This window comes from Vanessa atalanta, chromosome 25, assembly GCF_905147765.1.
Source record: "Vanessa atalanta chromosome 25, ilVanAtal1.2, whole genome shotgun sequence".
NCBI classification, from domain to species: domain Eukaryota; kingdom Metazoa; phylum Arthropoda; class Insecta; order Lepidoptera; family Nymphalidae; genus Vanessa; species Vanessa atalanta.
In genome coordinates this window covers 1414832-2568264 of record NC_061895.1, presented here as the reverse complement: position 1 = coordinate 2568264, position 1153433 = coordinate 1414832, and the positions used below count along the sequence as shown (strand labels likewise).

General features: G+C 32.8%; 22 protein-coding genes, 1 long non-coding RNA gene and 4 other non-coding genes across 56 annotated transcripts; 15 read left to right on the top strand and 12 right to left on the bottom strand.

Annotated features, from left to right (window-relative positions):
- The first annotated feature begins 6011 nt into the window (after positions 1-6011).
- Positions 6012-13796, top strand: LOC125073732 (potassium channel subfamily K member 9-like). Its single transcript, XM_047684745.1, has 8 exons — positions 6012-6443; positions 6719-6874; positions 7191-7317; positions 8318-8508; positions 11175-11362; positions 12130-12244; positions 12512-12599; positions 12974-13796. Exons 1-8 carry the CDS (start codon positions 6317-6319, stop codon positions 13713-13715), a joined length of 1734 nt encoding a protein of 577 aa, XP_047540701.1. The 5' UTR covers positions 6012-6316; the 3' UTR covers positions 13716-13796.
- A 55946-nt stretch (positions 13797-69742) lies between these two features.
- On the top strand, positions 69743-70885 carry LOC125073783 (the record flags this gene model as incomplete). The annotated part of the gene is made up of 1 exon (XM_047684819.1): positions 69743-70885. A coding segment is annotated over one exon (1143 nt), but the record flags the coding sequence as incomplete, so codon positions are not given.
- Positions 70886-198744: 127859 nt separating this feature from the next.
- LOC125073743 (trypsin-1-like) lies at positions 198745-201067 on the top strand. The gene is made up of 5 exons (XM_047684758.1): positions 198745-198805; positions 198887-199268; positions 199374-199629; positions 200660-200809; positions 200912-201067. Exons 1-5 carry the CDS (start codon positions 198745-198747, stop codon positions 201065-201067), a joined length of 1005 nt encoding a protein of 334 aa, XP_047540714.1.
- Positions 201068-205151: 4084 nt separating this feature from the next.
- On the top strand, positions 205152-209925 carry LOC125073782 (trypsin-1-like). Its single transcript, XM_047684818.1, has 5 exons — positions 205152-205180; positions 205734-205802; positions 206306-206546; positions 208449-208592; positions 209779-209925. The coding sequence occupies exons 1-5, from the start codon at positions 205152-205154 to the stop codon at positions 209923-209925; spliced, it is 630 nt and encodes a 209-aa protein (XP_047540774.1).
- Positions 209926-231308: 21383 nt separating this feature from the next.
- LOC125073705 (zinc finger protein 408-like) lies at positions 231309-332314 on the top strand. 6 transcript variants are annotated; one of them, XM_047684681.1, is made up of 10 exons: positions 231309-231441; positions 274501-275083; positions 276737-276835; positions 277417-277509; positions 279518-279586; positions 303945-304176; positions 328236-328420; positions 328967-329132; positions 329988-330209; positions 330485-332275. In XM_047684681.1, the coding sequence occupies exons 2-10, from the start codon at positions 274568-274570 to the stop codon at positions 331486-331488; spliced, it is 2586 nt and encodes an 861-aa protein (XP_047540637.1). In that variant the 5' UTR covers positions 231309-231441; positions 274501-274567; the 3' UTR covers positions 331489-332275. The 6 variants fall into 6 exon arrangements, with proteins under 6 accessions (XP_047540637.1, XP_047540636.1, XP_047540641.1 ...); XM_047684680.1 differs by lacking the exon at positions 231309-231441 and adding an exon at positions 263202-263246; XM_047684685.1 differs by lacking the exon at positions 231309-231441 and having other exon boundaries at positions 274323-275083; positions 330045-330209; positions 330485-332314.
- On the bottom strand, positions 259141-261365 carry LOC125073706. Its single transcript, XR_007120059.1, has 3 exons — positions 260997-261365; positions 260121-260283; positions 259141-259351 (listed from the first exon to the last, which is right to left on the bottom strand). It is a non-coding gene; the product is annotated as an uncharacterized LOC125073706 (long non-coding RNA).
- Positions 332315-430518: 98204 nt separating the features above from the next.
- On the bottom strand, positions 430519-430591 carry Trnam-cau. The gene has a single exon. It is a non-coding gene; the product is annotated as a tRNA-Met (tRNA).
- Positions 430592-430723: 132 nt separating this feature from the next.
- Positions 430724-430796, bottom strand: Trnam-cau. The gene has a single exon. It is a non-coding gene; the product is annotated as a tRNA-Met (tRNA).
- A 1329-nt stretch (positions 430797-432125) lies between these two features.
- Positions 432126-432198, top strand: Trnam-cau. The gene has a single exon. It is a non-coding gene; the product is annotated as a tRNA-Met (tRNA).
- A 176-nt stretch (positions 432199-432374) lies between these two features.
- On the top strand, positions 432375-432447 carry Trnam-cau. Its single transcript has one exon. It is a non-coding gene; the product is annotated as a tRNA-Met (tRNA).
- Positions 432448-442925: 10478 nt separating this feature from the next.
- Positions 442926-558498, top strand: LOC125073781 (zinc finger protein rotund-like). The gene is made up of 7 exons (XM_047684817.1): positions 442926-443372; positions 443961-444060; positions 447281-447408; positions 469365-469445; positions 477796-477907; positions 479733-479875; positions 556800-558498. The coding sequence occupies exons 1-7, from the start codon at positions 442926-442928 to the stop codon at positions 557811-557813; spliced, it is 2025 nt and encodes a 674-aa protein (XP_047540773.1). The 3' UTR covers positions 557814-558498.
- A 3785-nt stretch (positions 558499-562283) lies between these two features.
- On the bottom strand, positions 562284-656821 carry LOC125073646 (filamin-A). Of its 5 annotated transcripts, none has more exons than XM_047684546.1 (20): positions 656712-656821; positions 625162-625274; positions 624790-624840; positions 589761-589901; positions 589005-589174; positions 588683-588808; positions 588472-588585; positions 587783-587971; positions 586646-586748; positions 585933-586075; positions 585632-585740; positions 584712-584876; positions 584081-584320; positions 573440-573630; positions 570552-570707; positions 569811-569880; positions 567020-567138; positions 564423-564519; positions 563137-563343; positions 562284-562580 (listed from the first exon to the last, which is right to left on the bottom strand). In XM_047684546.1, exons 3-20 carry the CDS (start codon positions 624791-624793, stop codon positions 562396-562398), a joined length of 2529 nt encoding a protein of 842 aa, XP_047540502.1. In that variant the 5' UTR covers positions 624794-624840; positions 625162-625274; positions 656712-656821; the 3' UTR covers positions 562284-562395. The 5 variants fall into 5 exon arrangements, with proteins under 5 accessions (XP_047540502.1, XP_047540503.1, XP_047540499.1 ...); XM_047684547.1 differs by lacking the exon at positions 656712-656821 and adding an exon at positions 645236-645337; XM_047684543.1 differs by lacking the exon at positions 656712-656821 and adding an exon at positions 626942-627082.
- LOC125073647 lies at positions 636984-638249 on the bottom strand (the record flags this gene model as incomplete). The annotated part of the gene is made up of 4 exons (XM_047684548.1): positions 638200-638249; positions 637846-638106; positions 637399-637705; positions 636984-637162 (listed from the first exon to the last, which is right to left on the bottom strand). Coding segments are annotated over exons 1-4 (756 nt in total), but the record flags the coding sequence as incomplete, so codon positions are not given.
- A 3097-nt stretch (positions 656822-659918) lies between the features above and the next one.
- Positions 659919-676894, top strand: LOC125073686 (membrane-associated guanylate kinase, WW and PDZ domain-containing protein 1). Of its 2 annotated transcripts, XM_047684646.1 has the most exons (22): positions 659919-660698; positions 662177-662376; positions 662685-662794; positions 662997-663096; positions 663526-663657; positions 663934-664063; positions 664380-664579; positions 664782-664912; positions 665158-665259; positions 665529-665628; positions 666012-666134; positions 666648-667052; positions 667173-667286; positions 667455-667590; positions 668525-668600; positions 669154-669289; positions 669436-669560; positions 669902-669993; positions 674198-674284; positions 674608-674738; positions 674994-675197; positions 675349-676893. In XM_047684646.1, the coding sequence occupies exons 1-21, from the start codon at positions 660484-660486 to the stop codon at positions 675173-675175; spliced, it is 3027 nt and encodes a 1008-aa protein (XP_047540602.1). In that variant the 5' UTR covers positions 659919-660483; the 3' UTR covers positions 675176-675197; positions 675349-676893. The 2 variants fall into 2 exon arrangements, with proteins under 2 accessions (XP_047540602.1, XP_047540603.1); XM_047684647.1 differs by lacking the exon at positions 674198-674284 and having other exon boundaries at positions 675349-676894.
- LOC125073687 (trypsin delta-like) lies at positions 676649-678928 on the bottom strand. 2 transcript variants are annotated; one of them, XM_047684649.1, is made up of 6 exons: positions 678820-678928; positions 678404-678575; positions 677656-677911; positions 677465-677573; positions 677080-677336; positions 676649-676732 (listed from the first exon to the last, which is right to left on the bottom strand). In XM_047684649.1, the coding sequence occupies exons 1-5, from the start codon at positions 678863-678865 to the stop codon at positions 677107-677109; spliced, it is 813 nt and encodes a 270-aa protein (XP_047540605.1). In that variant the 5' UTR covers positions 678866-678928; the 3' UTR covers positions 676649-676732; positions 677080-677106. The 2 variants fall into 2 exon arrangements, with proteins under 2 accessions (XP_047540605.1, XP_047540604.1); XM_047684648.1 differs by lacking the exon at positions 676649-676732 and having other exon boundaries at positions 676931-677336.
- A 1506-nt stretch (positions 678929-680434) lies between these two features.
- Positions 680435-749327, top strand: LOC125073685 (inositol 1,4,5-trisphosphate receptor). Of its 3 annotated transcripts, XM_047684643.1 has the most exons (61): positions 680435-680595; positions 702322-702442; positions 708603-708673; positions 709459-709580; positions 715555-715674; positions 716314-716431; positions 716909-717021; positions 717454-717684; positions 718108-718220; positions 718299-718451; positions 718661-718745; positions 719588-719748; positions 720087-720252; positions 720350-720493; positions 720865-721009; positions 721820-721976; positions 722314-722413; positions 722786-722964; positions 723211-723366; positions 723450-723647; positions 724146-724252; positions 724787-724810; positions 725202-725281; positions 725492-725590; positions 725711-725859; positions 727400-727447; positions 729117-729276; positions 729686-729827; positions 730174-730298; positions 730641-730781; positions 731017-731154; positions 731271-731474; positions 731556-731671; positions 731792-731927; positions 732199-732361; positions 732897-733018; positions 735282-735402; positions 735797-735939; positions 736082-736272; positions 736406-736517; positions 736844-736946; positions 738212-738241; positions 739968-740108; positions 740354-740445; positions 740877-741000; positions 741187-741297; positions 742076-742218; positions 742312-742492; positions 742598-742827; positions 743016-743114; positions 743546-743683; positions 743872-744064; positions 744150-744272; positions 744346-744518; positions 744684-744848; positions 744979-745156; positions 745295-745533; positions 745878-746043; positions 746185-746345; positions 746458-746622; positions 746783-749327. In XM_047684643.1, the coding sequence occupies exons 2-61, from the start codon at positions 702360-702362 to the stop codon at positions 746873-746875; spliced, it is 8184 nt and encodes a 2727-aa protein (XP_047540599.1). In that variant the 5' UTR covers positions 680435-680595; positions 702322-702359; the 3' UTR covers positions 746876-749327. The 3 variants fall into 3 exon arrangements, with proteins under 3 accessions (XP_047540599.1, XP_047540600.1, XP_047540601.1); XM_047684644.1 differs by lacking the exon at positions 680435-680595 and having other exon boundaries at positions 702327-702442; positions 745313-745533; XM_047684645.1 differs by lacking the exons at positions 680435-680595; positions 724787-724810; positions 738212-738241 and having other exon boundaries at positions 702327-702442.
- A 1291-nt stretch (positions 749328-750618) lies between these two features.
- On the top strand, positions 750619-758440 carry LOC125073752 (trypsin CFT-1-like). Its single transcript, XM_047684776.1, has 9 exons — positions 750619-750695; positions 751968-752089; positions 752859-752944; positions 753733-753797; positions 754270-754469; positions 754630-754786; positions 754949-755100; positions 756137-756220; positions 758324-758440. Exons 1-9 carry the CDS (start codon positions 750644-750646, stop codon positions 758330-758332), a joined length of 927 nt encoding a protein of 308 aa, XP_047540732.1. The 5' UTR covers positions 750619-750643; the 3' UTR covers positions 758333-758440.
- LOC125073750 (putative mediator of RNA polymerase II transcription subunit 26) lies at positions 757858-796665 on the bottom strand. 8 transcript variants are annotated; one of them, XM_047684768.1, is made up of 34 exons: positions 796516-796592; positions 794247-794965; positions 782894-783001; positions 782443-782574; positions 781206-781355; positions 780200-780305; positions 779354-779456; positions 778598-778700; positions 778118-778290; positions 777016-777126; positions 776424-776533; positions 775537-775694; positions 773544-773632; positions 773284-773427; positions 771572-771736; positions 768271-768370; positions 768083-768183; positions 765910-767999; positions 765316-765527; positions 764912-765040; positions 764576-764831; positions 763499-764387; positions 763307-763416; positions 762646-762720; positions 761889-762083; positions 761416-761604; positions 760769-760884; positions 760298-760384; positions 759899-760051; positions 759755-759815; positions 759353-759445; positions 758959-759230; positions 758336-758696; positions 757858-757992 (listed from the first exon to the last, which is right to left on the bottom strand). In XM_047684768.1, exons 2-34 carry the CDS (start codon positions 794541-794543, stop codon positions 757946-757948), a joined length of 7485 nt encoding a protein of 2494 aa, XP_047540724.1. In that variant the 5' UTR covers positions 794544-794965; positions 796516-796592; the 3' UTR covers positions 757858-757945. The 8 variants fall into 8 exon arrangements, with proteins under 8 accessions (XP_047540724.1, XP_047540727.1, XP_047540725.1 ...); XM_047684769.1 differs by lacking the exon at positions 796516-796592 and adding an exon at positions 796608-796665 and having other exon boundaries at positions 757888-757992; XM_047684770.1 differs by lacking the exon at positions 796516-796592 and adding an exon at positions 796121-796197 and having other exon boundaries at positions 757888-757992.
- A 641-nt stretch (positions 796666-797306) lies between these two features.
- LOC125073698 (protein MON2 homolog) lies at positions 797307-824941 on the top strand. 3 transcript variants are annotated; one of them, XM_047684674.1, is made up of 40 exons: positions 797307-797506; positions 797713-797844; positions 798402-798584; positions 799412-799541; positions 799967-800067; positions 801013-801138; positions 801211-801290; positions 801561-801702; positions 801971-802085; positions 802293-802424; positions 807248-807344; positions 808014-808142; positions 808597-808679; positions 809861-809991; positions 810494-810613; positions 811086-811290; positions 811373-811506; positions 811798-811909; positions 812610-812651; positions 814574-814701; positions 815935-816036; positions 816546-816656; positions 816833-817008; positions 817090-817252; positions 817647-817785; positions 818070-818212; positions 818455-818562; positions 818926-819060; positions 819582-819723; positions 820005-820107; positions 820185-820329; positions 820400-820564; positions 820774-820884; positions 820999-821102; positions 821184-821359; positions 821504-821611; positions 821770-821869; positions 822041-822153; positions 822435-822604; positions 823033-824941. In XM_047684674.1, the coding sequence occupies exons 1-39, from the start codon at positions 797387-797389 to the stop codon at positions 822560-822562; spliced, it is 4914 nt and encodes a 1637-aa protein (XP_047540630.1). In that variant the 5' UTR covers positions 797307-797386; the 3' UTR covers positions 822563-822604; positions 823033-824941. The 3 variants fall into 3 exon arrangements, with proteins under 3 accessions (XP_047540630.1, XP_047540628.1, XP_047540631.1); XM_047684672.1 differs by having other exon boundaries at positions 822435-824941; XM_047684675.1 differs by lacking the exon at positions 812610-812651 and having other exon boundaries at positions 822435-824941.
- A 5521-nt stretch (positions 824942-830462) lies between these two features.
- On the bottom strand, positions 830463-832897 carry LOC125073778 (tubulin alpha chain). The gene is made up of 3 exons (XM_047684815.1): positions 832748-832897; positions 831780-832002; positions 830463-831666 (listed from the first exon to the last, which is right to left on the bottom strand). The coding sequence occupies exons 1-3, from the start codon at positions 832748-832750 to the stop codon at positions 830540-830542; spliced, it is 1353 nt and encodes a 450-aa protein (XP_047540771.1). The 5' UTR covers positions 832751-832897; the 3' UTR covers positions 830463-830539.
- A 2382-nt stretch (positions 832898-835279) lies between these two features.
- Positions 835280-869514, top strand: LOC125073777 (mucin-1). Of its 2 annotated transcripts, none has more exons than XM_047684814.1 (14): positions 835280-835544; positions 860433-860534; positions 861430-861575; positions 861998-862142; positions 862608-862721; positions 863115-863166; positions 863899-864134; positions 865690-865778; positions 866047-866183; positions 866646-866755; positions 867362-867429; positions 868029-868211; positions 868529-868768; positions 869284-869514. In XM_047684814.1, the coding sequence occupies exons 2-14, from the start codon at positions 860447-860449 to the stop codon at positions 869434-869436; spliced, it is 1761 nt and encodes a 586-aa protein (XP_047540770.1). In that variant the 5' UTR covers positions 835280-835544; positions 860433-860446; the 3' UTR covers positions 869437-869514. The 2 variants fall into 2 exon arrangements, with proteins under 2 accessions (XP_047540770.1, XP_047540769.1); XM_047684813.1 differs by having other exon boundaries at positions 866643-866755.
- A 1534-nt stretch (positions 869515-871048) lies between these two features.
- LOC125073674 (extensin-like) lies at positions 871049-882209 on the bottom strand. Of its 3 annotated transcripts, XM_047684620.1 has the most exons (11): positions 882042-882209; positions 878491-878565; positions 877754-877889; positions 877506-877582; positions 876618-876666; positions 875795-875929; positions 875639-875717; positions 875047-875338; positions 874493-874622; positions 873462-874263; positions 871049-873099 (listed from the first exon to the last, which is right to left on the bottom strand). In XM_047684620.1, exons 1-11 carry the CDS (start codon positions 882102-882104, stop codon positions 873027-873029), a joined length of 1911 nt encoding a protein of 636 aa, XP_047540576.1. In that variant the 5' UTR covers positions 882105-882209; the 3' UTR covers positions 871049-873026. The 3 variants fall into 3 exon arrangements, with proteins under 3 accessions (XP_047540576.1, XP_047540574.1, XP_047540575.1); XM_047684618.1 differs by having other exon boundaries at positions 871049-874263; XM_047684619.1 differs by having other exon boundaries at positions 871049-874263; positions 881474-882163.
- Positions 882210-883276: 1067 nt separating this feature from the next.
- Positions 883277-957900, top strand: LOC125073673 (microtubule-associated serine/threonine-protein kinase 2). Of its 2 annotated transcripts, XM_047684617.1 has the most exons (37): positions 883279-883643; positions 919477-919562; positions 920333-920407; positions 931212-931345; positions 935702-935777; positions 940589-940689; positions 941302-941427; positions 942127-942252; positions 942782-942863; positions 943204-943308; positions 943919-944083; positions 944552-944670; positions 944845-944988; positions 945098-945203; positions 945561-945760; positions 946073-946143; positions 946656-946765; positions 947225-947342; positions 947556-947680; positions 947856-947958; positions 948214-948374; positions 948842-948931; positions 949302-949525; positions 949645-949775; positions 950094-950229; positions 950613-950739; positions 951341-951442; positions 951714-951785; positions 952002-952124; positions 952333-952430; positions 952748-952882; positions 953189-953302; positions 954050-954268; positions 954530-954705; positions 954817-955286; positions 955501-955626; positions 955811-957900. In XM_047684617.1, the coding sequence occupies exons 1-37, from the start codon at positions 883511-883513 to the stop codon at positions 955964-955966; spliced, it is 4965 nt and encodes a 1654-aa protein (XP_047540573.1). In that variant the 5' UTR covers positions 883279-883510; the 3' UTR covers positions 955967-957900. The 2 variants fall into 2 exon arrangements, with proteins under 2 accessions (XP_047540572.1, XP_047540573.1); XM_047684616.1 differs by lacking the exons at positions 954050-954268; positions 954530-954705; positions 954817-955286; positions 955501-955626; positions 955811-957900 and having other exon boundaries at positions 883277-883643; positions 950601-950739; positions 953189-953853.
- Positions 957901-962198: 4298 nt separating this feature from the next.
- LOC125073675 lies at positions 962199-1074851 on the bottom strand. 2 transcript variants are annotated; one of them, XM_047684622.1, is made up of 16 exons: positions 1074682-1074851; positions 1057300-1057435; positions 990439-990559; positions 986140-986270; positions 980074-980166; positions 977926-978076; positions 974179-974290; positions 971843-972104; positions 971696-971806; positions 971090-971220; positions 970568-970776; positions 970082-970210; positions 968899-969102; positions 967619-967819; positions 966418-966492; positions 962199-965173 (listed from the first exon to the last, which is right to left on the bottom strand). In XM_047684622.1, the coding sequence occupies exons 2-16, from the start codon at positions 1057354-1057356 to the stop codon at positions 964767-964769; spliced, it is 2394 nt and encodes a 797-aa protein (XP_047540578.1). In that variant the 5' UTR covers positions 1057357-1057435; positions 1074682-1074851; the 3' UTR covers positions 962199-964766. The 2 variants fall into 2 exon arrangements, with proteins under 2 accessions (XP_047540578.1, XP_047540577.1); XM_047684621.1 differs by lacking the exons at positions 962199-965173; positions 968899-969102 and having other exon boundaries at positions 966154-966492; positions 971696-972104; positions 1074682-1074848.
- A 14031-nt stretch (positions 1074852-1088882) lies between these two features.
- Positions 1088883-1149684, top strand: LOC125073672 (muscle calcium channel subunit alpha-1-like). 3 transcript variants are annotated; one of them, XM_047684613.1, is made up of 47 exons: positions 1088883-1089215; positions 1122249-1122457; positions 1123186-1123291; positions 1124458-1124597; positions 1125457-1125563; positions 1125903-1126055; positions 1126506-1126699; positions 1127249-1127352; positions 1127439-1127611; positions 1127756-1127865; positions 1128174-1128289; positions 1128367-1128469; positions 1128739-1128890; positions 1129309-1129519; positions 1129596-1129716; positions 1130300-1130388; positions 1130694-1130794; positions 1131205-1131317; positions 1132080-1132227; positions 1132452-1132587; positions 1133218-1133381; positions 1133741-1133828; positions 1133921-1134028; positions 1135111-1135163; positions 1135985-1136122; positions 1136245-1136359; positions 1136815-1136945; positions 1137254-1137398; positions 1137795-1137875; positions 1138117-1138233; positions 1138635-1138820; positions 1139150-1139249; positions 1139455-1139627; positions 1139961-1140058; positions 1140167-1140255; positions 1140431-1140571; positions 1140863-1141028; positions 1141705-1141713; positions 1142560-1142725; positions 1143675-1143771; positions 1144182-1144260; positions 1144563-1144661; positions 1146046-1146086; positions 1146955-1147031; positions 1147492-1147598; positions 1148748-1148811; positions 1149081-1149602. In XM_047684613.1, exons 2-47 carry the CDS (start codon positions 1122255-1122257, stop codon positions 1149150-1149152), a joined length of 5484 nt encoding a protein of 1827 aa, XP_047540569.1. In that variant the 5' UTR covers positions 1088883-1089215; positions 1122249-1122254; the 3' UTR covers positions 1149153-1149602. The 3 variants fall into 3 exon arrangements, 2 of the variants coding, with proteins under 2 accessions (XP_047540569.1, XP_047540570.1); XM_047684614.1 differs by lacking the exon at positions 1141705-1141713 and having other exon boundaries at positions 1149081-1149684; XR_007120058.1 differs by lacking the exons at positions 1146046-1146086; positions 1148748-1148811; positions 1149081-1149602 and having other exon boundaries at positions 1147492-1147534.
- Positions 1099967-1100776, bottom strand: LOC125073779. The gene has a single exon (XM_047684816.1). It carries the CDS (start codon positions 1100774-1100776, stop codon positions 1099967-1099969), a length of 810 nt encoding a protein of 269 aa, XP_047540772.1.
- Positions 1149685-1150944: 1260 nt separating the features above from the next.
- On the bottom strand, positions 1150945-1151539 carry LOC125073774 (wiskott-Aldrich syndrome protein family member 1-like). The gene has a single exon (XM_047684809.1). The coding sequence runs from the start codon at positions 1151515-1151517 to the stop codon at positions 1151101-1151103; it is 417 nt and encodes a 138-aa protein (XP_047540765.1). The 5' UTR covers positions 1151518-1151539; the 3' UTR covers positions 1150945-1151100.
- Positions 1151540-1153433: the final 1894 nt, after the last annotated feature.

Here is a 1153433-nt window from a genome sequence, read left to right as displayed (position 1 = left end):
ATTCGTCATCGCGTATTTTTGAATGAGTATACAAACAAAATATCCAAATGTAAACATAATACCTCTTACATAAACCGGCTTGACCCAGAACTTGAGAGAAAGGTCTAGGCGCCCCCCTCCCATTCATCTCCCACTTTAATAACTTTGCATCTCAAGTATGCCACTGCGCATTTATAACTGTTATAATCCAATAGCTTTATTGCAATTGAAATCTTTGTGACGGATTTATACTTGTCAACAGCATGATAGAATTTGCTTCATAGATTCATTTGTTAACATGTTTTTTTTATTACCCAATACTTATTGTTTTTGTACAGCGTGTTAGGCATCCATTTATCAATTATTATTCAATCGCCAATAATTTATGTACTGTGATCAGGTTTGAAGTGCATATAATTACAGCCACAATTGACATAACATCTTGGTCCCTTGGTTTGTGACGCAAAGGATAAAATAGATAGAGTAATTAAAGTTAAGACGCTGCCCAATATCTGTGGTTGATGGTTGACCATCCCGTCCGTCTGTCTGAATTTATTTCATTTAAAAAAACCATCACTCGAAAACTTGGATGACGATGTGAACGTTACTATATTATGACTATTATCAAAAACTATTGTATCTATGTATTGTCTCTGGATAATTGCTATTGGTTTGAAGAGTTTTATTAAAGTCTATCTAGTGCCCTCCGGTCATGTGAGCACAAAGGTAGTCTTTTGAAGCAGTATGAGTTCACTTTTACTATGAATGTTGCATTGTACTGTAAAAATTTAATTCGATCCTACCTATGTAAAGCACCGAAAGACTAAGAAAAATCTTCAAGCCTACATTGTAGGCAGCAGGCAATCAGTCAAGCTTATCTTGTACAAATTGGTTATTAAACGAACTATAGTTAATAAACTACTCAGTCTGAAAGTTCTATCCATGGGTTTGCGCACGCGCCTGGTTCGTGTAAATTATAGGGTTGTCATAGCACTAATCTTAATTGTAGGATATATTTGTGAAATAGTGCATAAATTAATAATTAATTTTATAACAATTCTATTATGAACAAAAGAACAACTTTTGCTCAGATTTAGTGATTGTCAGTATAATTTAGTAAAATGGATGTAGATGGTCACAACTCTTCAAGCATATGAAAATTATGACTTCTGCCATCAGCCATCGAAACGAATTAGGATTTTCAGTTAAAACTGAATTAATCCAAACTTTTATTAATCAGAAGTTATTAGAGAGTCTTAAAGGGCAATTGAATGTAGCTCTACTACTACTTCTGGCTAGCCACATATGTATCTGACGACGATACGTCTTAAGTTGATGTTGTTAATGATTATCAAGTTCTGAAGGTGGTGAGAAAAACCGAGAAAACTATTTCCACTTCTTATAGTCTGGGTCAATTAACATAGGGATTGCGTTATTAAATAACGTAAATTTCTGACACTAATAAAATCTTACAAAATGTTTGTATGGATAATCTATTATTATTTAATAATAAACATGAACAAGTATCCAACTATACGAGTGGTCATTCAATGGTCTAAAAACATTCTCGAATCAAACTTGAACGTCATTTATTGCTAGCAGATTGCTATAGTATACATTGATCCAAATTATAAGGAAAAATGACGCTCAGTTGGACGATACCTTACGATTTTTACAATCATCATGATTTTTACATGACGTATGTCGTCATCAGGTCATTGGAAGTATGAGCATAATTAATATCAATGTTTGATGTTGAATATGTAGATGTGGACTTGTCAAACGCATAGTTGACACACACTCTCACGCATAAAAATAAACTGTAATATGTGGGAGCGATTTTGTGAAAAGGGACGGAAGTATGTAACAGGAAATTGGGGAAGTGATATTTGACCAATGAGCGCGCGCAGTGCTGGAGTTGGCCTTAAGGCGGTACCAACCTATTTTCAGAGAGAATATAATGTTAATATTTCGTATTAAATAGGTGAGATCTTACATGATCATCATATGCGGTTACTGTAAGGCTTTTTTTTATTAATTTAAAATATATTTTCTATGAACAATATATAAATTATTAAATACTGCACTTTACGGTGCCAAATTTAATATTCCACGACAGGCGTATTTTTTTTAAATAGATTCAGAACCTTTGATAGGTAAATATTTAATAATTATAAAGTTTTCCAGTCTAGCAACCCTAATACGGGCGCGTCCGTGAAGGGAAAGCTAGTAGGGTCCGCTTTCTAGCGACCAGACGCTAGTGATAGGTCATAGATATATCTAGGTTAAACGGATGGACTGGAATCTGTTATAATACCTGTAATATAAACTGTAATCTACAGATAATATTCAATCTTGCCAGCGCGCTTTTTAAATGCTTTTTACATTGCGAATGGCGAGAAAAATATTAACAATGGTAACAATAATTTATGAAGAAAAAAAACAGGGTTATAATTACTATAACAATTACTTACATAGACTCTGTGCTTATGTTATTTACGGTAAAATATTCCAATAATATTATAAAGAAGATAACCATCAAATAATTTTTTTAAAGTGTTGCCCACTAAAATATTTGTGTCTTAATTTCGTCCCCTAGTACGTTTCACTCTGATATAGTTTAGATATTTTTATCTGATCAATTTCTATGATATGTTTTATAAAATAATAATAACTGTTATTTACATATTATACCTACCAAGCTTCGGTTTTTTCATGTCTTTGGAGGTTTTATACAATATCAGACACAGGTTTATTCAATATTTTTTATGGTATAAGTGGTATACGAACAGAAGGCTCACCTGATGGAAAGTGACTACCAGCACCCGGGGCGTCTTGCAGGTTTGTTACCGGCTTTTAAGGAATCTGTAGGCTCTTTTCTTGAAAATTGGGTTCGGAAAAACCACGAGTGAAAGCTGGTTTCACGGAGTGATTGTGCGTGGCAAAAAATACTATAAAAATCGCGTTGTTGTCATTTTTGGGACATCTATGTGGTGCAGCTGAAACTTGGAATTCTTGGAATAAGGTGAAATTTAGCGGCAGGGCTTAATCCAAGCTATTCCTCGTAATAATTTCCGTGAAAAATGCGGTAGAAGACGCAAAGTGATCCATGATTATTGGGAACTGCTTAAATTATGTTTGTAGTTTTCCCGTGTTCACGTAGAAGGAAAACATCGTAAGGCAATTCAATAAGCCAAGACAATACAATAAGACACCATTAATAAAATAATGTCTTCTGGACCTGAATTAAGACTGGGTGTTCCACAACGATCAATTATTTAAAGACTTTTTCATAATTATATATATTATAGATAATTCATAACTTTTTAAAGATCACAGAAATCAAGCTACTTTTTACAATGAAACAATGCATTACTACAAATATATGGTTGATCTATAACATATATATGGCTTTTAATTGCAAAAAAAATAAAAAATGCGTGGTGTTTTCTTTATCTAATATAGAAAAACTAAATTTTGAGCTAATATTAAACAATAGTTATCCTCATGTAACTAAACAATTAATATATCGTTCACGTTACTTCATATAAAGCTTAATTATGGTCAGGTCTAAAGTATTTCAGTCATCTATTACTCGGTACAGTTTCCATTCATTGTCTTTTTTCTTCAGTCTCTTCGGCAGCTTTTGGTTCTTTGGTAAAACGGCCATCTACCGAAAATATTACAAACTAAGTAAATTGCATATTTCGGGCTACAACGACATCTATGATTATTCTATAGAAAACAATGTTAAACAATAAAATATTGTTATAATTATGTTTAGAAATTTTCAAGAAAACTAAATTTGAGATTAATAATAAATTTTACGTGATTACGTTTTGTAATTTATTAAAATAAATAAATAATACTTTTAGATTTTTCATTTTTGCAACCCTCGTATATGCAGTTCCTGAATTCAATATTTTTAATACTGGTCACCCACAAGCTCAATCAAGGAAGTGCAGGGATCTGCTAGCCAAAATTATTGTTTTCTGTTATTTTTATTCAATGAAATGCTATTAAATAAATCGATTAACGATTTGGAAAGATGATACCGAGATGAATGAGTGTATGTGCAGGGCGAGTGCAATTAATTTCAGTAGGACAAGAGAAGCAGGTGTGACAGAAGAAAATACCGCATAGACTCGAATTTGAAAATAATTAATTTATTCTTCGTTTATCATTTACAAGTTCTTAATGTGTGTATGAGTGTTTAACGGAGGATACTTATCAGTGTTTTGTTTGAAATTTTTTAATGTGATATAAACATCATAATATTTGACCCACTTACGGAGCCTTGTGAGTTGTGGGTTGACCTATTGGAAATGAATGCGGACGAAGCGCAATGTTATTTTTAGGATGTAGCTTTGCAGCTAATTAAATATTTATAAATGTCTTTCGCAATGCACAATTACAATTCCAAATTCTGCCTAAGATCTACCCGAATTTTTCTAGTTGGAATATGGTAAGTTCTTTGTTAATACTTTGATGCGAAACTATTGTTTAATAATATAATAATTCTCTTAAAAATATGAATTGAAATATTATTACCTTATTATCAATTTTTATCATCTACAATATATATAGGTCTCATTTCTGAAGCCTTAATAAAAGACAAGTTATAATTATAATGATAAACTCAGTCATTTGAAGTATAGTAATAAAAATATAATTTGATCTCGTATTTAAAAATATAAAACATTTTTTTTTTTGTTTAAATAGGTAATTTTCTTGTTTTTTTTTTTACTATATTTATAATAATCTTATTTATGTATTCAGCTTTAATAGCATGAAATTTTTATTTTTATTTTGTTCAACATTGTCGTAAAAAAATATTTATAATTAAGACTTATTACACAGTAATAATAGTACTATCAATGATAAAAAGCTCAGTAATTATTTATTGATTTTCATGCTGAGTAATTAAAAAAATAATTAACCGAATTACACCTGGTAAATTGAAGGAAGAGTAACCGTTGAGTATTTTTCTTGTATAGTATATACATTCTAAAAGGGCAGTTACTTAGTTTAGTGCTGTAATGTGAATATTCAATGAGGTCATGAGAGCCTTCAAAATTGAATTTGATGTTATGTTAAATACTATGCCATTTGTAACAACTGCTTGTAACCTGGGATATGAGAATTATATTAAGGTTATACTTACTATAATTTAATGCTAAAGTAACAACTTCTAAAAAATATAAGCAGTTACACCAACCTAATAATATAGTGAGTAATTTCCCTATGTTATAAATTAAAAAAAATATTCACAGCAATTTTATTTTAAGTTCTTATATTTATTTTATTATTTACATATATTTTTTTTTAATGTTATTAGCTTTTGTTATTTTTTTTTCTGTTATAAGTTTGTATTGTGCTCAATAAATTTTTTATTTATATTTTTTTTCTTTTATTTCTATCATGATATTTTGACTTAAATCCAATAAATCATTTCAGCGTCTATAAAAAAATAAATCAGACAGTAAAAATATGTATAAGAAAATTACTATATATTATGGCTGATAAAAAAAAAAATTTAATTTAAAGTATATTTGAAAAATATATTATCAGATATAACATTCGACAGATATTAAAGATTTGTTTTATAAAATATCACATTTTGTTGTAGCTGCTGCGTTACATTACAGATTTTTGTCTTTTACAGATATAAAAAATTACTTTTTATATATATATAAAACATAATTATTATTTATGTAAATAAATATATTTTATAGATTTTTACAGTATGTCTCATATATGACATGACTGTGATGATGTATGTAATGTATCTAAGTGAGTTTCCTCCACCATAACTTAAAAATACCTGATCAGATTTGCATGTATGGGGTATCGTTAGAATCCGTACATTATTCAAGTTACACTAACAATAAATTATGTATTGTTTTTTTATTTTTGAGGTAAAAATTTGTATTTTATTTTACAGATATAGTGGATATTAAATAATAAATGACATTAAAGAGATGTAAATATAAATAAATAGTCAAAGTGTGAATGAAACAACTTCCTTTGAGGGATCAATTTATCAATAGAAAAGATTCTTTTATTATTGATATCATTTCATTAATCCTATAAAAACTTAGAATAGATCATTGATTAGGTCATGTTAAGCTTAAAAGTCAAGTGAGAATTTTGTACCCTTTAAATACCACAAACTAATCATGGTTTAATACAAACCTGTAGTTAATCAAGTCCAAGTTTTAACGATGGGTTATTGTAACATATTATGGAGCTCTGGATCCGTACTATGGGGTTAGTAGTTTGAGAATATAGAAGGTTGGATGTGGGCCTTACGCCCTAAGGCTGGATATAGTCAGTAATGAAGAAGCAAAATGTTCGCACTCTATCGTTAATTGTGTGCACATTTACTTATCTACTGGTCGGTGCCGCTGTTTTTGATGCACTCGAGTCTACAACTGAGAAAAATAGATTTGAAGTACTACAAGGTAATAAACATTTTTTAAATATTTAAATAACCCTTATCGCTATCACTAAGGTATTCTTTGTCTTTGGTATAATGCCATATCAGATATCTAACTTATTGCTTATTATCTTGGATGTTTGAGCGAGGATCGCCACCCGGTTAAGTGGTCACAATCGTTCATGGACATGTGTTGTAAAAAAATGTAAGCCCTCGCCAATGCATCATATATGTTAGACTATCTCTATACAAATTTAAGAATATCATATATATGACATATGTTGCGTTAAATGCTTTCAGCAATCGAAGGTATGATAATAAGGAAATACAATATAACCGAAGAGGATTTTCGCGTGATGGAGACGGTGGTCCTCAAGTCTGAACCGCATAAAGCTGGCCAACAGTGGAAATTCACTGGAGCGTTCTATTATGCCACAACTGTGCTTACTACTATTGGTAAGATATAGTTTTACAACAAATTCTGGAGAGCCAATTCCAGGGGATTCTAGAATTTTCTACGTTATTTTACGGTAACACATGGATGTAGTTGGCAATCTTTTCATGTGTGGGTATGAGTTTAGTTGTTTAAGCAGAGCTTCTGTTGTGTTAAAAATTAAGGTTAGTTATCTGTGAGTTTTTTATTTGTATTAGGAATGCATTGTTTTTTTGAGTAATAGGTAGTCAGGTACCTGTATTCCTGGAATAGATTTACTAAGCCAACGAGATAATTGACATAGTTATAATGATAACTTAGGTTTGCATTTCTTTACAGGTTATGGACACTCAACACCAGCGACGATTGGTGGCAAATTATTCACAATGTTCTATGCGATAGTGGGGATACCACTTGGTCTGATCATGTTCCAGAGTATCGGTGAACGGGTTAATAGACTTAGCAGGTAAATTTTCGTTCCTCTTAATTTTGTTCTGCTTAATTGACATTTATAATTGATATCTTGCTCGGTGATGCTGAAAAACGTCAATCAATGCTAAAAATCTCCTACATATGTCCACCAAAAAAAATTTGTTGTGTTGTGATCTAAGCTCCATAACTCCTTAAAAGACTAAGCCAGCAGTGGAATATTTATTGGCTGTTAGTTTGTATAAAGTTATCTATTTGATCAGGTCTTAATTCTTAATTTGTTATAATTCACGGTTATTGTTACTTGAACATTATGGATTATGATGATGTCTGACTGACTTATTTTAAACCGATTTTAGTTTTATCTAGTAACGAGTTAAGGTAATAAGGTTGTTCAAGCCTGTCTTTAGGTACCCATTCATCAGACATTCTACCGCCAAGCAATACTGAATTGTTGTGTTCCGTGAGCCAGTGTAACTATTACAGGCACAAGGGACCTAAGATCTCAGTTCCCAAGGTTGGTGGAGCATTGGCGATGTAGGGATTGGTTGAAATTTCTTACGGTGTCAATGTCTAAAGGCATTGATGACCACTTATCATTCCGTCCATTTGCCAGTCAGCCTAACTATGCAATAATCAGCTGCGTAGCTTAGAAGTATAACGGATAGATATTAACATTTAATTTGTTAAGGGTGACACATCATCTCAATCTTCACTTATAATTTGTGTTATTTAATATCCTCAAATATAAAATAAAAGTTGGTGATTGGTCAAAAACCCCATAATAGTGTTCCTTTGGCTGAAATTGCAAAATTATAATGGTTGCTAAGGATCCAATTGTTCCTAGTCTTGTATTAATAATATTCATAAGAACATAAAGTACATATGTTTTAAAATAATTTAATTAATTATTTTCTTCGACTAATGTTTTCCTAATTTTCAAATTCAAGATTTTTATGAATATCGTCCATGATATTCCTAAGTTAAAAGGAGATTGTTAGTAGATCGTAGTTTTATCGGGTGTTTAATATTTCCAGTGTAATAATAAAGTCGATCAAGCGTGCCATGAACTGCAAGCAGACGAGCGCGTCGGAGGTGGATCTGATCTGCGTGGTGACGACACTGTCGTCGCTGACCATCGCGGGCGGGGCGGCGGCCTTCTCCAAGTTCGAGGGATGGAGTTACTTCGACAGTGTCTACTACTGTTTCATCACTTTGACCACAATAGGTAATTTTAGTAACCCTTTGGTTCCGTTGATCAAGTTTTGTGATCCATATTTGTTACTATGTAGTGGCCACCCGAGGTTTCGCTCGCGTTTTAGCGGGTTCGTTGTCAAGTGTTAGGCAAAAAAATAGTCTATATCTATGTCTATAGAGTTCAAGTTTGCTTCATACCAAGTTTCGTCAAATTCGGTTCATTGGTTTGGTAGTGTAAGAGCGACAGACACACAGACATACATTAATATTAGTATAGATTTAACTTATTTGAAACCAACAAAATAATCACATGAGACTCATTTACGTTGTGGACATAAATAAGTTTACTCAAAATAATAATTAGTTACTGTAATAATAATAATAGGTAAATCATATTGTGTAAAATGTATCAAGAATGCTTATCAAATATAACCTATTCCAATGGAAGTAGGAAAAAAGATAAACAAACCTTAGATTTACGTTTTTCATGCGATTTGCTAATAACTCAGCTATGTTGTTATATTATATATTTTGGCATATATATTATAACACAACACTTAACTACTTATTTACACTTTAATTTTACTTCCAAAATGCCGATAACAGTTTCGTCAACGTTCAAAACGTTTTCCCAAATCCATAGTGAATATCATAGATTAATCAAGCTCTCGACCAATGATATCTCGTCAATTTGCTGTCAAATGTTGTTTATTTGACTTTATTCTGTTATGGTTGGAATAGAGTATAGCTACATGGTTAATACATACATACAACATATAGAAATACGCATATGTAATAAGATAACGGAAAATATAATCAATTTATCATTTAACAAATTTAAAAAGAGTATTAAGACTAAATTAATCTCTCGGGTTACACCACAGGGCTGATTGAACGCTTATTGTGAATAACAGCATTGTCAGTCTGTTTATTTGAATAGAACAACGATGGGAGTTTCTTGCCGTTGCTTCTCTCAAGAGGCTGCTCTCGAACGAGAGTTGCTTTGATTTGATTTGAACTCTACAAACGTTTTGAGAGTCTTATCAATCGTCTGTCGATAGACTATTATGACTGTTACAATCTAACGTTACGCAATAAACATAATTAGTACTATGATCTGGTTTGGTGGCTGGTTTTTTCTTATGTAAACGATCGTTAAGTATGAATATTGTCGAGAAGACGACTAGTCGGCCTAAAAGCTGGGTGTCAACACTGCACTGTTGTACTGATCACACTACTCACTGGATTAATTATATTTCCATGTTATTGAACAATTCATTTTATTGACATGAATACAATATTAGTGTGTAAATTATTTGTACAAAATGTTAGCGCAATTTAAAAGACTAGTAATGCTATCAATACACTATCATATCACTTGGTGGTAGGGCTCTGTGCAAGCCCGTCTGGGTAGGTACCACCCACTCATCCGATATTCTACCGCCAAATAACAGTACACTGTATTGTTGTGTTCCGGTTAAAAGGGTGAGTGAGCCAGTGTAATCACAGGCACAAGGGACATAACATCTTAGTTCCCAAGGTTGGTGGCGCATAGGTGATGTAAGGAATGGTTAATATTTCTTACAGCGGCTTTGTCTATGGGCGGTGGTGACCACTTGTCATCAGGTGGCCCATATGCTCGTCCACCAACCAATGCCATAAAAAAAAAGAACAATTTTATGAAAATTACACTAAATATTTTAGACACTGGGTTTTACTAAAAATTAATTAAAACGGAAATTGCGAACGTTTAGTCTCAACTAATATCATACACAACATATTCTCTATATAGATACTGTGGTATACAGAAAAACTGTGCTTAGATGATTATTCGCTGTCTTTTAGGACATACGTAAACCTGCGATAATATACCACGTAAAAAATAATATTGTTTTAATCCCGTTTGCGGTAATTTATAATACATTTATTTATTGCGTGTTTTTTAACGATTGAATTTGATATAAATTTGTGTCTCCCACGAATTAGGGGTCCCTTGCGAACGCATTGGTTGCCTTTGTTGACTACTACGTGTCGGTAGATAAATATATTTATACCAAATGAAGTGTTTAAATGGATGACTTTACGCCATAGCTTTGACATATAATCTTTTCGTATTTATAATTAGCGATCGTGATTACTTTGACCAAATAGCTGTATATAGGATTTATTATGACGTCATAAATATATTGTATTCTGTTTTTAAATCTGTGTGTGTGTGTGTGTTTCGATTTGCACATACCGTGATCACGAGCTGACTGATCAGTCAGCTGTAACCCGAATATAACGTATGTATTTGATAGCATACGTCGCGAAAGTTTGTGACAATGACGTCATATACTATGTTATCTGACGTCATTTATTATTTATTAATCGTTGCGATTGTTTCATATGCAATTTTTTTTTTTATTATAAAATTATTTTAACATTTAATATAGTCTATATTTTATATATTGAAGTCCATATCGCCTCTGTATGTATGTATGTCTGTTAATTGCATCAAGGAATGTTTGGATTTTTGTTTTTGGAAGTCTCGCTACGCTGATTGTATTTTTTTCAATTTATAATAAGTAAAAGTCCTTTTCTTAATATTTAGATTAAAGAAAATATAACCCTTGACTTAAAAACGACTTATTTCATAATGTGTTTAATAAAATCTTCTACCAATGTAATATTTATAATTAATTGGTTTCTTTTTAGGTTTTGGAGATATGGTAGCGTTACAGAAGGACAATGCACTCAACCGGAAGCCGTCATATGTGATGTTCGCGCTGATCTTCATATTGTTCGGCCTCGCCATTGTGGCCGCTTGTCTCAACTTGTTGGTTTTGCGTTTTGTCACGATGAATACTGAAGACGAGAAGAGGGATCAGCAGCAGGCTGAACAAGTAAGACATCGAATTAAATTTAAGTAAACTTCATTGAAAGATTCAAATTATTTCGGTTCTTGAGAGTTTATTCCAAATCACAATATGCAGTTTTTATGATAAAGGTACATCACAAATGCCTTCGTTTACCTTCGTTTGGAGTTTTTTATTTTGATATATTTCGTTTTTTACTAATAAAAGTACGTTATTGACTCTAAACTAAGGTAGTATAGGTACTGTAGGTACCCAAGGAAATTAAAAGTTTAATAGGGAAAACGATACAATTATATTTTTTTACCGATTTGTGTGTTGTTGTATTCACCAGAAAGATAAAATTAATTGACAACCATTGAAAAATCTTAAAAATTTTTCATAAACTTCAATCTACCACCAATAGATACTAGCGAATTGATCCTTCCTTATTAAGGTGTGTGCTCCTTCAATTATAGGAGACCACAGCACGCACTAAGATTAAGCAAAAAATAATAATAATAATACAATTAAGATAAAAAGTGAAAAAAATATACATAGCAGTAACAAAACAAATATAAATTAGTAACTTAAAATTAAGTATAGCTTATTAATTAAACATTTTCTTTGTGTTAGGTTAAAAGTTTAGTTAGACACTGAATTTGGATAAACTGTAACGATGAATATCGAGGTCATTATTATTTATAGAAAGTATGATATATAGCCATTAACTTAATTAAGGTCATCAACATAAACAATGAATTAATATTAGTGAATAATAATGTCAATAATAATATGTTTTTGTAACTACCCTCCAGGCTCAACAAGTTGCGGTTAGGTTAGAAGGAGACGTGATAACAGCAGACGGTGCGGTTCTACGCGGAGTGGCTCGGGGGACGCGACTGCCAGCGCCTTCGAGACTCGTCAGACCTGGTATGATAAATCCAACACAATTTACATAGTAATAATATAATATCTGGTTAGCCTTTGTGCAAACCTGTCTGCGTAGGTACCACCCACTTCTCATTCTACCGCAGCGCAATAATACTTAGTATTATAGAGTTCCGGTGTAAAGTGTGAGCCAGTGTAACTACAGGCACAAGCATTATGTAGCACATAAAAATTCAGTGATGCGTGCTTGGATTTCAACCCGTAATCATCGGTTAAGGTGCACGCGAACTAACCACTGTATTCTTGTAGGTGACACGTCAATGATTCCGTTATACGTAGACGAAGATTATCCTCCGAGTGTGTGCAGTTGTTCGTGTAGCTGTTTTGGACCAAACAAGTAAGATTAAAAATTATAATGATTTAGCCGATTTTTTATATTGTTATGTAATAAAATGGCATTTCATGTAATAGAATGGCAAAGGAAAGATACAAAGCCATAAAATTTATTAATTATTTGAACTTCAATTCAAATATGAAATAAAACTTGACGTTTATGTATTTGTAAAGTTTTAACACTATTTTAAATATATATCGTATAATACCCTTATCTTATGTATATATTTGTGTACTTCGTTATGTTGAATATTTATTATATATATATATATATATATTTATATGCATGAACACCTATAGTATTACCTGTCCAAGAAGGTCTCAGTTGATACTAACACTAAGAACTTCCTCATAATCGTCTCAATATTAATTTTCCAGATCAATACCTTACCGTGATCCTCTGTCGCCTGTACCACCCACAAACATAAAGCAGATTAAAGCGAAAAACTATCGCGAACTCGGTAACATACCGCGTTATATTGAGAAATCATCATCCAAGAATCGTTCCCAGTCACTCCGCCTAAACTCCGCCTCCGGTTACTTATATATGAACGCTAAAACCAACGACTTCCAACTCGATCCCGAAGATTTTCGCGAAATGGTCGCGAAGAGACGCGAACAGTTACGCAAAGGGATGGCCAGCTACGAAATAACTAACGAACAATATTTAAACCCTTATAGGAACAGCTTCAATCGAACAGAGACGAGTCCACACAGCTCATCCCTATACTCGATGAATATACGATCGGAGAATCGAAGCAACGATCCGTTAGTCGACGATTACGATTCCGAGAAATCGAGTTACGCAAAGAAAAAGCTAATGAAGAACATCGCTAGGAATACGAATAACAAACGAGTTGAGAACTACTTCTACGATGATGCAGTATTGCATTTCGACGACGAATACGCATTCGATGGATCGATATTATTCGCTAAGAGGAGAAAATCGATTGAGGGTAACTGGGAGGAGTTTACGTGTGAATTGCCGAAGAATTCGATATACGATCAAGTTTCGAACGACGGTAGCTACGGCTACTACTTGCCTGATGATGAACAGGAACAGTACTTCGTGAATGATACCCTCACTTTCAACTTACCGCCCCACCGAGCGAGTATATAGTGACGTGTATTAGGTTAGTCTTAAAAGGGCCAATTAATATAAAAAAGACTTGAATTTTGCGGTAGTTAACGATTCGATCTAGCTTTTACACTTAGGTGGGTAGTTGCGGTTTTTTTTTTTTGAATTCGTAAATTACGGCTTGGCTTCTTGTAGATATTGTAATATAGTTACGCTTTGCTGATTTGGGATCTTTTCACACACGTTTGTTGATTATTATTTATCAAATTACAATATTCAAGAGATATTGCCCGTCAGTTGGGTCCCAGTTATCAGTCGTTACTAAGGTGACAAATTAAAAAAATTACAAGTCAAATCCTGTTTACGTGGCTAACTCATGTATATAAACATTATAATGGCGTTATTTCACATAATTGAAAAGTTTAAAAAACATCCACATGAATATCTGGGTTCTGTCAAAGAATGTCGAGGTCTACTATTCTCTAACATGCCAATATTAATTTTCTATATTAAAAATCTATTGTCCAGACTGAATATCAACGCACAGTCTGAACTGAGTCATTAGTAGGTTAATTTTTTAACGTAAGCAACCGCTAAGAATTTTTGGCCTTAAACACAGTATAACAAAGTTGAAATTCAAATGGTTAACTTTATATGACTTTATGGTACGGAATCGGTTATGTATATTTTCAACGATATATGTGTGAAAGATCCTGAATGTTATTTATTTTCTGTTAGTAATGAAATTATAAAAACGATCAATCTTTGTAAATTTAAATAGTATTAATTGTTATAACGACCAGTATTATTTATTGTGTTTGAAAATATCGTTCCATTTTTAATTAAACATTATATTAAATTTTATATAATTAATTGATTGAAAGTGCCATATTTTTATCAATATTATTTGTCGTTAGAAGTTTATAAATAATAACAAATCGGACTGCATCTAACATCAATGAATAAAAATGTCTTATTTTTTTAAATATGGCCGTTGTTACATTTTTGACGTTTAGTCTATGGTCATGACATGTCAAATAAAAATAAAAAAACATTTTTCTTTTACTTTTACTATATGGTCATTGGACATTTCAAATGTAAGGCCAATTTAAAAAATGAGTTTAAGATGTAGATGCATAATGCTGTTAATTCTATTGTAAACAGTCTGTAAATTATTAGAATGATTTTTATTGGATGGTACATATCCAGATGCGCCAGCAAAGTGCAGCTTACCACAAATTAAAAGTTAATTTCTCATGTTTATTCAAGAGCAACAAAAGTCGTAAGACCTGTTGTAGTTTAAAGATTGTGTACAATAGAAATGGCACCAAGTTCGGTTTTGCCGTAGTTGGTCAATTTCGTACCCATTAATTTTGCATTCAAAAATGTATTTTTATGGAAACTGAACTGATAACCTCGAAATAATCATGTGCCAAAGAATACTTAAACTTGTTCGGTTTAAATTTCTTTGTTTATAAGTTTTATAAATATTGTTTATGAACATTATTATTAAGATAAAAAATGTTAAGCGAATGAAATTTGAATCATTCGGTCTCTTGATTACTGTATTTCATTATTTTATACTTAATGTAGATAGTTTGAAATGACGTAGAAATAATGTCTTGTTATTATAAAAAAAATGTTTATTTATGAGGTCTGTCAAGAATTTTCAAATATTATTTGAATTTTTCAACACCCATGTTGAAATTTAAAACTTTAAAAGGTACTCCTTGTGGTGAAACCAATAATAAATGTTTTAAAAATGAGGCTTCGAGCATAAAAACAGTGTTAAATCTCCATTTTTAAATTAAGAATATTAAAAAATATATAACAATGAAAATGATTGAAAAAAAGGTTTTAATATGAAATTCAATTTCTTTATAACAATAAGATGTTTGCAAAAATCGTTTTGTTTTAAAAAAATATGCTTAATAAGATTATATTATGGTTTATGAAACCTTATTGCCAAAGGTGTTTGCCAAGTTCTTTAAAAAAAAAAAAGAAAGTAAATTAATCATTGTATTGCTTGTTTAAAATAACTTTACATTTGTTAATGTATTTTTATTGCGAATATATCTTCAAAAGACTAAATATGAATAAGAGATTCATGAATTTGTTTAAAATCATGTTCTTATAACTATTTCGTATGATATGAAATGAATCTTATATTTGAAAAGTATTCATTAATCAAAAAACAAACTTTGATTTATATTATCTGTCGTATTTTGTGCAGTATGACGCAGTTGGGCCAATGAGGAGAGGGTTCAAAGATATCAATCGCATCATTATACAAATCATGATAAATTTTACTTGATTTGTTAGCATCTCATTAATATCTTACAAAATTAATATATATTTTATTTCATATATTTTAGTTAGTACTTGCTTCCAAAGTATCAGCGGATAAGCGTAACTCCGCGTTTATTCGTAAGAAAAGAACACAAAGGCTTATCATTGCTCGTTTGTTTTGACATGATTATAATACTTGCTATCCTTTGTGATTTTATATAATAAGAAAGAGATAGCGGTATTTTTTGTAACGATATTCTTTTTTTTAAATTTCGAATTTGTCCGCATCTTTTTCGCAATCAATGTCGGTATAACTATGATGCATTATTTATACATTGTTGCACATTGCACAAATCAAGTGCGCAAATAATTTTTTGCATTGCATAAAAATATATGCTGAAACATTTTTTGATATTGTAATTTAATAAGGTATTTTTGATTCATTTATTTTTATATTTCATTTAATTAATTGACTATCATTTAATATGAATAATTTACGTTTGGATTTAAGTTTAAGTTTGTTCTATACAGCAGAGCGATTCTGTAAGAAATGATTTCGTATCTCAATCTTGAAACGCCATTTTGATACGTGTATCCTATAAACTTTATAAATATAGTCACTGTCGGTTATGACTTTCTAACATTTCGCGCTCTTCGTACAGAATACCTCTTACTAATTCCTTGTAATGGGGCAATGTACTTTATATATAGTACAAAATATTTGACGCCATTTCTATTTCATCCTAATCAATGGTGACATTAGTTTTTTTTTTACCTTTAGTCTCATTTTATCGTGATATTTTTATTAAAAAGGCTTGTGAACTTCAGTATTATTATTTTGGAAACGCTTTTTTTATCATTAAGGAGAATAATTTAATATATTTTCTATATTAGTTTTATTTGTATATTATACTAGTCAGTAATTTAAGATATTTGATTTAAAATATATTCCATACTTATATCTATAAGACATAAATGCCAAAAACCCGCCAAATATTTTTTTAATGATTCGCTTATTGATTCTAAAATAAATTTATGTTGTTTAAACTAAGAATGTCTCGCACTTTTTCTTTAAAAAAAAGAACAATTTTTTTTTTAAATTTTTATATCACTCAAAATTAATTTCGTAATAATAAACTTTACTCTTGCCTAGTTTTTATCCAAACTTAACGGTTAGTGATTTTACAGCCAGAATATATACCTGTAACCAAGTCAGCGTGTCCGTATGTATGATAGTATAAATATTTCGTGCGTATGTATGTAATTAAAACTTAAAATTTCGACTGTTAAGATTGACATGACAATTGTGTCCGAGTTAATTGTAATTTATTATAAAGAATGTAAAATAAAATCGAATTTCATTAAAAAATACAATAAATCGTTTCGTCTTTTATTTTATCTGTAACACGTTGTTATTTATGCGTGTAATGAAACTAACAAGTAATATATATACGGAATATATTGCTCTACTAGCAACGCGCCCCGACTTCGCATGGGTGCAATTTTTTTGATAAAAAAAATCATATGATATAATTTGGTGGTAGGGCTTTGTTCTAGCTCGTCTGGGTAGGTACAACCCTGATGACTGATCAAATAATCTACCGCCAAGCTCGGTAAAGAAGTACTCAGTATTGTTGGGTTCTGGTTTGAAGGGTGAGTGAGCCAGTGTAACTACACGCACAAGGGACATAACATCTCAATTTCTCAAATTATTTCTTTTGCAAAAAAAGTATATATATTATATGTCTACTACGTCTTAACTATTTATACTAAATACCGTCATTTACTTTCATAAATGTTTTCCCATCCCGCCTTCGAATATACAACGTCGACGTCCAAACATTAATATTCCTAGAACAAGATCCAAATTTGCCCAACGCGAGAATATAACGCCTATATACTTAGGACCTTATCTTTATAAAAGAATTAATAAAAAAAGTGACATTACTCGGTTAAATAAAAATAAACTTAAAATGTATCTACGGAATCTGCTAAATGATCTAAGCTATAAAGAAACAGAAAACTATCTTTGTACATAAAAAACATACACACACACATATACACACACATGTGCGTACACATACACACTCACACACGCATGCATTGTGTTTGTTCCTTGTAAAATTAAGTATCACATTTTCTCAAAAAATCATTAACATTTTCCCGTGAATACTTAACATTACAGAACATATATTGAGAAGCAACAGTTAATATCTTGATTTCTTTAAATTTAAGCCTTAATGATTCTTTAGCTTCTAGGTAATAGATCTTGCGAACAGTTCTTTTCTGCAGCACGAATAGGTACCTATAGTATGGATAGCGGCTGCGTTACCTCAAAGCATAATAATGTAAGCCATTATACTCTTAATTTAACTGAAATATACCAAGCGCGCGTATTTCTGTATTAAGTATATGGAATTATCTATTATAATATAATATTTTATTTTAGCTGTATTTAAGCGTTGCCTCCAACTATTCTTATTTTTTATGTTTCTGGTTTGGATGTTATCCTGGCTAAACAGACAGCTGGAATAATAAATTTAAAAATGATACTGTTTGTAAGGCTTTTTGCAAGCCCGTCTGGATAGGTACCATCCACTCTGCACTCATCGCATATTGTACCGCAAAACAGCAATTCATAATATTGTTGTGTTCCGGTTTTAAGGATGAGTGAGCCAGTAACTAAAGGCACTAAGGATTAAACACCATTCCCAAGACTGTATTGTAAATAATGGTTATATTTCTTACAGCGCTGAAGTCTATGGACGGTGGTTACATCATTTACCATCAGATGGCCCATTTGGGGACAACTTATTTTGTATAATATAAGAATGATTGTGGTAACTGGTTATAGTCTTATTAACTTAAATTGCAGTATTTTGAAATCACAAACAGACACATCGATTTTATATATTTTGACTTTTTAGAGTTCTGTACCCAATGATTAAAAACGGGACCCTATTACTAAGGCTGTCTGTCCGTCCGTCCGTCCGTCACCAGTCTGTATCTCAGAACCGTGATAGCTAGACAGTTGAAATTTTTTATCTATAGAATATAAAAACTGTCGACGACATTATTTAACAATTTTTAAACTGGGTATGTTTTCGGTCATCAATTTAAAATGTTTTCTCAAATTATTCGTATTCTCTTATTCGTAGTTTCGAAGCGCTCGAACTCAATTAGACTGCTAAGATTAAAGAACTTGCTAAGGTACCTAAAGTACTAGAAACTAATGGACTTGCAGGCTAAAATCGGAAGATAAAGAGCGAGCTAGTTCATTAATTCTCTACTAGATGGCGCTATTACAACAAAATAATATGATACACAAAGACCTTTATTAAAATATCAATATAAGTATACTAAGAGCAGTACCACACGGCACATAATAGAATAGCAAAGACTTACTTTAAATACTTTGACAAAAAAAGATCCGCTGAGTTTCCTTTGCCAGTTCTTCTCAGGTCAGGTTGTTTCATTTTCCGAATCGGTGTTAGTGTTTAATTTTACTATCAATAAGTAAGTGAATAAAGGAATTTGAGTTTGAGTTTGATTACAGTTCTTTGGCTATGCAAATAATTATGAAAAGTATTTTTAAAGCTATATTGACATTCAAACCATTTGTACAGCCGTCTCTAAAAACTCACTTCGTATATCATGTATGATGACAGCAGACTAAAAGTTATGCGCTATTTAGAAGCGTCAATGTTATAATGAATTGTAGATCTTGTTCTGCGGTGAGTTTCGAATCTCTGTGTGAATCAAATAAAGTCGCTTTCCGTCGTCTGTACTCTTAGATCTTATAAGCTACGCAACGGATTTTAATTCATTTTCATCAATAAACAGGGTGAAATTCAAGGTGTAATAGATGCATGCTATACTTGAGTTGCAGCCCACCTGAATTGGGCACGTGATGCTGATGATAATACGGTTTTAATCCGACCTGATTGATTTTTCGGTTGTTTTTAAGCTTTATCCACTTTCGTTTATCCTTAATTTTAGAACAAAATCGTATGTTTGGCTTTTTAGATTAAAATCGAGATTTTGGACAAATCGAACGGCCTAAGACCATTGAATTTCATGTGCTTCATTTTTGTTTTAAATTCATCTCGTGCTCGGCGGTGAAGGAAATCAGCGTGAGGATACCTGCATGTGGCATATGAGTATCTACAAACTACAAACCAACCCTATTCGAGCAGCTCCAAACATCTAAAAGGCAGCCTGAGTCCAAGTTTGGGACATTTACAGGCTACCTCTCATAGTAAATAAGTCTCACTATCATAGTCAAGTAGGCTCTTATAAGTACATTTCAATCATAATTATAAGACTTAACGTAATACTACTCTAGTTGATTTTTTTCAATTGGTTGATTCTGACGAGAAGACTCGTTCTAAAACGCATTACTCTTTTTCATGAATCTAACTACATTTAATATACAATTATGTACTTACTGTATTCAAATGACTGAATACTAATTCCAAGCTACCTACTCTAAATATAAATTTAATACTTATAAAATTAAAAAATATATATTCCTAAGCAAAATCATTTAAATTAAAAAATCACTTTCTAAATATGTACATTTAAGTCGACTACATCGTTTTCCAATCATTCTGTAAGATCAATCGTCACTTTACAAAAAAATAATATAATGATATTCTTAGGACTTCGCCGTACCCCTGTCTAATTGTTTCCTTTGTACCACGGCAACAAATTTAAATTAAAACGCTTCAATATAACAACCCTTGCAAAATAAAACAAACGAATGTTTAATTCTACTTTATTTCAAAACGAATTGCTTACAAGTATTCAAGAAATTGTTATAAATTCGAAGCACTTTTTTAACAATTCACTCTGAATGTTGGATTTAATAAATACTCGAGGAGGAAAGCCGTTATTTTGCTTTGAGACTGGCCAAAGAGAATACAAGAAGAAAAATGGGTCCACCCAGGGGGTGGCCACCCCTCTGCGCGGGGGTATTGCTTTGAATAAAGAAAAGTTAAAATTTTCTTAAAACACCCCTTAAGGGGTGGACGCTATCTATCTTCGTTTAAGTATTGGCAAAAATGACCCCCTAGTTTGTTGTCTCGCTCGCTCTTTACGATGTCATTGGCTCGTTTTTAAAAGAGTAAAAGTGGGGTGCTATCAGTGGTAATTAGTGTTACGCTGATGATATCCTACGTAACGTTGATAGACAGCCTTCTTACGACGATGTCTTAACGTAAATTCTGCCCTTTTTTTAATGTAACGGATTTTTGGGATACTTTCGAATTACGTCTTAGCTAATAATAAAAAAAAAAAACATTATCAAAAGAGTTTTCAAATATGAAGTATATTGTTTTGTTTTATTTCAAATAAAGGTATGTACTGAAGTTATTTTATTGAATGATTCAAATATTTATTAATCAGATAACTTTTATAGTTCAGTTTTAGAGATATTAAATAATTCAATTTGAATATATAAGGACATTTGTAATACATAAACGGTTCTGGTATAAGTACGTGGTACGTGCTTAACAGGTGGGTTTCTGTGTGTCAAAGAACCGTCAGAAAAACAAGTTATTTCCCTTTTTTTTTAATATCTAAGTAATAATAAATGAAACAATCGTTGTCGTGATTTTAGAATCAACGGGTTAATGTATTCGAAACCAATATTTTTTATCACAGTGTTACAATATTAAATATTTTAATGATATTATACATTAATACATAAATTGTACATATATGTATATGGATGATTTATATTCACTACTACATAACAAGATACAGAGGCCAACAGCATAGAAAAAAATAGTTGATTATATAACATTTTTAGATATTCACAGAATATGTACTTGTATATTGTATGTGTCTATGTAGTTGTGATATTCATTCTTCTATGTACTATGTTCTTCATATGTACGTCGTATACATTAACATAATGAAGTACATTTAAAGTGGGTAAATTGAATAATATAATCTGTTTAATTTAATAGTAAGTCGGAATCCAAATACACAATTAAATATTTTAGTAATACAAATGTTTTTGGTAACGGTACACCGACACTCCAAGTTAACGCGATTTAAGTTGTTCTAAGTGCGAAGTTTGGCGATTTTCACTTACGCCCTGGGCTCAGTTCACTTTCACACTGCACTGCTTTCAAAACTTTTATTTCGTATCATTTTTAAGTGTAACTTAACATTCATTTTATTTATACAATGTTTATTCACGTGGATTATTTTTATATTAAAATAAATTTGAAAAAAATATGCTTCTTTTGGATTTACACGAAATAGAAATATTTGAAACAAAAGACAAATCTGTTTCTTTTAATTCATTTAAAGACGATTTTTTTGTAATTAAAAGTTAGGCAACTGAAGAAAATACTAAGCCAATATACAGAAAAATCACTAGAAGATGTAGCGCGTATAGAAGAAGGTTTTAATACCTATTAATATTATACTAGCTACCCACAATAAGGGTCTATATGTTGTATACATTATTTTAGACTTACGAACAAACATTAAAAGTGAAAATTCTTATTTATTCTGGTAAGGAAAATTGTAATTCTCGGCTACTATAATATACATGTGTACACATATAAACCTTCTCCATGGAACACTCTGCTTATTGATCAGAACCGCATTAAAACCCACTGTCTAGATTTAAAGACATACTTATACTATGTAGAGATGTAGCTTTAAATTTAGAGTGTTTAAAATATAAGCGTGAATTTTCGTAGTTAATAGTTTAATTTTAATTAAACCAAACTATTATTTAACAAGTATGCATATCAAAATGTTAAACCTTTATTTATATTTGAGTTCTTGATTGTTTTATTGCCAGCAATTAGAGTTTGTGCACAATTTCAATAGACCCAAATCAATCGGAATGAGTTAAATAAAACTGGCTTGAAATTCAGTTGCAAAATTTTACATATACTAGGAGGATTTAATTTTATTTATGAATTTCTCAATGTGTCAAATACAGAGTATATAAGATATGTGTAAATTATAACATTTAAATGAGAAGTGAAGTTTGAAGAAAGAACATTAAAAAAATTGTGTAGCCTTGGCCATTTAACGCAACCTCGTTAAATACATCGAAGAATATATAGTTTATTTCAGGATTTTGATATCATTATACGTAGATATACCAAATTAAAAAAAAAGATGTAATATTACTAATTAAATATGTTTTTTAAACCTTAACGTTTCTTTGGGCTTTTTACAAAATACAAATTACAACAGAAATTATTATTATGCATATAAATAAAAAAAAACTAACTCATATTTAATCGATTTTCAAAAATGAGTGTTAAGTGTTATTTGAATCAAACTTATATGCGAAATATCGACACACACATAAAATGTAAAGCAACATAAAAGGTCGTAAGAATACATAAAAACATTGGAAACATTTCCTCGGGAAAATATTTTGAAACAATTCATTAGTAACTTTTAGTATGATATTTGTTGATAATTTTTATCACGGCAATAAATTTATTAATCGCAATACCGAATAAGAGCAACGAGTATTTTATTAACACATCTTAGCCATTCTGTTGAAAATTATATTTTAACAAAATTGAACCGGGCCTTTGTATTTCTTATACAAATTTTAATATCTTCAAGAGGTAGATATAGCTATTTATATTTTTCCTCCCTCTCGTTTCTTTTGGCGATTATTATTCTGTATTCCGATGGGGGGAGAGTGGGGGCGCACCCCCCCGCGGACTCTTTCCTTTTTGCTTCTTAAGTCCATCTTGAGACGGAACAGCGCCGTGTCTGGAATAAATGTTACATCAATTTATATTATTTTATTAATAAGTAATAAAATATTACACATAATTTAAATTTAGAAATAATCGCTCGTTAAAGTTAAATTCTATTTTAAATATTTTGTTTAATCAATAAAATTAAAACAAATAATATTTTTTTTTTCTTTTTAGTTCAAATACTATACTTATAAACTTATTTATTTAAAAAGATGCATTAAAAATATACATATTTTTCACTAAAAGCAAAGACCCAAATATACACAGCATTCAAATTTTTGGCATGTAAACTAATTTTTTAATAATTTATATTTATAAAAAAAAGTAAGAAATTATTCAAAAATCGTATTCCGAAAAGTTATTGGTTTGATGTTTTTTAAAAGCACAACGTGGGTGGTTAAATATGTCGATGCCAGGTATTGATTTCGATATTCCATTATATTTAACATATATCTATCTGAATAAATCTTTGATATCAATTTTCTCTTTACCGCTTGATGGATAAGTGATTTCCGAGACAAGTTTTCGCGAAATGAATGTGAAATGTTTTCGATATATATGAATGAAGATGCGATGCTATTAAGAAAGTTAGAAGTCGTGAATCTTAATCGATGTATTTTCACCTGCTTAATTCGTGTTTTAAGTCACCTAGTGCTCGGCGATGATAAATAACGTCGTGAGGAAGCCTGCATGTGTATTCCGCATTGGAGTAGCGTGGTTGAAGTTCCTAACCTTCTTTTAAAAAATGGAGAACTCGTCAGCACAGAAAAAAAATGTCAAACAAATAAAAACAGCTCAACACTAGCCGCTGTTCCCTGCTTCTGTCACTTACCCCTTTACTGGAAAAACCGTGGCACCTACCCGGAAGGGGATACGATATTTAAATATAAGAAGAACCACCCTTTTTTAAAGGGAGGCCTCCCTCAGATTTATAGATCTGGCCCCGACTGCGTAATTACTTATCTTTGAAAATACGAATCAATCGGGTTCGTTTTAGATCGGTTTGTGTTTTGTTAATCTTGAACTCGTCTTAATTCATGTCGGTAATGTTTAGAATGCTAATGTAATATTCGTTTGAGTTTATTTGATGATTACTTACGACCGATTATTTAATTGTGATTACTGCTGATGTTATGATAGACTACGGACTGATCGTAGCTTCGTTCAGAAATTGTAGATTTTAAATATCGAATCATCGAAATATTTTTGAATAGATAGAGATACCTAGAAGTAAATAGTGGGTGGATCAAAAGTGTCAGGGTATCTTGGTGTAATATACAAATTTAAATTTCGAATCATATAATTGATATTGATATTTAAAAGCCAATAACGAATCACTTTTAAAATGTCTTAGTGTTTTTAGACTTCATCTTATAAAGTTTTGTGATTGTCTGTAAGTTAGACTTATACAAAAAATAAATTATCCAATGTTATCGGAGTATTTATGTTAATGTACACTAACATTAATACTCAGATACGTACTCAAGTTATTACGTTTTATTCGATAAATCACTGTAAAAAAATTCCCAGAACGAATCAAGCTTCGCATAGTAACATTGTGACTGGTATAGATAAACTCATATTACGCTTATATATCTAATAATAATCTTTTAATATTGTACTTTAAAAACACTTGATTTTTATTTATAAAATCAGTCATATATCAAAAATGTTACAGTAAAAAAAAAAAGCAAAGGGAAATGTTAGTTATGCCAAGTTACTAATAATTACTAAAAATTATCTCAACATAATAAATAATGAGGATAAGGAATCTTAATACTAGATATATATTAAAACAAATTTCTCTAAAAGTATTCGTTATAAAGTAAGTTTCCTTATTCCGTCACGCGTCATAAAACTCCCCGTTTTAAACGTCGCGGTTTGCTAATCGTTAAGTTTCGGTATATTAATACCACTTTTCGAGAAATTATTGAACATTTCTTTAAAAATAATCCGTATATTAAGATATCTTATTACAATTAAGGATTAAGATTTTTATTACTATTTATTAGAATAATTATGGTGACATTTTAACTTTTACTAACATGATAATTGGAAGTGTTTATATAAATACACTTATATAACATTTACAATACGAATTACTTATTGTATCTCCATTTTAACAGTCGATAGTATAAGGACGAGTCACTCAAGACGACGCGTGCCTATACTCGGATATAGCCTGTTTCAATTGAAGTAGGAATAAAGATAAACAAACCTTAAATTTACGTATTTCATGCGATTTGCTAATAACTCAGCGATATTGTATACTACTAATAGTTTGTGACTAATATACCTTTATTTATAATACCGCACTATTACACTTAACTACTTATATCCACTTTAATTTTACTTCCAATAATCCGACCAGGTTATAACTTTCGTCGACGTTCAAAACGAAATCCATATTGAATATCATCAATTAATCAATTTCTCAACCAATGTCTATTTGCTGTCAAATGTTACGTCCTCTTATGGTTGGAATAAAGTATATATTTTATGTACGAACATTGACTATGGAAGTTGTTCAAAATTGAATTATTTTTGACTTTTTTCTTTTCTTTGAATTATTTGATCTATCCTCAAATAATGTGTTTAATGTAAGATGGTATTAATTTTATTATCTAGCACCGACTGTAAATTAGTTAAATACATTCGCTTAGGATATTATTATTATTATTATTGTTCACAACCATAATACAGAAAAATCTTTCGACTGCAAGAATAATAATAACTTACGGCTAAGTAGCCATCTTTTCCAGACAATCTGAATTGAGAGAGAAAAAAAAAAAATAATAATAATTGAGATTAAAAGGTGTCTTGTCTAAACTTTCCTTTATACGTTGATTATTATTTATTGATTTTAAATATCATCTTTTACTTATGTTGTTAAAGTAACAATTCATATTAAATAATTTAAATTCAACAAAGAAAATATCGGATTATTGCGTTTCGTCTATTCGTATAACTTCGCCTTGGCCGATTTTGGCCAACGTGGGAAATCCCAAGGTAGATCATTTTACTGCACAGGACATAAGTGTAATGTGTAACATAAGTACACAAGTGTGTGCGTAAACACAAGTGTAAACACTTTTAAACCGCTGTCATAATCTGTTGGGATTGACAATCCGTCTCGACCGGAAATAGTTCAGGTGACGGACCAACAGCCTTACGTGTCTTTAACATTGTAGAGTAATATTTCGATGATCTTTTATTACACTAAAGGTATCGATATGTATATATCGAGTATCGATATTTTATGAGTTCTATATTAAAAAAACATATACAATAAATTATTTACGTTTTATGTTTTTGTTTTTTAAATTTGGCTCTAGAAATTTCGACTTGTGCCTCGGGGAAGAATATAAGCTGTTAAAACATGTATATGTATTAAGTTTTTTTTCTTTAATGTTATCTTACACTCTTGAAACTGTGTTCCTTACCGCTTATGACAAAATACTTATCCCATGAAATTGCGGATGTCAGCTAATAAAGTCATTTTTGAGGACCTTCGTATTTGCAGACGTGGATGGTGACGGATTTTAAATAGGTTGGCTATACTGGACTGAGTTTTTAATTTTAATTTAAAGCGTAATACAGAAGTTATTATAGAGATTTAAGTATTGCTAATAACGTTTGCAAAAGTGTCGTATTAATGATTTTATAACAGTTTGGCCATTCAAAAAGAACATTTTTTTAAGAATTGTCATTTTACAACTTTGTGGTTTGTTTTTGTGCGGTTCTAGAAGGTTCCATGCACCCTTTGGTGAATAACTTTTACCAAATAGAAAAACGTATTTACATTAATTTCACTAAATTATGTTATGATAATTTAAAATCGCAATAAAGACTGACTTTAAGTCATAAATAGGTGGCTAAACATCGTTTCTATATTTTCAACATTGGAAATGAGGAACTTCCATACAAACATTACCCCAAATTTTACACTCTTAGGTCATTCATTTTCAAATACGCCGTAACACCAGTCTTTCACTAATAAAAGGCAGATTAAAAAACAATTTTAACATTTCCAACTTTTCCACTGGACCATATTAATCTGAAAACAGTATCTTTAAATTTATTTTAACTCCGTATTCTGACGATTCAAAAGTGCTGTCATGAGTTTACCTTCTTGAAAAAAGTATATTTTGATTTGGTTTTGCTTTATTAACTTTGACATGTCAGTTTTTACACTATGTATTGAGATATCTATTCAATTCTAACTCTAAAAGGATGTTGTCGTTCAGCACAGCGTGGTCGTACCTTTGCGGGTTACTCTTCAAAACGTCTTGCTGGGATCAGTCGATATACATAGAGACTATACATATATATATATAATAAATTAAAGAGTTTTGATAACACGAATCATGTTCCAAATATGAAAAATATTAGACTATTGCGTCATGAGCATGTCTACGAAATATATTTAATATTTCGTATGAATATAATCGTTTTTATTGAATTTAGAAAGTTTATGTTTTCAGCTATGATTATACTTAATTTGTTTTACATTTAAATAACATTTTTGAATGAAATTTATCAACATGAAAGCGAGCTAAGTTGAAACATCGATAAAAATACAATGAGGGAAATAAAATAGCATCTTATAAAGCGGGCGTGGGGAGGGGGGCGCCACTTTTCTTTCTCTCGCCAAAGCCATTCCAAAATGTGAGTAGTAATAGTGAGGATACGACTCGGAGATAGTTTAATTAATATATTTTATCGATGGGTTATCTCATCGCTATCATCGAATTTCATCCTGAATTTCACCCTCTTAGGTGGAAAAAACTTAAATAATTAATATATTCATATTTATATGTTGTACCATGTCAAAAGTATTTTAAAGTAGTGTTTTTGTCTACTTTTGCGATTTCTGTTTTAACCGCTGTCATGTACGAGTATATATGTAATTAATTTTGCAACTGAACTTTAAAATTGTCACAAACTTAATGTTATATGTGCAGTATTGTACTTAATTTTATTGTTTGTACAGAAGGTTGACAAGAATACAGTCTTAACCGACCTGTCTGTTTCTCAACTAAATGTAACTTTTCTTGCAATAGGCCTTCTTCATTTTGTATTAAATAAAAGTGAAATCTCGGCATTTAAGCACTACTCTTAAACCTACGAACGCAGGTTGATATCATTACAAATATTACAATTATATCTGGTAAGAAAATTAAAAAAATACCAACACCACGCTTTTTTTTAATCTATATTATATTCTTATATTTAATAAAACACCCTTTTTATTAATTAATAATATATAAAACTTACCTAATGCATTGTTAGTAGTGTAATAAAAAATATGTTCAAAAGTCATGTCCATATAAATCGTTGTAGAGAGTACGGCAGTGTTTTTTCTCGTTTTATATTAAAATCGGGCGAGCCAAGGAAATTGTCAGTCAGATAGGAAATTGCCAGCGCCTTCTCTCAGCATCGTGACCGGCGTTTATAGCGCGCCTTTTGATACCTACTGTTTATTAAAGTTTGTCTTTTTTAAATAGTTTTTATTTTGTTTTTCTTTTAATATATATTTTTTACGTAATGTTTTTAATTAAATTAAATTAAATAATCGCTGTAAATGTGTTAGTAATGTTTTTAATTTATCGCATTCGCTTGTTTATTTATGTAACTTTTTTTTTTAGACACTACGCGATGAGTGTTGTATGATTGTACAGAGGTAACCTTCGGTGTATTCTGTTGTATATATGATTTAAAGCTATTAATGGTTCTGTTTTCAAAAATATTAAAAGTAATGACGAGTGACTAATAAATCAAAATAAAACTAGAATAAGATTACATATTAAATTTAGAATGCTTAGAAACGAGTTGATACTGGCATTTTATATTTTTAAATGTCTTTAAAATGTAGATACGTTTATGAAAATATTTTTAATTTAAATTAAGTACGTATCTAGATTCATTAGCAGTCTTTAACGAAATAGGGTTGCAGTAGTTTTGCTATGTTGTAAATAACTAAGAGCTAATTAAGACCAGGATGTCTATAGAACTTTAACCAGTCATAATATATTTAATATGTAATTGTACACATTTATTATTATTTATTTATTAAGACATATTATATAAATAACTGTTTAAGATTTCTGTCTTATTCGAAATATAATTTTTTTTTTAAACTACTCTGTAGAATATTATTAATTTCATTACTTTTTTATATACTTCAATTCCGCCGATGGTAATTAAATTATTTATACTTTTTTATATTTCGAACGTTACTCATGGAAACCAGAAAGTATATTTGCTTTTTTTTTTTTCAAGTATTTTTTGTTCCAAGTGTCAACAACAATGACTGTAGAAGGACCTTGATTGACGATGGGTTAATTTTGAATGGTAATATATGTCAGTAATTTTAATGATATAATAAAATATAAGAAAAAAACAAATGAGCCTTTTAAAAAGATGTCTTAGCGCAATAGGTACAGACAGATAATAAAATTCAAGGCCTTGGCACCGACTTAAGAAAGCTACACACCCCTAATAAAAAAAATGTATACTATGTCCTTTTAAGTACATTCTCTAATTTTTGCAGATTGTTATTTTTTTTTTATATTAATATTATTAAAAACGCAAATTTATACCATTATAAAGTAATTAATGTTCTTCTTGTACGTACCGTGAGAAATTGTGAATTCAACAAAATAAATACGTATATTTCTTTTGATAAATTTTATAAACGGAAGCAAGTAAAAACTCTATATATTTCAGGACTTTTCGCTTGCCAAAGACAATTATCAAAGAACCAGCTTAAGTGATCTCTGTTATATTAATAATTTACCCCGAAACCATCCATTTTTACTTCGAAGAAAGCGCTGAGGGAGGTCCAGTTATAATGGATGGTTATTTATTTTATTAGATGCGTCATTTTTGCCTCGACTCCCCTTTCGAGGATCGTTTTGAAGAGCGTTGTTACTTTCAAGTGGTCTGGAAATTAAAAAAAAAAAGAAAACTTAAACAACAAATAAACATTTGTGTAATTTTATGCATCGATTTTAAAAAGAAAACTTAATTGAAAATGATTTCTATTGGCCTTTTGAAGTATTCATCAGTCAGCAAAGTGTAAAAAAAAAACAAAACATGGGAAGGGCTGAACGCTTGTTAAATTTAAAAGCAAGAAGTTTCCAAGCAAAAAGTATCATTTTACGTGGTCGAAATTTATGTTAAATATAAATATAAACAGGCGTCACAACGCGGCAAGGAGGTCCGAGCTATCTTTTTGCGAGACTTTCAAATAATTGTATAGATAACAGAACAAAGAAATACCCCCACCCGAGGGGGAGACATTTTTAATGTCTCGAGACCCTCTTTTGATCAGCGTAACGCTTAGCGTTTAATTAAAACAAAAAACAAAAAAACTTAAGTTATTTGTAAGAAAAGAGGTAAAAAAAGTTTATTCATTTTTCAAACGATATATACTTTAAAGTGTATATTAAACTTCATAACAATGAAGTAATTCAATCTATAGGTTTTTTATATCTAGACTAATATGATATTTTTGCATATAATAATAATAACTATCTTATAAATTTTTATATAAATCAAAACAAATGAATAAAACCAATAAAAACTTCGCTGTAGTAGGTTCTTATAAGTACTACATACTAATAAGGTTATTAAATGGAAGGCTACCTTTGATTCTGAATGTAGATTCTACCGAGAACCGACAAGAAACATCTGTGGGATCTTATTATTGAAGCAAATACCTTACTTCAGGGAGGTTGTATTGGTATTAAAAGTATATTTGTATATAACTATATGTATATTATTTCTTGAGCTTTTTCATATAATGAGGACATATCCATGTTACTTTAGTGGAAAAATGTCATCAAGCACAGTGCGATAGGTTTAGTAAACTGAGTTTTTTACTCATTTTACAAAACGTAATATACGTAGTCAAAAAATAATCTTGAATATTGATATTATACACAATAAAAATTTAATAATGAATAGGTAGTTTAAAAATGTTATCAGTTATTAATATATTAATAATTTAATGTTATTAATTGTATTGGTAACTGAATTTGCTCTACGGTTTCACCTCAGTCGAGTTGAATAACATTTTTATCATGTAAAAAATCATAACAAAAATTAACTAGAGAGTTACGTGCAGTTTTTGTTATGATTTTTTGATTTTGTACATCTCTACTCCTACATCTCTATGTAGGAGTAGAGATGTACCATTAAATACGGATTCAAACCCAGGTAAGCACCTCTGAAACTTGCATTCAAAGTATAATTAACATTATATATAGTTGCATCAGACTTAGACGAAATATATCTTCGTATAACACGTGTAAATTGTGATGCATTGGTCACAACGCGGCTGACACATGTACAGGGTCTACGCATTTTGATAACGTTATTATGACGTTGGATTACGAAGATGAAATGAAAAGTTATGATTCCTCAGTAATAAAACAATTCGAATGTTTTTTTACTACATGATAATGCCTATATGTTATATAAACAGAACGAAACTGTGCCTACAGTGCGCTATATTGGTTTTAGTCTGTTCCTGTTCCACACCTTGTAAAATCCGCCTTATATAACCTTTAAGAAACAAACTAATGTTAAAAAAATTTTTTAACTGAACTGCCAGGTATCTTGTAAACGTTAAAAAAGTTTGTATACTTTATTTTAATAACAACGCTATCGAATTCTAATTTCAAAATTTAACAAACAAATCTGTCTTTATCTCACAGGCTTAAGAAATAAATTAAAATACATAGCTATTCTTGACGATAATAAGATCCCCCTCCAAAAAAAAAAAACAAGAGAAAGAAAATCTACACCACGAGTTAGAAAAGAACAGACGATCTCCCCGCGAAAAATTAAGATTCAAATAGTAAGAAAATTAAAATTCGAGGAACGGTCAACTCTTTCTCTCGTTCTAACTCATTAATCGTCTATATTGTTGTCCCTTTCGCGGCAGGGTGAAAAAAAGTAGGGTGATCGAAGTCTCAATGGGTGGGGGGTTACCAGATGTTATTGGAATGGTAATGATAGTGGCTCTTGACGGTTCCGTTACGCTTCGTAAAATGTAATTTGCATTTTTAAGAAAGTTAGTGTTTTTAGTAAACAAAGTTAGCTGTTGAATTTATTCTTTGGTGCAATTAATCCATTTGGTTAATGGTTAATTACGAAAAAAAATCGTTCAATTCCTGTTATTTAATACTTATATTAATTTATTTTTATTATTACTGTGTACTCTGTGTAATCGTATTCAGGATTGCCTCTTCCAGTAATTTATTTTATTTTGAACAATTGTGGATTAGCTATTTTTTTACATAGAAAATTAATATAAGTATACAATGAAAAATAATTAATGGATAAGGCATTATAAAAAAGTTAGAATAACCTCTTCGCATCTACAAACTAGTTTCACTGTAACTAAGCCACGGTAGTTACTTTTATTATTTAGGTATATTACTATAGTAAAATATAGTATTGTATTCTGTTTCAATTAATTAATAACAATGTTAGTCAAATATAATATTTAAAATGTAATAATATATTAATCGTACTTATCATTTTTGTCGTTCCACAGATATTTTTTGATCTTATTTATTCCCTGTTTTTGAATTATATTTCATGTATACATATTTTAAATTGAAATATATTTATATAGACAAATATTGCCTTGATAAAATTTTAAATTTTGTCTTTAATTAGATTGTTTAAGTAATTTTTAAAATAAAGAACATAAATAACACTTTTTATATAAAATAAGTTAATACAACCGTAACAGATAGACTTTTAACTATAATTATTAAAAAAAAAAAAAAAAACGTTTTATACTAAAACTATGAAATATCTCATAAATGTTATATATTTTTATTTTTAAGTTACAGCAGGTACACTTTTTGTAAAGTGTGAACTGTTTTTTTTTTAACAATGATTTAATTATCTTTTTAATCTGTGTCCAGTCTATCATAGCGAGGTAGCTGTCTATACAGGGGCGGGCGTAGCTCAAATTGTCTTAATTTTTCATCTCGGAGACGGCCCTCCCTCCTCCCTCTCTCATAATTGTTTTTAATTTAAGCACGGAATGAGAAAAGCCGAGGAGTTTCAAAGAGAAAAATTACCAGATCAAATTGGATGAAATAAAAATTCTGTGTTGCGTTTTGTTTAGTTAACATTTTTAAGCGGGTTTTAAAATTAATTTATTAAAATTAACCTTAATATGATATGAAATCACTAATATATATATATAGAGTTATGTGATGAAAAAACTGTATATATTTGTATGTTATATATAAATGATTTTTACTACGCCCCGTTTTTTGTTTTGTTCAATATTTTTTAAGAGATTGTTGGAACCAATAAGATCGCCTTTGCTCATTCACTGTACTATTTACCTACATAAATCTTGTATGCAAGTAAGTTTTTCTATTATAATATATCACTAGGGACATATAATAGGTTAGAACACGTGAAATTTAACTGATGGTTGCGGCTTCAAACCCGAGCATTTTCACGTACCTACTTAATGAGGTAACCTGCATGTTTCGGATGAAAATCTGCCACATTTTTATCCACCAAAACGCATTAGAGTAGCGTGGTAGAATAACCTGCAAACCTTCCTCAAAAAGTAGATGAGCCCTTAACCCAGCAGTGTAACTTTCATAGTTTGTTATGTGACTAAGATTAAAAAGCAAAATGTAGTCCATGAAGTAATATCTCAAACTATATACATACGTATGTACGTTAACTATTGAGATAATAATATGAAAACAAAACAATTTCACTTTTATATTTGTATTAAACAAGTATTCAAATAAGATATGAGTGTTCGGAATGGACACTAGCCAACCTAAAGTTAGACTTGAAGAAAAAAATAGCATTGTTTCAGAATATTCCTGGCTTGGTTCCAGCGACTCTGTCTGTCTGTCTCCATCCGTTTCCGCAAAACCCAGAAAATATGTTTCAATGCGCGTTTAATGTTTTCTTTGCATTTGGCGTCTTTACAAAATGTACAATTTATACTTTTACCGGAGATATTTATTGGTGGTGGCGTTTTAAGTGTATTTAAGGGCTGGAACGCACTTTTTCGCTTAGTATTTTAATCGGTGATGAATTTTTCTTGTATTTGATATCTCTAAAGTTTTTATTAATTAAGTAACTTATAATTCGGTTTGAAAATACATAATGTACAACGATGTACATGTATAATATTGGGAACAAATCATTTATACCTTTGTCATTTACTCTGTACCAAAAAAAAAATATACATAATGCAAAAAGATTTTTTTTAAGAATGTCAAAGGGATTGGCACTCGTATAAATTAAAAAAAAAATCTCAATTATATACCGACAATGTCATGGAAACAGATGTAGCTTACCTAAGGGTGGTTGAAGTTTTTAAAAGGGTGATTCACCCTTATTTTTTATCGGAGTCCAATTAACGGGCTGCTACTAGAAACTGTTACTGAACTGTTTAAATCGTTACCATTTTTTAGCATTACTATGTTTGAAAGAAGTAAAAAAACTTCGTACTTCGTAAGTTGCTATTGTACGTTTTATTTATTATATATTTAGTTAGTAGTAGTTTAGTTAATTAATAATAATTAATTCGCGAGTGTAACAACAGTTTTTCGTGATACCGTAATAAACTTTTGTGTTTAAAATGGAAAATATTCAAATATTTATATACTAATATTATAAATGCAAAAGTAACTCTGTCTGTTACACGATTAAACTACTGAACCAATTTAGAAGAAATTTGGTTTGGAAATAGGTTGAGACCCGGGGAAGTACTTAGACTATTTTTTTAATTCATCTCTCAAAAAAGTTAAATTAGAGTTGCCTGTTTGTGTGCTATTGGTAGTTTTATAAATTCCGTTCGGGTAAAGCCGCAGGTTCAGCTAGTATCTAATAAAGTAATAAAATCTTCTTTTACGCATTTCTAGCAAATAAGGGAACTGAACTTATGTTGAATTAATATATTTTTTAAATAAATAAAATTTAAAATAATATTATTTCTGTGTGATTTTAAATAAAAATAATATTTATGATAATTTTAGTTTTGTTTCTATATATTAAATTTATTTTTATTTATGTGACATTTATCCGTGAAATTCTTATTTTAAACTTTAATAATTTTACCTATAAATATTTGTATAGGTGATTAGTTAAACATTGTCGTCTTCTTCTTTCAAATGAAAATCCACTGAAGAGGGAAAAAGCTGTTTATCTTTTTGTTTAACTAAACATCTTATAATTATAAGATAAGTAATCCGCAGATTTTTAATTTTTTTTTCACTTATGACAACTACACACTGTAATTTTTGAACAAGCTATCTGGCTGTGTGTGATAAAACCGTTTATTTAATTTCAATCAGCCTGTTGATCTTACGGAACTAACAATAAATAATAATATAAATAATAATCTTTTAAAGGTTAGGCAGATATTATTTTATGATGTCCATTAAAATGTACGTTTTGTAAATGTATGTAAATTATTTCTTAAATTTAACTAAATTATAAAATTATGTACTTTATACATTTCACGTAATAAATAAAATAAAATTAACTAAAACTCTTTTATATTTTATACATTAAGGGAAAAATATTCAAATAAAGGTAATTAGCAGTATCCATCAGACCTCTCCCCGCGGGTGGCAAACTTTCTGGGAGGGAGAAAAATAAATCTAAATTGGCCCAATCCTTCGAAATCCTCGACTTTTTTGTGTTGTTTTCAAGAATAATTGCTTTGTGTTTAAGACGATATTCTTTGTAATTTTTTTCTTATATAACCAAAACCTACGGCTTTACATATAGGTATATCTAAAAATTATTTGATTTTAATTTTTTTGTGATTTAAAAAAAAGACAATTGATGAATTTTCATACTTTTTAACTTTAAATGATACGACTCAATAATATACTAACATAAGATTAATATTCACCGAACAGTGCATTTATAGGCAATTTAAAATTAACAGTTTATACCAAGTCTACAAATGGAAAAATTGAAATTTTGCAGCAGATAAATTGATTCATGTAGCCATTTATAAGAGCTTGTAAAAATCGTATTAATTCGAAAGTTCCCGTTCCACGTTCGGAAGTGACGTAATAGCTGGCTTCCGGTAAGACAGGATGTACTGCCGGATGGCACATAGTGTCTATGAGAGTATAATCTCATTATCTATTTACGTACAAGGGCTACTTCTTTTCAAAGTAAAGTAATAAAAAAAAACATTGCAATCACATTACTTTATAAATTTTCTATTTTTGTCATCATATTATAATATTTTTTTCACTTCAATGTTTATTTTTATTTTTTAAATAATAATTACGAAAATTTACTTTTGTTTATTTAGTTTAAAAAGTTAAAGACGAGTACATAAACTTGAAATATAGTCTATTAAACTATTCCGCGCTTCGAGCGTTCGAAGTTGGCGGTGAAAAATTCGACTTTCGAACATGGACGTTCGCAAATTAAAAAGTTTCGAACACTTTCCCTCTCGAATTGCCAACTATTCCCGCCGCCATTTTGGTTGAAAGCTTAACTTTTTAATTTTCACTCTGTCATGACGTTTCTGGATAAATGGGTCTAATTTTTTTCTCGTTTATTTGGTTTTGGTTATCGAAGAGAGTATTTTGTCGTAATTATATTTAATTTAATAAAGTTTGCTTTTATAACTAATTTAAAATATTTTTACGTTAATACGTATTGTCATTCTTTAAAAACTTTATTTGTACTTATTTATATAAATTATAAAAACACAAATATAGGCATAAAACTTTCTTTCATTTGTTCAGTAATAAAAAATGCAAATACAATTTTTCACTAAGCATCATAACTAAAGAGCTTTGTCATGAAATAAATTTAAAAAAGAACCCTACAGTGTCGTAGAGATCAATGCTATTTATACTAAGTCACTGATACAATCCTGTTAATCTACACGGAGACAGCTTCTGACTGGATTTATACTCATCCCACGTCTACTAACACTAAGTACAGACAAAATGTTGTATCTTATGAGTTTTTATTAGAAACTAAGTTTGCTATAGTTAGTAAGTAATTCGAATTATTAGTTATAAAAGATATTATTCTATAACACACTTGCCAATGAAAAATTATGAACTACTTAATAATATATGCAATGATTATGAATACTGAATTATTTATATATATATATATATATATATATATATATATATATATATATATATTTAAAACGTGTGATATGTTATTAGAATGTGATAAAAAAAATCTCATAAATATATTTAACGTAAATCTTATTAGATATTTCGAATACAATTTTCAGACGATAAAAGTATTATTTTTTTTTTTTAATTAGTCTATATTTTTAAATATTTTTTTTTTATCTGTTGTCGCTTTACCCGTGAATTTATTTATCTGTAACCGAAGAAGGGTTGCGTCCGGGAAGAAATGCAAAGAAAATTATACCTTGATTGTGAACCCCTTGCTTCCAATTGGATATAATGAATGAGAAACAGCTACACTCTTATTTTGGAAATTTATGAAGCCATTTTGTTTTTTTTTTTCAAACATAGATTAGCTAATTCAAATAATAAACTATTATTTTTTTCTCGTATGAAAAAAAACGCACCTTTTTGAAAAGTTTCCTTCTAAAATTTTGTTTCGTCTATGCTTAAATTATTTCTTAACGAAAGTAATTCCTAGACATCATGAAATATACCGCTTGATGGTAGGGTTTTGTGGAAGCCCGTCTGGACGGGTACTCACCAGTCACTCTAACGTTAAACAACAATAGTTAGTATTGTCGTGTTATGGTTTGAAGCGTAAGTGAGCCAGTGTAACTAAGCACAAGGGACATAGCATTTTAGCTTCTATCGCAGCCCTAATATCTATGGGCGGTGATAACTACTTATCATCAGGTTATCCAATTGCCAGTCCACCTAACAATATAAAAAAAAATATATGTCATATAAGATAATTTATTCGTCCAAATTAATTTTTAATATATACACAAATACATTTTTTTTATAAAAGTGTATATTATACAAGAGCGACCTTTGCTACATTATATGAAAAATAAAATAAAAAAAACTTCATAATTTCAAACCGCTTAAAAGAAGTATTATAAAGATTAAGGACATATTTTATTTCCTCGTTCCTTACAAATTTGAATCCAGTAAAATCCAGAGACTCATTACGAAGAGATAAAATTTAAATTGCAAAATTCCCCCTTCGAAAAAAGGGCTAGTGGGCGTCAAAAAAGTACCTAAGGCCCTGAGGGCGTCCAAGGAGGGATCGCCTCTCCCTCGGTATTAAATATTTTTCCTTCGTTTCTTGCTATCGCGAAATTTTCGTTTCTAATCGCGTCGTATTTCAAAATGGCGGTCTTTTATTTTTTAAATACGGTAAGACAAAGGAGCTTGACAAGATCTTCTTAAAGAAAAAAAAAAGTAATATTTTAATTTTTACGAACATATCTTAAAAAAGTTTTCTGTTTATTCATAAGTGTTTTCAAATTTATTTTAAAGTAGATAAGTACTAACGATTACAAAAAAACGATGAACTACATCAACATCTACTATCAAGAATCCCACATTATAAACTAGAAAAAAAAAATGTATACATTTTTAAGAAATGTTTGTATGTTTGAAAATTTATTGTTCACATTATAAGCTCGGAGCGGTTCGCGATGTTTTTAGACAAATGAGCACACTTAAAGAGCAAATTGGCTCTCAAAGTTTTCGCCGCGGCCCCGAATGACGTGTCAGAGTGAAAAATACACACCGTGACATACTTAGGATTATTGACTCGTTATATTTAAAACCACATTATCTTTCAATAATCGCCTAGACCTCATTTGTAGAAAAGTTTTAAATGTATCGAAATATGTATGCATTCGTAACGTGATCAACCAGTGATTGAAATGTGATTTTAATGACACTAGATATCCTATATATTATATTTAATTTAATATTTATTTACCGAATATATCGATTCTTCGCAAATCCGGGTGGAATAATCATTAAATAAATATAATCAAATATGAATCATAAAAATATTAGTAATTATTAGAGAATGATTTCAGAGATTGTGTTTAAGGTCTAACGTCCGTTACCTATATACACTATACAACAGTAAATGTCAAATGTTCAGTTTTTTTTTTTTTATAAAAATGTAACATGTATTTTGTGAGGTGTTTTTTGTTTTTTTTTTTGTCACAGACAGACATTATTTTCTAAATTTCCAATGGATGCCTGGTAGAGAAAACTTTTTTTTCTATTTTATTTAATACAAGCAAAACCTTCGGCATACGGTGTCTGCCATGTGTAATATTATATTATATTATTTTCTGATATAAGTTCATTGTATATTAGTTTTTTAAATTAAGGAACACAAAATAAGTCTCCTCGTTTATTAAATTTTATATTAAGAAAAGTATTTTATTATAGCATTGTAAGAAATACTGTGTATGTCCGAATAAAGAAAATTACCTACAATTTCATTACGATATCATTAAATATTTAAAAGCAAAATATCCATCGACGAATATTACTTCTCTGCGATGATGTATAAAGTTAGTATTATTTTTCTAAAGGGGGGACATGTTGTGACGTAATACGCGTATCATTAGAAATCCCCCTTTATTAAAAAATCGTGTTCTTTTGCAAATAAAATCAATTCCGTTTTCGTTTCGCAAGTTTTTCTCGTCGCCCTCGAGTTTACTTGTAATTATATTTGTCATTACAAAGTTTCAACAGAACCCTTCCTTAACGAAGAGATTTAGGGAGGTATTTTTATATAAGAATATTAAAAGCAGGTACAGATGTAAAACACTTCTAATATTAGTAACAATAAATTATAAAAGTCTGTTGGGCTAAAACCTTCTCTCCGTTTTGAAGAGAAGGTTTTGGAGCTTTAGAGGTTTGGGTTTGGAGTCTTTAGACCACGCTGCTAAAATGCGGCTTGGTAGATTAATAGTGAGACTGATGTTTTTTTTTAAATCTATAGTACATACCTACTTGCCCGGTTTTGAATCCGCTATCATTGATAGCACTAGGCCACCTCATCTCAAAATAAATTATAGCGCGTTCATAGAACTTGTTGAGTCAGATATGCTGCAATCGTTACGTATTATAAATTATGAATAGAAAAACAATCTTAAACTTTGATTCAAAACAGTATTACTTTTATTTACGAAGTGTGGGCTATCGAACTGTGTAGTTATGATGAACTTATATGAATTTAATTAAATACTACAATAATACATGCGTTGATACGCTGAACATATCTTATATCTGCGAAACAATCTTAAAAGTTAGAGCGACCAAACGATCTTAATATTCGTATATTATTCCAATTTATATATTTGTCCCATTTGGAATAAATATATATAGCGTATAATATAATAGCGTAAAAACCTTAAAGGCATAACACCTCGCCTTATTGCATCACTGGTGACAGGGCTGGTTCATTTTTTAACCAGAGGATTGGAATTGCGATACAGCGGGGAAAAGCTGCTACTATTCCACGTGGTCACGACTTGTACTGTAACTATTTTTAATTTTATTTCGCCTTCATTTTAAAAAGTCTTATGTAATAAAATTTATGTATAAGTTACTGTAAAAGCTCGAACTACGGTAAATCTTAAGATTTTCCAGTGAAACCTAAGATTCACCGACATGGGTTGGTATGTAAATGTAAGTATTTATTACAAGGGACGACTTTTTAGGACTTTTACCATTCCAAACTAACCTAACCTAACATGTAAATCCTAAGATTCACCAAGTGAATGATGGTAAAAGTACGAATCCCAAACTTTTATGGACAATTACCATTCATTATCGATAAATCTTAGGTTTTGCTGGAAAATCTTAAGATTTACCGTAGTTCGAGCTTTTACAGTAACATATATATTAAATACTTTTTGAATACTATGTCACTGTAGTTTTACGTGTGAATCGCTGTATTATAGATATAATTTATAATATATCTATAGGAATATAATATATGGAATGTTTCTTTGTATGTTATAAAAAGTCTCTTGTAAGTTTTTCTAAATGGAGTACTTTTGAGTAATCATCTTACAAGATTCAATTCAATGTAAAGTTTTCTTAGGCTTATAATATAGATTGCTGCGAAAGGAAAGCGTCTCTATAGGACTTGTAGATAGAAGAATAATGCTTTTTTCCGGCTAGGAAAGTTGAAATTATGTTATTTTCTCTAATATAATATGCATGTATTTCACTTATAAACCTTCCTCGTTAATCGACATGTTTCATAATGAAAACCGCATTAAATCGTTGAGTAGTTTAAAAGATCTAAGCGTACAGACGACGGGAAGCGAATTTGATTTATATACTATGTAGAGATAATATATAATACTGAAACCATTTGTTCCACAATTTATTGCCAAACAGGATATTTTATTTCCAATCCGGATATATACGAGAATGTATATCGGAAATATGAATTAAAAATAGTTACTGTAGAAATCTTGACCGCGTGGAATGGTGGCAAGAATGCTAACAGCATTTCCCCGTTGAATCGCAATTCCGATCCTCTGGGCTAAAAACGAACCAACCCTCCCAGTCACCAGTCACCAGTGGAGGCAATAAGGCGAGGCGTTATACTTTTGATGAATCTTTTTGCACCACTACTCCAAGGGCCAAGTGTTTCGACAGCAAATGGGACAAAAAAGTAATATACATAATTTAATATACATACATAATATAATACATAATTTTTGTATACATTTAAGCACTTAACGATATTATTTTTTATGTTAATAAATTTGTATATAAGATATGATTGATGAAAAAAAAAAACACAGAGTTTTTAACTGACTTTTTATGGTAGAAACTACCGAGCAGTAGCTATTTATGTTTGTAATATGACAATTCAAAAGTAAATTCATATACGTATCGACTGCGTTACTTTTTTAAACATTATATGAATATACATTTATTGATAACGATCATTAAAAATGCATCGTATAACTTCACAGGATTACCTTAAAATTAAGTTTAAATGAAATCATTATTAAAGTTCTTAATAAAACAACGAATTCAAATTATTTTATTTAGGTGTTAATATTTAATTTTCTATTTGAAAGATACCGAAATACCGCTTGAATGTAACTAATATTTCTTTACATCAATGACGCGATAACTATTTAAAAGCACAAAATATCATAAAAGCCATTGAATGAATACGAATTTTCGCTTCAAAATGAGTAATATTAAGTATAAAGGGTTCTTTATTTTTAAGGAACGCCATCGCCCATTCCACGCCACCCCCACCCCAAGACGCCCACGAGAAAAAGCTTTAGAAATTCGAACAAAAATGCGAACCAATGACAGCCACCCTTAAAAATATAATCGATAGCGAGGGTGGTGACTTTGATAAAAAACCGAATTGTATTTTTAATCTGTTACCCTTTTTGACTTCCCAAGCGGAGCCAATGAGTTGAATATATTTTGTTCTTAATAATAATTTATAAAAAAAAACCTTTTCCGCGGACAGTGTTCCAATTTTAAATTTTATCGTTACGAACGGATTTATGTAACTTATATGTGGACTGTTTGACTTGACGTTCTAAATTTAAATTGACGGTAGATAGCAATATTAATTTATATTAGCTGGCGTGCTCAATATGTTTGAAGAGTTTTATTTTAAATAACAAATGCCGTGAATCATTTAACGCAAACCTTAGACACAAATAGGTTACACTCAAATTATAAATTAGTTTCAGTTAAAAAAAATACACTTACCTTTTTGAGTGATTTATCCGACATTTTAACTTTTTAATTAACAATTTGGTTTAATTTAGTATCGAAGCACAGGAACAAGGATACTACGACATGGTCAAAATGCAACTGACTTAACCCTTTCGAAGCGATATGGGGTCAAAAGTTGTCTTACCAGTTATCTTGCTAGGGGACCGACAAAAGATAGTTAAGGGCTAAACTGGACAATAGAATCACCTTTAGCAAAGGGTTAGGCGATTTTTAATAATACCGGATTTCATTATAATATTTGGACCTATTTAAGTAACCATTGGGTTCTCTATTGTTGTTGCGAAACTGACCTGACCGGTTTTGACGGTTTTTAGTGATGTGCGTGTCGATAAAAGTCTTGTCGATATTTTTTTACTGGGACATAATTAATATATTTTTGAAATAAAATATACTACAGTAAAACGTTGAATTATGTACGAGTAAATACAATATGTCTAATTTATTACAAAATTATTAAAAAAAATATATGACAGATACAAGTGTTAGATTTTTTAATTAAGTATCATAGTATTATTTCTAATATTATACAGAAATACATTTCACTGCTAATTTAATATCGATAGTCGATAACAGAGAAGCCGCAAGACATCAGATTAAAAAACCAACAATTAAAAATAAAGAATTGTCCACACTACAAAGGCCGAATTTGCATTCCGGTATAACCGGTTCTCACGGGGGGTAGCACATGTCTCTATTTGACACCTCATGGACGCGGGGTTACTTTGACCCTGTTTGACCGATTTGAAATATGGAAGTGTTGAGTTTGAATTAATATTATTAAAATATTTTATACATAATAATATTATAAATGTGAAAGAAACTCTGTCTGTCTGTCTGTTGCTCCTCCGCCGTCAAACTACTAAACCGAATTTGATGAAATTAAGTATTAATCAAGCTTGAACTTCAAGGAAAGATATAGGTTACATGCCTAATACCTGACAACTACCCCTAAAAAACGAGCGAAGCCGTGCCAACTAGTAATGTATAATTCAGATGGAACGAAACATTTTAGGAAAAATATGTTTTGTTATTACGTCTAAAATTCGGTCGCTTTAATAAAATACTTTATTAACATTTTTATTTATTATGGTACCGTCAGTTAGACCGCCCAATTGCAAGCTGACGGTAAGTGGTCACATGTTCATCGACATTGGCACCGTGTGAATTATTAGCCATTTCTTACATGACCAACGCACCATCAACCTTGGAAAGCGACATGTTATATCCCTTCAAATCGGAACACAATAATACTAAGTAATGCTGTTTGTCGGTATAATATCTGATGAGTGGGTGATACCAACCCAGATATGCACAAAGCCCTACCACTAAGTAAACAAAAGTATTTACAAATTATTGATTACAACACACACACCTTTTGTTTTATAATTTGATAATAATTAGATTATTAGTTCATATATAATAGCTAAGTAGCTATTTGATATTAGCATTAGCAGCCTGTAAATTTTCCCACTGCTGGGCTATAGGCCTCCTCTCCCTTTGAGGAGAAGGTTTGGAGCATATTCCACAACGCTGCTCCAATGCGGGTTGGCGGAATACACATGTGGCAGAATTTATTTGAAATTAGACACATGCAGGTTTCCTCACGATGTTTTCCTTCACCGCCGAGCACGAGATGAATTATAAACACAGATTAAGCACATGAAAATTCAGTGGTGCCTACCCGAAATCATCGGTTAAGATGCACGCGTTCTAACCACTGGGCCATCTCGGCTCGCATATCAGATTATTATATTATATATTTTACAATAATATCATAATAATTTTATTATGAAGAGTATTGTGCTACGCGTCTACGGCGTAGAGTGTGGTTTCTTTATTATTACTTTTTCAGTAATTTTTAATACATATATATAATAAAATATATATTTTATTTTATAGTTATTTCATCACTTTCATCATCCTTCGGGTAGGTAGGTTTTGAGTTAAATAATCGGCTGTACTTAAGACTGATAAATACTTTTTAAATAATTATAATTTCTTAAATTCCCGTATTTATTTTAACAAATGTATATATGTTTTGGATATTATACATTTCGCTTAATATATTTAATCTATGAATCCTTACTAAGAAAAATTTCTTAATTAATATTCTAAAAATGTGTTTTTTGATGGTGGTCTTCAGTAAAGTTCTATTTCGTTGGTCTAGTGGATTGCTTGTAACAGAAACTAGGATCTTGGGCTCATCTCTAATGCTGGTTTTTTTCTGTCATAGTACTCTTTCTTGGAAAACAAATATCTAACGCCAATAGCCCCACAACTGAAATACTTTTATTTGTGTCAGATTTTCCATCTCATTCAGAGTGATGGATTTGTGAACCTACTTGTGTTGCAGATACTCATGTAAGTCCGGAATTTCGGCTAATACCCCATCATAACGGACTCCAACGCTATTATCGACCAAGAACATTTTCAACGTTCTTTCACTTATTAACCGACTGACGGCATACGATATATGGTAGCTAAAAAAAAAAAAATTAATCGATTTTTATGAACTATAACTCGGAATTCTGCTTCCAATAGCCACTTTTAAACAATAACTCTTTACCCGACGTACCAACGGCTACATATTATTATTCGTTATGACCATGATCTTAAAACATCTCAGATTCTGTCCCATTCAACACTAAACAATGAAAGACAAACATTATCGTAACGGTCTCACCCGTGGGGCGTAATAAGGAGCCATTAATTTGAATAACAATAGCGCGGTCCATTCGACCTGCGTTTTTTCATCTGTAGCATTACAAGGGTTATCTTAAAGCAATGTGATGATGGGATTTTTATAGTTATCTCGACTGTTGGGCTCCTTTTTTACTGAGACGTTGTGAGGGTTGGTTATTAATTGTTTCTTAATAATTGTAATGTAATATTTGAATGGTCGAAATGAGAAACTATTTAAGTAGATTTTGTATTCAGCGGTGATAGCTTTATTGAAACAAATCTTCATACTTGTAAAAACCTAATCGAATAAAGCATATTGATTTTGCAACTCGATTTGATGTTCGCCTGGAATTATCTGACCAAATTTTAAATTTATATAATTTTGTCTTGATATATAATTGAATATGTTATCGTCCGGGAATTTTAATAAGTGCGTTGTTGGTGTAGTTGTGTTTGTTTGTTTGTGGGCTTAAAATAATTCGGTATTTTCCGTGTTGTAGTCAAATAATCAATACAAATACTAAATTTATTTTTTCGCTTGTTTTATATTTCGATTGCGCAAATTCAATTGTATATTTAAATTGAAAGAATGAGGTTACTATTCGTTTAATTTAATGCAAAATGCAATTCCGAAGTGTTCGTCTTGAAAAACTATGGGTAGACTATGTGCAAGTCCGTCTGGGTAGGTACCACCCAATTATCAAATATTCTACTGTAAAACAGCAATACTTGTGAGTGGTGAGTGCGCTAATGTAACTACAGGCACAAAGAACGATCTTGGTTGCCAATGTTGGTGGTGCATTGGCGATGTAAGGATTGGTGAATATTTCATACAGCGCCAATTTCTATAGAGTAAGTTAAGCTTTAATTGACCAAATTTCCCGTGAACTTACCATTGGATTTTTAATATAATAAAAGATTTTAATATTAATGCGTTCTACAATTAAAAATAAACAGAAAAATGATATGGTCAGCAGATTATTCAGCTGATAGAACACGAGGATCTTAACAGACGATTGGAAAGTTTGTTCATACAAATCGGTGTGTAGCTATCATTTTTATTTTATTTTCATTAGAACAACCAACAGTAGATACAATATTAAATATAAAAAATAAATTACATTCCAAAAATATCTACGCAAAAGTTCTACTACTTACAGGTAGTCTCACCATGCAATATTATATTAGACAATGTATGTATTGAAAGTATAAATTAAACATAAGTCATAATTAATTAAGCCGCCAAGTTAAACCATAACATTAGAATTAAGCACAAATATTTTTATTTTTTTTGATAATGTTAATGTTAATGTTAAATCCACACTTGAGAAACACATTTTATCTAAAAACCATCGGCCTCAGAAACTTTATTTAAAGTGTGTTTAGTTAGACATTGATTTCTCTCTTTTTGTCATCATTGGTTTGATATTCGAAAGAAGAAGATAAGGCATTGTATAAGAAATCAACCCCCTTATTCGGCTTTACCTTCAAACAGAAGTTATAGGTAAAGTCGAACAAAAATCACATCGATTTATCAAATAGATTTTTTTTAAATTGGTTTTTGTTGTCCTTACTAATATTATAAATGTGCGAGTTCGTTTGTCTGTTACGCTTTATCATCAATTTTATCATCACTAAAACACGAAACCGGGACGTTGGGGGCTCGTTGCTCACCTGGACAAACCGCAGACGAAAACTAGTATGTTATCCGTGCTAAAGAAATATATTTATTCATAACTGAAATATAATTTTAATAAAGTATGTTGAATTATATATCACTATTGCAAGAGTACTTTTGTATTAAATTAAAATTCACAACCTTTTATTTGTTTTGATTTAAGTCGACTTGGTATAAGGGCTTCGTGCAAGTCTGTCTTGGTAGCTTCAACTCTTAAAATATTTAACCGCCAAATAGTTATACTAAGTATTGTTGTGTTCCGGTTGGAGGAATGGGTGAGCCAGATTAACTAAGAGCTCAAGGGACATAGCATCTCAAGGTAAGAAGTAAAAGATGAATACCATTTTTTGAACTAACAATAATGTTACCCTAAAACCTATATTGTGATGCTACCTTTAATCAAAACATGCAGGCAAACTTAAACTTAACAATTACAGCACAAATAAAAAATGTCGCATCGGTAGTCAAAGTCAAAGTCAAAAATCTTTATTCAATATAGAAGTGTTTACACTTGCTTATTGATTGTCAAAAATCTACTACCGGTTCGGAATTTAGCACCTCGGACCTGAGAAGAACCGGCAAAAGAAACTCAGCGGGACATTTTTTTTTTAACCATTTTCCATGTACAATTTTAGTTATTTGAAACAGCCTGGAGGCGATCATTTCATTCCCAAGGTGTGCAGTCAACTAAAAAGTCATTAGTGTTGTAATATCCTTTAGCACACAAACGCTCTTTAACGACTCTTCTGAATTTTATAATTGAATAATTTTGAACGTTTTCTGGGATCCTGTTGTAAAAACGTATACATTGCCCCAAAAAAGAGTTACTAACCCTGTGTAATCGGGTACTTGGAGTAACAAGTTTATTCTTGTTCCTAGTGTTAATAGAATGGACGTCACAATTTCTGGGAAAATTATTTATGTTTTTGCGTACATACATAACATTATCAAAAACAAATTGAGAAGCGACAGTCATTATTTTAATTTCTTTAAATTTACCTCTTAACAAATCTTTTGGGCCCAGGTTATAAATTGCACGAATAGCCCTCTTCTGCAGTACAAAAATAGTATTAATGTCGGCTGTATTACCCCAGAGTAGGATGCCATACGACATTAGCCGTATCCACATCAGTCAAAAGTCAAATTTTTTTTACCGCATAGGCTGCAGAGCTGAGTCTATTCGCCAATTTATTTATATGGGGGCCCCATTGGATCTTAGAGTCTATTGTCATACCAAGGCTCAATCTAATAAATATGACGTCATTTTTGTATTTAAAAAATAGATTAAACTAGTTGAATTAGCTAATGTAAAAAAAAAACAAAATTATATTATTAAAACTTATAAACGGTTTTTAATGATAAATTTACTTTAAATTCACGTATATATGCAAATATATACATGTTAAATATAAAACGTCTGACTTTTGTGGATTAATTATATATCTAAAGATATAAAGACACACATTTTTATCATTGTTGAACTTTATTTTATAACTATTGTACTAAATTTAACACAGAAAAGTGACATCTATTATTCAATAGCTTAAATTATAAGCGACATCTAGTGATAAAAAGCAAATTATTCAACGCCATCTCTTATGAAATAGAATTAAAAGTAAAATACGCCATCTATCGCCGAGTTATTACGACTTCTTTTTACGCCATCTAGTAACTACTAGCTAACACTCATAAATTACAATTTAGTTCATTTGGATTTATTTTGTTCAATTACTTAAATATTATACGCTAGCAATAATTTAGATTTTTTTAAAACCTTAAATAATAATGTGTCATCCTATTTTTAATAAAAAAATATTTTTCTAGTGTTGGCTTTATGCTAGTCAATAACAGATGTCGCTAGCTGTTTTTCGCAACAAAAGATTGGTGTCATTCCCGTCTTCGGTTCATCTATAAAAATATTTTAGATAATTGGTATCATATCGAACCAATTTAATTAAATTTGAGACGAAATCCTTTACTTTTTCGGATTGTTTCATTCTCGCGGTACATATTTTATAGCAGGTATAATTAAATAGGTATAATATAAAAATCAGAGAAAAAGCTGTGAAATTAAAATGAATATGCTATACGATTATGATTTCAGGAATGACAAATTGTTAACCTATTATTAATTAATGTTGTAAAACTTCGGTGTGCTTACACCTGAGTCTGAGTCTGTTTCGACTATTTAGCAAAAGATTTTTTCCAACAATGTTAGAAACTAATCGCTTATTAAAATATTATGATTACCAAAAAAAATTTTAATACAGGATTTTTCTTAAATATGTTTCTTTTCTGACTATTAAATATTTTAATAAATTTAATATATGATTTGTAATGATATAATTTTTTTTTTTCAAATAAGTAGCTAGACTGGCAAATGAGCCACCCTATGGTAAGTAGTCACCACCGTCTATAGACAATAGCGCTGCGAGAAATTTCACCCATCCCTGACAATGACAATGCTTCCACAACTTTAGGAACGAAGTTACTATGTGTCTATAGTTACACTGGACACCTTCAAATCACACCACGACAATACTAAGACTTGCACAAAGACACCGAGAAAATAGTCCCTGTAAAATATACTCAAAACTAACACAATTTGATAATTCATATTTTTTCAATCTGATCCTCTGAGATCGGCGCTCCCCTTACAATACATGATTGGCAATAAAAAACACTCCATCAGCATTCAACAGGTACGGCGTTAAAACGCAAATTAGCCAAACAAAAAGTGAACTACGAAGGCAGGGCTCATCAGTAAATCGCCGGACAAATTACGGTACGGTTTAAAAAAGGATGGAAAAAAAATGTGTTAGCAAGCGGTCGAGTCAGTGAATTAATCACTGTAATAACCCACGCCGGGACACGGGAAAAAATCTGTTAGCCTTCCGCAGAGTCCCGGGGAAAAAATGCCACGGGACACTTAAAAAGGCATTTATATTCGACGCTGTCCCGTTTGCGGATAGCGGGAAAAAGCGTAAAACGGGTGAGGGAAGACTTGATTTTTTTTGTTTCGTGGATTTATTCTTTGGTAATTTTTTTGTTCGTCGGTTGTTGAATGAGGTATTTGTGGATTATTGGCACTTGTGATAAAATACTTTACCTTGATAATAATATATATTTTTTTATAATTAGATAAACCAAATAATGTATAATTATGAAGATATACATATATTATATGTAATTATTAATGTTGATTTATGGGAATAACATTTATTTCTAAACGGTGCCCTAATATAATTTTGTTTGGTTGCAAACGAACATCCAATAGACCCATTAAAAGAGTTACATTAAGAAAATTTGACAATTTCTATCTTAATAAATTAATACATCCAGGTATTAATATAATCTTGCGTATTTATAGATTGCTTCGACTACTCTTTCAGTAGAGGTTCAACTCTACTAATGTTGTAAGCTTGCTTGTTTGTATGCTTGATAGTAGCATAAATAAGGAGCATAAAATTTAAAAAAATGCGGCTCAGGTCTGGTTTAAGGAGTCTATTTATATACTTAAAGATAGAAATACGAGGAGAACTAGCTTTAGGATATTTTTCAGTGAATGATTACAGTTGCGGCAATTAATATGCTTACATAGAAAAATTGAATAAAACAGATCTTTTTTAGAGTTCCGTAGCCAAATGGCAGAAAAACGGAACCCTTATAGATTCGTCGTGTCGTCTGTCTGTCCGTCCGTATGTCACAGTCACTTCTTTCCGAAACTGTAAGAACTATACTGTTGAAACTTTGTAAGTAGATGTATTCTATGAACCGCATTAAGATTTTCACACAAAAAAAAAACAATAAATGTATGCGTGTATCTATGGATAGGTCTTCAAAAATAGTATAGAGGTTTCTAATATCATGTTTTTTCTTAACTGAATAATTTGCGCGAGAGACCCTAAGTAGTAAAATATGCCCCTGTATCTTCGAAAATTAGAGAATGATAAAATTAAAAAATATATTTCATGTACATTACCATGCAAACTTCCACCATAAATTGGTTTGAACGAAATCTAGTAAGTAGTATGTTGTTAATACGTCATAAATCGTAAACCGCAATTTACCTTTCATTCAATCAACTGAAATATAAAAAAAGAAAATTGAAATTCATAAACATAAACCTTGTTACTTGCTGCTACGGAACCCTTCATGGGCGAGTCCGACTCGCACTTGACTATTTTTTTAGAATAGAATCAGCGACAATTATCACTTGATTGAGATTTATATCTTATTAAATAAATTTAAAACTATGTTAAACTAAAATTATAACTCTGATTATTTGCAATCGAGGTAAAGGTTAGGCTTATTCTAACACGTTCCAATTGGTCGAAACACGTGTAGTTTTTTATCTGACACACAGGTTTCTTCACGATTTTTTCCTTCACCGCCGAGCGCGAGATGAATAACACAAATCAAGCACATGAAAATAAATTGATGCGTTCTTTCGAAGCCACAATACTATATCTACATAATATGAATCTTGACGCAATATTTAATCATTAGATATTTTTATTTATCTATTTATTTTATTTTTAGGGAAACAAACAATGATATGACACTTATGGCATAAAAATATACAATATTACATACATCAGCTAAGTTTCCATATAAAGAGATAGATACCAATAGTAGATACAAAAAAAAAATATCTTGGCAAATGTCCTACTATATACAGTCTCGAAAAATATATAAATTAAAAAAAAAAATTAAATCAATCACGTATGTGTAACACATAACACATATTTTAAAGTTATAAGAAGATCTCTCGTACCTTTGTTAAAAACTGAATATCAACTTTGTTTTAATATTGTGTGAATTTTTAAAATTTAACATAATTGCGGTCGTAAATGGTGCGTATAACATAAAAGTTACCCTTAACCTCCGGGGAGGCGTTAAGGGGGGTTGTAGTAACTGAGTTATTTAAATATGAAAGAGCAAAGTTTTAAAAGAGATGGAATACAGAGTGTATATACAAAAGTAAAAACGGCTCAGCATTTGACATGTAATATAATTTCCTCATAAGGCCACAGACAGACAGACCGTTAAATAAGTTATTGGGTTCTTTCGAGAATATGCCAGTAGCATACTTACTTTACTTGGTGGTAGGGCTTCGTGCAAAGCCGTCTGGGAAGGCACCACCATCACCAGACACCACTCATCGGATATTCTACCGCCAAACAACAGTACTTAGTATCGTTGTGTTCTTGTTTTAGGGGGAGTAAGCCAGTGTAACAAACACAAGGGACATAACATCTTAGTTCCCAAGATTGGTGGCGTATTGGCGACATAAGGAACGGTTAATATTTCTTACAGTGCCATTATCTATGGGCGATGATGACCACTTACCATCAATAGCCCATTTTCTCGTTCGCTAAACTATACTTACCATAAACAAGCACCCCGAAGCTTGGTAAGAAGTTATCTCGATTTATACACTCCTTCGGAAAACGTAAAGCCATGTGAAATGGCATAACATCCATTACCGTCTTTGCCATAAGGGCACACGGGGTATGTCCTCAGGGCCCCCATACTGAGAGGGCCCCGAAGAACCAACAATTTCTCTCGCACGTTTGTGCACACGTTGAAAGCTGTGTATATTTTCGAAATTGCCATATTTGTAAGAAATAACTAACACCTTTATCAAAATGCTTGTGAGAATAGTCGATATTAAAAGTTCAAAGCTATAGACGTGCTCTTCGTGATAGAAATAGATATGCTAGGGCCATATGATTGTACCACCAATCAGATTCATTAAAATTTACGAATTTACGAAAATTACTGCACGTTTATTTGATACTAAACTTGAGGCCTGGCTATAAGCAAATTATTTCTACATGTTGGACGATTTTTTAAAATTAAAAATTAATTGTATCATTGTTATTTTGTTAAATATTTTGCTAGATATGTGCCCAAGGGCTCCAGCATAGCTTGAGACGGCTGATCACATCGTATTACGAGAGTGAGGTTATAGAGAATTCACTGGAGTTGCTCAGACGTGTGCATTATCTGTCCAGCACAGTTGATCAGTATCTCAAGAATGGCTGGTGTGGCCGGTCAGAAGGATATCAAACATGTGTTGGTTTAATTGTTACAGATATTATTAATGGGTGTTTGAACTCTTGATTGATTTCACGGTTCAACACCTTCATTGATCGTGGAATGGGAAATATTTTACCTTCAAAGTGTTGCGGTAAATTTGTTATCGTACTAAATACCTAGCCTATGACGACCTTGGTCGAGTAGGGTACGCCACTCCGAGGTTCCGGGTTCGATTCCCGGCCGAGTCGATGTAGAAAAATTTCATTAGTTTTCTATATTGTCTTGAGTCTGGGTGCTCGTGGTACTGTGGTGCCGTCTGTGGTACTGTGGTGCCGTGTGTTGTGGTGTGGTGTGGTGCTCGTGGTGCCGTCGTTACTTTTGATTTTCCATAACATTGCTTTAGCTACTTACATTGGGATCAGAGTAATGTATGTGATGTTGTCCAATATTTATTTTAAAACATATCTATAGGCTTACCTACAATTGTCTGAAAGGAACCGACCTATGGATATTTAAATAGTTATATTTCTATTAGAACTTCTGTTAATGATATTATTACCTAAAAAACACTGGAATGGAGAGGAAGAAAAGCTGAAGCGCCGAAATTGCACTATTGGAAAATGAAGTTTAAAACTATTGCTTTAAAACTCATTTATCAAAAATTGTAATCTAAGAAATTTATAATTAGTAAATTGAAATAAAATATATTATATTTTATTGGTCTTTAAGAGCATACATCTTTATTAAAAATATAACACCTCGTCCTGTTGCCTTCACTGACGACAAGAGGGTTCATTTTTTGATCGGAATTGCGATTCAACGGGAACATGCTGCTATCATTCTTGCCACCATTCCACGCGGTCATGATTCGTACAGTAACAGTTTTTGATTTTTATTGTTATTATGTAGTTAAGACCTAAATGTCAATAATACATATTTATAATTAAAAAAATGCTTTTATAAAAAAAAAAAACAAAGTATATTTTAAAGTTAAATATTAATATATATTTAAGGCCAATAGTGTTTTCGATATTAAAATTTTTGTATTATCATAAATTAAATATAGTTTTTATATAAGTAGATAAAATACGTAACTTTTTGATATTTCAAAAATTAAGCTTAAATTTCAAGTATAATTTTTATATTTAACTTAATATCTGAAAACGCACACACTGAGGCATCACGAACTTTTGTTAATAATGTTGTATGTAAATGATATAATAATAAGGATTATATTTATTAAATAATATTTGTTAAAAATATAAAGTAAGTTCTATAAAATTATTTTTACTAATATTTTTGTATGGAGTCAGTTAAATTGTATTATTTTTGTTAATGAAAATTTCACTTTGATGACGAGTAGTTTTAAACCATACACACATAATAGATCGTGTACATAGTGGAGAGTGTCAGTAATAATCACTGGCTGACCTAATCACACCATTGTTAGGTACAGGTCTAATAAGGTCACACACACGAAACAGACTGTGCATAGTAAATACGTCAACGATTCGTTGTTGAAATCATTTATTCAGTACACTAAAGCCTAGAATGTTAAATACATTTCTGTGCTACAATAAAAAAATTTAATTTTTTTTTTCAGAATACACCTTAAACACAATTTTTAACATTTCTAGTGGAGAGGAGGAGGAGAGGTGAAATGAGTTACATTAAACTGTCACGCTTACGTTCGCCCGTTTCGGTTTCCGGGGTTTTTTCCGGGACAAGCAGCTTGTATTGTAATGCTTGAGACACACTGAGCGGAGTTTAATTTACAATATTTCTTTTTTTTTGGTTCATTGCTTTGGTTTCTTTTTTGTGTAACGAAAATAAATTCTAATTAAAATAACACATTATTGTATTTAAATATTAAGTAAATAACTTAATATAATTTTAAATTATATTTATCACTGACCATTACTTCTATTGGCAGGCATTTTGCCATTAAAATTGCCAGCATCAGAATTAAAATGTTTCATCGTTGTGCCTATAATTAGTGCAATCCTTTCGGTTCGTCACCTTCGATAATATTATGACAATATAAATTTTATTTACTTTACCTGTGTTCATTTAAACATTAATATTTAATAATAAAAATATTTTTCTTTCATTAGAAGTATTTCTTATATAGATATATTATTGGTAATTATAATGATATTTGACTTAGTTTGTAGTGTTCGTTCCTTAAAGTAAATTAAAATAATCTAGACATTTTAATTGTTTGAATATAATTCCTAAAGTATATATGATTGATCCCTTTATTTAACAAACTAATGTATTTGTTGAAATGATATTAGAAGTATACAAAATCAGAACTGTACAAAAATATACAATGAGAGCGTGGTAAGATGATAAGTACGTCAGGCTACTGGAGCTCCATTAGACTGAAATTTCAATTAAAGAATATATTTTGTAGACAACTGTCTCGTGGCTAGAAACTAGGCCAAAGATCCCAAGTCCCTGGGCTCAAAACTCAGATCGGGTCGATAAAACAATATTGAGTTTTTATATGTCGAAATATCGAATCTAAAAAATTTCAGTTACAGCTCGGAGTTTGGAAGTTGGGAGTGTACTCCCATGCCTCAGAAAGCACGCAAAGCAGTTGATCCTTCGTAAAGTATTTATGCAATTGATAATCATTTTTGCTATATATATATATTTTTTTAATATTTTATATATTTTTCCCGTTGTACCTCCAGCTTTATTAGTTCATTAGTATTCGCACCGTATCTTTGTGTTCGATGTCAACACGTCAAATTTTTCATTGCGCGCTCTCTTTGTTTTAAAAATAATATGTTATGACTTACGAAAATTTTATTTTAAAAATTCCGTTACATTTCCAAATGTATACTATTTATAAGAGACTTAATATATTATTTTATTTATAATCTATATTAAATATTTCATCATTATTATTTTTCATTAGCAGCCCGTAAATGTCCCACTGCTGGGATAAAGGCCTCCTCTCCCTTTGAGGAGAAGGTTTGGAGCATATTCCACCACGCTGCTCCAATGCGGGTTGGCGGAATACACATGTGGCAGAATTTCGTTGAAATTAGACACATGCAGGTTTCCTCACGATGTTTTCCTTCACCGCCGAGCACGAGATGAATTATAAACACAAATTAAGCACATGAAATTTCAGTGGTGCCTGCCTGGGTTTGAACCCGAAATCATCGGTTAAGATGCACGCGTTCTAACCACTGGGCCATCTCGGCTCTTTTAAATATTTTAATGAGGTAAATTGTGTTTGTTATCCGGGACTAAAGATCCAATTTAAAAAAAAAAAAACCTGTCAGTGTATCGAATCCAAATTATATTAATTTAGTATTTTCTTAATTAATGAACTTCACCCGTAGAGCGGGAGTTTCAAACGTCAATATATTTCTTTAATTTAATATAGATAGGCTTACTGCAAGTTGACCAGATGGTGGTAGGCTGTGTGCAAGGCCGTCTGGTTAGGTACCCAGACATCATATATTCTACCGCCAAACAGCAGTATCATAGAGTTCCGTTATGAAGGGTGAGTGAGCCAGTGTTACCAAACATCAATTAAACCAAGGGCTTAGATAGATAGATAGATAGATAGATTTTATTCAGGCCCTTGGCAAAGGTAAAAAAAGACCCAAATAGGTAATATATTTTTAGACTAATTATAAAAGTTTTTTTTTAATGAGCCAATCACCATCCAATCACCATTCAACTCCCCGACCCAACGACCAATGGGAAACTGCCTCAATTTAAGCTCATACGAATATTATTCAATCATACCTATAACTAATTTCAAGATTATTATGTTAAGTTATCAAATATATCTTCCAAAACAAAATCAGTTTATACAGGAGCGTATAAATTATACACATATGTATAAATTATACAACATAGGAGTAAAACAATTTTGTTGAACATTAATGTAGATAGGACGCGATGGTAATCAATTTAATTGGAAATTTCCTTTGATTAAACGCAAAGACGTTGTTAGAAGTTCAACCAATAAAAGGGTATCGTCGGCAGAGAAATTTGTATTACGTCCGACCTTCTTAGTGATACACTCGGAATATTCCGAGGACTTGTATTGAAATCGTTTTTTGAGTCTCGATATTAAATAACCCTCGTATCGCATCTGTCCTTTGAAGTTTCGTGATCAGAAACGTATTAGTACATTAAAATACCATACCTTGTTACTCAGAATTGGTTGGAATGGCCTGGAAAAAAGTGGTAAGGTCAGCCTTTTACTTATAAACATATTGCTGTCTATACTTACACCTATAGGTACACCAATTACGATATTACAATCAGTTAAAATACCTAAAAGTACACTTCTTTATAAGCTTTCACATCGATTTCAACCTATTGCGTGATAAATTTTCAAAAACGATCGGTCGTTTTCGTCCTAAATCTCACCCAAATAGGAGAAGAATTTTCTTTTTACCATTATCCTAAATACCTATTACGTACCATTAATATCCATTAAAATTAACTTCATCCCCCAATTTTGAAAAAAAATTGATGTCAAAGTCATCTACATCCCAGTAGGAATTCCTGTGAAAAAATTCTAACAGGATTACAGTCATTTTAATTTTTTGTTATTTAAAAAAAAAACACTTAAGAATATTATTTTTATTATTTATTATCATTATATAAATAAATTACGCAAACATAATATGATACCATTAAATAATTAAAGTATTTATAAATACTTTAGTTGTGTTAATAAGTATTATTGTATTATTATTTTGCTGACCGTAGAAGATACGTATATCTTAAAATTTCCACCCAGTGAATCTTGCGGGTAGGTCAGATAATGCCAATAAAATTTATGTGAGGCGCATAGCGGTACAGCCTTCGCGTAACTGCTGCTGTTATACTATAGGATAAACTGGCTTTTGTTAAAACAATATTTGCGAAATTAGTTGAATTATGACGAAAAGTAATAATATAATACTCGTAGATATGATGATTTTTGATTTAGTAGAAACAAATTTAGTAAAGATATCTGTAATAAAAAAAAAACTGGAATATTTTTTCACATTCGATTAGAACGTTCGATTTTCAAAAATGTTCAAATATGTTTTACGATCCATTGGAATATGAGTATATAGTTTTAAAAGGCACAGAAAAAAAAATTACGTATTATTGTATACTGCCATAAATATGAGAAGTAAATTTAATAAAATATATAAATAACTTCTTAATTTGGAAATAGTTCCATAATTGAAAATATTAATTGAAGGCCCAGTACTGAAGTTACAGAACCTCGAATCCCTATTGTTTTAAGACTACAATACAATAAACAGTGTAGTTATCCACCAAATATTTAGTCGTACTACATTTCTCTACTATTGGAATAAAAGGTCGTAAGTAACAATAAGGTTCCAATTTTAAAATAACAAAAGTTCATACATATTTTTTTTTACCTTTATAATTAAATATATAAAAAAATCTTTATGGAATAATTTTCTATTATTTAGAAAAAGTGTTTTACAATAAAGTTATACTAAGTGAGATGATATAGTGTCGTCTACTATGTTTTGTCGTATATTATGCTTATAAGAAACTATATTCCAAATAGATAGAAAGATTCATATATGGCCTGAAACATTTGAATGTAAAATAACGAATAAAGATAATCAAAGGTGAATATATACCTACCTATATTTTAGTAATTTTTATTTTTTATAGTAAATATAGGCCATAAAAACGTATGAAAAATCAAATTAAAAAAAATGCATGTTTTTTTTTAATTGACAAAAAAGACATTCAGTGGGTCTTTATTATACTTATTATACTTCTTTAGGCGCGTTATGAAAATAGTATGAATGTGATTTAAATACGATAGGATACGATCACCTTAAATTGACATACGAAAAAAAGACGAGAGATATAGGTACCTATATTCGGCCATTTTATTTGTATTTGACATTTGTCATCAAGTATCATGTTATGTTCGTATTAAAGGTTACTGCTGAACTAGCTACTGACTGACTTACTAGCTGAGCGCCTTTACTTGCCCGAAATTTATAAAACTTTTACCCCCTCGAGGTGTTATTTATCTTTTTCATTTCTTGAATGTATAGTAACTATTAACAACGTACATAACGTACATATTTGCTGTTTATTTAAAACTATATTATACGTACCAGAAAAAAATATATACAGACATCATAGAAAACTTGATATGAAAAGCATGCATATCTTTGAATACTCATCTGTATTTCTGTCAGTACACCCAAAAAGTAAGTAATATTAACAGTCAATTTAAGGGGAACACGTATGTAAGACTACATAAATATATAAATAACATAGTACTCCTATAATCAAATATATATCCTGTTATATAATATACTATTACTATACCAAAATATACACACTATTTATCCTGTATGTTATATAAATTTACCAAAGGATTTTTTTCGATCAGTTCCTGTTAGCGTGTTGTAAAATCGTATAAAGTTTCAAAAAGTTACAAATCCAGTGTAATACGGTAACAGAGTAAACAACAGGTAACAAATTACGCTTGTTACCTCTGAAATTTGTATTGAGAAACGACTGTCAATACAAATCACTTTTCAATGGAAATTAAAAAGGCATCAACGAAACATCCTTACAATAAGTATTTTAAAATACAAATAACACAAAATATCATTTACAAGTGTCATAATTTTTTTTTTTAGTACGCAGTTTTTTCACGCGTCTTACAGTAGAGTGAGATGGCAGAAATCGTCACGTAAGAAACAAACATTGTGCCACTTTGCGGTGACTTTTCTGTCTCTTTCTATTTTATACGGTTTTAAAAAATATTATAAATTCATTTCCTTGGCGTTTTAATAACAATTTTATTTCTTGTCATTTCATTATCCTCGAGCATTGTTAATTTCTTTTAGGTAATTATGTACGTGTGTGTATACATATTTAGTACAAAATTTAATATACATACATATAATATACAATATATAACTTCGTTCCAAACAGGTGTCTCATAACACCTCACTTTCCCCTTGTTTTCTTTTATAAGGCACAAGCAAACGCGATAACAGACTTTTTTTTTAATTTGTGATAAGAGGCTTAGGTAAGAAGCGTCCAATTGGTGCGGTTGACGTTTAACGTTTCGTTTTACGCAACTAACTCCGAATTAATTTTATATTAAATCAAGTTATTGATTTAATATTAGTATAAATATTGATTCAAATCATAAAATGCTAATTAGTATATCAATGTGTATGTATCACGTGGGTAATATTCGCATTTGCAAAGATTAATTATGAACAAGTAAAAAAAAAACAATAATTACATAAGTATAGAAATTTCATATACCTATAAAATTTTTATATAAATTTTATATTTTTTCTTTTTTGTAAATTACCTTTAAATGGATTGGATTGTCATATGACATACGATCCACTAACTCGCACAGGAGCAGCGTGGTGGAATATGCTCCGAACCTTCTGCTTAAAGGGACAGGAGGCCTTAGCCCAGAAGTGGGAAATTTACAGGCTGCTAATGTATGTATAATAAATACGAGGGATAATTTAATTTTATTAAAATTTAAACGTTCAAAATAAATTAAATCTTGTCAGAAACTAAATCCCAAACAATAACTCGTATAATCCAAGAGATTTTATATCTTGTATCATAAAGCGCCTACATAATCCTCCAAGCAATCTACATACCAACATAAAACTCCATCATATAAGGAGCTTCCCAAGGCGATATTAATATTAAGATTACACCCCGGCCCGGGAAAGAGGGAGGAACGTCTTGGGACGAATTCAAGGGAATTTCTACTTTATTACACAGCAGTTACTGCTCTGGTAGTTCGTATGCGGTGTAGCGTCGGGTGGTTCGCGGTAGGGTGGGTGTACTTGAGGGAGAATGTAAAAACCACCCTCGCGATCGACTTATATGCTGTATCAAGACACATACGATGTTCGTGAACAAAGTTGTAACTGAAATTTGTTTGTTAACTTTTGTATTATATTGATATATAATATTGTTTCATGTATGGATCTGCATGGGCTATTCTGTAAGCAGGAACTCGAAACTCACCGCTGAACACGAACGTGAAATGTCAGAATATGATATGCGATATTGACTATAACAATTATATCATTTATACGACACACGTATCAAAATGGCGTATCACTGTAAGTTGTCAACATTTCACGAGTGAGATTCGAAGTGAATTCCTACATAATCCCACTGCAGATCCATTTAAACTACTAAGCAAATAGTTTATGTTGAGCCGTTAATGATCATTAATATTATGATGCAATCAAGTTGATGTCAAAATAATGACAAAGTCATCTATGTAAAACCTACAGCAGTTTTGAAAGATATTAATTTTAAGAGACTGAAAACAAATCTACTCAAATCAAATCAAATCAATTTTATTCAAGTAAGCTTCACAATGAAGCGTTTTTGAATCGTCGATATTAAAATACTACCACCGTTTCGGAAAGCGGCCTCCAGCGAGATTAAACGGCAAGAAACTCGCATACTGATCTAAAGCATAGTTCACGGTGGATTTGCATTATTGCGAGAATGGGACAGATATATTTAAATATGTTACAATTGAAGACTTTTGTAGCCGTAAACAGCAATACGCTAAAACGTGGACAGTTGAAATATTATATATAAAACTTTATCGATTGGGTAAAACAGGACAATGATTAAGAAGCTGTACAAAGTAAGATGAAACGTGTGCAACATACAATTTGTCATATGTTGACAAATTTTATGTTTTGATCAGGAGCATAGCATAGATTATTTAAATATTTTTCATTTGACTATGAAAAATGTCATGTCGTGGACTACCTCGCAAAAACCAACAGATAAAAGTTGAAGTACTATTGAAATTATTCCAAGTCTTTTAGTTATATGAATAATTTGTATATAATTTAAATACCAAAAAATTATTTTACTGAGATGCGTTGATCTAAGCCGGAGATAGCGAGTCGAATCCGAGGAGCATTTAATTTCCAGGTACTTAATTAGTGTTGTAGTAGATTTTAGGATTGATTTAAGTATACGTATTACATACTCATTAAAAAACAATTAAATCAATTAACAACCCATGCTATATTTAAATGTACTGAGAGATTTCATTGAAACGCTATTGACATCAAACTGTTTCATATCTGTAACGCAGTATTAATTTATTAAATGAATTCCATTTCGAGACAGAAACGTATATTATTATTTATTAACCTTCGTTATATTTAAATTTATTAACAAGGAATTTCACTTGTACCCTTATCACCGTAGCTTGCGCATCCCCCTAAAATTTTACCTTAGCTCGTTGCTCCGCGGCGCGTATACCGTACATACATATCTACTATAGCTACTGCGTATCTTCGCGACTTTATATACTATATAAGACATTTACTACCTACGTAATACATAAATGCTTTCAATTTTTAAGGAGATTTAAAGTAGAATAGAATACGCTTTAATAAAATTAATGGTAAGCAACAAAAGGCGATTGATAAGAGAGCGATCTGTTCTATAGACAACCTTTTAATAAAGGACATGAGATTAAAGCGGTTAGAAGGTACAGTTCGCACCCTTTTAAAATATATATATATGTACTTATAATTATACATACATATACACATCTAAACATTTATGTATAAATAAATAGTGATATTTTTTATAAAAATAAGAAAACCCACGTTTCTTACGCCGGTTTTTCTCAGGTCTGCGTATTTTTTTTTTCAAAACCTTTAGCAATTAAATATTTCAATCATCAAGATTCAATATTGAATAAATTAAATGGATTTCATTAATTAATATCCTTTTTTCTCGTTTAAAATTTAGATGATATTTTATGGTAGGTACTGTTGCTAATAATAGGTACTTGAATTTTAAAACCGTTAATTACACCTAATTATAATTAAATTGTTGTCACTATTATTTTATTATTTTTTTAACACTGGTTTTTAAATAGGTTAACGATTTACGGTTCAACTTATAAACTCTTAGCTGTTTATTTAAACAGTGATTCCTCCCTGTTTATTAATTGATTTTACATTTAAAATAAGAAGACACGATATCCACTACAAAAGCCCGTTAGTAACTAACAATATATTCAAACAAACCCTTCATAAATACTAATATAACAAATGCGAAAGTAACTCGGACTGTCTGTTTGTCTGTTGCGCTTTCATGGCTGAACTACGTAACCGAATTTGATGAAGTTTTTTATACGTTAAACCAACCCCAGCCAAGACGCGGACGAAGCCATGCGAAAAAACTAATCAACAATAAATTAGCCAATCTTATCACTAAAAGATTATCATCACAGAAATGTAATCATTTAATTGATTATTTTTTTTATTTTAAATGACTTAGTCGACTTCCTTAGTCGAAATAATTTAAAAAAAAAGCTTTCATTTTAAAAATTTGCATATGTCACTAACATTTGGTGCAAATATTAAAATACAATAAATTTAATTATTTATAAAGTTATAGTGTGCCACATGAATTCTCCGCTATAATAGGTTAAACGAAGAGAGCAGTGTAATCTTATTAGAGTATGGTCTAACAAACCGGAAGGTTCTATTACAGGGAGTTGAGTTTTAAAGATGTTATTACCTGGAATATTGTTAATACATTATTATGGAATAAATGGCTAAATTTTTTATTAATAATATATTTTTTTCATTTATCAACTTTATAGTTAATAATCTATATACTTATTAGTTAATGCTTAAATAATTTTAACGAAATTGTAATTTTTTTTATTTTTTAATATTTAATGTAGAGTTTATTTTAAAAGTATTATTACTTATGAGTTCTTAAGCGCTTATTGACAACTAATGAAATGTTAGGTAGCAACAATTAGGACGAATAAAGTAAATTAACTTAAATTAAATTCTTTAATGCTTGTGATAATTGGTTGTATTTTATTATAAGTTATAAAATGATAGCAACAAATATTAAAACATATTTTAAAAGTGTACTTTTAAAAATATAATAATTAAGACGTTTAATCTTTTTATATATTAAATATAAGGTATAATGATTTAAAGTGATTCCAACAATGTATTTGATGTTGAAGAAAACTAATCAATATATTTAAATAAATGGAATAGCCATTAAAACTTGATGACTATCTATTAGTGATCATAAAAAATATTTGACAAAAAAATAACGACAGCGCTATCCAACAATGGAAGCTGAGTCGTAAAAACATTATCCATTTTCGGCAAAATCCGTTGAAATTAAAACTAAAACGCCTGACCCGAATTTGAAATTCGAATACCCACACCACTACAAAAACAATACTAACACCAATAAGAGCGTACGTAAAAGACAGGTATCGCCAACCCTCGGTAAGAATTCACTTTTGCAAAAATATAGGAATAGTTATACGACGCGGGTGGGGTTAACCCGGGACGGAGCTGGGGGTGGGAGCAGGAAGTGGGTTGAAGTAGTGGGGTGTTTTCTGCGCCGGGCGGGGTGTCTCCTAAAAACGGTTAAGTAGCTCCCTACCCTCTATAACTATTTTATGCGGTCCCCTTAGAAAGACAGCGAGATGGGGCCGCGGTGATACGCCTATAGCGTAGTTCGGCTGGGGGAAGTGAAATTTTAACATGTCTAGTCTGTTAAGAATTCATGTTGGATTTATAATTAAATGTCTAATTACGGTATTGCTATGTTTTCGTGCGTTCTCCTATGAATATTAATTTATGTTACAGGAGTTTGGATGTGATTAATGATTTATAAATAATTAATATTATTTTCATTGTTTCAATCGAAAAATTATTATTTAGGTTATAAAAAATATGTAGGTAAATTATATGATTATATATTATTGAATTTGAATATTATATTTTATATTATAACTATATTATAAAATAGTTATAATATGTAGTTTAAATATCACTGACACTAAATATAGAATAGAATTATACACACATACATATTTTAAAATGTTCTACTGTTACTGTTGTTAATATCACAAGAAACTAAAATATACTGACATCGTACAAATCCACCTGTCAAAAGAAGACCACTTGCAATATAAAACAGGTTTAATGTTATGAATAGACTTTAACATTCGCTAGATAAACCAAGAAAATAAACCAGTTCAATTGACTTAGCTCGTGGGAACATTGGCTTTTTATGAACCTGTATCAAGGATTGTCATAGGGGGAGCTATTTCGATTATGTAGACTTTAAGAGATTTATTTTTTTAATTTAATGTATTGAATATTATCTTCAAAAAAAGGATAAGAAAAATATCTGTTTTTATTGGTGTGGTGAATATTTAAAAATATTTTTTAATATTCGTTTACAAATTTATTATAAAAATATTAATTTTGTATTTACTATCATAATAGAAATTGAAGGAGAAACAGTATAGAAAATGCAGCACAGTAATTTAAAGACTTTTTTAATAAACAAAAATAGTATTATGGCTGGCAATGTATTAGCGGTGTGTGGAATGGTTTATACATAATACCAATTTATGAACGCGTACAACTTTAATATGTTGGGTTTTTAAAAAAACTCGTGCCTATATATTTTTAATTCAATACATTTTAATTGCGTGAAATTTTACTATCAATAAAATTTTAATAAATATAGAATTCAGTTGTTAATTATTTCCGCTACTACGGTCATTTAAGCTATATCATTAAATTAACAATTTCAAATATACTGTATTTTTTTTTGTATATCAATAGAATTAACAAGAACGATTTTTGTATATCTTACTCGTGGGAAAAAGTAAATATATTCAAACGCGTCACAATGAGAGCTTTCGAGTTAAAACTTGTTTTCCAATAAACCAGATTACGAAACTATCGTCCACACGTAACAGGTTAGAGAAACTTTAGTAACACCAAATTCTCAACTTTATAGAATTCCCACTAAACAACATCGCAAGAAAAACCAGTCATATTGAAAGGGACGTCTCAAGTCAATAACGAAATCAAGATCAAATTTATATCCAACTGGTTTTTTTTAAATAGGGTAAAAACTAGATTGGACAATGATATTTTATCGTTTTTAGACATTTTTACAATGTGTAACTATTAAGTTGTCTATGACACTTTACAATGATTGTTACCTTAAATCTATTCTAATTTAACGTATTATACTACAACTTATTGAATATTATAGTTTATATAAAATAAATTCGAAATAAACAAAATGTTGCGAAACCCTGTACAGTTGCTTGTAGCCATGTAAAAAGCCAACGTCTAAGGCGCACGGAGCGAACGGGTGGGGGTGGTGGAGGCGCGGTTCATGTACACACCTGTTTTACATTTGTGTGGGTGCATTCGCCGTAGAACTTATATGTGTGAGTTTATATTTTCATTTCAATAGTTTTTACGTTGCAACGGTAGGCGTGAGGTGCCCGTGTGTGAGTTAATGCCGTATTGATTTAGCCGCTATGGCAAAGTTGGCAAGAAATTTATTACCTTCAAGATAAGTGGTTACGAAGTAAGCCGTTTACTTTTGGGTCGGTGTTTATACTTACTTGTTTATATTAAATGTTCAGTGAATGAGGTGTTATTGGTTCAATTCGCATCTAAGCTTTAGTATTAGGACTAGTTGAATGAATATATTTGATTATTTTTTTATAATATTTTACTCAATATGTAGTCATATTTAAATGTGATGACGTTTAACTTATATCGATATTTAATTGATTGATTGACGATTATGATCGAGTACGAAATATTAATTTGAAAATATTGTGTTTTCTCTTTAGCTGTTTTTTTAAGCTGTGTTTATGTTCTATTAATTGGATAATTAAAAAAAAATGTTCTAAAAATGCTTATTTGGCTGTAAACATTTTATTCACACATTTAATGCTCTTATAAATAAATCACATCGCACCCAATTTAGTAAACGTAGAAACGACAGAAAGACAACTTTTTTTTTCATTTATCAGAAACCATTTACTCAATAGTTATTAATGTAAAAATTATTGAAGTAAAACATTGGTAATTAATAAAACTACAATTTTTAAAGCTTAAAGCATTGCTAAAATTAAATTTTAAAATATATAAATCATTTCTAATTAAAAAATCATAAAATTATTACCAAAAACAAAATGTTGGCAACCCCGGCGCGTTTGAAAAAGCATCGTCTAAGGAGGCGAGAGGGAGGGAGTTATATTTTAAGATGGCTTCCGAGCGCGAATATCGACGCGCCCCCGCCGCCCGCGCGCCGCCGCGCCGACGAATTTTACTAGCACTGATTTGTGCTGTACCCACCCGTGGGGACTTGGCTCTTACTTATGCTTCATGCGGCTATATTTTTTTTAATTATAAATTTAGAAAGGAGGTTTATATTAGGTTTTCATTTCTAATTTGTATTTAGAACACTTTTTTATTGTGATTCTAAATGTACAGACTTTTAATAACTGTGTAGGGTTCGATGTTAATTATTATTTAATGTAGTTTGTCTATTCTAATATATTTTATATATGGTTTAAAACATTTGTCTTAATGTTATTTTCGGTTATACTTATGTAGATGACATTCTTTGTCATAATATATTATATAATTTGTACATTAATAAATCGCAAATGGGTTGCTAACTAAATGACGGGTCACACTTAAATAATTTAAACTTTAATTATTTTTTTTGATTAACTTCCTCGATTTGTTAGTGATGAAAATCGAGCATTCGTTAAAAGAATACTCTATAATAATTATTATAATTATACGAGGAATTGGTTCGTTATAAGTTGCCTACTGTATCTTTAATACAACCAGAGCTATTTCAAGCTATGTTGCTGCCCTTATTTTTAATATTAAAATTTCGTCTACCACGTAGAAATAATTTGCTTATAGCCAGGCCTTAAATTTAGTTTCAAATAATCGTTACAGTAATTTTCGTAAATTCTTATGAATCTGATTGGTGGTACAATGTTATGGCACGTCTATATAATAGCTCTCGACTTTTAATATCGACTATAGTCACTAGAATTTTGATCACACTTTATATACATTATGGAAATCAAATAAATTCTATATAATTGTCAATTTTATTATAAATCTTCTTACAAATTTCTTCTTTTTTTTTTTAATTAAAATCTTTTTTTCCATTGTCATAATTGACACATAGTCATCTGTAATTCGCAAGTATATGTATATCGTGAAATCACGCGATACGATTACGTATATTGTTTACTTATATAAATTTAATATTTTATTTATATCAAGAAAGAAGTATCATTAATAAATCATATGTTGATAGTATTTTTATGGACTGAATTTTATTATTATGGAAAAGCTCAGTAATGATGATCAACCGGCCGATACTCGGCCTACACCCGACGATTTCCTTAATTTTCTGCCCTGGGCTTGCAACCAGCTTCAACTAGAAACAACTGTTCTTATCACAAAGGGTTTTCAAAGTAAGTACCTATTTAATATTTTTTTATTGTATTTTTACGGGATAATCATGTAGGTATATATGTTTTGTGTTTTTGTGATATACTTATCTGCACAAGTAAAGACTCTTTCGTGAATCTATTGATTGCATTAAAAGGTTCCTAAAGAGTTCATAATTGCTTGTAGACTTATATATCAAGTTAGGTCGATAGAACAGTTATTTCTTTGTCGAGATTTTCTTCATAAGACTTTTACGATCAATATTTTTAGAATGCCTACAGACGTTCGAGTGTTCATTCATTCTTAATAAAAAAAAATTAATGTGCATATTTTTGCAGATGAATACGTAAGTGTAGCTTTAACAGATAGAAGCAAGAAAGCCGGCAAAAGTCGCATTAAATTAACGCAATCTCGTCATGATGTCGGGTCAGAGCAGGATAGAGAAAATTCAGCATCAGGCCTCCAACAACCCATATCTTATCATAATATAGTAAGAATTATAGCCATCTATGATAGTTTTGAACATTTAGTCGAAATAAAATTCCTAAAAAACAGACAAATACCGAGATTAATCTTCAAAATCATCGGACTGACTATAAAATTTCTACCGAATGTAACCAATCTAATTATAAATAGTGGAATGGATCAGTACACACTTTATGAAATAAATAAATTTCTTAACATCTCACATATAACAGAAATATGCTTAGATGGTTCTTTTTTAAAAGAAGGAAACTATGACATACTGCTGGAAACTAGCAGCCCTCTCCGGCATTATTCCTTATGTAGATGCAAAATTGATGATTTGATTATTGAGAATATATCAAGAAAGTTAGTCTATCCAATGCCTGCTTCTAAAACTCTAATGATTCTCAATTTATCATCGAATAGCATAACGGATTTGGGTGCATCGTATTTAGCACAAGCTTTACGATCGAATCGACGCCTAATTTACTTAAATCTAGCTGATAACAGGCTAACTGACGAGGGAGCCAGGCAAATATTTGACATACTCGTAGAATTCCCACTGACTTCACAAGAGCTCTTCGAAGCTAGGCAAAGGCATATGCTTTATTTAAAACATAAAAATGAATTAATCGAAGTTATGATCAAAGAAATACGAGCCGGTGAATTTGATAAGAAATTGTCTAAGAGGAAATCGATAAGGCCGATATCAGCTGCGTCCGGGAAGAAAGGAAAATTAGACAAGGAATCTTCTTTAAAATCCATCGGTGATGCAAAGAGCCTTGCTAATATAGATTTGATATATTATGAAAAAGCATTAACCATGGTTGAGAATTCTCTTGGAGATTTTAGGGATCCATACAATTCATACGACACAATCGTGAAGGACGGAAGTGTATTTTCTAAAGGGAACAACGTCCTTTGCTATTTAAATTTGGCGTATAATAATCTTTCATATTTATCATTAAAAAAATTGCTGGGAGTTCTTATATTTCAGAAGCTTCTCGATAGGAAACCAAGAGGTTTGATTAATTTGTCTGTTGAAGGTAATAACCTCCCCGTAACTTGTAAGGAGATGGCTCAAATCGATGACATTTTGGAAATGGGCTTAATGGTCCATAATCGTAGACTTTCTGGGGCTAAGAAAAGACCTCAGTCAAAATGTACATCACGCTGATTAATATATTTGTTTGTTTTATTAGTTTTAGTTAATGGTAACGATTCCGTTATAATTTTATTTTGGTACTTTAAAGTGGACTACACATTAGATTTTTGCTACTAAAAATATTGCTGCTCCGCTTCAAGAATGGTACAATGTTTTAAGCTTAGGCCATGATCAGTGTGCGAGCGTTACTACAGTTTTGGCAACTCGCTGTAGGTTGCTGGCGAAGTCTGTTAGTCAGTCACGTCAGTACCTCACAGACTGACGAACGGCTCATGTGTTATCAAAATACAACTGAAGACAAACACGTACGAATACGTTTTTCTTGGAAAACCTTAACAATATTGTGTTTTTTCCTGATTCATATCAGGTATCAGGAATTTTGCTTTGAGTAAAACCGACGTAATATGTTCTGTATACTTATGACTCTTGTCGATAAAGGCTTCTACATACTCGGAACCATTATTTTTATTATTGATATTGAAAGTTTCCTGTAGTAATTATTTTTAAATATTTAATTTATTTTATAGAGTTTAATTTATAATAAATTTTGTCATAAATAAAATTGTTATAACTAAGACCTGTTTTTTGTGTTAATGTGGTAAAATCAGATAATAATAGAAAGAATCATTTTTGCGTTTGTAACGTTTAATATCAACAATTGTAATTGAATATATAATAATCATTTGTGTTTATTGCAACGATTTTCATGATTAAGGTGATTAGGCTTGCGACCAAAAGGTTAAAAAATTAAGTTTAGAATTCAATCTCTCACTGTCAATGTCACTGTCAAAATCACTAATGTTTCTATTTATATACTTGCGTTGTTACGATAGTTACCATGGCAACGTCACAGGGTAACGTAAAAACAACCAAAGTAATAATGAGTTTTCGTGCTCTCCTAGGAAGAAATCAATTTGTACTTACGACCTTTTTCATTACCAACAGTACCTTAAGGGTCGTCTTCGTTTTTTGTACATTTTGAAGACATTGTGTATAAAAATATTGTTTACCCACTATTTTATTTTTGGATTTAACAGTTTTGTAATAACGCGACCAGATTAAATAGGTACCTACAAGAAATCCCAATATTATGTTAGTGTGGAATTCGCGTAATCCTGCGAATTTATAACTGAAATCACGTCTCGTGAACGATAAATTGGGTTTGAAATGTGTCGTTACTCGGAGAACTGTCTTACTTTATTATTCAGTTTGAAGACGATCGTTTGTTTAATAGCTTTTACATATCTTCCCCTAGTTTTGTTGTTACAACCCCTTTATATGTATTCGTGTAGCTTGAAATTGTTACGTGGTAAGATGTTAATATACTAATAATTTTTTTAATTTTTTTATTTCATTATTTCATCAAGATATTTAATATCTAAGATCTTAATAAGAAAATCAAACTTAGAAGACTGGTACGTTTTAAATTATTAAATGATAAAAAAAGTAAAAAAGGTATCTTATTTAGTTGTCTTATTGTTTCTAACTAAAGTCTTAAAAAAGTACCTACATCATGAATACCACATAAAATATAAAAAATAAAAAAAAAAATATTTGTCCTACATACCTATATGTATATTCATATATTTATCATGAATATTTAAATGTTTGAAAATAGAACAAATATCACTATTATTACCCAATTCGGTTCGCGAATTTCAAATTTCGAATCCGCAACTTAGGCCACAAACACACAAGATTATATATATATATTTATATGAATATGTTAATTTAAATATTTGCAGTAAGTAATTAGTTACAAATTATATATCCTTGTATTGTCTAACATAACCAAAATAATATATATATATATATATAGTTGAATATATAGTAACCTCGTTTTATATGTATCCCTAATGTTGGTAAGGTGATATTTAAAAATTATATGTTTTGCGTTACTATAATTAGCTTTAAAATGTTAAAATACAATTCCTTACCAAGTGAAATATTAAACTTCATTACACACATACGAAGATAGGAATTATACGTAATTATGTAAATAAGTAAGGCATGAAGCACCCTCCCAAGACTCCCCCCACCCCCGCTAGAACCAACGACATTATAAGTCTTGTGTAACTTTGTGTGCATAACATGGGAAATAATAATAACCTGGGAACGGAGTCGGTATCGTAGAGTCGTTTTATGTATGGAAGGCGCTTTTGTTGCGCACTATCGCACATCTTATAACTAATTTTCGTGTCAGACCTTTGACCCAAAAAAAAACATATTTATCGTTTTAAACTGCACGAATACACTAAACATGTCGTCGTTTTGAATTTAATTAAAAAAATAATATGTTAAAAATGTTATGTTTTTCTTAATTTTCATAAACCTATATACGTGGTTACGTAAATAAGTAAGGCGTGAAACCTCCCTCCACCCAAGACGCCTCCCCCTCCGCGAAAACCAGAGATATTATAACTTTGTGCGCCTGCTGGGTGAATATATGGAGATGGATTGTGTATTTTTGTTTAAAAATTTTTTTTATTATTAATATGTTAGTTGGTATGTTGCTATGTCAGATAACAATCTGATTTAATATTCTTGTTAATTTCGTTTAATTAGTTCTTCATTGAGCCAACATTGTATTCATTTTCTAAGTAAGGACGAATATTTTAGTTGTTGAATGACCACAATTAGCATCTTCTAGGATAAAATCGGTTAATAATAAAACGAACATACTGATTTTCCTATTCATAAGTTTAAGATAAAATAATATATGCTCTAGGTACTGTACCCTAGGTTGGTATTGTACCCTTGTTGGCTCCAACCACAATCTCATAATGTGTATTAATTTTTTTACTAAATCGATAGAAATTGGTCATTGATGGTAAGTGGTCACTACAACCTATTAGACATTATAATAAGCATTCCTTACATCGTCTATGTACCACTAATCTTGGCCTCGACTTTTTTTTGGCTCACTCACATAAAACAGGGATATAATATTACTAAATCTTGCCGATTGGTTGTAGAATATGTGATGAATGGTTGGTACCTACCCAGAGGGTCTTAGACAAAGCGTACCTACCTACCTAACCTACCATTTAGTAGGTATATTATTATTTTTTAATATCATAATACAATAATAATAATATCCACTCTTGAACCATAGGTTAAATCAATTTTACTAAATTACACTGGACCCCTAAAACAGATCCAAAACTTTCAAGACGTGCAATATTAATAAATTATTGTTAAAAATGCAATTGTTTACAGTGCATTTTAACTAGATTATATGTTTTTTATAGTAAAATGTACTGAGAAACAAAAGCCGCTTCCATGCGCAACTAGCTACGCGCTAAGAAGTGCTCGTGGCGCCATCTTGCTCCTCATCCCGTTACTTAAGTTACGTGCGAGATATATTAAAATATGTAGGTGCTTATACAGCTTTCCAACTATATTGAGATCGCGGTTTCGTTTGAAGATTAATGTTTTCGAGTTCTGTCTATTGTTACGAAGTTTGTTTAATATGGAACTGTGATTCGCGTTCAACTTCATATATAATCCTTTATGGAGGGGAATATGTTTTGTATTAATTATATTTCTTCTCCTTCCTTGCCCTATATCCTAGATCAACTATCTTTGACTTTATGGATTTTATATTTCTTCATTGTTTTATCTATTTTTGTTGTCAGCTTCCTTTATTTTAGGCACCAAGATATTCTTAGATAAGCTGACTGTATTCACCAGCTGTGCCTTTTCCAGATCTTTAGTTGGATTTTCAGTATTCCACCACGTGACTAGAAAGCGCTTTTTTTTTTAAATCAATTATTGAGCAAGGCCTTTATGCGGTCTTATCTGTTATCTACAACAGTGAAAAATAAACATAAATCCGAGTTAATAATTATAGCAAAACTAATTTAACAATCACTTTTAGAGAGGCGAGTTGACAATTTTAATGTTATGTAATAATTATGTGATTTAGATTTAGTTATTAAGTAAAATCAAATATGGCAAACAAAAAGAAGATAAGGATAAAATGTACAAGAAAATTTGTTAAATAATAGGTTCATAGGGACACCTCTGTTGGCCCTGCTCTGTTGTTGTTGCGTTCGAATTTCAACAATGGCAACCTTAGTATAAATTATACAGCAAAATTTATTATGATTTCAAGCCTTCAGCTTCGTTTAAAAAAAATGTATCAGATTTTTTTTAATGACAAAATTGTTACACGTCATATTCCTGTTGTAATATTCTTTAGTAAGTATTTATAAAATTTATATATACGACTCTTTTGAATTATATTAATTCAAAAGAGTCGTTAAAGAGCGTTTGTGTGCTAAAGGATATTACAACACTAATGACTTTTTAGTTGACTGCACACCTTGGGAATGAAATGATCGCCTCCAGGCTGTTTCAAACAACTAAAATATACTTATCATTGTACCTACATGGAAAATGGTTTAAAAAAAATGAAAAAAAATATATCCCGCTGAGTTTCTTTCGCCGGTTCTTCTCAGGTCCGAGGTGCTAAATTCCGAACCGGTGGTAGATTTTTGTGACTTTGACTATAAATGATACTCAATATTAAATTCAGTTTTGATAATAATTGAGTCCCTCTACTATACCATATTATCTTGATATATTTTAAGGTTATAGAAACAAAATGGAAAATATACCTGTTACTTAATTTAACAGATTTAATTAAATATATCATAAGTAGGTATATAAATGCGATAATAACTCATAACTCCGTCTGTTTGTTGTACTTTAACGGCTGAACATTAAGAATTTCTAAGCCTAGCTTTCATTTCAAGTGAAAATAACACTCTATCATAGAATACAATTTATTACAATTTCACGTTGAATATAAAGTATGGTTTTGCAGTTTTAAATGAGATATACATACGACCTTTTCGCTTCGTAGTAGCGATATGCATTCAGATCAGATTTCCTATAAAGTTGTATTACGAGCCGTAATATGATGGCGTTTAGACATTAAGTTGCACGTGTGGTCTTGATCTATTTATTAGTATCTCAACTCAGGTAGAAATACAGATTGATGTTTTTATTTTATTTAGTTTAAACAAGGTCGAAACATTATATGATAATTTCAAGGTAAGTTATTTGTGTGTAAAATTAAATAAAATTGAATTAAGTAATTTCGCACAAAAATCCTAATTTAGGTACGTTGATTCAAAATGTTCAACATGATTGTTTTTTAAGTCTTATTTTAAAAATTAAATAAAAAGAACGGCAAAGAACTCGCATAATTGCTCTTTTCAAATAAACAGATTTACAATGTTGTTTTTCACAACAATTAGTTTCATGTGATGGACCATATGAAACATACCATTGCCCAAAAACGTTCTCTGTACCATATGCAAACAGAAAGTAGGGGTTACAAGTTCATTCTTTAGTTACAAGTTTAATTTGACAACCAATAAGTAAGTGTAATGCTTCTATATTGAATATAGGATTTTATTCGATTAGATGGCCCCATAAAATAAAAAATAAATCTAAATCAAAATATACTTTGTTCAAGTAGGCCTTTACAAGCACTTTTAAGTCGTCATTTAACAAACTATAGTAAGTAATGTTACCACCGGTTCAGAATGTAGATTCTACCATGAAGAACTGGCAAAAAACTCAGTAGTTACTCTTTGTCAACATCTAAAAATACAGTTATGTTAGTTAAATACAATTATAACTCGTTATCAATCACATATTGTGCCGCCAAACAGCAATACTTAGTATTCCTGTGTTCCGGTTTAAAGGGTAGGTGAGTCAGAGACAACGTGCACATGGGACATAACATCTTAATGTAAGTGGTAATATAATGATTAATATATCTTAAAGTACAAACGTCTATGGACAGTGTAGACCAATTAACATCACGTGACCTAAAAAACAAAACATCAATCTATGTGAACATATATATATACAATGAATTCCCGTTTTACATTGCACGAAATGATTATAGGAATTTTAACACTTACTCGAGCTTCATTCAAACATGTTAAATAGAACTCGTTCCCTCATTCGCTCGTAACTCATAATATCAAATCTCGTAACTGTGGCCGCCCGGAATTCTACGGCGCTCGTTCAACATCGTTCCGGCACGTACTCCTTTCAATCTAACTTTGCTCCTTGCTTTGCTTTCTTGGAAGGCGTCTAGTGTTAGGGTTGCCAATTTTAAAATAATAATTATTATTTTATATTTTTTTTATAAATTTAATTATTTTTATTTGTGATTATTATTATTTGACAATAATATCATTGGTTTTTATGTCTCGGTATGTACGGTGTTACCAAAATCAAAACTATTATAAGTATTTTATTATTATCATAATATAAGATCATTCAAATATATATGTCATACGACGATTAAAAGAGACTGGAACCTGCAACATATAAAAAAATGTGCTCAATAAATGTATAATTAGCAAAATAGGCTCCAATTATAAACGCGGTTAGCTCTCATTCATATTTTAATTAAAATATAACAAGAATTAAAACAAACGAAGTATGGACATATTAGTTAGCTGGTACCCGAGGAGACTTTAAAACAATATCAGACAATCCATTTCGTTATATCGATTTTTTTTGGTTATATAAGTAATATAATATTAAAAAAAGGCAGTCGCATTCACCATTCACTCCTTCGGTAGAATATATATTCTACCGTCAATCAGCAATGCTTAGTATTTTTGTGTTTTTGTTTTAAGGGTGTGCTTGCCAGTGTAACTACATGCACAAGGATCATAACATCTTCGTTCCGAAGATTGGTGGCGCTTTGGCGATGTAAATAATGGTTATTTTTTCTTACAGCGCTAATGTATATGGACGGTGATGATCTATTTGCGAGACCGTCTATATCATATAAAAAGATGTATAACATCTGTTAGCACACCTTGATATTTTGCAGAATTAACTTTATAACCTCTTAGAAATTGGATTTGTATCTGACGACTGATCCGAGGATTGCGCTTTCCAGGCTCCCTGTTGCACACTTCCGTCCCTATGAACGAAATTTCTCCCACAGATTGCAGGAAAGCGAGCTACACATCAAAAATCTTCTATCTACCTACTGAATGTTTCAATATCGTAGTATTTTATAATATTTTTTCGTTAAACACATTTCACGCAAATATCACACACAAAAATCAAATTGTTATTCCTTTTCTATTATATTTTTTATTTCAAAAAGCGACAACCCTTGTTGTAATTTAAATTCAAAACGAGCACGCAGCGAAGTTTCAAACCGTTATATCAAATTCTTGGTCGGGGCGGAATATAAAGCAACTTTACTATATAAATAAATAAATGTTATGTTTATTTATATATTTTTTAATTTATTTTTATTGATCATTAAACATTAGGTCGTAACTTGAATAGTTGGAGCTTATTACACCACGATGCACGATAGCAGTTCTCTTGACCGATATCCGCCACGGCCATTTTCAATCGAGCCACCTACGTGTGATATATGCACAAGTATGTGCATATATAGTGGTAACTTCCTAATACCGGGCTTTATCTAAGAGTTTCTGGGCGGAAAGAGTCAATTGCTTTTTATAGGAACCTAGTACATCTTCATCTGATGTATTTTAAGCTAGCCGCTAGCTAAGTACTACTTTTGCAGGTTTTCTCAGGATATTTTTCTGCGCCTTCGAGCACGAGATGAATTATTTATATGTCGAAGCATCAAAGGTTTAATTATGATTTATTTATTTTTAATCGTACATGCTGGCAACGTCAGTATGATGTGGAGAAAACGTGACAGCCGAAAATGTCATTGTTGATGGATTTCGAAGAGATATATAGGTAGATACTTATTACGAACGTAAACGATTAGACTTACATTTCGGATATCATCATGTCTGATAATGAGGATGTCTAACCCCTACAATATATAAATACAAAATTAAAAAAAAGACATCTATTCAAGTAGGTTCTCTTAATGTAAGATCTTATAAATAGTCGTGTAACGTGTTTAAATGTTATACTAATAATAAAATCCAGAAGAACTGGCAAGGAATTCATTAGGTACAAATTGTAATTCCTTTGCTGAATTTTGAAAAAAATTTTGAAAAAATAATAGTAGTTATTGTCCATAAAAATGAAAACGCAACCTTCTGTTTGATGTGATTCACGTAAGTTTTTATTATTTATTTGAGTTAGTAGTTCAAATATATGTACCAGGAATTCATATTTGAAAGACAGCAGTAAAAAAAAATAGCGATATATAGGTACATATCACGTGTTGTTAAGCATCACATATACCGATACTTTTGTATGTGTGCATCTGTATTTATGTGTATGTGTAACAAATACACTTATATAGATATATTTTCTTACACACACTACAAACGTAATTTCTTAAACATCCCAAGTTCAGCTCGTAGCATTAAGGCCGCTTTTTGTGCAATATATTCGAAAGGAAAGCCGCATTCACGACTAGTGTAAAATCTATCGTATATATGCTATTCGTAAGTTGAGACGGAGACATTTCGCAGTGGGTGGTCGGGTGGTGAGGGCCACCTGAGACAACGGGAAGGCGATGCCACTTAAAATTTCCCATTACATAACTGTTAATTAAATATATTCGTATTTTAGACGGATTTCTATTTATTCGTTTCGATACTATAAATTCGATCAACAAAATTAATGTCATGGAAGTTTTTTTTTATGTAATATAGCAGTGAAATGTTTCATATATTCTGAAAATTAATTTGGTGTATTAAAAAATTTGCTAAGCTATAGGTAGGTTCATATGTAGTCTACTGCTATATAAGTGTACTACCTATCTTATTCCAGTGGAAGGATTATTTATTATGGACATTTCATTATTTTTTTTTTTAATATTATATGTGATTTTCTCATAATTCAGTTGCTTGTTTTAAACAAATAGTTACCTATATCCATTTTAATTTTTTTCTTACAAAGTTTTAATAGCAATTTTGCTGACATTCAAACATATTATTTCTGGAATCATAATAAATAAATAAATATTGTACAACATCATACCTATACATAACTCTGATCCAAATGTACGTAGCTAAAGCTCTTGTGTTATGGAAAATCAGAAGTTACGACGATACCACAAAAACCCAGACCCAAGACAACACAGAAAACTAATAAACTTTTTCTACATCGACTCGGCCGCGAATCGAACTCTGGGCCTCGGAGTGGCGTACCCATGAAAACCGGTGTGCACACTACTCGACCACGGAGGTCGTCCGTCTTGATTTATTAAAGTTATCTCTTATTAAATTGTTCGAGTTTTTAATCAATGAAATCATTTCATTTAATAGTTAAGTTATTTATTTTTCTCTATGCCTATAATTTATTTATTTATTATAGGATCACCAACAGAAATGACAATAGTATTACAAATATTATATAGTTAACAATTGAACACACTTGATACTTGTATTTCTTTTTATAGGTAATCACAGCTTGCACTAAATATAAAATTAAACATTAGTAATTATCACAAAATTGTTTTCTTTGGATCAAATATATAATTAAAAAGAAATTGAATTATTTAACATTTTTATAACAATATCAATTGATTTGCATTTAAATGATCATATTAAATGCAAAATAAAATATATAATAATTGAAATATGTAATAGTTATGGATTTAGTGTAACGAAAAAATCTAACTATTCCTATAGAATAAATATCGTAATAATTAAATTTGAATAAATGTATGTGTGTCACATCCTATACATATAAAGACGTTAACCCGTTGGTAATTTTAATGACGTCTTACTAATCCTTCGGGGGCTTATTAAGCTCCTACCCTGAGGTTCCGTATAAAATTACTTCGACTATAAGCTGTTATTTTGTTAGTTGAGTGTGTGCGTTTGTTTTATTAATATTAAGCGGGTAAATTCAGAAGTTCGGATATAGATATCGTGTTAATGCTATTAAGGGGGACAGTTTAGTTTCTTTATTTGTTAGGTATATACCTACCGAATTGTATTAGGTGTTATTTGATCGCTTCGCTGGTAATTAAATAAAAAAATAACTCATAATAATAATAGACTATCACCACCTTCGACTGATGTCGCGTTGACTGATGTCATAAAAATAAAACAGAGAAAAAACCCATTATTTGAGTCATACATATATTTATAAGTATAGATAACTTAGTATTATTATTAGTAACGTCTTTAACATAGTACATATAAAAGAGACATCAATGATATTATATAGGTGCGTATAAAGGTTTACGAATTTATCTATTAATGATAAAAATCGTTTAAGTAAAAATCCACGCGACATACACGTCATACGGTAATGTGCTATTTCGAGAATGTGTTTCATGTTAAAGTATAATTTATTAAGACAATTTGTTTTGACAGTTGTTCTAACCTAATCATTGGGTGTGATTATTAATAAATAATGGTCGAATGAAATGTCAGGCTTTAATTTTTTTTTCGTTATTATTATTTTTCAAATTACATAATTATTAATATTTTTTTAAACTATTAGTAGTTTTTAAGATGTAATTGTAATAGAAGGAATAATATATACCTATATTGATGTATATAGCGTAAGTCAGTAAAGTATTTTATTTAAAATATTTATAAATAATCAATAAAGGTTGTATAGCTTCTAGCTAATGAGTTATATTCGATCACAGAATTATATAAATGTAATGAATACTTTTTGGTTTGACATTTTTATAATAAAAGTAGAAGAAGAATATTTTTGAATTTGACATGGGAATTGTTGATCTGGGTTGAAAAGCGGAAGATAATGGATGATTGTAACAAAAACTGGAAAAATAAATATTGTTAATTATTTGACGTTCCTGTTTACTTGAATCTGGTCTTCGACAGTTTTAACAAAAGGTTTTTGTAAAATTAAATTTTTTCGTTTGTTTTTTATCAAATTACAGAATCCTGTTAATCTTGTTTTGTGATTTTATCAATGCTGTCTTTTTCTTTCGAATGTCAAATCAATGTTGACAGAAAGAGAAATCTGTGAACTAAGCACCTAAATAACTTTTATAAGTAAGGTAAGGCTTATCAGATATTCAGCCGCCAACACAGCGATACATAGTGTTGTGTTCCGGTTTGAAGTATGAGCGAGTCAGTGGGACTACAGGCACAAGGGACATAACATCTTAGCTCCAAAGTTTGGTAGTGCATTCGCGATGTAAGTAATGTTATAAACATTACAGCGGTAATCTCTGTGGACGGTAATTACCATCAGGATTCTCATTTGCCTACCTATATCATTAAAAAGTCTAAGAGTGAAACGAATCAATTATTGGTATACAACTAACTTCAAAATGTAGGTACACAAAAATAACAATTAGGTACTTATTGTGATATTACAACATGTTGATTGTATTTGGCGTGATGTTTATTGTGAATCTATTCGAAGTGAAGAAACATAGAAATTTCATAAAGGCAATAACGTCACCCAACAGGGATGCGAATTAAATCACTGGTTCTCAAATAGTGTGTGTGTTTATTTTAAACATGTAGCTATTATTGCACATGTGTGTATTTTATCTTTACTTGTTGTTTTTTTTTTTCTTAATTTGATAGCGCTAGTCTTTCTATTAGCGAACGGATATTCTTGCATCATACGTTGTCTGTGAGAGACTGCTCCCTCCCATACAATACACGTGATATTTTGGCTGTTTATAGTTTATTGATGGTACGGAACCCTTGGTGCGCGAGTCCTTGAGACTCGAACTTGGGCGGTTTTTTAATGTTCTTTTAATTTCATCTGTGTTTGTATTTAGTAGGATACGATAAATGTCATATTGAATCTTATCGTAGGTGTCATTTTTTTAAAACTTGTTCTACTAAAAAACTACTAAAAAAACAATACTAAAAATGATTCCAGATCCGAGTCGTACCACAGAAAATGTATAATTAGTATTTTTTTTATATTTTGACGTAAAGTTTGAGGAGCTCGTAAGTGGCTGGGTAAGACGGGGCGACGATCGCTACGGCTGGTTAGCATTTTGCCCTCCCCGGGAATTGCGTTAGAGCCCGACGTGTCTTGTAGACTTAGCGCGTCGTAGGTACGAGCACAGCCGTGTATGATACTGATGGGAAATACTTATTGTTTGTCTGTATGCTAATAACACATAAACATTAGAACAATGTAAATAGTAGTTTTACTTTGTATTAATAATAATAATAACATGAAATTAACTTTTATCACGTTGATGGTCTAAGGATATTTAAAGAGGGTGAGACTGCAAAGCGCAGCTATTTTTATGGTCGTTTTGTAGATACATTAAACTTTCTTCGAAACGCGCTCTTACGTCTGGTATATTAGGTATATTTTTCATTTTGATATAAAAAAGATGTCTCCTCATTTATTAGTAGGTACCTAAGTATAGATATCAATCAGATTTACGAAATATGTCAGCATCAGAATTAAAACTAACTAACTACTGAGTTTCTTGCCCGGTTTTCTGGGTAGAATCTACATTCCGAACCAGTGGTACCTTCACATAATTTAGTTTGTAGATGACGATTTAAAAGTGCTTGTTGAAGCCTACTTGAATAAAATAAATTTTGACTTGATTTGATTGGTAAAAAAAAACATATTTATTGTTATAGTATATAAATGTCCCGCTGCTGGGCAAAAGCCTTCTCTCCTCTTTTGGTAAAGTGAGTATACAAATACTCATTTGATATATTTTTTTCAGACACATACACAACATGTCTCCTCACGATATTTTTCTTCACCGCCCAGCATTGGATGAATTATTGAACACATAAAAAATAAGTGGGTGGGTAATGGTGGTGGTGCGATATAATGGTGCACAATCGTCCCCTTACAACGCCAATACGCCATCCACCTGGGGACCTAAGATGTGTACTTATACTGGTTCGTTTAACCTTTAAACCGGAACTATAAATACCAAGTATTACTGTTAGGCGACCGCCAACATATAAAGCAAACAAACGAAATAATATACAAACGCAACTTTAGTACATAAAATGTACCCACTATAGGTATAATTATAATCAATATTAACTCAAATGTCTGCCAGCCACCTGCTCTCTCAACTCCCTCTAAATCACCTGCGTCATTAATTCATTTTAAGACGCCTAACACAGCATCCCCTTAGACTCGACATTTGCATATTACAAAGTATGGAAGTTCGCTAACGAACTACGGGAGGGGGGTGCGGTCGGGAGGGGGGGTCTAAGGTTGCGCTGTAAGACGGGGAATTGGATGCAGGGACGTACTGTGCAGGTTCGTTGTTGTATTTGTATTTATTTAATTTATAATTTTATTTTTGTTGTCTGTAAATATTCGTATATATTAGTTAAGAAGGAAAATAATATGCACGACTTAAGAAACCGGTAACGATAAATGTATATTGTATATTCTTACTGATTCTTCTTAGTAGATTTTGTTTGGTATCGGTGTTATCTTGTCAATTAGTGATTCGAAGCTGCTTGTAAAAGTATATTTAAATAAAGTTATATACTGAAATTATTATAAACATTATTATGAGTAAAATTTTTTTTTAAGAATAGTATCAATGCCCCAAATTAATTAAAGAATTATTAATAATCCTACTTACTTTTCTTTTGAGCTTATCACCTGTCTTAGGAGTGGGGACGAAAATAGTCCAAGGGGTCAGGATTGATCCTGCGACTTTATAAATCGCATCGCCCGTAAACCATTGCTCTATAGATGCTTCAACTGTCATATTCTATCTTTATATTTTCTGTAAATTAGTGTGTAATTTTCAGCTATGAAGGTCTGTAGATAGGTTAGTTTATTAATAAATATTTCCATTTCGAATTTGGACCCGCAACTTAAATATTAATAATGACTATAAATTAACATTATACAATGAATAAATAATGAAAATAAATTAAACAATAGTAAATTTAATCCAACCGAATACGTCCCTGTCTACCTCGAGCGCGGAAAGATGAAGGAAATGAAAATGTACGCTGCAAAAAGGGGGGTCGTCCCCCTTAGAGGAAAGCCCGAAAATTCTATAAAGAGGGGTGGGGGTACCTTTTGTGCGATAAGCCTTGGGGAGCATTAGTCTTGCAGACGTCTCGAAATGAGTCCTTATCGGTTCGCTATTTCCTTTTCTGAGATGCGGGTCGTTTTGTTAGTGGATCGGTTGTATGTATTGATGTTTATATAGAATGCTCCTTTTGTAACTTCGATTTTCATTTTAAATTAATGCAATTTAGAAATGTAATAGGATTTTATATATTTTTTTATTTATTTAAGCCTCATTTATTCCTTAGTATAATAATAGTAATAAGAGCTTTTTTTTTATAAATCTAATTTTAACTAAGGACCTCTCTCCATCTCACTCGATTTTTTTCTGTCTTGAGCTATTCACATCCAGTCTTTGCTTAAGAATTTTAAAAGATTTTTTTTTTAAACCAAATCAACTTTCCAAGCGACCACCGTCTTATAAGAAGTGAGTTCCAAATATCAAAAACAAAAAAATATAGGATTTTATATACTTACAATGTATTTATATAAAGATAATATAAATATAAATATTGGACAACATCACATCTGATCCTAATATAAGTAGCTAAAGCACTTGTGTTATGGAAAATCAGAAGTAACGACGCTACCATAAACACCCAGACCCAAGACAAACTAATGAACTTTTTCTACATCGACTCGGCCGGGAATCGAACCTCGGAGTGGCGTACCCATGAAAATCGGTGTACACACTACTCGACCACGGAGGTCGTCGAATTATTATTAAATATAATTAATATTTAAGAGTGTCTGTGACTCCTCTGTGCCAATAGCTTTCTTTCAACAATATCTATAAAAATGTCTGCAAAAATATCTTAAATTCGAAGATTTTATAGAACTGGCAATTTAAAAACACTCAAGTTTATATATATGTAGATAATGCAAATACTTATAAAAGTACACGACTTAGTAGCCTTTTTAACACTACATTGGTACGGAATTGAATGTGGGAACCACTAATAAATTTTTTTTGCGGACAAAAGGTAATTTTATACATTGAACATATTTTTATATAGACCATATAATTTATACCCAAGATTAAGATACAATATAGACAATATTATAAAGAAGATATATTGAAATAATACTTTTGTCAAGAATAAATTATACTTTACTCTACAAATATAAATAGAGAAATTACAATTAAATTTAACTAATTCGTTTTTAAAAATAAATGTCGATAAATTGTGATGTCAAGGGAAATATAGTAATGTAGGCATAACTAGGTACATTTGCTATTTGCTCGCGTAATAATTGATAATGGAGCAATTTTAAAGGGTTCGCATATAAGTAAAATACTTTTGCCTGTATATTTTTGTCAACAGGAGAAATATTGATTTCGTTATTTGTAGGCTTCTACAGTGATACGAATATATTATTTACACTAATATAAGCGATTATTCAAACGTCATTCATTCATTCGTTCATTTGTTCAGTTCATTTTATAAAGTGTTTTGTATGTAAAAACATTGTTAGTTAAGTCGTAACTCATTCTCAAATCTCTTATAAATATTTCTCATGTACCTACATATGTATCCGAAGTACCTACCCGCTATGTTGGTACTTACTATATCCGTAAAGTATCAATTATGTATACGACCTATATATATAACTATTCAAATTAATCATTAATTATAGTCATTAATATTTCACAGAATTATTTTCAATTTATCAAATTTATTTATAAAATTATTATAGGTACCTAAGATTAAAAAAAAGAGTGCATAAAGGCGAACTTCATTCAAGAAGAGCTCCCTTCCAGCCAATGGTACTGAGGGGAAAATAAATCAAATTGGTAGACAGAAAATCTACCTCTAATTCACTTCAATAAAAAAAATACACAATATTAAACATGTAAACGCGAATGTAACCCTGTCTTACTGTCTGTATATCATCCTTTTTTATACCTAACAGCTGACAACTAACCAATAAAATGAGAGAAGCCGCAGGCAAAAGCTAGTATACATAAATAATAGTAAAAAACCTAAAAAGTACATAGGTATATTATTTAAAAAAAAATACCCAAAAAGTTTCTAGTATATTTAAAATAAACATTCGCTTTCCTTATCTAGGTACTAAGCAGATATAGGTGTTAGCGGTCAGTTCATCTCTAGAGATCGGGGTCAAGGTCGGTCAAATTGATAAACGTAAATCACCGTCCCTCAACTCCTCAAACTAAGTGGACATGTATTGTTATGTTGTGAGAGTGTTACATTATCTACGGGAACTATTATTGTTCTATTCTTATATACTTATTTTGTATTTCTTTTACTTTACATATATTTTGTTAATTGACTTTATGACACAATAAATTTATTCAGTTTTGATATATAGCCGAGCCGAGATGGCCGAGTGGTTACAACGGATTCATCTTAACCGATGATTGCGGATTCAAAACCAGGCAAGCACCACCAACACGCATTGGAGCAGCGTGTTGGAATAAACTTCAAAGAGAGAAAAGGCTATAAATAAATATGTGAATATTCCTACTAAGTTCTATCAATAAAGTTTAAATACATAACCGCGGTAAATAGCCCTTCCAATCTATATAAGTATCTACATTTATAGTATTTAAGAATATTTAGTTCGAATCTGGGGCAGTGCACAAGCTTAAAGATGTCAGATATTGACTAGCGGCAATTGGAATAAGCGCTCTTAAATAATTATATTTAAGTATACAAGTACAAGTATCTATAGGTAAGCATCTTTCCACTTTAAACAAAATTGATTCATTTAATCAGCATATAATGTTGAATAGCCTTACTTGTAGCAAGCACTCCGATTTGAATAACTTTTTTTTCCTTAAGAAAGGTAACCTTCGGGGAAACCGGGTTATGATATCAACTTAAACCACTGCGATAGTCGTCCACGATACTACATATTTGAACCCGTAGGCCTCTTCAACTAAAACAATATTTTAAACTTTTGAGGTAAAAATATCATACTTACATGATTTATATAATATCAAATCAAATTAACATATAGGTACCTGCTTTATTTTGACCAGTTTGAAAATAGTTCTCAAAAACAACTTGTGACTTTTGCTCGAATTAAATCAAATCAAATCAAACCAAATGTATTTTATTTAAGTAAACTTTATCGTCAATAAATGATAATTTATCGTCTATAAAACTCAAATAATACTTATTCAAATGTTTTTAAAATTTTATTCGTTTTTATTTAACAATATAATATATAAATTATTGGCAAAATTTAAACAGAATCAGCGTTAAACATATATTAACATAGATATGTTTTAGGTGTCCATTAACTTATCCAGACACGGTTTCAGTCTTAATGTTTAGGTGTAATACGATGCCCTTGACCCAGCAGCCGACCATCAGCTGACCCCTATACACTTGTATCTTCAATCCTGTTTGTAAACAAATCGCATGTCAAATTTATCGTCCTACAAATTTAAAAACAAATATCTTGATAGAAATCTCCAAAGGCTTTGTTTTGTTCGTACTATAGTAGTTTTTAAATATATTAGTTTCCGTCGGATTCCTTTATTTTATGTAGTTACTTATATGCCCAAGCATCTTCCAGTTAAGCGTTCTAAGATTGTATCAATAGCTAGGTAGGTACTCATCTATGATGACCATTAAAAAAAAAAAATTGTAACTATTTTATGACATCGTTGTTTTATTATGACATATATTACTATATTGTGGTCAGAAGTGAGCAATAATAGATACAAGGAGTTTATTCTATAACACTTGTCCAATGCAGTTTTGTTGATACGTAGGTATATATACGACAGATCCTCCTTCACATTAAGAACATGATTTTTTATTACTGATACAAATTGAACATAATATCTAGTGATGCATGTCTCAGATTTAACGCACAATCTTCATTAAGATCAGCGTTTTCCATGTACTCTACTCACTTCTTGGGAATCGGAACACAACTAACTTTCTATAACTTAAATATTGGAAAATAAACAAAAGTGTTCAATGATAATCCTTAAAATTTAACTTCACAATACGAAACTGAGTAACAGAATAAAACTCACACTAATAAAAGTTTATATAGCTATTATTTTATAGTAGTTTATATATTTAACAGTACACACTGATTAAACTGAAATAATACATTAAATCGAAAAAAATAATCTTATTTCATCCTTGTACTGAAATAAATGCAAACAAAAAAGTAAGCTAGATTGAATTCTACCATCAAAATGTAAAACGATATTTGAGCCTTAAGTGTATAAATTCAATCACGAGATTTGCACCAAAAATACTCAGAGGTTAAGTAAAAAATATATACTTAGTGTAATTTCAGTAGTTTTAAGATGACAAAGTAAAATCACGTTTTATAATATTACTCCAATTTCTATATTTTATAATCCCCCGCGATCGTGTTATTATTTTTAGTGACAGATCAAAATTAAAAAAAAAAATATCTGTATTTATGCCAGTCTTAATTTTCATACCTCATAAAATAATATTAATTAAACTTCAACAAATTATTAAACAACTAATTACAACAATAATCTTATAAGTAGGTACACTAGCTGTGCCCGCAACTTCGTGCGCGTTGTTTGAATTTAAGTTATTTGGATATTGTAGCGTTATTTCACTTTTATTCTATATATAATTCTAAAATAAAAGTAGCCTAAGTTACTCCTTATTGCATCCGCTATCTGCCAGTGAAGGTCCCGTCGAAATCGATTCAGCCGTTCCAGAGATTAGCCGTAACAAACAGACAGACAGACAGACAAAAAATTGTAAAAAATGTTATTTAGGTATATGTACCGTCTATACATACATACACATGCATTTAGTGAAAATGAGTTATTTTAATATTACAAACAGACACTCCAATTTTATTATATGTATAGATAATAATGTAAAATAAATAGATTCGATTGTAGTTATTATATGTAATCATGTGATATAAATTATTATGACGTCCTATGACGTAACACCGTAATGGAGGCTTGGGTTACTAGCTAACACTAGTTATCACTTAATAAAAGCCTTTGGAAGAGCCACGGTGGAGAGAATGCTGGCAACATTTCCCCGTTGGAACCCAACTCCGATCCTCCTCCGAATAAACCAGCCCTCCTGGTAATAAGACGGAGTGTTACGTGTACTTATCAGAAAACACTTATTCGATTATATGAAATATTTTATTTTATTGTTTCAAATAATAGCAAATTATGAATCTTTATTGCATGCGGTATTTTTTTTTTTATAATTTTTTTATCGTCTCGTTTTATTAGTTTATTTATTTGGCACTGTCATAGATGTAAGTATACAAATTATATAAGTTGTTGGTAAACCTTATAAATTAAAATGAAACAATTATATCAATATCAGATATTCTACCGCCAAATAATTATTGTGTATTATTGTGTTCCAGTTAGAAGGGTGAGTGAGCCAGTGTAATTACAGGCACAAGGGACATAACATCTTAGTTCCCAAGGTTGGTGGTGCATAGGTGATGTAAGAATTGGTTAATATTTCTTACAGCGCCTTTGTCTATGGGCGGTGGTGACCACTTACCATCAGGTGGCCCATGCTCGTCCGCCAACTATATATATATATATATATATATATCACCAAGGATCGAATTTCATTTTCATTGAGACTTTTTTTAATATATCAATTATTGATTCTACTGTTGATATTTAAAGTGCTTATTTTATAACCAATATTAAAGTAAGCTAAGGTATTAACAGACAAAATGGGCATAAAAACTTAAATAAATCTTATATATTACTTACTAACGCTTTAAAATGTTAATGACTTACATATGATTTTATTAATAGCACCAGTTATCTTGTTTTTATTAAATCAATGGTAACCACTCGCTATTGTCTTTTACTGAGCCTTTTGAAGAGTTATCTTGACTGAAGATTATAACATCACTCAATAAGACAAGGTTGTAATTATTCTTTCATTCTTTAAAGTGGGTACCTACTTATTAAAAAAACGCATAAGACTATATAATACTTAAATATGAACTTCATTAATGTATTTGCTACTACTTTTATTTTTAACTTTAATATTTATTTAAATAACATAGATACTTATATCACTTATTTTATTGTATATTATTATTTTGCTTAATTAATTTTAGAAGGTATCTCATTAATTAATTAACGAACTGCTTTATTTATTTCACTATTTACAACACTGTTATTATGACACTAACTCGTCACGAACAATTATGCCTGTCAACCTCGACGCCATCTTTTTAATTCCCACAATTTCAGGAATCGTAACAAAACTAACCCGTTATTAAAAATCAAATGAATAGATAAAAATTCTATTGTGAAAGTAAATCCAGATCTAATTCAAATACCGATAACATTCTCATGACACCGACGACCTTAAGATTCCCATAAAATCAAGTAAGTACTTCTCGAAAATAAACCAAATCAAAGCAGAACTGGTTAAATCCGGTCCGAGCCGGATTGAACTCGATTACTTATGTGAAAGTCTTTTACGCGTCGTTTTCTTAACCTGTTGCGTGGAACAGGTCTTTTTGTGATATCTTTTTGTGTGTTATAAGAAATGGGGTGAGTCCGAGTAGTAAATTTTATACTCGTATGACAATGAAATTAAATGTTTTATGAGTTAGAAATAAATTTACCTTATTTTTTGCGTCAAAAGTTTTTGATAATATGCTTTGATTTGTAGAAAATACTTCTGATATAAGTACCTACTTAGGGTTAGTTTGTAATCTTACCCTATATTAGAATTATGCTATCAGAAATTTATAATTCCTTGTAATTTTATTGTTTAAACATAGGGGAGAGTTAGCTATATCATACTGCCATTTTAATCATACCACTTCTAAATTTTTTACTTAATGGGTATTTTTTTCTAAACTGGCACTTACACCAAATCGTGGCCCTGCACAAACCCCCGCCTTTTGCAATTGATGTGAGTTGCCTACTGCGCGTGAGGAAAAAAAACATTTTTTTGTGGGAATTAATGCAAATTTTGTCTTAAATTCGTAAGGATATGACTCGTAAAAAAGCTATAGATACACACTTTATTCTATTACAATTTTATACTAGATTCTTCGTGGTTTTTGTTGCGTGTCTAAGTTTTATGGGTATTGCGGACTGTTGTTTTTTTTTTAAATGGCCTAGTTCATTAAATTGTACCACTCGCAGTTGGGTAAATTGTACTGGTACGATTTAGCCGACTAGTCTAAAAGTACTAAAATTTACACTGTATCTATTATTATACTTGAACTAAATTTCGAGGATCTACAATTCTACGGCATATAAAAAAGAAAAATAAGATCGCTGTTGATAGAATAATCCAAAAAGGTTATCCGGTTATCTTCGTTGCCGTAAATAAGTTGGTTGAGCATATTCTTCATCTCAAAACACACATGTTTGGTCTAACAATAAGTGATATTCGAGGTTCGCATTTGAAATTGCTGAAATCCATAACATTCAAAATAATAATGTTCCCATTACCTAAGGGGTATTAATAATGTTTTTTTATTACCTAAGAGTTAAAAAAACACCTAAGGTACAATTTAAAAACTCGGTGGTACGATTAAAACGACTAGTTGGCTAAATCGTACCGATTGCAGTCCTTTATAAAAAAAGCATTTTTAAGGATGTAAACGTATGGAACATATGAAACTATATTTTGCATAGGTAAGTTTCCATTAATCATTGTAAATCTTGTCATACTTAGTCGAAATATTTAAGTTAAAGTAAAAATTGGTACGATATAACCGACTCTCCCCTATTTTGTAATGCTATAGTCACTACCCAAGTGTATCCTTCTTTTATTTTTTTTATTTATAACTATTGTTGACAAATCACTAAGCTTTTAAGTATCTATACATAAAACATAATAATTAAAATAAGAGAGCTATAGGTAGGTATCTATGTCCAAAGCCGGAAAACTGTTTCGCGTTGGCAGAATTTATTTCAACGGCTGTACGTCCATTCCGATGGACGGGAGTATGCTCTACTAACTTCCAAACTGCGGTCTGTTATCGGGAATTTAAGATAAAAAATAAATTTTCATCGGCCCGATTAGAACTCAGGATTTACATTTAATGCTAACTATACCAACGGCAGTCATACCTAAGTATACCTATTTTAATAGTAAAATATTTCCATAGTTTATATCAGTGTGCTTATTAATTAAATTGTTATTTTAAAACTAATATGCGCACGTATTCTTTATAAACTTAATCTGACTAGATTTATTATAAGTACAACCTACAGTTACGCCGTAAAATTTAGGTAAGTACATTACCTATATATACCTAAATAACATTAGGTATATTTGTAGTGGAAGAATTTTGTGCCCTTTTATACTAAGGACTTAATTTTTACATACGACCTTTTACAATTACATTAGCAATTTGTCGAAAGATGGATCGAAAAACGTCATCAAATGCAGTAGGTACTCTTCGCCATTCATATACCTATTTCTAATGAAGCCTACGAGCATCTTTGGGGTTCCAGCTTGCTTCATACAAGCTTCCAATTTTACAGTGGTTCGGCCGTGAAAACGCAACAAAGATAATTTTCGCATTATAGTATTTGTAAAGATCCATCTTACTGAAAATTTAATGGGTCGTTTGCAAAATAAAACTATCGAGTTTTTCAATGATTACATTAAGCGAAGTGTCTGACAATCCACTGATTTAATCTCTCGTTACGACGTATAAGGTTAAATAGCAGTTGTACTGAATTGCAGATAACGTCTAACTTGTCCAATGTGTCATAACGTAATGAATCGCGTCACGTTCGCACGCAACTTTTATCGACTTGTACGAACATCTGGCTACACTGTCTCAGCGCGGCAAATTCACGCGTTTCATAATCAATTGACATCCCGTATTCATACGAGTGTCTATCTTCAATAATATTATAAAAGCGAAAGTAGCTGTTCGTTTGGCTTTTACGGGGAACACTGAACCGAATTTGATGAAATTTGGAATGAAACAATCTTAAACTCGATGGAAGGACATAGGCAAGGAAATAAGTATAATTTGATAGGTATGTACCTACCTGAAATAAAGAAAGAAAAGTTTATTCAGCACGGCACAATTATAAAAATTAAAAAAAGCCTGGCTACCCATAAACTACTTAATCTACAAATACAATAAAAAATAAATAAATAGGTATAAAAATAAAAAAACCATTTGGAAAGCAATTATTGCAAGGTGGGTACCAAAACCCAACACTGGTGGTAATTTATGTCAATGGTACCCAATGGTATCCGATGATCAACCGATGGCAACTACCTACCTAATCAAGAGTGTCAATAAACAATGGCTAAATGTTAATGGTATGTACCTAAAATGGTAGGTACCTAAATTTCTTGCATTGTGAATGTGATAATTAGGTAATTGGACCTACGGGTGTGAGTAGAAAGTACTGGGCTAATTTATTTTAGCAGGAGTTATTGCAAAGCTCTTTTCAATCCAAAAAGATACCTGCCGTTTTAAATTAATACCTATTTATCTACCTAATTGTACGTAATCGAAATATTTTTTTTTTTTTACATTAGGTAAATTTTTTATTTACTAAGCTTATAGTATTGTTGCAGAGTTAATAAGCTTTGCCTAAATTATATATTTAATTCGAAATATTTATCTACATAGTTCAATAAATAACTTAAATTTTATATAAGTATAAAATTCAACAGATTATACTTATTCGTATAGATAGGAACTTGACCTAGCTAAATAAATCAACGTACCTACTCAATTAATTCCTACGTTATTTAAAAATATTAAATTTCACTTAAACATATTGCTTTGGAATTAAAATTACCTTAGTTATAAGTATTTTATCTTTAAATAATTTTATAAAATGTAAGTACATAATAACATTATTATATCTGTAAAAATAATATATTTTATTAGTTTATTTAAAATAACCATTTAACTAATAACAATATTATTTCTCTTATTAGACGGCCTTGTCGTATAATCTCATACAAAATTGCGCAGCGCTACGAAGCGCCCGAAACGCTAGAAACCACCAACATATCAAGATCCCTATAAAATAAACACCCCACCTATTCCTAAGAGAAATTCAAATTTCGAACGCCTCTGGCACCGCCATCTTGCGCAAGACGTCGATATAGAGTAACTAGCTGCCGCGTATTTTTTTCCTAGAACGTCTTAAGTTAACCATTTTTACGCCACTATAGCTCTTACGACGTCACCTTACGCTACTGAATCGCTCGCGTAAAAATGTTCCTCTATTCCGTCTTCATTTGATTGTGAAATGAAACAAAAACAAATTAAAACGTTCAAATGTATGCCTTCTTGCAATGAAATAAAGTTTAAATTGGTCTGAATATAACAGTGTTATATGCTTTATTGCCATGTCATTATAAAACTATATTAACAAAGGTTACAACATAAGGCTTGGTGTCTCGCTTTATGAACGAAAACGGAAATGTAATAGAAAGAGATAGATATTATTTAGTTGCTTCGCATTTCGGGGCGTGGCTAAATAGTTTTGATAGTGGATCAAGTTTGGAAGAAGTTTGAAAAGGGTAGGTTTTTATTGGATTTTCGTTTGGTAACGCGAGCTGGAATGTCGACATTGGAATTTCAAGATGTCTGATTTTACGTAAAATTAAAGTATTTTTTTAGAATAAGAAAACCAATTGCAAGTAAGATATTTGTTTTATTTTTATTTGATAGAATGACTAATTGGTATATTCTACTTCGGTGACTAAGAAATTAGAACATTTGTTTTTTAAAGTAACAAATTTATTTTTATTCATAACTATAAATAATTATATACCTACCTAGTAGGTACATAGGTACATTTATTAATTTTTTTAATATAAATATACCTATACCTATCTCACCAAAAACGTATTAAATAGCTCTAATAGCACCTACCTATCTTAAATTTTTAATGTTTAATTTAGTCACCTAACCATTAAAAGTACATTATATTCAAAATTTGTCTGAAATATATCGTTGATAAAAAAAGAATTTTGTTGTATTACTAAAAATACCATTTCAGTTTATAGGTATGTCTAATTACTTAGGTATTACTTTCAAGATTTTTAGCGAAATTTACAAGTAGGTACCTACTCAATACCTATTCATATTAAAAATAGTTTTTAACTTAAATTAACTTAGATTAAGATATTTTCAAAGCAATTTAATCTGTCAGAAGGTTATTATAAATAGTTTTTATATTTATTTACATTTTTAATATTGTGTGTCAAATTTATATTTAACCTCGTGGTAGGGCTTTGTGCAAGTGCGTCTAGATTAGTACCACCTACAGCCAGTAATACTTAGTTAATACTGGGTGTGCCAGTGTAATTACAGGCCCAAGAGACATTACAACTTATCTCCCAATGTTGGTAAACAGCGATGTAACGAATGGTTAAAATTTCTTAACTTTGACGAACGATAATGTCTATAGACACAGGCAGGGCTTCCAATTTCATATATATATACCTACCTATAGGTAGTTTACACGCTGGGTATCTACAGTGTAACTCAAATGAGTATATGCTAACATAAAGTAAATGCCAAAATAAATTCAATATTTTAGGAATAGGTCTTTATTAATGACTTTATTTCTATGTAGGTAGGTACTTAGTTATACTAAAAATATATACTTATAATACCTATTCTAGTCTTATTGTCATACGTTAGAGTACTCTCAATAATATATCCCCTACTAATATTACTGTTTGTTATCTCTTCACGCTTTAACTGCTGAACTGTATTAGAAGAAATTTGATAGTTTGAGTTCCGGGACAGGACATAGGCATTTACCTATACTTTTCACCCATATAGGAGATAAATTGGTGGAAGATGTGTATGTTTTATAAGCGCAGGTTAAGCCACGGGTTCATTTAGAAATAATTAATTTTCAAGACACATTCAATACATTACTTAAAGGTAAATAGGAATTCTTGAATTCATTGATTTTAATGGATAGAATTATTTGTAACACCATTAGTTGAGACAATCTGATTGGTGTAAAGATATATATTCAAATTCTTATTGGTTTCTTTCGCATTTGACTTTAACTAGCGACCTGCCTCGGCTTTTTACGGGTGTTATTAATACGGTACAGGACCCTATTGCATGCTACCATTTGTTGTGATATCTTAACAGAATTAAAATTGAAAGTGTTATCATTGTTTGAAGTAGAAAAAACACGTTATTATAAGAAATATAACATTAGGTACGATAATTCTAATATGTATATGTTATAAGTTTTTTAATATAATATTGTAGTGGCAACTATCTATACGTGCATATAGAGATCTTCTGTATTGAATTTAGCATGGAGGGGCGCGCCTTCGTAATCATTTATTTTGTTTGTACCTAAGTGTTGACAAGTTTTAGATTTACGAATGAAAAAAAATTATAACAAGAATTGAAAATATGTTCAAAATATACAAATTCATACAAACTTCATTAAAATTCCATCCAGTATCCAGATAGGTGTGACTTGTCCTGTAGTTTTTTTTTTCAATTTATTTTAGTAAGACAAAGGCCGACTGTAAGAAATGATTTCTTGCATTGTGTCTGAAATTACACTGGTTCTCTTGCCATTAAAACTAGTTAAGATAAAATGAATTAATCTAAACAGCCCTATATCTTTATACTGATGATATGTACCTACATATAACCTACATATTATATACTTACATATTTTTTTATTTTAAACGAGTTAGAAAAACAAAAAATAATTTAGCTGAAAACAAATTTTAAAATAAAATATGTAAAAATAAAACTTACATATACGACATATTTTGTATTTAATTGATGGTGGTTTTACCACCCACTAAGAAGCCCACATTATGTAGGTAGATAGGTACGTATAAAAATATCGCTAAAAGTTCCGGCTTGAAGTGAGCAAGCCAATCTCAACATAACATTGGTTAGTGATGAAAGTAATGGTTAATCTCTCACATCGCCCTTTTCTATGGGTGGTGGTGACCACTTACCTCCAGGGGGCCCAATTGTGGCGCATATCTATATCATAAAAATGCACGGGAAAGAAATCGTAGCGGCGTATTTAAATAGTGACAGCTATTATTTAAGAACAAACTCTGAGTCTGCCCGTGACCACGAACACTGCAAAGTGCTCGAAACGTCGGGATGTTAAAATAATTAATATACGCGATTAAATCCGTTAAAAACTAGTTTTATTTCAAGAACAAACTCGAAATTCTATGATGACTATTCTAATTATTAAGCTTAAAGGTAAACGCATCAAAATATCGTATCAACGTAAGTCAATTTCCAACATTTAATCTGGGATACGAAGCGAGTTCATACAGCAATAACTCTGGTGATCGGATCCTAAGTGTGAATTGTAACGAAATTATTGTAGTAGATACGTTTAAGTAAATCAAAATATAAACTTAAATGAATTGTCTTATTTTAAAATAACTATATAGGTATATATATACATAAGTATAGGTCGTAAACTAATTGTTATTTTTTAAAGTGTAACATAAAATCAGATTTAGGCGTAAAGTGGAGGAATGCAGAATGCCAAGTGAACGCAATCGTAGGTATTAATTTAGCAATGTGGTTTGTTTGCTAGACGTCCTGCCTGGCGATTGGTGACCCTTGGACAGAGGCGACCGTGGAGACGGTGTGTGTTTATTGTCCCTAATTTTTTTTTGTTATGATTTATTTTTATTTTTATTCTGTAATGTTATTTAGTTTTAAATTATGATGCCAATCGTTTAGTCTTCAATGTTTTATCTTTTAATGACTTTGAATATTTAATCTTAGTTTACTAAGGTTAGACAAACAATATCGGAACAGGTAGGTAAGTATTAATAATAATCACAATAGGATTCAGTAATAAATTTTTGAAGATTTTATATTTTTTATAATTAATTATTTGTTTGAAGTATTTCCTTAATTTGTAAATAAGATCCCGGTTTTACATTGTAATTTAAGCTCTGTGCCTAGTCCCTTGATATGGATCACTGTAGTTAAAATCGTTCAGGTGGTTATTATCATTATTTTTCTGATTGCAGAGTGAGTGAGCCAGTGTAACTGCTGTCCCAATAATATATATATATATATATATATATATATATATATATATATATATATATATATATATATATATATATATAAATACTGTTTTCATCAATAAGCGGAGTGATCTAAGTGGAAGTCATATGTGTAATAAATATGATTTTTTCTATTTCTCAATATAAAAGTTGTATATATACCCTTACTGTACCTACCCGTGTGGAGCCGGGATAAGTAGCTAGCTTAAACTACAAAGCTGAAAAGTTTACACGGTAAAATATGATATACAGGAACTTCAAATCTGATTCCGATAATTCTGATTTAGATAGTACCTACGTTTATTATAGAAGGCTGTATATATGAATAACGCTACCCTAAGGAGCAGTTTTACACGACAACCAATATGACAAACTATGTTAACTTAATTTTATTTATTATAATTATTTTCTATTCCGATTAGAATATCACCGTAATAGTTTTACTTTAAATTGAACAATGTTTTTGGTGATTTTGCCAAATGTCTCACGACTAGCTGGATACTAATTTTGTTTTGACTCAGGTATACTGAACCGGCTCCTTTTGCCACGAGATTTTAACTGAAATTTGTCATTGCTTAGCTTGGCTTATAAACATTAATAAATAAGGCATAGGTACCTAAATCATAATAACGAGTGTAATTAGTAAGTATTTGTTAATTTCTAGGCAGGATATGTATAATTTTAATTAGGTATACATTATTTAAATACACTGTAATTAAAACGATGGAAAAGATTAACTACTGAGTTTCTTTCCGGTAGAATTTTAGAACCGATGGTAGCTCAACATTTAATTCAATACTGTAACATGACAATTTAAAAGTGCTTTTATGAGCCTACTCGAATAAAGATTTTTTTTATTTATTAAGTGGTAGACCTCTTTGAAATCTCAAAAGGGTTTGTACCACCTACTCACTTATAACATTGCAATAGTAGTGTTGTGTTCCAGTTAATGTGAAAAAAGCTTCTTTGTTTAAAACCGGAGTTGATTGAATTTCTAATTAGATTAACATGCGTTGCACTCTCCATGCGTTCCAAACGCTACCCGATTTTGATGAAACTTTGGTAACCTTACCAAAGTTTCATCAAAATCGGGTATTCTGGTTACGCTAGCGCTCCTGGTCCAAGAACACAATATTTTTTTCTTTATATGTTAGTCCTTCGATATTAACGTTTTATGTAGACCCGTGTTCTATGTAAATATTAACCGACGATTGCGAGTTCAAATCCAGGCTAACTCAATTTTCATATACTTTATTTGTATTTATATTTCATCTCGTTTTAGGCGTTTAAGAAAAAAATCGTGAGGTAATTCTGCCACATTTGTATCCAACAGTCGAGTATACATCAAATCTTCTTCTCAAATGGGGATAAGGGGGAAGATTTCAGCCTTATAACACACAGGCTGTAACGCTTACTACTAATATACTATAGATAAATATTATTAAGAAATCAAATTTTGTGTATTGTATGTAATCTAGTCGCTTTTTCATTAAATAAATTATACGATATGTTTAGTAAGATGTCCGCTCCACACCTCGCCCGGGGTCGTTGACCGGTCAGTCGTAGTGGCCTACTGCCGCCGGATTGACGGCTCATATTCACTTAACGTTGCTGTCAAAGATTTCACTTAGAAAGTAATTTAAGGTTACTTAAATTAATTTTGTTACTTTATGAGCATATTATTTATAAACCTCGTTGATTTAATTAATATATATAGAGCTGCAGATCTCGAAGTCCCGTGTTCATTACCCAGGTCTGGCCGATGACTTGAAGTTGGAAGTGTGTAGACTTACGTGCCTCAGAAAGAAGGTAAGGCCGGTGGTTGCGCCTGAACTCTATCCGATCGTATCGGATATAACGTCCCATCGGATTATAAGAGTGAGAAAATGGAGTGCACCTGTGTTTACTCACACACGTGTACACTATGAGATGTCTTGCGAATTTGGCTGGATTTCCTCGAGAATCGACGCTGTATCCGATATCTGTCAGAAGGACATAATTATATTATTATTATCAAGTTGTATATGTATACAACGTTGTAAAATCAGCCCTTTGTAAGTTATAATATATAATATAGCCATTTAGAATGTGTGGTTGTGGAAATTAATCGTTTCGAAAACAAAACATGAACGATGTTATTCTTTTTGAAGAAGCAGTACAGATGAACAACCCCAAGACTTGCATGTTCCATGTAATTGAGAACAGCTCTCGTATTTAATGCACTAGACACTGTTTTTGATAAATATATCATTACTTATATAAAATTAAACCACTCAACTATAAGTAGTATCGACTTGAAATTAACTTCCAAAGTTTCGATAACAACTCGATATATAATATATATATAATAAGATAATAAGGGCATTTTAAATAAATGTCAAATTTATTTGTTTGTGTCTTCCTTGATTTGTCCATCTTGACAGATAGTGTTGACAGATAACAAATATATTTTAACATATAATTATTATTAATATTATTTATTTTATTATAAGACACAATTATTATAAGTACAATTAAGTTTAATTGAACATTTATTATTAATTAATTATTATGTATAATATATGTATATTATAGTAGAGAATTTATTTTCTAGTCGGCAAAATATAAGAATTTTTCTTTTGATGTTTGTTCTTTCATCTAAAAATATATAGAGTTCTATTGTACCCGTGTAAAGGAACGGGTAATTACTATATAAAAATCTTTAATTAGTTATTTTTGCTTCTATTTATATAAGGGTTGGTTGAACATGTTTAGAACATATTACAGCATCTTTATATTGGTGTCTAGGATAGTCTAGCCTTAGTTTTGGGGATTTAAGGTTAATGAACCTGATGGTAAGTGGTCATAGCCGCTCATAGACAATTTCGCTGTAAGAAGTACTAACCGTTCCTTACATCGCCAATGTGCCACCAACCTTGGGAACTAAGATGTTATGTCCCTTGTGCCTGCAGTTACACTGGCTCAATACTATATGTTGCTGTTGGGCAGAAGGATATCTGATGAGTTGGTGGTACTTACCCAGGCGGGTCTTTACAAAGCCCACCAAGATGATGATATCCTGACCAATTTAAGATACGGCGATCATTCTGAGCGAAAATTAGTCAACTACACATTATTGCTATATTGTTATTGCCTCCAATGGTGACAGGAGGGCTGGTTCGTTCGAGCCCAGAGGATCGGAATTGCGATTCAACGGGGAAATGCTGCTAGCATTCTTGCCAACATTCCACGCGGTCAAGATTTATACAGTAACTATTTTTCATTCATATTTGTATATATTTAAGCACTTAATGTTATCAATTCTTATGTTAATAAATTTATAACTCCACGAGAGACGATATTATAGTGCAGCAGTTCGTACAGAATCACTGGTACACTTTATTTCACTTCACTCTCATAATACGATTTGCCTTTCCGAGGCACGGGTGTCTGAACAGTCACTCGTTGAATCTTTGGGTTGGTTTTCACTAACAGAAAAAAATAATACCTATAACTTTTTATTGATCCTAAAATCCAACTCTCTGTTAGCAGATATAATTATTAAAATTGTTCAACTAAATAATATGATTTTGATTATTTATTATTGCTTCCACTGGTGACGGGATTGTTAATTTTTTGCTCAGAGGATCGGAAGTGCTATTCACAGGGGAAAAGCTTCCAGCACTGTTGCCACCGTTCCAAGCGGTCAAGATTTGTACCTATAATGTATAAAAATAACAATTAATAATAATATTTAAATGATAAAGAAATCACAATGTGGTTCTTTTGAGCAAAGCTGTCTTGTATTTGTTGGATAGATATCTCTGCAGCCTCTGGAGATTATAACCAAAGTATGATAATTATTTTGTATGAACGTGATCCGGTTTGATTTTTTTTGTAACAAAGTATGTAACATTTTAGATCCCATAGCGGTGCAATGACGATATGATCAGCTTATATTTATTATAGAGGCTATATTCAAGGTTAAAGAAAGTGTTCTCTAATAACACTTCGAAAAGTCACATACATATGACGTCAATGTTAATAAAAGGTTATCAATCGTCGAACAAGATCACAATTAGAATCAAATTGGAATTGATGCAAGACAAACAGTTTTATTCATAAGCTACAGGATTTGTGAGGTAGACGTTCATATCTGATGCGACGTAAAATTACAGATGATGAAGATGGTGATGTGGAGGTGAACCAGAAGCTTTGACGCACCTTGGGAGAGGTCTATGTCCGTGAATTGAATTGGCTAATGTGAAATTATACATTATACTTTTCTCATAAAACTTATCAGATGTTCCAATGAAGTTTTCTGTTAGTCTGTGTATTTTGTAGTAGACACTTAAAGGATACTATACAGTTATTAGTAACGATCGGTTTCATAATGAACTTTATTAATATTTATTACTAATAAGAATTTAGTTGTGTAAGAATTATTTACGTTGTGGACTAAACCACTAAATGGATAGATTTTGATGTATGTCATTTATTTTTATTTGCTGTTGATAATGTTAGTAGCGTTTTGTTGAATCTCAGTTTCATTTTTCTGAAAAATAAGCCCTACTGCGTCTTATCACTGAGTGATGAAGATAATATTTGGTTATATTGAATAGAGATATATATAGGTTTAATAAATTTTAGGATAAACTTCTTAAATTCCCATCAAAATACAAAAAAAGAGATATGAGTTTTTCGCAAGATGTCTTTGAATTTATTTATCAAAAAGCTTCATTTTATTTGAATAGGATTAATAAAAGTACACATTCAAATCTTTTCGTCACTAGATGGCACTGATGTTATTAAAATATCAATTCACTTTGCTGTCTTAAAAATATTAAAATGCACATTTTCTTTTATAAAAAATTTTATTTTATAGTTTCTATACAGGTTTTATTATGTAATGTAATGAAATAAAAAATTAAGGCACTAGTTTAATGCTATGTGACAAAAGATGGCAGTGTAATCTTGTATAGGGGGCGCTTTAGTAATTTTATTTCAGCTATGTAACGACAGATGGCGGTAACAGCTAAACATTATAATGGTTATAATTCATAAAAATATAAATATATTATAAATATATTTTTATACTATGTTTTATTGTATAAGCGCATTTTTTCACATAATTGATTCAATCATTCGACATTTATTTTAATTTTGTTGCGTTTATAATAGTGTTACATTAATAATATAATATTTCATATTTTTTCATGTTTAAAAGTTTGCAATCTAAAATGCCGTTTGTATACTGAAAGGTTTGTGTAACTGTGATGCCTAAATTCTATAAAAACATAACTACAATAAACATACATTATATACCATGTAAAATATTAGTACAAGAAGAATATTCCGAGAAATTGTTTGTATTGATTACGGTCTCTAAATGTAACCATCGGACTTCAGAATTCAAAAATCCATCCTCCGTGCACAACCGTTCTACCAGCTATCGCCGAGCAAGAAGTCTACGCTGTCCTAAAATGCAACGCGCCTGCAAGTCCACCGATGTTACAGATGTCCATTTGCGGTTATAGTCACTTTTCATCAGATGAACCGTAAAGAAGTTTGTTCTCGCTTCCATAAAAAATGCAGAAAATTAAAAATTTTAAACTAAATTGACATTTGACTCATATCAAAGTTTTTTTTTTTTTAATTGCAGTTAATAAATAATCACTATGCAATATAAATCTCAATATAAAAAAATATTACTACAATAGACCCAAAAATAATAACTATTTTATTATGCTTGTTTCAATATAATTCTAATGAATATAAATTAGAATAAAAATTTAAATTTGGAATATTGTTTCATAAAAAAAAAAAACAAAATTAAAAATTAAAATAACATAATTTTAGTATGAATAAATTCTAAACTATATTTTTTAAGAATTTAAAATTACATTTCTCCGAACACTAACCCTTTCAATAACATGTATCCATTATAAAAGCTATTTGCGTCTTACGGTCGAAGTGACCATTGTCGTCCATTAATAATAAAACCAGTTAAAGAAATAAACAAGTATGTTCTTGTTTATCAAATCAAGTTCTTGTTTTCAGAACATGATCGAAGTTTCGATTACAAATTAGTTATTATTTAATTTATTTTCTTGTAATTATTTTATATTTTTAGTGAGCACAGTTTATATTTTTTAATGTATTACTTTAAAAGTTCCAAAATATATTTTCTGTTAATATTATTATTTCAGAACAATGTAAGCTTCTTTGCTTTTTGAGTGCATTAAGATTTCATTACTTATCATATCTACAAAAAACAAACTCTTCAATAGTGACCTTGAGCAAAATGAGCTTTACTGATACTGAATTTTCATGGATTTGTTAAAGTCAGTCTGGATGGGTACCGTTCAGTCATTAATTATTCTACCGCTAAACATCAATACTCTTTATTGATGTCTAAAGGTTTATAGGGTGAGTGAGCCAGTGTGAAAACTGGCTCACTCACCCTATAAAACTTAACATATCATAAAGGGTAACTGAGATCTCATTGGCGGCAGCGCATTAAAGATGTATGGTGTAGTTCATATTTATTACAGGGCCAGTGTCTATGGGCGAAGTACAAAAATATTAAAAATAAATTACTTATATGTGAAACAGAGTGATTTAGACACAAATTCGTAAAAATAAAATGTTATATTTTTTATTGTATGCAATTAAAATTTTCATCAGCAATTGTTATCTCATCACAGTTCCATGTAAAAATAGCATTATTATACATTTCTTAGACAAATTAACTTAAGCGTCGTTGCGAGCATTCAACCCTTCATTTCCCACGCTGACCGCTGTCCGGTGTCGTCGCGGGGCTGTTTCGACCCCATTACAAAGAAACCTGCTATTTTTCAAAACTATTCAAAGCGACTCTTGAAAAACCTGTTTTGTTTCTCACACTGGACATTATGACCGTCTTCATTTTCGATTTTAAAGGGTTAAAAGATTAGTGTTAAGATGAGTATCATCGGGTCATGGGAATACGTAAAATTTATAATGACCGTACAAGTTATATTTTTTCAAACAGTTATTTCATGTAACATTAAAAATATTTTAAAGAAATTCTTAAAAGAAAATGTTGTAAACGGATCAGTTTAGGTTTAAATCCAAGCACTATTTTGTATAATATATTTATAGTTCTTACCTAATTCAGCGTTTAAGTAAAATATAATAAGAAAACTATGTATTCAAGTGTACCGTAATGTTCTTATGAAAATGAAGTTCTGTAAGCCCAAGAAAATTATCATTTTTTGTATATATACAAATATAATTCCACGATGAAACCTCAAAGTCGGGTGAACTGCTTAATTCATAGCAGGTGGCTATTTTGCCTCCAAGTGGTAATATTATCGAACTATTACTTGTCCATATAAATAATTAATTAATAATAATCAAAAAAACATTTAATGAAATATTACAATAGAGAGTTGAAATTATTTATATTATTAAATTTCAATATGATACATAACATAATAAATAAAAAATATATCATTATATGCAATCAAAAATTTAAGTCTCACAATTCAAAATCCTTGCTTATACTAACAATTAATATTTCAAACCCGTGCGCTGACCGCTGTCCGGTTCAACGTGGGGGCTATTTCTGCCCCATCAAGGAACCTGTTATTTCCTTAGAACCCGAAATGTATCTTATTAAACTAGTTTTTGTTCCCATACCATCGAATTTCGTCTTCATTTTTCAGTAGACATTCGTAGGGTTAAGAAACGGTTTCGAAAGTGTGATAAAAATAAAATGTGTGATAACGTGTGTTCAGTGTTTTTTGAAAAGTTAAGTGATGGGAAATAGTGGAAAATACACAGTCTTATTGAAATGACAAAGTGAGTGTAATTTTTAGTTACATTTAAATTGGACTTATATATTATTTAAAATATCTAAAAAAATTAAACAAAAGTCAAAATAAACAGGTAGGTATTTATTTTTAATAATACCAAAACGTTTGAAAATATGAAGTTTTCCATTTTTTTTAATAATTACTTTATTAGTGTTGTGTAAAATATAAACAATCTCTTATTATACGCTCAGAGTACGTAAAATCATAAAGACAACACAAACGTGCAAATAAAACTCGACACATTACAAACTACAATAAAAAAAAACATAGTATAACCGACTTGGGGCTTGAACCCAGAACCTTAGGATATCTAGCTACAAAACCAACAAGGCAGTCAAATTGGCATTAACAATTTAATAAATATGTTTGAATTCCATAACTATTGTTAACCATTAACTTTCACTAATATCATCGTTTACAACGTTCTTTTTTTAAATTTTATTCAATCTACAAACGGCCTTGTTCATTTTAAATGTTAAAAAAAAATATATTTTCAAGCCTTAGCAACATTACATATATATGTCACCGTAAAATTGTAAATACCGTTAGATTATAATACATCTCGCGAGGTTGTGAACTGATGGAAGATTGTGAACCGTATCATACTGCTTACAATTTAATGCACTAATTAAAGTTAAATTATAAAAACTCTATCCGAACCAAACCGAAATATCATAAACTATCGAAATATTCTAATTTTGACGTTTTATTTCGAGTTAAATCACCGTTCACAATATTCTGGCAGTTTACAATCTCGCGAGATAGATTACGATCTAACGGTATTTATAATTCTACGGTGATATATACATATATACCACCGTCACTTTAGAAACTTCACTCTTGTGTCGGTTCCAGTGAGCGCCATCATGGCGGTCTAGTCTTTACCGAATATGCTTGGAAAAAGTAATTATAACGCGTCCTCTCGATAATGACGGGATAGCACTCGAAGCACATCCACGTCGCGATAAATAACTTGCCTAATCCGGATTGGGTTTTAATTATAATATTCAAATTAAAGTCACGAAAAGGGCTTCTTATAAGCTAGTTTTTAAAGAACGTAATTGTGTTTGATCGTAATATTTAAAAAAAAAACCTCTTCTTTTAAAATTCGAACGCTCTTTATTATATTTTTAAATTTAATTAAACATAATATAATTTAACGAAATTTTCTCAAAATTTACTTCCGTTTTAATTACGATTAAAGTGAAATTGATTCGACACAATCGTATTACCCACTTGAATATACAGTCCCTCTATCAATATTACAATATCGATAGCAATCGTATCGGAATCGATTCCGGCCACAATCAAATCGATACAATTTCATTAAGCCGTGCCACAATAACAGCTTGCCCGAATTTAAATCCGTCGGAAATTTTGCTAGACGGCAATCTGCGAGCAATTTAGCAGTAACTGAGTCATTTGGCGCTGAGCGTCTTCGCGGGAGATGATTTGTAATATGTTTTCTGTAGCACGGAGTGTAGGCTCTGTTGTAAGAGGTCTGTATGTGAAAATTATCTTAAGACGTTGGAAGTATGTTGTGTCTGTAGTCATTTGTTTTTTTTTTTATACGGTGTGTAGGGTAAGATCGTATGGGTCGAATTCGAGCATCTTTAACAACTCACCATAGTATATTACTATGTATATATTAATGTAGGTACATATTATATATATGTACCGACATTTAAAGATTTGTTAGTAGTGTAGGTAATGTCAATACTACTTCTCTTCATACATATATTCCGTTATACTGGCAGAATATATTACGCAAAACCAATGAGTTTTTATATGTTTTTAACTTTTTTAGTGGTAACTTGTTTAATTTGGTTCTTATACCATACAATTAATAACGATCTATTTATATCATTAAACTGAATTTATTATTTACTTATAATAAATAAAAAATTAAATCCAACGTCATAAAAACAACATACTTAATATTTTCTCTCCAATTATAAAGCATTGTAGGAAATAATTACAGTCTATTTACTATAATTATAATAAATTAATACGGTAAGCTTTTAAAGCGCTTTAATGCTATAATTATACAATGCGATAAAATTCGATATTCAAAAAAATAACAATCTCGTTAAACTATCAGTTTCGACCTTATACCCGCTGAGCGAGTTGACTGATGTGGAGGAGAAAATGCAAGCCGTTTCATTATGTTTTCTCGTTTAGAGCGGCACGATTTATGGCTACAGGCAGGCAGCCTGGCCACCTAGCCACCTGGCGGAGGAACGGAATAATGAATTCTCAAGAAACTTGTGTAATTATATCCTAAGTACTGTTAACTTGGAAAATGTTTGTATATTAAGAGATTAAGATAAACGGGTATCCGAATATACTGGTAAATAAAGTTGGTGGGCATTTTAGTTTAAGTATTCGTTGATTAATGTTTTGTTTTATTTACTAGTATATAACTATACAGTCAGCATACAATGTTTTGGTTAAGATTTAAAATCTTTCAAGGTATTAATTGTAATAGCTCGGAGTTAAAAAGTCCGAATTGTTACACTCTCGTGAACTGGAAATCATGTAAAGTTCCTGCGCGTGACCTCTCTTCTATTTCGTCGGATTCCTCATCGAACTGAGAGCAGTGACTATATGAAGTATAGATACGGCATCATACAAAGTCTTTGCGGACTTTTGCAAAAATATGGTCGTTTTTGGGATTGGTCAGCGTGACTTGCGGAACATTACGGATTTATGCACCACATACGATACATACACTTAGTTAGAAGATGTGAAACTTAACCGGTTATTTCCAGTTCGAACATTTCATCATCAGAATTTACGTGTTTCATCCGTGTTTATAATTCATCTCGTGCTCAAGGGTGAAGGAAAACATCATGAATGCGTTAAAATAGTACGTGTGTCTTGCAACTTTCATTAGTAACTGGCGGAATAGGCTCACAACAGCCGAGGAGACCTTAGCAGTGGGAATTTACAAGCTGTAAATTATGGGATTAACTAACGTGTCCAAAATTGGTTTAGAAGAACTTTAATATAACGAAACTTATCAATATTCGCCCCTCTTTATATAGTTAGAATTTCTGAAATTCCCCTTTTAAAAGGTGTCTGCTCTAAACAAATCTACTATTGCATTATATACAAGCTTCAATAATTTCAAAGCTAATGGTATTCAGTTAGTATATTTTTTAATAATTAGTATTTAGATTGAACAATTAAGATTCATTGTTTGATTTAAATCAAAAATGTACGACGAGATCGTTTTTACATGACGTCATTGATTATTCACATTATGATAATCATTCTCAAGCAATTAAATTAAGTTCGTTGCATAATAAAATTTTTGTCATATTGTAATTATCAAGGTTCATTAAAAATTAAATTCCAATTATTTTTTCTTATCATGAATATTTCTCGTTTACGTGATATAACCGAACAAATACATAGAAATACCTGATACCGATTAGATTAGTTTCCATTCCATTAATTCGGTTAAACAATAACGCATCTAAGGGCTCGTATATATCAACGTCAGTATAGTCTTGCGTATTTCTTCAGCGTCATTAACAGAACGACTTCCATTCTGAGGCCCATTTAGATAAAATGTCGGAGATTTCGACGAAGATTCCTCCCCCCACCCACCACAGCCCCTCGGAAGCCCGCGAGTAATGAGTCGCGAAGATTTTAGGGCGCAAATGTTTATATAGGGTGTGAATTTAAGCCATTGGTTGCTTGTTCCAAGGTGTTGCTCTTTGGTAATTGATTGATATTTCATCTTAGATATACTTTTACATATATAAGAACGATATGTAACATATATAAGTTTGAAATAATTTGACGGAGACTCAGTTATGTAGATTGTCGTTATAATTTTATTGCTTACAAAACTAACATTAATAAAATAATTAATTTGTTATATGCAACGTCAAAAGTCCATGAAGGTTTTAATTCTTTAACATTATCATAATATATTTTAAACTCATCAAGAAGAATAGTTTTTTGTTTCTATATTATTAATACTATATAAATGTCAAAGTCACTCAAAACTAAACCACTGTACCGAATTTGATAAAACTTAGTATGAACTACTAACAAAATGTTTCTAATGTAAAATAACAGATTTTAATACAATTATTTTAATCCCACTGCTGGACTAAGGCCCTGCGGACAAGACGCTGCTCCAATTAATTTTGGTGGACACATCATCTGGCTTATTCGACACATACCGATCACGATATTTTTCTTTACCGAGCACGAAATGAACTATATTCGAATTCTATAACTATACAAGAAAATTCAGTCGTGCCCGGGATTGAATTACGTAATCTTAGGTTAGGGTTTAAATGTTTTGGCTACTGATCCATTTAAGCTTATACTGTGATATACATATATCGATCACATATAAAGCCATTATGTTCAACGTTCATATGTCTTGTAGCTTGAATACTTATCTCAAAATCAAACTAAAATTAGTAAATGAAAATAAAACTCATTATGACACTACTACTAAATACTATATAGGTATTTTTTTTAAATAATAACATTATTAAACAACCTGTATAATTTGCATTCCTGGCAACCCCTGCTATTCGTTTGCTTATCTTTACTCTTTGGCGTCGCGAGTGTCTTTGACTTTTATAATGCACTCTGATAAAGGTGTGTGTGTGTGTGTGTGGGGGGTGTTCTTATAATGTGCGTTAGTTATATACCCTGAATCCGTTTGATTGTGATTTATAAATAAGAAATTTATAATTATAGTTAAATTCACATTGTATGGATACAGTATGCATATATAAAAAAAATCGTTAAAAACTAATATAACCTTATTTCTTCCACCTTTTTCTTCCCCAAGACGTTTAATTTTATGGAAATTTGATTAATCAAGTAAATTCTTATTTACAAATGATAAGTATAAGGTTATCATTGTCATAAATAGTAAAACACCTATTTATAAATCCTTTTAATTCTTTTCTTTAATTTTTCAATAAATATAACTGTTTAATTATATCTCTCTTTATAAAGCAACCGTTCCGATTCAGGCATCAATTAATATTTCAAACATTTATATTTTAAGTTTGAATGACGTATAATTAAAAACAGTAGATTATTTAAAACACATAATTATTAAACAGGTTTTTGGTTTGACTATAAATTATCATTTATTTCTGGTTTACTTATTTTAATTTTTTCAGAATATAACATGCGTAAAACGGAATTTATTAAATATCACCGTAGCCATGCTTTATGAGTAAGATTATAAAAAATATTCGAATGCGTTCGATTTTTAAAATTACCATTTAAACGTATATTTTAGGAAAGAGTTATTTGTGTGCGTGGTCGTGTTAATGCATATATTCTCTTGTGATTCATTTTATATTATTTTACTAGTGTGGGTAGAACATGTATGGTTACATTTAAATTTTATTAATATTTTTTATCGATATAAGGCGTGTTAATTTCATTGTAACTGCAATTATAGCTTTTATGAGCTATAAAATAATGATGTTATAAACTATATACATACTACATGAGGTAGATACTATTTTCTTTGTTAAGAATTATAGGGAAGTAAATTAATATATGTATGTCTTTTAATATATTTTTAGGCAATCAAAGATTATAGAAATTTATAAGGCATTGGAATACAGACAGTAATTTATAATTTATAAATAGATAGATATAATGAGTTCATATAGGTAAGTCATTTCTATTTTTTTTTCATTACAAATATTTTGGTCAAAATTATTAAAGTCTTAGAATAAGAATAAGTCTTAAATGTCAAATCGTTGTATTACAATTGTTAAAACTACATACACAATAATGCTGAATGTTTCAAGTCTAAATTTTAGCGAAAATTCCTTTAAATATAACGAAAATTTTAACTACAAAATGTATTTAATCAAACTTAAAACAAGATCCCACCAAAAACTCAACCCTTTTCAATACTTACACTTACCCCCTCGCCTTGGGGCAATTCTTCACAGGGTGAAAAAACAGGGTGCACCCTACCCCACCCCATCCGGGCCCGCCTTAAAGTAATTCTTAGGGTGAAAAAAGGGGTGGGTACTTAGCAACGAATAGAATGGCGCGTTTTTGCTGTTCGGTTTTCAGTTCTGCATTTTGAATTTCGAAGGCCGATTGAATTGTTTTTTTTTTAGTGGTCAGTGGTCTTATTATAAAGTTATGTTATTATGGTGATTATTTAGTCTCGTAGGAGTGTATTATAATATGTATCTTAAATCAATTTAATGGTATTTTTTACGATAATAATTCAAAAAGTGAGCAAATTTAAAAATATTTAAACTTTTAATTTATTACCGGATTTTTTCGTATTTATAGAAATAAAATATAACACGAATAAAATTTTATAGGTAATATATAATTGAATAATTCGTCAAAAGTACAAATTAATGTAATATCAAAATTTGTTAAATTAACAATTATTGTGGCATTATATAAAAATCTTTGTGACTTAAAATATACAAATTAAAAAAAAATACATTAATATAATATCTATAGACAAAAGCGTACGCCAGTTAACCACGACTCCTACACTTCGTATTACCAAACATAGCCGATATGGAACGGCTAAACTAAAATTCCCCCTCTAAAAAACTTTCTCATCCCAACACTAGCACGCACACATATAAAAATCTGCCACCCAACGTAACACAGACAAAAAACGTTAACTAGTTAACCCATAGCTGTGTTATTCGGACTGTGCAATATGTATAAAAAATTGGACTGAAAAAAATACATTTAGGAGTAATATTCGATCATATTTATATAAATTTTATTTGATATATACAAATGTATAAGTTATTTTGTTCCTTTATTTTAATCTGAAATATTAATTATAATCTCAAAACATTTCAAAGCTCAATTAACTAAATTACAAAATATTTGACGTTGAAAGTAATTTAATTAAAAACTAATATCAGGTAAATTCGAATATAAATTATACATTACGGTAAGAATTATTTACAGGAATTAATTATTAAGATTATTTAAGCATCTCTTTTAAGGATTGTCATCAAAATATTGTTTGGAGACATTAATGTATATAAATATTACCATTATGTTTTAGCTGTATCTATTGTCTCTGTCTTTGTTTTTGTGAATCTCGGTTACGTTTCGCGTGGACCACACTACACCTCTATCCCCCTGCGCGGGAAGGGGGACCCTCATATCCTTGTAGAAATTTTGTTTACTTCTCTCTCGCAAGGAACAGGGAATCCGGGAAGCGGCGGGAATAGAAACAGCGCGGGGATTGGTTTTACGTTTCAAGTTTAAATCCGCCCGCTACGTTTTTTGTCTGTGGTCTATAATGGCATTTTATTTCGTTACCGGTCAGTTTTAGCGAGTTTGTTTTGTATATTTGATTTTATGTTGGTTATTATGTCTAGTTCAATAAAATTATTATTAAATTATAACTACTATTAATGTACGTAGAATTATAAATTCGAATGCTAAAATAAAGACATGTTTTTATAAATATGTATATATATTTTTAAGTTGATTTTGAAAAATAAATTGTAATGTTAGAAGCATAGTCAAGTAAGAAATGAATATGTCTAATGAGCTAATATGTTACATATTAATTAGATCATTACGTAATACATACAGTCAGAAAATAACGTTAGATAAATACATATAAGAATATATATTTTAAAAAAAGTACGTTTTTTTTTTCCAAAACGAAATGTAAAATAATTCTAGTCTATACGGATAGAGCAATATGAAAACTCGTGCTCCGAATACGGAACGCGTTCAATCCAAACTTGAATTTAAACGTGGAGTTGTTCCAAGTTTCGAAATTTGAAAATTAGACCGACTTGGCGGGAATTAAATACAATATGGCGGAGCGTTCAAGTTTTGAATTAGCAAACGAATAAAGCATTTTAAGCGTAAAGGGTGAAATGTTGTTTTCTTAATTCAAATTTATATTGAAACATTCATCACGACGTTACTAAAATTATAATTGTGAAGAATTGGCTTAAGTTTTGACCAGAAATAGCCCAATAAAACATTACTGTGAATTATAATCGAAGTTTGTGGGTTCAAACCGGTCAAGCACTAAATTTTCATGTGCTTCATGTTTATAATTTCATGTCACACTCGGTTATAAAGGAAAATGACGTGTTGGAACCTAAATGTTTTATTTCGGTATGGATGAAATCTCCTTTGATTATTTATAGGTCTAGCAATTGGCTACTACACACACACTAGTATAGTAGTATGACGTTCGGCGAGTGTCAAGCGTATCCGTCACGCACACCAAGATAATAAAGTTGGACCATTTGTTTTAGACCTTTTGTAGTACGACACTCTTTCTAGATATATAAATAATCAAAGCAAAACGCGTTGCGACTTGATGGAAAATGTTCCAACCTTCTTTTTATAGAAAGGAGGCACGTGTCATGCTGTGTTACTTTAACTTTGAAGCTATTATTATTTTATTTAAAGTTATACGTACATATACGTAACTACGTGTTTGTCTCGACTATAGTTAAAATTCATACGAAGATTTTTTGCATTCGGAACTGGTGACAGTCTTATATTTAGAACTAGCGTTTTATTGGTTAGTCGACGAATTGCAAGATCCTATTTGACTAAATATATCTTTGATTTTCATAAAAAAATAAAATACAATGATTCTTAAGTTAAAGTATTTTGACTATGACTTGAATTGTCTGCTAGAAGCGTCTCCAAGATTCTGGGGCGATTGTGACTGAATAGCCCCGTCCCTGAATTAGATAAGAGCTAACTTAGGGCACAACAAGCGGAGATAAATTTTATGCATAAGCATTTTATACATATAGTCGTTTTGTAGAAACAAATGAACTGTCAAATTTTGTCTATATTGTAAAAGATATTCATTTAGTTCCAATATAAAACCTGTCACGTGACTAGAACAGGAGCTCCTGTCACGTGATAGTTTTTTCGAAGTGTCATCGATAATGCTTCTTATATTAAGATCAAAGTTACAACAGTTTGCAGCGATAATATTAACTAAAAATATTTCTAAGTGAAATGAAATGTGTGATACAAACAGTATCACTGATTTTTAATCTTAATTTGCGTCATCATATAACTTGTAAGTGAAAATCTTCCAATGCCAGCCGCCATTTAGCCGTAGTGAAAAAAACTGCAAACAATTTCCTTAACAAGACATTTGCATAGCAGTTATGGCTTATTTTTGATATGACTTGTGATATTCTATTCCTTTAATCGTAAAAATGATCTGATATTCCCAACAAGAAGTTTATATCAAGATAAGATCTCAAAGTATCCTGAACTAACATCCATTTTCGACCCAGATTCTAAATGTGTTAATCTTGACAAGTTTTAATCGTAAATATTTGGATCGTTAATTTTATTGAGTGCGAAATTGAGAGAAGTTTTGATGACAGTGTGATAATAGTTTTATATTAGGAAATAGGACTTCGAATCCGCGTTCTAAATTTAAAAAACATCGAGGCAACAACAACAAATTTATTTAAATTTATGATCGTTTTTCACTAATTGCAACATTTTCGTAATAATATCTACAAATGACGTGCTTCCAAGATAAAACAATGAATTGTGTCGCTACGTAAAGGACCAATCACAGCGCGCGGGAAATACAACAATTACGTTGTGATTGATAGCATTTTGTCATTATAAAGGACTCATCGTAACATCAATTAAATCAAAGAATCTGTCAAACATCAAATTCCTTATTAATTCGTCTGTTGTTTGTAGTGCCTTCGTGTACCAATAAAAATGTACCTATTATATGAATTTATACGATATAACAAAACTTTAAAAAAAGATAGGCACCTAACAACCATGCCTGTTTTTAAGGAATGCATGATGTTCCTCTCCAAAGGGAAATAAAGCCCTAATTTCTGATAGAATTGTATAGCTAAAAGATTAGCATTAAACCTATCACAGCTGTAAATTTAATCGCATTGTGCTATTAAGAAAAAAATAGCAACAAATAAATCAAATAAAAATAATATTTATTCAAGTAGGCTCTTAAAGGCAATTTTGATTCATGTTACAATATTGAATTAAATGTAAAGCTAATTAAAATAATTAGTCTTCCAATTTATTTTGAATCATAATTTTATAAGATTTATTTAAATGAGTAATATCATATGGTTAAAATAATGTTCAGATTCAAGAACATGAGAAGCTAATAAATCTTTAAAAAAAATAGCAGTAGATATAACGACTGGGCTGTTTGACGTAAGATATGGGGCACAGATTAAAAAAAATATACCAAGCTTGATTGAAGGTCATTAGGTCAAAGGTCTATGTCGTCATTGGTATCGTTCGTATGTGTCAGATACGACGCTACAATGGATCATATCGACCGTCCCGTGCCTATAGACCCTACAAAGGCTAAATAATTGTGTAATATTATTCCGCTAATTTCTATAGTTGCCTATATCTCGGTGTTTTCTCGGAGGGAGGCAATAAATTTCTCTATACACGACGGAAAGCAATTTGCTTTGTCACTGAATTTTCTCATAGCATTTATATAATACGTTACATAACATTGTTAAGATTCGAAATAACAAAGGGATGATTTCTTATCTGTGCTAGTATTTCGTTGGGGTTATCTTTATATACGAACGGCCCACTTTTGACTTTTCTCGAATACGAATAGGTTTTAAATGTTTTAAATATATTTGCTTTGATTGCAATACCCCAATATGATGCCTCGGTAATTATAATTTTTACAGCCAGCCTGTTTTTCACAATGTATTGACAAACTGCATTGCATCGGACTTTATACGTTATGTTTTATTTAAATTATATTTTCTTTCATGCCTTACTCTTAAAAATGATTATAAAAATATAAAAAAATATATTTGTATAGAATAACGTTAACGTATTATATAAATAAATAAAAAGCAAATGCTACTTCACTATTTATAATACTTTTGCAATAGATAATAAATAAATGGTTAAAAAAAATAATTAAGTGCGCCTTCGAATTGACATTCTAAATTCAAATGCGAAATAGCGGCAAAAGTTACGCGCCAACGAAATGGATGACGTTACTGGCATTCGTATCACGGAGACAAAAGTACTGCAGCGCACCTCTGAACAAATTCAATAAAGTTGCCGAAACTACGCTAAGGGGAATACATAATTTCTTAGTGTCTCTTTGTACGCGATTAGTGATGTAACAATCCAAATTCAAATCGATAGAAATTCGAACACATATTCGATTTTAAAAATTAATAAAAATCTTTTTTTTTTTGTTATACATTTCGCCTAAAACGTTTTTTAGTGATATAAGTTTGAATATAAATATCAAATTTGGAATTTCTGTTCCATAAGAAAGGTTACACAATAAATTCACGTCTTGAAACGAGGCAGGAAAACCTCAAGAGATTGCAGGAAGTCAGCTGATATCGTAGTCCGGAGGTGGAATAATTTATAATGCCCAACCATTTGCAACGTGAACACGAAATGAAATGGGAAACAAGAAAATCAAAAATTAAATTATATATCTGTATTGGATTCATGTTTTTTTTTTTTGTAACAGATTAATAAGTTCTATACAACGTACATTAAAAACATGTCTTTATTCTTTGTATAGAAGCAGGAGAAGAGATTACTCATGAAAAATAATTGAAATGCCACAATTTTAATTTAACGAAAAATTACCTAATAAATACATATTAGGTAATATTGATTTTCAGCGACCGTTTTAAAAAGAGTGAGTATCGATAAAAAGTCACATCACTAGCCAACAGCGTTACTATTTAAATCCAGTTACAAGTTCTGAATATATTTTGTAATTACAGGTAAAGTTGAGACATGAAAATTTTGTAGGCGCAGCTGCGCGCTACGCTTAATTTGACTCTTTGAAATATTGTTATTTAAATTAAGTTACATTCAAGTAAAGTGGGAGGCTCCGTAGACAATGAACGGTTATATCTATTGTATACTTATATACTTGTCTTATATGATACTCTTACTGATATATTGTCATTACATATAATAACACTGTACTTATACTACTACTATACTTATATATTTTTTTTTATTAATATACCTTTTTATTATTAAAAGTATAAAACAATCTTAATGTTAAATTCAATCACAAATGCAATTAATGCGATTCAGATATTATAACATTTCTTCGAACTGCAACTCGCTAACATAACTCCTTATGTGCAATAAAAGAATATACTTTTGGAATGTTTGGCTTATTATATATTTCCGAATAAAATACGGGTTCTTACAAGACATTCAATAATAATTATAATAAATATTAATATGTAAAATTAAAACAGCCTGAGCTATGCAGTTAGCTATGTTTTATTAAGCTTTCCTTTTTTTAATCTAATTTAAAAAAAACGTGATGTTTTATTTTCAACACAAATAACTAGCTTGCTGACTCTATACTAAACAGTGTGTTATGACAGATACGGGAGACCTTTGATCAGCATCGATCGTCCGCTCCGTATAACACTTCAGGGTCAATGTCCTCAAAAATATAATTGATTATATAGATATTTTTTGTGATGAGGAGGAGGATAGTATGATGTAGTAAAATTGTATCCATAGTAAAACTATGTGTAAATTTCATCGCAATTGAGTAAAACTTATTTAAAAACAATTACAAGATTTGTCTTCCACATACTGAAAGGGTCAAATACACTTTATGTGCGACGTGGGAAGTAAGGCGCCGAGCAGAGCATAAGTTACACTGCATTTTAATGTTTATTGAAAATAGATACGCAGATTGGTAGGTCATTGTGCAAGCCCGTCTGGGTAGGTACCACCCACTTTTCAGATGTTCTACCGCTAAACAGCAGTATCTAGTATTGTTGTGTTTGTTTTCAAGGGTGAGTGAGCCAGTGTAACTACTGGCACAAGGGACATAACATCTTAGCTCCCAAAGTTGGATGGCGCATTGGCGCTGAAGGAATGGTTAATATTTCTTATAACTCTTTAATTAAAAATAAATATTACGCAATATTAATTTACTTTTAAAACAACAGTTCGTATATTACAATTGTAATTAGAATAGCAATGAGTAGCGAAGAAATCGTTAACGTTAACAGAGACTTATCGTCTGGTTTACAGAGATGTATTCAGGGGTTACTACTTGTAATTATTATACGCCAACCCCCCGCATTCCGTCCTAAAACTTAGTTTCATTATGAGTAGTAAAAAATGATGATGATATCCCCCTGATTTTCAAAGCCGTTCTAAAGAATGCACCACTCTTTATAAATTTTAAATGCACAGAAGATCGTTAAGAACGTTGTCATGCACAAATGTGCGCGAAAACAATTTCATGCTATCTCTCGCCCTAATCAACATATAAATTTATTTCTTCATCAGTCTTAATCATAAAAATTATATTATAAATTCGATAGTTGATGGAAGGTGGTTTTTTATTGAATGGATGAATGGATCTGAATAAAATTATAATGTAGTGTAGAAACTATTCCAGTTATGTACTAACACGTTATGTTACTTTAACCGTGGAATAGTATACCAAACACCTGCATTCACCTTCCCAAATAGTAGTAGCTTAATAAACGCTTAATATATTCGGCTTTTAATAATAATAATCGTAGAACGTTAACGGTTAAAAGACATAAAGAAAAAGAAGCCAATTCTAAAATTCTCTTTTAAGAACCTACATTTGGTTATGGGTTTATTATAACCCAGTAGTAAAGGTGTCAATGTCAACCGATGATTTTGAGTAAAACCCCGGAAAAGCTCTAATTACGTGCTTAGTTTCTGTTTTTAAACTCGTCCTCGCTCGAATCATGCTTGTAGCGGATGAGGATCTGTCACGTATATCTAACCCGTATTGAAGCAGCGTGATAGAGTAAACTCCAAACCTTCTCCACAAAAAGGAAAAGAGACTTTAGTCCAAATGAGACCACGACAGGCTAAAACTCCTTTTTATATTTTTTAATATTATTGAAACGAATTAGATAATATTATATACCAGTAAATTTATTTGTATCTCCCGTCATTATAAATATATATTTTTTAAAAAGAGAAGAACAAATCGAAAATGATAATGAATGACGTGTACTTAAATTTCTACTTCTAATAGATTAGGATACTAAGATCTTACCGCCCGAGTTCGGCTCTGTCTGACCCGCGTTTGAAAATATAAATTGGGTTTCATATATTTAGTGCGGCTCCAAAAGTGTTTTGAAAAGTAGTTGGAAGGGTCTAATTCCTTTAGTTTTATGCCTTTTTGGGGGGGTTTTTAGCTCAGTTTGGGTCTCGCTGTTTTATAAGGGTCGATGTTTGGATAGGACCTTTTTTAGGGATAGTTGTAGTTTGGAGATAAAATTTTCAAATTACGTTCGGAAAGTTCTTTCGTAGCTTTTGTTACATATATTTCTATGCGTGTATGTGTGTAAAATTGTACATACATTTCATATTTGTGTTGACTACGTTACATACACGTACATATATGCATCAATGGATATACACATATATATTAGTAGAAAGTGTTATTAATTGCATATTATATTATTATAATAATTGTATAATATTATTGTTTGAGATTTTACAGTTCTGTTTTTCTCTTAATGAAAATATATCAAATAAAATCGTTTTTAATTGAGGTAAGTATAGAAAAGTAAACAAAGTGAAAGCCCACAGCTGGGATAATTTTACTAAGTTGACCAAGGGGGATTGGTGGAAACAAATATGGCAATTTTTTTATCCGACAAATGCTGGATTCCACGATGCTATAATCGCCAAACAATTAACGATAAACATACATTAACCTCATGAAATTCAGCGTTACTTGTCTAAGTTAAGTTTGCAATCCGTAATCATCATTAACACATCTAACTACTGAGCCATCTCGACTCTTATCAAGGAACAATTTTGATTAATACACATTGAATATTAAAAACAATTACTAAATTCTTGGAGCCGAGATGGCCCAGTGGTTAGAACGCGTGCATCTTAACCGATGATTTCGGGTTCAAACCCAGGCAGGCATCACTGAAATTTCATGTGCTTAATTTGTGTTTATAATTCATTTCGTGCTCGGCGGTGAAGGAAACCTGCATGTGTCTCATTTCAACGAAATTCAGCCACATGTGTATTCCGCCAACCCGCATTGGAGCAGCGTTGTGGAATATGCTCCAAACCTTCTCCTCAAAGGGAGAGGAGGCCTTTATCCCAGCAGTGGGACATTTACGGGCTGCTTATGTTATGTACTAAATTCTTAAACACGCTTTCAAAACAAATTATTTGAAGATCATTTCCATATACATTTATTGTTTCATTTATATAATGATCATGGTGTTAAGATTTCAAACAAATATGAATCGAGAAACTAAGTTCACGATTTTGATAGAAAATTAATACAGAAACGTAATAACTATGTTAGCAAGTTTTACAACAACATGAAAACACGTAACGTCGTCTATGTTAACATTATAAATTTGTTTGTTTGTATGTAACAATCAATTTAAAGAAAAAACAATGGTTATTTAGTGCGGTTTCAAAAGTGTTTTGAATAATTTCATTTTTTTTTATTAATAAATTGCACACGTGTGATTTCAGGGCTAGTTGCAAGTATGGCATTAAATGCGACGACATTAAATTGTTGTGGTTTTAGTTCCTACTACGCCGTAGTTGAACATCTAATTTATTTATTAATTTTAATAATACAGAATGTACTTATAAAAACAGCTTGTACTTTAAACTCTTCGTTTACGCTGAAGTATCTCAAATCTTATCTTCACATAACCCTTACAAGAATACATAATTAATTCCCTCTGAAAATGGAGTTAAAAAATTGATTAAAGCTCGCGTAGACCGCACGGTTCTACGAGTTAGTTCTACGGAAACGACAAAGTTTGCGGGGTGGAAGCGTGGGGGCAAAATGGGTGGGGTAAAAAGGGGGCAAAAATGAGCGCACTGAAGACGGATCGGGGAAGTTTAAAATTAGACTCGCCCGTCTGTTCTTTCGGCTAAATAGACGTTTGTTGAGGGCTATAACGGCTACAGTTTGTTATGTACCTATGAAGTGTTTTGTTTGTATAACTTTTAAATTTCCCTTAAATTGATAAGATTAAAAATTACTATGTTATATTTTAAAACTGATTTATTTTATTGATTTTAATTTCTTATGGTATATTTTGCAATGTGACTTCCAGTAGACGAGGAGAGCCATTCTGTCTACAACGCTGGATGGCGTACGAACCCGTCTACGAAAAATGTATAGATTATGCTAAGTAGTACTGTAAGTAATGTTAACATACTTATACTACCAGCACTTAGCACCTCAACAAGCAAGAAACCAATTTACCAGCAACAACATCCCCATCGAGAGCTAGAAATCTGCAAGATTGTTTTTGCTTGTAGTTTTAAGAAAACGCACTGCGTCACCCCAGTTAAATAAGATCATTAAAATAAATGATGTTTTTTTAAGAATAATATTTTGTAATATTCTACTAGAAGAATAGCGAGAACGATTTTTTGGATATGTTCAGTGATTCCACAATGTTAAAATAAGTAGGTTAGTTTGTATATTTATTGCAGTCACGTGTTTGTATTTTAAACGAAACGCATTAAAAATCAATTATTAAGTGTCCAGTAGAAGCGTTGTACAATGTTTTATATAAAGTCATTTTAAACGACTATCGAATTTTTAAGAACTTTTTCTGAGACATGGAATTTGTCATAGAGTCACCACTCAAATAGTATTGAGTCATTTATTCAGCTGAAATTGTATCACTGATACACCCGATGTAGTGTGTAGGGTAACGGAATCCTTGGACTGTTGACTGACTTGAAGTTCGGAACTTATGATTCAATGTGCTTTGTTTATTCTATAACTTTGAAGATTTCAGTACAACAGATAATAAGTAGACAAAGAAACCCTATGAGAGATTTCGACGAGAATGTCCTTATGGAAGTGAAACTATGTACCGTACTGTTTTTTTTTTATTTTTTCAGTGGTAAAAAAGAAAAGCTTAAGCGCCAAAATGGTACTCTTAGAAAATCAGGTTTATTAACTTAACTTTAAATCTCATTTCCCAATTACTGGGTTAATCAGATTAATAAATATGTAGAAAATCCATCAAAAAATATTTTAGTCCATAGAAGAAAGTTAATTCAAACAAAGCAGGTACGATGCGGACATTATCTTTATATTGTAAGAATACTTAGCTAAGAAACACTTCAAACTCTACGACGTTTCTTGGGTTTGTTGATACTAGAGTCTATGTCTGCATAGACCTTGTAAAGGTAGTCTTCCATGGGATACGTGCCATACTATACTATGAGGACATTTTTGTTGAATCGATTAATGGAAGTGTAGTTAAATTAAAGTAATAATATGTAACACAAAGACAACATAAGATAAAGTTAGTATACTACGCTAAGTTGTCTCAACTATTAAACCTACCTTTATCGAATCCTACGCATGTGAAAGAGATAGAAATATGTTAAGCCTCTATAATTATAAATTGCTTTAAAATCTTTATAGAAGTAAAATATTATTCAAATTTTAAGTATTTTATGATATGTTACAATTAAAATGGATATTAATATATAAATGCTAAATAAATCTGTCTAACTGTCTGTTGCCCTATTACGGTAAACCACTGAACCGAATTTAATGAGATTTAGTATATAGCGAACTTAAACCCCAAGAAAGTATACAGGCTACTTTTTTAATCCTAATATCTAACAAGCACTTCTAAAATGGGGTCGAGGCCGCAGGCGACAACTACTATAAAATAATAGTGATATTCAGTATAGATCTTTTCTCTCAAGAAGATGCGACGACTCCAACGTAAGCTATTGCCAGTGTACTTTAGTATGAATGAGTGAGTGACGCTCGTGATTATATATTTATTATTATTTCATAAGTTTATTTAATTAAAAACATATATAATTAATGCGGATTCTTGTGCGAATAGATCCAAAGCCAACTTTTAAACACACAAATGAATGGTTATCGATAAGGTAATTTAGTTTCGTATGTATTATTAGGTATATGTCTATATTAAAAAGTTTTACTTTCAGCTTCTTAACTAAATACCTAAAATTAAATTTTAATAATTTTAAAACTAAAATAATGGGTTTGAAATCTTTTTGAGGTTTAATATATTGTATACTATATATCGCTATAAATTCACAGGACAAGAGGCTTTAGTCCCCAGAGCGCATGTTCTTGAAACAAAGGAAGGTAATTGAAAATTCTATCAAAACTTTAACGAGACGAGGCTTCTTTGACAATAAGTTGGAGAACTCATTTGGTAGCAGCTGGCAAATTAAGATGTAGATTGAGATGATCATTTTTATTGCAAAATAGTCTTTATTATTCATAGAATAAAATTAATTTGATATTTATAAACATATTATATATTTTTTTTTTATGTTAGAGATGAGACAGATTCGATGCCAAAGAGTTTGTAAATGTTCATAAAACTCTTTTATATAATAAAGCTGAAATTTTATATGAATTGGTACATTAATATTATTATTTTAAATACCTTTTGTTACTGAATTTGTAAGACTATTAAAAGTTCGCAATAGAGCCTACTTGAATTTAGTGTCTTGTGATGTGTCTGTTGATTTTGTTTTTGAACAAGTAAATTGCATATGATCATTTGGATAATGGGAGTACTTACGGGAGTAACTACTAACTTATCTATACTAATATTATAAATGTGCACGTAACTCTGTCCGTCCGTCTGTTACCAATCCGTTAAACAATTGTACCGAATATCATGAAATAAGAATATAATAAGAACAAGAAAATGTTTATTCAGGACAAACATACATTGCAAACATAAATAATAAAAAAATCAAATTTATATAAACAAGCACACAAAAATTTTAACTTATGATGTCTGCAATCGTGATGGGTCCCGAAAACGTGTACCATTCAGCTTTTATGTTGGGTTATAACCTAATGCTGATTTTCAATGGTACCCTTTGTGGCTGTGATGAGCCGTTACAAAGTTATGGCTAAAGAAATTTGGTATGAAGTAATCCAGAACCCTAAGGAAAAACATAGGGTACTTCTTTATACCTAACACCTGACAACCAACCCCTAAAACGCGAGCGAAGTGCAGGCTTCTAGTTATGTTAATATCTATGAAAATATTTTAAATAAAATTTAAGTATACGCATCTTCCTCAGTATCAAAGCTTTTGCCCAACATTGACATACTCAATAATATGTACATATGTATGTATGTATGTATATATGTATGTATATATATTATTTAATGATAAAAAAAATAAAAATTAAATTGTCTTTTACAGAACGAGAAAAGTTTTAATAGAAATTTCCATCAGCTAACCAAATACTAACATTCGAAATACTTACGTCGTGTTTTGAGATATAAATACTCGCATTATGTTCTTGTCTTCGTACCCTCTTGATCTAGTGGCCATCTTCTAAGAGTGCAGATTCTGGGACATTCAAAAAAAAACTAAATATACTTTAATCAAGCAGGCTTTTACAAGCACTATATTAAGTAAAGCTACCACCGGTTCTTTTCCAACATCTAAAAATACAGTCATGTTAGTTATATATATATATACTGCCTGGAAGTCAACAAGCATTAACTCCACGCTTTTTTATCATCTATATAATCTTGTATCGAATAATATGCCTTCTTTAGCAACGTATTTTTTACAAATGATTTGAATTTATGAAACGGCAAAGTTAAAAATGTCATTAGCGTCAATACCTGGATTGCGCATGAAAACATTTATTTGTAATTTCTGTCAAGAAAATCTTGATGGCAGTCCGGAGCAGGCAAAGTTTCGTAAATCACAACGGCTGCGTTCAAATTCTCTACAGTGGTGTTGCCGACCCATCAGATCATAAGTGCATAAGAATAAGAATGCTACTTCAAATCGGAACACAACGATAGTAACAATTACTATTTGAGGGTAGAATATTTAATGAGTGGATGGTACCCACCCAGACAGACTTGCAAAAATTAACACCAAGTTAAAGTTAAGTATTTTGTCTTGTCTTGACCTCGTCTTCTTATTATTATCTTGAATTCTTCGTTGCAATGACCACCATAGCCGAAATCGTTCGTGAGTTGAAAGTGAGCAAAGCGCCAAAATAGTACTTATGGAAAATGGAGTTTAAATGTTTAATTTAAGTCACATTTTTGAAAACAACCATTTTGACGATTAAGAAAAAAATTGACTGTCACAATCACGCTCGACGACTGTGGTGCAGTTGTCAAACCTTTGAAGAGCTCTTTGGGGAACCATTAAGGAGACGTCTTTTTTTTACATTTTTTGGTAACGCCTTTCTGAAAGAACTACCTCCGATTTTAAAAATAGAATATTGAGAAGCTTGATTGCGACGTGAAAACATGTATGTGTATGTAGAGATATTATTGTGTGCGTGTATAGAAAACGATCGATTAGTATACCATATAATCATATATTAGTTATATTGTTGCTTTCAAAAAATTACAAGTCTGAAATGGCTATACTTATTTTTTTATTATTATCTGTTCTTAACAATTAACAACGCACAAGTGCTACATAGTATGTGTCAGATCAATACAAAATTATTTGACATCTGTCATTGTTGACGAAACATAAACGCGGATATATCATAAAGTAACTTGCTTCAACATCTACGTGACCTCTTTACTCAGTTTTCAACCTGTACTTTGATCCAATTTATAATCTTAATCATAACTGTAAAGGATTTTACTTAACTTGAAATAGACAATATACATTGACAGTTAAGTTTCCTCTTTAAATATTCGCTTCGGAATTTGGGGAAAGTACACGCATATCTTCTTTTCTTATTTTGCTTTGGCATCTAGGTTTTTTTGTAGCCTCTAAAAGGAGTATTGAAACGAATAACATTTTATAGTTATATATTATAATAATATAATTACATTTATATTATAAGATTGTAAATGCTTTTTTATATTATTAAAAGTCTTATATTCCAAATTTGATTTATTCCATTGCAAGAAAAACCAAGTTGATCAACTTACGTATGGCAATTTATTATATTTATTAGTGAAAAAAAAACATTCTTGATAATCGTAAACATCGTAATAGTCTGTCTTTTATTTAAAAAAAATAACGGTCCAAGTTTAAAAATCGAACGTAAAAGAACGAAACATAAAACGGTTAATATAAATAGTCGTAACAATACAAACGACTCAGCAGTAAAACTCTGACTTCACATTCGTACCTTCCCGAGTAACTTTTCACCCCACGAAGACGGAAAATTTACATAAATTTACAAATTTCGCTACGAAATAAGGCACAGCATAGTTCGCGGGTCACCCCCCAGGCCCCCGGGCCCCTCGCCCCTAGTTGGGGAGGGACCGTTTTTCATGTTTAATTTTAACTTTGCTGGTATTAATAAATGTTACAGTCTTTCGTAGAGAATTTTACGCTGGGATCCTTTGGTTTTCATATGGATACAGTTATGCCGCGCGGGGGACTTTAGTTTTATAGTATAATTAGTTTTCGAGTTGACGCCGTGACGCGCTTGTAAAAATTAATGAGCGCTTTGCATTTGCAACGTTTTGTTTTCGCTTCGGATATATCATTTATGAATGTTTTACGTGAACTTTTTTAATTTAATAATTTCATGGAAAAAAGGCGTACATTTATTTAAATATGAAATGGTTGTTGCGATTTTGTTTATCTAGTGCATACCTAATCTGTACTAATACTATAAATGCGATCGTTACTATGTCTGTTAGGCTTTTAAAGGCTAACATACAACCATAAAACCTAATTTCTTAAACTTTAGTATGGAGCGAGAATCAAAAGAAAAAACATAGGCTACTTTTTATACCTCAAACCTACGAATGATAACCGCGGTCGAAAACTAATTATATTATTCTATTGTAGATGTCTTAAATCTTAATATAAGTTTCACTATCGATGAAATTAAAAGATTAATAGAATGCACGACACTTTCTAATAATTTATTAATAATGATAAAATTATTAGAAATACTTACTATATTTTTTAAGTTTAATAATAGTACATATATATAATATATAATATTTTGTGCAATAGTTTTTATTTAGGTATCTAAAGCGGTCAAAAATATCTACCAAAAAACAAAACAATAATTAAAACTCATTTCAATGCGGGCACAGATAAAAAATAATTTGTATTCAAAAGTGAATCTTACAAACGTAATATAAAATAAATACCTTAATATCGTCGGGTGAGGCTAAGCCGTGGTATAAAACAAGGAGTGGAATATTAAAACGGTAGGAACGAACGCCATTAAAATGCGTAATTGCTGGATTAGACCGCCCAAGATTCCTCTATCTCTACCGAACTTGAATACTAGCGCCACAGATTAAATAATGTTGTTTTATCTGTGGGTTTGTTTTTTAAGCTGCGATCTAATGAGGTTTTATATGATCTTGTTTATATATTTTTGCCTGTTTTATAAAACTGCGTTTGTTACTGCTGTTGGTAAAAAGGTTATCCTTAAAATAAGTTATGTACAGTTTTCTTGATATACTTAATTGATGCTTATTTTACAATAATTAATATTAATTTTTTACAGTTCCAGACCATCAACGTGAAGAAAGCACTATTGCAAATTCAAGAAACATCCTTACATGATACTTACAATGACGTCATAATATCACGGTGTCCTTCGCAAAGGAGTACCAAACGAATTAGAAGCAAATATTATGAAGCTTGTCCAGGTTCGAACCTGCTAACTTTGATTACAATTTATAAAACATTCTTGCAACAATATAAAATCAGCAATAGATATTGCAAAAAAACATATTTTTTTTCTATTCTATTATGTTAGTCTATGGCGAGTTCAAGATGGCGTATTGCTAATTTGAACCTCGCCTGTGTCGACGTGCTTCCCATGCGTCATGAGCGAGTCTCAAGATTACGCGATTTACTGCTGGTTTTTCATACTCAATACAAATTAAGTTACGGGAATAGAAACAATAAATAGTTTATGTTACATAGTGTATTGTGTTATATATTTGTTAGTTGATTGATGAAGACGAAATTTCAAGGTCAAATTAGGTGCAACGAAAATGAAACTATAAAAAAAAACACAAATTAGACCGTTTATTTTCATTCTGACATATTTATACCAATTTGCGAATGTGTAAATTATTTTTCAACACCTTTTGTTTTTATTAATAAATACCAACATGTTTTAAATATATATTTTTGACAAAATTCAACAATTCAAAAAAACAGTTGTTTTTTTTAAAATAAAATGTTCCTTTGCCATTATTGTAAAAATAACAGATACATAATACATGCTTTTTCGTATTTCGAAGCACGCCGTCTCCGCGTTTTATGCCTTCGAACTCGGCTCGAACGCGCCTCTGAATTTAAATGGATTAATGTTTAATTCGCTTGCCTTGATTTAAATTTGGAACGTTGTAGTTCATTTTATAATATGCCAGTATTAAAAATATTAATAACACTTTTTTGTAGTCCCATAATATTAGAAATAAAATATCGCTTAACAAAATGTATTTTAATATTAATACCAATACTAAATAAAAATATTTGTAAGCTTGATGTGCGTTTTTAAAAAAGAGGTTTTATTATTAAAATTAAAAGGTATGCAATAAAAAAGTTTCAGATTTACCGTTTGGGAACAAGATAATATGTTCTGTAAAAGAAAGTTATGTGTTAATTAACTGCTACAAGTTATTTGTACGGTATATTTATATAAGTTGTATGTATCACTCTTGAAATAATTTAATAACGTTTTTCTCTTTATTGGTTAAGTTAAGAATTAAAGTAAAACAATACAGTAATGTAAAATAATGTTATAACAACGTTCCCGCTTCCAGCGTATCCAGCAGAGAGCTTAAATTTCCCGCCAATGTTTTCTTTTTTTTTTTAATGTTGCCCGCTTCAAAAATCGTAGCGACAACATCCGGCCCTCCTGCAGACGCATTCGCCCTCGAATGACGTTTTAGTCTGGTGTATACAGCTGTAAAAGAAAGTTAAATAATATTTAAAATTAAAATTATATATATATATATATAAATATAGTATTCATATAAGGATGTACACGTGATATCCCATAATGAATACTACTCGATCAAGCTTCAACCAGATATCTCATCACGGTAATTGTGATATTAACGTAGGTATTATTCAAGTTATCCCATCAGCGGCTAACTTATTCAAACCTCATGGCTTAACCAGCAGCACCTTAGGTCACTGAGGTTGCATATCACCATGTTATCTTTCGCAAGAGACAGCGTTCACATAGATGCCTGTCACATGCTTTTAACGTACACCATGATTCAATACTCTGTTGACAGCTTTGTACACCAGACATTAGACAATTGCTATATTTTTAAACATTGATATTCTTCGAAGGCATTAAATTTAAGTAACTTAGTCTTTTTTTTTCTTTATATGCATTTTGACAACATCCGCATCTACTCATCATTGGATATGTTTATCCACGCCTTCATATTCTCGACACAAGCGACGCCGTTGTATCGCTTCGAAGACCTCTCAGCTCCTCTCATATCTTCCACGCGATATCTATCCTTTCCTAGGCATTGCTTTATTTGAAAAGGCCCTTTGAACTGAGGCAGTAACTTTTTACTCTGGCCCTCATTGTTATAACTAGGAATCTTGATTACCACCAAATCGCCTACGTTATAAATAGGGGCTTCTTTCCTCTTTGCGTCAAAAGCTTGTTTTTGTTTACAAGCATTTTCTTTAATTTTAGCATCGACCTTTGCTCTTAATTTAGTCACGTCCACAATAGGTACTTCTTCGTCCATCATGTTTTCATGACTCATCTTTAAGCGATAGCCAAAGAATACTTCACTGGGAACCGCCGATGTGGTTTTGTTAATAGTGCTATTTATGCCTTGTTGAATTGTAGGAATATGTTGGTCCCACTTATTGTTTTCGCTATTGGCCCCCATTGTGCGTAACGACTCTAATATAGTTTGGTTGTATCGTTCAACTTGCCCATTGGAACGAGGAACGGCCGTGGCTATAATGTGATGTCGTATCCCTCTATCTTTACAGAATGAACTAAATAAATTAGACGTGAACGCAGTACCTGCATCACATATGAGTCTTTTTGGACTGCCAAATACTTTAAATATCTTGTTAAGCTCATTGATGACACATTTACTTTTTGTACTCTTTACAGGTGAAATAAAAACAAATTTAGTAAAAGAGTCTACTATTACCAATAGGTAAGTATTCAGTTGAGTGGTTTTTACGAATGGGCCTATGTGATCTAAGTGAAGTGTATGAAACGGTCTCGCATATTTAGGAATGGGAAATAGCTTGCCAGGCTTTTTCCCGTGCAAGTTTTTAAAATAAATACACTGAAGACAATTTTTGATATATTTAGTAACAGTTTTCTTTAAGCGAGGGAACCAATACATTGAACTAATTCTTTCTACAGTTTTATCAACCGCGAAATGACCAACTTCATCGTGGTTTGCTCTGATTACCTGCCAGATACATTGTTTTGGAACTAGCCAGCGTCTACCGAATTCCGTGCGCCTATACACTTTATTGCCCAGTAATTCGTAATTATTAAATATTTGCATATTAGACTCGGCCTGTCCTGATTGTAAAATATCTCTAATGCTGCAAATTTTTGGATTTTGTAGCTGTACCGACAGCAACCAATCGCCTTCTGAAATGAACAAAACACTATTCTCTGCACAAGTATTGTGGTTAGCAATGACGACAGGATTCCTGCTTAAGGCATCCACGTGCTGCATTTGAATTCCTGGTCGGTGGATAGTCTCAAACGTAAATTCTTGGGTTTGCAGTACCCACCTGCTAATACGTGGAATAATATCCTGTTTATTTAAAGCATGACGAACCGCGTTACAGTCTGTTATGATTTTGAAGTTTGATCCTAATAAATAGTGTCTAAATTTATTTAATCCTACCACTATCGCTAACAACTCGAGTTCAAACGAGTGGTATTTTTTTTCTTCACTACTTGTTTGTCGACTATAAAAGTAAACTGGCCTCTCCCCTGATTCGGTCATTTGCATAAGAATACACCCTAAGCCCTCACGACTGGCATCGGTATAAAGAAAAATTGGTAACTTAGGATCAAATATTAACAGTATAGTATCACTTGTTAAAATGGATTTTAATTTATCAAAGGCAATATCTTGTTCTTTTTCCCATTTCCATGTAATGTCTTTCTTTAAAAGTTTACTAAGTGGACGGCATGTCAAAGCACAATCTTTATGTTAATGAACTTTCTGAAATAATTTATTAATCCAAGGAATTGCCTTACTTCATGAACTGTTGTCGGTTTAGGGTAGTTATTAATAGCTTTAATTTTTTTTTGACACGGACTTACTCCATTTTTTGAAATATCGTAACCTAAAAATTTTATAACATCCTTAAAAAAAAAAACATTTATCATAATTAACGGTTAAGCCGTTTGCAAGTAAGAGTTCTAAGATATTTCTTAAGCAGGTGACATTTTCCTCTTATGTCTCTGTTGCTATTAAAATATCGTCCATATAATTTATGACCCTATTAAATCTTAAATTGCCTAATACAGAATTCATCAATCTTTGAAAAACGGCCGGAGCATTGCACAGGCCAAACGGCATTCTCAAAAATTCATAATGCCCGTCCAGAGTGATAAATGCTGTCTTATACACGTCACTTTCTTTAACCATAACATGATGGTAGCCGCACTTTAAATCAAGTACCGTAAAATACTCGCATCCGCGTAACCTATCAATTAAATCTTCAATAAGTGGCATAGGGTACTTGTCTTTTATTGTGATTTTATTTAATTTTCGGTAATCTATACAAAGTCTTTTTTCTCCGGAAGCTTTATCAACCAATAATGCGGGACTAGCATATGGCGAGTTACTGCAACGTATGATGCGATTTTTTAGCAAATCTTCGATAATTTCTCGCGTAATTATACGCTCGCGATCTGACATACGATAAGGGCGCTGTACAACCGCTTTATTGGTCGCTAGTTCAATTTCGAGTTCGATACCAGGTACTTTGCCCAGGCTACTCAAATCATTCGTAAAACATTTAGGATAGTCTGACAAAATATTTTTAATAAGGCATTCTTTAGATGTTTTGTTATCTATGGTACATATTTTTAATTCGCTTTCATTACTAAATTCACTAATAGTTATAAATTTCAACGAATTACCGATACGGCTATACATTATGCTTTTATTTTCAGTAAAATTTCTACCTATGAGTACCCCGCAACCAGATAACTTTTTAACAATATACATTTTAACGGGAAGTTCTACATCGTCCATTCGTACTGTACAAGATACCCCATAATCTACAATCATCTTATGATCATTTGTAAACCCGAATAAAGAAACTGGGGTTTGTAACTTATACGGTTGTAATGAATATTCTTCAGCAAAGTCAGAAACAATTAAGGAACAATCGCTACCCATATCAATAAATGCACGACATTCAAAAGTACTATTAATTAAAATGTTTTTAAAAAATTTTGGTTTCGATTCGGACTCGCTAATAAATTTAACTTCGGCATCTTTTTCCGGTTTCATTTTTAACCTACTCATGCAAGCCAATTCTAAATGGCCTGTTTTTTTACAAAACGCACAATTTATATTACCCTTTACGTCACAATCACTTCTTTTATGTCCGGATTCTCCACAACGAAAGCAACGGATATTGCTACTTCTAGTTCCTGAATCGGCATAATTCATACTCAAACTATTACTTGTATTATTATTTATAGGTACATTTCGAGATTGAAAAACCTGTTTTGATATATAATTGTTTTTTAATTGGTTACTTTTCTTTTCTTTTTCGCATTCATACACTTTGGCATGTAAGAAGGACGCTAATTCGTCACAATATCTAAAACTACCTGATTCCGATGCAATCGATATACTTTTATCACCTATTGTCCCTACAATAATCGAAATGATGTCTTGTTCCGAAAAAGATAATGATAATTTATCGATTCGACATTTTTGTTGAAAAAAAAATTCATATAGTGATTGCCCTTCGAAAGGCCTCGTGTCAATTAATTCTTTTAACAAAATGTAGGTATTTCTTTTTACCTGAAAAGTATCGGATAACCTATCACGCCACTGCCGCCATTTCCACGTAGTCCAACGTGTTTCAGTCTTTTGTAACGAATCGTACCAAACTTGGGCAGTTTTTCTTAATTTTTGTAATGCTTGAAATTTAGTCATGGCATCTGACCAACCGAACGCACGGGCATTAGCTTCTACCACATTAATCCACATATCGATATTATCACTCAAAGGATCAAATTCTGGTATCACAGTCGACAAGATGGTACTTTGACTCACGGTTGACTTCTTTACATGGCGTCGACGCCGGCAGCGATCCCTCTCACTAGACGATGATGATGAACTTGATGAGGTGGAACTCGACGATGATGGTTTCCTCCTTACTTTGCTACGTGTTCGCTTTCGGTTTCGCGGCATCCTGTCGGTCGTATTATTCGTTATCCCACTTCTGATGTAAAAGAAAGTTATGTGTTAATTAACTGCTACAAGTTATTTGTACGGTATATTTATATAAGTTGTATGTATCACTCTTGAAATAATTTAATAACGTTTTTCTCTTTATTGGTTAAGTTAAGAATTAAAGTAAAACAATACAGTAATGTAAAATAATGTTATAACAACGTTCCCGCTTCCAGCGTATCCAGCAGAGAGCTTAAATTTCCCGCCAATGTTTTCTTTTTTTTTTTAATGTTGCCCGCTTCAAAAATCGTAGCGACAACAGTTCATTGTGAATAAAACAACCCTCGGATCCGTAACATGTACAAAAAAAAAAAAAACGTATTAAAACATTCATAAAACGAGGCGAAAAGTTTTTGCCTCCACCGGGGCGTAGCCCCTCTTGTACATCTATAAATCTATATGACGTCATTAAGAAAGCTGAGCAGCAACGTCTTGTATAGATCCGTCTCGCTCGCACGCGTTGTTTTTTCATACGAGTCGTTTCGTTGAAAGAGTGGATGTCTTAAGAAGGAAAAGAGCTATCTTTTCTCTCTCTCGACGTCTTACAATGGAGAAAAGACGATGGAAATTAAATAATACTTTGTCGTTTATTGAAATTGCGTGGGGTGGGTGAAGATCGTGAAATTTTTGGGGGGGATAGGTAAAAACATATCGATTTTAACCATGATTAGATGTTTTGCGTATAGATTTTGAGGCGTTGTTTTGTTCTAATATTGCAGTCTTGATAGTCATGTCTGTCTTTAGATTGACCGCTGGTCAGGATTTATTTACCGACTAACATTGGACCCTTACGTTCATAACTTTAGAATCTTTATTAAAGATAGATAAAATAGATATCCAATCAACATGTTTATATTATTTGAATAAAAATAAACCTTGAGTACCTTTTTATTCTGATGTGTAAATTTTATATTTATATTAAAATAAAATAAATTATATATTTTTTTCAATTGCACGTAAATTCATTTCTAGATGGAATTTGATTAATGGCATTCCAACTCGGTGAGGTCATTCATCGATACTAATTTTAATTGTCTTTCTATCACTGTAAGCGAATATCTTTTGATTACTTATTAAAATGGCTATAAAAATCTTCAAATCATAAAATATGTGTAATTATTCTAAGTATATTTAATAAGGACTTTTTTACATTTTGTAAGATCACACTTTGAAATGCAATTCTTTTATTGACAAAAAAAAAATTAAAAAAATACAACAAAAACACGTAAAAAACACACAAGTCTCTTATTTGCCATTTTTTACCGTGGAAAACATTGATTCTCATTGATATTTAAATCTACCTTCAGCAAAAGACATCTTGTGAAGGTCGAACTGTGCTTAGGTCTTAAACCCAAGCTTCGTTCCGACAAATAATATCAGTACTCAATTTTAAACTATAAATATTTATTTACTAATTCTCATCTCTTTTTGTATGAAATTACAACATTCTGTAAGTATAAATAGTTCATTAAAGACTTCCACTTTTGCAATATCAAATTAAGTAAATAATTTAAGTAACATTACTATATAAGTGTTATAAAACAAAGTTATCAGTTAAACAGTTACTGATTGTCTGTCTGAGTGTTAATTATTATCCGAACATAATAAAAATTAAGATTCAAGAATCCAAAATCAAATCCAGCGTCAATGTAACGTAGGTGTTTTATCGACGCCGTTATCATTCTTCGAAATAAAATCGACAATACAAAGAGGGGGTGACTTACCCCCTGACAAAGGCCGGGCAAATAAGCCATTAAAAGCGTTGCGACGGTACTCAGCTATAAAATCTCTGCTTCTTGCCCCCTACACCCCGAGGGGGCGCCCACCCCTCCGCGATAAACTGCTTTTATGCCGTTCCTACTATAATTAAAATGGCTTGACGTTTTCTAGCGCGCACGATAAAGAACCTAAGACGTTCGAAATTTAATTTAAACATTTTAATTGGCGCGAAAATTACATCATGGAAGGGGAGGAAACGTAATTATAATTTACCTATATTTAATTATAAGTTTATTAATTTAGTTAACATAAATCAATTTCGTTTATATTTTACTAATAAGAAAATAATTATAAAATTAATAATTAAAAAAACATAAAACATTAGATTTACTTCTAGTTTCATCAAACTAAAAAAAAATAAAGAGTTTGAAATTGGAGCAGAACCGGTTCGAAATTCGAATCGAACTAGTTTGTGTCCAGTTTGACGCAATAGACATCCACGTGTCCACCGGACTAGTTGTCGCGAGGGTTGGAACAAGAATTCTATGGAATATTCGTTTTAACCGCTTTTTCAAATGTTGCCCAACTCGATTAACTGGACTGTGATAGATTAAGCACGTGGTAGTAATAAAAGAAAAAAAAAACTAGAATTTCTTTTCATTACGATTTTTTTTTTAATTTACAATAAATGTATTGTGCACGATTATCGATTCTCCAAATTATAAAAAAAAAAAAACTAAATTAACGTCTATTAACACTGGTACTAATGGTACTGGTATTAGATTAGGTCGATCTTAATCTTAAGATGCGGATTTAAGTCCAAACTAGTACCACTCAATTTTTATATGCATAATTGTATAAATTCATCTCGTGCGGAGGATGGAGGATGCGAACACTACCTCTGTATCCACTAGCAGGTATTGAAGCAGCGTGGTGGACATTTACAGGTACTGATACTACATTATGCAATCAAGTTGTCAATTTAAATAGTTCTAATGTAAATAAACACGCTTTATTCGAGTTGGCTTCTTGTATGATTATTTATATTTAATTACATAAGAATTATAGGAAAATTACGATTTTTAAATTATAATTTCAACTTCAAATTTCGTCATTTTCCAAATTGAAGATAACGTTATTTATATAAATATATACTTTTTCAGGCTCATACATAATGCATTTAGTATTTTTTTGTGTTTATTATGTACTTTTATATTTTGATATGATATATTGTCTTATATTACGTAATATATACTAATATTATTTAGAGGTAAAATTTGTTTGTTTGTATTTGGGGAATATTAATCGAAAACCAATGAAGTTAAAAAAAACACTGATAGAAAGCTACGTTATTCTTAAATACTATAAATTATATCATGTATATAACTTAAATATAACATTAAATTATAATATTAAATGATAAGAGTATTTATCATCTGATAAGGAGAAACAAAAACGAAACACATCGTTAACACTCAGTCCGCACGTTTTGTGGAGTCGTACCTACCCACGACGATCGTTCTATGGCGTCTCTGAATAGGCTGACTTTTTTAAGTAAGTAAAACCTTCTCAAAGTGAATACACAGAAAAAAACTTACTTTCTTACTTTTGTTTTATTATATACGAGTATGTAGTTTCGTTTTTAACGTATTAGTTCTGAAGGTTGGTGGCGCATTGGCGATGAAAGGACTGTTTGATATTTCTCAATGTGTATGGCCGGTGGTGAGCATTTATCAGGCTCATTTGTCCGTCCGTCCATCTTTACTATAAAAATAAAAACACCGGCTCACTCGACATACGTTACCTAAAATAACATACCGCAATTTAGTCAGATTTATTAGTTATAATTAATATACAATGCAACGTGTTTTTTTTTCATATTTTAAACTAACTATAGCCGAGATGGCCCAGTGGCTAGAACGCGTGCATCTTAACCGATGAATTCGGGTTCAAATCCAGGCAGGCACCACTGAAATTTCATGTGCTTAATTTGTGTTTATAATTCATCTCGTGCTCGGCGGTGAAGGAAAACATCGTGAGGAAACCTGCATGTGTCTAATTTCAACGAAATTCTGCCACATGTGTATTCCGCCAACCCGCATTGGAGCAGCGTGGTGGAATATGCTCCAAAAAACTTCTCCTCAAAGAGAGAGGAGGCCTTTATCCCAGCAGTGGGACATTTACGGGCTGCTAATGCTAAAAAAAAACTAACTATAAATATAATATAAATATTAATAAAACTAGAACAATTCTTTTTTTATTTAATCGAATTGATAATGATAGTAAGAATACAGAGAAAGACAGTATGTAAAAAAATATATATATTTTCTATAAATGACCTGTGAATATAATTTATATATTTACGAGGCGAGTGGAACCCGCGTTAATTAAAGCGATGATCAAAGAAGAACGCCGCTCTCAGCTATTGTACCGACTTCCTGTTAGGCACTGCGAACAGAATTGCGAAAGTGAAAATTTCAAAATATTTTATCTTACCCTTTTTATCTCTTAAAGATTAAGAAAAAACATTTCCCTTATTATATTAAGAAATATAGATCGTCAGTCATCTCATCAGGGAGAAGGATTGTAATAACTCCTGCCCAGATGATTAGTTCTAGCTATACTAGATAAATATAAGTTTCAAATTATTATTATTCCTATTCATTAATATATTTATTTATTTGGTTTTTTTATAATTCACATCATTCACACATTAAGGTCAGCAACGCACCTGCAAGCATCCCGGTGTTGCAGATGTCCATGGGCGGTGGTAGTCACTTTCCATCAGATGAGCCTCCTGCTTGTTTGCCAGCTATAACATAAAAAAACACCAATTACATATTCTTAAATAATTGATATGTGTGTAAACTATAAATTATAAAACTGTCATTTATATCCACACGTTAAATTTTGTCGTTACATTTTTTAACATAATATTACCTACTTATAGAAAAATCTTTTGTTTTTGTTTATTTATTTATTCATCAACCTTATCACTAACAATACAGGTACTTATAACCTAATGCGTTAGTGAGGCATTTATCTAATTAGAATATAATTACAACAATAAAAAAGACCTGAGATATATATTTAAACTAAATTAAAATTAAAAATATAACAATAAACTAGACAAAAATTAAAAAGACATTAAAAATTGTAATTAGCCTATTTGAGCTTATAAATAATTCTTGCGAGTTCACTGAATCTAGTAATATATAATATAAACGCGATAATAAATTAAAGAAATTACACTTACCCCCGTCTACATTAATCCCAACGAGCGAGCGCCATCTTGAAGGAAAACACAAAGATGCTGAATGGTGAAATTTTCTTGTGTAATTTTCACGCGTACCCCCCCTTCCTTCCTTGCCTTGGGGTAATTTCCGAGACCAGTATAGCTTGAACCGGTTAGAAATTTGCTCGAACAAAAGATTTATGTTTTTTTTTTTAAATATATTTTTATTATAGTTACATTATATATTTTTTTATAGTAAAAGTTTACCATTTAATAAATAATTTTCAATTGTCAATTAATGAAATCTAAATTAAATATAAGGCCAACAGTTCGGAAATTAGATTTAAAGGAATTTAGTAAATGTTTCACCTATCAAATAAAAAAAAATATTATTAATTTTATTATTTATTATTTTAAAAAATTAAATTATTAAAACATACATAAGATAATTATTTGAATACGTAAATCGTTCTTTTTTTAAATATTTGTATTGTATATGACGAAGCTATCTTTAGAATCAGTAAGTTGACATACAATAGATACTAAATATCTTATATTTTTTAGATATTACATAGAATTCAAAATAAATAAAAAAATCAGACGTTTATATATTCAAATTCCATATATTAACTACGACATTATTAACATGAATAAATAAGTCTATATAATAGAATTACCATTAATAAACATTCGTGTATTTATTCTGATGTATAAAATACAATTACTAGTCTTCAAAGTACGAATGTATTGACCGCCATTCATTACATTCATAATATATTTATACGCACGATGTTTAAACTAAATACATAGTTAATACATAGTAGAACATCGAGCCGCGGGCGCGAGTCCTACAAGAAAATTAGTTATTAAAATTTCACCGACGCTCCAAAATTTATCTCAGACGCGGTGTAGTTGGATGGATTATACTTGATACTTTATTTTTTTATATTATATATTTCAAAAGATATCGTAAGTTATGTGTCAAGACTGTGTAAAAAATCTCGTATAAAAATAAGCGAGATTATTCAACCGCTTCTAAAGCTTCTTTTGGTCGTTGTGGCGGGATATCGTCCGACGCCCGTTTCCTCACTGTATATAATTAATACATAATTGAATGCTTTGTCAGTATAATATGTATGAATTTTTCACAAAGCCATATCTATTGCTAAGAATGAAAACCGACCAGATGGCCCATTAAAATAAATTTACTTGAAAGAAATCAAAGCTCCATTTGAAAGATATTACTACTGTCAAATTCTTTATTCAAAATTATTAACTAAAAATGAATTCGTGAACTAAACCCGTTTTTCTAGAAATAACCATTGAAGAGAAACGAGTTTCTCACGACAATGGAAGGTCAAGACGCCGGACAGCGGTCAACGCGTGGGAAAGGGGTGCGAAGGGTGAATTTGACGAGAATCATCATTGTGTTTCGACCGTTAGAAATATATTTTTTATCTGTAATAGATTTAGTCTATGAACTGCTATATTATAGAACTTTTATTTGTAAGTTATTTTTGTAATTAAATTATTAAATAAATGTTTTAACAATGAAAAGACTTTTTATTAATATATTTAATATTGACATGATTTGATTAAATCAGAAAATAGTTTTGCAGTTACATTAAATACGATATATAAAACACCCAATCTTAACTAATGATTGCTCGTTCGGACAGACACTTCTGAGTTGATATCTGTGTTTTTAAATTTATGTCTATAAATCGCCACCTCGTGACTGCTTGTATTGGATGAAATTCTGTCAAAAGTATATCCGAATCATTTTTGGAGTGGAATAACCTCAAAATCTCGTCAAGAGGACATGAGGTCCAGCCTGGGACATTAACTGTCTGTTACAATTGTTAACCTGTGGTAATAAAACTACAACAGGTACAAGCAGCATCTCTACTTTTAACTTTATCTTCTGGATTCGAAATAAAATGTCAGTCGAATACAAAAAGATATACTCTATTCTAACCATACGAAGAGAAAAGCCAAATAAATAAGATTTGACAGCAAATTGACGCGATATCATTAGTTAATTTATGTTACTCACTATGGATTTGCGAAAAAATGGCGTTTGGAATGTTGATGAATTTGTTCACGGAATTTTGGAAGTAAAATTAAAGTGTATATAACTAGTTAAGTGTTATAGTGATGTATTATAAATAAATATAAATATTAACCATAAACTCTCAGTAGTGCACAATATAGTGCTGAGTTATTACCAAATCGTATGATACGTACATCAGAGGTTTATTTATCGTTTTTCCAACTTCTATTGGATTAGACTATAATGTGTTTTATGGGCTCAGTATGCTTCCGCTTCCGACTGACATATTATTTACAATTAAAGGCAGTCTAATAATTATAATTGAAATTACATTATGTAAGTATCATTTCGTTCAAGTGATGTATAGAGTGAAGACGCCGTTAAAGTTTTCCGTGCTACTTTCGCGGCTCTGCAGAAAGTTGGGCTGGGCTCATTACGGCTTGTACAACATTCGTACACTGAAACAATTAAACGCTAACATTTTAATATAATATAATAATTTAGACAGGTTTGAACTGAGAACCACCTATTGTGTGAGAACTAATTTCGTATCTCACTCGTGATTTTTTTTTAACCGTCTTATGATGAGACCGTAATTCGATCCTTGAAATATTATTATTATTAAACATAGTCAATGACTGGCGTATTACTTTCTGACATGATACGATGGTACAAAGATCTATACACACACGAATGCGCGCTGCTTAACGTTCGTTCTTTTTTGTTATAAAATAAAATTAAAAGATGTAATCTTATTGGTATATCTTGCTGTCTTTACTCTTAATCGTCTCACGCACACTAGCACATATTGTAAGTAACAGCGTCACTCACTCATACTCATGGACGACGATGCTGCTTTAACGTAGTGAAGCGTCTTAATGATCGAATGGATACTATACAAGTCATAATTTATTTAATTCGTTCATTATCAAATCAAATCAAATCAAAATGTACTTTATTCAAGTAGGCTTATTTTTCTTATTCAATCACCTTTGAATCCTCATTTAACAAACTATATTAAATGAAGCTACCACCTGTTCGGAATGTAGATTCTAACAAGGAGAACCGGCAAGAAACTCAATAGTTACTCTTTTCCAACATCTAAAAATACAGTCATGTTGGTTAAATATAATTATATATGTATGTATATCACTACAGAGTGAAAATAACGTGAAAATTTATTTAAAATAAATGATTGTGTTGCGTCTTTTTTATATAGTAATAGTTTAAGATTCATATACACACAGAAATTATTTAATATAATAATTTTTGTTTAAGCGTTTTTTCGTTTCAGTGTTAGCTACCTTTACAATCTCCCGCCTTCAAACCCCGGGGCGTTTATATAATATCTACCAGATAACTTGAAGTTATGTATGTGTATTGACAGCACTAATATTTATTACAAGCTTTTGTTATCACAGACATGATAGACGGGTTATCAGATTACATGATGGGGAAGGTTTTGGGTAGGTGGGTAATATTTTTTTATTTAATTATCATCGGATTAATGGTAGACTCGCTTTATGTCGGTAAATTCTTTTTTTTTTCTGTAATGATTTTATAATTTTTTTGTACAAATACCTTATATCAAGAGGCTTTCTCTGTGACGTCATATTGTTTGACCACCAAACAGCAATGTTATATTAATAATTAACTATATTAAACTATATATATGCACTCATTATTCTCTTTTTCTCATAGTTCTAAAGAACGACATTCCAACACGCCCAGAACCAATCAGGCGCAGACCTAATAACACTGGCAATTTACAAACTATTATAACTTTATTATTTCCAATAGAAAAACCTAACTTTTTATTGGTCTAACCTAACGCTTGAACCCTGCAGATCTGCAGCTTTTTTCCAATATCGAATTCCATTTTTATTCAATATAGAAGCATTACACTTACTGATTGTCAAATTAAACACTAACACCGGTTCGGAAAAGAAAATACACCGACTCGAGAAGAATGGCGAAAGAAACTCAGCGGTTTTACTTTGATGTCAAGACAAATCAGATAGTAAATGACACTCCCTTTAAGTATAGTTCGATTGGAATTCTATAATCTTATTTCGATTACTACAACATTTAATACATTATTTTGTTTAAGTGAAACTATTGTAAAATAATTGAAGGTTTAAACTATACTAAATGAATAATAAAATTATAAAAAAAAAAAATCAATCAAGTTGAAGTGAAGGCGTGTCCTGACCCACCCGCCCGCTCACCGCACTAATATACGCCAGTGATAAATTGCACCCACCCCGGCCTAAGGTTTCTTTGACGAACTACACTTATACAGCGTGTTACAGATATTACATAAAAATAATAAAGATTAAGGTAAATTGACCAAATTAAAAAAGGGAACAATAAAAAGGTTGGAACTAAGTTGTTTTGGCTACATATTACGTATTAAATGCAATAAATAAATTAACATCGTTTGAAAATAATTTAATAACAATAACAAAATTTTTCAGTGAATTAAAAAATAACAATAAATAAAAAAAAAAATTGGAGGGAAAGATCGTCTGGAAGAGGCATAACGCTTATAAGCGCGTAAAAGAACTTCGTTCCAAAAAATCTGCTCAATTTGAACAATTCATTGATGCAAAAACACTAAACGTCTTTCTTGATCATGAATACAATTACAACAATACTAAATCTTTCAAGTTTAATATGTCCTACTAATCTTCGTAAACGGTCACGCATTCCAAAGATCTTATATAACAGTATAAAATAATAGATTATAAAACTTTATATAAACACGTTCCATCTGACGTGCAAACTTTAATTACGTCATAACTAAATAAGCGACAACTGACTGCAATCATAACTTTATCTGAAACTTTCTGCGACGCCGCCTTAACACGTCACCGTGTATCGCAAAGGTGTACACACTGGCAAATGTTGCTTTTTAACTATACTAAATAATATGTTAGGAACTAATGATTGTACATCATATGACAGGCAAGAATAATCTTTATTTAGCTTTGCAGGTATTAAAAAAAATATCGTGGAAGAGAACGATTTGTCGTTTGGCATTAAATAAAATTACAAAAAAAAAAAACTATGACGCCAATTTGAAGTCAGCTTCTAATTTCAAAATTTGAAATATAACCTTCACGAAAATTACAAAAATACGATGCACGCGTGTTCTTAAATTAAATCAGTGTTGCTTGCCCCGATTGGAATCCGTCACCTTTAAGCTCATATCCATTGAGCCATAAATTTAATTTAACTAACCAAACATCCTATATATACCAAACGTAACGCGAGTAATTAACGACGAAGGAAGGAGGCCCGCAAAAAAGGCCTCACGTTCTTAGTGTCACGTCTTACACACACGGATAAGGCGTGTAGTTGAAGGATTGATTAGGGCGCTTGCTGAATATTATCACACGAACTTCTTAATATTTAAGACGAGCTGTCTAGGGAATTTGTTTTATAGCCATTTATATTTAAGTGATACTCTTATTACATTTTACATACATTAACAGCCCGTAGATTTCCCACCGCTGGGCTAAAGCCTCCTCTCCCTTTGAGAAGAAGGTTTGGAACATATTCCACCACGCTGCTCCAATGCGGATTGGTGTCCAGCTCTCCTCGGTACGATGTAAATGCGTCTTGAGATGAAATCGTTGATGACTTTGGACCAAAACCATGAAAAAAAAAGTTCGATACTCTTATATATTTACACACATCTATTGATTGCGTAAAGGACGGGTTAATTTTTGTATACTTTTGGGATAAAATAGGTAATAGGCAGGCTAACGAATCACCTGATGCTTAGCGGACACCATCGCCTTGGATGTTGGCGCTGTATGAAATGTTAACCAATCCTTATACACCAATGTACCACCAATCTTGGTATGGTTGGTATCTGACCAATGGGCAAACACCTGTCCACCTAAATATTACATTAAAAAAAACCTACATCGTAAAGACGCCATCATCTATGGGAACTAAGATGTTATATCCATTACGAATGTAATTATTTCATGTAAATTTAATATTTTGGAACATTTTTTGTCTCCTTGTATAATGCAACTGTAGATCATTACTAAAACAAATTTATAGTTTGAAAACTCATATTAAAGGCGGCAATAGGTAAAGAATATTACTGTGTACAGGAGTACATAGGCGATAAAAAGCGTAAACCTTTTTGTTGATTATCATAAAGGATAATTGCATAAATTATTTTTTTTCTTTTTATGTACAATGCTTAAAGTATCTTGTTAAAAGTTTAACATTACAAAACAGTATAAAATTAAACTTGTTGGTACGTAAGTAATGAAACTATTTACTATGTATAATTATTTTTTATATGTAATAGAAAAAAATTATTAATTATATTATATATTATAATATTAATTATAGTTACTGTAACGCGTGGAACGGTGGCAACAATTCTAGAAGGAATTCTCCGTTGAATTCCGATTCTCTGTGCGAAAAATGAACCAATCCTTTTGACACCTGTGGAGGTGATATACATACTTTTAATAAAGGATTACATTATTACTCCAAGGTCCAAGTGTTTCATCTGCAAGTGGAACAAACACTTAGACAAATATTTGTTTGTTCCTACGTCTGCTCCGGCTCCAAACACTGTTTCCATGATATGAGACAGTCAGTGCATCAATATATACATATAATACAATCTAGTATGATTATATACTGCAACAATATCATTATAATATATAAAATCATCTTTACACTTAAATCATAGAGCAAATGTTTATACAATGTTTATTCCAATGTCATACCTTACAAATATGTCAAATTGCCATAAAACATATAATTATGGCACATTAATAATGTACCATTAATGTGCCATAATTATATGTATATAAATATCCTTTAATAAATATTAATTAAAATATAACAATATTAATAATAATTATGATATTTAATTATAATTAATTAAAACATAGTCCGTAATGTGTATAATAACTTAGAACATTATATCTTTGTTTCAAAACTCTTATAAGTGCGAATAATTGGTGGTGGGTGGGGGGTTCGTTAGGGCCTTAATGCCGGCAGACATTAATCATTCCTTTCATAAAGAGTGGGGGTCCGTAGATAAATAAGTGTAGTATGTGTTTTCTTAGGGTACCCTTCTTGAGATGGAAGAGCTTAGTATGGATATGACGGCAATTTTTTTTTATTCGGATGTTACACGTTGAAGTACATCCAAATTCGGCATAATAGTCGATGACTTTGCGTGGTTGGTTTTTTTTTAATTTTAAATAAATAAACTGATACTTTTAGATGACTCAAATAAATAATTATTTTTTGAAGTGAATATTTATGAGTGAGGTTATTATAATTATTATGGTCATTTCTGAGTCACAAATGATCTGTATTCTGATCTAGAAGCTAGTTCAAAACTAAAATATCATAAAAGAGAATAAATCTATTGAATCAAGGATATATCAAATGGTATGGTACCTGTGAAAATGTTTCGTCAATGACCTTGAGAACATACACAAGCACATCTCCACTTTTCTGCATATAACATGACTGATCATTATTACTACTCATTTACCTCGTTCCTAGGTAAGCCTATTTCTACCGAGGCAACACAGGATTGTCAACGTAAACGCTCAGTAGATTAACCCTTATCTAATCACAAAGTCGTGTTTGCCACAGCCAAAAAAAAAATACTGTCCGAACTAAAACTACAAATAACTAATTTTACGACATTCTGTACATATTTGATAATTAGTGGAAAAATTTCGTACTGGGAATGAAATTTTACAGTAATTCCCAATGAAATTGATGAAAGGAGAAAACGAAATAGTCTGTCCACACCAACCATTCCACGATGCAATACATAATTAACAATATATGTAATTTTCAAATCACCCTGTGCACGCGTTTCATAAAGATTCACACTAATCATTTTATAATGCGACAAAATAATTACAACCTCAAAAAAAGTATGTCCATACAATTCAGCCGCTGTTTCTTGAGCGTACGAAGCGCTGCCACATAATTATTCATCTTAAATTGCACGAGCATGTACGTATACGTATATAACTTTACGTGTGTGAGTCTCAAATTACGCCCGCTTTGTAAGAAAAGCTCTTCGGATGGAAAATTTATAAATTTATTAAGATTTCGCTCGCTGAGTTATGGAATTTAATTATGTTGGTTCATTTCCTATGTACTGCGGCTTGTGGGTATTGATCCACCTTCACAGATAATTAATTCTATAATATATAATTAATTTTTTTTATATTTGTTGAGACGTAACATATAATTTGTAAAAAAAATCATTAATAAAAAAGCATATTAATAATTACAAGATTTTATATATAATACCTGTTGACTTCCAGGCAGGATATATTATATACATATATAATTGTATGTAACTAACATAACTTTGTATTTTAAATGTTGGGAATGAATAACTATTGAGTTTCTTGTCGGTTCTTCTCGGTAGAATCTAAATTCCGAACCGGTGGTAACTTCACTTAATATAGTTTTGTCAAATGACGATTCAAAAGTGCTTGTAAAAGCTTACTTGAATAAAGTATATTTATTATTTTGATTTTGACTTTAAATTGTTTTTTTTTTAATTTGTATAAATTTAATTTGTACTTCAATGTATGATAATTTATATATATAGCCTATATATATATGGTAGGGTTTTTTAAACTATATAACTATGCATTTAATGTATTTATATAACTCAGGATATATCTGATTTTCACCGTATAATATTATTATCTAGATTTTGAATGCTTTTATTTTTTAATTATGTAACATAAAACATGCATCATTTATATATTAGTCATGCACTCTTATCAGAGTATCCGTGGCTGTTAGAGTGATATAGGGTAAAAAGGAATGACTATTTTTTTTATTTTACTATACAGAATATTTTGCCACTAGTAAGTAGATAGATGAGAAAAGATTATATGGTATTTAAGATTAATAATATCTGTGACATATTTTTTGGCACAAGGGACGTTACATCTTTGTTCCAAGGTTGATGGTGCATTGATGATGTAAGGAATGGTTAATATTTCTTACAACGCCATTGTCTATGGGCGTTGGTGACCACTTACCATCAAGTGGCCCATTTGCTCGTCCGCTTACCGATATCATAAAAAAATAAAATCTTTTATTTTTGAGTGATTAAAGTAATGTGTTTGAAATTCCCCACTCTCCCCTAAATGGATATATGCAGTTTGTACCGGCTCTAGATCGCAGTGTTTCTTCGGAATGGCGAAAACATTAACCAGAGTTGTTTTTATCGGCATGTTTAATGTGTCCATAGATATATTTTAAGTTCACACTTTATGGTTATGTCCCGCGGTTGATTGCATTTGAAAGAGGTTAATAACTTAAATATGTTATAATATTTTGATTGGATTACAAGACATAAATTAGTTCAGATCAATACGCTTACGAAGGCGCGACCATGTTAATTTATCGGCGTTTTAATAAAATTAGCTTAAAAATATGAATCGTATTTTTTTCTGATTTGCAGCCTTTTCCTTTAGTCGTTTCACGCACACTATTGTATCTTGTAAGAACGAGGGTCACTCACTCATACGAATGTATACGGATACTAATTTAAAGCGGATGGGCGCGCCTTCGTGAGTGAATATAAATTAATAATTATTATTAATAATTATTATTTTTAATTTATATTTAAGAAAATATACTGTTACAATGTGTAAGAATTTCCAAAATTCTCCGCTGACTGCAATCATAGAAAAGCATCTTCGTCATCATCCCCTGACGTGAGTTACATCTCTACACGAGCTTAGACCTCTAAACAACGCAGGAGGGACAGCGGATGCTTGGGAAAATGATCCCGCAGACTCTCCGCCGTGTTGCAGTTTTTAATTCAATGGTGAGTCAGTGTTGACTCACCATTGAATTAAACTTGCTCAAGAGACTAAACATTATATATATAATAGAACCATGAGTGTCAGGATATATAAAATAACATACTCGTCCAAACAATATGCCTCATTTATTCACCTATACCTATTAACAATAAATAAAAAAAATGCAGTAAGACACTGAGTTTCTACAAAAAATATAAATTATCATGACAATAATAATTAAAAACTTAAAGTTAGCAAATTATGTTTAATTGAAAAAGTTCTCATAAATTGTTATACCTACATACATTTACTATAAACTGACATCGCTTTATGACAGCGTATGACAGTACCAGCTAACGAACTAAACTATTACAACTGGATAATATTTATTAAATTGTTCATACAAATATTACAATGTCCTGCTCATCTTCTTCTTTTGCCTGTCATTTATTAATCCCGACTACTACCCGAGTCTGCCTTCCCCCTAAGTCTACTCCACCCAGGTGTCACCCTGTATAAGTCCATTGGCTCTCACATCACGACATCCAGCCATCGCTTCCTTAGGCACCTGCGAGGCCTAGTTCCAGGATGAATGTTCTACTTATATTGTATATGAAAATGTAACTGTTGTAAATGCCCTAATGCTAGACAAAGTCTCTCTTCTGATATGACTGAAATCACTCCAGCAAATATTAATAATAATAATAGTTAACTGAAATATTGCCAACATAATAATTATTACTTTTTTTTTTAAATGATTGGAGAACATTGCATTTGTGTAACCAGATTTAACTAGATGAGATTTAACTATCTTATTGGAATCAGTTAGGAGTCGATGACTTAAAACATCGGTCTGCCATAAAGTAACTTTGCCAAAATGCCAACTAAAGTCAATATTCTCCTGTTTAGTTTGCTAAAGGCAAAAATTCAAGCGTTCTTACCACTAATATAGCATTTATTTTATCAAATCCACTTTGAGCTATTTCTAACCGTCCTAACGTTTTCAAATATCTGAACATACATTATTTATCCAAGACATATAAAACAAAACATCTTACAAGACAGAGGATGTCTTATTTAAATATTATGTTAATAATCTTACCCCACCTTTTGCCCACCCCTTTGGGGAGAACGTTTTAATTAAATCTTGCGAAAAGACGCCTTAGCTATTTTCTTTGTGTTTTGAGGTGACTGGATGTTTCCTTTGATGTTATTTTACGGATTTCAGCAACATTGACGTATATGATAGTCTAAGTTTAACATTGGCCATATAAGCTTGTCTAAGTTTGGCAGTGGCCACATACGTTAGTCTAAGTTTGACATTGGTCATGTGAATTGGCCTAAATTTGAGATTGGTAAAAGGCGTTGGTCTAGGTTTGACATTGGCCAAATTCGTTAGTCTAAGTTTGACATTGGCCATATAGATTAGTCTAAGTTTCACATTGACCATAAGCATTGGTCTAAGTTTGACATTGGCCATAAGCGTTGGTCTAAGGTTGACAATGGCTTAATGTTGGTCATATGCGTTGGTATTAGTTGGGATTGCAATATCTCACGTATACGGTATACTCTTACCCTCATAATCCGATAGCAAAGCACATCCGAAAACCAGATTGAGTTCACCAGGCTTTACTTTAGGAAAGGAGGGAGTGTAGATAGAAAGGCCTAATAACTCTTCTAAAGGCCCAACCGTATAAAATCAGGACATCAAAGTTGGTCTTACAAGATAGTCAATGGAGCAAAAGACGGTAACTTATCTATAAATTTTCTATCTATAAATTCACACGTGTTCCCCTCCTTTTATAACTTGGGTTTCAAACGAGGCGTGAAGAGGCATTTCACGAGCCGGCATGGCGAGGGCGACTAGTGGAGTTCATTCTCCCGGACTGTACTGGCCGTCTTCGCGTTTGGACTCCACTACCACTTACCATCAGGAGTAGACATATGCCTATCCGGTATATATATATATATAAACGGCTATAATAATCAATTCAAGGATGTTGAATTAATCCTTCCAACTGCTGTATTGGTTCGATATCTGATAATAGAAGTTGATGAAGCCTTATTCAGGCTCATTTGTCCATGACGGGAGTACATAACATTATATCAATTTCAAATATCATATATATATTTATAAATATATATATATATAGTATAAACCAGGTACCTACATTGAGGTAGGCTACATCTATATTTATCATGCATTTAATTTATAATGATAGTTTTACAAAATCAGTAAATTGATAAAAAATTGCATTACACCTAGCAAGGGTCAAAATCAACATTAATTAATCATCTATTAATATTTATAAAAATAAATTTAATGTTTAACATAACATCTTTTTACTTAGGTTAAAAATTAAAAAATGTGTATCAATTTTTAAAAAAAGAAACAAAATTGAAAAAAAAGTCTAATGAAATAATTACATCTGCGCTGTGGCTCGCCACTGGCGTTAAATTAACCGCCGTAACACAACCGATTAACAGGCGAGTGAAAAAAACAAATGCACTTATTATGGAGGTGGACTAAAGATTACAGATAAAAAAATATATATAAACATATTTAAAAAAAAACTAGACAGCCAAAGAAAACATGTTCGATATTATTCAATACTTTTTTGTTATATTTAAATGTCTATAAATTAAGGTACCTATGTAATACGTATAAAGACTCATCTGTTGTCATGTTTTGATGACGTCATCGCTTGAATAATTGGAGGCATCGCACGTGTCGTTAAGGAAATACTATCTTGTATTTATTTAACTATTTGTAGTTATTTATATATATTTAACTATAAATACAGTCTAAAGCTTTTCTTATCTTACAAATTGACATAGATTAAGACGAGGAATATAAGTCATCGGAGCATGTGGCAACGAAATGTCCATAAATTGCACATAACACATAAATATACTGCCATTAATTAACAGTGACAGTTGTGTTATTCCATTAACATTTTTACTGTTAATCCCTAAAAAAAGACATTGAAAACGTAAAAAGAAAAAACAGCGCTTTAACAGCGCTTTTATTTTTTTCAAGCAGCTACATAGTAGTGTTGTCCATATCGACATTTTTTTATCTATCAAATTTAGTTTACTTAAATAATTTGAATTATCAAGAGTTTATGTACTGTAGACGTGACTTTCTCAAATAAATAAATGAGTTAATTTCATCACATAATATTACAAAAATGTATTCAGTATAGAAAGTCCGTTTCCATACTAACTAATCCAGTACGTTTGTTCTTACAATAAATCAGAGAGGCGCCACTTAAAAAAACGATTTTCCTAACACCCCTAATGAAGACTACAGGAACGTGGGGGAGTTTTTACGTTACCTTAATGATCACTGGGAATTGTTCGTGTTCATTTAAAACAACGGTTTCGTTTTAAAAATGGAATATGTTTGAACTGCGTGTTTTTTTTAAGCGTAAATTATCACTGAGTAAAAGGTTAGCCAAAGATCTCTTCTGGAGTAGAAAATTTGGAACATATTCACCTCAGTGCTCCAATGGTCAAAGTTTGCGGCAGAATTTCATCGGAAGTTTACAGGTTACCTCACGATGCTTTCACCGCCGAGCACAGGATAAATAATAACACATGTTGTGCACATGAAGACTCTGAGTTCCGGCTTGGTGTGATTTCGTGGAACTACAGGAACATGGGATATGACGTCATAATGTCTTAGTTTTTGGTGGTTGGTTAGTGATATAATGAATGGATAATATTTCTGACAGTGCCAATGTATATGGGCGGGCGTGACCATTCACCATCAGGTACCAAATGAGAGTAGATAATATTACTGAATATATGAGTACTCAGTAGAACCTTCTTTCTGAACTGGTGATTGCTTTACAATTAATAAAGAATATTTTGATTTTGTACACAATTACGTCTATCTCGGAAACTCTCCCAATGATCTGGAATTATATTTACTTTTATAGTTTTGCTTTATAGCTTTATTCAAAGAATATGTATATTTTTTAGAACGAATCTTACAAGCCGAGACAAGTTTACCGATACGAAAAGCTATTTTTAAAATATAAAGTTTTTAAGCGATATAAAAATGACATAGATTTTATGATCATGAATTTACACGAAAAAAATGATGTACCATACTCAGAGTACAAGAATGCCTCCATTAAAAATATAGCTTAATAAATACATAGATACGTCTTTTTTGGACAAATATCCAAATGGGCTTGATGGTAAGTGGTCACCACCAGACGATATAAACAATGACGCTTTAAATAAATATTAACCTTTCGTTACATAGCCAATGCCGCCAACCTTGCTGACTAATATGTTAAGTCCATTGTGAGTATAGTTACACTGGCTCTCTCACCCTCATACCGGAACACAACAATACTGAGTAGTACTGTTTGGCGGTACGATATCATGAGGATATTAAGTACTTACCCAAAGTCCTACTACCAAGAAATTAATTTACATATTACTTGGTATTTACGATTTCTTCAATTTATCAATTTGACGGTACCTGAATAAAAATAAATTAAATCGGTTGAGTAATTAAAAATAAATGTTTACTTTATTAAAAATGTAACTGTTACTCTTTGTAATAAAGATATAAGCAAATCTCTAGCAATTTGTGTTGTTTTGAGATTAGTGGTTTCGAGGCCAGTGTGTTGTACATTAGACGAAAAATAATAAATATTACGCAAACAATAATCTACGTTACATTATTTATGTAGTATAATTAAGAAAATAAGATAATGAGCTATTAATCGAATAAGACTAATACTGAAAACATAGTATAAGTATATTTTCTTATTGGATTTAAAGTTTTAATTGATAAGCTACTTAACAAGAGATGGCGCTGTAGGTGGGAGTTGCGTCGCAAATTTTCCGATTCAATAAAATATTAATAAGGTATTCTAACTTTATTAATTTACATAAAATGTTTTATCCCGAAAATAAGTCCATAATTTATAATGAATGTTATAAGTCTATAAATTAATTTTACAGTAATAGTTAATAAATAATGAAATCAATAACAATAGTTTCATCTTTTCGTTAATAGATGACATTAAAACTGCAAGATTAGTTTATAGAAGTGCCGCTAAGATCGCAACATAAAAGGTTATCAAAACATTTGACCCACATTCGATATTCAAACGCTGAAAACAAAATATAAAAACAATCTCCAACCCATCTCACTTACAAGCCAATGAAGCGAGCAAATAAGCGAAAAATCCGCTTGTCTGTGGAAAAAGAGATAAATTGAAAAGCGGATAAATGAAAAAAAAAACGGCTAAAAATGCGTCATCCAGTGATGTTCAGTCGCGCGGCGCGTAATTGTAAAAGGTCGGGAAAAAAATGTTGACAGCTGCGAATTTCAATTTAAAAAAGGAATTCTGTACATTTTAAATTTTTGTCTTCTAATTGGAACGGTTTATTTCACATTGAAAATCATTCTAATGAGGAAACATTTCATTAGACTTATATAATATTAATAATAAATCTTTGGACTTAGGTATTTATTTAATAAATAAATCTTCAGTTTTGTTTTGTTGTATTTAATATAATTCAAACAGGTGTGAAAACAAAGAAAAATAAAAAATCATAATAATTTAATTATCTTTGAAATAAATTTCGTACTAGATTTATATTTTTCAGGTTTAAGAAAATAAATTCAGCAAGCAGAACTCTGAAAGTGGAAAGGGCCCACAGAGGGAAATGAAAACGACATTGATATTGAAAACCCTTTAAAAACTTGCCCGTACGTCAGCCGCGTTTGGTCCCAGATTCTGTTTACTCGTCAATATTGTTTTATGTTTGAGATAAACGAATTGAAAGTAATGGAAGTAACTGGTTATTTTTTAATTTTTATTGGATTACGATGTTTTTCTTCGGTATTCTTAATTGAGTTATATCAAGTTATATCAAGTTAATAAAATTATATTTTCTACTATATATGTAAGCTTTGTGATGACATTCGAGTGTTGGCAGTTGAGTCGAAGGAGGCCGTCTCAGTAAAAAACCATATCATGTTTTTTTTAATGACATAAGAAGTGTTAATTAATTTAAATTATAATTTAAATATTTACTTAAGACTTAGTGATAAACGTTTTTTTTATTAATTAGTATTTTAGTTCATTTAGAGTGGAAAGGACAATTCCAGTTCTCTTTAAAGAAAGAAATAAAGCATGAACATTGCAATTGTCGATTCTCTATTTTTTTAGGTTTGTATTAGTCAGCCATTTGTATTGTAAAATTTATTTGTTATTAACAAAATTAAACTCTATTTTTTTAGATGAATCAAAATGTTTAATGCTTGAAAAACCCATGACCTTATATATATTTTATGTTAACTTTATATTGTACTATTCATAACAAAAGTTGTAACATTCATAACATAAGTATACCTTGTATTTATAATGTTGTACTTTGGTGTTAAGTGCCTGTTATTTTATTAAAAGGAAAATACAGTTCTGCTATTGGACAACAGATGGCAGGGCAAGATTTTTTTTAAATTAGTATATGATTTTTTTATAATATGTATCTATATTATTCTTAAAAGAAAAATAACATAATGATGATCAATCAGTTATTAACATAAAAATAATTATCAAAAATTGCAACAAAAAAAAAAACTTTAGTTCATCTACTCGCTAAGAGATGGCAGCCTAATCTCAAAAATCTTCGACCATTATTATAATAAATTTATATCATTTATACTAGTCATAATATAATATTGCCGTATTATAAATATTTTTAGTTCTATATCAATAATTTAGCTTACAACAGTATTCTTTAAGATATATCTTTGAAACATATACATTTTATATTATTTGAATTACGATATAACACTTACACGACATACACATGTAAAAGTTTCATAATATCATAACATATTGCATATAGGTATGTATGTTATAAATAGCTTGAGCTTGCCCCATACTAGTTATTGGAAGTGGAACTCTTTGTACCGGTAGAACTTCTTGAGTCGAATTATTTCCACGTGACACTCTTATAATATACTATATGTCGCGGTGGCTTCATTTGCGTTATATGGGGTTGGTTGTCTAGAGTTAGACATAAAAATAACCTATGTACTTCATTGAAGTTCAAGCTTGCTTCATACTAATCCAATCAAAGCAAGATATCTATTAAATAAAAACACGTGTATTCAATTCTATAGACAGGCGTGTTCGACCTCGTAGTGACGTGACGACTAAAGGTTTAATACTTGATATAAATTGATTTTATTTTGACAAGGTTCGATAATTTTATAATGATGTGATAAGGAGACAACAGTCTATTAAATTCAAATATAAATATACATATAGTAACAATTCGCATTACAAAAAGCGACCGAGTAAGTCCATCTTCTGAACCAACGACACGGCACTAATACTTTCGAAATGAACCCGTATAAAACTCAGTTTAATTTTAATACACCTGAGTTTTTTTATATATAAAAAAGCACAAGTCCGTCCGTCCGTAAAATGGAATGGACGGAAAATAATTAGACGCGCCCCGAGATGATACTTTCGCATTAATATTAAAAACTTTAATGAAAAAAAATAATTAATGGCATCCCTTGTATGTGATCCTTTTCGAGTGGGGTTGAGGGGGTGAGTTCAGTTAGATATTGGCCGACGATTCGGTTTATAATATAATGTTTTTATATTAAGAGTCAAAAGCCTGATGGAAGATCTCACTTGCTCGGAGCCATTGGTTTTGTTATCTAGAAGGTTCTACATTCAAATACGTGCTTAGTGAAGATAGAGTACTAAGTAGTTCATACTATATACATATATAATAAACAAATTATTGTTCTAAATACCAATAATAGATCAATCTTCAGGTAAGCTTGGTAATAATATTATTTTAATTTGACATATCAAGATATCAATCGTTATAGTTCAAGATTATTTATCATTCATAATTATTTGTATTATTTTTTTAATGGTATCAGTAGGTGGAAGAGCAAATGTGCCACCTGATGGTAAGTGGTCACCACCACCCATAGACAATGGCACTGTAAGAATTATTAACCATTCCTTACATCACCAATGCGCCACCAACCTTGGGAACTAAGATGTTATGTCCCTTGTGCCTGTAGTGACACTGGCTCACTCACCCTTCAAACCGGAACACAACAATACTGAGTATTACTGTTTGGCGGTAGAATGTCTGATGAGTGAGTGGTACCTACCCAGATTTGCACAAACGGGATTACGGGATTGCACAAAGCTCTACCGCCAAGTAATTATTTGTATATATTTTGTTAACACAAGACACTAAATATATATACAATAAATATAAATATATATATATATACTCAAATTTGTGATCATGGCTATCAAATGTGAAGAAAAATATGCGTAATAAAATACGTATTACATAATTTAGAGACGACCACCACTTGGTGGTAGGCCTTCATGATAACCCGTCTGACTAAGTACTACCCACTCATCAGATATTTATCCGCACAGCACCAACAGATACCGTCCGCCTACTGCTTATATAAAATAAAAAAAACTCTTAAATCTTATTATGTAACAGATATTTCTTCCAGGAAATCTATTTATGTCAACGGTAGGAATTAAAAGGAATATTTTATATACTTTTGTAAAGTAATTATTGTATCGCCAAATATCTACACTTTTTATTTTAATATACATCTTTGTGTTCTGGTTTTAAGGGTTAGTGAGCTAGTGTACTGGCACAAGGGACGCAGTATCGTAGATTTCATGATCCGTGGCTCATTCGCGGCTTAAAATCTAAATTAAATTAAATAAAAACATTCTAGACGGAACTTAAGTATCTAATTGCTCCACTAAACTAACTAATCGAAAAAAAATACTGTAAATATTATTGATTGAGGAGAAAATAAAAATGTAGTCTACTTATAAAAATAAATATCATAATCCCGCTGAGTTCCTGACGCGTATCCTCTCCCACTTATGAGGGATACTTGGAGGGGGGAGGTTTTTTGCTCTCCCTGCCTTATTTATATACGCTTATGAATATTATATAAAATTTTGGGCATTTCCTTATTTATACAGTTCTTATAGATTTCATTGTTGTCACATAAATATCTTAAAAATTTGATGACACATTATGATGCTCTATAATTTTTGACGACCTCCAAGGTCGAGTTGTGTGTACCACGGTTTTCATGGGTACGCCATTCCGAGGTCCCGGGTTCGATTCCCAGCCGAGTCGATGTAGAAAAAGTTCATTAGTTGTCTTGGGTCTGTGTGTTTGTGGTACCGTCGTTACTTCTGATTTTCCATAACACAATTGCTTTAGCTACTTACATTGGGATCAGAGTAATGTATGTGATGTTGTCCAGTATTTAATATTTATTTATAATTTAATTATGGTGAGCGAATCTTACGGTTTCATTACCACGTTAGATAAATATAATTGTACTTATAGCTTCGACTATTAGTCCCGACTCCGTATGGGTCATTCCACCTATCGGTACCAATGTAAACAATCTAGAAACCCACTCAAACCCGCTGAAAAATATCATCAAAATCGGTCCAACCGTTTAGGAGTTCTGTTAAACACGCGAACAGACGATTTATATATCTATATTAACTGAAAATAATACAATATAAATTTCTTTAAAGCTTTCTTATATTCTTATCTTTAAAATAATATCTTAAATGCTTGTAATATCCACTTGAACTCTAGGAATACGTAACAAACATACAGACCAACGAGTGGATACTTTCAATGGGCAATTATACAAATTTTGAACGCGCGCGACTGTATATATTTAAAAAAAAGGTCATAAAGTTCATATACGAAACGAAATATAAACGCAGCAAATCCGTCCATTTATAAATCGCACGAGTAAACTTACGTGCATAATTAGTATTTAAATAGAACTTAACAATTTTAAGTTCAACGTTCAAATTTGCTCTGCACGGAACGAATTGAATATAGTCTGAAATAAAAATCAACAGCAACATGAAAACTTAACATATTTTAAACTCAAAGTACATGTAGAATACTTTATTAGCCTTATAAAGTCGTACAAAGACAGAAAGTTCTGGGCTCACATTTGAATGCAATTTTTCTGTCCTGATACTAGGCTGAGAATTTAGCATCTAAGATCATTGACCTTTATGTCTGTAACAGACCGGATAATATACAAATTGGGTATATAATTTATCAGGATTATACACAAATGTTATATACTTATGTATAAATAAATTTAGTGCACAAACCATTTTGCATATAGTCATACCAAAAACTTACTTTTTATGTAACCTGGTCTTAAAAATATTCCTATCTAATAGATACTATTAGACAATATAATGATGTATCTTCGACCAGCAAGAAGTTGAACTGCTTGGAGTTTGGAAGTAGCACACTCTCGCTGCTCCGTAAACACCTCGGTAAAACCCATTGGCATGTAGCTGAGTACACGCTGGCAATGTCGGTTTATCATTCAGATTATTAAATATATCTATGCAGTTCGATAGATTCAATTGATAATTATCACCAGATCTAAAATAAATTTTCACTTACATTTTTCTTTTTATGTGTAGAAATGTAATAAGAACCATAGGTCATTACAATTTAAATGGTTGTTAGTCCTGTGACAGAATTGTCTATTATTATTACAATGCAAATGTACCAATAGAAGTTTATTATTTATTTAAAATAAGTAAACACCTAAAGAGCCGAGTGGTTAGAATGCGTGCATCTTAGCCGATGATTTCGGGTTCAAACCCAGGCAGGCACCACTGAAATTTCATGTGCTTAATTTGTGTTTATAATTCATCTCGTGCTCGGCGATGAAGGAAAACATCGTGAGGAAACCTGCATGTGTCTAATTTCAACGAAATTCTGCCACATGTGTATTCCGCCAACCCGCATTGGAGCAGCGTGGTGGAATATGCTCCAAATCTTCTCCTCAAAGGGAGAGGAGGCCTTTGTTCCAGCAGTGGGACATTTACGGGTTGCTAATGTAAACACCTAAATGAGACATCTGATGGTAAATAGTTACTACCGCCCTTAGATATTATAATCCCATCTAATTTCCCACTATGGAACTAAATATACAAACAAGTTAACCTCATTTAACACAAGTACGAAAATGAGACCTCAAATATTAAATTAAAATATGCTTATAAATCATTTCATAAAGATAATCTGTAATTAAATATAAAACCAGTGTAATACATGGTTATTCTCCAAGCAAAACGAGTATATCAATGTCTATTAATATTAAAGCAACAAAAAGCTTTACAATAAAAAGTCAAATGTATAAATTATAATTAAAAATATCAACTAATACATTAAGCCCACCGAATCCATAAAAGCTCTCGCTTAATAACCTAAGCTCGACCAAAAAAAACTTCACATAAAATTATCTGCGAAATTCACTTACTGAAGAACAAAAACTGGTAACAATGCCTCTCCCTAATATAAGGGAGAAAAATGCTCTTAGTCCCCCACCAAGGGGGACGCCCCCCGCCCCCATCTCGGGTTAATTTTTGCAAGGGTCTCGACTTCTTTTACCTGCGTACGGTTCTTTTGAAGACTGGGTTTTTCGCTTCAATTCATCAAGGGTTGATATAAAAACGGATATTTTTATAAATATAGCGATGATATTAAATAACTATGTGAAATATTATCGAATTAAATTATTCTTTATTCAAATTAATTAAACAAATATTTTCAAATTTGTCATTGTCATTTGTCATTAAACAAATTTAACAGACTATAGAATTCTAAAGTTAAATACCGGTTAGAAAATCAATAGTAATATTAATCTATAAATACAATTATATAAGTAGGCTAATTAAAGGGAAATTTAATTAATATGTTCTTTTATATTGTCCTAATCTACTTAGATACATAAATAATAACTTGTTACCTTTAAATAATTTATGCAACTGGCCGATTTTCCCTTAACTATCGTTAAATTAATGTCATTCAAAAATATATCTTTTATCGAAAGAAATGATACGTATCTATCCTACATCCTGTTCCATGGCATAACCAAATGTCAGTACAATCCGTTCACTCGTGAATGAATTAAAACCATTCAAACCCATTCATTATAACTAATCACATATTTAATTTTCATTTTCATTAAATTGGATACTATAACCCATAAGCTTAAAAATTTAGAACTCTTATACGATATTAAAGTACATTCAGTACAAATGAGCGATGTTTTCTCAAGTTTGTTTACGTTGCCTGTGTAATCTAAGTTTTATTCAAACATTATTTTTATTTAAGACCATAAAGCCACCATTGTGATTTACAGGGATATAAATAAGGGTATATTTTTGTGATAAGGAACAATTTATAGAATCGTGTCTTCGTTGCCGGAGGCTCGCGTTGTCTGTTCCCGCCTTTATCGGCTGTGTTGTTATGGAGAGGGATTGTCTTAATTCAATAAACTGTAGTTTCCGACCTGATGAATGTTTTATTTTCTTTGATTTTAGACTTATATTTGAATAAATTTTAGTCAAACAATATACATAATATAATTGCAAAAAGGTTCTGTCAGAATTGTACTTTAGGCTTAAGTCTTAGCATCAAAAAATGTTATTATGTGTTTTAATTAAATCTATATTGCTCTCTCACAACCAATCCAATGCCTGAACCGAATCTGATGGAATTTGCTATGAAGTAAGCTTGAATTTTAAGAAAGGACACAGACAACATTTTATTTCTAATACTTGACGACCCACCCGTAAAATGACGAAGCCGCAGGCGACAACTAGTTCTTAGTATGTACGCGAGAGATATGACAATTAAATGAACGATGATTTATTTGCTCGTTACGCCATATATAAATATATTTTTTGATGATCCGCGAGTTTTCATTTGCGTTTAATGTTAATTCATATTCTTAAATAGCGTGATGTTATCCATGAATTTTGTTACTAAATGTGCCGTCTAATTCTCAAGATTTTCAAATTAGACTACAATCTACAATCCTGACATTAGTGCGTTCAAACTAATATTACTCCTTGTCGCTATGATATTAATTTAGATAAAGCTAACATTATAGCTTGGAATTATAAAATAACTCAATCATTTAACCATAAAAAAAAAGTTTCATAGTTAAATATACATTCGTTTTGATTGGTTTGCTTTATTAAGGTGATTAAAAATCCTATTCCATATTGAGCGAGCGTCTCCCATCCCTTTGTCTTGCCGCGCGCACTCAGTATTTTTTCCCCATTACATTTTCATTTTATTTCATATTTCTCCTTTAGGGGTGGGTAGGGATAATAAAATTTTTCCCTCACCCCCATCGCCTTTATTTATAGGGACGGTTAAGGCAGAATATGTTTCTCGTGCATTTAGTAATGAGCTAAATTATTAGGGTTGTTTTTCCAGATTGCTGTTGGATTTTTTTTTCTCTTTTTCAGCGCTTCAGTCGCTGTTTGTTAAAGATAAGTGGCGGGTTATATTGTCAATAAATTTTTTGAGTGCTCTCTGAGGACGACGTGATTCTCTTTATGAATTGCGACGTTCAGCGCTTATGTTATTGCTTTTTTTGTTATATTTACATGATTTAATGTTTCTGTTATACCTATATGGTGTCTATTGTATTCTATTTTTGAATATTATTTAAAATCCGTGGCGTGTATAGCTGATAGCTTTATGATAATGATTCGATGGCTATACGGATAACTTCTATACTAATTTAACAATTATATTTGATTATAAAAAAACAATTGGCATCATTACGTATAATCAATTAGCTTATTTTGATAAATAACTTATTTCTTCTAGTGATAAAGTACACAGACTAACATAAACGAATAATGCAGAATGTTAGTGATAGTAATAAAATAAAACTACAACTTATATAAAAATAACTAAATTTAATGCAAAGATTGCACTGTTAGGTCTCCCTTAACTATAAAACAATGGCTTATAACCTCATATAATCTGTTGGCAATCGTAACCGAACCCTACGAACCAAGGGCCAGTATTTAAAAAAAATAATGAATTATAGTATATCATAGACGATGAATTTATATACCTACTTATACACCTACTTATATACTATATTTATATCTTTTAGTTTAGAATTACGAGTATTTATTTTGTTATCATATATTTAATCAATTAAATTTATAATCATATTTGAGAATTTTTTATGATTATGATACATTATAATTTATACGAAATCTTATTGAGGTTTTATATAAAACCTTTTTTTTTAAATTGTCAAATAAATTAGTATTGTCGGAGAATAGTGAAGTGAAACAAATCTTTGTGTTCTAAATTCAAATTATTTATCGATTTGATGTTATGACTTATGATATTTATTTTAATGACCATTATGTGGGTTTTCTATTATAAATAATAACAATTTTATAATTTTAATTTTAAATCAAACTGAAATAATAATATATCACTTGAACTAAATATATGTATTATTAACAAGAGAAGATTGGTCCTTTGTCCAGATTTATTCATACTTCCTTTAAAAAAAAATACATCACAATATCATTAGGATGTCGTGCTTAAACCCACGACCTTTGTCTCATATATACAATCATTGTAATATAAGAACACTTATTATTTAACATCCATAGCAGCACCAATTTAGTATCACCTAAAACAAAGAGATACAAAAACTCGACACTCGCAACATTACGTCGAAAATTACACAGCTTAAAAACCATTAATAATCTTTCTTCCCCCCAACTCCTTTGCAAATTTCGAGTCCTTCGTTAAAACTGTAGAAAAACACCTCCCATGGGGTGAGGAGGGGGTAACCGGGGCAGTCTAAAGAAGAAGAAATATGGATCAATAAAGAAATAGCGCCGTGTCCAATGGTGGCAGCGGCTAGCACGCACACGAGCGCGTCACGCGACCGTGTGCTGTGTCTGCACGCTCGCATTTATTCATACAGAGGCGATGGAGGAAAAATGTATCGCTGTGTGCGTGATCGCGCTTGTGTAACCGCAAGAAAAAATGCGCGGAGGGTCGTTTCGGCTTGGATTTGAAATGGCTTCGTTGTAGGGTACGTTTATAATTAGATTATTAGTACATTAGACTTAGTACATTAAAGGTTTTTCAGTTCTATTATAAATATTATGTTTAATTTATTTTACTTTACATCGAGTATATTGTCATAGTCAAATGAAATAAAATACATTTCAAATGTCTAATAGAACAAAATATTTGAGATATATTTTATTGTTAATCATTGTTTACTGAACTATTTATTATAGTAGTTAAGAATAATAGAATAATTTGAGTTTTCAGTTGAAGGATTTTAATGTAAGATTATGACCAGTCGTAATAATTAAATACACATAGAGGATATTAATCAATTCGCAATTAATTTACTTTTTACGTAATAATGTAGTCATCTTAATATGACTCTATAAAAACCAATTGACTTATCTGCCATGTATTTTTTATTTACTCAGTAACTAGGATGGTTTTTATTTTAGTTATTATTTTTAATTACAAGTAAAAAAAACAGTGCAGTTCTCACTGTTGGGCAAAGACCTCTCCACCATAGAGAAGGTTTGAGATTTCGCTGTTACTCAGTCAGATTTCATGGTGGTTTCCTTAACACAAGAATTATAAGCTGAAAGTAAGTTTATTCGGATTTGAACAGATGATCTTTGGTTATTGCGTCAACTGCGTAAGGATATTTAACTATAAGTTACTTTATATATTTCTTATATTTATACTTACTTTAAAAAAAAAAGTGATTACCATTAAGAGTCCTCCTCCTCTCAGCTTCCCTACGCTTACAAGGACGCGCTATTTATCTGATACGTGTATGTTATATGTTAAATAGGCCGGATCTACTTCATTAGATTCACAATAATAATCTTTGATGTCTTGATAAGCGCTTTGAAATAAAGAGTGCGTTTTGGTTTTGATAAAAATATTTCTATAGTTACAAGAAACTTTTTCTGTTCGAAAATAAATAAATAAAATAAAATGATTACGATATATCTTTTGTCGTAAATAAAATTATAAATGTAGAAATTAGTTTGTTTATTTAAATGTTTGTTACATTTTCACACCTTAACTACGCAAATGATCACAGTGAAAGTGGTACAAAATGAGGCATACTACCTAACACTTGTCTTCCCACGCGGCCGAAACCGCAGCAAAAAGTAATAAATAAAGTACCTACAACTAAAATCGAAATATATTAAATCGAGTTTTTAGACTTATTCAAAGCAACATTTAAACGTAATAAGCAAATTTATATATGTAAAATATTATATACAAAGATACTTTTAAATAGGTATTATCAAGAGCAGCTGAAAATCCGTAGTCAACAAAACCGGATTAAAAGCCAACCAAAGCTTCATAAGTTTATAAACACGAAAATCTTGCCAAGACCGTAGCCGGGACGCAAAAATAATGCGCAGAACATTAAAACGAGATAAGGTGCCTAGTTGGCAAAAAACATAAATTTGGCAACGCATCATGGCGGTACAATGTGCCGCGCCAGTTTAGGGTTGAGTTCACTTTATAGTTTTTTATACATATTGTACTTTATTATATAAATAAACGAAAAGAACACACGCGTTGTATTTATCGAATTAAAACCTCTTTGTGTAAAATTTCAAGCTCGATTTGTATGAAAACGTTTCCATAACTAACGTTATCAAATATAACATATCTAGCAGTATAAAGTGTCTGTTTTATTTACAAGTTTCATTGAGAATAATCGAGCATAAGTACTAATAAACTAAATCGTACGATTATAATTAGGATTTAATTGTACGAAACATTGCTCTCTTTTTAATGTGTGGCTTTGAAAGGGATAGCATATATTGGATTTTTGTGTATGATTTAAAATCATTTTTAAATTGTCCTGGGTATTATGGCTATATTGTCCATGAATAATAAATATATTTTTTTTACTGACACTGAAGTTTACAGTCCTAATATATTTCTTTATCTAAGTATTATATGACCAAATTAAAGAGAGGTTAGGCTATGTTGTCGTAATATAAACAAGACATTTATTTTTATACGTGTAATATATTTAAAATTATCTTGATAATGTTATGTATTTTATCTCAGAATAAAATAACATTCAAAGTTAGTAAAATGCATAAATTTTGCGACATACGTTTCAGTGTAGCGAGGGCATTATGGACCTGCCTGTGTTAGTTTAAAGTTTATTCTTTAAGGTTTTCGTATTATTAAAAATGTAATTTTAATAACTATCGGTTCGATCGGGCCTCACTCGAAATAATTATTAAAAAAACACTCTTGTAATAAGTAGTAAGTATATATTACGATTTGTCATGTTTCAAAAATGAATATTATTTATATAATATGTTATAAATAAAAAAAAAACTCGAAATCCATATTGTTATCTTGATACAATATATTTAAAGTGGAGGTTTGAGATAAGACATTTCGAGTCGCATTTTATATAAAGTAAATTTACTTTAAACTTTTCACTTACTTTTACTTAAAATGAATAATGTTTTATCACAACTGACGTCACGTTGTTTGTGCTCTGTCAGCGAATACGTAACCAATTTAAAGTGACACCTCAAACCCATCCTCGAAACGAGTAACAACATAAGAAAACGGTCGATCATGAAAATCGAGAGGTCTCCCGTGAATGGACGGTTAATGTTTTGTTTTGCTTAGCGTAAATGATGCAAAAAGCTTTAAGAAATTACGGCTAAGATAGAAGCTATTGTTAGGATAAGATGAATATGCTTACTAATTACGTGGGGTTATTTTAAAATATTCGAGCAAATTCTATATAAAATAATTGGTACTGGAACTTCGTGAAAACCCTGGGCATCATACGTGGCCCCACCAAGTTAATACCTAATACTAGTTAATACGTCTTCACCTAAGTTCCTATCGTAAGTAAATACATGCATAATATCAAGTAAGTTAATTGTTTTTCTCATATATTTTTTTTATATATTTACTGAAAATATTGTTAAAGTCTACTTGAAATCATTTAGTTTTTTTTTTTTTAAATTAATATAGCAATGAATCAACATCATCGTGACTACAATTGTTTTGAAAGGTTTGCTTTTTAAAAATTTATTAAGTTTTATTAACATATTATATTTGTATATCTTATCTTATATTAGATAGAATAGTTTTCACAAGACATAACATATTGGTTACCAAGGTTGTTGGCGCATTGGCGCAAAAAACTACTGCTTCTTCAGCGCCAATGTCTGTTACCATAAAGCGGTCCATTAGTCTGACCGCCTACATATATTATAAAACAAAGTAATACTATACAGTCAATATATATTTACATACCAACTGCACAAACCTCTTTTCTTAAAAAAAGGAGATTTATGTAAAAAAAAAATCATTTATGTAATTTATCAACCGCTATAAAAATAACGTAGTTTGTTTTACAACTATACTTTAAATAAGAGTATTATATCTTAGGAGGCTGTGGTTTGGGTACAATAAGCACATCTGATTCAATGCGGCTCACAATGAACTTAAGAAATATGTAAAACGCTGTGAAACCCGCGACGTAGTACAGGGACGTATTCAAACATATTTCATTAAATTATTGTTATAATTTATTAAAGCTATATTTATATGAAAGCTTGAGAAGAAACTTCCAGTGTCGTTTTGGAGTGGAAATTCTTTTGTGAAATTACATATCGAACTTGGAACTTAATGATTTGGAATATTCCCTAGATGATATAATCATTTAATGGTTAAATATGTTAAGCGAAAATGAAGATCTCTCGTGTATGGATTCGACCAACACGAATTAGAGCGTGGTGGATTAATCTTCTAATTCCTTTATCCTAACAGTGGGACATTGATACGTTACTGTTAGTTTATAAGCATGCGTACTACATACATGATTTTCTATCTCTTTCAGACTTAAGCTATAGTTAAATGTTAATTATAGATATACGTTAACCGACCGAAAGATACACAAAAACGTATAACAGTTAAAGTATAAAGCCTGAGTGTTATTCTCATAAGAATATTACAATTAGTCAAAACTAAAAAATAAAATAAAAACGTCGACTTATTAAGAATATAATTTAAATCTGGTATTTTTAACACTCCATATAAAAATACAAGGACAAAATACTTTACGTAGAATTTGTAAAACTTCAATGCACTTATAGATTTAAAATCCGAGCCGTAAAACAAGTTTAATCAGAAGTAAAATTCATTTACATTACAAACTCAAACTTTATTTATATAAAGTTTTAAAATTCGACCATAAAATTCAACTGGATATAATATTTACTATTAAACAGCATCCCGAGTCCGTCCCAGCGACGCTGTCCGTAGCGCTGGGGTGAGGAGGGAGTACGTCCGACACAGCGCTCCTTTTTACGTTCCACGCTGAGGCAGGGGCGCGACACCTTTTCTTAAACTTCACGTTACTTACTAGACTAGTTTAATTTATATAATTTGGTTTAAAAATACTAGTAATTTGATAATCGTTTACACTTATAATATTGTTACTGTACTGTATTTATGCTATTTTTTTTCATATAGGCGCGAGTACTTCTGATACAACTTGTGTAACGATATAAATTATTGTGTTTTGATTAGAATATAATTTAAATAATAGAGTTTGTAATAGTAGTAAAACAATTTAATGATTAATTTAAAGCGATGTACGATGATGCCTAGTGTTACATAAAATGTATGTTGAGATATTGTTAAGACTTGAAGACAGGAATATCTTTAATATTCCTGCTATAAGACATTTTATATACTAACAGTTGAAATAAAAACCATATATTCAGGTAAGCATATAAAATAAAATGTTACCAGTCCCTGGCTAAGAAGGTGTGAGCGGCGTCGCCTCAAGAATGCTACAATTTTCCCGAGTTTTCCATTTCTCGGCCCTCCCCCTCCTCCTCACTCCCCACTCCCCGGGAGGAGAAAAAAGGAATGGTCTCCGTTGCTACGATACGGAGAGTAGGTATTTTGTTACCCGTTTATAAAGTTTCGCATCTCGATCGGTTGGTATCGAGTGACTGTTTGTTTGTTCATAAATGCAATTTGCTATTCTTTAGCGAGTTTATATACATTTAGTTTATGTTATATATATTTATCACAGATTATAAAATAAAACGCGAATAGAACGTTCGGTATGTTAAAATCGAGGCGTTTCGATTTCGTATTCGCTTTTGTTGCTTAACTTTAATGTTTCGTGCGCTCTATTTGCCTTTTGGTTTCAATGAGTGTCTTATGAACATGTATACTAATATTATAAATATGAAAGTAACTCTGTCTGTCTGTCTGTTGCTCTTTTTCAAAATCACTGAACCGAATTTGATGAAGTTTGGTAAGCAAGTCCGACCTCCAAGAAAGAACGCAGACTACTTTTTATGTCTAGAACTTGGTGACCAAACCCTGAAACGACAGCAGAGCCGCGGGCGACGACTAGTTTTATATAATAATATTTCGTGCTTACTATAGTGATACAAGCACAAAGCAAAACTATCACACGGCTTTGCCTATTAATATCGCTTAGGGGGTGTTTAGTTAATCTATTCTGTCTTCTTCTTTCCAATGTCAAATCAATGGTGACAGAAAGAGATTAATCATAGCTTAACTTAACACGTCGAAAGATGTTTATAATTAAAAAATAACAACTCGATGTGTTACTATCGCTGGTTCGTTCTGGTATTTTCTTTTCCGAATCGTTTGTGTTTAATATGAATCAATAGGAGGTTTATTTATTTATTTCGTTTATTTATTTCACATAAGGATTTGTAAATATGCTGAGTCTAGACAAGAAACAATTCATGCAATGATTAAGGTTAGCAAAGTAATTTAGAGTACAGTCTGGTCACCCTAGATATCTTATAAAAATAACCTGTGTTAATAATATTTATTTGATTTGATTTCGGTGACCAACTAAAGAAAATGCATCTTCCATATTTAATAGAGATCCATTTGTTTTTATGATTTTGTAGACTAGAAAAACATTAGTATTTTTTTTTTGATATATTTAAGTGGACGAGCTAATAGGCCTTCTGACGGTAAGTGATAATATTAATAATTCCTTATATCGCCAATTTGCCTCCAGCCCTGGCAACTATGATGTTATGTCAATTGGGTCAACTACACTTAATCACATCGAATCACAAAAACACTAAGTATTACAACTAGGCCTCGATGGCCTAGGGCCTGCACAAAGCCGTACCGCAGATTCTGTAAAAATACGTAAATTCATAAAATCATCCTGAAATTGTTTAAGAAATACAGGTTTATTTGGTAGGATCACCTGATACCAGCCAAAGTTTAGTAAAAATATATAAAATAAGTTAAAAGCAGAACCCGGCAAACGTCTGTCATAGCTGGCAAACGAGCAGGAGGCTCACCTGATGGAAAGTGACTACCACCGCATATGGACATCTGCAACACCAGGGGGCTTGAAGATGCGTTGCCGGCCTTTAAGCAAGGCCGCTCTTTTCTTGAAGGTTCCCAAGTCGTATCGGTTCGGAAAAACCGCCTGCGAAAAGTGGTTCCACAGAGCGGTTGTGCGAGACAGAAAATAAAACGTCACCCTGACTATATTGAAAGGTAAATATTGATGTGAAATCATCATACAGGGGTACGATAAATGAGCGAGAGTCAAGGGCAGCTGTCACGCACACCAAGATAAAGTTTGCTCAATCGTTTTAGTTCTTTGTAGTCACACTCTAGATATAACCTTATCTCAACACAGATACATCCATTATTAATAGAACAAAGATATTTACCCCTAGGACAAACTCATAGTCTAGATATAATGTTACATTATGAATTATACTTTAAATGGTCTAAGATATACAACTATATCGAAATACTGAAGAATAATAACTAAATATATAATCAAGGCGTTGATAATTAAATATCCTTTTAGAAATAATTTAAACTACGAAGACGGCGTCCGCTTCTTAACTCACATTTTCTTGCAAAACAAATCCTTTACTTGCGAAGAAATATAAAAAATATAACTAGAACGTCTTATTTCCAAAACATGAAACTAAAGTTAAATTCAACCTTATTGCCTTAACATAAAACTTATATTGTAACACAGTGAATTTATCTCTTCAAAAAACTTTAAACAACATTAACGCTGTAACTTAATGAACCTTTTAAACAAAAATTAACTTAAATGTATATAAAATAAGGTTCAATTTAAGCTATCAATAAGTCGTATTTTGTACATTGTGGATCGAAGAGGTCGTATACAGGCTGCTCCAAGTTGGCGAGGGGCCCCTACTTCTTTGCTCCGTAATTTACATTTTAAATTGCACTTACATAGCTGAGGCTAGGGTCCGTGAGCTTGGAGGCTGTATATAGTTAGGTTGAGAAGAATCGAAGCGGATAATTTTCTTGTATCTTACTTAGCGTTTTATTATAATTAAGTTAATTATTATTTCATAATAATAATCAAAGAAACGATTCGATACGATACACGAAGTTTCTTTTCCTGACACGTGTACGGAATATATCTTTACGTTAATTAGCAATGTATGTTTGTAAGTTTGTTAAGGTCAAGTCTTGCAAGCTCACGTCACGCTCAGCTCAAGCTCAGGATCACGTCTTATCCATCGGAGCTAAAATTGGATAAATTTGCTCAGGTTCTGATTTTTTTGTAGATAGATTGACTTTTTACCCAGAATTAGCTCCAGGTAAAGCATTACTCAACGATCTACATATACATATATGAAATGACTTTAGAAACAATTTTTTACTAAATAAAATTTTAAATTAACATGGTTATTTTTATTACAACAATTCACGAGTGAACAAGAAATTCGCAGATAATATCGAAATATCGAGCTCCACCGATTAAAATAAAAAAAACATGGTAAATATCCCGTTTTAAATACTTGTAGTAATTTTTAACTAATAATAATATTGACAACGATCTGTATATATTACATTCAAAGGACTTTGTATCTTCTTAGACATCTTAGTGAGACTTACTATAAACACCAATATTTTCAATTGATGTGTTTCGTTTAGGGGGCGAGTGAGTGAGTGTATTTATTACATATAAATCAGAGTGATGTATAAAGCATGACTTGCACCTCTTAGCTAAGATATTAGAAACTTTAACTCAAATTTCTTTATTCGATATAGAAGCATTACACTTATTGATAGTCAAATTAAACACTACCACCGGTTCGGAAAGGGAAACACCCTGACCTGAGAAGAAACGGCGAAACTCAGCGGGTCTTTGTTTTTGTCAAACTAATTTAAAACATATATTTAATATGCATAGAAATATGTACTTACAAAGATTTAATATGACTATTTAGCATCAGTACGACCTTTGCTCTATTTATATTTATGGTACAATTAAAAAAAAAAAGATTAAAAGACAATTGTCAGTGTCATAATAGGCGAATAAGAAGATCAACTGACAGAGGTAAATACTTAACAAGATGACGATATTGCATCAGATATACGTTATATTATTCATAGTGTTTATATTTAGGGGGTTGTTTGACTGTTAATCAAAAAACCCTATATCCCTCCTTGGAAATTAGACTTGCTCTATACAAAATTTCATCAAATTCGGTGCAGTGGTTTGGCTGTGAAGACCAATAGACAGACAGAGATACTTTCGCATTTATAATATAAGATATTATTTTTAAAATAGAAATATAAGTAATGTCAAGTTAAATTCAATTTCATAATTGCAAATTTAAAATCAATACAATTTCTTATTGTTTGTTCAAAATCTACAACTATTACTACTAAAGATATATACATATCTCAGACCTGAGAAGAACTGGCGAAATAATCGAATAGAATAATAAATTTATTCGAAACGGCCTAAAATTTTTAAACCTATTTCTGTGCTCAATATTTTAAATTTCGAATGTAAGATTTTCAAACTATAAAATCAAATATTGCAATGATTTCAAATAAAAAACAAAAACAACAGATCACAACATATGGATTAGTTCAAAGCATCGTAAATCGTAAATTCCAATCGATATTTTTTACCCCATAAAATCGATTCTGCCACTTTCTTATAAATCACCGACTTCCGACCCTTATATCAATATTTATTTAAAAAACTATCCAAATCAATTTGAAAATCGAAAGTTAACAATTTTTTTTTAGGGATAATACATGCAAAATTCAGCCTTAAAGCCTTGATATAAATTCTATTTTAGTATAAGCTTAGGTTCGACAGTATGTCACACCATTTGTTACAACCGTTCAAAATAGACGCTTCATTTCGTCTTATGGCAATAATTTAAGGTCTAAAATATGATAAAAAAAATATTTTTTTATTAATGATAAAAGGATGTTCTTTAACTTTCAATAATCTGATTTGAATAACTTACATTTCGACACCTTGTTAAGAAATGCTTAGTCAAAGATTATTTAATAAAATAGACAGTTGAATTAATTCGCTGCAATTTTTTAATGAATCTTTGTTTAAAGGTAAATGTTAAAACAGTAAAGCCAGTTTTCAAGTACAGATTATTAATTTAGTTTTTGATGGATGGACATGGCGATCTTTAATTTTAAAAATATAATTTTAATTGTAAAAGATTTTTTAAAAAGTTGATTTCAATGGCATAATATATCAGCAACTGCAGTTGTTTCGCTGTCATTTATTAAAGAGTTCCGTTGACTGTCTCAGAAATTCATCATCATATCGAAATAAATTTCTTTCGAGCTAAAAAATAATTTTGCAAATACATTTATATATGACTATGACCGAACACATATATAAAAAAAAACAAATTGTAATCCTACAACTTTTTTAAAATCCGTATATTATACTGATTACGGTTTTGAAACAATTTTCATCAAAAAGTAACAAATTAATATTTAAACCCTTTTTGAACAAATTCAAAAATAAATCTATAGTGTAACAAAAGTCTAATATAAATCTTTGTTAAGTAATACAAACAAAAAAAAATTACATTAAAACCTCTTTGCTAATTCATCTGTTATTTTAATAATCTGTGGAAACCACTGCACTGTCATGTGTTGATTCAGACAGTTCACCTGCTGTTCACGATGCACTTTTCAATTGTATTGTGATAGGTCTTTAACGATTTAAATTGAAGATTATAAAAGTTTACACTCAACTATAGTGTAATAAATTTGTGTAATGTTTTTTTTAATTCTTGTGTATTTATCAAGTATGAGATTTAGAAAAATATTATTCATAATTTCATCTTTCTTTAAAAAGCGTTCTAAATGTTTAAATGTGATGACGTCATCAAATATAATTAAGGGTGTTGTCATATTAAAATATTAAAATCTTTTTATGAGCGTTTCTTAATTATATTTATGTGATCGGTTATTTCATTCTTTCTTCTTAATATTGCGCAAAGGTCTGTTACTGTATGCCAAACCTGTGTAACAGATGAAGATGAAAAAAAAATTAAATACTTTTATATATAAAATGAACTGAACGCTTACTCACTAACTGATAGCATTTAGTGATATATTTATGAATAATTATATTACTAGCGCGTTGTGTACATATGATCCAGGTCAATTTATTGGAAGATAAATAAAAAATTCAGCACACAATGCGGCAGCTCATTGGTTAGTATATTTAATAAACTCCGATATTGAAATAAATTTAATTAAAAAAAAAACTAATTTGTAAAATGTATCGTGACAAAGTTACCAGGGTGTAAGCGACGCGGCGGAGGTATGCGAGTGGAAGGCGAGTGTGTGGCGCGGGAAGAATTCGCGAAAACACCGGCGAATTATTGCAGCCTTCCCCAGATATGCGGTACAGGCGCTGGAGAAGTCACAGAGCATGACTAAGCTTTAAATTATAATAAGTCACGTGATTATCATGTGATCACGGTTAAGTACGCTTGAAATAATATAATTATATTATTATTTTAGTTTCGTTAAAAAAACAAAAAAAAATGGTACGTTATACGCAGCGCGTCCTTTTATATGAGTGGGAACGCACTACGTACACACGAACAGAAGGTAACAAGATAAGGCGCTGAAAAAATTAAGTAACTTCATCAGCTTAACTGGCTAGCTTTTCCAAAGGTCTATTTTCTAAGCTGATTTCTTTATATATGCACCTTTGCTGTTCAGGAATATCTCAAATTAATTATAATTAATATTAATTAATATATAATTGCATCATAGGGGTTAATCGTCAGGTGTAAGGCATAAAGAAGTAACCTAAAGGAAGGACTTTATGGACTTCCTTTCAGAATGACAGATTTACTTTTGCATTTAAAACATTAACATTTGGTGATTTTTCTTCTATATTAAGGCTCCAAGAATTTCATTCACTGTGAATTTTATAAACTTAATTTCCAGTACTTGTGAAACCATTTATATAAAGATTTTGTATGTAAAAATACCTATGTAGTCGATAGACCTACATAAAGCAACTATCTGGTCTAATATACAAGTAAATTGCTTTATAAAATAAAGAGACACGATAAAATAATGTGCCATTATCCCCTGCGACTGTACACGGCAGTACTAATGTAAGATTTACACAGGTTATCCGGCGAGAGGAATAGTTAACTCGGCGAAGGAAATCCGGGCGCCGTCACACTAAAAATTTGCCTTACAAATTGTTTGCGAAACAACCGGGATATTTGGGAAAGTCCGCATTTACATTTCGCCTACTTTGTACCAGTCGCATTCGTGTTCGTTCCAGATATCGATCTCGGGAAGTAGTTTTTAGAATGCTTACACGTTATCTGTTTGACTGATCTTGTAGAACTACACTCTCGCTTCGAACTTTTCTTGTATTCCTTAGTGTTATTATTGATTTACTTAGACAAAAAAAAAAACGAAATGATGCAAATTTTAAAAATAGAATAGTATTTGAATTTTTCGCCGTCTTTACTTTTAGTCGTCTCACGCACACTGAGACATCTTGTAAGCACACGCGCTACTTACTCATACTCATGCACGCCGATAATGATTTGACGAGGAGGGGCGCGCCTTTGCGAATGAATAGTCATATTATACGTCGTCGACAATCATCGGGATGGGTAAAATTATATTAAGAATTATACTTATTATAACCAACTTAAGACCTAATCAATTCAGAAGGCGGGTAGGTTAAAAAAATACGATAAACGTAATTTTATTTTGGGATGTCACTTAAATGTTTTTATTGGATGAATATATGGTAGTTAAACTGTTTATCGTTTTATTATTCATAAGAGAGTTAAGATAAGTTGATTATTAGATTTTTTCCATAGTAATAAATAAATAAAATAATTATACTAAGTGTAATTAAATTACATAACATAAGCAGCCCGTAAATGTCCCACTGCTGGGATAAAGGCCTCCTCTTCCTTTGAGGAGAAGGTTTGGAGCATATTCCACCACGCTGCTCCAATGCGGGTTGGCGGAATACACATGTGGCTGAATTTCGTTGAAATTAGACACATGCAGGTTTCCTCACGATGTTTTCCTTCACCGCCGAGCACGAGATGAATTATAAACACAAATTAAATTAGTGTTACCGTTATTAATAAATTAATAATTTAATAAAATCCAATGTTGAAATTTTTATAATTTAGAATTCAGTCTTTAGAACTCAGTCTTGCGGATACTATTTTTTATTCAAATCCAGTGCTAATAGTAATTATACTATTTGCTCAGTGGTAAATCAAAGATTAAGGATCGACATTTAAAATTTCGATTTCTCAACTGTCATCTATGTAGGTATTCTAGAATAGTTTGGAACCACCGACAAATTTAATAGTTGTTATATTGTGACAAGGGTACATTAATCTATACTAATATTAAAAAGAGGTAAAATTATTTTGTTTGTAAGAAATTCTACAATTTTATTTTTTATATTTAGAAAGCTTAATTATTCATGAGGAATATATGGTATATTAATAATAAATTAGCTAGTTTACAACAAAACGCATATAATTTGGATACCTTGACCTTTGTTAGGTTACTTTAGTGTCTATTTATTAAAAAGCAATAAATATCGTCCATCATTTTTAAAATCATAATTATACAATACAATACAGTGTTATTCTATAGGAACTCACTTTGCATCTCACTCGTGAAATGTTGACAACCGATTTACTACATTTACACACAAACACCATTTAATTTAATTTATAATATAAATTTAATTTTATAATTATTATAGTGAATGTAGCATATTACACTGTGATATTTCACGTTCGTATTCTGCGGTGAGTTTTTTCTGAATACCCATACAGTACTGTAAAAAGAGAGAAAAAGATTTTCAAATACACATACATTTCGTACCATGTGTAGTTTAAATACGTGAAATAAAAAATAGATGCAGATGAAAATTTAACACCTATTACGTTAACATCTGCTCAAGGACCTTCCGACCCCAAATAATACTATAAGAAAGGGTCAACATTGACCAACTGGTCAGAACCGGATCTAGTCGGTTCCGGTTTCAACCGGTTTAAACTAGCGGGAAGCGGTATCCATCAAAAAACATATTGCGGAACGTTTTAATTTATCGTGTATTACAATAATTATGGTAATAACATAAAATTACATTAAAATCCAATAAAATGGAACAAATATTATGTTTTTTTTTTTAATTATTATACATATAATAAATATACTATGCTACGCATATATAAGATTTTTTTAAAGTATGATATATCTATATCAAATTCAGGATATATTTTTATTTCATGACATTCCTTATTTTATAGCTTTGTATTTCGTTTAAAATTTATAATAAGTATATTTTCCTATAAAATTACAATAATGGCAACCCTAAACTGACCATAACCAAATTGCATTGATGTGTGTCTATCGACTATTATTAAAAAACAACAAAAGGACATATGGACAACGGTCTAAAGCTAAAGTATTATACATTTTTTTATTCGCAGTCACGTTTTGTGTTTAAAGAAAGGACATGTGGCGCGAAAGGGTTGGAAAAGGACAAAAAAATGTTCGCTTCTTTATTGATATTCGTTACGTAATGGTTCATTGATTTCAAATTTAGAACTTTTTTATAAATCTTCGGTTATGACCAGTTTGTTCCGGTTCGGTCAGTTAAATGTTCTTATATCGATCGTAAAATGTTTTAGTTTTATTTTACATTTATAAGAATTTTGATAACATTGTTATTATGATAATTAAATAGTGAACTATTCGAAGAGACTTTAATTTTTTTTATGGTATAATTTACTCTACCCCACGTTTGAGGTATTTTATAGCTAAATATAAGCAACAGACGGACAATCTACTCTTATCCAATCAAACATAAAATCAACACTTAAAAAATGGCACAGAGTATTTAAAACTTTCTATGAAAATTAATAGTGCGGAATATTTTGGACCACAGCACGGTACGAGTATGTGGTCACCACACCCGATACTAATATCAATCTTCTCGTTACATGATTAACGCCACCAACCTTGGGAACTATGATGTTATGTCCCTAGTGCCTATAGTTATATATCTTTTAGTTATATATACTCAATATTGTTCTGTTCCGGTTTTTAAGGTGAGTGAGCCAGTGTAATTACAAGTGGTGATCACTTACCATCAGGTGGTCCATATGTTCGTCCGCCTATTTATATCATGTAAAAAATAAAGAAGTTTTTCTAAAAACAACAAAATTTCACAATTTGACGTTGTAAATTATAAGCCTGACAAAAACAAGTTAAATCCAGAAAGTTAACCTAATCAGATGGTACCAGTTGAGTTGAGTTGAATTTGTAAAATAATCGATAAAAACCGACAACTTTCGATTGAATTTTATCGAGAATTCGCGTGCTTAACTTCACTCGAACGATTGTGATCAAAAGACGCATAAGATATACTTTTCGAGCTGGAAAAGTATGTTGAGGCTTTTCTATCATCTTTAGTTTACGAACTGATTTGAGGATACTAATTGTTCAGTATAATTCAAATGCCACGTCTTAATTTGATTAGTTTTTATTTCAGCATATTAATGAAGTTCGTTTATATTTACAATTTCTTTTCAATTTGGTTTATAAAAAGACAACTAGAAATAAGACACTTAAAAAATCTATTAAAGTAGTGTTAAATGTTTCGGACGAATTTTACGATCTGAACTTTGCTTTTATTTAACCTAGCTGTAATTCCTTGTCTATCTGTTGTTGTGTCATAAAATTCCGACTACTCTGGTATATTAAAAATTCCTCCATTTCTAAAACATAAATGAACACGAAAGAACCGAGGGATTAATTTTTCTGATTTAGTATTCCAAATTTCCAATCCCATTAGTCAAACATTTTTTACAAATAGCAGAGAAATACGTGCAAAGACCATCCTAGTGACCACCATAATTCATTGATCAATGTGGTTACGACAACCTCTAGTATTTTACGTGTATGTATTAGTTTTAAGTGAAATAATTTATTTTAAAACATATAACCTATCTAAATATCATTCGAGTTTGATAATTCATGTTGCGTTTAAAATAACTGTCATTTTAAAATACGCAAGTATATCTAATGACAGAGCGCGGTGTGGGCGGCCATTATAAATTGTTTATTATAGCCTTTTTCAAATTATACACCACTTCCAGGTAATTTTAATGCATCGAATACAATTTTATAGCAAAGTGATGCTTTGTGAATTGTCAGCTTTAAATTGTTATTTTATTTCAAATAATAGATACTGTAAGTTATTAAGAAATGAAATCTGATATGATAGACGTATGCCACGTGTATCATATCACAGTCGCTTTTATTATTTTATAATATAGGTAAGTGGAGTGGAACGAGTCGATGGTATCATCATAGCTCATTGCTGCTTTAAACAACAATTACTTATATTGCCAATGCGAAACCAACCTTAGAAACTAAGATTACTTACCTTACCCTTATACCTGTATACTTACTGCCGCATTCACCCTTCAAACCGGAACACAACGATACTAATTATCGATGTTTGGTAGTAGAATATGTGATGAGTGGGTGGTACCTACTCAGACGGGCTTGCATAAAAAGCTACCACCAAATAAGTATAACTTTATATTATTAAAAACTATTTTTGTAAGGCGACAATATATTTTAGTAACAATTTATTTATATTTAGTTCATAATAACAACTAAAACGACATTTAAATACTAAAACTTAGACTTAGAAATACTAAAAGTTTTAGAATCTAAAAATATTAAAACATAGGTAAGCAAAATTGTTTCGTCACCAAACGAGTCCCAAAGTAGCAGCTGCACATTGAAATCCCTACACTTACAAAACATTAAAAAGGATAAGGAAGGGTCAGCGAAACCAGATTGACCAGTCCTATTCAAAAAATAGACAATAACGGCTCTAAAACTGACCCCTGGGGCATGCCGGTCACTTTCACGTGTTTTGTCCAAAACCGGTATCAAATCAAAAGGGTTATAAGTTTCTAATATTATTACTAATGTCGCCTACTGTCTAACAAAAGTGTTGGTCAGTTTTAAAGTTACCTTTAACCGTGATCGTCGTGACACGTAAAGTCGAACGCGATCTTAAATTCTAAAGTGAATGTGAAAATGAATTAAAAAAAGGTAAGTGAAAAAGGTCGTATTTATACAAAAGGATCATTTCCCACGCTTTAAAAAGAAAGGATTACTTAACGCTGAAAAAAATCCCCATTTTCCTTCGTCCGTGTCACAAAAAACTGTCCTACAATTATCACCTCCCCGTTTTGCTCGGCAAATAGAATTAGGCGTGAATTAAATTAGCCCGGGAATTAACATGGATAATACCCGGTTCTCTTCGCTTTTTCCTTATTTTTCCCGCCTTTTTAACTGTTTTTTCGCTGACACGTCCCTCGTCGGTGACGTGGGAAATTTACCCGCCAATTTTGAAGGACAAACGTTGTGCTTGTAGTCGTTTTAATGGGAATTTTTATTCCTCCTCTCTCAATTAACGCCCGGTCGTTATTTATTTCATTATTCCTTGTTTTAGGATTGCGTTTTTATTGATTGACTTTGATTTAATGTTATATTTCTGATAAACTATTTTGTCAAAAGAAGTATGTTTTCATTTAATACGTTAATGTTGGTCATTAAAATATAAATAAGTCATTACGAATAATAATAACTGAAGACGTTTCTCTGAAGTACTATAAAACTTTGGGCTATGTTCGTTCGGTAATTATGAGCTATATACTCTTAAACGATCGTAGGGTGAAAATAACATGGATGTAAATTAATAGAAGAGCCGATTTTTTATTTTATTTCATTTTATGAACATATAATTAAAATACGTCATTATATTTTATTTAATATCAATTAAATAATAAATATATACAACAGACATAGATGTTTTAGTAAGTTCGTAAGTAGTTCGTAATTTTAGGAATTGTGATAAGTGTTAGGTCCTCTAAATCAAAATGATCTATCTTCCTTGTGTAGTCTGAAAGCAAACTAATAAGGTACCTAAAGTTCTCTACGCAAAAAAAATATGGAAAATATTTAATAAATTTTTACATATACTTTAAGAAATTATTTTAGCTTATCCAGATCTTTACTATATTAAAACACTTATTTGATGCAAGGGCAAGAAAAGGGGTCTTTAAAACGTCAAAAGAAGGCGAATTTCCCTAAGGGTGTGCCCACCCCCTTAATTATATCTTTAAATGTCTGAGTGCATTTTTAGAAGGGCTTTTATATAAAATGGTGTACATTATGGGGGTGCGAGGGTGCTTTCAAGGGATCCAAATTAATAATGGATTTTCAAAGTTTTTGGTAAATTTGCTATGAAGCCTCTTATTACTTTTTAATTAGTATTAATCGTATAAAACTGAGATTAAAAAAAAAATACTAATTGTAGTTGAAGTTCATGTATTTTAATACATCATTAAATATAGTGAAATATATTTGAAATTTATCATTAAAAATATATCTTATTCATATATTAAAAACTTAGTGCAACTCGTAAAATTGTATGATTTATTCAAAATCCCTTTTACAGGACTGTACATAATATCACAAGACCTTCCCTGTAAATCATCACACTAAGGTTTTTTCGTCAGTTCTTTATTAAGTCCGAGAAATAATTTGTTGAACTAAAATATATAATTAGAAATTTAAACGTTTCTACAACATAATAATACAAGTGTTTTTAAAAACCATTCTTATAAGTTATATAATTGAAAATGTTCTAAAAATTTTAATTACGTTTGTTACATGCAAAATTATTCAAAGACGCGAAACAAATCGCTGAAGCAGTCGCTCTTAGCAATTTAAAATACCCTTTGTACATTTATTTCTTCTTTTCCCCTTCAAGGCGTCAATTTTAAATTGACCTTCCCTTCCTATGAATCGCATTTTAGTCAACGGTATATAAGATAAACAAAAAGGGACCTAGAGGTCTGCCTTGAGTGGTGACGTTTTAGGGGGCAATGATGCCCCTAAAAAACGAAACCCCGTCTTAATCGAGGGTGGTACGTCACGGTAGGTTCGCGTCTTATTATTATTAACTTTATGAAAGAGTAGGTACTTTTGTCCAATAAAATAATTCTTACATTGTATACAAAAAAAAAAAGTAAAAGTAAAGATTTTTGAGTATTTTTAACAATTGTCTATCTTTAAATGATTGGTTTTTATTGTCATTAATTGAATGTAAGTATACCAATCTATATATCCACTAATAAATGTTAGTATTTAAAAGAGAAAACCACTGTTATAGAGACGGTAACCCTGTTAAATTAAATATGTATGTGACTATAATGTAATTCATATTGTTTTAAAGACATCTCATTTTTTATTTTAGTAGCTTTGCTTTTATCGTGTAAATATTAACAACTATTATTAGTGCTTGTGTGGGTTATCTAATACACTTGTTTTTGAATATGTGCACGCTAAAAATGAACACAAATATTTTTTTAAATCTCATACTTAGGTGGACGGGCAAATTCGCCTCCTCATAGTCAGTGGTACAGCGCCTAAAGGAGATAGGTTCCGTAGTTTAAACAGGGAATCAAGATGTCCCTTGTGCCTGTAAAATACTAAGTGTTGCGGCGTGGTGATAGAATATATGTTGAATGGTTGCTGAAAAATAAACAAAAAATAACGATTATATTTTTATATGTAGCTTGACATAAACTCTGACTATGTACTCGATTTATATACCCTACATTTTATGTTTAAATTATTAAAATAAATAATCAAACGATTTATTATCATTTAAAAAAAAATATTAAACTGATGACCAATAACAAAATGTGTTACAGCACAAAATGGCGACAGATATCTAATGTATCAATAATAAAATAGTTTAACGAAACTGTAACCATAATAAAGGCGGTCTTTGAGTTGTAACGTTGAAATATAAATAAAAAATATATATATTAACGCAATTTAAGTATTCATCGATTCTAAAATTTTTAAGCGTCCAGTCGAAAGAAAATTAATAACGTTCTAAATTCAAACGCCGCGATTTCAAAATGGAAGCACCATTATACGCCCGCGGAATTCGAATGACGAATTGCGTAGGGTTTTTCTTGTTTAAAAAACCGACTTTATATATCAACAAGTTAAAGATATGTCAAGCGAAAATAACTCTTATGTCACTGAGATAAGACGTAGACAAATTTTATTCATCAGCATAAACTTTGCAAGATATCTCCCGCTGTCTCTACCAAGGATTTATCGTCTTGCAAGGGGGACAAGGAAAAATAAGAAAGGGTTGTTTTTCCTGGGGGACGCTGGGGGGAAGGGGTGATTCAATTAAGGCGGGCGGTGGGCGATTAATTATGCTTTCGAAATTATGGCGGAATAAAAAAGCAAGAGTCATCTGAAGACGAATTGGAACGGCACACCGCAGTTTGAATTTAGAACGCAAAATGTTACTTTTTTTAATTAAGTAAAAACATTTGATTTGTCATCCATTTGGATTTTAATATATATATATATTACAAAATCATATATTATTATTAATAATTGTAACCGTATATTTAAATAAAACCAGTAGTGGGTGATATTCGTTGGGCGATAAAAATAATCTAAATTCTAAATAGCCATTAAAAAAATATATAATCTCACATCACTAAAATGACATTTTTATAACACAATAAAATATATAATATGTATTTTATATAAAAGTTTATATATTTGTTCATTATATGAAATACGATAACATTACATAAAATATAATATTTCTTAATTAATTTCAGTCCAAGCGGATTTGCCGATAAACAGCTAAAGACCATCCGTACTTCATACATAGTATACCTTTTTATTGTATGTTATATTAGTTTTAAAGCCTATTTTTAATATCATATATTTTATCTCGTATATAATTAATACTATGTTGTGTTAAGTAAACAATTTCACAAAATAATAACCAATGCAATATTTACAATATTTATATGTGTGTGTTACTTTACATGTGTTCGCTTGTGTATCACACTGACCTTATTTCAAGGCTTCAAATGAATCAACGTACGTTACCCATTCTTCTAAAGGTTAACGAACACGTTAGACCACATTCAACTCTATTGTTTAGTAATAAAGTCTAATTTAACTAAACTTGACAAGATCACATGTGTTTTGAAGTTTAAGTTTCCGTAGACGTTCGAAAACTTTCATAAATAATAATCGCTTTATGAAAATATTTCGTTGCTTCCTATAATATTTTAAAATATATGTATAAGAATTCGATATTTTATTGACCGTGTTGGTCATCTCAAGTTTGGTCGCGTTTTAGAGATTTATCGGTAGATGTTAGGCGTAAAAAAGTTTTACCTTACAGTTCAGGGTTTGCTCCATACCTAATTACATCAAATTCGGTTCAGCTTTTTGTCTGTGAAAGAGCAACAGACAGACAGAGTTACTTTCGCATTTATAATACTAGTAGAGATTTTTGTTTATCTTTAAAGATGCCTTATTGACTAAATATAACTAGGACCTATGAAATATTTGAGAAAAAGTACCGCTTAGAGATTTTTAATAGATTCACTTGGTGTCACCACGTCAGATATCCTACCACTAAACAATAATACTTAGTATTTTTCTTGTCCGGTTTGAAGGGTCAATGTGCAATAAACTTCACGCTCAAATCACTTACAATTTTAATTCTCGAGTGCGGTGGCGCATTGGTGATGTAAGGAATGCTTAATATTTATTATAACGCATATGTCTATCGCTGGAGACCACTTACCATCAGGTGGCTCATTTACCTATCTGTCTAACTATATCGTAATATATTTATGCATTGAAGTTCTAGAAAAAGTCCTTATATTTCATTTCTTACATAAAACTAGATATCAGAACTTAAAACAAAATTTAATTTTATTATTATATAAACGATCATAATTAGATTTATATTTTAAAAAAAAAAACAATTCTTCGTAGTCAAACAAAATATTCTAAATTTAAATTGTTTTTTTTTTTCATTTCATTCATCATCATTTCAAAAGCAATCGTAAGTACAATCACCTTCAACACATCACGTATATTATATCGTACAAGCCCTACAATAGATAGAAAATAAAATAAAAAATCTAAAAATACACCACACCAAGCAACCAATTAAAATTTCGCAGCAAATCGAATGCCCCCACCCACCAAGGTGCACACTTTTATTCCACCGTCCACCCCATTTAAAAGGAGCCATCTTGCGACTGGCCCCCCCGTGGAGAGAGGGTGGTGGGGGAACCACTTTTCTCTCCGAATGTTGTTTTAATTCCACCGAATATCTTTTCGCGAATACCTCAAGACTTCGGATGTAATTTTCTGGTTATTATTTATATTTTATAGGTTTTTTTTTATAGGGTATTTATTTATTTGGTTTCTTTATTAATTTGTTTCTATAAAAAATATATATATATTATACAAAACTATATGACAATTGTATGTAATTTTATATTGATTTTAATAAGTAAAAATAAAAGACACGAATTTCTAAGCGTGTTTGATTCTAATATGTATCATTTGAGTCATTAATAAGTATATATAGTTTATTGCTTATCACAGTTCAACATTTTATTATTAACTAAAACATTGAATTGCATATTAAAAAATAAATATATGAAAACATACAAATTTTTTGACAATTTAAACTTAAAATTAGAATTAAACATTGTCGATAAGTAATTAATGGAATATACCTTAGCCTAACCATTATGAAAAAAAAATCTGTGTTAATATAAAAAATGCGAATGCTTAACAATGGCAACAATCACAAAATGCAATAATTTTTTTCTAATTTAATTTTTGTATTCTAAATTTAAAAAAAAAATCTTTTCCATCCATTCGATTTGATAAAATTATTTAAAATCTAGAAGAAAATCTAAAGCGGGCTTCATTAAACGCGATCCAGAGCTGAGCTCTAGATTAACCGACCGTGTCTTACATTTGCATGGAAATTAAAATTTACCTGGACCTCTGATAGTGGACCTACATGGTGATATTTGATGCGGATTTTATACTATTTCACTTTGTAATGTTAAGTTCTTTGTTTTAGGGGACACCGAAAGTCTTTTATTGTTAATGAAAGTGCTTTTATTTTATATAGAATATAGTTTGTACTTTAAAAAAGAGCAGTTATTTTAATACGTTATATAATAAAAACTATATTTGATTGTGGCCCAATCAGATCTGTACTATGAGTTGAATTAGTGTGGTTTAGATAATACGACTACGCTAGCCGTGAATTTTTAATACCATCTTTTATTTAAAAAAAAAATCTATTTCTTTTGTTTCAGATTAAAGGAAGAGACAAGAACGTTATAATGAATGTAGAAATTATAATTTGAATTAAATGTCGAATCTTTAGATAATATATCGTTTTTTATTTTTATTGAGACAAAAATATCAGAGACGCCGTTAAATACATAAAACGTTTTAGACTTGTCATCGGTATTCTGTTAATGTTATAAGAATGTATGAAAAGTATCATATGCAGAGACTCAACGGCAAATCGTACGTAGCTACCCGTAGAGCCGATAATAACTTAGCGGATAATGCCTTAAAGAATTTGCCGAGCACGCTTGGCTGAATGAAGTTACTACTGTTTCACGAATCGAAATAAAAAAAAATATGTTTATTTAATTTGTACTTCGGAATCTAGTTCTAGTGAAGACAGCGTTTATCTTAAGAGAACGCCGGTTTAAATTTAGTAGCACCAATTAACGACGATCCGTTTTTTACTTGTCGTATTAATATGTGTCTTTTGATCAGTTCCTACTACCTGAATGTGCTGAAAATTTGCACAAGTGCACTGCAAGGGGTGACCATATGATTTAATGTGAATACCTTAATTTGCAAATAATTGCAATCAAAGCTCTGTTTAAAATAGTTTTTATTTAAGTGAAATATAATTCTTTTCGCTTTTCTGCAATCTGTGATAGTGATGTCGTGAAAAGAGACGGAAGTGTGTAACATGAATTAGGAAGCTGTGGAATCGCGCTATATGAATGGTAACCTCTAAAAATGGTAGCCTCTAATTTTCCGATACGATGTAATGTTGCTTATTACTGAGATGGGTGATGAGATGTCAAATATTACACATCAAATATAACTACAGTAAGTCCAAGGTAATGTCTTAAGTAAATTTGTATGGGAATTTGTTAAATTTGAAATTAAAACGTACTTTAAGGAAACACCTTACCTCTGTACTCGTATATAATTCTGAGCCTTTGCGTCCTTTAGACTTTATAAAACACAACTGAAAAAGACTTTAGTTTAAAATTCCTTATATAAAATATAAACTGTCGTTAAATTAAAGAGGAAGAAACACCACAATTCTCGTAAAGATTTTTTTTTTTTAATTATTTATTTTCTGAAAATTGTATGCATGAGTAAAATCTTGCCAACAACTTGTTTTTTTTATTCCTATCAAAAGCTTTTTAGCCATTGTTCTACATAAAAATTTACCAAAAAGTTTTTATATCAAAACTATTTAAAAGCAAATAGTTATCCCTATCCAATCACGATTCACCAAATTAGGTTTTTTGTTTCCAAAAGTTTGAAAATCGAAAAACATTAGTTGGAACGTTCAACGAAAAGGCGAGATCACGTATCCCGATAACATTACCAAGTTTTCGCATTAGAGAACTTTTATTACACTTATCTTGAGGGAGGCAGGTAGAACAAAAATGTTCTTTTGAATTCGAAATTTGGCAACGACTTGTGTTATTGGTGGGTGTTTTATGTGTAATTACAATCACGATTCGGTCCAAAGTCTTGGCATGCCAAGACTTTAATATTACCAGAGATAATTTCGTAACTTCTGGAATAATATCTTGTCATTAATGTTATTATTTTTAAGGTCAATATATTATATGCTGATAATTTAAACAAGGTATGTTTGGATGTTTGTTATTCAATCGCGAGAGATCTGGATGAAATTTGCCCTGATTTAATATATATATATATATATATATATATATAATATGTTATTATATTTCTTTAAGATTTATAGACTCTGACGTGCGAATACATATTTTTCTTTATATGTTCATTGTTTATCCGATAAGATATATTTTGACTGAAGCCGAGATGGTCAAGTGGGATTGGGGTAGCTTTTTTGATAAAATTATGGTTTACTAGTACTTTTTCTATGGGATGGTAAGTCCCTTGCCCCTAGCTGGCTACATTAATGTCCAATGGTTCGAACATGTGTAACTAAATCATTTCGGGGTTTTAAATCCGAATAAGCACGGCTCAGTTTTCAAGTATTATATCAGTTTTAAAACTATGTACATATTGGTAATTTAAATATACATACATATTTATATAATATATTTATGTACTTATTGCTGTAAACAAAACTAATATAGAATTTTCGTCCAAGTAAGGAAAGTTAAATATTTCTTACTGAAGACGTAAAATATTGTATTTACAATATATATCATCGATCGAGGTTTGTCTAAATATTGCAGACGTTAGGTATAGTATAGAAACACAATCAGAACAAATGACCGAGGCGAAGCGAGTACGGACGGGTTTACGACAATGCCTATAAGAAAACGGGCGTCGTGTTATAAAATTTGCATTCGGCTGGCGGCGTAATGCAGGCGGAGGGAGGCGACGACGAAGGAGAGCACTTCTGTAATATAAATCTACTCAATACCAAAGGGTCTTAAAAGTGATTCGATTGGTATTTTGATTTTCATCTTTATATATGTAGATTAATTAGATATCAATTAGATATCGTTTGATTGTTTTTTTTTAGTGCGGACCGTACTGATATCTTATCCATGATATATATAGTGAACTACTTAAAAGTAAAATGTATTATGTATGTATATTATAGTAGTTGTTGCCAGTGACTTTTCTCGCGTTTTTAGGGATTGATAGTCAATAGTTAGACATAAAGAAGTAGCCTATGTCCTTCCTTGGAGTTCAAATGACTTCATACCAAATTTTATCAAATTCGGTTCAGTGTTTGGGCCGTGAGAGAGCGACAGACAGAGTTACTTTCGCATTTATAATATCAGTATAGATTCGCTTGTTACCTTATAAAGTATAATGTTCCATGTCTTGTACCTTAACGTAAGCAATATTTTAAAATGTCTTATTCTAGCTCACTAACACAATAATTTCATTTAAATATTTATTATATTGTTATATTAAAATGTTTTTAGTTCAACAAAAAATATATAAATTAAGTACTCGCCTGCGCCAGAAGGCACAAAAACAGTCATAATAAAAACATACTTTATTCAAGCATGCTCTTACAAGCACTCTGGAATGGTTATTTTAATTTTTAAACGCTACCACCGGCTCATCTGTGTAACTGAGAAGAACTGCCACAAGAATTTAAAATTATTGACGTTGTCAATACGTCCCTAAACAAGAGGTTTGAGATGTTACTTGTCTTTACATTACCTAATATTTGTGGACACCCTTCAAGCAATACAACGATTGATAAAACGATTGACAATAACCACCCATCGATGATTTGCATAAAGTTCTACTAAGTAATAGATGTTCCGTGCTTCACATACATAAATATATTTTTATTACGTCATACAAATGATATATTGTGTATAAAACGTATTTATAATATTTATTGTTAATATGTATTTTTTAATCGAAGCGCTCTCCATATATCTATGCCCAAGGAGGGTGTCCGACCTCTCGGAGGCGAGTGGGGGGTAAACAGGAAAAAGGAGGGTAGGAAAATTTCCATTTTCTTACGTCTTTCCAGAGCCCGCTCTGCAGCAGTTTTTGATTAACGGACGGCGAGGGCAAAATTTCATTATATATTCATCCCCCACGGCTTATTTACTTGGGGGGGTTATTGTTCGAAATATCGATGAAGATTCTTTTGTTGAGCATGTTTAAGATAACTTCGGGATACGAATCGACGGTTATTTTAGAAATGTATTAGAAAATCTTATTATTTTAAATTCATTCGCTTTTACCAAACTAGATGGTTTTTCGTTTTCGGTTTTGTTTTTGAAATGATTAGTCACATTGAATAGTACATTGAACTTATTTAAAGCTTGTTTCATAATGAGTTGTCAAAAATAATAAACTATATTTTCTTTATAATACAATAATTAATTTATATGTAAATAGGTACATCATTTACTACAGAATTTTCGTCTTGTAAGTTTTTTATTATATTGTGTGTATGGTTATGATTTACAAAGGGACTTTATTGTTATATTTTATACAAAAGTTTGTACACGTTTGTTTTTTTCATATTAACTGCCTTTACCCGTTCTCTTAGCAAGCTTCTGTTGCCAAAGGTTGTCAGTGAGATCGCTATAAGCTTTATTTGTGTATTCTTATTTTTCTCTGTTAAAATTTGTTACGGATTTTTGACATTTATAATAAAGTATAAATAAATAAATTGCTATACATATAGTAATCATTATAATTATCCTTATTATTATTACACGCTTTACTTGTATATAATTAATTGATTTATAAAACACTAGCGAGACGCCCTGACTACGCACAGTAGCGGTTTTTTAATAAAGAAAATTAAATGATATAATTTTTTTAAGGTGGATCATTAGTTCCTGGGATTACTTCCTACATACAAACAAATAACTTTTAATTCTTTATAATATTAGAATAGTCGTATTTATGGTCGATGCTACTATTTCGTGTTAGATATTATTGCTATATAATGTAACACGTGTTTTCTTTATTATTGACTGAATTGGCAGAATATTTTGCACTTAGGTGGCGTTAAAAAAAAAAGAAAAAATTGTTACTTTGACTTACTGTTAGTTGACCGATTTGTTACTTTATAAGTGTATGTAATTCCAATGATAACTCGGGTACTATTTAACTAACGATGGAGTCTGGATTTGAGTAGTGATATTCTTTCTTATAACAATGGTTACTTATAAAATTTTTGGGTTTATATAATTGGTTTTGAAGTGTTTCGCTATCAAAAGCATGCGTATGACTATTAATAATACAATAGGGTAACTATTATGTGATTAAAGAATTATATTTTCTCAGAGAATCGTAACGTAAACTTGCAGAGAAAATAAAAAAAATCTTAAAAATCTATCTAAATCGAACAGCCATAAAACTATTTTGTCAATTATAGATTTTTTTATTATGTTATGTATTCAATGTTTAGTTTATATAATGAATATAAGATAAATACATTTAAAGATATTACTGTTTTTGTTGTAATGTATCATACATTTTTAGCGTCATTGGTACGGCGAATAATAGACTAGCCTCCAATGACGTCTCATTTAACATCGCATCTCGAAATGTATGCAGTATAGGAATATATTGTATTTTTTATAATATATTGAACACCGCGGCTTATTAATATGTATGAGTGTGTATGTCAAGAAAATAAGAAAGAGGTATTTATCTAACTTCTAGCCAAACTACAATTAACTAATCTAACTGATCGGTAAACGAATAAAAAAATTTGAATAATGTTGAGTTTCTTTAAGAAATTTTTCTCGTTCTTTTCATTTTTTTTTAAATGGCCCGCCCACCTGATGGTAAGTGGACACCACCGCCGATAGACATTGGCGCTGTAAGAAATATTAGCCAAATAATTTCATCGCCTATGCGCCATCGTGCCTTTAGTTACACTGGCTCACTCACACTTCAAACCGGAACACAACAATACTAAGTACTGTTGTTTGGCGGTAGAATATCTGATGAGTGGTAATACCTACCCAGACGGGCTTGCACAAAGCCCTACCACCGAGTAAACAAATGGTAAAATAACAAATGATTACACGAAGCGGAAGAGGAGGAGAGTTATTTAACGTACATAACATAACATAACATAAGCAGCCCGTAAATGTCCCACTGCTGGGATAAAGGCCTCCTCTCCCTTTGAGGAGAAGGTTTGGAGCATTTTCCACCACGCTGCTCCAATGCGGGTTGGCGGAATACACATGTGGCTGAATTTCGTTGAAATTAGACACATGCAGGTTTCCTCACGATGTTTTCCTTCACCGCCGAGCACGAGATGAATTATAAACACAAATTAAGCACATGAAATTTCAGTGGTGCCTGCCTGGGTTTGAACCCGAAATCATCGGTTAAGATGCACGCGTTCTAACCACTGGGCCATCTCGGCTAATATTTAACGTAAAAACTGATAATTATGTTTTATTAGAAAAAATAAGCAATATGCATTCAGTAAAGAGAATTAAAGAACATTTCTAGATAAATGGAGAGATTATTATTACGCTGGACTGTTTTGGTATGGTTTTATCTTACGCATTACAATATCTGATTTTTCACATCAATTACCAACTGATAATAAAGACATTAACCTGAGAAGAACTGCAAGAAGAAGAAGAAGTTTACAATTGTCAACATAATACAGAAATAGCCAGGAGATTATTTAATAGGACTGCTTATTTAAATAGACATATCTAAGTCGAGCAAGGCAGAGTGCACCAGTGTAATCCACGACAAAATAATGTTCTAATGTCAAAGGTATCACGTGTGACGGTTCCATTTATAACGAATCGTTATTGTAAGCTTGACGTCTTTGAACGCCTCGTTTAAAATTATACTGTACGAATCGCTTCTTAAAAATATTACTGAGGCGGACATTAATGCCAATAAAGAAGCCTTTGCTATTGTTGTTGGTTGTTTTGAAAATAATTAGTGACTTAAAGACTTAACTTATAAAGTCAAAATCAAAATATACTCAATTCAAGTAGGCTTTTACAAGCACTTTTGAATCGTAATTTAATAAACTATATTAAGTGAAGCTACCAACGGTTCGGAATGTAGATTATACCGAACAACACCGGCACAGAAACAACCAACCGGCAAGAAACTCAGTAGTTACTCTTTTTCAATATTTAGAAATACAAATCATGTTAGTTAAATAAAATTACATATGTATGTATGTAATATTATATCCTGCCTGGAAGTCAACGAGTATGGAAGTATTATCATTGTACATGGAAAATGGATAAAAAAAATATATATATATCCCGCTGAGTTTCTTTCGCCGGTTCTTCTCAGGACCGAGGTGCTAAATTCCGAACCGGTGGTAGATTTTTGACTATCAATAAGCAAGTGTAAACACTTCTATATTGAATAAAGATTTTTGACTTTGACTTTGACTTTGACTGAACCAGATGTCATGATCAAAGTCCGAGTCCGATAAATAGTTACGAGGTTTTCGTAGGGAAAAACTCACAGTAGCAACACAGAATTAGAGATGTTTTCACTGTTACTGGGATAGCGTTTGGTCGTGAGTTTGAATTCTCTTCGGTCATATGCAATAGAGACTGCACTGCTTGGCTATACACTTTTGTACTAAAATAAATCCTATGCAATTGATATATCAACAAAATGAAGAACAGCATTCCCATAAGAAGAAATAAACCAACTGGAATTTGAAAAAAGCTTATTACAATAATTCCACTATAATTATTTACATTCTTGATGATTAATTTAAAAAAAAAATTATAAACATTATTTATAAACAATTAAAAATTGGCGTGATTTCTTTTTGACGCTGGCGCATTTTTTTATGGTTTACGTAAGCGGTCAAAATGTTGATCTGATGGACTGACTACCAACGCCCGTGGACATCTGCAACACAATTTTAATTGTAGATTAATGTGCCCGTTTGAGTTGCCACATCAATTATTGTACTGCCTAACATTGTGTTATGAGCCAGTGGAAGCATAAGGGCTCATGACGTCCATCTTAATGTGCCGATACATTTTTGAAGAAGGTGAACTACCGATAGGTGGCCCAACGCTACGAAATAAATATAAACACACTGCATTAATCTTTTTATAAAAATGATTCTACTTGCAAAATAATTTAAACTATTTATATAATTATCTGAAACTGCACTAGCGGTAAATGTGAATTCGGAGGCATTCTTATTAAAATTAAAATATAAGTAAAGGCTATTCGACAATAGATGGCGCTCTCAGCTAAAACTATTGCACTAGTTAAATAAAATTATTTTTTGAAAACTGTTTTTTTTTTTTTTAATTTACAATAATTAAAATGCATTAGAGTTTTTATTAGACGTATCGTGAAGATGTATTTTTTTTTAATGGTAATATACAACTTAAACTAGTGGCTTAGTGTTAGGTAGCAATGAGAGATGTCGCTATGAATAATATGTAACTTTGTGTGATATCAACTACTTTTGTTAGATGGCAGCACAATACATAAAGTTACTAATTCGTTAAAGTACATCGTTATGTTTTCAATTTTGCCCAAAATTTAACTAGGAAGCTATACTTGGTGGTGGGGCCTAGAGCAAGTGCGTAGTTAGGTACCACCCACTTATCAGATATTCTACCGCCAACCAGCAATACTTAGTATCGTTATGTTCCGATTTGAAGGGAGAGTTAGCCAGTGTAACTAACTACAGGTATAAGGGATTTAGAATCTTAGTTTCCAAAATTGGGATGGTTAATTTTTGTTGTAGTGCTAATGTCTATGGCATTTAATGACCACTTACTATCAGCTGGCCTGAAAGCTTAGCTGACGTTTACTTTTTGTTTGTTAAAGCAGAAAATCAAATTCGGAAAATAAATTACAAAGGTTAAAGAAGAATCGGCGAAAGAAACTTTTTTTGGTGTTATCACCACTTTTATTTTGTGATAGGGCTTTGTGCAAGCCCTTAGTAGGTACCAACGACTTATCATACACAATACCGCCGATGAGTAATGGTGAGTGAGCCATTGTAAAAAAACAACATCTTAGTTCTCAAGGTTGGTGGCACATTGGTGATAGGAGAATTATGAATATTTCATACAGTACATACATATATATATGGCCATTTATCTTTAGGTATCCCTTTTCCCAGTACGGCCTACCTGTGTGTTTTTTATAAAAAATATAAAAAAAATCTGATGTTTAAAGGCAAAAGTTAATAACCGTTTACAATACTGTATAGTATTGGAAAGAAATTTAACTAGGAGGCGATTGTTTCCTTCCTAAGTGCTTTCATGTTCATCAACTCAAAAATTGTATAATACCTCTTTTTGTATACAATATTTTAATTTAGGAACAGAGGCACATTGGACATAGTCTGGGATCCTGTAGTAAAACCGTGTACATTTCCTCACAAAATAGTTTCTCTATGCAGCTGAGTAACAGAAAGTGTTTCTTTAGTTAATGTTAAATCATAATAAATATTCTTATTCTGTTAAAAACATTCCGGAGTGTTCCACCCCTAAGTGAACAAACGTAGTTTGGACAACATGAGCAGCTCTTTTTTGTAAAATGAAAACTGTTTTAATTATTTGTATATCTTGATAGACTGTCAAAGCAGAGAACGCGTCGAAAAAAATTAATTAAAGAAAAAAAAGTTACGTTGATCTGAAACGCACGCAAACTCGTAAAGTCGTATGACGTTTGGCGAGTGCCAAGCGTAGCTATCAAGTACACCAAGATACTAAAGTTGGTTCGTTTACTTTATAGTGCGACACTCTATCTAGATGTATAAATATTCTAAGCTGTGCTGTTACCCCAATGTAATGTGCCTTATAGCAATTGTATGATAATAACCAAAATACACTAATCGAGCATTTTCAAATGCAGTCAGGTTAGGTCGGCGTGTAACTTATAGATATAAAAACTTTTTAAATACTAGCGACTCGTCCCTCCTTCGTACAGGTGCAATTTATTAATAATTTAAATTTTATTATAACAATATAATTTATATTGTTTATATTTTTTTAGAATTGGATCATTGTTCAGGATATTACATACAAATATTTATTCCATTTTACAATATTAGTATAGATTATTTTAAGAAACTGTTCCAAACTTCTGGTGGCCGGATAGCTGGTGCTTGCCTTGCTCAAAATCTGAGCCTCCTATTTAATAGAAGTTTCTTGGTACAATGCCACACTGCTTGAGGCGGCTTCTACTTTTTCTGCATGCACAACTTTTCAAAATTTGGAATAAATCAAGTAGGAAATAATTCTTTTATTTTAAATTATAATCTCATTTTTATAAATGATATTGCGGTGAAAGTACAAATACAATCTTTGTTGGAGTTAAGAGTCTCATTAGACTCGATGTATTCGATGACAATAAGTTGATCATGCTTTGAATAATTTCGGCTTTGTATTGAGTATTATAAATAAAACATCTCCAAAGGTAGAGTCACCTGGTGTCTAAAATAGACAATAGCAACATGTAGCAATGAGGAACCATTCAAATTGCTCTTCAATCAACAGAGGTGTTCCACAAGGCGTCATATTGATTCCTCTTTAATTTTTTGCATCTGTTTTACTGATAACGTGAGTATTTCCAATAAGAGCATTTCCTAATTGTATGAATGAATTTATCACAATATGCTCGTAAAAGGTTGAGGCTTATTTCATGGTACTTTCATATAAATCTGACTATAATAATTATACTAATAAATCTACTCGTCATTTTTGAGAAATCTCTCTTTGGGTAGGTACAATTAAATGTTCACAGGAAAATATTTGTTGTTACATAATCGTTTAGTAGGTTAAGCGAAGGTGAAGGTAAACTTAAACTTACTCTTAACTAAGTTAGTCAACTAAACTAAGTTACGCTAGTACATATAATAATATATATGTAATGTTGATGCGTGAATACATAACTATTACAAAACATATAAGTGTAATGTTGATAATTTTTTAAGAGTGTTATAATAAAGTTAATTTTTATATTCATATCAAGATAAAAAAAAAACATATGGAGCTTGCGTAACATTATAATTGAGCAACCAAAGTGAATACAAATTCAAAAACGAATGAAATTTCCCGGTAGTGCGAAACGATACGTCTTTTGTTAATACGTCAAAGCTGTCCCTTTAATTATTAATTAATGACGTCACTATTGATTTGGTATTTGCTTTTGTTGCTCCACTATAATATTCCGCGCGGCCTGCCTTTTGTTTTATAATCCTAGATTCACAATAACTCAACGGCATACGAAGAAGTCCTGATCTCATCAATTGTTATCGACTCAATTTCTAACGAAAAGGTTACGTTTAAGATACTTAAGCTATTCCTTTGGCTTTGCTGAGAGGATTTCGGAATAGTGTGCTATATTACTCTCCAGAACATATATTGCATTTTTGCAAAATAAAAAGTCGATCTGTTTCTCCTTTGATTCGTAAACAAAGGGCAATAATAAACCTTCATAATAATTTGCCTTGTTTGCTAGACTCCTAGTATTTGTCATTAAAAAATGGCGGTTGTATTTATTAAGTATATTTGGAATGAAACACGCGTGGTGTCAACTTACCTATTACGTACTACATGCAAAAACAAATTATTAATTTCACGGCTAATTCTTTCAACACTCGACATGATTGATTGATCTGACTAATTTAAAGATTTCAGTATTAAATCGAATGTAATGTGCTGTGTGTGATTGAATTTTTTTATATAATGTTATATATAATTTTCATATTTTTTATATTTCATAATATAATACCAGCTGATTTCAATAGTAATATTATATTATGTGTTTAAAACATATATTAGTATAATTTAGCTAAAAATCAAAATAAATATGTTGTTTATGTTTCAGAATATGATATAATTATTATACCATTATTAAATGTAAAAGGCGCAACAAGAAACAATAGAGACGAACTAAATCTATGGTCCAATTATAAGAAAAATGACGAAGGAGATTTAAAACTAGACATACAACCGTATGACGAAGCTACGGATCTTGTAGATATTGATAGCTTCGATTACAACAAAGATCGCGACAACTTGTACTTTTCAGAAAAAGATAGTAGTTCTCAAAAAATAGATGAAGATTTTTCAGCAAATTATGGTGAGGACAAAATTGTGGGAGGATTTGAGGTTGATATCAATCTGTATCCATACCATGCTGCTTATGGAAGTAATTGCGGAGGAGCGATAATTGACAAAAAATGGGTTTTAACAGCTGGACACTGCGGGTAAGTTCATTAAATACATATAATAAAACAATTGACATTTTTAAGGATCTATAAAAGGAAATATAATAAATATTAGGTATTAATAGCTATACTGCTAATCATTAGAAAGAAACCATACGTAAGAGTGGGATCAAAATACTTGAACCAAGGCCAAAAAGTACCAATAAGAAGAAACTTCATCCATCCAATGTGGTCGGCAAAGAATAAGGAACATCCTTTTGATTACGACTTTCAACTCTTGGAACTTGCTGCTCCTTTGAAGTTAGACGAAAATATACAACCGGTCAAAATTGCCCGCTTGGAGGATATGGTGATCGGTAAAATCGTTACAGTTACTGGTTGGGGTAATACTGAAGAAAATGTAAGTGAACTCAAACTCAAATTCCTTGATTCAATATAGAAGCATTACACTTACTTACTGATTGTCAAATTAAACACTACCACTGGTTCGGAAAAGAAAATACGAGATTTTTTTATTTTTATTTATACCTATATATTCAATATGATAAGAAATAGCCAGGAGGCGATCGTTTCAGTCCCAAGGAGTGCTATCAATCATAAACTCACTAATTGTATAATAACCTTTCGCAAACAAGCGTTTCTTAACATTTGTTTAAAATTTGGCAACAGAGGCATTTTGAACGCTTCCTGTTGTAGAACCGTATACATTGCCCCACAAAGAGTTACTGACTCTATGCAGTCGAGTAACAGGAGTAACGAGTTTTTGTTTGTTCCTTGTACAAATGCTAGGAGTATCACATTTTCTTATAAAATCTTTGATATTTTTTCGTACAAGCATAATATTACAGAATATATATTGAGAAGCAAAAGGCAATATCTTGATTTCTTTAAATTTATACCTCAATGATACTTTAGCTCCTAGGTTATATATTGCGCGAACAGCCCTCTACTAATGGTGAACAAATTATATTATAATATTTAACTCGTCGTCTTGTTCCCTCCACTACGGCTCGGGATGGCACTGGATTTAAGGTGAAATGCTTCTAACAATAAATTCACCATGCAATTATATTAATTTTAATCTGTATATATTTGTTTAAGTCATTCATTATCAAATTTTTATCGGTACACATAAAAAAAATCGTACAAGAAAAATTAATTTTTGGCTACTGACTTTTTCACCTAAAGAATTTAACTTTGTAATTTCAAAACAAATGGTTTTATAATATTATAAGACCTAATATGTGAAATAAGGTTGCATTATTGAATACAATTAATAATTTCTGGTTATAACAAATCCTCTGTGATAATCCTCCGTACTGCGTTTGATTCTTGCTTGTGATAAAAGTGACGTGGCATTTACGATAAATGTCATAGAATAGGTTAATTATTGTTGTTGCATAAATAATTATTAATTTCGACCATTTCAGGGTCCTTATTCAAATGTTTTACGTGCGGTTCGAGTGCCAATTATATCGAAAGAAAACTGTCAACTGGTACCGTTTCCATATTTCCGTGGAAGCTTGACTTCTAGAATGTTCTGTGCAGGATTTTCCGAAGGAAAGAAGGATGCCTGCCAGGTATATATAAATACATTAAGAGATATTTTATAATTGTGAATTATAGGAATTGGGCATATTAGTTTTATTCAACTTGAGTATTATTGTAATTTTTTATTTTAGGGTGATTCGGGTGGACCGGCTGTCGCCTATGATAGACTTCTAGGTATGGTATCATTTGGTTATGGATGCGCTACTCCCGGATCCTTCGGCGTGTACAGCAAAGTGGCTAAAATCCGACCTTGGATAAAAGAAATAACAGGCATGGATTTAGATTAAACTGAATCAGAATTAAATGTAATTTTTTATCCAATGATTATATTTTACTAACATAATTACCTTTAATAATTATTCTAAGAGTTTCCGATTAAAATTCACTATAACTTTAAACCACGAATATATGTCTCTTCAAATGTATAGGTTATGGAAAATCGAATATATGACTGAAAAAGCTATTACGATTATGCATTGATGTTTAGATATTGGAAATTTGCCAAACATGGTCATTAACGTGTCTACTTAATTAATTAGGGCGTAATAATTGACCACCATAGAGCTCAACGTGGACTCCTGATCTTCTATTTTTATGAGTTACATCGTCATTACTCTTTTTTTCCGAGATGGCAAATTAGATCACGTGAGTCTTAACTGATTATTCCGAGTTCAAACCCAGGCGAGCACCGTTATATTCTTATATGATAAATTTGTGCTTATCATCTCGTGGTCGTCAAAAACGATCGATAGAAAGGAAAACGTCGTAAGGAAACCAGTTTGAGACAAATTAAAAATCTGCCACGTGTATCCAACAATCCGCATTGAAGCAGCGTGACATTAAAATCCAAAACATTTTCTTCAAAAGGAGAGTATCCTTGCAGTCGGACATTTACAAGCTGTTACTTGTATAATTTTGTCTTCTTGGTGCGTATTATGTAACGTTAACTGGTGCCTATACGTATCTGGTTAAACTTTTAACACTAGATCCCAGCCAAACTAACGGATTACCAATAAAGTTCTAGAATATTGTAGGTCCTTATTGAGGCTCATTTTAAATCTAAAATAAAATTACGCGTCGTTCTTCTAAAAAGATAAAATTTATTCAGTTATGAAATAGGCATTTCTTTTCTTTTTATTTTTTATATGTAGTCGGAAGGGAAAATAAGGCACCTGGTGGTAAATTGTTACCAATGCTTAAAGAAAGAGGCGCTGTACGAAATTTTAACCATTTCCTACATACGCATCACCAACCTTGGGAACTGAGATGTTATATCCCTTGTGCCTGTAGTTACACTGGCTCACGCACCATTTTAACTGGAACACAACAGTACTAAGTATTACTGCTTGGCAGTGGAATATAAAAATAGATTTTTCTTATAAATACTATTTTTTCAAAGCCATGACAATAGTTTTCGTTATAAAATACAAGCAGTATAATTATATCTATATCTAAAACGAAATTATAACGATCGGTCAATGACCCCGTTTGAGATCTTTTATATCTAGTTAGATACCGATATTAACTGCACTTATTTCTTGTCTCCTTCTGTTCGTAACTCATGACGTAAATGGTATGGTATTGTGACAGCTCAGCCATATTTGGTTATAGACCAAGTGTAACAATGATTCTATTTCTTTAATGAAATTCTATTCGATACGAATAGAAATCTGAAGGTGTATCCGTTTATAGTACAAACAGCTATAACTAATCGCACATTTTCAATGGTCAATAGGACACACATATGTGACGTGACTAATGGCATTTTGGTCCATAGTGTTCTATTTACAAGCGTTATGTCCTCACGTGTTATGCCTTAAATGTTATATGAATTTTAAATTTGGTCGCATTTTGCCATCTCTGTAAATGTGTAAGGCAACGTCATGATTGATAGAATATCAAGGCGGTTACTTTAAAATAAAAGACTTAAAGATTACAAATTTAGAGGCGGCCCTATGAACGGACTTTGTAAATTTGTTTTGAGTCCAAATCATCTAAAAAATATTTCGATTTAATACTATTTTTTGAAAGGATTATTTTTTAAATTTATTTTTTGTATATTACCATACCATATTTTTGTATAAAATTTAGAACGAAATGTCATTCAAAAAAAGATACCTCTTTTTTTGAATGACATTTCGTTCTAAATTTTATGAAATCCTGACTTCAATAAATACATATTTACATGAATAACCGTGCTTAATTTCCTATATAGGTAACATAAACGATAAATTTACTTAAAAAAAAAACTACTTTTCTTGTTTGTAAAAAGTTAATTATTACGAGCAAGACATTTGATAAAATATAATGAAAATTCAATTTAAATTCACGATTATAACAATGTGCTTCGAAATAGAATAATGAAAACATACAAGCGTTTCATTTTCGTTCTTGTAGTAATCAATATTGACGTTGGAGTTTCGTTAGTTACCAATAGTTCTTTATTTATTTTTATTTAGAGCCTTGTTGGACCAGTGTTTAGAAGACATGAGTCTGCAACATCTAAAGTGATGATTCCGAGTTCATACCCGGGCAAGCAACACTATATATTCACATATTTGTGTACAGAATTCATCTCGTGTTTGACGGTGAAAGAAAACATCGCGAGGAAACCTGCACGTGGCTGATGAAAATATGCCACGTGTATCTAAACCTCATTGGAGCAGCGTGGTAGAGTAACCTACAAACCTTCTTAAAAGACATTAACAGAATTTTACTTATTTTTATTTGTATTTATTTTAAGATGTAATTATAAAATTGACTTACTCTTATGTAATTGATCCGACATGCTATAACGGATGAGATGATTTATCACACATCATCTCATAGTCAGTGATTAAGGAAAATATCGTGAGGTTACCTATACGTATCAAATAACTTTCTGCCACATGAATATCTGACAATCAGTACTTCATCTCGTGATGATCGGTTAAATTTAAATATTGCGTTTATTATAAGAAGATTTCGATTGATACTACTGGACTTCCATCCAGTATATACATAACTAAAATTCCTTATCAGTGCTTTGAGAATAATGTATGTACATACCCAGTTTTGTTGTGTTTCGATTTGAACGTTGAGTGAGCCAATGTAACTACAGGCACAAGGGACGTAACACCTAAGTTCCCATGGTTGGTGGCCCATTGGCGTTGTGTGGAATGGTTAATATTTCTTTCAGCGCTATTATCTATAGACGGTGGTAACCACTTACCATCAGGTGGCCCATTTGTTCGTCCACCAATTTAATAATATAAAAATGAAAAAAAAAATGACCCAAAAAACAATACTTATGTATTTTTCTTGGTGGTAAGGCTTTGTGCAAGGCCGTTTGTGTAGGTACCAAATATACTATACTACCGCCAAACAGCAATATAGTATTGTTCTGTTCCGGTTTAAAAGGTGGATGAGATAGTATAACTACACGACCGCATAAGGGATATAGTGCCTTAGTTCTAAAGGTTGATGACGCATTGATTATGTAATGGAAAATAAATTTCTTACATCGCCAATGTCTTTCAGCGGCGGTGACTACTTACCATCATGTGGCCCATATTCTCGTTCAAGAAAATCAGTTCAATCTTTCTAATCCAATTTTTTTTAAATATTTTCCATAAATATCCAATAAATTGAAATATATTAAAATTTTAGCTATAATCACTATCGAAATTAAAAACAAACATTCGAAATTCCTTCGGAAGCAGCAGTAATTGCATCACATAGAAACTATATGTAGAGCTAAACCAGTGCAGTCAAGCGAGTTCTAATTCCATATTGTAACTAACTTGGTGACACACGTCATATAATAATTATATTTTCAGCATATTAGGTGGTACAGATATAGATATAGAACAGGCGTCATATCATGTGAACTATGGGGATATCTGTGGTGGTGTGTTGCTGGATAAGAAGTGGGTTTTGACGGCTGCGCATTGTGGGTAAAAAAATCTAGCTATTCTTCTACATCGCATTGAATTGAATGGATCGATTGAATGAGATTGAAGAATGAGGGGGGGAAATACAATAAAATGACGTTTACATAATAATTTCTACAGCAAGACGTTCTCCACCAATTTAAAATAACATTTATGCATATAATAAATTATACTTCTTACTGGTACAATTTACACTGGTCTAAAAGTCAGTCATATAGCCTTTTTTATACTAAAAGAAGCTGACCCAACAGAAGCTGACGTTTCCAGTGTATTTGGCTCACAATCCCTATTAGAAAACCCGTGTAAACTGCTAATATGCCATGAACTTCAATTTTGACACGAAATTTTTCAAACGACAATTTTCAAACGAAAAATGCACATGTATATTTCTTTCCTAAAGAACCTTCTATAAAGTCTTAAAATACTTAAAAAAGAGAAGATGAATGAAATCGATACAGTCGTTTTCAAGTTATAGCATGGCAAATACAAATAGGGATTTTTTATGTATAGAGGATGATATATTATATTTCCATACAAAGTGTTACCATACGGGAAAACATCCGAAATTTTATATGCATGAATATTATATCATTTTTAAACTTAATTGTGCGAGATATTGTGATAAGATTTTCAAAGCTTCGGCAAGATTTCCAATCACCGCAAACAATCTTGAATTCAGTGTTTTACCGAAATAACCCGAGTCTATCAAACCTCGTCTTGAATTGAATGTGAAGCGACGTCTACCTAATACCTACTAGCTGAAAATGGAAAATTTACCACATCCTATATTTTCTTTCAAGATATTCAAGACGTTAAATATTCTATTTTATAGATTCTTTTTTATTGCCCTTGAATTCGTACGAATATAAAATATTTATTGTTTAATATTAAATTCTTTTTTGTTATGTTTTTGAGCCTGAGTAGTCCGGCTAACAAATATGTTATTGAAGATAATTCCTCAACTTTCTTTACTTATCTGCCTCATTTTCTGATTGTTAGTGAACCCATTTTTAAATCCCAGTTCGGAACAGTCAAAGTTATTAGTTTTCTTCAAAGTCAATCAAGTAAGCGTATCAGTAGGAGCTTGGAGGTGAGAATTTAGCAGCGATACAGTTCTATGCTTCCAAAAGTACATTAAGCCTTTGGTCCTGTAGTTAATCTCCCTCCATTTGAGTCAGATTTCGGGTTAAACAACTTTTTTTATTACTAATACATTTTATAACTCATAAAGAACTTACATACAAAATTGGTTCAGTAGTAGAATCTGTAGCAGTACATATCCACAATATTCATACATACATGCATATTCTTTTGTTTTTTTTTTTAGGGTCACCTAAAAAAATAAAACAAAAGAATGCATCAATTTATATTTTGGCAACATTCAATTTGAGTTTAAATATAGAATGATATTTACTAATTGTATTCATATAAATTTTTCCTTACAAAAAGGTACCATTATATATAATTAGGGGAATAGGGGAATAGAAATGCATCTTTGCTTATTCATACACTTGAATTACATACGATAGTATCCTTGGGAATAGCTATCGTGATAATTTTATCAGAAGTACCATATTATCTTTTTTCTTACAGAACTGAAAGTGACTTCATTCGAGTTGGAAGCCGATACCGTTTAAAGGGTCCAAAAATAAGAATAAAATTGCACGTCATACACCCATTATACAAAAAAGATCATTCATTTGATTATGACGTGCAGCTCCTTGAATTGTACAGAGACTTGCGGTTTGGAGACACTGTGAAGAATATAACAATCAGTGATGGACTTTGTGGCGACCATATAACTGTGTCTGGATGGGGGTATTCCGAGGAGAAGGTAACTTTGAATTCGTATTTTGAATATATTTTAGGAGTCATTCTATCAAAGATTGTACTAACCTTAAACCTTCGCTCTTATTACCACTGGCAGTGTTTGAATTAGAGATAACTTTTGCACAGTTAATGCACTACCGATCATGTAGTCTAAGATGTAAACTCTTGTATATGTAAGTACTTTAAGTCATCCAATCCAGCCAATCTTAGCCTTTCTGTGTTAACCTAAAACATATTCACAAACGAGACCAAACTAAAAAAAAAATAACCTTCGTAACTAAGGCAGATTTAACAAAAACTCTGACTTTTGTAGAAAGTTTGATATATTGAATTGTTTTTGCTGGAAATTCTGGCTAATAACGTATAAGAATTATTCAGCTACTGACAGACATGCTAGATTTTCCCAATCAAAAAATGATCATTAAATAAAGATATTATTCGAACCGTAGTTACGAGTTAATCCTGTCCTGCTTATGACGTCTGACTGATCGGTCAAAGTTTTAATACATACCAGAAATATATCAATCTATCAAATACAAGTCTTATTGCTATGTCGTTAGGGATCTATTTTACGTGTAGTAGGAAAGCAATCGGGACTTTCGATTGCATATAAAAGGAGGATATGAATTATTGATATAAAAAGCATTCGTCAAAATTTAAATTATTGCAAACATTTTCGCGAAAATCAGCAAACGTGGAATGATAACCGAATGACAGCTTAACGTGCTCTCTGATGTGGAGAGATCAATAATAAATTAATATTTCGTTTAATGCAATGTCCTGTCTGGTATATAGGATATGGGTAGCGGATTCGTATCCGACGACACATATTAATCCGTTCAATGAAACTTCGATTTATTTACGAAAAATATAATTTTAAAAAATAATATATAAATATATTATTTTATATATTTTTTGATTGTACATTTGTCATGGAAATTAATGCTATTTTAAATGATACGTACAAAAAAATCCATTAAAATATCAAACATATCGCAAAAGGTGATTTCTGCGAGTGAACCAAATAACTTAGTGAATTCATTGACATTAGTAACAATAATTAAAAAGCTAATATCTGTAACATATTCATATATGTAAATAAATATATATAGGTATGTATATCTCGTAGTATTCATCGTTAATATAGACACGGACACGTGTGAACGTTATTAGCGATATTTTAAGCCCCATTGATTCAGTACAGAAGTTGTCTAATGGTTTGAAAATGTTGTATACATGGGGCACTTGATGGTGTGTTCAACACGGTTCGTCGATACAAGTAGCGTGAACTGTCAAATGCTGTAAAATGTAAGAACTCGGAAGTATCTTGTGCCTAAAATTTGCACTGGATAACCAACCCGAAATTTAGCAATATTAATTCTAATAGAAGATTCATTCGGTTTTTTTTTTTTAATAAAATATATATAGTGCTGTCAACGATTGCTGGTGTAAGGATATAACCAATAGGGATTTTGTTTCATCGTGATTATATTCTAGAAGGTAATATATTTAATTGAATTAAATATAATATTAAAAATTGCCGTAAAGCAAAGTACGTGCACTGAGGGCTACTTTAACAAATAATTAGAGGGCTACTTTAACGAATGGGGTATAAAATAAATATCTTTCTGTCTGTATGAATGTGTTAGTACCATGAGACTAAATGGATATTAACAACAATTCAAATCGCATAAGGTGAGTCAAGGGTTTACTTATTAATAATCACTAATAAATAATAATAAAATACACTAATAAATAATAATAAAATGTCTGTCCATGATTTAAAAATAACTGCATTATTTTAATGCCGTGTAGAACTACGGGAGACAGCTAATTTTCAATATAAACGTCAACATTAAGGGAATTTAAAAACATTTCTCATTTAAAAACGCTTTTATGTTTTTAGGGTGACTATAGAAATATATTACAACAAGTAAAATTGCCGTTAGTTTCTTTACAAGAATGTCAAAAGGTTGAACAGACCTGGTACAACAACACGCTTACTTCTAGAATGTTCTGCGCTGGTGACGAAGATGGCGACGCCTGTCAGGTGAGATAAGCAGTTTGAACATTTCGAATTTTGAACGAATCAAAAGTCCTTCGAAAATCTAGTATTAGCCGGTTAAAACTAGTCAAAGGTCTCACCAATTTGCTTAGTATTGTACGCAATATGCAAACACAAGCCCGTATGTTTGTTCATTGAGATTGAAATTTAGAAACTCACTTCAGAACTGACGATAATTATTATTAAAAATTTTAAATTCCAAATTCGAACAATAAATTTGAATTTTTGCTTTCTTTTGTTACAATAGATTTGTTAAGCGAAGGAAGATTTACAGGGTGTATAAATTGAGTATACAATAGCACACATATTTACAATTTAAATGATAGAGGCATGGCATGGAGCGCAAACAATCGATTTTATCACTTCGGTTGATTGTGAACACTACGTATTGTGTTGTGTCTAGATTTATTAGGTTTCAATAGATCAATGCTCCGGTTAGTACTGTGTTAATTTTCACTAGTAACCGACAAATAATACTGAATTCTATGGACTCACTTGTCTACCACGTTTGGTAATAAAATCTATTTAAATATTTTTAACAGATTTTATCATTTTCAGCGTTTTGTTTAATTGTTTATAGTGTATTGAATAAAGGCTGTTAACGAAAGATACTTGTAACGGAAATTTAATAATTTTTGTAAAATATTCAAATGTTTAAAGCTTCTTAGAAATCACTTCAAAAAAGCGAGAATGTATGCCCTTTAATAACACATACTGGGAATATTTATGACGAAATAAAATTAAAACAGTTGTAAAATTGTCGCTGAATTTATTCTCAAAAAATATATTGATGTATAATTACATACTTTTCAATCTATATTTTAATGTATTTAACACAGATATAACAATACAAAATGCCCAACAATACTTTTTATAAATAAGAAATTCAATACGTCTAAAGCAAATTATATATTATTCTTTTTAATAATCATTGATTTTAAATATATATTTAAATGCATTACATTACATTAGGCTGGTATTGCGTGTGATTTCTGTAATTTCTGTCAATTTTCAGTGTCCACCGTAATTAACAGTGATTCATTCACCCTTCACGTCGAGACAACAACACGTAGCGTTACGGAGCTGTAGGATACCGGGTGCGAGGGTGGTCGCCCAGATGAGGTCAATAGCCTACCTATAATACTGTGAAATAATTTTGCGTTCTTTCCAGGGTGACAGCGGTGGTGGTGCTGTGTCGTATGGTCGACTTATAGGCTTGTCTTCATTCGGTTTTGGATGCGGACGCGTGCCTGGAGTATATATCAATGTATCCAGCCCTTATATAAGACTTTGGATTAGAATATATACAGGCGTATAATATATATATATATGTATATGCTAAGTACGGTTTTTTGTTATGTAGCTATACACAGAATATATTTGAAGTTTGTAATGTTTTTTGTGTTGCTTAAAACGATTTGAATACATTTTTTTAAACATATTTAAAGTATGAAATAGATGGTCATTCGTTACAACATTTGAATATTGAACAAAGGTTGTATGTTGGAATCCAGGAAGCACACTGAATTTTCATGAAGTTAATAAGCTGTTTATGTGTTATGCCTATAGCCGCTGGATGGTGAAAGAAAACATCGAAAAAAAAACCGCATTTCTCCGATGAAATTCCAATAACCCAATTTGGAACGTCGTGATGTTATAAGCTCCAAACCATTTCTTCAAAACAATATGGCTTAGGCAGTAATGGCGACTATATGTATGATATTTATCTGAAAATATGTTTCCTACACAATGATGTACATAAAATAACCTATATATTTCAGTTTACATTTGAATCCCATACCATAGTATCCCATACACATACTCGCCACTACTGAGCTATTCCGGCGTTTGATTTTCGTATATAACTTAGGTAACTGCGCCACAAACACTTCGCTACGGAGCTTGCAACTATTTTGACCGCAGACTGACCCACGCTCAATTATTTAGTTATGTAATTATTATGTAAATAGTGCAAACATTTTACATAAGCTATTTACATAAAAAAAATATAACTGATATACTACGAAAAAAAATCTATACCTAAGAGTCCATACAATAAATAATAATATTATGTTTTCCAAATTTAAAATATCGAACAGTGGCATTTTGTTTTTTATTTTTTTTTGATTTCGACCTAATGCAAAGCCTTGGGCTTATTCTGATTATCTCTACAAAGAACAGCGTAGAGAGAAGATAGACATAATATACCATTATATATGTTATATACATTAGATGTAGGGATTTAAAGTGAGAACGAGGGCCATATTATATATTCATTGGATTGACAGACCCTGTCTGCGACCACCGCGACATAGGCTTCAAACGAGTATACTACTTTAGAGCCATGAAAACTAACTCTATTTTTATTCATAGCAGTATAGAGTTATTTTATGCTATTTTATGTTAAGGTTTGTTAATATTAAGTAAATTTTAAATTTTGTTACAACTTGTTAGTATATGTTTCATAATATGAAACCTTGGTTCCATATGAGATATATAATTTCAGGCCTTAGTTATATACGTTGCTGGGGTGTTTATTTACTATCTCTTTCTATCGTTACTGATTTGACATTCATTAGAAAAAGACGGCATTCATTATTAAATACCCTTAAATGACATTCATAATAATCTTTTACTTGTTAGATTCGTTATGACAAATTCCATTTTATTTAAATCTTATATGTTATATTTTTAAATCCTGTAGAGTTACAATTTTGAAATTAAAGACCAGAAACTCCTTAGTGGTTCCATAAAAAGAAAAAAAAAATGTATAAAATATCACACATTCGAGATACATCGAGACATATGTAGATATAATATATAAATTTTTATAAGAGATCAAGTAATCATTTAATAAATATTTATGCCAATGATTCTATATACATATATTGTATATGTACTTAATATATAAAAAGGTTTCATGTCAATTATTCTCCTTAGTTTCCAAACCGATATTAGTATTATCACAGATTAAACATGATGACATTAAATGATAATTTAAACTTAGAACCTACTCGAAATTTTTTTTTTTTTCTGTACTTAAAACAATTCCATTTATCTTTTGTATCTGTATGTGTATTTTAGCCCAATAACTCTTCAAAGCGTTAGTCACTGTGGTGACGATGGTCGTTTCAATGCGTAACCGTCAATTTATATTGGCTATAGAATTAGAAGTTATATTTATTTTAATTAATAGTGAAATTTAACTTAAATACCGTATAAAGATACTTTTCATATAAATCTTTTCCTAAATTTAATAACTTGTCGATTCAATATTAGTTTTAGGCAAATTTGTGTCGCTTGAAATCAAAATAGTCTCATATATAAATTTTTTAGGGAAACTTGGCTGCTTATAGAAAAAAAGTCAACCAAAACAAAGAAAACGATACAATAGTTAATATAAATAATACATATTTTTATATTACATTAAAAAATATATGATTTTAATTATTATAAACATAAATACGACTGCGTAAGGTCATTTCCAGGCAACTCAATTTTTTTTTAAATATTTTATCTGTATCACGCGGAAACAAAGAGATTTATTTAAATGAAGCCTAGCAGGCTGCTGTATTGATCCCGCGGACATAGTAGGTAGCAAATATGTTGGCATATACCGTTATACGTTTAAAAACTATCTAATATCGTTAAGTATTCCCTTTCAACGTTCCGTTCAATTTTAATCACTCGTCAACCGCCTTTCCGATGAATGCGAACAAAAACGTTCATCAATTTTGCACTTTAAAAAAAACGGAACGCAATAAAATGTTACAGTCGAAAGCCCCGACACCGGCATTTAAATCGCGTATCGACAGAAAATTTCGTCCGAAAAATCACCCGAAAAACATTTTCCCATTTTCCGAAAACCCACCCACGTATACCATATATAGGTGCAGATAGAATATAATGTTAATGTAATTATCTGCCTTCAATTTTGTATAAATATTTACGTGTGTGCGTTTATATTTACATTTGTGTGTGTACGCGTGGCTGCATACGTATACAGAAATGCATTCGTATGGGTTTATTTTATCTACGCTGTTTGCTGTATATTGATGTGTGGGGGTGCACCCCGTCACCCTCGCCCGGGGGGGGAGTCATGATGATGATGACGAGTCTGCGCAAGTGCTAGAGCGGGATGGCGAGACAAAAACTATCTAGGATACCTATAGCTCTGTTGTTTCACCCTACGTCGTGTATAAGCATGTTGAATACTACCCGTTTTTCCCTGCTATTACGCCTTATTGATAAACGACCGGTCCAGTCGGTAAAGTAAATTATTAAAATTTTTAAACGCATAGCTGACGGCGACAAAAGCGCAAATGCTTTAATCAAAATGGCGGCACGTGGTCTAATATTAAAAACTGAATAGCACGCCGCAATCTATATAGCAACACATTCCATTATGACGCGAGCCTGAATTTAATATCAATGTTCGCTGGTAGGTGGTCCGACTCGTTGGTTACCATCCACCAAATATACCGCCCACCATATACAAAATTTGATAACCAAGTGTGAAAAGTAAAGAAAAAACTCCATTAGCTTGTCACGTTTGGACCGCATGGCCAATGATTTGGCTCAAATGTTTGTATTGTTAATAACCTATACATACATGTAATAAAATTGTAACAAGATGTCTGTGCACCGAATACCTAATATAAATAAAAAAAAAACAACACCGAATACCTAATATAATTTAAAAAAAAAAACAGAAAATATAAAAATCACTGCCCTATATTGATGAAACTAAGCGAGTTGGAAGCCAATATTTGCATAAGGACAGGATATAACCTCTATGCTAAAACTCAATAAATCAACTGAAGAGATTTTCTTAAAAATAGATCAAAAAGGTTGAACTCCTTTAATTAGGGGATGCATTGTATTGTATATTTTTATATGCGCGTATAACTTTAAGTACTTATAATGAAAAAAAGTGACATTATCGTAGTTTCGCATCATGTTAGAATAGTTTGTATATTATAGCAAAGAAGGTTGACTTATACTCGACCTCCTTTCACCGATATAATTTTTGGTGTTCAATTCTTAATTTAAATTATATAAATATATATTACGATTAATAATATAATGTAAGATTCTTCATCCGTTTGTATAACAATCTAATTATTTGTTTATGATTTTTATTAATATATAAAAATTATGTCACATATGTTAAATAAATGGAATTATCTTATAAACCCTGTATTGTTTATAATACCCGCAATCGAAAACCATTCAATTACTATTAATACTAATAATATTACTAAATCATAATGATAACAAAAAATATTTTCCGAAAAAAACGATACTAGCAAAATCATATAGTATAGGGCTATTAATAAAAAAATCAAGTATATATTTTTTAATCTATTAAATATATCAAATCCTTCCTCAAATGTTAAAGATGACCCAAACATATAAGTTCATTTCAGTGTCTTCTAGTCCTAATATGAATATTTATGATTAACGAATTTCAACCAAATCACATTATAAATAAAGTTGAATTTATTATCACACGATATCTCTACATATTGCTTATTTCAACTTAGGATCTCATATTGTTCCAGAATCTGTATTTCTAATTTTGAATATGGAACACTTTTGTAAGATTATAAAAACGATCATATTCGTTTTATATTAAACGTTTTACAAAATGGCGGAACCCATGGAAGAAATTATCCGTTACTTCCAACACAGACGTGGTAGTTATTTGCATAATATATACTTAACTTATATGCTTATTTCACATAAAAATCACAGAACAATAAATACAATGAAAATGATAAACTTAAATCTGAAAATCGGATTATGAAATCGGGCATACAATAATACAATTCGGTTTATTTTTATATATATTAGCGTCATTAACTGAATCTATCATCTACGACATTAGAGGACGGAAACTATGTTTTGTAGCACAATGTCTGTGTACGTATTACCCAAAAATGACAAATTGCAATTCAGCGTTATGATGTACAAACTAATAATACAATATTAGATAAACGTTTGTCAATTGACAGAAATCATTTATCGAACTTTAAAATAATCACAAAGATCCGTTCATACAAATCGAAAAACCAAAAAAATCTGTATGTATTTCAATTTATAAAAAAATAATTTATTTTTTAAATTTCGAATGAGTTCTACAATTTTGCTGCATGTATTTTTATGATTAAATGTCACATTAAATCAAATAATATGTCTATAGTTTCATATTCGAAAAACGAAGAATTTTTATTTTTAAATTTCGAATGTGTTCTACGGGTATGTAAACGTATGCAGTTTATATAATGCTTCTTGACATGCTATTTGCACAATAGTCACTGTTCCGAGCCAGCACATAAGGCTTAATAAGCGCAAATGAAACAGTTAATATTCGTATATTTTCACGAGGCTCAACGAAACATCGAGAACAATTGGAAAGATAATCTTCCGACATTGACGCATTATAATTATGATCATATTATTACTGCTTTTATCATCAAATATTATATTGTAAATACACGTTAATATATAGCTATTAAAATAAAATTATAAAACTTTTTTTTAATGTTAACTTTTTTGGGATAAATATTTCATTCTAAAATTTAAGATTTTAATTACAACAATTTATAAGTACAACAAGTAACAAAATCGTTCTAGCTGACATTGTTTCTTTATATAAAAGTACCAAAAATTAGCGTACAATTAGTTTTTTCTTTTTTTTTTTTCAATCAATTAATAACTCAGGATCAAAACCCGCACTTATAAAGCCAGTTTTAATAATGACACATAGAAATTTGAACAGCCTTGATCCAGGCTTATCTGTAATACACAAATGAATGGGCCCCGACGCCATATTTTAATGTACGCATTATCTGGTGATCATTATTTTTATATATTATATTATAAATAATTAAGTCATTTATATTAATAATACTTATAATACGTTAAAAATGTATACGACTTACAAAATATGTATTGTGTAATTTATTTATATTTTATTTATTACATAAGATTATTAAAAATATAACGGAACTTTTCTATTTAAAGCAACAAAGAGTTTGATGTAAGGATTCCAATATAAAAAAGTGTGTAGTCTATTTCCTAAGGGATACATACATACATAAGCTGGGTCAGTAAGCCAGTGTAATTGTACAAGGATATTGTCTTTAAGAACCCACAGGCGGCGCATTAAAGATGTAAGCAATCGTTTAATCTCGTACTAGAATTATATGGACGAAGGTAATTTGCTGGTCTGCCTAAAACAGATAAAATAAAAATATTTATAAATAAATTATTTTACTAACTCAAGATGTAAGCTTAAACGATGATTCAACATTTTTGATGTTCAATACGAATCTAATATTATTTAATTTATTAAGACATTTAGTAAGATAAATATATATTACATAGTACGTTAAATACATTTTATTTTAACTACTATTGATATTTAAATTAAGAATTTCAAAATTATTTCTTCAAACAACCTTCATTTAAAACATATTCATAGAATAGTAATAATTTTGTTGCGTGACATGATTACGTAAAAAAAAAAACTTTTATTGTCTATACAACTTTGGGAGCTTAACAGATTGTAGGATTATGATTATCGATAAAATTATGTATTACACAAAAAAACAGTCAGGAATTGAACCTCAAACCTTTAATCGAACATGTTAACAATCACCATCGGTCCATCTAACCCAATAAGTCCGAAATTGTTAGGGCAGGTTAGTTATAGACCACAGTACGCGTGATAGACAGATATGCGACTTACTAAAATGAGTCCTATGTATATAGGAAAAAGAATCACAATATTTTGTACCCAACGCCTTGAGATCAACAGCTTTAACGAATCTTTAGATGCGGTTCGATTCGACATTCTTAATTATGATCGTTTAAATATTTTCAAACAAAAAGCTTAAAGTCGAAAAGATTCTCATTTAAGTATATAGTTAATATATACTTATCGTAATGGCCGCCGATATATTATGTAACTCAGAAAGTGCCATTTTGTATATATAATCTTTATGTACACAAATTTCGTGGTATTGATCGCGTGTTGATAACACCTCAGTTGAAATTAATAACAAGCAAATAGTTTATTCTAAACGACCGTACAAAATACACTCACACATAGAACGTGTAATTTGTAAATTGAATTCCTCGGTCAGGTTCTACTAGAGGCTGCACGGGTGGGCATATATATGGAGTTTTATAATAAACACAAAATCATTATTTGATGATTCCGAGGTGTACGCGGGAGACTGGGATGGGGTCACCCCAGGGAGGGAGGTGCAACCCATCCCCCCGTTGATGGGGCCATTGCAGCAGCAATGCAACCTTCCGACATCAGTGTGGCCAGCGAGCCTGATGACGACGCGTGTTTACCACCTACGCAACGCGCGCAAAAAAACTAACCGCGCAAAAAAATATCAAAAAATATTACAAAAAATTTCAAACGGCCTAAAATCCAGAAAAAAAATCGAAAATTTAAAAATACCAATCTTTTGGTTTAACAAAAATTTCGAAATTACGCGCATGCGTTAGAGTCATCGCTGCCGCCCGCTGACACATTCAAGAATAGTTTTATGCAATAGACGATATTCAGTTTTTTCACATATTCATCTTAGATTTTAAGTGATTTATTAACCAATAGTATTCAGCAACACTTGAACTCTTGCAATAGATCGGAAAACCGGTTTAATTTCTGTAAACTATAAACTAGTGTTAAGGCAACTGAAAGGCAGTTCAGCTCGGATTTGTTGTAAAAGGGCAAATTAACATCTACAACCATCCGGGAGGAGCAGCCAGTAACAATTACACGAAGAAAGAAATCCATGGGAAACTCACGAAGGAAATCGTGGTACCATAGATGCAGAAACAACTAAGTTAAATGCGCAAGAAGCTGAAAACAGCCAAGATTTTATAGCAAAAGGAAATTTAGAAAAAAACAAATAACAGCCACCGCCATTTGACGATAAAGAAACACGTTTTTTCGCAATAGAACAAGTTTTACGTTTATATCAACCGTTATTATAAGGAAACAATAGAAAAGAAATTTAAGAATTTGAGTTTTTTAAGTACATTTAAACAACACTGGTTATTTTTGGAACTTTTCGATTGATTTACTTTAATTTTTATAAGCAGACTCTCCATATATATTATAGTGACAGTAATCTAGTGACTCTGGACCTAAAAATAAGGCTAAGTGATATCTGAGACTTTTGGCAAATAAGTTTTGGGAAAAGTTTCGACCAATTTCATCAACCGATTCAGATTATACGGAAGATGATAACAAATTAAGAAAAAAAAAACTCGTGCCTTAAATTGGCCTTAAATTATTAGTAAAAAGGTAAGATAAAATTACGCCAAAAAACTACAAAAATAAATCTAAATTAACCAAGTTTACCTACCTGTTGAAACGACTTCTAGATTTCTTTAATAGTACAAAATTAAAAATAAATTAAAGTTAAGACTTAGTTAAATGTTTTGTTATTTCTATACCTGTAACGTTTTATATGAGTAAATATATAAAAATATATATATATAAAATTGAACGGGCTTAAAAATAAACTAGACATAATAAATAAAGACAATATAATAAAAGACAAATCTGACAATCTAATCACAAGAGTTGGAGAAGAAGATATAACGCAGTTCCAACCAGAAGATTAACTAATTCTCTACAAGCGACTAAATACCCAGACTGACTACGAAAATCAAAAGATCCCACGATAGGTAAGTATCAACATTTTGTAACATTATAAAATGTATTTTTCATCTCTTAATATATCTGTATTATTTTATGTAAAAATTATGTCTTCGAAATTTGTTGGATCATTACGAAAGTCCAGCTCATAACCTGTACTAAAACAACCGGTAACTCTGTCTCTCTCGCTCCCATGAGGTTCGTGTATAGCATCAGTCTTTTAATCATCGTCTACAGTATATTTTAAATAAGCGTCCGTTATTTTTCTAATTTAAAAATTATAGACATATTATTAAGATTTATATACTTCTTCGTTTTTCATTCTATTATAATACTTATCGTAGTAATTTTTTTCGTCATCGACGACATTTTTAAGGCGTGTCCGAATGTCACTGAATGTGTTCAAGTCTCGGAAATGTATCAAAATATTGTCTAGCTTACGTTAGGTGGCACCTCATGCGTATCCAATGCCAAGAATGGCATAGAAACATTCGCCTCTAACTTTCGTTTTCGTCAAGTCAAGTTCAGGTTTTGCCGATGACTCGGGAGGGGTGTACTGCGCATGCCTAAGTCATCGCAGTCATTGCCCAGCCAAATTATTGATTGCGGGTAGTCGGAAAACTGCGGGAGGAAAGGGGAGCGTCATTTACCAATGTGATAGTTTTCACAACGCTCAATTATGTAGGGTGGGGGGTCGGTGGGGGAAAAAATGTATATATCAATATGGCGGATTTCAGCGGATTTTGTATTAAATTCTATCGGCCCCGCCTGCGTGTTCGGAATTTATGGACGGGCTTTAGTGGAACATTGATGGGTTTTCATTAAACGGTTTTAAATTTTATATGTAGGTAGATATCCAATCTGCTCATGCACGCTATGATTGGTCGGATGAAATTTATTTTAGCAATTCTTCGCTGCTTAACACCGTCCACTGTCGTTTCTTAATGCGCGCTGCGCTTTTTATTGAAGGGACTTGAAGTCAATAAAGCGGCTTCTTACTTTAATGATATTATATACTTATCACATCGACTTATGTATGTACCCAACAAAAACTATATAACGTCTGATAGAAGATAGTCTTCTACACTGACTAACTACGGATCAAAGCACATTGAGGCAATTCTAAATCGAAACAAGTCTTAAGATTATTTAAATGTTAATTTTACTATAAAAATCCTTCAAAGTATTTTAACAAGTGCGTCCAAAGCTTAAATATATGCTTAAAACGAAATCTCTGAGATATTGAACTAGAATTCATAAACTTAAAATTTAAGCTTAGATTTATTAATACTAACTCTCTCGGTTTTAAATATAGGAAAAAAATATGATCCAGACTTTGTCAATGGATAACTTAGCTTGAATAAAGCTCGATATTTTATAGGGAACTGCAAAGCTAAGTCTGGTACCTATTGCCTTAAATATTCAAGCTTTTAGGGTGTTAATAATCTATAGCCCTTTATTGGTAAATCTGGTTTGGCGTAACCGCAATTTGTTTATTCGTTTGAATATTTAATATGTATCATTTCGTTTCAGATTTTGTCTCGAGGCTGAATCTCAGAGTTAACATTTTTAGACAGATAATTGCGTTGTTATTATTTCAGTCTAATGACTTAGTTGTAGCACACGTGCATTGTAAATGATGATCATGGGTTCAAATTTGATCGAGTATGACTTTTCTTGTGGCAATATTATTCGACTTTAAAATATTGTCAGCTCACAAATATAAATATATTTATATAAGGAAGTATTAGTTGAATACCTACAACAGCCCCTATGGTCTATTTGAATGGTGTAGTAAGCACATATATCATGAACAAATTTTTTTAGGTAATAAAAGCTCTTTTTATATTTTATACATTCCAAAGTAAATACAAAAATCTTGCATTTAATTATAACTTATTTTAAAGAATTAGACAGGAAAACTATAGCCTAGGTAGCTGAACTCTGCTAATCGAGAAGTTCATAGTCAAAGTCAAAGTCAAAAATCTTTATTCAATATAGAAGTGTTTACACTTGCTTATTGATAGTCAAAAATCTACCACCGGTTCGGAATTTAGCACCTCGGACCTGAGAAGAACCGGCGAAAGAAACTCAGCAGAATATATATATATATATTTTTCATATAAGGGATTGGTTACATTTTTTAAATGTCCCTTGTACTAGATACATCACATCACGGTCACTTCCTTCACCTGAATTAGAGCAGTGTGGTGGAATAAACTCTTAACTCTAGACCTTCTCAAGAGGAGAGGAAACCTTAACTATGACGTAGGACATTTACGGCTGCTCCTTTACGGTACCAACTTTTTAATTAATCTTAACTTATAAAATTATTAAGAAAAAGAATAATAACTAGAGTTACATATTTGATGTCAAAGACAAATGAACTGAAATGAAGATAAACTAGTATAAAATATTATAATAGTGAAGTCCAAAAAAAGGGAAAGACAATGTATAAAATGGGGGATGAGATTAATTTAATAAAGACAGACAGCACTGGGAGAAGTGAGATGGGCCCTCTGTCACGACAGACAAGAACATTCAATAAAACAAGAAACTTCGTGTCATCACGATGCTCCAATGTGGATTGGTTGAGACATATGCAACTCATGCGGGTTTCTTTAAGATGTTTTTCAAATTACAAATACAAAATATGAAAATACAGCGATGGTTGTCTGGTGAACCAGCAACTGTTGGTTAAGATTCACGTGTTGTACTCAATATAAATCTTGGCTTACCAATAAAACCCTTTAATAAATCATCCAATTAATATCAATTAAAATTTCCTATCCTATTAAAACTAATATGCAAAAATAGTAAAGTTTATATGATGATAGTACATGGCGTTCGTATTGGCTTGTTTTGCGTCAAAGGAATGCAATGTTTGCAGCGACGAAGAATGCGCGGTAAAAAATATGAGCTGCTAGATAATGCAACAGTGTTGGAGTATGCTTTACTTGTATTTAATAAATAATGTAGAATCACAATTACTTTTTGACTGATTAAAATCTACAAACGTATTATACCTCAAACTTGAGATTTGGTCGAAGAAATTCAGTGGCTCCTACTTTTTTTATTAAGTATTGTTGGTTACAATGTAATGAAGCCGCGTCTGCATATTCATACGGAAAGATTAATCGCGAGTGACATTATTATCGATAAAGTGGAAAAAACGATATTTTCTGAAATGGAAAATATTGTGCATTTGTGCGAGCATACAAGCAGTCACTGGGCTGGTTGTAATGAAATCTATACGTATTTCTGTGTAAACATAACTATGAAACCTTTATATGACTATATTGTTTTAAAATTATGGTTTTTAACTATTCAGTCCTAGTAATTTAAAATTATCGAACATACAATCCAAACAGTGAAAAGGCTTACAAACAAACTCATTAGTTTTATATTCATTATTAATAATTATTTTATATAAATTTTGCTCTTGTAGCTTAACGCAAAACCTACTAATGCAATTTGGATTGATAAAGGTTTAATGTAACACCTTTAATTGTTGTAAATTTTTGAGAGATATAAAACAATGTTAAAGTTTAATTGATACCTAGAAAAGCTTGCTATTAGAGATAGTATTTAATAAAACAAGATAATGTCCGTGACATTTATTTAAATTGTAACAGAATTTTACAATAGCTTGAATTGTGGGAACTTGTCAGATTGGAATGTCGATTGTAATATTTAAAACCGTCAAAAAACTTTAAGATAATAAATACTTTAACAGGATACTTTAATTTTTATACGATGTTTGTCATTGATTCAAAATCAATGATTTTTAAAATATATATATTATAAAAGACTAATAAATAATTTAATTAAAAATAAAACAACGAGAGTTTATAAAATATACAGAATTCCATTATTAAATATAGAAATAAAGTGATACACAAAATTCTTACCGTGATCATATTAAGTGGATCGTAGGCCAAAAAAAAGGTCACAATCTTAAAATACATCAGTCGATAAATATTGTAGTAGACATTATATCGATTCGATGATATATAATTTCATATTTCATGTATTTTATTACAAGATAATTTTAAACAAAAATTATGAATCTACCCACCTATTATAAGTCAAACAGTAGGTATTATACTAATATCTAAAATGCCGACAAACAAAATGATCTCTTACCATTACAATGTTTTTAACACTAAAATATTAATGAAATATGATTGTTCTTACGACTAAAGCCGATTGACATAGATAATGTTTATTTATTTTCTGTAACGGAATTTAACCTTCGCTTAAATCCTTGTAGTGGTTTATAAGACATTGTATTGTTGTTAACTATTGTACTGGTTTGATTTGATGATGATAAATGTCTAATAATAATGTTATATCCAGTTAAAAGTTGTGATATGATCTTTGTGAATTTATTTAAGTCTACTTTTGTAGCTAAGTCAGATACCATTATTAGACAGCAGCTTTATTTTAGAAACATAATTGACAATTTGAAACTAAGTTTATCTATTATACATAATACTAATATGCATTTTTATAAACAAAAATCATCTGAAGTCGAATGTTTGACATATGTATACGCCACACAATAAAATTACGCTACTTACAAAAAAATAAAATCAAGTTTTTTTTATACTTGAATAAAAATATTGAAAAACATGAATAAATTATAATGTAACGTACGTGGTAGAGCATTATTCATGCGTGCGCCTCGTTGAACTCACATCAATTTTCTAACACCATTAAGAACATATGTTTTTGTGAAAGAAAAATGTGTCTTATTACATTACGGCGGTCGTGCGATGTTTTGCATGCATTTGTACTGATCGAGTGGCGACGTGAGCCACGGTTTCACGGTGGAGCGAGTTCGATTCCGGGTTTAGTACTAAAAACTACTTTATCTATAATAAGTTTTATTATTTGCGTGGAATTGAATATTTCTTAGCTTAAATAACTTTAAAGCTATTTTAATGTACGATATGTTATACATGATATCATATTTCTGGAGTCTGCTAATTGTCAGGGTTAACACTCCGTGCCTCGGACAGCACTTAAAGCCGATGGACTGCACCTGAACTTTTATCGATCCTGTCGGGTTTTCAAAACACTTACTCTCCGCTTGAGGAAAAGATTTATTATAATAATAGTGTTTGTCTAGTGGTCGAAATTCGTCAATAACCATTTCTGAATTTGCATGCATGTCACAAACACTATTTTTTTCTATTCTTAATTTGAATTTTTTTTTGACAGATAACACTAAACCAGACAATAGAACCCATTCAAAAAAAAATGACAATTAGAGCCCAAAAAGGTACTGAACTGTTTGTTCTTTACCTATTTATATAAGAATACAAATTTGGTGCTCGGTGGTCAAGTAATATTTTCTCATAGTCATACATACATATTGTACCAACAACAATGTATGTGATTTCAAATCTCCTCAGTGGGAGAGGATTGACTCAGTTTTATACACATGTGTCAGAGTTTTATCCAAAATACTCAAGATACTTCACAAGGATTTTCTTCACAGTATAGAGCCTCAACTATCAAAACAGCCACTTAACAAGTTGATGACCATCATTTCATTGCCCAGCAGTGGGTTTCAGACCTTTTGTCTGACATTGGCTGTTATACTTTTTTAAACGGCACTAATTGCAATATATTTATCTTAAGATGTCCCCTTTTTCGAGATTTATAAAAATGGGCTGCTGTATTTTTGATAAAAATATGATATGATAAATTTATGTTAAATTGATATAGCATTTATGTATGTTTTGTTTCTACTATATATTTATAACATTAGATCTCTTCTTCCCCCGTTGGTTTAGCGGCTAACTAAGACAATTTTAAATCATACGGTCCGGATGTTCAGTTCACGTATGTATGTAACGATACAAAATAATAAATAACTATCGCAGTTTAAAGTGCATTCCTTTATTAATGTGGGGTTTCTTTATGGTCTGTTTTTATTGTCTATGTCTGATTACATATTGTTGGTGATGGTTCGCCTCCAGGGACACGTCGAGCCGGTCCTAGTTATTACACAAACAAGATAATAATTATCATTACACCAAGGAAGATTATTCTAATCGATCGCTTTACTCATTTACACTTCGATATAAATTATAACATCAAAAAAAAGTGTTAGTAAAAGCTTAGTTAAGTTATTGTGTATGTTGAGTAAACCACGGTATGATTTAAAGCTGTCTAAGTTTGCAACTAGACCAAAGAGGCGGCGGGAAAAAATGTATTACGTTATATTATAATATTGAGCCGAGTGGTTAGAACGCGTGCATCTTAACCGATGATTTCGGATTCAAACCCAGGCAGGCACCACTGAAATTTCATGTGCTTAATTTGTGTTTATAATTCATCTCGTGCTCGGCGGTGAAGGAAAACATCGTGAGGAAACCTGCATGTGTCTAATTTCAACGAAATTCTGCCACATGTGTATTCCGCCAACCCGCATTGGAGCAGCGTGGTGGAATATGCTCTAAACCTTCTCCTCGAAGGGAGAGGAGGCCTTTATCCCAGCAGTGGGACATTTACGGGCTGCTAATGCTAATAATGCTATATTCCCAGAGTAGGTAGTAAAATGTAATTATTATTAAACTTATATTTACTAATTGAGTTTTCTAAATTATTTTTATTCTATTTTTAAATAACTTTAAACAATAAAAGCTATATTATAGAATCGTATATAACTTTACAGTTGCTTAAAATAAATGAACGCCTAGTTGTCGCCTGCGTCTTCGCTCACTTTTTAGGAGTCGGTCGTCAGGTAGTAGGCATAAAAAGTAAGCTTATGCCCTTCCTTGTAGTTTAGGCTTTTCTCATACCAAATTTCATCAAATACATTTCAATGGTTCGACCGTGAAAGAACAACAGACAGACAGACAAAATTACTTCCGCATTTATAATATTAGTATAGATTTTGTTGGTAGAGTTTTGTATTAGAATAGCTCTATACGTAATATCTGTATGACAAACATATCTCTAATACCGCAAAATTTTATACCCGTTGTATATATTAGCAGATTTAATATGATATTATCATTTGTGAAGTATTCAGCAGACTTGAGGTGAAATTCTCAAGATCAATAACCGCACTATACGCCGTTATTGACTCTTAAAATCTATATTAATAAATTTGAGGAGATGTTTTCTTCTTGTTTTAGCTAATTCAAAAATCGACTAAACCAATATGAATAAAACTTACCCACCAGCACCAACCAGAAAAGGTACCAGAGTGGTTTAGTATAGAATACAGTTGTGGCATGATTTCTGCCGACGGGGTTTTTTTAAGATGTAAATTGATTTTTACTTAATGGTGAAATTTACTTGGAGGCTTACTTGAGTGGTCCCTTTTGGTTAGGTACACCTCATCATATATTCTATTGCTAAATAGCAATACTAAGTATGAGTTAGCCAGTGTAACAATAGGTAGAGAAGACATAACATCTTAGCTCCCAAAGTTGGTGGAGTATTGGCGGTAAAAAGGTTAATTTTTAGCTTTAAATGGAAGAAATGGTTAACTTATATTACAGCGCCAATGTTTATGGGCTGTGGTGACAACATACCATCAGGTGGCCGATATGCCCGTCCGCCTATCTACATTATTAAAAAAAAAATTAATACTCTTATGTGATTGCCAATATACAAAACAATATATACATTATATATTTACAAATAGTTATATAATGATATAGTTAATATAAACCATGTTGCTTATAATGTTTTGTTTGGTAATTTTTTTTATTGAAATCTTTAATTAATATCAATTTATTGAATATTATTTTTGACAATTATATTATATTTATATTACTAGTTCGTAGTCGTCTTACGCACGCCGCCCGCGGGCAAAGCGCGGTAACTCGTTAGGAAATAAAAACGCGTGGGCGTTGAAAATTTTTAAGTATATCTTGACTATGATTATTTTTCCTGTAGTTGTCGACCTGATAATTTGATACTATTTTTTTTTTTTAATCTATGTAGTATACTGTAGCAAGGATACTCCTTAATAGAGGATTTATTTTTTGTAAGTATGGTGACACTAGACAGCTGTCAAACAATGTAACCCGATGTAAGACGTGTTGATTTTGATTCCGAACTTATTAAAGAACTATCACTCTTTTTTAAATGTCTCACTATAATCCCACATATATATGATCATCATCCTCCTGCCCTTATCCCAATCTTACTTGGGGTCGGCGCAGCATGTCTTCTTCTTCCATACTTCTCTGTCAGACGTCATCTCACAAGTAACATTCTTTCTAACCATATCGTCTTTCACACAATCCATCCATCGTTTCTTGGGCCACTGCATATTCAAGGCCCACTGCATATCACCTGCACTTAGGGCTACCCGCACGGTGGCGGGTAAACCACCACGACAGCATTCCCAAGGAGGGTAGGTGTCAGGCAGGCGGCCGACCATAAAATCTTAAGCCAAAACCCTTAGCAGCATGGATAGTAAAAACCCACATATATATGAATTTAATAAAAATAATATTTATTAAAGTATTTAATCTGGTAATTACCATTACCATTTTAACAACTTTTCGACACTAATTAATTACTATGGCACTTCACTTCAGCTTTAGCAATAAAAAATATTTTACAAACCATTGTCAGCAATTAATATATTATAATATACTTTAAGTATTAGCAGTATAACGAAAATTTAATTGAATTTATTATGACTAAGATGGCGCGGTCGGTTATTCATGCGGCCCGCGGGCAAAGTGCGGTAAGTCTTTAAAGAGCAAAACGTGGGCGAAGAAAATTTCAAAGTATATATTTCGCTTGTCAGTACCTTTTTCCTTACAACTTTATTGTTTGCAATATAATAATAACTACTGTGTAATTTGAATTATGATAATATTTCGTATTAAATGAGTAAGTTTTGAACTACACTATAGGTATTTGGATTGTATTATTGGCCATTCTAAACTATAGATAAATTTAAGCTTTAAAAAATAATTCAATATTTTATTTTCCTTAATCTTATAATCACACTGACACTGACCGTTGATTTGTACAAATCAGACGAAAATGTTACAGTACACCAATAGTCATAAGGATCGGTTGTATGGTATACAAGATGTTGTACTGCAGCGCTATCTAGCGGCGAGTTGCACCAAAGTGGATGAAAAAGTTTTTTTTTTGTTAAATGCATATGACTGGGATTGTAATCAGTCAACCAGATATACGAACATCCATTTTTACATTTAAGATTTACATATATCATATAACACAGGTAGTACTAACAGCTGTACTCAAAGACGACAATTAACCTTAATGCCAGTTAACTATTTTTAAAAAACGATTTTTGAAACAATAACATAAAAATAACCACAGGTATAGGTTCTTTAGCCCTGGACGTTCTTCAGGACGCTAATTCTACTAAAGGATAGTCACTTTATCGCAATCGAATCGAAAATGCATCGTTGCCGTTCAACTCTTTTCTTATTTCACTAACACAACGAATAAATTGCGGTCCAGTAACATAACCGATATAAATAAGTAGAATTAGCCCTCAGTTGAGATTAAGCTGAGTTTAATTGTACTTGGAGTTGGAATGCATCACCGTTATATGTTAGTAGAATTGCCCTCAGGTCTTGAAAGGTTAGAGACATAGAGTTTCGTTGATAATATGAGCCTGAACGAGGTTATTGCTGTTTTAAAAATCGTTTTTAGAAAAATAATTGGTATTCAAGCCGTCCATCAGTAAAGCTGTTAATATATGATTATGAGTTTTCAACATAAGCAAAAGAACAGTAAATTGAACTATTGATATTTGACAAGTGGTGAATGGATGAATGGTACCCATTGTATGACGGCGCAAAAACCTGTCACCGAGACGATAAACACAGATACAAAGTAAAACTAAACGTCGCTATTCGGCTTAAGGTTCATTGAATGGTACCTACAGTAATGTATATAAATCTGCCATTAATAAGATGGTTCTTTTTTTATTCAGAAAGTGATACAACATATTACTAATATTGATAAGCATAAAATATAGTGTTCTGGACATTTTACATAGATAAACACAGTATGATCAAGAACTAAGAGCACGTGACAGAAATGTTTTTTGACGGTGAAATGTTTCATTTAAAAATGCTTTTTAGAGATGTTACATTTTCAGTTCAGGTTGATACCTGATGGTAAATTTTGGACACCTAAGAAACATTGGTATTGCTAGAAATAATTATTAGTACTCATATTGCCAATGCACTGTCAATCTGGGGAACTACTGTTTTGTCCCTTGTTAGTTACACTAACTCATTCACCCTTCAAACCGGAACACAAGAGTACTGAGTATTGCTGCTTGGCAGTGGAATGTGTGGGTGATATCTACTCAAGCGGGCTTGCACAAAGCCCTACCGCCAAGTGCACATTTAAATTTACACACCTTTGAATTTTTCGTTATAATCAAGACAAATTTCACCAGCGAAATGGGAATGTTTCACATAGAAAAATAATACGGTCAATTTATAAGGCTATGTGCGCATAAAACGATAGCGATTGGAAAGTTTTTAATTAAACTTTCACCATTTGACAGGTTTCGGTCTTGTTAGTAAAATGAAGCGTTAGTAAAGTAAAGTAACACATTATTGTTTAATTCCACTTAGAAATTCACGTCTTAGACGAGACAAGCTCACTAGAACACGTTCGTTGAAATACTCTATTTATTATATTTATAGCCGGTTTGTTTCATATTTGTTCGATAATTCATATAAAAGTATTGTGATTGGCAGAATAATTTTTGTTTAAATTTAGATCTTTGCCCACGTTTATTATATAAAAAAAACAAAGTGACGTTTAGTCATATGTGTGTGTTAGATCTCATCCGCTTATGCAAATTTCTTCACGATGTTCTCCTTCATCGAGTTTTTGATAAATTATAAAATTAAATTAAGCATATGAAAATGAAGTGGTATTTGTCTGAGCTTGAATGCGATATCTGTGGTTCACGTATTATAACAACTGAACTATAGCAGCCCTACAACTCTTTATATCCATTTAAATAATTAATTATTTTTGTTTTAAATTTATAATGAACCGTTTTTTTCATTAGATATGGAAAATTCATTCGAATAAAACAAATGTATATCAAATCCAATCTAATTTTTAATCATAAATGAACGAAAGTTTTTTTATTAGTCATTTTAAACATTTTTTATTTTCAAAATGAATAAAGAACTGACGATATTATTATTAGTCTTAAATATATCAAAACGAAATTCCATTTCCAAATTATTAATAGAACCGAATAAGGAGTAATTATTTTAAGAATGTTTTCTATTAACAATAAACACTGTATTCGATTTGAGAATACAACACTATTTACATTTTGGGAAATCATTAATGTCGTACAATAAATACTAGCACTAAAAAAGTTATTCAGTTATTAAATCCACAAGCCAAGCCCATCCTAATTATACCGCTATACCAAAGATTTCTAGCAGCGTCCTAGAAACCTACGCCTACAGACAAGCGATTCTTTCCATACCTAATACTATAGCTAAAATTCATAGTGAAATAAGTATAAGAACTAGCTTCTAAAAAAGTTTTTAGCATAAACGACGCATAATAACAACATATTTTAAACGATTTTAAACCTTTTATTATTGGAATTAAGTTGGTTTTAAAAATTGCAAATGTTGCAGTTATGTCGCTTTGTGTGTAAGTAGGAACGCGGCAGTACAGGCCAATGCACGATGCATACAACTAATAGTGTTGCGTCTTGCATCGGAATAGCGTAGTGATGTCCGTTAGATTTTAACATTAGATGTTTTTTGAAATATCGAAATTATTTTTGGCGAAGGCATTCATAGTGAAACGATAAATATATTTCTTATTTTCTTTCTCAGAAGCTCAAACTATTTTAATATAAAAAATAAACTTCAAATATACTCTAATATTTAAATAACTACTAAAAAAAGGTGTTCGAAAACATTATATGTAATGAATATTTAAATTTCGTTGATCGAATATAACATTAAACATAAATTACATCTCTAAACCATTTCTCCGAGACTTTTTTCCGACCATTACAATATTGTTAAAAATAGCGCTTCGAGAGAGCTAAGCTGCGCGCGCCGTTCCTTCCCCGTTGCCTGTAACTTCGATATAGGCTAAAACATATTATTATATGCAAGACGTTTCTTGTACTACGCCAAAACTAGGGTTGGACATGCAGAACACATTCTATTTTTAAATAGTGACTTTTTTAATTTATCAACAAATTTTATCGGCTTACATAATCTCTGAATTTAATTCCTAAATTAATCAATCAATAAGTAAAATTATTGATGAAAAAATTAAATTTAATTAATTCAAAAATTAAATTTGCATACTACAAATTGTAACAAAATGTAATCAACTCTTTTTAAACATTAGATAAAGTACATTTAATACAGTAATTATACTTTATTATATTTGGTAAGTGATTCTTTTAAACGTTTTTCTATTTTAAGTAAATGAAAAAGTTACGCGTAATTAGTCCTCTTATGTGTTAATAGCAATTAAATTAACGATATAACAGTGTAAAACATGTATCGAATCGATTCTAAAAATACTGTTGCAAGTCGAGTGACGTATGCAAAAAGGAAGTGAGGCTAAGTCTATGTCCTAGCACAGCCCTACGCCCCGCAGGCAAATATGAACGAATGTAAGTTGACTTAGAATAAGTATGTTCTGCAATCGAGAGTCGGCCAGTGTTAGATCATAATGTGTTGAAAGTGCCTGCGCGCAGCACTACGCCGCAAAACAATGGAAACGCACCGGCAAATTTCGAAAATTTCGAACTGAAATTCCGTAATTGAGAACGCGCCAACCATCCCCGAAATACAACGGTGCGGAACTGTGTTCGATATTCGAAAATGTGACTAATTTTTTTTTTAATCAAAACTTTTAAAAAATTCGAATTTTACGTTTTGAATTTTATCGTAATATAAAAATATCGTTTCGTAATCATAAGAAAATGTAAAATTACGCAACGGTCGTAAAAAGTGTGCGTTTTTTTTGTCGATAAAGATTTTGGCGCGCATTTCTCTTGACACGGCCATATTGGTTTGTGTCGAAAAATGCGAAAAGTATAGACGATAGTTTGATATGTGATCGACGAAATTGGACATTTAAGTGTTGGACAAGACGAAGGTCAGTTAAGTGTTGTACATTAATACTATTAATAGATTATTTAATTGTTTTAAATACATTACAGTTTTAGATAAGTGACGCGTGCCGTTATTAATAAAAACGGAGACATTTGTATTTCGTCATTTTCTTTTTTTAGCAATCTTATTACACGAAAAAGTTTTTACTTTTAAACTTATATTACAATTATTTTATATTTTTATGTATGTATTACATTTAAAATAGGTATTATTCTTGCTGAATATAATGATTAGATATCACTTTTCCATCTGCTTCAAGCGGATAAAAAACCTTAGTCTCACACTTTTAAAAAATGGTTAATAATTATAATATAGTATTATATTTAGTCATTTTTAAATAGTTATTGGCAGCGATATATTATCACAATAATTTTATGAAGATTTAAACTAGTGATAACCCAAAAAGAAAGAAATAATTGAATAAGAAATGTTCGTTAAGTTTACTGCGTTTTCTATACAAAATATAACCCATAATATTAATATTTGTTAAAATAAAATATTCTTTAAATAATCGTGTCTTATAAGTGTTAACGAATATTTATTGTTATAATAAAATTTCATATACATTTTCTTACATAGAATAGGTATAAATATAAATAAAATATTTAATTGTCATAATTAACTATGACAGCTCGACGAAATGAATTTTTTATTATTTAAAATAATATGACTATTATTTAATGCATTATAATGTTTTTGTCGTTTCAAAGTAATATGTTTTTATATAAAATATTGCACATATTTTTTTTTATTTAACGGATTAATTAGTAAACTTCTTTCAAGAAATAGTTTATAATTTTTTGATTGATTATAATATAACTTTTTTATTGAAGAAATATATATATATATTTTTAAATCTACTTGTGACATTTCGAAAACTGTTTTACTGTGAAGGAGATTTTGAAGGAGGCATATAAAACCGTTCTAAGTTACAAAATTTACATCTTTCATGTACCTTAAATATATTAATGGATTGTTTCACATATAGTTCTTAAAAAACAACGTGTAACTTCACAGATTAAATATTCCAAATGAGATACATTTTTAATTCGTGGTACAATTTATTACGGGCTTTTGTATATTAACAATAAATCTATCTTAAAACAATATAATATTATATGCCCGTGTAATAAATAATAGTTATTATAAGTGATACAAAATTTTGTATCACACACCTGGCAGGATATTGGCCAAGTAGTTAATATCAATGAAGAATCGAACCGAAGCCACCGAGCCAATAAAAATCATACATATTTAAAAATACATATTTTTTTTTAATATGTTCTTTATTGTATTACGTTTAAATATAAATTATAGAATATGATATAATATCGATTCTTAAATTTTTCTATTGTATTACGCATCGAAGAAGTATCTAGATTTTTTTTTTTATTTCTAAAGGTGTTTTGGAAAACATTAAATACAATTCGAATTTGTCGTATTATATGCCGCTTAAATAAGCATATCATTGTTTAAAAAGTAAAGTCTATAACTATTTTATTGCTTGAATATAGCTCTTTATATTATTATTACTATGTAAAATTAATTAATTCTCTTGTCTTTATTGACCAATAAGAGCCGTTACTTTCATAGTAAGAAATACGTTTTTTAACTAGTTGGAGGTTCTTTTTTAAGTAGCTTAACTTGATCTCTCGCCCTTTGGATCTCTGTCTAAGGTACCCTTAGGTGAATGTTGCTTCTAATTAAACTATAACATAAATCTTAAAAAATAACATTTTTTTTTGTAATAGCAAATATTTTCGAACTGGAGATTTTAATGGATGCGTTACACTTGTAAAAATAAAACGGTAGAAAAAATTCGATTTGAATAATGTTGGTTGTTACTTGGATTTTTAATTGAGGATTACAACAATTGGATATTGAACGTAGATTGTAACCAAATATCCAAGCAAGAATAAATTAATTTATCAAGACTTAAAAATATGTCTGATGGAAAAATCATGTACGATTTTTCTGTGATATATATTTAGTTCCCAGTGGAAAAGCGTGGTGAAATAATTTGTGCTAGTTATCCTTGCTAACAGAAGATACGTTACCGCAACATAGTACAGCACCAGTGTGGTCTTTTTTTTTAATTTATATTAGGAACGCTGACGAGGAAACGAACCAGCCAGTAAATGGTTCCCGTCTAAGACATTTATAGTATTAATATTTATAATTTCATACGCTGCCTACCCTGTGAAGAAGGAGTTTATGTTCCTTGTGTCTGTAATTATACTAGCTCACTGACCATTTACACTTAAAAGTAATTTAAAATAATTTTGTGTTCAGTTTAGTTATATTTATTTTTAGATTAACTGATGAGCGGGTGTTGCTACTCAAACCCTTAACATTAAGGAAATAATAATTTCTCGTTGTTCTATTGGCTATTTTATAAGGTCACATATTCCTGGGTTCAGCCAGTAAAAAGTTGTTAGTTTTTTTTTAAATAGTTGACAATTACACTCCTGTGTCCCGGAGAGCACGTAAAGCTAAAATTTGCCGCTTCATCGGATTATGCACTTGTGTTTGCAAATAGATAATGCCACCAACCTTGGTAGTTAAGATGTTACGTCGCTTGTACTTATGGCTAACTCACCCTTCGTAGATAACTCAACAATGCCAATTTCTGTTAGAATATCTAATAAGTGGGTGGTACCTGCACAGACGGGCTTGTACAAAGCCCCACCAAGTAAACTATTTGTGTGTTATAGTAACTCCTGCGCAGAATACTATTCTTGAGTATGGTGGTTTAGACCGAAACCGGTCAGGAGAATATTATCATCTATTGAAAAAAAATATAGGCAATGATAACATACATACAGCCAAATATTAATCCGTTTTGAAAATTGTATCTTCGGGACAACTAAGGGTTAAAATATTTTGTCTACTAAAATTCTTGTCCATTTTGTGTTTAATAAGCTGTTCGTTAGTCTAAATGCTAAAAAGACAAAGTTCAATTACATTCATCGGTATGTCCTATTTTAATTACGTGATTTAAACGGCCTCGTTTGTTTTATTATTTTCTATTGGTGGTTTAGTCCGGGGTATGGTACCACCCGTTCAATAACCTTTTTTTGATTTACAATAGATAGGCGATCTGGGATATGGCCTACTCGATGGTAATGGCACTACCACCCATAGTCATTGGTGTTGTAAGAATTATTAACTATCCTTCGAAAATGTCTGTTTTGTTTACAATTACACTGGCTCACTCACCTTTAAATCATGAACACAACAATAATAAGTATCGTTGTTTAGCGGTAGATTATTGTGTGGTAACTACCCTTGATGGCACAAAGTTCTACGGCCACGTAAACGAAGTTTACATTTTGTGAAGCATAAAGGTCGTGTTCTCTGAGAATCGGGCAAGACTGAGGCTGATAGGCTGTTACTTAAGATTTCCGAAATTTCACGGTAATTGTTTTATTTGGTATGTAGATTATTAATTTGACAATTATAAATCTACGAGGACATAAATTAAGTATTTTGTTTCAATATCTGCTGACGTTTTATTTAAAACATAATATAAAATTTTGGCGTCAGAAAATCGAATGGTACACAGCGTTGAACAGAAATTCAACTTTAATAATTTTATGAATTATATATTTTTGAAAATATATTAAGTCAATGTTAGTTTCATTTCATCGCTTTGGAAAAAATGGCGGACCAAAAAATATATACAATTGCAATCCAAAACTATTAAATTATTTATAGCAGATATAACGGTTATGGTCTAAAATACAGAGGCTGTCTTGCAAACAATTATTGTTATGTAAACGGAAGTCGTTGAAAGATTAACTTTTTTTTTTAAAGTCATCTTCATGACATTCATATTTAATTATAGCCGAGAAATACCAATTTTTTCGAAAAAAGAACTTGAGAAAAAAATGACACGTAATTGCAGTCAAAAAATCTTGTGTCCTACCAGATTATATCGTCGCAAATTATAAAGATTTTCTTTATAATTATATATTGAAGCGGAAACTGCATCGCTGTTCACGATTAAATTATTATCTTGTCTGCGTATAATAATTAAAAATATACATAATTATCGAGAGCATATCGTTTGTGATTTATTATTCGAGTTGTTGACAACAGATTATTAATTTCATCCAAATCGGTATTTTTATTCGCGAAATTTCTAGAAAATATTTATTTTAAGATTCGACTCGCAACTTTGAAAAAAAAAATTATGTATAAAGCGTTTTTGTATATAATTGACAAACTTCTTTAAACTTATTAAATAATATTAAGCACACATACACTTAAATATATTAACTTGATAAAATTAAAAATAGTCAATTTAAAAGCAACAACGCAAAATATCAAACCCACCAAAATTGGACGCTGAAATAAAGTTATTTAAAAATTAATAAAAAAAAATTGTGAACAACTAAACACTCACATCATTTCTACATTAGTGAAGGTATATATTTATACGGTTACTTGTATGTGATGAAAAATGAATATAAAAAAATATATTTCAAGTAAAAAGTCTTAATATTTTTATGTTGGTAAGACAGAACCTAGACAGTTGTATAATCTCTATGGACTGTTCCTTTTAAATTTTAAATGCACGACATTAGCCTGAGAAAAATATGAGTACACGAGTTTGTCATAAATGAAATGTACAGATAATATAAACAAATGCATAATTTATTTATATTTTCCATATTTAAAATTTATCCTATTTTCCGAGTTGTTTTTCATTGTTCTAGACAAATAACTAACTTACAATGCATGTTTTTTTTTTATTTGCATTCAATTGCTTATAGGAAAAAAAAAGTTAACGAGATGCGGATAGCATCTCGTTTAAGAAACCGGCAAAAATATTACAGCTAGAATATTCTATACAGAATATCCGAATACATTTATTATAATTAAAATATTATTTATTTGCTTACTTACATGTGCCTTTGATATTAATTTAGTAATAAAAAATATAAGTTAGAGGATAGAATATAAATTTAAAAATAGAACCGTGTACAAAGACATTAAAAAAACATCGAAATACATAAACATATACAGATAAAACATAAATAAATTGTTCATATCGCGTAATTATATACATTTTCCTCGTGTAATAAAATAACATGCGAATAAATGGAAAAATTTTAAGGCTAACGTTATTTCAATATACATAATATGTATATATATTTAAGAATATAAAAGGCTCGGCGCCTACTTACGTAATGCGATTTTAAAGGCAATATGCTGTTTAGTGTACGGACGGAGCATGTATTATGAACGTGTTGATAGTATCCATTGTAACATTTGTAAGGACACGGGTTATTGAAAAAATATATAAAACTCTGTACACACTATTGATCAATTTACATCACGATTCGTTCTCCTGTTATTTAATTTTTATATTTAAACTTTACGCTTGTAATCTTTACGTTGCTTGTTTGTGTATCGTATAAAAGGACTTTTTTTATTTTTTTTTAGATTACAGCCTGAATTTATAATCGGTACTGTATATTAATATGAAAAATTTAATATTTTGAATAAAACTACAAATTATTTTATTTATTTTTTGATTTTATATTTCCTTATGATAAAATAACGTTATAAATTGAATAGATTTCAAATATAGAATCAGATTTAACAATATTATAATTTATAATTCAAATATATAAAGACTAAAAAAAAGTTTAATAACTTCTTAGTTGGATAGTTTCTTTCAAATACTTAAGAAGTCTGTGTTTTATATATTATTTGCAATGATCTAGGACACTAAAACGTAATCAATAATTAAAGTCATAGTAATACTTAACTTGTAAGTAATACAAGTACATTTTATGGCTCTTATTTTTGAGATAAGTTTTTTTTTTTATATAGAAAAGGAATTCCGATGTTTTCACTGTAGTAGAAACAATATTTGTAATATTAATCTTACTTTTTAAGTTAAATATTATTCTCTTAAGTCAAAACCACGAAATAGTTAATGAATATTTATATTTATATATGTCGTAGAATGATTTGATAATACGAATTTTCCCGAAAACTTTGGTAAGAAAAAATCTTAAAATTAGGGTGGTTAAAAAATAGCAAGCAAACAGACAGACAGACTTACTTTCACAATAATAATATTAGTATAGATTACGAAACTCGTGGGCCTTTGGCGCTACGGCATGCGTGTGTGCCTTTGTGCTTTTGATTCCTAAAAAAACACTCCAACACCATTGAGAGTTAGTTAAGAGAGTCAGTTTTGTATCAATTTTGAACGAACACATGTCAGATTGAGAAATGTTTTCACCATTGTTTAGTTACCTGTAGGGCAGTTACTTACTACAATATCCCTACTTTTGGTGAATTATGAAATCATCCCACGACATATATATAATAACCGTGTATAATGGGAACATACCGCAGTGGATCGACAATCGCGACTTGTACACATATTAACATACATTTCAATAAACCTAGCGAACGCTAGACTGGAAAAATGTTGTAATTCCATCAATACTTATATTCCTACATAAAAAAAAATGTTATAAATAATCTTTATAATAACTGGACCGGGTTGAGATAATTTATCGCAAACATAACTAGTATTTGTAACGGGAACTTCTTAACGTAACATTGAATTTATATTGCTTTTTTAATTAATTCAATAAGTAATCCAAACTAATCCGATGGAATAAAATATAATGACAACTTTTGATGTGAATATATTGTGAGTCGACGGCACAGTGGTTAGGACGTGCAAGTAATAACAGAAGATTAAGGGTTCAAATCAAGAGCTCATAGAGTTTTTAAATTCATTTTAGGTGATGAAGTCAAATCAAAGTGTAAAATGCTCGCCTGGGTAGGTGGAGGTATAAATCTAGGTAATATTTATGTTACGGTGGCAAACAATTGAGAGGCTCATCTGATGGAAAGCGATTACCACCACCCATGGACATCTGCGACACCAGCATGCAGGTCCATTACCGGCCTTTGAGAAATGTGTAGGCTCTTTTCTTAAAGGTTCCCAATTCGTATCGGTTCGGAATTACCGCCGGCGAAAGTTCCACAGATTGTACAAGGCCGATAGGATAAAAAACGGATCTTCATATATATTCTGATCATGGACAGAGTGAGTCATGAGGATGGTTTAGGTGTATAATTCATTATATACCTAATTCATTAAGTTTAGTATAATTTGTTTGAAATATGACGTCGATTATTTCGTAAACACATTGAGTTATATAGATACCTATGTATAATCTACTCGTAAAAAGCCGGGACGGATAGTTAGGAGTTTATGTAATATAAATTAATATGACTTAGATACTATTTATACCTGTATGTATAATTATATAAGTAACGGTGTCGCTATAAAATGTACAAAGTTAAAACAGATGACTCGTTCCGTGGGAAGGATTTTTCTATTGCCGCTATATATTAGTTTCACTTTTGGTCAACAATGTTGATTCCAATAATCACGATAAACGTTTTAATAGACAATCGTTTGACAGTGAATTCTCATTTTTAAATGTAAGTTATACAGGCTTGTTTGACTGGTACCTAAAATGCCACAGCTGGTATAGTTTTGTTACTTTATTGTAAAATAATAGTGCTTGTAATTAGGACTATGATTGATAGTACTTGACGGAATTTAAATATACAAGTTAAGAAAACAGGTATTTATTTTATCAATACTAGGTTGCTTGGTTGCAAAAGCTAAGAATGTATATGAAAAAAATCAGCTGGAACTAAGTAAAATTCAGTTGGAAGATTTAACGGTAAAATAAGACTGCAAAAATATATCTAGACTTATTTTAATGACGGTATCCAAAGCATCTATTAAATACTTAACTTAATTATGAACTCAACAGGATTTGATAAAATTTAAATACCTATGCATCGGCAATGCAATGTTTAAGAACTCAGTATTGTACTTGTGAAATATTGATACGCAATTCTGATACGCGTATCCTTTAGAGATTATAATTTTTAAAGCCAATTCCGTATGTCACTTTATGACATTTTACGACATTTTTCTGCTTTCATTTGGATTTTGTTCTTACAGAATAGCTCTAGTGTATTAAATTAGAAACAAACCTACTATAATATACATGTCTGTTTCATACAGATTGCCAGATTAGTTGACGTTTATGATTACCTTCTTCGTTCCTTATGACTGTAGTGTGAAGTTAACCTTCCTTATTAACTAAACTAACTAACACAAAAATCAGTTCACATTGGTAGTTTCTGAGATTAGCGTCTCAGCCTTTAATCGTAAAAGCTGGATTATACTTTAATATAAAAATGATATCAATTTTGCTTTAATTTTAAACTATACTTTATTTAAAAAAAAATAAAGAAATACTATCAACATTGTTCAAACATTGGCTCAAATATTGGTCACATTTCACCTCCAATATCATCAAGCGTGTATCCAGTCTTAGCGAATATAAGATGTTAACAGTATTAGGTCGTACTCTAAGCCGTTTGTTACGTTTAGAACGATAAAAGATCTTGATTCCTTGGGAGCATTTTAATTGGATGAATAATTCTCCCACGTAAAATTATCATATACAATTTTATTAATGAATTTCTTATGGATTTGAATCTCGTAGAATTTAACTAACTATTTAATTTTGTAACCTAATAAATATAATGTAACTAAAATGGATTTTGTAGATTTTTTACATCTGTTTTATATACAACAGACGATATATCCATACATATTTTATATATATAATATATATATAATATATATACCATCGTTTGCTTTTGATTGAAGACATCACATTTGAAGTAGATTTTTTAGAAACTTAGTTGGTTTAGGAGATTTCTTTTATGAAGAAAATCATCCTTATTCAACGCCTGTCTATACAATTGTGACACTCCACTTACTTATCTCTTTCTCCCCTCAGCTATTTGTTATTCTAAAGAAGAAGACAACATATTGAGTATCTATAAAATCGCTACACTCTTTACTAAAGGACTTGGAGCCTAAACAAAATTGTATCTTTGCTTACAACCTATAAAGGAAATCTGTGTTAATATAGTATCATCAATATAAATTCGAGTATCAACATAAACTGAAAACTCTTACTCTACTTGGTAATAGGGCTTTGGGCAAGCTAGTCTGGGTTGGTAACAACACAAATTCTAACGCCAAATATTTAGTATTGTTGGGCTCGGGTTTGAATGCTGAGCGTAGTAGTGTTACTGACACACGGGACATCTTAGTTCCCAAGATTGGTGGTACATTGGCGGTGTAAGGAATGTTATTATTTCTAACACTAGCTCATTTCATATCATCCACACTAGCTGTGTCCGCGACTTCGTGCGTGTTTATATTTAAAAAAAAACTGTTATTGTTACAGCCTAAGATACTCCTTATTACATCAGTTATCTGCCAGTGAAAGTCACGTCAAAATTGGTCCAGCTTTTTCAGATTTTAGCCGAAACAAACAGACAGACAGACAAAAATTGCAAAAAATGTTCATTTACATATTCATTCAGTAAAAAGCGTTTATTTTATTATTACATTTAAAACTTTTTTAAAAAAATCTGGTTCGTTGAATAAACTCCAAAACTTCATCCTTAATAGCAAAGTCCTTCGCTCTATCCCGTAACGTTTACAGCCTGCTGTTGTTATATATTTGAATCTATTAGAATTCTCTACGTGTAGGCCCGTTACCTATGAGCTGGTAATTGTATATATTGCATACATATACCATCCAATTATTTGTTACATTTTAAATTCGTTACTTGTTCTATTTCCACGACATAGAAATTCCAATCTCGGATCTTAGAATAGAAATATATCAGAACTGGCATTTAACAGCCATAGAGCTATTCTGTAAGAAGAACTCGAAACTTGTCGCGGAACACGATCGTAAAGTGTCAGACACTGATATGCGATACTGACTATAATAATTATGATATTTAAAGGTTGTAAGTCTGTAAGTCGGTTTCCAGTGCTTCGCGAGTGGGATACGATGTGAGTTCATACAGAACATCAGGTGCTTTATTTTGTTTTGGAGTGTTCGAAATTTAAAAATGAGATCATTTTTATTTTATGTGGTAGTTGGTTTACACAACAAAATTATCTAGTGACGTCATTTTTTGTAATGAAATGACTAGTAAATAATTTATGCATTTGTTATTTTTGATTAACAAACTTTTTTCATGAGATAATAAAATTGGAAAATTCGTGTGGTTTGTGTGGTCATGTCGATTGTGAGTTAAACAAAAGTTGTATCAATGAAAATTTTAGTTAAACATATGCCACTTCTAAGATTTCTTTATCTATGGATAGAATAGTTAACAAGTTAGACCGATGTTCTATTGTGTCCTTTTTCCTGCAATTGGCGTGTTTTAAGTTTATTATCCAAACAAACCATTGTTCTAGAAGTAGTGTTTTTGAAATAGATGGCGACATAAATCGTATGAGTGTCACTAGCGGTTCGCATCCCATACCTATGATAGTTAATCTGTAATTAGAAATTACAATCTGTTTAATAAAAGAGCTCGAAAATTCGATCGAGACCAGACCACTTTAATGTGCTTAATTTATATTTAAAATTTATCTCGTACTCTCGTACTGGTGAAATAAGTCCAAAAACCTTCGCCTCGGGAGAAAAGGCTGTTGATCAAAAACGGTAAATGACCAGGGGATTATGTTTACACTTATTACATAAAAAAGTTAAGGGTGCACTTGGTCATATTTATAGTACCCCAGTAAGTAGAGGCCAGAAAAATATAGCATACGGAGAGTTTCAAATACAAACAGGGATTTCCCCCTGCACGATTTCGGTAACGGCGACCGATCTCAAGGGAGACCGGCCAACTACGATAAGAGCACTAGTGTGTGCGTAAACATAAGTTCACTCTCTATTCTCAACTACGACCGGAAACAATTCAGACGCAGGACCAATGGCTTCATAAGCTTTCCGAGGTATAGGAATTAGGCAATGTTTATACATAGCCTAATTCCAAACTTAATGCTGCTACTTATAATTTATTTTCAAAAAACACCGATAGTGTATTCTTGGTCCGATCCAGGGATCGAACTCAGGGCCTTGGCATAGCCACTAAACCAATAGAAATTATAAGCTTCTTTATATAACAAGAATTATATCGAATGTTATACATTTCGTATAATTTTGTTGTAATCTATCTTTGCAAAAGTTTCATCAAAATCGAATAATTATTTATCTTGCAGTTGCTATTATATAAAAATATTACTGACGCATAAGGCATTTATTTAAAAAACCATATTTAAATACATTGAAATAATTTTTAGATGATAATACCTTTGTGTATCTTCTTAAAACATCTACAATTGTAATACGCTTAAGGCTTGATTTGAAGACTGAAACTTGAAAAATATATTCTCTTCACGCAATGAAAAAATTGAAGGCAATTTTATTCGAATGTATTAAAAAAAAACATGTCGTTTGTAATAAATAAAATCAATTACCCTTTTATAAATAAATATATTCGCAATAACATCGATTTTGCTCTAAAAGATGGTAAGTTTGTTTTCTTTGCACATACACAGGCGCATTTTACGAGTGTGTTCGTCTTTCACGACGTACTGATGCATCACATAAACCAGTGCTTGGCGGCTGTGCCAAAAAACACAAAGGAGTGTACTCGAATCGAACGATTTTGATCCTTTGTGATATATTTTATAATTTTAATCACGATTTTACATAAATGTTGCCTAATGTAATTAAATTATTAAAAATAAGATGTTTTAAAATTAATTTAAAATGAAAAAAATATTTAATATAATCGTTTTAAATTTGGAACGGCTTATATTGAAATAAACAACACAAAAAGTTTTTTTTTAAATATTAATCATAAAGCATATAAAACTTTACTTCAAATATTCAATATATACAATAAGAAAGTTATTTTAACTGCCTCTTGTTTCGTTTAACTAATAAACTGTATTAACATTTCCGTTTAAAAATGTGGGAAGTGATAAAGGAAATGATGTTCATGACTTAAAGACTTAACAGGGTGCAGTTATACATAAAACATGGAAGCTTAACAGTATCAAGTCCCATTTAAAATACAAAACGGATTCCTTGTACAGTAAGAGTCACGGCTTTTGGTATGATAATATCTTTACTTTTTAGTTAGTATTAGAAATAGAACGTTCTAGAATGTTCTAAAAACAGTTTTGTATCGTTATATACTGGTTTACTTTGTAAATTGGTATTCTATGAATTATGACAATGGCGGAGATTAACTTGAATGAACATCGGTTTGGTGTATTTTTTTTTTATTTGTATACTTTAATAAACTATAGTTTTAATTTTCAAATCTCTATCTACAGATGAACGTCAAACGATTGAAAGTATTAAGATTGCCCGTCCCTAGTATAAGCAGTATAAAAACTGAGTACCGCAAAAATAGATGTTTGTAAAAATGTGCATAACACATTAAAGAGAGCCGCCGCCCGCGCCAATCAGATGTCTCTGTTCGTTGTGTTAGTGATATTAGAATTGTTGTGACGCCAATGTTTGCGTTGACTTAGAATATTCGGTAATCCCATTGGACGATAGTTTTTTATAAAACTCTTAAAGCTCTAAATTATAAGATTTTTCATTTATTATTATTAATTACAATATATTGAAATAATTTAATACAATTACAAGTGCAATGTAATGTTATCGGTGCCAAAATATACAGGGTGAGTTAAAAAATAGTAAAATAAATAAAGTGTTGGTGTTAAAATTAATATTTATTAAATAAAGTCTAGGTCATAGGTATTTCAAACCTAGACAGTTTGTTTGTTAGTCTTGTGAATTAAACCTTAATATTGTGATAGCGTCCCCTAGCAACCGCGATATCAAATCATGTATATACATGAGTTAAATTCATATTATTAGAGTCGATACATATATATACAGAATATCTGGGGTCTTCACAAACAACAACACAATAATTTTATTACATAATTGTGATATATTTTTAAAAGTTTATTAAATAATGGTGAAATTGTAATTAATAATTAAATATTAAATAATGTACCATACTCTTAATGCTAAGTCGATTTTGATATGATTTGAAAGGTATTTCAAACACATTAATTATTATTATTTATTTCAACTATTATTTTTAAATACATCAAAACAAAAGACAGTATAGAAAAATGATTTTTATTCAATTTAAAATGGCATTTGTAAATTCTACAACCACTGACATTGTATGCTGGCGTATTGGCTGTACTGCTTTTTGTTTACCCGCCAAGAGCAACATTCATTAGATGTATTTTGTATTTTATATATTTTATCCAGTGTTTCCGTGAATCCATTATATTTTCTTGACACTTCTTACCATCATAGATTGACTTGATAGGTTTATATTAAGTTAAGCTTTTACGAGAATTGTCATATGAAATAGTGTATTAATATTTGAAAACGGGGTAAAATCAAACGGGAAAAAATAATTGACATCGAATCTCAGCATTAAATTAATTTTAGTACAATTGTTAAAAAAATATCTCAAATCGAATAATAAATTCTGTGTTATTATACACATCGGAGACTTGTGCGTATTGTGCTGATAACTTCCTTATTGACGATTTCAGCTGCACAAGCATGTGGTATAATTCTTGTTCTGATCCATGATTAGAACACAGGAATTCGATAAGCTAGCCGTTAAACACATATTCGAGGCGGTTTTGTATATAAAAAAATGGGATCTGGTCAACACCTCCCTTAAACAATGAGAAAGACAAACCAAGAAAGACTAAACATTTCTTACATCGTAAGTGCGTCACCAACATTGGGAAGTAGGATGTTATGTCCCTTGTCTGGCTCACGCATCCTTCAAACCGCATCACAACAATACTGAGTATTATACCACAACAATACTCTTTGGCAGTAGAATTATATATGATGTAGGTGTGGACTGACTGGCCGAACTTCTTTAGTTTACTATGTCAACCATCGAGGTCACCTTAGGAACTGTGCATGAGTTTTCTGATCCAAGAAGAAGAGATATTTACTTCCATAATTTTCTATGTAACGGCAATGGTAAAGAATATCTTCTCGTTAATCAAATAAAAAAGAATGTTTCTTCTAGGAATTGGGCAGTTAAATAATCCATAATCGTGACTTTGTTCTAAATACTATAAGACAAGAAATTTGACAATTCCCAGACTCGCTAACCTTGTTAACTCCCCGCGTGAGAAAAATATTTGTTGTGTTGATTTATTTTAATTCTATACAATTGATATGACCATCGAAATAATCTACCATCGAAAATAATTTGTAATATTTTTATTGCGACAAAATAAGTTTATTTTTATATTACAGAGACACAGGACAGACAACAGGATCGGGAGAACTTGTTTATATATTGCAAATAATTCTTCATTCGTGTAAATTTTTAATAAACCAATAAAATAAGATATTTCACGGAAAAATTAAAAACATACAATGTTCCAATTCACTTAAAGTTGTTTAAAAGCACAAATTGAAAACCGTGAAAACATTTAAAATATCCGTAAAAATACGTCACGTTTTATAGTTACTGAAGTAAAATAATATCGGACCACAGTGATTGGTTTTTATTTTAAATTTAAAAATGCAGGTTATATTTTGCATGATGTTCGATTAAATTACAAATTTTTTCAAGGTTTCATTCGCTTCTAATTAAGTGTTGATAAAAAAATTATCGACGCATTTTAAATTACTTATTGCGATATTTCATGACGATTCGTTAAAACATTGACACAAAGAAGTATATATCCGACTGTTCCTCGCATATTTTATTTGTGTGTTTAAAGTATTGTTACAATAGCCATTTCAAACTAATTGACATATCTCTGAAACGTCAAATATTTGAAATTGGAACCATATTCTAAAGACATCAAATGATCCCGAGGTTACAAGTCTGTATTCAATCATGTCTATTGATGTATCGATGCATATAAACATGTCCGTGTGTGTGGTTTTGTATGTGTGTACCGTATTTCGTAATAAAAAAAAAAATGAATCGTATTTTAAGATCTGAAGGAAAATTATAGTAGTTTACGCCCAGATCATTTTTTTTTTACTTGTGTGTGTTTTAGTATTTTTCTGATTGAATTTGAAACCCGTATAAAATCCAGTCGAGTCGATCTCAACGATGCGTTCAAGAGCATGAGAGCAAGTATCCAACGTTATTTTTGCCGATCCAACCTTGAATTTTAGTGGGTATTTTTGTAATGCACCCACTGCTCTTGGCGGCAATGCAGATCTCGGTTTTTAATTATAAAAAGATCGCGATCGGGAAGGCGATGACGCAATTACATACAAAATAGGTCACCTGAGTGAAAACTGCGATGACAGTTCATTTTCATTTTTCTAATGACCTCGATACACATGTTAAGTAATGACCCGGTTCAAAGGACTTAAGTTTCCAATTTTTTTCTTAGATAAAATCCTTGCTCTCTCAGTGAAAAGTATAGTCAGGAGATGTGTCCCACCATTATATTAGTAACCCTTAAATCCTCCTCAATATAAGTTTAGTTTACATAACTTTATTGAACCCAAATCGAAAGATAAGTAATTTTACCAAGTGATGGGATTGGCTGGATCGGAATAAGACAAATCATTAATATTCTGTATTGAAGTTTCGGTTTGATGTATGATTGGTGGACGCCAGTGCAATCGAAAAAAAAGTTATAAAAGATGCTAATAAAATAATCATTTGATAAGGGTGCAAAGCATACCCTTCATCCTATTACAATGTTGTAAAGCCTATCAATAAATTTAATTTAACAAACAAATATTTTTAAATCGGACCGTTATGTTCAAAGAAACTAATTCATTTTTTTAATTGTGTGATGACGCTAGTGGAATTATCTGTAATCCCGTCCACGTAAGAAGGTATTCGCTGTCATAAATTATTCTTAAACCAGACATATATTTTATATTGGTGTTTTTAGTTATCAAGTGTAAATCTTTAATTATAGGGATAATAGATATATCATTAAAGACTCCATGTCATCACGTTGGTAGTGAAAGGTATGTATCTATACAGAACCAATATTAATGTGGATGATACCACTTACCAACCCTTGGTCCATCTGTCCGTTAAACTTACCAAATTTAAAAATGTGACTGCCCAGCTATGTTTCTAATTCCATAGCCTTTTATTAAATGCACATATTATAATATTTTCTACATAGACAATTCGCTCAAAGTATACTATGATTGGATGATGCAAAGGTCACAGAGGTTGCTACGGTTAAGTATAAAAACTGGTAAACTGTCAAATCACGATAACATTTATACGAGCTTTGTATATCTGTGGCCTCTTAGCGAAACTGAAAGTCACGCAAAGAATTTATTGAATTGAACTTATAAAGTAACGAGGTAATTTTATTTATAACTATTGTCACGTCACATCACGTCTAGTAAATAATATTATTATAATGTAAGCCAATATGGATGAATATACCTATTGTGTTTCTTTTAATTTTGCCAATTAATAAGTTATTTTAATATTCATAAATTAATACAATAAAAAGTAATTAATGTGTTTAAAAACATATTCAACGTTAATTAATCCAATTTATAATCCGCCATGTTTTTCTAACTCATCTAGGAGTGGCCAAAACTCCGCCTAGATGAATAAATAAAATTTGAAAATAGAACGCGCTTCCTGCGATTCGGTTCTATAATTAAATTTAAAAATGGCGGGCGTTTCATCCGGCGGCCGCAAAATTGTGCATAAAACTGCAGCGCGCATTACCGATCTAAACTTCAAAAATAGAATTTGTTAGTGCGGGGTACACACATGCAGGGTTATGTTAATTGCCGCAGTTTAAGTAAAATAATATTTGTTAACCAAGTTTTTAAATTAGACGATAAAAACCAACGAAAACTATTTTACGAAAAAAAAAAAAAATTTTTATATTTTTTCTTGAAATATTTAAATATTATATTTAATAGTAAGTTATCGTTGCAAGTCTAACCTATAAATAACATTTAACGACGTCCGTGTTACAAATGTAACACAACAATATGTAAGCACATTTATAATAATTAAAAACGAAAAAAAAAAACAACTTTTTTTAAATAATTAATGTAAGAGTGCTGCCACCATTATTAACAATTTAGTTTCGTGATTTTTTGACTTGTAGAATGGTACACAAGATTAATTTAATACATTTTTTTATTCATTTCTATCCATCGGACTCCATGGGCCTCGATCATTGACAGTAGTTTTTTTTTTTTTCATTTTAATAAAATTCCATTTCATTTTATTCGAATTTCGAATTATTATTTTATTTACAAATACGAGTTAATCTTACTTATAATATAAATTGTCGTTTTAGTACATTGAAAATTACAATGTAGTCGTATTCATAAAAATACATTTAATTTACGACGAGCGAAGTCTTGTTACACAACGGCTGATAAATTATAATTCCGTATATACTTTTCTAATCGAAATGAAATCTTAATGTCTAAGCCCTCATTTAGTTTCATCACTTTCGCAGAACTGTTATTCCTTGTCAATTACATAACATCGACCCTCAATATTTCATATAATTAGTTTTATAATACAAATTCCAAATCATTTAAATCATAATTATTGTTTAAAATAATTTATTTACTTGTATATTTCACGGTATATTCTGCTTTTGATTAAAGTACAAAGAAACAAGTGACTATATCCCTACTTTATTTGTAAAAATGATGATCTGCTCTATGTTGAATCAAGTTTTATAATATATAAAAACTATATAAATATAATTTATTATAAGAACTCGTATAAGTACTTTCAAAACCGTTATTTTTTAAAAAAAAATTATACATGAGTTTAATTTTGACAGGATCTTTTGAAAGTAATTTCAGTGCAAAGGAAAATGTACTCTAATATACATAATATTATACGCGACTTCTTGTCAAAATACAATGTCGTAACTACAAAACATATACCTTTAAGTCTCTATATCCTTTTCGAATTACATAATGTTTTCTCGCTTATCGACACTCGGCCTAACAATACCAGACTCCCTTCTTTCAGCCAGTTCAAACAAACAACGCGATAGTGGCCAGCTCTTTCGTACATCCTATATTTTAGACTAGTGTTTAAAGTAACCCACGCAAACAGAAATGTATTGACATGTTGTATATTCTTTAATTCTTATAGTCTTTTGTAATATCAAGACCGCTATATATACTAGTCACTAACATTGTAACTAGTAAAAAGTATATTATAAGTAGTTTTCGCGCGCGGCGTCTCCCGTATAATAGAGGATTTTTTATACTGTTCGTATAGACGTATTTGTAACGTTTGAGTGAAACGTTACTGACGCAAACAAATGGATTACTGAGTTGCGCGTTTTTTTTTTTAATTTCATTGTATAAATGATTTTAGGAAATAGAATAATTGTGACGTTATATTTGTATAGAGACTAAGAATACCTAAAAATTTTTTTTTTAATACATACAATCACGATTTGATTATTTATTTTATAAATTTAGATTTAATACAAGCCGTTACTGAATAATTATATATCATTAAGAGCCTGTAAATTTCACGACTGCTGACCTAAGGCCTCCTCTCCCTTTGAGGAGAAGGCTTGGAGCATATTCCAGCACGCTGCTCCAATGCGGGTTGGAGGATACACATGTGGCAGAATTTCGTTGAAATTAGACACATGCAGGTAGGGCACGAGATGAATTATAAACACAAATTAAGCACATGAAAATTCAGTGGTGCTTGCCAGAACCAGCAATCATCGGTTAAGATGCAAGCGTTCTAACGACTGGGCCATCTCAGCTCTAAAAAAAACATTTTTGATTTTTATTAAAAAAAAAAAACTAAATCAAAACTCGTTATATAGTTGCAGCCATACGTAAAATAATATTTTCATATGCCCTCTATTTTTAAACATCTTGACGCATTGATGGAACACGACTTCGAATGAAGACTATTCATCTAATGGAAAAGATTCAAGCGTTTCAAAATAATATTATTATACTAAACTAATATTATAAATGCGAAAATAACTCTGTTTATTTGTTTGTCTGTTACGCTTCACGGCTAAACTGAATTTTATGAAATTTGATAGATTACTTTTTATACTAATGCGATCGCCCTCCATAACACGCATCTCAGTCGCGGGCGAATAATAGTAATAAATACAAATCTTACAAATTAACATAAGTATTATTAAAAGGAATAAAAAATTGTTCGTTGATTTTTATACCAAACTGAATTGTATTGAATTTATGGTGTATTGTTACTCGATAACTTAGACATAATATTAGTTTAAGCTGCAAAAAATAATCAATTAACTTTATAAAAACGTTGATTATTGTATTAAATAAAATCCTGCAATACTTAGTACTGTTGTGTTCCGGTTTGATGGGTTAATAAGCCAGTTTAACTAAAGGCACAAGGGACGTAACATCTTAGCTCCCAACTTTGGTACACTGGCGATGTAATGAAGACTGTTCATCTATGTCTATAGTAGTGGCGTACATGTGCCATTAGAGAGCCAGTTCGCCAAAATATTTAAATTTAAAAAAAATCCTAGGCTTAAAGTATATATTTAAAATAAAAGACACAGTAGCTCAACGGCACTCACTGCATTGCGATGCTTATGAAAGTCATGGATTCAATCCCGACTCTTAGATTGACCTAGCATAACTGTCACATGTGTCCCTAGTTAGTTCGAGACAGGGAAAGCTTAACAAGAGTTACTTACTTAAAAATATACGTTACATAAATCACTTAAGAAATTAATTGTATTATGTAGTAAATTTTCCGGCAGCTTCCGTGGACCGGAAAATATTATTTTAACAGTATAATCTATTTAACTAATTTCCATAGGTACTGTTCGATCAATATTATACGAACGATGTGTAAATATATAAAAATTTAACTAAATACTTCTGATTGTGGTAAATTATAAAAAAATATTATATTCCCACATAAAAAATAATTTAAGAAAATTCTCTATATTAATATATATTTTGTTTAAGATAAAACAATGTATAGATGTGCCTTAAATCTTGACTTATCTAAACAAAATGGCGTCTAACGCCTAATAATGCCATTGTCTCAAACTGGTAGAATTTCGGTTGCAAAATTGCGCCCGCGCAAGTTGACTCACGCCAAGCTATGTGGTGGGGAGGAGATACCTAGTGCGAATAGATTATTATAAATAAGAACCGTATGTATATATAAATAGAGATGATATTCGTTTGCTAATACGTTTGAAGGCTGCTATGTTAGATTTTACGAAATGTAACATAAGTTTACGTTTTAAATTCGAGAATTGGTTTAAGATATTCGATGTGAGAGGAATATTTAAGGATATCTGTGGGACCGTTAGTGTAATGGCATCCCATTCTAATTATATTGCCTAAGATTCGAGTTTTAGTTAGAATGAGCGCTCGTTAGTTAGTTATTTCGAAATGGCGGATGCGATGTTTTTATCTAGCCCTAATACATAAATAATATGTTAAACTCATTATTTTATTTACTTATATATATATTTTTGCAACCAACAAACGAAGATCGATTTAAATTGATTCCATATAGGCGCTTAAGTTCCTATACAATATGTATAAATGCATAAACTAATATAAGTTAATTGTGTATTGTTTTTGAAATAAGAATGATTTCTTTATGCCAGCCACATTTATAAAAAAAACATGTTCGTTTCTAAATAGAACTTTTTTCGTCACGTGTTTAAATAAAAAGGCTAATTGACATTGCGCATGTTATTCTATTACGTTAGAATAGGTAAGGCGATATGGAGAAAAAACAGGTTAGGCAAGGCTAAGCACGGACTAGGTCCAGCTTATTATATTTCTTTTATAAACACTATTTTTATTCTAGACTTTATTCCTAATATAATACGGGTGATACTCGACACGTAGATGTGTGTGTTGGGTGTGATTTCGTTTGTACCAACATTTTTAATCTGTTATATTATAAAATGTTTTGTAAGGAGTTCGAGGTTTTAGTTTTCCGAATGAAAAATACTAATTATAGTTAGAATTTGCAATGTTTTATAATTCCCTATTTTATTAGACATATTAAAAATACTATAATGAAATCAAGAGAAAATAATAAAAAAAAAATATTTTAAATAATTTTAATTACAGAAGTGGGTCTTAAGGTCCTCACGCACTTAACCCTAAAAGCTATACCTGTCCGGAGGTACCGTAACGAGTGTGCAATTAAACTGGGAAGGTTTTGCTTTGTACTTCAAACCGATGTTCTTGATTTTAACCTACATTACCATTTCCGGTCGCTCTTCTATAAGTGTCATCTTCATAGCTAACATCAGTGTGTGTTCGTTTTTTGACACACATATATCGTGGGTATGTTGACTAATATTTATATAAAGAAGTAAAGTGTAGTTCCAATTCTGGGAAAATTCTGGCTGGCAAAGGGAAGGTTGGAGTTTATTCCATCATGCTGCACCAGTATGGATTAATGAATGATATGGGGATGTTTCCGGATGTCATCCTTCACCGACAACGAATTGGATTGTATGTCTCAATTTGATGCCTATGGAAATTTATAAGTCATTGACCAGATTTAAGCCGCGATCTTCCACTTAGATCTGCGTATCCAATCACAGGACTTATATATAGTCCATTTTTATTTATATTCTTATCGAATATACCAATAACGCAATATTTGTTAACAATATGATGTCTTTGATGATGATAGTTTTTTTTATGAAGGTTGACAAATAGTATATAATGATCTATATAAAGTAGCGTTCATATATATACATCACCAATTTGCCACCAAACTAGGATGCTGAGCTAAGATGATGTGTCCCATGAGCCTGTAGTCACACTGGTACACTCACCCTTCAGACCGGAATACAACAATACTGAGTATTACTGCTGGACAGTAGAATATATGATCAGTAAGATGTACCTATTCAGACGAGCTTGCACAAAGCCCTACCACCTTCCTCCAACTAAAAAAATGTTATCTTTTATATTTTTTAAATTATAGAATTGTTTTTTTTTCTAAACTTTTCCCTTTTTCTTTGTTTGATTGTTTATTCATGACACAGGCTAAGTTATCTATGTCCATCTAAACCATTTTTTTATTTGTATATTATCAAAAACCTAACATTATAATCACTTATTATTTAAGAATAAATTAATAATTTGAAATATTGGATCAATAAATTGAAATTATATAATGGTTATAGGGCAATAATTGATACGTCCGTCCGTCTGTGAGATAATCTCGAGGACCACTTGACCAATTTTACTGAAACGTTTTACAATTGCATAATTCTATTTCAGCTTATTACTTTTGAGTTTTATCGTTATCCTCACTAATATTATAAATGCGTAATTATCACCAAAAATATTCTATACATAACTAAGCCTAAGTTAATATAAGATGGAAACAAAAATAACAATCACAGTTACAACTGTAATTCAAAAATATTGATTGTGATTGGATGATGTCTGAAAAAATCATACAGACTTTGTGTCTGTATGATTTTCCTAATCAAAATAATGAAAAGGTACACTAACAAATGTTTATCTTAAAAGGATGCTTCGACAATAAGTTTATATGTAGTTAATCTGTTTCTTGACCGTATCAGGCGTAATTTTTTTTTTTATTATAATTCGATGGATTTCGTATATAACGTAAAAAAAGATGGATAGTCAATGGATAGTCAAAACTTTTTTTTTTAATTGAACGCGATTCAAATCGAGACTGATCATAATTTTTCCAATTAAGATTTAAGTAATACCGATAGTTAAATCAAATCAGAAGTATTTTATTCTAGTAAACTTCACAATTAAGCATTTTTGAATCATCAATACTTAAACACTACCACCGCTTCGTAACGCAGCCTCCGTCCGAACGTCATTTATAACTGTCAGATTTTAAAAATCAACCCAAGTGTTCTCATGTTTTCGTTTGCTTATCAGTTCACAAATTCATACTTTTTGTTTTTTTAATATTACATAAAATAAAAACTACTGATAATAACATTGCACGCCAATTAGTCTCAGAATAAGGAAGTGTAAAGTAGCAATAGAGTTTTAGTGCGCTCTTAAAAATTTACGCCAATTTAATGTCTCCTTCGATGATCTGCGTTAGTAAGGAAAGTAGCTTAAGAGGAATATAGTGTCAATTTCTTACTTGTAACCAACAATTTATTTATCCCTTAGCCATAAAAGAAAAATAAATTAAAAAGTTGAATTCGAAATTTAAATAAATAATGTGACGAAAATGACTCCGTAATTTTTTTCTCATTTTAGTTAATATAATTAATTTTTATTCAATTCAAACTAAAAATTGTTTTTGTTTTGTTTTCCCTTTTTTGGGTATATCTGAAAAGAAAAAAGATTCTCGATAGAGTTTCTATTTCAAATTAATGTTTGAAATTTCTATTAATTAAAATAACGAATATATGGCTAGATAATAATTGGGTTACATTTACTACTTCGTTTTTGAAATGTGTAATATTTAGTCTAAGTTCTGGATATATCTAGTAAGCGTATGCCCAGTTTTAAAGCGACAACCATTCATGCGACGATTTTAGCATCTCTCGACATCCCATTAAACCCATATTATTTTCTATCTTTTACGTACAATAAATCACTGTCATGCTAGTATTTTTTTATTTGTACCCAGTATCTTAATCTTAGAAAAAAAAATCTTATGTAAAATACAACTAGACCTTAACAACTACGCTATAAACATGCCGAGAAAAAGGCATCAATTAAAAAGGTCCCTCGAGAACGCTAAATCACCGTCCGACAGATTCATTAGAATACCTGAATGAAACATAGCCCTTATTTGCAATCTATTATAGGTCAATTTGCCCTGCATCGACACAGAATCAGCTATAGTAACACGTTGTGTAGGAAGACATTACAACTGCATTATTTAATTAGTTTTTAATTTATTTTAATACAACTAGTTTCGAAATAGACACGTTATGATAATAAATACTTTATATTACAATGATTTTTATTAACATATCGATATAAGACATGATCTTACGTATATCAAAAAACTTTATATGGTTGAATAAAATTAAAGGAAACATTCATGTGAATACTGTTACGGCACCAAAGCATTCCGTTAATCTAGCAAATAACTAACATTATCGAATAATGGAGAACGAACCAAAATGGTAAGGAGTATACGTCTAAACAGGAAGAAATTTCCCAGCTCAGCAGCGCGCGCGGCAACGCACAGAACCAACGGCGACCAACTCTTTCGCGCTTTCTTTTCTCCCGTCTCACTCGCACGCGCCCGATATGCGCCCATTTTTGGCGCTAGAGCGGGACGACGAGAAAAAAATGGCCGAACGCACATGTGCGCGGGCGAACGTTTTCGTCTTATTTTTCGCAGTTCATTCCCCTCGGGTGTATTCGCGCTCGATGCTTTTTTTCCTGCTCCGACTTTTTTTGTCCTTTTCACTCTGCGTGTGTCCGTTGGGCTAGGTCGCGTGCGTGGGACGATGATTTATTTTTCTCTGTTGCATCTAAGTCGATTTTCTAATGCCGGTTTTTATTTTCTAGCTCACTCGTTATTCCGTATTGATATTATATTGAAAATACTTTGAAGTAAGGTTGTGTTTTTTTGAACATATGGAAATTCATTTTATGTGTCTTTTTAGGCTGGTTGTGAATTGACACCGATGTTGGCATGGATTTGGTACGCGTAAATTTATATTAGTCACTACAATGTGTATGCAAAATATATGTTATATATAATTCTATTAATCTGAAAGTACCAGATATATTATGAATGGAGCTATTATGAGTTATTACTAAATATTTAAATTATTGGTTTTATCACTTTAGTTGTGAGTTATACTTTCAATTCAATTATTTATTAGTGGCCGTCATAAAATCTTAAGTATTCAATTTGATGCATAATCCCAAACAGTTTTGTAAGATTTATACTATTTCAGTGTTGTTTCTTACGTGTAAAATTACGAAGTATGATGTCGAAATACGGTTGGAAATTAATTTAGAGGTTATAAGTCATACGAATATACTAAATGTTGCTACTTTCAATTGTAGCGTTAACACAAATGGTTATAAATATTAACGGTAATATAACTTGCTCTCCAGAGCAAGTGGATACAATCACAAGGATAATGCACCCAGACTGCATCTGTATGCAGCAATACAATATTATACTTAACAAATAGACTTACTGACGCCAAAGACTAACAGTTTTACCGTGTATAATAACTTTATATTTCGACTGAAATCAACAATGACGTCACATACTAGTAAACATTAATTTTCGGGGATGACAATGACTTATCATAACACATTTTAAACTTTCTTTTATAAAAACTATTTAATACTTTATATAAAATTATTATATAAATTCAAGTTCTACAATTTGTTTAATATTTAGGTCTTGTTTAATTGGATTAATTGTGATTAACGAACATGGAATGCCCGAAGTTTCTCAGGTGTCCTAAACTTAGCCGAGTCGTGGTACATTTGACAGCATCTCTCTTTATCTCGTTTGTAACGGATTGACGTTTTAACGTAAGGTAATGTTGAGTCATAATCCGGATTGGACATTATTTATATATTATAATACAAGTTTGTGTCAGTGAATTTGTCCACGTGGCCCTATATTTTGTGCATAGAATTTATTGAATGTGACTACTAGAAATATTTGTTACATTTCTCTGATACTAAAAATAAAACTTTGGCGACGGATTCAATTCTAAGAAATTCATTAATTTGTGTTTAATATATAAATACTCTTTTTTGTTTTACTTATGGATCATGTAACCCATTCAATTCTGCCATTATAGTTATGATATGATCTTCGGTTAGATATATTCACTAATCCACAGTGTAATGCAACCTTCTCTTTTCCAAAAGAAAATAAAAGGTATTTCCTCAGTGTAGAACATTCAAGGGGTGATGTGATTGGAAACGTTTTTGTTCCAATGATCTCTTATTATTTTTCTTTGTTTCATTCGTATATGTTGAATTACAGACTTGGTACATGCATTGTATTTTATCTATGAAACTATTATCAAAACAACATCAATAAGAATGTCATACTTTACGGTTTAAGAATTGGTTGCTTGCAATATGTCCTCTTATAATTAACTTTTGACTATTAGCTATTAATCTTGAAGACTAACTATCTCTGTTGCAGCTTTACGCACTACGATCCATGACTCTTATAATCCAATGGTAGGAGAGAGCTCAGATCCATCTTCACGTACCTTCAAACACAGGAGTGTAATATTGCCAACTCTCTAAATTTGGACTGTTACTGAACTTGACGGAAACTTGACAGAAAACCTTATTAAATATCATAAATGAGTCGTTATTTTGTAATGTCTTAACTAATATATATATAAAACTTAAACCAGAATACGCAGAAGTTTTTTTTTTATTATACACGGTCAACCAGGACGATGTCTGCCGCCGGTTTAATTTGTGTAATAATTACGATTTGCGACATTTTGAGGTTTATTTTGATAATATTATATATAACATCCTAGCTGTGACCCGTACGCTTTCAATGAGCAAAAAAGGAAAATCAACGGAATTTAAAAATTAATACCCTATTATCATGTATCCCCGACTCATGTAATTGACGAATAAAAACAGTCTAGACAAAATAAGTAATTATCTATGACATCGTAATTATAGTCTATTTATACAAATTCATTCTTTACCAATTTTAGTTTTAATTAATAGTTTATATTCACAATAAATTACATAAAATATAAATTGATTTAAATTTTAAAGCTTTAAACATTACGAATTCTCAATTCAAATATTTAATTATATGTATCAAACAAAAATTATAAGCAATTTTGTTTATTTTTATAAAACTTAGTTATAAAAAAATAGTGCATGCCTTTTAAGACTAAACCACATTTTCCATTATCTAAAGCAAAAAGCGGCACCCCGTTAGGCTATATCTACTCCAATTACCGGCAGAGGTCGCTGGCTGCGTGTGCGCAAGATAAATCTTTTTACGGCGCAGGCGCGCGATTAGAAAATTCCTTTATTAATTGACTGCGGTAATTAAGCCGATTTCGTTAAATCTTCCGCATGATAAAACTTTGAGTAATTTTAACGGGTAATTTATTGAGGAATATTTTGCATAATACATACGTAAGCAACACAATTTATATAAATATTTTAGTATGAAAGTATTCAAAGGTTAAGTAAAAATCTCATTTAAATGGTAATTTTAAATATAAGATAAACTTTACGAATATTTCTTTTGACTAATTTAAACGACTTAACAAAAATAAAGATTATATCGGTCGTTTCTTTTAGCTTTAGCGAATTGTTAACTAATTTTAATGATTCACGGATATTTCTATCTAAAGTATTCAACCCGTACCTTAGTGTAGAAAATTAGATACTTTATTTTTTGTTACATGATTTATGATTTATTTTAATTGGTCCGTTTGTTGTAGTATACTGGAAGATAAAGGATACTTATTGTTTAGAAAAATAAGTATATTATAAGCGTCAAATTTATGGAAGCAAATTCAAAATGTAATGAATATCGGCGCTGGTCGCCACGCTGTTTCATTGTTGTTTGATTTTTGCTCAACAATTATTTAAATTTGGAATAGAGATATAGATAATCAAGACTAATATTATAAGTAAAATTTATTTGTTTTTAAGGAGGGTAATATTAGTTCTGAATATTCCAATACTTAAAAAAATCACTGGCAGAAAGGCCATTCTTAAGTTCTATAATTTTCTATATTAATAAATTGCACACATGTAAAGCCGGTGTCGCTAGAATAAATATAAATTTTGTTAGTTTTGATAATGCAACGAATTTGTCTTATAGTATTTTATAGTAGTGGTGGTACATCCTTTGGATTCATTGCTTTTCAACACTGTCTTCGCCTAGGTGATGCATGCCATCTTAAAGGCCTCAATAACATTTTCCTGGAAGATGAAAAAAACAATTGAATTTGAATAATCGACAAATTAAAAATGGCATATGTTTTAAGAGTAAAGGTGTTCCACTACTGGGCTTTGGTTCTCCGTTTCTCACATGTGTGATCGCATCTAACACATCGATACACACAGGTATCCTTACGACGTTTTCCTTGACCGTCAAAACGTCAAAAGTACAAATCAAGCACGTGAATACTCAATGGTCATTTTTTGCCGCAATTTTCGGTTACGACTCACATGTTCTGACACATGCTACTTATCATTAATATGTTTCGGTGTGATAGCCAATGTAACTACAGGCATAAGGGACAATACATCTTAGGACCGAAGGTTGGTGGCGTATTTGCGATGTAAGGAATGGTTAATATTTCTTACAGCGCCAAAGTGTCAGTATGAGTCAGTGCATTGATACTTATTGGTACATTAGCACGAGATTTGGCAGCTTTCTCACTACACATCGACAACCAGTAACTACTGAGCTTACCAACCGGTAGCTTTACGTTTTATACAGTTCTGTAAAAGCCTACTTACATGTAAAGCCTGTAAATTTCCCACTACTGGGTTAAAGCCTCCTCTTCCTTTGAGGAGTAGGTAAGGATCATATCCACGCTGCTTCAATGCGGGTTGGTGAAATCACAAGTGGCAGAACTTGGTTAGAATTAGACATACGCAGGTCCTTCACGATGTTTTCCTTCACCGCCGAGCACGAGATGAATTATAAACACAAATTAAGCATATGAGCATGAGAAAAACCTACTTGGATAAAGTATATTTTGATTTTGATATTGAATCCCCGTCACCATACGTTTTATTTAATCTTTTATTTATTTGGCTGGTGGATCGAAGATGGCTGATTGATGATTGTGGTGAACAAAATCTTAAGACACCCATTGCTTGAGATTGGGTTCTATTTCACTCTGCTGAAATCAAATGGTTCAATCAGTAATAAATAACCTTTTTTACTAGCTAGATTACAAGCACATACAGAGGTTTTATTTAGGTCTAGACAAAAAAAATAATTCCCGAGCCCCTTAGGTAAACCCCTTAGGGGTTTTAACAATGCAATCCCGTGCCTTGAAAAGCGTCTAAAAACATTAGTCCTGAACCTGATATCTCCCTATAAGTTAGAAGGCCGTCCATCGATTGAGAGAGATACTATAAAATGAGTTTGTGCACACACCTGTGCAGTATAATATTCTCTGCGCAGTCGAGTCTCTGTTGACAATGGCCGCCGCAATAGGATTATTAAGAACTTAATTGTAACTCACAAAATGTAAATTATAACTATTATTTTGTTTTATATATATAATAACTAATAATAATAAATATTGGACAACATCACATACATTACTCTGATCCCAATGTAAGTAGCTAAAGCATTTGTGTTATGGAAAATCAGAAGTAACGACGGTACCACAAACACCCAGACTCAAGAAAATATAGAAAACTAATGAACTTTTTCTACGTCGTCTCCGCTTGGTATCGAGCCCGGGACCTCGGAGTGGCGTACCCATCAAAACCGGTGTACACACTACTCTACCATGGAGGTCGTCATATATATTCAAAGTGTACATCGATATCATATATAACATCATTTAAATGATATAATTAATAAGTTTTGAGAAATATTTACCTTTTTTCTATCAAATGCAAGTCATTACGCCACAACCCAAATTACGGAAAGAATCCATTTTAGTGCATAATTCATAGTTTTGCACACATTATTATAGATATAAATTTAATAACACATTCAAAACACAAGTAAATGCAACAATAATTATAACACGTCACAGTATCACAAAAGTACCTTTTCGATAACACTAAACTAATATACAAATATTTTAATTTACTAATTAACACAAGTAATATTAAAATAATTTATATATAACCATATTTAATAGTCAAGAAGTACTTTTCTATCTAGCCAGGTTATACCAGTCGCCGAGTGCATCTAGGCAAAGATAGGACTTTATCTAGACTCTCACAAAGACACCCTGTAACACATACTATGTCGTATGATAACGTTATAGCAAATAATAAATACTTGTCGGTCACAGCGTTTATTTATAAGATGTGTCTTATCCTTAGTCTAGATTATTATTGTTATATCAAATTTGTTTTAAATGAATGTATTTAAGCGATACTTAAAACTATTTTTAAATTTGTCTGACCAAAATAGATATACTTTGATTTTTGGTAAATAGATTTATTTATTTACCAAAAATCAAAGTTAATAATAAATTCTTATACTTACACAAATAAAAAAAAACAAATGTAGAAATCATGATAAAATGTGGCAAAAATGCTTGCAGCATTTCTCCGTTGAATAGTAACTCCGCTCCTCTGGGAATGTTTTTAATTGATATTTTTTTTATATACAGCACAAATGGGCCACTTTATAAATGAACGCTTTTTAACGTAGACACTAACGGTATACCTTTAATTTCACCAACAATGCACCACTAACTACCGAACCTAACATGTTATAGCAAAAAAAACTATATTATCCTTTAATATGTCCATTTAAGTCTTCTCTGATTCGCTTACGGCAAATAATATATAGGATTTTAAATCGGTAATAATAAATTAAATAATATTAAGTGTATAGTAGTAACAAACAGACAAAATAAATAAATACTTATACGACATTGTAAAACAACTTTTCCATCCATTAATTTGTTATAGCTTTCTATATGTGCCCTAAAATACAACTCACTAAAATGTGCTTCAATGTGGTACCGTCGTTACTTCTGATTTCCATAACAAGAGTGTTTTAGCTACTTACATTGGGATCAGAGTAATGTATGTGATGTTGTCCAATATTTATATTTATTTATTTATAACTTAACTAAATACACAACATGTAAAAAAAAAAACTCCAAAATACAATCTTCGACTACACATACGTCCGTAAAGCTTTTTTCTGCGCGCCCGGGCGGGGTTATCGCGGAAAAGTTGAGAATTTTTCAAAATTTTATCTATATACGTAGCAGAGCTGATAACACACACATATGTAGCTAGTGATGCACTGCACTCAGAATGTGCAACGAAGATAATGACTAGCTTGTCATTGTAGTCGAGAACGAAAGGAAATTAATGTTAATTTATTGAGTAGAAAGCTAAAACATATTTTATAAACATAAAAAAATCACGTACCCACATTTTTTTTCTCCAATGTTTACATTTTAAACTCTCGTTACAAACACGGCAAGTCATTATAGGAATGATTTATATGATATTAAATTATTTTTTTAAATAAATACGTTTTATTGTAATTGTTTTATTAAATTTATTTGGGTTTAAATTTTTAAATGACTAGTACATTACTTTCAATTTGGGATTACATCTTATAAATAAACTAGTTGCTTTTTGATCGAACTAAACCATGTGATTAAAGATTAAGACTTTATATATTATCGAGAAGATTATTACAGAAATTCATTGTAATAATGTGTGATTAAGTCGTCTAAAATTACTAAATAAAAAACTAAAACGTAGCAATAATTAAAGTATGTTTCTAATAAGTAATAAATTTAGCTATTCTTATATTGCTGTTAGTATTATTTCCTATCAGAAAAGCCTCAGTCGAGATTTTGACTAGACATTCGAATAAGACTTGTTCCCTCACTATTGGCTATAAAGTAGTCCAAGAAGTTGAACGCATATTCTTTAAGGACGTAAATCGAAATTCGCGACATATTAAATTAACTATTATTTATATCCAGTTAAAGCTTAGATTCATATGATAGATAATTGTTTTTTAGATGTTTCGTTTTGTTGATTATTGCATTTTTTCGTTAGAAAAAAGATAATGAGCAGTGTGTTTTAAATGGAAATTTTATAAGTTGTCGCGGCGCGGGCCGGTTGCTTTTTCACGTTTAAGGTAATTTTCCATACTTATGCAATAATTTTTTTTTAATTTTTTTTTATTGCGATTATTTCGGGAGTGACCTTTTTGATAATATCAAACAGACAGTGTTTACAGATTGTGTTATGTCAAATTGTTTCAAGTTTGAATTGAAAAAAATAAGTAGTGCTTTTTCTCGAAAAACAAATACACTTCGATATTTAAATGTTTCTTTTTTTTTTTTTTAATATTGCTACTAGTATTTAGGTTAATTAAATCTTATTAGAATTACATACAAACATAGCTTATTGCTATTCTACAACAGATGTCACTATTATTTAAGTAATACGACTTATTAGAATAACATTTTTGCTTATCTTTTAATTCATTATCTATGAGTGTTATCATAAAATGTTAAAACAAACTACTCTTGTAAATATTAGGTAAGTGTACTAGACATAACATTATAATACTAATTATAAAGTTAGAATTAAAAGAATTACATTAAAATGCACAAACAGCATTCATCCAAGTACACATTATGTACATTTTAACAATGTTCTTAATTTAAAATTACTACAATTTCATATACAATAAAAACAAAAAAAATAAGTACTCATTATTCTAAATATTATAATTGAATTACAGGGCAAAATACTAAATTAAAACCGACATAAATTACAACGTAATATTATGCAGCGCTAACAGCTTTTAAAAGGTTATAATCTTAAATAATTTGTCGGCTGAACGCCGGCGTAATTGTCACAAAAAATTCACCCCACGGCTAAATAAAAAAAGTTATTGAATGGAAGCGTAAAAAAGTTATGTAAAAAAAACTAGGGCGGCACGCGCACCACCAATTAAGTCGTTCTTTTTTCAAACGATGTTAAACATGCTTTTTTTTTCTTTTTTTTTATTGGTCGACCTAATGGCAGGGGGCGGTTTTTTGTGCGAGTTCTTTTTTCAAATTCTAAGCAAATGTGTCAAGATTAACTGCTTTTTACTTTTTTCCTGGTAACGTTTAGAGCTGCGGGCTTTGACACGCAATATTTAGACAGGGTGCGTTTTTTGTTTTATTATTTTTTTATCCGTTTAAACGTTCGGGAATTGATATTTGGCTTCTGTTTAACGGTCGATCGAGTAGAGTGAGGGAGCTTTTTTACACCGTTGGTTTTGTATATTTAATCTTTTTTAAATGTTTGGATTTTAATCGTTTTGATTCTAAACGTTTATTAATTTATTTATACATTATAATATGCTATATGCTGATATGGTGTTTGTTTAGAATTATTTAAGCACTTTAGTGATGAAAAAAAAATGCTATTACATCTCGCCAAATTTATATATATAATATTGTAGGAACACTTTTTTAGGCTAAATTAAATTTTAATATAATAGTTGTTTTTTTTTGTGCTAGAACAAACGTTTACTACTCACGATAAAATTAAATTGACGAAAGAGCATTTTTTTTTTTTCAATTATTATTTATTATATAGTGTGTGTGTGTGTGTGTTTTTTTATAAATATTGAAAGTTAAGTTTTGACAATATATATTTTGAATCACATGCGACACTCACAATTTTCCTCAATTTTTATTTTCTTCATAACCAAATTTAGCTTGTGAAACCTCAGTGGTGCTTGGTTAGATTATAACCCGCGTCTATATCTCTTAAAATATCTCTTACAGTTCATCATAAAATATAATTATATCTAATAAAATCTCGCACATAGCTAAACATTTTTTTATACAACCAAAACGAATGCAGATATTACTACTTCTATTAATAAACGTCATAAGACAATATTATAAAACAACAGACGTAATTTTATTGTAATTATTATTGTGTCAAATATATAAAGGTAGGCTCGTTAAATATTATTTCACATTGAATAGTAGATTAAAAATTCAGTCCGCCGGTTATCGATCCCACGGTCTCCGTTACGCGTATCACTTGTCACGGAATCGTACCATCAATAACGTTTTACGTTTACCGGCTAGTAATGGTGGAGGCGGCTTCTTTATTCGTGTATCCTTGCCTCGCAGTATTTTAACGGCTTACATGTATTAAAAAAAAAAAAAAAAAATTATATATAGTGTAATAGTTATAGATGTTCCAGAACTTTTTGATGACCTCCGTGGTCGAGTAGTGTGTACACTGGTGTACATGGGTACGCCACTCCGAGCTCCCGGGTTCAATTCCCGGCCAAGTCGATATAGAAAACGTTCATTAGTTTTCTATGTTGTCTTGGGTCTGGGTGTTTGTGATGCCATCATTACTTCTGATTTTCCATAACACAAGTGCTCTAGCTACTTACATTGGGATCAAGGTAATGTATGTGATGTTGTCCAATATTTATTTATTTATTTATTTATTAGAAGCTTTGTTTTCATTTAATGATTTGTTTTTTAAATCAAATATCTAGTAATATTAACAATGGAAAATTTAAAGAATAATAAATGGCAAAGATATCAAAAACAGATATTTAAACATTAACGAAACGTATATTATGGATTGTTAAATGTATTACAAAAGTCTCTTCCACAACATGTATCCCTAACCCTTCTTCCGAAAATGATTAAAAATAGGCTGCGGTGCGTGAGCGAGGCGTCATTAGCCCTCTTCCAAATAACTTTTTCATCGCAGCCCCGGTATTGCCAGTTCATTAAAACTATTAAACTTAATTTTTGTTGACTGTTTTCCTATTATTTTATTAATTTTTGAAAAATATTTCTAAATCGTTCGTTTTATAAGAGAAGGGTTATTTTTATTCTCAAAGATTTCATACAAACTTATTTTTTGTTAGTTAGCTTATGTACTTAAATATACATGTATATAAAAAAATCTTAGAGGAGGTTCTCATTTTGATTGTATTTTTATGATTGTTACCGCAGAACTACGTCCTTTATGAACCGATTTAGAAAATATTTTGTTTATACTACTATCTTAAAAAAACTAAAGGTAGTTTTTACACTTATAGAAAAAATACGAAATGTTTTATTCTTCTTAAAATATTCGTCGATTTATTTGTTAAAATTTTATATGTCTTATACAATTCAACCGATAGGGTTGAAACATTCTATAATTGTTTCGAAATCACACTGGTTTCTTGCATTGTCTTATAAACATGTAACGGATGAGGCGTAAGTCCTATTAAATATTACTTTTTGACATTTAAAAATAGACATTGCAACGTCATATACCAGACATTGCTGTATCATAGATAAGTCTAATAGAAACTTCACAGATTACATACATAGATAAAACAGATAACTATAGATATGTTATATATATATATATGAACATGTAATGAATTTATTATTAATATATACCTATGCGAAATTTTATTTGTTTTGATGCTTACTTCAATCAAGATCAAACTTGACAATATTGTTACAAAAATTTTCATCAATGGCGATCGTTGTATATGATGACGCAAAATTTAAGTTATTAAAAAACAAATCTTCTTGATAAAATGAATAAAAAAATATAATTTAATCAGAGCAGAGCTGGCAATACTTATTCATGTCTTGCATCGCAATTAAAAATGAATATTTTACTTACCGAATGTTATTGATGATTAATGTTTCAAATTGATTCGATGTATTGATATCTTTTTGTATTGTTTTATTTATATCCAGCTTGTTTTAGTCTTCGGGGTAGAACAAATGTTAGGTAGCCTACCTCATCCTCTGTATCCCTGAGCACGTGTATGCAATGTTTTACGATGATCGGTTGAGTGGTTAAGACGTGAAATCGTAACAAACTAATAAAATTAAAATTTAATACCAAAGGCACGAAAGACAGGTCTGTTGACATACAAATATTAAAAAAAATATTTATATAGAAACTCTTTCCCACAGAAATGCTTTCGCCTTTATAACACTAGATAGGATTGTATTTAATACCAAACATATTTTTAATACCTTTTATTTGAAATACGATAATGTTTCATAATTAACCTTTAAAATGTTCACTTAGTGGTGGGGCTTTGTGCATGCTCGTCTGGCTAGGTACCACCCACTCGTCAAATATTCTACCTCCAAACAGCATTGTTGTGTTTCGGCTTGAAGGTTTAATTAGCTAGAGTAATAACCGTCAGAAGGGACATAATTGAGCAAAGTTGGTGGCGCATTGGCGATATAAGGAATGGTTAATATTTCTTACAGCGTCAATGTCTGTGGGCGCTGATGACCCCTAACCACCAAGCCCACCAGCCAGTCCACCTTCAAAAATGTCGATTCGAACCTGCACGAGATGTAATTCCGAAGTTATTTTGCTTTATGGTGATTTTATGCGCTTACTTATAAAAAAATCTTAAAAATGTCAAGTACATTTTGGGTTAACAAGGGTTGGAATGAAACATCTTCTGTCTATTTTGAAGTACTAACAGTAACAAATTATTAGATTTTTACTTTATATATTTATTTAAAAGCGTGACGGCCGGGACGTAATAATTATATCTATCCATCTATCTGTTGATATGAAAGAAAAATGACAAAGAACCTTGCTGATTCAAATTAGTAAATCTACTTATATTACGTAAAAATACAATTAAATACTATCATTTATAGAAAACTATTATACAACGTGTTATCTATCTTTATCTTTTAGAACGTTCTCACGTTACAAACAACAAAAACACATCAAAATTCAATCAAACAAAACATCTTTTATCAACAATCTTAGTTCTCATAGACAACAAAAGGACAATCCCATCTAAACAATACCGGTAAAAACCGGTTCGAACCGGTATAAGGTAGAAACAAAAAAAAATTAGCGCCCTTGTAAAGATATTTGAGACCTCATTTGCATACTGTCAAGGGTCAAACGATTACAATTTTTTTAGTGGAACCAATTTTGTAATGAAAACTCGTTCATGTTGCACTTTTATTGTTTTTTTTTTCATCTGTGCTTTAGTTGAATTGATAATATTTTATTATCATTGATAATAAAGGGAGCTTAAGCTTAGCTAACTATAAATGCAAAACGTACAAACATTTTTTTTAATTTCCTAAACTAGATGATTCCTTAGTCTGATATTAACGCTAGTTAAAACATTTAGTATAATTAAAAGTATCTTGATAAAGACAGAATAAAGTGCTGTAACTAATTGTTCTAGATGTTTTCGTCTGAATAAATAAAAGATCTTAACGTACCTTTACATTTAAAATAACATTAATTAATTATATATTAATAATGTATAACTATAGTACTATTAATAATAACGAAGATCTAATTACAATAATCTTGGTTGATATTGAAGCCCATTGTGATTAAATAAATTTAGGTAGGTAGGTAGGTACCATTCGTCACTACCGCTAAAGAGGAGTATTGATATACATAATGGACATAGCAATGTCGTGATCTGGTTTAAAGGGTGAGTGAGCTGTGTAATTAGAGGTCCAAGGGGTATAGCTTCTTCAATTTCAATTCTTAGTTCCTAGGTCTAGTTGAGTCGAATTGAGTCTCCGGGCTGCAACTGAGAATTACTCTTGTCGAGTAATTCTCAGTTGCAGCCCAGACATGTAGACAGTGTTGCACACTCTTGCCTTAGAAAGCCCGTGAAGCTGATGTTCTTGCGTCAAATCTTTCTCCCTTCGTGACGTTTTGTTTCGTCTGATTATGATAATGAGGCAAGAGAAATGTGTGTGTGTGTACACTTGCAGTAGTCGTGAGTTACTATGATTTCTTCTGGGTAGTTTGTTAGTAGTACTTGCGATAATCATCATTCAATCGGAAGAACTTTAATTATTTTTTCTCTTTAGCGCAATATATAAAGATACTTAATAAAAACCTTTTTTTACATTTGTTATAAAACAACTTATAAATATAAAATGGGCAATGCAGATTATTTTAATATTAATTCAATTTATTTTCTTATTAGTAGCGAAATTGTGATTCTTAGTTAGTTAATCTCTGTCCTCCCAATCTGTGACTTGTACTCTTAAGCTTACTACTATACTATTAAGTTAATAAAACAAAGGAATAAATAATAATAATAATAGAATAGTAACTAATAATACTGAATATAAAATAATATACTAATTCAAAATAAAAAAATACTCTGATTTCAATACCTCCATTTGCATTTTTGTGTTGCATATATAATATATGAATATTCACCTTTTCACTTTGGGTCAGTATTTTTTTCGATGGGACAATGTTTACGCTCTTCCAAAGATGTCACAAATGGTCACAAAGATCTCTCAAAAGTTTTAAATGGTTAAATAATATAAAGGAACGCTTACATGCCAAAGGCTGTCAAAGTAACATACATGGTAGATGATAACACACCTTTGTAATTGAACTTCACTTTTTTATGATATGGGTAGACGGACGAGCAAATGGGCCACCTGATAAGTGATCACCACCGCCCATAGACAATGATGCTGTAAGAAATATTAACCGTTCCTTACATCGTCAATATGCCATCAACCTTGGGAACTAAGACGTTATGTCCCTTGTACCTGTAGTTACATTGGCTCACTCACTCTTCAAACCGGAACACAACAGTACCGAGTACTGCTGTTTGGCGGTAGAATATATGATGAGTGGGTGTTTCTCACCCAGACTTCAAGCACAAAGTCCTACCACCAAGTAAAACTTACTTGCCCGTTTAAATAAATAAACGTAAACGTAAACCATCCCGCTGAAGTTCTTCCGTAGATTGTTCTCAAGTCTGAGTCTTTTCCAACCCAACATCCAACCAGCGACATTGACAATCGATAAGCAAGTAAATATTATCTTTTACATTAAATTTTCAATGAATAAATTTTGAACAATGATTTTTTCTCACAAATTTACACGAAGATTGAAAATACTTCCCGATTAAATATCAAACAAGATATTTTATTAGTGACAAAGTAAAGTGACTCATTCGATATGATGGCATAATTTTTCATAATGATTTCATATTGTCATACATACATACAATTACATGAAAATATAATTTATGTATATAAAAATGTAACAATGCTAACAGCTGTCGGTTCGTTCCACAATGGACGCTGTTTAATTTACTCCCTTTTACGTGACTTTGTCCGTTCAATTTGTGTTTACATTTACGAATTCAATTCTTCTCTAAGTCTATAAGAAATATATTTTTAAGCATTTTTAAATTTAGAACTTGTTCTATTTCATACATAACTATATTCAATACATAATTTTTTTTAAATTAGCATTTGTCAAAGATGTAAATAAATACTTTCTTTTTAAATTTTTATATATCTATAGGTCGTACAGCAGTCCTACATACATTTGAATACCATTGTGGTTTTAAGGTGCGTAGGGTCAATCGTACAAGACGCTCGAACTTTATGTAACCGGATATTACTTTAACATTAGCGTATGTCTGTTGTGTCTGTTAATAAATACGAATATCATAAAGTAATAGCAGATGCGACTAACGAAAACCAAAGATTAAGAAACTGATACTTCAAAACGATTAATGAAAAATATTTATTACGCTCTTCGAAACGAAAGATATATATTTTTTTAATATATTTGCCAACCATTAGACAATATTGAAATTAAAATTTAAATATTAAATTATCTAATGGTTGGCAAAGAAAATTGAAATGTAAACAGAAAAATAAGTAAATTTAAAATAGTAGTTAGTAGTAGCGAAAGTATCGTAAGATAATTTTATTAAGAGGCAATTTATAGAAACCATATTATATTTATTATAAATAGCATCATTCATTTGTAAAAATGCTAACAATTTTTGTTTCTGTATACTTGACTAGTTGTTGCCTGCGGCTACACTCACGGCGATAAAAATAAGCCTTCTTTAGAGTTCAAGCTGCCTTCATACAAAATTTCATGAAAATCGGCTCAGAGGCTTAGAAAAAAAAGAACAACAGACATACAGACAGGCAGACACGAGACGATTTAAACTACAATAACGGATACATATTTATTTGAAAAGTATTTTATTAGTACAAGGTGAATATAATCAGCATACCGAGTTTTATTTAAATTATCTAATTGAAAAAAACAATGAGAAGTATCGAAATTTATTGAAAATACGTAAACAACGCACATTTCATAAATTTTGCCATATTCGATAACCTTCTTACGACTTCTTCGCCCATAAGGGCCATAGCGTAAAGCTATAAACATCTTCAATAAACCAAGTATCTATAATGTAACGTATAATATTGCAAATTCTCTATGTATGTATATATGCTGTCGATCGTCATAGACATATAGTGTATGTATATGTCGATCATTCTCAACGGAGTCTAACCAACTGCGCAGGAGCAACCGACTCAAACGGAGGTATTCCGACGCAGTACCAACGGCTTTAATAAAAAAAACGCTAATGCTTTTTTTACGCTAGCAAAAATATAATAATTTTATAATTAATTTCATTTCGTTTGTAGTTTTAAATAAATAAAAAAAAAAATAATAATTCGTCATATTTCCGGATTTCTACGAAGGTCTGACAGAAAATTCAATAAGTTAGTTATAGATTATATTATATTGTGATTAATTCCGATTAAAAATCTTTAGTATTTATGCGTAATCAATTAATAGTTGTATTTGTATTACGCTTTCTTATTTATTCGCGAATATTTTTCAACGATTCAACTAAGAAAAACACGGTGGTTTAACATCTTAAAATATAATATTAAAGTAATTGATACGAGTATCTCTAACTTTAAAATAACTTAAAAAAAATATAATCAAAAATAATTATTTCCAAATATAATTCAAAATCAAATGTTTTACCACTATCACAAAATGCTACAATTTTAACTGGTACATCATAACTTATGCAATGGTTCGTGTCGGAAAAGGGTTTGTTTCAAAGTAAAGGGTTAACATTAGTTGCTTAGATATGAACCCTTGCGAGTAAAGGTTCTGTACGAAGTTAGGGTTCGTACATTGATCTCTTGTTATTTTATTGGTTAAGTAAAAATATAAATAAAAAGTATTCTAATTTACATCTAATAACTAAGACTACATACGTCATTATTTTTATTTAATTCTATTTAAAAATCGAAAATGTTACTTAAAAATGCAAATATGCGATTTAGATAAGAACCAATTAAACATGGGTTCATATTAAAGTTCAACACAGACCACAACCTTGCTTCCTGATATTGATAGAATGACTAAAACAAAAAAAAAATAAGCGCGTGCAACTCGGAACACGTGACAGAATTAAAATGTTTGCGTCATAATCGTTGCATCAAACATTACATATAAATCTTTTTATTGAACACTAACTCTGAAATATTTACATAAAATGACTCGTTCTAAAATAAATAAATAACCTTCATAATAATAATATAATTATGATCGCCTCACTGAAATTGCCATTTTAAAACAATCGTGTTTACGAACCGTGAAAAAAAAAGTCACTCCCATACATTGCAGCCACGCCTGTTCATTATGTAGCCAGCATTGTCTGTATGTGCATATTAATGCTATAATGAGTTGGGCTCGTCAATTATACACTAACGAAGTCTGTGACTTCGCCTGAACTGTTTCCTTCGAAGACAGGAATTTTACAACAATTTGTACAATGTGTAACATATATGTCAAATAGAAAAAAAAATGGTTACTGATTACGTCTTTATCTACAACATATAATATAACTATGACCTTTGCGTCAATAAAATTGTATCAATTTTATATTGTTTTGAAAGTTTTATTGATTACAAATGCATTATTTAATTACTTTAAACATTTAGTTTTAACATCATAGTCAATATCAGGACGATAAATAAAAAAAAATTAGGTATATATAGACACACATACATAGAAACTTGGAGATGAAGAAGGATTCATTTTTAAAGTCATTCGATTGGGCATTGGTTTTTTTGAAATTGTATACATAGGGTTGGTTTTGCGAAAACTGGAGCAATTTTATTAATCATAAAAAGGTATCATGTGGTGGTAGTAAATAAAAAATACGGTTTTATTAATTTTTCTTTATTCTAATATTGAGATATATACCATATTCTTAGGTACGTTTGTAGTAAATGTGTTCTTTTTATAACAATGTTTTAATTTATACAATTAAAATTTTCTTTTTTTTTTAATTTTTTAATGTTATTATATTATAACAATGGTTTTACATCAAATACATTTGAATATAATATGTTACGCTTTAGTTTGTTTCTGTAAGTGTATGTTTATTTTTAAGCTAATCGTAAACAAAGATCGTAGGCGATTCGTAGCTCGCTACGCCATCTCTCGAGGGGTAGCTCCGCGGAAAGTTTTGTCTCGGAAAACTCGAGACGGGTTCGTTACAGCATATGACCTCTTAGATAAGAACCTAGGTTCGTTTCTCTGCTTAGATTCGAAAATATGATTCAAGGATCTCAAAAAGTTTAAAGTCGAATTCAAAAGTCTCGAGTACGTTTACGATAATTTTTCGATTAATTTAATATCTTTTCTTTTATAATTTTACTTAGTTTCAATAGAATCGGTTTTCAATTTACTGTAGATTAAGTAGAAGGGTGCGAAACATAAAATTGCGAAGTTTAGGTAAAATAAGGAAAAAATGCGGTAATAAAAGGCCGTTGGCTAAAACCCCATAAGCTAAGCTCCGCCTGAATACGAAAAAAATTCAATAGTAAAGTAGGCGGAACGGAAAGAAATACTTAAAAACTCGAGCCGAGACGACAATATGCAATATCCTTCAGAGCAAGAGAGACAGAGCAATAAGAAAAAAATCACAAAGAACCCATTCTTTTCTATTTCCTCCCTCACTAATAGCGGCTTAGAAAAAAATCGTGAGCGATACCCGTCCCGTTCTAACACAGGGGTGGAAAGCGGTCGGGGTCGGACGAGCGAGAGGGGCGACCCTCGCTTCGCGCCCTTTTTAATAGTTCTTATTTCGGCCGTGGTCCGAGCGGTCCGTGACCGTTTTCGGTAAGGTCCGAGCGCCGGTCGCCGCGGCGGGCACACGGGCGCCGCTCGCCCGCCGACCGGACCGTCTTTTCCTTGACCGGACACATTTTTCCGCGGAAAAAACGCGGGGCGCGTGCGCCCGGCCTCGGTGGGGATGTTCTTCGCGTCGTCTAAGGCGGCGGGGGCGGCACCGCGTCTTGCTAGTTGGAGCGGCGTCTTCGGCTGGCGCGCGCGTCCGCCCCACCCCGCAAGAAAGCGTCGCGGCGCTCAAGTTTTCCACCAAGAAGTTAGTCGTCGCCCGCCCGCGCCTCGAGGAGGTCTCGCTTCCGCTTTCCCTCCGATCCCTCCGCGTAAATAGACCGGTCCTCGCGAAGTTAAAGATAACCGCCGCGCGCGAAGACTAAACGACTCGTTCTTTGCAGATCCGTCGTGTAGCGGCGCGCAACATCGCATGAATTCGTTGTGACCATACGCCCGAAACTGGAATTAATGTTGAAGTACTTCAATGAGAACATATCCCTAGCGCTCCAGGAGAGGTACAGGGACCTCCATGAGTATCGGAAGGCGGAAGTAGAGGACTCACCGAGGGAGGCAAAAGTACCGAAAATAGCGGAGGAAGGCGAGGCGGTCGGCGGCGAGGGCGCTTTCGAGCCGGGCGCCGCGCCGCCGTTCCCTCGGCTCCTGGAGCCGCCTAAGGAGGAAGACAACTTTGTGGCCAGCTGGCTGCACAACTCCTTTAAGATGACGGCCGCAGAAGGCAACGAGGCGGCCGCAGGAGGCAGTGCGCTAGACCTTCGCGCCGCCCCCTTATCCCTGCACATACCGGCGCTGCAGACTGAGGCCCAGAGGTTTAAGATGCAGGACTTCTGGAACAGAAGCCGGCCAGGATCACCAGTACAGGAACAGGTGGATCACAACCAACCTGGTCCAGCACCTCCCACACCTCAGCCGTCTGCCACACCTGACCACAAGATCCTGACTGAAAAACTCGTTAGTGAAATTCAGGTGAGTCAAAATAGTTTAACTGGTGATGATAAAAACGGAAGTTACTCAAAGCGGACTAAAGTTTACAGTTAGGACATATTATGTTTTGGAGAAGATTATGTTATGACTAAAAAAAGAAATGACAAAATATATTTTAAAAAATTCTAGTTCTAATCATAAAAAATATTTTATATTTTTTATTATTATACACTAATACTAATACCTAATACTTGCCGCCGGCAACTATAACCGTCAATGACGATAAATGTTATCTAAATAATTACCCTTATTCGGAATTATTATTGTATTATGTATTTTTTTATATTTATAAAAAATTAAATAATAAACTTGTAAACACTTTTTATTCTAAACCACTTTTGGTTCAGCTCCATGATTTTTTCACTTTGCACTTTTAAACCAACTTTGCAAATTGCCACCATAGTTACAACTAATAATTTTAGTTTAAAAATAGTATGTTGTTATTTAATAATAATTTAAAATGAACGTCTATCTTCTCCAAAACATATCGATAGACTGACCCGTGAGAGGTCTTACAAAACTCGTTCCAAATTTGAATGATCCCTACTTCCTTAAAAAAAAGATACAAGACGCAAAGGCAACATATTGTAAAGCTTTTGTTAAGAAAGGGTTAAGGGCCGCGCGTCAAACTTATTATTAAATCGTTTTTGTCCTTATGTCGCATCCGGTCTTACAAAGGATATGTAAATTACGATAATCAGTGATAATTCTATTATTTCGATATTAGCTTCTGATCAACATGTCGACAACACTCGAATTCCAATCTTTTTTCCAAATTATATTTTATCCGTCCTAACAAATGTTTGTTTTGAACATATGTCTTATGATTTTATTGGCGTTGCGGCTAACACAAATGTTGTTACCTAATATTTGTTTACCGCTCAGTAATTTAAAAAAATAAAATAAATATGTCAATTTCGAATTTCGATCGGGTAATAAATGCTAACTGCAGTGCATGTGTTTTTAAATTAAAATTTGAAAATGGAAGACAAAAGAATATTACTTTTTAAATTAGTTTCGGATTCGCTTACCTTGCATTTGTCGGTTTCCCACGGCTCGGATTAGGGGCTCATTGTGATTTTATTTTTTTTAATTTTTCTACGCCGCGCTTTGTTTCACGGAAGGGGTGTTGACAGTTATTTGTTACTGCGAATCTGTTCCTGTTTCAATTTTTTTGTTTTAAGCATTGTTTGAATTTGGAACCGGTTTTCGATATTCATATTTCGTATTCATCACTTTTTTTCTCGTAAATAGAGATTTAACGGTTCGACGCGGCGGAGTTGCACTTTTGTGGTTAAATTTTTTTTAATCAACGGTTAATTAAAACTCGTTTTATTATTATTTTATAGCCCTCACTTGTGATTTGAAGTGTTTGTATTTAATATACATACTATTTATGAATGGGAGAAATTTTGTGTTTTTTCAATGAACTACGCTCACTAAAAAAACTGCAGTACAAAATAATCCCCATATTTGCGTAACAAAATTTTATTCGTCTCAAATGTAAAGAATAAAAAAATAAATCAGTAAATTTTACCAAGACTACTTAGATAATTTAAGTGTGTTTTAGAATTATAAATTATAATACTTTCTCTTTCTTCCACGCCGTCTCTACATATCGTTGGAACGGAACAGCAACAGCAGCAGTCACCATCGGCAGATTCGACGATGAGCGAGCGATCCCTTGTGCCTTTCGCGCTGGTAAATTTACTATCATCACTCAATAATGTCGATGTAAATAATATTTTTTTTATAATAAGTGTGATTTAAAAAAAGAAAGTCATTATTTGTAGCGCATACTTAACGCTTGCCTTCGCTTTTCAAATTTCGTTGTGTTGGTTTATTTGCATGTGTTAGTTAATGTTGTGCTAATGTGATGTAAGGCTAAGTTCATAAGTGGTGTAAAAATAAAATTGGAGACGTTGTTAATATTTTGATATATCTTTCAAAGCATTTCATTTGGTCGCGTATTTTTAACACAACGAGCCAATTTATGAAGTTCAAATTTCGAATATCACTTCAGGTATGGCGCGTTACACCACTTATGATCTCATATATTGGAAAAATAACATTAAATTTGTAATAATGAATTAATATTAGAAAATATCTTATAATAATGTCAAAGCAGGTGATTTGATCATAATTATTTAATTATTATAGTTGTTATATGGAATAAAACATTCGAACTTCTATCGCTTAAATATTAGTCTACCCTTAGGGTTAATATAATATATCTGTATAAATATTGTAGTTTCGTAGTATATAGTGTATTGCATTGATATTAAGCGTTCTATAATCAAAACTCCTTGCTCCAGCCGCAGCAGTCGCCGTCCGGGGAAGCCCCGCTGGGCGACCGCAACGTGCTGCCCTTCGCATTGGTAAATTTCCTGAATAGCCTCAATATCGATGTAATTATTTCTCTTTCTTTCTTTCTTCCTTCTTTGTGTCTGCTTGACGGCAATTCATTCGTTCTTTTTTATGTTTTGGGGAGTTTAGGCTATTCGCCCTTGTTAGTATATTATAGAAGTAAGATTCGAAATTTAAATTTAAATTTTGTAGGAAAGAATAAAAATATGAGTAGACAGTTCTTGTTCTAATTGATTAATTTGTTTCAACATAACATGTTACCTGTTACCAATATACATAAACATAACAACATAATAATAAAAAAAAAACAAGCACATGTTAAGATTTATTAATATATACTCAATTATCTTAAAATAACCGTAACATCAAAATATACTTTATTAAATACTCTTAAAACTACATACGAATCAGTACGAGTAAGTTTAAAAAAAAGTATTCAAATGTAGATTCTATCAAGAAGGACCGAAAAGTAAGTCGTAAATAGTTGTTATTTTTACTCATTAAAAATAAACACGTCAACAACCAAATTTATATAATACTAGCCCAATATAATAGGGGTCTAGATATCATTTATATAAATGGACAAACATACAAAAAGTACTATATTTTTTGGGCTAAGAACATAACTCGGGCGTACGCAGAACACATCGCCAACGTTTGACAGGACACACACACACTCACACACAGACACACACATTCATTTTCATATACACAGTTAAATATTAATTTAATAGCAAATAAATAAATTTATATCTGTAACATAAATAAATAAATAAATTATACGCTTTTTAAAAAACCATTAACGAACGCCGAAGGTAATAATCAGAGTTCTAACCAACATCACGTTACACGCATTACAGTAAATTATTGTTGTATCTATTGTATATAATTTATTATATAAATAACGATCACTGCGTTGCTTATAAAATCATCGTTGCAGTCGTTTGATATACTTTGTACTCAAATGTTTAACCAATAAAGGGTTTACAATTTAAGTAGATGTTTGTTTTAAAATATCAGACATTAATTTTTCAATGATATAGTCACCAATTGAATACCTAATCATAAATGGTCACCGCTCTTATCTATCCGATGCGCCACCAACTTTGGGATCTTTATATCCTGGTGCCTGTTGTTACACTGGCTCACTCACCCTTCGATCCGGAATACAACACTTATTATGTCTGCTTGGCGGTAGAATATATGATTAGTAGGTACTAGCCGGACAGTTTGCACAAAACTCTAACACCGATAATACTTTGTTTAAATTTTTTTAAGTGCATTGCTTTGACATTTGATATTTTATTAGCAGCAATGCTATGTGTTGTTGTGGACGGCTTGAAAGTTAAATTAACAACAGGCATAAGGGACATAATAACTCAGTTCCTAAGGTTGGTGATTTGGTAATGTAGGAAATTATTAAAATTTCAAAAGTGGTGACCACTTACCATCGGCTGGCCAATATGCCCGTCCGTCTACCTATGCATAAAAATACCCCTGGCATAAAAAAACACAAAAGTTTAAGTGGATGTTTTTAGTTCTTTATTAGGTAATCATACTTCAACGGCTGAATATGTTAAATTTGGCTCATGAGTCAATTATATTATGAAATAAATCATAGATATTTTTTATAATAATATTAGGTATAAGCGTACGTGTGACCGCTACTTAACACTTCCGATAAATATATTTAAGTAAGTAGACTTCGAATGAATTTCCGTTATTTTTCTTCGCTATAACCTTATAGCCTTTTTAAAAGAAAATACTTTTTTAATACGATAAGGCTCGACAAATGTTCCTGAGCTTCGTAATTTAAAAAAGATTTTCCGTTGTGCTTATACTAACTTGGTGATTTTGTTTTGTTTATTGTAATTCAACTGAAACATGAATCTTATTTCCGAGTTTCAAATTATATGTTTAATAATAAGCGATACGTAACAGTTGTCATTTCAATGCGGCCCTTACTAACGTCTTAAAACTCGATCGAGTTATTTAAGTTAGAAATAAGATCATTATACTAAAACGTTTCTTTCTTTTCTTTCAAAACAGCAACAAGCGAGGTCCGGCCAGAGTATCAGCGAGAGAACGCTCGAAGAATGCTGGTCGACACTTCAGCGAGTGAGTTGGCACCTGTTTCAATGCGTATTGTTATCTTCCAAGAGTAGGGGACGTGCGGCGGCGGCTCTGCGCTTGACGTGTTCGATATTCAAATTTATTAAGAATTCCTTTAATAAATGTGTTATTTTTTTAATACCGCCAGTATTGTTTTGTTAATGTCACGTCGACACATAGCCGCCAAAACATAGCTCCTTATAAAGTGGGGTATTGGTTTTTTAACCAATTACTCATAGTATTTAACTTTAAGATAATATATGTATAGTTATGAAGTGCATTGCTAAGAAGTATTAAATCTTTACGTTTATTAAAACAAGAGAGTTATCGCATCGTACAGATTTTATCCTTGCTAGCAGTGGGTGGTAGGGAATTCGATTTTTTCACAGGAACTATAAAATATCTAGACCTATCTATCTATCTTGAATATTCATTAGCAACATATTCGCATAGAATCGATCAAGATAAAAAATACTGGCCGCGATAAAACGCCATGGGCGTGTTTACAATTTATTTAAATCGAGATTCGCGCGCGATTTCTTTTCTTTTTTTTTCTTACGTCGGAGGCAGCGCCATCTGCGTAAAAGGTGGTTTTGTATCCCAGGAAGTACTTGTACTTACGCAACATCTGTATTATGCTGAGTTATTGCGATAAAAAATTAAATTGAACGTCCAGTTCGAAACAGTGTAATAAAACTTGATGTATATCCGTTGTTCCGTGCATTATACTTGTTACATATTACACGGCCCCGATAAAAAGTCATAGTTTTTTTTTTTAAATAAAATAAACCAAAGAGTTTTAATTCAGTTCTATAAAATTGATAATTATAATCTTCAAATCGACTCTGAGATTAGTTATTCCATAAATTCCAACAAAACAGATCTCGACTACGTAAAAGAGGTAACAGTACTTTACATACTCGTACCAAGCTATCAGTGAAATAGATCTTTTTTCGCGACAAAAACTATTCCGACCCGAAATCTCTGAAATAAACTACCGAACATACGTACATTTGCATGTAACATGCAAACGGCTCAGGTGAAAAAATAAAGCGTCCACGTCGGACGGGAAAGTGCATAAAATGGGAACTATTTTTAGTTGATTTTTGGTTCAACCGCGACGTGTGGACACGTACTTATTTTGCATTATATTATTTTTTTGGATTGCATTAAGCTCAAGATCACTTCTTATAAAGTCTTGTTTTTTTTTTAATTGTACTTGACAGGTGTCTATAATTTTTTTGAACTGTAAATATGTATTTCTGGTATAGAAGTGTCTATATTAGTTAATCTTGGAACGAAACGAGACTGTAAATATTATTCCAAAAACGATATTATACCATTTACGAAAATGAATAGTGTTAAATTATACCGCAGCTCCATACCTTTATTGTCCACAACAAAAGTACTTTAAATGCGTTGTCGAAAAAAATCCACATTTGCATGTCGATCCGCAATGAATTTATCGTTATTGCTTGAAGATTTATTACCGTTCGGCTTTCCGTAAAAAAATCTTAAGAAAATGACCGCGTTCCAAATTTGAAATTCAAATCGCAATTGTTTTTCTGTTGGAAATTGAGACGATTTTGACGTCCGCCATTCAGGCAAGACATGTGTTTCAGTTCACTTTTTATCCCTTTTAAACACACGGAATGTTTTTTAAATACTTTTTTTCGAAACACGATAGTAAATCAATTCGGCTTACTTTTTTTTTCGCGTCGGCGTCTCTCTTATAAATATTGTTTTAAAAAGGTCTTTAATGATGTACGGATCGAAAGCGTAGGTTCTTTTTGATAGTCTGTTTTTCATGTCACTACTAATATGTTTAGGTTGTTTTGTAAATCAGCTTTTTTAAATCACTCTGTGGTATAATATATTTAATAAAATGACATGTGGCTGAGGCATAAAGGTAACTTAGTACTACAAGTGATGATAAGCGCAAAGAAATACGATAAAGAAGTACTTACAATCAACAGCGTACCTACTATTAAAAATTTTACCAATTATTAAAAAAAAAAAACATAAATAGATTTTTATATAGCTTTCACAAATATATACGTTGAATAATCGAATAGTCATATTATGTGTTATGTTACGTTGTCACAAAAAACAAGGATTTCTTTAAAACAGATAGGTTTTTAAAAAGACATTTTTAAGAAAATGTAATTTTATTTTTAAACGGGTTGGAGTATAACATCTTGTAACAAGAAGCTGGGGTGGGTTGGTAATTATGAAAAGTGTCCGAGGGAGGAAAAATTGTCCTCGAAGACGTTTAAAAAAAGTGCTCTAATGACCGAACGGCTTTTAAACTTAATAGGGTTTGAAAGATTCTCCATAACCACTTTTTATCAAACTGGTTGAAACCGGTTCAGTGTAATATTATAGGCGACATTTCTTTTTTCAAAGTCTAATGTGGTCATACAATTTTTATATGATATTACTAATATTATTAATGTACTTCAAAATACAGATACGATTGATATTTGCTACTTTTACTAAAGATTATCCTGCTGATTAACATAAGTTTTTTTTTAAGTCACCACTTTTAATTTCTGCTAGTTGGAACGTTAAGAATAATTTTGTTTTTACTAATATGTGATAGAATTCATATAAATATTCATGCATATAATTATGATTCTGAAATATTTATTTAAATTACCATAAAAGCATTTTCGGTGAGTTATTTTGCTTTAAGCAAATAGGAGTGTTATTTAAATAGTTATACAAAAATAATAATTGTATGTTATTATTATTTATTATATATAGAACCAAATATTTTCAAATTATATTTAAAATTATTATTTAAATAAATATAATTAAACTCATCAAGCTCATAACTGTAAGGCGGTAACTTAATTCTATAGAGTTTATCTTTTTTTTTTCACAGCGTCATAACTCACGCCAAGGAAAACCGTTTTTTGGCCAAACTTGAAAATTTATTTCGCAATTAGCGGTGAGACACTCTTAACTTGTCGCGACATTATTAGAAAACTTTCTTATTGCTCGTAAAAAATTCGTTTTTTCGGACACCTGCTTATCGTTTAATATTTAATGTATATTAACGACTATAATTATTTACCTCAACCCAACGAACATCTAAGAAATAAAAATTTAAATATTAGGCGTTAAATTTTACATCTCGAGATAATAAAAAAAATGTCGTTTTCATGAACAAAATGCTTGATTTGTAAATACGGCAGTAACATGACCGTTTAATGCGAAAATTTTCACAAACACTACAAATTGGCGGGAAAACATCACCCCGGGGAGCGACGGAGTAAGAGAAAAACTGAACAAAAATTAGATTTATTCATTGTATAGGATGCTGTAGTCTTGATACTCGCTTATTTATTTTGATTTCGAAAATTATCTACATATACACAATAGTAACGTACTAAAAGTTGAATAAATGTATTAGCTTGCTAATGACATAGAACTTTATGAAAATAAATTGACTTTTCATTTTTCGAAATTTTAATACTAATCGTATGATCTTATAATGATCCCATAATCAAAATCGAAGTGTCTATGGCAATGAGGTGTTTTAATAAATAATAATACTGCATAGACTAATTATTTAATAACCCGTTGCAGTAGTAGTAGTATATAGTCTAAATATTATATAAACATTATATATGAGTATATAGTACTTATAACTTATAAAAAAACCCACGGTAAAATAATATAAATCAAATATAGTTCGAAATTATTATATCAAGTATCAAAACTAGTCGAGCACAGGGCTCCGCTGCTAATGGCCCGTGCTCAGTAAAAAAGATAAAAATTAGCTGAAATTAAAAGAGGCTAACGAAGGCTATTCTGTTTCTTACCTCTCCGAGCAATTCTTGACTTATTCCTACCAAAAATACGATATTTCCTCGGTAAATATAAATGTTTTATAATTGGGTTAGTTTTAATAAACTTCGATTTTGATTTACTTTTCGATGAATTTTAAAGTAGTTTCGCCATATTTAAGACATCGATAATTGTAATCACTTTATAAACAATAAAAACAAAATTAATTACTGTAGATCGTTATGTAAATACATCTTGCATATGACCATACTTGGTAGGGATTCGGGTGAGCGTGTCTGGTTGGGTACCACCCTCTGATCATACATTCTACCACCACGTTAGTAGACTAAATTTCGAATTGAATGTAGACACAGATTTCCAAAGTTCAGTTCAAGTTTTGGTTAGAATTTTATAATACCGTAGAGCTAGTTTATTTCGAAATATTTTCATAATCTCTTGTCCGTACTATAGCTTTTTCCAACAGAAGACAGAGTAGTGATAAACAAACCTCAGATTTACGCATTCCATACGATTTACTAATAGTTCGGCTATTTTGTATAATACTAACAAATCATGATTAATATATCTTATATACAACACTATTCCATTTTATCTAATAACAATAGTTTCGTCACCATTTAAAACGCAATTTTTTCGCAAATCCATAATGAACACCTTCAATTCGATGTCAAATGTTGTTTATTTGTCTTGTGTCGTCTTGCTGTTGAAATAGACATTAGTCAGAATTGACCATAAATATTTAAAAAAAAAATCCGATGCATTAACGGTATTTCACAAATAGATAGAGCTCGTGCAAAAGAATGAACGATAGCGTGTCGTCGGTGTTTAAGGCTCTACTTCCTAAATAATTATTACTTCTTTAATAGCCTTAAATAACAACAATCAGAACAACAAACCATGTATCGACAACAAAGTTCAGATTCATCGCCGGTATTATCTAACAACTTGTCATTACGACCTAATTTCAGACATTTGCCGCTCGGTTGAGCCCTAAGTACTAAGAGCTAGGAATAGGGTATTTTTATTGCGACCCATTGAAGACATCGTTAGGTTTTGCAATGTTATTAAATCATTTCATGGTATCTTGCGACTAATTATATGATTAATAATACATTTAAAAATAATAAACAATTGAGTGTTACTTGACTTTCGTTGTACGTTTTATCGTGATAAACAGCGATTCTAATTGATTAATAAATTTAATCATGACATTACTACTTCCATTACATTTTTTTTATTACATTAGCAGCCTGTAAATTTCCCACTGCTGGGCTAAGGCCTCCTCTCCCTTTAAGGAGAAGGTTTGGAGCATATTCCACCACACTGCTCCAACGGGGGCTTAAGTTTTTTAACGTTCTTAGAATATATTTTGATTTTTAAATGTTTTTAAATGTTGATAATGATGCTGAATCTCGTTGACCGGTTCTGATAAAATATCTGATAAAATACGAGGCATTTATTTATGAAACGGTGGTAGATTTTTGTTAATTAATAAGTATAAGTTTAATTATTCTTTATTGAATATTTATTATGACTGAATATTAAAATATTTTAAGACTTCGTTTTTTAATGTTAAATATTTTTTTACTTTTAAATCATATTTTAAATAAAAACCGATCGAGGTGTTCCCAAAGTTAATATATCGTTTTGTAAATTAGCATTTCGTTTATATATCTATACGTGTTATTAGACAAAATATATTTCTGAAAGATTACTTGAGAAAATATTTTTTCAAACAGACCACCTAGAAGTTCCATAAAAAATGTCAAGAGTTCGAATAAGGAGTTATAAAAACGAAACGCGGGAAAAAAACCAGCGGAGCGAGAGAGCGCTATGAAAAACTGCAATATCGCTGTTTCGCTCGCCCATGCTATCGTGATAGAGTCATTTTGATACATTCGCCTTAGTTTTTATGGATTCTTATTAACTATATTCGTTACGAAATTAAAACATACTGCAATAGATATTTCTTTCTTGTATCACTTACATCGTGTACATATTAATAAAACATAAGCTGTTTCCCGCGACTCTGTTAGCGTCAATTTTTTTCCTATAAATCTTTTAATTATTACGCCGCATGCAATTTCCGTGACTGATCATGACAATCGGTCCAATAGATTAGCCGTAATACGGTAACAGACTGATATACTTATTCATATTTATAATATTCGTGTAGAAATTACAGATAACGGTTTATTTTATTTAAAAAAAGAAAAATATAAGTCACGTATCACACTACATTCCATATAGCTAACAATAATAAGAATTCGTAATAAATTGTTTTACAAAAACTAGTAATAATTACATAACGAAACGTTCAAGACATATCAATCCGGACACAACGTTCAAGCCTCAAACTAAGGAACCGCGTGGATATAACTGACTATAATAAAAAACTTAGCGAGTACCTACACATAAGTGCATTACGATGCCATGCTACAAGTATAGTACTTATAAACACAACGCCTACGGGCCACGGACGGAGCACAGCGATTTTTTGCCGTATACTGACATTTGAAAAATACTATTTGACGATAACAGACATATTACTGGCTGGAAACGTTTTGTTTAAAAAAAAAAAGTTTGTATCTTTTATAATCTATGATGGTTCATTGCCGCGTTTTTGAACGTGTGACGTAATATGAAAGTTCGCTGGTTCGACTTTGGATTGTTTTTTTTTCTATGTGCTAGTGTTGTGCTCCGCGGTTTTGTGTGCGATGCGTGACTCTGATCTAGTTGGTGATCTATTTGTGAAAGATAATCGATGCAGGTAAATAGTTATGATTATTATCGGCACTTGTTTATGCGATAAGGAGTTATTCGCGTTGAATGAAAGCAATATCGACATTAATTAGAACAGACTCGTGTATAATGTCGTTTACTATAAACTATTTAATACTTTTTCCCGTTTCTTTTTTTTTTCTATTGGCATATTTTTATAATCTGTAGGTTAAATTTAAACCGTCGTGTGCAAGCTTAGCCTGCGGTTAGGGAAAGTAACCTAACAAACTTGGAAAAGTTCAGCGCGCTAAATGTCAATTGGAGACATTTGCAAATCTTATAAAAATATACAACAATGTTAAATACACACGAAGAAAACATGATATCATCATTTTAAATTCAATGTCTTGTATTCTTCTCTATTCATGTTATTTTTTTAAGTTTAAAAATGGAAGACTATTTTTTCTTATTCACTATAATAAAAGTAATAATAATTTCTTTTTAACTTTGCTTGTACGGTTAATACTTAAGTTCGCAGTGTATGTATTTAAACGAATACAGATAAAAAACGGTATTATAGGATAGCCGGTAGACTGGCACAGGATAGGATATACACACAGGGAATCCTAGTTAAATATCCAAATAATATACTTGCAGAGTGTAGTAACCTAATTTTAGTGTGTAGAGTAAAAAAAACAACTTTTAAATTTGAATTTAGAATTTGCAATTCCTTTCATTTAGTCATGTTAGTCATATTAATTTTTTTTTTTTTTTTTTAATTTGAATAAAGTATTTGACTTTTTTAAAATTCAAATATTTTATATATTCAGATTGCGTTAAAATAATATTATGTAGGTAAATGATTCTCATAAATATCGTTTATTGTAGTGTCTTAACGCTTTAATTTAATAACATTATTGCGTTTTAAACTTATGTGATATAAAAAAAAAAAAACATAAAATTGATGATACATTAGTAAACCAAATTTTTTTCGCATTAAATTTATTTATCCTTCGAATCTGGTAGTTATGAACTAAAAAGTCAAGGATAATAATATTTTTATGTGTTTAGTTTAAATAAATCAAACGAAAATACACGAATCTGACAGAACATAAAATTTAATTCAGAAATTTATAAGGTATTTGTTATTATATATTGTTATAACTTTTTTTTTGTTTTTCTATGTTAAATTATTGCTTTTAAATTTGAAGCCGTTATATGAGTCGTCCAATCAAGAGCGTTACATGAAATTATTCAAAAGTAAGAGTAATTCTAAATTCAAAATAATGCTACGTTTTCAAAAAAAAAATTTAAAAGTTTGTGAACGAATAAAATACGTATAATAAAATATAAATGAATAAAACCAGTCAAGAACGCTTCAAACAGTTTAGTATATATTATATATTTAGTGTATATATATAAAAATATATTTATATACATATTACCAAATTACTGACCATCGATACAGATAATCATATACTGATAGGAAAACTCTTTTGCATAGTAATTAATAGGATATAAGAATAATAATTTATAATAATAACAAATAAATATTTACCACAAAAAAAATTAAATGAATATTAAAAACAATACTAATTTTTATCGTCTTCCTGTTAAATAAATAATTGGAATATAAAAGTTATTTATTTTAATTAGACTTTAGCCAATTAAAACATTTTGCGGTTGGAATAAAATAAAAAAATAAAAATGCTGTCGTGCTTATTATAGTTTTAATAATTAATATCTATATAATAGTTTTAATATCATAACTTATATTATTTATAATATATTTATTAACTTGTATGTTTGTTACGCTCTCACGTCGAAGCTGGACCGATCATTGTGAAATGTTGTTGTCTGGGGTACAAAATAGGATACCTAACTCCTACTTAACCCTTAACACGTGGGCAGAGATTAGTTTATTATAAATTACAATAAGGAAATATAATTCAATTAGTTTGTGGCAATAAGAAAAATTGACAATTAAATCAAATTACATTTTTAATAGGTATTTGGCTAGAAAAAACTTTATAAGTAAACATATTATTAAAAACGAGTCAACATACAATGTATAATATACTTATTACAATTCATACTTTATTACTTTTTTTTTTAATTTATATTATAATATTGGGACTTTTTTTTAGCTTATATTTTCAATCGATTGAGATACTTCGTACGGTTATTGCACTTTAATGAAGTTGCCTGAAACATTAAAATCAAGGTAAAATAGATGGTGTTTAAGTCGTGTTAGATGAATATGCTTAGAATTTTTACTATGTATACTGGGTTACTTGATATTATACCTATTATAAAAAGGAGAAGTTTTTTTTGTAATGCCAAACTAAAAAAAAACACTACCAATATACATAAATTATACCGCCTTTTGGAGAAGATTGTATTATATAATATTATTATTAGCGTTCAGATTTGCATAAATTCCAAACACGATCATTCTGTATACATAGGAAGTACATGAGTTGAGCTTGAAAAATATATACATAAGAAACGAATTTAAAAATAGTTACTGTACAAATAACGACCGCGTGGAATGGTGGCAAGAACGCTAGCAGCATTGCCCTGTTGTAACGCTATTCCAATCCTTTAGGCGAAAAATGAACCAGCCCTCCTGCCTGTCAACGGTCGAGGCACTACATTTTTTTAAATAAACAATTTTAGTGCAATTATGATTATAGAACTTACACAAACTAATACTAAAATAAATGCTATCCTTTTATGACTAAAAACTTTTAATTTTACTATCTATACTAATATTTTATATACGAAAGTAAGAGTTACTTCTGCCTGTCTGTTGCTCTTTCACGACCAAACCACTGAACGGAATTTAATGAAATTTGGTATACTTCCTTACTAGTAACACCTTTCGACCAACTTTAAAAACGCTAACTAAGTCGCGGGCGACAACTAGTTTTTATATAATTATGGAAAAAGCTAGTACGTTCATATTTTTAATATTATAACATCACATTATAGAAGCGCCATAATATCATTATTACGTGTAATTTCGAATAATTTAATTAGTATACGCGAACGTGCAAATCAACAAACAACACACATTCCTTCATTGAATCCTTCGTTATACCTACATTTATTTATATCAAAGTTATTGCGCACTTTGCTCTGATAAAAATAAATTTCTTTTGTCCGTCCATGCGTCAAGGTTCCCTTCGGGTTGTAAAGATATTTCTGAGACAGAAATAAATATAAAAATGTGTTGATATATAGTATATTTTTTTACTTTTAATCTGTAGAAATATTTGTTTTATTTTCAAATAATTCAAAGTATCTATGTATATAATCTGTGGAAAATAGTAATATTTATTTAAAATCAAAATGTGACTTAATATTACATGTTTTTTTTTTGTATATTATTAAAATATATATATTCGTGCTTTACTACGCTGATGAAATCAAACTCAGTCAACTTTTAAAAATTGTAAAAACAAAAAAATATAAAATTGTCTATTATGAAAATTCTTCTTAACATAATGAATTAATAATAACTATAAACAAAAGTATTCACTTAAAAAAGTTAAATAATAACAAAGCATAAACGTCAAACAACTTCAACAAAAAAAAAAAAACAAAAAAAAAGAATTACGCAAGCGTCACACAGACGTTGTCGTAGGTCAAGACGCACACGTACACACGAAGGAGCAATGCACGCAAACGGTATCGCATTTTGTAAATATAAAGATTTTTAGCTATAGAATAACTCTGATCGCGTATTACAGAATTATAATCGAATTTCAGTTAATTTGCTATTGCGTATGAGACGAAAAATCTTAAGTGTGCGCTCTATGTAATTCAAACCTTGGTTTCCTTTCTCTCTCTAAATGGATCATCGTACTGCTTAGTCAGCTTACTCGGAATGTTTGGTAAAATCGTAGGCTATTTATTTTAACAACAAAATGTTATGTGCCTACTTTTAATTTGTGATATTCGTGGAGATATTTGATGCTTTATATCAATTATAACTTTATATAATGTAATTTGATTCGATGTTTACTTTCAATTTATTGTAAACTTATAATACCTTTAATCCTTTATCGACAGTTATTCAAATTACAAATAATTTTATAAACAAAAATATTTCTGCAGATTATTTTAGAAAGAAAGCAAGAATAGAGTTCGCGAAAGCCGTGCCTAAAAAGAGAAATAATATTTCTTCCGTTTGTCTAAACTCGTTCAGCGCACGCGCTGCCTTTGCATGTAAGTGTGACCCGTCTGTGTGTGTAACGTGTAACCCACAATGCTGTGTGCGTGATGCGTAGCTCTTGTCTTAGGTTAGGGAGGTGAGCGACCTCTCTCGTTTCGCAGACTCCCATTTATTTTTATTATGGCAACACGTGGACCATGGTACGGAGCTTTTATTACGTTATCTTCCTCTTCTTAATTCATTTTAGACGTTTTTTTAATATAATTATAACTAAAATACATTTAACTTATTGATTTCGTAAATATATTAATTAATGTAATCACTCTTAACATAAATCAAAAGTATATTTAAAGGTTTTAATTAATAAATTTACATACAATCAAGTTTACGAATACACTATTGTTTTTGAAGGAAATAAGTTTAAAAACGATTGCGTACCGCATTGTGCGGTAATCGATGTAAAAATGCAAGTCTTTGATCGTGACCTGCGCACGCGCATGAATACTGTATGAACGTTACCCGTTTTGAAATTGAAATCAGGTTCGGGTATTTGGTAAAAGAATTGACCACACTGGGTGGTAAAAGTAATATTTATATTTTGATACCGACATCTCTAATATAATCTTGAATTTTTTTTTCGACATATTTAATACTAAAAATGTAATTATTAAAGAATGCGATGTCCAGTTATATGTTAGTTCTTAAAACGCAGGGCTAATGTACCTTCAGGGCTATTGATAAGAATAACAAAGATATCACTAGGCACTGTAATACAGAGGTCACTGCACTGAGGCGATACTTGATTTTTTATTAAATATATTATTTTCATTAAGATTAAATTTTTCAACGTGTTTTTACTTACATAACTAAGCTTGTTCTATTTTCAAATAATATATATTCCAAAGACCATAAATTATTTAAGTATTCTCGTGACTGCATAATGAGATTATATTGTATTCTATTATAAAGATTTGTAGTTATTATATGAAAAGTGTCCCAACAAAGCCTTGCATTGCATTAAACGATAAAAATTCTAGGCACATCCCATTTCTCCGATAAACACTGTTAGATATTGCATCATCGTTCAATACCCATCACTATTACCCTCTGTTATAATAGCTACACGCAAATTTAACTCTAATTCCAGTACTATAACGAACAAATTCGAATGAAATAATTCATACGAAATGTCACATCTCCGTTGCACAACACGTTCGCGGATATTGCCAATTCTTTCTCTATTCATAAATATTGCAAGCAATTATGGTTTCAATCTTACTAGGAATAGATAACAATTTGGCGTGAAATAAATTGGCAAGTCGGTTAGTGTACTGCAATTGATGTACATTTTTATTGTGTTAGGCTTGTTAGAAGGTACGGTGGCCATAAAGTTGTCATTACATATCTTAGCCGGGTTTAATTATGGCATAAATATTAGCCAATGAACTATTTGAACCTTTTGAACCGTGATTTTATAGATTGACACGATTGATTGATGTATCTGTTCTTTAGTTTAAAGATAAAATATATCTCGATCCATATAAACATCAATTAGAATTTTATTCATTCATTCTGTAACAAACGCAAGTAAAAATATATTCGTTTCCGCTTATCCCAAAAAGACACTTTTTTATGGAGTCTCAACAATTTTCTTAGTGTGTGTGTACGTCTTTACACATTGTACATTTGTGTTAGTGCTATCGCGGAAAGAAATGAGGTTATCTGAATGCGCTGTCATTGTTTGTACAAGTGTGATACGTTATACATAAACAGACACACACACATAACTCAGACTTAAAAATATCTAGACTATATACGGATATCTCGTCCTCCATTAACTTTCATTCTTATATCCATACCATGCTTCCTATACTTATAATAATAATTAAACGGGAAAGTGTGTTGGTTTGTTTGTTCTTGACTTCTACAAATAGATAGTTTAGCCACAAACTATAATAGATAGATAAAAATAGTCTATCTTATCTATCCATATTTTCATCTGAATCCATCTATTAAGGCCTAGATTACAATCATATTAATGGCAAAATCAATAGCTTTAATGCAGCTTAATGTACGGTTCAACTGCACAGAGTAAAGCCACTAAAACAGCACATTTTTAAACGGCCATTTTGATTTTGATTCTCTCATTAGGAAATCAACTATTAAATCTTGTTTTTAAATCTAAATACTCTGTATACTGTTTTACATAACATAACTGAAATATAGTTCAAATAATATTATTAACAGATAACCCAATCATTAAAAAAAATGTCAATCTTTAATAATAACATCAAAGAGTAAATTACTCTAAAATATGATTACTATAAAATCGTTTTCTCCTGATGCATAACCAACAGCTATTGAGTCTAGTAAACTTTAATGCAGAATTTTTAGGAGAAGTATTTCGAAATTAAAACTTTAACCGAAAATAATGGAAGGGATTTTACTTGTACAAAGTCAGGACGGAACGCTTGATAATAAAAAAGACGACGTTCAAAATATATTCGATATTTGAATAATATCTTCGTCTCCTGATTATTGTTCTGGGCTTTCTGTCAAGAATTCACAGTAGCAGGAGTCTGATAGGCAGTTTATAGGAAAGCGGAAAGCACGTAAGACCGTTGGTCCTGCGCCTGAACACTTCCGGCCGCATCGGGTTTGCCGTCCCATTGGATAAAATAAAGGAATATAATATAATAGAATCATTGTGGAGATACTTTGTTTCGACGTCTGCGCAATTGGCTGGTCTCCCATGAGAAGTCATCATCATTTGCTTCTAAAAAAAATTAAAATATATGAGTTTTTTTACTGAAGGTCAATTAGCTCGTAAAGATCATCTTGGACTATTAAAAACTAAAGTGTTTGCTTATTATTTTGTATTTCAAAATGAAAATCAAATCATAAACTGGAAATTTCAGCGCTGTTGCTAAATTTTCTCGCTTTCGAAAATAATAAAATAACTCACACACGTCTCCTTACGCACACACACGTGGTCATAATGTTGACATAGGTCAGTGTTGCGCAGATATACTTTTACTGCTGTCACTGACTTCACTATATACAAAACGCGATGTCCGTCGGACTTTATGTCTTGTTTTTTATTTTACGTATTTTATGAAACTTTTCGTGGTATCAATTGCATATTAAATTTTCTTTAAGTCTCATCAAAAATAAGTTACGTCAGATTGTTTTAACTTATCCAATAAATACATTTTTAGGGGTAGAATATATTATCACTACACAGATAGGGCTGCAAGCCCTACCTCTAGTACCTACATATAGATACACAATTCGTATAACTTTTCTCTTCACCTCACACTTTCGGTGTGACCATTAAATAAATAATAAGTACAAAGATATATTTTCGTACCACACAAATTAATATTTTCTTCAAGTTTTCAATAACGATTAAATTCAAATTTCGATTACTGAGCGCACACAAGTAAATATAGAACGCTGTGTAAGCAATAAAAAAATAAATAAGTTATAAGATAATACCCACACATACGTCTCGGCGGCACACACGAACGCACTGTTCGTTGACATAGGTCAGTTGTTTTTTTATTCTCGTTTCTTCAACGTATAGTATTACATGTATTATTTTATAATGTACTCGTAATAATAGTTGACTTGTAATTCGATCGATTTTCAAGTTATTGTCAACTTAGTTTAATTTATTGGCGCCTTGCTGTCGTTTTATTAGGGTCAAGTTATTAATGAACATTGGTTTTACTCGTTTTTTGTTTTATATTCCATTCGTCATATCGGAAACGTTAAAATGCTGCTCTAATAACGTATAGGAAATTCACTTCACTAAAATGTTATTAGTTAAAAGGCCAATTATTACCAATATAGGTAAAATGGATGTTATTACATAAAATTGTTGCACGAAAATAAATATTTAAATTAATTAATTAAGAAAATTTAAGGCATAAATATGCATTATTACAGTGTGGTTTATTTAAGGTATGGTATACTTTAAATCTCTCACACCCGAACTAAGTCGTCTTCTCCTCTTTGAGAAAAAACTTGGAGCTTATACTATTGATATAATGCTTGTTGTTGAGAGATTTTCAACTGACAGAGGTCTTGCATTGCTTTACATTACCACTGAGCTGACATCAATTATAAATATAAATAATACACATGAATATCTAGAGGCATGTGCCTAGATTTCAACTTGCAGCCTCTGTTCAAGGATTATGAGTTAGCCTATATTTTTTTCAATTATCTACGAGGACGTCATACTCTATATAACAATTCCCAACCTCCCCCCCCCCCTATATTTCCATATTATTACAGATTTCCATAGTAAATAGCTTAATGAAAATTCACTTTAATATTTATAGACAGACAGCGTTTTTATATGTATATAATTTTAGCAACGTATTCAATATAATTATTCGAAAGCTATATTATTGCCAACAGTGCATATCATATTATGTTTTTAGTCATATGTTTACTATTTACACAAATATATAAAATTCTAACTTTGTTATTTAATATTAAACTCCTTGTTTTTAATTCAAACTTTCATTCATTCATTCATTTTGATAAAACACGAAATCGACATGTATTATTACGTGTTTCGCTATAATCAAAAACGATTAAAACCAATGAACAGAAGTAATAACCATTCAATACTATTGACCAATTAAAAAAGATAATACGCTCTACAACTGGCGTTATTCTTTTAAATGCAACACATAACATAATGCCTTAACTCAAATCATATGTAATTGAATATCAAGTTTATAGCACTAATTATAGGGTTGAGATTTGATTGCATATGATAGGTCAAGTGTGTACACCATGTGGCAGTACCTCAGTAGGAAGTACAAAATATCGTGGGCGTAGAATCGAGATTGTACTATCTTAACCGTCATCTGACCAGACTATGTCTGTCTCTCTCTAACATAGCGTAGCCTACATACCATGAATCGGGACGAATCATTTATTTAGCAATCCTTGTTAGGTCTATTCGTTTATAGCCCACTTTTCTCTGTCTTAAATCAAATATTCTCTTCAATAAGTATTGTAAAGCTACAATGATATATGAGGTGCTTTATATTCTAAATTAATATCACATAGATATTTTATTGGCGGTTTATTTGTTCTAATGGTATCGGAGGGCAAAATATATCTTATTATTTAAGATATAAGTTGTCTTACTTTGATGTGAGACTAAAACATAAAATATTTTTATAAGTATTGAACTGAAAATGACTTAGGTTCCGAGAACTTTTAAACGATCATGTTACAGGATTAACTCTACTGAAACGAACTGGTCATTGAAGACAGTAATTACTTTATTTGGTGGTAGGGCTATGTGCAAGGCCGTCTGGGTAGATACCACCGACTCATCAGAAATCGTCAAACGGCAAACCTATTGCTGTGTTTTGAAGGGTGCTTGAACCAGTGTTACTACGGGCACAAGGGACATAACCTCTTAGTTCCAAACGGTGGCGCATTGGCGATGCAAGGAATGGTTACTAATTTTAAAAGAGCGTTGTTGACCACTGCCACATGGTGGCCCATTTGCCCCGTCTTCCTAAACAACGATATCAAAATACACGCTTCTAATAATAAGCAGCCTTCCTTATTACACCGATTCATTTATTTCTGTTATCATAAATTTGACATTCGAAAGGCAACACAATACAAGTCATCCTGTAAAAACATTTATAGGTAAAACTGGAAGTGTTACCATAAACAAATAATTATATATCTTTATTTTTTAATATAATATCTTTGTTTATACTTTCTTAACACCAAGGCCATTTTATATAAAGACTGATATAAATGAGTAACACACGCCTTGAACCGATAAGTACTTTGTTTAAAAATGTTTTTTTTTTTTTTCTCAATAATACATCGTGTGTCATCGTATGACATCATTAAATATTTTTTTATTACCGCCGTGACATTTATGGTTTTACTTTAATAAGTAAATAAATACTAAGTTCATAAATTTACAATAATCTTTTAGATTAAGATATTTATGTTTATTATAACACTTTAATTAAAATACAGGTACAGTCAGCATAGAAACTTATAAAGTTATTAATCATATTCATACAAAAAAAAGTCGTATAAACATTTAAAACAACCATTTTGCCCACATATATCGGAGCATGAACATCGTCAAATGTTTGAGTTCATTCAAATTGTTACTAAAACGGTTGTATAAATTTGGTAATCTTAACTGTTACTTGATATATGATGCTAACTGTACACAAATTCGTTTTTGTCTATGTGTGTGTGTAAATCTTTAAATGATTTACTATTTGTAATTCGAATCAGTCTTAAAAACATACTTCACTACATAAAGTAGCTTACAAAACCTCAATAATAATGAAGTATAAAATATTATTTAAGACGATGTGTATATATATTTATAAATAAAAAAGTAAACCCAATATAGTAAATAGACACAGTGTAATCACAGGCACAAGGGACATAACATCTTAGTTCCCAAGGTTGGTGGCGCATAGGTGATGTAAGGAATGGTTAATATTTCTTACAGCGCCTTTGTCTATGGGCGGTGGTGACCACTTACCATCAGGTGGCCCATATGCTCATCCACTAATCAATGCCATAAAAAAAGAGACACGTAGCTACTATACGTATAAAGAGTTGTCAGCAATGAAATAATTGAAATAGAACGTCACAAATTAAAATTCAATCAAAAATAATCAAAGGAAAGACGTCGCGAAGGCAATAATAAAAAAATAACTTACCCCTTTTATGTATCGGTGGTTTTTGTAACAACAAAATTACATACCTCACGGGAAGCGATAACTTGTTAATTGTAACTTTGACACCTGTTTCGTATATGTTGACAAGTGAACCACATGGGGTTACATTTGAATAAAAATTACTAGCTTTTAAAAATGGTTCCGCATGGATTCTCAGGCGAAAATATAAAAATGTTCACATATAAATTTGCCTGCGATACACGCTGTTGACAATCGTTGAGCTAGTTTCTAAAGTCGTTAACCTCGTGGTCTTGGATTCGAAGTCTAATAAATATTTCATTCAATGTTAGTATCAAGATTTTGGGAGTTAGAAAGCACACTCTCGGCTAATTTACCGCCGGATTATGGGAGTTAAAAAAAATCTGTCCCTATGCTTGTGTGTGTGTGTGTGTGTGCGTGGGTACTTCCGTTAAGATTACCTGCAATGCCTAAATCAGTATTATCAATCATCACTTTAAGCCCTGTATTGAAAAGGGGTTTATTTTCCTTCTGTTTAATAATAAAATAAAATGGATAACCTTTTATTTTAATTTTTCAATTTTAGGAAATTCAATTTTAGAAACACCGTTTTAGTATACTATTTAAATACCTACATATATTTAACAAAACATTTTTTTTAAACTTAAATTACTAAAACAAACTACCAAGCAAATTATTTTTGTGTTAACGAAACGTTTATTTTATTTTTTTAAAAACAGTTCATAATATGTGGTATCTAAGTCACATATAAAAATATTTTTTATAAGTATTTAAAATAAAATCACCTTGTAATAAATTTGTATAAGTCTTAGACATTAGTCTAAATGATTTTTGTATTCAATTCTTTTTACGTGTAAATTGCTTAAAGTATAATAACAATATATTATAATATAACAAAATTAAGAATATTGTATCTTGAACTATGCTCCAATAACCGCTCAGCCTTTGAGGAGTTTGCCCTCAAATTGAGGGATGCCACATAACCTAGTTCTGGACTCCTCCATGCTAATGAAATTCACGTGACACCGGACGCTATAGCGATATTTTTATAATTAATCTTAAAAGGGGGGTAGGTTTATATTTGACTACTCTCAAGGTGCTTTACAATGCATTTATATGGCTTCGATTTTCGTTTCAAGTTACGACTATCTTTGTGAATAGGTATGTATCCCGTATAGATTGACAAATTTTGATAGATTTTATTTTTTTACCTAATTTCATAATCATTATTTTTTTTTTATTTATGACATTTTATATTTTCTGTTATTCTAAAATGTAACGCGTTAAATATTTCGCACACTATGAAAACCGGACTTTCTATACATACATCGTCGGTATAAGAGTGCACTTTTATTTTTTAACGCATGCGCATCGTCGAGCTCATTTAGATTATATTTAGCCTGACCCGTGTAGCTGACACTGAACGAATTTTTCTGAACTTGACTCAATTCTTTTCAATGTTTATTTTTAAACATGTTAAATCTGATCTTTATCGAGTATTTATGCGGAGAACGAATACATATTTCATTTTGAAATTATCGCGCCGTCTTTTTATTTATAACTTTAAGATAAAATTGTAGCCTATTCGATAAAAAAGCTTTTATATTTAAATGGAAATTCGAATGTGTTCTATTTTCGAATTTAAAATTTTCACTATACTTGAATATAAAATTTGTAAAAATAATTTGACAATGATCGTTTCGAAAGTAAAACGTCGTAAATCGACTCTAGCTGATATGCTGTTTTGTTGCGTAAATCCTTCAGATATTATAATATTTGTAGTCTAATGTCCCGTATCATTGTCATATCACGATATTGTTCTACGTCATATTTATAGCCGTATACAAAATAAGTGCTCAATGTTAAAGTATTATATTCAATAAAATATTACTTACATATTAATTAACAGACAGTACGCTAATTGCCGAACACAGGATAATCGTATTAGAAAAAGTGATCCCGATTGTAAATATACAAGGAACCGACCATAGAGAATTTGTTTTTTTTTTCAAACAACGGTACATTTATCATTGATTATTAGTCCATAGATTGTTTTGCTATAAACCACGAGATGTAACGATATCTTCCACGCCACAACAATGCTTTGTATTGTTGTTTGGAGGGTTAGCGAACCAGTGTAATTCCCGACACAAAAGACACCGTCTTAGATCTGACGGTTGTCAGCGTGTTGGAAATGTTTGGGGCTTACGGAAATACCTAGACAACACCAATTCCCTTAGGTAGCCTTGTATTAACCATCTTTTGTATGGAGATAATATATCTTTAAATGATAGATAAATAATAAAATTTAGTTAAATAACATTTTATGACTCTATCTATTTGAGAAAGGCTTGGAGCTTATTCCACCACATTACTCAAAACAAGTTGGTGGAATGAAAATCTGCCAAGTGTGTGACAGATTTTCATCCGACACATAACCGCTGAGATAAATAATAAACATAAATTAAGCACATAAAAACTCAGAGTTGGTGGGATTTGAACCCATAATCCTTGGTTAAGATTCAAGTGATCTAATAACTGTGTCATTAAGACTAATATGAAAAATATTTTACACTTTTTTGTAAATTCATATATAACACTTTAACTCAGATGAAACTGCAGCGCACGCCTAGTTAAATTACAGCAATCTATGACATCTCACACTTGAATGTTCACGGAACAACAATGGCTAGTAAAATTCAAAATGAATTCAGTTATCAAGGCTCGAATCTTGTTAAAAATCGCAACGGAAGGGTTGCCCTTAATAGAGACTTAATTCCACCGCCGGAACGATTTACGGAAATATTATGATCTTTGCATTTTTCATGGGTTTTTTATGTCGTTTTTTATATTGCTAATTATAAGGGGTCGTCTGATCACGTCCCGTATTACGGTGATGAGTTAACATCAATAACGCCATTCTACTCAACCTTGAATTATAATAAAGAGTACTTTTTTTACATAATACGTAATATAAGAAGGTGAACTAGGAAATGAATCATCTGGTGGTAAAAGTCACATCACCAACGCACGACCAACCTTAGGAACTAAGATGTTATCCCTTGCGTCTGTAGTTACACTGGCTCACTCACACTTTTGATATACAACAATACTAAGTACTGCTGTTTGGCGGTAGAACACCGAGGGTTTTGATTAATTAGATTTAATAGGTGATGTCCTATCTTATTCGTTTTAGCTATAACTGCTTTTTGTATGTTTCCTTCCGTTCTCCATATACTGAACCCTCAATTGAATTCTTATAAGCTAGGCACTCAGCTATTAAATGCAAAAAAAATATTGACCCAATTAGTGAATTTCTTCGCAAGTATTTTCAATTATCACGTTTATGTTTTTTTTTTATATTTCTATCACAAAAATCAATTTTTAAAAATAACAGAATTGGCCACCATTCAATTATCTTTAATACGCAAACTATCTAGATTCTTTGAACTACCAAGAGTATAATTCTAAAAATTGTCGCTGAAATTTAAAAAAAAATCGATCGCTAAGCAGTCTGATGCTTCGAACTATTTTTTCACGAGTCTTGCAATATTGTACAGGAAATACACTTTGATAAATACTTCAAACCAAAATAACAAAAACAACTGAAGGAAACGCCGCATACTAATTGTCTTAATTAATTTTTACGATAGTATTGTATTTTTCTACCGGCTAAATGTGTTCGAGCGAAGATGTGGCACAAACATAACAGAAACGGGTTTATTTAGAAGCGATTATCATAAAACATTATAACAGTTAGGTCGATAGTGATATCGTTATAAATCTCTGAGTATATCTCACGTTGCGCCTTCCGGGAATAGAACCTTAGACCCCGGCATCATAGCGTATCAAAAGCATAAATTCTTTGCAATTTCTTCGTTGCGTGATCAAAACCTCTAGTTCCACTTTCTAACACGCGTGAAAGGGCTACAATGTCGATCAATTAAAGTACACCATACAATTTTCTTAGCACTTGATAAAATAAAATAAAAAAAAACTAACGTTATATTATTAAAAAAAAAATAAAGGTCAGGATTACTCACGGCTTAATATAGTACGTATATACAAACAAATCAGCGTCCGTCTTTTCCTGTTGTCTACTGAAAAATAAAGCCGTTTATTACAGGAAGGAGATAAGAAATTAAAAATATTTCATGTAAAACAACTTAATAAATGTTTATAACGTATTTTCCTCAATCAAAGCGGATTAATATAGCGTTACATTACAATTAGACATTGTTTTAGTATGCACGCGTTTTTTTGCGATGAAATGCCTTGTGATGTGTGGAATAAGTTCGAGAATGCCGCTTTTCTGTCCCAGGTATTTACTTTTCTTTTCGTATATCATAACTAACGTTTATCATTAAATTCCCTAACAAATTAATAATTTACTACAACAAAAAAAATCCCAAAGTGAGTAAAAAGAACACTCTGTATAAACACTTATTAGTTTAACCTTCTTATTTATTAACCGTAAATACAGCAATAAATAGAACCCACTATATTATAAATAGCGGTAAATACACTAAGTCAAGTATGAACTTATATCATAGGATTGAGGTGAAAATAATATATCGCATTCTAATAGCAATAATGTTAAAACGTGTATACATTTTCTTGGCCTACATTGTACGTTTGCGTGTCTGAAGTCGTTTCTTTGCAATCGCATAGAAGTAAGGTTTCGATAAATATACCTATGTAATATATAACTAAGATTAAACTGATTGCATTATTTGTTAACGACAATTGTTTATTTTACGTAATTAATTTATATTTGTGTATACTTTAATGATCCATTAATGTACTAACGGTAATTTATATCGTCAATTAAAAATAAAATTTATTTGGTTAATTTCAAATAAAATAAACGAGTATTTATTTGTTGTTTTGTTAGTTTATCGTTGAGGAAAAAATATAAAAATGTCGTTAACTAAATTACTATACTAAGCTGTGATCAGAAGTACCTACGATGTTAATTTTTACCGCACGATAAAATATTCACAATAATTTAGTTAGGTAATATTTCATAAATATTCCAAAATAATATTAATTACGTTAATTCAGAATTATAAAATTCGTATCTATCACAACACACCATTCATAAAGATAGAAAAAGAAAAACATTTATTAATTATAAATAAAAGCTTAGAAGTAAAATTATTACACACAGACAATAAAACTAATAACTGTTTTACTAAAAAAGTGCGCTTTACTATTCCAAGTTTTTTTTTTATACTAGTTCCTTAAAACGTAACGTTGATTTTATAAACTAAGAAAATTATTTATTTAACAAGATACATTAAATTTAAAGAGACCAATGTAGAGAAAGTAGATTTTAAAGAGAAGTACAAACTCACTAATCACTTAATTTTCATCGGTCATTATTTACATTGTGTGTATTAATCAAATACATAACATCGAAATAGACAAACGCAATTCAATTACAATATAAAACTACATTAGATAAAATTCTAAGAAGCACAAATCCCACCAGCAATCGCATATCAAAATATACCGCTCACGGACTATACGAAGGCGATAAATAATTTTAAGTCCCTATAATTCCCTCTTATCTGACTCACTGGTAGAAAGCAATTTCTTTACCATGGCAAAATTATAGGAGCCAGCGCGAAACTTAACACCCTCCACCTAATGTGGACTGTACACGGACGTACCGGGCCTATAATATCGTATGACGTATATTTTAACACATCATAGCATTGAGAGATTATTAAATAAGCTTATTTATTTATAAAATTTAAATCTTTTGAAAAAAAAATGATTAAGACGCGTATTTCTCGGTAAAATATGATTCAAAAGTATAGAGTTAGCGTTCGACGATTTCTATGCAGGATGTGTTATGATGCAATTTTATTTAATCCTGGAAAATAGTAACTAATATTATTTTTGTCGGTTTTATTGCCTTAATACCCGATTATAGCATATTCTGATGTAGAATTTTTATTATAGATTCAAGTAATTTTTGTTGATTTTTTAAAAGTGTTTTTTGGTATTTGTTTCGTGTTCATTGAACGTTTTAAAATGATTGTACTATTTATCAATTTTATAAATATATATGTCTTTATAAACACGGTATTCGTTTATCTAATAATTTTCTTGTCGGTTCTTCTCGGCAACTTTCCGAGCTGGTGGTAGCTTTGCATTTAATTCAATATTGTTTTCGATTCAAAAGCCTATTTGAATAAAGAATATTTTGATTTTGTTTTTATGCTTACTTTTTACTATGACAAAATATTTCATAAGCAAAATTTTAACTTACATAAAATTATTTTACTATAAGTAATCAATGTACATTTTAATAAACTTTACGTTGGGTACACAACTCACAAACAAATTTAATAATATGCAGTTTTCTGACTATCTATGAACTTAAATTTCATTTAAATCTATTTGATTAATTGATTTAGAAGTCTTAAACGAAAAGAAATATTTGCAAATCAATTTGAGATACTTTATAAGATAAAACTTCTTATAGAAAAATAATACGATCTATTACATAGCATTGTATGCACAAGTTCTATGTTTTAGTGAAAGTTATACAATGATACTAATCTATTATAAGAACATATCTTGTTTCATCTGAAAAGATTTATTTAATGTGGAAATAATGCGTTTAGTTTGCATTTCTCATAAAACTACTGGACCGATAAACAAAATCACACGAAAATCGAATCATCGAATTTTTATATAATTATACATTCTGTCGTGAGAAATATTTACTAATATTAAGATTTTCCAATTAATTTATTTTAAAGACATAACATCTCAAGTAACTATGAAACATATGTCTCCAATTCCCTTAAAGAAGGCACGAATTAAAAAACTTCAAAATCTAATCCATACTGCAATTTCAAATTACCATATAAATCAGCCAACACCCCGTTTCCAGATCTTCATGCACAAAAACGCCATGCAGATGCACGCGAGGGAGCTGCAACGTGGCTTGGGTGGTGAGGTGAAACCACACCAATGCCAGCAGTGCCTGAAATCATTCAGCTCGAACCACCAGCTGGTCCAGCACATCAGGGTCCACACGGGCGAGAAGCCGTACAAATGTTCCTACTGCGACAGACGGTTCAAGCAATTGAGCCACGTTCAACAACATACCCGGTTACATACAGGTTAGTTTAGTGAATAATATTTATTATTACTGATATTACTGACGTTTTTCCGGTCATACCATCGAAGTCAGATGATTTTCCGAACAAAAACACTCAACAAATATAATAGAATTAAAAAAAATCGTTTGGTGAAAAAAAAATTGCGCTTCCAAATAACTCCAGAAACTGTGATACTAACGTTAATTATGGTTTTAAATTTTTTGGAAATGTTTTTCGAAGATTATTACATCCGAATAACGAAGTTAGCTAAAACATTGAATTTACATTTAACTGAAACCATTAGAATGTTTCGAAACAATCATCTATCGCGGCATCCATAAGGTAAAACGTGATCTAAAGCTAGTGTAAATAAACAAATTTAATAAAACGCAAGCGCATACATCACGGCATACGGGATGTGTCTTCAGAATTCCAAATTTAAACCGGTCGGCCATTATAAAACAGATCGCATCGCGAGCTATTTCGCGCTTAAAAACATTCTCTCGATACGAAATTACTGTTTCAAAATAATAACGTATTTAATCTAATTTTTATAACTATTCAAATTTCAAATTTCGAATGCATAAAATTCCTTTTTTAAAATTAATTTCATTGCATTCATTTCACAACTAATTAACGAACCATACCATCCTCCCCGCAAAAATAAGTTCTTAAACATGTCGACGACATCAGAAGTTAGTAAAAACTAAATCCGATTTCCGTGGTTAAAATAGCAGTGGCCTTATAAAATACCTATAGCACTCATGCAACTCGTTATTCTGCCTCCATATACGTGCCGCAAAAACAATCCGAGACTAGAACAACTTTTATAATTAAAACTACGTTCGTTCCATTGGCCGGAGTTTCCGCGAAAAAAATTACGAACGCCGTATACGTGAAAAGCGGGAAAAAAATTGTCCAATGGTCTGCTATTGCCGGACGGCCGGCCAATCAGAACACGGCTTTACGCAACGTACATTCTACGTGGTTTAGAAAAAAAAATTCACGTGTTTTTCCATGTTCGAACTAGCCAATAGCGACGTTTCGGGCTATTCGTATGCGCAATATAATTAAATTAGTTATTCGGTGGGATCTTTTTTCAATGTCGAGTTTTATTGATATGTAGATGTAAACGACTATTAACATATTATTATATATTTTCTTGTTTAAATAATGTATAGTTAATTGATATCTAATAAATAATCCATTAGAGCGGAATACCATATCTCCATTTTATTATACGTTGTTTACCATTTAAATAATTTAAGTTTGGCATCATTTTAAGATACTTTTAAATGTATTTAAGTTAGTGATTATTTCTAATATATATGTAGGTATATAGTAGACGTCTAAACACTTATAATACTTTTTAAAATAAAAAAAAATAGAACAAAGCACTGTCAATGTTCCCACACTTTTTCACACAATAGTCAATAGCAGTGTTGCCAGTAGTAATTAAATATTTATTCACGGTTCACGATGATTGTTGGCTGCCAGTGCGTAATGAGTTTTTTAATTGTCGTAATTACAGTAGTGTCCACATATGACGGCCAGTTGAAGTGTGACTTTGAAATTTAACATGTTGACTTTACGGACACTTAAATGTAGTGTAAAATTGTATTTTCTTTTTTTATTTAATTTTTGTTAAATATTAATCGTGTATACAACAAAAGTAAAAACTTTATTTTTAAGAATTTATTTAATTTAAAAATAGAATTATTTTTTTACATTTTTAAATAAATTGACTATTTTAATAACGATGCGATAATTTTGTGTCTAAAAAGCGGAAGCAAAATCTTATAAAAGAACGAACGTTGCTTTCAATTTTTCCATTCACTTTAATCAAAGGGAGAGATTTTAAAAGTTTTTCAAATAAATAGAATGGCGAAGTAAAAACTCCGTCTTTTACGTCAATTACTTCGATTTTACATAACAATGGCTCTTCGGAGTCCATCTTTATTTATTTTAAAATTAGAACTTACAAACGGAACGAAATGTATTCGTTTGAATTTAGAATAACATTTGTCAAAACGAATACATTTTATAACTATAGGTCAGATAGGAACCGTTAGTACAACACAAATCCAAATAATAAGTCTACCTTGCTAATGAAAAGGTTATGTATATGTAGGTAGGTTTTATAGATATCTTCATAAAAACAAAGATCTCCACTGCATCTGTCTGCTTGTCAATCCGAACACTATCAACTACTACCGAAAGGATTTTCATTTGGTTCACTAATGGGCCGAGTTCATGAGGAAGGTTTAACTATATTATATTTATATATAAAAAAAGCATATCATTATTACCATATAACTAATACTTATGTTACGAAAAAAGTTTTATAAAGACTTATTCCACTCGTGCGAAACCGGGACAGCTAGCTAGTGAGTTTCGATTATAGAGTATTATATTTCGAACGATTCGTATTTATCTTTCCGGTACAATTATTAGGAAGTTCGCGTTAAAGTCATTCGTACGCGTCATCATAAATTGAATATTCGAACTGACCAATGAAATAATTACACAATTATATGGTATTTGCAAACGTTTTTTCTATATGATATCCCTTTTTACGAATACTATTCATATAATGTTCATAGTTTTGTAAAAAAGCTTATGTGAAATGAATTAAAATAGTTGAACATATTAAACATCACATTGTAAACTAAAATACTATAAAAAAACTTTAAGTAAGGAAATTTAGTAATAATAATAATAATTCTAAATATGAATTACGTTTGTTTTTACATTCAGAAACAGAACATTAAATTGACATCATTTTTTTCCAAAAATCATGTGATCCAGAGGGCAATATTTAACAAGAGAAAATTTAATTCACACGTCAATAGTTTAATTCAAAAGCCGATGTAATTGCGACTTATATAATCATTTTATAAACTGAAACCTTCTTCGAAACGCACTGCATCTCCTGGAAAAAGTTTTATGTATATTGGTTTAGTTGTTTTTGACGATTGACACGGTGGTAGTGTTTATTTGACCATCAGTAAGTAAGTGTAATGCTTTTATGTTGAATAAAGGAATTTGAGTTTGAGAATTATGTGTTACGAAATAAACGCACCTTTATTTACTACTGTATATTATGATTTGATATGTTTTAGGGATTAAATTTCACCAGAGTTTAATGTTTTACGAGTACCTAACTTATAAATGTAATATTTTATAATGAGAATGCTAGTTTTAACAAGTTAAGAATAAAACACAATGTTAATATTTTAACAAACAATAGCTTAGCATTATCATTAAATCTTAAACGAGAAATAATAAAATAATTAACAATAATTGTTTGCAAATCAAATTAAAGAAAAATAAACACTAATGTTCTCAAGCTTGTTTATATCTTTGGTGGTTTTTGTGTTGGATGACTACTCATTTACCATGTGGTAGGATTTTGTCTGGGTGGGTATTATCCACTCATTAAAATTCTACCGTCTAAGATAAATACTTCACATTGCTGTGTTCCAGTTTGTATAGTGAGTGAGCCAGTGTAAATATTGACATTAAGGTCCTTAGATCCTATTGTTAGTTGTGCATTGATAGTCTGTTTAAGGAGTGGTTTATTCTTCCAGTGGTATTATCTGTTATTTGTGTGAGTGCGTGTGTGTCTATGTGTATGTGGAAGGGCAAAAGCAGTAATTGTATCTGGTATTATATAAGCTCTTGTTATTTGTACTAATATTATAACAAATATAATACGAAAGTAACTCTGTCTATTGCGCTTTTACGGCTAACCTGAACCGAATTTAATTAAATTTGCTATGAAGCTATTTTTAATGCCTAAAGCATACCACTGCTCATAATACGCAGGTGAAACCGTAGGCGAAAATTAGTGTAAAATATTTAAAAAGAACTCTTTCCATACATCTCGATTGCGCTTAAAATAAGTCATTGTAACTTCAGATGCGAGATTAATATCTAAAATTGACATCGCTTACATTATGGATTCAAAATTTAAATCAGAGGGTTTTATTGTGACCAACGGATGTGTATATTGATTTAAAGAAGAAGTTATTATAATTTGAAAAAATACATTTTTATAGTATAGATAGTCGGACGCCCAAATGGTCCACCTGATGGTAAGTGGTCACAAGCACTCACAGACAATGGCGCTGCAAGAAATATTAACCATTCCTTAAATCACCAAGACGTTACCAACCTTGGGAATTAAGATGTTATTGTGCCTGTAGTTACACTGGCTCACTCACCCTTTAAACCGGAACACAAAAATACTGAGTAGTACTGTTTGGTGGTTACTCATAGCTTGCACTTAGTATATGTAGTCGTTGAGAGTGACTGAGGCCGGAATTCGATATGTTCATATGGTCCTATGTATTTACTTATTTTTTGTAATTATAACATTATATTTATTAAAAATATATATTTATTAATATAGAATCTCATTAGATCGAAACTTCATCATAGGTCCAGATAAAAAAGCGCAGGTGCGCTGACAAGTTGCTGAGATCTTACGCTCGAAAGCGCGAAAACTCGATATTAAACTGTAAAGACGAGGCGAGGTGAAATCGTCAAGCCCGAATCGTATACATTACTCTTATAAACTATAATCCGTATTTATTTGATATAGGTAACGTAATATCATAAAGGATCGTTTACTATTTAAGTGTGGGTTTTTTCACTAAGTTTTCCTACATCGATAATGAGATTGTTTCTAACCAAAAGTAAGCCCATAATTCAGTGGTGCTGGCCTGTGTTTGAACCTACTATCATTGGTTAAAATTTACGTGTTTTAACCACTTAGCGATATGACTTTTATATAAAATAATCAGTATAAAAATGAATAGTTAAAAAATCCTAATACTTTAGTTTGGTATTTTTTAAGACAGAATTCTCCTCTATTTTAATATTTTACCACGACACTGATTTATTTATAAATTTGACACAATAGACCGTCACATATGAAATTAAAAACACAAAGTGAACACATAAGAACCTAGTGTTTAACCAAACTATGTGTAAAACTAAAAGTAAAAAAGCAAACTATAAGCAAAAAGTGGAAATTCTTTCCATCGATAGAAATCTTAGCGTTTAAAGAGTTCCAGCTAAAGTTTAAATTGTGAGCGTTTTTCGATCAAGTGAATTTTCTTACGTAACCCTAAAAATCGGAGCCAGCCAACAAAGACTCACTGTCCGAGTGGAAAGTATTTTACTAATTTACGGAGTTTTCATCCCTTTTGAAACAGTCGAGAAGTTTTTTTAATAACATTTTCTGATATCACTTTTGATTCTTTGCGAGAGGTGATTTAAGTTTGGAATAAAAATGTCTTCCATTTATTTCAATTTTTTTATTCCGTGTTTCGTAAAGTGTGTCGAAAATTATTATCTTTATATTTGATGTTTAAAATGAACGAATAGAAATATAAATATTCATAAATAAAAAACAAACAGGTGAATATAGAACTTACCGAAAATAAAAATAAAACAAGCAAACAAATCTATTATATATTCTATAAGCGTTATTACAATCTATTTAATAACGCTTATTTCAAACAAATGTCCATATTGGATGATCTCTATGGTGATAGGGAGGTGTGATTTAGATTCCTACCGCAATTATTTTGCAAGCTTCTTCTCTTAAGCTTAATAGCTCATAATAGCCTTCAGCACGAAACGAACCTACGAATATTATTCAGAAACAACCTACTGCGCGATCGACGTCAAAATTTTCAATCGTCATCATCAAGTGTATATCAAATTCCAAATGTAATTTAAATATTAAATAACTATTTAAAATTTTCAAATGGAATACCATTTTTAAGGATCCAAAATCAAAAATATAAACCAGAGCAGAAACAACAATGTTGCTTACATATAAAAAATATATACTTATATATATTTAAGTAAATTATTACTTTAAAAGTATAACGTCGATGCCAATGATTATATGTTTGTTTGAGTTGAATTCCGTACATGTGTTATTGTATAATATATCACGTATTTACACTAACACATCAACACGCACACACATCCGTTTTTTATATAATGATGTAACAACGTAAACGCGTAAGCCACACTTACGAGATCGCTGTCATATTAAACAGTCCTGATACGAAATTGTGCATTTGGGGGGTGTCGTGTCAACTATCACTTATATACCTACATGTGGGGGTTGATCTGGGAGTGGGGAAATCAATACAGTCATTGCGTCGCGATGACGGTGACCCCGCGGCTAACAAAATTTCATGCTATTTTCGTATTTATATAAAACAGGATACAGTCGATTTTCCTTTGAACTCTCATTTTGAATATAAACATGTATATTACATACATGCACAATATTCAGTAATATGATCGTGAATACTAAATACGGTGACGCTTGAAATTCTCTTTTATGCACTATTTCCATTAATATTATATTTAATATGTATTTCCATGTCCAAATTACTTTGATACCTACAGCTCTGTTAAATATATATTGAAGACGTACTTTATTTATTTGGTTCACGTATTAAATAATTATCTATATTAATTTCATCATTTTATCGCTATACATTAAAGAATGATGATATTCTTTGCAATGTATAGTACATTCAGATACCCTATACCCTACGATACCTAACCTAACCAAATACAGATGATATTGGGCAAGGGTGAATAGAAATGTACTCTATCGCACACTCTGATAGTCCAATAGCACTTTAAATCAGGCACAGAATCCTGTAACAATGACAATTTACTAACTCTAAAGAAATTACTCCTTTAGGCAGAATGACAAATTGGATATCTGGATACTCACCGTCTTCACACCCACAAACATAGGCATTCTTAGAAATATTAGGGATTTTTGACATCTACAATGCGCCGCCAACATTAGGAACTAAGATGTTATGTCCGCTACTTACAACGGGTCACTCACCATTGAAACCGAAGCACAACAATACTAAATATCACCTATCCAGACGGGCTTGCCCAAAGCCATACCAACTGCTATCTACAAAAACTACAGTCTATGCATACATATTACTCATATACATCGCTAAATATTAAAATGATGATAGAAATACAGAAATACTGAACCACAATGCGGTCGGCGGCTAATGCATTTCCTTTAAATTAAACTAAGCTATATCGTATTGCGGAATAAATGATAGCCTAATGTATGGCCAGTGTTCGATTTTGTTTTAGTAATTAGATTGGATTTAGTATTTAGTTAGAGAGAATTAATTTATTTAAGTTAATATAAACATTTGTATTAAACGCACAAAGGGCTTATTTAAACGCAACATGCATTAGACTGAGCCGTGTTACGTATGGGATAATAGTTAATATTATTTAGGTCGTGTTTTGTTTTTGATTATTAATATTTATAGTGTGTGAATTTGTCTCTATGTCTATCAAATTTTTACGGTTTTGGTTGAGCTTGAATTCTCAAGAAATGTGTGCATTTATAACACCCCGTTTGGGATGAAATGTCGGATGATGAGATGAGTTGAGATGAATGTCTGTGGTATTTATCTTTACTAATTTTATAAATAGGTAAAGGTTGTTTGTAAAGTGTAATCTACAAAACTCGAAAAATCTAATTAAAAAAGGAAATCACTTGTAGCGTATTAAATTATTCTTGGGAGCTATAGAGTTTTAATAATGTTTATGTCATAACATTTTCTTTATAAAATTCGCACCGGGCGAAACCAGGAGCGGTTTATGATATGACAGATGTCACAGACAGTGTGATTTTCATTCGCTTAAAAATAATACATCCTGTAAATTTCTACAGCTGGATTGTCACTGCCTCTTCCTTTGATAAGGTCTTGGAGCTTATTCAAATTTACTGCTCAGCCAGGTTTCAAGTTTCAGTTAAGATTTATATGTTCTCACCACTGGGCCACTGCGATTCATTCTCTTGCTTCATCATTTTCTTAACCCATTTATACCTTTTCTACAGTCGCGTCAGATTTCATCCAACTTTTTTCCTCATTCAATTCGCACATTTATATATAAATTTCTTTCATATTAAATAACATTGAATTATACACATATTGTATCGTTTCTACATACTTTAGGTATCACAAAAATATGCGCCATCTTTTTTTTCCATCCATTTACTTGTGATTCGACGTTAAAAGTAAGGGGACGATAAACCACCATTGGGAATTGTGGTAACTTGAGCACATAATCCATCTTATAATTTTCGAAAAATTTTAATGGAAAAATTTGTCTGGGAGAAAGAAATCCGGCCCACTGGGGATACTAGCATTATAAATGTGGTGTCCTCTTGATAGATTGTTGCTATATATTGAATTATATTACGCGATTGAAATATTTCTATCGAAATTAAAAAATAAAAATCATTAATAATATAAAAACCAATACAAGATTATATGGATGATTAAAAAAACTAGGAGTTACCATTGCTTACAAGATAAAAAGAGTACCTACTGAGTTTATTGGCGATTCTTCTCGGCAAATTACAATTCAAAAGCTTGCTTGTAAGAGCCAAATTCGTTGACGTTAAATAAAAAAAATAATCAAAATTATTAATTACATTGATTGATTGATTGATTGCTTAGGTGCTTAAACTATACCAAAGACAGTATCGAGAAACTTGAATCGGTTTCTCATGAACGAAGCTAAGCATTACAGCAAGTCTAGGCTAGAATCAGTGTCGGTTATTTTATAAAATATTTTATGGCACTATAAAATTGCGTAAATGGTGGACCTATTGCATTCTCTACCAGCCAACGTCTAGACGAATACGAAAGGTTGTTATGTGTGTATAATGCAAGTAAATTAAAAAGTACATATAATTCTAACAAATGATGATATACATACATATTAATTAAAACCATGTATTTTTCTGCCGAAATTTCCAAATTTAAATCACTCTACATTCATGTTTAATAAATAACTTTTTAATGTTGTTATTAGTAAAAAAAAGAAAGTTTTTAACGAAAATTATGAAAATTTGAATCGGAAAGTTTCACAAAAACAAAGTATTTTAAACTCAGTTCTGTCAGTAGTATACACGTGGGAGAGCAACATTGTAACAGTTGAAAATTTAACGAAACTTTTTCACGTCGAAAAACCATTTCGAATTTATTTTTGGTTTTATTGCGTTCTAAAATAAGTCAAGACTTTTATATTCTATATTAATTGGTTCATTAAATGTGAAATATACTTTATTCGAGTAGGCTTTTACAAGCAATTGTGGACGGTATTAAACGTAAGGTACCACCGGTCGGAAAATACTTTCTTAATTTATTAATTACGTGGACTTTGTTATCCATATATTTGAAGATATTACAAGCTTTCAAACAATATTGCTTCATAAATTACCAAAAATAATAATCATTTTAAAACAATCCAATTGGAAATATTTCAAAATGGTCGTAAAATAAATAAAATCCTATCGAAATGCTCGTAATTTCCATGATTGGTCCAGAGTCCCTCGCTTATCTTTTTTTGTGTCATTTTTTTTTTGTTCGTTGCGTCTTTATTCCACCCTCCAGAAAAGAGGGCAGCTTATTGCTCGACGTACTGTTCTTGGTATTTTAATATTTAATTTTTGTCTTTAATATACGTGTTTATTTTTTTTCGACGAAAGATTTGACATAATATTTTAATTTAGTGAAGACTTTGAGAAACAGTGCACTATAAATTATTCTGGTAATTACTAGCAAATTTTTTTGCAAGCAAGTCGTCTGGCTATCTAGCACCCACTTATCACATATTGTACCGCCAAACAGCAATGTTGTGTTATGGTCTGAAGAGAGTCAGTGTAAACTACAGGCATAATAGCAATAACAAGTTAGTTCCCAAGGCAGCGCATTGCTTATATAAAAAATGCATAATAATTTTTGACAGTTTACCATCAGCTCGCCCATTTGCCAGTCGACCTTTTAAAATGACATATTTTACGCTTAAAAATATATAAGACTAAAATTACAAGCGATTATTTCCACTACCCAGTAAACCGATGATACTAAATAATATTTTAAAGTAAGGGTGAGCGAACATGACATTATATTAATCGTCGTTCCGTTGAGATTATTATAGCATATAGGTAGTTAATCAGTCTGACGTAATGCGTTTCTGGTTCACCTTTGATGGCTAGTGGCGGTCAAATCGCGACGATAAATTATCTCGGAAATTAAAAATAATATACCTATTTTCTTAATAACATCAGTTTTATATAATTTGTACTAAGCAACATGTTTCCGTGTCCGATATGATACATTTATGACTCAATTCAATTATTTAATAATAGACACTCACACTTACAATGACGTATCCGCCATTACAGATTAGTCGCTTATTACAGAGTTACGAATAGCGAATAAAATTATTAATATAATAACCGTACTATCCACGTAAATTATTTTCAATATATAATTTATATTTTGATTTATTTTTTGTTTTGGTAACTTAAGATCGAGTATCAAGATCTTCAAGTTGCAGTACAAGAGCCTATTTACAGAAGGCGAGATGGAAAAAAGGTTGTTTCGCGTGATCGGTTTTTATTTGATTTCAGTCGTGTTTGCGTACAAATTAGCGACGCTACCTTAACGTTATTATCTTTCTTTCCCTTGTCTGTCCTTTATTTAACATAACATCATACATTTACATCGGTAGAACTTTTTATATTAATTTATCTTTAAATTGAACGCAGTTTTTATTTCATGACCGCTTTTATCTTTAGCCATTATACAATATCTGTTTCTTCTAAATTCAAGCTAACATCTCTTTTAAAATTAGAATTCACATTAACAATCGGAGATGAAAAACTAAACTCACCTAAAGTATTTCTTATATATATAATACAGTACGGTATTTCTGTGTACAAAATGTTAACACAACTATGATGATGAAAATCTATATTTGTATGATTACATATTACAAATACGATTATATATCAGAATTGCATTAACTTTATACTTACAAAGCGAAAAACGTAAATTTAATGACACCTTTCAAAATGATTAGTGTAATCGATAAATTTTGATACTATACTTATGTATAAAATTTCATAAAAATATTTTCTATTTTGTACTGATTTTAATATTAAATTAATTAAAAATGTAACGGTTCGTGTAATATTAAAAGTAAACGAAAAGTCATAACCCTTGCTTTTTTAGAAAAGTGCCGCTTTGCTCCCGAGTTATCTTTTAATTAACACTAAGTGTTATTCTTACATGTAAAAATTTCGCTGGAAATCTTCAATAACGTTAAAATCTCGAAGAAAAGGTTTCTTTGCAACATTTGAGTTTAATTAAAGTTTCTTATTCATTATTATTTTTTTTATTTATAAGTCTATGGATTTTTATTCAAAGTCTTCTTGAATATTAAATGGTAATCGATCCCTATTAACATGTGCAAGAAGTAAAAATTGTACTATAAAAATATAGACATGACAAAAAAAAAAGATTTTAACATTTAAAATAAAAAGTATACTTTCCCCTTTGTTTTTATTTAGACATCTTGTTTATTTATAATTTTTACACAATGAAACCAGACTGAGGCTTCATATATGCAATGTATTGTGGATAAATTTACCCAAGGATCTTTATTATAAATAAGGTTCCTTAAATGCATCACTTAGCGTGATAATAATTGGTTTCATTTTAATGAAAAGGTACTATTTTCTATTCCAATATATATTATGATCTTAGAAAGAATTTCATATAAAAAATCGAATGCAAATTCCCACTGATATACCTAATGCTGCCCTCTTAAAACCTATCATCAAATATATAGAGATATAACGCACAATTAACATGAAGAATACTCTTCACTCGAACTGCAACCCCCCGAGCCGCAGATGTTGAGATTTCAAGACGAAATGAGTTTTGCCTAATTTATTTTTTGTCGCCTTCTTTCCCCGAGTAAATATTGACATGGCGAGCCGTTGGAGTATAATGGACGTGCCTTTTGAATTTGGAATCTTAAACTAAATTATGTATTTAAAAATCGAATGTAGTAAAAAATCAACGCTCGACCATCTTTCTCATAAAGATATAAAAAACTAAATCCGAGTAAAAAGTAGATATAAGTAACAATTTCACTCATCAGGAGCAAATATTAAACATTCCCTTTTTTTTTATTATAAGTGTTTATTTTTTTGTGTTGCTTAAAAATAAAATTGTTTGGTACTTTTAATAAGCCTTACTGACATAAAGTATCCGTAAGACTTATAAGAAATGCTCAAAATTCATTTAGAATAGAGATTTTTTTACAATAATGTGATAATGATGTCTTTACAGAATCCTATCATTCTGACATTTGTATGAGGCATATAATTATAAAAATATTGATATATCATTAAAACCAGTACCATAAAAACTGTCGTATCCATATAAATCGAATTTTGACAGAAGCAAGGACGTCTTAGACTTTTTTCGTAAGAACCGGACGTTCGGCTCGGTGATTAGGAAATTATATTGGGGGTGGAAGATTCTTCAATCTTTTTTCTCAAGGTGTCGGGGGCTCGATTGGTTATTAAATCGGACTTACGACTTCACCCTCTTTTTAATTGTCTATTTTTTTTTTAATTTTCTTCCAATTTTGCGCCTACTAAGAATTGATGCCTACAATTTTGAATTTCTATATCAAACGAATTGATGAAGGCACCTTTATTGCGTGATGTACATACGTAGATCTCTCTTCTTAGGGTGATATCTCTCTTCTCAGAATCTTTACACTATGCGTACCTACTAATATAGTGACGTATTTAAAAGCAACGCATCTGTAAAGTTAGACTGAGACGCTTCCGACGTTCATAGTTTTCTGTACTTATATGTAGGTACTAAGCTGTATCAAATTAGTTTTCATTACAAGCATATATAGATAAGTAATTATTTAATATAAGAATACTAATGTATTATATATACTTTTTTATTTGTATAAAAAGAAGCAGGAAAACCTTATTAAAATTTTGAAAGTATAGATCACCGAGTTTATAGAACACGTGAACACGTCTGTCTGATGGATTGTGGGTTCAAATTAAAACGAATACATTTTTGCGTGTCAAAAATAATGAATGACCTTCTGACATAAATACGTTCACACACCGGCACTGGAGCAGCGTGATAAAAAAGCTCTAAAAACGAGAAGTGACTTAGTTCATTACTAGATATGAACCTACGATATCAAGACAACGAGAACAGGGTTAATCATATCTACACATTTTACCATTCAACTTAAATAATGAACAATTATTAACGAAATCAAAAACAATAATAAAATCGTTCCTAGCGAACAATTGCAACAATGAATTCAAACTAAAACAAAATATCAAACGAACCGAGAACAAAAATTGAAACAATTTAATCAGCGTAAAAAAAAAAAGACAAAAGAGTAATAAGAACAAACAGTTGGATTCTTACTTTTATTACGTTACAAGGAATATAATTAATTGCTGATATTAATTATATAGAGCTTTGTTTTTATTCTTTCTTCGGGTCCACGAGACCCCGACCCTTTGTGATGCCATATGCTCCATTTTAGGGTTGAGGTTATTTTTTTCGTTTTATTATAAAAAATATCATCTCAGTATCAATTAGGATATAGAAATGTTTGATTTACTTAATGAGGTTTAAACTTTAAGCTACATTTTAAAAGCAACATTTTCTTATATATCGTTTGAAAATTTATTATATTTGAAATGTTTATTTTATTTGTTTCATTTCATCACCTTTCATCACCTTTTATTGTCGTCGTTTTAAATAATAAAAAAAAAACAACTGAAATTAGTTATTTCATTATTTTCTAGAATCTATTGTTAATCTAGATAGGAATTCTTTTTTAACTCTACGTACTGTAACGAATCGCACACACTTCTGCAAGACAAAGATGGCGGATTTTACATTACAATTAACACGGCATAATGACGCTAGAAACAATATCGCAACAGAAAAACAGGTTTCCTGCTTTTGAAATATATTCATGCACACAAGACCTTCTAGACATACATTTTTTAACCATTGTTTAAATATCCATCAAGATAAATCATTGTCGCTTTATGTATTAATATTTATATTTACATGAAATTAAATAATTTATGTGATTTAATAAATTGGCATAAAAATATTTACACTTTTTTTATTGTGTTATTTTTACACGTGTCAATAAAATTGAGTTATACTGCCAAAACTCTAGTTTATTTTTAATATTTTATAAAAATACATAGTATTCTATAGCATAAAACTGTTTTTGTTTTTTTTTTTTAAATAAATACTTGTAACAGATGGTTGCATTCGATCCGCTCAATAAAATCGTGTTTTAATGGAATAACCAAAAAACCGGAACTGACCCATCAATATCGGCGTAGTGATTTTTTACCGGATTTTGGGAACATCTGAATGTAACAGGTGCGGTGCGTGAGATTTTTAACCTCTTCTTAAGAAAAAAAAGTAATCCGAATACTTAAGTACATGGGTTAAATTATAACACAAACTAACGTTCAATTTATGTTCCAGATTTAAAAATCGCGGAACTGTGGACAGTAATTATAAAATAAATTGTTAACTGATGCGAACATGCAAACTGTTTTAAATATCTTTTGTTTTTTTTTTTACTAACTCCTAACTTGCTACTTAAGCGTCTCTCTTCTAAAGCCGTTTCTTTAATTAACAAAGAATGGGATTGCGTGTTGCTTTTACTTTTTTAATTTAATTACCGCTCTTGAAAAGACAATGGGAATAATGTGTTCAGCCATTACAAATTTGTTATGACATGCAAATTTTTTTTTTTGTCGTTTATTCAAATTAAAAATTTAAGATAAAAGTTTTATAAATATATTTAATTAACATATAAAATTTACTATTATTTAACAATTAATAAAGAATAATAAAATGTTTCATTAGAAAAAAAAACTACCAGTCTATAAAATTGATATCAAAGAAGGTATTTATTACATATTACACTTTATACGTCAAAAATGTCAATTTTTAGAGCACTTATAGAGGTTGTTACATGTATCGATTTTCACCGGTCGGATAAGTGCACTATTATGTTATTATAGGCATCAAAAGTTGCATCACTTGCGGACTAACGGTACACGCGCTGTGCAATACCGTCTTACCGGTTTTCAGACATGCACAGACATATTACGGTCATGTTTTCTATACAATAGGTGTCTATTTGATTTTATTTTAAATGGCAACTTTAATTTTATCTACCTATATATGTACATTTTTTTAGTTTTATTTAAAATAATTTATTTTAATTAACAGAGGATTTAATGATTCCATCTTAAATAGAAAATAATACGGTTCGGTTAATAAATTATTGTTAAAACATAAATGTTGGTGTTATTATATATTTCTATAATTGCAATGTACATAGTTCATATACATATATGTATATATAGGTATCTATATTGTAGTTTTCATTGCGTGCGGCCTTTTTGACCTTTACAGCGAGGAAGGGTTAAGTTGTTTATCGTGTACACTGGGATTTAACCGATCGCCTGGACACACCTTAATTAAAACCGTGATTTGTATCAAATAACTAGTATTACTAAATTATTGAAGCAATAAAAGGAAATTATCGTCTGTAGCTGGATTTAAATGGAAAAGAGAAATCTTAAACAGAAATAAATTATTTTAACTTTTTAAAATAAGAACAAAATTATAAACTAAAAGAAGATTTTCTTTATCGTTCGAAATTTAACCTTCGCCCTAACAACTTAAAAAAAAAACAACTAAGTTTTTTCACTTAATTTAAACTCAAAAGATACTCGAGATAATTGCTCTTCGCTTCCCCGATGCCAGATAAAATCGAATCCATTTCTTAAAGGCATTTTCAACATTTTCCCTATTTTTTGGCATTCTTCGTGGGACCATTGTGAGTAAAGAATCGGTGATTAAAATTCAATTTTAGAACAATCGAACGGGATAAGACGCGGTGCATTCTAATTGGATGAATAATTATGGTGGCAATTATTTTTGGGATCAATTCGAATTTTAAAGCCCTTGACATTGACATAAACGGTTTATTATTATTATTGTGTAAATGTTTTGATTGGAAACATTTCAAATATATTATATTACAACATAGTATTATTTATAGATTAGTTTTTTTCTGAACATCAACGTCTATAATTTAAAATAAAATTGCTATTATTTTTCCGTCACACATCAATCAAATTATAACGTCCACACGGTCAAAGCGTACAAAAAGTTAACCCGTCGCGCGTCCGCAAACAGAAATTCGGACACAATGGGCCGAAGATACCCCTTGTACCTGTGAAATAATAGCTTCGCACTATATTAGCATAATAATAGCGTTAAACTATTATTTTCGGCATATTGGCTAACAAATGCCCTGGACAGCTGCAGGCCATTTTTTTTTCTGAGGTCATTGTCCACCGGAATTCGTTCGATGCGATCAAAGGTCACCCTTTTTGGATCTTGAACGAAACAATAGATATATAAACCCTTTTTTTAAAATAAAATATGCAACATTGAATTGATATTAATTGTGATTTATTTTTGTATATATTTTTAATTATTAACAGAAAAAAGTAATCTCATTCAAGTAAAATTTACAGGACGTATTGCAACATTAAATAAAAATGTATTTGTTCGTTTCTATTATTGTACAGTTATTTATATGGTATTCTATATATTTTCGAAATTACGAATTTCAAATAAACTGTAATTATTATTTTTTTACTTCGTAATTACAATTGAATTCGAATGTAATAATAACATAAGTCGTCACATCGGACCCTTTCCAAAACAACAGGTAATCAAAGGGTTAAGAATAATAGTTTCTGACGAGACAAAAAATATCAAGGGTTGAATGGAAGATTTATAGAAATATTGCATTACGGTTTTTTGTTCTCTAACGGTCAAAATGTTATTTCAAATATAATCTATGTGTGTTAAGCTATGTGCTTCTGATCAGGCTATCGACGCACAACTTCAGTTAAAAGATATATCGATCAAGATAAAAATATACTTAATTACAAATAAACTCAATTAAAATTAAAAGATACCGAAATCTCGGACTATAAGTCTATGAGAGTTGATTTTTTTTTCAAGAAAAATAGTTACCTCTAAGACTAATCATAATATAGAGGCACACTTATTGTGTGTGACTTTAACTGTACGAGACACTGTCCTGTTTTTTTTAAGTAAATGTCTCCACGTTGACAGGTATGACACGTTTGGTATTTTCTTACGGTTTTTGGACGAACTAGCATCTGTACTCACATTTAGATTGTTGTTGGACTCTGAAATATATTAAACAAGACTAATACGTTTCACAAGTTCGTCATGACACAATCTTATCTTTAATAAGCCTGAATGGATAAATATAAGATATTCAAAAATACTCTAAATATATTTTTAGATCATTGCATACGATCTGTTTTGACGCGAGAACTTTATCAAAAACCGTCCAGTTATTTTCGCTCTTATACATTATATTCAGATTTTTCAGCATATCGAGTTATTCAACTGTTTCTTTGTTCTAATGTTATATTAAAGTCTTACTAATATCATAAATATATATTTGAATAACTTTGGATAGATGATGTTTATTAATCACGTCAGAACTATGAATTTGGCACAAATATAGCTTATACTTTGAAATGGCATAGGTATATATATTACTTTTTATTGCAATACATTACTTATTACAATAATACAACGCCCCTAATATAAGTAGTCTTATATAAACTCGGATCTATCATGACGTATGTTGAAATATACCTACTTATTTCGATAAAATATTCTTTTGTAATCCACAGTGTTTACTTGTATGAAATTAATTCATATTTATACATCACGCTGCGAAGATCTTGATGAATCTTACATCATACCTACAATATGTAACGAAGCTATACGTTGTCTGTGCGTGTTATATACTAAAAGAGCAATAGTTTATATTTTTGAGCGTTTCTTAACATATATTATTTTAAAATCTGATATATAAATTATATCATGATATTTATTTATATTTATTATCAAAACGAACCTACTATTTTTCATCTATTAAAGGTCCTTACACCATTGAACTATTTAATAATTAGTCAAACTTAGCATACTAGATTTATACCTTGGTTCAAAAAATAAATTTTAAAAAAAAAGTAATAATGCCAACCCTTAAAATAAATTGCAAAGAACATCTCTAAAATAATATATCTCCAAGACTGGCTATGAAGACTTCATTCAAAGGAAACGATTCTAGTCGAGTTTAATTTTTAAATCGTTGTAAGATGCAAAAGTCTTTTTCTGAACAAAACTACGTCCCGGACCATGAATAAAAATAATCGTTGGAAGAGTGACGCTGGCAGACTCTATTCTGGCCTGTTCACACGATTATGTAGGGTTGACGCTTTAAATAATTAAGGATTTTTTGTAATTTTATTTTTTTAGCAAATGGCAAAGGTATTGCAAAGTTCAGTCTCGTTTTCTGTTATTCTTTTTCAAATTCGAAAGTATATAGTAAATCGTGTGTCAATATTATACATAACCGTTTCAATGTTATATATTATTAAAGCGAAGTTTGATTGTCCTTTAAGAAAACTGTTACCAGTTTTTAGTTCAAGTAATTTACAGTGGTATTTATAATTAGTATAAATATAATAACAATGACGATATGAAATGATTATTCTTTACATTGAACGCACAGTTACGTTCTTGTGTACTTCATATCGATGGGCGTATCTTAAAAAACACTATATGTCAAATTTAAAAATATAGTTATAGGTATATATATACATATATGTATATACTTTATTCAAATAGACGATAATCACCTACCGATTCGAAATATTAACTCATAAGTAAAAGCTATTATCTTTTAGTTAAAATACATAAATTAATCAAATAATTATTATTAGTAATAATTAAAATATTGCATGTTATTTTATCTTATATATAATAATATATTTATATTAATAATATAAGATTGTTATATGTTAAACATGAAACAAATCTGTAATGGAAAAATGCAAGAAAACCATACTATTATATTTATACAGCGCTAAGATAACACTAATTAGGTAAGTCGTTAGCGGCAGCCCTAACGTAAACTGAGACGCTTTCCTCCAACTTAAGGAAAACTCGCCAACTATAGTTTTGTTCTTTTTCCATTTTTCTCTGCAAAGCGGTTATTTTTTTTTATTCCGTTCTCTCTCCGCCCGGTTGAATCTTTTTACTTCTCTCGAAACGTGTACCCTTTTCAGGAGTTGGCCGGCTATCTTTCTTAAGTTGACTGTTCAGAACATCAGCGGTATGGAGTGGAAATTCGTTTTATTTTATTTTGTAATTAGATTACAAATTAATTCTATTTTCAAATGATTTATTTAGTATCCATTTCTGAATGAAATAAACGATTATATTCTTTTTTCAAAAATAAGTCATTCTTAGGTATTGGATTTCAATTAAGTAATTCGTTGATTATATGTTTTAATAGTATTTAATTATTTCATAACGTTGGTGCTCTATAATAAGTCTAGATGAAATTTCTATAATCGGTTATTCGTAATTTTCGCCTTTTATTAGAAATCTAAGGAATTACGATTCAAAACTATTTTACTCATATTAAATGTAACACAAGACCCGATTTGTTTCTTAGTAGACATTAAATGACAAATACCTTCATAATGTTGAATATTTAAAAACATTTTTTTAATATTATTAATGTAAGGTAACCGGATTTTCTATGGATTTCCATGTTCTTTGAAAACTCCTTAAGTTTTTATTTGACCACTGAAGCATTCGCAAGATAGCGCCGCGGTGAAAATTAAAAAAAGTACCGAGAAAAAAAAACCAAGGTATCCAGTCGGGATAAAACTTTACACCGTGGGAAGGGGCCAGTCGTCTGAACTTTTATTGCTCTTACATAACTTAGCAATTCTTTCAACAATATTCGAAATTTAATATCAACACAAAATGGCGTTTTATTATTAAACAAAATGGCGGCGTTATGCATACACGAGCCGATAGCGCATTTGCCCGCCCGACGCAGGTGGAATACTATTATATTTTTTTCATGCCCACTGGCCACCCCAAAATAGTTGGGGGAGAGGATAGTTGGGGTGGTGCGTGACCCCCCCGCCCTCCGCCCACCGGGGGCTAGGTGGTGAGTGGGGGCGCACTTACCGTGTGTGCACGCAAATTCATGCCCAATAATTTAAATTTCCGATAGGTACCCGTGATTAATACAAAATTAATGTTATGTATTTCGCTTCGCCGATGCATTATGTAAGTAGAAATATTTTATCGGGGCTCGATTTATTTGAGGATTAATGGAAAATGTTTTATTGCTTGCCGATTAATGTTTCGTGCTTATATTATATCTTTTACGCGAGATTTTATATTGAATTCATCGTATGAAAATCATATAATAGATATACCTACTTATTTTATATTGTGCGGGTATTTAATCATCCGACAACTTTTATGAGCATTTTTCGACTCCGTAATTTAGTCGGCTTATATCAACGGACGGACAGATTGTCATGGATTTCCTATGTTAGGCTATTCTCTTTGTATGTTCAACGCTTCAATCAATAACTACGCGTCATTGCAACGAGGTATAACTAAGAAATAACAAGTTAAGATAATAATCTGTCCGTCGAAAACTAACTGAAATATTGGATGAGAAAACATGCAAGAATTATTCGTATACAAGTCAAAATGGCGCGTAAGATTGCGTTCCAAATTCAAAAATAAATTCGCTACACACACGCGCCGTCGGCATCGGTGTGTTTTAAAATCGACACGGAATGTTCTGCGTTTGAAATTTAAAATGCCTTTTTTTTGTCTAAAAAAAATGAAGAAAAAATAACATTTTAAATTTTTATTTTTTTAGTATTCTCATAAAAGCGAGAATAACTTTATACGCTTAACGTTAAAAAAATATTTAACCGTTATGTTTGACAATATTGTTAAAATATTTTATATAAAAAAAAATGATTACTAAAAATCGTCTATTGTATTCTGTAATTCTAAATATTATTCACTACCTTTAAATTAAAATTAATTTCATCATAAGTAAACATAAAGACCTTCGCTACGTAAATACATAAGTACCAAATTAAAAAAAAAACTTACGTTTTCTAAGTACAAGATTCATGCTAAGAATGTCAGTCCTACGCGCAGTCAAGAGGTAATGCTTGTATTGCAGGCAAGTACTTTTGTATGTAAATTGAATGCGTAGGCTTAGGCCGCCTAGTCTCTGAGAGCCTAGATTTCGATATCTACACGATTGTTGCTTGAAAGTAATTACCATTTTGTCTATTTATTTTCTATGTTAAATTTTATCACCAATTAGAGAGAAATTATAAATTATTTTCAAAGATTTTGTCTTATAAGGAACTATTTGTTTATTAATTGCGTAATTTATATTGTGTTCAATTATTATACTTTTTGATTACCATAGATAGTTGGTACTGTAATATAAATTAACTTCAACTAACACTAAAGGTTTTTAAATAATAAATAGCAATGCAAAATCATGTAGAAATATTTAAAAGTGACGAGGAATACTAAATAATTCATTAGACTACGACACTAAAAAAAAAAACAAAATAAATACTTATTATAAAAAATAATTCAACAAAGTGAATTTAACAAAATTACTACCAATAAATATTACAATCTAACAAGATACCATCCTTTACGAACATCGTTCAAACTGTGCTAAGGCGAACGCCTTTCCCTTTGCATTTATTCATAGAGAAATAACAAAAATATACCTATACAATACCAGCTAGTATTACACGACCCCCCTCACCTCCCACCACCTTCACACTTCACACCAATAAAAGGCATTCGTATAAGAAATGAGAGGTCAAGTTAACGTGGTCGCGTTCACGCGTAGGCAGTATAGTTGAAAAACGGCCGGCTAGCTACAATAGTATAGGGAACAGCGAACCCGGAAGATTTAGCTTTAGACAAGATTTAATCTGTACAACGGCTAGTTTTTAGATAATCTGTGCGACCAATGCCGCCATGTTTGATCCTTATTATATTTTTTATATCTGTAAAAAAATGAGTTAAAGGGAACATATTTTTTTTTAAATTATTGAGTTTCAAACGTAGGCAACAATTTTATTCACGATGCCCAAAAATATTTTTTTTTATTTTCCGTTTAAAAAATATATGATATGATACATAAAAATATTAATATTACGCTGCGTATAGATCTATACATTTAATGTCATAATGTTTTTAGTTTAGTTGGGTTACTTTTAGTTTCGACACGACTACCTTTAAAATACCAAGAGCAAATAAAGTAAACTAATATTTTCCGAAATATAATCTATTGATCTAATAAACTAGCCTTGTAAAATTTACTATCAATAAAAGTACCGTCGCTATACTTAAAATATAAACATTCACTTTGTACTAAAAGCGCCGACAAATATACGTTTTACGTTGAAAATAAATTCTATGTAATTTACGGTTATGTAATAATAAGGACAACTAAAAAGGTTGTATAACAAAAAAAAAAACATAATTCGACGTAACATTATACTTGAAACGGTAATAATTATACTGAATTTACTCATTAATTGTGTAGGTCAAATAATAATCAAATATGTGTATATTTAAAATGCCATTATAACAAAACTCAATACCGAAATCGAATCTATTTGACAAATAACAATAAAGACACTTTACATATTCATATTCAATATGCAAGTTTTCAAACTATATAAATCGTTCCGTTAGTACAAACAAGATTTATAGCTACATCTATGTCATATTCGTATATCGTACCGTGGCATCTAGGAAATAATTCTACAATATCTTTCTTAAATGCATGTGTGCACGCGCATTCTTCTCAGACATGCAAAAATACACACACATAGACATAGCTCCGCAGAAAAGATCCTTGTAACTACGTTGTTAGTTTGTGTGCGTGCGTGCAATGACCTATGCATTTGCTTGGAGTACGGCTAAAAGTATGCGCTGGTTTTATTATGGTCTTATTTTAAAAATGAGCGCGGTCATCTTGGGTTAGGTCGCGGGTGGACGCGGGTTTTAGGTTATTCGGTGAGTGACCGGCTCGGATAACCGAATTCAAAGGCCGTTACACAATTTATTGATTTGAATTTGGAATATTAAAATTGAATTTAGAACACATTTAAATTTGTACTTATAAGTCAATTTGTTATAAATTTCCTTGCTCTAGCGGTTCATATACTTACTTATCATAAAATTTCTATAACCCTATGTTTAATTAAAATGTATTGTTTCTATATACATTAGCGATTGTATATAAGTTGGAGAGAAAGTTGAATTATTTGGTTATGAACTAAACAATAAATTAAAATATTTATGACATTAGATGTCATACACAACCGAGATCGTTAATGTTTAAGGAAGTATTTCAAAATACATCACAATGGCAAGACACTTTGAAATCGAATAGAAGGAAGGGATCCCAATTTCATGATTGAATTAAAAAAAAAACAATCTGAAATTCGTTTATGCCTAACAGAGAATAATTACTTAACATTTAAATCATACTCAACAAATATAATAAAACAAAAATAAATAAATTAACATAATCACTGCAACTTAGACATAGGCTATAAAACGTCCTAGTAGGAAATAGCCTGTTTAAAAACCTAGGCAAACTAGGTGCTTAAAACACCATTAGTCAAGTATCATTCGCCATAAAATAACCATCAGAGGGCTCAAGATGAACGAGTTATTCAAAGATTATTTAATATCCCTTTTTTTCTGATCAAAGTGGAACTAGTTAGATTTAAACAGGTATTTTTAAATAATTATCAGTTTAAAGTTTACTTGTGACTGGTTATACGTGAATTAGATACTTGGAAGTTATAATATTGACCCAATTATATCAGGAGTACTTATGTATCGTGTAATATAAAACTTCAGTAACTTTTATAGGTGTAATTTAAGAATTTATAGATAAAGTCATTATTTCTCTAATAACATATGTAATGTTGATATGATTTTAATAATTACGGCAAAAAAATTAGATACTTAAATTAACTATGATGTCTGAAAATAAAATCAGAGTTATAGGCGGTAACGCCATCTAGTGCACAAACTCAAAACTAAAACTTATAACGTCCAAATTAACTATAATAATTATTGTCTTTTCAGGTGAAAGACCTTATAAATGCCACCTCCCGGACTGTGGGAGGGCCTTCATACAGCTCTCCAATCTGCAGCAGCATCTGAGGAATCATGATGCTCAGGTGGAAAGGGCCAAGAACAGACCCTTCCATTGTAATATTTGCGGAAAGGGATTTGCAACTGAGAGCAGTCTAAGAACACATACTGCCAAGGTCAGTATTGATGTGAGTTGTTTTCGTGAAGAATTCTACTAACATTCACATTAGCATACGATTAAGATTCAATTTCAATCGAATCAAAATTATTTACTTAAGACCTTTTCAATGTAATCTTTGAAGAACGTAACTTATTTTACATCCCCTATTTCTGACGAAGATGAAAAATTTTCTACGAAAACGTTATTCAACTGTTTGGCAAATTTATTACAAATCGTAAAATGATCTTATTAGATAAATACTTCATACAAAATATCGAATTCGGTTGTTATAATCGATATATTAAGACGCACCAACTATTTTGAACGTTTTCATAAAGATTTCGATTGTGTTTTTATTTTATAAATGAAGTGGTGCACGGGTTTTATAATTATTTCTTTTATTTTCGTTTCATTGTTTTAAAAATCAAAATTCCTGTTTGGCCGTTCTTTATTATTTTTGATCGTTACTATGATTTCAAAATTCCCTTTGATGACATGTTTTCTTTTATTCAATGATGCTAATCTTTGCACTATGCCCGCATCGCCACCGCCCGGTGGATAGGAGCTTCAGCTGCACCTTGGTGTTTTGCAGCAACATGCGGCACTCATGATAGGTGGCGCCACCGCAACACCTTGCCCAATATGCCACAAAGTCGTTTTCGGGGGCGAAGCCCTTGTTGAACATATGAAGAACACCCACAAGGACCCGAACGCGTCCGGCGTTGCGAGTAAGTTTCTGGCTGTTCGGTTTTATCTCTTCGTTTAAAGGAATGTCATCTATGTTTTTAGATAAGGTTCCTTGGTTAGGTGATGATGAAGGTCCTAATTTTAAGTCTAGCCTAAGTTATCTCCTTTGTCACTCGTCTATTAAAAAAAAAGCATAAATTAGATGCGTTAAAAAAATTATTGTAACGTTAATAAATTCTGCAAGACATGAGAGACAGAAGAGATGTTTAGTTTTAGTTTACGTCCGTGGAAGTTTATAATAAGATTTGTGTCACATTGAGACTTTATAAAAAAATTAAAAAGATTTTAAACAAATGAAAAGCTTCCAGCGGACGCAAAGCCATGAGGGGTGTTGGTTTTCAAAATCAACGGTATAACCGAAAACGTATCGTTTCCATAATCTAAGTGGTAACTATAGTGAAAGGCCCGCCATCTGAGGTATCGTCTGTTATTGTTTCTGCTTTATTGGAAGGGTAGACTGTTTTGCAAACATTTCTTGCATCAAACGATTCTTCGGATGGTGTGCGAGCTTTATTATCATAACATGTTTTGTTTATATATCTTATAGCTTTGTTTTCTTCATTACCAACAGGCACCGCTTCGATGCCATCAATTTAGTTTGTTTTATTTGGTTTTCCGTCATTTTAAACCGTTTATTTATTATTATAAGCAACGACGACTTTTCTTAAAAGCCCTCTTCGATCAACTTATCAAGGATTGTTATTTAATGGAAACGAATCAGCGATTAAAAAGGGTCGTCGTTTATCGACTGCGTCTAACATGGAACTAACCGGTTTGTTTTTTTTTCTTTCCCTCCTCTAACCCACTAACCTACCCATTCCTGGTGGTGATGGTAGGTCCGCCCGCCACATCACCGTACCCAGCGCAAGCTAAACCTGTTGATCCTTATATAGCGAAGCGGCGTACTGCGAACCATCCGTGTCCAGTGTGTGGGAAGCATTACGTTAACGAGGGTTCCTTGAGAAAGCACCTTGCCTGCCATCCAGAGACACAACTGACTAGTGGATTGCGGATGTGGCCCTGTTCCGTCTGTCAAGCTGTCTTCACGCACGAAAGCGGTAAGTTTTGTTTTATATTTTTAATACAAGATTATGAATTGGTCGCACGACTGCATAAAAGCAATAATTTCGGTCATAAAATTTATTGTTTGTATACAATATACATTTTACAAACAAATTGTCTATTAAATCGGATCTTGTTTATTTTGAACCTTCTATTGCATAAGTATATTTAATATATATTATTATTAATTAGATTGCAAAAGGATTATTTTTTTCAGCCTGATTTGCGTCTTATAAAAGTTTATGCTGTAACGACATACAATAAATTTCAGGTCTTCTCTCCCACATGGAACATATGAGAATGGAACCTAAACATCAGTTCGCTGCTCAGTACGTCCTCTCAAGAGCAGCCGCCGAAAGACGAGAAAGAGATATTATCGCAGCCGTATCAGCATCAGCGGGTGGGTCAGGGCTACTAAATCTGGCCCCTCCTTCACCAGCGCATTCTGATTCATCATCGAACGGCCGTCTCTCATCATCAGCGGGATCCGAAGCAGGCGCTGCGGTAAATAAACTTTCTGATTTACTACGTTCTGCAAATAACGGTCACCAGGCATATGGAGATGAAAGAGTAGCCGCCATCGCAGCTGCTGCCGCTAACATGATGGCGCAACCGGGAGAAGGGGCAAATGCGGTACAAGTTGCTGCTGCTAATTTAGTTACAGCAATGCGTCAACAGCTAGCCAGAGAGCCGCCAGTTCAGCCACCTCCCGAAACACCTCCTGCTCCAACTGAAGCCGCACTTAGAATTCAACAGGCCGAAGCTCTTTTACGAAGTCAAGCCGAGGCGCTAAGATTAGCAGTTTCCCAAGCAGCAGCCGCCCATAACAATGAAAGTCCAAGCCCGCTGAGACACAACGGCGGATTCCCTCCAACGAATGACGCGAGCGGACAGTTGTCTCCTGAATTGGTGGAAGCGTTTAGAATCGCTCAGGAAGAGAGATTGCAACAAGCTTTGCGGTTGCACGATCCAAGGATGTTGGGTTTCAATTTACCATCACCAGTTCAGCAAGCTGCTCAGCAGGCTGTGGCCGCTCAGCAAGTGGCTCAGGCTCAAGCTCAGGCCGCTCAGGCAGCTCAAGCTGCGCAAGCCGCACAAGCTGCCCAAGCCGCTCAAGCAGCCCAGCAAGTTGTACAACAACAGCAACAAATGCAACAGGCTGCGCAAGCTGCCCAAGCCGCCCAGCAAGTTGTGCAACAACAGCAACAAATGCAACAGGCCGCCCAGCAAGCCGCACAGCAAGCTGTCCATCTCCAACAGAACCCTCAACCATGAAAATTCAGCTATTACTAATCCGACGCGATTTCGGTTCAAAACTTCTTATCGCAAAAGTAAATTTATACGAAAAAAAAAAAAAATTAAGTTTTTACTATTTTTCGGAAAACAAAACGAGAAATTTATTTTCGACGGAGCGTGAAATGAAATCGCCTCTGATTAGTAATTGTGTTCGTTTTATTACAACAGTGATGTTTTTCTCTTTAAGCGGAATTAACTTGTTTTCTATACCGAATGAAATTATATTATGATAAATGATAATACTAAAACTTAGATAGAACTAACTGTTGTAAATAGGAGCGTTTAGCGGAAACAAATATTTGTGTAAATATAAAAAATTACATTATAAAATAGTCGAATGAACAAAGAGGAACGGAAACTCGCCCGAACAAATAATTAGCTGTAGAGAATAGTTTCAGTGCAATCTTCAATAAATATTTGTTTGGTTGTTTCAGTGGTTTATTATATTTATTTTTTACTAGCTTTATCACAGAACGATGTATTTTTTAGCTTAGTACAAACTTTTGGATGTGCCAAACTGTTTTAAGCACGTTTTATCGCATTTAGCGAGTCTCTGCAATATTTAGTTGCATTAAGTTTCCAAATAATATTTTTATTCTATAGAAATCGTTTAACATATTATGTTTTTTACTTTCACGCAATAACACGTCTCATGCTAGTCAAGTTTTGAACGCACAAAATGTTCTATTTTCAAATTTATATCGAAATTTTTTACTTTTTTTTTCATATAATATCTGTTTTTTTTTTCTTGGCTTATAATTTTATTTAAATGCCATATTAGTGATAATTATTGTAAATACGTAGACTCTTTAGACAATGTTGATGCGTCTGTTTATTATTATTTTTTAAAGAAAATTAAAATAACAATTTATTTTATTATTATACGGTTATTATTTTTGACGAAAAAAAAAATCTAATTATTTACAAATTATTTTTATTTTGTATAGTTGTAAATAAATATATTGAATATTATGTTTTTTTCATAAGACTGCCGTTATTTTTCTTTTCTTTATGTAAATAAATACGTGATTGTTCATGAGATAATAATAATAAAAAAAATAGCGATTATTCACTGAATCGACGACATCGTCGACCGACGAACGCCTAATTGGACTTCGTCGAATACTAAAACCATTTTCGACGAACTTAGTCTTGGATGGACTAGAAACACGAGACATTCTTCAACACGGACTCAGACACAGCCCAAATAATATATTTATTTTCAGTTTACATTTAACAAGTTAATAAACAATAGCCCGAATCATTTTTAAATGATAAACGAAGCCCTAAGCTTCCATCAATACAATGGTATACAGTTGCCCGAATAGTAGTTTAATAGCTCACGAATACACTGCAAGATCGTCCTACACCGAATGATCTAGAACGATCTTGCAGTCACATAAGAATGTCAAGTGTTGCCGAATATTAATTCTTTTAATATTATCATCGTGTATTATAATTAAGTGTCGATTCGTGCGCACATGAGCGCCCCAGCGCACATGTGCGCAAGAAACGAGTAAATAATATAATCGTAACATAGGTCAAGTTATCGTAAGCTGATTTAACGTATATAATTATTTCATTCTTGAATTAATATTGAAATTTCGTCGAACAGTAACATCTACATGACACACTTCATATGTAATGTCACTGTTATGAGGTTTCAATGTAAATAATAAAAAAAAACCACAATGCAATAGCCCGAACTCGTTTTACGTTTAAGTCGTGATTTTTACGTTATGGAAATAATATTTTGATAATTGTTTTCGATTAAGAGTTTTTTATTTATTAAATACAAAACTTTTCGGCAGATTTATCTTATAATTTGGAGTGTATTGGACGGTATGACGCGAAGGGTTACCCGATGACGGTTATGTTTTCTAGGAAACGTGAAATCTCATATTTGGACTCAAAACTGAAATTTTTCGACTGATATTACACAAACCGAAACAAACAAAAAAAAATATATGGAATTAAACGTTCCAACAATCGCAATAAAAACTTAAGTGAACGGATCGCTATTTATGTAAAAATTTTCACATAAATTTAATATATAAATAAATTTAATATAACAACAGAAAAAAGTTCCTATGAATATTGTATAAATGGTATTGTTTTAAATTTAGGACGTAGTAGATGGAAAAAAATTTATGGACGTTTGGTATTTTTAAAGTTATAAATAATCCATCGTGTTAAGGAACTAACTCGTGACTGCCGAGTTGTACAAAAATAAAAAAAGCACGGATCAAGTATCCTAAATTTAGATATTTAGAGCAAAAGTTACGTTTCCAAGAAAGTGTTCAATTCAATCTACATTTATGTGAATACGTGACGAATATTTGTAAAAAAAAAACCCGTATTTTCGAGATAATAAAATTTTAATATTAGATAAGGACTTTTTGAGTAAATTAAAAAGATTATTAGGAAATCTTGACGTGCTCACATAAATGTAGATCAAACGTATTTTCTGTGATCATCGAAAAGGAATAGTAATAAACTAACAGATCGTGTCTGCGAGTTGTCAGAAATTACTTTAAGTTTTTGAAGGTTACATTTTTTAATGTTAAAAGGAAAATAAGGAGATGAAAAAAATTTTTTCTACATTTATTTTACGATGAAAAATTCCATAGATAAGCTGTGTACATTTAATAATAAAAATAAAGCCTAATTAACAGTAAATGGCCGATCGGCCGCTTGAGGCGGACATCCGGAGGATATGATTGCTCAGTTTCTATACAATCATATCTCCCTGGTCCGTCAGTTAGTATCAATAGTACTGGTTTATGTTAATGACACACTTCAATACGAAAAATCATCAAGTTTTTCGTACCGATGCGCTGTTGGTGTAGGAACGATGGATATGACACAATCTCATATGTTGTAGTTTAATTGGCGTTTAATATTTAAAATAATTGTTTTACAATTTTTGTTACTAGGAAAATAAGTTGATCAATTTTTGAAATAATAACATCGTTATTTCATACTGGAAATAATAACAGCGAGAGATCTGTTTTGTCTTCACAAAATTTTTGTAAATTGTATAAAAAGAAATTACACAGAAGATTTAAATATGTTACATTTTGAAGAAAGAGTTTATTGACTTTTAAATATTATAAAAAAAAAAAGATATCTCTCGCTGTTGTCAAATCATACGGTATGATGAAAATTCAAATGCAACGATTCTGTTTTCAGACGAAAATAAAAACGATCGATAAACAAATCGTGGCAAAACAAAACGCTCACGGTCTAATACGAAAATAGTCGATAAAATAATCCGTTAAAACGAAAATGAACTCAAACGATTTGACAATAATTAAAAATTTTATGGATTAATATCGTAATAGACCAAAAAAATTCGCGTTTTCAACTTGCGATTACATTACATTTTTTATTTAAAGTTAATTTACATTTCCGAACTTGCACGTTCTTGTACACTCATACACGAATCGTGCAAGATGGGAAACGTGAGAAATTGTTAAGTTTTTAAATATAAATTGCTGTTGATTTGAATTAATCATCCTTATTGAATGTTAATGTTTATGATTTAACGCTTCATAGTTTTTGTTAATTAACGGCTTGTTTTAAATAATATTTAGTCAAATATACACAATTATTAATCGTAATTTAAGCTTAGACAGGATAGACAGGTTTTCAATTCATAACTCACATAGCAGTAATTTCATATATCTTATAAAGTAAGTTAGTAAATAATGTAATGTAATTCAGGGCTCTTTTATAAAACTCCGTTATATAAAGAGGTGTATTTTTTATAAACGGGTCCAGAGATAACATGTACTAAGCAAACACTTATCCCACAGAATTGCTTACTCCGTGTCGTCTATGTAGTAACAACGAATAAAAAAAAATCAAATAAATACAAAAAAAAAAACTTGTACTTAAACGTACTTAAATATTATAGTTAATGAATCTCCGTATTGATGTTTAAAGGATAATTATCAACATGATAAGTGTCATATCCATTGATATCTCTTTGAGTGAATTGTAGGTATTCCTTTCTTTTGAAAATATATTTCGAGCGAATAATATTTTTTTTCTATCTGTGAAAACTTTTATAGTTCATATCAAATTATGTGTTTTGTTAAAACGTATTTCCGATATCGATTCAGATTTATTTGTTTTATATTTTCATTTTGAAATATTCGATTTTGATTTTGTTGTAATAATTTTAATGTAAAAAAATATTTTTTTGACAAAAAAAAATGTCTGATAAGTTTATTAATCAAAATTAAACCAACAGCGCATATTAAACAACATAGCCTCATAATGTCACGTGGGCATCGACGTTGTTCTTTAAGCACTGATTACAAGCAAATTAAAAAAAAAAAAAACTCAACCCGTTTCATAATCTGTGCTTGCTTTTCATTAAAATAAAAATTCGAAGTATTTTTTTCTAATTGGTGTATTTCTAGTCTTATTTTTATACAATTTCTACTTTTTAACTGTCGTGCGAAGAATAAAAAAATGAAAATGCGAATTAGGAACACTTTTTGGACGATATTGTACCTTATGATAAACGCTATGAAGTTTAAAAATTGTAAATTAATGAAGAAAATTCAAAATTATGTATCTATTTGGCGTAAACTGTAAAATTGTTTAGACATTAGAGATAAAAATTAACGATTAGGTAGGAGTCAAAATTCGTGTTTGGCGTTTATTTAATGATTGGTAAATTTAAAAAAAAAATGTAAATAATTTAGGCATGTGATACGGTCTCGACCTGACCTGTCGCACGGTGTACCTAAGTCATAAGACAAATACTGAAAAAAAAAATAGCTTCATAAACACGACGACATTTGATTCTTTTTTTGTATTTTTTGTATAGATGACGTATGTTAACTTTAATTTGTAGTTACGTTAAATTTTTCGATGCCATGTTTCGTTTAGTGTAAGCCGCGATGTGTTTATTGAATATTATATTTTTATAGAGGTTATATTTTTTTGTACTCTATTCGTAATTCATACGAAATGCTATGTATTTAATAGTTAAGTTTTAGTGTTGAATTATGTTATGCGATATTTTTAATTTACTATTTACTTGAACAAATTTAACACATTAATTTTATGTTAAAAATTATTTTTAACAACGGAAAATGCTTACTGTGTCATTAAAATGAGAATAGTAACTATTATTGCCGAAACGGTTAGCTATAATTATTTTAAAAAATAAAAAGGATGATTCATACATAGTGTTTTTCTTTTAAACCCGTTATTAAAGTGTTCGCCCCCGATCCGCTTTCTATTCGAGCAAATTTTGTTTTTCCTTTTGATGATTATAGATCCTAATCCTGATCCTGAAAAACCCACCTGATTGAACTAACACGCCTATTCTCCGAGAAGATTATTAACCTACTGCGCATAACATGATAATTAAAGTGCATAATTATCATGTTAAGTGTTTGAGTAAGCACGATAGATTCGATGATGACTTGTAAAACATTTATTTATTAATTTGAAAGCCTACTTTTTATTGACTGATAAATAATTAAATGAATTGGCAATACATTAAAAAAATGTTATGGATTTGAAAAGCGCCATCTGTCGGTGAATAGAATAACTATTCAAATTCAAATATTATTATCTTTCATACAATATAAAAGAATCATACTTTCTTATGATTGAAATAATTCACCAATTTAAAAAAAAATAGTTTGAATGAAATATACATATATCTATTTAAATAATTATGTTACCGTTTTAAATTCAATAGTACTTTAAGCCACATAAATTACATGTCTTTTTTCTTTTATTATCCATAACAAACAATTATTATATTACTCTACTTATAAGAGTAGAGTATTATTTATATAATATAATTTGAAATATAAAACGTTTAGAACGTAAAAAAATATTTTACAAAATAATTTACTCAAAAGCGACATCTAGTAGGTATTGTAAGAATCATTTTCGCTAACTAATTCTTTGAAATATGTATTGTTTCAAAAAGATGGCAGCACTAGTATACTATTACTGTTAGCTTACAATAGATGGCGCTCAACGAAAATAATACTGGGGTTCCAGTAGAAATAAATTCTTACTTAATTCTTCAAACATATGTAGGATGGCGCTGCGAACGCAAATCCTTAGTAAAATAAAAATATTATTTAAGGAATACTAGCCGTGTATCTGATGGGATAAATATCTTATCAAAACTGATTTCCACATTTCTAACATCATAAATTAAGTTCATTAATACTTTCATGCCAGATTTTACGTAAAAGGGTCGAATTAAAAAAACTCGACTATCTTACTGATAAAAAGAAGCCTAAACGCCGAAATTAATCTTAACTCTCGAATATGATAAACTCATGTACATACTTTCATTAGTTTTAGAGGATGAATTTTCAAAAAAGGTTTTACAACTATATATAACCCTAACATATATAAAACTGACATGAGTCTTAATACCGATAGCCATATTTCTAGTATAAAAAGTAAAAATATATATAAAGTTTCATCCTCTAGTAGCGACATTAATTTAGAAAAAACCTTCTGTACAAAATTTCACCTTGTTAGACTCACTGACTTAGACTGTGTATTGTAGTCAGCGATTATAAATTTTATTGAGAAGATTCATTTAAAGCTCCTTCACGCAGGAACCTGCTTTAGGAAAAAACTTGAGTTTTTTATATATATTTTTAAGCTAAAGATGCTAATGATTGCAGTATACCTTATTTTCTTGTTACATTATAATTACCGAGAAAAAACAATAAATGATGCTTAAGGTTAAGGTACTAAATATTTGTGTGATGGTTCCTCCTGCTTGACCGAGGCCAAGCGGGGTACGGGCCTCGAGGCAAACCTCCTTGCCTCAGTGGTAGCATCGAGCTACCGCGTCATGAAGTTCTGACCCGATGGGTCCTGACCCAGTGGTAAAGTAACTAAATATTATATATATTTCGTTTTTTTTAAGAACACTTAATCAAAGCCGAGCGAGCCGAGATAGCCCTAGGACAGAACGCGTGCATCTTAACCGATGATTGCGGGTTCAATCTCAGGCAATCACCACTGAATTTTCATATGCTTAATTTGTGTTTATAATTCATGAAAACATCGTGAGGAAACCTGCATGTGTTTAATTTCAACGAAATTCTGTGTATCCATCAACCCGCATTGGCGCAGCGTGGTAGAATATACTCCAAACCTTCTCCTCAAAGGGAGAGGAGGCCTTAGCCCAGTAGTGGGAAATTTACAAGCTTTTAATGTTAATCAAATCAAATTAGAAATATTAGAAGTATTTATAAATTTGGACATTGTAGCAGCTATAAACACATCTAGAAGCAGTCTAGTAAGTATTCTTGTAATTTTTTGTAATCGTTCTGCCGACCTTCGAAGCCTGAATGAAACGAAATCGACGAATCATTGTCCTACTTCGAGAAAATGACCCGTCAAGATTATTTTGACAATTACCTATGTTAAATGTATGAGGTATGTACCCTGACTCTTATCGTCGGATGAAACATATCCGTGTCGCAAAATGGCAAATTGTTTTTTTGAACAAGTGTGCAGATTGGCCAATGATCTAATGGCAAAGTTTCACCAGCCCCGTTGGCATTGCACTGTAAAGCGACCCCTTGTATTTCGATTTCCATGGTTTTTTTGTTTTTTTTTTTTTGTTTTTTCTATCTATCTATTCTATTTTATACCAAGTCTTAAAATACGTTGATAAGTCACTAGCAGTTACGTACAACATAAACTTGTACCATAAAAATGTCTAGCATATGTTCCAATAGTTTACATACAGTACATTCTTATTAATTAATATTAAGTTTTTTTATGTAATAGGTGACAAACTAGTTCCTGCTCCTGCACACTTGATGGACAAAATACCCTAGGCATTTGCAACACGGAGGAAGGGGGGGGGGTCTAGTAGATATGTTGCTGACCTTTAAGGAATGTTTACGCTCTTTTCTCAAAGGTTCCCAAGTCGTATCGATACGGAAAAACCGCCCTGTTAGCTGGTTCCTGGTGTGCTGGTTGTGCGAGGCAAAAATTGCCTTAAAAAAAGCGCTGTTTTGGATTTTCAGACATCAAGGTGAAAGGTGGAATTTCTGTTAACACAGATATCAGTGCTTTATCAGGACTGTTAGCGGGAATTTTGCTCGTCTCCCTAACTAACCTATTTCTTGCGATAGGCAAGAACTATATCAAAAATAACAATAAGACAAAAAAAAACGATATAGACTCATGAGTCTAACTCTTGAATGATATCGGTTCTTCTCAGGTTAGGTTTTGCTTTGCCGAACAATAAGTTAGTGTTATGCTTTTGGATTGAATTGAATATGTTTTGACTACAAGCGAATTCTAGAAAGCGTTTAAAGCTATGTTGCTTGCTTCAAAAACATTGCAAGATTCATTTGTATGCGAAAATATATTGTTATATCTTTGTTACATTTTATATAATACGATTGAGTAAGCTCTATTATAAAGCAAGAACACATTGACATTGCCGTCTTTACCATAGGGCACATGGGACACGTGCCAAGGTCCCCAGCCTGAGAGGGCCCCGAAGAAACAACAATTTACCAAATTAAACCAAAAAATATCTAGCAAAAGGGCCCCAAATTCATGGGTGCCCAAGGGCCCCAGCATGGCTTGAGACGGTTCTGCACATGGATAATAAATAATCAAACGACGACATTCGAAAAGTTACATTTTATAACTATAAGTACATATTAACCTATTATGTAATTTCACAATAAAAATCCTCTGATTGGTGGTTTACTATGACTAATATATACTTAATATAAAATATCGATAGTGAATAAAGAAGTATGGAGTTTGTAATGTTTAGCAAATTTTATGATATTAAATATTGGAAAAAAGGTTTTAAATGAAATCGCGTTAACTGATGCTACATTAACGATCATAGATGTCGAGTGTTTCCCGTTCAGAGCGAATGTTCCCAGCGAAGCGTAATAATTAATATAATATTAAAATAAATCGCCGTTGAAAAAACGCTGATACGGACATCGAACGGGCGACCGACGCGCTTCTGAGACGCGCGGGCTAACTGCCTATGGAGAAAGATTTTATAATTACAATTAATCCAATATGATAATCATCAGATATTTTATTGCGTTGCAATTAATTATCTTAGTTCAAGTGGTAGGTGTACAAAAACATAGTAGATACAAAAATATATATATGCGATAGAATAGGATATGATTTGATTTGATAATTAAATTGTTTTCACAGTTTAGCATATATTTTGAAATATTTTTTTTTTTTAGTTATAGATTTGCGGTCAGGGAAATGGACCACCTGGTATGTAGCCACCACATTGGTGTTATAAGAAATATAAATCATTGCTTACGTCATAATGCGCCACTAACCTTGAGAGTTAAGATGTTATGGCCCTCGTGCCTGCAGTTACAATCTCGCACTCACCCTTCAAACCGGAACACAGCGATACTAAGTACTGCTGTTTGACCTTAGAATATCTGATGAGTGGTTGCTCCCTTGAGCTTTTATCATCAGCTACTTTTGGAAAAAACTTTAACCTCTTACTTGTAATACATCCTTGAATAGTGTAATAGTATCGTAGATATTAAGCATTCTTAATATCTACGACACTAAGTTAGCAGGTAAGGTTAGACGACGTTCCAATTAGTTCATATTTCTATACCTGTACGTTTTTATCTATTAATTTTGTATCTCCGACGATTTGTCATATAAATTCAAGTCGATTGTCGAAACATGAAAAATTTCTTAATAATATAATAGTAAAGTAAAGTAACAGTCACACTTTGACTAGAAGATTTGGAGACTATGCCACTACGCTGCTCCAATGCGATTTGGTAACACATTTAACAGAATTTTATTGAAAAAGACACATGAAAGTCTCCTCGCGATGTTTTCCTTTAACGCCAAACACGAGATAAATATGAATTAAGTACATGGAATTTTAGTGGTTTGGGTTTGGAATCACAATCATTAGCGATTGATGTGATGTGCTTATTCTAACCACTCTAACGCGTCTCGACGTATATGAATAAATAACTTAAGTGAAACCATAATAGGTAAAAACTATTAAAAATGTAATCAAGATTTGTAATTTAAATTTCGAACTACCTTTTTCACATAATAGCATTATAGTATTTATAATTTGATAGGATTAGTATTTTTATATTTAGGCTAAGCTACTAACAAATAATAATATATTATTTTAACAGACTGTAAAATTAGTTATGTGTACGAAATAAATAAACAAATAAAATTGTTTACAACAATCCACCTCCACACAAGCTTAGCATCAGCGGTGATCGCGTGCAACGCTTATCACTAAGAATACGTTAACTGAGTTTTTTCTTAACTTTTTCACATCAACGATGTGTAATTTTCATTCCAAGTAACTTTTTCACGACTCAGGGGCGCTACACGTTGTATTTTTTTTTTTTTTAATTTTTTTCGTTTTATTTTGTTTTTGTTTTTGTAGACTGTGTTCAAATGTATCGTACGAAACGGACTTTTTGTGTTTATGTTTTTGTCAATGTTTACACTTTTTCCGTTACACGCGCTTTGATTTTGAGATTTATATAACTGTTCTATTTGTGGATTGTGTTTCATCGTGAATCGTGTGTTATGACTTGCGTATTTTTTTTTTAAAAATCATTTTGCTGCTAATACTTCAATGAATGGAAATTTAGTAAATAATTCTATGAATTGAATTTTAAAACGTATATTTATAAATATTAATAATATTTTTTTTTCTGTAACCTCTTTATACGAACCTTTCGTATTTATAATGTAGTTTAATAAATAAAAAGCTTGATTTATTTTGAATTATTTATCACCAATACAATTAATATATTGTACGTAAACATTTAAATGATATATAGGTTTCTAAACAACAACAAAAAAAAACATGAAAAAGGTTCACAGCTGCTGCTTTTTCCCGTCCATAGAGATACGGTCGATGGTTTTCTAACAAATAAGTCTATTGCCATAGACTATAAGGCCTCCTTGTTAATTAAAACTCGGTACAAAAATACCAAAGTATCTTTAACGTGAGAAAATAAACTCAGTTCGTTTTAAAAGTCAACTAAAGATTAATGTTGAATAACTATAAATTAAAAAGGCATGTATAATGTATTTTATTCTATGGTTTTAAGGCACTTTTTAAATTGTCTATTTTTAATTAATTAATTATTTCTTGTTTACAAATAAAGCACTATTATATTATTTTAAGATAATTTTATAACATTATTATAAACTAAAATATTGTATCATTTGAATTAAACGATTCATTTGTCTGTCCTTTCATTTAAATCCAAAAAGCTCTGCAAAATAACACAATGATAGCTCATACCACAAGATAAAGGTCTTAAAAGTTCTAGTCATGTGTGACCCAACTTCTCCTGGCAATTTGAAGGTCTAGCCAGATTCTCAGGGGATATAATCACTTGTGTCCGCTAATATAAGTATAATATCAATATTTTCACTCTTATAAACAAACGATCGATCAGAGTTCTGACGTAGAACAGTGCTGTCCAACATATGTGTATTACACATCTAATCTATCCCTAATCTACTGGACCTCTACCAAGTTATATGAATAATAACTTGGTAATGATCTTGGAGCCTTACTATATATCTAACGAGGTCTTTAAAACTAATTATGTTGCGTACTTGGTGGCAAAGGTCTGTACTAACCAGTCTGGGTAAATACCACCCACTTATCACCAATACCTCCAAATATTACTCGGTATTGTATGCAGATTTGATTGAATCAGATAACTGTGTGTAACTACAGGCACAAGGGACATAACATCTTAGTTCCCAAGGTTACGTATTGGTGTTGTAAGGTAAAATAATAAATGTTTATCAAACTATGGATAAGAAAGAAAGAGTAGTTTAGTTAGTTAGGGAACGGCACAATTGAAACAAAGTATAAACAAACCTGACAAAAAGGATAATAAACAAAGTATACTCTACTCAATGAACAGAAGAAAAAAAAGAGCTTTGAGAAGCAACGACTGCATTCAGCTTCCAAGCTTGGTTCCAAAACCAATGGCTCATCTTCAATGGTACCCTTTATCTATATTTAAAAGATCACAGGTACTATGTTTCCTCTTCACACACGTACATTTAAAGTATAAACTATATCAAAAACCATCTAACAAACCACAGTTACAATGTATAACATGCGAACTCTTATCAATGCAGAAAGAAATATTATTTTTAATGAAAAAAAAAAATCCATTGACCTCGAGTAACCCGTTGTTTATCATACGAAGAGCGAGCAAGCGTATCCAGGGGAAACAACTAGTGAATAGATTATCAATTATTTATCCTACATCACTGTGATACAGACATCGGAACACGCGAACGTACTATACATATTTATGTGTTATTAAAGTTAATTTTATATAACAATAAATGTACAATGAAAGATTTTACTTGCGCAATAATAATTATCTATTTATGATAATAAACGAGACTAGTCGGTTTCCCGCGAAACTTCGCGTTTCTTCAAAGGAGTTTTTAGAAATTTCGAAAACCGTGACAGGTTTTGTTTTGATTTCAATTCAATGTAAACAAGCAAGTTACTCATCTCCATTTGGCGGCAAAATGATGAGACCATTTTTAAATGAAATCTTTAATGCCAAACAGTATACACTAGTTCAGTTTAATTGGAGTTTGTCGATAACTATTTACTTTAATCTTGTTTACGTTGATCATTTTGTTTCTTATACAGTAGTACCGCTCTGTAACCGGCAAGTAACTTTTTTCCGATCTCTTAATTGAATTATTTGTTAAATTGCATTCAAGAATCTTTTCATGCACATCTATGACTGGAGATCTTCAAAATGAGACCATAACTGATCTTCTGCGTGCAGTTATCGTCCCGTAATCACTGGGACAAATATCGACTTACGCTATTTATATATACGAAGATGACGTGTTTTAATGCCTAACTGAAAAATAATAGACATTAATTATATTTATATACCGAGCGAAGCTGGGTTTTCACCTCGTATGTGAAAATAAATTATATGAATTTTGCTGATCTATGTTGTCGACTAAAAAAACATTATTTTTTAACGATCTATAATTGTGGATAGGTTTCGATCGGGTCTATTATTGAAGACCTGTACGAAATTATTTATATAGATTATATGTGGACTTAGTGTTTTGTATATAGTAATACTTTTTATTGCTTTGTTTTGGTTTGAAGCGTGAGTAACTACAGTATATAACATAAGGTACATAAGATTTTAGTTCGCTAGATTGGTGGCGCATATGCTGTTTAAATGTTTATTTCTCAAGGTATCTTTGTGTAGTAGTGGACTTACCATCAAGTGGCACATATGGTAGTATACATACTTACCATTAAAAATTCTCATGCAGATACACATGTGTCTCAATTTATTGAACCATGTCAATTCTTTTACATGAAAATGAAATAATTTTAATAATGTCATTATAAAGAAAAAAAAACAGTAATTACAAAGACATACTACTTGAATCCTATTCGTTCCCATTCCTTGGTATAGGTATTTAATATTGAGTTCATCTATTCATAACGTCAGATTTTTTTATGGTTACTATGTTTAAATATCTATTCATTTTGCTTTTGGAGTATTGTTTTGTCTATAAAGCCGTCCCTATAAAATATATTTCGTAAATTGTGACGTCGTTTGAATTAGACTTTGCAAAAGGAACAGTTATTAAAAATAAAGGTTATTTTGATCGATTTTTTAAAATAGAAACCCAAAATCTGATCCGTGAAGAGTCTTTATGACCTTAAATTAGCCTCTCAACATTGAAAAGTTTAATATCAAATAATTGTCAAGAAACAATAATAATAAAATATGTATTTAAACTCGAAAGGCCTAGTTATAATACATGAATCTTAACGAACGGGTTTAAACTCAAGCAATTGATAAAACCACTAATTGGAACTCTGAAGTGTGGATGTGTGTGGCAGTCGATGTGGTGAAGGAAAATCGTAAGGATGAAATTCTGCCAAATGTATTGGTTTCAAATATGCATATCCATGACAGACTCCCATTGAAGCAGAATAATGGGATAAGTATCCAAAGTTCCTTAAAAAGAGAGTTAGCCCACCAGTGGACTTTTACTTTATTAATTAATCAAAGTAATTAGACCGTCACGTCGCCGACGCAGCTTTTTATCGAGTAATTGTGGCAAATTGTGAATATATTCCCGTTACAGTGCTAAACACCATACGCTTCTGTTTATTGCATCCCTAATATTGTTAATTATGCTAGTGGCATATATTTATCAGTGGTAGTTTTTACACAGCAACAGCCTCTAAATTTCTCACTGCTGGGCTAAGGAGTCATCTCTCTTTGAGGAGAATGTTTGTATAATATGTCACCACGCTGCTCCAATGCGGGTTGGTGGATATACTTGTCGGAGAATTTCATTGAATTTAGACACATGTGGGTTTCCTCACGATGTTTTCCTTCACCGCCGAGCATGAGATGAATTATAAACACAAATTAAGCACATGAATATTCAGTGGTGCTTGCCAGGGTTTGAACCCACAATCATCTGTTAAGATGCATGCGTTCTAACCACTGGGCCATCTCGGCTCGGTAGGTGACCACCACCACCAGTGGTTGTTGAATAACCTATAAGTTATTCAACAACCAATAATCATTTGTGTTGCCCTGGACTTGTTTTGATGACGAGATGACTGGATGAGTAAGCCAGTGACTGCCAACAGGAACACAACATCCCATTAGTAGGTGCCCAGAGTTCCAATGCGGTGTAGAGATTTTCATCCGAAGCTTGCGTTCTCTCACGCTGATTATGTTCACGAGACGAATTTAAGCACAGGAAATTTCAGTACTATCCCAGGCTTAATGCCGCAATCATCGGTTAAAATTCACGTCGTCTAACGCCTTAGCCATGTCACTTTGTATTTAAAAAAAAACAATTAAAACCTTTAAAGTTAAAACCTTATTTACATCAAAAATATATTATTTAAGTAATAAATATTATATAATGTAGAGTATTACAAACAGGAAGAAACTACAAAGAAATAATATTCTCATAATTGCATTAACCGTGTCCAGTGGCATTTAAAAAAATAAACCGACCATAGATCGTTCCTTTTTTATCTATAGAAATATCCATAGACCATAAGACGTCACGCTACCTGGAGTTGATGAGGGATTACCACGGTCATATTACAGCGTGAAGTAATATTTACAATTGAATTATGTTGCAAAACTTTAATTATAATTAAATAGGCGGTCCTAATGAACTTTATTTAATATAAACGATCACTTAAAAAGCAAACCATATATTATATATTAAACTTGAAATAACATATATGGAGATTATATATTTTACTCGGTGGTAAGGTCCAAGCTCGCCTGGGTAGGTACCCAAATAACACAGATTTTACCACAAAATAGTAATTTTGTGTTCCGGTTTGAGGGTGAGTTGAGTCAGTGTAACTACCGGAACAATGGACATAATATCTCATTTTCCAAGGTTCATGTTGCACTGGCAAAGTTAGGGATGATTGATATTTCAAAATGTCATTACCACTTACCAACAGGTGGTCCTTGATGGTAAGTGGTAATGACAGTCCCGTCTACACTATTGTCATATTAGTGGATCTGATTTTTTAGACTATATTTGAACAGAACCAGCATCGACGGCTCGAGTATAATTCCAGTGTGTTCTGGGCGGTGACCATGTCCACGTACCAGTGGCACATCATCGCCATTCTGAATCAAATTATACAAAAGATTTAATGTTTTCTTTTTTTGTAAATTTGCGCGTGATATTACTTAAATCAATAAATTAATTAACTATGGTCACTTAGAGCTCAGCAAACTTTAAGGCCCGCTAAATTCTCCCCCTATTCAGTCTGCAAAGAGGCCCCATAACTGACACTAGCAGTGCACCTCTCGCCTCTACGACCCGTCCACGTTGTAAACGTCGTCGTGTTCAACATAAAGTATATTAGACTATATTTTATGACCCCTTTTTCTAATCAAACGTTTAAATAGCAAGCAGTAAATTTATAAAAATATTACATGATTGCACCTGTTTTTATCGTATCAGCTACGACATATGCAACTAAATAACAATTTGAATGCGCAAGAGTCGATTAACATAACAATGTTACGTGTCATTCTTATCATTTGGCGGATATTTTACATAATTTTATATGCTCTTCCCATGAGATTGTTTTGTTTAGATTGTTTTATTAACCGACAAGAAAGAGAGTAGTGTGTTTTAGTACCGTTTATATGGCACAATCATATCATCGTAATTATACATTTGGTCAAACCTATATTCACTGACACTCGTGTTTTTTTTTTCAGTATTCCAAATTTTGAATTTGGAATTATAATATAAATACAATAGGTACCAAATGCGTATAATTATTTAGATACTAAGTAGAACAGTTAATTAAAATGAGAGCTGTGAAGATTACAAAAGATGGACGATGGGCGATTTTTTCACGGATCGGCGAGGATGCTGTGGCTACTACTAAAAAAATACTATTCACACACTCAAGCCCCCCGGTGTTGCAGATGTCCATGGGCCGTGGTTGTCACTTTCCATCAGGTGAGCCTCCTGCTCGATTGCCAACTATAACATAAAAAAAAAAGAAATACTGCGTTCCTGTCGTTATAATATATTCGCAACCTTTATCGTGCTTGCTCTGCTCGTGGCTCAACGTAGCTCTCCTCCCGATGCCAGACCATAATAACCTAACCAAAATAAATATTTTTATTTTCATAAGATTGTTAAGTAAATTAGCCTCATTTAATGAACGAATGATGTATTAGCCGAATGTTATTTAGGTCTCTGGTTAAATGACACCGTTTAATAAAATGGCTACAGGGCCGGACCGTGAGTTTAGGGGGCCCTAGGCCAATACTACTTAGGGGGCCAATACTTTTTAGGACACACCTGAACGTAGACTTGAATTAAATTAATTAAATGGGTTTCATTAATTGCACGATTCGCTGCAAACCATACGATGTGTTTAATTTAATAAAATTATGGATTCTTTCTTATCGTCTATTGTATATCTATTGTATATTGACTTTAACTTGACTTAACTTAGCTGGGACCCCTTGAATCCACAGGGCCCTGGGCTGAAGCCCAAAAAGTCATACGACAGATCAGGCCCTGAATGGCTAGGCTATTCATTCAAAGGCTAATTAATCTAATCGGCTGCGACATGTAAGTTGGGAATTGAGAAAAAATCTAAGTCTTAAGAAAAGTATTTGAATATAGTATTTAAATTTAGAATATGTGTAATAAGATTATTTTTTTTAAATTCAGTACATGAATATATTGCTATTAATAAGATTTAGCTCTAAAGAGGTGTCATATGAAAATAAAGTTTTGTACATATAAACTATCGAGTATGTAGTAATAATCGAATTGATAACAACATACATACCTTTATATTCGTTATTTCACACATACAAACACACGGCTGCAAAGCGAATTACGACATAATTTCATATTGCAAACATATTGACAACGGTTGCCGTAGTTATGCTAATATAATTAATCTAAAAAGTATGTTTGTTTTCTTATTGAACGCGCTAATCCATGGACCTTTATATTTTGGTGAGTGGTCACTACCGCCCATAATAATTGCTGTAAGAAATATTAACAATTCTCTACATCGCCAATACGTCGACAAAAATGAGAACTAATCCCTTGTACCAGTAGTTACACTGGTTCGCTGTACTTTCAAATTGGAACAGAACAATACTATACATAACTGTTTGAAAATAGAATATCTGATACGCACCCAAATGGGCTTGTTAACCTTTAACAGTCGGGTTTGGTATCCCAATTTTTGAGCGATGTCACAAACTATAAAACATCGTACCACACTGCACGGGAGGTGAGCAGGAGAGTTTAACGCAGGTGCAATCGCGCGGAGCAACTAGTTAATGAATAAAATTGAGAAACAGTAATCAATTGTTGCTAATAATACCATGTGACGTTTGCCGCTCGGCTGTGCAATTACAATTCTAGGAAAGTAGATTTTCCCATAGTTCAATTTCTACACTTCTATTGTTCAACTACACATATAACATTACACTAGTAGTGGATACGAGTGTATGTATTTGTATGTAATTTAAATTGATGGCGTACCACCATATAATTATACCACCACGTATGTTTAGATGGTACAGTATATCCATGAAACTGAAATAAAAACTGCATTTAAGCGTTTGCTGAAATGACCCAGTAACTCGATGGGCGGTGGAGATCACTTTGCCGAACGCAATTAATGTCATACTGTAGTGAGAGGTGCTAAATGGAGAAGGTCTCTTTCTGCGTAATTGTGAGGAAGGAGACCACGGAGTAGAAGCATGAGGAGAGTTCCTTCGCTGAGCCGTTCCATCGAAGAAGACCGAATAGGCGTCGGCGCTATACACACCTTCTCTATCTGTCGCAAGTGTCACCAGAACTAGAGGGATACACTGTAGCCGGGAACCTCTCTAAGAATGGTGACCCACAAAGCCAGGTCAACCGTCGCACGATATTATTACGGGTTCAATAACGGACTCCAAATCATCCGTTTTCATGTACTTTGTTTGATATTTGGCTTGTGCAAGTCCGTCTTGAAAAGTACCACCCACTTATTCTATATTCTACCGCCAAATAGCAATATTTAGTATTGTTCTGTTCCGATTTGAAGTGGTGGTGACCATTTACTACTTGTTCGTTCGCCTACCTCATAAAAAATAAAATTAGCGGAAGCAATACGGGCAGCTGTCAGGACATGCGATATTGACCTTAACAATTTATAGGATACGTGTGTCAAAATGGCGTATTACTGTAAGTCGATTGTCAACATTCCACGAGTGAGACACGAAGTGAACTCTTACAGCACAATAAATCCATTCGAAATTTTTACGGGTGAGCAATTTATATTGGAATATCGCTGTGTTAAATATATACTATACATACCATCTGCGAAAAGGTAACAATTATTTTGACATTTATTTTTTTTAATATTTGAATACAAATAGGACAAAGTAATATCCATACAGCCTCTAAAATAATATTAAAATTAAATATTTAAATATAATTGTATTTGGCCACTTATTAACTGTTAATAATAATATGAGACTGATAAATTTAATTTTAGAATCTGTTCCTTGACGAGACCAATCTGGTACATTGAAAAACTCGATATCGGTTTCATAGCTATTGAACGGCTAGTCGCGTATTCGCAACGCTTTGACAGTTAACTGACGTTTACCTTTTGCACAACTCTATTGAACCCATTGCTAGTGACAGTTTAACTAAAAACTTCAGAAGCCATGATATAATCTGTCAAGGCAGTTCGTATAAAAATCAATATTTTTTATTTTCACAAGCACATAATATTATTACTTCTGTTTTTGGTTTTATTAGAGTTATTTATTACTATTAATAATGTAAATAATAGTTTTGAGTCTGACGTAAAAATAATTTACATATTTTAAGGCAAATTTGAAATTAGTCATTTATACAATCTTTTATAAACCTTTTTTTATTTGATATTTAATAAAAAAAAGCAGCTGTAGTAAAAAAAGAACCACAAAAATCAAATTTCGAAATCGGCAAATTGTTATTCTAAAAAAAAAGGTTTTAATGTTACATTACAGTAATTTCAAACCAGTATCTTTTTAGTATTTAAGCCTTTTCACGGCATTTAACTCCGGAATTCTCACTTTATCTACAATCAAGTTAATTTCAAACGAATAATGTAAGGTTAATACATTTAAAGCGCTGTCGATAAGATCTTAACTAATAATAAAATTGTACGCTTCGTCTGTACATCAACGAGAAAATCATTTTATTCAAGGGAATATTTACTTTAAGTTTTTATAATAGATGCATTACTTTGATAAATATAAGTGTTAATTTTTTTAAACACTTAATTTAGGTACTTAATAGTTAAGCAATGTTTTGTCATTTTTTTACAAATATTAAATTTATCATGACTGAAAGGGATAAACTATTGAAATGTTTGTCTATATCTGTGTCATGTTAGTAAAGAACAACCGAGTTTTATTATATTTAAGTATTTGCTTTCACACCAGAGATTAGATGTTCTGATTTTAAAATATTTTTTTTTTTTAAAGTCCACCTGTCATAGTGCTTCCTAAGCACGTGAAAATTTACAAATGCTAGTTCAGGTGACCACAATCTTCGTTTAGGTTCACTCGCTTCCACTTACTAAATTATGGTTTTCTAAAGGCATCTTTCAGCCACGAAGACGAAGAGGTCTGGCTGCTCTATATAAAATAGCTACGTAGATTATAATATATAATACACAAGTGTTTGACTGAGATGCACTTCTCTTAATGTCTTAATTAATAATACGACGGGACTTCAATCCGATATGACCGGAAAGTATAAAAAAGTAGCTTCGTGTTTATGGTTCTATTTGATTTTTATTATATTTTTATGATATTTTGACGATCTCCGTGGTCGAGTAGTGTGTACACTGGTTTTCATAGGTACGCCACTCCGAGGTCCCGGGTTCGATTCCCGGCCGAGTCGATGTAGAAAAAATCATTAGTTTTCTATGTTGTCTTGGGTCTGGGTGTTTGTGGTACTGTCGTTAGTTCTGATTTTCCATAACACAAGTGCTTTAGCTACTTACATCGGGATCAGAGTAATGTATGTGATGTTGTCCAATATTTATTTATTTTATTTATTTATTTGTTCGCAACACTTGGAGAACAATATCGTAAAAAACCTACAAATACCATACAGTAATAGAATGTAAAAAAAATAATGATAGAATTATTTCGAGGAGTTCGCAAATCCTACGTCACAACTAAAGGATGCTTTGTATAAATTAGTTCATTGTCTTTTTATGAATTGGTGTATCTAAACGATTCAATTTAGGTAATAGATTGTAAAGTTTTTGTGCGTCTTTTAATAAAAATATCTTTTGAAAAAGGGAAAACCTGCACAATATGCCTCTTGAATCACACCCTGGAACAGCGTTTTGAAATAAGCTTCTAAGGAACTCCTTATGAGGAGACAGCTCTCTTTAGCAGTGAGAAATTCATCTCTCCTTTTTACTTTTTATGGACCTATTAGTGTACTTAAGACAATTTGATACTAAGCTCAGTTCTGAAACAAGACTTGTTTACACACATAGACAGTTAGTAAATATATATTAATTATTTTCTTAATCAATTCAGTAAAAATCAACAAAGATTTTTACACTTTTAAATTTCTTTTTAAATATTAAAAAAATATATAATAACTTATTACTAATTCATCTAAGAAGTTTTGACTAATTTTGAATTTCAATTAAGCAAATAAAAGTGAAGCGAAACGTAACTGCTGCTTAGTTTCTTAATCACGCAAAAATGCTGGACATATTTAGATGAAATTTGGAGAGAAGAGATAGCATTTATCCTGAATTAACCCCTTCTTTCACACATTGGAAACCTTTAGAAGGGTACCTCTGGGCAACAAGGTTACGTGGCATTCTTACCCACTCAAACCTACACTACCAACAAAGGCCTCCACCGCTCCCACCTCATACGTGGTTAAAGTCGCGAACGCTTGTTGAAACATCATTATAATATATCTAGTTTGGCTTTCACTTAGAGGTAATTAAAATTAGCCTATAAATATAATAGACACTATACATACTGCTTGAATCAATTGTATCTCAATAAAATTAATAAATCGTTTTAAAGGCAACGTCACGCATTTTTAATCAAATGCCACAGGCTGTATCCGAGCGGCCGATAAACAGACAGATTAGTTATAAAAATAATTCAATTAGTAAAGCATATTACTCCGATTCAGAATATAAATCTGACAAAAATGCATGGATTGAATGATTGCTCTACCTCGTGTAGAAATAGACTAGAAGTTTGTAATTTATACATTAATGAGTCCTTGTCGGCTGATCTTGGTGGAGTTCAGTGATACCGAACTAGTCGTAACGAAAAATTCAAATTAAGAATTGAAAATATGTATATATCTTAATTAAAAATATTATATTTTCATGTGCTTTGACTATGAAGTCAGTGAAATTAAACTGGTTTTCTATTTCCCCCTTTAACGGAATTTCAAATTCCGAATCAAAATAAAATCAAAATAGGAACTGAGCGAGACCACACCGTCGAAGAATTTAAAAATTAAGATTTAAATTGCAATGTTTTCCACCAATTTCAGATAAAGTAATTCATTATCATAACCTATATACATATATCAAGTACTCAGAATGTATATAGATAGTGTTTAATTGTAAATAATATACACTATGTACAATTTTCCAACATTTCACAAAAACAACACATTGACCCGAGATAGCCCATTGGAAGACGTTAATTCTGCCACGCATCATGAAGCCATAAACTCAGCATTATCACGAGAAATGTGTAAAATGTTGAATTTAAACACATTTCAGATAATAACATATATGTTATAACATATGGGGGAAGAGACAATGTTTTTGTCGTCGGTTATTTATAAAGATGCAATTATTATGTCCGTCTGTGGAATAAATGTGATTACACAATGAAATCTACAAACGACGCTAGCGTGTACTCTTGCCGTGCTAAACGGGCGGGGTCCAGTGTATGTATGTGTATGAGTCATCAAGTAATCCTCAAATAGCGTGCTTCAGCCAACGTAACGTTTTATGATGCGTGAAAGACATCGAACAGAGACAGCTACGTCGCATTAGATTATATTTTTTATTTGGATTTATCGTAAACGTTATTCCTTTGTTTTTTCTTTTATTATTAGTAAACTGGCATGTGTTGTTTATTCGTCGTCAAGTTTAAAAATATGTTCTATTATTTTTTTAAATAGGTTTTAAGTTGAATGATAATATTGAATTAAAATGAGAAATTAATTTAAATTTGTTGTAGAAATAAATAATATTAATAATAAATACTTACTAATAATTTTACAACGAAGAATCTCCACTCAATTCTTATCAGACTAAAAAGTCGAACGGAAATGTTGACATTTTGTATATAAGTTATTCAGTTTTATTCCGTTTATTGAACAAATGGGCAAAAAACAGGTGTCCGATAAAGGTCAGGTGTGGTCGACCGGCGCACGCGCACGATAACTTACTGTGACTTTAACGGAAAAATAGAACATTTACTTGAATGCTCGTATCTAAATTACATAATCAACACTTTAAATTAAGTTTTTAAGGTTCCGTAATTGATACGGTAGCCTTATTATGTTGTTATTGGCTAATATATAACGCCTTTATGTCTTGGATCTGCATGCTGTATTTATTTTTCAAATTTAGAATCGATTCCAACGTAAAATATATTAAAATATATTAAATTGATTGAAACTTAAAGAGTCTTTAAGCGGTCTACACTATATATACATATATACATACAATATACAGACGAACAAAATACCTACTAAGTCGTCGCAGGCAACGTATGTTTTAGATTTTTTCAATTAATTACACATTTGTAGTTTTTGCATTAAATAATTCCAAAGGTAGTTTTATTGTTTCCAGTTATCCAAATGGATCAGACAGAAATAAACAGAAGACATATTGTTGTTTTTTTTAAACATACAATAATTTTGTTGTTATCGGATAACAAATTCTCTAACCAGACATCATTCGTTCAATCTTGTAATGTAATTATTGAGAGTCGGAACATTGGAAGCCGGATTTGGCAAACGTTTGCCAATCTTCAGTGGGAACACTTTTGTTGGCCATTGGATTTTTAGATACTATACGAGACACCGAGCCTAGATGGCCCAGTGGTTAGACCGCGTGCAACCGATGACTTCGGGTTCAAACCCAGGCAGGCACTACTGAATTTTCATGTGCTTAATTTGTGTTTATAATTCATCTCGTGCTCGGCGGTGGAGAAAAACAGCGTGAGGAAACCTGCATGTGTCTAATTTCAGCGAAATTCTGCCACACGTGTATTCCACCAACCCGCATTGGAGCAGCGTGGTGGAATATGCTGCAAACCTTCTCCTCAAAGGGAGAGGAGGCCTTAGCCCAGCAGTGGGAATTTTACAGGCTGCTAATGCTAATACCAGACACCAGAAGCTATTCGTTGATTAATAAAAATCATTTAATTCTTTATCAACGCTTGCGTTAATACTGAAAGTTCCATTCGAATCAGCCGGAACCACACACTGGAGTATCTACTTACCATACCCCACCTTGAATATAATCAGCCGTAATTAGTTAATATTAAAATCAGAACCGTTACATAGTGTAAGTGAATTTTTTCGCCAACACACTGCCATATTCGTTGTTTAAAGCTAGATAACACCAAATACGTACCTAGTTTAGTTTCCGCCATCATTACCTTTGCTGTGAGTAAACTATGCACTATTTTCGAATTAAAATATTTAATAAGACTGCATTTCAAGCATTTAGCTAATGAATTACGTAAATGTGATACATAATATTAGTGGACAGGCTCATGGGTGCCATTTATTAGATAAACACTGTTTAATCAAAGATTCGATTGTTTTCGAAGATACGATTTTGTTTTGTTTTTTTAAAAGATGACTTAGTAGGGCTTTGTGCAAAGAACGCATCGGTATGTACTACCCACTCGTCTAATATTCTAGCGACGAACAACAATACTTAGTATTATTGTGTTTTAGTTTAAAGGGTTTTAACTAATCCTTCTTCTTCTCCTTCAGTCTAACTATAAGTCCAGTATGCTTAACATATGAATTTCAAAGGATGGTGGTGTGTTGATGTAAAAAATGGTTCATATTTCTCTCACTGCTAATGTCTATGGGTGGTAATATCTGTTTGCTACTGCCATTTATCTAATCTTATCTATCTAAACGATTTCAACGATGGCGGTTATTCTCAACAGAGACTAGATTACACAGGATATATAGTACACAAGCAAGTGTGCATTCAAAGGTGTTCGGTCCTGTTTTGCTTACTGTCATAATCCGATGGAATAATAAATTAGGCACAGAACCAGTGACATTACGTATTGTCTGACGCACGAGAGTGTGAACTTCCAATTTCCCGGCTCCACTTCGGAAAATCTTTCTTTTTTTGCCTTATAGCTTACTAAGCAAACGAGGCAATCGATATAATCTAAATTATATGATGATGATATATAATATGTGTATTCTATATTTACAACTATTTATTAGTTTTAGTTAAAGATTCATGTTATTTTTTATATTAATACAGCACCCATATTCTATGAGGTATCCTCATCTAATACTGGAAGAGATCGCTATGTCGCCAAAAATCGATAAGGTGGCCAAAATAGTACGCCTCTTTTACTTAGGCTGCGTCCATGTTTTATTGATTTATCCTTTGTGGTATACAAAGTACAAAGTAATTATAGTGCAGATGAAATTGAATAAAAAGTAGTTCATTAATGTCCTTCTCTTGGCTGATACTATATTTGCTCTCATAGTAAAATTTACATTGTAGAACATTTTACATACCAACGTCGCAAATTAGATGCAAATGTATACCTACATATGGCAAGGGATCTCCGGCAATATACGTAACTCAAGGTCTTTTTTCATAGATCGTAAATTAATTTAATTATACGTAATTAATATCCCTGGCTGGATATATATTTAATTGATGGAAAAGTGTAAATAGATATGACTGACGATCCTTCACGGTTCATCTACATTCCAAACTGGTGATATATGTTATTATGCTTTATGATAAATTTGAATTTGTAAAATGACGAATCCAAAGGTTTTTATGTAATAAGTAGAACCGGCAAATGGTACTTCTTGGTGGTAAGTGGTCACCACCGCCCATAGACATTGGCGCTGTAAGAAATAATAACCATTCCTTAGATCACACCAATGAGCTACAAACCTTGGGAGCTGTTATGTTATGTCCCTTGAGCCTGTAGTTACACTGGCTTACTCACGCTTCAAACCAGAACAGAATAATAGTAAGTGTTGCTGTTTTACGGTAGAATATCTGATGAGTGTGTGTTAACTACCGATGGTCTTGCACAAAGTTCGACCACCAAAATAAAAATCAAAATGTACTTTATTCAAATAGGCTTTTACAAGCACTTTTTATATGATATCGGTAGGCACGCCACCAACCTTAGGAACCAAGATGTTACGTCCCTTGTGTCTGGTTGTATTACTCTGGCTCACTCAATCTTCAAACCGGAACACAACAATACTGAGTACTGCTCTTTGGCGGTAGAATACCTGATGAGTGGGTGGTACCTACCCAGATAGGCTTGCACAAAGCCCTACTAACCAAGTAATTTGAATTGAATCGTCATTATACAAACTACTTATGTATATTCAGTGAAGCTACCACAATTAAAGGTGCTAAGATTTTTTGCAAGCCTGACTGACTAGGTACCTTGTATTACATATTCTACCGTATTATCGTGTTCCTGTATGAAAGTTAAGTTGGGCAAGTGTAGCTACAGGCACAAGGCACGCACAGACGGATGATGACCACTTATCATCAGGTCGCCCATTTACCAGTTTGCCTATTTATTCGTATTAAATATTCTACTCTGTAAAATTAATATCGCAGACATTTTTTTGCTGATAACGTGTCTGTCAATGAAGCTGAGTAATTAAAGTCACACGGGACAGTATGTCGCACGATTGAGCGCGTTGACATCGAGAGACGTGTCTCTTTCACTATATAATACATAATGTATTAAGCGAGCTATTACTAACGAACTAATCACTTTAGTCGAGCATCTAGCTAAAGATGTAGATACAGAGGTCGTTCCTTCGAATTCTGGATCAGAAAGTTGAAATTTGAATTTTTCTCTCCTTGAAATTATTTGTAAAGAATATTGTGTAGAGGTCGCTCTGTTTCTTCGATTGCTTCGAAATATCGTCACATCAAACTAGTGTAAAGAAAAAGAAAAAAAAAAGGAAAATAAAGGAATAGAGAGGACAACTGTTTTTATTCAATTAACAATATACACATTTGTTTATTTGTTACGCTTTTTTAAATATTGAACTGTCTATCGTAAAATTTTGTATGCAAGTTTTCAGACGTACATAAAACAAAGACCCAGGCGTAATTTAATACATAAGTGCGTGCATATTCAACTGGTTATTTAAAGTATAAGGGGACTTTTTATGCAAATATTTTAAGTGTCGAATAAGTACATGAATAGTTCTGTCTTCTTTTTATGAATATAAAATTTCTCGTGTTAGACAGAGAGATTTTTAGATATGAGACAACATTAAAAAGCCTTAAAAAAACTCCATTTGTCATTAATATTCTTTTTATTCTTGCTTGTTTATCTGTTCTGTTATCTGTCAAATTACTTTTTAAAAAAAAACTTAATTTTTTATACTTTGATTATATGTTAATTACTTGTTCTTATTAGATTCACTCCATGTTTTAATCTAAACTTTGATGACTTATGTAAGACTTATTTTGGTATCAAATGTGCTATATATTTCTCGAAAATAAAAAAATATTAAACAGTAGATAAGCTGTATGGATAATATCAATACTGAGAGAAATGGTCTCCTTTAGTGGCGAAGAATAGGAGCTGATTCCACCACGCTGCTCCAATGATTGCGCATATGGCAGAATTTTATCCAGCATACAGGTTTCTTTAGAAAAATAAATTAATATAAACATAAAGCTTAAAAAAAATATGCTTCAAACAGCTATCTTCCAATAAACTCACGTCTCCTAGCCACTGCCCCACACCGGTTTGATAAACAATATCCTCAACGGAAAGGAAACGCAAAAACGATAATTTTTGGAAAGTTAAATTAAAAACATTAACCTCATTTCCCAATGGTACGATATTGGCGCTTCCGCTCTTCTTCCTCTCATCCTGATTTGCCAATAATATGTTTAATTTGACACCGTTCTCATTGTGCTTAAAACAAACGAATCTATTAATAGTCACATATAAATATTACTGTTCAAGAGAAAACGTTAAAGATACGATAATTACAAAGCCATACCGATTCCCACGCACTCACAATGGCATAAAAAGCATTGATTCTCATACGCTGACTTTCTCCGATACAATCAATGCGCGTTTATATAACTGCCTTCTGCAATATTTTCCTATTGTTTTTGTTAAAACTCATTCATATTAAGTATTTAATTATTACGTGACGTTTTTTTCTTTTTTTGGATTCGAACGAAGTTTGGAAAGGGCTGTAATAGTAATTGCTGTGCGCATCGGGTATGGTTATTGCAAGCGAAAGTAAAAATAATTGTTTTTTTGTTTTTTTTTTTCTTTTAGCTCAATTGTTGTTCGTTTTTATTCGATCGTAAAATATTCAGCCGTGTAATAAAGAAAAAAATATATTACAATTTAGTAACAGATCTTGTAAATGTTCTGACTTTTTTTGATGTCTGTCTGCACATTGATGGGTGTCGTAACACTTACTTTGGATTATACGCTACGTAATAAGACTTAATTAAACATAATACTACCTCGATTTTCTTCTTCATTTAAGTCTTCTGAATAGGGAGCAATTTTGGTGTGTGTTTAACTTGTGTTCATTAAATACAAAAACATAGCAGACGTTAGTCGTAGGAATAAAAATACAGTAAACGAAATAGTGACTTATAAATGTCCGAATAATTTTATCGATAACCATTGTTTAATTTTAGCTTAAAATATTCCTTACTACATACTAAACGTTATGAGTTTTATTTTTTGGATAATTAAATCTAAATTATCTGTATAAGTTACACTTGCTTGTCGATTGTCATATCTACCACGGGCTCGGAAATAACGACGTCGGACCTGAAAAGAACCGGCGAAAGAAATACAAAGGGATTTTGTTTTTTTTTTTAATTTTTATTTAAACAAATGATTGTTTCATACAATAATAAAAATATATTTTCGTTATTTGAAATAGCCTGGAGGCGATCATCTCATTCCCAAGGAGCGCCATCGACTAAGAAGTCATTAGTGTTGTAATATCTTTTAGTACTTTAACGATTCTTCAAAAGAGTTACTATCCAATGACTGAACATTTTTAAAATTAGTCTATTTTTTCAACATTATAACATAAAGAAGTATCGTCAATAAACAATACAATAGTAGAAATACCTTTAAATAGCAATTACAACACATTTAATTGCGTTGGTTTCTGTATTTGTTTCCTTAACAGCATTTAATGTCTTCTGACGATACGATATAATTTTATATCAGCCTATGTTTTTAATTGATACTTTGTTGCACGCAAAAAAGCGTTATACGTCAAAAAATAGATTCCATTAGAATAAAAGAAAAAAAATTTGTTACCAATGGGCATTCTTATCGTTTAATAGCAAAACGGTTTTGGCAGTGTGGAATTAAACATTTTTATAGTGTAGGTAGAGTGGACGGCCAAATGGGTCACCTGATGCTAAGTGGTCATGACAGCCCATTGGTCCTGTAAGAAATATCTTTGACCACCATGCTTGGGAGATTAGATGTTATGTGCCTCGTGTCTTCGCTTCAAGTTACATTGGCTCACCCGCCCTTCAAATCGAAACACTGTAGGATATCTGATGAGTGAGTGGTACAGAACCCTACCACCAAGTAAAATTCCCAATTTGTGTAAATTAAGTAGTTATTAGTGGTAATCTAAAATTAAAAAAAGGGTATATAGTTTCGGTAGTTCGCATTTAACCATATTAACGAGATATATATTACGTTGAAATTACAGACTGACACAAATTTTATTAATTTGAACAGATAATCCTGAAATGGTGGACGACAAATTACAAGACTCCAGGCAAATTCCAATAATTGAATTATTATTTATCCATCATGAAAATCAACGAAAACTAACTCCAAAATTGTTATTATCTATTTCATATTTTATCGAGTAAAACGCAGTATTAATAAAAGATTTAACACAATATATCACAAACACCTTTATCACAAAATATGTCATTAATACATATCAAAAATAGAAAAGAACCTAAAATTGATCCCTGTGGAACTCTATTTCTTAGTTCAGGACCAGAATACTTTAGTAATTAAAGAAAACATGTTGAGTTATTTACATTAAGTATGAAGCAATAAGATAAAGTGACCATTAATACAGTAACGTAAAAGATTATATAAAAACATTTTTTTTTTTTATGACATAGGTGGCAAACGAGCAGGAGGCTCACCTGATGGAAAGTGACTACCACCGCCCATGGACATCTGCAACACCGGGGAGCTTGCAGGTGCGTTGCCGGCCTTTCAGGAAAGAGTACGCTCTTTTCTTGAAGGTTCCCAAGTCGTATCGGTTCGGAAAAACCGCCGGCGAAAGCTGGTTCCACAGAGTGGTTGTGCGATGCAGAAAATGTCTTAAAAATCGCGCTGTTGTGGATTTTCGGACATCTAGGTTATGCGGGTGATATTTGGAATTTTGATCAGATGTCTGAAGGTGAAATTCAGCAGCCGGGATTAATCCAAACAATTCCTCGGAACATTCATACAATACAACAAGCAGAGCGATCCAACATCTCTACGCAAAGCCAAAGGATCAATCAGATCGGAAAGGGCTTGATCGTCGATAATTCGAGTCGCTCTACGTTGGATACGGTCAAATGGAAGGAGCTGGTACTGGGGAGCACCCGCCCAGAGGTGAGAGCAGTATTCCATGTGAGGCCGAATTTGCGCCTTGTATAGTCTTAGACGATGGGCCGACGTGAAATACTGTCTTGCCTTGCTGAGCACACCGAGCTTTTTTGATGCCAATTTGGCTTTGCCTTCCAATTGACCTCGGAACTGAACGATGCTCGAAACATCGACGCCAAATATTCCGATACTAGCTGTGGCGGCTAACGGAATGTTCTCGAATCGTGGAGATACGACAAATGGTGTTTTTTTAGCAGTTAACGCGCAAACTTGCGTCTTTTTGGGGTTGAAATGGACTAGGTTTAGCCGACCCCAGTTCGAGACTTTGTTCAACGAAGACTCGATTTCAGACACAAGTTTGTTCCGGTTTTCTTCGACGTTTTCCCGAGAAAAAGTTTTCATTTCGTGTGCTACACAATCGAATGCCTTAGACAAATCGCGGATTACCCCAACAGCATTCGGCCATTATATTTAAGCCTAAGCAGTCCGATTCTCTCATCAGTTGATCCTCAACAACAGATAAATTATTCAAAATAAAAAGATGTCCGTACATGTAACATATTTTTTTTACAATCTAGATTATTATCGAGCGTAATAAACAATTTAACTGTTTTTGGAACTTAACTAAATATGGTTCCCATGTAATAACAATTAACAAGAAAGTACATACATATGTGGTTTATGTAAAAAAATTAAACTGTAAGTTCGTTCGTGTGACTATTTAAGATATTTCGCACATTCATACTACCCTTATTAACTACGATAATTGCTTGACATCTGCCTAATTGGTGTATACAGTTTTAGTCTTTATTGCATTACGTTACGGTATATTTTCTCGTGTTGAATTATTCACAGCTAGCTTATTGTAATGAGTAGTTTAATAATGTATTGAAAACGATAAAAACTTTGAAGCTAATGACGTGACTTTTTAATTTGTTTATTTTGTTCAATGATCGTGACGCTTAACTATTTATAAGTCAAAACAATTATACACGGCTATTAATACAATGATTTTTAAACGATAAAAAGGCCGATATTGTTATCCATCTTAAATTTAAATATAGATTATCATAAGACGTTTTTTATTGATTTCTTAAATGGATAAATGACATTTTGTTAATTAAATACAATGAAAGAAAAATGTTTGGTTTTTTAAGCTTATTTAACTTGTATAATTTGTTAGTTCGTTTAGGTTTAATACTTGAACGTCACGGTAGCGTGCGAAAGCGATCCTGTGGCGCTCACCGAAGAGACCGAAGAGACCGAAGGTACCGCTGGTTATTAGTAGGTATTCCGGTGTAATAAGACGCACTAGGTGTCTGGGGCGAAAACGGGTAACACATTATCCCCCCCCCCTTTTTTTTAGACAGTACCAATTCTACTAGTCCGGTATGACCAAACCAATCGTACCTAAGTATGTTAAGATATATCGTGAGTATACTGAAAATGTTCGAGTTAACATCTTTACATATTAAATAAACAAAAAAATAAATAAAATAAATAACGGATGGATTTAATAAATTGATACAACCGTTTTGTTTTATATTAAAAACCAAGTTTTTTTTTAATGTAACGCAAAAATCTAATAAAACTATACTATTAAACTAAAAATATACCATTAAAAATTTATATTATTCGTATTAGTTGAAAATAACATAAATTATATATGTATATACCTTGTAGACAAGCAATAATTTCAAATTTCGAACAAGTTTTAAAACAATTTTAGTAAATAACATAACCTAAAAAAAACTTTGATACTGCATCCAATGATTAATATGTCGGTGACCGTTATGACTTAAATTCTGAAACGTAAAACAAATAATTCTATTTTATTTATCATTATTTCTTTAGGCTGTGTGCAGTCAAACCTTGTAGCTATTATGTAATTAAAAAAAAGTACTTCATATTCTTGTTCCATCCGCTCATAATATTAATAACTTCATTCGCATCGAAATTCGAAATTAGAATTCAACGGGAGTTTCTCATCTCTTATAGAATTGGTACGAATATGGAAAAGTTATCAGTTTTTATATATATATATATATATATATATATATATATATATATATATATATATATATTATAAATGTAATGTCTTCATCGCCACGTCTCAATACTTGTGTATACTTTAATTCTTGTTTTTTACCGACCATAGAAATTGGTGCTGTCATAATTGACCATTCCTTACGCGCCACCAAGCGCTACCAACCTTAGGAACTAAAATGTTATGTCAATTGTGCCTGTAGTTACAATGGCTCACTCAACCATCAAACCTATTGCTGTTTGGCAGTAGAATACAAGATGAGTGAGTGGGCCGCTTATCCTTCCATCAAGTATACCATTTACAAACATTGGTTATGTACCATTGATATAACTAAATTTTGAATTTACCTTTCGCCCCTCGCTCTATTTCATTCGGGTCATATAACAAACCTTCTTAGTCGTCGACGTCGCTAAAGGAGTCACTACACTAAATTTAAAATCAATCGGACCCAAAGTTTGGATGATCTCGATGGTGGTAAGTTAGTGATCGTATTTCCTATATAGATTGGATATCGGCCTTTTAGAATTACAGTAAATTATTTATATTCGTTTTTTAAGTATTATAAAAAGTCGTCTGTAATTATTTTTGTTATTTAATAAATCGCATAATCTCATTTATTTTGTAATGTATTTAACTTCAATAATTTGTAACATAGAGCACTTATACATAATTTTTATTAGTAACTTGAATATATTCATGTTATATTGTTTTTAGGTTATAACCTAAAAACAATACTTGTACCGCAAAAACAAATAAAATCGTATTTATAAATAAAAAAAAAAAAGATCACAACGATCCAAAATAAACCTATATTAACTCGATATTTCGTCAATTTCAACTCTATAATTACTTACATATTGATTTTTTTACATTACATAACAATTAAATTATGTAAGTAGACATTTATAATTTTCATCTCTTGTACCGATCAATATTCACGAGAAACATTTTTTACCGATCATTTATAACTACCATAATTTCTGATAATAGTTCTTGATCAATTTAATCGATAACGCGGGAAAAATTATTCTTACAACCAACCGTAACGATATTCCATTTAAAAAAAGAACACTTTTATTTAAACGTGCGATTCCATACTGGCCGAAAATATAGTTATTTATTTCCTGCAGATAGTACTCGTATATCAACAATCACGTTCGTCCAGAAATTATTCGAGTCTGTGCATAAATATACTGTCATTAGTCGTGTATGTAGCTATCCTTTTCGCACGCGATAATAATAAACAAAGACGAAATGCTTTTTGTAATCCTTTCTTGAACAATGACCAGTTTAAGTAGGACTCTGAAGGTGGTCACGATGTAGTACGGTTCATCGATTTTCCAGAGGCGCGCGGGCGTTGAGGGGTCTTTGTTGATTGTTCATTCTTGTGCGTCTCTTTTCCTCTTGGAACGTATGTGATAAAACGGTGAGGACGACCTTTTTGCGCATAGTCTGCTCGGCTAGGCGGCATATTTACGGAACACATAAAATGTTATGGATTTGCCTTAGTCTGTTAAATTTTTTCATTACATTTTTGATACATTATAATATAAATAGGTATTGAAAATTGTACTGAATTAATATAAAATCGTACTCGGTCTGATCACTTGAGGATTTTGCAGCCTTCTCTGAAGCACATTAAACTAGTATTGAAAATCGACATTCGAAAAATAATGTTTAGTAAACATTTTTATGTGTTTTTTTAGTAAGCACGAACACTTATATCTCATAAAACTTGTAACAATATGAAGTGGGTACTATCTAAATCTTTAGCAATATTACAATTATCTTATTTTGATGTCTATCTATAATTATGCAAGTCTAGGTAGTTATAAATAAAAACATCACCTACCATACAAACCAGCGGAATCAGTTCCTTAAAAGGAACCTTTAACTCAGCAGAATGACATTTACAGGCACTCATTTATATCATTAAGTAAATGTAATGAAAAATATCATACTATATTCTCAATCCCTAAAACAACTCGCTGTCTCTTATCGCACAATAATAATAATAATTTAATAAAATATCCATACATTTTTGTAATTAATAAATAATTTCCGATAAACAAATAAAAGTCTACTCCTTAGCAGTCTATGTCGCGCGCAGATGACGGGCGGCATTGCGTGGTCAGTTTTTGTCCGTCATCCGAACTGGACGTTCCAAGTTCAAATTTGAAAATTGGAACTCGAAGCGTTCGATATTTGAAATTTCAAATTTAGCATAAAATTCCTGGCTTTAAGAATTCCAAGACATTTTGATTGTTTGTTAATTTAATTTAGAAAAACCGCCGTTTTTTATGTTTTAATTATTCGTACCACACAGCAATTTGAAGTAATACAACTCGTTTTAAAAGTCGCTTTGAAACTAATAGAGTAGATTTATATAATAAGTTTCGTGTTATTAATAAATGGAATTTTAAATTTAATCCTTAATCAATTTTACATTGCGTTTAAAAAATGTTCTATTTAAAAATCGCTTATATGATTTTATAAACTTTAAACAATGTTGCCAGCCGTTGTAATTCACATTCATGTTTTTAGACATCGATAAGACTTTAAAAGATGCGTACTGTTTTTTCACACTATTTCGAAGACAATTCATTTGCTACTTACCTAACTTTAATAAAATGTAGAATTCAACAAAGCGGTTTTTATTATGACCCAGTGTCCCGTTTCCGTTTTTCTAACTGAATTTTTCCGGTTTTAACGTCTTAGTTCTCACCATATTTATTGTTCATTGGATACTTGTTTTTTCTAAAAAATATACGGCTTAGAAGTCGTCGTTAAGTAAAGGAAAGCTTACTGCTTATAATAATTCTAAAAAATATTAATAATTACTAATTAAAGCGAAGTTAAGCCAGCGACAGCGTCATTATGCATCACTTTAAGAAGTCACTTTAAATATATATTTATTCAGCTATAAGAGAGATTATTATTTCTACATCTGTATTCTAAATAATGAAGATAACAATCAGAATGTAAGTTGTTAATTGAAACGAAATTTCATATTATTATAGAATTAAAAAAAAAAAAACATCTACCTCAAATAAAACAATATAAAAAAAATACGCAGATTCTTTTTCCAAAGAAAGAATTCATTTACCAAAGCGGTTGATAAATGGAGTTCTGAGGTAACAACCATTTAAAAAAAAAACAAGTCAATGGGACACCTCCATTTTTTTTAATACGGTTAATAATAATGATTCTTATTACTTGTAATCAGTTTTTAATGGAGAAAAACCGACTTAGTTTTTAAACTCAATTCACTAAATAAACTTGTATTTACAATAACAAATTAATTTATATACATGTGCTCCATAGGATTTATATGAATGAGGAACATATTGTGAGGAAGGTCTTGAGCATGAACGTGGATGGATATAGAGGAAGGGGACGACCAATGAAAAGATGGATGGATTGCGTGAAAGATGATATGGCTGGAAATAAAGTTACTTGTGAGATGACGTCAGATAGAAGTATGGAAGAAGAAGACATGATGCGCCGACCCCGAGTAAATTGGGAGAAGGGCAGGAGGATGATGATATAATATAATATACTTTATTTTGAATACTTTTTGAAATATATTGAGGCAATCTCGTCAAACATATTTGTACTGATTGTAAATCAAACTAATTACTCGAGATTACAGTGATAGAAACACGCGTTGCTTAATCGAAAGATACCGGTTTAAGCCCACGCAAGTAAACATTGTATGTTATGTTTTTTTTTTTGTATGTCAAACGCGCAAAACACGGATACTGACTACCGCCGCCCATCGACATCAGCAACACCAAAGTTTGCAGGTGCGTTGTCGGCCTTTAAGAGATGTTTTATGTGAACGCTCTTTTCTTGGAGGTTTCTAAGTCAATGGATGGTTCATTTTGTGTTAGATTATATTTAAAAAAATGGTTCAACGTAAATCTGCTACATTATTATCTTATCCGAAAATATTATTTTTATCATGAAGTATCGTAGAATATGCTCTAAGGTTTTAACTATATATTTTATTAAAAATATAATTAAATTACCGCATTGTCATTATTTCAATACGAACAAAAAAAAAACTTTAAAATTATACATAAATAAAATGATTTATATTGAAACAGTATCGTTTTTATGGCATTGGTAGGCGGACGGATAAATGGGCCACTAGATGGTAAGTGGCCACCATTACCTATAGACATTGGTACCATATGAAACTTTAACCATTTCTTTCATAACTAATACGCCACCATTCTTGGGTACTGAAATGTTATGTCCCTTATACTTATAGTTACACTGGGTCATTGACCCTCAAAACTGAAACACAAGTCAACTATTATTGTTTGGCGACAGAATACCTGATGAGAGGCTGGTACTTGTACTTAGACGGGCTTGCACAAAGCCCTACCACCTTATACAAGTCTCAAAATTATATCTCGAACACTTTTTTAAAAAAATCAATGTAATATGTCATTCTTTGATAATTTCATTAAAAAAATACCTTGTTTTAATCATAAAAAAAAACTATTAAAAATGTAAGGGTACATTGAAATGGTATTCGTCCACTGCCTTACCATAAGGGGGGGCTTGAAAGAAAGATTCGGATATTGCAATACTGCGTATTGGCAGTCTCAGAATTTGTACCACGTCGATTCCTCACGATGTTTTGCTTCGAAACATAAAAAAACGTACTATTTGAAATGTCAATGTTGCTCTTAATAAGACACTTATTTTTTTATTAATTAAACATTTTCAAAGAATAAAACGAATTTAAATATGAGTGTAGAAAACTAAGTACATTTTCATATTTAGTAAAAAATTATATAAAGAAGTGATTCGATCTAAAATGTGATTAAGATTTACGCCGTTTTAAGCTTAGTTTTAAGTTTTTTTTTGGTAACTAATACTATATAAAAACTATATACTTATAAAACTAATAATCAAGAACAATAAATAATTTGAAAAAATAAATAAATAATAAAATTTAAACGAGATAAAAAATGACGGTTTTTGACTCTTACGCCTTTCTACCGTTAATTATGCTTTAAATTCCTTTTAATATTTTTCACTATTTCATTAATATAAGTGTCAATACATTTCAATGTTGAATTACCATTAATTAGCAACCGTTTGCTATTTAATGGTAATTCATCATGTTTCAGTTTGAATTTTCTGAGTACTTAAATATATAATACCTCATTGGTCTAAAACTGGTTGATATTCTATTTATTTGAATCTCGAATGTTAATTCTTTCGAAATATTTTTGTTAGTGAGTTGGTTTTTTATCAGATAAGGCAGTTGCGAGTTTTTCATTATAGTATTACGAGTCATATTTAAGATTTTTTTTTCTTTTTTTTTACTATACATTGTTAGACAGACTGTTAATTGGGCCTCCTGATTGTAAGTAATTGCCATCGCCTAACAACCATTCCTTATGTCACCAATGCGCCATCAACCTTGGTAACAGAGATCTTATGTCCCTATGGTTACCCTGGCTCACTCACCCTGCAATGCAAACGTTATTATTATGTCCTTGGTTTGAAGACTTGCCTGAAATACGAACTAAATAATATTCCAAATAAGCAATAAATGTATGCAATCCGCTTAGACATAACTGACGACCTCCGTGGTCGAGTAGTGTGTACACCGGTTTTCATGGGTATGCCACTCCGAGGTCGCGGGTTCGATTCCCGGCCGAGTCGATGTAGAAAAAGTTCATTAGTTTCCTATATTGCCTTGGGTCTGGGTGTTTATGGTACCGTCGTTACTTCTGATTTCCATAACACAAGTGCTTTAGCTACATACATTGGAATCAGAGTAATGTATGTGATGTTGTCCAATATTTATTTATTTATAACTTGAACTTACGTAATTAAATGACGTTGCAATTCTAACTAGCCATAAGGTATATAGTATTACGTATATAGAAAGATTTTAAGAGATCGTAGGTCTAGTGGGTAGCTGATAATGTTGCAAAATTTAGAGGGACTGAGAACAAATTTTTTTTTTAGAGAAATTCTCAGTAACATCCCGATCATGCTTGCAGTGTTAACGATCTCGTACCTCAGAATACACGTAAGGCTATTGGTCCTGGGCCTAATCTCGCTTTGGTGTCCGATTGCTGTTCCATGGGATTGTGATGGTGTAATATAGAGTACACAAACTGTTTGAGCGTTAGAATTTCCATTCTTCGTTAAGAATGACTACCGTGTCTGAAATCAGTTACGAGGATATCATAAAGAGTAGATTAATTATAATATATATAATGATACTATGTGTGAATATCGTGTATACATATTTACATACAACATAAGCATTTAATTTCGGTCGGTTCTAGTAAAATTATTTATATAGAAATGTATGTTTTTTTTTTTTGTGAAAAATATGATTTTGCTTGTTAGAAGGTAATTTTTTTTTGGTAAAGTGTAAATAATGATTGTACCTTTAACAACAATTAAGTTAACTACTATCATACTCCGCACTGTTACTAACAATTATTCGATAGAGAAACCGGATAACTTTTAGTCGGCTTTATCTGAGGTTTGAACCCCTTGGTCTCCGTCGAATCTGTGGCCTTAGATACATCTAATCACAAAACTGTCGAGGCATTTTTCGACTAAGCACCTCTTTAAGCATTGAAGAAAATCATATAAAGCTACAAGTAAAAATAGAGAACACAGTGTTACGCTTTGTGCTTGAAGCGACACTAGAAAAAGTTAGCTTATTTAAATCCAACATACGTTCACGGATGAAACAGCGCTTAAAGCGCTTTGTTATAATAAAATTATATGGTATTTGTAGGCGTGAGTGGGAATAATTACAAACACAGGGACTATAATATCTGACGATAAATATTTTAATGGCAATTCCAATTTTTATCGTCATAGTAAAGATAATTTTTCAAATCTAAGTAAACCTTAATTTTGAAATCGGATAAAAAAAAAATGTCAGTTTTTTATTTTTATTTGATTTCAACCGAACCAATGTCAAACGAATTATGTAAAAAGAACTCATTCTTATTTTTTTGATAGCTATAGCAAACCGCCATTGTGCACCAATTTAAAAAAAAATTTTAAAAATAATATATTATGTCTTTTTCAGATTAGCCTTTGAATAAGTCTGATCGATCCGAGTATGTATGTATTTTTTATGCAGAACTTTTTAATACTGTCCTTGTTGTAAATTGTTGTTGACTCAAAATGGCGCTGTAGTACAACTGCAATTTACTTATTAAAAAAATACCATTTAACCCCCTGATATAACAATTAATATTGTAATATTTAAGCATTTCTGATAAAGGCTTACAAACAAATTTGAATAGGCATTGCAATGCTTTACCGGTATTAACCAGTAAAGTAGGTATAAATAGATAAAACTCACAAAGACATCTAATTACAAACAAAGGTCTCACACCGTGACTATACCATGACTTATCAAAATCAAAATATACTTTATTCAAGTAGGCACTTTTGAATCGTCATTTAACAAACTATATTAAGTGAAGCTCCCACCGGTTCTGAATGTAGATTCTACCGAGAAGAATCGGCAAGAAACTCAATAGTTACTCTTTTTCAACATTTAATACAGTCATGTTAGTTAAATACAATCATATGTGTATTTAATATATCCTGCCTGGAAGTCAACAAGTATTAACTCCACGTTTTTTATTATCTGTATAATATTGTATTGAATAATAATAATCACATTTGTAATGTTACAATTTTCAACATTACAATAGCACTTACAAAGCTTTTCCGATATTTTAATATAGAGCCGAAATAGCTCAGATGTTAGAACACATACAAAACTGAAAGAATGCTAGGAAAACAATGCAAAAACACTTTTTTTTTTATGATTTACTTAAATTATTTTATAATTCATTTCGTGCTCAGAGAAAACTAAAGGTAAACTTCACTGGTTGAATGATTGGAGTACCAATTGGAGCAGCGTAGTTGTTAATCACCTAGCGCCCTATGCTATTAATTGAGAAAGGGTTTCATGAAATAGGTAGGTGGGTAGGTGAACGAGTTGGGCAAATGGCCACTTGATGGTAAGTGGTCACCACCGATAGACATTGGTGTTAAGCGCATTAGAAACTGAGGTGGGTGAGCAGCGCTTAACGTGTGTATAATGACGTGGACAGCTTGTATAGAATATTTGTATTGAGCTGAACTTATAATAAATCCATGTATTTCTTAGAGTTACATAAATCCCATTAAATGGCCTTTGATTATTTATATAAAAAAAAAATAGCCACTAAGTAGGCTTCGTAATCGTTTTTTTTAGCGGAATATACCACGAACACAAATTAAAGTATACGAATTATCGCTATTGCCTGGATCTAACCTTGCGATCTTTGTTTAAAATTCGAAAGCTTTTCTCCTTTGGTATTATTGAAGTGATTTTTAAAAATTTATGAATTATTATGTATTTTAATTTATTGTTCTATATGACACCATTTTTTTCACACTATAATTGAACGTAAGCCGATCGTAATCATTCACTCTCTCGTTCAGTGTTTAACGAGATACAATATCTTAGGTACTATGATATTATATATGTAGAGTTAGTAACGATTATAAACATATATTTACAACAAATGGATGAATATTTATATCATTCTTTAACCACTAAAATAAGCTACATAATGTCAGATTATAATTAATATATAATGTAGTTTTCATATCAAATAAATGTTGTATATATTTTTTGTATATGATAAATCATTATTGATAATATCACAGTCAAAATAAAAACTACAACCTGTATATTATAACCGACAACTAGGCTGAATGATGAAATCCTTTTGCCTTTCTCATAATAAGAAAAAAATACATTTCATTGAATAATTTTCGCGTGACACTTAAAGTTGAGTGATATAAAAAAAAAAAATAGAAATCAAAGGCATACCTACATGCTCAGTTCAAGTAGGCCTTTGCAAGCTTTTATAAGTCATCATTTTGCAATAAAGATACATATATAAATATCTTACGAAGGATAATAAGATATAGAGTCGAGTAATATATAATTACTTACCTTATTTGATAAAGTGATAATACTTAATAACATAACAGAGCGAACACCGCGCTTAAAATAAATATCTATTCATTTGTTTAAGAGTTAAAGTAACACCTTGAACTATTTGATTTTATTAACCTCGTTCAATCATCTCTTTGTTTCCTTGTTTTTTAATGACATTGATAGGCCGGTCAATTGTCACCTGATGGTAAGTGGTGACCACTGCCCATAGACATTACATTCTTACATAATAACTTCAAATACAAACACATATTATGTCTCAATCAAAATAACATCTCGTTACGTCCATTACGTGTGTTGTTCGTAGTTACATTGGTTAACTCAACCTTTAAGCCGGAACCCAATAACTGTTGGTACTGTTATACACTGTTATAGTACTGCTTGGCGATAGAATATATGATAATTGGGTGGTGCCTTCCCAGACAGGCTTGCCTAAATCTCCTACCACCAAGTATATCATTAAAATAAAATTAAAGTAATATTCTTATAAGTGTAGATATTTTGTTTGATTTATATAATAACTAGCTGAACCTGCGGCTTCATCCGCGCGAATTTATTAAACTTTACTTGTAGGACACAAAGCGTTACCCTCCATTTTATCCGAGGGATGAATTAAATAAAGTTGCATATGTCCTTTCCCGAAACTCAAACTATCTCCATACAAAATTTCATCAAAATTGATTCAGCGGCTTAAGCGTGAAGAGGTAGAGTTACTTTCGCATTAATAATATTAGTATAGGTGTAGATTACTGTTCACATTGAGAGAAGTTAAAATTTAATTAATTTAACACGCCTATATATATATATATATATTTTATTTAACTGTAATACCCGAAATAATGTAATAAGGGAAGACCCGAGACGGCCCAGTGGTTAGAATGCGTGCATCTTAACCGATGATTGCGGGCTCAAACCCGGACAAGCACCAATGAATTTACATGTGCTTAATTTGTGTTCATAATTCATCTCGTGCTCGGCAGTGAAGGAAAACATCGTGAGGAAACCTGCATGTGTCTAATTTGAACGAAATTCTGCCACATGTTTATCCACCAAGACCAAGCAGCTTGGTGGAATATGCTCCAAACCTTCTCCTCAAAAGGAAAGGAAGCCTTAGTCCAGCAGTAGGAAATTTACAGGCTGTTAATGTAAAAAAAACTGTATTTTGAACCAATCGAAGATTGAGGATTACAATCAGGATAAGCTTCACTATTTGTTTACAATTCATCTCCTGTTCATTAAGGAAAATAGAGTCAACTGTTATAAGGAAAATGTATTTTTTCAATATTTTATAAGATTAAAAAAAATGTAAACCTGATGATTTTTTTTTTAACTCTATTTTCAATAAAAACGAGGCTGTCAATCACCGCGCCTTTGCCCCATCATTGCGTCGACATCTGACAGAGCTGTGATAATGGAAGCATCCCTGTAGTTACAGGAGCTGTTGATCCGACTACGGGATAAAAATCAGTACTAGTGTTAATGTCTATGAGAAAATATTGGTATCCTTCTGTACCTAATATTCATTAACACGAGCATTGATCAAATATATCGATTGAAATGAAATTCGACAAATTCATCTTCATATAGTTTTGATTATATACGGACTTTAAATATTCAACTGCTGGGCTAAAACTCTCCCTTTGAAGAGAAGGTTTGGAGCTCATTCCCAGGAGCACGGTGTTAAAATGCGAGTTAGATACTTTTGTGACAGAAGTTCAATGAAATTAGACACATGCAAGTTTCCTCACGATGTTTTGCCACAACTTTTTTTTTTAAATTTTTTATGTACAAATAACGGGCTTCATAGGAATATGTGATCTATCATAAAGTTAGTTCAACGCGGAGTCACGGTATACAGTTTGTCGACTATTGTATCTGAAAGCAATTATTACGAATATGTATAAGATAAGTGATTTGATATAATATCTAGATATTCCTATTGTATATAAAAATATATCTTAAACTTTTTTTTTGATTTTATTTCGTTTACACAAAGTTCCATTTTTAAATTGTAGATATAAAAATTACTTGGTAGTATTGCTTTGGGCATGTATCAGGTATTCTTCCGGCAATCAGAAACACATAGTATTATTGGGTTCCAGTTGAAGAGTGAGGGAATGAGTACTACTACAGGCACAAAGGAGCTTTTATCTTAGTTCCCAAGGGTTAGCTAAGGTTAGGTGTTTATTGATTGTTAAAAACTACCGAATTAAAAATCAACGGATCAGAGAGATTATTTAAAATAATTATCTAGATATTATGTACATGCTCATAGTATGTTTTTTTTTTTATATTTTATTTTACTATTATAAATTTTAAAAGTTTTCTGGGATGTTATTATAAAGCTGTTAACATTCAAAAGATACACTAACCCTGTGCACTCGGGCAAAAAGAGGTACTTACAAGTCTTTTTTTTTGTTTTTTTTTTTTATTTTATGTGTGCGTAGATAAAACACTACACACCAATTAATTTTCTAAAGTAAACCCGACTCAACCTAGGTTTTTTAGTGCTCATCTAGGTTCCATAAGGAATTGCAAAATTTCATCCTACTAGACCATCGGCTTAAGAGGTGCACTGTATGTTACATCATTAAACATATAGGTATTCTATGTGAAGCTTTAGGACCTAAGTTATAAATTACACTAATAAGTAAATTATTTCAGTGGTTTAGGTCCCTCCTTGTAGGTGTCACAAGAACCTCTTATATGCTGCCGCCAAACAGCAATGCTTTGTAGGTAGGTACTTTTGTTCCAGTTTGAAGCGTGAGTGAGAACAAAACATATTAGTTTCCATGGTTGTTGGCAAATTGACGATACAAGGGATTGGTTCATTACAGCGAGTCGTGGTGACCATTTACCATCAGGTAAGCCATTTGCCCTTTTCTCTAACTATGTTAAATGAACAAATAAATATATAAACTATGTTGGAAGTGGATAGCAACGGAAAAAATGTGTCAAAATTTATTTAAGAATTCCTGAAGAATATAAGGACCATGCAGGTAATTCCACTGGTATGTTCTGATGCTGTGTGCTGCATTGCTGGGTGACTTAGCTCGTGTTATTAAAGAGATGAAAGGATATCATCTTCCCATGTCTGATAACGAATTGATGGTATCTGGAAAGACTTAAACTTGAAAAAGCTTGTCAGATTTTCTGATAAAATTATTTAAAAAAATATACCAATGTAACATTCAATTAACAATATCGGTACCCAAAACGAGTCAGCGGTAAGTTAGGTATTGAAGAAACCGTATACGACTTTGATTATTTTCAAAAACAAGAAAATTGTAGATTTATTTTTATGTTTGCAGCCAAACACGAACAGAACAATACGATTTTAGCACATAGCATTCCAATAAAATTGATACATTTCGTTCTAAATTCAAACAGTACAGATCCACACAAACGTATAGACCCTTTGAAAAAACTAAAGACAATGCACCCACGGCAAAAAACGAACCGCATAAAATATCGCCTCACGTACGACGCAACGAATAAAGCCTTATGCAAACTTAGGCCACACCCCTACGACCACGCCCACGTCATCGTGCCCCGTCTCGCTCCCACGCCAACATTACCATATCTCTCTCTCGCGCAGATGCACAACGCCTACGCGTTTTCAGCGCACAGTTTTTAGTTGTCGTAAAGACATCGCGCGGATCCGTCGCCTCTAGAAAACATCGGGTGACAAAAAAACGTCGCAAAAAAATTTACCGGCGCTTTTTCATGTGGTTTTTTGGTCGCCGATAACGCTATCAACGATAGTAATGACATGTAATAGTGACGCGAGTGTTTCTATCTCGCTCGCGCTAGCTTTTTTTGACTGGTGTTTTTTAGTGATGTGCGTGTAGTGTCCGTGTTGTTTTGTATTGTGAAGGTAATTATCGATAATCGATACGGTAATGAATCGTAAGTCGACTCTAGATGTCTTGTTTGTGCGTGTATGAGTTTAGATATTTATCTAAGGATATTTTAGACTGTATTATATTCTAGTTTAGGAGCCTTGACTACATTAGTAACGCATAGTTAACCAACGTTCGATTTAATGTTTCCTACGATTAGTCATAAACTCAAACTAAATCTATTTTCCAGTTAATAAAAAGATTGTTCAAGCAGTCTCTAAGTACATCTGAATAATAATTTGAAGTCTTGCGTCAGTCAAACTCGAACCTATCACCGTTTCGGAATATGGATTCCACTGTGAAGAATTGGAAACTGAGTAGTATGTGAACCTTATTCTAGTACATATAGTTATTAATAATAATAATTGAATTTAATATATCTCACTTTGTACTTATTTTTATTATTACAATTATTTTAAAATTATACATAAATAAAATAATAAATATTAAAGTCTATCTATTTATATAATGACATGACTGACGTCATAATTTTGTAAAACGTCACGTTTGACGTACAAATTTCTGTTTTTTTAAGTTATAAATAACATTACTTAAAGTTAAATTTATGTTATTAAAATAAGTTGAATTTTTTAATAAAATCCCGTCCAATTGTGTGAAAAAGGGTAGCTTCTAATTTCCCACTGCTGGGTTAAGAAATACTCACCTATTGAGGAGCAATTACGAAGAGTTAGTAAAGTCAATTGATTAATTGAATCTAGAAGACAATAATTGACAATAATTGTAAAACTATGTTTAAATAGCCCAATGGCTAATATTAGAAGCACTGCTCAGCATGAATAAAATAATAATAAAGGTACAATATCTAGCTATCATCCTTTGGGCTATTGTAATTTTTACACACATATATAAAAAAGCTTCACGCAATTGGAAACTTTAACGTAGATATTTAATTATAATATACCTTTCAAATAAACATTTATAAAAACTTCTTTATTTATTACTTAAATAATATTATAAGGATATCGTAATGTATATTAAAGATTCTATGTGTTTTTGTATTACACGATAATCCCTTAATTAATTTCATAAAGTAAGTGTATAACAACAATTTATCCCCAGGGCTTGATATGATCGAATACGATGATTCAAAGTCTAGTCCCAGTTGAAATATTTATTAAATATAGCAACATTAACTATTAAATAGGGATCGCTGGTTTGTCTCAGGTCTGAGCCAGATTTTCCTTGTTCTTTTTTTAAATTATTTTAATAATCGAACGTATGACCGATTCAATATCAGTTGTTAAGAACAGTTTTGTTTATATCAATAGTACTATACTATAGGAATTATCTTCGTATCTCGTTGTTAATATGTCGGTAATCGACTTATGTTGAAACGCTATTATGACAAGCGTGTACTTGAAATGTTATAATTATTATCAGTGGCGTAGCTTGGTGGGTTAGGGCCCCGGTGCATAGAAAAAGAATCGGGCCCCCGCCCCCTCTTTAACGTATATTGGCATTCAAAATTATAAATAGTAATAAGAATAGGATACAGGATACAGTGAGTTGAACATATCGTTAGTAAATTAAATCCATACTTCATCTCTATTCAAAGCTCTTTTCGTAGCTTAGGTTAGAGGGCCCCCAGCGCTCAGGGGCCCTGGTGCACTGCACCACCTGGCTCTACGATAGCTACGCCACTGATTATTATAGTCAAAGTCATATGTGTCAAAAAGTCATTCTGACGTGTTTTCGATTAGATCTAATTAACCATATTACCTAATTTAATATTGCAAAGCATTTTTTATTTTATTTTGAATACGTTTTAATATTACTTAAGTATCAGTTATTAGATAAAACCAATCAATGAGACATGCAAAAGCTCCTGGTATCTAAATCGAAATTAATGTATTCCATCTTAATAATCGGCCTGTATCAGTCCACTGCTGGCCATAGGCCTCACTCAAGGTGCGAAACTACACTACTACCTACTTACTACTAACTACCTTCCGTAAATCATCACTATACCGTGCCACAGGGCATCCTACACTTGTCAATTCGCGGTCCCCACTCTAGAAACTCTTTGCCCCAACGGCTATCGGTTCCTATCTATCCGTCGAATAGGTGTCCAATAAGTGGAATTATCAAAATCATTTCATTTAATTTCATCACCTCAGTTCTGAGGAGAAATGGTGAAAGAAACTCAACAAGACGAATAAATAAAATAATTATTACTCAATTTTCATCTCTATCTCTAAGCGGGGAATACATTTCTTAGGCTTACATCTTATGGTTCTTGAACTTATTCCAAACTAGCTTTATTACCAATTGTACTAATCTATCTATCTTTCTAAATCTCTTTTAAAAAAATACTGTTATTTTAGCCTTAACTAAAGTTTTTCATCCGACTTGTATTTTGATTTATTAATATTTAAGGGGTTAAGGCTTGGTTACATTATTGAATAATACATCTCTATAAAATACGTATTCTGTATTGTTGTATTTCGTGCAGGATAAATAATAATTATTTGTAATTAATTAAGATAACATAATATACTTAACATAATATACGTTAAAGATAAAATTAAGCCCGTCTGGGTAGGTACCACCCACTCATCAGATATTCTACCGTCAAATAACAGTACTCTGTATTGTTGTGTTCCGGTTAGAAGGGTGAGTGAGCCAGTGTAATCTCACACGCACAAGGGACATAACATCTTAGTTCCGAAGGTTGGTGGCGCATTGGTGATGTAAGGAATGGTTAATATTTCTTACAACGCCATTGTCTATGGGCGGTGGTGACCGCTTACCATCAGGTGGCCCGTCCGCCAACCAATGCCATAAAAAAAAAGATGTGTAATTAAATTGGTAAAAAGGTTAACTCTTGAGATTTTTGCTACTTTTATAATAAAATTAACATCATATACTGGAGGTAGTTTGTATTTAATTTAATCCTATATAGTTCTTATATGAGCCTACTTGAATAAAGAAAATTTTGATTTTCATAACGATCTTCACACTGAAGTCACTTAACAAAATAAAACATTATCAGCCTTAGTTATCTTTATGTTTGCATAACGGACACTGGTTCCTCTCTTTCTATCTCTATTGATTATCCGTTTGAAAGAGCAACACACAACACTGTTTTTCTAATTAAACAACGTTTATTAATAATGTCTAATATTACATTTCTTATGAGTTCGTTTGTTTATTAAGCGCGAGTCTCAAGATCTATTAGTAAAATTTCAGAAAAGTCTTAATTTCATTCGATAGCCAATTTATTGAGAAAAGTTAAACATAATATCGTTATTGAAAAGAAAAAAGGGTTAACCGCCAAAATTTTATTATTGGGAAATTAAGTTTAAAGTTAAGTTAATATACCTCATGAAACAAATCAAATTTATTCAAGTAAACTTTACAAGGAACTCGCATAGTTGATCTATTCAAAAGATTTACAATGCTGTTTTTTTTTACAATAATTAGTGTCCTGGGATTGAAACCAAAGTCCAAGTCTAGGCGTTTTTTTTTTTCTAAAAAGTATTATTTTAATGAATAATAAGATTTATTTATTAATTTAGTCTTAATAAACTTTTTAAATATAGTAAAGGGTAAATTGATTTTATTACTATCTTAATATATATGCGTATACCACTGTCCAAAAACGTTCTCTGTACCGTATGCAAACGGGACGTAGGGATTACAAGTTTATTTTTATTTCTTGTATTATTAGTATGGATATCAGCTTTTATGGAACATTTTTATATATTATTCTGTATAAACATTATATTATCATAAATATATTGTGAAGCGGCCGTTAATACACCTATTTCTTTAAATTTTTCGCATAATGATGTCCTAGAGCTAATATTGTAAATAGTTCGGATAGGTCTTTTCTGCAGAATAAATACTGTTTTAATATCTGCTGCATTACCCCATAACAACGTTCCATATGACATAAAACTATGAAAATTACCAAAATAAACTAGTCTAGCAGTATTCATTTCTCAATTGTACCATTTTGACGCTGGAGCGTTTTCTTTATTTCCACTGACGATATAGTATCAAGTAACGACTTACAGGGAGAGAACAAAAATACATAAAAATAAAGATTTTAATACAATTTCACATAAAATACAAACAAGAACAATGGAATGTAATGTAATATCGCTTAATTTTTTAACAGTTCATGTCTGATATTTCACAGGTAGGTCGGTTGCATTTTAAAAAACAAAATACATATAATACGAGTTTGAATGATAAATATACAAAGTATTAATTTATCGAAATAATGAAGCACTATTCATTTAAAATACAATAACTACCATGGAATCAACCATGAAAAACTGGGTTTATTACACGAGGAGACACTTTAAGCGGCAGTAAGTCCGATAAAGAAAGTTTATTTTTAATATAAATATACGAACATTACATTTAACATCAGAATTGCCTTATAGCCAAACCGATGATGCTTGGTACTTGAGAAGTAATCGCTTGAAGAGGCTATTATTTATTTATAAAAAAAAAATATTTAAATAGATAGCTAGGAATTAAGGATACCCCGAGATTCAAATTGTATTATTCCCTAATTTAAAAATATTATGTTCTACAAATACTGTTATTATCAAATAAAATTTCTGTATAAAAGAATGAATCGGTACGGTCCAATTGTATTGACTAGGGATGTTATGGATCTTCATAAACGTAAACAAAACTATTGAATACCCGACTTATAAATATCCAAAACCGTAATCAAATCCGATAAATAAAGGTTCAATATAATTTTGTTTCTGCAGTCTTATAGTTTTTAAGGCTATTTGTTTTTAGTCTGTGCCTACAAATAAAGAAGTATATTTTTATTATACAATATCCAAATAATCTATATATTTGAAAACCAAACTATCAGAAATAGGATTTTGACGGATTCAGACACGGTTACGGATACGAAATTCTTCGAAATAATAATAGCCATGTCCGAAACCGGTAAACATATAGCCGTATCCATATCCGGAACCGAAATAACCTATCACTGACAACCCAGAACACATACATTGTAACGGAAAATTACAGTTTAAAATCCACTATTGAAATTTCATGACCTAATATCGTGAACTTGCATGCTATGCACTTCCAACGAGTACGTAGCCCAGCAGTGGGATATTTACAGCGTTCAAGAATAATTAGAATTACATGCTTGTTGATTTCCAAACAGGAGACATAACATACATATATAATTGTATTTAACTAACATGACTGTATTTTTTGATGTTGAAAATGAGTAACTACTGAGTTTCTTCCCGGTTGTTCACATAATATAGTTTGTTAAATGACGATTCAAGAAAAAGAGAAGTGCTTGTAAAAGCCTACTTGAATAAAGTATATTTTGATTTTGATAAAAATAGTTAAACACATTAATGACTCAACCGTCACCGTAATAACTAAGATGATGTCTGTAGTTACACTGGCTCACTAATTTTTTTTGTCGACACACAGCAACACAGCAAGTTTTGTAATAAATACATAAGTAATTGCATTTAATGTATACGAGATACATATGTTATATAAACTCTACACAGGACACGATAGTGAAATACCAGATAATATTAAGCAAGAATTACTGTAATAATTTAAGGATACTCTCATCTAAATAGCGTATTAAAGAAGGTTTTATATCACGAGTGAAGTGGGAAGTGTGTTTATAGAATAGTACTGCAGCTGGTCGATATAAATTTAAGCAACATTGTCACTAAGTATCTGTTGCACTAAGCCCCTTATTAGTTCAATTATTTTTATGACTTTATGTTATACAGCGTGTTCGGCATTTCCTATAATAAAATAATGTTGGACAACATTTCGTAGAGTTATGATTTTTAAGTATTTTAAAGATATTTTTAATTTGATATAGTAATGAAAATTAACATTTGAAAACGATAACGTTGGACGTGATTGTATTGTGAAAATATTTATATGAAAGTGATTTTGACGCGAATTTTAAATTTGGAATAACTTAATTTTATTACAAATGATCTATTTGTTTTTTTTTTTTTTAGGAAAAAGCAAAGATGTTAAATATCACATTATACACCGATTCAAATCTGTCGGGGGTAAATAAAAAAGCGTAATCTCGTTCTTTCACAGATAAATAATTACCCAGCGTGTTAATAAGCATTACGTTTAATTATCTAGTCAAAATCAAAGATTTCATATCAAAGATATGCAAAAATTAACATTCGATATTTAAATTACAAAAAAAAAATTGACAGTGACATGTAAACACGAATGTGCTATTTTTAAATTGTTCATCGAAGCGTTTTAAGTAGTTTAAATGCTATATTCAAGCGAGCAATACCCATGATTTCGTTTGCACAGACTTTTACAGCTGAAAACATAGACGACTCGATATAAATTTACTAAGACATATTATATATAAGAATTACAATAGTAAAGTTAAAAAATCCACCTGGAGATGAACCGTTGTTTGTTTTAGAAGATTAAATAAATAAATAAATATTGGACAAAATCACATACATTACTATGATCCCAATGTAAGTAGCTAGATCTAATCAAAGATTATTACAATAATGACCTATAGATTAGTAAAATGAAATAAATTGTATGTGGTATATTTTGACGATACAGCGAATCACATATAAATTACGATTAACCACACATTTATTTAAAGAAAATTTTGACGCTGAGTTTCATACGCCGGCACTTTTTAGGTCGTGTGATATTTGACAATCGATGAGCAAGAATAATTCTTCTAATTTGAATTTAAATCGCTTCTTTTTATCAAAATCAAAACATACTTTACTCAAGTAGACTTTAACAATCACCTTTAAATCATCAGTTTACAAAACTATATTAAGTTGATCTATCAATAAGAAATGTAGAGTCTACCGACAAGAACCGGCAAGAAACTCTTTACTATTTTTCAACATTTAAAATACAAAGTTATGTTAGTTAAATATTCATATATGTATATAATATATCCTGCCTGGAAGTCCACGCTTTTTTTATCATCTATGTATATCTGTAGTATGTATATATGTAGGACTGTAGGTATATAAGAGCGAAATACCACTTACTGATTAATCATAAAATCTCAGAAACCATAACACGAACTCCACTCCCTATGTGGGTAAAAGGGGGTTGGAAGTTTGTATGAAAGTCTTGTGTTTTTCAAGTAAGAGACTTGATATTTAAAATATATGCTCTATACATGATGTGGAGGTGTACTAATAATGAATATTTAGAAATCAACCCCAATTTGGGGGTAAAATAGTTGTATATTGTTGCTAGTTGTATATTATTTAGGATAACACGTTGTTTAATATTTTTCTTAAGTTAGAAGTTACATTAGTTATTGTCTATAAAACATTATAAATGGCATTCTAAATCATAAAATCATCAAACAAAATATATTACTTCGTCAAACGTAATATTTTTCTCGCAACATGTATTCATGGTGAGTTGTTTTCGTTTAATTTTTATTATTTATTGCGCAGCTAAGTACCGACTAATTGGAATATTCGCGCAATTGTCTGTTTTAATTATTAACGATTTATAATTTCGGCGATGTTTTTATATGAAATGATAAATAATATGAAACTGTTTGAAATAAATAATGACACGTCTTAGTGTATTAATATATGGTACAGTTGTTTTGGTTGGTTCTCTGTAAGTTTGCTCATCGTTCAACCGATTGAAACTCTATAAATGTTCTTGATATTTGCGTGACGGTTTTACTATTGACTTAACTGTAACAGTCAGTATATGTATATCCCATTGCTGGACTAAAACCTCCTTTCTCTTAGACGGCACAGCTTGGAGCTAATTCCACCATGCTGCACCAATGTAGATTGGATACAAATGTTACAGAATTTTATTGAAATGATACATGCAGGTTTCCTTACGATGTTTTCCTTAACCACTAAGTACGAGATGAATTATAAAAACAAATTAAGCACGTGGAATATCAGTGATGCTTGTCTGTATCAGAGTACTATCAGTATATAAATGGAAATTAAGAAATTCAATATTAAATTATTGATTGCCAAATTCTACCACCAGATGGTATGAAATAGGCATATTAAAAAAACGAAGTGGTTTTTATGTCTTTGTCGAGACCGGTTGGGTCTTTTTTTTATTTTAAGACTCTATGATTCCCAAACATTTATCTAAACTTGCGGTGTAGTATCCATGGCTGAGTACCCACATAATTCAAGTGGTGCCATATCCAGTAGGATGTCATGGGATCCCCTTGCGCGTACTACTGTGTAGTTCCGACGGTCGGCCTGTAACTCCACGCCTCCCTCGCCTTGTGGGTTTCAAGGTACTTAGAATATTTTCAATCCCTTCGCCTTCAAACGCCTTAGACTGCAAGGGCTTAAGATATTTATCACGTTTTATTAAGATGTGAAAATACGTCATTGACCTTACTCACCGATAAATACGCCGCGTGAAAATCTCTCTTCCCCCGTACCCTGTATTCAGGTAGAAAAGCGTCACAGGTCCGTTCGGTAACATCTCGTCCCGCACAGATTTATCAGTCATAGGACAAAGTTATTAAAAAAAAAACTAAAAATCGATATTTTGCTAAAACAAGCCATTCGACTGCAGTAACAAATGTAAATTGAGGAAATCAGTAAAAATCAATAATTAGTCAGTAAAAGTAAATCAGAGCTTGTTGATATCATGTTATTAAAAACGAGTTATTAAGAGACGTCTAAGAGATAATAAAGCTGGTCTTCATGCTGTGTTCGAAATCCGATCATAACGTCTATTAAATGTTGGACTATTCTGTAACAAGAAACTCGAATCTCATCGCAGAGTGTGAAATGTCAGAATATGATATCTGACATTGACTATAATAATTATCAAATTTATAGGATACACGTATCAAAATGGCATAAGTCAGTTGTCAACATATCACGAGTGAGTTACGAAGTAATTTTACACAATTACATTGCCTTAAGAAAATAAAAAATAAAACGATTGACAGAGGAAGAAATGGAAACGAACTGTTTCGTCTATCTTTATATAGGTATATAGCCTATTCCAATGGAAGTGGGAAAAAAGATAAACAAACCTTAGATTTACTTATTTCATGCAAATTGCTAGTTTTTTTATCGTTGTGGCGTTTGTCTTCCATCGGCATTTGTCTTCCATCTCACCTGATGGAAAGTGTAGATGAAGACGAAGGTGGTACACGCCCATCCAAAATAAACCTGTTCACTCAACTCTTAAAGGTATACTCACGCCAAATTTTGGCGACTCTCACCAAAAACGAGCTATCAAACAGTTTAGTTAGAATTTTGGGTATGTCAACAACGTATGGATGAAACCTAGTACTATATTGTGCACTACTAAGAGTTTATGATTAATATTACATCCAAAATTTCCACTTTAATTTTACATCCGAAATTCTGACAACAGTTTCGTCGACGTTCAAAACGCAATTTTTTCGCAAATCCATTTTTTCGCATATCATAGACAATCAAGCTCTCGACCAATTATATCGCGTCAATTTGCTGTCAAATGTTGTTTATTTGGCTCTTTTCCTGTTATGGTTGGAATAGAGTATAGATTTGCACCGCTGGGTTTAACGCAGATATGTTTTAAATTTCAATGAAAAAATAAAATATTAACATTGTACTTGGCATATTCTGTAGTAATTATGTTTCAATAACATCTCATAAAGCGTTAAATCTGAATATTAGTTTTTTTTTCGAATAATAATAATTACATTTAACTTATAACTGTTTTACCGTTCATTTACATAATCATGTTTTTTTTTTAACAGAATTATACAGTTAATTTGTAATTAATTAAGCAGAAGAGATAAAAAAATCTATAGAATTCAGATCAATTAAGTTTTCTCATATTAATATTAAAAAAAAAACTCGTTAAAATTAATTAAAACATAAATAATTACAAATTGAGACGAAATCTCGTTGGCAATGTACAGCGAAACTATTATACGTACATTAGGAAGAAAAGCTTAAGCGACATAATAGTGCTTTTGGAAAATGAGATTAAAAGTTCTTATTTAAAATGTCATTTCCCATAAGTAAATAAAAGGGGGATTTTATAGTATTAAAGGTTTTTTCTTATTAAAAATGTAAGTATAATAATTACTTTCGTTAAAAGTATACTTTTTTGGTTCGTTTAGAAAACTGGCTCTTTCATGCCACTTCTCCCCTACCATATTTCTGCTTAAGTATTTCTTAATTTATAACGTTACTACTTAAGCCCGGTATCATACCGTGATATAATTTGCTCTATAACCTTCCACCAAATATGCTATATATCTTATGCAAAGATATATTAACCTTTGACCCTGAGGTTAACGCGTTCAAACATACATACTATTCAGAATACGAAATGGTCGAATCGCGACAACGTCCAAACATACTTTATGTGCATTTTAAAAACATTTTAAATACGTTTATGACATTAAAAAAATATTAACAAGTCCTTTGAGATTTATATGATAGAATTGAAACAAGAAAAATTTCAAACTATCCTCAACAAAAATGATTAGGTTTTTACTGGACAGGACTTCGATCATTTTAGAGCTCATTTTGTGCTTTAGAATAACAACAATCCATTTAAAAATATACCATCGTGTTCAATATTACTTGCTTACTAAAAAGCCTAAAATCGAATTTCATAATATACGCTCAAAACGAGCAATACCAGAGGTATACACCGACCAGTCAGCCGCGATGCTTTGTCAACGACGGACCTCGCCTTGATATAGAATTGACAGCTTAGCATAACATAGGTTATATAAAATCAAATAAATTTATCTATATTACGGATGTTTCCAATTTTTATTTAAAATAGTTAGGCAGACTGGCAAGCGGGCCAACTGACGGTAGTGGTCACTACCACCCATAGACATAGACATTGGCACTGTAATATCAAACATCCCATTTATTTCCACCACCAATCGTAATTAAGCATCTATGTCCATGGTGCATGAAGTTACACTTAACCATGCCATGCATATTTATGTGATAGAATGGTAGCCAATTATACGTACGTATAATTCCACCTGACGAGCCGAGATGGCCCAGTGGTTAGAACGCGTGCATATTATCCGGTGATTGCAGATTCAATCCCAGGCAAGCACCACTGAATTGTCATGTGCTTAATTTGTGTTCTTAATTCATCTCGTGCTCGGCGGTGAAGGAAAACATCGCGAGGAAACCTGCATGTATCTAATTTCAACGAAATTCTGCCACACGTGAATTCTGCATTGGAGTAGCGTGGTGGAATATGCTCCCAACCTTCTCCTCAAAGGGAGAGGAGGCCTGAGCCAAGCAGTGCGATTTACAGGGTGTTAATGTTTTGTTATGTTATAATTCCACCGGACAAAATGAAAAATTTCAATAATGTAGATAGACTTAAGTGTCTAATTCTCGGCGTTTGATGCTATCAACGATTTTAATAAATCTTCCAACCTCATTATGATTAATTATAAATAGTTACGTGGTTTACACGTGTTCGGTTTGCGTCAGAGCTCATATATCATATTAGTAGTAATACATGTAAAATATATAGTGTCATATTTTAAAAAATGAGATCAATATTGATCGCGTTCAATATTAATTATTATAAATTATAAATTTGAAAACTATTGAACGTATCAGATAAATTAAATTAAAATAAAATACAATTCAATTAAATTCTTGATTTAATGATAAAATTTAATTATATTGCTTGGCATATTAAACATTTGTGTTGACATTGATAATTTTTTTTACAAAATTTCATACAAAGGTAGTCTATGTTCAGGCAGATATTAATAAAATGTGTCTGATTTTGCGTTACAAATTATTTTAAGCTGTAAAATAAATTATTTATAACAAATTTTGCATGAATTATGACGTCATTGATTTTTTAAATCCTCAGTTTTTTAGAAATTTTTAATCGAAAATGTTTTTTTAAAAACCGGCAATAAAAGTAGCTGCATTATCATCTCGCTTCACAGTTTTCGCTTCACACGATATGACATATAGTTACGGAATACCAAATATTTTTCAATTCAAGGTCGGAACGAAATGAGTTCAGAAATGAAAACTGTTTATAATCCTAACGTGGTTTTTAAAGAATCGCACTACAGGACTATGAACGATCGTTGCGAAATCACCGTTAATACTTTGAATTCCGAACTTTACTTTTTTTTTCTTTAAATGCCCATCGAAATTCCCCGCGTACTTTTGTACTAACGGCTAGTATTAAAATAAAATAAAACATTTTAAATTCTTTAGTGTATTTACTAATACCATTCCAAGATATCGCCAGAAAACAATACATAGAATTGTTGTGCGATTTGAATGAGTCAATATAACTTCAGGCACAAATTTCATAACATTCGCGTTCTCAAAGTTCGCGGCTCATTGACGATGTAAAAAAAAATGCCTAAAATTTATGTGTGCTATACTAAGAATATCACCAATTTTATTCTATGGCTTTTTGAGATAGAACTGGATAGGCTGAACGGGATAGGCTGGCTTTAAGCTTAATATAATTTATTACAATGATGATTTAAAGTTGCTTATAAGGGATCATTGAATAAAGTATTATATGTACTAGATTTTAACCGAGACTTTGCCCTCGTGTCTGGAAGGGAGGGAAGTTTTATGTAAACCAAAGAAGCCTATGTTCTTCCTTGGCATACAGTGATTTAGTATAACAAACAGACAGACATTCGCATTTATAATATTAATACAGATAAGTGATTAAAGCTATCGGCTACCCCTAACAGCACTTTATTAAGATTTGTATTCGTTACTATTATTGCCACCAATTATTATTATATTATTATACTTTATATTGGGATATATTTCATGTATTTAAATGTTGCTTTAATTACGTTGTGACGTCAACTTATGGCTTCATCGTCTTCAGAATCATATAAATCAATTTCAGGCGTTTCGTTATCACAATTCTTTACACATATAAAACATAGAAGTGATCTACATATATATTTTATGTATACTAAATATATAACGTCTAGTGTTTGTTCCTTTTTTGGCAAGTGATTGAAGAATATCCACATTTAATTAATGTTTTCAGGACACTCGGAAATGTATTTATCAATAAAATCGCACGGACGTAGTCGGTTGTAAAACTTCTATATAACCACAATATTATAATATTATGTTAAGTCTTTGATTATTTATACGTCTCGAAAAATTGAGGCCAACGGTTGTCCTTTAAGTAAACGCACACTACCAAAGTAGTATGACGTTTGGGGAGTGTCAAGCGTAGCGGTCACACACACCAAGATGATGAAGTTGGCTCGTTTTTCTTTTAGTTATTTTATAGTGCGACCCTCTATCTGTATATATAAATACGCTGAGATAATTTAAATATCATCTTTATAAATAAGAAGTAGCATCTTTATATATAGGTAGGTCCATCTTACAATTATTAAAGTATAATTTTAACATACAAGTCTCGCTTAAAACTCTTTTAAACAGTAGGTATTAACAGTTATTATGCACGAGAGAGATCTGCCAAAATATCAATGGGCGGAGCGCCTGGGCGTGTCTAGGGGCGTGGCTTACCGGTTATTGAACCCTAGAGGATGCGATAACAAGCCTCTATATGGTGAGGTTTAGTAAGACCATTTGCAATTCTATGACCGCTAACTACGGAAATCCTTGTTTAATACGCAATTAACGTTCTTAAGCACTGGTATTAAAGTTTATAATAGCTTATCAATGTACCTTCGTTGTGCATGGTGTTCTTAAAGACGTCTAGTTAAAGATCAGGTTAATTTCTGTAAAGATAGCCTTAAAACTGTGTTTAAATTAAATTATGTTTGGACGACTTTTGAGGTATTCCGGGTATGATGAAGTTATCGCTCCGACATTTTCTGTTCTAACCTTATATCATATTTTGACGATTAACTATACAGATACAATTTTCAATTTTTTTTTTTTTTAATATTGTAACATGCACGTGTCGAAAGGTATTCTGACAAAAATGTTTTTTAATTCCGTAATAGAGAACCTAGTGCATTCAATATGTAATCTTAATTACTATATTTATACATAAACTTAGATACTATGAAAGAGGGTAGAATAGGTATATGTGTGTAGTTGTACAATGTAAATTATTTTGAATACCTATTTAGGTATATATTTTCTATTAATTTGCTACTACAACTATGTTCATGCAGCTTTGAACGCTTCTTATAGATATGTATCTATCGATCTCTACATCCGAATCGGTGGTAGCTTCACTTAATATAGTTTGTTAAATGACGATTCAAAAGTGCATGTAAAAGTCTACTTGGATATAGTATACTTTGACTGTGATCGAGTGGGCCGATAGTCCGATATATGTACATACATACTATCGGTTTGACACAGGTGCGAGTTATTATTATAGAAAATTATATAATATAATTTATACCCCTATAGCACTCACGATTAGTATAACTTTCTACCGGGGTTATTTTTTTAGGATTAGATATTGGAGATTAATAATAACTACAATAAATAAAATGAATAGAGTCTTTGCCTCAGAGTCAGAGCCGTCTCAAGCTATGCTGGGCACTCATGAATTTGGGGCCCTTTTGCTGATATTTTTTGGTTTTGGTAAATTGTTGGTTCTTCGGGGCCCTCTCAGGATGGGTGCCCTGGGCACGTGCCCCGTGTGCCATGCCGTTTACCATAGGGTAAAGATGGTAATGCTCAGAGGCGGGCTTTTTTATTATATTGGTTACGAGATGCTCGTCCCTGAGTCAAACGGTTAAAATAAATATTTTTTTAATTTTATAAGACACTAATAAAAAAGGCTGAGAGACGAAAAATTAAGAATTATATAAAAAAATCAAACTATAGCTAAGAATCATCCGAATTATATGAAAAATATTATATCAAAATCTTTCAAGCCTTATAACCGAAGTATTACGAACACACGCACACATCAGAATTTTATATAGGTATACACATCATATGCGTTTGTATTGCGTATGTTTATAATAAATTATAGTGTGTATTGTTTCAGATGCTGGAAAGAATAAACTCGGACGAATGCGTCGCTATTAAATTTACAATAAAAAAAATATATCCGTCATGAGATGTACTTAGTGCAATAATAATATCAATTAACTATATTAATAATTCAAATAATAATTTAAATGGATTCAATTCAATTGAACAGTGCCGTTTTATAAACATATTATTTAATAATTCTTATTATTATTAATAATTGTTAAAGTGTTCGTATTATAAATGTAATCGGATAAGTGAACTGTGTTAAAGTGAATACCATAACAATGACTTGAACTTAAATAAAATAATAATTTATTTTCAAATTAAAATTATCATGATAGCAAATATAAAAGTGGAACAAGATTGAAATGTTTTCAAGTGTTTGTGATAAAATGCGGTATTTATGAGTGACTGTTGCGAACAGAGCTGCGGGATGTACACCACGTGGTACAGCCGCGGGGAGGGTGGTATGCACCACCACCAGATGGGGCAACTGTACCACGGCGCGCCCATGATAAAGACGGAGGCGGGAGTAAACAGTGACTGTATGATGGCGGTTGATTACGCTCCACCCATTAAGGTTAGTCTAGATAATTTTAAATTAATATCTTATAATTGATACCGTTAAGTATGTATTGAAAGTAACTTTGTATTAAGTAACGTACTTAGCACTTCGATATTGCCTTATTCTCTTAACTTGGTGGTAGGGATTTGTGCAAGCCCGCCGGGGTAGCACCCACTCATCAGATATTCTACCGCCAAACAACAGTACTCAGTATTGTTGTGTTCCGGTTTGAAGGGTGATCGAGTGTAACTACAGGTACAAGGGACCTAACATCTTAGTTCCCAAGGTGGATGGCGCATTGTCAATGTAAGGAGTGGTTAATATTTCTTACAGTGGCGTGGGTGATAACTTATCATCTAACGCCATTTAAAAAAAAAAACTAAAGTCCACTTATGCTAAGAGAATAAACACTCTGTTTCGTTTACCCACTCCGAACAGATGTATAAATTGACAAATTTATTTCTCTTTTAAAAGTTATAACAAGATTAAATACTGTTCGCTTAAAAATTTGTGAATATGCCGATGGTGTTTCGAAAATCTACAAATAAAAATAAATAAAATAAAAACTATTCATGAAAATGAATGAAAAATTGTTATTTAATTTATTTATTTATTAGGTTTGCTAGCGATTTTTACACAGGTCATTCTTACATACATATACGATTACACACATTCTAAAATTATGTAAAAAAAAAAAAACAATCATTACATGCTAATTCAACCATTCATTACTATTGCTTGCTACTACAAGAATGAAAAAAATAAAATAAAACAAAATTAAAAATGAGAAAAAATTTAAGATTCAGTCATAATAATGTACTTTTAAACAATTTTGAACATTGTCTGTTTTTTGTAAATTGTCTTCGAGTTTCATTATAAGATTATCATACAATTTAAATAATATTTTAATGTATATTTACCTAATTAAGGCTAGAGTAGTCAATCAAAGACATAAGTTAATGTTTAATACTGGTTTCTCTTTCTGACATAAATGTTTTGGCGTGCGGAAGAAGAAGACAATACTATTTTACTAATTATGGTAGAACTTTGTAAAACCCTGTCTGTTTAAACGCCACTTACTTATCAAATATTCTACCGTCACACAGCAATACTCAGTATTATATTTTAAATTAAGATGGTTATTTTTATTACTATAAGTATTTAAAACGGGATATTTACCATTTTTTCTATTTTTATTCGGTGGAGCTCGATATTTCGACATTATCTACGAATGTCTTGTTCACGAGACTGACGTTTGCGGGTAGATGTTGACGGCATTAGAAGTGTCCATATCGGACTACCTCCTTTCTCGTACGTTTGCTGCGTAAACACTGGTCACCACTACCATTGTCACTTTCACCCCTACTATTTGTTTTATTTGTTTTATGTGCACTCGACATCGCGACATCTCGACATCCCGACATCCCGTGTTTTACAAACGAAACTCACTGTATCAATTCGCGATTCTTTTTATATTATTGTTTAAGGGTTTGCTTTATCTCTGGATTCCATACTTTCGACAGTTGAAACCCATCCTCCCTATTGAAATTACTATATTTAGTTATTTAAATGGCTTCTCGTACCAGTCGGGGTATGTAATGGCGTTCTGTCGCGAGTATCTGAGCATTATGAAACTTGATCCAGTGGTTCGCCCCGGCTTCCAGAAGATGTTCCGCGATGGCTAATTTCTTAGTATCATTGATTTCTTAGTATGAGAATTTGTGAATACTTAACATAAACAAATCGTCGGCAAATCAACAATTTAAAAAAATAGAATATACAGATCTCCAGTAAAAAAATCATAACTGTAAGTTTTTAACTAATTTATTTACAAGACTAGAATTGATGAGCCAATTTTTGATTACTAATACAATTAATATCTATCAACGAAACGTAACTTTATGCGTTACGTAATACGAGTGCAGAATAAGATTTAATCTTGATTTATTTATAAGAAGAACTAACAAGTATTACGTTTATGTTTTTTACGGACACCTTTTTCTCATATAAAAGAATCCTATTCCGCGAAAAACTTGTAAAGCAGTATTTGTAAAAACTAAGCTATGCCTCGAGTTACATTCACTTCATCCCGCATCAATGCGTAAGTTGCGTTAGTGAAGCCGATCGTCCAGTGTAGCGTTTGCTATACGATGCTATTTCACATATTTTTCTTTTTGCAGTTTAATAATATTATGTTATGTCAATTTGTTGATTTTATTTAAACCGTTATCCTATTTCTTGATAAGCTATTTTAAGGTATTTTTTTTTTAAATCATATGTATTCGTTTGAACGTAACTGAGATATAACCATTTAAACATGGGCTTTATATTATTATAATTTAATTTTAACCTTCACAAGTTATTATACACCGATATGGTTATATTTTTATATAGTGGTTAGGCAAACGGGAAAATGGGCCTCTTTATTGTGTGGATAGGTCACCACGGCCTATAGAAATCGGTGTCGTAGGTAATTTAAACCATTTCTTACATCGACAATGCGTCACCAACCTTGAGGACTACGATGTTATGCACATTGTTCTTGTAGTTATATTGGCTCACTCATATTTTTAAGGGAACCCAACAATAGTAAGTATTGTTATTTCGCGGTAGAATATACGGTGAGTGGGTAGGACTTACCAAAATGGATTTCTACAAAGCCTTACCACCAAGTAAATGTATGTTTACATTTTATGAGTCTCAATTACCTCCGGTCGGATAGCTGTTCCATCTTATTCTGACTCTACAAGACTAACACACGATATAAAGTTAATCTGATTAGTAAATAACGATTCCTGAAACAACAGCAAAGAGTTGATTTATTTCCTAGCGACTTCGTGCTCAGAATTCAGCAACGCATATAATATTTATATAATTATATTATTTCTTTATCTGTGTACACTGAATTAATCATAAATTATTATTTTAAGCATCTCGTCTTTGTATAACCTTATCGCACCATATATCTTCTTATATCTGCCATAACGTTGTGGTGAGCATGCCTTAAATGCGTTTAATGAGATAGTTCCGTTCCTATTAGGTTTGGTTCGACAGACAGACACTACTCTTATCATTCGATATAGGGAGTAAAAACGCATAGTATAGATCTTTAAATAGTACATTTTACATTCCAATCGGAAGCTATAATATGTTTGTGAGTTCATTAACCTTATAATATTTTTTTTTCTTTGCATCTTATTCTGGTATAACCAATGCATGCTTAGATCTTCTGAATATTTATACTACTGATTAAACGATATTAAATAATTATTATTACCTAAATTGCTTGCTAAACGCACTCATTATTTTTTATTAATTAGTTCCACCCATAGGAAGCCAGTACGGGTTGCTAGTATAAAATAATACTTGTAAAAGTCGCCTGCGTCTATGTGTATGCGTGTTTACGTTAGTCTTAAAAATTTAAATTTTCAATTCAATTTTAATTAAAAGAGCTTAACTACAGAGCTGTAATATGTAAAAAAATTGTTCAATTGTTAATATCAAATTTATAATCTTAAACGAATCATTTCAATTAAAAAATAAAATCCAATCACCAAAAAGGAAACTAAATGAAATAAACATTTCAAATAACAACACCGCAATTATTCTCCCAGCATCCTCAACCGATCGAGATGCTTCCACGATCTTCAGCCGTTATCTTAAACTTTAATTACACCGCCACTGTTAACTCGCCGCGCAAATATGTCAATGTGACTTGTTGTAAATCTACACGTAACAGAGTTAATGTGGCTCTGGACACACAGATGGGAAATAGTCCCGAGCTCAAAGCAATCTTGTATTCATTTATTTCGATAGAGCATGTAGGTAGAGCAGCGCATTGAAGACTTTATAGGAGATTTTTTTTTTTATATAGAACAAGCCTAGGAGTCTTATTTTTGTAGTAGGGAGGCGGATAGGCCAATAACTAACTGATGTTTAGTGGTCACCACCACCAACATTTACGCTGTAAGAAATACTAACTATTCCTTATTGTTAATGTGCCACGAAGAATACCTGATGAGTGATTGGTACCTACCCAGAAACTTACGCATTGGAGCAGCAAGGGAGCGGAGGCCCAACAGTGGGAAATTTACAGGCTGCTAATGTTATGTTGTTATGTATATCCTGAAACTGTTTCGAATAGGTATTCAAATAACATACATTATTTATTCTAAGTCAATTGTTGTCAGCTGCATTTCTTACAGAAACAATTATGAGGCTGTTGTTGACTTACATTTATCAGTCTTCCATGCTGCTTTAAATTAAAAATATATATACATACATATGTATCTTCCAATACAATAATATTGTTGATAATTTTGAATGATAACAGTATTACAAAGGTAATACTCATTTAAAAAATATAAAGGGATACACAAATTATGTAACGATGTTTTAATTGCGTTGCAAACATTCGAAATTCGAATTCTTTTTTTTTTCTCAAAAAAAAAAACAAAAGCAAATGTTACGACAGCTAAACCCGTTTACAGCATTCGTATAAGCCGTGCAAAATAAAAAAAAAAAGACAAGAAATGTGTTACATCAATTTAATTTGTTTTTATTTAAATTTAACGGTGGATTGACATTTTAAAACGCTAAATTTATCGCCTATGTTAATTTCTTAAAACGAGACATACCGAAGAGTACATATCAACCAATCATTTGCTTCATTTCTATTTATAATAATTAAATATCGCTAAGCGCTTCAGCGCTGAAAGTCATTGGTCTTTGTAATTTTATATTTTCTTAAAATAATCAGAGCCTATTGTAATATATTTGAATACTTACGGATATTACAAAGGCGAAAGCTTAAACATATATTGCACAAATCTATTTAATAAAATCATTAAATAAACATATTACTAGAGACAATAATATAGTACATTGTATGTACATATATATGTCTGCTGTCTATTAAAATATGAATGCTCAATTAACTTCATCCAATTACTCATTCTTTCAAACAAAATGCGTACGTTGCGTTTGAGTCTATCTTTTCATTCTAGCCAGAGAATAAACAGTAGTTTATTTATATGTATTGGTTTACAATATGTAAAGTATTTATTTATCATTGCGAGTACAAGCCTCAAAGGTAAACAGAAGTAGTACGATCAGAACAACAGATTAGTCCACAAATATTTACTAATAAATCTAAAGGATTTTGGCCTCGGTGGCTGAACTCAAAAGACTTACCAATTACGATGAATATAATATAGGGCGCAAGTATGTGCACTAACAGGAATGCACTCTCTATTCCTTCCTATATATCATCAGCCCACATTCGTCCACTGCTGAACATAGGCCTCTCCAAATCTACGTTATTGTGGTCTTTCTTCGGCAACTCGCATCCAGCTCCTGCCAGCCGTCTTGCGCAAATCGTCGCTCCACCGTGCCTGAGGACGTCCTACATAACCTTTATCCTAATTCTTGATAAGCTATTTCTTTACACTTGCCTATATATCGTAAATTAAATTTATTGTTAAATAAATGTGATTTTTATTTATTTAAAGTGTATTTAATATATAACTGAACATAAAAACAATTTTATGAAAAAACTATAAACTATATATATATATATATATATATATATATATATATATATATATATATAATTATATAATTTATATTTATATATATATATGAAATATTATATTATTGTTTTGTAATTGGCAAATTAAAAATAGCAGTTATATTAAATTCATTATAAATTAATAGTTTTCTAAAATTGAACTAAGAAAATAACTAATTACGTAATTACTCCTTAAATAAAACATTATGTTCTTACATACTTAAATGCAACTTGAATTTATAATGACAGAATTTTATAATAAAATTACTTAAAGCGAGTCGAAGATGTAAACGCCAGTCTCACTTTAGAATATTATTACTATGAAAAAAAAAGTTTTTATAAATACCAGACAGAGAAGCATTCTAGATCATTCCGAATACCTTCCAAGTAATTAAAGATATTTTTATTTTTTATTGTTTAAGCGATAAATGATGGATATACATTTAAAATAAATCCCGGGACGGACAGACAGCATGCTTGCACGTCCCATACTCGATATATTTACTTTTAATTATAACTAGTCTTCGAGTTAATAATTGAATTTATAATTTTATATCATTGTCTGAGAGAACATACTCATAGCTTTAAAGTCATTAGTCGATCAGCTGACTTGGTGGTAGGGCTTGCAAACCCGTCTGGGTACCACACGCTCATCATATGTTATTTATAAAGAATGATTTAAATTTTTTACGGTGCTAATGTCAATGGATGGTGGTGACCACTTACCAACTGGCACATTCACCGGCTCGTCTAACTTTTTCTTTAAAAAAAAAACGTTCGAACTTGATAAAGTTTAACTAAACATAGGTTCAGGTTAATGACTACTTTTTTATGATTTAATTCGAGGTTGACAGTGATAGAAATATTCCAAGGATATCTATACGTTTCCTTTGGAATTTTAGCATTCATTTATCTGCAACGGTCTCCACTAAAGATCGGTAGAAGAATCGTGGTACATTTACAGAAAGGTAACATACTGCGTCAAAATGGTCTTAACACAAGTAAATTCGTCCATGTGATTTTATTATTGGGTCAATTGAGATTACGATGAGGAGTAAACATTTTGGTTCCTCTGGGTACTTATATTAGTTTCTCCAAAATCAAATTAATTTATTTATCGCCATGCTATTTACAATTCTATTCAAAAGATGAACGAGTCTGAGTTTAATTATAGAACTTACCTATTGATTCTTAAACGCTAATCAATATTGCGCGCCTGACTCTTGTTAATTCTAATTGGTCGATGGGTGCAAACGACGCTTTATTGACCAATGAGCAGTTTTTTTAAGATCAGTAACATTTAAGATTTAAAACAGTTTAAATTGGCTTACTAAAACTGAATGTTAACATTTTGGATACCAAGATCGTTTCTTGCAATAGTCGATAAAAAATTAGACGAAAACATATTCCACAACAGACTCTTTAATATATTAAGACGAGATATTATCTATCTCTATATTTTTGAACGTTCTCTTTCTCTCTTCCACCAAAAATATTATTCAATCGTTTTAATCTGATTATAAATAATTAAAGTGACAGTTCGTTTGACGTATTAGTTAAGAGATACGTCGTTTCGCACTTATCGTTAGTTTGCAGTCGCTTTTGATTTTGTATTGGCTTTTGTTGCTTCATTATAATGCTGGGTGTGCTACATCAGCCTTTTTTCTGTAAAGATTTAACTGAGATGATTACTTACTAATTATTATTTTTCCGCCAATGATTTGATTTGTGAGCCAATGTAATTACACACACTACAACATCTATAAAAAATATACCAATAGCTGATTCGAGATATTTTTGTACAACATGAAAACAAACTCTATCAACCAATCATAATCAACGAAAGTAGTAATTGTAACAAATATTTACAAAACGCAAGTTAAGTATGAACAAAAACAACAGCGTTCGAATTTTTTTCAACGAATCAATTAAAATTATCAACAATAATTTACCTCTCGGCGTTACCGTTAAATGACAATTATTTTAATCCAGCTGTGATTTTTTAACTATCATCTAGGAAAGCCACGCATCGGTACACAGGGTCACCCGTGCCTCGATGAAAAACGATCAACCTGTTCGGGAGCCGACACGCACGGTTGAACAAATTGTCAACGGTTTTGGCGTCGGGCGATATCTTGCATTAAAAATATTTTTCTTTTTGTATCGTCGCTGGTATTTTTATTTTTTTCTTTTTTCATTCGTTCTATTGGTGGCGAGTGTTAAGAAAAACTTATCACGTCGCGGCTACGTGAACAATCATCTTGTTATCTGTTGACTTAGCCACTTGTCCGGTGAATGACCAGATCCATTCATACTGAGTGAATGGGTGACGATGCCCTGTTTCATTGTGGTTGCTGTTTTCAATTTCTTGCTTATTATATTGATACGACATATTATTTAAATTATTGTTACGGATAATAACAACCTCCTTGGTTAGATACTTAAGGATCTTAATCGTTTATGTTATCTGTGAAAACAACATTTTATTGTCTCCAGATATATTTAAAAAGTCAGATACATAAACAGTTGGATTGATCTGAATTTCTTGATAATAATAAATAAAATAAAATACCATTTCTAAAGTCTGATTTTTATTTCAGCTGGAGTTATGATGAGTATCTCATTCACAATAAAACCCTTAACACCATCTAGGTCATTATTTATGTCAATACAAATCCAAGGAAGCCAATACACGATGGATATATATTAAGTAGATTACAGAGTACCTATGACGCCACGGGCCCATCAGATGCCACTACTATGATTCAAACCACCAAATATTATTGTAAAATTCAATCGTAAGATTTGACCACATAACATGTGAAGTTGAATAAAAGCTTGTAATTATAAAAATGGGAGAATTTCGACGAAAAACGTTCACTGGTACTGGTACATAAAATGTGACCTTAACTTGAAAATTTTCTAAACAAGCACGTTCATGCCATAGACCTTCAGACTGCAAGAGATAAATGCTTTGTGATTGAAGGGTAGAAAACGTTCAGAAATTTTCTACTAGAACTGGTTTTCCGTTAAATAGAAATTATTTATATTTAAAATTAGAATCATAATAAATAAGTAACTAGATTTGTTGTTACGTTTACATGTCTTCTAATTTGTGTGCTTTTTTTCTACTTGTGTACCTAATATTATTTTTGCATATTTTACTTATCATTTAGTATTGGAAAAAGTTATTCAAACTCAAACTTAAATTCCTTTATTCAATATAGAAGCATTGCACTTACTATTAATAGTCAAATTAAACACTACCACCGGTTCGGAAAAGGAAACGCCCTGACCTGAGAAGAACCGGCGAAAGAAACTCAGCGGGTCTTTTTGTCAATCTAATTAAATACATTTATTGAATATGAATAGAAATAATCAGAGGCGATCGTTTCATTCCCAAGGTGTGTTATCAATCATAAACTCACTTTACCTTTCGCACACAAGCGTTCTTTAACATTTTTTTTTAAATTTGGTAAAAGAACCATTTTGAACGCTTTCTAGGATCCTGGGTTTCTGGGATATTGGGTTTTTTGTATCGAAATCAGTGCTTTGGAAGGACCTAAAGTTCCTGATCCTGAAATCTGTCCTATCGGATTCCCATAAGTGAGGGAATAAGATTTTGTGGTTGAGATGCGAGGATTCGAGATGTGAGGTTAGCTGATCGCTCTTAAGATTGGCCGCCGTTACTCAAATCGATCAGGACATACCTACCTTGAACAAATAAACTTAACCGATTAAAGCAACCGGTAGTAAATAAAAGGCAGGTTCCGTATATTGTAAATTTAAACAATCAAATCCAAAATACAATGAACACTGTAATATAAAAACGTTAAGAATTTTAACTAAACAAATTTAAAGCAAAATGCCTTCCGAAGTTATTTTCTACGAAAGTATTTAAAGAAAAAAAAAAAAACCTATGAATAATCATTAGGTCGCCATATTTGTGTTTATCGTGAACCCAATATGGTCTCGCGACGAGAAAACTTTTCGTTTCAATGACATATACAGCTTAAATTAACATAAGGGCTATATATTTATATAGTTATTTGATGAATAAGCCGGTATTGTTGCAATATTTATATATAAATCTTCTGTATGTGTGTGAACTGAGCTCCTCTGAAACGGCTGGACCGATTTTGATGTTTTTTTTTAAAATCTTATGCCGATGCCTTGATACGTTTGTACCGGGAACTAAGCCTCCCGGGCGTCCAAGGAAACGATGGCTGGATGTCATGAATCAGGACATGAGAGCCAATGGACTTATACAGAATGTCGCTAAAAACCGAACTTAGCTTTGTCGGAAGATAGACTCTGGAAAGAACCAAGAAGAATGTGGTATTGCGTTCGGGAAGTAAATACCGAACGAAGACATCCAGACGAAGACGGCACCGCAGCTAGTATATTTTCCAAACGACATCCACCTTAAATTGTCTCATCCATTTTTAATATACTAATACACTTTTAATATTTACAAATCAACAATTCATACCTTATTATCATCTTTCTAAATAGACACTGGCTCTATATAAAATTTAAATCACTTCGTCTATCGTCCAATTCAATCAATGAACCACCAACCATAGAATCTAAGTTATTTTTTTTATTTTATTTTATGTTAGGGAATTAAACAATAAGTTGATACTCATGGCAAAATAATATACAATAATACATATATTTATATCTACATTCATTTGTTAGTTTTAGTTATAGATTCGTGTTATTTCATTCTTTATTACGGCACCACCCACTTCATATTTTATGAGCTAACCTAACCTACACCGTTGGTTGTCTGGAAGAGATCGCTATTTAGCGATAAGGTCACCAAAACTTTACGCCTCGTTTATTTAGGCTCATTTGGATCAATTACATTAGGTTACATTAGGGTTATTTGGATGAATGTTGTATGAATTTATTTTCTCTGTATGCTGTACAATAAAGTGAAGTATATCATCCAAAATTCCACTGATACTAATAAAACATTTTTTGTATCTATGTAAGTTGAATGTATATATATATTATAGATAATGGTATATATTAATGTATTTATTTGTATTTAGTGTGTAATATATTCATTTATCGTTAAGTCTACTTGAATTTTATAATATAAAACTAATTGATGTTGTACCTACACCATAAATATGTATTACAAATAATCTCCACTAGATTCAGGGTTTCTGGAAGAGATCTCTTGTTAGAGATAAGTTATCGCTTTGTACACATTTTTCATTTATATAATTTTCTGTATACTCTGTTGGTACATAAATAAATAAATAAATAATAAAATATAGGCAACATTATACTATCAAATAAGATCAATAAACGCATAATAAACGAAATTACTAATAAAATTACGGATAATATTAAATACATATACGAAAATGTTGTGATACTTACTGTGATTAGCTCACTCACCCTTCAAACCGGAACACAGAGTCCAATGGTAACATGACTGATGGTTTGATACAGAATGATCGAGTTGGTAAAGATGGAAGCTTTGTCATTTATTTTCACAGTGAGATCTCTTTTAGAGTTTCTTCATAGTATTCTTCTGTCGAATATTATATTAAATCAAAAACAACATATTTTTTATCCTAATAATCTCGTTTTTTTATTGCCTTTTGAAGATCACCACTGCTTCATATAAGGCGCTGTTAGAAACATTATCTTTTCTTACCAAGCACCATCAACTTTAGTAGCTCTATGTTGTATCCTCTGTGTCTGTCGTTACACTGGCTCACTCACCCTTCAGACCGGTAACCAATAATAGAATTGCTCTTTGGCGATAGAATGACACCTTTTATAAATCATAAAATATACATATAATAATAATAAATTTATTAATTCCGTCCCACACACATAACTGCTTATATTTTTAACGCCTTAATAATAAGTACAATTGTGTGTGGGAGGCAGGAGCCCAAACTAGGTTGCTCTTGTACTAAGGGTCTCCAGTTTCCCTTTCTAGGACAGGAACAGTTTATTTATATTTTTTTAATAATAATATTAATTTACGATTACAGTTATAAATCATATATGTAATAAATGAATAGTAACTCCAAGATCCTTCATCTATAACAAATTATTATCCTGTAAAGTATTAAGCCTATATTTATTAATATGTTTTAACATAGTATGTTTTAAATTTTTTATTGGTAAATCTAAGCATACACTATATAAACTCAAAGTGATTTACCTTCTTTCTGTAATCTATTATCATCGTACCCTCTATTTAAGTTACTTTTTGGATAACTTACGTCTAAGATTTAACACAGATTAAAAATACCGTACAGAAGTAAAGAATTCTTTTCTAGCCGATTCTTCGCGGTAGAACCGACATTCCGAAGGTACTATTAACCATGTAAAATTAAAAAAATAAAATGGTTCAAAATCAAAATATACTTTATTATAGTATGCTCGTGCAAGAACTTTTGATAAAAGGTTAATTTTAATACCAAGTTGATACCGGTTCGGAATGTTAATACCGAGAAGAACTGTTGCAAGAAAATAAATTGTTTATTTTTAGTATTGTTGTAACATGGTTGGAAAACAAAACTCATCTGATTTTAATATTTAAGAGAATTTACTAAAAAACTTCGTTGTATATTCAAAAATAAAAAACCTCTTAATGTCACTTTCTACTACTATTTCAATTTCACGGATAATACTGTGCGCAGCACTGGCTGCGTAAATAAAGCAAAATCAATAAATAATTGATTATAATAATAGCAGATAAAATTGTGTATTTTTAAATTAAATTAAAAGCAGCTGTTACACCCGACACTGGATGCTGGATTCCTACGATGTTTTACTCTCACCGAGCATGTGATGGATTGTAAACGAAGATGCAGCATAATATCACAGGAAAGGTCAATAAACTCGGATTTGAATTCATAGTAATCGATTAAGAAAAAAAAAACTATTCCATTTTTAAATTATTTAAAACACTGCCATTCACGACTTCTAGCCGCTTGATCGTCGACTCATAAATTTCTTAAGATATTATGTTATGTTATGATTATGTAGCAAACTTAAACAATATATTCTTATGCATACTGAAAATATATATAATAAGTATCTATAAACAATGTATTTACATACATACTGGAAAATGTCTTCGCATTACCAATTTTACCGTTTGTCCACCTTTATATGGAAAAAAAAAAGTTTTTTTTTTCTCATTTATCATTATCATGTCTTGATTCTTTGATTGGTTATGTAAAGCGGAAACATTTTTATTATCGTATTTATGATAATGCATTGATCATTGAATCGTTAGCCGTATGCAATTAAATTGAATAAATTGAATGATTCCTTATTTTTATTTAATGATGTGAATTTTACATTAATTATTACGAATTGAATTACATATTTTTACATATTGTGTGAGTTTAAAAAAAACCTAATGACTTTTAAAATTACAAAACACATCTTTAAATGCAGAATATATTTTTTTTACTTTATTACTTATAAATGTTTAGCGAGTGAGTAGTTAAACATAGATTTCTCTCTTTTTGTATCTATCGATTTGACATTCGAAAGAAGAAGACAACACTATTTAACTAATTATTCCCTAAACAAAATTTAGAGTTAATACTGAATAGTTGTAAATATTGGCCAGTTTAAATACGGGTATCTGTTATTGGTAAAACCGTCGTGAGGAAACGTCTCTAATCTCTCGCTGTGGGTCTTCTCTTCCTTTGAGGATCCGGCTCAGAGCTTATTCCATGATGGTTCAATTGGTGGATAAACATGTCACAGAATTTAATTGCAGGTTCCCTCACGATGTTTTCTTTTACCACCGAACACCTGCCTGTGTGGGATTATATTCTGCCTCATGTGTTTTCTTCAACCCAACGAAGCAACGAAGTGCAAAATGCTGGAACCTTGGACCTGTTTTAGTAGATAAAAACTTTACCCAGATAGCCGGTTAGACTTTACTATAGAGAACTCTTGAGGGCTGAGTATTAGAACTCATGAGTGCTAAGTCCAATGTGTTATCGTAGCCCGAATGATGTATGTTGCTCGTATCTAACAAGAATTCTTACAAAAATAGAAGGAAGTTAAACTAGCGTGGATAAATTCGTCTCATCCTATGGGATCGGGGAAGTGATCGGGGCTAACGACATCGTGACGTCATTAATCAACTGCACACGAGGGTGTAAACTTAGAACGAGAATTGGGTATGTGACAAAATCACTCCGATATAATTCGGTCGGAGACTCTCTTTGCGTATATGTTTCACTGCTTATTTTGTAATATAAGGATGGTATGATGGTTTGTCTTTTTGCAAGCATTTTGCAGACAGCGTGTTTGATAGCTCTGTATATTAAACAATTCCTATTGTGCTAAATAATAGGCGGCTATAAAATCTTACGAGAGTTGATTGAAAAATGTGTATGTATGGCTTTAACTAGACCTAAAATACATTTACACTTAAATTTGGTATGGTAATAGTTTGAGTACTGGGAAAAAACATAAGCTACTTTTAAATTCACACCTCGAGGGGTAAAATTAGGGTGACGGTTTGTGTGCTGTCAAGTTTACATTAATTATACATATTAAAAATCAGAACTGTCATTCTGTGTATACGTTTTATAACTCGTGACTTCAATACTTCAAATAATTTGTAATTTGATTTGTGATAATATCGTGTAATGTAAATTGTATAATTATATAAAAAATACAATTAATTAATTAAATAAAAAAAAACAGTCTGATATAATTTAATATGTTATAAAAGTAGTTATATAACGATTACTTAACTCAAATAATCAGTCGTTAATGCAAATCTATGTAATTATATTTTAATGGAATATTTTATTAAACTAAATTATTTGCATAATTTTTCATTAAGTATGTTTATTTAAATACAATTATTAAAATGCAATTATCGTTTCAATTTTTACATAATGATGTGATTTTATGTAAAAATTTTAAATTTTATGTTTTTACGGATGATTGCCTCAATCAACCGTTTTAAAATTTAACAAAAAACTAAATCGATCGATTTAAAAGGGAATAATAAAAAATTTTAATAAACTAAAAAAGGTCCTTCTAATTTTTTCTTTAAATTTAAAAGGACCAGTAGGAATTATTACAAGAAAAAAAAAGATCAAAATGGTTCATAAATGACAGTGTTCTAAGGTAACAAACGTCACACACAAATGTTTATAAAGGATTAATATATTACAAACCGTTCGGGGACAACCAGACATGCGATCAAATCTTATCCTACTTCAATAGAATAAAGTTAAAATCATCCAAATCGGTTCAGCCGGAGAACATACATATGACCTTCTGCTTTTGAAGTTGGTTAACAAATGTATAATTATCATGACACATGACACATAATTAATCATATTTTGACAATGGTAGAAATGGAATTTGTCATATATTCAATGTTTAACGAATTTCATGCACATCTATGTATATCTGACATCTGATTATAATTTTATGTCTGAACCGTTTCAGCAAAACCTTACTAATAGTAAGCTTTACGTTCTAATAGGATTCATATTTCTACAACGTTGTTTCACTTTAAAAAATATTCGAAGCTAATAAAAAATTAAATGTTATAAATGTAATAAATAATGCAAGTACAAGGTTATACATCTATACAGTGGTATGAAGACATCAAGTTGAACGGTCCGTGATGATTCGTCTCCAGTATTTTGAGGAAAAACGTTTGTGGATTTTTCGAGTAACTAATTGTCTTTGACAGATTATAAGGCAGAAAAATGGTAGACGTTGAATATGATAAGAAGAAGAAAAAATAAGCTAGATTATAATTATGAAAAAAAAAAAAAATGCGATTCGTTGATTTCTATATATTCTGAGTAATTCATACGAAGTAGATGTATGAGTTTCATAAAATATAGTTTTGAGTAGTTCGAATGTTTTTTTTTTTAATTATAAATTTGGTAGACAGGCGAATGGGCCAATTGACGATAAGGGCTCACCCATAGATATCGGTACCGTAAGATATTGACCATCCTTTACAAAGACAATACGTTAAAAGTCCCTTGTACCTGGTTTAAGTTAGTTCAGTCACTCTTTAAACCGGAACAATGAGTATTGCTGATTGGCGAATAAGTGACAACAAACAAGCACACAGATCTATCATAAAAAATATATAGATGTTTTATTGAGGATTGAAGTTATTTATAATTCTTGAAGAAATAATATCTCTGGGCAATGGTACTTAGTACTACCCTGATATTCATCTGTCCTAAAAACAATATACGGGTAAGTATTAAATTCATCCTAACTAGTTAAACATTGACATTTAATTATGGTTATCAACCATTTGAAATTAATTGCAATTTCATATTATATACACACATATAACACGCATATACTTGACTTACAAATATCAAAATGTTTGATTTGTTTTAGTAAATTGTAATAAAGTCCCATGATATTCAAGTATACTCGATATACAGTTAACAGTATTTTTTATTTTATTGTATATTTATAGATTTTTATTGCGATGATTTATTTCAAATAGGAATGCTGTATTTATTTTTAAATTATTATTATAAGAAACTTGCTCATATTTGTTAGTCTTAACTTATTTTTAATTCCAGTTCACATATAATTTTAGCCAAATAACAGCTGACATCTTTTAGTCGTTTTATCACTTGAAGCTAATTTCGTTAGTTCAAATAGTCGAAGAATAATTACAACTGCACCGTATATAGATCTTGTACTTAGAGGATTCAAACGCATTTTCTAAATGCAATTTCCCTTTAAATATAATATATTTATTACTTAAATAAATATATAATATGTTCGTTCCAAATTTAAATTAACCACACGGAGACAATAACACACTTACCCACACAGTGTCACGTGACGTCGGCTACAATCCACAACAATTAATTTAAAAGACAAACCCTGTTCTTTCAACCGCAGACATCATTAGTATGTGAGTCTTACGGCCTCCGCCTCTGAGTGATAAATGTTTTATAGTTGCTTGTGACAAGTTGAATCAAGTTTGAGATGAAATTGTCTGCAATTTTATTGATATATTGCTAAAGATTTATTAATAAAATTCTCATTTATTTTATAATAAAACCATTTATTATTTAATTGAAAATTACTTTTTTCGGAAGTATCTTGTGTTACCAAAGACGTTTGTGGCTTAAATTCAATATACAAATTGATCCTTTGAATCAAGTAGTTTAGATGACTCTTGAGTTGATTTCGGTCACGGTGATTGTTTAAGAAAGGCTAGTCAGCTGTGAAGGAAATATTAGATCAGATACGAGTGCAAATAACTGTATTCCTAATCCCTTACTCCGATAAACTATAACAATAATATCAATATTATAATCTTAACTGTTTATTGGTCCGATTCGGAGTTTTCCGCAAGCATAATTTTTACAAGAGATGGAATCGTTGTTATTATCATTTACCTTAAATAGTTACATTACATTAGCAGCCTTAAATTTCCCACTGCTGGGCTTAGGCCTCCTCTCCCTTTGAGGAGAAGGGGTGGAGCATATTCCACCAAGCTGCTCCAATGCGAATTGGTGGAATACACATGTGGCAGAATTTTATTCAAATTAGACACATGCAGGTTTCCTCACGATGTTTTCCTTCACCGCCAATGACACGAGATGAATTATAAACACAAATTAAGCACATGAAAATTCATGAAAATTCAGTGGTGCCTACCTGGGTTTGAACCCGAAATCATTGGTTAAAATACACGCGTTCTAACCACTGGGCCATCTCGGCTCCTTAAATAGTTAAAGGGGTAAAATAAATTCATCTTAATACTAGCTGTATTCGATGGAATATGCCATCGGAAACCTTATTCCTATACCTACCAAATTTTTTGGACCAAGACCAATTTCCATGTTTAGAATTCCAAAAATGAATTACTTCTTGGTTGTCTTTAAAGCATTAATTGAAGCTTAAATACCGATTTTCATATTTCTAACATCAGATGTAACGATTTTCTATACAAAAATTCATCCCCTTTTTCACCATTTTAGGAGATAAATTTGATAAACGTTGTTTTTCTCTGCGTTCCAGGAATTCCTGTGCGAAATTTCATCCTAAGCCCATCGGTTTTGGTGGCACGTTGTATGTCAGTCAGTCGTTTAAAATAAGGACACACAAGCTTCTAGTTGAAAATATCTTTCAAAGTCAATTCCCATATTTAATTCGTGTTATTTATGAAAAAGTTTTACCTTTATTTGGACGATATTATCGCTCAAATAAAATGGAAGTTATAATTTTAATGAATATGTCGATAAATTCCTAAAGATGTTTATTAATCCTGCGATCCTAACCTCATTCCGTTAAGTGTTTATGCCTTAGAACACGAAATATTATAAAAGTGCTATATACATACATATATCTATATTTATAATATTAATTACACCTTAAAAATACTTTTTTGATGAGAGTACGAACGGAATAGCGAAAACGAATCATTGTGTATCATCATCCTCCTGCCCTTATCCAAATTTTACTTGGGATCGGCGCAACGTGCCTTCTTCTTCCATACTACTCTGTCGGACGTCATCTCACAATTAACATTCTTTCCAGCCATATCGTCTTTCACACAAGTCATCCATCGTTCTTTTTTCTTTTTCTATCACAACACAAACACTATGATTCGTTTTCAAACTTTATATAAGTAAAAATAATGTAAGAAATAGAACAGTAGATTCATTTTCGGCGTTGAGGAAAATATTGTGAACATACCTTTGTCGGAAGAAAATCTGGTAGGTACAATAATGTTTGTACATATCATGCATAGATTCAAAACATTCTCTTCGAAAGAGGAAATAGGTTCTAACCTAGCAATGGGCAATTTTTTTATAATAATAAATAATAATCCACAAACAAATTTAGTAAATTGAACCATTTTAATTTGTGGACCCACTCAGGGTAAAAGCCTCTTCCAAAGAATTCCATTTATATGTAATAGAGTTCATCCAGTTCCTTAGTTCGTAGGCCACAATCTCGTCCACCGAGCCAAACGGTCCTTTCCATCTCGTGGTGTTGATAGTCCATCGACTGTCGTCATATCTCGCCACATGACCAGCCCACCTCCATTACAGACTTTGAGAGGACTTTAGAGCATCCTTTAGCTTGGATACCTTTCGGATTTCTGTGCTTCTTACTCCATAGTTTTATATTTAAACAGCTCCCTTCCATTGCCCTCCATCCATTGTTTTATAACAGACATAAAAAACTGGATGTTTCATACTATTTCCAATAGTCTATATTCTAAGGAGCGAATATGATTTGTAATATTTTTTAATATTTTACCATAATTTATTGACCCATTAACCAAATATGAAAATAATTTCTTGAGAATGCATCGTTTCATATCATGTGACAAAACCATTCATGGGTGCATTTCTTTGATGTCGGTTAGTCGGGATTCCTACATAAATGAACTAATACCATTTTAACACTGGAATGCCAACATTAGATGTTTTAATTATCATATTTAGCTCCTGTTTAACCTTTTTAATCTTAACTGTAACTTGTAATCTTTTAGAAGATCGCATGACAGATAAGATGACAGAATTATTACATAATTATATATATATGTGTATATATATATATAAGCGAAATATCACTGGTAGACTCGTCACTAGATCACCAAAACTATGGGTTCGATCGACTTGAAGTTTAGCCGTTTTCCGACGAAGTCATTCGCTAAGAAATGTTTTTTTTGGATTTTTTAATTTAATGTCAAGGGCGTTGAGAGGTTTCAGTATCATGTACATTTTACCAATACGTAACTGGGATGCAAAACAAGTATAGTATGAAATATAATAATATATAATTTAATATACATTTATGTAATGTTCAGCGCTGTAAGACAACATCTAGAGGGAAACTTGCATGTGTCGAATGCTACACGGAATGATCTGGAATAGCGTGGAATAAGGTACTTCTTATTAAGAGAAATGTATTGATATTTTATTTTATAACAGAAGAGTGTTATATGGAAGCAATTCATTTCGAAAATTGCTTGATGATTTTACAGAAAAAAACAAAAAAAAATACTTCCCATTATCTAACTTTGCAATAATAATATTTATCTATGAATACGCGAACTTTAATCGTTCCATACAAAAATATCGACAAATAAGGTAACGTTATTTAAAAAAAAATCGAGGACGAAATAAATTAACTTTATTTTCCAACAGTTATCGTAGTAAAGAGAATTATAATTCATTTAAATCACGTACTTTGTGCCATTCAACTTTAGCAAATTAAAAAACAGTTAAATTTATTATCTGTTCTATTTTGATAAAAAATTTAATTGAATCTGTTAACTTCTTAAAGTTAATTTTCTTCGCTTTATTTCGAATAAAAAAAAAAGTAAAACAACAATGGCATACAATAATACAGTTATATTTTTTATCTGTATCGATTCTAATCATCGTAACTTATTGGTAGTGTGCGAAACCTTGAGCTAATCCAAATTATTTTAAAGTCAAATGTAATATTACTTTAATTTTAAAACTCGTAAAGCGTAAAATTACACATACTCTTTGAATAATTAAACTATATCACATTAAATCCAATAAATATTAAATGAAAAAAAGGCAGTAGTAACTACTTTGTTTCTTGCCGGTTCTTCTCGGTAGAATCTACATTCCGAACCGGTGGTAATTTTATATAATATAGTTTGTTAAATGACTATTCAATTCAATAGTGCTTGTAAAAACCTACTTGAATAAAGTATATTTTGATTTGATTTGACAAAATGTTAAATCATAATTAAATAATAACCAAATGTTGTCTTCCACGTGACATTGGCTAAATATAAATAAATATCTGCAACTGCAAATCTGCTGTTGCAACTAAAAGGGTACCTACCACCCACTCATCGTATATTCTACCATCACAATAACACTTAAAACTCACACGATAATACTTAAAACATTTGTTGTTCTGGTTGCAAGGGTGAGTGAGCACGATTTTTTAAATTGCCGCATTAGCGATGTATGAGTTAGTTAGTATATCTTACAGCACCATGTCTATGGACACTAAGCTCACCATCAGGTTGCCCATTTGCCAGTATTTCTATCAAATTTTAATAAAGGTCCAATTAAATTGAAAGTATTTCTACTTAGCAATATCAAGCTAATAAAATTTTGCAAATATCACAGATTTTCCATTAGAAAATGAGTAAGTTTATCTTAAAGCCTACTGATTCATTCTTGGCTCACCATTTATACACCTCATTTCACAGTAATATGGAACTCGGCGGCATATTTCAATTAAAACCTCTTTTTAAGGCATCCTGCCAAGTAGGGTGAGCATAAAATTATGTAGAACGCGAGAATACACAATTTCGTGTGTTGATTTATATTGAAATAAATAACGAGTATTCAAGATTATAATACGTACCTTTTTATATAAGATTTCATGTCAATTACTATTTACCGACTTAGATATAAATAGCACTAATTTGCAATTTGTTATAAGACAGACCCCTTCGACCAACCACAACCTAATCACAATCAAAGCACTAATGTATTGTTGAGAATCAACTCCTTTTTAATATAAAAATATTGATAGGTTTTGAGTGCCTTGTTAAGACTTAAACTTAAAAAGGTTCAAAACAAAGGCGGGTCAATATAAGTTTACTCATAACTAGAAACTCCGTAACTTGTATACTTATATATAAATTATATTATATTTATAAACAAATCTCTGAACATAATTCGATAATTTTTTATATAAAACAAGGAATATTTAATTTAAAAAAAAAAACCTTTTTATTATGTTTTTACAATAGAAACATAAATTACACATAAAGATACGCACACAAAAAAATTTAGTTCACCAATAAACATATAATTGACGACCTCCGTGGTCGAGTAGTGTATACACCGGTTTTCATGGGTACGCCACTCCGAGGTCCTGGGTTCGATTCCCGGCCGAGTCGATGAAAAGCTCATTGGTTTTCTATTTTGTCGTAGGTCTGGGTGTTTGTGATACCATCGTTACTTCTGATTTTCCATAGCGGAAGTGCTTTAGCTACTTGGGATCAGAGCAATGTATGTGATGTTGTCCAATATTTAAATTTAAATTTATTTAAATATAATTATGTAAATGAAACAAATAAGTAAAAGCATGCAGATTTCCTTAAGATGTTTTTCTGGCTGCCGCGCGAAAATTCAGTGGTTTCTTGAGGTTTGAACCCAGAATCATCGGTTAACATTCACGTCTTCTAACCACCAGGCCATCAGGAATCGTAGGATATAAGTATAATAAATATTTAATATAACGTAATAAATCAAAACAAATGTCCGCGCTACATATCAACTTAACATACTGCTTACGTGACATTTATACTAAGAAATTAATTTAATGAATGTTTCTAGGTAACGTGAAAACGGTAACACAAACACGACGCTGTTACACGGCAATATAGCGCTCACTTGAAACACGCATGGACTGTATTCATTGAAACCTTACAATCGGAGTTTGAACTCTTTCTTAATCTCGTGGTCTTCACACACACACCAGCACAAATAAACAAACACACACGCACACTTACACAATTATAGCGAAACGTTTATTAAAAAAAAATATTAAAAAATCTAACTCAATTGAATACTCACATATTATATGACCGCACATCCTGAGATCTGGGTTCTTTGGATTGTGCGCCTTGGAGAACACATAAAGCCATTGCTCCTACGCCTGAACTGATTCAGGTCTTTTCGGATTTACCGCTCTATCGGATTGTGTTAGTGAAGGAAAAAGGAGTACTAATCTTTGTTTGCGTTCATGCATTGTTTTCGCACTATCTTCTGATCGGCCGTCGTGGCCGAGATAGAGGAGACTAATATTATATTATTATCTACCATTCACATACCATAAAAATTGCATCTATCTTTCACAATTGTACAAAGATTTAATCCCAAACGTCGTCAAGCGTAAACTCCAAGTATATTTTACGCTTAGAGTTTTTCGATTGATCGTGGTTGATAATGGTTATCATCGTGATTGATAAGCATGCATTATTAATTGAAATTGTTATTAATTATGGAAACGCTTGAATCTAACATGATTTTTAATAAATATTACATTTATACTTTTTTATTAATAAATTGTTATACGAAACTTCTTACACCACAGTCTATCCGTATGAGATCGTTAAAAGTGATAAGACTGCCTTTGAGGACCATTTTTTCTGTTTCTCTCATATCACCTGTCTCTAAAAATACAATTACATACGAAACAATTGTCATATATCCCAAAATAATTCATCGAATGTGCATACGTTCTTATAAATATTACATTGCTTATTTAAAATGTCGACTTCGTTAATAATACTGTTAAATTAAAGAGTAGCAATCTGAAACGACTCTAGGTTAGTTCCATTGACAAGTGACTTTTTTCTTTTCAGTAAATATAATCTTCGAACCGAAGCTTATTTAATCAATAGAATCATTCAAAAGCGTTTGTAAGGGTGACTTAAATTAAGTTTTGTATTTTTGACTTCATATTATTGCATGGCGTTTGGCGTGAAATATTGTCATTAATCAAAAAATCCATATATATATATATATATATATCCGTTCAAAACATATAGGTAAGTATATAAATATATAATATAAATATAAATCGAGAAGATAATAACGTCAATTTGTTGGTGTACTATCTCAAGGCTTAAGTTAACATAACATATATTGAATTTATTTAAATATTATATATATACGTTATAGAACTGACACAAATGCCCAACTCATAGTGGAGCAGCGTGCTACTAGTCATACTAGGCTATGATAAATCAATGCTATGAAATTAACACACTCACATATGAATTCACACACAGAAAAACATATTTCATTTTATTATACATTTTCTTTGGTAGTGGTAACCGGTGGTAGTGTTTGATTTGACAATCAATAAGTAAGTTTAATACTTCTATATTTAATAAAGGAATTTCAGTTTAAGTATAGTGTTATTATTAGGTAGATGTAATCAAATACTTAATGGTATCTAAGGGTTTACTTTAAATTCTTACGCCGTCAATTCACAGGTGGCTATAAGATCTAAGTGTAGTCTCTAAACCAGAACATAGCTATATATACGATAGCCGCGTGGTGGTCCTTTATTTGGTAAGTAAATGGTACCCCTAGCTTGCAGTTAGCAAGCTAGAGAGTCGACGGGGTCATTCGAGGAACTGTAAAAGCAAATATACTCGAATGAAGACAACGGAAAGTTCAGTGATCAATGATTTGGATTGATGACCTAAAGAGAGGAGCAGGAAACAATTCCATGCAAAGGTCTCTCATAACCAAACCCGGTTTTCAGATAAGCATTACTTTACTTATTGACAGACATCATAAAAACTATCAGAAGCAAGACATAAGTCACAATATATCACAAATAAAACAATAAATAAACATTAATATATTAACTTTATACGGACAAAGTTGCAGCAAGCAGCGTGTATTAAATCATATTATATCAATATTTATCAGTTGTCACGAAAACATACTCAACATACATATATAATAGGAATGAGGTATGTAGTTCGCACGTGCCGCGTCTAAGCATTACTTAAGGCTAATTCACATAGCTAGAATTATTTAATATAAATGTTATTTATATTAAAGCTTATGGTTAATATTGTGAATTAGAAGTAAATTGTGAAATTTAGAGTTTAATGTTAACAATTTTTGAATTATTAATGATGTTATCATTCTAATAGTATTGATAGAGTTTGATGGAGTTTAATTCGTTTTTATTTTCAATAGCAGTCACGCTTCTATTTATGCTTAACTTTTATATCCTGATATATATATGTGTATATATATATATATTTATGGCATTGGTTGGCAGAGCATATGGGCCACCTGTTGGTAAGTGGTCACCACCGCCCATAGACAAAGGTGCTGTAAGAAATACTAACCATTCCTTACATCACCTATGCGCCACCATCCTTGGGAACTAAGATGTTATGTCCCTTGTGCCTGTGATTACACTGGCTCACTCACCCTTCCTTACTTGGTTTTAGGGCTTGCACAAAGCCCTAAAACCAAGTAAAATAAATAAATAGTATATTATAAATTGAGGTTAAAACTCTGCCAGTAATGATAGTTTTAAAGACCAAAAGTAGTATAAGCTATGGGCCACCTGATGGTAAGTGGTCACCATCGCTCATAGACATTGGCGCTGTAATAAATATTAAAGATTAGGTTGGTTGCCTGGAAGAGTTCGCTATGTAGCGATAGGAATTGTATTCTACTTTAATTTAGGCTGTATCCTTGTTTTTATTCTCTTTGCGGTGTACAATAACATATAAAGTAAAGTAACTATACCATCAAAGCGCTACCAACCTTAGAAGCTAAGCCGTTGTCTCTTGTACCGATTTATATTAGCTCACCTTCCAAACCGGAACATAACAAAATGAACTATTGTTGTTTGGTGGTAGAATATATGGTGGGTACTTAGTACCCACCCAGATGCGCTTCGAAAAGCCCTACTACCAAGAAAACATGCGACTTAGCGGTCACAAAGAGCTCGCACTTCTAAAGATTAGAGTAAAACTGTATGCTTAGGAGGTATTAACCTCAGATTTTGGACAAAGATATTCTAGAAACTGAAAAGAAACATCACAATGATTCAACTGTAATTGAAGATACTTCAAGTACACATTGAGCTAAAAGTTTGCGCGTTTTTTAATAATATTTGTATACATACAATTGAGTCGAGATGGCCCAGTGGTTAGAACGCGTGCATCTTAACCGATGATTTCGGGTTCAAACCCAGGCAGGCACCACTGAAATTTCATGTGCTTAATTTGTGTTTATAATTCATCTCGTGCTCGGCGGTGAAGGAAAACATCTGCATGTGTCTAATTTCAACGAAATTCTGCCACATGTGTATTCCACCAACCCGCATTGGAGCAGCGTGGTGGAATATGCTCCAAACCTTCTCCTCAAAGGAGAGGAGGCCTTTATCCCAGCAGTGGGACATTTACGGGCTGCTAATGCTAAAAAATACAAGTATATGGGAAATATATCATTTCTTCTTTATATTATCTTAGTTTCGTAGTTCGATAAGATAACAATTCTACACAAGCAGATATAAATCAGGCGAAGGACACCGCTTTTCACTGTTTCCGAAGCAGAGGAACGCAATATTACCAACTTGTAATTGTCCCGTTTACTATTGAGATTTTTAGATTGCCTACACGTAATTCAAACTCGCGACCTAATCTGTAACTGTACAAGCTGGCCACAAAACCAATGAGTAGTATTTAAATACTTTAAACGTATTAAGTTATTCTTCTCAACTTTGACGGATTATATTCTATATAGTTTTTTTATTAGAAACGTCACGACAGTTTAATTTCATAAGTATTTTTATTTTTAAATCCAAAGACTTAAACGACGGCAATAATATAATACGAACAAAGATAAAATAGGCCACAGGCAAGTAACGGAGGGGTTGTTGGTGATCAAGAAAAATTGGCTATTTTTTTACGATACGCAAGACAACGTGGATTTATTGTCTTTGGCGGGTTTAGCTTTATGTGAAAACTCGAACGTGGTAAGAAATGTTTTAGACGTTTTTTTTTCTATTTATTTATTTTTTACATTAACTGAATACTGTTTTTTTTTTAGGCTGAATGTTGGATTCCTTTAACCATGTACTGTTATGTTTAATCAAACATGTTTGAAATTTATAATATAATAATTTTTATATTTCGCTTTATTTAATTTTATTTATATATTTTCTCTTATATTAAAAGCGAGCAAAGGAGACGTTGTTAAAATAAAGGTTAAATTAAGGAAAAAGATAAAAAAGGAAAAATATATCAAATCAAACCAAATTGTACTTTATCAAGTATGCACTATAACCACGTGTGTTTTAATGTTACGTTGAAGCTGAAGAATTTAAGCATTTATTCTTATTGAACGAATACTAATTTCACGCTATTTTACTATCCACTTATATAATTTTGTATAGAATTACCCTGCTAATCTATATTTTTAATCGACTTTTTACTTGCAATAAACTCTAACAACGTTTTCTTAAATGTTAAATTGTCCGGTATTTATTTTTATCTTATCTGTATATAAAAAAAAAAAAAACAAAAATTGAATCTTTAAAAAATCGCACAACAAACTTTGATTCGTTTCGTTTACCGTAAATCGATTTAAAGTCAATTTAATTTAATGTTAAAAAGTACAATCTAGTCGCTGCATGTTGCTACGTTTTAAATGCATTTTGTTATTTTCATTGTTCAAATAGGTTACCTGAAAAAACCCCATTCAATAGCGCCCTCTCACTGTTTTTTATGAAGTCGCGTTCCGCTGAAAAAAATGCCTGAAAAACAGTTACTAGAAAATCCACACAGATGGCGTTAGCGCTTATGTTTTTTTTTTTTTTAATTTATATATAATAATAAAAGCATGTTAAGCAAAGAACTTTGTTTAACATGCCAATTAATAGTGTTTGAAATAAAATATCTATAAATTAAATAATAATTTATGATTAAATTGCATTAATGAGACTTACTATGGCAAATTGAATAGCATTTTCATTGAGTTTAATTAAACAGTTTGTTTCTTTAAACATTTTTTATCTTTATTTTCACGCATCGCTTAATATACTTTAAATCTATTATAACGTTTATTTAGTTCATGTTTAAAGGTTAGCATGTTTTTTTTTTTAATTCGTTTAAAGCGTATTCATATAAAATTGGCCTTTATATAAATGAATGGATTTTATAAGCTTTATTGAACAATGAAATTATTTCACAAAACAAATACATTTACTTAATGTTGTACTATAAAGATTATATTGCACTAATGTTATTATTAACACTTGTATTTAACATACTTATATCGATTTTCAAAAATATTACTTACTTGCATTTTAATGATACACGGAATTAAACCTTAACTTTGAATAGTAATCTGAAAACAGTCCCAGGACACCTGAAATAAGTATTGAGGTTAGGATTTTCTTTTATTGACGAGACACCTAGCGCCACCTCCAAAATGAACAAAACATACTACTAATTACGAGCGATAAGCCGACAAAATTAAAAAATCATCATTAACAAACAAATATATGAAGGTAAAAGACTTTTCTATTCGGTCGTATAGCAACAACTTAACCCTTTACTGCGCATGTCCCTATACATAAGTAGGTAAGGGAAAAAAACACAAATTTATACCGGGTAAATTTTAAACCTATACTTTTTTTTCCTCTCCCGCATTTTTATGTCGATCCTTTGTATGTGTGCGTTGTGCCAGTTTTAATTACGTATTGACTTAATTTGCCTGCGAGCCTGGCTGTTTCTGGGTACCTTTCGAGGGTTCATCGGTAGAAATATGGTGTTAAATCATTTATTTCTTACGACGAAACGTTTCTAAGTGTTCGTTTGTGTGTAGGTTATGTTTTGGTGATTGTTCGGGAGTTAAGTTGTTAGTTTTGGGGGGAAAACGTGATGCAAACGATACACGAACGAGATTCCTGATTTTTGGATTATTTTGGTAACAACGTTGAGTTGAACCGGGACGATGTAATCTACGTGAGTGTTATATTTATTTATTTTTATATTAATGTTTTGAAGTGTCGCTTGATTGTGTAGTGTGATGAGTGTTAGAATTGATGACGCATGATAGCCACCTGTTGATGATCATAATCATGACATAGACATATAAATGTGTGCATAATTATAATCTAATTCTAGAATTCAATTATTCTAGTTTTTTTTTTTTATATAGTTAACACTATAATATATATACATGGTGATTTATTTAATTAAAATATTTTGAATGAAATTTGAAATTTGTCATCTTAAAAAATTATAATGTTTTTATGATACGTTGTATTCTTAAATAAACTTAATATATATATTTATTGTGATAATAAATTATTAATATTAATGATGATGATGAATGGTATAAATTATGTTAATGTACAATTATACTTAAGTCATAATAAAATAATGCATGTTTTCATATAATATGTACATATACGTATATATGTTTCCAACGAGATATATATGTTGTCTAGTCTAACTTAGGTTATCTAGAGTTCGTTCTCAAATAGCAAGGTAGATGGCGTTTTTCTAAACAAAACTATATAAAACCTAGAACGTAGTAAATTCAAACGTCCTTTTTTGTATCCTTAAAAAGTGATAGCCATTGTTATATTCAAAATAATTTCCAAAATAAATTGTATCTTTTTTTATATTTTTTTTTCCATACGATGGCCTTTTTGCCAGATCGCCTATCTGAAGAATAAAAAAAAAATGTAAATAAAATTCTGATGCCATCAATATCAACCATTAAAACCATGGGCTTATAATAACAATAGGTAATTTTCCTTTTAAAAACACAATACAAAGTCTTGCTGTTTGGTTGTATAAAATGACAGGCGGACTTACTTCTAAGGAGTGTAAATTATAAGGAAATTATCAATGAACTATCAACTTGGGGTTGTTAGAACACGTACGTGTAGTTACACTGGAAAGTTAAACCAAAATACAACACTAAAAAGCATTATTGTATGGTGCTAGAAAATTATGGGGCGTCTAGAAAAAGTGTGAGGTGCCTATAAGAACTACACAGCGCTCTACAAGAATTTACATGATTAAACAAAGGAAATACTTTTGCTTTGCTTTTAAATTTTATTAATTACTAATAATTTCGAATCTCTTAATATTTTTTTACCTTTAAAAAAGAAAAACGAAAATTTTGCAACGCCGCTCCTGTTTAGTTGGAACCCAATGGAATGGAATGGAACGAATGAAAATTTGAATATCATTCTTTATTCAAGTGAGCTCTTATAAATACTTTTAAGTATTTATTTTATATAATTAATTAGAATTTGGCAGTGGTCCGGAATATAAAGCCTACAAAAAAAGTGTATTTACCCTTTTTCTCACATTAAATACATTGTCAATTTAGTACAACATTTTGTTAGTTTTAACAAATACTCGTATTTGTTTATCCGTATCGATATCCCACGTTACAAATATTCACGTTATTTATGACCAATAATGAACTGGCAACTTTAGAAGTCATAAAGACTGACCAGATATGTTTTACGCGGTAACGCCTCGCGATTGTAAAAATCAAGTCTTTGAAATGCATTCGAACAGATTTTTGAATTTCGAATTACCTCGTTCAAAGTTCGGAATTTATTTTAAAATAATAAATTAAAGAACGAGGTTTTATTTATACGGTTATCACTGATTGAGCTTCGCCACAATGAAATCAAAAACGGAATCTATATTTATGATAAAAAGGAGAATTTATATCTTTTAAAGGTATACTATCAGAAAGTTAATAATACTTAAAATTATTAGTTACGTCGGAACAATGCTTTGTCACATGGACCTTTAAAAATTGTCAACGCCTGATGACTTTTGTATATCTGAAGTACCAATTTTTATGACATAGTCTTTGTAACGTGTTGCGTTAAAAAAGCAAGAGAATCCGTGAGCGAATAATAAAGCAGATATGAAAAAATAAGTATAAAAGCAGAATTTCTCCCACAAAAGAAGCGTACACGTTTGTTTGTTCGTAAAATGAAAGAACAACCGGCCCAGCTGTCAATATGTTAAGGTTTACGACACCGCGGCTTGGTGCTAATTTCGCTTTAAACTTGAATGGGTTGATGACGATCGTCTGCATTTCGAATCGCCGTTTGTTTTGTTTATATTTGTTGTGTGAAGTATTATTATTAGTAATAATAATTATTCATTATTGACTGCTTTGTTGGACTAGTTGCTAAACAAGGCAGCACGTCCCTAGTTCCTTGGTCTGATAAAAAAAAACATTGGGTTTTTTAGTAACAGTCCGTAGTATTCACGGGAGTATACAGACACTCATCTGCGCTCCCGTGTTTTGTGTCTAATTATTTATAATATTATATAATTTTTATAAAACTGACAGCCCAGTGATTAGAACGCGTGCATGTAAACCATTGATTGAGGGTTCAAACCCAGGCAAGTATCACTGAATTTCATGTGATTAATTTTTTTTTATCATTGATCACGTGCTCAGTGGCGAAGCAAAAAATCGTGAGGTGTGCCATTAACACCATCAAGTGTCTAATTTCAGTTAAATTCATACGGACAGGAAGCCTTAGCCCAGCAGTGGGATATTACTATTGATTTGTTATCGCTAATTTCCATATTTTTTCTAGATATAGCTTAGTAAAATTACTCAGAAGATAAGCCGGCGGCATCAGTTGCAGTTATTATGATAAACTACTATTATTGTTATAATCGTTATTTTTTAGCTATACTGGTAACATCGCTTCATTTGTCGTAAATTAAATATATTTTTTTATAAGCAACTGAATGTGCCCGCGGCTTTATCCGTCTCAAATCTTATTATTAATGAAAAAAATATGAAGATGTTATTTCTGTTGAAAGTATATTTCTTAAGAGTAAGCTGTTTTCAATGTGCCTGCCCTGTCTTCAACTGATGTGAGTGCAGGATAAAGTCCAACTGTGTCTGCGTATACGTTTGTGCACTATCATTTGTCCTGCGTAGTTGACTAGTCGTCCTTGAGTACGGGCCTGAAAGCCTAATTCCACAAAATAATTGCTAATATCGGGTCAGTAGTTATCGATCACAAACAAACATATATTTTCTCTACAACAGTCGTATAGATTAAAAAAGTATTCAACATTGACGTTACCGACTTCAATGTCAAATTTTATTTGAATTCACCCAACCAATATTAAGGCGCACCTCTTTACGTTAAATAAATAGATTTTTAATAAAATGAACTTAACAAATACAATCTAATTTGTATTTATTTGCTGTCTTTACTCTTAGTCGTCTCACGCACACTAACGCATGTTGTAACCACGAACGTCACTCATGCTAATGCAAGTCGATGATAATTGGACGTGGAGGGGCGCCCCTTAGTAAATAAATAGATTTATACGTGTAATTAATTATTTAAAATTGTATTTTAAGCCCATAATTTGTAATAGAATCCAATAGTTACTCAAAAGCTATACAATATCTTTATTACCCATACAAGAGTCAGTAACAACATAATCTAACAATAAAACAAATAGTTCTAATAAAGATTCTACCGCCAAATGAGGCGAACAGATAAAAAAAGCTAATGATATCGAAATTCGTTCCGCGCCGCGCGGCTTCCGCTCGAATTTTGAATTTAGAACTTTTTCCTTTTTCCCGCCGTCGGCCGTGTTTTTTACATCTTTTCCCCCGTTAATGGTTTGAGTTTTTTTTATTAATTTTTTTTTATCTTTATTATTATTGTTTTCGGCTTATGACGACTAATGATGATTGTTCGGCGTAATACGGTGGCTGTAATGAATTGATTCGGGCTCGTTGGATTGGCGATTTTTTGTTCGGCAAATTGAATGGGCCATAATGAAATTTTCTAAGAAATTGTTTTATATTTGATTATGTTTCGGTTTTAATAGATTTTTAGGCGTGACCTTAATTTAATGAGTCAATTTTATTTTTTAATATGATTTTTTAAGTTCTTATTGGAATTGACAAGGTACTACTTTTAGCCGGTTACTTTACATAATAATACTACTATAATACTATGCAAAATCACTTGCTTGATTGATTGTAATAAACTATCATTTTATAAATCAAACTATACTGGAGCATACTATCGATAAACGAAATCAATGTATTGACATAATATATATGTATGTATATTTCAATAAAAATATTGGAATTTTCACTAAATTTTAGTTGAGAATGGATGCTACTAAATAATCTCGACTTTGAATTGTAAAAACGAACGCTTTGCCCAGAATATTTTATTGCCTATAGTGCAAGATTTAGCACAAAATACAGATGCACTTTTATTCCCTCGCTCGCATCAATCCGATGTCACTAGCAGATTGATTTCGAGCACTCTGAGGAGGAGAGTAGAATATCACTACTAATATTACAATCTGTTAATTAACTCGCAACAAACAAACACACAGTTTTACTTCCTTACGTTTAATAATATTAGTCTTATTATTTTAAATAAAATCAAATGTATCCAACCAGGATATATTTAAAATTACTAAAGATTCGGAATGTAGATTCTACCGAGAAGAAGTTATTTGGTGGTAAGGCTTTGACCAAGTCCGTCTCGGTAGATACCACCCACTCATCTGATATCCTACCGCCAAACAGCAGTACTTAGTATTGTTGTGTTCAGGTTTGAAGGCTTAATCCACAAGCCACAAGGGACATATCATCTTACGAGTAGCTCCCAAGGTTAGTGGCACATTGATAATGTAAAGAATGGTTAATATTTTAATAATATCAGGTGGCTACTTACCCTCAGGTAGCCCATTTATCCGCCCTAACCTATAAATAACTCAGTGACTACTCTTTTCCGACAATCAAATTACATAGATAATTAAACGCAATTGAATTAATAATTTATCCTGCATGGAAATCGACGAAAACAAACTGCACACGTTTTTATTACAATTTTTTATATGTATATGTTATATGATATCAAATAAATCATCCTCATCCTCAACAGTAATTATTTTCAATGGAAACCACGGATTGCAACGGTGATGGTCATCCGGTTGCGGTGAACCGCTAACGATATTGACTGCACCCGATTTGATGTAACAATCAAACTATACGACGATCGAAATCATTTGTAAACATTGAAACGTATTAAGTATTTTGTTATATAGATAAGTTTTTGTTGCGCAATATTTACTTGAGCGTCCAAGTTCAAGAACTCCCTTAAAGTCTTATCCGACTTTAAGGGAGTTCCTTTCTTTGATATTGTCACGGTTGAATTATTTTGGATGGAATTTAGTAGATTTTATTCAATAACAAATTTAAAACGTCACACTAATTGATATAATTGATTGTATAGATAACAACAATTGGCAAGAAACTCATCATATACACTTAAATACATGTATGAGGTACCATTTGGGTGGGTACCATCCATTCATAAGAAATTTTAGCGCAATATTTCATATTGTTTTGTTCCGGTTTGAAAGGTGAGATGTATAATTACAGGTACAAGGGACATAACATCTTAGTAAATAATACTATTTGTAACGTTTTTCCTCATATAAATATATATTTTTATATCTTGCTTCCCAGGTATATAAATAAAGCGAAGTCATATGATACTATTTCTTTGACACACGGTATTCAATCCAATTGTCATATGTTAACCGACTTTAGGAAACTCTATTCGATAGAGGAAAAAAATTGTCATTCAATATGGCGGACGGTAACTACAAAATATACTGTCAAAAATTTATCTTATATTATTATTATTTTCGTTCAGTAAAGTCACCATGTATACTTACACAATTTGAAAGTTTATTAACTTTATATATGGATATTAAATGAGAAAGTATTATTATATATTAATCACGAAAACCTGATAACAATTTCAAAACAATTGACAGCGTTTGAACTTTTTAAATTTCGTTTACAATAGACTCAGATACTTTCTTATACAGCCAATTCTATTCAGCCAGTTATATTAATATTTTAATGTCGTAATTTTTTTTAAATGAAACCATAAAATGAGACACTCGTACTATAATGGACGGTACACGATAAAATACCTACCGTACATAGATATAAGAATTTTCTATTCCATAAAGAACTTCTCTAATGCATTATCCGAAACTATAAGTTATAGCAAGAAAGATAGTGAGGACCGTCAGCAGAAAAACATAATAATTGTATTACATGTATGACGACTTCACTCGACTTTCATTGCAATATTGGAATTTAAAACAAATCTAACTTGTGATATAATTAATTTACAATAAGATTCGTTTTAAAATTTAAGCAATATAAATTATCTATGATATTCATTTCAAACATAAAGTCAACAGATTGCAAATTAAAATATACCATTAAATTGTGTATGGTCATTTTATTCTTGTCATAGTAAGTCTTTGTGATATTACAACTTATTTTCACGAAATAAGTATAAATGTAAAAATAAGGTTAACCTCTTTATCAACGTTTAAATTAATAAAAAAAAAAGCAAAGTTTTCGAAGGTTTTCATGTTTCGGTCCGGAAGAAATAAAAAGTAGTAAAAAATACACGCGATAAGATTCGTACAATATTTGCAGCAATGTTTGAAATCCTCTGAAATAAATTCATAGAATATTTTATGCATTTTCTGACCGTACGAGGCTCTAGTTTACAAATCCTGCCGGAAAAAGTATACGCAAACACTATTCAAATATATTCTTGAACATATTTTCCCCATAACATTAACAGCCTGTAAATTTCCCACTGCTGGGCTAAGGCCTCCTCTCCCTTTGATGAGAAGGTTTTGAGCAGTTTCTACTAGGCTGCTCCAATGCGGGTTGGTGGATACACATGTTGTAGACTATTTCACGGTCGAACGAGATGAACTATAACCACAAAATAAGCACATGAAAATTCAGTGGAGATTGCGGGTTCAAACCCTGCATCGGTTAAGGTTGATAACAAAACTTGATAAAAAAATGTATTAAAATAATCATAGTCTTCAATTGGACATATTAAATTATTCTAATAATAATAAAATAATTTAATTTTGACGGTTCATTATATTTGTATTCGTAATGTGTGATGTAACACATATATAAGGAACCTACCTGTCAAAATTCAAGTTTGTAGGTGTTAGAGTTTCTAAGACTTCGTGATTAATCAGTGAGTTATATTTAGCTTTTATAGTATACAGATGATGTTCATTGGTTCCTATCCGATATTGGCTAAGTATCTCAAGTATTACCAGCCAATCTACATCTAAATATATATTATCTCTATCTCGTAATCCAATGAGAGCATAATTTGACTACTTCGAATACTTTGACGTGCTTCCCGAGGCACGGTAATGAACAGTCCATCTTCCAGTCCCCGGACTGTTGCTGAGGTTTTTTTTGTTTTATTTATCCGTAATAGTAGTACAAACTTCAGATAGTGCGCCTTTATTTCGCAATGGAGTATATTCTTGGTTGTTAAGAAAGAAGGTCGTAAGTACGATATGAGGTCTTACATATATGTACGTGAAAGTTGAATATGTGTGCGTAACGTAGATATTAGAAAAAAAATGTTTGCTTACTGGATGTAGCATTAAAAAACAAATGGTTTTGTTTTGTAGCTGTGTTTAAAAATTGTATAGCATACAACTAAATATCGAACCACTTAGTGGATGGGACTTGTGGATCTAAAACGATGGCAAGTTAAAATCTGCTAGCGTTACTGAGTGTTCATGTATATAATTTATGATGCTTCGCATTTCAAGCCATAAAGAAAAACATACCTATATATATAAATATATACAAATATATATAACGCATATAAATGCGTTATATATATTTCAAGTAACTTGGTAGTTGGGATTTGTTGCAAGCTTGTCTGGGTAGATAGCCATTCATTACATATTCTACAGCCAAACTAATATACTAAATATTGTTGTGTTCCGTTTTGGACATAACTCCTTAGTTCTCAAGGTTGGTGGAGCATTAGAGTTGCGGCGCCAACGCCAATGTCTTTCGTGACTTTATATCGTTTGGCCCATTACCTCAACCGCCTACTAGTAATATAAAAAAAATAGTGAGAGCTTTATACTTACGTCAACTTTAACTACAAGGATTCTATATGTAATGTTAAAGTCTGTTAAGATATGTTATGAAAAGTATATCCACTGCCAATAAAACTTACAGGAATCCCTACGTGTAATTATTTATGTTGTCTTTATCATATTATTTTTTATCACAGATGATATATTTCTATGTATGGATATAATGAAAAACATTATATCTAATCTCATCTAGTCTAGTATTCATTTCTGACATCCATGTCAATACTTCATACGAGAAGGTGCAAGCACGCACACATACATATCATCGTCTATTCGGTCTAGGAATAGCTCTTTTAGAAATATATTGAGACGACTTTAAAGTACATTTTTTTTAAACTTTATAATAAAAAACAACGTACGGCTGATGTAAATATCAAGTTTATAAATAAATACAATAAGAATCTTATGTAAACAGTTACTATAAATAAATAAACCTCATGTTAATTCGAACTTTAAATAAATATTTTAGAATACTCTGTACATAGATTTTCTATGTACAGAGTATTCTAAAATATATTATTAAGAGTGACGTAATTAAATTTTTGTTCTGTCATTGAAATACTTTGTACAATTTTCAATTGTAAGAACTTTGTTTTAATTTGTTGTATATGTACATAAGTATCGTTCACTCATTCATTGACAATAATTAAGGATATATCAAGTCCTATTGCCATAATATCAGTTTTAATTCCGTATTAATTTATTTATGTGAGTAAATATAAAATTAAAAAAATGCAAGCTCTAAATCTTCTCCATGCCCGTCGCAAGCATCGTTCGCACACATCCACACATCACTAACACAAACACAGCACACCTGTGTGCCAACTCGTCTTGAGAATAATATATTTTTGTTGCTCTTATGTATTTTTTAGTCGTATTTTATATTTTCCTATGTACATATATAGGTTTGGGTTATTTTTTTTCTTCTATTTTCTCTTCCCTCGCTTTACGACCATCGGTTTTATTTGTACACATAATGACACTTTTATACGTAAAACGTATTAAATTTAAAGTCACTTACGTTGAAATGAAAATAATAACTATATTTAGAGGAGTTCTCTGGTACTGTTCGCATAATAATATCATTGAAGACAGATAACATCTTTGATTCGAACCCACGTAAGCACTGTACTTCCATTAGATTAATTTGTCTTTATAATGAATCTTTTTATTGGTTAGTTGAAGAAAATATAAGGTAACTGGATGCATTGGAGTATAATCGACGTGTCCATATCAACCCCGTTGGTGAAGCGTGATGGCTAGCTTATAAACTAAGGAGATCTTAGTCTAACAGCAGGATATATACAGAATTTTATTTAAATGCCTTTCTTTCTAAAGATAGCTTTTAGTATTATTAAGTATTTCTCAAATTACTCCCAAGCCGTCATTTCGTCATTCGATTAAACAGCAGACGAACACGATATATATTCAAATACAGGACATATATTTCACATAGTTGTTGCTGTATAATATAGCACAGAAGACTATAGTATTTGGTGGACTAACGGCGCTTGCTTGGCGCCAACCCTATTTTTGCTTCGCTGGTCGTATGGTTCCGTCACTCTGTATGTTGCTATGATGCTACATATTAGTGATGTTGAATGATCTTAATATAAAAATAATAAGTTGGTACGACACCCACGAGACACGGTCTCCTATTAACCTGTATTGTAATCAGAGTGTATACAAACATTTAATTATAAACATATAATTTAGTTAAAAGGTAATTAAAATAAAAACTAAACATTACATAATTAAAAATGGAATATGCCCCAGGTGAGGATTGAACTCACGACCTTAAGATTATGAGACTTACGCGCTGCCTACTGCGCCACTGAGGCTGTGAATGATATGATAAAACTTTTCAACCCCTGAGAATTTTTTATCACGAATGTTATGTTATATCGTTGACAAAGTTATAGAAAATTAGTTTATGTAACTATAACATAGTAGTGAAGAGGACATGAAAAAAATGCCCCAGGTGAGGATTGAACTCACGACCTTAAGATTATGAGACTTACGCGCTGCCTACTGCGCCACTGAGGCTATTGAAAGGATTATAATATATATTATAATCCTTATATATATATATATCCTTATATATATATTTCTCAACCCTCGACACTTTATATCAACATAAAATAAATTTTGAACTCGTTTGGAGTCCCTATGAAAGGGTTTTTCTACTTATATATGACTAGCAACCCCAGTAGTATCTTTGCTAATGACAATTAGGTCTTAGTGTTAAAAAATATGTCGATCGTGATGATATGACAAAATGCCCTCAGTGAGTATAAATAACTAAACTTGACGAGAGCCGAGTGGTTAGAGCAACTGCAGACCCCCTGCAGCTTTATCGAGGATAGTGAATTCAAATCTGAACAATCACATTCACAAATTCATCTCGACGTTGAAGGAAAATTTCGTAGAGAAACACATGATGTTGGATGAAAATCTGTCACCGATCAGAATTGGAGCCAAGTAGTGGAATAAGCATCGAATCGTCTCGATCGAAGACTGAGTGATGACTTTTCCTTTAAATAATTTAACACGTTGACAATTTTATAAAAAAATAAATATTGGACAACATCACATACATTACTCTGATCCCAATGCAAGTAGCTAAAGCACTTGTGTTATGGAAAATCAGAAGTAACGTAACCCAAGATAACATAGAAAACTAATGAACTTTTTCTGCATCGACTCGGCCGGGAATCGTAGCCGGGGTTCGGAGTGGCGTACCCATGAAAACCGTTGTACACACTACTCGACCACGGATATCGCCAAAAATATGACTACGAAATATTTAGTAGTATATTTATGTGCAAGTCCATCCATTAATCCATTCATCAGTTATTCTAGCGCCGAACAAGAATACTTAGTATTTTATATTCCGGTATGAAGTGCGAATGAGCCAGTGTAACTACAGGCACAGGGGGCATAGCACTTTACTTCCCAAAAGTGACGCATTAGCGTTTTAAGGAGTAGATAATATAACTGAGTAGTTTAATCTATAGATGGTAATGACCATCAGATGCAGGCAGTCTGACTATCTATATTAAACTAGTTGTCGCCCGCGGCTTTGCTCGTGTTTAGGGGGGTAGGTTGTCATGTGTTGGGCAAAAAAGTAGCCTGTGTCCTTCCTTGGAGTTCAAGTTTGCTTCATACCAAATTTCATCAAGTTCGGTTCATTGGTTTGGCGGTGAAAGAGCGACAGACAGACAGACAGAGTTACTTTCACATTTATAATATTAGTTTAGTATAGTATAGAAGTATATATTAAATCATGAATCAAATGCGATACCCAAAAAAGTGGAAGATAAAATGTGTGCAGTAATTTTCTAAGGATGAAGAAATCTTTTCAACCCTTCAATAGCCTCAGTGGCGCAGCAGGCAGCGCGTAAGTCTCATAATCTTAAGGTCGTGAGTTCAATCCTCACCTGGGGCATATTTTTTTTTAATAATTTCTAATGTTATCGACGCTACAATATTATAGTTACATTACAATCTCGTTATCGATAATTTTGTCGACATCGTTGAAACAACACATGTATTTAATAATTTAATTAACATTTGTAATACAATTTTCTCAACAGTTGATTAGTTTTATTTTCTCCTTCATAAGCCTCAGTGGCGCAGTAGGCAGCGCGTAAGTCTCATAATCTTAAGGTCGTGAGTTCAATCCTCACCTGGGGCATAATTTTTAAACCATCATATGTTATAGTATCTATGTTATATATAACGTTAGATTTAATTAATAAAATATTCAAGACCTATATCTCGATAACGATGTCGTAGGAGTTACTATAAAATACAAGTGAATACGTAAACTCACACAGTCTAATAAGACGGTCACCCAGTATAACTGCCAAGAGAACAGGATCAGGATAGTCTGTTTTACGTACTATCTGAGACGGGAAAGTATAACACATCCAAATTTAGATATCCAGATTGCTATTCGTAATTCCTGGAATAAAACACTCGGTTTTTTACTGGATATGAACTTAGGACATCAGGGTTGGCAGTTTCTTATCAACCATAAAACTAGCGAAGTAGGCGCACATAATAATACTTTCAATAGATATATTATAAAGGATAATGTAACTGCATGTGGGCGGGTAATATTATTTATGTAATTTACATAAAGGATTATGTTCTGTATGTATGTATGTTACTTAATATCAAAGCACATATGAGATTTGAAATTAGAACCCCACTACGAAAGTAGTACACTGAGCCCACTCAACCTACCGATCAACTTCAAGTAATCTATCCGTTAAAGTGTGTTTTTCTTTCATATTAAACATAATGTAGGTACAATAGAATATTAACACATGCCTACATTACTGAAAATTTCCCACTGCTGGGCTAAGGCCTCCTCTCCCTTTAACGAGAAGGTTGATGAAATACACATGTGGCAGAATTTCTTTGAAATTAGACACATGCAGGTTTCAAATCAAATCAAATCAAATCAAAAACTCTTTATTTGGACATACACATTGTACAAATCATAAAATAAAATAAAAAATATACAAAATGACAAAAAACAGGAAAGAATGTGATGCCCAAATTGGTAAACCACTCAGCTTGTGTTGAAACCATTGTTAAATGTTTCCTCACGATGTTTTCCTTCAACGCCGGGCACGAGATGAATTACAAACACAAATTAAGCACATGAAAATTCAGTGGTGTCTGCCTGGGTTTGAACCCGAAATTATCGGTTAAGATGCACGCGTTATAACCACTGGGCCATTTTTTGTAGCTAAAACACATGCCTATTGGAATATTATTGTATTATATAGATGTAGTAGGTACTATTAGTCAACCGCGGCTACGCTCATGGTTAAGGGATTGGTCTTCAGGTGATATGCTTAAAAGAAAACCTATGTCCGTTCTTTAGGTCCAAGCTTCATATTGACTTGTACGTGAAAAACAACAGACAGACAGAGCAACTTTCGCATTTATAATATTAGTATATATTTTTATATAAATATATTATAATGGATAAGCCATTATTTTTCTCAACTGAATATAAGATTCTGAGGAATATTTTTATCTTACGTAAAATTTCATATAAGAAAATTATTTTCCCCTAACAAGACGCTGTTATCCGTATATCTCGTTTAAACTCGAATAAATATAAGATCTTAAAAAATACTAACTTCACATTTATTTAGACATGAAAATATTATACGTTAAATTCGGTATGCTAGGAATAAACGTGTATTTTAATTCTAATATAAAAACTCTTTTGTGTATGACCTTTGTGCTAACATATTACGCTAATTAACTTACAAGTAAAAAAAAAAGCAATATTAGTGCACTGATGAATATAAACGTTAACCTTTAATACGTTCAAATTCCAATCTATACTATTGTTATGAAAATATTTTCAATTTAAATATGACTACGATTCCAAATACACAGCCGAATTCAAATAGCACTCAAATAAGTACTACTTCTACGACAATAATCTGCTTTACATTTCAGTCGTGTTATCAAAGCAAACCTCTCTCAATTCCAATTCTATTAATAAAGAAAGAAGATAAATTATATAATCAACGCGTTGAGGCTGTTTTTTTATTACTCGCAGTCTTGTTAATGTACTCAAACGTACTAAGACTTCAAGTACACGATATGAGAATGGAAACATTTATAAAGGGAAAATAAAAAAGTATACGTCCTCAAACCAAGGATTGCTGAATGTTTGAAAAGTTAAGTTACACGAATAATAACACAATGGCAAATTGACCACCTGATCAGACATTATAATTAAAATAAAGCCACGTTGACTTTATTTTAATTGGTTGTGATGTAACGTAGAATAATGAATATATAATTAAAATAATGAATTATATTGCCAAGCCTAATTAATAAATATCTAGCTTAACTGGCAACACTTCGGAGTTCTTCTAAATCGGAATATTTAAATTAATTAAAACATAATACTATTAAATCTGTATTTGTTAATATTATTATAACATTTTAATAACATTTATTCAGTAAAATAGGCTCTAAAACAGATTACAGTATTTTAGTCAACTTTTTTTCAAAGCGACGCACACATAAACACACACATACACTCAATATTATAACGAAGTTTATTATTTTTTTTTACACATTACGTAACCACACATAAATAAGGATTTTAAATAATGCAACACAAAGACAGTTACTGCGTCGCGTTGACACAGCAGAATTCATTTTTTAGGTCGGCTTTACTGTTTGGCAGGGGAATAGCTTTGACACGTCGATTAGTCGGTCTGTGTGTCGTAACTGGTCTCTTCATGAAAATGTATATGTATGTCTGACGATAAAAAAATTCAAGAATGACTTAAGACTTATATCTTTAATGGTTGTCTTATATTCGTTTTATAAATTATATTCTTCATTCCATTATTCTCTGGACGTTATTAAATAGTATGTTTTTTACATTATTTATTAACTTTGCTTATGATTTCAATTAATATTGAATATAAAATCTTCGTTATGGCGCCGAGATGGTTCAGTGACTTAAACACGTAAATCCGACAGGATAATTGCGCTTTGCAACTGAATTTGTGTTTACAATTCATCTCTTTTTGAAGGAAAACATGAGGAACATATGTCGGATGAACGTCTAACTCATGTGTATCCTAACCACATAGCGGTAGCGCGGTAGAATAAGCTCTAAGCCTTCTCCCTAAAAATAAATAACAATACATAACAATACGGCATTTTTCTGTTACACATATTTAAATAAATTTTGAAATATATGTTTACTAAAGTACATTATATTTAATGTAACATAAGTACCAATTATTATACTAATAGTTATGTAAACGTGTAGGTACTCGTATCCTATTATAGAAAAGTACTGACAAATTTCATTCTTCATTAGAACCTTTATCAACACACTGTTGGATGACCAATAAATAAACCATCTATATGTACACGTACTACGATCTGTAGGTATCAATTACGTCATCCACTATTAATCATTATATAAAATAATTATGTTTTAATAATGGATTCTCGCTGTTTTATTTATACACAGATTAAATAGGCTATGACTTTTATATAGAGATATAAATACGGGCGCGTCTATCCATAAATATGGCACTAGAAATGGTATATACCGATTTTGATGAACGCAGCCATAATATTTTTATGCTATGTGTTTGTTATTTAATGGGTATCACTGCCAAAAGATATAGCAACCTTAAGAAAAAGCAAAACATTAATCATTGCTCATATCACCAATGTTACCAACATTGAGAAACTAAGATGCTTCGAATGTTGTATCTGTAGTTACGCAGATACACATTTCAAACTGAAACTATACAAAATATTGCTGTTTGAAGGTAGATCTGAGTGGGTGCAACCTACCCAGATGGGCCTGCACTTAGCCTAACCATTGAGAGAAATAGAGTCAAGTGCTGATATTATTGTCCTTCCACTGGCCATTCCACTGTCAGCGTCCAGCACGGGACAGTTAGTTAACCCCCAAACTCTAAGCTGACACTGAGAGTTTAGTGACAGAAAAACTCAAAACCTTTATACTGCCTTTAAGTTTGATTTGGGATCTAACTTACGACTTAGCCAAAGTATAAGACGTTCCTTCTAACGCCAATGTACTACAATAGTATCTGAGATATTTTAATTACACTAACTCATCTTTCCTAAGAGTCGAGATGGCCCAGTGGTCAGAACGCGTGCATCTTAACCGATGATTTCGGGTTCAAACCCAGGCAGGCACCACTGAAATTTCATGTGCTTAATTTGTGTTTATAATTCATCTCGTGCTCGGCGGTGAAGGAAAACATCGTGAGGAAACCTGCATGTGTCTAATTTCAACGAAATTCTGCCACATGTGTATTGCACCAACCCGCATTGGAGCAGCGTGGTGGAGTATGCTCCAAACCTTCTCCTCAAAGGAGAGGAGGCCTTTATCCCAGCAGTGGGACATTTACGGGCTGCTAATGCATCTTTCCTACCAAGTAAGAATGACTGGAAGATAAGCTTTAGTATTTAACTTCTCTTGTTAATTGTTTGGATCAAATCTAATAAGCAGTTTTGAATCGTCTTACAGTATTGTATAAATGTAAAGCTACCACCAATTCACAATGTGGATTCTATCTAGAAGAACCGGTAAGAAACTCAGTTGTTACTATTTTCCAACATTTTAATTACTTTATTTCTTGGTTGTAGGGCTTTGTGCAAGCCCGTCTGAGTAGGTTGCACCCACTCATCAGATATTCTACCGCCAAATAACAGTACTCTGTATTGTCGTGTTCCGGTTAGAAGGGTGAGTGAGCCAGTGTAATCACAGGCACAAGGGACATAACATCTTAGTTCCCAAGGATGGTGGCGCATAGGTGATGTAAGGAATGGTTAATATTTCTTACAGCGCCTTTGTCTATGGGAGGTGGTGACCACTTACCATCAGGTGGCCCATATGCTCGTCCGCCAAACAATGCCATAAAAAAAAACATAATGTAAACCACTAAAGTACATTTAAATTTTAATATATCTTGTCTGGAAATCAACGAATACGAAGTACAGCCTTTTGTATCATAACTTACTTATATTCCTACAATATACAATAATGGAATTACTCATATTAGAGTTATTAATGGTAACTAGTATAGTATAGTTTAACTTATCTTGGATTCATTTCCACAATGTAAGTTTTCGGTAGTTTCTAACAGTAACCTTACGACCTTTTGCTATAAATATTGTAATCTAATTAAATAGAAGGCTAATTCAAGCTCTTAGAATTTGTTTTTCTATATCTATACTAATATAAATACGGAAGTAACACGGTCGGTCTGCTACTTTTCAAAGCCAAAGCACTGAACTAAATTTAATGAAAATTCAAGCTTGAACTTCAAGGAAGACTGCTAAGACATAACCAGCTATATACATAACGCTTGATTAGCAACACCTAAAAAAGCAAAGCCGCGGGCAACGACTAGTTGATAAATAAAATAGAAATAAACTTACTACCCCACTTGTAAATCAAGAAAAAATCTTACTATATTTTTAATATAACTTATATTTTTATTAGCAATAGTATACTTTATCTCCATATAAACTTTCAACCCCCCCTTTAATTTAGGGGACGAATTATTTTTTAATACTCACCTAAGTTCCATATAGAAACCCTATACCAAATATAATCCTGCCAGAACCGTTGGTTTAAGCAGTGCGTTGAATGTCAGTCAGTCATAATAAAATGTTGTTAAGTATATTTCTCTCTCTCTATCCTCTCGATTTGACATTCGACAGAAAGAGACACGCAGTTGCTTAACTAATTACACTAGACATCATTTGAAGCCATTATTGTTTACGAAGCGAAGCGAGAGAGAGCTAATACAAAGTACTATCATCAGTACACATACAATATACCTTATATTCAACCGCCAAACAGCGATACTTATTAAATTAAAGGCAGTGTATTCACAGGCACATTGAACCTTACACCTTCGCTCCCTTTGTTGACGCATTGGCCTGTGAAGCACAGCTAATCATACGTTTATCGTTTATCGTTATCGTTTATCGATGTCTTATAATATAACCTATTAGTGACCAAGTGGTTACCACCAGGTTGCTTATTTGCCAGGCTGCCTGCCGATATGAAATATAATATCAGTAAACGACCTCCGTGGTCGAGCATGTGTACACCGGTTTTCATGGGTACGCCACTCCGAGGTCCCAGGTTGGATTCCCGGCCTAGTCGATGTAGAAATATTTCATTAGTTTTCTATGTTGTCTTGGGTCTGGGTGTTTGTCGTACCGTCGTTACTTCTGATTTTCCATAACACAAGTGCTTTAGACTTTGTTACTTACATTGGGATCAGAGTAATGTATGTGATGTTGTTCGATATTTATTTATTTATTTATAAAGAGCAACTTAGAACGTTATTTAGTAAATGAAACAAATTTCCGAGTTATTTTAGCTAACTACGTTTAACGCTTTTAAATAACTGATAGAGTTTAAGCTTCAAGTATATTCAACTTTATTACTTGTAAAATCAGTCAGCACAAAATTAATTTAAGATTGTAATCTCTTGGATTAACGAATGGCTCAGTTGAAATAATGTATAGGTCTTAACTGATGTTCGTGAGTTCAAATCCGGGCTGGGGTGTAAATGTTTAACTTGTGTTTTATATCGAGCTCGGTGGTGAAGCGTAATAAAGTTACTTAAGTGAGGCATTTCGTGTCTGTACTATATATGTGTGTGTATATATTTTAAAATATAAAAATCAATACATCAACAAACATGAGTTGCAATGTTATATTGTTTTACTTAAAATGAAATTTATAAAGATTTTTATATTAGATACAGATGAAAGTATATTCTCCATCAGACGTATTACTCTTTACTTCAATAATAAAAAACCTTTAAAAAATAAAGAAAAACCATAAAAGCAGCCGTCTTGCGATGCGTTATCATTTTTATATGTTCACCCCCCTCTCAACCCTTTTAAGTCTCCCACCCCCCAGATGCAAGCTCACTCACACATGGAAAAACATCTATAAATGGGTTAAAGAAAAATGTGTCTACCTGAAAACGTACGATGCATGCATTTTTTTATTCCTCTTACATTTTCTTTTCCATCCGCGATTCTCATATCGCCGATATAAAACTGAAAAATACATTAAAATCGTGTAAACGAAAAACAGCTTTATTACTTCGATATAACGCACGAAACAGAACGGCAATGCGCAAAAAAACAGAGCACCCATACACGAAAATTTCACTCGCGTACACACAAAACCGCGCCGTTTAGAAAAAAAATAAAGCGCACACATATAAATCGCATGCAGTTCGAAAGGGATGCACTCAGAGTCATAAAATACACACACTAGCTTAAAACTCACCAACACAGACACACCACGACCCGAGTCTGGATACACAGACACGTATGATACGATCCGAAACTCCACACACGCGCGCGATCCAAGAAAACCTTCAATGTGTTGTGGAAATGCTTTTCCTTGCAGCAACCTCTCGGGAAGAGTTTCATAGCGAATACCTCGCGGTAAAGACATCTAGACGTTCTCTAAAAAAATTCAGAATTAAAAATAATTTTAAATCAAAATAGTGGTCCAATTGAAGGCCGCTTAAAAAATTGTCGCTTTGAAATAGTCAAGTAATCGATCGGTCATACCGTTCGGTATTCAAAACTTCACCCGTTTCGCGGCGTAAAAAACGCGTTCGAAAATTAAATATAAAAAAATATGTTTTCATTAAAATAAATCGGTGATAGCGATTCGCGCCAAAAGAAGCCCAGTGATTGACCGTGAACACAGTATTAAATCATAATTGAAAGTTTTGATTGCATTGTTAGCGATGGTTCAAGACACGTGTCTCGATTAGTGATGTAAATGTGTACGTTAATGAGTGTGTAGGTGTGTGCGTCATTGTAGCCGTCTCTGTAAGATTGCTGGCGATAATCGACCTTTTGCGTGTTGTTCTCTTTTTAATTTTCGCGGTATTTGAATATGACATGCATTTTCGTTTTAATTATTAATGAGTTTAGCATTTACTCCTTTTGTCAATCATTATACCTCTGTCATATTATATTTAGATAAGATATTTTGTGTTTGAAAATAATATTTTAAAATTTATTGTTTTTAAAGTAATTATTGTTTTTTAAGTTAAATTATTGATTAAATAATGCACGGTCTAAATAGAATCCCATTGACGTCTTATTGGATTATTTATTTTTCTTAAAACTAAGCGATTGAATTTCATATTAAAATTTTCACATTCTCTTTGTCTTCAAAATTTCGATATAAGAAATTGTCGTATAAAACTCACGATAGAACTAAATTCGAAATAATTCGAATAAGAAAAAAAAACTACTTAAAATTATTGTATTATTATACTAATATGACGTATTAATAATCTAATTGAATTATTTATTTGTTTTTCTTTTACCATTAAATTAGAGCTCAGAATATATTCAATTCTACTTTTTAACGACGTAATGAAATAAACTGTGCATTATGTGTTTTTCATTTGTAAAAGTATTTTAAATTTATTTGTGAAAACGTTAAGCCCCTTATCAACGCGGGGCCTGAAAGCTGTTTATTTGAAACAAGCCATCCCCGTTTTATAGGTCTCTTTTTTAACATATAAATTGTCACCTTTTTAAAACACCTTCGTAAGTGGACAGCATTATTATATAATGCTACCCACTGAAGTTGGTATGTTATTAATTATTTTGGGAAGGAAGTATGCGGTGGCTCTTCGCCTAATTTTTTTCTTAGTTAATTTCGTAAAAGGAAAAATTTGTAGCGCTTATTAGGGAATCACTGGCACAATTTTTATTTATTTTTAATTCTTTATTAAACATAAGTCAATATGCTTATTATTTGTTTTGTAGCATTTTATTATTATTTTTTTTATATAATCTTTTAACTGTGGGTGAACATACTTACTTTTTTTTAAATTAATCTTACTGATAATTTTAATTGGTCTAACTAAAAACAGATCTTCTTATTAAATTAAATTCTAAAAAGACTGAAATTATCATTATCAATAATAATTTCAAACCGAAGCTTCTAGAAGGAAAGCTTAGCATTCATCGATACATAACAATAAAATTCTTTAGAAGATTCCAATCGGGTATATTACAAAACTATATCAAACATAATAGATCTTATTGCTATTGTAATACAGTTCAATTTACCGCTACAATAATATCGTAGATAAAGACAGTTTTAAAGGCGCCATTGGTTTAAAGAACTTTATCCTTAAGAGAACATAATACGGGCGTAATATTCTGGCCAGTAATAATAGTTTTGATAATAATTTTATACGGAAATGATAATCTTTTAAGGCCTCATGGCCATATTTGTTATCATAATTTTTCACACGCACACACACATACAACAATGATATTTATACTTATTTTGATTTTTGGATTTATTATATCGCTATGACGACGTTTCTTGTCTTTTTGAGTCTGTCGCGGCAAAATCGATCGTTTTCTAAAAACGTAATAAATTGCCGTAATGTCGCATATACATTCACTGTGGAAAAATTGATTGAGACTTAGTTGAGTCATTATTCAGGCTGCAGTATACTTTATACTGGTGGTATAGGTGTTACTCATGATATTAATGGTAATAAATCAAAATCATAAGTGTAATAATAAGTAATTAATTACTTAATCTGTGTCAAATTAGTACAGATTATTAAGTCATTGTCAAGAAGAAGTATAAAAAAAAAAAATTTTTTTAATGTCTGTCATGACATATTTGTCGTTTCTTATCTTTGCAACTGTCACAATTATTCTATAGATAAAAATTAAATAGTACGATCGTGATTACCAAAGAGGATATACATAACTGTACCTATTTTTAATGGTCTCTTTCGGTTATTTTGCGAGGTGTATTCTTATAAGTCTTAACTATATCAGGTCGTATAAGATAAAAATATGAGAGTCACAAAAATATTTCAAGTCCGACCTAGATACGAGAATGTCGTGGCCACCAATCGATTTTAATTTTACTGCTTTTATTTTAAGACTTCCTCATATAACTTTTGTATGAAACAACATTTCAGTATAATAAAAGACGTCGAAAATGTTTTAGATTCTTCGATAAAGTTTAACATTCTTGGGAATACATCCAAGTCATTGTATTACGTATTCAAATGTGAGATGCAATGTTCAAAATTTTATTCGAACAACTGAAAAGATTATTAAATCGAATATAAATGAATATAAAACACATATTTCCGAACGTTTATTTGATGTAAATGAAATTCTTGTTTAACATAATACAGATACTAAAAACATGTTTATAAATGCTTGAAAAAAACTTTTTTAAAATTATAGCTAAAAAAACTAACAAATTTAAATTTGCAATCATAAAACGGGTGAAGTTAAGTTTAAGATATGCTAAAATTGTTTAAAGTAAGTTCAATTACATCAAAACTAGTTTCAACTTTTACAGTTACGGTCCAGCCACCTCCTAACCCAACGATAGTTCCTAAAAATACCTAAATAACTTTAATTATGGAGAAATATTTATTTTTATTTTAAATATAAATAGACACTAGAGTAAATTGTGATTAGATTAATATATTTGTAAATAAAGTGACGAATAGTGCCAATAATATGTCGGTAACACTTTCCAATTCGAATGTATTTATGAAGAAACAAATGAATTTTCCAATGAAGCGAGAATTTGACGAATTCAATTCCGATGATAATAAGGATCAAAATGAAACGTTCAGCGATGCTAATTCAGAAGCGAGCGACGTTGAAAACAACCCTAACGATGAGGGATCGGGCACAGCCTTAGATTATACAGAAAACGCTCTATCCCTGCACCCAATGGCAGATTTTATAAAGAAGGAATTCTTACCTGAATTCGATTTTTCGAATCCGTTTAGAAATCAAAATCTCGCTTTCAAAGATGGCTTTCAAAACACGAGATCTCCTTTCCTCCTGCCGACGCAACTTTATAAAAGTTTTTTGGCTACACTTGGCAAGAGGAGACGAAATGTTGCTGATTGTTATTCGCTTTATTCGAGAAATATGCTTTTCTCGAACGGTTTCGGTTTGGAAACGTCGGATGACGAGAACAACGCAGATAGAATCACTAATTCGCCTGATGAGGTAAATTTAGTGTCCATAAATGAGAAGATTTTGCTATTATTATAACATCAAAACTATTTGTAGTATGAGTTTTATGATTCAGAACTTCTGATAAAAGCAATAAGTTGAAAGTTGTCTTTAAATATTTATTTTAAGTATAAAAGAAAAAGGGTCACCAAGGGGTTACTCATGGATATTAGCATTAATTCCAAGTTATTATATTTTCAACTAACCAAAAGTTTGCTGATTAATAGCAATATATATCTACACATAAATCATCTTCTGAATTCAGTATATTATGTATAATGTATTAATATAAATAAGTTCAATTGTTATTTCTGATATTTTAAAATAAACTTTTTCTTATTACACATTTTCTTATTTGACTCTAATAAGAAAAATCTAGGATAGATTTTTCTTATTATTTAAATATTCTAGTCTCAGTAAAGTCTTTAAGAAATTGAAGACTTAAACGAAGAATTACTGTCAAATTCAATGCATAGAATGTCTGATAGATTTGTCATGAATAACGTTAGGATCTTCTAGATTCTTCTTCCAAGCGGATTCTTGTCTTGAAATTGCCAAAACTCATACTGAGTTTTGTTCCAGAAGGCGGGTGCGTCATCAGCGTTCGTTTGGAGCGGAGGGGGGGTGACAGGGGGAGGGGGGCAGGAGCAAGCGGTCGCGCAGCCCGCCGCCGTGCCTACTGGTAAGATATTTCATATTCTTAAGAATATTCTTCAAAAGAATCTCCTGGTGCAATTTGTGTGCATCAGGGTGGTACGAATATACAAGTAACCCTGTTTCTCAATTTAAGAGATCTAGGAGTTAGTTTTGCAGGGTCTACTTCTTATTTTGTTTGTCTTTGTTTGTTTGATCATGAGTGACAAAAAAACGTATAAAATAGCTTTGTGACCATACCATACATTTAATGCACAAACAAAATGAAATATTATATATCAATAACTCACTCACAAGTCACTCTTTAACTCAAATAGTATAGTAGTCAACGATTGATTTATTATTTACCAATAAAAAAAAAAAATAACTATACAATTTAAAATTAGTAATTCATATTTTTGTCCAATGAGATGAAATACTTCAGATCGTCCACTGCATTTAGTAATACTCTAAAAATTGTTGATTTCTTAAAAGCACTTCGGAATAATCATAACCTAAATGTACTCAATTGTTTTTATATTATTTTAATTAAATAACATATTAAATATTTTATTTTATGAATTGACCTAAGTATACAATTATTAGATGTGGTTCCTTTATTCTAATAACACTGTTCATTTAGAAATTGCATTAAATTATAATAAAATACAAATTTTCAATCCTTATAATAAATAAGCAGAATATTCACTTATCACGAGATCTCCGAAACTATAGATCCGATAAACTTAAAAATTTAGCATACATGCTCACTAAGAAATCATTTTTGGAAATTTAAACTTTAAGAGGTGGAAATAGGTACGAATTTTACTCGTACGATGTCGGGAAGCACAATGTATAAGACAATGTTCTGAATGTCTTAATAATCAAAGCATAGCTTAAACTACAAGACATAGACGTCCTTGCTGATAAAATTTATTATTGATATTGAGCTATTGTTCATCATTGATTCATCTCGCTCTGTCATCGTTAACGGCATTTAAAGTTCAACGCGAAAGATTTCAAATTTAGAAAATACCCGTGTCATAGTTTCGACGACCTCCGTGGTCGAGTAGTGTGTACACCGGTTTTCATGGGTACGCCACTCCGAGGTCCCGGGTTCGATTCCCGGCCGAGTCAATGTAGAAAAAGTTCTTTAGTTTTCTACGATGTCTTGGGTCTGGGTGTTTGTGGTACCGTCGTTACTTCTGATTTCGATAACACAAGTGCTTTAGCTACTTACATTGGGATCAGAGTAATGTATGTGATGTTGTCCAATATTTATTGATTAAAAAAAATAGTTTGATTTAATATGTTTCAGCAAATCATACTTTTATTGTGATAATTTCATTAAGATGACTACGATGAGGACGTTGACCGATTTCGGCAACAGCAGTCATTCTCACTACACATTCGACAAGCTTAGCCTACGTGACATTTTATGGTAGACACCATTGTGTATGCAAAGAAAAATCCATTGTTCTTATTCTAATAATCTGTAAGGATGCCAAACTCGACTGGAAAGAGTTCAGTCAAGTGTAAATTCTGCCAACTTCCAGACTCCAGGTAGCTACTGAGTTACCCAATATCCTTAAATCGGCCAGGTCTAGGGTTCGAACTCAGAACCTTAAGATCTGCAGCTTTAATAGCTTGACACTCTTAATAAACGAAGCCAGATAGACAAATATTGTTTTATAAGGTTTTGGTAAAAAACATGTCATACGGTAAAAAAACTTTTTCCGTTGTTAAAACTATAAAAATATTTTTTCCAATAACTAGGATTATTCCAAATACTAGATGAATAATTATAATATTAATGAATTCTCTGAATGTCATTTAATCTGTACGGTCAAACAATACGTCTGCTTAATTATGCGGTTCTACATTTTATTTACGGAATCGATTGAAGCAATCAGATATCAGAATCAGCCTCATGTTTAATCAAGAGTATACAAACACGAAGCAATTATTACAGTAATGCTTAAACATCCCACTACTAGGGGAAGTCCTTTTTTTTTAAAGATTTCTGAAGCATCGTTAATGTTGTTAAGCTAAGCTGTTGGAATACAATTTCATCCTACATATTAATTTTCCTTGCTCATGAAGACTCGTTGAAGGTTAAGTTAAAATCTAAGACCAACGTTTAAAATCCGGATGTCTTATCCGTCTCGTATCATGTAGCATTGAAAATATATCATGATCACAACTAAAAGCTATGTCTGTCTTATATTTGGTTTTTAAGTTTACAATTGGGACCGACCTACCTGTTTGGGACAAAAGTCGCAAAATTAAATTTAAAAAAAAGTTTGCAATAAAAATTAAAATTTTCTGATTACCTAGAAGAACCGACAAGAAACTAGAAGACATCGACGGCCTTACTAATAAAATTTGTTATAAGTGTTAGTGTTAAGTTTAAGAGTCACAAACTAACCCATCTCTCTCTATCATCACTGATTTGATATTCGAAGAAAGAAGACAGCATACATAATTTTCCGACAGTTAAATTACATACTGAACTTTCATTCTAATTCAATTATCATTTATCCTGAATGGAAATTAGCGAATGCTAATCCAAATTTTCTATTTTACTATATAATGAAAATTTTAAATTAAGACCAGAACGGAAACTATAATTATTAGTATGAGAGATAATATAAGCTTCTAAACACAATCGGTCAATTGACTAGAAAGTGTCAATCTAAAATAAAGATCTCGTTTTTAAATCCGCCCCGTTCCACTCAGTCTAACAAGTGTTAAATTCGTGTTTACATTTCATCCCGTGCTCAGCGGTGAAAGAAAACATTGTGAGAAAACCTGCTAACTTCGGGCGAAATTCTCAAATATTTTTATGTGTCAATTCGAAGTGGAATTACGTGGATAAAGCTTTAAATCTTCTCGACAGGAGCGTTATTATCCCAGCGGTGGGACGTTAGTGGGTTATTAGGATTTTACTTTTAAATTTCTCTAATAAAATTTGGTCCTGAAATCTCATAAATCATATATTATTAAAGATAGATAGATATATGAGCTAATTTCTACTTATAGATAAACGGATCAATAAGATTAAGAATACTGATATTTTTTTTTTCTTCTTTTTTTTAATTTATCTGAAACAAATATTATCCGTCAAAGGTACTAAATTATATCGAGGGCAACCATATATTTATAGTTTTAGTAGCTATAGCACAGATAAAAATATTTGGTCATAAATGTTCTAAATTTAAAAATTAGAATTATTTTTAAGTTGGAAACTGAATAATTTTGTTTGTCAGGTACCTCAGGCGGCGGCGGGGCGCAAGGCCTAGTTCACTGGATGTCGGTGATGGCGGAACATATGGGAGGGGGACACCACGACCCCTCCCACTACGCGCTGCCACCTTGGAACAATGGTGGTGTCGATGTAAGTACTCATTTTATCGTATCTTAATTATACTGAAAAAAAGTATTCTTTAAATATGCAAATGCATTATGCGACTTGTATCATGACGTTGACGACCCTATTTCAAACTAGTTGACGGTTTGACGTCAAATATAACGTAAAAATAAATAATAAAATATAAACACAAAGTCGCGGGTAATATATACGTGGAACAATATAAAAAATACTCAACCTTGCAGATGAAAGAAATTTTATAATTTGTTCGAGGGTTTTTAAATAATGTAAAATATTCTACCATTAAAAATAAAATGCTAAAACATTATTTACTAGAAAACATGGAACATCCAAAAATGCATATGGAATAATTTAGCGCACAAAAATTTAACAAATTTTTATTTTTATTCATTGGATTTTCTAATTGTTTTATGTATTATTTTCATCATCACGTCATGCATTTTAAAAATGGAACAGTCAGCAAAAAATGTAACTTTTTTTTATTTTCATTTTCACCTGTTTCCTTAAAGTTCAAAAATGTTTCTAAAGTTATAAAAACTAGAATTGATCAGAATTAAATAAATCAAGCACTTCTATGGCACATTTAATTAATAATAGAAAATCCACATATTATATTCACCATTATAATCTTTAAAATAAAAAATGTATTTGAAATTAATTTTTGTTCGCTACATTTTTTTTTATTAACGTAAATTAAAATGGTGTAAGCTTATCAGAATAATGCCACTCAAACTAAGAGAAAACGTTTTCACGAGTGAAATAATTAGAATTAAATACCGAGATCTTCGATTAATTAGACGAATTTTTTCATCATCCTAATACTAACTAATATTGTACATTCTAGAGTAAGTTTGTTTGGTACATTTTAACGCCTTGGGAAGTTCTCACCATCAAGAAATGATGAAATGCAAACAGGATTTCTATAGCACAGAAATGGACATAGAGTACCTAACACGGATAGTGTTCTTGCTCCCACTCACTGGTAGAAACTAGTTTGTCGTAATTAATAGACAACTATTTAATTCACGCCCAAAGTATAAGCAAATTAAATGAATATCTTCCCAAGCAAATAAGTGATAATTGAAATCATCCCGCCACCGATCCATTACCACAAAATCCCCATTTGACAAACCCCGTAATTAATAAAGATTTGTTCCGGAAAAGAGGAAAAAAAAATATATCGTTACCAGATTTTTTTCTCACGAAAGATTTGCATACCCTCAACTAGATCATTAGAAAAAATGTGTATCGTATACCAAGTAGACAAAACCTGTTTAGCGATTCTGAACGCATCATTACCGCTACTTATTGTGAGTATCACAAAGGAATAAGGATCAAAATTGTCTATCAAGTCTACTTCAGTTCTCAAAGCTGGATACAATGAACGACGCCCGCGGCGCTTGCAAATGCATGCAAATTTTTTTTTGGACAACCCTATCTTTAATATAATGGAAAATAAACCTTAACTATACCGACATAAGATCCTATTTACCATATCAATGATGTGTAGTAAGATTACTAGATTGTATTAAGAGTAATAGATTTTATATGTATGGGAATAAGGTTGAGTTTACTTTCTACGCAATTAAAGAATAAGTTAAGAATGACGGATTAGGCTAATATTAAATAGATTTCGGTAGAAACTTTGATTAATCATTGCCGATATATTTTAAAGTCGGTTAAAAATCTTAATATTGTTCTCATGTGCAATATGCTTGTATAATATGGGAATATTTTGCACTAAATAGACATTATATAATGGTATATATTATAAAATGATAATAGAATACTTACTTGGCTGTATATTTTAAGCCAACTATAATATAGATAATAGAACTTTGTGCAGGGTATCTGGTAATTTTAAACACCGGTGATAGTACAAGCCCGTCTAGATAGGATTGTTCCTACTAGTACGGGCTTGTACTAACTGACCATGTGTTCTACCACCAAAAACCAATGTAAGATCGCACCAAGGTATCTGGTGTGAGCGTGGCATCAAGGTTTCGGTTTGATGTGTGTGTGAGATCTTAGTTCCTTGTTTTTGTATACTTTTTACATTGTGATGTCGCGTAAATTTCCTGCTGCTGGGCTAAGGTCCACCACATTGGTCCAATGTCGGTTGGTGGATTCACATGAGGCAGACTTTTATCTGACGTATGGTTTTCACATCCATTACCCTCAAGCACGATGAAGGTCAAGCTTTACAATATTTTTGGGGCACTGGAATATGATAAGCACTGTCAACTTCCAAATCCAGGCTTCTCTTTATGAAATGGAGTATCTGATTGTAAATGGTCACTGGTCAATGGCGTTGTAAATATTCACCACTAATTGCCATTGCGATGAACGGTGTAACTACAGACTTGTGTCTGACACATAGAATTTTAGTTCTCAAGGTCATTAACCAATGGAACTCAAATGTTTTGCACCTTGTGTAGTTACACTGGCTCATTCAACCTTCAAATCACAACACTAATACTAGAACAACCTAATAAACTTCTATAGGGACGAACCTTAACAGTAACTTGAACGAAGAAGTTCTACAGTACCTAATAACAATGGGACAAAATGAAATTGCAAAAAAAAATATCCTAAATTTGGGGTTCAAAATTTAATTCGAAATATCCTATCGAAGTGTTATTAATTTATTAAATATTTGAAAATGTAATTCTAGTAAACCTAGTCGTTATACCACTGTTATATGTGTGGAAATAATTCCAACACGATTGCTATCTTTTTTTTCCGTTACAGTGATTCTGCGTTTTTTTCCAAGCTGGCCTTTAATCGGACATTTATCACATTATCAGGGTATTTTTTTCGCCTCACTCGAATTTTCGCATCGATTCACGCGAGCGAACGCGCGTATAGAAAGTGCTGTGCATATCTTCACGCTATCATAGGATGACACGTTATCAGTTAGAATTAGCTGATAATATTCCCGCGACTTTATTCGCTCGATATTAAAACTTAAATACATTACAATCTTACGAACTATATTTTAAGGATATTTCTGTATCCAGGATATAAACCTTTACGGAAGTTTGTGGCACTTTTTTTTATTTGACTTTTTTTTTATCACAAAGTGGTATTTCAATAAAGTATTATTATTATGTATATTACTCAAAACGTACAACTCATTGAATCAATGAAAGTATTGAAATAAATTTGAAAATGGAATATAAATAAATATCTCAATGTAAATGTTACGAAAAATATTTTTTTTTCGTTATAATTATGTTGTAATTGATGTTTAAGGTCAATTACAAAAAACTAATTTTCAAAATACAAATTTTATTTAATTTTTTTTTTTTTATTTTTATTTTAATCTTAGAGGCGCAGTAGACAGCACATAAAAATGTATGTTTTATAATTTAATGTAAAGACGTTTCATAATCTCTACTTAAAGGCAAATAATAATAATATTTCGGTAATCATCTCATTATCAACATTTTATTATTACAGCCAGCTACCGACTACCCGTCTCGAAGGATTTTTTTTCGTTTCACATAATTTGAAATCGGTGATATCCCAGTCGATATCCGTTGAATAGTTAAGATGTTTGCAGAGATACACATAGAAGCAGATAGCAACTCTGTTTTATACTATTTATAGATAGATTTATATTAAATTAAAATAAAAAACCTGACAATGATACCATATATAATATACAAACATATATCTATATTGTTTGGAGAAATTATATCTTAAGGTAGACGTTAGTCCTGCACCAAAACACTCTCCGGTCATGACACTATAAAATTCCCCGCAGTAGGTTTTCCCTTGAGAATAGACGCCGTGACTGAAAGTCAACGCTAATTAAAAACTATGACTTCACTTCGAATGCACGGAACCTGTTTTAATTTCGGATACAATATAAATAAACGCGTCATTCTTTCCAATAATTCAATGAAAAAAAAAAAAACAAAAGTTATTGCATTTGTAATGTCATATTCTCTCCTCCGTAACAAAAGACGAATATTTCACACTATATAAAAGTATAAAAAACCAATAGTAAGTCTTACAATACCGCATTGATACATCAAAACACAATAAAAATGATATAGGCGTCGCAGGAGTTGACTTTTTGAGTTACGAGAAAAAAATTTGCAATATATACATTGTTCAGGACCCCGCTAACGATATTTTGATGACTGCGTGCGCTTCCATACAATAATGAAATAATAAAACGAAAAAGTAGAAAAAAATGTAAGACTTTTGAGGAGATACAGACTGGGGTGATAACACTACTTGATCGACAAAAAATTGTCTAATATTATAATGCAACGGCGCTAAGAAATAATTTATAACTCGTGATTCGATTTCAAATTTGGAAGGAGAATAAAACTTTCTAAAAAAATTTTATTCGAAATTTAAATCGAAGGGTTTTTTTTTTATATTTCATAATATTATGTTAAGATAAAAACTGCCTAGGTATAGTTTTCTTAAAATTTTAAATTTCGAACAACTTAACATTTAATTTTTGAAATTTTGAATTTGGAAGAATGGAAACATGAGAACTATAATATACACACTTAACATCAATATTTGTACACTTCTATCAAAATAGAGACAAGGAACTTCGTTTCTTTCTTTTACAAACATTATATTACGCCGATGGACGAAAGTTAGTTTAGTTAGTTCGTTCATTTTATAAAAATAATCCTTTTTTTTATTCATGTGTGCAACGGCTTCACATACAGATAAGGGTTAAAAACTAATATTGATGCATCATTTTTTTTTAATTATTTAAAATCATTAATCCTTAATTCTTTCCCAGTTACAAAACTAACTAGTCACATTAAACATTCTCACAGAAAAACTAATAATCTCGATCAGTCAAGCGTCAAAAATCGATTTAAAAAAAATCGCACAATGCAACTTAACCGACTGACAAATCGATGACGACTTAATTACTCTATGTCAAAGTCGATTATGCACGTAAGGATATTTGAATAAGACATATTGCTTAATCATCTATCTGTGAGATTAATCCTTTGTCTCCCTCGGACTTTTTTCGATTCATGTATTGCATGTTTTTAATATCGATGTTATATTTAGTAATTGTTTGAAAGGGTTGGGATTTTACGCTTGATTGCACTCGGGTTTGTAATATTAATTGTTTTTTATCCAGGTGTGCTTTGGAATCGGTTTTGAATATTACTCGTTGAATTAATAACAGCCGCGAGCGATGCATGTTACTTTTTGTCTGTCAGCTACTGTCTTAGAATTACGGATTATTATTAAACAATAAAGAAACTGTTATTAATATTAATACGTATTTATTAATGTTTTACTATTTCTTGCGACTGTAAAATCATTGACTTGTGAAATTGTTTTTCGAGAATTAAATACTTTTTATATTAAAGTACAGTTTGTTAATCTATTAAAAAAAAAAAACATTGAAATTTAATTAGGTTTATTTTCCCATTCCGCCATATTTATATAAAATAATATAACTTTCACCGAATCGTTTTATATACCTATCTCTTTTCCGCAAAAAGCAAATCATCTAAATTACTTACGAGAACTATATAGTAAAACAAGCAATTTATGTACAAATAATACGGCTAAGATTACATTTTAACAATTTAATGTACACAACGACTGCAAATTGAAATTACAATTTAATATTCATTACATTAAGGGAACTTGGCATCAGAACACAAAAGTCAACAGAACGGAATATCTTACAAACGTAATAATCGGATAAATACTATCATTAGCTGTATTAATAATATTCAATCCTCCGCCATTCTGAAACAACGGGAACGAACAATAGTACTATCACATATCTATGGACGGTGGCCACAATTTTGACAGCTGAGAGACCGGTCCTGGAAGATTAATGGTAGGTCTACTCATCGTCGTAATGACGCGCCCTCGCGTCGGTCTAATGACATCGTGTGTAGAGTGACCAAAATGTGAAGAGGAATACATAGTCGTAAGGAGGCTGTGTGTGAAAATAAAATGTTGTCTTATGATCTGCTTATTAGTATAAATTAATATATAATACGAAATTTAAAGAATTCTTAATTCAAAAACAATTTTGTATTGAATATAACAGCACCTAAAAAGCGAAATCTGACAGGTATGGTTTTTAATTATTTTATTTTTAAATTAAGAATGCCTAAGTATTCTTATCAACATTGTAAACAAGAATCTGCAATAGATAAAGGGATTGAATAAGTTAATTTATATCATAACACAAGAATCAAAACTGTAGTTTAATAACAATTAGGAGGTTTTAGATACTCTGTATCCTTAACAATTAACAACGGTTTAATTTCCAAATTATCAAGTTTATTTTGTTTTGTTTTTGTTTTCTATTTTTTTTATTGTTTCAATATAGGTTAACAGTGTTATACGCAATGATTTATTAATAGCATAAATTTTAATATATTATTTTATTTAATGGACTTTCTATAAGCTCACCTTTATCCACTCGTCACATATTCTACCGCCCTAATATGTTGGTTCCCAAGGTTGGTGAAGCTTTAGTGATATGAGAAATTAATTTTATTTCTTAAGGCAATAATGTCTATGGACTTTGGAGACCACTTACAACCAGGTAGTGAATTTTCCAGTGCGCCTATCATTAAAAAATAAACGATTCGATTAAAAATTCGCTAAACTTCACATTATTCTAAAATATTTTACTTTAAGTTTAAGTTATTCAAACATATTTTAAATCAGCAGGCGTCTATCTAGAAGTATGTCGTTCACCCTAAAGCAGACTATGAAGAACTCTATAGTAACTTTTTACGATTTCTTGAATAATCTGTTGAAGATATATTATATCTGTAACATATGAAGATTTATGACTTTAATCGTGTTAGTAATTAATTATAAAACAATATTACTACAAATTAAATTACAATTACTTGTTTTAACGTTACATGTATGATTAGTATGCATTTATAAATTCTATTGGATGTTCAATCTGTCAACATTTATTAAATACATTGAGTTTCTTGTTTATTATTTCATTTTATTTATATCACATGTATTTTATGTTAAAAAAACTGACAGTAATAAAGTTTACACTTTTTTGTAAGGAAAAAGCCTTTACAATAATGTTCGTATTATATTTTGTTTTTTTTTTTTGTGATCAGTTTACATTTATAAATCATTTATTACCATTTTAAAATTTTTATTTAGCCATTATACAATCTTATCAGCTTTCCGTTATGTTATGAATTAAGATAATTCCAAATTTAACCCCAAAAACAAAACCAGGACGGTCTAACAAAACAACAATTGATTCATGGTCACCCTCAACGCATCCTTGGTTAATGTCTTTGCCGTAACGAAAAAAAAAGGCAGGCATGTTTATCTTGGCCGAGACGCAGAGTCGTTGCGAATTGCCATAGTTTCGGCCCCTAATCGATTTTAGCCCAGGACACGTCTAATTTGGCGGATTAATCGTGAACACCCTAACGGCAAATTTCCTTGTTTATTGTAAGTGATACCATTTCTATTGTTTCTTTATCCGTGGCGTGTAATTAGGTTGTGTCGTTAGTTTTAGGGATATTTTTTCCCCCTTTATATTACAAATGTGAATGCTTAGTTGATTGTTACGTTATTCAAATCTATACTTATAAATGGGAAGTTTTTTTTTATGCCACACTGTAAAAACTATTAAACCAAAAGACGTTTAGCTTTAACAAAAATACGCAGTGAATTTTTGAGAAATTTTCAGTATGTAATATTAAAATATAAGTAGCGGGTCATCATAGCTTTAGACGCCTTACACTCAGACTAGTAGTTGTCGCTCGGGGTTTCGCTTGTGTTTTGGGGGGTTAGACCTGTGTCCTTTCTTGTAATTAAGGTTTGCTATATAGCAAATTTCAACGAATTCGCTTTAGTGGCTTGGTGAAAGAGCAACAGACAGACAGAGCTTCTTTCGCATTTATAAGATTAGCATCGATTCGTATAGATTAACGTGACAAGCGTGAATTTCGCGTTCGCGGATTAAAAAAAAAAGTAATACTTTATTTATTTAGTTTGTTGTTTTGTTTTGCGAAACGTCTTCGCAAATTGTCATTGAACTCTCGGAAGTAAAATTTAAGTGGATATTAATAGTTAAGTTTTGTATTATAAATAAAGACATATTAACCATAAACTCTTAGTAGTGCACAATATAGCTGAGTTATTAGCAAATCGAATAAACTAAGCAAATCTAAGGTTTGTTTATCTTTATTCCTACTTCTATTAGAGTAGGTTATACAGGTAGGTTTTTAATTTATTTGTTATAGTAAGTACAAATTAAAAATACATTTTAAACATCAACAAATATAAAAGTCGAGGCATCTACCGTATTCCCACAGATAATATACGGGCAACTGACATATATTGTTTGTGTTGCCTGAAGTTCGAACCCTAGAGAGTTGTAGGGCAGTCAACTTGTATGTATCGAACCTTACTGCGATAAACTTTTATACGATACTTGGGAAATTTAAGATGTTAAAGCTTAGTGCACACCATCACTATTGAATTAATATATTATAGGCAAAATGTCTTTGGAGTGCAACCTTGTTTACTGATAAACAATACTGTCGTAAGTTAAAGCTACTTCATTAGTGATCAGTTTAAAATCGGTGTTGATAAAAGATTAAATTGCTACCGACATAAAGTCCAATCTCTTACTGTAAAAATAACCCTCCTACTTGCTGTACTTAGGGGCTTTGTATGGCTTAATCCAGCCCTTTACAAAATCGAAAAGAACTTCTGTTCTTTCCAGTGATACGGTTCTTTTGTCACTGAATTTAGCGCAGTTATTATATTATAAGTAAGTCTTAATGAGAGTTTATTTCGATGATAAAATATCACATCTAAATATTCTGAATATGCTTTTAAAATACCTAAAATAGTTGTAATAAATAAATAATAATATAAATAAACTTTTATAAAAGTTAGTTACATTTATCGGGCAACGTTCAAATCTTAAAGATATTTCAAAATTAGAACGTTGATTCTGAAAAGGATTGGTCTTGCAACTGATTTTGGTCGTGTGCGATTGCCATCCCATTGGAATATTAGAGTGAGGGATTCGAGAGTGCTTCCGTCCTCGCACATACATTACTCGTGCAGTATAATGTCTGCCGGTCAATATTCGTTCAGAGATCTAAGAAATGAACATGAACGAAATTGAATTAAAATTTTAAGTTGGCAATAAGTTTCAGCTGTTATAATGATATTTATGAGTAATCTAGGAATTTAATTTTAGAACATTTTAACGTGCTTTAGACGTCAAAGACAATTTTATAATCGGATCATTCTAAATCTTTTTTTTTTAATTGAATGCTAATAAAGTCGTTTATAACTCGACTGCTTATTGAAAAATATATATCTATAAAAATATGTGCTTCGACAATTTATTTTTTTCAATTAAAAAAAAATTGTGATTTTATGTAATCAGACGATTAAATTATCTTTAATGCATCAAATCACAATAAAACGTTATAACATAAAATAATATTTTATTAAAAATATAATGTATTACGCGATTGTATATAGAAAAAAATAAAAAATATATCTATAAAAATACGTTATTCGACCATTTATTTTTTACTTATATTTTTTTTAATACAACGCAGAAGCTGGCACCTTATAATTATAAAAGGTGACTCGAATTTAAAAAAAATGGCCAATAAATAATATGTCCATAAAATATTATGATGTCAATATAATAGTGCAGTTCATGACGCCATATTATTGGGGACATAAATCCTCACCTCTTTGGACTATTTGCAAAGGGGTGAGCCAAGGATGTGAAATTGTAGACGAAAAAGTAGGTTTTGATACTTTGTAGGATTATTATTATGTATTAAAAAGATTTGATAGTTGCTGAATACGTTGAATTCAAATATAAGCACGGATTATTCTTCCAATACAGAAATCACTTAGAAAACAAAAATATGAAATATATCATTAAATTAATTACTTAGACATGCAAGCAAAGCAAACGATAAAAATATGAAAAGCGCAATCAAAGTATTTTAATTTCGAGTTTAAACAAAAAACTAAAGGATCAAACCTATCTCATCCAAGCACAATTAGTAACCCATTCGATTCTCATACTTTTACTAAAGACATCGTAACCGCTACATTTTTTTCTATTTGTCATCGTATTGTACGGGTACAAGCTTTATATTGAAACTATAAGATTTACAGTTTAATCCTTTGTAACATTTTTATACTCGAATAGTCAATGGCTCTTTAGTTTTCAATAAACTTAAGCCGATAATAATATATAAAAAAAAAATGTCAATGTTTGATAAATAATAATTACAGTCAATACTTTGACAACTAATTATCTTTGACTTAATTTTTTTTTGACAAAAACTCCTTTGCTAATCAATATAACAATATTAATTTTTATTTTTTTAATATTGGTGCTTTTAATTCTATCCTTAGTAACCCTACGAGTATTTCAGCAATTAAAATCTATGAACTTATTAGTGATTCTCTTAAACTGATTTAGTCATACTTGTTGAACTAATTTTGACTTAATTTAGCGTGTAACGACGGGGCCGACATATAGGCAGGCAGCCTTAAAAAAACTAGAATAAAAAAAATAAATATATATAACAATATTAAAGAAAAATAAGAAGCGAGTATTAATACTTAGTATTAAAACAAAATTGCGTCTTATGCGTAATACTTATATTAAAAGTACTTTAAAAAAATGACGATAATTAACTTGTAAATAGATGAGACTATTGACTTGTCATTGTGACAGAAGTGTAATGTTAAGTAATTATTAGAACACAAGCGGGTAGAAACGATGAGGAAATGGCTCAGAAAATGCTACCTAATCATTACCTACGTGCGGGCTCGCTACGTCGATTTAATTACTTTGAAAATAAACATTTGTACCACGAAAATTATTATAGGTTATAAATTTAAAATAACTGGATGTCAGTATTCAAAATAATTCAAAATACTTATATAAAAAAAACGAAGAAGATTTTTATTTTTAACAGATTATTAATCTCGTTTCGCATTAATAAAAATTAATTTTAAAAATAGTATTGATTTGCGTACCAAGTTTCAAATTCTATTCCAAATTTGAATCTATAAATTCGAATTCGAACACGTGAAACATACAAACTATTTATAATATACGTGTTACATATTGAAGACTTAGCATAAAAATAAATATTTATCTTTATCTGAAACTAAGTTTAATTATAAGTAAGTAAAACAATAAACGTCGTGTAATGGTTTAGAAAATTCCACCATTATAATTACCGGCGTGCCAGTTCTCTACAACGATTTCTTCTATTGTTTATATTTAAACCTTAGCATGTCTACAGTGCTATATATTTTATGAAGATGTCCTGACCGATTTTAAGGGAAACTAGCGTGGTAGGACATTTTACAGCGCCCAAGTGTATGCTCGTGTGTGCGTGTAACACAGGTACACTCTATATTACGTCACTTATAATCCGATGATATATTTTTACATTACATTAGCAGCCTGTAAATTTCCCACTGCTGGGCTAACGCCTCCTCTCTCTTTGAAGAGAAGATTTGGAGCATATTCCACCATATGCGGGTTGGTGAATACACATGTGGCATAATTTCGTTGAAATTAGACACATGCAGGTTTCCTCACGATGTTTTCCTTCACCGTCGAATTATAAACACAAATTCACCAAAATCATCGGTTAAGATGCACGCGTTCTAATCACTGGGCCATCTCGGCTCTCATCTCGATGGTAAATGAAATTCAACACAACCTGTAATAGTTCAGATGCAGGACCGACTTCACATGCTTTCCGAGCCTGTACATACTTCCAGCTGTTACTGAGACACCAAATAACATTTTATCAACCTTGACTGGAATTTAAACCAATAATCTGAAACTTTTTAATAATTATCTATTATAATATATAAGGACTAGCCCCAGCTTCGTACGGGTGCAATGCTGATACTACAGAAAATTATACAACGTTCACAGTTTTTCAGTCCTTAGACAATACAAAACGCTATGTCCCTGAGTTTTAAATCTGTAATATCTTCGAAAATATTCATTTAAATTACATACTGTAAAGGACCATATTGATCTATATTAAATGCAAAATGTATTTTATGCTTAATTGGATAAGGATTAATGCTGTATTGCTTAAAATCGCTTCGAAAATAAGCCATTATTTCTCGTAAAAAGTAAAGGATAAAAATGGTTATTGTGGGTTATCCCTAAGAGATAGATAAATACCATACTGGACTATTTTGAAGACCTTTATAGGTTGTACAGTACTGTAGTACATTATTTTGTTCTATCTCGTACGTTCAGCCAGCGTTTGCAATGTAAGCGCAGAAAATGTGTTTATTTACATCACTTTAAAATTCTCTAAAATTATCAGTGTTTCTCTACTATTTGTGCTTTATACATATAAACCTTCCTCTTGACTTAATCTATCAATTAAAAAAAAAAACCGCATCAAAAACCCGTTTCGTAAATTTAAAGATCTAAGCATACACAGTGTCAGACAGTAGTAAGCGACTTTGTTTTATACTATGTTATAATACGTTTTTGTAATGTCAAAAGAAATATATAACAATAATCCAATAAAAACAATTTAAACAGTCGATGCACTCGTTTCAGATGTACTCACACATAATATTGTTATGTAAGCAGCTTAACTTGGGAATTTTTACCCGCTGTAAATTTAGACTATGACGTCACTAGAGAGAATTTCATGTTATATTGAACAAATGTAATTAATCGTCATAATCAATATAGCATACTTATATTTCGAACTAGCTGTGCCCGCGACTTCGTCCGCGTTGTTTGAATTTAAGTTATTTGGATATTGTAGCGTGATTTTATTTTTATTCTATATATAAATGTAAAATAAATGTAGCCTAAGTTACTCCTTATTACATCCGCTATCTGCCAGTGAAAGTCCCGTCGAAATCGGTTCAGCCGTTCCAGAGATTAGCCGGAACAAACAGACAGACAGACAAAAATTGTAAAAAAATTTGGTATATGTACCGTATATACATACATATACATTCAGTAAAAATGGGTTATTTTAATATTACAAACAGACACTCCAACTTTATAATATGTATAGATGGTTTTGAAATCAATATTATCACTGCAAAGAGTATGTTTAACTTTTTTAGACTGAACAAAAAGTTTGTATATTACGAGGCAGTATTGTTAAAAAACGCAGCTCTTATTAAATTTAGAGACGTGCAATTCCAAATTCAAAACGAAGTAAATTTATTTTTAAAGTACAAAGAAGCGATCGTAAACAAAAGTGAGCATAATATTCGTTGCAGCGAGTCGTCACCGACACACCCACCCATCCATCTTGGCGGACAGACTCACGGACGACTCATCACGTTAATTTGTTTCTGTGTGCATCTTGGCTCAGATCGAATTTGGTAATTTTGAGGGGTTAGGTATATTATTGGATTCGTTTCTTAATTTATATTCGTGCAAATTAATAGTGTTTTATCCTTTTTTCTATACCTACATGGACAAAGGAAGCGTATTGACTGTTAAAGCACAGCCGAAACTATAATACAAAAACATAGAATTATGAAATAAAGCGCTTGAAGTGCTCTAAGATTGCTGTTTCAGTTTGAAGACGAGCGCTGCGTTCTCTCAATCTTTATCCCATCGATACCTTAATAGTATCATTTTTTAATATACCAGCTAAGTAAAGTATAGTTTGAACGGACTCATTTATTTTTTTCACTTTCCGCTGGTGTCGCGACATGCAGCGGTATAACAAGACTTTTTAAATAATAAATAAATAAATTAAAAAAAATATTGGACAACATCACATACATTACTCTGATCCCAATGTAAGTAGCTAAAGCACTTGTGTTATGAAAAATTAGAAGTAACGACGGTACCACATACACCCAGACCCAAGACAACATAGAAAACTAATGAACATTTTCTACATTGACTCGGCCGGGAATCGAACCCGGGACCTCGGAGTGGCGTACCCATGAAGACCGGTGTACACACTACTCGACCACGAAGGTCGTGAAGACTATTTAATATTTATACTTTAAGGACTATTCAGTAAAAATACTCTTTTAATTTTTTTTAAAGAATATTAGTAATTTCCCATTTCAGGCATTACTAATAATGTTATATATCCTTCCAATTACATTGATGACAATAGCCCAAGTGAACCCCGTTGATCATCGCTTGAGACTTTGTACTGTAATATGTATAACTGTATGTATTTAATATATATATATATTGTTTTTTGGATGAATGTTTATTATGTCAATATAGTTGGTGAGATAATTTTCGAATGCTGCCAAAACAATTACACATAGACAAAAACTTCGTATAAATTATTTGCTTCATATATGTTACAAAAAGTATATAATAATGTATATATTAATAAGACAGAATAACAATTTTAAATTTAAAAAAAAAGTTCAATTTAATTGTCACACAATATATGTCGTTTGTAAAAAAAACTTTTCGTCGTTTCAAATTAGAACACAACAAAACTGAATATTATTATGTGGTGATAGAGTATATGATGAGTAGGTGGTACCTCCCTACCACCAAATAAATTAAAGTAACAAGATATTAGAATAAACGCATGATATAAAAATACTTGATTGTTGGATAAGATGAATCAGCACAATGCGACAGATAAATCGCTTGGCAAGATTACTTTTTTCATTACAATATATGTGCAGTGGTTAGAACGCGTGCATCTTAACCGATGATTTCAGGTTCAAACCCAGCCAAGCACCACTGAATTTTCATGTGCTTAATTTGTGTTCATAATTCATCTCGTGCTCGGCGGTGAAGGAAAACATCGTGAGGAAACCTACATGTGTCTAATTTCAACGAAATTCTGCCACATGTGTATTCCACCAACCCGCATTGGAGCAGTGTGGTAGAATATGCTCCAAACCTTTTCCTCAAAGGGAGAGGAGGCCTTAGGCCAGCAGTGGGAAAATTACAGGCTGTTAATGTAATGTATATATTTAATTTCGCTAGTGTGAAGTCGAAACGTAAGTTAGCCGCCAAAAACAATTTAAATTCGGAAGTTTTTAAAAAGAATAATCATTTAACTGTATATAGATGATACTTAATTTTTCTTGACTAAGTGATAACTTGTCATATTTGGACACAGGCCTATCTCATACTAAGACGCCGTTGTTTGTCTATACGTACCGGCAATGAATCTATAACTAGTCATTTTTTTTTTATGTCAAAAGGTGGCAAACGATCAGGAGGCTCACCTGTTTCATTTACTAGCGGTGATCATTTGTTGTTAAAGTCGAATTTAATTGTACATTTTGTTACAAAACATCTCTCTCGTGTCGTGTCGTGTCTCAGTAGTAGCAAGCGTCATTGAAATAAAGTTCATAGTCGCACGATACACTCCAGACACTTGACAAAAGTTGAAGCGAGATAAAATAAGATTTAGATCATCACGACACTTCAGCTATAATATCATAGACACATACTTTCGGCGGGTTGTCCAAAAAAATACGACTTGAGAACCTTCAAGATAGAGCGTACACATTCCTTAAAGGCCGGTTACGCCTGCAAGCCTCCCGTTGTTGCAGATGTTCATGGGCGGTGGTAGTCACTTTCCATCCGATAAGCCTCCTCCTCTTTTGTCACCTATGTTATAAAAAAAATCATATTTAATAATTAATAATAAAATATTTATTTTCATACCTTAAAACAATGTTATCAATTACCAACCAAATCAAATCAAATCAAACGAATATTTATTCAAATAGGCTCATTAAAACACTTTTGAATCGTCATTTAAAGTAAATGTAAAGCTACCACTTCGGAAAGTAGATTCTACCGAAAAGAACCGGCAAGAAACTCAGTAGTTACTCTTTGCCACTATTTTAATCACACACTATACCAGTAAAGTACAAATATTTCTTTATATATCCTGCTTTGTCTATAATCATAATCCATAAATATTAACGCTTTTTTATCCTTAATATTAAACCTTATTTATCAATGATTTTTGATTTTAGCTTTATTTTTGTTAATTATACATATATACTCTCAAAAATTTTTAATTCATTTAATTGCGCCGTTTATTCAATACATAAACACAGCGAAAATACCTTGATAACCACACCTGTTTAAATAATAGGCATTTAAATTCTAGTCGGTTATGACAATAGTTAAGACACAAAGTGTAAACAGACGCCAATCAAGTCTTCAGACGTCCGACCTTATCCGCGCGGATTATCCGCAGCCCGTCACTATAATCAGCGACGCGTATATCAGTCACTGTCAACCGCACGATCGCTATCGGTAGTGGGACTTTTATGTGATTACGGCGACAGTTTTGACGGGAATTTTGTGGAGCTGAATTTTATAAGTCATTTGATACGTCTGAAGGGACTTTATGAGATTTTCGCAAGGAATTCCTGTTTTATATTTATTATGTTATGGTATTTTTAATTATTAAAATGTATTAATATTAATCAACAGTGGTTTTTGTTATCATAACGTTTATTTAAGTATAGCAAAATATACTTTATTCGAGTAGGCTCTTACATGCACTTTTGAATCGTCATTTAACAAACTATATTGAGTGAAGCTACCACCGGTTCGGAATACAGATTCTACCGAGAAGAATTCATTTTATTACAAGTTGTATATGAGATCAGTAATAAATTATTTCTTTATTGACGTAATAAAACTAATTATATGACTAATATAATTAGTCCAAATATAACTGATATAAAAATTTAAATATATAAGTAATAAAAAGATACTTAAAGTAAAGTAAATGTCTGTAATTGTAAGAACCTAATAATAAAGTAGGTATTCGCTCTTGAGGAGAAGAGTCGGTGCTCACTCCACCGCTGCTCCAATGCGGGAATAAGATCATCAAACCGATCTGTTTATAAACAAAAAAAAACTCTTAAAAACAAAATATTATCATGGCAAGAACAATCAAGTCAATGTCAAGAAAAAATATTATATTTGAAACTGTTTTATAAGATTCCACTGAAAACCGCCAATAAATTAAACAAATACTAATTTTTATTAAACAAGTATGTGTATGTGGTATAGATTTAAAAAAAAAGTTTTATTTTTTAAATTTGCTATGACTTCATTAAATATAGCATATATATCTTTGTGTACAATTGAAGAAGCATAATAAAATAAAACTCCTCAAGTTTCCAATTAAACTTTGTAATGTATATTCCTTGTGGATTAAAGCCAAAATTAATTCGAAGACAAAAACATCAATTTATGTATTGCCATATAAGTAACAAAATCCTTTTTATTTATCACATATATTATATGTATATGTATAAATATAATATTTTATATGTTGTCTAATGATTAAATAATTTAATTACGAATCATTAATATATGGACAATATGAAGTTCTTATTTTATAATAAAGAAAAATAATAAATTCCAACGATTTTCACAAACTACCCTCGCTAATGATTGAGGGAGTGAAAGCGTCACCCTGTGCGTGACGGTGACGGATGTGCTGCTATAGATGCGGCTTTCGGGAGGGGTGAAGTTTTTAACATCTTCCCACACTACACACACAAGAGAACCAACGATATATCTTTTTAAAGATAACTTTTACATATTTAAAAAAATGCACACATTCTACTGATACACACACAGGTATATATTGGAATGTTGGATAAACAATATGTCACTTTATAAGACATGTTTCATGTAATTTTTACACACACTCACACACACAACGCGAAGAAAGCATTTAATTTTGACTACTTATTTTTAAATTTTATGAAGTTATGTTCTATCCTTGACATAAAATAAGGCGTATGTTTTCAAAAGAGGTTTTTTTTTCTTTAATTTGTATTTCTGCTGGGCTATGACCTCCTCTCCCTTTGTGGAAAAAGTTTGAAGCATATTCCACCACGCTGCTCGAATGCGGGTTGGTGGATTCACATGTGGCAGAATTTCGTTTAAATTAGACACATGCAGGTTTCCTCACGACGTTTTACTTCACCGCCGAGCACGAGATGAATTATAAACACAAATAAAGCATACAGTTTAAGCCCGTAATCATCGGTTAAGATGCACGCGCTCTAACCACTGGGCCATCTCGGCTCTCGATATTGGCAATACTTATTATGAAATATATTTACTGTATACTCTATATTGAAAGAGAGTTGTTGGATTACCTAATAAAATTTAAATGGAAGTAAAATAGCCTGCGGTCAAGTCGAAAGACGAAGTCGTAATCTTTATTCGTATAAGCCTTAGACACTCTTTTTGAGAGTCACTCAAGAAGAAATACCTTAACTTAAGTACAATTATACAATTATTGTTCCAATAAACGTGTAATTTACTATTGATTTATTTATTTTTTACTGTTATAAATAATATACCCCTAAAAAAAAAGAATACGAAAATTAGCATCAATCACCAATCGAAAGTTTTCAATTTCACGAATGAGTTACGAAAATAAATCGACAAATTACAATAAAAAAAATATTCATAGTGTTCGTAGGTTGAGAATGGCCTACCTGATAGTAAGTGGTCGGAACTGCTCATAAATAAATTGTAGCCGTTCCTTACATCGCCAATGCGCCACCAACCTTGGGAATAAAGATACTATTTCCCTTCAATGAATCACTGTAACAACAAAACATCATAATACAACAGTCACACTATCACTGTTTGGCAGAATATATGATAAATGGGTGGTACCTACACAGACGAGCTAACACAAACAATTACCTACCAACAATTAACAATGGATTTCGATTACTTACACTTAGTTATTCATACTTTTAACTTTTTTTTATAGTTGGGTGTAGTACTGTACTCCTCGCTAGGTTATAAAATAATCTTTAATAAGGAGTAACAGTCCTATTCCCTTCTTTGATTGTTTCCTTATCATTGTGTAGAAAATGTGAACACGTTATTAAGATTTACTAAAAATTTACAATATTAAATTCCATAGTTATGTGTGTGTGTGTGTTGTGTCTATGTGAGTGGGTGTTTTAGTGGGTGTTTTTTCCTTTAATAATACTATAAGTAAAAGCAATAGTATGTATTCAGAATATAAAAACACATATACATATAACGAACTAGCAGAATCTAAAGTTACGTAAAGACGTTTTTCTTCTTATAACTTACGAAATGGATTGTAAACAACTTACTTACTTGAAAATTGAAGTATGGATTTGAAGTCGCGACTTCAAAACTCATGTTATCTATTAAACTTATAACTGTTAAAATCCTACAAAATTAAATGCAATACATTCGAGAACGTAACTCAGTTCGTTACGTTTGCTGAGCTTTAACGATAAAAATGCCTTCGATGATATACTCTCCTCTTGATTGATTACGGCAGCCTCTCAGCTAATATTCAATTATTTATAATAATATATTATTTATAAACTCATATAACTAACGCTCTAGTTTCGCTGCAAAACAATCTCTTATACGAATAATTTTTCCTTTGTACTACAATTATTTCATGATCTGTAAATAAATATTTAAAAAATAAGAACTTGATTAAAATATCCTCACCGAGACAAAATTACAACTGCTAGTTTAATTTTAACACCAAGTTCACTTTAAACAAACTGATATATATAATATCTAATTTTATCCCTAAAGATATATATTACGAGTTGAAAGATTATATATTGATACGTCTAACATAGTCATGTAAATCAATAATAAATTAGGAAAATTATTATTGATTTACATGACTTTGCATATTAGCCTACATATTATTTTGTATGGATTTAAAGCAAGCTTTTGTAACAAAAACTAAGAAACGAGAAAATAATTTTCACGTACGGAATCTCAGGCGACATGCAACTGATACATTATTAATAAAACTAAAACAATTCTCTAACATAACGACAATTGCTTTATACGACTAGGAGATTCGCATAAAACTCCAATCCAAAACTAATGTATTAATTCAAAAAGTCTTAAGATCTCTGTTTAAGTAAACTTGTAATCAAAAGAAGTTCATCAAATATATTAAATCTAACACAATGTGCCTTATATAGCATTTATAGACTTTTCTATCAGCCTGTATAAGAGTTTAAATAGGAAATACTTAACCTGCCCCAAACGATAACGCCGTGAATTCAGGATCGACATAAAAATGGTCTGATATTGATTATCTATACAATGTTATTTCTAGACCCGACAGCATAATATTTTACTACCCAACTACACACAAGCAAGCGATGTGTGTACGTCGCACACATGAAAAACGACGCACACATATAGATGTTAAGAAAAATACTCGTGTCGCGGGTTTTTCTTGGGAACGGGGACGCCGTGGAGTGGTTATTGAATTATTATTTTTTTTGTATTTTTTATAGTTATATAAATTGGTTGCATTTTATTTTTGATTTAAAATGTGTTTTCAGTTTTTGTTATTTCCTGTATATTTAATATTTTTTTAAATTATCATTTATGTAACATATTTCAAAATATTACCGAACATTAATTAAACACGTGCATTGACTTCTTTGTCACTCATATTCAATTCCTGTTAATATTGTATAATATTTAGAAATGCTTATTTTCAATCTGCAATATCGGTGAAAGATATTCTTAACATACATTTTTTCAACATAAAAAATATTTAAATAGCCGTCTCCATACCTCCCTCAAGGAACTCGACGTCCCACATACATACACGTCTTCGCCTGCGTCACACGTGATTATCTGTCTCCCTCCCTCGTATAAAACCAGAAAAGGACAGAGAACGAGTTTAGGACTAACATTTTATATGTTAGCCGGGTCATGGATATAAAATCGCTTATACATATATATTATAGTATGTTAGATATAACCTCGTATAAGGCATTAGAAATCTTTAATAATAGAGAGTTATTGCTATTGTACAGTTTTAAGATTATATTCCATGGTCGCCTTTAGTTATAGTCTGTTTAACTTGGATATTTGAAAAGTATATTCGAATAGTTGGTTCAGACATACGAATACTACAACTAGCTTATACTGCAGGCGTTCTTGCTTAGATTTCAATCGATTACGGTTTTATTTCATATTAAATTTATGTGGACGAACAAATTTACCACCTGGTGATAAATTATCATAACTGCCTATAGATATAAGCTCCGTTTAAATATTAAAAATTCCATACATCGTCAATGTATCAACCTTGGGAGATTTAGAGGGTGAGTGAGCCAGTGTAACTACAGGCACAAGGGACAACTTAGGTCCCAAGCTTAGTATTGCATTGGTGATGAAAGGAATAGATAATCTTAGTTACGGTCCAATGTCTAGTGGCTACCACCAAAGGCAGTGGTTACCGCATACATGTAACTAAATTATAAAAAAATATTTCCAAATATGCATAAAATATTGCTGCTTGAAATGAAATTCTGCTACATTTGTATTCCACCAACCCGCATTGGAGCAGCGTGGTGGAATATGCTCCAAAACCATCTCCTCAAAGAGAGAGGAGGCCTTAGCCCAGCCCAGAAACTTACAGGCTGTTAATACATATAAAAGTCGGTGAAATGGACACACAATATCGGTTTGATTTCATCTCAATACCATAAAGGTACTTGTGATACTTTTGAAAATCAAACTCAGCTTAGTAAACTTTACAAATGATTAAAACAAAGAATGATTACTTAATTGTTATTTAATAAAAACTTATGAACCGTGAACAGCTGAATTGAATTCTATTTACTTGGATTAAAATACATTTTAGCATAACATATCTTATTAGTATCAGCGAAACAAATATATGTTGAAGTTAATTTATGGTTTCATACTAAGCACGATTACAAAAGCCAAAGAAAATTCTATGGAAAATATATATGTAACATACTAATGTTTTATTTAGTAGTCAAATTAATGTTTGTATACATATATAGTTACATAACACACATATACAAATGAATAATAAATAAATGAAAAATAATCGCACTCACACATATAAAATAATAATATATAAATGTATATTGTCCGACAGCATTGCCAACAAAAAGATGGTCTGGATTACGCCGCGTGGTCGCGACCACGAGGCGCGATGACCATCAAACAAGGTTACGAGGTGAGAATCGTGGTCGATGTTTTAGATGTATCGTGATCGCTTTTTAGTATTCATTATTATTTTATTTATTTTCATCACTAGTATCATTCAGTGCTTCATTACATTCATTCAAATTATAATAGAGTGTCAAGTTCGAAACGACAATGTCAATCAGTAACAGTCATTATATAACGGTCATAAGTAGACGACAATAGCTTGAAAATGCATTCGCATGTTTTCGTATTTGTAAATATTTTTTGAAATAGTATTTAAAAATTAAAAGTAAAGTAACACGCTGGAAGTATACTGCTACGATGAGTTTTGAGCGTACCTGACCGAATTGATATTGCATGTTACACACACATGTGACATGAGGTTTCCTCATGTTTTTCTTCATCACAATCACTACCGTCTTTACCATAGGGACATTGAACACGTGCCCGGGCCCCCATCCTGAGAGGGCCCCGAAGAACCAACAATTTCTTTCACACGTTTATTTATACAATTACGGTACAATTTATTTGAAACTATACTTAAGGCCTGGCCAAAATATCTACAAAAGATATCTACCAAAAGGGCCCAAGGGCCCCAGCATAGCTTGTGACGGCTCTGATCACACTTAAACATGAAAATGTACTGTAGAAATATACCAAGCAATTGCTGATCGATGAAAAGTAATGTATGTTACTTTCAACACGAGTCGTTTGATGTTGGTAAGTGATTGCACAATGGATAGAACAAGAAAATAACCATAGATTTTAGCGACAAATCCGTGCAAGAACTACGGTTCTTTAATGTGAGGACAATTCTAACATCATTCCACTCGGACTCGAGTAGAAGGTTACGATGGTGTAGTACTAGCCCTCTTCTTAATAGGATTTGTTTGCTTGGTTGTTTATTCAAGCCCTTCTGGTTAGGTACCACTCATTCTCTATTGCCTTGAGAGTAGGCATCAGTCCAAATATGTGCATAAACTTTATTAATTTAATGAAGCCTTTAGAATATTAAATGTAGAAAGATGACATTGTTGAATTCTCTTAATCTGCACTGATTATATTTCATAATAGTATCTCCTTGATTGGCGCTTTCAAATTTCAATGACGTCATTATGTTATGAGACGACTCACAACAGGACAGGATTTGGAATATGACATGCGATATGAATGCACGCCCCACACTCCTGTTTACATTGGATAGCTTAATTTTGTTTTATTAAATTTCAAGAGATATGTCATGTCAAATTCTATAAACGTAATTTTTGGCAGTGTAATTTAAAAAAAGAACGATATATTTTTTATCTAAAAAGGATCTTACAAAAAGTTTTCAATCATGTTACAATATTAAACTGAATGAAAAGCTATCATCGATTTGCAATGTAGTTTCTAGATAGAAAAACTATCAAGATACTGGAATAGTTACTATTTTTGTATCATTACATACAGTCACCTATAATTAAATTTATATGTTCTCTATGGAAATCAACGGAAACAAACTCTACGCCTTTATATCAACTGCAAAAAAGTATTTTTATACTGTGTAAAAAGTTTAAACAATTAGTATTTTTAAAACAGTATTTTTTAATAGGTGACCTAATAATTGCACATTAAATATAATGAGATACTTGCCTTATAATCAACAAATCTTTAATCCGTCACAATTTTAGTGGATAATATTTTTAATTATCCATACAACTTACTTCTATACTTATATTATGAGGTAAAATTTGTTCCAATTCAACAATTTATTTCACTAGAAACCGACATCACTCCTGACTGATGTAGAGTCTATATTATATTAATATGATTTTTTATTAATAAATTGCACCCCTCCGAAGCATATTGCTAGCATATTATAAAAAAAGATATTCAACCTTACTTCGTCAGCTTATCTTACTTTATATCAAGTCCTAATATATTTTAATAAGAAGTCCAATCAATTTTACTAATTTAATTTCCTCGTGTATTTAAATAAATATATCAAACTCAGTATGAATAAGTGTCAAACGTCTAGTCCAATGGTTTTGTTTTGTCTTCGTGTCAAAACCACTGCGTTATCTAATTTTAACATATCCGTCATATAGAATGATATTCCTCCTTAGGGAGTCATAACACAGGGGCCAGAATGACAAAGAACTCTCATTTGCAACTGTCCCCTACAGCGGTAACGCCTCTATCTGGACTTTCTGGAGATTTTTAGTACTCATTGCATTAAATCTGTATTAGATCAGTTATATCTACAATAGACTAACATAAATTTAACATAGGCATTTCTAATGAAACATATACTCGGCGGTAAGATATAGTGCAAGGTTATCTGAATGGGTACCATCCACTCATCGCATTGACTAACGCCAAACAACAATACTCAGTATTTGAAACGTGAGTGACTACAGAACCAAGGGTCCCCAAGGGATATAACATCTTAGTTCCTAACAACAAAAATAGGATGTGTGTGTGGTACCCAGGCGGGTATACAAAGCCCTAACACAAAATATACAAAAAAGTCATACATATCCCTTGTAGAGACTTCTTCCATATGTAACACAGGGTTTATTATCGTTCCATTTTATTATACATAATTGAAATAATAACGAAATGTATATTAAAAATTTTAATTGAAAACAAATAGCTATTTGTTTGTGTATACTTGGATTGTGTTATCATAATTACCAAAACTGTAGATGTGTGTGTGTTAAATACACTTGCAAGATTATGTCAAGTCTATAAGTATAATATTCACATATATTTAATACTATCATTTAAAGAAAATTAAAACGAATGGGCAATAAATTTTCAATCCAATTCTTTGCTCAATGGTTTTCGTCTATGGACAAAAGATTCCAAACTTAAAAATAAAACCTGTACAAACATATCCCAATAAAGTATAAATCTTATCACCCATTACATAAAACCTCAAAACTTAGCTATATAACCCTAAAATTGCTATGTGGGTCGGAAAAACACGACTGTTTGTTACCGGCGGGGCAGTTTACGTCAAAACTCGCTATTAACGACGATAGATGGCGCTGTTCTAAAGAATTTTCAGCGAGTCCGGACGTTGACGCAAGTTATTTTTCTTTTACGACATTCTGTAAAAGTATTTTTCGTTGAATAACGCGATCTATACCCTGTAGTTGAATGTAATTTAAACTTTAAACCGGAAAGGTTTCGAGCGTTCGATATCGTTATTGAATATGATACGAAGAAACTTAAAACGAAGGACTTAACCAATTCAACATTAACGAGGCTAGAATCTTGGCTCTATTTCGTACAACTGCTCTAGAGAGTTTTATAAAATTTATTAATACTAAATCCGCTTGAACATCAGTCATTAGCTATTAAATTAAATCACAATATTATTTACAAATTCATTCATTAAGCTGTATACAAAATTACAAATTTAAAAATTGAATCTAAAGTTGAGACGCAGCAGGTATTGAATCAGTTAACCGAAGCTTGTTAAACTTATACATTTTAAATTTCGAATATATTTCGATAAAAAAAAAACAAATACAAACTTACTTTTTTAAGTTCGAAAGGCGGCTTCGTTTATACTTAAATGTATTACCGCTGCAATACTTTTAAGAACAGCCTTATTTAAACCGACGGCGCCATTTTATAGTAATGACTACATGAAACATTCTAACCCTAAACTGCGGATGTGATCACTTAAATTAAATTTCACGTCCCGTGTCGGGCGTTATCTTGAAATTAATTTTCAACGAATAACCCATCGGTTTTGGGACCCGGATAGTTTGTGATTTATTATTTGTTTGCCCGAGTTTATAAATATTATTTTAAGGTACATAATATATAGTGTATAATTTTTTTTAATTATTTATTTTGACAGATTCGTTAAATTGCTTATTTTTCATTTATATCAAACTCAAAATATACTTTATTCGAATAGGCTTTAGCGAGTACTTTAGAATCGTCATTTTAGAATTAAATTTAAAGCTATCACCGGTTCGGAATATAGATTCTACCCAGAAGAACCGGCATGAATCTCAGTAGTTGCTATTTTCTGTCAATCAGTTCAGAATGTTAAATACAATCAATTCTAACTCCACACTTTTTTATCATCTAATAATCAAACAACTGACTGACTTTTCTTAACATGTATGTAATTTTATTATATTAATTTTCCAAACTAAAGGCAAGTGTATGTACATACATATATGTATATCGTGGTTCTGAATATATTTTACATTTATAAGTATTGTTATTGGATAATATTTATATATCATGTCATATCATTTTTTATTACATGCATTATATACTATACATATAACGTCCTTAGTTTTTTGTCGATTCTTTTTTAACATAGTGTATATCTCGGATAGCTTACATATTAGTTAATTCTGTAAACACTGTTCGATTTCTAAGTTAATATTATTGATAATGATGGATGTATGGATCTTTGTTACTCTAATACACAAAAATTGCCAAACGGATTTGAATGTAATTTGAAATAGGAATGATCTATACCTATATCTATATCTATACATTGCTTCTTTATAAGCAGACGTAGCCGCGTCTATTTTTATATTATCAATATATTATTTTCATACAAAAATGTATTAATGTAATTCTAATAATTGATAAATATCAAATACACGTACTCTGAATTAAAGTAATAATTTAAATATATTAATTAATGCGTTTTATGTATAACAGGTTTCTTGATATCCTGTCATTGAAAATAATTGGACATTAGTTAAAATCATAGATAATTTAATCAATCGCAGTGTTAGAGAGAGATAGATGATACTTATTAATACCACGAATTGAAATTAAGTACGCTTATCAAATTAATTACATAAAAGTATATATTTATCAGAATTACCGGTAAAATAACAGTATCAAATATATATGTATTAATTTTACTATTTTATTTAAACTAAATTCCTCATATATTAATTACTATTAAAATAGTAAAAAGGATTTATTAAAGTAACATTCATAAATAAAGCATTTAAATATTGCATCGAATTTATTATTTATTATTAATATATATTGCATTATTTTATAAAGTATATATAAATTTAATTGTATATTAATAATACATTTTTGAATTGTTATTCTGTATTAAACTTTAAACTTTATATAAAACTAGTGGATGCCCGCGGCTTTAGTGTTAGGTCGTCAGGTATTAGATATAAAAAGTTGCGTATGTCCTTCCATGAGCTTTTAAGCTTCCTTCATGATAATAATCAAATTCTTTTCAGCGGTTTGAGTCTGATAGAGCAACACACAGACAGTCAAATAGAGTTACTTTATATATTAATAAAGGTTGCTTATTGAATAAAATGTATTTTGAATTTTATTTTGAACAACACTAACCTTGTTAGCCTTCCATATCATAGTATATTGTAGTAATATCGTTGTCTATCAAGAATTTATCGATAAATATCGTAAATAAAACCAATACAATAAATATATAAAAAAAACCAACAGCCTCTAAATGTAAGGCCTCCTATAACGCTGCTAAAACGCGAGCTGGTGGATAAAAGTACGACAGAGATCTGCGATTATTGTATAGATTTGAACCCACAATACTAGTTTAATATTATCACATTCAAACCACTCGCAATTGAATTGAATATCAACAGTTACATTGATTTCGTTGCCGAAGTTATAACGACTTCTATTCGCACCGAGTAGGATAATTCAATAATTTATACGGACCGACCACAGTATATTACTTACACGCGATTTGGTACGTGGTCACGCTTTATTACGAGTGTTCCTATAAACTACGCTAAAATATTAGTTCTGGACTGCCCACTGAGGAGTCCTTATCTAAATTTACGTGCAAAGGGGTTTGAATTGCAGAACGATGGTGACAATATATCTTGTATTCCATTATTATAAGTAAATGTGAATATTGTTTTAATTGGTAATATATATCGTATTCATTCTTCAATACAATCAACGATCTGAAAATGTAGCTTTACATTGAAATGACGATTTTAAAGCGCTTCAAGGGCTTACTTAAATAAATTAACATAAACATAACATAAGCAGCCCGTAAATGTCCCACTGCTGGGATAAAGGCCTCCTCTCCCTTTGAGGAGAAGGTTTGGAGCATATTCCACCACGCTGCTCCAATGCGGGTTGGCGGAATACACATGTGGCTGAATTTCGTTGAAATTAGACACATGCAGGTTTCCTCACGATGTTTTCCTTCACCGCCGAGCACGAGATGAATTATAAACACAAATTAAGCACATGAAATTTCAGTGGTGCCTGCCTGGGTTTGAACCCGAAATCATCGGTTAAGATGCACGCGTTCTAACCACTTAAATAAATTACGTTTTAGTTTTAATATTTTTAGTCTTTATTATATGAACTAGGCTTTATCACAAATAGTTATATCTCTCAAACTTCTATCTTAATCCTTAATACTGGTGATTAAGGATTAAGGTAGGACAAAAGTCGAACACGGTGTGTACGTACAATTAACATTATCATAAAGATCAAGATGATCGAAAAAATAGTTTTCTTTCAGTCAATTTAAATTTGTATAGAATAGATTCTATATTTAAATTGAAACGCACACCACTGAAACTTAAATTCTTTATGTTAATTTCAATAGTGTGTGTGTAAATTTATTAATGTGTTAATTAAGCTTAGTACAGTACAGTAACAGCCTGTAAATTTCCCACTGCTGGGCTAAGGCCTCCTCTCCCTTTGAGGAGAAAGTTAGGAGCATATTCCACGACGCTGCTCCAATGCGGTTTGGGGGATTCACATGTGGCAGAATTTCGTTGAAATTAGACACATGCATGGTTTCCTCACGATGTTTTCCTTCACCACCGAGCACGAGATGAATTATAAACACAAATTAAACACGTGATAATTCAGTAGTGCTTGCCTGGGTTTGAACCCGCAATCATCAGTTAAGATGCACGCGTAGCACTAACCTAACCTAACCACTGAGCCACCTCGGCTCTTATATATAATTAAGCTTATATGACTCGATTTATATTTGGATGTTATTATTAATTAAATTGAATCACTGAAATCACAAAAAGCGATAAACGAATCAATATAAATCATAATTCATAACAGAACTTCGAATTTGAAAGCAAACTTGAACAAAAACACCGATCCTACCTCCGCCTATGATTTATTTGACCACCGTCTATAACTCAAGCGCGTGCAGTGTTTGACAAAGTGACCATATCTTACACTATCGCCCTATTTATAGTACACCGGACACTTCCCGTGATAATTTAAGGGTTGAATGTCATTTAGAAGCATGATTTATGACACCACTTAATCAGTGTTAATTCAGTATTCAATAATAAAATCTCGTAAATATCTTGTATGGATTCGGTGGAATTTAATTTTCTGAAATTATGAAATTGTATTTGTGAGTAGCTCGTTATGTTTGTAATCATTTTATAACTAAGAAATATACAAAACCGTCTTTTGTCGTTATTAAACAATTATGCTAAGGTTGCACTCGCGTTAAATTTAAATTATATTTATAGAATATCAAGCACAAGTAACAGAAATTAAATTTCGAATTGAGCAAAGGACTTCTCACCTCTTCAGGAAAGCTTATCATATGGTGGATACACTTGTGAACGAATTTCATCCGATACAAACAGTTTTCCTCACGGTGTTGCCAGGTTTAAAAATATTACTCCAAAAATGTATTAAGCTTGTTAAACAAGTTTGATGTAATTAAGAGAGTTTTGATTGGTTTTAGTGTCATAACGATTAATGATTGTTGTAAGATTAAAAGTTATCTCTAAGATTCTGTATGAAGTTTAATCCATCATAATACAAAACTGACCAGTGGAGATGATCTTTAAGAAGAAGTCGAAGTTTTTCTTTAAGTAAGTTCGTAAAACGCGATCGTGAAACATTGGAAGGTGGTATACTACATAATTATCATATTTAAAGGCATCAAAATTGCGTATCAATGTAATTCAATTTTCAACATTGCACTAATGAGACATGAAGTGAGTTCGTTCTGAATATCACTTTAGTACGGTAAACTATTTTGTAAAAACTTTAGACGCTCTATGCTCGAATCGGTCGTGAAATGTCCAAACTGATTTACAGTGATACGCTATTTTGATACTTATTTCATTTAAATCTCATAATCATCGAAGTCAATATCGCATATTTTTACTTGTCACTTTCTGACGTTTCACAATCGTGTACGAATCTGCGTTGCGTTTCGAGTATGTCCTCACAGAATAATTTCAATGATCCTAGCGCGATGAAACAATACAACAATCTTAAAAAATATAATATTTTGTATAAAATAGTTTTATTTTGTTATAAACAATTAATAGCTACATTAAAAAATTTAAAACAAAATAAATAACTAAATCAATTTTCCCCTTTTCCAGGCCAAGATGAGCACAGGGGACGGCACTGTTGGTGGTCATCAGAAAGCAGACGACAGGCTCGGCCATCACCAGTCTATGAGCCAGATGCTGTACGGCGCAGGTCTCGGACCAGGTCGGTCCGGTTAGTATCTAAAGTAGATAGAATTTCAGGCGGGAATTTAAAGAAGTCTAGTCTTCGAATAGAGATGTAAATAATAGTCGGAACAATCTTTCGCATAAACCATTGAAGTATTCTACAGTTAATGTCGGAGACGATGTTAGCTATTGTATGTTCTTATGGAAGACGGAGAAAATAAAACTTATATCAACATATCACACGTTCTGCTTATAGTCCAACTATGTTATGCGCTACAAACAATTCTTGCTTAATAAGTATTTATTAATAATATAACACTATTCCACTGAACTACTTATAACCACTTTAATTTTACTACCATAGTTTCAATACATTCCAAAATCAAAATATTTAAATAGGCTTTTACAGGGAATTTTGAATCGTCTTTTAACAAACTATATTAAGTGAAGCTACCACGGTTCGGAATGCAGATTCTACAGAGAAGAACCGTATTAGAAAAGTATCACTTTTTTCCAACATTTAAAAATGCAAAGTTATGTTATTTTAATGTATTATATACAATTACATATGTATATAATACATCCTCAAGACAACAAGACAACAAGTATTCCGAGCGCTAATATCAGAATCTGTGTTATTTTTTTTCTCAATAGCCCATTTAATCAAGATGCTTATATTTTACACTATATCAAACAAACTGTCAAACTCCAAACCCCCCCCCCCCTTTAACCCTCTCGAGAAATAAAATTAAAAAATTGGAACAACAGACAGATTTTCGCATTTATTATATTGGTATAGATCATACGTACTTAAATAACTGGGCTATTTAAAGACAAGAATTCAAATCGGACTAGCAGTTTCCGATATGTACACTAAAATATACAACCTCTTTCGTATTTTAATGTAAACATAGATATGTATAAGAAACTGGTTTCGCTGTATGTCTGTTGATGGATTTTAAAATTCAAGTTTAACTGTCAATTGCTGAAAGCCACACTCGCTTATTGCCAAAATGTCTTAATGTTACCAAGCGTTCTGCTAATTTGAATTTACTAGTACTCGTCCGATGGTCGATATTCAAATGTAATCTATATTGAAAATTTAAGGGAAATATAAAGTACGAATTTGAATGTCGCAGACAGATATTTAATATAAACTTTTCCAGTACAGATTGGCGCGTTTTGTATATAAGACAAGTAAAAAACATATGACACTTTTGTATAATTTACATTGATATATAATTAAACTTGAGATATGAGATTTCCTTTGTCCTTTATTGAGGTTGAAACTTCCTTTAAGTTTGATCAAATTCGATTCAGAGTAACAGAGAAATGGAGTTAAACTTTATATCTATATTAGTATAGATAGAAAGAAATTCTACTTGAACTTATACAACGACAACTATAAACTTATTCATATGCTTTTGTTGCTCAGAAAATGGGAACTAAAACACCTTTGTGTCTTTGAACTAGAGCAATATACTGAAGCTAAAGAACAGCTGATAATTGAATAAATGATAACATCACGCCTGCCTACCCTGGCGAAGCACAATGTCCAATAGATTTTGGACAAGACAGCTCTTTGACCAATAAATTTATATATTAATAATTAAAACTCACAATACATATACATACTTGTTACTTTGGCTAATGTGCTCTTGGTGTATTTAATAAATGTAAAAAATAAGTAGATAGGTATTATTAAATCGGACTTTTTGCTGCACACGATAAAACCAAATATCTATAAAAGTATGATTACATTAACAGGTTTATTGCTATAATTAAATTAACATAAAAAAATAACGAATATGTAATTGCAAATTATTTAATCTTTTATGAATCTCTTTCCCCTGTCTCTCCAGGGTCATCGTCCTCGTCGCCAGTAGGGGGCACGAACACCGGCAGTGGTCTGCTAGTCGTCCCTCAGCCCCTGGGCAAGGGGCCTACAAAACTACAGCCCCTGCACACACATGCGAGGAAGTATCATTGCAAGATGTGTCCACAGGTACCATAAAATATATATTTTTTTATACATCTATAAGTTCTATAAACCTTTATATATTTATATTATACCATAGATTTAATGTATTAATTCAATCCTACACTTCATCAGTTTGGCTGACGCTTAGAGTAATTCCTTCACTCTTAAGGGTTGTAGTATGAAGTTATCTTCCTCACCTTTCTAAAGAAATGACCCGATTGGTCTAAAATATTTTATTTTAATCTGACTGGTATTCTTGCGAATATTTTAGTCGATGTTAGAGCTTTGTGTAAGTTTGGGTTGATATGATATCACTTTTTCTACCGCCAAAAATAAATACTTAATATTATTGTCCGGCTTGGAAGGAGTGCGAGCCAGTACCGCAGGCAGAAGGTGCCTAACATCTGAGTTTCCAAGGTGCAATGATGTTATAAGGAATTATTAATATTTCAATCACATATGATGCTTCGTTTCTTATAATTTCAATGTCTATGTGGTCACCACATATCATCAGAAACTACTTGCCAGACTATCTTACTTGTCTACCTTTGATAAATTAAAAAAAAATCGAATATATTTTTTGGCATAGCTTGCTTCAAACAATCATTAATTTGAATGACAATAATTATCCAACTGAAATGTAAAATACTTACATTCATGTAAATTATTATATATTAATTTGTATATATTGCAAATGAGATATTAATAATAGCATTTAGTGTACAAGTATGGAATAATCCGAAACGTTGGCAAAGATGGCGCGATTTCGAAGGCAAAATGATAATGAACCGGCAGTCACTCATCAAAATTCAATTCGTCAAACGAGTAGCGTCGGCATAAAAAAAAGATACGACATATTTTTTTGCTTTACTTGTAATAAATAATATCGTGTAACTTCTACTACTTCACTCACTCAGAATTCGATTTTTATGTCTGTGGTATCCTCATTCTTTAGTTGTTAATATACTAAAGTATGTTGACGACCTCCTTGGTCGAGTAGTGTATGTATACACCGGTTTTCATGGGTACGCCATTTCGATTCCCGGCCGAGTCGATGTAGAAAAAAGTTCATTAGTTTTCTATGTTGTCTTGGTGTTTGTGGTACCGTCGTTACTTCTAATTTCCATAACGCAAGTAGCTAAACTACTTACATTGTGATCAAAGTAATGTATGTGATGTTGTCCAATATATAATAAAGAATTTATACCGAGTCCATTATATGCTTTTATTAACAATTATTATTATTTGAAAACAAAATCTTATGTATAAATTAATTATAATACAATTAAAAATTTTAATAGATTTTTCTTCTGACGCTTTCACACACAAATTGCAATCAATGACACTGTCTCGTTTTTGCTCGTCTAACTTATACGCAATCATACAAATTATGCATTGCTTTCGCGATTAATTAAAAGTGTATCTTTTTATTTTATTTAAATATTACGTATTCTTTCTTGCGTACGAAATTATGTGAGTTAGAAAGAGATGAAAATAGGTCCTTCAATTGCTACATTAACTCCATACAAGATCTTGCCATGGCTTATTTATTTATTTTTTTATATCGTGTTTGTAATAGTGCTGTTGGTCCTACTGGCCTTTACAGCGTCACCAGACATTGGGGCGAGTACTAGACCTTCAAATTTGAGCCCTTTCGATCTTAAGAGTGACGTTCGTCCTGAGGGTGTCTCCTATGAGATCGCACCTCGGCTCAGAACGTAGTCGGTGGAAATGGCTTCGTTGTGTTGACTCTGCTCTTTAAATAATGTCAGTACACTAACATCTAATCGTTTTTTTAAACATACATATGTATGTCTATCGTTTATTTTTTATTCAAATTCTTTAAACTAATTACACTGGATCAAAGGACCTGATAAACATTTGAAAACACGTAGACAATACGACAATATGTTTAGTAGTTTAGAGATTGTGAACTGTGTCAGGTTTTTTAAATAAGATTTAGTCGATTTAGATACCGAGTCATAATTTGGTTCGAATCTTGGGTCTGGCCAAGAAATATATTTTGGTTATATTTGTCCAAAGATTCGAAGTTACAACTGTTGAGAAAATAGCTGGTTTGCTAAGTTCTGGGCTCGGAAAGCCATTAATTCTAAGCTTGATTTCTGTGCACAGATTTCTTGAGCATACATTTTTGAACTTCTCAACCTATGTACTACCTCTCTAAACATCTGTTTGCCGGACTACCCATCTGGGTAGTCCTCGCTTTTGGCAGCCGTCCCGAGAGATTACCTTAACTTAGATTTATTTATAGATGTAGTGTCGTACTATATTATCTTGGTACGCGTGACAGCTTTACTTGTGTGCGTGTACTTAGTGGCTAACAGATGGCTATTATTTTTCTCGATTCGTTCTCAGACAGTCTATCTAGATAAATAAATAATGTCAATTTCTTAATTCAATTATAATTGAACACAATTTTTTTTATAATTTTTATGTAATTTAACTTACTACGTGCAATGCCACGATACAGATATAATATTAGTATACAGTGTCAGTATAGCGCCATAATTTAAGGGGCGCCTAGCGATGTAAAAATTCGCAGGTTCGATCTTGACCCATGGGCTATGTCGTCCCCACTAAATATGAATAGTAAATAGGAATATAAGTAATTCCCTGTAATGGGGCATTGTTACTAGTCTTTATAAAAATATATGAAAGCATAATAACATATATATGTATCATGTAATTTTTGCAAAAAGAAAAAAAAAATCACCTTGAAAATTGGTGCCAATAGAAAGTATAAATAAAATAAAAATATCAAAATACCGAAAACGTTTCACAACTGGCGGGCCAAATTGCAGGCAAAAAGTTCCAAAACAAAAGGATTCTTTCTTCTTTATTTTCGCTAATTAAAAAAAAACAAACAACAATGCAATTAGTATTCGATCTTAACATGAGAGTCACAAAGTTGACAATAGATTGATTATCGTCGAGACCACGTGGTCCTAATCAGAATCGAGAGCTCAACTGAAGAATGTCATCGCAAAAATGCAGGCTGCCGCTGACGACAGACGGACTGACAAAAAGTTGAATCGTCCAATACTTATTGCGTTTGTGTAAATTTTTGGATTCCTGGGGTTAAGGATCCAATCGAAAGTTCGCTAACATTTTTACTGATTTACCGACTCTTACCAATAAGAGGATTTTGTTATAACGTTACAGTAATTTATGAGTGACCCAGTGTACGTGGAACGTTATTTCAATTGAGGAATTAGTTTATGTTGCTTCATTTTTATTAATAAATCTCGTGCTGGGTGTGAAAAATGCGAGGAATGTCATCTGATATATCTTTTTAGCTCATGAAGACTGTCTGGGTAGGTTACACCCACTCATTATGTATTCTACCGGCATACAGCAATACTTAGTATCGTTGTGTTCGGGTTTGAAGGGCGACTGAGTGAAAATACAGGTGGCCCATTCCTAGGGTTGGTGGTGCATTGGCGGTGTAAGAAATGTTTAATATTTCTTACTGATGGTGGTACTTACCATCAGATGGCTTTTTTGCCTCTATATGTGTGTCATATACGTTTATACGTTTTTAGATTTTCGCGCCAAAATAAATATCTAACTGTCATAGCAAACCAGTTTAATGAACTTTGAACTATTATAGAACACGTGATACTATTTACTAACGAAATAAGAAAAAACAATATTAACACTATATCAACAGACCCCTTAGTTTGCAAGTAGGTACGACTCACACTACATTTTTTTTTTTTTAATTTTTAACGGACAAAGCCGCGTTTGTAACACTTGTAATATAAAACAATTATTTTGATACGAATCTCGTTTAAAAAAAAAAAAGTTTACAAAACACAAGTTGAATTTCTGTCGTGTTCTCGTATGCTTAATTAAAACTCGAATACGAAATTGCGAAGGCCTTGCCTTTGTAATGTCACAATTGGGAATCGAAGGAGTGACACATAGGCATTTACGCACACCTTGCCTTTAGTTCAGTTTTGATAATGTCGTTCAAACATATTGCTATGTTAATAAGATATATATTTTTGTAATAGTGATCGATCGTTTCTGTTTAAGTTAATTTTATGAAGCCTTCAAAGTTATCGTTTGTCACCTGACTTTAAAGTTAGTTACTACGATTCGATTATTTTGACGGTGTTATATTTTAACAGATTTGGGTTTGGTCTCGTTTTATTTATGGATATTGCTAAATGTTTCATTAACAACTAATGTTCGTCAAAATAACAAGCTTAGTTTATATTATTTAAAACACAATAAAATAAAACCTTTAAAAGAAGTCTTAATTAAAGAAATTGTCTGCTGAGAAAATAAACCGTTTTTATTCTGTTACCGTTTTCGACTTCAAACAATTTTTTAGTAACTTTTATAAAATTAAATTTGTAAGTTTATTACAATTTTTTGATATAATATTTATATTTTTTATTATTTACATAAACTTAATATTAAACTAGAATTAAAATAGTTCAAAGATAAAATTAATCAGTAATTATAAGTAGCGGCAAATAAAATAATATATATTTTGTTTATTAAAAATCATTAAACATGGTCAAAGACGGGACGGATCGCTAGTATATATCTGTGAAGACAAAAAAGTTAAAATTCTGAATTTAAAAAATGTTTCATAAAAATAAAAAGATTCTAATAAACTATTCTAGCGGGACTTCGCGCTCTTTTGAAATCCGCCGCCGACGTCAAAATTACTATTAGCCCCTTAATTACTGCACAAAGACTGCACAGATTAAATAGAACGTTCATTTTTTAATTACATCTATTTTTATAACTGGATTTAAACAAACGAAAAGAGGTTATATCATTAAGAAATTTGTTTATGTATGTAGAAAATAAATTACTCTAATTGTATTTTAATTACAAGTTTTTTTGGAAACAGGTATATTAATTCAATTTGTAATTATTTCATCAAAAAAACTTACTTTTAGCAACAACAACAATAATAGATGCAAATTCTTTCGCTATAATAATTTGATAAAATTAATAAAATCATTATTCCCTGCCGATGATAAGCCTTAATGTATAAAGAAGATATATTATTATTTTTATGCTATATTTAGTGAACACACTTAAATTTGTAATATCTAGCTACCCGTCACGACTTCGTATCGGTGAAATAAATACATATGTACCTATATATTTAATTTAATTTAATTATTTAAAAAAAAAACATCCTGTATCCCGATCGATTTTCTTCAGAACAATGATAGCATCAACGATACAATGGCGTACAAAAGTACACGTCGATTCTAATTTAATATTCCTTATGTAGTTACCGTCATTCCTTAAATATCATCATTAAACTTCGATTTGGTTCAATGGCAACGTTTCGGGCGTTTCACCAAAATTAAGAATACGCAATAACTTCTAACACACTGCGAACGATCATACAAATTTCTATCATTTTGTCAACCAGTCAAGTCGTTTGTGATTTTCATATATATTACAAGCAAAATTGAACTGTAGCTCAAAGGTAAAAGATCTGTAATAAATTAACGAATAACGCTGATATGACCATTTGAAAATACGCAATGTACTTGAATGGTCAAGATTTGTTTAAGGCAATATTGACTTTAGTATCTTTAATTTAAGATTGCTTTTTGGTTGTCATGATGTTTTCTTTTCGTAGTTTCGTTGGACAGGCACTTATAGGCGCGTATTTATCACGAAATGAAAATCGCATCCGAGTTCCGGTCATCTGTCGGTTTCCTGAGGTGCCTAAACGACGTTTTTTATGACATCCCATTTACTCGCCCCGGGTACATTTAATTTGACTGGCTTTTTGCTTAGCTATAAGGAACTGTTTTACTAATGGGGTGGATGATAGCAGACTTGTTTGTGGTAGATCCCTTCAATTCTGGCTGAGCTAAGCTTTGGTATGTTTTTTGTGTTTGCTCATATAAGATTCATAGCTCATATTAGGTCGTCCTCTTCCCCTCCATCTCTCTACGCTCATGCCATCACTATTTTACCAAATTATAAAAATTTAACTGCGCATATAAAATACCAACTAGACTAGTCTCGACTAGTTAACGATGTTTATATTCGTGGTGAAAAATGTAAGATATCCGACCTCTGGAAGTGATTAACCAAATACGTGATCTCACTTCCTCATTTCCTTTGGAACAATGATAGAATCACAGACAGAGGCAAAGCTTATCGAAGCGGATTGCGGTTTATACTCACGAAGCATCGCCGTTACGACTGATTCTAGGAAGGCTAGACAGAAGGCAAACAAAATTGTTATAACACCTGTTAGTAACAGAGGCACATACGTGAAACACCGCTTATAGAGTTAAAAAAATATAAAGAGATTTAAACGTAATCGACCCGATTCAAATTTTGAACCCAGGATCGTGCTTCTTAACCGATGATTACGGGTTCAAACCCAGGCAAGCACCACTGAATTTTCATGTGCTTAATTTGTGTTTATAATCTCGTGCTCGGCGGTGAAGGAAAACATCGTGAGGAAACCTGCATATATCTAATTTCAACGAAATTCTGCCACATGTGTATCCACCAACCCGCATTGGAGCAGCGTGGTGGAATATGCTCAAACCTTCTCCTCAAAGAGAGAGCAGGCCTTAGGCCAGCAGTGGGGAATTTACAGGCTGTTAATGTAATTTAATTTTAAACTACTTAATTCACTAGAAACGCAAAACAAAAAACAGTTTACAAAGTAGTGTAATCCTTTAGTTAGTTACGGCAAGTATAGCAACGGCAAGTACCATTGAACCCAATAAGCTGTTGACGTTTATTAATGTTCCGAAGATCATGTTTGCTTGCTATCGTTACATTTAATCAGATATTTTATCAGAATAATTAGTTCAGCATTTTCCCTAGCTCGGCATTTATTGGTTCTTTAGAACAGGTGACTATAGCTGTATTTAAAAATTGTAACTGTCATCCTATCCATACCAGATCGTATTAGTTTATGAAAATATCAAATAAAGTTGTAATTTTTATTAGAGGTTAGAATTATAAAATTATTCCATTATAGAATATTTTTATTTCTTCTTTTTTTTAAATAAAATTGTCAGTCAGACACCAAAAACAAATAAAATTGCATTTGTGTTGCTGTGTGTTGTGTATTGCTATCTTTGTTAGATAAATATCATATATCTTCTGTTTTTATCTGAATTGATATTGTTACCTCGAATAGTACATACAAACTGTAATAAGGTATCAATAAAAAAAGTTTTTTTATTTCATAGCAAACAATGTTACTGGATATGACAGTCTAATAACCTTATTATTAAAAATTACATGAATTATAAGTTTCAAAATTTAATAATTTCTATAAATATTAATAACAACATACCTACTCTTATTTAAATTATTAAAAAAAAAAAAAACAACTTATATACTGACAACTCCTATTTAGTTTGGACTCAAACATTGTATATAGTAAATATAAATATAATATAAATATGTACTGCTACCAACATAGTATTCCAATTCAATATAAAAACACTATAAATCAAAGAAATCATAACATATAGAATGATAACGAGCAATTACTTCTTGGTATTAATGCATGGAGGCAAACTTTATATAGAAGGAGGCACGTTGCGCGCGCGCCGGCAGGTGAGCAGCGCATGCGCCGTAATTAAAACTTGTCACGGGAACCGCTTGCGATTATTAGCGTGGAGCCATTGAAAAAGAGGTATGGAAGGGTAAAGCGTAACAAATGCTTGGAACATAATCTTGACCAGTTAACGAAGGATATGTTACAATTATATTTAATTATTTTAAAGTTAAGTAACGTTAAGTGTTAATACGTGAGCCGAAAGCAGGGGCCACTGAATTCCTATGTGCTTAATTCGTGTTTATAATTCATCTCGTTCTCGGCGATGAAGGAAAACTTCTTGAGGAAACCTGCACGTATCTAATTTCAACGAAATTCTGCCACATGTGTTTTCCACATTAAAGCAGCGTGGTTGAATATGCTCCAAACCTTCTCCTCAAAGGGAGAGGAGGCCTTAGCCCAGCAGTGGGAAATTTACAGGCAGCTAATGTAATGTAATGTAAAACGTGATACTAGTACGTAAGATGTTATGATCCACATATGTAGATCATAACATATCAATATAGTCTACACTTTTGTCAATAATTATACAAACTAACTCTGAAATATTTTTTCGAATCAATCTGCTAGATATTGAGATTGGCACTATCAAACAAACACACCTTAAGTTTTTCAATTTTAGTATAGATTACAAATAAATAGCATGACATATTATAAGCGGTTATCAATTTATTGAGATTCAAGTTTAATATCGAAAATTTGTCTAAACTTCAATAGAATTGAATAAACTAAATTAAATGTATCAAAAGTACCCAATTTTAAACTTCACATTCTAATAAAAATGTTTTAGTATCCAGTTTTAACTGGTTTATCAGATCAGATGTCTTGCAGCAGCTTCAGCGGAACCATACAAAGCTAGAACAATTACATAACCTTCAACAGCATTGTCGGTTGAAAAAAAGGTATTCCCACACGCCTATTTCATGCCCCGCGCGTTCAAGCAAGCGTTAGACATGCAATTTACAATTTTCATATATAATCTGCATTAACGACCGTTAAACAGTTGACTTATCATTTTGTTGTTAATTTACGACGCTATATTAACTTGACAGGTTAAAATATTTGCAAAACGTGGACATGGTATAGCGGAAACACGTAATTGTCTCCTTGAGATAGGCGGTTATAGATCGCAATGGAGATAGTTTGACACGCTTTCGTATTAAGACCGTGGAATAGTCAAGAGTACTCCTTTTTATATTGTCCATACATCATTTTGATTAAATAATGAACACATATGAGATATATTTTTTTTATCGCTTATTTTTGACTGGACTGAAGTGTCTTGCAAAAGAGAACACTTCTAACTAACACTTCTAACACTAATATGGTTTGGTGGATATCACGTTTGACAGTTTTTCAGCTATACCATATGTAAGGCCTCTTCTTGAGAAGGTTTGCAGTTCCACAACGCTGCTCCGATAGTTGGTGGATACACTTGTTGTAGTTTTTCATCAACCACATCCTGGTGAGGTTTTCTCATGATGCTTTCGTTCACCACCAAGCACGAGATGAATTATGAACACAAACAAAATGTATGAAGATTCGGTGATGCTTGCCTAGATTCAACTAAATCTGAAGTTAATATTTCATAACTGTCTCAAGTACTACATATTATAAGTAAAACTAACTTATTTGCCTAATTATTCATTAATATATCCGTAATTTTATTTAATATCTGTATAATATTTTATCAAATTGTCTACACTATTGATCATAACATACAATGTACAAGAACATCTTCGTCAGATCCAGTAAAACAATTGAAAATTGTTACTTAATATTTTGTACACGAATCTACGTACGTATTAAATTTGTACACAATTCCTTAAGAGCATAGATCTCCATGTGGTTGTCGCAGCTACCGCAACCGCATCTCGGGTACCATCTCACTTTGTAATGCGGGGTAAATCATCCTCTAACTTGTAGATTATTAAATAGCTTTGAATGGACTTAAGCTATTTGATACGAGACGGTGATATTATAACATCAGTTTAATTAAGTATATGTTCTCATTAGTCCGGTTGTGATTAACAACAAAATCTACTTAAACAACAAAAACATCTTATTGATTATTTATAAAGTAATTCTATTTTTTCATATTGCATATATGCCTCGATTAGTACAGACAGCAAAAAAAATGTAGTGAGAAGTTTCACAGCTAAAGTAAAGTGACTATATTCCTATAGATTCCTATCTGATGTATTATTGCAACAGCCTGTATAAACTTTCCTAATAGATCAACTGTATTGAGTTAATCATTAAAAAATGTAAACAAACTTTAATTAAAAAAAAAATTGTAATAAATCGTGTTAAAATGTTGCAGACATATATTATATCGTATTTAGTTGATTTAATTTCACCGCAAGTGCGTTTCTCGAAAGTTCGATCAACAAAAAACGACTCGTGTGTACGAGTAACACATCCAAAAAACATATCCATATTAATGTTTAAAAATAAATGTATATTATTATTTTACTTATATGTAGTATAATAAAACAATGATAACATATATATTACTTCACATTAAATATATAAAATCCAGTTACAAATATAAATAAGATTCAAACCGCTGTCTCGTTTAAACATAAACAATTTTAAGTATAATTTTCTTGAAACGACGAAAGCTCACCACAAGAAGCTTTGCGGTAGTCGAGAAAAGCCTAAGACATTTAAAGGTTATACGACGCAGCTTTGTGCGAATATAATTTAAGCATTTATTATTTTAATATGTTAACTTTAAATTAAAATCACTCAACTTTGAACTTTGTAGTGGCATTTAGATTTGGTTTACATGTATTAGTAAATAATTATTATGCCTTACGTATAAATGGCATAAGTATTGTCTAGCGTATACATAACATAAACAGCCTGTAAATTTCCCACTGCTGGGCTAAGGCCTTCTCTCCCTTTGAGGAGAAGGTTTGGAGCCAATTCCACCACGCTGCTCCAATGCGGGTTGGTGGAATACACATGTGGCAGAATTTCATTGAAATTAGACACATGTAGGTTTCCTCACGATGTTTTCCTTCACCGCCGAGCACGAGATGGATTATAAACATACAATATAGATATATATTTAAACTTAAAACAAATATGTATAAAAAGTTACTTGATTAATTTTATTTTTAATATAATATTATAAATGTTTTAATGTATGTTTGTCACTCAATCACACGAAATCGAATGAAATCTGGCACAGAGATTGAACCGTCAGGAATGACACCAGTGGCGTAGCTATCGTAGGGCCAGGTGGTGCAGTGCACCAGGGCCCCGGAGCTCAGGGGGCCTTCTAACCTAAGCTTTGAATAGAGATGATATATGGATTTAGCCTACTAATGATAAGTTCATCTCAATGTATCCTGTATCCTATTTTTATTCCTATCTATAATTTTAAAGTGCAATATAAGTTAAAGAGGAGGTGAGGGCCCGTTTCTTTTTCTATGCACCAGACCCCTTGTCCACCTAGCTACGCCACTGAATGACACATAGGTTATCTTACATATTTTTATCACAAATCATCCTCCTACAGTTCCCCTCAAGTCGGACAAAGTCGCGGGCGGAAAGTATTTATAAAGTTGTGACGTCTACATTTATTATTATTATATTAATGCACATTACTCAATAACTAGACGAGGAATCATCCCAACTTACCAATGCGTTTCAACCCATTAGGAGGCACGCCGGCTTTCATACCCCATATTAAATTCTAAGCATGTCTACACATGGGGTGCAGGTTAAACACGAAATTATAATAAGAATGCATTTGTTCACTAATAGGCGTTGCGGTGCGAAGACGCTTTATAAAGGTCTAAGGAGAGATAATCTATCATTATAATACAAGTAAAGTAGGAACGCGAAAAGTAAATATCGATAGATTTGTAGTTTATCGATATTTCTAGAATTATCGATGTAAACTGAAAATATTTAACGTAAAAAAATATTTTGCTTATTATTATTAAACAAAAGCATTTTTAAATTTCATACATACCTACATAGTCCATATTTTTTTATATTTAAAAATTTAAAGGTATGCACCCACTCACTGACTAATCACGATACGTTTGAAATCAAGTAGCCTAATTAGTTATAATAGAATGAAAGATATTGTTGATGATAAAAAATAAATTAAAACGTTAATAAAATTCGCGATCAAAGCACTTAGTCGACAAATTTAGATAGACGAAATAAACATTTCCGCCGATATAACATTACACATCGATATCCGTTCCCATCCCTATCGTGGCATAAATCAAACAGCAGATTGATGGTATTATGTCAACATGCACAATCACAAAGTCCATTACTTTGCATAATAATCGTAAAGGTTGTCAATTATTGAATAAAACATAGCTCGTAAGGGATGATTCTGTATGTGAGAAAGCTCCGGCCACTTGATGATTTGTCATTGCTAAAATTTTGTTCCGCGACAGAATCTTATGTAGATTCCTAGGATTAGGCTCCGATTTGCATTCGGAAGTGTTTAGTCTTAATGTGGGAACGAAAAACGGCGACTGGCGTTCGACATACGTGATTCGACTACGTATGACTAATGACCAAATTATTCCTCGCTTAAATGATAAATTTATCGAAATATTTACACGTGAAACTGCTTTCTTAATTAAATATAAGTTTTATATACAGGTTTTGATTAGAATAACGTAAGATTACGTGAGAAGTAACCGGATAATTGCGATTACCGTTAGTTTATATTAAGTTTGCGAGTGTCGAAATTATAAACGGAGCAATTATAATAGTTCTCAACATCTTGCCAAATTCGGTTTAATTATAACATACTTTTCAAAAGTTTAAGATTTAGAATTAATTATTGATTGATAATAATTAATTATATGCTATTTATTAATAAAAGTATACGATATGATACAAAATATTTGTACCCTATAGCACTCTGGAATAATGTAGCTTCCTACCAGTGAAAACAATTTTAGAATTAGTTCATTAGTTCTGGAGATTACTTCGAACATACAAACAAACAAATTTTTCTCTTTATAATATTAGTATAGATATAGATTAAATACTCCGTTCGCAAATTTTGGGCAGATTACAATCGCGCTGTGATTATTAAAATCTAACATTATTACAAAATCTCTTCTAAGGAGAGAATATTTTGTTATTATCAAAGAAAGCTTTAGTCCAAAACTGAAACAATAATAGCGATTTTAGATGGCATTCATGGAATGATCTAGAAATTTATAATATGAAGTCTTTTAAAGTAATGTTGTATTTTTGTAACTGTATCGATCATTCGATTGACATCGATTACTGCTTTAACGAAATATTTGTTTCACCTTCGTTTTTTTTCGCCTCGCATACTTAAGGACAATTTATGTCATTGACCCTAAACTAATTTCATTAGACGCGTAATTGTATAATGTTTCGGCCATTAAGTTATCACTTAATTCTAATCACTAGTTTTTTGAATAAATAATAAAATTAAAAAAAAAGTGTGGCGGTATATATATGAATTCTAAGATTAAAGGACCAAGATCAAGTACTGGGAGTTTAGGAACACTTTAGAAAAGGAATATTTCCAACGATACACAGCGATACGATGTAATTGATTTTAGAAAGCAAATAATTATTTTCTCAAACGATCTCAAATGGGAAGTCAACAGTGTTGCCAGTACAAAAACCAACTATACCACATTTATGATATTGTTGTCCCAACATAAATAATCCCTCATTAGCAAAATCGGCACTTGTTATCACAGCCGATAGAATCAATAATCCAAATATACCTTTCAAAGCACAAAAGATAGAAAAGAAAAAAAGGATTTAGACGACAATATGAAGTACTTAAACCCTTTCGCGCCCTCCACAATAGATCAATACCCAATAATCTTATAATAGATCGAAGGGTAAGACGGTAAAACTCTATTGGGAGCAATCGAAGGGTTCATTTTTTTTTTAAGGATTAACAAAAAGCCGATTTCGCCTGACAGCTGTCTATGGTTTGCCAAAATAGAAATCATTGACCTTTGTAAGATAACAGACTGGTTACTGCAAATTAAAAAGTAATTGTAGACCAAAACAGCATTTTTACAAACAATAAATAGGTATCAGTATTTAAAACGATATATTTACCATTTTTTTTTATTTACTACTACTGCGAATGTCTTGTTCACGAGACTCGTGAACAGGACATTCGTAGATAAAGTCGAAAAATCGAGCTCCACTAAATAACAATAAAAAACATGGTAAATATCCCGTTTTAAATACTGGTAGTAATAAAAATAGCCATGTTAATTTAAAATCTAATATATAGGTATATATTGAATCCTCCGTCTCAAAAGAGGAAGCCCAAGCCCAGCAGTGGGACATGTTATTTATAACAGTTTGTCACACAAAATATATATTTTAGACAACGTGTAAATATATTTCAGATAAATATAACTGAGATTAAGGAAATAATTTAAACGCTATTGAGTTGTTCGGTCACAGACAACAATTCGCTCCGACCGCAAATAACAATCGATGCCGTTTTTGCTCAACGCAAAAAATATCCAATTTCATAGGAAATTGTTGATCTATACAACGATCGCACGCGCCGTGTCAATTTATGTCATCAATACAATCATCAATAGACTTATAATTTTAGTTAACCCTTTATTGGATATACAGTCATCAACGCTAACAAAATCTCACATCAAAATCATCTTTATAAAACATGAAATAAGGTATTATATTGCTTGTAACTATTTTGGTACTACCGTACTTATGCCGAGGGTACTATTGATGAAATATAATATTTCGGTGCAAGGGGTATTATAATATGACACGATTGCCAAATTATTTGATCTTATTATGTGCCAATCAAAAATCAATTCGTATACGATAATAAGGTTAACAATAACTCAAATAAAAAGTCACTTGATTTATTGAGCCGTGGCGGTCAAATCGTTTGAGTACATTTTAATTTATCCATGAACGAAATAATTATTGTATTTTTATATAATTATATATTATCATTAAATGACTTATTCAAATTTATTTATTCATTAAGTTTAATCATTTATTCAACTTCATTAAAATGTTAATTATGTATTTTTCAAAGCCTTAAATAAAATGCTTGCGTGATCATTTCACCTGCGCCTTTATGTTTCCTTGTTTTAGAAATATTTATTATTCATACATTTTATAATAAATATATTTATTGCTTATAACCTGCACCTTTGAGTTAAGTGCAAATATCATAATATATATCATTTCTTACATTTTGATTTAAAACGCTTACATATAAATGCACTTACTTATCATTATCTTTTAAATCATAACGTATTAAACGGAGTAAAATATCTCATTTCGTAACGGTTTCTTTAAATATATAAACGGATATATCATCTAGAATTCTAATTAATTCAAACGGGCATCCTCGGTGTTCTCACGATTTTTTTTTAATTACAACGATGCAGATGTTTTGTTCCGCAATAAAAAATAATGCACCCGAAGGCAATGAAAAAAAAAATCGCCTCCTAAATATTCATCAAACAAAGAATAATCAGCGATGACGAGCAACAAAACCGGAATTCAATTAGATATACAATAGAAATTGTTTGTGGGGACCAACTTTGTGTTCCATACTTTAATTATTCACCTTAAGATTCACCCGAAATGTCTCACACGATAGCGAAAGCATCACTAATGACAATCACAATACTCACAATGACTAAAGAAAAAAAATACCTGACCCTAAAGAATTTATGAATTAAATTAAAAAAATCTCCTATCCTTAAAATAAAGCTGAAAGTAAACACACATACTCAAAGAGACAGTCTTAGACATTAATATGCAAAGGAGTATGCAAAAAAGTTGGGGTGACCGAAACAGGCTATGCAAATCACCGTGCGAAGTTAAAGTAAAAAACAAATAGTGAAAAAACCGCTTCTATCGTTGAATGATAAATATAAAAACAATTTTGTATTGTCTAGTCACTTGCATATATAATAAAAAATGCAGGGCCTATAGCATCCCTTGTGGAACTCCTTTCTCACAGGTTAAGATCAGTATGCAAATTACGGATACTATTTAATCTTTTATTTTAATGATATTATATTGTGCTAAATCTATTCACGTTTTGTGGGGTAAATGGGATGAGAAAAAAAACTTGAGTAAGAAATTAATGATTCAACGTATGCAAATGCGTTGCTCTGTCTTGATCTATGGGAACACAGACTTCTGGGGTGAGGATTTGAGGTCCGTTAATTTTTTCTATTTATGCGTAGATAGCGCCCTGATTTTTTTCATCTTTTTTATCTACGTGGAGCATTATGTTACCTGTTTTTATAAAATAATATACATATTGACTTATGAAAATAGGAACAAAAACAATCTTAATCCTAATAATTATAAAACTTTTACTAATTAATTTGTTTCTTTGCTTAATCTATTATTGGGTGTTCATTATATAAATAATTAGCCATTTACATTTGTCAAATAAATAATTTAAAGCTTATGGAAAAAAATATATCTATAGAAAAATATGTAATGTCTTGAACCGAAAATCTGATTCTTCGTCAATTATAAACATGTAGGATATTCAAATCATTAATTAATTATTCGTATTAAACGAATCATGAGTGCAATGGCGACTGCCATACGTTTTCTCTTTAAATTGGTTCTCTGATTTTCACCTATCACAATAGTGGAGGCAATTTGATTATTAGATTTTGGATATATTTTTGCATAATAATTCCAAGAGGCAAACGCTTTAACTCCACACGCTATTTGACAATGCGAAAAATAAAGAGTCAATTATTGTAATAAGTATATATTATGAGTTTAAATATGGTTATTTATTAACAAAATTGAAAATAATAATTAATTTATTCAAAAATCCATAAATAAAAATGCATTTATTTAACGTTTGTCACGTGACACAAAAGGCTCCTGATTGGTCGGGCTTATGATAACGTCACTTGCTTGTAAACCTCGTTTGGCTACTGTATGTGGATTATATGTGTCACAGATTACAATACAGGCAAGTGACGTCACCGACCCCATTGCAGCGCCATATTGTCAAAGCAGCGTTTTCGCGCGCTATTTAAATATGGAAATTTTAATTTGATATATTTCAGCAAATATGTACAAGAATTAAAATAAAAAACTTTTACTGGGTTCCTTAACCTCTACTAAATAATATAAAATGGATTTTAAAAACCAGTCAAATAGCCTATTGAGAATTTTAGCCTCGCGTTTTTACCTCGCGAATGGGCCACCGACCATGGGACATCAGATGTTACGTCCCTTGTGCCAGTTAGCTGGCATTCGCTCACTCACCCTTCAAATCGGAACGCAACAATACTAACTGTTGCTACTGGTATCTACTCAGATGGACTTGCACAAAGCCCTACCGCCACGTACTTTATTTAGTTATAAAAAGTTTTACTATACATTTTGTTAGCGAAGTTATAAATGTCAAATCAATGATAGCAGGAAGGAGAATATTTTCATTTATTATATTCTTATATTATTTAGAATCCCAAATACCTTGGATCTTATACGAACCAATCTCAATCCTGGCTGAAAATACAATCATCATTTCATATCGTTGTATTATTAGTGATTTTGCCGAAATAAGTAAGCTGAATGTTTATTAAATTATATTTTTCTGGATTAAAAATTCGAATTTATAAGAAAATCAGTCCTCATGTGTTATATATGGTTACGGTATATCCATGTACAGTTAGTTGCATAAACTGTAAACACCAAACCTCCTTAAGCAAATATGAGTCCTAGCAGTGCAAGCTGATCTTCCACTCAACAATCTACTGCTAAAAGGTACTGTACCTTGCATTGCTGACTTACTCACTTAAAACATAATCAAATAGAGACTGATTCAAGATGCACACATATTCAAAGTATGCTTGCTTTTAGGGTAGGATGTTTGGCGGCACTTTGATGTCTTAAGGAATAGTTTCTTAATATTACTTATTTTGGTATTATCTATAGACGGTTCTGGTAATCAGATAGCCTATTGACATTACTGCCTTCTTATTATGTGAAATAAAAAAAATAAACATACTCTATTTCTATTATATATAAATATAAGCATATTATATAAATTTAAAAAGGTTTTATAAGCGAATGTTATTGTATTAATAAATGTTTGTTCCTTTTTTCAGGTACGTTAAAAACTCTTCGAATATATAAGGTATAATACAGAACCCGACAGGTATGAACAGAGCTCAAGATAATTTATACAACGTTACCTCATTCATAGACATCTATCGACTGATCAAGGAATTAACATGTTAGTTCAATTGATCGCCGATAGGTGGCGTTAGTATGATCTCTTAATCAATATTTTAAATTTCGAACAGGTAATTATGCCGTTTTTTTTTCGTGTAATTTTAGTTTCCTTATAATTATGCAAATTGAGGTAATAATCAAATGCTTGGTTTAGATTAGATAAAATTAATACAGTATATGTGTTTCCTTTTCATATATACTGTAATTATAAGAAAATTACCATTTACGTATGTATTCGACATTACCTACAATATAGCAACACTTAAAATATATATAAGAAAGAATTTATTTGAGACACAGCGTAATAAAATAGACACATAAAGGTTTATGTACAATTAAAAGATAAAATCATTTTAGTTACCTAACAAAAAAAAAAAATTAATAACTTATCTAAACAAATAAGAAACAAAAATATTATAACAACTGTTCGAAAGCAAATAACTTTATACCTAAGGCATAACTGTATCTGTTCTACAAAGCTGTTATGAAAATATTATTAAAAAAAAATTGAATGGCAAAGGCGTTAATTTAGGAAGTAAATTCGATTATTTTTTTAAATTATTTTATGTCTATTAATTATACAATATATTGTGTTACGAATTTAATACAAACGAAACCGAAGTTCAACATTGTGGAACAGCGACCCAAGCGCAACTTCGCATTCATAGATGTGATCACAATGCACACATTTACAACGTAACGCACACATGTTAACATCTATGAAGAATGAGTCGCAAGCCATGTGGTAGTCGTCGGAGTATTTTGACGAATTCCGAATAGACGTGTGCGTTATACCGGACAGAGTACCGAATTCATCTTTTTTTATATTATTTGCTTTAGGACTAAGCGTAGGTATCAGGTAGGTATTAGGACAAAATGTAGATCTATATATGTAATCCATAAATAACTAATAGTGGATATTTAACTAAAACATAACATATTCCATTGTGCGTTAAAATTAGGTTCGAAGTAAAAATATTAATTAATCTATTTGTAACTCATATTATCATATTAACATATGATACTAAAATGTATAGTTCTAATACAATGCAAACAATTATAAGGAATATCATTTCATATTAACTTATTTACTTAAAATTTCTACATGTTATTGACATGTCTTAAGTTTAAGCAGAAGCTATTGACTTTCGCCTAGTCAAGTGCATTTTTTTTATTATATATTTTTAATTATAGAACGTCATATATTACAACTTTTCCTAATATATATTAATTAAATATCTATTTGATATATACATACATATATATTACATTTCTCCAATGAATTATTATCTTATATGTATATATTATCTAATTAATGGGGTGCTGACCTGTAGTGAATGTGGTCGTACTTGCGCTGCAAAAATTGGCTGTCAGTCACTCGAGAACACACAACAGAAGTTCTCAATAGTCAGATCTCAGTCGCTGTGGCCGAATACGGTCGGGATAGTATATATATTCTTTTATTTTAAGTAAAACGCATATTGAGTAAACTCAAAGTTCCAAACAATTAAAATGCCCGTAGTAAAAAAATCTGAAGTATTATGTATTACTAAATGACTCTGTCAAGCTAGACGTTAATTACAAGATATATAATATATATAAATATGAATAGGATAATATTAACAACCTTCTATACTAATATTATAAATTCGAAAGTAACTCTGTTTAACTGTCGCTTGTAGGCCAAAACCACTGAACCAAAAATTAAATTTGTTATTAAGCAAGCTTTAAACCCAAGGAAGGATATAGTCTACCATTTATTCTTAACACCACGAAGCTGAAGACTGGATGAAGCCGCAGTCGAGAACTACTAAGGTTATAAATCTAAAGTTCTAACTCTAGATTTATATCGGGACTAAATTATCTATGAATATATTATTCTTAATCTTATTACTATAATTTATAAATATTATAAAAATCATGACAAAATCTATCAAGTCATGCCGTAACAACGCACACGGCGCCTCCCATGACGCGGTGTATGCTCGGCGGGGTAAGGGGGGCAAACCTGATTTTCGGTCTATGCTGACCTTGTGGCGGACATATTACATCACAGCGTCTTATAATGCCTTATTTAAAACCCATGCCGATCATATTTAAGCTTTAATAAATTCGAATAAGGTGTATTTTCGTATGGCAATCAGTGTTCGGCATTGCAACATTTTGTTTGGCAGTAGTGACGAGTACTATTCGGCGGTTACCAAGTAAGGTTTTTCCGGCTATGTCTTTCCGCATTTGTTTTGTTGAATTGTTTAAGTTTTCTTTAGTTTGTTTATCGCACTTTGTATAGTTGGCGTTTAGTTGACACGGTGTTATGCATTTTCGCTACTGAATTTTATTACGACAATTTTTTTATTTAAGAATAGAAATTGTTAGAGAATACATTGCACAATGTTTAATAATATATAAAAAAATATATATATTAATAAATTAACCTTTTCTTCTAAATGAAATTATTCAACAATGACGGCAATAGTTTATATACATTATTGAATTAAACTTATCAAAGAAAATAATTGAAACTCAACACTTCATACTAAACTATTTCTGGCAAAAGTTTTTTTTTTTTAATAATGTTAAAATACTTACTTAAAGAACAAATATATCCGCTATTGAAATAAATAGAACTTCTATTAATAAAATTAGTTCTGACATAGCTATTTAACAATCAAAATTTTACGTAAATTTATTACATATAAATGTATCACCATATATATATATATATATAAGTGGTGATCTGTGCAAAAAATTGTGCAAATATTTAATTCGTTCAACGAAGTCATTCATAGGAAGCTCATACATACCACCTGTTTGCTAGGAACAAGCTCCATTTTTATTACTGTTGTTAGAGCTTCATGCAAGCTACTTTGCGCGGGTACCTAATTGACACTTACCGCCAAATATTATTATAAGGTTTTTAAAGATTTATACTTGAAAGAAAGTGAGTAGTAATTTGTAACTTGTGTCTGCACAAGGGACATGACATTTTAGATCCTACGTCTGGCGACACAAGTCAATATTTCGGTAAAAAAAAAAAAATTACATAAATATTCAAGACGTCGAAAACATTTAGATAATGAATTGTTGAAAATACAAGTATATTATTAAATAATTAATTATTTCGCTGAGGTTTTGACAAGCTACCAGTTTTTATCGCTATCGAGATCTGTTTCGTAAACCGTGAAGGGCGACAGCAATACTTAGAAATACTGAATTTAATACAACATTTCGTTATATTTTACATTTATCTTATTTGATATAATATATTTATATATCATTTTATATTTCCTTTGATACATAAGATATATTTAGTATATGTAACTCATATTTATGAGTTTCAAATTTTATTCAAATTGTTCTTTTTAAATACTAACGTAGGTTACGTTGGTATTTAAAATGTGAGTTATTATTCTATGAATAATTAAATTAAATTATTGAACTATTATAGATGCAAAAAAGGCGCGAAATCAGCAGTAGTGTATTTAAAAACTAAATAAAGGCACAGGCTTTACCATATACAGCCAACGATGCACGCATAAACACGTTAAAAATAATTTTACGCCTAAAACATCCAAGGTCAAAGTTGTACTTAATACGTCAAGAAAAGATTTTGATAACCAAAATATAATTACGTTAAACCGGTTGCGATGTGGTTTTATGCAAATTAACTTTATTGCAATTAATGCTAATACAAAACACTGTAACTCGTTTTAAAAATTTATTACATATTTTTAGTTGAAAATATATTTTCAATTGATTTATGACGGCTACGTTTGACAGTCATAGACAAATTATATTTTTTATATTTAATAAACTAATCGTATTTAATTTTTTTTTTTAACTTCGTGACGTCATCGTGGCTCAATATAATTAGTTGCAATATATTTGATACAAATATATGTGATGGCTATAAGGACATTTGTGACAATCTTCCGTGATATAATCGGCTATAAATTAAAACATTCATCAGAACACCTACTTGATTACGCTAAACGAACTTTTTGCTCACTTTTAATACAAAAAAAAACATTATCACACAGACCGAAAGTCGTAAAAACAACGATTGTTCTGAACGCTTCTTAACGCCATGTTTTTATAAGCAAAAAATACGTTTTTTTCACTTTATCGGAAAATATTGGGTCACTGTGTCTCCATTTGTCCTTTATATATTAACTAGCCTTTTACTGTGACTGTTGTGATATATATGTATATATATTCTATTGAATTTTTTTATGACATCTTTTTTATGACATAGATAGGGGGACGTGCAAATCATGGGCCATCTCATAGTACGTGGTCCCCATTAACCATTTCTTAGACAGCCAATGCATTACTAACTCTGAGAACTAAGATAAAATGTCACTTGTGCCCGTCGTTAGATTTTTTTGAAGTTTATTATTCGCATTTGTTAGCTTTGAACAAAATGGCTGAATGCACATTAGACACTCTCTAACAGTCACTATTTGAACTAAATATCTGAAAATATCTGTATTTCCAATGGCGACAAAATAATAATATACAATTTCTTTAATATGCGAAAGATTCAAGTTAATCTGATAACAGTCTTAAGGCAAAGGTTGTAAAATTACAAGTATTGTATAATTCTACTAAAAATTCCTAATTTAAATTATTATTCGAAATTTGATTATTTTAAACAAGACAACCGAATCATTTTCAGCACGTTACGTGCCAGTAACGTCCTTAAGCCGATTCGATTAAAAATTACACATTGATATATTTAATCGATAATTTCAAAAATTGGCTTTCTTTCTTATATTTCAAAATATATATATAAAAAACATATCGTCAATATTTTTATATATAAAGATTACGACAAAGAGAACGTATAAAGTTTTTATTATTAGGTATCTAAATTGGTCATTACTGAGTCACGGTTAACATGGATCGGCATATTTTATCTGTATAATATATTCATATAATTTGTCCTTTTTAGGTTTTATTGTTTATTTACATTTTTTTCTTGAGTTCATTTTATCGTTTAAAAAAAAAATTGCTTATAATTTTATTCAAATCTGACACGCGACTGATTGAAATGATTACCAGTTTTCTTTTTATTGAAGAAGTTATTTTTATCTTTGCCGATTATATGAATTTAAATCAATTATTAAAAAAAAAGTAAGGCTAATTACTGAATACATGTTTATACAGATAAAAAGAAAGCGTGGTACTTGAAGACTTTCTGACAAGATATATTATATAAATTTATTTGTATGTGATTTACACAACTTTGCATTTAACTACTGAGTTTCTTGCCGGTTCTTCTCGATAGAATCTCCGTTCCGGAACTACTAGGTAGCTCTACTTAAATACAATTCCGTAAAATTACGATTCAAAAGTGCTTTCAATCCTAAAGCCTAGTTGGATAATGTATATGTATTTTTACTTAATTTGGTTAAATTAGAAAATTATTTTTTATTAATTCTTGTATTTATAAATAGTAAGCGAAACACGAGGCCGGCGTGGTGCTGTTCCAGCCCTGTGGCGTATTGCTTTATATACTTTAAGATAAATAAAAAATAAAAAAGCCTTTTTAAAAACAAGGTTTTATATCATTACAAAACTTGTTTTCGATTAAGGAGTCCATTCCTCTGGAAGCAATACTATTCCCATACTTTGTTAATATATGGTAGGTACCACCCAAAACATATAATACCGCCAAAAAGCAATACTTATAATTGCTGTGTTCCGGTTTAAATGGTTGATGGTCCAGTGTAACAACAAATACAAGAGACATAACGTCTTAGTTCGCTAGGTTGGCAGTTGGCCATGTGAGGAATGGTTAATATTTGCCCAATGAGGACCCACAGAGGTGGGTCTGCTTATTTTATAAAAACGCAGAATACTATTGAATTTATCATTATCAAAATCAACTTAATCATTACATACATTGTATGCTATATTTGTGGAGTTTTACCTCTACATAAGCATACTTTAATATTTATAAGCTAGTATTTTATTTATAAGTAATATATGCGTTCTAAATATTCTTTGTACAAAAGAGGCTCTGCCTAGTGCGGGGACACTGAGTTTTGATATATTGTCGATATTTTGTGATAATATTTTTTTCATTTAATTTAAAAAATTAAATGATTATATCATTTAAACAAAATATAATATGCGTATTGATAAATATGATTAAGTGCTACAAATGAACATAGATAATTGAAAAAATAATCGGGAAGCAAGTATTAAATAATTATATATCGTATTTGATTTACGATGCAAAAATAATATCTAAAAATGTACAACACCATGCATATCATACAACTATATGTTAAAGGTAACCTTGACTTGTCACTGAGATCAAAAAACAATCTAACTAACTCTTTCACTTTTAATTAATTGAAAATAATTAATTATCAATAATAATGATACCGAATTTTTCACCCTCTTGCGTGATCAATTTTCAGAATCTTAATAAAAAATTGCACATTCCTAAATTTTTATGGCACAGGTTAGCGGACGAGCATATGGGCTACTTGAGCATATCGCCAATGCGCCACCAACATTGGAAACTAAGATGCCTCAACTAAGATGTTATGTCCCTTATACCTGCAGTTACACTGCCGCACTCGCCCTTCAAGCCGGACCACAACAAAACTGTCATTTGACGGTAACATATCTGATGAGTGGGTGGTACCCAGACGGGCTTGCACAAAGCCCTACCACCAAGTAAATTTTCTCTTTCTTTCTTCTCAATGGAATTACTTTTCAATACATTCCGAACTGGTGCTAACTTTAGTTAAAAAATTAGTAAAAACTCTTAGAGCCAAAAATCAAATATTTTTATCGTCTAAATTTTATGGTAATATAATATTATCCTAGAAGGAAATAAATTAATCGTTTAATTCCTCAACTGTCAGTGTACTTTGAATATGAATCAATGTTTTTATCATTTCAATCAAAGTGATTGACGTGTAGGCATTAGTCGTAATACGCTGCTAAACTTAGGGTGACCACGATCAACGATTTTGTTAGGACTATACTAATTAAATTAATTCAGCATTGCCAGTTGGTATACATTATGAAGTCGTATACACTGCAAAGCCTATTTAATTTTTTTTATCTATTATTATACGATACAACTCTCTTGCCCCGTATTGGGACTACTTCATACTACAAATCCGTTAAACCTGGATAAATGATAACAAATGTAAAATATTCTGGTAAGGTTTTTAAAAAAACCGACTGGCACATAGGCCTAACATGATTGTAAGTGGCCACCATCGCATTGTAAGAATTATTAACTAGTTTATCTTACGTAAATGTTTTTGTTTATTGTGTAAAATTTGCACCTCCAAATTGATAGCTTTACCTTAAGTTTTATAAAAAATAAAATGTTTTAAAAATGTCTTATATATATATAGAGCGAACTTAGATCTATGTATTTTGAATCTCGAATATTAAAACTAATGAAACCTGATAATATTATTTAACATTCAAATACAAAAAACCAAGTTCAGTGTGGGTGTGTGTGTGTGTGTGCGGGTATTTCATTTTTTATATTTATTTGCCGTATTGAGCGCACGTAAATGCGCATTAAAAAAAATGAAATGTAATTCTATAAAATACATTATATATTATAGCATATAAAGTAGTTCTTTTTTTTTAAAGTCTCGCGAAATTTGTATCTTATGGTTACCCTATCAACAGGTTTTTGGCTAAACACAGATCGGCTCTGACCTCACGATGTTTCGTTCGTAAGGTAACACCAAATAGCGCTCTTTACATTAGATATTTAACTACAGAACACAACAATTATATCTAAATATGATTACATTGGAAAAAAAAAATGAAACCAACTTTAAAAAAAACAGTATAAAATGTAATAAACTCATTTTTATTAGAGAGTTTTATAAGTACTACAAAACTATTAAAACAACCAACAATTAAAATTTTGTAGTATGTAATTCGAATGTTCTCTCGGACCGTGACATCGTACGTCAACTGTTTAGGTCAGTTAAATTTTATTAATGATGTAGCTTTATTTTAATTTGTATACGTAGGTAGGCAAATTGACCACGTGATGTGAAGTTTCACCATTACTATAAGAAATATTTACTGTCCCTTACATCGCCAATGTGACCAACCTTTGGAACCTTGGGATAGAGCTGCTGTTCTCAAAGGCTCAGGTCTATTTAGTCGTTCCATAATAACTTATTGGGTTTGCTGTCAAGATCTTCAGTAGTAGCTCGTTGGTATTATTTATACAAACATGCCGTATTGAGCGTTAAGTCGTTTGTCAGGTCCCTGCTTTATCTCCGAGTCAGATTGCTCTTCTACTAAATTATCACAGTCCACCTCTTAGTCTTAGCGTTTTAACTCGTGTGAAATATTTTTGAAATTTGCCTTGTCTCCGCCTCTGAAATCAGTCAGAATGGATATCATTATAAATTAATAATTACTAATAACATATTAGACAACATAGACATAATAATTAATATTGCAATACGTACGAACCGAGATGGTCCAGCGGTTGGAACGCTTGCATCTTAACCGATGATTGTGGGTTCAAACTGCACGTGACAAATTTCAATAAAATTCTTCCATTTGTATCCACCAACCCGTATGAGATCAGCGTGAGCGGGAGTAAAGGTCTTAGGCTAGCATTGGGGCATTTACAGGATGTTACTCTTTATAGGTAGTACTGATCGGACAAAGCCTACCTAGCCTACCGTTGGAAGATGAAAGAAAATTAATTTAAGATGTTGTTTCCTTTTTTATTTTTTCAATGTAATATTATATTAAGATTTACAATGGTAAATTAAATGAATTACTCATAAAAAATTTTTTTACGATTTTATACAAGTTACTGACGTAAGTATCACAAAATTTTAACGCAACTGACTATTAAATAACACATAACAAACATAATTATCATCAATTAAACACTCATTGTTTTGAGCGAAACAAAATTGCCTTTTGGCATTTTTTTCAATTGTTGTACATTAATTGACGCATCTTCGACATGTTAACCGAGAGAACTTAACACAAATTAAGCGGTATAAAACTTAGTGATTTACACCGTTGCCTCCTGGACTATCACCAATTGTAGGTGGAATACACAAATTGTATTTCATTGTACGACTTTTTGCATTTATCGATACCGCAAAATATCGATATCACAAAGTTTTTGCACTACATTAACAGTTTGAGTAGTAATCGATTTCAATACATTGTTATTTTTTTTAATATATAATAAAACTTAGCATAAAGCCATATAATAATTATTGACATCTCTAGTTTCCAAAGTTATCAGCCGTAATTCCTTACATCATTTTTGCAAAACAATTTGTGACTAACTTCTGACCGGCAAACTTAGAGTGCGCGTCTCGTAAACAGTGAGTAACATTTATTTATATCTTGACGGTTACTAAATACAACATTAAATTTATGTACTCGTACTTCACTATTTTATACGAGACATTTAATTCATCAATCGTTTTCATGACTAATAATGAGCAAAACTTTGATTGGAGACCTTGTTGTTACGGTTGCCGAACAATTAAAGAATAATGATGTGCGCAGCACGTGTATCGTAGGGTCACAGGTTCAAAGCGTATTCACCTTTATTTCGGATTCAAATATTAGAATATAATTAATAAGAGATTACAATATCGCCCTAGTTTAATAACGCAGAATTTGTTAATTGTCTTAATTTTATAAAAAATCTTTTGAATTGTTTATTAAATAGATTACCCTAGTAAAAGTATGTTTTGGAATGTATAGACCTCGTGCGTTTATTACAAAGAACTGAAATTCGTAACTTATTTCAGATACTTCAACCTAAATCAACAACTAAGAGGTCCCCGGACTTTATGAAAAATCTTATTATATTTATATTATAAAGCCTATGATAGGGTGCCTCGTGAAGTGTTATGGTGGGCATTGAAAGAGAATTAGCCTGGGAAGTATGTCGAGTTAGTCCGTGCTATGTACATGCATATATATGTATATATGGAGTCAAAATAAAAAAATCTTTATATTAAACTTGTTTATTGATTCTCTTGAAAATCTACCAACTGAATTGATCTTATTTTTTAAAATTTCTATATATAATATAAAAGTATTACTATTATACTATATATAGTAACGATATATATAGTATAAGCACCAAGAAACTAAGAGGAGATGAGAAATGACAATTTAAGAAAGTCTCATCCCGTTTGCCTTCACGGCAAGCGATCGATCTGTAAGCACGTCGTGCGATAACCGATCACATCAATTATATATATGTATATACATATATATAAGAGCAATACCAGTCACTTATTAATCAAGAAATCTCAGAAACTATATACAAACTTGAAATTTAGCAGGGTATAGACATCCGCTAAGAACGGATTTTACGAAACTCTACTCCTAAAGAGAGTGTGTGTTTTATAAATTTTGGGCGGGTAATGCCGCAGGTTCTTGTAAAATTATAAGCGTAAGTGTGATATCTGAATTGAACGTATCAATGTAACAATAAACATACATTTACGATGACCTAATTTATTATGAAACAATATTTTCGGTTCCTGATACGCCTGAACAAAAAACGATGATATTTTGGCGTAGGCTGTTAAAGAGCTATTCACTCACTCACAAGAATATTTAGTCTACGTGAGATGATTAACATAAAAACATAATAGATTATATGATTACATTTGTTCTTTAAGTTTAACTAGTAGTAGTTTTAGTGTATACTTGGTGGTAGGCCTTTGTGATAGCCTGTCTAAGTAAGTACCATCCACTAACCAAATATTCTACCGCCAAACTGCAGTGCCCATCATTGTTGCGTTCCGTTTTTAAGGGTGAGTGAGCCAGTGTAACTACAGGCACAAAGGACTTAACATCTTAGTTCTCAAGGTTGGTGGTACATTGGCGATGTAAGGAATGGTTAATATTTCTATTAAACTCTGGGCCAGACCAGTGTTTGTAGGTTAGAATTGTTAGATTCCTATAACTCGGAAAGTACGCAAAAGTCGTTGGTACTTTACCTGAACTATTTCCAGTTTATTCCAGTTTATGCACAATTGTGTTGACGCAGACACTAGTAAATCCATTCCCGGTGACGGTTGACACTAGAAAACACAAATAAATAGGGCTAGATTGAGTGAATGATAATGATAACGCAATTTTATTATGTCTTGCAAATTCACGACTTTTCCTTAAGAGGACAGAATATTTGCGCAGCATTATATCAGAATTATAGGAACGTTAACAGTAATATAGCGACATACATTGGCAAACAGACTGACAAATGAGCCAAGTGATAAGACGTCGTCACCATCGCCCATAAACATTGGCAAAGTAACAAAAGATTAACCATTCCCTACATCACTTCACCAACCTTTAAAATTAAGATGTTATTGTGCCTTATGTCTGTACAGTGTCGGCATTACGGAGGGGCGCGATGGAGCGATGGCCCAGGGCGCCAAATTTGAGGGGGTGCCGAGATCTTTAGTCTCTTGCGTCCCGTTCTACATACACTCAACACTATGCATATCGTTAGAATCGGTACTCGATCACACTGCAATTACGCTCGCTACGTCCGAAAAAATAGGTCCCATGTTTTTTTCTAGCCTTTGACCTTCCCAGTCCAACCCTTGTCATATAAAAGGGCGCCGAATGCATGTTCAACCCAGTGCGCCTAAATGGTAAGTCCGGCCCTATGCCTGTAGACTGTAGTTACTCTAGATCACTCAGCCTTCATACTAAAACATATCTTCGGCAATAGAATTAGAATATGAGAGGAGGATGGCAGCTACCCAGATGGGATAATCTATCATGTATCCATACGTTCTGAAGGATATGACGCCAGCAATTAACGTCTGGTACAGCAGACGATGACTGTTTTATTGTAGAAGTTTATCAGTGAATATATATTTGCAAAACTCGTACAAGCTATTGAAAAAAAATGTCATAATAAATGTATCACACAAATATAATTATACTATCTAGGCTGATTTGAATAGAAATTAAAATAAACAGCTTTTTAATTACGTGTCTCATTTACGTCATTCTCATATCATTAATAATTTAACAAAATAAATAATCTAAATTTTCGACATTTCGTGCATGTTAGGTAGTTTGAAAAACATATTCGACTTTAAAGTCAGAAAAACTCGTTAATGTTTCACGTACTGTATTATAAGAGGGGTTGATAAATGTGGTTGTTGCAGTTCTATTGATTAGTCCTCGACACGTTTTTCTACTATTTTACATATATTATGGGTTATTGGGCATTAACTTCCATCTTCATTCACTTGGTGGTAGGACTTTGTGCAAGCCCGTCTGGGTAGGTAACACAGCAGTACTCAGTATTATTGTGTTCCGGTTTGAAGGGTGAGTGAGCCAGTGTAACTACATGCACAAGGGACGTAACATCTTGGTTCCCAAGGTTAGTGGCGCATTGGTGATGTAAGGAATGGTTAATATTTCTTACAACGACATTGTCTATGGGCAGTGGTGACAACTTACCATCAGGTGGCCATTCGCTCGTCCGCCATCTTCAAAAATTCTGATTCCAAATTTCACGATATCGACTTTTTCAGATTTTTTAAATCAAATTAAAAATAAACATATACGAGTCATGACTAAATCACTGCGAGAGCAATCCGATCCTCCCGGCCAAAAAAATAACCAGCCCTCCTATCACCAGTGAAGGTAATACGATGATTTTATGTGAATTTTACACACTAACTACCAAAACTTTGGTGATCCGTGCACTCTAGACCACTGCTACATCTATGTTCATAGAGGTAGGTTATTCAAAAAGTGTTATGAAAGGTCTTTGCACTATTACTCAAAGTTCCAAATAAATCTGTTATTTTAATATGTAAAAATAAACTTACCTAAAGTTAAAAATAATATTAAAAATAATGGTAGAAATTTACCTCCTTGGCTTCCTGTTAAGGAGAAGGCTTAAAGCTTATTCCAATATAGCACTCCTGTAGGATTTCTTCCTGCAGGTTTACTGACATGCTCGAGCTTGGATCCAAAAGCTTAACTTAAATTTAAAGTTAGAGTACTTTCGTCGCATGATCATCTAAGAATCGCTCAAAGTTCAAAACCTTAGTGTAAATGTATAATTTATTTTCTATTCCTCATAAATATTTTTCTAGAAATGCATCGAATTTTTACTTCGGACGGCAATTTTGAACGTTGATTTACAAGGCACACGTTTTAAAACGATTATCTGATTGTGGATAAGACTTGGTATAAAATATTTATTTTAATTTTACCACATTATAAATACATTATCTGTAATATGGTATGACGTGACGGTTTTTTATATATCCCAACTACAAAAATTTTGATGCGGTTTTTTAATAGATAGATTGTTTCAAGATGAAGGTTTATATAAATAATACATGCACAATATAGTAGAGAAACACTGATTAATTTAGTGGTTTCTAAAGTGATGTCGTAAATAAACCCATTTTTTTGCAAAACATTGCAAACGCTGGCTGACCCCTACGAGATAGATCAAAATAATGTACTACAGTATTGTACACCTTAAAAGGGTGCTTTGGTATATGTCTATCTCTTCTGGATATCTGACAACATACATTTTTTATTCTTTACTTTTTACGAGAAATAATGGCTTACTTTTGAAGCTATTTTAAGCAATACAGCATTAATCCTTATCCAATTAAGTACCTTAAATACATTGTGCATTTAATATGGCCCTTTACTATATTAATATATAATATTTGAATGTTTTCGAAGATAATACAAATTTAAAACGCAGGGACATAGCGGTTTGTATTGTCTAACGACTGAAAAACTTGTAAGACATTCTGTAGTATATATAGTATCAGCATTGACCCCTTCCGAAGCCGTGACGAGTCGCTAGTTTATAATATAATATCAAACTCTCTCATTTATATTAATACATATTCTCGTATTAAGAATTTAATTAAAATCGTAAAAATCACATCCTTAGGAATTGACCATTTGATAGGTACCGAAACTTTATCACTTATTCTACCCCTAAACATCAGTATTCCGGATTGAGCGAGTGCTACATGTACAAGGGACATAACATCTAAATTGTCAAGGGATGATGAATATTTCTTACAGAGTCTATGTTTAATATCATAACATACCAAATCGTTACCAAGGCTTGTGGTGCATTGGCGATGTATGGAATTGTCATTACTCGTCACGATGCTGATGTCTCGTCAGTGAAAGAATACATCTTGAGGTAGAGTACATGTGTTGAAAGAAAACCTGCCAGGTGTGTATCAACCAAGCCGCATTGGAGCAATGTTTTGGAATGAGCTCCGAACCTTCTCAAAAGGGGAAGCCAACTGTGGGACATTTGGAGGGTGTTCTTTTACTTTACTCCCACAATACCTTAAACAAGGTAAATGTATCAATTTAAGATTGTCATTAAGATTGTTGAATTATAAATGAATGTCCGACTTATCCTCTTTATGGTATTCGTCGCGCGTCCCAATCGTCCCATCATAGACAAGTGCGCCGCACATGTGCGCGTCGACACCCCAGACTCTTAATTATTTGCCATGGTTTGTATTATGACCTCATGTTTATGATATAAATTAAAAATATACTTACTTAACTATCAATAACAAATGAGGTCTATTTTTAAATTGTTTTCTCTATTGCCAGTATTTTGTATTAAATAAAAAATAATGTAGATTTAAATATATTTCCACTGTCTAATCTTGAAAATAACAAAACTATTAACCTTCCTATCATTAACTATTAACTATTATTTTGAATATTATATAATAATATAAAATAATTATGTTGCATAACTTAGCAAATTATTGTCCTTGCTCTATTTTATAAAAATATATATATATATATAAAAGTAAAAAATTCTCTAACCAACTAAGGCGTACTTTATATGCACTTGCATGAAAATTAAAAAAAATAAAATCTTTAAAATCTTCCCACCGGCTCTCAAATAGCATATCGCCGGATCACCGAGACTAAAAAATACTTTAAAAAAATCCCGACACGGTAACACCTGTTGCGCCCACGCATCCGCCAAACAACTGCGCCATCTTACTTCCAACATGGCGGACCATCTGTCAAATTTACATTTCATATTACGAACGCCATTATAATTATCATAGTACTGCGGTTAATTAAAAGAATCATAACTAATTAAAAATACGACGGATGTCAATTTTTTTTCTTTACATTCTTTACGCACGAACGGTTACAGATTCGATTCCGGATCACGAACTTATTTAATTATCTATAAATAGCAAATGTATGAATATTTTATAAGAATAAATGTTACGGTCTGTCGTCATTTGGTATAAGAACTAGTTAAATTGAAGTACATCCTTTAAAGTACATATGTCCTTCCTTTGGGTTCAATCTTGCTACATACCGAATTTTATCAAATTCGGCTCAGTGACAGACAGACAGACAGACAGAGTTGATTATAATATTAATTATTTGTCGTAGATTATTTTACTAGCTTTATTAATAAAATGTCATATGAAACTAATGGTATTCAAATACCAAATAACAGATTTGGTCTTCTAATTATCATACAATTGTATGTAATTCAGAAATAGTTTACTTACCCGATCACAGTGTTGTTTATTTGTTTATACATGTTGAACTAAAATGGCAAATTAAAATTTGTTTAACTTTATTTGAGCACTTAAAATTATTTCGTCAATAATTTTAGTAAATCAATCAATAAATCCAGTTAAAATCATATTTACCCATTTCTACTCATAAATTACCTAAAAGATTTGGCTCTCTTATCAACTAGATTCTAAGTACTCTTAGACTCACTAGAATTCGCTAATAATAGGCGATTATTTTTTCACTATATGTATATTAAAAGCTAACCAAGCCCAGCTGTTTATACTCGAAATTTATAAAACTTCATAGCAGAAAAATATTCATCTCCAAATTTACCACTTCAAGGGAAGGATTCAAATAAAGTATATGTCCCTTCTTGGGACCTGTGTGTGACAATGTCAGCTATGTACCAAATATCATCAAAATCGTCACAGTGGCTAAGCTGTGAGTTACTTTTCCATTTATAATACTGGTATGGAATTTGGTCATGAAAAATATATATTGAAGATTATGGATACATTACATTAGAGCGTATTCCACCACGCTGCTCCAATGCGGGTTGCTGGAATACACATATGGCAGAATTTCATTGAAATTAGACAAATGCAGGTTTCCTCACGATGTTTTCCATCACCGCCGAGCACGAGATGAATTATAAAGACAAATTAAGCACATGAAAATTCAGTGGTGCATGCCTGGGTTTGAACCCGAAATCATCGGTTAAGATGCACGCGTTCTAACCAATGGGCCATCTCGGCAGATTATAGATAAATTTCTGTCATCATCATAGATACTCTAAGTTATAGAGTTGATCCCATATTAATTTAAATTGTGTTTGTGAAAAGAAGAAAACAAACTTTTACCCCCTTAATCACTTCGTTAGAATGATGTCGGTTTTAAATATAACCATTTATAAATAGTATTATACTAACAGAAGGATGAAAGGTTAAATTTCGCAAGACTTCTGAAACTGACCTCACTCTAATTTCGTGGTTCGAAATTCTTGACCACAACCTGACCCGCGTTATGCAACCCGAATCGATGGGAACAAAAAAGTCACAATGACGCCACATTCCGAAGGGCAAAAACGACGTAACGGGGTCTGTAGTAACGACGGACTCATCCAAAAATCTTTTTCTTCTCGAAACAGGAGCAAAAAGATACAGACAAAAAAGTCTACAATAACTTTTTGCAAATAAATAGTCGACTTAAACTCTCCGCACGCGTTTGAATTTTAAAAGTGTTTTTTGCTTTCGTTGTTTTTGTGTTGATATGATGTTGAGTTAGGTCGCGGTGTGAAATCATTTGCACCATTCGATTGTCTCGTTCTTTTTTACCGAATTAAGGAAATCTGCATAAAGTCAATAGCAACGATCGCATTTTATCTTTAAACCTGTAACTAAAACTTCAGATTTGTAAATTGATAGCAAATGTATTTTTCGATATTTGTAATTGGGTAACAATTTAAATATCAATTTACACCCAATAAATGTTATGCATTTCTGTCTAATAAATAATGTGGTATTTTTGCACCATACATATAAATTGTTAAAAATTTAAATGCGAAAATATGTTGGCAGAAAATTAAACACCGAGTAAGTGGTTACCTGTGCATTCACTGGCACTTGTAAAACCAATCCCCATGTGGCGAATGGCCACCATTCTTGAGAACTAAGCTTAGACCCATTAGTAACTAAAAATGATTTCTAATCAATATATATACTAATATTAAAAATGCAAAAGCAACTCTGTCTGTCTTTAACGCTTTCACAGCCAAACCACTCAAATTCAAATTCAAAAAACATCCCCTATACGAGAGCGAAAGCGCGGTCGACAGTATTCCATAAAAACATAGTATTCCATAAAAATACTATGACATAATATGAATTCAATAAAACAATATGAAGAAAATATGTCATATCCAAATGACAGCAATAAAAATAAAATTCCTTATTTCATTATTCTTCAATGTACAGCTAATAGTTTAGGTTTTTTTTAAATCATACTCAAATAAACCATTTGATGGTAAGTCCTGGGAATACAAGCCACTCCGAATGCGCTGCGAACCATGGGATTGAAAATGACATATCCCTTTAAACTGAAACACGGATATAGAATTCCTTTTAGTAATTTATTAGTAACAAGTTAATGCCCAGGTGGGCAGAGTCTATTCTATTGGTCTAAAGCTTTATTTGTAACTAGATGTGCCCGCTACTTCGTGCACATTTGAATTTAATAAAAAAGTTAATGTTGTTACTCCTTATTACTAGCTATCTGCAGGTGAAAGTCCCGTCGAAATCGGTCCAGTCGTTCCAACGGAACAAACAGATAAACAAAATATTTTGATACACGTACCGTGTATACATACAAAATGCATATTTTATAAAAAGCGGTTATCTTAATTTTACAAACAGACTCTCCAACCTCTATCAAAAAATATAAGGCTAATGTTAACAACTGACTTACGCTATTTACCAACTACTGAGTTTCTTACCGGTTCTTCTCGATAGAATCTACTTTCCGAATCGGTAGTGGCTGTATATTTAATTCAACTCTGTAATATGACGATTCAGAAATACTTCAAGCAGCCGAAGTTCGAACAAAGACTTTTGTTATTATTTTAATACATGTCTCCTTTGAATGCTATGTCTTTCCTTTCCGATCTCCTCTTTTATTCGTCATCTGATCGTTCAAATCCACCTCTCTCATATCCCTCTTCACACACTCCATCCATGTCTTCTTAGGTCGTCCCCTCCCCCTATCTCTACGCTCATTATTAATACCTTTAACGCTAAGACTACTTGTTTTTATCGTCATTAAAACTTAATACCATTTTTAATTGTTATTACTAGTTTATACATATTTGAATGTATTACATTATTTAAGTATTGCGAGTGAAATTTTATACTTTCTGTTGTTTTTGTGTAAAACATTTTACATAAAACTTTAAACATAGAACTATATTAAACGCCGTGCAATTACACAAAATCCCGCAAGTCGTCTCGTCTTAAGCTATAAATCTTCGCGTATGTGTGCGTTTGCTTGTGTGAGTTAATGCTCATACGCAGCTATGCGGTTCCAATGTTGCATACAATTCTCACCCCCGCTTATGTAGAAGGATAAATAATCTTAATAGTTGTGTTTAAATTTATTTTTACATTAATATAAATATATTTCAATGTGTTTAATTATATCAGTACCTCATGTTATTAGAAGCAAGATTTTATTTATATTTATGGGTTTTATGAAATTCATTAAAATATAAAAATTAAAAAAATATATATTTTTTTGTATAATATTAAACAACAATTATAAAGGAACAAATATATAGTACTAAACATCTGTCTCTCTTTGTTATAACATATTGTGACTACATTAAGCACCTACTCAATATGCATCAGGTATTGGCTTTTGGAGATTGACCAAAATATTAATACCCGGCTACATTGTAACTACTTCTATCCGTATCCTCAGAGCCGTCTCAAACTATACTGGGGCCCTTGGGCATCCATTAATTTGAGGCACTTTTGGTAGATATTTCCTAGCATGTACAAATAATTTGCTTATAGTCAGGCCTTAAGTATAGTTCCAAATAAACGGTGGGACAATTCGTAGGAATCGGATTGGTTGTACAATCTTATGGCTATAGTATGTATATATATTTCTATCACGAAGTGCACGTCAATGGCTTTCTACTTTTAATATCAACTATAGTCGCTAGCCTTTTGATAAATATATTAGTTATTTCTTACAAATATGGCAATTTCGAAAATATAAATAACAGTCAACGTGAGCACAAACGTATGACAGAAATTGTTGGTTTTCGGTAATGCGTATCCTAGTACCAAAATTATTCAATCCAAGTATGAAAGTAACAAATCGTAGGCGTACACAGAGGGTGGGTCGCATAAAAGAACCTTTTTTTTTACATCCACCAAAAGATTTTTTCTACCTGCGAACCCGAGTTTCTACCTGACTTTGTGCTCACGCGCAGATTCTAACATATTTTAGATCGGAGTCGAAAAAAAAATTCTCCACGAGCTAGTATTGTGAGGGGGCTTTTTGCTATATTTTTTACTATGATTTCACTTGCTTGTAACGTAAGGTGTTTTTGTTATGTTTACATTTCTTTTCCATATATTATGACCGTTCAAAAGGGTGTTAATTATCCGTCATTCGATTTTTTAAAACAGTTTTTAAACGTTATTTTATTTATATTAAACCTTTTTATGTTTATCGATCATATTACTGGCAATTAAGTGCGTTACGTAATACATAAAAAATCAATTATAACTCTATGAAAACAAAATAATTTATAATATTACGAAAGAGCACATAAATCTTTGTGTATCGTTACGTAAGTGGACTTTAATTCTGAAATAATATCTAACACAAAATCTTGACGACCTTCAAATAACCTGCTCATTGATTCACTTGTACACAGTCATTACAAGTAACGAAATATGGTTAATTTCAACGAATAATACATATCAAAGTATTGTTGTTACTGGCCATAAAGAATTTAAATTAAAAATAAAAAAATAAAACAAATCGCCATCGCCTTAATTAGTAACTGGCTGTTTAACCGGAATCATCACAATTACGATTAAATGGCGAGATTCTGTATATTCACTTACTACATTTTAAAATTAAGCTAGGTAAAAGATACGTACAAACAATTATGTTTTTTAAAGTAATAACAAAAAAATATACGAAGTATTCATTAATCCTTTGTCATATGGATTAATCATTCTCGAATAAAACAATCAGAAATATGATTGAAGAAGGATAGCCATGTAGCAAATATATCAACCCACGCAATCACGAGTCCTATAATATCGTATCTATACGATCACAGAGTCATTATTTACATATTTTTATTGCTATATACTTAAATAAAACCTTTGGCCTTTGACGTTTATTTATATTTCGAATTTCGAAACAAGCGTTGCATATATCTATAAAAATGGGGATTTTTATATAATGCCTAACTAACCTTACTGAACACATAACTAAACCAATATACATAGAACTTTTACCAGATGCAGCGTGTTTCGGAGGTTTAAGTATTTAATACAAAGATTGCCAGGACCACGTTTGCCAACAGTTTTGCTTGAATTGTAACATAGTGTGAGCCGAGATGTTATTACACGTGAATTTTAACCGTAGATTACAGACTCAAACCCGGGCAAGTTCATCTGGGTTTTCGAGTGTGTAGGGAGGGTATGTGTGCATGTGTTAGATTTAAAAAGTAACTTATTATTGGTATTCCAGACTTTAATTTATCTGACAAATGTTATTCAGATCTGTACAGCCACGTGATTGAGTAATAAACAGCCATCCATCCAACTAGTAAGATTAAGGGTTCGGGGTAAAGGAACAATACCGCAATTGCATTCGTTTTTATTGTTTTCAAATGCCACTTGTAGTTCTCTCAAACTCTCCAGCTTTACTATATAAACTTGTTGCTTCGACGTAAATCTGCCCCTTGGGTCTCAACGTAATGTTATAGTCTATAAATTCTCTCAATCAAAGGGCTATCTAACGAGAAAAATTGTGTTTTCTTTGTTTGCTTTCAGCTTTATATAAAAATACAGATATAGATATACATTTCATATCAACACATGTTTTTTGAAAATAGAACAAAACAGCAGTGCGATTCTTTAAGAATTCACTTCGTTTCTCATTAGTGAAATGTTGACATTTCGATACGTCTATCTTTATAATTATTATTGCCAATGTCACATATCAAGTTCTGACATTTCACGCTTGTATTTTGCGGTGAGTTTCGAGTTTCTTGTTCCAGAATACCTGTATAGATCTGAATAGGTGCTATAGATGAATGATGAACGATCCAGTGCTATGACAGCAAATTAATAAAAAAATACATTATCATAACCCCCACGCTAACGAATTAAATATATGTATATAACAGTTCTAGACATTCGTATGTCTATGGGCAGATGTGACCTACCATACCATACCATACGATGGCCCATTGGCTCTAAGTATTTATAATTAACTCCATAGCGTGCTGTGAAACAAACATTATATGCCATTATATAATTTACTTGTCAACTCGAACTGAAAATTATTGTCTAGATATCTTACCCCGTAAATGGAATATTGACGGGTTTATATTTATACTTTATGACACATATTATCGACGTGACTACTTTTTGACACAGAGCAAAAAACGCCGTAGAAGTGACAAAGACATAATTGCCTTATTCTGTAAAAACTTTAATAATATAAATATGTATATTCAAACGAAATCGTTAATACGCTTATTAGATCTTTCGCACGTCATAATTGCAATACTATATTGCAATGGTGAATAGCCAATTGTGCAGGACATATTATGGGGCACAACTTGGGGAACAAGCACCAAAATCTCCTAGCTCCGATGCGATAACAATCCAATACAACCAGTGAGTTCAGGGGCAACATAAATACTTTACTTTGCTTTACGTGTTGTCTGAGGGAAGAAGTGTTAACGCTGCCATTTTCCAATGCTTCTGAGAATTTATTGACTGACTTTAACTACTGAGTTTCTTGCCGGTTTTTCTCGGTAGAATCTATCTACATTCCGAACCGTGTAGTAGCTTTACTTTCAATAGTTTGTTAAATGACGATTCAAAAGTGCTTGTAAAAGCCTATTTGAATAAAGTATTTTTTGATTTTGATGAGAGCTACGAGATCTGCAGTCTTATAACATAGCAGCTATCAATCCCGAAACTATACCCAGAATAATTAAACAGTTAATCTTTAAATATTCAGACTCGTCACGATTTTCAGTATTATCATGGTGACATTTCTATTTATTATAAATTCTTCTGTACGTTACTTCGTACTGTAACCATATACAGCGTATATATTAGGCAACGGCCATGACTTTCATGGCAAAAACTAGTTCACGCTGAGCTCTATGATTGAATATAACCTGGACGTAAATTGTGGCGAAAACTTGTAACTCGTGTTCCTATAACTTATTTATTTCGATAAAGTTGTATAAAATCGAAATTGTTTTTTATAAATTGAACAAAGAATTAATATATACTACCTATGGTACCTTGTGCAAGAAAATCTTGGTTGGTACAACCCACTAAGTATATTCTGCCGCCGAACTAGTGCTTTGTATTTCTGTGTTCCGCTTTTAGATACTGCAATAACACAAAAAATCTTCTACAACTTCATTTTGGATATGTCTTAGTGTCAGTGTTGTTTATATTATGGTGACCACGTGTTATCTGGTAGATATACTGGTTTGTCTTCCAAAGCTTATTAAATGTTTATAAAATTATTTACTATTGGGTGAATAATAAGATCTCTCCATCTCTCTACAATATTTTTTTTATTTTCAAAATTTTTTAAGCGAGCAGGGCTTAGTCTGAAGTACAATGATACGGAAATCCTACATACAACCTTTTGTTACTAAGCACCAAGAAAACGACAATAATAAAACTTAGTGATTAAATTATAAGGATATGTCACTACAAAGTATTACCATGTATATCCTAGACAGTTTCTATTAAAGTAAAATTACCTATCTCTACTGATAGTATAAATGTTTGTTTGTTTGATTGAACGCGCTTAGCTTACCTACTGATACGATTAAAAAAATATATCTGTGTTAGATAGCCCATTTATTGAGTAAGGCTATAGACTATATACCATAACGCCCAATAGGAGAGTAGTATCAATGTAAAATTTTAACAAAATTATTTATTTTAGAGCTTCAGTTGCGTGCGCTGCATAAGCAGTTGAAGTATAACTAATAACTTGTATGACAAAATCTTTAATTTAGCCTAGCGAAGTCGGGACAAACAACTAGTAATATATAATAATAACCCCTCGGCTTCTACGTCATCATTATCAAACAACACATAACATTAAATATTCTACATTGATGAGCAGCTTACCCTCCAACCCCCATGAACAGAGGGGCAGCTCTTAACTGAGTGCTAAGGAGATGGGTAGGTCTTTGTCTAGTAGAGTGAATTCTACAAGCTATTAATTATATAGCTATATAAATATATTTTTATATATAGTATTGTCAACTTAAAGATGTCAAGTACACATTACAAAAAGGTTTTAACATTGAAAATATAGTTAACAATTTGACAAAAAAAAACTGTACTACAGCAAATTTGATTTTGAATGTGTGTTTGATAATAATAAATATATATGTAGGTACATATTTATATAACTTAATATATATACAACTAGTTGTAGCCCGTGGTCCGCGTCAGTCGTTAGGTATAAAAAGTAGTCTATGTCTTTAGGGTCCAACCTTCATACCAAATTTATACTAATTCGGTTCTGTAGTTTGGTCGTGTAAGAGTAACAGACAGTCATACTTTCGCATTTATAATATTAGTATAAACTATACAGATGCTATATATGAGTAAAATGTTATTTTATGATTGTTTTTCTTTATGTAAGATGTATTTAAAAGTGAATTATATGTGTATTAGCTTGTAGCGAAGACATATTACCAATGTCGATGACCTAAAAAGAACACGTGGATAAATAAAGGTCGCGAGTTCAAATCCGTGCAAGCACCTATGAGTTTTTCGAGTGCTTTAAACGTATTAACGATTTACATCGTGATCAGCGGTGAAAGAAAACATTAAAAATCTGCGTGATAGTCGAAATTAAATACTTAATATACAGACTTTATTGATATAGAGAAGAACTCCGGTATAATATTTAATAATTAACGAGATTTTTTATTATTTCTGCAATTTTTGGTCTCTGATCGAATTTTACGTCGCAAAAACAAATTTCACCCTCATCACTAGGCAGCCTGGTCTTCCACTAATCGTTATGCCAAGTCTTATCTGCAACGTCTGCCTTTGCCCAAAATTAAAATTTGGCGCCAGTGTAATTGCAGACACCATGGACTATGCCCTCAAAGTTAGTGGCGCATTGGTGATATAAAGAATAAGTTAATATGGATGGTACCACTTACCACTTTTCCCCTTCCAACTATTTATTACATAAATAAAAATAAAAAAATTCAACTACGCAGACTTCGTACCGTTTCTGCTGGACAACACAATGAAATATATGGACAACATACAATGAAAAATTTACATTAATCTTTACTTGAATTCAAAAACAAGTGACTTATTGATAGATTGAGATATTTCTTAAAGGTTTGCTATCAAAACTTAACTTGAAAATAAACCTTAAAGTATATACAGTTTTAACAGCCACATTTCTTGGACCGACATTCGTATGTACTTTGTTTAACTTGACATTAAAATTATCTATAATACAACGAGCAACAAGCAAACAGCCATTATAACGATTAACCGTAGTTAAAAAAACTCGTGTTGCCCACACCTATAGTTGTTATAAATAACTTGCTTACTTAAATATTCACATCGATTACCCATTTTAGAGATATTTTGTACATTTATAGAATTATTCTTTTAAGTTAATCATGGTGAAGCGTACAGTGCGCGATCTTTTTCTTATCAAGTCGAATTAATAAATTACAAACTACCAAGATTATGCCGAGATCGGCAATAAAATCAAGAATTACTTTATCAAACATCGACGATATTACTTTAAAATTTAATATTGCAACTTTTTACGAAAGTTGAAACTATGAAAGGAGCAGATTCCTTTCAAGAGGAAAACAGGACGATTTGGATATACTTAAAAAAAACATCACTAATACAATTGTGGTATTGAAAAATTTAATTAAATAAATTTCGTCATAAATTCAAAAAATACTGGCTCTTTCCTTTTATATTTAAATAATTTTAAATTAAGAATATACTGTTGATGACCTTGATTTCCTCAAATATATTTGATCATCGTCTCTTGAGTCTAGTGCTACACTTGTGTGATACCAACACCATTGAGCTCTTAACATATACCCGGATGTAGGCAAATGTTAAGATCATTTGTTGGTTAAGATTAATTTAAGCAAATAACTAATGTTTACAACTTAGTACAAGTACAAACTTTATAGAGCAATTTTCTAAATAATTTAATTATTGTTAACATACATATATAATGTTTATTTAATTCCTTTTTCACATTAGTAAATAAAAAAAAAAAAGGATTGCTTCAACAAAATCACTAAGTTTCTATAATCTGTGGTCATAATGAAAAAAAAGTTTTCGATCGGCCTTTTGAAATTTAATATCATAATCAATATTTTTACAACATGTTAAAGATTTAAAATATTATTAAATATAATAAAATATCTAATTTTTCATCGTTACATTTTCTTATTATATTAACAGATTAAGAAGTACGGCTAAGCATCGCCAACTGTTGTAACGCAAATACAATTTTAATTTGTCATGTAACATTTTTTTCTAGAAACGTCACGTGTGTGCCGTGACGTGTTTCCCTATTCCTAATAAAAAAAAAAAAACTAAAAACGTCCTCACTGACCTAATAAAAAGCATGAAATAAGTAACAATAAAATAATTCAAAGAAATAAATTTGAACACATACAATAGTTTAACAATATTTAATCAGAGGCCATAAAATCCAGGACCGAATGAAAAAAACTGCATCGCGCGTCGTGGGAGAGTTTTTTTATTAAAAACTTCTTTTTAACTAAAAAGGGGATTGCTTTGTGATAGCTCAGGTGCTGTCTGCGATGAATAGAGCGAATTCTGTAGTTGATATGTGAATGTGAGTTGGTAAGGTTTATCTATGTGCGTGTACGTAGTATATCTTACAAATCTGATCAGGAAAATCGATATTCGGGCGTTTCTAGAGTTCAACTAGATTATTTCGTTATAACGATTCCAATTATTGTTTAGCATTATAATGCTAAACAATAATTGGAAAATTCTAGAAATTGGGTATTTGATTTCATTGTTATCGTTGAAAAATATTATTTTAGACATGTAAAAATTAAGGGTAATGATTTCTTGATTTTATTTCTACGGATATTTTTATTTTTGTGATATAGGTAGGCCGAACAACGTATATTATGTTATCACCGCACATAGACAATGGCGCTGTAAGAAAATATGCCAGTGCGGAACCTACCTTGGGAACCTAGATGTTATACCTTCAAACCAGATAACAACAATTTCGTTTACTACTCTTTGGCGGTAGAATATCTGATGAGTGGGTGGTACCTACCCAGACGGGCTTGCAAGTCCCACCACCAAGTATATATGTCGTAATATATATGTTGTTATTATAAGCTAAAATGCTATAAGCATTATGCTTAAAATTATTTAGTATTTATTTTGGGTTTCTCTGTGTTAGGTTTTTTTTTTTTTAAATAAGATTATTTTATACATTATTTAATTAACCTGACACGAACCAAAAACACTAGCATTTAGTACAACATATTAATCACACAAAATCTTTATAAATAGGAAGCCATAAATAAAAACTCGACCGTCTGACGTCTGACATCTGTTTGTCCAGTACCTAAGCAGACCTTTTGTTAGCTTAAAATCACTAAAACTTTGCACCACGGATAGTCGCCCATGCTAATAAATTCCAAAACTACAGGGAACGCACATTTTCGTATGCACCATAGCAAAATTCTATTAGTACGGCTCTTTATCAACTATCCTCTATATGGCATATGTCCTAGAATATGTATGCAAAAACTACCCTTATCGCATCTAAACATAGACGACAGTTTCCTTTGCAATTAATGGAAAATGAGTCATTAAGAATTAGGGGATGCTATTCAAGATGTTGTTGACAACAAATTGACACTAAAAGATTTAACTCAAAATGTAAATAACGTAAAAGAACCTTTATTACAATTGTGTAACGTTGATTATACATTGTCAAGAAAAGTTGGTTAACAAATACAATATAAGAGGGATAAGCAGGTAAAGAAATTCGAACATTTTGAGGGATGATGAAAAAAACAAGGGTCGATTTTAAGATACAAAAGCTGGTGTCGGCGTCAAGCTGTGCGATGGATGGACTACGGATGCCGTTTGAGATTTTTCTGTAGATTTCGAGAATTACTTCGAGACAGTTAATTGAATATGACCACTTCAGATTTTAACGTAGATTACCAAATTACAAAATATACTTTGGATAAAATACTTACAAATGTTGTTACTAATTGCATACGCTTCATGATTTCAAAGCGACATAGATACATAGTTACCACATTTTTAAATCACTTATATACGAAAATTTATTTAAAATAAGCCGATGAAAAACGAAGATAAACTCCTCTAATTATATGAATTAATAAAACGACATCTGTACGGAAAGATTAAACAAATAGGGCCTTAAAGAACACATTGCGTCTATAAAATCTCAATCAAAAGGCTAAAATTTACATTAAGATCGGTGTCCCCTACGGCCCACGTGTTAGAGTAGGCTATAGAACAATCTCTGACCCAAACGTTTTTATGGCATTTACAAAAAACACGGCGCCCATCTTCCGACAGGAAGAGGAACTTATTTGATTATAATAAACATTTAAGATATCAATAAAAAATATTAAACCAGGTGCATTACTTTTGTTTTTTCAGACCATACCAAAATTTTTCTTTGTTTGTTTTGTAATATCCGATATATAAAACACCCTTTCGTTAGATACAAAAAGAAATCTAAAAAACAATCGGGTTTGTTTTTTTCTCGGTAGCTGAAATGGTTTTTAACTGTCCGCACAAAAAGTTAGTTTTTGAAAGAGAAAGTTCTCTTTTTGTGTTGCTCCAATATTACGCAATAAAAATAATACTTTGTCGGCTCACTTATTATCTTTCGAATTCTTCCATTTTTTTATAAGAAACAACGATTTTCAGCAACAGTAGCTTTGTTCTCAACTATTAATAACGCCTTCTTTATCTCTTGAGATGATTTAGAAGTTATATTTCGACTCAAATCTTGTTCCGTACAATCCGGTTCTGAACATTTGCGTGATGGATGATCGAGCACTTGCATGCTTATTTTATTACCACGAGATATTATTACATCATCGATAGTTTTGATCGTATCGCTTGCACCAACCACTACTGCTGCTTTTGTTTTATCGGCTTGAGATAATTCTTTTAGGGCAACAGCAATGTAATTTTCACTTAATGATGTTTTTTTTTTATTACAATGTACTAATGTGGTGTAGATCAAAATGGCGGACTCCTAAAATACAGGTTCCGTGTTAGAGTGTGTAGAAAATTAGATGTAATGCTAGATGAAAAAATAGAAAGAATTTAACATTTAAGTGTCTCCTTCCTGTTAGTATGAGATTAAAATAATGAATATAAACAACACTCAGTTATGATAAATGCACTCGAAAAAAAAATTTAGAATTATCAACTATAATGTTTATATCGTATAACCAAACGATTTAAGAACAGTCGTCAAGTACTTGTTACTAGTATTGTGACAAGTGAATTAAAATTTGAATTGAAATAAAAATCTTATCAACATCCGACTTCCGCACCCTTAACAGGTGATTTTTTAATACTTCAAAAAAAAAAAAATCTATTCAACCAATTGTTGTCAAACCCTTGCATTGCGTCCGACGACAAATACATGAAAAAAAGAATTCAATGAATTATGAACAGGCAGTCTAAAAAAAATCAAGGACATTCGAAATTCAAATTTTAAATTTGACTTAAAAATGTGAGCTTTTGCTTCAGTTTATGACAGTGACGTAATAAACATGAAACTTTAGTACGTATTATAATCTCAGATTCTAGATAATTCTAGAAACCGTTGGTTTTATATAATATAACCACTTGATCGAAGTATTTGTATTGATTTTGTTTTATTAATGATTATTTTGATTACTCAGTAGGCGTAGCTCAAGGATCGTTGTGTTATTATTAAGTAAACTATTAATACTTCTTTATTGTTATTACAAATTACGTTTATATTTATTTAATAATATTAGATTGACGTTCAATATAAAATAGTTTATATTTAAGTCTTTTTTGCAACCAAATTTGAAAAACGAAATATTAAGGAATGATTTTAATACCAACGAGATTGCGATTCTTTTGTTTTTTTTTTAATATTAAATTAAAATTCAGGCAAATCAAGATATTTTGTCTATTTTTATTAAAAAAAAAATTTAATCTTCTACTAGAAAATAATATTCAAAAACTATTTTTATTATTTTTGTAACCAGTCAGCATTAAGGACGTCAGTTTTTATCTGTACATATTTTTTTATCTGCGCGTGCGCACGCGTTAAAGTCGTTTGTCTTGGAATCTCTCGTGCTATCAATAGTTTTTTCTATACCTACATTTAAGTTACATGTATAAAAAGCATACATATTTTTTTATAGTATATCTAACTTTTTATTTATGAGACATAATATTATTGACGAACAATTTAAAATTAGGTAACATATAATTTAAAAAAAAAAAAAACACTTTTCAACTTTAAAAAAAGGTTCAAACTAACAAAACCCTTCGATCCTTTAATACTTGAAAACAAAACAATGGTATGATTTTTATAGAAGTAATAAAAGTAACTTTTGCTTTTTAAAAGTTTACTTTTTACACTTTTATGACTTTAAAAATTGAAAGTCTGCATTGTTTGTATTTATAGTTACAAAATTGGAAGCTGCCGAATTGGTGTACTATTTACTTCTGTTTTTTAAATAATAGAAACAAAAACGGACATTTTATTGTCGTTTTTGTTATTCGTTTTTTTTGTTTTATTATATCGTTTTAAACAATATTCAGATCAAATGTTGTAAGAAACACATTAATATAAAGAAATATCTCAACTCGCGTATGTTTGTGTAGAGATATTTTTTTATATTTATATACTATACTAAGACTTTTTTACGTTTTAACATCGTATCTACAAAATCGATAATCGTAAACATTTGTACATTGTTCCCAAGAACAACAATATATAACACTTGCCAAAAATAGCTAAAACACACACACACACCCAGTAACACTTGGAAATAAAATCATTACTCATTGTCGCAATAAATTTCTTGACTCCATTCAGCCTATTTGAGTGAATACTTATAAAATAAATATTAGACAACATAACATACATTACTCTGATCCCAATGTAAGTAGCTAAAGCACTAGTGTTATGGAAAATCAGAAGTAACGACGGTACGACAAACACCGAAACCCAAGACAACATAGAAAACCAATGAACTTTTTCTACATCGACTCGGCCGGAATTCGAACCCAGGACCTCGGAGTGGCGTACCCATGAAAACCGGTGTACACACTACTCGACCACAGAGGTCGTCAATATCAGTGTTTTTCTAATAATTTCCCATGTAATCTTAAGTAACGACTACAAAACCAAATTATCTGAACTTTTAATATGCACGCAACTCCAATGGTGTAAGTGCTTTTTAAATCAGTAAAGTAATAAAGAATACAAATATATCACTGGTGGGCAAACTTTAGAAGAATATCCATACTAATTGATATTTGGTAATACAATTTTACGCTAAAATACACTAAGCATAGAATTTTATTAAGATATATTGTACTTCATTGAAATCTTGAGAGATCATGATAGTTATTCACACTTGTTACCGTCTGTGTGTTTATTGTCGTCAGCAATTCACCAATTATGCTCCAAAAAGTAATGGAGTGACCCAGTTATGGTCTGTTTGGTTCATCTTAGATCCCGAGTTTGACAACGCATTTAATAACAATGAAGGAAGTTCCTTATACTTTGTACAGAGTTAAGATTCATTGTTTATATGTTGCGAAGTGCAGTTCTATATCTTTAAATATATATTGAAACAATAATTTAGTTAATTTTTAATTTAAATTATAATTAGATTTTTGACAACCTTCGATGGTCGTATAACAAACTTTATTAGATAGTGATATTTTATCAAATATCCGATTTCAGGGCAATAATCTATCCAAGCGGCTAGTTTATTTTATTTAAACAGACTTTGCAGTTTTATGAGCGTCTTTATATTCATATGAATCGATGTTGTTATCGCATTTTAGGAAACATATTGTTTCTCTAAAGTATTTCTGTGAAATAAGATCAATTTATTTTAATTTTGGAATTAAAATATAACTTGATAAATAAGTTATAAACTCATTTGAAGTTAAATCCATGTCAGACTATTCAGTATGAAATCCTTCCAATTATTAAACTTGCGTTAACGATAAAATTATTAAAGTAATTTATGTATTGTGTTATTAATAAAGTTTGCCAAGAAATTCTTATGAAACTAATCCACGTAAAAGAAAAATCTTATGTAAATATCGAGCTAATAACAACACAATTAAATTTACATACAATTAAGTATTCTATTGTATGGACGATTATTGGAATAAGATTAATATCTTAATCGGACGCTTTCACACCGATAATAATGGTACCAAGTTAAAAAAAAACAAGATACTCTTATCCATCGTTGCATACTATTAACCACCCTCATTTACGTCTGGTCAATGACAGCCCTGTTTTAATCAATAAGTTCTTTTTCGCGCCGCGTCCTTGGTTTTTTTTCCCCGGCGCGACATTCTGCGCGCATTACACTTGAAATTATATGTCAATCAACGCGCATTTTTTAACATGCAAGTCCTTTATTACGTGTTGCCCCGTATTCGTAGATTTCGCAAAAAGCTTAGCAAAAAGACAAAAGCTCGTCCAAAAAATCGTCTACCGAACAGTATCTCGTAACGCCGGTCTTGTAGCCATTTTAATTATTATTTAATACCGAGGGACGAGCACGTGGCGACGCGCGCTGTCTCGCTTGCACCGACAGGGGGATAGTCGCGCCCGCCGATCCCCGTCCCGCTTGCACGGAGCCCACTTACACACATAAAAATCGTGAATAATAAAAAAATGTGTACACATTTTTTTCGCTTAACCGCGGCTCGGTTGTGTGCGTGCGGCCTCACGCCGCTAGAGCGGGAAGCAGCTATTCAAGAGAGCGGTGCGGATCGCTCCCCACTCCGATTTTTTAAGCTCCGTTGTCGATGTTGGCGTCCGTGTGATTTTTTTCATTTTATGTGTTAGTGTACCCCTCGCTCGGTGTAGTTCACTTTTTCTACTATAGATCTGAATTTCAGTCTCGCTTTTGCCGCGTCGGTCTAAAGGCGGGCGAGCGGGCGTTTTATATTGCATTTTTGTTGCTGTCGAGAGTTGCCGGTGGTTCGGCGCTTCTCGCTGTCTGAAGAGTGCCGGCTTTTTGTCGAAGCACATGTCCTAGCGTACAATCGCTACTGCAATCGGTGCACGCGCAAATCGCCGAGTGCGAAAAGGACAGAGCGCTACATCACGTGTGGATTACCCACAACTATATCAAAATACAGCACACAAAAATATTGAGTACAAAAAAATCGGGCAATTTGGATCCTAGTAACGACGCTCGACATTCATAATTTTACCTCAGGGTCAACAGTACGGCTCGGTGATTTTTTCTCCGACTTTTTTAAATGTTTATTTGCCGGGAACACGTGGATTTTTTGAGATATTTTGGCTTTAAGGCCTGGGACTGTTGCCTTTTGGACGTGTTGTGACGATAGTGGTTACCTTTATTATGTGATATTTTTAAGTGACATTTATATAGGAACTAACTGTGATTTATTATGGTGATATTGGTGAATTGAAGATTTAAGGGATAGTGAGAGGTATGTTAATTTTTTTTTAATTAATCCGGAGGCAAGACCCCTAGCTGGGGGTGGGTCCCCCTTGGGGGAGAGAGATTTTTTACGTAATATCTCCCCCGACTAAGATGGATGCTAAAATTGTAGGACGACTCGTTGCCGTCTGTCAAACACGACCTTGAGTTGTGCCCGAACTATAATATATACGGAAATATATTCATAGCTACACGATGTTTTGATGTATTGCATTGTATTTAACATTTATTCTATTATACGCGAAACAAATAAATTAACCAACTTTAACGAAAACGCTATGGTGTTTTGCCTCCAAATTATTTTCATTCAAAATGTACGAAATGTTGTCCGACTTAGATAGTTCTCAATAAATTATTTATTGTTATAGTAATTTAGTATTACAAATTTGACGTGAAAAAATTTATCAGCTTATTTTCAAAAAAAAATCTTAGCCTTCTATGACTGATGTTAGGTCAATATTATATTTTAATATATTTGTTTTTAAATACGATTGTTTTTAAAAATTAATTTCTGTTTTGGCTTGTCTTGTTTCGTCGTGGATATATATACTGCAATATTTTTTTTTAAGGATTGTATATTTTTATGAATAAATAAAAAAATAAAAATGTAATAAGTATTATTAAAAAAAATGTGAAACTTCTAAAAAGTGAAAACTTAATTGTTTACAAAAACTTCACTTTGCACCCGAAAAAGTTATAATTGTACAATTGAATCGCTTCACTTGCCACAAATTTGGCAACATCTGAATTACAAATATTTACAAATAGTTTTAAAAATCGAACTTCCTAACATCAGTATTACTTAAGTAACAAAACTAAAAATGAACTGTATTTTATTAAATTGAAAACGACTTTTTTCATATCGTTTTAAATAAAAATAGCGAAACAAGTTAATATCGAAACAACGATACAGAATAATAATACTAGAACTAAAATAAATGCACTAAGCAATTTCAAATAAAATATTTTATCTTTTCTTCTAAATATCAATAAAAACCTAATTGAATTGCTCGATTCACTTCCCTATTTTAAAACGAGTAATGATTACAAATCTTGAACTTGATCGACCGTGGGGCCCAAGTACTAAACATCACAAGTGTACAAACATAAACACTTATCGCGACAGTACTTATTTGATCCTTGTTGTAAAAGGCATAACGATCAAGGTCCAGTAAAAAAGTTCAAATCCACAGCAAATATAAGTTGGTCGTGTATTCGGTACGCGCAATTATTATCTTTGACAGCTGTGTATGGCCAGCTCCACAGGTACTGTTGGTAGCAAACGTATAACACTTACGTAACTAGATTAAAATATTCACTCTCTGTACATGCGAAATCAACTTAAAATATAAATATGACCTTTAAATTATACCGGTGTTTTTAGATTTATATTTATATAAGTTACTAGTACATAATTATAAAAACGAAAAGAAATGATGAATTATAAAAAAAATCGTAACAAATCATGATTCATATTAACATTGTAGGCATGGTTGTACGAACTGTGTGATTATAGAAGCCTTATTCGATGCGGCATGTGGGCTAGGGGCTAGATCATTGACACAACCTACGCGGCTTGCTCACTCGTCACCTGCTTGAAAAAAAAAGTAAAGTTTTTTACACTCTGAATCTAGTTTCAGATAGACGTACACAAATGTCCAAAGCTGTCGAGCAACTCGTCAAATTAAACGACACTAGGATTTTTCAACGCAATTGTACTTCGTAATTACGACACGATATTCGGACAACATTTCGGAGACATCTGATATTTGTCTCGTACCTGACATACCGATTTATTTTTTTACAGATAGAAAGAACGAAGGATCTCGAATAATTCCATGACACAAGAAACAAAAGATACCAAGGAAATATTAAGACAGAATCCGTATATTTTTATATGATAGTGCCAAATACAATTTAGAAAAAATATATTACGATTATTTTCAAATTTAGATAGGATTAAATTAATAAAATCAGCAAGATGATGGAAGGAAGGACAATCGATTACAGACCTGACGGTGGTGGACTAGATTACCATAACTCGCCCCTAATGGCGGAGATACCAGTAGATAATTATTCGCATATCCATAGGAGTATAGAACACCTTAGATCTATTGGTGTGGCTCCACCTCTCGACCCACACCGACACTTAGCAGCTAATCTAACAGATTTAAGAAGATATGAACATCCTGATGATATGCCAGAAATAAAACCGTCCGTACTTAGACTATCTGAATTCAAGAGCGGCCTGCATGAAATAAGAGTTCACAACGATCAAGAGAATGACATTCAGCGGCAGATGACTCCTCACGACGATGGTAAAGGCTACAGTGCTCCATCGACACCCTTATCAGAGAACGGCGGCCATAGCATCCAGGAAGAGAAGGTTAGATTTTTTTTGTTAGCGGTCGTAATTAATAAATTTTATTTATCATTACTTTTTATCCTTGAAGTCTTCGGAAGTTTTCGTCTGTTGACGTCATCGCGCTGGTAATATTCGGTTTAACACAATGTTCGTTATTATAATCGTTATGAAGAATCACGATGCAAGTTTGTTCCGCGTACGGACCATTAATCTTATGATGGTCTCTTATATTTTTGGTTAACGAATTTCCTAATATGCCTAAGTACCCTAAACTTCCTCGTTCGAATTCTAAGACCATTTGTGTTGCACGAACTATTCCATTACTATTTCAGGTATCTAAATTCTGATATTCTAATAAGATTCAGTGAAGATAAACCAGTTTAACTTGATCTGTGTCTAGTGCTTTAAGTATTCAGAGGTCAAGGTTTTGCTTAATAGCCGAAATATGGCCTAAAATTATAATAAAATATCGAAGAACACAAACAAGTTCATGATGCTGTATTTAAATGAAGTACCACACTTATTATTAAAAAAAAAAGAAATTGCGGTCAATTAAAAAAAAAAAAAAAATTTTTTTATTCTCTAAAAAGTCCAATTGATTTATGTTTTAAACGTGATAGTAGTGATAAGTTTAATCACTTTCGATAATGAATATTTATCACAATCAAACATAATATATCATCCTCATCTTGTAAGAGTCGGTACTCGACAGTCAAATACTCTTCTTAGAATTGAGTAAGTGATTTTGATAAATTATTGATAAATATTTATTTTGCAATCGATTTTGCTACTTTAATAAATTAAATATTAACATAAAAACTAACATTTATTATATCGTATAATATTACGTGAACAATATATTTACATTTAGTAATAGATAAAAGCGTGTCGTAAATAAATTATTTTATTATACTTGTGATAAAATGGCGTGGAGTTGTTGCTTCTCCTTTCTAATGATTTGGAATGAAATAATGGGTTACTTGCCGAATCAATTCAGGCCTTAAATAATATTTATATATATCCTTAGGTATATCTATGTACCAAACTTCTATTACCACTAAAACCTTATTCTTATACCTTAATCTTTTATAATAGTTTTTAAATGTATCATATTTGAATAAAGAATTTTGTTTTAAATCGTCGGTGTGATTATTTTTTAATTTTAGTTCTTTATTTTATTTTTTTGAATGAAAGGAGTTTAGATTGTATAGAGTTAGAAAACATTAAATTCGTTAGTACTTTTTGTATATCTGTGCAAATAAGAAACTATACTAGAATCTTACAATGTAATATTATAATCAAGTAGATATAGTATAATGAACGCAGGGAAAAACCAAGAACGTTTATTTATTGTTGAATGCGTATATAGGTACATTGAAACTTCTTTGATTTTTGTTTGTTCGTGATAGCATTTCGACTATTCCTTGAGAATTATTTCACTTGCCAATATATATTAGTGATCCTGATTGTGATCTCGATTGATATTTGTCTCCAGACCGTTCTCAACGGAACAGCTGAATAGGAGATATGGTGCTCAAATGTGAGCGTAAAATCCGGCGCACTCTCTGTTCTTGTACTCAAATTCCGATGGAACGGCAAATCGTCACGACATGAGTTAAACATGCTTAGGACCAACGTCTTCAACGTTTCGGGCCTTAAATCCATAACCTCAAATTCTGTATAGCATTACATTCCAACCTAACGAGAAAGAGAAACAGGGAACCAAGTTATATAATTGATCGTGTATGTCCATGTATGTACACCACATCATAACACATCAAGTTTAAAAGATTGTCTCGAAAGAACATACTTTTTTGGACAGATTTTTCAAAATGTTTTTTTTTTAATATTTATCTAGTGTAATTCTCAAATATGAACTCAGCACTAATTTCGTACAGATTAAAATAATTACGAATAAAAATAAAAGTTTGAACAACACTGTGCACATCTTAAACTTGAGAATAATTACAAGAAGTCGAATGACACATTATTCATAATAATTACGAAACCTTTAAATATTTACATACAAAATCCAACTGTGAAAACATTAATTTTATTTTTTGAATTTTTAATTACTTACATTTTCTCTCGGATGCGCAAACTAAAAAACACCTTTATTGCATTAAATTTAAGTGTTAAAATCGTTAAATTTCCAAACGAAAGCCTCTATTACGCTTGATGAGTCCGGATGTGCCTTGAGCGTACAAGGTCAGGCGTACACAGGTCGATTAGAGGTTGTAAAGGACAATAAGTACAGTCTCATGCAATAGATAAGAACTTTTGGTTTTAGAATAACTTCTATTACCACTAAAACCTTATTCTTAAACCTTAATCTTTTATAATCGTTTTTAAATGTCTCATATTTGAATAAAGAATTTGGTTTTAAATCGTCTTTGTGATTATTTTATTAATAAAAGCACAAAATTAAATTCGTTCTTTATTTTTTTTTGAGAATGAAAGGAGTTTAGATTGTATAGTGTTAGAAAACTTTAAATTCGTTAGTACTTTTTGTATATCTGTGCAAATAAGAAACTATACTAGAATCTTACAATGTAATATTATAATCAAGTAGATATAGTATAATGAACGCAGGGAAAAACCAAGAACGTTTATTTAATAGATTTTATTATCTAATTTAATCATTATTCAAAGCTTAAGGATTATTTAACTTTTTTATCATCAGATAGGAGTTATGTATTTCAGCTTTATAAATAAATCTTAAGATTCACAGATACATAATAATTATATAAGTAAAAGTAATAAACTAGTAACAATTTAAATATAATTCTGTGTTGCCGTATCGAAAAAAAAAATTTTTTTGTATTTGTAAGTCAGGATGTCGTTTAAGACTTTTTATAACTTTTTCTTTATTTAAATTTTGTATACAGAACCAAGAAACGTTTTTCAATCTTGACTGACGTTTTAGCGCTGGCTTCCGGGACGTTTAGTACTTAATTAATTTTTCGGTAATTTTGAGTTAGATGTGTTCTGTAATTAACATATATAATATGATTTTAATTCATTCTCATTGCTTATCAGACATCTTATAAGATTTAGCATTGTTAGTCATCGTCGGTAAATTATAGATAAACATATGAATTACCTATAAATTTAAACAGTTTCCGTCTCCGTTATATTTTATGTTTTAGATATTTGTCCTTTTCAGAATCCTTGACAACGACCCTAGGATGACAATGAATTGAAAAAACCAAATAATTTTTGAACCAAAACCAGTAACTTAATGAATTTTTAAAACTCAAAATCTCTAACCTCAATTTGCGCTCTTGTTAATCTGAATCAGAGAGAATTTAACTTAATATTATCTGCTCAAGGTATTTTGATATAATTAATTATTGTATAACGTAATATATGTATAAATTTTTCTTCGGTATTTAACGCCTTTAATATAACGGCGTGCGGCGGCGTGACCATATTATACATTATACACAGTATTAAGAATATTATTCCTATTCCTTTGTTTTGCGGGTCGGTTTCACGTAAATTAAAAATAATAAATTTTAAATTCAGAATTTAAGAACAGCCAGTATTAACATACGGCTAATAAGTTTTTAAATACTTCTACTTATAAGCAAAGATAACATTCTATGAGAACAGCACTAGAAAAACACTTTAGAGTTAATTAGAAGTTTTTCTTTTATTAATAATAATATTATCGATTAAAATTAAAAGCCTTTACGGCTCAGGGTTACGAAGCAATCTTAGCAGCAGCCCGAAGCTAGAATCTGTCGAAGTTAAGTCTCTTGCATTGGAGAGTACGTAACTTTATACCTGCGCGTGATCTCTTTCATGTTGGATTCTCTTCCGTTTGAAATCAGTCGAAGATTGAGGGTATGCATATGTATCCTTTGAAATTGACCACGGATCCTTTAATTTGGTCAAGTTAACATTACCATTGTATTTATGCGAAATGGTCAATAATGATGAGGGAGAATGACGCAGAACTTAACATTTTGCTTATTATCAGGCGTAGTATCAGGTACGCATACTGGTTCAAAGGTTATAAATTCACATACTTATAATATCCTACACAATAACTCCTAAACTCAACGTTTTCGTACAAACGCTGATAACAAATAAGATATGGTGACCCGGTAGAGACGAATCGTTACAAGGCCTCTGATAAAACCAAGACATTATATAAACCGTTGGATATTAATAAATACCTAATTTTTTTATTACTTTTGCAAATAATCTTAAGAATTCAAAAAGTTCTTTTTTTTAAATTTAGACAATTAGTTTCTAATACAACATGTGACCAATAAATTAGACTAAGTTTGATTAAAATAGTATAAATACCTTACGTTTAAAAAATAATAATTACATAATAATCGTAATTAGTTGCGTGTTGTTTACTAAGGATTCTCTCATCTCAATTTTTTTATACATAATAAAACCTCATTTGTCGGAATGAAAATATCAACTGGTTTCAAATAGACATTTATATGCTTCCAAAAAATGTTTTCTAACTTTATAAGGGAGTTCTTATTCATTTGAAACAATACCCCGTAAATTCTTCCGAATGGTCAAATTTCTCCTCTCATGTTGAGATACAAAAATCTACTAATAAATACTCAGCGAGCTTAGCTTATTAGCCTTAATAATACAAATGCTCAATTTGTTGTTATCTCGTTTCCTATATCGACTCAATTTTTTTAATTATTTTGTAATGTTAAGATATTAAATTCTTAATGAAATAGTTATAACGAACACCTCTTGATACAATTTCCAAAATATACCCTTATTGACTGATTTTTGCCCTTTTTACGATACAGATGCTCAAATTGCTCTATTTCTTAATATATTGTTTGAAGTTATACTCATTTTGTTAATTAATTACTCAACAAAAACATCGGCTTTTAAGAAGAGCCCGTATCTTGCTAATAACACCGAAATCTCTCGATAAATCTTATAAAATGTGTTTACGATGGATTTACCTACGGTCTCGTACAATTTTCAAGCACTGCGTTAAAATTATCAAATGCTTATCAGAATAGTGAAGGCGATATGTTTTAGTTAAAGTTGTATACTTAAACGTATCGATAATAAACCCTGTAATTATAAAAGTTAAAATTAAATTAAATCTTACATATAACGAAAAATTAATCGATGGTTCGATCGTTTACATATGGTTTTTTTATATTTTTTTATTTACGGCGGACTTTTACAAAAATATTTTTCGTTCAATATATTTAATTTTATAGATAAAGACAAACTATCATAAACGCTGAATAGACTTAAAATTTTTAGAGATTCGAATGATTTTACTCAAATGCCTTGCTCATTCAAGGTCAGACGCGTCCTATAAAATTTTATCGAAGTGAAGCACTAGTGATTCATTAATAGCATTTAAATCAATTAAAAACAAATAAAACGTGGCTACGTGTTATTTAAAAATACAAAAGTTTAGTTTTAGTAGTTTATTCTACCATTTTTGACATATTTTTTTTTTACTTTATTATGGTCATAGCATTATATCATTCATCCGAAATGATGTAAAAAGTTTTAAATTCATACCATTAACCTTATACATGAATGTATGTATGTCTTATCTTGACCCAAACACTTCCCATCAGAATTTCAATTACCAGGAATAACCTTCAGTTTTTTGTATTATATTAGCACAAATTTAAATCCTTTTTGGTTTCCGATGTGTAAGGTTATTTGAATTTTTTGGATGCGCAAATTATTTTGTACCTATCAAAACATTTTTTCGGAAAGTTTTTTTTTTTAATAATATTTAAACACTTGTGTAACAATATTTTTTAATATGCTTTAATAAAATTAGTAAACAAACTCGCTATACAAACAAGAAAGTATATCAAAATAGCTCTTCGTAATTATATGTGATTTTTAATTTTAATAATTTGTTATGAAGGTAAATCATTCATGGTTCGGATGATAATATTTTTTTTAGATAATGTTTTGGCTTAATTTACGTACATATATGACCATAACAATTATTATGTTGCCACATTAAATATTATTTTTAATAATGTCAAATATACAAGATAGCATATCTGTTTATGGCAGCTGAATAAATAAATAACCGAACTCCGAAGCTAGTTTCGTATCCAACAACACCGATCTCTGCATGTCCGATACGTTCGGTAATCTATTCTGCACGTCTAATCTATCGATTATAAAAAACCTGATCTGTTTCCCGCGCAATTCGCTCGCCGTCCGTCGAGAAACCGAATTCGTTTCAAGGCCACATTCCAATTTCAAACCATTGTCAATGTCGCCGGCCAGCGCATGACTGATGTTTTCTTTGGCCATGCTAGTTTATGGCACTTTTTAAAATTGGAACATTTATTGCGATAATTCAATTGTGAAAAAGTTTTTTCATACACGAAATACGAAATAAAAATATTCTATCTGTATAAGGGAAATTAATGAAAGTCAATAACTTTTACAAATATAATAATTTGATCCAAATATCAGAAAAAATAATTTGTTTATCATAAGATTTCCTATACTCGTTATATGCTTATAACGTTCCGCGTTGATTTTGTTTTATATTAATCATGATTCAAGTTTAGATATTTTATCTACGACCGCGCTTGAAACGGTCAATGTCAATAAAGCCTGCACCAGACTTGTCATTTAAATATTTTTTGCATATGTATCAGTTATTTTAATCTAATTACCAAACAACTTTTTATTTAAGTTCATTGACACCATAAGGATATAAAAACTTTTCGATTTTAATAATTTTATTAATTCTGTGACTGGATATTATTTGATTATAACAAAAATTGTATAAGGTAATTTAATATGACATTTGAGATAATATTAAAAAAATGTTTGCGAAAACAATATTCGTAAAAATAGCAAACGAAATAATAATTTGTAGTCAAACCGCCATGTCTTGATCCAAGACGTTTCTTGGAACGTATTAACGAAATTTTGCTCGTTGTACGTAATATTTTTCTCTCACCTAGACCTCTATTCCCGGAGGCGTAAAGTTTATAATGACCTGGCAAATTATTTACACGGACGCATATCAACAAATTTACACTGTAATTTTGATTGACACCAACCATTACGGGCGGGTTAGGCGTTGCGTCATCGAGTAACTACGGACATACGTCGGTTTATTTTTTCGGCTATACAATTTTAAATTTTGCTGTTGATTTATCGCTTTACACTTGATATTGAACTTTAAGTCTATGAATTTGGAGTCAAGGTAACGCGTAATGATTACAACAGTGCGTTTGTTCGCCTTCAGCTATTAGTGATCTCTTGGCTTGTATATTATTATGTAGCCGTTTATTTTTGTGTATTGTATTTTTAAATATAAAATTATTATATTTTATAATTGGCTTTTTAATCAAAAATCCTAATAACATTCGATTTATTCCGATTCATATTTTAGAAGTTATTGTGTGTTTATATAAACTTGACAAATTTATATATTGAAGGTCATGTACATTCTAAATATTATATAACGAGTAAAATAATTATCCATTTGGAGTCTAACGAAATTACACTAATCACGACGCCGTCACGCGATTCGACTATCTTTACCTCCTGTATTATATAGGTAATTATTTTGACGGCTCCGCCTGGGGCCAGCTCGGCATTCTTTGTATGAGTTGTTCACAATTTTAGGCCATTTGTTATGGACAAGCCAAGAGTCATTAGACCATTACAACGTACACGCAACATATTATACTCTATTAAAATCACAACTTTATCGTTCAAAACAACTAAAAATAAACAAGGAACTGTCTTACCTTATCAAACATATCTTATTTTTAAATTATATTAACGATTCGATATTAAAATATTGTCGTTTTAAAACGTTGCTATTGATTTCGATTTAAACAGGATGCATATGTCATTTTTTTAACCTATATTGAAAACTATATCCCAGTAGATTTACTTATTTATGCTCAACCTATTCCCACACTCACACAGCGAGATCTAAAGTCGTTAAGTAACAAGTAATAAGCACATGTCCGAGAATATTACTTCCTTTAAAGTCACCTCATTAAACGAAACTATTTCTACATTTATATTTGAAACTTAATTTCAAGAAACTTTAATATAAATATGGGCATACTATTATTAACGTAATTATATTAATATACTAAAGTCCCGCCCTCCTCGCGTATGTTATTAAGACTTTGTTTCAAACAAAGTCTTATGTCTACAAATGTTTAAAGTAATAATCTTTACATCAATGACCAGTTTATGCCTGTCAGAGGAAGACAAAGCTATTTAGATAAAAATTCATCACATAGATATATATGTCTCGTTTACCTTATTAGATACGCGTTTTATTTAAAGCCTCTAAATAAGTCAAATTCAAAGAAAACATAACGTTATATAGTACGTCGCTTAACCTGTCAAATTGTTGACACTGTGTTTAACGGAGTCCTAAATATCTTGTTTATATTACTATTGATTACGTCAATATTTTAACATAAAAAAGCCGTGATGATCCAATGGTTATATAAGGCATAGAATACCTAAATCTTAACCCGGGCTCATGAACTTTTTTTACGTACTGATTCCTGAAAGTCTTTGTCACATCTATCTCTTACATTAAAGGCGCATAATCACATTTAAACTGAAATCTGAAGAGGAGTCTTCAAAAGATTAGGCTTTAGACCAACAGTGGATCATTTACAGCCTAACTTTCTTTTTTATACAATAAAACGAACTGACTCTTACAAATATTAAGCTCTATGTCGGGTTAAAATTACTCGTTAACTGAAATGTCACGAGTTATGATATTAAATTACAATTTTGCGGCGAGCCTCTCACATTGTTCGAATATTCTTGTATGTTCGGCCAAATACCCCGTTAATCTACAAACAAGATAAATTAATCTTATTACGTACATTGTTGATTCTTTACAAAAATTAATCTTGAAGCCATTATAATAATTAACACCTTGAATATTATTTTGTTTTATTTTAAAATAGATAGATTTATAAATAGGCCACCTGATGGCAAGTGGTCACCATCGACCATATACATTGGCGCTGTATGTAATACTAACCATTTCTTACATCCTTAGGAACTAATGTTATGAGTTGTGCCTGTACTGGCTCATTTTCCTTTCAAATAAGAGCACAATAATACTAAGTATTGCTGTTTAGCGGTAGAATTTGTGACGAAAGAGTGCTACCGGCCCAGATAAGATAGCAACATACCTTACTAAGTTCTTGCATGTATATGTATCCAATGATTCCAAAATTAAATAGGTATCGTTACTTAATTTAATGTCATGCTAATTTTAGAGGTTAGCCATATATTTTAGTGGACAGAGTCATATCGTAAAAAAACATTTTTTTGCGAAGCTTAATTCAAACATCATTGAAATTAACCTTTGCCCTTATAACAAGTTCGTATTTATTTACAAATAAGGAAAATGCGTATCCTTTAATGTGAATAAACATAAATTTAATAAGAAGATACTAATTTCATATAAATTTCAAACGTAATATTTTATATTTGTGGAAGAACTAATATAATAAATTTTCGTGTGAAAGTAACAAATAAAAGGCACACCCACTTCATGGTTCGACTCGGCGCAGACGCACGCTGTGACGTCATCAGGCGTATTTAGCGTGACCTTGGACCAGCTCAATGCCAAGTAAAAATTAGGCAGACCGTACAGTCGCTGAACGCATCCACAACATTCTTACGTCAATGAGAAATACATTTTTCTTATTACATAACAAGTATACATAGGTTACGTCCGCCGTTTTGGCTCTGATACGAAAGTTGATGATTGTCCATTCGAATCTTGAATCTAATATCACAACAGTTTTATTAGCGAAATTTTCGTACAAATAGGTGGACTGGCAGATGGAGTTGGTTAAAACCTTTGCCGATGGACATTGGCAAAGCGCTACCAACCTTGGGATAGTTCCCAAGTTTGGTGTTATACCCCTTGAGGAGCCTTTACCTACACGGACTCTCTTACCTTTCAAACAAGAACACAACAATACTAAGTAATGTTATTTGGTGGTGAAATGTGTGATGAGTGGGTGGTACCAACCTAGACAAGCTTTATTATATACATATTTTTTATTGAATTCTAGTTATCCTCCCCAGTTTCACTGAGTATATAAATAAGTATAAGGGTATATAAATAACCCTAATATCTTCTAAAATGCATTTATGTGAACATTAAATTTTTAATTGATTTTATTTTCATTTAAATTTTTCTATTTCAATTTCGGTTTCCTAATTTAAATAATAGGGTCACGTGGGTCAATTATTTGCCATCAAATGTCGTAGTAACTGTTTTGAAATAGTTAATACCATTTCTCATTGTTTTTGTTATTGTAACATTTATTTGGACTCTTTAATTTGAAATAAATTTATTATTTGCGCCTAAAATGACTTACCGTGATGAGTTTTAATCAAAAAACATGATTTAAAGCATATAATGAACGCAGCTAAATCCAAAAAAAATGGCTAAAAAATATTCGGTGGTATTTATAAATTATAAAATGATCTTATACAGTTAGCGCACGTAATATAAAGGAACGTTTTTGTCTGAAGCAATCCAGTGAGGATGTTTCAACACAATAATCCTAATGTACGGTGATGCTCATTTGAGTAGCATAGACAAAAGAGTTCCCCCTCTCTTCAACGCTAGAAACACGTGCACAAGTAGAAAAAGGCTTTTAACGTTGGTCTAAATGGTTTTATTCACACAAAACTAACCAAACGACTTACGTCTTTTTTTAAATATAAAAAACAACATCGAAGTAAATTACAATAATTATCAAAATGGTCACATCGATCCAAATAGTTATCCACCCTTTATTATAATTTATAGTTTGTAACCCTTCGTACAATTAATTTAACCCTAGCAAGTGCAGGTCGAATTTTAACCGTGTTTGAAACCGCTAGTCATCACTCAAGGGTACAAGTAACCCCATCTAAACTTTGATTTTAGCAAATGAACATTTTCTGGAAAATAACTTTCGATGGTATCAAGATTAGCTGATCTGACTATATTTATTTTTAGCTTGTACGTCTGATTCATTACCCGGAGGAATTTTAACTACATATATTGCATGCGTTTCTTTGTAAATAATTAGAAGATTTACTTTAGTATTTGGTTCCTAAAATATAATCAAGGTTGACGTACTATATTTATTTCTAAACAAAAAAGTAAATCGTCTTTGCCTATTTATGTAACAAGTTTTCGTCCGCGGCTTCGCCTACTTATTAGGGGAGCGGCCGTAGGTTTTAAATAAAAAAAGATGTATCATTCCTTGGAATTTAAGCTTTCTCCTTACCAAATTTTATCAAACGTGGCTTAGCCGTGATAAGGTAGTATACAGACGGATAAAGTAACTTTTGCATTTATAATATCAATAAGGATGTTATAAGATTCCAGTTCTATTAAAAACAAGTGTCTTTATAGCATTTAAAATAAGTTTTAAAACATTCTAGGTGTTTTAATATGTGAATAAAACTTTGATATTCGAACACGAAACTAAGGGTAATATCACACGGACAGATAAATTATGAACCCTTCCACTATCCCACCATTAGCATAGATAAGCATTTGGCCACGTCCTAAGACGATATCTGGCGATTCGGGCTAATTTATTGTGGTCTACAATATATTTCTTTAGTGTACCTGAATTTATCGTCTGAGGAAATCTCGTCTCGCCGATTTAATCGGTTCAAAACACTCTTAATGTTAGCATTTTAAAGTTTCTTTTACATAAAGTAATTTGTGTCACATTTTGATCCTTATCTTTGACTATGTAATTTAAGATTTCAAATCAAAAATCAAAATAAAAATATACTTTATTCAAGTAGGCTTTTACAAGCACTTTTAAATCGTTATTTAACAAACTATGTATATTAAGTAAAGCTACCACCGTTTCGGAATGTAGATTCTACCGAGAAGAGCCGGCAAGAAACTCAGTACTTACTCTTTTTCAACACATTCCTTAAACACCAAATCGCAGTCAACATTCGATTACGATTCTCCTACATATGCACTTGTTAATAATGATTGACAATCAAAGTATTTATTATTTCTTTATCAAAATTGTCTTTTTCATTTGTCTATAATTATATTATTATTACTATTATACTTTATGATTATAATCATAGAGTATAATAGTAGTAAAGAGTATGATATTTTACACGAAACACAACGACATTAATATTCATTCAATCAGTAATTAAAATTACTCATATTTACTTATCCTTTAACCACAATTTTTCAATTCTAACTTCTTTAAAATTAACTTTTAGGCCACAATCAATAAATTGTCAAGCTTATAAACAATATTTTCACAGTGATCTTCCAAATGGCAATACTTATAAAGCGTGATTTTTTTATCATGTCTAGCAACGGAAGCCCTACCTCTCGGCTCATGTTGTCTCAATGTGCCACATTAACTCCGTGGACATTGTCCACTCTCCCATGTAATTGACCATCCAGGGTGGTCCACTGACCATATGACCTAAGGATTTCGCATTTGTCGACCAGGTGGTGCGGAAGCCGTATGATATTAACCATTTAAAAGTCGCTTCTGGTATTGATAACATATTGACACTTTGTTGAGACGTCTTCGCCTTTTAATACTAATCTTACTTCTCTTACTATGTTTATTCTAAACTTTTAAATACATATAGCATTTTTTAAAGTATTTCAGTCTGTTTTTAGCGAAACCGCTTTTGCAGAATGTAATTTTTTGAGTAATTATAACAATAACAGGTATAGGATATCCATTATTTAGTATAGAATCTAATACTCCCCCATTATCCCTTAAAAGAATGCCATAAAACCCGCAAATATCTGAAGTCGAACAGGATGTAACTTAAGAGGGATGCTGCGACCTGTCCCACGACCCTGCAGGTGACGGCCCACATGTTTCAAACTATCGCAATGCAAAAACGTCCTTCGTTCAATACAATAGAGTTAAAATCTGCATATTCTAAAATCGTTGGTATATCTTCGTGGGAACGTAGTTTCCACGAATGAGGATTTCTTAGATTTTGACTTCCTTTGTGCAATGTTCTATGATGAAATGATTTATTTCTGTATTGCGTCAATTATTCCTTCCTTCGTTTTAAAAATCCCTGCATCTGTTTAGGGTGATCTATTATTTCATGGGAAGGACTATCGAACATGCGTCCATTCTATGGTCAGGGGTGCGTTTAATCTATGAATACGATACGATACTATTAATAGGAGATTTACAAATAATACAACAATAAAAACTACATTGTTGTATCAAACAATATTATAGATATTATAAAAAAAGATTATTCGTCAATTCAATTTATTATTTCGAAATAAAATTACTATAATTAAATAAAAAACTATATAATAATATATTTTTATATTAAAAAAATAATTTCAACCTATCTAAATTCTTACAAATGCCAACAAAAAAAATATACTAATTAAAATTAAGATTTACTTCTGTGATAAAATATAAATCAAATTATATAAATAATAGTGAATGTATCAAAGTTGATCGATCCACGTAAAAAATAATAAGCGGGATAAAAACGCATGCGTTTGCAACATAAATATAAATTACCATAACAAAAGCGTAACGGTCATCCCAGCATCAACCCTCTGAATGACCCAATGCCCGATTTTAGGGTGCATGTAACAGTTATCAATGTGATTTTGTTTTCTAACTAAACTTAGTAAACGACGAGATATAAATTAAAAATAGAACTACCTAACTATCAAAATACATCCGATAAGCTAAATCATAAAAGTTCGATTTTTAAATTGTTATTATTTTTAAATTGTTTTATAGAATTACTTCTAAAAAGAAAAATTGTTTAAGCGGTGTATTATTTTAGCAGTCTATTATTTAAAGAAAGCCGCAGTTACAGACTAGCGGTATCGAAATCTGACATCTGGTTTGCATTAAAACGCCATGACAGAAAGACGTATACGTAAAACGGGATTCGCGAATTTCGTTTCGATTACATTCAAAAGCATTTAGTAAATGTATATCCTGTGACATTTATAACGATGATATAAAGTTGAAAATGGCTTGTTTATTTATATACATACTATCAATTTTGCTATAGAAAAATAAACTTTATTGAAAAGGGTTGTAATAAACACTTCGTTCTCTGATCACCTGCTACGTTACATCACGTATGAGTATTACCATAGACATATTTGTTACCAGACAGGGCATGATTATTTATAATTTATATTTTAAATAACTTTTTCATTCAATTCCATTCCGTTTATGTTGAATGCTGAATGCGATAACTTTTATTGTGTTTTTGTTATCAACAATTATAAATTTACTTTATCTGTTTTTATATTTTTCATTGATAATCATCGCTTTCTGATAATATCGTTTCATTTATAAATATAAAAAAAAAAATTAAACATTATGGTAATATCATTAAAGAACAAAAATTCGAATCCAATTTTATGGAATTTCAATCGTTAGTTTATTGGTGTCACAAATAATATCGATTTCCCAATTTGTAACTCGAATTTAAAAAAAAAAAATCAATCCTACAATATTGTCTTAAAATGTTAAATCATCCGGTAAAATATCTATAGAATAAGCAATACTTCTCGGGAACTCCAAAACTGGTACGATTGAAAGAGACGGGTAGAGTAATTACTGTAGGCGAGAAAGAGACAAATTATGTATTCAACTTCCTGCGTGAGGAGCACGTATGAAATTTTTTCTTGCATTTTGTCACGTCTACATTTAATTACTGCTAAAAATCGTTCTGTTTATTTTTAATCGTTCCTGCAGGAAAGTTTAATTTTTTTCATTCTGTAAAATAAACATAACATTCTGTGTAGTTTTTGTCGTAATTATATATGGATTTAACGTGAACATATAGATTCTGTTAATATATATGATATTTTACTATGAAACTCAGGCTAAAAACAGTACTGAAGTCCCTAATTGAAATTATTTTATAAGATACAATTGAAATAGTTTTAGTAAATTAGAACAAAAAATGTCTTGTTAACTTCCTAGAAACAGGGAATTGAGTATATTAATTGCGTGTTTTATTATTGCCATTTTAATATATTTCTAGCAGATATGTCTTTAAAGTTCTCCCTTTTTATGCCAAACTATTGAAGAAAATAAGTTTTTGTCGTATTTACCAATTCAATATACAAATATTTATTTGAACATATTACATAGAATTGATAACCATTCTTGACCATATAAAGAACCTTATCAGTCTCATATGTCGGTACACGGGAGAAAAGCAATTAATATTAATCAAATTTATAATTTACTTTATAATTAAATAAATATTAATAGTTATATGTAATAAAAGACATGAAATATCATATCCATGAGACCGGAATATTGTATACAACATAACTGATTTCTAAAGATACTGTGTACAGTGGTAAATCAATACCATTATCTCAAAACCACTATAAAAATGAGTGATAGCAAACAACAAGCAGATTTCTGCGAAGGACTCGCCGAATTCAAACGATTTACATTCTTAACCGCAAACAGATTAAACTCAAATTTATGTAACACACTCTCAACTCCTTTTCAAGCACAATTATCTGCATAACACCAAACGAGATTGAACTATAAAGTGCTGTACATTAAATCAACATTGTAATAATGTAGGCGCATTTCAATTTTAAAGCAAATAAGTAATGAATGAACCTTATGTTGTATGCATAAGGTTCAAATTCAATAAACATGGAATTTTCTTACGTTCTTTTGGTTTTGTAAACGGTTTGTGCTCCCGCGCATCTCACGGCACCGGGCGGAAATCTTAATGGATCCTGGAACCGGACTAACGATGGGTTTCATCGATCCGATATTGCTTGGTGCTAGTAATGGCTTTTATACTCAACATTACTTTTGATAATTTAACGAAAATTACATTTTAAATACAATGAAACTTTAAACATGAACTGTAGATTCATAAAATATAATTTAGTGAAAAAAATAAGCTATTCTGAACCAAGAATTTATATTTCAATCAGACAAAGTATAATAAGAAAATGACCTATCTTATACATCCTAAAAGCCTCGGATATACATACACAGTTTAATAAGTATAGTCGGACTGGTATCTCATTGATGGACATATAATTCATATTATTGGTACTAATCTATAATAACTCTGTCTGTCTGTTACGCCTTAACGGCTAAATCACTGAACGGTAATTAATGAAAGTTTGGTATGGAGCAAGATTGACGCCCATGGTAGAATATAGGCTAGTTTTTATAACTAAAACCCCCCTAAAGTAAGAGAAATAAAAGTAGTTGTATAAATACTGTTATGTGACGTGAAAAAAAAACATCACGATGCTACTACATACCGTGTTAGTTATATAGTATAATAAGAAATGACAAATTCTATAGATAATACTTCGCTAAATTTAAAAACACGTGTATTAAACGAGGTTTTATTTTTATCTACAGTACAAAAAAAAATGTTATAAAAATAAACAAAATATCTATTGTCATTTCTAAAGTTTCATAATTCACGAGTGACTTATTTAATAAATATTTATGAATGTAACCTGAGTTACGAATATATTAAACTTAGAATACCTAGAATTAAAAAAAAAAATAGTCAAATCAATTTCCATATTATCTAATTTTAAGTTTACCGTCGTTTTATCAAAACCCCGATTTAATTTGATTGCTTATTTAATTATCATTAATTTAGAATCGTTAATTACGAGACAAATTCATTTAAAAAATGACTGAGCATGAAACTAATTTTAAAGCGTTTCAAAGGCGTATACGGCTTCTTAATATTCTGGTTTTAGGCTGTTAAAAATATATAAGTATGCAATTAGATATCATCTAGGTAATGTATATTGCTGTGTGTCTGTCTATTTACAAATTTCAAACTTGTCTTATTTTTTTTAAGCACGTCAATTCGGTATGCTTTTATGAATACGTAGTTGTATTGTTTAATATTATTGACATTTAAACTAGACGTTTTCAAAAAATATTTTTTTTTATTAAAAATAATGCATCAGGCAACAATTGTTCTGCCTAAAATAAGAACTTAACATGGATATTATTTATAATTTGTTTTATTGCAATTAAACAGACAGTCGTGTGATGTACATATATATATACTTTATTTTAACCTTCAATTATTCAGTCCATTGGTTCAGATAAACACAGAATTATCCCAAAGATATTTATTATATCATAGAAAAATATCGATTGGTCGACCTCTTTTTGGCGGCAAAAAAGCCAATGTCAGCGCCGTCCATGCGTGAAAGATTGGCGCAACTTCTGTTAAAAAAGCGAATAATTTAGGTAAATAGCAAGAAATCAAGTGTTACTAAACAAAACGAATCGATCTCTGTGATAACATTTTTTGTACCAATATTCATAATTTCAAAAAGTCATTTGCGATTATAATATGGTGAAACTTTATTGTTTTATATTTTCGTCACTGGCAACATTTATTATAGATATTTTTTAATCTACATTTATTGTGAAATCATTCAAACAAAAAATATTTAATTTAAAGTAACTTATATTGTTAGATTAACTCACTTAGCTAAATGAATATAAAGTAGATAATGTTTAACTTGTTTCTAAGTATATATAAAAAGGTAAGAATTCGAACAAACGATTAAAAAAATATATAAGGACACAAAGACGACATCCATTGAGCCATTAATCAATTTCACACATACCAAGACCTCATTTGCATATTTATATGATACGAGAAAAAATAAAAATATAAATACAATGAATAAAAATCTTAAATACTTTCGATAACAATGCAAGAATCAAACCCAAATAAATATCAAAATATAAATTGTCTTTTTAAATGTCACGAGGCAGTATGAAACGATGTTATGGTTTCATTAAAATTAAAAAACAACAAACAAGTTGAGTTAAGCTATCGAGATATTCAAATATCGTGAACAGCAGGCGAGAAGCACGTGCCAGACAAAAAATCATATTTCCAAATAACCGTTTTTCGACGCATTGGCGTAAAGAAGCGAAAGACCAAGACCCAATTCGGACCCTACGAAATCTCAAATCCGACAAAACAATTTGAGTTCTAAATCAAAGCTGCAAGGTTTAAATCCGTGATCGATGACTATTTTACTCGGCGAGCTAGTTTTTTCCGCTTTTGTCACCCAAGCGGCGAGTAAAAAGTTGGAAATCGTGCTCCCGAATAAAAAAACCGTTTAATATTGGCATTGAAGGTGCCGTGGATTTGGGCGTGGAAATTCGTTTTAAACGTTTAATTTGGCGCGAGTCGAAACCGCGGCTAGTGTATCCCCTCTGTTGTACAATGAAATATATTTCCGTAATAATAATTTGTTATGGAAATGTAACGGTAATTTTCTCTATTCATAAAAGTTGAATTATATTTGTAATTCATTTTCGAAACAACTATTTTTTTAATGTTTCGAGATTACAACATAATATAGCATCTGATAAATAATTATTTTATTTGCGAACGCTTCGTCGTTTGAATTGTAAATATTGACCATAATTTCAACAGTTAAAACGTGTTTTGCCTTTCAATTGTAGGAGTAATTAATGTTACAGAGTTAAACGTAACAAACGCACCTGTTTCCGTCACACGTTTCAAATATATTCCACACAATAAGGACAGAAAGAATTTCGCGCTAACACGATTTTGCATCGTTATATATTAAATTGATCATGGTATTAATATGTTATGAAGTTATGAAGTAAATTGAACTGTCTGTTAACGTCTCCACTGCCGTCCTGACTTTTGGAGAAGGCTTGGAGCTCATTCCACCACGCTGTTACAAAGGAGTTAGATATACGGCCAGATCGTTAGCTGATTCATAAACTAATGCACAATTAAATCACTTGAAAAGTCTTCTCGCTCTTATTTTTACAGTAAACTATTCGCATTTACAATATTAGTATAGACTTGATCGTCTAAGGTTTTACAATAATATTAATTAATAAAGTTTAAGCCAAGACTCCACACTCGATGCAAAACATTTTCGTGGTATAAAATAAATCGTGTCTTAAAAATTTAGACATATCCAAACTTCACACCTGTTACTCTTACCCTATTTATTCTATTAACAAGGGTAGTTTACAAGCCAAACTCTTAAAGGCTTATCGTTAAAAATACCTAAAGCACGTCCGTCACATGTCCAGTATAACCGGGGATTTCGTAAAGCCGGGTACGCACGCATGAACATAAACTTAGAACACAAATATTTTGTTCGGGGTTTCGGCTCATCACTATCGTCCACGTCGACATGGGGCCGTAGTTACTGAACACGTGGCGTTTTAAACTAACTCGGAGTGAAGTGTCATAAATTGGAAAAAATATTGTTTTATAACGTTCATCAAAAATCTCCAAACAGCGTCCATACATAACGAATATTGTACTGTAACGAACATATTTGACGAACAGTGGTCGATGTTTGTTAGTGACGTTAGGTGACGTAACAAATTTGTTCGTACACAGCTTAACAATTTGTGAGGCATAAATAAAATGTCACGATTCGTTTAGTCAATAATTTTTACTCTAAATTTTTAAATGGTGTTTATAAAGGCACTTAAAATGTTTATTTAATTACAAATAAGAATGGCAAATTACAATGGCAACCTTAAAATGCTGCATACTACAAAGGCTTAGGTTTTAATACCGATATAATGAACGTGTCTATAAAATAGTTCAGCACTATCCAGTATATAATTTAACCGACTAACTTAAAGTTATCTTTTGATGGTAAATTAGCATAATAAATACATTGAATGGTAAATAGACAAAAGTTATCGCCAACTATTCTATTTTTGAATTTAAATTTGAATTTTAGGAACACAGAAAAATAATTTATCATTTTAATACAATAGAAAATTTAAATAAACTAATGGTGTCTTCGTTATATAAAGTATTAAAACATTCAACGCATTACATACATACGGTTTAAAAGAAAAAATTAAATATAAACGTGTAAAAACAAACGAAGGTCGAAAAGTCAGCGGAGTTTTAGAGATATTATATTTTCAAGATGTTTTTATATAAAGGATTTTTATTGTTGTTATTTGTGTAATCATAATATTCATATATGTATAAATGTTCTTCTATCAACGAGACGGCCCACTTCAAGTTGGACTCATTCAGAGTTCTGTGTACGCTTGGTTTCATTTATTTAATAGGCCAAAAATTTAACTCAATCGAATGTATAGAGAAACAAATACAATCTTATCTATCTATGTTTATACATATAGATAGGGCACGGCAACGATTTCTTACATATAAGTAACATAACATACCGTTACAGCAGATTGTAATAAAAAACAAATAAATACATTAAATATTAATTATACGTGGCAGGAGATATTTATGAAATAATTATTATTTAAACGCTCAATTATTCAGATTAAATATTCTTTTAATATTATAATTTAATATCTCGCCAACATATCCCATCCTATGACCTTTATATATTTCCTATGTATACATACAACGAGTTTGATTTTATAATGTTTTAATTACTTAATTAAAACAATCATTATTTTAATATAATTATTATTAAAATTACAAGAAATATACAATTAATTGAATTACAGTGGAATTATTTTATTCAATTACTTGTGTACTTACACAAAAACATTTATATTTATCTCATTTATATAGAATAGGTAGACAGACTACCTACCATAGACATTGTCTCTGAAAGAAATAATTACCCTTCGTCAACGCCTGGCCAGACGTGCTTACAAACATCTACCACCAATTGCATATATTTTAAATATTTAAGCATATTTTTTTATTAAATCCAAGTTGATATGTACAAGTGACTGAGACCCATAATAAACAAACAGATCAATTACAAGTGTAAAATGTTTTGCGCAATTTTTTTACTTTAAATGTGAAATGCTTCTTCGAGATTAAATCCAACAAAAAACCGCCTTATTAGAGGGTATCCCTCAACGAACCCCAGCATCGTCAGATAAACAGACGCGATGTATGTCTACGATTTATAATAATTTTAGGACGCCGAAAACTGTCCGCTCGCTGCGACTTTTTGTCAAGCTTTTTGCTAAAAGAAGGGATTATAAGGAAATTAGATCAGAAAATCTTGCTGTGTTGGGGTCGAAATATTTATGGCATTTCCTTGGTATTAGCACTTTAACAAATTACCAAAAATTATATTAATAATTCGTATAGTGAATACTTTTAGCGGAAAAATTTAACCGAATGAGCTGCGCCTTCTACTCTCGGATTCGAGTTTATAATATAAAAATAATTGCACTTTACTGATATTATAAGGTTATTGGAATATTAATCATATTATATACGCCTATTCGATTTATTTTTTCTATTAATTGTTTTGTAGTTTTCTTTGTAAGTTATTTAAATGTAAATCTTTTGAGAAAATAAATTTCTCTAACCGTAAATAGAACATAAATTAAAAAAAAAAACAATTTCCTCTAAAGATCTAATTAAAATCTGATATTTTAGACGAATTCAACCCAGAGATAAACTTGTCAAAATCTGCCCGAAGAGTAGCCATTTTTCTTTACTTCAAGGGTCAGTTTAAAATATGTCATAATGCATGTCCCGCCCTTAATATGCATTAATCCTTTGACCCTCACTCACATCTTTAGGGGAAGGCAATCTCGCCTTCAAATCAAAGCACTTTATACCACCCTGGATTATTATGTCATGCAATAATTAATGTTCAAAATAGCTTACATAACAATACTATTTTAACAAAATACCGATTTTTTTTTACTGATAAATTAAGAAATACTAAGTTTCTCGTATAAACTCCAAACTGAATAATTAGTTTTACAATTAATAAATCTTAAAAAATATTCTCGATTTGATGATATTTGCATCGGCTTAATAAGTCAATAAATCACTTAAAAATGTTGACATAAAATTTTTGTCTGACCAAAAATTGTTACTATGTTTCATTTCCGAGACTTTATTGAACATCTTTTAAAAGAATGGCTCAATAATAAAGACAAATAATGATCTGTATTTAAAAAACAATGACACAGTTAAATAAACTGTGTTTCAATATTGAAGCGCTCATGAGCTATTCTGTTTGACAATTTGTTTTATTTGTAACCGTTTTTGTTTCGTAATTTTTTATCATTCAAATTCTTTGACGCTTTTTCGTGTATTTTTTTCCTATCTCATTTTCAATTAAATACTCCAATGTGTATCCATAAATCATTAGTGTCATTAGTTATACAAATTGTACGATTTGCTTGGCTGTTTTTGCTTGCGCGGAGAACATTTTCTTTTTTTTGCTTCATAATAATTTCGTACATCTTAACTTGTCAGCGATTCTTTAACGAAATCATTACAAGCAAATGAGAATTCCTAAGTAGCTGAAGTCGTTTTAGATAGAGCGGAAGGTGTAACAACAATACATTAATTTAACAGAGATTCCTCTGCGGTGAATCAATCCTTCACGAAGTCCTATTAAAAGTCAGCCACCACCTCGAATTTCCAGCCTCATGCCATTAAGTAGTGCTCCAAACTTTAATTATGTTCAGGCTGTGACCAATCGTGGTCGTGTTTGCGTATTCTTACAAGTCATGCAACGTGCTACCGAATCCTATAGCACTGGTAAACGCGAGGCACTAACAGCATCCCCGATGAATAAACGGAAATCATCTCTATTATCATAATATAAAAGTCCAAATTTGCTTGAAAACTAATCATTATCACAAGCATTTTAAATTTTATACATTGATATGCTGTTTTCGACAATATAAATCTATAACTGATGATATATTTTGAACTCTATGCCATGATGCTAAGAGCGATGATACTTTGAATACGTCTTTAAATTTGATAGAGGAGTTAAAATTGAGTCGTGTTTCTTCAATAGATTCCGGTGCCCGAAGGAACGTGGCCCACAGTTTCATTGTTGGACAGTGAATAAAACGTCTCGGTAGGATGACGTTTCGGTTTTAGCTCAGAAACTAATTTGGAATATCACAATGAGTATCGATGCCGTACCAAAACAGCTTTTGAATGTGCATAAATTGCCGACGTTCTATTATGAACATACTTGGCACGCGATACCTCCGGTACCTAGGTACTTAAAACTAGTTTAGCAACATCATTCTAGACCGCTTCAGGTTGAATAGATAGACTGAATTCATCAATACTATCATCAATCATTTTATTAACTACATTAGTAGTTTCAATTACACGGTTAATAAAAACGAATCAAAATAAATATATTATTTATAATTAGTCGTGTTCTTTAGTAGATTAACTTTGAGGAAGTTAGTTACCCAAGATGCGTGAAAAACGCCGTGAAGGTGGCATCCTGTCTTTATTGCCGTGTTCGTCTCTTGAGTAAATAAAAAATACTTTGAAACTAAGCACAATTAGTTCCGGCTACCTGCGGATGTCGTTCAAGGGCATAATTCGCTTTCCGATGATACTATACCACAGTGACTCATTCAATATAAGATTTTTAATTAATCGATGTAATAATAAGAAAAAAATCTATAAAAAATAGGAATATATTGAATTAAGTTAGTTATTAGTAAACACCATTATCTTACTATGAAATTATTAACCTATTGTTTTTGCTTCCTTCCAGGTCTTTGGCTCAAAAGCGGATCTCCAGCTACACACGCAGATCCACCTCCGCGAAGCGAAGCCCTATCGCTGCACCCAGTGTCCGAAAGCCTTCGCGAACTCCTCATACTTGGCGCAACATTCCCGCATACACTTGGGTATCAAGCCTTACCGCTGCGAGATTTGCCAGCGCAAGTTCACGCAACTCTCTCATCTACAACAACACATTCGCACTCATACCGGTGATAAACCTTACCGATGCACTCAAATCGGATGCACCAAAGCCTTCTCCCAGCTCTCTAACCTCCAAAGTCACAGTCGCTGTCATCAAACCGACAAGCCGTTCAAATGCAATTCTTGCTACAAGTGTTTCACACACGAGAAGGATCTACTGGAACACATTCCGAAACATAAAGAGTCGAAACATCTGAAGACGCACATCTGCCAGTACTGCGGTAAAAGCTATACCCAGGAAACGTACTTAAGTAAGCATATGAACAAGCACGCCGAGAGGGCTGACAAGCGACCGCCGATATCTGCTTTGGGACTGAGCGGGCTCAATAGGTCCCTAGCGGCAGCTGCCCCGACGGCCGCACCTTTTGCTGATCACCCCTACTGGCCGAAAGTAAGCCCAGATTCAGCGGCTCACATGTCCGATGAGGGTGGATATCATCAACAACGAGAAAGTGATGATCATCACGAACAGCAGCTTCAGCAGCAGCGGGCATTGTTTGCCCAGCACGAAAGTCAAGAAGACCGCATACAACCCCCAGTTTCGTCCGCCGCGAACTCCGCCTTCACTCCCATAAACTCGATGGCTCCTCATCTTAACGGACTGTCGCATCACAGTGCGCTTCCAACGAGACCATATTTGTACGACCCACTTCATTTTCAGCAAGGAAAACAGCAGCCAAACTCGTTCCCTAACCAATTGATATCACTTCACCAAATTCGGAATTACGCTCACCAGCCCTCGGCACTCTTGCCCGCAGAACACATTCTGCCCCATTCCTTAGCTCACAAAGACAAACAGTAACCCCCTTGCCGTTTCTGTAGGTGCACTTACCTTAGAACTTATGATGGTATTATTAGTCTTTAAAAAAATAAACAAAAATTATTAAAATGTTTAGAATCTCGCTCTCCAAGACAGTGGTATTATGTATGAAATACGAAATTTGTTTGTCACTAGTGATGCGAAGTTCATGTTTTTAGACTTATATCGATATTGTGTATAAATATTCTGAATCTGCGAGTAGATATGTAACAAATATTGTATGAAATGTGATTTCAAATTTTATGTAAATCACGCTCGAATTTATTACTGATTAGTTTTCATTAAAGCACAGTCACTCATATATCAGGTTCTCGTAGGTATTTAAATCCTTATTTAATTATTAATTAGTAATAACAAATCTTTTAGAGATGTCTTATTATTAAAACAAATCACAGCAAACCTTATATACACTGTTGCCTTTAAGAAAACTAATCTTTATATTAAAATTTCAAAGCAATAACGTCAGAAAATCTCTTTAAAAAATTTATAGGAAAAAATAATAATACAATTGCATAATAAAAAGGCTTTACAAACGTAATAATACTCTACACTTCGATGTTTTAATTATTCTGTGAGTCTTATCACATTTTAACGTGTAAATTATAAATTCTAAAGTACTGAATGTAACAAACAAACTTTATTTTGAATAAAATAGGTATAATTTTTAAAAAAGAAAACATTTTACGAGAAGTATTCAATAATGTACCAACAATAGAAAATAATTTCGTCGTTTTAAACCCGTAATAAGCAATATATTTAAATATAATATGTTGATTGTTGTTTAATGAAAAACAGAGTTCCTGAACGATACATTAATAGTGAAGTTACAATATCGATAAAATACAAATTCAATTTTAAAATATTACATTATTTCATTTGCATTTTTGTCGTATACGTAAACATGTACTAAACGTGACAGATCTCTTAAACCATCACATTTGCACTCAGTTCCTACTTAGATCGAATAAAAACTTAATTAGCTTTATATATTTTTCATTTATCTTTACACAGCGATCATTAGTTAATTCTAATTACTGATTTAGAAAATGTGGTCTTCCTTCAGATTTGTACATTGTTTCTAGGATGGGATTGGTGTTAATGAATTATTGTACCTTTTTTAATAAGATTTAATGGATGTAGACTTCAAACTGAAGTTAAAGGTTGTGATAGTATCTCTTATTTCTTATAAATCTTGTATTTCTTTATCAGTAATATAGTATATTATTATTTTGAAATCGTTTAAGAAACTTCAATAAGAATGACATACGAAGGTGAAAAATAATAATGATTGCGATATATTATAGTAGGATACATTTTTTATTTATATCCTATTATTGATTGTAATATGTTAATCTTCAATCTCGAAGGCTGAATACATTTTCTATTTGCATTTGTACGATACGTTTATATGTAATATATCGACAGGTGGCCAAAATTGCTTTCTCTCATCTATCGATATCGATAAAAACGCACTTTTGTAAATATTTTGTAAATAATGAAACACATTTTTTGAGAAAACTTGAAATTTATTGAAAATATTTTTTTTTTCCTTTTAAGTCTATGCTTATGCTCAATTATATTAGACGTAAGATGTCGTTTGGTATTTGGATACAACGCAACAGAAAATGTTACTTCAGAGTCAATCAAATTTATTCACGTAAAGTGAATTCGATTAATTGTAAATTTATTTTGGTGATAACCATCAATGTTTAAGTTTTTGATCGTACTTAACAGTTGACATTTTTTCGTTGACATATATTTTATCGATAATGAAAATTAGACAATTGGTAGCACATCACTAATCTTAAATCCATACTTTTTTGCAATATGATTGCACTATCCATTTTCAGTTCTCAATTTATTATAACATTTTTTTAAACAAAAATCGAACGCAGTTAAATCACCAATTGTCTAGTATATTCAGTCGATCGTAATTAGACTAATTTTGATGTATACGAAATATTGTTGATTTGTTTAATTTCAAAACGGATAGTTTTAAAAAAAAATGTGATAGGAGTCGAATCGGGGAAAGGTGTATTTTTCGAAGATCTTTCGTCTAAATTGATTTGCTATTGATCTTTTATATTAGGTTACGAATCGTTAGGTTGTGGTTATTTGTGATCCGGACCGGGTTCCGTGGGAACTTTCGAATGCCGTCTGTCCATACGTCACAAAGTTAGCCAAATGCTAATATTAAGTTCTTGTACAAATTAAAAAAAAAATTGTTTTTATTGTAATCACACGGCAATATTATAATCTCTTCCGAATTGTTTTAGTGCTTGTGCAAAATGTAGATAGGTGACATTAAGCCGAGAGTTTATTAAATTTTTTTTTTTTAATTCGGTTATAAGGGATGAAAAGATCGCCAATATCTCTCTATTGTAAGTAGACATGTGATATTGTATTGATTTTTATTTTTAGTTAAGTGTACACTTATTACTATGATTAAATACATATTTTTGTAAGTAATTTCGTTTTATAATAGTTTCGCTTCGTCTAGCGTTCCCGTTTAAGATTTTAGATGAAAGTGGACGAATACTTTTTTGTTACTTAAAATCGAATAAAAATAATTACAACTACGCCAAGAAATATTTCATTTTATTTACGTACCTCAGTCCCTAAAGTGAAATAGATTTTTTTTTACATTAGCAGCCTGTAAATTTCTCCTGGCCAAGGCCTCCTGTCCCTTTGAGGAGAAGGTTTGGAGTATATTTCACCACGCTGCTCCAATGCGGGTTGCTGGAATACACATGTGGCAGAATTTCGTTGAAATTAGTTAAATGAATTCCTCACGATGTTTTCCTTCACCGCCGAGCACGAGATGAATTATAAACACAAATAAGCACATGAAAATTCAGTGGTGCTTGCCTGGGCTTGAACCCGAAATCATCGGTTAAGATGCACGCGTTCTAACCACTGAGCCATGTCGGCTCATACCTGTGGAACATTTCCTTTGAAACAGTTGACAAGCTAAATTTTGACAAGATACATTTTTGTCACCAAAGCTAATTTAGACATCAATAAAATTCCCAGTTAAATAATATCAAACATATTATTGCTGTCAATGTACTTAATTGATAAAAAATAATTATATTCAAATTCAAAGATTCTTATTCATAATAGAAGCATTACACTTGCTTATTATATGTCATAATACTACCAACGGTAGAGACCCCACAGACCTGAGAAGAGACTTTTCGAGAGAAACTCTTTCGTCAGAATCGTGTAACAATCACACTGATAAATTATTTATTTTTGAAACAGCCTGCACAGGTTGTCCTGCACACGTTTGTTGCCCATACTCTCAACTAAGTATATACTAGACTATACTACATGTATCATTCACAGGATAAGTTTGAAATTACTTACTTCCTTGATTATTTTTATAAGTATTTATTTAACTTCACCTGTAACTTAGTATGGATCAAGCTGTTAATATGTGTGGATCTAACCTTGAAACTGAATTGAAGTCACTACTGCATAACCATTAGAGCTGGCATTCAGTATCGGCGATGGGGACAATACAAAATATAACAACATTTTATAATATTCCTTGTTTGTTATGTACGTGATAAAGAGAGAAAAAAAAGTTCTTTTTTTTAACTTGTGGAAGATTCAAAAGGTAGACTCGAAAATTAAAAGACATTTGAACACTTTTCTCGTTTTTATTTAGTAAACAGTCGCAAATACATTATTGAATAGGTACTTAAAATAGGTATTTACAAATATAAGGGATCATTCTACCTACGTAGGTAAAATTCATACAGCTCAAACCATTCAAAATTAGAAAGCCAAATATCATACTTTAAGAAATATAAAAATAAGATGCAATTTATTTAAAAAAACAGACGAATCACAGACAAAGATTTTAGATACGAGTTAGTAATATTAAAAACGGACAACAAAAATCTAATGTCTATGATAAGCCTCGGTCTAAAGACAATAAGCGAATTATTAATTCTTCCTACGAACTTTTTAAAGAAAAAGTCGCAGAAGTTTTACAAACAATCAGACATAAAAGTAACAATGAAAAATTCGCTTAAATCTTACGATTTATAAATTACATCTTACGACTTAAACAGTAAGAGGGAATATTTTGAAATAATACTTTATATGTATTGTCATTTAGTCGCCCTAAAAACTAAACGAGAATCATATAAATTAAAAAAAAAAACACTGACACGAGTCGACTAGAACGTTGATATCGAAATAAACATTAATAAAATGCTAATTACGAAAGAGAATTACAATTCGTGACGTAACGTAGATAATAACGACGTAGGAATACAAAAACATGAAAAACACAAAACGATAGTGGATGGTAGAGAACGTTTCAGATCGAAAAGAGATCAATTCCGAAATCAAATAATCCAACAATATTATAAAAATCTTACTAAATTAAGATAAAATTTAGAAAGCAGCGTATGTAGATTATAATTTACTAAATTTGGACAAAACGAATTTAACTAAACATAATTTTGAAAATACACACGATTTAAATCATTTATTTGATATAATACTAGATGATGGTACAGATGGTGCTACATACGCAGATTGACTATATTTAGACTTCCACCTTGTAGGGTGATCCGGGGATGTGGTCATCGCCCCACTTGACGATGACGATGTACTCTCCCCTGTCCCTGACGACGTACCAGCACTCATAGTTGTTCTTGCCCTTGTGCTTGAGCTGAACTTCATCGCAAGGCCCTTTAGGACCGTAGATGCCGACGTACAAGATGTTGTTACCTGATGAAGATTATTCAAGCGATTGATATTCGACAGTAAAACTACAAAAAAGTAAGGGCTAATAAAATTTTTATTAAAAATCGAAAATACAAAAACACTTCAGCTGTGTAATACACATCTGGATATGTCAGAATATCGATTATTAAGTAGATATAAAAATTCATAATTTTCCTGTGAGATTTAAATTAATTATCAGTGAATTGTTCCGAAACTACCTTGATCGACAATTGTATAAACAATAGAAGCTTAATTAAATATATAAAACAGCTTAAGATCAATTTAATTAAAAAAATAGCTTTGATTTGAAGTAATTCTTGTGAATTTATTAGCGAAGTAATAAGTACAATTAAGGAGTGATATGATATGAATCAAAAACAATTTGTAGGTATTTATCAAATTCATTATTTTCTTCTGTAAAAAGGACTAATTAAACTAAACTTTTACATATATAATGAGTTACTTTTAAATATTCTAAAGTATTTAAAATATTTGTTTCGAAACTAGAATCCAGTATTTTGTATAGATGAATATAAACGGAAGCTAAGGAGCAACTCACCAGCATCACCAGCGTGCACTGTGAACTGATTGTGCTTGTTCAGGTACGCCTTCTTCAATCCCATGCCTTTGCTCGTAACCTTCGTGGCATCAGACTTGAAGTGTGGCAGAACTGGACCCTGCTTCTGAGCGCCCTTTGAAACCTTCTGAACCGTCTCCACTGTCACCGACGATGTCTCTTGTGCACCGATTTCGGCCAGGTTTTCACCTAGAATTTTCGAAATTTCGAAAGTCAGAATCATCATTCGACTTAAACTAGATTGTCAACTGGATATTTCGAAATTCAGCGATGATTCTGAGCGTAAAATGAGGTTTTTGACATTACTAAAGCATTTGATAACTCTGGTATCTAAGCAATTTACTAGATCGGCTGAAATTGGCCTATCTCGTCTAAAAGTAATCTGAACAATTCATTTAACAGTTATCCGATCTAATATCGGGTTTTAATACATTTCGAACAACGCTAATCGATGTTGATGAATTTGATGACTTACCAATACTTACAGATTGCATTTTCAAAATATAATGACAAATATTTGCAATACCAACTAAATATTTCGATAAAACAACGATACGATTATTACTTAAAAAATGGCAGGTTCTAGTGTCATATAATTGAATCTATAAATAATAATGTCACGCCATTTAAATAAATGGTTCTTAAAAAACATTAGGCATTCTTTTTAATCGTCTATCCAAATATAATTTACGTTTCTTTTACGTATAAAGTGGTTTGTGTGTATTAAGCTTAAAATTATTTTTATAATATAGTCATGTTTTTTTCTACAAATAGTATCGTGTCTATATTGTTATATCTATATGGCATGAAACGATAAATTTTAAAGATATTCATGTTTTAGTAACGCACATACGATTAAATATGTAATTAAACTTCACAAGACATACACTCTCCAAGATACTTTTATCCCAATAAATAGGAAAATATGTATACATATAAATATGTATATATATTAATATAATAAATTAATAATTATCTGTCTGTTAGCTAAAACGCTGAATTGATGGTAATGAAATTTTATATATAACTTGTACCAGTTCACCGTTTTAAGTACTTACGAGTATTTCCCACGTTCAAATTTCCGTGTAAATTTGGTACATTATAATATATCCGGAACAAGACATTATAAATGTACCTACAGAAGCAATCTTAGCAAAAGTAGAACAGACAAATCTATTACCGATTTACTAGCGATCATTATCATTTGGATATCGCTAAAAATAATTTCTTATCTCGATTTTTTTTTTATAATTGAATGTTAAAATTACCAGACGCTTCGATCTTGAAAGGCGATCCGACGATATGATGTCCGTTATACTTCACACTCATGTAGTAGAAGCCGGGGGCCAGGGGTGTGTATCGAACCTGGGAAATAAAAGTGCAAATGAAAATCTTCGAAATCAATGCAGACCAAAACGCCCTAAATGCCACGTATCATATTCCAAAACAACCTTTAATGTTTTTTTTTTAATAATTCTTCAAGAAAGAAATTACCATGGAGCTCTTCTAGAATATTGTTTTTCCTATTTAAATAACTCTGTTTTCTGATGAACTTAATGGTCGACGAGAAGAGAATAACTTTTAGAATAAAATTTGCATATTATACACAATTAAAAAAAAACTTGACGCTACAGATAACGTTCGAATCTATAAATACTATGTAATAATTTACAACTTACAATTTTATTCCTTGAGCAGCAAGAAACAGATATTTAATAATTAAATACTATTTAAGTTATAATACAGTTCACCAATTCAGTGACATAACAAAAAGTTAGTGTTAGAAAAATATAATCAAATTATTCGTTCAAATAAACAAAATACTTTGACAAGGACGTCGGAATTTCATACGGTAAAAAACTATAACGAGCAAGCCCAGATAAGAAAGCGATATATACATGTATATCTATATTAATTGTTTTGCTTCTTGCAATTGATCAGAGACTATTACTATTTTAGCAATGAGATAAAACAGCAAGTAGGTAGTATTTTCGTACTGAAAGTATTATCACTTACTAGATTTTAACCAATCCCTTCATGGTCTTATACTAACGCCTATTTAAGAATACGGTTTCGATATAATAGTTTACGTACTACAAATTAGAACAATACAACAATATAAACTATGAATGTTAATATATGACAGGAATGACATATATAGAGAGCCGAGATGGCCCAGTGGTTAGAACGCGAGCATCTTAACCGATGATTTCGGGTTCAAACCCAGGCAGGCACCACTGAATTCTCAAGTGCTTAATTTGTGTTTATAAATTCATCTCGTGCTCGGCGGTGAAGGAAAACATCGTGAGGAAACCTGCATGTGTCTAATTTCAACGAAATTCTGCCACATGTGTATTCCGCCAACCCGCACTGGAGCAGCGTGGTGGAATATGCTCCAAACCTTCTCCTCAAAGGGAGAGGAGGCCTTTAGCCCAGCAGTGGGAAAATTTACAGGCTGCTAATGCTAATGTTAATATATACAAAATGCTGTGTACTAATAAGTATAAAATAATACACTCCCCAAAGGATATAGAATAATTTCAAGCATATACTTAACGTATATGATGTAAAACTTGCAAACCATTAATAGTAGTGAAAACTATTAGGTCCATTTTTGAAAAAAAATTCTTTCTGTGTGATATTTATTAGCTCTAACGAATAGCCTAATCATGACGAAGCAAACATTCTATAAGCTGAGCGAAGACCGATTTGTTAAGGAACTGTTTTTATATAATATCCATGGATATCTACACGAATGAAGAAACAAAAGAGGGTCTATGATTCGAACCTTGTAGTTAGTTAATGCCCTTGTTGTAACTCAACGATCTTCGTTCAGAATAAATTATACAATAATAATATTTTCTATGTTTATTTATTATATTTTAAATATCAAGAAAGGTTAAAACGAATCGTAATAGGAATTTGTAGTACGAAGGTAAAACTTTAGAATTATCAAAATACATTTTAAATCTTAGAGAAGTATACCCAAGGTTCAAAATCATAGAAATTGCAATCAATTTTACAAAAATCTATACGCTGAATAAAATAATCCTACACTTAAAAAGAATATTCAAACCAAAATGATTAAAAAATAAGAGAAAAATCTCTAAAGGAACAGAAAATCAGGGTACCAGAGAACATATCTAGCAAGACATTTATTAACGATTTCGCTAAAGCCTTCGATTAGTTATATCACCTGTAGTATGGACAACCTTACAAGAGTGCAAAATCCTCTTAGAAAAAGTTTAAAAATAGAATTCGCAGAGGCGTAAGATAAGATCCTTCATTTCCAATAATATTAAAATGTTTTGTATCAAACTATTGTAAATTAATTGGTCTGAAAAGGTAATAGGTAACCAAAGGTTAAAAAAAGAGATAGGAAAAATAGATTATTATCGAATCGATGGAAATTGCTTAAAAATAAATAAACGGAGAAAATTGAAGCGGTCGTCGAGAGGTTCTTAACGCTTATAATATTTAATAAAAACTTCATATTTAAATATATATATATATTATTTAAAATTTTATTTCTATGTCTGTCGTAATTACGAAGCGACTTGACTGCGTCTTTGGTCTAGGAGGTTCTGGGTTAAATTGCCAGATCGGTCCAATATTATATATGTATATTGTGTTTTTCGCCTGAGCTTTTTCCAGTCGTTTCATACCTTTGGATTTTGAGAGTGATAGAGTAGAGAGTCCATCTGTGTTGGGCCCTATAATATGTCCTGCTTAGTTGGCAGCTCTTCTTTGAGATTGGCCGAAATCGAACCCGGAACCTCGAAGTGGAGTACCCATGAAAATCGGTGTAGACACTATTCGACCACGGAGGTCGTAATTATAGATAATATATTTAACTTTGACCTACCTTGTAACCTTCTTCAACCTCAGTACAGTCCATGGCAACCCTGGATGGACCATCCATGGTAACAGCCAGGATACCAGCGCCCGCATTGCACGTGTCGATTATCAAATCAGTTTTGGCACCTTTGGAACATAATTTTTTTGATATTAATTTCAACTGTTAGTATTGTCATTGATATAGCGAAATTTTAAGCCGTTTCCACTTAACCAAGTGAGCAAAAACAATACTTAAACATTATATTGACAATCAATAAGCAAGTGTATACACTTCTATATTGAATAAAGATTTTTGACTTTGACTTTTGATACGATGCTTGCTATTATAAATTGTTTAAAAAGGCTGCGAAAAAGGGCTTGTAACAATGGCCTAATCGTGTCTAGTGGTAGGTCCACTAATTAGATTCGTTTAGATAGACAAAAAGTTACTTTAAAAATATTTTCCAAATAATTATATCTAAAATTTAAAACACAAATTGCGAAGAAAGAATAATAAGAATTTTAAACATAATTCAAAATCAAAATATACTTAATTCATGTAGGCTTTTACAAGCACTTTTGAATATTCATTTCACAAAACTTTATTAATATAAGCGAAGCTATTACCGGTACATGAATACAATCGAAATATATAAGAGAGAATAAACTGAATACTATCAGTATTCAATTTATGTTTAAGATACACATCACAAGGGACATAACATATTACACCCCAAGATTGGTGGCGCTTTGGTGATATAATGTATGGTTAATATTTCTTACAGCGTCAATGTCTATAGGCGGTGGAGACCACTCACCACCAGGTGATCCCATTTGCCTTCCAACCTAAGTAATTAAAATAAATCTAAGTGAAATAGTTTTGTTTTTTGTTATAACGAAATAATCAGATTCCTCCTAATGAATGTATTGATGCTTGGAAGAAAAGGAACGAGGATTTCTTCCGACTGATAGAGACTTACGACTTATCGTTACTGTTACTCGAAAACATAAATTATTTAATAGTTCCAAGTAATTCTAGCTAAGATTCAATTTTCATTTTCATAATTATTTCTTATCGCACATCCGAATACATTTTCAAATTTCGTTCAATTTTAATTAAAATTAAATTCGTCTTAAATATTCTATGAATAAGTAGTAATCTTATCGTATTCTAAGAAACCCAGAGAAACATTTAAGTTTTTATTAATTCAAATACATATATAATTATACCCACACCTTCAGAGATAAGGAAATAGTTACTCTATACAGTAGATATCAGCGTTGCAGAACTGTCGATAGTTTGACTATCGATAGTTGAACTATTCAGGATATCGATAGTACTATTGATAACGGAAATACTATCGATACTATTGATAGTATCGATATTTTTGGACTATCGATAATTTAGGTTAAAAGTAACGGTTTTCGCGAATACTATCGATAGTATTGCTCATGGGGAGCTATCGATACTATCGCTAACACCTTAACTATCGATATACAACGCTAGCAGATATGTCTAACGAGATAATATACACGTCTAATTTTATTATCTATAATCAATAAAAATTACATTTAAACATATTCATTAATTACTCGTGTAATTGAAGCCAGAATTTTAATTGCATCTATTTTAATGAATTGCGTTCTAAAAACTTTTCGTACTCATCAAATTGAACATGACGAAACATTTTTGTTTATGTACATACGTTCGTATATTAAATAATCTTTTTTAATAATGATTAATTAAAAGTTATTTAAATCATAATTAAATGTCATACCGGTAACAGATGTTCTTATTATTAATTCTATTAAGGCGAGCAAATAATAATACATATATAATCAGTCACGTGAGCAACGTGACTGATTATATATGTATATATAATCAGTCAGTATATATCAGATGCCTAGCTAGTCATGTATATTATCTTTAATAAAGTAATATACCAACAAAGGTTGCAAGTTAATTTCAGTAAAACGCCTTGGATTAATATCGCATCTTTACGACCTAGCACCTGCCTTATTGCCTCTTCTGCTGATAAGGCTAATAGGTTAATTCTATTTTTGTTAAGAGAATCGGGCTGTTCAAAGGGGGATATTTCTAGCAAACATGATACCATTCCATACTGACGATTTGTCTATTATTAATATATATATACTAGCTGAACCTGCGGCTTTACCCACGCGAAATGTATAAAACACAAACTTCCAACCACTGCTTTATTGCTTTTTTTAAGGGTGGAGTTTCGTAAAATCCGTTCATATATATATGTGAAGTGATCACTCCAAACAGTTCTTAAGTAAACTCATGATATTCCATTTTATAGAAAATGCCCAGGGGGTGTTGATTGGACACTTTAGTAATGAAGTGTGACCACGGCAAAAAGTCTGTAAAATCCTAAAAATCTGCTTCCGCTAAGTTTATTTACAAAATTATTGTGAAATCAATCACTTTAAAACCGCTTCATACAATATTCCATTAACGCGGGGCCTATTTTACGATTACCAGCTCAAAATATTACTGTACTAGACCAGAAGATATAGTATGCAACAAATTACGGGAGGAAGTTGAATGAGTTTATAGCTACCGTTATTGTGCAGAGACGGTGCGGAGTCGACCGCAAGCTCGCATACTCCACCTGACACTATTATTACCCCTAGTGCCTAGGCCCCAGTGATATGTACACAGTCCACCCGAAACATATCAACCATTCTCCAATAAATAACTGAAGTTTCTAATAATACTAATATTTCAAAAGATGACTCCAGAGAAACAGTATGTTCTAGAACTCCTAAAAATTATGGAAGATTATATATCTTACCTGTTTTAACACTTCCGAGACCTGGACCATGCGCGTGAACAGCAGCTGGATCGGCGTCGTCTTTACCGACCTGCATGACAACAATTACATTATTTACTTATTTACATAGAGTGTTATATTTGTTGAGTTCAATTTCATGAGTGAGATACGAAATCATTTCTTACAGAATCACGCAGAGCAAGGCAAAGTATTACTCTTTGGCGGAAATAATAATTTTCTTTGTAAATGAACAATTATATATTACGTAATTCTTTTTTTCAATATATTTAATTGACAACTTTCACTTGTCTAACGTCTTTCAATTATAATTTTAGTTACTTATAGCTGTATTTATATATAGGAAAGATTAGCTGTCGCTCGCGGTTTAGGTGTTGGTCGTCATATGCTAGGCGTACAAGTATAGCCTATGTTCATTCTGCGAGTTCAAGCTATATGAAGCGCATACAAAATTTCATCAAAATCGTTCCAGTGCTTTGGACGTGAAAGAGCAACAGAGTTATACATTATATACAGAGTTACTTTCGTATTTATAATATTAGTATAGATAAATATTTAGCTGCTGCAAAAATCCAGTATTTAAAAAAAAAAGCTTATATTCTCATTTTGATGCAGCTTAGTGGAATAAGGTCCAAATTTTCGTCAACATCATCATCTAATCTCAATAGGTCTTAGCCCCGCAATGGAACATTTAGAGGCTGATACTTTTCTTTTTTTAAGTTTATTAAAATAAGATTCTCATGCCTTGATCCTGAGTGGAGAAGCCGGGATGTGTACTCCGTTGAACTTCACATTAATGTTATGGACACCATTCTCTCTGGGCATGAACCTGATGCTGTACTGGTCACCGTCGATGTTCTGGATGAAGCAGTCATCTGTCTTGCCTGATGGGGAGATGACCTGCACGAATTAAATATGATATTAAAATTTTCTTGTTTAGTGAAATATTGGGCTGAGGTGACCCACAGATAGCGAGTCAAACCCAACCTCTTAGTTTTGTGTTTAATTTGTATTGAACTACTCGCCTTGTAATGAAAGTACGAAGTGGATTTTATATTCTGTTGTTTAATTATATCATTTTAAGCCGAGTACATCAATGTTGAAATTTTAGTTAGGTTATATGAACAAAAGAAAATAATTAAAATAACATTTACATTTTCCATATAATATTACGCATATATAATATTAGTTTCCGCATGTGGATTCGCTCGCATTTTAGGGCTTGGTAGTCTGGTTTTAGGTATAAAAAAATAGCTTATACCTTCATTCATTCATTCATCATTCAATGGTTTGGCTGCAATAGATAAACATACAGACAGTCAGAGTTACATTCGCTTTTATAAAATAAGTATAGATTACAAAAAGTAAGATTGTTTTGTATTCAGAATGTTCGCTATTGATAAACATGAAAATAATAATCTCAAACCCAAACTCAAATTCCTTTATTCAATATAGAAGTATTACACTTTCTTATTGATAGTCAAATTAAACACTACCACTTCAAAAGAATATTCTTCTTTTTCCTTCTTTTTTTTTAATTACGTATTCGTAAATTAATATCCAAGTTGTAACATCACAAGAATAGATAATTTTACAAGATAAAGGCTGAGGGATAAATCTTTGTTGAATTTTTTTCCTGAATTATGAAACAATGCAACTGTTACCATATTAATTTTTATAACACATCGTGAAACTTCGGCCAGTATTCATCGTACGGAGTTATAAAATATTAAGCTGGACTATGATTTATGCTGCTGAGGGCGGTCACGTGCGGTCAGCCTGTTTTATTACAATTTTTTTTCCAAAGAAATAGGGTATAACACCAGTGTGCACAAAAACAAATATTAAATTTAGAATGTTAGCAAAAGAGTTCTTATTTGTTTTTTTAATCATCTGACAATTGAAGTTTTGTCAGTTGAATTTGATTTATGAAAGCAAAGGAAGATTACATACGTCCTAATGTTTTTACTTTTTTTGTTCACAGACGGTAAGCGAATTTGTAACAGAAGGAAGTGAAAAAGAAAGTTTTGTAGGCTTATTTATAATGATTTAATTAATTAATTGCTCAGTCACCGGGTCAATAACATGTAGATGTTTATCTCAATTAAAATCATTAAAAGAAAATTAAATTGTAAATTATATTCATGAATATTAGAACGCAAACTAAAAAAAAGTTTGTAATTCATTTGAGCAATACTTATTTTAAAAAATAATAAAAGAAAGGCAATAATATGTCTTTAAAAAGGATGTTTATCTTCATCATTGTTTATAAAAGACGCTTACTGTATCTTTGGTTTATCAAATAAAAGTACAATTGTTGAGCGATGTTACGCCAAACGTAACGCGGGTCCATCTATCATAAATCTTTAATAATACGACGGCCTGGACGGATATCATGTTCACACGATAAATCATATTGACCCTCGCTTATTGGCAAACATACTGTCCGAACGGGGATTCGCGGACTCTATACAGATAAAGAAAAATAAATTTTAAATATGCATTTGTTATATTGACAATGGTTTTTTTTCTAACGATAGATATTTAGTCCTGTTCAACTATTGTCACCATTCGTTTAAAATTTTAACATATCTTTCATATAAGTTATTGTGTTCTCAAAATTGCAAGGAAAGACGTCTTTACGTCTAGTTTTGAGTAGGTATGCATGTGTTAGGTAATCTATCCATTTTATCGATTTTTAAATCTCATGCAGAGGTTTATCATTTCTGTAATTATAAAAATTGACTATATTGTGTCAATTCTTGTAATTTTATTATCAAAAGTTTCTGTAGCGAATTTTCTGTATTGAAGTTTTTAAACATATTTCATGTAAAATTATTATCGTATATTTATATTAATATCGTAGCCGATTTTTGTCCCAGTGATTATGCCGCAGCTGCATATAAAAAATCAGTTATGGTCTCATTTTGAAGAGCTCAAGCCGTAGATGTTGCAAAACAGTAATGAGGATTCTTGATTGCAATTAACGAACAAATAATTAATTTTAGAGAGCGTGACTATAAAAAAAAATTAAATAAGGTTAGGTTTTGTTCCAAGAGGAGTAACTTGCAGTTTACAATGAAATGAAATCCAAACAAAACCTGTCATAGGTGGCGAAAATTTCTTTTGAAAAAACGCGAAGTCTCGCGGGCAAACCACTGGGAATATATAAATATCATTATTCGTAATCATTACATTTATTCGGTACTTATGTTTTTAATAAAATTATGCTTGTATAACTTGTATGATTGATCAAAGGCAGAACAAATCTACCTAGACTTTAAGGACATCTTGCTAATAAATACGAATGATATTTTAATTTAAATATAAAACATCTAAGAAGATATATAAGGTTATAAGCAGACATATTAATTGCTGAAGAATTTTCTTTGAAGTTTCAAATAGTTATTGAGGATAATTAATTCAATTTTTTTTTTAATGTAAACTTTGATACGATAAACCAGTGGTTTTCAAACACTGGACCGCAACCGAAACACGGAAATTTGCGGACTGGTGAACCTTTATCATAATAATATGACGAATGAACCATGAGCATCAAAATGATTAAATGAATTAGTTCCGGCCCTTAATGCTGACATACTTGGAGAACCCTGTTTTTTCACAATACTAACCCTGCCATCCAAACTGCCCTTAGCGCCGTTAAGCCTTATGTAGAACTGTGTAGGTTTGTCCACTTGAGCTGAGTCTGGGAACTGAGCTACTTCCAGAAGATGCGCGTCGCCTACAGCTGGAGAGATGTACACCTTGAAGGGTGAGTCTGGGATGTGCTGCTCGTTGAACTTGAGCCCAATGCGGTATTCACCTGTGCAAAGTAAATCATAGTTAATTTTTTATATATTTTTTTAAATTGTTAACATTTTATCATAGATTATATTAGATAAATAAATAAATATTGGACAACATCACATACATTACTTTGATCCCAATGTAAGTAGCTAAAGCACTTGTGTTATGGAAAATCAGAAGTAAAGACGGTACCACATACACCCAGACTCAAGACAACATAGAAAACGAATGAACTTTTCTACATCGACCCTGCCGGGAATCGAACCCGGGACCTCGGAGTGGCGTACCCATGAAAACCGGTGTACACACTACTCGACCACGGAGGATTAGATATAAATAATTTTATGTTTTTTACATATAATATTTTTAGTAACCTTACGTACTAATGTTTTTTTTATAATATGCGGCAAGTCTCCTTTGAAATTTACTTCTAAATACACGGCCGTGTTCTTATAAAAGCACTTTATCTTAGAATTAACTTAGAATCGATCGTATCTAATCATTTATAAATTACATGTAATTTCACAAATATTAATAAATTTTACAATATAATCGAATAACTTGATAATTACTAAAGTGGTTATTCATATCTAAGTGTTTCAAGTTTCTAATATCATTAAATAAGCTATTAAGATTAATTTATTTCTATCTTCCGATTGGTCAGTATATAGTTCGATTTTTAAAAATTTTAAAATCTAAGCTTAAGGATTGGTTAATAATAGCATAATTTGTTTTTAAAGTTTTTTTTGGGATAGTAGATATATATAATTTTGTATAGGGAGTAGCTGCTGTTCCGACTTCAGACGGATAAAAGTATACAAAGTTGATTTCCAATAATTATTTCTTAGTAAAAGGAATTCTATGCTCAATTCAAGTAAATCGCACATATATGGTATTACGCTTATTTCACCGTAAAAATTTAGGTGAAGTTAGATTATATATCTCGCGAGATTGTGAACTGTTGTTTACAATTTAACGCGTTATTTTTCCTTGGATTATAAACTATTCAGTTAAATTATAAAATCTCTAACCCTAACCAAAAGATCAACATTTTATATAAGAAGCTATCAACATTTTATACGTTTTATTGTAAGTTGAATCACCGTCCAGAATCTCTCGCCAGCTCGTACAGTCGCGAGATGGATTATAATCTAACGGAATTGCGGATTGTGTTGTCATGTGTTAGGCAAAAAAAGTACCCTGTGTCCTTCCTTGGAGTTCAAGTTTGCTTCATACCAAATTTCATCAAATTCGGTTCATTGGTTTGGCAGTGAAAGAGACAGACAGACAGAGTTACTTTCTGAGTTTCTTTCGCCGGTTCTTCTCAGGTCCGAGGTGTTAAATTCCGAACCGGTGGTAGATTTTTGACTATCAATAAGCAAGTGTAAACACTTCTATATTGAATAAAGATTTTTGACTTTGACTTCACATTTAAAATATTAGTGTAGATTAAATAATGTATAATATTGTATTAGTATAGTTATCCATAACATCGTATAATTGTCGTGGCTGAACTCAGTTATATAGGTAATATCAATGATGTACCTCCAGCTTTGCAAATATACAAATTTAAATTAACGATGTTTTATGAAAAAAGTTCGAAAGAAAGACATCACTAAAAGTAAGTTGTAACAAATTAATTTATATTTTATTACAAGAGAAAAAAATCAAACGCATGTTACTTCTAACTCGATCCCTTCCTCGCATGCCCTATAAATTATCTGTCCTATCTAAAAAACCGACAAAATTGGAAAAAAGCCGTACAAAAACGCGATTTGAATTGCAAGAAACGAGGTTTTTACGGAGGAGACGTCACTCGATCTGAATAACCAACTAACGACGGCGGCTATATCTCTTCTGCTGGTGGAAATTTAAATTTTTCTCGAATAGTTTTTTACGTATGGACATTCAAACTTCGTGGAGGGCATATTGTTACAGATTTATTTACATGAGAGAATTCTTTTTTGTTGTACTTTTCATTGATTGGACAAAAAATTATCTTGCGTTTTTTTTTTTGTTTTTCGAGCACGCCGTATTTGGTACTTTCAACTAGTTTTGGGATCAGTGACACTGTTTTGTTAAACAGAAGTTTATTTTTAATTAGAAAGAAAAAAAATAACTGTTTATAAATAATGTTTTTATATTCTCCAAGAGAGGGTGGTCAATGAAACAGTGTTGTGGTCTTCTTTTGGATATCAAATCTATATGAGTAAAAGAGATAAATCTATGTTCAATTAAACATCCGCTTAACGCTTTAAAGTAAGGCTGTGTTATTAGATGATACGATACGATACGAGATACGATACTATACGATACGATACGATACGAAAAAGGGTCTTATTAGACGATACGAGTGTCTACGCCTAATTTGACGATATAAAAGAATTATATAAACAATTTATTTATAATCCGTCTTTGGTTCGAATGTTTTTCTATGATAAAATTTAAGATGTTTTATTTAACTCGAATTGATCCATTACATTTAAATCAAAAGGCACCGTTCACAACTTTTCAACTGTTTACTATTAGATACATTGGCAAATCGGATACCTATTGGTAAATAGTCTTTATCTCTCATAGACATTTGCATTGCAAGAAATATTACTCACATCGCCAATGCGCCACCAACATTGGTAACTAAGATTGTATGTCTCTTGTCCCTGTAGTTACTCACTCGCCTTTCAAATCAGAACACAACAATAATAATTATTGCTGTTTGGCGCTAGAATATATTACTTTCCAAGGAATTAATAACAAACAGTCAAACAACAAGTCTCTTTGAAATAATTTGTTAACTAATACTTAAGCGAATACGGTGGCACGCGTCCCAATCCACAAATAATGATGTAGCCCTCATGCAAAGCGGAGGTATTGACATGTTGCGGGTTCGATGTCCCGGCCGCTTCCTCTTGTTTCTTATTATACTTTCGGTTTAAAAAAAATCATTTCGCTTTTTGCTACTTCGCAGGTGAAGTTTACATATTACCGGATTAGGAAATGGTATGTTTGTTTTATATAACGTGTCGTGATCACAATCTTATTAGAACTTTATCTCATTGGTGGAAATTCTTATACGTTGAATAGAACTGAAACGTATTAACTGCAAAGTATAGATTTTATATATTATAAGTAAGAATTATTTATTTTTATATTATACGTAGATTATATTGTGCACCACAGTCAGGCTGTGAAGAGAGCGTGAAAGTTTTGGAAGGACTTTGATTTTCTGCTGATTAATTTACAAAATAGTGAGGAAAGTTGTGAGGAAGGTCTTGAGCATGGATTTGGATGGATATAGAGGTAAGGGCCGACCAAAGAAACGATGGATGGATTGTGTGAAAGACGATATGGTTAGAAAGAATGTTACTTGGGAGATGACGTCCGACAGAGAAGTATGGAAGAAGAAGACATGCCGCGCCGACCCCGAGTAAAATTGGGATAAGGGCAGGAGGATGATGATGATTTTACATAGAGCCGATTTGTTTTAGTGGATGGTATTACTTATTTATTCAGAACGAGTACAAAGTAACAACACATATAGTATATCAAAAAGTGTATTGCACATCAAATTAACTAATGGAATATTACGATATATAAGAAATACCTTTTTTTTTTTTATGGCATTGGTTGGCGGACGAGCATATGGGCCACCTGATGGTAAGTGGTCACCACCGCCCATAGACAAAGGCGCTGTAAGAAATATTAACCATTCCTTACATCACCTATGCGCCACCAACCTTGGGAACTAAGATGTTATGTCCCTTGTGCCTGTGATTACACTGGCTCACTCACCCTTCTAACAGGAACACAACAATACAGTGTACTGTTATTTGGCGGTAGAATATCTGATGAGTGGGTGGTACCTACCCAGACGGGCTTGCACAAAGCCCTACCACCAAGTACCTACTAGCTGACTCAAACAAAGATCGCAAACTTAAATCACAGAACACGTATTAATTTCCCTAATTTGTGTTATTAATATGGACATATTATTATTTGCATTTAATATATTACAATATATTAATTAGTAAGAAATATTTTGGAATATGGATTTTCAATTTGGTAAATTAATTTAATAATAAGTAAATAAATTAATAAATTACACCCGAGCGAAGTTGGGGTCACAAGTGTATCATAAATTCTTCTAGTTTTCATCGTAAAGATGTTGGTGGATTAAATTCCGAAAATGCGGATTTGAAACTCACATTTAGGAATAAGCAAAAATAAAATTTCGATTGAAACAACTTTATATGAAGTTTTAATATTAGTTAGTAAGAATTAAATTCGTATATCACTAGTGAAATGTTGACAATCGACTTATGTTGATACGCCATTTTGTTACGTATAACCTATTTATGTCATAATTATTATTATAATCAATGTCACACATCACAGCTGACATTTCACGTTCGCGTTATTGAATTTAAAGATTTTAATAACGTATACGTAACGCATAATAACGTACACAAATTAAAAGTGACTAATTATTAAAAAATAGACTAAACGTGTGTTCTAAAAAAAAAATACAGCGGGAACTTAACATACAACGCTTACACGTATTAAAATATATATAAATTGTATATACTATATGACATATATACCCTAACTAAACGTTTTATTTCATATTTAGTAACCAATGAAGTAATTTATTTTAATTATTCGTTTTAACCACTCCGCCATATTAACTCTCCGATTTAGGTTATAATTAATTTAATCAAATTTAATTCAACTAACTATTACTGAATTTAAAATAAGTCGATATAACTTCGATTATTCGACATACATAATAATAATTAATTATTACATTAGCAGCCTGTAAATTTTTAATAATGTTTAGAGCATATTCCACCACGCTGCTACAATGCGGGTTGATGGAACAGACATGTGGCAGAATTTCGTTGAAATTAGACACATGCAGGTTCCCTCACGATGTTTTCCTTCACCGCCGAGCACGAGATGAACTATAAACACAATTTAACCACACGAAAATTCAGTGGTGCTTGCCTAGGTTTGAACCCGAAATCATCGGATAAGATGCACGCGTGCTAACCACTGGGCCATCTCGGCTCTAATATCTATTTAAATTTATAAATAATAATAATTAAAATAGATTATAATATTGACTTATAAATAATATTTATCATATACTTTCTCACTTTGAGTGTGTTGGAAAGTATTTGTACAGACTTTTGCAGAATAATACGTCCACCGTACATTGCCCAGACTCTCTCGACTTCTTTGACCGCTTAGGCCGAAATCGGTTATTATAATAAAGGAATATAATTATCGTCAAATACAACAATATTAAAATGCTTTTCTATTTAAATAATTGCGTTCAAGTTCGTAAAGTAATAGACCAGGAGATAATAACTGAATCTTTGTCTTTGTTACAAGTATTCGCCATACCTCGAAGGTCGAATTATATCATCAATGAAACACATATCGAATTAATAAGTACTATTTAATCAACGTTGATAAATAAAATACATTTTCATAGGAACATTACTCAAATCAAATCAAAATAAACTTTATTCAAGTAGGCTTTTACAAGCACTTTTGAATCGTCATTTAACAAACTATTGAAAGTAAAGCTACCACACGGTTCGGAATGTAGATTCTATCGAGAAGAACCGGCAAGTATATATATTTATTTTAAAGATTCTTTTATTTTCTTGTAGTCGGTGAAATATAAACTTGGCTTTACAGAAATTGTATACTTTTGACATACTATCTCCTGGTCTATAATAATTGTATCATTGAAAAGGCAGATAGGATATCAAATTTTAGATACAGAGTGTAGAAAACAGTGCCAATTTCCATGGCCCGAGGTGACCACTGACCATAATGTGTGCCATTAAGTCGTCTGTCAAATTCTAAATAATAATAATAATTACAGGAGTAGCTAATAATCATTTAAGATTATCGGCGACCATTGGCAGTTTATAAAGAATTCGTCCTCAGAAATGTTCGTATAAATGAATGAGTAAGATGAATTCAACCTCTTTGATGCCCCGATGCGCCCGCGCCGTGCCCGAGTTTGAAGCCTTTTTTTATCTTTTTCATAGAAATGTTAAAAAGAAAGTTTTAGGATTATTTTTTTTGTTTCTGATCGGTCGAGGAGTGAAAGAGTGAGAGCAATATTGATGTATAGTTTATAAATCGATTATTAAAATTATCGTTGAGGTAAATAGTTGTATATATTTGTCCTTCTTTAACGCAACGAGTCATTCATTGTCGTTATGTGCTAGAGTGATACAGGTAATACTCTCATAATACATCTCATATCACGATATTGCCCTCTTTATAATGAAAATAATGTTTAAGCTACTATAACAAGTATATATTTTTTTGTAAATTTTACGATCTGAGGAAAAGGTTTGGAGCATATTCTACCACGCTTCTGCAATGTGGGTTGGTTACACTTGTGGAAATTTCGTTGAAAATAGAAATTAGACACATTCTGGTTGCTTTACGATGTTTGGCTTCACCGGCGAGCACGAGATAAATAAGTAACACAAATAAAGCACATAAAAATTCAGTGGTGCTTGCCTGGGTTTAAACCCGATAATTTATATATTATCCTGTTATTAAAACTATAATAAGCTCTTTTCCTTTCGAAATCTGTATAAAGATAATATGAAAGAAAGTGATGCCTGATTGATCAACGCGTGGTTTATCAACTGAGACATAAAACTTATAGTTAAACTTCATTTCGGAACGTAGATCTCAAGCTAAGAAAGAGTTTTTGGATCAATTATAGAAGCGTTCTAAAGATACATTTAATTTAATCAAATTAAAATTTTCACTGTTTTTAGCGAATCAAAACAAAAAATAAATTAAAGTATTTTTTTTTAAATTAAAATGGACTATATATTAGTGAATTTAAAGTGCAATTGCGCAAGTGTGTCAATTTTCATATTCCACCGTCAAAACAACGCGACGGCTGGCGTAACTCTTAACATACAACAAGTTACGGTGAAATAATTAAAGAACTACTTGCTCGTACAATTAAATGCGTTCGCGACAATAAAACGAAAACATATCGAAAATATTACCCATAAACAAAACGAGCACAACTAAGTCATTATTCCATCAAATAACTAAGAAATTTCTATTCGCTATACACTTATGAAGTATCCGCCAACAAAAAGAGACCGCTTCTTTGTCGGATGCGTGCGACTTTTTTTGTCGAAACGAACACAATGGACCCGGACAAATTTAGTTTAGAAGCGGAATTCCTTGCCACTGGTGTTTAAGAGTCATTTTAATTGACCGCCGGTCGAATATTATGGCGGAAAAAAGTCACAAAATCACTGGAGAGGAGACATCGCACTATGATGGAATGTCACGTCCGAACGGGTTTAGAATTCAATTCGGGATACCGAATATTTTAACCGGCTACTGTGTTGCGCGACATTTTTAAAAATATTTTCGTTTGTTATTAATATTTCTACTGTTTAAGTATTTAATAATTTAAACAATATGTATGTTTTGTAAAAGAGAAAAAAATTAAAATTAATGTATTTTGGCTCATAGGCAATTACATCAGCTGGCTCGAAACCGAGCCAAGATAATAAATATTAAATTACAAGTCATTAAGAAATAATAAACAAATTCCTCGGAATTACGAAGGTAGTCTTACATTTTCGTGCCTCGGAAAGCAAGTAACGCCGTGAGTAGCATGCCTTGGGTCGTGTTGGATCGTCTCATCGGATATAATAATACCGGAATAAACAATGTTAAACTACAAGCCTTCCCCTTAGCCCAACAGTGGTTACTTTGGCAATGCATCTATGTTTGCACACACTTATATAAATAATCAAATTCCTATAAGTTTGCTAATTCTTAAATTGGCCGTGGCAGCTTAACTTTGATAAGGATAACGTTATTTTGATAAGGATGACGACCTCCGTGGTCGAGTAGCGTGTACACCGGTTTTCATGGGTACGCCACTAAGAGGTCCCCGGGTTCGATTCCCGGCCGAGTCGATGTAGAATATGTTCATTAGTTTTCTATGTTGTCTTGGGTCTGGATTTTAGTGTTACCGTCGTTACGTTGATTTTCCATAACACAAGTGCTTTAACTAATTACATTGGGATCAGAGTAATGTATGTGATGTTGTCCAATATTTATTTATTTATTGTTATCATTATTCTTAGACTATATGACATAACAGTAACTGTCAATTTGTTGGTATATTTAGATATACATACAGCTGCAAGCAAACATGTAGGTACATCATTGACTACGAATCAATTTGTGTAAATTCAAGCTACCCGCTAATTTTATAATTATTAATACACACGGTATTCTAAATTAAAAAATAAACAACATTGACAAATAAACAGTTTTAGTTATTAATGGTTTAAATATAAAAAAGTCAATGTCCTATCGCATTGGAGGCGCTAAGAAGGATTTTGCAAAATTATAATTTCACGGTAACATTGAATTCCTTCAATATTGTACCAGGTGTTATACTTTTTTAGCAAAACAAAATAAATAAACATGTTCATATAGAAAATAAATATTATCTACGTTTTTGAATGGATATAATATTATGCTGTCTTCAAAAAATATCGGAAGTTCAATCAAAGATATACTGAAAATAACTTCGGACGACAAACGTATTAAGTAAGTGTATATTTGATTGTAGAAAATTACTTTAACTGTTGAGAAAGTAAAAGTATAACGTTTTAATAAATTAATTCATTTGTATAATTTATTTATTATCTGTAATTTAAAATATAATACAATTATATAAAATTCAGCTTATATAGTTTTAAGACTTGCCGCAATAAAAATAATATTTTAAGAATGTTAATTTGTGTTAAATACAATAATATAACAACATAAAAATGTTGTTCGCAAGAAAGGAATATTCGAGGAATCGCGCACTTAAATTACATTAAGACAATGAACTCAAAATGCCATTAGTGTGTGTATTAAATACACTTTAGTTATATGCAAACGACGAAATTAGCAAGCCTAATATTATCATTCCCTCGCGATTTAAACAGTGATTATTTGCAGCTGACGCCGGTAATTGTTACAAACTGTATTTAAATTGCATAATTCATTAAATATTACTAAACAGAACCGGACATAGACAAAAAATCTATTGTCTTTAATCACCTATACAAACGTCAACGATCAAAAAAGTAAAATTAAATTTTAAACAATGCACCCAATGATTGAAGCAATTATAAATGGATTAACATTTAAAAATGTCTTCATAAAATTACCGCGCAAAACCCGAACTCCTGCCAAAGAGTTATGACGGACATTAGCAAAAACGAATATCGTAAATTCGCGTAATCACTGACCGAAAACGCGACAGCTATTATCACGTTTAAAAAAAGTACCTGGAGATGCTAGTCGTTTTAAAAAAAGAAAAACAATTTAAAAAATCGATCTGTCAAAATGGTTCGCAGTAAATTTCGCCGCGGCCGCGGTCCAGCCGGCCGGCATTGGTCCGCCGGCCGGGGGGCGTGGTCGGCAGTCGTATAAGGAACAAGTCCGGCGATTTATTTATGAAGTGCATTTCAGTGTTTATGTGGTTTTTTATAGTGTACAGTTCAGTGTGGCTCCGCGGGGGCGGCGGGCCATTTGACTTGCTGATCCGGGGACGATAAAGCGCCTCGGAATGAATTATTCGACTCCGTGTTATTGTCGGTTATTGTCGACTTGAGCCGACATTACCTGATATATTTTGTCATCCACATTATGACATTTTTCGTCAAATATTTATATGAATGAAGCTATTCCATTTTCAATATTAGATTGATATTTTATATTTCTCAGTGAATTTTCGTTTGTTTATTATCTATGTCTACATAGTAGATAAAACAAAGTCGACGTCCCGACGTTCGTATGTTTAGATCGCATAAACTAAGCAACTAATTTTAATGCGGTTTTAATCAATGAACATAGTGATTCAATATTAATGTTTATATGCGTACATGCATACTAAAGTATAGGAAAGTCGAGAATATCACCCCTACTGTATCCATGAGAAGCCAGGACAGGTAGCTATTTTATTATAAACTCAAAATTGATTTCTTAAGATATATTTTATTACTAGCGATTAAGAATAAGCCATCTACTTTAAATCTGTATATGCATTTTTTTCGTGTGTTACACACATTATGTTTATGCTTTTCTTTTAATAATTTTATTAGTTGTAATATTATTTAATGCATATAGCATATAGACGGTTGAAACTTTTAATAGTAGTGCGCATTCTACCGCTTGTGTATTTAGCTTAGTAGGGGCGAGTGAGCCAGAATAACAACACAAGAGTAATTTTAGATTCCGTAGTCGACAGTGTATTTTTAACAAATAGTGCATGACTCGCATGAATGTAATTACCCTCAAATGGCACATTCATTCATCTACTCTCCTTTAATAAATCAAAGAAACTACAATTCTCCTAACAGAAATACATATGAACCGAAATACAAACTAACCTGGCTCATCCACTTTATAGGACACGTCGCACGATCCGTCCCGTCTGTCTTTGAAGTCGATCTCGGCTTTGCTGGGACCCTCCAACGAGATGGCGAGTTGTCCGGCTCCGGCTTCCCTGGTCCACACGTTGAACTCATTGAAACGACCAGCTTCTCCCCTCTCCAAGCCAGCACCTCCAGCCTTCACTAAATGGGACCCAGAATCCCGAAGAGGACCAACTGTGAACTGGAAGGGGGATCCTGGAATACGATTAATAAATATCAGTCTATGAAACTTTAGGGCACTTTAATCAACATTCCTCATTTCAATCGTTATTGCTTATATAATACTTTAATTAACCCCCCTCCCTCCCCCATAACATGCAATGGAGGATGTATAGTAAATTAAATTTCAAGTTGAGCTCCACGAGTCATTAACCTATTTAATGTGAGCCTTAGTTATTAAAAACAATTGCCTTCTTGCTCCTTTGGCGGACTTCTACGGAACTAAATCTCATATTTCCGGGTTCGAATCTTGAGGGGTTCTGTCATTACATTTTATCAATAGCATCTCCGCGTAATTAAATTAAATACTCTGAACCAAATTTTGGTCAAGAATTTGATAAATTTTAGAATTATATCAAAAGCTTACCAGGAATATGTATCTCCCTATACTTGACGGACACGGTGTGTACACCCAGCTCCTTGGGCACGAAGTGTACAGAGTAGAGGCCGTCTTCCACCTCCTGGATCTCAGCGTCCTCTGACACACCGCCAGGACTAGTGACTGTCGCTGCCAGGTCAAAGGACGTGATGCCTGGGAAAATGAATTTAGCTTTTTGTCATTGTCAGGGTCTCATAGTCTCCTTAATAAGTATATAACGCCATATTTCTCAGGGACGTGTAGTAAAAAAGGGTCTATATAGTAAAATTTATCTCAAAATAGTATATAACTAATAGCAGCTGTCGTCAATGATTATCTTTTTTTTAGGATATTTAAATAATATGCCAAAGGTGTTATTACAAATAGGTATATAAAATGTGATAAAATTTGAAAATAACTGCTGTACTCAATTCGAACTAGGATATCTGTAACTTTTAAATTTACTGTTATTTTTATAGTGTTATGAATTTATCATATGAAAAAAGTATGGATGATAATAATATAAAGGTAATCGCATAATGAACTACGAATGCATGCAAAAGATAAATTTTGAAACGAACTCTGTCTGACTTTGATTTACGCTCTTAAAAGATCATGTTTACAGTCCTACTACATGAAGTCAAAGCAGTTGAATTACTTTAAGTAGCGTGATAGGAAGGACATAACATTTTACTGCAATGGCAACCGGACAGGGTAGACGCTATTGTACATGCCCTCCACAACCATGATTACAGGCCGAGTATTCAAGTTCTATCTGCTTATAAACCTTAAGTTCAACTTGATGAAAATACAACTTGCACATTTGTATAATTTCAATATTTTTACTTGGAAAAAAAAAGTAATTGAAGGATATTTCAGTGTTTATGTCGTAATCTTCGCTGCGGAATAATCGGAAACAAGCGACTGACCCGGCATCTTGAAGGTGAGCTTGCAGTTGGTGCCGACCTCGGTGAGCGGCGCGGGGTCGCGCTGGCGCTGGATCTTCTCGCGCTGGCGGTTGCTGCCCTCGCCCGACACCTGCGGCCGGGTTATCTCGGATTCAGGAAATATTTTAAACAGGTTTCAAAGCAGTTCATTATATGTCTTAGGTTTTGACAGATTTCATTTGTACTGAAGTGCTAAGATATCACATAGCGTGTAACGAAATAACGTATTGATCGAAATATTCTAAGTCACGATTCCAGAAATTGAAGAATTTGATAGACATACTTTAACTGTGAATGGAGATCCTTCGACATGGTGGTCGGCAAACTTAAGGTTGACGATGTAGTAGCCGGGTTCCGTTGGCCTGTAACTGATCGCTAAAACGCCATCCGTGCTATCCGCGCACTGAATCTCAGCTTTACTTGGACCTGAAATAATTATTTGGATTATATTAGTAAATATATCAATATCTTGAGTTGTTCTTTAAAAATAGAAAAATAAGAAGGGCTCACCACGCTTTGATATGCACATCTTACACATTTACGTGGTGGTAGGGTTTTGTGCAAGCCCGTCTGAGTAGGTACCACTCACTCATCAGATATTCTACTGTGTTCGATTTTGAAGGGCGAGTGAGCCAGTGTTACAACAGGCACAAAGGACAGATCATCTTAATTTTCAGAGTTAGTGGCGCATTGGCAATGGAAGGAAAGGTTAAAATTTCTTATAGCACCATTGTCTATGGGCGGTGGTGATCACATACCATCAGGTGGCCTGAGCAGTTGTTCGTCCGCCAACTTACACCACAAAAAAAAATATATATAAAAGATTGTCATTTGATACCGTTCAAAAATCACGAGTACGAGATGATCGTAGGGATAAATTATTACATGAAAACTCAATGGTATGCCAAGTTCATAATCTTCAGTCGAGATTCACTGGACCGTGTCAGCTAAGATGTGAAAGTAAAGTTAAGCGTTTAATTAAAATAAATAGATCACCTTCAATGGACAATGAGAGACCACCGTAACCCGCATTCCTTGTATCAACTGTAAAGGTGTTCTCGCCTTGAGTTTTGCCTTCTTTCAATGCTGTTCCAGCGACCTGGAAAAATATGAATGATGTTAATAAATTATTCATATAGGCAGTTAGGCAAGCAAAAGAAAAATAAGTGACGGTTCTAATACAAATGATAAATTTCGAATTTAGGTACAGAAGAGAGAAGGATATCAGTCAAGTATAAAAAAAATAAGTAACAGTTCGAATACAAATGATAAATTTTAGAAAGGTATAAAAGAGAGAAGGCTAATAAAAAGTTAATAGGATAATTTGTCACTACTAAAATGATAATATATAATAATTGATAAATAGGATATATGTAGATAACATTAGCAGCCTGTAAATTTCCCACTGCTGGGCTAAGGCCTCCTCTCCCTTTGAGGAGAAGGTATGGAGCATATTCCACCAGGCTGCTCCAATGCGGGTTTGTGGAATACACATGTGGCAGAATTTCGTTGAAATTAGACACACGCTGGTTTCCTCAGGATGTTTTCCTTCACCGCCGAGCACGAAATGAATTATAAACACAAATTAAGCTCATGAAAATTCATTGGTGCCTACCTGGGTTTGAACCCGATATCATCAGTTAAGATGCACTAGGCAGATAATAATATCTGATATATATATAAAAGCTTAGTCTAATAGATTTTATAATAGATTGTCATTTGTTTTAATACAATTATAATGTCCTCCCCACAAACTTCTCAAGACAGAGTAGTCCAGTAATCTCGTAATACATGACAAGTGTGTGGGCAAACATAATTGCACTTTCTGTTCTATCATTCTCATAATCATGACGATCAGTACCAGGAACAGGACCTACAGCTTTATATGTTTGCCGAGATATAGATATTTATACAGTACCAACTTACAGACTCCAGTTTACTCATGAGTATTCCTCACCAGCAAAACCAATTAGCCTTTTTGGCCAGTCCCAGGATTTGAACCCAGCCTTGCGGTTTTAAACATTATAATATACAACTATCTTTATCTCGCAACGAACTCTATCGAACTAACTGAATCTCGCAAACACCATTTTATTTAACCATAAAATACTTATAAATCACTCTTGCCCTTACTTTGACTTTCTTAGCATCACCAACTTCCTGTTCTTGAACGGTGATGTTAAAAGGCGAATTCTGAATGTGAACACCCATTTTCTTGACGGAGACAATGTGCTGGCCAGCTTCACGAGGTGTGAAGCTAATACCAATGTTACCAGAGGGCAGTCGTTTTAAGAAGCATGGTTCTTCAAGGCCAGATGGAGCCTGTGGATTAATTAAATGTTTTTATGATTGCAGTTCAAATTAAATTAATATTAGTCTTACTATAAGCTTCTGTAGCATATATGAAATCAAAAAATGGATGTAATTTTTGGAAGCATTTAGAATTGACATCCCCGTAAGAAGGTTGTTGTTTTATTTAACATATATATCCTTATGGACCAAGCACCTCTCTGCTTTCTATTAATAAAAACATACAAAAACGGAATGATGGAACTGCTGTCAGTAATAGCATATCTGATATTAACAAACTGCTTATTATTAATAAAACATAAAAACTACAAATACGACATCAATCGAACCTATTCCGTAATCACGATTAAAACTAGCAAAGGTTAAATAAATATAACTTTGAGCAGGTTTATCAGAGTGGGTACTGCGTGTTGCTTTTCCCCAGGTTAAAGGGTAACCACATTTATAGGGAACATGACATCTTAGACAGATACACTTATTTTCAGGACAGACGGTATGGTAAAAAGATATACCTGGATGGAGGCGTTTAAACTGCGGATGTCGTTGTCATTGACTTTGCCAGGAAGAGTGACTTCACTGCAGCTACCGACGGATATTTGGTTCCTTTTGCGACCTTCACCTGTGACCTAAGACAGACATATACATTAATCGAGCTTACTAGATGAACATACAATTATAATATAATCGATGAGTCCAGAACACATAAATGATAAGTATACCAACCTTAGCTATGAATGGAGATCCCTTAATGTGCTTGTCTCCGAACCTAACAGAGATTTTGTACTCTCCAGGTGCCGTTGGTAGGTAAGATACTGCGACGGTACCATCCTTGTTGTCATGGCATGTGATCTGAAATATATACAAATAGAAATTTAAATAGATGTACTCTGAATAGTAATTAATTATTTTATGTACGTGTGATTTATATGAAAAACGATACATATTTCAGACTGAATGAAACGGATTGTGATTACCAATTCATGTTAGTCAAAATATAAGTATTTCTACATCTGATAAAAGAGAATTAAACAGCTGTCAAGGTTACCTCAGCTTTACTGGGACCTTCAACAGCCATAGACAGTCCACCAGCACCAGCACCCTTGGTGCTTATTGTGAACTGGCTTGGTTCTCCACTGACACCGCTAGTCAAACCAGGACCATATGCGGTTACGTAACCAGAAAAAATAGAGTCCACATGGAATTTATAAGGTGATCCTGAAAAGTTTAAAATAAACATTAATCAAAGTCTAGATTTTAAATTACTCTAAAGAATTTTAACACAATTTCCTTTGAAGAAATTCAGATAGCTATCATAATTTGACATTAAGATACAAGAGGTATTCCTTGACCCATTTCTTGATTATTATTTGGCTTCAATTTCATTTGTAGGCAATTTGTAGCATCTTACAAAATTACACTTTCGTGCAGCTGTTATGATTCTGATTTAATAGTTTCAATTGCAAAAATATCTATTAATATTCTCCTCATAGTATTTCTTTAATATTTTATGCGATCCACCTCTTAAGCTATTTATTATTAAATATTTTTACACTTCTCGCTACTTTAGATTAGAATTATTATATTTGAAACTAGATACTAGTGCTACGAATACAACAGAAACATTTTGATTCAGAATGTTTAATTTCAAAACAAATTAGATAGACACATTTACTTCCCTGTTTTAATTAATTTTTCACATTACGAGCAAGAATAGATCATAATGGAGGTCACATAACAGATGAACTTCGCCTTAAAGGAATTGTAGAAGATATAAAGAAGGAATCATGTTAGTGTTAAATACCTTGTACGTGTTCTCCATTGTACTTCACATAGAGTTCATGTACACCTTCCTCCCGAGGATCGTATTTGATACTGACTGTTCCATCTCGGTTGTCTTCAATTACTGGTTGGTCTATATGGCCGCTCGGCATTTTTACTTCCGCTGAAAGATATGCAAACATTTCATTTAAAGTTACCAGAATATTTTTAGAGGACTTTAGGATAAACAAACTCAACATGAAAGGGAATGTAACAAAGGAGTATTTGTTAAATCACTTGAGTTAAAAATTATATTAGGACTAGCATTCAATGAATGTAAACAAAATTGTACTGAACGTGTGGTAGCTTTCTGAAACTAGATTACTTAACGACTCACTGGTCTGTGTGATAATATCAATCTGTTATCAGAAAACGAGTTATCGTAACTATTTTATTAAAGATGGAGATCTATATCGTTAACCAACCTTGTCTAGTATCAATATGATAGATGGTCAAAAAGTTAATTGGTGTGTAATCAAGTCCAAGACCAGTTTTGTTGAATGTAATCTTATGTGCTTCAGCAAACACTATCGGTACAGCTTCCTTGTCAATCTCAGAAACAGAGATGTATTTCTTTTTTTTATCAGAATAGAAGACTGATACGTCGTTCCAATTATCTTCCTTCCCGTTCCCACCAACGATAGAATTCCAAAGACCAGACATAAACGCCATTTAGGTATTATCTCTCCTTGATATTCTTCAAATTGAAAACTTGTTTTGTATTGTGTTGTGTGGTGTGTGTTTTATATTTTTGACATGTTTAGTTTTGTATATTTTCTGTTTTTAGTTTTTCTGTAACACCTATTTCGTATGACGCGTGTTTTTGTTTAACGCTTTGATAGTTTTAAAAGATGTGTATGTAATGTTCAAATTAGTTCCACGATAATTTTGACTAATATTGCTACTAATGGCTGTATGGCTGAAGTCCTTTGCAGAGCTATTCTGAAAGAATAAACTCGAAACTCACCGCTGATATTATATCATGCGACATTGCACGTAGCAAAATAGAGTATCGTCTTAAGTCAGTTTTCAACATTTTAAATATGAGATTCGGATTGATTTCTTACAAAATAGCACTGATGAACGAAGAATTTAAATAGAATTTATGTAAATGTAATCTTGAAAATCAGCTATATAGTAGTACAAATTATGAAAAAAATTAAAATCAATGAAATATATCAAATAATTTTATCTGAACTGAAATAACATTATCAAAAAAAATGTGGAACTAAAATGAATTTTAGCAATATATTTTAGCCGGTGTATAATTAATTTATGTTTAAAACATTCGAAATTTTCCGTATATCCTTGACAATTTCAAATGGAGCCGATGAAAATATTTTACATCGTTCATAGTATACAAGTGTACAATTTATGTGATTCCGAGATATTTCAACATGATAATTATCAATTAGAAACGAACTATGTACGAAATATATTATTTCACTAAATGACGTCATATTTTCGTGATTAAACCGTGTCGCTGTGTATAATCGTCGTTTTATTTATAAAATATATAAAATGTGCTGTTTATGCGTTAGTTTTGACAATAAAAATCATAAAAATAGTTGGCAACGCACAGGACGCGCCTCCGACTTTATATTAGGGCGCAGTTACATGACGCGGATATTTTTAATAAACATGAGTGTATTTTATGTAATTTGACCTAAATACGAATATTAGAACGACATTCCGCTTGGGTTATGTCAGCCATTTAAATTAACGACTTCGTATTAATTAAATTAAGATAATTATAATAAAACGATCTCAGTATTCTTATTTTTTTATGCATTATAGCTAAAAATACATGCCGCATAGCTATTTTTCGTGTTAAATTTATCGTGCTGCCGTAGTATGGAGCCTGTAAATTAGCAAGTACCTAAATCTGACTGAAGAAAAAAGTAAGTAATGAGTTTGTTACCGATTCATTGTATTGTAGTTATGTATGAAATCAATAGTTATAAAAAATTACATTAAATCCCGCTAAGTTTCTTTCACTGGTTCTTCTTAGGTCCGAGGTATTTATTTCTGAACCGGTGGTAAGATTTTTGACTATCAATAAGAAAGTGTAACACTTATGTATTGAATAATGATCTTTGACTTTGTCTTTGACTATGGAAAAATATGGTATGGAACTTAAATTAATATAATATCTTGTATGCTAAAGCTATATAATTTGTATCCCTTTTATTTTTTTGCAAATTCTAAGTTTTAAATGTTTATATTCCATAAATACTTATATTTACACGAGTATATCAAGTGCTATTGTATATTTTAATGTATCGTCTCCATTAGTTATTAGTATGATGAATTACATAGTTATGTCAAGAGACATTTAAATATAGATACTAAAACGAGAAAGATATATTAGTGCTATCTATATAGACCTGTTCACTCACGAAGGCGCGCTGCACGCTAAATTATCAGCGTGCATTAGTACGAGTGACGTTCGTGTAAGAATAAAGACAAAAAAGACGTCCAAATTATATCATATTTGTTAATGCACGCCGATCCAATAGATCCATACATTTGTGACAGACCAAAAATTGTTATATGTAGATATTTAATTGAGCTACAGCAGCGTACCTACGTTAACTGAACACGTGAATCCTAGCTGATTATTCATGTGCTTGATTTCTTCTCAATGGTACATTCGATTCTAACATCACCCCAATCTATTCCAATAGTAGTGGCTAGTAAGCTTTAAACCTTCTTATGACCTTTTCTCCTCGAGAAAATAGGACTATTACTGGCTGTTACTTCACTTTTAATATAAAATTTATTATATTACAAAATGTAACATCAGGGCAAGTGGCTGTTATTAGAAGAGGATATGTAAAGATAGAATGAGCGTTATATAAACTCACTCTTAGTAATATCTATCTCATAATACACGTGATATTTTGGTTAGTGCTGGCGACGTTTCCGTTCGCTGACAATTTGACGATTCGGACTTGTCAACGAGTCTAAGAAGATTTATAGCGAATAATTTACAGCGTGTGAAAGAATTCGACGGTTGGACATCATTTTTGTCACCATTAACATCGATAATCTGTAATTATTTAGATTCATGACATTTTCAATTACAGAAGAAGCAAGACGGAATGGGAACTTTGGCGCGGCTTGAGAGCGGCCTGTCTAACAGAGGATGACGATTCACTGACCACGATGATTTTTTCAATTTATACTTTATAAAATTAAATCATGGTGAATATAAAAATTTCGCTAAGTTTTTTACAATCATTTATTTTTAGTCTGATATATAGTACTCAGTATTACTTGTTAAACAATTAGTTATTACAATGAGCTTCTGTTATATACATAATAGTATATTTTTCTACTTTTTTAAACTGGCAGCATAAACATGAACATACTTATCATGGCGGGATTTTGATGTATTATTTAGTATAAATTATTCAAACAAAAAAAAAACTATAATAGGAATACCAACACACTTAGTATAAACTTCAACTAAATTTATGAATCCACAGATAATTAACTTCAATCAGTTTTCCCGCCAAATTAAAATAATAGTTGGTTGGTAAATTGGTAATAACGATAATTATGATTAAAAAAAAATTAGAATAAATTCTGAAATTATTTTATTCCTGAGCTAAAATTGAGTTTATTTCACTTTATATAGACTAAATTGACGGAATGGCGAAGAACATTTAGGGTATGTTTCAGATTAATTAGATTAAAAATGAAATTTTAAAAAGTACATTTTTATAATAAAGAATGAAACTTTTTGCCAGAAATCCATTACTTATCATTAAAAAATACGATCAGAATAATTGTTTTATTCGTTACCGTCGTTTAAAACGAAACTAATTTGCTGCATTTTAACTAAAAAAAATTAAAATGTCATAAAATTATTTATTATTAATAATGTTTTTTTTTTTAATTAATAATGTTTTGGTTTCAAAGAATTTCTTTTGACTTGAAAGATGAAAGTTCCCAAAACTTAATTCCCAGTAACAAAAGTATCCTCCTTTTTTTAAACTTGCCCTCTTTTTAAATACATAGATTAATATCAGCACCGCCTTTTATTCCGCCTCTGTGACGGAAACTGAGATTCGAGCCAGAATTCTACTTCACAGTTCGTTACACGGATGTCCTATGGCGCTCCTGTGAGGCTTTCGGCTTAAGAAGTTGCCTAAGAAAAGTAATCATAATACATTGAGTTCTGATTTAAATCAAAAAACAACAAAGCAGAGTTTAATTAGCAAATTGTTGTAATGTTTTTTATTAAGAATTTTTAAAATTTAACTCAATATTTACTGTAAACAGCTGCTAAGAGTCACGTATTACGTATTATAAGTGTTGGTCACGCGCACCATTGCAAATATTATCATGACTAAGTTTATGGCTTGCGTGACTCCGACACAAGTTTTTTCATCGAATTTAGTGTGGAACATTATTGCACACCTTCAATGTACAGAGAAGTAGTACTCTATTATAAACAAAAAAAAAAACAATCAGGATCCATTCAGCTTCAATTGTATCAACTTACTTTATACTGTACTTATATGTTCAAGTATGTGTCATAAATACGTAGTAAGATACGAATGATTTTTTCTGTATTAAATATATATCATTTTAGTTTTTTTATAGCATAGATTGGCAGACGAGCATATGGGCCACCCGATGGTAAGTGCTCACCACAAGAATTATTTACATACTTTATATATCACGTTGCCTGCCCAAATATATAAAAAAATGAATCCAGAAAGTTGCCTCATGACAACATGACATGACTTCTCGTAGACGTTTTCTTATAACATTTTCCTTTCTCTTTGAGCACGATATTTCAACTTTTTATCCGCTGTGCTATATCGGTTCTTTAGTGATATATTACAATAAAATGCCCTATATATTATAAAATATATTTGAGACGTATAAATCTCTCTGCATCCGGATCGATTCGTTTGTTTTAGTAGGCAGTCTTCCAAATAGATTATTACAATCAGCGTCAATCAAAGTCACACGCATTACTGCTTAATTATTATATTTTTGATCAATTATTATTAACTTTACAGGTCGTTTGTTAATCATACATATAGTATATGTTTCAAATATATTAAAAAGTATATTTTCTTTTTTTTTGTTTTTACAGAAAATATTTTCTGTTGTATAGTTCGAGGCAAACGGTTATGATGGAATAAAGAATTAAATATTCGTTTTAAATAAAAAAAAATTAACTTCATCCATCTTTGTTTTTATTTTTAACTTAAATATGAACTCAATGTTTAATATAATATATATATAATCCAATAGTAGTTTTCTATTTTTTAATCTTTGCTGATTTATAAATTGAAATTATTTGTAAAAATACATTAATAAAAAAACATATTATTCAAAACAAGATTATAAAGATGATACAAAGACGTGGAACTAATACTTGTTGACTTCCAGGCAGGATAACATAACTTTGTATTTTAAATGTTGAAAAAAGTACCTACTGCGTATCTTGCCAGTTCTTCTCGATAGAATCTACATTCCGAAGTTATAGCTTCACTTAATATAGTTTGTGAAATGACGATACAAAAGTGCTTGTAAAAGCCTACTTGAATAAAATATATTTTGATTTTCGTTTTTCTATCATTCACTGTTGATAGACTAAAATTAGTTCGATAAACGATCACTGTATAGTCACAACTAACTTTTTGATCCAAAGTAGATCTGTATTATTGTATTCAGAACTATAGGTAATCAAATTTTATATATTAAGCTAAGATATTGTGTCCCTAATGCCGGTTGTAACACTACCGTTGTTCATCACACTTAAAACCGAAACACAATAATACTAAGTATTGTTGTTTAAAATATCTGATTAGTGGATGGCACCTACTCAGAGGCTTGCAAAAACCCTCACCACGAAGTAAAACATTAATTTAAATGACCATTGTCCAGATAAAAGACTGTATAGACATTAACCCTTAATCGTTAAGAACTAAAAATCTGTTTTTCATTTCATTTGGCTTACGAATATATTCTTGGGTCATGTTGGATATCAGTGTGTATAAAATCGTATATAAATTATTGAAATTGAAAATAATGAAAAGTATTTATCTAAGATTATTTTAGTGTAAAAAAATACAACCTAAAAAGTTTCCATTTCAAAAATATTTGGTAATTTAGCTAGCTTGGGAGGGTAGGAATATAGTTCCCTGTGCCCGATTAAGGGTTAAAGACTTATTAATTTCTATCATTCTATAAGCCATAAAAATGGAATGGAATAAATATTTTAAGTATGCCCGTAATAAAAATAAATTAATGTTGTTTTGTAAATTAATTCGAATGATTTGTTACATACACAAGTGTCATTGTAACGACGCGTGACGACCAAGTATTCCTGGTATTTCGTATAAATATCAAACAAAATCGAAATTGTTTGTTCTCCACGAGTCTAATGGCACAGATTTCTTGTGATATTTCCGACGCGAGACGTATGCGATAAATTATAATACTGTCACCGATGTTATAACAACATTTTTATTTAGCGAATATCAAAACAAATGTCATTTCGTATTCCGTACTCATTTATTTAAAAAAGCATAAAAAAGTTTTCCTGCCGTTAATTTGGTAATTTCGGCAATGAATGCTAATGTCTAGGACTCACCAACAGCACAGTAAGTATATGAACAACAACAGCACTCTCTTTTCCCTCTTTCTTATAGTTTAGTGGGATGACAATCCGATACGATTAATCAATCAGAGAGTAGAAGAGTCTCCTGAGGTTATTTTGAACCCTAAATTGTTGCACTCTACACAGAATTATATTACTAAAAAACAGCTTACAGTACAGTAAAATTCAGTTGATGTTGGCTAAACAAAAGCTTTCTCTCCTCTGCTTTTTTAAGAGATGATTTGAAGCTAACAACATCACGCTAGTCCAATGCGTTTTGGTGACAGTTTCTCCGCCAACCGCAGGTTTTCTCTCTATCTTTTCCGAGCACGAGATGACTTAAAAATAAATTAAACAATCAAATCGGTGGTGCTTGCCCGGGTTTGAACGAGACATCATCGATTAAGATTCACGTCTCGTAACATATATATATATTCTTTATTGCACTTAAAAAGACATTACAGAAAATAACAAAATAGAGAAAACATAAGCAAAGGCGGACTTATCTCTAAAAGAGATCTCTTCCAGTCAACCTATGGAGGTGAGTGATAAGAGTCAATCAGCGGGCAATGTAGTGCATCATTGCTTATAAAAAAAATATTTATATAAATACACATTCATACACATATATATATATAAATATATACACCAATACACACATATATATATATATAATATACATAGATACACACATATTAATATCAAAGTTTATGATGAAGGGTAAACTTGTGTCAGGAAATGCTGTCTTAATCGTTTTTTAAATATATCAATAGTAGTACTGTCCTGTATGTATTTAGGAAGTTTGTTCCATAGTAGCGGAGCTCGTACTGTGAACGACTGAAGTCGAAATTTGCTGTTACTCCGAGGCACATCGAGCATCGTAGTGATGCAAGAACGCCTGAAGCGGGTTGAAGGAGGAAGCAGGTTGAGGCGGGAGCTGAGGTATTCAGGAATATTAGGGTTTGTGAGAATATTGAAAAGGACCGAAAGGATGTGCATATCACGGAAATCGGATAGGCAGCCATTTAAGTTGAGCGCGGAAAAGAGACACATGGTCGTACTTACGTAGCCCGAAAATAAAGCGAATAGCAAGATTTTGTAAGCGCTCTAACTTATTAAGCTGTTCCTCTGTCACATCCAGAAAGCAAACATCAGCGTAGTCGAGAATAGGGAGAAGAAGAGATTGAGCGAGCATAATTTTGGTGTTGAAAGGGAGAAAATATTGGAACTAGACCAAAGAAACGATAACAAAAATATAAAGGAAAAGTCTAAATATAAAGGCCTATTCCAATGGAAGTAGGAATAAAGAAAAACAAACCTTAGGTTTACGAAATTCATACGATTTGCTAATAACTCAGCTATATTGTGCCCTAATAAGAGTTTATGATTAATATTTATCTTTATTTGTAATACAATACTGTTACACTTAACAAATTATTTTCGCTTTAATTTTACTTCTAAAATTCCGACAACAGTTTCGTCGACGATCAAAACGTCATTTTTTCGCAATAATGAATATCATAGATTAATCAAGCTCTCGACCAATGATATCGCGTCAATTTGTTGTCAAATGTTGTTTATTTGTATACTTGTCCGCAGTATCGTTGCCTATGTCTTTCCTTGGGGTTCCAGCTTCCTTCAAACAAAATCTCATCAAATTCGGTTCAGTGGCCGTAAAAGAGCAACAGACAGACAGACAGCAAACAGAAATGTATTGTAAAATTGAATGAAATCAATTCAATGAATCAATAAATAAAATCCTATACAGATTAATAATTAATATCTTAACATAGTATATACATACGACATTGTTTAATGTACTTTTATATATAACGAGGGGTTAGGCTTCAACTCGATATCAGACATGATGATATTCGAAATGTAAGTCGTTCACGTTAACAATATATTTTCGATATTCACATCAACTATGACATTTTTCAGTTATCACGTTCTCTACGCCATACTGACGTTGGGCGTGGACCCATGTCTACGGTGCAGCGCCGTTTGCCGTGCAACGGTACGGCACCGCCGCCGGCAAATGGTGCGGCGCCGTGCCGCGCCACGGCGTCGGTCATGCCATGTCGGTAATTTTTTGCATAAAATGGCGGACCATTTAGATTTAGACTTTTTGATATCATCCAAATTGATACCGCCGCACCGTAGACATGTGTCCACGCCCGTTACCAGCATGTACGATAAAAAAAAAATCCTAATTAAACTTTTTGATTCTTCGACACATAAATAAACATTTTGATCGAGTCTAACGTCAAATGTCAGTGACTTCCGTAGGACATGAAAAGGAAGTATATATAAAGGTATATTATACATATGTTTGAGGTTAATAAACTTCGACAGATCGATCACTATGAATTTTGACTCATATGTCATGTCATATTTGTTCATGGAGAAAGATGACACGATTACGCTACAGCATATTAACGTCTAATATTATAATAAATACATTGATAGGATAATGTGCCGGATTTTGTTTATTATTCTCGTGTTCATAAAGACAGGAGGGCTGATTGATTCTCCGAAAGAATCAGACGTACGTTTCAATGGCAATTGTGCTTTATGTCAGCAATTCACGCGGTTATGATTCGTACAGTAGCTATTTTCAATATAAACTTGATTAAATTCTTATGTTAATCAAAAATATATTTATTGAAGTACGTTGATGGAAGCATGTTATAAATTGTCATGTTTGTTTGAATTAAATATAAAGCACTGGGGGGAAGGGAAACTTACTCTTGGACCATCGAATTCGGACCACTGAAATCTTTCTTTGGCGGAGAGGGGAGATTCGCAAAACTCTGCGTGAACCCGGTCGCTTGTTGTGGTTATAACATATACATATACATGATAATGTAGTTTAGAATCATATTATTTTTATATTGTGTTACTTAGAAAGAACTTAATCTATAAGTTAAGAACCAAAAACTAGTAAGGACTAGTAGTATATTACATATAATTTTCACGACTATGTGTGAGTGTGTGTGTGTAACTGCGCGCGCGTGTGCATGCGAGTGTGTCTGTGTGCAAGTGTTTTGTTGGTCAATTTAAGAAACTCATTTTATTGTTTTTATATTTATTCATTTAATTATGATATATGACTTTATTTACTCGTGTAAATAATAATATAGTCTTCTTACTAATCGTCCGACATAAATCATTCCAAAATAAAATAAAATATAATGAAGGTAACGCATGTAATCGTGGTGTGTCAAGACAAATTATAGCAGCAACGATTCTAGACAAAACAATGTTTAAAGTGACAGTATTATTAAAATACAAAGTAAATTCTCACCGAGTGACATACTTTTACTAATTTTATAAATCAATCTTGATACTTTAACGCTATTACTCAACATACATTTGAAAATATACTAAATAGGTTAAAGATATTTCAAAGATATACAAACTTGTAAATGATTAAGATGGTCTATATAGTTCATAAGTAGTGAAATTCTAAATAGATTTCCTAAAATATTAGTTTTGAAAAATGTCTGTCGTTTATTCATGAACACGTGTTTTCTTAGACGATTCTGAAAGCATCGATTATTGATAGATTGAATAAATAAATTAGACCTCAAAAATAATAAGGACGAATTCGTTGTGACGACGCGTTCGTAAGCATTGGTCGAATGTCAAAGTATATTGTCAATTATTCAACAGCAAAATATTTAAAATATTCCATTTGTTAAAATTTGGAGCAGGTGATGAAGATGATGAATTACCATCATAAAAATATACCATGCAGAAACAGTAAAAAGTGTTTCGACTACTTCGTTGGTCTAGAGGATAGATCTCAAGGTTTTCAACGGGTTCAAACCCCCAAGAATATGAACTCCGCAAAAATATGTAAGCCATTCTGACTTAAATTTGTTTGTAACATGATTTCTTGCCAACCAATATATCACGATACTGATGTTTAAATAAAAAAAAAGACAATCTTCAAATAATTTGCATCAATGAAATATATCCACAATTTCTCATTTATGTTTCAGAGACATTCCAGAGATTTCGTCACGGCAATTTGTTTTACGCAATTGAATACTTAAAACAAAATGTATGTTTATGTAACGCATAAATTTCGTATATTTTTAAATAGCACGCATAACGTATGACGAGATTAAAAAAATTGTAAAGTATTGCAATTGTTTTACTTTGTGCAAGCCCGGCTGGGTAGGTACCACCCACTCATCACAAATTCTACCGCCAAACAGATATACTGAATATTGTTATATAATTTTCAGTTTCAATGATGAGTGAGCCAGTGTAACAAGCTCAAGGTACATAACATCTTAGTCAATGGCACATTGACTTCGTGGGAGATAATTAATATTTCTTACACGAACTATATCTATGAACAGTACCATATGACATCTGTGGCCTGTCTGATTAAAAAAAAAAAAAACAATTATATTTTTTTTATATTTTACAAAAGATCCGCCCTCAGCCGTAGCAGTTACTCGAAAATATGAATAATTATTTTTTCATGAATGGATGAACACCCGGAACGCGTGCCTCTTTAAAAAATAATTATCTGATACGATTCGCGCGCTACCGTTCATTATCATCAACATTCATCAACTACTTTACAAAGTTTCAGCTCGATATGAATAGCCTAGATATACATACGAATCAACGGTACAAACAATGACACATTCATTTAAAAATTAAAAATGGCCGAATTCAATCATAATCATTAAAGAAAATTTAAGGAAAATATATATTATTTTCAGGTTTTGAACAAAAAAACATAATGCGTAATTTTCGCTAAAAATTCACGTGGGTCTTACCGTCTCGGAATATAGAATTGGTTGTGAGTGGTAAATACCCACCCAAACGTACTGCACAAAATCGCCAGTAAAAAATATTCTTTATTTGAATATATTATTTATATAAACCACTGAATTTACTGCCGGTTCTTTACTTTTAATAAAATTCTGTAAAATGTCGAAACAAAAGTGCTTGTACACTTGAATAAAGTATAGTTTTATCTTGGTGACTAAATCGGTTAATACAAATAAAAGTGACAAGATCTTGTCGATATATCTTCAAAGGTGTCTTCAATAATTAACAATATTAAAGTCACTGAAAAAAAACATCCCTATGCAGGGATGATTTCATTTAAAATTATAATCCATACTATTTGAGTTTCTATAACTCTATCTTTATTTTACAAATAACGATAACATACATCAGTTTTTTTATAATAAATGTCATTATAACGGTTTTAGTTATCAGACAAAAGTCCAAGATATTTTTTAAAATAATATCTCGGTGGTCATCGGCACTGTCAGAAATATTAACCGTTCCTTACATTACCAATACGCCACTAACATTGAGAACTAAGATGTTATCACCCTTGTGCCTGTAGTTACATTGGCTCACTGACTCTTCAAAGCGGAACAAAACAATACTCAGTAGTACTATTTGGTGGTTTATCTAATGATAGGATGGTCTAGTTGCGCTTATACGAAGCCATACCACCAAGCAAAAGTATATTCGCGTGACCTTAATAAGTAAACCACAGTAACTTATTAGCCCCGGGGTTTTTAGCTTAAGACATTAGGCAAACCAAGCAGTCTCTTCGATTTATACTATAATGCTGGAGCCATACTTGATGGATGCCAATTTTTCAGAAAGATCTCGAAGTTTATACGTACGTAGTGTTTACAATCCCATCCCTCAAAAGGCACCTAAGGCCTTTGGTATTGCCACTGACTAAAACTGTTTTCAGTCTTAGCCTATTTGCATTTAATTAAATCATTTTATATACTAATGTTTGCACATACGACGTGCTAGAGTATTTTCTGCGCAACTGACTAGTCTCCTTTGAGATCGGTCGCTATAATTGACAATAATACATCACCTCATCATCATTACTTGTTCTAAAATTTTAACCAATAACTTCCAGATGAATAGCTGATTAATCAAAACACAATGTTCTAACAAAACTACAATATGACCCTGGACTAAGTAATAATAGAGTGTTCATAAAAATTATAAGCCACATCAAATGCTCGGCCAATACACGATTTTATTACAAACGGATTTAAACCAAACCATAGACATAAACGAAGTTACAACACGACAGACGGTATAATCCAAAATAAATAGCTTCCATGTGATCCAGAAAGTTTTGAAATCACATAATCAGGTCATGAGCCGTAATACGCATTAATACTTTTATAGGCTAGGGTCGAACGTTAGGGTTGTCAAAAAAAGTACTTTTGACATGACATATGACATAGACCGTATCCTAAGTAAGATTGTGATTTTTAAATGCCCTGTGACAGTAATTCATGGTAAAGCCTAACTAAAGTAATGAAATATATGTACGTTATGTATATCAACATTACAAGGTTAAGTTAGGGTTGTCAAATGTTTTGCAAGATCTACCTATGTTTTTTTTTTCAAATGTGTGTTTTATGGGCTGACGTCAATTGTCAGACCAATAGTATTTTTTGCAGAAATGATTTTAGTTGAGAACTAAAAGTATAGGATGGTTTTTGAAATAGATTAAATATAAATGTAGTTTTTTTTTTAATAAATCCAATAATTTTTTAAGGAGTTTTAAATGAACCATTAAAATGTATTATTATATGTTTTAATAGACTATGACCCATTTTTTTTATTTCTATGGTATATTCGTCGTTTTGATATCACGGAAAATCGGTGTTCGAAATTTAAATTTACAAAACATTAAAGATAGCATTATTTTGTTAGCGCTACGAATAAAGGTTAACATCGTTCGAAAACGACTTCAGTATTGATCAGGAAAATATTAATCCCATTTCATTAATTCTTTCACCGTTATTTATAATATTCTTTTAAAATAGAACGGGTTGTCATTAAGACCAAATTTGCAAAACAAGTCGACCAAAAAATTGGCTATGCAAACGCATTTCTGACGAACTTTGCCACCTGATGTTAAGTGGTCACCACCGCCCATAGACAATGGCGTTGTAAGAAATATTAACCATCACTTACGTCAACAATGCGCTACCAACCTTGGAAACCAAGATGTTACGTCCCTTGTGCCTATAGTTACACTGGCTCATTAAGCGGTAGAATATCTGATGAGTGGGTGGTACCTACCCAGACGTGCTTGCACAAAGCCCTACCACCAAGTAAATTTACAATACTTTTTTAACAATACGATTGTATTGTTAAAAAGTATAGCAACAATGTATAAAACGACACTTGATTCTATGTTAAACAGAAACTCATAAATTACGCGTACCCTTGATATAGAGTCAACTTTAGAATTCCTTATAGTTATTTCAAAACATTATATTTATAAATAATAAAATAAATTATTCACTCTAATGTTTAACGAAATGTATTACTGATGTTTTAATTGCATATCTAACGCACTTTGTATTTGTTTATAAACATATTTGATTTATTTCTAAACATTTCTCTCCGAATATAACTACTGCGTTCTATAAATTACTTAAGTATGCAATAATTCTTAGTTATAATATTATATTTGTTACTTTTAGCACGTTTCGTTATTTAAATACAATTAAATTTTTGGAATGACTTATATTTTGTCTGTTCATATAGTGGTATATGAACAGACAAAAGCCGAGATGGCCCAGTGGTTAGAACGCGTGCATCTTAACTGATGATTTCGGGTTCAAACCCAGGCAGGCACCACTGAAATTTCATGTGCTTAATTTGTGTTTATAATTCATCTCGTGCTCGGCGGTGAAGGAAAACATCGTGAGGAAACCTGCATGTGTCTAATTTCAACGAAATTCTGCCACATGTGTATTCCGCCAACCCGCATTGGAGCAGCGTGGTGGAATATGCTCCAAACCTTCTCCTCAAAGGAGAGGAAGCCTTTATCCCAGCAGTAGGACATTTACGGGCTGCTAATGCTAATAGTGGTATATATTGAATACGATATAAATACTTATGCTTTAAAGAATAAACATTTGATTAAAAAATTAAACCAATTTCATGACAGAAAGGTTGCAATCAAACGTTACATACAGTAACGTTGCAATCGAAAAAAACTATTAATTGTCATATTCAATTATTATATCTTTTACTGCTGTATCAGAATTTTATGTTTTTTTTAATGTAATATGTAGGCCGACCGGCAAATGGGCAAACTCATGTTAAATGATCACCACCGCCCATAGACATTGGTGCTGTTAGAAATATTAACCATTCCTTACATCACCTATGCGCCACCAAGCTTGGGAACTAAGATGCTATGTCTCTTGTGCCTGTAGTTACAATGGCTCACTCATCCTTTAAACCAGAACACAACACCATGTATTGCTACTTTGCAGCACAATATCTGATGAGTGGGTGGTACCTACCCATACGGGTTTGTACAAAGACCTACCACCATATAGAAAACTTAAATCATCCGAATTAATAAATTGTGACTCTGACTCCCTTACATATAACTCCATTCACGTATAATATGTATCTATACAAATCTATACTAATATTTATTAATGTGAAAGTAACTATGTATGTTTGTCTGTATGTCGCTCTTTCACAGCCAAACCTCTGAACAAAATTGCATGATATTTGGTATGACGCAAGCTTGAGCTCCGGGAAAGGATATAGCCTACATGTTTATGGCTAACACTTGACAGTCAATCTCTAAAATAAACAAAGCCGACAGGACGACAACTGATATAATATACTTGGAATGATAAAATTGGCGCTCACTTAATTACTATATAAGCGATTTTAGTAAACTAAGTGGTTTTTCATTATGTTTGGTATAAGTGATTGTTAGTAAAACGAATAAATAAATACGTAACGTCAAGACTCTTAAGACGCTTAATGAACTATTGAATAGTTTAAATTTTAACGGTAGTAGCTATAGCTTTAAATTTAAATGACGATGTAAAATGAGGATTCAAAAGTGCTCGCAAGATCCTTGAATAAAGAATATTTTGATTGGATATGATATCATAATTAACATCGTACATATACTTGCATAATATGTGAAATACAATATCGGTATTGAAGGTGGACTTTCAGTACAAATATCGCTATCCAAGCCGAGAGCCGAGATGGCCCAGTGGTTAGAACGCGTGCATCTTAACCGATGATTTCGGGTTTAATGAAAACCCAGGTGCTTAATTTGTGTTTATAATTCATCTCGCAGTGAAGGAAAATATCGTGAGGAAACCTGCATGTGTCTAATTTCAACGAAATTCTGCCACATGTGTATTCCACCAACCCGCATTGAAGCAGCGTTGTGGAATATGCTCCAACGCTTCTCCTCAAAGGGAGAGAAGGCCTTAGCCCAGCAGTGGGAAATTTACAGGCTGTTAACGAATGTAATGTATGTAATCGCTATCCACAATCTCAAATACACACCTCTAAATACATCCATTGTTATTCAGTGAAAAACTATTTTCGAAAATGGATCATTAATCACAAACAAACAAATTTTACCATTTATATTAATTATTTATAATTTTATTTTTCGAACAAAAATCATCAAGCTATCTATTATAAAATTTTTGAATATCGATAAGTAGCCGAATATTAAATCACAAGTATCTTAAATCGTTAAAACATTACATTTAAACGCATGCCACTTCTACAGCATGTGTTGATAGGTCTATGGCTAAATTTATTACGGCCTTCGATGAAATATTCGTCAAAATAACGACACGTAATTGGTAAATCATAAATTATACGGCGACATTAATGAACGGATACTATATTTAACCAATCAGTATTAACACATGCAACCATTTGCGAATTCATAAACGGACCCAACGGTACAGCGTTAAGAACTAACACACCAACTTTTGGTTCTCAAGTTCTCGGTAACTCTTAATAGGGCTCTGTGCAAGCCCCCTGGAGACTCTACCAACTCAGATATTCTATCGCCAAATAGTAGTAATATTGTTGTTTGAGTAATATTTCTTACAGCGCCAATATCGTTGTTAACAACTTATCATCAAGAGGTCCTTTTCCCGTTCGCCTATCAATATAAAAAAAAAAAAAGTTTTTTTAATTTCCGCCCGGTATCCATCAAATTGGGGATCAACTGAACAGAGTGAAGAGAAGATTATTCACTGTAGTTAAAAGATGGTTATGGTTTTCTTATCAGAGGAGAGGTGTCAACAATGCACATGCTCTATAGAGCACATGTGCATGTGCAAACATTCTATCCCTTCTTATAATCTGATAGGAGGACATGAGCGGAAAAAGTTTAAACGCAGAACCAACGACTTTACTTCCTAAGAGAGAAAAATGATATATATTTTTTTTGACAATGACAAGGAAGTGTAATGCTTTAATATTGTATGAATAAATTTTTATTTTATTTTTAAATGTCATATGTGTGTAATAAATTATTATGAATTTAAAGTACATAATACATTTTACATCCGAAAGAATCAAAGGACGAAGTTAATTTCGTACTTAATTGTGATGTAGATGAAGTCGCGGCAACTAATTATTAGAATACCAATCTCAAATGAGAACGTGCAAATTAAACTGTGTAGAATATAATATATGCTAAGTTTCACAATATTTTGCGCAAGCGGCGTGATCATTTTAAATGTGGAATTTGGAACAGATTCCAGATACAAATCGTGGATTCGTATATAACCGTCATTTGTTAATATCTAGATTCATTAGATACGCTGATATCGAAAGGAAGGAAGGAGTAAAATTCTATTTAAAAGGTCAATAAACTCTTATGACTCAATCGATTACTCTACAACCATTGTAAGGCTAAATATTTTATAAAGATTATTGAATATCAGGAACATTATAATTGTTTAAATTGTCTTGTAGACCGACAAACGAGTCGACATAATGGACAGAAATACGAGTTTGACTCTCGCTGTAATAATTAGAATGATTATTACAGTTTTTAATGCAAAACTAAGAAATTCAGACAAGTAATAAATGAAGCAACAACTAATGTTAATCTTGTCTTCTTATGTTACCGAATATAAAATAATCAAACAGTGATGTCTCAGTGGTCAAAACACGTGCATCCGATGAATACGGATTCAAAACCAGGCATAGAATTAGCTTCAAAATCTTCTACTCATACGTAATGGAGGCCTTAGCTCAATAGTGTGACATTAACAGGTTTATTTTGATGTTCTAAAACCAACAAAAATCACGCATTATTTTACAGACATACGATATAATACACGTATGTGTGTGTAAGTAGCACACAGGTGCTCTCTCTATTCTCTTACTTTCGTAATCCGATAGAACGACTATACGAAACGACTGTAGAAAGCCTTAACGTCTTTTCAAAGACTCGAGTAAGCACAGTTAATTTGAAATATCCGGGTTGCTAATAAGAACTTCACACAAGAACCCAATATCGAATCAGTCAAGTTTTAAAGGTATCCTTCAAGAGAATACATTAGCAACACAATAAATTACATTTTATATAAAATAACTAAATGAGATATCTCAAAACTCTTAAGTTAAATCAAAGAAGATATAACATATTAAATTAATTGTGTCCGCGGATCAGACAACTGTGGTAGGTCGTTAATTTAAATGTCAACTTTGTATCATTTACGAAATGATTTCATATTCGCGAACTCAAGTCGGTCAAGAACACTAACACATGCACTGGGAGTGTTTGATATTCTCTCATTTTTTATTTATTGAATACAATAAGTAGAATGATAAATAATAAATATTAATAATATATATAGACCCCGATCGAAACCTATCCACAATTAAATATTTAATACATAATAAATATCGGGACAAAATTTTCTCCAAAACTTACACCCAAGTTAGTCTTATTACCAAAATCATTATATATTAAATTTAAGTAGCTCATATAACATATTCATATATATATATATATATATAACAATTTATATTATAGTATATTATATCAATACTCACTTTATATATTGTACGCTTAATGTATAGTGTATCTAAGACTATGTCAACAAAATATAGGAAATAATTGTGACCTACGATCAATTATCATAGTGTAAAATACGTTTTTTTTATGTTTTTTGAGTGCATATAAAATTATTGTTTACAATTTAATCGATCTGACAATGAAGCCAAGTAAGATATATTGGATATTGAACGCTCCCATAACTAACAGGAATCATTAATACTTATAAAGTGTATTTAAGTTTCTTAAATTGAATTTATTTACAATCCACTGTAATGTATAAATTTTTAGATTAACGATTTTGAAAAATAAAGAAATCTATGATTTATTCCCAAGAATTCCCACCTTCACGGTTAATATAATTACGATCTATTTTCGTCATTAAAACTATTTATATAAATATATTTTAAGCATTGAACTCGAAACCGTAACAAATAAAAAGATATATTTATTTATTCAATTTATATTGTAAAAGAAAATACCATAAATATTACTAATAGTGCGTAATGGAAACATCATAACTAATTGTATTCCTGAACGATAAATTCTGACAGAATCATAATACACAGACCACTTACAGAGCGGACATCTGACGAGAACAATATTTCGCTGATATCTCATTCACATTCGAGAATATTCTTCATGGCTGTCCACTTTTCTTCCTACCACATATTTACTTGACCCATTTGGCTCAAACACTTCGATGCATGTAAGTGTACATCTATCATCCGACTAGTATTTCCGTACTATGCCCCTTTATGATAAATGTGCATGTCGACTGGAACGGCCCAAGTAACCTTGGTTCCGTTTATATGTATCAGGAAATCTTGAACCATCAGTTGTCAAGTGAAGTTATACGCGTGAAATGAACTGGGATTCTGAGTCACGACGGACAGAAGTTCAGAATTATAAATTGCACGATTAGTTTGTTGCTTATTAAAATAAATGATTTTTTTAATGTTTTAAATAAATGATATTTTTTCATGTAATTTTCCAAATAAGTATTTTAATATTTTCAAGGTTCATGTATGTAGATGAGTCTTTAAATACCTAAAATGATTTGGGAGTCTATGGGGTGTCGATAGAATTCATATATTGGCAATAAATATATTCAATGCTTTGGCAAAAAATGTTTATTAAATTATAAAAAAAATGTGTACTACGAATCTCATCTAAGACAATAAACAGTACAGTGTGTGTTCAGTTACAGTAGAGTAAACTTTTTCAGAAATAATCACGTATAGAAAATGTGTTATGTGGTATAAAGCTACCTGTCCCTTTCTCGTTCTCTGTATCTCTTTCTTTTGATCTACGGTTTTATTTAAACTCATTTCTTGAAACCAATAGTCAAATGTACAAAAGTGACACACCACCATGAAAATAATTCGATATGATTACAGAAATAATCGGGTGGTCCATCCGCACTGCGCTGTGACCGGAGCGAGTGCCAACCGAGAATGTCGCTTCAAAATTTATAGATCCGCCCAGCCTGAAAGCAGCTGCTATACGCAAGCCGCTCCAACCTACTAAATTCTGTGTATAATGAAATTAGCAAAACCGTGTAATATTAACACATACTTGTTATATTTAAAAAAAAAAACTTCCCGCTTCATCGTCATCAACTTACAGATAATAAATATATGTATAAACGTGAATTATTCCATTCAAATGAAACGCAATTTATATACAAAGATAGATGAGTTTCAGTATTAAAGATACGAATTTATTAAAAAAATATATTGACGAATCAAATGTTAAGCCCAAAACACAATACTTAATGTAGCATTAAAAAAAATAATTCAATTATCGAATCGCCCTACTGTAGTAATATTAAGATGGATAAAATCATAAAAAAATTCACTTATTGAAGTTACATTATTCCCGAGTACATTATACAATATCATTGTCTTTTTTAATAAATTGCACCCATGCGAAGACGAGATGGCCCAGTAGTTAGAACGCGTGCATTTTAACCGATGATTTCGGGTTCAAACCCAGGCAGGCACCACTGAAATTTCATGTGCTTAATTTGTGTTTATAATTCATCTCGTGCTCGGCGGTGAAGGAAAACATCGTGAGGAAACCTGCATGTGTCTAATTTCAACGAAATTCTGCCACATGTGTATTCCGCCAACCCGCATTGGAGCAGCGTGGTGGAATATGCTCCAAACCTTCTCCTCAAAGGAGAGGAAGCCTTTATCCCAGCAGTGGGACATTTACGGGCTGCTGATGCTAAAAAAAAAAAATGCGAAGACGGGGCGGGTGGCTAGTGGCTTATTGATATTTACTACTTCACGCAGTAATGGAATAAGATGTTGTCGTGATATAATATCAAGATATAGAGATAGTGTATTGTACGGAACAGGACGTGACGTAATATGACAAAAAAGAAAGTTTTCAAATCAGTAACTATTTATAAAAAAAAAACCTAACCGCGTATAAATGTTCCACTGATGGGGTAAGACCTCCTCTCCTTTTTGAAATGAAGGTTATCTTAATTCATCCATCACGTGCAGGTTTCCTCACGATGTTTTCCTTCACGAGATAAATTATAAACAAAAATAAGCATATGAAAAATCAGTAGTACTTATCCAGATAAGATTCACGGTTATATAACGATTTTAATGATTAATTTCGCGTTGAGTTTAACTCCAAGTTTAACTCCAAGGTTGGCCATGTCAAATTTATAGGCATTGAACATTCTTACGTTTTTGTTTAAAAAGAACACTTAAACAAGAAAATTTTGATGATTTTATAGTACTAATATATATATATATATATTTCAATGTGGTTTGGCGAGCCAATAAGCCAACTGATTGTAATTGGTCACCACTACCCAATGACCATACACATTGGTGCCGTAAGAAATTTTACCCATTCCTTACAGTGAAAATACGCCACCAACCTTGGGACAGTATTGCTGCTTGATAGTACAAAATATGATGAATGGGTGGGACCTACCAAGTCGGGCTTCCACATAACCCTACCACCAAATAAAATATATTATTGTTTTTATTATTATTCAACTCGGATAAACACGTAAGCTAAGACGCGGATAAAGTCTAGTTGAAAATGTATTTGGAATTCTGTCATTGCAACTGATTTCACGGTCTGACTTTATGTGAAATGAACATCGAAAATTCGCTAATGACTCAGTACTTAGGAAGTTCGCATTACTTCACGAACGCCGTCGTAAAAGCGTTAATTGGATATAGTTGTATGTGTTTACAAATTGATTTCTGCATTCGTTTCGACTGCGTTTTCATATGAAAATCGCAGAAAGATAACTCAGTACATATCTAGGGTTCCGTTTATACTGAACTAGCTGTACTTACGGCTTAACCAGCGCGAAATATATAAAACTTTACCTCGAGGAATGAATTAAAAAAGTCTATGTCCGTCCCTGGGCCCCAAACTATCTTAATAACAAATTTCATCTCTATCTGACAAGCGGTTTAAGCGTGAAGAGGTAACAGACAGAGTTACTTTGTTTTTAATATTAGGTTTTTAATATGATTTTCTCGTATTTATCATAATTTAATTAATTACATTGATATTTACCAGTATTTTATATCGTTTTGAAATTTCGTACAATATATTATATAAGTGTAAAGTTTCATGCTGTAAATGGAATCGTGAATACCAAATAACCTAAGGAGATCAATAGTTTAAGGTTCTATAAAAAAACCTAAATATCCAATCAAGAGATAACTGTACTAGGAACGAGAAAGCAATAGCCGAAGGCGCCAATCTCGAATCTGTGACTTTTATGTGAAAACGCAGCACGTATGCCGTTGACTTATTACGAATGAAATAATAACAATTTACTAATACATATCAAACGTACGCTTAATCAAAAAATCTTTAATAGTAGCTGATATTGGAACGAGGTTCTTTCACGCGAGTTACAATAGATTGAACTGGCAATCTGGCAGAAATCATCAAGTAAGGAAAAGCATTATAGGGTATAAAGCTATCTTCCGTCTCTATCTCTATCTCTGGATCTCTTTCTTTTATATATGGCTGTATTTATTCTATTGTTTCTATTCATAATGAAAATGAAATAAAGCACCTAATCCACCCACGCACACGGTCGTATTCGCGAACGGCAACTAATACCAAATGCAGTTGTGTAGTTTAACTTTTTTGGTTACAGTTAGAGTGAATTTCAAAATTCGAAGTCGAGTACAGAGTATCTACATGTAAATTTTGTGTAAAACGAATCTGATGCTAAAGTATTTCAATTATGCAATGCGTATTGAGAAGCGTGCGTACATTATACATTTTATTCGTATTTTTTACGATTAAGCCTCTTTATATTGTGACTTATCACTGGCAAATAATTTTATATGTATTGTACATTACATTGTGATCTAATATATAACGATTCTATGGTGTAAGTTCATATAATTAATTTTCCTAAAATTGCTATACATAACTTATATAAAAAATTAACACCCTATCTTAGTCTGCTTGTTTTAAAGAACCGATTCCTTTTTCGCCTAGAAGTTAAAAAGTTACTAAAATTCTTCCGACAATTCCTGATACATTTGTAACTAAACAGTTTTCGCTCGCAGCTTTGCCTGCGTGTTAGAGTCGTAGTTTTTAGATTTAAAAAAGTAGCCTGCTGCTGGGTTCAAGCTTGCTTCATACGATATTTCATCAAATTTAAATCAGTGGTTAAACCTTGAAAGTGTGATGGGGTTACTTTTGATTTTATAATATTGCTATAGATTTTGAATTTCGAATTGAAATTCTATTATAATTTAACAATAAGAAAATAGAGAAATATATTAAGAAATGATGCATATATATTTTTATTTTTAATAAAGGAATTTGTTGATATATATTTTGTCTCTAAATAAATTTCTATTAAAATAATTTAGTATCTAATATTAAGCTAAGAAATTTGGCTCGAACATCTAAAATAGCAACTACAATTTTCATAACGAGCACGACCGCTCACTTGTAGCACGTAATAAATATTACGAATGAATAAAACCGGGCTCGCTAAAAATAATTTTATTAAGATTATACATTCCAACATATTTAAGACCCACAAAAAAGCGATATTTTTTAAACTAAAATTCAGTGATTTTTGGATGATTTTTTTTTACATTTTTTTGTTATGTAAAACTTATTTTGGCGCGTGGGGAGTTCAAATTTCAAGATTGAATTTAAGTGCAACGTATATGATTCTGAAATAGTTTCACTTATGTCACGTGTACTATTTTTTTTTTTTATAATTTGTAACTTTATACTTTTTGTATATGGTATTTTTGTAGCAGATTTTTTTTTTTGTTAATATTTTATAAAACATAAGTGTACATTATTTTACAACTGCCTATTTAAATATATATAGTCTTAAACATTTATAGATAATCTAGAAATATTTTAGAATAACGTCCCCACTATTGATTAGGTTTTCCTTTCGTATCATTTCGTAGCAACACGTTTTGTGCGTAGCACCCGCGTAGCAATCAACTCACACCGATAGTGGTATTTAATAATTTATATTTAATATAATTTTATAAACTTGTATAGTGTTGAGTGTGTAAGGATGGAAAAAACAAAAAAAAAACGATAAAATCGTACTCCTGCCATTTCGAATTTTAAACACAAACCGTAATTTAATTTTACCGCACTAAAATCACTTCACACTGGCCACTTATAATTTGAATTTGAAATATCGAATGTGGAATTCCAGAGGGTACCGCACAGCGGTGCGCGCGACCTGCGACTAGTCAGTCGAAGTCAGACCGCGTAGTAACATACAACTAAGTATTTATTTATATATTTTATTATAATTACACTTATTTTCCACATTTCAACACGTGTTATTTTTGCTGAAATGTCTTTGAGTGACGTGCACAATTCATTAAAGGTCCTTTGTGCTGTCAACGCGGAACGCTGATTGATTTTTCTTACGCCTTTTCGGTATTAAGGACATTTTATTATTTTACGAACTGTAAACATTTTTTTATACACTTTCAATACACCAAGTAATACATCGGATTTATTCATGCGTATTTAAAAAAAATATAAGTATTTTTATTTTTAATAATGCATTTCGCGAAAGTAAATAGAACGTGTGGGAAGATGTTTTTTTTAATAATATTCGTGTGTAGGACAGACTTTCAATTTTGTAGGAAACGTCATTAAATATAACGTTGACAAATGTCAGTTCGTGTGACAATCTTGGCTTAGATGTAGGTTGAATTATTTTATACTGGAGAAACGGCCTTGGAACATGCTATTTTATTAAAAAACAAATTATATTTATAGCACGTTTCGATCAATAAACATCTTAAATGTATGTTGAAATTAAATATATGTTTCAATCAACTAATCCAATCTCATTATCTATGGTTAATTTAAAAATATATTGTTTATTCATAAAACAGCATATAAATTCAAACATTCATTCGAGTTATTTCAACTAACGCAATTATTACAAAAATATTAAAAAAGTTTTGAACAATTTATTAATATTTAAAAACGGCCTAAGTCCACTAACCCGATTTAATAAAAAAAATTATCAAATGTTAATAATTTACACATTTCTTTGTTGATAAAATGTTTGACTTTTTTATGGAATAGGCGGCAAACGAGCAGGAGTCTCTGATGGAAAATGACCACGACCGCCCATGAACATCTGCAACACCGAAGGGCATGAGGCTTTGAGGAATAATTAGGCTCTCTTTTTGTAGGTAACCAAGTCGGAAAAACCGCCGGCGAAAGCTGATTCAACAGATTCATCGTGCAAGGCAGCAAATGCCTTAAAAATCGCACTGCTGTGGACTTTAGGTGGAAACTTCTCTACACATTTTTGAATTTTTAATAATAATTTACCTATATAATTTATACATATATATTCCTAATATATATGTATAAATTTAGATATAATAAATAAATAAATATTGGACAACATCACATACATTACTCTGATCCCAATGTAAGTAGCTAAAGCACTTGTGTTATGGAAAATCAGAAGTAGCGACGGTACCAAAAACACCCAGACCCAAGACAACGTAGAAAACTAATGAACTTTTTCTACATCGACTCGGCCGGGAATCGAACCCGGGACCTCGGAGTGGCGCACCCATGAAAACCGGTGTACACACTACTCGACCACGGAGGTCGTCAAAAATTTATAAATTAATATTAGGAACAATACCGTTATATAAGTCCACGATAACCATCGTCACAATTAAAAAATATATCGTCGATTTATTAATTGAATAAAAATAAAAATAATATACTCTTACCGATATTTTTAATTCAAAGATCAAAAACCCTCACTAATTAATTCCTTACGTCAGTTTAATATTGTCGCAAACGAGAGCCGGGAATATTTGAAATAACGCAATAAACAAGTAAATTAATCGATGTTTACTTTGAGAGAGATTTCTACTCGATTTCAATACACTTTGGGCGATGTCCAAAACTGGAGCAAATCGTCTACGTGTAGACGTTACTGTTTATATGCATTTCCTTTGGATTACGAAAAAAAAACAGCATCCGTTATTACACACGAACTATTCAACTAGGTATTCAATACTGAATAAAAATGTTCCCATTTATACCTACTTTCATATATAGAATTTTTTTTTTATGGTATATTTTATACGTTATGTCAATTAAATAAATTATTTTTTTTATAAAAGATAAATTTAATTGTATTTAATTAATTAAAACTCATATTTTAAATGTCTGGCAACCGGCAAGAAACTCAGCAGTTACTGTCAGAAGACAATTCTTCTCGATGAAATCTACATTTAATACAGTTTTGTAAAATGACGATTGAAAAACAAAAATGCTTGTAAAAGCACAGTTAAATACAATTATTATATTATGTAGTATTTAATATGTCATGCCTGAACGTCAACATACATCAACTACATATTTTTTTATCATCTATATAACCTTGTTTTGATTAACCTTATTACTATGTGCCCCCTGATCAACCGTCAAATCACGCTATCAGTAAATCGTAATAGATTAGATATAGCACCTTTTTAGACAGACGAATTTATTGAACTGCGAGTATGGGGTTGAGGCGTGTCGTCGTTGTATAAAAGTCTTGAATAGATTATGGGACAACAACAAGTACAGGAGTATACTACCTACTACTTGCGTACTAATGTGCATATAATATAATGATACATCATTTGAAACCCTCGATAAAGCAAATAATTTTACTTCTATTTGGTTGGAGGTTACCGCCCGTCCATATACCATAGCTCTAATGGCATTAACAATTAGTATATGAGAAAGAGAGACATGAAATCTATTTCTTTTTTGCGCTGTGTTTTTGTTTTGTGTGTGTGTGGGTGTGTGTTTGTGTGTGTGTGTGTGTGTGTATGTGTGTGTGTGTGTGTGTGTGTGTGTGTGTGTGTGGGTGGGTGTACATGTGTATATATATATGTGTCTAGTGTTTGTATTTTAAAAAACAAACTACGCTTATTTTACCACGTTGCTTCAATACAAGTTGGTGGATCCAATAATGATAATCGCTAAAATATATATAACTAATACACTATATAGAATAACAACTGAGAGACTGTAAGCCCCCCCCCCCCTCCTGATAACGAATCCGCTCTTTAAATATTTTGACTGTCGAATCCTTATATCAAACAACAATATAATCTTCAAGAACATTATTCATGTGTAATATTAAAGTACAAAACCACTAAGATCACTTAAAGTAACTTCATCAGGTCATTGGCACCGACTGGCATAATCGAAATACTTGTTAAATAAGTCTTAAAAGGATCTTATATACATAATCATTTTAAAATATTGTCTGACATTTCGTTGGCATCACGCCAGTATTGTTTAAGCGATTGTCTTGCAAGAGTAATTTTGAAAGGGTTACAAAATCACACAAACATCATTATTTAGACTTAAGAATGAGATCAATCAACGAAAGATCTTGATTTTAAGTAAGCGTGGGATGATGTTAAAATAGTCTTTAGACTTGTGAAGTTTGTTTTGAAATCGTATGTGAAGTTAATTAAGATATATATATGGTAATATGTTGGTATTTTTAGGAGATATTATGCTATATTTATGTTGTTTTTTTAAGAAAGACATGCAACGGCACCTTTTGGTAGAAGTGGTAGCTTACGCTGTATCGTTGGCATGTTTGACGTTTACCGCTAAGGAGGTTTTAAATTAAAATCACAAAATTTAGTTTAAAAAAATTCGAGGAAATATCACAGGTCTTGTAAAGGACATAACATCTTAAATTGAGCACCACTAAATTTTTAGTTGCCAGGTTAGCCATGGGTTATATACGTATATATGTAAATACATGCTATATCTATGTATCTAAGATATATATAAGTGAAATACCTAGAAGTAATTTCGGACATTTATCCCCTCGTTAAATTCGTAAAACAAATTTAAGTATTTCCCAAAAATAATATAAATTTATAGCATTGAGAAGTTTTTGAAAAAAATACTTTTTGAAATGTATCTTATTTATTGAAATAAAACTAGTTTTTTAACGGATTTAATCGCGTATATTAATTATTTTATTTTAACATCCCGACGTTTCGAGCACTTTGCAGTGTTCGTGACCACGAAGTATATTTCAATGTGTAATAATCGCGAAAATCTAAGACAACATTATGTATCTTATTTAGATTTTGACATATTTTTAAGTTTTCAAAGACATATTAAAACACAGAATAATCGAATATTCTCAAAACTATAGAAATTTTAAGATGCGATCGTGATGTTACTTTTTTTATGCTAAACGTGCAGGAGGTTCACCTGATGGAAATTGACTACTACCGCCGACTTGGACAATTGGACATCTGCAACAGCGGGGGACTTGCAGGCTTTAAGAAAAGTGTACGATCTTCTCTTGTAGGTTCTTGTTAAAGAACATAGAACATAACGAAAGTATATCTTTCTTATTCGACTAAGGAACCCCAAGTACATTCCAATGGTCCGTTAATATTCGTATGAAGTGTTTTCGTTACTAAGTGTACTCATGTCACAATTGGCACTAGTTCAAAAAAAAAAAGTTGATATGTAAGCGCCTTGACTCATAGCGCCTTTTTTAATAATTTCTGATTCATAGTTGTTATAATGGATGTCACCCGTCTGAGACGGAAATATGCTTAAACGCAATTGTTATTTATTAGAGTGTGAACAAAGGAGTTAAATAATTTAATGAAAATCTAGAATGTTCTGTAATACTTCTAAGTTTTTAATCATTTTAAAAATCGAACGTGGAATCTAGAAATTTGACTCCAGCAACAAAGTTAGCATTTATAATTAAACTATTATAAAATAACTCGCCCTGCCTGTAAATATTTTGTCCAAAATGTATAATCACTCGGAACGTTTTTTTTTCATGGCAAAGATGGAAAAACTACTACCACCACCACCCATGTACATCTGCAACACTTTATTCATGGAATGAGTAACCTCTTTTCTTGTAGGTTCCCAGTCGGTTTGGAAAGAAAAATTACCGACGAAAGCTGGTTCCACGGAGTGGTTGTACGAAGAAGAAAATGCCTTAAATCGCACTGTAATAGATTTTCGAACATCGGCACTCGGAATGTTGTAAGGATTTAAATTTCATGTGCATTCTTGTGCATGTAGTGCGTCGATCTCACCCTTCAACCACAAAACGGTAAAATACTAAGTGTAGCTTGCAATTGCTATACTAAGATTAGCTGTAGAATATTTGATGATATTTTATTGATACATACCCAATAGGGATACAAAGCCCTACTACCAAGTTAAGTAAATTAAATTTTCATATATATATTTATTTATATTTCAGAAAAATATTTATTGTAACATTGTAATAAAAGTCGAATAACACTTAATATTTAAAAGTAATAGTGTAACGGGATAAAATCGGTTCGGAAAAACCGCATAAATAAATAACAAATGAGGTCAATTTGTCAAGAACTATTAGTCTTATGTATGTGATTTAAAAAGCTATATTAGAATTACAATGTAGTAAATCAAATTTAAAACTATAAAAAAAAAAAACGGTTTTTATAATGAGTTACTTCCGTTCTACATAAATCCTCCTTTTATCTTTTAATGATATAAAGGTATTAAAAAAAAAAAAAACAAATTGAAATTCCAAAAAATGATCTATATGATATTTCTAATTTATGTTGTTATGTGTCATCGTTACAACTATCAACATTTAATAAACTTTTTCGAACCGGTGAATACCCTATTGACCAATATAACAAATGTAAAAACATTTTGCCGTACCACTGGCAGAACGTAATAAGCACGAATACGCTTACAGACCTGTAATAATAAAAAAAATGCTAAAAATCGTTCTTAATTTGAATTAAAAGAAGATTGAACTCATCTTTCATATTGGCCCGTCTAGGTAAACAGCACACACTCAGCAGATATTCTACTAACGGCATCAACCTAGTATTGTTCCGTAGCGTTCCGTAGAACATCTTAGTTGCGAAGGGTAGTGGTGTATTAACAAAGAAAGTTTTGTTTTTAATATTACTTACGACGACTATGATATATGGGCGGTTATAAATACCATAGACTCATGTGCCCAAAAAAAGCATTTTTGACAAAAAAAAAATACGATTTACATCGTAAGACAGAAAGTATTAATTTATTATCAAATACTTAGATGAAAGATCCGCTTTCACTTCGTAAGTCATTTTCAAACTTTCAATAAAGGGTTTCATAATTTAATGCGAAGTTTTTTTTTATTTTACAATAGGAAGACTTAATCCAAAAGCGGCTTTTCAGTTTTGTACGCGTTTGTATTTTGTATTAAATTTCTTAATATTTTTTATACTGTTTTTACTAATTGACGGAGTAAATCACGAGGTAAGTTTAGGTGTATAATCCATTATGACATTGCGTAATTTAACTAAATATGATGATTGTTGTAGTTATCGGAAAAAATTATGCCGAACCATAATATGTATAATTACTATGATTAAAATGGCTTTATCAAGCCTTATTGGCCTTGCGGGGACTGCTAGCTGGTTAACTATAATTACATTCATATATATAGATTTACCCGCGCGAAATTTATAAAACACAAACTTCCAACCTCCTTAGGGATGAATTTCATAAAATCCGTTCTTACCGAATGTCTACATCGTATAAGGAACCTACCTGCCAAATTTCAAGTTAGGTGTTATAATTTCTGAGATTTCATGATTATTCAGTGAGTGGTTTCGCTTTTATACATATAGGTTTTCAGTAAACAAACTCAACAGTTCATAATACAGTTATATGTCAGCTTCAGTTAAGTTTAGATTTAACCGTTTATATTTGACGCGTGCATATTTTCTTATTATATCCGTCTGAGTCAGAATATATTGAAAACTCGCGTCTAGAGTCTTCGCCCACAGCGGCTAATTATTTACAAAGTTTGGCACTAATATCCACTAGAATTATATGTGGATTTTTTACGTATTTTCGTAATGTAATTCAGCGTTTATTATGTGTCGCAATGTTATTGACGATTCAATGGACACGCTAGTTTTTTTAAATATATTTATAGAAATCTATAAGTGTTCTTTTTTTTTGTCCAATTTAATGTCGTATTGTTTTCTTAACGACAATATTAATATACTTTTACGTAAGAACTTTAAAAATTGAGTTTTTTTAGAAAGTAAAGAGTAACTACTGGGTTTCTTGTCGGTTCTGTACGCTAAAATCTTTTCATTTCGAAAAGATCCTAAGAATCCTGTAACAAGATGATTCCACTTCAAACAATACCTAATATTTTGCCTATAATTACGGGTGCCGCTTGTTTCTTTCGTGGTTTTTTTTTTTTTTAATTATTTAATTTAGAAGCAAACAAACAAGCTCCAAGTCATTGCACATTTACAGAACCAAGGGCCTGCCTTTGAATATTTCCATATTACCAAATGATTTTGGGCAGGAGATTTGATGGAATTTAGTTGCATAGTTAGCTTACGTGTCAGTAATATGCTGATTTGGAACCTAAATCACTCAAGTGATAGATTTATACAATGAGCAGAAGCTCCGAGAAGATTGAAAAAACTATATAAATGTGGATAAACCTGATTATTTTTAAGTCTTCAGTATAATTTAAATGTTGTATGTGGTTCGTGTCTACATCTTATTTATTTATATATATTATAGTATATATTAATATTTCCCGCGTGACCATCACATACAGGGTCATATACTAGAAAATCGTCAAAACGCGTTGCATCTTTTTTTATAAATTTTAGGAATCTGCAACTTCAAGTATGACATAGGTAGGCTACGCGTAAATAAAAACGTATTTAAAAAATAAAAGAATAGTAGCATTTACCCAAATTAAATAAAGAATTACTAATATTCCTATTTACCCCTACTTTTAAGCTTATCACTTGTGTTAGGAGTGGGTACGACAACAGCCCAAAGGGTCAGTAACGATCCTATGACTTCTTACATGGCTAGGAGGCCCAGCGGCCCGTAAACCATCGCGCTATTGACACTTGCTGAATTTATTATATTTCTTAATTGTTGCAAATATTATTATCATTGTTTATTTTACGCATTCCTTGAACTACAGCTTATTCTTATACCTAAAAAAATCATTAATAATATCCTCCGGTTTCTGAAACGTTGGTTTCAAGACATTGGTTGGTTCTAAGACAGGTTAGCTAAATCGGCTTTACCCTCAACACTCATTGGTTGCCTATAGCATCACCAGCTTCAACCGACCAATGACCATCTAGATTAAAACACCTAGTTAATATAACTTAAATCTGCGTTTAATTGGAGATTAAGCTGCGTTTATCGTATAAAATAAAAATTTACTTAGCTGTTTCTAAATTGATATTACAGTAAATTAAAAATAGTATACAATACTTTAGAAAAAATTAATTAAATTTCAAAGTCATTTATAAATACTAAAATAAATGAAATTATATTAAAATGTATTGAAATATCTAATAATTTGTATTTTAAATGACAATTTAACTGCGTAATGTCTTAATGTTCCAGTTCTGGGTTCACGCCAAGCCTGTAAGCTCTGTTTGGAATGTGTGTTTTCTAAAACTTATAATAGATAACTGTTTTATTATAAATCTATTTATAATGGTTCAAGTTCGGGTGGCTTATACAAGGTTTTACATATTTTCATATATTTGAACGCCAAACAGCAATCCAAATTGTTGTATTCTGGTTTGAAGAATCAACAAGCCGGTATATCTACAGATATAAGAGACTTAAAATCCCCAAGGGTTGATAGCGTTTTGAGGGTGTAAAGAACGATTATTATTCCTTACAGTGCCAGTCTAGGGGTGAGCACTCCGTCACGGTAGTATGCGAAAGCGATCCCGCGGCGCTGACCGATGAGACGGAGAGGGTACCGCTGGTTTTTAGTGGGTATTCCGGTGTGCCGCCAACATCTTGGGCACCGGTGAGTCCCACGAGTGGTGGTGACCACTTACCATTCGCCAATTCACCTAACTACTTATATTCAATGAGAAAAAAAAACGTGGGTCATATTATGCAAAACTTTAAACAAGTTCCGACCAAGCGATCGAGTTAAAATATAACACATACATTTATAATCAAATAAAATCGAATATATACTAAACCTTATTCAATTATTGCATATAGAGGTTCATTTGTTTTTTTTACTGTACCCGGAGAACTCTTGATACCAGATAATTAAGAATATTTTTATGTAAGCTGACTTTTGATGGACCATCTCATAGTAAGTGGCCACCACCGCCCATAGATATTGGCCCTGTTCGAAATATGAATCATCCCTTACACGACACCAATGCGCCAACCGTGGAAGCCAAGATATGTTCCTTGTACCTGCAGTTACACTGTTATAAATTTGCTGACTTGTAAGTGACTTTAATAGTCTATTATGTAATGATATAATTACTTATTACATTTCTAAAATATGTAGTTTATTCCAGCAACACGCATTGGAGCAGCGTGGTGGAGCTAATGAAGCAGGTGAAGCATTTGCACAGCAATGCAAGATCTACTCTTATACTAACTAACTTTTAGTTAAACATGTTTGTCTAATATTAACTCTTTATTGAGATTACCTCTTAGATTCAATGTTACATTTAACTATTAAAATTAAATTTATTTTAAGTGTCGAGATCCGTTAAAAAATTATATTTATGACATAACCCTAATCTACGCCATAAGGGTGTTACAAAAATATCGAAATGTTAGTGTGGATATTAAACGATATATAAAGAAATTCCTCCACCTGTCCACATAAAACATATGAATGCGTCATTCGAAACTATAACTAAAGGCAACACCACACTTATAATAGTTTTCGAAACAAATTATTTTCCACTCAAATTTCAGTGCTGGTAACAATTTACTAGCTTTTTAAATTAATTTATACTGTTAGACTAGAGCATCGCTAAACAGGTTCTATTATACTTTTAAATATAATAGATTGTGAGTTTTTTTTTATGCTAATAAATTATAATTCGATAAGATATTTTCTTATTGTTTTTTGTTACTGTCTGAAATTTATATATTAAAAAATATATCTAGTTACTTATGTCACATTGTTCCAAAAACTTCGAATTTTAGGTTTGACACATTTTTTTTATAAAAGAAGGAGAACATGATGTTTTGATTTTGAAGGTATTCCGGAAATGTTGAATTGCGTATTAGATACTCAAACCGCAATATTTTATTAGTTTAAAATAGATTGTCAAGTTGATTAATTTTACCTTCTTATAATTTTAACATATTATTACTGTATACAATTTGTATTTTTGTACTTTTGAACATAAAAAAATGATAAAAGTACAGTTACGCTATAGAAATTAAAAATATTTTATTTATTTTTAAATGTATCAGGAATAACCTTTTAAAATTAATAAAGACAATTTGTTGGCATTTTTCGTATCGGCCTAATTTTTTTTTATTGAAATTTTTTATTAAAATAATACACTAACTTCTATATTATTTATAACTTGTATATTATTATACTAAAACTGCTTACGTATCTATTCGTTTTGCCTGCCATCTATATTTTATACACAAATCTACGAAAACGAGAGGTTGTTTAGCGTTTTAGTTCGAGTGTAATGCGAGAGATGGCGCTAAACCAAATTTTATTGTTACTTTTAGTAGTGTATATGGAATGGCTTGTGATTATATTTCTCAGAACAAACATATATAATTAGAACAGAAATAAAAAACATAAGGAGTTACATTAAAGGTTATAGAAGGAATAATTACTACTGCTCCATTCCAGTTAAATATATTTTTTTACAGTCCGAATCTTAAAGTTTTCTGTGTTTATTTACTTATTTTAACCGACGAATTTAAAAATAATAAAATTAATTCGATTTATAAATTTAGACAAATAATTCTTTTGGAATGTAATCGCAATAGTACGGTTAAGACACATTCGTTATAAGGGTAATTTGATGCAATATATTCAAGTAAAAATATTCATGGATTGTCCTATATATGGAGGTAAAAAGGACGGGGCAAATCTGAACGTACCCATCACGTATTTGGCAAGTTGACTCAGACGTAGCGTTGGTTGATAGTATTCTGTAAATATTAACCTCATTCTCAGCTTCTCCAGTAAATCATGCGTTTTATTCATGTATGTTTTAACAGACTTTCATAAATTTTCTTATGTTTTTACGAAAAAATTCGCATATTTCAAAGAGCGTTCTGTTAGTCGGCAGTTGAAACTCTAAAGATTTCCAAACTATTTCTCTTCCGTTATCAAAAAATACTTGAGCCAATCTTGCATATATTAATTTTTTTCTTTAGATTGAAACGATAATCATTTAGGCCCAATTTTTTGCTATAAGGGTATTAAAATAATTATATTAAGCCTATGTTTAGTATCTCTACTGAACTTACCTTCTAGGAACTGTCTAGTGGGGAGCCGGAGTGATACCTTCAGAGAGGACGCGTACGTGGAGTCGATGTACCAACGCTGGTCGCCACCCTCACCCAGCCTCTTAGTACTGCCTCTGTAATTAAAAGACAATAATTATTTAGTAATCAAAAATTAAAATATAGCTTCTTTATATATGGGCTATAACAAGCTCTCCTAAATCAGATTTTAGAAGAACTCATTAAATGTAATGTAGCCCCGAATTGGGAGCAAGGGAATTCACCTTTACCGCGAATTAAATTGTATTTGGATGATAATAAATAATCATATTTATATTTATAGAAAGCTAGTATATTGTAGAACCCTTGGGTATATATTTTTCGATATTAATGTCTACTATTTCAAATTTAGTTACAAAATTAATTATTTAAATAACATAAGTTCTAGTCCAGATTATTCAAATCTTTAAACTGCGAAATTTACATGACTTTGCTTTCATGATTTAAAGTCCACATCAAATTTGTATTAACTTTGCTGTAAATATTCTGACAGCCCTTAGATTTTGCCGCCTCATGAGACGAGACCTACATAGACTATCTAAAGTAATCTAAAATGGGTATATTTTAATCTTATATATTTTGTATTATCAATATACTTTAGATATTTCCATAATTTAGCATAAAACGTTAAAACATATATTAATAATCTATGTGACTACGTCTATTGTCCATTTTTTAGTCGTTAATTACTAATTAACTCAAGTGAATCCTACTCAACTCAATAAATTATAAAATTTAATTTAGGTTCTTCGTGTTTGCCATCACATGTGTTTTTAATTGTTAAATATTATTTAAACAAAAAAAAATGTCAAATTAAAATGATTGTTCCGAAAACATTCCTAAAATTATTTGCCATTGTGAATATAACTTTTAATCTCGAGGTTTCTAAAATTACTACAAATAAGTTGAGCATTAGGTCAGCTTTTTAACGATATGGTTACGAGACGATGTCAGTCATCGCTTGTGTCCCTAGACGAGACGTTCTAATTTGAAATTTTTTTTTGGTTACATGGGATATTTTTTATTTACTTTTAAAATTTAAATTGTAACTACATTTTCGAAGTTTCAACTATTCTTGAATAGTTTTAAATATTACGTGTATTAATGGGAACGTAGGTGATTTACGTTTAGTTTTTAATAATAGTTATAAGTTTGATTGAGATTTAATACTTTTTTCGAACATAAATTAAAAAAAAAAAAAGTGTTTTAAGTAAGTTTTTTTATGGCTGACTTACAGGAACAAAATGAATAAATGCGTCATATTTGAAATTCGAATAAATTCAATGAATTATCATATCTATTTATTAAATTGTATTTATCACATCAGACAAAGACTTTCTCTATTAATCCTAAAAATAAATTTCAATTAATAATTTAAAAAATTTGATCTTTATAAATAGAAAACAAATCAATAGATATCTACGCATTTAATAAAATAAATATAATGATTATATATATCAACGAGTCTATTTTTTCATTCATGCTTGTCACAAAAAGAAATGCCGCCAATGATACATTTAAAAATGTGCATATGTACTGTAATGAATTATGTATCTGTTATAATATTAATTCTATTAAATTCATAAAGGACGATCAATATTGTATGCCTTGATCAAAGTATAAAAGCAAAAACACGTAAAAAAAGAGGTTATATGGAACAAAAACAATAGCAGATTTTCGTCTACATATGTAATTCGCAAGCGTGCAAATGAAAACGATTATAGTTTACTGTGTATATATTTACCCGGAATCCATATCGAAAATCATCTACGGTAACACGGGGAATACTTTCATAAAATAAAATTCGCCAAACGACGACATTCAAAATAAAAACTACATGTTTCCGCCGTACATATGTCAAACTGTACTATTTTCGGACACCCAAGTTCATACTGTTCGCCGCAAGCATAAATATCTTTGAAAGTCGTTACCGCGCTACACGTTCGGCGTTTCAGTTTTCTTTTTCAGGATGGGTTTGAATCGAAGCTATCTAAGTTTTAAAAAGCTCTAATAGATGGCGCTGTATTTATTATTGATCATCACTTATATTTTTGATAAGTTTTAACTAGATGGCGTTTTCAACAAAATTGAACTTCTTCAATTTTCTTCGTTCTTTAATTGAAAGATAGCATTCGCTTTATGGTATGTAAACTTCGAAGGAAATTAAGCCTCTCCCTGCCTGTTAAATGTTATGGGTTTTTTAATACCATCGATAGGCGGCTGTTTAAATGGGCAACCTGAGTGGTCATCACCACCCATAGAAATAGGCGTCGTATAAAATTTTAACCATTTCTTACATAGGTATAAGCAATGGCCTCCATCCTTAGGAATTGCGATGTTATGCCCCTTTTGCCTGTAGTTATACTGTTAGTAATACGATACTGTTATTTACTTAACTATTTTGTCTGCTCTTTGAACAGGGAACTTATTAGTTTAAATTTAACAAGTATTTATAATAAATAAAACAAAATAAATTTAAAAAGTAATCAGAGGCATTCATTACAAACATCCACTTTTCGAGATCTGTAACTATATCAACAATTTAATTTATTTTTGACGCAGGTGTAATATTCGTAAGACACTCGGCTCCTTGTAGAAACCGGGTTAAGTGTTTTTTATTTCAAATTACAATAAACACTTTAGAAATAAGAAAGGATTACCGGTACAGTCGAAAGTCAGTAACAGCTTTACTTATAGACTTTTATCGGGAGTTTAGTTAAACAATGATTTGTCTCTTTTTCTCAACATTGATTTTACATCCGAAAGAAGAAAACAGCCCTCTTTAACTAAGAATCCTCGTACAACATTAGGTAAAGTCATAGTGTATGATTTATTTGCGTAATGTAAAAGTCTTGAATGAACGACGGAAATAGTGTGAATAAACATTCAAACTTCATTCAATTTTTGATGAAAAATGATGATTAATAACAAAGATTACCGAATTCTTTCGTATGAAATTTTTATATCAAAGAGTCAGAATTTTCACCTACGCTTTTTTTTAGTGCGTCCGATCTCGTCTACGTTTAATTATAATAAAATCTCGTATAGCTACATGTCTATTTTTATATTTGATTTATTCGATACTTCTATTATTGTTTCGCTTAAAATTTAATTCAACATTGGCGATGAAATGTAGTTTTTATTTTATTACGAGGTTTGTGTTCCAATGTTCTATATTATCTGTATTTTCTTTTCTACTGGTATTTTTACTACTTAATGTTATGTATTAAATATTCCATTTTGTAATATAGAGCACGGTGTGAGGCAGTTAGATTTGTCCTCATCAATCCGTTCTAAGCTAAGCGAAATGTCGACCACTGAATGAACCTTTACAATAAATAATACCTAATTATTTCTTTAATATTTAAAAATTATATATTGTAAGTTTTTATTGTATGTTTAAGTAATTATATTGAATATTATCTTATATTGTCACAGCCCGTCACAACTTCATAGGGTACCATTGAAAATCAGCGTTGGGTTCTTGGAACCCAACTTGGAAGCTAAATGGTACACCTTTAGGATACGTTAACTATCATTGCTTTGTTTTGTTGTTGTTGTTATTTTTTATGGATTAAGTTAGTTCGTTGTTGTTTTTCTTTTGTTCATTTTTCATACTTGTTATGATTGTTTCGTGTCCTAATAAACATTTCTTTCTTTCTTTCATTATCTATGTAAATAATCTTAGTTATTGACGATACGGTTTTTCTATGTCTAATAATGAAGTTGGCTGTAGAAATTGAGTGATACAAACACAGTGACGGACCGATCAATAACAAAAAATTAAGTTAACCATGTTTAGAGAAGGATAGCGTTATCAGCAGCAGAAAAATCGCCCGTAATATTTTAACTATTCTAAGTATCTGTCACTTGTCCTGTCACCTGTCCTGTCATCTTAGGAAACACAGAGACGTAGAAAGGAGGCTCCACGAGTTAGGTCCTTACAACGATATAGCAAAAAATCGTTTGTTCCTGATCTTTTGTCCAAGTGTTTATACTTGTGGACCAAATATATCCAAACATCGTTGAACGTCCTACAAGTACGATATAATAACAGTTTCAGATGACCGCTCTATATAGTATTTCTGGAATGTTCACGTTATATACTGGCAATTATTTTGCTACCATGAGGTAGCGGACAGCATTTCTGATAAAAAGAGCGGGAGCACGTAGCAACGGTATTTTGAGGACGACAGTAGAGAATCTCAATTTAACAGGAAAGATTTCAGATTTCAGAAAGATTAATAGTAAATTTAATTTTTATATAAGAATTATGAACATTTTTAAATGTATACAAATACGTATTAAAAATAGTTACTGTATAAATCATGACAGCGTTGAATGTTGGCAAGAATGCTAGCAGCATTTCCCCGTTGATTCGCAATTTCGATCCTCTGGACAAAAAACGAACCAGCCCCCTCGTCACATGAAACAATACTTCCACTGGTGACAAGATGGCTGTTTCGTTTATTAATTAACACCAGGTGTAATACTTTTTGCACTACTTTCATTTATTTTATTATATCATATTACAAATCATTTTAAACCCGTTCTAACCCGAATAAAATGGATTTAATATTATCACAAAAAGTACAATACAAAATAAAAATAAAAATAGTTTAACAAAATAATTAAAACAACAGATCCAACTAATGCAAGTATCAAAAAATATTTGAACTATAAATAATTTCTTTATATACGAGTATAAATTTATTACTTGTTATATATTATTTTATCGCCTTTTCAAAACCCTATCGTTTGCCAATACAAATAGCGCTTGGCAAGTTTTTACATTTTCTGCGTCTGTATGTGACAGGAGCTTTCTATGAAATCGCAAAACGCCTCGTATAAATACCATTATTATTTAGTGATATATGGCACTTAAAAATGTAAAGAATATTTTTTTATAATAAAGTATTTCCAGTGCGGCATGAGAAAAATTGGTAATCTTTGTACAATATATCGCTTTGCATTTCGAGATAATCACAACTCACTTGAGTTAAATGGTTATTTTTAAGTACAAAGTCAGACGGTATATTTTGCTCCGAAGACTTTAGACTCCTAGGTCTAAAATCATAGGCGGTAAACGTTTATGCAATGGCATTTGTGTATAAAATAATAAATATTTTAATTACGGTTACACAATTATCAGATACGTAGATCACTTTTTCTATTTATTATTTAAATATATATTTTTGCTTTATTTCTGCCGAGAAGGTACAGATTATTTCGCCTATGTCACGTACGATTATGATGAATGATTAATCTTATTCTTTTTACATATTATAATATTGTAGTTTTTATCCTCTTAATGAACATTAAATAAAAAAGGGGAATAATCAACGGAGTTCAATTAATTAATAGCCTATTATAAGGGGAATTAGTGTAGCTGTCAGATGGCTTTTAAATTCATTCACTTTTTGGCGGGAAACAGCGCGAAATTCGGTCAAGCGTATCATTGTTAAACTGTTTTTGTAATAATATTAGCAAACCAGATATTGGTTAACCTGTAAAATGTACCTGTATTTTGTTATTAATTAATTATTATTTTATATGTAAATTTAATTTTTAATAAATTTATTAAAAGTAAATTTGTTATGTTAATACTATATTATATAAACGCACAATGCAGCGTCGATCGTCAAATTCTCATATCGATATGTAAAATAGCTTTTGCGGTTTTTACAAACGGCAAAAAGAATAAAAATTTTGATTTACAAACTAGATACTTAAAATTCTATTATTTCTAATATTTTTATATCTATATTTTGATAATTTCTATGCCAATATGAGTATTGGCAGTGAGCTGTTTGCAAAATCTTCCAGCAGAAGATATATGTGTATGTCATTATCTAGCTATGTGTAAGTATTCGCCTTGATAACTTCAAAAATAATACCTTTCCTTACCCAAAAATGAAACAGATGGGTACAGTACAGATACTACATCTAGTCTTTAGAGAAGTACTATTGGTGTAACTTCTTACTCTTCTAGAACGGCCATACGATCACCGGTGCTTAATATTTATAAGTTTACGTCAGTTCTCTTTGCCTTAGGATACCAGAGTAAAAACGTTTAAAGAGTCCGTATTATATTTCGTCTCGAATAGTGTTATTACTTGGTTAACTGGTAATTATTCTTAAGGTTTCATGTTGTGGATAAGTATTGGATAAAAATGTATAACACTCTTTAACAGTAAAAAAGTAAAAGTAGAGTAAGCCTGTTAATGTCCCACTGTTGGGCCTCCTTTCCCTTTGGAGAGGAGAAAGGAGCTCTCTACTCGACCACGCTCCACCAACCAAGATACACATGAAAGATTCTCATCCACCACGTACAGGTTTCCTCGCGATGTTTTCGTTCACACACTAAACAATAAAAAAAAAGTAAATCGATTAATCTTGATATAAAATCTTCAGATCGACAATATATAAAAATATAAATTCTCGTACAAAGTTATATTGGTTCTATTGTTAAAACTCTATAAATCGAGATGAAAGAATTTAATAGCGAAAGATTACACAGGAAATTCGGTTTGAATTTCCTGTGATTCCGTCTAATTCTATTTTATAGTGTAATGTAAGACATGATTTACATCATTAATAATAAACAGCTAGCTTTCATTTTCACAGTTAATGTTCAGATTCGTACAAAATATTGATGAATTGTTTATTTTGGTTGTTTATTTTCGTGGTCACCACCCATATAGATTAGCTCTCAAAAATCAATATCGAAATACTCATTATTCTAGAATGCTCATAAAAGCACTTTTGAATCGTCATGTTACAGTATTTTAATTGAATGTAAAGCTACCACCGATTCGAAACGTTCATGCTAAAACCTAAAAGCAATGCTATTAGAAGCATTTCCTTCTGTACAATATACATACATGTGTATATTTAATGTTGTCAAAAAGTATTAAATTTTTTTATGAAATCAATCAAGCCTTCAATTGGAACGATATATATATATATACATATATATATTGTTGAACGCAGACTGAGTGACGTGGCTTGGGAAGTGACGTCACCGGACAGACGACGTGGCATAAGAAAATATATGACACACGCGGCGAGGCAGCCATATTTAGTTGACATAAGAGATAGAATTGAATAGTCCTTAATGTTTTTGTCATTTTCTAGAATATAATTATAACTTAGTTAACTAATGAGTACTTGTGTATATTTTTCAATATTTTGATGAATGATAGATTATATCAGAAGTGGGATTGGGTTTATGCCCTATCCGACTCGCCTTCTGACATTTTCTTATATTTCTCACGCGTGGACGCTCATAGCCTTCATATATTTTTTGAATTTAACGTTTTTACATTTTTTCTTTAAAGGCGTGATGATTACTTTAATTTTTGATTACAGATTTTATGCTATATGGTTATACTAACGTTGTTAGTATTTTGTTAATAATGTCAGACCAAAAGCGTGAAAGACGTAGCCGAGAAAGAGGACGAAGTCGACATGGCCGGCATCGTGACAAGTCCTCTAGTAATGTTAGACGTCAGATGGATTTGATTCTTGAACGTCTAAATAAATTAGAAGGTAATAATGTGCAACAATCGCCAACGTCGGAAGCCGCGACTACACGGGTACCTTCGGACCTTGGCACACGGACGCCGCAGGTGACAAAGAATGTGGAAGGGGCAGGCGCTGGGTCTTCCTCGAGGACTCAATCTGTGAGTGGTATCACTGATGCAGAAATGACCACCACTGAGCGAATTGTAGATGAATTTCGTTGTATAAATACTTTGGTAAATCATTCATTTTATATTTCTAACTTTGATCCCAGTGTTCATGATATTGATGTTTGGTGCGGTGAGGCAGATCGCGCGATAGCTATTAACAAATGGAGTGATAATGAATGCCTCCCTCGTATAGGGAATTGTCTTAAAGGTGACGCTAGATTATGGCTTAATGAGTGGGTTACAACAGATCGTAGTTGGAGTAATTTTAAGAGAGAATTTAAGCCACTATGTCCAAAAAACCCGACGCTGCAAATATTTTATGTGATGTCATGAATACGGATTCAAATAATTATCCCACCTATGCAGATTATATACGTCGTTCGTTACTTCGTCTCCGAATCGTTCGGGGGTTAAGTGATGAATTAATGTCTACAATAATTATTCGTGGTGTCACAGATCCACAGATACGCACTGCAGCGACTAACGCGAAATTGATGCCTAATTATTTGGTAGAATTCTTTTCTATATATGTGAAACCTGATTTCTCTAAACGCTTCCGTGTCGCATAATAGAAATGATTTTGTTAAAATTAATAGTGGTAACACTATTAATAGAAAACGTCAATTTGGTGATGGTAGATGTTTTTCTTGTGGCCATGCAGGACATAGGCAGGCTTTTTGTAAAAAGAAAGCCAAAGTGGGTAGGTCAGGTCAACTAGGTTCTTCGTTTAATGTGAATAGTTCTAATTCAAAATCTGTTACGATAACTGAGCCCTGTTCTTTTTGCAAAAGTCTGGTCATAGCGTTGATACTTGTTTTGCTAAATTGAAGTCAGAAACAAGAAAGAGGGAAAATGTTAACTTCTGTAAGGAAAAAAAAGATACACGCGGTAATGATGTGGTAGTACCAGTAGACATTTTAATTGACAATGGTTCTACTATTTCTCTAATTTTCTTGTTTTTACTGAAACATTTGCATTGTGTTCGGAAACCATGTTTTCTTGTTTTAAGAGGTATAGGAGGACAAGAAATAGAAAACACTCAATATGTCACTTTACCGATTGAATTTGATGAAATTACTTTAGAGGTAGAATTATTCGTAGTTTCATCAGAACTTATGAACTGTCCTATAATTATTGACACTGATGTACTTAACCGTGCAGGAGTTATATACGTTCGTACGTGTGATCGTCAATATATAAAACATGTTTCCAATGAGGTGACTGATGTGTTTAAGATTGAGTCTCATAGAAATATACCCTTAAAAACCAAAGTTATTGATGATAATTTACAACATTTACACGAAGTTATTCGTAAGTTTTCAGGATATTTTATAACGGGAACTTCAACAGAAAAAAGGTATTATGTCAATCAGTAAATATTCGAACGTATCGCCTTTCTTAGGTAGAGGTAAGTGTCAGCGACTTTCTCAACATAAAGATTGCAAGAGAATTCATTTAGCCACGAAAAAAGACGGCACGCATCGTATGTGCATTGATTTTCGCGAGCAACTTTTACCTCCTCTGATTGTTGAACAGTGGATAATTTTTAACAAACTCCGTCACCCCGTCGAATCTGGTAAAGTCCTTTTCTATGATATTTTGAGTAACATGATTAAAGACAGGTTTACTACTAAATGTAAGTGTTGAAAATTTAAACTGATGTCCGATTTTCCATAACTTTATGAAAGCGTTCTTTCAATCAACAAGAAGTGTGTACAATAAGTTATGTCAGGAACAGCCGAGCATACAGAGGGATCTGTGGATCCATGATACCTTGACGAGGCGAGTGAACTGCTGAAGCCTATGCTGCATAATGTGAGAGTAAGTAAAAGACATGCTTCACGTCGTGCCTCTGTCTTATGTACCTGAGATATGCTTCACGTCGTGCCTCTATCTCGTACATTTGGGATAGCCTCACGTCGTGCTTCCTCCCTTATGTTTGGTTTTTGAGATATGCTTCACGTCGTGCCTCTATCTCGTACATTTGGGATAGCCTCATGTCGTGCTTCCTCCCTTATGTTTGGTTTTTGAGATATGCTTCACGTCGTGCCTCTATCTCGTACATTTGGGATAGCCTCACGTCGTGCTTCCTCCCTTATGTTTAGTTTGTGAGATATGCTTCACGTCGTGCCTCTATCTCGTACATTTGGGATAGCCTCACGTCGTGCTTCCTCCCTTATGTTTGGTTTTTGAGATATGCTTCACGTCGTGCCTCTATCTCGTACATTTGGGATAGCCTCACGTCGTGCTTCCTCCCTTATGTCACAAACTATGAGATATGCTTCACGTTGTGCCTCTATCTCACTTGTTAATAGCTTCATAGCGTAATTTATCTTCTAAGATGTTTTATGTTTTTTTTGGTAGGTGCAGACTCATCAAATGATGAGGCCATTCGAGACCAAGTTGCTGGAACTGAAGATGTTCAACCTAATACCTCGTCAGAAGCGGGGCCTAGCAGAGAAGTACAGACACATTCAACAAAAGAGAACGAGGACGTTCTCATGTCAGGAGAGGCCGTGTTGAACGCAGACTGAGTGACGTGGCTTGGGAAGTGACGTCACCGGACAGACGACGTGGCATAAGAAAATATATGACACACGCGGCGAGGCAGCCATATTTAGTTGACATAAGAGATAGAATTGAATAGTCCTTAATGTTTTTGTCATTTTCTAGAATATAATTATAACTTAGTTAACTAATGAGTACTTGTGTATATTTTTCAATATTTTGATGAATGATAGATTATAATATATATATATATCGGAGCGTGGTTGTTGATTTGGATAATTAATGAATCGAGTAGTTGGCAATAATGTTTGATGGCTGATTTACTTTTAAGAGCGGGTCACCCCAAATGGAGTTGTAAGTGTCATGGCAACGGGAGTCGTTATGTTTTGACAGGCGATTCGAATGCGATGGTTGCTTGCAAACCCATTTACTCTTAATCGAGATGAATTATTGTAATCCTTTGATATTATTGTGGTGTACGATTATTGAATCAATTAATACAGTAATTAGACGATATTAAATACGTTTTATTTTGTGAATATCTCCGTTGCACGCCCACATAGTCTTCCAAATGTCGGATCAATCCCCGAACCCAACTGTTCGGCATATATACTAACGGCCGTTTTCAATAAACTATCTATCCCTTGTTTCAGTAACTAAAGATAACCAAATCTATCCTTCTGCCTTTACTTTGTTTTCAATTACCTATCGACGGTTAGCATTTCCTATCGAAACTAGCTATCTGTCATCGGGAGGACAGATAGCTTACTAGAGATAGGAACGATTATACGATTCGTGCTTACCTACGTTTCTATATACGTTTGAAGTTACTCTCGGATAGACGAAGCTATCTCTAGTAACGTCAATCGCTTATCCGTCGAATTCGGCCGATCGACTTGAAATTTTTAAATATAATTGCTCTAATTTCTATTAATGATGGAATATTTTAGCAGTGATATGGAATTATTACAAATTATTAATGATTGTGATACGGACAGTGACAGTGATTCCAATATTGTGCGATCACAAAAGAAGTATAAGCCACGAATAATTACTCAATCTCTCAATTACTCAATCGGAACAAAGATATAATGAAGCTCATATAAAAACCAGGAATACAATAGAGAGGTAATGTTAACTAAATAATATCAGAGCTTAAGAAAGGTTGTTGAATATCATATGTACATATGTAATATTCATTTAGGTAACTTTGCAGATGCATTGGTGTTTGGAAGAGAAGATTCCCTATTCTAGCATTAAAATGCCGACTCAAAATTCAAAATTTGCAAGCAGTTATTATAGCTACTGCTGTGCTACATAATATTGCGAGGAAAATGAGTTTACAAGAATTAGAACCAGAAATATCAATTGCAATTATACCAGAAGAAAATAATTTTGTTATTGATATCCATTTACCATCAGAATTTTCTTCTTCACGACAATCACTAATTAATTATTATACACATAAATATTAAATTTATTAGCGTTTTATTTATTTTTTTAATTATTTAGGAATTTTACACTTATCAACAATGAAAGTCCTTCTTTTAAACGGTAAAACTATTTATTTAAATCATTTTTTAATTTTAAATTTTCTATTTTTGCGTTCTCTAACTCCACCTTAAGCTTAGCAATTACGATTTCTTTTTCCTCTAGTTCTAATTCAACTTTTTTCTTTTTAACTATTAGATATTCAGCTAAAGCATTATCTCTATTAATGCGTGCCTTACATTTTTCTTCTTCTAGTTTGAGTTTTCGCTTTGCTGTAAAAAATAAATAAAAATATTAATGATGGCCAACCAATATTTTTATCCGTACCATTAGAGATACATTCGTAAGGTTAGGCAAGAGAAGTGTAACAACCAATTTTTAAAAATGAATCACGTATGGCTAGTAAATTTTACGAGACCCCAGAGGCAAACACCCCTATATTTGAGGCAAATTTATTGGAAGAAAGTATCAGTAACAACTTAATACTAGTAATGTAACCACCAATTACCTACAGAACCACTTCCACTAGCCCTATTTAAAAAAAAGTTTTTGATTTTTGGGGGAGATGTCTCAAGAATCTGTGTTTCTTTAAGCACCTCCTCCTGAGTCACACCACCACCACAAACACCATCACCATCATTATTTAAAGGTAGAACAACATCAACATCTTCTTCGACCAAAGATAAATTTAAATTATTGGTATTGGTAGCATCTCCACCAAACTCCACAGAGAAACCTTGACATGTATTGCCCAAAAGTGAAGCTACTTTGTCTAAGACTTCATCTGGTGGAAAATAATCCTTGCCACCTCCAGTCTGTAATAAGGAGATTTTATTATAAATAAGCACTTAATTTAAAATAAATCTAAGTTCTATTTGATAATACATCATTCCAATGAGTATCCTGATATGTATGTAGAAGTAGTATAATATCAATGAAATATAACATCATTAACCTTATTACAGCTACTTTTCATAGTTGCGCAGCGTTTGCGAGCCGATTTCTTGAGATTTTCCCACTTCAAACGCAACTGCGAAGGAGTTCGTGGAAAACTTGTGACTGAAGAATTGTACTGATTTGTCAAATCTTGCCACGCTTGCTCCTTGAGTTTATTGTTTGTCGCATTGGTTGCCTTACAATTAATAATTTTACTAGCAGCCACAAGCTGCACTAAAATCATCGTCTGATCTCTGGTCATAGGTGCTGCCTTTGTTGACTAAAAAAGTTGGTTGGTATATCAATGATGTGATGAGATGAATGCAATGCAAAAATGTACTATTAAACATCAATATATTTCGTATATACTTACATGAGCCATTTTGTATCACTTATAAAAAAGCAAACATAAATTAATAACCGAAAACCAAAATTTAAACTTCAAACTGAAAAGACGTTTCGTTTTGTTATTGACATTACCGTGACTTTGTCAAAAAGAATGGAAAATCAAACAAAACAAATACCTATTTATATATTGATATCTTTTTTTTTATTCAAATTAATTTATTAATCAATTTTATATATGTATTGAATTAAAAACAAATAAATGAAAAAAAAAGTTTTGAGCGTGACATTGTTTCGTGGTTATCGTAAAACGAAACGTTCGAAGAAGCTAAGATAGGTGAGAGGGAAAAGTAATCTATCGTTGGTCGAAGATAGATGACACTTATCCTTGATTGTGAAACGCATATTAACGATAGATAAGTTCTAACTGTCAATCGGGGATAGCGATCTATCTGTAATCTTAGATAGGTTATTGAAAACGGACGTAAGAAAACAACCCTCGCTATTACGTATAATACACGAACATTGAACAAGTTATATGGAGACCTTTGGCCGATTGACAAAAACAAACGAAATATTTAAATTTTTCAAATTATTCGTGGAATTGCATATTATTGGGATTCGATATAAGATTATATAGATGATAAAAAAGCGTGGAGCTAATACTTGTTGACTTCCAGGCAGGATATATTACATATATATATATCAGTGTATTTAACTAACATGACTGTATTTTAAATGTTTAAAAAGAGTAACAACTGAGTTTTTTGCCGGTTGTTCTCAGTTGAATTTACATTCCCAATCGGTGGTAGCTAAATATAGTTTATTAAATGACGATTTAAAAGTGCTCGTAAAAGCCTACTTCAATAAAGAATATTTTGATTTTGATTTATACTATTTATACTGCCAAATTTAGCTGAATATTTTTAATGAAAAATTATGTTGTCAGTCTGTTTGTCTGTTCTTTCACTCCCAAACCACTGAACCGATTTGATGATATTTACAAGCTTGAATTCCAAAGAAGCTCCTTTTTATGCTTGATGACTAACTAAGGCATATAAAACGCAAACGAAAGTACGGGAGACAACTAGTGGAAAATATATTAACAATACCTCTGAATCGTAAATAAATGCTTAAGAACGACCAATTAAAAAAACTATTTTTATTACAACAATTTGTGGTAAACAATGTTTTTAATATAAATTTTGTTGGTAATTTAGATAAATTAACAATGGTTAATGTTATTGGATGCACATAATAGAGATTAATGTAGCAAATTATAGATAGTCTGATTTATACTATTTATACTGCCAAATTTAGCTGAATATTTTTAATGAAAAATTATGTTGTCAGTCTGTTTGTCTGTTCTTTCACTCCCAAACCACTGAACCGATTTGATGATATTTACAAGCTTGAATTCCAAAGAAGCTCCTTTTTATGCTTGATGACTAACTAAGGCATAAAACGCAAACGAAAGTACGGGAGACAACTAGTGGAAAATATATTAACAATACCTCTGAATCGTAAATAAATGCTTAAGAACGACCAATTAAAAAAACTATTTTTATTACAACAATTTGTGGTAAACAATGTTTTTAATATAAATTTTGTTGGTAATTTAGATAAATTAACAATGGTTAATGTTATTGGATGCACATAATAGAGATTAATGTAGCAAATTATAGATAGTCTGATAGTGAATGTTTCGTAAAAAAAAAATCAGAAACGTAAACAAGTAAGATCATCTATCTTGTTAATTTGTTAATTTAAAGTGAGATTTCTTCAGAATCGTTGATCCAGTAGTAGATTCTTGTCAATCAAAAACTAAATATAATACTTATATATTTACTTGATGACTCAATGGTTACAAAACGTAAAACTGAATTAATGTGCTTTATTTGTGTTCAGATTTTATCTCGTAGGAAAATATCGTGCGGAAACCTGCACGTAGTGAATGAGAATCACCGTAAACCGGGGCATCTGCCGTGAGGGCTCCACAAGAGATGGGCTCCCACCAATTATAATGTAAAATATATGTTTAGATATCTACAGTCAAACTATAAAAATATTACTAATAACTGTTTTCCAAGTTACTGATACAAAAAGTATACATATTTTTGACAAAATCTAACTGAAAATGTTCAAATTAATTTGTAAAATAATATTTAGGGGAATCCAGACCTTTGTGACATATACTGACTTTACAGATAGAGTAACCTCCAAACCTTCTCCTCAAAAGGGAGAGGGGGTATATTTGTATTTAGCTACCTTTGTCTACGGCTTGCATTTGAGGCATGTATATTTATGTGTCTATAAACATGATTACTTCAGTTCGCCAGATTGGTTAACATTTACGATTATGGCCGTCCATGCGGTCGTTGCGTGAATTTATATTGCCTATAACATTTTTCTATAAATTTCTAATGCAACAAGCAGTATTGAAATCATAGGGGTACTTTTTTATGTTATTGGGGGCAAACGAGCAGGAGGCTCACCTGATGGAAAGTGATTACCACCGCCCATGGACATCTGCAACACCAGGGGGGTTGCAGGTGCGTTGCCGGCCTTTAACTTGCTGAGAAGAGCTTAATCAACCAAACTAACCTTTTTATTTGTTATTTTGATTTTACTATTACATCGTTAAAATTTTTATTTAGAATTTATACTTTATACTCTATAAATTTAGTCACAAAAAAGATTAATTAAATCGAAATATTAAAAAGCATAAAATCCTATTGAGTCAGTGGGTCGTAACAGGTGCGCTGGCGCATCGCCCGCTAGTGATGTATAATGATTGAATATCGTGATCGCGTACATTAATTAGTGTATTGTATTAAATCTCTCATAATCTATTTTACTATTAACAGTTTGTTAATAGTTTTATTAATAAATTTATGTTTAATATTCATATTAAATTTCATCTATTCTGAAGTAGCGAGCAATATTGTTTATAATAAATTTGTATTATTTTATTTATTAATATGTAAAATAATTACGATGATCAGACCTGACTGACCTCCCGACTGATTTTGACCACACTGTCTATTCTCAAGGAGAACTAATTTACTGTGCAGGGCATACTAAAGTGCCAAATTCTGTGCGAATACGTGATACACGATCTCTATTCCCTGACTTTCATGATACTTATATGATAGGAAATCACGTCTAGGCGCAATTAAGCGGGAATATCTCAACAAAAATCTCAACGGGGATTTAAGCAAAGACATTAGAATATTCAGCCTTATAAACTAGCCCCTTTGAATTAAAATTCACGCATAAATAAACATACTAAGTGTCCCACGCGTGGTTTTTATATTCATATTTTGTATTTTTCTGTATTGGTAGCTCGTCAATACCTTCCAATCTAAACAATGAAAATCATTTAACAAACAGAGGAGAGAATAGGCGTTGAATTGTTTTGTCTTCGCTATTTATACAGGCATACATTTCTAGTGTTACAGTTCAAGGATGTTATTTTAAAATCAAGAGCATTGTATAGATCTTCGTATATATATTACAATATAGAGTAAAGTATTAAAGTACAGATGAAAGCGGCCATCAGTAAACTCCTACATAAATAAAACATTCTTCGTTTTATTTAAACCACTTCGTCTAAGCTTCGTCGTCTTTGTAAATACGTCAATCAAACTTTTATAAAATATTAAAACAAGTTTATGATAAGATTTTATTTAATAAATACGTTTTAATACTTTGATTTAATGAGAACCGTCACGTTAGTTTACATTTTATGTTTTTGCCAACCTTATAAATTATTTTTTTTGCACAAATGTTGCCAACCTTTAAAATTAACCATTACATGTTATTTTAAAGCTCTAATTTAAATAAGATAGCTCGATGATGATAAATTATAATACTACAAATACTTTGTATTGAAAAAATGAAGACTTCCTCACAAAAATTAACTAAATAAAACTAAGAATACCGATATTAATTATTTAAGAACTCTTGTAGTTTATAATAGTATATTTGTTTTTGCATCCTTAACATATTATCATGTACATATATGTAGACTGCTAGGAAGCCAGTTCATTGTAATCTTATTTGAGAGTAGGTATAAACTGTATCTTTACTGTAACATAATTCATATTCTTATTAATAACATGAGACCATTTTTATTATCTTAAATATTATTATCAGTATTGCTGACTGTCGTGTCTGTATTATTGGTATTAAAACGATGGTAGTGTTAGATCGTTGCCTGAATTAACAATTTCTTCGTTTAATATAACTGTCATTTGATTCAAAAAAAAATCCAAACAATTTTCGGGAAAAAAAAGATCTGAAATTAAATTATTTGAATTTTATCCATTCTTTATCAAAACAAATTAAACGTAAACCAAACTATAAACATTGTATTATGTAAACATTATCTGTAATATTTTATAATACGTTACATATGTGTATTTTATGTCTGCAACGTATCACAAAAAGCCTTGCTTCGGGTATGTTGTGAAGTTCGAGGAGACAATATCGTCCTTCGACAAGGTCGCCCCGACCTCGTTAACAAGGCCTGCCCTGAATCCCTGACACGTCTACTACAGCCCTGAACTTCCCGGTGACCTCTGCCGAGGCGTCCCAGAGACCGAGGTCAGGCAGAAGGTTGGAACAAGGACGGATGACGGAGAATAAGCGGCCTTCGGGTCAAGGCTTTTTGACGTAGACCGTATTTTATTTGTGCTATAAAGCTACAAGGTCTGTTATAGGGTTGAAAGGTTACATAGTCAATAAACAATCTCTGATGCAAACAAACAAACAAACAAAACAATAACTCATAGGTTGTTAACTATATTTAATAAAAAGCACAATTCCTTCAAAATAAAATTGTTCTTATCACGTCGAAATTTCGAAGCGAAAACATACTACAAACATAATTTTATAATCTGTCAAAAGACAAAAACAATTGTACCTGAGTGCAAATTTTATAAAAAAAAAAGTAAATACCGCTGCAATGTATTTGCGTTGATTGAAATACACAACGTGTTCACGCGCTATTGATAAAGAAACTCATTCATTACCGCATGCTTGGTTGAGAAATAAAACAATGTACTGAAAAATTAGCTAATTTAAAATTAAAGACAAGCGACAAAATGTGAACGAATAGCCGTGTCAGCTTTTAACTTTTTATTTTAAGTTCCAATTTTTTTTAGTGGCAACTGTAATTATTATTTATGTTTGCTTTACAATTCTATCCATTCGTTGACTACCTGCATACTGCCGCAGTGTTAACTCCAACTGGTTTCAGCCCTAATTATTGAGACTACGATTAGTGCTTCGTAGCAACGTTGGGCATGTGCCCCTCTGGCAAGATTTGAATTTCGCTTCTTGCCACTTAATGCTTACTTTTTTATTTTTCCTATATAATATTAGTTTAAAAATAAAACAAAAGAACGAATTTGTTCCATGACATGCTTATTATATTAAGTACAACTTTATTTTATTTGTTAATTGTGTACCAAGCACCAGAATCGGTAAGTCTGCACAATGAGCTCCCCTGACGGTAGCGTCCATAGCAGCCACTTAGCCAGCCTCAAAATTCAGCTCTGCTTCAAAGTCATAAATGTATGTTAATCTTTGTCAAGGTGCTTATATGGTATAGTTCATGTATTTAACTTTTTTTGTATTTGCTACAATTTCTATATTATGTCACAGAAGACGATTTCTCGTCCGCATTCCAATTTCTCTTTGAAAAATATAATTTCGTTATTGCACTTCTTAACGTCTGTTCACATTTTACGTCTGACATGACAAATTATCCTTGTATATGTGTGGCCGAATTTTTGTTTGTTAATTAAGCAGCCATTATTTTCTATTTTTTTATTTATCTGATGACATATGTATCTAGTTTTGAGCTATCTTCTATCTTTCTCTAAGTATATGAAATATTCTTAATACTTGCTGTCATCTAAAAACAACAAAATAATCGGATATTTATTAAAATTCTTAACAATAATTATAAGAAACTCTTTCAGAAAGAAAATATTGCAATGATTTAAAAAAAGATCCGTATACTTTTATAATTATTCATCACTACATTCTAACAACGTGCATAGGCTGCTGAAATGCTAAAAATTAATCACCCGTCGACAGCTATGACAGCTGACAATTCTATTTGACAAGTGGCGAAAGGTCGGCCATTTTGTATTTCCTTTTGTTCTTCATCATTTGGTTCTTTGACAAGTGGATAATTAACTGAAGTGTGTCTAATGATTGTTACTTTTAAAAAAAAGTATACACTTTTTTTTTAAATATATTTTCATAATAACAATTTGTGAGCCGATGTTTCTAAAATTATAATTGATAAATGCTTAACAAATCATGTTTAAAACAGACATCGTGATGAAAGTATTAAAATATTGTATCAAAATGACACAAGTAATGTGTCTAACCCACTGCGTTATATTTAGAGTATCTATTTTTTAATTTAAGGCGTTATTAAAAACCTACCAATTTGAATTAAATTTATTCATTGGGTTTATTTACTTCATCGATAAATTTTAATGCGCAATAAAAAGGTCGAAAAAGCAATTCAACATATTATTTAAAAAAAAAGTGTTGAGAAAATCGTAGACCGAAAACTTTAATACATAAACTTAAATTGTTTGTCTACGAATCTATTTTAGTAGACAATCGTCTAAAGCTATCAGATTACAAGCATAATTACGGAAAAAGGATTCTGTTTATATATTTATTAACTTCGCGTGAAATATCTCTCCTTAAAACTTTTTTTAATCTTTGAATAATTGCCATCTTCGGAAAAAACAGTTATTATTATATACATTTTATAAATATTTAATATATTTATTAGTAGTAGTATAGTATTTATTACTTATAACAAAAATGCATTCAATAAAACGTCAATAGCTTGCGAGTCATATTTAAAACGCCTACATTTATTTTAAGCCGAGAATAATTCATAATCCACCAAATACCTAATCCCTAATCTCTATGATTTAATAAAATAAGAAATATTTTATCAAGAATTTCCAAGTATATTTTAATTTTGTCAATTTTATCTAGATATTTTTAAATCGATTTAAACTTACCGCGTTATTGTATGCACAACACAAAACACTAAAATTTAGTCTATCCGCTACACTACGACTAACTACGCGGTAAGAGTTGTAAGTCTACACGTCTTCTGGTAATATAGGTCTGAAATACTCTATCCCACGTGTCGGTGTTTGCTGAGGAAACTCGCCACTCTATAAATATAGCTTGGATCGCTTTGAAATTCGATGTTAACACACACTTTATGGGGTCGCTGAATTTCATACACAAGAACAAACATAGATATTACATATCCACATTTGTAAGATCCATATGTTTCCTAACAATAATATTTTATTAATCTTTGATGTTACAAATGGTAGTAAAATTAATGTATACGGTAAATTTCATATTTAAATCATATTATATCCGCGTAGTTCGCCATTATTAGTATAAGGCTGACTTCTGTATTGTAATCTGTGTGGCTTGGCGATGCAATGTGACTTTTTATTAACGGTTTAACAATAAGATTTTATATAAGAAATATAATCAGCCATAGCGTCACTAGCTTAAGATATTTATTTTTATTTGGTAGGGTTTTCTCTAAGCCTTTTTGGTAGGTAACACTCTCTAATAAGATCTTCTACCGCCAAACCAAGCAATATTTAGCAATATTGTTATCCTGTTTAAATGGTGAGTTAACCAATTTAATAGGCACAAGAGATAACATCTTAGCACCCTATAATAGCTGTGAAGACCACTTACAATCAGGTGGCCCACATGCTCGTCCACCTAACTATATTATTAAAAAAATCTTAATTGAATTGGTGTCGTAGTGTAACCAAATAAGTTTATTGTGGGTTTTTTGACAAAAAGGAAATATTTACCAAAATTATGAAGCAGAAGACTTTGGATGCGCTAATCTCATCAAAATCATTTTCAACCTCCAAAAGTAACACTGAACAACGACACGATACATAACATCTGAGTTCCCAAGTTTGGTGGCCGAATTTGCGATGTGAAGGATACTTCATTTCTCAGTGTCAATGTCTTCAGGCGGATGTGACCACTTAGCGTCAGATGGCACATTTATCGATATGCCTACATATTTTAATAAAACAGGATCTAGGAATTTACTTGAACAGCTTGAATATTTTTGCTTCGGGTTGTTCCTTTTTTGACAAATGATACGGATACTAAATCATGTTACGATCCAATTTGATGCGGGTTATTATAAGACAGAGCAACTAGTATAAATTTGAAGTTTTTTAAATGTTATTATTTGAATAAGTATATGTCGGTAGAGGGGATCGACCTAAATAAATAATAAACAAACTAAAATGTCATTGCTTTTAAGTGTAAATATCTTATGCATCATTTTAATTGCTAAAATTGCAAACGGCAAATCCAATCTCTTATTCTCGGTATCACGTAAATATTAGTGTTGCATTAATCCCGAGATTGATGGCGTATCAAAGTGATGTAAACGAGGCTGAGTACACAAACACCGATAGTACATTTAGTTTGAGTGGGAAGATATTGCAAAAGAATTTGATTAGAGCATTTGTCTTACTAAAAATAGCTTTTCTCTTTAAGACAAGAAGGCGTAAGTGAACAAAATCTATAACCCACCACACTGTTTCTAAGCGGATTTATATTGGCACATCCGAAAAGACCGGAAAGCGTTCAATAGGAGAACTAACGGCTTTTCGTGCTTTAAGCAAACTCCCGAAGTACTGGTCTGATGAATTTTGGACAGACAACGCAAATATTTTTTTTGTTTATCTGAATATTTGAATCTATGCACAAAGGATTTGATGTCCATCTAGTCTACCTAGATGTAATGAATACCGCTCTAAAGAAACTATAATTTCACCATTAGCATTTTGCAATACAAATAAAATCTTAGGTTGAGACAATATATTTTTTTGTATAAAATAAAAACTCATGATTAATTCCTTCCTTGTAAAGTGAAAAGTAATCTCCACTTCTAACGCCTAATATTGTTTTTTCGACACAAAAACTTATTTTTCTTTTTTTTTCTTTATTTTACGTTACAGCTACAAGAGCGCTACAAATTTAAATTCAACGTCTTTTATAAACAGTACATTTACAGTACTTATAATCAAAATTACCGCCGCCTCTGAAAACAAATACACCGGAAAAGTGAAATATAACGAATTACTAAAATTTAAGTAAGCGCCTAAATTATTTGTTCCTGTACTAATTTTATACCTGACTGTATCGTTTCAATTGTTAATTACGAGTTCGTTGCGTAATTCCATAATGCTTAGCTTAAGAAAATAAAACAAAGAAAAACATTAAAAATACAAGTTATAAAATCTTTAGTTTCTGAGTTTACAAGCAATCATCGCTTTTATTGCGTAGTATAAATTAAAAACTAGACTCAATTCTATTCGAATCCTCAATGTTTTATCGAAGAGTTTTATGTTTATAATAAAACTCATGAACATGCATAAACAAATTGCGCTGCGCTTGCAAGTAAAGCTCCCAATAAGTATGATTTTTTTTTTTACTTTATCATAGTATTGCAGTCAATGTACACTAAGCGGTACTTAATTATACACCTTAACCTTCTTCGTGAATCATTCCGTCTATTGGTGAAAAATGAACTTAGACCGCACTTAGACCGACATACATACAAACAAACATTGCCGGGACACTTTTTGTTATGTAATGATCATTTTTATAGTATTATACCTATATGGTATTAAGGTATATATGGTTCTAATATATACATATGTAATTTATTTTCAAAGTTTAATAGTTTATTTTTTATTTGTATTAAAATAAATTAAAAGTAAATGGATGTCATAGTAAAATATTTTATGTTAAAATGATTCGATGTAATGCAAAACAGCAACAGGATGATGGCACTAAATTATAAAACTATTACGTGACCATCTGGTGCGTTATTTTAAATATAATTCTAGTCCAATATTTAGTCGGCGTAGACGGTAAATATTTGTAATGTTGTAATCGAAATCAATGAAACTTTAGTAATATTTTCAATGCTTAAACGCCCATATATTGTTATTTGAAATTCATCGGGTCAATTAAATTTTTCTGTAATTAATTTCTTAAAGCCCAGCCCAGAAAACTATACTTAAACCGCTATCGCATCGCTAATCGCATTCATAAGAGCGAGTGCAACTATGACCACACACACATTATGTCTCCGAGCAGTTGGTTATTATCCGTTAATAATTAACCGTGGCTGAAACTGTTCAAGAGGATATTCTTAACCATTGACCAAAACGGGCAGACTTTCACAATACCTACCACTTGATAGTAAAGCTTTTTGCTAGATTGTCTGGGTAGGTACCACCCACTCATCAACTTTTCTACCGCTAAACAGCAATAATCAGTATTTTCTTGTTCTGATTTAAAGGGAGAGTGAGCCAGTGTAAATTAGACACAAGGAACATCTTAGCTCATGTGAGATAAGGAATGGTTAATATTTCTTACAGCACCAATGGTGTGGTGATGACCACATACCATCAGATAATCCTTTTTCCCGACAGCCTAATAATATCATAAAAAAAATGAAAATACCGCATTGATTTAGTTATTATTATTCAAATTATTTCTTGGTATCGTTTTCAAAATCTTAAACCTCAGTAATCAAACGACTCGAGCTGTAAAAAAAATCGGAATTGAGATTCAACGGAGAATTGCATCCTCACCACAGTTCGATGCGGTCACTTAAAGGTTCTGATGGTCAAGAACTAATAAATCTTAAACAATTAGTACGTTCCCGAAAACTATATTTACATGAAATATGATTGTACTCGCGTTTGTATTCGTGTCATAATTCATGTCCCTTCTGAACGGATCCGAGCTGTGCCAAGTAAAACAATTTATCCTTTACTTTGTACGTCTGTATTTACATACCCAATGCGCTTAATCACTGCTATCTTAAATATACTCCGGTCTATTGAAATAAGTGATTTTGTAATGAAGACAAAGTTTTGAAACAAACAGAGCGAACTAATCGAAAACATCAAAACTATAAGAAATATAATATAAACAAAGAACTAAACAGTCAAATTATCCATAACTAAAAACTTATTGGTAAGTTTTGACTATCGTTGAATTTCCTTTTCATGTCGTATAAAAATCGATCAAACAAAAAATACAATTTACTTTTCTAAAGCCAAAATTTTACTTGTAAGAATATTTTGACTTTGTTTTATTTCGTATTTCGTGTAACTGATATTTTTGTATTTTTTGTTTATTTTCCGCCAAATATTATATCTGTTTACTGTTAATTTTCACCAGCACATTTCCAAAACATTTTTTCAGTATGCAAGTTCAAAGTTAGTAGTTTAAAAGTTATATTTAATTTAGTATATTACTCATCTACAACCTTCGCTTGCAAAATTGGATATTATTGATCAGCCATGAAGATGGATGAATGGTTGTACATAAACATTTTTATCGTCATTATTAATATCGATCCACCATTAAACAATCATCGAAGCCAATAATCAAAAGCTTCAATATCAGGGCTCGAGAACTTTACTATATTACTAGCTGAACCTGTGGCTTTACCCGCGCGAAATGGTGTGGTTTGTGGACACATGGCAGATTTTTATCCAAGGTTTTCTCGAGATGTTTTTCTTCACCAAAAGTACTTACGAGTATTATAAGCAGAATGTGACTATCCAAAAATAATCCATACTTCTGTACTAATATTATAAATGTGAAAGTAACTCTGTCTGTCTGTCTGTCGCTCTTTCACTACCAATCCAATGAACCGAATTTGATGAAATTTGGTATGAAGCATATTTGTACTCCAAGGAAAGACTTTTTTTTCCCTAACATATGTCAACCAACCCCTAAAACGCGAGCAACTAGTTACTCAATATGAGCACACATAAAAAAATTGCAGAAACTTATTTAAAAATATAATGAGGTATAAAAGTAGTTAGGTCATTATTACACAAATAGCCTGTCCGGCGGATAATTCGTGTTTTATTTCTTCATGCTTCTTTCATTTTATAATAGATTATTAATTTATCAAAAGATACAAACACGAATCCAAATTCAATAGAAACACAAAGTCTAAATTATTATTTCTAGATCTCTTAAATATAACATAGCTTTCGAAATCGTTATTCGAAACAGCTGTTCCGAAACGGCGACCCAAGAATTCGTGACGTTACAGAATGTAACGAATCAAGTAAAAATATCGCGTTCCGTGAAGAATATCGTATCGTTAATTAATATCTTGGATGGCTCATTCTTATTTATAGAATAATATCTCGTCGTAGTAACGTGACACGACCGCGATGACAGATTTAAGTTTAATAGTCCACTGTATTATATTTGAATAGATTATTTGTATACGAAGTAACTATATCAGTTATAACACATATAATAATCAATCCGACAGTGGAATTGTCGGTCTTTGATGATCTCGATGTGAATAATGAAGTATTTTTGTCATAAAAGACGTGGACTGAGAATCACGAGTTCAAATATTCAAATATGGGAATGCTAACGTACCTAGTTTTCGCGGAGTTTGCACGTGCTCTTGAAATGATATATGATTTCCATTTTATAATTTATTTCATGCTCAGAAATATAGGAAAACATAACGAAGCAAACCTGCATGTGTCATATAAAATTGCAGTCACATGATCTCTATGAACACGCGCTAAAACGGCGGAATAAAATCTTTACTCTTAACAAATGTTTGTGACATTTGGGCAGTGGACGTTGTAAAAATAAAATTTGAATTACTTACTTAGTGGTAGGGATTTGTACAAAACCCATCTGGGTATGTACTACCCACTAATCATATATTTTACCACCAAACAACAATTCTTAGTATTGTTGTGTTCTGGTTTGAGGGGTTAGTATAACTACAGACATAAGAGACATATTTATTTAGTTCTCAAAGTTGAAGTATTGAAGATATATGGAATGGGTAAAATTTCTTACGGCACTCATACTATTGCCTTTGGTATAGAGACATGGTAGAGAGAATGTTATAAAAAAAAATAGAAATCAGTAAACCTCACTGGTATAGTTTTGCCTGTTTGGTATGAGTTTTTGTTTATTTCTCCAAAAAAACTATAGATATCTCAGAAGATCAAGTCAAGTCTATAATATTAGCGACTAATAAATAAACACACATTTCTAAAAAGATATAATGTTCTTTTGTAATCTGATCGTGATTCTTAGAAAAACTGGAACAATATTTTTAAAATATAATAAATCCTCAGACGTTTTACACTTAGTTTATCTTTGTTATTATAATATATTTAAATAAAAGATACGAAAAACAAACAAGGGAACCGCCCAAAAGTCACTCAATATAATAATTGTAATAAAATCGCCCAGACTCATACAAGAATAAGTTGACAAAACAGAACAGGGAACCGCCCAAAAAACACTCAATATAATAATTGTAATCAAGAACTTTGTATCCTCCATTACATCCACATTCACGTTCAAGGAAGAGATCTTATTGGATCACTTAAAGCGTATCCAATAAATGTCACTCTGCGTTATTTAATGCTTTCGCATTTAATAGAGCGTTGTGACTGGTCGCGGTGTGTTAATATACCTTTTGTTTAGTTATAATAATCGTTACTAGCGATAAGGCCGCAATTTGTGATCCGATTGTAAATGTCACGACAAAAGGAGAATAACTATTGAAAATGCATTGAGTGGTATTTAATTGTATTAAGTGCTTTTGTTAATGTTTATTGCTGTGTACGATTGAGAATATTTGCATTAGATAATTGTTTTCGGTGATTGAGGACAATGGTGACAATAACCTACCTTTAGGACCTTTCTCTGTCTCTTTATTTCTCTCTCTATATTTAGTACGATTTTATATATATTTTATGATATCGGTAGGCGGACGAGCAAATGGGTCACCTGATGGTAAGTGGTTACCACCGCCCATAGACAATGGCGTTGTAAGAAATATTAACCAATGCGCCATCAACGTTGGAAACTAAGATGTTACGTCCCTTGTGCCTGTAGTTACACTGGCTCACTCACCCTTCCAACCGGAACACAACAATACTGAGTACTGCTGTTTGGCGGTAGAATATCTGATAAGTGAGTGGTACCTACCCAGACGGGCTTGCACAAAGCCCTACCACCAAGTAAATATTACTATTATATTATTACTATTATTACTTATTATATTACATTATTTAAACTATCTTTTGTAATATCATAAAAACTTTATTCCTTGTTATTTGATTATTTTAAAACGTTGCTAATTTATTAAAACGTGTCGGTTATTTAATACGTCATATAATATAGCAAAAGATACTTCGTTTCAATCGGGTGAACCTCGACACATATCTTTTTTCAACGAGCAGGAGGCTCACGTGATGGAAAGTGATTACCACCGCACATGGACATCTGCAACACCCAGGTGCTTGTAGGTGCCTTGCCGGCCTTTAAGGAATGAAATAACTTTGTCCCATTTGCTGTTTAAACATTTGGACCTTGGAGTAATATGGCAATTGGAGTATGGAGGATCGAGTAATACCCCTAAAGTATGTCATCATATATATATATATATATATATATATATATATATGTTTGCCTTATAATATCAACCTCTAGTAATTCAATGATTTTTTAATTATCGTTAGTTATCTATCTTTCGTCCACTCCACTTCAATGACACCGTTTGTACTAGTTTTATACGTCTGTATTAGGTTAAGATGTAGATTCGGCAATTATTATAATTATGCATTTAGTCGTCCACTCCGAATTAACATAACGCCAGTACTAAATTCCATCAAATATTGTTGCTTAATTGTATATTTTCTAGAGACGAGTTATTTACGGGTGTATCTGTCCGGCTGTTTATTAATTAGCGCTGGAAATGGGACGTCGAGCTCCAGTGGGTTGCACCCGGGAAGCGGTTTCCCGGAAAATTCTTAATGGCGAGAAAGTTCCTGTGCTATATATTTAGGTTAAGATTAATAATAATAAATGGAATTTTATTCGTTTGAGATTACATTTTAATTTATCAATCAAACTAGCTACCCGCCCCGGCTTCGCACGGGTTCATGGCTGATATTGAATATACTACAGAATGTCTTTATAATCAACGTAAACAGCTTTTTTAGTTAGTACAGAGTCATACCGATCTATATTAAATGCACAATGTGTTTATGTTACTGAATTGGATAAGGATTAATAGGCAAAAAAAAAATTGTTTTCGACATTATATTAGAAACCTCCTAATGAAAATTATCAGTGTTTCTCTACAATAATATGCATTTATTATACATATAAACCTTTCCCTTGAATCACTCTATCTATTAAAAAAACCGCATCAAAATCCTTTGCGTAGTTTTAAAGATCTAAGCTGCAATTTAAGCTGCATTTTAAAATTATTAAGCTTATTCTAGAATGATTCAAATCTTTGCCCCTTTACTGAAAACAAAAACTAATTCTGCAAAACTAATCTATACATACAATGATTTATTTTTGTATAAGTCAATAACGTGAAAAGTACTGAATTATGAGACTATAACCAATCGACTTAAAATATTTCTTACATGACTATAAGCTCTTAATTATTATAGTCTTTCTTTTATTTAATGACAAGCGAAGCAAGATAGTAACAGCTAGTTAACCGTGTAAGCAAATATTCTTAAATACTAAACAAAATATTACAATATTATATTATTCAACCTCTATTATAGCTAGTTAAGTGTTCCTACATATTAAATTGCTACTTATAAAACTCCCAGGCCCATTGCTGAAGATTCACGAAGAGTTTCTACATTCTCATACTTTTCAAATGTAATCAGAGAATTATTACTCTGAAATAAAACTAGTTTTTAACGGATTATACGCGTATATTAATTATTTTAACATTTTAACATCCCGACGTTTCGAGCACTTTGCAGTGTTCGTGGTCTGCCCGTGACCGTTAAATCCGTTAAAAACTAGTTTTATTTCAATGTGTAATAATCGCGAAAATCTAAGACAAATTATTACTCTGTTATTTATAAAATCACTGTTATATTTACAGGTTCAACTTAATTCCCAAGGTTGGTGAACTGGTGATGAATCTAATGGGTAATATTTGTTACTATGCCAATGTCTTTGAACAACAGTACCTGACTATCAGGACACCGTCCGCCTAACAATTATAAATAGTATAGACTAATATTATAAAGAGGTAAATTTGTTCGTTTATATGTAGGGGGTAATCTCCGAGTTCAATGTTTTTTTTTCATTGGTGATGGTGATGTAGGGGTATTGTATGGACCACCTTATTCCTGATGGTAAGTGGTCACCACCGCCCATAGATATTAGGAATATAAGTCTCTTACACTGGCTCACTCTTAATTCTTCAAATCAGTTCAAAAATGCTCAGTTCCTCAAATTGGGGTCAGCAGCAGGTGATTCCTACTTGGACAAACATGTACCGTGTCCTGTAGTATCAAAGCATTACCACAAAATTTAATGTTAAATGTATTACAACTTATAGAATAAGTAACAAACAGTGCTTGGATATAGGACTACCTAATTAGTCCAAATGTCCAATGAGACCAAAACGTAAAACACAAACGGATATATCAGTGGCGAGAGTAGCCATTTCGGGAATTATCGGGAGATATAATGTTGTCTTAGATTTTCGCGATTATTACACATTGAAATAAAACTAGTTTTTAACGGATTTAATCGCGTATATTAATTATATATTATATATATATATTATAGAAATATTATTTATTAATAAATAATATTTCTTTTTAATTCGAACAGACAAATGTCACCTTAGTCTGCCCGTGACCACGAACGCTGCAAAGTGCTCGAAACGTCGGGATGTTAAAATAATTAATATACGCGATTAAATCCGTTAAAAACTAGTTTTATTTCAATTATCGGGAGAGTATCGGAAAAAATCGGAAGGTCCCATTTGCCTATTATAAAAACGAACATGGACTGACACAGACAGTGCAATCTCAATAAACTCATTGAGGGGTTTTGATAAAGAAAGCAACTAAAATCTAAAATGTCAAGACATTTCACTCTCACGGAAGAACCAAGAGCGGCTAGAGCAAAATTTAGTAAGAAAAAGGGAGCATTTTTTATAACAATGCCGCTTGGCTTTTCTCGGCAATAAAGCAGTTTCAAACGCATGTGCCGAAATTTATCACACTTTCCTTGCTGAGTTTTTTTTTTACTTTTATGAGGGCCCTCCTCGAAAAAGTATTTTGGAATAAAAGTATCTTCTGTGGCCCTCCGGGCTCATGATCGCATTGCCTTCATGAGCATAGATACGCCACTGGGATGTATCGTAAAAAAAAATATAACATTTTTATCTAAATTAATTTAATTTCTTTGTGACTGAAAAATATAAGTACCTATAGATTTAGATTTTCTTATTTCGTTTAATTTTAAGATTTATTTACATTTACTACGTGTTGCTAAAACGTATATACTTATGTTGATTTGAAAGAAACAAGCGATAATTCATATTGGTATGTATAATATTATGAAGGTCTTAATGTTAATAATTGTTATGTAAATAAAATGTACTATATAGTATTCTGGCGCAGATATACTGAAAACTGATATAACTGATAACTATTAATTATAATTATATTTTTATTTATATGTATAATCATTAATCAGGCTTACCACGCTTCGCTTATTCAATTGTAAATATTCAATATTTGATATAATCTAATAGCCAATAGAGAGAAAAGATTGTGCACTAATTTTATCTTGTATTGAGCATTTTGCTTTATTTTTTTTTAAGTAATATCACTTACAAAAGTTTTAGTCAACGACCAAATTGATCAATTGCCAGGAGATTGGATTTAGTGCCATTTTAATGTTAATCTCTCCTTATTTAATTGAACAAATCGCTCCAATTAACATTATTCAATCCTATTTGAATTATAAATTACAAATAAATTTCCTATTAATCTTTCGAATCATGTATCGCAAAGCTTAGAAACTTTGGCAAGCCGTTATCATTTCGCCTGCCTTGACTACCGCTGACTAAGAATCGAATAACGTACCCACATCCGAAATTAAAATATGCACCAGGATTACAGATTAAAAATAATTTTCAACCTACGTGTGGAAATCACGAGCGTTTCGTACCTACTTTTATAATAACAGATTCCAAGCTAACCCGAAAATAGAAGGATTTCACTACCGATTACATCACGTGTTGACATTCTCGACACCGGTTGGGCCTAAACTATATTTACTTTATATATATTTAATCGTAACTTGTATGAAATCTAGCTGTTCTGCCAAACCAAATTTAATGTTTTCTGCGTAATAATCTCTGCCTGAACACACACACGAACTATTTGTCATGGAGATTGGTCGTTTCTAAGAAACACTAGCGATAAAGCACTTTGCTAAAACCACCGCTATTCGTGTGATATTACAGAATATCATAATTTATATTAACTTGCCAATAAAACACTCACACGACGTATATTTGATACACATATTATTGAAATTTTAAATTGTATACATATCACTTACTTCCAATTTAAAAAAGTTTCCGGTAAAGATGGCGGGAACTCGAGATAGCGCGGAAAGTTTGAACGTTCGGATACGCAATGCAGATTATCTAATAAACTTTTTTATAAAAAAGGAAACAAAATAATTTATATCTTTAATAAACAGCTGGTGTTTTTATCACGAGTGTTTACCCAGCCAGAGAACATACGTGACTAAGCCAGTTTCACGTGCCTTAAAGTAAATTTTAGGTGGCTGGGTGAAAACGTGTGTGATGTATTTTGGAACACGTAAATCTTGCAATCATTTTCCACTTGCATCGAATTATAATACGATGAACTCGGGAAATAATTACATAAACGACACTTATATATGAGTTCCTTAATGAAGTGCTTCGCTAAATTCATAACCGACATCTTTTCTTTTGTTATAAAGATCTATATTTATAAGAATATTTCAAGTGATATTGTTGATAAATTTGTTGTCACTTACGCATAATGTTTAAGGGATATAGAAAAGACAAACGAATACAAATGGGTTACAAAATAACTAAAGTCATCACATTACGTTTAAAAATTACAGACTATTAAAACAAAATTATTTCAAGTAATTTTGAGAAACTAATACAATTAAAAACGTTTTTAATTATAACAAGAATGTCATTTGACGCTTCGCATTAAACTGGATATTTTAGAATATGTATCACGAATTGTTTAAGTGGTCCAAGCTTATGATTAAAATAGAAGATCATATAATTGAGATGTTTGCCAAGATACGAACCGCAACCTGTCGGTTAGGATTGCACCTTTTTACCCACTTAATCATATTGCGTTTTCTCGATATTTTACAGATCAGAAAATAATTTAAAGAAATATTGTTAACGGAAATCCGGGATCCTTAGTACTACTACTAGTAATACTAGCATTACAAATCAGTTTTAATCATATTTTTTTCACTTGGTGGTATGGCTTCGTACAAGGCCGCCAACAGCATAATTAGTATAGTTGTGTTTCGGTTTGAAGATTGAGTGAGCCAGTGTAACTACAGGCACAAATGATTAACATCTTAGTTCCCAAGGTTGATTGTGTATTGGTATTATAAAGATTACTTAATTTTTCTCAGAGTACCAATGTCTATGGGTAGCAGTGACCACTTTCCATCTGGTAGTAAAAAACAATAAATCCTTGAAAAAAACCATTATAAAAAAATCGTATTTAACTCAGATATTAATTACCTATAGCAATTCTATTAACAGATTCGCTGATAGTAAGCACTTACCTTGATACCACAAAACACCACAAGAATTCTCCATACTAAATGAGTGATGTTTTACTATGTTTTACGATACTACGTCAACAGCTGATGTGAACGTCTCTGAAGGTAGGGTTATATTGGCCATATGTTTGTCTGTTTTAATGCCACTCTTCGTCGACGGCGTCGTACGTCTTTCGACGTAATGTAATCTCTGCGTTAAAAGACCTTAAAATTTCTAAAGGGAGGTAATAAAAGGCCCATTCGTAAAACAAACATTTATTATCATAAACGAATTCCCATGATGGCATAATATTACAAGTCGTTATAAAAAAAAAATTTAACTCAACTAAAAATCAATTTGAAAAAAAAGGTTCATAATAACTATTCTTTATTTAAGTAGGCATTAGTAGAATTCAAGTAGTAAGTGGGTATTCATTTAAAGCACTTTTGAACAGCCATATTACAGTGATGAATTAATGTAAAGCTGCGACCGGTTCGGAAAGTAGATCTACCAAGAAGAACCGGAGTTGAAACTCAGTAGTTACTTTTTTCCACCATTTTAGATGCTTTGAGTATAGCAGTAAACTACAATTAAATTTTTAAATATTTTGTCTAGAAATCAACAAATACTAAGTGCATGCTTTTTTATCTTTAATTATTTAATCTTGTATTGAGCCTGCCTTATTTATCAATGTTTTTTGACATGAGCTTTAATTTTTTTAATAGGTATCATCAATTATAATAACATATATATAACTAATAATAAAACTATACTAGCCATGTACCCGATGAGATATCCTATTAGGAACATTCATCAGAAACATTACTCAATATTGCCCTCATACATGATGTATTTTCAAAAATGCTTTGATGATGTATTTCAAAAAACGACTTTACATGATGTATTTCAAAAAACGACTTTACCTTGTAAGCATATCCCTAAGCATCGATTTCTAGGTACTTCTTATATAAAAAGTTGCGATCTTCCAAACAAACATTCATCCGAAATTTCACCACCTTGGTGATGAATTTTAAAAAAAGCTATAATGTTTGTCTTTTACTCGCACACAAAAAACTAAACATCTATCTCCACATTTCTAATGTTTAAATATTACGAACTTCTATGTATGCAAACATTCATCCCCATTTTCACTCTCTTTAGTGATGAATTTTCAAAGAACTTTACAACTGGCTTTAACTTATCAAAATAAGTCTATATACGGATTTCCATATATCTAACATCAGAAATAAAGAATTTCTATACAAAAATTCATCCCTCTCCATTTTAACCATCTAAATGTGATGAATAGGGAAGGAGAGGAATATGAAAAATCCTTCCTTAAAGCTCACTTACGTTTTATATAGAATTTAATTTTTTTTCTTTTGAATGCCGTCGAACAATAAATTTGTGGAATAAAATTAAGATATGCTTTGTAGTCAAAGTAAATTATTGAGATAAAGTAATAGAAAGACTTAATTCTAAAACAAAAAAAACTGCCTCGAGGAAAAATATCCTTTCCCTTTTTTGATGAAAAACTACATTCATCATAATAAATACGTCCTTTAAGGATTAACTTTTTTTAATATGTTTACATACTTATCTATGAAAAATCTTAATGCACAGGTACTTTATTATCTGCGTAAAATAATTCTACTATTATAAACTTCTACGTCCCACTAACGACATCTACTGAAAATTCGAATTATTAGAAGGAGATTATTTTCTTACTTTATCGGACTCAAATGTTACTACACTTAATATTTAATAATAATTAACATCAAAATAATACATTTCCTTTTTTTTAATTAAAATATTTAATATTCAGATTCGATTCGATAATATACCAGTTACATGTTTTGCTTATATTAAAATATTTCAAAACTAAACGTGTACACTAGGCCTTAACCAAACAAACAGCTGAATGCGATGTGTCGTTATGTCGTATTCATACCAGCCCTAACGACTAACGTCCTACTCAGTCAGTTTAACATCAACTTGTTGCACCTACTTTCAAAAAGTTAATATTTTACCTGTTTATGTGAGAAAGTGAACATGTTATCTAATTAGCATGTTAAAGCATTGGCGTTTAAACTGTGTTATCTAATTTACCGTTACAATCGGTACAGGGAAGCGGAATGTGTGTTGTTTTCGATAGCAAAATTCGTTACAACTTCGATGCACCTGCAGTGCATTATGCAGATACGTCGGGCGTTAATTAACGCACGATCCAACAATGTATTGAGTTGAGTGCATTGTTACTATGACACGACTAAGCGAATAATTTAAGTAAAATCAGTTACGCTAACTACGTGGAACTGTGTGTATCATGATAAACTAAAAAATAAACTACCTGACAGACCGAAGAGTCATCAGATCACAAAATGACTCATAAGTGAGAAGCAGTATACATTTTTTGTTTAGTTTTTGTGGAATGTTGCCTCTTTCAATGAGTATAGCTCAAAGTATGCGAGGCACTTGGCGGGAATAGTTGTAAATAAGTGTCTTCTCTTAAAATGTTCGTAGTTTATTTGGAATAGTGCAATGGCTCAAAGTTCAGTGGATTCAGATAGACTATCTTCGGCTGGTATTTCTACTCATAGTTCAGGAACAGCAGGGACAGTTGGAGGATCTGTAGTTGGTGTAAGAGTTGGTGATCCAAACCACAAGAGAGAAGATGAGGATGATTATAATTTGGGTCCATTACCTCCAATGTGGGAAAAAGCATTCACCCCATCAGGAGAAAGATATTTCATAGAGTAAGTAACATTTATAAAACAATAGCATAGTATTAAAAGTGAAATTCACATAATCTTGGTAATAAATCAATTAATTAATTCGAAATTACCAATTCAATCAGTAGAAAATCTGTTAGCAATGAAGCTTGCTAATGATGTTAAACAGAACACATTGAAGACGTAATGGGAACATCAAACCACATATTTTAAAGAGATCTAAAAATAGATATATTGTTCTTAGGAAAAGTTTAGTTTCAGTACAAAAGTTGTTGTATTCACAACTTTTAAAGAAGTGAATTTTTAGTGTTTCTTTAAAAGGTGGTGAAATTTAAGTAAAAAATGTTTTTATGCTATGGAAAGAAGAGTAACAAAAGGTGGTATTAAAATTTACCTTAAATTGGATATAACCTTTTTGATCAACATTTTTTTTTACATAGTAATAACATGTATTTAAAAAAAAAAAAACACCAGTTTTTTAATTTCTTTGTCAAGGTGACATTCTATTATATACTTTTTTTATTAATTAGAATATAAAAACAGGTTTTATTTAGACAAGTATCGAAACATCAGGAATCTGAATCTTTTAAGATGCAGAATATTTGTAATGCTAATTTCAATGAGTTTTCTATTTTACCGCAGCATAGGTAATTTCTTGTTCAATAACTTGGTATATATATTTCTATGATTTAACTTTATTTAATATTTGTATTAAGACCCATCAAAATCATTTTACATAAATATTGCACCTGTGTATTTAAATCAATTGATTTGGAATTATAAGGAAATACCTTTACATCATTTAATTCAATAGCACAAAAAAGTTATATAGAATATATACAAAAGAGAAACATAAAAAGTACATAAAGACATACATCAAGCAATCTGGGTCATTTAGCCTTTTAATACATTGTAGAGGATTGAATTATAAATTGAAGGTTGGTTGGCTTTACCCTGACCCCGTAAGTCATCAATTATATACATAGTTGTTGTATTTGTTCTCAATTTTTTTTTCTAAGTTAAAATGAAAATGTATATATTTGTTATGCTTATTTGTTCCCTACAAATTAAAATTGTAATGTCTTTAAAACGGTAGACTTTTTGTGTAGAAAACGTAAGTGATTTGACAATATTATTAAATACTTTGTTCTCTTAATAGTTATAATAACATAGTTTTCAAATAAGGCTTTGTAAAAAGAGTCAAATAAAAGTCACTTACTGTAATATTTGATAACTATCTTCTACTAACTAACTAACTTCTGGTCCAATTCTGTTTATTATAATTAACAATAATTAGATTCCATGTGTGTCTTATGAGTTTTTTTACTAAGTAAATTGAACCTTAAAATTATAAATGCTAAAGTGAGTTTATTTGTTATGCTTCCACATCTTAACTACTCAACCAAATATGAAATTTTGTATACACATTGTTAGGATACCTAACGTCTGCTCAATAGAAACAAATCTGCTCAATGAATAATTTATAATGTTTTCAATTCTAGCTACAATACAGGGACATCACATTGGCTGGATCCAAGACTAGCGAGAGTTAGAAAGCATTCTCTCGGTGAATGTGGTGAAGATGAATTGCCATATGGATGGGAACGGGTCACAGATGAACGGTATGGCTCTTACTATGTGGACCACATCAATAGGCGCACTCAATACGAGAATCCTGTTCTACAGGCTCGTAGACTCAGAGGTAAGTTATATTTATATCTCAGTAATAAATTATTTATGACTAAATTGCCATCACAAATATTATTAATGCTAATATATGAAATATATTAATGACCTAGCAGTTATTACAAGCCTAGTAATGCTATAATTTGTTTTAATTTTGACAAAATTTCTTTAAGTATTCAATTAAATTAAATAATATTTAGTTTAATTGAATATCAAGGTATTTTTTTTAGAGAAAATTCAATCTTTGAGTTATGATATAACAAATTAATTATCTATTAATGTTTTGTTTATTATTTCATTATCATTATTATTTCCGTATTTTAGCTGAAAAAATGGCTGCAGAAAACGGCAATAATAATCAAGTGAACGGTCCTCCCACCACTGGAGAGCTGAGAGGCGAGAGATTCACTTTAAATCTAACTAAAGGCCCACAGGTAATATTATAAACAAAATTCATATAATGAGTAAACGATATAAGTAGAACTATTTCGAATATAACAATATTTATTCTTCCTTTTGGAATTGTCGAACCATAAAAATTCTCAAGTAAATATATATTAACGTAATATTGGTTAAATACTTAATTTCGGTTATTATTAAATATTATTTTATTTAATTAATTTATAATATTTTTAGGGTTTGGGATTCACTTTGATTGGAGCTGAAGGAATACCGGAGACAGAAGGATATTTGCAAATCCGCAGTATAGTACCTCATAGTCCGGCCTGGATCGATGGTGAGTTCACTCATTGTGTTTAAAAACAAAATACGTTGTAATATCCCATGTGTCGTGTGTTGAGTCATTCCTGTTCCTGATTGCTTTGTTTATGTTAAATTTTCTATCCTGTCGGGAATAAAGAGTGCATCTGTGTTTGCGCACAGGCTTGGTGTACTTTAAAATCCCCTGCAAAATTGACTATTCTTTCCTATTTTCCTTCAGAGTGGTTGATGTAATGAGTTAGGATGAGGACTCACGAAAACGAACGATGTGACAGAAACCTATCAGGAGGATATAATGCTTGTTATTATCCAATAAAGCTATTTTCGGCTGATATCTTCATGTTCAAACCACTAGGCCATCGAGGCCCTCTCCTTGGCAGAGATAAATCTACGGGCTACTATTGTATGCTGAATGTCTCACAATATTTTTTCTCTCGTGATTTAGGCGCTCTTCGCCCTGGCGATGTTGTGGTGGGGGTGGGGCAGAGGGCCGTTCGAGGCTTGTCGCACGCGCAGGTCGCTCAGATCTTCCAATCCATTACACCAGGCACTGAAGTCACTTTACATCTTGTGCGAGGTAAGAATTTTATTTGAATTATCTTATGTTTTGTTCATCAAATACACATAAATAAATATCGCTAAATTTCTTACTTGATAACACTAAGTAATCATATTTTATATAATTATTTTTCTTAACAAGGAACAACTACTTAAGCTAATATATATTTAATTATATTATGGCCAATATTTCTTGTGCCGTTAAGATTTCTAATAGTGGGATAAATTACATTTGATAACAAACAAACATAAATTTTTTTTTATTTAATAATAATATAATATGTTTCCGTTCCAGGCTATCCTCTCTCTTTCGACTCGGAAGACCCGAACACGCGCGTGCTGAGCACTCTGGCGGTGGACGCGACGACGCCCGCCACCCCCGACGCCGTGGCCATGCAGCAACTCACGAGAGCCTTGCGGACTAGGTTAGTCTTGAAATAATGCCAACGGGTGAAACGACACCCGAACAATAATTAATCAACCTGAAACTTATACTCATTTTTGTACATTACTTATCAAAATAGTGGATAAAAAGAAAATATTTTTGATTATTAATTGAACATGTGCAGGTGAATAAACCCTTTTTTATAACTTTTTTTTATAAATCTCTGATGACTTCTATCACTGCCCCTGAGTGAATGCAATAGCAATATATATATATGCATACACTAGTGACAGAGACAAACTATGTTTAAATATTACCCTCTCCAGGCCCAGTTTTAATATTTTTCAAACTTACAGATTCAACCTTGACTCACCCAATCACGTTGACACATCACAAGGTCGAGATGAAACAGATAACTCCCCTGACACTCCTCATAGCCCCAATCAACGGAGACTAATGTCGAGATCATTTGATCTAGATGAAATAGGAACGACCAATGAAAACAAGGTGCCTCCGAGGTGCCCATCTGCAGACCATCTACTTTCTTTAGCTAGCGGTAAGATATTAAAAAAGTCAAAGGATTTATATATTAAATTGTTGCTACCTGTAGATAAAAAAATATTTTAAGTAATAATTATACATGGAGTACAGTTCGCATGTGTATTCCACAAGTTCAAAAAGTTGATTGGGAAAAGCATGATTAAAAAAAATTGAATATCTACATAATATTTCCAACTATGAAATTACTATTGCCACAGATCATCCACATCGCAACAATAATGGTATTGCAAGTGAGCCGGGTCGGGAGCTCGTCCTCACATTACGCAGAGGCGCTGCGGGATTTGGCTTCACCATAGCAGACAGTGTACACGGACAGAAAGTCAAAAAGGTAATATATCGTTCGGGAAATCGATTATTCGATTATAATAAGCAATATGACGACAAGATTTTAATTGAATCATTTTTTTTAAATCATGTAATAAAGAAATATTAGTACACATACAGATAACATTATCTGTGCGTGCCTCCAAGCTTGTTATATCAAACTGGCCAAAGAGGTTATGCGTTTGACATATTTTATGCTTTTGTACATGAATATATTTTTATTTAATGGAACTACACCTCAATATCCAGGTCTTAGATCGTAGTCGATGCGCTGGGCTGCGGGAGGGCGACCTTCTGTTGCAAATTGGAGAAACAGATGTTAGACATGCGCCCCACCAACACGTCGTACAAGTAAGTTCATATTTAAATATAATATGTGTACTCGTCTCAAACCAAATATTTGATCATTTTCGTCATGCATTTTCTCTTCTGTTGTTAGTTATAAATACTGTTAGTTCTGTGTAAACATCGTTCGGCCGGGATTTTTCGACTCGGTTACAATAGACAGAAGACGGGAGGTGTGGGTTCCGACGTAGCTCTAAAGGGGGATGCATTAATGAATTTAAAATTAAAATGTAACCGAGACGTACACGTACGATGAGCCGTCCGGTCTCTTGCAGGTGCTGAAGGAGTGCCCCGCGCTGTCGGAGAGCACGCTGCGCGTGTGGCGCCGCAGCGCGCGCGCGCCGCGCAGCCGCTCCGCCACGCGCGCCGCGACCGGTGAGTCGCGCCAGGCGGTGCCGCTGGCAGTGCTTTCTAGCTTTTTATATTATCTCTATTTGATCTTTTTCGACAAAAAATTGTGCCAATTAGATATATATTTCGAGCATTATGAAATAAATTGACCAAATAAAATTCACTTTTTTTTTCTCTGACGATATTATCACGTCCGCACGTTTCGCATAACATTTACAAAAGATAACATTTTACATTGCCTAAACATATCAAAAAAGTTTAAGTATAACATGCCTTTATTCGAATGAATTTCGATTATGTAGAGAATTTATCTATTCAAAGGAATTTCGAATAACTAAACTTCCTGCATATATTTAAAAAAAATGCATAAATGTTCTCTAATAAAGGAGATTAATAAAATGTTTCAGTGACTACAAACAACAATATGCAGTTGGGTCGAAGTAAAACTCCAACGGCTGAGCAGCTGAGGTCTGCGCCCATACGTACGCCGGATAACGAGCTCCGAGAGAGACAGAACGGAATGAATTCAGGTAAATATAACATATGTTTATTGCATTCGCCAGATCAAACATTTATAGATTGCTACATGTTATTATTTACGTCATGTATCTGATCTAGACTCATTATTAATATAATAATTTTGAATGTAGATATAGACATATAAAAGTTTCTTCAAATCATCGTGAGCGTCGTACTTAGCCTTTTTTTAGAGGCATCTCATTTTGTTTTTCGCCTCACCAGTAGTATTAAATAATATCTTTGTAGCAAACTTCGTACAACTTATTTTTTTGCGGCCACAAATTATAAATAATCATTTAATTCCATGCTAATATGAAATTACCTCTAAGAGATTAAATGCGTGTGAATCACAAAAGTGATTTGCGAGTGTTTAATGCTCTAATATTTTACATAGGACTATACAGCTACTACTAGCCTAGATTAGCCTTGCGTTCCAGTTACTCTCTAAATATTATAGAAAGTTTTAATATCATAATTTTACATATTTGCTATCTTACATCTCATTCATAATATCACCATCTCAGTGGAAGCAACATATGCGGTTCCCGAAGCGAAAAACCGCGAAACTCGTGAAAGTATAATGGAAAGGCGACGCAGAAGCAGCACTCCCGGAGCGAGGCTCACCCTACCCGTGGTCACGCACTGGAACGACAACCAGGACAACCAATGGCAGCAACAGCCCTGGCTAGACAACTCCAACAATGTCAGGAACTGGGCTGAGACTCAGAAATGGGATGAAACGGGCCAGAAATGGGATGGAAATAATACAGAATATATTGGTAGGATCGAAGGTCCGAGCAATGGTTGGGAGCGAGGGGAAAGGTGGAATAACAACTGGGGGGAAGTCCCCACTCCCACCGTGCACGTTGATATGAATGCCGCATACTGGAGAGGGAACGCCAGTGTCGCGGATAGTAGCGATAATGGAGGTAACTAAACTGTAGAATATATATTTGATTACACAAAATAATTCTTACAAAAATTACTTATCTATTAGAAGGAAGTTACATACGAAAACAAACATAATAAATATCAATAATTATTTACAGGTTTTCCAGAAGATGGTATGCTTCATTCTCCAAGTACCGCGGCTGTCGGTGGACTATCTAGACAATCGCCTTCGACCAGCAGAAACAGACCGCATTCGCCCTCTAATTCGAACGGTGATCATAAACTTTATTTGTTGACATGTCTATTCAAGCTCTCTCTTTATTAAGATCTGGAAATAGTATTATTATAATTTTATTAAAATAATTTTGTATGCCTTCCCATGACAAATATATATATTTTATTGGTTTATGATAATGTAGAACAATCCCTAATTGTTCAAGGTCGCATGAGAAGTCACTCGCCGTCAAACAACAGCGCCTCAGAGCGTCTCCTCGCCAATTCTCCCTCGACACGTCTGCAGAGTCAGTCGCCTTCCAATAACTCATCCAACAGCCGGATAAAAGGATCGCCGCTTAGGTAACTATTACAGGACTTTTGATCAAAAGTGTAACTATATTTAATTTATATAAAATGTCATCAAAAGACATTATGAGATGTTAATGTTTTCGTTATGTATTATATGTACTATACATTATTATATATTCTAAAATATAAATAATAAATATATATAATACTTTATGTAATTTAAGCTGTCCGATGACGTGTAAACCAATAACTATCGTTATTTATGCCAAGTAAGTTTTAGAATTGTATCTTTAATGTGTGGTCTATTGATATACAGTATTCAATATAATAAGCATTTTGTACGAATTAAGCTATATATGTTTTAGTTCAAAATGAATTGTAATTTGTAACCATTCAAGTATTTAAGGAATCAAAATATTATCATAATTAAATTATCCCAATTACACGCGTTTTGTTGATGTTATTGAAGAATGTTCGGTATTGTACCGTTTCTTATCATCAAGGGCGCGTTGAAATCGTGTCCCTGTTTGTTGATGGGATCCATCTTCAAAGATGAAACGTCGATCCACATGCTGAAACATTTTTTTATCTATGAACTTGCTAAACATATGACCCATGTTGTAGTTAATAAGTATTTTTCTTAAATGCTAATCGTTGTCTGTGTGTATGATTTTCCTAGGATATATTAATTGTTCCCTGTTTATGAACCCTATTGTAAAAAACATTAAAATTTTCCAAAATTAATTTCATTTTTACAAAATATTTTTTCCAATATATCAAATGAAAAACTAAATATGCCACGAATATTTTCTTGGAATTAGTTTCTTTAGCGTCATTTACAGGAAGTTGTTGCTCGTTTATCTCTGGTCGAAGTTTATCTATTGCAATTATTAAAAATTACTGGTAGTGAATGCCTAGATGGCACCAAGACTACTTTTTTGTACAGTTGAGTAATAAAATTTACTACCGCACATAATTTCCTTAGATTGCGCTCCCCAACGCGCTCTCCGTGCTACGCGGAAGAAACGCAGAACGCTCTGTATGTCGCCAACTACCCGCAGGTATTTTTATCTTTAATTTTTATCTTGTAATTTACATATAGCATAATAATATTAGGTCTGATGATCAATACGTCTTAATCTATACGATATAAATGCAAAAGTAACTCCGTCTGTCTGTTACGCTTTCACGTTCAACCACTGAATCGAATTTGATGAAATTTGTTATAAAGCTAGTTTGAACTTCAAAGAAGTACATAGGCTATTTTATTACACCTTACAGCTTAGGACCTACCCTTGTATGTAAACACAAATAAAGTAAGATTTATTAATAATTAACTTTAATGTTATTCATCTTTGGATATTCTATTCCTACTTGTGCATCGCTCTGTGAAAACCTAAGTTTTACTAGGTGGTTGCGCTTTTTTCTCATCTGGATAGGCACCGCCCACTGATAACATAGTCCACCGCCAAACAATAATAGTCAGTATTGTTGTATTTCGGTTGAAAGGGGGAGTGAGCTAGTAACGACAGACAAATATAACATCTTAGTTCCTAAGGTTGTTGGTGTTGTATGGAATGCTTAATACTTCTTAAGTCATTTTTTCATATTCAGGTAGAAGCAGGTGGCGCGACAGATCCGGAAGCAGACGTGTTAGTAAGGTTGGCAAGAGGATCAGCTGGCTTCGGGTTCCGTATCGTGGGGGGCACAGAGGACGGCAGTCGGGTCGCCGTGGGATATGTCGTGCCGGGTTAGTCAGCAATTAGTATTAAGATTTCTATATTCCACTCCTTCAATATAATAATGTTAATAACAATGTTCTTTATCGTATACGATAACAAATACAATTGTTAGAGTATTTCGTGTTATATTAATTCACACCGTCGCCCACCCCAGGCGGGCCGGCCGACGGGCTGCTCCGGCCGGGCGACCTGCTGACGTCGGTGGACGGCATCCCGCTGGCCGGCGCCACGCACGCGCTGGCCGTGGCCTACGTGTGCGAGGCCGCCGCCCGCGGACACGTGAGTACCATCCAGCAACAAGCACTCACTTCACGGCACTTAACTTGTCGCATGCAATTTATTATGTACTCGAATATTCTCAGAAATAATAGTAGTTTAAACATTCCATGTAATTAATTTTACATGTGCGATTTTTTTGATTATTGTGTGATATTCTGCTAGATGTGTATCCATTTACTTGTACTGAAGCAGTGCTTGAATATCCTTATGATGATGGAATAAGCTCCTAGGATATTTGTTTATTGGTTATAGATAGATATATATCTTATTATATAATAAGACCTGTATCTAGAAGCAGGTTATTGTCGGGCTTCTGGTTTACTTTTTTAAATTTTTTTCAGGTAACACTCGGTGTGAGACACAACAGAGCTGACATTCAGCCGCTCGGACTGCCGACCATACCGGCGCCTCACGCGCACCAACCGCTGCTCGCGTAAGACTATTTTAACTTCATGGTTTTATTAACATGACTCAGCCATGTTATATACCGAAACTACTATGTAAATATGCATGAAATCTGGTTAATAATTTCTGTAATTAAATGTTATGGTACGTCAAACTCATAATTCATAATATCTATTCACCATCAACCAATAATCAATAAATAATAATTACTATATAATACTTAAATTAATCATAAAACAAATAAATAAAGAAATAAATTATTATGTGCTTAAACAATATTTTAGTAAAAATTAAATTAGTATTGTATAAGAAAGTACATTTTAAGTAACCTATTGTGTTGCAAGGTAGTAAAATATTGTTTACCACACAATACTTTTTTACCCGAATTCGATATTTATTGCATATAAAATTTTATTTAATTGATTTCATTGTAAATAATTAACGGGTTAAATCATTAAAATTATAATTAATTACAAAAATCATCATTTCAATTAACTCAATTAATATGATCAGTTACATCTTTACGTTATCAATTTTATCGTGTAAATGTAAACAACACGCGCCAAGTATAAAATACAGACAGACTATAATCAAACTAAAAATATACCTTATAACGGTATACTTACGAGCACTTTTCCCGTGACAACTTATGGTGACTGCAACTGGACTGTTGGTTAGAATCAGTAAGGCAAGTGTAAAGTTCCTTCCACACTGCTTTCGAATTGCACCACAAATAAATGGAAAACGGATGTCATATTATAATGTATATCATAAAATCTTAAATGTTACAAGGATTCTTGCAACGTCATTTTAATTTTTTTATTGAAAAATAAATTACAATATAAAGGTAAATATTTTAAAAAGCTTAATGCTTATTAGAGCAGAAGGCAGCGCTGATGTTGCGTGGAGCAAGTATAAGCGTTTAGACATCGTCTTAAAGAAAAAAGTGTTGCCATACCGACTACCGTACGTAGTAGGACGTACACCACCTGAGCAGGGATGCCCAGGCTGCCCTCCGAATTCTGGGGGGGGCAATTTTGCGCTCGCCACTGTTCGGGGCAAGCGGAGCAGGCATCATAAGGCAACCCCTACCACCCTCACTGTGGACTTCTGCAACATAAGGGGACTCAACTCGAACTTGAACGCCGTCCACTTTCACCTTGAGACGGCGAAGCCGGCCTTGCTCTTTCTTACCGAGACTCAGATATCTTCTCCTGCCGATACGACTTTTCTTTCCTACCCCGGGTATAAATTGGAACATTCCTTTGTACCACGAGCTGGGGTGTGCGTTTACGTCAGAGATGATATCTGCTCTCGACGCCTCGGCAGTCTTGAAGGACAGGACCTATCAATTATCTGGCTGCGTGTAGATTGTGACGACCATCCGCGAATCTACGCTTGCCTTTATAGGTCCCATAGCGGTAATGCCGAAACCGACCGACTGGTTGAGCACGTCCAAATGGCTACAGATTCCGTACTGCAGCAGATCCCATCCGCAGAGATCGTGGTTCTTGGTGATTTTAATGCCCACCATGCCGAATGGCTTGGATCACGTACTACTGATCATGCGGGTAGATCTGTTCTCGACTTCGCTTTAGCATATGATTTGACACAACTGGTCACCTCGCCAACGCGAATACCGGACGTGGAGGATCATACACCTTCCCTGTTGGACCTTCTGCTGACTTCTCATCCGGATAGCTATCAGGTTATCGTCGATCCCCCTCTGGGCTCGTCGGACCACTGTCTCGTTCGGAGTACAGTTCCGGTTATGCGGTACTCACGTCCTCGTTTCATGGGCTGCCGCCGCGTGTGGCACTACAAGTCAGCGGATTGGGATGGGATGCGGTCCTTCTTTGCCTCCTACCCATGGGGGCAGGTTTGTTTCTCGCTGGATGATCCGAGCATTATTGCCGACTCTGTTGCCGATGTGGTGCTTCAGGGTATGGAACTGTTCATTCCGTTTTCTGCGGTGCCCATCGGTGGCAAGTCCCAGCCCTGGTTTGGTCGTTTCTGCAAAACGGCCTCACGCCGAAAATGGGAACGTTACCATGACTGGGCTAACGCATCAGCGTCTCGTGATGTAAAGACCAGCGCATTCAGAAAGGAATATAACTCTGCCTCTAGGTCCTTCAAAAATGTGATTGCTAAGGCGAAGACGGAGTACATTGGCAGAATTGGCGAGAGACTGGTGCGTCTCCCTTCAGGAACACGTGCGTTCTGGTCTCTCGCTAAAGCTGTTCTTGGGAATTTCTGTCAGCCTTCTTTTCCATCTCTGCACAAGGACGGTGAGTCATTGGCCCATACCGCGAAAGAGAAAGCTGATCTTTTAGGCTCTCTCTTCGCGTCGAATTCGACCCTGGATGACCAAGGAAATTCACCACCAACAATACCGCGATGTGATACCACGATGCCGGAGGTTAAATTCCGGCAAAGTGCAGTTCGTAAAGCACTTTTTTCCTTGGACATTCATAAGTCGAGTGGACCCGATGGCATCCCTCCAATCGTGCTACGGACATGTGCTCCCGAGTTGGCACCGGTCTTAACGCGTCTTTTCCGGCAATCTTACGCATTAGGCGTCGTCCCGATCTCCTGGAAGACTGCTTTAGTGCATCCGATTCCCAAAAAGGGTAACCGCTCAGACCCGTCCAATTATAGGCCTATAGCCATCACCCCCTTGTTCTCCAAGGTAATGGAGTCCATTGTAAACTGTCAGCTCCTGTGGTATCTAGAGGAGTACCAGCTGATTAGTGACCGCCAGTACGGTTTCCGTCGAGGTCGCTCAGCCGGTGATCTTCTAGTTTACCTTACTCATAAATGGGCGGAAGCAGTTGAGAGCAAGGGGGAGGCATTAGCAGCCAGTCTGGACATAGCGAAGGCCTTCGATCGCGTATGGCACAAAGCGCTTCTTTCGAAGCTTCCTTCCTATGGGCTTCCCGGGAAATTATGCAGTTGGATTACCAGCTTTTTGGCAGATCGGAGCATCAAGGTCGTTGTCGACGGTGCATGCTCCGACCAAAAATTCGTCAACGCTGGTGTTCCACAAGGCTGCGTTCTGTCACCCACTCTGTTTCTTCTGCATATCAATGACTTGTTGCAAATCAGGAACATTCACTGCTATGCAGACGACAGTACCGTTGACACCTCATACACCGGCCGTGCTAATATTTCTCGGGAAAACGTCGAAGAAAACCGGAACAAACTTGTGTCTGAAATCGAGTCTTCGTTAAACGAAGTCTCGAACTGGGGCCGGCTAAACCTAGTCCATTTCAACCCCAAAAAGACGCAAGTTTGCGCGTTAACCGCTAAAAAAACACCATTCGTCGTATCTCCACGATTCGAGAACATTCCGTTAGCCGCCACAGCTAGTATCGGAATACTTGGCGTTGATGTTTCGAGCCTCGTTCAGTTCCGCGGTCAACTGGAAGGCAAAGCCAAATTGGCATCAAAAAAGCTTGGTGTGCTCAGCAAGGCAAGACAGTATTTCACGTCGGCCCATCGCCTAAGACTATACAAGGCGCAAATTCGGCCTCACATGGAGTACTGCTCTCACCTCTGGGCGGGTGCTCCCCAGTACCAGCTCCTTCCATTTGACCGTATCCAACGTAGAGCAGCTCGAATTATCGACGATCAAGCCCTTTCTGATCTGCTCGATCCTTTGGCGTTGCGTAGAGATGTTGGATCACTCTGCATCTTCTACCGAATTTTCCACGGGGAGTGTTCCGAGGAATTGTTTGGATTAATCCCGGCAGCTGAATTCCATCTTCGGACATCTCGACAAAATTCTAAATTTCACCCACACCACTTAGATGTCCGTAAATCCACAACAGCGCGATTTTTAAGGCATTTTCTGCCTCGCACAACCACTCTGTGGAACCAGCTTTCGCCGGCGGTTTTTCCGAACCGATACGACTTGGGAACCTTCAAGAAAAGAGCGTACTTATTTCTTAAAGGCCGGCAACGCACCTGTAACCCCCCTGGTGTTGCAGATGTCCATGGGCGGTGGTAGTCGCTTTCCATCAGGTGAGCCTCCAGCTCGTTTGCCCCCTATACCATAAAAAAAAAAAAAAAAAAAAAAAAAAAAAAAAAAAAAAAAAAAAAAAAAAAAAAAAAAAAAAAAAAAAAAAAAATACTATGATTCTAGAATAATCTAAAGTGATGTCTAGTAGAACTACAGTGTCAAAGGTCCCAGTAGATCGGTATAGCTGTAAGTGTAACTCGTGACCTCGCAGGACGGAACCGCTGCACCACGTGTCGCCGGCCTCCTACAACATACTGCACCCGGCGCCGATGTACCCGCCCGCCGCGCATATGTCAATGTTCGTTGCATTTTCAATCTTATGTATATACTATTTAGGTTCATTTTCTAATTTTACATTTGCATGATTTTCTTTTGTAACACATTTCATATTGATAATAAAACTAACGAATTGTCAGTTTGGGTGCCAAGGGTTCTATGTTTGACGTGGTTTTGGTTATTTTATAAATTCGAAATATTTTGTGTACATACTTTAATATAGATAAGTTTAAATATATTTTTCTTATTTATTACATTTTAGTAAGTTATATATAAATAAATCTTATGTATCTTGTCCGTATGTTGTATGCTATGTCCATCGTTCCATTAATCGATTTTTATTAGGTATGGTGTTCAGTACGACACAAACACAGGATGGTCTCCGACTCCTTATGACGTGACAGTCACAAGAAACGAGGGAGAAGGATTCGGTTTCGTTGTTATTTCATCTACCAACAAAGCCACTAGTACCATAGGTGAGTTCATATTAAGAAATGTAATTATATCAAAATACGAGAAATCGTAGTTTTTTGCATTATGCCAATCTTAAAATAAGTATGTATTTGTATATTTTTGGTAATATAGGGCATATGCACATTCTGCGCCCTATTCCATAACGTCGGCTAATTCCAGTAATTTTAAAGGAGAAGAGAAGAGACGTTTCTCTTCACGCTCACTCGGCCATATATTTTTGGTGGAGGTGCGTGTCTGAGGCACCGCTCGTGTTGCAGGCCAGCTGATCGCCAACTCGCCGGCGGCGCGCTGCGGGCGGCTGCACGTGGGCGACACCATCGTGGCCATCAACGGGCAGCCCGTGCGCAGCCTGCCGCACCCCGACGTGGTCGCGCTCATCAAGCGCTCGGGCGCCGCCGTCACGCTCACCGTCACCCCGCCCGACCCGCGCCACGACTGAGCCCCACTGAGCCCCACTCGCGGTAACACCACGCGATCATTTGTAAATTAATTAGTTTTGATTATTCATTGAGATATTAATTTACTATACTATACTTGTATAGCATTTATTTATTTAAGTTTGTTTATAAATAATATAAGTGACATTACATTTTATTATTACTCCTATTCCAGATACATGCAAAATAATCTCAAAATGAATCTACTTAGACTTCCAAACAAAAATGAAAATCTCATTCCTCAATGAAGCGATGTGTTTTACAGGTATTTGAATAATTACTATAAGCCTAGATTACTAGAAGTATTGAATCTATAGCTTTAATTTAATATCAAATTACTATTTTAAGTATTATCTTAGTTGTAGTTATAAATTTAGATATAGATAGATTATTATTAAAAATATAATTACATTTTTTTTGTAGTACTTAGTGCCTCTTCTTCCGAATAGTTGCCGTCCAAATTTTTAGCCCTTAATACCATTAAAATACACAAACATACACTGTTATTCACTTTCGTTTTATGATTAGGACAAAACAAGCGAAATCACATTTGATTATTAAAACACATTTTGCTCAATGTTTTGTATAAACTTAGATATTAGTTATATGTGACCTCTACCTTATGTGTAATCTATTTTCTAAATAGATTTTTGACGTTCTGTAAATATATTTTATGAAACATGTTCAAATAATTCTATGATCCCACAATGTTATAGGGTATGGATTTTGGATAATATTTTTAATAATGAACATTTTAGGGTTTTAATGGTTGTTAAATGTACTTTTGCAATAATAATAAAATGTTAATTTTAATGATGAAATAACAAAACAGGACCAGAAACAGATGATTGTTAAGATTTAATTGGAATATAAAAAATATTAATATCTGTAATGATATGAAGTTAATTGAATTATTCAATTATAAATTTTCTATATAATTATTATATATATTTTAGGAAGTAAATAAATTGGAAATTTGTAATTTGTTACTATGACTGACAGAAATTAAATAAGTCTTTAATGGTGTTGTAGTTTTCGTTAGGTGATGTGGTACCACCGAAAGGAGTGTAATTTAGATAATTTAATCTGTTATTTAAGAGTAAAACAGTAAGTGCCTTCATGTGACTGTCTTGCCTTAATCCAATTGTTGTAAAATGTATGAAACCCTCTTGTATATAACGCCCAAAGATTGTCTTATTATGTAATCGCTTAAAGTACATTCCAATGGCAGGAGAAGTAATGATATACAAACCTTATATTTACCAATATTATAAAATTTGCTTATAGATCTGCTATATTATGTACTACATTCATTTATTGATCTTATCAAATCTTTATTGATAATACAGCACTATTCCAATCAACTACACTACTGTAATTATATCCACTTTAATTTTACTTCCATAACTTCGGTATTAACTTTGTGGACAGCATTAACCTTCGAAATGCATTTTTTCAAGAAAAAAATATGAATACGATCGATTATTTGAGGTGTCATCCAGTTATGTCTCTTCGCTTCAAGTTTTATTTGTCATTACTTCTCTCGCCATTGGAATCCGCTGTAGATAAATATACTCGTCGATAAATTCCAATGTTTCGGAAGTGTGTTATATTGTAATATGTTTCGAATGATGCTGAATAGAATAAAGTTGGGATTGGGCGTTAAAAAGCAAATTTACTCAGTAAATACATATATTTTTATAACCATTAAAATTTAGTTTTATTAAGATCTCTACACCATATCTAACTTCTTTACACCATATCTAACTTCTTTACACCATACCTAACTTCTTTTCAAAACCAATAATTATACAAACTGCAATACTTATTGCCTATCAACAGAACTCAAATTTCGTTTTTAATTTGGTAATATACACATGTCTAAACACTAATGAAAATAACTTACACCTAAAATCTATATAATTTATTTGGCTTAAAAGATTTTCGCAAATCTGAGTGGTGATTCAGAGGTGCCTGGTGCTCTAGCGACCTCCATTATCCAATCAGTGTAGGAGTCGATCCTGGTGAAGACGTCCGGGTAGTCGTCGCTGCTGCAGTTCTTGTAGACGGAGGAGAGTCCCAGCAACACGGAGTTGTACACCATTGGTGCGCCAGAGTCGCCGCCGCAGATGCCCTTGCCTGGAGCACTTGCGCAGATCACAGCTAAAAAGAAAATAATTAATGAATATTACATCATCAATTGGAAGCCTCTTAGTTTTACACAAACTTTAATTAAAAAAAAAAGCATATTAAGAAATATTTAATAAAGGACTAATTATTTTTATATTCACCATCAGTGATGGAAACGTCTTCATTCTCAAAAATCTTCTGACAGTCCGCTAAGGGTAGTTTGTTGAGTGAAATGGTCTTAAGCGTTTGCAGTTGAGACGAAGGGTCCTCCTAAAATATCTTAAAATAATTTCTTCTAAATCGAAAGCTATATAAAAGTAAGGAGTATGTATTTATGAAAAGACCAACTTACAGTTTCAAATCCCCAGCTGACGATTTTAGTTGATAGGTGATCTGGAATGTATGTTCCCGCGGGTGGTATGAACAACATGTTAATGGTATCGCTCATCCTCAGTGGTTCTATTAATCTCGCAACAGCGATGTCACGGGCTCGTGGAGTCTCGACATAATCGGGGTGCTTGATCACATCGTGAATGTCTACTAAAACACCACCTTCCATGCTATTCGTGGAACCGGCGCGTATGCGCATGTTTTTAAGTTCAGCGCCTCTGTGAAAATAATATTGGTCCTTCAAGCCGGATATTCATAAATACCAAATAACACTAACATTACTTATTAACTTTTAAAATAAAGAAATCATAAATGTTAAGATGACATCGATCAATTAATTATCAATGCACAGTCGCAATTATCACATACATTAATCGGTGAATTACTTTTAGGGTTTGTTTTGTAAATTGCATAATTGCCTTATCGGCTCTGATGTAAGATAAAAGTGATAATATCTGTACAATTTTGATAGATTGCTTTTATTTTAAATTCATGTATTGGTTTGAGATGTAATGTCTTACATGATTAGCTATGCCGTTAAACAATAAAAAAATCTTGAACTTTTTTTAATATTGAGTGGTTTGCCGAATTCAAACATTTTGAAAATCTTACGACTTTTAAAAGTTAATAAAATACCATGAGTTACTTTATAGATAACCGGATTTTAAGAAAAAAAAAAAACTTTTTTTTTATCTATTATGCATACTTACGTAAAACAAAAAGCTGTAGTTAGAATATGATATGAGGAAATAATGGAACCAACACATCTTTGGATGTAGATATCGGGCTTTGGGTAGTGGTAGATGAAAGCAGAAATGTACGGGAACTGTTCAATAGTGGTAGGAGTACCACCGACGATTCGGCTCTCAGGTACTGCCGATGCTGTAAGAATACATTTGAATATATATTTTTACCTTTATTCAACAAAATGTACTAATCTACATGTAATTAACATTACTAACATTTACTTTAAAAAAATGTAACAAATGGCACCAAAAAGGTATCTGTATGTTTCAAAAGAATTATGCCTTTTTTAATTATTGTATTTTCATACTTTCTTTTTTTTCAGTTATGAATTTGATGACAAACAAAATATTTATCTTAATTATTATCTTTGGGAACTTACCAGTATAGAATAGTGCAAAGGCCAAGCAAATAATTTTGGCGCCCATGCTGACTACGATGAACTACCTGTGTGGCTGTATCAAGACAGCTTTAAAAACGAAAATAGCGTTTATATATTGTTTTAGCTGGACTAAAAATTCGGTACAATCGCCAATTTATGAGGATTATACATGGTGTTTATATTCAGTATTATCTCGATATTATAATTATACCATCGGTTACTGGATATTTTATTATAATACAAGAAAAATTAAATAAACTTTATCTAATAATCCATTAAAATATGTTGTTTACTGATTGATTTTCGTTTTGGCAATCCTTATTCTCTATGTATGTTTATTTTCAGATACATTTTATTTCTTTCCTTTCTTTATAAGCCTAATGATAAACGATCTTTTGATTTATTTTTACATCTTGACCATAAATATTTTTAGTATAAATAAGATTGAAGGCGTAATATAGAACTCGAAAAAGTCATGATTTTGCAACAACCTGTATATCAATACAAAAAGCTTACAAAGATAACTGGTACTGCCAATCATGCACGTACACTTTATCTAATTAAATAACACTTATTTCCTTTGATAATTTTCTACGCACAGGAATAAGTATAGCAATTGTATCTAAAAACCCAAGTAGAATCACATGACATACAAATCTCGATTATTTTGAGAATTGGGATGTTAGTGTATTTTCCTTTCTTTATTTAACTCAAATTAAAAAAGTAGTTGCCCCTTTTTTTAACTGCCGGTACATGTCTTACACGAGTACGGTATACACATAAAAAATAGTGGTAATCTTATTATCCCGTATATAATTCTGCAACATGTGTCGGTAAATAATAATATTATATATTAAAGAAGGTACTTTTACGGATATGGATTACTACTACAACATTTGCAAGATAAATTTACTAAATATATCAAATACATAATTAAATAGAGCTAGAGCTAACTATTAATAAAAAAAAATACTGGCTTTGTCTTTGTGAACGTCAAATTTGTATTTGTATAAATACGTCAAAAATATGAGTTTCTGCTGAACAAAATTATTCTGTATTATTTTCACAAATATTTTTAGGATGGGAAATCGAAATTTTAATGGTGTTTCACATGATGAAGGCGAACAAGAATTAAATTCTGGAAATATATTACATGCAGTAAAAGGATCAAAAACTAGACAGAAAAACTGCGAGCCGTCTATAAAAAAATCTAGACACATAAGAAAGCCAAGAGCGCTTAGTAAAAATAAATCAAATCGTGCAGTTTACAGCACTATGAAACAATTGTTTGGTGATAAAATTCCTGTTATGTTAGCTTTCATAGCTTCAGAATCAGAATGTTGTTTACGGCTAGAAAGGAAGCCCATAAAGTCTAAGTCAATTCAAAACTACGACATTACAAACGTGAAATCGAGTCGGAAAGTATGTTCTTTCCCATGTACAACATACTGTCGAGAATGCCGAAAATCGTCATCGAAATGTGCTTACTGATTTAGTTTCTTTAAGCGGAATATTCAATGTATATATTAAAATTGTACTTCAATATAATTTGCCTAGCTTATTTATTTTAGGGTAAAAGTATTTGACACATGGTATCCCTACGCAGTGGCGCGCCTTTCAGCGAGAGGGAAGCGTGTCGTATGATTTTAGTGTCATGCGAGTCAAAGTTTACATGTTTTTCTCGAATTGTCATTGTTAATCCCATTAATTATCATATGCGGACTTTATTGTGATTATGTGTTATCATCTCATGTGTGCTCGAGGTGTGTGATAAGGGTAAGTTAATCGTTTATTCATTTACTCCTGTCAAACGGCGATTCTGAACTGTATTGCATTGAAATTGTATTCTTATTAGAATAATGTTTCAATGTTAAATACCACGAAGACCTCTGTTTTCTTAGACTGTTGCTGGGCTGGCGTATATCAGGTGTGATCAGAAAGTTTTTCTTGTTTTTATGAATGTCATTGGTACGCGATCCAAAGTAAATGTTTCTGTTATTTATTTAGGAAAGACCGGTTTCTAGATTTAACTTCACTTTGAGAATCCTATTAGAATCTTACATCAATAAACAGACTGTACCCGATATAAGATCAGTCATATTTATTAAAACTGAATAAATTAATAGCCTTATTCCATAGCACATAAAGCGTTTAAAATTATTTAAACCTAAATACTTGTTCAATGGATGTATTTAGAGAATATCTATAGATGATTTTATTTTAATAGGCAACAAAGAAACTTTAATTTGAGGTTAGGTCACATACCTACCCCCACTTAAAATATTCTGCATGATTAAGAAAAAACTAAATTGGCTGTTTTTGTAACACCACAAGAAAGCATATTATTTATTTAATGTTAAATTATATAATAAACGATTTATACATTTTTATATTTAGCAATACAATTATAAATTATTGAATTGTAAGACAAGATTTAATATATCCACATTGTAAGGTAATTTGATAAAAATTGGTGTATATGAAATTGTGTAGGTAGACTAATAATGAAATGATCAAGAATAATAATTATTATCGGACATGTTTTTTATCCAAAAGATAAAATTTATAGTTTGAGAATTTAAAACTTTAATTTCTAGATTTTATTTACTAGTAATATGCTTAATTAAAATAATATATTGGATTAATGTATTTCAAAAAATATTACTGCAGTGATTTATTTATGAAGTTATTTAATTGTAATTTATATGTGCTGACTATACTGAGAAGCCATACTGGCAAAACATTTTCTTAAACTATTTAGGTATGATACCATACCTTATTAAATGTCTATAATTATAAGTATGACCTTTACTTTAGATATTTTCTTGAACCATTTTTTGTTTTAAACTTTTTTGTGAACTCGATAATTACTGACAAGTGTGTGGTCACTGGTGAATTAAAAGAGCTCAAAAGGAGAATTAAAAACTGAGTAACACTAAGTTCTTCGCTTAGATTATATTTTTGCCTATAAATATATTGGAAATAAATTGTTAAAGTATATGGTAGTCGCTAAGCCAAATATGATATATATAGTAGTCAAGACTCAAAGAGTTTCCTTTATATAGGTATTTATTTATTAATAAACAATTGTTGCATACTATATAGTTTATTCTGTGTATGCTAATGATAATTCTCTGACTACAAGTACAGGTTCAATTTCCGAATAACATAATGTAATATGTATATTTCTAACTTAACAAAATCATTCTTGGCTTGATGCTGCGGTTTTAACTGATTTTTAAAATATGTTATATTCTTATTCCCAAGTTCTTCATAAGTCTACATAAGTTATTCATCCAAATATCTGTAAATAAATGCGAAAGGAACTGTGTCTGTCTGTTACTCTTTCAAGTACAAACCTCTGAACCGAAATTCATTAATACGGTATGAAGCAAGATTAAACCCCGAGGCACATACTATATATATATTTGATAATAATAATAACTGTTTATTCAGTTCAGACAAAGTTACATATAACATATATAATACATATAATATTGGCTTGTACAAATTAATCTTATTTCAATTGGGTGTAGTACTGTACTCCCCTCTAGGTTATAAAATAATCTGTAATAAGGAGTAACAGTCCCGTTCCCTTCTTTAAGTGTTTCTAATCATTTCGTACAACATGTGAACACGTTTATATGTTTTACAAAAATTATTATATATACATACATATGAGCTACTTTTTAATACCTAAGACCTGACGGCTAACCCCTAAAACGCGAACAAAGCCGCGGACGACAATTAGAAGTTATATATGACGGTCGTTATTGTAATGTTTTTTTTTTTTTTTAATTTAATAAATAAAACCATTACACAACACTATAGAATATACACAAACATTTACATAGTCCGGTGTATACATATTTAAATAGATATTAATTGCTAGAATAAATATGTTTTTGAGATTAATCGTGTATAGCGTTCGACGAAAATAATATTATTTCATAATTAACGTTATCAAATACGATGTAATTAATATAAATGGTCATATATCAGAGTTAAACAAAACATTTCAATCATTTCGCCTCGAGTTAATTGTGCTAACCGGCGTGAGTGCACTGTGCTCACGATAATTAATTGTTACGAAGCATACTTGTAATGTTTGTAAGCTCATAACAGCGGCGCAGTGTTGACCGGGTTTAATATGAAAATTGAAAAGTTTATAAAACAAATGTCTAAATTTAGTTCTTGATTTGTTGAACCGCTGGAAGTGTTCGTTTTTGTTTTTTCGCTGAGCTCAATCTGAGAAATTATGAAATGATGAAATATACAAAAGAATTTGAAGTCTTAAGAAATAACTAGTGTTCTTTTTTTTAAAAAAATAAATAAATATGATATATTGGTAAACAAAAGGCGAAGCGATTTATTCGCCTATAGACATTGTACAACGTACGGAACACGTCTTTTATATTACATGCGCTTATACAAATACGACGACGACCTCCGTGGTCGAGTAGTGTGTACACCGGTTTTCATGGGTACGCCACTCCGAGGTCCCGGGTTCGATTCCCGGCCGAGTCGATGTAGAAAAAAATCATTAGTTTTCTATGTTGTCTTGGGTCTGGGTGTTTGTGGTACCGTCGTTACTTCTGATTTCCATAACACAAGTGCTTTATCTTCTTACATTGGGATCAGAGTAATGTATGTGATGTTGTCCAATATTATTAAAAAAATACAATCTTTAAAATTAGTGGTCCAACTGGTCCAAAGTTTACAGTACACTTTAAAGATTAATATTTAATTTATATATATGTGTATATATTTTGATAAGGATTAATACTGTTAACAAACAACAACAGCTATATGTGTTCCCATTTTTTCAAACATAAAAGCGATTACTATGACTTATCTTTAAAATGCTATATGTTACCTTTTATGAGAAATATATGATCCTATAAACATTTTCGTGTATTTTATAGTATCGTCGGCGGTCGCATCGAAAGCGGCGGGACAGCTTTATCGCCAGCTATGATATAATGAAGCTTTATCTCAAATAATATAGTCATATATTATGTATATACCCTAAGGGCTTCCTGAAACTGTGAACTACCATAATGTAACAGTTGCATATCAATCGGTTTAGCAGTTTCGGGAACAATAAACTTCTAAAGACTTCATTGTCTCTGGTGTACTGACCTTGAACGTGTTAAAAAATTCATTTTTAACAATTTCCTCTTTATAATATCGTAATAATGATAAAACGGAGTCGAGAGAAACAGGAAGATATTTGATAATTTAGTTGTAATAAGCATACACAGTAAATAATTAGGAAAAACATTTTAGTATATTATATTTTGTATAAGGAAAATTGAGTTTATAATAATAAAAAATAACGATAAGCATAGGCTTATCAACATACAATACGAATATATGAATCTCAGAGCATTCGTTTTATTGGTCTTAGATATGACCATAATCAGAAACCCAGGAAATTCAAATAACACTAGATGTAGTGTTTATTGATTTCTAGGTAGGATATAAGTATAAATGTTCTTAATAAATGTTCTTTACTGTCATACTCTGTAAATAAAATGATAGAAATAATAACTATCGAGTTTCTTGTCGGTTCTAAAAGTGCTTCTATGATCCTACTTGAATAAAAAATATTTTGGACATCCGTTGGATATTCTTTACGTTGAAAGTTTGATGTATTTATGTTTTGCATACGCGAGTGCTGGTGCCTGGTCCAAAAAAAAAATCAAACATTTGTTTTTTATGTCTGTACTTCAATATATTATAATGTTTTATTTACTCTTATTGTTCCCTGGTCGGGTAGTTATAAATAAATTATATGCCAAATATTTTAATTGAATACCTCTATTTAAGAATGCAATGAGGTATTTATAAATATAAATATGTAAATATATACTTTAATAGTACATAAGGAACTTTCTTTTAGGAATGACGCTAATGTACTTCTTCACTTATATAAAGTGCTTACATCATAACAGTTCGCAGTGATCGCAGTTTTACAGTTCGCAAAGATCTTTGAATCGCTGACAGCGCGTGTGGAGAGTAAATCGTCGTTTCTCGTGTTTCCTGGCGGGCGAATTTTTGCAAAACGATTAAGGATATATCTATTAAAATATGGAATGTTAAATTTATAAAAATGTCTACTCACAATTAAGTCTACACCGGGTTAAAAAAATATATTCATTTAAATTGTAGTTTAACGAAACGAACTTAGAGTTTCTGATATAATTGTGTTTTAAGGATTGTCATAAAACTACTACATATATATACTAGTTAGCCTGTTAATTATCGTTTAATAATAAACGATGTACAAGGGCCAGTCGCTTGTTGTAAGAGAATAATTAATTCTTAGTAGGTATTGTCTCGTTCATGCGACATCGCGGTGACCTTGTCAATAATTTTCTTTAACGTTTGATAAACTACTTGAAATGCTTTATATGAATATATCCTAGATATATTTGTTTGTGTGTCAAATATATACATTTGAAATTATTATTAATATTATCAAGAGTCTACTTACATTGAAAAAGCGTTCCATGTTCGATAAATATTACTTAGTTATAAAATTATAAAGCTCAGAAAAGTCCATACCGCTGTTTTCCTTGAAATCTCGTGTATCTATTTATTTTGACTATTGAACATAGCGTAAGTTTCATTTTCGATACCAAGACTAGAAAAATAATGATTTAAGGTTTTTACGTTTATTGTAATAAATACTGTACTTGGAAATAGAAATTGTTTCGTATAAAACTTGTGAACCATGGAAGATAGACATTCAATAAAATATTCGTAAAGAAACTGGTTGTGTTTGAGACAAATGTAATGATGAAATTGCGAACCCTAGTTTTTTTTTTACTTTCTCAAGACCGGTGTCTTTGGAGGCTTCGCCTGCACCCTCCTCAAGTACATGCATATATATCTCCTATAAGATTATGAAGACAAAAAGACAAGATGACCCAGTGGTTAGAGCATGTGAATCTTAACCGAAAGTTTTAAAGGCCAAATTTAGGAAAGCACTTCATGTCGAGTGAAGAAAAACCTCGAGAGGAAAACTACATGTGTCAAATGTCATTGGAGCAGCCTGTTGGAGTAAGCTCCAAGCCTTCTCCTCAAATAGGAAAGGAAGTGCTAGTCTCTAAAAAATCCAATGCTGGTCATTGGAAAGTTTACAGATTGTTCCTTTACCTTTTTTACTTGTCTCTATATGTTACGACATATAGAATAAATGTTTAAATGATTTTATAATGTGTTATGCGGTGTCATTTTAAATTTAAAATAACGGACCGTAGTAACCATATTAGAATATATATCAATTTGTTTATTTTTTTATGGATCTAAATGTATTACACGATCCAAATCAGAAGAGAAACGACTGGTCGTGACGTCGTAGTTGTAAGCGTTATATAATTTGGTACTCTTACGACTATGAATGAGCGAGTGTAATGCTTCTATTTATTTATTTATATTTTGGAAACAAACAGTGCTATTAATAATTATAAATGTTGTACATAATTAATCCTTAAACCAAAACAGTTTCCTATGACAATTAATACATAAATAACTTTCAGAGTGTAGAAAGCATATTAATAATTACTATTATAAATTATCATTATAAATATTAAAATTAAAACTTTAAATTAAAAATTATTGCAATATATAGTTAGGTATGTTAAATATCATTTAGATTAATTCAATAAATATTTTACAGAAGATTTAAATTGAATAAAGATTTTGATTTCTTTTCTTTAATGATACAGGTACCCCTGATGATAAATGGTCACCACCACATTGGTGGTCCTTAGATTGCCAACGCTGTTTGTGGCGCCAACCTTGGGAACTAAGATGTTAAGTCTCTTTTGCCTGTAGGTAACTCACTCTTCAAACTGGAACTCAACAATACGTAACATTGCTACTTGCTGGTAGAAATTGTGATGAGCGTGCGGTACCTACCCAGGAGGGCTTGCACAACATCATACCACCAAGTGAATTGTTTGGATGTAACTTGTTTAAATTTGTCCGGCATTTGACACACAACAGGCCACGTTAAATAGAAAGCCGCAAATAGTCATGTAGTTCGCTGGAAATTTAATCTCAGCTTGAAAAGATTTAGAGTTTATTCAAGCTACCGCTCCGCTGCGGTTTGAAGGATATTTGTGCATTTGGCAGAATTTTACGATGTTTTTCTTCCGAATACGATATTATTTACAAACATATACGTGAAAACTGAGTGGCGTTTGTTGAGAATTAAACCAGCCTTTATTGAAAATCAACGTGCTATACTAATACATCTCAGATAGCATCCTATTATATTATATTCTCAACAACATTAACAGCCTTTAAATTTCAGGGCTAAGGCCACCTCTCCCTTTGAGGAGAAGGTTTGGAGTATATTCCACCATGGTGCTCCAATGCGGGTTGTTGGATACACATTTAGCAGAATTTCCTCACTATGTTTTTCTTCTTCGCCGAGCATGAGATGAATTATAAACACTAAGTAAGCACATGAAAATTCAGTGATGCTTGCCTGGGCTTGAACCCGCAATCATCGGTTAAGATACACGCGTTCTAACCACTGGGTCATTCTATTCTCGCTCGGAACAAAATTTATAAACGCGGCATCACCTGCGTTTGTAATTGGGGTTCAGGTGTTAGATACCTGATGACCTTTCTGTATCACTGACAACGTGTCCACAAAACTACATGATGATCCATTGAGTAATTCAAGTGTAACACCACTACCAATCCGTGGTAAATATTAATTACAAGTTGTCGCCCGCTGCTTCGCTTGCATTTTAGGGGTTGGAAAGAAATTCACAAAATTTGGTTTAGTGGTTTGGCCGTGTAAGTCGCATTTATAATAATAGTATATATACATTTCTTCTATGTTTCTAAACTTGGAACGTTTGCAACAAATTGCCGTTAAACGACGAAGACGCCTTATTGTAGTTATTGTACATACGTCTATTGTGATACCGACCAGGTGTATTTCTTTTATGAACGTGAGTACAATATGCGAGTCTATACATTGTCCTATTTATCTCACAGTTATACTTTATATACGAACCTTCAGATCAGAGGTCGGCGATTAATTTCAAGTGAGATCCGAGTAACAGCAGAGTTCTAATCGAAAAACCCAAAGTATTAATGAGAATGTTGTCCACTGATTACCGAAACCAGCTTAAGGATTTGCGGTTATTATTGTAGCGATCTTTACTTCCCAGGTTAACTGAGTACATACTTATATAGGATGTTATCTACCCATTCGATTGCTAGAGCATCGTTCTAACATATAAGATCGCCTAATGTGCCTTCAGTGCCTTGTTCGGATGAGATTCAAAGTAACAAAATGAATGCTTCCTTGCACCTCACAAAGGCTTTACGCGAAATTTTCTGATTACTATTACACTCCGACAGTCCTCAATATAACGCGTCCGACACGCGTTATATTGAGGAGACAATAGCTAAAATGACGAGAATTCTAATTAAGAAAAATAACATTTTTAATTCAAATCGTTCACAAAACTATGAAATTCACGCGTTACTAAATTGCGAACGCAGTTCTTAAAAACTTTGAAACGCGCTTCATCTTTTGATATAAGTTTTATTTATATAGGTTTAGTAGTGATTTTTCAGTAAGGCGTACAATAAAAACGTCTATTTGATAAGTAAAGACGTAATTGATTAGTAAAGATATATTGATATTATGATAGTAATAGAAGTTTCGTAGAAAAATCAACTTTAAATTTTGAATGAATATTTCGTTTTATCTTGTACACGTTAAACGATTCCGTCCCGACTTCGTGTGGGTAAAATGCATACTTCCACCTTCCACCTCCTCGCCTGACATTGAAATTTCCAAAAGTACTACTACATTTTTCAGTCATTAAACAATACCAAATACAAACCACTATGTCCCTGGGTTTTAAATCGGTAATATTATCGAAATTATTCATTTAAATTACATGCTATAAAGGGCCACATTGATTTATATTAAATGTACAATGTATTTATGCTGTAAAGGGCTATATTGATTTATATTAAATGTAAAATGTATTTAAGGTACTTAATTGGATAAGGATTAATGCTGTATTGCTTAAAAAAATGGTTATTTGGGTTATCACTAAGAGTTAGACATCGAGGACTTTTTTGGTGACTTTTTAAGATTTACAATACTGTATTCATCCAGCGTTTGCAATGTAAGCGAAAAAAAATTGTTCATTTACGACATCACATTAGAGACCTAAAATTATCAGTGTTTCTCTACTATACTATGCTTGTATTATACATATAAAACTTCCTCTTGAATCAGTATATCTATTAAAAAAAAAACGTTTTAAATGAATGCCATAGTTATAGTTACGGTATAGAATAAAGTACCTACGCGTCTTATTAAATCGAGAGATTCCTCGTAAAGATGAAAATCTGGCAACTTTGTTTAAAATATTACATTTGTGAATTATATTAAAGAAATAGCAGTTGTCTACTAACATTACCAAGAATTTAAAAATCCCAGGACATATATGCAAAAGTGAAATAATTTTGGAAATGAATACGTCAAGATCATTGATCATTGGGCACAGATGAATTTGAGGCCCCTTTGCTAGATATTTACTAAAATTATTATTCTATAATCTACCATGTAGAAATAATTTGTTTATAGCCAGGCATTAAGCTTAGTTTCAAATAAACGGTGCAGTAATTTTTGTCTTTCTTTTAAATTCTCAAGAATCTGATTAATGGTAAAAAAATATACATAGTAGTCAACGTTTGAGAGAAATTGTTTGTTTTTCGGGGCCTCCTCAGGATGAGGGCCCTGGGCACGTGACCCGTCTGCCCTTATGGCAAAGACGGTAATGATTCATCATAAAACAAATACAGTGTAAACTCTATATAACGACACTCAAGGAACTGTGTCTATTTTGACGTTATAGAGAGTTGTCGATAAATGGAGAGAAAAAAATATCTGTATTAGAAAAAGAAAAAGTTTATTTCAGACTAGTGTTATTAATTAAATAAAAAACATTTCTTATTTAAACGCTATTGCGTATAGTCTAATGTTTTCGTCTAACGTCTTTTGCTGGACCAGTAATTTTGTTGTATTTTTTTACTTCAATATATATATAGACATCTTGGTGATAACAAAGTACTTTTTCAATAATTTTGCTGCTTCCAGAGCGGATTTCTTAGAAAGTTCGGTGTGTATGATACCTGTAATGAGGTATCCGTATCCTTTTAGTATGCAACATAGTTGGTGTTTTTATATCAGGGTGTTAAGGGCGATATTTTAAATACAAGCGATAATATCATAGTGATAAATAAGTATACTTTTATTGTAGTGATAAAATAAACACATTGTAACGTATAACTATTGTTTAAATATTGTATTAGATATATTAATTTATTTAAATGTATATTGCAATACCGTATCCAGCTTATTATATACAGAAATTTATTCTACTATGTCGTTCATAGGACAATAAGACAAACTACTTGAAGTTATCATATTAGTGACACTAGTTTGCGCAGGTAATATTAGTGTACAAACATAGATGGACTTTATCCCTAATGCACATTGTCCGATGGGCCGGAATGTTGACACGGCTGTAAAGTGACCGCAAATGACCAATGGCCTTACGTTTCTCCGCACTTTCCGAGGTATGATAGTGTAACGCTACCAAATTCACCGGCCTGCTGCTGCAACGAGCTCACCTGATGGAAAGTGACTACCATGGACGTCTGCAACACCGGGGGGCTTACAGATGCGTTGCCGGCCTTTAAGGAAGGAGTACGCTCTTTTCTTGAAGGTTCCCAAGTCGTATCGGTATATTGATTCCGGGTTCGACCCGGTCTTTGAACCTTGGAAACTGCAGCCATTAATTAAATTATAATTAGCTACTAGAACAATGAAGCAATCATATTATTATACTAGGTAGGTTTTTATATTGTTTTTATTTTTATATACTTAAGACCCAAATATACGTAAGTAATATGTGTTTTTATATAATAATATACTTATTAAATAATTTTAATTTTGTTTATGAATTATTTTTTTCCTTATGATTCCCGTTTGTAGATTTACTGGCCACCGTGCCTTCTGTTTATTTATTCTTTACGAGCCGAGAGCAGCAGCCATATAATATCAAACGGCAAAACGTAAATGTTTATTAAATATTTCGACAAACGGAAGATTCGTTTGTGATAATTCTGTAGTGTTATATTATTTTGCGTCATTTCATATAATCGTCATTAGGCAATGGAAAGGAAGAATCACTGAAGCGCCAAAATTACACTTTTGGGAAATGAGTTTTACTGACTTGACTTTAAACCTAATTTCCCATAAGTATCAATTTGGCGCTTTTGTCTTTCTTCCTTTCCACTGACATACAATTTTCAATTTAAGTAAATGTGCATAGAACTGGTACCTAATATTTACAACGTAATAGTTTTTTTTTAAACTAACTGATGAGGTAATATGCATGTTTTTGTTGTCATTTTGTAGACATCTTTACCTTTAAATAGCATAAAATATCGCTAATTATTTCGTCGGTATATTTGTTCGCAAAATTTTGCTACAATTTCGATATTGACGCAGTTTGTGTTTATAATTCATTTGTAACAGGCTTAGAACTTACGAAGGCTATAATATAATTCGTATATGAGAACTAGCCAAGTCAGACCTTAGGCAACAATATATTACCCCAAGTTATAAGAAGAAATTATATTTTATGTAGTTATAAGTAAATTTCAGGAAGGACTATTTAACTTGGCACAAATTTAGATCTCACTTCTTTTGTCTTTGAAGACAACAACCAAGGTATATATCATAATATTTAACTTGGCTCTCATTTTTACATTTATGTTTTTGATGGGATATCACTACTTTTTGTATATAAATTATTAGTAGGTACTTATTAATAACAAAATTAATACCAAATGGTTTTTGTTAAACTATTCTATTTTCTTATGTTTACGGGGTATAATTGTCTTTTTTTTGATACGTTCTTATTTTTCTTGTAGGTACCTCTGAAATGTTCGAGTGAATTGCCATTCAGTGTCCGGATTTTTTTTTACGCGTATTCTGTTTATACTTAATTTGGCCAAGTAGGGGTGGTATAACGAGCGCAGACGGTTGTACTCTACAAAAGAGCTCTCTTGTGTCTTGATTTGACTTGGACCTAAATTGCTAAGATGTACTCCATCTAAGTTTTTAACTCTAGAGAGGCCAACGTAAGCCTGCTCTTTACTTAATATAGAGGAGCCTATGTCGAAAAGAGCACCGTCAAGGCGAAGGCCTTGTGATTTGTGTATAGTAGTAGAATATGCTAAGCAAATAGAGAATAGTTTCCTTTGAACATATATGTACATTACTTAATATCTGTAATTTGGTTTTAACTTCTAGTTCGCAAATTAAATTATGTTTAAATTGAATTGTTATTTTACGTGCGCTATTGCTGTTGTCGACGTTTCCAATGTACCTTCTCTATTTTTCCATTGAACCCATTCACCAGTCCTTTGCTGACATCAGCATGCTTGCTCGATACTGTTCTTCCAAGCAATAAGGATCCCCGTTTGTAGCGCTAGAGTACAAACTTAAATCATTCCTGTTACGATATACATACTCTACTACAGTCTCACGAAACCTATTTTATTGTTGTATACTAGTATACTCAAAAAAAAAAAAATTCAGTCGAATAGACTAGGCAGCTTCCATCGGAAGGCATTGAAATAATTCTTATGAGCGCGGTTGCCACTCGCTCAGACACGTCCGCGTTAAGGTTTAATCGCAACGCTCCTATCCCGCTGTTCCGGCGTCGCGTCGCGCGCCGTGTCCCGAAATGCATATTATGATTATTTTTTTAAGTATAATGATTTTGCACCATTGATGTGCGCTAAATGCTAGTTAATAACGTAATAAATACCAAAGACAGCTATACTAATAAGTAATAAAACGGAAATATTTGGATTTAAAAAACTTAAGGGTGGTATTCCACTTGTTATATATTCACGTGAAGACCTTAAAATCCACATTAAGACCGGCTGTCATAAGTTTTGATTGCTGGTTCTTACATCATTTTTTTTATTACAGTTATTACAGGAACTAAGTATATAAGTGTTCCTATAGACCCAATAAAATGAAAAATTATAATAAAATGATAAAAAATTACCAGTTTCAGATTTTTTCCTTTATATTGGCCTAATTATCTACCTGCATGCCAAATTTCAACTTTCTAGGTCACCTGGAAGTAGGATATAGTTTTGATCTATAGGTCAGTCAGTGATAAAAATGACGATTTTTAGACGTTAATATCTAAATAACCATTTGAGATGCGCTTATGAAATTTGGAACACATATGTATCTCGCAAGTCTCAATATATGAGCCAAATTTGACACATTTATGTCAAATAGTTTTTGAGTTATGAGGAGGTCAAAAGTGGCCCCAAATGGTTCGTGTAATATTACACACGGTGCTGCACGCCAGTTCTGCTATACTAGAACTTGGCTGACACGCTACCGCGTGTCTAGATATTAATATAATAATATTAAAGAAATAACTTTTGCGATTAAAAAAGACAACGCATTCTCGTCTTACGATGGTATTGTTATAGGTACTTATATACTTTCTATAGACAAAGGTGTTCAGCTTTATAATGTTTGGTGATGATAATGTCCTCCTGCCCGATTTCGGCCTCAGCGGCTGTTCTCAAGCCAACGGCGATAACCGGAAAGACAGTCACAGGATATTTACCCTTTTTGGACATTCTGAGGCTAAATCGTATTACTACCTCTACTCCGGATTTGAAACCAAAATCTCGGGATCTGCGGCCTGATATGTTATCTAATAAACCAACACCATAGTCTGAATGTTAACCACCTAAATAAGGCATTAATTTTGATATACCCCTTCGTTAACCACCCTATATACAATCATAAAAATTTGATTAATTGTAATTTGTTTATATGTTTACACTAACTATAATATTAGTACCTTTATCCGCTTAATAAGTGAGAATCTTGAACATCATCATCGACGGAAGGTGATTATTAAAATGAAATAGAGTTGTCGAATGTGTTTATTAAACACTTTTTAAAACTAGACGTTTTCATTGTGATGCGTAATTCAAATAGCACAAAGTGTGCGCCGTGTTTACATGCACTTGTTACAAACTACAATGACACAAAAACATAAAAGACGCGAAAAGTAAAATAAACAGAGCTGAAAAAAGCAAGGCTGTTCCAACCATCATTCATTTCAGGCAAATTTCCATGTGGATCATGAAATTCCGAGGTGGGAGCTTCAGTTCACGGTTGGCTACCCAATGGGAAAAATGTGAACAGTGTGTGACATTATATATATTGTGATAATATTTACGGAGACAAGCGAATTTGATCCTTAAGTCAATAAAGAGTGCTCTAAAAATAAATGACATATTGCGAAACTTCCGAAGGTCCATATATTCCAAGTTACGTTTCTTCGACAAAGTTACATCATATTATTAGACAGAGGGATATATATATACTTTTTAATGATTAATAAGTCGTTTTATATACAAATTATGCGTTTTTAAGTGACGAAACATGATTAAAATCTAAGGGTTGCTCTTCAGAACGAGAAATCTTTGCACGAAAACTGTCTCATGGAACTCCTACGATCTGAAACTTAAATCAACCATTTCCTATTTTAAGCGGTATGTAGGTATTATTCGGCAAATACATCATACTACCCTAAGATACTTCCAGGGTAGAAAGCATAACTTACCATACAATTGACAGAACACTGGTGTTTACGCAAAGTGTTTTGCCACGTAATCTCATGACTGGCGAATCCAAGTAACTCAATAAATTTATATTAAACAGACAGCTCTTTTAACAAAAATTCATATTTGAGCAGGCCTTCAAAAATACAATATTACCTACATTTGAAGGCCACGAATCATTCTCACTCGTCAAGCATATAAAGCGTTCCAAAATTCTCGTACCAAGTCTTTCTTTTTACTCTTAAATAAACAAGAAACATTCTTGGCAATAATTATTTTGTTAACAAAAGGTATTAAAAAAAAAAATTTACGAAAATCTTTCTAGTTCATGTAAGTCTTAAACCTAATACATACTTATTAACGCCACTCGTTTATAATTTATGGTATTATAAATAACCTTGTTTAATAATTGGACTATCTAAAGTAGAAATATTTTTTCAATCCTCGCTGTTAGATCCGGAATTTAAACAAACTTAAATTTTCTTCTTGTGATCCTTCATCTAGTTCAGTCTAGTTAATGATCTTTAATACGGGCTTCGACCAAAACGTTCACTGATCTTTTAATGTACTTAACACACCTCTGGGGTGAATCGAAAACATATAATCGCAGTTACATAAATAATAAAAAACTAAATGTGCGTCTCGGGACGTCTGACAGAAGTGTTACCTTAAACTAATCAAAGTTGAACTATTTAATACAGAAATTGTTTAACCTCAAATAAGCTTAGGTTAATATTTAAATTTTATTTATATTAATATAATAATGATATAATATGAAATTCAATGGTGGAAGGGCTTTGTGCAAGCCCAAGCTGGGTAGGTACCACCCACTCATCAGATATTCTACCGCCAAACAGCAGTACTCAGTATTGTTGTGTTCCGTTTTGAAGGATGAGTGAGCCAGTGTAACCAGGCACAAGGTAGCCAGACAGACTGGTGCCGTAACGCGTTACGTTACGAAGAAATTTACCCCCCTATAAGAAATTTTCACTTCTTAAAAAAAAGAACAGATTTTATTTCTAGTAGAAGCCAATTTAGTGTTGACATTATATTTTATGCTTAGTATAATCCATAACAATGTTTGGTAAAAAACCCTACCCACATACATAGACACATTAGCAGCCTGTAAAGGCTTCCTCTCCCTTTGAGAAGAAGGTTTGAAGCATATTCCACCACGCTCCTCCAATGCGGGTTGGTGGATACACATGTGGCATCATTTCGTTGAAATTAGATACATGCAGGTTTCCTCGCGATATTTTAATTCACCGCCGAACATGAGATGAATTATAAAAATAAATTAGGCACATGAAAATTCAGTGTTGCCTGGGCTTGAACCCGTAATCATCGGTTAAGATTCACGCGGCTCAAAACATATCCGCGGACTAAAACTCTGAAATCTAAATCAGCAGTTTAGGCGAATATTATTCAAGTGCGAAAACTCACACATTGAATTTAATCACTTCTTCATATTAAATGTAAGTAAAGAAAATTGACCGTTTGTTCTGATTATTTAATAAAAAATTATATTAAATATAATTTACTAAAAATACAAAGAAAAATAACAATAATTTTAAATTATGTTACAATTGACTCATTCAAAAGAAAGTGAAGTCATTTGAATTTTCCTTTCAAAGTTATAAATAAATGCATCGTTAACCTTTGTAAATAAAATTAGCAAAAGGAACAAATAGGTCAGTGGGCTTTTAAAGGTACACGGTCCAAAGGACTATTCTATATGTGTCGGGCCCACCTTGCCTGATTAGACTTATACGCATCCACTTCACATATCGATTGGCCTGTATCTAACGAGCGGGAAAAAGTTAGTGTCAGATAATACCTGTCATCTAATGGCCGGTTTGCTGGCTGACAAATAATATATAGAAACTCTGTGGTCTGAAATTCCATAGTAATAATTTATTTGTCGCGTATTTTTTTATAAGAAAAATAATTATACTATGAATTGCACATAAATATGTTTAGTTTTAATTTGTGAATTCAGACGGTGTGTATAATTTAGTTAGGTCGTAAATGATTTATCAAAATTATAAATTATGGAATTTTCAATTGAATAATTCTATATTTTTATTTTTAATATGTAATGTTGGTCTCAAATTAATGTAAAGTTAGTTAAACTTTGTTAATAAACAATATTGTAACGTCCAATTTATTCATCAAATTGAGAGAGACTAATAAGCGAGCAAACTCAATTAGCTATCGTATACTCACCGTAAACGCCGCAATCTGGGTTTACAGCTTTACTTTTATTTATATTTCATTCGTATTATATGTTAAATATTTGATAAATATCCATACGCGATTACTTTAATAATAAACGTATCATAAGAAACTATTACACCATTTAAATATATTATAGTCTTATGATATTAAATTGAGGATCAAAATTGCTCGATATGAAGTATTAGGAGTATAATTTCAGATGGTTATAAGTAAAAATCGAAAATTATGTTACTGTGCGTGTTTCCTTGCGTTGGTGCTCAGTTACTATCTAATAGACATCCGCCGAGTGTGTTATAAGCTATTGTTGCATTTGTTCTACTTCGTATGCGATATGCTCAAACTTCTGATGAAGTTAGTTGAGCTGTACTGAGAGGATGGAGCAATCTTGAGCGTTGGTAAGTTTTAGTAAGATTGTCTATTGTTGAAGTTCTGAGTTCAAAAAAATTCAAAAATTATTTACCCCTATTTAAGAATTGTTATATGTTGGTATTCTTTACAAATCAAGGTACTCATCGAGTACTGCAAAAAAGTATTTTCTTGAAATTTTCATTTTGAAGGAAGGTAGTTACCGGGCAGCGGACGTATACCATCTTACTTCCCTTTGTTGGCGGCGCATTGACGGTTGTTATAATAGTAGATATTTTCATCTAAGTAAATATATATTTAACGTTTGTTTTTACCATTAGGCTTAGGGTAGGCTTGTTATAAATATTTGAGCAGTTGACTAGTCCCCTGAGAGAGGCCGCTTTTGCCGAAATCGTTCAGGTGAATCATGAATACTTTGGAAGCCTTTATAATTTATGAGAAGTATTTTAAATGTTGACCTTGAATAGTGAGTATAATTTCATACTTGTGTTTCAATAATTCAGCTACTCGTACTCTTCAAACCCAGGCCAGTAAAAACTTATTGGGGATTGTCTGTGGGAACTGGAAATCGGAATTACATAGGTACACCCCCGTGCAACGAAAAGTACACAAAGCCTGCTTCTGAAATATATCTGGTCGTGTCGGATTAGCTATAGGATTATGAGAGTCATGAAAGTCATGTATAATGCACTTGTGTTCGCACACACATAATTGTGCACTATATTTTCCACTCAGATAGTTTAATCTCCATTGAGTGCCATGGCCGAAATCGGTTAACAGGGACACCATAATCTTTACCATGCGATATTAAATTCGCTATATTAATTCTTAAACACGCAAAGTTTTTATTGTAACTTTATATTTATTTTTTGAGGTTTATAATTGTTATGTTTGTACTAAACCTTAAGCTGTATCTTTTGTCTAAGTTTGAAGTTTTTATTATTAATTTAAGAGTTTATTTTTTTTTTTGTAATTCAATCGTGCTGTAAATACCTGTAGTGGTGTATCACACTGCACTGGTCCGTGTATATTTGGTTGCATTGTTTTTATGAATATGCCGATGGTGTTTCGAATAAATAAATAAAAAGTTTATTCGCTAAAACCACACACACACACACACATACCACGTATAAATGTAGGAAGAGAAAAGATTAATTTAGACAAAATTTATATTCAATTACATGCATTTTAGAGAGGAGAGGTAGAATGAGGTCAGCTTTGAGTTACTTCTCAGTTCATCCATGCACAATTTTTTTGTGCTTACATTGCAAAAGCTGGCTGAACCCAACGAGATAGATCAATATAATGTAGTACAGTATTGTACACCTTATAAAGATCTTCAAAAGTTCGGAAACGTATATGTCTATCTCTTGGGAATAACCCACAATAACCATTTTTTATCCCTTACTTTTTACGAGAAATAATGGCTTATTTTCGAAGCGATTTTAAGCAATACAACATTAATCCTTATCCAAATAAGTACCTTAAATACATTAAGAATTTAATATAGATAAATATGGCCCTTTACAGCGTATAACTTCAAGTAATATTTTCGAAGATACCTATTACAGATTTAAAACGCAGACACATAGCCGTTATCATTTTCAAATGACTTAAAAGCTGTAAACATTGTACATAAAGAAGTACTGTAGTATTTTCAATTTTATTTCGTTTAATTATGTTTAACTTAATTCATAATTGTTTAAGATTTCCCTTAGTATACGTTTATTGATCTCATTAATTGTATAATGTTACCATTTTGATTTTATATATGTTAGTCTTTTTTTAATTTTAATAATTGTGTAATTAGTATAATTGGAAACTTAGCTGATGTGTGTAATATTGTGTGTTTTTATGCCATAAGTGTCATCTCATTATTTGTTTCCCTAAAATAAAATAAAAATATAAAGGAATGCAACCGTGCGAAGCCGGAGCGGGTCGCTAGTAAGTAATATAATAAGTTACAAGTGACTAGCGACACGCCCGACTTCGCACGGATGTAATTAATAATAAAGAAAATGGGAAGTGAGTTTAGCAAGAAAATATCAAGAAGGTTTATTTGATTTATAACATTTTTTTAAATCAAAAATATGATTAATCAAATAAAAATGTTTAGAGTCGTAATTTATTGTGAAACAGATCAAAGTGTGCTTATAGATTTAAATTTGGCTAATTTTACCAATTCTCCGAACAATAATTACACAGCATCGTTTTTTTGGTTGCAAGTAATCTGGAATCAGTGATATCTTCTAAAGTATCTTTTCGAATTGTATAGTGTTAAGAAGAATTAAAATTTATATTCAGGTACTAATACATCTGTATTGGAGAAAATGGCTGAAAAATAACCTATAGATTTTTAATAATCTGAAATAGTTAAATATATTTATTTTAGCATGTCCTAGAAGATGGGCACTTGCTATCGCTTTGCCTAAACCTACAATTTTCCAGTACATTGTTTTTAAGTTTTCCTAGCGTTATCAATATATGCGTACAAAAACAGTTTTTTGGATCACGCCATCGTAGTTCAGCCTTGTTTAAATTATTTACAAATTATATATTTAAGCATTCCTCGTTGATTGCTCTTTGTATTCTTGAAAACTATATCAAAATCTGTTTAGTTATTTAGGAGATATAAGCGGAGATACGGACAGGCAGAAAGCGAATTTGTTTTATACTACAGTATAACCCGCTTAAAACGATTTCTCAGGGACCCTACCAAAAACGCGTCTTAAGCGAGAAAGCGTATTATGCGGGATAGGGAAAATATAACGAACGTACTACATATTATTATGTATTTTGTTCTTATTATTTTAAATTACATACAAATGTTTGTATGTACATTCGATACATTATTTAAAATAATCACTTATTTTGGTTTGACAGAAAGATTTTGATGCGTTAGCAATTAAAAGATTTTCAACATAATGCAACTTTTGCAGTGCGTCTTCACTTTTATCCAAAGAAGCAACATAGCGTCTTAAATCATTAATAGCTAATAATGCCTGGGCGTTTGACAAAACCGGAGTTGACTCATCTTCGTCTTCATGCCGGTCATTCAAGCTCGAGATTGTGCATCATATGTTACGGGGAGCGTTCTTACATTTTTGAATCGCGGATTTTTTGCTTTGCCAATCACTAGCAAACGTAACACCCATCAGAATTGGCACAGGCCAGGACAGTCAGTCTCTCTTCACTTACTTTACTACCATGACAAGATTCCCCCTCTGGCCTCAAGAGCGGGCGCGTATACTGAGCGCGGGCGTATTAAACGGGATGACGAATCGTATAAAGCGTTAAGAAATGTATGAAAATATGTCTCAAGTTGCAGGGACTGGCGTAAAGCGGCGTATTATGCGAGAAATTGTATTAAGCGTGATCGTATTAACGGGGTTATACTGTATTTGTATAGATGATATTTATGTTAAAAAAGCTTCAAAGATCATTTGAGGTTCTTGATTAAAATACGATTGAAACATTAACGATACTCGTTATAGTTACTACTAATAGCGACTAGCGATCATATCTATTAGCAGTTTCAGTATGTAAACTAACTGATATGTTTATGCTTAACGTATCCAAGTATCCTTTGTTGCTATGAGTTAAAAGCACGCTGTTACTAACTCGCGTCGAATTATCTACCGTGTGAGACTAAATACTATCGTATGATATTCAAATGTTTTTAATAGCACATTATTTTGGGTGTGTGTATTTTTTATCATGGTGATTACGTGGTAGTTGGGGGGGGGCGTTGGTCTTGTATTGTGAATTGGATAATAGTCTTAGAGGGTAGGATCAAATCAGAGTATAAAATTATATAGATTGTAAACAGAAACATAAAATTGGTCAATTTGAACATATCATGGGAACTATTAAATTAATACTACAAGTAGTATAAGTAATAATACTTATAACATGTGCGTGACGAGGCGATTGCAGTATCTACCACCCGCCTCCTTGTGTCTTATGAACCTCAAAATATGTATCTATTGAAGGACGTCGTTGCAGAAAAAACTATGAATGTCATGTGAGCATACCAATTGTCGCCTTTGTGTCTCGATTTAAAAAAAAAAACTACAATTTCAACAAGAGCTGCGTTTAAAAATATTATTCTTAATTTAAATTTAATTTTAATTAAAACCATACGACATCTAACTGATATTATAAACGCGAAATGAGTTTGTTTATTTGTCTGTTACGCTTTCACGTATTATCTACTCAGCTGATTAGTATGAAATTTTTCATACACTTTCTCAGAAATGCAAAAGTGACCTTCCCCTCTTCATAAGCGGGTGTAGCTGCAGGCGGATATTCATTTCGAAATACTTGAAGATAAATTTAAAAAAAAAACCTTGATTCCTTCTGACAGTATTGAAAACTAAATACACATTTAAAGTACAAAAAAGCTTGAAATATCACAGTGTACGTCACCTTGAAAATAATCCGGCGAAACAAGCATTGTACAATAGCTCAATGAAGATACCGAGTTTCGGCGTAACATTAAACGGTAGCCTCACACTCGGTGTTGACAGATTCGTCCAAACAAAACGAAAAATATTTGAAACATCTACACGCCAATATAGACCTTATGATTTTTAACATAACATCCTTTATTCAGTAAACATAAAATCTATGCATAATTCGAAGAATATTTCTTATGTAATCAGTAATCGCGGAAGAAAATAGTATTAAAGTTGGTTTTTTGCACTCTTATTAACGAAAATTTGAAAACAGAATCGGTTTTTATTCAAATATTTACGTATAAGTAATATAATCTATTAAAAAAAAGATTTAAATCTCTTAAATTTAATGGCTATAAATAATTTCACGATACTCTTTGAAGTCGTCTTTGGGAGCACGGGCATGGACAGGACATTGAAACGTCAAACTCAAACGTGTACTCACACGTATATATAACGTTTTCAAAATGAAGCGTTTCTGGCTGGTTGGTTAACTTCACACGTGCCGTGGTAGTCAACTCTTTGCTACATTTTAAAGCCATTTTACACAACTCTTACTTTTATGTATTGTATGTATTTTTAGTGGGTATACATATATTTTTTCGTTCTCTGTTTAAATAAAAATAAAAATCGACCGCAATATTATCATACTAAGATAACATAATTCTGGAATGAGTGACTAAATATGTATTATAATTGTTCACAGGTGTTGTTTCATGGTGGGAGTGAGGAAAGGGGGACAAGATGGGTGACAGTTTCCTGCACCTGGGTGACATCGTGTCCCTGTTCGCGGAGGGCTCTGTGGCAGGATTCCTCAGTACCTTAGGGTGAGTTGGAAATTTATTTTGTTATTGAAAAATATTTTTATTAACTATAGAAATTTTAAAAGAGTGTTTTATAAAAATAATTAAAACGGATTTCTACCGATTATCACAAAAGGACTAAATATTTGATAATTCTAATATACGTGCTTAAATATAAACGTACGGAATAGCAAATATTGTGAGCGTTTATATTTAAGCACGTAGGTACGTCGTACATTTTATTGATGTGCCTTCGGAAAACATACAGCATTGCTTTGAAGAAGCAGTGTATACTTAGCCTTATATTTGCGGTCTATGCTTCCGAGTAGGGTAGTTCAACATCCCTCTCACCAGATGGCGTCAGTGACGCACCAGCAAGACGGGAACCGTTTTCATTTCGAATGTCATAGCGTTGTGTACTTTCGCCGCGTGCGGTCGTTCTTAAGACGTCTTTCTTATAATTTATTGTGCTTATTTAGTGTTAAATCGTATTTCGTTATGAATTTCGCGTCGAATAATGACACCGATGAGGCCCTCGGAGCCGATCGAGTGGTCGTTTCGGATGCACCGGTGTCCGAGAGGAATGTGCGCCGTGACAACGAGGAGGCATCGGGGGCTAGTTCGAGCAGCTCATCGGACAGCGATGATGAACCTCCACGAAAGAGACATAAGCGAGAAACTCAGGTAACGGTCGATCCTCGGATCGACGCGTTATATGACCAGGTCAGTCTCCTTACAAATTTTATTATGCATCAGCAATCTTTACCAAATATAAACTCGAATAAAAGTGATATAATTGAACAACCCGATAGAAATGATCATGATTTTTTGTGTAACCCATCATCGAAATTATCAAAATCGCTTCACTTAGGCTCATGTAAGACAGATTTTGACGAAAGAAAAGTTCTTAAACCGGCTAATGAAAAACGCTTAAGTCAACTAATAAACCTTCAACAGTTTAATACTCCCATGTGGCAGCATATTCGTTATAAAAAGGCGTTGACAGATATGCTCGCATACCCTGGTTTTTGCAATTTAAAAATTAATGACGAGTTGTATTGTTTAAATAAAGGAAAAGATTTTTTGGCCCCAACGGAAGAAATTATGGCGGCAACTACCAACGCCTTGTTATATCAAAGAGAATTATTACAATCCGGGTTACAAGGAATAATTGATTGGGCTCATAATAATTCATCTGAACTAACACCTGACAATCTTTTTAATAAAATTTCTGAAACATTCGGGATTTCGTCTCAATCGTACAAATTATCCGAACAAACATTGCAATTAGTCTGCGGCAAAAGATCAGAATGTATAGAGACTAGACGTAGAAGAATAGTCTCCGAAATACCAGATAGAAATATTCAAGTTGCTCTTAATAACATACCTCCAAGTGAGGAATTTTTGTTTGACAAAACAAAACTAATGTCACTTATACAATCTCTCGGAGGGCCCCAATTTTGGATGTCTCCATCTACGCTTTCCAAAAATAGAGATACATTAAGAAACAAATACAAAGGGTCCGTACCGTCTACATCCAAATACCGACATCAAACACAAAATAAAAATATTTTTCGAGATACCCACAAAAAAACAACAAAGGTCAAATCAAACGTACAAAGGAAAAACTGACACTTACAAACAAAATAAAAATTCCTCTTTTCAAAAAGAAAGGAAAAAGTGACTACCCGACTCATTTCAAGGGGGGTTGCCTAATTATGTACAAAAACCGTTGGCAATCACTGGGTGCAAACAATTTTATAATTTCAACAGTCACTGGTTTACCCTTTTACAAGAAACCTCCCTTAATAAAACCGAACAAACGTGTCATGAGGCAATATGCAGCCAAAACGTCACCTGCAATGTCCCAAATAATAGAAGATCTCATAAATCAGGGTGTACTGCAACGTGTTGCCCCAAAAACACCCAGCTTTATCTCCAAGCTTTTTCTAAGAAAGAAAAGCGACGGATCAATGCGTCCAATTTTCAATCTTCGAGAATTGAACAAATTTGTCAGAGCAAAACATTTCAGACTCATTTCCCACAGCTCAGTTCCAGATTTTCTTCAACCGGGGGATTGGATGGTAAAGCTGGACATTTCTCAGGCTTACTTTCACATACCGGCAGCAAAATCTCACCGACCGTTCTTAAGGATCAGTTACAGCAATCAGCTTTACGAAATGATGTGTTTGCCTTTCGGCCTGGCTTCAGCGCCGCATCTATTTTCTTCCGTAACATGTTGGGTCGCGGAGACCCTACGTGCGAAGGGATGTCGGGTTCTAGTCTACCTAGACGACTTCCTTTTGGTCAACCAAGACCAATCCAAGTTATGTCTTGAAGCTGCGGAAGCTGTGAGGCACTTGGAATATCTCGGCTGGCAAATCAACTACCAGAAATCAATATTAACACCGACTCGGGATTTAAAATACCTAGGTATTCGATGGCAAACTGCAATCAATACAATGTCACTGCCAACAAAGAGGCAACACAGCATCAACAGTACGATAGACAGGTTGATCGTAAGAGATCGAATCAACCTCAGAGAATTACAAAGTCTGCTGGGACAGTTAAACTTCGCCAACTTTGTAATACCTCGGGGCCGATTGCATTGTCGAAAAATTCAAATATTCTTACGTCACTACGACAAGAACAGACCCCGACAAGCCCAGCCGATTCCACAAGCTGTTTATCGAGAGATGACGTGGTGGCGCGGAGCCACACGTCACTCAACTCCTATACACAAGAAGCCAGCAACCCATTTCTTAGCAACGGACGCTTCAGACACGGGTTGGGGAGCCCATCTAGACGGCAAACTAATGTCGGGAGTGTGGTCATCTCGTCAAAAAAGTTGGCACAGCAACAAAAAGGAGCTCTATGCAGTGATAGCATCGATCGAGTTGAATGTGACAACATTACAAAAATCACATGTCCTAATTCAGTCAGACAATCGGACCTTAATTGCATACATTCGGAAGGAAGGGGGGACCAGATCGTTGGCATTACTAGCACTAACTTACAAACTCTTGAGCTTGACGGACAAGTTCAAGATAATCCTATCAGCGCATCACATACCGGGACGGTACAACGTGATAGCAGACAGACTATCACGAGGAAAACAACCCGCAGAATGGCATCTCCTGCCTCGAGCAACCACCGAAGTTTTTCGGAAGTGGGAGAGAGATAGACCTGTTTGCGACAAAAGAGACTGCTGTGGTTCCCAATTACGTATCGATAGACTGCAGAGATCGATCAGCAAATTATATAGATGCATTCAGCAGACCATGGGTCCATCAACTGGCATGGGTGTTCCCCCCTCCCGCCCTAATACCCAGAGTCTTAGCACACCTGAACAAAGTAGTGGGAACATATTTGATAGTCGCTCCGGATTGGCCTCGAGCTTTCTGGCTCCAAGATTTGAAATCGAGAGCTTTAGACGTTCCGCACGAACTTCAGAACCTGACAGAGAACATGATAGATGTAGTGACATCGCGACCTCCACCGCAAGCAGAGATATTGACCCTGAAAGTTTGGAAAATTGGGGGTGGGGTGCCCAAATAAAGGAATGGTCCACACAAGAGAAAGAACTACTGAAAAATAGTTGGCGACAATCAACGTTATCTACTTATTTACCAGCAATTAGAAGATGGATTAAATGGTGTTCCAAATCTGAAGTAGATCCAAAATCCCCCCGACCTGCTGATATCGCTAAATTTTTAATACATCTTTTTATTCAAGAAAAGTTATCCCATAGTACTATCCTAGTACATAAATCAGCAGTATTAACTTTTTGTGGCCCACACGTAGAACAACAAATATTTTCTAACTTTATAATAAAACATACCCTTAAAGCAATAGGAGTAGCTAAACCGAAAATAATAAGACCATTATTTACGTGGGATCCACGAATAATCTTAGATTGGCTCTCTTCAACTCCACAGAAAGACACCCTATTTGATGTAGCTCGTAGAACTGCCACGGTATTATTATTAGCATCTGGTCGTAGGATTCACGATCTTACCTTGCTCAAAATTTCTAACGGTAGTTATTTTGATAATGGTGAAAATATAATTTTAATACCAGAGTTTGGATCTAAGACGGATACACATAATTATCGTCAATCCGCCTGGAAGCTTTCTAAGCACCACGATACGAATATTTTCCCAGTTACGCTCGTTAGACTTTTAATAGAAAAAAGTAAAGTACGAAGATCTGAAGTAAAAAATTTAGATAATCTTTTTATTACGGTCAGTAATAAAATAATAAAAGCAGCTTCGCGTACTGTAATTGGCAACTGGGTGCGCACTGTTCTTAAAGATAGTGGTATTCATGCACCCCCAGGTAGCTGTAGATCCGCAGTAGCTTCTTTAGAATGGTCACTTAATCAATCAATTGATGATATTTTAGCACGTGGTAATTGGAAATCTTCTAATACGTTTTTTAATCATTACTGTCGCGCGATAGACCTTCCTAAAGATAATTGTAATGAGTTCTTCAAAACATTTATGCCATCCTAAATCTTACTTAATTAAAAGAATAAATATTCTTATGATTACATAAATAGTAATATTCTAAGATCAATTCTTATTATTGTTTCAATTGATTCATGTCATGTATAATGACTTCCTAATTATAATAATTTTCTTATGTAATAATTAGAAATACTAAATAAAATAAAAATTAATAAGTTACTATTAATATGTTTTATATTTAATTATGAATCATTCCTAATCATCATAGCGTTGTGTATTTATGTTTATTTCACCAGCAGATAACAAACACGTCTTCAAAGCAATGCTGTATGTTTTCCGAAGGCACATCAATATAACGGTTTTACATAACAATAAAACCGATATTATGTGCCGAGAGGAAAACATACAGCATTGCAGGAAGTTCTTCCTGGTGAAGACTATGACATTCGAAATGAAAACGGTTCCCGTCTTGCTGGTGCGTCACTGACGCCATCTGGTGAGAGGGATGTTGAACTACCCTACTCGGAAGCATAGACCGCAAATATAAGGCTAAGTATACACTGCTTCTTCAAAGCAATGCTGTATGTTTTCCTCTCGGCACATAATATCGGTTTTATTGTTATGTAAAACCGTTATATTAATGATATAAATAATACTCAAAATTAAAAATTAAATGTACCTATTTATAAATGCCAATTCTATAAATTACATCAAACTAATTAAGTAATTCGATTGAAACTTTATGTACATACGTTTTAAGGACCACGTCTAAGATATACGAACTGTTTTCGATTTGTCTTTGTTAACAAAATATTACTACATTTCAATATACGCTTAACGAAATCGTTAAAATAAAAACAAAAAAAAAATCTATTATTATATCAAACAAATTATAATTATTCAAAACATTGAACAAATTTAAAATAAGAATGTACTCAAGTATACATACATGCATAGTATGTGTTTGTTATTAAAGTGTAGTAAAGTTAAAGCATACAAACAAGCAAAGCCTTTATATTATGGGCGTCTGGAAGGACAAAGTCAATTTCCTTAGTATTCAAAGTAATCTCCGTCCACAGCGTTCTATACGATGAGCTTTAGGATTTCGTGACTCGCATTTAGTTCAGTAACAGTTTTAGTCTTGAGTTTAATTAAGAAAATTATTATTAAGTTTCACCAAGTTGTATTTAAAGAATAATATTTTTTGAGGCCGACCAGTAAATTATTATCTTTTTCTAATATACTTTCTTATAAAGATTTTGTATTATTTTCGCTCGCGTTTTTTTTGTTAGGTATAAAAAATTAGGTTTTGTCCTCGGGGTATAAGTTTGCTTCATACTAAATATACGCTTCATATCAAATGCAGCGTAAAGCGCAGAAAGCGTAAAATTTGTGGGCAATGGGCAAACGAAAACGTAAAATGGGCAGACAAACCGACAGAATTACTTTCGCCATTGTAATATTAGTATAGATAAATAAATTAATAATAATTTCGTATGTTCTCAATAATAATAAGGCTCACTCTGAAAGGGATTGTCTCGGAGTTTTTATTTGTCAACTCAAAGGAATCATAACCCTCCCACAGGGCGCTAAATATAGAAACTTGTTCCTTATTTAAATAATTAGTTCCGTAATTTATCAAATATGCTAAAATATTTCGATACGCTTGTTTTGCGCTCGTGAAAACCTTTTTTTTATATCAACGTTTGTTGCAGGTTGGTAGATGACAGGTGCGTTGTTTGCCCTGAGGCAGGCGACCTGACTGATCCGCCCAAAAAGTTCCGGGGTAAGTCATAAAATTCTTTCACATTTTAAAAAAGCACATGTGCTTTTAAAACATCTTTGTACATAATTGGCCGCTGAACTCATATCGAGCTAAAGTGCAGTCTCGTGACACCTTCAAAATGGCCGTCATTCGAAACTTGTCATGGCTCAAATTTCATTTTCAAACACAGCTAGAAGAAACAGCGATATCACATTAAAAAAAATCTCGCTGTCTCGCTCACTCGCTCACAACACTCCTTGCACACTTTCCGTATAAATTTAAATATTTATTCGAAATAAACTTTATATTATATTTATTATTATTCATTGATATTATTTAACTTAGCCAAAAACAAGAACACATGAATCTCATTCCATTATTAAAAATACAGTTAATCTCGTTTATTCATTCATTATAATTTTAATAAAGCTTAATAAAAAATAATAGCATTTAAAATTTGTTTTCTCTTCGTGTTCTTTATTAATACGCGTTGTTGTATATTGTCTTTAATTAGTGGTAATTGGCAACGGATTGAAGAATTACAGGATATATTAAACAGTTATTTTAGAAATAAAAAAAAAATACTGTTAGCTTAACGCATTAGCAGTATGAATAAAATAAAACGTCATTTTATGTTCATGTAGCAATTTTGTTTATATATTTTTAAATATAGAATCTTGGAAAAAAGTTTAGAAAAAGATTAAGTGTATGCGAAAATTAAAAGGTCTTAAGTGAATACAATCAAGGGCAGTTTTATAAAAAATATAGATTCCTTTGCTTTACTAAGGTAGTCAATTTTTTCCCAGATTGCCTGTTCAAGATATGTCCTATGAACCGCTACTCCGCTCAGAAGCAGTTCTGGAATACTGCCAAGCAATCCGCCAATGCCAGCGCCGATACAGATACCGGACTGCTGAAGAGGTTGCATGTAAGTATCCTCAACGTTTTCTTACATTGTTTATAAAGACACATAACATATACATTCATTTTTATCCATAGTCTGTTCCAAACAAAAGAGGAATAAAGTTAAATAAACTTTGTCATTGTATTGACGCCATATCATTGGATCTATGTCATTTATTCGCAAGAAAAATGCCGTTTTGAAGTAGCAGTTTCCGAAGCAGTTATTGGAACTTTGGAAGTAAAATTAAAGTGGATATAAGCAGTTAATTGCAATAGTGTTGTGTTATAAATAAATACATAGACATTTCATTAGCAAAATCAGGATTATTAAAGTTAAGTGGGCGCAAATTCAAACGATTTTATATATAAACGATCCACAAATTCAGTAAGTTTTTAATTAAACAATCAATCACACAGATATATTCACAATAGTCATCAATATCGATTTGTTAATAAATCTTATACACAATTACACATAAATCACTGAATCCCGTACAAAAGAATAGAGATAATGTTCGAAATTAGCGATTCGTCGCATACGCGGTGCGTTAGAAATCTTGAATGTAACTCTCGATCCAAGATGGCTGCCGCGCTATCATCGTCGCGACGCTTCACTAGAGCGCCGTTCAACTCCCATTGACACTCTTTTCCAAGCAGTATGAAGAAACAAGATGGCGCACCATGCGCCGTCATATATATTAATCAAGAACTGTTCAGTAGCTTGTACCAAATCGCATAGAGTACTTTTGCATTTGTTTATCTTTATTCCTTCTTCGATAGTAGGCTGCAGTTAGACTAGTAAAAAGGTCTAACTTTAAGAGCTCCAGCTTGTGTACCGAGTTCGTGGCCTTAAATCTTGGGTCGGACTAATAAATATTGCTGGGTTTTTCTGTCAAAGAATTCTCAATATCTGATCGGATTTGACAGTTGACAGTGTTATACACACTTGTCTCGTGAACAGGGGTGCATTTGATACCTTGGTCGCCCTAGGCTTATGGTAGATTGCGGCCCCTTCTCCCCCCTACTGTTTATTACGAAAAATGTGAAGAATTCAATTAGTTAGAGATGTGTTCAAGTTCTTCAGTTTTTAGGTGTTATTGTGTGGTTTCCTAGCTAGGCGACTATTAAAACAAGGTACATCCAAGTTTTCCGGCCCAAGTATTTTTGCCCTAAGGGGAAATCCGCGCCTGCTCGTATACCACGTAAATCCGTTTCGCCATATCTCTCGACAGATAGTTCGTAGTTGTCTATGTAAGTTTTTCCTTGATATTGCCTTGTTCATAGATTTTTACTATATAGGTTGGCGGACGAGCAAATGGGCCACGTGACGGTAAGTGGTCACCATAGCCCATAGAAAACGGCGCTGTAAAAAATATTAACCATTCCTTACATCACCAATGCGCCACCAACCTTTGGAACTAAGATGTCCCTTGTGCCTGTAGTTACATTGGTTCACTCACTGGAACACTACAATACTGAGTACTGCTGTTTGGCGGTAGAATATCTAATGAGTGGTTGGTACCCAGACGGGCTTGCACAAAGACCTACCACCGAATAACATACTTATCTATTTAAACTTGGTGTAAGTAAAACTAGTATGATAAAATAATAAAAAAGTACAAGGACTTGTACTTTTGACTTCGTCAAAATCGATTTTTATACTGTTATTAAAATCTGCGTTCGAGCGTGATTAAGTCAAACGAGCAAATATTATATCGGTGAGCTTTATCATATTATGCACATTATACTATCTACTGATAGTGAAGTATTCAACTTTAGGCAGGCGTAAGTAGCTATAACCCAATTCCAAACATTTTACCGACAATCGAAGAACCTCGGTATCATTAGTTGGATAGTATTTGTCATAGATTATTCAATACTTTGGATAATTGTAGGTTCAATTTTGCATTTGTATAATTCATCTGGTGCTTAAGTGTTTATAGAAAACATCGTAAAGAAATCTGCATGAGTTAATTAAATTTTATTCACAAATTTATCCACTAAACGTTAAACTTAATGATTGTGGGTTCAAATTTTTATGTACATAATTCATCTGTTGATTTGGCAGTACAGGAAACCTTCGTGAGAAAGAATGCAATCTCCATGAGGTGCATAATTTTTTTCACAAGTGAATCCACCACCCAGTAGTGCAGAACTCCAAATTCAGGGACCCCAACTGGTCAAATCCATGCTCTATTTACTTTATGAATATATCTGATACTTATATTTTACCACTGACGGTTATGTAAGATGAGTTATATGTCTAAAGCTTTTTGTAAAGCGAAATTGCTTTAGCGGACAAGTTAATTAGACGTTTTATCTTGTCAGTCATCTTTTATACAAAAAATATATCGTTTGTAGTCCAATTATCTACACTAATTGCATTGTTATAAGAACTCATTTTGCGTGAGTGATCAATTAAGTCGAAAAATAAAGCTCATGTGACGTGACGGAAGTGAAACTCTGCGTCAGAAATATTCCAATTTGAAGGCAAGTTCCATTTTTTTTTCTTTTATGAAATCAGTAGGTGGACGGGCCACCTGATAGTAAGTGGTCACCTCTCCTCATAGACATTGGCACCGTAAGAAATTTTAACCATTCCTTACATCTCCATTGCACCCCGAACCTTGGCAACTAAGTTGATATGTTTCACTGACTCACTCAAAATATAGATTATATTGTTTTAAAATGATTGATTTAATATACTTTCAAGTTCAAAAATGTGCTGAGTTCAATTATAGTTCAAGGAATTATTGTGCGTTTCCTCTGAATTTTTTTCCGATTACTTTATAGCAACCGTTTACAATTCTTCAGTAACTCACCGACAATCGATATTGTATGAATTTTTCATGCTAAATTATATTGATTACAGATTAGTCTTGTACTCGTTGAAAACCCAAAAGATGCCATATATTCTTTCGTCGATTCCATCTTGGAATTAATCCAATTGTTTCTTCTTTCTTGCTATAATCAATGTCTCTAGCAATTTTGTTTTACTTTGTTTAATTTTCATCGTATATTATTCAGTTCAATTATTACTTTAATGGCTTTTAGTTGTGCCGACAGGGCATTATTTCACCAATGTCACGTAGAATGGAGAAGACACGAAATAGATTGATCGGTACGGTTGAGATAACAAACTCAATTAAATTTTGAAGACTAGCATAGTAGTAACAATTTCCTTGTTAATCCTTAACCTAGATCAATACAAACATCACCGTATATTACAACAACTCAGGATTGACTGGACGAAGCATGAATTAATGAATGAACAATGAAAAACCATGAATGAACTGGACTAGCAATAGATGTAAATAAGAAATAAATGTAGCTAATGTATATACTTTTAAAAATAAATCACAAGTTCCTGGTACAAGGTACACTTGTACTAGCATATTCAATGTACTTACTAAGTTACCTATTCTTAAAGTTTCAAGTAACCAACAAGATTGTGTAGTATTCGACTATTCATATAAACTTGCTATTGTTTATACTTGGTATGGTATTCCCTTATTACTAAAAATGATGCATCTCAATTAACAATCGAATTAACATAAATTATATTCTTCAAGATATTCACCGGTAATATAATAAAATTTTAACGGCACTCGTAATTATATCACGTATAAAAAGTGGTTTAAATGTTATAAAATATTAATAATATTTCAAATGAAATGTTTAGATATTCATGCTAAAGTATCTTGTTTTATTTCGTACATTTAATATTCTGCAAATTTGGATACATACAAAGGATATTTTATTATGTTTAACACATTAAATCATATTTGAAATAATTTGATGACGTTAATGTCCTTCTGAACTTCTGATCTGATAAGATTCTGAGAAAGTCACTCAACGCAGGCTAAACAACTGTATAGAAAATGTTATATACACATCACATAGACACGATATTACACTAATGTATGTGTAAATGCAGATGTACTCTCGTAATACGATGGCATGGTCGATCGAAACAGGCAGAAAGACTTACACTGGTAACATCCACACTTCGGCTACTAAGACATTCTAAACAGGAAAAATGCATACTTTTTATAGTTCCGACCGAGAACGTGAACTTTGCGATCTGCGACTTTATAAGTAAGCCGCTAGAGCAGCGAGGCGGTTTAAAAAAGCGATTTAGAAATACAGGAATATAGGAAAATATTCCAATGGAATACGTGTCAAAATAATATTTTTAAAAATAACATCCTTTGATAAAAGGTCCACTACAATATTTTTATAGATCGTCTACGTGAATCATAAATAACGTCTAAGATGCCGGATTGTTTATTTTCTTACTCTTCCATTGGAATATTTAAAGCGTTACACGTTGACCTGTTTAAAATAGAAAATGAAAAAAAAAAACGAATCAAATGCCAATTTAATATCGACAACAGAGTGTTCATATCAGTCACGTAGATACGATCTATTCTCACTTTATTAGTGGGTGGATTGGGATGTTTTTTTATGTATATTGGTCGATTACAAGCGATATTACTTGGTATTAGATTCGTAATGCTAGTTATTTTATCTTGGAGTAACATACTTAAATATATCCATATGAAACTCAATCAGTACGTAATCTACCTTTTTGCTTGTAACCTCTTTCGTTTATAATTAAACTCATTGGCAAAAGTTTGTTTTCTACGTCACTACTTAAATTTAAATAAATTAATAATGCCACTGCAAATATTCCACTGCTGGTCTAATGCCCTATCTCGTACTTATTAAAACCTTCGGAAGTTTTCTACCAAATTGCATCAATTCGGTGCGATGGTGAATACACGGATGCCAGATTTTTATCCAATACAAGTCTCCTCACGATGTAAACCTCCACCTCCAATAAAAAGATAATTTTTATTCCAAATACAAATTTAAAACTTTAAATGTCAGTAATGCTTGGGTTTTGATCCTACAACATTTGATTAACATTAACGCATTTTAGCTACTGGACCAGATCGGCTTACAAACTCACTAACATAACACAATACACTAACAAAACTATAAGTTACATAATTTATCAAAAAAAAAAAATACATTTTCATTAAGAAAAAAAAGCAAAGAAAACATTACAATTAACCCAGATAATATTGTCGTCTGTCACATATTTTTAAATGCATCTCATAAAATGAATTTAACGTGCAATTCACTTGATCGATGATCATTTAAAACAATTTTATCGCTTATGTTTCTTTCATCTCAGCGTAATAAGAATTTTAAAAGACATTAATACGTGACAGGCCTAATAAACGGTTTTTCGTAATGGTTTTAGGACTGAACGTTACAAATAAATCCGTCGGCGACAAACTCGATCATTCTCGTTCCGTTTTAACGAAATACGCAACGCTGAATTATAATTTCAATCTCTTTAATGTTTATTTATTATTATTAATGTAGTTAAGTATTCTTTTTGGGTTCCTTTCGTTTGTTAAAAACAAATGGTGCATATTCGTTTTTGTATATTAAATACATTATGTATTATTTTAGACAAACTATTGTTACTATATATAATTCCTTTGACTAATAAAAGTTTCCGCCAACCCGCATTTAAGCAGCGTGGTGGAATATGCTCCAAACCTTCTCCTCAAAGGGAGAGGAGGCCTTTATCCCAGCAGTGGAACATTTACGGGCTGCTAATGCTAAAAAATAAAAGTTTTATAAAGTGTATTACAATACAAGGTTACAATTGCATTTAGTTGTTTGGGTTATGTTAAAACTTTATAAAAAAACAACATTCTGCATATTTGCGAATAAAAACCTTTTCACATTGAGTTTGTTTATGATCTTTTATGAAACTTTTATTTTTTGCAAATATATGTCACCGAATGATTTCTAAAACGTTATTTAAATTACCAAGTGCACATGTGTTTACGATAATGCTAAAATAGTTAAGACCTTTTGGACTTGCGATATTTTTAAGCAAAGTTTCCATATAGCATATAAATCTGTTTGCGTGTAGGTATGTAAATAAAATAATGTTTATCTCTTTTTCTCTATAGCATGCCGCTGAGATAGAGAAGAAGCAGAACGAGATGGAGAACAAAAAACTACTGGGAACAGTGGTACAGTATGGCAGCGTCATACAACTGTTGCATGTCAAGTCTAACAAATATTTGACTGTGAGTGTATTTTGATTTATTTATTTTAAAGAAATCCTATAAGCTTAGCCGCTTAAAAATTGGAGAAATAATTGATAATCAATTATTACAAATTAATTTTGTGTTTAAGTAAAAGAAAATTTTCATGAGACTTTTTTGTTTTTTTAATAACATAGGTAGGTGGACGAGCAAATGGTCCACCTGATGGTAAGTGGTCGCCAACCATTGATAATGGCACCGTAAGAAACTAAGATGTTATTTCCCTTGTGCCTATAATTACACTGGTTCACTCACCCTTTAAACCGAAATACAACAATACTGAATACTGCTGTTTGGCGCTAGAATGTCTGGTGGTAACCAACCAAAAATTTTTGGCACTTCTCTTAACACAAGAGGTCGTTGCCCCTTAGTTAATATCGTATGTTAATATTACTTTATCTGTAATTATACATTACGACCCTTATGTTATAGACATCCTCATCACAGAACTAATAAAACAATTCTCATAGCTGTAGCCAGCTGTAAGTAAATAGACGAAAAAGTATTTATTACTACACAGCGAATAACAAATTATACAGTAGAAATCTTCAGTAGTAATAGCATTAAAAACTTTATTTACTATAACAATGTAAATAAAATGTATGTCTTTTTTTGTTCTAGGTTAATAAACGATTGCCCGCGTTGCTGGAGAAAAATGCAATGCGGGTGCATTTAGACGCAAATGGTAATGAAGGCTCGTGGTTCTATGTAATACCATTCTACAAACTCCGGTCGACTGGTGCGTATTATTTTTTTTACACACATACGTAATGGTACCTAATACTAGTTCTTGCAAACATAAACACTTGAATAACGTAATGATTATTTAAAATAAGAAACCAGAAAGGACTATAAGGGCACTTGATCAATGGTTACAAATTTTAACGTTTTCCAACATCGTCCAGGCACTCCTTATCAACTAACCAAAGACGTGTAACTGTAATTACTAAGACTCTGATTGAGTCTGATTGATCTGATCTGATCTTTTAAAGAAAACAAAAATGCTTTTTGGCATAGAATAAATTTAATACACAACCATTAAAGTATGTATTTATACTCTGGGAAGAAGGGATGTATTTTTGTATTTATACTAAGGCAACACGAAAAACCTTTATTTTGGAATTTAAATGTTAAGATTCAACGTCAAATATATAACTAATTAAATAAGTAGATTTACATAAATTAAATGAAAAGTTAATAATAATGTCGTCTGTAGGGGACAATGTGGTGGTCGGCGACAAGGTTATATTGAACCCGGTGAACGCCGGGCAACAGGTCCTACACGTGTCCTCTAACCACGAGCTACCGGACAACGTTGGATGTATGGAGGTGAGAGAGAATTGATCTAAGCGTGCTTTTATTAATTAAATCATCAACCAATGTATTCGTTCGATCAATTTCTAGCTTAAAGCCTCAACTTATCATAGCCCCCATATCATACATATAATAGCCCCCTTTCTTTAGCAAAAAATAAAGTAAAATTATAGTAAGTATTTACAGGCTTGTAAATGTCCCACTGGGATTTAGAGCTTATTCCAACACGGTGGTCCAATGCGAGTCGGTGGATTAACGTGCAGGTTTCTTCATGATGGTTTTCTCCACCGCCGAGCACGAAATCAATTAAAACACAAATTAAGCACATGAAAATTCATGCGTTCTAACCACTGAGCCATCCCGGCTCTTTCCCCTTTATTATTGGATACGCAGAGGTTGCGTGCATATATGTATATCCGTATCTAAAGTTTAAACTTTTCTTTTCAGGTGAATGTAGTAAATTCATCGACGTCATGGAAGGTGACCCTTTTCCTAGAACACAAAGAGAACCAGGAGGAGATGCTTAAGGGTGGTGACGTAGTACGACTTTTTCACGCGGAGCAAGAGAAGTTCCTCACGATGGATGAGTACAGACGAAGGCAACACGTCTTCCTCAGGACCACGGGCCGGTCGAGCGCCACCGCCGCCACCAGCAGTAAAGCCTTGTGGGAGATTGAGGTACCATTTCATATTTATAATTTTACACAGGTATAAGACGATAATGTGGTTTTATTTGCATTTTTTATTGGTAGAATTCAAATTTCGAATCGTCTTAAATTTATTTTTTATTGTTGTTCGGTGGTCACACTCAACCTTCCTTCAAAAAGTACTGCATTTTGTTAACTGGTAAAACCCATCATCAATATATATAGATATAACTAAATCTAAGTAGTTTATAATTTACGTTTTTTATTTCTATATTCATGAAAACAGAAAACATAAACAATTTCTCGATTAAATTATCTTTTTCTTTATGTGGTAATACTTAAAATGTCCTTACATGTGTCGCATTAAACAAGTAAATAACGTTTAAAAAGAAAAGGTCTTATTACTCATCAATTAAGGGGAAGGTCTTTAATACAAATTGTAATTTTGTGTCAGGTAGTGCAACACGACCCGTGTAGAGGAGGCGCGGGTCACTGGAACTCGATATTCCGTTTCAAGCACCTCGCTACTGGACACTACTTAGCCGCCGAAGCTTGTATTAAACAATCGTAAGTTGCTGTATGTATGCATATATGGTAGGTTTCCCAAATTCAAATCGAACTACAGTTCAATTTATTTGTCATCAGCGAGAATATGATGGAAAATGAGGGTTTGAACTCGGAGCCAGCGTACCAGCTCGTGTCGGTGCCGCACTCGTCGGAGATCGCCACGCTGTTCGAGCTGGACCCCACCACCATGACGCACTCCGACGCGCCCGTGCCGCAGAGCAGCTACGTCAGGTAATAACCACCGGAGATATCCTTCTGCTGACAAAGCTAACCCTATTCCTAATGGTTTCCTAACTATGAATTCGTTTACATTCGAGCTAAGATGTATTATTACTCATACAAAAACTCTGTAAAACAAGCATTCAACACGTGATCTAACGTCTTCGCTCCGATGATTTTAGACCATAACATCCATCTGCTATGCCTCTGCTTCCTTACAGATTACAGCATCTCTGCACGCACACTTGGGTGCATTCGACGTCAATACCGATCGATAAAGAAGAAGAAAAGCCAGTTATGTCGAAGGTACTTCTCAATATATACCTAATTTTGTACAAATACTTAAAAAAATATCCAGATATTATGATACACCTAATGTGAACACAAGGAACAAACCTAAACTTGTGACTTCTATTACACGGTTATATCTACAATTCTAGTATAGTCATCTCGTGTGGGACAACGTATAGGCTGAAAAACAGAACCCCAGAAATCAATCACAAGTTAAAAATTGTGTAAAATGAGATAGTCGTTTCCGTGCTACAGTACTTTAAGTTCACAGCATATTTTGAGATTCAATGGATCGAAACAAAGGCATTTAAAAAAACAACATTTTTAACGTTATTGTAAAACTACTTTCATTATTAGATTAAACTTTAAGGTTGAAAATCCTTTTCCTTTTAAGATATATGTATATGTATTTATATAGTATATATAAATAATATACGTAGTATATGTATTCTGTGTATTGTATTTTTATGTATGTTTATGTATTATATTTTTATTTATGTAAGTATTTATATTTTCATATTTTCTATACTACAGTCTGCACTATTTTGCCCGCTACATCACCCTGTCACTCACCTCCATAGGTTGACTGGAAGAAATCTCTTTTAGAGATAAGTCCACCTTTGCCTGTACATATATTACTGTACCATCATTGTAACATATTTTAGTGCAATAAAGAATATAATAATATATCTATTTGAACCGGTTATAGATTTTCGACTGTCCCAAAGGAAGTATAACGCTTCTATATCGAATAAAAATATTGATTTGACTTTGAACAAGGTTACAAAATTGGACATCTTAATTTAAAAACATAACCCTCAACATAAGACTCTGTTTAATAAAGAATCTAATTGCAGGTGGGATGTTCAGTAGTGAAAGAGGACAAAGAGGCATTTGCTCTGATATCGGTATCGCCCAGCGAGGTCCGGGACCTGGACTTCGCCAACGACGCCTGCAAAGTCCTCTCCGCATTGTCAACCAAACTGCATCACGGGAATATTGAACACAATGAAATGAAGTGAGTTCTAAAAAACTCTTATGTGAGATGTGTCACGATTTTTTGACTTGATTTAAACATCTTTACGTGTATACGTTGCTTAGAATGTCATTAGTTAAACATTCCTTTGTCTCCTTCTTTCGAATGTCTGTCTCAGTAATGACAGAAAGAGATAAAGAATTGCTTAAGTAATCTGCCAAAACGTTAATTTATAAAGGTGATGGGTTTTGTTTTCTAAGAAAGACTTTATGAAGTCTGGAAACAGATTTTACAAACCAGTCGCCTTGTGGGGCCAAAAAATCTAATTGGAAATCTATCTTTTCATACATAAATAATATTTATTAATTAAATATTTTCAGAGCATTGACCTGCCTCCTCCAAGACATAGTATACTTTATAGCGGGCTTCGAGAACGAACCCAACAAGTGTAAAGCCCTCGACCTGGTCGTGGAAAATCCAAATCGCGACAGACAGAAGCTGCTACGTGAACAATATATATTGAGACAGCTCTTCAAAATACTCCAGGTGAAGTACTTTAATATAATATTCATTAGATTTATTAGGATAATGGGTCCCTGCTGGAATCAATTAAACATGATTCAATATTGCCATCATATTTCAGGGTCCCTTCCAAGAATCCCCGGAGGGAGAGGCGTTCCTTAAGATAGAGGAACTGTATGATCCCCGTTATGCGCCGTATAAGTTCATCTTCCGTCTCTGCTACAGGATACTTAGACTCAGTCAGCAAGACTATCGGAAGAATCAGGTAACACGAAATAAAGTTAAATTAACTATATAAGTGTAACTAAATTATTCGTCTTAGTTGGAAAACTTATTTTTTCTTCAGAAAATAAAAGTCAGCTTAACATATTTTATAATAGTAATTTTGGTTTGATTAAAAGTTTTATTTCATTAAATAAGTAAAAATAAGAATAATTTCACAATACGACAACAACACTTGGATTTCCATTTAATTGTGTATTGTTTTGTGCTTTGTTTTACTATTGTTTTACTAATAGTAACTACAGACTCTTGCCGGCTTTTCTCGGTAGAATCTACTTTCCGAACTATTGTTAACCTTAAATAAGTTAGTACAAGTAACAACTTGAATTAAATCATCGAAATCATATTTTCCAGGAATATATCGCAAAGCATTTCGGATTCATGCAAAAACAAATAGGATACGACATACTCGCAGAGGACACCATCACGGCGCTGTTGCACAACAACAGGAAGCTGCTGGAGAAGCACATCACGGCCTCGGAGATAGAGACGTTCGTTGGTGAGATATACCACTGTGTCTACACTGAACACGATAGTCTTAACTGCATGGTCTAGGTAGACATTTGAGTAAAGGAACATTTACTATGAAATATCTATTAATCATCTAGGTTTATACGTACGGCTTATTCAGATGTTCATAAATCTCAAACAAAAAACAAAATCGCTTTCCGCCCTCTGAACGATAAGATCTACGCAATGGAGTTTAACGTGATTGTCATCTATAAACAGAGTGATTTAAGAGGAAGATTTATATATTTAATACATGCATATTTTAGTACAGAAAAGCCGAGAATATTATATTATATTATCCTAGCCGGAAAAACAAACAAATGTTTGTTCTTTTTTATTGTTATGTTACTTATTGTTTTTGTTTTTTAGGTTAGGTTCTCTATTACACATTATTCTGTTTTTCATATATATTGCTTTATTTTATATAACATAATATTATTATATAATTCTTTATGGGATCGTATATCGTCCGAGCTCTTGTTTAAACATACGGAATTGTAACCGGTAGTCGGTACCCGCAAGACAGGCTTGCCTAGTGCGTGTTAACTTTTCATGTCAATAAAATTTACTTTACTTTACTTTAATCAAAATTTGTATTGTATTGTGATTATTGTACTCGTGTGAAATATACTACAATTTTAACATCATATTTATCATACACTAAGATACCATATATAGATAGCATCTAAGTGTAAATAGTAATTGTTTTCTACATAAGGAACCCTCGCTCTTACAAACACTGTTAAAGTATCATCATTTTATTGCTTACAAAAATATAACGCTCTCTGTCGTTTTCTAGGCCTGGTCAGGAAGAATATGAAGACCTGGCAATCCCGTTTCTTAGACTATCTGAGTGACTTGTGCATCTCCAACAAAAAAGCTATCGCTGTGACGCAGGAGTTAATCTGCAAGAGTGTGCTCTGTGCTAACAACGCTGACATTCTTATTGAGACAAGGTACTTAATTTTCAAGATATTCCTTGACATCAATCAATTCTTATTAAAACACAAACGCTTATTTGCATTGTATACTCTCTGTTTGTTTTCTACCTTTACATAGTTTGTGCAAAAATAAATGAACAAAATAAAGACAAAAAATACACCATTTCGAAGTTATCATTTCATAATACTGAATTTTTAAATTTATTTTGAAGGATTGTTTGTTATATAAAAAATTTCAAATTTAAATTATACATTTTTGGGGAATTATTTACGATAGATTTTATTTAACATAATATTATTCGATCTCCAAGTCAACAATTCAAACAGAAGTAAAACATTTATTTTGTTACAGACTTGTCTCCACAAAATACGAGAACGTCTCGGAAATCGACGACGTAGGTAACAAATACTCGGTAGAAGACGACGTTATGTTGCTTTGGAACAATAAAAAGGTATTTCTCTCGACTTTTTTTACGGCATTGGTAGGTGGTCGGGCCAATTTTATATCTGATGGTTTGTGCTCACCAACGCCCAGACATTTAATAAGTGTAGTTTATTGTAGAAGATATAAACGTATAAGTAATTTATATATTTTACGCTTTCACGTCTTAATCACTAAGACGATAATCATGAAATTGTACATGCACGTTTTACTGACACTGTGTATGTACAATGTCAGAAAAGGACATATGCTAGGAAGTTGCGGCCAAAGCCGCGGCCCTATACTAGTTTTTAAATAAATCGAACTCATAAGGTGTCTACATTTTCCCTCTGAGAACATTCTGACTTCAGACGAGGACTTACAAATTTAGAATATTTTTCAGAGTTCCCGGCTACTATCGTCGTTAGCATCAGAAGCGGCAGCGGATCCACGCAGCGAAGCCGCAGCCATCTTGGACTACTACCGACATCAACTGGATCTCTTTTCCAACATGTGCCTCAACAGACAGTACCTGGCGCTCAACAGCTTGTCGCAGCAATTACAGATTGATCTCATACTCAAGTAAATTTATTATACAGAAAAATAATGTTAATAATAGTTACTCTACTTCCTTCTCAAGGGAGACTATATATAAGCCACCGAAGAAGAGTCTACTCTTCAAACTGGAACACACCAATATAAAGTATTACTGCTCGGTGGTAGAATATTTGACGAGTGCGTGGCACCTAACCAGACGCCCCTGCACAAACAATAACTCTGTAAAGCGTTCACCCGTTCCACGTGCTAAACAGCGACCCGTGCCGGCAGGTGCATGTCGAACGGCGCGCTGTCGCACGAGGTGCGCGCGTCGTTCTGCCGTCTCATGCTGCACCTGCACGTGGACCGCGACCCGCAGGAGCCCGTCACGCCCGTCAAGTACGCGCGCCTGTGGGCCGAGGTCGCCGGCACCATCCACGTGCACGAGTGAGTCCGCCGCCCGCCGCCCGCCGCCCCGCCGCCCCGCCGCCCCCGTGCACGTCCTCGAAACTCATTTCAATCTGTCGTAGCTACCAGTGCGTCAAGGGCGGCCCGGATGCTACGAGAGAGAAGGTGAAGGAGCAGTTCGCGTCGACCATCCGCTTCGTCGAGAACTACCTCTGTAACGTGGTCACTAGGACGTGGTACTTCAGTGACCACGATCAGAACAAGCTCACCTTCGAGGTTGTCAAGCTAGCCAGAGAATTGATTTATTTTGGATTTTATAGGTGAGTAAATTCAGGATGTGGGTTATTATCAAATCTAATTTAAGCGCATCTTACTCTTGTAAATAAAGGTTAAAAATGGTTACTTTACAAATCATGACTGCGAATGATGGTGGCATAAATGTTAGCACTATTTTCTCGTTTAATCGAAATTACGATCAAATGATACTAACATAATTGACCTTAATGTTAATAATTCTTATGCAAATAAAAATTAATATATAGCTCTTTTATATTTATGTATGAATTGACCGTTAAATCTTGATTTGTTTTTTTTTTTCTAAATATATCTGACGCTGTCCTGACAACGTCACATTTTGAGAATCACCACATATTAAATATGATTGTCCATTATATCTCTCTAATAATAAACCTATAATATAACATAAGAAAAAAAGCTTTATAAACATTTGTATGAAGTAAACGTTTTGGCATATAATATTCGTACATATATATAATAATACAGTAACATTCTGTGTTTCTTAACTCCGCTTGCAACAGCTTCAGCGATCTCTTGAGGTTGACCAAGACACTGCTCAGTATACTGGACTGCGTGACGGCTATTGATCTGCTCAACGAGACCAGCGCGCTCACTGGAGAGGTCGAATGTGAGTGGTTTTCTTTCTAACCAAGATACGATCCAGTGATCTTACAAATAGTGTTTGACATTATCATGACTTAGAACTATTATTATATGTAGCTTAGTTAAAGTTAATGTATAATTTAAAAGTATATAAACTACTATTTCAATGGAAGAAGGAATAATTATTACATAGACAACTGAGAATTTGAATTGTAGTGATGGTATTGGTTAAAAACTATCGATATCGACCTATCGATAAACCAAAAGTTTTTATCGACAGTTTGGAAATAAAATGAAAGTGTGAGTACTTACGTGTGTTATAGGACATAATATAGCAAAAGCTATTAACAAAAACCTGGAGTATGTAAATTTATGTTTTGTTTATGTTTATTCCTCCTGCATTTGGAATATAAAATAGAGCTAAATATTATTTAAATAACTTTGGTTAATTCAGTTAAGTGTTAAAATGCCTCTAACATGACATTAGTAGTACAAACATAAATATAATAACGCCATCGATAACTATAGTTTCATTTAGTGAATTTTTGGTAACAAGCAGCCCAGGAAAGTGAAATAAAGAAACGTAAGTGAATCCTAATATAACTAATATTACTAAACGATAACTATTACATGGCAACACCTATTTTAGTATAAAACATCAAATAAAAATGGTGCGTTTTCTTACGTACGCTCATGAAAAGTTCAACTTCTTTGACGTTATTAATAATAGTTTTTAATTGCATGGAAATGATTAAATGCAATAAAATAATAACAACGTTTTTATTAATAATAAAATGTATAATATTATTATTTTAAATTTGTAATAAAGTGAACATTACTAAATAAGATAAGGGAGGAAGTTGCTTACTACGTGTGACTTGACATTTTCTTTATTAATAACCAGCTCCCGTGTGAGGCCGGGCCGATTCGGTCGTATATTATAAAGATAATTTATATATTGTCGACCGCCTTAGCGGAGGGCGGCGTGCTGCGCAGCATCGGGGACATGGGCGCCGTGATGACGTCCATCACACTCGGATCGGTTGCACGTAATGTACGGAAGATTATTATATAACCTGTATAATGAGAACATCTTAAACACACAATAAATACAAAAAATTACGTATATAATGTATTACTGAAATCGATCAAATCAACTTTTTCATTCTTCAGTTCTTCCGAGAAGATTACATAAAATCTTATAAAAAGTTTACTATCAAACTAGTTGTCACTAGTTCGATAATAAAACGGATTGTGCGCGCAGGTGGCGGGCGGCGCGGCGCGCTCGCCGTCGGCGCTGGCGCTGGCGCGCAAGCACCCGCTCGTCATGGAGACCAAGCTCAAGATCATCGAGATCCTGCAGGTGGCGCTAGCCCTAAACTTACAAATATTCATCATTAAAGGAATAAAACAAAAAATGCTTCTTAGGTTCTTCTAAATTTAAACTTTTAAAATTACTCAAATGTTATTGTGTACTTCTCAGTTCATACTCGACGTGCGACTGGATTACCGTATCAGCTGTCTGCTGTCTATATTTAAGAAGGAGTTCGAACAGTCCGATAAAGCCGATAACATCGGTAGGGCAGATGTGGAAGCGATTGGCCTGCAAGCCGAAGGCATATTCAGTTGTCGGTGAGTTTTGTCAAATGTGTGTAACATTCACCTCAAACTAGTATATAATACATTAAACTTTATGTATCATTATAATTTAACTTAGTATATAAAGGTCGCGTAATTGAAAGCACGCAAATTTGAAAACTCATCAAATATTATGTGTTAATTTTTTTTTTTATTGAATAGGACTAAACTAACATGCCATTATGCCCCCCGATAACTGGTCACCATCACCAATAGACATTAACCAGTATTAAGATAGTAGACGCGCTATCGGCAATGGTAACTAATATGTTTTGTCTCTTTTACTCGATGCCTAACACATTACAAATCCAAACAGTATATATTCTAAAATATTTTGCTATACATTGCCAATACAAATTGTTTTATCACGAAAAAGATTGCTCTAAAAAAATCTTAGTGATATGTCGCAGGACTTGCTCTTACTACCAAGAAATAAGATTAGCATAACGGGACGAAATCTGAAATTTAATTTGAAAGCTGGCAATACTGATAAAGCTTACGTTTATAATGATCTAAAAATATTGAATAAAAGTCAACATCAAGGAAAATCTTGGCTATACTTCTAGACGTAGCCTACATTCCATGGAAAATGATTCGAAGAGTAATTCGCCACAGTCCTTCTTTATAAATAAACATTATTTTCATGCATAATAAAAGATGTTTCATTTAACAAATACATGTATATATGTTTGTTCAAGTTTATGAAAAAATAACAATTATCATTCTTATGTCGTAAATTTGTATCATGTGAATAATTTTTTTCTGTATGGTTAATATAAGTGTTCCGTACGAGTTTTTATTCTATAAATGTATTTACTGCTTTCATGTAATTTTTTAATTTTCACATTTTATAATCAGCTCAAAGTACGGAATACTAAAAATAATTAAAATTAAATGTTAAATATTTAATGTAATCATTATGTAATATAATATTTAAATGTTGTCACTAACACATAACGAAGGTGGTCGGTAATTTTCGTAATAAGGGAACGGAAAGCTTTTATTAATAATTTCATTTTATTTAAATATAGTTATTACATCGTAGTTAATAATTACAGTAGCTTTTAACACTTTTCATAATAAACACACTATAAACTAATTTGGGTAATGCATCTTTCTATTTTTATCATAGATCCTAGTGCTATTTCTTAAATAATTTTCTATTTATTAACGAAATTGTAGATGTAGTTAATATCATTATATTATAACAAGAAATTTAAATGTACTTCTACTAGATTATTATGAATTGCCAATGATAGAATAGTTAATTCTATTGATAAAATAATTTTAAAATATAATAATAAGATTTGCTTCTTCAATTTAATTTATAAATAAAAATTAAAACATCAATTGGACTCTAAATATACATACATGCTTAAGATTTGTGCTGTAATACAATACTTCAGAATTCCGACGTTCCGAAACACGCATCAACTTTTGACTTTAACAATACGCGTAGTTACATGAATTTGAAAAAATAAAATTATTTACATAAATGTGTTGGTATTATTTTAATGAATAAATATTATTTCAGAGCAATACAGACTGTGCCTGACAACTGTCTTCCAAAAAATGTAGATTTGTTAGTAAGATCTACTATACGATGCATGATGCATGCCATAGCATGACCGTTCTAAACTCGCCTCTAAATGTATGAGAACAACGCTGAATTTGCTTTGATAAGCGACTACTTGGTATTAAGCTGTCATGTATGAGTTAAATTCAGTTGAATACTCGGATGGTTGAATGACTCCAACTAAATTACTTTGTTTAATTGAAAACCAGCAAACCTCAAATCAAAATGAGTTTCTTTCAAGATTATATAAATTAAAATACTAAATGTCTTAAGTTCAAAGCAATAAAGTTCAAAATAAAATAAAAATGTTGAGAAAAAAAATATTGTATCAAAAATGTGCAACGCTTAAATAAGTTTTGTTTTTATTTGTTTCGAATTTACGAACAATGTGTGTGTTAAAAAACAATAGTATTATAAATGTTCAATTTACAAGTGTGAATAATTGTGTTTATTTGTAATAGTGCATGTTCTGTTTTGTGTAAAAAGCCAATTTCTCAAACGTCTCGAGAATATACAAGCGTTTGAAAACTTATAAAATAATTATTGAAATTGATGTCGTATATACCAAACCTGGTGTAAAATATTTAACTTCGTTTATTAATATTAATAAACCGTGAGTTTTCATATTATTACAACTATTCCCATTTCACTTATGTTACTTTACGAGGAATGATCGACTATTTTTGGGTGAATCCAGTCATTTGACAAACAAAACGTATGACAAAATTTCATTTACTAACAGCTTTTGGCTATGAACGATATTTTCATCTTTTCTGACCGGTTCTATTGCCCTCTTTTGTCGCTTCAAAAACGCCCCTTCACATTTTCCAACACACGGAATAACCACTAAAAACAAGCGCTATCCACTCCGTCTTGTAGGAGGCTCAAGGAATCTTTTGTGTATGCTATCGTGACGCCCCGATAATTACCTCACTTTTGCGGGCTGCCAAGTTATAGTGATCCCTGGGGCGCAACGAACGCCCCTACTTCCGGTGACGGTTACAGCGGGGAGAGAAGGTAGGTTCAGCGCCGACGCCTTTCCTTGAGTGGGTCAACGATGACACTCTCTTCACGCTTTCCCTCCGCGGTTTCTGCGAAAGTGTCATGTCACAGAAAGAAAACATCTCCATCTACACCTCGCTGCGTAGCATGGCTGTTATCACGATCAGCAGCGAGAGATCTCCGCCGACTATTATCACCAGGGAATGACTCTTCTCGATTGTATCTATAGCATATCGACAATTTTTCATTTCATAATCATTGACAAGTATTTGATTTCGATACGTTTATAGCATAAGATGTTTGTCACCTGAATAGATTTTGAAACATTTTTGTTTCAGGATAATTTGTCATACGAAAAAAATAATCGCAAAGTAATCACTTTGCTGAAAATTGTCGAGCATTTCTCGATAACTAACGTGAATGAATGGGATATACATGGTTGATAATAATATTTTTATTAATGTTGTAAATATAATTAACAAAATATTAATTGCTGGACAGCATGCTGCAGTGGTGTCATATTCTGCTTTTAACACTAATGTTTCGTGTTCTGGGCTTTTGTCTTAGCTAATATCACTAACTTGCTCGTTAATAACCACATTTGTACTTAATCGGAGTGCTGCCGAGATTTTAAAATAGTGCTCCTTTAACAAAGAAATATAATAAATTCCAGAGACGGCTTGGACTTGGATGAATGCGGAGGTCGTATGGTCCTTCGCGTGTTACTGCAATTGTGCTCCCAAGGTGCCTCAGCTTCTCTGGTCTCTGGGGCTTTAGCGTTGTTGTTCAGACATTTCAGCCAAAGGCAAGAAGTCCTGGCAGCCTTTAAACAAGTAAGAATTACATAATCTCATACAAACACAAAGTATTTTCATTAACATTATGGCTGTAATACAATCTGATAGAAGTTTAATTATGGTCTTTTAGGATATAACATATTATAAGCAGATTTTAGTGTGTTCCTTTCAGTGAATTAATAGATGGAAAGTGAATTTATTATTATTTAGTCGCTGGTGCATGATAGCCTGCTATAATTAAGGAGTATTTTTTAAATATAGATATATTGCTCTTTAAAGAAATACTTATAAGAAATAATTTTTTTTCATATTCCTTAATGTAAATATTGATATTACAAAGTAGGTTATTGACACGCCTTAACTAACGTTACAGATCTGTTATCTACAATCTTACGTCCAAATATATGTTGTTAAACTGATTATATTAATCCGTCGATATATTTAGGTACAACTCCTCGTATCAGACGCAGACGTAGAATCTTACAAGCAAATCAAAGCCGACTTGGACGTGTTACGGCAAAGTGTGGAAAAGTCTGAGCTGTGGGTGTTTAATAAAGGTCGCGCTGGAGCATTGGACGATCACAGCGGTAAGTTACAAAATAAATATAAAAAGAAAATTAAAAAGTAACATTCTGTAAATGTGAACCGTCCATGGTGCAGTAGTCGTAGGTTGGTTCTGGCCTTGATCTATTGTCTCTCCCCACCCCTACCATAATTAGAGGGGTAAATTGTGATATTAGTGATTTCATAAAATCACACTGTCGGGCGGAGGCCCTTTAAGAAGAAGGTTTTTGAAGCCAATTCTACCACGCTGCTCCAATGGGGTTTGGTGGGTCATACCATCTTTATATGGTCAAATATAAGGATTATATTTAAAGCTTGAAACCATAAAATGCTAATTTTGATACTTATACAGTCTTCAATTGTTTCTAGATATTAAAGGTACGGTGGGTCCTGGTGGAGCAGTTTTGGAAAGGAATGCGTCCCTCGACAATGTCTTAGACACCTCAAGGTCCACGAAACATGACCACATGAACGAATATAACAAGATCAAGGAGGTAAGACGTGTAAATACGTCATAATTGAAGCTACATATTCTACACTACACAGAAGGTGTCATTAAGATTGTACTTTGTGAATAATATTTTTTGCTATTTTTTGCAAATAAACTACTGAATATGACATCAGAAATGTATTTTGTTTATTAGAGAAAATGTAAGAACTTCAGGCTCACTCGAGTTAATAAGTATGAAATGCAGAAGAGTTAATAATAAGTCAATATAAATGCTGAAAGTGCATATTTGAGACGCATTGTCATGGTCTAACTGATTTTAGAATGAGGTTTTTGAGAGATACCCCCACCTATAAAGTAATTTCACCCGGATTATTCTTATTTCTAGATCCTTCAACGTATGATCAAATATTGCACGCAAGGCAACAACAGTGCCGGCGAGGCGGGGGAGACCAGTCGCCCGCGGAGACACGAGCAGCGGCTGTTGCGCAACATCGGAGTACACAACATCGTGCTGGACTTGCTGCAGGTGATGTAGTGCTCTGAAAAAAATATAAACAACATATTCTAAAAAAATGTACTTTTTCTAAATGGGCATTGGTTGGTAGCAGTCGGTAAGAAAATAAATGACCAATGAGCGTTTAGTCAAATTAGTTAATTTGATTCTGCTTATAGTTTCAGAAATATACGGCAAAACTATATTTGCGGGTGAAATAAAAGGATTAAAGAGGCTGTACTATATATTTTTTTTGGATGCTACTCAGGTTCCCCACGACGAGGACGACGCCGCGATGGACGAGCTACTCGCTCTCGCCCACGAGTTCCTCCAACACTTCTGCCACGGCAACCAGCAAAATCAGGCCATCTTGCACAAGCACCTGGACCTATTCCTCAACGCCGGGGTAAGAAGTCGCACAGTACGAAGTTTCCTAGTGCGGACTGCGGACTAATAGAACGTGAGCAATCATCACAAAAGATAAAACGAAAAGAGTCATACAAAAGCGTCCGCCTCCCGCAGATCCGCGAGGCGCAGACGGTGTGCGCCATCTTCTCGGAGAACGCGTCGCTGTGCGCGCACGAGGGCAACGAGAAGGTGGCGGCGCACTTCGTGCACTGCGTGGAGGCGCGCGGCCGCCGCCCCGCCTACCTGCGCTTCCTGCGCACCATCGTGCGCGCCGGCGGCCAGCACATCCGCCGCAGCCAGGACCTCGTCATGCAGGAGGTACGCCCCCCGCGCCGCCCCCCACCGCGTGTGCCCGCCGTGTGCCCGCCGTGTGCCCGCTCTGAGACCGCTCGCTTGCAGATGGTGAACGCGGGCGAGGACGTGCTGGTGTTCTACAACGACAAGGTGTCCTTCAACTACTTCCTGCAGATGATGCGTCTGTACCGGCGCACGGGCGAGATGCCGGAGGCTCTGACGTAAGTGGATTACCCTGTCTCATATGAACTTTATTACATACTAACCTTTTATTCGGACGTATGAGAATCGTACTAAATATATACAGTAAAAACTTACTTTAATTTCTTATCTGTAACCAGGTACCATATAGACCTCGTGAAGCTCTTGACGTGCTGCACCCTGGGCAAGAACGTGTACACCGAGATCAAGTGCCACAGCTTGCTACCCCTGGACGACATCGTGGCTATGATCACTCACGCGGACTGTATCCCAGAGGTGAGTCGAAACATAAATAAAACTTATTGTTATATATAAAAATATATATGTAAACTATTGTGTTGGACAAAATTCAATATCCTCGTCGAACCCATCTAAATTCTACTCTTAAACAAATATACATCATCATGGTCATCATCATCATCGAGTGATAAGCGGTAATGCATATATATTTTGTTGTGTCAAAGTACAAAATTAAGTCACAATTCATTTATTTTTTTTTCCTAAACATCGAACTTTTCCAAATAAATAATTGTTTCTCTTCACATAGGTAAAAGAAGCGTACGTAGGTTTCCTGAACCATTGCTACATCGACACCGAGGTGGAGATGAAGGAGATATACTCCAGTAACTACATGTGGGACCTGTTCGAGCGATCCTTCCTGCAAGACATGCTCGCGATCCTACAGCCGGAGCCGCAGACATCTGAGCCCGGTGAAATGCTTGTTTTGCACCTTTTATTTACTTGGTGATAGGGTTATGCGCAACCCCGTCTGGGTGTGAAAGTGAATGAGCCAACTACAAGCACAAGGGGCTTAACTACGTACTTAGTTCCCAAGTTTGTTGGCGGTTCAGAGGGAATAATTTATATTTTCTTACGGTGACAATATTTATGGACTATGGTGACCATTTACCATTAGGTGACCCATTTGTACGCCCGCCTACCTATTTCATTAATAAAAAAAAATACTCAATAAAATGTTTGTACAAAACCATGCAATCTTAACATAGACAGAAAGGAACTCCCTCAGCTAACTGCAGCGATTACAATACAATAAAAGTCACATGTTCCTGTGACAAATCAGCTCGGAGACGTTAGAGTACATTTGAATACTTAATTAATTATCCTCGCTGATCCGACTCCTGACCCAGCGCAAGCCTTGTAAAAATAATTGTATGGGCATAATATAATCAGACGTAACCGTGGCGGCGTAAGCGCTAGGAATGACGATAGGGTGCGCGTGCGCAGGCTCGTCGCGCGCGTCGGGCAGCTCGAAGCAGGCGTGGGTCAACTACGTCACGGACGTGCTGGTGCACACCATCTGCACGTTCTTCAACTCGCCCTTCAGCGACCAGAGCACCACCGTGCAGGTGAGGACCCTTGCCGTGTGACTTCTCATAATATATTGTACAAACCGTGAATACTGTTCGAGCTTAAGTGTGAGCAGGATAAATAAAGAGGAGTGGCGGTTGTTTTGATTCTTTTGAATGGCTCCGTTTAAAGAAGAGTTGGCTTGTTTGTATGTTTAACGTATATTTAAACTTGAAAAATACTTTTTTGAGAAGTATATTTTTTTTGCAAATAAATATGTGTGCCTATCACCTTCTGAGAATGGATAAGAGGCTTTTATCTTAGATTTAGCTATTTATTAGCTATTTTATTTAGATGTGAGGTGATTAAATCGACTTTGAAACCGTTAAAAAATTGGTTTCTGTACCATTTCCCATTCTTCTTTAAGTTTTTTATATCTTTTGGGTGATACTTAAATATATTGTATTTTACGTCATCATATATTTATGGTAAAAAACGTATTAGGAATTTGATTGTGAGTTTTGCGTCTTGTAAGGTGACGCAAGATGTAAGAAGGAACAAATTATTTACACGATTAAAGTTCACATCCACGCGAGTTCCTATTAAGGATCCAGTGAGTATTATATCTGCTTGATATACATCCGCTAGGCATCCATTGTGTAATAATAAAAAAAAACACGATATGATATATATAATGTAGTTGTATATGCATAATAGTCACACTGTCCTAGTCTACCATTGTTGAAACATTCTATTTGGGATGTTATCCTTAACCGTAACCGAAATTCGGATATTCGCTTCGATCAATATTACTCAGCACACAGCATTCCAATAAGCGCTCCTGGTGACTTCTATGGGACTATATCTGGGACATAACAAATGGTTAAAAAGTGGGACGAACATGACGTCATATCCCCATACAAAAATAAGAAACAGGGAAGGGAAGTAGGCAACGCACTCACAGGTATTGTGTGCATCGTCTCTGCTCAATAATACAAGTTTTATTGTTATGTAAAACTTACGTACTATTCCTGATCGAAGGATATTCGAAATAAAAATCTTTCCGTAATCGAAACAAATAAAAAAAATGTTGATAATAATTTTGTTTTTGTATAATATTACATATAATATTTCGTTTCTTTTTGTTATTATACCAAATACTAAATAAGCCTACAAATGAAATCAAATTCATATATTGTAATTTTTTTTATAACACACGACACTAGTAGGTTTAAATCAGTTACGAAGTTTGGGTTCCAATAACTGTTTTAGACTAAATTCTGTGTCGCTATTGTACTTTTTTTTAATTTAGTGAAATAAATACATTCAGTTAAGGAATTAAATTTATGAAACAGAACAGATAAAAATACAATTTAAGTTTTAAAATCAAAAAATTAAGTCTAAACATCTCAAATATTAAGCGTTCAGCTATATTCATGTTTGAATTTGGCTGTAGTTCAGTATACCATTATGGTTCTGTGTTGTGTCGTAAATCATATAGATCCTCCTTATAGCCTTAAGATTAAGCTTACAAACAACTAAACATTCCCCGCTACTGGTGACCTTGCTAATTGTGATGTCATTACTCATGAGTACTATGTAAATAACTATATATATTAGGGCTAGATTATACATTTATTGTTGTATAATATGTTTTAGTTTTAGTGTTTAATGTTAAGAATGAAATTAAAAAATAACAATTAAAAATACAACCCATATTAATTGTAATTGATAAAGAAAAGTATGTATTAGTAATGGTATAAATAATTTTAAAAATTCCCATAGATTTAACATACAATATCGAGCCATCTGTCTAAAATATAAAGATATTTGTTTTAATAATATACGTTTAAACTGTACAAATTGACAGCCATGACATTGCAGTACTATTTAACTTATTTTAAATAAATTCATATTGATATAATCTGAATGTCAGAAAATATAATGTAGGGTTTTTTTTACTATATAAATATTTAAATTAATTTTTATATTCTATTTCCTATGTCGGACGCTGGAATTGTTGGTGTAAGTATCAAAACAAGAGAAATGTCTTCCTATTGCTTTATTTTGATTTCTATACGAAATTGTAATGCCTTAAGCTTCAAATACATGAATGTTTTATAGGTACATCGATTATACTTATCACCGATTCGGAATATTAATACTTTTCGTCAAATTACAATGAATTTTGTGAATTTTTTTAATGTCCTATATAAATTATAGCTATACATTCGTCTTTTTGAACACAAAATATGAATATAGTTAATGTACGTTATTATGCGTGCGTACGTGCGTACTATAACAATATTATCCGTTCCACAGACCCGGCAGTCGATATTCGTGAAGCTGCTTCAAACCACTTTCCGGATCTACCAGTGTCCTTGGCTCACTCCGCCACAGAAACTCAACGTTGAGAAATGTATACGCACTCTCAGCGAAGTCGGTGAGAAATATGAGTTTATATTCCTAATGTTTACCGTTATAGTCATACATAAAAACAATAAAAGCGACTTGAAAACCTTCAAAAAAATAATTAGTTATGGCAACGCACCTGCGTACCTTCTTGTATTGCAGTTGTCCATGAGCGGTAGTCACTTACCATCCAGTGTTATAAAAAGTAAAAAATAAAGATTAATAACATTTAATTTTCAAAAATGCTTTATAAAACAACACTTATATATTAAATATTGTATTACGAATATAGCTTACCACTGTAAACATTTACGATGTATGTTAAAATATAACTTTACCTGATGAAATGTTTGAGAGGCGTTCCGTTCTCTGAAAAGTGTCGCTTCTTTATATACGTTCCTTGTTGACTTCGAGTTTGTTAACAGCTAAGAGTCGCAGTATAGCGATTCCGTTGGAGCTAGAGGCGAAGATCCAGACGGTGTTCGAGAAGGCGGCGGCGCTGTCCCGCCAGACCAGCAAGTGGCTGCTCGCCTCCAAGACCTCCAAGCTGGAGAAGATGGCTTCGCAGGTGGAACTCCGACATTATTAGTTTTAGTTATTCTAGCTAAAACTTGTATTCACTAATAAAATAATCTTTGAGTAATCGTACTGCTGTCTCTAAATAAAATATAATTGAATTAATAGTCTTATAAAATATTTTCCCACTTTAGACAAACCTCCAAAACGACAGATCTGTGATGGAAGGCCTGCAAGAGATAGTCGCGCTACTGGAGGAGCAGTTGCGACCCTTACTACAAGCCGAGCAGTCTCTGCTAGTTGACATCTTGTACAAGCCGCATCGGTTATTCACGAGCCCGGGGGAACTAACGCACCCCGATACGAGCGGAATATTTATATCGAGGTTTGTGACAATGCACTTTTTTTATTTAAAAAAAAAAAGTGCTACATGCTCTAAGATATTAAAAAAACAGCCAAATAAATAAGTGAGCCCAATTTTGTGTTGAGTAGTCTATAATGAAGTAAAATTATTTTAGATTAATACGTCATACGGAGAAGCTTCTAGAAGAGAAAGAAGAAAAGCTGTGCGTAAAGGTGTTACGGACGTTGCGGGAGATGATGGCCGTCGATCCCGAATATGGAGAGAAGGTATTACAAACACACATTGGTTTTTTTACCTGATATAAACACCTGCCCTCACACGGGAGGTAAAGCCGCGGCCTGAAACTAGCTCACTGCATGTATAGTGAATATAGAAAACTTTTCGTTTATACTTGAATGTCGCCTCGGCTTTGCTCGTGTTGTAGGGGTTGATGGGTTGATCTTCAGTTGCTAAAGTAGCCTATTTCCTTCTGTGAAACTCAAGCTTGCTTCATACCAAGTATCATCAAATTCAGTTTTGTGGTTTGGCGTTCAAAGAGCAACAGACAGACAGGGTTACTTCCGCATATATAATATTGATGTGTACTTTCCAGGGCAACCAACTACGAAACAAGCTGCTCTCGCAGTACTTCGTGAACCGCAAGTCCGAGCCCAAGATCCAGCCCGCCAGCGTCGCCGTCACTCACGGGCCCGGTGGTATGAGCACTTTATATCAATTACGACATAGTGTCGAATATTACATCTATGAAAAATTCGTTTGATATACAAGATTAATTCAAAAATGTCTTAATAATAAATACCAAACTTATTGCTCAATGAATCGTAAGTGTCTTTAATATTAATAACTACTCTTGGAATGTAACTGAGTAGATAAATGACTTAGCTTCGAAGAATAACGTAAGTTAAAACAGAACATCGTACATTTTCATGGCAGGAGAAGCAAAAAAAAACAAAGGTCTACTATAATGTGCACGCCACACAGTTTGGAATTAATATATCTTTAAATAGTGTTTATAAAAATTGTTATAGTTCTGCTATTATGTGCACTACAGTCAGTTTTTGATTAATATATATTTATTTATAATGCAACATGATTCCGTTTAATTACTTATATCTTAATTTTAAACATAGAAACGTCATATCTTGCATAAATTCTGTAGTAGCTTTAAATTAAATCGAACACTGTATCATAACGATTCAAAAGCATTTTTATGAGCCCATTGAATGAATAATATTTCGTTCCATAATGAATACTATCAATTATTAATTTCATAGTCTCGACTAACAATGAAATGTGAATTAGAGATCAAAGTTATATTTGCACCTCCTGCCAATGTCGAATATAGTTTATGATAATTATACAAAGTTTGATTAGATATATGTTACAATTTTTTTTTATATTATACTTTATTACAATAAATAAAAGTTTTAATCAAATTTTGTACACGAATATAATGATTTATAATTGATAACAAAAGTATATATAATTGATAAGTTTGTATGCACCATTAGCTCTAGGATTGCGGCACAATAGATATTAGTTAAATTAACTAGTATTCTATGCTAAAACCCTAACAGAACTGGTTGATCGATAGAAAGTATTACTTGATCTTGTAACTCTAATGATACAGAATGTAACATGGCTGCTTATATATTTAATGAAAATGTATAACACACTTATTTTTAGAATATAACTTAAAACCTCCTTCGTATATTTTCATAAAACTTGTAATTTAAATTATAATCTCGTAGCTTGATTATACAAATAAAAAAAAAAAACAGTAATTTATTTTTAATTATAAAGTATTATATACTTACTACTAGTTTTAGTACTTCATAAATAAATAATCAGTAAAAATAGGTAGAGAAAAGATCTGTATATTTCTAGTATAATCGGCCATGTTACGAAAACTAGATACTAGTAGAAATGTTTCATTTGTTTCCACGATGCGCATGCGCAGCAGACACTGTACCGCAACAGCCGAAAAGAGGTGGGTCCGTAACATTTATCCAGTCACCAGCTTTATATGTTGCACTTGGCTCAGATTAGTTGTATAGACGTCCTTGCCGTTTGAAATATACTATAGCATTTGATATTTCAATTATATTTGCTTAATTATAATTATCATTACTTATAAACGTAATTTAGCGGGTGTTTAGCTAAATATATTTCTCTCTTTTCGTCTCCATCAATTTGACATTTGAAAGAAGAAGATGCAACATCGTTTAAGTAATCACACCCTAAATACATTTATAGGTAAAGATACGTGTATTCTTTTAATAATTAATTTCTTTATAAGTATTATAATTATTGTACAGTTTGTAGCTAATGTGAACTTTAATAACCTGGCAATACATACATATTTATATGGTACTCATAATCAATCTGGTATACTTTTAAGTGTTTATTATATTTGTCTTTAGTTTGATATATACAGACTAAAAATTCTAGAAATGTTCCTGCCAGGATAAGGCCGTTCGCCCGTTTCCATTATCCCACAGGAATACATATATAGCAGATGTTCGTCCAAGACATGCAGGTTCACTCACGATGTGTTCTTTCTCAAGACATGTATTATTCTAAGTATATGAAAATCAATTGGTGCTTGTCAGGGTTTGAACCCTCGAACTTGGTACACGTACTATCGACTAGGTCATTATCAACTAGATCTTATACAATTTAAATTATTACAAATGCATTATATTAACCAGTATAACCGTCGCTATTCACTTACTAATCTAATACAGATGCTTTGCTTTATATTGCGGTTTTATCACAAAATATCGCCTAAGACCTAAACCTACTTAGTGGTAGGGCTTTGTGCGAGCCCGTCTGGGTAGGTACCACCCACTCATCAGATATTCTACCGCCAAATAACAGTACTCTGTATTGTTGTGTTACGGTTAGAAGGGTGAGTGAGCCAGTGTAATCGCAGGCATAAGGGACATAAGATCTTAGTTCCCAAGGTTGGTGGCGCATAGGTGATGTAAGGAATGGTTAATATTTCTTACAGCGCCTTTGTCTTTGGGCGGTGGTGACCACTTACCATCAGGTGGTCCATATGCTCGTCCGCCAACAAATTATATATAATTCAATATAATTATCAATACAAGAATCAAATTAATTTCTATTTAAATAAGATTCAGTCAATATACTCATTTTCACATTTTTAAATAGATTTCATGATGATAATGAGTTAGTAAGAATATATCTAGTATCTATATCATATATATTTAATTAAACGGTATATAATAGACTATTCGTTACGAGCTTTATGAATTCTTCGATGTTAATCGTGAATAATACATGTTAATACATTAATACCATTAACAGATTATTGTTATGAATGTTTTGACCTTTTCTCCTACGATTGTACATACAGAATTAAAAGTACATTAGAAATGCCATCGTATGAGAAGTACTACGTTCCTTTACGTTATTTGATATTAAAATATTTTAAATGTCAACGATTTGTGTTTATACTTTATCCTTATTGATGGCACATCTAATTGTCTTTGTTCTAAGGATGTATGTTATAGGAGTATCCAAATATATGAAACATAAAAAGTGAGTCTAAATTTTAATTAAATATTATTACAATTCAAATTTTTTTTTATATTTACGGATACGCCTAAATCATATTCTATACAAATACTTCGGTGATACCATTTATGGTGAAATTAGAGGCAATAGTGACTGTGTGTGTGGTGATGCAGCGAAGGTCTTGCTGCGCACGGGACAGAGTCTGGCGCAGGTGCAGGCGCACCTGGACCGCGAGGGCGCCTCCGACCTGGTGGTCGAGCTGGTCATCAAGAGCACTAACCGACCGGCTATCTTCCTTGAAGCTATACAGCTTGGTGAGTCATCTTTTATTAATTATAATAATACTAGTTAAGATGTAGTTATAATCTGTAAAGGAATTAATTTTACGCATTTTACATTTCGCACTCTGTAAAACGATGGTTCGTACCATCCAAGCATTGCGTTTGGACAATTTGTAAATATATTGGTATAATATTATACTATTCGCCTAATCTTTCAGGCCATGCGAAATGCAAAAAGTACTTCAAAGTTTTTTTACTCTCAATGTATTCATTCACAGGAATTGCGCTTCTAGAAGGCGGTAATCCTATAATTCAGCACAGCATCTTCACAAAATTGCAGAATGGTGAAATATCGCAAGCATTTTTAAAGGTAAATAATACGTGATAAAATTTCCATCGCATCTTAAAGTAATTCAATGTTTGAAGTATGTCCTATCATAGTATCATCGATTTGTATGGCCTTATGCTAATATTAAGATAGTGATTTAATGTTCTATAGCGTATTAGGCCGATGTCCTCTTAGGTTCAAACCCCAGGTCGGGAGGTTAGCATTGTGTAAAGCTCTGTGCCTCTTAAAGAACATAAAGGCGCTGGTCCTGCGTCTGAACTTTATCCAGTCGTGACGGATTATATGACTGATGGAATAAAAAGTACACTTGTATTTACATATATATTTGTGCATTTTTAAATGGCCTAAGCAATGGCTTCTAAATAGTGGTCGTGGACATCATCGGTCAGGTCAATTATGTCATAGAATGTAGATGTATAGGTCATAATTCAAGATTATCTGAATATTGTTAGGTATTCTACGATAAAATGCGTGAGGCCCAGCAAGAGATTCGCTCACTGGCTGTAAGCAGCACCACCACCACTACCACCGACAAGCGGTCGTCCACAGAAAAGCAAAAATCGAATAGTACTGATGGTAAGTTACTCTCTTTAAAATTTTAAGATCATATTATGAAAGAATAAATATATGTTAATATTATTGAAACCTACCGATAATAAAATACATTTTAACCAATATTTATTAGCCAAGCGAATAAAAAACAAGCCCTATGAGTAATAAACGTGGACTGAAGAACGCAGTTTTAATATCATCTGATCATAGGTAAGGCGGTGGTAGGGCCCATGGTGGTGGGCGAGGACATGGACGACGAGGTGTCCAGCGCGTGCGGCTCGGCCGTGCACGCCTACTCCGACATACACACCATGTCGCACGGTATGTACTCGCTTATACATATACTATTATATCTCGTTTAAATAACCGCGATCGTCGTGTAGGTTAAAAGTCCTTGAACACTTTACATTTTTAATGGTCAACTACAATCTAGATATGGCGTTACGAATGCTACGCATATCATCCAAGTAACTCAGAATCACACAAAGGCCAAATAACACTTTTTTTGGAAAGACATTTCGTACTATAAATAAAATAACGACGACTTCTTTAGTCATCATCGTCATAGTAGTGTGTATTGTGACACTGCCTGGTAATAAAAATGTGCAGCCACATTTCCTTAGATTTTTCCTGAACGAATGAATAATTCAAATAATGACAACGTCAAAAGGTAATTGGTGATAGGACTTTGAAAGCCTTTTTGGGTAGGTCCCACCCAAACATCGTATATTCTACCGCCAAACAGCAATTCTTTATATTTATATAACAACAAACACTAGCATCTAACATCTTAACTCTCAAGGTTCGTGGCGCATTCTTGATTGTTGGAATGATTATTATTCTTAAAGAGCTAATGTCTATGGGCGGTGATGACCACTTACCAGCAGGTGGGCCATTTGTTAGTCCGTTTACCTATGTGATATACTATAAACTTAGTGTAAATATTCAATTAAAACACTTCCAGATATATGTATTTTCGCTTTTATTATCGGATTCTAATTTTTGGCACCGATTTAACCTAGCTTGGTGATTGTATGTAAATTTTAAAATAATCTTCGTTTAGAACAGCAGTGTCTAATGTTTACAAGATTGTATTCAGGTACAACCGTCTTAGAAGAAATAATGGCAGAGAAAAAACGGGAATCTGGCAATTCGGACGTACTGCCTGCTAAGGTGGCCGTTATGCGACCAATCTTGCGTTTCTTACAGCTGCTGTGCGAGAACCACAATCCCGACCTACAGGTGAAACGACACTAAATAATACTAACTATATTATTTTACTTATTAAGTATTCGTATGAAGTACTTATAACTTATTGTGTTCTCTTTTCACTAGAACCTCCTTCGCAACCAAAACAACAAGTCCAACTATAACCTCGTCTCCGAGACTCTTATGTTCCTGGACTGCATCTGCGGATCAACGACGGGAGGGCTCGGATTGCTCGGACTCTACATAAATGAAGGGAATGTGGCACTTATCAACCAGACCTTAGAAACACTCACAGAATATTGTCAAGGTATAATTTGTCAAGAAGATATTTAAGCAAAAAAAAAAATAACCGCATATATATTTCATTCAAGTAACATTTACGATTCAAAAATAATTTAAATGTTTGTTCCAGGTCCTTGCCACGAAAATCAAAACTGTATAGCGACACACGAAAGCAACGGACTTGATATTATAACGGCATTGATATTGAACGACATTAACCCCCTCGGCAAGACACGCATGGACCTCGTACTGGAGCTAAAGAACAACGCCTCCAAGCTCCTGCTCGCTATAATGGAATCTAGAAATGACTCCGAGAACAACGCCGAAAGGATCTTATACAACATGAATCCTAAACAGCTGGTGAGTGGTTATAACCGAATTGGAGGAGTGGCTGTCTATGGGCGGTGATGACCACTTACCATCAGGTGTCCGCTAACCGATACGATAAAAAATAACGATGTGCAGGATACGTTGTTTAGCTTTTTAATGATTAATTTTCACCATCAAATTAAATAATAAATTATGACCATTTTTTCATCCCCGCACAGGTTGATGTTGCGTGCTCAGCCTTCCATCAGGAGAACTCTATGGACCCCGATTCCGATTCCGAGGATGACGCGCCCGTACAGGGTGTCTCTCCAAAGGAAGTAAGTAATTAACTTATTCAAAACGCTTTCAGGTATGTACCATTGTATAATATTAAAATACCAAAAGATTTTTTATGATAGAATGAGTAACTAGATCCGATCATGGAATCCTGATAGCTGATTGGCCGATGCCGATCCGAATTTTTGTCACTTCTGGGGCATTTCCTTTCCATTAGTGTCAATAACCGGGTTATTAATTATGTTCTAAAGAGTAAGCCGTTGAGAACCAAAGGCTGTCTTTGGAAAAAAAAAATCAAGAGGTACAACAATCTCCCAAATTGTCGTCTAAAAATATTCTACTCTTCGCCGCTGTCGACGTCTGCAGTGTGTCAGATCACCGACAGCGACAGAAGGGAGATTGTCATTTAGGGGTGCCTAACCACCGGAGCACTCCGGCCGTACGAAGTAATGGCCCGGGCCGTCGTCCACAGGTGGGCCACAACATCTACATCCTGTGCCACCAGCTGGCGGCGCACAACAAGGAGCTGGCGGCGCTCGTGCGCGCCTCGCCCGCCGGCCTCGCCGCGCCCGCGCTGCAGTACTACCGCACGCACACCGCGCAGATCGAGGTGCCGAACATATATTCCTTGCACTCGCTTCTCTTGTACATAGTTTTGTTCTCGTTTGGTGACGACTCAATTATGATTTAAGGAATAGTTAATCTGTCTACCAGTAATGGTAACTATAGATACAATCGGAATACGCATTTGCTTTTCGTTATATAAACTACCTAATAAGCTCATTGATTTATATACAGATAGTCCGCACGGATCGCAGCATGGAGCAGATCGTGTTCCCGATCCCGGAGATCTGCGAGTACCTGCCGGTGGACAGCAAGCACCGCGTGCTGCAGAGCGCAGAGCGCGACGACCAGGGCAGCAAGGTGGCGGACTTCTTCTCGCGCCTCGACAATCTCTTCCACGAGATGAAGTGGCAAAAGAAGCTGCGAGGTATAAAGGAAATCTAGTCTCACGTGAACGTGCACAGAACACTAGCCCTCGGAGCCCTCGAATACACGAGCTCGATCTCTTTCAGGCCAACCATTCCTGTTCTGGGTGTCGTCCTACATGTCTCTGTGGAGTAACATATTGTTCAACTTTGCCGTTTTGATCAACGTGATCGTCGCTTTCTACTACCCGTTCCAAGACGAGAACCCCCGTAAGTAGGCTCGCGGCGCGCCCGGCCCGGCCCGGCCCGGCCGCGGCGCGCCAGTAACGGCCGTGCCTTGCAGGGCTGGGCCAGCACCTGTCGCTGGTGGTGTGGTGCGCGTCGGGCGCGGCGGGCGCGCTGGTGACGTGGCTGCCGCGCGGCTCGGGCGCCCGCGCGCTGCTGGCCAGCGCCATCGTGCGCCTCATCTACTCCGCCGGGCCCGAGCCCACCATGTGGATGCTGGGCATGCTCACCGTGAGTCCTCCGTCCCCTTCCCTCGACTGCTCGATGTTAAGTCCTATGCGTCCTAACTCGTATGCGTCTCAAAAACGTGCTCCCTCTGTCTGAGCTCCGGGTGAGTTTTGACTGTATCGTTGATGAGTACTTTGTCTCTCCAAGATTATAATTTGACCTCGACAGATAGTAGTGAAGGGTATTCACCTGGTGAGCATAATGGGCAACCAGGGCACGTTGTCCAAGTCGACGCGGAACGTGATCACGGACCCCGAGCTGCTGTACCACGGCGTTTATCTCGGTTTCTGCTTCATGGGCATATGCTGGCATCCGTTCTTTTTCTCAGTTCTGGTTAGTCCTGCATTTTAATAGTATTAAAATATATATATTTTTTACTTTAATATATATCACGTCGAACGTAATACCGGTACTTATTGCAAATATTTAAATGACAAAACACATTAACGTATAAACATTCTAGCTCCTAGACATAGTATACCGAGAAGAGACCTTGTTGAACGTGATGCGATCAGTCACTCGCAACGGGCGGTCCATCCTACTGACGGCCGTACTGGCGCTGGTGCTGGTCTACATGTTCTCCATAGTAGGCTACATGTTCTTCCGAGACCACTTCCTCGTCACCGTCGACCGCCTGGACGGTAACTATCCACTGAATCAATATTTTGTCGCAACTGTATCGGATACGTTTTTATCTGAATCTCCCAACCGAACGACTATTTAAATGATGAAACAATCCGCACAACGGGTAATCCGAATCGGTTCCCGGTGTAACACAGGGCGCCCGCGTGTTGCAGACGACCACGACCCGCGCTTCGAGCAGCGCGAGCAGTGCGGCGACGCGGGCTGCGGCGCGCCGGCCGGCAAGTACGCGCGGCCGGCGCGCTTCGTGTCGGTGGGCGGCGACCTGCGCGAGCGCAGCTGCGACTCGCTCATCATGTGCATCGTCACCACGCTCAACCAGGGCCTGCGCAACGGCGGCGGCATCGGGGACATCCTGCGCGCGCCCGCCAGCTTCGTCAGTGCCTCCGCTTGTCTCCCCGGCGCGGGCCGATCCCCGACATATCCGTTATTCAAATATTCACCTTCTCATTCCAAAGCGACACCGCTCTGGATTTTTCTTCTCTCCCTCTAGAGTGTGCCAATCGAATATTTTGTTATTAAAGCGTTGTTGTTTGTTGAAAGAAGAAGCAATCGGTTAAAAATCGATTATTGATATAATGAGACATTTATTGAACTTAAACAGTTTTATGACTTCATTTTACTATTAAACTTTAAATATAACTATTTAATAAATTCAAATAAATAAAATACATACAATAATATTTTATTAAATGTCACCGTCGTCCGTTTGGTCTTTAGGAGCCCCTGTTCGTCGCACGCGTGGTGTACGATCTACTGTTTTTCTTCGTGGTGATCATCATCGTACTGAACCTCATCTTCGGTGTGATCATCGACACCTTCGCCGATCTCCGTAGCGAGAAGCAGCAAAAAGAACTTATATTAAAGAACACATGTTTTATATGTGGTGAGAGCCTTATTTACGTTATTTTTGTTATTATATAAATATATAAGAATTCTTAAGTTTATCATATAGTGCTAATTATTATGGTGAACCTATTACCTACTTAAAATTACAATCGTTAAAAGTATTTTGATTTTGTACCAGGGTTGAACAGGTCAGCCTTTGACAATAAAACGGTCTCATTTGAGGAACACATAAAGAGTGAGCACAACATGTGGCACTACCTGTACTTCATGGTGCTGGTACGGGTCAAGGACCCCACCGAGTTCACCGGCCCCGAGAGCTACGTACACTCCATGATCAAGGTGATAATAACTAATACTTTTACCTATGATTCCACTGCTTGCTCATACTATTCAAATCCACATAAAGTAATTCCTTGAATCGCAAGTCAGTAACGTGCAAACGTAATGTCAGAGCAACAACTTGGAGTGGTTCCCGCGCCTGCGCGCGCTGTCGCTGGTGGGCGGCGGGGAGGGCGAGGGCGGCGAGCTGGAGCTGCGCAACCTGCAGGCGCAGCTCGAGCGCGCGCAGGCCGCCGTGCGCGCGCTCACCGACCTGCTCACCGACCTGCGCGACCAGGTGCCCCACTCGCCGACTGTTCTGTGTTTACATTTCGTGTGACCTTGTAAAATTAAGATCGAGAGTGCTCGTCGGAGTCTGAATAGATAGATCTAAGATTTTGAAATTGGAAACGCACCTCAAAATTTTGAATTATATCGAATTATTTTCCTGTTCGCAGATGACGGAGCAGCGCAAACAGAAACAACGTATCGGCCTGTTGAACTCGACCTCGGCGTATCTCCAGAACTTGCAAATGAACCTTCCGCCATGAGCGACATGCCGTTACTTCGACGCACCGGCTACTATGTTACAGTCCATCAAAGTTTTTATTTCGATTTAACAGCTCGTATATTACGTATATTCGTCACCCAGAATATACTTAACCTGAAATTTTCGAATAGTTTAACGCTAAGAATCTAAGATACTTTAAGTATTTTTAATTATTTGAACAATCTTATTTATTTTAATGAAAATTCATACTCAAGTCATATTAATAAAGCTTCAAAACCGGTGCGTCTCGTGTACCATCAGGCCTCGGATGACAATCGCACAAAAATATAATCACATTGGTACGCTTTAGTACTCGTCGTAAAGAAAACAAACAATGACACTGACGTCGTTTAGCGGTCAAACGCACGAAGAATGCGTGCGAAATATGAGATACGTAATACAATATATAATAAGACTAATTCGTCTACTAGAAAATGTTTTTAGATTCGACTAGATATCACTAGATATATTAACATATTTATGGATATGTTTCAAGTGTGATTTAAAATGGATTTGATAGAATAAACATTCGTATAGAAATCTCTACAGTTTTCTATAATTTTTTTTTTTTATCGCAGCGACGTTCGAATCTTAACAGATTGTATATTTAATATACTTTTGACAAACTTAAAATTGAAAAAAAAAAATCGGATATAGATTACGGTAAACTATAGACAGCCAAATTGAAGCAATAATTTTCATGATAAAGGTCTAGTTGTATGATAGAAACACAATAAGATATTTAGAAAAATATATTTTAATGTTTAAGTCATTATATCCAACAATAACATTCATCGACACGAGACTAGACAAATCTCATATGCTTAGAAAATTGTTTAACAAATAATAGCATTTTTTTTTTATAAATAATCCAGTTTTTTTGCGACTGGATATGAAACTTTGTTCGTTATTTCTTCGTAGTTAAAGTTTAATATTGTTTCCGACGGGATCTTGGAATTGGAACCTTAAATCTATCACTATAAAGTTCAATTCGTTAATTTCGAATATTAAATACTATCTTCCGAATCTTAGTTCTAAATCTCCTTAATCTTATTTTGTCTATTTAAAAGTTTATATTTATTTTTATATGAAATATTTTGTTCTTAGCTTAATTGTAAAATTATATTTTTTAAAGTTATTTTTCCTCAAATATGTTCGTGTTGTAACCGTTGTTTCTTCTTTGTTTATTCTATTCTCGAACTTAGTTACAATACAGTGTAATTTTGTGTAGAGAAGTTACGTTTAAGGTTTTATATAATTTTTCAACGAAGTCTCCCAAAATTTTTAATATTTCGATAGTGCAATATGACTTAGCTCAAAATCCGTTATCTGTAGTTAGGAGAAATATGAAATTTTATTTTAAAAATCTTATAAAGATCTGAAACCTATTGCGATAAATCGTGCGTTTCATATATTTTGTTGTATCTGTGTGTTGTTTAGATTGTATGGAATAGTTACGTTAGGTTAAGTTTTAATATTTTTTATTTGACACATTGGTTTATAAATGAAAACGTTGTTTACTATAAACTTCCCTGAAGTGGAAGTTATAGTCTCTATGCCTTGGCAATAAGAGCTTCATAATTGGGTACAGACGATTTCTGAGGGTTTTCTTCTTGAATATTTTATATATGTTTTAGGATGTTTGAATGTTACTATGACCTTGAAATCATAAAACAGTGCCATGTGAAAGTAGCAATCGCTATAGGAATAAGTTGATTTTTTAACAAAACCATTGCATACTTAGCATTCATTAAAAATTAACTGAATTTTGATCAATCTCGGCTAATCGTCTGAGAATATATTTTAGTGTTTTTGTACTACTAAGTATGCATTATATACACGTAAGGGAACATATAAGATGCCAAATACTAGAGATGTTATGAGTTATGAGTCATTTTGTTGTACTTAAGATGTTTATTGTTTTGCTTAAATTTCAATTCTATCTTGTTACTATTAGAACTTTACCGTTTACACTAAAATGTTTTAACATTCCTCTAATATGAACCAACTATATCTTCATATATATAATTATATATATAATTTTTTGTACAGAGAATTTATGTAAATTTAAAAGATATTTATTAAATAGTAAAACTTCTTTTTTTAATCTAAGATTTACAAAGTTATATATTTTCGACTTAAAATAATCGAACTTTTAATATATTTACTAATTAAATTCTTGTAGTTGAATGTGTGACCAAACTTGGAGTTTTCTACAACATGTAGAGTTTTAATATTTAAATTTTATACTTTCTCTACGAAAAAAAAAAAAATAATCTTCTTGCATTATTCTATACATTCCTCGTATATTTGTCTTTATATATGATAACAATAGATCTGTATTGTGGAATCTTTGCATTAGTTCTCTATTAGTAATAAAGGATTTATTGTAAGTCTGTTACAATGGCTGCAAATATGGTTTTGTTTATGAAATATAAAAGTATGGCACAAAATTGTTTTTTATTTTTTAACCTTGATATATTTTCTTTTGGTTTAAGCAAAATGTTAGATTACCTAGGTTTTGTGATAACAGAATAAGGCAAGGCGTTAGCCTTAATTTTACAGGGTATTGTCAAAGAAAGCCCGTCTAAATCCAGGTCATATTTATAAAAATCAAAATCAAAATATACTTTATTCAAGTAGGCGTTTACAAGCACTTTTGAATCGTCATTTAAAAAACTATTTAAAGTAAAGTTACCACCGGTTCGGAATGTAAATTCTACTGAGAAGAACCGGCAAGAAACTCAGTAGTTACTCTTTTTCAACATCTAAAAATACAGTCATGTTAGTTAAATACAATTATATATCTATGTTATGTCTCCTGCCTGGAAGTCAACAAGCATTAACTCCACGTTTTTATATCATCAATATAATCTTGTATCGAATAATATGCCTTCTATACTAAGGACAACCCGATGATAAGTATTGACCTGTGTATACATTGAAACTACCAGAAGTATGTCATGTCCCTTACATTATTAACGCGCTGTCAACCAGGAGATGATGAAGATCTTATGTATCTCTTGTCTATAATTAGAATATCTGACTCGCCCTTCAAACCGAAGAACCGAATTTCTTTATCTTTATTATATCAAGTTTTAATAAAATAAAAACAAAACGTACCTCAAACATAGGTGACAACTGCATTTTATAAATTTCGTTGGTAGAAAACATGACAAATATACCGAGTTATGAGTTGGCCAGTGATGGAATCACGGAAGATAGAAAGGGCAGCCCTGGGCCTCTACTCCTGAGGGGCCTCCAAACGCCGCCATGCTACCTTAACCCAACCGTATATATACGGCCTTATAAGGCCTTAAAGATATGCTTATTTTTTCCCTAATCGCCACAATGCAAGTGTTCAATGTAAGATGTTAGATTGTGAGTTCAATTGATAAGCTCGGAATATGTACGCAAACGCACACTAAGTTAAATGATAGAAGAGATTGATAGTGAGCTGGAAATATGCTATTATATATTCCCGATTGCAAATAACGTCAGTGTGCAATATTCTGTGAACATAAATTATACTTAGTCCGGCTCTATAACTGGCAAAAATCCTATCAATAAAAATGATTTCGGCTTTGTTTAATCAAATAAAAGTATGCTAATATAATATAATATCTATGAAAATATATTTGAAAAACAAGTTTAATTATGAATCATATGCTCAAGAGCTTTTATATCTGATGAAGATAGAAATTGGATCAACCGATAATATCAGCGCTATCGGTCGATAAGAGACTTCTCGATCGCCAGTCCATTGTTAATGTTTGCAAAAATGTGGTGTGTCATTTTAATTTTAAATTTAATAGTGTGCTGTGAGTACGCTTTGATTGATTTTTTTGTGTTGTTCTAATATTTAATGTTTTTAAAAATACAGGAGTTTCATATATATTAAAAAATATATTTAAAAGTGATTGAATCAGCAGACGTACGGTAGGCGTAAGGCTTACCAGAAATTTAGTGCCTTATAATTAATCTTAATCTAAATAAAACTATTTGTAATCATTGATTTCAAAATGATAGTCCAAGTTAGCAAAAGCTTTGTTCAGCTTCTAGATCATTTCTAGAACAAAATCCTGAAAATTTAATAACGTTTATAACTAAGAAGGTAACTAAAATAATTGATTATATCTGAAAATGATTAGATGATTTAGTACAGCGAAGTGCCTTCAATGTTTTAAATTTAAGCATGCAATATATAAAATGACAAATCAATAACGCCCATAATCGAACGTTATTAAATAGCTGAAAGAAGTCCTCTATTTTAAATTTAACTGTTTAGATCATCTCATATTGCTGAACAAACCTAATTACAACAGTCATCTATGAATATTTATAAGTTATTAGTAATTTCGATTGCCTAGATAAATAAAAGTATCGCGTTTATTTGAATTTAGTTCTTATATTAATGACAACAGAGTTCTATTTATAAATTATAGAAAAGCAATACTCAGTCGAAGTAGAATAACAATAAAGATTAGTTTCAAGTACTTGGTTTATTGTCCGGTATTTCCGAAATGTATTTTTTCAAATGATAGAAGTTGTGTTACTATATCTTTTATCATTTTGTTCTATTTAAAACCAAAAACTTCAATTTTTAAATTACTCAATACGAATTTTCTATTTTGCTAATACATTATTAAAACTCATACAGATAAAACTGTGAATGACTTATTATTTGAGAATCATTGCAAGATAAAAATCAGTGTCGAATTATCCATGAGTCTGTCTAGGGGCCAGCATCTAATGGAGGCCTCTAGGAAGGCCAATAATTGAGAAATGAGGTACTAAAAGGAATTATTAATGAAAATATGGAATTTAAAAATTCTTGTATTACATACACACTGGACTTTTCAGTTTACTAGCAAATAATATTGGAGTTTTGTCAAATAAAAAGCTACGTCTTTATGAAATATTAATTTCACCCAGACACCATAGAATTACAGTTTATTTTACACCGAAGACGCTAAACATACAAGAGAATTACCTTGTGTTTATATACCGACATAATAATAACTAATAGTGTGTCATCAATTATTCATTGGTACTTAATGAGTTACTGATTCCACAATTTATTTTTAAAATAGCTTACGCACAAACTATCAACACATCTTTCGACTTGAGCGTTGCCGGTACCGCAGACGACAACAGCACGCGTATCATTGGTGGAAATCCTACAACCGTGGAAAAGTATCCGTTCGTTGTACAGGTATAGCATAACAAACATGACTATTTGGGTATAGTATAGTATAAAAAGCTATACGCGGTGACTTTAATACTTATGAGTAAAAATTTTTAATTTAAAGAACGTAAAGATATTGTGAGCCTTTCTATTGAGCTAACAATAGTAATCAGAATCTGGCATAGTTTAAAGGTAAACTCTATCGAGTTTCATCTGAATGATTTAGTAATTGGAGGAGACCTACGTCCAGCAGTGGAATGACACAGGCTGATCATGATGATGATGAACAATAGTAATAGCCTGTACAGAGCTTGAGCGTGTCATTGTTGTACGCATATACAGGCCCCCTAGTGGGTTATATGAATTGTTTAAAAATGTATTGGAAAATATTTTATCGAAATTATCTGGATCTAATAAAGGAATTATTGTTTGTTTAAATTTTAATATAAATTTACTGCATTATTCAACTACAAGTATTAGATTCAGATCTTTGTTAAGTTCATATAATCTGGTAAAACTTTTCGTAAATATGAGCGTGCATTTGTTTTTGCGCCCACACTGCAATGTGCAAATTGAGAATGGCCGCCTTATAAATCAATCAGAACATCATCAAATACAACCGAGAATATCTAGACAAAAAAAAACGCTTGAATAACCTGAAATACCTGAGACCTCGTAGTTGAAACCGGATATGTTAACTACAAAGACCAACGACGCAGTAATTATTAAATAAAGGGCCATTACTAATGTTTAAATTCTTGGACTTATATGTTTGAACCTCTATTGTAATTTGCAGATCCTGTACTCATCTCAGCTATCGTGCGGGGGTTCGCTAATAACTCAGTGGCACGTGCTCTCCGCCGCGCATTGCTTCGTTGCTCAGTAAGATACAATACACAACAGCCTTGTAATGATCCCTTTTGGTAAAATATTGATGCTTAAACTTATTATAGTGTACGCTGCTCCTTTGAGATTTATTTATACACGTGGCAGAATTCACTGCCATGCAAACTCGAAACAAGGTGAATGAAGCGATCATCACGATCACGAATCTCATTTACATACACCACTAGAACAATTTATTTTATTGATTAGGATATTTATTTTGTAGATACTATATGTGTATGTATGTATAAAGTCTTTTCCATTGTTTTATATATAAGTATGTATATTTTTATGTATTGTCAATTATTAATTACCGCCTTCAAGGTTTTCTGTTTGACCTAAAGATTGACTGACAGAGAATGACTTCAGGCATTAAGTCAACCTTTTGTTCCATAAATGTTTTCCCATCATATTTATATTCTTTTTAATTACCCTACACCCATATAACTAAATTAAAAAGTGCCAATGTGATAAATAAACGATATATGAAAATAATACAAGAATATCGATGCTAATAACGAACTTACTCATTATACGAGCCCGAGTTTTAAAACGGAAATATCTCAGTAGTACCAAGAATATTATGAATTTAATAATTTATTTTATATCTGAACCAATGTACTTTAAATTTATCATTGATAATCATTAATAACTTCACGACTAAGTGAATAAAATAATATTAGGAAAATATTATTTTTATTTTAAATTTCATGTTGGCGAACTTTTAAAACTGTTTTTATTTTTTTTATTTTAGCACAGGTTTTATGATTAATATTTTTTCGTAGGAATGGCCAACAAGTAAGTCCGGTCTACTACAGCGTCAGAGTAGGATCTTCATATACAAATAGAGGTGAGTTCGTACTCACTCATTTTAGCTGCCCTTGTTTTATGTAAGAATAAACACTCGTGGATACAATTTAAGACTCCCACATATATTAAAATTTATTTTTACACATATCTTAAAATATCTATGTACTGCAAATTAAATATGTACATCTAAATATATTATATATCTATATATGTAGGTATATATATTATATATCTATGTGATATGTTTTATAACTATATCCATTAATTCAATCGTCAACATTCGAAAATAGTTAACAATTGTATATATAAACCGGTACTTATTATACGTATAGGCCTGCGAAGTGTATTGTCTATGAATTTAATCTTAGTATAAAATAATATTGCAATTTCAACCAAGTTTCATTGTATTATTATTTTCTCTGTTGAGAGTTCTGGCTTTCTACGAATAGCGACGACTCGTAACGAATTAAACCAAAGCTTTACAATATATAAATGCAAGAATCTCCGTGCAGGCGGGCTGCTGCGCAAGGTGTCGCTGATCGTGGTGCACCAATCATACAACACGCCGTTGCGTGACAACGACGTGGCGGTGATGACTTTATCGTCGTCCGTGCCGCTGTCGGCATCTGTGGGGCTCGCTACGTTGCCGACCGCAAAAGTTGTGGTGCCGGACGGAACGCCCGTTGTTATCCTGGGCTGGGGACGGACCAATGTGAGTACCTCTGAGACTCATAACCATGGATCTCGAGAATACGACGAACCTTAAACCTTTTAATATAGCTTCAAAATACGACCATTGAAAAATAAATTTTACCGTAAGATCAAAAATTTAAGGAGCCTGAAATGTATTTGAATATATACAATCTGCGCAGGCGTCGGTGGCACAAGGGTCGACGGTGCTGAACGAGGTGCAAGTGTACACTGTGTCGCGCGAAACGTGCGCGGCGCGCTACAATTTGTTGGAGGTCTCGGGGATTCCCTACCCCGTCACCGACAACATGCTCTGTTCGGGCTTGATCGACGTGGGCGGTGAGCATAATTCCGAGCAGTTTCACTTACTATACTTATAAAACATCTGTAGACCTAATGATATCCTCTGAAAAATAATATATTATTTACTTATTTAAGTGTTTCGGTCTCATTTGAATTTATCGCCGACATGTATTACACGTGTCACGTGTATTGAGACAGGTAAGGACGCGTGCCAAGGCGACAGCGGCGGGCCGGTGGTGGCGAAGGGCGTTGTGGTGGGGCTGACGTCGTGGGGATGGGGCTGTGCGGACCCGACGTTCCCTGGAGTCAACACGCGCGTGGCGGCATACTTCAATTGGATCAACTCCACCGTGCGTCACGAGACATACGATAAGCATACCGAACCAAATACATTTTTGATTATTAAATGGCTTCAGATAAAAATAATGCTGTAGCAATCTTTGTAACGAGATATTCCTTCATTTTGATACACTTACGTTACAGATTATTTTATCTCGCACAATGCTTGTCAAACTTACTTTGATAATAACTTTCGTTATTATAGTTCCCGTGACTAATGTTATCTCAACAAAATCGAAGTATATTGTAAAATGCTAAAACTTTACTACTGATAATTTGATACAATTTGAATGACTAATTATTTTATTTCTCTTATTTTCTTTCCTAAAGCAATTGTCACCTCCGCTAAAACGATCATAATTTCGTTTGGTTGTTTGTTTAAATATAAATGATGACAAACAAATATCTGGGGGAATCATCCACTTAACGCATATTGTACTAATTATCTGTGATTACTTATACTAGCGGCAAGATACGATGGCCGTTTTGACACATTAAAAAAGTGATGTGAAATGTAAATTTATTATCGATATAATATATTCAAATCTTTGTTTTTTTGCAAGTAATTTAATTGAAGTTTTTGTTGCAAGTAGTATTGATTAAAAAGGTTTAATAAAAAAAATATAAAATAATTTTATAAACACATTACATACAAGAAATAAATTGATACAAAAAAAGAAACCAAAAACACTAGTGGCTATATTTAATCGGAGTCGTCCATACTGCCGCTTTCACTCTCACTGCTATCGTCACTCACATTAATTATAAGTTCATTTTCTTAAATATTATCTATTTTCACATTTATTTCATAATCGTCCTTTATTAATTTAATAGTTAAAAGTTATATCTGATTATTAAAATATCATTTCACTAAATAAGTATATATTATAAGACATAAGACTACCCATAGATATCCTTCTAGCTTACTGTCAAATATAGTTATAAAATTTACCTAGGTTATAAGATAATTTTAGACATAGTTTTAGACATATAATTTTAATACTTCTTGATTATTTGAAATTGGTAATATAAAAATGTTTCTCGCAGGTGTTCGGCGTGGCCTACCCGCGGTCCAACAGCGCCACCCCTCTTCAATTTAGTCTACTACTACTAGCTTTTAGCTTTATTGCAGTGAGTCATTTTTCACTTCGCCTAGCACTTTAATCCTCGGACACAGTGTTTCGAATGTCATCCATATTACATATATATAAAACATTTTTTTTTATATTAAGAGGTACGAAATAATAGAAAAGGTAGCAAGCATTATGATCATTAATCATTTATCAGGATCGAGATGTTTTTAATAAAATGGGTATACTTACAATTGCTACGCTATATGTTTAGAACAATATTTTGTATATTCACAATAATATACATTTTTGAATCAAAACGGTGTCAATCATTGTATAGATAAGTATTTTAATAATATAGAAACACCTGATAACACCTAGTTTCCGATTTTTCAATTTACAATACATCCTTCCAGGGGCGCGGTATTCGTTTTTAACTTGGCATATTAAAAAAATTAAGCTCATGTCAAAAAACTTTAATAAATGAGTCATATTACTCGATACAAGATTATATCAATGATAAAAATCGTGGACTAATTAGGTTATTACTAATTAGTCAAATCAAAGAAATCAATAAAGACTTCGTAGGAGGATTTATATAAATATTATTGTACTTATTGACGTAACTGTAAATAAAAATGGTGGAAAACAGTAACTACTGAGTTTTCTTGTCGAAAGAATCTTCTCGAAAGAATCGATTTTCCGTAATGTTTGTAGCTTTACATTTTACTACATTCAACACTAAAGATGACGACTCAAAAGTACTCTTATGAGCCTACTTGAATAAAGAACATTTTTATTTAGATTTAAACAATCATCGCATCGCATAGTGAGATATGCGGCGTATATTTTTATTAATTCGTAGGCTTCAAGCATATTGAGTTTAATGTCTAGCAATACTTCATTTATCAAATAATTATAACTAATTTAAAAGATACCATAAAGTACGCCTGTTCGTCATTAACAGATGACAGAGACTATTTTTATTATTAAAAGCTCATTTTCTAAATTTTTATTATTTTTGCATAAGCAGCCCGTAAATGTCCCACTGCTGGGATAAAGGCCTCCTCTCCCTTTGAGGAGAAGATTTGGAGCATATTCCACCACGCTGCTCCAATGCGGGTTGGCGGAATACACATGTGGCAGAATTTCGTTGAAATTAGACACATGCAGGTTTCCTCACGATGTTTTCCTTCACCGCCGAGCACGAGATGAATTATAAACACAAATTAAGCACATGAAATTACAGTGGTGCCTGCCTGGGTTGGAACCCGAAATCATCGGTTAAGATGCACGCGTTCTAGCCACTGGGCCATCTCGGCTCATATTTTATAAATATATATACATATATAAGTATTTAGAATTTTTAATTAATATATTTTATGAATATTTCAGTAGATTTAAAAGAGTTTCTCAAAATGGTTCACCTGTGTATAAAACGATTATTTACGATTTATTCTTTTGCAGCGAATACATTCGATCACGTCACTGAGTTCCATAGAATGTAACTTTATTTATGACGCATGACAATGATTATGTTTACGTTATTAAAAAATGAATACATTTACGGTAATAAAATTTATGTAAGAAGTCATAAATAAGACATTTATATAACATTAGGTAGTTTACATATTTTCCTCAATCCGCGTCACTTTCTAAGGCAACTGGAAAAAAACGGTAGATAAATAAAACAACGGGATAGATATCACATATGAATATTTAATTAATAGATATAGTATGTTACACGTACAATAAATATAAGGTACAAGGTGATTCGCTACACACGTCATGAGCGCGGACGCACCGACATCAGCACCAGCTGCCGGCACTGCGCTGTGGACACACACACCGCTACGTACAATACCGACTTCACTCTTATATATTGTTCGGTTGATTCAAAAATTAGTAACCGATTTAAGATGTTGAAGATAATTAATTTATTACGTTAAGTAAAACAAAATTAACGTATATAAGGGACGTAACTGCTCATATATAATCGTTGGCCTTGGCAAAGTAGCAGTATCTTACACGGAACATTCGTCAAAGGATAGTAGTGACGTCAGTGGCGGCATATGTTCGCTTACCCTCCCATATAATCGAACGTGCCATAAAAGCAGCACCAAATTTTCTATCGCATTTATTAATAAACTTTTAAACATGACAGATCCGCTAGTACCTCTGTCGGTGAGCGCGTCGTCGACGTAGAGGTCGGCCATCAGGTCGGCGGAAGGCAGGTCGCGAAGCAGCCGGCGACGCGCAGTGGGGGCCCCGGGAAGTGCGGGAGGGGGCTCGGGAGGGGCGGCACTTCGCCAGCGCGCGAACTCTTCGCTCACGGAGAGTCCAACGCTGGCCGGCGCCTCGTCGCGATGCCTCCTCTCCGTAAAGCGCGCGAAGCAGGCATCGTCCTCTAGCGCCAGCGTGCGGTCGATGACCGTGCAGGTCATATCCCGCAGCGTGTCCAGGACCAGGTAGCTGCGTTCGAACTCGCCTGCTTCGGCCGTCTCGACTGCCTCGCCGGGGCTCGGCCTCGAATCGCTCTTTAAAAATAATATAATAATTTACAAACAATCGCCATACAATCGTCGAAGCTCCATCGATGTGACTAATTGAAACTACAACGACCAAATTCTCAAATAAATAAAAATGCGTTTTAAATGCTCATTTTGCTTAATTGTATATAATGTATAATGAATATTATAAAAATTAAATGTAATATTACTTGTAGTTTTTTGCTTTTTCTATTTCTCCCTCAAAATAGACACACTCAAGATAAGCTCAACACTATATAATTGTAAGTACCAGGGGCGGCGCGGGGTCCAGGATGACGTGTCGGCGCTCCGCCAGCGCGTCATCCAACACGTAGCGGCGCGCGCGCGTGCGGTCCGTCAGCACGTACGTGTCGCAGTCGACGTCGGCATCCGCGTCCGCGTCCGTGTCCGCTCCCGCGTCCGCGTCCGCGTCCGCCGAAGCCTCGCCCGCGTCCTCGCACAACGACGTGTTGTCGCACGACAACTCGTCCAGCCCCCCTTCTCCGACGAATTGACTCTGAGATAGGTCCAGTTTGTCTTTGCCTAGGTATGAAAAAGACTTCGATCAACCGATCAGGTATAACCGTGGAGGCCGGATCGGACCGGTAAAAGGTAGGCTTTAATATAAAAAAGCGTCGGCAGCGGTTGGACCACGCCGTGCGTACCGTGCGCGGCGTCGGCGGGCAGCAGGCGGCACAGCGCGTACCCGCGCAGCGCGGCGGCGCGCGACAGCTGGAAGCGCGCGCCCGGCACGCGCTCTGTGGACACGCACGCTTACGTCTGATCTGAACGGAACTTAGGTGGAATCCGTATTCGCCTGCCAGATACTACGCGATGACTACGCATGTTCATTTGCTGTCCCGCTACAGATATCGTGAGCTCGAGGCCCCATTCGGCATATTTTAAACAAAATTACCAATTAAAAAATTAATTAATTTGATGGAATCAGAGAAAACTAAAAAATCTCTTACAGCGTACTCGAAAATAAAATGGGAATATTTTATTCGTTACTTCTAGCGTTGTACGTTCTTATTCAATTTTATTTTTATAAATCAAATAAAACGAACCCTCGTGGTAATTTTCAACGGCGGCGTCGTTGATGTCCGCGCCGTGCTCGCTGTACGCGTCCTGCAACACGGTACACGTTGGCTTATCGTCTACACTGACACTGACACTGGCTAGGGCAGTCGCGCGTCGGCGAGTCGGCTGACCTTGGGCTGCGCGTGCTTGTAGTGCAGACTGATCTTGCTGAGCTCGTGATCGAGGTGCGCCAGCCGCTCGGCGTGCGAGCCGGCCGCCTCGCCGCCCTCCGCGCCCTCGCCGCCCTCCGCGCCGCCCTCTGCGCCTCCGTCGGCTGCATCTCGCTGGAAATCAGTAATACACATTTCTGCAGTGCTCCTATGGACACATCTTTCCGAATACACTTATTTCATAAAATGTTCTCCCGTCTCATCGATTGAAGGTCGTGATTTGACGTAATCATAAAATATCAATAAATTTAAGTGAAGTACTATTAACTATAAGTTTTCATAAATAAACTATTCGTAATCAATCTTAATGATAATATAAAATTAATAACAACAATTAATCAATTTGATAATTTTATTTACCTTATGTCCTGGAATTGAATGCATTTGTTTGTGTGTTGGGGATAACGCAGGACTATATTCAAGAGGAGATTGTGGAGAAACGGGACCCTATAAACAAAAAAATATCACTGTATAAAGGTTTTTTCAAAAATTCTAAGTTAAGCAGTTGTCTCTCTTGAGATTGGCCTGCATACTATACTGACACAAGGTACGGGACCGCAACTACACCTTCAACGTCTTTTGTAGTTGTGTAGCATCAACAGAGTTATTATACGTTTTACAAGTCATATTTACATTTTGAAAATCCAAAAAATATTTAGCTGTGTATAAATGTTGGAATTCTACTTAGGAAGGTCTATTACTAGGTGAAGACAAAAAATTATCGTAAATTACTTGGAACTAATTAATGTTGGAAATAAATTCAGTTTATTTCCTCTAGAAATTGGTTTTATGGAAAACGGGCGGTGGTACCACGGTAACTAAGAAACTCACGCTGTTAGAGATGGAGGCGAGTTTGTTCTGCAGCGTGAGCATGTACTCGCTGTAGGACTGACTCTTGTTGGGCGTGCTCGGCTGCGACGAGCCCGTCGAGTTCACGTTCGCCATCCCTGGGGACGAAGTTGTGTTTATACAAGGTCATAATTGATGTTAGGCCTACATTTAAATGCCAATTTGTTTGAAAAGAGGGAATGAACGGTTTTAGAAGATTTGACAGCGAATACGAATACTCAGCATTCAAATAATAATAATAAGTTTTATCATCCGGTTGCTGATATGCCAATGAATGTATCTCTCTGAATTATTTGAACCACTATATTTCTTATATGAATTTTACACCTGTAACTTAATAACGACTGAAGTGGCTGGATTGTTGTAAGTGTAAAGCAAATACGCGATTATCAGTACTTTTACATCCAAAACTCGAATATTTAGATAAACACTCTAAAAAAATTGGGTTATTTGACTAAGAATTTGTAAATAATTTTGAAAGACAAGAATTATTTTAAGTGATATGAATACATTTAGCGAAACCTCTGTAAAACTCTATTTATTGACGAAGAAAATGTAGCAGATGTACATGCTAAGTGATGAATGAAGCAGCCATATGTGTCTCCCGGGGCCACGGATGGCCGACTCACCGATGTCGATGTCGGCGGCTCTGCGCGCGAGTGCGCTGTGCACGGCTCGCTGGGCCACGAGATGTCCGAGGTTCTGTCCCATCAGCGACAGGTTCTGGCCGCTCAGCCCCAGCCCCTGACCACCGAGTCCGAGGTTCTGACCGCCCATGAGATTCTGACCGCTTAAACCTAGATTTTGACCGGCTAGACCTACGTTAAAAGAAGCATGATCATCTAGCTGACTCGACTGAAGATGAGATGTATCTATCTCGTATTTAAAATGATAACTAGGGCTATAAAACTAGCGAAAACGAATGTTTCAAATCATTAAAATAAACATATTATTTAGGATACATACATTTAATAATGTAGCATTGATTTATTAAAATAATCTTAAGAGTATGACATCCAAAATATCGACACGATTTTTATCTTGTAATCATTAAGTATGATGAAGTATATGTTAGACAAATATATATAAATATTTCTGTCACCTAAATTCTGTCCAAGATTCTGTCCCATTATGTTCTGATTGAGTGCGAGGTTCTGCGTGGCGAGGCCTATGTTCTGTTGGAGACCGAGGTTCTGCGCCAGGGCGGGCTGCAGCGGAGCGCCCAGACCCAAGCCCAAGCCCAACTGCGACATCGGCTGGTTAAGCTGACCCGAATTTTGCAAGGCTTGCTGCTGGGCTGAATGACAAATTATTGGTAAATACACGATGAATTACGGACACGAAATATATTTTTGAGATGTCCTCTTATTAAAAACCTTCTCTTAAATTTAAGGCCTCAATACAAGATCAAAATTAGATTTAAAGACTTTGATCAGCGTTTCAGATCATCATTAAATATATTTTATGAAATGAAAAACGGACAAAATCTACATGACGATTCATTTTAATTGGCTCAGAAACTGATTTGTTACTGATTTTAAATTTTCGACCGGTGAATCGTAAAAAGCTCGCTAGCATGCAAGGTTATATTTGATAAGGACACATGGAACATATGTTAGTCAAATTTACACATTACAATTAATGTACAATACAAGAAAATTCTTTGTCATATAAGCGTTACATTTTTGCGTCTTAGCGCATCCGTCGGCCTACAGAGAACAAGATTAAAATAATGTCACAGAGTGTATAAGCGTGCACGTCACCACTATCAATATTATACATTAGAGTTTCACACCTGTCACATTACCGAAATAGACTCGACTTCGTCGTGATAAGTCAGGAACGAGCGTGATAGTTACCTATGAGTTCGTTAGCGGTGGCCAGCATGGGCTGGTAGTAGCGCGGCGGGGCGTAGGGCAGGCGACACATGGGGCCTGCACACAGCGTTAGTCACAGCGGGGACGGGCAGTCGGAAAAATGCTCATACAAATACATTAAAAGGGCACGTTAGTCGAGCAAATCTATCCAGTAGTTTTCGTTGCCGAACACAGTCAAATTACGTTTTAAATAGAATATATTCGGTGGTGAAGTCGATCTCTTCTTTTTTCACATTCGTAAGCAAAAGTACTGTTCGAGAATGGTTGTTGTTAATTTTATATTAAATATCACATAAAAAGGGTTCTACGAGCAAGTTGGTTAGATACAAAATGGCATAGCACAATGCCATGCACGAGCTACAAAGCCGGTAAGTTCGAAGTCTCTGCAAATTTGATTCCTAACTAGCATTTTATTACTGAACACTTTTACCTGGTGATAAAAGGACCATTGTATCTGACTAAAATCTACATATGGCAGCAGGCCTCAGAATATATATCATAAAAAAGGAATTATTAGTTTTTAAGTAAAATATTCAGCGATCAGGCACATTGGCTTAAAAAACAAATCTGTAACCGACAAAATAATCTAATAAAGTATTATTTGCAGTAACTTCAGAGCACGAGAACAGCATTAGATACATACCAGGTTGCGCGTTAGTCAGCAGGTTGTTATGCAGCGAGAGCTCCGGTTGGGGGAACTGCGGCTGGTTGAGAAGACCCAGTAGATTTGGTCCTGAGAGATTCTGCTGTTGGCTGAAATAATAAAATGAAATAATAATCATGATTTAATCACAAAACAAGTGATATTTTATTAATCATTATTCATAAAGCTTACTTTATTATATTCTGCTTAAGCAACATCCTCTGAATATTCTCTGCATTCGCTAACGAGTCGGAAACCCCCGGGGTGGGGGTCAATGAGGATTGCGTCAGTTGCAGCCTGCTGAGCCCCATCGGATCGGCGAGCCCCGGCGCCACTTGTCCCAGACCTATATTCAGTCCCAACTCTCCACCCACACCCATAGGCGTTCCGACTTGGCTCAGCCCGAGCAGCGGCGTATCAGTTGCTATTTGTAATGGAGTCGTTAAGTTTGTAAGATTTGGTTGTAATGTACCATTAAATAAGGTAGAATTAATCGTGCTCGGAAAAGGGAAATTTTGCGGTATTGTCGACTGGAGATGGGTAGACGTGACGTTCGGTTGCACTGAAGTCTGTACGATGGACCCGCCCGCCGACTCGCTCAGCATCTGCTTCATGTCCACCGCCCGGTGGTCGGTGACGGTCTGCGGCGCGTGCGACAGTTGCGTCGGCAGGGGATACTGATGCGTAGGAACGAATTTATCTGAAGGAATGGCTTGAGTCATTTGCGTCGCCACTGGTGCTGGCGGTTCCGGCTGCGTGGCTGGTACGGCTTCCGGTTGTGGAACGGGCACCGGCTGCGAAACAGGCGCCGGTGCCGGCTCCGGTTCCGGGAGACCGTTCACTTGTGGCTCGCGGGGCGGTTCTTTGGTGACTTCGGCTACTTTTGGAGCCTCTACCGGTTTATCCGACTCGGCGGACGTCCGGTCGACTTTTTCCTCCGGGACATCCTCGCCGCGGTCCACGACGGGACTGACTAGAAATCTCGAAATCTTTCGAGTGGGTTTTTGGGATTTCTTCTCGCCGTTCGATTCCATACTACCGGACCGATCCGCTACCGATCCTCCATCCGACTGATTAGAACCTAGCGAATAAAACAGAAATATTTTATACATAGAAATATATTATATATTTTAAACTAAAGTCGAAGTTGTTGGAATTAAACAACAAAAATGTGTTAATACAAAAACACAATATTTTATCAGATCATTGTAAACGCCTGCGCGTTGAACCTACTAAAACGCATCTAACCTAACCATTCTCGAATATTACCTATAGACGAGGCGGTGCTGATCTTCCGCGCCAGCGCGTCGACGGTCGGCAGGCAGGCGGCAGGCCCCACGGGGGGCCCGACTAGAGGCGGGGCGGGGGGCAGGCTGGCGACCGGCGTGGGCGGCTCGGCCTCGTCCGCCAGCTCGGCCAGCGCGATGCTGTCCTGCGAAGCGGTGGGTGTGGTGCACTCGGAGTTGTCCTGATTGGAATCAGTTAGATTTTCGTCGCGCTCGGTCGTCTCGGAGTCGTAATCCGTCTGAAAGCAGACGAGTCCAAATAGTCTCTTCAACGATAAGAAGTCCCGAGAGGGAGAGGCCCTGGGCGGGCGGCACGCACCTTGTCGATGTTGAGGCGCAGGCGGCCGGGCGCGCGCGCCATCGCGGGGTCGCGCAGCTCGCGCACGATGTCGCCGATGAGCTCGGTGAAGGCGCCGCTCTGCCACTCGGGCAGCAGGTTGTTCGCCACCTGCGCCGCCTTCATTAGTCTCGAGCTTGGACAATGCCGCTCCGGCCCACCGTGTCGCTACTTCGAGGCGTGTATTTAATTCGGAATGCATACTTTTAAAACCCCTCGGACGTCGTTAATTCTTAAAATATGTTGTATAATATGTAAACTATTCGCATTACCAGTACTATTCATTTTCCGAAAGAGGAAGGCGGAGGCATTAGAATCGCTTTAAAAAAAAGTCACTTGACATTAACATCCAGATATTAATGTCACGTGTGAAACATCGCACTTACAAGATTATTGGCGAGTTCTTCAGGGTTGACATCCGGCACGTGGAACTTGAAAGTTACGGTCTTCGACTTCGACTCGAGCAGGCATTCGACCACCGTGTTATCGTCGCTTATCGTCAGTAACGTGAGACGAGGAAACTTTTCTTTCTCTCGAGAACGCTTCTTGGAACCACGACTTTTCTTTTCGCTCGTTATGGGAGACGGTACCGCTGTGCCTAAAGTATTAAATAGGAATAGTTAAAAGGAATCGGAATATTATATTACAACTATGTAACTATACAATACTCTTTATATTTTTTCTTACTTTTTCCTACCTCAGGATATATTAAAATACTAAATAAAAAAAATTCTTACGTTCAGGAGGACCAAACCAGAAGTTTTAAGATTTTTTTAATTTCAAATTGCCAAAATACGATTGTCTATCATTCAATATAGCAAAAAGTGTCTATATGTGTAAGTGAGAACTGCACTGAATTGTACGACCATTAAATAATTATTTTGTATTAATTAAAATATTATTTAAAAAACCGCTATTGTTTACATTTCGTGAAATTTCGAAGTACGGAAGCTACACAGATATTTGTAATAAACACTCACCATCCTGTTGTTGGGTTTCCACTTGTTTTTCTTCAACGGAGCTTAGTTCCGGCTGCCGTATTGCCTCAGCATGTGTCGCACCCGAAGGGAACTCTGTCATCGGCGTGTGGAACTGTTCTTTATGACAACCATTTGGCATAAAAGCTTCTTCGGCTTGAATGCTTAGTTGCTGAGGCACTGTATCGTGAACTTGATTTTGAGGTTTGACTTCTTGAGGCACCTGGGTAGGCATAGAGGCTGGAATTGACGATGGAACCGACGAAGCATTCGACGTCGGCACGGTATCCACCTGCTGATATTGTGTCACAGGAGGATTTTGAGGTATTGTTGTAGGAACTGTAGACGGTATGGTTGTTTCCACGGAACTATATGCAATGTTAGGCATAGTTTGCACAGGCTGACTCTGTTGGTACATTTGCAGAGGATTGGCAGTAAAATTTTGCACAGGTGTGCCTTCATGACTAGATATCTGCCTTTCGTTCTGCTGCATTAAGCTGAAATTTTGCATCATCATATTATGAGGAAGCGATTGGCCCTGCATTGGTTGCACTTGAGGATGGTAAGGTTGCTCTTCGGACGGTTGCTTTTGTAACTGTTTTTCTACATATTGTTGATTCTGATACTGCATTTGGTCCATCGACATCTGAGGTTGGAGAAGTGGTTTTTGCTGATGATATTGTTCGGAAACTACAGGTTGCTGGTGATCGTGAACCTCCGTTGTGCTTATTTGGCTTTGCTCTGATCCTTGGCGTGTGTATATTGGCCGTTGTGCTCTTAATATCTCCTCCACTTTCTGCTGCTGCTGTCCCATTAGTTGCTGTTTTTGGGCCAACAATGCTAAATTTTGCTGATCTATTATATTCTGTTGGGTTTGCAATTGTAACTCCTGTTGAGCTAAATATTGTTGTTGTTGCAAGTTTCGTATATGCTGTGGCGAAAGCGTTTGTCCTGGCATTTGCATCTGTTGGTGAGTTATTAATTGTTGCTGAAGTACAAGTTGCTGCTGTGCTAACATTTGCTTTTGCATATTTAATTGTTGTTGAGCTTGAGCTACTTGATGTTGAGCTTGTGCTACTTGCTGCTGTTGCGCGAGAATAGTAGGATCAACAGCCGTCAACAAGTTTGGATGCATAAACTGTTGATTTTGCTGAAAATTCATACTTTGACCAGCTGATTGTTGCATTTGTACATTCATTATATTCTGCTTCTGTTGCATGGATTCCTGCTCTTGCAGAGCATTTTTTTGAAGTTCATTTTCAGCTTGCTGATTTATAATTTGTTGTTGTATTTGCTGCGGATGTTGTTGTTGCTGTTGTTGCTGCTGTTGCTGCTGCTGCTGTTGTTGTTGCTGTTGCTGCTGTTGTTGTTGCTGTTGCTGCTGTTGTTGTTGCTGCTGTTGCTGCTGATGTTGCTGTTGTGCCTGCTGCTGCTGCTGCAAAAGTTGTTGCTGTTGCATTTGTTCTGACTCGGAGTCTTTTCTTGACTGCAATGTGTCCGGCCTGTGTATAATCTGAGCTAAAATATTTTGCAAGTTTTGTAAGGATGGGTCTAATGCTTGATTCGAAACGAGATTCGTTTGAGGTCCAGTAATTATATTTTCCTGGGCCGTAAATTGCTCCTCCAACTGTTTTTGTTGAATCGCCGCTGCCTGATGAGCGATAATGTTTTGTTGCTGCTGTATTATTTGCTGCTGCAGCGCTTGATTCTGATTATTAATTTCATTTGCTACTAACTGCTGATTTAATAAATTCGGTTGAAGTGTATTTTGCTGCGGTTCGAAAAGAGCTTGCTGAGCCTGTTGTTCCATCAAAACTTGGTTGGTTACCGTTTGTTCTAACATCTGCTGATTAAGGAGATTCTGTTCCATCATCACCTGTTGTTTGAGATTTTGTTCTAGGAACTGCTGCTGCTGAAGAAGCTGCTGCTGTTGCAAGATTTGCTGATCGCCCGTGAGAGAAGGTGACATGCGTGCCTGCATAAGATTATGCTGAAACAATTTCATGGCTTTTTCTTCATTATTAAGATGCTGCTGAAACTGATGTTGTAGTAGCTGTTGTTGAGCCTGCAGCAGTTGAGATTGTTGATCTAGCCTAGACACATAAATTAAAATCCATATAGCAAATACATTTGATTATACATAATATCTAAAAATTATTATAGTTTAACCACTTACTGTACGGATGCCAGAGTCGGCTGTGGACCAACGCCATTTAGCAGACCAGCCTTCACTTGATCCACTGGACCTGATTGTTGTTGGTTCTGGATCATTTTAACCTTTAACCGATTAATGCATTATCATTTTTATTCATTGTTTTCAATAAAAAAAAATATTAATGAAAAATATAACAAAATGCTCCAAACCTGTCTCAACTGTTGCTCCAAAAGTAATTGCTGCTGCATGTTCTGTTCATTAATCAACTCCTGGTTGAACAGCATCTGAGCTTTCTTCTCACTCCTCTCGCTAAAAATAAATACAACCAAATTAAAATGAATTACATACTAATGTAACATTTCATTTCTTGTCAGACCTTATTTGCAAAAGATAGTGTTGTTTTTTTTTAATATATATATAAAGCGCGCGACATTTTTACTTCTAAAGGAAAAAGTCAATGCGAATAACTTGAAGAATAAAGGAATGGGTAAATCATGATGTCGAGTGGAAACGAATCTCTAGAAGTAAATTGTCATCAAAACTTAGAACCATATGTTTCCAACTGAGCCCAATCAGAAACCGTTGAAAATAAACTAAACGAAAGTCAATAAAAAAATATCATATATTTCAGATAATAATAACAATCCATCATATTTCCAAAATTATTTTACCTAAATATTAAAACCAAATGAGATCTCGTCCTTGACATTGTACTATTTTAAATAAAAGGTGTCTATGTCTAGAACCAAATAATCAAACTAATTATATAAGAAGACTTTTCGAAAAATAATCTTTGTGCTTAATTTTGTATATTACTATACCGCATACTTTGATTTTATATCACAGAAAACTTTTATATAATAAATTTTGTTTATGTAAATAAACGTAAATAAATTACGGATAAAAATATATTTTCATTTCACAACGATTCGGAGCACGCGAGGTCGCGTAACTGATGGAATTCAGCGAGTGCAAGTCGTTGTTAGGGTTGCCATGACTACGTTAAGTATATTGAGAAACAACCAGACGTTTAAAGAAATCTCGACCTTAGGATATATTTTAAATATTGGATATTTAATAATATTAAAATTTAAAGAAAGCCTTTATTAATTTTATCTTTAATTCGTTACGACAATGTCTATGCAATACTAGTGACGGGAAAGACAAAATAATTGAATAGGCAAAATAACTACATTTTTTACTTTTAAAATTTTACAATCGGTTTCAAATAAATAAACCTTAAAATCAGAACACAAACCATATGAATTAAATCAAATTTAACACTAAATTAAATCTGTATAAAACTATATAATTATAAGATTTTTCTGCTTCATAGATATATGAAAATTCAAGAAAAATCAAGAACAATGAGAAAGTCGCAAGAAACTAGTGTTTGAAGCACGCGATACGGTTAAGTTTAGAAATCGATAGCATATAGGTACAAAGACCTTATATCATTATCGGTTCTTTATAAGGCTAAGTTTGATAATAACCACGCATCACAGAATATTACATTTTGATTCTGTGATGTTACAGAAAGTACGTTCAACAAAACGTTACATTTTTTGTTTAACTGGATATTAGTACGCGGAACAATAAAAAATAAAAGAGGATAACGACCGATGATCGATCTTATTTATGCCACATCGACTATATATTTTAAAACAACTAAATAAAAACCAGTATCGCGTTGGATCGGAACTCATCGACGTTATTTTTTATTATTTTTTATAAAGCATATAAGAACGGTTCCATTCAAACTCGTCCTTGTATAATAAAAAATAAACGTAAAATCTCAGTGTTTACGAATTAATTATATGTAAATGTCGATGACAGCAATAGCACCGTAATGAAATGTCAACATAAACACTCGTCACTGCCACATAAAAATAACGACACACGTGTGATGCACAACACTACCATACGATGCCAAGAATCTATAATCACGCCGTAGCGATACATGACATATAAAAACTGTCGAGATTAACCTCTCAGAGAGCATGTTTTTACGATAGAATAACGCCAATTTACCACCAAATCCGTTGTGCAAATCTCCGGTACACATCATGTACTGCAGTTATCGCGTCAGTGCAATTAATTACGCGCAATGAAGCGTCAAAATAAGCATTTCAATTATGCTGACGTTATGCGAGAATGACTAAACATTGATGTCTGCTTTGTTTTCGTTAACCGACACGGCATAGCCGAGAAAAGTAATGAGTTTAGCTGATTGTCTGTGACTTATCACGAAAACGAAAAATAAATATATATATATATATATGTATATATGCAATTTTAAAAGGTATTGCTGCATTGTAAAAAGTAACCGATAAACTATCTCTATAATTATGATAAATCCCGTCAACCAATTGCTCTGATACTGTGTGAAAAGGAAGAACCTCTAACAAGACTAACATTAGCCGCGACTTATGTGATACAATCACAATACAAGGTTAAAATAATTTTAACTTTTAATACTTAAAAACATTTGGACTGTATAAAACCTTCCAAGTTACGTTTTACAAGTACAGACACGATTAGAAATACGAATTCAGGGTCGCGACATATAATCTACATTCTATGTGCCGACATCCGTCTACGATGAATATACAATTTACCATCGTTGTATCGGAGTCATGAATACAATGAGATCCATTGCTGATTTCTTATCTTTGTTTTAAATAGCTCCTCTTATATAACAATCATTCGACAGCGAAATATAAAAGTTTTCATTTTGTTGTTGTATATTGCTTTGCTTCATTAAAATCAAAATATGTGCAATACATGAAATATTATGCTATTTATTATGAACGAATTTGTTTTATCTTTTACGTAATACAATTTTGAAATGATAAAAATTTATAATTTATGTATGAACGACCTTGAGCCTTTAAAAGTTCATAACACGAGAATTATTATGTATTCATTATTTTGTAGATCTAATTTCGCGAACAGAATCGCTCGTGATTTTTTACTATATTACTAAGACAGACGAATTAACAAATTATAAGCCCTGAGGCAAAAAGGAGAGTGGAGCGTATCTGTGTATCAATGTGTGGCATCTCAACTCCTAAGCGGATGAATGTTTTTGACTAGCTATGCCTTCTTAGTTATGATTACAGAAAATCTATTCAGATGTATAAAAACATTACCACTTTCCTAGTTTTTAAGGGATTTGAGTAACTTCAACTGGTCTTATCAAAGGCATCAATTATATTACAGTAAAATGAGTAACCAGGCCTGATGCTGCAGCTTGCACCTGAAAGGATACCTCACCGCACCAACTTACATCAGAGATATCATGTTTGAGCTCAGTTAATAAGTTATATACATATATATAAGAGTATTTAAAATATTTATATGTATGTATATACTTTTTAGTGAGACGAGGTTATTTTCTTGTCTACATCGATATTATGCACTTCGCCTTCGTCCGTAAACATCAGAGCTTGTATTATCAGTAACGACCGATAGTTAAACACTACGGTATAGTTATCGCATTAGACTGACCGGTTGAGGCTGATGAGCTGCGACTTGAGGAGTTTGAAGACGATCCTGGCGTCCTCCTCCATGATGAGGCCGGCCTTGGCCATGTCCTTGGCGACCTCCTCGCAGTCGTCGTGCTGCATGTCGAACTCGAACTGGATCGCTTCGTTCTCCTTGTGTGTGTACGACCTGCATCGAACGGATGCCTTTTTAATATATATATTTTATATTAGCAATGGCTGGCTTCAATATGAGTCATGAGAATTATGACGATTATTATAAATCTTATTTCCTTGTCCTGCTAATTAACCTTTAGTCCTATATTTACGTTTATCCTTAAGATATGTATTAAACGATAATTTATTGTAAAATCATAAATTCTTAATAGATCATAATTAATTATAGCAGTCACTTAAGTTTTTTGAAATTTATCATTTCAACGTACTTATACAAATGTTACTAATATACTAGCGACCTGGCCCGGTTTCGCACGGGCGCTGTTTATTTATAAAAAGTAGAATCTATACTAATCTTATAAATCTGTCTGTCTGTATGTCGCTTTTTCACTGCCAAACCAATGAACCGAATTTGTCGAAATTTGGTATGGAGCATACTCGAACTCCAAGGTAGGACATAGGCAAAATTTTTTTGTCTAACGCATGACAACCAACCCCTTAGACGCGAGCTAAGCCGCGGGCGACAACTAGTATTATATAAATATAAATACACCCTATGGCACTCGGGAATAATGTGGCCTTCTACCAATGAAATTAAAAACATTAGTGGCAGAGACTACCTCCTACATACAAATAAACACATTTTACCTTTTCATAATCTATATATATATAAATGCAATATACCACCACACACTGATTAATCACGACATTTCAGAAGCTATAACACCTACAGACTTGAAATTTGGCAGGTTCCTTATAGGGTGTAGAAATCCGCTAACAATTTACGGACTTTACGTATCTCCACTCCTAAATATAATTCTAAACTCCTTTATAAATTTCGCGCGGGTAAAGCGGCAGGGTCATCTAGTATTAGTATAGATGATACGCAAATCAATACTATCGTAAATTGAATAGTGGATATGATAATGAACACATTATAATAATAAAATTGTAATGAACCTAATATTCATTCAAAGTGTATTGAATGTTATCAATTACGTCATCGACGCGATTCCTGCGATCACATAGCAACGATTGTGGTTTCACACTCTATGATAAATATAACTACATTTAAAAAACTTGAATAAACTGACTATTAAACAAAAAACCTTGACAATCTAAATATATAAAAATGAATGTTTGTTTGTTGCTCTATGCGTTCCTTTTTTTATGATATAGGCAGGAGGACGGGCAAATGGGCGTCATGATGGTAAGCAGTCACCACCATTAATAGACAATGGCGCTGTAAGAAATATTAACCATTCCTTACATCGCTAATGCGCCACCAACCTTATGCGATATTATTTGCCTGTAGTTACACTAGTTAACAACAAGTCGGAACACAACAATACAAATGATTGCTGCTTGGCTATAGAAATACGTGATGAGTCTAACCTAACCTAACCTACCCAGACGGGCTCGCACAAAACCCTAGTGGTAGTGGCTCCTAAGCTTCGATTGAGTCCGGGCAATCAAAATTTTTGCTCAAAGCGTTTGATCTTCTATATTACACTCTACCCGTACAGAGGCGATTTTTTAAGATTTATTCGTAAGTATTACCGTTTCTTTGGATCGATGATCTTCAACCGGAACTGTATCTTGGTGATGTCTGATGATGTGACGAGATCTCGCCCCACGATCTCTAGCCGGAGTCCGATGTCCTCGCCGAAGAACTCGTGGTTAAGCAGATCTTTCACTTTGGGCCTGAATGGTGTTTTAAATTTAACAGATAAGGCAATTAAATCAATGCGAGTCATTTGTGTTGGATTTCTTATCAAGTTTATATAAATAGAGGTTTTTATTAAAAATACGTATTATACCTGTCGGCTTTGTTAGGTTTAATACACGACTCGATGATGTCCTTCACTTCCGGTATTGTGACTTTCTCTAAGCTTTGAGGCTTAACACCCTAAAAATAAAATAGGAAATTAATATTATTCTATTGACATACCGATGCAAAATGAAATATAAAAAAAATTCTACCAAAAGTTATTATTCCTAGTCACGGCAGATTATTATTTAAGTTAAGAAACACTCGCTGTAGGGGTACTCGCCGGTCGCCATCTCAACATGCACATGCACATGTACACCGCCCACTCACCGAGACCACCTTCTTGTATATCTGCGCGGGCCCGCTGCACTCGCTGTAGGGGTACTCGCCGGTCACCATCTCCAACATGCACATGCACATGTACACCGCCCACTCACCGAGACCACCTTCTTGTATATCTGCGCGGGCCCGCTGCACTCGCTGTAGGGGTACTCGCCGGTCGCCATCTCCAACATGCACATGCACATGTACACCGCCCACTCACCGAGACCACCTTCTTGTATATCTGCGCGGGCCCGCTGCACTCGCTGTAGGGGTACTCGCCGGTCGCCATCTCCAACATGCACATGCACATGTACACCGCCCACTCACCGAGACCACCTTCTTGTATATCTGCGCGGGCCCGCTGCACTCGCTGTAGGGGTACTCGCCGGTCGCCATCTCCAACATGCACATGCACATGTACACCGCCCACTCACCGAGACCACCTTCTTGTATATCTGCGCGGGCCCGCTGCACTCGCTGTAGGGGTACTCGCCGGTCGCCATCTCCAACATGCACATGCACATGTACACCGCCCACTCACCGAGACCACCTTCTTGTATATCTGCGCGGGCCCGCTGCACTCGCTGTAGGGGTACTCGCCGGTCGCCATCTCCAACATTCACATGCACATGTACACCGCCCACTCACCGAGACCACCTTCTTGTATATCTGCGCGGGCCCGCTGCACTCGCTGTAGGGGTACTCGCCGGTCGCCATCTCCAACATGCACATGCACATGTACACCGCCCACTCACCGAGACCACCTTCTTGTATATCTGCGCGGGCCCGCTGCACTCGCTGTAGGGGTACTCGCCGGTCGCCATCTCCAACATGCACATGCACATGTACACCGCCCACTCACCGAGACCACCTTCTTGTATATCTGCGCGGGCCCGCTGCACTCGCTGTAGGGGTACTCGCCGGTCGCCATCTCCAACATGCACATGCACATGTACACCGCCCACTCACCGAGACCACCTTCTTGTATATCTGCGCGGGCCCGCTGCACTCGCTGTAGGGGTACTCGCCGGTCGCCATCTCCAACATGCACATGCACATGTACACCGCCCACTCACCGAGACCACCTTCTTGTATATCTGCGCGGGCCCGCTGCACTCGCTGTAGGGGTACTCGCCGGTCGCCATCTCCAACATGCACATGCACATGTACACCGCCCACTCACCGAGACCACCTTCTTGTATATCTGCGCGGGCCCGCTGCACTCGCTGTAGGGGTACTCGCCGGTCGCCATCTCCAACATGCACATGCACATGTACACCGCCCACTCACCGAGACCACCTTCTTGTATATCTGCGCGGGCCCGCTGCACTCGCTGTAGGGGTACTCGCCGGTCGCCATCTCCAACATGCACATGCACATGTACACCGCCCACTCACCGAGACCACCTTCTTGTATATCTGCGCGGGCCCGCTGCACTCGCTGTAGGGGTACTCGCCGGTCGCCATCTCCAACATGCACATGCACATGTACACCGCCCACTCACCGAGACCACCTTCTTGTATATCTGCGCGGGCCCGCTGCACTCGCTGTAGGGGTACTCGCCGGTCGCCATCTCCAACATGCACATGCACATGTACACCGCCCACTCACCGAGACCACCTTCTTGTATATCTGCGCGGGCCCGCTGCACTCGCTGTAGGGGTACTCGCCGGTCGCCATCTCCAACATGCACATGCACATGTACACCGCCCACTCACCGAGACCACCTTCTTGTATATCTGCGCGGGCCCGCTGCACTCGCTGTAGGGGTACTCGCCGGTCGCCATTTCCAACATGCACATGCCGAACGCGTACACGTCCACGGACTCGTCGTAGTGCTCCTCGTACATCTCCGGCGCCATGAACTCCGGCGTGCCTGTGACCAAACGTAACGTGTATTTCACTAAGACACTAAGTTTTAGAAATAATTAGTGGTAAAGTATTTTACATGTTATCGTGATCCCGTTTTATCTAATGCGATTGCATGTTACATGATGTATAATAGCGCGATCAGAATGGGACGAGACCTTCGGGGAGCGAACCCGCGCGGGCGGCACGCAGGCGTCGGCTCGCAACATGGGGTGTTGTCTCGATTCGTAGCTGTATTATTTTAGAGAGAGAAAGAGGTATATTAACATCCTACATATTGTGTACGTACACGGACATAATCTGCTAAAATCATATTAGGCTTTACTTAGATGACTATTGTTTAGATCTTCTTTGCAAACGCACCTTCGCTCAAGAACTGTCATCCTCGCTTTATTTTGACATGGTTCCATCCCATTCCGACAATACGGTTGTGACAACAAAGCGCTACCACTTGCATAATAATACTATATACTTGTCACATTATTTATTTATTTATTAACTCTTTATTGCGCCCAAACTTAAAACTAAAAATTACAATTTTGTTACACAAAAGTTGCATGAGGTGCAACAGGCGGCCTTATCGCTAAGCAGCGATCTCTTCCAGGCAACCTTTGGGCAGAGGATTATAGTAACATTATAGTATAGATACATCTATCTATTATTATGGACTGTTCAAAACTTTCTGCGAACATTGCAATTTCAAAATATGAACGAGTACCTAAAAATTCATACATACCAATAACAGACTTGGCGAAGCTCCTGTTTTTAAGTGTGGCGAGACCGAGGTCGCCGATCTTAACGCTGCCCGTTGTACCCGTTATGAAAATGTTGTCGCATTTCAGATCTCTGTTAATAAATTAAATAATCAAGATTAAAATATATAATACGAGATATAAAATAAAAAAAATATATATTATGGAATTTTAATATTACAATCGTGAAAATTAGTTTCGTTTATATAATACAAGCTGAACCTGCAGCTTTACTCGCGAGAAATTTATAAAGCACAAACTTGCAAAGAGTGTTTCGTAAAATCTTAGTAGATATCTGTACCCTACAAGAAATCTACTTGCTAAATTTCAAGTTTGTAAGTGTTAGACTTTCGGAGATTTCGTGATTAAACAGTGAATAGTATTTCGCTTTTATATATATATATATGTATGTAAAGATTCATATCAACGGCAATATTTGAATGATATTAAAATATATTATGAAGGCCAAAATAGTTAATCATGATTGTGTATCAGTTGCAAAGTTAAACAATTAATTAAATTAAATATAATTGGTATAAAGGAACAAATCCAGTCTGTTATACCTTGACCTCTTACCTATGTATAATAGGCGGTGTTCTTGAATGTAGGAAGTTGAGTCCCTTCAGTATCTGGCGGCACCATGACTTAAGAACTTTGGGGTTTATACGTTTGAAACGTCGCAGATACCTAAAACAAATTGGTTAGATACAATAAAATATAAGAGATACGAAGTAAACTTTAATATATATTTTATTAGAAAAAAAAAACTTATAATGTTATGAATATTTGTTTAAAAAGGTTGCGCGTGCACGTTTGTGAAATAATTTTTACGGACTTATTACAAATAGTTTTTAGTTGCTTGAATATAAATTACAATAAAATAATAATAATCTACTTATTAATGATAAAATTATTATTATGATGATAAATGTGATTTCTACGTCTTTCACGAGTACTATAACACTCAGAAATTAAAACATTCACAATTTTAAATAAAATTGTAAAATACGATAAGGTGTAAAGTTGTCTATTTCGAGGCACTTAATCAGCGTTTTAGCGAGGAACATCATACAAACAACTCGAGTTGACATGTCACCCTCTGCGCGCGCATCATAAAAACTCACTCTCATAATTTTATCATAAGGCGCCAAAACTGTAGTGTAAGTGTAACTTAAAAAATGTTAATAGAAGGGAGTATGATAACCGTCTCTATGATAATGTGATACAAGCTTCTTGTAATATAAGGATCGTTTCTAACTTTATTATTATTATTTAAAATATGTAGAACCATTCTTTTTTTATGTAATAGGTAGCCGGAACCGGTATTGGGCCAATTGCTGTAAGTGGTCACCACCACCCATAGACATTGGCACTGTTAAAAATTTAATTATTCCTTTCATCGTCAATGCGGCACCAACCTTGGGAACTAAGATGTTATCCCTTGTGCCTGTAGTTACACTTCAAACCGGAACACAACATTACCAAGTATTGCTGCTTGGCGGCAGAATATCTGATGAGTGGGTGGTACCTACTCAGAGGGGTTTACACAAAGCCCTACCACCAAGTAAAATTAATATATTTATTATCTAAATAGGTGTAGTTCAACTCCTATTCTACCTTGACCTTGACTTTTGGCCTTTTGACTTTATATTAATTTGATATAATCTTATATACTAACGTCTTGAGTGTTCCGGAGACCATGAGCTCAGTGATTAGGACTATATTCTTCTTCTTGGCAACGGTCCCCTCCCAGTAGTTATAGAAGCGGACGATGTTCGGGTGCTGCAGCTTCTTAAGCATGTCGGCCTCTTCGCGAAACCGGAGACGTTCCGTTTTGTTCAATTTTTTCTCCTACAAAGATGTATACAGTGTATGTGTTTGCACTTGGAGCACATTTTACATATATAAGATGTGATTTCAAATTTCAATGTAAGCTAATTAAAGATAGAGATGTATTTTACGTAATGTACATGTCTATGTACGATCCATAAGAATAACTCCCATGTTTCTTGACATTTATATCCAAGTCATTTGCCAGTGACAACCAGTGTGCGCTCTACATCTAAAGTATCTTGATAAGACAGATCCGATGTGTCTGTGAGAGCCTCTATGAGAGTGTGACTTAGACATAGCCTGTACGCGATGTGGTTGTACTGACCAGCAGCTCGCACCAGGCGACGGCGACGCCGGTTTGCGTGTCGAGGCCGTGGTACACCGTTTTGAACGAGCCGCGACCCACCTCCTTGTCGTACTTAAAGAACCTGCGCATGACAAAAATACGGACTTGAGGCGATAAAAGAATAAACACCAATTAATCGTCTTTAAAATTGTACTACAAATAAAATATTAAGTTTTCACTCGATTACAATATTTCTCTACGTAACATTTCACATGAAAATGGATTGAATTAAACGGATTTTAATGAACTCTGCACGTAATTACATACACATTACATGCTCTTTTTTAAATAAACTATAAATCTTAATAAGAAGTTAATATAAGAGGATAATAGTTTTACACAAAAATCACTGGTTGACTTTTGATAAAACTTATTATGGTATACGATTAAACAGCTAAATCAAAAAGGGTAAAAAAAGCTGAAACTTAATTTTTAAAGGTCAATAACATTGTTATACAATAAAAAGGATCGTGATTTATTCGAAAGCAATACATAAAATCTTACTATAACATCTTATAATATTATTAATAGCCAAACATGACACACTAACGTTATTTAACGAGGAAAACTCGAAATGAAGTTTCGACGCGTGCGCCGATTCCTAACGAAGTTAAGGAAAGTCATCCCGACACATAAACAAAAATTTCTCTATAAATAACTTTTTGAAACTAGTTTAATAGTATATTAATAAATAGTATATCGCCGTGAATAACATTGTAATATGACATGAGGTACCTGCCACACGGAGACACTCCAATGGGTTCCTCCTCATCCTCCTCTTTCTCCTTGTCCTTATCTTCCAGCTTGTTCAGCTCGTAGATAGGATCATAAACTAAACCTGAAAGTGACGTACCATCATATAACATTATGCTTCGTTTATATTTGTTTTTTATTAATGAATATATAAATAAACAACAATTTAATCCGCCACTGTTTGAGGTAGTTAATACAATAATAATAAATTATACTAATTTCAATGATTCATTATTTGACAACACATTGCATTTAATTCTGACAAGAGCGAGTCGAAATCGCGTACAGTGTTTTGTACAAAGTGAGAATAACTTTCTAAGACTTTTTCTAAAATATGAGTGATATTAACCGAAGATACTGAGTTTCTCATTTGCCTTATTCATGTTTATAATTCATTTTGGGCTCAGTGGCCGAATAAGTCGAAATTCTAACACATATCCAACCACTAAACCTGAAGAAGCCTTATGAACTAACCTTCAAACACAGCCTATCACACTGAAGAGGAAAGAAATGCACAGAGCATTAAGAGAAACCATGAGTAAGGGGAAATAAATGGACTATTTTTTATTTTCTTTCATTCCAATAACCAAAAGCATTTGCTATTCAATCAAAGAGACATAACCTAAGTAAGTATTGAAGTATGCATGAAATTTATTTGAGCAGTATACAGAACCATAAAAGCACATTAAATAAAGTGACCTAAAAAATGTTAGTGACGTATTGTATTACTAATACGTTATACATAGATAAGGCCGATTAGTAAACCCTAACAAGTACATGATATCAGATTTGTCATAATGACAAATCTCCCCGGGAACGAATCGTCACCGTTCTGCGGCTCCTGCGGCTGCTCCTGCCCGCTGGCGTCGGCGGGGGGGTGCGGGATGATGGGGGCGCCCTTCTCCGTGGCCGCTGCTATCTCGATATTCTCTTCCTGGAAAAAAATATCATTGTAGAGCATTACATATTATTTCTATTCATATATTTATATTCTCAGAAATATTTTAGTCAATTATTGAATTTGAAGGATTTCCGTTATAGTCTTCGTGTGGCGTGACGATGTCTACCAGAATTAAAGTAGGCTAGATACCACAAGCCGCTCAACTTGACGCGCTGCGTGTTATTCGTGTTCTGACGTTTTTGATCGAGCCAGAAGCGAGTTGTGTCGTCGAGGATATAAAATTGACTAATTGTATCTTCATGAGACACTGTAAAATCTCTTCTAGGGTAGTAAATCGAGTTAGTGGCGGTATTACCGACAATCGTTGAGTAATTTGGTTGCTCAAACGGCTCTACGGCTAAGGAGAGGTCATCACAAGAAAAAAATATGATACGCTCGTTTTTCATACTGTATAGCCTACTCTAAATTTTTGATGTTTACTTTTCGTTCATACGATATTACACGAGACTTGATGTACATGGCTTTAACACTTATATACATTCATATTACATACATTTATAAACATAATTTTTCTTCTTTATGGTATCGGTAGGCGGACTACCAAATAGACCACCGAACCTACTTACCAAATATTTCTTACGAAGAATAAATATTAGTTAAGAAATATTAACCATTCCTTACATCGCAAATGCGCCACCAATCTTGGGAACTAAGATGTTATGTCCCGTGTGCCTGTAGTTACACTGGCTCACTCATTCTTCAAACCGGAACACAACAATACTGAGTAATGCTGTTTGGCGGTAGAATATCTGATAAGTGGGTGGTACCTACCCAGGTGGGCTTCCACAAGGCCCTACCACCAAGTAATTGTTAGTACAATTAGAGTATCAGATCTTCGTTTATTACTTAATGAAGGTTGTAATGGTTACCCACCAAGTCCTGCTCAGAGATGAAGGCGTCGTCTTCGAGCCTTGCCACCAGCTTGTTGCCGCTATCGTCCAGTTCGGGGTCGCATAGGGTGCCCTGTCCAGAGCTACGCCTTCGATATCCGCCAACGGCGACACCCACTACTGGTTGACTTGCCTGGAATAAATTTGAATTATACATCAATACAAAAATACAACTTTTGTATCGCAAGTAAAACGAATAAGGCGTATAATTTGGTTGCCTTTCTGGCTTTTGAAGCTCAACGCTTCAATCGATAATCAAATTTGGCGACAAACAATAAGAGAAGATACTTTCAGGCAAGATCGAACGGAGTATCTTTCAATTGTACATAAATGCCTCGAGTTATAGCCTACTTTAATCGAAAAAGGAATTCACGGTTCTTGTTTAATTTTAACTACTTTATTTATAATAAAACACTATTCCACTCAACTTACTTAATTATACTTAATTTTTTTTGAAGTTCCGATAACAACTTCGACTTAATTCCAAACATCATTTTTCCCAAATCCATAATGAACGTCATAGATTATTCAAGATCTCGACCAATGATATCGCATCAATTCGATGTCGAATTTGTTTATTTAACTTTACAGATCTCGTGGTTGAATTAGGTTATAGACTATCTGGGATACAGACGGCGTCGCAACGCAAATTAACTGCCTGTATAAGAATCTCCGGGCAATGTAAAAGGGGGAGTGCCTTGCCTAAAGTATACGGTCCCCTAGGTCGAGAAAGATTTTCAATAGAAGGGTTCGACAAAGAAGAGCCACTGGTGGTGACGTTCTACCTAATGCAGACCGCAGGAACAGTAGTCGGTAAGAGTCTGACATAACCCACCGTCGCGTCATCCGATATGGAGGGTACCCATGAGGATATCCCATGGATAAAAATAAAAAAATGGCTATAGATTATCTACACCAATATTATAAATACGTATCCAAAAGATAAAATAAAAATTGGGTATAGATTATTTATACCAATATAATAAGTAACTCCTTCTATCTGTCTGTCTATCTGTTACTCTTACGCGGCCAAACCACTGGACCGATTTTGATGTAATTTGGTACGAAACAAAGCTTGAACCCCTAGGAAGGATTTGGGCTACGCAGAGCTACAAATAGTCACTAACTAAACATACTTGGATAACTGGTAGCAACAACATCAACGGATCGTATAAAAAACTCTTTAGATTATTTATATATGTACATAAGTTCATACATACCACACTGGTGGTGAGCGAGTTGAGCATATCGAAGGTGTTGCTCTGCTGGGTGTGGATGATGGCCAGCGCGTTGTAGGGCCGCGGGCCCAGCACCGGCGTCTTCATCACGCCCACCTCGCCCCCCACCACCACCTAAGACACACACACATACACACACTTGCCACTTTAGATAACTTAAAATTCAAAATTTACAAACTAATGACTTTATAAGAGACATTCCATACGGTAATTTCTTACCATCAGCGCTGGTTACCTGATGGGTTCTTAATTACAAAATGTCCATCAGGAACGAAATCTGCACGTGAGATACATAAAATTCGTTGCGAAGTTGCGATTTATAATCGTGTTCTATTCTTATCGGGAGCCGAGATTCGTTTAACTGGTTTATTGGCTATAAAACATCGTTAAACTGGGTGATTATCTATGATAAGATTTAAACAGAAGCTAGTACCTTAAATGTTTTCTCCTTGCCATGCACAGTCTTTTCCTTCGCGGGGAGAACGGTAGACTCTAGATGGTGTGACGGCTGCGATATTTGATGATGAAGGCCAGATGTCATCTGTAAAACGAAACGACCGATTTAATTCAATTCTTTTGAAAAAGAAATGTACATTCCGAAATAGTGTAAGACTTTTTTAGATACGACCTTTTAAAATTAAGCACTCGATACTTGTCATGCGTTATTAAATAATTAATATCGTAATCGATTCCTTCCCTTCCTTTTCCTTTTGGAATAAAATTATAAACATAATTATAATTATAAAGTTCCATTAAATATAAATACTATACCGATTGGAAGACAGCAATGTATCCACCGAATCGAGCTCAGCAATATATCCTGTTTACATCTTTATCAAACCTCAATCTCACAAGAGCCGAGGTCGCAATCCGCGATACGTATTCACTCGAGATTAAATTCGCTCGGAGAGGAACTCCGCTGACAGGATCAATTGACAAACGCCTCTATTTATCCTAACTGTATGATTCCTTAATTTGACAATCATCAAACGGAATAAATAGCTGGACTCATACCAAGTTACGTACGAATTTATATAATTGCAAATACATATATCTAATATTTGAAGAAAATTATGAATCGTTTCATATTCTAAAACTTTTTCCGAAACGTCCTGCGACTTCTGGTATTAGTTTTATGCATATTGATTAAGTAGTATTTTCAGTTGGGGAAATAAGAAATACATCGGTTCATTCATTAATGTAAATTATAGCAAAATCACAATTGATAACAATGACATATTTCTCTAGAGGTCAAACGTCCTAAAAACTTTTCATTGGTATAGCCATTTTTTTATTATATACTCAAACCTCCCGACCTTTTCGACCACGACGCAAACATTACGTCCCATATTTCTAAACTTAAAAATAATACGCATTTAATAAAAAAAAAACATTTTATCTATTACAAACTAAAGTTTTAGATTAATTGCCAATAATACAAAATTAAATATAAAGAATGCCTCGTGACAGTAATTTACGTAAGTCAAGACAAGCCAGGATACACCACCACAGTCCGCAGGTAAGTCTGTAAATGATATCTAAGCTGACTTCGCCATACACAACAAAGTCCAGTATTTTATATTCAGACACGAATCTTAAGCGTTAAAAGAAATAAATATTTATAATAAGAAATATCTTAATAACCAGTTATTAAAAAAAAAAAACAAGTGTAGATAATTACGACTCATCCATGAACGAATCCATAAAATCACGTATTTCGTTTATAACTCCTGGACATGTTACCGTGATGAGACACTCCATTAATTACAATTCAACGTTCAATAATAATTAAGGAAAACTATTCATATTTACAAAACGAATCATTAAAAATCACTAACCAAATTAATGTCACATCACGAACGTAAATATATCGTCACAATAGTTTATAATTAATTTTCCATTCACTGGCACTAAATTCACGGCAAGAACTTAAGCACTAAATTATAAAAAAAAAAGAATGCGCGCGAAATGTCAATCCTAAAACGAGCAGTGATTGACTGACACTGGTCCATTCATAATAAACACCGCGATAAAGGTTCAGAAACGCATAGTGTGTAAGGCTACTGACATACTACGCACAGAAACGCTAGGAGGAAAATGTATTTAAAATATTTACACTGAACATTGATGTTACTTTTCTGTGAACGTTTTGAAACGACTTGTGAAAAACATTGTTAAATTCTTCCTTGCTATCCTTTGTAGTCTTCGATATTATAAGAGACGGCAATATTATGTTAATTCGTTGAAATATTATATATTTCCAATGCCAAATAATATATTTTTAAATTGCAAGAGATGAATAAATTTAAACTAATATTAAATTCATTAATAATATAATCGAGCAGAAAGACAATTAAAAAAAAACATATTTCTCTGCAAAAGAAGAAATAAAACCCAAATTTTAAAGACGAATATTTCAAGGAACTTACTAATTCTGTGGACTAAACATGTTCTTGGCATGTGACCATTTGTTTTAGATATATATTAATTTGTAACTCGAAATCAGAAAATGACGTTATAAACGACGATGTTATTTTAGATATCATTATCATTATTAAATACTTACGGTACTAAAATGACTGGTTTATACAACATTATCATGGGAAACAACTAGCATACCATATAGGAAAGAAAGTTACTGCTGCCTGTTTTATTTGAACTAAACACTCAATGTTTGAAATGTTCCAGTGAACACCAATGTCCTGATGAATGTGGGTTCAAATGCTCGAATAAACAAATGAGAGCAATGGGACGACATCCCAGGACGCCATATTTGGGGGAAACCTCCTACCTCCTTTGCTGCGTACCCTTAATACTGTGCTCAACGGCATATCGTTTAGTCTGTCCTAAATCATACTGCATTTACGCTAAATACGTAAGAAAAGAGGGTCACTAGAAGAGGCTAGACGATTAAAGCCAATCCTGCTTGGCACTGAAAGAACCCTTGATGAGGAAACAGGTATGGATTCGATAAAATTCTACCACACATCCAAAAAGACGCAGTGTGGAATAGAGTCGTATAAGATATAAGTAATTGCATACGAGTCTTAAGAGGAAAAGAAGGTCAGTCGGTAGCCAATTGGCTAGTAATTTCTGAATTATCTTATATCTATATGCAACCTTTATTGTCGTGGCGTTTCTTACGACGATATATTAATCTGCTTAGTTCAAGGGCAGCCTAATAGTTGAAACGGTGCATTATGGATAACGATGAGTATGACGGCGCAATCTTTACTCAGAAAGGATTGTGATAAGGCGTCAGAGTTATCGCACCGTGATGTAACGGCATTCCGCGCCGCTGACAGAAAAGGTCGCGTTATAATTACGCGGTGTTAACATAATTAGGCTTTATCGTGTCTAAACTTAGCCCAGGTTAGGTACTCCCAAACGTTAATCACGATTACTTTTAAAATTCGAAATAATTTGATTTAAATTAAGCAGTTCTGATTAAGAATCTTCAAGGAAAGATTGAATTACAATTGTTTCATCAGATTTATTTTAATTCTAATTTAATGTTTCAACGTAAGAGAAAATCCAAGTAGGTATTATATCTGAGATCATGTCATGACGTTTCTTATTTCAATTTTAGAAAAATGGTAAACTTGTACCTATTAATAGTAAAGTTTTCACGACTAACCATAGACATTCGCACTTTTAGAAGTGTTAACGATTTCTTATGCCGTTAATACGCCGTTTACGACCTTTCTACCGATAATTACACCAGCTAAACAATCTTACAAGCTGGCATCCAGCAAAACTGATTTAAATACGAATGGTTCATTTCATAAACCATAATTATTTTGACACATATTCATCATCAGCCCATATTCGTCCACTGCTGGAGATAGGTCTCTCCAAATGCATGCCACTGGGGTCTTTCTTCGGCAACTCGCACAAAGTGACACATTAATCTATAATAATATTTTAAATGCGAAAGTAGCCCTGTCTGTTGCTAACGGCTAAACTGAACTGAATTTATTGAGATTTGGTATGAAGCCAGTTTTTTCAAGGAAGGACATAGACAGAACCAACCCCTAAAACGCGAGCGTAGCCGCGCGAGGCAACCAGTTACATATATTAAATTGAAACAATCGATATCGATATCTTAATTATCTAATAACTGAATGCACTATTCAATAATCAACCAATTGATAATAACCGTATAAGGATAAGTGGTTCCAGAGATATAACAGTTCTGTAAATTCTAGAACACAAAAAGCGATGTTAACTGTTATAATAAGTATTTTAGAAGAGAATAATTGTGAAACATTGGAAACATACATGATGTTTTCCAAGAATAAAGGAGCAAATAAAATACTTATTGCGTGTCGTATACGTGACCGGAGGACTTGTTCGACAACGTTTACCTAAAATACTAGGAAATTATATATAATCAACTATACCGATACTTGGACATGAGACATATTAGCTCGTCATTTTATATTTAATTTAAACTAACACATCATGTCTCGTTAAATTGCTTAGTTTCTTCTTTTTTATATATAAAACTAGCTGAAACTGCGGCTTTGACAGTGCGAAATTCAATGTAGAGTTTCGTAAAATTCGTTCTTAGCTGATATCTACACCCTATAAGGAACCTACCTGTCAAATTTCAAGTTTGTAGGCGTTATAGATTCGGAGATATATATATCCTCCTGCCCTTATCCCAATTTTACTTGGGGTCGGCGCAGCATGTCTTCTTCTTCCATACTTCTCTGTCAGACGTCATCTCACAAGTAACATTCTTTCTAACCATATCGTCTTTCACACAATCCATCCATCGTTTCTTGGGTCGTCCCCTACCTCTATATCCATCCACATCCATACTCAAAACCTTTCTCACAACATGGTCCTCATTCCTCCTTCGGAGATATCGTGATTAATCAGTGAGTGGTATTTCGTTTTCACATACACAGAAAATATAGTTTTGAATTATCGTCCGTAACAACAGATACAGAGTTTATGGTCAAGCGAGACTGTAAGACATACAAAGAATGCACATGTGTGTGCGAAAACGCAAATGCAAATAATACAAATAAGTCTCATAATCCAAATGACAACGGCAAATCTGACACAACCGGACGAGTTCAGGCGCATCCATCGGCTCTATTGTCGAGGTAACTGTGTGTAAGCACTTCTCCAAAACTCCAACTCCTATATAGCTGATAGTGAGAATTTTTCGACATACAACCCAAAAAGTTTTTATTGCCACGCCAGATTTGAACGCAATACTTAGAGATATATGTACCTTTCGTTTGCCACTAAACCAACGAGGCAGGCAGTCAGAAGAATGTCAATATTACCGTGAAGCCTATATACATTCAAATAAAATATTTTTTACTATTTATCTTTCTCTCAATGTTGTAACTGTAACGTGATAGTTATATTATTGAGCAATTGGTCGAAACTTAATTGGTTTACGTTTTGTTATTAGACTGTATGTTATCATATTTTTTTTATATATATAAAAAGGCATACGTACAAATGTACCTGGCCATTCGCATTATGGTATGAGGTAACTTTTTGCTATAACACAAGCGCTAAAAATAAAGACCACTTCTTACAAAATCAATGCGAAATCATGATGTACTAAGATGGTCACAATTCAAATGAGAACATATTATCGGAAATACTTTGTATTGCTGTAGTTTGTTGACGGTAAAATAATATTTATAGCAAGATAAAATATCTTTTAGCGATAACATGTTCACGGTCCGAGTTGTGGCTTGCGGTAATGCGGCTAGCGCTAGGTAAACGCCGCAGCCTAGACTCCTAGCGATGACGTAACACCCGCGAGACCCAATTGTTATTTCATGAATGAAATTGAATTAAAACCAATTCCCGAGTGGTTGCAAATTGACAGGATAAAACATTTGAAATCAACGCACACATGGACTTGGAACTCATTGTTCGAGATTGCATATTTACATCGAGATTGAAATTTATTTACACAAGGCTGATAGATTTTCATAGACTGTTATAATAAAACGATGTCAATAAATGGTACGGAAAAATATATTGTGATAAATGCCTTTTAAAAATAGCCAAAGATATATTTAATTAATCATGTTTTATATGAAACGTAAAAAAACAGCCAAGTGAGAGTCGGACTCTCGCACGAAGGGTTCCGTACCATTATCTATAAAATAGACAAAAACTCACGTGTCTCGTATGGGAGCCCGCTTAAATATATATTTTATTCTGTTTTTTTTTTTTTGTATTTGCTGTTATAGCGGTAACAGCAATTCATCATCTGTGAAAATTTTAACAGTCTATCAGGATTGTAACTAAAGCAGTGGTAGAACTTTGTTCATACTCGTCGTTGTGGGCACCGCCTACTCACCAGTTATGCTTCCACAAAACAGCATTACCTTTAATATATATGTTCCGGTTTTGAATGATGAATGAGCCAATGTAATTACAGACAGACACAAGGGACGTGAGATCTTATATGGATAGTTTGCGGCGCATTTTAGATGTATGAAGTGCTTTATATTTCCTAGTGCGAATGTCTATTAAAAGCAAAAGTAAATTTGTAAGATTAGGAGGACCATTAGTTTATATGCCTTCCAAAAATAAATGTTTATTATTGAAGGTACAGATCATTATACGTTACTTAAGACGATGGCGTGAGTCGAAATGGTCCTGTGTTTAGAACGCGTGCATCTTAACTGATGATTAAGGGTTCCAAGCCCAGGTGTTATAATGCATATGTTGCTCGGAGGTGAGGGAAAATATGGCGAAGAAATTTACGTGTGTACCACATGTATCCATCGCATTGTAGTGGAATAAACTCCAAAACTTCTCAACGAGAGAGGAGTCCTCAGCCGATTTTCCACGGACGAATGGAAAATTTATAGGCTGTGTGCAAATTTCTAGTTTTGCTTTAATTTAATACGTTTAATGTGTAGTATTTAATTAAATATATTACACTGTATTCGTTTGTTTTAAAGCGTCCGCACTGGTGCCGAGTCGGAATGAGTAATCTTAAAACTTTTTCTTTAATACAAGGAAACTGTCCACCATTAAATATCGAATTCAAAAGCAAATCGTCTTATAAAACAATTGCAATTCTGCACTTAAACAATATCATGGAATAATAAGTAACGATTAATGTAAAGAAACAGATAACAGATACAGAAACATGTATTTAAGTGTCAATTGCGCAAGAGTGTAAATAAAAAAAAACTGCAGTGTACACAATGCGGCAATGTGTAATGTGTAAAGTGTTGAGAAAAAAAAATAGCAGAGCTTTCAAGTGGACATAGTAAATGTCAAACGACGCTCCACTTCAACTTCAAGTTAGCTGGACATTTTAGTATTACCCAAGTATCTGCAATATCACAAGGTTATATTGAGTTTACCTACTTCTTTTATAAAAAAATATTACTACACGTACCAAATACAGAAATATTAAGCTTAATCTTTAATCTAATTCGTCGGAAATTCAGCCGTATTTATTAAGATGATCACCGTTTCAGTATTTCGAAATACCGTCCTGTGATTGGTTGAAACTATTGTCGCGTGTTTTGTTTTATTTACTTTTGTTTAGGCCGAGCTAAAATAAGTGATATTAAAAGCTTAGTTTCATAGATACTGTTTTTAAAGTCAATGGTAGTAACCAAGTAATAAACCGAATAATATTTTAGGTATTCGGTAATCGAAATTTTAGATAAATTGTTATAGCTTTAGATTTATCTTTACTAGTAATATACTAGCAAATCACCCAGGCTTCGTACGGGTGCATATTATTAATAAAGAAAATTATATTATATAAACATAATCTGTACCATATCGCACTCAAAATAATAACTGGCATAAAATAACTTCATACAAGTAAAATAAATTTAAAATTGGACCACATTTCTGGAGGTCACATCTACATAAATCCAAACAAATTTTAAAATATTAGTATAGAGATATTGACTGGTCCGCACTCGTTAATCGTTGCTGCTCCGCCCCTGTGGGTCATAGTGTTATATTTTATAACCTCTCTCGATAAATGAACATCTAACGTAATTTTTCAAATACAACTGGTATTCCTGAGATTAGAACGTTTAGACAAATAAATAACCTTTTCAGCTTAATATTCCTGGCGATTTATACATTTCAAGGATCACTAAAAGACTAAGACTAAAGCCGAGATAGACCAGTGGTTAAAACACCTGAAATGAAAACGAACCAAACGGAATAAGTCCAGCAGTGTAACATTTACGGAATATAACTTCAATTTTAAGGGATACATTATTCTTTAATTTGCTTCCAACCATAAGTACCGTGATTTTAATATTACGCTCGTCCGTATATATTTTGTACTGGCAAAGACGTAAAAAAATTTATCGCATTCTCAATAAAACTTTACGTCATACATACAAGTCTGTATCGAAAACAAATATGTATAAGAACGAATGTTTACTATCAAATGTATGGCATATTGTTGTCTGGTCGTGATTTTAACGTTCGTATACATAGTTAAATAAACAAATGTTTCGTCGCGTAATTATAATTTATATATATTGTCTTATGTGACGTATTCAATTTAACGACATAATATCTGGTTATTACAAATAGACTCAATCAATAACGTTCGGTCTTATTTAAAACATTTAAATAAATTATTTCAATCGAAGTAAAAATAATATTTAACGTCCAGATCTTTCCTCATCATCAGTACAAGAATCCAATAGATAACCTTACGTGACTTTATTATGGGTTTACAGAGGTTTACGACTCAAAATATTCAAGAGCAAATAATATTTAGTGACAGAATTCGCTGTAAATCAGTCTAAGGGTGGGTTTACTTATCAATAATTCTTCCGTCAAACACGAATATTCTGTACTGCTGTTTAAAGGGAGAGTTATTTAGGGTAACTATAAACTCGGGAGATTACATCTTGAGATGTAATCTGCCGATGTATGGAGTAACTTTTACTTCTTACAATGCGCTTGTATGAACCACTAACATAACTTAAATCGTATCTTTTGCTCTCTTCTTTTGCATATCTCTAAAAATATATTTTCATAGGTATCAATGAATAAATTAGTACCTATATTTATTATGATGCTGAACAGTGTCAGAAGTTTTATCTCAACTGTTATCTATGAAACTTTTCAAGTTTACAAGATAAAGATCATAACATATCTACGTGATCCACTTCAAATTTATCCGATCAATCGAAATAAGATCATGATGATCATTCAACTTTACCACCAAAATATAAACAATTAATTATTGACACACCTCTTATCAACGCAAACCGTGATAGTCAAAGATGCCAGCCGTACAACAAGTGCACTTGAGAAAATCCAAGAGCTCTTGACCCAACTTTTAGCCCTTATTCGAATAAAATTTAAAATAAGTCCACGGTAACCCTAGCTAACGTCACGAGTTTAATGTGATACGACTATTAATGTCAGGTGACCTGTAATGACCAATTGACCCACACATATCTGAAGCATTATGATTCTCTAATTGAATGAAATTGCATCTTAATCTATATCCATACTAATGACTGACTGAGACGTTTTTTTTTTAATGCGAAACTTAAACTATAAAAAACTATTTGACCAGTTTACATAAACTGTATACCAGATAATGCAGAGCGTTTTGTATAAGGTATAAGTTTATATTTTTATATATAACGTGACTAGCGTAAATTTTAAGTTCTTGGACCTTATGTTGCGGAAAAAAAATGCATCGCGTATTATTTCAGTAAAGACCAATTCGTTTATCTACGGATTAAAGTAAACTCAACTAATCCTATTAATATCGAACTTCACACTATGATAGTTTATAGTTTCAGGACAAAAATAAGTTACATAATATGTTTACTTACTACATACATATTATTAAAAAAACTTCATTGACTCAATTCTTTATTAAAAACGCTGTCAACCGGCTGTTAATATGATTTCTTGGTCTAGCATATGTCTAAAAACTCTACTAGGTAGGTTAGTTACATAAAAAATACCATTGAAATACGGTATAAGATAATTAATATTAAAAATGGTTAAAATTTACTTCGGACTCACTTTGAAATCTTTATCTGTATTGATAAAACAATTTCGGGCATTGACCATTTATCAGATATACATTGAATGTCTTTTATCAAATATTAATAACATTATGTGATAGTTATATCAATCGATAAAACGTACGATAAAGATGTAAATTCGTCGAGACAACGGACGTCATCTTGTGACTGGGGGATCAAAAATAGTGTATGAACGTAAAAGAAAAAAGTATGAACATTATTTTTTGGTTGAGCGAAAACGTTCACGAATATAAATTCACTATATCTTGTATAGGTAGTCTTACTATAATTAAAGTTTTAGATTTTTACTTATAACTTTAATTTTTGGAGTACCTCTCGGATCTCAGATTACGAATGGAATTTATCCATCAGCTAGGCTATAGGTACCAGTTGTTTAAAAAAATGTATCTTACACAATATAACATTAAATATAAGAACGTAGAATTCCAATAGATGGAATCCAATATTACGATTGAAAAATAGGTCAATTAAAGTTTTCTATTGCAATTTAAAAAGCTTGCAAAAACTAAAATGTTCACACTGGAATACAAGTCATTGTAAATCGCTCGGAACCCGTGCCAAGAATATAATATTTCCTAACTTGACCTAGCAAAAGAATTAACGGCGAATTTTGTCGATATCTGATACAAGTTTAAACTTAATTAAGTATATTAACATAATACTCAAATGCCGATTATTTGGGCATCGAATTACAATACATACATTTATACGATGTTATGAGATGGCGCTCAGCTCTTTAACCTAACGGTTTCAGACTTAATTAAATACATAATGAATATGTAAATTCATATAATGGTGTATCGCACTGTACCAATGACTACTTTTCGTAATTTATTTTGTGAATAAGCTGATGTCGATTCTTGTATCAATAACTAAAATACTAGTTATAAAGTCATTTTAGACATTTAGACAACGACAATTAACAATGCATATAATTAAATTCCTGTGACTTCGTCGAGACACAGTGTCGGTTTAACACTTCATTCGTTTAATGTTATCTAAGATACTATGAGGAAAAAACAAAGTGTAATTTTCGGATTCCAAAAACTTCGTGTTTTGTAAATGTTTGAAAACGAAACAAATTTAGTTACAAGTCGATCTTTTTGAACGGCATATAAAAGCAATCGGACGGATTCAGATCGTATGTTCGTTATCTCCCATCTTAATGTCCACAGAGTGCTCTTAAGTATGTTTTATCTAAATCGGTAGAATTATATATATGATACAAGTGAAACGGCGCGCAATTCGTTGGGTACATGTACATATCCAAATAAATTTAACAAAGACAAGAAACGATACTACGATAATAATTAAAACCAAAATTGAAATTCAACTACGATCGATCATAAAATTATTTAGTAAAAACGTTTGTTTTTTAAACAATCATAACACGAGTAAATTGCAAAGTATTTTATCAGACACAACAACAACATTAAATGCATTTGTTCTTTCTTGGTTTCCTAAGCCAATGGGATTTTATATAAGAATGCTGAATAAATTATTCATTTATGAACTAAAATGATACGTAATATCTTTTGTTCTAATGACTAAATACATACCGTTTTTACATACAATATGCGTAATATAAAGCCAAAAAATATTTCTTTCGATATCGATATATACTCGATTATATTTGTGACATTTTATCTGGGCGCATTATAATTTATAGTATCTATGATAAATTACAAAATGCTACAAATAGTATGATAAATATAGCTTGATTTCACTCACCTGTCCATATCGTGAGGATGCCAAATGCACGTTCCTGTTCTTCAAGGAGAAATCAGGCCTCTTTCCCAGGCCATAATTACTTTTATTCTGTGATATAAATTTCTTTGGCCTATCCAATCGCTCGGTCGAACCCGCCTCCGCTTCTTCATCACGCTTCGAAGTCGATGGTATGCCTCGGTACGCACCCCTCGTTCCCCTGATGGTCTTCTCGGGGCTTTTGTCCTGTTTCCTTGTAATGAGGTTGTCTTTTCTCTGCTTGTTGCTGCGTAAAGACACGTTGGACGCCATATTGTCCATAATGCTCCATCAAGTCACAATATCAAAAACGAGTACACTCAATATTCATTGTGATTACTTTAATCTCATTAATTAATAACTAACGAACGATAAAATAATTGAATAAATAAATAATCACGAAATTCATCACAATCTCAGTATTTCGTTAATAAATTCATTTCCTTTACAATAATTTTATATAATGATATAGGATACAATGAATAACTAGGAATATGATTACAATTGATTAAGCTATTTATTAATTAATATAAAATAAATAAATAACTAATTCCGTCTTTTTTTCTCTCTCGCAGCGTTGGCATCCTTCACTAGCTATCGCTCATACCCTAAACTAACCAAAATATATATTTATTCTAAAATATAAACAGTCTTGAGGGAAATTTGGAAAGTTATTGCAGGATTGGTATATTTTATGATGTTATCTGAAACAATACAAAATTCATTTTCATTATTTAATATTAAAAATTATATAAAGCGAGTCGAAATGGGTCAATGATGTTATATACTCATTAAAAGGTTCATAGTTTCAAACCTAGAGACATCTCTAAGCTTTCATATATTATCTCATAATAATTGTTAAGAAAATCATATCAATCACATCGAAACCAGCGCATGTTCATTCAATCAAAGCCACAATGTAGCCATCAACAGTCATTGAAGCAATGTCGTGGATATGCTTAAGCTTTCTCCTTAAGTGTAGATGAAGCCTTAGACATATTGAACTCTTCCTTCTTGTTTCAATAAGAAAATATTTTATAAATATAAAATAAACCAAATTTAAAAAATTATATAATCACTAGATGAATGACTGTTTTATAGAAAACAATTCCTTTTAACAATCCTCACTTTATAAAGAAAATATTTATAACTTGAATTATTACAGGACTAACACAAGATAACTTTTTGTTAATTTTAACTTAAAATGTGCAGAAAAATACTGATAGTCTTTCCTTTTTTAAAAAAATAACTGGCCTCTGAAAAATGCATATAATGTTTAATATAAAGATAAGAAAACTTCTGCCCTTTCGAATTTGGTGCATAATTATATAAGACATTAACTTGAATACACCTTTTTTATCTCATACAGGTTTTTAAGCAGCTACATATATCTCACACTCACTCTCACACTTGCATTCACTGTCAGACATATTCTACATATATATGTAATCTAGAATATGACTGTTTATTTGTGTAGATGCAATGCAGATCAATTAAATGATAATAAGCCTACATAGACCTATCTACTTTCTGTATTGTGTATTTATGACTCATAGCATGTAGAATATAAGTATAGAGTTATTGTAATGATAAGTGTTAGAGGAAACAGAAGATTTGAAACTATATTTAGATATCAAATGGTTGACAGATGTGAAATATCTATATGAATTTTATGATAGAAATTGGAATGTCATGATAAAATTGTATGAAGTGGTTGCAAATGATAGCAATTTAGCTATGGACCAGTTGTCCAAACTGGTTTACAAGCCAAGAGACTATTTTTAGTAAGATTTCAAAGCAATTTATATATTTTTTTACACAAAAACACATGTTGCATCGTTTTTCGGCTCAAATTATACCTTTATGCACTTGACACATCTCCAGGGTCATAATTATTTCGATAGTCCCAGGCGGTCAACACTCTACTTTCGTCGCGAATGTAATAACAAAACACTGAGCTTATGACACACAATTAACTAAAACTAGGTGCCGGCAACAAGATATGAAAACCGAGAAAACACGACCGAAAGTATTGCAGATATTACGTCTGATCCACATCAAATTTCTGACCATTCCACTCGCGTATATTAATGATTTATTTAACGGTGCTCTTAAATCTGCATGCATTGGCCGTTTTATTATAATACGAATGGCGCATAGCTAAATCAAGCTGAATAAATAGAGTAAAAATTGCAATGACAGTCCGTCAAGTTCACAAAGCATGTATTTTTGGGTAAATGCGAACGTTTTATACCTTAGGATCCGCATCGTTGAATACGTGTATCGTTTTATCGACTCATAAACGTTACATTAGCTAAATTGATATTCGATTCTATAAATACTTACAAATAAAAATCTGGAATCACACCATTGTTTTTTCTTCTGCACAATCAGTAAATTAGTGTTGCTAGTATTAAAAAAAATAGGACGAAAAAGTGGGTCATCGATCTTGTTTTAAATTTTCTTTTTCACTTTCACTACTTTATTGGGCGTTAAGCAAAAACAATATTTTTTCTATCATGTAAATACATTTTTTTAGTTGTCAAACAAATTATTTCGTCTGATTAGAAATATCCTACGCCGTAAATTAATTAATTAATATTAATTTAAGATTTTTTTCTTATAACCTGCACTTTGTTTATTTATATGGCAATAATGACATGTCATTCCTAACTTATTTTACGCAGAGTTTATCGAATACAATTTTTTTAATGAATTTAAAATAAGTTTAATTTTTTTTAACTTTTACTTCTTTTTCATTTATTTATACGAGATATACATGTATAATTTTGAACATTTTACATTTTAAAACTGAAATATAATTTGACATCTACATTTCAGTCTAGAAATTTCACAAATGGGAATCATGATCATATTTGCCTCATTTTAAAATAGTATTTTATTGATCTTATAATTTTCGATATTATTCATATATTTAATATTTCCTTTGTATTATTTTACAAAGTATTTTTTACACAAATTTAATGATATAGTTATGACATTTACAAAATCTTATTTCAGAACTGAAAATTGTGATGTCGATTGTGTACATGGCAAATTTGTAATTTGTAAGATTTTTGTGTAAAACATGAAGTGAAAAACTAATTAGAATTTACAATCAAAACATGGCATTTGTCAGTGCTGTTACCGGCGATGACTCCACGAAAAAATTCATGGATGTCTTACAAAATGACTTTAAAACTCTTAGCTTAGAAACTAAGAAAAAACATCCACAGATAAGAGAGGTATTATTCTTACAATTGGCTAACAATAAACATTTAAAATATCGTTTTTTACATTAAATACTATAAATATAAATGGATGTAAATAATGAGTTTTATATGTTATCTTTTGAAGACTTTAAAATGTTACTTATTTTACAGTAACACTTGTTCATTTATAAGTATGTAAATAGTTATAGGAAAATAATATATTTTCGCCTTTATTCCAGGCGTGTGATGAGGCTATAGAAAAATTAGCACTAGCATCAAATAATCCACAAGCCTCTCTATATGGGGTGGTGAATCAAATATTATATCCTTTGGTGCAAGGATGTGAATCAAAGGATGTGAAAATTATAAAGGTAATTACTGTATTTCCTTAGAGAAATCTTATATACAATATATTCTTTAATCATTGACTTATATTCGTTTTTGGCATATTAAAAATTATAATCTGTTAATTTAATCAATAAAATCATCAAAGGCCTAAATTATTCTGATTACACATAGACTGACACAAAGATTATGAAAGTAGAGAATTACCTATTAACTAATTTGTTTTAACAACATAGAAAATATCAGGTTGAATAAATCCCCCTTCACACACTCAAAAAATAATCTGTTATCATATATAACTTTTATTTGTGAATAGGCCATTAGTTGTTTAGTTATTTTATTGTTTATTAATGTAGCAATCTATTTCAATTTATATAATTATATATTTTTTGTAAAAGGTTCATTTTAGTTTAGTTGGAAGAATTAGAATAATACTGTTGGAAACTAAAATGACACAATCTTTTATCACAAAGTATGTTATTTCAGAACAAAATTTGAGTTTTAAATATGGTTCTGGCTATAAAAAAAAATAATGAAGTTAATTTTATAAAGATTAAGGTTTAATTACTTTTGATTATTACAGTTCTGCCTTGGCACAATCCAACGTCTAATAGCTCAACAGGGGATTGATGCGAAGGGTGCTCGTCATGTAGTTGATTGCCTCTACAATCTTGGACAGGCGGCTATGCTGGAGTTAAAACTTCTGCAGACAGCAGCCTTATTAATGACAACATCTGATCTGGTTCATGGAGACACTTTAGCTAGGGTAAGTTACATTCATGTTGAGATGATTCTGAATAAGTTGATTGTATGATAAATATTATCATGATTGGAACATGTTGTGCGGAAATGTACCAAACCACAGAAACAGTAACAAAAGTTAAGATTTAAAAAGAAAACCACATAAGCCTTTTTTATATAATACTAGGCAATGCTTGCGACTTTGTCTGTGACACATTATAAGCGAAATATGAGAGCGAAAATTTATAATTGAGGTTTTTATGTGCTTTATTTGTGTTTCTAATTTATCACATTTTCTCCGGTGAAGAAAAACAATGTGACCAAATATTGACATGTTCAATGGAATTCTTTCCCATGTATATCCACTCACCCTCATTACTAGTATAATAAGCACGAAACTCTCTTCTCGAGACAATGAGAGCCCAGCTGTGGGTATATTACTTTAGTTACCTATATTTGATCAAAATTAAGTTCAATATTTACTTGAACTGTGATAAGGAACAGCTGTTCAATAATATCAGCATACTTAACGTAAACATTTTTATAAGGTTATATATTAGAGGTCATTATGAACTAGATAGGTACATATATTCGTATTAATGTTTACCTAATCACACCTAACAAAATATGTAGTTCATTTCACGAGTCTAACTCCTAGAAAACAAAAAATCCCTCCTCATTGGTCGATGCGCGTGACTAGAGATAAGCGAGATGAATCCAGAAAATAAACAATCCTAAGAAATTATTTGGATTTTCAAGGTCACGTGCATTAACCAATCAGCGCATAAGGACCATTTCCTTTGAGAGCTCGTTTCGTGGAATGGACTTTAGTGTATTCATATTGCCTTACAGACAATGGTGATGTGTATACGGATGGTGTCACCTAGTGAGACCCGAGATGTGAGTACGAGTCACGCAGCCGCAGCCACCGTACGGCAGCTCGTGGCTCTCGTGTTTGAGCGAGCGTTGGCAGAGGCCAATGGTAATTTCAATTATTGGATATTATAATTAGCGAAACATTTTTAAAGTAAAATATTATTGTAATTATTTCCTAGTTATGATATTATATTAAGTTGTCCAGTGGCAGAAGTGAAAATTAAAAAAAAAAACTTTGATTCACATATTCTATGCGTTTTCTAGCACGTCTATGTTATGCACTACAGAACATTCTCGATTAATATGTATTTATTTATAATACAACGACGCAATTCCATTTTACTTACGTCCACCAAAATTTTATTGCCAAAATTCCGATACTGTTTTCACCAACATTTAATGAATGCCACAGAGTATGTATATTTCGACCAATTATATAATTTCAATTCAAGGTCAAAGTTGTTTGTTTATCTCTACTCCTGATATTCGATATTATTGTCCATATTTATACACTTAGTCTCGTTTAAACAGGTACCCTAAAAGTGAATCCTGCTGATGTCAGAATGCAAGCGAATAACAAAGCACCGAAGGACCTTAAACCGTGTGCAGTGGATGCGTATCTTATATTACAAGTAAGTTCATAATGTTCATTGTACGACTTTCATTTATACACTTACTAGTTGTCGACCGTGGCTTTGCTCAAATTTTTGGGATTGGTCGTCAGTTTCAGACTTCATACCAGACAGAGCTTCATACCAAATATGGACAAATTCGCTTGAGTGATTTGGACGTTCAAGAGTAACAGATACACAGATAGACAGTGTTACTTTCGCATTTATGATAAATTTAGATTGTTTGAGATAAATACGTGTCGCATTGAGTCGCAGACTGTTCCTACTACAACACTATATTAGTGTTGCAGTAGGAACAGTAGTATTAGTAGAAGGATGTGACGCGTCTTGATGCCAGGGCTAGACTAACCATGTTCACCTAGACAAAAATCTTGGGAGAAATATATTTGACTTCCAAACTTTCATTATGTATAAATTCATTTTAAAAATATTCTAGTGGTCTACTGAGCTTTCAGGACGCCTTTTCGCGTAAAAGCTGGTGAGCTTATTAAAATCGCTCGTGGAAAGAATACATAATATGATACGACATTTAATCATTACAATGAATTGACAGTTTTTTCCAAACTTACTTTTCGAATAAAAGTTAAACACTGAGTAAGTTCAAGGCTACAAGGCGCGATTAGCACTGATGAAATATTAAAATAAAACCACAGCGCCCCAGGACACTACACATTAGTAAGCACACTCACTGACACACCATAAAGCATCACGATTTGAGTGTCTGCTTTATTTCAGCTCTTCTTTTGTTTTTGTTGAATTTTTACCCCCCTCGTTAAACTCGCTGGCCGAGTATCAGAATACCCACTAAAAACCAGCAGTACCCGCCTCGTCTTTGGGGCGTATGTGTATGTGTATAAGTGAATGAATGCCTTAACTCCTAAATCAAGGAGTAATAGCATTATAAAATCTAAATTAATAATTTATGTAATGTTATTTCTATTGCAGGATATTATTCAGCTAATCAATGGAGATTCAGCGCACTGGCTTGTCGGTATATCGGATGTACCAAAGACGTTTGGATTGGAGCTTTTAGATACAGTTTTAACTGATTTTTCAGATGTATTTTTTAAGGTATGCTTTTCTATTATATGTTCTATATTCACAAAATAATGTAATTTCATAATGTTAACATTTTTTTTCCAGATATCCGAGTTCCGGTTTCTGTTGAAGGAACACGTGTGCGCATTAATTATAAGACTGTTTTCACCCAATGTCAAATATAGGTAAGAAATTTAGCTAGAAAGTTAGCAGTGATAATATTAAATCACTACCTGCCTACCTACTAATGTGTGTCTTGGTACAAAGCTTTTTTCTTAACGTATAACTTCAGAATTATTTCACTACACTGGTCCACTACCGGTCAATGAACACACGATCTCAAGATTCACTTAATTCCCGAGCAGGAGACAAATTGTTAATAGAAATAAATCACATAAGATTGTGCACGTTTTCTATGCAAAAAAAATTAATGTCCATGTGGTCGCGCGGCGCAGGGCGGCGTTCCCGTCGCCGCACATCCCGGGCGCGGCGGGCGCGGCGGCGACGGCGGGCGCGCCCGAGCGCCCGCACTTCCCCGTCACCATGCGCCTGCTGCGACTCGTCTCCGTCATCGTGCACAAGTACCACGACGTGCTGGTGAGTGCCGTGCGTGCGTGCCAGCGTGCGTGCACGTGGCGTACATTCGAACATTCATATTGAACGCAAAAAATCATTTTCATTGCCAATTATGTATTTCACATCTATAATATCTATCTGTTAAGTGCTTGTATTTATATGGGATTATGGGTGGGTAACATTTAATGATACGTAAATACGTTTTGTATTGCATCCTAGCCAATAACTTTACAATGATGGCCATTTCGATCAAGCAATGTGTAGTACCCAAACTAAATATCTGACGCAGGTGACGGAATGTGAGATTTTCCTGTCGTTGACGATCAAGTTCCTGGATCCGGACAAACCGCTGTGGCAGCGCGCTCTAGCGCTTGAAGTACTGCATCGAATCACTGTTCATCCAGGTGTGTTTTTATTATTAATATCAAGTAAATTTTTTTATTGAATCTCTTTATTGATAAAGCTAATTTAACTCTTAGTTTAGGGAAACATCGTAAGCAACGTTATTAGTATGGACATTTCATGTGCCGGTAAAATAAAATAAATCATTCAGGATTCAATGTTAAAGCAAATAAAATCTAAAGAGATAAAACTAAATGTTTTGTTTTCAGATTTACTCAAAGCGTTCTGCGAATGTTACGACATGAAGCCTCACGCCACGAACATATTCCAAGACATCGTGAACGCGCTTGGCGCTTACGTGCAGAGCCTCTTCGTGGCCTCGCAAGTCAATACACCAGCTGGTAAGTTCTGTAACGGGAAATTTATAAATTTTATTTTTAGTACAAACATTGTCCACAGGTATATTTGTAAAAAGAAATAAAAATTGGCTACAACACCATTTGGGATTCCTCGGCGGTAAAAGAATTTAGAGAGGGAACCTGTAACCTCATTGGAGCAAAGCGAGGACTTTACGTACACTTATAGTCACACATACCTATCTATACCTAAAAATATTTTATTAAATCGATTGAAAGTTATTCTTAAATAAAATCGATTAATATTCCAAATCGAATCGGTAACGTGTAAGGGTGTCTCTAATTTCGAACCTTTTTGAACTGTCAAAAAGAAAATAAACGAATGGACAAAGTATAGTGACTGTTATCTCGCTTTACTTTTACTTATTCCTGTACAAATATTTTAACTTTGCCGCTCTAAGGTTCGTCTAGATTTTAGAAAGTCGTCGTAATAATACGTAATCGGTGTAGATATATAATTTTTTTTCTAACTTACTGGTATGTTTAATCGGTATTAAGACCATTAAGCTTATTTAGAAGCTTATTTACCAGAAGTATTTAAGCTTCCCGGTTACTGGTGCCACTTTCAAACTTCCTCTTATTTAGAACAGACTTCGTTATATTAAATTTAATATATGCCCAAAATTACTTTCGTTTTAAAATTAAAAAAATATATATATTGGCCGCTCTAAATCTTACCAACTCTACACAGCAGCAAAAGAAAGCCGTGAATAGGCAAACTTACTATGCTTTATAACTATTCTTATTCACGTTCATTGTTTTAATTTATGTCATATCATACGGATGGGCAAATAAGCCACGTGATGGTAAGTGGTCACCACTTACCATCACTTACCATAAACATTGGTTCTGTAAGAACTATAAATCATACCTTATATTACCAATGCACCACCAGCCACCAAGCTTGGCTAATAATAATACTCACTCATACTTCTAACAGGAACACAACGATACTAAGTATTGATGTTTTGCAGTAGATTATATGATGAGTAGGTGGTACCTACATGGTCGGGGCCCTACCACTTACCACGAAATAACAACAAAATATTTTTAATATATTTTATTATTGATAATTTTTAATTGCAATTTAATTACGAGAATACAAATGGCCCATCATATCGACTTGAGTGATCTCCGAATCAACGTCGTCTATGTCGGGCGTCAACTCTCGGTATTTGTAGTCAAGGTCGTCGTCTAGGGGATCCGGCGCTGGACCTTTGACACTTTCTCGTTTTATGTCTTCATCGAGCTCGGGGTCATCCTCTGCGTCTATATCTCGTCTCCCTGAACTTGCTACATGTTTTAAATAATTATTATTTAGAAATGTAATGAAAAATCATTGATTCCTGAGTGGATCTTAAACTGATCTTAGCCTTTTTTTACTTATGAGAAGCCCTCCAACTATAAAAGGCTTCTTTAATATATATTTTTATCGTAATATTTTTTTTCTTGTATATGTGTTGTTAAAGCTATACAATGATACCTTATAAATTAAAATGGTGCTCACTATATCTATATTTGATATTAGTAGACATTGAACCCCTTCGGTCGATCTCCAATAAATTACAAATAGCGTATCACATTATTCCATAGAAATTATTATAATGTAAAGTTTGTTGTTACTCGTCGTAAGATGGCACTAGAGTACATTAACTTAGAACCATGAATTTTAGTATACTTTTGTATACTAGTGAGCTCTCATTGGTCTAAATTCGACCATCATTCATTGCTAGCGAAATTATAATTTGTAAATTTGACATGACGTGTGTTTTCATTGGTAGTATGAATGTTTTAAACTAAATGTGTGTGTGTGTGTGTGTGTATCAAACGTATAGTAGTGTGCATATAGAAGTAATTTTGTAAATAATTTAAAGTATTTCTAATGCATTTTATATTTTATATTATGGTTTTACTTTGTAATTTTTGCACCGTAAACTCTCGTTTCTTTGGTTGATTGGCGGGGTATTTTTTAAATAAATATATAAGATAAAAGTATTTACCCCAACTCTTAGATCGCAAATATGTGGACAAATTTTGCGTATCATTAGCCAAGATCTCGGTGTAAAGGTTTACGAGTGGCTTGCAACGCCTCATACACCGCTCGTAGCTGACGAAACGGTTCGACCGCCATTCCGCAGGACATCCGTAACGCTCACTGGAAACATTAGCAGCCTCTAAATTTCCCACTGCTGAGCTAAGCTCTCCCTTTTGAGGAGAAGGTTTGGAGCATATTCCACCACGCTGCTCCAATGCGTGTTGGTGGAATAGATATGTGGCAGAATTTCGTTGAAATTAGACACATGCAGGTTTCCTCACGGTTTGTTTTTCTTCATCGCCGAGCACGAGATGAATTATAGACACAAATTAAGGACATGAAAATTCAGTGGTGCCTGCCTGGGCTTGAACCCGAAATCATCGGTTAAGGTGCACGCGTTCTAACGACGTGGTCATCTCGGCTCCCTGGAAATGTATATTTAAAATAAAGTACCAATATAATTTTCCTTTAATTTAATTGTTATATATTTTACTTATACTAATATTATCAAAGTAATGATAATAATTCTGTCTTTGTCTCTATCTATCTGTTACTCTTTCACACAAACTATTGAATCGAATTTGATGAAATTTGGTATGAAGCAAGCTTGATCCCCTAACAGGCTATATACATAGCCTAAGGCTTCACATAGCCTACTCATATTTTTCACGCCTAACATCTGATGATCAATCCATAAAACGCGAGTGAAGCCGCGGTTGGCAACTAGTTCATTATAAATTACGATTATAAAGTTTAAATAACGATTTTATCTATATTGTATAAAAGAAACGTTATTATTAACTATTAACTTTAATGGATAAAGTCAACGTATACAGTACACGTGACACAAGTGGAACAATCAAACGTCAACAACTTTAGCACTTAGATTAGATCTATACATATAATAAAAGTGTCTGTTTGTAATATTAAAATAATCGCTGTCTGCTTGTTCCGGCTAATCTCTGGAACGGCTGGACCGATATTGACGGGACTTCACCGGCAAATAGCTGATGTAATAAGGAGTAACTTAGGCTGCAACAATAACTTTTTTGTTAAATTCAAACGCGCACGAAGTCGCGGGCACGGCTAGTTTTATGCGAACTAAAAAACTTTATTAATAACTTACGTGCAGTTTTGCAATTGAAATAAGAAAGTCCATACTGGTATAACAGGTTCGATGCACATTCCGGGCGTATAACGCCTCGTACATCGGACATAGCTGTGTAGTCTGGATTTCCTAGCACCTGTTATTTGAGCTGTAGAAATAAAAAACTTGAGTATAACATCATAGAAGTTGACAAAGTATTAACCTGATTCATAAAATTTAACTAGTAGTTGCTCGCGCGCGTTTTAGGGGTTGGTTGTTAATTATTACGTATTAAAAAGCTAAATAGATAACTAATTACTCATATCGATTTCAATTGAATCCGTCCGAGTTCGAAATAGATTCAAAACTGTAATGGTAGTTGGATAGTAATATATTACCATTCTAAATACTAAGCTATAATATTTGTAATTTTCGAAATTAGTTGTTCCATATAAATTATTACCTTGCAATGATTTTAAAAAGATGCCTGTTGTAACCGCATAATATAAGCAAAATCTTATTTTATACTTCATGTTTATTAGTAACCATGACATTATAGATTTAATAATAGACTTGTGATTTTTTTTTTATTTAATTGAAAATTATTAATGAAAGTAGTTTAGTTATTTTACAATATGATTATCTTTTTCAAAATATCACTTAAATCTGCTAATCTATATATCTATACATACATATGTATATTGTAATAGGTACTATAGGCCTTGTTATATAGCCACTGATCCCGAATTTATGGGTTCAGATCTCATAAAAAAAATATTGGATATTTCTGTCGAAAAATTCTCAGTGACAGCCCAGGGTCTGGAAACGGAAGTGTGTACACTGCCGTGCCTCGGAAAGCCTTTGGTCTGAAACTCCTTCCGGTCGTGTCGGATTTTTCGTCCTATCGCATAATAAAGTGAGGGCTTAGAGTGCACCTGTATTTGCTCATACACTTGTGCACTATAGTATGTCCTGCGTAGTTGGCTGGTCTCCCTTAAGATTAGTCGAAATCGGTGAGGGCGACATCATCAATAATATATACTCTATTCCAACCATAAGAGGAGAACAGCCAATTAAACAACATTTGACAGCAAATTGACGCGATATCATTGGTCGAAATGAATGCCCCAAGCCCCCCGGTGTTGCAGATGTCCATGGGCGGTGGTAGTCACTTTCCATCAGGTGAGCCTCCTGCTTGTTTGCCAACTTATGACATAAAAAAAAAAAAAATGAATTTGCGAAAAAAATCCCTTTTGAACGTCGAAGAAACTGTTTTCGGAATTTTTAAAGTAAAATTAAAGTGGAAATAAGTAGTTGAGTGTAATGGTGTTGTATTATAAATAAAGATATATAAATCATTACCTCCTAGTAAGGTACAATTTAGTTTATCTACCAAATCGCATGAAATACCTGAATCTAAGGTTTGTTTATCATTTTTTCTACTTCCATTTGAATAGGCTATAAGCAGTTTTTTCTTTGACGGTTTCGTAAACACTACTGCAATGCGTTGATTATACATAATGCTACAGTTATTCGACAAATCTAGCAAATCGAATAAACTCTTCAACGTTATCTAATAGTAAATATATACTTGAAAGAATTCAAGAAACACAACGAAATATTTTTTAATCGATTAATATGTTATTATTTAGGTATTAATCTTTGTGATTTATAATTTTGCTATAGGATCATCGAGCATCCCTCAACAAGCCGGTTTCTATTGGAAAGGAGTGTGGTTACCGCTTTGCGTCACGTTTGAACCGGGTACCGCTAAGGCAGTATAGTAAGTAACATGTCTGATACAAATTTTCAGTTTTATTTTTATTTCTCATTTTAAGAACTGAGACAATAAGACGACTATGTAGTTCTCGTTACTTTATATAATACAATCGCTAAACTATGACTAACTTGAAAATTAATTAATTCTACGATTAATATTGTTGCGCACCATCTTTTGCTGCGGGTGTCGTATAAGTCAAAATGGTCTTTTCGAATCCTAACGTCCCGTCTGGCACACACCGTTAATATGTGATACACATATTCTTTAAAACCCTTCTTTAATCAATCAGGTCAATTGGGGGGGGGGTACTTTTTTAAGTAAAAATGCAACAAAATTTTAGTTTATCTTAATAAATACATCAGTACACGCAGTATTGGTTTTAGTATTTGTTTAATTTTATCAAACTTATAATTCTGAAGTTGGAATAAAATCCGAATTGACAATCGGTGACAGTCGTTTTAATTCAAATTTTAAGCGAGAAATATTTATTATTAATTTTAAAGTAATACATTACTTTCTGAAAACTGTTATTATTTTTTTATGAAATTGGATACAATAACATAATATGTATTTATTAAATATATAATATTTATAGAAATGTAATTGCATAAATAAATATTTCTAAAAATCTATGTAATCGTGGATTTATTAACAAAAATATTTACAATCCAGTATAGAGATGCTGGATCGTACAGAGGCGCCCACGATACAGGACGGGTACGGCATATCCGTGGCGTACGCTTGCCTCGTCGAGATTATACGCTCGATCGCCATCACCTTGGAGGGAGAAGATTACTTCAGGTAAGATTGTATTATTAAAAGTGATTATGAGTGATGATTTTAATAGGTTTACGTCGCTTAGCTTGTAAGAAGTTTTTTCTCATTGTTTCAACGAAACATTGTATGGTGGTGAAAATTGAAATAAAAATGTCTAAATCTATACTAATAGATAAATAAATGCGAAAATAACACTGTCAGTGTATTTTACTCTTTTGGTATAAAGCTAGCTTGAATCCCAAAGAAGGACTACTAAGGCTACATTTTATGCCGATTAGTTGACGACCTATTAGTCAACGCGAGCAAAGCCTCGGGCGACAACTAGTATTTACTACTACTAATACTTTTATAAATGTATTCTATTTCCATTTATGAAATTCTGTCTAAGTCCTGATTTTGTATTAATTATACTACGTAAAGTCGGGACGAGCAGCTAGTATACAGACACTATCAAAGTATCACGACGGTCATTTTGCAGATTGCAAGAGCTTTATGACGATTCACAGAACGACGGAGAAGATAAAGAAATTAATTCAAATAAAACAACTAATAACCATAAAGGTGAGTGCTTTAATACTGTCATAATTTTGATATTGTTTATGATATTTCATAGAATATCCAAGTTAATACCAATATCAACTGATACGATCTAGTGGCTAAAGAATAAGAATCTTATATTTTTATTTCTGTGTATAATTCCTAACGTGCTATGAAGTAAAGAAAACATCGTGAGGAAACTTTGGGACCATTTCTACTTATAATGGTAATGACATGTTCCCGATTAAATTCCGATCCAACTTCGACTTTTCCCCACAATAATTAACCTCATCTTAGTTGTAACTGAGGACCAATAGGATATTCTACTTGGTTTCAAAAAGTACTTCAAAGTGTTGATTTTCCTAATAAAAAGCCACATAAAATTAATTTCATTAAAATAAACACATTTTCTAGCTATAAAATTAATTTGAGTTTTAAACCTTTTTTTCCCCGCAAAAACGCTGCCAATGATTTTGTCGACGTAGTAGTAAAAACAACAGTTGTGTATCTACGACCGACATACCGACGAATTTCAATCGCTATCATTAATGTGTAGTGTACAAATACTAGCATTAAAACTCCAGAAGTGTTGTTTATCAAAGTGCCAGGTGACATTGAAATGACGGCTTTTGCCTATATGACGTCACACCACGGCGGTTTGTGTTTTAGATCACGTGTTATACAGACTAAAAATTACGACTTTAAATTCTAAACAATAATGTGCTTTTATAACTCAAAATCTGAATATTTCTACATATTTTATTTATTTTTATCAAATTTCATAATTAATTTCTCTCTACCGAAGGTACCCTATTGTACTTCTTTATATTAGTTACGATACGATCTCGTTTATATTCTGATACAACTTTGACCGAACCACAACTGGATCGTTGCGTTTGTTGAATAGGTACTCGGTTGAACGGCAAAATCAAAATATACTTTGTTCTAGTAGGCTTTTTTGTAGCACTTTTGAATCGTGTGTGTGTGTTAGTTAAATACAATTATATGTGTATGTAATATTTACAACGAATATTTTACGATTCGATTGCTATAAACTGTCAATTTATTATTAGAAATGTGTCATGTGAAAATTTGCTTTCCACCAAACAGCATTGGAGCAACCTTATGGATAAGCCCAAAATATTTTCCTCAAAGGGGAAAGGAGATTTCGTCCAGATTATTACTAAATACGTATTATTTTTCAGAATCCGAAACGACATTAGACAATGGTAAGGAAATAACGAACAACGGACACGGAGAAGCGGATCAAAACTCTAACGTAGTTGAGAAGATCGATCCAGAAGCAGAAGACAAGGAAAGACTGTTGAAATTGCAGGTTGGATATTTTTATTTTTCTTTAATGTAAGGAAAACAGACAGCATTTGTATTTTGTAACGTGATTAATGTAATGATTATACTTAAGCGGTATAATGCCTATTTAAAATTATATAAATAGAATATGGATAATAGTAACAGCCTGTAAATTTTGCACTACTGGGCTAAGGAGATAAGATGCATATTCACCACTCTGCTCCAATGCGGATTGGTGGAGCACATGTGGCAGAATTTCGTTGAAAGTTGTGCTTGTCTGGGTAGAAACAGCAATCATCAGTTAAGATGTACGCGGGTCATCTCGGCCCTATTTTAAATTAATGCCTATAAGTACAATCATAAAGTAAATCAACAATAAATCGCACAAGATTTAAAGTTTTAGCTTATTGTCTTTTGAATTTATGCGTAAATAAATTAAAAACTAAATTTAGTACGTTTTACTTATGCCGAATTTACGAAGCCTTAAATGTGATGCAAGATTACAAATAGTAAAATCTTTTTTTCAGCTAATAAAGTCTTCGTGGTGTGGCCTAGTATGGGGCCTGTCTGTGTTAGCGGAGGCCAGCATTGGCGAGCTGGAAAACATTCTGCGTGCCATACAGACATTGGCGAGGGTCAGTGGGAAGGTAAGGACGTATTTAAAATTGTTCAAACGATATATTACAAGTTTGTTATGGAATGTGTATTGTATTATTGGGAACATGTCCTTTTATATAAGTTGGGATAAGGGTAATGAAAGTGTGTTTGTTTGTTTGTTTGTTTGTTTGTTTGTTCGGCTTTCAAGTCTCAAAAACTCAACCGATAATCATGAAATTTTGCATACATTGTCAGGATTACAGAAAACGACATGGCCATGTTTTTCTGTTACTCTCCCTTCTTATACGGGCGGATACTAGTTATCTATAATCATTGACTTATATATGTACTACGAGACTATTGTGACAACATCTGAGCAATCGTCTCGGCTTAACCACTGAATCATTAGCCCCTCCGCCTTCTTTTCCTTTTCCGTTACTGTGACACAAATTTAATTTTGAACAACTCGTCTAGTAGTCAACATACACATCAATGTCTATAATAGAATATCTGTGCGTGCAGGTGGGCGTGACAAACGCGCGGGACGCGTGCATCGGCGCGCTGTGCCGCTGCGCGCTGCCGGCGCAGTACTGCGTGCCCGTGCTGGGCGCGCTGGCGGCGCTGGCGTGCCCGTGGCCCGCCGCGCGCCCCGCGCCCGCGCCCGGCGCCGACCTGCGCCACCACGTCGTGTGGGTCGGCACGCCGCTGCCGTGCGCGCAGCCCACAGGTACGCCGCCTGCGCCCACGCCGACGCACGCGTGACGTTACGGGGACGTTACCGACGATACCAACGCGACTGTGGCCGGCAGGGCAGCAGCAGTCGTTCGTGATGGTGACGTCGCGCCACGTGACGGCGATGCGCGCGCTGCTGGCGGCGGCGCGGCGCGACGGGGACGCGCTGCAGCACGCGTGGCTGCCCGTGCTCACCACGCTGCAGCACCTGGTGCGTGCTCCGCCCGCTGCCCCCTCAGTGGATTGCAGTACCTTTTAATATTACATGACTCGGTTGAACTTAATGCTACGCCTGCTTGGAATTTAAACATTGATTCTCTTTGAGGATAAAGATGAAATATAAAGAAAATCAATTATTATAAACATTCCGTGGTTCTTTAGTTTGGTGGTTTCAGAACAAAAATTGAAACTAGTTTAATTTCGACGTGATCTGTCCACTAGGCTATACTCACTAGTAAGTAATTTCTAAATAAAATGTGAACTAAGTCAGCTCTGTGCATAGGTCTGGATACTAGGTCTGAAGCCGTCGACGGGCGGCAGTATGAAGGCGAGTCGGGCGAGTGCGGACGCGAACGCTGTGATGAGCACGTCAGCTGTCATGGCGGACTTACCTGGTAAAGGATTATGGACGCTGTTTTTTCATTGCCAATTAAACCAAATTATTTATGGTTGATTCTCATATCATGTAACATAGTCATTCATCACAAAGCTATGCTAACAATATATATCGGCTGTATGTGGTAAAGTCATAATCGTTTAACCAAGACATTAACCGATAAGTATCATGTCTTCCATCTTTTAATAACGAAACAAGATTGAAATTAAAATTATTACAGGTTAAAAAAGATGAATAAAATAATCTCCTTATCAAGATAAAGCCTTTACTAAAATGGAGAAGTTTACGCTTTGTTACTAAATCTTTTGCTAGCTTTCAATGGAGTTAAGAGTATGAATTATAGTAGTATCAAATGAGACAGTATGTATTAAAAAAGGTTTTGAAATGTATAGTTATGACGTCACGATTATTGAAAGAACGTACCACCCACTCATCAGATATTCTACCACCAAACAGCTGTCTAACTGTCGTGTTCCAGTTTGTAGGGTGAGTGAGCCAGTGTAACTACGGACACTAGAGACATAACATCTTAGTTGCCAAGGTTGGTGGCGCATTGGCGATGTAAGGAATGGTTCACATTTCTTATAGCGCCATTGTCTGTGGGCGGTGATGACTACCATCAGGTGAAAAATTTGCTCGTCCAAAAAAATCATTAAAAAAAGATATCTCGAAGTGTGTTGTAATGAAATTATTTTCAGGTCAGCAAGTTCCCGTGGCCGAGTCTCTCGGAGTCATGAGTGGTATACAATGTTTTATAAACGTTCTGTGTCTATTTGGAATGTTTCACCGTTTCTGTAACGCCATACTTACTGCACATTGATATTCTTTGCAGCCATAAAATAAATATTCATTCATAATGAATTTTTATTTATTTAATTTGAAGCTTATGTTTTTATTTTTTTAAATATATTCTAAGGGGCTTAATATGCCATAATGATGCTTTATAATAGACGATTTTATCTTAATTTTCATTTAAGATCTATTGTTTTAACTTATCATAATATATGACATATATTTTGTATAAAAATACTCTATTTATCGCTTCAAAAAGCCTCATGTGCATATCTATATATTAATCATTTGACATAAATCGACAATTGACAGATCTGTGAACTGTCAAAATACAAATTTCCGTAAATATTAGGACCGCCCATTGTATCATAAAGAGGAGATGTATTAATTATATTTCAGCGAGCTAAATAAAACATACATTACTTTTGAACTAGTTACTCATGATGGCGCGCCCTTTGGTGTTCAATTATTATCGGCGCGTATTATTATGTGTGCGTGACGCTCGTGTTTATAAGACGTCTTAGTGTGCGTGAGACGATTAAGAGTAAAGACAGCAAAAACATAAAAATTTTATTCGGTAAATTTATGTTTTTTTATTCATAAATTTATTTAATCTGGATGGGCGCGTCTCCATGTGAATAGATTTATACTATTATTGAAATTTGCGATATTATTGTGGGCTAAAAACGCAGTTTCCATAAGTCATAAAGGAAAAACTAAGTAAAAAAGAAAACCTAGTCATATATTATATATATCTTCTAAGGATACATTCGTCTCTTTATAGACTCATTATACGTGCATGTGTGCTTCAAACGATACATTCAATGAGATTCCAAATAGACACACATGGGATTGGAATAACGTCGTTGTATAATCGACTTTATTTGATCGTAATAAGTTCGATTATAGGACGAAGTCTCGCTAGGGGTCGCTTTTGTCCGTCTTCGCGCTCTGGGATGGAGCTTGCTGGCCGTGTTTTTATATTATTTAATATGCACCGTTATTTTCGATTGCATCGCATAGACATGATTGTATTTTAAATATTTTTGATATTGTATGTGTTTTAATTTTTATACTAAATAAAACAAGGAACTATCTTATTGGTTAATATAATAAGCGGTTCCATATATATATATTAACTTTCTCAGTATAGCGGTTCATTATTTTTAGTCTTTGATGCGTTGTCTATGGAAACAAGATGGCGGTTTCTTAGATGGCGTACCGAAATTTTCATATATACGAGACGATTTATAGTCTATTCCAACCACAAGAAATCAAAAGCCAAATAAACAACATTGGACATAAAATTTACGCGATATAATTGGTTGAGAGCTTAAAATATCTATGATATTCATTATTGATTTGCGAAAAACGCTTTCAGAATTTTGGAAGTAAAATTAAAGTGGATAAAGATATATTCAATACAGCTGAGTTATCAGCAAAGCGGAAGGAATACTTAAATCTAAGATCTGTTTATCTTTATACCTTCTTCAATAGGAATAAACTATACTTAAGGTTAAGATGGCAGTTTTAATACGTCCGTATACAACGTCTTTAAGACGATCTATCTAAGTGAGTCAAAAAAAAATAATCATACAGTATCAATAATTTTATACAATCGTGCAATAATATCGAAATTTTACACACAAACTGAGTTATAAAGCACGTCCTGCATATACATATATTTATAAACATGCTTAGGAATGCCATGCTCAAATATATTATGACAGAGAAGGTTGCACAATGATATTATTACATATATATATATATATATTTATTTGGTGACGTCTGTGCTTCTAGAATGAGCATGTGAGAAAAAAAAACAATATAAATGGTGTCTTTTGATTGAATTAATTGCAATTTCTTTTAGCATTATCGGCTATGCTGTCGCGAGTATTCGAAGCTTCCAAGAATTTGGACGATGTGGCCCTCCATCACCTCATCGATGCTCTGTGTAAACTTTCCAATGAGGCCATGGAACTCGCTTATTCTAATAGAGTAAGTTATATTATCTTGACTATTCAATTAATATTGTTTTTAGTCTGTATGTATAACGCATGTAAACAGGTTTGATGAATTTATATGAATCTTTTTGTTACTGTAGAAAGAATACGACATAACATATTAACAGATACCAGGAAATGTTAAGAGATGATAAAAAAGTATTTAAGTCATTAGGCGTTGTTTAACATCTTCCAACAGTTACAATATTTATATTGAGAGAGATTTATATGTTTCATATTGAAACAAATGAAATATTTTCACAAATACATGTAGTGTAAACTCCATGTAACTACAAACTCCGTAAAGCGTCGAAATCACTCGACTTTGGTTGATTCAGCTCGTCGTCCATACAATGATACACTCTATATAGCGTTACACCCACTCCCAATAACGACACATTAAATAATAAAAAGTTCATTTTTAGTTGCCAAAATAAGTAAAAACAGCGCAGATGTGTAGGTACCTTCTTTATTATCCTAGCCGGTAATAAAATGTCGGCGTCACACATACCGAACTTTCTATAAAATCCGTTCTTTAGTTTACAAATTGTGATTGCTCGCATAAAGAAGCTCTGGAAGCAGCAAAATTAGTCTGAAATAAACTTTTTCTTATTTTAATACAGATATTTCTTCTCTCCATTTAACGACAACTTTCTATAACGTCCAAATACACAGTCTTGAGTGTAGTTAAATAGAGTTTTCACCGTATATCATATTCAGATCATATCAAGTATTAAAAATATATAGAATAAAGATATACACCAGATACATAATAAAGTGAAAGTATGTGGATTAACTTTATTAGAGAGCCGAGATGGCCCATGGTTAGAACGCGTGCATCCTAACCGATGATTTCGGGTTTAAGCCTAGGCAGGCACCACAGAAATTTAATGTATTTAATTTGTGTTTATAATTCATCTCGTGCTCGGCGGTGAAGACGACGTGAGAAAACCTGCATGTGTCTAATTTCAGCGAAATTCTGCCACATTTGTATTCCCCCAACCGCATTGAAGCAGCGTGGTGGAATATGCTCCAAACTTTCTCCTCAAAGAGAGAAGAGGCCTTAGCCCAGCAGTGGGAAATTTACAGGCTGCTAATGAAAATGAATGAATGATGTGCATCATGTATACAATGCAACAGTTATTAAACTCAATATTAATTAAATATAGCGGCAGCCTAAAAAGTTAATAATTATTTTATCAACTTAAACTTTTATATGAATACACAGGAGCCATCGTTGTTCGCGGTCGCTAAACTCCTCGAGACGGGCTTGGCGAATATGCACCGGATAGAGATGATGTGGAGGCCCATCACGAATCATCTCCTTGAAGTAAGTACATAAATGTCAATTTCAAAATATACTTTATTTAAGTAGGCTTCTTATACTCATTTTACAAAACTATATTAAAATGAAAAAGTTACTTTCGTTTAAGTTCAGAATGTAGATTCTACCGAGGAGACCTTTCAAAAAAATCAATTGGTACTTACCAACATGAAATACAAAGTTATTAGTAAAATATAAATATATAACGGAGTTAAATGAGGATATCGTTATTAGACCAATGAGACATCGTAGCAAACTCAAATAATATTTACTCTTTTTTTGCTTTTGATAATTTATTTATTTTGTTTGTTCGTGTTAACCTATGACCGACGCTAACACAGTCGCTGCTCCATGTACTTCAATCCAGCGGACTAAAGACGATAGTGGCATTATTTTAAGTGTCACATAAAGCAATAGATGGTGTCTGAGATATATATATATATACTGCCTGAAAGTCAACAAGTGAAAATTATTATATATTGTATTTTAATTTATTCGTACCCAATCGTCTATAGGTGTGCCAGCACCCTCATATCAGGATGCGAGAGTGGGGCGTGGAAGCCATCACGTATCTCGTCCAGGCCGCTTTCCAGTACCACCACAATAACCCCGGTCTCGTCACCGAGGTAAGCTGCATGGGTCACTCTACGAATACTCTAATAATAATTTCTTTCTTTTCACATAATATTATTATTAGATAAGAAGAAACACTGATTATATCGAGTTGGATATAAAGTTGGATTCGGTATTAGTTTTTAGACAAAATAAATGTGTACAATGCAAGTATTGAAATGTGGCGCAGGCGCGCGAGCGGCTGGTGCTGGAGCCGCTGGCGGAGCTGTGCGCGGTGCGGCACTGCGACGTGCGCGCGCGCCAGCTGGAGTGCGCCGCGCGCCTGCTGCACTCGCGCGGGGACCAGCTGGGCGCCGCCTGGCCGCTCATGATGGAGATCATCTCCGCCATCAGCGACCACCACAGGTGACTCACCCGGACGTCGGACACCTTTTGCTCAAACCGTACACCTTACTTCGTTCCTCACCTATAACGTTCCGTCCCCAGCGAGCAGCTAGTTCGTTCGGCGTTTCAATGCGCGCAGCTGGTGGCCGGCGACTTGCTGGGCTGTGCGGGGCCGCGCTGCCTGCGCCGAGTCCTCGCCGCCGCGGCCGCCTTCGCCAGGCAGACCAAAGAATTGAACATTAGCTTGACGGCGGTGGGGCTGATGGTGAGTGCGAGCCTCGATTATTAATATCTACGTTACAAGTACTTATGTACAAGATTAAAAAGAAATATTCACACAATATAATAAATCTATTTAAAAATTACAAATGTCTAGTCCAAGGATTAAATAAAATTACTTTCGAATGTTCACGTTTAAATGAATCTTAAAGCTACTACTGTGTTAGAAAATTAATTCGAGCGAGAAGAATAAACAAAAACTCTGGTAGTTTTAATGAAGCACGAGCTTCTACGGATGAATGGATATAGATTAAATTTAACTATGCGTTTTGGGACACTCTGTATATAAATTATTATTTAGCCCGTAATTGACTGTGAGAATGAAACACGGTAACCATTATAAAACCTGCTGGTGCCAATGAATAATGTTCGGTTACCAGTGGAACATATCCGACTACCTGTACCACAACCGCGACAAGCTGTCCGCCGCGCTGAGCAGCGAGGCGGCGGCCGCGCCCGACGCGCAGCCCGACCTGCCGCCGCTGGACCGCCTGTGGATGTGTCTCTACATACGCCTCAGTGAGTACACGCACGCGGACACGCAATACTGCGTACATAAAGCATGCGTAAATATATAACATAGTAAAAAAACATATTTATAATTTAAAACATTCATTACTTATTATAAAATAATGTTTCTTCGTAAGATGTCAAGAGACGTAAAAAACTAATAAACTCACGTCTCACTACATCCGGTATGTTAACATCTGAAAGTTTCCTTAGTGCGGGACCAGTATATATAGTATCCTTTAAGTAACCGTACCATCTGAATAAGATATGACGGTACCGTGGCGTTGCTGCAGGCGAGCTGTGCACGGAGCCGCGAGCGCCCGTGCGGCGCGCGGCCAGCCAGACGCTGTTCAGCTGCATCGGCGCGCACGGCACGCTGCTCAGCAAGCCCGCCTGGCGCGCGCTGCTGGCCGTGCTGTTCCCCATGCTGGACCAGGTCGGACCCTCCTGCGGCAAATGCTCTTATGCCGCCGTTGAGATTGACATGAGATTCATTTTAAACACATATTAGAAACTCAATAACTCGACTATGTATAATTTGTATGCAATTTATTTTAAAAAATTTAAGTATCTAATATATTTATCATAAACTGTAAAGTATATTGCAAGGTTCCAGTGCACTTAGCACGTAATAACTCATCTAAACTGTATTATGACATATATATTTTTTTATTTTAGGTCCAGAAGCAATCTAACATTGCCAGCTCGGAGAAGGTGGACACTGGCGAGCATATACTTATCCATCACACTAGAAACACAGCGCAGAAACAATGGGCGGAGACGCAAGTATGTTGACCTAATAACCTTATATTTCTGCAAAATAACAAAAAAAATGAGCGAAAATACTTCTATAACTTTGTTCAATTTTATTACAAATGACTTGAACGTCGTTTCATGAGATTCAATAAATGAAAAACTATCACCGATTCGAAGGTACCATTTGGATATATAGGGATTATAATGTATGAATTAATTCATTGTATTATTTTACATTTTTGTAAATGAATACAAAATTTGTGAAAGCTCTTTCCATAATTATTTATCCATACATCTTTTTTTTTATCGGACCTTAATTTTTTTGAATATGTTATCTATGAAAAGGGATTAAATTATTAGTTTCTTGTTTAAATTGTCATCTTTATTTTACAGGTGTTAACACTGTCAGGCGTATCACGGGTGTTCCATTCGCGTTTTCAACTACTGACAACGGTAGGCGACTTCAACAGATCCTGGACCGCGTTGCTTGATTACATTACAGATTTCGCCTTGCGCAGGAGTCATGAGGTAAGTTAAGCAACTTGTAATAAGTTTCGAACTTAAAAGGATAAATCAAAATTTATAATCTATTAATAATAATTTAAAAAAAATTACCGTAACCGAAGATCGTGGTTTCAAATTATAGCAAGCGTTACTGAATTTTTGCTTGTTAATTGAAATTTAAAAGCAATTCAAATGAAGAAAACACTCCATCCTGTGATTCGAACGAACGATCGAATGTATTGGATCTATGTGATTGGTCTAGTTTTTTCTTTCCAAGCCATCAAATGTAGGAGAAATTATTAGAAATGTTATTTTCTTCATTACGAAACTATGGATGGATTGTGTGAAAGACGATATGGTTAGAAAGAATGTTACTTGTGAGATGACGTCCGACAGAGAAGTATGGAAGAAGACATGCTGCGCCGACCCCAAGTAAAATTGGGATGAGGGCAGGAGGATGATGATTTTCTTCATTCATTAATAAGGTAATGTTAAGGGACACAGCGTTTACATATTTATATATTTATTTATAATGTTAAACCCAGGTATCAGTAGCAGCATTAAAATCATTCCAAGAAGTGGTGTCGGCTGCGGGCCGCGTTGAGGGCGAAGCTCCCCGACGAGTGTGGCCGGCCGCATGGGCCGCCTGGACCACTATCGCGTCCGGCCTCGGTGGACCACCACCTGGTATGTAAATAATGGAATAAATTATTAGTAAATTTTTTTGTCTTGCTCCACCTTTTTAATGTTAAGAAACATGACCATTATTTTCAATTAAAGGATTATATCCTTTAATCATCATCAAACGTCAATCGAACATCTTTTAGCCATTTTATTAATGTTCGTAAATGTTTACCTTTGTCATTTTAATAAATTTAATATTCTATTGCGGACAAATAATATATGAGATGAGATCGCCAAAGGGATTTAATATGGGGATCTAATAGTGTTAAACGTTATTATTTCAGCGTCAGAAGACGGGAAGCCGGTAGAGATGTATGCGCCGTCGCTGAACTTCCTCACCACACTAGTGCAGATCTTTCCACTGATCTTCCAACACATACGACCTACGTAAGAATTATGACGTTCACTAATGAGTTCAATTCGGTCGCACAAAGTTTCATACAAGTACTCCATTCGCGGTGCAGATTTACGGCAGAGGACGTGCAGAAGCTCGGCGAGTGCCTGTCGAACGTGTGCAGCGTGGAGCCCTCGGCCTCCGCGCTGGACGGGCTCGGCAGCGGCGCGCCCGTCAGCCTGCACGCGCTGCACTGCCTCGACACCGTGCACAAGGTGAGTGCCCCCGCCCCGCGCGCCCGGCGCCCCGCGCGCCCGGCCCGCGCTGACGGCGAGCGTGTCGCAGGAGGCGCTGTCGCGGCACGAGCTGCTGGGCGCGCTGTTCTCGGCGCTGATCGCGCTGGCGGGCGCGGCGGAGCAGGCGGGCTCGGCGCGCTGCCTGGCCGCCGCCGCGCGCCTGTACCGCGCCGCGCCGGGGCCCAGCGCGCAGCACGCGCCGCGGCTGCTGCAGGTGACCGCCTAAACGTTTTCGCCACTTTTATTAAGGGGAGAAGTACTGTACCTGAACCATAAATGCAAAAAAATATACTTATATCTATTCTATTATTACTATATGTCATTACAAATACATATATTGTCAAATGGATTATATTCATGTATCTAGTTTTGAGCAGTGACAAAACGTTTTGTATAAAATTGCTAATAATAAACTCCTCGAAGGCTCTCCACACAGCGGTAAAGAAATGTTCACCGGACAAGAGACGACGGAACAGCGACAGGGAGCGAGACCAACCAGACGAACCTACGCAGATCGCCTCTTTACTATTGCAGGTCTAGTCCTCCATTAACAGATTTTTTGACGAGAATTCTTTGACGATTCGAAAAAAAAAATTAAATAACGGTAAAAAAAAAAATATCATTCGAAAAACTCATCCCCGTTCGTAGGTGCTAGCGACAGGATTGCCTCTAGCGAGAGAAAACCCCGATGAATATGCTGAATTTTGGGAAATACTGCCCACCGTTTTGGAGACGTTTATGTTTGAGCCGCCGTGAGTGTTTAATTTATAATAATTATAATGCAATACTGCATACACTGCTACAAAACATAACCGACGAACACATGTGCGCAGAGTTGGCGGCACGGCGCAGGCGCGCGAGGTGGTGGGCGTGGTGCGCGACGAGGTGCTGCGCGCCGCGCCCCGCGCGCCCGCCCCCGCCGCGCGCCGCCTGCTGGCGCTCGTGCGCGCCGGCTCGCTGCACCACCACAACAACGCGCACACCGCGCACCACGCGCACCAAGTCCAACGTGAGTTCCTACTGGGGACTACTCCAAACTGACTCATAACTCGTTATGATAATCATTACGATGAACAATTTCCTTAGGGTAAAGATTTAACAATAGAAGAATTACATGACCACTAATCAAAATAATAATTGATTTCTTTATTAGAGAACGAACAGGAACTAAAAGAGAGAGAGGAGTTCGCGAGGACTTGTTTCGAAACGCTTCTGCAATTCTCGATGCTTGAAGACATGGATTCCATAACTGCCGCTGAAAGTAAATAAATACAACCATACCTTATAGAATAAAAATATAAAATTTTATTGTGACTTAAGTCATTTTAGGTTATAAACCTTGAAATTAAAAGATTCGCAATATTTATACTAAAGCCCTGTTACACATTGTTTTATCTAATTAAATATCTTAATCTACAGATGAAAACGACCCGCTAGCAATAATGCCACTATTAGATCGGTTTCAAGAAGTTATATCCAGGTATAATAAAGAAGAAGACAGCTCGGAACCACTACCCAGGTACATACGACGGCTTTTTGACACTCACTTACTCCGCTCACTCTTCCTAGCATAATTTCATTTATAAAGTATATGGACAAAATAATGAAAAACCGTAAATTGTATTTTTCTCGTAAATTAAACCACTGAGCTGGATGTAGCGCCCTCGCTGAGTGTATTTTCCCGCCGCAGACAGCAGGCGTCGGAGGTGTCGTTCGTGCTGCGCGCCGTGGCCGCGCTGGCCGCCGCCATGCGCCGCGCGCCGCCCGCGCGCGTGGACCGCGCCGCCTGGACCAAGCTCATCGGTACGTGCGGCCCGCACTGCTCGGACGGAACTGACGCAACTCGACTTTAATTCGTTCGTTTTAATATCCAATAGTCTTCGGACTTTTCCGAAATATAAGTCTAATACTTGAGGACTTGCGTATTAGCCAAATGTCTGTAAATTTCCGCCTGTAGAATTTATAAAGCATGACATTTGTTGCAATATTGTTATATTTTCGTCACCCACTCCGCTAACCGGTAGACTACTATACGTGTGTTCGAGATGTAAGCATTACAAACACTGAGGTGCCGCCGTCCGCAGATGTGTACCCGTCGCTGGTGCGGCTGGCGGGCGGCGCGCGCGTGTGCGGCGCGGGCGGCGCGGGCGCGGCGCTGCGCGAGGCGCTGCTGCAGTTCGGCGCGCTGCTGGCGCCGCCGCCCGCGCTCTAGCGCCGACTGCTCTACACCGCGCGCGTGTAGAGCGCGGGCACGGTGCGTCCGCCGCCTTGCCTCGTAGCCGATCCGAGCGATTCGCTTTGCTTGCGAGTATTCTCTAATTCACGTTTAAAATTTTTTGTTGAACCACTAGTATATCTCATGTTCATACGTTACCCTACTACTCGCTACTAGCCTACGGAAGCTCTAGAATTACTCATCGTAGACGATATATTGTCGGTGAGCAAAGACGAGTCGTTTCTGAAATTCAGTGACCGGTTATTAGTAGTAAAGTATGCGTTACTCGCTAAGAATTAAGAAAACCAGTGTCAACTGAGTGACTGATACCTCAGATATGGTCAGTATTACAGACAAAGATTGCTATAAGATTTTCATCGTTATGTCGTTTCTCTGCTCGGCTACCATAACTAACGAAACAAATGATACTTTGATAATTGATTAATAATATATTTTAATGTTTTCAGTTTCGTGTCAAAGATGTCCCCGTGACAACGTAGTATGTAATATATAAAGCGTTAAACATTGTTGATAGATACATTTTGAACCTTATCACAGAAGATATAAGGTATAAATTTGTTCATTACTTTCTCATTGTATAGACTGAACTTATTTATTTGACAGATTTATATGATTTGAAATTAATGTAAACTATTTTAATAACAGTGTCATATGTATAATTTAGTTAGCAATAAAATATTCATACGACTCATATTTATGGATTATATTTTTTAATCGTTATTTATATTTGTAAATGGAAAATATGGTTGTTTTTAATTAAATACTCTTTGATACAACGACGGTAATTGTACAAAACTCGTTAAAAGGATTATTCGAATACAATAAATAATAAACCAATAATTTAGTTGAAGAACATAAATAAAACACTATTATTTCATTTGCAACTAAATATCAATGATAATATTGTAGTAGCTGACAGACATGACAAATGACAAATCATGATCAAAAATCAAAAGATCGGCAAGTGTCATAGTTTTGAGGATATTCCCATGCCCTCACCTATACTTATATAGTCGTTTGTCTTAACTATCAATTGACCAAAACTAGTGAGTCTGGAAATCTGATATCTAAAACATTTTTTGAGAAGAATCGGGATGCCCCTTTCTGTTTGTATGATTTCTACCCAAACAAAGTCGGGACAGGCAACTAATGTTTCATAAAACAAATCTACAATAATATTGTTGGTCTTTGTAAAATAAATAATCAGCGGAATCATTTTTATTGAAACATTTTCAAATACGCAATGTTTAATATACTTTCATTTTATTTGTATATATATTTTAAATTTTTAAATTAGCTATCTCTTATTGTAAAGGATGTTTTACTGTGCTAATTGTCTTTGTGTGCGTGCTGACGGTACAGCGACAATCGCATAAATCTAAAACCGTTTTAAATCTTTTCGTTTTCGACTCCTGCTTTTTGATGATAAAATAAATTTTGTCATAATTATCAATAATTTTTTGAACTTCATACAAACTTCATACAATTTCATGAATAATTGATTTATTTTTTTAGTTAAGAGATATTTTTTCTTTATTAATTGAACTTAAACATTTAACACTTTGCAATGTTAAACATTTTTGTAAAATAAGTGTTTGTCAAATCACTTTTTTATAAATCGATATGATTGCAGAATAAAATTATTATACTATTAACTTCGGTAAGGTTTTTTTTTTTAAAAAAAAAACATTGATAATTGTCAAACATTACTCTTTTGTTTAAATTTTGGTTTGTGCAGTTAAATTGTCACGTTAAATATAATAGCTACAAGCTACAATACGTGCACTATGTAGTCGAGTGGTTTTCTATAGCGACTTCACTGCTCAAATCAAGCTGCTTTGTTCGCTATGTGTAGATTGAGCATTAGTGTAAAAAAATATGTATCCTATCTCTATAAGTTATGTAAAATATTATGTTTATTTGTTCTGGTTTTATATCACATATATATAGATTACATTAGTTAATTATAAGATAACTTCCAAATTTGCCCAAAAGATGGCGCTAGTATTATATAATTGTTACTTTTATACATTAATATTATAAATGTTTAGTATCACGATGTTTAGAATCGGTTAAAAATACAAGTTTACTAGATAGCAATTAAATTTAGGTTCACGTAATATTTTATGCTATAACAACACTTCCCAAAAATTCCAATTAAAAAAAATATATATATAATGAATATTTTGTCAGTGTTGCCAAACTTGCTATAATTTATTAAATAATCGTTAAATACAATCGATGATTATGGTGTATTTTTTTAATCAAATGGGCTTCAGTGTTCCTTATACGTTACGCGCCAAAAATGGACGCCAAATATTTTAAAGTAAATTATTTTACATATAATTTTTCTTACTTCTACTTATTCCATTTTAAATTGTTTGTCTGCAGTGAGTTACGTTTTATATTTTATTCAAATAGAATGGTCTATTTTATACTTTATTTAGTTAAGAATTGATTCCATTTGCAATGTCAAAAAAATCCAATATATATGTATGTAATGAATCTGTGGCTTAAATATTATAACGGATTAAAAGAAAAGGAATTCTTGGATTATACAATGAAAGTAAACATGTGTCATTTAGTTTTACTAATAATTTATTGTGAACGTTTGAAATAATTAATAAATAATAACAATTTACGAGTATAATAAAACAATGCAATATTTCTACAAAATAAATGTATTATGTATTACGAACATTCAAAAACAACAATTACAAGTTAAGATAAAAAAAAATGTCATTCATATTGTAATTGTTCTTTTTTTAAATGGTTATTATAACTTTGTACCTATAGAATAAATCTTAAGTAAAATTTGTAGTTATTGTCAGTGGCATCCATCTTAAATGAGCACATTCTTCATCATTCATCTTTAGAGAAATAAACTACCTGTAGTCCGTTCCAACTACAAGAGGATAAAAGGCGAATAAACAACATTTGATATCGAATTGAAGCAAAATCATTGGTCGAGAGCTTGAATAATCGATAATATTCATTACGGTTTTGCGAAAAACAGTTGTTTTGAACGTCGACGAAACTGTTATCGGAACTTTGGCGGTTAAATTAAATTGGATATTAAGTGAAGTAGAACAGTGTTCTATAATAAATAAGATGCATTAATCAAGAACTGCTAGGACTATACAATATAGCAGAGCTATAAAATCACGCGGAATACGTAAATCTTATCTTGTTTATCTTTATTCCTTCTTCGGATTGGAATAGTCTATAACATTATATTCAAAAACATAATTTACTAAAGTTTAAACGAATTAACGTCAAAGTGATGTTTACTTCTTCTTTTGTTTAGTGTTTCCACATTGATACAAATCCATCACTAATAAATTTGTTTTTTTTTAAATCTTTCTTTTCATTCGGTATATATTTTTTTATTTTTTACGGAACTAGTGCACGCCACTCTTTTATTATCTGAAGTAGCAACTAATAACTAACATGTAACCAGTACGAAGTAGATCAAGTATACTAAAAAAATAAGTTCATTAAAATTTCCATAGATGTCAAGAAGTTATATAATACTTATATATTGTGTCGAATTTTTTTTTCTGAATGAGAATGGAACCCATGTCAGTGTCTTATACAGAATGAAATAAATCATTAAAGTTATATCGAGTTTCATTTCAGTAACGATCTTTTTATTAACATTCCATTTTTAAAACAAAACATTCGATGACAGAATAGTTATTTATATTATTTAGTCGAAAATATATAAACCTATTTCCATTTATATGTATTTGTTTCGCAACAAGATATTTTAATTATAATTTGTTTAAACTATGTTTCCCTAACCAGTTCTTGGAATACTCTATCGACGACCATGACCTACATGACTAACTTAGTTTGCACATATTGTAATTTTCAAACACTTATACTGCAGTGCGATTCTGTAAGAATTCACTTCGTACCTCACTTGTAAAATATTGACAATCGACTTACAGTGATATTTCATTGTGATACGTGTTTCCTATAAATTTTGTTTCACTGTAATGTTTTGTGATGAGATTCGAGTTTCTTGGTACAGAATAGCCCTGGCACTGAAAGTACGTTTATAGAGTATAACGAAGGCAAAGTTCGAATAGTAATATAGGCAAAGTTATAATCTATACTGATATTAAATATGCAGAAGCAGTGACGGACTAACAGGGTGGCGGAAGGGGCGACTTGCTCTGGGCCTCCGGTCTTGGGGGGCCCCCAAATGCATCCACTTGCCCCTGATCAAATCTTCAACAATACTAAAAATGTGCTTAGTACCTACATTATTTCATCAAGATCAAAACGCTACACTCTACAGCCGTCTAGACTTTATACACACTTATTTATACACACAAATGTAAACTGAATAAAAAGCTTGTAAAACTATATTTTTTTTTAAGGTGACCTCATTCAGCTTTTCCGCCCCGGACCTCGGACGGGCTTAGTCCGCCACTGTGCAAAAATATCAGGCATACCAGTTACTCTTTAACGTCTAAGCTCTTGACCCGAAACCCTTGAACGCAAGGAAACACTATAGACTACTTTTTTCCAACGAATGAAAATGTATTCCAGGATTTTCAACTCTTACAATTTTAGGAAGAGACTTTTGGAGGAGAGTGACATGTGGTTGTTTTTGCTAACGATTTAACGATATACTGCTACACACTATACTGATTATTACTACAGAGTTCTTCGGTATAGACCCTAATGAAAGTTACTACTATATAGACGACCTCCGTGGTCGAGTAGTGTGTACACCGTTTTTCATGGGTACGCCACTCCGCGGTCCCGGGTTCGATTCCCGGCCGAGTCGATGTAGAAAAAGTTCATTAGTTTTCTATGTTGTCTTGGGTCTGGGTGTATGTGGTACCGTCGTTACTTCTGATTTTCCATAACACAAGTGCTTAAGCTACTTACATTGGGATCAGAGTAATGTATGTGATGTTGTCCAATATTTAATTTAATTTTTTTTTTTTTTTAGTAATATGGAAAATTCTTACTGTAATTAAAATCGACAAAAGCATAATTTAACCCGGGTATGCACTACTGTATTTACATGAGCTCAATTTGTGTTTATAATTTATACCGTATTCGACGGCAGAGAAACACATCGTTAAGAAACTATGTGTCAGATGAAAGTCTGCCACGTGTGTATCTAACTATCAACCAACCAAACATTGGAATGTATGCATGAAATTCATGTGGAATATCCATTTTTTTTTCTTTGCTTTATCAACTTAAGAAAATATTTAATTATCCGAAAACCGAACCGAAAAAATAGTGTCGGAGACGACGGAGTTGAAAATCAATATCGAACAAGTACATTGATTCATTTTACAAACTTACTCAAATTTCCAGTGCTACCTATAAACCTATTTAAATAACTATTGCACGGCGCAATTTATAGTTGGCGTGACTATGTACAGAAAGAGCGGCCCCATACCTCGAAGTTATTTTGAGGTCGACTGCGACATATGTTTTATTTAAGTTACTTTGTAATTAATCAATTCATTATAGAAAAGTAGTACTCACACTTACTTGCTCACAATTGCAGCACGTACCTAGTTAGCTCTTGAAGCACTTTAATATTTGAGACAAGAACAATTGTTTTAATATAACTCACAAATAATTGTTGCATTCCTAATTTATATAATCTACTAGCGTAAACTTGTCTATTTATGAATACTAATGGAGATTAGTACATACTTAGTAGTTTATACTGTTTGGTTGACATTACCTACGCATATTTTTCTATTATGAATATATTACCAATTATCTTTATTATAATTAACATATTAACCAAATTAGGCAAAAAATTGTATCGAACCTCGATTAAACGGCTAATAATAAAAGGTACAAAGAAAGCTAAACAGCAGATAGTAGTTATTTATGAAAGTTGTAGTCATTTCAAGTCTAAAGTCGATAAGATGCGACTCCCGGTTAGTAACGGAAGATGGACGCTCATAATATAGTTAAATTTAACTTCAGTTCAACGACCAGTATAACCTTAAAAACTGAGACGAAAATAGCTCGCAGTCGAGTTCTTTCAATAGACATATGTTCGAGTAAAAACGTTATTTTTTTACAACGATATAAGAAATTACGTCCCAAATAGGTATTGAATAAATTCATACACGTACTTGCTTAGTAGATGTTGAACATTGTGTCAAATAGTTTTTTTTTTTTTGCATAGATTAGAGAGTGTATCTATAACAATACACAACAAAATTATGTTCCATAACAATAGGTAGGCCTGAATACTTATTATAAATTGGGCTAAATTTTAGGCTAAGTAAAGTATAAGAATTGAAAAGCAGAAAAAGTGTGCAATTTATTTAATTGCACACTTTTTGATGATTTTAGAAAATAATATAGAATAACAGATACACCTTGAATATTACTGCTTCATAATCACTTGAGTACTATTTTGTTTCGCTCATTTCCTTGCTTATACGAAGCAATTTTTTTCTTAAGGCTACCTACGTGTTATTTCTGAAATTATGTCACCATTCATACGACTTGTTGTTGACCATGTAAGGTAATGCGGGCGGTGATGTCAGTTCGCCCACGACGACGCGCGACGACGGCTTGCATTATCATAATTATATTATAGGTACATACTCCTAGTGTAGGATTACGTCAAGGATTGTAGTGGGCTGTCTACACTCAATGGCTCATTGACTACTGTTGACCGTACTTCATACATTGTTTTATACTATATATTTATTCATACTTATTGTTTCTAACGACGTCAGTCAACCTTTAGAATCACGAATCTCAACTCATATACGATTTTGTCAACATTTGAAGAACATTGAACATTATAGATAATTAAAAAAAGCAAAAAAAATAAGATAATTTAATTTAAGGCATAAAAGATATACCTAATGTAAAGACGGTAAAATTTTATAATAAACAAAGTTATATGGAACTTCACGAGGAGTGCTATTTTTTATAGAATTTAAAAACAACAGAACAGAACAACAACAGGAATCAACTATATTATAACTTTATATTTATATTTTTAGCCGTCATCAAAAGAGAAGTAAACACATAATAAATAATTATGTAAATATCGCGCATATTTTTATTCAAAATTAAAATATTCTTTATTCAAGTACAGTGTTGAATTCAATGTAAAGCTACCACCACTACGATTGAATATACACACCAGTAGTAAGTAATATAGGTATTATGTTTCAAAGAATTGAACCACAGTTAAGTTAGACAAAAAAATTGCGTCAAGGTTAAAACATTAGAAATCTAAATAAGGAACTTATTTTCTTTCTAACGTTATTATAATTTTATAGAGTCATGTCTAGGTTTTAAAAATACTATATAGCTATATTGAAAAACAGAACTTTTATAAATAAAATATTTATTTGCACTTGGCACTAAAAAGAAGACAAGCATTTCTTGAATAAATGCCTATTAGTTTTCTTTCATGTTAACTTTTTCTAACCAGTCTATTAGAAAAATTAACACATCTTTATTTGAACTAAAAAAGTATTTGCATAATTTTTGAATAATGCTGCGCTCGCGAAATTTGTAGGTAATGATCCGTATAAGGAAATCAATTCCTTGTAATAATATATTATGCATGTCAACTCGACGCCAACGAAGTTCTATGTAATTAATAAAATTGTACATACTGATCATTTGTCTACCGAGAATAATCATGACTAATAAATAAAAAATACAATCTTTTCATGTAAGAGAATCATACGTACTCATTATTAATGAGTATAAATTAAAATTTAGTTTAGATACTAATATTATTATTGAAATTGAATACTGAAGCTACTTCCATTATATTATTTATTTAAAATAGATGGGTAGGCTATATTAGAAGTTTATTTATAGGATATTGTAAAGGAAACAACAGAAATAAATTTTAATTTCTTTTTATTTTATATCACCGGAATGTTTCGGTGTGAGTGCTTTGAACGCAATAAGTTATTCCGCTTAGTATTCTTCAGCACCCTCGCCTTCGCCCTCGGCAGAGTCCATGCCGACTTCTTCGTAGTCCTTCTCAAGAGCGGCCAAGTCCTCACGAGCTTCGGAGAACTCACCCTCTTCCATACCCTCACCGACGTACCAGTGCACGAAGGCACGCTTGGCGTACATAAGATCGAACTTGTGGTCAAGGCGAGCCCATGCTTCGGCGATGGCGGTTGTGTTAGACAACATGCATACAGCACGTTGGACCTTGGCGAGGTCACCACCAGGAACGACGGTTGGGGGCTGGTAGTTGATGCCCACCTTGAAACCAGTAGGACACCAATCGACGAACTGGATGGTACGCTTGGTCTTGATGGTAGCGATAGCAGCGTTGACGTCCTTGGGTACAACGTCACCACGGTACAGCATGCAACAGGCCATGTATTTGCCGTGACGTGGGTCACATTTGACCATCTGGTTGGCGGGCTCGAAGCACGCGTTGGTGATTTCGGAGACCGACAACTGTTCATGGTAAGCCTTCTCGGCAGAGATGACTGGAGCGTAAGTCACCAGAGGGAAGTGAATACGTGGGTAAGGTACCAAGTTAGTCTGGAACTCTGTAAGATCGACGTTGAGGGCGCCGTCGAAACGCAGGGATGCGGTGATTGAAGACACGATTTGACCAATCAAACGATTGAGGTTGGTGTAGGTTGGGCGTTCAATGTCGAGGTTGCGGCGGCAAATATCGTAAATAGCCTCGTTATCGACCATGAAAGCACAGTCAGAGTGCTCGAGGGTGGTGTGAGTGGTGAGGATGGAGTTGTAAGGCTCAACCACAGCGGTGGAGACCTGAGGGGCGGGGTAGATAGCGAACTCGAGCTTGGACTTCTTGCCGTAGTCCACCGAGAGGCGTTCCATCAGGAGAGATGTGAATCCTGAGCCAGTACCGCCACCGAAGGAGTGGAAGATGAGGAAACCTTGAAGACCTGTGCACTGGTCGGCCAGCTTACGGATGCGGTCAAGGACTAAGTCGACAATCTCTTTGCCGATGGTGTAGTGACCACGGGCGTAGTTGTTGGCCGCATCTTCCTTACCAGTGATAAGTTGTTCTGGGTGAAACAACTGTCTGTATGTGCCGGTACGAACCTCATCTGCAAACAAAAAATATTATTAATTTAACAGTTGTAAGTTATCCATGAAATTTAATTTCTTGGAGCGTTCATTTGAGCAGAAGTTTTAGTATGAGATTAAACAGATTGCTTACCAACTACTGTAGGCTCCAAGTCGACGAACACAGCACGGGGTACGTGTTTGCCGGCTCCGGTCTCGCTGAAGAAGGTGTTGAAAGAATCATCACCACCACCGATGGTCTTGTCAGTTGGCATTTGACCATCAGGCTGGATGCCATGCTCAAGGCAGTAAAGCTCCCAGCAGGCATTACCGATCTGGACTCCAGCTTGGCCAACGTGTACGGAGATGCACTCACGCTGTTAAACAAAGTCATACGTTGTAAAAGAGCTACATTAAAACACACAAATAATGGCAGATTAAGTATACTTGATATATAAATTACCTATAATTGCAATTATAATATTTGAGAAAGGGGAAAGTTCCTTCTGGTCGAGTCGTTAACCTCATTCCCAGAATGGATACAATACTATTATTACCGATCCGGTGATAAAAAGTACTTGGTAAAAGTGTAATTGAATAAAAATGTTTTTATTTGATATAAATTTTATAGAATGTAAAAATACAGAAGCGATGAGTTAGTGACATCAGCGTATATAAATCCTTGAATGAGGTCAATGTACACGTCACCGATATAATACCTCGAAAGTAAGATAAATACTCAAAAATATTAGTTCGAAATATATCAACGAACAATAAAATGATTAAAACGTATGACGAAAGAAAATTTGATCTAGAATAAGTATCGATCTTAGCAAGGGCGTGTCACATTCGGCGTGGCAACCTTGAACGGGGTTAAAAGATTTCAAAGCGAATATAATAAATGATATTCTATATTCAAACAAAAGAATACGAATAATCTGTAGTACGAAAGTTCGACAGAAGTACGTTTGAAATTGTCACCCGGCCTCGTGCATAAGACTAACAAAATGGTGGCGCGACCACCCGGCACTTTGTTAACGGAAACGCGTCAAGTGATATCATATGATCGTGATTAAATTTACTGATAAATGAAAGTTCTTAATAAATGAATACAAAACTTACCATTTTGATTGGGTTTTGTTGAACTTAACGTAGCAATAAGTTAATAAATAAGTCAGTCGTCGTTCAGCGCGACCGGTTAAGAGGCTTGCCGAACGGTTAATATGAACAAAATTTCCGTTAGGCGAGTATTTATAGGGCCGGTGTTACGGGGGACAGACGCTCCCCATACCATATTCTGATTGGTCGATTCAATTGCCGCAGAGGCGTATTGACCAATAACGCAAAAGCTGCATTATCTCACCATTGCGGGAATATGTGGGCAAGTGATTCATACTTTCATAATGTTGTTAATGAAGTTATCGATTATCGATAAATACAGCCACTATTTATCGGAAATAATCAATATCAACTGCTAATCTTGACTATATGCTTAAAAGGCATTTAGCTGTTAGTCTTACTAAAATGAATGTGTACCCAAAATTTCGAAAATCGAATTAAAAATTAATTTGTCAAGTTTTAAATTTCAAAATATTTTCATTAAAACGTAACTTTAGGTAGGTACATTAATATTATATATAAACTAACAAATGCGGCAATAATACGTGCAGAAATGTAACCAAATGTGTAATACTCATTATTGCTACAAAAAAGGGCGCGCTAGGCGTTGGCTCCCCTGGGGCACACCCATAATAATAATGGCAATGTACCATTATAATAAATAATATAAATTTACTTTTCGCTTATTACTATAAGTATAGAAAAGTAGCACATCAGAATAATATTTATAAATGTACAAATATCAATATTACCACTTTGTTAGTCAAAGGTTTTTGGATTGATTCTTCTTTATATGTCTGATGTGTTAATTAAATATAGTAAATTTAAGCGAAAGGGCGTTGTGCTGACTATTTTACAATTTGAGATTCTACTTCCATAAAATAATAGTTAACCTAAAGCCCTAAAAGTCATTAAAATTTTAGAAAATGATAGCATCTAATCAATTATTTATTCAAATGTACCACAGTACCCTAAACGCACTTTTAAAAATTACTTTACAGGATTCAGTGAATGATTGGTTCAATGTATAGATTATACCGAGAAAAACCGAACAAAAAGAATAAAAATTATATGTAAACAATAATTGACACTGGCGTTCTGACGCAACGAAAATTTTGAAAAAATAAAACTACTAAGGCTCTTCTTTTATAATACGTTGCTTCATAAAATTAAGCACTTATAGATAAAGATATATTACCAAGTGGGTGATCTATAATACTTATTTTATTTATCTTATTTATTGAAGCTATCTACTACAAATAATAAACTTTTGGTTTATTAAGTGACAGAAAATCTTTATTTTAATTCTGTTGACTAATAATACATTTATTTTAAACAAAAATGTTTAAATTGTATTAATTTTATGTTAGTAAATTTCAGATAAATTTTTAATGGAAATATGGTTTTGCGCAGAACTAACACGTGACTAGAATTCACAAATATCTAAATTCAAAATCATGTTAATCTATTGTTCAGTTCATATGTTAAAAAAGACGACCCAACATAGTTTTAGATGTATAATATTGCATAGAATGAATTTCCGTTGGTGATCATTGAACATTACTGTAGCTAAAATTCATTGACAATAATTTTTAAAGAGATGTAATACCGCACAGCACTATGCTTCATTGTGTGCAAATTTCACATTACGCACACTACTAACAAACTGTCTGGAGCCGAAAACGTCTGGGCCTTTTTGCCTTATTTTTTTACTTAAAAATACAATTTCTGTTGGTACTAACTGTAGAGGCTCCTTAGTTATGTTAATAACATAAAGATCAGTAACTAAATATGAGGAATTATGCGTATATTCTTTTATAAGCTAACTATTTTGCTAGACCCGCACACATACATATTATTATGTAAATATGCTATAAAGAAGTGCGATGTATGTGGGTGTGGACTGTGGGTACATGAGATATCGATTCCTTTTTTGAACTTCAACGGCAACATAAGTCTTAAATATTTTTATTTTTTAGAAAACATATTTAGATTTAGACTATTAGTAAAAAAATTATAACATCATTCAAATCAACTTAATCAACTTCTTAGATACGAGCTAAAATATAGACAAGTGTAGTATTATTGCTTTGTTTCACATGAATAAATAATATTTATGTTTGAATAAAATCTACGAGGAATATTTGTATAAAAATAGAATTTTAATAGTATATTTCGATCCATACATACATTATGTTCTGGCAAATTATTACTACTGATCAACGCCATCTTTTGCTACGCGCTTAAATTATTACAGGAATGAAGTACAACATTTTCAGAGGCGACACGTATTACTCCCAGTGACATCTAGGATGTCATTGTATAAGTTTGATGATATATTTTGAAATATATAAAAAAAAATGATTTAATCTACTATCTAGTTTTTTAATTTAGCTTTTGTTTTTTACTTTTTATGCTGACATTATAATTAATTAAAGACTTGAAATAAGGATGACAAAAATATTTTGTTGCGAAATAAAAGTGAGTGACAGAGACAGTATAACAAGATTTCAATCGACGATTGACGCGTTCGTCTCGTTTGATTCTTCGTTTCCCGCGTTTCGTTCAACTTGTCCGCGCGCTATAAACGTCATTCCGCGCGGGAACGAATTTGAACTGCACGCGCACCTTACGATCGAATATTAAATGAAATAATTTCGATATAAATTCAATATTTGTCCTCTGTTAAGTGGTATTATAATGTTGTAACAAGAATTTAAGTGTTATATAAGATAAATAATTGTGTTTAGTGTTGTGTTTTGATAATTAAATTCGACTTGTCTGCTGAAAATTATTAAACGTAAGTGTTATTTTTTATTGTATAATTTTTCGCATTTAAATGACCTCCAGAAATATTTATGACGGTAATGTCGTCAAAACAAGATTTTTCTTGGAGATAAGTAGTTCGCGGCCTTTTATGGCTGTTTGCTCTCCGTTATTTTCTCAGATATGGGCTGAGTCTAGGATGATAAGTAGGATCTAGACTGGCTCGGGGCTAAGTTGAAAGTACGCATTAGAGGTAAGAACGGTATTGTGCCGGATTTATCTATTTACAAATAAACCGTTCTTTATTGATCTTAACGAAGTTGGGGTTGACTGAAATTGCAAAGACTACCACAAATATTTACAATGTTAAATAAAGTAAGTATTCGATCTTTTTTAACGTACGTAGAAGATAATTTTAGACAAACGTGGTCAATGATCATAACATAGTCAACATTTAATTTAGTTTCCAAATACAACCTTATTCAACACAAAAACAGAAGCTCACCAGTAAAAAAACTCAAGTAGCAGGGTAGTAATGACTCGTGAACTTCTTATTTCTGGGCAATGGATTAGATTTATGTTAAGGTGAAGGCTTGAAGCTTATTCCAGCACACATCTCATTAGTTTTGTTCGATATGCAGTGTCAGAATATCATCTGAAAACGGCAAGCGTTACATTGTTCAAATTTACCGCGGGCTACAAGTTGTAAACACAAATTAATTCGGTACGTAACAACTTGCTGGTACATTTGGTATTCTATGATGTTGTGTACAACCAATTAATTGTTACTAAATGTTAGTTTAATTGATACGTTTATTTTAAGATAAACAAAATGAATATATAGATAATTTATTTCCGCTCGGGGCTTCGTCCCTGTGTGTGGACACGTGTTATTTATAAAAGGTGTTTTTTTGTACCACTGACAACGTGCAGTATGTAATATACGTATATTTCATAATGTTTTAAAAGTCAGGAGAGACCGCGGATGCGTAACAATAACAATACGATACACGATCTCCCAGGCTCTCCGATCCGTGGAGAAAAAGGCCATCGCAGTGGTTTTACGGAGTTAGAATCCCCCATATACCGATCAAAAGGCCCAGGTCCCTTTCTGAGGATTTCCATATCGTGAAAACTTTTTTTTATGTTAACGATAAGCGGCTAGCATTGGCACAGTAAGAAATATTGATCATTCCAAACATCGCCAATGCGCAACCAACCTTGGGAACTAATTTGTTAAGTCCCTTGTGTCTGTAGTTACACGGGCTCCCTAACCGAGTACTGCTGTTTGGTGGTTAGAATATCTGATGAGGGGTTGGTGGACCCAGACGGGCTTGTACAAAGCCGTACCACCATGTAAAACACTATCGCGCTTAGAATTAGAATTAGTTAGGATATTGTTAATACATAGTTAATTTATATAACATAGTTGATATTCAACTTTGTGTGCCGCAAAATAATATTCAAGATTGCAGTGATGTGTCATTATTATGAAGAATATATTTAATTCACAAGACGAGATCATTATGAATTAATTTATTTTTAAACTATGAAGTCATTATTTTTCTCGTTCAAGGAACCATTCGACTCAACTTAACAAAAGTATTGTGATTTTCTGATGAAGACTAGAGTAGGTGTATAATACTTACCTTATGCTCCAATAATTTAACGTTTTAATACACACATTGTAGGGTATATATATATATACTTACATCTGTGTACCTCGATGCTGTAATAAATGCGTTAATTCAGAAAAAAACTTATTTTATGTGGAAAGAAATGTCATTAGTTACTACAGATTATAAGGAATATTTGTGTTTTTTTTTTAACTTATAATTAAATATATATAAAATCATCTATGGTATATATCTTTATTTATATGCACATTTAAAAATGTACCTACGTTAGTTCGGAATCTGTGGCGCTAGCTCTATTATTTAACGTCGGTCATTGTAAACATAAGTTTTAAAATATTTTTAGCATAGCAAGTCAAGCTAAGCTTTCTTCTTAATGAGTAGTAAAAACCTTTACTCAGAAGTAATGTTATGGAGTCAAAAACGCAAACTGAATTCCACTAATCCAATCTATATGATAAAAAAAAAACTAACATGACTGTAATAAAAATAATAGTTGCCGAAAGAATACGAAATGTTTGAAACTGTCTCAGATGCGTCATGAGTCGTGCAAAACGTCTAACGTCAACGTCAAACGTATTTCAAACGTCAATTTTTTTTTAAACTCGAAATCTTTAATAATTCTTATCCGAACGTAGTTCCGTAAGTACAATTAAACAGATTTTTCTTTATCGAGTTCCAAATATGTACTTTAAAATAAAATTTTAATTGATGTATATTATTATTAAATTTATTAAATTACTTATTTTTAATTCAATAACATAATGATTAATACAATTTATTGAATTTATAAATATATCTAGAATTCCCTTAAAAATATATTACTCATTTTCAGTAGTTTAATCAAAGACGTTTTATCATACGTATAAGTACAATGGAAGTATATTTTCCTTAAGAGAGAAATGACCAAACAGCATCTACGCAGACTCCTGACGCATAGCCTTGCGGTTCTGTTCGCGCCGAAATAACCGTGAGCAATTGTATTGAGACCAAGGCCCTCGGATTTATCGGTAACTTGGGATGATATAATGCTTATTGAATCATCTTAAATACCAAACACGTACGAGTATTTTCTAAGTACAGTTGTTGCACACTACAGTAACTGTTTCATGTATACAACAGTAACAGCCTGTAGATTTCCCAATGCTGGGCTAATGCCTCTCCCTTTGAAGAGAAGGTTTTGGAGCATATTCCACCACGCTGCTCCAATGCGGGTTGTTGGATACACATGTGGCAGAATTTCGTTGACATTAGACACATGTTTGGTTCCTCACGATGTTTTACTTCGCCATTTAGAAATTTTGCACATGAAAATTCAGTGCCTGTTTTCTCTCTGGGTTTGAACCCGAAATCATTGGTTAAGATGCGTTTTAACCACTGGGCCATTTCGGCTCTACACATGACACAATGGATTTGAACTCGCATTTTTTAACCACTAGGCCTACTCGGCTTAATATATAATTATCATATGATACAGATGCAACTTGCATTATGATAATGATCTGTAATAGGAAGCAATGTCATCGCTTCCTGAATAAGATCTGACATCTCAGTATGTCATCAAGGCTGCATTAATTATCGCTTTAGCGATTAGTTAATTGATTGAGTAGCTAAGTACCTTATTTTTATGTTCTTAATTTGTCTTGTTTTGAAAAGTTATAAGGAAAATAGGAGGTACCATACAAATGTCGGTTAAAAGAGTTAATTTAAAAAATATGATTCGTACCCAAAAAAACAGTTGCAAACTGTTTTTCGCGTTGAAAATAACTTTAGTTATGAAAATCATTGCGGTATTCGATTTATCCCAATTATCTGAAGCAAGTAATTGGATTCATGAATTTCCTTGTGCAATGACGAAAGATTACTTAGTATAAAAATTCCAAAATGTCCAAAAACCCTTTCTTAGTATAAGTCGCGAAAGGTGTAACTATGTTAAAATTTAAGTCAATCGGCCCACAGTTTCGGAGATCTTGTCATGTGTCAGTCGTATTACATAGGAAAAATTACATAATTTTTAGTTCATAAATTGTCATTTAACAGAAAACAAATTAAGGAATTACCTACACTAAAATAGTTTTACTGAAATATTTAAACTACTAAAGTACACATACTATTTAATTAAAGCAACGGATGCGTATAGGCTTCAAGTAAAACCCAGACCCTTCAGTTTCCAATATACCACCCATTATTATATTTAAGGAAAATCTTGACAATTTATGAATTTCTTTTTTTTTTATATAATAGATTGGTGGACTGTCAAATGGGTTATCTGGTGGTAAGTGGTCATCTTCGCCCATAGACAATGGGGCTGCAAGAAGCTTGGGAGCTAAGATGTTACGTCCCAAGTGCCTGTAGTTACACTGGCTCATTCAGCCTTCAAACCGGAACACAACAATAAGTATTGCTGTTAGCTTCCTACCCAGGCTTGCAAATGATTCATGTAATAAAAAAAATATAATATTTGACGTACAAACAAGACAAAGAGACTATCTTTAATAAAAACGAAATAATTTTCTCACAGTGATTCTATTATAATATATTTCATTATAGCGAAGTCAACACTTGTTCTGCGATATTCAATATAACGCTATTATGTTTCACTTTCACTAACGAAAGCTAGTCGTGGCTATCATCTGAATACATTATACGTGTAAATGAAAATGTATCAATAAAATAAAGAGAACCGACAGCTGATGATAACTTTCATATCTGCACTTGAATTACTGTTTTAAAAACTCGTATGTGTCTAGTTGTAATGATTGATCTCTCATGTATTAAATATTCATACCCGATTCGCTCGCGTTTTAGGGGTTGGTCGTCAGGCGTTAAGTTCAAGGTTCAAGCAAGCTTCATCAAAGAGCAGCAGATAGACGGAGTTACTTTCGCTTTTATTATGTTACTGCAGATCAAGTTGGAAAACCTTTCTTTAAAACAAGCCTAATTCGATGCACGGCTTCAAGACTTATTTATTAACACACACAACATATATATGTAATTATGTATTTATAAAATATGCGTTACATACGAACGGTAAATTTAACATCACACTGCACACGTTACCATAAATAAAACGAATAAAATTTAATATATATACTAGATTATATTGATACCAGCAATGCAGATATCTGCAAAGTTTCAGCTTAATCGGTTGGCTGGAATCAGTTTAAAATTCAGTTGAAAGATCTCAGCCACACCTACTCGTATTTTCTAGAGAGAACTAGCTCCGACTTCATACAATAAACAAACAAAGTTACGTCTTCCATTTCCCTTCTTAAAGTTATTGTTAATTTTATTTTTTCTACATATATATCATATTTGATAAATTCAGAAATATTTGACGGAATATGCTTTCTCGACTCGGTAGTTTTTGATATTCGTTTATAGTCAGGATGAGAATATACGATTTAAATACTGCATTAAAACGTTTTTATTTAAATAGACATTTATAAATATTGTAAGCATCATATTACAGAAACGAAGAAAAAGTAAAGAACCAGCATGAAACAGTAAATACTTTATTTCACATATAAATACACAATCAACCATATACAATTAAAAGTATATGTAATGGGGGTCAATTCTACTAATGTATAGCCGTTATGTTACGATTCCAATCCTATCAAACTTCTAATATTCCGCACAGTAATAAAGTTCAGCTTAATCGTATCCGGGTTCCAATTTTACGAATTTATAACGGTTACTATACGTTCGTGATTCTACTCTGATTTCCGATCCAAATTCGACCAAAAAACAAGTGAATACTTATGTTTGTTAGTAGAATAGGAAAACAGCTAAACGGCAATGCGTTTTGTTTGTGATAAGGTGACGATTTGTTAGTAGATTTGCACCCCGTTTGGAAATAAATTACACACGTAACGTTTTTTCATATATGTATGTATAATACGCCTTATTAATTAATGTTTATATTAAGATATACTTAAGATTAATTGTATTAATAAGGAAAATATCTGCGGAATATAATATTATTGAATTTATTTTATAATAGGCAAGGATATTATTCTGAATGTTATGTTTTAATTCACCATCTTCATCAATATATTTCGTACAAAAATGTCTGCCACTTAAGTCACATTTTAGTCATTACTAATATAAACTATAGATCAAAAATAACTGTTAAATATATCTGAGTGTGGTAAAGAAACATTTTACGCAAATATCAAATTTGGTTCTTTAAATATTATCTATAATTAGTTACAGCTATTCAGTCATTGGCAAATATTCTATATCCGTTGTTAATGGTTTGTTTTATTTGACTTGTGTAGACGAATGAGGAATTTTGGTAATAACAAAGTATTTTTTATACACATCGCCCATAGACATTGTCAGAAATATTTACAATTCCTTATGGGTCAATGTCTCAACAACCTTGGGAACTAATGTTCCTCGTGCCTCTAATTCTACTGGCTCACTTTCTCTGCTATACCACCAAGTTGTTGTTGTTGTAAATATATTCGCCCTTTGCAATACGCAGAACAATGTTTCTGAAACTGTGTAAACAGTGCGATGACATCAGCTATCGAGGGCGCTATATTAAAACTTGGCGCCTCTCCATGAAGCCGAGATATAGATTATAGAAATATTGAAGATATCGTTTCAGATTAAATCGTGTAACGGTTTTTAATTTTAAATAGATATTTCAATATTTAAATTATAAGAGTAACATTCTATTGTGTTTTTTGGGTTTTGTAATTGTAGCTAATATTTTAAGCACAAAACGAAATAAAACTGAATATATTATGAAATGTATATCAGATTTAAAACAAGGAAGGATAAGCTATTTAATAAGAATTTAGGCTATATATGAGAAATTAAAAATACTGTGTTAATACAAAAAAGGAGTATTGGTCCAAAGACTGCGTGCGACAATAGCTCAAGGATCAAAACCCCCTCCTAAATGAAGCCATCGAAAAAGTGCACATAGCTTTTAATTAAACCATATTCCATCAAAAATTGTTACAGTTACAAACCAATTCATCACAAAAACATTCAGTAAAGATTCAGAATTATCTAGATTCTAGAATAAGGGATTGCTTCATATTATGCGATCCCATTATGACGCCATATTGTGACGTCATACTTTCGAGTACTATTTAAGTAGAGTCAACAAAAAAAAAGATTCTGTAACGACTTACCAGTTATCATTATAATCATAAGTAGCTTTCCTGCTTATTTGTGTAAATATCTTTCTAATATAACATAGAAAATTACACTAATAATCAGTTATAATTACTTTTTAAATTAATTAAAATATCAAAGTATTTCAAAGCTCGAAGACGAAGCGGCATGATAGTGATATGATAATTAACAATATAAGTATACAACACAAACTACCGTTACAGTACAATAAAAAAAAGAAATATTGATCGTTGATAAAAACCTTTTTTTTAAACGTATTTTAGTTTTTTTTTTTTGATTGTCAGTTCGAGGTCATTGACGTTATCATATTGAATCAAATAGTACCATGTATGTATGAAATGCTAAATTTATTCCTTCTCTTATCCTCAACATTACACGATCGGTCTAAGGTCATTTTGTAAACGAATGTTACATGGAATACGTAATGTGTCATATTCGTAACACAAGAAATGTCGAACCTTGCAAATATGACTGGATACGGTGAAATCATTGGCGTGACCCTGACATTAATTAAAACAGGCTATTTTGAGTAATACGCAGAATCCGGCAAAAGGGGGATTTTATAAAACTATATAATTATACAATATAAGTATATATAGTCGAAATACATGAACGAACGAACGAAGATTTTAAATACGAAAGTAACTTTGTGTGTGTGTCTATCTTTCTGTATGTTACGCTTTTCTGGCTAAACTATTGAATAATCTGATGAAATTTGCTATAAAACAAGTTTAAGCCTCAAGGAACGGTATAGCGTACTTTTCTAGCAGACAAACGGCTAAAACGCAATCGAAGCCGCGGTCGACTTCTAGTTTTATATTTGTCCAGCAATACAAAATAATTTGATATGGAGCAAGCAATACTAAGTTTGGATATAAGATACTTTTCATATCAAGACCTACGTTTTGATATACGGACTAAAAATAAGCCACAATAACTAATAATATATATATACAGTTATTAACCGCTGCTGTATTTTGCGCCAAACGAAATTTTATTACAAAAAGTGTTTCATAATAAATTGAAAATAGCGCTATATTGAATATGTCAATAAAAAAATCAGTACTAAGTACATAGAAATGTTTTGAATAATTAGCTGCTATTTATGCGACAAAGCTGACCACAAAAATACAAATCCTACACTAAAACATATCGTAATATGACAACCATGACAACATTGTGACAATGGCGTTATCTATAAACAATCTACACGCTAAAATACGTCTTATTACGGTTACAAATATGGACTCTACTTGCATGTATATATATATGTATATATTGTTTCTCCACGGAACAGCATTCCGATAGAACTCTTTTTCCATCATCACCAACGTCCATAGACATTGGACTATATGAAACATTTACTATTTCGTACACTACACCAATGCGCCACCAACCATGGGAGCTAAGATGCTGTGACTCTAATAAAAAAGAAAGAAAAAAAAATTCATTACACCCAAAAAAGGTTATTATTTATATTAATGATACATCGGGTACATGCAGTACTTAAAATTAAATACAAATATTTTATGTATATCTATGCTAGTATTATAAAGAGGTATAAATTGTTTGTGTTTATAAAAAGGGTAATCCCCGGAACAACTGACCGGAAACTATTTTTTTTTTTTCACTGGTGGCAAGATACATTATTTCAGAGTGCTTTAAGGTATAAATTATATAGAACCCGTTCGAAGCCGGGGAAGATCGTTAGTAAATATATAAAACTATGAATACAATGTTAAAAAAAACTTGTGTTTATAAAACACATCAATTCCGTTATCTTTGATTAGTTCTATAATATTTGACAGACGGCCATATTAGAGTATGCTGAGGAGTCTGTAGTAATTAAATAAGACTCAGAAATCACTTGTACAGCTTAATAATTGGAAAAGAAACAAAAAATTCTAATTCCAAATTTAAAGTTAGATTTATAAGAACATTGTATTCCTAAAGGTGAAATTGTATAGAGAATTATATACTTACATAATAAAATACAAATATAAAGTAGTATTAAAGATATAAATAATTCATATATTACCTTATATAAAAATTACGTAAAAAATAATTGTTGGTAATTTGACACTTTTTAATATCCTTATAGCTTTAAATGTAGAGATAAAAATTATTTTCTTAAGTTGGTTTTTTAAAAGTTGATTCCATAAAATTTAAAATAATAATAGTTTTATGTTGCCATTAAATATGTGTTTTAATCCAATTCGGTAGCAGAACCGTACTTAAATTTTAGTTTACAGTAATTGAAATCAAAATACTCAACCTCATGTATTGGACCGACTTAAAGTATATATCAGTTCTCTAATCTGGGGTCAACAAACTTTTTGCGAATCGAAATAAAAAAAAAAATCAAGAACCCGTTCTTAGTAAACGACAACGCTTGAATATATTAAGTTACGCAACTTAAATGAACTAACGTAAGTAATGTTAATAATATGTTAAAGGAAGTATGACGTATTTATTTTTTTTAATTTTCGAACTAGTCTTTTTTTTTTAAGATTATTTTCCTACATTTTGAGCGTTTTCTAAAGCAACTTCAGGAAAATGATTCTTAATAGCCCGATGTTGAATGTTACTCACACATTCGTAAGTATTAGAGAAAACTTTTTCATAAATTTAGACAAAATATAATACAAATCAAATTGTATAAAAATTGTATTGCAAGTATTCAATATAAAAAAACGTCTTATTTCCTTAAAGTAAAGTTGTAAATGTTCTAAACTATTTATTCATTATTATCACAGAATTCTCCGGCCTAAGACCTTGTCCTTCAGCCTCAAGTCGAAATAAAAATAATCACCCATGGGCAAGCAGTGTTCCAAGTCTCCTAAGATTATTGCACCCCCTACACCCCGGATTGTACTATTAAATGATTACAGGATTTAGACACTTACTATTTTTTACTAATTTGATTTATACATAATAAGATCAAGGCCTCGCCTTGTGAGGAGAACCTCTGCTCCAATGCGGATTGTTAGATATACATGTAGCAGATTATCATAACAACAGGTTACCTCAAGTTGTTCTCCTTCATCAGAGCGTTAAATGAATTAATATATATATGTATATAACAAACTAAGCGCATGAAAATTTAGTGGTCCTTGCTTTGGTTGCGTGTGTTTGGTAGACTTTTTTCCTTATGAATAGCGATTTTGAAAATGTTTTTACATTGCAATGGCTTCTAATTCCGAATTGTATTTAGAACGAATTAAACCAAGTAAACATATTCTCTGTCATAACGATAAAAAGCTCTACAAACGTGCAGACGACATGCAGTCAATTTATCACAGACACGAGAAAGTATGATCTAGTCAAGCTCACAGGTGATATGGATTATGATGTAACTTCCTGTCTCAGCCTACGTGAGGCAGCCCAGTTGGCACGGCTGCCAAAAGGTGCCATTGGAAATAAACCGATAGTAGACACGTCACTTTTTGTTGAAGCTAAAATTAATTCGGCATTATGAATATGTATGAATCAAAAAACGATGAAAAAAGAGTTAATAAGCGCTGATAAATTTGTATAGTAGAAATATCAGTTTAGAAAAAGTCAAATCTAGTACCAATTTAATCTTTAGACATACAAAAATTGAAGAGTTTGATAGTACTGTTAATATTTTCAATGTTCGTAATTAATGTTGACTATTGCATTATTCTGGCAAGTCCGACTTGAAAAAGTTTTTTGATGTTTGTTCGATTGGTCGTGACGGCAAACAGCATGATATTCCCTTATATATAGCCCTTCTCTCCGTAGCTGTTCTCTATTCCATTTTGTGCGAGGTTGTTTAAATTATGTTAAACTAGCTGTGCCCGTGACTTCGTGCAAGTTTGAATTAAACAAAAATGTTATTGTTGTAGCCTAAGTTACTCCTTATAACATCAGCTATCAGTAAATGTCCCGTCAAAATCAGTCCAGCCGTTCCAGAGATTAGTCGGAACAAACAGACAGACAGACAAAAATTGAAAAATATGTAATTTTGTTATATGTACCGTGTATACATATGCATTTAGTAAAAAGCGATTATTTTAATATTACAAACAGACACTCCAATTTTATTTTATGTATATAGAATTTAGAATAGACGAAAAAGAGACAACGAATGAAAAGTATACCATTTGATAAAACAAATCATAACGCTACTTAAAATATTAATGTCAAAATTAGTAAGACATTTTCCAGTATTTTATTAACAAAAACGCACCAAAAACCAAAAAAATATTTATGTTTTAGGTAAGGTTAAAAAAACAAATACTGTCACTATGAAGTTCTTAACCAACGTATACTTATATATGTGGCATATGAATGTAGACACCTAACGAAAACGAGTCTGACCAGTTTTGTATGCACTAAATACATTTTTTGCCCCAACTGATAACCTTGGTACGTGTTTTGGTGATATTCAGACATGTTTGTCGCTTATTACTATTTACGGCATATTTTAATTGACAAATTAAATGTGTTTGCGAAATTCAATGAAATTGTTTTTTTTAATTAAACCTCGTTATTGAAATGTCTCATTATTGTATTAATTATACCACTGTTTCAGTAAAATTATCAAATACACCAATATGACAAAAGAGACGAGCTTTGATATTTCAGACTAAAAGATTCCAGTAAAAATGCCTTTCAAAAGAAGGCTATTTGAATGCAAAGTTTTATCTTTCACGAAATGTACTCATATGGAAATCACAATAAAAAAATCTCTATAAAAGTGTCACGTCTTTTTCGTCCCGGTAGTTCTTACATCAGGTAAGAATAAATGATTAATATTTAAATACGCTGTTTCATGTAAATTCTTAGAAAACTTTTGTGTCCATTTTAAATAGGATAAAAGATTTTTTTTACTTGCAAATTATATATTTTTAATAAAACTTCCAGGTCTTCAGCAGTTTGTTTCTGTATAATGCTTAGAAATGAAAGGATTTTGTCGCAAAAACATCGAAACTAAACCGTTAATAAATAATAATCAATTTAGTTTTCGTGTACTTAATATGTGTTTATTATCATTTACATGATAAGCGGGGACCGAAATCGTCGTAAAAGTACTTGCACTGCACCAGCTTGGTAATAAGTTTCAATCAACGAAAGTAAGTTAGGTTTATACTGCTTCTCTAAAACGACACGTTACGACCTTTGACTAACACCGAGACTAATTTAATTTCTGTCATATGCGTTGGATATGAGCGTATGAAAACGCTCTTATTTTGTTTTAACATGAACACAGCGGGGCCACGTCTGTTATATAAGTCAGACCTTCAATACAAAACCGTGCCATATTGGTTTATTTAACATCTTATTCATTAAAAACCAATCCTCCTTGGACTAGTGTAGAGGAGGTGACGAGACAGACTTATGTCATACTGGTATGATAAAAGAGACGGAAATAGCTCTAATGCGTGTAGGATTGATCATCCGTTGTAGTATTTTCATTAATTATGAAATCTTTACAAAAAATTGAATTGGTCTTACTATAAGGGGCGAGTGGTCAAATTTGAATTTTACTATATAAACTCTCAAAGGTATAGAATACTAACTAGAAGTTAAGTTTGTATGTATAAATTTTGTTATGTATTCAAATTAGTAAAATGTTTACGGCCTCATTGGTCTATTAAAATATTATAATTTTTCTAGTCGTCCTCAGCATCTTCACTCGTATTTTAAGACTTAGTCGTCACGTTAAGCGTAACAAAAGTAAACCTAAGGTCCTTCCTTGGAGTTCAAGCTTCCTCAATACCAATTTTCATCAGATTCGATTCAGTGGTTTGGCTGTGAAAGAGCAACAGACAAACAGCAACAGTGGCAATTTGAAAGCTCTCTAGATTTAATTATTTTACTTGATAATTAATTGCAATTTTGGATTTAAAAAAAAATGTGACTGCAACATTCAAAGGATTCCGAAGAAATATTTGAGTCACTGGTGCTACCGTTCAGTATGCACTTATTTCTTTGTCGAATGCTCGGAATAAAATGCATCTGAAATAACTTTATCGATCTATCTTCTTCAGTCATTGTTCGTTTCTCAATTCCTCATCAATCTCCATTATAAAAGAAACAAATGAATTACCGCTATCATTGATTTTATTTTATTTTTATTATCACACTTAGCATCCACGAAACAGAGTCTTAGCAGTTCAAAGCTAAAGAATATGTATATTGCTTCAATCCTGTGTTATTTCCGTTTGGTATTCGACCTTGAAGCGAAACTGGAACGAGTAATGCTTAACAAATTCGTTTATGTAAAAATACTTTCCAGTTCGCGGAAAATGCAGATATTTTTCTCACGTGAAAATATTTCATACAGTTCTTATCATATCATTGTATGTTATGACGTACTAATATAAACGGAAATGCTAAGTATTCTATACTTCATTGACCCAATTCAACTGAAGATTTAGGCCACGAACTCTGGCTAGGTCCACTAAGTTTTCATGCGATTAATTTGAGTTTATTGGAAAGAAAAACATCGTGAGAGAACTTAAAGCTCGGATCAATCTACCGAGCCTCACTGCGACAACGTTTCAATAGCCGTTTACCTAGCAATGGAATATTCACAGGGTGTGATACTTTTTACTTTAAAATGCTTCATAGATTAAACATTAAAATTCATTAAAAGGTAGCGTAAAGTAGTGGTTTTCGTTTTCTCTCCTCGGATTTAGTCGTCATAATATAGTTAATGGTGTCAAGCTGACTTACAAAATAAACGTACTCCGGAGACGGTGGGCGGGCGGCATTCTATAACCGATCCGCCTACGGGACCTCACCGGACTATACTTTTTATCGCTTTATGTACTTCGTGAAATACAAATAAATCCCACGTTATGGCGTTCACTTCTGAGAAATCTCGAGTGGGACTTTGCCAAATATTGTATATCCGGAGGTAAGGAAAATCAGACAAGACTTGTCAGTTCGATTATATCATTTAAATGCTCCGCGACCGTAAAAATAATTTTCTTATATTATACAAGAATAGTGTTTGTTTTTGTACGTATTATATGCGTTCACGCGTCGTTCGTCTGACTGAGTTGAATTTTTGAGCAGTTGTTGTTGGCATTTGGGTTAATGTTTCTGGATAATACCATGCGTGGGTTGTTTCGGATAGTAGGATATTTCCTATAAAAAAAAAGTAGCATTGTGCAAGCATTGGCTAGTTTACAACACGCAGATAAAGAGATCCTGAGTCAAACCCTGGTCCGGAAATTGGAAAACTGGTAGGTGGCAGTGTTTATACACTCATACCTCGGGATGCATGGTATGCCATTCCATTCAAGGCCCTTCGTCTGATTATGAGAGTGTATTTGTATATATACAGTCACTCGTCTCTCCTGAGCAATTGGCTAGTATCCTTTGAAAAAGTACGACATGCACAAAACCAGTCAGAAGGATAAGGAAAGATGACCTTATCGCATCAAATTGATTATTTTCAATTCCAGAATGTTCGGATACTTGATTTGAGTTTTTCGAATGATATATTTAAGTAAGTGGTTAAATACCCACTACTACACATTATAATCGGTTGTAAGTAGCGATAACGTATTAAGTTTCCGTTCTTTTTATATCGATCGATTAACACCGCTGTATGTATAGCACGTGCTCTACATAACAACATATTAAATAATTAATCTATCTTTTCAAGTTTTGCTGCCAATATTGTTGTGTTAGTGAGTGAGTTATTAAAATTCCACAATAGATATACGCCATTCCATTTTATCTACTTCATTAAACTAAATAAAAAAAAATTCTAAGTTGACTTAAATTACATTGTACTGTTGTCACGGGTTCTATCCAGAGAGCTGATGATATACCCTACAGTAGATAACAAATGTTTAACCAATCGTTTCCATTTTCAAACTTAACACGAATTGAGGTTTTATTATCGAAAGCGAAAGGAAACCTTTTGAGAAAACCTCAATGACATCCTACATCGGACAAACACACAGAAACGTATAAGTTACACTAAGCAAGAACGTGATACAAGTCATTTATCTTCAAGCAATTAATAAATTCCCTTAAAAACATAAGCCCTTTTTGAATATTTACTGGTAGTAGAGTTGTCTCTTCAGTTTTACCGAACTGTTACTTCTATGATATTTGGTTTATAAAATCACTTATAAGTTATTTATAATTTACCTGCATTTGTTATTATTGCATACACGTGCAATCCATTCGTCTATATAAAATGATACCTACACAAAAACTCGTTAGTTTTACGATATGTCCTTGTCACCACTTGCCTGATGTAATAAGTGCACACCTACGGTCGTACACAGAACCTGTTCGACAATGACAAGCCGAAACTGAATGCGGAAAAAACATTCTTAAGATGATGGACCGAGGTATGATAATCCATTGCTCGAATTAACTGAATTCTTCTTCAGAAAGTGATTACAGAATACGGCAATAAGCGTAATATGCGATTCAATGGATCTAAGATATATCTTGGAATTGTTTCGATTTGATTATGACAAATGGTACTATTTGCCGCAATGTTAATGACGGTGACCGTGGAAATGGTAATAAATTCAATTCAGATGTTTTCAGAAAAAAAACGGCTTGTCTTATCTGAGTTCAACTGTTTGCTAATTCGTTAATTTATATCAGCATAAAAATCAGTAGATACTGCGCAGGGCTAACGGCTTTATATGGGCAAACTCGGGCGACTATTTTCTTAGCAAAAATCCAATAACTTGTTCAACATGGTATCCAAACGCGAGATTGAGAGGGAAAATACAATGCCAATGTTTAAGCCCAAAAAAGTCTTGTTATCAATAAACGGTCACATGCAAATTACATGCAAGCAAATAAGATAAATTATTCTCGTACGAACTTGACCCATTTTGCGATTCCTAACCTGTTGATTGACCTCACTGATGTCACTTCACTCGGAAGATTTAAATCGAATCGTGACTTAAGAATTATAATGTAATATACTTCAATTTGCTTAACGATTTTTTTGCCAGTTTTTTTAATTGCCTCGTTCGTCTGATGATTTGTTTCAAAGGCTTTACAATCCTTAGTTTTCATCCCGAGCTTAGCCAATTAAATTAATTGGGTATTATCTGTCAAGAGGAGTATTTCTTGCAGCAGGTCGGAGTTCGGAAGTGGGCAGTGTTTACACTCCATTGTCTTGGAAATCACTTTAAGCCATTCCTATCCCTAATTTCTCTCTGGTTTTGATTTAATTGCAATACCAAGATCAGCATTTCTTAAAATATATTTTTTTTTATCTTGAAACTGAACTGAATTTTTTTAATTTCAAATTACTTAGAAATGCATCTTTTTAAAATCTAATGGACTTGACTTTCTATATAAGCCTAGGTAAGCGTTAAGCCACCAGTTTTAAACCTGAAGTGTACCAACAAGAAACTTAGAAGGCATAGATAGGTTCCAAATTAAAAGTTGATATAAATTTGTCACGTCATATGAATCATTTCCAGCATTTGGCTATCACAGCTGCTCTAAGGGCAATGAACGCAGCAATTAGCACGATCTTAATTATAAACAATTCTTTTACTCATCGCTAAGCCCTTAGTCATATCGGTTTCGACCATTTCTTATAACATGTGTGAACTTATACATACATGGTTTTAAGACATAATATTATCTTTATTGTGTACCTACTAATAAATAACCTTCAAAAATATACAAGTAAATTTTCTAATAGTATGTTCGTGGCATTATATACTCTTCATTACAATTAACAGACTTTAAGAAATGATATGATTTTGATTGATATATAATTATTTTCTATCTATATAATATCTCAATTTCATTAGTGACGTTTTGCATGAGATTTATTAAACCGACAATCTTCAGTTAAGCTTCACGTACATTATCCAATGGACCTCTTGTTAAGCAGACATTCCTCTCGTTTTAAAAATGCTAAACAAATCACACAACAGGAAATCAAATATATAATATAAGGTGACAGAAATGATATAACTTTTACTCTGAATACAGCAATAAATAAAGTATTGAACGGCAACAAATTTTATAATTGTGGTCAGAAAGCGTTAACAAATGTTCAGTCATCCTGAGTCATCGTTTTATTTCGTTCGCCGAAACTCGTATATATTACATATACCGTATTTAATTTGCGTGGTCATAACTAAAGATCTTTGTTCCTGTTTAATTACGAGCAGCGAGATGGCTGCTCGGGTATGAAAGAGAGGGGTTGTGTGTAAAAATAAATGAAAAGGCAGGCAGACTACGGCGATGATGTCATGCTTGTAAGGCGAATGGCGGTCAAGGTACATACGCGGATCTCGAGATGAATTCATACAAAATATCGTTTTATTCGGATTCGTGAGATAGTAATTTGACCTATGTTATTATTTAAATTGTTTTAAGATCAGATTAAAAGTAATAGTAAAGACTCCAGAAACGGTTAGACAGCAAACAGTTTTGGATGATACATTGTGAAGATTTATCGATATTTGTTATGATTAGTCAATTAACCGTCAGTTTACTTAATGGTAGGGCTTCGTGTTAGCCCCTCTGGGTAGGTGCCAAAGACTACTCAGATATTCTACTGCCAAACAGCAATTTAGTACTGATGTGTTCCGGTTTGAGGAGTCATCCAGTGTAACTACAGGCACAAGAGATATAACATCTTAGTTCCCAAGGTTGCAAGCAAGTGATGAACATTCGATGTGGACAGACAGGATACCAGAATCTAAAGAAAAGTTTTTAGTGTGTCATTTGCTAATTTTGGACTTGCGAAAACATCGTAAAAATCCCAATTGTCTTTAATAATATTGTCAACATACATAACTGCCAACTCCTATTGAATCAGCTGTGTATATATATAAACATGCTTTAAATAATCTTGTTAATAATAAATAGAACTGTTCTTTCTATAGTGATGAAACTTGAGCGAGCTGTTCTTCGTACGCAGAGTTTCGTGACTTAAAATATATAAAGATATCTATACTAATCTATTAGTAACTCTAGTCTAGTTATAAGTAACTCTGTCTGTCTGTTTATTGCTCTGTCACGGTCAAACCACTCAACTGAATTTTATGAAATTTGGTAAGAAGCAATAACCTTTTTAAAGCTTACACTTAACGACCAACCTCTTAAACACGAGCGAAGCCGCGACCGAGAACTAGTCTCTTTTTTATATATATGTCCTTTAATATAAAAGTTCTACAAATACTTAATCTACCATGCGATGGGTAGCTAGTTTTGAAAATAAATAAAACCTTTTTACAATCATTACACAATATAAATTAGTAGTCTTAGTAGGACTTGAGAACATAAGAGGCCAGATAAAAATCCCACGAACTTTGTTAAACGTATTGTATTTAAACGTCGCTAAGTAAGCTGAAAACAATACCTAGATAAATACTGCTCCGGTATTACTCATCATTCTACCATCAGATGCGTTTACCATTATGGTGAAGTCTTAGGAAATCGCGATCGCGTGCTCCCAAAAATTCTTTAAATTGCTTTTTAAAAACAGTTTAATTGCTTTTATGACACAGAAAAATATATACTGGCTGATATTGATTCTTGAGGTTTTTTGTGAGATGTTTTAGGAAATCGATGCACGTAAATCGAAACTTTATACAATTGGAAAAAACATCAGATTTTCATAAAAATATTGAACGATTACATATTTTCCAATTATTCCTTGAAAAATATATAATCATGGTCACTGTTTCTCAAACCAAGTGTTGTAGGAAATAAACAAAAATAAAAACTGCATATGAGCAGAGCCGTCTCAAGCTATTCTGGGGCCCTTGGGCACCCATGAGTTTGGGGCCCTTTTGTTAGACATTTTCTACCATGTGCAAATACTTTGCTTATAACCAGGCCTTAAGTATAGTTTCTAATAAACGGTGCGGTAATTTTCGTAAATTCGTAGGAATCTGATTGGTTGTACAATCTTATAGCCATAAGATTTTATGATAGAAATAGGTACATAGTATACCTATTTCTATCATAAAATAGTAGTTCATGATGCACGTCTTTCTACTTTTAATATTGACTATCGTGAATAGCCTTTTTTGATAAATATGTTAGTTATTTCTTATAAATGACTTTCGAAAATATAAAGAGCAGTCAACGTGAGCAGAAACGTGTGAAGGAAATTGTTGGTTCTTCGGGGCCCTCTCAGGATGGGGGCCCTGGGCATGTGCCCCATGTGCCCAATGGTAAAGACGGTAATGCATATGAGCTATTCCAGAGATCCCATATATTAGTAAGTCAACTGCAACGACTCGACTCGACTCAACGACGGACCTCGCCTTGACTATTTTTGGTATCTAGTAGTTATAAAATTATGCTAATTAAAGAACCTACTAAAAATAATAGAACAAAAAAAAATTGATAACTGGTTATTAGTTTAAAAGAAGCTTATGATAAAACTGATAAAAAATAACCTATGAAAGTATCTCTCAACATTAGATTTGTTTTTTTTTTCTGAAACGCCATACACATTCATTTGTTTTTTTTTTTAAAAAAGACGTAAACGTGAATCAGATGTCCTATGTACAATATCGAACTTCAAAGATGCCATGATCAATAACTAAGTACCTATTATTATTTTGTGATATCAGCAATGCAAAATACAACATACGTACATATGTTATGACGGTGGGTTTAATGCATTACATAGTTTAGCATATTATGTTAATATTTTTTTATAAAAGCCTCCTCCGACCTCTGAATAGGTGCCAATGAATGAATGACGCAATCTGCGCCCACGCATCTTACGACATGCAGCCTTTATGGGTAAGGCATTTGGACTATGGTCCACAGTGTGGTATGATTTTGTATGAATAATTTTACATATGAACATTAATGTGACCGCGATTATGACCATTCCTTAAAGGACTACGTTTCTATATCTGTAAATAATTTCCGGTGAATAAATTATTTGATTTGATTTATGTACACATTTATATACAGCCACATAACAACGCACTACTATACATTATTTAAAAACAAATGAAATACTATTATTATTGTTTCCTTCTCTTATGGAGCGAAAATCTTGTACTAGAAACAGTAAATATTACGAAGGAGATAGGAGTTAGAAAAGCAACAACCCAGGGAGTCAGGACTGAATCTTCTTATTGACGCTTAAATATTCATTTGTCAATATATAATGATTGTGAGAGAGTGTAGTCCTTGAGCTTGAACCTCCCATTTTTGTAATACAGGTATGGTGGAAATGGACTACCTGAAGTCAGTGGCCACCATAGATATCATATCTGTAAGATATTAGCAATTATTTTAAAGGCGTTTTTTGACTCGCACAACCATTCTGTGGAACCAGCTTTCGTCGGCGGCTTTTCCGTACCGATTCGACTTGGGAACCTTCAAGAAAAGAGCCTACTCATTACTTAAAGACCGGCAACGCATCTGTAAGCCCCGCCCTGTTGTAGATGTCACTTATGTTTGTTGTTACCCTGGCTCGCTCACCCATTTAATATCTACGATTGCTGTTTGGGGGTAGAACGTCTAAGAAGTGGGTATTACCTACACAGACGGGCTTGTATAAAGCCCTACCACCTAGTAAACAATGTACTCTTTGCATTAAATCAAATGCGTTTATAAAAAGATTTTTTATAAGTATTTGCCCGGATAATGTATTCAGTCCTAATAAAGCCTTTAACATTGCCTTATAAACGTTACTGCATAATGTTTTACATTGATTTTATATATTAATTCTAAACTATTCTTCCGCGTAAATAATTTCTGGTCACGTATCATAATACATATTATCTTATTTGAATTTACTTCTCGACAGATACTACATCTAAGTAAATGATATGTTTTCACATTTCATGGGGTTATTAACAAAATAAACAATAATACGAAATTCACTAATAAACTTTCGTTCCGTTTGGTGTTTTGTTTTCAAAATGCGTAATCATTATTATGAATGCGAAAATATTTCTGTCTGTATATAACAAGACGCCTAAATTATTGAAGCGATCACAATGAAATTTGTCATGAAAAGCATCATGTTAAAAGAAATAGGGGACTCTGAATAAAGAAATAGGTATATACAATGCGTTGACGGTTTAAAGACGTTGACAGCACAGTAGCAGTAGGTACTAAATAAAATTAGTAGTAGTGTGTACTATCTTTAAATAATAAATAATAAATAAATAAATATTGGACAACATCACATACATTACTCTGATCCCAATGTAAGTAGCTAAAGCACTTGTGTTATGGAAATCAGAAGTAACGACGGTACCACAGACACCCAGACCCAAGACAACATAGAAAACTAATAATTTTTTCTACATCGACTCGGCCGGGAATCGAACCCGGGACCTCGGAGTGGCGTACCCATGAAAACCAGTGTACACACTACTCGACCACGGAGGTCGTCAAATCTTTGTTTTTTTATTACTTTACTAGCGACTCATCCGGATTCGCTCGGGTGTAAATTGATAAAGAAAATGAAAAGTGCGTTTAGCAAGAATAATTAGTAGGTCAATAATAGAGCTATGTATATCCAAACCATCCGCGTGATCGCTTTTTCTATCAGTTTCCACCAATGGATACAGTGATTCATGAGAAAGACTTTTTTTCAATAAAACTGCATCCACGAGCTCACAGTTGCCCGTGCCTTTTTTACGAAATTCAATTATCTTTTTCATTTAATATTTTTTGCCGTACTGTGTGATACAGTTACTATTCGAGTGATACAATGTATTCACTACTATAACACTAAAAACAACAGCAGATCTTTATCGAAATCGATATTATATCGATATTTTAATTCATAAATGTTTTGTAAAAAAAGGTTATCATTGAAAATGTCGAAAAAAATCCTGCTGCCTGGAATATTTACTGACGTGCGCTAACTAAACTATTAGCATATGGTATAATCGTTATATGTAAACCCTTATTCTACACGTGCGATGTCGGGATAGATAGCTACTTAAGTTCTAAAATCATCCCAGTCAAATGAAAACCATATACAAACTGGTCATTAAAAGTCCATTCGAACATCGCGGATAGCATTACACAAATACACAGTTATTGAGTATTAACCTAATTTCAATTTAATTAAGCTCTCGAACTAAAATTAGTAACGAACTACCGTTTACAACATCTTTGATGTGGCTAGGTTATTTTAGGTTACAAGTTTCATCGGGAGCATCGACTACTAATTGCTAATTATGTAACACCCAATCTATTCACGATCTTATTGCTAGGCTATAAGGTATACAGTACAACAGCAAGATTACGAAAAATTGTTTGATTAGAGGTGAGTATGAGGTAAGAATTTGTTTGTATAATTTCATAGACTGTTCATTATTAAATTATTGGGTATTATTTTGAACTTTAACACTTCGTAATAAGAGATATTTACTTTAAGAATTAGTAAAATCTCAAAAAACATTTTGGATTTATTAGATTTACAACCTTATCACTTGGTATTAAAATATAATGTAGCTTAAAATAACATATGAAGTGTGAGTGTTTTTTTAATGTTTCGTCCATATAGAATTACCTCTGATGTGCTCTTGGCGTCTCTAACGCATCACTTCGTATACATTTAACAAAATTAGTTAACGTAGATTGAATATAGCTGTTCCTTGACATATTTGTCGTCGTATTAAAAATTACTTTATCAACTTTAACAACCTCTTTCAAATTATTAGGCTTTTTGCAACAATATCATTGCCTTTAAAACAAAAATACAAAAGAACGAATTGAAGTATTATTCGAAAACTTCGTTCGTTCGTCATTCAAAAGAATTCTTATATTTAATAGTAATAATATTTCTAATGAAATCATACTGGAGGCGGCATGAGTGCCTTCACCTCACGCGATTGTCATTCAGTTGCTTACAATGAGTAGTAATATAACATACTGAATGTTGCAAATCTCCTCTCGTCTGAGCTATATAATATTTATGTACGAATAAGATAAGATAAATCAATTAATAAACTATGTTAATTACTGCGTGAGCCTTGTCAGTATCGAGCAGACTTCTTTAAGAGCAAGGTGCAATGTCAGTGACAGATTGTCGGTTATTTTAAGGGTTGTCGATTGAAATAAATTTATTCATTAAATAATAAATATATAACATTTTATTTTAAATTTCATTATGTATTTTTGAAAGAACAAATGCTTTGTTTCTTATATATTTTATTTTAGACTAAAAAATTAAAAGTTTAATTTGTATTTAATACGTTTGAGTGTCACTTAACTATTTAAATGTTTCCCCTCGCCATATCTATGTTTGGGTTTTTATTTAATGTTCTAAAAATTATAAATATCAGTACAAGATAATTCAAAAAACCTTTGAATTGACGTGATATGGTCGAAATCTTTCTATGGTCTTAATTATGGAATAATTTTAAAATGTCGTTTTGAATGTTCTCGAAGCTGTTCAGAATTTTGGAAGTAATTAAAGTGAATATCAATTGTCAACTGGTTAGTGGGGTAGTGTACTGTTTGTAGTGTACAATATAGAACAGCTCTTATCAAATCGGATCTTATAATGAATTTCACATCAGATTTGCTTATGATTACCTCTCTAGCCATTAAAATATTGTATAATTATAATTTTAAATATTTAATCTTGAAAACTAAACCATACAAATATGTGACGTAATTTACAGTTGGCAACCCTGTTAGAACGTTGCGTCCGTTTCAATTCCAATCACGTCCTTGCCCCTCTGAGACACATTGTAAACGAAATTAAATTCAAAGTGTCGATTCATTCTTCTAAATTTACATTCAATAATTGCATGTTAACCAATGCTGCGTAACATGAGTTCTATCGGCCTTACGCTGTGCGTTTACTGACGTTGAAACGATCGAATTCCGTGTATGATTTAAATTCTGTATATATTTTTAGCAGAAATGACTACTAAAATTCGTAATGTTTCGGCTGATAGAGTAAAAAATTTACAGCCTTTGAGTTTGGTCGTGGTAAAGTTAGGAGAGGGTTTTGTATGTCGTTTTCCAGTCGATGATGACCAAATAATCCCCCTCAAAAAAAAAACCGCGTCAGATAAATTACGAAAATATTTTTGCTTTGTGTTTGTGACTGTCAAAACTTTATCGAGTTTTGTTTTATTGTTTATTAAATTTTTATTTTTGTCTTATATAAATGTCATAAATATATTAACAAAGTATTAAAGACAATGTTACGATAACCGTGACACAGTAATACAACCCGCTGTTACCAGATTTGGTAACCACAGCTGTTTAATCAATGTCGCGTATTATATTTATGCTACGGTCTGCTATATAAATATCTATTAAAATATTTTAATCAATTTAACCTTTTTTATTAAAAGACTTTCCTTTTTCACTTAAAAATAATTTTCATATTATTAAAGTGGTTTGAAATCATTAGACTTTGACATTCGTTCAACCAATCAGGGATCACCTTTATATAAGGTTTTTCCCGTAAGAATATATTCAGTTACTTCATGATATTCTTTAATTAATTGCAGATATAGAACGATAAGGAAAATGTCAGCTTATATCCATAGCTTTCACTAATAAAAAATATCATTTATTCTTGTATCCGGGAAAGGCGCCTGCATAACATTATCAAGTCGGACGCGTGGGTGTCGCCAGTCTAATTCAACCTCAGATAACTTGCATACAAAACGCCTAAGAACCTGTATAAATTGATTTTCCCCTACTGTAGCCGATATCTGTCGCTGATATTATGTTCTGGCCTGACAGGACGGCGCTTGCAGGCTACTTGTGAAATATATGCAAATCAAAACGTTTTCCAATTAAAAGTCCCAGTTTTCGTTAAATAAAATAACTTAGGATTTTAATAGGCCCCTATTGATTTTACCGCAATGTATGTGATTAATGTTTGGTCAATATGAGCAAAAAAAAAACATGAATCTTAACTGGAGATTACGGTTCTAAAGGCAAGAAACGTCGAGTTACCGATTATGTAGTCAATGATGAACGAAAGCTTCTTGAGGATGTATGCCATGGAACGGAAACTGCCAAGTCTGGCCACCACCTCGCACTGAACTAGTGTGAAGGGAGATGAGGCCTTCACGCGTATGACATAGGCACCTTTGTGTCTTTAATAAATCGGCAAATTTTAAACTTTAACTCCTCAAGATTAAGAATTGCAATAAAGAAACCCTCTCTTCTCTTTTCAGGTAACACATAAATCATGGCCACAAAGTCGTACAGCAAACACAAGGAGTACAAAGAGTATTCCAGCAGCAGAGGCAATGTGCCCTACACAGACGAACAATTCGGTACGTACCTTCCTATTACTTTTCAATTTTAACCCAATTTTTTTGTGATATGGATAGGCGCACGGCGAAATGGGATGATGGTTGGATAAGTAATCACTACTGTCCACAGATATTAGCGCAGTATTAAATTTTAACCGTTTCCTACAAATGAGTAAATGGAAGGGAAATGAGTAATATGTCCAAAAAACAGCAACAACACTACGTATTGTTGCTTGGCTGTACAATATATAATATGGGTGGTATCTACCAAGACTGGCTTTTAAAAAGCCCTACCACCAAAAACTGGCGATAAGTTGTCAATTCTCGACAAATATCGCCTAATCTTCATAATTGGGGTATTTTCTAGAAGATTTATTTTTAAGCCTAATCTAGACTCGTACAAATAGAATACGGACGGTACGGTACGTACGTACGGTCGCAGAATGACGATATATCTATTCAAAGTCAACGTTGTTGATTTGTCTTTACATCTCCTGGAATTCTCGAATACCTTATGACAAATATTTTTTTGCTGCGCTTGCAATAGATTAGACAAAATATATATACGGAAAAGTATCTGAAATTAAATGTATATAAACATCTCTTAAGACATTTCGAGTGTACAAGAGTTATTTAAAATTATTTCTAAAGAATTACTGCAGCTGTTCAATCTTTAAATGAATTTTAATTTTGTTAATTTATTACATACTATTTATTATACACTATGAGACATAATAAGAAAAGCTTTTGATTTGAAGACGAGGTTATTCTGAATCTCTCATTGAAAATAAGTAGACTCCCAACCTCTAACTTCAGTCTGAGTACTCGTCGTTTCAACCCAGTACCGCAAACAAGACCTGTAGGGCCCAACACGAATAATTCAAAAATATTAAAAATATATTGTTTTTCACAACAGATATGATAAAATCCGAACTAATACCGAAAGGCAGTAAGCTGGACTCGCTAGGTCGAGGTGTTGGTACCAGAGAATACCATTACGAATACAAAGAGGAGAAACTACCCTCCGGGAAGTATGACAGGAAAGATTTACGCACTGTCGAGGTAAGAGTCATTAGCACGAAGGTTACTTCTAAATAAATGATCCAGTTTAGATAAATGATAAAGTTATATAATGAGGTATTGATAAAATATTTTAAGTTCCACATATTAAAAATATATACCAAATATTAAATCTAAAAACATCAGCAGTTAAAACGAAAAGTAAACTTACATATAATTCTGTATACACTAGTGCACTAACCTGTTGATATATTATTTGGTGAATATTTATCTGATGGGTACTTAGATATACTTGCACCAGTAAAGTTATTTTGAGAAGTAGTTTTTATATTGCAGTAAATAACATAAATATAAAATTTTATCTTTTAACCTCAGCCAACGATAATATAATTAATCTTGGAAGTAACTGGAATCTAGGAAGTTTCCGGTACTGGAAAAAATAATACAGTAATCCTTAATTTTAGGAATATACAATCCCTCCCAAGACCGTACCTAAAGCTTCTGAGTCTAGCTCGTACTACTACGAAAGGGAGGAGAGGGAACTGCCCTCTATTATGACCGGGACCAGAACATACAACTATGAGACAACTGGTACAAGTCCAACACCAGGTGAGAGATATTATATATTATCTTTTCAATCCTGCTTAATGTCAAATATTTTACAAAAACAAGAAACCGCAGATGATTTGTAAGATCGAGCTAAGCTTAACAAATTCATAAACCCATTCGTTAATAGATAGACGGGTAGAGATCTAGAATAATCACATAATCAAGAATATACTCCGTATTTGACGACCTCCGTGGTCGAGAAGTGTGTACACCGGTTTTCATGGGTACGCCGCTCCGAGGTCCCGGGTTCGATTCCCGGCCGAGTCGATGTAGAAAAAGTTCATTAGTTTTCTATGTTGTCTTGAGTCTGGGTGTTTTCTGATTTTCCATAACACGAGTGCTTTAGCTACTTTCATTGGGATCAGAAATCAAAGGTAATGTATGTGATGTTGTCCAATATTTATTTATTATACTAATGTAGAAAAATACCTGTACACTTCTAAATCAAGATCTGGTATATTTCAGGGTATTCGAAAGTAAAAAGTGGAAAGGTGACGAAGGAAATGACTCAGAACGTAGAAGAGTTGGACTCGCTTCTCGACGACCTACAAAAGGACCAGGAACGACAGCTTTACAAGAGTAAGTTTCATTCAAGGTTTATGGTTGTATGTCAACTTATATATGGGGCGTGGCGGTAAAAAGTCGATTTTTATAAGGAAACCTGTAAAAATGTCCCTCAAATGTGTGACTAAATTTCACAACGCTGCTGTTGCTAGAGGGTAGAGAGTAGAGAGAGGATAGAGAGAGAGAGTAGAGAGAGTAATAAATCCGTTAATTTTGGCTCCAAAAATTTTTTTAAACCTGATCACAGCCCCACTTAGATCCAATTTAAGCCATCCTCGGTGACTTAAATCCTACAAAAATTATCATATTATAAAAATAGATCCAATTACTGAGGAGAACTTCAGTTATATACAAGAACAGATGAGTGTTTAAATAAATAAATAAAACCAAACTTTGTTTTCGTTTCAGGTGGATACACTTCTGATACAGCTGAAAGTACATCGTTTGACTATAGGAAAGGGTAAGTCTTATTACGTTAAATATAAATCAGTAATTTAAAAGTATGGAGTCATCTCTGGACATCACGTCTGCGCAGATTGACCTGACGATAGATTGCTCTTAATCTTCTGCCGCATTAGTGACTCAAGCTTTTTGTCTGACCAATGATAAATTATTGAGCTTTTTCCATTAATAAAACTCAGAGATTAAAATCGGTAAAGCTTATTACATTCCTGAGTTTCGGAAAGGACGTAAAACCGATAGTCCTGACCCTGATATCTCTCTGCGAAGTGCGTATTTTCCCACATATTTGTGCACTTTCATATCTCCTGTGCTGTTGGCATTTTTCTCATGGAAATGTCCGAACATTACTACATTCTACAATGACCCGAAGGTATAGGACTTGATTATGGGAATATGGGATAAAGGGAATGCAGAATACTCTTGTGCAATATATCCCCGTAGCAGTTGGGGACTGATTGAGATAGTATGCCGTGGGCGAATTATTGTCGAGAGAACTTTTATATTTTGTTAAATTAATTTAGATCACTGCCATTTCTAATTAGATATGACACCTCATTCTATGCGTGGAAAATTTGACAACTACCTCGAAAAGCATCTGCTAACTGACTCTCAAACTCAACCCAACTATCAATAAAATAAGAATTTTTTTTGTGTGTTGAATTAATATTCTCAAATGTGAGACATACAATCCATTCGTAGCACGATTCATGATTATCATCGTCCTGTCCAGCACACCGGCAAAGGCTCCGTCCAGCGGCTACTCGACCCTCAAGCACGAGGAGCGTGTGGAGTCGTCATCGTGGGGGGTCTCCCCCCTCGCTGCGCCCGCCCCCTCAGTCGCACGTTCGGTGGAGCGAGTGGAGTCGTCGTCGTGGGGGGCCGCCCCCGCGCCCGCGCCCGCCCCCGCGCCCGCCGTCACGCGCTCTGTCGACGTGAGGCAGCAGCTCTACAGGGAGGAGAAGACAGGTGCGAATCCTTTACTGACTGAACACGAGGTGATGCCTTAGAACAACACTTTTTGGCGGAGCCAGAATTTTTGCAAGGAAGTGCCTCATAGAGTCAAGGCATAATTTTTGTTACACATTATTTATGTTATTAAATATGAGAATTGTTGATGATCGAGCAGTAAGCGAACCTTGTTGAGACCGGTGGGGGGTCACTTTTATTTTTCCCTATCGCCCGTGACAATACTACATTAATTTCCAAACATCTTTGTAAACAAACTACACGACATGTTCTTTTTATTAAATTTCAAATAATTTAGAAAGCTAGCAAATACTCTTAGTGCAGAAACGTCTCCAAACAATGCAATATACTCATTACGACATCTATCAATACGACAAAATGTCAAGAACGATGTGCAAACAGCTAACTTCTTAAAGGTCACAAGTCACAGCTGCAACTCATACAAATGCACAAAGTACGTTTACATTTTATATTTACGTATTATTCAATATTATAAATGTTTTCCCCAAACATTTCTAGAATTATCCTTTATATAGCAAAATAATTTCTTAAATAAAATAATGAATCAATTAATATCTGAATCAGATAGCTAAGCCGCTAATATTTTTGGCTAATGTCTCGATAAATGGCCTAATTTCAATTGCATTGAAAGCTTTTTTTTCACGCCAATATTTATTATACAAACTTAAAAATATATTAAGATAAGTTAATTTATAATATTTATAGCCTTTCCCGGCGTCTCACAAAAAAATAACAGTAATAAATAATATAAAAAATTAACAAAATACTCCTCTGTTTACGTAATTATTCACTTTTTGCTCCTAAGCTGTCTATTGCAAGATTTTTTTATTGATATCAACATATTCAATAATGCAACCCCAAGGGAACTTTCGTCTCATTTTTGCAAATTTTTTTTTATATATATTTTTAATTTGATGCCCCTCATATGGTGCGAAACGGTTCAACCACAACCTTCCAAATATTCTTGAGTGGAAAAAGTGTGATTTGAAACGGGCAGATATTGTGATGTCGTAGAGACTGGTTCCGGACACATTCCATTAAATAAGTTTGGATATTTAATGAAGAAAGTTTCTTCTCCCAATCGTCCCGATTGCGAAGCTGTAGAGGACGTATACCATATTTTAATGGAGTGTGTTCGTAGCGAACCCCTGACAGTTAAAAGATAGATCAATGGAAATATATATGTAATATTTATCTTGCTAATCCTACTTCAGAAAAAGCTCTTAAAACGAGCTCCACACAGGGGTGTGAGATCCGCGAAAGGCTTATTTATCGGTAACTAATCGAACATGGACTTATATCCACAAATCAACGAATCGACTTATCCATCTTTCTAATGAGACGCAGGATATAGATGTTATTTTGTCGTAAAATAATTGGGGATAAAAGAGAAAGGGGGAAGTTGTCAGAAAGATGAGTTTTCAGTAAGAAATCCTTTTGAATAGTAACAGTTACATTACTTATAGAAAAGCATCAACACGATAAATGCGGACACAGAGCGCACTAATCATTCTAAAATAATGTGTTGCGGCAGAGTCCCGCGCGCTGCCCGCCCAGCTGCCGGCGGCGCAGGTGGCGGGCGCGGTGTGTTCGCACTGCCACCACTCGGCCTCCACCGCTACCGTGAGTAATTATACTATAGATTATAAATTTACTTCAACATCTCTGTGTACCTTTTTAACGAATTCCTCTTCAAATCTGCAAAATGTGACCTAGGATGCTTTTATTTTCTCTTCTCGTGAGCCGCATTAGTGTAGAGAACAGACACTTGTTTTCAAAATTACCATTTATTTTTTAATTAAAATAATTTTGGAAGCTTCACATCGCTTTTTGTTATAAATTGGAACATGTTGCCCCCCGTCATGATTTGACATTTAATTACTCTATCCAGCTCCCTCGCTCGGGCACTCCCATGAACAAGGTGACCACGACGGTAAAGACGTACACATACGAGGTGCCGGCTGACCAGGACCCCACCACCGTACCGATACCCACCGAGCACCACTACACCGAGCACCACCACCTCGAGTGAGTATAATACAAATATACTTTATTTTGATATTTCAAAACTTGAGAAAAAAGGACACAATGACTATAGAAAAAAAACAGAATTAAAAAAGCGGCTTCATTGCTTAGGCACTTGAAACTTTTTCAGTTAAATGGTTGGGTAGACTATTCTTTGCAAATCTAAGTAGCGATTCTCAGTAGTAGTTTAGTGGCCGAGCAGAGTTTGCACTCCCGAGTACTCTCGAGAGTACTTACTTGGAAAGTATATAAAGCCGTTGGTCCTGCGCTGGTCTCCATCGGTAACTCTTTGGCCATATTAGATGGCATACTAATTGAAGGAGAAATATAGAGAATACACGTGTGTTTCACATACTTTTGTACTTTTATAAGTCCCGTGCATTTGGCTAGTTTTTCTTAAAACGACCAAAAGAAAACATAATAAAAAAATTTATCGCTAATTCCACATTTCGCCCCCCACAGCAGCTCCACGACGAGCAGCCCCGCCCCGCCGCCCCCCTCCAGCGGCTGCCAGCACTGCTCGCATTGCAACACCAGGCTCATCTCGCAATACCGCTCGCACCACACCACTGACGGTCAGTATCACTCACACCACCGTTCGTTATGGTAACCCTTGGGCTCTACCGACATATGAAAACATATATATTCATTTATAATCTCACTGGTAATGTAAGTCAGGAAACTTACTAAGTAGGACGTTTCCTACTAACTCTAGGAAAAAACTGATAAAGGACTCTTTTGAAAGAAAAAAATTCAAAGTTTCCTAACCAAAAGTTAGGAAACTTTTGGTTTCCCTTACTTTTAGAAGGAGATAAATTGTAATAAAATATCGCACCCAGCGAGTCACTTTTGCGAAAGTGCAATTTTTCAGGAGAAGCATTTAAAACTTTGACATTTACCAAGCTTCGCTGTGATATGCGCAAAAACCATAATGACACTCAAGCCATCTTACGGAAACTATGTGTTACGGTTATTGCACCAAGTAAAGGGTTGCTTCAGAACACTTATTACGCATTTTATTCATTTTTTAAATTTTTGCAAAAATTATTTGCTATTTGTCAATTAGAATCCACGACCTTCGATTAATATCCAAGTTTACCACCCATTCGTACTGATACTCGTATGTGCTTTTGTTTCAAATTTTAAATTGAGATAATATAGTTAAGCGTATCTGTCCGCAGACCACTCCACCGAGCGGGTGTTGCTGCCCCCCCCCACGCACGAGCCGCACAATGGACACGGCCCCTATGTGAGTATTCTATATTGATATTTGATATGAGGAAGGAGCTGGTTAGCTATTGACATGGTGGTAGGGCTTCTGCAAGATATTGAGAGTGACCGTCCGAGCAATACTTAGTTAAAGTGTTCCACCACTGTAACCACAGGTACAAGGGACGTAAGGTCTTAGGTATCAAGTATGACAACGCATTGATGATGTATTATTAATATTTCATTCAGTGTCAATAATATGTGGTGGTGACCACTTACCATCAACATTTGGTCGTTACCTATCTATGTTATCAAAAAACAACTGCCAGGAGAAAATTCGAACAGATAGCGGGAAATTTAAGGATAGACTAATTATGCAGTTTTTATGTTACAATTAACTCTTTAAACATACGTAATATGTGTTTGAGGATTAACTGATAGCCCTAAAAGTTGGTGGATATAAGTAATTCTTCTTGAGATACAATACAGATTATTCTTAATCTGTATTGTATCTCACTACGGCTCTGCTGGATGTCGACTTTCAATACTTTTATAGAATTAAACTCTCAACGTGACAATTAGTATATATGAGGAAACACAGACAGGACAACTTATATATATAGATTACCGTTTCCACAGGGTCCATCAACATACAAGTACAGCGAGACAACTTACTCGTCGCACGAGGCGCCAAGACTTTCCTCTCCCTCTCCAACCCTATCTCCCTCCCCCGCGCCCTTCCCTCGCGCCGTCACTCCCTCTGGGGGCACGCAGCAGCCCCCCAAGAGACTCGACGACTTGCTTGCTGAGTTCCCTGAAGCGGTAAGCACCAAAACCTGCCTTAAAATAATTGTAATGATCATTTTGACATGTAGTTTTCGATTATCAATTCGATGCGTAAATATAAAAATAATCTTTCCTTTGCATGAAGAGTTATCATCTACATATAGTAAAATTATAATATTAAAAGTATTAATGTTAGTGTGATTTTAGCTGTATAATGTTTTTTAATTATTTTCTAAAATTTAAGTTGTTTAATAATTTCCACATACGAGTTGTTTTTTTATCCCTGGTAATACCTATCGAATTATTTTATGTTGTATGACAATAATTTAAATTTTTTTTTTCAAAAATTACAGAGATTCCCAACACAACCAGACGGTGTGGTGCGTCGCAAGGTGGAGGTGACTCAGGGTTCTCACAGCGCTCTCAGAGACGGTACCAGCGCCACCCCTACCGTCAATGCCAACAACACCATCAACAAGGGCACTCCCCCACTGGTGGGCAGCAAGAACGTAGCCGGGCCTGCCGTGTACTACCCGCCCGGTCACACGCCCTTCGCCAAGAAGGACGAGCCTGCTGGAGGGTACCAGTCTAGCGTTAGTATTCATATATTTTTAGTACTAAATACATATATATTGTATTTAGGGGTGTAGTTTGGTAGGTATATGCCAAACCGTACCATTTTGTACTGCTGTAGTTTGGATGTCGAGGCATAAGGAGCTAATATAATCTTAGATTTAATGACTATTAATGTTGGCAGGTCATTTAAGGAACAAAAAATTACTGGTCCTTCGATGAATATTCTTACAATGACAGTTATAAAAATAGAAAATAAAAGTCATAATTTAGTGTTTTAACATGTTACATCATGTTATATTTAAAAATAGTCCAGACTATTTTTAAATATAAATTTAAGTCACCGTGTTCTTCTATGTTGCCCCATGTGACAAAGAAATCAGAAAACCATTTGAGTTCCAAAATAACATGAGAATAGACTTAATTGAAGATAACAATTCCTTTTAAAGATTCTAAGATCTAGGTTTTTCACCTGGAGCCCCCAAAGTGTTCGGTACATAACAAAGTCATACTAAACGACTGCCCCGTGACGCAGGCGATGATGCAAGGCGGCGGCGCGTACGCGTCGGGGCGCGGCATGTACGAGTACGAGTCCGGCGCGCGCAGCAAGGAGAAGCACTCCGAGAAGAAGACCGCCGTGCCCATCTGCCTGCCGCTGTGCTGCGCCATGCCCTGCGTCATCATGTGATCCGGGGAGCTGCTGCCACGGAAATATGTTGACAAAACGACCACAAACATGGGATTCGACTTTATGCTTATTGATGTCGAATCACTATTTGCTATTCTATTTCAAGACCGATTCCTAACAAAATGAACTCATATTTACCGAAACAATCATTTTTGAGAACTTTTATAAAAATATATCAATATATAATAACTAGCTATGTATGTACAAAATTGTATCAATTGAATTCTTAAATTAATAATTTATTACTTTAATATATTTGAAAACGAAAGGAAACTTTTAATTATATATATAAAAGATAATAAGGAATAATCAGATTGAATCTCGCTTCAAAAGCAAATAAATATTTTTTATATACGACTCTATGGTAACGGTATCGCGAAGTTGGTTCAGGGTACGACTGTAGAGTACAAAATTTCTTTGATTTACAAATTATTCAAAACAATCGAAGTAAAATACTTATGGTAGTTAAGAAAGGTTTTTTAAAATACATAGTATCGAGAAATGCAGAGATTGTGTAGTTATTTTCAATTTACAAATAAAGATACATATTATCTTGCTCAAAATACATAAAAATATTTTTTATATGACAATAATGTTAATCAGTTTCATAGTAAAATAATTATCTAAAATATTTAATGTAATACAAATATTTTCAATTACCCAAGTTACATATTTAATTTTTGTAAATATGTAATTTAGTAAAAATAAAAAAAAACATATGGTGTGATTTATATTCAATATAATTTTTCTCTTACGTAATATTATGTATTTATTGAAGTAATATTTAAACGAAAAATTATAAATTAAATCAAAACTCTATAAAAAGAATAAATAAAATTATTTTGTAAAAAATAACAATTATAATTCGACAAAACTAATAGACGATATATATTTTACTTATATTGTTATATGTTTATACCTTATAGTTTAAGTGGATTCGTCTTAAGCATAAGTTATCGTAAAGTAAGAACTGAACGATGCAATCAACTAACAGTAATAATTGTGCCATTAATGATATTGTAATGTAAGTGCCTCGTGTTGTCTTACGTGTATAAATGATATATTTTTTTGAATAATAAATTTATTAACTGATTAATCGTTTTATTTATTTTCGTTTAATTATAGACCTGTCACATCTGAGCTAGACGTGACAGGTCTACAGTACAGAGAAGAGCAGATAGGGTGGACCAAAGATATATAAATAATTAAAATTATGAATCCAAGTATATTTTTATTTCATCCAAGTTAGTAATGCAATTAAAGTAACTTGGTTGTATCGATGTGGATGTATTAATTAGTAAAATGATTCGTAGGGTAATAAATTATCAATTGTAAATAAAAACAAAATGGCGTTTCTTGGAGTTTCGTCCAATACAGAAGTTTAACTTTTTGGAACTTCGCAGGTGTTACAAGTCAATCATTTGTATAGTATTATGGATCGAATACACAATACATGAAGAACAAAAGCGAAGTACACCACCAGCGATCACAGCTTGGCATGATTTCGACACAAATTTGGCGGCACGTGTCGTCAATTATCACTGAAATATTTTTTGTGAATACCTCGACTTATGTTTTTGCTTTGTATAAACAGGTAAAATAAAACATAAAATCGTAATAAAAACACATATATTTTGCTTTTATATTTTACCAAAATTTTGGATCAAGTCCAACAAGGCAGTCTCCGGGTTACATTGCCCTCTATACAAGCTCCACGCCCGGAATTATCCCGCGCTTTACATGTAAGGCCTTTCGTTACAAGCCTCAGTTTAGTGGATCTGTTACATTATAACTAGCAGAAATATTGAATATAAAAATAAATGGATGGTACAGAGAGCTTATGTAGAACATTTAACAATCTCATTTTAGGTCATAGTATGTTCATAAAAACGTTAAACGTCCTGCGTTTTATTATTTATTTTGACAATGATACATTTTAGATTCGTTTTTAAGAAAATACTTACGCCTCTATTTAGTAAATTAGCTTGAAATTTACAGTCGGATATTTAATTATGTACAAAATCTAACATTTTACTAATTTTGGTCTTCGATCATTTTTAATTTAAACAACATAAAATATAACAATAAACAGGATAATGCACAATTAAGCTCTTCAAAATAACATTAAAAATTACATAACTCAATTTGGATAACCTTTATTGACTGACCATTTGACATTTGCACATGTAACAAGAATTTATCAAACTTACATTGGCCATGTCAATACCTCATATTTGGTATAATTACATCAAAAAAAATCAAAGAAAATTTAGATAACAATGTCTTCTAACAAAATTTCATCTTTACCAAAATCAATGCCAAATTTTTTTTAAAATGCTAAATTGAATTTTTTTATTACAACAAAACTATTGGTCCTCATTTACCTTTGGTTTATAAGAAATATATAAACAATAATAATATTACTGTAATACATTAATATATAAGTAATTTAATTTTGGAATATCTGTGGTTGATTTTTGAAAGTAGTAATTTTTAACATATCAACTAAACAACGTCATCTAAAGAGTTTAAAACTCAATATATTTAACAATGTAAAAATGATCATGTGCAAATTGATATAGGAAACTTAAATATTATACTATTAGAATCAGAATGTATATATACATAAGTTTAAACTGCATGTCTGGGTATCAGAGAACTTAGTTTAGGAATAGCATAAACAATAAATGTGAGAATAAATTAAAATATACTAGTGATTCTACATAATCCTACAAAAATAGAAACAGCACATCATTCAATATCACTTTCTGAATTGTATATTTTTTATAAATTTTTGTTGACTAAAATACTAGTTACTTTAGAAAACGATAAGATATCATGTTTTTGGTACTCGCAATAAATTGTTTAAAAGATTAAATTATTTGTTTTCTGGCACAAATCGTCTGGCACATCGGAATAGTTCAGACCCACTAAACCGGGCGACTCCGTCAGAAGCCCCTGCGAAACCAAACTCAACTTATAAGCTTAACAAATTAAAGAAACAAACCACAAAGAACAACGTCGCGACGCGGGGGCCTCTCACGGACAATTTTTTGTCTAAAAATTGCAAGGTATTGAAAATAATTTATCAAATTGTTTTAGGTACCATTTTCACTTACGAAACGATGATAGTGGTCGATTTATACATCGCAAGATTATAAATTATTCATATCTGATATTTGACTCGATATAGCAATATATATGTATAATATACAATTGGAACTCCTATTATTATTAATTACCTAATTTTCTTTTTATAAATCACAATCGGTAACAAGATAACTCAATACGAAACAGTCTAGAGATTTTTATCTGAGTCTTTCGACGAGGCTGGTGTCCGGCGCTCCGCGGACGGCCTCGTCGCACCCTCAATATCACAACTCGCGAGAACCACCGCACGAAACATCCGCCGAAAACGTTTCAAAACGAACACACGACCCGAATGCATGGTCAGGTCGCGTGTGCGATAAACGAAGCCAGTGAGCCGGTTCGAACGATCGGCGTCCAGCGAGCGCCCTCGAGCCTACCTACATTCGCTAACTTACGGGCTGTATGTACATATTCGAGCGCGCACACGTCACCCACGGCACTTATATACAACGGTCACTCTTAAATCTAACATAAGGACACTTGGAACACAGCGAGACAACGGAAGCTTCGCTCGGTCGGGCGGCGACGGGCGTCAGTCGATGACGACGTAGGGCAGCGCTATGAGCTCGCCCAGGCGCGCGCACTCGTGCCACTCCGCGAAGTGCGTGGCGCGCAAGGGCCGGCCCATCTCGTCGCGCTGCGTGTCGGCAGCCGCGGTCTCCAGCGCGCTCTGCAGCACCTCGCGGGCCTCGCCGTCCGCCTGCTGCTCGTCCGCACCGCTGGGCACGAGCGGCAGGGCCACCACGGGCGCCGCCGCCGTTTGCTCGTAGCGGTAGGGCACCGTCCGCAGCGCCGTCTCACACAGCGCATACAGCGTCCGCCCGTCTAGCTCTTCTTTCGTCCGTTCGACCGTCCGATGCTCCTGTGGCTCGCTCACGAACCGTTTCTCGACCTCTACGATCGTCTTCGGCTCGGCACCGAACTGCGTCTCGTCCTCCGCGGACAGCAGCGGCGCTTTCAGTCTCTCGCTCGGCTCCAGGTTCGGAATCCCGACCATTTCCGCCTCGATCGTTGGCCTCTCGCGCTTCGGCTTCGTCCTCGTCTCCGTATCCGGGGCCTCGTCCGGCGGGGCGTCGTCAGCAGAGTCAATCGAGGCGGCGTCAGGTTCGAGCTTCACCTCGACCGACGGCTCCTCGGGCGGATCGAATGGGTAGGGTTGCAACGGGGGCGGCGAGGGAGGCGGCGGCGGAGAGGGCGGCGCCGGCGCAAACTCGGTCCAGGGCAGGCTACTGCAGAGCGGAATTCGCGCGAGATTTTTAACACAATAGTCATCGGCGTAGTCAGAATAGTTGTAAAGCGGCACGACGCTCGCGAAGAGGCCGGGCTGGTCGGGCAGCAGGGGCGGGCGCACGGCGAAGCGGTGCGGCTCGGGCGGCGCGCGCGTGCCGTTGACGCCGGGCAGAAGCGCGTTGTGCAGCGCCAGCACGTGCAGCGGACGCAGCTGGCCGCGCACGGCCGCGGGGCAGGCCGGGTCGCCGCACTCGTCGCCCTCGGGCTCGCCACACGTGCACTCCGCCCACTCGCGCTCGTCCTCGAGCGGCGGGAGGACGACGGGCTCGGGCTCAGGCTCGGGCTTCGGCTCCGGCTTTGGCTCCAGCTGCGGCTCCGGCTCGGATTTCAGCTTCTTGGGTTCGCTACTGCCGTTCCTAAGCGGTGATTCCACCTTCACCGGACATGCTATAAACGATTCAAAATGGCTTATTTCAGTTTGGTATTTTTTTTTTATTTCTTACAAACTGACTTAACTGATAACATACATTTTCTATTTGTAAATATAGTATAAACAAATTATAAATTGCTATTATTGTTTTTACATATAATAATTACTTGACAAATTTTTGGTATAGGTAGTAGTAAAACTAAGTTCGTTTATCGAATCTAGTTATATTATAAAATGCCAACTTACGGTCGGGTTCTATGAGCATTACATCGGGGGAGTGAGGAGAGTTGGGAGAGTGGGGGGAAGGGGGCCGCGACGGTGCCTTGCCAGTACCCCGTGATTGGATCTGCTCCAGTAGTTCTTTTGTAGTTTTGACCTGTGATATTTTATAGATTAATGCTTTGTGTAGGATTATTGAATATATTATGTTGGCAATAGCACTATATATATATGGGGAGTATGTAACCCTGGGGAGGATTTTATAGTGCCTGCAGTTACACTGGCTCAATCACCCGGGTACGTACACGGGATGTACCTTCAAACTGGAAAACGACAATACTAAGTATTGCTGCTTAATGGTAGAATATGTGAAAATTTGGTGGTAGCTCTACCCAAGTGGACTTATATGTAGCCCTACCATCAAATAAATATAAGTATGTATAATTTATTTATTAAATGTAATATTGTAACATCTTACAGTCAGATTTATCATAAGAACAGCATACGAACCGTGATTTCTTGTGTGTGCTTTATTTTTGTGCGTTCAGATTGTCTATTATAACTATATTTGAGGTAATAACCTTTTTAGCGCCAGCGGGCGGTAGTCTGTTGACAAGCGCGGCATACGGGTCCTGCTTGTCCCGTCGCCAGCCGTTCCGCCGTCGCTCCGGATTCGACCCGTTGCGCGCGCCCCACGCGTGTCCGTGCGTCGAGACGGGCCCGTGGGGTGTGTGCGGCGGGACCGTGCCATGTGGCGCGTGCGGCGGGACAGGCGCGTGCGGTGTGTGCGGCGGGACGGGTCCGTGCGCGTGCGCAGACGGTTCGGTGCCCGATGCTGTCGTCTCTGTGCCGGACCCAGCACGACTGTGACCCCTATTAGTAAAACAAAGAAAAATTACTAAAAAATACCATAGAGAGGATTATATTGAGCTTTAATCTATACTAAACAATGAGAAGACTATTTTTATTATCTAGACTAAACCAATATACATATTAATAACTTGTACCAGAAGTAGTAACATGTTTCAGAAAATGTTTTAGTACGTAATAAAAGCAGCTGCGCTTGGAGCCGATTTAGATTTATACCATTGACGTTACAAGCGTAAATTAAATGTTCTTGTATTTAAGAAATATTGCAGTGGGAATGTATATTAATGTTAAATGATAATATACCTTCTTTTCCGGGGCTTTTTGTCTCTTTTTGCTTTTTTATCATCGTAAAGAAGATCTGCGGACGGCGGCCTCTTCACGGCTGTAAAATAAATTATATTTTTATTTAAAAAATTGATAAATACCAAATATTTTATATACTTTCATTGTTATACTAACGTGGTGTTAAAGGCTTGTGCGATGCTAATGGAAGGGGTAGCGTTCCCTCGAAGGGGGACGGGTGTGATGGAGGCGGTGGAGGGTCGTCGTCTACCAGGATCACGTCCTGAGAGTCTGACTCGTAACCGCCCCATGCTGTAAGGTTACAAAAATTATTAACATGTGCAATTGTCCATTGACAACAATATTATACACATGACAATATAAATGCAAAAAAATTACATAGTATCAGGTCTAGTAAAATTTAATACACATTGTAGAATCACATGATAATGTTATTTAACACTATACAACAAATCATATTAAACATAGGCATCAAAATAAATGCTTTATCCTCAACATAGGTATAGACCTATTTATAGGTCTTAGGTAGAAGCTCTTTACAGGACTACAGTCCTATAGAAATATAAATATTAGTATTTAGAGATACTTAGAAATATTGTACAGAGTATAAAATTGCATAAACCACATCTACATTAAATCCATTTGCTCCTGGACTAACTTTAAAAATGTACTTTTAGTCCAGTGTTAAAGTCATTGTGTTTGCATACTTATAAACACCAAGCTCTCATCATAGCTAAGGATATTGACTATTTTTTTTTCAAGCAGACAAGCAAATGGACTTTTTTTTTGGAATGGGTCGTCCAAAAATATAAATGAAATACTATTTGTCATTGTTATGATGCGTCACCATGCGATCTAAGATATATCGCTACTGCTACTCACAATTCCATCAGTATCACTGTATTAATGAGTGCCTTTCCAGGGGAAGACGTACAAAGCCCTACCATCAGTAGCTGTGTAGGTAAGTGTGATATGTTACCTGGTCTACACGGAGGTCGCGGGCTGAGTACCGCAGGGCTCACCACATGCTGCAAACACATACCATTTTAACTACACAGACCACAAATATATCATAATCTGTTGTAATGGAATGTAAATTAACCCGAGATTTATGTACTATATAAATCTGATGTATAAAAATAAAAAATACTTATATATATAGATTTCAATAATAATTTTTTTAAGGTTATGAACGGCAATCATCAATATCTTTTTGATTATATCAATATAATTTGTTCCAAAAAAAGTGGCATCATGACGTCATCTGACTATTATAAGTACCGTTAGCAACACCTGTTACTACTGTTGTTATTTATTTTTTCATCCCTATTAATGAAATACTTCTATAGTTTTGCTATTAATTTAGTAGAAGTATTTATTTCCTTAAATTTAAATAAATCCATTTTTCTTTTCTTTTTATAATACTTCTATACTTTTTCTGACTCAAAACATAATGCAGTTTCCTATTCTATTAGCATTTGAAATATAATTTTACATAATAGGTAGAGGTGAAGATTAAGGCGGAAATATAATACAGTATATGTGCATCGATAGCCTTTTCCAACCGAAGTAGGAATAAAGATAAACAAATTTTATATTTACGTATTTCATGCGATTTGCTAATAACTCAGCTATATTGTGCACTACTAAGTTATTGCTTAATTTATCTTTATTTTCCATTACACTTAACAACTTATACACTTTAATGTTACTTTCAGAGTTCCGTTGACGGTCAAAACGCCATGATTGCAAATCCATAATATATATCATAGATTAATAAAGCTCTCGACCAATGACATCGCGTCAATTCACTGTCAAATGTTGCTTATTCTATGCATACATCTAACTATTGAAATTAAGCACAAACCCGTGAGAGCGCCGGAGATGTTAGCGGAGTGCCGCCCAACCTGCGCACTTGTCGCTCAGCTGACGACCGGTTCGATCCTGAGCATTACATATTTTATTCGTTTATTATGAATAATTTGCAGACTATAGCTTGAACTTTGAATATGCAAAACAAATCGCTTTTAAAAAATAGCAACAAGCCTTGAGTGTTATCAAAGTTTTGTCACCATATTTATTTAATCTGTGGCTCTATAATTATAAAATTGTTACCGGTATGCGCGGGCGACGCTACCGCCGGTATGACGAGGTCCCGCCACCGTTTGACGAGCACTTTGGCTCGCCTCGCTAGTGTCGGGTCTGTGGTCTTCCTCCTTAGCTCGTTCACGTGCTTACCCAATCGGGTGGTCTGGAAGGTACACAATTTACATTAGTCTAGATATTTATATTACATATATGAGTATATAATTTTAAAAATATATAAGATAAGAGTATGTTAATTATATTCTTGCTTTAATTAGTCTTAGTCATTACCATACCAAACTACAATATTTAATATAATGTATAAGTTTATAGAGTGAATGAACCAATTTCAGGGATAGTTTATATTTCTTACAGCGCTAATGCCTGTGAGCTGTGGTAACCACTTAATAAAAGGTGGCCCGTTTGCAAGTTGCCTGCCTATGTTAAATAAAAAACAATTTGCACTGCTGCCTACTACTATACAAGTAACATGCAATATTGTTCTGTTCATATTACACTTTAAGCTGGTACCAAAGCCCTTTGTTTAAATTTATAATGAACACTAATGAAATGTATCATTTTTCAATGATAATTATTTTAAATAACTTTTTACCTTTAATAAGTCTCAAAAATATGTGATTTTGTAATTTTGCTTCAGTATAAAGTTAGAATAAATAAAAATTTTACAGTTTTGTAAAGATATTTCAAAATAAGAAATTTAATATATTCAATAATTATTCATAAAAAATATATGTATTAATGGTTACCTCCAGCAGCTCTTTTGTGATATTGAATTTCTCCAAAATGGATATAATTTCATTAACAGTCTGCATGTCGACGACCTGTAATTTAAAATAATTCTATTTATAATCTGTAAACTAACCCGTTAGTATAACCTTATTTATTTTAAAATATTTAATTCTTCGATCTAAAATTTAAATTCGCGGTATTTTTATTGACGTTTCTTCGTCTTCATCAGATACGAGTTCAAGAGTTTTTTTTTTTAATAATTTGGACTTGAGATCCCTTCCATCCAGTGCGCAATAAAATAATGTTATTGAATTGAACTGCATTTTACAAATATGTAATAATTTACAAACATGTAATAATAGACGGTCGTGGAAAATTTTAAATTCATTCATGATTACAAATGTTTTTTTTTTTTCTGATATGCAACAAGTATTGAACATACAACAAGTAATGAAAGAGCGAACGGATAAAACTTTTTCATTTTATAGTTACGGCAATTTTACGATCGAGGACAATCAATTTACTACAATGCGAAAAGAAACAAACTCAATCAATTTCCTACTATTGTAGATTTATGTTTACTACTTTTTTTTTAGCGTTAGATATTCAAAGGCTTCATATTCGTATTTTTAATTTTTTTTTATATTTTCTAAAAATAAAGGGCGCTTATTTTTTTTTAGTTGGGCATGAATCCTTTGAGAAGTATCAACTATATGACAGAATCATTTGACCTCACTTCACAAAACACAAGCACAATAAATCTCAGTCATTTGAACCTGTGACCTTAATGCAAGATCCACATATTCTATCGACGTGGCTGTCTCAGATTTGTTAAGTTTCCCAAAGTTGAAGTAGTTCTTACATAGGCAATAAACTTCAAAGTATATGTATTAGATTATGTTCTACTATTATTACGCTTCCTTTGCAAGTAATATGCATAAAAACTCAATAGATAGACTGATAGGGATCACCAACTGCGTTTCCTATCTTGATCAGCTCGCACTGACCCCTGCCACTATCATAAAAATGATGCAAGTCTTGAATGACACAATGTGCATACACACTGTATTAGAAATATAGCGTAAAACTATTATTTAAACAATAAAAGAAAATATAGATCAAAGAAGTTATTAAGAACTTATTGATGCATTGACCATTCATTGAAAAAAAAATCTTTGAGGAAACTTTGATTGAACGATTTTCAAAAACGAAATAAGAAAATATGTGACTTGATAAGTTGTACATAATGTATAGAAAATCACTCATAGACAAAAATAGAATAAAAAATTATAGATTATTTATAAAAACATTATTTTACAGTTGTAAAAAATGCTAAGAATAACTTTGAATAATAAACAGTGATATTAAAATTAATCATAACCATGATAAAGGGAGATATGATTATTTACTCACTTGAATTATGAAGTGTACTAAGTAATGGGGGCTTTGCAATGCATCTTTGCATCAATTTTTTTGTATACAAGCATCTAATAAGACAGTCCTTTTTAAACTCCTAAAACATTTTATTTTTTGATAGTACTAGCACCATAAGCTTCGCACAAGTTACAACTGTACAAAGTTAGTCTAAACTTTATAAGTTGTAACATGTTTAAAAGATAACGAACCAGATGATAGCACCTAATAACACAAAATCTAACACTAATTTTGATATATAAAAATGCTTTATTATTAATGTCAATCTTATTGTACAAATTTGAAAGTACTTAAGTCAAATCACGTTATTAGTAGAAACCCTTACAAGAACTGAAACACGCTATGGTGTGGATGGGTGGTGTATTTATAATTGACCCATAATTTCATGAAAATCTCAAAATTTGAAGATTCAAAGGATAAGAAATTCTAAGATTAAGCAATCTTTGACCCATTTCAATATTAAAAATTGACTTTAAAAACTTCTACTACTGCCAAGAGCATAGACAATATATTTCAGTATACTCCTTTTCTACTTTATCAAGGAGTTGTAAAAGTAATGTAAGTATTAAGCTTTGCATTTAATTTTTTCATTAATGTTCAACTCTACATACCACATATCTATGCATTCTTTCCTACCTTATTTCTTATTCTTGTTAATGTGCAACAGTTCACATGCATTATCATAAAATATGCAAGCCACCTATAGGATGTGCATTTTTATCAATTTAACATGGTACTTTAAAGTTGAATAAAGTTACATCATTAAGCGAATATGAATGAATTAATGTAAGAAGTATTTTTTAAGTTGCATTTAAATATAAATTAATAGAGATTATGTTTGATTACAATCAAGTTTGTTTTATCTGTTTAAAGACATTTTAATCTAATAAAAAAGGGATATTATATTATTACAATTCATTACAACAAGCCCGAGGCAACTAGAACTGTGGTCAACATATGGGTTATATCATACATCATGTGCAAAATTACATAATGATATTGTAATTTTGAAAAAAATGCAATTTTTTTTTTAAATATGTTAATTTTATTATATCCTTGTTTTAGTTTCACGCAAGATTGTAGTGGTCACATGGTCAAAAATGACTGTCTTTCATATTATAAATACGGTAATATTGTAAAATATATTATATATTATTGGTTCAACTGGGTAATGTATAATTAATGAAAAAGTATTAAGAGTATTCTGATAATGAATTCATCATGGGGTCAACGGACATTCGCCTGGTGTGTTGACCACATTGTATCCTTTTAGCATATATTATTATAAATATTTAGATACATTGCAGTTTTAGAGACTAATTTATCCATATCACTACTGCAAAGTCAATATTAGATAAAATAGTTGTTATTAAAACCTTTTTTAAGAAACTTTCTGATAACCTGTAAGTAATTCTGTAACTCACATGTCTTATAACCGAAGATCAAGAGAAAATATGAACTTCTAAAAGTCAATGTGAGTCGATTTATTCCATAGAATATGACAAACATTTCAACAGTTTTTAAAAAAGTGTACAGATGCAAAATTATTGCGAAAACTCGACTGACCTGCGATTACACCATCTAAACTAAGTTAAAATGTGCCACTGATATCCTCAATCCTCAAGCAATACAATAACGAGCACCACGCGCCCGATGGTTAATCCATGCTGCCACCAACAAACTCTAGGACCGAACATATTTAAGGGTACGGATAAGAACACATTTTTTCGTTTTCGAACGAAGCTAAACAAAGCTTAGCCGCAACCTGACGAAAATCTACGGGAAAGGTCACGCGTGGCACAATTCCATACTTTCACATTGCAAAACATTTGGCACTAGGGACGGAGGGACGAGAGGAGCGCTGGCGACGTCAGTGGCCCCGTACATCACTCGCAACGCTCACGTATCCACACACAAACCACATTTACATCACGGATTTCGTATTACACTCGCCCCTGCTATCGCACAGAAGTTCTAAAACCTTTGTCAATCGCGCTCAGCGCTTGATATCATCGAGACAACCTTCCAAAAGGCCGAATCGCAACTCGAGTCGGGTGTCACAGGCTCGTGCGGACCGTTTCCGTATCTCCAACTTGCTTATCAGACTTATGATCTTCAAAACTCGCAAACTTACATTGTAATTGCTATCCAACGCATTCAGAAGTCGATTACTTAGCTCATGAGCGTTATTACTCATTTATAAACGAAAATATTTAACTAAATACGACGAACGTGTCTCGGCTGCGTCGTAATGGCGGACCGACGACTACGTATGCCCGTGCCAGGGCATTTTAGCCGAATAATTCAGCTGATATCTACTACAGGCGACGCACACTCGTGTTTTTCCGTTTCTTTTGACGGGAAAAACGTTTATTTTACTATTATGGCCGCTAGATGGCACTGACTTCATAATGAAAACATAAAAATTAGATAGTATTTAATGCCTAAAATTGGAGCTCGTGATAAAAAATATGAAGCTAAATCAGTGGACATATAGTATATTTGTTTATCAATATAATATACATCACAAAACCACTAAAAACATTATACTCAGCAACACTTGGTAAAATATATTTTTAATCTGGTAAGTATAGTTCGTTTATTTAAGTAGTTTACCAAAAGATGGCTCTGTTTATAATTAAAGCATTATTTTCTATTTCTGAACGTAAAATTTATACCAGAGATAATACATTTTTATGGTAATAACGAAGAAATATTTTGAATTCAGATATTTAATAAAATATTTATCGTTTTCTTATAATAAGTACCAAGTATATCTGTATATATTTTGTTTTTCCTTTATATACATACACTAGCAGCTACATATCAAAATCACTTGGAACACTTATTCTAGTACTTATTAAATTATTAAATATTATTATATTTTCTCGTTTTTGTTGTCCTAGAAGGACAGTTTAGCTCGCTTGCTTGAAGAAGGAACTTTAAAATAAATAAATTATATTAATTTAGTAGTTAATAGTTATACATAGTAATTATTCAAAAATAATTAAAAATATATAAAAAACTTCAACAACATTGCTTAATTTAGATAAAATAAAATATTGAATGCAGGTTAGTTGATGAGTTAGGTGACTCTTAGCGATAATCTAACTTAGATTCAATCAAGATTCAAAATACCTTAAACTATTACCAGCATTGACTATTATATCATCTTTATAATTGTAACTATTAAATTTTTAATTTCAAGTCATTAAGCTATTACTTAGTTTTACATATTTGAAATTTTAGATTTTTTATTAGTTTCTGAACGAACTCATCATAAATAATCAAGGGGAACTTACAAAAAAATATATCGCACGGGCAACATTTCTAGGGAGAAACAAACGACAGCGAGCCATCTTTCAAAACGTAAAAGTGTCACTTTTCAATTTGTAAGGAGTAGTGTCTCGCGTAAAATATGATGGCCTGCGATATATAAATACTTTCATTTTGTTATGAAATAAAGCAAATGTATTTGTTGCTTTTAAAAATCCGGGTTTCTTAGTGTATTTTGCATGTATGATGTATAATACGATCGAAGAGATTGGGTGTTTATAAATGGCGAAAATATTAGTTTATTTGTGTGTTGTGTAGTGAGTGGCAATGGATCGTCGGTGTTCACAGTCGGTGCGGACGCTAGTTTTCGACGATTCCGATTCCGATCCACCCAAAGGTGGGAAGAAAAAGGATTTGTCGGCATCTGCGGCGCCGTCTTCATTGAACCAAAGCGCGGAAGGTCAGAAATTTTAATTTACTGTTGTCACTGTTGAGCGTGGTGTAGTAATTCGCGGTGTTTTCAAGGTTTGTTCAGCTGTCAATAATCGCGATTGCGAAATATTGTCGATACCTTCGTATATATAAATATTTGATTATCGGTTTAACTTAAGTCGAAAACTTTTTCATAACACATTTTTGAAATTTACACTTATGGAAACAAAAAATATAATGATCTCAACTATTTTTTTATTAAAATAAAAGTAAATTTATTTATAACTACCTTCATTCAAAAATAATACTAGCCCTGTGTGATTTTAGTCATGAAGACTTTAGCAAACTAATTACTTTATAAAATAATCATTTTAGCAATTATATTTATATTAAACAAACTTAGCTTATTACTAATTTAAATATGAATATAGAATATAATTATTACTATACATATAGGCATCATAAAATGCACTAAAATCAAAGTCAAAATATTATTTAAAAAATAGTATTTATAAAGTAAGACTTATAAAACATTAAAAAAAGACTAATAACATACATACATTAAATAACCCAAGTAATTGATTTGTAACATAAAACTTTGATGTAATTGGATTTTTGTTTTTTTTTTTTTTAATTTTAAATTTGAATCAAGTAGCAGAGAAAACTAAATCCATACCCAATACTATTAAACTATATCTTTACTTACTATAAACAAACAAATTAAATTTTTCATGACTAAAACAATTTACAATTAACAACTTTTCAGATTATAATATTTATAAACAAAATACAGAATATCCAAGATAGTTACAGAAATGTGTAACAATCTGAAGGTTCTTAATTAAAGTAATAAGTAATCAATGATATCTACTCAGTACCTAAAAGAATATTCATAAATGTTTGGGTTATAAAAATATTTACATAAAAGTTACCAGTCATAGTCTAGTATGTATATCAAATACAGATGTGATGGTATTGTTACAGACAGTCTAACAAATTTTTTTAGGACTTTTATCTTGTTAAATAAATTAAATACTGTGTACAATATTATCACTGATAGCTCATAAACAAGCATTTGCATAACAAACACATAAATTCATAATGCAAATTAAATAAACACAAATAATAATTGATTTATTTTTTATCTGTACAATTAAAACTAAATGTTTTTTTGTCATAAATAATAAAAAAAAAACTACACCAAGTTAATACATGTTCTCAAAAATAAACATCATAACATTATGATTTGTTACAACAATGAGGCTGTGGGAACTGTTTTATGACAAATACAGTTATACCTTTGTTTTTAACATACTTTTATTATGTCTCTGAACACAGTTACCTATATGTGACATTACTCAAGATTTATTGAAGAAAATTCTTTTCATTAATATATTAACGTAAACTGTTTATCCAATACTTATAGGGGATAGATCAGTATGTTATGCTTGGATTGGCGACCCAGAATGAACTTATTTTTTCAATGGGTTGTTTGTCTAGTAAGTTATTATAGAATTCTGTAGATCATAGCTTTCATATTCTGGTTGGGCATGTATGTTATTTTATTGTGCCGAGGCTGGAAGTTGACAGTATCTATACTGTTGTACCATGGAATGTATGTAAAAGTCCTGTGCTTGAAATCATTGCAGTTGTGATGAATTTGCCATCCTATCAGTACGAGAGTACACTTGTGTTTGCATACACACTTCTGTACTTTAATATGTCCTGGCTAGTATCCCCTGAGGATGGATGCCGTGGCTGGATTGGTCAAGAGAAGATAATCATCATTATGAATAGATGCAATTAATTCAATAGCAGTAATAGCACTCATACAAATAAAGATTATTTTTTCATAACATTGGGTTTCAATTTCAACGTCAACATGTGTGTATGGTTTGTTTTAATATTATAAGATATTAGTTCTACTGACACAAAAATGTCAATGGAAAATCCTCCTCAGTGAGGTTCTACTTTTTAAAACTATGGTCTACATTGTAAAATTTCAAGTATGAGCTGTGCTTTAATGATAATCATTCATTTAAAGCATTACATGTTATGCAACAATCGATGCATTTTATTGGGATATTATACCTTATATAAATGTCTCCAACGTTAGATTAATGGGACCTTATTATTAGATATGTTTCACATTGAAAATGGTACATTTATGAACATCCAGTTTTCAAAACAATGTGTTTACAATTCATCTATCACTTTAAGTCTCTATCTCATAAACCTCATTCTAATTATAAAGTGCTGTTTGTATATCTAATATTTATCATTTGTGTTATTATAATTAATTTTAAGAACATATATTATTTATATATATTGATTTTCTAATATCATTCAGATTAATTTAAAAGCGATAATTACATACATAATAACAAATACTTCCCTATTCCTTGACCATAATATCTATTGATAGTATATTTATTTACATATTGAACTTTAATATATACATGACTACACAATGTTAAATACATTTGATGTTAGTTTCATTTGAAATAAAGTATTTTTTTAATTAATTTCGTCTGGAAGTTTTGTTTTCGTTATTTACAATTGACATTAATTATACACAAAGGTAATTGCCCTCTTTAGCTTCCTATCAATCGGACTTCAGTATCTGGCCTAATGTTTACGATCATTACTAACACAGATAACAATAGAAGCTCTGTTTACACTTCACGTCAATCGATAGGGACCACTGTGATTAATTTTCGTAGTCGATTTTCAACCGTAGGTCAATAGTTTTTAGATTTTGATTTGCATATTCATAGAATTTTGTAATTCAGACTTTTATTAGGGTGGTTATTACATAGCAGTGACGTCACAGTAACGAGACTTGCAGTGGGTAGTTTGGTCCGCCAGAAGCACTCAAACCTCTTGCTTGAGTAATGGGGGAAATTTAAATGCCTTGATATTGCATTTATTCTTCCTTTAAAAATAAAGGGTTGATAGTACAGCGTTATTTAAATGACTTGACGTAAACAAACGTAACATTCTTGTACTGTTGTTTTAATAGTCGTACATGTTCCAAAGGTGAGTAAGGTCATCACCGCGACTACATTACATATTAACCTTTCAAAGAGTATTACGAAAATTTTTATTGTGTTCTAACTTTGTTATAGATCTGTCTGTTCACCAAATACCTAAGTGTAGTAGCTTTTTTAGCTTGCGCAATGAACGTGTGCTTGCAAACAATTTTTCCCTAAAGCTCTAAATTGGCTACAGAATCAAATCAAAATATAAGTTATTCAAGAGCGAACACTTTTTAATCTTGATTTCGCAAGAAAATGTTACACGAAAAGCGATTCGAACTTTGGAATTTATATTTTACGAAGAAAAACCGGCAAAAAGTCGTTTAGATACTCATTATTTCGAATTGCATAAAACGCTCGCACGTATTTAAATTTAGATATCCTGCATGGAAATCAAAGAAAACTAACCGTACATTTCTTATTACCAATTTATAAATAAGATTATTCCTGTATCGAGTATCAACGTATTTAAATAGTTGATAAATTTTAATCTTAAACTTCCTATGTGCATGAGAAAGTAGTGTAAAATGGCGTCTAATGTAATTACGGAATCTGTTTGTGATTGAATTTAAACTGGGGACGGGCGGGGTAAAACTACCCCCCTTGTGATATTGTATTGCTATATATATACACTTACATACATAACAGAATCTACAGCTAAACAATCGATACTAATATTATAAATACGAAAGTTATTCCTCTATCATCCATGCGTTGTTGACATACCCAAAATTCGAACTGACAGCTCGTTTTTGGTGAGAGTCGCCAAGATTTGGAACGACCTGCCTGGGGTCTATTTTTCCTGATGAGTTGAACTCTTTTCCTTCATCTACATTTTCCATCAGGTGAGATGGAAGTCAAACGCCTATTCCATTACAAATATAAAAAAAAAAACTCGGCTTGTCTATCTGACTAACCACTGAACTGAAGTTTGTTATAAAGCAAGTTTATGCCTAACACCTGGCGAACAAACCCTACAACGCGAGGTAAGACGCGGGCGACATCTAGTATCATATAATGTAATAAAAAAGGGAAATAACTAAGAGTGGGTTAAATTTGAACAAATTATATAAACGGCTGTAGAGATTATAAACCTTTTTTATTTTTTGGGGAAAATTAGTACGATGTTAATTAAAAATAAATGTTATGTGGTTACTTTTTACGAGCCTCAGTAACATGGGCCGTTGAATATGGTGACACATTTTGCATATCTCTTGGGAATCCATGTATACAATTTTATTTTGTAAAAATGGTTATGCCAAGTGCTAATGTCCTCTTGACCGACGCGATCGAATAGAGTTCAGGCGAAGTATTGACGGCTTTACGTGTTCTCCTAAACACGAAAGTGTAAACTATTCATTTCGTATCTTTGGACTTGCGGGACTAAAAATCTTTGAGAGAAGAGTTTAAATTCTTAATGTCTGAAAATGTATATAATTTATTATATATAATGATTTAAACGCTAGTTCTAAAGCAGCTAAAATCTAAACGGAGCCTGATCCCCTAGGATGAGGAGCAAAAATATTTCACATGAATGGGGGTTTTCAGAAGTTTTAAATGTACCCATGTATGTATTCATTAGTAAATTGACATAAAATTGCCGCGTAAGCGTAGCTTTGTTTTTAACAACTAATTGGTGTATGTTTTCAGATTGTTTTGATTGCTACGTGACATTTTTCGTATGTTTTTGCTCTCCTTGCACAAATAAAATACATTAACCTAAAAAAATTATCGAGTAACACCGTGCAAGATCGTTTTTAAATCCTAATTATAAAATCCATTTATAAATATCTATTTTTGTTTTTGAGTAAGTTGAAATTGTTTGCGCAATTACTGTTATCGGAAACATTTTATAGAAATACAAAACGATACGTTTAGAGTTGAGTTGAGTGAGTAATGTAACAAAATGAGTTTTTATGTTGTTACATTAGTAGGGTTGTCGATTTATAATAGGTAAATAAATTATCAAAATATCGAATTACATAATATTCGAAAACATTAACGTAAACTACACGCAGTACCTAATGTGGAGTACATCCGAAAATAGCAGAAATAAACTCAAGCACTTACTTCTGTATAGTATAATTACTATTTATGTAATAACAGTCATGTATTTGAAGTTTAATTGATATAAATAGCCTGAAATTTAAGGAAAACTTATTTCACGATATTATCTTTAGGAATATATTTTTTAATGTAGAATGTTTTGTCAAAGTCAAAGTAAAAAATCTTTATTCAATATAGAAGTGTTTACACTTGCTTATTGATTGTCAAAAATCTACCACTTACTAATTCTTTTTTTTTTTTTTAACCATTATCCATGTACAATGATAATTATATTTTAGTTATTTGAAATAGCCTTCTCTTTATCTTTTACAGTTAATTTGTAAAAGATAAGAGAACTTGTGTATCTAATTTAATAATATGTTGTATAGTCTATTCCAACCATAAGAGGAGAAAAGCCAAATAAACAACATTTGACAGCAAATTGACGCGAAATCATTGGTCGAGAGCTTGATTAATCTATGATATTCACTATGGATTTGCAAAAAAATGGCGTTTTGAACGTCGACGAAAATGTTATCGGATTTTTGGAAGTAAAATTAAAGTGGAAATAAGTGGTTAAGTTTAATTGAGTTGTTTTATAAATAACGGTATATTAATCAGAAACTTTTAGTAGTACGATATAGCCGAGTGATTAGCAAATCGTGTGGAATACGTAAATCTAAGGTTTGTTTACCTTTTTTCCAACTTCGATTGGTATAGACTATATGTAGATGTTTTTCTGTATATTATTTCAAGAAAATAAATGATGTTCATAGAATTTTGTTAATAATTCTTTTAGCTACAACCGTAGCGAACTAATTTTATCAAGTCGTTATTCATATATCCAGTTCAATTCGTAATATCTCGTAAGTGTAATTAATTATCTTGATGTTCTGAATAAGTAAATAAAATAAAATTGTAGCAATAGTAATGAAGGACTGATTAAAAGGCATAGATGATGTGTTGCATTGTCATTCAGTGACGATTTTCAATAAAGTGGGAACATAAAAACCTAGATATACCATCTATTTTTAAATTCAAACTCCTTCAGGCGCGCTGCGTGTAAAATTTTAAAGCAGAACGGAAATGATATTGAAATTAATTATGAGAGTTAAATAAATACTTATACGTACGTTACATCTTCAAATATTGATATTAATATATATGTATATGGAAAACTAAAAGTAAATCTTATATGTGGAACATTAAATAATTAACATTTATATTTGCCAGTTTTAGTAACAATCATCCGTTATCATCTGTTTTTCCACTTTCACAATTCCCATGTCAAATTCAAAAATGTTCTATTTCTACTTTTTTTTTTTTACAAAAATGTCCAACCAAAAAGTATCCATTACATTTATATTCTGTGATTGAATATAAATCAATAAATAGAGCTATACAGCCTTTAATGATTTAATTTATAAAGAATTTTATAGACTTACGGTATGTGTAAAAAGTAACAATAGTTAACCATCGAACTCGTATTACTAAATAATATACCAATTAACGCACCTACATATTTGTATTATAGTATTTATTATCAGTATTAATAAAGAGTAATTTACCCCTGATCGCGCACATGGAAGCTCAGTGAGCTATCACGTTTTTGCCAATCCTCACTTTTTTAAATTGTGTTGCGTCGCTAACGAACCTTTTTCACTGTTGTTTCATAATTTGTCACGTTTATTGTGTTGTTGAGTATTTTGATCACGAGGTTCGAGATTGAGAAACCTCGACACGACTCGTTTAGTTAAGTGGGTTTGGATTATATGACTGTTATGACTGTTCTTTTTTTTAAGATTAACTCTTGACAGTTGAAGAATAACATTTTTTTAAGTATATTTATTGACTAAGGCTTACCAACTAGACTACATACGAAAATAACAATTTAAAAATTTATTATTTGTGTATTACTCTAACTTCGATTCAGCACAATATTTTATAAGTACGTAAACATTTTAGAGGTTTAAACATTGAAAGATTTTTAGTACGCTTTGCTAAAATGCTAAAAATAAATAAATGAAAATGCTACTTAAAGAAAATTATAAAGTTTAAAAGTAACACTAAATGATTTATTTAAGATATTATTTAAAACTGTTCTTTGTATTAGTAAATATAACTATCTATTTATATCAGGTACCCCTCTTCACGCTTAAATTGCTGAAACGATTTAGATGAAATTTAAAACGGAAATAGTTTGAGTTCCTGGGGTATGATGGGTAAATACCACCATTTTAAATCGCCCCCAGATTAAAAAGGCTTATAATTACTTAATCGTGCAGAAATTGAAGAATCGGAATATATTAGAATGGTTTATATAGCACCTTATATTGTTATGTAAAATAATTAAAGTAAAGTAAAGTTGGGGTTTAAATATTTCCGTTCTTTTGTAATATGAGACCTTTGTCTAGCTCAATACTTATTTCATTTGCCTGATATTAGTATTTCAATTAATAATATATCTACCACGTTTTGGTAAAGTAAAGTAAGTACATCCCTAGAGGCACTTTGTCACGACGAAATTACTTTAAGTAGTGGTGAGTCGTTTAATTAATTATTTGAATATGCGCTAAACGTGACGACCTCGATTTAGATAATAGTAGATAATTTGTTTATTATGAATTTAAAGTGTGCAATTAATGTATTGTTTGTAAGTTAATTAATTAGATACTCCCTAAACTTCTATCGTGTTATTATTGCTCTTCTGTAAGTGTGACGTAACTGTATGTAAGTACTGTGTTATTTAATTTGGCCCTGCGCCTAGACTTAGTGTCGGATTTACCGTCCCATCGGTTTGTGTTAGTGAGGGAATAGAGGGTGCACTTGTGTTTGTGTATATGTGGAATATAATGTATACCTATATTATAAAAATATAAAGCGATAATTTTATATAATAGATTCGTTGATGCTGGATTGCATTTGAACTTGCAACCTTCGGTTAAAATTTGCATGCCCTAACTGTTGAGCCAACTCACGTTCTATAGCGAAATATTGGATATTGTTATATATGTACGATTTTCCAAAAGAATTTAAAAATAACAGTATAATAAAAGCGAAATATCACTCACTTCTTAATCACTAAATCTTAGAAACTAATAAAACCTACAAACTTGAAATTAGGCAGGTAGGTTCCTTGTAGGGTGTAGACATCCGTTGAGAACGGATTTTACGAAACTCCACCCCTAAAGGGGTAAAACGGGGGTTTGGAAATCTGACTTATAATTTCGCGCGGATAAAGCCGCAAGTTGAGCTAGTAACAGTATAAAAACGTGGCAATTGAGATTTATACTTTTCTCATTAACAGGAATGAGAGATTGCGGCTTATTTGCACGACTTACTTTCTACGTGAAATGCACACAAGTTATAATTGACAAGGAACACAGACGACGAAAGGGATTCCTCTCGCAACTCTCCCCGTTATTAAAGGTCTTATATAAATGTTTTAGAAAGTTAGACTTTTCTCATTAAAAGTTTATAATATAGTATAAATCCTTCGAGATTTCCCTTTAAAGATTCAGTTATTACTTTTGGTAACTGAGATGTTTTAGAAAAATAATTCATTTCAGTGCATATCCGGTTTAAACTGGAACTTTCCAGATTACTTAGATATATTCAAGATTTCATATATTAATCGATTCCTTGGTTATACGATAAACTATTTTCAGAAATCTTCCTTATAATGCCAACACTAAGCAGTGGCCTCTCTTCTTCTGGAGGAGAAATTTTGGAGCATGTTGAAACACGCTGCTTCTGTGCATTTAGAGTAACTTCATTTTTTTGTCGACTCTTCTCGGTAGAATCTACATTCCGAACCAAAGTTAATGCTTTACGATTTAAGATACTCGATGAAGTATATTTTTATAACATAAGTTATGAATTAAATGTAGAGAAGAATGGAGCCGAGATGGCCCAGTGGTTAGAACGCGTGCATATTAACCGATGATTTCGGGTTCAAACCCAGGCAGGCACCACTGAAATTTCATGTGCTTAATTTGTGTTTATAATTCATCTCGTGCTCGGCGGTGAAGGAAAACATCGTGAGGAAACCTGCATGTGTCTAATTTCAACGAAATTCCGCCACATGTGTATTCCGCCAACCCGCATTGGAGCAGCGTGGTGGAATATGCTCCAAAACCTTCTCCTCAAAGGGAGAGGAGGCCTTTATCCCAGCAGTGGGACATTTACGGGCTGCTAATGCTAAAAAAAATAAAATAAGTTATGAATTAAATGTAGAGAAGAATGGAAGATGAAAACACAGCGAACGATGAACGTAAATGATTACATATTGAATAACTTAGAATGATGAGTTAATCAAAATAATGTATAGAATAGTAGAGAAAATGCAAGCAGTATTTTCTTTGAATCGCAATTCCGATTCTCTGAGCGGAAAGCAAGGGAATTCCCCGGTCAATTCTGGTCTCTCCCCTTGAGATGATATAAGAATATATACGATGTTTTTATATTTATAATTAAGATAGAAGACGGACAATGAAATCTCTTGCAAATTTTGTTTTTCTATTGCAGTTAACTGAATACAATGTTTAATTGTTTTAAAAATTAACGAGAGATAACACAAATAGGCCTATACACGATTCTTCTTTATTCCATGTCATGTTCGGTATCGAAAGTTAGCCTGGAAATCAAAAAATGGTTGATATCGCTCGTGGCTTGATTGTAAAGGAAATATTATATTGCACCAAATACGACCTAACTAATGAGACCGATCCTTTAAGTGATTTACTGGGCACAGGATCTCTGCCAACTTCAAGACTAATGGCGGAGAAAACTTCTCGTTTGAATGCAGGACCTCGGTATCTGCGGCTATATAGGCTTACTAATAGACCAGTGATACTTGTCGTTTGGGGCTGATTTTTGACGTTAATTAATTGTCTATTTTTTTTTTTTAATAATTATATATTAGAAATGGTGCACTCCAATACGTCCATGAAATGAACTCTAACATAACAGGAAGAAATACTACTCATAACTAGTGTTTAAGGAAACGTTTCAACTATACAAACATGAGTCGGTTTCATATAAAATAGTAAACGAAACGGATAAAGTAATACACAATCATATAATACAATTAAAACGATATAATGTCATTAAGAAATGAAACTGGTTCGTTTGTAACTCGACTGTATTATTTAATGGTAATTTTGAAACGATTTAAAAGTAATTAAAATTTACTTCTTGTATTTTGCATTCATATTGCGTATGTTAATATCATATATAAATATTATAACAAATTTTGGGTGGATGTTTGTTACAAAATCACGCCAAATCGCTGAACGGATATTATATTGAAAGATATGCCCTTTTTATTGCGGAATAATGTACCTAACTGCAACCGTCCATGCGGGCGAAGTCGAAGACGGCTTATAAAAGTATTTTAATAGAATGGCGTTGTGGCGTTATAAAAATATGTATCTACTAATTGCTTAGTCACGGTTTAAGATATAAATTTGCACAACATGTCTGCGTAGTCTAAAGATAAGCTTGTCTATGTTATATGTATATTATGAGCATGAGTCACAGTCAACAGCCTGTAAAAGTGCCACAGCTGGTCTAAGATCTCTTCTCCTTGGAGGACTTCACCACATGTAAATCCACTAACCACATTGAAGCAACGTGGTGTAATATTGCCTGAACTTCCTCAAGAGGAGGAGGCTATTTGTAACATTTAAATACCTAAAGTTTGTTTAACCATTAGTCGGAATAACATTCCGCGCGATGTTGTGGGTACAGCTTAAAGTACTCGGCGTCATCTAGTTCAGAATATTTTTCATGTGGGCGATGCTACGCCCACGACGTGCATCTAGTCTTATATCTAAGTTTACTTTCTTCGCCTACGTATATATTAGTTCTATAAAAAGCGGTGTCACAGTTTTATAAGTATATTTAAAGGTCTAAATCGATAATTCAGATGGAAAATTAATCTGTGAAATGTATTTTAGGAATATCGGCTGAACAGTATATTATACCTAATGCATTGTTAATTTCCTTCTACTCTCATTACGTTGTCTGGAAAAGTTATATATAACATCGCCGTTGTACACACACGCCTTTTCTTGATTTTGTGCTTATATTACTACTTACATTACTGACCTACATGAAAAGACGCTGCGGATCCACACGCGATTTTTACGCGCGTTTTTAGTACGCGACAAGACGCGGCGCTAAAAGACTGCATACAAAAATATACGCGTGACATGCAAAGCTAATGGATTATGGCATTAATAGTATTTGATTTGGAGCATACAACAAGCTATAATTAATGAAATTGCTATAAATAGTATTGAACATTACATTAAAACCTAAACAATATTACCAGATGGAGTAAATTCATTTAGATTATCCATAAGTGTTAGCATTTACTTTGTTGTTGTGAAAGTCCGTTTGGGGATTTGGGTAGGTACTATCCGATCAATTTATTCTACCACCAAACAGCAATACTAAGTATTATTGAGTTTTGTTTATTGGGTGAGTGAGCCAGTTGCAGAGGGAATCTCGTGCCTCTATCTTAGCTCCCAAGATTGGTGGCTTATTGTTCAATGAAAACGATGTAAGATTAGAGATGCTGAATATTTCATACAGTGACAGTCGACTTATTTAAATTAAAGAAATTGATGTCAAATCAAGATAATCCGTTTGAATGGTTCTCTGAAGTCTTTATGTGTATATATTCATTAGCAAAACCGTAATGGCGGAAATCAAATCAGCAGTTCATTAACGCCCTGAGTCATGGCAAATTGGTAGACCGTCTTCTAAGTTTCTATTATTCTGTTTATAAAAAGGCAAAGAAAAAACATTTTAATATCTCTTGCTCCTGTGTTTAAAAACCAATTTTCTTATCTTATATAAAAGAGACGTCCTTCATCCTCCTTTAAGCTTTAACATTTTTTCTGATCAATTTTTGTCCACTGGACAAACACTGGTATGGGCACGGCGTCATACTTTTGAAAGACAAGCTATATTTATTGTCTTGGCATTTCTAATAGTATTTTTTTCCAATTCACTAAGCGGAAAGCTGATGGCGTGTGTCCAATAATAGCCAAAGGGGACTGGATCGGATCTGCGACTTTCAAAGCATTTTTCATTTTGTATACTATTCAGCTTTAGGCTTTGCTTATGTAAAAATAATGCTATTCGATGTGAACCTGGTAAGAATGATACGTATGTATGGAATAATGGAATGGTCTCTTATGTCGTCATGCCTCTGCGCGTCTCTACCCCTTTTTGTATACGAGGCGCGTAAACTAATTTTGTTTTTTTATTTATTGATATAGGAAATGTCATAGAAAAATAAATTATATGCACAAAATATCAGTGATACACTATTTTCTTGACTATTATGAAATTTTGCATAATCGTTATCATTGGATTAGAATAGGACGTGCGGTAACAACCCCCCCCCCCATTTTAACGTAACTGGTACTTTATTTTATTTATATAGATTATTTCCCTAACCTCAATTTTTGACGATTCACATATTTTGCCGAGATTGGTAACATTTTATTTTTTTTCTAATCTATCACTGAGTTTATTATTATTAGTCTTTTCCGATGACATTATCGTCTATTTGTATTTAATTGAATATGCACGTTTAACAGGATATGCCCTCTTGATTATTCAACAGGTGAGGTTATAATCTATATCTATGTTGCTATAAATATTTTGATGTCGCCCGCCGCGTCTTTCTGTGTGTATGTTTGTGATTTCAATAACTTAGAATTTTCTATACAATTAAAATTTTAATCAATAGACTTCCAATGTTCGCAAGTTAGCTGATAATTATAATAGTTGTTATTTGTATTAACTGAGTATTGGAGGAGTTGAAGAATGGATGAAATTATATGAAACTACATGTCCTCTGCGGCTTCGCTCGCGTTAGGGTATAGTTGTCGGATGATAGACATAAAAAAGTAACCACCCAAGGAGTTCAAACTAGCTTTATACAAAATTTTATCAAATTCGGTTGAGTGGCTTATCTTAAGAGAGACAAGCCAATTTCGCAGAATACATATTTCATAGTGCACAAGTGTGTGTACAAACACAGGTGTAATTCCCTCACCTAATCCAATGGAATGGCAAGTCCGACGAAAGGGTTCAGGCGTAGGACCAACGGTATTACGTGCTTTCCGAGGCACAGTAGTGTAAACTCAGGATATCGAGATCTTCTACTATCTACTTATATCTAACCTAGTAACTAGACGCCACGAGGCAGTCAATTACTACCCATGAGAAGTAAGGGAAGCACTTAGGTACCGTATAAAAATAATTATTCATGTTATCTCTATGTAATTCATTAATTTAGTATAATCAGCCTTACTCTATTAAAAGCACTCTTTACAACTGATTACATTTCGTTTGTAAGGTGATAATGCTATGTAATGATGATTCGAGTATTATTCAGACGATGCTGCGGTCACTAACTAGTCTCGCCTAAAAAATAGATAGCCGACAACATCGTAAACACGGTTTCAATAGATATCTCAAATCACAGCTATCGGTGACAGATAATATCGGTAAGGGTTAGACTGGTACTGATAAAAAAAACCGTATCACATCTTTTTTTTTTATATTCCACGCGTCATATTATGTTAATCTTTTGTTTTATGTATAAGCCCGTCTGGGTACCACCCACTCATCAGATATTCTACCGCCAAATAACAGTACTCTGTATTGTTGTGTTCCGGCTAGAAAGGTGAGTGAGCCAGTGTAATCACAGGCACAAGGGACATAACATCTTAGTTCCCAAGGTTGGTGGCGCATAGGTGATAATTATAAGGAATGGTTAATATTTCTTACAGCGCCTTTGTCTATGGGCGGTGGTGACCACTTACCATGAGGTACCCATATGCTCGTCCGCCAACCAATGCCATAAAAAAAAAATACAATATGAAGAAAAGTATAACTTTATGGAAGTGGCTTCAGGCAACATTGAGGTTTTAAATACGAAATGTTTTTAGTGACATTTGTTTTTTTTTTGTTTTGTTCATCATGGTAAGTAGTTGTCATTGCAACCTTGGGAACTAAAAAGTTTTGTCTGTAGGTAAGCGCACCTACTTACTCGCCCTTTAAACCGAAACGCGACATTACTAAGTAGTACTGTTTACTTTGTATATTTTTGTATAATTGTAAACTTATACACGACATGTAGTTGTGATGTTAAATATGTATAAATTAGGTTTTTTTTGTTAAAATTTGTTTGTCATGGTAAGTATTATACTTCGCATTTTCAATGCGAACTAACTAAAAAGTTTTGTCTGTATAGACCAATCGAAGTTTTAATAAAGCTAAACAAATCTTAGATTTGCGTATTTCATGCGATTTGCTAATAACTCAGCTATATTGTGCACTACTAAGAGTTTATGATTAATATATCTTTATTTATAATACAACACTAGTAAACTTAACTACTTATATCCACTATAAATTTACTTTAAAAATGCCGATAACAGATCCGTGGACGTTCAAAACGCCAGTTTTTTTTAATATCATAGATTAATCAACCAATGATATCACGCCAATTTGCTGTTGAATGTTGTTTATTTGGCTTTTCTCCTCATATAGTTGAAACAGAGTATATATATACACTTGCTCACTGACCCTTTATACCGGAACACAACAATGCTACGAAGTACTGTTTAGCAGTAGAATAAATTATTCGTTTTTTTTTTTAAATTGGTAAATATTCGCTGCTCTTTGCACGGTGAAAACATTACACGGCATTGAAATGTGTAACTTATTTATAACCAAGTTAATTACTTGGAAAACAATCGCATATCCGCCTGAATCTACTGTACTAATAAATCTTACCGAAGGTCCTGAGTTATTTCATTTCATATTTTAGCTAGCTACCGGTCCTGGTTTTACTTGGGTAGAATGAGGGTCTACATAAAATGTTTATCTTGAAGGATAAACATACAGAGAAACATTTTTTTTGTCCAGCAACGTTCTTGGGCGTACATAGATCGACTCGACTCGACAGACAGACAGAAGTTTTATCACAATTGAATGAATGTTTTAGGAATGTCTCGATACGTTCATAAACATTCATTTTAATTTTTTATGTTTAATTAAATTTCTCATAAAAATACTATCATGTTTTATACGGATATGCGTTTACCTTATAAATATATATTATATATATGAGTCAATCACACAAGCGATTCGATATTACCGCACGTCTTACTTTGGCATCGTGTAAATGTTTCCGATATTACTAATCCTAATTCGTTACAATTAACGATTAAACGGTAATTTAATGTATAAAAACACTTTTTTTTTTAATTCTGGTTGGCGGTCAGCGAATTCGACCACCTGTTGGAAACTGGTCACTGACCATAGACATTGGCATCGAAAGAAATATCAACCATTCATATCATTCTTTAATTCGCCAATGTGTCACCCACCCTGTGTACTAAGCTTTTTTTTAAACAATTCTTAAAATATATTCAAATTGAAACAAATTCCAAGTAATATTAAAGTTTCGGATCGTTTTGAACTGTAGCATGGTTAAATTAAAAAAGTTTTATTACAATCATAGTGACCGGAATAGTTTTAATATTTTGTATGAATTATTTCTTATTCTTGTCGCTTATGCATATACACTGCAAATTTATTTAAATTACACTTATGTGTGTTTATCTCCAATCACAACGAGACTAAAGCTAAATAAACAACATTTGACATCTAATTGACGCGATATCATTGGTCGAGAGTTTCGAGTAATCTATGATATTCATTATGGCACAAAAATAAACGTCGACCTAACTGTTATCCGAACTTTAGAAGTAAAATTAAAGTGGATATAAATAGTTTAGTGAAATAGTGTTGTATTATGAATACAGATATATTAATTAGGAATTTTCAGTAGTGCACAATATAGCTGAGCGATTAGCAAATCATATGGAATATGGATATGTAAAGTTTATTTACCTTTATTCCTTTTTCGATTGGAGTAGACGATACGTATAATGTACTGCACTTGCAACCGGGTTGTGTATTAAATTATCTGTATGGGAAAAGTAGCGGTTATACTACCGTTTCAATGGACATTAATACTATTTGTCGTAGCTTTGCTCGCTTTTTAGGGGTTGGTCATCAGGTGTTGGGTATAATAAAGTTAGTTATTTACTTTTGTTTCATAATTTGTCACGTTTTTTGTGTTGTTGAGCATTTTGCTCACGAGGTTCGAGATTGGGAAACTTCGACACGACTCACTTAGTTAAGTAGGTTTGGATTTATGCCTTGTTATGACTTCTCTTTATCAAGATGATTTTTTGTCACTTAAATAATAATATATAAGAATATAAACTGATAACTGAAATAGGTATTATTTTTGTCCTTCCTTGGAGTTCAAGCTTGCGTTTTTAAATTCATCAATTCGTTTCAGTGGTACCTACGGCCGTGAAAGAGCAACCAGACAGACAGACAGAGCTACTTAACTAGTTTCTGCCTGCGGCTTCTCCTACGTTTCTATTGGCAGTTTATGATCGTCATAAAATTTTCAATGAATCTAAATAAATTCACTTTTCTATTTATAGTTAGTTAGAAAATAGATATTATATATTTATGTTTATTTCTGAGATTATTTTAATATTTCTGTTATTCCTATATCTCTATGATATAATATGTTTGTGTGTCAAATTATAATTCGATGTCGTTTCGCCATAAAGTTTTTGCAACGTTTTGTTTATAATATCAATCAAATTATGTAAAATATATGTAGGTATCCGAATATGGCCTTAAAAATATTTTGCGTAAAAGAGATATTCGAACTCATTAAACGACACGCAAAAAAAAATGATTATGTAATATTTCTGTAATTATATTATAAAATTTATATCTTGTGTATGGAGATCAATAAATATGAATTCTACGCCTGATTATATTACAGCAATAGCATCCACAGACTTTTTCCTAATTGATCATGTATTTTTATTCCAAGGTTTTAGATTTAGAATACTTAAACTAAAACCTTCTCCGAAACGCGCTGTACCTTCTGGTATAAGTTTTATGTATATTGGTTTAGTCGTTTTTTCAGTTAGACATAACAAAAATACGCCTCGTCATCAACAAGAACCCTATTATTGGGTAAAAGACTAAAGTTTTTTTTTTTAATAACATTTAATTTTTAATAGGCAAGGTTAACTAACTTTAATAGTTAATTATATTGAAGCAAACAAATGCTCTTTGTTAAAGGTTATAATTGATTCGCGCTATCACTCGACACCTGATAACTGCGGAACGAATGGTGGACGTATGCAATCGACCGATAAATAATATTACACGGCTGTGTACAAACATACGTAACTAATTAAAACAATTAGGAATATTTACAACGTTATTTTATCGGTTAATAGAGATGGGCCAGCGAGTGATGTATGATCATGATGATATAGAAGACGTGTTCTGAAATGAACGTTGCGGGTTAAAAGCCTGACCAGCGCATATAAACTCATGAACCTCACTTACTAATGTGCTGGACTTATGTTTGTAACTTATCTCGTATTCGGCGGTAAAGGAAAACACCGAGAGGTAACCTATATGTGTGTACCAACCAGAGATCCTCAAAAGTACAGAAGGCCTTTTTTCAGCAGACATTTGCAGACTGTTCCTTTTTATGTTTTCATACTTTGTTTAACGGTGTTTAGATAAATACTTATCTTTCTTTCTGTCATCATTGAATTGACATATGTAAGAAGAAGACAGCATTGTTTAACTAATGAACTCCTGAATAACATTAGTAGTTCATGTCGTTGGTTTTCAATTACAATTACATTCTATTTGTAAATAATTTAAAAAATGTAGCTGATTCAGATGTTGGAACACTCTACGTCCAATAGAAGGAAGAAAGATTATGATAGACTTCATGGAAAACTACTAAGCTTATTGACATAAAACTTTCACATTGTGGTAAAATATGGTTTCGAAACGAACACAGGCTTTATTATAGTATATCTATGTGTATTTTTTGTGAGATGTCGTTAATTATGTCAACGTCGACGGAAAGAAAGTCGTCGATCCGCTTTTCTGACGAACGCTAGCAAAATTAATAGATTGAAGAAACGAACACTCTGTATAGCGAATTTGTAGATAAAAATGTCTACTACAATTAAATTTTTTTTAATGAATTAGTATATACGTGAATTAATGAAAATGTACTTATTTGTGAAACGTCATATTATACACGCAAATCTACTTTAAAAAATGTATCCTACACGTGAATTAAAAATACAAATACATAGAACAAAATCTATTATTTTTATAATAATATTTGGATAATAGCTTAATGATTCAAGGCGACGCAATAAATCGGTACTCACTTCAATGTTGAGGATGAAACCTCATTGCTGGTTCGCAATGTTAGCAAATATCAAATTAATAGTGGCAACAATTATTTAAAAAAAAAAGATGAATAAATAAGGAATTACATAATATTTAAGCAGGCCTCAGTCTAATAAAATTTTGCCATATGAGAAGCATAGTGGAATGAGGTTCAAAACCTTCTTCTCAAGAAGTAAAGATCCCTTTTATTAGCAGCAAAACATTTACAGACTTACTTTTTTTTGCTAACGGTCTTGTCAAATAAAATAAATAATATATACAATCATGACAGAAAAAAATACAAGCTGTTACATTGCTTTACTTTTTTTTTTCATAATTAAATTAGTAACATGTGTACTTTGTATTTCAGATGTTTTTTTTTGTTAACCTTACTGACAAATAAGATTAATATTAGATAAAGACAAGCCACTTCTATACCGTCCTGTTCTAAGGCTCTACATACCAAATACACCATGCAATGTGATTCGAATCGAGAATTTTAGTCCAAGGTCCGATCTAAGAAACCGTGGCTTACTTTCGGCTCACCGCCCTTCACGGCTCGTGTTAATGATTATTGTATACCCTTTTATTTCTATAGTATTATTAAATGCCTTAAATATTTTTTTCTCATACATTTATCGTATTCGAGTGAGGATTAGTCGATAGAAATATTGTTGTTTGTAATTTATATAAATTTGATTTGAATTGAATTAATTCTTAACTATTGTATTGAAAATTAATTGTAAGAATAAATTAAGTAAAGAATGCTGTTCAATTGATTTTATAGTACTCTTAGTTTCTTAAGGCTGGGCTTAATATATTATATTCAAAATACCTTAAGATTTACTTACGGATGGTACAATTGTCTAACTGTCACATTACGTTGTATTTTATCGTCACCCTACTAGTATATGTCATCATCATACAATTTACTCTACCATCCGTTAGCGTTCCGTATCATTCTTTATCCGTAAATAACAAGACATTGGTAGATTTTGATTTACGCTTTGAAGACACTCAATTGACTTCTCTTAGTTCGCTTCAGACTGATATTTAAATTTTTTCTATAACAAATTAGAACTAAAGTCTTTGTTCGTTTTTATGTTCGTTATCTATACAAAGTAAATTACGAACCAAATCTAATTCCTACTAATAATAATCACTTTATAATTGCCTGCCATTGTCGTACCAATCTAGCAAAAGAGTTTTTATTGTGTTAGCATTATTTAATTGAAAAAAAAACAGCTGCTTGTTCTTGGTAGTGATTTTTTAGGTATTACAAGACCATTGTAATCTACAACGCCTTGTACACACCGTATTACGAGGGGCACAAATTGGTCTACTTTTTTTATTGATTTTTAGAAATATTAAAGTTGCTAGTGTAAGACTAGAAATGACTATCGTCCCTTCATTTACTAATACTTTTGCACATAAGAGGTAGGTTAAGTATCTATTTTTACTACTAAAAATTAAAGGTAGCCGTATCCTTTATATGTGATATGATATGATATGAATGTGTATGCTTATACTAAGTGGTCACCTATGTACGTATACACTGGCATTGCATGGAGTATACTCAACCACGCGATAGAAGATGTTATAACCCTTATGTTTGTAACTTATCCAAGAAACCTTGTAATTGTTGTGTGAATGCTAGGGAAGAGCGCTGATGTTTGGAATAATTATTTATTTATATAGTTCAGACAGATGCCATATTTGAATTTGTTAAATTAAACTGTGTATTATAACTATTTATGTGTTAATAATGATGTAGAAAATAAATGAATAAAAAACCAACTGTGGGTCACTCGACCACAAATCCGGACACAAATGTACCGAGTATAAATGCGGTGAGATTACTTAACAGTAGGTGGTAACCAGACGAGCCCAAAGGCCTATCGGTGAAGCGAACACTATCAAGCGTTAACCTTGCAGTTTATTATCTCAGCTGTCTATAATTTAATTATCTTGCATTAGCCTACAGCGACACACCCAACAAAGAAAAACATTGTTGTCTGATGATAAAGTCAAAATAATATTACACTTATACATTTTCGAAACGCGTACCGTTTAATAAACCAGTTTAATAATGAAACAACAAAAAAAAAAATTAAGCATAAGTAAACTATTGTCCTGTAAAGTTATAATTTTTTTGGACAAGTAATTTCTACATTATTTATGTTAGCTTGGAGAGGATGCTTTACTGATAAAGATATAGAGGTATAATTAATTTTATGGAAAATTATGACTTACAAATTTACGGTAGAAAATGTGTATCATCTGATTATTGAATGTATGAAGCATGAAGAACAGACGGTGTCTGATAGCAACCTATAATGCATGAATGTAGGTGCTGCGCAAAGTATTCCATCTACAGAGGCTGCGGTAGCCTTGTTTGATTTGGTAGCCACTTCTCAGTAAATCTCTTTATGCCTTTTCATGAACTTTTGTATGTAAAATGTAAAATGCGGGGGGGGGGGGAATAAAATAAACATACTAAAACATGTTCAAATCGATTAAGATCTCAAATAAAAAAAATACATTAATTAATATATACTAATATTACCCATTTGTTTGTATTTTGAGGTAATCCCCGGAAACAATGGTCTAATTCTAAAAATAACATCACTACTAGAAAGCCACATTATTCCTACATGCTATAAAGTTTAAGATTGTATTTTTAACATATAATTTTCTTTATTAATCAATTTCATTCGCGCGAAGCCGGGGCGGGTCGCTAATCTAGAATAAATACTCTATTGTACACTAATAAACGGCGTACACATAATTTAGATAAGAAACGTGTACAACAAGCAGCATTATCGCTTACATCGATCATTTCCTTAAAGCTTGGAATAATTTTATTTTAAAAGATAATAATAAACGTCTGTTTGTCTAGAGATTTGATTACTAAGGGATAACTAAAGAACTACGTTTAATCTGAGTAATAAACTATTAGGACGGATCAGAATATAAAACAGGTTATTCTTAAACTATTATTTATTAATAAAATTATAAATTCACTGCACTTTTCTTATACGCCCAATCGGCTAATCTATCACTTATACATGCCATACTGTGCTGCAATCTATTGAGTTGATATAAAAATATAACCGGAAGTCCGATAGCGAAAACAAAACGGGAAATATATATTGACAAAATAGTTGTACCTATAGTTTGTTCCATTCGAGGAACAAATAGGTACAAACCTAAGATTGACAATTATTTCATTTGCTAATATTTCTGCTAATATAAATTGTTCTCTACAAAAAGTTCTTGAATAATAAATATTTATTTATGATACAACAATATAATCACTTATTTCTTAAATTCACTTTAATTTTACTTCCAAACTTTAGAAAACAGCTTCGTCGATATTCTAAAATGATATTTTTTGGCGAATCCGCAGTGAAAAACATAGATTTTATATTTAAGTTCTCGTCCAATAATATCGCGCCAATTTGATGTCAAATGTTGTTTAATTGTCTGTCTTCTTTCACGGAATAGGCGATAGATCCTAAATTATAATAATGTACATTAAATTGCTTAAAATAGTGATGCCCATGTCCAAAGCGCAGACAAATTCCGCGGTCTCGAGTCCATAAACAAGTCTACCTACATTAGTCTTTAATGTGCAAGCTGAACTCGATTTGAACGGTTCTGTGTCAATGTCTCGATGTCCGTATCGCAGACATTATACATGCCGTTAAACGGATGAGATAACTCCTGATTTAGTGTAACACTGTTAGATTGAAGAGTCTGCAAGATTTTGTCATGTTTATCACATTACTTACAGCAAAAAATAATTCTTCCGGCATTGTCGAAAAATCGACTTATCTACATAGTATAAAAAACAAAGTCGTTTCTCGTCGTCTGTACGTTTACATTTTAAAACTACGTAAAGGTTGTCATGCGGTTTTCACTTTTCATTAATGAACAGAATGATTCAAGAGGAAGGTTTATATGTATATTTCATTATATATATTTTCATTATATATATATAGTATTCAGTAAAACTGAGAATTTAATAACTTTGCTTTCCGAAAGAAAAACAAGATTTTTTTTTAAATTTTGTTCTTGAATCTAATAGTTGTGAATGTGTGTGTGTGAATCCAAGGCTAGTGGTGCATACCAGAAATACGATATTTTTAAAATAGTACTAGTATGTAATATTAGAACTTTTTTTACATTCAATATTGATTATTTTGATATTGGAGACTAGCCAACTGCGCAGGAAATATTAAAAGTGCACCTGTGTGTGTGCAAACATGAGTGCATTCTCTATTCCTTCCCTCGCATAATCCATCGGCCCGGAAACCGAGACGACAATAGTTCAAGTGCAAAACGACCGCATTTTTTTTCCAGGTACTGGATTGTAAACGCTGTCAACTTCCAGATTCCGAACTAGTACTAGTGAGATTTTGAAAGAAATAATTTAATATATTTTTATTGGTTTCTCCCGGGAGTTGAACCCAAGAGATTGGAATCTACGGCTCTCTAAGCTACCAACTTAACCAAGGATGCAGCAAATATTAAAATTATCAATTTAGTATATCAACTAAATTGGCGGAATCTTTGGCTTTGTCTTTGATTTTAGATTGATTATTACATATTAAAATAATTTTGTAATCATGTTCTTTTAGACAAGTTGAATGTAAATTGTTCATACGGTTAAACAGGAAATTATAGTACTTAATGTTGTTTTATTTCGAGCGTGAAGCAATTACAGGATAGAATTTCGAACAGAGCGACTGGAATAATTCACGCCATTTAGCGAATTGTATGGATTATTCATTGTGAGATTTCGCCGAATTTTAGGTATTCGGCAGTGTAATACATTTCGTATTTCACTCGTGAAATGACAATTTTTTGGTGACTTAGGAAACTCATATAAAGTTTTTGTGTATCGGGTAAAGTTTTGGCAGCGTTCGCTTCGTAAGCGGTTCCACCGGCAATTTACGCTTCGACTACAAATTGATCTATATGTATGTAAAAAACATATGCAACATATTAATATACCATACGGCCCTTGTCCGTCCCGAAACTATGAATTAAATATGAAAGTTTGATATCAATCGGTAATAATTAAACGTAAATACTATTGAATAGTTTTTACGTTAAACCGAAAATAATAATTAATAAAAACTTACATCTCTGTAATGTTCGTATGATAGCAATACGTGGTTTTTTGAACTTCGCTGGCTTGATTATTAGGGTTCCGTACCCAAAGGGTAAAAACGGGACCCTATTACTGAGACTTCGCTGTCTATCTGTCCGTCCGTCTGTCTGTCACCAAGCTGTGTCTCAAGAACCGCAATAGCTACAAAGTTGAAATTCACAAATTATGTATTTATGTTGTAGCTATAACAACAAATAATAAAAAAAAAATATATTATCCCTCCCATTCAAAAAACGCCATTTTTTGCCTATTCAAAGTCAAAGTCAAAGTCAAAAATCTTTATTCAATATAGACGTGTTTACATTTGCTTATTGATTGTCAAAAATCTACCACCGTTTCGGACCTGAGAAGAATCAATAAATTTTGCTCGATATCAATAAATGGCAATAGGTACGTCAAATATTCACAAAATACTTAATTGTATATTTAATTTAATAGTAAATAATAATAATAAAAACAATAATAATAACGGTACGGAATCCTTCGTGAGCGAGCCCGACTCGCACTCGATTCAAATATAAAGGGAATTAACGTTCATACAATATGTAGGTATCTACGTACCTACTTTAAAATTCTGAATTATTATAAGTATATATTAATAGAAGCTATTTCTTTTTTATAAAGAAAAAATCTGCCTGAGTGCCACGATAGAGGTTAGAACTAGTAATCGATTATGCTACATACATAATACAGAATGCGAATTTTAATGCCAAAGAAAAATATTATACTATAATTAATTTGAATTTGGAACTATTAGAATGATAGATATCGGTCTTGCGAATATTAAAAATCGGATAGATTAGGACTTGTCGCTTGTCTCTATGCTTACAGATATATTTAAATTTATTAAATAACAATCAAAAATTAATTTATTATCTTTGTATTATTTATTGAAATATAAAATATATCGAAGCAATATAAAACAGCATCTCGGTGATTATTGAATTAAACAAAAAACTTATTATTACACGCAAATCTCAGAGTCGTGACGAGAGATAAATTAGTGAGGAACTGGCTTGTCATTATACAAGCTAATCGGAGCGTGGGCCACAGATCAGTGACTCAGATAGAAGTTACAAAGACACCGACAAAAAAAAAGAATATTATTCTTTGGTAATATTATTTTTTGTTCTGAACACAAAACAACTAATATATATATATATATATATATAATGCTATTTTATTATTTAAATAAGTTACACTAATCAATTTATTTGAATATTTTCTTCTGACTGTTCACCTTAGTATATGGTGAAAACGTTTTTAATAATTAGCTTTCATTTAACGTACTGAAATAAATAAAATAAAAAAATATCTACTACTTTAAAATTATTTTTTCACAGGTTGATAAAAAGTAATAAAAAAAAAATTGAAAAGGTCAGTCTGATCGAATCTTTTCGCCATAAATGAAAACGAAATATATTTTTGAAAATAAATAACATACTATGAAAAATAACTTGCCATTTCTAATGCTTTCCAATTCTATAGAGGGAATTTCGCGACCGCGAATGGGCGCAGTTTTCACGCCAAGTTGTCATAAAGAACACGATTTAAAACTATTTTAATTTTTATAGCAGTAAGATCGAAAATCAATAGTAAACTCTTGGTAGTAATTATTCTAAAGCTACCTACTTATAAAAGTCAAATAATACAATATTGTTTACATAGATACAGACGCGAATGTTAATTTGTGTGACAGTGACCTACAAAACTGTATGAAGATGATACGTAATTAAATCGTACTATTAAAAATACTTGATAATTAAAATATTTCTTAGTGAAATTATAGAAAAGTGACACACATTTCCTTTTTGACGTTATAGAACGTAAAGTGACTTTATATAAAAAAAAAAATTAATACATGTTTTTATATAAAACTTTAGGTATTAAATAAATTAGTAAAAAACGCCCCACTTAAAATCATTGTGTATTTTTATGTATCTATATGGATAGATTGAATGAGTCGAGATGGCCCAGTAGTTAGAACGCGTATATCTTAACCGATGATTTCGGGTTCAAACCCAGGCAAGTACCATAGAATTTCAATGGTGAATGAATTATAAACACAAATTAAGCACATGAAAATTCAGTGGTGCTGGGTTTGAACCCCAATTATCAGTTAATATGTACGTGTTCTAACCGCTAGGCTATCTCGGCAAATCCACTTCTACATTCATAGCATAAAATCAAATAAAATAAAGAGCATAATTTAACAAGAGTTGTGTAATTACGAATATTTTTTCATATCCTCCCTAAGCTTCAAATTAGTATGTAAACCATCGAAAACAATAAGTTTAACTAATTTTGTTGTCAGACAGACTATCGCTTTGAAATCGTTGGCTAGCTCACGCTTGGCTTACTTTAATTGCAAGTCATTTGTCTCTTACATTTGTTACAACTAGTTATATATAGTTGTTTCAATAGTTCATGCCTTTGCATATCAATCGTTTAAAGCTAACCTTCTGAGTGTAATTGTTTTCTCTTTCTGATTAAATTGGGAATATAAAGCATAAGGCATCATAGACTAAGGTGTGTTAAAATGTTAATCAAGAATGTGTTTCGAGCCACCATACGAATAGTTGAGACTTTTTCGTGAATTGATTGACGGATGCCCTTATGAAAAATTCTTAATATGATACCTACGAGTCGAGACCCAATTCGACTCTGTTTAAAATACATAAATGAAGGGTTTGGTTTGATATGTTCTATGAAATTATGAAATAATTAAAATCGACGATTATTTTTGTGAAATTTACTAGGAACCCATTTTGTTCCGAAGAGGAGTAGAGGTCTTCACGCTTGTGAAGTTTGTTCTCTGTTCTTCTTATTTTCGATTGTAACAAAAACGCATCGCTGTTTCAATGGTATTGCTCATATTGGTGAAATTGTATATGTGATTTAACGACTTGATTCATAATTTACTTCGACAGTAGTGATAACGGTGAAATAAGTAAAAATATGTAGGACAATTCGATCTCGAACAATTACGTACAGTTCTCACGGTTTCTTTGTGAACTAGGTGATGCAAAATAAGATTTTAGATTTAGATCAATCAGCTAACTTTTATCAATAAGACTTAGCGGATTAAACGTCGTATTAGACCAAAGTAACATTAACGAATTTTTTTTTTAAAATTTGAAGTGACCAAGAAATTCTCTTAAAGGTTTGGAGTTGAATTTATTTATATGACAGAATTTAATCCGACCTATGCAGATTTTTTTTTTTCGTTTCTTCTCCTAACTGCAGAAAACGTGAAGCTCGCAGCGAAAGAAATGCGTCCACGTCCATCGCAAGCAGCCGCAAATATACATATATAGGTATAGTATAGTATGAATAAGCCAATTGTGTGGACTGCACGATATTGTAGGCTAATATCTACCAATTGGCATTCGGGAAATATAGCGGTTTGGACGCTGCACTTTTAGCAATATTAGCTTCGAAACTGTCTGAATTGAATGTGTATACTAATGTATATAAATCTTGTGTACGTACACACATACATATATATATATATTCGTAATTTTTGTTCCTATGTAACTGAACTCTTTAACAGTTCACATCCGAAAACGTACAGAAGAATTATATATATAAAGATTTAATTGTTATTATTCAATACGCGGACGTTATCGGACTTTGACGTGCCATCTTGCATCAAAATCAAAATATACTTTATTCAAGTAGTCTTTTACAAGCACTTGTAAAGCTACCACGGGTTCGGAATGTAGATACTACCGAGAAGAACCGGCAAGAAACTCCGTAGTTACTCTTTTTCAACATATAAAAATACAGCCATGTTAGTTAAATACAATTATACATGTATGTTATGTCTCCTGCCTGGAAGTCACAATAAAAAAGCGTAGAGTTAACTCTACGCTTTTTTATCGAATAATATGCTTTCTTTACCAATGTATTTTTTTACAAAAAATTAAGTGGATACCATGCGAACCTTCACTGTGACATAATTTATATATTCGTCCACTTTCATGACGGTCGTTGTAACGTCGTCGATATATATTAATCTCGAACAGATATTCCAACATCTATTTTTGTAATATCAGATTTGCGACTGCTCGTGATGACAGTGACGGCTTTCTACGTCGATTGTCGCAGACACGATTTCCGCTCGGATAGGATATCCAATCATTTTTTATTAACCTCAATTTCTAATTACAAATAACATGTTATCTCTATCTGTTTATTGAATTTAATTTTAAATAATTAATTCACATTTAATCTACATTTAAAAAAGGATTACATAGTTTATTGAATTCTCTCGGTATTAAATTCCAAATTGGTGGTAAATTTATGTTTAACTAGCGACGCGCCCTGGCTTTATTTCGATTCGAATTTATTTCGATTGCGATTAATTCTTTGTTGACGAAAGGTAATTCTAATGACTTCCACAATGCGTTACTGTTTCGCCGTTAAAGGTTCGTGAAGGTCGGACGGCAGTCGTTCTGTGAAAAACTGATATGGATTCGATTAATGGAGCGACACCTGTGCGACACTCGTCTGTGAATAGTGCATAATAATAATAATAAAGCTATTGATTACGTCACGAACATAATAATCTATATCATCATCATCCTCCTGCCCTTATCCCAATTTGACTTGATGTCGGACGTCATCTCACAAGTAACATTCTTTCTAACCATATCGTCTTTCACACAATCCATCCATCGTTCCTTTGGTCGTCCCCTACCTCTATATCCATCCATTCAATTATATTAATCTGTATATTGTATGACTATGTATAATCTCCATACTGTTCTCCAACTGACACAACGCATCTCCTGAACTAGATCTTGACGTGAACATGGTTATTTCATGTCAAGACAAAAGAGACTTGAAAAAAAAAAAATTAATTTAAGGTACATATTTGTTAATTTAATAATCTATTTTTTTTTTAATATTTCATTTTCGCGTGCGAAACTTCAATAGCGATTGCTTTATGTAGACGAGTTATTCGTAAATAAAAACAACGTCAATTAATTTATTAAATAAAAAGTTGTATCGATAGCAATCTACGCCAGCAGCTCGATACGAATGAGGTCGTAGCTTTACGTATTATTGCATGCAGTTTGAGATCGCATATTACACAGGGTTAATGGTAGACATTTACATATGTATGAAACACACACACATACACAGTCAAACAAAATATCATATACGAGGAACAAAAAAATAAATTAAAAAAAAAACTCAGATGATTAAAGGTGTAAATATAGTGTTTCCTAAATCCTAATACACACAGACGTGTATTGTATATTTAAAATTTAATGTATATAATAAATAAGATATATCCATACTTATATTATAAATGCGAAAGTAACCTATCTGTCTGTCTGTCAATCCAAAAGGACATACATTTACACAAGACAGGCGAAACCGTGAGCGAAAACTATATCTTCCATATTGCGTTAAATGGTTTATTTGTATAATAAAATAGATTTCAGTAATTTTGGTTGTCGTATACCCGTCCTAAGTCTATGTTGAACTAACTAGATAGCTAGTTTAACATAGGTTATTTGTTGTAAGTTGCGGTCATTTTGACGGATCAGTTTCGATCTTTGCTTTTAGCTTGGTCGAATAAGGCGCACATCTTCTGCAGTCCTATTCTTTAAGAACTCACTCGTGAAGTGTTGAAAATCGATTTACGGTTATACGCCCGCTTCTTTTGAATTTTATAATTATTGTAGTCAGTATTATATGTCATATACATGACATTTCACGATCGCGTTCTTTGTTGAATTTAGAGTTACAGAATAGTTTTAATAATAAGAAATATATAATTTTGTTTATGTACATAAATTGACATAAAAGTAACAGGTTGTTAATTTCCAACTGTTGGGCATAAAGCTTCTCTTGAGGTTAGTGGGGGGGGGGGGTGCTATTTAATTTTAATCGGGTCGAGATAAAATTTAAGATTGATTCTATAGCCTGTCATAATGCCTTACATCACTGGCAACTTATAAAATGAATAATTAAATACATTGTTTAATTTCCGTCCGTCCAAAAATATCATTTTTCAAGAATATTGTAAAAATATCTACATATAATATGAAATGTGTTATTGGTAAGCAAAACAAAACCTCGGAGGTTCTTAAAAAAAAAAACCTTTCATTTGTTACAATCAGCTATTGAATAGTTTCTGAATCGGATTATTTTTCGATACGTGAGATACCATTTCTATTAGGTGTGTTCTATGATCGAAGGTCGATCACAATTTCATACGACATTGTCATTCATCGGGTAGGCGGTGCCCCAGTTAATTATTTCGACCCGTTGAATGATCGGTACGATTTCGATCCAACTTTCGATAAGTTTGACAGATCTGTCGTAACGTTTGATGAAATATTTATTCTCTTATCTATCGTCAAATAAAATATAATACGACAAGCAATCATGTGTTGTTTACATGTACTTTGGAGTGCAACTTGTTAGGGCTCCATGCGTGTTAAATTTCGAGCTCGAACAATTTTTTTTTTCTAGACGTAATGCTGAATCAATCGTGACGTTTTGACACACGGTTTCATTTCTTGTATTAAATTGCGCGCTTTATATATTAGTTATTGTATTTAAAATAGAGATTATTTTCAAACCTATTTTTTTAAATATATTTTTGGGGCAAAGGTGACATCATATACATTCACTCTGAATAAAGTGAATTAGAGTGAATATTCGTTTATATACTGAATGCTAATATATGGCAGACATGGCAACTAAATAATCTCCCCAAATTGAAGTAAACAAAGTAAAAATGTTATGTATTTTGGTGGCACGCGCTCGTTTCATACATAACATATCCTAGGACGGAGTAAGGCAGCCGAAGTTATAGTTCTTTTTGTCATGTCTCAGCCTGGAGGAAGTTGACACTAAGTTAGTTTCAGTTGGTTGAGAGCATGAGATCAGCATGAGAGTAGAGAGACGCACACTTGCTTACGCTCATATTTGTGTATTATGATATCTTTTGCAAAGATGCTCTTCCTTAGACTATACGTGTAGATTAGCCATCATGATCGAATATCGGTGAAACTTCACATCAACACCTTGTAAAACTTGGACTGGAATTTAAATTCTATTTTAAAAGTATGTGAAAAATTGTTTCTGCTCGCGAGTAAAGACCCCCCCCCCTCTTGAAGGAAATGCTCATGATGATTATTTGTCTAGTAAGGACTAGAAAGCAACAAACAGAAACGCCCTTTCATATTTATAATAATAGTTGGGATACAAATTACAAAATGAGATCTTTCTTCTATTTATAACGATACGTAATGAGTGGTTTTCCTGCCCTAATTAAAATATTTTTAATTAAATATCCTGTATTAATATTTGCGTCGTGTTTTTTTTTAATATTTACCGAGTGCTTAATTACGAATCGATTATAATTAAAGTCGGATCGCTTAACTGGAATAGTGTTTCATTGCCGTTCTCACGCAAGTAATTCAATTAGCTTTTTTTTTTAATTTAATCGTTAAATAATTAATATCATATGTAATTTTACTTTTTATAATGAAACGGTAAATAATTATTTAATTAAATACTATTATTGCGCGCTCACGTTGGAATAAATAATTTACGAACGTACTAATTGATTTTTAATATATTGTAATGTTATTTTGTCTTTTTTTAAAGTTTTTTTTTTTAACCAGTTAGGCATTACAAAAACCTTTATCTCAACTATTAGTAAAGATTTACTTAATTTAGGACTTATATTAACCTTGACTTCGACAGTAAACACTGTCGAGATAAGAAATTTAAATTGTTCTATTTTTCGGTATAAAAATATCGTTAGATTAATGTTTCTGCTGACGCTCAAAACATTCACGTCACAACTTCGTAATGCAATGCGATTTGCGTGTAACGTGGGTGTGTAGCTTTAGTGTTCGAACGTTTCAGTTAAAGCGTTATTGTTATTAAAGTTAAGCATTTTCATGGGCGATAAGATTAAAATTTCAAGGTCTAATCATCATCGTCATGATATATATAGTTTGATGAATAGATTCACATTTGTCTTGTACGCTTTTGCTGGGATTCATTAACGTTACTCGCCAAGATATTTTGGATATATTTCTGGAAGAATGGGAATTCCATAGTCCAGGAGAAGTCCTGATAACAATATATATCAGTAATTATTACAATTTGTAATAACATTTCAACTTCAGTCAATCTTAACTACTTTGGACTCAGCCGTTTTCACGGTACGTCAAAGCTTCTGGTTTTCCACCTTCGAGTCGGATCTCATCATCTTCAGATCATCATTCCACTTTATGGCACTTTTTCATCGACAAATATCAATCAATCACAAATTAAGAAGCTATTACTATAATGTACAACGTCTTATAAATAAATATGTATATCGTAATTAAAATATACTAATCATAATTAAATATTTACACATAGCATGTATTTAATCGATCCAGTTTGAAGTCATTTCAATTATTTTGTTAAACAATTCTATTCATAGTATAATTGAGCTTGACTATAAATAGAATGTTACGAATAAATATTATCTAATTACTATAATAAATAACTTTAAATAAACTAAAAAGAACGCTTTATCATACTTTAAATATTACCACACCAATAGTATCTGTTTTACAAGCGAGAGTAAAACCAGTAAATATTTGGATGATGTCCAAAATACCACGTGACGGTATTCACCCTAGAAATATCATATTATGGAAGTGGCGTCAGAATGTTACTCTGATAAAGATAAAATTGTTCAATGAAAAGGCGGAGAATATTATCGTGAAGTAACAAGAGCGAATGCAATGTCAAGTAATTATAAGTTCGTTAATACGTCAATGTTAATAATGTCTCCTAAGCTTTTAATATTCGATTTTTAAAATGATCTTGATTGAGGTCACTTCCAATCATTTTTTAATTGTTAGTTGTTTACGGACATCTAATTGGAAAATCTAAATATATTTGTACAAAACTTATAGTGCATTAGTGTATGCGCTCAACGGCAGAGAGTTATAGTAGTTGCATTTTCCTGACTCATAATCCGACGGGAGGGCATACCCGTGGCTTTATTTGTCTCGGATTGCAAATAACAGCCTGAGCATAAATACTGTAACTGCAGACCAAAGGACCAAGTATGATGCTGCTTTAATAATAATTTTAGGGTACCGGGCGTGGAGTCAAAAGAAAACTTTTTAATGACTCGACTTAAAAGTTAGCTAGATACTGGTTAGACCATTAATAATTCGAATAAGCCTTACTGCAATAATTTGTGTATTGTAGAAAACATCTGTCATATTAGCATAGAATAACTCGGAATGACGATTTTAAAGTAATTTTGCTACTTTCTGATGCTTAATGCAATGACGTCATCTTTATATAAATAACATAATTAATGACTTTTATTGTTACTTCCGAATAAAAGATGGTGTTGTCAAATTTTTGATATTTATACATTGCGATGGAAAGATACGCTATTTTTTGTATATATCACTGTAGAATTGTAAATACCGTTAGTTTTTTATCTATCTCGCAAGATTGTAAACTGCCGAAATATTATGAATGGTGATTTAGCTCGAAATAAAACGTCAAAAAGTCGATAGTCTAGTATGATATTTCGGTTCGGTTAAAGTTTTTATAATTTAACTGTAATTAGCTTCATTACATTACATTAGCAGCTTGTTAATTTCCCACTGCTGGGGTAAGGCCTCCTCTCCCGTTTGGTTCGAGTATATTCCACCACGCTGCTCTAATGCGGGTTGGTGGAATACACATGTAGCAGAATTTCGTTGATATTCGACACAAGCAGGTTTCCTCACAGTGTTTTACTTCACTGCCTAGCACGAGATGAATTAAAATATAAATTAAGCAAAATACAAATTAAGCACATGAAAAATCAGTGGTGCCTGCCTGGGCTTGAACCCGAAATCATCGATTAAATTTTTATTGTTACGGTTCACAATCTCTCGAGGTAGATTATAATCTAACGGTTTTAACAATTTTACGGTGACATATATAGTGCATTGGGAAGCTGTCTATTAAATTTGGTTATAAGTGGCATGTAATTGTTCTATTCGTAAACATTAGTGATGTGCAGCATCCTTACGATCTAGTAAGATAGTTGTTCAAATATATATACATAAATTGATAAATTAAATAGTATGTTATACTAATTGTATAATTAAGTCGAAGTGCAAGATTGTCTCTAAAACTATCAATGGTTTTTTTTCTAAAACGCAACGTAATTTGTTTTAATGCCAAGACGAGCCAGATAATCGAAGATTAAGAGTTAAAGTCTTGGCAAGAATCACTGAATTTACATGAGTTTAATAGGTGTTTATAATAAATCATCCTGTGCTTGGCGATGAAGGAAAACATCGTGCGGAAACCTGTATTGTCGGATGAAAGTCTGCCATTGTATATCTCCTAACCCGCATTGTAGCAGCTTGGTAAACTAAGCTTAAAAGAAAAGTAGGCCCAATAATTGGATACGTTATTTTTAACGTCGTTATAGTTTCTTCACAGATCGTGGCGTTTTTATATCGTATCTATGTTATTTTAATAAGCCTGATATTTTTTTTGCGAGGCAACATCAGTCTCAATTTTTGGAACGCACTTCATTAATGACTTGGAGTTTAGGTTTGTTGTGTAGTCTCCCTTGGTGTTATTTGTCTTGGTGGGTTGTTGGATTTCTCAGCTGGTCTGGATGGTATTTGGACAGTTTATTCATAATCATTTTTTCATTATCAATTTGGATTTAATTTATCTCTGTATCTATCTAAATCAGAATCTTCTTAGTGGTTGCCATTTGTGCCCTTCACGAGCGTCCCCAATGGATCTTCGTTGGATGTTCTTTGTGTAAAATACTAAGTTTTATCTGCAGACTTTCAAAGCGTTCAATGATTTATCTTTATTAAAAAATATTTTATGTACAGATACGTCCTCGTTACAGTTTTTATTATGCATGCGAATAAAAAGATATATAGTGTATACCTCAATGTCTACGTAATATTAAATTTATCCCACTAATAATAGCAACATATGTATTCTGGTCGCGGAGGCGTGACTACGCAAGTAAACACAGTTTCATAATCACCGCGACGATACGAGACTAACATTTTAAATAGTGTCAGAAATTGTAGTTTCTTTTTTTATGTAAAAAAATCCTCTTCTTTGCATCAAATTTGAAATGGAAAGTTCGTGTAATCAATTCGCTGTGAATTTTTATGAATTATGAGTCAAGAACTTGAAATAATTTGTTTGAGAAGTAAGGATGTTGAATATTGTGTGATAAGGTTTTACGTTTAGCATAATTTGTTGTTCATATGCGTGCATGTTGTATGCTCAGGTGAACTGTTTGTGGAATTTATTCAGTAAACCCACAATGGAGCAGCGTATTGAAATAAGTTCGCAATATTTGACTTGGACAGGAGAGGAAGCTATACCAAGCTATGGAATATTATATTAGCAGTGAATAGAAATTCTTCTGAACTAATTATAACCATAACCTACCTCAAATTTGTATTGTATTATAGTATTCATAATAGTGTGTCTGCGTGCGCCGTTTATTTGTCTTGCGTATAATAATTAATATGGTTGTAATCCGATATTACCGGAGAAAAGAAAGACTTTATTTTACTGCTTTGTGTGAACATTGTCTAGGTATGGGAATGTAGCTCCATAATTTATAACTTAAGGCAGTGGAATTTATTGTCATAACAATTATTATGACTTATTAATTTGAACCTGGATTTGTATCCTTGTTATACTCTTTTCGTAATCTGTAGCACTTGTAAGCTTGCGAATAGATCGATAGAAATAGTTAATCGTCATGAATGCTTCATGAAAGAAGCTCCGAAAACATTGACAATAGCGTATCTTTGCGTCAACGATAGTTTACCGAAAATGTTTGTGTGGATAACGCATTAAAATTAAAAAGTCTTGGAATTACTGGAAAAACCTTCAGTGTTAGGAAAGCTTGTGAGGTATCGAGGAACTATCATGCTACGACTATGCTATGAGCATTAATGAAAAATTTTGCAAAATCGGTAGAAAATTATTTCTTTTGAGAGCTTATATTAAACGCCCACCGTAAACAGTTATAGTCATATATATGACAGGAGCTATATTACATAGACGAGCGAAATGGGGGCGAGCAACTAGTCCTAAATAAAAGAGTTTCCAATCTGCATCATGTTGCGTAATAAATAATGTTGTTCATTGTATAAGAGTTGTATGCGATTATATTATATTGGATGAGCGCGTTTGATTGAATATGTAATGTTTGTCAACAGATGCGAGCAAGGCACGTAGCAGTAACCTTGTGCGCATGCGTCGATCTGCGCTTGGCAAGTCCGCACCGACTCTGTCCGTTCACGTGGTAAGTTGATTAAGAATAAAGTCCTAACATTAGTTCTATAATTATACATATATTTCTTGTTTGCTTTCGTTAATGGACGTATACATTGTGGCCAGTTATTACAAAGTTAGAATTAAATTTGTTCGTATATAAATAATTGTTATTAATAAAATGAAAAATAGTATCTTTAGTATTAAAAAAAAATTAAAACGGTTGTTTTATCCTTATGATTCATCTCGTGCTCGGCGTGAATGAAAACATTTTGAGAAAAGATGATGAAAATGGAAGGATGGAATTTTGCTTTACGTGTATCGTGCTGGAAAAAGTTCTAATTCTTCTACTCAAGAGGAGAGAAGATCTATGCTTAGCAGAGGGACACTATTAGCCAAGAGCACATACCAGCTTTTATTTGTTATGTTTGTTTATTGACAAATCTTGCAAGTCCAATTGGAATCACTTCCTATTATGCTTCGAAGTTGAAATTGTACATGTTGGTTCAGTTCTATTCAGATTCTATTCCCTGGATTGACTCCAGACGGTGGAACTCCTCAATGGTCAACCGCATTAGATATTCTGTATAAAAATTCCTGTTTTTTTAAAAATCTTTTGATACTAATGATTTATTTTTACTGTATTTTCTTAATTACAATAATATGTTAAATGTTCTTTTGAGGTAACTGTTTTCAAATTCAATTAAGTTTTTTTTTAAATTATTAACGTCTATTATCATTTAACTTTATTTATAAATTTGTAGTTGTTCAATATATTGTATACAAATGTATTGTTAACAGAAAGAGCCATGTGCTGTGTCCCGGCGACCGTCCCGCCTACCGCCACCACCTCCACACCACCGCCTCTCTCTCGTAGTAAGTTCAACATCTTAAATAACAGATGCAGAATCTAGCAAACTTGATCTTAATTTGCATTACACGTCAAGTAACAGTCAGTTTTGTTCTCGAATCTATCAAGTAACTAAAGTTTAATATTTAATTGTATCAGTAAACGTAATATTATTTATTAATTTTATTTTAAATAAATAATTCTTAAAATATTATAATACCGTAAGAAAGAATCTATTTATCGGCGTACATTTCTATGTTATTTCTTTTGATAAGAATGAATACCGTGTGGCTAACTTGTACCTGTCACCGTAAAATTGTAAATATCTTTAGTTGTAATCTATCTCGCGAGATTGTAAACTATCGAGAGATTATAAACCGTAACATGCTTACGATTTAAAGCGTTATTTGTCGGTAGACTATAATTTTTCGGTTAGGTTACGTTTTATAACTAAATTGATATTTACTTCGATAGATTATTATTATAATGTAACGGTATTTACAATTTTACGGTAACAGGGAACTCGAATTTTTTTCATTTCTCATTCTCATCATTTTTTATGAAAGCCTTCCAGCCTCAAATAACACTAAAAAAAACTTAGCTTGCTTGAATTTATTTGCTCGGTGGCTTTAAGTTCTATATATACGCACATGTATGTTCACAGTGTCACGTATGATGGATCACCTGTCAAATTATTAAAAATATTAAATGACCGTCTCCGTATAAATCTAATACGACGTCAGATTTTTTCGTGATGATAGTAGAGTTATTCTGTGTAAAAAGAAAGTCGAAACCCCAGAACACGAGCATGTTATATCAGAATATGATTTGCAATATTGTTTATAATAATAATTATCATATATGTATCGCAAGACAACCTCCATGGTCGAGTATTGTGTACACTATATTTACAGGGCCTGGGAGGAGTCACAGGATGCCTTAGGGATATTTTGTGATTTATCTAAGGCCTTTGATTGTGTGCAACACGAAACTTTGGTCAGGAAGCTACGTCATTATGGAATTAGGGACACTGCACTCAGTCTTCTAATTTCGTATCTGAGCAATCGCATTCAGAGGGTTGATGTAAATGGAAAGAGATCTCCCGGGTCTCCAGTTACTGTGGGGGTCCCTCAAGGATCAATTCTTGGACCATTTCTCTTCCTTGTTTATATAAATGACCTGCCACATCTCCTAGGTGATAAACTCGAGATAGTATTGTTTGCTGATGATACTTCTTTAATTTTTAAAATAAAAAGACGTCTTTCAATATATGACGATGTGAACAATACTCTCTCTGAAATAGTAAATTGGTTTAGTGTTAATAATTTAATGTTAAATAGTAAAAAGACTAAATGTATTAAATTCACTACTCCCAATGTAAGATGTGTCAAAACGAGTGTACGTTTAAACGGGGAAGCATTAGATGTTTTAGAATCAACAGAGTTCCTTGGTATGACAATAGACTCTAAGCTCCAATGGGGCCCCCATATAAATAAATTGGCGAATAGACTTAGCTCTGCAGCCTATGCGGTAAAAAAAATTAGACTTTTGACTGATGTGGATACGGCACGCCTTGTGTACTTCAGTTATTTCCATAGTATAATGTCGTATGGCATCCTACTCTGGGGTAATGCAGCTGACATTAATACTATTTTTGTACTGCAGAAGAGGGCTATTCGTGCAATTTATAACCTGGTCCCAAAAGATTCGTTAAGAGGTAAATTTAAAGAAATTAAAATAATGACTGTCGCTTCTCAATTTGTTTTTGATAATGTTATGTATGTACGCAAAAACATAAATGATTTTCCCAGAAATTGTGACGTACATTCTATTAACACTAGGAACAAGAATAAACTTGTTACTCCAAGTACCCGATTACACAGGGTTAGTAACTCTTTTTTGGGGCAATGTATACGTTTTTACAACAGGATCCCAGAAAACGTTCAAAATTATTCAATTATAAAATTCAAAAGAGTCGTTAAAGAGCGTTTGTGTGCTAAAGGATATTACAACACTAATGACTTTTTAGTTGACTGCACACCTTGGGAATGAAATGATCGCCTCCAGGCTGTTTCAAACAACTAATATATACTTATCATTGTACCTACATGGAAAATGGTTAAAAAATATATCCCGCTGAGTTTCTTTCGCCGGTTCTTCTCAGGTCCGAGGTGCTAAATTCCGAACCGGTGGTAGATTTTTGACAATCAATAAGCAAGTGCAAACACTTCTATATTGAATAAAGATTTTTGACTTTGACTTTGACTTTGACTGGTTTTCATGGGTACGCCACTCCGAGGTCCCGGGTTCAAGTCCCGGCCGAGTCGATGTAGAAAAAAAGTTCATTAGTTTTCTATCTTGTCTTGGGTTTGAGTGTTTGTGGTACCGTCGTTACTTCTGATTTCCATAACACAAGTGATTTAGCTACTTACATAGGGATCAGAGTCATGTATGTGATGTTGTCCAATATTCATTTATTTATTTATTTATATTAAAGATAAAAAAACCTTGGACTTAATGGTTATTGATTTCTAGGCAGGATATATACGTATACATTAAATGGCGTAATTCGGTTGTCAATATTTCACGAATGAGATACGAAGCGAATTCTTACAGAATCAAACGGCCTAAAAATCCTACGATCTTGCTCATAATCGCTGTTTAACCGGTGTTTGGTTACACGTATTTCTCTCTTTTTGTCATCATTGCTTTGACATTCGGTAGAAGAAGATAGGAATATTTAGTAAAGCTTATTAAAAATGACAGATCTGCGACTGAATTACGAAGTTATAGATTCTGTGCTGAACGAAAGGGTTATTATTATTGTTATTATCGATCGTCTACAGTCGGATCGGTGTCATCAGTAAACTTTCGAGAATAGATCGTGGTACAAAGCATTTGTCAATTACTTATTGTAATATTAACAGTCTTGTCTTGTCAAGAGTATCTAGACATCTTCTTTATTTTATGCTAACATATTCCGAAGTATTAGCTCATTGGATTTTCGATTTTTAGATGAGTGTGGAAGATATCTGTACTAATAAATGAGGACACTATTTTATAATGGCTAGTTCTAAAAAATCTACTGTACTAATATTCATAAAACTTATACCAGTAGATACAACGAGTTTGGGAGAACGTCTGTATTATTATTATTATGCCGCTTTTAATTGAAACTATTGACGCGACGAGAGTTAATTTAAAGTTGTTGTTCTTGTTTATTAAACGCCTGTCAACGCCACGCTGTTGATGTATAATTAGTAATTACTTTTATTCAATAATTACACTATTTTGTTTCTAGGGGTGTTATAAATTTGCACAAGAAAGGGTTGAGAACCACTGTTCCAAAGCGGGACCTGATATTTTCTATCGATAATTGTACGCTTGTGTTTAAATTGTGAACTTTCAAATGCAATATGTCAGAAACGTGAATTTGTCGGCGCACGATTGTCATTACGCAAATATTCGAAAGTCAACACATTTGAATCATTGGAAATGTTTTTGGTTGATCACGATATTGGAAATTAAATTATATATATTATATTTCTAACAAAACCCGACAGACGTTTGATGTTCTGCATCGCCATCTACAGGCATAGCAGAGAACCTTCTTGAAAGAATACTTTTTGCGGATTTTCACGCTGATCGATTCCTCAATGGCTTTGAAGTTTATTAATTTCAAACAGATATATACCAAGATCTATTTAAATTTTTAGAGAAATAGTTGTTGCCCGTAGCTTCGCCCTTGTTTTGGAGGTCGGTCGTAAGGTTCAAGCTTGGTTCATATAAAATTTCATCTAATTTGGTTTAATCAGTGGTAGATTAAATTATTGGGTTTTATCCAAGTTCACTTAATTTCACAAGTTCAGATATACAACGATTTAGCTTAATGAAACGGTTGCGAGACGGTATATATTACTTTTTCCTAACTTTACGGAGCCCCCTTTAACGAGCGTCATATTATCATTCGAGTTAAATACATAATTTTTTAATAATAATATTGGTCGACTTTAGTTATCGACTGTCTTCTCGGTTTAATGGCAAGCTAATAAAGCACCAGATTCCGAGCATGGGTTCAAACCCAGCAATAGAGCCATTGAAAAGTTTTTGAATTTTTCTATCGAGAAATTCTCAGTAAAGGTCCAGTATCTGGTAATTGGCAGTGCCTGCCTACGCCTGATATCTTTTCGGAGTGTGAGGGAATGAGGGCTACTGGTCGCGGTGACCGTAATCGTTCAGGAGGGCTTCGTGAGTCGACTTTAGCGCTATTTATTACCAGCTGTTATTCATCGTTTACGACATCACGCCTGTGTTTGCTTTTAATAGCTGCGGCTTAAGCGTCGTGGAAACGTTCCGCTTTTACATTAAATAATTATAATTTAAAATGGTTATATATATTTGTGTCTATAAATACTAGTAACGTAAACGTACTATAAATACGGCAATTTTTTTTTAAAATAACAAAGCTCTTATAGTTTTTTGTTTATAATATCTATCGTGTTAACTTAAATTAAATAGAATCTTTTGAATTTGGAATTTATTTTTTTACACTGATCTATTTACTATCAATACATAATTTAATAATATATAATTAATTAATATATAATTGATCAGCCAGCATTCGTTTATGTTTTTTCTTTCTTTTTTAAATTGGTTTTTATTGCTTCAAATTACGATGCTATGTATGTATTTAATGCTACTTTTAATTTTCCATTAGGAAATGGACTCATTATCCTTAACACAGGTTATATAAATAACTCATAATGGATAAGTTTCACTCGTAAAGTGACAAATCATATGTAAATAAATATATACGAGTGTGAGTAGAGTAGGTACTTAAGTAATAATATTAGGTACAAACCGAAATGAAACAAAAATTACAAAAGAGTTTTTTTTTATATGAAGTGGTTCTTGTTTACCCTTAACATAATAATAACACAATAAAATAATAATCATATAATGCCGGAAACCTTATTATAAGTAAAATTATCCGAAAAATATTATTGTAGAATTAATAGATTTACGGAATTGGAAAAAACTTTATAATTCAGAGAAATATTCGATGGAACTGGATTAAAATATTTATTTTTGTAAAAAATAAAACAATGCAGACATTTTTAAATATAATAATGTATTCTTATTTTTTTACATCCAAAATAAAGTAAATTTCAAATAAAAACTGAACAATGTCAAATTTAATTGGAAATTTTCAAACCAAAAAGGTTGAGTTCATAAACCAAAAAGGTTTATACGCAATTATGCATATACAGACGCATTGAGTTCCTCCTTTAATAAAGTCGGTTAAATAAAAGCTGCTGGTCAAGACCTCAAGACAGGCAGCCCTATAAATGTAAATACAATAACACAACGATACGCCGCGCCTCGCCTCTGCCTGGTGAGTCATGGTGTCAAAATCCATATCGAGGAGGACAGGACGACCGCGGGCGTGGATCACGTTCTATACAAACTTAGAAACTTGATCTACGACATTTTAGCACTAGTGTTACCACATGTCATTATTTTTTGTACATTTTAGATGTTGCTATATAATATTTTGAATTAACAGCTGTTGAATTAGATTTAAAAAAATAGAAAAATAAAATAGAATACTCTTAGTTTTTTACGTTTATTTATTTTTCTGTTTAGTCGTGGAAATATATTCTAACTAGTTTTAGCCGGCAGCTTCGCCCGCATGTGATCATGGATCGTCATGTCTAACATATCTGACTTTCTAGTAATTTTCATGTCCAATTACTTTTAAACAAGGAGAGCATATACAAGTTATCCCGTTGATATTTATGACAATCAATATTTTATCTGGCAACACTGGTTACTACATAAATGCGACCGGTCTGATATTTCTGACAAAACTTTCAATCAAACTAGAAACGTATTTCTAGTGATCGACGAAGACGTTTTACTCACTATGTAGCTTGCAGCGAGGTATAAAATTTCACTTTTCTTGTATTAACTGTTTTATGGTGTCTCGTATAACTAGTTTCGTTTGGCATGTCGAGGTTTTCGCGCGATGTTTTTCTTTAACTAGAAATGCTAATCCGAAGTTCGCACTTGAATAATATCGTCGGAGTTTGTCCGAATTTTCTCGCGACCTTCGCTCGTGCCCATCGTATTTTATCTGCTAGGTTATCGTGGGTTTAATAATAGTCGTAAATATTAATATCGTAAATTACCTCATACAAATGACTATAAAATTAACCTAAATGTTTTTTATATGATATAGGTTGGACGGGCAAATTAGTCACGTGATGGTTAGTGATCACCACCGGCCAAAGTCATTGCCGCTGTAAGAAATTTTAACCATTCCTTACATCGCCAATGCGTTATCAACCTCGGAAGCTAAGATGTTATGTCCCTTATGTCTGTAGTTATATTGGCTTACTGCCTTTAAAATCACAACACAATGATCCTAAGTACTTATTACTGTTCGGCGGTAGAATATCTCATGAGTGGTACCTTTTGGTTGGTTACGGTTTATTTTCAATGAACCACAGTGATTTTTGGCTATTTTTAATAGATTTCGAAAATATTTGTTTCAATTTATGATTACGGATTACTCGCAAACGACTTATCATCGAAATCATTTTCATTCTCACCGCTCTTCTGTAAGTACTTTAATTATAATCTTAACCGTTATTAATAATTTTTTTTTGTTTATTGCGAGTTTACATAAGTATTTTTTGGACTTGAGACCGACTTCAGGCAGGTTTCTACATACATACCCTTTTATTAATAAATGGAATTGAAGTACTTTTTAATTCAGTCTCTTTTATTTATAAAGTCTTTTTTTTTTGTTTACAAATATATTTTGTTTCGTTTTTTGGGACTCTTTAAAATAACCCTTTAGAAATTGTATAGTACTTGATTTTTAAGGAACGAATGAATGAAGAGTTCATTCTCATAGCAGTTTACCAAGTGTCATCCCTATAATTCTTCGTAGAACATCTCGTATTCACTCGATTTGTAAGCATAATTTTTAAATGTATGTGATATGTTTGTATTCTTTACGTGTTATATAAATCGCGGTGTATTTGATGTCGTTCACGTAAAAATTTGATAATTTGATGACGATACTGTCTGAACCCTATTAAAACTTTACTACTCATTGTAAAAAATGAGTTTCATCAGATTTGGTACCACGCGCGTGAATTTTAAGAATTTTGCTCTTGATCTATTTTAAGCCGTTTATATTTACAGAACTAACTTAAGTTTTTATAATATGTATAATTCTTAATAATAACGGCAAATGTTGCCATGTGAAATATAAATGCATCTGTTCGTTACACTTAGTCTTACTTAACAAGACATTATTACTCTTATCTCGATTTTTAATTACTCAGTGGCCTTTAAAACGGTAAATATCAAGTAGCGTGTTATAATGGAAGCTCCCGAGTAACACGGTTAATACAACGAGCGTTGATTTATGAAATTGCTTAAAAAATAATCTTGAAATGTACCGAAATATGTAACCTAAACATTATTACCTTAGGTCATTTAGTTTATCCATGAATGCTAGGTTTGCTTTTTGTTAGGACTTTGTGCAAACCCATTTAGATAGGTACTGCCCGCTTCTCGTATTGTACTGCCAATCAATACTTAGTAATATGTTTTAGTTTGAGGAGCGAATGAGCCAGTGTAACTGCAGCCACAAGAGATATCTTAGTTTCCAAGATTAGCCGCATTGACCTCATATATGGTTAATATTCTAACAGCGCCAATGTCTATGTTTAGTGGTGACCACCTACTATCAGCTCTTTAATAAAAAAGGAAACACCTGTATAAATTGTTTTTTTTTTTCCGACTTGATGATGAGTATAGCTACGATGTTATCAAGTAGGGAGGTTTGAATTGAGAGTTCCCTTACACGAGGTGGATATGTTGTTACAGTCGGTCGTAAGGTTTTTGAGCCAATCGATTCACTTAAAAGATCAATAAAATATTCAGTCTGACAGGTGCACTTCTTGTACTGAAACTATATTATAGAACTATAAGACCTAGCTTCGCACGAGTAGAATAAGATAAATTTGTTGCTCATTAAATACTTTTGTCTCTAGATGTACTTTAGTATTTTTCATTACTTTTCCCCCTCAATTTAAAATCCAAAACAGCTTGAAATTATTTTAATTGTCCTGTCTCTATCTTTATCTCTCATAATTATTGGTTGAATTTTAAATAAGTTTAGAAGTGGAAACATTAATTTCAGACATACATACAAATAAAAATTTATATATTATATAGATAATGTAAAATATTATAATAATAGTAAAAAAATATTCTATTGTGTAAGGCCGTTGTGGTCGTGTGGTCGTGGTGGCCGTATATTGATCATATCCGGCCCAGTTAAACGATATTGACCCTGTAACGGTTCAGACAAGACAGGTCTAAGTTGTTATCACAAATGTTTATTGTTATGATATGATAACGAATAACTATTCAATATATTAATGATTAAGAAATTAAATAATTTCTATGTTAGTTGAAGTTTACTTGGTTCCACCTTGGTGACCACCTCATCAGTATCAGATATTCTTCCACTACACAACAATATTTTGTATTGTTATGTTACGTTTTGAAAGGCGTGTGAGCCAGTGTAACTACAGAAGAGACATGACATCTTAGTTGCCAAAGTTGGCGCATTGGCGATGTAACGATTGGTCAAAATTTCTTACAGCACCATTTGTCCTCATTTGTCCGTCCACCTACAAATGTCATAAAACGTCACCAAATCAATTACGATAAAATATACTTAATAAAATAAAGATTTACGAGATAAGACAAAAAAACGTTATATTTCCATTTCAAAACAATCGAGAATCTCCAAAAATATTAGTCACGAACGCTTATCGAACACGACGATAAATCGCAGTTAAAATGTCGTTTACTTCAAGAAAATTCCTAAAGAACAGTGATTCTAAAAGTTCGTCTATTTGTGTTCAGTGCTAATAGGCCAACCTGTTGCTCCCTTCATTAGAACCGAGTGGGCTGTTGACAATCACGACACACTCAGGCCTAGAGGTGAAGGCTGAAGATAAGACTGACACAGAATTTCTCCACATTCGAGCAACTGTTGAATATTTAAGTGTCAACGAACTGGATGAATATCTACCTAATTATGTTATGAGTTTTTTTTACTAGCGATGTAATGAGTATAGAAAGAAGATGTCTATTTGTTGTAGCATAGTTAGGATATATGCTGCTGATTTCGAGAGTTTAAGTTCGGGTTGAGCCCATTAAAAAGTTACTAGGTTTTTTGGGTACACTCCGAACTCTTTAAGTTGGCAGTGTGTGAACTCTAGTGCTACGGAGATCATCTAAACTATTTTGGTCATATCGGTTTATGGGAGTGAAGTAATAGAGTGTGCATTTGTGTTTGCGCAAACACTTATGCAGTTGGCAAGGCTCTTTTAATAATGGTCGGTGTGGCTAAAATCCGATCGGAATCGGATGAAATAGATACATTTGTGTATTTTTTGTATATGACTAAGTGTCTTTTTATAGTCACGGTTTGCACTGCTTTCGGAATTTTACAGATCTCTTGTTATAATAATGATTATATTTATTTATTTGTTAATATATTGCTGTACGTTTTGAATGTTAAAATTACTTTAATGTTCGGCCACAACAACCATAACGCGGTTGATGATATGCAAATATCTAGGCGGAAATGCTGATACGCCATCTGATGGATCATCATTGCCCATAGACAATGGCGCTGTAAGATATATATATGTCATAAAAATAATGACGTCAATAAATTCCAACATGTTAACCAATTCTAATGAAAAAAATTTATTTAGAATAAAACATTTTTATATTATAATCTATAAATGTTTTATTCTAAATAAAATTATACTACATGTGCCCGCGGCTTCGTGCGCGTTTGAATTTAACAAAAAAAAAAATATTATTGTAGCCAAAGTTAATCCTTATTACATCAGCTTTCTGCCAGTGAAAGTCCCGTCAAAATCGGTCTGACCTTTCTAGAGATTAGCCGGAACAAACAGACAAAAATTAAAAAAAATTTTTTTTTTGGTATATTTACCGGGTGTATATATATATGGATTTCGTCAAAAGCGTTTATTTTAATAGATACTCAAATATTTATTATATGTATAGATTTTATATGTGATTATGTCATGCAATTCTATATTTTTTTAAGTCGCGTGGTGAAGATTTGTCGACAGACAGAGCAAATTCCACATGTATCTTACAAATCGTATCAATACTTTTTAACGTGTTCCGTTAGGGTATAATATCTTTAACTACAAACTTCTTTGTTACGAGGAAAATATAAAAGAAATTGTTTTGCCTAAATTCAACCTTTACAAAAATAATGAAGGTTTCTGGTTTGAAACACAAGCAGCAAACGATGCCAAGAATTGTTAATAGCGATTGTACTTTTAAACGATTCTACGCTCAAATTAATTTCCATGCGAATGGCACACGGCGTTCGAAAGCAAAGGTCGTTGAAATTATCGTTTTATAAACACAATAACGGACTATTATCGAATCGTGTTTGTTTTGAAACATTGATTAGGTTGAATGTTTGCTTTCGAAATTGATAAAAAAATCATTAAATACGTTTTAAGATAACTTTTATAAAGGCTTTTGCTTACTTTCGCGTTTAACTATGATAAATATTCTCAGTACTCAGTTTTGGTACGGGTGACAAAACAAACGAGTATATTATTTTTTTATTTAATAAATAAAATATTTTTCTTAGGTTTAGATGCTAATATACATAAAATAACATAAACAACATAAAGTTGAGTGTCCTGTGTTTCTGTGTCTTCAAGTGGTTTTTTTTTCTAGGTGGGCTCTGGTCGCTGCAGCTCTCCGGGCACAGGGCCGCTTTCCCCAGCGGAAGGGCCGCGCTGGCATGCTCACCATGCCCACCCTCTGCATCACGCTTTGCTATCATCAAGCGTAAAGCGCGGCAAAGAGTTGTAAGTAACAAACGTATATAGTTTCTTATCGGTTCTCTTCAACTATATTTTGTTATATTTACTGACGATCTTTCTAAACTGCTTCGGTTGATCAACGCAAAGGAAAGAAATCTGGTTTGAAAGAGTTAAAAATGTTTTATTAAAAAAAAAAAAAACTGTAACGTGTGTATAGGGTATGTACTGGCAACGTTAGATATTTGAAAATGGAACATTAATATGACGCAAAGAAGTTGACTAGTTTGACAATGTATTTGTCATAATCGTCCATTATCTCCCTTTATGTGGATGGATGAAGTAAACTGTATCAATATTGACTTAAACATGTAATCGATTAAAACTATTTTTTTATAAACATATATGTACTTATATCGATTATGAATTTTATAACGAGTAAATCTGAGAAAGTTTCAAGTGATCGTTATAACATTCGTTATCAATCGACGTTTTATCTATAATTTTTATTTATTTAATTTTTATCGATATCTCGTAATATTATAAGGTGAATATCGATACCGAATATGTCGATTACAATCGAAATTTATTCATAAAGATTAATTACAATGTCGATGTAATCACTTATGTTATAGGCTTACGGCTGTGTCGGTTAAGTAATCGATTGATCGGATAAAAAAATATACTCGTTGTTTTATTTAAGATCGTTGAATTATTTGATCAACACGTACAGGTAAATCGATAAATTAATATTATGTTTATTTATTTTTTGTTCAAAATGCAACGTTGCTTTATAGAGGAGCTTATACGGCGGATGGGGATCCAATCCCTGAGACATCCTTTTAAAGTTATTCCTTTTCTAGACTCGATGACGTCTTCTTTTATATCTTGCTTACTACAATAACTCAAAACAAAAGGCATGTTTTTTAATTGGTATGCAATAAATGAGCCGAGATGGCCCAATGGCTAGAACGCGTGCATCTTAACCGATGATTTCGGGTTCAAACGCAGACAGGCACAACTGAATTTTCATGTGCTTAATTTGTGTTTAAAATTCAATTTGTGTTCGGCAGTGAAGGAAAACATCGTGACGAAAGCTGCAAGTGTCTAATTTCAACGAAATTCTGCCACATGTGTATTCCACCAACCCGCATTGGAGCAACGCGGTGGAATATGTTGCAAACCTTTTCCTCAAAGGGAGAGGAGGCCTTAGCCCAGCAGTGGGAAAATTCACAGGCTGCTTATGTATGCAATAAACTCGTAACAGAGCTATTAGTATGTATAATAAGAAGGTTAAAAATAACACATTTATTGTACCTACTAATTTTTAATTAGGAACGTAATCTTATATTGATTGTATGAGTCGGATAAAAATTTGCCACAGGTGGTTTAGATAGTTTGGTGTAAATAAGTTCCAAAAATTCTTCTTCTTCAAAAGGACATATTTGCTTAGCTGCGAAATAATTAATTAGCTGTTATTGTATTATTATGCTGTTTCCGCAAATATAAACAGCTTTTAGTCCGTATTATTTATTGAACGTAATAACCATAACTTGTCGCAGTTTAACAATCAAAGTACATGCAAATGAAATACCGTCTTAAATTCCGAAGTTATAAAAACAGGTGACACCAGGATTAATCGAACACGTAATACGGTTCACTGACCAACGAGACGATTATTATTGATTAATATACGTACATATTATATGTACAATCGAACAGAACTAAAAGTCTCAGATCGGTCAAATATTACTCAACTCGTTTAAGCGAAGTTTTTACGTTTAGCAAAAAAAACGTCTTGTCACGACCCAGCGTCGATATAAAAAAGTATACAAAGGATTTCTCTTAGATCACTCGACTATAAATTGATTGACTGACAGAACATCGAACAAAACAACAAACAACATTTTTTTTTTTTTAGCATTATCAGCCTGTACATTTTCCTGCTGGCTGGGCCAAAGGCCTCCTCTCCCTTTGAGGAGAAGGTTTGGAGCATATTCCACCACGCTGCTCCAATGCGGGTTGGCGGAATACACATGTGGCAGAATTTCGTTGAAATTAGACACATGCAGGTTTCCTCACGATGTTTTCCTTCACCGCCGAGCACGAGATGAATTATAAACACAAATTAAGCACATGAAAATTCAGTGGTGCCTGCCTGGGTTTGAACCCAAAATCATCGGTTAATTTGCACGCTCTAACCACTGGGCCATCTCGGCCTGTAATATATATTTTTTTAATATTCGGTGGCAGTACTTTATACGAAACGTTTATGTCAACATTAATTTATGATCTCGAACGATTTTAATCGCTTGATCGTCTGACGCATACTAATTACATAAACTCCGATTACACGCATATTTGTCTCCAATTAGGTTAATCTTGATAATTTGCCACGGACTGTTATTTATATATCCGACTCGCATGTTTATAATGTATGTTTTCGAAGTGTTTTCATGACATTTATCTTGGCCTGAGGTCACCCACAATTAGATTTTTCACTGTTACTTTTTTCATGAACGACATTGACGAGGCTTATTGTCAAGAACTTGAAATCATTGAAATAGATTTTCATTAGACGACCAAATTTAAAAGATTATCTGTTATAGTGGTCGCAATGAATATTATTGTGTATGCGATTCTGTTTGATAATAAATAATTAACACGTCGATAGAGACGTCCAATTAGGTTTGTTTGTTCAAAATTTTCAATTAAGGTTCCTTTGTCAAAACTGATGATATCTCTTTTAAATGTTTTTGTTAAATACGGATAGCAAGTATTTTATTCTCACGTACGTAAGAATGCCATAGATTAGAAAGAGATAGCGATGTTATTAATCTTGTCAGTTCAGTTTAACTCGAGATTGTGTGCAACATAATATTTTGTGGTTGTGTTTTGTTTGTTCTAGTACATAATCAAAACAAATCTTAGAATTACATATTCCATTCCATTAGCTAATAGTTCTGTTATATTATGTACTACAAATAGTTATTTATTTAACAACAATACTATTCGCTTCTTCTACTTCCAATACTTTTATCCAATTTAATTTTAATTCGAAAATTTCGACAACTTCTTCTACTAGTGAATATCATAGCTTATTCCAGATGTCGATCAATGACGTCATAGTAATATTCAAGGTCAAAATTGCTTATATTTGTATATTCCTGCTTCTGGACAAGATAGATAGCGAGTTGGCGATAGTTTTTGTAGTAAGATAGAAGTAATATATCAAATTACTCTTTAGACAAATCTTTTTATAGAAGTTCCACGATTTTATTTCGTCTTAACTCTCGGAAAGTTTAAAAAAACTATTATTTTAGAAATTATAAAAATTTCGAGACATAAAATATATTAGAGACATAAACTATGTAAATCCCTGTCTTTTTTTTAATGATATAACCGCTTCGTTAGTCTGGTGGCTGGTTCCTAAGAGGCCAAATCCTAGGCCCTGGGTTCGAACATCGGATTCCTTGTTTTTGAACCTGAAATTTTGCCTAATTTCTGATATTTATTTGTTTTAGATACAGATATTAATTAAGAGCTTGTTACGTAATCATGTTTGTAATAAGTTTATTATATATCTTTCTTGGAAAAATATAGAAAAGATTAAGCGCCAAAATGATAGATATTGTTAGGTAAAGAGGCTTAGTAACTTATTATTAAACGTCATTTTCGAAAAGTACAATTTTGTCGTTTAAGCCTTTCTTCCTTTTCAATGTTATGTATATTATAATATTGCGTTGTTGTAAATATTATATTTGTGTATTATGTCGTTCAAGTTATAAGCTAATATGTAATTTAATTGCGTTTTATGTTACTGTTTACATTACATAATTTATTTATTTATTATTTTATGTCTGTGCCAATCAGAAATAAGGACATGTGAGTATTTACAATAACCTTATCAAAGATTACCTTCGTTGCTGTAGTATTGAATTGTAGCAGGCTTAACTTATTTATGTATATTTTTAGAACGTAGAAATATTTTGTAACAAATGTGCGTAGGTAAGATTATATTCAACTCGTTTGTACAAATTGACTGATGTTTTTCTTTCTTTATTTATTTTAGGGTGTCAGGCGAATAATACCATCTGATGGTGAATGGTCACGATCGCCTATAGACATTGTCCATATTCCAGTGCCAATGGCAATTTTATTTGTGTTTCAGTATGAAGGGCGATTGAGTTACTGGCACGAGGGATGTATTGTCTCGATAATACGTTGGCCATATTTAAGTTTTGTATGCATAAAATAAAGAAATAGACGGATTGAAGTTTGTTTTCTGTTTCATTGAGATATTTTATTACGTGTGGCTGTTGATATTTGGAAATTAATAGGTGGATTGTTTTATTTATCTCTAAAGAATTTTGCCTTTGTATTTGATTCTATTCTTAATTTCAGAGACGGTCGGCGATGGTCGGTGGCATCTCTCCCATCGTCCGGTTACGGTACCACGCCAGGCAGTTCGAGTCTTTCAGTAAGTTTTTTCGCATGAATATTAATTCAATTTAAAATATTATCATCAATTTCACAGATCCGGTTTCGAAGGACCAACTACAACTCTGAATCTCCTCTTCGTTTGGGCTTCTACTCTTTCTGTCTTGTAATCAAGTCAAAATATTGGTATTAATTTGAAACAATTGATTGATCGTGCTACACACCATCAACGCACAGCCTCCAAGTCTTAATACTTAAAGACCTATTGAAGTGAGAACTAAGAAGAGGGTAGACATTATTTTCTATATAACAAAAACAACTACAATTTTAATGCAAAATAAGTAATATATGCGGTTAGGACAGCTTTGAGTATACTATGAAACAATATCTTTACCAATGATCGCGTGTTCAATAACATATTTCTTAGTATATCAGGTGTCGATCTTCAAATAAATGAACTCACTTGATGATAGGTAGGTACTTCTCACTCATCACTAATTCTACCGCTAACACACGGTTTTTGCGCTCCAGTTGTAAGATAATTGAGCCATTGTAACAGACACAAGGGGCATAACATCTTAGTGCCCAATGTTGGTGCCACATTGGCGATGTATGGAGTGGTTAATATTTCTTACGGCGCCAATGTTTACGGTCATTTGCTCCTCCGCCGACCTGTTTCATAAAACGAAAACAAATACAACTGGTATATTCGTAATAACAAGGAGTGGTTCTCACTAATCATAAAATGTAGTCACGTATTAATCATCATCAATAAAAGGAAACGTCGAGTGAAACTTAATATAAAGTAATCAATGAGGAATCATGACATTATTCACTGTCAGATAAAATAAGTGATAATGCCCGGTGTGTTTATTTTTATCTAATGCACATACAACGTTGTAGCCTTTAAACGAGCGGTGTATTGTGTATTTTTTTTATGTGTTAAACTAAGGCGGAATAGTCACAAGTGCCCTAAATATTAAGATTAATCATTCCTTGACTTAAATGTTAAATCCCTATCAAAATATACTTTATTCAAGTAGGCCTTTGAATCGTCATTTAACAAACTATATTAAGAGAAGCTACCACCGGTTCGGAATGTAGATTCTACCCAGAAGAACCGGTAAGAAACTCAATAGTTACTCTTTTCCAACATTTAAAAATACAGTCAATTTTTATCATCTATACAATCTTGTATTGAATAATAGGGTTTTTATTTATTTTTTATTAAAGTTTTTTTTAAATGTTTTGAATTTATGCATCGGCAAAGTTAAAATACTTTTGATTGCCCATATTTTGATTTTGCTTATTCGTTCCTACTTAACGAAATTAAATGTGATGGTGTTGAAAGTCGTATTTTTAACGAGGCGAGTCCAAATGTTATCTGTAACACAACCCTCAGTGCACGATTATTCAGTGCATCGTAGTTTGGCATATTAAGGTCTTAATAATAAATATGAGATATAATTAAATCGCTAGTTGCGTGGCCGCTCGTGTGCATGTCACAGTGCTTATAATTATAATTGCTTTCGGAAGTGTAAGTTTGAGTAATTTACTTGGAATTCTAAATTAGGTAATTAAATCATGCTCATCGTTGTGACCTTATTTCGATTAATTTACCTGTCTAAATAATTTAGGTATATTCATAATGGTTAATACTTCGTATCCGGTATTTAATTTTTTTTTAATTAATTATTTTTGAATATATGAATTATCTGAGTTAGGAAAACTACTATCGTAAAGACGTGTTGAAGTAGTGAAGTAACAGACTGTAAATGACCCATTGCTGGTTTAAGGCCTCCCCTTTTGAGGTTGTTCCACTACGATACTCTAACGTTTGGTGGTGGTGAAAGATTTTCGTCACACACATGCAAGTTTTTCGATGTTTTCCTTCATCGCAAATCATTGATGATTTATAAATATAAATTAAGCAAGCAAGAAAATAAATGTCTTTAAAAATATATATTAAAATAATATTTTTTTATTGATTCGTTCTAAAAAATGTTTGGTTTCTTACATAACTTTGAATGTATCTAATATATATATATATATGTGATAACAATCATTGAAAATACTTGGTGGTACCACTCTGCAGGTATTCTGCCGCCAAGCAGAATTACCTGGTGTTGTTGTGTTCCGGTTTGGCGGGATTTGAGCCAGAATAACTACTAGCATAAGGGATATAACATCTTCGTTCCCAACGTTGGTGGCGCATTGGCGATGTAAGGAATGGTTAATATATCAAACAGCGCCAAAGTCTACCGACCGCTTAACATCATTTGGCACATTTGCCGCCTACCTATTACATAAAAAGAAAATAGAAAATCGTAGCGTTAAAAATAATTGACATATGTCATAAATAAAATTCAATAATATGCTGTTCTGTTCGGATACATGTATCACAAGTTATATTAATGTTACTACCGGGTTTACCATAAGGATGAAGCTTAGAGGAAAGATAAGAAAGGGATTAGTGTAGAAAAGTATCACGAGGGCGATTAGTCACTACTCATTAGTCACCTAACAAACAATTCATAGTTTTTTAGGGTTCCGTACTTCAAAAAGGTAAAAAGGAACTCTTATAAGATCTCTTCTTTATTCTTCTGTCTATCTGTTTGTTTATATGTATGTCTGTAAAGAATCTTTTAGGAACGCGTGAAAATACAAAGTACCAAACCAGTTAGTTTACCCAATGAGAATATATTGCCATTTGTGTTGCATTTTTCTCTCGCAAGGGGAATGAAAACTTGTAGGGATTTACGAAAACCGTAAATTTTTAATAAAATCAGCGTATCTTTCAGTATAGTCTGGTGAACCCTCCGTGCAAGAGTCTGACTTGCACTGCCTCGTTTTTTTTATGACATTGGCGGACAAGCATATGGACCCCCAGATGGTAAGTGGACACCACCGCCCATAGACAATGGCGCTGTAAGAAATATTAACCATTCCTTACATCGCCAATACGCCACCAACCTTGGAAACCGAGATCTTATGTTCCTGTAGTTACACTGGCTCATTCACCCTTCAAACCGGAACACAACAATACTGAGTACTTTTGTTTGACGGTAGAATATCTGATGAGTGGGTGGTACCTACCCAGACGGGTTTGCACTAAGACCTACCACAAAGCTAGTTTCTTTAAAATTATTGCTTAAGAAAATTGTAAACAGTCTATTAAAAAAATATAAACATGACTAGTTTATTCAATTATTAAAAAAAAAAGTGCGTGTTAATTGTTTATTAACATAGTTTTATCTTAAATTATAACAATGAGAACCGAGATGGCCCATATCACGGGAATGTTGACACCACTGAACTTTCATGTGTCTAGTTTGTTTTGTATAATTCATCTTGTGTTCAGCGGTGAAAGAAACCTGCGCACGTCTCAGAAGAAAATTATTCACTTATATCTGCTCCTAAAAAAAGCGAGGAGGTCTAAGCCCAGCAATGAGATATTTACCTTTATAAGTCGTGACTCGTACTTAAAATATTATAAAAAAAAAAATGCAATCGTGAAATACCGTCTTAGTATTTGTAATATAAAAATATAGCTATTATTACCGTTTGACTTTGTAATTTATGTTACCGAGATGTCAGATAAAATTGTTTTATATTTCAGATTTCAACTGCATTTAAATGTCCTTAACGATTTTAGCTCTTAACACGTTTAACTAAAGACGATATTACTACGTATACCCTTATTGTTAGCTTTGAAAGTCGTCCAAGTCATCAGCATAGCTACGTTATTCCTTACACATTAGCTACTTGAATTAGATCTTAATTTATCGTGCATTTTTTATCTATACAAATGTAAACAATAGCCTGTCCAATCACAATAGGACAAAAGTGTAATGAACAACATTTGACATCGATTTGACGCGATATCATTGGTCGAGAGCTTGTATAATCTATGATATTCATTATGGATTTGCGAATAAATGTCGTTTTGAAATTGGAACGAAGCCGTTATCGGAACTTCGGAAGTAGAATTAAAGGTGATATACGTAATGAAGTTGAACCGTGTTCCATTGTAAATAAAGATATTTTAATCAAGAAATGATTGTAGTACCACAATATAGCTGAGTTATTAATAAATCGCGTGGAATACGAAAATCTAAGGTTTTTTTTTTAATGTAATAAGTACGTGGACCGGTAAATGGGCCACCTGATGGTAAGTGTTCACCACCGCCCAAGACATTGACGCTGTAAGAAATAGCAACCATTCCTTACATCACACCAATGCTCAATTAACCGTGGCAGCTAAGATATTATGTCCGTTGTGCCTGTAGTTACATTGGCTTACTCACCCTCCAAACCGGAACACAAAACTAAGTAGTGCTGTTTGGCGGTAGAATATCTGATCGTACCCAGACGGGCACAAAGCACTACCACCAAGTTTGTTTATCCTACTTCGATTGGAATAGGTTGTAAGCAGTTGTATGTTTTAGAAAAAAAAAACGCCTGGATTTAGGCTCGTCTTCCATCACAGGACAGTAATTATTGTAACAAACAGCATTGTAAATCTGTTTATTTGAAAAGAGCAACTATGCGAGTTTCTTGCCGTTTCTTCTCGCCGGAGGCTGCTTTCCGAAACGGTGGTGGTAGTATTTCAATGTGAAGTTTACTTTAACAAATTGTTTTTGACTGATTGATATGTTATGTTTTAATGGGTATATAGTTGGATACTTTGATATGATGAGATTGATATCGGTGTTCTCTAAATATCTATGTAAGCCAAAATATTAAAGTGTTTACGATCAAAAAGTTTTAACTTCACCGCTGCTGATCGATGTTTTTTTTTACAAGATTTGTTTCTGAAGTTTTATTATTTGTTCATTTCTTGTGTTGCAGTCGCAATGTTCGTCGCAGGAGCGGCTGCTGGCCGCGCAGGTGACGTGCGAACCCCCGCGCGCCCCTTGTCCACATTGCCACCACCATCAGAACTCACTCAAGTAAATATTTACACATCGTATACAATGGTGAAGTTTTGGCTGTATATCGTAATACCTTCGCCTTTGAATTTCTTCTAAAAGAGCAAAGGAAATAATTTAAAGAAATAAATTTATGTAAAATTCTTTATAATAAATTGTCTAGCTGTTAGACTGAATATGACATTCCAAATGGCGCATTATTCTGTGAGAAATTTGCTTATTAAATATTTGGTAACATAAAAAAAAAAAAGAAAACTAAGTCAGTTCTCCTTTTAGGGGCTATATTTTACTACTTTGTATGTTTGTCTCTCGATATTTGTCAACTTGTAAGTTTAAGAAAAAAATATACAACTATTAGTGAATCATCAAAGTAAGTACGTATTTAGTACTTACATACATATTATTCTTCTATTATTTATATGTTTAGATAGTGTCACTCGTTAAACGTCATACTACTTTACACGCGCACTAGGTGCGTGTATAAAGATATCGTCGTTAGCCACTATTTCTTTCGACGCATTCTTACTTTTGACAGTCTATTTAGATATAATCGTAAAAATATTATTCCGCATAGAAAGATTGCAACATTAGCTTTAATTTAATAATAAATGATGTTCGTATTCTATCTTGCAGCAGTTCACAAGGCAGCGGCATGAACTGGGCGTCGCTTTCGGACAGCGGTGGAAGTGGACACGCGGCGAGAGCTCCTTCTCCCTCCCCTCGAGCCTTGCCGCGGAGAGTAAGGAGTCGAAGTCTCAGGTATTAAGGCGTAATTGTGCACGAAAATGATCTTTTATTGAAAATGATATTTATTGGAAGGGTATCCAAAAGTAGAACCATAATGTCTCCTGTTCTAAACGAACAAGATTGTCAATGAGTTTTCGCGTTTTTGTGTTCATCATTTATCTTTGGCTCGAAGGTGAAGGAACGCGTGACGTTTGTACTCCAAGTCTTTCCGTACTGTACTCGTACTCTAGAGCATAGGTTGAATATGCTTCAGACCGATTCCAAATGAGAAGATGCATCTACAAAGTTGTGTGTCATTTACTTACCTTACATTTATTTGCTCTTTGGCCTCTAATGACCTTGTAATAAGTAATTGAAGGACACAACCTTGCCAACGATTCCGTTCAAAAAAGGGTGTGTAGTGTGAATCTACGTGTAATAGAACGAGGCGTTTTCAGTGTCCATAAAATTGATCTAATTGAAGCTATTAGGAATTCGTAAGGTTAAAGTATTTCTCACATCGTTTAGCGATTCTTTTAAATAGAAAATACAGTAGTTTATGCGTTTATAACAAACGTTTTAAATTTTTTTTTTAGTTAATAGCTCAGATTTTAAGTTTTGTCTCTTTAATATATTTAAGTCGTGATTGTTTTTAAATCGATATTATACTTTACTACACTAGTCGTAGTAAAATCTTATACAAGTGTTACGAGTTTTTTGTTTTCCTTGTAGTTCTCCGTCCCGATCTCCGGGCGGCGGAAGCGGGGGATCAGAAGGTTCGAAGGACGACGCGGTCTCGGCTATGTCGTCTCTCTTCGCGTCTCGGTTCCCGGCTGCACAAAGGGCCATGGATGATAAGTTCGTATTGTATTCAGATTATGATATTTCTTTAAACTCATTACAAGTACCATACTATTATAAAGTTGACATACCCCTTATACATAGTATATAATAAAGTCGCTTCCCAACGTCTGTACGCTTAGATCTTTTAAGCTACGATTTCATCAATACATACTAATAAAAACGTATATAACATTAGAGAAAAGCCGTGAATTTTAACTTTCCTAGCCGAATTGTTTTTTTTTTTTAATTTTGTTCTTTTATTTAAAAGTTGTGCTTGTATGAAGCCGGGTCAGTTATCTAGTGTCAAATATTAAATGAACAGAAAAATAATTAAAATACTATGATTTTATACCATTTCTTTCTGCCTAAAAAGGTTCGATGTTTTCTCAGTTTGATACAGTGTGACTGCATGTCTTGTATGTGAACTGCACAGATTAGAACTATGACAATGAAGTTTTTTTTTTTTTAAATAATAATCCTTATTTCCTGTCATTATCGAAAGTTTTTATTATAATATATTTTAATTGATGTACTTTGCTTTCAGATTGAGATCACTCATCGAAGAGCTGACGGAATTGGATAAAAAACCAGATCGTAATCCGATCGAACGATTCGTCCAGAGACAGGTGATTATATTACACATTGTCCGGGGAGTGCTTGCATTTAGCGTGGTGATTAGTCTAGAACGATTAGGGTAGAACGAGAATGACTCTTAGCTTCATTTGTTCCCTCACTGTATCACTATAGTTGTCACAACAATTATATATTTAGATGATGTTTTTTATCGTGTCACCTGGAATTGAATCCTGTACGACTTTGGTTTTATTGAGTCTTATCAAAGTCCAGTAGCATACAATTGTGTTTTCCCCTGGAGTCTCTATAGCGATTGCTACCTTCACTTTACCCCAATAAAGTGCGCATGCGCAACTTGAACGGTCAGTTCTAATTTTGTATTTTTTTTTCAAGGTATTGGAAATGGCGCGAGATTGCCTTCATAAATCAGAATCGAAGCAAGTGACGAGTAGCTATTTTTACGATATGGCGGACAGTTTGGATCGTTTGTTATGTGAGGTAATTTAATAATAATTTATACTAATATTAACAGTTAAGTATTTTATTTCCAGTTAATAATAACTATCGTTTTAGGAACCTGTTTTGTATGCTTTAGGAGATAAAGTGTATTTAGACAATCTAATTCCTCAAATTTGTATCGGCATTTGAACATTATGCGTCAAGTTTTCAAAAGAGAAGTTATCTCTTAAGAGTAGGTAGATGTCATATCTACCCTTGTGTCTGAACACTCCGCTTCGATTAAAACAATTTCATTAGAAATAAACCTGAATAATATACTGGTTCGTAATTTACAATTACTAACTTGCTACAAAATTAGTTCTAAGTATTTTTTTATACGGTGTCGATGTGGTGTATATTAAAATATATATGTATACAACAAATTGTCGCATGCAAGTTTGCCCATGTTTTAGGGGGTGGTCGTCAGGTGATCGACATAAAAAGCCTATGTCCTTCTTTGGGATTCAAGCTTGTTTCATAACAAATTTCATCAAATTCGGTTCAGTATTTTCACATTTATAATAATAGTATAGATAAGTCATGTCGAACTTATTGATGTCGGTATTTGTCGTATGTTATGTTGATTAATTAATACTCCCACTCGTTTCAGACAAGAGATAAGTCGGCTGAAGCGGGTGCCCAAGTGGCCCCCCTGGTCACCCGACTGACTCTTGCAATGGCGCGACCAGCTCGGCTCCTCGAGTGTTTGGAGTTCGATCCCGAGCGCTTCTACAGGTTGTTGGAAGCGGCCGAAGGACACGCGAGACATTTACAGGTAGAAATAAACCCACATTTATAAATTAATTGTCGATTATTAAGCTTAAAAGCAAAAATTAGTGATATGATTGTTGATTCGAGGTCGACTTGAGGTCAGAGATAGCGTTGGCATCAACTATTGTCTATGGAAACAAGATGGCGTTGTTTTCTAGTTGCGTATTTTAATTACAGTCGCGTAGCGTCAGCTATGAATCGCTTTACATCACATTGGTTTTCGATTTTGACATCTTTTATACGTAGTTTAAAGAGTCAAAAAGTTATTTGTCACTAGCGGGAAGCACGTCCCAACTTTTTTAGAAATTGTTCTAACTATCATTACTTCCTGTTTCTAAAATGCTTTCCAAGGATAAAAACTAATTTAGCACTATTCAAATGGTTATTGGTCTGTCGGATTTGATGACGTAATAGTTGACCAATGACCGTTGAGGTTAATGTAACGATGTGAACGTGCCGGTGTGTCCTGCAGGGGATGACGACGGATATCCCGCAGTACATCATTCACAAGCTGGGCCTGTCGAAGGACCCGCTGGCGGAGCTGCACGTGCCGCCGCCGCCGCCGCCGCCGCAGACCTGCTCGCCCTCCAAGTGAGTCCTCGTTCTATACTCATACAAATTATGCCGAAAAAATATCGTATAAGAATTAGCACTTTAAACTTTAAGAACGATATCACGATATTCATAATAATTATCATATGATTTATAGCATGTATAGCAGGTTAGTAAGTATGTTTCTATTTGACCGTACTTGCGCCTCGCCAGAGTACGCGGACGGCAGTCCCCGCCGGGCGCGCCGGGCTCGGGCAGCACTCCCCCCTCGGAGAACGACTACCAGGTCATCAAACTCATCTCCAACGGAGCCTACGGCGCCGTCTACCTCGTCAAGCACAAGCAGACGAGGCAGAGGTATTTTATATTTTTTTAAATTATTTGATGTAAATAAAATTATTGCTTGCAATGGAAAAGTAAGTCAGTTTACCGGCCTGCTTTTCTTAACCTTAAATATACTTTACAGATACGCAATGAAGAAAATAAGTAAAAACAACTTGATATTGAGGAATCAAGTCGAACAAGCTTTCGCTGAAAGGGACATTTTAAGTTTTGCCGACAATCCTTTTGTGGTGAGATTTTATTACAAATCTTTTTAATAATGTATTAATCAATGCTAGTGGAATTCGTTGATTACATTTTTTTGTGCAATGGATTTAATATATATATATTACTTATTTTTAATTTAAACAAAAGATGGCTCTATCCACTCGGTAAAGAAGCAAGATATGTTTGGTTGATAACATAAACATAATCTTGTTAGATTTGTACTAATAATATAATATTAACATTCATACTGCATTTATTTACTCGATGACAACGTGCGGAGTTGATATTACTGAGGGTCACAAGTCATGGTACTAATGTAGTGTGGTTGTATCGTGAGTATGGGGCGTGAAGTGACGTAACAAGTGGGGGACCTCCGCCAGGTGACGATGTACTGCTCGTTCGAGACGAAGCGCCACCTGTGCCTGATCCTGGAGTTCGTGGAGGGCGGCGACTGCGCCACGCTGCTGCGCGCCGGCCCGCTGCCGCCCGACATGGCGCGCCACTACTTCGCCGAGGCCGTGCTCGCCGTGGAGTACCTGCACTCCTACGGCATCGTGCACCGCGACCTCAAGCCGGACAAGTGAGCCCACGCACACACACAAACACAACACACGCTACTCATAGATACCTACCATTAATTATACCAGATGAATTACCATTACGGTACGTCATTAAGGGAAATAACAATCTAACCGTATCTCAGGATCGGTAAATATTTTAACTTCAAAAAGTTTTCTAAATAAAAATAAAGTTTTCTGTATATCACTAGTACATGACTAGGTACGGTTAGAAGAATAATAATAGTGATCAAATTTAATATTGTAATTTCATCACATCCAATGAAGTTTCACTTTAAGATAGTAATCGTTATAATTATTTTTACATCTCCCAGCCTGCTCATCACAGCAACGGGTCACATCAAGCTCACTGACTTTGGACTCAGCAAGATGGGTCTCATGTCACGTAAGTGTCTAAGTGATTTCAATTTTTTTTTTAATTATAATTTGCTTGTTTCTTTTCATTAAAAGCCCACCGATAGAACAATTAAAATATTATACAATTCCCTTAACTTTTTTATTATTAATAATAATTATATGATGTCCAAGAAATCAAAATCAAAATATACTTTATTCAAGTAGGCTTTTACAAGCACTTTTGAATCGTCATTTATCAGACTATTTAAACTATAGCTACCACCGGTTCGGAATGTAGATTCTACCGAGAAGAACCGGCGAGAAACTTAGTAGTTATTATTTTTCAACATCTAAAAATACAGTCATGTTAGTTAAAAACAATTATATAAGTATGTCATCTCTCCTGCCTGGAAGTCAACAGGGAATAAAATAAATTCAAAAATGTTAAAAAAAAATGTCCCGCTCTATGCCAGCGGTACGTAGTGGTCACCAACGCTTATAGAGCCGACGCTTTAAGCAAACAGCAATAGTAGAATACCCGCTAACGCTGTGGTTGCGCAGTGGCGACGAACCTGTACGAGGAGTACGCGGACCGCGAGGCGCGCCAGTTCTCTGATAAGCAGGTGTGCGGCACGCCCGAGTACATCGCGCCGGAGGTCATCCTGCGGCAGGTGACCAGTCGTCTCTTGGTTTTTATGCAGCTGAAAGATACATTATTTTCATAATATTAAGAGAGCGGACGGGATTTTGATCCCTTATGATTATAACTAGTCAACATCGCTCGTAGATATTGACCCTGTAAGAAATATTGGCCAATACTTACGCCATTGCGCTATGAATGAATAAGATGATTATGATCAAACTGGAACACAACAATACTATAGTATGGTAATACTATAGTAGAATATCTGATGAGTGGGTACCTACCCTGGCGGCCTAACCTGAGACATATCCTAAGACGCTCTTAACAGTAAATCATTTTATTTGTCGTTGTTTTTGTTGTTTTCGAATAGTAATCGCTAGGCAATACTAGTGCCATGGTATGCAGTGCCTACGCAGATATAAATTCTATATAATTCACAAGAACAATAAGAATTTCATAATAAAAATTAATATAATAATAACTGCAGGGCTACGGTAAACCAGTCGATTGGTGGTCGATGGGTGTCATCCTGTACGAGTTCATCGTGGGCTGCGTTCCGTTCTTCGGCGATACCCCGGAGGAACTCTTCGCGCATACTGTCAATGGTATGAAATAAAAAAAGTATATAAATAATATATTTAACTAATTCACATATCGTTTAGATGTCTTTAACTAACTTAAAAAAAAAGTAAAAATTACTAGCAGAATCGACGGATTGAGTTAAACACCACGGGCATCCCATATGTAACCTCAGTAAACGTACGTGTGGTAAGCCTCAGTACTTCGGCACAATCATCACTAATGGTGGTATATCATAGATGACATAGAGTGGCCCTCGGAAGACGACTTCCCCATAGCGGTGGAGGCGCGCGCCATCATCACGGAGCTGCTGGCGCGCAACCCGCGCGACCGGCTCGGCACGGCGGGCACGCACCAAGTCAAGGTATGCAGCCGCACCTGCTGGGTCGCTTCACAATAAAACACTACATAAAAATAATTAAACTACAGATGCCATTTTTTCAAATTATCATTACAAATTGATTAAATAAATCTATACTAGAGGTATGGATAAATATTTATATAACACAAAAAAAATCATAGTGTTAATATTTGCGTAGGAACATATATACTTTTACGGTCTGGACTGGAACAATCTACTGCGACGCAAGGCTGAGTTTATACCGCAGCTCGAGAACGACGAGGACACCAGCTACTTTGACAGTGAGTACATTACAATTTTTCTTGAACGCATAATTATTTTCTCACTGTTCGATATTAAAACAAATAAATACTTTTATATTCTATTGTTCTATATTATTTCAAATCGAAGAAAATACTTATAAAGTTAATTTAATTATAAATTATCTAATGTCTTTTTAAAATTGTTATGTAACAAGGGAGGGTACTGTGACGTCATAATGTTAACATGCTCTCATTAAATCGAGAGTAGGTTGTAACGCTTCGGTCGCGTCGCAGGTCGCTGCGATCGCTACAACCACAGCGAGGCGGAGACGGACGAGGCGGGCGAGGCGCCCGAGGCCGACGAGGCGGGCGTGTTCGCCGCCTTCTCCTCCACCTCCCCGCAGTGGCGGCGACACTACAACCACTCGCACTCCGCGCTCGAACACGACTCCAGGGTAAACATATACGCACTCGTTAGCGCACGTGCTTTATTGAGATAAATTATTTACATTTTTTACTAATTGCACCGCAAATATTTTATATATTCGTCTAATTTGAACTTCGCTTTCTTGTATCGTATAGTTTAATAGCTGTAATCGCTGCACCCAAGTCGCTATTGCATTAAATGAACTCAAATGACGTTCACGTATGACTTTAAAAGCTTAATATGGCTATATTATTCACTCTGCTTTTTATTATTTAGCTTTTCGTCAATAATATATAGTATTATGGCATAAAAATTAGATAAACTGACTTAATCTCAGGGCACTAAAACTTTTCAGCGGCTGCGTTATAATCTTCTTGTCTATTTTCATTTTCTATACTTGTTCCACAATAAGTATAAACTGTCACATTAAGCGACATGTCGATGTTTTCGTGACACACACGCAGTACAAGTAGTCCCTAACTCCCGTGTCCGCAGAGCACGGACAGCTGGCCCGGCACGCCGGACAGCGCGGGGCCGCCCACCACGCCCACCGCGCCCGCGCTGCACCACCACCCCAAGTGCCCTGTGAGTTGTTTCGCTGTGGTTTACTATTATATTCGTATATTTTATTCATTTGCGAACTCTCTTAACGTGGCGATTTTATTCTATGATAGCTGAAATTGTAAGTACTTAGAGCTTTCCTTACATTTATTCCTATAATATAAATATTTTCCTAGGTTTTTTAAATGCACCTTCCGTTTTGCTTTTAATGTATTGCGTAATACATTTTATATTTTTATTTACACACTTTTTTGTACAATATTAATGCAGATCATTGATTACAGCAATTGTAGAAAAAAAAAACAAAATTTTCCAATGATGCTCCGAGCTTATAACAATGGAATTATTTTATGCCTCTGCCTAGGAAAAGTTAGTGTACGAATACGTATTTCAGATGGTGGGCACAGGCGGCGGGTCCACGGCGGAGTCCTCGCAGACGGACTCGGACGACGTGTCGCCGGCGGCCCGGCGCCGCGCCGCGCTGCGCCCGCTGCCGCCGCACGCGCCGCCGCTCGCGCACGCGCACCCGCACGTGCACGCGCACGCGCCGCCGCTCGCGCACCCGCTCGCGCACCCGCACCCGCTGCACGCGAGCCACGCCGCGCTCCTACCCCGACTGTGAGTTTATATACGAATAATACTACACAATTATAAGGCTACTCGTTGCCACTTTCGCGTCGTCTGTAAAATTATAAAGGCAATTCAACGATGTTACTAACTAATATATTCGATTATAGACCGGATGTCGCGAAAAAGGATGATAAAGGCATAGACAAGCTGGACAAGGGTAAACATTCAGCTCTCGCCGCGCCCAAGTCTATGAGACGATCGGCGAGCACCTCCGGCCTCTCGCTCGTTATCCATCCAGGTATGTATTGTAATTGAGCTTTATGCGAAGAAACCAGTTCATTTTTCGATTCAAACAGTCGAATTCAAACACTTCTGATATTTGAGCTCGTACAAGTTAGTACACGAATATAATATGACGACCCAATACGACTAAAAAGAGTTGAAACGCACGACCGGAACCAAAGGAGCCACTATAAAAATCAATTAAACCTTTTATTTTTACCAGCTCAGAAATGAATCCAGAATAAATCGCTATTGCAGTGACTACTTGTGAGGCAATGAATGTAATAACTATATAAATCACATCATCCACTAAGTGTATGTCCCCCGTGCGCAGCGGACGACAGCGTGTCGACGCTGGCGGTGGGCGGGGCGGCGTCCCCGTGCGCCGGCAACACGTCGTCCACCAACTCGTCGCGAGACTCCTCCCCCTGCCGCGACCCGCCCTCGCCCTTCGCGATCGCTAACCACTCGTGAGCGAACTTACTATTATTTCTTAACTACGGTAGCTTAGATTATAGATTTCAATAATTAAGTTGTAATATTATTATGATTCTTCTGAGAAATGAACTCTATTATCCCCAAACAAACGTTTGGTTAGGTTGACGACTTAAGTATATGGAATATGGCACGATGGCAGTAGAAGCTTATAAAATAATTATATCAAAAATTAAAAATATAACGATGTTTTCTTAAATTATTATTTAAATATACATATATGGTATTATAAAACATAGTTTAGTTCGTTTTATGGCATCATTGAACTTCATCGAACTATGGCTGGATGGATGGCTACACCGAAGTGCAAAGTAGTATGATGTGAGTGGTTCTACTAGAGAAGTAGTTCGTTCCTCAGGCTGATCCAGTCGTCGAAGCCTCCCATCGTGGTGCGTCGCGGGCCGCGGGGCTTCGGCTTCACCATCCACACCGTGCGCGTGTACTACGGGGATACCGACTACTACACCATGCATCATCTCGTCTCGGTCAGTAATATATTTGACAACACTTTGTCTGATAAGATGGAAGGTGTCCACAAAGTAGAATACAATCACTTCCTCACGATATGTAAGCTTCGCAAGAGGCGGTACTATATTTTTTGTGTTAATCTCTTGCACAATTTCACTCTCTTGGTTCTAGGGCTTTGTGCAAGCCCGTCTGGGTAGGTACCACCCACTCATCAGATATTCTATCGCCAGAGAACAGAACTCAGTATTTTTGTGTTCCGGTTTGAAGGGTGAGTGAGCTAGTGTAACCACAGGCACAAGGGACTTAGTTCCCAAGGTTGGTGAGGCATTATCTATGTAAGGAATACTTAATATTTCTTACAGCACCATTGCCTAAGGGAGGTGGTGATCTCTTATCATCAGGTGGCCCATATGCTCGTCTGCCAACCTATGCCATTAAAAAATCGTAAAAATAAAAAAACATGTCATGTACATTTCTTGGTTGGTTCGACTAATATTTAGGTCAGCTATTTTCACAGTGAGTTCCAAATTATTGTAGCGTATACATTGCCCCGACATCAAATAAATGGGATGAGGCTAACGTACGATGTTGAGACATTAAAGCTGTGTTCTGTTGTAGGCGGTGAGTGAGCAAGGGGCGGCCTGGGCGGCGGGACTCCGCGCGGGAGATCTCATCACGCAGCTCAACGGGGAATCCGTGCAGGGACTGTTGCACACACAGGTGAGATTCGTGTTCATATTGTGAACTTATTGTTGTGTTATTCTTAGTCGGTATTTTGGTTTCACTTACCAATACTAAATGTTCAAATTGTGTGACAAAAATTATTAAAAAACATGCATATATATCGGAAAATATATATGCATGTTTTTTAATATTTTTTTAACAATTATAATATTTTATACAGATATTAATAATGTCAAAGTACTAAATATCAATCTATATGTTTTAATGCTAAGTGTATTTTTAGTAAAAGTTTTTTTATTGATTCTAGGTTCTACGGTTGCTGCTGGCAGCGCCGCACGCCACTCTTCGCGCTACGCCGTTAGATCAAACCACTATTCAGGTAATGTTTTTCACTTTGCAAGTCACCTTTTCCGATACCACGTGTCGAATACGCAAAGAAATATTTTATACTTATTTCCACTTCCACTGTCTATGGGTAAAGATGACCACATCACTTCATGTGGAATATTTCTTTGTTTTAAATTAAATAAAAGAAAATATAAATATTAATGCATTTAGCGAATTACAGAAGTTGATATGAATAATTGGTGTACAGGCGGGAGGGCGCCGCCGCGCGGGCGGTCGGCGCGCGTCGGCGCCGCCGCGGCCGCGCCCGCGCCGCCGCTGCTCGCTGTTCCGGCGCATCTCCACCAAGCGAGCCTCGCAGGAGATGCACCAAGTGAGTGTGTCCACTAACTCGATGTGCATCTATCGAAAGGATTGAACAATATAACTCCGATCTTTAATTATTTTACGAAAAATTCCTGTACAAGAATGTACGATACGTTTATAAAGTATATACAGGGTTACTGTAATAACCCTGTTTATGTATATACATGTACTTCTTAAGTATCGTATTTGTAAAAAATGTTTTATGTCTTCTACAGATAGTCTCGGGTGCGTCTAGCGAGCTGCCATCCCCCGCCGCGTCCCCTGCCGCAGACTCCCCCCTACACACCACGCACCCCACTACCCACTACCAGCGGTGAGTACGCGTCATACGTTACGTACAGTAACATTTTTGTGATATGTAATTATGTATATAAAGTTGCTTTTGCCGAAATTTTTGGCATTGTAAATAAATTTATTTACTATACTAGTAATATACAAGTAGAAGATTGCTGGTGAAAAAATATTATGAAGAAACAATTATTCAATCAAATAAAAGGAGCAAACGCCCGATATACCAGAGTTAGGTATCTGTTTTGGCTCAAATGTATATTACCGTCTTATTGACTATTTTTATTTATAATATGTATTTGTTTCTTACTATATGACGTGAATTGTTATCCTGCCTGTTAGTCCGTCCTCTCTGCACGGGCTGAAGCACAAGCTGGGGGGAGAAGTCCGGCGCGCGTCGCTGCAGCACATGCCGCTGTCGCCGCTCGCGCGCACGCCCTCCCCCTCCCCGCAGCCCGCGCCCGCCTCGCCCACCAGGTGAGAGCGCTCGGTCGTCTTACGGGAACTCGTTATGTGTCTGAATATCATTTCATGCCACTCAATGTACACTTACTTCTGTCGGGACAATGTTCGTATGCTCATTTCATTTACTAACAAAACTTGTGCTCGTCACTAGCTGGTCATACGGCAAGAACATATTCTTATATCTGACGTTTCTGAGGGCACGCGAATATAAAGTCGAAAGTGACGTAGTTCGTCTGTACGTGCCCGTACGGACGCTCGTGTGCGCGCTACTAGCGCACAGGGGCCGCGTTCGGCCGAGTGTAACGTGTGTGTCGGCAGCCGCGGCTGCGAGGCGCGCAGCCCGTCCCCGCTGGCGGCGCGCGAGTGCCGGCGCGCGTGGCCGCGCCGCGACCCCGCGTCGCCGCTGCTGCGCCGCGCGCTGTCGCCCGACAGGTGCGAGCCCTTCACTTGCTAACGAAACTTGCTTTTGTGCCTGAGCACTAGCCGTCTAGTGAGTGCGTAGAGAGCGTATAAAATGTGTATTCGCTTGAAATATGTAACGTTGTAATTCTTTAGCGGACTTCTTTATCTACGAGTATGTGCGTTATGTGATGTAATGTAATCAGTCAATCTCATATATAATTTGTAAGTTATATTTTTTTAAAGCCTCGTTGGCCTAGCGAGGCTTACAAAGTTATTGAGTTTTTCTGTCAAGGATTTCTCAGCAGTAGTAGCCCAGAATTGTGAAGTCACTGTTCAAACAGTGAGGGGCATTGGAGCACGTAAAGGTGCTGGTTCTACACATGAACTTTCTGCAGACGTCTTTAAGCTGCCGTCCCATCGAATTGAATAAGATTAAAAGAATAGAGATTTCAGTTGTGTTTAACACTTGTTCACTTTATATGTCTGACTGTTGCCATTGTCATCCTCATCATATTCATTCCACCACGACGCTTTCCGTTGCATGATCATAAAGTAAATTACTTTCACATTTTATGTTGTCCTCACTCTGGTTCATATTTCATTGACACTAATACATATTATTATGTTCGTCTGTAAAATATAAGATTTATACAGTAGGAATCAAGCATCCATATTATCTAAATAGTAGTAGTGCATAAAATAGGATCGTTCAAATATTAAAGCATTCGACGTGTATAACGTCAGCGGACTAGAAAGTGACATATTGGCCGCCCACAGACTGCACCCGCGCTCGGCGGAGGCCAAGTGCTCGATCTCGCCGCTGTGCTGCGCGGCGGGCGGCGCGGGGGGCGCGGCGCGGCGCGGCGGCGCGTGGCGCGCGCCCGCCCCCGCGCCGCCCACGCCGCCGCCGCCCGACAAGCCCGACGAGCCCGCGCTGCCCCGCATCGCCGAGGAGAAGGACTCGCCCACGCACCACGCGGCCAGGATACCCGTCAGGTGCGACGCTGGCCAACTCGTGGCACGCTTTCGAACCATATTCATTATGTGTGACGTACACTGAAACGCTAAATCGAATACAAGTTTATTATGCTTAACCCTGTGTATGTTAGATTTATTTTTTAGTAATATTCTATGAAAATAGTAATACTTTTGGATTTTTTCTTAAATGGTTTACTTAAAGCTAAATCTGTAAAATATTTATGTTCCGATCTTTATCATTCGCGTAGTAGGATAAAATAAATAAGCATAAATTTCCAGGACACCGGCCAAACAGACTACACCGAGTATTTTCACATCGTCCCCCAAGGCGAGCTTGGACAAGTCGGCCTTCGAACCGAACACATCTTTCGCGTCGCTGTCACTGTCTGATGAATCCTACATCGACAGCAGCATGGACGTGTCCAACATAGACACATCACGTGATATTAATATTGGTATGAAAATATTTCTTTTTTATGAAGAATTGCTCGCAAATTCGTACATAAGATTTTCAGTAGTAATGATACGTAGTGATATTAATTTATAGTAAATCTGTTTCTTTTTAGATGACAGTCGTTCAAGTACTGAAGCGACCATTCCGACATTAGATCTCAGTAAAAAGCTCACATCGACACAAGAATCAACACCCAGCGTCACAGAAGTGCAAACGAAATCCAGAAAAAAATCAGACTCCAGCCTCAAAGATGAGGACTTCAAAACAAAGGAGAAAAATAAAAAACACGAAAAGGAGCTGAAAAAGCAAGATTCGATTAAGAAAATAGAGAAGATTGAATTAAAAATAGAAGAGCGACACCCAGAAGTTCCTAAAGTGGAAGAGAAAACGAAGCACGAAAAGACGATGGAGCGCAGCGGCTCAGTTAGGAAGTCTGAGAAGCAAGAGAAGGAGGCAAAGGAGAAGAAGCAGGAAAAACAAGAGAAGGCAGAGAAGAAGCAAGAATTAAAGGAAGCGAAGAGGTCGGAGTCATTGAAGAAAAGCGAAGGATTGAAAAAGCAGGAGTCTTTAGAAGCTAATAAGGTATGTTTTATATGACATAATATATCTGCTGTGATAGAAATCATTTACTTAATAATCTAAACTAGTGGTTCTCAAACTGAACAACTGTGTGCTAGTGCTCCATAAAGTCATTTTAATCATAAAATTAGAAAGTATTTCCCGCCTACTGACAATAAGGAGTCATTTATCTAAACTCTTATATGAAACAATTTCACACGATATGTCGCATACTTAGTCCCCAGAGGCGGAGAGCGAGGGTCGTGGTCGCAGCAGCATGGTGAGCAAGCTCTTGGGAGTGATGGGTCGCAAGCGGGACGATGACGACCATCGTTCCAAGAGAGATAAACACGCTAAGAAAAAGGTACATGAACGATTAATGTTGTTAAATACTTTAGTAATAATACTTTGAAAACACTGTGGAGTTTTGAGATGCTTTTCTAATTGAAATTTAATTGTTTTTAACTTTGATTGAAGTTTTGCTTCTTTCAGAAATTTTTATGTCTTTATAGTAAATTCTAATAATGAAACTAATAATTCGATTTTAGAATACCCCCACCGGCCCACCATCCCAAGCACAGACACAGAAACAGAGCGAACTACCGCCGATTGAGAAAAACATCGATAAACAGGAAGTAGTCGAAGATAAAAAAACGAAAAAAGGACGAGGGAGAGTCTCGAGTTCCTCGTCCGGTGAAAAGTAAGACGAGCAACTCACCCACTAATATAGAACTTAGTGATGCTTAGTGCTTCGTGAGTATCGTGATCGGTGAATGCGGACACGTGGGCGTGTGCGTTCAGAGAGGGACAGGTATATACTCTTTCAGTGAGAGGAAATTAATAAGATATATTTTCGTCACTTTGTCGTTTATCTGTATTCCATTTTTGAGGTAGTGTAAATGTACCCATAGTGTAGTTTTGAAAAACGTTTATATTTTTTAAATGTACCTTAAATCTGTGTAATAGAGTACAATGGAAGGCACAAACGGCTAACTAGAACTGAGCAAGCTTCTAATTATGAATAAGTAAATATTTTTCCATTACTTCGTACATAAACATTTGGGAAGTTCAGTCCGCTGGAAGGACACGTTTTGATTGAATCTGTAGACACTTCGATTATAAGTGTAGCTTGAATGTTTTTCATTAAACCCAAGTAACCAAACGTGACAACGGGTGGTCGAATCCTCGATTTGATTGTTTAATCTTCGACTTGTGTCTGTGTTAATGCAGACACGCACTCCTGTTTTATCACGCGATTCACGTGACCATATACTGGCTTTTAAAATTAAGGATCAAACACACTAGCGCGATTAACTGATACCTATTTCAATATGGTTAAGCTGCCAATCATATGTTGATAACATTGATGGCGCAGGTGTGTCCGATGCCTTAATTATAAATTTTTAATTTATTTCGCTTAGTCACATATCGCTATTATCTAAAGTTATCAAATTATTAATTACAATCAAATTTGTACAAATATAAATGAGTTGCATAATATGACTCATAGAATAAAATAACTGTTTTCGAAATAATATCGTAATAGGTAATGTTCGTATGTTTGTTACCCAAACACGCTCGAAAGTCTGTATTGTGATGAAACTTTGGTTAGATATTGGTTATTAGTGGTGAGAAGAGGTTCGGCAAAGAAACTAGATTATTATCATTGAACTTTTGTCCTTCAATATAACTAATAAAATATGTAATTGGTAAATATTTTTGACGGACGATGCGAGTACAGGTATGTCTGCAATGAGTTCACGTAATTTCACAAGATTTCATATGATTTAATTTATTTGTTTGTGTGGGTCAAAATGCGCAGTTCAGTCAAACCGATTGTACTCAAATTGCACACACTGGTTTCATGCAACACAAACAAATATAATTTTTTTTTATATACACACAGATTAAATATAAAATTTATTTGGACTTAAATTATTTGATTCATAGTGACATCATTTATATACTGTACGAATTTGATAAATGTTATTTCGAAAATATTATTCTAATGAGGAATGTTTTGTAATATGAATCAATAGAATTTGTATAAATTTAAACTTTAATTAAAATATAAAAAAATGTAATCAATTTTATATTAGGAAGTCATGCAAGCCCATCTGAGTAGGTACCACATCTGTTATTTCTCTCAACAAACAACAATTACATTACTTTTTTTTTCTTTTTTACTAGTAAGCTAGTGTCGTTTTATGTGTCGTTTTATCGATAGTGTGACAAGCTTTAATGTTTCTTACAGCGCCAATATCTGGTGGTAACTTACCTTCAATTTGAAATTGCTCGACTTCGATTAAATATATACAACAACAATAAAATATTAATAAATTTATACAAATACTATTGAAAATGTCTGAAAAGAGAAAAAATCAAAATTAAAGTATACATTCTAGGCTTTTACAAGCACTTTTGTATCGTAATTTAACAAACTATATTAAGTGAAACTACCACCGGTTCGGAATGATCAGATTCTACCGACAAGAACCGGCAATTAAACTCAATACTTACTCTTTTTCAACATTTCACAAAAATACCAAGTCATGTTAGTTAAATACAATTATATATGTATGTAATATATCCTGCCTTCAAGACAACTAGTATTAGCTCCACGATTTTTTGTCATCTATATAATCTTGTATTGAATAATATGCCTTGTTTACCAATTTATTTTTTACAAATGACTTGAATCTATGAAACGGCAAAGTTAAAAATTTCTGCGGAATTTTAGTATAGAAACGGATATATAGGAGCGATATGTGGAAAGTTAAAAGATACGTGGAGTCGAAGATACACATAAAAGTTTGACGTGCAAGGGTCTTAATGTCGCTGTTGTGTAAATTGTAAAAAAATAATGCCGTTAGTTTTTCTTAGACTGTGTATAATAAGCTTAAGTCAGAAATAAGGTCCGAGCCTCCTAACAGGACAAGAGGCCTATGCCCAGCGTTGGGATACTATGATTGTTTTCATTAGCTCAGTGACAGGGCTTCATTAATTTCTTAAGGATAATAAAGATTTTGTAATTATTTTACGTTTTCAAAATTTTACAATAATTTATATGTATTTTACATTAACATTTTAAGTGTAATGACGATTTGTAATTTAAATAAATAATACACTTTTTTTTAAATGTTCCAGCCCTGTCTTCAGTATTACAAAGAGGCGTTTAGCGTTTAGAGAGCGTTTTTTATTATAATTTCTAATGTTCAGACGGCACTCGCTTGCTTAAGAAACTTAAGTAAAGAAATAATTCGTTCGTTATTATTAATCTCATAGCTTAGTTCTTAGTTAATATATACGTATAGTAAAACTGTAACGGGGCGGCGTATGTTACGTCACGTGAAATATTAAGAAATGCATTGTTGTATTTCCTTGGAAACTGCATGAACATTGACTTCAAATAGTGCTAGCGTTATTGCAAAAGGACGTATGTAAACATTGAATGACATTTAAAATATGAACTTTATACTCTACTGGATAGGTTTCATTTTATGTATAACCTTTTGCACTGACTTTAGTAAAGTTTTTTTTTTTATTACAAAAGGTTGTCGAGTAAATGTTCCTCTGTATCCAAAGTACAAGTAAAATCGCGAGCGCTGTTTTTTTTTTTTAATTACTTGTCAACCCTATACTGTTTTTGTCTGCTTTGTTTAATAATTTCAGGACAATCTGGTTAGTTCATTGTTACGAGTTTATTATTATTAATAATAAGTTATAGAAAATAGTTTTTTTTTTTCGTAAATGTTTTCGATTTAGATATTAGATAATTATTGTGATAATATTTTTACTATTACTTAATTTTTCTCGTTTTCTTATTCTGTTTTATCTGTATTTGTTTTTTTTTTAATCTGTGAATAATTCATGTTCAATGTTAACCTCATAGTGCTTAACTGAAATAATGTACACAAATATTGAATAGATAACAAATTCCATCGTATTTTAATTTTCGTCTTAAACGAGAAGTCATTTTCGTATATTTTAAACGTCAACTATTGATATCACTAGCAATACTGATAGGCAAAGTTAGATAAAGAGAGATATATAGAATCTTTAATGTGCAAAAGAGATAGCAACATACATATTAAAGTTATTAAGAAACTATCCTCTATATTCTTAGACCTTTTACATGTTAAACCTTTACATATATACGGTTAGATATCAATGGCGTGTGCAAGTTCTTTTTGGATGTGAAAAGTGATAAGTTATGGGGTGGCGCATATCTATTTTAACTCGTACGTCATAATTCTTAAGCGAGTATGGTATGTGGCTTATTCATTTGGTACACGACTAATAGTGTATTTGATAATCAGTAGTTTATTGAGGGCTTGAATTCGTCGCGAGAGGCGCTAGTGTAGAGTGAGGTCTTTAGAAATGTTAAATGTCACTGATCGTTCCCTGTTTGCGATAAGCTATCCCCGCGAATTCCTACCAACCACTGTTCTAACCGTGTTTTGTTTTTCGGAAACGCATGACCTTTTTTCGGAACAAAACGGTACTGAGTAACACCGAGGCATGACCAAGATATTATTTGTTTGGTTATTAGCATTAACTTAACAAATACTTTTTCAACAACATCGATAGGAGTGTACTCGCCAATGCCGCTAACTAGTGGGTCACCAGAAACAAAAGCCCTGTTTAGACAATATTTTTAAAATTCGAACGATTATTCTCAATGAATCGTAAATTTTTCAACAGGCTTATAAATTGTAATACTGTGCCATATAATCGATGAACTAACTGCTCTCGCTGAGAGAGTGTACAATTCTTTTGATTAAAGAAAATAATTTATTAATTCAATTCATGACATGGTTTTTATCGAATCTTAATTTTCATAACGAAACGTTCCAGCCACATTTTTCCGTTTTATTTCTCTTGTAATCTTAATTTTTTAGTATTATAATCCAGAGGCTTGTCTTCCAGCTTGTATCGTTGTATATAGAAGATATTTTTTTATAATTTAATGTTTTTTTTTTTTTTGTGTAAAAATTGATCAATGGGTTTAATTTAATAGCAATATTACAGGCCGAATTATATTCATGTTCGATAAACATAAAGTAAATTATATAAATATAATACACTCATAATACTTGAACTTTATTAAGTAGATTTACAAGATTCAGATATTTAATTATTAATCGTGTAATAGAGTAAACATACATTCATACTTTTTAATAATATGTTTATATAAAATATAATATACTATGACATTTTGAACATAACACATATAAATAAAAAAATGCTAAGTTTCAAAGTAAAATAGATTTGTACAAATAATGATATCAGTAATACTAAAATTTATTCTACGAAACAAGTTCCCAAAGGAAATTGTTCTTGTGCGCTCATTGGTTTATACTCGTGACCTTCATAATCCAAATTTCTTAAGATGGTCTTACATGCTGTGTGTTTTGACATGCTCATCTCTAGTTGCGCGCATCGACCAATGAGGTTCGAGTATTTTGTTCCCTAGGAATTCGACTCTTGGAATATAAAATATTAAATGCTCATATTTCAATGTATAAAAATCTGCATTAGAAATAGCTTCATACTTAAAAGCATTCCATAACAGCGTTAATTGTCCTGTATCGATATACACTGTAAAGAAACTAATATTCTTTAAAATTCTCGTACATAATATATCTAACATTTATTTAGTTCTACCGACAATACTTAACTTATTAATTCTTTTAATTGTACAAGAAATAATAAGTAATATTATTGTTCGTAAATACATCAGCTCCTAAATAATATGGATACTTTATAAGCTTACATTTTTGAAGAATATACAATAACAAAAATGCTGAAGCTATTGAATATGTTCATAAACTAATTGTAAATAACACAACATAACAGATACTAAAACTTTACTTACTCACATAAGTTTTTATTTCAAATAACAATTGTTTTTTTTTTATATATGATCACACATGAAGTACAGATAATTATTAGACTTTTTATTATTTTATGAAATTTATTATTTTGTGAAAGTGTAATTGTATTTTTATTTTTAATTTCAAATTTTTTAAACTATATTTTCATATGCTTTTTTATAAATACTCATTGGTTGATTAATTATAGTTTGCTCCTAATTTTAGTAAGGCAGTACAGGGTAAAGGTGTGTACACATCACCCTAATTTATTTATTCGTTAAAATTAATTATCGAAAGTTCACACGTTAATTATGTAATATTGAGACCAAAATAAACAATGAATTAGTGTACGCCTGAGCAAAGATTGTTTTGGGACCATCGCTTTAAATCTTATATTTGAATATGTTAAAATTTCATAAGAAATAATTTCTATCATTTAGCAATTTTAAGTATATTCAGAATTGTATGAGATATGAACAAATGTAATTCAATAATAGGCTAAGTTCACATTTGTTGTATGATTAGGTCGCGTGTACATTTGATGAGCTTATTTGTAGTATTATTTCATTTTTTAAATACTGTGTTGCCTGCCATAATTTTTTTAACGCTGATACAAATTGATGTAGCGTTTAAAATGTTGAATGTGATTTTGAAATAAGTGTCTAATAGTGAGCCAGGGAATGTTTTCTCTATAAATGTGTATGATTCGATTATAGATACGAAATAAAGTCATGAATAAACTGTTTAAATGTTTTTTATTTATCACCTGTACCCATGAAATGTATTCTTAATATTTTAAGTTTAATTCCTTTTTTAGTAGCAAGTTTAACGTAAAGTAGTTTCAATTAAGCGCTTTACACACAAATATATTTTTATTTATGTTATCTATACAAAAAATAAATAAATTTAATACACTGACAAAAATGTGTTTATTTTATCCTTCATTAATATTTTATGTACTAAAGAGTTTTATTGATTATTTCTGCTATAGGTTCGACATTTTAGTTGGCTGCGTTTACTTCTGTGAGTATAGAAAACTATTATTAAAAATAAAACACAATTAACTTTTTTAATATTTTATTTAGGTGTCGATTTCGATTTAACAAGTCGAGAACAAAATCACGCTATAAGTCCGTAGCAAAGCTAACTTATTATCTGCTATGGGTTTTTTCTAACGCTCGGGGTCACAAAATTATATGAACAGTATTTTTGTGCGCGGAAAAAAACATCGAGTATTAGGTATTAATACGAAATTACAGTTGAAAACAAAATCGGTTACATGTATGTCCATTAACAATTGAATCTTAGAACAAATGCATTGTCATCTTAGTTTAAATTAAGTATACAATAAATTAAAAGCAAGTATCATTAAATACATTTTTAATAATAAGTTACAATTTAATTATTATGTATGAGAATGCTGTTAGGATTAAAAATTAAGTTTTAACCAATAACATACGCAATAAATACATGTATTGCTTAAAAATACCAATCAGTGTTTCACGTGCGGTTACATCGTAGAATACAAACATTACATAAAATAACAATTGAATCTTACAATCATGAGGAATGTATCGATTAAATACACGGTATGTACCTAGTCTTATAACATACGGCACACAGTTTCAGATTCTTAAAATGAACAATACAGACGACGCATCAATTAATCATATCGAATTTATTAATAACTACAACATTGAAACCACTCTAAATCAACTCTAACGATACCCTGTTCTACGGAACTCCATAGAAATTGTTAAAATTCAACTGAATTATACTCTCAATAAATTATTTGATATCACGTAACAGATAGATGAATAAAACATATTATTTATTTGTTTAAATTAAAAATCCGATCGACCAAAGCATTTTTCTCTCACCCGTCTGATCAGCGTTTCATCGGGGGTCAGTTTCCAATCGAGGCTTCTCAATTCGGTCTCTTCGATATCTTGCGATTGCGAATCGAACAAATCCCTCGAGTGATGTTTCGGTTTCTCCAACTTACATCTTTTGTGTGGTTCCTCACGCTTAATCTCAGTTTTATGGACATTGTCGACGCGCGTCCGTGGCGTCTTCCACAAGCACGGTTCATTAGTTTGTTTCATGAGCACATTTGGTGGTGAGAAGTAAGAAAAGAATGGGCTCGATGATCGAGGCTCGTGTTTATCTTCATTAATAGATTTATCTAAATCGAGAAATGAGAATGTGTAATCCGCGTCAATTACTTGCTCTCGGACGTATGACGTCACGCGACGTCTGTTTACGTTTCGGGACTCAACGCCTTTAATCCGACGATCACATATCTCTAAATCGGCAAGCTTTGTTTGGGATTTTTTCACGTTTAAAAAGAAGTCATAGTATCTTTCGACATTTTCAGCGCACTTGTAGCAGATTGTCGTCGTATAGTCTGACTGCTCAATAGTAAGTTTCAAACAAGCCAATATCTTGTCCACCAAATTTGTTTTCTGACAGTAATTACTGAATAAAGAAATCTTAAAATCTGTTGTCGATAAACATAGACGACAGCATTGACGGGATAATTCCATTTTCTAAGTATCTTAAAATCGATGAGTAAAACTTTATTTAGGATTCCCGCCAAAAATCTATTTTTTTTATATCATACAGATAAAGCTGCATATTTCAAAAAATATTACTTTTCTATAGTCTACACTTTTAAGAAGTGATACATTTAAAAATAATTAGTCATCAATAAAATGTGTAAGATTTGCAAAAAATACTACTTTGGACGGCTGACTACATTTACGCAAGTATACTTTGCCATTTTTATCTTTAGTGTAACCGTCTAGTTCAAAATAAAGAACTTAAAACTAAAAGCAGATAAAATATAATATTGAATTAATCTGCTTAATGCTTTAGATTTAAATATTAAATTATTGTTGATTTTTTAAATAAAGATAATATCAATTTAGTTTAATTTTTAAATATTCCGTTTGTTACTTTACTGCAAGACCGGTATTTGAAGTTTATGTGGTTAAGTTTTTTTATGATGGACGGAGAGACAGACGGTATACGAAGCGAAAATTGATAGGGACACGCCACAGAATATTCAAAAAACAATTATTTGTTGATAGCATCATAATGGCCCGGTTACACGTGCATCCTGTTTTTGCATACGCAGCGGCCGTTAGACATGTCGCAAAATATTTTAGCTAACGTGAATACGATTATATCGAAAAAAATGGAGCTACGTCCTTACACGTAATGGGTAAACATTAATTGATTTTAATAATTATTTTAGTTTATAATTACCGTAACTTTTAAAAGGAACCGGTACGAGATTGTATCCTTACACTGTATTAGTAACCAATCGAATCACATCTTTATTTAAGTTGTCGAACATCACTACTATCACAAGCCATCACACCTTTAGACTGATTGTAATTATTCATTAATAAATAAATATTCCGTTTACATTCGTCGTTTGAAGCGAAGCTATTTTAAATAACGCGGCATCATCCTACGTTTTTTTTTTAATTTGCCGTAAATTGTGACAGAATATACGCGTACAGGATGAATTCTCTTAGTATTGGAGCTTCTTTTACTATCATTTAATATTTTAGGAACTTGTAACTGTCACAATTTACAAACAAATTTATATTTGAATTGACTAAACGTCGTCTTCCTTCTTGCCCCAGAATTTGTCGAACCTCGTGCGGGCTCTATCGAGCACCTCGGCCGCGGTCAGTCCGCCAGTGTTAGCGGCCTCATTGACTACAGTCGTGTCAACCACTCCGGGGGCCACTTGAGTCGCTTCAGTCGACTTTTTAATCACCTCTTTCTCCTTGATATCTTTAATCGCGTCCTGGGTTGGCGTTTCCGGAGTTAGCTGATTGCTATTGAGGCCGTTAATTCCATTCACTTTGTTCATGTCCAGGGCCCTGGTTTCGTCGATGGGAGTTAGGCTGACGGGCGTGGTGGGGGTCTTGTCGGTGCGCTTGCTCAGGCTTGTCGGCGATTCGCTCTTTTTAAGCGAACGTATTGGTGACATTTGCTGGTGATGAATTGGAGCGATTTCTGGAAAAGGGGGTCGTTAGGTTTATTCTAGTGCTTTCGAAATATTTTTATCTTGAAAGTTTAAATTTTTCTTCAAAATTGAAACTTTCAATGTACATATAAAGCACATATACTAACAATAATTTTGTTTATTTTTATATAAGAAACATGTAAACACTAACATCGTGAAGCTAATAAATTTCCTCTACAGTGTGACGCTATACTTGTTTAGGATTATATTTTATAAAAAATCTAATTAAAAAACATTTATCAAATTTTATTTGGCATAAACATTGTTTGGTGCGATCATTCCTTAAAATTATCGAATACTTACATTTGGTAATAATATACACATTCAATGTGGCTACAAGTATTTTAACATTACGGTTCAAAAAACCCTAGTTTCAATAACAATTCACAAGTTCAAATAAGAAATCGTTAAACTTTCTAATTAATTTCACTTTTACATGCTACCTATGTTAAATATCTCCACCAACGCTGAAGTTTACGTAGAATTATGTAAATACTTTAAAAAAAAATCGGTTACTTTGACATGGTTTATATGAAGTCGTTGGTGTAGATATCATAGAAAACCTTTAACAAAAATCATGCTTCATAGAGTATAACTTAGGGAAGGGGGAGTACATACAAAACCTCTATTTATAGAAATTCTAGCTAAACCACAGGATTTCCTGGAGAAATCATGCAACATTTACCAAATATAACCAATGGTATGAGCTGCAGAAGGATTCATGTATTTCAAAATCAAAAGGTAACCTAAAAGCCGTCATCGGGTAATTAGCTAGGAAGTGTACAAAAATTGCCAAACTTTTATATTGTAAACTATATTTAGTATGGCAACTCTCGTCGATAGAACAGAATGGCAGCATGCAAAAGTGAACGAAAAATGAGATGGAGAAACAAGGGTAAAATTGGGTGCCAAACGGTGACAGTGTACGCAAACATCGAAACAGACACACACACAACAAGTGAATACATACGTGTTCGACGTCTCAGCGGAGTACGGTCAAAATAAATAAAAGCATCTCAATTATTGGAATAACACAATTTAATCATGAACTATTATAGATATAATATAAAACAGATTATATATTTTCTTGTGTCGATAGTGTGTCGTGCTTATGTGGCAGTGACCTCTAGGGGGACTTTGAGTCGCGTCGTGTAGAGTTCACTGTCGCATGGCTGTCTGTCACACTCATTAAAACGTGTATGGCCGATGGTCTAGGCGATGGTGTTCGTCGTACCTGCCGGCTTCGCGGCGGGCTCGTCGGCCACAGAGGCGCTCTTAAAGTCAGAGCTAGGGCGCTTAATGCTCTCATCTGAAATATGGTGAGTGAATTGTATGGTAGATGGCGTGAAAAACGTGACACTACAACGCTGAGTTCTACGTCCGTACGACTGTCAACTTGACTTTGACAGTTGTCATAATGGCAGCTGTCATGTCTTATTTTCTAATGTGACTGTCAAGTTATCAGTGATTGTTGTCAATGCGACAAAAATGTATTTTCAAATCGTGCGAACGAAGAAAGTATACTACAAATGTTAAGATGACATATTTCCACAAACACAAAATGTATATGAAAACAAAATGAATGAATAATTTTAATGAGTGTTTCATTTGAATAATTCGTGTAATCAAGTTATTTGTACATGATTTTATTGTGTTTGTATTTAGTGTCAGTGTTGCAAGCTTCTACGCTTTACTGTGGGGTTACTATTCACACATTATTACAATGGTAGAATGGTAGAAATTATGTTTGTCTAGCTAACTGTGTGACATGATCGTGTGATGGCTTCTTTTCCGGTGGAAAATTTAACCACTAATATTGTTTTTTTTTTTCAGTTTACATTTTCATCTGTTTTGATATTAGTGTTTAAATTTTGAAATTCTTCCTACAATAAATAACAAGTATCCTTTATTATTTCATTCCCTTAGATTTCACGAATGCTGCCTATCTACGTAAAGAGTATCTTGTCCATTGTTTTGTTCAAATTCCAATATAATGAGGTAGAAATTCTAATTTGTATTTGTCAGTCACATTTCAAATTTGTTTAAAATAAGATCTCTCTTTAGATATGAACTGCAATACTTTCATGATTTTATATAAAACTAAGCGTACCCGAGAAAATTACAAAAATACGTTTTCTATAAAAATAGATCAGTGATTGCATCGATATAGTAAACTTGCTGTAGCTACTGTTTGTATATCGCAACACCAAAAATAAATATAATATGAAAAAGATACTCTTTGAAGCGATCGAATCTAAACGTAATCACAATTTCCGAACGAACTGTCTACAATAAAAGACCTCATAATATAATGCGTCCAAATTAAAAAATGACAATTCGATATTTGAGTTAACCTAAACTACACCCTAACTGACGCTTAACCTAACTTAGTTTAATAATGTTTGCCGCCAATCTGTTCAAAAGACTGCACTCACCGCTTTTCACGTTCTGAGTGACCGTGAAAGTCTTGCCGGTGTCGAGCGGCACGGTCCAGTTGACCGGATCCGGCGAGCGCATGTTCATTTGCTCGGGCGACTTCACCCGAGTCGGCTCCGGCGGCGACTTCACGACGGGCGAGTCGTCGAAGAAGTGGTCCTTGGCGACCGACGCGCTGCGGTGCGCGGGGATGTCGTCGTCTGGAATTTAATTGATGTTTATTTAAACATGCCCGAAGACTGCCACTCATTCTCAGGACATAAATCATATCAATTGTGAACCTGCGAAAAAAAAATTGAGACTGAGACTGATTTTATGAGTAAGACCATATTGAATAGAATAGAATAGGAACAATTTATATTAATTTTATAACATTAAAATCAGGTGTTCTGCTACGTCACACTATTTCTATAATAAATTCCTAATGTCTATCACTAAAACAAATATCTAATCACAACATCGATAAACCTAACATACAAACACTAACAGATAAAAAATTAAAGCCAATTTCATTTAAAAAAATAATAATAATTGTCTGACATTAGAAAATAATACTTTATTTAATGTCCATTTAATAAAAAAAATAATTCTTCTTACTTTAAGATATGAAATGAGCTTTTCTATTGGTCACCATTTGTCTGAATAAAAACATACATAGACAAATAGTGATAATGTTTCTATTTTAAAAACACCTAAACACAAAGAACATGCAAAATAAGAATAGTTTTTTTTTTTTAAATAAATACACGAAGGAAGATAAATTTCTTAACGTTCAAGCAAGTAAATATTATATAAATTTGCGTTCCTTTTTCGTATATTAATATTCAATATTTTTTTAAATTATAGGTACATATTAAAGTGTTGTAAACATATTTGATTACATATATAATTATATTTGCTGTACAATTGTCCCTTTAAATATGATATGCTCACGTAATGACGTGTTCTCAGTGCAATTGTGTTCAAAACGGACAAGACGAACATATAATCACTTCTGTGAGGTGTCGAAGCCATTCCCACTGGTGCTGCCATTGCGTGACGGAGCGTTGCGTAGACGCACTGACATAATTAAATCAATTTAAAAAACAAAACCAAACCAATTATCTAAAAGCCAATCAAAAGCTTTGAAACATATACAAAACTTTTTTTTATCTACCAAGGCTGAATTTGGCATCGTCTTGAATTTTAAAGCGTCAGACAATTAAAAAGCCGAATTGTATTTTTTCTTTCTAAAACACAGAGCGTCGACGCAACTGTCACCTGGTCGTTTAGTACGCACCCAATTTTATGCCCACTTTTGTAACGCTGCGGCTGCGCCTGCCCCTGCCTGGTGTCACCAAGGCTCCAAGGACCCCAATCGTTCCATATGTCTCAACAGCCCCATTCGTCATCCCTGCCCCTGTTTTGCTCGGTGCGGAAGGCGACCGGCCACCTCGTGACGTCGACCTAACTCTAACACTACTGCCCCTACTTAACGGCAAACCTACAGAACAAATTTACGTCACGCTAAATTGTTTAGGCTAATGAGAAAATTGGCTCCAAAAATACATTTTGTCAAGGTTGTGATAATTTGTCTTAATTTTGTATTGTTTTTTAGAGCCAATCTCTCTATAACACCGGATTGGGTTTCAAGCATCAGGCAGGATAACAATATTCCAATAAGAAACAAAAATCTAACGTCAAAGTATTTCAATTTCAGGATAATGAACACACGATATATATTTCTTAACTACACTGACATTGCTTAAAATGAATAGCGTCATAATACGACAGTAAATGATCTAATTGACCAATTTCTGTCATTCTTATCTACATACTTCATCTTCATTGTACGAGGTAAAACTCGACTCGCACATTACCTTAATACTGGCAATATAGAACAATCATATATATAATGTTTCCTTGTTTCTATAACTTGATTACTTTTCTTGGTTTTGATTGTTTTCCTTGCGCCTCATTTATATCAAGTAAGTGATTCGGCAATCTGCAGATTACCTGCCAACTCCTTGTTTTGTATTTTACGTAAAATTGAAAATAATATTGTACCAAAGAGGAATATATAAATGACAACCAACAGTCAAAGAAAATAGGATCTGATAAAAAAAGGCACCTATAATATGTATGAGGTCAAGGAGCTATAACTAAACGGAAATATAATGTTATGCTATGCTAATGAAAGAACTATCTAACACAAGATTATATTGATCAGTTTTAGTACAAAGAAATCGAGCCACATTCATTTAAACATCAATTTAATCATCACACCATCTACAAGATTTCCACAGTAAATGCTATTCTGTAAGAACAAAATCGAAATTATCGCTCTTATTATCGATTAGCAAAATTTTTCAATTGGGCTTCGAGTGTCGAATTTTTGTTTCACAGAATAGCTTCGAACATCGGGGAGTATTGTGAAAATACCATTTCCTACATACTATACTATCAGAGAGCCGACAACTCACCCGTGGGCTTGGCGGGGCGAGGGTGCGGCTCGTGGCCGTTGGGCATGTGGCGCGCGCTGGGCACGGGCGCCGGGTCGGCGGAGCGCGGCCGGCGGCGCGGGGAGCGGAACGAACCCTCCGACTTTGCCCCTGGAATTCATAGAGTATACCTATTTATTACACGCCTTAGAGAACGTTTTGTATTTTTCAGCTGCATGAGACTATAATTGTCAGAAAATATGTAACTTGCTGATAGAAAGCTAACTGTATACTTGCTTTTCTTTTGTTTTTGTCTATCTTTGATTGTATAGAGTACAGGTAGAGAGACAAGGACCTTGGAAAGTTTTTAAGCTTCTTAATCATATACATGAAACCGAGGTTAGTAAGTTTTATGATTACCATCCGATACAATTTATTAACAAACTAAGATATTTCATAATTCTAAGAATGAAAACGTCTATAACGTTTTTATTTTTGTAACTTTTTAATATAGCTAGTAGATCTCACCATCGTGGGCAGCTCCCTCATCAAAGCTGTATCCCTGCAGCTTCTTCCTCTGCTTCTGGGGCGAGGTCTTATGAGGAGAACGCTCCAAGGCCTTGGTTTCTTGCAACTTCATATGGATGGACTGGTGTGGTGCCGACCGGAAAGATCTATACTTCTTCGGGGATTGGTTTCTAGATTCCTTTCCATCCTTTTCATCACGTGGCAGAGCTCTGTAAACATCCAATTTCTTAAATATTTCGCAAATCGTGTTTAATTACCATACATTTTTAGCTTGAGTACCTACAACTAAACCTGCCTGATGATAATCTAAACTACGCATAGCATCAAAAATGGCTTCTTTATTTGCAATCTAAGCCATTCGTTGCTAGCACCAGCCCCATCGCTGATTGAACTTAAATAATGCTAGTGTAAGCAAACTTATCCTGCTCAAAGGACCTAAATAATATCTAACAGCAAACACTGTTGGTCCTTAGTGCCGGATGGTGTACCCTGATTAAGTAATAGTACTAGTGCATCACTTACTTGTGATTGGTGGAAGCGAGTGAAAGGGCTGACAGCGAGGACCGCCGGGACACTTGGTACCAGAGCTCGATTTGCTTATTGTAAAGCTGAGTGATGTGTTCAGGAGCTAGCTCAGTTCCCCAGCCGCGGTACTGTCGAATTAATGGCAATTTGAATATGATGGAAGCATGATTGTGATATACCACTTTTCAAATGTTTTCAATGTCGTAGGGTTCGATAGATTTGATAAGTGGTATATAATGCTAAGTTGCCAATATATGGATGACGGCTTGGGATTTTGGCGTGATTTGGGAGATTTCAAAACAATTGGTAGCAAAAGGGGAAACATTAACGAAATAGTTTTATTCTTTTTTCGTTTTAGTATATTTGCGGTGGGTGCGTACTTGTTTTCGTAGACGTGCTATTTTCATAATGGTATCAAAAATGTAGAATCGTAGGGTCTTTTCCTATAGCCGTTCTAGGTGGTTGTCTATTCCTATTCTTCATTTTCCAATAATGAGCTTCTTGGAGAGGCTCAAAATGGCCCTGTTTTGGCAATTGTATCAATGGCAACGTCCAATAAGACGAATATGTGTGTATAAACTAGTATCGTAGAGGGGCGCAGACCTTATATTCGCCGGCGCGCTTGCGCAGATCCAGCACCTCGCGGTACCACGAGTCGCCCTGCGCGAGGCAGAGCGGCTGCAGGCCGGCCGCGCGCAGCGTGCTGGCTGAGTCCTCCCCGGCCCCCACGCGCAATCCCGCCCCCACTACCCTCGCTCCCGACCCCGGCCCTGCTAGCGTCACACCCGCCCCTGCCCCCTCCGTCTCCCCCACCAACCTCTCGCTCGCCTCCTCAATCGACTTCCCTTTCCCCCTGCATTTCGTAAATTTCCCTTTAGACGCCTCGTACACGTATTGAGAGAACGGTCTAAATTTCTTTTTGTACTCGCTTTTGTAACGTTTCCTATTATCTTTGGAACGATCCTCCCCGTTGTATATGAGGGCCGATAGCGCGCTACGGAACGTCGATTTTCTGCAAAATTCCATTTCAAGTCAGACGTTTGACGTTACGATGATATGCGGCAAAATAAGAGCTCGCGCCGAGCCAGGTTAGTAAGATTCATGCTCAAATAATTGTTAAGCTCGCAATGGTGGTTAGGATGTTAGTCCTGGAAGAGTCTAGAAGGATCCGCCGACACGGGCCGCGCGCACGTGTCGATAGACTTGGTGTCAGAAGTGTTAGGTGATACAACGAAATACAATCTAACAAAAATTTGAATAACGGTAACATCGACAAAAGTGCAGGACACATCGATATTAAAAAAAGAATCTATTAGATGACATTCCGAACTAATACAATATAGTTTGGTCTAATACTACTCGGCCTAGGAACCGCCACCCTGACGAGAGTTAGATGTAAGCAAATACCAAAAACGAAATTTAGACTTGTTCTGCTTAACCAAGTAAGTGTGAGAACGGAAATAAATAGGGCAGAACAAACACGTAGGAAACTTTTACTCCATTTTTAATTTTTTTTTTAGAATAAAAAAATATTGTTAAGATATAAATAATGTTGCTGGAATAAAATTAATAAATGATATGAATAACTATGATAAACCCTAAACCTTCGAAGCTGCTGGTTCGCGTGAATTGTTATTACAAGGTTGAAAAAGTAAAAAAAAGGTTTCATTTAGGCACTATTGCCATGTAACCTTGACCTTGTTTGCATACTGTCGCAAATAAAACTGCCTCCAAGGTCACGGGAGACAATATCACTTCTGGCAAGTTAAATATAGATGTATGTATCAACAACATAAATTTATTGTTTCACAATAAAACAAATTTACAACTAGTTAACATATTAATTTAGTTAATTTTAATATATTTTTTTATAGAAGTGAAACTTCTTTAGCAACGTTGTGATTTGTAATTCAATTATACTAAAATGCGTAACGGAAAAGAACAACGACGAACAAAAATAATTAATTATTAGGTTTCACTTCTCCTAATTTTGTTTTAACTTGTTCTTACAGTAACGGTTCAAGGTCAAACTTGAATGTGACGTTTCTATGTGTAACGTGTGAAAAGAAAACGTTTCTGATGCAAAGTTTAACTCCTCTAACGTGTTTGGGATGAAGCTTTGGTTATTTTTCGTTTTTTTTTTTTGTAAATGCATTATTTGTTTTTTTGTCGCGTTACATACTAATTGTGATAAGCTGTTCGCTTTTTAAAAATAAGTCACAAAATAATCTACTTATACAATGAATGGGGAGTTTAAGCATTTTAATTGACATTTGTATAAAAGTAAGAAATTAAATAGAAAATATTTATATTGAAATTAAAAAAAAAAAAATCCGCAGTAAAAGTTTCCTTCGTGTATAGATAAATACACAAATCTAGACACATATCAAAAGCAGTTAGCAGTGACGTAATTTTTTTTTTTTTCTGTAAAAAACAATAAAATCTTCACCTGAAAAGATTTCGTCATATTATCTCTATTAATGTAAATAAAATTCATATATAACTATATTATACAATATTTTGTATTAGTATGTGTACGTCCGGAATCTCACGGATTTTTCGTTGTGTTTGTTATAAATGAAAACGATACAGAATGTATTATCTCCATGAAACAAATTATAGTTTGCAAAGAAGCTGCGTCAGCAGAAGCGAAGCGTTTGTAATGGGAAATGATTCAGAAGTGTAAGTGTGTTGTTATAGACTGTTCCTGTTTATATTTACAATTAAAAATATATATTTAAAAAAAATCATGCAAGGGATAAGTTAAAGAAACAATCTATAAATAATTATAATGTTAAAAGCACGAATGATATCGTGAAATAAGCTTAGCTGATAACGAGAAGTTATTCATTTTATTCCAGTTATAATAAATATGTTCTCGTTTCATTATGTTTTATCAAAAATAGTTATGATCGATCGTTATTTCATACTTGTTTCGTAAAATTAAACTTTAAGTATAACATTTTAAAGTTGATTTTTATTTAAAATGACAAAATAATATGTTAAGTTATATCACTTTGATAAAAGTATGAAATATGATCTTTTATAGGGTGTTTTAGAAAAAGGGTGTTAGTTAAAATCATTACCTCTGGACGCCCGGTTTCTGACCGTTCCACAGATAGTCTTCGATGTACCGTTTGTGACCGTCGTCGTGGTCACCGTCCACGTGGTTCATGAGCGGTTCAGCCTCTACCGACCCTGGAATTGTTATAAAAAACATTTCAGTATAATTATTGACTTAAAAAATGTTGTCATGTTCTAATTTTAAATAATTAAAAATAAGTTGTTTTTATGTACTCGTATATATTTGCTATGGTGTGCGTGTCCATAATCGTCCATTACAAGATATATTGTCTTGTTTTTTTTTGTCCACAATAATGCAACATATAATATATATATACAGTGGCGTAGCTAGGTGGATAAGGTCCCTGGTGCATACAATAAGAATCGGGCCCTCACCCCCTTTTCCACCCCCTCTATATTGCCCTTCAAAATTACAGATAGGAAAAAAAATCTTGTGAGCAGGCTCGAGGTTTTCTAGCTTCTAGAGCTGGCGAGTTGGCTGACCCGATTTTTTCAAAGCTTAGGTTAGTGCCCCTCCTGAGCTCCGGGGCCCTGATGCACCACCTGGCCCTACGATAGCTATGGCACTATATGTATATATAATAAAAATAAAATATTAAGCTACTTGGGATCTTGGGAACTAAGAAGTTGTAATTCTGTTCAATAAGTTATGAGTGGGCTCACCAAGTATATTTGTATTTTTATCGGCCGCCGCGGCTTCGCTCGCGTTTTAGGAGTTGGTCTCCAGGTGTTAGGCATAAAAAGTAGCTTGAAATCCTTCCTTGGAATTCAAGCTTGCTTTATACCAAATTTCATCGAATTTGGTTCAGTTCAGCCGTGAAAGAGCAACCAACAGAAGAACAGACAGACAGAGTTACTTTCGCATTTATAATATTATTAAAGATTGTTTCTAGAAAATTCTTTTCACTTCTCTGAAGAAGTATCTTCGCGGTAAATAAGCTAAATAACAAAGTGAACAGTCAGAATCGTAAATTAATCCGAATTCAAAGTTACGGAGATATTCAAATCAGTTCTGAACTTACAATTAGTGAAGTTTGACGGATGGATCTTTGCATACTGTTCGAATAACTGAGCGAGATCGTGTACCTGTCTGAAAATTGTTTCAGATACGGCTCGGAAGACTCTGAGATCTCACAGACGTGTTATGACTTTTGATAAGGTTGTTGATTGCCCTTTTAGTTATAGATTTGATTTTAGGGTTTTACGAGTATGATATTATTTATAACATATGTTATTAAGCTAGTTGGAACTTTTTGATTTTTTTTTAAGTTTATGTGAAATAATTGTGTCTCCACTTAACGTGTTCTCGTTTTTGGATTTAATCATCAATGTCAACCACAAGAGGTGCAAAAAAGAAACCTTTGACATTTTTGCACCTCTTTATTTCTCTGAATTTACGCGACATCATTGGTCGACATCTTGAGTTAAAAATGGCGCGTTTAATGTAAACGAAGTTGGTATTGGATTTTAGTCTGACCCGAGATTTTCATCATTTGGTGGTAGGGTTTTGTGCAAGCCCGTCTGGGGTCACTACCTACCAATCAGATATTGTACCGCCAAACAGCAGTACTCAGTATCATTGTGTTCCGGTTGGAAGGGTGTGATGTAAGGAATGGTTAATATTTCTTACAGAGACTTACCACCAGGTAGCCCATTTGCTCGTACGCCTAACTATATCGTACAAAAAAAATAGTTATGCTTCGTCGGTTGTGAAGTATTACCTCTAATATTTATGTTAAAAGAGTGGTTGAATTTAATTCTATAATTCTCTCATCTAAATATCAAACGCATGGATGAAATATTCGTTGAAAACTTAGATCTGCAAATATGATTGAACATTCCTCCATTAGCTAATAAGAAACTGTAACTACACTGTCTATATTAAAGTAAGTTTATTAAATCAATCCAATCCAAATTTAGAGCGGATTGATTCGGAATTTATTCTGGAATATTTATTCAAATACAATCAATTAAAGTCCTCAGAACATTTATATTATTGCGGGACAAATGTTTACACAGGATTTTGTAGAATAATTAATTTTTTTTTTAATATAAGGTAATATAGCATTAACGGCTTCACAGGGATACAATAAGGTGTGTATAAAAAACATTGTGTTTGATCAAACGTAAAAATAAAATTTTTTTTTGGACAAGGAATGTTAAAAATCTCGTTTTACTCTTGAATAAATGAGGTTACTAATGAAAGCCGCATTAAAATCCACTGCGGGGTTTAAAAGATATCAACGTATAGACAGCGGGAAGCGACTTTGTTTTATGCTATATAGAGATTCAGATGAAATAAAATTTCATCTTGAAGATTGAATTTGATTTTTTAGCCTTGTCCTAGAACATTTACAGTTTAGTAACTATACTCTTATCATTTAAAATGATAAGCGAACGTTTAAAGTCTGTATTCAACAGCGGAGCATATATTTTCCAATAAGGGAAGCCCGCTTTCCTGTTTGGAATATCATTTTTTATCATTAAAATTAATTCAACATAAAAAGCCTACACAGTTTTTTATTTGGTGAGTGGTAATAATCGTTACAAAATAATCGATTTCAATTGAATTCGTTCCTATTTCATTATCAGAAAAAGATAATTGCGACATTACGGATTTTTCTGCAGAATAATAATATGAAAATAAATATTTAAATATTCATTGACAGCCGAGATGGCCCAGTGGTTAGAACGCGTGCATCTTAACCGATGATTTTACGGTTCAAGCCCAGGCAGGCAACACTGAATTTTCATGTGCTTAATATGTTTAATTTCAATGAAATTCTGCCACATGTGTATTCCACCCGCATTAGAGCAGCGTGGTGGAATATGCTCCAAGCCTTCTCCTCATAGGGAGAGGAAGCCTTAGCCCAGCAGTGGGAAATTTACAGGCTGCTAATGTGGGAAATTAACAGCTGAACGGATCTAAATGAAATCTATCAATAACAACTGCAAGCCAACTGCACCACACGCGGGCGAAGTCACAGTTGAAAACTAGTCATTAAATAATTTTACAAAAAAGGAATGTTCTATATGAAATTTTCTTGGACCCTCAAGTAAACCCCCCCAAGAGCTTTGTGCAAGCCCCTCTGGGAAGGTCCCACCCACTCATCAGATACGTTGTAAGGAATGGTTAATATTTTTTACAGCACTTTTGTATATGGGTTGTGGACTACTTGCCAGGTGACTCATTTGCTCCACCTACCAGTACCAAAAAAATAGATCAGGGGTCAAATAAAAATTCAGTACCACTATAATACAAGAGAGAAAGAGTTTTGTTAGTTATTAACTGACTGAGCTACAGTAATTGCTTGCAAACGAGATATTTGGTCTCATTCTTGACAGTGCATTGTCTATTAAAAATTATAACAATGACAAATATTCCATTGTTTATTCGTATGGATGACCCCTTAGAAGGTATTTCACCTTATTTTGAATTTTTTTAACAATTAGTTTTGTTTACGAGTTACAGAGTCTATAATGCGTAATTCAGACGCAACGGATACGACCAATAACGGATAGTAGATGTAGGGTAAATATACGAGGATACTAGGTATGTAAACGTCACTTCAACAGTATAGAAAACGAATCGTTTTTGGAATACAATAACCGGCTTCAGTCAGTTATTTATTGCCCAATGTGTATTGGGTAAATACTTGTTGCCTTAGGTAAATACTTGTTGCCTACAAATAGTTCTCGTACTTATCGTAATTCGTTTCTTGACTTCGATTTATGAGGGTTCAACCAACCTTCAGCTACAGCAGCTTTCTTGAGCGCCCCCATGGAAATACTCTTCCTTGGTACGTCGGTGTCCTTGGGCCAGGCGTACTGGTTGCGGTACTCAGTGCTGGCAGCTTCAGGCTCCTTCACCGCCAGCACCTCGCCCAGCGCTGTGGTGGCCTATGTAAGTAAGGGTATTCGTTAATTATTATGATTAAATTGAAATTCAATATATTTTTTTTATCATAACAGTTTACATTAATATAGGAACAGTTAATATCCTGCAGCTAAACTAAGACATTAGAGAGTATGAATAGAATCATTTACGTATTTTTTGGTAGCGGTTGTTGAATTTATGGCTGATATTTGCGAGTACCTTTTTTATTTTATCTCGCTTGAAAAACGCATGGCGCATTTTCCCACATGGGATTATTCGGTGCTCAGGACACCTAGTGCGCTCTAGTAAACCAGAACTGCCACCAAAAATTCAGCGGTACCCTCTTAAAAAATCGAGATCGCTTGCGTAAACTAGAGTGACGTTGTGTCTAAGGAGCTAATTTATTTTCGTGATTCAGCAATTTACTTAGAGATGCACAAAATATTTTTCTTTGAGCACATTTTTGAACAAAGAAAACTCAACAATGTTCGACTTATTTATGTTAGATACACAATAAAATTTATGTCAATTTAGGTTTTACTGCTCTCACAGTTAAAATATAAGTTTAATGATGGAAGTTACTATACAGTTTACAGTATTATTTTGCATGATTCTTGGCAAAACCATTGATGCCATCGTCGAAAAAAAAAATCATTAATTCTCTATGACTCGAGTATTTACAAAAGGGCGTCTTAATTGCGATAAACTATACAAAATAAATGCTTCATAGATTTGCCCCACAAATCTGCCTAGCCTAAACAGTCAGTTGGTAAGCCCACCACTAAATTTGGAGTTAATTACGCTAAGCTTATCCAGTCCAATTGGAAAATTAAAGGGACATCGCCCAATCGGAAGCCGTACAGGCAGATGTGATACTCATACAGCCGGTAGTCCAGTGTAATAGGATTGTTTCTACTCGGAAAATATATGTTATCTGTGTAACATTGATGTGTTCACTGACCACGGATAAAATTGATTGATTGTGAAATTTATAATCCATTGCAATGACAGGTAGTAACAGCCTGTAAATAATTTCTGGCCAAATGCTAAAGGGTCATTTGGAGCTGGTAACGATATACATTTCTTATTAATTTATTAAAAAAACACAACTCAACATACCCACGAACGAAGGCATAATTTATTCAGTTTAAACAAAAAAAAAAAGAAATAGTTATTATCTTTAACCACGTTATATACAAATATCATTTTTTAATTGTGTAAGATCTGGTTTTGTGAAGAGAAATAAACATTATTGTTATTAAATTCTGGTGAGGTTTTGTGTAGACTTGTCTAGGGCGCCAGTTATTACCGCCAAACAATATTGCATATGGTGGTCCGATTTGAATGGTGACTAGGCAACTATTATTTCAGACTTAAGGGTTAGCTTAAGACTGTTGTTTGGCGATGTATTAATCAAATCAGATCTCCACCACCAATGATCTGATTTTTCATTGTCCCAGTATACATAAACACAAAATTATATTTGAGCGTCTATCTTCCTTAAATCCTTAAATAAAATATACCAAACACTTCTTATAAGAACACATTATTCAAAACAGTATGTTTTAAATTGTTATCGCTTGGTTTTGTATTCCGTTTTGAAGGATAAGTGAGCCAGTATAACTGCAGGCACAAGGGACATCTTAGTCGGTTTCTTACAGCGTCAATGTCTATACGAAATGGGCAGTGGTGACCACTCACGATCAGGTTTCATAAATATATCACTGCTTACGGCTTTGTCTATACTTGTCGTGTAGGGGATTAGTTAAACAACACTGCGTCTTCTTCTTTCTAATGTGAAATCAATATTAACAGAAAGAGATAGATTAGTGTAATCAAACACCTACGAAACAACGTATATAGGGCTGTCGGTATAAAAATACATTTGTATATATTGTTACAATTACGTAAATTAAATTACAAGAACATTTATTATAAGACAAAATATTGTTAGCAATTATGGATGATTCAGGGTTGATGATGGAGTACTACCAGATCGATCATTCATAACAATGATTACCTTAGGTTCAACGGTGTCCGTCCAGCGAGGCTGACGAGGTCCTTCAGACTTGCTGCGTCTCCCGGCGCGCTCTGAATCATTTCTCTGAGCGCTCTAGAATGTTTAATTATACATTAATGTGGAAACTAGCTGAACTAAATCGTACTAGCAAATATACGAAATATGGAATTTTAGACATGGCTTTATTGATATCTCGTGAATAATGAATCAAGAAGCCGTTTTCTTGAATGAATATTTTTGTTTGTGTCTTGTACATATATTAAGAATTTTTATATTATGTTACATATTTTATGTCATTTACAATTCAGTTGTTATCTACCAAAATAAGTAAAAAATACCTACGTAATATTAGTGTTATTAAGTTCGTTTGTTCAAAATAAGACTTTAAGAACTTATTCGTCATATACGTATTGACAAAAATTTGTATAAGGCATATTTTTCTTAGAGAAATACTTATAACTACCTGAATCAAGTTATATATTTTTAAAATCTCAACTAATATTATACATGCGAAAGTAACTCTGTCTGTCTATCTGTGATGTAATAATATGAAGCAAAGGTTGAATTTGAAGGAAGGTCATAGCCTTTTTTTGCTTTACACCGAATCCTAAAATACAAGTTGAGTCGCATGCGACAAATAATTCTATTTGTTAAAAGAAAACCACGACACCTTAACTTTAAAATACCTCAATGGAAGTTATCAAACCACACAGTTTATTATTTGAATTTTCAACAAAAGCTTTGATCTCAAGAAGTATTGTCATAGCGATATTAATTGCAGCTGGAATCAATACGTCATTGTTCTTTAAATATTACGATTCGTCGTGAAAAAAAACGTACTTTCTTTATTCAATGCGGTTTTTAATTCACCCAACCACTACCTACAAATAGATGAAAAAATAAGAATAGATTTAAAGCGGTCTTTTAAAACAATAGTTTCGAAAAACCAGAGCAAATTCTTTAAGAAATAAATTTGACACTCGATGTTCTCAATTGTAAAATGTTGTAATCGACCTCAGTGCTACGCAATTTTGATGCTTGTAGGCTTTTGATTGTATTATTATTGAAGTCAATTTCGCTTATTATTTTCTTTCATTTCACAACTGACCATTTATTTTTATGACACTTAACTTACGTACTGAGTTCTCGAATTTGCAGTAATTGTCCAATTACGCGATGTAGTCATTATATTTTGATATGCTTGTAAACAAATATTGATGTTGATATATGATGATTTTCAAATAATAAATTTGGCTTAGAAAAGCTAAAGTTCAAAAGGTCGACCAAGATTTTTTTCTGTCTTCTAAGTTAAAGGTATAAATTTTGTTGTTTTGAAATAATTCGGCTTTCTTGGTTGATACGAAAATTTTGATTATATACTCTTATTTGTATTTTTTACGCTCTACAATTTGAATCATATAATTTGAAAGTTCACCTACCATTGATTCGATTCTTGTTGATAACTTGGTTTTCTACGTTTTCTTCTTTCTCGTTAAACATATCGATAAAAGAGTTTATAATCAAACGTGTAGAACTTCTTTATACGTTCTATGTTATTTCTCCAACACAAAATTTACCAATTATTTAAAAATTAAATTTAAGTTTTTGCGTATATTTTTTTTCTGGTCGATTATCTGAAACTCGACCAAAGCGACGATCCGATTATAAAAATAAAAAAATCTATCAACTGACAAATAAAAACTCTGTAGGCTGAGCTGCGAACAGTGTCGTGGAAATTCCCTTAGGCAATTTAATTTTCGAGAAGAATTTTTTTAAATATTGAAATTAAATAAACGAGTTTCAATAATATTTTTTTATAGCATATATTTTTATGTTATCATAATTTCTCCAAAGACTTGCTGTTCTGTGTCGTTGTTATGGTTATGTTATGTTATTTTAATGTGCATGCATTTTATTGCTAGGTAGCTTTACAATCTCAATCCGTGAACTGCTTGATTTCTGACAAGATACATTAATCTGAAGTCACTCTCGGTTCTGATTGCAACTTTTAACCAAAATATTCCACAAGGAAATCTTAACCTATATACACTTTTACGTTCTATATCATATAACAGAGCCAATATCTACATGCTCAAAGCATAATATCTTTGTACAAAAAGTTTGATGCCACATACGAATGTCTACGGTCAGTGGTGACCATTTAATATCAGATGATCTATTTATCCATCTCTGGGACTGAAAATTTCTTAACAGAATAACCCAATGAGTTTTTACTAGTCATCCAGTATTTAAGTTCATAATGTTAAGACCTGCAGACAATATGCTCCAGCATCTAGACTAATGAGGTCGTTACAATCAAACACACACATAACATAATATTATAGTATTGAGTTCGTTTATCAACTCTTATATAATTGAACTCGATACTGCAAATCAAGCGTTTGTTGTAATCTGAGCAATATCACTTACGTCACGTTCTGAATACAGAAGGATTACTCGTACCATATACAGATTAAATATTAATTTATTGAAAAGTTTGAAAACGATATAAAGTTTATTCTATTTTTAATTAAAATCATAAACAAACAGGATTTTTCTAGAAGAACCAATAAATTTATAAGCACTTTTGAATCGTCATTTAACAAATTATATTAACTAAAGCTACCACCGGTTAGGAATGTAGATTCTACCGAGAGGAACGCGCAAGAAACTCAGTAGTTACTCTTTTTCAACATTTAAAAATACTGTCATGTTAGTTAAATACAATTATATATGTATGTAATATATCCTGCCTGGAAGTCAAAAAGCATTAACTCCACGCTTTTTTATTATCTACTAGATTAATCATTTTGTGGTATCGATGAATCCTTAGTTGCTTTGGTCGTTTTTCCCAGAGACAATCAGACAATCTCGATTAATAACTTGTAGTAGGGAAGGTGAAAGATCTCGGAGTCGAATACCTAGCCGTTGGTTCGACCAGATTCTAAAATATATCGTTTCTATTTGTAACGTTTCAGTTTCAATGTAAAACGCTTCTGAAGCCATGTAAAAATAAAATAAAACTCTTCCTTTATTTCTTAACAGATGATATTTAGAATCGTTCGAAGGTAGCTTGTTAAGGGCGGATGTCGTTAAGGTGCACTGCCGCTACACACTTGAGTGAGTCTTATAACGAGAACTGATACCAGGTATAAGATTGGCATAAGGCTAATGTGAGCGTTAATATTTGTTAAATTGCCACCATTATCACGCTTATTTGAAGATTAATAACACTGAAATTGCCAAAGCAATGCCTTTTATATCATCACAACTTTTGTCTCATTATACTCATAGCGCTTTGGTAAAACAAGTTTAATTGACAATAAGGATTATATAACTGTAAGGTGTCGGTTGTATTATCTTTTTAAATGTTTTATTTGAAAATGTTTCGTTTATTCATTGAAATGAAACTTAATAAAATAATATTTAATTACTGAAAGTGTGTCATATTGGAAATGAAATGACACAACGATAAATCGCCATCACAAACAGACCACCGACCATAAGGAAAAAAACCTAACCTCTTATTTTCTATATCAAACCCAAAAAAGATCAATATTATATATATTACTAGCAACCCACTCCGGCTTCGCTCGGGTGAAATGCTGATACTAAATACACTCCAGAATGTTTTACAACGCTCACAGTTTTTCAGTCATTAGACAATACAAAGCTTTGTATATGCTATAATATCTTGAATATGCATATAAATTACAAGTTGTAATTTGGGCTATATTGATCTATATTAAATGCACAATGTATTTAAGGTACTTAATTGGATAAGGAGTAACGCTGTGCTGCTTAAAATCGCTTCGAAAATAAGCCATTATTTCTCGTGAAAAGTAAAGGATACAAATGGTTATTACGGGTTTTCTCTAAGAGATAGACATATACCATCGCAGACTTTTTTGAAGACATTTTTTAAGTGTACAATACTGTAGTACATTATTTTGATGTATCTCGTAGGGTTCATTTCAGCCAGCGTTTGCAACGTAAGCACAAAATTGTGTTGTGTAATTTTAAAGATCTAAGCATACATAGACAGACAGCGGTGAGCGACTTCGTTTTATACTATGTAATGATGATAAATTACTTGATGATTTAGCTTCATTAAAAGTATAACACCTCGCCTCCACTGGTGACAGGAAGGCTGGTTCGATTTTTGCCCAGATGATTAGAATTGCGATTCAACGGGGAAATTCTGCTAGTATTCTTGCCACCATTCCAAGGGTTCAAGATTTATTCAGTAACTATTTTTAATTAATATTTGTATACTTTTTTTTATGTTATGGGGGCAAACGAGCAGGAGGCTCACCTGATGAAAAGAGATTACCACTGCCCATGGACATTTGCAAAACCAGGGTTGCAGGTGCGTTGCCGGCTTTTGAAGAATACGTACGCTTTTTCTTGAAGGTACCCAAGCCGTATCGGTTCGAAAAAACCACCGGTGAAAGCTGGTTCCACAGAGTGGTTGTGCGAGGCAGAAAATGTCTTAAAAATCGCGCTGTTGTGGATTTTCGGACATTTAGGTGGTGCGGGTGAAATTTGGAATTTTGACAAGATGTCCGAGGTGAAATTCAGCTGCCGGGATTAATTCAAACATTTCCTCGGAACATTCCCCGTGGAAAATTCGGTAGAAGATGCAGAGTGATCCAACATCTCTACGCAGAAAATATATTTAAGGACTTAATGTTACCCAAAAAGTAATGTCAAAAGTTTTTTTGGGAAGAAGTTTTTTTACGCGGCTAGCAGTGGTAGAAATCGTAGCGTTAAGAAGGCGACCTTTCTCTTTTTCTTTCTTTAATAAACCGTTTTATATAAAATTATTTAAAGTTATTTTTTGTTATTGTTTTAATTCACACGATTTAAGAAAAAAATTGTCAGTTAATAATAATTTTGTCCGGAAAATAGTTCTGACTGTAAAATAAATAAATATGAATTATTTTTACAGAGACAGTACTATAACAATGATTGAATAAAGTTGGTATCAAAAGTCTTCGTGCATTTCCTTTGAGTCTGCTTCAAGGTACTTGAACGATGAATGCAAATTACTCTGTATAAGGGCCAGTTTTCCAAGAAAGTTTCTTAAAGGAGGAGCGACACGATGCGCCACAAGTGTATCTGACTTTTTTTTATTAGAAAGTAAAATGGAAATGGACTGGACATACAATTAGAAGAAAGGAAAAATGGTCAAAATCAATAGAGAACTGGTTTACTGGTTACTGGTTTAAAAGACGTACCCACTGAGAAGATGGTTGGACGATATTTAAGTACGTCAATATTATAAATCAAGATCGTTCAACCCAGATATTTTCCTGAATCAGTAAAATATACTGATACTATACAATCCCCTGATTCTTTAAAAACGGTAAAACTGTGCTCATATTTAATAATTACATCGTCAGTGTACTTCATGCGGCCAATAAATCTGCATCCTTAATTATCCTTCTCTATGTTATTCGTATTTGAGGTAGTAAAAACACGTCATGCCACACAGACATAATATACGACCCGTGTTTTGGACAGATGTGGCCCAAATTTCAAGCAGGTAAAATTTCAAGGCGCAGTTACCTATTTAATAATACTAGCTGAACCTGCGGCTTTACCCGCGCGAAATATATAAACTTCAAACCCCTGTTTTACCTCCTTAGGGGTGGAGTTTCGTAAAAATCGTTCTTAACGGATGTCAACACTCTATAAGGAATATGCCAAATTTGAAGTTTGTAGGTGTTATAGTTTCTGGGATTTCGTGATTAATCAGCGAGTAGTATTTCGCTTTAATATAAATAAATTATATACTAAAAATCTCTTTGAAACATGCTGCATTTACTGGTATATCATTTTTATGTATATTGATTTAGAAGATTTTTAACAAGACATTACAAGAAAAGGTCTCCTTGTTCATTAGAATAAGTATCTTTTATTAAGATAAACATTGGTTGAACTGAATGTGTCAATGAATGTGTGGAAATTCGTTTATGTATGTCAGTCCTTAGCGTAACGAGATGTCTACTACGTCTTATGAAAGGGATTAAAGCTACATATTGTCTCGTCTATTCGTCTTACCCGGGCGCGGTCGAAGGCAGAAGCTTGTTGGGGGCGGATGTCATCGACGGGTGCGGGGTCGAAGAGTTCATTCGTCTTGTAAGCGACGCCAGGGTACTTCTTGCGGCGAGGCATTGCTGGCTCTATTGTTCCTGAAATAAGTTATCACGTTAGTAAGTAAAAGTAAGTAACAGCTTGCAAATGCAACCCTCGAATTCCTTTTTATATAGGTTGACGGACGAGCTAATGGACCACCTGCTGGTAAGTGGTCACCACCACCTACAGACAATGGCACTGTAAGAAATATTAATCATTCCTTACATCGCCAATATGCCACCAACCTTGGTCGCCATCAACCAAGATGTTATGTCCCTTGTGATTGTAATTACACTGGCTCATCCTTCAAACCGGAACACAGCAATACTGAGTACTGCTGTTTGGCGGTCGAATATCTTATGAGTGGCTGGTACCCAGACGGACTTGCTCAAAGCTCTACCACCAAGTAATAGTCCTTTACTCATATCCACATACAGTAACACTTAATAGTCAAAATAATAAGTATCCGTTCGTTCGTTGTTCATTTGTAATGCATATTTTATCAAGAAGATCCAAGTAAAAAAGTTAGTTAAGTTATTCTTATATGCCGCTGGAAAAAGATGTATATGATATCTGTACGCGCGAGAGAAAAGTGGACTGTAGTTTTGGAAAAAGGGGACTTGCTACCTCAAAACTGGGCTCTGACTTGTGAAGACACGTTCTTCTTGGGAGCTCTCCCTTGGTCTTCATACACTTGAAGAACACAGGCAAAGGGATGGGTTATATTACAGGAGAAGGATAAGTCCGTTACACAAGCTAATTTCAAAAGCGCGGCACACTCACAAAACATACGTTACCGCGGCTCACACGAGAAGGGAAGAGAAAAAAAAAAGTACGTCATACGTCAAATCATTCCATAGACAAATATCGACGTTTCAATTAATGTACGCATAAACCTAAATACACTACAATATCCTTCTGACTGACTTCGGTCACGCCTGCTAATATCCATGGACAATAGCCACCTGAGAAATAAGACTGCTCAAGTGTGTGCGCAAACTCAAGGCACTATCTCTCTTCTCACTCTCATAATCCGAACGGGGAATCAACACGAGTGAACAGTTCAGGGGCAGCGTCAACGGCTTAATTTTTAGGCACTCGACTGTTACTGCCGTCGGCCAACTCCCAAATTTCAGGTTTCTACTGAGAATTTCGGGATCGAAAACCCAACGATCTGGGTTTGAACTTCGAGATCTGCTATAAGCTAGCCACGAAACCGATGAGGAACAATGTCAATGGGAACGTATATTCATTGATTATGAAGGCGTAATGTTAGTAGATGTTATATGTTACACGGTATTATGAATGAAATGTTGCTATTTCTACAAGATAATAGTCCTAATATACAGCGTACTGGTAACCTTAATTGAATCTCTGTAAATGAGGCATAGTTAACGAGAATAACTGCATAAAAGACTTATATATCATCTCTTAAACGATTACATTACAGCATAGTCTAGTTCTAAAACGCCTACACTTAGAACTCGTGAGTGAAGATGTAGGCAGGTAGGCGTTTTGTATTTGATGAAAGCTGTTTAATATGCAATGAAAGGAATTAATTCTTAATATAAAATCTATGTAGTTTTTGGACTAAAAATGGCAATCCATAATAGAGATGATCTGATATTAAATACACGGGCCGAATACCATCCAGACCAGACATGGAATTCAGAATCCCAAGAAGACAAAACATACCTTTTCAATGACATATTCCGAATGTTCGTCTGGATTCTACGATATATTTGCAGACAGATATTTATTTTGCTTATGAATACCATATATCGATAAAAAAATTAGTGAATCAAATTCAAAACGACTTCTTAGTTGATATACTGTACACGTTGTGAATGAGATGATCGTCTCGAGGCTGTTTCAAATAACTAAACAAAACCGTGCTGAGTTTCTTTCGCCGGTTCTCCTCAGATCCGAGATGTTTATTTGCGAACCGGTGGTAGAACTTTGATTATCATGATGAGCAATTGTAACGCTTCGTAACGCTAATGTTGAATAATGATTTTAAACATTGAAACAAAATAATAATAATTCTCAATCTTAAATCGTGATGTTAGGTAAAAAAAATTGCAGGCAAACAAAAAACCACAAATGAAATCTCGATACACCAAAGTCAAGGACAAACTGATACAAATATAACAATAAAAAATTCATTTTTTTAACTTGTTACTCGGCATTGCCCATGTTCAATTTGAATTAACAATTTATTTCTATCTTTTCTTTATTTATTAAAATAAAAGGTGGATTTATATAGCACACTATGTTATGGAAGAATGGGAAACGAGTATGTATTATGCTTACTAGAGAGTCCCAACCTCAAATATGCAATTTTGCAATGTACGCTATAAAGAATAAAAATAGTCATCATTAGCAGCCTGTAAATTTCCCACTGCTGGGCTAAGGCCTACTCTCCCTTTGAGGTGGTGTCTAATTTCAACGAAATTCTGCCACATGTGTATTCACTAACCCGCATTGGAGCAGCGTGGTGGAATATGCTCCAAATCATCTCCTCAAATGGCCTTAGTCCAGCAAATGTGGGAAATTTACAGGCTGTTAATGTAAATAAAAATCGTATGCTATGGTAGACAACATTTTTTTTTAAAATATTATTTTGAACTAAATAATAATTAATTTTAGGTAATTCTAAAGCAAATTACTATATTCCTTGAACAGAAAATTTATCGACTAAATAATTAGAGGCAAATGAAGTGACGTCTTACTAAAGAGCTTCTCAACTTTAGTTATTTTTAATCTGTATTATTTACGTGTGTTTATTATATAATGTAATCTACACTATATTAAAAAAACGCCTTTCTATTATTTTTATTTGTGGAGGTAACCCCGACAAATAACAATAGAGAAACCAGCGGTACGGTGTCAAATAGCAATTAATTGTACTATTGTGTTCTGATTTGAACCGCGAATGAACTGGTGTATCATCAGGCGCAGGACATAATATATATGTATAGACTTATTTACCACAATTTGCCTTCCTGTTGTCCAATGAGTTAATTGTCTTTTTCTTATATAAAAACGTAATATCTCAGAAAATTATATACATACGAAAATTATAAATACAAAAGTAATTGCGTCTGTCGTATTTTTCAACATCATTAATCGAGACTCATCCACTACGTTGTACGTAATGACATTTGACGTTAAAGGAGTCTGTGTAAAAGCTCCGTTTATATAACGAAATCAAAATGACATACACGCGATCCTAGAGACCAATTAGGTACTAATAAATTGGCTAAAGTCAGAGCATACAATTTTCTGATCCTATATAATTATTCTATCCTATATGTTTATATACGATTTGAAGATTTATGGAGCATCGCGATACCTGTGACGTCAGCACGTCTTAATCGAGGTTGATGACGTCTTTTGCACGATTAATTTAATATACGATTCAATAAACAAGCCGATATTTGTCGTTAAACTAGACATATATTTGCAGGGTAGACGAGCGAAATCCTTGAGAAATGTCAACTTTGATAACGAAGATAATAACTTTGTGACCACAGGCTGTAGACCGTCTGCCATCTCTTTAAATTATATCTAATATTTATATAGTCTACACTATCGAGAGCTGAGATAACCGTAACTGGAAGACGTGGAAGATATTATTATAATATGTTTGATCAAATGATACTATATGTTTTAGTTTATATTTTATTGTGAAAATTCGATTTATTTTTTTTAATAAATTCGTGAATACAATTAAAAAAATATCTTTTAATATTGTCGTAGTCGTTGTCTATTTATGTATTTTTTTTCCTGATGGTAAATTATCAGCACCAATCAATAGACATTGGAACTGTTAAAACATTAACCAGTTCTTACAACGCCTCCAATCTTGGGAACTAAGATTTCATGTCTCTTGTGCCACTGGCTCAGTCACACTTCAAGCCGAAAACAATACTAAGTTTTTCTGCTCGATGGTAGAATATCTGATGAGTGGGTGCTACCTACTGATATAATTCCCATGCAAAGCTAAGAAAAATAAACGGAACGAGTATCTTCAAAGAAATTGAAGTTGCAAGCCCATCGAAAGCAACATTTTGCAAAATCCAGATGTATTTGAAGCTGGAATGCATGGAAACATCCACTAATCTTCAAATACACTGGTGAAATTAGTAAGGAGGGTTTAAAGAAAGCAAGTACCTATTATAGTTATGATAAATACGTTAATAATGTTTTTAATAGTCATACCCCGGGTGATGGGCAGTACTGTAGGCGGGGTGGGAGCTGGTTGCTTGACCACCCCCTGTTGCTGCTGCTGCTGTTCCTTGTACTCGTGCCATCTGTAAGTGCTGCGGTATTCCGAGTGCAGCTGAAACAAATAAAAATATTTTTTTATTTTAAAACATCATTCATATTTAGGAACAATTAAGTGTGCAGACAAAAGTGATTTCTCATATTTTTTTCCGTGGCAGTGGAATGCTCTTTCTATTTCCTGACTCCAGGCTGCTATTGAGATATAATTGATAGAAGACAGATGTACAGATACAAAAACGTAATCATTCTTATGGTCCGATTTGTTCAAAATTACGAACCCGTCGAGCTAATTACTTACGTAGCGAACCGAAAATATTTAAAGGTACGACTTGAAAGGAATCTAATTGAACATTTATAAATGGGCTTCTATTTTTATCTGATACGTCGCGAAAATTTTATAATTTTGTCGATGTACAAAAAATTTAAATATAGAATTTTGGACAATTCGGGCAAAGACTAGTAAACTTCGTTGCAGCTTCAGTGTAAACATGTGCCTGTAAATGTATCAGTTATACTTTTTCATGTGACATATTTTTTGGCGAGAGCCGAGATGGACCAGTGGTTAGAAGGCGTGCAACTGAATTTTAATGTGCTTAATTTATGTTTATAATTCATCTCGTGCTCGGTAGTGAAGCAAAACGTCGTGAGGAAACCTGCAAGTGTCTAATTTCAACGAAATTCTGCCACATGTGTATTCCACCAACCCGCATTGGAGCAGCGTGGTGAAATATGTTCCACACCTTATCCTCAAAGGGAGAGGAGGCCTTAGCCCAGCAGTGGGAAATTTACAGGCTGCTAATGTAAATGTAATATCTTTTGGCATAGCTTTTGGGTAATACTCGTATGCCGTGACAAACGATGTGACTTTATGAAATGCCGTCATATCCCTTTCCGCCGCTGTAATTATTCTCTTGTGTGTGGTGCGTATAATATATACTCTGCTATATGTTGTAATAATAATAAAAAACATATATTTATTTTATTAACGAAATAATATAGTGGATTTTGTTTCTTTACTTCAATAATCATTAATTTCGGTATTCGGTTCTATACGATCTCATCTCGCGACGTCGACATTTATCAAGGTAATTTCTAACAAGAACTTTATCATATGTTAGTTAGTTGTAGAATTGAATCTTCCACCGGTTCTGAAAGTTGATTCAACTGCTATAACTGGAAAGAAACTAAGCAATCACTTTTATTATAACTAGTGGTCGCCTATTGGCTTCAATCAAATTCAACCGTAATTCATTGCTAATAAAATATTAGATGCGTTGATTCGAAAGATACGTTGGAAAAATGAGGCTCAACTGGATGATACTTTGCCACTTCTACAATAAAAAAAATCTAATTAAAAAAAATATCATTGATGTTCATGATGTGTTTTGTCCTTGGTAGTGAACGTATATTAAGAATGTTTCTTATTAAATATTATGTAGGTAGATAAATGTGCGTGTTAAACGTATTGTAGTGTGTGTATTGTTTTAATCTATTTCTAATGCATGATTTATAAAAAATCTCAGCTTCCTGTGCTCCTTAACAAAACTAGAAAACATTAAAAGTGCCCAATTTCATACACCTCCGTCGTCGTCTTTTTGGTAAAAAATGTATTTTTTTTTTCTAATTTGGTAAAAAAGGGCAAAAGTTATTGCTTCATGTATCAATATAAAAATGAAATGACATTTATTACATCATTAACTATTACTGATATTCTAACTCTTGCAAGAACTTAGTCTTAACTCAGAAATAAATGGATATTTATTAGGGTTTATTTATAATTTTATAAGAATTATAAATAATGTTTTACTCGCAGTAGAAATATACCGATACCGATTGAGTATCTGTCAATGTTTATGTTACCAGATTAAAAAATTAATATTTTTAAGAGACAAAGTTTCAGATACTCTTCTGTAGTATAAAGGTAATAATAATAATTCAAATACACTCTACGAATAAAAAAGCTATAAAATCTAAACTCTATGTATTATTTTTATTTGTACGTTTTTAGTTACAAATAATACAAAAAGTGAGTCAAGCAGCTTTTTAAAATCCGTCTTCTAGACAATGGACTATTGTGTTTAGGACAGGGATTCTGCTCTATTGTAGTTTAGTAAAACTTTATTCAAGTTGAATGTTAGGAACTCTTTTGAAGAATCGTTTCACAAGTAACAATAAAACGTAAACTAACTAAATTAGTTAATGGTAATATACTTTATTGAATACCACAAATATAATATACAGAAATACTAGGCCATTTATATTTTAAAAAAAAAGATGAAGTGTATAAAAGTCGGACTGAGTAATTAAACATCTTTGCCAGGCAACCCAATCTGAGAGAGATTATGAAACCGTAATCTGTTTAGGTGGTTCAGCCTTAAACTTACATACAAATATTTACTTACTAATAGTTATATAAATATCATGTTATGTATTAGAATTATATTGATTATTACATGACAGATGTTATTTAATAAAAAATTAATATAGTTTTAAAATCGAACTTAAAGTAGAGATAGCGAAAACTTTATCGATTTATTGAGAAGACATAGAGATGTTTTCCTCGAGTCTAGTAAACAAACTTCACAAATTGAACTTTTGAGTTAGTTCGTGGTATGAATTGGCGTCAGAGAAGTAAAACTTTACAATCGATATGGTTTCAGACGAACGTGATAAGTTGCTTAAATTGCATTTCATCAAAAACAAAAGTGAAACCAAATGATTTTATTTAGTGGATTATTATATTATATATTTAATTAAAAAAAAAAAAAAACATGGCCAATACCAGAAGCCAAAACCAGATTTTCATCAAGTCAAACATACGATCAAGAGAATAAATCATGCAAATAATTCTAATTCAATTAGGCTCATAAAAACACTTATGAATTGTGTGTGTTACAATGTAGAATTAAATATTAGGCTACCATCAGTTCAGAAAGTAAATTCTACTGAGAATGGTCGGTCAGCAGTTTTCCATCATTATAGAGAATAATATTGAGAATCAACAAAACCTATAAATCAACAAATACAAAGTTTTTGAAAATTATTGATTTTTAAAACTATATAGCTGTGTTTTAGTTAAATATGTAAAGCCATAGACTCAAAGGATATCATTTACACCTTAGATCTCATAGTTAGCGAAGGTTAGGAAAAGGCACTTTACACAGTTTACAATTTATAAACAATCATTTGGTTTATTATTTCATTGAGACGCGTTAGTAATTAATTTTATTGTAATGAACGTCGAAAAGACCGGACACGTAAATATTATGCTAGACAGGGCTGATAAAAGCGAAATTTCCGGTTAAGTCTAGACTCTTGGCAATCCTACAAATAAAATGTGATTACAACATTACTGTTTGGTGATAAAATTACTAAATAGATACATAATACTTGATCATGTCGATCTGATCAATTCCGGTTACGACGGCCAATCTTAAGAAAGACTACCCAGGACATATTACAGTTCAAAAGTGTGGGCCGACACAGGTGGCAAAGGAGCAGGAGGCTCACCTGATGGAAAGCGATTACCACCGCCCTTGGACATCTGCAACACCGGCCTATAACCGGGTCGGAATAACCGCCGGCGAAAGCTGGTGCCACAGAGTAGTTGTGCGAGGCAGAAAATGTCTTAAAAATCGCGCGGTTGTGGATTTTTGGCTATCTGTGATACTTGGAATTTTGACGAGATGTCCAAAAGTAAAATTCAGCAGCAGGGATTAATGCAAACTTCGGAACATTCAAGCAGATCGGAAAGGGCTTGATCGTCGATAACTCGAGCCGCTCTGCGTTGGATACGGTCAAATCGAAGGAGCTGGTACTGGAGAGCACCCGCCCAGGGGCATTTCTCTATTCCCTCATTCTCATAATCCCATGGACTGGAAAGAGTTAGACCGCTGGACCAGGACTTCCAGACTAGAAAAACAGAAAAACCATATTTTTTCTGTTTATATTTGCAATCAGCCCTAAAGCTATGACTGATGCTGGAGTGTCTTCCCATTGGACGATCGCTCATCTGTTGCTCAGAGCTAAAGCTTGTCTTCTAGCTCTATGATATGATAACGTTTTAGTCGTCTAACATATTGGTAGAAAAACCTAAAACATATTTATATCCCGACTTGGACTTTAAACCCTCGGGGGATCTGAGGCCTTATATCTAGAAACACGAGTCCGGTACTGGTAATTTGAATCGCTTAGTTGAGTGAAATGAGGTCATCGAAGACTTACATTCATTTGCACTACATAAAACTCTGTTAATTAGTTTACTCTAAAATTAATCTCAGTATACCAACCGACGAAAAAAAAAAACATTGCACATTAATCATGTCGTTCATGAGTTTAAAATTATGGCTTAAAAAATCGTAAGACAAAGTTGTATTTTTTTTTATATCGTCTTTATTAACATTCGTTAATACTTTGGTTGCAAAAATGAAGAATGACTTACAAAGAGCATGGGTTTGATACATAATAATTAATACATTTGTGAAGAGAAATGTTACATTTGAATAATCAACATGACATAATTTATCCTATACGATTACGATAATTTTTTTTTAAATTTATTAAATTTCATAATTGCGAAAATAACTATGTCTGTTACGTCTAAACCGCTGAGCCAAATTTGATTAAATTAGATATGAAGCAATCTTGATTACCTAGGAAATGTATAGGCTAGGTTTTTATACCTACAACCTACGACCGCTCTCCCTAAAATGCAAGTGAAGCTGCGTGCGAAAATTTAACTATAAAAATTAAAACTTAAAAAAAATATAAGCATCAAAATAGCCTTTGTTTCTTCGAATATTGGTAACCAACATCTGGTATTATAGTATGTTGGTTGGTTACCAACATTTAGACTCAAATTAACTGAAGAGTTTTGCAGATATAGTTGACGCTCCAAGTATCACGCTTCCTTATCTTTCGAGTTCATTTGTTTATAAAGCAGTGAAAAGCTAATAAAACCTATTGTTGATGTAAAACACATGGTCTTGAACGCTAATGTGGCGCGTAAAATATTTAGCGTAGTTGTGCACCGTTCGCAAGAACGCTTTTTTGATATTATAGCGCTCGTCATTTAGAAACTTTTTTAATAGACCTTCTTTCTATACACTCGAGTTGGAAGTGTTTCAATGTAAATAATATTTTTTTATTTATTCCTGTTTAATTGACCCGTAATTAATGATATAATTCACTGATATATTAATTCATGTCTAGGTCTAATTTGATTTAATAGTTATACCATTTTGTTAGAAGTTGGAAAAAAAATAATATATATATTAGTTTTTTTTTTTTAATTTTGTTTAAGGAATTAATTACAATTAATACTCTACATCCAAAACAACGAAAGTTTAGTCCTTATCTTTTTGCCATGCCTGTGATTTTGTATATTGATAATATAAAATCAAGTATTATTACGAATTAAAAAAAAAAACTAATACAAATATTGTCACCCTGTTCGTACGTACGGCTAGTTGATTAATATGACGCGCGCGTTCTGGCACACTGCACTGATAACCCGCTTTCGTGAAATTGCCATTTGTAAACGAATAAATAAATCTTTAAGTGTTTAATAAAACGGTAAAAGGGATGTGGAAACATCGTAACTGGGTTACGCGTGTTTGTTTAAAGTATCGGTTTACGGAGTTAAAAGATAAATCGGTAATTTTTCATTGAAGCAATTCTTGTATGTTTTTTTAACAATTTATAGTATTCTTCTCATTAAACAAATTTTGAGCAGCGTATTACTATTGCTCTAAGATGGTAGAATCAAAATATTTATCTAAACTTATATTCATCGTTAAATTTTCACTATACGAAAGATAATGATTAAATAATGACTCGTATAAAATATAATATCCTTGACTGAGTACATTTTATTTGGCGACCGGGTTCTTGTCTTTAAATAATTTATTTACACATGTTGACTAGTAGACACATATTTGACGTCTCCAGTAAAAGACGGAGTGGGTACCGCTGGTTTTTTAGTGGGTATTCCGGTGCCTTTAGCGCCGGCGAGCCCCACATACCCCCCACATCATCTGGGGGAAACGCGTAATGAGTTTTATCCAGCGAAAAAAAAAATAGACATAAATTAAAAAAAAAAAAACTTATGCTATTATCTTACTTATTTTGAACTTTCATTCCGAATATAAATATATTATTTAACTTGAAAAGATAAAATCAAAACTAAGAATATAACGTATTTTGTTTTATATATGTATATATACGTGTGTGCGTGTGTATGTGTGTGTGGGGACTATTAAAATAAAAGATTGCTTGGAAGGGGCAAGAATGCTAGCAACATTTCCCCGCTGATTACTAATTCTCTGGCGAATAATGACTCTTGTCGCCAGTAACAAAGAGACGGACTGTTTTTAATTAGTTTTAATATTATCGTATCTTTTCTCGTACGTTTCCTGTGGACTCGGCTCGAATAAGTGAGGAAATCTAATAGTTTTAAAACACTTTATAACACTTCCAGGAGACAAGTTAAATTACTGTTTTTATAAGCTGAACTCGAAACTTTGCCCGCTCAAAATTTAGTTTGGGACGAAAATGCTTTAAGAACTTGTTTATAGCACCTAATACCAAAATTCTTGCTTCCAAACAAAATTTTATCAAAATTGCTTCAGTGTTTTAGCCTTGAAAGTGTTAAGATAAAAGCTATAGAACTTTTTTTTTAATGTCATAGGTGGCAAACGAGCAGGAGGCTCACCTGATGGAAAGTGTCTACCACCGCCCATGGACATCTTTGAATTTGAGCTCTTTGAATTTGAATTTGGAATGTTGATCGACTCCATGTCTCGTACGTCTAAATTTTCGAAGTTATTTCCAATTATAATCAAATTTTGTAACTTTTTGAAAAAGCCCTGTACCTAAAACACACCTTTTATACAATTACAAAATCAAAATTTAAGAACTTGCACACAAACTATCACCTAATTTATTAATTGGGTATTCCCGTTAGGAAAAAAGTAGTCTTTAACCTTTAGCCTTTAACCTTTCTGTCAGATTACTTCAAATCAAAATTACAAAATAAGACATAATAAATAGACAGACAGAGTTCTCATTTGTAATATTAGTAATTGAATAATAAATTTGATTCGAACAATGAATACTAATTTTCCGAATCGGATTGTAATCACTGATTCTAGATAATTTGTTTATCTCTAATAGTATTAGGAAATGAAAGGAAAGTTTTCTTGAAGATTTTGCCAATTAATAATTGTGTAGTTTTCTGTTCATTTAGAATTTGAATTTGTTCTTTTAGGTATTGCCCTTTTATTTGTCTTCTTCTCGTACAGGTAAGTGTTTACAACCATTCCTTACATCGTCAATGCACCAACAACCTTGGGAACTAAGGTGTAATGTCCTTCATGCCGGTTATTACACTGGCCTACTCCACGAAACCGGAACACAATATCAAGTGCTACTGTTGGGCCGTAAAATTTTTGCTGAATGTGGTACTTACCAAGACAGGCACAAAAACAGACAAGTAAACCTATAGTTGTTTACTTATAAAAGAATAAACATAGAAGTTAAATAAATGCGCTAAATTAAACCTAATTATACTCAGTGTTGACTGTTCCAAAACAATTCAAATGTCTTTTAAACATAATTATTTCGAGCGAGACTTAAACCACAGAAGAAGAAGCTTGGCATTAAATTAGTTATAATTGCCAATTAAAATATACAACATTGCGCAATTCACGATTCACACCTCAAAGGTCTAAATTTAAAGCGAGTAAAACTGCAAAGTGCAGTAACTTATTTAATAATATTATTACCTTCTCAGCAACTTTTGGTGTAAGTTCTCTTTGTTAGTGCTCTTTATTTGGTCCCGAAGTTTCTACCCAGAACATTGATGTCTTCGGACTTATAAGCAAGCCATTAGACCACCAGGTATTTAAGTCTATGCTCCAAAATAATGTGTCAGCGTTAACGTTGCTCAAAACAAGTTATCAAATGAAAATAAGCCTATTTAAAATCATGCTGTTATTTAATTTAAATCAATGTACTAGGGTGAAGTCAAAAAAATAAATTCTATTCGCAGAACTTTCGTCAGGGTTGGATTAGGTATTGCAAATAAGGACTTTCACCCATCAAGCCCTGATTCGCACCTGGAATCCCTATCAGTAGGCCAGTCACAGTGGACTCAAGTGGAGGATCCAACCACACTTGAGGCCGTGGAGCGGTTGTGTGAGAGAAGAGAGCTGCCAAAGAAGATCAGGGAGAAGGGGTTGTTGCTATGCGCACCTTCTCCCCGTTATCCCCGATTTTCTGTATCTCAGGAATTAGGTGTCGGAGGTGCAATCTTGAGGAGGGCGAGGCAATCTTCGATACGACAGTATGCGTAAGCTATCACGTGGTGCTCTTCGAAGAGACGGAGTGGGTGCTGTCTTATAAGTATGGTAATGGGTGTTTCAGCTCACTCTACCCCAGTGAGTTCCACATACTCGCTTGCAGATACAGAGATACGTGTGTGAAATTTTTAGCGAGATGAAAAAGTATCACTCGTATCAGTTTAAAGTGCAGATGAAATTTTACTACTTCTATTTTTGTTTAGTTTTTTTATAAACAACCGTTACAAGAGAAAGTGTCACATTTTTATTTTTCTTATTCAAAAAAGTGAAAACAAGGTTTCTTTACTTGAAAGCGTTGTAAATACTTTTTGTTTTATATAACAAGGAACTCGTTCAAATTATTCAGTAAGATTTAATTAAAATTTATTCTCCGAGATAAAAGGCATCTTCGTATATTTTCGTGAGCACAGGTCGTTAAGGCTAGAGGGTTTGTTCCCGCCCATCTCTAGATAGCGGAAGAGAGAAAAATGTTTCAAAGCGAAGGTCTTATTGGACGCCTGAGACAGGACGGACATCGATTTATATTTGTTTGCCACGATAAATCTTAAACTATATTTAAAATATGGAATCTTTTCTTGTAATTTCCAAAATTTTGACAGTAATCAAGCAAGCCAGAAATGTTCTCAATAACAGTCTGACATTTGGAAGTGAGTAGTGTTCTGAGCTTTGAAAAGCATGTGAATGAATTGATCCTGGGTCTGAACTCGTGGGTCGTGTCAGATTTGTAATGTTTACGGATTACGAGAGTATGAGGAAAATGGATTGTGAGTACACGTTTGTGCACTAGGTATGCCTTGAGCTTGGCTACCGAAGCCGAAAAGAACATCATCATTTATTACGATTAATATGTCATTCTTTTATGATATTTTAGTAATATATATATTAAAATAATTTTGTATTATTAAAACATTTGTTTGCATAAGAATTATTAAGATCAAGACTTAACTACCAATACATAGAATAAAACAAATTCGCTTCCCGCTGTCTGTCTTAATTTTGATGCGTTGTTTTTAATAGATAGAGTAATTCAAGAGGAAGCTTTATATGTATAATATAGTAGAGAAACACTGATAATTTTAGATATTTTAATGTGATCTCGTAAAGTAACACTTCCTTTGCTTTTACATTGCAAACGCTGGCTGAACCCTGCGATAGATCAAAATTATGTAATACAGTATTGTACACCTTAAAAAGGTCTACAAGAAAGTCTACAATAGTGTATATCTGTTTCTTAGGGATAACCCACAATAACCATGTTTTCTACATTACTTTTTACGAGAAATAATGACTTATTTAAGAAGCGATTTTAAGCAAGACAGCATTAAATCTTATCCAATTAAGCACCTTTAATACATGATCAATATGGCTCTGAACTGACTCTGAAAGTTGTGAACGTTGTATATAAAGACATTCTGTAGGATATTAGTTGATACTAATATCTGAGACCCACCCGGCAATGCATCAGCATCTCATCATCAGGGTCTCGGGTCACGGGTCGCAAATAAGAATTAAAAATAGTTCGATATAAATCATGACCGCGTGGAGTGGTGGCAAGAAAGCTACATTACTACATTTAGTTGGTAAATAATTTTATTATAAATATTTCTGGTGTAATGTGGTTAGTAAATTATAAATACTGTTATTTCACTTTTTGTATTATATTTATTACTGTTTTCTTCTGTACTTACTTAATCAAAATTTTCATAAGCCAAGTGATATCAAGTATGTCTGTATTGTACGCATATCTGTTGAAGATTCGTATAATAATAACGACTATATTATTATTATTTACTTAACCTTAACTTAACCAATGACAACATTGAGCGGGTATTACTGAGTGTATTATTAGTTTTTCTCGGTAAAATTGATAATATGTTCTAGTTTACATTCAATTTAATCTTATGCCTACTTGAATAAAACATCATTTGAAGCGCTACGATAAAAAGCGCTTTAAGCGACACTTAAAACGAAACATGACCTAAAACAATGAACTCTGAATAAGAATAAACCAAAGACCCAGAAATTTAATGACCATTTTGTTAGGCTGTCAGATTAAATCTGAAATATTATATCCTACGAGTATTATCAACGCTGCAATGCGACGGCCACGTAGCCTACTTTTAAACTAATTTGCATTATACACCTAGAAAGGCAGAGCTTTACTTAGGTTGTCGTAAAATAATAAAGAACGTGTGTCGTGTGTAAATAAAGATGTCGTCATTAGACGCAGCTGCGTCATTTGTTTTTTAGCTGTAGTCAGCTCTCCCTTGTCTTTTATGAGGGTAGAATGGGATTATTTTTCAGTGCTTTAATGTAGTTTCCCACAACATTAACGCCATTATTAGAGTCTTGACCTTTATGATCGTGTATGTCTATATGGATGTTTGGTTGGAAGGGTTTAGGACGAGCCTGTACTTTATTGTTAAGCAGCACTAGAATGTTTAGGTTCCGGTTTGAAGGCTAAGTGAGCCTTGGTGCCTATCTTTGGTGGTGTCTATTGAGAATGCGCGGAATGCTTAATGTTTTTCAGAGCACATATTTTCATCCATTGCAGTCCTAGTAAAGTAGTCTTGTAGTTTATTTTTTTATTTTTTTTTATTTTTCATAAGCTATCACAATGACACCAGGATTCGATGCCGATGTGTCTGATTTTTCACTCAGAACATTAAGTTGTATTTTACTTGACGTTCTCAATAATATAATTTCGGTAGTGCGGGTCGGTTCCTTATTTAAGAGAAACGGAATGTCATAATGGGTTAAATGTTAAGTCATCCCAATTGGTCTTAATGTTATTAGGTTAAAAGCTTGTCGTATGTCAATGTTGCTGAAATCTAAACCAAAAGGTAACATACATTTTAGTCATTTTATATATAATAAAATAAAACTATATTTATAAATGCAATGTCTAGAATGGGATGTTATTTATGACACATTGCATCAGATATATATAACTACACATAATAAAACCAAAAACGAAAATAAAAGAAATTTTTAAAAATAAAATTATTTGGGGAAAAACCGCATAAGGAGTCGCGAGGAGGATCTTGTAATATTACGATGTATAGTATTAGTATTACATACTACACATTGGCTTAAAAGGAAAGTCGATGATCGACCTATAAATGTAGCAGAGTATTTAATGTCTTTGAACTCTGTTGAATGAACTCTGAATACCCTTATCGTAACGGCTAAAGCCTTTGTTATTCCAAGTGTTCCTTTTAATAACAAAACAAATTAGATTACCTTCAAGATTGAAGTGAAATGCTTTTTATTTGCCTTTGTCCATTCTGTAACTGTCTAGATCTAAGTCTAGGCGAATGTACTCTAGGTTAGCGTGTCGTGTATCTTGACACCTTATTCTCCATCAAGTGGGGTTCACCGAACGCGGGTTATATAACACAGTTGAAAATAATTAGCTCTGTGGTCCACTGCGTATTGCATAAAGTAGGTTAAACTAGTGGAAATAAACTACGAGTAATGAACATCAAAGTTGCCTTATGGAAAATATATCGTGGTGTTTAAGTAGTTGAGTGGATCTTAGGTTTGCGTTATAATTGTAGTACCGCGGATCAATGGTTGAAATGGATGAAAATTTCTACCCGTATTTATTTCTGGTATCGCAAAAGAGGGTCTACATAAAATGTTTATTTATTTATTTATTTATTTATGTACCAACAGAGTATACAGAAAATTATATAAATGAAAATTGTGTACAAAGGGATAACTTATCTCTAACAAGAGATCTCTTCCAGAAACCCTGAATTTAGTGGAGATTATTTGTAATACATATTTATGGTGTAGGTACAATATCAATTAGTTTTATATTATAGAATTCAAGTAGACTTAGCGATAAATGAATATATTACACACTAAATACAAATATATACATTAATATATACCATTATCTATAATATATATATACATTCAACTTACATAGATACAAAAAAATATATATACATACATATAAAATAAATTAAACTTAAGTGGCAAGAAAGTGTTGCTTAACTCTGATTTTAAAAGATTTTATCGTAACATTATTATGGAAAATATTATCTGGAAGAGAGTTCCATAGGCGAGCGGCAACAACGGAAAACGAGTTACCATAGGAAGTAGTATTAAAAAATGGTACCTCAAGAGTTTTCGACGCCACACATGCGCGTACTGGTCTTTCACGAGCAGGACAAAACAGAAAACGCTCATGTAGGTAATCAGGGCTACCATGGTTTAATATATTAAAAAGAAGCGATAATATGTGCAAGCTCCGGCGAAGTCGGATAGGAAGCCACTTTAACTGACGTCGAAATTGAGAAATGTGATCAAATTTGCGCAGACCGTAAATGAAACGAATGCACAAATTTTGAAGTCTATCTAGTTTGTCAAGTAGCTCTTCATTCGCATCAAGATAGCAGATATCAGCGTAGTCCAGGATGGGAAGAAGAAGGGATTGTGCAAGTAATATTTTTGTTTTAAAAGGAAGGAAATTCTGCAAACGTTTTAGAGAATGCAGAGAGAAATGGACACGTTTACTGACTTCGTTAACCTGAGCTCTCCATGATAAATTGCAATCTATGACTAACCCCAGATTAGTAGCTTGGTCGCTATATGCAATTTGAGTTCCATCATAGACAATTGATGGTACAATGTCCCAATTAATTTTGCTACATAACTGTCTGGTACTTATTACCATTGCCTTCGACTTCAAGGGATTAACAAGAAGCCCAAAGGATGTAGCCCAGTTCTTAATTTCAACAAGATCATGATTGATATCATGTATGGTCGAACACAGATTTGATAAGGTGGCGTGTCTATAAAGCTGTAAATCGTCTGCATAGAGATGGTAGTGAGAAGAAATAACTTTGGTAATTTCATTAATGAAGATTGAAAACAGAAGAGGAGAAAGTACGCCGCCTTGCGGAACGCCAGCAGAGAGATCAGCCCAGTCCGAGGAAGCCTCATCAGACTTTACCATCTGCCGACGACCACGAAGATAAGATTGGAACCAATCAATCACAGGCTGAGCAAAGTTAAGTGAGCGAAGGATACCAAGCAATACATCAAAGTCGACTGAATTAAAGGCATTGCTAAAATCGAGCAAAATGAGAATAGTAAACTCTCTTTTGTCCATAGCGAAGCGAATGTCTTCAGTGACTTTAAGCAGTGCGGTGGAAGTACTGTGACCGGAACGGAAACCGGATTGAAAAGGACTAAGGAGATGATTATGTGTTAGGAATTCTGACAGTTGCTTATGTACAACGTCTTCAATGATTTTTGATAGGATAGGCAAAATAGAGATGGGACGAAATTGTGAAAATGAAGAGGGATTTGATAATTTGGGTAAAGGAATCACATGTGCTAACTTCCAAGCTGTTGGAAAGGTATTGGATTCAAAGGAAAAGTTTATAATGTGGGTAATAACAGGGTTTAAAGAGTCAAGAACAGGTAATAACATATCCCGACTAATGTTGTCATTACCAACCGCCTTGGAAGTGATAGATAGGATGCTTCTCTTGACTTCGCTCTCTGTGACTGTATGAAAATTAAAAGGAATACAATCAGGCGTGATGGCGTTCGCCATCTTTAACAATGTTTCAGCCTTCGTAGAGGCTGAAATTGTTAAAGGGGGAGTACAAAAATGTTTATTTAGAGAATTCAGATCAAATGAATGTTGAGAAGATTTTGAGGGATTACCCACGCCTAAAGATTTAAAAAATCTCCACATTTGTGAAGTAGACATTTTATCGATGGAGGAGTGGATGAAACGGCGTTTAGCATCTCTACACATCCTATTGCAGAGATTTCGCAATTTTTTGTACGTCGCAATATTAAGGTCAGTAGGATTCCTTTTAGAGACTCTCTTGGCTTTGTCACGTTTTGCCATAATATTTTTGATAGTTTGAGTGAGCCAAGGTGCAGGTAGATGTTTTATCTTAATTTTCCTAATTGGAGCGTGCTTGTCATACAACTTTGTTAATGAATCATTAAAATAGGCCACCTTATCGTCAACATTCGTAAACGCATAGACGTTACTCCAGTCAATGTCATTGGCGTCATAACATAAATTTTCAATATTTAGATTTTTCATATTGCGTCTTATAATTGTTTTAGTCTTGCGCTTTGAGAAGGAGAGTTTATAGCTAACGAAGAGTAAATCATGGAAGGAGAAAGGAGCTGTCAGCTGACCATGAGCTGACACACTGTGAGGGTTGGAGACAATAATGACATCAAGAAGAGACGGAGTACAATTAGGTGAAAAATGAGTTTCTGAGAGAGGAAGAATAGTAAAATTAAAAGAAGACACGATAGATTTTAGATTTGTCGCTCTGTGATCATTTTTCACGAGACAAGTGTTAAGATCACCCATTATGATCACATGTTCATAAGAAGGTGATAGTTTCTCAAGAAGGTCTTCAAAGGTGTTAAAATAATTAATATTTAAGGAAGGACAATAGAGGACCCCTAAAAGGAGTTTAGTGTGATGGGAAGAAATTTCTATGAAGAGGTATTCAAGGATGTTAGGGGAAAGGTTTGAGGATTGTTGTATTAACCGAAAGGGTATATTATTTCGTAAGAAAATGCAAACACCTCCCCCTCTCTGAGAAACTCTGTCATTACGAATTAGAGTGAAATCCGGTAAAGTGTAAAGAGTTGAAGGAAGAGAAGGTTTTAACCAAGACTCAGAAACAAGGATACCGTCGACCTGCACGTTGCTAAATGATGCGAGAAAATCAGAGTAATGTGCCGGAATGCTTTGCGCATTTATATGTACAAAATTAAGACAATTAGAATTGCAGGAAAAAATAGAATTTAATTGTGAATCAACCGTCAAGCCTTCACTATCAAAAGATTGATTATGGCTAGAAACACTACGGAAATCATCAGAGGAGCATGAAAAGAAATCATCATTTATACAAGCATCACTTAAGTCAGACATATAGATATAAAATAAATATTAATATATAAATATATATACCTTAATCTAAATAAAAGAAATAACAAAAACAATTAAACGAAATAAAAATACTACTAATCACAAGCGAAACAAATAATCTCCCACATTATTTGTCCCTGGCTTAATAAATACATAACAAAAAGAGAAACAAAAAAAAAAAAAAAAGTCTATGCTACCTATCTATAATTATACAAGCACAATAATAAATAAAAGAAAATAACTTAGATGACACAAATATTTTGAAATTCTAAATAGCAGCTACAAAATATAGAAATTAGATAATATCTGTTTAAAATTTATAATACAAAGAAAAAGAAACATAGCTGCTTATTCATCACAAAAATAAACATTTTTAAACAGAATATCCGAACGCTAATCTGCTGTCAAGCGTGTCAATGTCAGTTGTCACACGTCAGTGTTTTGACTGTTGTTCAAGTCTCTTGTCTTTAAGGTTAAATTATACTGTTTAAAGAAATTGACGAATTTTTAGACTACCGACTCGTAAATAAGAGTAACATATTATTAATTGGCAGCAAAAAACCATCTACACGGACACAAATACATAGACACGGGTGACGTAATGAATGGCAGACAGCAATTATAGTAATATATGAGAAACCTTTACTTTGTAGTAACTTTAACCCGCCGAGATCTTGTCTTCTGGTCCGGCGCACTGGAAACTTGAGGAAACTTTTCGCAAAGATCCTTTAATTCAGCCGATGTAAGGATCTTTTTACGGCTTTTATCTGGAAGCGCCACAATGATTACTCCGTCAGATGTCCAGCAATTTTTCAAACCGAAATGTTTCCGAGCAGCAACGAATAATTCTTGCCTGGGCTTAGTCAAAAATTCCGATATAGTAACTCCAGACCCTTTTAGAGATGTTTTAGAATTCCAAACACGGAATACCAAACGGAATACCAATAATTCTATTCTATTAAGCAGCGCGCGACAGTAAAGCACGAGTCCGCGTGATTTTTCCAGACATCTTAAATAATTTCAGCTAATTTACCCAAAACTTCAATGAATAATAACATAATCTAACCTTCACTAAATCTTGACAATTAATAACTCCCGTTCACTGAATGTATGTTTGTATGATATGTTTGGGGTAGAGAGGAGGGCGTCGCGGTAGTGCGACAGCGATCATGGCCGCCTGCCGAAGAGACGGAGAGCTACCGTTGATTTTTACTTGGTATACCAGTGTACGAGGGAGCACTAGGCGTCCTTGGCACCAGCGAGTCCCACATGCGCTGTTCCAGAGAAAAAGGGGTAGAGAGGACATTACTACATAATAACTAACACGAGTAATACGCGGGAAAAGTCGAGGACGGATATTAGTTAGTAAAAAGAAAAAAAAAGATCGAGTAATCGATATAAAAAAGAACCAATCCTCCTGGGAGGCATTAAGACTGTGAGTTGAAACTTCTTAAACATTTATTTGCACTCGCCTTGATAGTCAGAATTGCGATTCAACAGGGAATATTTGCTAGTGGGTTTTCTCGACACCAATTCACCCTGTGAATGGAAATGGAATCATGATTCTTATATTTTTTTGAAATATTTTATTTCAAAGATAGAATCTTAAAAAATATTTTACTAAAAGGTATTTTTAAAATATTAATTTTAGATCGTAGATTTATAGCCGAGCAAGCGGGAATTAAATTCCATGTTCTCATTTGTGTTCATCAATCATTTCGTGCTCGTCGGCATAACATCGTCAGGAAACCTGCATGTTTCTGCTACTTGTGAAATAAGACCCGAATCTTCTTTTCTAAAGAGGAAGACGCTTCTGCTCAGAGTGCTTTACAAAATGCTGCATTTCTTGTATTGCATGTAAAGTGAACAGGTTTCTTTTGGATGGGCGTGTACCACCTTCGTCTTCATCTACACTTTCCATCAGGTGAGATGGAAGACAAACGCCTATTCCATTACAACTATAAAAATATATGTATATACAATTATTATATTCATGTCATTCGCATTGAAAAAGCGTCAATTAGGTTGCAAAACCTTTGTTGATGATGGCAGGTCTTTATCCAGCAATTTTTTTTTATTATTTAAAATTGGAATACCAATCAATATATGATACGGACCACACGATGATAAGTGTTCACTATCGCTCATCGACATTGTTATTGCAAGAACTATTAATAATATAACCATACTTAAATCGCCTAACGGCCTCCGACCATGGGAGCTAAGATATTTATCCCTCGTGCCTTTAGTTACATTGGCTGACTCACCCTTTAAAACGAACCTAACAATACTATGAATAGTTATTTGGTAGTAAAATATCTGAGTGGCTACCCAGGCGGGATTGCAGAAAGTTACCAAGTAATTTTATGGTAATTAATGTTTATACAAATTTTAAAGTTTTTTATTCACACTTAAATTCAACATACGACCTTTTGTACTTATAGAATCGTTATAAATATAATATTCTGTTCTTTATACCATGAATAATAAATTTTCATTCAAATTTAAAAGAAAACTACCTTTAAAAACATCACGAAATTATTTGGTTATTAAAACTACTTTTCGAGTTTCGGACTACACAAGTTAAAGTTAGAAGACATTAAATACCAAGCCAAGAAATTTAATCATACAGAGAAGGTGTTAAGATTGGAATTTCCAAGATATTCAACGGTCTTTACTGACGATAAAGGAATTTGAAGCTATTTTAATGACTTCATTAGGGAATATTCACAATACCATTTTTTATAACGGTACCTTTGGCGTTCAAGGTGACCTTATATGGATCTGCTTGTTTACGTAATACAAGCATCTTCGTCTATATGTTTAATGTACTAGCAGACCACTAGCAGACTCAGTAACGCCTTGCTGCGGTTACGTTGTACATTGAATGATGTTCAGCTTCAAGCATCTGAATCACGCTGAATATAATGGTACAAATTTCATATTAAATAATGAAGCGGTATTTAATAAAAATAGATTTTTTTTTAGATATAAAAGATTCTATCTCAAAATATTGAGTTAACGGACTAATACGTATGAATGTATTTCATTTTATTATTATTATTACATTGTATATGTATTATGTATGTGTGTGGCCGTGTATAGAGCCGAGATGGCCCAGTGGTTAAAACGCGTGCATCTTAACCGATGATTTCGGGTTCAGGCAGGCACCACTGAATTTTCATGTGCTTAATTTGTGTTTATAATGCATCTCGTGCTCGGCGGTGAAGGAAAACATCGTGAGGAAACCTGCATGTGTCTAATTTCAACGAAATTCTGCCACATGTGTATTCCGCCAACCCGCATTGGAGTAGCGTGGTGGAATATGCTCCAAACCTTCTCCTCAAAGGGAGAGGAGGTCTTTAGCCCAGCAGTGGGAAAATTTACAGGCTGTTAATGTTAATGCTAAATGTGTGTGTAAATACATAAATAGATTTACACACACACACACAGAAATATGTTTTAGATAGTTTTGCAAACTGCCATTTTTTTGGTTTATTGTAGCACTATTTCCCTTATTAAGTTTAGTAGAAATAGCGATTATGCTTCAGTTATACAGACCTATAAAATTTAATATCTCTTATATATTTTTTTTTAATTTCGTCTATAATAAAATTTTAATACTATATTTATCATTAAAAATGATTACGAAACACGTCATAACACATGTCCTCAAAATGACGTCTAATATAAACGAGACAAAATCGCGAGGAAACCTTTATGTACTATGGATGATATTCTGCTACATGCTTATCCAGCGACATGCATTGGAGCAGCATGGTTAAGCCCCAAAAACCTTATCCTTAAAACTCCTAGAAGGTCTCTGCCTAGCATCATCATCATCCTCCTGCCCTTATCCCAATTTTATTTGGGGTCGGCGCAGCATGTCTTCTTCTTCCATACTTCTCTGTCAGACGTCATCTCACAAGTAACATTCTTTCTAACCATATCGTCTTTCACAAAAACAATCGTTTCTTGGGTCGTCCCCTACCTCTATATCCATCCACATCCATACTCAAAACCTTTCTCACAACATGGTCCTCATTCCTCCGCATAACATGCCCATACCAAGACAGCCGGTTTCCAGATAGCTTCTCGGTTACCGGTGCCACTTTCAAACTTCCTCTTATGTACTCATTCCTTACTCTATCCATTCGCGTAACACCACACATTGCTCTCAGCATTCTCATCTCCGCCACATGCAATTGTCTCTCAGTCATCCCTTTTATAGCCCAACACTCTGATCCATATAGAATAGCAGGTCTGATCATGGTCTTATAGATCTTCCCCTTAAGTCTAAGGGGAATACGGGGGTCACAAATTGTTCCCGTAACCTGCCGCCATTTCATCCACCCTGTGTTAATCCTGTGCTTTACCGTTCGATCTATTTCGCCATCGCCTTGAATGAGTGAACCGAGATACCGGAAGTCGGAGCAGACTGGAAGGGCTGCGCCATCAAGCGCTATGGCTTCAGGACCGGAGAGACCGCCGAAATCGCAGAACATGTATTCAGTCTTCGTTCTACTGATTTTCAAGCCAACATTCTCCAGTTTCTGTTGCCAATCTTCCAATCTATTCTGGATCTCAGGTCCATCTTCACCAACCAGTACAATGTCGTCGGCAAAAAGCATGCACCAGGGTGCCTCCTCCTGTATGTTCGCCGTTAGAGCGTCCATAATCAGCAGGAAGAGGTAAGGACTTAGAGCCGACCCTTGGTGCAACCCTACAGCCACACTGAACTGGTCAGTGTTGCCGGCAGACGATCGGACGTAGGTACAGGATCCCCTGTACATAGCACGGACTAACTCCACATACTTCCCAGGCAAACCTTTCTCTTTCAATGCCCACCATAACACTTCACGAGGCACCCTATCATAGGCTTTCTCGAGAACAATGAATACCATGTGCAGGTTCTTGTGAGCACGTCTGTACTTCTCGCACAATTGGCGGAGTGCAAAAATAGCGTCCATTGTCCCTCGACCTGACATAAACCCAAACTGATTTTGGGCAATTTCACTCTCTTCTCGCAATCTTCTCTCTATTACCTTCTCCCATATTTTCATAGTATGTGACATGAGCTTTATCCCTCTATAGTTGTTGCAATCCTGTATATCCCCTTTATTCTTGAAGATGGGCACTAGCGAACTACTGCACCATTCTTGAGGGATGGTTTCTTCATGCAACAACTTATTGAAGAATAAAGTCAACCACATACATCCGTCAGTCTTTAACACCTTCCATACTTCAACTGGTATGTCATCTGGACCCAAAGCCTTCCCATTTTTCATACTTTTGACTGCTGTCATTATCTCATCCATGCTTATTTCTCTTACTAATCCCTTATTTACTTGTGCCTCTTGGAGAATACCATTCCAGTCATTCTCTTCATTCATAAGCTTTTCAAAATAAATCTTCCATCGCTCTTTTATTTCCTCATCTCTACATAACACCTTACCAGCCTCATCTTTCATGCATTTGATATGTGGTCTCTGCCTAGCAGTATTAAATAAAAGCTTGCCACATGTATAACCAACAATACAGCGTGCATTTGAATGAAGTCGGAAAGTCGACTTGTCTTCAAAAGTATTAAAGTCACAGAGCGCGTTTACACGAGCTCTGAGCTGTTCTGCATCACATGTGAACTGGTCCTTATTCGTACATTTATCGTCATTTTTCACACGACGTATTCGCGCGTGTTATAAAATAACAATTGTTACCTAATTAAGCCTTTTAATTGCTTTAATTATTTCACTTCAAATGAATGACGTAAATATGAAAGTTAAATGAAATTCTAGACGAGATATTTGGTATTGAATTTTGATACATCTATTTTAAGTAACACAATAATGTTTCGGGGATTAATATTAAAACAACGTAGACAATAGTAATTGTATATGTGAATATTAATTACATGATTTGAAATGTCAAATCTTAAACAAAAAAATAGTACCGACTGTTTTCAAAAACATGTCTGTGACGAAGAATATTAATCCAATTAATCGGTTCACTTAAAAGTATATAAAAGTGCAAAAAAATATAATAGTAAAAAAAAAATAAGCTTGATTTTGCCCAACCAAGACTCCTTTTTTTAGTTACGCCAGTAGAATTGTATTTAACTAATTCAACGACGAAGTTCTTAAAATTTCCGAAACAATTATTGTTTGTGTAATTTAAAAAAAAAATTAATTGAAATCTAGTAATTTCATAAATAAATATCAAAGTCTTAATTTAAAATTTTGGTAGTAAATTAAAGTAAGTCCAATATTTTGCCAGCCAATTCATGTTACCTAATAGACAAAATTTCAAAATATCGTTTTAATAACATCTGACCCTAAAACCCAAGAACCGGACGTGTATCCTAAATGCAATCTATCCATCCAGTCTCCCGTGATCATATCTCAGTAAAGGTTACTGAGCCCTCGTTAATTGCTCGCTCGCCGAGATGAGAGTCATGAGCGAGAACGAACGCTGTTGATGCGAAAATTGAAGTAGAAAAATCGACGATTCAAACGCCTGCGGTAGACATTTCTTTTGTGATCTTAATGTGGCTTGTGTTGAATTTTCGTGCTTGAATATAGGGTTGACGCTCGTTTCGTTTAACACTCTTTCGACTTTAACTATTTCGTACACAAAATAGATATTTTGTGTGTAAAAAGGTACAACGCCTTTTTTTTTTTTTGATAAAATCTTTCATATAAAAACTCGAATGAGCTATATATATACAATCACTATTTATGTCACCTTACAAAGACTTAGTAATTAGTAGGCATACTAGTAGCTTGTATCGACTTCGTCTCGGTGAAATCAGAATTGTATTTAATTCCCGATCACAGCTTCACCTACCGAGTCTAATCTTAACCAAGAGATGTTCAAGGTCAAGATGAGATAAATACACAAAAAAAAACATTAAAAGGTTTAAAACTATTTATGAGTACAGTTACACGCGTACCTACAAAAGATTAATGCGTGTAAAGATAATTTGGTAATAAATCGATCCTCTATTCATTTTACCATTACTGAAACCTTAAAACGGAGTACCAGCTGTTCGGTCAGGGCGTTGACCTTCACCCCGTGCGCTTCATTGGGTGTTATTTGATAATATATTGCCATGCCCCAGTTGTTTATTATCGATTATTCATGAAACATTAAAGACCCTCGGACTTTCAGCAATAAAGCCGTACAATGTTAAATGTAAAGGAAATACTTTATACCAAACAAGAATACGAAGATCATCCTTGTTGCGTTAATAATCGTTTATAGCGGGGAAACAGCGAAGCGCAGGCACTTATATAATACACGGGCAGAATAAGGGTCTCCATAAAAAGTTTATATCGTCCTACATGTAACACTATTGCTCCACGCGGCACACGCCAGTAAAATTGGCTTAGTATTTCCGACATGTTTAACGTTTTTGCACAACCCGAATAACATTCAATATATGGCCTCTTTGGAAATAAACGATCTCCACGATTTTTTATCACACTTTACGTGATAGCCTTGTACAAACCCGTCTGGGTTTCCACCCATCAAATATTTTACCGCCAAAAAATAATTCTCAGTATTGTTCTGATACGGTTTGAATGATAAGTGAGCCAGTATAACTGCAGACAAAAGGGACATAACATCTTAGCGCTCACGATTTGTGGCGCATTGGTGTGATGTAAGGTATTAATGTTTCTTACAGCGCCAACGTCTATGAGCGGTGGTGACCACTTACCATCAGGTGTAACATTCGCCCGTCTGCCGTAACGTACAATAAAAACTTAGAGTAAAGTGCCATTGAAAAAATGTGTTTTCTATCAAATGCGATTGCATTGAATATCGATGCGAATTTTAAAATTGAAAGCTGGTTGGAAAATTTGACATGATGATGAGTGATGACCATTGACTAAAGAGTACCGTACTTTAAGAAATATTATTTGACATCGTCAGTGTGCTACAAACCATGGGAACTAAGTATGTAATGACTTAAAACCTGACGCAACTATATGAAGGAATTCTGTTTTGCGGTAAAATATGTGAGGGGTACGTCGTACCTACCCAGAGAGGGTACATTTTTACACCAACAAGTTTAATCTTAATTAATATGATATTGATGTCCTGGCCAAAGCCAAAAGTCTAACCCATTTTTTTGTTATTAAATATAAAAAGCGGTACACTTGCTCATCGATTGTCAATAATCTAACAAAGATTTGGAAACCAACACCTCGGACCAGCGAGGTGTTTGTTTCCAAAAAGTGTTATATTTTACAATTATTGTTTTCCTACATCAAAACCGGTTTGGTGATGGCGGTATGACCATAGCGCGGGACGTATTATAGTATAGTCCCTATTGCACTCCTATGATCTGATCGAACAACAGATTCGACATAACCGGAAACAATTTAGACGCAGGTCTACTGGCTTTACGTGTAATCCGAGGCACGGGAGTACTATTTTATGATTTATTATAAAATCTTTCAATAAGATATATACCTAGAATACATACATATGTAGAATATGATCCTTTCATTATATTGAAATAAAATAAAATGTATTTATTAGAACTTTTCGGAGTAACATTTTCAGTTTTAAAAGTAATTTATATAAATTTTTAGTAGCTATTAAATTTTAAAGTTTCATTGATATTTCTTTTTATAAACGTGAAATCTTTAGCAAGCTAACTTCGGGCAAGGCCACGCTTACATTACCACGATTAGTAATCGCTTTATGAATTCATAGTTTTCCTACAATGCTGAATGTTTAAATGTAAGTCTGATTGATATTTGTATCGATTGTACATTAGAGGAGCTGAGATAGCTTAGTGGATAGGAAATGTAGATTTTAATTTAGGATCATACGTTAAATTTCAGCCATTAATCAGTGAACATTCACGTGCTTACGTGTTTTGTAATTCATGTTGTTTTCATGTGTCTTATGTTTAATTTATTTCCAAATAAATCTCTCTCTCTCTCTCTCTCTCTCTCTCTCTGAAATGTAGTTAAACAAAGGCACGGACGATTAGTCTGTCGAGATTATACGGCGAGATGACAAGATGTCGAGTAACTATTGAGTTTTTGTCTTTTTTTTTATTTTTATTCTTTTATTTATTTTATTTTTTTTATGTCAAAAAAAGTAAATAAAAAAGAATAAAGAATATTTTTACTTTGATTTGATTTGATTATACAAAAAACATTAAAAATATTTTTTCCCTTTTAGCTTTGGGTCCTTTGTCTAAATTGGTAAATTAAAAAAAAGACAAATATATGATAAAACACTAGCAAACCCACAATAGTAAAAAATAAATGATCATAATTATACGTTTATCATTTTTAAATTTAGGTATAATATACAAGCCACGAAAAATACCTTTGTGCATATTACAGAGTAAGAAAAGTTTCATAATCTAGTAAACGTAGCCGCCATTTTGAAAATTAAAGTATGACGAACTCTTCGTAAAGATATTAACCTTAATGAAAGAATTTTAGGTGAGTTTACGTCGTTAGCTTCTGACTTAATGGTAATGATCCAAGCTATAATGCCAAATTGTGATTTGATAACGATTTCACATAATTAAGGATAATCATTATTTAACTATAAAGTGAAAAAATATCCTTAAATATAAATTTAATTACAGTAAAAAAAACTGAGCTGTACTTAATGTCATTTTAAAATATCGTTCTCCTATTTTTTTATACGTTTTGTTAATTTATTTGTAAATCTATTTTATGTGCATTTCAAATTTGAATAATTAATTTTGTTATTTTTTTTTATTAATTTTTATTTAATTTTTGCCTTAATATTGTTGTAATAATTTTATACAAAAAGATACAAATGTGTAAAAGTATCCAACAACCCATATTGATGCGTGGTGCAATAAGGTCCAAATATTATGTTTAAGAGGATATCCCATAAAACCTTTGTGTTGCGTGAGATATTTATTTGTTTTTCAATATTAATGAAGTATGATAGACTGAAATATTGAATCATGTTGGATACTTGGCACTCTTGGCTGGCGCTCTGTTGCCAAGCTGTCATGGAATAAGATATAATAGAAGTGGCACATCTGTTGGAATGGCGCCGTGTATTATATAAAATGGTTTGTAATTTAAGATTCTCGTGACCTTGAATAGAATATTACTTTGATACGTTTTACATCAATGTTGTGTGTAATTTATCAAAATGTTATTCTTATTCAACTTTAATAAAATAACTTTTAAATTGTCATGTTTCAGTGTTGAATTAAATGTAAAACTACCAACGATTCGAAAAGTAGATTCTACCGAGAAGAACCGACAAGAAAACTCCGTAGTCACTCTTTTCCATCATTAAGTTACAAAAATATATAATATTCTGATGGTTTTATCTTGTATTGAGTAATGAGTCTTATTTATCAATGTTTTTTTGACCTGAGATTTAATTTTTTAATAGGCCAAGGTATAAAAAACAGAGCAATCGTTCCGTGCTTCAGGAAGGTTGTATTATTATAAATACGAAAATAAGTTTGTTTTTTTTTACGAGTTCACGTCTTAATTACTCAACAGAATATCGTGTAAAAACATTTCTTTATCCCCATTTTTTAAATCATATCTATCATTTTCGATGTTTCAGACCTGTTTTGATGCCATTTCTAGCGAAGTCATTGTTCATGTCAGCAACTTGATCAAGATGGGGCGTTTATACATGCAATCATTAACTACGGCTTTCTATAAAATGACGCTTCGAAGGAATTTAAACTTGGTATATAATAATAAGCTAATTGCTTTAATTCAAGACTTCATCATTAGTCTTCTGTATCTGATTGACTATTAGCAATCCAAAGTGTTTAAAAGTATACCGAGATAATTATATTGTGCTATTTAATTTAAAATAAAATGTCTCGTTGTGCTGTGTTTAGCCGCAGATGCTGAGTGCGTTCAAGTCGACTCAGTAAATTCGTTGGGCACATATGTAGAGTATATTTGCTTGTGTCTGATTTGACGGGTCTGTCTGTCTTGCGGGTTGGCTTTGTTGGAAAATTGGTTAGGATATTTAATTATGATAAAAATTATTGCTGTTGCTAGAAACATTTTATGTAATATTTATCCACAAATGATCGAAAATTAATTAGGCTATTATAAGGAGTCTTAAGTTTGCATTTTACAAGATAATTTAAAACAAGCTACCAAACATTCAGATTTTTTATCTACCACGAAGAACCGACAAGGAACTAACTAGATAGTTCTATACATTACTTTAATATTAAATATAATATTATCTGACTGCTATTACACGGTTCAATGTACGTTCCCACAGCTTTCTCCTCAAACTCTGGGTATTGTTCAAGTTATTCCCAGCGTATTCAATATACAATTGTATATTGGGAACCACATCACTGATTGCAGTACACATAATAAACATGAATAAAATAGAAATACATTAAGGTATCTAGATGTGAAAACATTCCTATTGGCGGTAGAGATTTTTACAAGGACGTCTGGGTAGGTAGCACTCACTCATAAGATATTAACACCAAGCATTGATACTTTGTTTCAAATACTATTGTTGTGTTTGTTTGAAGGGGTAGTGAGCCGGTGCCAGCCTACCAGCTCTGGTTAGAATTTCAACCGGCGCATGCCTGTGGGCAGACTGACCATCAGGTGGCCCATTTATGCGACCGCCAACTGATGCCATTAAAAGATAGACTCCAAGGCCACTTTTCATGCCCAAAACCTGACAACTGAAACAGAGTACCAATACTTGAGCTTTGATAATACTAGTTCTAGATCTAGTTGGTTCCTATAGGAAAACCAAGGGAAAGCCTCGAAAGTTCGACAAGATTCGATAAGTATGATGTCAATATATGATATGATATGATGATTAACAGTAACTAACGATGATTTAAATATTCTTAAGAATCGCGTGACAAAGTAATCTTTATTGAAACTATTTATGAACCCTGGATCAAATTCGAACTTCGAATTCAAACGTTCAAGTTTAAAGGATTATTTTCGTCCGAAGTTTTATATTTAAAAATGACTGCAAATCGAAAATATATAATTATATTATTTAATTTAATACGTTTAGTAATCATTCGTGTTATGTAATACTCGGATAACATAGTTGGTTTAAAAAGAATATCATTTCTGACGTTTTCTTCTACTTCAAAACTTGTTCAGAGTAAGCTACATAATATGGACTAAGCAATCGAAATTGCGATTTGAATAGTGCTTTCTTCTACCTTCGATTTTCGGTTGGGGTATTCTTAATAGTTGAATTTACATAGAGGAACTTATTTGAGTTACATTAAAATCTTTTTGGTCGGAAATAATTAATTTGCAATATTTACTGAATTTTCTCTTCGATTCAGATAAATTTAAAAACAATTAGAATTATATATTAGAAATAAAAAAAGCAAAGAACCCTCTGTTTACGTAATAATTCGCTTTTGCTCCTGAGCTATCCATCACAAAAAAATTATTAACATCAAAGGAAATTTCGGCTTATTTTTGCCACATATTTTTCTATCATCTAATAAATCATTGGATGAGATGTTTTGTGAAGAGTGCTGTGACACTTTCCTTCACAAATACAGGACGCAGGGAGTGTTAGACCCGCGCGGGGTACATTGATCGGTAACGCGCAATTTGGCAAGGTCAACGACTTACAATCCGCCTTTTAATGAAGTTTTTAATTGCTCGGGAATTCTTACAGTGACTTATGCACACAACTTGTGTGTTTGTGAGCAACTCAACGTTATCTACTCTCTTGGTTTGACATGACTGCAGTTCGTCAATATTTCAGAGAGATCAGGTACCAACAGATTAATCCATGACTTTCCGAAATGAAGGGATCATTTTAACATACGTAACAGCTGCACGAATTATGTAAATTATCTGCTTAAATATAAATAACACCCAATATGCTAGCCGCGACAAGATTTATTCTTAATATTTCGATTTGTCATGATGAATAAATAAATTAGCAATAATAATTTATTTTATTAAGTATCCGATTTAATTTGAAAAAAAAAAATTGTAATTATACGATTAACTTCCAATATAATATACTGATTATTTGATTTTAGTCGAGTAAGGCTTTTTTTCATTACATTAGTTACATAAAATCTTTCATTGCTCTTAAAACCGTTGCAATTAACTTAAAATAAAATAACCGTTCTGCGTGTAGATTATACCGAGAACAACCAGCAAGGTGTCAATAGTTACTTCACTTGAACAAACAAAATTGAACATTTGACTTTAACATATCGAGTAATAGAATCTTTTTGCAAATCAATTCAAAAAACAATCAAAGAGCCGAGATGGCCCAGTGGTTAGAACGCGTGCATCTTAACCGATGATTTCGGGTTCAAACCCAGGCAGGCACCACTGAAATTTCATGTGCTTTATTTGTGTTTATAATTCATCTCGTGCTCGGCGGTGAAGGAAAACATCGTGAGGAAATCTGCATGTGTCTAATTTCACCGAAATCCTGCCACATGTGTATTCCGCCAACCCGCATTGGAGCAGCGTGGTGGAATATGCTCCAAACCTTCTCCTCAAAGGGAGAGGAGGCCTTTATCCCAGCAGTGGGACATTTACGGGCTGCTAATGCTAATGCAAATCAATTACCGTGTAATATGTAAGTTGATTTACATTCAGCGACAGCGTTTCGGGAATAAATTATGGTTTAAAACGAGATTAATCGAATGTTTCGCTAATTAGTTTAAAAGCCTTTAAACGGACGCATATCTGAAAGTTATCAGATATTTGAGTGATTAATTATTTGTATTAAAGTAGAGGTACAATTATCATTTAAATAAATAAATATTTGACAACATCACATACGTTACTCTGATCCCAATGTAAGTAGCTGCAGCACTTGTGTTATGGAAAATCAGACGTATCACAAACCTCCAGACCCAAGAAAATATAGAAAACTAATGACTTCTTCTACATCGACTCGACATCGAAGTGGGGAGAAGGGACGCCCCCTTGGGAACTGTGGGACTCACGGGTGCCCAAAACATCTATCGCGAACTAATACACCGGAATACTCATTAAAAAATCGGCGGTACCCTTTTCGTCTCTTCAGTGGTCGTCACGGGATTGCTTTCGCATGCTACCGGCAACGTAAGACATGCCTAAGTCTCTGGTAATAAGAAATATAGGACTACGATCGGGAAACTACTTCTTAACATCATTCTGTAAATGTAGTAAAAGAGTTTTCCAAAAATATTCGAATCGATAATTTAAAATTTTAAGATTAATTTAAAATAGATTATAGTCAACTTCGAAACCGTAAGCAATTAATCTATTCATCGGGTTGACAATTTATATTGAAGAGTACGTTTGTATACGTTTGTAAAAACATTCTATTAAGTTAAACCATTTGTAAAACGTCGCCCGTGACCATTAGTGGTTAGTGGTGGTAAATGTAGCGACAAATCGAATAGATAAACGTTATTCTCGAAATATTACAATAATTATCTTGGCCCCCTGAGGAAAACTTTGCCAAGCCAAGAGTGGAGCAAAAAACAGGATGGATGGACATGACAGGAGGATGCGTTATATCAGCGATCCCGCAACCTCTCCAACTCGTGTCGAAGACTGCCGCCTCAGTAGTTTTAGTGGGTAAGGATCTCTCATAAACAAGGGCACTTTCTGAAGGTTTCCGCAGAATATAAATACAAGAAATATTCGAGTTTTGCTGTCAAGAAATTATTAGTAGTGCCGGAGTTTTGAATTCAGCCCAGAGATTTGGAAAGCACGCAAATAAATACTTTATCAGCAGAACCAATGCGTGCGACTGGACTCATCTGGTCTGGAAAAACTGGGTTTTGTGTAAGGATGTCAATATAATATTTATATTTAGTGTTGCTTTGGTTTACTTTTAAAGGCTGAGTAACTATAATTACAGGCAAAACTAGATAACATAACCTATCTACTTATTTATGTTTGGAATAACTTATATTTCTAATAATACTAATAATTAAAAGTTAATTCAAAGATGATAAATGTATGTGCCATCACACACATACAAACATCAAACATACATTTGTACATTCGTATTTGTTGTGTGGAATTTTGTTTTGTTTAACAGATTTAACATCGGTTTGCATGTTTTGTATTATTAATCACTATTAATATGTTATGGTATGGTGAGCGCGGTACGTAATTGTACGGATCTGTAACTGGCACATTTAGTTTATTAGTTTCGATACACATCTTAAGAAGAAAAACATTTTTGAAATTTTCAAAGATCGTTTTCTTTTCAGTGCATGTGACGGAAGTGGAACGTAAAATATTTGAATTTTTATCAAATTTTAGGCATAATATAATCATTCCTTTGTCTAAATAATTAAAAAGTATGATTTGGTATTTAATTATATTCAAATGTATGTTCATGTTCTAAGATAAGATAATCTAAAGAATGATTTCAAATCATTATGTTTCAATATCGTGCGGCTTGATGAATCTCACTCGCTTCGGATGCCGCTGTCAAACTGGAATACGTCACGCTGTCTGATTTTGTATTGGTTCTCGATTAACTTTTTACATTCATGATTTAACTATTTACAACGGAATTTATTTTGTATGTATATTATGTACAACGACTAACAGACCCGCGGTTTCACCTGTGAATATAGACACAATAAAATATTACATTGCTTATAAAAATGCGCAATGATTAATAATCTCATTTTTTTGGTTCTCGTTAAAAATAAAAATTAATTAGTGATGAAAATTAATTGTAAGAGTCTATTTAATAAAGTATATTAAATATATTTAATATACTACTACTATTATGAGCCGTGATGGCCCATAGGTTTGAACGTGTGCATCTTAACAGATGATTTCGGGTTCAAACCCAGGCAGGCACCACTGAATTTTCATGTGCTTAATTTGTGTTTATAATTCATCTGAAACCTGCATGTGTCTAATTTCAACGAAATTCTGCCACATGTGTATTCCACCAACCCGCATTGGTGCAACGTGTTGGAATATGCTCCAAACTTTCTCCTCAAAGGGAGAGGAGGTTTTAGCTCAGCAGTCGATAATTTACAGGCTGATAATGTAATGTATCTATGTAAGTATATTATAACTACAACTGATCAATTACATACATACATAGATTCTTGAACAGATTCTTGATAGAAAAGAGTAACTACTGAGTTTCTTGCCGGTCTTTTCCTTTAAAATCTAGTTTTCGAACCAGTGATAGGAACATTAATTCAACAGTGTCACATGATAATTCAAAAGTACTTTTATGAGCCTCCTTGAATAAAGAATATTTTGATTTAGATTTTTGATGTAAAGACAAAAATTGTTGTTTAATACATATTTCCTAAAATTACCGCCGCTTTAAAAAAAGTATATTTTAGTCATAATTTTCATGTTTTTACTCGGTTATCGCTAAGAAACCGCCTCGATGGTGTAAAAACCTTGCGTTTCTTAGAATAGTTTTTATAAGGTGAAAACGTCTTGGGAAATCGAGATTGCGTCCGCCCAAACTTACTTTTAATTGCATTTTAAAAATAGGTTTTAATAGTTTTATTCACAGAAAAATATTAAATGGAACTGTTGACTGTTAAAGAAATTATGTACAATAGTTTTTGTTTTTTTTTTTTTATATAAAATACATCAGTTTTTCACAATATCGATTTTTTTTATTGTTATACGTTAATAATGATATTTTGAAAAATATATTAAACCAAGTGTTTTAGGAATCAGTATTTGTTACAGTTGCTTACTAAAAAAAAAAGGCTTTTGTGCACTATATGTCCTGCGTATCTGACTGATCTCCTGTGAGATTGATCGCCTTGACTCAAATCGAAGGACGGCATCAAATCAGTCTGTAGGTTTAAAACTAGTTTCAAATTCAATGCAAGATTCCATACATACATGCATACACACATACATTTAAAGTTACATAAATATTAATTGATAGTTAAAGTAAAATCTAACTTCTACCACCGCCTGCAACCAACAGAATTTTTTGACTTAAGAACAGACTAAAGAAAATCAGAGGTTATTTTGTCGTCAATTCAATTAAATAATTTTATATGTACAAGTTGTCTGTCAGACAAAATAAATTGATCTAGTTTTGCAAAACCACACATTGAATCGAGAATTCAAGGAAATTTAGATCAGTGTTAGTTTAATGAACCCGTGAGCTCCAATTCGGGTCACCTCTTTAGCCGTCGCTCGTTTAATAATACAGAATTTTGTTTTAATATTTTAAATATAATATTTTGACGACTGCCGTGGTCGAGTAGTGTGTACGGTTTTATGGGTACGTCACTCCGAGGTCCCGAGTCGATGTAGAAAAAGTTCAGTTTTCTATGTTGTCTTGGGTCTGGGTGTATGTGGTACCGTCGTTACTTCTGATTTTCCATAACACAAGTGCTTTAGTTACTTACATTGGGATCAGAGTGTCTTGTTGTGAATGTGATGTTGTCCGAAATTTATATTTATATAATATTTTGGTTGTTCACTGCTTATACTGAAATTAATATAATCAATGTAAACTGAAAACTATACATCAAAAATCAAAAAGGTGTACCAATATATGATCAGCTTATACTATGTAGGTACTAAAATCTTCCAATAACTCGCTGTATCTTTTGGTATAAGTTTTATATATTTTTGTTTTTGTCTTTTTTATTGTTTTTAGTGTCTCTTTTAATCTATATTTAAAAAAAAAAAGTTTTATTTTTTTATTGAACTTAATCCATTTTTAAATATTTATTCAAAGTCATTAGAACTGGCTGTTTACACATATAGATACTTTTTTTATAATGTCTGCATTTTTATTGACATCGCTCGTGTTTGGCAACGCTCCCCTGTTTCATATTACGTTTACAAAGCATTAATTATTTATTAGACTAGTTGTAGCGAGCAACTTTGCTAGCGTGATATTTGTGTTTGAAATACTTTTATGGCTTTTTCGCGGACCTACTTTGCATATGCATTAAATTAATTAGACTCGTAAGAACTTATAACGGAATATAAGAATGACATAGCGTAATGGAGACATGCATTGGATATACTATATGTTATGGTTGAAATTGGCTTTAAAAAGTTATTTAAGAATCACTATAATGCAAGTCATAAAAACAATTTTTATCTATCGGTATCTTTTCCTTTTAGATTTAAATGTTTGTACATATATAGGTAGATTTAAACTACTTTCGACCGTGGCTTTTGTCCGTTTCAATGATTGGTCGTCAGTGTTAGATATAAAATAGCCTATGTCCTTTTTTGGGGTTCAACCTTGGTTCATACAAACATCTAATTTGGTTCAGTGGTTGCGTAACAGACAGACTAACACACAGGACGAAGAGTTAATTTAAAATTTATAATAATATATATTAATATATATAATATGTATCAACTGAACGTGTCTTTGGTGTATCTTTAACTTATGTATATGTAAACTACATATAATAAAATTGGAGTGTCTGTTTGTAATATTAAAATAACCGCTTTTTACTAAATACATATGTATGTATACACGGTACAATATATATATATATATATATATATATATATATATATATATATATATATATATATATATATATATATATATATATATATATATTATTTTTGTCTGTCTGTAGCATAGGCTAAAACAATAACTTTTTTGTTAAATACAAACGCGCACGAAATCACAGGCACATTTAGTACATATATATTTTGATAATATGTGTTTTAATTAACTTTATATAATACGGACGAAAATTAAAATATATCATAAGTTATTAATTTAAAAAATAACATTGAAGTAACAATACAAGTAACATATAACAAATTAAAATCGTGTAACAATTTACCTCCGAGCTCACGAAATACGGAAACGTACTCGTAGAAAGGTTGCATGATGAAATGGCAAAATAATAAAATAATTCATACGTCACCTGTTAGGAGCTTACATGTGACCAGCAGAGTAATTCTGTAATAACAAACTCGTAACTCGACGCAGAATACGATCGTGATATGTCAAAAATTGACAAACGACATTGAATACACTATACCCTGTACAAGTTAGCTTGATCTGTTTGACAGATGTATTTTTTTCTGATCGACATAACTTTGAAATGACGGACATATTATTTTTTTTTATTTTAATGATTTCAAAAATTGTGAAAAATTAAAAAAAAAAACACACATAAGTCCCTAACGATTATCCGAAAATTTTGACTTTTTATTACTTCAATGTAAAATTTAAATAGGAACACTGAAAATAAAAGGCGTTTGTAAAATGTTACATGGGTCGGACGGGTGGGGTGGGACACGAATAACACGAATTTATTATTCTCGTGATATCTGTAATAGCCGAGCCGAGATGGCCCAGTGGCTAGAACGCGTGCATCTTAACCGATGATTTCGGGTTCAAACCCAGGCAGGCACCACTGAAATTTCATATGCTTAATTTGTGTTTATAATTCATCTCGTGCTCGGCGGTGAAGGAAAACATCGTGAGGAAACCTGCATGTGTCTAATTTCAACGAAATTCTGCCACATGTGTATTCCAAACCTTCTCCTCAAAGGGAGAGGAGGCCTTTATCCCAGCAGTGGGAAATTTACGGGCTGCTAATGCTAAAAAAAATGCTGTAATAGTATATTTCGCTAGTTATCGCTAAGTATTAGTAGTAGTATTCGCTCTAAGTTAAAGCTCTAAGTTAGTGAAAGAATTATTAAAATCGATTAAGTAGTTTTAGGGATGATAGACGAACAAACAAATCTTTCCTGCTTATAGTATTAGCATAGAAATATTGATAAATATTTTGACTCTAATGACATTTATAGGTTATCAAAATATCGTTAGTGAGTGTGAGATGTGAGATGCGAAATGAGTTAACAGAATAGCACCGCCGTTCCCCGCTCCCTTCGCTTCACATATAACTAATATAACATTAAATTGATATTTGTTTTTTAACAAGTTTCCGACTCCGTGAAGTCTATACATACTTTTCGGAGCGGTGTATTCTTTTCTATAATAAAATAGTGGAATATTTTAACTTTACCAATTATGAAATATATTTTTATGCTGAAAACTCTCTTTGGGAACCAAATTCTTTTACGCGGCTTACAGTAAAGTGAACTGGCAAAAATACGTAATGAAAAAGCGTTGTAGGCGTTTTAATTCACACGGGATTTTTTAATAATAATTTTGTAATTTTCTTTTAATTAGTATCAAACGTTGCTAATTATGTTTTTTGTGTCTTATAATAAATACATATTAATATATAGCAAATTCGCTGAAACCGGATGTCCCAAGACACATCTGGTTTTTTTTTAATAATGTTTTTAACTCTATACATAATGATAAGTAATCGACGAATACTACCTCCTACTATTTCCATACAGGGTATCTTGATTTAATTGTGTTTAGTTGATAAATATAATCATATTGGTGGGAAAGAGTAACTTAGGTATATAGTAGTTATATACTTTGCAAACCGATAGCTTTATATTCATAAAAGTTTATTCAGCACATATTTAAATAAAGAATTATTATCATTTTGATTTTGCAACGGAATAAACGTAGGCATTAGAAATTATTGTCATAGACATTTAAATTAAAAAAAAAAACTCTCTGCTTAAATTGGTTTTAAATGTAAAAGGTATTTTATGTCATCCGTATTTAGAGTTCTATTTTTAAAATGTTTCACCGGAGGAAATAATAAATTTTATTATATAGGAGTACGTGTAGTATTTGTTACGTTTGATGTCAACATCCCATTGGAAGGAACTAATTAAGAATATTTTATGATGTTTTACATTCCAATAACTATTTTAATACTGCGAGTGATCGTTTTGGTTATTTTTTTGGTTAAGCAACGTTGAGGAAATTGTTTATATGATGAGTGTTATTTTTTTTTTGTAATAAATCCGTGATGATATTTTCACAGTATTCGGATTATTGCGCAAGAGTTTTTATTATGCACAAGTTAGCACAGGTGCACTTTCTAATGGGACGTTCATTATCTAATTGATAAGCAAACTCGATTCTAATTTTTTTTTTTAATTCGAACCCAGATCATCGGGGATCGAGGCTTAATAAGTTAGCCACAAGACCATCGCGGCAATTAGTTAATAAGCACACGCAGACAAATTAATTATAAAATATACGACATACATAATATATCATAATATTTTATTTTGAATAATATTTTTTCTTAATTACCATTTTCATAACAATTATAATTTTAAACAATGAAAACAATTGTGATTGTAATCACGATTATTATTAACAATGCGAAAGATTAATTGAATCTGTTGCAAGTACAATGTTCCGAATGAGACATTACACAAGAATACATTAAAAAAAAAAAAAAAACAATAATTTGCTTTATTTAAAAACCTTTGACAACACATAAAAAAAAAAAAAAAACAATAATTTGCAGTTCTTTATTTAAAAACCTTTGACAAACACTTTTGATACTTTGTTTTAACAAGATGTTAAAATGTGAAGCTAACACCGTTTCGGAATGTACATTCTACTGACTAGAAGTCAGCAGTTACTCTTTTCTAATGTTATAACAAAACGTAACGTCAATCAAATATCATTAAATATATAAAATACGAATAAGCAAAGATACATGTGTGAGTAACTTACACGTTGACATTCATGTTCACGGAACAATGTAATCTTAATGTTCTGTACAGTCATAAAAAAAGCGATAAAATTTAAAACCAAAAAGTTGAAAAAAATAAAAAAATTATATAAGTACTGAATTTGTTCATAAAAATACAATAATTTTGTCTTTTCAACAAAATATTTATTAAAATCAAAAGTTTTTTCATTGAAAATTTCGTAATTGTATTCGCGACCCCAACGGCGTTGGTCTCGCGTGACACATCCTCATCACTAAGTCATAAAAAGACCGAGGTGCTGTTCTAAAATTCCATTTAAAAACTAACGCGACGTTTGTTTCATTTCTTATATAACTGCTTGGATAAGAAAATGCAATCGTTTCTCGACAGTGTAATAACGCTATCTGGTCCGCTTTCACGAAAGTTCAAAGGTCAATGCTCAAAAAAATACTTACTTCAGACGCCCATTGAACGTGCCTCGTATCTGCCAAAACGCTTCTTTCCATTATAAGAAAGATATCACGACACCATTTCACTAGCACAAATTAAAAAAAAAATCACACAGAAAAAATCCTGTATAAAAACTTGTAAAATATTCGAAAAAAGAATTTCGTTTCGTTTCGTTTGGACGCTGTAACAACGGTTCAGAAAAATTCGTTCGGAAAAAACGTTCCGACGCGGCTGCGCAGTCCGCCTCTCTGACTCACACCGACAATTCACTATACCGCGCCATGCAAAACGTGCATTTTTCACTTCACCATCGCGTCTCAACCAACGCGGCCTCAAAAGACTATATCAGCTGATAGACAAGAAAAATCCGATATTACGCTCTGTCAGGTTAGTGTGACGAGCGAGATGCCTCTATCACCTCTCCTGCTCCCTCAATAGGGGCTAGATAAGTGCCGTAATGATTTGCATCTGATAGACGTCCGATAATAATTTCCTTTTTTGCATTCTATTGTTAGTTGAATTACTACGGTGAAAGTTAATACACCTCTTTAATGCGCGATCGATAAAAAACTTCAGACTAGGTTCTTTATAGTGTATCTTTAGCCGAATGTCACGATAAATGTCCACATTTAAGATTGTCTACGGCGCAATTACGAAATTTAATGCTGTAAATTGAGATAATGCCTGCTATCCACGAAGCGGGTCAACGTGAATCATCTCACCCGTGTAATTAAGAATTAGGTGTTGCTAAGTAGTCGCACTAAGGTAATAAAAAAATTATGGCACTTTGGACGCTTGGTAAAATTTTGCACGATTTTGGCGCGAATTTTGACAGTTGACATTTACATATTATTTTTTTCGAAATTATGTTTTTCTTGTAAGTGGTCTCGTGTCGCGGGGCGATGGCCGACTGCAAGTAGCGCGAGGGAGTGGTGGTCGGTGGTGGTGGGATCGATACCACAGTCTGGGGCGCACGCACTGACCGTTCGCACGGCCCCTTCGAGAAATCTATATTTGGATTGTAGGATAGCCTCATCATATGCTATCTATAGAATAAATATATTTTTCGATGCTGAACCATTTAAAGGACTATAAAACAATAAGTAATAAAAATTTTGATTAAACAAAATTAACGACGAAAATATTAATTATAATTGTAACATTTTCGTCGAATAAAAATAGTCTAGTATTATTATTTAATGGTAACACTTTATTATAAAATAATATTATACAACATTGTAAATATATGAACTGCGAGCTCAAAATAATTAAAAAAAAAAAACTATTTAAACGAGTTCCATCGCGTCGTTCCATTTCGCCGAATGTCGGAATCAATAAAACGCATTTAGAACGATAACAAACACAGAATTCATTACTGTAACGCACAAGGCGAGGTCACACGTAAAAAGTAGGCGTTATACACTTATAAAGAAAATATATATAAGTACTTATTGGAAGGTATTCTTTGGGAATTTAGAGGTCAAAATATTATCTCTTTAACGATACGAGTTAGTTCAAAGGAGCTGTCAAATGAGGACCAATAGCAACAAATTTGTTCATAAGTTTGGTAATTACTTTTTTACTTTAATATCTGTACTAATATCATTAATGCGAAAGTACATAGCTCTGTTATTCATTAACGGCCAAACCATTGAACCAAATTTGATGCCTGAAACTCAAGGACTGACATTGGGAATTTTATTCTACTTAACATCTCTAACCATTAAAATTACAGAGAAGCCGTAAGCTATAATTAGTATTGCATAAAAAAGTAAAAAAAATTTTTCATGCATTGATACAGAAAAACTAATTTAAATATTAAAATTACTAGATCTCAGTCCCTGTAAATATTCTTATAATAGTTGTTCGACCTCTGCGTTTCTCATAAACCAACTAAACATAGTTGGAATAGAATATAATACTCTTTATAACTAAATTTTAAAAATAATTCCTAACGTTGGTGGAATGATTGTGGGCTGAAACCATATTACCAATAGCAATAAAAAGAAAAAAATATATAAGCAGCAGTGACAGTTTGTACGACAGATAAAATAGTGTTTTATTCTTAAACTTATAATATACTTTATTTTATATGGTTATGTTTACGTCCACTTACATGTATGTACCTCTATTCCAAATGATTATGTAATATTACCGCCATTTTGGAAAAGTGCCAAGATCAACTTGTTATCAGACAGTCCTGTCAGTTTTACGTCCGGCAGACCAGCTATTATGATGATGAGATGTAAGCTGATTTTCAATACCTACTTTTTCGCTTACCCTAAGATTTGGTGGCAAATTATTTCTAACTGTAAATACTGGCCAACTACATAATTTTAGGAAAAAAAAACTAACAAATACGTATTCACTAGGTCATATGGATATGTATATTTTTTTTCATTGGCAAAGGTAGCTTAATGTTGTTCCTAGTTACGAGCTAAATTGTAACAAATTAACTATAGCAAAATGTAAATCCGGCTAAAAATTATAAATTCCAAATTGAACATGAAAACGTAATAACAATTTTGCACGAATGTAATTTTACGTGTATAACCTTGGAAGAGATCAATCAGCAAAGTAGAGCAACATGCTGACTCATTTATCTAATAATAAAATGGCGTCCACGAATGACAAGCATGAGTGACAAAATGTTGATGTTAAATAAGTAATTATAGTAATACTGAGGTAGAATAATTTATTACCGAATAATAAGGTTTATTCGTCCATTATTTCCACTAGCAGGATTGAAAAAAACAGTAATTTGATGGTAGTTTTTCATAAGACGCCATCTTGGTTTGGTAAAATCCATGGAACATATGATATGTAGTAGCATAAATGTACGCTGATGTAGTCCTTATCGATGCAGTAGCATATAATGACAATATAATAAAGAAAAGAGCATGCTTAAGAAAAAGCATGCTATCAACGAATTTGGTAATTTTATTTCGGGAATATCCGGGATTGTCATGTATGAATTTAAACTGTGTACCTTTTTATTTTGAGTTTTACTTTAAATGTCTAAAGAAATACTTTTAAATTTACATACATATTTGAACCAAATTATATTATTTTATCAATCTCTTTTTATTTTTTTTTGCTTATCGTTTATTTTCGTTCTCCGATCTCTGCAGATACTTTCGTATTTTTATGAGGATTGGATTCATATATAGTCATTGGATTATTTATATCTTAAATGGCACCGCCAGCTTCAGTACCTAACGTATTGAGTCTCTTGTTCCTGTAATTACATTCGCTTACTCAACCTTCGAACGAGACCAGAGTAAGAGTGGATCTAACTACTAGTTATTTTAGGTATATATTTTTAAATACATTTTTATATTTATCAGGTTAATAAGTAATATTTATTGCCTTAGAGTCGGCTGCTACGTCTTAAGATTTTTTGTTTAAATTATTTATGTCAAATTTCGAAATCTTAAACCTTTTGATTTTTTTCTTTTAAATTCAAATTATAATATAGCTTTAAAAAACCGAATACTTGCGTAAATTGCGTCACAATCCACCATTTTGAATTTTCAATGACGTAACTCACCAAACAACAATCACACTGAAGCGACATTTCATTCGTCAGAAGCTGTCAAAAAGTTTCAACAAATATTATTATTGAATATAGTTCTTACGTGACATATGTGAAATTATCTGTGACTCTGCCCTGCTGACATAACAAACAAAAAAGGTTTCATTTGAAATAAGAATCATAATTATACTTTTATTCTAGGCATTGAATGCCTAGATTCTATTTTTAAATCGGTCAAAAAAGGTCAACATAGCGGTTCTTACATTACTGACCCTGATAACTGAATACAATGGGTTTTAAATAAAAGTGAATCTTGCTTGAGATCTTTGTCTAGATTTATTATCATTGTTTTTTTTTTGTATTGTTGTCTAAGTTTAACAATTTGGGAATTTTATTATGATAATAAAGATTTTTCTTTGTAAATTGTGTAATTTATACGAATAAATGTATAAAATGTTCCTACATCGTGAGATTAGTAGCTAAATAAAAAGCCGCAGATACCGAGGTCCATTAAAAACATTGGATTTTTAGATGAGAATTACTCAGCAACAGGCTCCGCCTGGAAGCTGGAAAGCTGGAAGCGTACACTCCCTTACCTCGGGAGTCATGTAATGCTGCTAATTCTGCGAAACCTGCAAATCCTGAACTGTTTTCGATCATGTCAAATATACAACCCCATAAGATTATAAGAGCCGAGATGGCCCAGTGGCTAGAACGCGTGCATCTTAACCGATTAATTCGGGTTCAAACCCAAGCAGGCACAACTGGATTTTCATGTGCTTAATTTGTGTTTATAATACATGTCGTGCTCGGCGGTGAAGGAAAACATCGTGAGGAAACTTGCATGTGTCTAATTTCAACGAAATTCTGCCACATGTGTGTTCCACTAACCCGCATTGGAGCAGCGTGGTGGAATATTCTCCAAACCTTCTCCTCAAAGGGAGAGGAGGCCTTACCCCAACAATGGGAATTTTACAGGCTGCTTAAGTAAAAAAAACTGATTATAAGTGTAATAATATAGTGCACCTGATTCGTAAACATTTGTGTACTATAGTACGTCTTAACACCTGTCCACTCCACGCGGGGGAACCCGTAATTAGTTCTTATATAATAAAATATAAATCGCAATCAATTGTTTCACTAGAAAACCGAGTCTATGCTCTCAGTTTAAGTTGACGTATATTATATTAAGGTTTGTTTTTGAATTACAATAAAAATATATTAGATATATATTTATTAATAATAAAAATTGCGACGTCCATTTTGAAGAACAATTCGAATTTATGCTACAACTAACTACGATTCTTTGAGATGCATTACTTAGAATAACAGCTGAGCCGTGTGAGAAGTTCCTGGTACTTACGACCTTTATTTAGGCATCTTCATTTTACCTTTGCAATGCGCACCAACGATCATCTTACCTAAAACTGGTAGGAACATCGCAGATTTAGATATTCGTACTCAAATTGAACAATACACTTAAATACTTCTGTTATAAATAAATAATATTATAAATAAATATTGGACAACATCACATACATTACTCTGATCCCAATGTAAGCAGCTAAAGCACTTGTGTTATGGAAAATCAGAAGTAACGACGGTACCACAAACACCCAGACCCAGAACAACATAGAAAACTAATGAACTTTTTCTACAAAACATGACCACACTGGAAAACACACTACTCGACCACGGAGGTTCTTTTCGAACTGCTGTTAGATTTTAGTCGAACGATCTACTTCGACTTCTTCAGATCCTTCAAGCGTAAATGAGTATCAAAAGTTCAAAAACACAAAGTTAGGCATTTGAATGATTAAAAGTACGTTAAAACAAAAATTCAGAATGTACAATTTACTAATATAATGTAAACAAAGTATTTTATTATTAAAGATACCTCGGTCCAGTCATGAAGTAGATAAGATATCATAACGTCCTTCGCACGGAACCTGCGTAGAATTCCTAACGGTACGCGCTCTGCCATATATTGAGTAACCTGGACGTTATATTTTACGTTTATTGCATAATTTTGGTCAAATAAGTTCTTACAGAGAGCCGAAAATGCCCAATGATTAGCAAAAACGTAAATGTTATACGGGTTCAAACGCGGGCAAGCAGCAACAAATTTTCATGTGCTTAATTTGTCTTTATAATTTAATTAATTTGCTTGTTAGTAGGGCTGTGTGCAAGCCCAAATTTGTATCAACCAATCATCAGATATTCTACCAGCACAGCAATACTTAGTATTGTTGAGTTCCGATCTGGGGGGGGCCAAAGCCAAAGTAAGCCAAAGTAATAACAGGCCTAAGGACATAACATCTTAGTTCGCAAGGTTGGAGGCACATAAGCGACGTAAGGATTGGTTAATCTTTCTTAGGCGGTTGTGATTGATGACTTACCATCACGTGGCCCATTGCCAGCCTTTATATATCCTAAAAAGAAAATATCACGCTCGTTAGACACGAAAAAACTCACCAAGAAATTGACAGCATGTAAACTTCCCACTGTTGGACTAAGGCCTCTTCTCTTATCGAGGAGAAGATGATCTTCTCTATAATGTAAGATGGTGGTGGTTTTCTTTTACAGGTAACCGGATATTAAGAGATTTGGCTTTTAGAAAAAGTAGGGGAGTGCAAATATATAACGTTACCCCTCCCGGATAGAAAACAGGTCTACGCAGGTAATCTATATCGAAGGATAAATATACCTACTATGTTTATTTTATTTGGTTCAGGAATCATTGTGGGCTCAACAAATCATCAAAGTTTAATCACAATCAGAACAATAGCTTAGCAACTCAAAAAGGCCACAGAGACCAATTTTTTTATGTGTTAAAAATTTGCATTTATAATATTGACTTTCGGCGGATTATAAATAATTTTTTTTTTATTAATAATAATAAAATAATTAATAAAAAATATTCAGCGACAGATATTAATGCTTCTTGGAAATGTAAAATTTAAAATAATATTTGCTCTAAATAACGCATTTTATGAATACAACAATACAAATATAAGCTTTGTTTTATTTTTTGACCAATCATCAGTTTCCACGTCATAATAGCAATTGCACAATACCATTGTTATTGTATGTTACAAGTAATTTGCTTGACTTGTAACTTTTGATACCCGAGCCTGCCTCGTTGGTCTTGCGGCGATATAAGACAGACCACGGGTCTTAGGTTCAAACTCCAGGACAGGCAGACAAAGAGTAAAGGATGGAATCTGAAAGTTGGAAGTGTGTACACACCCGTGCCTCGGAAAGCACGTCGCACGTTGGTCCTGTGACTTCCGGTCGTGTCGGATTCAAATTAAAATCAAAATATTTTTTATTCAAGTAAAAGCTCATAAAAGCACTTTTGAATGGTCATGTTACATTGGTGAATTCAATTTAAAGCTACCACCGGTTCGGAAAGTAGATTCTACCGAGAAGAACCGACAAGAACTAAGTAGCTACTCTATGCCGTGGCATCGGCTTACTCTCAGTAAGGGAATAGAAAGAATCTATGTTTGCGCTTACACTTGTCCACCATAATGTCCTGCGTAGTTACCTGGCAGCCCTTGAGATTGAAATGATTATCATCAGCTCAGTTGATGCAACACGTGAGTCTGAATCTAAGTGGGTTTAAATCATCAGATTTAACGTGAACACAATTAACAAAGTGTATGACTGTTTACTGACTTTTTTTTTTAAATTAATATCTCGTGCACTGCCACATCTATATAAGCAACTCTTAGCCCAGGAGAATAATCTAAACATAAATCATGTACCTATATTAATAATTTCTTGCAGGTCTATAATAGACCCGATCGCAACCTCAATTATAGACCATCAAAAAATTATGATTTTTAGTCGACCACATAATATATCAGCAAAATTTGAATAATCGAGACATTTCGAAATTAAATTAAATGACATGACAGTTCAACGGGCGGCCATGTTTGACGTTTACGGATGCGTTCAGAAAATGTGTGCCAAATAATATCGTGCAAGGGTATGGACTCGATGGAAACTTACCAAAAATAAATTATAGATCAACGTTTACGAAAAATCTATATGTTATATGAAAAGGAAAGTATAAACCGTATTTGATTAGTGCTATTTATTTATTTAGTGTTATTTATTTAACCCGAGCGAAGCCGGTATTTCATCTAATGTATATAAAAATATTGTTGTCTGGCTTTGCACAGCAGTGGACGGTTAGATGCAGTAACTGTACCATAGTTAGAAGTAGCATTAGAATTTAATTTGAAATTAGTAATTAATCTAATAAGTTAAAGTATTTTTAAATTACGATGCTATATTCATTTTTAAAAATAATCGATAGTTTTTAAGTTATTTTTTTAGTTGTCTGTACAAAACATTATTAGAATGAAATTCTACAAGTTGCTCGCTTAATTAAGTGTCATCTCGCTCGAAATAGACAACTTCACACCTAATCTTTATTTAACTAGTGAATGTTTCAATTTATGTTTTGACGACCTCCGTGGTTGAATAGTGTGTACACCGGTTTTAATGGGTATTCACTCCGAGGTCCCGGGTTCGATTCCCGGCCGAGTCGATGTAGAAAAAGTTCATTAGTTTTCTATGTTGTCTTGGGTCTGGGTGTTTGTGGTACCGTCGTTACTTTTGATTTTCCATAACACAAGTGCTTTAGTTACTTACATTGGGATCAAAGTAATGTGTGTGATGTTGTCCAATATTTATTTATTTATTTAATTTGAGAGTGGGTGTTATATTAGCGGTGAAAAATTAAATTCCATTCATCACACTAATAATTATTTTATTGTTATTAATTATTACAATGATTTTATTAACCCTTTTATTAGAACATAAAAAAATTTCATTTGAGTTTCTTTCGCCAGTTCTTCTCAGGACGAAGTTTTTATTTCCGAACCTGTGGTAGTACGCGTACCTCTTAACCGATGATTGTGAGTTGAAACCCAGGCACCACTGAATTTTTATGTGCTTAATTTGTGTTTATTAATTCATCAGGTGCTCGACGGTGAATAAAAACATCATGAGGAAATCTGCAGTGGAATGTGTTACTCGCTGATGTCCAGTACGCTTAGTTAACTGGAATACCTACTATAAAACTAGCGGTATCCTCTTCGTCACTTCTTGGGGCGTCACGGGATCGTTTTCGTATAATACCATGACGAATTCACGACCGAGACAGACCTAAGATATGTCTTATTTTTCTAAACATTCTTAAAAAAGCTCAGCAGTAGCAGCAAGAAGGTATTTGTTAAAGATGAATACGTGGTACCTACTCAGATGGCCATAAAGTAAGGATTAACATTATACCTTCATTCAATCTATCAACCAATTCAACGATCACATGCACTGGCAGAATTTAGTATTTTATTGTCTAAGACTAAATAAATAGTTGATTAATAATATTTAAAATAAATAATAGAGGCAAATAATAAGGAAAAATGTAACCCAAGATACAGAGAGAGACAGAAAAAAAAATTTAGATACCTTGTACTGAAATATGAATGTTCAATCGATGTAGCCTTTGAAAGAACTTGCGAAACGTAATCTCAAATATTAAATTTCAAAATGCATACCGAATATCACAATTTTGTCTGAACATATAGAGTCAGCGGTCCAATAGCGTTTTATTGGCAGATCAGCCGTGGAAATCCATCTTTACTGAATAAGTACCTTCCACTGCACACGCAGCGCTATATATGTCAAGAGTTTAATTTCACAAGCTATATCATGCTAATAAAAATATTAATATTAAAATTAAAAAGAAGACAATGAACAACATTTTTGGCTATGTAACCAATATGATCAATTTACAATACAATAATTTACATTACATTAGCTGTCTGTAAATTTCCCACTGTTGGTTTAAAGCCTTCTCTCCATTTGAGGAGAAGGTTTGGAGTATATTCTACCACGCTGCTCCAATGCGGGTTGGTGGAATACACATGTGTCTGAATTTCGTTTCAGAAATTAGACACATGCAGGTTTCCTCACGATGTTTTCCTTCACCGCCGAGCACGAGATGAATTATAAATAACAATTATCTGGGTTGGAACCCGAAATCATCGTATCTGGGTTGGAACCCGACATCATCATCATCAAGGTTAAGATGTACTCGTTCTAACCACTGGGCCATCTCGGCTCATACACACCGATTGATACAATAATTTGCCACGAATAAATTGTTGCTACCAGAGGGAGGAGCTAAGATGACTTAGTGGTTAGAACACCTAATTCTGAACCGAAGATTAGGTTCTAACCCGTGTGTTTATTTACAATAGAATTTTAATGTGTTTCAATTAATTTGTGTTTCTAATTCGTGCTTGGTCAAATAAGATTTTTCTCATTGAAGCTTTCTATACATTGAAATGTACTTTGAATATATAACCGACGAAGAAGTTTAATGCAATAATATTTAATTTCAACGTTTTGTTTATATGATTTATTAACATATTATTTGAATCTGGTAACTGCGTTTTTTAAATAAATTAAATTAAATCGAAAATAAACGTTCTTTATATTTTTTACCTTTGCCCGAGTTGTCAGGGTGACCATAAAATATAACAAACAACAGGATAAAATTAAAGTTTCTTTTGTAAATGGAAGACTATAAGATAAGATGATATCGCGCTTTCCTATCTTTTTATATATATATATATAGCATGTTTTGATTTTATTTTTACGATGTTCGCAGTAATGAACGAATGAAACAACGAGAGGTTTAATTGAACACGGAATGTAGTTGCTTTCCCTGTATAGTATATACTAATTAACATCGTTTGAAAATAATTAAACAACAAAGAAAATTGTTCATAAAAATTCCGTGTGAATTAGAACATTCATATTTAAAGACGTTTAAAAGAGAAGGAGCGGAAAAGATCTCCTGAAAAAGACATAAAGCTTCCTCACGTGACAATTTCTGTCAGAGCGCTCTATTGTAAGCATACCTATTATTATAATTTATTCGTTTGCAGTATGATGTAGTACAACTTACACGTATAATAAGTTAGTAGTTAGATAGTGTATAAAATCGTGGCTTCGAATAAATAATTTCATTTGCGGAGTAATTTCGGTAGAACATCAACCTGCCAAGTTTACAGCCTGAGGCATTTCAAAAAGCAATACGTATCCTGGCTCCGCCAAATATTGATTGCCAGATATAAGCTTAGTGCATAAATGCGGCAATCCTGCGGCAACATACTCGTGAACTCGGAATTCGATTTAAATCGATTGACGTTCCCGTCTAAGCTCGAGTTTCCACCGGAACATCTTCGATTTGGAACAAAGAAAACATTTTAAATTTAGAATTGAAACGGTTGAAAATTGCTTTGAAAGTAAGTTAGTATGCCTAACTGCTACAAGGCTGTCTGTTTGCGATGTTGGAATATACATTGAGTTAATCCGTATTAACATCATGATTTAAATCTATACTAATATTATAAATGCGAAAGTTGGTCTGTATGTCTGCAATGATCTGAACTTAATTTGTTGAAATTTGGTATGTACCGAGCTTGAACTTCAAGGAAAGTCATAGATTTTTTTATGCTTAAAACCTAACGACCTAAAAACGCGAACAAAACTACGGACGGCAACTAGCTTTATCATATAGGAACCGATAGAATCTAAGAAAAAATGATTATTTTGGTGTATTAAACCAATAACAATGTTTTTTAAGTCGTCAAATATTTCTAATCGTCCTAAGATTTCTGTTTATTATGTTTTTGATGTACAATAAAGTGCATTAACATTACATTAATTTAATTAAATTAGATTGACGAAAAAAGACCCGCTGAGTTTCATTCGCCGGTTCTTCTCAGGTCAGGGTGTTTTCTTTTCCGAACCGGTGGTAGTGTTTAATTTGACTATCAATAAGTAAGTATAATGCTTCTATATTGAATAAAGGAATTTGAGTTTGAGTTTGAGTTTGACATTAAACAAAAAGTTAACAGCAAGAAAGTTATAAAAAGTAAAACTTGGTAGTGCTCTATGCAAGTCTGTCTGCAGCATCAATATTTAGTATTGTTGTGTTTCAAAGGTTGATTGAGCCAGTGTAACTTCACATCAGACATAGTGTCTTAGTTCCCAAGGTTGGTGGTTCATTGATTATATGAGGAATGATTGTTATTTCTAACAGTCCTAACGCCAATGGATACTGGTGACCATTTACGATAAGGTGTCCTATTACCAGTTCGCCTACCTATATGATATATATATCGGAGCGTGGTTACTTTAGTTGTTAATTTGGATAATTAATGAATCGAGTAGTTGGCAATAATGTTTGATGGCTGATTTACTTTTAAGAGCGGGTCACCCGGAATGGAGTTGTAAGTGTCATGGCAACGCGAGTCGTTATGTTTTGACAAGCTTCTCGAATGCGATGGTTGCTTGCAAACCCATTTGCTCTTAATCGAGATGAATTATTGTAATCCTTTGATATTATTGCGGTGTACGATTATTTAATCAATGAATACAGTGATTAGACGATATTAAATACGTTTTATTTTGTGAATATCTCCATTGCACGCCCACATAGTCTTACAAATGTCGGATCAATCCCCGAACCCAACTGTTCGGCATCCTGCTTCTCCAACATATATATTTACATAGTAATGTCGGAAATAAAATATTTTATGTATAAGAATAGTGGAAAGATTTATATGTGAATTTTCTTTTGGAATTGCGATACCGATACTCTGGACGAAAAGCTAACGAAGTTTTCCTGTCACCAGTTGAGACAATACGGCTATTTAAACGAGGTTGGAAAATACGAATAGGCTTTGTCTTGAATAAAAATGGTTTTATTTTACTCGAATACTATGAATGCTAGTCATTTTTATTTATCTGATCCTCTCAGCCTCAAAAGCTTTATTTTATTTTATTATAAAGGTTGGCGGACGAGTCATTGGGCTACCTGATGGTTACATTTATTAGTTACATATAAATTTAATATGAACCTTATGAAGACAAAAAGTGACGATTATTTTAAATTTAGTTCTAGAATTAAATTGAAGTACGTCGTTGCTTAAGATAGAAAAAAAAATGCTAAATAGAAGAGCGCTCTGAAATATGTATGTCGCAGCACTTAGTATTTGTTGAACTAGCTTTAACCAGACTTGGCAGGTTCTGAGACGCTGTTCAGTAAAAATAAATTACCCCTGCTCCCGGGCGTACGTTCTTATCCATTGGAGTTAGTGCCAAAAATTTAGTCAATTCTAGTTTAAGATAAACTACTAACATAATCATTCCTATTCTGTTCATTTTCTTGTGAGATGTTTCGTGTTCAATGTTTCTCTGTGTATGTAACCGTCTTTTTTATTAATGATATTCAGGCGAACCGCCACATGTACCACGTGATGGTAAGTGGTCATCAACGTCCATAGATTTACGTTGAAGAATTATTAAACATTCGTTACATTGCCAATGCGCCACTGCAACCGGAACACATAAATATTAAATTTTTTTTTAAGTAAAATTGGTACCTAAAGATCTCATAGACAAGTTAAGGTACTCTGTCTTATAAAGAAGGAGGTGTTTTAAGCTCTCTACTTCCAATGCGGATTTTTGTGGAATATTAATATACTCGTTAAGGATTCACGTAATCTAACCCTGCGAAAGTAACTCTCTGTCTATCTAACACAGCCACAGAATCGAATTTGATGGAAACAAAAAGGCACTTTTTTATGCCTTACACCTGACAACCAACCATGAAAACGATAGCAAAACCGAAAACTACAATTAGTTTCTAGTTACAAATATAGAAGCATATCTGCTGTCTTCTTCTAATTATTTAACGGATTTTGATGTGGTTTTCAATAATAGAAAGATCGATAAATTAGAAAAAATGTATATGCATAATTTGTAAATATTTCTTAATGGCTGATCAGGGATGGTGTTTTACCCAAAAACTGAAAGAGACATCTGCATAACTGTCTAGATTATACGAGGTTTTTTAGTAAAATCGTTGATATATAAAAAAAAATGTCAATACCTCGGTAGTAGTAGTAGTAGTAGCAAATTAATACTCATCATGTTATCTTTGAAATTATTTATCCGATTGATTTGTTTGACATAAATGCTCACTTCCTAAGGATTTTTGACCTTCAACGTCAAGAGTAACTTGGTACGAATTTTATCCTTAAGAAGTCTGAACGGACAACTAGTATGATACATAAACTATTCTCCTTGACATTTCTAAGACAGTGAACGTCTTTGTTCTAAGATATGTTTTACTGTAGGTTTAAGTTTCTCAAGTTTCATATCAGCTTGGACTTCTTGTTCCTAAGTTACATTATATTCACTAACGTGGAAGAGTGATAGAGCTCATTGAAAAGATTATACACACTATCCTTTTCAACTTCACACGGTATAATAAGAGTCCGCATAAAACATTTATACCATACGTATAACGCTATTGGTTAAAACTCCCAGAGGAGGTGATATTATCCAGCATCTTCAACAATAATTTTCATATTTCAGCCAATTCGTACAAAATCGTAATTGGTTTTTATGTAATTGGTAGTTGGACGGGCAAATGGACCACCTGATGGTAGGTCACCACCACCAATAGACAATTTCGGTAGGAAATTTTCCTATCATTACATAACACCAAGACGTCACCAACCGTGTGAGCTATGATGTTATGCCCCTTGTGCCTGTAGTTCCACTGGTTCACTTACCCTTCAAAACGGAACACAATAATACTAAGTATAGCTATTGTGCAGTAGAATATCTGATGAGTTTTTGGTACCTACCCAGGCGGGCCTGCACAAAGTTACTAATAAAGATTGCTTATATACATTGAATTACATATAAACCAAAATCTTTCTCGTGAGTTACTCTGTTCATTGGTGATATTCATTTGATAGTTTTTTCGGTAGATTTTGTGTTCAGACAGACGGACGTAAATAATATTACTGACGTAATACTCAGTAAATGTCCAACAGCTTTGTGAAAGCCTTCTCTTCAGTTAAGGAGAACGTTTGTAGTTTATTTCACCTCGCTGCAATGATACGGGTTGGTGGTTACTCGAGATTTATATAGCTCAAGTAGTTTTCCGTTTAGAATTGAGTGTCTGTGAAATGATATTTTATAATTGATACGTAAATACTTTCTGAAACGTTTTTGTAAATGATCAGTTAAACGTCAAACGTCGAAGAGTTAAGATTTTGTTATTTTTATTTTATGTACTTTCATTAAGGATTTCTTATATTTGTTTAAATATATGTTTACGTCTATTTCTCATATATATAACTGATGTTAGTTATGGAAGAGCGAGGCCTCCTGCTACAGGTTTTTGTATAACTTACTAGGAAGTATTCAACCGTGCACTTTAGAATGTAAGAGCGATCCACCCGGCTTTGCACGTGTGCAATACTGATACTAAATACGTATAATACAAACCGCAATATAAACCGCTATGTCCCTGCATTTTAAATCTGTAATATCTTCGAAAATATTCATTAAAATTATATGCCGTATAAGGCTATATTGATCTATTTTAAATGCACAATATATTTAAGGTACTGAACTGGATAAGCAATTATGCTGTATTGCTTAAAATTGCTTCGTAAATATGCCATTTTTTATCGTAAAAAGTAAAGGATACAAAATTGTTCCAGTGGATTATCCCTAAAAGATAGCATAAACCATTGCGGACTTTATTGTAGACCTTTTTAAGGTGTACAATACTGTGGTACATTATTTTGATTTATATCGTAGGGTTCAGCCAGCGTTTGCAATGTAAGCCCAAAAAAGTCTTTATTTACGATTACATTAGAGACCTCTAAAATTATCAGTGTTTCTCTACTATGTTATACATGTATATACATGCATATATGTAATATATAGATATATACTATGTGGCGAAGTCTAAGTATTTCCAAATCGATGAAATGAAACATCGTCGCGTGGTTGCGATAGACAATTTATTTAGTGATAATTTAAATAGGATAACCTAGATGGAGTCTCTTGTCTCTTCTTTCTATTACGATAAAAGTAACTCTATTAAAAATAATAAAATCATATACATATTTGTATAAATTGTATACAACATAGCACGCGAGGTTACTCAATTATTGTTTCCACTAAATTTTGTCAGAAATATATATTATGATACAGAGTAATAGGCTTTATAAAATAATAATGTTATTCCTAATAACAGTTTGAATTTTAATGACAGTTCAAGGCAGCGGTTGTTAGGATGCGAATACCTTACCCTAAAAACAAATTATTAACTTAATTAAGACGAAAGACGTTGATATATCTTACACTTTTAAATATATTATTATATATTGGACAACATCACATACATTACTCTGAACCCAATGTAATTAGCTAAAGTACTTGTGTTATGGAAAATCAGAAGTAACGACATTACCACAAACACACAGATCAAAGACATAGAAAACGAATGAACTTTTTCTACATCGATTCGGCCGGGAATCGAGCCCGGGGCCTCGGAGTGGCGTACCCACGAAAACCGGTGTACATACTACTCGACGACGGAGGTCGTCTCGTATATGAAATATAATTCAAAAACGTTTTCCGAATTTTGTTGATAAGTTTTTTTTAATTAATTTATTTATCCATTTAAAATGACAGAGTACAATATTTAATATAATGATAGCAGCTAAAAAACCACTAAGGTTTATACGTGTGCCATCAATAGTCTACACTATAAATTTATACATTTAAATACTATCGCTATACTACAAATCTAAATACGTACATACACACTTAAAGTAAATCTAAAAAATATTGCTTCAGTTTATGCCTAATGTTTTTATTTGAAATATTATAACATAGATCTGAAGGTAGTTTGTTACTATTACTCAATACTGTAAGCCTACCTATTTATATAGATAATATAGATATATATTTTTAAAGGATCATTAGGTAAATTGTGTATAATGTAAGCTAAATAATAAGTCATAATTATCTAATTATAGATTTTTATTGTGTAAAATAACACTTATTATTAATTTAAAATAATTACTAATAAATATATTTAAAATAGCAACACTAGACAAATAAACAAATGATAAAGGAGTATGATTGACAATGTGGGTAGTGGGAAGCAGATTGTCCTGGAAGTTATTTGGACGCGTCGAAATTAAAGCGAGACAAATAAAATTGTAAAAGTGTAAACCAGTGTGTTTCAATTATTAAAAGTTCTAGCTAAACTGGAAATGTGACTTCAATACATTATATTATCATCATCCTCCTGCACTTATCCCGATTTTACTTGGGGTTGGCGCAGCATATCTTCTTCTTCCATACTTCTCTGTCAGACGTCATCTCACAAGTAACATTCTTTCTAACCATATCGTCTTTAACACGATCCATCCATCGTTTCTTTGGTCGTCCCCCACCTCTATCCACATCCATTCTCAAAACCTTTCATACATTATAATATTAATGATTAAAAAAGATGGACTTAGTATTTGTTGATATCCAGACAGGTAGAATCGGTAGAATCTACTTTCCGAACCGGCGGTTACTACTTGAATAAAGAATAATTTGATTTTGATTTTGAAAACAGCTTCATCCGTTGCGTCATCTGGTTGCTTTAGAAATTTGTTGTTATTTTGTTTATTCAGTCTAAAATCAAATTATTACTGAATTAAAATATAAGCCTATATTAGTTCTAGATAAAGTCGTTTATTAACGGTGTAATAATGATTTAACAGTTTCAGATTTTATCGATTCCAAATAAAATCTTTCCTAAATCCAATAATTTTTCCTCATTATAAAAATAGAATATAAGTATGGATAATGGATTCGCGAGGTTGGAAATTTGATGCTTATTAAAGATAATTAATTCTTATATTTATAATACTTTATACCAATAAAGACTTATCGGCGATATTTTTGGATGTAGGTACTAAAATATTGAACCGGATGACGAATACAGACTATGATGAACTGTAAACGTGACAGATTAAAAGTATTTCGTTTAAATATCATCCACACAAAGCGAGATACTTCTCTGTAGAATACTCTTTGGATACGACTTGGGAACCTTTAAGAAAAGAGCCTATTTATTTCTTAACGGCCGGCAACGCACTTGAAAGTCTTCCGGTGTTGCAGATGTCCATAGTGCCTTTCCATCAAGTGAGCCTCCTGCTCGTTGCCTCCAATACCATTAGAAAGAAGGCTCTATGTTAACTTATCATGTTAAAACGACTAAATTGATCGTCATTAAGTTTGACATAGAAGTATCGGGATGGACAAGATTATACGCGTAATATGAGAACATAAATTACCGTTTTATACATACATATATTATATACAAGTATGAATAACATGATGTAACAATGTTATACATATTTGTTTGAGTATTATGTTATATGTTGTATATTTAGGTATATATGTATATGTTTATACGTATAGTTAAAATGAAAATGTTATTTTTAATTTATTTAATTTATGTGGATTCTTGTACACCTTCTCACTGCAACTTAAACTTTAAGACCCAAGGATCGTCTGGACGATCGCTATTTAAACGATAAAACTTTGTATATAATTCTGTAATATGTATCTCTGTATATATTTATGTACAGCACTAACTATTGTTTACAACGATTGAAAGAAATACATTAAATTTGATACTAATTTAGCTTTTTAAATTGACCTCTAAACAGAACGAGTACATTACAATTAGGGTTCAAGTTAAACTAGTCATGATTGCGCGGTGGAAAATGCCAGCTTAACTCAAATTCGCAGATATTAAGCAAATATTTCCCACGACATACACATACTGGCACAGAGCCAAGTCCCTCTCGTGTCTACGGAACTCAGAATCATTGATCAATAGCTTTCATTATATTAAGGTTAACATCCTCGGAAACCTCATATTTCTGAATTTATGATACTGTTATTTACTTTTTAATTACTTTTATTACTTTTACTTATAAGTTTAATCAATTGTTGTTGTTTTGTTCACATTTATGCGGAACTCTGTTATATGTAAATAAAAAAATGAAAATAGTTACTTTGGAAATAATGATCGCGTGGCAAGGAATACTAAGATGCTACTAACTACTAAGGTATTTTCTGTTTATTTAAAATTAATAGTCGTTGCTCGCAGCTTCGCTTGCGTTTTAGGGGTAGGTCGAAAAAGTAGCCTTTGTCCTTCGTTGGGTTTCAAGTTTGCTTCATGCTAAAATTGTATCAAATTCGGTTCATGGTTTAGCCGTGAAAGAACATCAGACAAACAAACAGACAGACTAACTTTATATTATTAGGATTGATATATGTTTTGAGTATTATTCTTTTGACGTTAGTTTTGCTTATAGGTAAAATGACGTAACATACATTATAAATGCATTGTATATTGCTAGCTAAGGGCCTTCTCTCTGGTATGTTTTTTGCTTGTGCTAAAAAGCCTAACTGGTCGTTATATATTCAAGTTAATTTGGTCACACTTTAGTTGGCTATGTTCTTGAACAACACATAGTTCGTATTGTGTTCCAGTTTTAAAGAGTGAGTAAGCGAGTGTTGCTAAAGGCACATAATATCTCAGTTTTCTAGTTTGGTGTTGTATTGGCAATGTACGAAATGTTTAAAATTTCATTGGGCATCGATGTCTATGGCCTGTGGTGACCACTTACCACCAGGTAGTCCATTTGTCCGAATATATACATAAAAATCATGTCTCTGTCGTGTATAATAAATATCTATACTAATTTTTAAAAGCTTATTAAAAAGGTTGCTTTTTGTTTGAAAAAAGTTGTTATGTTAAGTATCTAGAAATGTTACAGACATAGATTATATATGTATATATAATTGTAATAATGGTATGACATCATAAAATTGCATGTGATGTTTATCTTGTTTAGTCGTAGTTAAATTTCAAAATAAAAATAAACAATTTTTTATCGGAATGGGTTACGTTTTCTGATAGATTTTTATGATAGTTTCGAATACGTTTCTACCTAAAAAATTGTATCCTTTAAAATAAAATAAAATAAATATTAAAAATCTTTCGAATAAATAAAATATAAAGCTACAACCCGTTCGGAAATCAATAATTTACCGTTTTAATTAATCAATTTACATGTTATAATCACTCGTCAATTGTTGAACGCGTGGATTATTTCATTATATCCGAAAATGATGTTTATTTTACAACTAACTATGTAATTTAACTTGGTATAAGTAATTCAAGTTATAATAACACCACGTGAAAGTTGAATCGCAATTTCGATTTTTGTACGAAACTATTTTCTGCCCGTGACTTCGCGCGAGTATGAGTATAAACTAACTTTCGTATTTTAATATTAATAATGTATTTCAATCATAAAAAGGTGAAGCTTGTTATAAAGTTGGGTTCTGATGAACGCTTGGAGCAAATATTCTGCGTTTAATAAAAGTATGACGTCATATGTTTAAGTTATTTTTTTATTTTTTCCGAGTAACATAACCTAAATCCCAGGGGATAGTCTTAAAAGTAGAATTCTATATCAAAAGCCGGAGCGAACGATATCGCGGTTAAAATTCATCAACACATCCATCCAGGAGACTCCACGTCGTTAAAACGAGGCAATTTATTTCTAGTAAATTAAATTTATCAAAGGGAAATATGATAAAGAGCTTTCTCGGTTTCACGCCTCGCTTTCCCAAGGCTATGAAAACAGGGTTCAAGGTACAGGTCGTTGCCCTTAACCAATAGGAGAGCTGAAATACGTCGCAATAAGACCATCGACCAATCACAGCGCTTGGCTTGCTTTTTATGTATAAAATGGTCAAAATTAAGGTGAGACCAGACTGTATGAAACTGTAAAAATTCATAAGTTTTTTTTTTTAAATCAAACAACTAGGCGGACTAAACTAAACAAAACTAAACTCATCCTTCAAACCGGAACACAAAAATGCTCAGTATTGCTGTTTGGCGTCAGAATATACGATGATGACTCTACCACCAAGTAAATAGTTAAAAAAGCGAATTGTATGAAAAAATCATATAAATTACAATTAATATAGCTTAATCCAACCATTCAAATCCATATTGAGGATTGGGTACAAAATTACAAACGGCATATAATATTTGCAACGAGCAAGCCTTTATGAAAATTAAACAACGTCTAATGGAAATTGGACAATTTCCCGTACTGGGCTTTGTGCTCTGGACAGGTACAATCCATTCATCATAAATTCTGTCGCTGAATGGGGAGTTAGCCAGTTAAATACAGACACAAAGGGTACACCATCTTACGTCCCAACACCGGGTGTTGAAGGTATAAAAGCAAATAGTTAGCAAACTAACGAATTAGTTCCAATGTTTTTTTTATTTTATTATTTAACTTTCTTTATCACAATTACAATGTAACACCTATCTTAATAACCGACAAGGAATATGTGACTGAACTTTATAGAAATAAACAGGTATATAGACAAAAGAAAAACAAATTAGGACATCAGCGAACTTCTCCAGGAAATATTTGAAGTTTACAAGATCTCTCATTTGAAACTGAACATCATTCCAAGTTGTGTATGGATTCGTCCGTCCGATCCGTCCATAGACAACTTGGAATTTTAAGCGTCTTTGCCTTCCCAGCTTCGTGTATTCTTAGCCTTAAAAGACGCATTTTCTGTCTCTTTCTTTACGATCCATCACGGATACATAGGTTATATTACACATCCTACTCTCTCATTCTATGTCGAGGGTTATGGATCGCTCCAAGCCATTGTACGCCTATGGGCTCACAAAAGCGAACTTTCAAAGGACAAGACGGCTGTAAAGAAATTTCCTATTATTATATGAATTTTTGATGCTCGGTATCAATATTAAATGCTATATATGTGGTTTTCTATGGTTGGGGTTCTCTGTAAAGCTAATACAGCCTTCCTAGGGCAAAACACTGGAATAAAATCTGGCAGAACTTTTATATTCTTCGATGAACATACTTGTTTAATTTTTATAATTAATAATTAATTGGGAAGTTATATTATATTATAAAGATGGTGAAAATGGTAGGTATTCGTTAAATTCCGTGAAGGGTTATTGGATGTCAAGAGGCTAAATATAAATCAGCCGATCTCAGGAATTCGAGGTCTTGGTGGACTCAGTTCGAATCAATAAGTCATAGGGTTTTTCCGTCGAAATATTCTCCAAAAAAAGTGCGTACACTCCCTGAATCGACTTTACCCGGAAAATTTTAGAAGATTTATTTTAAGTTTAATCACCTTTGACAATCATTCGATAGTTTACAATCACACGAGATAGATTATCATCTAACGGTATTTACAAATACATTGTGACTTATAAACGTAGACATCGAAACTTTTTTGTGTTCACATCGTCGGAACTGTCGCAAGATGACATTATACTATTCAGGTCAATAAGTATAAGTACTAGCGAAATATAAAACAACATTATAAGCCTAGAATTAGGATTTAGATAACGTTCTAGACATCGAAGCCATATTAAGTACAGAATTAGCAGTTTTAGCGAAAGCCACGTTATTCGGGCACCGATCGATTTACTTAATTATTTAGGCTAGGTTACCTGTTATTGTGTGAAGTTTGACTTCAGTTGGAACTAGCTGCTATAATTTGCCAATTAGTCTCTAATAATACTCAGTTAGAGTTGATGTTAATTGTCATGCTGGATTTGTAGATTAAATTGTAATTATTTTTACAGTAATTGGTTAATATTAATTTCAAGCCATTTCTTCACTAATCGCTGCTATAGCTGGTACAAGACGTGAATCTGTACCGATGATTCTAAGTTCAAACCTAGGGCAAGCTGATTTCATATGCTTAATTTGTGTTTATAATTCCAATGGGAATCTGCCTCGTGTATTCACCAACCCGCATTGAAGTAACGAGGTAGAGTAAGCTCCAAATCTTCTCAAATTCGGGGGGAGGGGGGGGGGTTTACTTATCACTACTGCAATATCGATTTTATGACTTATAATGAATTGTTCCATTGAAAACTTGAAGATTTTTTCTTCGTGTAGACTTTCTCGTTAGACTTCGAGTTTTTTTCTTGGTTTTTAAACCGTATAGCTACATAAAACAAACATAAACGAAATAATAAATACATAAATTCCAGCATTTAATGTAGATTTAGAGTGAAATAGATTTTATTTACCACGAATTTTCACCCGCGTCTTTTCCCGCTTGTGGTGGGGAATAGCAAATATTAGACTTAACATAACATTTCTTCAGGTATTCTTGACTATATTCTATCTATGTACCAAATTTCGAAGTTTAGACGTTCTCGTGTGATTGAGCAGCAAATACCCATCCAAACTTTCTCATTTATAATATTAGTAAGATCTTATCTTTCGTTTCATTACAAACTGCTGCCTTTTATGAGAAAACAATGATAACCATTAATCCGTATTCAATTTCCATTCATACGAAAACAGTGCGCTTTAAGACCTATTGTTCTTCGGTTATTCTAACTCTTTCATTTAACTGGACTGTCCCGTATCGTCGCCCCACATTCAACTCTGCTTCAACAGGATAATGCATTGTATGAAACAATTGTTAGAAATACGCAAATGTATGTCATTTTTACTATAAATAAAGTTACTGCTCCACGGTTGCACCCACTTCCAACGTGCTTATTCTGCCCCTGTGACCCGTAGCGTGATGTTAAAGCCTTCTTCAAGAATTAGGCTATGAATTAAGCACCCGTTGAACAACATGCACAACTAAGGTTGATAATGATTGAGTTCCCTAACTACTGTTGGCATTACCTTTAAAAATAGAAGGCGATTCCTCAGAGAGCCGTCATTTATGAAACGATATACTTCCAGTTTGATCACATTTTAATTTGAAAAAAAAAACCAGTTCCAAATGTGAAAAAAAAACGGTATAGTTTATTTTTTTATGGGTCAATTCTATTTTTAAATTTATATTTGAAATATTGACATATCGTGATCTTTAATTAAAAGCTTGACATTTATATTTTATTAATTAAATTTGCTTTAAAAAGTTAATACTTCATATACGATACGATAAATCATATATTTGACAGTATGGTCTATTGTCATCGTAAGGACGTTTAGCAGAATTGATAAGGGTTGCGAGAAACAATACACTGGATGTTAGGCCCTTTTGTTTGGTTGTGTCAAATCTGGCCTTTGTATTTGTTTCCATTTATATTTGCGCATAATTGACAAAGGTCAAAGTTTTCAACATAAGCATTGTATACTAATCTACTTATAACTGGACAAAATTGATACAGAAAAATTTATTTTATAATTATTATCTTTTCCAAAATTTAGGTTTATTTCTTTGCGTTAGGTAGTTCTTCTGTTATTATAGTTTCTAAACAAATCTGTAGAAAATGAATCCTGTTTCAATCCTTTATTTATTTTTACATAAGAAATAAACAAATCTTTCTTTAAGTAAGAAAAATATTTTTGAAAATTTAAGATGGGACGACAGCAATAATCAAATTATCAATTGAATACATTTTTGAATATATTCCTTGAAACGAGACTGGCTAAAGATTCCAATTATTTTAAGAGATAAAAATAATTTATTTATACCGTAATTGCGCTAATTCACGTTTGCTGTGCCTCTAACAAAATATTGGTTCAATCACAATTTAAGCCAGAACACATTAATAAAAAATCTGCTATATCACTGTTTTTCGCTCCTACCCGGACAAGCCAGTACGAATCCCTGGATTTGTGGTTAATGATTTTAATGAACAGATTTTTAATTTCAATATAAAGTCAATTTTAATCATTAATTTTCATTCCGTTTTCGAAATTTATCTTACCAATGAATTTGTTCATACATTCAAAACAATAAAAGTAAATTTACAATATCAAAAAACATTACTCAAACTCAAAAATACCAAACATGTTTATCTTCTAAGTCTTACCGATATCCACAGAATAAAACCATAAACTGAGCTCAAACATAAATCTCTGAACAAAGCCTGAATGAAACCCAGTGAGCACACAAAGCTTCGTTTGAGCGCTTCATTTCAAATGATCCGAGTTTTACGAAACTATTATGACACCTTTCTCTTTAAACCGTGAATACTTGTTTCGTCGAATGTATGTTCGGATGTTTCTGTTATTTCATTGTTAATATTAGGTTTATATCATTCTGATAAATTAAATTAAGAGTTAGTTTCTATTTTTAAATTATTTGTCTATATTATATTTATATTATAACTATATGAAATGTTACTATCACCATATCACCATTCCAAGTATATTTTATTATTTCGGCAATAATGACTTATGGCGCCATATTCTCTTTTTACTTCAGTAGTTTCTCTATTTTATAGCAAGGGATTCTTATGACAATAAAGGTTTTAGTTGTTCTGCCAGTATTAGAAGTAATTCGGAGATAGGATGTATTACTCTCGTGGTGTATTGTCAACGACAATGTGTCGTGTACAATTTTTGGATTGAAGTTCTTTTACGCGGCTTATAGCAGAGTGAACTGGCAAAAATTGTCACGTAAGAAAACAAAACCGGCCAAGTGTGAGTCGGACTCGCGCACGATGGGTTCCTTACCATTGTCTAGGTAAACAATAGTTGTACACACATTTATTGATATCGAACCTCCCTTAAATATTTATTTTATTTTGTTTTTAGTATTTGTTGTTATAGCGGCTACAGAAATACATTATTTGCAAAAGTTTCAACTGTCGCGGCTCTTGAGATACAGCCTGGTGACAGATAGATGGATGGACAGACGGACGGACAGACAGTAATAGTTCTTTTCGGTACGGAACCCTATAAACATTATGACTCCACAAGGTGACCTTTACCTCTCTTTCTCTCTGTCGATTTCTATTATATGATATTATTTAAAATTTAACAAAAACTATTTTACAATTTGACGTTTAAACGTTTTTGTCTGTATTTAAAACATAATATATTGCGAAAACGACATCATTTCAACTACGTAGTCCATGCACATTTCGTTTATTTATTTTTGTTAATCACACTACTGATGACCAGTAATGTATAACGTGATGACAACAACAATTCTCTTGTCTATTCCACTTGGTCTCTTGCCGGTATAGAAGGATTTTCATCCAATTGTTTATGCGACAGAAGTGTCTACCGTAATCTAAATTACATCAGGATCTATCGTAATTTTATTCTTATGATCAGGTTTATTAACCCTAATGTTTCCTTTACTAGCCATTACAATCATTTCTAATACCACTGCTGGTGTTTTTTCTATTTCGAACATTTGTATTTGTTCAACTCCCTATTTTCCAATAATCACTTTTTAATCGTTGGCCAGTTCTAACTTTTTATTCATGACGATATATTTGACGCCTGTACGTGAATACCGCTAGAAGGAAATATTACTGGTAGTTATAAAAGTATTTTGACGACCTCCGTGGTCGAGTAGTGTGTACACCGGTTTTCATGGGTACGCCACTCTGAGGTCCCGGGTTCGATTCCCGGACGAGTCGATGTAGAAACAGGTAATTAGTTTTCTATGTTGTCTTGGGTCTGGGTGTCTGTGGTACCGTCGTTACTTCTGATTTCCATAACACAAGTGCTTTAGCTACTTACATTGGGATCAGAGTAATGTATGTGATGTTGTCCAATATTTATTTATTTATTATTATTATTAGATGAGTATACGTTCATAACCTAAAGTAATTTATAAATTTAAATGAAATATTTACGTACATACTCATTGTGATTTTGTAAGAAATGAATAAGGTCTGTGAGTGTTTTAAGAGACCAAATTAATTATTATTTAAGAGCATTCATTATCAAGCATGTGAGCGTTTTAATTCGGGGTATAGCAAAAAGGTTCACATGAATATGGGTATCATTAGGAAAGAGCTCAGGCACGTTATAAAAGTCTGTCAAATAATGTTGATGATAAAAATCGAGAGGAAGTGACTAGAGACTCAGTAGTTGACCTGCAAATTAATGAATATAAATATTTTTTTGGCATATTTAAAGATATTCACATCAGTTGAAGCAACATGATTGTAAAACGTTGAAGTAGGTAAGTATTTACTGTTATTTTCAAATCATTTCTATAAAAAAACGAATAAATTGTAGCTTTACTTAAATTCATTTGTAAAGCAATCCAAAGTGTTTACAAAAGTCAATTTGAATAATGTATTGAATTTGAATAACGATGAGCGTAAAGAACTTCAATTCAACGTGTTACTGAATCACTCTTTACATTCAGTTGCGGTGAAAGAAAGCAATCACTTTAATTTATCTTATGAATAAAAGATACATTTTTAAATCTTGATGCTCAAATGTTTCAGTTTGTTTCTTCGGCAACATTTTAATTGAAATTTTTTTGAAAGAGTCTCGTGAACAAGACATTCGTAGATAATGTCGAAATATCGAGCACCACAAAATAAAAATAAAAAACATGGTAAATATTCCGTTTTAAATACTGTTAGTAATTTTAAATGAAGACTAAATTTGAATTAGTCCTTGACGACGATAGATTATAAAAATCCACTTAAGAAAATTTGAAAACTGTCAGAGATCCTACTCATAGCTTCCACCTGTCATGTGAATCTCAAAGCATTTTGCGCGTGAGTTTCTTATATAACATAGATGAACTGAGGAAGGATTTTTAAAAACTCAATTCTAAAGATGATGAGAGAGTAGATGAAAATTTCTACCAATTTTAGTTATTTTCAGAAATATGTAATTAGGGTGACAAATATCTTATAATCTTCTGTTAATCAGTACACAGACATTTGTTACATGTAATCTTTTAAAAATATAAATTCTTAAATGTGTGAAATCAACGATTAAATTTTGTATAGATAATTATAAATTTCAAACTAAAAACGTGAAAATTTATTTAAGTTTTTGAAGAACTTTGAGAGTTAATTAGTCTGAAAGGCAGGTTTTGGCAGTTTTGAACGAATAAAAATTGAATTATGAGGCCGATGTGAAAATAAAAAAACAAAATACATTATAAACTTTTGATTTTTAAATATTTCTGAAGGGACATGCCGTCAGGCTGTATAAAAAAAACTTCAAAGTATAATAAGATATGGAAATTAGGTTAACCGTTTTATAGAAAAACTATTAATCTTCATATATATATATATATTTAAAAATGTGATAATATTCTTATTATTGATCATAAATTAAGAAAAAAATTGTATTCTTATGTATGTATAAAAAATTATGACGCTGTATCTGTTGAAGATTAATAGACACCGACACTATTTGATCGATCGCCATGATAGCTGGCACGTCATTATGTGTATTTTTTCTCAAAGAAGATTTTCATAGAGACAATTTTGCTGTGAAGCTCAGCACTTCAGGTTTTATAACGTAGCATGATATGACATAACATGACATGACACGACAATAGGTTTTTGTATTGCTTAGTTAGTTTAGTTTAGCAGATTTTGCTTGTCTATTACAATTGAAAAGTACTTTTATTCATTTAAAATACACTTACAAATCGTTAAAAATAAATATAATCTAGAACAAAGGCCGTAAACCAGAAAACAAAGCTTGAATGAAACGCAGCGAGCGCAAATGAGTCTGCCGTTTGAGCAGTGCTCAATTTCAAACTCTCTGAGTTTTACGTAATTGTTATGACGCGGTCTTTGTGATCCAGTGAATCGTAAACGTTTAAAACGATCTAACTGATCTATTGTCATTTTATAAAATCATTCTATTTTTAAATATTTTATTATGAAGATTCCGTTTTTATACCTTTGTTTGTTTCTTCGTTCAGCAATAAAATAACAGTAGTTATAAGTGTCATTTTGAAATTATTATTATTTTTCAAATATGAAATATGGATGAACGTTTCTAAATGTTTATATTAGAAATTATTTTAACAGGGGATCGCGTAACTTAAAAGCTATATCCATTTCATGTATTATATGTATTTTCATGCAGTTAAATCCTATACAAGAAATAAATCTTAGCTCCAAAGATCAATGGCGTATTGGCGATGTGTAGAATGATTAATATTTTTTACAGTGCTACAGTTACCTGCTGTGGTTACTACTCACCAACAGGTAGCCCACATTCCACCTACAACATTAACAGCCTGTAAATTTCCCACGGCTGGGCTAAGGCCTCTTCTCCCTTTTAGGAGAAAGTTTGGAGCATATTTATTATCACCACGCTGTATCTATCACATGTGGCAGAATTTCGTTGAATTAGATACATGCAGGTTTCCTTTCACCGCCGAGCATAAGATGAATTATAAACACAAATTAAGCACAAGAAAATTCAGTGATGCTTGCCTAGGTTCGACCCCGCAATCATCGGTTAAGATGCACGCTTTCTAACCACTGCGACATCCCGGCTCTCGTGTTCCACCGACATAAAACATTTAAAAATTCCAGGTGTATTGAAAAATATCGACATTATGAGTGGAACTTTTAAATCGCTTTACAAATAAATGTACATATTTGTAAAGCGAGAATTTAAGTGTTTGGGTAAATTTATGTGTCGAATTTCAAATATTTTATAAGAATAAGCTTGACAGAAATAGCATTTTTGGTCTCGCATGTGTCTAATTCCATGATTAAAGTTCTGCATCGGGAATTTTATGTATATATGTACCTCCTTGCATCGTTTGTAGTAAAATGTTTGGTATGTTCGGTCTGCAGTGTAGTTGTTTAGTGTTAGTTTGTGTTGAAAGTTTTCAAGTTTGCTTTGGGGTGAAGTTAATTGTATCCTGTATGTTATAAATGTAAATTTCAGATTCTATATTATTATTTTCGTTATTATATCCATTCAACTATGTATGTTGTCATCATTTATATATATATATATATATATATATATATATATATATATATAAATATTCAAACGGTGTTTGAAAGTTTGTGTTTTATAAATTTATTTTTACACGATATTTAAAAATGATTTATACCTTAAAGCAAATGTATATTTAACCATTTAAATAATTTGTATAGTAATAGTACAATTTATATTTTTTTCGATTACTCTTCGACGTTAACATCATATACCGTTAGTTCGACAATAAAGCTTATCTTACCTTATCCACAGGCATGGAAGGGCACGCGCGGCACAAGTTCCAGAATGAGCCGATCATCTGGTGGCAGCCGTCCGGCTCGGTGTGGCTCGGTTACTCCGAAGCTTTACGCCCACCGGGGCTGGAGCATGTGATGCTGCTATAAAAATAAAAATTAGGTTTATAATTAGGTAAGGCTGTGTGTAAGCCCCCCCTTTTATATATATGTATGCAAAAAGTTAAAAGATGTGTAAATGGGCTTTGCTCACCAGCATTCATATAGACATGGGTGCTGTCAGATATATTAACCACTTAAACACATCACTCCAATGTGCCGCCAACCTTGCGAGCTACGATGAAAAGTCTCTTATATCTGTAGTTACACTGGCTTACTCACACTTCAAACACGGAACACAACAATACTAGTATAATTACTTGGCTGTAGGTTATATAATGAGTGGGTGGTAGCTACTTAGAGTGGTTTGTGCAAGAGCCAGTGTAACTGTAGGCACAATGAACATAACATTATAGCTCCCAAGGTTGCTGGTGAATTGGCGATGACAGGAATAGTCATTTTTTTTACGATGGCAATGTTTATGGTCAATGGTTATGACTTACCATTGCGTGGGTCATTTGCTTGTTTGCCTACCTATGCTATAACAAAATCCTATAAGATTAATAAAATTCTGATATGAGAAGTTATTGAATCTTTGATAAGCCTTTGAACGTATTGATCACATTAATATTTATTTTAATTACAGGTAAAATCGTTGCTGTTATTAACAAAAAAAATTCACAAGTTTATTTAATTTAATGAACTATTTCATCAAATCATGAATTTTATACAGAGTCATATGAGACTAATTTTAATTACAAAACGGTGTTCCTCAAGAACCTATTGTTGGGCCTTTATTTTATTACACATTCGAATAGCTACATACTTTGCTGTTGAAGCACTTGGACCTTAGAGTAGTAGTGCAAAGAGCTTCATTAAAAAAAATAACACAACGCCTTATTGCCTCTACTGGTGACAGGAGGGTATTCCTGGTTTGTTTTTTGGAGAATCCGAATTGCGATTCAATGAGGAAATGCTGCTAGCATTTTTGCCACCATTCCATGCGGTCATGATTTACACAGTAACTTTTTTTATTCATATTTGTGTATATTTACGGACTTTATGCTAATAATTCTTATGTAAATAAATAAACTAAAATAAAGCCAAATTTTTGGTTAAATAATAAGATAAAACATCGAAACGTTTCACAAATATACTTCGTAACATAATATTACCTTTACATGCGGCTAAAATTAAACGTTAAATACTCTTCAGACCTCGCCGGCTTAAAAGTCAAAAGGTTAACCTCAAAGAAAAATTATGAGACGTCTAAAAACGGGCATTTCCTATTTAACTCGTAGTATTTTTTTATTTCTTTATTTATGCTATTGATGCTTATAAAATCGACTTGCTTGTGGATTCTGAAACTGCGGTCAAGTAGAGGTTAAGTGGTAAGGTGTACATTATATAATTTTATATATAACTAAGGCTTGCTCTTGATTTGTTGGTTTAAATGAGTGATATTTTCACAAAAATACACACTTTAATTAATTTGTGAGCATCACCAATATAATTTTTTCTTGTGTTTCTAGCTTACACTTCAACAGAAACAGACATGCAAAACATTGATGTTTAACGATTGAAAAAGTAAACTGGATAAAGTAAAGTAACAGTCTATATTAGAACTGCTGCTGGGCCAAGGCCTCTTCTCCCTTTTAAGAAAGCTGGAGCTTATTCCACTAAGCTTCTCCAATGTGGGTTAGTGGATACAAATGTGTCAGAACTTCATTGAAATTAGATACTTCGTAGATACTACTTAGATTCTCTGGATGTTTTTCTTCACACTTTTGAACACAAACCAAGCACATGAAAATCAGCGTGCTTGCTTGGACATATCCACAACCATCGGTTAAGATACAAATGTTCTAACCACTAGGCCACCTCAGACTGGACAGTATCATTGAATTTAAAACTATTCTTATTTAAATCACTGAGCCAATGAACCTATTCCAGCTATGTGCTATTGAAAGAGAATTCCATTATTGATTTCCATCAAAATATTATACATTATTTTCTTAAAAACAACTCATAAGTCTAGTACAGGATTTTCGCTAGCAACATTTCACGCGTTATGATCGTACGAAAATAGCTAAATATAAAAATTGCAATCTCGGAGCTCAGCCAAATAGCAGTTGTGAAACATTGCCTTTTAGTTTTTTAGTGATCGTTGCACACAGAAATACGTTTAACTTATTCGTTCATTCATTGTGAATATATATATTGAAATAGAAATGGATGTTGATAAATATTAGAGCTAGAATAGACTTCGACACAGATTATCATGAAAGTTGACATTTATAATGTAATTTCTACGCTGGCAATCATCACTCATCAGATATAATAAATAATAAATAAATATTGGACACCATCACATCCATTACTCTGATCCCAATGTAAGTAGCTAAACCACTTATATTATGGAAAATCAGAAGTAACGACGGTACCACAAACACCCAGACCCAAGACAACATAGAAAACTAATAAACTTTTTCTACATCGACTCGGGATCTCGGAGTGGCGTACCCATGAAAACCGGTGTACACACTACTCGACCACAGAGGTCGTCTATTATATAATTATATAGATATATATATAGATATTCTACCGCCAAAAAGCTATGCTTAGTATGTCTGTGTTCCAGTTAAAAAGCACAAGTGACATAACATCTAGCTGCCAAGGTTGGTGGCGCATTGGTGTGATGTAAGGTGTTGTTAATATTTCTTACAGCGCCAATGTGTATGGTGGTGGTGACTACTTACCATCATATTGCCATGTGCCTATCTTTTAAATAAACAAAAAAAAAATATACCATTTGGTATATTTTAAGCTTAACTCTCCAATATGAATTATAAAAGTTAAACTTATAATTAATATCATTAATGTATTTTTTAGTTATGACCAGAGAGTTTTTTTTTTTATTTTTTTAATTGAGTATTAGCAATGATACAAATTAATTAAGGAATTACTAATATTCCTATTTTTCTCTCGTGGCTCTTTCACTGCCAAACCAATGAACCGATTTTAACGAAATTTGGTATGAAGCAAACTTGAACTCTAAGGAAGGATACTTTTTTGCCTAACACATGACAACTAATCCCCTAAAAAGCGAGCGAAGCTGCAGGAAACTAGTTTTATATACGATTACATGAACGAATTATTAGTTGCATCTTATTCCACAGTTTCCTTCACCGTTTGAACAGGAACAGGAAATATTTATGTTTGGTCAACAACTGAATGTTTGGTAGTATGAGAACTGAGGTCTGTTCTATTAATAAAGTGCAAAGTATCCATTGAATTAATTTTCTTTTGTAATTTGATTAGTGAAATAAATATGAACAGGAAACTTAACGATTACACCTCTGTGTTTGATGAATGCGATATACCACGCTCAAATTAACCCTTCGTACTCTACGGGCTTAAGTGAACTTCAACCTTTAGAAGTTTGATTAGGAAACAGGCGTCTGATTTTTTTTTTCACTGTGAATTACAATCGTATTTATTTATATGAAGGCTAGTCGTTAGATATAAGGCAACAGATTCCGAGGTTCTGGATTTAAGCCTCAGTTCGGACCGATAAAAATTTATTAGGTTTTTTGTCGAAAAAGTGACTGGAAGTTGGAAATATGTACAGTGTTGTGCTCAGAAAGTACGTGAAGCCGTTGGTCATGTGCCTGAAATCTTTCCGGTCGTGTTGGATTTCCCGTCCCATCGGATTATGAGGGAGAGATAAGAAAGTGCACCTGTCTTCACGCACACCGTATGTAGTTGGCTGTTCTCTCTAAATAAAAATTCAAAATAGATATTTTATAAATCATGACCGAGTGGAGTGATGTCAAGATATGTCAAAGTCAAAGTCAAAAATCTTTATTCAATATAGAAGTGTTTACACTTGCTTATTTATTGTCAAAAATCTACCACCGGTTCGGAATTTAGCACCTCGGACCTGAGAAGAACCAGCGAAAGAAACTCAACGGGATATATATATATATATTTTTTTAACCATTTTCCATGTACAATTTTAGTTATTTGAAACAGCTTAGAGCATTTCATTCCCAAGGTGTGCAGTCAACTAAAAAGTCATTAGTGTCCTTTAGCACACAAATGCTCTTTAACGACTCTTTTGAATTTTATAATTGAATAATTTTGAACGTTTTTTGGGATTCTGTTGTAAAAACGTATACATTGCCCCAAAAAAGAGTTAATAACCCTGTGTAATCGGGTACTTGGAGTAACAAGTTTATTCTTGTTCCTAGCGTTAATAGAATGTACGTCACAATTTCTGGGAAAATCATTTATGTTTTTGCGTACATACATAACATTATCAAAAACAAATTGAGAAGTGACAGTCATTATTTTAATTTCTTTAAATTTACCTCTTAACGAATCTTTTGGGCCCAGGTTATAAATTGCACGAATAGCCCTCTTCTGCTAAGGTACTACTAACCACTAAGGTCTTTTCTATTTATTATAATGAGCTAAAATATTCAGGAGATCAGACGACATAAGACGTGCTCAATCTGTTAAATTTTTTAAGCTTTTACCAAAAATGTATACCCAACATTTTTTTTTAAGTATTCAACTATCCTACCCAAAGGATCAATATAAACGAACTCAATGACCCTTAACTTATTGACCCGCAGTGGTATTCTGTAAGAACAACGTTCGTATATCACTCGTGGAATGGTGAAACCGACTTACGATGATAATATATGATAGAGGATTAATAATGTTGGGCTTTAAAAATTTCCGTCTTTGCCTATGTAGGAACGGCTGGCATTGCGAAGGTTTAGAGTAGAAATAGTACCAGGCGAACAGAGTTAAAGAGAAGCTTTGTATGTACACAATTAACTAATCGATAACACCCTTAATACGATTAATAGCGAGCCCAGTTTATAGGCATTAGAGTTTAATAAATTGCTTTATTGACGGTCAAACGTTCAGGATCTGAAGGGTTCGATAATGGCTTCGGAATATCAAATTATATTTAAACTTTCAATTTATTTCGCTTCCTGTGTGCTTCATTTTGTTCTTGTTGGGTTTGGTCAAATAATTTTACCAATTTTATTGTATTTAAGAGGACGAACTCTTAATATGCTTTTATGAGGATATAAGTTATTTAAAACATATAGATTTTTTTGGTTCATTATCATCTATTTGGTTGTAGCCGCGTGATGTATGTAAACTTTTTTTTTCCTTCGATTACTATCAGTTTTAAAATGATTTTAGACCCTATTCCTCTCCAACAACAACATTAATAGCCTGTAAATTTACCACTCTTGGGCTAAGGCCTCCTCTCCCGTGGAGCATATTCCACCACACTGCCCTAATGCGGATTTGTGAAATACACATGTGGCAGAAATTCGGTGAAATTAGATACATGCAGGTTTCCTCATGTAGTTTTCCTTCACTGCCGATCACGAGATGAATTATAAACACTAATCAAGCACAAATTCAGTGTTGTTTGTCTGAGTTTGAACCTGCAATCATCGGTTTAGATGCACGCGTTTTAACCACTGGACCATCTCGGCATATTCCTCTCCGAATAAGGGAAAATAAGGAAAACTTGATATCTACCTTAACCTTCTCCACTTTTAAGCTTACCTACGATATACTTTAAACCCCTTAGGATTTAACCGTAACTACTTTAAATATGTTACGTACAGAAACAAGCCATATTTTTTTATTTCATGCAGACGTATAGACAGATGGGCATTATATAGAGATGGTCAACGTTGCTCATAGAACGTGGCATTTTAACTTCACTTGAACCGCCATAGAATCTGGCATGAATATGTCCTCATCTATACATACATATAGTAAAATTGGAGTGTCTGTTTGTAATATCAAAATAGCCGCTTTTCTCTAAATGCATATGTATGTATACACGGCGCATATACCAAAATAACATTAATTACAATTTCTGTCTGTCTGTCTGTTTATTCCGGCTAATCTCTGGAACGGCTACACCGATTTTGACGGGAGTTTCAATGGCAGATAGCTGATGTAATAAGGAGTAAATTAGGCCACAACTATATATAACTTTTTTGTGAAATTCAAACGCGCATGTGGTCGCGGGCAGCGCTAGTATATAAAATATAATAAATAAGAGAAAAAGCTGGCTCTACATAATATGCAGTGTAATTTTCATGTAAGTGTTGGTTTAGTAAATATTTTCAGTTAGGTATTCTCAAACGTCTCCTCATTTAGTAGAATAGATTATAGATTACTAGTTTTCGCCTGTAGCTAGACATTGGGGCCGTAAAAAAAGTAATCAACGATTCCTTACATCGTCAATGCGTCACCGACCTTGGGAACTAAGGTATTATAGAGTTAAGGTCCTCAATATTGTTGTTACACTGGTACACTCACTATTCAAACCGGAACACAACAATACTAAGTATTACTGTTTGGCAGTAGAATATATGAACTTGGCTGACACGCTACCGCGTGTCTAGATGAGAGGATGGTACATACCCAGACGAGCTTGTACAAAGCCCTGACACCAAGTTTTATTATGCATTACAATATACATATGCAAATGCAAGATATCCCGTTTCAAATACTCTTACTAATACCAAGTTAATTAAAAATCTTATACAAGATTGCTTTGTCTGCGTTTAAAACTTCTTGATTAACTCTGGATCTGCGCCAGTTGTCATCAAGGAAGAAGAAACATACAAGTTTGTAAGAAGGACAACTCGAATAAACTGCGCAGATAATCTTTGACGAAGCGTTTTGTTCTTGGTCGGTTTCAAATATCATCTATCTTGCGTGGTCAGCGTGTTTGCTTGGACACTGTGATATTCTCCAAACATGCTGTCGTATACGGATATATGTAATGCATGTTGCCGTCCAGCGAACTGATATGTTGACACAACAAACAACGCTACGAAGCACGACGAAACGTTTATTGTGATGAATTACGTAGCGTAGTGTAGTTCAACTTAAATTGTCAGCATGTTACACATAGTTTTGCGGCAGAATGTATGTATGATGTATGGTTGGTGCCACCAAGTCAAATCTTGAACTTAAGATACAATGACCGCTGATAAAGGTGTATCAGTTATATATATATATAATTTTGATTCACGTTTTTTTATATGTCAATGATTACATTAAAAATTAAAATACAATGCAAGTTTCAGGATTATTGTAAGGAATCTAGACACGCGGCAGCGTGTCAAGCCAAGTTCAAGTAAAAGATCTGGCGAGCAGCACCGTGTGTAATATTACACGAATTATTTGGAGCCACTTTTGACCTCCTTATAACTCAAAAACTATTTCACATAAACATGTCAAATTTGTCTCATATATTGAGACTCGCGAGATACATATTAGATATTGTGTATATATACATATAGTCAGACCTACAATATATTCTCCTAAGTTATAAGAAGAAATTATATTTTATGTAGTTATAAATAAATTTCAGGACTGACCATTGATCTTGGCTCTCATTTCACATTTATGTTTTAAAGTGATACAATTTTATCTGCGCAGTTTATTCGAGTTGTCCTTCTTACAAACTTGTATGTTTCTTCTTCCTTGATGACAACTGGCGCAGATCCAGAGTTAATCAAGAAGTTTTAAACGTTCTCTTATCCATCATAAAGATAGATTACGTCCAGGAAAGCTATATGACAAAAAATACAATAGCATTTATTGGTTTTACTACGGATTCAAACCTATGACCTTGGGCTTTGTAATGGTACAAGTGACCAAATGCATATGTACATGTGAATGATTTTCATCGATCATCCTGGTTTTTCTAGCCGCCGCCCATAGACAATGGCGTTGTAAGAAATATTAACCATTCCTTACGTCACCGATGCGCCACCAACCTTGTGAACCAAGATATTACGTCATTTGTGCCTGTAGTTACACTGGCTTACTCACCTTTCAAATCGGAATACAACAATACTGAGTACTGCTGTTTGGTGGTGGAATATCTGATGAGTGGGTGGTACCTACCCAGACGGGCTTGCACAAAGCCCTACGACCAAGTATAGAAGATAATGAATACAAGATAAATTATAAACATAAATTATGCACTTGGATATTCAGCGGTGCAAATCGTTAGTTAAGATTGACGTGACGTCATTAAAAAAAATACTAAAAAAATCCGATTTGTCAAGTTACATTCTAAGGTTATAAAAACCTTATGTTCTATCCAACGAGCTATCATGGCGTGGACGTGGCAAATAGTATTACTCACATGGAGTAATCTCGAAATTGCATTACAAAATAGCGAGTATCCCCATGGGGGTGCCGGCGAAATTATTTAATCTTGATTTTCACGGAATTTCAAATAAATAATCGTTGATACTTGTATATTTGATATGTTGAAATTAACATTAGATCCGATATTCGTACCAGAAATTGTGAATAATAATAAATTAAAATGTACTTCTAATAAGTGTATTAACGGCTGCTTCACATTATATTTATGATAATATAATGTTTATACAGAAGAATATACAAAAGTATTCCATAAAAGCTGATATACATACAATTAATACAAGAAATAAAAATAAATTTGTAACCCCTACTTTCCGTTTGCATACATATAAGATACCGGGAAACGTAACCAATTTAACATTTACGAAATTTTAAAAGTTTATTAAGACTAAATTAATAAATAAGTCTCATTATTCATTAAAAGAGTACTTTAAAAAAAAAACGCCTGGATTTAGGCTCGGTTTCCATCACAAGACACCAATTATTGAAAAAAAACAGCATTGTAAATCTGTTTATTTGAAAAGAGCAACTATGCGAGTTTCTTGCCGTTTCTTCTCGCTGCTTTCCGAAACGGTGGTAGTATTTTAATATTGACGATTCAAAAACGCTTCGTTGTGAAGTTTACTTGAATAAACTTGATTTGATTTGATTTTGATTTGACTTTGAGGATGGCTAATCAATTCAAATATAAAACATAAACTACCAACTTTATAACTTTAGGGGTGGAGTTTCGTGAAAAAATTCTCAGCGGGTATCTACACCTTATAAGGTACCTACCTGTCAAATTTTAAGTTTGTAGATGTTATCGTTTATGAGATTTCGTGATTGATCAGTGAGTGGTATTTTGCTTTGATATATATAGATTACCTGTAACATAAATTCTGTTGAGGAGAACCAACAAGAAGGTAACAAGTTACTCTCCCAACAATGAAATTACATAGCTTTACTAATTACATACAATTACTTTATTTTATATGCATGAAAATCAAAATATATATTAACGTTTTAATTTTTATTAATTATTAATTAAACGTTATTAGTTTTATATACTTATGTTATAAATGCGAAAGTTACTCTGTCTGTCTGTCGCTCTTATTTATGATGTACTGTTTGTTTACAACAAAAAGACTTATTGTTATAAAATAAACTTTTAATAAGTACTACGCCTCATTTGATAATGTTTTTTTAATTATTAATTCAAACTTATTTATTAGCGAATCTCAAAAACTTTTTTATTCTATCTTGATAAAGAGTTACACAACAAATGTATCATTTTCATTAATCTCGACAAAAAAATGTAAAAATAATGCGAAACAAAAAATATATCAGGCCAAGCACAACAAATCAGAAGAACAAAAAAACGTGACCTTTAAAAGATGAATATTTTCCAAGTTACAATGATAGTGCACATGTATAAAATGCCATTCCGGCTGTATACTCTATTTCCAAGAGTTAACGAAACAAAAAAAAAACATTTGAAATATAAATATTCCACAAGTAAATGAATATTATATTATAACGTTGCCCTCATTCGAATAACACTCGAACGAGTATTGTTCCATTTGAATTAAATTCATCTCACTGGTCACGGCGTAATTACGCACTGAAAACAAGAGCAAATTGAACACATATTTAATTAATGTAATTTATTATTGATAGTTAATTGAATTTGTATTAAAATTATATTGAGAGCTGTTAATATTGACAATATGTAACTGACTTTAAGTAAGCCGGGACATTGGCGAAATAATCTGTGCCTTAAAAAAAAGTAAACTAGCATTTGTAAAAGGAATAGGTTCTTGGAGTGATATTAAAAATACTGAGTCCAGATTGTACCAGTTAATACCAGTTGGTAAATTAGTTTCTTATGGCGTTTGATGTCATTATTTTGTCATAAGGTTGATGTTTCATTGTTTTTTTTGGGTAATTTTCCAAATTCTATTACGTTGCGTTTCTTATCTCTGAATTCTTGGTTCTATCGGAGTGAAAATTTTACAAATTGTATTTTGTGATTATAATAGTTAAAAAATAAATTCTTGCATCGCAGTATTTTTAATTTCCTTTATAGCTGTACACTCACGATTCAAAACCGCTTCCGGTCGTAATTGCGGCCAACCAAACGTAAGCGAGATTCAGAAAATGTTATTCTATGAAAATTTTGGTGTAAAAAATGATTGCACGTTGTACAGTTTTACACTAGTAATAATAGATTGGAACTAGCAGAGAGGAACTAGGTTATAGGTAAGCAGAGGCTGTCGTAAGTTTCAGGTATAAAAAAGCCTATGCGTTCAAGCTGCCTTCATGCAAAATTTCATGAAATTCGATTCAGTGATTTAGCCGTGGAAAAAAGATAGACAGAAAGAGAGTTACTTTCGCATTTATAATATTAGTACACATTTCTTACATGGTTAACCACCTGGAGTCGTGTAAGTGTATGTTCTCTGTACCTAAAATTTCACAAAAAAAAAAACAAAGTTTATATTTTTACAACTGAACCCAGGAAATCAAAATATAGATGTTTGGCAATAGAACTTATTAATTTATACAAAGAAGTGAGTTGTACCAATCCAGATTATATTTTAGTGACCTAAATCTGTCTAGATTAACTAGTAATTATTGTAGAACATCATAATGATATGACTAAATCATATGATCTTGAGTTCTCTAGCCGGTATATTTGCTCTGTGCAAATATTTGCTCTCATCGAGGAGAAGGATTTACTTAATCCACTATCTGGCTTTTCGAAGTAAGGAACTTCAATTCAATTAAATTCTTAGCTTAATGGCTTTAAGTTATGCCAACAGGGTACCGAAGAAACTTATCAGTGAAAGATAAAACGATTTCATAACTTAGTATTAGTTCTTTGTCATTTTTCATATTTTGAAGTAGAACCTTTGGCATATATACCCATATGCCAAAGGTCGTTGGTACAGTTTTTATCTTAGAGTAGAGACTGTGGAGGTTGCCTGTCAGGCATGATAAACACCTGAAAAAAGTTAGACATGACTGACAACAGTAGACTAAGAACTGAGAATTATGGCGTTCCATCTGAGAAATCTTAGTCCATCAGTGAACTGAGATAGAAGTAAAAGTCTTTTTCATCGAACTACATATGTCGTCATATTTATTTTGATATCCTGTCTTTAATTGTACTTTTTTATGGCATAGATTGGCGGACAAGCAAATGGACCACCTGATGGTCACCATCCATAGAAAATGGCGCTGTAAGAAATATTAACCATTCCTTACATCGTCAATGCACCACCCACTGGAAACTAAGATGTTATGTCCCTTTTGTCTGTAGTTACACTGGCTCACTTACATTTCAAACCGGAACACAACAATACTAAGTACTGTTATTTGGCGGTAGAATATCTTATGAGTGGGTGGTACCTGCGCAAAGTTTGCACAAAACCTATAGGAACAAGATGTCCAAGTAATTTCCTCGTCTACCTTTCAAAAATAAATGTAAAATAATAATATGTAGTTGTTAAATTAAATCTAATAAAAAACAATTTATTGTATCTTTTGTTTCTACGTAAAAATATAAAATTCAATGGAATGGAAAGTTGCGTTTTCACGAATTTCTTGGAAGTTTTTAGTTTTGCTAACATTTTTCAGGGTATTGGAATCCTTCGGAAAGTAGATTATCTTGGAGCAAATAACTTGAAGGTTTTCATGATGTTAGGTATTCGTTTTTAAGTTAATTTGTTATTTAGACTCCTGGTATATTTAAAATTAGTTTGAAGATAATGTCATTATAAACTCTATATATACCCTATTAGAGAAAAAAATGTTTATAATAATTTTCGACGGTAGATGTGTTATTTGATTTATTCAATAAACCTGATATGGAATTATGGATTGTAGAATTCATTGAAATAAAGCACTGGCCAAAGCAGAGAGGCCGAGAAAACTTTCTTATAATTTTTGAAGTATTTTTTGTATAGTACATAAAGAACTCCACCTAAACCAAGATAACATTAGCAGCCCGTAAATGTCCCACTGCTGGAATAAAGGCCTCCTCTCCCTTTGAGGAGAAGGTTTGGAGCATATTCCACCACGCTGCTCCAATGTTGGGTTGGCGGAATACACATGTGGCAGAATTTCGTTGAAATTAGACACATGCATGTTTCCTCACGATGTTTTCCTTCACCGCCGAGCACGAGATGAATTATAAATACAAATTAAGCACATGAAATTTCAGTGGTGCCTGCCTGGGTTTGAACCCGAAATCATCGGTTAAGATGCACGCGTTCTAGCCACTGGGCCATCTCGGCTCATCTCGGCCATCTCGGCTCAACCAAGATAAATATTTATTTAAAGTAACAATTTTATCAGGATTGAATATCCAGATAGATAGGTATATATCTTCATATAGTCAGATTCTCTGTATTCGTTAAATCAATGTGCGAATTCAACTAGGCGTGTAAAGGCTCTTTTATGAAAGGTCATTTTGCATAACAATAAAACGCGAAATTTCCAACGTTTCAGCTTGTATACAATGCACAGGATCTATAAACTAAGTAAAAAATACGAGTATTAATTAATATGCCCTCTAATGTTGCAGGTCTTCCAGAATATAAGTAACCTATATTCTATTCCAGATTATAATCAATCTATGTGCTAAATTTCATTCAGATATGGTCAGCTTTATTCGGATCTGTTCAGCTTTTCTGCTGTGATTGAGTGATCCATTCTTCTAAATTTCTCATTCATAATATTTTTAAGGAAACATTGTCTTACTAACACTATATGGGCTAGTCTCGAAATGAAAGTTTTTATTATTATTATTTATTATAATATTAGTATTAATATAATATTAGTATTAATTACTATATTATATTACTAGCCAAACCTGCGGCTTCACTTGACCCCTGTTTTACCCCCTTAGGGGTGGAGTTTCATAAAATAGGGAAATCTTAGCGGATGTGTACACCCTATAAGGAACCTACCTGCCCAATTTCAAGTTAGGAACACCTACTAATCAGTGTGTGGTATTTCGCTTTTATATACATAGATTTCTAGTGTATAAGTTTTCAATCCATCCAAGATTTAACTAGATGTAATTAAACTTCATGTTTTATCGAATAAATAGCAGAAAAAAAATCATTAAAATCATAGTCTTTATTTTGAAATTGATAAATTGTTTAGTTTACTATTGACAATATGAAATAACAATGATGTTTGTATTGTAACAAAAGATGTACCGACAATCACTATCGACATTTAAGGCGTTGGCTAAAATTTGTCACATAAAATTAATACGACATATGTTTTTTTTTTTATATTACTAGGACAGACGAGTTAATGGGTCACCCGAGACTTAGTAGCAGACATAGGAACTGGTGGACATATTAGTTAATCCCTATACTACACAAGATATTATTTATTAAGTATTTTACGTACTTATGCTTTGCTAGGATTTGGATATCATTTACGTATCAGCCATTCTCATCGTTAGAAATGTAGAGCTATACTCTCTGAACAGTTGTCTGTGGAACCAGCTGTCGCCGGATATAAGACTTGACAACCAGCATGAAAGAGCCTATTTGTTCTTTATGGGAGAGCTGTTAACGCACTAGCAACGTCTTTGAGCGGTGGCACTCGCATCTGCAACCTATTACATAAAATAGGGTATCACTGAGCCAAGCCACTACTACTTGGTGGTAGGGCTTTGTGTATGCCCGTCTGGGTAGGTACCATCAGATATTCTACCGCTAATTAACAGTAGTCTGTATTGTTGTGTTCCGGTTAGAAGGTTGAGTCAGCCAGTGTAATCACAGACACAAGGGATATAATATCTTAGTTCCCAAGGTTGGTGGCGCATAGTTGATGTAAGGAATGGTTAATATTTCTTACAGCGCCTTTGTCTATGGGCGGCGGTGATCACTTACCATCAGGTGGCCCATATGCTCGTTCGCCAACCAATGCCATAAAAAAAGCTGGGATTGATATTGTTTTTGGTACATTTGGTACATTAAGGCAATAGAAGCGATGGCTTTATAAGCTCTTGGCGTTCCATATTGACGTAGAGGGCACCGTTGTGGTAGTGTTTTCTAGTGGGTGGCAATCAGCTATGAGTCCTACCTAAAACACCAAAGATTACCGTAGGGAAGATGTATTAAAAAAATCCACCACAAGTAAGATACGAATTTATACCAAGAGGAACACATAAAATGAATTGAAAACGGGAAAAAAATATTGTACCGCTATACGCCATACTAAGGATTATTGCGTTGCGGTTTGCAGGGGAAGTACATCTTTACAGACCCTATATCTTGGTTCTCAAGGTTGGCGGTGCATCGACGATGTAAGGGATGGTTGTAGATATAGTATTAGCGAATAGACTCAGCTCTGTAGCCTATGCGGTAAAAAAAATTAGACTTTTGACTGATGTGGATACGGTTCGCCTTGTGTATTTCAGTTATTTCCACAGTATAATGTCGTATGGCATCCTACTCGGGGGTAATGCAGCTGACATTAATACCATTTTTATACTACAGAAGAGGGCTATTCGTGCAATTTATAACCTGGGCCCAAAAGATTCGTTAAGAGGTAAATTTAGAGAAATTAAAATAATGACTGTCGCTTCTCAATTTCATAAATGATTCTCAAAGACATAAATGATTTTCCCAGAAATTGTGACGTACATTCTATTAACACTAGGAACAAGAATAAAATTGTTACTCCAAGTACCCGACACAGGGTTAGTAACTCTTTTTTGGGCCAATGTATACGTTTTTACAACAGGATCCCAGAAAACGTTAAAAAATATATATATCCCGCTGAGTTTTTTTCGCCGGATATTCTCAGGTCCGGTGTTAAATTCCGAACCGGTGGTAGATTTTTGACTATCAATAAGCAAATGTAAACACTTCTATATTGAATAAAGATTTTTGATTTTGACTTTGACTTTGAATTAAGAAATCTTACATTGCTAGTGTCTATAGCCAGTGGTACTATAAGCTCCTACTATCAGGTAGCCCATTTGCCGTATGTCTAACCTAACGTAATATGTCTACCGATAATAACTAAAAAACACCTCAGAACGTTTAGTTCTTAATTATATAAAAAAGTATAAAACTAATTTTCTTGTGAATGTCCCTGTACTAGACGATATAATTTATATCTTAGACATAAATAATTTAGCTTTCTACCAGTGAAATAAGTTTTAGAATTAGTTCATTAGTTTCAGGAGTTTACTCTCTACATACAAACAGACAATTTCGTACTGTAACGGTAACGTTTTCAATCACTATTTCTTGGTAATGTGTTTCACGCCTTAACGGATTTCTTACTTTATCGCTTATAAGGATTCTAGTCATATGTAGTTCTTAATTATATAAAAAGTACCAAACCAATTTATTGTTAATGTCCCAGTGGACAAAGGCCTTTTATTACTATTTGTAGGTATACATGTGGCAGAATGCTTCAACAACTGGAGGTTTTCTCGTGACGTTTTTCTTAAACGCCGACCTGAGTTATTAAAAGGTCATGAACTAAGCCATCTTATATTATATTACTACTTTTTTATCATTATAAAGATTATAATGAGACCAAGTAAATCGATTTTTTGTTTTATCTGAATACTAAATCTGAAGTTGTATCAAGATGATTTCGACTAGATCTCTTTCAATAGGAAATATGATGATATCGACAGCCTGGTGCAATTTATATTACCTCGATCTCATTCAAATTTAAATTTGATAGGGTGGCAAATCTAATAAGACTGAGAAGTTCAGCCGCAGAACTACCTATAGATGCTTTCTGAGGCATGGGTGTGTACCATTTAAACTTCAAGAAAAATCCAAGAACTTTTTACAGGCCCTATTTTTGTTTTCAAAGCTTGGAATTCAGGATTTTTGGCGTCATGTCTAGTTCAACGAAGCAGTCAATATATTAGATAATTATTACTAAATATATATTGTTATTTATATATATGTTTTAAATATGTATGTTAGCATGGCAGCACTGCTATGGGTAGCGTGAAGCTATAGAGTAAAATCTTTTTCAATAAACTTTACTATCTCCATTCTTAAGCTTTTTATAAAAATATGCCAGCAACACAATAATGAACAAATTCAATTTTATTTTCGGAACAATAAAATGCTTGTCGTCATCCGATAAAGAGAATCAATAGAAGGTCAAGAAATTCCTAGTTTCAAGGTCATTAGCCTCAAATTGTCCGCAGTAGGCGAAAATATGTAGCTAACATTAAATAGGATTAAGGAGAACTATTATTATTCGTCTAGCTACTACCTGTATTAAAATCTTAAATAGAATAAAAACATTCTATTGAATACAACAAAAAGCAATACGATAAAAAAACCTAGTCAACGACCTCGTGTTTATTACTTTACATTATATATATCGAGAGATAGAAAACTAATCACAGGGAGATCGCCATTAAAATGTCACCACGTTCCAGAGTTATTGCCTCATTTAATGATCCCAGGACTGTGGAAAAGGACGAGTGACGTCATAATGTGGTAACGATCCATGACGTCATCCTGCAAGCCATCTCGGCTTAGTCTAGAGATAAGACGCCTACCATACATTACACCATCAACCCCAATTTAATTTTATTTCGTCGCATAAAAGCATCGTTTTCCTCGCATCGTCCGGGACGGGTTGCGGCTGACTTTTAAACATTTTTGAGCTTCTTTTTTTGCAAAATGAACGTTTATCACACGGTTAGGACGAAAGTCAGACAAAACATACCCATGGAGAAATTGGTAAGTCATTTTTTTTAATAATTATGATATAATTTTATAATATACAGGTATATTGTTTATATTATTTGTTATATGCACTGCAGTGAAAATAATTCGATGTAAGCAATACGCTTGACATTTCAATGGGGTGGGACAATCAGCTGATATCAATTATCAAATCACGTTAGACACGTAATATAATTAAATCTAAGCATTTTCTTAAATAATCTCTTAAAAGATCTATTATTTTAAGCTAAATTACAATAAAAACTCACTATTGTCACAGTAAATTGATTAAAATGGAGTCGAGATAAAAAAAATAAAGATGACACTTACGAAATTCCGTTCCCAGCACACAACAGCACAAAAAATGGAAAAAATTGCGTCGGCTAACGAATCAGGTAAACTGAAATTTAACTTTCGAAACTAAATTTTGAATATAGAATGGATATTTCGTGTCGCGAAGCGCGTTACAGATGTGTTTTTCGCGCTCGGCACCGGCTTGTCGGGCGACTGCCGCAAACTCCGAGAAAAATCAATAGCCACCCCTAGTACGCGCCCGCATGCGGAACTCGCTTCACAACTTAACATCGCTCACCCATTTCCGTATTATGTAACGTTGTTGGAAAGAGACGAATATATATTCTTAGCTACACTCCAAGCAACCCTTTTGCGGAGCTCCAATAAGCGAACTCAAAATGGTGGATGACATTTGACGTTTCGGCGCGAAAAATGACATTTCTGTCAACGATTACCACGCGAGAAATTCGTTTTGAATCGATTTAATTTCTTCATTTTTGTTTGATGTTAATATGAAATCGATATCACAGCCTTGGTTTTGTTTTGTCTTCCTTTTTGACGCATTCGTGTGTTTGTAACTCGTGTTATCGTGTGTGTCAAAAGCGTTTAATGTTGCCTTTTAAAATTCTTAATAAGAAAATAGTGTTCGTAAATAATTATGACTATGATAAATTAGTATCTTGAATCATTTAGGTTTCATGTCTTACAATTCGCATCGGGTCGATATGGTTTTAGATATGGAATTATATATTATATATATTCACAGAACCATAATTTATACAAAATAAATAAGTATTATTTGGAAGAACATTTTGTAAGAAATAAAACCACTAACTGTGTTTTGGATATAATTGTATTTCTAATACTCTTTTAGATATCGTGGATTTGATTATCTCGTGACGGTTTTATTCATTTCAACAAAGTTTTTTGTGGCTGTCTGTCAAGTGAAACTGTGATTTAACGTTAGAGATATTTTTCTTTATTTTTTTAATAAATTAATAATACTGAGACACGCTTTAATTATAAACCCATATTTTGTTTTTAGTTCTCTTTTTAAATTTAGACCATCTACTTATTTTGATACTTAATATGATTTATTATGTTTATTTGTAAGTAATTAAAAAAGACAAAGTTGAAAAATATACAGCCACAATGCTTCACTTGTACTCTCAAGAATAAGAAACATTACATAATAAAGTACTCTATAGATTATTTGTAAATATTATTTTTTATCGGTACGCTCGAAAGTTAACAGTAAGTGCTCTTAATTAGTACTGCAAAAGACATATTTTTTACGTGGCCAAGGATGAAGCCGTGATGCGAGAGCATCCCTTGCAGTTATTCATCTCTGGTTGATTTTTTTTTATTATAAATTTTATACATTTTTCATATAAACATGCTTGATTACGAATGTAAAGCGAACTGTAAATTAAGGTACTTGAAAAAGGTTGCATATCAAAAAGTATTTATGTATTATATGTTATTTTTCTTTGGCGTCGTTACAGCCTTTTGCGCAATGCAGCTAAGGAGCTCCGATTGAGTTTAACTGCAGTGTTCAATTTTATTTTAAAAGTCATACTCGCTACAAATATTTATAATTGTATTATTAATATCAAACAGATAGGGATAAATATAGGTTTGTTTTTTTTTTTTTTAACCGATGATCACATTTTAATCGGCCCAATTACTTTTTTATTTACTTTTTTTAGTTAATTATATTAATGTAAAAATTTGTTATAGATATTGTTTGAAACGCAATTCAAGGCGAATAATTTTGATATTTTTTTCTTGACAAAACAGATTTTTAATAATTATTCTCAAAGTGTTGGTCATTTTTTTCATTTACAGAGAACAATTCGGTGCTTATTTTATCATTATTGTATCTACAAACAAGAATAATCAAATAACGTTATTACTACAGGCAAAATAGTGTATCATAATATACGTATACTACTGTTGAGTAGTGTAAAATGTTGTCTTTGCTTCTTTGTCTTGCAAGTGAAGAATAAGTAATGCTTATATTATTCGATAGGGCATTTGCTCTTTTGCTAATTTATTTTTAAAAAATTACGCCACTTTACTGTACGTTTTTGAACGATACTAGTTATCGCCCATTTCACTCTTGTTTGAAGATTTGTTTCTCAGGTATTCACACAAACAATATCTTTATAAATTGTATATAACCTATGTATTATTCTGATGTATAAGCTATATTATTGTAAAGTTTCATTAAAATGAATGCAGCAGTTTTGCGATACAAATATCCATACATACAAACTTATACACTTCGCCTTTATGATATAGTATGGAAGTAATATAATATATAACTGTCATGGTAAACGAAATCTCTCGATTTTTTTTGGTTTTTTAATTTGTCTTAACATTTTTGGACTTTGCTACTAACTTCGATGATATAACAATGTAATATTGATTCAAAAATATAACATTCTAAACCTAAAAATGGACGGACGAGCAAATGGACCACCGGTTGGTAAGTGGTCACCGCCGTCCATAGATAATGGCGCTGTATAATAGAAATAATGACCATAGAAATAATGACCATTTCTTACAGCGTCAAAACGCCAAGAACCTTGGGAACTAAGTTCCTCGTGCCTGTGGTTACACTAGTTCACGCACACTTCCGGAATATAACAATACTGAGTAGGTACTGCTGTTTGACGGTAGAATATCTAATGAGTGTTTGGTACCCAGACTGGCTGGCACAAAGTCCTACCACAAAGGAAAGTCTTTATACTAGTTCTAATAAATGAAGAAAACGTGCGTCGAAACTAGATCGAGTATGTATTATATAATTTTAATATCTACTAAACTGCTCAATTGACAGAACGTAATATAAGCTTTTGAATGTACATAGTTCTTAATCGTTTGGAATAAACGTCACATAGATACAAAATTGTCTTAGGTACCCTGTGTAATAAACGCAGTATTTATTTATTTTTTATTATTAAGTCTACAAAGACTAAGTGGTCAATGACCCTTTATAATGTTTACTAGATATTTATTTGTATGTTCAAAAATAACAAAAGCAAATATTTTCTTAAATCGTGTACTAAATTTTACAACGAAAGGATATTTAAACTTGAGACTTAAATAATCCACAGTTCCTTTAGAATTTAAAGTATAAAAGAAAAAAAGGATGAATGAATCAATTCTTTTTTTAACTAGAGCCCTAATTAAATCTATAAAAGATAGATAAAATAGATTAGTGTCTTAAATTTTATCAGGACAGTACTACTAGTGTTATTATTATTTTACGTCTGACGGCCTGGAGGAGGGTTTTCAATGTTTGTTCTTCGGTAGGTACCAATAAGACCTTTTCAACATATGTGAGCTTTGGACATTTTTTTCATAATATTAATAATAATGTATATAACTGTGTTGCTTGTTATATACATAAGGAATACAATTTTTTTGACTACATTATGTAATCAAACAAAAATAGTTAGGTATATAATACTTATTCTTTAAAATTTCTTTCTCATTTATTAACATAAGAATTGATAACATTAAGTGCTTAAATATATACAAATATGAATTAAAAATAGTTACTGTACAAATCTTGACCGCGTGGAATGGTGGCATGAATGCTAGCAGCATTTCCCCGTTGAATCGCAATTCCGATCCTCTGGGCTAAAAACGAATCTTATACCTGATGAAGCTTTTTGAACCATTACTCCAAGTACTTCGACAGCAAAAAGCCTTTTCGGCAAAACGAACGGATATTAAAAAAAAAAAAAATGTTTTGTTGATGGTGTCTATGGGTGATGTATGGATCTTTTCGACAACAAACGCTGATTGCGTTTGTTGTCGAAAAGCAGAATGGAGATTTTTAGAAGTACGGTATTCATCTCGTTTAAAGAAAATACTATAATGGTCTGCAAATCATTTTCATTAGACATGTAATCGCATAATTAATTATTTTTCACATTAAGACAATAACTCCCATTATTTCGTTAAAAAATCAGTTCTAGTATCTAAGGGTGTCAATTAGGTATCGAGACTAAATTTAAACTGTTTTTAAATATAGAATAATAAGCCAAACGATTTGGAGATGTTATCCTGCATGACCATGCAGTATATACAAAAACCTACTCTGCAACGGGCTACATTTTCAGATGTCAGTCTTACGTATTGGTTTAGTAGTTAGTTCAGTTTGGCATAACAAAATGACTTAGCCCCATTTATTAGTACAGGTTAAACAATTTATTCGTCATGTATTATTTAAATAAAAATGTCAAACAAAATTATGTTAATATTTTTTTTATAATAGAATGACTCGAACGTTTTCTGAGACACTTCATAAGCTCACAATGTCTTAGAGAACTCGTATATTCAGAGTAATACCGTCAAAACTACTTAAACACTATCACACGTACAACCTACTTTATCCTAGTAGTTTTAATAGGAGTCATTTAAGCAGAAATTACCATTATTTATGACTACACTGTATTGAAACACTATACTCGAGTAAACAAGCCTTAATAGTTAATTAAAGCCAAAGTAAGAGCTAAACGTGTGCTGCCATCTTGTGTTGAAACGCAAAAACATTATGTAGACGCGTTGGATAGATGGCGCTGTAACTGAATAATATGCTAAGATAGTAATATTAACGTCATATTATTCGAGTTTGAAGTTAGATGTCGCTTTGTTAATTTCTGTATGTAATATCTTCTATATAAAAATGTGTTTTACTATTAAATGTCTGTAATTTATTAACTTCGATATCATTGGCGCAATTTCCATGTAAACTTACTTGGTGGAAGGACTTCGTGCAAGTCTTAAGAGTAGTATCCACTCATTACAGTCAACACCAAACAGCAATAATTACGGTTGTATTTCGGATTGAAAGGAATGAGGCATTAGAGCTACAGGTGCAAGTTACAGAAGATCTTTAGTTCCGAAGGTTGGATAGCATTTACAGCACTAATGTGATGAAAATTAACAAATACAGTTAACAAATTCAGTTTTTTTGTAAACGACGCTGCAGAACATCAATTTCTTTACCCTCCAACCGCCAATATAGTAAATATTTTTTTTTTTATGGCATTAGTTGATGGACGAGCATATGGGCCACCTGATGGTAAGTGGTCACCACCGCCCATAGACAAAGGCGCTGTAAGAAATATTAACCATTCCTTACATCACCTATGCGCCACCAACCTTGGGAAATAAGATGTTATGTCCCTTGTGCCTGTGATTACACTGGCTCACTCACCCTTCTAACCGGAACACAACAATACAGAGTACTGTTATTTGGCGGTAGAATATCTGATGAGTGGGTGGTACCTACCCAGACGGGCTTGCACAAAGCCCTACCACCGAGTATATGTAGTAAGTATAATATAATACGGTACAACCTCTGTACAACCTCTGTGGTAATATAATAACTTGAAAAGGCTTTGAGCTAGAAAATAAAATAATAGTTGAGAATATGTTTTTCGTATTACACGAAATATAGAAAAAAATTAAGAAACGATTCGTTTTCCTTACGAATCAAAAGTACTGTAATATTTCGTTATTATTAATCAAATCAAATCAAATTTATTTTATTCGAGTAAACTTCACAATGAAGCGTTTTTTTGTACACAATATTTAAACACTACCAGAGAAGTATACACAGAGCTAGATCTACCATATGGCTTTTTGGGCTTCAGCCCAGGTCTAAGTCAAATCAAAGTAAAAAATAGACGATAATGCGAAATAATCCATAACTTTATTAAATTAAACAGATCGTATGGTTTGCAGCCCTGCGAGTTCTTCAAATAAACAAACCTATTCAATTAATTGTATTCAAGTCTACGTTCAGATATGTCTTAGGTGGGCCTCTAAGTAGTGTTAGCCCAGGGCCCCTAAACTTACGGTCCGGCTCTGAGTATACATACTAAATAAAGTAAGGGACCGTGTACTTATAATAATATTATTAATTAGACAATTTCATTAGTCGTAATAAAAACGATTGAATATGATAATCGGATATTAGTTATACGTCTATCTTTTGTTTAACGTGATTACGTAGACGGAAGCATCGCGATCGCGACACACTGATGACAATGGCCTAGAAAATTAAAAGTAAACTAATAATAGTAGCAATATATTTAGGTAACCGACGCCATTTTGATTAATCTGCGGTTATTTTGTTTACAATCCTTATTTTACCAGATATATTGCATTATTAGTGGAATAATAGTGATGTGTAATTTCGATGAGGATTTAGTCGATAGGGATGAATCGAATTCTGACTATTTATCATATTGAAACTTGAAAACAAAGAAAACATTGTTGTTAACATTTGAAAAGAATAAAAACTTGATTATTTGAACCGGCAGTTTTCAGTTAAGATTCTCGTATTTTTATCAAAATGTATTAATATTGTAAAATAATTCTAATTTTTCAAATTATTAATGAGCACATTGTCGGTACTTTCCTTATAAGCTCTGTTAATAAATAAAAACAATTGTTATACACAGTTGTTATATATCATGTATAAATAAATAATTAAATGATTTAATAACGTTTGAGATTATTACATGACAATGATAAAAAAATTATTAAAAATCCCGTTTGAATTAAAACAATAACAAAAAAGATTACATCTATATGAAACCGTATACAATAGAAAGAGGCAGAGAAAGAGAGGAGGACCCGCTTCTGCCACTTGAGTGTCCTCAGACACTTAAAGTTATCTTAGTTAAGTCTTAAGTATATCAGAAGTTGCTGTGCGTGTCAGAGAAGGTTTTAGTGTATAATATTTTTATACCATGACACCTTGTATTCGACTTCGCAAAATTTAAAGCTCATGTCAAAATAAATTGAAAAATAAGGAATATTACTCAATATAAGATTATATTAATGATAAAAAAGCGTGGCCTTAGTATTTATTGATTTCTAGGCAGGATATATAAAAAAATAATTGCATTACATAGTAAGTGTTACTGTGTGGCTATTTCTTTTTGATATTGAATGTATGTAAATAATCAATAATTGACAAAAAATACTAGCCGAGTTTCATTCGCCGGTTCTTCTCGGTTCAGGGTATTTGCTTTTCCGAACCGTGAAATGAAATACTTCTATATTGATTAGAGGGATTTGATTTGATTGAGATTTATTTGTAAGGACTGAAAGCCAATTTATTTATGTTATACTAAAGGTTAGTATAACATAAACAGGAGCCGAGATAGCCCAGTGGTTAGAACGCGTGCATCTTAACCGATGATTTCGGGTTCAAACCCAGGCAGGCACCACTGAAATTTCATGTGCTTAATTTGTGTTTATAATTCATCTCGTGCTCGGCGGTGAAGGAAAACATCGTGAGGAAACCTGCATGTGTCTAATTTCAACGAAATTCTGCCACATGTGTATTCCGCCAACCCGCATTGGAGCAGCGTGGTGGAATATGCTCCAAACCTTCTCCTCAAAGGGAGAGGAGGCCTTTATCCCAGCAGTGGGACATTTACGGGCTGCTAATGCTAATACTAAAGGTTGGATGTATTTTTATTTTTGCTTAAAAAAATCGATGTTTTTTAACAAAGCAAAGTTCATCACTATCTTCGAACTTGACGTCAACGTATCCGCACGACGGCAACATAAATTTCAAACGTAAATATACAAAATCGTAAACTATTCAAACTCATTGTATAGTAAAGCGTTTGCTTGGTATCGTGTCCGGTGTTTTGGTATTAATTAATGATATACATATATATATAAATATACACATATACATGGAATAATATGTTATGTCCCTTGTGCCTGTAGTTACACTGATTTACACACCCATAAAATAATTAAACTCGCATTGGTATGGCAAACAGCTACTTAGTATTGTTACTAAGTATTGTTGTTCGGCGGTAGAATATATGTTGTGTGAGTGGTACCAACCTAGACAAGCTTGCATAAAACTCTACCACCAAGTAATTGTTCGTATTATATACAATATATAAGGGCTTGCACACCTAACACGCAGTAAGTCTGCCTTCGTGTGTAATAAATCTTTGTAAAAAAAAAAATAAGTAAAATTTTGAAGTTCGTTTTCTTATTGCAATAAAAGAAATAGGACGGAGATAGGTTGAGTGACAGTTAACGTCATTGTGTTGTTATGTTTGTTGATACAAGTATCATAAATTAAATTGTTGCTTTTATGTATATCGGCAGCTTCGTTTTATGTTTTAAAAAACGATATTTATTCTCAATTTGTAGACCAGGGTTGTCCAAAGCACAGGGCTTATGTCTGTGCGGGCCGTGAAAAAAGACATTTTTTTATTTGCGCGGAAGATGGTCCAATGCACGTGTTAATTTGAACCGGGGAGAAAAGTGACTGGTGAGTCGCGCTGAGCGTCGTTTGCTTAAAGTGCAATATGTACATATTTTTACGTCATGCTATGTGTGTCTCCACAGAGTATTTATTTGAAATTAACTGACTGTATCGAGCAATATCATGGATTATCCCTTAGACGTATAGGAAATATTAAAAAGCCAGACTGGTAGCATGAACCAGGATTATTCAAAGACTAAGTTTTCGAGATTTAATATTTTTTTGAAAATGTTATGTGTAATGTATTTACGCTTGAAACGAAAATGTTTCAATGTCAATGGGGTTATGATTACAAATTACAGTAATACAGGATAATTTGATTACGTTATGAGGGTTATTATGGGAGGGTTAGATGCTTTGTTGACAAAAAAATGAGAGGTGCTATGAGAGAGTATTATGTATTAAATAACATACATATAATAAAATAAATTGACAATAGCTTAAAATAATTTTAAATTAAGTTACGATGATTATTTTTTTTATTAAAAATACCGCGTGAATTAAAACAAAAGTGTTTTGTATCAAAACCTTAAATACTAAAAAGATAATGTTCAGAAGATGAAGAGAACAGAAGATAATGTTCAGAAGATAAGGAGACAAGAAATTCAATATTTTATATTTTCCACCATTTTAATTACACAGTATAACATACTCTGTAATTAAAACAGAGAGACATATATCCTACCCGGAAATCAATCGTTGGTAGGACTTTATGCAAACCCGTCTCGGTAGGTACAACCCTTTCATCAGATATTCTGCCGCAAAGCACCAATACTCGGTATTGTTGTGTTCCGGTTTGAATGGTGAGTGAGCCAGTGTAACTACAGGCACAAGGGACATAACATCTTAGTTCCCAAGGCTGGTGGCGCATTGGCGAAGTAATGGATGGTTAATATTTCTAACAGCTCCAATGTCTAAGGGCGGTGGAGACCACTTCACATCAGGTGGCCCATTTGCCGGATCGCCTACCCATTACATTAAAAAAAAAAGAAATGAACACTTGAATTTGTTGATTTATCGCTTCTTTATCATGTTTTTTTTACATGAGCTTTTATTTTTTTAATAAGCCATATTAAAAATTACTATTGAAACGAAAAACACAGGAAGGATGTATTAACTTTGCGAAGTCGGAAACTAGGTGCTATTAGTTTATCTTTCCTCATCGTGTCTATACAACCTGCGGCTTTGACCGCGCGAAATTTATAAAACAAACTTCCAACCCCGTTTGACCCCACTAGGGGTGGAGTTTCGTAAATAAATTCTCGGATATCTACACCCTATGAGGAACCTACCAGCCAAATTTCAAGTTTGTAGGTGTTATGGTTTATGAGATTTCGGGATTAATCAGTGAGTAATATTTCGCTTTTATATATTATATATGTACATAGATTGTCATCGTTTCCTTCGAAAAGATCTATATTATTGTAAATATACAAAATATTGTGAAGCAACTGTAAGTGTACCCACTTATTTAAAAACATCCCAAAAGTACGAGGTAAAGATAAGTTTTTTTGGGATTAAAACAAATAACTTAACCCTTTCTACGTCCTGTTTACCACGTGTGGTAGTCTATTTCAGTTCGTAATATTTGTTAATATAAGGAAATACTCGTTTCAAACAGTGTCATTGAGCGGTGGTGACCACATACCATTAAGTGGTCTATCAACAAGTTGCTCATTTACTTACCTATGTTCATATGAAAAAGATCATACTTAATGTTTATTAACAAAAAAACCAGAACCAGCTCACAAGGTGTTGAGATCGAGTGACTTTTTTTAAGTATCGCTGCAATTCCACAATTTAATACAGGAGTTATTAATATTCCTATTTAGCTCCTTTTAGGCTTATCATTTGTGTTAGAAGTGGAGACGTAAATAATCTAAGGGGTCAGGATCGATCCTTCGACTTTTTACATCGCTAGGCGGCCCGTAAACCATTGCGCTATTGACGCTTAAATTTTCATACATTATTTGTACGACAAAACTACAATTATTGAACAGTGTAGTATTCGAGAGTTGTGTTAACATGAAATAAAAAAATATATATATGTCGTCTTTAGACAAGATTACTGTATATTGAAAGTTTTCAATATCCTACGTACGTTTATCAATCAGACGATAAAACCTTAACATTCGACCATCATTGTTAACGTCATTGCATTTTGGAACAGTAAAACAGACAGACACTGTTTACCGTTGAAGATTTATCTAACAGCGCCTAACTGACTCACTCAAACTCGGCTCCGGAAAAGGTACCATGGATCCGAAACTCATATTTTACTCGTTGGTCAACTCGAAACGAGATTGTATTTAAAGATAACGTATTTACATTAAATTATATATTGATAGTTGATCTAATTCTTAGTGAGTCTTAATCGAAGAATGTTGTATCAATTGCATGCTTAATTAGTGTTTATAAACAACTATTCTAATATCATAAAGAGGTACATTTGTTTGTATGTATGTAGAGGGTAATCTCAGGTAATAATGATTCAATTCGCACTTGGAACGCAGTTGCTTTTTTTTTTTTTTTTTTTTTTTTTTTTTTTTTTTTTTTTATGTCATAAGGTGGCAAACGAGCAGGAGGCTCACCTGATGGAAAGTGACTACCACCGCCCATGGACATCTGCAACACCGGGGGGCTTGCAGGTGCGTTGCCGGCCTTTCAGGAAAGAGTACGCTCTTTTCTTGAAGGTTCCCAAGTCGTATCGGTTCGGAAAAACCGCCGGCGAAAGCTGGTTCCACAGAGTGGTTGTGCGAGGCAGAAAATGTCTTAAAAATCGCGCTGTTGTGGATTTTCGGACATCTAGGTGGTGCTTTCGTTATATATAACGTATAAAAAAACAGACACAATTAAATAAATTAACAACTTTTGGGAATAATTCAATAATCAAGAAAAAAAATCGATTAAATATCTCGTATTGAAACAAAACAAAAAATAAGTTTTAATAATGTTATACAAAACCATATATAGAAAGAGATAGATAGCAAAAGCAAGAGAGAGAAAGAGCTTATGGAGGGGGCTTAATATATAATAACAATATATATAACGCTTTCTCTTTGCTACATCAACCCCACCGACTTCGTTCTGAGCCGAGGAGGAGATCTATCTCTTAGGAGACACCCTCAGGACGAACGTCAACCCCATGCCCGAAAGGGCTCAAACTTCAGGGCTGAGTCTAGTACTCGCCCGAACGCCCGGTGACGCCGTAAAGGCAAGTAGGGCCAACAGCACTACTTTAGTCAGGAAAAAAAAATGCTACATCACTAAACCGCTCTGTAAGATGCTTATAAGAACTTCATTCAAAAAAAAAAATATTGGTAGAATACTACATTATTCTTGTAGTGCTATGAGGGCTTAAATTTTATTTACAACTTCTTTTTTTGTTTACTTATAAATAGAACCCTTGCGAAGGCGGTAAAATAAAACTGCTTGATTATTCCTAAAAAATCTTCTCCGTTTTTTTTTCTTCCGGAATATCCAGACTAAGTAGTACAATCATACAAAATCTGTAGTTATTTTTCATTCTTACTAATTTCAAAAAATATTTAGAGTCTTTGCAATCTCGTCTGAGGAGGTATAACCAGGCTTGCATCTCATCAGGTATTCTACCTTCACACAGTAATATTTAGTATTGCTGTGTTCCGGTTTGAAGGATGATGGAGCCAATGTAACTTCAGGCACGAGGAATATAACATCAAAGTCCCAAGGTGTGTTTCGCAATGGTGATGTAAGGAATGGTTAATATTTCTTACAATGCCATGTCCGCCCAAATATTACATAAATATATACTATATATCTATGTTTTTATTTTTACTCTATATTTATTGTTGTATATTGATAAAATTTCTCTATAAATTATTCTGGTAACCATCAACTGCGATATCACATGACGGTATATTTTTAACTTTTTACCATAATTTTTTCGATTATGGATTTCTGAATATGATTCTACTATTACTAATACCATACATGCGAAAGTATGATCATTAAAAATCATTCTTATTTTAGGAATTGTTATACTTTTGGACTGAGGATGAGATAGAATACTTTTTGGTCCGGAATCATGAACGAGTATCCTGTGAAGACTATATTTGTAAAGCTTTCACGTCTGAACTACTCAAACGATCACCATGAAGTATATGACATATCATCACCATCAGCAGCCTGTAAATTTCCCAATGCTGAGCTAAGGCCTCCTCTCCCTTTGAGGAGAAGGTTTGGAGCATATTCCACCACGCTGCTCCAATGCGGGTTGGTGGAATACACATGTGGCAGAATTTCGTTGAAATTAGACACATGCAGGTTTCCTCACGATGTTTTCCTTCACCGCTGAGCACGAGATGAATTATAAACACAAATTAAGCACATGAAAGTTCAGTGGTGCCTGCCTGGGTTTGAACCCGAAATTATCGGTTAAAATGCACGCGTTCTAACCACTGGGCCATCTCGGCTCAAATGACATATAGTCTATTTCAATAAAAGAAAGAATAACTTCGATAGAATTAGATTTACGTACTCCACGCTATTTTCTAATAGTTCTGATATGTTGTGCACTACTAACAGTTCTTAGCTAAGATATCTTTATTCATAATACAACACTATTCTTTTATTTTACTTCCAAAGTACCAAAAACAGTTTCGTCGACGTTCAAAACGCCATCTTTTCGCAAATCCATAATGATGATGGATTATTCCAGCTACTGACTAATGATGTCGCGTCAATTCGATGACAAATATTGTTTTAAATGAATCTACTCCATCTGATGGGAAGTGGTAGGAGAATCAAAACGTGAAGATGAACTGCAAAAGCCTGTCTGGTTATGCTGGCCCACCAGATGCTTCTTCAAGCCTCGTTTGAAAGAACCCAGGTTGTAAGAGGAGAGGAACACGTGTGCTGATAGAGAATTCCATTTTTGGGTTTTGTCCTCATGTGATAGAAAAAGACTACAAGGTACCATCTAACCCCGTCCTTTTAAATCACGTGTGATCGCGAGCCACGCACAATTTGCCTAAATTTATAGTTAATTTGGTATACACGAATCGAATCCAATGTCAAGTCTATTTGATGTGAAAACTATCCCGTAATTCTGTAACATCTGTATATAATCGAGTTTTTATGGTAGTATTACTCGTGTGCGATACATCAGAGTGTATTTTCAGTGATATTGCAAGTACGCGCGATCTACGTAAACGCCGCCGAGTCTGCCAGTAGTGCGCGTGGCTTTGCATGTGTGGGCTGCCAATGAATAGTAAAAAATAGATGTGGCAAATTATATAGTTGTATAATGAGTAGGTATAATTAATAGCAGAAAAATGTTGACTAGCAAATGTTTTCGTACGAAAGTCGAAGCGTCATGCAACGTTTTCACGTGTTATAATTGTGCTGAAGCGATAATGACGTATTTTAGTTCTTTATAGGAGAGCTATCTCCTTAATGACAGAATTAAAGATTGGTTATGTTTGTAAGTAAATTAATTTTAAACTCGCAAACGTAATTTTTTTTCTTCATGGTAGAAGTTCACCCACCTGTTGGTAAACGAACTTTTCTTTCGCGGAATGCGGGTATTATTATAATGAATATTCTTTTAGAGTTTTTAATTTAATTGTTTTATGTCCATAAAGATTTTTTCTTAATATAAAAATAATATGATTATAGAAACAAATTAATAAAGGAATTGAAGTGAAGGATTAATATCAAATTTGTATATTATGAAAAAAATCGCCTCTTTTATTTACTATAATTCACCACAGTGTGTATAAACATGCACAAGGAAATCGTACTTCGGTATTGAGTATATTCTATGATTGTGCTCACGTAGAGTTCTGCGCATGTGTGCGTGACGCCATAACCCGCGGATTCTAACCTAAATTCGAATTTCGAGCTTCGCTTTCCGCGGACGCGCGTGCCCGGCCAGCGCTTCTTAATTTAAAAATAAAACAATTTTTTTTTCGGCAAGCGCTCCATTTTGAAGTTTCGCGTTATACAGCCTGTGTTTGTTATATATTTTTTAATATTTTGTATACAATTCATATTTTGAAAATAACATGTTAAGGAATAATGTTTAAAAATAGTGTTTTCGGTGTAAGGAGAGGCAGTGCAGACGGAAAGCTCGTATTTCGGTGACATATCGTATCGACCTCGAGACGTCTTGACAATTGTTTTCGCGGTTTTTTTGGTAGTGAATTATTTTATCATCTGTGTTAATTTGTTAACTGAACTGGATTGTGTATTATAAGAGGTATGTATTTATTTTTATATTGTGTTCTTTAGTTTGACACAGATAATATCTGTTATCGTTTGTTTCGTTTGTTTTTTATTCATTGATCATAGAATAAATACAATGAATCAAGTCTGCTCCTGTCAATATATTAAAATGCCAATGATACTGTGTTATTATATTAAAAAAAAAACACTATAAAAAACATTAAAAAATTAAGCCTTTTTTTTATTTCATACATAATCATAAAACAATAAAAAAAATCTTAGAAGGCAATATATATATTTTTTTGTACAAAAAAAAAATACTAATAATTATTGAGCGTTCGAATTTTAAAAAATAGTACCTTTACATATATATGAATCAGATCCAAATAGTGGAACACAAGATGGCATGTTACGTGGGTGTTATTTGTATCTAAATGAGAATTATCTGTAACTGTTTAGTGTTTAATTATAAACGAAAGTATTTGTAATTCGTCTTAAAGAACAGCAAATTCTTTGTATCTGAGTATTTTATCTATACTAACATTATAAATTCGAAAGTAATTTTGTATGTCTGTCTGTTACTCTTTTCACAAAACACTGAACCGAATTTGATGAAATTTGTTATGAAGCAAGCTTGAACCCTAAGAAAGAACATAGTAATAAAAATAAATATTGGAAAACATCACATACATTACTCTGATCCCAATGTAAGTAGCTAAAGAACTTGTGTTATGTCAAATCAGAAGTAACGACGGTACCACAAACACCCAGACCCAAGACAACATAACTAATGAACTTTTTCTACATCGATTCGGCCGGGAATCGAACCCGGGACCTCGGTGTGGCGTACCTATGAAAACCGGTGTACACACTACTCGACCACGGAAGTTGTCCTAAATTATATATTATTTATATAAATATATAATTAGTATTAATATTTTGAAGTTAGTATAAAATGTCAAGTAGTACGATAACTACAATTAAAAAAGTAGCCTATGGCCGTCACTTTAACTACACTAAAATGAAGGATCTAGGCTGATTTTTTATACTTAAAACTTACCCCCTGTCAAGCGCCGAAAACTAATATCATGATAGCTTTAAATTTAATTCAAGAATGTAACATGTCGATTCAAAAGTTCTTGTATGAGCGTACTTACTTATTATATTTAAAGCTATAAGAATTAGTATTTCTGAGGTGTTTACGCTTATTTCAAAACTAGTGAACCGATTTTGATTGTAATTTGGCAGTAGTTAATTGAGATATTTAATATGATTTATTTGTATCTATACTAATCTATATTATGTATGCGCAAGTAACCCTTGTCTATCTGTCTGTTACTCTTTCACGGTCAAACCATTGAACCGTATTTAATGAAATTTGTTACGAAGTCAGTTCTACCCATTTAGGGGGTAAAGTTGTAAAAGAGGGGTTGTATGAAAGATACTGAAAAGGTTTTAGTCATAAAATGAATTTCATGCGGGAAATCCCCCGGCAACAGCTAGTTGAATAAATATTATATCAGTATTTGTCTGTGGCTTTACGAAATGAGAATGATATCGTTTTTTTGTGGTCTGGTTTGAATGATGAGTGAGCCAGTGTAACTACCTAACCTACTAACTTCCCAGTTTCTTACATTGCCAAGTGGTTATCGCCTACCATCGAGTGGTCCATTTGCCAATCCATCCACTTTAAGTTAACTAATATAGAGCTTTATCAAATTTATTTATTTTTATTTATTAAGGACCATCAGCAGACACTTACAAATATAATATAATAACAAAGTGTGACTCCTTAAGACGACCATAACACGTATTATAAGTTACAATATTTATTTATTTTTTACTAAAATTATTTTATATTACTAAAACACTTTCGAGTTAGTGTACAGTATGTCCGAAGTGAATGTTTACTAGATAAAAACGAACACAACAGCATACGGACTATCACATTTATAATATTAGTAAAAGATAGCTAATATTTATATAGGGTAGGTCGTGTCGGTATGTCCACTGTATATTAATAGGGGGTGGCTTTGGAGGGTGAGCCGTTATAACTTCGATCGCTAGTATCTGGATGATTTATTTGAAACACTACATTACATTACATTAGTCTATGGAAAACTGTGTTTTATTGGAAACGAATAATAAATGAACTATTAAAGGTTTTATTTATGACTAGTGACACACCCTGGCTTCGCACGGTTGGATTTATTAATAAAGAAAATAGTATGGTATCAATATAGTTTATACTCTACTTTTTCGAACGCTGCTTGGCCCTTTTGTTAGGGGAGGGGGGATTTTAAGTTTAATAAATGTAGTCTATGCTCTTCATTGGTGTTCAAGGTCACTTTATAACAAATTTGTATAGTACAGCTGTTTAGCCGTTAAAGCGTAACAGGCAGATATACTTTCGAATTTATAATATTAGTATGGAAATATTCAAGAATAACATAGGTATCTATCAGTGAAAATTAAATTTAAAATTGGATCATCAGTTAAGGAGATCATCCGCTACATACAAAAAAACAAATTTTTTCACTTTATAATTTTGATGTAGATGACTTCATCAGGTTTTCTCTGCGATACTATATGTAATTTAGTATGTTGAGTCATAATCAAACTCTTTAAAGCAACCGAATTGTGTTTGCAGATGAAGCCATAGAGTAATTTAAAAACAGAGAACTGTATTCGGGAATAAAATTAATTAAACTAGAATAATGCGCAGTTCTTCAAAGTAATAGACGCATATTTTTTGTTCAACTTATTTAACAAATCATTATAAGTACGTTACAGAACAAAGTAGATACAGATAACGGAAAAAAAAACTGAATATAAAAGACATGCTTATTGTTGGAAGAATTTTCTTATAGAACAGTCCATTAAGGAAAATAATTTAGACAAGTTTATAAGAGGAGGAATTAATGAGTTCATCGTTGAAAGCACATCTTGGGAATGAAATGATCGCCTCCTGGCTATTCCTTTTTGATATTATATATATATATATATATATAAATAATCAAAAACCGCTGATTTTCTTTCGCTGATTCTTCTCAGTTTAGGATATTTTCCTCTCCAAACCGGTGATATTGTTACATTTGACAATCAAAAAGTAAGTGTAATGCGTTATTGAATAAAGGAATTTGATTTGACTTGCACGAAGTATTATACTACTTTGGAATTTAGTAGATCATATTGAAATAGATAAAAATAATACCTTGTCAAAGTAACAAATCCTATATTTGAAAACACGTCAACAGTTCTGTAACTTTTCTCTGTTTTCGACCGATAATCCTATTTATATAAAGAAAATGCGAAATGAAAGTAAATTTTCAATAACTATAGAATTTCGAATACTAAGCTAACATATATAGTTGTATATGGACTGACGTTGCAACCAATTTCCTGCCAAATCAAGATTATAAGTAAATAATTATTGTTTTAGTTCCGTCAATAAAACTAGCCGCAGGCACAATGGACGTAACAACTTAGATCCCAAGGTTGGTGGAGCAATGGACATTTATAAAGGCGCCAATGTTTATTGGCCATAGTACCATCAGGTAGTCCATTTCCAAGCTCTACTTATTTTATGAAAAAAAAAAAATCTAGTTTATAATTTTGTTTATGATTTGCTATTGTAATATAATCATAACAAATACTGACTTTTTTTTTTAAATAAATGACATTTTACTGTTAGGCTAGAGTTCGTTGTTTTATTATAAAATATTTAAATAACAATTAGCTAATTTGAAAATATTGTTGATACAAAATAATGTTTTAATAGACGCTTTATTTGCGTACATTGGTAACAGGAATGTGTCATTAAATATACTTCAATGTTCAAATGTCATGCCCAGTAGTGGACCGGTTTCCACGTGAAGAACTTTGGAGATTATTTTACCACGCTCTCTGTATGCTGTCCCGTAATGTCAATTTTGTTGCAATTCCTTCACTGATCAGAAACGCAAAGGCTAATAACGCATATGCCCCACGGAGCTACCTGCTCGTTGGACCCTTATGTCATAAAAATAGAAATGAATTGAAGTAAGTCAAGTTCATAAAATCTGGATTTCAATGTCACGTTAATATTAGAATAATAATCGTTGTTACCCAAGTAGCTTGACAAATCAAAATTGCTTGATCTGTAAAGAGTCTGCTTGATTAAAGTATGTATTTGATTTAAAAGGTATATATATTTATTTATTTTTGGAAAACATACCGCATAGTATAATAAACAAATATTTGATATCAATATAAGTCTCACATAAACCAAATGAGCAAAAACGCTCTTACGCTCTTACTGAGAATTTCATATGTAGTTCGCAATGTTTTTCACTGGAAGCTTGTCTGATCTTTACGATAAATCTGTCTTTTGAAACATTATTTTTTCATATTTCATATTCCTATACTAGTCCAATAATATTTACGACATTTTTGTCTAAATCAATATTAAAAAAGAAAAATACTCTTTTTTCAATGAAGCTCGTAAATTCGTCATGTTATACACTATACTGAATTAAAAGCAGCGCCGGTTCGGAATGTCTTTTCTACCGAGAAGAACCGCCAAGTAACTCAGTTGTTAATCTTCTCCAAATTTACATAGTTAATTAATTACAATTGAATTAAATTGATCCTGCATGAAAATCAACGTATACTAACTCCAAGCATTTTTATAAAATATATAATAAACTAGATGAAACCCCGCCTTTTCTCGGGTGAAATAAATAAAACTAAACAAATACAGTTTATCATTTAGTTTTCATATATTTTTTTATAGACGCTGTGATTATCAAACATGTGTTTTTTATTTTTGGGTGGTGAAAACCAACAATAAAATTATCCTTAACACAGTTTTCTGGACGCATCCGTAAACGTCAAATATGGCCGCCCGTTAAACTGTCATGTCATTGAATCTCACGGATTGTTGTCGACTAAAAATCGTTATTTTTTAACGATCTATAATTGTGGGTAGGTTTCAATTGTTTCTATCATAGACCTGCTCGAAATTATTAATATAGATGTAATACTATTGGTCGCCCTCAGCTTCGCTCGAGTTTTATCGGTTAGTCGTTAAGTGATAAGCATAAAAACTAGATTGCTTCTTACCAAATTCGATTCAGTGGTTTGGCCTTGAAAGAGCAACAGACTGACAGTTAATATATATGTAATTTATCGATTGATAATCTTTGTGTGTTGGCAAAATAATATGTGCGTTTTTAGCACAAAAAATAAAACGAATATTTACGTGTTGATATTAAACAAATTTAAAAAAGAAAGAGGTTATAAATTTTTATGTTTGTACATTAAAACACTTTTGACTTTTCGGTAGAGTTTTGTGCAGACATATAACATTTAAGTTGATGGTGCATTGGTGTTTTTGATTAATATTTGTAACGGTCCCAATGGCTGTGGCGACTTACCATCAGGTGGCCCGCTGGTCCGTCCGCCTACTTATTTTATAACAAAAACTACTTGGTCATAAATGAACCCATTTCGAAGTTTTGTTGTTCTTGTAGTGATAACGAAACGTCAATATCACAATGGTTTTATCGGGGTCTAGTCATGTAGAAAGTCACGAGTTCAAATATGACCCTTTGGGATATTGTTGTCCCCACTCCTAACATGATATTTAAGCTATATATTAGTAATTCCTTTAAAAAGAGTGTTGCTACTATTTAAAAAAAAATCTGGATGTACTTCCTTTTTGATCCTATTTAAATTTAAAGTAAGTGTTTTATTTCTTGATTTTTTTGCTTAAGCTTAACGTTAATAGAGGCGCTATGAATACTATTTAATACAATGTTATGATAAAGTTTTATCTGGCAACATTACCCGGCGTTACTTATCTTATCAGCTGAGCATTACCGTAATTGGACTCGGTATCGATCGTGGCTCAGTTTTCAAAGCAGAACCTGAACTTGTAATTTAATTGACACAAGAATATACTGTTAAACCAAAAGATAATAAGTAGTTCTATTTAAATAATGTTGTACTACAATTTTTTTTTTATATACTACGAAAATATAATTAAAAAAAGATATCCAATTCAAAAGTATTACTACTACTCAGTATGGCATGCTTTTCTCATTAAAGATATATATGTTTATCTTCTGGCACGCATAAAAAGAAAAATAGAAATATAATGACTATTTTCAATTGTAACATAAATTAAATAGAGGATTTATTAACATTAAGTCCTTAACTATATACGAATATGAATTAAAAATAGTTACTGAATATATCTTGATCGAGTGGAATGGTGGCAAGAATGCTAGCAGCATTCCTGGGGGTAAAAAACGAACCCTCCTGTCACTACGACAATATTATATTGTATTATAATAAAAATAATTATTTATTTGTATGCAATGTATTTTTTCGATAGGTTTTATGGTATGTTAATAATTATCTAATCATTTTGTTCACTATAGACAAACATAGCATAAATTAAAAACCCATTTAAAGGAACAGTATAAATAATGCTAAATTTAATTTTAATGAAATATTTATTTATGGTTAACAAAGAAAAATAACTAATACTAAAATAACGATCAAATAACGAAAAAAAACCGTTATTTATTAAAGTTTTTTAAAGGAAAACAATTACTATTATCGTCTCTATCGAAAATTCATATATTTAGACTGTCTTGGCAGTATTTCTCTATTTGGGTGTGGTTTTAATTAAGTAACAATTCTAGTGAAATAAAAAATGGTGTAGCAAGTGTTGATAAAAGCTGATTAATTATTACCTTTAATTGGTGGTAGGGCTTTGTGCAAGCCCGTCTGGGTAGGTACCACCCACTCATCAGATATTCTACCGCCAAATAACAGTACTCTGTATTCTTGTGTTCCGGCTAGAAGGGTGAGTGAGCCAGTGTAATCACAGGCACAAGGGACATAACATCTTAGTTCCCAAGGTTGGTGGCGCATAGGTGATGTAAGGAATGGTTAATATTTCTTACAGCGCCTTTGTCTATGGGCGGTGGTGACCACTTACCATCAGGTGGCCCATATGCTAGTCCGCCAACCAATGCCATAAAAAAAAACCCTAGTACAGTTTCATCTATAAATATACATAATACACTTAATTACTTGTAAATTAATAGATATTTTATTATCAAACGACGTCCAAATAACTGAAATGAATCGCTACTTTGTGGTAAATGTGTGTAAACACGTATACAGAAGAAATAAAAGTACTCACGCTAACGGTCCAGTACACGTATATTAGTCACAGTTCACAAAACACACAAGAAAGTTCAAAAGGTCAATAGAAGATAGACAGAATAGAATATAGACAGTCACACATAGAAATATAGCACAACACAAAACTTAGGAACTCGGGAAATATAAAGTAATGAGAAAACAAAGCAAATCGCATCGAACGTTAAAGCCGACTAAGTATGTGACTAATTGTTCCGCAGTAGTCGGTAGTCGGAGAATGATATCCGAACGCCGTATACTACGGGTTTCGCCCGAGTATGCTTGTGAATTAATTATTTATATATATTTTATTATTTAATATAAATTATAATGTGTATGTATGTATTGGTGAAATGTGTAAGATGTTTATAATATTAATACATAAATAAATATTAAATAAAATATTATATTATGTTTATGTAAAGTGTAATAAATAAAATAAACTAAATAAATGTAATAATTCGCCTACATTACTCCCCTCCAGAGGCCGTGTCTACGGACGATAATAATCTGGAAAGTGAACTTTCCTCCCAGAACGAGTAGTTTTTATGGGGGGACTATGGTGTCGTGGCTGAATTGGTAGTTCGAGGTCGGGCGGTGGTATGTCCTGTGACAAATCGTCGGACAGTATATAGGCCGGCTTAAGGCGGTCAATCGATACCGTCACGACTTTACCTTTAAAATCTATTTTAAAAGTTTTAGCACCTCTGCTTATAACCTTATGTGGACCTGTGTATGCGGGTTGCAGTGAACCACGCAGCGCGTCTTCCCTAAGGAATACGTGGCTGCATGTGGTAAGGTCTTTAAAAATGAAGGTCTTACGTGTGGAGTGATGCTGTGCTGGGACTGGACGTAGCTTCTCGGCAAAGGACTTCATACGAGCGGAAAAATCGGTAATGTCGGTAGTGTAGCCTGCGACATTATGGCCGAAAAATTCGCCAGGTAAGCGCAGTGGCTCGCCATATACCAGTTCCGCCGATGAAGCCTGGAGGTCTTCTTTGAAGGAACTTCTTATGCCGAGAAGAACTAGGGGAAGTGACTCAACCCAATTGCTATCTCCGTGACAAATGATAGCTGCTTTTAGCTGCCGGTGAAAGCGTTCAACTAAGCCGTTGCACTGAGGGTGGTAAGCGGTTGTCCTGCGATGCTGAAATCCAATGGATTTAGCCAATTGTTCGAACAGGGCTGATTCGAACTGTCTTCCGCGATCGGTGACTATGTCAGTAGGGCAACCAAATCGGGAGAACCAGCAGGACACTAAAGCTTTAGCCACGGTTTCAGCAGTGATATCGGCTATGGGTACAGCTTCCGGCCATCGCGTGAAGCGATCGACGGCTGTCAAACAGTACCGATAACCACTGGCTGGAGGTAATGGTCCGATCAGGTCTATATGGACATGTTTGAATCGCGCTGAAGGTAAAGCATGTGTACCCAACGGTGAGGTCACGTGACGGCTTACCTTCGTACGCTGGCAGGTCAAACATGCCTTAGACCATTGACGGCAGTTCTTGCGCATGAGTGGCCATACGAAGCGTTGTGCAACGAGCTTAGTTGAAGCTGTAGAACCGGGATGGCTAAGGGAGTGCAGACTATCAAAAATTTGCCGACGGAGGTTAATGGGGACAAAAGGCCTAGGAGTCGGTGTACTGACGTCGCAGTACAATTCAGTACGACTACCGGGTATTGACATTTTTATAAGACGAAGTGATGTGTCGCCTTTAAGGGTGTCAGCCAGATCGGGGTCTGTGGCTTGGTACTTGGCAAGGACTTCTAAATCGACCGGCATCTGCAATTCGTCGACTCGAGAAAGAGTGTCGGCCACGACGTTATGTTTGCCCGCAATGTGTCGTATGTCGGTCGTGAACTGCGAGATGAAGTCCAAGTGTCTATACTGACGGGGACTGCAGCTACTTTTCCTTTCATGGAAAGCGTAGCAGAGAGGCTTGTGGTCAGTATAGACAGTAAAGTGGTTAGCCTCTAGCATGTGTCGGAAGTACCTAATACTCTGGTATATTGCAAGGAGCTCGCGATCATAGGGAGAGTATTTGGTCTGTGATGGGCTCAACTTGCGTGAGAAAAATGCTAGAGGCTGCCAAGCACCGTCCTGAAATTGCTGGAGGACGCCACCTATCGCCGTATCAGAGGCGTCAGTGACCAGTCCTAACTTTGCATCAGGGTTTGGATGTGCCAAGAGCGCTGCTTGGCAAAGGCTGTCTTTGCAGCTCTCAAAAGCTTTGAGAGAATCTCCCTCTATGACGACCGGGTGGGAAGCTTTAACGGATCCGGTCAGTAAGGCGTTCAGAGGAGCTTGAATTTTGGCGGCATTAGGCACAAAACGTCTATAATAATTAATCATGCCCAAGAAACGACGAAGCTCCCTGACGGTTTTCGGGACAGGAAATTCCGAAATGGCCTTGACCTTGCTATCCAGGGGCTTGGTACCATTTTCTGAAATATGATAACCAAGAAATGTTACCTCAGAGGCACCGAAGACACATTTGGCGGTATTCACCAGTACGCCGTAATCTTGCATACGGGTAAAAAGTTGACGCAAGTGGTCCTTGTGCTCTTCCTGGGTCCTGGAAAAGACTAGAAAGTCATCAAGGTAAGGATAGCAAAAGTCAAGTCCACGCGTCAGTTCGTCTACGAACCTTTGAAAGGTCTGACCGGCATTCCTTAACCCAAACGTCATGAAGGGAAATTCGTATAGACCGAATGGAGTTGTAATTGCGGTCTTGGGTATATCTTCCTCGGCAACTGGGATCTGGTTATAAGCTTTCACTAAATCGATGACTGAAAAATACTTACAACCAGACAAGTTGTGAGAAAAATCGTGTATGTGGCGTATGGGGTACTTATCAGGTATGGTCCTGGCATTCAGTAGCCTGTAATCGCCACAGGGACGCCAACCGTTGTCCTTCTTGGATACGAGGTGGAGTGGCGACGCCCAAGGACTGTCGGAAGGACGAGCGGTGCCGTTCGCCAACATCGCTTCAAACTCGTGTTTAGCGATTTTTGATTTCTCGGGGGCTAGCCTCCTAGGAGAACAGGACACTGGTGGACCTGGTGTAGTGCGAATGTGGTGTTTAGTGTGGTGTTTGACTACACCCGGAGTACCGGCGGGACGGATTATATCTGGAAATTCCGATAAAATATTATGATAAAGACTATCACCGCCAGTCGTTACTTTAACGCTCGTTACAAGATTATGCGATTTATCTATAGAAGCTACAGTGCTAATATTAGTCAAACTATCTATTAATTTGCGATTACTAATATCAACAACGAGTCGGTAATGAGACAGAAAATCGACTCCGATTATGGCTTTGGTTACGTCAGCTACAATAAATCGCCATGGAAGATTACGACGTAAACCAATATTTAAAGTTAAATTTATATAACCATAAGTATCTATAGCTGAGCCGTTAGCGGCGCTCAGTTGGAATGATGTCTTATAACGAGGTTCACTAATTGCACTAACTGGATATACACAAATATCACTACCAGTATCTACTAAAAATTGTTTTTTGGTACCGTGATCTGTGATGAAGAGGCGACCCGTCGAACTCCCGCAATCGTTAGTCGCCATTACCGATTGCTTGAAGCGTTTCCCGATGTGAAGTCGCAGGGCTTGATGCAGTTACTAGCTTTGACGCCGTATTTACTGTGGTACCAGCAAAGAGGGTACCGACGATGACACGAGTCAGACCTACGTGATTGGGATCGACTACGTCGTCTTCCGTTACCACGGCCGCGTTCTCTGGATCGTGATCGCTGATTGACCTTAGCTGTGAGAGCGCTGACCTGTCTGGTCAACTCAGCAACTTGTTTCGTCAACACTTCAATAGGCGTTGAAGAAGATGTTGCCGCTACTTGGCGGGTGGGTGCCGCGATGTCATGTATTCTGTCCGCAAGCTCTGCTATAGCATCGAGTGTTAGCGTTGGTTGAGATGCGATAATTGGTTGCATCTCCGTTGGCAAACGACTTGTCCAAATTGTTCGAATGAAATCTTCGGGGATATTGGGTCCAGCCAAATGTTGAAGGTGCCGAAGAAATTGCGAAGGTTTGCGATTGCCGAGCTGCTCGTGTGTCAGCAGCTGTTTAACATTATTTTCTCGAGACACCGATAACCGTTTAATTAGTTCGGTTTTAAGACGCTTATAATCCGGGGGACCAATTATTATATCTTCGACTTCGGCAGCGTAACTTCTATCTAAGTTCGCCAAAATGTGGTAAAATTTTGTTGCGTCATCCGTGATCGATAATAATTTAAATTGACTTTCCACCTGTGCAAACCATATTGCAGGCTTCTCTGGCCAGAAAGGTGGTGTCCTGAATTGTGCAGAAGCAAGTGTGAGGGTAGGAGCATCCGTGCTTTCCAACTCAACGCGCTCCATCTTCTTAACGCGGCGTGGACGCGTATTCACTTGCGAAGCGTGTGAATCACTGTCGCTACTCATCTTCTAAATAAGCGTGAACGGCGGGGTCACCAGTTTGTGGTAAATGTGTGTAAACACGTATACAGAAGAAATAAAAGTACTCACGCTAACGGTCCAGTACACGTATATTAGTCACAGTTCACAAAACACACAAGAAAGTTCAAAAGGTCAATAGAAGATAGACAGAATAGAATATAGACAGTCACACATAGAAATATAGCACAACACAAAACTTAGGAACTCGGGAAATATAAAGTAATGAGAAAACAAAGCAAATCGCATCGAACGTTAAAGCCGACTAAGTATGTGACTAATTGTTCCGCAGTAGTCGGTAGTCGGAGAATGATATCCGAACGCCGTATACTACGGGTTTCGCCCGAGTATGCTTGTGAATTAATTATTTATATATATTTTATTATTTAATATAAATTATAATGTGTATGTATGTATTGGTGAAATGTGTAAGATGTTTATAATATTAATACATAAATAAATATTAAATAAAATATTATATTATGTTTATGTAAAGTGTAATAAATAAAATAAACTAAATAAATGTAATAATTCGCCTACAACTTCAATTGAAATTTGGCAACGATTTTGATTATGTCATGGAATAATAATTACTAATCAAATACCACCCACACAACAGTTATTCTTCTCCCAAATATCAAACCTAAAAACGTAAAGTAAATATCGAGTTTTATTGCTGAACAAGGGCTGCAAGTTAGGGAGAAACATTGAATTATATACGTGTAGTATAAGAATTTCATCAATCGTGAGATTTTCAAACCGATCAATTATGAAGACAAATCATTCACGCGAATCTCATTAATACAGGATTCGAACTCGCGAACTCCAGATACGATCCACGTGTTCAACTCACTGGGTCAACTCGGTTTTAATTTACCATTTGGCAATAGAGATACCTTTATCACTACTGGTATATTTAAATATATAAATATTTGGAAGAGTTTTCAAGTTCGTATCACATACAGACGTAACCTATTTTTCCTTCATTGATTAGTTTAGCTAAATATACGGATTTGAGCACAGACGCGTTGATTGACATCGCTTTTGCTTGGCAACTAAATATTTATAGTATAATGTTCTATCTTTATTTATAATAGCCTGACAAACCGTAAACGATGCCTTTTATATATGTATATATTTATGTTTGTCTTAAATTGTTTTGCTCGAGTACGCAGTCTTACTTCAGAGTGTAACTGAGCAAAATTATGGAAGACCTCTGAAAAAGTAGCATTAGAAAATTTTATTTAAAATGTATATATATAGATAATTGGTATGGTAGAGGTACCAACCACAAAGATATTCTACCGTCAAAAAACAGTACTCAGTATTGTTGTGTTCTGGTTTGAAGGGTGAGCCAGTGTAACCACAGGCACCAAGGACATGACATCTTTGTTCCCATGATGTAGAAAAAGTTCATTAGTGTTCTATGTTGTCTTGGGTCTGGGTGTTTGTGGTACTGTCGTTACTTCTGATCTTTCCATAACATAAGTGGTTTATTTACTTACATTAGGATCAGAGTAATGTATGTAATGTTGTCCAATATTTATTAAATATTTATTAAGAAATGTTGTATAGTAGACATTTCTAAACAAAGGTTAGGCTATTTTTATTTATATTGACAATGCAAGAAATTGTTAATATTTCTAACAGCGGCATTGTCTATGGGCGGTGGTGAGCACTTATAAAATTCTAAAACATTAAGATTGGCAAAACGGGAAAATACGTCAAAATCCAATATTACAAGCCTGTTAACGAGACGATACATATATAAGCAGCCTTTAAATTTCCCACTGCTGAGCTAAGTAAGTTGGATACATACATAATAGATTAATATTCACGTGTTCCATAATAATATCTAGTTAATTAGTTTAGTTGAGCCGAGATGGCCCAGTGGTTAGAACGCGTGCATCTTAACCGATGATTTCAAGTTCAAGCCCAGGCACGCACCACTGAATTTTCATGTGCTAAATTTAAAACATCGCGAGGAAACCTGCATGTGTCTAATTTCAACGAAATTCTGCCACATGTGTATTTCACCAACCCGCATTGGAGCAGCGTGGTGGAATATGCTCAAAAACTTCTCCTCAAAGGGAAAGGAGGCCTTAACCCAGCAGTGGGAAATTTACAAACTGCTAATGTAAAAAAATAATGTAATTAAGTTTACAAATGAAGAAAAGATAAAGTTCTTTGTAAAATGGAAACGCAGCATTAATACCTACTTAAATTCACTCCGAATTGAATCCAATATCATGTTACGAAATCTTATCGGAGATTCAAAGTGATCCGAGGAAAGGATGTTGAGTTAATTAAAAGAAAACTCTTAAGTAACTGTTTTTATTCTTTTTCAATAAACTTGTTTATGACTCGACTTTCGCGCTAATTGCCCGTCTGACTTTTTAATTACTTTTTCGATCAAAACTTTTTATTGTCATATTAGTTACCAGCGACCTGCCCCGGCTTCGCACGGGTGCAATGCTGATACTAAATGTACTACAGAATGTCTTTATATACGTCGTTCCCAGATTTTTTTTTCATTAGACATTATAAAACGCTATGTAGCTGCATTTTAAATCTGTAATATCTTCGAAAATATTCATTTAAATTATAAGATGTACAGGGTCATAATCATCTATATTAAATGCACAATGTATTTTAGTTACTGAATTGGATAAGGATAATTGCTGTATCTGTAAATAAGTCATTATTTCTCGTAAAAAGTAAAGGATAAAACATGGTTATTGTGGGCTATCCCTAAGAGAATAGAATATTTCGTATAAACATATTTATAATCGTGTTCAGTAAATAGGAAATCCATCTCCCAACCGGATCCTCATTGGAGCAGCGTTGTCGAATAATAACCTTCCCCCCAAGAGAAAGGACGAATGTTCCCCCTTAATTATTATTTTCAATTTTTACTGGAAGCCTGGTAAGGTTCTTTTTATTTATATAGTGCATTAGATATATACTTTTATAGTAAAAAAATTTGATTTCTTGCCAAATTTTGGCAGATGTTGGACGATGTGTAGCAGTTCCGCTTAATAGGGGTCGTAGCGTATTATATAGTCTATAAAAATCTTCAATAAAGTGACTATTAAACGCACCTGTAGTGGCTTAGATTATCAGGTCACCCATATAAACTTTATAATAGAAATTAATCGAGTTACACGAAGCAAATGTTTGTACGTTTATCTTCCATTCATTGCTAAACCATTTGTCCGCCTTTGATGGACCTTGGTTAGTTATTTTGCGTACATTGTACGCAACAGTAGCAGGTCCAAAAAGAAGAAAGCATTGTACTTTTTTTAATTATGTTGCCCATCAATATAGACCCTTATACCCGTGCGACGCCGGGACGAGTAGTGTCAAATAAAATGTCAATGATTTGATATATCTTTATTAAATATACTCGTGCAGAATAAAGATGTGGTTATTATGTCGTATGCAATATCATATGTCACTCGGAATTCGGTCATATTTTGTATTCTGATTAAGGATTGAGAGATTTCGGTCTTTTGGAGATATATCATGAAAATATTTTAATAGAGTATGCTTTAAATTATTGGGATTTAATAAAATAAGGATTGTACCTTTTTAAATAAACGATAACGGAGTTTTTACTAAATGTATGAAATGTAACTTTGCATAATATAAAGCCTAAAATCTAGACTAGATTACATATTCATTTCTTAAACCATTCATACTTTGAGTGGTGAGAGTTTATACCCCCATGTCACTGCAGATGGCGGACTTCATAGTGTTTTCTTCACCTCTGACGAAGAGTTTAATTATGAACAAATGGACAAATAAAGCACAAGAAAACCCAATCTTTTCCAGGATTGAACTCGCAATATCGACGTGTTCTAGACAAACTCTTCTCTGGTCTACTCGGCTCTTCTTACCACTTACGGCATAAATAAGTACGAAATAATAATAATATCGAATTTTAAAAAAAGTTAACATTATGCCAATAAATGCACATTTTTTAAGAGTAACATTTTTTTTTCTGATCTATCCGAAATGGTTTGCAATTTCAAAAAAAGTTTATGTAAATACAAATAATTTGTACTATAGGTCATTGTATAAAGATACCATGTATCAAAAACCATGTATAAATTTTGCGTCGACGAAGTCGGGGACGGTCATTAGTGACAAAATCTGATAGTGCCATCAGTAAAGTTACGAGCGACATAGCCTCTACATAAAGTAGGTCATCGACCTTTGGAAATGTCAACAGGGAAAAACGTTTGCCTGTCTATAGTTTTTCTTGACAATTCCAATAGTGCACTATTGACCTAATTAATGAGTTTACGATTGTTTTCATTCGTATTCATTCTACTTTTAATATGAACAAATTATAATTAGTAACAATGAGTAACTACCCAGTATTATTCCTTACGGTTATCCCAGATAAAATCTACGTATTATTCTTTAATTAAGTTGACGACAAAATTTTGCCATTATAAAATCAAAAACAAAATGTTCTTTTTCATAAACCGTTGGACATATTATAGTGCACAAGTATGTGCGTAAACACAGGTGCGTTCTCTTTTTCTTCTCTCTCATAATCTGATAGGAAGGCAAATCCAACACGACCAGAAAACATTTAGAGCGCAGAACCAACGGCTTTAAGCTCTTTCCGAGGCAAGAGAGTGGACACCTTTATCTTTTATTCCATAGAGAAAAATGGGCCTGATGTTAAGTGGTCATCGCCGCCCATAGACATTCCAAATCCATCCCTTCCTTCGCCAATGCGTCACCAACCTTTCGAACTAAGATGTTATGTCCCTTGTGCCTGTTTTTACACTAGCTCACTCACCTTTCAAACCAGAACACAACACCAAGTAATGCTAATTGAAGGTAGAATATCTGATGAGTGGGTGGTACTCGATGGGTAGACGGATTTGCACAAAGCCCTACCACCAAGTATCTAACTATAACTTTCTGACTCCGGACTGTTACTTAGAATTTGGACAGTAAATCTAATATTTTCTTATCCGGCCGCTTATATCTAGCCACTGATCCAACTAGGCCGTCGTGAAGTTAGAGGTTATTTATTATATTAGTACAGGAAATTCCAATAAGGAAACAGTTCATAAATCAGGCCCAATCGAAGCAAATGGTAACTTCAAAACGAACCAAAAATAACCACGCCTGTTTTACTATAAGAGGAATGCAATAAATCTATAAATACAGCCCCCGTGACCCCGATTCGTCTGTTTATGACACTCCAATTCCATACCAAATTAGTTTTAACGATCGGCCGTATCATTATAAGACGTTTATTTTAATTTAAGCGTTACGAAGAAGATTGTGTACTTAGGGTATGAAATAACTGTTTTTTTTGTATATTCGTTCTATTTTTTATTTCTATAGAATTCATACAGTCTCAGATTGTAAAACAAAAGGCAGATGGAGCACGCAGAATATAATATTGAAGCAACAAAAGCGAATACACAATCAAAAGCGATATCCCGGTGGGGTGAAGCGACGCGTCTTTTTGTAAATACGTCAAAAGTGTGATATTCGCTTTTGTTACTGCGCTAGAATGTTTCGCGGCAATGGCGTGCCATTGGCTATTGTTTTTATAAGCTGAGATGACAGTTTTTTTTACATAGTGACGTCACTTAGGTCTCAGTCTGAAAAAAAATCTTACTCTTACTTGTGAAATTAAAAATAAATTTTCTAATAAACGTTTTTGAAGTTTTAAGTGTTTTTGTTTATAGCCGTAAAAATTTTACAGTACTTCAGAATAAATATCGTGCATCGGCACACATCGTATATAAATCACCGTAGAATTGTGATCTATCTCGCGAGATTGTAAACTGCCGAATTATTGTGAACGGTGATTTAACTCGAAATAAATCAATAACTTTTTGTTAAATTCAAACGCACACCAAGTCGCAGGCACAGCTAGTTTATAATACATATATTCTTAAGCACTATACGCTTGTAAACAAAAACGGGACGCCTGTACGTGGTACATATTATTTTATTGAAGTGCGTTAAATAGCAATCATGGGATAAAATTTCATCTTATTTTTTATAATGTTAGCATTAGCAGCCTGTAAATTTTCCCACTGCTGGGCTAAAGGCCTCCTCTCCCTTTGAGGAGAAGGTTTGGAGCATACTCCATCACGCTGCTCTAATGCGGGGTTGGCGGAATACACATGTGGCAGAATTTCGTTGAAATTAGACACATGCAGGTTTCCTCACGATGTTTTCCTTCACCGCCGAGCACGAGATGAATTATAAACACAAATTAAGCACATGAAAATTCAGTGGTGCCTGCCTGGGTTTGAACCAGAAATCATCGGTTAAGATGCACGCGTTCTAATACATAATACATATTTATTTTCTTCCAATATTCTATTTCCTACTTTATTTACGTCCGTTTTATTGATAATACTGTTAAAGTGATAATCGTTTTCCATTAACCTAAGAGCTGAAGTTATCGCTAACCGCTTCGAGTTATGGCGCTCACATTTAAACCTTACTAGATACAATACACCATTCATCTATGAATTCTTGTTAAACTTAAAATTTATATTACGTAATTTGTATTTTTTTTATTTCATTGTAATTTTAATAGAAAATTAAAATCTCAAAAGGGCAAAAACGCCATGTCTTATGTATATATATGTCATATATATATATATTGTAATGGGGGGATGTCTGGTGGAGGATACTCTTTGGGAAAAACAACACTAATTGCTCTCACAATACGGTTTATTTCCAATGTATGGGTGGTTACACTTAACAAGTAGGCGAATGCACCTCTAAGTACGAAGCCAGCAAACTATCCCACCAGGTGGAAGTAGCCAGTAGCACTCGTATCTATAAGCGATTATTATTTTAGAAAGCCTTCAAACAATGTCCCAGCAGGTGTGGAAGCACTATCTTGCAGCTATCAAGATCTTTATGACTCGATACAAATATTTAAGCACACCGAGGAGGTCATTATTTGTGAGCGAATCTTGCCAGCGCGATACAGCTTTGGTCGCTTACCGTAAAGCACAGTCTAGTGACGAAAGGATTAACTAAGTACTATGGTTGGATTTGAGATGGCGCTAGTTTCTTTGTTATAATATATATATATATATATATTTCCTAGACCTAAATATTTGACTAATAGTTTCTGTTGATTATAAAAGCACGCTAACAGCGTGCCAACACTCCTAGCGCAGGCCTCGGGTGTTTATACCGCTACAGCCCCATGTGTATCTCTGGTTTTAATAGTAATCGAGACATTATTATTTGAGAAAAGGCTATCAGTAGATCCTAAAGCTGAGAGCTCAGTGGGATGATTAACGCTCGTAAGTCATTTATAATATGTTGAATATTAATTTAGATTCCAATTTTAAATTATCTTGGTACATTAGTAATGAAACTTAAGGTCAATGTATCAGACATTATAAAAGTACACTAATATTGTGTCAACAAGCCAACATTAACACTGCTGGCGCAGGCCTCCTGTTCTGTTGAGGTAAACGCTTGGCTTGTGGCAGAAGTCATCAAACACGTGTATACTCTATTCCAACCATAAAAGGTTCTCCTTTTATGGTTGGAATAGAGTATACACACGCCAAATAAATAACATTGACAGTAAATTGACGCGTTATCATTGGTCGAGAGCAATGTTAATCTATGATATTCAATATGCATTTGCGAAAAAATTGGTGCTTTTTACGTCGACGAAACTGTTATCGGAATATTGGAAGTAAAATTAAAGTGGAAATAAGTAGTTAAGTGTAATAGTGTTGTATTATAAATAAAGATATATTAATCATAAACTCTTAGTGTTGCACAACATAGCTGAGTTATTAGCAAATCGCATGAAATACGTAAATCTAAGGTTAATTTAAATCTTTTCCTATTTTAATTGGAATAGGCTATAATCTTCCACATGACCCTCGCACGTGATGATTTATAGATACTAATTAAGCACGTGAAAATTTTATCTGCTGTTAAAATTCCTTTGTTAAGACACTGACATTTCAGCTCCTGTCTGATATGAGCCTTAAGGTTATAATTCGTTTTATCGGGAATCGATGTTAACACTGACATTTCAGCTCCTGTCTGATATGAGCCTTAAGGTTATAATTCGTTCTATCGGAAATCGATGTTAACACTGACATTTCAGCTCCTGTCTGATATGAGCCTTAAGGTTATAATTCGTTCTATCGGGAATCGATGTTAACACTGACATTTCAGCTCCTGTCTGATATGGGCCTTGAGGTAATTATAATTCGTTCTATCGGGAATCGAAGGTTGAAATCTTTAACCTTCAAATGTCAGTGACCGCTATCGACAAATATTGCCTATGTAAGTGACATGGATGGAATGCTGAAATTTGTAAGATAGATAAAATGATACAAGGCCAGTAAGAAAATAATGAGGAGAAAAAGTTTTTATATAAATTAAAACTAAATAAATAAATATATATATACATAAAATGATATCTGCCCAATAGTTTATTATCAGAAGAAAAGTCACTCAGCTTGTGAACTCGCGGGAATCGAAACGACTTTCAATGCTCATTGCTGAATTTCAGTGACCGTTTAAAGGGTATCCTACGAACAATAGGGTAAGCTATAATAAATAACAATACAATATAAATATTACAAACAAAATAACGGTATAATTCATGTTTTATGTAAAAAAACACAAGCAGTGGTAGATAAAATGTTGCACCGTCCAAATGACAACTTATTAGTTTGGAAGGAATTAAAGAAATTCAACTTAATAAAATAATAGTACAATTATTATTGATACATTTTATAAGTTAAATAGGTACTTGTTTATTTTTCTAGCAGCACACGCCTATAACTTATATGGCTGTATCTCAGCTGTAAACTTGTGATATTGCACAAGGGACACAATTGTATCACTCCAGAAGTTTTTAGGGTGCATTTTCATTTTAAGGTTTGGGCTTAATTTCCAAAGAACAAGACACACTTTTTATTATTTAATTTAAGTAGGCAGACTGGCTAACAGGCCATCCGATGGTAACCACAGAGCATAGACTGTACTGTAAGAAATATCAAACATTCTTCATATCACAACGTGCCACCTTATGTCTTGCCTGTAATTCTATATTTTATTTTTATATTTTCTTTGGAACTTTCAAGAAAAGATTGTACTCATTCCTTAAAGGCCGGCAACGCACCTGCAAGCCCTCCAGTGTTGCAGATGTCCATGGTCGGTGGTAATCACTTTCCATCAGGTCAGCCTCCTGCTCGTTTGCCCCTATAACATGAAAAAAAAACCTGAATTAAGACCCTTCAGATTGGAACGCAATAATACTAGGTATTGCTTTTTGGCGACAGAAATTCTGATTTGTGGGTGGCATATATCCTAGAATACAGTCGCACAGTCATTCAGTTCCTTTTTCTTTGAATTTAGATGATTGTGTAGTAATAAAAATTTGAGAATATGACCGTTAGTTCAATAGTACTAGTGCAATACTGGAGACATGCGATACGATTAACCGGGTAAATTAATATCTCGGGAATGGGTTCATTCATATTAATTTGTTTTTGATTGTATTGACAACTTGAAATCCTTGTTTTAGTTTCACTCGTTTAAATACTCAAATCATATAAACATAAAATTGAAGAAAATTTTATTTGAAAATGTTTATTTAAGGATTGATTTTTGAGCTTATTTCAAAACGATTTTCAAACATTTTCAGTACATTTTTGTCATTTTTTTTCATCACCAGGTGATAGAGAGAGATTATGAGTCGAAATCACATGACTCTTAGTATTTGTTTGGATTTAATCGTGGAATCTTTGGTTCAGATCCAAGCGTTATCCGCTTTTCCATCCTGGCCTTAATTTATGACATGATGACCTTCTGACTGATTTTGTCCAGCAGCGATTCTCGATGGAGACTAGCCAACTGCACAAGTGTGTGTGCAAGCACAAGTACATATTTCTTTTTAAGTTTATTTTTATAGGTGGACGGGCAAATGGGTCACCTGATGGTAAGTGGCTCACAGACTTTGGCACTGTAAGAAATATAAACCATTCCTTACATTGCCAATGCACCACACACCTTTGGAGTTAAGCAAGTAAAAAAATAGCCCAAAGTTTGAAAGTAGTCAATGTTGAAAACTTTCATACTCCGGGCTATTCGGGAAATTTTGACTGAATAATTTATAAACTATTAAATATTTCTTTATTTTTGTTTATTAGAACTCAATAATTTACGAATGGTTTGGTTCCATTTAAATTTGAAGAAAAAATCCCCATCATATGAGGGTGAAAAAATACGAGATGAAGTTTCTTATGGGCTCCAATTTTATTTATAGTTAATTTTGTCGCAGAGTACTACTGGCATATTTTTGTTAAAATTTCATTTAGTATTGGTTCAAATCGAGACTCAACCCTAACCATACACCAAAGAGAAGTACCCAGCAGTATCAAAAATCAAAAATATAACGCTCTCCTGAAATTAACATAGGAAAGAATTCGACCTCCGTGGTCGAGTAGTGTGTACACCGGTTTTCATGGGTACGCCTACTCCGAGGTCCCGGGTTCGATTCCCGGCCGAGTCGATGTAGAAAAAGTTCATTAGCTTTCTATGTTGTCTTGGGTCTGGGTGTTTGTGGTACCGTCGTTACTTCTGATTTTCCATAACACAAGTGCTTTAGCTACTTACATTGGGATCAGAGTAATGTATGTGATGTTGTCCAATATTTATTATTTATGAAAGAATTGAAACTGTGCAAAAAGTTATTAATAAATAAAGTAATGTGTTGAGTTATTATTTTAATATCAATAAAAGATACCGCCTGGAAATGCGTCTTCATATTGGTATTCCAAACATAGTCGCTTATAGCAGGTCAATGTCCGAATGGGTGTATCATATCAGTTATTATACCGCTACACCGCCATGTGTATCGCTGGTTTCAATGGTAATCAAGACAGTTTTATTTGATAAAAGGCTATCAGTAGATCCTAAAGCTGACAGCTCAGTAACGCTTCTAAGTAATTTAAAGTAAGCTGAAGCAAAAAAGATCTAAATATTCGTGTCTCATGTCAAATTCGAAAAACTCCACTCTACTCCACTGGTGACTGGGGGGGCTGGTTCGGTTTAGGCCTAGAGGATCGGAATTGCGTTTCAAGGGGGTAATGCTGCTAGCATTCATGACACCATTCCACGTGTTTAAGATTTATACAGTTTCAACTATTTTTAATTCATATTTGTATATATTTAAGCACTTAAAGTTATCAATTCTTATGTTAATAAAAGTTTGTGGATTCAATTGATATGTTTGATATTAATTTAGGTTCCAATTTTCTTGGTATATTAGTAATGAAATTTAAGGTCAGTGCGTCAGGTATTATAAAAGTACACTAACAGCGTGTTAACACGCCAATAACAACACTGCTGGCGCAGGCCTAATGTTCTGTTGAGGTAAAGGCTTGGCTTGTGGCAGATGTCATCAAACACGTGTATACTCTATTCCAAACATATAAGGAGAAACGCCAAATAAATAACATTTGACATCAAATTGACGCGACATCGTTGGTCGAGAGGCTTAATTCAATAATATTAATTTAGATTCCAATTTTAAATTCTCTCGGTACATTATTAATAAAAGTTAAGGCTGTTTCTGTGAAGTTGAACATTCTTAAAATAATAATTAATGGTTTCTCATATTTTTTTCAAACGTAGAAACCTTGGTCTCAATATTTGCTCCAATCACTCCCAAAGGTTCTCAGTAATCTTCTTAGTTTCAAGAAATCAAAAGACAGAACGCTTCCTCTAAATGAACAGCCTGTAGTATGCCACGGCTGAGATGACCACGACTGAGGTTTGGTAATTTCACCAAGCTTTTCCAATGCGGAATTGTGGATACACGTGTGATAGAATTTCATTGAAATGTAGGTTATTTTCCTTCACCACCGAGCTCGAGATGAATTGTGCTCGGTGCTTTCCTAGGTTTGAACCCGCGATAATCGGTTAAGATGCACTGATTTACTCTAATCACTGGTCCATCTCATCTCTACTATTATGCTTTCTACATAGATAATTTAATATAATACGTGTCACTGAACTAAAGGAAAGCTCAATAATACAGAACGATCTTAATTAAACATTTGAATCAATGCAAGTAGCTTTGAGCTTTCTATAGCTGAAGTGTTTACACTTCATATCTTCAGTGGCCGGCATATATAAAAGCTCATAGATATAAAGACATATTAGATACACTATTGATACATAAATGTAGAGTTGTTCCCAACCAAATCAATTGTGGCTATATTTGTGCCAAGAGGGCACAGATTATTTCGCCAATGTCACGTGCAATGGAGAAAACACGGCGGAGATTGAACGGTACGGTCGAGGAATTTAATTTTGAAAGCGTTATGGGTGTAGACTCTTTGTAAAACCATAACCTAAAACAACACAATAATAAATAATTAGATAAATATACGCATATAAGTATTATAATAATATCATATAAATAAAAAAATATGAAATAAATCACAAAGTATTCCACTAGTCGGGAAAGTTTGCAATGACATTTAAATTAGGTTAGTTCAGTTGGATTACTTTAGAAGACTTAGTTTGTAAACTTTATATAGGTTCATTTTAAATAAAAAACGAGCGTAAATAGTCTTATGAATGCCTTATTCGTTTTGTAATAGCTCTGTCATATAAAACGATTCTTGACAATACAACACTATTTCCAATAAGAACTTCCCCTTCATTAAAAACGCCGTTTATTTCGGGACTAGCCCATATAGCGTTAGTAAGACAATGTTTTCTTTAAAATCTAGTATTAGTACAATTACACAATTTAACAACAAAACAATAACATCTTTACTTTACAATTCATTACAATAATAAATATTTACAAATTTTTAAATAATAATATTTTTAAATAAAAAAAAATATATAAAATTTTACATTTTTGCGAGTGCATAGTAAATATCATACATGGCTGGCTTCGTACAAGCCCGTCTGGGTAGGTACAACCCGGTCATTATATATTCTACCGTCAAACAGTAAAACTTAGCATGTTTGTGTTTTAATTTTAAGAGTATGTGAGCCAGTGTAACTAGGCGAATGTCTTGGACATCTTAGTTCCCAAGGCTAGTAGCGCATCGGCGATGTAAGGAACAGTTATTAGTTCGTACTATGACAATATCTATGGGCGGTGGTGACCACTTACCATCACGTCGCCCATTTGCATGGCCGTCTACTTATACTATAAAGAACGTGTTTTGTTGTAGTCTTAACAACTACGTAAGATTGAAAATATTGTTGTAAACATTATGTTTAATAAGTATTTTTAACTTTTTTTTGAGTTTTTTTTTTTGAAAATTTTCATTTCCGAATTCACGGGCCAGCATTGCAGTACTTTTCAGAGTGAGACTATAATTTAATAAATTTTCAAATTTATTTATTGACGTGTCATTCGAAACACAATTAAGATTAATTATTTATTAAGAATAACCAATCCCGTCTTAAACATAACGCGCGTCTGAAAGCAGTTTTCGGGTGATTTTCCACAAAATACATCATCGTTTTCAACTGTTACCCTTAACTGTCCTAATTAATAGTTAATAGCTTTGAAAAGGGGCATTTTATGGCGTCCCTCTATTAAGTGCTGACAGCAAACACCATAAAGAGATTAACTCTATTGGTACGTGTATTTAATTATTACACAGTGAATGCTTGAGACGCACGTCTTTGCCTGTATTCTTTGTCTTATTAAAAAAAAAAACAGTTTCTTCAAATATCTAAATTAATAAAAATATCATTGAGCATTCTTGCTAATATTATAAATACGAAAGTATGTTTGATTATTATTTGTTTATTTGTTATGTTTCACGTACTAACTACTCAATCGATCACTATGGATTTTTTCATAAATGTAGTGTACACAGATCTGTAATAACATAATTAGTATTATATTTATATTTCATATGAATATACATTATCTGTGTATTTATGTATCGGTCATCTCGAGTGACACACATCGCGGAAAGCGCGGGAAAAAAATATAGAAAATGGCGCGCGGTGAAGACGGTGTGTGTGCACAGCGAGCTGATATTAAAATATAATATCTATTTAATGTAACTTGTAAATCGACCTTACATGTGAACATTACAATAAACATTGTTAAACGTACAGAAGACATAGTTTTACAAACTCTCCCAATCAAATGCGGGTAGAAGTTGCATTTGAATAACAAACCTGATTTATTACACATAGTAAAAATAATACAGTGAGATAAATTTTACAGACGTATATAAAAAGGCATTATTGCCCTCATAGACGACCTTCAGGTGAGGACTTAAAGTTAAATCAATGAGGTATACAAGTGTCTACATAAATTCTTAAACCTTTGAATTTTTATAACTTTTCTCAAGTAGTAAATAGTCTAAGCATTAAATTGGATGTATATTACTAATGGATGAATGGATATTACTAAGCCCAGATAACTTTTGATTCTAATAACGGTTTTAATTAATTAAAAACACTGATACGCTGTAAACATCCCACTGTTGATTTCCTGTTAAACGGGAAAAGGAAACGTGGAACCAATTACAAAACGCTGCTCGATTACGTGTTGATAGACATTAATGTACTGATTTTTTCCACACTGTCAATACACACTTAGCTTTCTTTTGATATTTTCGCTTAAAATAAACCTCAAAACGATTTTTTGACACAAATTATTTATATATTTTCAAGTGACTACTTAATTTAAATCAACTTATTACAGGATTAATGATAATTTAAGGCTAATGAATACTTATTAACAAGACCCATTTAAAAAAAATTCTCATGTCAAAGAAACGTTGATAAATAAGGCATATAACTCAATACAGAATATACTAATGATAAAAGCGTGGATTTAGTGTTTGTAGATTTTTGAATGGTGGAAATGAGTAAATACTGAGTTTTTTGTCGGTTTTTCTCTTAAGAATTAATTCCGAATCGATGGTAGAAAATTGATTTCAACTCTGCAAGGTGATGATTAAAAAGTGCTTTTATGAGCCTACTTAAATAAGGAATATTTGAACTTTTGATTTTCATTTATTTGACCATCAGCAAAAGATTAATACAATGTATTACACGCATCCAATTAAGAAATCAAAAATCAAAATATACTTTATTCAAGTAGGCTATTACAAGCACTTTTGAATCGTCATTTAACAAACTATATTAAGTGAAGCTACCATCGGTTCGGAATGTAGATTCTACCGAGAAGAACAGGCAAAAACCTAAGTAGTTACTCTTTTTCAACTGTTATAAATACAGTCATGTTAGTTAAAGAACTAAGTGGTATCAAAGTAATAGGTATTAAGTTACGTTGTAGTTCTTACAACTAACTAAATAAAGGATATAATATATCAAAATAAGTTACAGAATTAATAATTTACTTACAAACGTTGACGAACGCTTCATTTCACCTTTGAATTAAAATCAACATCGATTCGATACACAGATTATAGTGGGAAAAACAAAATCAAATGACCGATGGCATAAAAAAATAAGACCTACAGTCCTTATCATTGTTTTTTTAAGGTAATTTAATTTATTGTGTTAACGTTTAACTATTTTTTTTTATAATAAAATAAAACAGAACACACATCATACAGTATAATTATTTTTACAAATTACATTTAAACATTAATGCATTTTAAGTTAATACATTAACCTTTATAATGTTACCATAAAATTACTTTCGCCATCAAAGCTCCAAGCGAACTAATCTATTCACACAGTGCTTTTAAAAGCTTTAACCCTTCTACAATTTATTTGTCTACCCTTGCTGATTTTCTCACATTATAAATACATATAGTCAAATCATGAACATATTTATGTACAATATATATTATTTATTTTTAAATAGCTTAGAATAAATATAAAGTGATAACTTTTTGATTCGCAATTCAAACCGCAACCGTTTCAAAACCAATCGCTTCTAATGTTATAGATATATTAAAAAGGTAAAAAAAAAATGTAGCTATATTAAAGACGTTAAAAAGTATTCATTTTTATTAAGAAACAATAAAATATCAGTAACCACGATAGGCTTTTAAACCTGACGCATTTTCATCCCCCGTTGGGTGAGCTACTTAAACAGCAGGACGCCGTGTGATATACTAGCCTAACTTAACATAACTATAAAACAAAAAGAGCCGAGATGGCCCAGTGGTTAGAACGCGTTCATCTTAACCGATGACTTCGGGTTCAAACCCAGGCAGGCACCACTGAATTTTCATGTGCTTAATTTGTGTTTATAATTCATCTCGTGCTCGGCGGTGAAGGAAAACATCGCGAGGAAAACTGCATGTGTCTAATTTCAACGAAATTGTGCCACATGTGTATTCCGCCAACCCGCATTGGAGCAGCATGGTGGATTATGCTCCAAACCTTCTCCTCAAAGGGAGAAGAGGACTTGATCCCAGCAGTGGGACATTTACGGGCTGCTAATGCTAAAAAAAAGTATTGTATACTAAATATTTAAAGTCGGTAACAGTATCATCAGTTTTCAATTGTTAGTTTCTTATCAAATTTTTCTTATGATATTGGTAGGTGGACGAGCAAATGAGCCACTTGATGGTACTTACCATCGCCCCTGGGACAATGGCGCTGTATCAAATATTAACCATTCCTTACATCATCAATGCACCACCAACCTTGGTAACTAAGATGTTATGTTCCCTGTGGCTCATTTACCCTTCAAACCGGATCACAACAATAAACATTACTGTTTGATGGTAGAATACCTTATGAGTTGCAAGGCCTTTACCTACCCAGACGGGTTTGCACAAAGCCCACCAAATTATTCTAAATTTCCAGGCAATCTCATCTGGTTTTTTGTACTTGTCAGAGCCTAGCAAGGCATATAATAATCACCTGGACTATTAACTACCCACAAAAATTTACCCTATAGATGGCAAATAAACGTATTGAGTATTTAACATTGAATTGTTTTGGCCCCCGCTTACTTAAGGCAAGCAGGGCCGAACTCTGCCCTCAGTTACGATTAAGTTAAGGTTTATTTTTGTAACATATCATAACCACTACAAGTTAGTACTGTTGATCCCAAAGTTCAACCACATCAAAGAAAGACGCTCCACGACAGACAGTGTGTTAATACAGTTGTAGTAATCATTTCAATGTAAAGAGTTTCACAAAACACACGTCACGAATTATAAAAATCCTTGCCGTTTATATGTAGAGTTAGAAAACTCAGCATTCGTTGTAAATAAGTCTTTGGATAATCGTACAAATCGGATTGTTGCGAATATCCCAGGATGATTGCGAAGGTCCGGATAATTGGAATCTCAGGGAGGTTTTCACAGTCGTCCGAGCTATTTTTAGAATCATTCGCAATGATTTGATTCGTCCACATTCCTACGACGTTTATATTGGTACCAATTTTCCAAGCGTTTGATTGGATGTTAGTCCTACAGCGCTGTTTAGTGGCGATTTATAAAAAATATAAAAAAGTCGCCATAAAATAAAAATAATGATCCTAATTTACACGTATTTCTTATGTCGTTAATAGAAATATAATTCAAAATTAATTACGAACTCAAACATCATTAACTTTTTTTATAAACTCTGTAAATAAATTTAATAATTAATTTTGTTATTGCATGAATTTTTTTTTATTTGTTTTTTATTTATCATTTAAGTTATTACTGTCCTAACAATCTGCTGTGTAACTAATTATGTTTTACTTATTTGGAAGACCTGATTGGTTTGTGATTTTGTTTTTATTTGATCTCAATAGTGTGTTTTATAAAAAATAATTTGTTATAATAAATCAATAAGCTTTTACGGTGATCAGCCAGACAAACAGATATGCCATGTTTCTATTTTTGTATATAATAAAGAATATCCTATGCAGATATTCAGATAGTTTCGTATAAATACGTACAATACTATTTTTGTTATTTAAATTAATTTAACTTTTAATTTATGTCTGCCTTTAATTAAAAAAAAAAAAAACTAGCTTTTATATGTGTGTAATGTGCATGAAAAATATACTTCTATTTAAGTGTGTGTGGAACACATCTTCTGGACAAGATTTTTTTTTTTTTATAATACTTAAGTAAAGATTTTTTTATAAAGTCGCTGCTTACAAGGAAATAATTCAAATTTCGAACAACAAAGTAATCACTTTTATCTTCTTTAATACATCCATCGTGTCCATTGAAATAGTTCGTATGTAAATATTATTGTTAACGAAACACACCTACACACATATTACAAAGGTTCATTGCGCTACACACACATACAAAGTCATCGATCACTTTGTAAGATTTCACGTGTCATTCAAAATATACTACGATATCTACGTTTAAGATTTAACCGACTGCAAAGTCCAGAGAAGAGTATGTGTTTGATGTCCTGTGTCAATGTAGATTCTAAATACAGTAGTTACTGTTTTCCTCCAGGTAAATTACATATTAGCGGTTGATTAAATATGATTGAATTCATATATAAATATATATGTCGGAGGAGCAGGATGCCGAACAGTTGAGTTCGGGGATTGATCCGACATTTGGAAGACAATGTGGGCGTGCAATGGAATTCACAAAAAAAAAAAACGTATTAAATATCATATAATCACTGTATTAATTGATTCAATAATCGTACACCGCAATAATATCAAAGGATTACAATAATTCATCTCGATTAAGAGCAAATGGGTTTGCAAGCAACCATCGCATTCGAATCGCCTGTCAAAACATAACGACTCGCGTTGCAATGACACTTACAATTCTACAGCAGAAAACATTTTTTGGTTTAGGCTACTTATCTGCGGTTCCCACGATAAATGTTGATCAAAAATAACCCCTAAATTTTTAATATTTGTACTAAACGGTATGTCGACACCGTTCAGGCGAATAATTGGTAAATCACTAAGAGAAATGCGCGATATTAATTTAGAACTCCCAATGATTAAAACTTGTCTTTTTGTAGGGATCGCAAATCCAAAAGATTTTGACCATTTAGCAATTTTATCTAAATTGTCATTCACTGAATAAGTAGTTACGGCTTAATCCGAAATTTTACTTAATAAGTAGATTTGAAGATCATTTGCATACAAGAGGTAAAGAGATGTAATATGAGAGGGTCTATCCCCTCTCATTAATAAATATTGAAAACAAGAGAGGGCACACGCCACCCTGCGGCTCGCCAGCAGTTATAAGAGACCTGTTAGAGAAAGAACAGTGAACTTCAACACGCTGCCGATGCCCACACATGTTAAAAATGAAAACAGTCAATAATTACTAGTGAAGATATGTTAAAAGAACCGAGGACAGCAATCAAAGTCCACGGTGTTGAAGGCATTACCTAAATCTCCATTCCTAGCCTAATATCATCAGAAACCTTGATCAAAGCAGTAGTCGTTCGTCAGATTTGTAAAGGATTCAGAAGAATATTTCTAAATAAATAATAAAGGAAAGGAAATATTAAGTACTTTCGAAAGAAAGGGAATGATAGAAATGGGACGATAATCAGAAAAAAAAGAAGAATTTGGTTTTTTTGGAAATTGTATAATTTGAGCGTCTTTCCAAAGATGTGCTTTGCATCACACCAGATGGCGTTGCTCATTATTTTGATATAATTACAACTGTATGTTTTAGTTAGACCTACGAAAAAATCGGTAAAATTCATATAAAATGGCAAGTTTCGATCACAGGTATTAATAACACAAAAAGTATAAAACAAACTGCAAGACGTCGGAACAACATAAATTATTCAAATACATCATCACTGAAATGGAAGAAAATCTTAAGCGCCAAAATGATACTTAAAGGAAGTGAGGATTAAAGGTGTTATTTTAAATCTCATTTTCCATTAGTACCATTTTGGCGCTTCAGCGTCTTTTCCTTTCAACTGCCGATATAAATATCGTTTATATCTGAATTCATAATAAGAATCTTTATCGTTTCGGAGATCGTAAACTTACAAATCTTATTATTTCTGAAACATTTACGCGCTGGTGTATTATTTAACGACATGTTTATGTCACTTACGTTTAAACGTGAAGGTTTTTCTATTATTATATATATCAAGGAATTTATACAAGACCGTAGTACTAGGGCTTCGTGCATTTAATTGTAGTACTCAGACAGGGTTACCACGAATCACTAATTATTATATTAAAACATTAAGGCATCGTAGGAACTTCTATCTGAGCTCATGTTTATTGTCAAAGGTATAGCATTGGATGGATTTTTAGTCTGATGGTCTCTCAACTAAAAGCAAAATCACAGCCTGTAGATGTCTCACTACTTGGCTAAGGCTTTCTCCCCCTTTGAGAAAGTTTCGAGCATAAGCCACCACGTGGCAACTTTGCGGATTGGTGGATAATTCTATAATCTACCTTATTTCATCCGACATATATGTGATAAGTATTATTATTTTAAAATTTGTAAAGTGAAGATGTAATTGTTTTGTTGTTAATTTTTGTAATTATAATAATACTAGATTTTTAAGAAAACATTGTCTACTAACATTATATCGGCTAGTCCCGAAATAAAAGTTCATTATTATTATTATATAGTTTCCTTAGGATGAGGATTACTTTGTGGTAATAGTGCAAACCCGGCTGAGTAGGTACCATCCACTATTCTACTGTCAAGCAACAATATTTAGTATTGTTGTATTCCAGTTTGGAGGGTAGGTGAGCCAGTGTAACTAAGGGCACAAGGGACATAACATCTCAGCTCCTAAGTTTGGCGGTGCATAGCCATAAAAGTAATAAATTAGGCACAACACTAGTGATGCTCAGCCGAGTTTCGAATACAATTTTTTTTTTTAATATCCATGTATTCTGTCTACTGAACCATTTTAACTCAGCTAAAACATTATAAATCATGATCTCGTGGAACGATAGCAAGAATAGCAGCATTTAATTAATGCATTAGAAATTAATGTAGGAATTGGCTCATCAATTGCCAGAAATCTCAATCTAATTAGATAATACAGTGAAATTATCGACATATTGCATTATATATATGCAAGACTACACGTTATACCTAAAAGTTTTTTTTAAATTATCGTGAAGAAATATGTTTTGGGCAATATTTGATAAAGTTGATTTTAAAACCGGTAAATGGATGGGATTTTTGGATAACATGAATCATTTACAGTACAGTACAGTCTGTCGGATCAGCTTATAAACTAGCTAACTGTCTCGGTTTCATGCGGATATTCTTGTTTTTTGGCAAGGATATTTGAAATTCTCGGCTTTTCCTTGATGAAAATCTCATTTAAATCTGTCGCCTAATTCAGACGGCAGGCAGTTTGTTTTATATTATTCCTATGTAGAGATTTTAAAAGGATTTTGTATTATAAGTCTACACTACACTACATTCCTATTTCACGAGTTTATTTTTTTTAGGTAAAAATGGCAGATCAAACACAAACAGCGGGGGCAACGACACCTGAAACCGAAGCGCCAGATACAGGACAACCAGCTGCACAACCACAGCCCCGTAAGCAAGCGAGGCCAAGAGGGAAGCCTCAGCCTGAGAAACCAAAGCGGAGTTTATTGTGTCTGGGCCTGAAAAACCCTTTACGAAAGCTGTGTTACGATATTGTAGAATGGAAGTATCCTTTTAAAATTTAATGTATTTAGCTAATAATGTCGTAACTATGAATAGTTGTGTTGTTACCATTTTAATAGATCTGGATCTATGGGCAAACCGGGTATGCAAGGTGTCAATATAAAATGGTACATTTTAAATATACTATATTTTTAAAAGGTAAACATAATAAAACTTAACCTTTTTTTATTACGGATGTACATTTTGGTTAATTTATGAAACATTTCACTTTAGTCTTTTGATAAATGCTTGTCTTAACTACCTTAAAGTAAAATAAATAAGAAAAGTAAATTTATAAAAAAAAAAACAATAAAAAAGTTGAATATTAACTTTTCTTATATGTGTTATATATAATCAATAAAAGAATTAATAATATTTTAAATTAACATGGTTAGTTTTATTACTAACAGTATTTAAAACGGGATATTTACCATGTTTTTTATTTTTATTTGTTGGAGCTCGATATTTCGACATTATCTACGAATGTCTTGTTCACGAGACTGGCGTTTGCGGGTAGATGTTGACGGTATTAGAAGTATTCAATGTATGTTATTGTTAATTTATTATATTAGTAATTCTATCACAGACAGATCGTGATACCTATTCATTTGAATAAAGAATCCTGGGAAAGCATACTGATTTTTTTTAATTAAACTCCACGAGTGAAAAATTATTTAAATTTTATGTATCAAAGTTGTATGTTAAAATTTTTTTCCTATATTATACTATCAGACCCTTCGAGTATATGATATTGACGACGATCTTCGCAAACTGTATCGCACTAGCCGTCTTCACCCCCTATCCCTCGGGGGACACAAACAATACTAATCAAATATTGGTAAGAAATCTCTTGTATCGAAGTAACACAATTCCCTTGTACCCTAAGTGGTACCAAGTAAGACTATTTAAATAAGAAATGAATACTGTTATCATATTACGAGTCTTTCAAGATATACTTCTTTTGGTACGTTATGAAAAAATATGAGATTCTTTTATAATGCACGCACTCAAGGTGACGTGATAACACTCGATTAAGTTTCTCGCTAAGCCGCCAATTAAGTGTCAAGTCTCTCGAAGTAGACAACTTCACGCCAAATCTTATTTTACAATGTTTATTATTTTATTGTAATTTGGATGCGGTTAATAAGTATTTTTAATGAGGCTGAAAAAGTCACTCCTTAATGGTAAGTATATTATATGTCTAACAGTAAATTATCAACTCCTTATTTCCCATATATATATGGAAAAGAAGGCGTTCCAAAAAGGATTTAATCCGATAAATACATATATGTTCATTATATACAAAATGTCTCCCTGCACCGACGGATACCTTAGAATTTAGACAGGCTTTCGATAACTGACTTCGTTTACATCATTTTTAACAGAATCAGAAGTTCAATCATTTTATAAAAAAAAAAACAAAATAATTCCACGTGTGCTTCAACACGATATTAAAAAATATCCTAATTATTTTTTATTATCGTATTGAAGCAATCAGATGTTTACTGTGAACTTTTCCTGTCTAATATTTATGCATATAAAATTTCTGTACTGTGTGTCTGTTACTTCTCCTAAATTTTCGATGAAATTTTTATTTGTACTTCTTTTGGTCGGTGGAAAGCTTAGATTAGAACCGTTAGGTGGCTCTGGGATCGAAAAGTTAACAAAAATCCTATTTCATCAAAGTCTAGACAAGCAGCTAGCTAAAGCTAAGCTCATAATATCAACGATATAAAAAGCATATTAGCTTCATTAAAGGAAACTCTAAGTTAAGACATACCAATAAGAAATAAAGGCGGTATGGGCCAGTGATCAGGACACGAAGTTCTTAACCGAAGATCACCGGTTCAAATATAGCATCCTTCGTGTTTTTATAATACATTTTGTGTTCCATTTTGAAAGAAATTATCACGAGGAACCCCGCGTTTCCATTTGTGGAAGCAGCGGGAACTGTTCCAATAAGAAGGCGTTTAATTGAAGATTGGTAATTTATTTCTATTTTAGGAAAAAGTTGAATGGATCTTCATGGCTATATTTACGGGGGAGTGTGTTATGAAGATCATCGCTTACGGGTTCCTGTTTCATCCCGGCGCTTATTTGAGAAACACATGGAACAGTCTCGATTTTACAATCGTTACAATTGGGTGAGTGTACATGTTTATATTTTTCAATCTGAGCACAAATTAAAAATATATAAAGTTAGATCTTTTTGAATATTCAGAATATTTATCTTATTCAAAACAGGTATACAACCCCACGTACACAGAATAATTCTCAAATTTTTGTCACAATCGAATCAATGGCTTAGAAACTTTTAGAGGAAAAACGAACATTAATTAATTTTTACTTATATATATTTGTTTTATTGCTAAAAAGATTCATTCTCTTTCTTTGAATGGGTCAATTGGATTAAGGGAAAGATTGAGAGCGCGGTATGTCCCACTTAAACGGGCTATAAAAACTATTTATAATGTTTTTTATAACAATATTCATTTTTAAACTAAACTCGCTTTTGTGTCTCTTTTCTTTCTTCCTCGCTTTCTGCCTTTCGTGTTTGGTACACATTCAGTTTAGCTTCATTAGAGTGGTTCCTCTTCGCAGCTTCTATAGTATCCTGATCTTGCGTTAAAAATGTCGATCCGCCATCCGCACCGTGGCTGACTTTCTTACTCATTTCTATCCGACTCGAAGGATCATGTAGAACATTAATACTATCTTCAATTTTTTATGGGATTTATTTATTTAAATTTGCTGTTAAGGTATTTCATAATACAAAATTGAATAGCCTACTAACGCCATCTATTATTTATCTAGTCCATTGTATTTTCGGTATTATTCGGCAAGCGAATGAAGGACTGGGCCCACCACTCGTTCAATTAGACCCTGATCCAATGGGTCAAAACTCATTGATAGAGTTATAGGTAGGGTAGCTATAAGCTACCGTTGAGGAAAGGCCCGGGCAAAGAGATTTTTTTAAATAATATAACCCGTTCGTCTTTACAGAATAGCAAGTCAAATTCTTCAATATATATCAAAAGATCTCTTCGATGTGAAAGCTTTAAGAGCGTTCAGAGTTCTTCGACCTCTGCGATTGGTTTCCGGAGTACCAAGTTTGTATAATTTAAAATTTCTGATACTAACCTAATTATCAAGAAGAGAATGACACAAGTAAAATATATGTAAATCTCTCGGTAAAAGAACAAAATTCTACTCCTCTGGAAGAATGTTTGCGGTTAAACAATGACTGTTAGTGAATACAATCGTAGTAAAATTTAACCATATGCAGGTTTCCTCACGATGTTCTTCTACGAACACGAACATGAAACTCGTCATCGTTATTTAAAATTGACATCAACACATGATTTGACCATACAGGTGATTGCTCAGAAAGGCATTACCAATTAATAATTAGTGTCTTAAAAACTTATTTACGTTTGAATTGGTTTCAGGTCTTCAAATCGTATTGAACTCTATCCTCAAAGCTATGGTGCCTTTGTTCCATATTGCATTCCTTGTGTTATTTGTTATCATTATTTACGCCATCATTGGGTTGGAGCTTTTCTCTGGCGTCCTTCACGATACTTGTTTTTTTAAGGGTACCAGTAAGTATTTTAATGTATTTTTTAATTATAACCCAACTTAGACCCTTAAATGGAGCATATTTCAGAAATTTTACAAATAGTTATGTTAGCCTGTACTTCGTGATGTATTTTGTGTACTTCGTGCGCTTTTTTAACTGCAGTTAATTCATAAATGCTTACGTTATCTTGCATATTTTATTAGATCAGTCAGTTGTTTGCAGATTGGGAATTTTTATTAAGCGCTGTTACCGAAATTTAGTCAAAATCTAATAAAATTATCATAGTCAACTGTTATTTTATTGTTTTCTTTCTCTTTTACTCGTTCTTTGTCGCTTCTAACATTTTGACGAAATGCTTAATTTACAAATCTCCCGCGGAGGCGCTCTAAGGAAGCAGACTAGAGAAATAATGCTTTGTATTGTTTTATTTTATTAAAAGTAAAATATACTATCGAAATGTCGATTTATTTAGATATAACGGTCGACAACCCAACTGCTTGCTCACGTTATGAAGATATCGGCTATCAGTGTCCGGATGATCAGATTTGCCAGGGTTACTGGGAAGGCCCGAACTCGGGGATTACAAACTTCGACAACATTGGTTACTCCATGCTGACTGTGTTCCAATGTATCACCTTAGAGGGTTGGACAGACATTATGTATGCTGTAAGTATTTTCTTTACTATTTATATTTCTTTACGAACAAATAGGTCTTCGTTGAAATTACTGTTTATAATAATTGTAATATCAATAAAATTATCTAGATAAGGAACTGCTATATTTGGAGTAAGAGAAATATTGACATTAATACCTCTATCTAAATTTTATTTGTTCAAATGTATATACAAAATTTTGATTTTTATTTGCAATAGATAGCATTTTTGAGAGAGTTACATACAGAGAGTTACAGAACTTACTATACAACCTCACTTTACGACTCACGTGCACAGACTGGTGAAATCGCAAGGATTATTAACCGTAGTTAGATATTTCTGAACAAATAGTACAACTTGGTGGATCGGTTGTCAGATGTTAGGTATAAAAAAGTATGTCCTTTCTTGATGCTCAAGTTTGTTTCATACAAAATTTCATCCAATTAGGTTCAGTCGTTTGGCTGTGAAAGAGCAACTGACACAGACAGAGTAATTTTCGCATTTATAATATCAGTACATATTAGTTGGGCTACATATTATAATTGTTTGTTTTCAATTTTAGATAGCAAATGTAAAAGGCAACACTTGGGTCTGGATATATTTTGTGTCCTTGGTTATTTTTGGTAATTTCTTCGTTATGAACCTCATTCTCGGTGTGTTATCTGGGTAAGTAAATATCACAATACTTATCTATATAATAATTATCTTCAAGTTAAAGATATTGTTCTAGAGTACAAATTTAAATATTTCAGAGAATTTTCCAAAGAAAGAGAAAAGGCCAAAAATCGAGGTGACTTCCAGAAATCGAGGGAAAGACAACAGTTTGAAGAAGATTTAAAAGGTTATCTCAATTGGATAACTGTGGCTGAAGAGTTAGATCTAGAAAATGATCAAGGAAAGAAGGAAGATGATCATGATTCCCAAGGTAAAAAGACTTTTAGTATCGGTTTCTTATTGTCAAATTTACTCTTCTCTTTAGAGAAACCAAAATTCTAAGTAGTCGAAAAGCGACCACGTACCGTTGATGAAAAAATATTCTTTTTCTAAATATGGTTCAATAACATTTTAGGTAATAAAAAGGAACGCAGAAGTAACGACGGTTCCCAAAGCAATATTAATGCAAACGGTGATGCTATTCAAAGCACAACTTGTAAAGTATATTACAGAAGATTTGACAAAGTAAGTAATATACTGTTTCAAAAGCGTAGCGTTTTTTATATTCTTACTATCAAACCTTAAATATAAACAAAGAATCATAAATGTATCTGTCTATGCTCAGCGTAGTGATTAATGATTAACAATATCACATAAACCAACTTAAGGGGATTTGGCTGTTATGATTCGTTTGATTAAATATAAAAATACCTATTATCGACACATATTCTAAATTTAAAATAGACTTTTTTGTAAGCAATGTTCAAAGCAAGCAATATAATAAAATTGAAAAAGGAATTCAATCATGATTGCTTTTCAATATATTTTTTCAGGTAAACCGTCGCATGCGCAGAGCCTGTAGGAAAGCTGTCAAATCCCAAACATTTTATTGGGCCATTATCGTATTGGTTTTTCTGAACACTTTAGTTCTAGCAACAGAACATCACCGGTAAGTTTGAATGTGGACAATGGGATGTTTATATCAGATTTTTACATGAACTATAATTACAACGTGTATATTTACAGGCAACCCATTTGGCTTGACTACTTTCAGAACTATGCAAATTATCTTTTCGTTGTCTTATTCACACTAGAAATGCTAGTCAAGATGTACGCATTAGGCTTTCAAGTAAGTTGAAATCGTATAAATTTATTTTCATATTTGCTCAATGCAGGAAAATATACAATGTAAAGTAAAAAGCAACAGCAAGGGAATGTAGAAAGAATCTTTTTTTGATATCAGTGACAGAATTTTATTCAACGCTTGCACATTTCCTTACGACGTTTTTCTGGGAAAACTTAGCAGTGTTTGTTACATTGAGTAAATATAAAAAAATAATAATCAAATTCCAAGCCTCAAATGTCTATTAATAATGTGGTTATTATTTTGTTCGTCAGGGTTACTTCGTGTCTCTTTTCAATCGGTTCGATTGCTTTGTCATGGTATGTTCGATCGTGGAGCTGGCGCTAACCGCTCAGGGTGCCATCCCACAACTCGGCATATCTGTGTTGCGATGTGTTCGTCTTTTGCGAGTGTTCAAGGTCACCAAGTGAGTATTGTCAGCAATTAATAGCGTTGCTATTATTATTAATCAAACATCGGACTTATTACTTACTTGAGCTATTCTAACAGTAACTTCACTTTTATCTTACCAGTTCATGTAGAATTCATGAAGGTATTCTGTAAAAACAAACTCGAAACTCATCGCAGAATACGTGAAATATCAGCATGTGATTTGCGACAATGACTATAATAATTATAAAAGTTATAGGATACACGTATCAAAATGGCGTATCACTGTAAGGTCTGAATCAGTTATCAACATTTTACAAGACAGCTACAAAATATATAAATATAATTTATAAAGTACTATAGATTTTTGGTTTGATGATTACTGAAAGAAAAAGTTATAATATTTTAAGAAATATCGTACAAATATTTATAAATATTTTTGTTATTTTTATCAGATATTGGCGCTCTCTCTCTAACCTAGTGGGGTCTCTTCTCAACTCCATACAGTCCATCTTCTCACTTCTGCTATTGCTGTTTCTTTTCATCATGATTTTCGCACTCCTGGGAATGCAAGTTTTTGGAGGACGCTTTGATTATGCCCCCGAGGCTGAAAAGGAGAGGCATAACTTTGATTCCTTCTGGCAGGCTGTTCTGACTATGTTTCAAGTAAGTATTCATGATAGTTGTAAATTACTTGTTCACTCCAATCTCTGCTGTTTATTTTATTTTATTTTTTATCCAGATTCTAACCGGTGAGGATTGGAACGTCGTGATGTATCACGGAATTAATGCGTATGGTGGTGTTGGTACTCCTGGAATGCTTGCGTCTTTGTACTTCATCGTTATATTCATATGTGGTAACTGTATCCTTTGGAAGAAATTGAAAAGTCGTTGAGTTTTCAAAAAATAAACGACTTATTTTCTTATGTATAGTTAATTAATTTGGAATTAAATAAAACAATAAATATATATGTTTAGAACATCATGATAAACTTATGGTGGACATTGGTATCGTGTAAAGTATCTATGTGATATATTTACGGATGTCCTTTGAGTCTTGTACATTGGCAAAAGAACTCTCAAACTTTTAAGCAGTGATATGGAACATTTTTTGTTTATTTAATTTTAGAATAAATTCAGAGTCAATTCCCTAATAATTGTGTCTACTTACTGTCAAACCACTCCTTATTTATCTATTCACTCACGAAGGCGCACCGATTCGTTAAATAACAAATATGATATAATTTGTGTGTTTTTTGCCGTCTTCTCTTTTAGTCAGTTTCCCTACAATTAGATATCATATATGTACGTGCGCCACTTACACAGGCTAATGCATGCCATAATAACGTAACATGTCGGTTATCTTTATGTGTGAAAAGGTCTATAGATCTCGTCATTAATCTATGAGATTTTTTTCTTAGATTATTCCTTAATTTATACATTCAGACATTTTACTGAACGTGTTCTTGGCTATCGCTGTAGATAACTTAGGTGATGCTGAGGACATGGACGAAGAAATTGTAAAAGAAAAAGAGGTAACGGCTTTTATGTATTCAATTTTCGAAATGTGTACTTAGAGGTAGATCTTTATGTCCAAACTTAGGTAGGTACTTCTCCCTTATCAGACGTTCTACCGCCAAACAGCAATACTTAGTATTTTTGTATACAGTATAGTATAGCGTAATATATGCCATATCAGAAATGTTTAGTATCTGTTACAGTACTAATATTTATGGACTGATATAACGACCATCCAGATCCATCCACTACATTTTTCCTGTCTGTTTACTTATGTATACTATTGTATAAACAGTTTTTAACTAGTGATATATATTTCCAGGAAACTGAAAATCCTGAAGCTGGTAATCCTCAACTTGAGGAAGAAAGAGGAGAAACTGACGACGAATATGTTAATGATGAAGAAGGATATTCCAGCGAGGGGTATATACTAGTCATACTATATCTGTAGTTTAGTGGTACTACCAGTCTACTCTAAAAATAAAATCAAATAAATTTATCCGTAATTGGATAATTTTTAATTACAATTGACATTTTTGTTTGGAGATTAAATTTGATTTTAAAATGTCTTATCTCATTAGCTTTTCTATTATATCTTACTATTTTAATAATAACTGTTTCATGCAGCCGTAAATATAGAGCTGACAAACGAGTAGCAAGGTAATTATTTGCATTAATATCTGATTCTGTAATAAAACTATTTACAAATGTACGTAAAGAAAGTAATTCTGTACATTTTTGCTAAAGATTTCTTAATAGTAATATGAAAAAAAAAGAGAATCATTAAATAATAAAACGATTACAGTAACAGTTTTCATTACTTTATAAATTAGGTCAGAACGTGAATACGAAGAAACAGGATCAGAAGAAGAGGTTGAAGAACAAGCGCAAGATGAAGGAGATAATGCTAATAATGCACTAGTAGCTATCACGACTAAGCAAAATGGTACGTTTATGAAAAAAATTAACATAAATTTACTAGGTGGTAGACCTTTTCGCTAGTCCGTCTGGTTAGGTACCATCAGCTCGTCATGTATTCTACTGCCAAGCAGCGATACTTAGTAATGTCGTGTTTTGGTTAACGAGTGAGTTTTTCATTACATTATATATGCCAAGCCTAGAGATTAAGCCGAGCCGAGATGGTCCAGTGGTTAGAACGCGTGCATCTTAACCGATGATTTCGGGTTCAAACCCAGGCAGGCACCACTGAATTTTCATGTGCTTAATTTGTGTTTATAATTCATCTCGTGCTCGGCGGTGAAGGAAAACATCGTGAGGAATGCCGCATGGTCCAACGATCTCCCAAAAGGGAGAGGAGGCCTTAGCCCAGCAGTGGAAAAATTACCGGCTGCTAATGTAACTTAAGAGACATAAAATCTCAGTTGCCTAGGTTGTTGGCGCATTGGTGATGTAAGGAATAGTAATTTTTATAGTAGTAACCGCTTATCATGAGGCATCGTAATTGACCATAATTTTTTTATGGCATATGTATGCAACATATGCCATAAAAAAATATACATGTCTATTAACCTCATTGCTTAAAAGATTTTTATTTGAACATACTATAAATTAAACGTAAATTCATTACTTGATATTTTTTGTAACCTAACACTTAAACATGTTTTTAGGTTTGATGATCTTACTTTATATTCGTTGACAAACTGTTAAATCTATTATATGTATATTAATAGGCTTTTTTTCTTGGTAGGTGATATCAAGAAAGAAGAAACGCCTCCTCCAAAGCGACAACCAACTATATCAGCCCGACCTAGACGACTGTCAGAAGTGGAGATTAAGACCCAAGAGAAACCTATACCAGAAGCTAGTAGCTTCTTTATATTCTCTAAAACAAATTGGTACGATTTTTTTTCCACTATAAACTATAAATTGATAAATGTTAATTAGAAAAATATAGTAATTGATTATCGTATTAAATAAGGTACCAATAGGCCGATTAATAAATACTAGCTGAACACGCGGCTTTACTGGGCTTTAAATCTTCATAGCACACAAACCTTCATCCTTCCGTTTATTTGTTATATTTTTGTTTTTGTATTTATGTCATAGTTTTCCTCAACAGGTTTAGAGTCTCCTGTTACAAGGTCCAGAATAACTCTTGGTTCAGAAATTTGATTCTGCTTTGTATATTGGCGTCGTCTCTTATGTTGGCCATGGAAGACCCCGTGGGAGGCAAAAACAACGAGGCTTGGAATGATGTTAGTAAATAATAATTTTACTCGAGAGTATCAAAATATACTTAATTCAAGAGCGCTTTTGAATCGTCATGTTACAGAACTATATTAAAAGTAAACCTATCACCGGTCCGGAGTGTAGATTCTACCAAGAAGAGCCAACAATAAGCTCAGTAGTTACTCTTTTCCGACATTTGAAATACATTATGTCAATTAAATACAATTATATCAAACATATCCTACAGGGCAGTCAACAAGTATAATATTGCTTAAGCTTTGGAGCCGAGATGGCCCAGTGGCTAGAACGCGTGCATCTTAACCGATGATTTCGGGTTCAAACCCAGGCAGGCACCACTGAAATTTCATGTGCTTAATTTGTGTTTATAATTCATCTCGTGCTCGGCGGTGAAGGAAAACATCGTGAGGAAACCTGCATGTGTCTAATTTCAACGAAATTCTGCCACATGTGTATTCCGCCAACCCGCATTGGAGCAGCGTGGTGGAATATGCTCCAAACCTTCTCCTCAAAGAGAGAGGAGGCCTTTATCCCAGCAGTGGGACATTTACGGGCTGCTAATGCTAATGCTAAGCTTTATAAACATAATTTAAGATAACAAGGTTAAGATTTAATTAAAAATGGATCATTTACTTCAGGTTCTTCGCAAAATTGATTATTTCTTCACCACGGTCTTCACCATCGAGCTCTTTTTCAAGCTGATCACGTATGGTTTCATATTGCACAAGGACGCCTTCTGTAGATCAGCTTTCAACTTGCTCGATCTATTGGTCGTTATCGTCTCTCTGATATCGTTAAGTGGGTAAGTAGACTGTGATCTATATGACTATATTTGAATTGTTATTTTTGTTCTTAGCTAGACCAATAGCTGCCTGTTGGTTCTTAGCTAATCAGTTGGATCAATAGACATTGGAATAAATCATTTCTTATGGTTACATTTATCTGTAAAACCAACAGTCATATCATGTGATGCTCTAAGATAACTGCTGATCATTGTTGTACATTCAACGGAAGTTTCAAAGTCATAATAATCAGATATTCATTAATCGCTCAATACATTCAGCTTACGATTTGTAATTTTCATAAATTCACAAATATCATTAACATCTATTAATAAAGTATTATCACAATTTTATAACGTATTGTATTTTTTTAACGCAGAATAAATAACGTGTCTTTCATTAAGATTTTGAGAGTATTCCGAGTTCTTAGACCTCTCAGAGCCATCAACAGAGCAAAAGGATTAAAGGTCAGTTAATAATTCTTCTTTGTATTTCGTAATTTAAATAGAAATATCGCTTAGAATAAGTAGTAGTAATAGATTTTTTTATCGATTTCTAGCACGTAGTTCAGTGCGTGATCGTTGCTATAAAAACTATAGGCAACATTTTGTTGGTGACCAATCTTCTGCAATTCATGTTTGCGGTTATGGGGGTGCAAATGTTCAAGGTAGAGATAATTTCTACTGAAAATATATTTTTTATTATTTAATATTACGACACCTTTGGGTATCTCACTCATTACTTAAAATTCTGTTGGAAGTAAGTATCTTAGTATTTTGCACTGTAGATCTTTTCCTGCACTTTGAATTTCATAATTTCCTTAAAACAACATTTTGAGCGTTTCCAAATAAATCATCTGATTTCGTTTCTTTTTGTGTGTGAGGCTTTTAAGTGTATTTTCAGAAATAGTGTACTAACCAGTTTTTGCTTGCCCGTGGGTCCAAAAATTCGCTTTCTTTTAGGTTGCATGCTTTTTTGTTTTCATTGAAGCCTTAAATTTTAGCCCAAAGGTGTTGTGTGCTATTTCGACAAGAATTGTTTTAATTTGTGATTTTTTGGACTCAGTTAAGAGCTTTAGTGTGTTTCTTTTGCACCGATCCAACCCTACCTGGACATTTTCACTCGGAAACTAGGAGTGAGGTATATAAAATATTTGGTTCCTTTGGTTCATTTATGTGGTTTGATTTTGTCACATTGTCAGATCAGGACACTGGCAGTTTTTGATTTTTTTTTTTTATAAATATAAGAACTAACGCCTTGTAAGTAGGCAGTTTTTTTGTTCTCGAGTTTAACGCATTCTTTATTTTTTTTTACACAAAAATGTCCTACGCATCATGTACACAACTACACACTTTGGGATTAACGGTTGATCACTGTGATTCGGTAACGTAATGTTTGGTTTTCATTAACGAATGTTTTGTATTTTTGTTAACTGTGTTTTGTTTTAATAGTATGTTGTTAAATGTGTTTTTGCTTCCATCAAATCTATTGGAAACATTCTTATTATAAACCATATGTTGCAATTCATGTTTGCTGTTGTCGGCGTACAGTTGTTTAAGGTATTTCATAGCGTATATCGATGTTATAAGGTTCTAATTGCGATGTTGTAAATTGTGTATATAGTGCTAATGTATTTTATCGCTTAGTTTTTCGGCTGTAAAACTGAGGCGAAGTCAGGTGAATTCCAAAATTTAATTTTTATGTTATAATTTATATTTTTGTATTAATTCAAAACGAGTTTGATTTCAGGGGAAATTCTTTAGTTGTAACGATATCACAAAAGTGACTTCAGATGAATGCAAGTAAGTAAATTCATCATTATTTTTATTGACGTTTCATTAGTCAAACGGCTACCTTACAAGGCCATAGATCCCGAGGTCCTGGGTTCAAGTCCCAAGTCAAGCTGTTAAAAAGTTATTGGGTTAATTCTCAATAGCAACCCACAGACTGGACGGTGGCATTCTTTTCACTTCCGTAGCACGTAAAACTGCTGGTTTTGCGCTCAAACTCCTTCCTCTCGTGTCTATCCTGTCGCCATCTAATCAGATTAGACGACCTCCGTGGTCGAGTAGTGTGTACACCGGTTTTCATGGGTACGCCACTCCGAGGTCCCGGGTTCGATTCCCGGCCGAGTCGATGTAGAAAAAGTTCATTAGTTTTCTACGTTGTCTTGGGTCTGGGTGTTTGTGGTACCGTCGTTACTTCTGATTTCCATAACACAAGTGCTTTAGCTACTTACATTGGGATCAGAGTAATGTATGTGATGTTGTCCAATAAAAAAAAAAAAAAAATAAAAAAAAAAAAAGATTATGAGAGTGGAGAAAAGAGGTTGCATTTATTTCTAGTATCCCAGGTCAGGAAAGCTAATAACCGTTAATCATCATAGGCTATAACATAAGTATTTCAAACGGGATATTTACCATGTTTTTTATTTTTATTTGGTGGAGCTCGATATTTCGATATTATCTACGAATGTCTTGTTCACGAGACTGAATTTTGCGGGTAGATGTTGACGGCATTAGAAGTGTCCATATCGGACTACCTCCTTATGTTATAACCATGTTTATTTAAAATCTTATATAGGCTATAACATGTTTTTATAACCTTAATTTGTATTTTTTAGAGGTTCATATCTTATTTATGAAAATGGAAACGCGAGGGTGGAAAACAGAGTGTGGAAAAAAAACAAATTCAATTTTGATAACGTGCTTAATGGAATGCTGACATTGTTCACTGTGTCTACGTTTGAAGGATGGCCTGGGTAAGAAGTCACGTAATTTTATACTTTGTAGCTTTGAATATTTTCTTAAACGTCGCCTTTTGTATTAATATGTAAATTATTCTAATATTTAAATTTATCTTAAATTGAAATAATAATTTTAGATTGCTGTCAACTTCGATGGATTCAAATAAAGAAGACCACGGCCCGATAGAAAATTCTAGACCTCTAGTTGCATTTTTTTATATTAGTTATATTATTGTTATAGCTTTCTTCATGGTAAGTGGAATTAATTATTTCAAACCTAAGCCAAGTATTGATCAGTAGCATTATTAACAAGATTGTTTATTTTCATAATCTAGAAAGCTTTATCTTTGTTATGTGGTGGTAGCTTTGTGCAAGCTTGTCTGGGTAGGTACCACTCTCTCATCAGATATTACACCGCCACACAGCAATACTTAGTGTTGTTGTGTTTCGGTTTGAAGGGTGAGTGAGCTAGTTTAACTACACGCACAAGAGTCATAATATCTTAGCTCCCAAGGTTGGTGGCGTATTGGTGTGATGTAAGGAATGGTTATTATTTCTTACAGCACCTATGTCTATGGGTAGTGGTGACCACGTACCATCCATTTTGCCTACCCATTGCATTAATAAAATAAAAGTATATGTGACATATTAGCAATATGTATTGGATATAATATTATGTTATTAAAATGATATGTTAAAACTTCCAGGTCAACATTTTCGTAGGTTTTGTCATAGTCACCTTTCAAAAGGAAGGAGAACAGGAGTTTAAGGATTGTGAACTAGATAAGAACCAGAGAAATTGTATTGAATTCGCATTAAAGGCCAAACCTGTGAGAAGGTAATAATTATGCATAGTCTACTGGATGAGTGTATTAATTTATTTTAATGGTTATCTTAACAAAACTTTCTCCCTTAACGTCTCTAGATTTCGATTCAGAATAGTTTGTTAGGACATTGGTCTACGTGTTTATGTAAATATTCAACAATGACATAAATTCCAAATAAATTTCATGCCGCACATATTTGACTTTTTGGGTAAACTAAATCTTATTCAGATCAATTTTGATTCTTATTTTTAAACAACTGTACTTAGATGGGTAAAGAGAGACTTGTCTACAGACAATTTCATTTTCATGTGTTTTTCAGATACATTCCGAAACATAGAATTCAATACAAGACGTGGTGGTTCGTGACGTCACAACGCTTTGAATACGTCATATTTTTCTTCATAGTTCTAAACACCATCGCGCTTATGATGAAGTACCATGGTGCTAGAGCTGAATACAAACGAGTAAGGCTTATTTATTATAGCTTATTTTAACATTAAGTCATTAAGCAATTTTGTTGGAATCAATTACAATAATTGTGATAAATATGACAGATATTCTAACACAAAACAGCAATGCTTGGTATTATGTGTTCCGTTTTGGATGGTAAGTGCCAGTGTAACTACAGGGATGTAGCATGTTAGCTTCCAAGGTTGGTGTCGCATTGGTGATGTAAAGAATTATTAATATTTATTACATGATTACCAAATACCATAAGTGAACCTGTACCATAAAAAAAGAATAACTAGAATACCTAGTATAAAAGATTTTATTTTTGGGTATCTGAACAATTATAATTATGATCGTCATTCATTATTAAAATTATTTTGATGTTACATTAATAATATTTTTATTTCCAGGTTCTTGACTATCTTAATATGCTTTTAACAACGGTTTTCATGTTGGAGTTCGTGTTTAAGCTAGCAGCGTTTAGATTTAAGGTAATTCGATTCAATTATAAATACACGAAGATCTAGTCTCTTCTCCTACCAAAATAGAGTTCAAGACACATATAAAAATATATTTTGAATGATTAATTGGTACTAAAAAATCATTTATTTTGGATAAGGACAAAAAATGTTAGCATATCAAGTTCATTAATATACACAATTAAAACTAGTTACCGAAAAACGACAACGTTGTCCAAAAATAATCGTAGTGCAAAATGAAATACTCTTTCAGAATTACTTTGGAGATTCTTGGAACACAACAGACTTCATTTTAGTTGTTGGTAGTATAATAGACATCGTCGTTACTCAAGTCAATGAAAATAAAGATTCGAATGAAGCTAGTCAGGAGGTTTGTATATGTTATATAAAATTAACTATAAACTTGCTTAAATGTTGTAAAAATGGCACCAAAATCTATTAAGATTCTTAATAGTATAAAAGGTGCCCTATTTGGTAGACCAAAAATAAAATATATTCAAGGTAATTTGGACAGTTGAAGTTAAAGATCAAAATTATTTGAATGAGCCGCATTTATTGACCATTTTCATTCTGGCGACCTTAGATACTATAGTGGTAGTGGTATTTCATCTGTGAATTAAATACATTTTCGATTTCGAAGAGCAAATTAAAATTGGTGTTGTGAGAAATTAAAATATTACTATTAAAATATGACCAAATTATAATTAAACGAATATTGTTGTACTTTTTTGTAATAAAATAATTATTTTAATATTTATAATCTCTTTTCAGGGCACTCATCTTAAGTATATTGCCTTCTTCCGTCTCTTTCGAGCGATGCGACTCATCAAACTCCTTTCCCGAGGAGAGCGTATTCGAACCTTACTTTGGACTTTTATTAAGTCTTTTCAGGCTTTGCCTTATGTAGCGCTATTAATTGTTCTACTGTTCTTTATTTATGCCGTCGTCGGTATGCAGGTAATTATTTTTTTCACTTTTCTGATACGCTATTCAAAATGTGATTTATTAATTTGACTAAATACTGAACGCTTGTTGGTTGTCTGATAAATCATCCGCTAGTATCGACCAATGACAATTCTGATGTAAGTTGAATGAGTGAGATAAGAGTCGCTTTAAATGATCATGACATGAATTTACAATTTTTAATGGCTGATATAGTCGATATAACATGGACATTTTAATGAAGATACAAACAGATATAATACTAAGGTCTTAAGATTATTATACTGATTCATGAATTACAGTACTATTATAGATCAAATTTGACTTTATTACTGTTTTTGCAGTTATTTGGTAAGGTGAAAGAAGACGACGAGGTCATAACACAGAACAACAATTTCCAAACATTTGGCGGAGCGTTAATGGTGTTGTTTAGATCAGCTACAGGTGAGTTAAGTTGGCGTGATTTTGGGTCTTTCTCTCACAGATCTCTCTCAGATTACTATCATGTAACTAACGGTTAAATTTGAGGGTATAGCTAGGACTTAGTTAGTCAGACCGTACGTCAAAACAAATACTAAATACTTCTAGGTCTCATTCAAAGAGTTATTCAAAGTATAAAGTGGTATCTACTATTTTCTGATGATTCCAGGGGAAGCCTGGCAGGAGATCATGATGGCCCTGTCCTTAAATGATGATGAGCACCCTGGAGTGCCAGTGGGCTGTATCACATCAGACTCCGATTCACCTGACGGGGATGAGGAGTGCGGGACGCGTCTCGCCTTCCCTTATTTTATATCGTTTTCTCTCCTCTGTACTTTTCTGGTAAGAATTTTTGCTAAGAATTTAAAGTACTTTTAAACGTTTTTATTAATATGCGCTGAGGGGCAGATTCGTGAGGACGTGAATCTCAGCCGCAGTATTGATTTTCTATTTGCTTAATATTAAATCGTATGTATTTGTCTTTATAATTCATCTCGTGCTCGACATAAACTGTAATAAATTCTGCCACATATATCCAAGCTACCTGCTCCAGTGTGATGGAATATAGACCAAACCTTCGTAGTGTGACATTTATTGGCTTTTCCTTACTTATTTATTTACATATTTTTGTATTTCAGAGTTTTTTTTTCACAATAAAATAATATCTTATTTTAGATCATCAATCTGTTCGTGGCGGTCATCATGGATAACTTTGATTATTTGACACGAGATTGGTCAATTCTTGGACCACACCATCTTGATGAATTTGTCAGGTAAGTTGTCTCTTACAAATGAAATATCTAATTCAACTGTAGAGCTGTCCATGGATTATGAATATTAGGGCTTTATTGGTACTAATAGATAATGACCTGTCTCTTCAGATTATGGAGTGAATACGATCCAGACGCAAAAGGAAGAATAAAACATTTAGATGTTGTGACATTGTTACGGAAAATAAGTCCACCTCTTGGTGAGTGGAGTAATCTTTTTACTATACAAATGTATAAATATTGACGTAGACCTATTTAAGAATATTTACTATAATTACCTACCTATCACTAGTGTATTATTGTCTTCAAGTGTTAAAGGTAAATGAGCCTTAGCAATCGTAATAGTAGTAATTGTGCTTAACTTATCTTAAACAGGTTTTGGTAAGCTCTGCCCTCATCGGACTGCCTGTAAGAGACTTGTGTCTATGAACATGCCTCTGAACTCCGACGGAACGGTCAACTTTAACGCGACACTCTTTGCTGTGGTCAGGACGCAGTTGCAGATCAAAACGACAGGTCAGTAAAATCTGTCAATCTAGTGATTGTATAATTGTTGACCAGATTTTCATCTTTTAACTATTAGAAAACTGGTAATTATGAAAAATATGACCTTTAAAGCTTACTAACTGTTATAGCGAGCCGATGCTAATGTCACTAGTATATTAGTTTTTACTATAGGCACTGACCAAAAAAAACTCTTAGTTGGTTTCTTTTAGGTAAAATGTAAAGTTGATAAATTAGGGGATAGGAGTTAAATTAAATAGAACACTCAAAGCATTTCTCACAACATTTTAACCCATAAATCAGGAGTCATTGACGAATGCAACACGGAACTTCGAGCGATCATTAAGAAGGTTTGGAAAAGGACTTCACCCAAACTCCTCGACCAGGTGGTACCTCCCCCCGGGGACCCCAACGAGATTACCGTCGGCAAGTTCTACGCCACTTTCCTTATACAGGACTATTTTAGAAGGTAGAATTTATTTTTAATTATTAATTATTTCTATATTATCTGTTGTTATTGATTTACCTATTTTTATTTACTTTTCTTTGTTATACTATAAGTTTATATATTGAGTTTTTAATTTATATGCCATTATAATAAATTGAGAAATTTAGTCGTAAAACAATATTAATGAAATTTGGTTTGTTTTCAGCTTAATAAGGACATAACTTTAAGATGGTTATTATTTCAACATTTTTAGATCTTAATTTAATGTTATTCTTAACAGACCATTACCTCCATTAAAACTATATGTTTCTACGATATAAGAGTTTTAAGATCCTTCTAATTTAACGTCTATTTCGGTCGTTAGAATCACCGAATGATCGTTTCAGTCAATTTTATTTTTTATTTCTTTTTGATTACCTGTTGTCAAATTTAAAGTTCAAAAAGTGGACAATTTAGGCAAGTTTTATATTTAGGAGATTTTATTAACTTCAGCCTTCAATATTTAAGTATTTAGTAATGTTCTTATTCAATTTATTATTGTATTTTTATGTCGCTTCCACTATGCTCTTGATTGTTATCAGTCTTCTACCGTATGTTGCTGGTAGAGTAGTATATGTAGCTAAAGAGTCAGTATCTGTAGAATTAACTATTGTAGTGCTAATGAAAATTATTAACAAACTTATTTCTATTTTTATAGGAACCATGCGTAAGTCAACATTCAACTTTTAAGCAACCACTTCGAAGAACGCTGTATTATTTTTGCGCTTTCTAAATTTTTTGGCATTTAGTGACAATTTGCCAAGAATGTTGCTTGAAAGATTTTTCCCTTTTTTTTGTTAAGAATTTTTGGTAGAAATTTTAAAATCATACAATCATTCTGAATTGTTTGAAAATGAATACATTAATTTTTTTGACTGTTTGATTTAATTTGGTAGATTGTTTTCGTGAAAAATCATTTTGTTTCAGATTTTATAACCTTAAAAAAAATTCGAGAAAATTCAGTCCTCGAAATACATTGAAGTTTAAAGTTTAACGTTTCTTTTCATAAAATTTATATTTTCTAAATTAAAAATCATTCAATTCTCCTAATGTTTGTATGATTTTGATGTATTTTTAAATTTAGCTTTCCTTGACTTTAGAAGTAGCCAAAGCATGCCTTTTATATTCCAAAGCATGTTTTCTCCGTGTTTAACTTTTTTGTTGTTCTCACAGTCGCTTTGAAAATGCACAGTTTAGCTGATCTAATGAATGTTATATTATGCGTGACGTCACCGTTTTATTTTTGCAATATCTGCATGTATAGACCGACATGGCAATTCGCTTATCTAACATTAGTGAGTTTTTGAGTTACATTGAGAAGACATGTTTTCGGAATGGTATTTGATTTTCTACCTCTAAGCTTAACACGACTTTATCCCAATTATCAAAACAACTTCTCCAATAAAACTCATTTATTTAAAGCGAAGATACAAAGGCACGAATTTAAAGCGAATTTAAAAGTTAATTAAGATAATAATAATTAATTTCTTAATATAAGATATGCTGTGAACAGATTCCGTAAACGTAAAGAGCAAGCGGCTGCAGCATCAGTGCAGAACAACCAGATGACATTACAAGCTGGACTCCGAACTCTTCATGAAGCTGGACCAGAGCTGAAGAGAGCCATATCTGGTAACCTAGATGAAGTGGTTGCTGAAGTTGTTGAGCCGATGCACAGGGTAACTGTTTTTTTTAAAGATTAATATATAGGTAACAAAATGCAATGTAAGGCTACTTGTAAGATACTTGTACTGATATCATGGATTAAAATCCGGAAACGAGTCAAAAAATAGTGCGGGATTTTCTTTTATATAAGATTCAGTCTGTTACTGAAGTTAAAAAATGACAGCGTTACATTCCCGGACGACTAAAATAATTCTAAGACTAACGCAACGCAGGATAATGAAACGAAGCGTTTCGCGGTCTATAGTTGTAGAATTTTCGTTAGTCTTGTCTTGTTTCCGATTTGTTTTTATGAGTAAAGAATGGATATTGCACATGTGTTCTGTAACATATTGTGCCAATAACTAGTATCTGATATTGGCCGCAGTATCGTTGGTAAATTTCATTCAAGAGGTAATTTTAATCGGTAATTTGGTTTAACACGGCTTATCACGATATGATAATACCTAAAAATAATATTGTGATTAATTTTCATCTTTACAAACTTAAACTAATTCCATGATCCTCAACACAACATCATAATATACTAGAATAAATTCACTCGATTAACAATAAAGTTGATTATAGAAGTTTGGAATATTTTTCCTCGCCTTTTCTTCTTCTTCTTCTTCCTGCCCTTATCCCAATTTTAATTGCGGTCGGCGCAGTATCTCTTCTTCCTCCATACTTCTCTGTCTGACGTCATTTCACAAGTAACATTTCTTCTACCCAACCATCGTTTCTTTGGTCGTCCCCTTCCTCGATATCGATCCACGTCCATGCTCAAGACCTTCCTCACAACATGGTCCTCATTCCTCCGCAAACCATGCCCATACCATAAGAGCCGGCTTCCACATAACTTCCCGGTTATCGATGCCACTTTTAAACTTTGCCTTTTATAAACAGTATTTTGGTTTGCTATTTTTCACGTTTTTCAAAATGATGAGTTGTTCATCTTTGTCATAGCGTAACCACACTTTGTTCGGTGCGGTTTGGACAAGTATCAAGAAGGGTCGCGAGAGCTTCTACCGTCCTCCAGTTAATAAACCGAAGTCCGTTAATGGTAAGAACAGCTAATTTTATATCTTGCAATATAATAATAACTTTAACGATATTAATTTGTCCTCAGACGTTTAGTTCTATTTCTGGGTTTTGCACTTTCCAAAAAAATATTGTTATGGGGCTAAATTAGTATCTGTATAAACTTGTAATTTCAAGTGTTTTGTCATTTGTACAGTTTTTGTATAACTTTAAAGAACAATTTACAAACAGACGCTTTTTTAACGTTTATAGAAAAATAATTGAAAACAGTAACTACTGAGTTTCTTTCCGGATTTTTCGGTAGAATTTACATTCCAAACCGGTGATAGCCTTAAATCTAATCATGTAAAATGTCAATTTAATCGTGCTCGCAAGAGCCTACTTGAATAAAGTATATTTTGATATGATTTGATTACTATGTTATTCATTCAGGCACCAAAGAAGGACAATCTTTGAGTTGGATGATGCAGAGAGAACTTGGTATGGATGGAAAAATACCAGAAGACGAGAGGTAAGCTTTATTTTTGTACTATGTATTTACTTATATATATAATGAGAACAAATTAATGTACTTAAATGATTTATACGTAGAGTTTACTCATGTTTTAAGATTTTATAATTATATATATATATTTACCAATGTTGTATATACATAACAATGAATGATATAGCGAGCCCTTCGTGTTGCATGTATGTCTTTGTTCATATAGAAAAGTTGTAAATTAAAAATAATTAAATTAATTATGAGTATATTTTATTGAAAAAGTTTTCCATTATATTATTATTATTACCGTTGTTTAAATGTGTTTAAAGTAAATACGAGGACGGTAACCAAAGTGAAGGAGAAGAAGAGATAGCGATGCAACCTCTACTCCACGGAAAGGACTCTGAGAAGATATTCAAAGCTATCGAGTGAGTATAATCACTCTTCTAATCTCTTTTACTTTTATTGTGGTCGTTTAAAGTTTGGTCACTTTTTTATTTGAATATTTTAAAAATATATATATAACAAAAACCTTCTTGAAATATTACTATGAGATAAAAAAAAACAATAATAAATAAAATTCGAGCCCAATTTGAATTTGACCAAACGGCAAGTATCCTAAAGATAAAATTATATTTAACCAAATAATTTCAACATCCATCTTTTTTATTCCGTTAAAAATAAACTGACCCACACATGACACCTTACGTAATAAGGAAAGTATTAGTGATATGATATCCAAGAAGGTAGATTATTAATGTAAGAATTAAGATACAATTGAGTCCTATCCACGAAGTCAATACCAATGGGACTAATATACTTGCTATCCTTCTCAACTCCTCAATCTTAAAAGAGACAGCAAATTTTTAATTCCTGGCAAAATTTATTCAAAGAGTGCGTAAATAGTAATGCTTTTAATTATTATGATATTATCATTTATATCTTTGATTGTGGTCATTATTTCCAGTTTTTTTTTTATGTGATCACGATTGTAAAATTGTATTATTTAAATATTTATATTATTTTTCTTTCATTGATTTTATAATTTGATATTGTATTTGAGTATAACTTTTATGTTGTCGTTGTTTCGTGCTTATTTCGATCACATCATGGCACATTAAAATTAATGAAGGTTAGGTTAGTCTTTATGTTGATGCCATTCGTTCCACGTCAAAATTCATGATTTCTATGCCATATTCATTTCAAATAATCCTGCGGTCCAAACGCGATTGAAAGAGAAATAGCCAAAATAATTTGTTCTAGGTTATAGTATTATTACTAAAAAGTTTGTATAAATCTTTATTAATGATTTATTGACTATAAATTTATAAACTTATTATTAAAAACAGAGCACTCCGGCGCAAATCCAACTTTTACATAGTCTTTTGAAGTACTAAACAATGGTAGAAAATTTTACAATTTTTTAACAATTTGATATATTCTAAAACACATTTATAAAATTCAGGTGTATTAGTATGAAGTAATGTAAAATGTTGTAACAGCGCCATCTCGTAAAAAGAATTGACAACTCGTAAAATTGCGGCTTAATATTTGAAGTTGGTCATATTAGTTTCTCAAATTTTCAATAGATGTCACTGTTAGTCATTTCGGTACAATTGATATACAATTGTTATTGCAGCAAACACTACCAAAGAAATTTCATGTTCAATTTATCGAAACAGTATAATTTCTATTGTCATTGCTTTAAGTACTCAAAGTTGACCTTGATCAGTTTGCGAGCAATGACTGGTGGTCACTATTTTGTTTTATTGGCATCAGTGTAAAGATAGTCAACGTTATTAACGTTTACAGAAAGACATCAAATGATTTAATGCAGAGTATGAGAAACAACTGTAAGTCCGTTTTAGTGTGTTGTGACTGTGTTATATATATGTGTATAACATTACTATTTTGATAATTTATATATATTACTATTTATTACTTTACTTGTAAAAATGACACTGTTTGTATGTGTGAGTAACAGCATGATATTCTTAGTAAAATGGCTTTTCGCATTTAAGTTAATAAAAGTATATATTTTAGCAAATAAATATAATTTGAATACTTTTATAATACATACATATTTGTATCGCGGTAATGTCATCATCGAATCCCGACTTAACATCGGCAGCCTTTTGACATTTGACAGATAGAGGCGCATGATAACTGGCATGTCCAGAAACTTACTCTAGGCTATAATCTTCTACACATCGGAGACTATAATTCCCTGAGATTTCCTGGGTAGTGAAGCCTCGAAGCCGGCGCCCGAATTGACGTCAGACAATTCGGACGATTTATTCTACAACTACTATAATCTCTTCTATATCTTATTTTTTACAAATTATTTATATTTTTTAAGCATATAAATTATTTTTTAATGCTTTAAATACTCATACTACCTGAATAATATTTTATCTAATGGTAACTACGCTGCTGTTTAATTTGGTATAATTGTTAGAAGACTTATGTATCTTTTAATAATGTAATCGTCGGACTTTTTTGAATAAAATCTTTCAATATTTGTCCTCTTTATGTTATTCGTTTATATATCTCCTGAACATATCCCCTTGAGCCCTCAAGGATTTAAGAAATTATTGGTTGAATAGTGTTTGCTGAATAAACTCTGCATGATAAAGTTTTGTTTGTATAAGATGTTAATATACTTCGGTAAAGTTAAGTGTTACAGTCGAATAGTTCAGTATTTTATATTCGTATGCTTAGATCGTGACAGAGCGCCAAGACATACGAACAACGTGCCTTATTGTGTGGAGAATCCAGCGGAGAACCTAATTACCCGTGTAAGTTTAGAAAATTAGGTTATTTTTATTATTTATGTGTACAGGTGGCCCATTTGCCCGTCCGGCTAACCTATATCGTATAAAAAAAATCATAGATAGACTGGCACGTGAGCAAAGTGATGGAATGTGGTTACACCCACACATAGACATTTGCTCATCAGATTATGATGTCTGACTGATTTTAGCCAGCGCGACCAAACTCAAGAGAGACCAGCCAGAAATTTTAATATTAATCTTGTAAAATTACGATCCAAAAGCGTTTGTAAGAGCCAAGATGAAGAAAATATATTTTAATTTGATTTTATTAAATAATAATGACGTTTTCGGAATTCGTGTAATTATGATATATAATTTAAGTTCTTGAAAATAGAAGCACTGTGCTTTCTCTATTTATGAAGAAAGATAATGAAAACAAGTACTACGATCGATATTTTTATAAACTGTTGTTTCTTCCATTAAGGTTCTAACGGAGCAAGGTCTGGGCAAGTATTGTGACAAGGAATTCATCCAGAGCACCTCACGCGAGATGCAGGAGGCGCTCGACCTCACTCAGGAGGAGATGGACACGTATGATACTCATCATTATATTTTTGGCATAATTTTCTTTTATATGATTAGCAGCAGACCGACAAGCAGAACCGTCGGCAGACGTTGTCCTGCTTGACAATGTATTTTTTACTTAAACGTCCGGTATTCGCTGTATATTCTGGTATAATTCTCAGATAACTCAATTTTTGTTATTTTGTGTCGAGCTACAAAAGGGATGCATGAAAGACAATTGCAAGTGGCGGAGATGAGAATGTTGAGAGAGAGGAAGGTGTGGTATTACGCGAATGGATAGAGTAAGGAATGAGTACATAAGAGAAAGTTCGAAAGTTGCACCGGTAACCGAGAAGCTATGTGGAAACCGGCTGTCATGGTATGGGCATGCTATGCGGAGGAATGAGGACCATGTTGTAAAAATGGACTTGAAAATGAATGTCGATGGATATAGAGGTAGGGGACGACCAAAGAAGCGATGGATGGATTGTGAAAGATGTTATGTCTGAAAAGAATGAGAAGTATGGAAGAAGAAGACTTGCTGCGCTGACCCCAAATAAAATTGGGATAAGGGCAGGAGGATGATACCGATGAGTTTACTTATGTACAATAAAAGCGTTGATAAAACAGTAACAATAATTCATCTTTTGCTAGATGACTTTAATACGACTATGATACATAATATATATTTCTGATAGAGAGAGTAGAACGTGCAAATTAGCCACCTGATGGTTAGTGGTCACGGCAGCCCATAGACATGGCGTTGTAAGAAATCTTAACCATCCTTTACATTGCCAATACGCCACCAACCTTAGGTGTTATTGCTGCCCTTATATGTCTTTAGTTACACTGGCTTTCTCACCCTTCAAACCGGAACACAACAAAACTAAGTATTGTTGTTTGACGGTAGAATATATGATCTGTGGCTTGTACCTGATGGGCTTGCTCAAAGCCATTAAGTAGATTGACTGAGCGTTTGGCTTAGTGACGCATGTGCTATTGGATTTGTCAACCTTTTACAATTATTATAATCCTAATGTCTCATTTCACTTTAAAAGCAAAAGTTACACTATCAGATTTTTCACTTTGTCAATTGTTTTAGAAAAATATTGAATTATAATGGTATATGACTTGTTGCTTAGCATTAAGTATACTATACACGTGTTCGATTTACAGAGCCGCTAATCAAATCATTTTGCAAGAACGAAAAATGAACGGATCCCGAAGACCTGATGATGTAGTAAGTTCTCTTAACGAATGTTTTCTTATAAGCCCTCAGAACTATTTAAATTGAAATATTATTAATCTTTATCAATAAATGGGCGAAATATAGGGGGATAATCTCCGCAACTTATGTACCAATTCGAAAAAAATTGCATTGATAGAAAGCTACATTATTAATAAATAAGCATTATGTAAAATAAATAAGGATAATTCATACATTACATAGTAAATGGCTTAAACACTTAGGGATAAAGAGTAAGTTAACATTGAATTTTTATTTTCCAGGAAAGCATCCTGTCAAGACAGTATCACCCCTTCCACCAGCCGGCGATCCAGCCCCCTCCCAGAAAGAAATAAGCGGTTAATTTTATATTTAAATTCGGTTTTCTGTTTACCTGTACGCTTGACAACCGTACAGGTTTGTAACCCTCAGGGTTTTTCGCTTCGGCTTCAGGCTAGAGGTGGAGAGATTTTTGTGGATTTGTTAAGTTTGCTCTAACGTCAGGTTTAATCGTAGATCTGATGGATATAATATACATACGTATATATTATGTAGTTGATTTTATATAATGTTAATTGAATCTTAGTTTGAGTGTAATTTTGTTGTTGTAGTTTTGAATTTCGAATCTGTTTTCTACTTACAAGAGTCTCACGTTTGATAATTTTTCGTCATAAGTTACTCTATTCTATTCAGTATATGTCATTCATTATAGCTATTTGAAAATAGTTATCGTTTAGTTTTGATTAATATATATTAAGTGTATATACGTCATTTAAAAAAAAAATCCAGTAAAATTTTCATTAGAAATATGCTATTAAAAGAAAACATTTAAATTAAAGAAATTAAAGCATTTTTTATTATTTTGTTAAGTTAATATAACTTTTAATAAAAAACCTCGTGCCTCTTGCTTATATAAGATGTAATAGCATTTGCTTAAGTATACAAATACATTCTGATATTCAGTATGTTTATATATAATTGTAAAGCACTATTTATAACTTTAATGTGTCTTTGAACGTTATGTTAATTATGATACTTATGTTAGTATAAAATTAATTGCTTATAAATTTTAAATATATAATGTAATGTATAATGGAAACAGTGTGGCAACGTGCCTTAGTTATTCGAATACATTATAGAATTTTTATACTTGTTAAATTTTTTAAAACTTTATCGTGCCAAAAATATAATATATTTTGTATATTGCTTATATTTTGCTACGCGAACTTGCTTCCTACGTGTTATTTAAAAGTTATTACAATATAATTTTGTGTATGTTTAATAATGTATAGACCTATTAATATCAATCTTTCGTTCGATTGTGGTCAAGGTCACATTTAGTGAATGTGACCAGAATAAAAGCTATTTATATAATTTCTAGTCACTAATGATTGATTTCCAATATTAACTCGTTCTTTCAAGTGTCATTTGTTAATATATGTTTCGCTATACCATTTTGACGTGTATGACGTGTTTATCTTAAATTAGATTTATATATGAACATGATAATCAATATTGAGTTCAATCTAGTCATCGCCTCTTGCTTATAAAACTCATATTTATGATATTGAAGTATCAGAGTTAAATTTGAATGTTGTATTTTGTATGGACTATACGAATTTGTTATTGCCATTACAATTTGAAAGAAAATAAAACCTGTTTTATTTTGTCATTGACTTTAATCAATAAATTAATAAAACGAAATAGAATTTATTTTATGACGTCGTGCTTTTGCGATATTTACTTTGATGAATTTCCATAGGATGTTGTGGAGATTTCAATTTTCATCTTTTTTATCTACAATATCGTCTTCGTATACTTTTCCTTCGTCCCAGAGTAAAGAAAAGTTCCGCCGTATTGCTGTAAAAGTCTCGTAAAGCTGTGTTTTGCTTGAAGATGCAAATCCAGCGCTTTTCTGTGGGACATTTGTGTCCTCATCTGTTTTCATAACATCTTTCACGGCTAAATGATAAATATGGCTATTATTGTTCCTTTTATTCTGATCTTCATCATTAGCTAACAATGGTTCTTCAGAATTATTATTTTCAAGTGATCCTCCGTTATCATTATACATATCAGTTATTTCATTCTGTAGTCGTTTTATTAAGTTTTCCAATTCTGTTAATTCTCGATCCATGTTATGCGAAGAATCGGTATTAGTGTTATACGGAGATTCGACAGTAAGCCGTCTCGTACTTCCGACGTATTTATCAGGCTGTTTTTTTATTTCTGTACAAAATTTTTCAATCATAGAATCCATGTTTGAACCTTTGGGAACATTATTTTTAACTAGCTCATCCATTATCAAAGTCTGTAACGTTTCATTCTCTCCTTGCACTCCTCTACGCGTTTCTTCTTCTGCCGTTCTTCACAAAGATCAGGAGCGGGGAGAGGTGGTAGTGGTGGGGGCGGGAGGCAACCAGGCCAGGGAGGAGTAGGCTGAGCAGCGGCACGTCTTTCTATTTCGTCACACCTAGCAGTACCTGTGGGTTCTCTCTCAACAACACAGACTACAGGATGATTAGTTATCGTGATCGGTGGATTTTTTATTTTTTCAATGCATAAAGCGTGACACGTTGGTGGCGGCGGTGGAGGTACTATAGGAATTTCTGGGCATATTTTAATACCTGCTTTTTCTTTTTGCCTTCTTCGCTGTAATTTACAAGGGTCGGGAGGCGGCGGCTCAGGTAAAGGCGGAACATTGCATTTTTTGGTCTTCATTATAAGTTATATTTAAAAAATACATTTTTATTCATTTCATTTATATAGTTATTTAAAATCATAAAGTAATTTACATGATATGACTGAAGTGAAAAACGTGATACAGTTGACATCAATATTTTTTTTTATTGTTATTATATTTGACATCGGTTTTCTTTTAAGAAAACTAAAGAGATTGTAATCTCAGTTCTTATATCTATTAAGAATTCTAATTTGATTTCTAATATACTTAAATCAAAATAGTTCAATTATAATTTTAAAAAATGTAAAGTTCTACAGCTGGAAAGGTTTGGAGTTATTTTATCACGCTGCTCTAAAACATAGTGCTCGTAGTTTTCATCTGACTCAGAAAGTAAAGACTAACGATGTTTTGCTTCATCACCGAGCATTCCATGATATATTAAGGTGAGCTTAGTAAGATTTGACCCAGGTAACTTTGAGACGTTTTCCTTCGACGTATTTTGGTTTTATGTTTATGTTATGTATTTTGGTATCGGCACGACATGCCTGTGGAACATAACTTGTCTATCGGATGCTCTTGTCTATGGGATGTTAAGCATGGGTACTGCCACATTTACACCAAACTATATTCATAGTAACTTTGATCACTTTGATGGAATCAGTAATAAATGATTACTAATAATAATCAATATATGAACACAGTTAGCATAAGCCTATAACTCCAAGTGTCCGATTCCGCAAAGTCAATATACACTTCTTGGGGCATGCTATACGTTTCTGTAATAATATTCCGCAGATACTTGTAAATTTGCCGGTTCGTAGATTCAAATCGTATATTAAAAAGCATCAATAAATAAGGCATATTATTCTACACAAGGTTAAATATATCATAAAAAGTTTAGAAGTAACGTTTGTTACATACATACATAATTTTATTTAAGTAACATTATGCATTTCAAATGTCGAAAAGGAGTAAATATGATTTTTTGCTGGTTCTTCTCGATAGAATGTATATTCCGAACCGGTCGTAAATTTATTTTAATATATTCCTGTAAAATGACTATTTAAAAGTGTTTATTAAGACCTACTTAAGTAAAGTATAGTTTGATTTTGAATTTTGATTAAAATCGTCCAGGAGTCACCGCGCACCGCTGAACATCAGCAGTTAGTATTGTTGTGTTCTGGTTTGAAGGGCGAGTGACCAAGTGGAACTACAGGCATAAGGGACATAACATCTTAGTATCCAAGGTTGATGTTGCATTGAAGATATGTGTATATTTCATAAATAGCGTAGATGATACGCAAATGTCTATAGGCTATGGCTATCATGTGGTCAATTTGCCCGTACTATCTATTGATTAAATAAATAAATAAAATAAATATTGGACAACATCACATACATTACTCTGATCCCAATGTCAGTAGCTAAAGAACTTGAGTTATGGAAAATCAGAAGTAACGACGGTACCACAAACACCCAGACCCAAGACAACATAGAAAACTAATGAACTTTTTCTACATCGACTTGGCCGAGAATCGAACCCGGGACCTCGGAGTGTTGTACCCATGAAAACCGATGTACACACATTCATTGAAGATATTTTTTTATTTCATAAATAAAACTATATTTCTTTAGTTGCTTAGTTTGTTTACTTTATGTGTAAATTGTAATTAGTATTGTAAGAGGTTAATACTTGGATAGGATAAATTAATTGTGGTCGATTATTGTTCACAGAATTTATCAAATAATTTTTCTGCACTCTCCTCATCATCTTCACTGCTGTGGGCATCATCTTGACAAGTGTCTTGATGAATATCGAAAATAGACAGTATTTTTGCTTTGAGCATAGTGAATACACTAGAATGAGCTTCGGGTTCGTGATCTTGGGCAATTTTCCTAGGAGTAGTTTTACCATTATCTGGTTTATCATGAGTCGAGCTTCTATTTATTTTAG

Bases quoted from the DNA above. Each gene is read 5' to 3' on its own strand.
- LOC125073779 (XM_047684816.1), bottom strand. From the start codon at position 1,100,776: ATGGAGCGCGTTGAGTTGGAAAGCACGGATGCTCCTACCCTCACACTT.
- LOC125073774 (XM_047684809.1), bottom strand. From the start codon at position 1,151,517: ATGAAGACCAAAAAATGCAATGTTCCGCCTTTACCTGAGCCGCCGCCT.
- LOC125073686 (XM_047684646.1), top strand. From the start codon at position 660,484: ATGGCTCAAAGTTCAGTGGATTCAGATAGACTATCTTCGGCTGGTATT. The intron at 667,053-667,172 runs GTAACTAAACTG...AATTATTTACAG, and splicing joins GGATAGTAGCGATAATGGAG to GTTTTCCAGAAGATGGTATG. The intron at 674,739-674,993 runs GTGAGTTCATAT...CTCGTGTTGCAG, and splicing joins CAAAGCCACTAGTACCATAG to GCCAGCTGATCGCCAACTCG.
- LOC125073732 (XM_047684745.1), top strand. From the start codon at position 6,317: ATGAAGAAGCAAAATGTTCGCACTCTATCGTTAATTGTGTGCACATTT. The intron at 6,875-7,190 runs GTAAGATATAGT...ATTTCTTTACAG, and splicing joins AACTGTGCTTACTACTATTG to GTTATGGACACTCAACACCA. The intron at 12,245-12,511 runs GTATGATAAATC...GTATTCTTGTAG, and splicing joins TTCGAGACTCGTCAGACCTG to GTGACACGTCAATGATTCCG.
- LOC125073778 (XM_047684815.1), bottom strand. The intron at 831,667-831,779 runs GTAAGCAATCTG...TTTTGTTTGCAG, and splicing joins CTTGGAGCCTACAGTAGTTG to ATGAGGTTCGTACCGGCACA.
- LOC125073675 (XM_047684622.1), bottom strand. From the start codon at position 1,057,356: ATGATCGGCTCATTCTGGAACTTGTGCCGCGCGTGCCCTTCCATGCCT. The intron at 986,271-990,438 runs GTATGACTATTA...AACTTATTTCAG, and splicing joins AGTACTGCCCATCACCCGGG to GAACAATAGAGCCAGCAATG. The intron at 970,777-971,089 runs GTAAGTGATGCA...GGATGTTTACAG, and splicing joins CTCGCTTCCACCAATCACAA to AGCTCTGCCACGTGATGAAA.
- LOC125073698 (XM_047684674.1), top strand. From the start codon at position 797,387: ATGGCATTTGTCAGTGCTGTTACCGGCGATGACTCCACGAAAAAATTC. The intron at 819,061-819,581 runs GTAAGTTAAGCA...TGTTAAACCCAG, and splicing joins CCTTGCGCAGGAGTCATGAG to GTATCAGTAGCAGCATTAAA. The intron at 821,870-822,040 runs GTACATACGACG...TTCCCGCCGCAG, and splicing joins AGCTCGGAACCACTACCCAG to ACAGCAGGCGTCGGAGGTGT.
- LOC125073752 (XM_047684776.1), top strand. From the start codon at position 750,644: ATGTTTGCAAAAATGTGGTGTGTCATTTTAATTTTAAATTTAATAGTG. The intron at 752,090-752,858 runs GTATAGCATAAC...TGTAATTTGCAG, and splicing joins AGTATCCGTTCGTTGTACAG to ATCCTGTACTCATCTCAGCT. The intron at 754,470-754,629 runs GTGAGTACCTCT...CAATCTGCGCAG, and splicing joins TGGGCTGGGGACGGACCAAT to GCGTCGGTGGCACAAGGGTC.
- LOC125073646 (XM_047684543.1), bottom strand. From the start codon at position 626,964: ATGATTTTCGATATGGATTCCGG. The intron at 569,881-570,551 runs GCATGAGAATCT...GTTGTCATGCAG, and splicing joins CTTCTCCACTCAGGATCAAG to GTCGGTAAAGACGACGCCGA. The intron at 567,139-569,810 runs GTAAGATATATA...TATGTTCCAAAG, and splicing joins TCTCGGAAGTGTTAAAACAG to GTGCCAAAACTGATTTGATA.
- LOC125073687 (XM_047684649.1), bottom strand. From the start codon at position 678,865: ATGGGCGCCAAAATTATTTGCTTGGCCTTTGCACTATTCTATACTG. The intron at 678,576-678,819 runs GTAAGTTCCCAA...GTATTCTTACAG, and splicing joins CTTTGCACTATTCTATACTG to CATCGGCAGTACCTGAGAGC. The intron at 677,912-678,403 runs GTAAGTATGCAT...TTATTTTCACAG, and splicing joins ACTACAGCTTTTTGTTTTAC to AGGCGCTGAACTTAAAAACA.
- LOC125073673 (XM_047684617.1), top strand. From the start codon at position 883,511: ATGGATCGTCGGTGTTCACAGTCGGTGCGGACGCTAGTTTTCGACGAT. The intron at 920,408-931,211 runs GTAAGTTCAACA...TTTTTTTTCTAG, and splicing joins ACCACCGCCTCTCTCTCGTA to GTGGGCTCTGGTCGCTGCAG. The intron at 947,343-947,555 runs GTATGAAATAAA...GGTATATCATAG, and splicing joins CTTCGCGCATACTGTCAATG to ATGACATAGAGTGGCCCTCG.
- LOC125073672 (XM_047684613.1), top strand. From the start codon at position 1,122,255: ATGGCAGATCAAACACAAACAGCGGGGGCAACGACACCTGAAACCGAA. The intron at 1,130,795-1,131,204 runs GTATATACTAGT...TTTATAAATTAG, and splicing joins GAAGGATATTCCAGCGAGGG to GTCAGAACGTGAATACGAAG. The intron at 1,135,164-1,135,984 runs GTAAGTAAATTC...TGTATTTTTTAG, and splicing joins GTGACTTCAGATGAATGCAA to AGGTTCATATCTTATTTATG.
- LOC125073674 (XM_047684618.1), bottom strand. From the start codon at position 882,104: ATGAGTAATAACGCTCATGAGCTAAGTAATCGACTTCTGAATGCGTTG. The intron at 876,667-877,505 runs GTTTGTGCTTAA...ATGTGTTTGCAG, and splicing joins CATCTCCGGCGCTCTCACGG to CATGTGGTGAGCCCTGCGGT. The intron at 875,718-875,794 runs GTTAGTATAACA...TTTATTTTACAG, and splicing joins GCACAAGCCTTTAACACCAC to CCGTGAAGAGGCCGCCGTCC.
- LOC125073777 (XM_047684813.1), top strand. From the start codon at position 860,447: ATGGCCACAAAGTCGTACAGCAAACACAAGGAGTACAAAGAGTATTCC. The intron at 863,167-863,898 runs GTAAGTCTTATT...CGTCCTGTCCAG, and splicing joins TCGTTTGACTATAGGAAAGG to CACACCGGCAAAGGCTCCGT. The intron at 866,756-867,361 runs GTCAGTATCACT...ATCTGTCCGCAG, and splicing joins CTCGCACCACACCACTGACG to ACCACTCCACCGAGCGGGTG.
- LOC125073685 (XM_047684643.1), top strand. From the start codon at position 702,360: ATGGGTGACAGTTTCCTGCACCTGGGTGACATCGTGTCCCTGTTCGCG. The intron at 722,414-722,785 runs GTATTTCTCTCG...AATATTTTTCAG, and splicing joins TGCTTTGGAACAATAAAAAG to AGTTCCCGGCTACTATCGTC. The intron at 745,534-745,877 runs GTCAGTGCCTCC...TTTGGTCTTTAG, and splicing joins TGCGCGCGCCCGCCAGCTTC to GAGCCCCTGTTCGTCGCACG.
- LOC125073750 (XM_047684769.1), bottom strand. From the start codon at position 794,543: ATGGACAATATGGCGTCCAACGTGTCTTTACGCAGCAACAAGCAGAGA. The intron at 781,356-782,442 runs GTATGTATGAAC...AATTTATTCCAG, and splicing joins ACTCGCTCACCACCAGTGTG to GCAAGTCAACCAGTAGTGGG. The intron at 762,084-762,645 runs GTAACTATCACG...TTTGTCATTCAG, and splicing joins CACCGCTAACGAACTCATAG to CCCAGCAGCAAGCCTTGCAA.
- LOC125073781 (XM_047684817.1), top strand. From the start codon at position 442,926: ATGAAGCGAGAATTTGACGAATTCAATTCCGATGATAATAAGGATCAA. The intron at 447,409-469,364 runs GTAAGTACTCAT...ATTGTCCGACAG, and splicing joins GGAACAATGGTGGTGTCGAT to CATTGCCAACAAAAAGATGG. The intron at 477,908-479,732 runs GTCGGTCCGGTT...CTGTCTCTCCAG, and splicing joins CGGCGCAGGTCTCGGACCAG to GGTCATCGTCCTCGTCGCCA.
- LOC125073782 (XM_047684818.1), top strand. From the start codon at position 205,152: ATGAATGAAATCGATACAGTCGTTTTCAA. The intron at 205,181-205,733 runs GTTATAGCATGG...TTTAAATCCCAG, and splicing joins ATCGATACAGTCGTTTTCAA to TTCGGAACAGTCAAAGTTAT. The intron at 205,803-206,305 runs GTGAGAATTTAG...TTTTTCTTACAG, and splicing joins GTATCAGTAGGAGCTTGGAG to AACTGAAAGTGACTTCATTC.
- LOC125073705 (XM_047684681.1), top strand. From the start codon at position 274,568: ATGTTGAAGTACTTCAATGAGAACATATCCCTAGCGCTCCAGGAGAGG. The intron at 276,836-277,416 runs GTAAATAATATT...TCCTTGCTCCAG, and splicing joins CATCACTCAATAATGTCGAT to CCGCAGCAGTCGCCGTCCGG. The intron at 328,421-328,966 runs GTCAGTATTGAT...CCCGGTGGATAG, and splicing joins TAAGAACACATACTGCCAAG to GAGCTTCAGCTGCACCTTGG.
- LOC125073743 (XM_047684758.1), top strand. From the start codon at position 198,745: ATGTTATATATAATTTTCATATTTTTTATATTTCATAATATAATACCA. The intron at 199,630-200,659 runs GTAAGTGAACTC...CGACCATTTCAG, and splicing joins GGGGTAATACTGAAGAAAAT to GGTCCTTATTCAAATGTTTT. The intron at 200,810-200,911 runs GTATATATAAAT...TTTTTATTTTAG, and splicing joins GAAAGAAGGATGCCTGCCAG to GGTGATTCGGGTGGACCGGC.